Source organism: Saccopteryx leptura, chromosome 4 (assembly GCF_036850995.1).
Source record: "Saccopteryx leptura isolate mSacLep1 chromosome 4, mSacLep1_pri_phased_curated, whole genome shotgun sequence".
In the NCBI taxonomy this organism is placed as follows: Eukaryota; Metazoa; Chordata; class Mammalia; order Chiroptera; family Emballonuridae; genus Saccopteryx; species Saccopteryx leptura.
In genome coordinates, this window is record NC_089506.1 from 50,029,684 (window position 1) to 51,183,116 (window position 1,153,433).

Sequence of the window (1,153,433 nt, forward strand, 5' to 3'; positions counted from 1 at the left end):
TATATCCCCAACTTCAGCTCCCCTAATCCACCAAGCTTTCAACCTGTAGAGGGGTTGGTTGGGTGAGGCCAGTCTGAGCCCACACGACAGTCTTTCTACAGAAGACTCTGTGGGAAGACCAGGCAGCTGGAAGAGGAGGTGGAGCAGCGAAAAGTGGAGGCAAATCTTACGGAGCTTGGGGCTTTTCTGGAGCTGCTGTCTGCTCTAAGCAGGAGGAAGCTGATCCTTATACACAGATTGACCCCTCCCACACTACCCAGGCACAGAAAATGCAGACACAAACAGCAGAGCAGTAGCTCCAGACAGGTAGCCTCTGTGGGTTACAAATAACAGCTGATGCCAACCCAGGAAGACCAAGAACCAATACAACCAGTTGTGGGTGGCAGACCGCACCAATGCTAGACTCAGCTAGATACACAAGCAGCACAACCAAAGGAGGAGTCCAGCAGGCACCATACACTGCAGAAAATAAATACACCCAACAGAACAGACAGTGTATAATGTCTAATACACATGATGAAGGTTGACCCTCAGAGCCAGCCAGCCTGAAGGGATAACACCACTCATGAAGGACTAACTTCATTCAATACTCACATACAACAGGAGGGTAAATATTACCCTGAAGAAACATTGCTAGAGCAAGGAGCTCAGGTGTCCTGGAGGTCAGTACCACTGAGCCCATCTTCCTCAGAAAGATGCCACAATAAATTTCAAAGTCAGAGCAAAGCTACCTAATAAAGAGACAAAATGAGCAGACATGGAAATATGACTCAGATAGGTCAACAGGAGAAATCTGTAGAAAAAGAACTAAATGAAATGGAAGTAACCTAACCAGCCACAGAGTTTAAAATAATAGTTATTAAGATGCTCAAGAATCATAGAGAAGCAATGGATTATCACAATGAGAACTTATACAAAGTGATAAGCATCAAAGAAGACATTGAAATCATAAAAAAGAACCAGTCAGAAATGACAAATACAATATTAGAAATGAAAACTGCCCTAGAAGGACTCAACAGCAGGCTGGATGAAGCAGAGCACCAAATCAGCAACTTAGAGGACGAGATAAATGTAAGCACTGAAGCAGAGCAGCAAAAAAAAGAGAGGCTCAAAAAGACTGAGGAAACTCTAAAACACCTCTGTCACAACATAAAGAGAAACAACATCCACATCATAGGGGTTCCTGAAGGAGAAGAGAACAAACAAGGGATAGAGAACTTATTTGAAGAAATCATAGCTGAAAATTTCCCTAACTTGATGAAAGAAAGAGTCACACAAGTTCAAGAAGCACAGAGAGTCCCATTAAAGATGAACCCAAGGAATCCTACAACAAGATACATCAGAGTTAAAATGCCAAAGTTAAGAGTCAAAGAAAGAACACTAAAAGCTGCGAGAGAAGAGCAGTTAATTACCTATCAAGGAGTCCCCATAAGGATGACATCTGACTTCTCAACAGAAACACTTCATGCCAGAAGGGCTTGGCAAGAAATATTTGAAGTGATGCAAAACAATAACCTACAACCAAGAGTACTTTATCTAGCAAGGCTGTCATTTAAAATTAAAGGAGAAATGAAAAACTTCCCAGACAAAAAAAGGCTCAAGGAATTCATTACTACCAAACAAGTACTGCAAGAAATGTTAAAGAGCCTGCTATAAAAAGAGCAAAGGACAAAAGAAATCAAGAGAAAGAGGATTGTAGGTTAAAGAATAAAATGGCAATAATATCAATAATAACCTTAAATGTAAATGGATTAAGTGCTCCAATCAAAAGACATAGGGTAGCTGCATGGATAAAAAAATAAGACCCATATATATGCTGTTATAAGAGACCCACCACAGAACAAAAGATATACATAAACTGAAAGTGAAGGGATGGAAAAAAAATATTTTATGCAAATGAAAAGGAAAACAGCTGAGGTAGCAATACTTATATCCAATAAAATAGCCTTTAAAACAAAGGTTATAGTAAGGGATAAAAAAGGTCCCTATATAATGATAAAGGGAGCAATCCAAAAGAGGGATATAACCATTGTATTTATGCACCCAATATAGGATCACATAAATATATAAAGCAGATTTTGATGGACAGAAAGGGTGAGATCAACATCAATACTGTAATAGTAAGGGATTTTAATACCCCACTAACATCAATGGATAGATCCCCCAGACAGAAAATTAACAGAAAAACGGCAGCCTTAAATGACACACTAGATCAACTGGATTTATTTATTTATTTATTTAATTTTGGTATTTTTCTAAGTGAGAAGTAGGGAGGAGGCAGTCAGACAGACTGTTGCATGCACCCGACAGGGATCCACCCAGCATGCCCACAACGAGGGTGATGCTCTGCCCTTCTGAGGCATTGCTCCACTGCGACTGGAGCCATCCTCAGTGCCTGGGGCGGAGGCCATGGATCCATCCTCAGCACCTGGGCCAACTTTGCTCCAATGGAGCCTTTGCTGTGGGAGGGGAAGAGAGAGATAGAGAGAAGGGAGAGAGGGAAGGGTGGAGAAGCAGATAGGCTCTTCTCCTATGTGCCCTGACTGGGAATCAAACCTGGGCCTTCCACACACCGGGCCAACACTCTACGGCTGAGCTAACCGGCCAGGGCCTTGGATTTAATTCTTATTTTAAGAACATTTCTCCCCAAAGCAACAGAATATACATTCTTTTCAAGTGCTCATAAAACATTTTCTAGGATAGATGACATGTTAGGACACAAAACAAGTCTCAATAAATTTAAGATGGTTGAAATCATATCAAGCATTTTATCTGATCACAATGGCATGAAAATGGAAATTAATTACAATAGAAAAACTGAAAAATGTTCAAACATTTGGAGGCAAAATAGCATGTTATTAAATAACAAATGGTTTAACAATGTGATCAAAGAAGACATCAAAAACTTCCTTGAAACAAATAAAAATGATCATACAACAACTAAAAATTTATGGGACACAGCAAAAGCAGTCCTAAGAGGGAAGTTCATAGCATTACAGGCATACATTAAGAAGCAAGAAAAAGCTCAAATATACAACCTAACCCTGCATCTAAAAGAACTGAAAAAGAACAACAAAGCCCAGAGGAAGTAGAAGGAAGGAAATAATAGAGATCAGAGCATAAAAAACGACATAGAGGCTTAAAAATCAATATAAAAGATCAACAAAACCAAGAACTGGTTCTTTGAAAAGGTAAACAAGGTTGACGAACCTTTAACCAGACTCACCAAGAAAAGAGAGAGGACCCAAATAAATAAAATTAGAAATAAAAGTGGAGAAATAACAACTAACATCACAGAAATACAAAGGATTGTAAGAAAATACTATGAAGATCTATATGCCAAAAAATTTGACAACCTAGGTGAAATGGATAAATTCCTAGAAACATACAATCTTCCCAAACTGAATCTGGAAGAATCAGAAAACCTAAGCAGACTGATTACAACAAAGGAAATTGAAACAGTAATCAAAAAACTTCCAGCAAACGGAAGTCCTGGACCAGATGGCTTCACAAGTGAATTTTACCAAACTTTCAAAGAACTAAGACCTATTCTTCTCAAGCTATTCCAAAATATTCAAGAGGAGAGAAGACTTCCAAGATCATTTTATGAGGCAAGCATTATCCTCATTCCAAACCAGGTAAAGACACTACAAAGAAATAAAACGATAGGCCAATATCCCTGATGAACATAGATGCTAAATTTCTCAACAAAATATTAGCAAACCAGACCCATCAATCCATTAAAAAGATCACACATTATGATCAAGTGGGATTTATTCTGGGAAGGCAAGGCTGGTACAATATTACAAATCAATAAATATGATTCATCACATAAACAAAATGAAGGATAAATATCACATGAATATATCAGTAGATGCAGAACAAGCATTTGAAAAAATCCAGCACCCATTTATGATTAAAACTCTCAGCAAAATGGGAATACAGGGGCCCTGGCTGGTTAGCTCAGTGGTAGAGCATCAGCCTGGAATGTGGAAGTCCCAGGTTCAATTCCTGGCCAGGGCACACAGTAGAAGCACCCATCTGCTTCTCCACTTCTCCCCCTCTTCATTTCTCTCTTTCTCTCTCTTCCCCTCCTGAAGCCAAGGTTCCATTGGAGCAAAGTTGGCCAGGGCACTGAGGATGGCTCCATGGCCTCCACCTCATGCTAGAATGGCTCCAGTTGCAACAGAGCAACAGCCCAAGATGGGCAGAGCATCGCCCCCTAGTGGGCTTGCCAGGTGGATCTCAGTCAGGCATATGCGGGACTCTATCTTTCTGCCTCCTCGCTTCTCACTTCAGAAAAATACGCACACACAAAAAACGGAGAAATACAGGGAACATACCTCAACATAATAAAGACCATATATGACAAACCAATGGCCAGCATAATACTCAATGGGCAAAAATTAAAAGCAATCCTGTTAAGATTAGGAACAAGATGGGGGTACCCCCTTTCACCGATCTTAACACAATTTTGGAAGTCCTAGCCACAGCAATCAGACAAGAAAAAGAAATACACCAACAATAAACTGTCAGAGAAATTAAGGAAAAAATTCCCTTCACTTTTGCAACAACAAAAATAAATAAAATACCTAGGAATAAATTTAAGGAAGTAAAAGACTTGTACTTGGAAAATTATAAGACATTGAAAAAAGAAATCAAGGAAGATACAAACAAGTAGAAGTATATACCGTGTTAATGGATAGGAAGAATTAATATTATTAAGATGTCCATACGATACAAAGCAATCTGTAGATTCAATGCAATTCTTATTAAAATATCAATGACATACATCACAGATCTAGAACAAATATTCCAAAAATTTATATGGAACCAAAAAAGAAGCCTAATATAGCCTTAGCAATCTTGAAAATGAAGAACAAAGTGTGAGGTATTACACTTCCTAATATCAAGTTATACTAAAAGGCCATTGTACTCAAAACAGCTTGCTATTGGCATAAGAATCGGCGTACTGATCAATGGAACAGAACAGAACCTAGAAATAAACCCACACCTTTATGGTCAATTGATTTGACAAAGGAAGCAAGAATATACAATGGAGTAAAGACAGTCTCTTTAATAAATGGTGTTGGGAAAAATTGGACAGGTACATGCAAAAAAATGAAATTAGACGGCCTGACCAGGCAGTGGTACAGTGGTTAGAGTGTCAGACTGGGATGCAGAAGACCCAGGTTCAAGACCCCCGAGGTCACCAGCTTGAGCACAGGCTCATCTGGTTTGAGCAAAGCTCACCAGCTTGGACCCAAGGTCGCTGGCTCAAGCAAGGGGTTACTCGGTCTGCTGAAGGCCCACAGTCAAGGCACATATGAGAAAGCAATCAATGAACAACTAAGGTGTTGCAATGAAAAGCTGATGATCGATGCTTCTCATCTCTCTTCATTCCTGTCTGTTCCTATTTATCCTTCTCTCTGATTCTCTGTCTCTGTAAAAAAAAAAAAAAAAAGACCACCAACTTACACCATTCACAAAAACAAATACCAATGGATAAAAGACTCAAATGTAAGTCATGAAACCATAAAAATCTTAGAAGAAAACATATGCAGTAAACTCCAATACCTCTTGTAGCAATATTTTTGCTGATATATCTCCACGGGCAAGTGTAATAAAGGACAAAATAAACAAATGGGATTATATCAAACACCATTAACAAAATAAAAAGACAACCCACTCAGTGGAAGAACACATTCGCTGATACATCTGGTAAGGGTTAATAACTAAAATTTATAAAGAACTTCTAAAAATTAACACCAGGAAGGTAAACAATCCAATTAAAAAATGGGCAAAGAAACTAAATAGACACTTCTCCAAAAAGGACACATAGATGGCCAATAGGCATGTGAAAAAATATTCAGTGTCACTAATCAACAGAAATGCAGATTAAAATCACAATGAGATACCACCTCACATCTGTCAGAGTAGCTCTCATTAACAAATCAACATACAAGTGCTGATGAGGGTGTGGAGAAAAGGGAACCGTCCCCTCCTACACTGCTGGTGGGAATGCAGACTTGTGTAGCCACTGTGGAAAATAGTATGGCGTTTTCTCAAAAAATTAGAAATAGAACTGCCTTTGGACCCAGCTATACCACTTTTAGGAATATACCTAAGAATCCCAAAACACTAATTTTAAAAGTGATATGCACTCCCATGTTTTTTGCATCATTATTTACAATAGCCAAGATCTGGAAACAGCCCAAGTGTCCAACAGTGGATGAGTGGATAAAAGAGCTGTGGTACATGTATAAGGTGGAATACTACACAGCTGTGAAAAAGAAGAAAATCTTACCTTTTGTAATAGCATGGATGGACCTGGAGATTACTATGCTAAATGAAATAAAGCAAGGCATAGAAAGACAAGTCTTATATGATCTCACTTATATATGGAATCTAATGAACATGGTAAACTGAGGAATGGAATAGAGGCAGAGGCAGGGTCACAGGGAGCAGAGGGACAGCTGTCAGAGGGAAGGGGGGTAAGCGGATGGGGTCAGAGAAGGTGAAGGGATTAGCCAAATTATATATACATAACACAGAGATACAGATAACAGGACAGTAAATCCCAGAGGGAAGAGGGGGAGGGGAGAAAAAGAGTGTAATGGGAGGCACATTGTTGGGGTGGAGGGTGTTTTATTGAGTGGGACACTTGAACCCATGTTAACACAATAAATTTTTAAAATTTTATTTAAAAAATTTTAAAAAGCATTCATTAATAAAATGTTCCACACCCTCTCCAAAAGGATGGTAGGGATCTTGTTATAAAGACATTCTAAACAGAATTATTTAAACAAGGATAAACTAATGGCAGTTAAGGAATGAAGGGAGAAGGTTGTATGTTTTACAGGCATACCTCATTTTATTGTACTTTATTGAGCTTCAGAGATGTTGCAAATTTTTACAAATTGAAGACAAGACCCTCTACCAGCAAAAGGAGTACGACTGGCTTTATTGCAGTACCTGCTTTATTGAGGTAGTCTGCAAACAAACCCGCAGTGCCTCCGAGGTCTGTCTGTACTACACAACATGGATCAAGCCCTAAATTCAGCTTTGAGCATCTTGGCGGCCAAGAGAAAAAGAACACTTTTTTTTTTAAGTAATACAAGTATTTTTTAATTTCTTTTTATTTTATTTATTCATTTTTAGAGAGGAGAGAGATACAGAGAGAGAGAAAGAGAGAGAGACAGAGAGAGGGGGGGGAGGAGCAGGAAGCATCAACTCCCATATGTGCTTTGACCAGGCAAGCCCAGGGTTTTGAACCGGTGACCTCAGAATTTCCAGGTTAATGCTTTATCCACTGCGCCACCACAGGTCAAGCGAGAAAAAGAACACTTTTAAAAGTAGGAAAAATAAAACTGTAAAGTTTAAGATACTGCCTTTTCAGTTATTGTACTCTTTTTTTTTATTTAAGATTTTTTTTTATTGACTGTATTGGGGTGACACTGGTTAACAATTATACAGGTTTCAGGTGCCCAATTCCACAATGCATCCTCTGTACACTGTGCTGTGTGTTCACCCCCCCAAGTCAGGTCAAATCCATCACCATGTATCCTCCATCCCTTCATTTACCACGCTCCCTCCCCTCCGCGTCACCACACTGTGTCTGCATCTGGGAGCTTTTTCTGTTTCCTTTTCTTTTTTTCTTTTCTTTTTTTTTTTTACAAGGACAGAGAGAGAGAGTCAGAGAGAGGGATAGATAGGGACAGACAGACAGGAATGGAGAGAGATGAGAAGCATCGATCATCAGTTTTTCGTTGCGGCACCTTCGTTGTTCATTGATTGCCTTCCCACATGTGCCTTGACCGTGGGGCTTCAGCAGACCAAGTAACCTCTTGCTCGAGCCAGCAACCTTGGGTCCAAGCTGGTGAGCTTTGCTCAAACCAGATGAGCCTGCGCTCAAGCTGGCGACCTCGGGGTCTCGAACCTGGGCCCAGTCCGATGCTCTATCCTCTGCGCCACCGCCTGGTCAGGCTTACTCTTGTTTTTTTTTTTGTTTTTTTTTTTTTCTTTTTTCTTTTTCTAAATCATGCTATGTTTTTTTTTTGTTGTTGTTGTTTTTATTTATTCATTTTAGAGAGGAGAGGGAGAGACAGAGAGAGAGAAGGGGGGAGGAGCTGGAAGCATCAACTCCCATATGTGCCTTGACCAGGCAAGCCCAGGGTTTTGAACCAGCGACCTCAGCATTTCCAGGTCGACGCTTTATCCACTGCACCACCACAGGTCAGGCCTTACTCTTGTTTTTAAAGTAAATCATTATACAGTATTTAAAATGATAGTTTTACTTCAGTGTGCAGGTTCCAAACATGAAGAACAGAATCCACTGTACTGTAGTTCTAAACTCAAGTTTCCTACATTTCCAGGCATTTTAGACTTTCTAAACTTACTTGACTTAGAGTAGATGAATTTACCCCTAATCTCTGCATAGTCACAGTTTCATGTTCTAAGTGAATCCAATAAACTTTTTTTCTCCTCTCTTTATAAAAATAGTAGTTACTCTTTTTCCTAATTATGAGAGCAATAGTTGCTCCTGGTAGAAGATGTATAAAATACTGATAAATATAAATGAGAGTCAAAATATCCACAGTCCTCCTGGCTTCTTCCCTTCCAGGTAACTGCCATTAACATTTCAATTGCCTTTATCCCAGTATTTTCTCTGTGTCTTTTGAATCTCCCAGTTCTTGATCTACAGATTTGGGCTTGCCTCAACCTTAGACGTTGTTGCTCTAGGTAAACACTGTGTAGAACCTAGAATTATCAGTTTGTCCGCCTCTCCTGGACTTGAAGCTCATTCCTGGTAAAAGAAAGCTGAGCAGTGTGTCCCTGGTGCCTCGTCCCACCTGAGGACCTCCAGGCAGCAGCTGCCTGCCCAGGGCTGAGGTACGGCCATCTCTTCATGGGCACCCAGTTCAACCAATGCCCACTCCCAAATGGGTCTGTTTTGCCAATTATAGGAAACCTGAGTCTAGTGGAAAACCTGGTTCCAAGCCACTATTAACTTCTTGTGCTTAATATTTTTATCTTGGTAAAATCTAGCAGGAAGCAGAGTGGACTTTGAAAAAGAACTCTTCATGCCCATCCCTCTCCATTTAAACAAAGTCTTTTGCACTTATCTGAATTGTCTTGTCCTTTCTTTTTCTTGTTTAATTGAGATGTAATTGACATATAACATTATATTAGTTTGAGGTACACAAAGTGATATCTCTGTATCTGTTGTGAAATGATCACAACAGTAAGTCTCATTAAAAGACATTACCATACATAGTTTATTTGCCCCTTCTTATTTCACTGTTTTAAATTCCACCAACTGGAGATTCATACAAATTAACACACGCCACTGAAAAATCCCACCCCAGGCCTGACCAGGCGGTGGCGCAGTGGATAGAACATCAGACTGGGATGCGGAGGACCCAGGTTCGAGACCTCGAGGTCGCCAGCTTGAGCGCGGACTCATCTGGTTTGAGCAAAAAATTCACCAGCTTGGACCCAAGGTCGCTGGCTCCAGCAAGGGGTTACTTGGTCTGCTGTAGCCCCCGCAGTCAAGGCACATATGAGAAAGCAATCAATGAACAACTAAGGTGTTGCAATGAGAAACTGATAATTGATGCTTCTCATCTCTCTTCGTTCCTGTCTGTCTGTCCCTATCTCTCTCTCTGTAAAAAAAAAAAAAGTAAAAGAAAGAAAGAAAAGAAAAATCCCACCCCAAGATGATCTGATCACCGATCTTGGTGATAATCATGTCAGCCCATGGTTCTTCCCCCTGCACCAAAGGGAGGGAAGGCTTCTTGGAGGGAGTGAGAGAAGTTGTTTTAGATCTGAGTAAGGAAATCCTCTCTGGCTCTGCAGGGAGAGTCATGTAGCCCACGGGGTAGTGCAGTGGTGTGAGGTGCCAGTGGTCCTGCCTGCTTCTCTCTGTCCATGGAACCCACGCATCAACCTCCTTTCCCTGACTTCTTTCAAGAGTCATTCTCCTTTAGTTCCTGCTGGAAAGGGGGTAATGGAGCTTCTACTTGTCCTGAGTTGTCCAGAAGGCCGTTGCCCCTCTTGGGCCAGCTTGCACTGCCCTAGGGTTACTGCCTGGGCCTGTGGAGTCTCTGCCCTGAGGACTGTCTCCCTCAGCCTAGTGGAGGGCTGGAGGTGGCCATGGTGTAGGTCACAAGTCTCTCACTTCTCACAGCACCGAGGCTGTACCAAGGAGACCCAGCCTACCACAGTGATAATGGGGGCAGTTGGCAGAGGGCCCTTAGACCCAGCAAAAGCACCCAAGAATCTAGCCTATCCTAGGGGTCCCGCAGGCCTGACCTGTGGTGGTGCAGTGGATAAAGGGTCAGCCTGGGATGCTGACGTCACCAGTTTGAAACCCCGGGCTTGCCCCGTCCAGGCACATATGAGAAACAGCTACTAGTTGATGCTCCCTGCCCCTTCCCCACCACCTGCTTTTCTCTTTCTCTCTCTCTCTCCTTTCTCTAAAATAAATAAATAAAATCTTAAAAAGAAAAAAGTCCTGTAAAGCCAGAAGGCACGGCCACTATCACAGCAGCCCGGCCCATGCAGGTTCGCATTGGATTCGGACAGTCGGTAAAGAAACAACAGAGCCAGTAACTGGTGGGCCATCAGCTTTAATTCTAGCTTGCACCTGGCAGGCAAGTAAAAACACACACTGGGCTCCAAAACCCACTCACATTCAGTGCTCACAAAGCTACTGACTTATCCAAGTTTCCTAGAATCAAAGGTTTCTAGCTCACCAGATTTATTCACCTCTGTTCCCCATCTCCTTCCTTCTCCCTGCACAAACTCTGCACAAACTGGCTTCTCACTCAACACTCCGCCATCTTGGCTGCCTCTCCTGGCCACATGGCCTCTTTCTGCTCTCCTCTCTGCTCTCTCCTCTAATGCTAATCTCAGGAACCAAGAGAGCAAGCTCCTGTTCTGCCCCCATTTTATAGTGTAGAAATCTAAACCTTTAATCCAATATACAAAATAGGGAAGTCTCTAATACAAAGTCACTTATCAGAGACATGATGGGATTGTACCACCCCACATCAAAAGGGGTGGGAAAGGCTTAACCCCAAAACCAAGCCCCAGGCTATAAAGATCCTGCCTGCCCACAGAGACACACATTAATATCACCTGGGCAACGGCCTCCATGTGGGCAGCGTCATCTTTAACAAAGTGAGCATAATATATTTTATCTGCCCAGCAAGTCCCCAGTTCCAGCTATGCTCCCATGACCTCAGGTTTACTCTTCTCTGGCAATAGTGAGTCCTTTCGCAAAGCTCCACGGAGATGCTCCCACCTCCAGAGTTCTCTGCCAGGGCAGAGCTGTCATGAGGGCTGCTTCACGCCGGTGGTGCTGGCTGCCGCTGCTCCTCCAAAACTCTGATGAAATCCTCTCGTGCCTTTCATAATGCCAAATCCCTGGACGCTCCTCAGTGCTCACCGCTCCTGGCCTTAGCGGCACTGGGTACAACAGTCACTCCTTGAGTCACTGTCTTCACTGGCTTCCAACACACAACCCTCCCTCCTGCCTCCTGGTCCCTCCTGAGGTGTCCTTGCTGCCCCCCAGTTTTGCAGGCGTCCCCAAACTTTGGCCCGCGGGCTGCAATGCGGCCCCCTGAGGCCATTTATCCAGCCCCCACTGCACTTCTGGAAGGGGCACCTCTTTCATTGGTGGTCAGTGAGAGGACCACTGTATTTGGCAGCCCTCCAATGGTCTGAGGGACAGTGAACTGGCCTCCTGTGTAAAAAGTTTGGAGACCCCTGCTAGAGGGCCCTGGGGCCCAGCACATCACTTCTTTTGTTTGCCTTCACCGCTCCCCTGGTGATACTGAGTGAGCCCCTTTATGTGCTAGTGACTATATGATGGCTTCCATCATCTATGACAACTTCCACGTTTATGTCTTCAGTACAGTCTTCGCCAAACCCCACACTCTCTATTTACCTGTTTACTTGACAGCCCCGCTCAGAAATGGATTGGAATCTGCAGTTCAACATGTGCTAGTCAAAGTATTCATCTCTAAAAGCCTCGCTCGGCCCAGCTGCCAGCACCACCAAGTGAAAATTGGGTAGGTGTAAGGAAACAGGACTTTACATACATTGCTACATTTTTACTCTCCCAGAGCAGGGAGAATCTGGGAAAAGTCAGCTTTCTCGAGGCCTCTGAACTCACACAGGCCTGTGCATTCACAATACCGGCTTAATCACTCCTAACAACACGACTTGGTCAGGTGACTCATGCGCCCTTCACCTGCCATCAGAGGGCTGTTGTAAGGATCCAATCCCATGCAAGTGAGGCCTGGCACTCAGTGAGTTCTTAGGGAAGGTGCCTTTCCGTCCTGTCCCTGCACTGCCCAGGGGTGCAGTTTCATTAACATCCCGGGGAACCATGGAGTTCCTCCTTTTGTCCCCAGTGGAGCTCCTGTGGCCCAGTGAACTCTTCACTGTTGCTTCAGCTTCCCCCCCAGCCTTGCAGGGTCCTGCAGCTTTGCACATGAAATAACACTGGCTTGGGAAGCCCTGGCCCACCACAGCCCTCTTTGTGGGCCAATCTTCCGTAATGTGGGTGTTGTTAGCCGCTGCGCCCCCTGGGGCGTGACCCACACTTCCCCGCACAGAGGAAGCACCCACATAGTGCTTTGCACTTCTTAATTAGTGCTTGTTTGTTCCACTCCCCTAACCCTGAGCTGGAGCTGAAGGAATAGTGAAAGAACACAGGGGAAGCTAACACATAATTATTTAGTTCTTACTATGTGGCAGGCACTATCTTCATGATCGACACACATGAGCTTATTTCATCTGCTCAGCCCCTCCAGTGGAATTTCTGTTAGCCCCACTTCACAGATGAGGAAACTGAGAAGAAGAAAGGATGACTACTTGGTGCAAGTTTGTACAGCAAGGGGATGGCAGAGCTGATGTTTGAAGCGACGCAGTTGGCTCCAGGGTCCATGCTCGTAACCATCGTGCTCTTCTACCAAATTAAAGCCATCACTACGATCATGATCCCTAAGCTTCCATCCGGGGCCACGTTTACAGATCAGGCAGTTGGTACCGAATAGTGAGGGAGCCTGAAAGTAAATGCAACATAAGGCAAAGACATCTCTTCCTTTGGAGCCTATGGTTCTTGTATACACTTGACTCGGATGTACAGGTGAGGGCAAAAGTAGGTTTACAGTTGTAAGTATGCAAAACATGGAGTTTATTCTCATTCTTTATTAATTATTCCATTATTTTTTGTATTATATCTGTAAACTTACTTCTGTCCACACCTATATATATATATATATTTTTTTGCTTTTCTATCATAGGGAATTTCAAACATATAGAAAAGAGACAAACGAGTACAATGACTCCCGTGAAACCATCCTCCAGCTTCAGCAATGACCCATTAACTCATTTCCAATCTTTTTTTTTTTTTGAGAGAGAGAGAGAGAGAGGAAGGGAGAGAGATGAGAAGCATCAACTCATAGTTGCAGCACCTTAGTTGTTCATTGATTGCTTTCTCATATGTGTCTTGACCTGGGGGCTCCAGCTGAGCCATTGACTCCTTGCTCAAGCCAGTGACCTTGGGCTCAAGCCAGTGACCTTGGACTTCAAGTCAGCGACCATGAAGTCATGTCTATGAACTCACGCTCAAGCCAGTGACCCCTCACTCAAGATGGTGAGCCTGTGCTCAAACTGGCAACCTCAGGGTTTCAACCTGGGACCTCAGTGTCCCAGATCGATGCTCTGTCCACTTCGCCACCACCAGTCAGGTGCATCCAGTCGTATTTCACCTTCACCTCCACCACTAACCTCCTTGTGCTATTTAGAAGCGCATCTGAGACATGTCTCATTTCATCCCCAGAAACGTCAGGATGTATCTTTAAAAACTAAAGACACCAAATAAATAAATAAAGATACCATTATTATATCTTAACATTAACAATTATCCCTTAAGGTCTGACCTGTGGTGGCCCAGTGGATAAAGCATCAATCTGGAACACTGAGGTCACTAGTTTGAAACCCTGGGCTTACCTGGTTAAGGCACATATGGGAGCTGATAGTTGATGCTTCCTGCTCCTCCTCTTTTCTCTCTCTCTCTTTCTCTCTCTCTCTTCTCTCTAAAAATGAATTTTTAAAAAAACAATAAAAAAATTATCCCTTAATATCATCAAATATCCAGTCACTGTTATTTCCAATTGTCTCATTAATGTCATACTTTCTTAAAAATTGTTTTTTTATTGTTATCCACCTTTTGAGAAGCAAACGTTTCTTTTGAGTCTCATTTACAGGTTTTCCCTTTACCTTGTAGTCCCTTGAAATTTACTTGTTGAAGAAAGCAGGCCATTTGTCTTGTGGAGTTTTCCACTAGACTTTGCAGATTACACTCCTGTCATGTCCCCTAATGTGTTCTTCTATCCTTTGTATTGCCCCTCAGTGGGAATTGGAATCCAGAGGCTTGATTAATTTTAGGTTTGGATTTTGGCGGGGGCAAGACTGTTTTATAGGTGGTAGTGTATGTATTCTTCCATCCTAAGATAGATAATGTCTTGTGGGGCTGTTAAGAATTCAACTCCATTAATTGATGAGAGATTGCAAAACATAGGTTCTTTGTTTACTAATAGAATACTTCTAATAAGTAAAACTGTCCCTTATCTACCACTCTGTTAGCCCTCAATACCGTTCATATAAGAAAAGTAGGCTAGCTTGACCTGTGGTGGTGAGTGGATAAAGCATCGACCTGGAACGCTGAAGTTGATGGTTCAAAACCCTGGGCTTGCCTGGTCAAGGAACATATGGGAGTTGATGCTTCCTGTTCCTCCCCCACTTCTTTCTCTCTGTCTCTCTTCTCTAAAATGAATAAATAAGAATAATTTTTTAAAAAAAGAAAAGCAGGCTTAAATCCTTAACTATTCTTCAATTACCATTTTCAAAATAATGGCTTAGTTCACTTGCATCCTCCCACAGTGACCAATTTGTTTTCTTTTTAGTTTTCTTTCTATGAATGCACAGACTTAAATATATTTGATGTCGCATTCTAGTAATTATTCTTATTGATGTTCAGATTGTTCCATCTTGGCAAGGGGGTACTTCTTTGGGCTGCATCTGAGCCCTGTTGTATTTGATAACTTCTCTCTATTTGATATCATAAGATCTGCTAGAGATTCACCTTGTGTATTTCCTGGAGTAGATGCGGAATCAGCTCATTCTCCAAGGATCCCTGGGGTTTTTTTAGTTAGAAATTTGAAAATCACAGTCTGGACACCAGGAATGCCCATTGCTCTGGGTTGATCACTGATTTTAGGCCTTTACAGTGGGAGAGCTAGGAAATATACATCTACAGAATACCATATTTCCCAATGTATAAGATACTCCCATGTATAAGATGCACCTTAATTTGGGGACTCAAAATTTGAAAAAATGTATCATATACAGTTATTAAACTCAAGTTTTATTATTCATCATTAAACAATGAGCACAAAGGCAGCAAGTGTTAAAAAGCAGGATATCCAAGTAAAAAGAACTACAGCCACTGTATAAGATGCACCCAGTTTTTATTTTTTTATTTTTTTATTTTTTTTTAAATATTTTTTTTTTATTTTATTTATTCATTTTTAGAGAGGAGAGAGAGACAGAGAGGAGAGAGAGACAGAGAGAGAGAAGGGGGGAGGAGCTGGAAGCATCAACTCCCATATGTGCCTTGACCAGGCAAGCCCAGGGTTTCGAACCGGCGACCTCAGCATTTCCAGGTCGACGCTTTATCCACTGCGCCACCACAGGTCAGGCGCACCCAGTTTTTAGAACCCAAATTTTTCGGACAAGGGTACGTCTTATACATGAGGAAATATGGTACTTCCTACCCATTAACTCCTAACGCTACTTTCAGCTCATTGCTGGGACTACAGATGTTTACTTAGCCTCCTTCATCTTCCACTTTTATCCTCTTTCTTCCACACTCACAATCCTGGCTTTCAGAACATCAGGAATGGTGGAATAGTACCAATAACCTGTTTGCTTTACTCCACATTATATACCTGACAATATCAGAGTAATAATACCAACACTGTCTCAAAGAAAATAAAAAACTGTGTAATACCAAGTGTTGAAAACTGTTAAAAAGTTTTTTTTGTAGTTATTTTGTCCTTAGGGTTTATCCACCTAGGGATGTCCAGTCAAATTACTATGCTTTAAAGCAGGGGTTGGGAACCTTTTTGGCTGAGAGAGCCATGAACGCCACATATTTTAAAATGTAATTCCATGAGAGCCATACAACGACCTGTGTACGTTAAGCATTATCCAATAAAAATTTGGTGTTGTTCCGGAGGACAGCTGTGATTGGCTCCAGCCACCTGCAACCATGAACATGAGCAGTAGGAAATGAATGGATTGTAATACATGAGAATGTTTTATATCTTTAACGTTATTTTTTTTATTAAAGATTTGTCTGCAAGCCAGATGCAGCCATCAAAAGAGCCACATCTGGCTCGCGAGCCATAGGTTCCCGACCCCTGCTTTAAAGTCACTTGGGATAGTTAAGTTCATCTGTATCATTTTGTTTGCAATTTGTAAAGATTGCTCTTTTCAGAATTAATCTTGCTTATGACTTGTTAAAATATTCACATAGCACAAAAGACATGGTAGAAACATTAATGCACATTGATTAGTAAAAGAGGCCAACCTGAAAAGACCATGTGATTCCAACTATACATTTTGGGGACATACCAGTGGTTGCCAGGGGTGGGAGGGTAGAACAGACAGAACATAGAGGATCTTTAGGGCAGTGAAACTATCCTGTGTCATGCTATAGTGATGGATACATTTCATTTTACATTTATTAAAACCTATAGAATAAAAACACCAAGAGTGAACCTAATGTAAACTACAGATTTTGAGTGATAATGACCCCAGTTACCCCAGTCTGGTGCAGGGTATCCATCGTGAGGAAGGCTGTATTTGTGGGGGGAACGGGGAGGGTAGGAAGTATGTCAGAACTCTCTACTTTCACCTCAGTTTTGCTGTGAACATAAAACTACTCTGAAAAATAAAGTCTGTTTTTTTTTTAATTCACATAGTCCCAAGGACAAATATCTAAGAAAAAAAAAGGTGCCTTTAAAGAAGTCTAGCTTCCATGCTTGTGCCTTCTAGTCTTTTCTCCTCCTTTAAGAAAACCAATTTGAAATGTTTTAGATTATCCTCCCATTTTTTCAATATAACGCCCACGTACACTATTCCCACTTAGCACGCCCTCCGGAGATGTCCCCATAATCATTCTACATGGAACTTTCCATCTGAAGACTTGTTTTCATTTCTTGGGAAGCACAGTCATTTATCCAACTATTGAAATGCTCTCATTTTTCCTTCAGAGCAATAAAAAACTAGTAGTACATTTTCAAATAAACCGGTTTCCGCGTAGGCCATAGCCATTCATAACCGTCCTTTTTGCTCACACTCTGTGGCTTTCCATCTCCAGGCTGTCCTCCATCCTGGGCAGGGCCAAAATGCCTGTCTTTTGAACGAGTGTCGGCCCTCTGCCTCCATCTTGATGTGCACGGAGCAGTCAGCTGCTCGTGCAGCCCCGGGGAAAGCCCATGCACACCTCCTAGGGCCCACAAATAGTGGGAGCGAAGTCCTCTGGTGAAGACAGGAATACATTCTGCTGATTGCGATGAATTGCCCTCTTGCCCCTTGAGGAGGAGCTCCATTGCTGAGCGGGGGTTGGACAGTGCTTGTTCCAGCAGAGGGGCTCACATCTGTCCTCGTCACTCCCCCCAGCCACACCCCACACATTTGCTGGGTGCAGATGCCACTGCACCCGGCCTTGGCTGGGGTGAGGAGTGGTGCTTCTGCATGTGGCTGTTATGAAGTCAGGTCTGTGACCGTAGAATTTTACAAGGACAATGAGAAACCAGCTCTGGGGCCATCTTTTCCAGACTTAGTGGGCTTAACAGCATGTTTGTTTTCAAACTAAGAGGTTTTGATATAATTTTGGATCATAGAAACCTGGACTTGGGAGAGTCTTTGAAAGTCATCTAATCCAGTGGTTCTCAAATAGGAATGATTTTGCCCCCAGTGGACATTTGGCAGTGTTTGGAGACATTTTTCAGTTGTTATAGGTAGGAGTATGGGTGCTTCTGGAATCTAGTGGGTAGAGGCCAAGGATGCTGCTCATGGTCTGTGCTGTATGGGACAGCCCCCACAACAAGTAACTGCCAAGCCCAGAATGTCCATAGTGCCACAGCTGAGTAGTGCACCCAAATAATCCCTCCTTGCTCAGGATGTAGTCCACCGGCCAGCAGCCTCCAGCTTGAGCAAGCTTGTTACATACTGGGTCATGGCCTGTACCCCAGACCCACTGAATCAGAATCTACATTCCAACAAGACCCTCCGTGACTCCTCACCTGGGAAGGTGTGGGAATCACTGCTCTAAGCAACTTCCAGTGCCAAGAGAGGCCTGACCGGTCTGCCCACTCTTGATCACCCTGCCTTGCACACTTGTAAGCAGAGACCCAAGGGCTGGTGTTCTGTTTCTGTAGGAGAACTCACACCACAGTTAGGCTGTTACCGTGCTGATAAAGCTCCTGACCAAGTGCTTGGTGCTTAGCTTGTTATTCTCCACCACGTCAGAGTGAGCTCAAAACAGGAAAAGGAGGCTCAAACGGTATAGTGACTTCCTGGCAGAGTCGGGACCAAAACCCAAGTGCCCTGCGCCAGTGTTTCCTGGGCCAGTACAGACAACAGTGGTTCATGGAGCTGCTGAACAGATGATAAGGCAAGAAAAGAGAGGCCCTTTTTAAAATCACTGTTAAGACTTGAATATGTTTAACCAATTTATTAGTATTTTACATTGTCCCATAAATAGCTTCAGGTGGGAAGGGGAAGGTGAGTGGAAAAAAGGAAACCAGGCCAGAAACATAAGTAGAGGCAGAAGTGGGACTGAGACAAAAATGTGTATCATTAAAGACCTAGGCATTAGCCCACAGGAAAACACACATTTGGCTTTTTGGTTGTCGTGAAAAAGAAACTCAGTTTTCAATAGATGAGTGAAACAATTGCTGGAGGAAAACATAAGTGGTCCTGAACCCGAAATAGGACATGAACTTCTCCTTAGCCTCCCTAAACAATGGTCATTTCGATGACAAGCTGCCAGTAGCCCTTGTGTATCAACAAGCCAAGGGTGGCACATGGAAGGGCAGTTCAATCAAAGCAGGCCCACAAAGGGCCTCACCACACATTCCTGGCACATAGCCCTGAAGGTCTGGTTCATTTCAAGGGTAGACCTGAATCACTAAATGTCTACCTCCAAACATGACCCCCTCCCAGCACCCTACTCTTGAGCCTCTTCACCAAGACTCTGAATCTCCCAACGACCAAAAACAGCTCTTCCTCAACTTTCTATCTTCCCAAGGCTCCAGCGTCCCTCCTTCAGTACCCCGTCCCCATCAGGAACAGAAGCATGGCCGACGTCCAGGAGAGGCTGTAGAGCCGAAGAACAGCGAGCTCTTGGGCTCTGAAGTCACGGGGCCTGCACCTGAATTCTGACTCTGTCATTTCCTGACACTGACTAGGAACCATTAACCATCTCTGCCTTGGTAAAGGGAGAAGAATAATCAATAGCATCTACCAACCAGGTTTCCTATGAAGAGTAAATGAGGTTACACAGTTATTCAACAAATACTTTTTTGAGCTCTGTTATGCACCAAGCATTTTAAGCCTTTGGGATACCAGGCCGCAAAAACTGATAAAGACCCCTGTCCTTGTGGAACTTAATAGTTCTGTGTGTGAAACAGTGTTCGGCATATACAGTACTTGAGAAAGGTTAGCTGTTCCGATGCTGTTGAGTAAAGAGAGGAGGTTACAGGAAATGTTTTTGTTTCAATCATTCAGGTAACTAAGGAGGTGTGGTGTCACTGGAGAGGTGGCGAAAGCCTGATTCATGTTCTCGAAGTTCACAGTCCCCACGAGGAGAAGAAATCTGAGGAAAAGATAGCATAGAGAAAGCACACTGTGAGCAGGTGATGAATTGAGGGTGAAGGGGGAGACCCATTGTGTTAATGACAGGGGGAGGAGCTCATTCTGACCCAGGAAATTATGTGATGACCGATGTTTGCCTTCGTGGGGCCAGCCTAGCTGAGAGCTTACCCCACATCCATTTCCTCCTCTTCCCTCCCCACTCATGGAATTCCGAGTGTGTTCAGGTACCTTCCACGCCCCACAAAGTGGGCCAGGAAAGCCCCGTCTTTGCTCCTGGTTGGGTGGAGGATCATGATTTGTCTTCATAGCTCATACTGATCCCAAACGTCTGGTCAGTGAGGACTTTAGGAAGGAGTCTGAGACCAATTCTAGCCAGTAAGACCCAAGAGAAAAGCTGCTGGGAGATTCTAGAAAAGCTTCCTGTAAGGCCAGTAGCTACAGCCACCATCACAGCCACCTGGCCCATGCATTTGATTCGGACAGACGGTAATGAAATAACGGAGCCAAGAACTGGTGGGCCATTAGCTTTAATCCTAGCTTGCACCTGGCGAGCAAGAAATACACAGTGGAAAAACACTTCCCTTTCCATTCAGGGCTCCCAAAGCCACTGACTTATCCACTTTCCTAGAATCAAATGATTGTACCTCACCAGCCTTATTCACCTCTGTTCCCCATCTCCTTCTCTCTGCACAAATTCTGCACTAACTGGCTTCTCCTTCAGCACTCTGCCATCTTGGCTGTTTCTCAGCTCCTCCATGTGGCCTTTCTCTGCTCTCCTCTCTAATGCTCATCTCAGGAACCGAGAGAGCAAGCTCCTGGTCTGCCCCACTTTATATATAGTGTAGAAATCAAAACCTTTAATCCAATATACAAACAAGGAAGTCTCTGATACAAGTCACTTATCTGAGGCATAATGGGATTCCTCATGAGAGTGCACCACCCCACATAAACTTAGTCTTAAAACTAAGCTTTAGGCTATAAGGACCCTGCCTGCTTATAGCCTGTCCCCCCACATCCAATGCAAACTATAAGCAAGGAAACATATATCATATTTACAAACTTATTTGACCAACACTTCCTCATCTTCTGGAGTAGCTGCCATCAGTCTGACCCCAGACTGAGGGGTGAGCCACCCGAGATGATTGCAGGGCCAGGAGACGCAGAGGAGCAGGTCTGAGCCCTGAGAACCAGCCACTCTGTCTGGACTCCTTTTGATGCAAGAAAATAAATGTCCTTATTGTTTAAGCCAGGTTTAGTCTAGGTCTTCTGTCACCTGTAGCCCAAAGCAAGCACATGAATACGATTGGGACTATAGCAGAGAAACAAGGATTTAGCAAGACGGGATCACTTCCCTTCCGGACTGTTCCAGCAGTATCTCTCTCTGGGAGGAAGAGTGATTACCCAGCGGACTAGGAACCATTCTCAGCTCCATAGTTTTCCTCTCCCTGAATATCCAATCAAGTCTTTTCTGTCTCCTTTGTATTTCCAGAACCTCTCACTTCTCTCTTCATGAATAACACTTGTTTTTAGTGTCACCATCACTGTCCTGAAATATTACAGTTGTTCCCCATCCCGTCTCGATCTCCAAGCGCCCTCTCCCCGGTTCTTCCTGTGAACAGCTGCCTCAGTGTTCTAACACATGAGTATGACCAGGTTGTGTCCCAATTATTTTTTTTTTTTTGAAAAGCTGCCTTCTTATTAACAGCTTTAATGAAAAATCTTCCACTCTGCTCTTGGCTTTCTCACCACCTCACATCCGTTCCTCATGCCCCGCCCACCACCACCGGGTCTTCCCTGCAGCTGTTGAACCCTCGGGCAGCCCAGCCCCGTGCTCTCTCTTACCTCCAGGGTCCTGCCCACGCCAGCCCTGCCAGCCCTTCTGCCAGGAGGCTGTCCTCCCACCCAGCTGTGCCTGGCCCTGTTTCCTTCTCCAGAGAGTATATGTGATGTAAATATTACCGTATTTCCCCACATATAAGATGCAGTTGTTTTTCGAAAAATTTGGGGTCTAAAAACTGGGTGCGTCTTATACAGTGATTGTAGACTTTTTTACTTGCAATTTCCTGTTTTTTTTACGCTTGTTCTTGTGCTCATTGTTGAAGACTGATTCGTCATCAGACACAGGTGACGACAAGCTAATAGATGCGAGGTTTTTTTTTGTTTTTTATTTATTTATTTATTCATTTTTTTTAGAGAGGAGAGGGAGAGAGAGAGAGAGAGAGAGAGAGAGAGAGTAGAGACAGAGAGAGAGAGAAGGGGGGGAGGAGCTGGAAGCATCAACTCCCATATGTGCCTTGACCAGGCAAGCCCAGGGTTTCAAACCGGCAACCTCAGCATTTCCAGGTCGACGCTTTATCCACTGCGCCACCACAGGTCAGGCTAGATGGGAGTTTTGACAGTGATGAAAAATTGTATGAATTTTATGATGAATAAAACGAGTTCAATAACTTTATGTAATACTTTTTTTTTTTTCAAATTTCCGGCCCCAAAATTAAGGTGCATCTCATACATAGGAGCATCTCATATATGGGGAAATATGGTATATGTAATGTAAATATTAATTCTCCTGAACAGAAACTCCTGGCTCCTAGGTCTGTGCAAGGCACTTCCCTCATGAGCCACCAATGCATCTGGACTTCACCATCTCAGCACATGGCACTGTGGGAAACCTGTTTACCTGGGCTTGCATAAATAATACATAGCCCAGGACACTTTGGCAGGACTATGGGTCATCATGGACACTGAATTTGTGACCTGGAATGTGAGCTCATTTACTTTAAGTCATCTGTTTGAGTGGCTATTAGTTGCCTGGGCAGCTATGAGACACACGCTATCGTTAATGAATGGTAACTAACCAGCAAGTTTTCGCTGTTTTGAGTAATTTGGGAAAGCACGATGCTGTGATCAAGGTCAGAGGAACACTTCTGAAGTCAATCAATTCCATCCCACCTGTCTTACCTCCTTCTCGCAAAGCAAACAAGCTAGCTAGGAGAAGCAAACCTGGGTCATTGTGAAACTCAACCACCCACACTGGAGCGGTCAGAAGGTAACCAAGCAGTTACAGCAGAACTCATACCCTAAGCCAGGAGTCGGGAACCTATGGCTCGCGGGCCAGATGTGGCTCTTTCGATGGCTGCATCTGGCTCATAGATAAATCTTTAATAAAAAAATAATAATGTTAAAAATATAAAACATTATTATGTATAACAATCCATTCATTTCCTACCTCTCATGTTCATGGTCACAGGTGGCTGGAGCCAATCACAGCTGTTCTCTGGGACAACACCAAATTTTTATTGGATAATGCATAACGTACACGGGTCATTGTATGGCTCTCACGGAATTACATTTTAAAATATGTGGCGTTCATGGCTCTCTCAGCCAAAAATTTTCCTGACCCCTGCCCTAATCCTCTTACTCATTACACTCACACAATCTGACCATCTACTGTGTGCCATGCCCTGTGCTGCATTTTGGGGAAGCCCTCATCACAATACCACATCATCAGTGTCTGAACCAAAACAATGTATACGGCACCAGGGAGGAGTTGGGCCAAATTAACAAAGATAGATGTTTCAAAGTAGGGGAGGTATTTCAGTCTGAAGTAGCAGACTGTGCACTTAGAAGGATCTAGGAAGCACAGTTACGTTTGGGGGAACTGCACATATGGAGTTTGAGATGACAGGAACCACTGCTGGAAACAAAGTTGGCATTGGAGTTGAGGAATCTTATGTGCCATACTGGAATTTGGAATTTATCCTGTGACCAATGAGAAGTCCCAGAAGGTTTTGTTATGGTGGTGGGTCGGGATGAGGGAGACATGACCAGGCCTAAGATCTGAAACATAGCTTGAGTAGCAGATCAGAGGAGGGCCTGGACAGAGGCTGTGGGCTGGATCCATCATAAAATTTAAATCGTTTTTCCTGAGTTATGTTATGGAATGGCTTAGTCATAATAAATTTCCAAAAAGACATTCTGGTCATCCAAAAAGTAAAACACCCTCTGTTCTAGGGTGTTATTTTCAGACTAACTGATCCCTGAGGGTGCCTTATAGGATTCTAGAGAGGTCTCATCCCATAAACTAAGTATCAGATGAAGTGCTCGCTTTAGCAGCCCAGATACTGAATATCAGATGAAGAAATAGTCAGCTTTGTGCTTGGAATTGAAATCTGAGGCCTAAGCTTTCCACTTGAAATATTTTACATTGTTCAAATATGTCATTGGAAGGTCTTGAATTAAGCTACGAAAATGCTACAGCAAAATCCATTAAGTATCAGAACAGAAGGGTTCAAAGGTCAGCAAAATGGTATCAGAGGCTACCAGTAGCAGTTCTCCCTCAATCACTAGACACCAGGTAATTCCGTCTTGAAAGCAGGAGGGCCCTAGTTCAAACTATATTACTAAACAGCGCCTCAAGGAAACTTCACGTGTCAAGTATTTTATGTAGATTCCCTACTCTCCCAAGATCAGGTATTTATTGAAGAGGTAACTAGTAAAGTCATCTCTGCTAAGGAAAGACTAAAATAGATGATCATCACCCCTATCTCTACTACTGCCCCCCCACCACCACCACACTGTATTTCCACATACACCCATGGCTGCAACGTGGTCACATGCTCACATCCGGCTGCAAGGAAGGCTGGGAAACATAGTCCTGATTCCAGGCAGCAGTGCATCTAACTAAGGAGGAAGACAAGAAAAGTCACTAGCCTTTATCACAGTCATTTACAGCTTATTTGGGCCTTTCTCCCTTTTCTTCAAATTTCAATGTATTCAGCACCTTCTGAGGCCTGATGGGTGCCAGGGTTCCATGAGGTATTTTGCACAAAGACTCATATGTATTTCCTCCAATTATGTGTGAACTGCAAGAAATATTAACCCCATTTTTGTTTTCTCACGTCTGTATTCCTGGAGCCTATGCCATTGCCTGGCACATAATTGCCCTTCAATTAATGTGTGTGGTTTAAAAAAATGTTTATCTAGAGCGCATTTCTTTGACGTGGTTATCCTAGAATTACAGACCAACATTTTCTAAGATTCAGTATACTGCATACTTATAATGGGTGAATTTTGCAGTGTGTGAATTATACTTCAGTAAAGCTGGGGTAAGGGGGGGGGACGATGTCCTCTTTCAAGAAGTCTCAGTGGCTGTGCTCGCAGTGGGTGCCCCCTGTGTGCTCGCAGTGGGTGCCCTCTGTGTGCTCACCCCTGTGTGCTCACCCTCTGTGTGCTCACCCTCTGTGTGCTCACCCCTGTGTGCTCACCCCTGTGTGCTCACCCTCTGTGTGCTCACCCCTGTGTGCTCGCAGTGGGTGCCCTCTGTGTGCTCACCCTCTGTGTGCTCACCCTCTGTGTGCTCACCCTCTGTGTGCTCACCCCTGTGTGCTCACCCTCTGTGTGCTCACCCCTGCGTGCTCACCCTCTGTGTGCTCACCCCTGTGTGCTCACCCTCTGTGTGCTCGCAGTGGGTGCCCTCTGTGTGCTCACCCCTGTGTGCTCACCCTCTGTGTGCTCACCCCTGTGTGCTCACCCTCTGTGTGCTCACCCCTGTGTGCTCACCCCTGTGTGCTCGCAGTGGGTGCCCTCTGTGTGCTCACCCTCTGTGTGCTCACCCTCTGTGTGCTCCATTGGGTGCCCTCTGTGTGCTCACCCTCTGTGTGCTCCATTGGGTGCCCTCTGTGTGCTCACCCCTGTGTGCTCACCCCTGTGTGCTCGCAGTGGGTGTCCTCTGTGTGCTCACCCCTGTGTGCTCACCCTCTGTGTGCTCACCCCTGTGTGCTCGCAGTGGGTGCCCTCTGTGTGATGGAGGAGATCGCTCCTGCCCCCCAGGCAGCTCCTGCCAGTGTCTGTGAAACCACTTGTCATAGCACCTGGCCCAGGGAGGACTCTCAAAGCATGATCACCATTTCCTCCCTAAGAAATTTCAGATGGTTTGGACCTGTGCACATTTATTAATGCTTCTCTGCCTATAGCTCTGGTTCACCTTTGCTCTCACCTGTTTGAAATGTGAACTGCTGTCTGTTCTCGATCTCATCGTCTAGAGAACAGAGCAGAGAAGTGGCACACAGAGAAATTCAGATCAGACGGCTTTTCTGAGACACTTCAGACCGGATCGCTTTCCACCGGGCTGTTTCACCGCTGCCAGCCGGCTCTCCAACACAACTTGCTGCTAGGCCCACGGGTGCGGATGTCATCTGACACCTTCTGGATCAGCACGGTTTCTAACATGAGGCTGAAATCAAAGCAAGACCCCATAAACTGGGGGATTAACTGGACAAGGAGGCAGGTGTGATCTACACCACTGGTTTTCAACCACCAGTCCATGGACTAATGCCAGTGCCTGAAATTTCATGCCAATCCACAAGAGTCGATCACCTCAATGTTATATGAAGATTCTAGACCCAGTGACTATTGCAGGCAAGTGATGCCCTCTGTTTAAATACACAACCGGATGTATGAATCTCATTAACATAATGTTAGATGAAAGTAGCCAGAGAGAGAGTACATGTCGTATGATCCATTTGTACGAAGTTCAGAATTCACCTTTGGTATTAGCAGGTAGAAGAGCGGTTACTTTGGGGTGGGGTAGTGACTGAGAGGGGGCACGAATGGTGCTTCTGGAATGGTAGGAATGTTTTGTTTTGTTTTTAAATTTAGGTGGTTATGTTGAGGTGCTCACTTGGGTAAAAATTCCTCAAGCTATATTTTTTATGATCTGGTTAGAACCTCAGGTACAATGTTTTTAGCTCATAGATTTTAAAAATTGAGATATAATTTACATACCATAAATTCACCCTGTAAAGCAGGCGTCCCCAAACTCCGGCTGTTGGACCACATGCGGCCCCCTGAGGCCATTTATCTGGCCCCCGCTGCACTTCCGGAAGGGGCACCTCTTTCATTGGTGGTCAGTGAGAGGAGCACTGTATGTTGAGGCCCTCCAACGGTCTGAGGGACAGTGAACTGGCCCCCTGTGTAAAAAGTTTGGGGACCCCTGCTTTAAAGCATACAATTCAGTAGTTTTTAGTATATGTATTGTACAATTCTATTATTTAGTTCCAGAACATTTCCATCCGTCTGAAAAGAAACCCAGTAGCCATTAACAGTCACTCCCCACACCCTCCCCTCCCTGCTCCTGGCTGCTATCAATCTGTTTTCTATCTCTGTGGATGTGAGTATCTGGGACTTTTATATGAACGCATTAATACAATATGTGGTCTTTTTTTTTTTTTTTTGTCCCATCATTTTTTTTTTTTTAATAATTTTATTTTTTTAATGGGGTGACATCAATAAATCAGGATACATATATTCAAAGATAACAAGTCCAGGTTATCTTGTCGTTCAATTATGTTGCATACCCACCACCCAAAGTCAGATTGTCCTCTGTCACCTTCTATCTTGTTTTCTTTGTGCCCCTCCCCACCCCCTTTCCCTCTCCCATTCCCCCCTCCCCCCCATAACCACCACACTCTTATCAATGTCTCTTAGTTTCACTATTATGTCCCACCTACGTATGGAATAATACAGTTTCTGGTTTTTTCTGATTTACTTATTTCGCTTCGTATCATGTTATCAAGATCCCACCATTTTGCTGTAAATGTTCCGATGTCATCATTTCTTATGGCTGAGTAGTATTCCATAGTGTATATGTGCCACATCTTCTTTATCCAGTCGTCTATTGATGGGCTTTTTGGTTGTTTCCATGTCCTGGCCACTGTGAACAATGCTGCAATAAACATGGGGCTGCATGTGTCTTTACGTATCAATGTTTCTGAGTTTTTGGGATATATACCCAGTAGAGGGATTGCTGGGTCATAAGGTAGTTCTATTTTCAGTTTTTTGAGGAACCACCATACTTTCTTCCATAATGGTTGTACTACTTTACATTCCCACCAACAGTGTATGAGGGTTCCTTTTTCTCCACAGCCTCTCCAACATTTGCTATTACCTGTCTTGCTAATAACAGCTAATCGAACAGGTGTGAGGTGGTATCTCATTGCCATTTTGATTTGCATTTCTCTAATAGCTAAAGAAGATGAGCATCTTTTCATATATCTGTTGGCCATTTGTATTTCTATTATTATATGTGGTCTTTTGAGCCTGGCTTCATTCACTTAGTAAATGTTTTCCAGGCTCACGTTGTAGCAGTGTCAGCCCTTCATTCCTTTTCATGGCTGGGTGATATTCCGTTGTATGGATAAACCACATTTTCTGTATCCTTTGTCTGGTGATGGGTACCTGTGTTATTTCACTCACTTCTGGTCTGTTGTGAATAATGCTGCTACAGATATTTGTGCACAGGGTTTTGTGTTTACAGTTTTCTTGTGACTTACTGAGCAGTGGAATTGCTGGCTGCAATGTTGAGTAGCTGAATCTAGAGCAGATATCCTTGCCTTATTTCTGATCTTAGAGGAAAGAGAGTCTTTAGCAAGTTAAAGAAGTTTCCTTCTATTTCTAGTTTGTTGAGTGTTCTTAACATGAAAAGCTATTAAATTTTATCTAATGCTTTTTCTGTGTCTGTTGGAATGGTCATGTGGTTTTGCCCTTTATTAAGATGGCATGTTACATTGATTTTTGTAAGTGAAATCTCGCATTTTGGGATAAATCCCAATGAGTTACAGCAGGTTATACCTTTTATATATTGTTAGATTCAGTTTGTTAGCATGTTGATGAGAAATCATTTCTATTCATAAGGAATATTGACCTTTTCTTGCTATGTTTTTAGTTTTGGTATTTGGGATATGCCAGCATCATGCAATGAGTTGGGAAATGTCTCCTCCTTTTTCATTTTTCAAAGAGTTTGTAAAAATTTGGCATTAATTCTCTAAGTCTAAGTGTTTGGTAGACTTGACTAATGAGGCCATCTGGTCTTAGGCTTTTTTGGGGTGGGCAAGTTTTTTTGGTTTTTTTTTGCATTTTTCTGAAGCTGGAAACAGGGAGAGACAGTCAGACAGACTCCCGCATGCGCCCGACCGGGATCCACCCGGCACGCCCACCAGGGGCGACGCTCTGCCCACCAGGGGCGACGCTCTGCCCACCAGGGGGCGATGCTCTGCCCATCCTGGGCGTCGCCATGTTGCGACCAGAGCCACTCTAGCGCCTGAGGCAGAGGCCACAGAGCCATCCCCAGCGCCCAGGCCATCTTTGCTCCAATGGAGCCTTGGCTGTGGGAGGGGAAGAGAGAGACAGAGAGGAAGGCGCGGCGGAGGGGTGGAGAAGCAAATGGGCGCTTCTCCTGTGTGCCCTGGCCGGGAATCGAACCCAGGTCCTCCGCACGCTAGGCCGACACTCTACCACTGAGCCAACCGGCCAGGGCGGGGTGGGCAAGTTTTTAATTTACTAATTCAACCTCTGCATTGTTATGGATCTATTTTTATAGGCTATTTATTTCTTCTTGAATCAGTTGGGCAGTTTGTATCTTTCTAGGAATTTGTCCTTTTCATTGAGATTATCAAATTGGTTGGCATAAAACTGCTTATATTATTTTCTTATAATCTTTTTAATTTCTGTAAGATCAGTAGTGATGCTGTCCCTTTTATTCTTTTTTTTTCCTTTTATTCTTTTTTTGTGACAGAGACAGAGGTACAGAGAGAAGGACAGACAAACAGGAAGAGAGAGAGAGATGAGAAGCATCAAGTCTTTGTTGTGGCTCCTTAGTTGTTCATTGATTGCTTTCTCATATGTGCCTTGACAGAGGGGGGTACAGCAGAGTGAGTGACACTTTGCTCAAGCCAGCGACCTTGGGCTTCAAGCCAGCAACTTCTGGGCTCAAGCCAGAGACTATGAGGTCATATCTATGATCCCTTGCTCAAGCTGGTGAGCCCATGCTCAAGCTGGATGAGCCCACGCTCAAGCCAGTGACCTCGGGGTTTCAAACTTGGGTCCTCTGCGTCCCAGTCCAACGCTCTATCCACTGTGCCACCACCTGGTCAGGCTCCCTTTTATTCTTGTACTAATTTGACTTTCTCTCTCTCACTCTCTCTTTCTTGCTCTAGCTAAAGATTTGCTCATTTTGTTACTTTTTTTTTAAAGCTCCAACATCGGGTTTTATCTATTTTCTCTATTGTTTTTCTGTTCTTCATTTCATGTTTTCCACTCTAGTTTTTAGTATTTCCTTCCTTCTTGCTTTGGATTGTTTGCTTTTCTTCTTCTAATTTCTTAAGGTATAAGTTTAAGTTATTGATTTGAAATCTTTCTACTTTTTCAATATAGAAATTCACAGCTATAAATTTCCCCCTAAGAAATGTGTTAGCTGCATCCCATAAATTTTAGCATATTGTGTTCCCTGTGCTCTTGAAAAGAATTGATGTTATGCTTTGTTAGGTAGTGTTATTTAAATGTTAATTAGGTCTAATTGGTTGACAATGTTGTTCAAATCTTCTGTATCTTTGCTAATTTTTTTTTCTACAAGTGATTGAGAGTGGGATCTTCAACAATAATGGTTGAATTATCTGTTTCTTATTGCACTTTGTTAGTATTTTCTTTATATATTTTGGAACTCCATTATTCCACATGTATAAATTTATAATCAGTATATGTTCTTAATGTATTGAGCCTTTTATCATAATGAAGTATATATCTTTATCTCTAGAAATAGTTCTTGTCATAAAGTTTATTTTGTCTGATATTTACATAGCCACTCAAGCTTTCTTATATTTTTTCTGTTTTCTGAGGCATATAATTTTTCATTTTTTTACTTTGAAACTCTTTTTTTTGTGACAGAGACAGAGAGAGGGATAGATAGGGACAGACAGACAGGAAGGGAGAGAGATGAGAAGCATCAATTCTTCATTGCAGCTCCTTTGTCTCTGTAGTTGTTCATTGATTACTTTCTCGTATGTGCCCTGACTGGGAGGCTACAGCAGACCGAGTGACCCCTTGCTCAAGCCAGTGACCTTGGGCTCAAGCCAGAGACTACGGGGTCATGTTTATGATCCCACACTCAAGCCAGTGACCCCGTGCTCAAGCTAGTGAGCCTGCGCTCAAGCCGGCAACCTCAGTTTCGAACCTAGGTCCTCTGCATCCCACTCCATGATGCTCTATCCACTGTGCCACCGCCTGGTCAGGCTGAAACTCTTTTTGATTTTAACCTAAAATGTGTCCCTTGTAGACAAAAATACAGAAGGATCTTGTTTGTTTTTTTAAGTTAATTGACAACCTCTGGTGTTTGATTAGAGTTTTTGGTCAATTCCCATTGATTGTGATTATTGATATGGTTGGATTTCCATCTGCTATTTTGCAGTTTGTTTTCTGTACATCTCATGTCCTTTTTCATTCCCATTTCTAACCTTTACTGCCTCCTTTCATGTTAAACAAATATTTTATAGTATATCATTTTAACTCCTGTTGATTTTTTAACTACATATTTTAAGTTATTTTCTAAGAAGTTGCTTTAGGAATCACAATAGGTACAATACTGACTTAATACCAGTAAAATATAGCAATTTTGATCAAATGGAGTTCCATTTCCTCCCCTCCTTTGTGCAATATATTTTTGGAAAAAATGTATTGACACTATATTTTCATCATATATATTACATCTATAAATGTTACAAACCTAATAATATAATGTTATAGTTATTGATTTATATAATTTTGTTTTTTAAACGAAATTGAGAGTAGACGATTACAGAAATCCACTTTTTATATAGTCTGTTATAGTAACCCTCCAATTGACCTTTCCTAGAGCTCTTCACATTCTTTCCAGTTCCCACCTGGTGTGTTTCCTTTCCGGCGGAAAGGCTTCCTTTAGTGTTTCTCATAAGGCAGGTCTGCTAACAACAAATTATCTCAGTCTTTGATTAACTGGGGATATTTTTATGCCTTTAATTTTGAAGACTAATTTTGCTAAATAAAACCATCTCATATATACTATTGAGCCCATGTGGTTAGTTTTTTATTTCGGTTATTGTTCTTTTCAAGCATGGACTTTCTACTTGGTTCTTTTTTATAGTTTTAATTTCTTTGTTGTTACTTTTCTATTTGTCCACATAATTTCCTTTCATTTTCTAAACACAGTTTTCTTTCATTTTTTGGACACAATTATAAAAGCTGCAAAGTACTCTTTTATGAAATCCAGTATCTGGACCCATTCAGAGTTACCTTCTATTGACTGTGCTCTCTGGAGTATGGGCTCACACTCCTCTGTTTCGTCACCTATCTCATACTTTTTTGTTGAAAATTAGACGTTTTAGATAAGTATTGCAGAAACTCTGAGTTCTAGTTGTTTTGTGTTTAATTGGGGTTTTTTTGGTGACAGAGACAGAGAGAGGGACAGATAGGGACAGACAGACAGGAAGGGAGAGAGATGAGAAGCATCAGTTCTTCGTTGCAGCACCTTAGTTGTTCATTGATTGCTTTCTTATATGTGCCTTGACTGAGGGGTTTCAGCAGACCGAGTGACCCCTTGCTCGAGCCAGTGACCTTGGGCTCAAGCTGGTGAGCCTTGCTCAAACCAGATGAGCCCGCGCTCAAGAGGCAACCTCGGAGTTTCAAACCTGGGTCCACCGTGCCCCAGTCCAATGCTCTATCCACTGTGCCTCTGCCTGGTCAGGCTGAGTTCTAGTTTTGATCCTGAGCTCCACATGTCATTTCTATTTTTCTAGAGTTGTCTATTTTATATATATTTTTGTTAAGTTTATTGCCAATATGTTGTCAGGGAACCCATAATTTATTTTAGAATACTAAAATTCAAAAGACTATCGAAGACTAAAAATTCTATTTTGATGTGAACTGTTTTATTATTTTCAAAAAGGCATTTTTTAAAAGGAGACGAAGGTAATTTATGGTGCAGCCATACATAGGAAAACAATCAACACCATCAACAAAAAAGAATAAGGAACTTTTTGTGTACTGATTTGGAGAGATATCTAAGACAAACTTTAAAAATAATTTCCATTGACTTGAGAGAGAGAGACAAGGGAGAGAGAGATGGAGATGGAGGCGGGAAAAGAAAGAGACAAAGAAGCATCAACTTGTTGTTCCACTGAGTTGTTCCATTTAGTTGTGTACTCATTGGTTGCTTCTGGTACCTGCCCTGATCAGGGTTCGCACCCACAACCTTGGTGTGTTGATCAATGCTTTATCCACTAAGCCATGCAGCCAGGGCCTAAGATAAACTTTTATTTATTTATTTTAGAGAGGAGAGGGAGAGACAGAGAGAGAGAAAGAGGAGAGACACAGAGAGAGAAGGGGGGGAGGAGCTGGAAGCATCAACTCCCGTATGTGCCTTGACCAGGCAAGCCCAGGGTTTCGAACCGGCGACCTCAGCATTTCCAGGTCAATGCTTTTATCCACTGTGCCACCACAGGTCAGGCCCTAAGATAAACTTTTAAGTTCAAAAAACCAAAGTGCAAAACAGTGTGTATAGTATGCTCCCGTTTATATATGTACTATCATTGGCTGGTATGTACCTGAACTCTCTCTGGAAGACAGTTGGGTTGTTGGGAGGAGAAGTGAGTAGCTGAGGAATAGGAGGGGGAGAAAGAATTTTTATACCCTTGAATTTTAACACCTGAAAAGAAATTTGGATAGAGCCTTCTAACTTATAATAATGAACATTTAATAAGTACTCAAAATATGCAGACATTTAGTGACTCATTGAGTCCTCACTATAATTCTCAGACATAAGTACTATTATAAGCCCGATTTTACAAATGCAGAATCTGAGATGCAGAGACAACCACAAAGCTGGATGTCCATCTGAGAGGAGGCACCTCGCGTGGCTTCCTCTTCCTCACATGCCAGTCTGGACACAGAACAGCACTCGTTAGTGTGCGCAGCCTGTCCCAAAGACTGTGAGTTTTATGAGGAAGAGCTTTTCATTTTAATATGGCTCACATAATAAATGCTCAGTAAATATTCCTGAGTGAAAGCATTAATTCTCCTCAAAATATTTTCTTTTTGCACTGTGGTGTAAAATTGGTATTTCCTCCAGTCACTCTGAAAACCACGTAAACCTCATTTCAAAATGTTAGTGATCCTATAGGATGGTTTAAAAATCAGGAAGTTCAGGACAAAATGTTCTGAACTCGTTATGAATCTCCAAAAGTTGTCTGACAACCTGTTGCTTCCTTCTCTGAGCACACAGCCTTCCCAGAGGTTGTCATTGGGAACTGTAGCTTGTTTATAAGTACCTTGCATAGCCTGACCAGGCAGTAGATAGAGCAAGGGTCTGGGATGCGGAGGACCCAGGTTCGAAACCCCAAGGTCCCCTTCTTGAGTGCGGGCTCACCAGCTTGAGCGCGGGATCATTGGCTTAAGTGTGGGGTCATAGACATGACCCCGTGGTCACTGGCTTGAGCTCAAATGTCATTGGCTTGAAGTCCAAGGTCTCTGGCTTGAGCAAGGGGTCACTGGCTGGGCTGGAGCCCCCTGGTCAAAGCACATATGAGAGAGCAATCAATGAATAACTAAGGTAGTGCAACTATGAGTTGATGCTTCTCATCTCTCTCGCTTCTTATCTGTCTCTCCCTGTCAGTCTCCCTCTCTCTCTCAAAAAATCCCTTGCATATACTCATCACCCAGTCCTTCTGGCTCCCACTTGCGTGTCCTGGCTGTAGTCTCAGAGGCTTCTCACCTGCCTTTCCCAGTCTCCTTCCCCTGCTCCCTGCCCCAGCTGGAGTCCGAAAGTCACAGAGTTCAGCAGCTGAAGCAGTGAACCATCGCTCACTAATTCTCAAATGCATTTTCCCACTAAAACATCTCCAAAATCAAATGCCTCGCACAGCCAATGGTTAGAAAGCTTTGTGTCATCATTTAACTGTAATTCTTTCTTCCTTAGTAATGCGTGCAGCTTTTTATAATAGTTGGCATCTTGGATTTGGTGAAATACAGTTGGCAAAAGGACAGGCAGAAGTTCAGTTGCTCTGAGAACTGATGCTCAACTCAATTTAGATTCTACATGGGTTTCTGGATATTCCAGAGGCACTCAACTGATAATAATTATTTTTAAAATGGCACCTATATAGCTCTTATTATATGCTGCACACTGAACTTAGGCTACCTCTCTTCTTTATAAAAACCAGGAAAGAGAATTTTCTCTAATTGCAGAACAGAGGATCTGAGGGTGAGAGCAATCAAGTAACTGGGCCTGGCTTATGTGCTCCCCTTCCAGCCAAATGCATCATCCATCTGCCCTTCTCCTTCTTATTTGAAAACATTTTCCTGAGGCTGAAGAGTGCACGTGAATTCCTTCTGAAGTCCTCTCACCAGAGGCCTCCCTTTCTCAACCTTAGTCACAAATTATTACAGCGCATAATGACTAGTTTTGAAATGAAGCAGCAGAATTTATTCTAAAACAAAGAAACTTTCAGCAGAAGTTACTTTCTCTAAAACGAAGAGACTTTCAGCAGAACTTACTTTTTCTAAAAGACTCCCTACCGCTGGCCTTGAGGCTGGTATTACAGGCTGTGACCTTGGGCTAGTTCTGCAAAGTTACAGATGTTCCCAGAATGTTTCTCCCTGAATTAATCCAATAGATCAGTGGTAGTAAACCTGGTCCCTACCGCCCACTAGTGGGCATTCCAGCTTTCATGGTGGGCAGTAGCGGAGCAACCAAAGTATAAATTAAAAAGATAGATTTAACTATAGTAAGTTGTTTTATAAAGATTTATTCTGCCAAACTTAGCGAAAATCCGACATAAAGTACTTGGTAAGTAATTATTATTATATGCTTTAACTTGCTATAACTCTGCTTTATAAATTTTATAAAGTAAAGTTACTTCCCTACTTTATAAATCACCATTACTGTGGAACCAGTGGGCGTTTAGAAAATTTTACTCCTAACAGAGATACAAAAGTGGGTGGTAGGTATAAAAAGGTTGACTACCCCTGCGCTAGATAAACATTGTAAATGAGCTTGTTTCACTGCTTTGTTTTATTGCTAGGCTTCCCCCCCTCCCCATACCCCATTGGTGTGTGTGACTTTTATCTTTAAAAGCTAACTTCAAACTGTGTTTGGGACCGCATGATTTGACTGACTTAGGTCTCTGTGAGGTCACTGGCTTTGAATAAAAGACTCCTTTAAGTTTGAACTTAGGTGTGGAGAACATCTGTATACTCTCGCTGGTTTCGCTACAGCAGTTTTACCGACTGCCCCAATGTTACCAGTAAGAGAGCTGAATCTGAGGACACAGGAAGCTATACAGCTCTGTGCTTTGCACACATCATTATAAAGCACGGGGTGGACCACATCTTCAGGGGAAGTAAGTGGAGGGGGCAGGTTGGCACAAGCACAGATATCAGAGGATAGGAAAGCATAAGGAAGAAACAGGCAAATGACCTTACAGCAGCACCTGCTGCAGAGGGATTTTAACTTTAGTGAGTTGGTGAACCATCAGCCCTCAGCCAGTTGCCTATAAAATGCTGCACTGACAATTCCCATCAGTGAGTGCCTGTAGCAATCTTGGAAATATATAGATCCTCTTAAATAGTAATGATGTTAAGTAGTCTCTTTATGTTTATGAGATTTATTTTCACGTTCAATACATTTGGCTCATTACTGTCATATACTACTGAGGAGAGAACATGTATTTCTGGAAGGCAATTTGGCAGTGTGTTTAAAGAGAGCCTAAAATTGTTTGCATACCCTTTGATCAAGAAATTTCAATTTCTAGGAATTTATATGGAGGAAATCATTGGAAAGACATGCAACTATTTCAGTACTAGAGTGTTTATTGCAATGTTTTTAAAATAGTTCCAAACAAGAAACTAACTTAAAGGCCCAAATAAGAGGGGAAAACTTAAATTACTTATGGCACCCCTTTATCATGAAATACAACCATTAAAAAATAATTTTAAGGCCCTGGCCAGTTAGAGCATCGGCCTGGCGTGTGGAAGTCCCAGGTTTGATTCCCGGCCAGGGCACACAGGAGAGGCGCCCATCTGCTTCTCCACCCCTCCACTTCTCCTTCCTCTCTGTCTCTCTCTTCCCCTCCCACAGCCGAGGCTCCATTGGAGCAAAGATGGCCCGGGCGCTGGGGATGGCTCCATGGCCTCTACCTCAGGCGCTACAGTGGCTCTGGTAGCAACAGAGCGAGGCCCCAGATGGGCAGAGCATCGCCCCCTGGTGGGCGTGCCGGGTGGATCCCGGTCGGGTGCATGCGGGAGTCTGTCTGACTGCCTCCCCGTTTCCAGCTTCAGAAAAATACAAAAAAGAAAAAAAAATTTTTTTAATTACTTAGTGACATGGGAAAATGTCCAGGAGATAAGGCTGAGTGAAAATAGAAGGTTATAAACAACATATATTATGTGATCCAGTGTGGCTGAGTTTATTCATTTATGTACAAAGGAAAAGTCTGCATAAAAGTACAATAAAATATTAATATTAGTTACATCTAGATTTTTTTGATACATTTTTCAGAACTTTCCAACAAATTTTATAGTGAAAGTATATTACTTTAACATTCAGAGGGGGTAAAAAAAAAAGCTATCTAAAACAAATTGTCCACTTATTTTGTTGATAACATGGGAGTAACCTTATCTTCAGGAAGGATGTTAGCTCTTCTCAGTTAGCTCTAGGTTTAGAGAAACTATCTATGATTAAAAAGAGAATTTCCCAGTACATTTACTGCAGAGAGCAAACATTACGTACTGAGGAGGCTGAGGTAGCGAGGATGAATGCACATCTCATCTCCGCAGATCCAGTCTCTTCTCTCTGACAGTAACACACCAGGATCTGAGGGCACAATCTCCTGGACAATGAGAAACGAGCATTATTTGGTCTGTTTTACAGATAAGAAAACTTCCGTACAAAAAACTACCCTTTTTCCCTCTGGATTTACCAGCTCAATAAAATCAGTAAACTAATTCTTTGAGTTTCTGGCCACTGTGTTGACCTTGTTGCTTGTCTATAGGCCATTAAAGCACAGAATTCTCAGAGTAACACAGTACTCTAATGTTTATCCCAGACAACCTCCTTTTCAGAGATCAGTAACACATTAAGTTAATTGAAACTGTTTTTCTTGTCTCACATTGAAAGGGAAAGCATGCTTTATGGTTTCATATTGTCCCCACTGAACTGATACAGTTCACCTTGCTCATAGAATATTTTTCAGGGAATATTGTTCCCGTGAACCTCACAGGAACTATGAAAGAATAAAATGTATTCACCAAAAGGTAACTGGAAAATTTTGGCAAAGGGACCAACGAGGATGTTCCCCAAAGGAGATGAAGATCTTAGAGGCTGACCAGCAACAGTAAAAGAAAATATATCAGTAGGTGTGGTCAATTGACTAAAGGCCTCCCCAAAGATAAATCCTAATCCCTGGACCTTGTAAATGTTAATTACATGGAGACAGGGTCCTCGTGGATGTGATTAAGTGAAGATGGGACTGGTTTGCCAGCATAAGCCCTAAATGCAATCACATGTATCCATAAAAAAAGGAGGCAGGGCTGATGTGAGGACACACAGAAGAGAAGGTGATAGGAGGGGAGAGGCAGAGATGGGAGTGATGTGGTCACAACGAATGCAGCCACCAGAGTTAGAAGGAAAAAGGAAGAATTCTGCCCTGGAGCCTCCAGGAGTAAGGCCCAGTGAACACTTGGATTTTGAACTTCTGGTCTCCAGAATTGTGAGAGAATAAATTTCTTAGTGGTTTTGAACCACTAAGTTTGGTAATTAACTTGCTCCTTCAGAGAGAAAAAAAGAAAACAAAACAAAGCCTTGCTCTTTAAAGTAGAAAATTAAGACTATTAATAGAAGTTTCTCACATACAGAAGAGTTAAAGGAAATTACTTTAAGGCCTTAAGAAGATTGAAAAACCCAATTAACAATAAATAGTCTTGTCTCCTCTCTTCCTGTCCATGAAGTCCATGGACCACATGTAGCAAATGCCAAGAATCAAAACACAATTTTATGCAGGCACGAGAGCTTATCATGACAAAAGAAAGCTTCAATTAATTTATTCAAGCACATCAGTGTTTTGGAAGGACATATTGGTAGCTTTTATAAAGAACACATATTCATAAATAATTTTGTGACGGTGAGACTTATATAATCATTAACAAGAAATGTGTATTGTGACCCTTGTAACAAAATAATACCACCTCTGACATTACTCATTTACAACCTTGCTCCTGTTAGACTTGCTTCTTCTACGCATGCAGGTTTCTCCCTGACTGATCGAAAGTTTTGCAGTTTCGGGAAGCTGATTCATACTATAATTGTGAGTGCTTTGTATCCTTGTTAGGTTCATATCATTTACCCTCTATTTTCTTTTTTTCAAGAAATAAACTTACACAATATAGTCTGAATAGATATTAAAGAACAATACTGAGGCTAGTAGGTCTTTATAGATACTTGTAGGATGTAATATGAATAATAGATTTTATATCATTTGAAACAAAACATAAAGGAAACAGAAAAACATGGTCTTAACATAATCTGATATGTAAAAACGATGTTATTGGTTTTATAATGATATAAATAATTTATAATGCTATAAATCAGCTCCTGGGGATAAAAAACGGCTGTGGGTAGTAGCATTTGCTGATTTCTTTGGTGTAAATGCTCCCACCATGGCTGATAGCAAGCTACCCACCGGAAGTCTGAAGGTGGAGTTGGGACGAGACGTGCACAGTCAGCGCAGGGTGAGCCACCCCAGTGCACCTCTGCTCCTGACACTCCAGAGCTGCAACTGTCAGCCTTTCTGACCCGAGGAGAGGCCCGTGCATGGACATTGATCTACCTGCCCAAGTGCAGGGGTATCCGATACCAGCTACCTACAAAACTCTACATCAGGGGTCCCCAAACTTTTTACACAGGGGGCCAGTTCACTGTCCCTCAGACTGTTGGAGGGCCGTACTATAAAAAAAACTAGGAACACATCCCTATGCACACAGCATATATCTTATTTTAAAGTAAAAAAACAAAACGGGGAGGCCCTGACCGGTTGGCTCAGTGGTAGAGCGTCGGCCTGGTGTGCAGGGGACCCGGGTTCGATTCCCAGCCAGGGCACATAGAGAAGCGCCCATCTGCTTCTCCACCCCCCACCCCCCCTCCTTCCTCTCTGTCTCTCTCTTCCCCTCCCGCAGCCAAGGCTCCATTGGAGCAAAGATGGCCCGGGCGCTGAGGATGGCTCCTTGGCCTATGCCCCAGGCACTAGAGCGGCTCTGGTTGCGGCAGAGCGACGCCCCAGAGGGGCAGAGCATCACCCCCTGGTGGGCAGAGCATCGCCCCTGGTGGGCGTGCCAGGTGGATCCCGGTCGGGCGCATGCGGGAGTCTGTCTGACTGTCTCTCCCCGTTTCCAGCTCCAAAAAAAGAATAAAAAGAAAAGAAAAAAAAAGGGGGGGGGGACAAATACAATATTTAAAATAAAGAACAAGTAAATGTAAATCAACAAACTGACCAGTATTTCAATGGGAACTATGCTCCTCTCACTGACCACCAATGAAAGAGGTGCCCCTGGATGAGTGAACAAGACCCTGGAGGGGGACTGAGATGATTGAGGGACAAGAGGGGATTTTATTTTGAAATTTCAATTTGCATCCTCAGGGAGTTTCAAGAAGATATGCCACCTTTCAATGTAATTAAGAAAGAGCTTTTAGAAATTGAAAGTATTTTTTGCTAAATAAAAATTTAAGGATAAAAATGAAAAAAATTTTCCATAATGCTGAGGCAATGTCATATAAAATAAAATTTTATTTTATAGTATATATTTAATTGCCATCATCAAAAATATAGAATTTAGATGTCATATCTTAAAATATCTTATTTTAAAGTAGTTTTAGACCTATAGAAAAATTGGCAAATAGTACAGAGGGTTACCCTAGTTCCCTAATACTAACATCTTATATAACCATAATACAGTGGTCCAATCCAGGTCATTGGCAATGATACAAGACTATTAATTAAAACTACAGACCTTATATGAATTTCACTGATTTTTTTCCCACTAACATTCTTTTTCTGTTCCAGTATTCCACATGCCATTTAGTTACCATCCATGTTTTCAGTCTCCTCTAACCTCGGCCAGCTCCTCAGTCTGCCTTGTTTCTCATAGCCTTCACGTTTGTGAAACATGCTGGTCAGTCACTACCATATTCCCCCATGTATCAGACGCACCTTCATTTTGGGGCCCAAATTTTGGAAAAAAAAAGTATTACATAAAGTTATTGAACTCATTTTATTCATCATAAAATTCATACAACTCCTCATCACTGTCAAAACTCCCATCCATTAGCTTGTCCTCATCTGTGTCTGATGACGAATCACTGTCTTCAACAGTGAGAACAAAAACAAGCACAAAAAAGTAGGAAATGCAAGTAAAATGTACTACAACCACTGTATAAGACACACCCAGTTTTTTTTTTCTTTTCTTTTTTAATTTTTTTAATTTATTCATTATTTTTTAGAGAGGAGAGAGAGAGGGAGAAAGAGAGACAGACAGAGAGAGAGAGAGCAAGGAGAGAGAGAGAGAGAGAGAGAGAGAAGGGGGGAGGAGCTGGAAGCATCAACTCCCATATGTGCCTTGACCAGGCAAGCCCAGGGTTTCGAATCAGCGACCTCAGCATTTCCAGGTCGACGCTTTATCCACTGCGCCACCACAGGTCAGGCAAGACACACCCAGTTTTTAGATCCCAAATTTTTTGAAAAAGGGTGCATCTTATACATGGGGAAATATAGTATGTAGCATGTCACTCAGTTTGGGTTTGTCTGATGTTTCTTCATGATAAAGTTACACATTTTTGGTAAGAATTCTACAGAAGTGATGTCCTGCCTCATATTGGAAATACATGATGTTGCAATGTCTTCTTGGTGAATACTGCCTTGATCACAGGGTGGTAGCTGTAGTATTTCTCCACTGTAAAGTTACTGTTTTTCGGCCCTGTCTCAGTGGTAGAGCATCGGCCTGGCGTGCAGGAGTCCCTGGTTCGATTCCCGGCCAGGGCACACAGGAGAAGCGCCCATCTGCTTCTCCACCCCTCCCCATCTCCTTCCTCTCTGTCTCTCTCTTCCAACCTCCCACAGCCAAGGCTCCATTGGAGCAAAGTTTGCCGGGCCGCTGAGGATGGCTCTGTGGCCTCTGCCTCAGGTGCTAGAATGGCTCTGATTGCGGCAGAGCGACGCCCCAGATGGGCAGAGCATCGCCCCCTGGTGGGCATGCCAGGTGGATCCCGGTCGGGCGCATGTGGGAGACTGACTGCCTCTCCGTTTCCAACTTAAGAAAAATACAAAAAAAAAAAAGTTACTGTTTTTCCTTTTGTAATAAATATCCTGGGGAGACATTTTGAGCCTAGCTATAGTATCTTTTTTTTTTTTCTTGACCTTTAGATTTTTATTTGTTTGATCTCATCACTCAAGCAGTTCATCCTAAGACCGTTCCTGCATTCCTGCTGGCTCTCTGAAATCCAGAGGTGAGCTTGGATCCCTCTGGAGCTAGCCGCCTGTGAGCTAGCCGCCTCTCCTCTGTGACTAGGACGCCTCTCCTCTGTGACTAGGACGCCTCTCCTCTGTGACTAGGATGCTGTAGCCCACCTCTGTTTTTTTTCTGTTGTCGGGTTGCTGGCCTTCCCTGTCAAGAGCAGTCAGTCATCATGTCCTATTCAACGTCAAATCCCTGAGGCGAGCCCAAGTCAATAAGCATGTTCAAGAAAAACACTGGATGTGGTTTCTTTCATTTGACTTCAGGTTCTGCATAAATGTTAATAGATCAGGCCACAACCCAAAAGTCAGCTTCTTGAGATGCTTCCAATGATCACATTGTCTGATCTGGTATCAGGCAATATCACCCAGAAAAATAAAGCAAATTACACCTGAGGAACTGGATGCCGCCCCATCCGCCTGCAGATACCCAGGCCGGAGCTGGTGGGCGGAGGCTGTGCTGTGCTCAAGAGAAAGTTCTACAGAGAAAGAAATCTCACCTTCCTAGCAGGAGGTTTCACTCAAAATAAAATTCTCTTTCCACATCTCTTTAGAAGGCTGTCAGGTCTCTGAAGAAGCTTTCTGATGCTACTCAACCAAACCGGTTTGGGCCCCCCTTTTATTTTCACATCCTCTTCCAACTCTTATAAAATCCAAACTTATCACAGAACCCCCTGGGCAAACATACTAAAGTCTCCCCTCTTCTTGCTTATGAAGCCAATGGGCAGATACCGGGATCCATCTACAGACGCTCTGGGGAATCTGCTCCCCCTCCCCCACCCCCACCCGGAACCTCCCTACATGTTCAGAGATGTCTCCATGGGCAGATGAATGCTATGGTGAACAGTCATGACAGGAGGATGAGACCAACCCAATGGCCAACAGTGATTGGTCAGAAAAAGGTTTATCCTTTAGAAATAAAAACATTATCTTTGTAAATCTCATGCCTACACTCATAATTCTCCGAGTCAACTTGTTTGTCATAGATATCAGGTCTCCAGATTCTGAACTAATGATGTTCCCTTAACCTAGAAGAGTGTTTCCACGTAGCAATGTTGCAGCCAAAGGCTAAAACAACACCCACTATTGGGCAGATAAAATATATTATGCTCACTTTGTTAAAGATGGTGCTGCTCATTGTTCACAGTGGCCAGGACATGGAAACAACCAAAAAGCCCGTCAATAGATGACTGGATAAAGAAGATGTGGCACATATACACTATGGAATACTACTCAGCCATAAGAAATGATGACATTGGATCATTTACAGCAAAATGGTGGGATCTTGATAACATTATACGAAGTGAAATAAGTAAATCAGAAAAAACCAGGAACTGCATTATTCCATACGTAGCTGGGACATAAAAGTGAAACTAAGAGACATTGATAAAAGTGTGGTGGTTACGGGGGGAGGGGGAAAAGGGAGAGGGAAAGGGGGAGGGGGAGGGGGAGGGGCACAAAGAAAACTAGATAGAAGGTGACAGAGGACAATCTGACTTTGGGTGATGGGTATGCAACATAATTGAACGACAAGATAACTTGGACTTGTTATCTTTGAATATATGTATCCTGATTTATTGATGTCGCCCCATTAAAAAAATAAAATTATTAAAAAAAAAAAGGATGGTGCTGCCCACATGGAAGCCCGTCTCCCAGGTGATATTAATGTGTGTTGGGGGTGGGCTGTGGGCTGTAGTATCTTTTGGTTGCTCATTTCTATTGGTTATTACTTTCTTTTTTTTTCTTTTTTTTTTGTATTTTTTCAGAAATGAGAAGTGGGGGAGAGACAGACAGACTCCTGCATGTGCCCCACTGGTATCCACCTAGCATTCCCACCAGGGATGATACTTTGCCCATCAGGGGCATTGCTCCATTGTGGCTAGAGCCGTTCTAGCACCTGAGGCAGAGGTCATGGAGCCATCCTCAGCACTCAGGCCAACTTTGTTCCAATGGAGCCTTGGCTGCAGGAAGGGAAGAGAGAAATAGAGAGAAAGGAGAGGGGAAAAGGTGAAGAAGCAGATGGGCGCTTCTCCTGTGTGCCCTGGCCGGGAATCAAACCCGGGACTTCCACACACTGGGCCAACGCTCTACCATTGAGCCAACTGGCCAGGGCTATTGGTTTTTACTTTCTTAACAGTCCTGAAGGGTTTTTTTGGTGGCTAATGATTCCAACAATAACAAAGGATCCGACTTATGCATATTCATATCGTACTTTTAAAATAACCCCCAGTTTCCCCCTTACTTCTTTGCTAGTGAGATTTGTGCTCCTTCTAACCACAGGAGGAAAGAATGTAATGAAGTGCATTGGTCCTCCATATTTGAAGGTTTATATACGCTTAGGGCTTTTATACATGTAGTACAGTCAGTGCTCAGGGTTTTTCACATAGTCACTTGCTTTTTATTTTGTTTGTTGGTTTGTTTTATTAATGCATGTTAAGTAAAATACCCTGGGGCCATTGGACAGAAGAAAGAGGCTGACCGCTCCTTGATGACTTTAAGGGAATTTACATTGGAGGTGTGTCTTGGGCGGTGGCAGGACTCTGTGACCAGTGGTGGGATTAAAATAATTTAACAACTGATTCTCTGCCCTAATGACCATTTTAATAAGGTGACCAATCCTTTTCTCCCTTTAGGGAGGACTGTCCTTCTTTTCTAAGTTTCATCCTCCCTCCAAAAGTGTCCTCCTACATGTCCTCCTTTTTGATATTGGAAGACTAATCTGTAAATGTCCGTATTTGATCGATGCAGAGTCGATCCATTGTGTGTGATGTGATGTGACGTATCTGTATCTAAATGAGTATTTTTTCTTACAATTATTATTAAAAATTAATAAGCATGTAAGCATAATTACAATATAAAATATTACAAATGTTTTTATTGTGCATTTATCATATTATATTTGCAATGAATTTTGCAATGAACAATGCGTATTGTTGCAATGAATAAAATGTTTCTTTTATTTACGAAATTGTTTTCTTCAATTTATTTTTGTCCTCCTCTTCATTGTAAAAAAGTTGGTCACCTTAGTTTTAAATATCAAAAAACAATATATTCAAAGGTAGTTTATTATTTCATGCATTTAATACTTAAATAAGAACAATAAAAGAGGTACACAGCCTGGCCTGTGGTGGCGCAGTGGATAAAGCATCGACCTGGAACACTGAGGTCGCCGGTTCAAAACCCTGGGCTTGCCTGGTCAAAGCACATATGGGAGTTGATGCTTCCTGCTCCTCCCTCCCTTCTCTCTCTTTCTCCTTTCTGTCTCTTTTCTCCAAAAAAATGAATAAATAAAAAAATAATTAAAAAAAAAAAAGAAGTACATAAAACAAGATTACAAAAAAGAGTTTTAAAATATTAATGGAACCTGACCAGGTGGTGGTGCAGTGGATAGAGCATCGGACTGGGATGTGGAGGACCCAGGTTAGAGACCCCAAGGTCACCAGCTTCAGCATGGGCTCATCTGGTTTGAGCAAAGCTCACCAGCTTGGACCCAGGGTCGCTGGCTTGAGCAAGGGGTTACTTGGTCTGCTGTAGCCCCATGGTCAAGGCACATATGAGAAGGCAATCAATGAACAACTGTTGGGCAGATAAAATATATTATGCTCACTTTGTTAAAGATGGTGCTGCCACGTGGAAGCCCGTCGCCCAGGTGATAATATTACTTGCCCTTCTTGCTTGGGATGGGCATGATTATATTAATGTGTGTTGGGGGACAGGCTGTAGGCAGGCAGGATCCTTATAGCCTAAGGCTTAGTTTTAAGACTAAGCCTTTCCCACCCTTTTTGATGTAGGGTGGTGCTCTCTCATGAGGAATCCCATTATGTCTCAGATAAGTGACTTTGTATCAGAGACTTCCTTGTTTATATATTGGATTAAAGGTTTTGAATCTACACTATAAAGTGGGGCAGACCAGGACTCGGTTCCTGAGATTAGCATTAGAGAGGAGAGCAGAGAAAGGCCACATGGAGGAGGCCAGGAGAAGCAGCCAAGATGGTGGAGTGTTGAGGGAAAAGCCAGTTTGTGCAGAGTTTGTGCAGGGAGAAGGAAGGAGATGGGGAACAGAGTTGAGTAAGTCTGGTGAGCTAGAAACCTTTGATTCTAGGAAACTCAGATAAGTCAGTGGCTTTGGGAGCCCTGAATGGAAAGGGAAGTGTTTTCCCATTGTGTGTATTTCTTGCCCACCGAATGCAAGCTAGGATTAAAGCTAATGGCCCGCCAGTTCTTGGCTTCATTGTTCATTACCATCTGTCCGATACTAATGCGAACCTGCATGGGCCAGGCGGCTGTGATGGTGACCGTGTATACTGGCTTCACAACTAAAGTGTAGCAACGAAAAAACTAATGATTGGTGCTTCTCATCTCTCTTCATTCCTGTCTGTCTGTCCCTATCCCTCTCTCTGACTCTCTCTGTCTCTGTAAAAAAATAAAAATAAATTAATGGAAATATATTAAATAATACCTGACAAAAAACAATAAAACTATTATTTAAGATATTTCCAGCCTGACCAGGCGGTGGCACAATGGATAGAGCTTCGGACTGGGCTTCGGACTGAGATGTGGAGGACCCAGGTTTGAGACCCCAAGGTCACCAGGTGAACGCAGGCTCATCTGGTTTGAGCAAGGCTCACCAGCTTGGACCCAAGGTTGCTGGCTTGAGCAAAGGATCACTCAATCTGCTGTAGCCCCCCAGTCAAGGCACATATGAGAAAGCAATCAATGAACAACTAAGGAACCACAACGAAGAACTGATGTTTCTCATCTCTCTCCCTTCCTGTCTGTCCCTATCTGTCCCTCTCTCTGTCATTCTCTCTCTGACTCTCTCTGTCTCTGCCACAAAAAAAAAAAAAAAAAAAGATATTTCCATATTGCTTCTTGATTGGCATCCTCACTTGAAATTTTTTTACCTGTGGATGGAATGAACATTACTACAGGCACTTAGAATACACTGTTGCACAGATGAATGTTAAAAAAAAGTAAGGAATGTAAATTTGTGATTTCCATATTGCGCAGCTGCTCAGGCACCCACCTTAGAGAGAACCTTGATTACAAGTGCCATTTTAACAACCTGTTTTCCAAACTCAACAAAAAATTAGGTATCAGTTCTGCTGAACCAGTGCAAACCGGCTGAATCCCACCACTGGCCAGGGTCTCTTCCAGGAACCTACACGCCTAAGGGACAGGGTGGGGGTCAGACAGTCTCTGCAGGGATTTAGAGGAAGCCGTCTCTGTCTGGCTGGGGTCTAGCTGGAACACGTTGTCGGGCCGTAGTCAGGCAGAGTCCAGTATCACCCATGTCACTGAGCAGTCTCTCCACAGCGCATTAACTGTGCATCTGAGGAATGGACTTGAGGTTATCTAAATATGCTTTTTTAAATCTAGTATGCCTACTGTTGCCCTCTGAGAACACTTTGTCTCATACTAGCAGTATTCAGTTAAATAGGTTAGTACCTTTCACCAGTATGAAGAAATGATCAGTCGCCATGGTAGAAACCAATATTCTAGTCTTATTACTTACAGCCAATGGTGGATAACAAAATGCCCTGCGCCCACACAAAGATGTCCATGCCCAAATCCCCAGAATCCAAGTGAATGTGCTACCTAAAATGGCCACAAAGGCTTTGCCAATATAACAAATTAAAGATCTTATCATGGGAAGAGTATCCTGGATTATGGAGGTGGGCCTAGTGTAATCACAGGGTCCTCATAAGACAGAGGCAGGACAGTCAGAGAAGGAGCTGTGACCAGGGAAACAGAGGTCAGGGAGGAAGGGATTTGAAGATGCTAATGTAAAGCCAGAAGGCAGGGCTACCATCAAAGCAGCGGCCCGGCCCTTGCAGGTTCCCATTGGATTCGGAAAGTCGGTAAAGAAACAACGGAGCTAAAAACTGATGGGCTGTCATCTTTAATTCTAGCTTGCACCCGGCGGGCAAGTAAAACACACACTGGGCTCCAAAACCCACTCACATTCAGTGCTCACAAAGCTACTGACTTAATCTGAGTTCTCCTAGAATCAAAGGTTTCTAGCTCACCAGACTTATTCTCCTCAGTTCCCCATCTCCTTCCTTCTCCCTGCACAAACTCTGCATAAACTGGCTTCTCACTCAACACTCCGCCATCTTGGCTGCTTCTCCTGGCCTCCTCCACGTGGCCTTTCTCTGCTTTCTCATGCTAATCTCAGGAACCAAGAGAGCAAGCTCCCATTCTGTCCCCATTTTATAGTGTAGAAATCCAAACCTTTAATCCAATATACAAAATAGGAAAGTCTAATACAAAGTCACTTATCTGGGGCATGATGGGATTGTACCACCCCACATCAAAAAGGGTGGGAAAGGCTTAATCCCAAAACCAAGCCCCAGGCTACAAAGATCCTGCCTTCCCACAGAGACACACATTAATATCACCTGGGCAACAGCCTCCACATGGGCAGCGCCATCTTTAACAAAGTGAGCATAATATATTTTATCTGCCCAACAGCTACACTTCTGGCTTTGCAGGTGAGGGCCTCACGATCAGGAATGCAGGCACTCTCTGGAAGCTGGGAAAGATGAGGAAGTCTGCCCTACAGCCCCCAGAAGGAGCTCAGCTTTGCAGGTTGAGAGAGAAAGAAACCCTCCTCTACCCTCGAGGCTTTTCGGGCTGGTCTAATAATCAAATGGACATGAGACAGATCAGCAAGAGGAAATAACCAAACTTAATATATGTGGGAACCCTGCATACATGAGAGAATGAGAGAGCCCACGTGCAAGAGAGGTTCAGAGAGAGAAAGGAGGATCAAGGTACACAAGTCATTCTGAACTAGGGATGAGGTAACACACCTTGGGGGCTTCAAAGGGTCATTGTGGGATGATAAGAAGAGCAGACATTTAGTAAATAGAAGTTTGCCCTTCCCTATAGATATGTCAAAAGAGGATAATGTCTTATTATGGGCAAGGCCCGAATTTAAGTTCTTCTAGAGGGGGCAGAAATTCCTATTGCTAAAGTTGCCTAAAGTAGCTAAAGTTGCCTTAGGTTAAAACAATACGCATACTAGAGAGGCACATCTTGGGGTGGTTCATTCTGAACCCTCACACCAGCATAAGACTGTTAACCCCATAAGACCCATTTGGACTTGAACCATAATAAATTTATGTTGCTTTAAGCCACTAAGTTTGTGATAATTCATTACAGCAGCCGTAGGAAACTAATTCACTGCCTCACAAAATTATTTATCCTTCTTTCCTTTGCCAGTAATATATATTTGAATAACATAAAATTTGAAAGGTAAATTAAATGATGTGTTATAAAAATACCTGAATATTTTTCGATCTATAGCATTTGGAGATGGTATGCCTTTATTAACTGTAGAAAATAAAATTGAATAATTGTATATGAGTAAACCAGATGCCGAAAGTATTTATTTATTCACAGTAAATTCCCAGGACTCCATCAGTTATATTGCTTTAAATTTGTAGTAATTTACTAGAGCAGGTCATTAGACAGATGCACTTTGACAAATTCTAGTTTTGTGTAATTAAACATGAAGTGAATAAAGAGGGTATTTGGGTCTGTATTTCTTATATCAGATTATAAATAAGTTGTATTATTGGCTGTAAGGCCAGGAGCCACCATCGTGGCCATTCACATGCAGGTTCCCATTGGATTCGGGCAGACGATAAAGAAATGGCGGAGTCAGAGGATGGGGGGGCCATCCTATTTATTGGTGTCTCACCAAGACAGGCAAACCACAAAAGAAGACAAGGGAAAAGCAGAAAACCAGCTCTTCCCATGAAGGGCAAGGGATCAGGGAAGCCCCTGCAATCGTGATAGCAGGAACTGTGTGTCCAAGCTCCTGGTCTGTCCCACTTTATAGTGTAGTAAACCAAAATCCCTTAATCCAATATACAAACAAGGAAGTCTCCGATACAAAGTCACTTATCCAAGGCATAATTGGATTCCTCATGAGAGTGCACCACCCAGATCATACAATCAGTCAAGGGTGTGGGGAAAAGCTTAGTCCTAAAACCAAACCTTAGGCTACAACAACCTGGCCTGCTTATAGCCTGTCCCCCACACCCAATATAAGTCACAAGTGAGCAAACATATATATCATATTTACAAACTTATTTGACCAACATTGGCACAAAAACCAGTAATGCATCACACCATTACCATTTTTATGCCTAGCACTTTGAGATAATTTCTGAAAGCAACTACTAACTAATATGTTTTTTTTATTTTTTAAAGAAAGAGCAATGAAAAGAACACACAGGAAATTTAAAAGATCTTTGCTTTCTTTTTTTTATTTTTTGATATGTCCCAGGACCTATATATAGTATTAATTGATTGGAAAAAAAGTTTTTCCAAAATACATTTTTCTAACACTTTCTGGAGCAGTGACATTCTAGATAATAGAAAGCTACTAGCATCACACTGGCTGGTTAGCACAGCTGATTGGTGAGTTGTCCCAATATGCCAGGGTTGCAGGTTCAATCCCTGGACAGAGCACTTACAAATACCACCCAGTGAGTGCATAAATAAGTGGAACAACAAATCAATGTTTCTATTTCGCTAAAATTAATAAATTTTTAAAAAATTATTTTAGAAAATAAGAAAATCCAGCATCTACTGCTGATCTAGATGGACAACATACAGTCCTTGTATTTTTATCATACAGACCTCTTTTTAGTTCCTTCCAAGTACCTAAGAAAGGTAAACTTTATTTGAGAATGTCAAATATGTTACTTATGTTATTTGTTCTCTCAACAACATATGAAGGTCAAGAAGGGTTTTTGCTGGCCTTTATTTTCCAAAATAAACTGTATGTTTTTATATCAAAATAATTTGTTTTATTGTCTCTTTTCTTTTTTCTTTTCATTTATTTTTTTTTCTGCACTTTAATTTTTTTCGTTTCTTTCTTGATTTGAAAATAGTGCTATGCCCTTGGATGATGACAGAGATTAGACTATTCGGCACCCATTTTCTCTCTTTGCTAATCTACCTGAGAACACCGGATATGGGTTCTCTGTCTTCGTCTCCACAGGCTACGCCCATGAGCCCACTTCTCGTAACTTTCTTCTCGGTGGCTGGTAAACCAGGCCATGATGTAGGGAGAAAGAGGAAGTCATGGAGAAACTAGGACTTGGCCTACACCACAGCCACTCCACCCAATGTCATGAGGCAAGCCAGTCTTGTGCCTAGGAAGTGGCCCATGTGGTATAATTTCCTAAATTCTGGGAAAAACTTGCTTCTATAAACATCTTCCCTTCTCTCAGTTTCACAGCTAGAGTTTCCCTAGTTTTGTTTAAATAGGTAGCTTTCCCCGACCACTCTGTTAAAACACAGATATTCCAAAATAAAATAAAAGTAATTCTTTAAGGCTCATCAGGCAGTTATATCAGAGTGTGGGTGAATTACCAGATTCCTTCCTGAGAGTTGATTTGATGGGGAGAGAGAACATGAAAACCTTGATAGCTAAGGAATGGGAGACATTGATTTATGTAAGAAAATGATTCCGCCTGACCTGTGGTGGCGCAGTGGATAAAGCATCGACCTGGAATGCTGAGGTCACCGGTTCAAAACCCTGGGCTTGCCTGGTCAAGGCACATTTGGGAGTTGATGCTTCCTGCTCCTCCCCCCTTCTCTCTCTGTCTCTCTCCTCTCTCTCTCTCTCCCCCCTCTCTCTCCTTTCTAAAATGAGTAAATAAAAAAAAATTTATTAAAAAAAAAGATTCCACAAGAGCAGGCTGTTCACAGGGAATCAACATTTCATAGGTTACCCTAACATAAACCTTTGTTCAAAGTATAATGATCTATCAATTCCTTTTCCTTCCTCATCTATGAATCTGGGATGCTGCCTTCTGCACCCCCATGACCACCTTCCCCCTGCACCTTCCACTCCCCTCACCACCACCCCCCCACCCAGTAAGGACATAACCTAGTGGTAACTCTGTGGACACCAATTACCACACTCTCATTACACCTTAGGGAAGATGAAGGTGCCTGCTTTGCTTGAAAGAAAACAGGTTGAAGATATAGTTCAAATGCTCCCACTAATATTAAAACATATTAAATATGTTTAAATATTATATAAATATATTAAAACATATGTAGGCCTGACCTGTGGTGGAGCAGTGGATAAAGCATCGACCTGGAAATGCTGAGGTCGCCGGTTCGAAACCCTGGGCTTGCCTGGTCAAGGCACATATGGGAGTTGATGCTTCCAGCTCCTTCCTCCCTCTCTCTCTCTCTCTCTCTCTCTCTCTCTCTCTCTCTCCCTCTCCTCTCTAAAATGAATAAAACAACAACAACAACAAAAAAAAAACATATGTAAAGATATGTTAAAATAAGTCACATTACTTCACACTCCTTAGGATGGCTGTAATAAAAAAGACAGATAATAACAAGTGTTGATGAGGATGTGGAGAAAGTAGAACTCTCATACACTGCTGACAGGGTTGTAAAATGGAACAGTTATTTTGGAAAACAGTCTGGCAATTCCTCAGATGACTGACTATGGAGTTACCATATGACCCAGCAATTGCACTTTGAGATATATACAAGAAATGAAAACATAATGTTTACACAAAAATCTTGTGCACAAATTTTCATAACAGCAAAAAACTCATAACTGCAAATATGTGGGCAGAATTTAAATGGCCATCAGATGATTGGATAAACACAATGTAGTATATTCAGACAGTAGGACATTATGCAGCAATAAAAAGGCAGGATATTCTAGAGTATCATGCTCAGTGGACGAAGCCAGCCATAGAGGACCACCTATTATATAATTCTATTTATATGAAATGATCAAAATAGACTGCTGAAGAAAAGTTGCTTAGGACTGCAGGAGGAGAGAGTGACTATCGGTATGGGGTTTCTTTATCCAAAAGGATGATGAACATGTTTAAAATTTATTGTGGTGATGGCTGCCCAACTTTGAAAACTATTGAATTGTACACTTTAAGTGGATAAATTATATTGTGTGTGAATTGTATCTCAATAAACTTATTATAAGGGAAAAAAAAGAGTAACATGACCACAGAGGCCAGAATCTTTCCATATACCATGTCGAGGAATTCACAAACTTAATTCTCACTGGAGCTCAATCAACCCAAAGATGCTGGATCCTGACACCTGTCTTATCCTCCCCAACACCCCCAGATTCCCGAGAAACTCACCAATCCAAGTGGCATTCAACCCAAGGTCCCCTCTCAAACCCCTACCTCCAAATACCAAGAACTGCTTGCTGATTTTATGGTTGTTGAAGTGTAACTTGCAAGGTTTTTATTGAAGAAAACAAATTCTTATTTAGAGTAGGTACATCTTATGTATATTTTTTAATATATATATTTTTTCAATGCAATAAGAGTGCTAGACACTGCCTACAGCTGGGACAGATGAGAACAAGACAACATGAGCATTTATGACAATGATTCAAATCATAAATAATTACTTTCCAACAGTAACAATATTCTCACTCCCCCACTATAAACCTAACACCGTGATCAACTTCTACTGTGAAATTTTATGAAGAAAGTAAGCCCTGTTTTAGAGAAGAGAAGGAAATGAAACCCCATCAAGGAAGGTGACTTGCCCAAGGTCACACAGAGCAATGCCATTAGCCAGCAACTTTCTCGAGTTGATTATGAGGCTCTTGACGTCATGTGAGTGTCCCACTTCCTGACCAATGGAATATGCTCAGGAAACATTCTGTGCTGTTGTCTTTGGTTTTTCTTAAATCTAGTTAATAAACAAACATTGCGAGTCCACCTCCCGAACCTGCCGGAGGATGTTGCTGAAAGCTGGCCTCTCCCGTGCTCCTCCCCTCCTCCCCACCCCTCTCCAGGCTGTTTCCTCACAGCCACAGCACCACTCCCTGAACGGTGGTATGTCATTCCCTTGCTTTAAGAAACAGTTTAGCCAGATGTAAATATAGAGCTGAAGTCATTTTGGAATCTTCTAAAGAGAGGCATTTTAAAGAAGAAGAAATCCTCTATATAGTTGTATGTGCTCCTCACGTTGCCCAACATGGTGCTTTAGTAGAGTAGATCTCAGCAGCCACGTGTCCAGCACTCGGGTCCAGCGGAGATGCTATGGGTTGCGAAACCAAGCAAGGATCTTTGAATCAACTTGAGCTAGTTGCTGCTTCTCTTCTCCTGGAATCTGTTTTCCAAATGTCCTTTAGTATGTCTTCAGACCTCAAATTCTTCCTTCCCCCATCCCAGACCATTTTGCAGAATCTCTCTCTTTTCTCAAACAGATAGCAGTGGAACCCACCTTTTTGTTGTTGTTGTCTATTTCTAACCTCCTCCCATTAACCGTCAGCATCTACATTGCGATTCTAGTTGCTTTATAGAAAAAATTTCCACTCAATTTTTCCTCTGAGACCAAACTAAAAGGTCTTTACAGCCAAGAAATCTGAAGGACAGAGTTGGAAAAAAATGATACTCTGTTACTCCAAAAAGTTCACAAGCCACCTTTCCAGAGGCATTCTTATTGAAATAAACTACTATAAAACCTTTGTATCATTGCTTCAGTATAAGAAACTAATGAAAGCTCTAGGTTTGCATGAGTCTTAGTGCAAGCATTTTGTGCTGATCTCATCGTTACCACTAACTGGGGGAGAAGTGTCTCCCCCGGTAGTTTCCATGGGGTTAGTCCACTGAGGCCAAACGATAGTTCTGTGTATCCAGGACCAGCTTGCCGATTCTGCACATTCAAGTTCCACACGTGGGGCATTTTGGGGATGTGTAGTGGGTTCAATAGTGCCCCACCCCACCACTGCCCCAGATATGTCCACCTGGGACTTGTGAATATGACCTTATTTGGAAAAAGTGTCTTTGCAGATGGAATTAAGGGTCTTGAAATGAGATCCTCTTGGATTAAGGTGGGACCTAAATCTAATGCCAAGTGCCCTTAAGAGAGACAGAGGAAGAAAGGAAATGAAGACAGAGACAGAGATTGGAGTGATGTAGCCACAAGCCAAGGACACCTGGAGCCACCAGAAGCTGCAAGAGGCAGGGAAGGATCTTCTCCTGGAAACTCCAGCAGGAATACACTGTCAGCATCTTGATTTCAGACCTCCGACCTCTAGATTGTGAGAGAATAAATGTTGGTTATGTTAAGCCACCAAGGTGGTGATCTGTTATGGCAGCCTTGGGAGGTCAACACATAGAGGGCTGAGCGGAAGAGGCTGACACAGTGTTGCGCTCTCTTGAGACAGGGTGGAGGAGGGGGGAGCGCCCAAATCCAGGTTATTCCCCTACCTACCCCACATACAAAGGAACATCTGGTGAGAGACACCTGGCCTTCAAGTCCAGACCATCCCGGGAATTCTTTTTTTTTTTTTTTTTTTTTTTTTTTTTTTTTGTATTTTTCTGAAGCTGGAAACGGGGAGAGACAGTCAGACAGACTCCCGCATGCGCCCGACCGGGATCCACCCGGCACGCCCACCAGGGGGCGACGCTCTGCCCACCAGGGGGCGATGCTCTGCCCCTCCGGGGCGTCGCTGTGCCGCGACCAGAGCCACTCTAGCGCCTGGGGCAGAGGCCAAGGAGCCATCCCCAGCGCCCGGGCCATCTTTGCTCCAATGGAGCCTTGGCTGTGGGAGGGGAAGAGAGAGACAGAGAGGAAGGAGGGGGTGGGGGTGGAGAAGCAAATGGGCGCTTCTCCTATGTGCCCTGGCCGGGAATCGAACCCGGGTCCCCCGCATGCCAGGCCGACGCTCTACCGCTGAGCTAACCGGCCAGGGCCATCCCGGGAATTCTAGTGGCTTCTAGGGATTGGCTGATGTACTCAGGATCAGCAGAGCTTGTTTCTATACCCCCCCCCAAGTTTTTGTTCTTAATTTTTGCCCCTCTGTCTGTCTTGAGTAACTTGCTCCTTCTTGTAATGCTAAAGGATAACAAAGACCACAGCCCTGGGAGTGCAGGGCTGTTTGTCCAGCGCCTGTCACCAGCACAGTACTTTGCCCTTGAAAGTGATAAATAGTAGCTGAAGGCAGGATTTATTTAAACACGTGGAAGAAATAGCATCTGCCTCATGACTACTGAAAAGTGGGCTGCACCCCACCGGAGAGTTTCGGATTCAAATCTGGGACGAGGCCTGAGAATTTCTTTTGTCACAAGTTCCCAGGTTCATAAGGAAAATATTAAAATAATTAATAGATAATAATACAACAATAAACTCTGTGTTTCACAGACTCACAACTGTAAATCTACTTTTGCCCCACCCTGGATAAAAGGAGCAGCTTTAAAATGGAGCTGGAGCTGCCATCCCAGAGGAACTGCCTTGAGCATCTTATGCCTCAAACCTTTGGAATGTCAAAACAGGGCAATATAACCTTTGGACTGTTTGCAAAGATAACAAGAAAGCAACTGTTTTGACTAGTGGACTGAAAGTTAAAACATTGTTTGGAATTAGCAGTGTTATGTGAGCTCATCTGCACCGATAAAAACGCCTTCCTTCTATTGATATAATTGTTCCCCTTCCTTTTCTGAAATACCCATTACCTTGGTCTCCTAATCAGAACATTATTTGGGCTTCTGCCTGAATCAGTGCTTCCCCATAGCTATTCTTTTATCTCAAATAAATGCTTGTTGTCTCTCACTCTTGAAAGGCCTTTTATCTTGGGGGTTAACAGGGTCTAGAACAAGAACCTGGATGCCAAGCTTCATGAACTTGACAACAGAAATACCACCCTGTACAGAAAACTTCTATCAAAAAAAAACCAACACAAAAATCATCACAAGCTTTACCTTTCTACCCCTGGCTTATCTGATGGCAGGACACAACCATGAAGCATGCAAGTGTTCTTTCCTTCAGTCAACGCTGCATTTTTCTACTTGATGTAACGTTTCTACTTGTAGCCCCATGCCTTCAGGTTACATCAGCTGCTGCCCTGCTTGTATCAGTTAAGCCACAACAGGAACAGATTTCCCCTCCCGGTGCTCGGGAAGAAAGCCTGAGGGGGGCAGGTCTAAGTACCTGTGTGGAGGAGCTGCCTGGGTTTCTCCTTCCACACCACAGAATTCAAGTCAAGCTGGGGGAATTGTTAAGACTCAAAAGTTAACGGAGGCAGATGGATACACAGAAAATGTGATATGTGCCTATAACGGAATATCATTCACCCTTAGAAGGGAAGGAAAATCTGACATGCTACAACATGGATGGATTTTGAAGACATGAGTGAAAGAAGCCGGACACAGAGACAAATACCTTTTGACTGCAGGATATGAGGTTTCTAGAGTAGTCAAATTCATATAAACAGACAGTAGAAGGGTGACAGCCAGAGGGAGCGGAGAGTTAGTATTTAATGGGTAGTGTTTAATAGTTTATTTGAAAATATGAAAAAGTTCTGGAAATGGTTGGTGGTGATGGTTGCATAAGAATGTGAATGTACTTAATGGCAGTTAATGTACATTTAACAGTCAAGGTGGTAACTTTTACGTTATGTCTATCTTACCACGGTTTTCTTAAGGCGAAAGAAAGTCATTATTTCCATTTTTAATGTTCCTATCAGCGTTTGCAGAGCACAAGTCTCTCAAGTCAGGCAAGGAAACAGAAAAATGATGTGGAGATAATCGCTATATTATTTTTTATTTTTGTCATTTTTAAAGGGTAGGTAGAACCTTCAGAAATGCTTTCCTGGGTTCACACTCCAGGTGAAGCTGTACTTCCAGGCCCACACGCGCGCACACAGGGAACCGATCGGTGCCCCTCCCGCCTTTGCTTCCCGGGGCAGCAGCGTGTTCTCAGGGCAGTGCTTTCCTAAGTGGGGTCCCTGGAGCAGCAGCAACATCACCCTATGACTTCCTAGAAAGGCAAGTTCTTGGGCCGCATCCACAACCTACCGAGTCAGCAAATACTGAGTGAGGCAGGGAACCTGCGTTTGAAGACACGCTCCAGGTGACTCAGATAAGCGCTCACGTTGGGGCGTCCCTGGCCCAGGTCTCCCGGTGCCACCTGCCCTCGGACCTCTGGACCTCCGCCATGGGCCTGAGGCGGAGCAGAGGAGTCCCGGGGCTGGACACCGACGGGTGGTTTCTGTGCTGGGCTCAAGGGGCACTAACCTCTGCTCCCTGCTCTCTGCCGCCTCCGAGGGTGGGGCCCGGCGGCCCCGCCCGCACACCTCCGGCAGCACAGGTGGCTGGGCAGAGTTTGGAAACAAAGTCGTAGGAGGAACACCTTTAAAAAAGTCTTCCCGGCTGAGCTCCTCGTTTGCTAGTCGCAGGAACCCCCTGGAGCCGCCACCATGGGTAAGAAGCTCGCGGGGGCGGCCGGGGCGGGGTCCTTGGGGAGCAGGGGCGCGCGGTCGGGGCGCTACAGAGGGGTCGTAAGGGGTCTGGCCGGGCTGCAAACCTGGTCCCCGCGGTCGCCGGCGGCTCGCGGACCTGCGCGCGGAGCCCGGAGGGCTGGCACCGCGGGGAGGCTCAGGGAGGCGCGGCAGGGGCACGTCGCCGCGAGCCGGGTCAGTGGAGCTGACGCTCGCGGGCTCCGGGGAGGTGATCGCGCGCGGATCGCCCTGACAGGTGATGTCCTCGCTCCCGGGGTGCGGAGGCGAAGGGCCGTGAGGCGCCTAGACTCAGAAGTTGCAAGAATGAACGTAATAACCTTGACCGGCCCGTACCTGTTGGGAATCCTGTTCTGGGTTTCCACCCTGTGGGCTGAGAGCGCGCTGGATGGCAGGGCCGGAGAGAGACCTGGTGTGCAGCACTCGGACGGTCTGTCTCATTGTCCCGTGCCGTGTCATGGTTATGAAGTGGCAGTATGGAGCCTTCACACCTGGGACTTCCAGTTGTGGCTGACTGTGCTGTTCCCAAAGGGGCTCCAGCCTCTCTCTCAGGTGCAGGCTGCCAGCAGTGGGCGCTTCCCAGGCCGACCGACTCCTCGGCTGGAGTTCTGGATCCCGCCTCAAACACCATGCGCTCCTCAGTCCAGTTAACTTTTCTGAGAAGTGCTCTGAATGTTTGCTTTGGTCTTCAGATGGCAAATACCTGAGTAGCATCTGTGCTGAGATACAATTTCCCCAAAAAAAGCTCCAATCAGGAGACCTGATTACTGGTGAATGAGCACAGTCAGCCGTTGAAGGTAGTCCCCAGTGAATTAACTTTCCAAATTGTAAAATGGGCATTAGTGGGTTTGAGGGGGGTGTTTTTTTCTGAAGTGAGAAGCAGGGAGGCAAAGAGACTCCGGCATGTGCTGGACTGGGATCCACCCCGCACGCCCACCAGGGGGCAATGCTCTGCCCATCTGGGGCCCTTGCTCCTTTGCAACCAGAGCCATTCTAGCGCATGAGGCAGAGGCCATGGAGCCATCCTCAGAACCCTGGGCCAACTTTGCTCCAATGGAGCCTTGGCTGTGGAAGTGGAAGAGAGAGATAGAAAGGAGAGGGGGAGGGATGGAGAAGCAGATGGGTGCTTCTCCTGTGTGCCCTGACTGGAATTCAAACCCAAGACTTGCACACACCAGGCCGACCCTCTACCACTGAGCCAGCCAGCCAGGGCCTGGGGGGGGGGTGTTTGCAACTGAGATTGGCATAGCATGTGAGTAGCAACAAAAAGTTTATATGTCGCCTGACCTGTGGTGGCGCAGTGGATAAAGCGTCGACCTGGAAATGCTGAGGTCGCCGGTTCGAAACCCTAGGCTTGCCTGGTCAAGGCACATATGGGAGTTGATACTTCCAGCTCTTCCCCTTCTCTCTCTGTCTCTCTCTCCTCTCTCTCCCTCTCTCTCTCCTCTCTAAAAATGAATAAGTAAAATAAAAAAATAAAAAAATTTAAAAAAAAATTAAAAAAGTTTATATGTCAACACCAGTTCTATGTTTATTCAAGTCTTAAATTTTCAATAACTAGATTTAGTAAATTAAACAAATAATTAGCAAATGTATTTAGTAAAGAACTAGCAGTAACTTCCCCTTCTTAAGAACAGATCTTTGGTGCTTAGATTATGCCAAGTACAGAGGCAGATTAAGGTCAGTAGAAGACTGGGACACAGAAGAAAATATTGGGCCCCTTAAAAAAAGAGAGGGAAAATAAAAATACATGTTAACCATATTTTTAAATAAATAAACAATATTATATACTATTAATGTTAAAATTGCACATATGAAACCAAACTTGGTGTCATTAGAAAAAAGTGTCAAGTTGGGGTTTTGCTGGGCCCTTCAGAAGTCGGGGTCCCGGGCACCTGCACTGTGCACCCACTGTTAAATCTGCCTGTGGCCAAGATTCAGATCCCCTGGTGACTGAGGGGAAACACTGGGAACGGTTGGGGAACGCAGAGGGAGGGAAGGGAGTGGGGAAACGGTCACAGGAAAATGTTTGCTCTGAGCTGATTTTGTCTCATGTATCATAGGAATGCATTTTCACACCTGGGTCTTTCACTCTCTGTGGGAGTGGAGGGACAGAAGTTATGACCAAATAGGAAAGTGAGGGAGGCGATGAGAGTCAGTACTGTACCAGTAAGGAATTATTTGGATTTGGTAACGTAAGCAACAGGAACCCGCAAGAATAAACTGGATAGAAAGTTGCTTTGAGGGTGAGGACGCATAGTTAAACCTGGTCACAGTATCCATTAGAATCTTTAACTGCCAACCAACCCTTTGCTTTTAAGAAGAGGCCACAGGCTCTGGCTGGTTGGCTCAGTGGTAGAGCATCGGCCTGGCGTGCAGAAGCCCTGGGTTCGATTCCCGGCCAGGGCACACAGGAGAAGTGCCCATCTGCTTCTCCACCCCTCCCCCTCTCCTTCCTCTCTGTCTCTCTCTTCCCCTCCCGCAGCCGAGGCTCCATTGGAGCAAAGATGGCCCGGGCGCTGGGGATGGCTCCTTGGCCTCTGCCCCAGACGCTAGAGTGGCTCTGGTCACAACAGAGCGATGCCCCAGAGGGGCAGAGCATCGCCCCCTGGTGGGCAGAACGTCGCCCCCTGGTGGGCATGCCGGGTGGATCCCGGTTGGGGGCATGCGGGAGTCTGTCTGACTGTCTCTCCCCGTTTCCAGCTTCAGAAAAATACAAAAAAAAAAAAAAAAAAAAAAGAAGAGGCCACAAACCTTTCTTGTAAAGGGTCAGATAATCACCTTGGGGACCATCCAGTCTCTGTGGCAACTACTCCACCCTTGTAATTCAAAATACGAAAACAAATGGACGGAGCTATGTTCTAATGAAACTTTATTTATGGGCACAGAAATTTGAATTTTATATAGTTTTCAAGTGTCACAAAATAGCCTTTAAAAATAGTCTTTTTGTCATTTAAAAATGTAGAAACCACTCTTAGCTTGTGAGCTGTAGAAAAATAGGTGGTAAGTCGGATTTGGCCCATGAGCCAGAGTGTGCCGATCCTTGCTTTAAAGCAGTGGTAGTCAACCTGGTCCCTACTGCCCACGAGTGGGCGTTCCAGCTTTCATGGTGGGCTATAGCGGAGCAGCCAAAGTATAAATAAAAAGATAGATTTAACTACAGTAAGTTGTTTTATAAAGATTTATTCTGCCAAAATTAGCGAAAATCTGACATAAAGTACTTGGTAGGTAATTATTATTCTATGCTTTAACTTGCTGTAACTCTGCTTTATAAATTTTATAAAGTAAAGTTACTTCCCTACTTTATAAATCACCATTACTGTGGAACTGGTGGGCGGTTAGAAAATTTTACTACTAACAGAGATACAAAAGTGAGCAGTAGGTATAAAAAGGTTGACTACCCCTGCTTTAAAGTATTGGTGTGCGAATCAGAGAGGGTTTCCCAAGAGCTTGCTTGTGTAGTTAGGTCTCAGAATGGCTGGGAATCTCTCAAGTGACTGGAGAGCAACCTCTGAGGACTTTGTGGGGCTGCTTTGGCTGAAGATTTCGAATATTCTATCTCTCTTCAGTCATCCCACCCCCATTCCTTCACCCAGTGGTTAGCAGCCCTCTACATTAAAAGTTGTTGCTATCACAAGTTACTTTGTGATAAAAACCATAGAGCCTGCTCTGTCATTTGCTACACATTTGCCTTTGAAAATTAGTGTGTGGAGAATTCAAGTTCTGTAAACCAGGCTGATCTGAGAAATTCACTCACTTAACGAAGGACCCTTTATTATGTTCCTGCCCCTTGCCCTCCCACCCCCCAACTCTTAGTCCCTTGCTGGCTTTGTATGGGATTTTGGTGAATTTTGCAAGTCTGCCTCCTGCCTGAACATAAAATGATGGACTGGCCTTAAAAGCTCTATCAAACCTGGCCATTTATAAGTCCTTCCGCATTCTCTCCTCTTTCTAGAGGCTCTCAGGTAAACCAAAGAACAATGCTGAAGTCCCAGGGAAGCTGGCATGCCTGCTCCAGGCTGGGCGGGTACAGCTGGGAGCCGAGATTGCTCCATACCAAAGGTGGCCTTGGGCGTTGACCCCTGGAAGAAACTTCTTCCTCCCAGACAGCAAGAAGAGAGAACTGACAATGGTTCTTCCATGCTGACATGACTCTAAGTCAGTGGTTTTCGCACTTCAGTGTGCATCAAGATCACCTGTGTGAGGGCCTATTCTGACAGGTCACCAGTCCCTACTGCTAGAGTATCTGCTTTAGTAGGTCAAGGGCAGGGCGCGAGGGTGAGTGTTTACACAAGTTCCCAGGTGCTGCTGTTGCTACTACTGCTGGTCCCAGGACCACACTATGAGAATCACTGCTCTAAATGATAAGCTCTTTTCGTTGACCCTCACTATGTCCAAATATTGCCTCTGTGCCCCCAAATAAGATCGTACCTACAAGATGTAGCGCAGTCTGGCCCCTGGCTTGTCTATGATGATCAAGCTTTGGTTACATTGGTAGCTAGAATTTGGAAACTAGCTTGCAGAGGGTAAGCACACAGTAGGAAAGAAGAGAATTGATGAGCCATGGGGCCTAGCAGGGGGCAGGCCTCCATTCCTTAAATACTTATGCAGATACTTACTTACCATGAGAAGGTGTGAAATAGTCCTGCCTTGTAGAAACACATACCCTCAGGGGCAGGAGGAACACAAGCCCATCAACATTTTTCCACTCTGAGTTATTGTTGAGATGAATGAAGTAGCATAAAACCAGCGAAAGCAGCAGCTAATCAAAGTTGGAGGATTTGCTATTTTAGTGCTAAATTTTTACATTGTCCTTCACACCTCTGCAAAATGTCCTGAGTGGAGTTATTCCATTTTTGGTTTACTTGCTTTTTTCCTTTTAATTAATCATTTTCCTGCTGTTATTTGAGTTACTGAAGAGCAGAGAACAGACCAGTGGGCTAGTTGAGCTGCCAGGAAAGTACACTCATGAGAGGGACAGTGGGTGGGGCCGGGACTACATAGCCAGCTGTGTTTCTCTCAGGGTAGCTCTAGGACACAACTGCGTCATTATTATTATTATTACTATTATTATTATTATTATTAAATGAGAGGTGGGGTGGCAGAAAGACAGACTCCCACATGCATGTGCTCCCACCAGGATCCACCCGGCAAGCCCTCTACCAGGCGATGCTCTGCCCATCTGGGGTCACTGCTTCGTTGCTAGGCTACTGAGCTATTTTAGCACTTGAGGTGAGGCCATGAAGCCATCCTCAGTGCCTGAGCCAACTTGCTCGAACCATTCAAGTCATGGCTGCAGGAGGGAGGGAGAGAGAGAGAGAAGGGAGAGTGGGAGGGGTAGAGAAGCAGATGGTCACTTCTCCTGTGTGCCCTGACTGGAAATCGAACCCTGGACTTCCACATGCCGGACTGACACTCTACCACGGAGCCATCTGGCCAGGGCAACAACTGCACCTTGATCTCACCCCTGGGAGGAGAGAAAGTGGGTAGGCATCCCACGTGCGCTGATAAGGAAATAAAAACATGGGTGGGAACTGAGGAGCAGTCCCTGCTCCTCCAGAGGATGAGGAAAGAAGAGAGCAGCGTTATCAGCAGATGACTGAGAACGCTGACTCACAGACTAGGGTTGCAGCACAAGAGCCAGAGAATCCCTGCCTTGTAACTTCGGCCCTTGGTTTCGGAGGCCAGAAATATTAATATATCACTGAGGAGACTGGCCACAGGGTCATCTCGTGGGTTGAATGGGGCTGTGTCAGACGGGCCAGGCCATGCTTCTGCTCGCTGCCAAGGCTGGGGACAAGTGCAGCTACAATCCACAGGAGGTCCAGAGCTGAGGACAGTCTCAGCAGTTGGAAATCACCACAGTCAAGGGGAAGGGAAAGGCTCTTCACAGATGCTCCTAAAAAAGGAGGAGGATGTAGTTCTTTCAGATGGGAAACCAGCCAAGGCCTCTGGGCTGCTGAAAGGAGCTTTTCACTGGTTGTGTTTAGAGTCATCAGTTATTGTGTGGGGCTTGTGAAACTGAGCACATCCCCAAACGAAAACATGGTTTAAGAATCAGACTTGCCTTGGCCAGTCAGCTCAGCTGGTTAGAGCATCATCCTGACACTCCAGCGTTGCTGGTTCAATCCCCATCAGGGCGCATAAGAGAATCAACCCAGTGAATGCATAAATAAGTGGAACAAGAAACTGATCTCTCTCTCTCTCTCTCTCTCTCTCTCTCTTCTTCTCTCTTCCCCTCCTTTCCTTTTCCCCTTCCTCTCTCTCTCTAAAATCAATCAATTAAATAAAAAAATTAAAAGTTAAAAGTCAGACTTAAGACTGGAGAATTCACAAAATGTACTCACATAAGACCACTCATTGAAAGCTCTAATACTGAGCATTGTAAATGTCTACAATCTGCCTCAAGTGCCAAGATGTTGTTATACAATCTATTATGACAGCCTGACCAGGCAGTGGCACAACAGATAGAGTTTTAGCCTGGGACTGAGGACTCAGGCTTGAAACTCTGAGGTTGTGGCTTAAGCGTGGGCTCACTATCTTGAGCACGGGGTCTCTGACTTGAGTGTGGAATCATAGACATGACCCCATGGTCTCTAGCTTCAGCCCAAATGCTGCTGGATTGAAGCCCAAGGTGGCTGGCTTGAGCAAGGGGTCACTGGCTCAACTGAAGCCCCTCCCCCAACAAGGCACATATGACAAAGCAATCAATGAACAACTAAGGTGCCAAAACTATGAGTTGATGCTTCTCATCTCTCTCCCTTCCTGTCTGTCCCATGCTCTCTTGCACGTGCTAAAAAAAATGAGAAAATAAAAATAAATTCTATTAAGACATATCAGGAGGTATATTCAAGATGTTCTTGAAGGAAGAAACCTTTTTCCCATTTAGTCAAAACACATAAGCTCTCATGGTGTATTTCCTGTGGCTGCTATAAGAAAAGTACCACAAATTGGGTGGTTTAAACCAAGGGTTCCCAAAATACACCCGTGGGCCACATGCGGCCCTCTGAAGTCATTTGTCCGGCCCCCGCCGCACTTCTGGAAGGGGCACCTCTTTCATTGGTGGTCAGTGAGAGGAACATAGTTCCCATTGAAATACTGGTCAGTTTGTTGATTTAAATTTACTTGTTCTTTATTTTAAATATTGTATTTGTTCCCGTTTTGTTTTTTTACTTTAAAATAAGATATGTGCAGTGTGCATAGGGATTTGTTCATAGTTTCTTTTTTATAGTCCGGCCCTCCAACAGTCTGAGGAACAGTGAACTGTCCCCCTGTGTAAAAAGTTTGGGGACCCCTGGTTTAAACAATAGAAATGTATTTTGTCATAGTTCTGAAGGTTGGATGTCCAAAATCCAGGTGTCAGCTGGGCCATGTTGTCTCTAAAAGCTATAGGGAAGGGTGTGTTCCACCATGCCTTCCTCTTAGCTTCTGTGTGGCCATCAACCCTTGGCATTTCTTGGCCATGGAATACATCCCTGTGATCTCTGCCTCGATGGGCACCTGGCCGCCTTGTCCCTGTCTGTGTGTCTTTACCTTGTCTCTCCTCTGTGCCTGTCTGTCTTCACATGGCTGTCTTCCTATAAGGACACCAGTCATATTGGATTAAAGACCCACTCTACTCCAGTATGACCTCATTTTAACTCATTATGTCTGCAATGACCCCATTTCAAATAATGTCACATTCTGAGATTCTGAGAAGGAATTAAGTTTTGGGAGTATACATTATTCAACCCAATATACATGGTAATAGAAAATGTTCTCTTTGAAATATATAGGTCACTTATACATAACTTCAGTTAGAAAATATTCTTAGTGTATAAAGATAACTGTGGCTGCATCCTCAACTTAGGTGCTAGATTTGGTAACTGGTATCTTCCTCCAGCAAGACAAATGGACTTTCTGGTCATAGTTCTCATTGATTCTATATAATAATCCATTTAATAATAGAATTAGTATGTAGCAAATACCTCCATGTATAATATTAGGAGAATCAGAAATGCTCACAGTGATGTCATAGGCTCAAATTACCTCAAATTAATTCTAGAAATCATGTTCGTACTCTGTTGATACTGTATTATGGATCTGTAGATAAAGTTTCCAGGCAACATTTAGCTATGAATAATGTTTAAACTTTGCTTTATAGCTGGTTGTTTTATGCATGCTCATTTTAAAATTACAAGACTGGAAAAAATGAGTCCCCTAACCCTTCTATGGAGAGTCATTGGGTAATATCTAACAAAATTTAGCATATGCAAATATTTTACCAGCATTCTACTTCTAGAAATTTCTTTTTTGTTGTTGTTTTTTGGTTCTTATTTATTGATTTTTTTTTGGGGGGGGACAGAGAGCGAGAGGGAGGGAGGGCGGGAGGCAGTGGTGGAGAAGGAGTGGGAAGCATCAAATTGTAGCTGCTTCCCTTATGTGCCTTGACAAAGCGAGCTTGGGGCTTTGAACCGGCAACCTCAGCATTCCAGGTCATCACTCTATCCACTGCACCGCCACAGGTCAGGCACCTCTAGATATTGCTTATAGATGATCTCTTGATAGGAATGAGGAATGTGCAATCTAAATATCAACTGGGAGGAATGTGCATTTGGTACATAGCTTTGTAGCCTACCTTCACACTTATCTTGATCATAAAGCAAACTTCTTGCAAGGTTTAACATTTAAGAGTAAAAAACTTTTGTCTCTAATATTTAGGGTCTCTAATTTAATGGCCTCCAAAACAAACCCCTCCACTCAAAGGGCCAGGAGGTTGGTTGCTCTTGATTTAGTGACACTCTTGTGTCTTTAGCATTGTTATCTCCTGATAACAATAAACAGTGTTATGGGGCTGATGCTAATATACTTGGTAGGGTTGCCTTTTGGGTGTGTGCAGTCTGCTTGGTGGGAGGGTGTGATTCAGAAGGCTGATAGCTACTCCCCCCCCTTTTTTTATTAATTGACTTTAGAGAGAGAGAAATAAAGAGAGAGAGAGAGAGAGAGAGAAACACTGCTTTGTTGTTCCACTTATTTATGCATTCGTTGGTTGATTCTTGTGTGTGCCCTGACCACCCCCTTGGTGTATCAGAACATGCTCAAACCAGCTGAGCTACCCAGCCAGGGCTGCTTCCCTTTCTGTTCTGTTCTTTTCATTCCTCTTGGAGCCTGTTTTGAGGATGTCTGTTTTCTCTTTTACCTGAGAATATATTTATATATTCACCCTCATCAGCCATAGCATGTAAAGCAAGCCTAACTCGAAGTTCAAAATAAAGGATGTTCTTCAAGAATAAAAGAATGTCCAGGTGTAGATCATAACTTGGAGAGCTAGGACTGCCTTCCTACCACCCAGTAAATTCATTTCACCAGAGTAACTGTTCCCTGCCTACACCTGAGGCAGAGCTTAAGCCTGTCCCTGGATCCTTCTGTTTTGCTGACAGTTTATTACACAGGAACTCTGTAGCTCCCTCTGGCCTGGCTGCCGTTTCCCTGCAATTGAGGAATACACAGCCTCTGAGCATGTCCAAAGCCGGTTGATCTTGAAGCCCATAGAGATTGTGTCTTTTTGAAAGAGAACAGAAATGGTGGTCAGTGATGCACATCTGTAGTTATGGAAACAATGATAAAAGTCAGCTTACTTATAAAACCATCCGAAGCAGTTATTATGGGCCTCTTTCACCTATTATTTTAGACAGTCCAGTGTAGAAAGCTTTTTGAAAGATAAGAGAGTAACCTACGGCAATAGATGCTGCACTAGAAATGCTCTCTGACTATTATGGGTTGAATTGTGTACACCCTGGACACCCTTCAGCCCCCAAATTCATGTGCTGAAGTCCTAACCCCGAGTACCTCAGAATGGGACCCTGTTTGGAAATAAGGTCATCGTAGATATAATCAGTTCAGATGAGGTCGTACTGGAGAGGTGGGCCCCTACTCCAGTCTGTGTGATGTCCTTATAAAAAGGAAACATTAGGACACAGATGTGCACACAAGGAGAAGACCCCATGAAGGTGAGGGTAGAGGTCAGGGCGATGCTCCTACAAGTCAAAGAACGTCCAAGATCACCAGTGAGCCACCAGAAGTTAGGGAGGAGTCCTGGACTGGGTCCTCCCTCACAGCCCCCAGAAGGAACCAGCCCTGCCCACACCCTGATCTTGGATTGGCAGCCTCCAGAACTGTGTGTCAACAAATACCCATTGTTTTCGGCCACTGGATTTGTGGTGCATTGTTATGGCAGCCCCAGCAAACCTATGTGCTGACTAAGAGCTGCCTCCGTCAGTCCTGATTGGTGGATCCCCAACCTGAGGGATGACGTCTTTAGAGAAAGGCAAAGGTGTGGCTGACAGACATGCACAGCACTAGGCCAGGACGAGGCCTGGCTGATGGATGGCTAAGACACAGTGAGACAGTTTCTTATATGGCAAAGGAAGACTAGCCTAAAGTGCCTGCTCCTGTGGTGACTAGTGTTTGAGCAACACGGAAACAACAGGCTGACAACGGCAGTGCGTGCTGTGTGACACCCATGCTGAGGAGCCTGTGCCAGAATGTAGCCACGTGCTTTTCTGTTCTGTGTCTGTCTTCTCAGGGGGCTCACACAAAGCCCCGTTTCTCATCAGCGGGGCTCACGCCTTTGCCTGCATGGCCTGCGTGAGGACAAGCATGGCTGCAGGTGCTCCAGCACTGAGTCACTCCCTGCCGCAGCTCATGCCAAAGTCCCTTAATAAAACTCATACTGTCCCATTAGCTCTGAGTTCCCCATATTTCTCAAGTAGCTTCTTGTTATTGGGTGTAGCCAGTGGTGGGATTCAAATAATTTAACAACCAATTCTCCGCCCTAATGACTGTTTTAAGTATAAAAAACCGATAGACTGAAAAGTAGTTTATTATTTCATACATTTAATACTTAAATAAGAACAATAAATGAGGTACACAAAACTAGATTAGGTTATAAGAAAGTTTTAAAATATTAATGAAAAAGTATTAAATAACACCTGACAAAAAACGTTACAAGTTGTCACCCACTGGTTGTTTGGCACTTTTCCTCTTTACATTATATGTTTGTTTACTGAAGTAACAAACACAAGGGAGTTAAAATGTAATATTTCATCAAAGTATAGTGAGTTTTATGAAATTAATAAATAAATATTACAAGCTTAGTTCCATCAAATTTTTTTCTCCTATGGACAGAATGAACATTACTACGGCCGCTTAGAATACAAGGTTGCACAGACGAATGTTAAAAAAGAGTAAGGGAAAAAAAAAAAAGAGTAAGGAATGTTAATCTTTAAGGATTAACACATTGGGCGGCTGCCCAGGCACCCACCTTAGAGAGGACCCTGATTACAAGTGCCATTTTAACAACCGGTTCACTGAACTCAAAAAATTAGGCATTGGTTCTGCCGAACCAGTGCAAACCGGCTGAATCCCATCACTGGGTGTAGCTGACAGTCTCAAAGGACTGATCAGTCATTTGCTTTCAGCAGTGGTGCAGACAAGACAACCAGGGGCTTGATGCCAGTGGATCCTGAAGGCCATACAGCAGTGTATTCTCCGTTTATGTGGCTGCTGGTTGATGTATCAAGGGAGAAATAGATTCTCTCTTTGTGGGGAAGAAGGTGGTGTGGAAAGGGGCCATTTCTATTAAAACAATTGATGGATGGATGGGCAGGGTACTCTGCTGGAAGGCTGCCTCCAGAGGGCGCTGGGGGACAGCCTGCAGCGCATGCTCCATCGCCAAGCAGTGCATCCCCCCCGGGAGACCTTTCCTTATTGGAGCCCGGCCACTGTCCACTGATCGAGCCACACCTCCTCAGGCATCTGGCCGGAAAGATCACAATATTCTAATGCATAAAAAAAGTGCATATAGCCTGACCTGTGGTGGCGCAGTGGATAAAGCGTTGACCTGAAAATGCTGAGGTCACCGGTTCGAAATCCTGGGCTTGCCTGGTCAAGGCACATATGGGAGTTGATGCTTCCAGCTCTTCCCCCCCTTCTGTCTCTCCTCTGTCTCTCCCTTTCCTCTCTAAAATGAATAAAAAATAAAAAATAAAAAAATTTAAAAAAGTGCGTATAGACTAGCAGGGACCCTGAGAGTGGGAAATGTGGCAAAACGTTTAAGTGAAGGGGGAAAAAACTCATCAAGTCAGGCAAGAAACAGCCTCAGGAGCCCCGCTCTCGGAACAAGGGACTGGGTTATAGGCACCGAACTTGTTCTAAAGTTCATTTGACTGCTGTTATGGAGTCACTCATTTAAGGAAAGAAAAGCACTTTTCACTTCTTGATCAAAGTTGATCAATTTTGGGGGGAAAAAAAAAATCAAACCCAGGGTGCAACACAAGGCACTCAAGCCCCTTCCCCTGCCGTCCCCAATCGCCTCCCCCCGGGCCAACCACAGTCACACCTCGTGCCTATCCTGGTAGGCTCTTTTTGAAGGGGTACACACGATTTCCTCAAAAAAAGAAAAAAATGACATGTGAAGCTCTGATGATCATTTTTCAAAAACCAGAACGACTTGCTCTGTCAGGGGCAGTTGGAAAGAGGCTCAGGAGACTAAGGGGAGGAGAGAGCATTTGGGAAACTGAGGGGGGAGGGGAGGTTCTAGCTGCCCTGACAGCACAGGGAGCTATGAAGAGACAAGGAGCCTGGCGTGCAGACAGCGGTACCGCAGTCCGCGGATGGCGGGGGAGCTGGAAGTCAGACCCCGAGGGTTTGACTGCTCTGCAGATTGCCGGTCTGACCTTACAGGCAGCAGGGTCAGCTAGGTTTGGGAGCAGTCCTGAAGTGCACCCTCTAGGGAAGCTCAGCCTGGTGGGGAGTGCAGGGGACCGGGAAGTAAGACAAGGACGGAGCCTCACAAAGCAGGAAGGAATGGCAGAGGCCAGAATCACGTCAGGGGAGCCAATCTCAGGGACGGGAGTCGCCATGTGGCAGGCACACCTTCTCGCCAGGCCCTTTTCTTTCTGCTTCGTAGTGTCGATCAAGAGCAGTGAGTCCTCCCAGCATCACCTGGTGGGCTTGACCACCAGCAGGGAGCCAGGTCCCATCCTCACGGTTTCTAATGTGGTCAGTCTGGGGGTCGCTGAGAGTTTGCGTTTCTGGTGAGTTCCCCGGTGCTGCTGTTGCTGGTCCAGAGACCCCACTTTGAGAGCCACTGCCCTGTGGAACTGAAAGTGAGCCTTAAACCCCTACAGCTACCCACATGTTACACACTATAGTGCTGCTATTGGAAAAGCAGCTTGATTGAAGAGCAGTGCTTGCCACTGTGGCTTGTATCTGAGAAGACTGACGTTTCTCTGTCCTAATCTCCGAGCCCGAAGTTCCCAGGGTGACATCATAAGGACCTCCTGCTTTTGGTCAATGTGAGCAACCCTGGAGGGGACTGCATCTTTCTTTGAGAGCCTTCTCAGCCCTGCCAAGTCTCTCCATGGAAAGTTCTTGTCCATGTTTCCATTTAAGTCAATTCATCCCAAACACCCATTTATACTACCGAGCTTTTTTCATGGGATGCCATTAATAACAAACCTCATTTTATTAATGTAGACTCCGTCTGATTAATCAGCTTGCAAAGAAGGTGTTAGGCTCTCTAAATTAAAAAAAAAAATGGACGTCCAGTGGTTAAGTGCTTTGAACAAAGCCATGTGGCTAGGAAGACTGTCTCCAACCTGCAGTTCAGCCTCCCCATTTCCAATGCCCATGTCTTTCCCCCATAGTTCTCACCTTAACTCAGAAACCACTTAGGCTAAGGGTGAGGCTAAGTGTATTCTAGCAGAGGCCACTACATTGCCTGGGGTCTCATGTGACCTACTTTGTGAGGCATGTGTATAGCCTAAAAAACAACGATGAACTTATATCACTTGAATCCTGGTTTATGAAACCATTTTCAGACTACTCCTGCTTTGCAGCAACCCCAGAAGGCAGCATCCCCACATTAGAGATGGATAGAAGAGTTTGTAACCTGCAGACGGTAACAGAGAACATACAAATTCTGCCAAATCATATCGAAAAGATAGGTGCCAGGTTGAAAATGTAGCTTAGGAGAAAAAATTTTTCATTAAAAGGGCATTCTGCTGACAAAACTGCTAGGAAGTTTGAGTCTTGGTTTTATGGAAATAGTGATAGAAACCTATGTTTACAAAGCTTGAGGCAAACCTATGTGTTGTTTTCTATTGTTGCTGTAACAAATGAGCACAAACTTAGTGGATTAAAATGACAAAAATGTATTATCTCACAGTTCTGGAGGCTAGAAACCAAGGTGGTGTCGCTGAGCTAAGATCAAGGCGTCAGCAGGGGTGTCTTCCTTCTGGAGGCTCCAGGAGAGAATCCATTTCCTTGTCTCTTTAACTCCTAGAGGCCACCATATTCCTTGTCTCATGGTGGCCTTCCAGTGATTGTCATCACCCCAGCCTCTGCTTTCTTCCTCCTATCTCCTCCTTTGACTCTTCTAAGGACCTTTGGCATTGCCTGGGGGCCACCCAAATAATCCATGATGAACCCCCATCTCAAGGTTTAACTGAACCACAGCTCCAAAGTCCCTTTGCCATGAAGGCGACATGGCCACAGGTTCCAGGGATTAGACCATGGACATCTTTGGGACACCACTGTTCTGCCTACTGCACCATCCAACTTCAGGAATATCATCTCTACCACATCATGCTACACTTAACGTATTTCCTCAGTTCCATTCTTGGTAATGATAGGAACACTTTTCTCTCTCTTAGACTTCAGCAAAATGCCTAATTCCTTCTCTTTCCAAGTTCAAGTCCTAGAAACACACTCTTTACACCCCTTGTGGTGCTGAGGGAGTTCTTCATTTCTAAGTAACAAACCGTTAAAGTTAAGGTTCCCATCCAAAAGTAGTTCAAATATGGAATGTGCTTTGTTAGATAGTAAGAAATATTCACCTTAATAGAGTGGTGTCATTAAGTAATAGAAAGTAATAGACTGTCTTTCTCATTTTTTTGTTGTTGTTCCACCCAAGTCAGTAATCATAGAAATTTATCATATACATTTACTTTATTAAATCCCTTAGCCAAAGGAAAGATAAAAGCACTGGTGGGCTTACAATAACAATAGGACCAGCATTGATTCAGTGATTACTATGTGCCCGGTACTGACTAAACTAGCTCCATGGCAAGTCTGAGTCTAAACTGTTTTACTCAGATCCGTAGTTAAATCCAAGTAACCTATGAATGATGCTAGAAACATCGGACCATTCCAGTATGCTCATTAGATTCACTATCAGGATACCAAGAACAGATGTAATTGTAACAAATTACTCCTGTGACAGTTGAAATCCTAGTTCAGACTTAAGGCTCAACATAAGCACCGCCTCTGCTGAGAGAAATTCTGTTGGCACAGGGGACCCCTAACAACAGAGAACTCTAAGATGTAACATATAACAGACACTGATAAGTGCTGAGCAATGTGTTGGTATAGGAAGTAGCACCAGGAGACATTAGGACTTGAGACAAGGCTATGGATCAACCCCTGACGACGTTTAGGGGAGACAGAAGAGCGGGGACTGAGCAGCATGGATAAAGGGCGTTAAGTTTAGAAGATAGTCAGTGGCACTTGGTTTGTACCAGCTTGTTTGGATTCTCACCCTTTGTCTTTTTGCACTTCTAACAATAGGCCCTGCCCTGGTAGGTGTTGGGAAAATGTGGAGATGGGTAACACATGATTCTTCTACTGAAGTGGAGACCCAAATATAAGCTGTTACTGCATTGTGGTAACACAAGAGGTCAGAGAAGGCTTTATGAAGGGAAGGACAGCATAAGAGGAGCATCCCTGGCAGAGGATGTGCTATCTTATGCCTTGAGGACTTTGGGTGGGTGCACAAGGTGTTCAGTGAACAAATGGTTGGGTATCATGGGAGCCCTCTGTGAATGGGGTAGGGGCTGGGAGGAAGGTGGGTCCAGGAAACAGGAATGGTGGTTTTAGGTAACCTTAAGCATTTTATATTTCCATGGTTTAATCCTTACCACATCTGCTGACCTTGTATGGTAAAGAAGTGCTAAAAGTTTACATATTATCCTATGGGCAGTAGGCAGCCTTTGAAGTGTTTTAAGGAGGAAATGGTTAAGGCACAATTCTCTGGGCCTCTGGTTCTGTGTTCTGGCCCCACATGAGAATGGCCTAGAGCTAATTAAAAGGAAATGCAGGCCCTGGCCCATTGGCTCAGTGCTACACCATCAGCCCAGCATGTGGATTTCTCAGGTTTGACTCTCAGTCAGGGCACAAAGGAGAAGTACCTATCTGCTTCTCCACCACCCCCTCTTGCTTCTCTCTCTCTCTTCCCCTCCTGCAGCCATGGCTCTGTTGGAGCAAGTTGGCCCCGGGTGCTGAGAATGGCCCCAGGTGCTGAGGTGGAACCATGGCCTCAACCTCAGGTGCTAAGAAGAGCTCAGTTGCCAAGCAATAGGGCAGTGCCCCAGATGGGCGAGCATCGCGCCCCTTAGTGGGCTTGCTGGATGGATCCTGGTTGGGGCACATGTGGGACTCTGTCTCTCTGTCTCCTGTCCTCTCACTGAATAAAAATAAAAAAGAAAAGAAAAGAAAAGGAAAATAAATGCAGCTGCCAGGCTCCACTCTGGACAGGAGGCCTGGCCTCGCCTCGGGTGGGATCCTGGAGAGGGCTGAGTATCCAGACCACACCTGTGACTGCTGGGAAAAGTCAGAGGGTCTGAGTTTAGACTCAGCCAAAAAAAAAAAAAAAAAGGTATTTTAAGTACTTGACTTTAATAGTGGCAATTTTGTTTTTCTTTCAGGGACATCCAAATCAAAGGTGAGTATCCTTTTTTCTTTTCCATGTAGCTTCATCTTACAGTGTTCTGCTCCTAAATGTTCACAGCTATGTCCCATTCACATAACAAATGGGTGTCATGCATCTAGCATGAATGAGAAGACAATCCTAAATTTCTATGTGATTTTCCTTCTCTGTAGAAAATGCTTTGCATAGCCCTTCTCAGACTACCAGTGCAACCAGAGGCTTCTCTGCATTGCTGTCTCTTTGTAGAGTGTAAGGGAATACAAAATTTTTAAATTCCTGATTCCACCTCTGCATAGTCACTGACAAGTTACTATTTAGTCACAGGCTACTTTTCATGCCATTAGCCCTCATTTGTGAGTAGGGGCCTGAGGAACATATTTTATCCCTAGACTGTTTTATTTGTTTGTCTCTCAGAGTCTTTTTGGTTATCCCCTGAGCATCTTCTTCATCGTGATCAATGAGTTCTGCGAAAGATTTTCCTACTATGGCATGAAAGGTAACTATTTTCGACACTCCGCACCTTGCATGAAGGGTGGAAGTGATCTCAGCCAGGTCTAACTGTGTGTCTCCTCCTCCTCCCCTGCCCGCTGTGGGAAGCGCTCCTGATTCTCTACTTCACAAGGTTCTTTGGCTGGGATGGTAACCTGGCCACCGCCATCTACCACACATTCGTTGCCCTCTGCTACCTGACACCAATTCTCGGCGCTCTCATTGCTGACTCCTGGCTGGGAAAGTTCAAGTGAGTAGTGACAACCCTCCTGTTTACAGGCAAGCCAAAAAGTAATCATTAGCTTTGTGATTTGAGATGGTGGACTCTGGGAGCAAAGAATCAGGACCATAAAATTCTTAGGAGAACATGCCAGTGGTAGTCAACCTGGTCCCTACCGCCCACTAGTGGGCGTTCCAGCTTTCATGGTGGGCAGTAGCAGAGCAACCAAAGTATAAATAAAAAGATAGATTTAACTATAGTAAGTTGTTTTATAAAGATTTATTCTGCCAAACTTAGCGAAAATCTGACATAAAGTAGTTGGTAAGTAATCATTATTATATACTTTAACTTGCTGTAACTCTGCTTTATAAATTTTATAAAGTAAAGTTACTTCCCTACTTTATAAATCACCATTACTGTGGAACCTGTGGGTGGTTAGAAAATTTTACTACTAATTGAGATACAAAAGTGGGTGGTAGGTATAAAAAGGTTGACTACCCGGGAACTAAGGGATCCAGCCTGTAGTTTCCTCCCCACCTCATCTCAGACACCCTTTTCACCCCACTCTAGTGGAATGGGCATTTTTGCTGCTCCTTGTACAGGCCAGCTTCATTTCTATATCAGGACCTCCGCAATGAATCTTTTTCCTGCCTGGAATGCTTTCTCCAGAGCTTCCAAGCTCATTCCCACAGGTATCTGCTCAAATGTCATCTTCTCAGAGAGACTCTACTACCATGTGGTAAATTATTTCTAGAAGTCATAGGTAGGAAAAAATTGCCTTGCCTCAAATTGCTAACCTTAGGTATGTTAGATTATAACAACAGAACTGGGTTTGGTTTCTTTTCCCGGTGTTTCAAAGCAAGAAACCCCTGGCTAAATTTTGTGACCCACTGCATCATGTATCCTTAGCTTGTGCTCTTTATTACTTTGTATTATTTAACTCTTAGTCTTTCACTTCACACAAACACAGGGTGCCTGGTAAGTCAGTTAAACATATAAACAAGCAATTGGTATCTTGCACACAGCAACTCCAAAAAATATTGTTTGAATGAATAAGCAAATGAATCAATAATAAACAGTGGCAGGACATCTGGAAATATTCAGGGACAGGGTAAACTGAATTCATACACTTGCACATCACCTGGTACCTAAGGGTGACAAGGATAATTGTATAGGCTCTTCTAGGCTAAAGGCATGATAATGAGCTTAAGAAGGAAAATTCACTATCTCAAAATAATTCAGTATAATACAAAAATAACCAATGGTCCACTCCTGGCCAGATGTTACCAGGCACAAAGTAAGTCTCTCTTATTGTCTGGAGATATTAGGACTGATTTCAAGAATTCAAACATAGAATGGGTCTTGCCCCCGGCCTTGGCTCCTCCAGCCGAAACTGCTCCGTGCTGGTGCTGTGGGTTGGGCAGTACTGCTCCAGCAGGCTGCCTTTCTAAGAGTTACCAGTTTTACTCACGTTAGAGAAACAGGTGTATTCATGACCAGGCTCTTGAACATTTGAAGCAGGGGGTCTTTTCTGTGGTGGAGTAGGAAGTGATTGTACCATTAACTTGGATTTTCTTCAACCCCTTTAAACACAGGACAATTGTGTCACTCTCGATCGTCTATACGATTGGACAGGCAGTCACTGCAGTGAGCTCAATTAACGACCTCTCGGACTTCAACCACGACGGAACGCCTGACAGCCTTTCCACACACGTGTAAGTCTATGTTAACCGCTGCCCTACCCCCCCCCCCCGTTATTATTTAGTGCTCTGAGTTTTCGTCTTTTTTCTTGAACTTCACCTTAAGTGTAAGAAGGCTTTTTCTCCCTCATCAGCAGTATAGAGAAAGCCGTTTACTGATTAAGAGTTAGGTCTTCAGTATGTCACCATCCTAACTGTTGTCTGGAGTAATGGCTAACTTGAAGGCTTGCAGTCTGAGGGGCATCTCACATGGTGTGTGGTCAGTGCACAGGGTACGTGGGTTCGTCTTGATCTTCCCTAGGGGGACATCACTCCTACCGACCTTGATCCGTGACTTGCTCCAGGGCTCCTCAAGACTCTGCCTGTGGTTTTCTGTCCTGTCCTGTACTTGTGCTGAGTTTCCAGGAACTCCGTTTCGAGCCCTCTGTTCTGAGTCCTTGATGGAAAGTCCTATCAACACATGCTCCTCTGTGAGATTAATTTCCCCTTATTATAGTCTGGTCTAGTGGAGAAGTGACAAAGATTTATTTTGTTTACTGTTCTTGTACTTCAGTTCCTTGTAAACCATCTTATTGGTTGGGGAAATACAATGACATTCAAATTCCTATCTGCAGTTCCTGAGTTTCAGGTTCTTTTGTCAGATTGCTGTCCAGACAAGGTCCCTTGATGCCCACAGAGCACTGCATTGATTGAGGGAAGTGGTTATTAGCTCTGTCTGGCAGCTCAGACTTCCGGGATCTGATTCCCAGCCCTCCCACAAAGTAGCTGTCAGCCTGGGGCGATTTATCTTCTCCATGCCTTGGTTTTCTAATCTGCAGTATCAATTAAGAACCCAGACTTTGGAGCCAGATTAGATGGGTTCAAATTCTGGCTATGCCCCTTACTAGTTGTGTGATCTTTTTTTTTTTTTTTTTTTTTTTTTTACAGAGGCAGAGATAGACAGGGACAGACAGACAGGAACGGAGAGAGATGAGAAGCATCAATCATCAGTTTCTCGTTGCGCGTTGCAACTTCTTAGTTGTTCATTGATTGCTTTCTCACATGTGCCTTGACCGTGGGCCTTCAGCAGACTGAGTAACCCCCTGCTGGAGCCAGCAACCTTGGGTCTAAGCTGGTGAGCTCTTTGCTCAAGCCAGATGAGCCCGCGCTCAAGCTGGCGACCTCGGGGTCTCGAACCTGTGTCCTTCCGCATCCCAATCCGACACTCTATCCACTGCGCCACCACCTGGTCAGGCAGTTGTGTGATCTTAAGCAAGTGTCTTAACCACCATGCCTAGATCTCCTCATTTGTGATAGCACCTACCTCGTGTAGGGTTGTTGTATGTATGTTAGTCCAGATAGAACAACGGGAACATTGCCTGACAAGTGATAAGTGCTGAAGAAAGCTTAGCTACTTGTTTTATATCTGGAGTTAGTATTAGAGCATACCTGCAATTCTCACAAGAGTGCATGGTGTATTATATTCAACTGGCCATGTTTTTGTTGTCTTTTAAAATGCTTAGAATGACACAGCACTGAAGTTGTATTAAGTAGCAAATGATGAAAGAGGTGCTTCAATCAGCTAATCCAGGAAGATGAGCATGATTTTTAAAAAGAATTTTTTCTATGTGCAGTGTCTTCCTTGACTTTATCTGTTTCAAAAAATATCTTTTAGCATTTTAAAGCAACCTTAGTAACCAAGGAAATATAGAAAAAACACTCATAAAACCTAAAATTGTAGTACATACTGTAATTCAACAAAACAACAAAATGAGGGTTGGTAAATCCTGAGTGATTTTTTTTTTTTCAATTCAGAAAGTGAAACAAATATAACTTGGAAAATGCAGAAGTGAGCCTGACCAAGTGGTGGTGCAGTGGATAGACTGTTGACCTGGGATGCGAGGACCCAGGTTCGAAACCCTGAGGTCATCGACTTGAGCACGGGCTCACCAGCTTGAGCACAGGCTCACTGGCTTAAGTGCAGGGTCACTGGCTTGAGCATGGGATCACAGACATGACCCCATGGTCATTGGCTTGAGCCCAAAGGTCACTGGCTTGAAGCCCGAGGCCACTGGCTTGAACAAGGGGTCACTGGCTCGGCTGGAATGTCCTGGTCAAGGCAAATATGAGAAGCAATCAATGAACAACTAAGGTGCCACAACTAGGAGTTGATGCTTCTCATCTCTCTCCCTTCCTGTCTCTCTTCTCTTCTCTTCTCTTCTCTTCTCTTCTCTTCTCTTCTCTTCTCTTCTCTTCTCTTCTCTCTCTCTCGTGCACGCTAAAAGAAAAGAAAATGCAAAAGTGAATAAAAATAAAAACCCTTAATCCCTTCTAGTTATTATAAATAATCTTTTTTAATATTGAAAAGGATTATAGTAATAAGTATTTTGCTCTACTTCTTTCCAGTCTTCTGTAAACAAGTTAAAATCATGCTAAACAACCTGATATTCTGCTTTACAATTAAATCATGTTTTCTGATGTCTTTTAATGACTGTTATGAGTCTATTAAGATTATAACAGACAAACATTTCACTTACCTATTCTTTTTTGTGACAGAAACAAAGAGAAAGACAGAGAGAGGGACAGCTAGGGACAGACAGACAGGAAAGAGATGAGGAGCATCAGTTCTTTGTTGCAGCTCCTTAGTCTCCTTAGTTGTTCAATGATTGCTCTTTCATATGTGCCTTGACTGGGGGGCTACAGCACAGTGAGTGACCTCTTGCTCAAACCAGCGACCTTGGGCTCAAGCCAGCAACCTTGGGCTCATGTCTATGATCCCACACTCAGGCCAGAAACCCCGCACTCAAGCCGGATGAGCCCGTGCTGAAGCCAGCGACTTTGGAGTTTCGAACCTGGGTCCTCCTCATCCCAGTCCGCCCCTCTATCCACTGCAGCACCACCTGGTCAGGCTCACTTACCTGTTCTTTTACTGAAAACAATGTCTGAAAAAAAAAAACAAACCACTATACAAGAATTCTTGTTTGGTATTCAAGGTATTGTTTTAAATTTTCTAGCTAGTGGCCCTGGCCGGTGGGCTCAGCGGTAGAGCGTCGGCCTAGCGTGCGGAGGACCCGGGTTCGATTCCCGGCCAGGGCACACAGGAGAAGCGCCCATTTGCTTCTCCACCCCTCCGCCGCGCTTTCCTCCCTGTCTCTCTCTTCCCCTCCCGCAGCCAAGGCTCCATTGGAGCAAAGATGGCCCGGGCGCTGGGCATGGCTCTGTGGCCTCTGCCTCAGGTGCTAGAGTGGCTCTGGTCGCAACATGGCGACGCCCAGGATGGGCAGAGCATCGCCCCCTGGTGGGCAGAGCGTAGCCCCTGGTGGGCGTGCCGGGTGGATCCCGGTTGGGCGCATGCGGGAGTCTGTCTGACTGTCTCTCCCTGTTTCCAGCTTCAGAAAAATGAAAAAAAAAAAAATAAATAAATAAATAAATTTTCTAGCTAGCAAATTATTAGATAGTGGTATAAACTTGAAGGCCTGTAAGATCAAGTTCCTTTCACCTTTCAAGACTACAGTCCTGTGCATTATCTTCTCATATAGCTTGTGTCCCTTCTCCGTGTTTACCACTGCACCTGGGCCTCTGAGGGAATGAGGACACTGGAGGCTCCTACTTTTAAAAATCTCACATTTCAGCAATGACACCCCCTTCTTTCTCCAGGGTGCTGTCCATGATCGGCCTGGCCCTGATAGCTCTCGGTACTGGAGGAATCAAGCCCTGTGTGTCTGCGTTTGGCGGAGATCAGTTTGAAGAGGGCCAGGTAAGAGCATGTGCCTTCAGAGAAACCAGATAAATGAACTATAAACCTCCAGGAATCAGATCCCGCTGACATGGAATCCGTTCTCCGCTGGAATCTTCTCAAGTAGACTTGAAAGTCAGATGCTGATCAAATCTAAGTTAGAAGTGAAGTCAGACCATCAGCTGTATTTGATAAGTTGATATATAGCCAAAGTCATTATACTTTAACTTTATCCTTTCTATTATAGGAAAAACAAAGAAACCGATTTTTTTCCATCTTTTATTTGGCCATTAATGCTGGAAGTTTGCTTTCTACGATTATCACTCCCATTCTCAGAGGTAAAAAATATCTGAAGGGGACTTCTGTTGTTTTTGTTTTTATTGTGTGTGTGTGTGGGGGGGGGGAGTCAGGTGAAAAGTTTAAGTCCTGGCTTTGTTTTGTGGTACCTCAGCTACCAGACATTCTGGAGAACATTGAAATCCAGAATAGGAGCTTCTTTTTTTTCAAGTTTTATCTCCCTTTCAATGTTATTTGTCTCCCTTCTCCTAATGACCACTGAAGAATCTATAGCATCCTTAGCATAGCAGTCAATTTTTCTAAATGATCACTGCTACAAAGTCCTTACTCATGGTAAGAGATGAGACAGGAGAGGCTGTGAAAGGCACACGTTTGCCTTCAAGCTTTGCTTGCCAGTGACGTTCAGTGAATTAGGAAGGATTTGGTGGGTGTGGCGTCATTCTGTGCTTTCCTGTAATCTCAGATATTGTAAAAGGAACTGCCTAAGAAAGAGGATGAGACGGCAACTGCCAACAACACTCAGAATTTTGCGCTTGCTAATGATCCATTGAGAGTTTGTGAACTTCCCATGTGGAAGGGAATATTTGGGGACAACTAAGGCCAAAACAAGATTATGATGAGCACACTGAATCAGATTAAAGTATGGAATAAAATGTTTTGTGAGGATTTCTGTATTTCAGCATAGACTAGTACAGGTAGTTTGGAGATGATACTTAAACCACATTTCAACTTGTTTTATGTAAAAATTTAGTAGCTTTTATTTATTTTTTTAGTAGCTTTTATTCTTACATTATGCTCTCTCACCTCTCCCACCTCCCCACCTACTAGAATATATACTATGCACATTTGAATTAGAGAATGTGTTAAAAGATAAACTTTTAAAGGTAAAATCATGACACTCACACAAGTATGAAATGAGCATGTGACAAAGATTTTATATAATTTATGAATTAACGAGGGAACTAGAAAGCTACTAGTCAGTTCAGGTAGTGATTCGACTAACAAGGATTTATTTATAATCTTCACAGGGAGGGAATTGGTTTTTCATTGCTATGAACAGGAACTATTTGCACTGCTATGAGTAGGAAACACTGCATGACTGTCCGGTTTCTACTAGTTGCCTTCTTTCTCTAGAAAATAGTGGAATAGCTAGTAGAGAGGAAGGTAAAGCCCCTGTAGGATAAGATTCCTGGAGGCTCCAACATTCCATTGAAAGGATTTCCAGAATTTTCTGTTGCCCCTACTAACGCCTTCATTTCTTTTCACACCAGTCCTAGGATTTCAGAGTTAAAATAGATCCTTAGTCAGGGATTAGCAAACTATCACCCATGGGCCAAATCCAGAAATGTACAAAGACTATCCATTTGTGTATTGTCTTTCACCCTGCAAAAGGAGGGTTGAATAGTTAGGACGAAGACTGAATGGTCCTCAAAGCCTAAAATATTACTCTCTGGCCCTTCACAGATGACCTCTGCTCAAGTCATCTCATTGTTTTCAAATTGGCATGAATTCAAGAATATACAATCTTGATTTTCCAAGCTACTTCTTTTTATTTTCTGAGTATTCAGATCTTTTTTTTTTTTTATGACAGAGACAGAGAGAGGGACAGATAGGGACAGACAGACAAAAAGGGAGAGAGATGAGAAGCATCATTTCTTCGTTGCAGCTCCTTTGTTGTTCATTGATTGCTTTCTCTTATGTGCCTTGACCGAAGGGCTACAGCAGAAGGAGTGACCCCTTGTTCAAGCCAGCGACCTTGGGCTCAAGCCAGCCACCTTGAGTTTCAAGCCAGTGACCTTGTGCTCAGGCCAGCGACCATGGGGTCATGTCTATGATCCCACGCTCAAGCCAGCAACCCCGTGCTCAAGCTGGCGACCTTGGTTTTTGAACCTGGGTCCTCCGCATCCCAGGCCAACACTTTAGCCACTGTGCCACAGCCTGGTCAGGCTCAGATCATTTTTATCTCCCCCACTAAGAAAACCCACTGAACATGATTTTGGCTTGGCTAGTATCAGACATCTACTTAAGTGCTGAGATGAGACCTCTCTCAATCTCCTGCTCTTTCTACTACAAAGTTGCTTTGCTTAGCAGGCAAGGATATCAGTAAGGCAAATGGATAAGTCTAAAACATTAAGTGAAAGGAATACGTAATAAGCAGTGTGGGATTTTTTTAAAAAATGGGAACTATATGAGCATTACCAATACCATAATGAATTTTAATCTTGTAATCTCTCCCCAGTTCAGGAATGTGGAATTCATAGTAAGCAAGCTTGTTACCCACTGGCGTTCGGGGTTCCGGCTGCCCTCATGGCTGTGGCTCTGAGTAAGTAGAAATCGGTTGAACTAATACAATCCTGTGATCAGCTCTGGCCTTCACACTAATTATTGTGACCAGTTTTTCAAAGTTCATGTAACAAAAATAAACAAAATGTAATAATAATGTAATATGAAGAGTTGCCATCCCATGTTAAACATGCTCTGAGAATTCAAAGAAAGTAGAGTTGGCATTTTTTAGGGGAAATTTTAAAAAGTGTTTACAGAAAAAGGGATCAACTGAGTTGGACACCTAAAGGTTTGATATTATTGAGGCAGATTAAGATGAAGATGATAGAACTTGCTAGACTAGCTGAACCCATAGCTGGAAACTTTTCTTCTTATCAATATGTGCTTATCTCCAACTTGAAGACATGGTCCAATACCATCTACATTTCCACAATGTATCATCTCAGAATTTTTCTACTAGAATATCTTTCTAGGATGACTATGACTATATGTGTATATTAGATGAATTCATTTACCCATGAGTTCTTGACACTGGCTTCTTAAGAAGTCTGAAGCTATTCCTACATGGCGTAGTCTAGCTTGAGAGATGTTAGGGGTCTTTGTTTCCTAGGACTACCGTAACAAAATACCACAGACTGGCTTCACCAACAGAAATTTATTTATTGTCTCACAGTTCAGGAGGCTGGAAGTCTAAGATCAATATTTCAGAAGGGTCATTCTTCTAATTAGGGCTCTGGGAAGAATCTCTTCCAGGCCTCCCTCCCTCTTGTAGTACCCTGGCTTGTGGCAGCATCATATCAGTCTGCCCATGGCCTTCCCTCTGTGTGCCTATCTGGGTCCAAACAGCCCCTTTATGTAGAGATACTAGTTTTATTGGAGTAGGGCCACCATAATGACCTCCTTACCGGGATTGTCTACAAAGATTTTACTTCAAAATAAGTCACAGGCTGAGGTCCTGGGGATCAGGACTTCAACATCTTTGGGATGGGGGATGGGGGACATAATTCAACCTGTAACAGTATTACAAGAAGGAAACAACCCAATTGCCATCTCAAGCCTTCATAGCTACTCCTTCCACTCAAAGAGGTAGCAATTGGTGCTTTCACTTTCTCTGATGTTTTTTTAATTCTTAATAGTATCAAGTATGCACCTTTTTAACCTCTGTTGCTCAGGTAACAATTTAGCTTTTTTTCATACAGTTATGCAAAAGCTCAGCATTCTACCCCTTGTATATGTCTGTTTTCTTCCATAATTGTTTAACTACTGCTATATCCCCCCAAAAGGCTCATATATGCCTCCTCCTCTTTAATTCTGGGTAAGGAAATGGAAATAGAGAAGACCTCAAAAATTGAGAGAACCTCAAAAACTTGTTTTAGGCTGGACACTGTATTAAGTTGCTTTTGGTAAGTTGTCATTTAGTCTGTATGAGTCATTATTACACCAAAGATTATGCTTTTTCTTATGGAGGAGTTGAGAACAGACCAAGACCTATGTATCAACACCATGTCCAGAGCTTCTGTCTGCAGCAATCTTATACTTGAAATAGGCTTCAGTTAATCAGATGCTTAAAGATTAAAATATTAGTTAGCAAAAAAAAAATGTAAACTCAATCTGTTGGGCACCTTTACTATTCCTGTCTGGATTGAGGAAAACTGGCATTGTGGTGAGAATACAGGTCAACTTTCCTCTCGTCAACTATAAAGAACATCTATAATACAGACACATACTTGAGATATGCTGGAGAATTGGGGCCTATCAAAATCTCAGGCCCTTTCTTAATTGGGGAATAAAGTCTGATTCAGGCAATTCACTGGTATTTTAAATTTTTAAAAATTTTTCAATTGATTTGAGAGTGAGGGAATGGAGGGAGAGAGGAAGAAAGAGAGAAAGAAAGAAGCATCAACTCGTTCCACTTAGTTGTTCCAATTAGCTGTACACTCACCAGCTGCTTCTTTTTTTTTTTTTTTTTTTTAGTTTTTTTTTTTTATTTTATTTATTCATTTTTAGAGAGGAGAGAGAGAGAAGAGAGAGAGACAGAGAGAGAGAGAAGGGGGAGGAGCTGGAAGCATCAACTCCCATATGTGCCTTGACCAGGCAAGCCCAGGGTTTCAAACCGGCGACCTCAGCATTTCCAGGTCGATGCTTTATCCACTGCGCCACCACAGGTCAGGCACCAGCTGCTTCTTATATGTGCCCTGACCAGAGGTCAAACCCATGACCTCAGCACATTGGCTTTATCCACTGAACTATCCAGCCAGGGTGTGTTTTAAATTTTTGAATTCTGATATTAGATAATAAAAAATCCTAATATAGGTTAAAAAAAAACAACCGCAGAGGTTGCCGGTTCGATCCCTGGTAAGGGCACATACAGGAATAGGTCGATGTTCCTGTCCCCACCCCCCCCACCCTCTGCCTCTCTCAAAATAAATAAATAAATAAATAAACTTAAAAATCTCCCAATATAGGGATTGTGTTCGAGTTTCTTCCAGAAATGCTTTTCTTCCCCTCAGTTATTTTCACAGTATGTCTTTCCTGAGAGGGTTCATGGGAGAATTGCACTGTAAAAGTGCTTTTACTTCTGTCAGACTGTCACTGCAGACACAAGTAATTGTAACTGTGTTTCTGGGCCATGGCCACAGAATAAATTCTGTCACATATAAATAAGTAAAAGTTTCAACAGATTAGTTATAATTTTTTTCAGGAGATTAAGAAAATAAGAACTTTCTCTTGTCATTGCATCTGGAAAACTGAAGCTGGTTCTGTCTTTATAAGAGTAACACATTCATCCGCTATGTGAAAGCACGTATTTCTTTGTCCTCCCTTTACATAGTGATAGCACTTGTGCCTAAATATCTGTACTACATGTCCTCGAGCTGCCCCGAGTCCTGGGCCGTAGTAGTTGACATCGTTGTTTGTATGTGAGAACACAAATAGAACATTACTCAGAAGCTCCTGCTATTGTTAGGCTCAAAAACACTTTGCAAACTGGGAAGTAGGTAGGTAGGTAAACCCATTCTGTGAGTAATTCCAGTATATGCAAAACAAGGTCATAGCTGAAGTAAGAGCACATCTTCTAGGTCACAGGTAGCTCCGACAATGCCCTGCTAATACATGTTCTTTTGCCCCACCCAGTTGTATTTATCGTTGGCAGTAGCATGTACAAGAAGTTCGAGCCCCAGGGTAACATCATGGCTAAGGTAGCCAAGTGCATTGGGGTAAGTATCTCAGTAGCTCTCTCTCAGTGGCATTTAGTCACCCCAGAACCCTCGAGCTCCTTCAAATGGAAATTCAATAAAGTTTGACTTCTATTTTATTAGTGTTCTTTACTATGGGGGTGGGCAAAAGAGGATTAAATTACCAGCCATCATTACCTAAAAGGTAAATCACGTATAAGGATATGAAAGAATAACAATAATAAGAAGAAAGCAAATAATACAAATAAATAATACAATAATGAATAAATAATAATAGAAGAATAAACTATTTTGCATACGCACAAGGGTAAATCTACTTTTGCCCACCCCTATATTTTGATAAATTGATGTTTCTTATAAAACTTACCACATGCAAAAGGACACAAACCAAACTCAAAAAGGGAGAAATTATTCTTGAACTTATAAAATAAGATCGATGGTTAAAGAAAATCAAAGCAAAGTGACTCCTCACCCGTCTAAACGGTAAACAACGCCTGGTGTTGGTCAGGGAGCAGGGAAACAGACGTGAGGCGAGATGCGGCTGGTGCTGCGCAGAGGAGTCCGAAGTCTGGAGGTCGGTTAACCCCGGTTTCAGCAACCTAGTCTAAAAAAATAGCTCAAAAATGAACATGAACTCACTTCAGAAATTATCAGTGTAATAATTACAATGGTAAAAACAATGCAGAGCTGACTGGGTAGCTCAGTTGGTTGCCCCCATATGTCAAGGTTCTGGGTTCAATCCCTGATCAGGGCACAGGAAAGAATCAACCAATGGGCCCTGGCCGGTTGGCTCAGCGGTAGAGCGTCGGCCTGGCGTGCGGGGGACCCGGGTTCGATTCCCAGCCAGGGCACATAGGAGAAGCGCCCATTTGCTTCTCCACCCCCCCCCCCTTCCTCTCTGTCTCTCTCTTCCCCTCCCGCAGCCGAGGCTCCATTGGAGCAAGGATGGCCTGGGCTCTGGGGATGGCTCCTTGGCCTCTGCCCCAGGCGCTAGAGTGGCTCTGGTCGCAACAGAGCGACGCCCCAGAGGGGCAGAGCATCGCCCCCTGGTGGGCAGAGCGTTGCCCCTGGTGGGCGTGCCGGGTGGATCCCCGTCGGGCGCATGCGGAAGTCTGTCTGACTGTCTCCCTGTTTCCAGCTTCCGAAAAAAAAAAAAAAAATACAAAAAAAAAAAATCAACCAATGAGTGTATGAATAAGTAGGACAACAAATCATTGTTTCTCTCCCTCCGTCTCTCTCTCAAATCAATCAATAAAAAACAAACAAACAAACGTTTAGCCTGACCTGCAGTGACACAGTGGATAAAGCGTCAACCCGGAACGCTGAGGTCACCGGTTCGAAATCCTGGGCTTCCCTGGTCAAGGCACATATGGGAGTTGATGTTTCCTGCTCCTTCCCCCTTCTCTCTCTCTCTCCTCTCTAAAATGAATAAATAAATAAAAATTTATAGCAGCAAAACTTTAAGTCCTCCAAGTTGCTGAAAATGGAAGAACAATGCCTAACTTACAGCACATCTATGTCCAATTATGCAGCCACCAGAAGTCTTTTCTTCAGAGACTATTTGGTATTAGGAACATGTAGAATATGTTTTCTACTATATACATCTATATCGTATATGTATATACAGGCACGTATAAAGTCAGGAAATAAATGTTAAATGTAGAAATATTTAAATAATGAAGTCAAAATAACTTGATTCCTCTATTTACTCCCCATTTTTAGTGAATATATACATTGTATAAATATATATAATCAGAAGGAAATGTGGCATTTATTTATTAAAAACAATAACATGTGTGAACAATATTTTGGATGTAAAAGTAGCCTGAAGATAATGTTAGGTCATTTGCTTTCCCTTTGCCTGGCTTCCTTGCACTAAATTATATGTGTGCTCTTTACTTCGAGAAACCAACGTGTCCTCTCAGGGCCAGAAACACGATCTTCCCTTTCCACTATTCCTTTTTCATTCTGTACTTTAACATTAACTAGATCAATTCCCATCACAAAATGTTTTCCAAACGAGAAGGGGATCATACCAATGATCTCTCAAAGTCCTTCCTTGCCAAGTAATTGACAACTTGGTTCAAACTCCAAAAGAACAACTTCAAGCTATTTAGAGTCCTGAGAATTGTAGCACCCAGAGCCCAAAACCAGCCCATAGCTTTGAGTTACTGCCTTTCAGTCAAGTGCATGTCCCTAGCCAGCAGCACTGGAGCCCTCTTTCTGCTACTTAGTTACAAATATACTTGGCTTTTTCTAAAAGCCTCTTACTAACAAGAAGCCCCTAATTTTATGATAGGCGAGTCCATATATTTTTCTAATCTGTGTTACCATATTTTAAAATATGTTTAACTATAACCTTTATTTTTTTATAAATCCATTTATATAAAGTGGATTTTCACTGTCCTTTGTATGGCAATAATCCAATTATAAACCTTCACTATCTAACATGTGGCTATTGAACATTGGAATGTGACAGGTTTAACTGGAGAACAGAATATTAGATTGGATTTCACTTAAATGAATTTAAATTATATATAATCTCTTTTACATTTATTTCTATGTGATAGGTTTTTTAAAATCTCAAATCCAATGCTTAATTCAGTTTTTGGGAAACTTGAACATATGTTTGGAACAACTTCGGTATGTAAATCTAGTGTTTTCAAGCATAAATTTTATGCGATATAGATACAAATCAAATAGTACTGATAAAAATTTAGCCTTCAAATTAAAATGTGCTATAAGGGTAAAGTATACCCTGGATTTCAAAGACTTGATATAAAAATTAATGTAAACCTGACCTGTGGTGGCGCAGTGGATAAAGCATCGACCTGGAAATGCTGAGGTCGCCGGTTCGAAACCCGGGGCTTGCCTGGTCAAGGCACATATGGGAGTTGATGCTTCCTGCTCCTCCCCCCTTCTCTCTCTCTCCTCTCTCTCCTTCTCTGTCTCTCTCTCTCTCCCTCTCTCTATACTCTCTAAAAATGAATAAATAAAATTAAAAAATAATAAAATAAATGAAAAAAAAAGATTTTTTTTAAATTAATATAAAACATTTTATGGATTTTTGAAATATTGATTATATATTAAGGTCATGTTTTGGGTTTGGGTTTGTTGAGTTAAAGAAAATGTACTTTAGCCTGACCTGTGGTGGCACAGTGGATAAAGCGTCGACCTGGAAATGCTGAGGTCGCCGGTTCGAAACCCTGGGCTTGCCTGGTCAAGGCACATATGGGAGTTGATGCTTCCAGGTCCTCCCCCCCTTCTCTCTCTCTGTCTCTCCCCCCCTCTCTCTGTCTCTCCCCCCCCCTCTCTCTGTCTCTCCCTCTCCTCTCTAAAATGAATAAATAAAAAATTTAAAAAAAAAAAAGAAAATGTACTTTAAATTAATTTTACCTGCTTTCTCTTGGCTTTTTTTTATTTTTTTTATAAAGATTTTACTTATTCATTATAGAGAGGGGAGAGAGAGAGAGAGAAGGGGGAGGAGCAGAAAGCATCAACTCCCATATGTGCCTTGACCAGGCAAGCCCAGGGTTTTGAACCAGCAACCTCAGCGTTTCCAGGTTGATACTTTATCCACTGCGCCACCACAGGTCAGGCTCTCTTGGCTTTTTAATTTGGCTACCAGAAAACATAAATGTCACACATTGTATTTTATTTACTGATTGATTGATTTGAGAGACAGTGAAACATTGATTTGTTATTCCACTTATTTATGCATTCATTGGTCAATTTTTATATGTGCCCTGACTGGGGATCAAACCCGCAACCTTGGCATATTGGGATGATGTGCTAACCAACTGAGCTAACTGGCAAGGGCCTCACACGTTATATTTCTATGGACTGCTAATCTCTGGACAGCAGACTGGTAACAGTGTGACTTTGTTTACCCAACTCACACACTCATAGTTAGTAAGAGATTAGAAATAGATGCATGCCATGCCTTTGAGCATTGTCCTATATATAGGATATACAATATTTTATTTTGCTTTTCTCATGTTTCCATTAAAAGTTTAATCAAAATGTGTTTCCCTGATAAAGTAATCGGTCCTGTTCTGAAATGTGCTTTTTCTTCCTTCAGTTTGCCATCAAAAATAGGTTCAGGCACCGGAGTAAGGAATTTCCCAAACGGGAGCACTGGCTAGACTGGGCCAAAGAGAAGTACGATGTAAGTGATCATTATGGCTCCAGTGTGGTCCCAGTGACCTACCTCTAGAAAGTGAACTCACAGTTGCATTCATGTTGTTAAGGCTTCATGGATGAGATTACCAGCTGTATTTTCGGGACTCATTATCATGTTAAGTAAGACTCTAGGAGTGTGATTTTTTATAGTGAGAAAAAATTGATAAACAATTGATATAATTTATCTGGAAACAGTATTACCTTGTCATAGATTTTCATTTGGTACAACCTTCCAGTTATATATAATTATGATAACATAACTTTAATTTGGGTTTTTTTTTGTCTGTTTTTAATTTTTTATTGAATTTATTGGGGTGACATTGGTTAATAAAATTCTACATGTCTCAGGTGTGCAATTCTATAATACATCATCAATATATTGCATTGTGTTCACCACCCCAAGTCAAGTCTTCCTCTATCCCTATCTATCCCTCTCTGCCCTCCTCCTTCACATAACTTATTCTGAATATAGAAGAGTTAAGTGGTGGCAGCTGAATTTACATTTAGTGGCATTTTAAATATCAATCTGAGTAATTTACCTCCTAAACAGACATTTTCACTCATATATTTTAAATAGCTTAAGTTGTTTTCGTTTTCTAAAGAAGCCTGGGGTGTGGTGCTTTGAAACTGTTAATCACCATCCAGCTTGTCTCCAGATGCAAATAAGTCTACACTGAAACTAACATTGCTGATAACTGTGACACAAGTCATGTCTGATTGGTCGTTCCTCCACTCCAACTACAGGAGCGGCTTATCTCCCAAATTAAGATGGTTACGAGAGTGATGTTCCTGTACATCCCACTCCCGATGTTCTGGGCCCTGTTTGATCAGCAGGTAATGCGAAGCTGGGTTTTGCACATGTGTATATATAGCAAGCGTTCTTTGGATGCCTCCACGTACCAAGCCATAGCTAGTATGTAACTCAAAAAATGTTGTCTTCCAGTTTCTCTTTTAGTCATGTATTTGACCAGTTAATCACACTGAGTCACTTTTTAAAAAATCAGCTCTCCATGGTCCTATCCACATCTCTGTTGAAAACAGTGAAGAAATGACATGTGATCAAGTAAAAAAGCCTTGGGAAAGATTTGATCGAAGTGTCCAAGACTCTTTCAAATCAAAACTGAGTGTTAGGTACAGCCGAAAAGAAGTTGCGTGGGATCAAAACTGATCAAAAAGAATATTTATTTGAGCTGTGGGAGGTTGTATCTTAAGGATGACAACTTCCCCAAGCAAAGGTAGGGGAGAAGATATGTAGGGGAATGGCTGGCACGGGTTGCTGGGGTCTGGTTTGTCTTCTCCGCGAATTTGGTGGACGCTCTCACAGCAGTTCCTTTGTGCCCTCGGGGATGGAAGGTTCCTTCTAGCCTGAGGTTAGAATTTACAGAAGCTATCATGAGTCGTGTGTAGTTAGTTATTCTTACAATCTGACTAAAGCTGGCTTGGGACTAGGCTATTGTGATTTTATTAGTGTCAGTTATGTTTGTAATCTTAACTGAAACTGGCAGCTGCTGGGAACAACTTTCAGCTTAGGCCTAACACTGAGCATAAAGAAAAATTGGAAAAAGAAAAACAAAACTAAACAAAAACTGAGAATAGAATTTTTCTATTGCTGCATCATAGTAAATGGATATGTTACCTTTTATGAGATCCACAGAACATTTAGGGACTTGATATCATCCCATCTAAAATGGAATGCTTGGACCTGACCAGGTGGTGGCACAGTGGATAGAACATTGACCTGGGATACTTAGGACCCAAGTTTGAAACCCCAAGGTTGCTGGCTTGAGCATGGGCTTATCTGGCTATAGCACAGGCTCATTAGCTTGAGCTTGGGGTCACTGGCTTGAGCATGGGATCATAAACATGACCCCAAGGTTGCTGGCTTGAGCAAGGGATCACTGGCTTGGCTGGATTCCCACCCACCCACCACACCCCAGGTCAAGGCACATAAAAAAAGCAATCAATGGACAACTAAAGTGCCGCAACTGTGAGTTGATAGTTGATACTTATTAACTCTCCGTTCCTGTCTGCCTGTATCTGTCTCTCTGTCTAGCTCTCTCTCTTTTGCACGCACGCACAAAAATAAATAAACAAATAAATAAACAAACAAATAAATAAGAATGCTTGGTTTAGAAGTACCATTCAGGGATGCAAAATGACTCCCCCAAAGTCATTCTTCTAAGAGCAGGAAACTAGAGCCCCATCATTGCCTGTTGCCCTGCTCTTTCTCTCACAGCTGTAAGGTCCGTGCTTAGAAATTCTTCAACATAGGGTTAGATAACTCAATGTGTGAGGTCAAAGTAATAAGACACCATTTCTTTTAGAAACGAGTTTTTAAAAAAACTTACAAATGTGTGTAATTTTATTGTGCAGGAAGGATTATTATAAGGGTAAACCATCTCATGGAAAAAATTTTGAGTGTACACTTTAATCGCCTTATTTATAAGTATGGAATTTAAAACAACATTTTAAAGACCAGGGAGGCAGTTTTGCATGTTGAATACAAACCTGTTATTGGATTGATTTGAGCTTGCACCAGAAATGCACTCATCTCCTTTCAGCTGTGTGACTTGTAGTAATCCCTTAGCCCTTCTGGAAGGATAATCCCACGGCAAGACTGTGGAGAGCAAACTAGAGAACCTGTATAAAATAATCAGGGATGGGCATATAGTAAGAATACGAACCGTGGCTTATTTCCTGACTCTCTGTGATACCCTCCTGGTGAAGTTGATAGATGATGTTGAAGCATTTACACCTTTAGTTCTCCATGGAAATAGTCGGATGGACTTGTACAGTCCTGAATTATCTTTTCTTATAAAACAGACTGAATGTAGTCAGGCTGTTCAGGTTTAAATTCGTCACTCCTTTCATGGAATTACATTTTAGGACAGCCTAGGCTGTCAAAAGTGGTTCTTAGTAGTAACAGAATTCTTGAATATATGTTGCCAATGAATATAGAATATCCTTGGGGTATAGAGCTGCGTTCACCTTGCAGGTAATGTCTTACTTGCCAGCAAGCCACAGAAATGCATTTTGTCTTTCCTAAGGAAAGCTGTGTCTCAGAGTAGTAGTTTGTGAGGGGCAGGGGCACTAGATGTCATGTTAACTTGTAGAGCAGAAATGCAAGCTATTTCTTCGTACCCAGGATAACAATGGAGCTGGGAGACAAATTTGATGTTGAAAAAAATTTAAACCTCATAGCATTTCAGACCTCATTTCTGGTTTAGAAAAAACTCAACATTGACTTGTAAAATGTTTAAAACCCACGCTCTCAAATGATGCAGTAAACTTATTCGTTTTTAAGGGCTCAAGGTGGACACTACAAGCAACAACGATGAGTGGGAAAATTGTAAGTTTGAAACATCAAGATATTTTACCTCCCCTGGTCACTAGTCCTTGTTTTAGTCCCTTTGCCCCCTTTCTCCTTCCCTTTCATGACATTCTCAACCCCCAAGTTGGTCGTCTATGGGAACTTAACAATTAGACTTTTCAACCTGGTTTTTTTTTTTTTAGGGACTTATTGAAATTCAGCCGGATCAGATGCAGGTAAGAGAAAATATTTAAGTTGCTTTCAGAGATCAAAACCCCTTTGAGACAGTGGTAACAGTTCATCTCCACTTCATCTGCAGACCGTGAACGCCATCTTGATTGTCATCCTGGTCCCCATCGTAGATGCTGTAGTGTATCCTCTGATTGCAAAATGTGGCTTCAATTTCACGTAGGTGACTGGCAAGTTGGGGGTGGGTGAAGCTCCTTCAGTCCTGGGCTGTATTCCCTCAGCTTTCAGGACTCCGTGGAAAGAATGTCCGTCGCCCCTCTTATAACACCACCTATATGATGGGGCTTTTAAAGACATTTATTTGCATTAGATGTCCGTATGATGATGTTTCTGAAAACTTGCCCTTAAAATAAAAGTACTATTAATAGCAGCCTGAAAAGGCCTCTAATGAAGGCTGTCTTATATATGTTTAAAGTTGTTGGTCAGAACAGGCTTCCCCAGGATGCGCCCCTATGGCCTGTAGAGTATTTTGAGCCAAAGGCAATCTAGACCCTTCGGTTCAGGAGAACTTCCGTCCCTCCCTGCACTGCTTAGAAGAATCTAAATTGGGGGCCTTGAACTGAAAGCAATCCAGACCCTGTGGGCTCACAAAAAAACTTTTACCTCTCCCTCAAAGAACTTAAATTTGGGGGCTTGCCCATAATGAGTCATAATCAGAAATAATTTGTTATGACTTATCTAAGTAACAGGGTAAACATCTAAATTACTGAAAACTGATTTTATTGTCATCTTGTGAACTGCCCTCCTCCCCTCCCCAAAGCGTCTCACCTCCTTCCTTGGTTCAGGATGCCATCTTCCTTTTCTGTCCCTGAACCTCTCATATACGTGGGGTTCCCATATATATGGATGTGATTAAATTTGGTTACTTTCTCTTGTTCATCTATCTCATGTAGATTTAATTATTAGACCAGCAGAAAGAACCCAGAAAAATCAAGAAAAAATATTTTTTTTTAATTAAGTGAGAAGCAGGGAGACAGACAGACAGGCTCCTGCATGTGCCCTGATGGGGATCCACCTGGCAAACCCTCTACTGGGCGATGCTCTGCCCATCTGGGGCTGCTGCTCTGTTGCTCAGCAAATGAGCTATTTTAGAGGCTGAGGTTAGGCCATGGAGCCATCCTCAGCGCCCCAGCCAATTTGCTCAACCTGCTCTAACTATTTGAGCCATAGCTGCAGGAGGAGAACAGAGACAGATGGAGAAAAGGGGAAGAGGAAAGGGTGGAGAAACAGATTGCCACTTCTCCTGTGTGCCCTGACTGGGAATTAAACCCAGGACTTCCACATGCTGGGCCAATGCTCTACTGCTGAGCCAAATGGCCAAGGCCTAGTTGAAGGAAAATTTATTCCTCATCCATACTATAGGTGCTAGAATAGTTAATCATAATCTAAAATATTGCCCAAATTATAATTTCTAGAAATTAAATGTAAAAATGCAAATGAGAAGCTATATTACATTTTCTGACCCTAATTTTGGTCATGAACAATGAAGAGATGCTTTCATTCTCATATGTTTTGGGAGTGGAGTTAGTTTTGTTTGGGGGGATGGTGGAAAGGAGTTCTTTTGGGGGCCTATCATTACCTTGTTTGTATGCGGCTGGTTGAGAATTACTCTCTTGCTTCCCCCATCAGCTCCTTGAAGAAGATGACAGTCGGAATGTTCCTGGCTTCCATGGCGTTTGTAGTGGCTGCCGTTGTGCAGGTGGAAATTGATGTGAGTTGCCCCCTGATTCTCCATGGCCTTTCTTGGCTCAGGTAGGGTGTAGAGAAGTCTTCTTTCTCCAGGACTGAAAGGATTAGGGGAGACCAGAATCTTTGGTAATAACTAAGTTCTGGGCTACAGACGATGTACCACAGAAGCAAAAGTCCCTTTCTGACAGCATGGGCTGTGGGGTCGTATTTCTGCAAAAGATGCAGCCAAAAATAGGGACAAATGGGTGCATTTAATTAGGAGAAACATTAGACGGCAGTTACAGAAGGATCTTCCATTTCAGTTTTTATTATATAATGAGAGAGAAGTTTATGGAACTCGTTTTTTTTATGAATTCACAAAGTACTTCAAAACTATATAAATTGCCTTTTTGATGGGAGCCTTACATTTTGTATTCTAACTTTTCTGATAACAGTTAGTTCCCAAGCTGACTTACATGTCTATTAGCCCTCCAATGGGGCTAAACTCGACTCCTAATGCCCTTAGTCTGACAGGTTCTAGAAACCAAATGTTACATAGTATGTAACATAAAAGGTTAAAGGTCTCGCTCGCTCACTCTGTCTCTCACTCTCTCTCCCTCACTCCTTCCTTTTTTAATTTCTGTTTTTAATTAAAAAATATTTATTGATTTTAGTGAGAGTCAAGGAGAGAGAGAGACAGAAACATTGATCTGCTCCTGCATGTGCCCTGACCAGGGATCAAACCAGCAACCTCTGTGCTTTGGGACGATGCACTAACCAACTGAGCTATACAGCCAGAACCATTTTTAATTTTTTCTTTTTCTTTTCTGAAGCTGGAAACGGGGAGAGACAGTCAGACAGACTCCCGTATGCGCCCAACCGGGATCCACCCGGCACGCCCACCAGGGGCGACGCTCTGCCCACCAGGGGGCGATGCTCTGCCCCTCCGGGGCGTCGCTCTGCCACGACCAGAGCCACTCTAGCGCCTAGGGCAGAGGCCAAGGAACCATTCCCAGCGCCCGGGCCATCTTTGCTCCAATGGAGCCTTGGCTGCGGGAGGGGAAGAGAGAGACAGAGAGGAAGGTGGGGGGGGGGGTGGAGAAGCAAATGGGCGCTTCTCCTATGTGCCCTGGCCGGGAATCGAACCCGGGTCCCCCGCACGCCAGGCCGACGCTCTACCGCTGAGCCAACTGGCTAGGGCCCAGCCAGAACTATTTTTAATTTGTAATTGTGATTAAAATATACATCACAAAATTTACCACCTGGATTATTTCTGAGGGTACAGTTCAGTACACAGGGCTGTGTACTCAATCTTCAGAATGCTTTTCCTCTTCCCAAACTGAAACCCTATCTCCATTCACAACAACTCCCTAGTCCTCTTCCCCAACCCCAACCTCTGGGAACCACCATTCTACTTTCTGTCTCTGAATCTGAATATTCTGGATACTGTGGTAAGTAGAATCACACAGTATTTGTCTTTTTGTGAGTGGCTTATTTCATTTAACACATCCTCCAGGTTCATTCCTGGGGAGCATGTGTCAGAATTTCCTTCTTTTTTGAGACTGAATAGTATTTGGTTGTATGGATATGCACATTTTTGTTTATACATTCATCTGTTGATGGACACTCGGCTTGTCCCACCTCTTGGTTATTATGAATAATGCTGCTATGATCATGGGTGTATTCACTTTCCTTGAACATAACTAGCTTTGTGGGAAATGAATTGTGGAGCTAAAATAGAAGATTGCTTTAGAGACACAGGGATTTGAGAGCGGGCATGTAGGGAAAAGGCAGAGAGCGGGCATGTAGGGAAAAGGCAGAAACCCTGAGCAAAGGTGTGGAGGCAGGAGAGCATAACACACCTGTGAGAGGATGTTTGGAGCGCTGTGTCCAGGGCTGAGGTCTGGGCTTCGAGGGTTACAGGGGCGCCATCCCTGGAGAGGAGATCTCAGATGCCACAAGATAGGTCTTCATTTAATTGTTACTCTGACCACCCTCACCCCCTGATATTAGCTTCATAACCTGGCATCACCTGACATACAGGTAGGTAGATAGGTCCAAGAGTTAGACAGTTAGGAGCAATAATAGCCTTTTTCTGCCTGACCAGTGGATGGCGTAGTGGATAGAGCATCGGACGGGGACACAGAGGACCCAGGTACGAATTCCTGAGGTCGCCAGCTTGAGTGCAGGGTCATTGGCTTGATCAGGGGATCATAGACATGACCCCATGGTTGCTGTCTTGAGCAAGAAGTCACTCTCTGCTGGAGCCCCCCAGTCAAAGCACATATGAGAAAATAATCAATGTACAACTAAGGAGCTGCAAGGAAGAATCGATGCTTCTCATCTCTCTCCCTTCTTGCCTGTCTGTCCCTCTCTCTGTGTGTCTCTGTCACTAAAAAAAAAAAAAAAAATAGTAGCCTCTTTCTGATTATTTCCATGCTCTCTACAAACATTATTTTCTATGGGTTCCATTAAATGAGCTATTGGAGGCTTTGTGGGGGCATTTGATGTGCCTCGACCAGCACAGCTTCCCAAGGCTGCGGCAAACTGACTCTAGTGCCATATTCCATACAAACTGAAGACCTTACTGCCAATTATCTTCTCTTTTGCTCAGAAAACTCTTCCAGCCTTCCCCGAAGGAAATGAAGTCCAAATTCAAGTGTTGAATATAGGAAATAATAGCATGACTATATATTTTCCTGGAAACAATGTGACACTAGACAAAGTGTCTCAAGTAAGTAGAAGGAACTTCAATTTTCTTTTTCATTATCTGACCTGAGTTATAATAGGATTTGCAGAAGCTGGTCTTCTTGGTCCTTGTGTAGGATTCCAAGACAAGCCCCGAAGTGAAATGTCTTAGTATCTTGATTTCCTTTTGGCTTCGCTCTAGTCTAGTGCACTGCAAACCTTTACATGCATCTGAATCACCTGGTGGCTTGTTAAAGTGCAGACAGATTCTTGATCAGTAGGTCTGAAACCTGCATTTTAAACAACCTTTTAGGTGATGTTGCTGGTGCTGGTGCTGGTGCTGGTGCTGGTCGTGGACCCACACTGTAATAGCAAGATCGGTGTCAGTGGTCCTCCACCGGGGGCAATACTATATAATGGGAGAGAAGTCTATGGAACTTGTTCTTTTGCAATATGAACTCTTAAAGGACCTGGTTAAAAGAAGTTCAGCACTTACAAAAATGTGTAAATTGTGGGGGTTTTTTGTTTGTTTGTTTTTTGTGTGTGTGTGTTTTTCTGAAGCTGGAAACGGGGAGAGACAGTCAGACAGACTCCCGCATGCGCCCAACCGGGATCCACCCGGCACGCCCACCAGGGGCGATGCTCTGCCCACCAGGGGGCGATGCTCTGCCCCTCCGGGGGGTCGCTCTGCCGCGACCAGAGCCACTCTAGCGCCTGGGGCAGAGGCCAAGGAGCCATCATCCCCAGCGCCCGGGCCATCTTTGCTCCAATGGAGCCTTGGCTGCGGGAGGGGAAGAGAGAGACAGAGAAGAAGGAGGGGGGGGTGGAGAAGCAAATGGGCACTTCTCCTATGTGCCCTGGTCGGGAATCGAACCCGGGTCCCCTGCACGCCAGGCCGACGCTCTACCGCTGAGCCAACCGGCCAGGGCCTAAATTGTGTTTTTAATGAGCTTCTTCCCTTTTGTATTCTAACTTTTCTAACAATAGTTTCCAAGCTGACTCCCATGTCTGTTCAATCCACAATGGAGCGACACTAGAATCATAATGCTTTTAGTCTGAGATCAGGTCCTAGAAACCAGATGTTAAGGGACATTCGACAATCTCTGGATACATTTTTTGTTGTCACAATTGGGAGTGTGCTATTGGCATCTCCTGTGTAGAAGCCAGGAATGCCAAAACAACCCCTTCAACAAACAATTATCTGGCTCCATATGTCAATAGTGCCGAAGTTGGAAAACCCTAATGTGGACAGTCATTGGTCTGGATTAAAGGTTCTCAGTCTTGAGTCCATATTGAAATCACTTGGAGACCTTTGAAAATTCTGGTACCTGGATCCCAGCCCCACAGGTTTTGACTGAACTTTGACTGAACTGGTCTCATTCTTAGTCAGACATGGTTGAGAACCACTACCTTAGATATTGCCAAGCTAATAGTGTTGAAGAAAAAAGGAAGTTTGACTCCTGATGTTTGGGGCAGCCCAGGATTGATTATCTTTAGGGCTGATGCTCTTCTTTGCTCAATGATAAAAATTATTTCCATAGCATTTATCCTCATAAAACAAAATAAAAATGCTGGATGAAAAGTATAATTTCTTTGGTAATACTAGACAACTTCTTTATAGGGCATGGGCTAAGACAAACCAATGCCAGCTCCCCCAAAGGCATTTTTTGATGTTTATGAACATGTACTGGGAATATCGGATAATATGTCATGACAGTGTTCAGTCACACAATGCAGAGCAAGAATCTATGGTGTTAACTATCACTCCTTTTCCCCCTTACAGACTGACAAATTTATGACTTTTGATGTGGACAAGCTGACAAGTATAAACATTTCTTCTCCTGAATCACCATTCACTCAAGTGATTCATAATTTTACGCAGGGTCATCGCCATACCCTCCTAGTGTGGGACCCCAATAATTACCGAGTGGTAAGTAGCTGGACACCTGCAGCTAACCCTTTACTCTATGTGGTATTGGAGACATGGTAGTGTGACTTTGTTTTACCTCTATGTTGTATTACAATAGATAACCCTCAATTTCTTCCTTCTTCAAGGACATAAGTCATTTGACTTCAATAAAAGTTTGGTGGATAGCAAGGGTTAATATTAAATTTTTTTAAAAGAACTTTTGAGCATGGTGTGTGTGTGTGTGTGTGTGTGTGTGTGTAAACACAAACAAACAGAGTACATATGTGTATTCTCCATGACATTTTTTTTTTGTAAGAGAAAGACACAGGAAAGGAGAGAGATGAGAAGCATCAACTCGTAGTTGTATCACTTTAGTTGTTCATTGATTGCTTCTCATACGTGCCTTTTAAGGGGAGGGGAAGCTCCCGCCAAGCCAGTGACCTTGGGCTCAAGTCAGCAACCTTGAGCTTCAAGCCAATGACCTTTGGGCTCAAGCCAGTGACCATGGGATCCTGTCAATGATCCCATGCTCAGGCAACCCTGTGCTCAAGCTGGATAAGCCTGTGCTCAAGCTAGTGACCTTGGAATTTTGAACCTGGGACCTCAGCGTCCAAGGTTGATACTCTATCCATTGCACCACCACCAGTCAGGCTCTCTGTGACTTTTTGAGACAAAATTTAAAATACAGGGGTGAGAAAAAGTAGGTTTACAGTTATAATGCAAATATTAATGTTTATTATATAGATTTTGCATATTCTTTTTTTTAAACATATTTGGAGATTATTTTATAATTACTGTTATAAATGGAACATTTATATCCATTATGACTTCTGATGTGGTTGATTTCTACATATGAAGGATATTTATTTATGTATATTAATTTATATCTCACAGCTTACTTTCTTATAATTTTTAGCTCATCTCTTCGGTTTTCTAAATACGCAGACTAATCTCAAATAATTTTTTAACATTTAAAAATTTTTTTGGCCTGACCTGGGGTGGCACAGTGGATAAAGCATCGACCTGGAAATGCTGAGGTCGCCGGTTCAAAACCCTGGGCTTGCCTGTCAAGGCACATATGGGAGTTGATGCTTCCTGCTCCTCCCCCCTTCTCTCTCTCTCTCTCTCTCCTTTCTAAAATGAATAAAATAAATAAATTAAAAAAAAATTTTTTTTAAATTTATTTTATTGATTTGAGAGAGAAGAAGAGAGAGAATGAGGTGAGAGAGAGAAAGAGAGATTGATTTGTAGTTCCACTTATTTATGCATTCCTTGTTGATTCTTGTATTGAACCCAGAACCTTGTCTTATTGGGATGATGCTCTAACCAACTGAACTACTTGGCCAGGGCCTCAAATAATAATTCTATATAACATTCTTTACTATCTGCATTACTAATTTATTTTACTGTCTTAAGTGCAAAAACCAGTACATGTTATTTAGAATTGTGTTGCTTAATTTCAAAAATTTGAGGATTTTTTCAGTTATACAGGGTGGGACAAAAGTGGGTTTACAGTTGTTTGTAAGGAAAATAGTACAATATTTAATAAATAATAATACAAGAATAAATTCTGTTTTATTTACTCACAACTGTAAACCTACTTTTGCCCACCCTGTATCTATTTAATTGTATGTATTTAATTGTATTCATTGATACATTTTCTCCTGAATAATTGGAAAACTGGAGCAGTTTCTGTAAAAAAAAAAATATAGTGAATACATCATGTAAAAGCAATAAAAATACATATAAATATTTTAAACAAAATATAAGCATCTAGATATGCCACTCAGCATATAAAGAAGCTCTGAAGGTATAGTTGAACTAAATGAATGAGTTGTGGATACACTGTAAGGTGAATTTAAATGAGTTTCTATAAAACTGCAATATAGGATTAAGTCTTCTGGGTCAGGTGTTTAATTAGAGAGCTATTGAATGACTTGTTCTAAATTCTCGGGAAACAGTGTTCTTTGGAAGCACTAGAAAGCAAGCATCAGCAATTGTAGAGGCTCATGTTACCTTCAGGGAAAACCAGGGCTGTAGGATGGAGCCCTGCAAATGTAATCATGGTGCCCTTAGCTCCCAGGATAAATGTCATCCTCATTCTCCTTCTCAGAGGCTAAAATGGTAACCTAAATGTATTCTAATAGACAAAATTTAAAACATTTTTTTCCTCAGGTGAAGGATGGCCTTAATCAGAAGCCAGAAAAAGGAGAAAATGGAATAAGGTATGTGTATTTCTTTAAAAATTAAATTATATGCACTTTCTATGGAGGTAATGCATGCCCATAGTAAAGTCCAACTGTACCAATTATGTAAAATAAAAGTATTGATTTATCCCAAGAAGGTAAGGCTGGTTCTATATTTTAAAAAATTAATCATTATGATTATCTTAATAAACTAAAGAGAAAAGTCAATATTATCATATCAATTGATGCAGAAAAAGCATTTGATAAAATTCAGTATCCATTTATGAGAAAAACTCTCAGCAAACTAGTGATTGAAGGGAACTTCCTTACTTACAAAAAGGACATCTAGCCTGACCAGGTGGTGATGCAGTGGATAGAGTGTCAGACTGGGATGCAGAGGACCCAGGTTCGAAACCCTGAGGTCACTGGCTTGAGCCTGGGCTCATCTGGCTTGAGCGCAGGGTTACCAGCTGGTGCTCAGGGTTGCTGGCTTGACACCTTAGGTTGCTGGCTTGAGCCCAAGGTCACTGGCTTGAGCAAGGGGTCACTCACTCTGCTGCAGCCCCTTGGTCAAAGCACATGTGAGAAAGCAATCAATAAACAAGGCACATGTATGAAAACAATCAGTAAACAAGAGAGATGGTTCTCATCTCTCTCCTTTCTTGCCTATCTATTCCTTTATGTTCCTCTCTCTGTCTCTGTCTCTCTTGCTAAAAAAAAAAAGAGGGGGGGGACATTTAAAAAACAATCCTCAAGCTACCATTCTACTTAATGGTAAAATGCTCTCCCCATAAGATCAGAAACAAGGTAATATCTATTCTCTTTACTCATATTCAACACCCTTCCAGAGGCTAATGCAATAAGACAAGAAAAAGAAGTAAAAGTATCTAGATTGAAAAGGAAGAAATAAAACTCTCAATTAATGGATGGTATAATTTTCTATATAGAACATCGCAAGGACTCTACAAAAAGCTCATGGAATCAATGAGTGAGTTTAGAAAGCATTTAAGATACAAGGCCAACCACAAAACAAACATATTTCTATTTACCAGCAATGACTGATTAGAAACTGAAACTTTAAATAGCATTTATAGTATCTCCAAAAGAGATGAATACTACTTATAGTCTAATGTAATATAAGAAGGATTTGAGAGCTGAAGCTACAAAAGGATTTTGAAAGAAATCCATGAAGAGCTAAATAACTAGAGAGATATGCTGGGTTCATGGATTAGAAGACTTAATATTGTAAAGATATCAGTTCTCCCCAAACTGATCTGTGAGTTTAGTGCAATTCTTATTAAAATCATAGCATTATATTTTTGTTTATGTTTTCCATTTTTATTATTATAAGTGAAAAAGTAGTATATATTTAAAGTGTACAATATCATGATTTAATGTGTGAAGTATCCACCACAATTGAGTTAACACATCCATCTCCTCACAGTTTACCTTTTGTGTGTGTGTGTAATAAGAATGCTTAAGGTCTAACCTCTTAGCAAATTTCAAGTATACAATACTGTATTATTATCTATAGTCACCATGTTGTACATTAGATCCTCAGAACTTATTCATCTTAGAACTAAAAATTTATACCCTGTAATCAAAATCTCCTCATTTCCCACCCCTTAGTCCCTGGCAACCACCGTTCCATTCTCTATTTTATTAGAGTTCAGCTTCTTTTTTTAGGTTCCACATATAAATGATACCCTATAGTATTTGTCTTTGTCTGGCTTATTTCACTTAGCATAATGCCTCCTGGGTTCATCCATAATGTCACAATGGCAGGATTTCCTTTTTATGGCTGATTAATATCCCATTGTACACATAATAAAAATTTTCATATGTATGAAAATATTGACAAATTAGATTTCATCCAAATGAAAAACATTTGTTCTAAAAATCTCACTGTTAAGAGAATGAAAGTATAAGCTACATATTGGTTGAATATATTTACAAATTACATATAGCTGACAAAGAATTTGCATCCAGAATATATAAATTACTCTCAAAACTCAATAATAAGAAAAAAGCCCATGAAAAGGTTCTCAACATCATTAGTCATTAGAGCTGACTATGCTTTTACTAATGAAAATCAAAACCACAATGAGATACCACTTCACACTCACTAGGCTCTAATTTTAATAAATAGACTATAACAAGTGTTGGTAAAGACATAGATAAATCAGATTTTTGTAAACTGCTGGTGGAAATGTAAAATTATGTAGCCACTTGGAAAAACTGATCCTCAAATTGTTAAACATAGAGTTACTATACGATATAGCAATTTCACTCCTAGGCATATACCCAAAGAAATGAAAACATATGTTCACCCCAAAATTTGTAGGTAAATGTTCATAGCAACATTACTCACAATAGTCAAAATGAAGAAACAACTAAAATGCCCATCAACTGATAAACAAACTGATCTATCCATACAATGTAATATTATTCAGACATAAAAAGTAATGAAGTACTGATATATGCTATATAACATGAATATACCTTAAAAACATTATGCTAAGCACAGGGTTGCCAGCTTGAGCATGGGATCATCAACATGATCCCATGGTTGCTGCCTTGAGCCCAAAGGTCACTGGCTTGAGCTATGGGTCACTGGCTTGAGCTATGGGTCACTGGCTTGGCTGGAGCCTCTGGTCAAGGCACTTATGAGAAGCAGTCAATGAACAACTAAGGTGCCACAAACTATAAGTTGATGCTTCTCATCTCTCTCCTTTCCTGTCTGTCTGTCCATGTCTGTCCCTCTCTCTCTCCTTCTCACTCTCTCATGTGCACATGCGCACTAAAAATAGATAGATTGATAGATAGACAATTTTTAAAATGCTAAGTGAAAGAAGCCAATCAAAAATCCCCCATACTATATGATTCCATTTACAAGAAATGGCAGACAAAACAGAGAGCAGGTTAGTGGTTGCCAGGGACTGGGGGAGGGGCTTTGGAGAGTCACTGCTAATGAATATTGAGTTTCTCTCTGGAGTGATAAGAATTAGATTGTTATGATAGTGGCACAACCCTGTGGACATACTAAAGCCACTACATTATACACTTTATATGAGTGAAATTTTGTGGTATGTAAATTTATCTCACAAAGCCATTGAAAAAAAAGAGAAAGAACCAATTTCTCGGCACCTTTATTCTTTTTTTTTTTTGTAATTTTTCTGAAGTGAGGAGTGGGGAGGCAGAGAGACAAGACTCCCACCATGCACCCGACAGGGATCCATCCAACATGCCCACTAGGGGGCAATGCTCTGCCCACCTGAGTACCTGAGGCATTGCTCCATTGCAACTAAAGCCATTCTAGCACCTGAGGTGGAGGCCCTGGAGCCATCCTCAGCGCCCAGGCCAAATTGCTCCAATGGAGCCTTGGCTGCGGGAGGGGAAGAGAGAGAGAGAGAAAGGAGAGGGGGAGGGGTGGAGAAGCAGATGGGCACCCCTCCTGTGTGCCCTGGCTGGGAATTAAACCCGGGACTTCCACACGCCAGGCTGATGCTCTGCCGCTGAGCCAACTGACCAGGGCCTACCTTGATTATTCCTTAAGGAACTGGTCCCATCTTGTCATTTCCTCAGCTGGTTCTCATTCTCCATTCCTTGTTCCATGATCACTTTGTAGCCTTACATCCTGATATTCCTATGAGGCCTAAGCTAACTTGAGCCTTAATGGGACCTTAGGACTGACTGTGCCTGATCAAAACTATTAAAACACAATAGATCTTGGATCTCCACTCTCCTCACCTTTCAAAGCTCTCAGCATATGTTTGCTGCTTATGCTCTAAAATTTTTCTTTTTAAGTTAGAGGAGAGGAGATAGTGAGACAGACTCCTATATGTGCCCTGACCAGGTTGCAACCAGCAACCCCTGTCTGGGGCCAATGCTCAAATCAACCAAGCTATTTTTAAGCACCTGATGCTGACACACTCTGACCAGACCAACCAAGCTATCCTCAGCACCTGGGCCAACACTAACCAATCAAGCCACAGGCTGCAGGAGAGGAAGAGGGAGAGAAGGGGGAGAGAAGCAGATAGTCACTTCTCTTGTGTGCCCTGACCGGGAATTGAACCCTGGACTTCCATATGCAGGGCTGATGCTCTATCTACTGAGCAAACCAGCCAGGGCCTCTACAATTTTCTGTGTGTGCATATGAAAACATATCTGATGTGTATGATGTTGCATTTTTTTTTCAGATTATTTTCATTCTTGTTTGTATCTTGTACCAACCTGAGACATGTAGGTAACAGTACTCTAGCACTCCAGTCTTAGGGTGGGATTTATTCAGTCTTATCAGTTATATAGCAAGGACACAGGCCCAAGGGTCTACTTCCTATCCTCTTTTTTTTTTTACAGAGACACAGAGAGAGTCAGAGAGAGGGATAGATAGGGACAGACGGACAGGAATGGAGAGATGAGAAGCATCAATCATTAGCTTTTTTGTTGCGACACCTTAGTTGTTCATTGATTGCTTTCTCATATGTGCCTTGACTGCGGGCCTTCAGCAGACCGAGTAACCCCTTGCTTGAGCCAGCAACCTTGGGCTCAAGCTGGTGAGCCTTACTCAAACCAGATGAGCCCACACTCAAGCTGGCGACCTCGGGGTCTCAAATCTGGGTCCTTCCGCATCCCAGTCCGATGCTCTATCCTCTGCGCCACCGCCTGATCAGGCTACTTCCTATCTTCTTATTCTACCCACTGTCTCTCTTTTCAATGGTTCATCTTTATCTTTGATAAAAGCAGCTTTGACAATGTGGAGCAGTCTTAGTTGTACCTATTAGGCTCCTGGTGGCACACATCAGGTTCAGTTTCCCATATTAATCACCTGTCAAACCACACCAAGTTGAATGCCAAACATTGTCAGGATCTGAGTTTAATTCATATGTTCTCAGCAACTTCTGCCTTTGTTCCTTTACTGCTTTAGCTATAAAGCTTCTGAAACAAGGAACACAAAGGCATAGCTACCTTCTTGAAGGAGAAGGGAATAGCATCTATTTCAGTATGTACTTAATATCCCAAACACTCTTGAAATAGTTCCTTGTTACAGAGTACTTAGAACAGTTTTTGACATTTAGCTGTATTAAATAAAATCTTTTAGGTGTGTTCTCGTGAGCGGGTTAGCAAGGGCAAGCCTGGGGTTCCTTACTTTCTGCCTTTACTCTAGAAATATTCTGTAAACATCTTCAATTCCTTCTCGTAGGAAGCAAGTGCAGCTTCAGGTGCAAATGCTGTGACTTAGAGCAAAACATTCCTTAGTCCAGTCATGAGACAGATGGCTTTCTGTTTCAGATTTGTAAATGCTTTTGATGAGAGCTTCAACATCACAATGGCTGAAAAATTATATGAAAATGTCACCAGTCACAATGCCAGCAAATATCAGTTTTTTCCTTCGGGCATGTAAGTACCTATATATTGGATACTTTGTTCCAAAGTTTAAGGATTTCATGTCGAAGTCTTTAAACAATCCATTGAAGCTTTTAGTACCAAGAATGTTAACCTATATTATTCTTTCTTTTCTTAGAAAAAAATTCACAATAAGCTCAGAAAATATTCCAAACGAGTGCAAAACGTCTTTTGAAACACCCAAGCTTGAATTCGGTAGTGCATACACCTACGTGATCAGCAGGAAGGTTAGTAAGCCTTTCCATCCCATCAGAAGTGCAACTCAAACTTTCTTCATCTAAGTCCTCACAAACACTTAGGACATAATCATGATTTAACAAGAATAATATTAGGATCTATATTTTAAATGGGCTTAAAGTTAATTAAGATCACCACCCAGTCTTTAAGTTATCATTGACTTAAGTTCACCATTAGAATAAAATTGAGCAGACTGACTTACTCTCCCCAGAAGTCCATGTTGACCAGTATCTGATGCTTTTCGTTCAGAGATAGAAATGTTTTCAACAAAACCGACTTCAATCTACTCTCTGATTTAAAAGGAAAACACTAGTGAACATTTTCAAACCCCACCATGGCCATCTCATCACAAGTATAAAATTCACTATTGCATATTTACACTGAAAATGCGTACTTGCTTGATAAGTCGTATGACCTCCCTAGAAGTTGACACTTAACTTGCCAGTTTGAGCAATGTTTACTTTAGAAGCAATTTTGATTTTAATTTCTTTTTCTCACTTTTGCCTTATTGCTTTAGGGTGATGGCTGCCCTGAATGGAGTGTATTTGAAGATATTGCACCCAACACAGTTAACATGGCTCTGCAAATCCCACAGTATTTCCTTCTCACCTGTGGCGAAGTGGTTTTCTCTGTCACAGGATTGGAGTTTTCATATTCTCAGGTTTCTTGTTTATTGTTTTTACCACCCTTCCTCTATACCGCTGCCTTCAAAGCACTGCTAGGGCTTCATTTAAATCTGGGCTAGCCATACGTGTATAGTTTTAAATAACTCGAAGAAGGCCTTGGTATATTCCACCAAACAAGTGTTTTGAGGTCACCACATCTTATCTTTATTGATGAAGAATATTACTGTTTAGCTTCATGAATGCATAGATCATATGTGTCTATATTCCCAGAGTCCAAAAAAGAGGTTTATAGTCTTTTTTTTTTTTTTTTTTTTTTGTATTTTTCTGAAGCTGGAAACAGGGAGAGACAGTCAGACAGACTCCCGCATGCGCCCGACCGGGATCCACCCGGCACGCCCACCAGGGGCGACGCTCTGCCCACCAGGGGGCGATGCTCTGCCCCGCTGGGGCGTCGCTCTGCCGCGACCAGAGCCACTCTAGCGCCTGGGGCAAAGGCCAAGGAGCCATCCCCAGCGCCCGGGCCATCTTTGCTCCAATGGAGCCTTGGCTGCAGGAGGGGAAGAGAGAGACAGAGAGGAAGGAGGGGGGGGGGTGGAGAAGCAAATGGGCACTTCTCCTGTGTGCCCTGGCCAGGAATCGAACCCGGGTCCCCCGCATGCCAGGCCGATGCTCTACTGCTGAGCCAACAGGCCAGGGCCAAGGTTTATAGTCTTAAGTAGGAAAACTATATTAACAGTAATTGCCAGGGTCATGAGAGTCAGGTGACTCTGCTTTCTGAAACAACCAAATGCTATCAACGATTCATAATACCACTCAGATCAGGTCTGTGTTCTCATCATCTTTAAGGTTCCGTTGAGGTCCCTCAGAGGGATGGACCTCAAACAAGTCTACATTAATACTCTAGTAAACACACTGATTAAGGCCTAGCTTAAAAAAATGTATTTTTAAAAAATGTATTTTTTTAATTCATTGATTTGAGAGAGAGCAGAAGGATGAGAGAAAGAGAGAAACATCAGTTTATTGTTCCACTTATTTATGCATATGATTCTTGTATGTGCTCTGATCAGGGATCAAACCCGCAACCTTGGCATATCGGGACAACGCTCTCACCAGCTGAGTTACCTGGCCAGAGCTCAAGAGCCTAGCTTTTGAACATTAATAAATATTGCTCTATGTGCATTATACTAATGAGGCAAATTTTGCTGTTACCTGACTTAGAGCATAATTTCCAAAAGAATCTATCAAAGCTACAGTTATAGTCATTGTAGCTCTGTTGTGTTGTAAAGTTTGTAAATATGAGCTGGATAATCCCTTTCAGTGGTGACATCACAGCCTAATAAAGGAGATGGCTATAACACAGGTGACCAGAGCTTGAAGAGAGGTTTGGTGGCATGGCAGGAGAGCTCACAGAAGGGCAGCTCCCAGCCCAGACAGCAGCCTCCATGCGGGGGAGGAAGGTTTCGTGCTGGGTGGCTTTGCTTGGAAACTTCTGTAGAAATAGATTCGGCTCATCTGTAGATGAGTTCGTTTAACTAGGATGGCAACTTTGCAAATATGTGAAGAGGGAAAGACAAGGGCTCCTTATATGTTCATACAGCTTGAGGATATGAGGTATCCTGCTATCCAAGCAATTATCTCTTCCACATTCAAACCAGCCTGACTTAAGGACACTTTTAGGGTGACTGCTTAACTCAGAGAGCCCGTGAGCTGTGCTCTCCTGCTGAGGCTGAGCTCCGGATTGGGATTCTCTTCGCTTTGCTTCCTCAGGCTCCTTCCAACATGAAGTCGGTGCTGCAGGCAGGATGGCTGTTGACAGTGGCTGTTGGCAACATCATTGTGCTTATCGTGGCAGGAGCAGGCCAGTTCAAAGAACAGGTACAGGGTGGAAAGGAGATGTACCTTTGTCTTGTCTGTCAGCAGAGGCGGATCTAACGGTGGGCGCACCGGGCGCGCCCTGGGCCCCGATTTCTGAAGGGCCCACAAAACCCCAACTTTACACTTTTTTCTAATGACACCAAGTTTGGTTTCATATGTGAAATTTTAACATTAATAGTACATGATATTTTTTATTTATTTTAAAATGTGGGAAACATGTATTTTTATTTTCCCTGTCTCTCTCTCTCTCTTTTTTAAGGGGCCCAACCGACCTTCGTCTACCTCTATCAGTGGTCATCATGATGACCCTCCCTAGCTGTTTATATATACATAATTGTCTCCTCTAGTCACTGGATAAAACTGCCACGTTGGCAGGTAGGGCAGTTACATAATGGTCTTAGGGCCAAGCATGTGCAGATTCTTCTATTCCCGCTGGGTATTCTACAGTCAAAAATGGACAACCAAAATAACCAGATTGGGTTGACGTACATACACCCTACTGTCGTTCACTATCAAAGAAAAGATCCCTCCTAGCTCCAGTGAATGCAACTTAATGACCCCAAACCAGGCATGTTATCCAGAAATTATCATAGTACCTAAAGTTATAGCCATTCTAAAGGTTGTTATAATTTTCCCAGCTAAAATAAAGTAAGGGCTTTTCATGATACTTACACCCTCTCTCTTCAGCACATCAGCTTATCTACCTCAGAAGGGAGCTGTCCCGTCCCCCACCCTCTCAGTTTCATTGCTTCCCCTGCGAGGTCCCTTCAGAGCAGCACTAATTCTGTGTGCTCATGAGCTCAAGGTACTGCCAAAGGATAACATGGGACTCTTCACTGCGAACAGTTCTCCGTATTCTTTTTCTTTCAAGAGTACTGCCTGGTGTTCTCCTGGTCTCCATCCTTCCAGGGCTCAGCTATGCACCTTAAGACTTGAGTTTTTCAGAAATTTTCTCTCCTCTTCCCAATACCTTGTGCTTCTGCATTCCAGTGTTCTTAGAAAAATGTTAGCTTGATACTTGAGCATTTGAGAAAGGCTGGCCCTTCTGTATCTGTGGAAATAACTGGCCATTCTATATCTATAGCAGAAGCCAACCAATTTTCCCCTTACAATTTAATGTCAAAGCACCTTCCATCTGGACATAGCAAGAAAATATACACATGCTATATACCCACTACTATAACCAGTATTGTTTCTTATTGTTTTATTTTTTTCTTGCTCTAACGCCAATTCCTTCAAAGTGGGCCGAGTACGTTCTGTTTGCTTCGTTGCTTCTGGTTGTCTGCATAATCTTTGCCATCATGGCGCGATTCTATACGTACATCAATCCAGCGGAGATCGAAGCTCAGTTTGATACGGATGAGAAAAAAAAGAAGCCGGAAAACCTGTATAGCACATCAGATACTGTCTCCCAGACACCGATGTGAGCGTCAGGAAACCAGTGGAGGATGGACTGGGCCCAGAACATGCCCTGGCTTCTGTCCCCAGGGGGCAGGACACTGTTGGATGACCCCTGGTGGAGAAGATTTCAGAATTAAGAACCAAACGAAGAACGCAATTTCCTAAGCAACCATCAGTGAACCTAAAACTCTGGAAGAAGCCTTTTTTTTTTTTTTAAGAGAAGTCTTATTTAAGGTACGCATATGTGCACACATGCACTTTTACAACACTCAGAGCATGCCTGTATTTAACTGTTTTCTTATCACACAAATGAAGCTATTGTATTTTGGACTAACTTAATTTTTTGAAAGGGTAACGGAGTTCCATATTGTTTTCATTCTAACACTGTACGAAAACAATGTTAAACGAGGCTAGAGACCATGCCTTTACCTTTAGTTTTGTGTTTGTTTGTTTTTCCAGTTCCTACCTCTTTTTAAATTATGTGTAACTCAAAAGACCACTTAGGTTAAAGACAGTAATGATTTTTGGAGTCTCAGTGGTATGAAATAAATTCCTGTTCTTAAGAATAAGTGTCTATGTGTCTTTGGGTAAGGTAAGAAATTCTGAGATAAATACTGATTATTAAAACGGCACACACATTAAAATTTCATCAGAAATTGATAAAAGCATGAAAAAAAATGCCCACATGTCATAAATTCTAGGAACATGAAATATGGAAGTTTGTTTCTTTTTGGGGGGAGGTTGGTTTTGTTTTTTTACAGAGATAGAGAAAATCAGAGAGAGGGATAGACAAGGATAGACAGACAGGAATGGAGAAAGATGAGAAGCATCAATTATTAGTTTTTCGTTGCGACACCTTAGTTGTTCATTGATTGCTTTCTCATATGTGCCTTGACCGTGGGCCTTCAGCAGAGCAAGTAACCCCTTGCTCGAGCCAGCAACCTTGGGTCCAAGCTGGTGAGCTTTACTCAAACCAGATGAGCCCGCACTCAAGCTGGCGACCTCGGGGTCTCGAACCTGGGTCGTCCACATCCCAGCCTGATGCTCTATCCACTGCGCCACCGCCTGATCAGGCTGGAGGTTTGTTTCTTCATGGTTTGATTCTCTCCAGGGACATATACATACCTATACTTCTCTTATTACAAGGATGTTTCTATGTGCATATTTAAGCATCATTTCCGAGTGTTTTTCTCAATGCTCGTAAGCATTCTTCTGCTTGAATAAAAGTTCTTCCAAAACACATAAACATTGAGTGCCTAATTTATTCTATAGATACTTACCACTTAATGATTCCCAGGTTTCAGACCCCAAACAAGTCTACATTAATACTCTTGTAAAAACAAGCAGCCATTCTTAGACAAACTTGTACACAGCTCTGAATGTTGGGACCGGTTCCTGGATTGGGAGGAAGGGCCCGTGTTAGACCTCTTAAGGCACTTCGTGCACAAGCTTGTCATTGCACTGTGGAGACAGAATGAAGCTGGTGGGGGGAGAGGGTTAGAACAAGAAATGCACATGTGAGGATCACACCTGGCTGAAGACCTTCTGCACCCTTAGGATCCCGTGCTCATTCCTTAAATGGGGCTCATGAGGCTCCTTTTTCTCTGGACATATCTCCTTTCTCTCTGCTTAGATACTCTGATCTAACTTATCTATACTTATATACTCCGATGTAGCCAACAGTTAGTTTCTTCTAGTCCTTGGAATGCATCAAGTTCTAACTTCCAGGTCAAAGGCTAAAGAGAAAGTCCTGAGACACTTATTCTCTACCTACTGCTCATCCACCCCCTCTGCCTGGCTCGGTCCTCTTCATTTTCAGGATTCAGGCTTCTTCCTCCAAGAGTTTTCCTGTCTCTATTCCCCTGAATTTGGCTGTGTCTCCTTTGAGATCTCTCCTGCCACACACCCTCATTGTATTGTAACTGTCTACTAGCTTTCTCTAGACTGAAAGTGTTTTTGTTTTTTTGCGAGAGAGACAGAGAGACAAGAAGGGAGAGAGATGAGAAGCATCAACTCGTAGTTGCAGCACCTTAGTTGTTCATTGATTACTTATACATGCTTTGATGGCAAGCGGGGTGGGGTGCTTCAGCTGAGCCAGTGACCCCTTGCGCAAGCCAGCGACCTTGGGCTTCAAGCCAGCAACCATGGGATCATGTTGATGATCTCACGCTCAAGCCAGTGACCCTGTTCTCAATCAAGCCAGTGACCTCAGGGTTTTGAACCTAGGACCTCAGCATCCCCAGGTCAACGCTTTATCCACTTCACCACCAGTGGTCAGGCTAGATCAAAAGTGTTCTGTATGTACCCTGTTCTGTATTCATTCTCTAGAACAGGGGTCCCCAAACTACGGCCCGCGGGCCACATGTGGCCCCCTGAGGCCATTTATCCGGCCCCTGCCGCACTTCTGGAAGGGTACCTCTTTCATTGGTGGTCAGTGAGAGGAGCATAGTTCCCATTGAAATATTGGTCAGTTTGTTGATTTAAATTTACTTGTTCTTTATTTTAAATATTGTATTTGTTCCCGTTTTGTTTTTTTGTTTTTTTGTTTGTTTCCGTTTTGTTTTTTTTTTACTTTAAAATAAGATATGTGCAGTGTGCATAGGAATTTGTTCATAGTTTTTTTTATAGTCCGGCCCTCCAACGGTCTGAGGGACAGTGAACTGGCCCCCTGTGTAAAAAGTTTGGGGACCCCTGCTCTAGAACATGATAGGCCTCCAAGTGTTAAATAAATATTTTAAACCTCTTGGCCTGTGAGGAATGAGATGGAAGAGGAAGAGAACTGAACATTTAATAATGAGTTGAATGAGCCTAATCAGTGAACTCGAGTGTGAAAGACTATAGAGACAAATAATTTTGCCTCTCTGATTGTTTCTACCCTTTAACTTCTATCTGAGGCCTTTGACTGGGAAAACCAAGAGTTACACACAGTTTTCCTTACTTCTCTTGACAATAATCAAAAGAGAAATAATACTAAATCTACAAAACACATTCTAGTTCTAATTCTTACAGTCTCAGGGCAACGTTGGGCCACCTAGACCTTTTACCAAAAGGCAAACAATTTATACATTCTGAAAATAAACCAGAGTATAGACCTTTTAGATTTCATTTTCTTTTCCTACAAAACAAAACACTAGACAATCTGAGGCCTTAAAAATCCTTTGTTTGAGACAGCCAACTAAATGGGAAATGATATTTTCAAACAACACCTCAGATAAAGGCCTAATATCCAAAATATACAAAGAACTTATAAAATTCAACAACAAACAAACAATCCAATAAAAAAGTGGGAAGAGGACATGAACAGACAATTCTCCCAGGAAGAAATACAAATGGCCAACAGATATATGAAAAGATGCTCATCTTTAGTTATTAGAGAAATGCAAATCAAAACTGCAATGAGATACCACCTCACACCTGTTAGATTAGCTATTATTAACAAGACAGGTAATAGCAAATGTTGGAGAGGCTGTGGAGAAAAAGGAACCCTCATCCACTGTTGGTGGGAATGTAAAGTAGTACAACCATTATGGAAGAAAGTATGGTGGTTCCTCAAAAAAACTGAAAATAGAACTACTTTATGACCCAGCAATCCCTCTACTGGGTATATACCCCAAAAACTCAGAAACATTGATACGTAAAGACACATGCAGCCCCATGTTTATTGCAGCATTGTTCACAGTGGCCAGGACATGGAAACAACCAAAAAGCCCGTCAATAGATGACTGGATAAAGAAGATGTGGCACATATACACTTTGAAATATTACTCAGCCATAAGAAATGATATCAGATCATTTACAGCAAAATGGTGGGATCTTGATAACGTTATACGAAGTGAAATAAGTAAATCAGAAAAAAACAGGAACTTCATTATTCCATACGTAGGTGGGACATAAAAGTGAGACTAAGAGACATTGATAAGAATGTGGTGGTTACGGGGGAGGGGGGAGAGGGAGAAGGAAAGGGGGAGGGGGAGGGGCACAAAGAAAACTAGATAGAAGGTGACAGAGGACAATCTGACTTTGGGTGATGGGTATGCAACATAATTGAACGACAAGATAACCTGGACATGTTATCTTTGAATATATGTATTCTGATTTATTGATGTTGCCCCATTAATACAATAAAATTATTTTTAAAAATCCTTTGTTTGAGGATGGCTGGCACATAGTAGATTTCCAAATATTTGAATGAAGGCCCATCCCTCTACAAACTCTGATGTTAACACTGTAGATTGCTTTGCATATGGGTGGCAATCACTCCTACATCATCTTCACTGGCCTTTATAATCAGTATGATGAAGGCACAGAAGGGAACTGAAAGACTTGGCTCATCAGAATTGTGTTTACAGAGTCATCTTCCCTCTAGCTAGACTGGTGGTCTAGATGTGAGACATTAGACAACGGCAAGTGTCATGGTGTAGGGGTGGCAAAAGGGGACACATGAGGCCAGACCAATAACTTCTGGTATTCTGCCCTTTCCTCAGCCCCCAATTTTTGTACTTGATGCCTTTCTCTAAGTTCTGGGCTGATCAATGTATAACCACGGTAGTACACTTGCAAGACTGGCTGACTGTTAAGGTATAATTCAATATGGGTTGAAGAGAATGAGATTGCTTTCATTGAAAATAGCAGGGCTTCACTGCCTATAACAAAAAGCCAGAATATCGTGAGAAGTGTATAATGTTCATATGAATCTTTTTCATATTGACCTATTCTTGTTATTTTGGTGTTGTTGTTTTTTTCCTTCTCTTTCTGAGTGAGAGGAAGGAAGATAGAGAGACAAACTCCCACATGTGCCCTAACCAGGATCTACCTAGCAACCCCTGTTTGGGGCCAATGCTCTGCCCATATGGGGCCATGCTTGCAACTAAGCTATCTTTAGTGCCTGAGGCAGAGGCTCCACAAAGCCATCCTCGGTGCCCAGGGTGATGCATTCAAGCCAATCAAGCCATGGCTGCAGGAGGGGAAGAGAGAGAGAGAGAGAGAGAAGAAAAAGAGGAGGAGGAGGAGGAGGAAGAGGGATGAAGAAGCACATGATTGCTTCTCCTGTGTGCCACAACCAGGAATCAAACCCAGGACATTCACATTTGAGGCCAATGCTTTACCGCTGAGCCAACCAGCCATAGCCTGCCTTTTTTTTTTTTTTTTTTTTTTTTGTATTTTTCTGAAGCTGGAAACGGGAAGAGACAGTCAGACAGACTCCCGCATGCGCCCGACCGGGATCCACCCGGCACGCCCACCAGGGGCGACGCTCTGCCCACCAGGAGGCGATGCTCTGCCCCTCCGGGGTGTCGCTCTGCTGCGACCAGAGCCACTCTAGCACCTGGGGCAGAGGCCAAGGAGCCATCCCCAGCGCCCAGGCCATCTTTGCTCCAATGGAGCCTTGGCTGCGGGAGGGGAAGAGAGAGACAGAGAGGAAGGGGGGGTGTGGAGAAGCAAATGGGCGCTTCTCCTGTGTGCCCTGGCCGGGAATCGAACCTGGGTCCCCCGCACGCCAGGCCGACGCTCTACCGCTGAGCCAACCGGCCAGGGCCTCCTGCCTTTTTTTTTTAAGTGAGAGGAGGGGAGATGGACAGACTTCCACATGCACCCTAACTGGATCCACCTGGTAATCCTCATCTGGGACCAATGCTCAAATTAACCGAGCTCCCCTCAGCACCCAGGACTGCTTGAACCAATTGAACCACTGGCTACAATGGGGAAGAGAGAGAGAAGGGGGAGAGGGAGGGGAAGAGAAGCAGATGGTCGCTTCTCACGTGTTCCCTGACTGGGGATCAAATCTGGGATGTCACCCAGCCAATGCTCTATCCACTGAGTCAGCCAGGAAGAGCCAATCTATTCTTGTTTTGATTCCACATTTCTCTACAATTTTTTTTGTGTGTGGATGTTCTTTAGTTCTTTTGGGATAATAAAATATTTGTTTTGCAATCTATCTTAGACTTTACAAAGTTACTTTATTAAAATTATGTTCAGCCTGACCAGGTGGTGGCACAGTGGATAGAGCTTCGGACTGGAACACGGAGGACTCAAATTCAAATCCCAAGGGCGCTGGCTTGAGCACAGGCTCACTGGCTTGAGCCCAAGGTCGCTGGCTTGAGCAAGGGTCACTCACTCTGCTGTAGCTCCCTGATCAAGGCACATATAAGATAGCAATAGATGAACAACTAAGTTGCTGTAACAAAGAATTGATGCTTCTCATCTTTCTCCCTTCCTGCCTGTCTGTCCCTGACTCACTGTCTGTCAAAAAAAAAAAAAAAAAAAAAAATATATATATATATATATATATATATTCGAGTTTGATTTTTGTTGACCATTTTAGCCATAGATTTTGTCATGCATTCTGAAATTTTTTGCAGCGTCATTTTTCTAATGACAAACAATAGTAGTTAACACTCACTGGACACTGAATACAAATAGATAGCATGTTAAGCCCTCTATTGCATGAAGTTTACAAGCATATAATCCTCTTAACCTCCCTGTAATATAGATTACTGTCATTATTTCCATTTCACAGATGAGAAAACAAGCACAGAGAAACCAAGTAATGTGCCCACGGGCATGTTTGCTCCTGGGTTCAGGCTGCCAGCCGCTACGCAAACCTGCCTCTTGATGCCAGGGCTTAATGGACAGTATGAAGTAACTCAATTTAATCCTCATACTAATAGTAAGGAAGGTGTTATACTCATGCTTTAGATTAGAGGTAAGAGAACTTGGGAATATCTAGCTTAAGTAACTTGCCCAAGGAGCCCAGATTTGAACTCAAGCACATTTGAGCAGAAAGGCCTGTCTCTTAACCTCCAGACCTCCAGGCTCTCCTGTCTCCTTTCACATAGTAAAATGCAAACAGGCCATGACGGGAGTGATAGAAATGAGACAAGAGCAAAACGGATGCTGGAGGACCTCAGAGAAGCAATGGTCCACCCGGAACCCAGGGTGGACACCCCAGGGCTGGCCCAGATGGACAAGAGGGCCTGGGTGCAGGGAGGGGATGCTGGGATGCTGGTAAATCCTGCTCTCGAAGGGTTAGACAGAAAAATTAAACACAGTTCCCACCTTAGCAGGAGCCAGGCCTCCTGTGAACACCTTGTGAAGGCCTGAAGACACTGGGCCCTCCCCCACGGATCTGAGTTTTGCAAACCCCACTGCCAACGGGAGTCCCAGTGGTCGCGGTGATGAGCTCTGAAGCTTGCCATGAAGGGGCCCCTCTCACCTTGAGGGGCAGCTGGCTAGAGGGGCAGAGGGGGTGGGAGGAGGAGAGGCCATGGCAGAGCTGGAGAAGGAAGGAAGCAGGGAGGTTACAACGCAGGATGACCAAGGCTGTGCAGGCCGCTTTGTTGTTGTCTTTTTAATTTATTTTTTTACAGTGACAGAGAGAGAGACAGGGACAAACAGGAACGGAGAGAGATGAGAAGCATCAACCATCAGTTTTTTGTTGCGACACCTTAGTTGTTCATTGATTGCTTTCTCATATGTGCCTTGACCGTGGGCCTTCAGCAGACCGAGTAACCCCTTCCTTGAGGTGAGCCTTGCTCAAACCAGATGGGCCCGTGCTCAAGCTGGTGACCTCGGGTCTCGAACCTGGGTCCGCCGCATCCCAGTCCGACGCTCCATCCACTGCGCCACCACCTGGTCAGGCCAGGCTGCTTTGTTTTGTTTTTAATCATCGTAAAATATACCTAACAAAATGTACCATTTAGCTGTTTTTAAGTGTACAGTTCAGTGGCACTAAGAGCCTTCACATTGCTCTGCAACCATCACTACCATCCGTCTCCAGAACTTGTTTCATCTTGCAAAATTGAAACTTCATACCAACCCCCCATTCTGCCCCCGCCCCCGCCACGCCAGAGTCCTCCAGAGGAACAAAAACCAATTCACAGACCACTTGCTTCCATCCTTTGTGTCAGAAGGGACCCTGCGAGCCAGGAGCCTCTGTCTCCAACCTGACCAAAGGCAATAAACAGGAGAGAGAGCCCGGGCCTGCCAGGGCTCCAAGGTGTGTCAGCAAGGACACAAGTTTATTTACCTCGGTCCACTGCGGTGTGACCAGGATGGCTTTTAGTCTCACTTTCCTGTATTGAGCTAACCCAGGGGTCGGGAACCTTTTTGGCTGAGAGAGTCATGAACGCCACATATTTTAAAATGTAATTCCGTGAGAGCCATACAACGACCCATGTATGTTATGTAATTATCCAATAAAAATTTGGTGGTGTCCCGGAGGACAGCTGTGATTGGCTCCAGCCACCCACAACCATGAATATGAGCGATAGGAAATGAATGGCTTGTAATACATGAGAATGTTTTATATTTTTAACCTTATTATTTTTTTATTAAAGATTTGTCTGCGAGCCAGATGCAGCCATCAAAAGAGCCACATCTGGCTCGCGAGCCATAGGTTCCCGACCCCTGTGCTAATCTCTGTCAATTAGAGCCATTGGAGATTTTTTGGTTGTGACATCTGGCTTGTTCTCAGGAGACTTGCAGAATCCATAAGTATGCTTGAAGACTCAAAAGGAACAACAACCAAATCTGCTAGGTCACTGAATGTTCTTAGGGCTGACTGTTCTGGAGGCGAGTGTGGGGCCCTAACGGCTTTCACCTTGTGTGGGAGTCAGAGGACCGGTCCTGCCGGCAGTCTTCGTGACTGGGCCCTGTCCTAGCCTAAGCACTGAGCAGGTTTTCCTGTAGGACTCCATTTGATAGGGGGCTCCTAAAATGTCCTCTGTCCCCCATCAGCACAGGAGAGAGGGAGGAGTGGGGCACAGACCATCTGTCACAGAACTGTTTGACAGGTTTCCGCGCTCTGCAGTTGCCAGCCAGATGTGCCCAGAGCCCCTTCCTTCCTAAACTGTACCTTGGGGCAGAGATGACATTCTCTGCTGCCCCCTGCTGTTCAGTCCAGATTTTAGTCTTGGGTAAAACCAACCTTCAGTGAGACTTAAACTTCAGTAAGTCACCAATCAGACTTACTTGGGTCCTTGGTTTAGTTTACAAGCCTGGGAAGAATTCTGAGCACAGGCAAACATAAGAGCTATTGTGGGTTTGGCTCCAGAGCACCATAATAGAACAAATACAGTATCACAATAAAGCAAGTCATCATTTTATTGCTGTTGGAGGGTCTTGCCTTCAATTTGTAAAAACTGCCAACATCTGTGAAGTACAATAAAGTGAAGCCCAATAAAACAATGTATGCCTGTATGTCTCGATCAGCTACTACATCGCAACCCATGTGTGTCCAATACGTATTAGGGACCTACAACAGGCATCCTAGGGAGTGAGGGAGTAAGCCCTCATGATAGAATTAGTGTTCTATTAAGAAGAGGAGACCTCCCCTCTCGCCACTGTGAGAAGATAGCAGTCTACAAGCCAGGAAAAGAGGTCTTACCAGAAACCAGCCCTGATGGCCTCTTGGACTTCCAGCCTCCAGAACTGTGAGAATGTTCATTTCTGTTGCGTTGTTTGAGCCCCTCGTCTGTGGTATAGTGTCATGGTAGCCCAAGATGGCTGATACAAGGACCCACTGTCCCCATTTCTCAGGGGCTGTGGGAGTTCCAGGGACAGTTCTGAGCAAACCAGGATGAGTTTGCTCATCCTAATTTATGAACTGATGAATGTCAAGCGCTTGGGCTTCCTCCAGTGCCTGGAATATAGTAAGTGCTCTGTAAGTGCTAGCGATTATTATCTCATTACTTCAACAACAATTTGGTAACCTACTCTGTGCCAATGTGGTTTAATATACAAGGGTTACAAAGTAGATAAAGCCTGCCCTTGTGGAGTTTACAAGAGTTTATCATGAGGGTTTAGCGGTGACTGGTTGATAAATTGGGGGCTGTGTCAGAATGAGAGGACCAAGTTCAGACAGGACCGGGCTCAGGGGAGGTAACCCTAAGGACACATATCGTAGCTGTCTCCCTGCAGAAGCCACCAGCGGAGGCAGTCGCCTCAGCTGTTTCAGGTTTCTAAAAAAATGGAAGGCCGAGAAGCTGGGTAGCGCTGGCGCCTGGTCAAATGACCACAGGTCATTTTGACAAATGGCTTGGGGCAAGCCCAGCTGCCCCAAACTTTCCGTTTGACTAAGCAAGGTCATCACAAACTGTCTGGAAGTTCACTGTCTTGGCCACAAGACAAACAGAGGAGAACATGCTTAGGAAAATGTGGTGCCAACCAAAGGCTTTTTTAAAAGTCAGAAATATCTTATTCGGAAATTTTCATGGATGCACCTTAGAAGGCATCATCAGACACTGAGTATTTAAATATCTAGGCATTTCTTGGGACTGGCATTAGCAGATTTCCAGTCTCTCCGGGACTCAGACACAAATTCCAGCAGGGGTCACTGTTCCTCAGTATGTCATACAACTAGCTTTATGTGAGTTGGGAAAGAAACATTTATCAAGCACTTCCTACATGACAGAGTTTGCATTATTTTACATCTATCTTTATCCACTCTTTATTTATTTAAAAATATTGATTAAGCTTCTACTGTTTTCCAGGTATTTATGTAGGCCAGATAAACTAATAAATACTGTATATAAAGTGTCAGGTGCTGATAAGCGCTATGAGGTGAAAATAAAGAGAGTAAGAGGACAGGAAGCGGTGGCGGCTGGTAGTTCAGATGGGGTGGCCAAGGGGGGCTTTTCTAAGGAGTTGATATTTGAGCAGAGATCTGAATGGAGTAAGGGAGTGTGAGGAAAATAGCTGGGTTAGGTTTGTTCGCTGGTTTCTGCCTGAAAGCACTTTGCACAATTAGTGCATGAGCACGGCGCAGAAAGCCATGTGTGTGTCTCTGTGAAAAGCTATGGATGCTTTCCCTCAGTGACGATTCTCCCAGACTGCTCTCCCACCACTGCGAGGTGTAGTTCCCTGATTCCTCAGCCGCCATCGTGAGGGGCAGTTTTCCTGATCCCTTGCCCTCCACTATGAAAAGCAGGTTTTCCTTGTTTGTTCACTCACCCACCTCTGCAAGCCTCCAATAAATGGGTGATGGCCTGACACTCTCCAGCTCTGGCTCCGCAGTTCCCCTACCGTCTGCCTGAATTCAATGCGAAGCTACCTGGCTGCGGCTACCAATTACAGGGAGCAAGGTAGGCGAATGCCTTAGAGGAAGAATACTCTGGAAGGGGTCCTAAAAGGGCAAGCAAATGCTCGGACATGGGAATTTGGTTGGTGTGTTTGAGACTAACAAAGAAGCTCCTGTGTCCTTAGGAAGCAAGGGACGAGGGAGAGGTGACTCAGATTAATCACGTCAAGCCATGTGTGCCATGATAAGGACCTTGGCTTTTGTCTTATATAATATTTTGGGAAGCTATCAGAGCAGTGATGATCAATGCTGCCTGTTCATTAGAATCATCTGAGGAGCTCTAATTCCAGTGCCTGGACCTACTCTGACAACTGGAATCAGAACTCTGGGCATGCTGGTTTTTTCCAGGTGTTCTCGGGGATTCTAATAAGCAGCTACGGTTCAAAACCACAACATTTGATATCATGTGTGAACCCAAAATAAAACCTGCAAAAACATAATGTGAACACAGTGACTAAATAGTATGTGCCTTTCTGGAAAGACAGAGTTATATCTAGTAAGTGCATGGAAACAAGGCATGAGTCATGGACGACAACTCTTTAAAACTAACTACTTTAAGTGAGAACTCCTGCCTCCCATCAATCCAAATGACTCTTTCCTGGGGAAGATGCACTTTCTAAAGCATCATGAGTCACTCGGCGCTACGACGCCTGGCATACTAAGCACAGTGGGATAGCTAAAATACAGGCATGTTTTCATTCTTATGTGTTTCTCAGAATATGAAATTTAGATTAAAAAACCTTCCACAGCAAGGTTTGGATTTCCATGGTGCTCTTGCTGCTGTTAATAACGTGCACCTCCGGAAACTATATACCGCCTCTCACAGCCTGGCTCCTCCTCCTGGGCTTTTGCTCCTTTGTTCTGTCCGCATCGGCATGTGATCTGCTGAAGGAATCTATGAAAATAAGAATGTTAATTTAATTGAGCAAATATGCTGACTTGGGGGGGGGGATGTATTGGGGTGGTCTCCTAAGGAGACTTCAGTGGTGACTGGGACCACGGAACAGACATACGTATTTTTTAGATCATTTTCTCAAGCAAAGTAAGCCAGACAAAGCCACTGTGACTTTGTGACTTTCTTTTGACACCACAACCTGTGCAGAAAGGAACTATGAATATCATATACATATGCTCTGATTGGACCCCATTTTATTACAAAGTAAAGTGTGACGAGATTCCCTCAGGGCCTGAGTTGGGCTCCCACCCCTGTCCTGGGAAGATAATCGATAGGAACATCCCCGCCCTTGGCTGGAACTCCCTCTCTGAGCTCTGCCGAGGCCTGCTCGCCCCTCTTCTCAACCAGCCCCTTCCGCAGCCCGTCCCTCCAGTCACGGCACCAGCCGCTCCAGGCCTGGGCCTGGGAGATCTCTAAGTGTAGATGTTGACATTTATGTTTCCCACAGTCAGGCTGAAGGTTGAAATTCATGTGAATAAAAATCAAATATCAGTTGTGTGTGACATTTAATAGAGTTTAAAGTGCATTGAAGCACTTTTTTTTTTTTTCGCATTGAAGCTTTTGTGACTAGTCTCTGAAATGTCTACCTCCTTGCAATTAAAACAAAGAAAGAACGGTGGACCCTCAACAATGTGGTTTGGCAGCAGAGATGAGAAAGAGCTCTATGCTGCCCCTTCTTCTCCAGCACACCTAGTGAGGTGCAGAAGGCACAATAAACAGCAGTGCTCTCTCGGTGTGCAGATCACGTTCCCTTCATCAACAGCTTGGCAGGATTGTATGCCGAGTGCCTGGTTGTCTGCCACCTCAACTTTATTTTTACTAGATAGAGGAAAGGCACCCAGTCAACTCCTCGTAAGAGCTTTGGGTGCTTAAAATCTCTCCACACCCACCTGAATCAAAACCCAATCCATCCCTTTTGAACACTCTGTACTAATGTAGTACATTTTTTTTTTTTTTTCTGAAGCTGGAAACGGGGAGAGACAGTCAGACAGACTCCCGCATGCGCCCGACCGGGATCCACCCGGCACGCCCACCAGGGGGCAACGCTCTGCCCACCAGGGGGGATGCTCTTACTCCACCAGAGCCACTCTAGCGCCTGGGGCAGAGGCCAAGGAGCCATCCTCAGCGCCCGGGCCATCTTTGCTCCAATGGAGCCTTCGCTGCGGGAGGGGAAGAGAGAGACAGAGAGGAAGGAGGGGGGGTGGAGAAGCAAATGGGCGCTTCTCCTATGTGCCCTGGCCGGGAATCAAACCCGGGTCCCCCGCACTCCAGGCCGACGCTCTACCGCTGAGCCAACCGGCCAGGGCCTACATTTTTTTAATTAGGGTTTTTTTGTTTGTTTGTTTTACCAAGTCAGTATATGCAAAATCTAAAGAGATAAAGGTTTCTACAAGATTTGTTTTGTAAAAGAGCGATCCTGTATTTTCCCTGCCCCATTCAAGTCCTTCTCCCTATGGAACACTTTGAATTGTTTCATGCGATTGTTTATCTCTAAATAGCATTCTTATATAAACTACTTGGTTTCCTGGTTTTAAACTATCTGTATTAACTTCCTACTATAGAGGATGAGAATTTCGCTGTCCTTTGCACACACCAGCTACCAATGCACACTTGTCTGTGTGTGGGGGAGGGGGTCCCCATTCCTCAATACAACTATAGAATGATTTGTTAGATTAATATTCACTGTTTCATTTCTGTGCTCATGTGAGTTCTATTTTCACATAAGCCACACAGTGTACGATGCTTAGTTTTTCCTTCTCTGCACAATCCCATAGTATCCTTTACATTTTTTGCTTACTTTCTATATAATAGTTTTACTAATTCAACCTTCAAATCTCCCTTGGTTTAGTAAATCTCCTCTCAATATGATCAAATACACTAAATGTTCTATCCATCTCATCATTTTAAAGAGGTTTCTTTTGGAACCTTCCAGAGGTAAGAAAGATCCTTTTAAAACTATCTTCTGTTACATCTTTACTTTGTCAACTCCTATATCATGTGTCCTATGTCACCTTCTTCTTTGATTTATTTCATTTTTTGGAATAAATCTCTGTGCACAGGCTATGGTCTTCACTGGAAATCTGGATGAACAATTTTATTGCAGAAACCCAAAAGGTGCCATTTTTAGATGTTTTTCCCTTCAGCTAAGCGAGTCAGGAGGATAAAAGCAGGACTGTCCTGAGCTCCAGGTGGTGGTGGGGAGCTTACCCTTCAGGATGTAAACCTTCATTTACACTCACTGTTGGCCATGTAGTACCCCATCCCCAATTGTTCCAGCTGTCTCCTGAGCGGTGACCCTGGGTTTTACCCTCTCCAGAGACTAAACCACCACAGAGGTGGTGGGGCAGGAAAAGCTCTCAACTGTGTGGGGAGGACGCCCTTAATGATTGAATTCCTGCTTGTCGTCCCCCCCCCCCCCCCCCCGCTTCCTAAGGTGCTGCTGCTGCTGACCTGAGATGTTTGTGTGTGCGCATGTGTGTGAGCACACACGTCTGCATGCCGTCTGACCTGTTTTAGGGCTTCCCTACAAAACAAGCTTCCCATCCAGCTTTCTGAAACCAGCTAGGTTACTTAACAGTATTTTTTTTGGCTTTCAAAATCGTCAGTATTGTTTTCTCTCCAATTCTTGTGGGTTTATACATTTAAAAGAATATATTACACCATCGTTGCTGTCATTTAGGGAGTTTAAGGAGGAAGTAAGTGTAAATATTTATATATATTTAGTTCTCACCTCTACCCAGAAGTCCTAACGCAACCTTCTTTATATTAAACACGCTTTCTGTCTCTACACTAACAGTTTGTTCAAAATGCTTGGAAAAGCCACCTTTTCCTCCAGGTGTAGTTTACTAACCTGTTCTCCCCAAACCCAAAGCAGTCTGTCGGATTCTGCAGAGATGAGCTCACTACCCACTCTCCTTCCACCGGGGTCTCAAGCCATAAGCCAGTTTGCAGCACCGACTCAGGCCAGAGGTGGTGGAGCTGAAAACCCAGGCATCTGGGAAGAGCAGATGTGATCTTCGCCAACATCCTCACCGAGAACCAGGCAGCCTCAAATTCTGATGGGGCAACCTCTCATACAGGACAGTTATTTTCTTATTTGGTTTTTGATTTTTTTTGTATATTGATTTTAGAGGGAGAGAGAGAGAGAAACATCAATTTGTTGTTCCACTTATTTATGCATTCATTGGTTGATTCTTGTATGCAACCTGACCAGGGATTGAACCTGCAACCTTGGTATATCTGAACGACACTCTAACCAACTAAGCTACCCAGCCAGGGCTTTTCCAATTTGTTTTTAATTGTTTTCCATTTGCTTAGTCATTTAGAAATAGAAAAAAGCCCTGCTGGTGTACTTGCCTTTGGCTGAAAGTAACAGAAACCCCAACCTAAACTGATTTAAGTGACACGGACAATTTTTATTTATTTATTTATAGATTTTTTTTTTTTTTTTTTACTTATTCGTTTTTGCAGAGAGAGAGAGAGGTGAGAGAGAAAGAGAGAGAGAAAGGGGGAGGAGCAGGAAGTATCAACTCCCATACGTGCCCTGACCAGGCAAGCCCAGGGTTTTGAACTGGCAACCTCAGCATTCCAAGCTGACGCCCTATCCACTGCGCCACCACAGGTCAGGCGACATGGACAATTTTTAAGTTACATAATTGAAAGTCCAAAGGCAGGACAGCCTTCAGGGCTGGTTGAGCCAGCTGTTCAACAATGTCATCAGTGACTCAGTTCTTTCAGGCTTTTCCTTTTCTCCCAGTCCACATCATTCTTGTCTCATTCCAAAGCTAGTTCCCCTCCTGGCTATAGGGGGGCGATGCCAGCACAGTGCCACCTGAGTCGTGATCAATGTATCTGCACATGACAGTGTGAATGAAAACGCGGCCACATACTGCACCCGACAAGCTCAGGGCGGGGAGCCGCATGGTGGCCTCACAAACTCAGGCACTGAAAGGAACCACATTGGATGGTCTGAAATTCCCAACTTCCTAACTAGAAGCAGGTCATGGCGGTCATCACATCCTAGGCTGGTATCTTTCTTGACAAAGCTCAATCTTTACCTTCAGTGAGTATATTGTCTTTTTGCATCTACAAGAACATACCTTGGGAATGTCACACTAATCCCTTTCTCCAGACCCCTCGGGGCACAATCTACCACCAGAGCAGGAGACCACAGAACCCTCACGGTTATTCTGTTTCCCCACATACCATCTCTGTGCTGTAAATGCTCATTGTTAACGATCCTGTACCCACCACTGTAAAAGACATATTTGTCTGTTCATTTTACTCTTTATTCAGTCTCAGAGAATTCCCTGCTTTGCTTTCTCCTGGCTCCTTAATCTACCACCAATGAATTTCATGTGACCTCCTTACATCTCCTCCTTTGTAATGTATGAAATAACCTGCAACACTGCCATTCCCTGGAGCATTTTCTCAATCCATTGAGAATTTGCTTCCTGGCAGTTGTCAGTTTGGCTCAAATAAACTCATAAAAATTCTCTATAGGTTTGGACATTTCTTACATTGACAAGAGAGACAAGAAGAGCGGGAGACTCACCCCTATTCCTCAAACAAAATTTCTTCTTTTCATTCTAATTGTGTATCACGTGCCGGCCACGTCTGCACTAATAACTGTTAATAGAGAATGTCATGGACAGTTGGCTCAGGTCTGGGATGTGAGGGAGTCAGTCAGGAGACCAGGACAGGGCAAAGGAAGTGAAGGCCCTAAAACCAGAGTGGTGGCAATAGGACCAGGACAGAAAGAAAAGTTTTCAGGGCCACACTGTAGTAATTGGGAAGTCAAGTAGAAAAGCAGCTTGAAGAAGATGAGGCCAGAAGAAGGACCAGTGGAGGGAGATTTGGGTGCATGAGAACCTGGAGGGGAGCCCCCATATGATATTACATTTGTTGGGCCCTGTTATGACTAAATTGTATACCTCCGCCACCAAAAGAGAGTTGTTGCAGCCCTAACTCCTGGCCGTCGTGAATGTGACCTTGTTTGGAAATATGGTCTTTGCAGACGTAAGCAAGTTAAGATGAGTTTACACTAGAATATAGTAAGCCCTTAACCCAAGATGACAGGTGTCCTTTTTTTTTTTTTTTTCCTGAAGCTGGAAACGGGGAGAGACAGTCAGACAGACTCCCGCATGCGCCTGACCGGGATCCACCGGGCACGCCCACCAGGGGCGACGCTCTGCCCACCAGGGGGCGATGCTCTGCCCCTCCGGGGTGTCACTCTGCCGCGACCAGAGCCACTCTAGCGCCTGGGGCAGAGGCCAAGGAGCCATCCCCAGTGCCCGGGCCATCTTTGCTCCAATGGAGCCTTGGCTGTGGGAGGGGAAGAGAGAGACAGAGAGGAAGGGGGGGTGGAGAAGCAAATGGGCGCTTCTCCTGTGTGCCCTGGCCGGGAATCGAACCCGGGTCCCCCCGCACGCCAGGCCGACGCTCTACCGCTGAGCCAACCCTCCAGGGCCCGACAGGTGTCCTTTTAAGAAGAGGAGAGTCACAGAGACACACAGGGGAGAGAGCCATGTGATGAGGAAGCGGAAGCAGGAGGGATGCCGCTACAAGCCAAGGATGGCTGGCAGCACTGGACACCAGGAGAAATTCCTGGACAGAATGTCCACTAGAGCCTTCAGAAATATTGTGGCCCTGGAACAGCTGGCACCCTGAATGGGGACTTCTAGACTCCGAAATTATAAGAGAACACATCTTTTCTGTTTTAAGTCACCTGGTTTGTGGTGATTTGTTACAGGAGGAAACTAACACAGGCCCCAGCAGAACACAGGTGGCACACTCAAATGGGGGAAATGAGAAGAGTCTATAGCAGGGGTCCCCAAACTTTTTACACAGGGGGCCAGTTCACTGTCCCTCAGACCATTGGAGGGCCGGACTATAAAAAAAAAACTATGAACAAATCCCTATGCACACTGCACATATCTTATTTTAAAGTAAAAAAAAACCAAAATAGGAACAAATACAATATTTAAAATAAAGAACAAGTAAATTTAAATCAACAAACTGACCAGTATTTCAATGGGAACTATGCTCCTCTCACTGACCACCAATGAAAGAGGTGCCCCTTCTGGAAGTGCGGGGGGGGGGGGGGGCGGATAAATGGCCTCAGGGGGCCGCATGCGGCCCGCGGGCCATAGTTTGGGGACCCCTGGTCTATAGGAACCATAAGCAAGAGTGTGGGTGAGCCAGGGGGTACCAACACCACACAATAAGCACTTGGGGCTAGTAAAGACCTTCCCAGTGTGATACCTCGGGGCAAAGGGAGAGAGCAGTCCTGCCACCTGGAGGCCACAGCGAGGCCATGGTCCTTGATGGGGCTGTGCAGCTAACCAAAGGCAACCCGGAAGAGAGCAAACGCCCTGACCTCCCTCTGCTACCACTTCCATCGGCTGGACCCAACCAGAAGCCAGAGCGAGGGAGCCCGTTGATGCGGTTCCGACAGATCAGCCTCCTGGGGCAGATAGCAGAGTGGAGATGAATGGAGAGGGGACCTTAAAGGACCCCGGAAAACATTACCTGGAAAAAAAACAAAACAGGGAATGTGGTTTCAGCTACAATGTTCTGAGAGAACCAGTCAGTACACTGGATGCTTTTTCTGAAAGCTAAGGAGCCTCGGAGAGAGAACCAATTAACATGACAAGATGGGAGCTTGGCCACGTTTCAATGTTATCTGCTCATACAGAACTCTTCAGATTCGAGCAGTTTCTGATACTCTCACCTGCCAATGTCAAGAGAGGGATACTGAGCCAAATAGAGCACTAAAACTAGAGCTCTCATCCCGGCTGACTTTGATATCGGAGCCTTTCTGCTGCTTGTCTCCATGACTCCTCATAAAACATATTTCTTCCAGAAAAAATGTGTTCATCAGGTTTTCTTATCCTTGCTAACCAGCTGATGTTACACTCTTCTTTGTTTCCCCAATTATAATGGGTCTTAAGGAGCCATAAAAATTGGGGGGAGGAAGGGCTGGCTTGGAGACCATGCCTCAGACCCCACCTGGCTGCTCCGAATGTCCACACAGGCCTTGCCTGTTTCATTCCTGCTCCTGGAAAAGGTGACTGTGCTTGTTCTTAACAACTCAGACCTCCCTTTGCATTTTAGGTTTGGACTTTAAAAAGAAAAACCAGCATATTATCATGGAAATCATCCATATACTTTATAAAAGGCAGGACTTCTAATATCCAAATGAAATCATGAAAACTGAAAAATATGCCTTAGAATAGAGCACATAACCAAGTTCCAGTTAAAAAATCGTAAGAGCGTTATGTATTCTATCAGTTTTAATCTATGAACCAACCATTTCCAAGGACAAAGGATGCAGAATGATCATAATAGTTCTGATACAGAAGAAAACCATCTAGTATAATTCCTTTCCTGAATAAGCAGGGCTTTCATTCTCATTTAACTGTAAAAATGATGAAGTAGTGACCTCCATGAAGAATGTAAAATGTTTTTCAATTAGAAGATACATTTGAGAGAGAAGATTTTATTTATAGATGATTACGATCATATAGTCAAATTAATGAGTCCATGTTGGATCAGTGTCCAATAAATCATATTTTCCTATTTTAAGAATTGTCCCGGCCCTGGCCAGTTGGCTCAGTGGTAGAGCATTGGCCTGGCGTGCAGAAGTCCCAGGTTCGATTCCCGGCCAGGGCACACAGGAGAAGCGCCCATCTGCTTCTCCACCCCTCCCCCTCTCCTTCCTCTCTGTCTCTCTCTTCCCCTCCGCAGCCGAGGCTCCATTGGAGCAAAGATGGCCCGGGCACTGGGGATGGCTCCTTGGCCTCTGCCCCAGGCGCTAGAGTGGCTCTGGTCGCAACAGAGCAACGCCCCGGAGGGGCAGAGCGTCGCCCCCTGGTGGTCGTGCCGAGTGGATCCCGGTGGGGCGCATGCGGGAGTCTGTCTGACTGTCTCTCCCCGTTTCCAGCTTCAGAAAAAAAAAAAAAAAAAGAATTGTCCCAAGCTTCTTCACCATACAGATTTGCACATATTAAATGGTTAGAGCTTGGATTTTTCTGAACAAATGAGATGAAAGATCACTATTACAAAAAAAAAAAAAAAATTATGCCCTGGCCAAGTAGCTCAGTTGGTTAGAGCATTGTCCCAATGCTCAAAGGATCCTTGGTCAGAGCCGACACAGAAACAGATCGATGTTTCTTTTTCTCTCTCCCTCAAATCAATAAATAATTTTTAAAAGTTTAAAAATAGAAATAATTATAAGAATTACAATTGCTACCAGTTATTGCGCTCTTACCATGCCCGATCCAAATGCACGAACTCCTTTCCTCTCACAACAACCCTGCGGGCTGAGTCCCGGCACCCATTTCACAGATGAGGCCCAGGTGCTGGGAAGTGACAGGCCATGCTTGTTCACTACGCTTTCTCATCCTCAGGGTCTAAGAGGGCTTTCTCCCAACTTACAGTATTTAAAACAAAATCCAAGTTTGTATTTTAAGAAGAGCTGTAGTTCAAATATAAATTGATAAGGACCTGAATTATAATATTGACCATGAGAATAGAAAAGGAGAACCTTTAACAATGAAATGATATGTCCCCCCCTAAACTGATTTGAAAAATTAATACATTCCATATAAAAACACACTTTCGTTTGTTTGATTGACTGACTTTGGGAACTAGATTAACTAATTCTGAAGTTGGACAAACAAACATGCAAGAATACCAGGAAAACGCTAAACAGGAAGAGCACTGAGGAAGGACTGCCCTAGGAGACCAATTCAGGAACTGGGAAGGGTCAGAGATTATACCCATCTTGCAAGCTAACAGGTTAGTTGGGCACAGTTACATGATGCTGATGTAAGACACAGATGCTGGGTAAAGTCAAAGTGTCAACATTATCAACCTCTTATCTTATTGTTTGTGTGGGTTCCCTAAGCCCTTGTTCTGACAGGTGACCCAAAGAGAGCCAGGTGGGTTGCAGTAAGGGGCAGAAACTGTGAGCTTAGCAAGCCCAAATTTTTCATAAGTTTTGCTTCCAGGAGTCACTCTTTCTCTTACAAGGCTGTTTGCTATACACATACCCTTGAAAAATAGCCCAGAACAAAGGTATCTCCCGTTCAAAAGATGTATAAACATACAAGAAACTCAGAGACAATTGTCTCTTGACAGATAACACAGCAGAGTATAGAACCTCTCATTAATACAAGGAACTCAGGTCATGAAAACAAACTAATAGAATGGAATATAAAAATCAAAATAGACCCAAATTATATGGGAATTAGAATTTGATAGAAGTATCCTATCAAATAATTGGAAAAAACATGGACATTTCAACAAAAGCTGTTTGTAAGATAGAGTAGTTATCTGGAAAAAAATTAAGTTTGTTCCATATGGCACAATGTACTCAGAGTAAGTTCTAAATGAAGCAAAGGTTTAAATATCTAAAAAAGTAAAAGTATATGGAATTGTACACATCAAATTAATTAAATATACCATACCTCTGGGAAACAGTTGGAGGAGAACTTAGCTTGAGCTACAACTTTCTAACTTTTTAGATTTTTTTTTTTTCCTGAAGCTGGAAACGGGGAGAGACAGTCAGACTCCTGCATGCGCCCCACCAGGATCCACCCAGCACGCCCACCAGGGGCGACGCTCTGCCCACCAGGGGGCGATGCTCTGCCCCTCCGGGGCGTCGCTCTGTCGCCACCAGAGCCACTCTAGCGCCTGGGGCAGAGGCCAAGGAGCCATCCCCAGTGCCCAGGCCATCTTTGCTCCAATGGAGCCCTGGCTGCGGGAGGGGAAGAGAGAGACAGAGAGGAAGGAGGGGGGGTGGAGAAGCAAATGGGCACTTCTCCTATGTGCCCTGGCCGGGAATCGAACCCGGGTCCCCTGCACGCCAGGCCGACGCTCTACTGCTGAGCCAACCGGCCAGGGCCAACTTTATAACTTTTTAAAGAGCTAAAAAATATGGAAAGAATGATAGAGTTAAAACATTGTCATTTTTAACCATCATAGTAATGATTGAGTACAGGTAACATTATCAATGAATACTAAAACCAACGCATGAAAGTCTGAGGGATATGGTGTTTAATGTTACATATCAACCTGGCTAGGCCAGATATTTGGTGAAACACCAGTGGAAATGTTACTGTGAAGGTGTTTTTGAGATGAGATTAGTATTTAAATCAATAGACTTTGAGAAGCAAATTACTCTTCATAATGTGGATTGGCCTTATCCAACTCAGTTGAAGGCATTAAGAGAAAAATACTGAGGTCCCCCAAGGAGGCAAAAATGCTGCCTCCAGCCTGTTCCACAAATTTTGGAGTCGACAGCCTCCACAACTGTGTGAGCCAATTTCTTAAAACCAATCATTCTCATTATTTCTCTATCTATATATCTGCTCCTATATATTTATTTGTTTTGCCAGAGAATCCTGACAAACACAACGGGTTACAGGCTATTGCATATGTCATAGTATATCCCACAATTAACTTATTAATTTCAAAGGGAAAAAAGAGAGCTTTGCTGTGGAGACCCAGAGGGTATTACTTAATTGACTAATCACCAATAATGGGATGAACCAGCATCACGTCCGCCCTGCTGCGATGCACTAAGAATGATTCAACATCATCTATGTAGAAATCCTGCTTAAAATGAATAGCCCAGTTCTAATCAAGAGGAAAGCTGACTGTAATCATGAGGAAGCAAAGCTAAAATGAAAGAACAATGGCCTGTACTCTTCAAAAAGCCAATGTCACTTAAGAACAACAAAAAATAAGGCTGAGGATCTGGTCCTGATTAAAGGAAAGTAAAGAGACATGACAATTAAATGTGAAGTGCAATCCTAGATTAGATCCTGGATCAGAAAAAATTTGCAATGAAGAATATTACTGGAAAATTGATTAGATAATAAAATGGCATTATAATGAAATCTCCTGACTTTGATTAATCATACATAGTTAGGGAAGAGAATATCTTTGTTCTTATGAGAGAAAGGAGAGAGAAGAAAGAATGAGAGCAAGAAAACAAATGTATAAAAATGGCTAAAATTTGTGAAGGGTAAATGAAGTTCATTGTACTATTTTTGTAAGTTTTCTGATGTCTGAGTATTTTTCAGAATAAACAGTTTAAATTTTAAAAAAACATAAGCATTGTAAAATTTAAAATAAGATATTAACAAATCTGCTTTGAAAAGGCAGAGATGGAAGGATTTCCAATTAATTTAATCACATGGCAACTCTTCTTGAGAGAACTCATGGATCCTATTTAAAGCACCCTGAGATTTGCTAGTGGCTAATAGTAGTGCTAAAATGAGTTAGGCAAGCAGAGTTAAGGAAAACCTCAACAAAACCATACAGAACTCTAGTGTGTCACAATATTCATCCTTTTCATCGTCTACTGGGGAAACAAACCCAATCTTCAAGTTAATTATCCCAGGTCCCTATGCAGCGATGAGATCTATTCCTTTTTTAAGATTTTATTTATTGATTTTACCGAGAGAAGGGGCGGGGGAGCAAGAAGTATAAACTCAGTTGCTTCACTTCTGTTGTTCATTGATTGTTTGTCATATGTGCCTTGACCAGGCAAGCCCAGGGTTTTGAACCGGTGACCTCAGCGTTCCAGGGAAATGTTTTATCCACTGTGCCACCACAGGTCAGGCAAAAATCTGTTTCTTTTTTTTTTTTTTTTTTTCATTTTTCTGAAGCTGGAAACGGGGAGAGACAGTCAGACAGACTCCCGCATGCGCCCGACCAGGATCCACCCGGCACGCCCACCAGGGGGCGATGCTCTGCCCATCCTGGGCGTCGCCATATTGCGACCAGAGCCACTCTAGCGCCTGGGGCAGAGGCCACAGAGCCATCCCCAGTGCCCGGGCCATCTTTGCTCCAATGGAGCCTTGGCTGCGGGAGGGGAAGAGAGAGACAGAGAGGAAAGTGCGGCGGAGGGGTGGAGAAGCAGATGGGCGCTTCTCCTGTGTGCCCTGGCCGGGAATCGAACCCGGGTCCTCTGCACGCTAGGCCGACGCTCTACCGCTGAGCCAACCGGCCAGGGCAAAAATCTGTTTCTAATGGGTCTGTTTTTAGCAGGGACAGGTACAAGCATGTATTCTCCAGGGGGTCAGCCGCTGCTAATACAATAACACCCATCTCCTCTGGGTCTGCTTTAATTCTAGGGCATGAGTCTGACTTCAGCAGTTGTTGAACAAATTAAGTCTAGCCTTTTTTTACCTACCCTTCAAATATGTAAACTGTGCGCATGTTGATCACAGCACAGTGGAACTACCCTCACAGACAGGTCAGCAAAACCTGGGAATACATCCCAGAATCAGTGGTGTGTATCATTTACAACCACATCCAGTGCTGGCACTGAGACTGTTACTGAGAAGTCATCAGGTCTTATAGTGATGAAGGTGACATTTAAAGTGGAATATCCTGCCACTTTGGTTTCACAGTGTGCTGAAATGATCCACCCCAAAATTAAGCATCCTGTTTCCCCAGGCTTATGAGCTGGAGAAACAGGCTAGTCCTCAAGTTCCTGGTAGCATTCTGAAAGCTGGGACTACCTAGTGAGAGTGGAGCCATATCCTCACAACCCAGTCATATAGGTGACCTGCCAAGAGCAATCACCCGTAGCCAAGGTGCTTTAGTGTTTTTTTCAAAGGTCTACGAAATAGAAAATCAAATCCTCTGGCATCTCCTACAAACACTTTGTTAGGCTCTGCCAAGGAACAGAGACACCAGAGAGGCCTGGAAAGGAATGGGTACCTGAGGTTTTTTGACCTGAGGGCTGCTATTGTATATCACACTAAGGAAATGCAATATGTCTGGAATTTGTAGAAGCAAGATACCAAAAGGATAATCACTTACAATAAAGTCGTGGATAGTCCCGACCATTAACGGACCAGACTGCCTATTTGTAACCTTTTGGCAGCATTAGTCATGGTTCATGGGGGACACAGGGCTTTTATGCCTCGAGATCTTCAATACAGCCGAGGACCCATACATAGAATCAGAAGAGTATGTATGTGTGTGTAGTTTTGTGTGTGTGTGTGTGTGTGTGTGTGTGTAGTTTTTAGAGAGTTATATATACAGGATGAGGCAGAAGTACACTTATGATGATGAGTATGCAAAACAGTTTATTCTTGTTTCATTATTTATTAATGATTGTATAATTTTCCATATAAACAACTGTAAACCTGCCACAACTGTAAACTGTAACATTTCTGCCACATCCTGTTATATATATTTATATACATCTATTATTTATATTGTATATATAAACACATATATACATATATAGTTATTTTTAGTTATTTTTTAAAAGACACTTGAAAGTAAACAGACTTTTTTTTAGCAAGGGGGGGACAGACAGGCTGGAAGGGAGAGAGATGAGAAGCATCAATTTTCGTTGCAGCTCCTTAGTTGTTCATTGATTGCTTTCTTTTTTTTTTTTTTTTTTTTTTTACAGAGGCAGAGATAGACAGGGACAGACAGACAGGAACGGAGAGAGATGAGAAGCATCAATCATCAGTTTCTCGTTGCGCGTTGCGACTTCTTAGTTGTTCATTGATTGCTTTCTCACATGTGCCTTGACCGTGGGCCTTCAGCAGACCGAGTAACCCCCTGCTGGAGCCAGCGACCTTGGGTCTAAGCTGGTGAGCTCTTTGCTCAAGCCAGATGAGCCCGCGCTCAAGCTGGCGACCTTGGGGTCTCGAACCTGGGTCCTTCCGCATCCCAGTCCGACGCTCTATCCACTGCACCACCACCTGGTCAGGCTGATTGCTTTCTCATATGTGCCTTGATGGTGGTAGGGCAGTAATCCAGCAGAGCGAGTGTCCCTGTGCTCAAGCCAACAACCTTGGGCTTCAAGCCAGCGACTTTTGAGCTCAAGCCAGCGAACCCACACTCAAGCTGATGAGCCTGCACTCAAGCATAACAAGCCCATGTTCAAGCCAGCGACCTCAGGTTTTCAGCATCCCGGTTCAACGCTCTGTGCACTGCGCCACCGCCTGGTTTGACTAAATAGACTTCTTAAAGAATCAAATTTATTTCCAAAGACTGAACGTGGTTGTTTGTTTGTTTATTTATTTATCTTTCTTTTTTTTTTAATTGAGAGGCAGTGAGGCAGACAGACAAATTCTCGTGCCCCAATTGGGATCCACCCGGCAAGCCCCCTAGGGGGCAACACTCTGCCCCTCTGGGGCCACTGCTCCATTGATTGGGCAACCAAACTATTTTAGCACATGAGGCGAGGCCATGGAACCATCCTCGGCATCAGGGCCAAGTTGCTTGAACCATTCAAACCATGGCTGCGGGAAAGGAGGAGAGAGAGAGAGAAAGAGAGAGAGAAGGGGGGGTGGAAAAGCAAATGGTCACTTCTGTGTCCCCTAACCTGGAATCCATGCACATGGTTATTTAATCTCCAGTACTGAATAGATTTTTTTTTCTTTTGTTAGTTTTTGTTTTTAAGTGTGAATACAAGTGATTAATGAGTCCTGACTTGTTAACAAGCATAGTTCTAAAGTTCCTGCTGTCATCAACTTGGGCAACAAATGACCCACTGGAAGGCAAATCCGCTTAAAAGATCTCTGTATCTTGTTCTGTGACTAAAGCAATACACTAATCTCACAGTGAACCCAGAATGATTCAACATTTTCCCCCACTCCTCCCTTGATCTTCTGGTTATACTCTGAGCCCTGCAAGAATGTTGGTTTATGCTTCGACATTTGCGGGGGTGTATTTTTTTAGTGAATGTAATATGCGTATCTTGCTAGGAGTTAAGCAGCCTTTGCGGGAGACTGGCAGTAAGCTGCCAGAGTCCTCGTAGTTCAGATCTGTGGGGGGCAGAGGTGTGGGAGACTGCAAGCTGCCAGAGTCCTAGTAGTTCAGATCTGTGGGGGACAGGGGTGCGGGAGACTGCAAGCTGCCAGAGTCCTAGTAGTTCAGATCTGTGGGGGACAGGGGTGCGGGAGACTGGCAGTAAGCTGCCAGAGTCCTCGTAGTTCAGATCTGTGGGGGACGGGTGCGGGAGACTGCAAGCTGCCAGAGTCCTCGTAGTTCAGATCTGTGGGGGACAGAGGTGTGGGAGACTGCAAGCTGCCAGAGTCCTAGTAGTTCAGATCTGTGGGGGACAGGGGTGCGGGAGACTGGCAGGAAGCTGCCAGAGTCCTCGTAGTTCAGATCTGTGGGGGACAGAGGTGTGGGAGACTGGCAGGAAGCTGACAGAGTCCTCGTAGTTCAGATCTGTGGGGGACAGGGGTGCGGGAGACTGGCAGGAAGCTGCCAGAGTCCTCGTAGTTCAGATCTGTGGGGGACAGGGGTGCGGGAGACTGGCAGGAAGCTGCCAGAGTCCTCGTAGTTCAGATCTGTGGGGGACAGGGGTGCGGGAGACTGGCAGGAAGCTGCCAGAGTCCTCGTAGTTCAGATCTGTGGGGGACAGGGGTGCGGGAGACTGGCAGGAAGCTGCCAGAGTCCTCGTAGTTCAGATCTGTGGGGGGCAGAGGTGCGGGAGACTGGCAGTAAGCTGCCAGAGTCCTCGTAGTTCAGATCTGTGGGGGGCAGAGGTGCGGGAGACTGGCAGTAAGCTGACAGAGTCCTTGTAGTTCAGATCTGTGGGGGACAGGGGTGCGGGAGACTGGCAGGAAGCTGTCAGAGTCCTCGTAGTTCAGATCTGTGGGGGACAGGGGTGCGGGAGACTGGCAGGAAGCCGACAGAGTCCTAGCTGCCCATTCCCCCACCTCACTTGCTTGACTAGGTTGCTAAAGGCTAAGCTCTTCCCCACAACCTCTGACTGTTTGATCAAGCTGGGAAAGGCAGTTTACATGCCCTTCCCCACACCTCCGTGTTAGCTGTGATGCTGATGGTTTCTACTTGTCCCCTCCCCCATGTTCCTCAGAGACTGGAGGCAGTTTTCTTTTTACCCTTTGTTTTGTGAAGTTAAGATGTTTTGCAGGTTGGGGAGGGAGGGGTTTCTGCACTTGGGAGAATTCTTGGTTTGCCTCAGAAATGTGACTTTGTATCTGAGCTCTCTTTGTTTTACAAATGACTTTGCTTTACACTATAAAAATAAAGGTTCTGGGAGTACAGGCTCTTTTGGTAGGTCATCAGCCACCAGCAGACCTCAGGATCCCATTCTTTTCCTTTCTGTGTTTATTTTCTAATCCTCTGCCATTCCCACTCGAGACCCACAAAATTACAAGTCACGCTGGTTCGTGATAAGCCTTGCTGAGGGGTTGGAAATTTTCTTCTTTTTATTTATTTATTTTTCTTTTCTTTTATTTTTTGTGGGGAGGATATTGGATTCTGGAATAGTAGGTGGTACATAGTTCACTTGGCATCAGTTAAAAATATTTTGGGGGGGGCCTGACTGGGCGGTGGCGCAGTGGATAGAACATCGAACTAGGATGCGGAAGACCCAGGTTCGAGACCCCGAGGTTGCCAGCTTGAGCGCGGGCTCATCTGGTTTGAGCAAAAGCTCACCAGCTTGAGCCCAAGGTCGCTGGCTTGAGCAAGGGGTTACTCGGTCTGCTGAAGGCCCACAGTCAAGGCACATATGAGAAAGCAATCAATGAACAACTAAGGTGTTGAAATGCGCAATGAAAATGATCGATGCTTCTCATCTCTCCGTTCCTATCTATCTCTCTCTCTCTCTCTCTCTGTAAAAACAAAACAAAACAAAAAACCCAAAAAAAAACAAAGACAAAAACAAAGAAAAAAATATATTTTTTGGTAAATATATATAAGGTCTACCAGAAAGTTCTGTCTGTTTTTGGAATAAAACAAAATACAAATTTTTCTTACTGTCAATAAACTTTATTAAATAATATATTTCCACACCAATCCTATCTTCCGAATATGGTCTGAAATGGTTTGCTGAGCTGAATTAAGCCTTTCTGCGATCTCCGATGTTGTCAGAAAAGGATCTTGCTCCAACATGGTCTTAACAACATCGTCATCGATCAAAGATGGTCCCCCAGAACGTGGCTTATCAGAAAGGTCAAAATCACCTGTTTCGAATTTTCGAACCATCTTCTGCATGTCCTATCAGAAACTCTACCTTCACCAAACACTTATAATAAATTTCTATATGCTTCTGTAGCATTTCTTCCTTGTTGAAATTTGTATACAATACAGTGGCTCAAATGAACTTTATCAGTAGCCATGGGTGTAAGGTATTTTTCCCTGCTGAGAAGGAAGGAAGGAACGGGGCTCGGAGCCACCAAGTGTGGAATAACAAAAGGCTTTATTGAGTACAGCGCATCCCGCCCGGCAAGGTTCCCTGGCCCCGAGGAAAGATGGAGGCCAGGGAAGTTGCAAGGATTAAACTGCATGGGAGATATTTAAAGGGGTCCCTGTAGGGAAGTCGAGCTAACATGACGTGGTGAAATCTCACTGGCTGGCGGACGGTCACTTTTTCCAAAGGGTTCCTGTGAAGCCTCTTTTGGCGCGCTTGGTTGTGGGCGGTCCTAGCCAAAGTTCGCGGGTCTGGGTTCCCCACGTGACCATCCCCCATTACCCACCGACCTTACAATGGGTACACTATCGCTTCACACATAAGACTAACGTGAATCAACTTTGTTTTAGTTAATTTGCTACGTCAGTATGTATACATTAAGTGATAAAAATAGAGAGGCACACATGAGCCCAATAAACATGTGCTTAAGTGTCGAAACTTGTTGTGATAGAAACAGACAGAACTTTCCAGTAGACTATATATATATATATATATATATATATATATATATATATATAGTATCAATCCAGATTCAGAAACTTGAGGTAGCCGGTCCAGATAGTTTCCTTTCATCTGTAAACTATATTGCTTTTACTGATCTTGTAATTTTCAAATGTATAATGTGTTTACAGACATGCCCTGCATTTAGTCTGTCTTGTTCCTATTTGATTTTTGTTGAGTTTCCTGCCTGCTCACCACAAGCTAGAAGGCTTCAGGCTCATGGACAATCGAAAGCAGAGGCATCACTGGGCTTTTTTAAAGCACTGAACAAACTGAGACCTCATTGTGGTGGCACAGTGGATTAAGTGTCGACCTGAAACGCTGAGGTCGCCGGTTCGACCTTATGGTCAAGGCACACGTGGGAGTTGATGCTTCCTGTTTCTCCCCACTCTTCTCTCTCTCTTTCTCCTCTCTTTAAAAATGAATAAATAAAAATTTAAAGCACTGAACAAACTACAAAATGCAACATATCACATGCTGACATAAAAGAAGCCTGTGTTTTTGTGGGATTTTTTTAGAAATAGAAATTCTCAAAGTTTAAAAAAAATAATTTCTCTTGTGGTCACTAAATCACATTTGTACAATATTAGTGTCAATGTAAGAATGCCCAAACTTCTAGAGAATTTTTACAAAAATTTATTTGAGCCAAACAGACGATACACCTGGAAGCAAGATCTCAAAAGACTAAGAAAAAATGCTTCCAAGAATAACATTTTGCAGCTTCTTTTATGCATTTGGAAATAAGGCTGGAACATAAGGTAAGGTTCCATGAAGGTAGGAGAAAGTAAGGTAGAGGCTGGATTGTAGCATAGTTAAAACTATGTGCTCTCTTGAGGTTGGTTACTGTGAAAAAAAGCATTTCAAAAGTGTGTTAACCTAGATACACAGAAGCAATGGGCAGGGCTTGCTTAAGGCAAAGATAAACCTTTAACCGAAGTTATATGCCTGGGTCATGACTGCCCACTATGAATTTTTACGTTCAGGCCACCCTGTGTGGTTACTTTGGTCTCTGGGTGTGTAAGGCCCGCCCCACGGGCCTCCCTGAGCACGTCAGTCTTAGTATGTGGCCTCTTCTTTGTCTGCACAGCCTTATCCTCTACCAAGTATTTTTCAAGAAAGGTTTCCTGGTCTTTCTACTGAACGTGTTTTGGGAAAGTGAGGTGCAACAGGATTCTGACCACATGCCAGGTGATCCTTGGGGACCTTAGACACTTTTTGGGGGAAAGATGGCTCAAACCCTACAGCTTAACATATTTGATCTTCTCTCATATTTATTCTTTGTGCAAAGGCAGAATCTGTCCACACCGTCAGAGCAGTTCCTGACACGAAGTTGACCATCAGTCCCTTTCTGTTAATGGAGTGAATGAGTGAATGAACAAATGAAAATCCAGCAGATTGCAGCAAGGCTGACATTCTATTTATGACAAGACGAGTAGTTATCTGCCCGAGGACAGTGGGTCATGACCGTCTGGGAGCTGAGGGTTTGACCTTATGGTTTATTTGAGATCTTTTTCAATCTCTGGTAGCTCTGCTAGGAGCCCACCCTAGGTTCCTGGAGTCCTCGGGACTGTTTCAGAAAGAGCAGGACGGCCCCTCCATCAGGAAGCAGTCAAGAGGATGGGGTGGCATTTCCAGAGAGGACTAGGTTGGGAAAAGACTCCTTGTGGGGAACAGGGGGAAGCCAGCCACGTGTGGTGTGTGTATGGAAGGGGTGGGCTTCACGCTGCATCCCCAGTGTCAGTCTGTGGAGCAGGGCTTCTTTTTTTTTTGTATTTTTCTGAAGCTGGAAACGGGAGAGACAGTCAGACAGACTCCCGCATGCGCCCGACCGGGATCCACCCGGCACGCCCACCAGGGGGCGATGCTCTGCCCACCAGGAGGCGATGCTCTGCCCCTCCGGGGCGTCGCTCTGTCGCGACCAGAGCCACTCTAGCGCCTGGGGCAGAGGCCAAGGAGCCATCCCCAGCGCCCGGGCCATCTTTGCTCCAATGGAGCCTTGGCTGTGGGAGGGGAAGAGAGAGACAGAAAGGAAGGGGGGGGGTGGAGAAGCAGATGGGCGCTTCTCCTGTGTGCCCTGGCCGGGAATCAAACCCAGGACTTCTGCACGCCAGGCCGACGCTCTACCGCTGAGCCAACCGGCCAGGGCTGGAGCAGGGCTTCTTAAACTGTTTGTTGAATGACTCTGACTCACCCCCTGATGCTTGTTTTTGCTCTTATTTTCAACTATAGAAACCTTATCTTGTGAGTCAGGATGAGAGAGAAAACCATGAGCATCAAAACAGTGGGGGTGGGTGGAGGTTAAGCCTGAGTGGGGAGAAGCAAAGGGGCACACAAACCTATGTAAATTGCCCCCCTCATTTGCCCCAGAGGGCTTCCCAAGATTGAGGAGCCCTCTCCCATGGCCGTGGGCTGCAGCAGGCAGAGGGAAGACAGAAACCCTTCTGAACCCCACAGCCCGTGTGTTCACACCAGGCTTGATACTGCAGGTTCCGCCTGAATCCCTCTAACAAGCCCGAGCCCCTGAGTCCTGAATCAGGTGTGGCTTTCTTAAGGGCAACTATAAATTTAAAAATAAGAGGCTTACTTCTTCCAGGTGAACAGTAGAGCAGGGGACTTCCCCACCTCTCCCCCTTTTTTTTTTTTTTAAATTTCTTTCTTCATCCTTTTCAAATGCTCTTAAATCTTTTTTTTTTTTTTTTTTTTTTTGTATTTTTCTGAAGCTGGAAACGGGGAGAAACAGTCAGACAGACTCCCGCATGCGCCCAAACCGGGATCCACCCGGCACGCCCACCAGGGGCGACGCTCTGCCCACCAGGGGGCGATGCTCTGTCCCTCCGGGGCGTCGCTCTGCCACGACCAGAGCCACTCTAGCACCTGGGGCAGAGGCCAAGGAGCCATCCCCAGCGCCCGGGCCATCTTTGCTCCAATGGAGCCTTGGCTGCGGGAGGGGAAGAGAGAGACAGAGAGGAAGGAGGGGGGGGTTGGAGAAGCAAATGGGTGCTTCTCCTATGTGCCCTGGCAGGGAATCGAACCCGGGTCCCCCGCACGCCAGGCAGATGCTTAAATCTTTTTTTGTGGTCACATGAGTCACTTACCAGTCTTCAACTCAGGATCATCTTCTCAGGGACCCGGGAGCCACCACTTTGCTATATAATCATCAAGGAAGTCTCCTGGGAGCGCATGGCCTCAAGTGTCGCCTGGCTCTCACCCTGTGGAAACCCACCCATTGTAAATGATGTCTCCGTGTAGGGACCGAAGAGTGAGATTGCTTTGTCCGCAACCCCTTCAGCGGGTCATCCGGATGCTCATCTCACACTGGTTTAATGCTTGTTTGCTCATGTAACTTTTTTATTTCTACCTTTGTGGAGAGATTTTTAGGGTTAGGCATGGATCTTGTTTTTCATTATATTCCCCACACTTTGTACAGCACCAGGAACATAAATTTCATGTCAAGGACAGGTGGGGAGATGTGGAAACTTCTCTCTTGACTCAACAAAAGCAGTCCAGACCCTCTGCGCTTCTCTCCCGGATTCCTCACCGCTGATTTTACCTGTGGGCTGTGAACCTCTGGGCTTCAATATATGGGACCTGAATTTTTTTTTTTTTTTTTTTTTTTTGTATTTTTCTGAAGCTGGAAACGGGGAGAGACAGTCAGACAGACTCCCGCAGCGCCTGACCGGGATACACCCGGCACGCCCACCAGGGGCGACACTCTGCCCACCAGGGGGTGATGCTCTGCCCCTCCGGGGCGTCGCTCTGCCGCGACCAGAGCCACTCTAGCACCTGGGGCAGAGGCCAAGGAGCCATCCCCAGTGCCCAGGCCATCTTTGCTCCAATGGAACCTTGGCTGCGGGAGGGGAAGAGAGAGACAGAGAGGAAGGAAGGGGGGTTGGAGAAGCAAATGGGCGCTTCTCCTATGTGCCCTGGCCGGGAATCGAACCCGGGTCCCCCGCATGCCAGGCCGACACTCTACCGCTGAGCCAACCGGCCAGGGCCTGGGACCTGAATTTTGTGAGTGACTTGAGAGGGCTTGTTGATGGACCACGTGCTTCGCTTCCATCTCCAATTCCATCTCCAACCTGAGAGAGGCCAGGTGAATGGTGTGATTCCTATGAACTGAGGGGCCCCTTTGGGCCCTTCATCCAACCCTCTTCTCGCTCATCTTGCTGCCTCCCTATGCTGTGGCTGTCCTCTCTCACTCAGCAAGCCAACAAAATGAAAGAGGCTCTCCCACTGCACGGGAGCAGTACCTGTCCCAAGGCACCCCCCTCTCTTATCGCCAGGCCTCCTTCCCTGAGTCATACCCCAGAAAGTTCATGAATGGGAGCTGCGTTGGCCTTACCCCGCAGTTCCCTTGGAGACGCAGAACCCCCCAGAGGGCCTCTGCAGGCACACTCACACCTTCATTCCTTTGCTTTTCACAGATGTCCCCCCAGGACCTCGTGCTGTGAGATGGAGCTTAGGAAGGAGAAGGTGAGGACTGAAGAAAGGTGGCTATGGAAAAAGTTACTTTAGAGCTGGTGTGTAAGGAGAGGGCACCATGGGGGAGAAGTATTTTAGGACATTTAGGGGTCATGCATTATGAGATGCATTAGATGATTAGATGGGAGAGCCAGCTGTCTTTAGTGGGACCTTTGGATTTGGGGATATGGGGCTCCTCCCCACCCCCCCATTCTACTCTTCACCTTGATCTGTTACCCACCCCCCTTTTGGTTACCTGGAAAACAAAGTGAAGGGAAGAGACTAAATATACAAATGGGCAATGGCCAGACCATACAGAACAATAGCAGCTGCACCAACGAGCTCCAGAAGCCAGCCCACTGTATATGTCAGGCTTGTAGCAGATGAGACCATTGTCTCTAGCAACCTGTCCAGGAAGCTAAACGGCAACTCCTCTAACAATTGGCCTAAAATGACTTGGACTTGATTAATAACTGACAGCTTCCCTAATTTTTATCCCCACTTCCAACTTAGGAACAAACAGGAAAAGCTGAATACACTCCCTGAGCCAATCATACAGGACACCCCAGTTCTAGTTAGTGCCCCAGCTTCCCCAGGCCAACAGCCTGCAATCAGGGCACACCGGAGCCTTCCCTCTTTCCCCTGGAAGCCCCCCCTGTCTGCCTGGATGCCTGGAGTCTCTGCCAAATGCAAGTAGTGGTGACTGCCTCCCTTGCTACAGCGAGCTCTGGATAAGTAGCCTCTACTTTTCTCATTGTGTTGGCCTTGTTTATTTCCACAAAGATAAGACCAACTTCTCTTGTCTCAGAAGAGAGAAGGTTCCTTCCAGGGTAGGGAATGGAGGTGGTGCGTGATGGGATAATATCTTCCCCTCCTGTCAATGTAAGTTTGTGGGGACATGTCCAGGCGACTTTTCAGAACTGGGCTTGAAGTTCAAGGTCACGGCAGGCTTTTGCAAGATGTCCTGCCATTTTCCAACTTGCGGCATAAAAGCCCTTTTGCTTACAGACTCCTCACCTTGCTCTGTGGTGGTCCTGCCACCTCATTCCAGCCTGACCTCGCCAAGGAAGAGGCGTTGAAGCAGGAGTCGGAGGTGGTTTTCACATGTTCTGAAAACCCTTCCCCCACGTGGACACCCCAGGTGCTGAGGCAGTAGATCTGTGGGTATCCTTTTGATGCTCCGTGGGAATCGACTCTGGCCCGTCTCCTTTGGAAAGCAAACAGAAGGCCCTACTGGGAATTATGCTGGCAGAGCTGTAGGCAGTGTGGCGAGCTGCAAAAAGAGCTGGAGGGAGGAAGGAGAACACTATGAAAGAATTAGCAGGACTGTGCTTGGCAACCCCTTGGGGTAGTTTGATGGCTGGTGATAGCGATGATCAGATACAAAACACAGGCATCCTCTTCTTTCCCATCCCAACCACCACTTCCGGACAAAGATGAGTCAGGTTCCCACAGAAATAGTGGACCAGACCTGTCAGGCTAGCTTCATGTACTGTCTCCAGCTCCTCTTTCATGAAACTAAATAACCTTCCACGAAAAGATTCAGAGATGGGTCTTGCCTTCATATTGTAAGTTAAACCCTTAGCGAAAAGGTTCCTATTTTATGATTCTCCCATATTTTGAGAGAATGTTAAATTGGCCTTGTGGGATGATCCACGCATTATAAAAAAACATACATGTAAAGGTCCCAAAATGTCTGTACTGATCAGAGACGAGACTGGACACTAAACATCCTTGCTAACTCCAGTGTTGTCCTTTTGTTTGTTTTTGTTACGGTCCACAAAAAAAAAAAAAAAAAATCTGCAGGCCTTATAGAATCAAGTCACTGGGATGAAAAGAAAGGAATCGACAAAGCAAATGCTAACAAGCATCCAAGTGGCTGAAACCCCTAACAGGGATGCTTAGATTTGATCTTGTCATCGAAATGTAGCCAAAAATGGATGCAGAAGCTGTCCCAGTTGGATGGCGACAGCAGTAATGTTCATGTGGTCCGAGAATGCTCTAAAAATGACCCCGTGTAGATATTCAACCCAGTGAATTTGCTGAATTTCCCTTTATGGCCCTTTTTGAGTTTTAAAAGAAAAATGCTTCCAAAAAGCCCTCCAAGGAGATGTAAGAAGCATCATCAAACTCCCCTGTCCCTTCCATTGCGTTCCAAGCCCTTTTAGTATAATGACTGCGTCAGAGACTGTTTCCAGCACTGGAAGGCTTCCTCCGCCTTTCTCGTTTTTAACTGTCAGTCATTACTTGGGAAATATCTTTTTCACTTCCTGTTCCATTTTTGTGCTTATTCATCTTAATACTTCCTATCTATTACTGGCCCCTATTTTAGTGACTATAGTTGTCAGTAGAATTAAAACTCCATTAAGAAGAAAATATGTGAAAGATAAAACTAAAACATGCTTACCAATGGAGAATGCTAAGCATCCAGACCCTGGTGTTTTCTTTCATTAGCAGCATTCAGTCAAGGAGAGAGCCTCCCCTGACCTGGATACCAGTGTGTTTTGGAGCACACAAGTTGACCTAATGCTATTAAGATGCTTCAATAAAAAGAAGTTACCAATAGACAGGCAGTTCGGTTTAAAGGTTTGTTTTTGTTTTTCTTATGATGAGGCAATTTACAGCTTTTTTTCCTTAATAAAAATAATTATAACTCCTAGGCTCAGTCATATTCTTTTCTCATTTAAAGCAGCGTGTCCTCATTTGGTCTGGAAATGTCGAACAGAGCCTGCATGATTAATGGAGAGGCTTAGGAGAGGCTGGGGCCCTGCCAGGGCTTCCCCGTGTGCTCCAGGAAAACGGTTAACCGTTCCTGACCTCAGCTTCGCCACTTTGCTTGCTCTTGATCGTACTGCACAATACAGTGCAGTTTCAAAATGGAAGAAAGGGATACTTCTGGGCTTCGGACAGCACCAGCAGAAGCGAAGTACTGGTCAACTCTAGATCAGCCCAAGAGAGACCTGAGTGCCGTCAACCGTGTGCAAAAGCCATTGACACCAGACATTTTCTACCAAAGTGGTTTCTCAAGGTCAATTTCTCGCCTCACTAAGCATCATACAAAAACTTGTTTTTAGGTTTCCCATGGCAACAAGCAAGCATCCATCACACGGATGTTCCACGTGGCTTAGTCAGGGCTACTCCTGGGACTGGGGGCCCCTCTGCCTCAGCCCCCATCAGGAGCAGAGCGCACCTGTAGTCATCTGGCTCTCCCTTCGTTACTTGGTCTCCTGTGGGCCCAGCACAACCCCTCCCTTTCCGCCGCTTCTGCAGCCAACATGTAAGCATACAGAATCTCAAGTCCTCTGCCTGAGGCCCGGTCATGGTGGTGTTACCCCCACTCATCAGTGGCACCACCCCAAATTAGGCTTTTCCTGGTCTTGGTTGCTGTTATCTTTAAGTCTTTCTCCATGTTCAAGCCTCGCATGTCTCCCTGTACTTTGATATTCACTACTAGCATGTATGACTTTCTTAACTCCAGACCATTCCTGCCCAGCTTTGGGTATCACCTGACCTGTAAGCTAGAGTTTCTAGACTCCTGGTCCTGGGTCTGCCCAACATCACTACCCCCTACCCCCTACACCCCCACCCCCACCACCATGGACCTCTGTCCTCAATGCAACAAAAAGGAGGAGCAGTTCCTGGGTCAAGCCAAGCTTGTGTGAGGTTGTTCTAAAGTCATCACGAAATCCCCAAGAGGCAGCCATCCAAAGCCCAGGGGGTCGTGACAGCTGTCCTCTCTGGTCCAGCGGTTCTCAGCGTTCCTGCCATCATCAGCTCCAAAGTCATCTGAGAGCCAGTGCAAAACGCAGAGCTGTGTGCAATGAGAAACCCTGGGCCTGGGGCCCAGAACCAGGTGCTGCACCAGGCTCACAGGGGACTGTGGTGCTCACAGGTGGAGTGGACAGAGGGTTTCAAGGAAGGTTTTGCTAACAGGCTGTGCCCTTCATAGACCTCCGGTCCCCAGGAGAATACACAGGCCTCAGCTGGCCCACTGGGCTGACAGCCCCTGACCAGAACACTGGGATTGGTTTCTGGGCTGTGTCAGTAAGTCATCCAGACACCCACAGACGACAGTCACAGGGTTCCTGAAACAGGACCCGCACGGAGACGGAGGAGATACAGCAGAGCTGCGTCATGTCGTCAACACTTCCCAGCCCCCGGTCTGGCTCCGAGCCCATCGTGTTCCACTGCTCCAGGAGACAGACCGCATTGCAGCGGCCTCCAAGGGCCACCCAACACAGACTGTACTGCGCCAAGTGAATCTGAGAAGTCCAGGGCTGCGATAAGGCCCTGATTGTGAATTTTATGCATCCGGTAATCACTGAGAAGGAACACATTGTCTTGCCTTTATAAAAAAAAAAAATAGAGAAGTTCTCCAAGACATCTTGAAAGTAATAGATTAGAATAAATTCCAATATCTTGTTAATTAAAAAAAATTTTTTTCCCATTGACTTAGAGAGGAGAAGGGAGAAAAAGAAAGAAGCATCAACTCATTGTTCCACTTAGTGGTTCCATCTAGTTGTGCACTCACTGGTTACATCTTTTTAAATTTTTTTAAGATTTTATTTATTCATTTTAGAGAGGAAAGAGAGAAGGGGGAGGAGCAGGAAACATCAACTCCCATATGTGCCTTGACCAGGCAAGCCCAGGGTTTCAAACTGGTGGCCTCAGCATTCCAGGTCGATGCTTTATCCACTGTGTCTCCACAGGTCAAGCACTCATTGGTTGCTTCTTGTATGTGCCCTGATCAGAAATTGAACCTGTGACCTTGTCACGCTAGGATGACACTCTATCCACTGAGAAACCTGGCCAGGGCCTAATAATTATTTTCCACTTATTGACTCATGTACCAGGAATTGTGCTAGGAGTTTCTTCGTTGCTCCTCAGAACAACTGTATGTGTGAAAAATGTGTCAATGGAGAGATGTCAGGCAATGGAAAGAATTGCGTCTGAAGTCTGAACAGTTGGATTGGGATCTTAGTTCTGCCACTAACCACAAACTAACTGTGATATAAGGGATAAATAGTACTGGATTTCTGGGGTGGAGGGGTTGTTGTTTGTTTTTTCTGATAGATCAGGGGTTGGGAACCTTTTTGGCTGAGAGAGCCATGAACGCCACATATTTTAAAATGTAATTCCATGAGAGCCATACAATATGTTTAACACTAAATACAAGTAAATGTGTGCATTTTATGTAAGACCAACACTTTTAAAGTACAATAAGTCTCTGAATTCTTTTTAATAACATTGTTATGCTATTGCTAACCAATGATGAATAAAGTACTTCTTTTTTTTTTTTTAATATTTTATTTATTGATTTTTTAGAGAGAGAGGAGTGAGAGAGAGAGAGAAGGGGGAGGAGCAGGAAGCATCAACTCCCATATGTGCCTTGACCAGGCAAGCCCAAGGTTTCGAACCGGCGACCTCAGTGTTCCAGGTCGACATTTTATCCCACTGCGCCACCACAGGTCAGGCCGATGAATAAAGTACTTCTTACCATTAATGCGAATTCTGGTGCTGCCTGGTTTTGCTGACAGCTTTGTAGTCTGGTTGATACGTGGTGAGGTTAAGCTTCACGCAAGCATTGAGACTTCCATCCATTAAACGTGATTGTAGGTTGGTCTTAATGTTCTTTAGACTGCTCACATGCATACGTAGAGCCAAACATTGTCAGTACAGCAATACTCTCACCTTCCAAGTTTTGACAATCAGCTGGTCCATGGGTTGAAGTTCTTTCATTTCTCCCCACTTGCGTTTGCTCGCCAGCTCTGCTTGCTGTCATGCAAGTCTTTCCAAATCTTCATTCAGTGACTTGAACTTATTCACCCACATGTCTGAGGCCTTCAGGTCAGCAGCTTGTAGCTCAAAATCTCAGGCAGAGACACTGGGGATGTAACTCAGGTCAGTGCTGTCCACTGCACACTCATGTGGATGGGTGATGAACTTAAGAAGACGAGTGTGCTCATGAAATTCTCCAAAGCCCACTTTGAATGACTGCAGGAGATCAGATGTGAAGCCTTCTAGCTGCTAGAGATCAAGATGTTGAGCAGGGTCACTTGCTGTGCATGCATCTTTAAACTTTCCCAGTTTTTCAAAGTGTAGTAAACAACTTGTTTCAATGTCGATGAAGAGTTCTAGCTTGTTTTCAAATGCAAACACTGCTTGTTGAAGGGATAAGACTGTATTTCCAATGCCTTGCATTTTCACATTGAGCTGGTTCAGATGTTCAGTCATGTCCATGAGATAGTAGAACTTCAGGAGCCACTCAGTGTTAGCTAACTCAGGATGCTCGATGTTTTTCATTTCAAGAAAAGTCCAGATTTCGCTCAGACAAGCCGCAAAACGGCTGAGCACCTTCCCTCTTGACAACCAACACACATTTCTGTGCAGAAGCAGACCAGGATAATTATTCCCAACTTCATCCAACAGTGTTTTAAACTGGCGACCATTTAAAGCTCGGGCAACAATAAAGTTGACCACCTGAATGACCAGCGACATCATCTCACTAAGCTGCTCATCACACATCTGAGCACAAAGCGCCTCCTGATGTAGGATGTAGTAAAAACTTAGGATGGGTCTCTTTTCATGTTCAAGAAGAAGTGCTACGAATCCTCTGTTTTTCCCCACCATGCACAGAGCGCTATCAGTATACACCAAAATAAGTTTATCAATCAGTAGATTTTTTTCTTTAGCGAACTCAGTGAAAGACTTGAATAAATCCTCCCCTCTTGTTGTCTCTTTCATATGCAAAACAGCAAGACTTTCCTCACATAGTGTGTCACTGACAGTATACCTTGCAATCACTCTGAACTGGGATAAATGGCTTATGTCTGTTGAATCATCCAAAGTGAGAGAAAAGAATGGTGCTGCATTTATGTCCTTCACTTGTGTTGCCTCAGTTTGATTTGCCATCATGATGGTACGATCATGAATAGTTCTTGCCGACAGAGGCATGTCTTTTATTCGTTTGATTATCTTGTCTTTATCCGAAAAGTCGTCAAAAAGTTCATTGGCAAGATCAAGCATGAATGTTTTGGCATACTCCCCATCTGTGAATGGCTTTCCGTTTCTCACAATTGCTAAAGCACCAGCAAAGCTAGCCGAATTCCAGTCACCTTGTTGGGTCCAGACACGGAGTTGCTGCTGACTAGCTTGCACTCTGCACAGTAGCTCTTGACATGCTTTCTTCCTGCTGTCCCCTGCTGGATATTTCGATGGAAATGTAGTATGGTGTGTGTCGAAGTGCCGTTTTATATTTGACCGTTTCATCGATGCAATTTTATCATTGAGTATTAGACACACTGCAGAACCTGCTCTCTCCACAAAGGCGAATTCCTCTGTCCATTCCTGCTGAAAAGTACAACACTCCTCATCTTTTTTTCTTTTAGGTATCTTCTTCGTCAAAAGGGTTTCTGCAATTAGCTAGCTGACTACTTGATTAAAAGGAGGGAAGTTTACTTCCTGACCTCACAACGACCTGTGTACGTTACACATTATCCAATAAAAATTTGGTGTTGTCCTGGAGGAAAGTTGTGATTGGCTCCAGCCACCCACAACCATGAACATGAGCGGTAGGAAATGAATGGATTGTAATACATGAGAATGTTTTATATTTTTAACGTTTATTTTTTTATTAAAGATTTGTCTTTGAGCCAGATGCAGCCATCAAAAGAGCCATATCTGGCTCACAAGCCATAGGTTCCCGACCCCTGTAATAGATAAATGAGAAAATGTTTATTGGCACTCAGAAAGTAAGTTTGGTTATGACTAGTTGGTCCCATTTTATACATAAAGAACAAAAAGTTTGGAAAAGTGGATCAAAGGTTCTCGATGCTGGTTGCACATTTGAATCTCCTGTGAGGCTTTTTAAAAACTCAGTAATCCCCAAGTACAGCAGGTTGGATTGAAACCAGTGGGTTGAATGGGTTGTCTGCCATTGCACAGCCAGCAGGTGGCAGCGCTGGGACTTGAGCCCAGGTCTTCTGATGCTGAAACCCAAGCCCTGCGGAGGAGATAGTTCCTGGAGCTCATAGTGCAGGTAACACTTCTGAGGTGCACGGCAGATGGCAGATGTCGTGCGAGGACGCTGGCCTCGCCCAGGCTTCCCTGTGACAATACTTGTCATGGTAAGAATGGTATTCTCCCAGCAGATCCAGTTCAGAGTCTGTCTCAGGTGGTGCTGATCTCAGCCAAAGTGATCTTCGGGGAATAGAATAGACAAAGTGTGAAGTCACAGGAGGATCGAAGGTTTCCTTCTGATTAAAGTGTTTACTCTGCCACTTAAAAAAAAAAGCTACCTCCTGACTTTCTAATGAGCTGTGTGAGTCACAGAGCATGTTCGTACCTATTACCAGCTCTGCCACTACCCGGCTGAGTGTCTTCAGGCAGGTTACTTGTCTGCCCCATTTCTCACTTTCCTCCCCTGAAATATTGGGATGGTAACAGTGGTGGGATTCAGCTGTTTCACACCTGTTCGGCCGAACCGATACCTAATTTTTGGTTGAGTTAGGCGAACCGGTTCCGGTTGTTATAATGGCACTTGTAATCAGGATTCTCTCTAAGGTGGGCGCCTGGGCAGCCACCTAATGTGGAAATCACAATTTTACATTCCTTATTCTTTTTTAATGTTCATCTGCGCAACATCTGCGTATTCTAAGCACCTGTAATAATGTTCATTCCATCCACAGGTGAAAAAAATTTGACAGAACTATGCTTGTAATATTTATTTATTCAATTCATAAAAGTCATTATATACCTTTGATGAAATACTACATTTTAATTTCCTCACATTTGTTACTTCAGTAAACAAACATATAACATAAAGAGAAAAAAGGCCAAACACCCAGAGGGTGACAAGCTGTCTTTGGAAATATCTTAACAGTTTTATGGTTTTTTGTCAGGTATTATTTAATATTTTTTATTAATATTTTAAAACTCTTTCTTATAACATAATCTAGTTTTTTGTACCTCTTTTATTTTTCTTATTTAAGTATTAAATACATGATATAATAAACTACTGTTTGGAATATTATTTTCCCCACAGCTGGACTCAGGAGAGGACAGAATCCTTCCATGCGAGAGGGGTAGCCAAGTCACCCAGTGATTTCTATCTTCCTCCCCTCGGTGTTGTCAGCCACTAAAGACTGGAAAGGGCTCTGGTGTCAGGGAGCACAATTTGCTGGGTAAATCTGTGCACAGAGACCCACTCATGCTGAAACCATTTTTAATACCTCATTACTGAAAGGCTCCCCCAGAAGCAAGACGGTCTCTCATCCCGTTGCCATGGAAGTTGCCAGAGGCCTCCTGCCCTGTTTGCGCGATCCTGAACATTGCAGTTCCGGCAATTCAGACTCACTGAGGGTGAATGGGCACGACTCAGCAAAACCAAAATGCTCATTTATGAACTTAAGATAAAAGCAGTCACATCTTCATTTTAGCTAATGAACAGAAAACTGCATAGACACAGACAACAGCATGGTAATGTAGAAGAGGGTTGTGGGAAAACAGTTGCTCGCTGGTTTCCTGGCTGCAAGCACTTTGCATGATTAGTGCGTGAGCATGTGGCAGAAAGCCACATGTGTCTCTGAAAGGCTCTGGGTGCTTTCCTTCGAGGGTGATTCTCCCAGATCGCTCTCCCGCAACCACTGTGAGGTGTGGTTCCCGGATTCCCTCAGCTCCCACCGTGAGGGGCGGTTTTCCTGATCCCTTGCCCTCCACTGCAAAAAGCGAAAAGCAGGTTTTCCTTTATTTCCTTTGTTTGCTTGCTTGCTTGTCTCTGCAATCCTCCAATAAACGGGTATGGCCAACACTCTGGCTCTGCAGTTTCTCTACCGTCTGCCCGAATCCAGTGCGAACCTGCCTGGCCTCAGCCACCAGCATCACAAGGGTGAAGGGAGGATGTCAATTAAGAAGCAATATGGGCCTGACCTCTGGTGGCGCAGTGGATAAAGCATCGACCTGGAAATGCTGAGGTCGCCAGTTCGAAACCCTGGGCTTGCCTGGTCAAGGCACATATGGGAGTTGATACTTCCAGCTCCTCCCCCTTCTCTCTCTCTGTCTCTCTCTCCTCTGTCTCTCTCCTCTCTAAAAATGAATAAAATAAAAAAAATTAAAAAAAAAAAAAAGAAGCAATATGGAAACATCTTAAATAAGTTTTATTGTTTTTTGTCAGGTATTTAATATTTTTTCATTAATATTTTTAAATGCTTATAACATCTAGTTTTGTGTACTTCTTTTATTGTTCTTATTTAAGTATTAAATGCATGAAGTAATAAACTACTTTTCAGTCTATGTTTTTTTATACTTAAAACAGTCATTAGGGCAAAGAACTGGTTGTTAAATTATTTGAATCCCACCACTGGGATAAACGATGATGAAAGGAGACTAAACTTAGGGTTGTGGACAAAATACAATGTACAGATAATGTATTATAGAATTGCCCGCCTGAAACCTATTCAACTATTCATCAATGTCACCCCAATAAATTCAATTTAAAAAAGAAAACAGAATCATGAGCTCAGAAAAACACATTGCGGTCAGAGTTGCACAGTGAATATAAAAGCAAACTAAAAAACCAGAGGCTGTGAGAAATATTTTCAGCAAGCCATGATCGGGTAATAAGTACCTGATCTTCACTATCAACACATGGACGTTATTTTATCCTGCCTGTGACCTCTCTGCCTCTCTGATTCCGGGGCCTCTGACCAGCTCCTTCCTCTGTGCCTTTCCCTTTTCAAGGCCACAAAGACAGCTCTCAGAACTAAACTCACCAACTCCTGCTCCCTTGTCATCATTCGGGCGGAGTGTGTGCCAATTTCGATGTACTTCCTCACTATGACTTGATTGCTTTATGACCGTTTATGATAGCTTCTCAGGACAATCTCCCCTCCACCTAACACTTGGCCTCCTTGCCTACATGCCCTCATGTGCCTTTGAGTTCACAGAATGAAGACAGAGATTTGGAGGTGTCAGGGTTATGCTGTCAAGCTTGAAAAACTGGTTTTGCAGGAAACATGCTGTGGTGAGAAACAGGCTTTACAGAAAGGGCGGCTGGCACTTAGAAGCCTTGAGTGTGTGGAAGTGCTTGTCACGGGTGCTGTTTCGGGGCAAGTCCAATTTCCTGTGTCCGCATGTGGTCAGACTCCAGTGAGGTCAGTCTTCATCCAAACAAAGCTTCCTGGTACCCGATTTTCAAGGCTGATGATGTCACTGGGCAAGGTACAGAAATGATCATGACCGTCTATTTACTTTCTGTGCCCTTTGCAAATGACAGCCTGCCCCAGAAACTAGGCCAGGAGCCCCCACACTGTCCTCACTTCTCTTATCTCTAAAGCACAGTTTCTCAACCTCAGCACTGGGACATTTTGGGCTGGATTACTCTTTGCTGTGGGAAACTGTTCTGTGTATTGTAGGATGCTCAGCAGTATCCCTGTCCTCTACCCACTAGATAGCATTTATGACATTTATGATAGCATTTATGATAGCATTATGTCATTTATGACAACCAAAAATGTCTCCAAACATTGATAAATATCCCCAGGTATGGGGGTAGCCCATCCACCCCTGCTTGAGAACCACAGATGTAGACGTGACCTGTGCTTTCAGAATCATAGGGAAGAGGTCAGGGAGGGAAAGCAGCTGACCCTAATTCCCTCTCATTTCAAGTTGGCACAGTGAGAGACTAGAGTGAGGGAAGGGTAGGAGGAAGCAGGTGTATCCTGAAACAGAGGGCTCAGAGGGTCCCTTGCCACTACATCTCAAAACCTGGTTTATGCCACAGAGCCGTTAAATATGCTGTGTGCAGAAATCTGCTCATTTATGGATTCTGGCCAGTTTTAGAAACCCCCTGAAGGCTACCCACATCTATAGTGTTTATTCACTCTGACTCAAACAAAACAGGATTTTGTAAAAAGAAAATTTTTTTTTAAGGAACAAGACTTTACTTTTTAAAAGTTCTCAAAGCCAACATATACTATCAGTACAATAATACTTCTTAGGAAGTATTATTGTTGTGATGTTGGCATTGCATTAAGAACATTGAAGATAATAAAAAAGAAAAAGGAAAATTCTACTCTTCTGCTATTTTTCAATTCCAATCGCTTTCCTTTTTTTTTTTCATTTTCCTTCTAGTTCTTAAACAAACAAATGCTTGTTTTTCCCACACATTAAACTCTTGAGAAGACCCTATGTCAAATTCCCAACACTACCTTCTAATGAACATTTATGAGACATGCATACATGGGTGGTTCTTTCGGTGTCTAAAGCTAGTTCAAAAGAATATGTGGACGAATGTACCGTCCAATTCACATTTGCAACCACTGACTCACTTGTAGGGTATCATTTAGTAGATGGCATCTGGGAAGACAGTTTCAGTTTTGATTACCCAGATTGGTCCACATTGCTCTACTTAACAAGAAGGGACCTTCGGACACATTCAGAGTTCTCGCTGTACAGTTAACTGTCATCCAGATATACTGGCTGTTCTGCCAAGATAACATGAAGAGCAAATGGCAGGGCCGGGAAGAAACGTCAGGCCTCCTGACTCCTTGACCGAAGCTAATGGCTTTTCACCACACCCCCTTCCTTATTGCATGCCCATAAAATGTACTGAGGGAAGGACAAGTCAGAATGAAACAATGTCATTACCAGGAAGCTGCTACACAGTTGATTTTCACAAAGGGTTTTGATTCAGTTTCCCACACTGTAGAAATTGAGGTTCCGGGTCTGTGACATTTAGCAGAAATTGCCCAAGACAAAAGTTAGAAAATATGAGTTTGATCCGGACTCCACCATCTATGAGTGTTAAAACCATAGCTGCATCACTTAACTGCTCTGAGCCTTGGTTTCTTAATTCACAAAATGTCAGTAGGTTCTACCCAGTATGTATTAGGAATCCAAAGAATATTCTATCCTTTAAACAAATAACCCCCCCCAACTTCAAGAATTTCATCATTTAAGAAATGCATTATGGCCTGACTAGGCAGTGGCGCAGTGGATAGAGCGTCAGACTGGGATGCAGAGGACCTGGGTTTGAGACCCCGAGGTTGCCAGCTTGAGCACGGGCTCATCTGGTTTGAGCAAAAGCCCACCAGCTTGAACCCAGGGTTGCTGGCTCCAGCAAGGGGTTACTCGGTCTGCTGAAGGCCCACGGTCAAGGCACGTATGAGAAAGCAATCAATGAACAACTAAGGTGTTGCAACGCACAATGAAAAACTGGTGATTGATGCTTCTCATCTCTCTCCGTTCCTGTCTGTCTGTCCCTGTCTGTCCCTCTCTCTGACTCACTCTCTGTCTCTGTAAAAAAAAAAAAAAAAAAAAAAAAAAGAAATGCATTATGTAAAAAACGTACTATCACCCCTTTGTTTGTAACTACTGTTTGTTAAGCTCGCCATGTGTGAGTGCTGCCATGCTAGCTGATTTCTGTCGTTGTCTCTAGTCTCCATAACAAACCAGAGGGATGGGTATCACAGTGTTTATTATACACACGAGAAAACTACCGGCCAGAGAGAAATGCCTGCTGCAAACTACACATGGTAAGTGGTAGGAGCAGCCGTCCAATTCACATCTGCCTTTCCCACAGCCCGTTGTCTGCCCATTATGCCTTGTTATTTTTCTGTAATGGCAACTATTTGGGAAGAACCTAAATAGCCAGTGGTAGGTATGGATTTTAAAATTATACAATGGAACATTTTCTGCCATCGAAACCCTGTTTCTTTAAAGTTTTTAAATCACTTTTATTAAAGTGCTTAAAAGAGTCTTCGCAGAAAGCCAATGAGAATGGAGTATAAACTCATATGAGAAGATGTATTGTTAGGACTTAGGTTTGGCTTGTTAGAATTTAGATTTGGGGCTCTAGTAGAGACACTTCTATTTAACATGACAGGTGTATAATTTTCTTGCTGAGAAATGTAGGCAGATTGTCTAGAACTGGATTCCCAGAGTCAGAAGCTCAGCTTCCTTCTGTTCTCCGGTGCTGTCGTCCTCCACCGCATTGCTTCCATCTCATAATTCAAGTTGATTTCTCTAGTTCCTATGTTCTAGTCAAGGGGATGGATGAAAGGGGAAGAAAAGGAGACACCCTTTCCCTTTGGGGCCACAGTCTATAAGTTATGAGTGAGAATCAGTTTATGCAAACCCATCAGCTAGAATTTGGCTGTAACAGCACATCCAATGCAAGGGAGTCTGGGAAATGTAGTCTCTAGCAGAGCCACCCTCTACCCAACTGATGATCTCATTGATATTAAATTAGAAGAGAACCTATCTTGAGAGACAATTAGCCCAGAAGGCCAAAGGAAGGCAAACAAGAAAAGAGTCGTTACCCTGTTATATAATCTGTAGAAATTGTCAGGAAAGCGCTACTCATGAGAACAACAAAACATCCCTAAATCCATTTACACTGTTCTGAATGTTTTGTGGAGTTCTTATTTCACCTGCCTCAATCTTCCCCCATCACCGTCTCCTTAAGAGACATTGCATGAAGTCCTACCTTATCTTTCTAGGCTGTTTAGAGTCACATATGAGTTTTGTGAATGGGACACCGTGCGAGACTGGTCCAGAGGTGATAAAGGTGTTGTTTTCATCATATTAAGCTTAAGAATCAGGACACAGTTTGCATATAAAGTTGAATCACAACTGTTATTCCCAAATACACAGGAAAATATTTGGGTGAAAAAATACTATTATGGGAGTGACTGTTTTTGGTGTTAAGATAATGCGTTTTTACACTTAAAAAATTGTTTTACAAAATGTCTAAAGTTTCTTCAATTAACATCTATAAATTTTATATTCAGAAAACTTTTTAAGACTTTAATTATTGATTTTACAGAGGGGGGCAGGGACAAGAAGTAGTTGTTTCACTCTACCTGTTGATTGATTGCTTGTTGTATGTGCCTTGACTGAGCGAGCCCAGGGTTTCAAACTGGCAACCTCAGCATACCAGATTGGTGCTTTATCCACTGCGCCACCACAGGCCAGGCTAGAAGTTTTAAAAATATGTATTTACAGACCACCGTGTTCTTGTCAATTCTTATATAAAATCAATGAATATAGTATATATGAAATTGCTTTTGAAAACTATAAAGAATATTTAAAAAGAAAAATTGTTAAATGTGTCATAATTGGTTATTTTCTAAAGAATGGACATTATTAGCAAGGCAGTAGTAGGCTTAGGTGTTACTGATTCTTCAGATGCCAAAGCAAATGAATTGTGCTTTGAAAGGAAGTTTGCCATTATACGAAGTGAAATAAGTAAATCAGAAAAAACCAGGAATTGCATTATTCCATACGTAGGTGGGACATAAAAGTGAAACTCAGGGACATTGATAAGAGTGTGGTGGTTACGGGGGGAGGGGGGAAAGGGAGAGAGAAAGGGGGTGGGGGAGGGGCACAAAGAAAACTAGATAGAAGGTGACAGAGGACAATCTGAGTTTGGGTGATGGGTATGCAACATAATTGAACGACAAGATAACCTGGACTTGTTATCTTTGAATATATGTATCCTGATTTATTGATGTCGCCCCATTAAAAAAATAAAATTATTTAAAAAAAAAAAAAGAAAGGAAGTTTGCTGGCACACTGGCTAACATTTGTTAAGCACCTACTATTTACCAGATAGGAGTTTTTCACATATGGAGGGGTTTCTTTCATTATTCTCTTTTTTCAGAAAGGAAAACCGAGGCTTCCAATTATGAAGAAACTAGCCTAAGATAACTCAGTTAGATATAATATATAATTTTCAGGAAAAATACTCATTGCCTGACCTGTGGTGGCGCAGTGGATAAAGCAACAACCTCAAATGCTGTGGTTGCCGGTTTGAAGCCCTGGGCTTGCCTGGTCAAGGCACATATGGGAGGGAGTTGATGCTTCCTGCTTCCCCCCTTCACTCTCTCTTTCTCTCCCTCTCCCCTCTCTCTCTGAAAATGAATAAATAAATAAATAATTTTTAAATGGATACTTTAAAAAAGAAAAATACTACTTGTCAAAACTAACCAGACTAATTGCCAATGAAAAATAAAGAAAGTAAAGAGTTCTATTAAAAAATACACCAGGTCCAGATTTCACAGGGAAATTCTCTCTGCTACCTATCTTTAAAGATTGGATAATCCCAGTACTATATAATGTAGTCCAGAGCACAGAAAAAGAAGGAAAATTTCTAAGTCCATTGGATGAAACAAGTATCATCCCAGTACTTGATAAAGATGACACAAAAAAAGAAAACTATAGACCAATTTCACTTATGAATAACAATGTGGAAGTCTCAAATAAAACATTAGCAAGCAGAATCCAACAGCACATTAAAAGTAATACCTCATGTGGTTGGAGTTTGGTGCCAGCTGTCTTATACCACCTGTTAGCTACCACCTTGCCTAAATACGAACATACTGAACTTTTAAAAACTGTATTAAATACATAGGAATGTATCTAAATCATAAGTGTACTAGTCGGTAAATTTTCACCAATTGAACATATCCATGTGTAGCACTTATGTTAAGAAATGAGGCATTATCAGAATCCCAGAAGCCTTCTCATGCCCCTCTCACTCTTACCCTCCTCAAATGTAACTACTATCTTGATTCCTTGCACCATTAGTCAGTTTAGCTTATTTTTGAACTTTATATAAATGGATTCATAGAGTACATATTAATTTTTGTCTTGCTTCTTTCACTTGACATTATGTTTGAGATTCATCGTATTATTATATTTAATTAAAATTGATTCCTTCTCAGTGAATAGAGTGTTGTATACAACAATGTGACTATAGCATAATTTCATGATCCATTTTACTGTTAGTGGAAAGTGGGATAGCTTCCAATATGGGACTATTTCAATAGTGCTGCTATAAATATTCTTGTACATGTCTTCTGTCAAACGTATGTTTACATTTATCTTGGATATCTACTTAAGACTGTAATTGGTGAGTCTTGGCTATGCATAGCCCAAATGTATGGTAGCATTTGGTCAACATTACCAATTTTTCAAAGTGATTGTGCCAATTTACACTCCCAACAGCAGTGCCTGAATGTTCTGATTGTATTATATCCTGGTAAATTCTCAATATATTTTTGTCCTTTTTCATTTTAACCATTGTATTGAGTATGTAATAATATAAAACTAGAACTTTAATTTGCATTCATGATGTCTAATAAGAATGAGAATCTTGTTATATTTATTGGTCATTCTTGAAATCATAAAGTTGTCAGGCCACTTAAACTTGATCTCATGTTGCATCCATAAACAGATCCATGTGTTAAAATTGAGTGCAGCAACCTTTTGTATCCTTGGTAATATGACACTTAAATAGCTCTCACCTAAATAACCCAAGTTTTTATATTACAATTTTCAGACATAATGAAAAGAAATATATGGACTACTGTAATGCCTCTTTAAATCTCTTTTTCTTTTTATCTCCAACTCATAGCTTCCCTAGCATCTTTTTTCCAAAAAGTATTTAAAAGGAGAGTTATAAAATAATTTTTAGTGGAAAATTTTTTTCTATCATCAATTAAAATCTAATATATATATGAGATTGATGAATGCAACTTCAAAAAATATAACAGCCCTGGCCAGTTGGCTCAGTGGTAGAGCATCGGCCTGGTGTGCAGGAGTCCCGGGTTCGATTCCTGGCCAGGGCACACAAGAGAAGTGCCCATCTGCTTCTCCACCCCTCCCCCTCTCCTTCCTCTCTGTCTCTCTCTTCCCCTCCCGCAGCCAAGGCTCCATTGGAGCAAAGATGGCCCGGGCGCTGAGGATGGCTCCATGGCCTCTGCCTCAGGCGCTAGAATGGCTCTGGTTGCAACAGAGCAACGCCCCAGATGGGCAGAGCATTGCCCCCTGGTGGGCATGCCGGGTGGATCCCAGTTGGGCACATGCAGGAGTCTGTTTGACTGCCTCCCTGTTTCCAACTTCAGAAAAATACAAAAAAAAATATATATTTATATTATATATATATATATATATATAAATATATATTTATATATATAAAACAGCCTGACCAGGCGGTGGCGCAGTGGATAGAGTGTCGGACTGGGTTGTGTAGGACCCAGGTTCGAGACCCCAAGGTCGCCAGCTTGAGCACGGACTCATCTGGTTTGAGTAAGCTCACCAGCTTGGACCCAAGGTCGCTGACTTGAGCAAGGGGTTACCCAGTCTGCTGTAGCCCCATGGTCAAGGGACATATGAGAAAGCGATCAATGAACAACTAAGGTGTTGCAATGAAAAACTAATGATTGACACTTCTCATCTCTCTCCGTTCCTGTCTGCCTGTCCCTATCTATCCCTCTCTCTGTCTCTGTAAAAAAAAAAGAAGAAAACAGTGTTCCATCTTCTCATTTTGATAAATTAGCTACGTTTAAATTTGTCTGAGGAAATCCCACTGTCTATTTAGGACTTATTATATGTACAGTAAAGTTTATTTTCACTTTATCTAAGTTTATTTTTTTTGTATTTTTCTGAAGTTGGAAACGGGGAGGCAGTCAGACAGACTCCCGCATGCGCCCGACTGGGATCCACCCAGCATGCCCACCAGGGGGCGATGCCCTGCCCATCTGGGGCATTGCTCCACTGCAACCAGAGTCATTCTAGCACCTGAGGCAGAGGCCATAGAGCCATCCTCAGCGCCCGGGCCAACTTTGCTCCAATGGAGCCTCAGCTGCGGGAGGGGAAGAGAGAGACAGAGAGGAAGGAGAGGTGGAGGGGTGGAGAAGCAGGTGGGCGCTTCTCCTGTGTGCCCTGGCCGGGAATCGAACCCGGGACTCCTGCATGCCAGGCTGACAATCTACCACTGAGCCAACCAGCCAGGGCCACTTTATCTAAGTTTTAAGTGTTTCAAAAAGACACTATTTGTGTGATAGACTACTAAAAATATTTTGTCTAATGCAATACTGTATTTTATTTTATTTTATTTTTCTTAGGGAGAGAGACTGACAGATAAGGACAGACAGACAGGAAGGGAGACAGATGAGTAGCATCATCTCATAGTTGCGGCACCTTAGTTGTTCTTTGAGTGCTTTCTCCTATGTGCCTTGACCGGGGTGCTGCAGCCAAGCCAGTGACCTCACGCTCAAGCTGGTGACCTCGGGGTTTCGGACTGGGTCCTCCGAGTCTCAGGCCAACGCTCTATCAATTGTGCTACCGCCTGGTGAAACCAATACTGTGTTGTAGATGTTTAGTATATGGGAAGGTATTTATGAAATATACTAAATCTGCAGAAAAGTTTACAAAGCAAACTAATTCAAAACCTGAAAATGTATCTATGCCAGAGAAGTAACAGTGACTGCTATTTTCTTATGAATTAAAAAAAAAGAATTTTGTATGACTTAATTTAGTAATCAGAAAATAATTAGCATTATAATAAAACATTTACATTTCAAAATTAGAGATAATTCTGTTGGTAGATTGAAGTTAGCCTCTTGGGGACTGGCTCTTACAAACTGCAAACCAGAGATCCGAGATCATGACAGCTAGCTCACATAGCTGGTGCTCCCCGCTCAGAGACCTGGACAGAACACTCCATGGAGAATGTACTCCTGCCAGGCCCCATTTATCCTTGGCCTCAGCACTTTGAAAGTAACTATGTTCTGAGTTCTTTTCCCCACCAGAATGATGATGTTTCCATGTTTAAAGACATTCTCTAGGTATTTGATTATTTTCACACCAAAAATACACCCCCTTTAAATAGTTCAGTTTGTATTGACAACTATTTATTTTATCAGGTACCATTTTAAGTACTGTGAGGGGCAGTGTAGTTTTCTAATTAGGACTGTGAAATCTAGAATCAGATTGGCTAGGATTTGAATCCTGGTTCTATAATTTTCTAGCACTAAAAATGAGCAAATTATCTCATTTCTTCAACCCTCAGTTTTTTGTTTTTTGGTTTTTTTTGCATTTTTCTGAAGCTGGAAACGGGGAGAGACACCCAGACAGACTCCCGCATGCTCCCGACCGGGATCCACCCGGCACGCCCACCGGGGGCGATGCTCTGCCCGGGGGGCGTCGCTCTGCCGAGACCAGAGCCACTCTAGCGCCTGGGGCAGAGGCCAAGGAGCCATCCCCAGCCCCGGAGCCATCCCCAGCGCCCTAGCCATCTCCGCTTCAATGGAGCCCCGGCTGCGGGAGGGGAAGAGAGAGACAGAGAGGAAGGAGGGGGGGGGGGTGGAGAAGCAAATGGGCGCTTCTCCTATGTGCTCTGGCCGGGAATCGAACCCGGGTCCCCCCCACGCCAGGCCGACGCTCTACCGCTCAGCCAACCGGCCAGGGCCAACCCTCAGTTTTTAAATCTGTAAAATGGAGAAAATATATAAAGACATCACTTATATACTTCTAAGAAAGACAAATACTTCCAATTAAACTTTAGCTTGTTGCTTTGCATGACAGCCCTGTGTAGTATGTGAATTGGTCATACCAGCCTCTCACAGCTTTGACATTTCTTTCATCTATACCAGAAGTCCTTGGTCGTGGCTTTTGCAAGAAAATACAGAAGAGCAACCAATTCTCCAACAACAAACTTCCAGCTCTATTTCCATGCTTTTCTGTGTTCGCATAGTCTCAACAATGCATATAACCCAGTTGAAACGCTAATATTAGCAGCAATGACAAAGCTGTGTACACACAGGCAAAGGTAACTACTTATCACTGCTGCCTGGTCAATACTGATTGTAAAAGGCAAGATGAATAAGGAGCAGATCGATGTTCCTGTCTCTCTCCCCCTCTCTTTCTTTCTCTCTCTAAAATCAGTACAATAGACAAACAAAAAGAGATGATGGGAAAAAGAAAAGTGTTGAACAAGGGGTCAGAACTAATTTCCAGTCCTATTGTGCTTCTCCAAATCAACATGAAGCTAACATTTCCTGCCAATAACTCCCTTTTGAGCATTATAAGGAACCATGGAGGTTCTTTCTTTCTTTCTTTCTTTCTTTCTTTCTTTCTTTCTTTCTTTCTTTCTTTCTTTCTTTCTTTCTTTCCTTCTTTTTAAATATTTTATTCATTCATTTTAGAGAGAGGAGAGAGGGAGAGAAAGGCGAGGGAAGAATGGAAAGCATCAACTTGTAATAGCTGCTTCTCATATGTGCCCTGACCAGGCAAATCCTCCAGCCCGGGGTTTCGAACCGGTGACCTCAGCGATCCAGGTCGACACTTTATCCACTGCACCACCACAGGTCAGGCCGTGGAGGTCTTTCAAGCCTACGTCATTATTTCATTAAGGAGCAAAGAGATGCCCAAGTCCAGGTGGGGCGGTGACTTGATGGGGACATGGCTTCTCGCAGATCCACGGTGATTTCCCTCCCTGCTTCCTGACTTTCTATATTTTTAAAATTGTTGTATGATGTGTTCTCAATACAAGGGAAACATAATGCATTGACAGGAAAGTCTATTAATCAATATTACTTTCATCTCAGCCAAGACGAACTTGATAACAAATGTACAAATAAGTCCCTGGCTTTTAGGAAAGGACATTAAAGAAAAAAATAAAAGAAACTCTGTGTCAGCAACAAAAATATCTTTGTTAGGCCGGTTATAGTAGAAGAAACACAAACACCAAATAAGGAACATGAGCTTGTTTTTTCCACTCTATAAATAGACCTTTGGATGAAAGGGCAAAGGACATGAACTTTCCATTAAAACAAATCTTTTCAAAGCTGTTGATTACAGTAAAAAATTTTGTTCCAGGACAAAAGTGACACGCTTATATAAATACTAACATAATATTTAGATATATTAAATATATATATATTCATTTCATAATAAATATAATATCTATTTAGCCTTTTGAGGTCTAGAAATAAATATAAAAGCAAAAACATGGCCAAAAATAGCAGTAATGAGTGACTTAAAGGTCGAGAAATTCTACCGGAAGCTACTTTTCAGTAAAAGCAGAGCCTCTAATAAATTCTAAACTGGTCTTGCTGATAACTTTATCTGCCAGATGCTAACCAATTGGAAATAAAGAACTGACCAAAGGGAGAGCTTGGGAGTTCTGGAGACAGTGACTCTGCCAGCAGGGAGGGGCCTGAGAACCGTCTTCAGGATAGCAGCAAGTCAGAGAAACCGGCTGGTTCAAGCTTAATCCAAAGGGCTAAGCGAGTCAAAGATTCAGGAGCACCACAGAATCGACAGAGGGGAAATCTCTGGGGCCTCACAAGGGATCCGAACCTGGAACTATGAACCTCTCAGGCCCGAGGCCACTGTCTATTTCTCTGGGCTGCCTGGTTCCCCATTTGTTCCGCATCAGGTTCTTCCAGCCAAGGGTTCGGGTGTACGTGAGATGCTCCTGGGGGAACTTAGGGCTGGGGCATGCGGGCTCAGGCTGTAAATTTAGACCTCAGAGTTTGCTCTGCCTCAGTCAATGGAGCTGCACTTTAGTACCTAGACACTGATCAGCTGATGATTATAGCCCACGGGTAGAAGGGAGGAGGGGCATAAAGGGAAACAAAACTCCGGGGGACTTCTACCTCTCCCTATGGACGGGCCAGCTCCAGCACGCAGAGGCAATCCTGAGAAAGTCGCTGATGCGAGTGGTGAGCAGCAAGGCTTGCAGAGGCTGGCCACGGGCAAGCACAGAGCTGGTAAAAGCAACCCAAGGGGATTTGGGCAGGGCAGCACCATGTCAGCTGCAGTCTCTCTGCTTCCTGCCCCATGCCTGCTCCGTTCTCTCTTTCTGAAAACTGCTTTCTCTGCTGTCTGTGTGCAACTGGACCAGAGGTGGCTGCTCCAGCCTCTGCTTCCCACCACTTCCCGTGAGAGACTGGTAGGTCTGCTTCCCTGTTCCATCTTCCCGGGAAAGACAGTCCACAGGCTTGTTTTGACCCGGTGTCTCCACCCAAGTCCCACTGACTGGTCATAGAGTAAACAATGTCAAAAATGGTCCATATGTCAACAACATAGTGCAGGGTCTTTGAGTGTGTGTGTGTGTGTGTGTGTGTGTGTGTGTGTTGTTGCAGATGTCAGCCCTGCTCTAGGCTCAGTCAACTCCATGCCCTAGATTTTAGGAAAGCAGATGTTGAAAATGTCCAGACAGAATAAATAGATCTGACTCCAAAGTCAGAGGCTCTAAAAGCTTAGTTGTCCCAAGAGGGATGAGGATTTACCAAAAGCAAATTATTGAACAAGCAATTGTCAATAATGTTCTTTTGAGGAAGAAATGGGAAAACATCTAAAGAAAGTCAGGTTGAGCCTGACCGGGTGGTGATGCAGTGGATAGAGCTGTGGACTGGGAGTGAAGGACCCGGCTTTGAAACCCCAGTTGCCAGCTTGAGCAGGGGCTCACCAGCTCGAGTGCAGGGTCACTGGCTTGAGCCCAAAGGTCGCTGGCTTGAATCCCAAGGTTGCTGGCTTGAGCCAGGGGTCACTCGCTCTGCTGTAGCCCCCCCCTCCCCCGTCAAGGCACATATGGGAAAGCAATCAATGAACAACTAAGGAACTGCAACAAAGAATTGATGTTACTTATCTCTCTCCCTTCGTGTCTGTCTGTCCCTACCAGTCCCTCTTTGTATCTCTCTGTCTCTGTCACAAAAAAAAAAGTCTGTTTGTATATGAGTGACACCAATATGGACAAATTATAAATGATTGTATACAAATATATATGGAATCAAGTCAGTGAAAGTTATGGAACAAAAACATAGTACCAGGAACCCAAAGAACAAAATATTCAGAAACTTTAAAATAGATCTGTTTAAAATAAAAAGAATCACAAAGGGACAAAGGGGTAACCCACTGCTTGAGACTGTGGTATACTAATAAATGAATAGTGTGAGAATGTAGGCCTTTTCAAGACATATTTTTTAAGTGGAGAAAGCGAGTTCATAACAGTACAGCCAGTGGGATATTTGGTAAACGTACAATCGTGTTTATATTTATTCACTTAAAAGAGAGAGAACTGGGTATTGAGTTATTGGGTAATTTTTTTCTTCTCTTGGTTTATCTTTTCCCCTTATTTTTTAAGAAATATGAACATCCGTTATTTTTATAATAAAAATAAGCAATAAGGGCCTGACCTGTGGTGGCGTGGTGGATAAAGTGTCGACCTGGAATGCTGAGGTCACTGGTTCGAAACCCTGGGCTTGCCTGGTCAAGGCACATATGGGAGTTGATGCTTCCTGCTCCTCCCCTCTTCTCTCTTTCTCTCTCTCTCCTTCTCTCTCTCTCTCTCTCCAATAAAAATGAATAAATAAAATCTAAAAAAAATTAAAAAAAAACAATAAAAGAAAAAAGAGGGCTATTTAACTTCAATTTAGTTTTTTTAAATAAGAAAATTTTCAAATGGAAGAGGAAAACAGACATCTTTAAGAGGCTACAAAGTCCTAAATAGAAGGAGCTAAGAGATGATCTAAATGCTTTAAATTACTCTAGGTCCAAAGAGGTCATTCTCCAGAGTCCTACAAAATCTTCACCATTGTGTCCCTGGAACACTGCTGGTAAACTAGACAAATTCAGGGCAGCTTCAAAGAGTGAAAGATAGATCAGTGAAAAGAAGTTTAAAAGGCAGAATTTGCCCTGGGAGGCAGCTGCTTCCTGTGCCTGGACACAACAGACACAAGGTTGTCGTGGATGTCCTACATGACGCAAGTTTGGACCAGGCCAGGATTCTTGAAGGAGGATAGGTGGGCCACAAATTTCCCCTAATGAACATAAAGTGACCTAAAAACAGGAGTTCTTTCTTGATTCTTATGAGTGATTAATGCACAAGTCATTGGTTTTAATTTTACAAACAAGCCAGGGTCACTCATACGTAACCTATGCAGCAATGTGATTTACTAGGGTGTCTCTTTTGACTTCTGACACATCTTTTTTCCTGTTCCACCAACCTGGGCAGGACCTTTGTGCCCCCTCACCTCGGCCATTAACCCTACGCCTCAGAGGAAGAATTTTGTGCCAAAAATCTTATTACCGGCCCTAGCCAGTTGGCTCAGTGGTAGAGCATCAGCTGGCATGTGGAAGTCCCAGGTTTGATTCCCAGTCAGGGCACATAGGAGAAGTGACCATCTGCTTCTCCACCCCTCCCCTTTCTCCTTTGCCCCCTCCCCCATAGCCATGGCTCACTCAAGCAAGTTGGCCCTGAGCTGAAAATGGCACCATGGCCTTGCCTCAGGCACTAAAATAGCTCAGTTACCAAGCAACAGAGCAATGACCCCAGATGGGCAGAGCATCAACCCTTAGGGGGCTTGCCGGGTAGATCCCACTTGGGGCACATGCAGAAGTCTGTGTCTCTGCCTGCTCACTTATCACTTAATTTAAAAAATAATAAATAAGTAAATACAAAAAAATTATTACTCAACAGATGCTTTTCCTCTTGTCTTTTATTTTCCCCACACCAGAGCCCATTAGAGCAATCATGCTCCCTTCCTTTGAAGACACCTTTGCCTCTTAGAGGCAAAGGCAGGCCAGCAAGAGGGTTCTTTCAACCTTTGGGCTTTGCTCCCTGCTGTCCCCAGCAGAACTGTTGAGATTTAGGAAGGTTAGGGAGATTGGACGCTAACTACTAGGCTCTGGGTCCCAAGGAAACAGAGGCTTAAAGAGGCCATGAGGAGTTTAGAAAATGGAGATGACAAAGAAGCCACAAAACCCAGGAGAGTGGACTTGCAAGTTCTCTGCACCACATAGACTTTCTGACTTCTGTTGAGTACCTGGGAAGAAAGGAGAGAGACCTCATTAACAGAGGAAAAGTGATTTTTCTCTAGCCTAGCAGGCTGGAGGGTTGAGAGATTTAGTTTGATATAAAAAAAAAACAACAACGAAATTATTATTATTTTTTTTTACCTTGAATTTGTGAACAAAGCCTTACACCTGGTACTGTCACTGGGTGTGTGCTATAGTTACTGTTGCTAGGGTGCGAGGTGATGAGAACTGACACAAGATTCTAAGCCAGGGCACAATGCAGAAGTCTGGCCGGCACCTCAAAGGTCTTGGTAAGTTGGCAGCACTTATGCATACTTGAATAGTTGCCATTCCTGCAGTACAACGGAAGGATACTGTTTTTTAGGGCATTAACAGTACTGTTGAATAGGACATGGTCTCCAACTACTACCATTCTTGCTTTATTTATTTATATACTTATTTTTAAGTGAATGGAGGGAAGATAATGAGACTCTTGCATGAGCCCTAACTGGGTTCCACGCAGCAACCCCTGACTGGACCTGATGCTGGAATCAACCAAGCTATTTTTAGTGCCTGAGGCTGTTGCTCAGACCAATGGAGCCACTGGCTGTGGGAGGGGAAGTGGGTGTGAAGAGGTGAGGGACCTGGAGAGAAACAGATGGTCATTTCTCATGTGCGTCCTGACTAGGAATCAAAGCCAGGACATCTATACACCAGGCTGACATTCTATCCACTGAGCCAACTGGTCAGGGTCCCTGCTTCATTTGTTAATTACTATCAGTATATCAACATCATTTTCAATTTAGTTTGTCATAGTTTCCTTACAACAAACTTCCATCACAATCATTATTTATCTTGATGCTCAGATAGCCCCACATTTGACCACTTGGAACTCCTTCAACTTGATCCCTCTATTCCTTTGATATCTCCCCATTAGTATTTTTGTGTGTTTGAAGGAGAGACAGACAGACAGACAGACAGGGACAGACAGGAAGGGAGAGAGAAAAAAAGCATCAATTTGTAGTTGCGGCCTTTTAATTGGTTATTAATTGCTTTCTCATACATGCCTTGACCAGTGACCCAGCTGAGCCAGTGACCTAGCTGAGCCAGTGACCCCCGGAGCCAGTGACCCCTTGCTAAAGCCTTTGGGCTCAGGCCAGCGACCATGAGGTCATATCTATGATGCATGCGCGTGCTGGCAACCCCACTGCTCACGCTCAAGCCAGATGAACCTGCACTCAAGCTGGTTATCTCAGGGTGTCTAACCTGGGTCGTCAGCACCCCAGGTCAATGATCTATCCACTGCACCACTGCCGGGTCAGGCAATATCTCCCCATTAGTATATATTTAAGCCACTTTCTTCTTAAGGGCACAGGATGTTCTGAGGTTCTTTTATACTTTCCCTGGAGTCAGCCATTTCTTCAAAGAGCTCTGGTTTCTTTCTTTCTTTCTTTCTTTCTTTCTTTCTTTCTTTCTTTCTTTCTTTCTTTCTTTCTTCTTCCTTCCTTCCTTCCTTCCTTCCTTCCTTCCTTCCTTCCTTCCTTCCTTCCTTCCTTCCTTCCTTCCTTCCTTCCTTTCTTTTTCTTTCTTTCTTTCTTTCTTTTCTTTTCTTTTCTTTCTTTCTTTTTTTTTCTTTCTTTCTTTCTTTCTTTCTTTCTTTCTTTCTTTCTTTCTTTCTTTCTTTTTTGTAACAGAGACAGAGGGAGGGACAGATAGGGACAGACAGGAAGGGAGAAAGATAAGAAGCATCAATTCTTCGTTGCAGCACCTTAGTTGTTTATTGATTGCTTTCTCATATGTGCCTTGACCAGGGGACTACAGCAGACTGAGGGACCCCTTGCTCAAGCCAGCGACCTTGGGCTCAAGCTGGTGAGCCTTGCTCAAACCAGATGAGCCCACACTCAAGTCAGCAACCTCGGGGCTTCAAACCTGGGTCCTCTGCGTCCCAGTCTAACACTCTATCCACAGCACCACCACCTGGTCAGGCGTCTGGTTTCTTTTAATAGAGAGTGGTATTTAGAAACCAAGATCTGGGCTTTCCATGTGCTCATTATTCCTGGTGCATCATGACTTCTAGGCCCTCTCAGCAGATAGAGTTGGGAAATGTGTGTGAGCGTGTGTAGTTGTGTGTATACATGTACCTATATGCATAAACACATACACACATATATATGTAGGTATATTTCTATCTTTCTATATAAAACCATGAGTTTGTATGGATACCTCCAGTTCCAAACCAACAATGCAAGGCAAACATTATAGTCTTTCCTCTGTCCACAGTTATAATTCCCTTCTCCAACAGTGAAGAACCTACGTCTCAATATCCTAAGTATATTTGCTCAACACCTGAGGACACAGAAAATTTCAGTTACTGACCTCTACCACGGTGACAGGTAAATCTATCAGCTAGATTTAATTTCTGTATAGTGTTTTTTAGATTTTATGGGGGTGGGAGTGTGAACGAGAAGTATCAACTCATAGTTTAGCTGTTCTTTGCTTGCTGTATGGGCCTTGACTGGGTTTCAAACTGGTGACCTCAGTGTTCCAGGTCAATGCTCTATCACTGCACCACCACAGGTCAGGCACTTCCTAGTCTTTTTAAGGTAAAATTTACACACAGTGAAATGTATATATCTTAAATATACAATGCAATGAGTTTTGATGAATGCATACATCCATGCAACTCATACCCTTATCGTTTCTGTCATTCTGGAAATTCTCTCAGGCTCCTTTGCAGTTGATCTTCATATCCCATCAACTACAGCCACTGTTCTGATCCATACCCACAGTTCAGTTTTCCCTGTTGTATAACTTCATATAGATAGAATCTTCAGTATGTGCTCTTTGGTTTCCAACTTCTTTTGCTTAGCATTGTGCCATTCAGTGTTGCCCATGCTGCTGCCTCGATCAATGCTCCATTCTTTCTTATCGCTGAGTAGAATTTTGTTGGATAAATATAGCATAATTTGTTTATTCATTTTCCTGTTGATAGACTTTTGGATTGCTTTCAGATTTTAACTATTGTGAATAAAGCTGCTGTGAACATTCTTATTTAAAAAGAGAAAAAACAGCAGTTGTGTTGGACATTTTGCTGCCCCCACAGCCTATACTTTTCTCAAACCATTGCTTTAGCAACCTGCATGGAGCCCATATAAACTGACAGCACCTCGCCTCAGATGTACCACACATCTGGGACTTCTCCAGCATGTGCCGCAGCGATGATGCGTAGGGAAATGGGAAGCTGGTAGAAAAATGCTCCCCCTTCTAATTGTGGGTAGACCACTCTGACGCATGTCCTATGTGGTTCCTCCAAAGGCCCCAGTAGGATTGAATACCTGTAACCCAATGGTGACGATCATAATGCACCTTATTGGCTCTCCCCACTCCCGTCTTGCACTCTGCCCACCCCTCGCTCCTGTTCACTAGCATCAGGTCTCAGTAAACTGCTCAGATGCAAGCCATTGCCCCAGGCTCTGCTTCCAGGGTGAATGTAGCCTCGGAGTGCAACTTCATCGTGTTATTTAGAACCATACAGGTAAATAGCAGAGGTAAAAGCTCAAGTGTTCAAGGATAGTTACACTGCAGTGTTCTCCAAGTTGGAGACTGGAAAGTTTCTCCTCTTTCTCTCTCTCTCCCCCGTAAGATGTTTCAGCTTCAGCAACACTGAAATGTAAAAGCGCATGCACATTGTATGTGAGTATATGTGGTTGTCTTGGTGTTTACTATCTGCCCACCTTGCTCTTGTGATTTTCACCAGCACAGAGAGAGTCTGTTAAAAACATGGCAGGTGTTAAGCAAATATTTGTGAATAAGAGAATGATAGACAGCCAGGAAAAAGAAAGCTAAGGAAATTGAAGTCGGTTTTGGAAGAACTCTAAGAAATAGATACTTAGTAAAAGTCTTGAGGAGAAAAAACAAACAGATGGAATCCCCAGGAGCCTAAATGAGTCCATCAAGATGCATGAATAGGGCCAGGACCAAGGAGTACTCAACCAGCAAGAGACCTGGCGAGGACGGCTTCCCCTGTAGACTTCCTGCACTGCAGGGAGGGTCTAACAGCTAAGCAGAAAGAAATGCTTTGCCACTATCCCCTTCCCAGCCCTTCAGAGAAAAAAAATAGGCTCAAAAATGAGTGTTTTAATAACTACGCTTCCTAAATTGGCTTATAACAAATTTTTTATGAATTCTTCCAGTGCTGCTTCTGTGATCCACGGAGGAAATTCTATTTCTCAATTCCTGGTGATAGCTCTTCCCAGATAACATACTTGAAATTTACAGATTAAGACAATTATTGCGATTAATAAAACAAAAGCTGGATCAAGAATGTCATGTTAACAAGCGACAGGACCCTACTTGCAAACAAAAAGAAACAGAATTAAGACATCCAAAGATTGGCCCCAACAGATGCCTCAGTCTGTTTTTGAAAAGTCCTTGTTTGCTCCTAAAAGTAAGACTTTGAAGAGACTGCACATACTTTGTGTAAGGAATCAGAGAAGGGTTGTGTGTGTGAAAAGCAGTATAGGAAAATGAGCAGGTATCCCCACTCCTCCCCATTAAGGAAATTAGAAATAGATATGCTTTAGAGCAGTGGTCCCCAACCTTTTTTGGGCCACGGACCGGTTTAATGTCAGAAAATATTTTCACGGACCGGCCTTTAGGGTGGGATGGATAAATGTATCACGTGACTGAGACAAGCGTCAAGAGTGAGTCTTAGACGGATGTAACAGAGGGAATCTGGTCATTTTTTAATAATAAAACATCATTCAGACTTAAATATAAATAAAATGGAAATAATGTAAGTTATTTATTCTTTCTCTGCGGACCAGTACCAAGTGGCCCACGGACTGGTACCGGTCTGCGGTCCGGGGGTTGGGAACCACTGCTTTAGAGGAGTTTCGACAGGGTGGGGAAATAGTCTAGAGTCCTTATCCCATGCACAGAGCAATGGCAAAGACTTCTGTTTACCAGTGTGGAAAATGTCTTCATTGGAGAATATTATAAGCTTAACAGGTAAAGATTGAGTTGTTTTTGTGATTGATGTTTTAAGTGGAGTTTTAACTTTCCCAATCTTTCCAGAAAACTATAGATAATAGGCATTGGGCATGTTGTGAAGGCTAACAGATGAGCCAGGGGCCAATTGCATTTATTGGCTCAGGAACCTCACTGCCACTGATTTCCCTTCAGGCAGTGGGAGCCACTGGAGGCTTTGGAGCAGAAGAGTGGTGTGATCTACTTTTATTTTAACTGGATTGCTCTGTTGATAGTAGGGTCACGGGACCCAAGCACAGAAATGAGAACACCACTGGGAGGTCATTGCAGCAATGCAAGGAAGAAATGATGGACCAGGGGCATATCAAGGAGGTAGTACACAGGTGTCCAAGACTGGATAAATGAAGGCAGAGTCAAACGGATTTGCTGACAGATAAGATGTGGGATGGAAGAGTTAGGGTGACTTTTTGACAGCATGCCATTCACTGAGATTGAAAAGGCAGTGAGAGGAGCAGGCTTGGAGGGCATCAAGAGCTCAGTTTTGGACAAATTAAGCTTGAGATGTCTATTAGATAGTAAAGTATAGATGTTTATTAAGCACGTGGATGTTGTCCAGACTCTGGAAAGAACTCTGTTGGAGATACAAATTTGAGAGTCATCAGTGCTGAATATTGATCTTACCAGAAGTTGCAATACAGCTAGAATGGGAGGATGGTGTGCATGGTGGGGGGTGATAGATAATAAGTGAAATTTTCATTTTATATAGTAGGAAGTCAATGACTGACAGCTAACTTAGAAAAACTTCAGGAATAGCTATATATGAATCATATGAAACTGTCATCCCTATAATTGCTCAATATCTTTAATTTCTTCATCTTTTTTGCAGAGGTATTTTTTAGAATTTATTTTAATTTATTTTTTAACAGCTCTCTTAAAATATGACTCACATCCTACACAATTCAACCATTTAAAGTGTACAATTCAGTACCTTTAAATTCAACCATTTAAAGTGTACAATTCAGTACCTTTCATTACTATAATTTGAGAATATTTTCATTATGCCAGAAAGAAATCCTGTGCAAACCCTCTGTCTCTATGGACTTGCCTATTCTGAATGTTTCATACAAATGGAATCATATAATATGTGATCTGATGTAACTGGCTATTTTCATTTAGCAGGTTTAGGGTTTTTTAAATTTTTATTTATTATTTTTTAGAGAGAGGAAGACAGCAAGAGAGAGAGAGAGAGAGAGATTAAGAGAGAGAGATGGGAACATAAATCTATTCCTATATGTGCCTTGACCAGGGGTTCTACCAGCAACCTATGCCTCGGAACAATGCTCTAACCCAGTGGTCCCCAACCTTTCTTGGGCCACGGACCAGTTTAATGTCAGAAAATATTTTCACAGACCGGCCTTTAGGGTGGGACGGATAAATGTATCACGTGACCGAGACAAGCGTCAAGAGTGAGTCTTAGACGGATGTAACAGAGGGAATCTGGTCATTTTTAAAAAATAAAACATCGTTCAGACTTAAATATAAATAAAACAGAAATAATGTAAGTTATTTATTCTTTCTCTGTGGACCAGTACCAGTCCGCGGCCTGGGGGTTGGGGACCACTGCTCTAACCAACCAAACTATCCAGCCAGGGCTAGCTGGTTTGGGTTTTATAAAAAATACTGTCTTTTGTATTGATTTTGGAGAGAGAGGGAGGAAGGGGTAGAGAGAGAAAGAGAGAGAGAAACACCCATTCATGCATTCATGGATTGATTCTTGTATGTGCCCTGACTGGGGATCAAACCTACAACCTTGGCATATAGGAACAATGCTCTAACCAACTGAGCTAACCAACCAGGGCTGCTTTGCGGTGTTTTGATTTTTGGTTTTATTTTCAATTTATTTTTGTTGATTGATTTTAGAAAGACAGAGAGAAGAAGGAAGAGAGAGAGGAAAGCATTCATTTGTTGTTCCACTTAGTTGTGTGTTCATCAGTTGCTTCCCATATGTGCCCTGACCGGGGATCAAACAGGCAACCCTGGTGTTTCAGGGTGACATTCTGAGCTAACTGGCCAGGCCTGCTTTGGATTTTTTGCTCCTCCTCCTTTTCTCCCCGAGTCTGGTCCTCTCAAGCCCCACTCCAAGCTTCGGGTTCTTCAGTCCCTACTTTTCAGAAACTTCTCTGTCATCCCTCCTGAAGTTATCCTTAGGAAATCCTGTTTTTGCTTGTGGCTGTCCCTGTAACACTGCCAATGACTGCCATCCGGCACTTCAAATGACTCAGAAGAGTTCTGGAGGGGTCCTTCGGCCTGCTATCTGGGACTTGGTTACCTGAAAGCAGGGCTGCCTGATGACTTCAGCCAACATCACACAACTTTAAGGTTATCAGCAGTACCTCATTCCCCACTGCAAATTGTAAAGGATAGAGAGCTTTTGACGAGAATCTGCATTGCATTTTATATTATGGCATGGAGTCCATAACATTATGAAATACACTGCTCACAAAAATTAGGGGATCAAGGAATACACAGATACTCCAATACTTTCAGCTTTTTGGATAGTGCATTTTTTTAATTTTTTTATTTTTTTACAGAGACAGAGAGAGAGAGTCAGAGAGAGGGATAGACAGACAGGAACGGAGAGATGAGAAGCATCAATCATTAGTTTTTCATTGCGTATTGTGACACCTTAGTTGTTCATTGATTACTTTCTCCTATGTGCCTTGACCGCGGACCTTCAGCAGACCGAGTAATCCCTTGTTTGAGCCAGTGACCTTGGGCTCAAGCTGGTGAGTTTTGCTCAAACCAGATGAGCCCGTGCTCAAGCTGGCGACCTCGGAGTCTCGAACCTGAGTCCTCGGCATCCCAGTCCAACGCTCTATCCACTGTGCCACCACCTGGTCAGGCACCGCCTAGTCAGGCCCCAAACTCCTCTTTTATATTTGAACAAGTAAAAGGAATATTTTTTTAATTGAATTTTATGACTCAACAGTAGTGCTTTTGTTTTTAGAGATTCATAAGTTGCCCATGACAACAAAAACTTTTCCACAGTGGCATTTGACATGGAAATTGAAACTGAGTGCTGGACCTGTTTCTAACATTTTTGGATAAATCAGATGATGTTCTTTCAGAAAAGTAGCATTCTCTGAAATAAGAGTTTTCTTTTCCATGCTTGCAACATTCAGACTTTAATCCTGTTCATCCGGTGGGATTTGTCTCAAGCTTTTAGAGCATAATTTATGGCATTTTGCAAGGAAAACCACTTCTTTAATATGTAAGGACTGTTTATGTGCATTTATCATATAAATTAAGTAACTACATGAACTGAGAAATAATCCCATTTGCAATGCAAACATAACACATATACCAAAAATAACAATAAACAAAATTGGATGAAACATTTCTTGATTTAAGTTACTTTTTAAAAATTAAAGTTGTCAAATAATTCTTGTCTTAGGAGAGATACAATAAAGATGAGAGTTAGACAAAAGACCACAGTATCTTGAATCATAGCAAATAAAAGGAAAACTATATAGAATACACTTTATTCTAAGAAAAACCAGAGGCTATTAAAAGGCTTCTAGTATGTGATGTGGAGAATCTGTTGGAAGAGGCAAAAGTGTAGGTGTAGAAGTTACAAACTTTTATGTATATGCAAATCCCCTGGGGTTCCTACTAAACATAGATTAGAATTCAGTAGGTCTGGTGTGGGGCCCAAGACACTGTGTTTCTGACAAACTGCCAAGTGAATATGATATTCCTGGTTGTGGACCACACTCGGGCAGCAAGGGTAGCAGTAACAGTATCGATGGAGGAAATGGATGGATTTCAGAGCCATGAGGATAAGATAATGTGATTAACTGATGACTCAGGAGAAGTAGATGCAAGGGCTACGGATGAGTCCCATGTTTTTGAGTGAGTGGGTTTGTGAGGTCTGCGTTTAGAACACAGGGAGAGAGGCAAGTTTGTAAGGGAAGATCTTGACCAGGGGTCCCCAAACTACGGCCCGTGGGCCACATGCGGCCCCCTGAGGCCATTTATCCAGCCCCCGCTGCACTTCCGGAAGGGGCACCTCTTTCATTGGTGATCAATGAAAGGAGCACATTGACCATCTCATTAGCCAAAAGCAGGCCCATAGTTCCCATTGAAATACTGGTCAGTTTCTTGATTTAAATTTACTTGTTTTTTATTTTAAATATTGTATTTGTTCCCGTTTTGTTTTTTTACTTTAAAATAAGATATGTGCAGTGTGCATAGGGATTTGTTCATAGTTTTTTTTATAGTCCGGCCCTCCAATGGTCTGAGGGACAGTGAACTGGCCCCCTGTGTAAAAAGTTTGGGGACCCCTGATCTTGACCTTTGGAAACATTCAAATGGAGACGCAGGTAGATAGTTGGATGTGTTAAGTATTGAACACAAAAGACAGGGCTAGAGATATAGATTTGGGAGTCATCAGGATAACTAAATGGTATAATGGACCCAGGAGAGGAGTGAGAGGATGAGAGGCCCTGGAACTGAGACTTAAGAGCTGCTAGTATTTAAAGGTTGGATAAAATAGGTCGAATTCATTGGGAAGACTGAGAAAAAGAAACCACAAAGATAAGAGGAAACCAGGAGAACGTGTGACACAGGTGCCAACAGAAGAGATGCTTCAATAAGGCAGCACAGTCACCCATGCCAGCAGCTGAATAAAAGATAAAAGACTCCTGAGATTACCTGCCAAGGCCCCTGGTGAGTTTAGCACAGTCTCTGTGGAGTGGAGAGTATGTACCAGATTGGAGGGATCTGAGACAAGAGGATAAAGAAATTAAACACACTTGCAAGATGTTTGTTTGTGGAGGGAAAGATCTTTGGGATGGTAGCTGGGGAGTATGTGATATAAAGGTAAGTTTGCTTTGTATCTTTTCAAATACAATCGACATGAAGATGTTTAACCACTGGTAGGAAAGACTGAGTTAAAAAAGAGACTTAAGATCCAGAAGTGACAGAGAACAAGGAGGGGCCTAAGATTGCTGAAAAGAGAGAAGGCTGGAGGAAATGGACTTAGATGCAGGGACGGTGATGTCCCCTGTTGTAACAGGAAGAGAGAATTGAGGCCCATGTCAATAGGTTTATAGACATGAAGTGTCTACTGAGAAGTTTGTCATCTGATGACTTCTATTCTTAGCAAAGTAAGACAGGAAGTCCTTTATAAAGAACAACAGGGCTGAGGTGGGGTGTTAGACTGTGGAGAGTAGAAAGAAAACACTCCCTAGAGTAGCAGAGGTGGTGATTTGAGACTGGTGATCTTACATCTGTAGCCAGTTGTCCTTTGGTGAGATTTACCCCATGGGCTCAGCTTTCCAGCTGTAAGAGAGAAAGGTAGTTATCCATCTAGGTTTGGAGATTTGTCAAGTGAATATGCAAGAAAAGTCCAAAGAGAAGTAGAATTTGGTTTAAACTATTAAAAAGAATGTTCTGTAGGTTATAGGCTCTGGCACACAGTAGGTTCACGGAATTGTGTTTATGATTACAGGAGAAGAGAGACAATTCCCAACCTCCTGCCAACCCTCCACCACTTCTGCCAAACCTACACATACAACCCTGACCCTTCCTTCCACCAAACACAATATTTGGACAGAATGTAGAGATGCTTTTGGAGGTAGATGTGATATTTATTTTATATGATATTGAGTCATTTCTCAATTAGTTTATGTATACCCACTTCACTATTATCTAGGTGAGTATGTAAAATCCTAGAGGTTGGGTTCTTTGTTCATTTATTCAATTTACCAATGGAACAATGTTATGTGCAACTAATTCTGAGCTTCAACAAATGATACCACTTAAGAAAAGTAATAATCAGATGAGCCATGGTATGTAATTTATTGTAATCATAATAATTTTTAAGGATTCATTATTGAGAAAAATCATAATTTTTCCAAATATAGTGGCACTTGAAGTATTTTTTTTCTTAAAGTGGTTTATTACTGTTGCTAGTCTGTAAGGGTTGCATTTGGTTTGCTATATGAAAAGTTAAACTTTCTATGGAAGAAGTAGATTTCAACATAAAGGTCATATTAGGAATGACTAGTGACAAAATCTGAAACATGTTTCAGTACAAAGAATTAGGAAGTTGGGCAAATAACATTGCATCTTTAAGGCTGAGTTTCTTCATCTGTACAGTGAGGAAATTAGAAAATAAAACTTCCAATATTAGGAGTCTGTACCATCCTAATGGCCGTCACTAGTCACATGTGGCTACTTAAATTTAAATTCATTAAATTAGCCCTGGCTGGATAGCTTGGTTGGTTAGAGCATTGACTAGAAGAGCAGAGGTCACTGGTTCAATCCCCGGTCAGGGCACATACAGAAATAGATCAATGTTCCTGTCTCTCTCCCTCTGTGCTTCCTCTCTCTCCAAAATCAATAAAATAAACATTGAAAAAAGAGAAAGATTTAAACTCATTAAATTAAATCATAAATGTAGTTCCTCAGTCACACTAGCTACATTTCAAGTGTTCAATAACTATATGTCCCTTATGGTCACTCAATTGGGCAGCATAGATATAGAACATTTCTATCATTAGAGAGAGTTTTATTGAGCATCTCTAGTCTATAATTCTATAATTGTATATATAATTCTTAATACAATTGCAGCGAAGAGAAGATTTTAAGATGCTTCAAGAAATAATCATGTTATAATTTTTCACTTAATTGCACTGGACAACATTTCTGGAATATACCTATATCTCTCTTGGCCTAATGGATTGAGAGTGAACTTAAACAAGGTGGACCTGTTGTAATGAAATAATCTCCAAGTAATAGAGAGACAATACATTTCAGACTGCTCCCACCGTCCTCCTCTCGTTTTCTCACATTTTTTTTATTGAGTGCCAAGTCCTGAGTCCACTACTAGGTATTCAAAGATAATTGAACTGGTCCAGTTGATCTGACAGAAATGGGTTATGATAATACAATGTATTTGGTAAAGAAATATGATTTTAAAAATCCTCAGAGTTCTACAGTAATCTTCAGGAGAAGCACATAACCCTAATTGAAGAGGCAAAGGGAAGCCTCCCAGAAAAGGTCATACTTGAGGTCAGCAATAAAGGATGTGTAGGAGTTAAAACAGTTTTCAGAAGTGAATATTACATATTTCTGTTACTTGTGATCCTATTAAAACAATTGGGGGAAAAAAGAGCAATCTGAGCAAAATTAATAGCAAATAGTTGATTTTAAATTATAGTGTTATGGCCTTTGTCAATGGCTCAATGGATAGAGCATTGGCCCAGCATATGGAAGTCCCAGGTTTGATTCCTGGTCAGAGCACACAGGAGAAGCAACCATCTGCTTTTTCCCCTCTCCCTATTCCCCTCCGACAGCCAGTGGCTTGGTTGGATCCAGCATGGCCCCAGGCACTAAGGACAGCTCCCTCAGAATGCAGACGGCCTCCAGTGCTAAAAATAGCTTAGTACTCCAGCATCGGCCCCTAATAGGGTTGCTGGATGGATCCCAGTTGGGGCACATGTGGGACTCTGCCTCACTATCTCCCCTCTTCTCACCTAAAAAAAAATATTATTAGCGTTACAAACTCTTTGCAGTGTGCAAAATTTGAAAGACACTATTAAAATATAAGAATGGTTTTTTCATCAATTCTCAAGGGCTAACTGCCTAACTAAGTCTTTTTAGTTGTTGCTTCCTTTGTATTAACAGAACAATAAGTTGAGAAGTTGAGTCTGCTACTATAGTCCCATTCCCTTCTCCAAGTGCATTTCTCAAGACTATCACCATTTCAATTAACGTTGCTTCTCAATTCTCTCAGTTTCTCAGACCAGAATCCTTGGAGTTATTCTTGACTCCTCTATTTTTCTTACATTCCACAACTCCTTTAACAGGTCCTATTGTATTTGCCTTCAAAATCTCTCCAGAATTATGTCCCTTTTTTCTAGTTCCTATAATGTCATTGTGGTAGTGGTCCAAACCACTCTCCTGTCCTGCCTAGAGAAGAGCAAGAACCTTCTAACAATCTTACTTCCACAGTGTCCTTCCGCCGTCAATTCTCCACTCAGCAGCCAGCTACTTAAAACTTCAGTTAGGTCTCATCATGCCTCTGTTCCAAACTCCACAGTAGTTTCCCACTTCACAAAGGTCAAGCTGCAAGTCCTCATCGTGGACCACAAGTCCCTATGTGGTCCGCTCCAAGCCTCCTGATCTTTACCATTCTCTCTTGCCTGCTCCTACTGCTCCAGCCACACTAGCCTTGTTGCTACTTTCTGGATGGTCCAAATACACTGCCTTTTCCTGGAAAACCACATGGATCACTCACTGCCCCACTTCATTCAGGTGTCTGTTCCAGTGTCCTCAAACACAAAGGCTTTTCTTGCCTATTCTATGTATAATAGCTCTTTATGTACAACCATCCCATCATGATTCTTTGTTTATACTCTGATTTTTTTTTTTTTGTGTATTTTTGTATTTTTCTGAAGCTGGAAATGGGGAGGCAGTCAGATAGACTCCCGCATGCGCCCAGCTGGGATCCACCCGGCATGCTCACCAGGGGTCGATGCTCTGCCCATCTGGGGAGTCGCTCTGTTGCGACCAGAGCCACTCTAGCGCCTGAGGCAGAGGCCATAGAGCCATCCTCAGTGCCCGGGTCAACTTTGCTCCAATGGAGCCTTGGCTGCGGGAGGGGAAGAGAGAGACAGAGAGGAAGGAGAGGGGGAGGGGTGGAGAAGCAGATGGGTGCTTCTCCTGTGTGCCCTGGCCGGGAATCGAACCTGGGACTGCTGCACGCCAGGCCAACGCTCTACCACTGAGCCAACCAGCCAGGGCCTTTACTCTGCTTTTTAAAATTAATTTGCACCTGCCACCACTTGATGTGTTCTATATAAATATATATTTTTTGTTTATTAGAATATAAACTCCATGACAGTATAGATTTTACTCTGTTTACTGCAGTATTCCAGTCCAATCAGAGTCTGACTCACGCCTGTACAGTTCACAATTATTAATGAATGAGTGAATGGCATTTTTCTACTTTATCACATTTCATCTATACTTATATGATCTTCATAGACTGTGAGGTCCTAAAAACATGATTAGGTATTATTCCCCATCACTAGCTTACTACCTGGAAGGTAAACTCACTATAAAAGAAGTTCCTGCCTGACCTGTGGTGGTGCAATGGATAAAGCGTCGACCTGGAACGCTGAGGTCGCCAGTTCAAAACTCTGGGATTGCCCGGTCAAAGCACATATGGGAGTTGAAGCTTCCTGCTCCTCCCCCTCTTCTCTCTCCTCTAAAATGAATAAATAAATAATTTTAAAAAAAAGAAGTTCCTGCAATATATCTCCTGCATACCGAAAACTATAGGATCACAGATGCAAAATGAATCTTAAGAAGTATTCTGGCCTGGCCTGTGGTGGCACAGTGGGTAAACTGTCGACCTGGAATGCTGAGATTGCCTGTTTGAAACCCTGGGCTTGCCCAGTCAAGGCACATGTGACAATCAACCAATGAACAACTAAAGTGAAGCAACCATGAGTTGATACTTCTTGCTCCCTCTGCCATAAAATCAATAAATAAAATCTTTAAAAAGAAAAAAAATAGATGAGGAAGTATTCTGGTCTATGGCCATGCCTTCAGGGAAGACCATATGTCACACTCACTCTATTTTGAAAGGCCACCAAGGAAGAAAAGTCCATCACTGTCTCTGTTTAACACATTTTAGTTCCAGGATATTCTTTCTTAAGTCAAATATAAATCCCATTTTCTTTTATTCCACGATTAGAAGAACTATAATAAAAACTAACCAGAGAAAGGTGGGGCAGAGAGATAGTGACAGAAAGACAAACAGGAAGGGAGAGAGATGAGAACCACCAACCTGTAGTTGTATCACTTTAGTTGTTAATTGATTGCTTCTAATACGTGCCTTGGCAGGGCAGGGGAGTGGGGTGGGTTCCAGCTGAGCCAGTGATCCCTTGCTCAAGCCAGCAATCTTGGGCTCAAGCCAGTGACCATGGGGTCATATGATGATCCCATGCTCAGATGATCTCATGCTCAAGCCAACTACCCTACATTCAAGCTGGTGAGCCTGTACTCAAGTTAGTGACCTCAGTGTTTTGAACCTGGGACTTCAGCATCCTAGGTTGATGCTCTAACCACTGCACACCGCCATTCTGGGTGGCCAGAGTTTCTCTTTTTTTCTCTTCTTTTTCTTTCTTTTCTTTTCTTTCCTTTTTTTTTTTTTTTTTTTTTTTTTTTTACAAGGAATCCATGATCACTACAGGAAAAAAACAAAATGAAAATGAAAAAATTGTTCATTATGCTCAAATATAGCCTCTCTTAATAGTCTTTCATGTTTACATGTATATATTCACACATATTTTAACATTTTATTATGTATAACAGAAAGACAGTATACAAATCATAAACAGTTTAATGAATAATACAAAATAAATATACCAGTTTAACTACTTTGGGCAAGAAATAGCTCCCCCACATTCTAACATCTAATCATTATTGCCTTTATCTTACCCAAACTTAACCATTCAGGATGTTTAACATTATATGTTAGTTTTATCTGTTTTTAAACTTTATATAAGTGGATCCTGGCCAGTTGGCTCAGTGGATAGAGTGTTAGCCTCGTATATGGATATCCTGGGTTCAATCTCCAGTCAGGGCACACATGAGAAGCAACCATCTGTTTCTCTTCCTCTCTCTCTCCCTTTTCTCTCTCTCTTCCCCTGTCACCAGTGGCTTGAGTGGTTCGAGCATTGGTCCCAGGTGCTGAGGATATCTCAGTTGATTCAAGCATTGGCCCCGCACAGCGGTTGCTAGGTAGATCCTGGTTGGGGCGCATACACGAGTCTGTCTCATTATCTCCCCTTCCCTCACTTAAAAATAAATAAATAAATAAATAAATAGACAAACTTTATATAAGTAGAACTGTACATTCTCCATATGTACAGTATTCTTTTATGTCTGCCTTTTTTTTATTCCACATTATGTTTTGAGCTTCCATGTGTATACTCACAGACACACACACACATGTCCACACACATTATTTCTCTGTTTATTAAATCTCTTTTCAGTTGTGTCCAATCAGCTCTTTTTTAATTAATTTTTTTGTGTCTAGAATTTTTTTTCTGTTCTGTTTTATTTTGAAATCAAATTTAATGGCGTGACATTGATCAATAAGAGTACATAGGTTTCAGGTGAGCATCTCTATCGCATCTGAACTGTTGATTGCGTGTGTGCCCATCACCCAAAGTCAAATCATTTTCCATCAGTGTATCTTTGTCCCTCTTTACTCTGCCCTCCCACCAGGTAACCATTTCACTTTTTTCTATGATCTTTTTTTATAGTTTCCAGTTTTCTGTCAAAATTCTCTATCTTGTCATTTAACTTCTTGAATATATGTCATATTTATTTGAGTGTCCATTCTGGCCTCTTCAATATCTCCTATGAGTCTGTTTCTATTGTACAATACGTTTCTTCTCTTGGCTTTCTGTTAAGACTTGCTGTAGAGCAAACAGCTGTGTGAGGCTTGCTCCCTTGCACTTTGTATGATTAGTGTGTGAGCACGTGACACAGCCACATGTGTATAACCTATGTAATACTATGGGTTCTTTCCCTGGGCACGGATGGCTTGCCCACCTCTGCGAGAGGCTGTTCAGCGCATCGCTTGCCTGCTGCTGTGAGAAGCGTTTCCCCCTGCCTGATTGTTCGCCCGCTGAAAATCGGATAAACGGGAATGGCCCACCGCTTTCCGGCTCTGCAGTTTCTCTGCCATCTGCCTGAATCCAATGTGAACATGCCCGGCCTCGGCCACCGGCCTTACACTTGCTTTCTTGTATACCTAGTTTTATTTTGTAAGCTCTATTTCACTATGCGGGGTCACTTTTTATTGAGAATTCTACATTGTTTATGAACAAGTGTAGAGATGATTGGAGATTCTAGATGATGGCATCTTCTTCCAGAAAGGATTTATGTTTAGTTCTGTCATAGAGCAAAGCTAGGACGGATCATCTTAATCTCTAATTTATGGAGCTGATTTAAAGCTAGACTTCATTCCTTGTGAGGATTAGTCAATTTTTGATTCACACTTACTCTTAGTATGACGCTTTTTAGTCCCAACCAAAAGCCTGGGTTAATGCCAGACCTGGCCTTCCTCCGAGGGCACTGAAACCTGAACTTCGCCCGCCAGGCCCTGAGAAAGAGCCCAACTCCTGTTTTGCTCTTGTCACCACTCCGTTGTCTTGAATTAGCAATTGCGTCAGGGAAAAGCAGCCCCAAATGCCAGGTTCACCCCTTCTGGCTTTCCTTTCTTCTGGATCTTGGCTCTACAAATTGCCTTACTAATTCTGACAACTTCAAACACATGTTCTTTTCCCCCTTTATTAATTTGTCTAATAATTAATTTGCCTAGCTTTTCTAGTCATTCTTAATGGCAGGATTGTTCTGAAATAACCCCTTTTCAGCCATTGCCAGAAGCAGAATTCTACACATACTCCAATTAAAAATATTATTGTAATATACATACATTCCAATAACTTAGTTTTCTTATGTAGTCTCATGTAAACTATAAATCTCTTTAATAAGAATGTCAATATTAATTTACCCAATATTCTCAAGTTGCTACATAAAATTTATTCCTTCAATGAGTGAATCGTATCTTTTTGGCCAAACCCTTATAATTTGACATTTCCACTGTTTTTTTTTTCTCTGTTATAAACGCAGCATGGTGCTCATCTTCATCTATATACTCCCAAGAAGTTGTAATTATTCCCTAAGTAAAATATCGTAAAATAAAAATTTAATATTAAAAAGTATAGATGTTTTTTATATTACTTAAGATTCCTGTAATGCTGGTGGTTGAGGTCAGGCAGGTTCACACTGAATTTGGGCCAATGGTAAAGGAACTGCAGAGCCAGAAAGCATTGGACTATCACCCGTTTATTGAAGGCTTGCAGAGACGGGCAAATGAATAAGCAAAGGAAAACCACTTTTCACAGTGCAGGGCAAGGGATCAGGAAAACTACCTTCATGGTGGTAGGCAAGCAGTCAGCTAAATGACCCCTCACAGTGGCGGGCAGGCGATCTGCCCTGAGGGAGAATACCCATAACCTTACATAGACTATACACACATGGCTCTGTGCTCATGCACTAATCATGCAAAGTGCAAGTGAGCAAGCCTAACACAGCTATTTTCCCAACAATCGCCTAGGAAAATCATATCAATTTACACTTTCACCAGCATTGTATAAGTGCCAGTTTCTCTATGTTTTTAAGTACTTTGTAAATAGTAGAACTTTAATTTTTAAATTTGCCTGTGTCTGATGCAAATAAGCAAATATTTATTATAGGTTTCATCTGTGACCTCATACCAGGAACACTCTTAGGATCATAAGAAAAACTTTAAAATTAAATCCTGACCCTAAAGAACTCATGATTCTTCATAGATATTCTTTCATTACCCCCTTTTCATTATGAAGGTCCATTGTAATGTTCCCAGAAAGCCTGACTCCTCAGTATACAAATTTGCCTCCTTGTGTTCTCATCAATTGTATATATAATTTGGACCCTGGCTTCATCTTTAACTACAATTATGTTGTATGGACTTATTTACAGAGCTCAGTCCAGGATAGCTCCTTTGTCTCTTTTTGTCAAGTCTACATATCTGTGTGGTATGTCTGTAGTTTCTTTTCCCTCCTTCCTGTACTTCCCTAAACCAGGCCTGTTTAAACTCTATTAAATGGTCTGACCACTCATCCAACTTAACAAGGTCACTCATCTAGATCAGGATTCAACAAAAAACACCCTGGGTGCAGATCTGGCCTGCGAGCTGTGTTTGTATACAGAGTGTCCTTGGAATACATCATATTCAAAACAGTCTGTGGCTGTTTTGATGACAAAAGAGTGAAGATCAAACAATCCACAAAGTCTGAAATATTGACTATTTAGTCCTTACACGGAGAGTTTGCCAATCCCTGATCCTTATGACTCTATAAGAAGATCCTGAATTTAATAAGAAAGATTTCTCTATGCTAGATTAAGCTGCTACACAAAGTGAACCCCAAACTCCCCCACTCCAGTGGGTATAGGGCTCTTGTCTGCTCTCCTCCACCCCTCCATCCTCTTAGAAACTGTCCTCTATCCCTGGATTCTGATGGGATGATTCTGCCCCTCCCACTGACCCAGCCAATCAGAATCCTCCCTACAACTTTCAGTCGAGCTATCAGGAGAGATGTTCTCTTTATTATTATTTTTTTTTTCATTTTTCTGAAGCTGGAAACAGGGAGAGACAGTCAGACAGACTCCCGCATGCGCCCGACCGGGATCCACCCGGCACGCCCACCATGGGGCGACGCTCTGCCCACCAGGGGGCGATGCTCTGCCCATCCTGGGCGTCGCCATATTGCGACCAGAGCCACTCTAGCGCCTGAGGCAGAGGCCACAGAGCCATCCCCAGCGCCCGGGCCATCTTTGCTCCAATGGAGCCTTGGCTGCGGAAGGGGAAGAGAGAGACAGAGAGGAAAGCGCGGCGGAGGGGTGGAGAAGCAAATGGGCGCTTCTCCTGTGTGCCCTGGCCGGGAATCGAACCCGGGTCCTCCGCACGCTAGGCCGACGCTCTACCGCTGAGCCAACCGGCCAGGGCAGAGATGTTCTCTTTAAATCCAGGTCCTTGAGCTGTGAGAACAATGAAGACCTAAGGCTGATATAACCATCCTGCTCTCCTATGTAAAGAGCCTACTGATAGGTAATGCAGGCAGAGGCCAACAAGCCAAATCATCAAGACACACAGAGTCCTGATTACCTTCTTCGAATCCCCAAATTGAGTTGTCAGAAGCTAGTTTGACTTCTACAATTTTCCTCTTTGAACTTGACCATGACTTACTTATAAGTACTAAATTTGCTAGTTATACAAGGTAATAAATTACTCTTTTTCCTTAAGCTAATTTTAATTGGGTTTTCTGTCATATGAAACCAAAAGAGTCCAGACAACTAAAAACCTGAAACAAGAAATGGAAAGTACAAGAGACAAACTGGGTAGTTGGCATGGTACGACTGGATGGGAACAGCAGGAGAGCCTGTATGGAGAGCTGGTGGTGATTCCTGACCTGACTGACCCTCGGTCTGAAGCGGGCTGAATGGTTACCAGTGGTGTTTCTGGACCTGGATCATTTGTAGACTTTGAACTCAACGGGTACAGAGGATAAAAATTGATGACGCCCACATTTACATATACTAGTCTAAACAAAAGAGGGTGTTCCCCACCAGAGGCGGCCTGGGGCACTGTCCATGGCATCGACATCAGCCATACTGGTGTGCCCCAGCCCAACAATTAAGAGGATCTAGATATAAAAAGTCCAGAAAATGCAATGAAAAGGTGCAGATTCAAGGACCCTGACTCAACAGTTTGATGACTTTGGTCTCCTACTTATATATTTTTCAAAGAAGTTATGTCACTAGAGCAATTAAATGACTATTTAATCTCAAATCCATGGCTTCCAAACTCTGCCCTGAGTACTGCAGAGAATTTTCAAAGGTACCATGGGATATTTTAAATTTTTTTTAGGAAACATAGCAGTACTAAACATATATCAGATACCACACTGACAGGCAGTCCACAGTTTTAACATTCTTTTCAATGATGTCATATGTCTGCAAAGCAGTTGCTCATATATTTGGCAGTTGCTCTGATGAACAGCACAAAATCCATGTGTAACAAGCACTGAAGGTGGTGCTGTCCAAGCCGAGTCTAAAGTCTGAGAAGTTGTATAGTGTCCAACAAGAATACATGTCCCCTTTAGCAAGTAATTGTGATCATGTAAGAATGAAATTAAAATATTATTTTTAATTCACAGCACTATTTCTTCAAATGGCTACTAAGTTATTAAGATAGAAACACGTTGTTTGTACCTAGCTTCTTAGTTAATTGGACTGTTAGATATTTCTTTTGGCTCAGAGATGCTTTAAAAAATTACTAAGATACTAAGGGTGCTGTGAAGTAGAAAGTTTGGTAACTGCACTAAGACAATCCTCAGAACTCCAATTCTCACAAATAGGAGCTGGGCTAGTAAAGTGGTACAACCACTAGGAGGACTAGCCTGCCTAGGTTCTTTTCAAATGCGGCCATGGATGACCATAGAAAAGGTAGCACCTTCCAAAGAACACAGCCAAAAGCAGCACTAGTGGCTGACCCAAGCACTCCTCCTACTGCCTTACTCCCCGGGAAGATGTCATGCACAGCTGACCCTTGACAATACAAGTTTGAACTGCACAGGTCCATTTATATGCAGATTTTTCCTTTTTCTTTGTTTTTTTTAATTAATTATTTATTTATTTATTATCATATTTTACAGAGACAGAGACAGAGAGAGAGAGAGAGAGAGATAGGGACAGACAGACGGGAACGGAGAGAGATGAGAAGCATCAATCATCAGTTTTTCATGGCGACACCTTAGTTGTTCATTGACTGCCCCCTCATATGTGCCTTGACCACGGGCCTTCAGCAGACCGAGTAACCCCTTGCTCCAGCCAGTGACCTTGGGTCCAAGCTGGTGAGCTTTTGCTCAAACCAGATGAGCCCGCGCTCAAGCTGGCGACCTCGGGGTCTCGAATCTGGGTCCTCCACATCCCAGTCCCATGCTCTATCCACTGCGTCACTGCCGCTTGGTCAGGCGCAGATTTTTTCAATAAATACTTTAAAATATATTTTCTCTTATGATTTTCTTTTTCTTTTTAAGTGAGAGGAGAGGAGATAGTGAGACAGACTCCTGCACGCGCCCAACCATGATCTACCCGGCAACCCTTTGGGGGTTGATGCCTGGGGCTGATGCTCAAACCAACATAGCCACTGGCTAAAAGAGGAGAAGAGAGGGAGAAGGAGGAGAGTGAGGGGAACAGAAGCAGATGTTCACTTCTCATGCTTGCCCTGGCCAGGGATTGAACCCAGGACATCCACATGTTGTGTTTACATTCTATCCATGGAGCCAACCAGCCAGGGCCATGATATTCTTAATTATGTTTCCCTTTCTCTAGCTTATTTTACTGTAAGAATACAATATATAAATATATAATATATAACACACAACTGTTTATGTTATTGGTGAAGCTTCTGGTCAATTGTAGGCTATTGGTAGTTAAGTTTTTGGGGAGTCAGAAGCTATATGTGAATTTTCAACTGCACAGGGGGTTGGCACCCCCTAAACCCCTGCATTGTTTAAGGGTCAACTATATATTATAGATGGTTATTTCCTGTTTATTTCTCTTTCTCTACCTTTTCATATAAGAGATTTTAAGGTGGTTACAAAATTTTTTTTCCATAATATATTGAACCATTATATGATAACACTCACCATTTAGATATGGATTGCCAGACTGTGAAATGCTACATCCAGACTTAACAAAGAGTAATGCATATTATCCAGAGCCCCTGGACTAGGATGATCTAACTAGAAGGCATTGGGGAAGAGGTAAGTACATTAATGAATACATATGGGTTGGCTGTATTATGTTGGGGAGGGCACAGAAGAAATTATACATATGGAGAAAGAGAACATGTGTGTATGCACAAGTGTATGCATGTGCTGGGTAGGCAGCAGGTGGAATGTATCAGGCCAGAGTCTTTTCTCCGTTGAGAAATCCTCTTCCACCTTGCATGCTATTGGGATTGGACTGCTGCCGTCCTGTGTCTTTATGCCCTCTGGTCACAAGAACGCATGTACACAAATATGAGTTCTTTCACTAGATGTGACACATGGACACTGGGTAAGAGAAAGTCACTCTCTTCTCTCTAGGATTATGAGGACCGTATCGAGTGACTTTTTTTTTTAAGATGTTTTTTATTACTTGACCTGTGGTGACGCAGTGCATAAAGCATTGACCTGGAATGCTGAGGACCCTGGTTTGAAACCCTGGGCTTGCCATTTCAAGGAACATATGAGAAGCAACTACTACGAGTTGATGCTTCTGCTTCTTGCCCCACCCACCTTTCTCACTCTCTCCTCTTTCTAAAATCAATAAATACATTTTTAAAAGATTTTATAGATTGGTTTTAGAGAGAGAAGATGGAAGAGGAACAGTAAGCATCAACTCACAGTAGTTGCTTCTTGTATGTGCCTCGACAGGGCAAGCCCCAAGGTTCAAACCCGTGACCTCAGCATTCCAGGTCAAAGCTTTATCCACTGCACCACCACAGGTCAGGCTAGCTTCTTCCTTTTTTTAAAGCCTGATATCTTTATTCATTTTTTAAGATTTTATTGATTTTACAGAGAAAGGAGAGGGGAGGAGAGTGAGAGGTATCAACTCATAGTTGCTTCACTTTAGTTGTTCATTGCTCGCTTCTCATATGTGCCTTGACCAGACAAACCCAGGGTTTCAAACCGGCTACCTTAGCATTCCAGGTCCATCCACTGCACCACCACAGCTCAGGTTCAGAGTGATTTTTTTTTTGAGAGAGAGAGAGAGAGAGAGAGAGAGAGAGAGAGAAAGAAGAAGAATCAACTTGTAGTTGTGTCACTTTAGTTGCTCATTAATTGCTTCTCATATGTGCCTTGACTAGGAGCCTCAGGCCGAGCCAGTGACCCCTTACTCAAGCTAGTGACATTTGGGCTCAAGCCAGCAGCTTTGGGCTTCAAGCCAGTGACCATTGGATCATGTCGATGATTCCATGTTCTAGCTGGCCACCCTGCGCTCAAGATTGTGAGCCTGTGCTCAAGCCAGATAAGCCCGTGCTCAAGCTGGAGACCTCAGGGTTTCAAACCTGGGATCTCAGCATCCCAGGTCGATGCTCTATTCACTACACCACCACTGGTCAGGCTCAGAGTGACTTTTGACACCACACTGAGAAAACCTGTATGAGGATGAAGTCACACAGAGGTTAGCAGTGAAGAAACATGGAGGAGGGGCACAGAGACAGAGTTCTGATGTTATCATTGAACTCACCCTCTGGGAATTATCCAAGCCTGATTTAGCCAAGTTTGGACTTCTGTCACTGAGCTAAAATCCCTTTTTGTGCTTATGGAGGTTTGAGCTAGATTTCTGTCCTTGTTATTCAGAGTTCTGACTAATAGTATCACTAACACAGCTTCTTTTTTTGTTTATTCATTTTAGAGAGAGAGAGAAAGAGAAAGAGAGAGAGAGAGGGGGGAGGAGCAGGAAGCATCAACTCTCATATGTGTCTTGACCAGGCAAGCCCAGGGTTTCAAACTCGTGAACTCAGTGTTCCAGGTCAGTGCTTTGTCCACTGCACCACCACAGGCCAGGCATTAACACAGCTTCTTAGTTAACAAAATGAAACTGGGCTGAAAAATCAGGGTGAGAGACAAGGAACAGCTTTTTTGCAGGTGAAGCCTTGGTGAAAGGGTAGTGTTTAAATCAGTATTTTCATGAGGGTTCCAGGAATAGTTGTTTCTATGCATTCAGGAACCAATGCTTGTAACTCACAGGCACATTTTACCTTCATGTGGTTATACAATCCTCTTTAAGCACATAATTCCCTAGATCTCCTTGAAGTGAAAATTAAAATCATTTCCCACAATTTGTCTTCCTTGTCAGAAAGCAGGGCCAAGGGCTTTTAAGAACTGGTGCTGCAGTTTTTGTGACTGTTGGATGGATGACATCATCCTTCTGGGGATGATTTCATTTATGCCCTTTCTGAATATATCTGAAAGCAAACCCAGCCCCTGGAGGGAGGGAATACACATAAACACACACGGAATACACACACACACACACACACACACACGGCTTGATGAGTCTTTGTATACCAAGCCTTTATAAGCCGATTGGCAGGGTCAAGTGGCCACTGTTCAGAGGGCGATAAGCCCTGTTAGTTAGCTCTTTGCCAGACAAAATCGCACATGAGAATTTTTCTAGTGAGCCTGTTGCAGTCTGCCCTTCTAAACAGCCTAAACTTCTCCAGAGTGAGCCTCTGGAACTTCCACATTGGGAATGTGCAACCACAAGCCACCCCTTCCCCCCAGGGGGATCTTAGACATCAGTCTTTTTGGTAACTTTTACCTTCAAGTGCAATCATACTTGAGGTGGAGGCACTAGAGAAAAAGACATCTTTTCAGCATAACCTTATGGCTGAAATGAGTATTTGTTACTTTTGATGTACTCCCTGTATAATATTCTGAACTATTTTCTGGGAAGTTTTGCCATGTATTCCAGAGGATTTCTTATAATTAGAAATATTTTACCAAACAAACACCTGCTTCTATTCCTTCTGCACTCAGTTGTCCAGTGATTGTAGATTAGTGCTCTGGTTTCTATGGGAGATACAGTTTAGAGACTACACCCAAGGAAATATGAAGCAATACCATTAGCAGAAATGTGAAGTATGTAGCAAGGTCCACAGGCCTTGAGAGAGGAGAAAGGAAGCTCTTGCTCCTGCAGCTGAGCCTGGAGGAACCAGTTACAGAAGGTTGATCAGAAATGCATCTATCTAGTAAAAGGGGTGGGCTACGGGCTGAATTGTGAGTGTCCCCTGCACCCAACTCATATGTTGAAGTCTTAACCCCCAGCATCTCATAATGTGACTATATTTGAAGTTAGGGTCTTTAAAGAGGTAATTACGTTAAAATAAAGTCATTTAGAGAAACCTAGTCAAATATGATGAGTGTCCTTATAAGATGAGATCAGGACACACACACACACACACACTGTGAGGACAAAGAGAAAATGGCCATGTACAAGCCAAGGAAAGAGGTCTCAGAAGAAACAAACCCTACTTACACCTTGATCTTGGACTTCTGGCCTCAAGAACTGTGAGGAAGTAAATTTATGATATTTAGGCCATCCTACCATGGTACCTTGTAATGACAGCCTGAGCAAATTAATGCAAGGTGCAAACAAAAACTGACTTAGAGTGATGTTGCTGTGAAAGTGTGTGCTCTGAGGCTCACACCCACTGAATGAAACTGCCTTTTCACCACTCCACAGTGTACCTGCATTTTTTCTGAAGGCTTTAGCATATATTTTCTTGCTGTCACATCATCCAACCATGACTAGTCATCTTCTTTATACTGATTTTAGTAATCTGTCTTCCTTTTTTGTGTCTTCACCTGCTGAACATGTGTAGAAATTTGTCAAGCCTTCTGTTACTTATCCAAGCTACTCATATTTCTCTCTTTATCGTTTAGCATGTCCCTTTCTTTAATCTGTAAATTTAAATTGCTAATATGCTACTTGTCTAGCTGTTCTTTATAAAGTGGCATTTGGGGGTGTTGATCAAATGAAGAGATTGATCATTAAATTCTTGTTTTTTTGGCTGCATTCTGAACTCTGCCGAGGCTATGAGCTGGCTTAGGGGAAGTCATTACATAGGGTTCTCTATACAGAGAGGCTTTATATAGGGTTATGGAAAAGTCCTTTGTGGTTCCAAATGTGTGTCAGAGCATAAGCCATTGCCCAATTCATGCCCTTAGGTCAACACACAAGACAAAGAGGACCAGGGGATGAAAATAATTCCATGAGTCAGTGTCTCCCTAGAGACTAGGAAATGCATAATCTCTATGGAGACCCTCAAAATCTCTCCTGAAATTACAATAATATATAATCTGTTGTAATTATAAGTTAAGGTGGAGGAAAAGTGACAAGGAAGAGGATGAATGGATAACCCTCTTCTTTACTTAGTAGAAATACAGCTGTGTGACTGTAAATTTAATCAATTGGGTTATAAAATTCCTCAATTAGGGTTCGGGGAGGTCACGTTCCTGGGATAGGATAAAATCCATCTGAGAATTTATATGCCCAATACTGAACCAGATGTCTGACATGAAGTTGGCATTCAAAAAATGTTAGTGTATAAATGAATGAAATGAGCAATTGGGCAGGATCATATCATGGGTTCAGACCAAGTCAATCATCTCTGCTCTGCTAAAACAAAGGAGAGGGCCATTGACTGAGGAACACTAGGTAATGTCTGCATATGACTGAGAAGAAAAATAACTCCTATTTTGCTTCTTCTCTTTCAAGGCAAATGCTGTTCATTAGTACATATATGGTCAAAGGAGGAAATGAAGTTCAGTCGTGGTGAGGAGATAAACAGGGTATAGGGAAATAGACCAGCTAATGAATGCAAGTCACTGTGTCCAGATAAATTATATCCCACTGTAACTCACATGTTCTTAACCTCACTAGCCTCTGGATACTAAAAAGAACTTGGACTACTTTTTATACTCTGATTATTATGGCCCCATGCCCCCTATGGCTTAATTGTCAGATATTAGCCCACTGCAAAATAGGCCTCAAGGTTTCTGGAGTTTCCTATGGTAATGCCTCAGATCCGTACCCAAACATTTCTGTGTATTTGTCCTGCTTCTCCCTCCTTATCTTGCTGCCATATTATTGCCCTGACTGCTGACCCTAAGGAGAGATCTCTTATCATGATGCTCTCTACTGGCTGACTACTGACTGAAAAAAATAATCTTTAATTCCAGAGAGAGCCACTGCTAAATCTTGGTGTATATACTTCCAGGGTTTCCCATTTACACATATACACACAAAATTATACAGATATGTGAATGATATATATTTAAATATAACTTCATATACATGACGTAGCTTGAGATCAGACTATGTACATATTGTTTTGTACCCCAAATTTTCTTTCTTAATGAAATAAAATGAAAATAGTTTTCCATATTACTAAATATTGAAATACATAATTTTTAATGACTATGTGGTACTTGGTATGTATATGTTATCATTTACTCAAGAATCTGTCAGACTTTTAATCTGTTCCCAGTTTCCCCGCAATTTTAAATATCACTGCATTGCATCTTTTTATATCCATTCTTAGCCACTTCTTTGTTTCCTTAGCATGTTCTGTAAGCAGAATTCCTAGATTATGAACATTTTTAATATTCATGCTCTTGCTTGTTTTGTTGTTCATCTCCTATGTACCCCCTTTTTGAGAGAGAGAGTGAGAGAGAGAGAGGGAGAGAGAAGTGTAAACTCCTAGTTTAGTCACTTTAGTCATTCATTGATTGCTTCTCATACCTTCCTTGAGGTGGGGGGTGAGGGGGACCTCTAGCCCAGCTAGTGACCTCTTACTCAAGCCAGAGACCCTTCCAAGCTGGTGAACCTGCACTAAAGCCGGATGAGTGCCCAGCAAAATTTTGGGGTTTTGAGCCTGGGACCTCTGTGCGCCACCACCTGTCAGGCTCCTGTGTACCCATGTACACAAAATTTACTCAGGATGGTAAACTCCTAGGTATCAGAGTTCATGCTTTTCTCAGCTTTCTATGTGCCACACTCACTTCATGGAACCCTGAGAAAAGGCTTGCATATTTCCATAGGGAAAGCAGGGGTTAGGTTTTAGCATCCCATATCTTGTTGGATCCAGAGCCCCAGAGGGAACTAAGTTCTCCGAGTACAATGACACCTCAGAGAATAAACACTCCTTATCTCAGTAGAGAACTTTTTAAGTTTCCTTCAGGAGTCTGAACTCTTGGGGGCTCTTTTTTTGGGGGGGGGTATATCCAACCTCGAACAGCAATGGTACAACATGGGCATTCACGGGCATGAGGGAGGTGCCATGGTCCCAACAACTTGAGCTACAAATAATTTCATTGGCTGCCACTGTAATTAAAAATAAAATAACTTTCTGGAGGTAACCTTGACTCATTTCTTCTTATTTCCTCTGCAGCAAGAGGACAGGGGGACTAAACGGTGGAGACAGAACTATTGCCTAGGACGGACCTGGGGGCTTCAGCAGGCAGCAGAAAGAGAGGGAGAGGGTTGGGGAAAGTCTAGACACGTTTCCTTTGATTGTCCTCCCTATTCCTTGCTCCTCCCTCCGTTCTCCCCTTCTCGTGATGGATACTCCCGCCTCGGACCAGAGCCCGGAGACGGTGGAGTTCAGCCCCGCCACTTCTTAGCTAAGTTTACAGCACTTAGCATCCGACGGGGCTGTTTTCAAGCGGCAAAAGCACTGGGAATGAACAGCTCCGGGTCTCGCCTCTCCCTTCTCGGTTCCCTCCTAGGGTTGGTTGGAAACTGAACGGAGACCGCGGAACAGCTCCTCTCCAGCAGTCCCGAACCGGCCCCGCCTGAGGCCCCGCCGGGCACTCGTCCCCCCACGGTCTCCCACCCTGCCCTCGCGGAGCTCGCCCGGAGCACGTCTCCCCAGGGGCCGCTGGGAAGGGTGGGCTGGCTCGCAGGGCCGGAGGAAGATGGCAGAGTAAGAGTCGGTGCTCACCCTCCCTCCCCGCCCGACTCCCTAAGCTCCTGCCCCGGCCCGGGCCGAAGGGTGCAGTTGAGCCCCCTTCCCCACGCCGGGAGGGCACCCTGTGGAGGGCCGCTCCGGGCACCCAGCCGCCTTCCTCCTCCCCGCGTCGCCAACTGTGGGCGGGGGGCAGCCGCTAGGGACGCTCGCGCCCCGCCAGCCCCGGCAGGCGGCAGGGCAGGCGGTTGCGGCCTAGGGCGCCGGCGGCTGCGAGCCTCCTCCCCCTCCCGGAAGCGCGGGGCGGAGTCCCCAGCCGGGCCGCGGGGGCGAGGGCGGGGGCGGGCGCGGGCGCGGGCGCGGGGGCCGGGCTGGGGCGGGGCGCGCTCGGCGCTCGCGGGCTCGGCCGTCTGTGCGCGCCCACTTCGGCTCCAGGCCGCCGGGCTCCAGCCGAGCAGCAGCGGGAGCGGCGGCAGCTCGCAGGGAGGCCCCGCGCGCCTCGCAGCCCCTCCCCGATACTGTGTATGGAGACGCCGTCCGCCACCCGCCGCTGAGCTACCGTCCGGCCCGGGACCCACGGGGGGCTGGGGTGGCCTCGGGCTCCGGCCCGCTCCGCCGCAGCCGGATTCGAGCTTGGCCGGCTGACCCCGCCGCCCGAGGACTGCGCGTGGCCCGCGGGCCTCGTCGCCCGCGTGAATCGCCGCGGCCCGGCCGTCCCGTCCCAGGAAGTGGCCGTCCTGCCGGCCATGGCTCACTCTCCAGTGCAGCCGGGCCTGCCCGGCATGCAGGTAGGCAGGCTCCGGGCCGCCGAGGGCAGGGATGCGCGGGCCGGGGCGGAAGCGGGGAACTTGGCGGTGTAAACACGGCGCTCCCTCCCCCCCCCCCGCGCGGCCCCTTCCGGGGTCGCGCCGGCCTCTCGCGCCGCGCTCCCGGCGCTCCCGGCGCCCCTGCCCGGCGCCGCGGCCGGCTCTCGGGCCTGGAAGGGGGCGCGGGGACCTGGGGCCGCGGCCTGGAGGCGGCCGGGAAGGGAGGTGGGGTGCCGGCCGCCTCGCCCTCCCCGCTACCCTGTTCCCCCAGCGCCTCGGAGCTGCAGGCTCAGCCCCAGCCCCGGGGAGCAGCGATGTGGGGAAATGCCCTTGGAGGCCCGGCGCGGGCTCTGGGCCCAGCGGGCGGGCGGGCGGGCGGGCGGGCGCGGGGTGGCGGAGGCCCCTGTCTCTCCCGGCCAGTGGGCGGTAAAGTTGAGAAGCGGGAGGGGAGTCCGGGACGCGCCTGGACTCGTCCTGGGCCCGGCCGGGCGGAGGAGGTCGGGCGGGGTGGAGGGAGATGCAGCTGCCAGCCTCGCTCCCAGCGCGTCTTTCCGCGCGTTTCATTTTGGTGCAGACCGGGGGGAAAGCGCGAGCCGGTAAACCTGGCACGGGGACTCCCTTCGACAGCAGGCACTCGAGTGTCCCGAGCCGAGGCTGACCCGCCGACCCCGGGACACTGGGCTTTTTTACTTAGAGACTTGATTGGATCCAGATGAGTTCCTTCTCAGCAAACCTCTTCGTGGATACTTTGTGGCATCTTGGCCTACCAGTGACTTGGGGGTGGGGGTTGGATTTCAAATTTACATGAATGCATTCAAGTTTTTTTCTATTGGGGACTGTTTTTCGCCTTTTGAAAAATAAAACCACCATCCTTGGCTAATTTGTAATGTTTGTAAGCGCATAAATGGTGGCAAAATGATTAGGATTAAAATCTCACGATGAAGTTAGGGTATGTTCTTAAAGTTTTGCTCTCCCAATTTAGCTAAGTGAGTAGGCCTAAGACAACCACCACGGGACCCAAGTGGATTATTTATTTTACAGACATCTACTGGCTCATTTTCTCTTTCTTTGCTCCTGAGGTCTAAGAGGAACAGGGCTGGGAGGCAGATCGCTTTCTCTCTTCTTTTTTTAAGTCATAGAAAGAAAACTAGATTTCATTGTTTAGGTTTGAAGTAGATAGTAACATAATATTGCCTGAATTTTAGTGCGAGGTCTTTTTTCTTTTCTTCTGCTCTCTTTTTTATTAGGAGTACCAGATAAAGTTAATATCTTAAGGATGTGCTTCAAGAAAACTGCCCTTGAATAAAGAGTTTTAAAACTCAACAGACTTTTAAAACCTAGGCTTCTGCTGACTGCTTAGGTAAAAATGAGATGTGGTTTCTTGGTATTTCCTAAAGTTCCTGCTTGGGTTTGGAAAGCAAGGTGAATTGGGTGAAAAATTATTTTCCACCAGTAGAGCAAGAAGGCCTTCTCATAATGATTAAAAAATTTTTTTTTTACTCAGTACTTCCTTTAGACTGACTTTAATGTTGTGTTAATCAGGTTGCAATAAATGCCTCCCTTAGAGTTTACCCTTAGGCCTTCATAGAAAGAGAATCATCAGCTTGGAAAGGTACTCAGAGCTCCACTGGCTGATGCCCTGTAGTCGGTATCAGATGGTCACCAGGTGGTATCTGGTCTCAGTACTTTTTTTGTCCTTTCTTTTTTTTCAATAGTATGGACTCTTTTTAAATCTTGAGAAAAGAAGGTGAATTTTCTTTAATAATTTTGTCTCCAAAACGTATGTGTTTCCTAGGTAACATTACAAGGGACTGATTTTTCTTTAAAAGCTGGTAAGTTTTTATTTGGTTGAAACACCGAATTTGCAGCTGTTACAGTTTTAGAGCTGTGAAGGTGACTTCTGACAGTCATCCCAGCATTTACATCTACACATTGTATGACACTGTGTTTGTATTGTGCAGTTAATTGTTTTTAGTGTGCCATTTGGGAACAACATTCCCTTTTCTTCCTCCCACTCCCCCAAAACCCCGACAAAAAACAAGCACATTTCCTACTTTGAATTAGCAGCTACTGCTGTCTCCCAGGGAGGCTTTACTCAAGAGTTGTTGAAGATTAAGTTACAGGCACGCCTGCCTTTGAGTGTTGTCTAGGATAAAACAGAACTACTAACCCTTCTTTCTGTGCCCTGTCCTGAGACATCTCACATCCCTTCCTTTTTTCCTCTCTCTTCTCCTGACCAAGGTGAATAAGGAGTTAAAAATGTCAAAGACAGCAGAGTGAATTGGCAGCCTAGGCAAAGATGCTTAAAAAAATAAATGTGAATAAAAGAACATTTTAGTATAAACATCATTTTCCACTGTCTTGCAAATCATTTTTATGCCTCTTGATTTTTCCCAGTACTACTTGAAGTGTAGGTATTATTTATGCCATTTTCTAGGTGTGGAAACCAACATAGACTAATTGAATTGACCAAAGAGAGAGTGTTACGTGGCAAATTTGTGACTTGAAACCAAGTTATTTTCTACCTTCAAGACCATACTCTTTACTATGTTGTATTATTGTTTTATTATTACTTTTGCAAAAATTAATGTTAATTTCCTTCCAACTTGGGTTTGATGGAGAAATTAGAAATATGAGATCAGTGTTTTATTTATTCAATCAGCAGTTGTTTTTGAACATTCATGTGCCAGGTCTTAGATGACTGATGACTGTAAATCTGAGTGACTTACCATTTTTAATAAATATTTAATGAAGGTTGCTAGGGGCCTTTTTTTCTTTACCTTCCACAGCCCAGTTTCCTATTAGCATAGTGGGAAAAATAGAAATCGTGAACTGAATGTAGTAACTACAAATAGACATGAAGAAATTAGGTTGATTTGTGAATTTAACTACATGCTGTCCTTCATTGAACATACGGTGTCACTGAATTAAGATTAAAAGAAAATCAAGCTTAAGTTTGGAGGCAGGGAAATATAGTTTGCATAAGTTGTAATTTAAAAAGAATCAGATTTTGGTTTATAAATTTCTATTACAGAGTTTTATCAGTCACTTAAACTTTTCTGAACCATGACCCATGTAAGAAATATATTTTATATCACGGCCTGAAACAAAAGTTTTGAAGCCAGTCTTAATGCTTACTACTTGTGAAGTAGTTATGTGATGTATTTTATTAAAAAAATAAGCTAGTTGGAACAGTAAATTGATTTCACAGCTGAGTGGTTTTGACCCAAGTTTGAAAGATACTGATTAGTTATGTCACGTGTAATATGGCCTGAGTTCAGGTAAGCATCTTTTGAGGATGTCATAAATTTAAGATATTCTGATTTTTGAAAGTACAGACACTTTACAGGAATACCTAGAAAATGAAAAGTTTTACTGGTTAGCATCATCTTTCTGTTTCTCTAGCTCCTTGGAGAAACCTTTGCCTGAGAATGCCCCTTTGTGTAGGGAGAGTGAGAAAGATATTTAATGGCCAGTTTTGGATGCATTGGGGGCTTTTCTCAAGTGTTCTTGCTTACCCTGGGGAAATCTGTGTGCTCTGCAAAACTGGGAAATGAAGGCAAACAGAAGGACAGCTGCATTTAATTGTGGCTTAAGTGCTCTTGTCCTTTTTTCCCCTCTTAGTGTCACATTTCCAAAGTTATTTCCCCATTTCCATACAAGAGGCCTCTCCATGGTCAGCCTGTTAACATCTGCAACCTGGGAGAAAGGTTGGTATGTTACAGTGTGTGGACATTTAGGGTATTTGTGAGATTTAGTTAAAAAAATTTTTTTAATTTATTGATTTTAGCAAGAGAGGAAGGCAGAGAGAGAGAGAAAGAGAGAGAGAGAGAGGAAGGAGCATTCATCTGTTCCTGTATGTGCCCTGACCAGGGACTGAACCAGCAACCTCTGCACTTCCGGACGATACTCTGACCAGTGGAACTGTCTGGCCAGGGCAAGAGACTTAGGTTGATTTAGGTTCTTGAAAGCACCTTGAGGGAAATACTGAACTGTAGAATGTGGCCTGGTGTCTTAGAACATGACTAGATGGGGAGCCCTCACTCATGCAATACATTTGTCTATGGAGTGTGGTCCAGGGGCAGTGGGAGGTGTAGCTGAGAAACTCCATTGGACCTGTCCTCACTAAGTCAGCAGCCTGCGGCTGCTTCAGAAAGCAGAGGTGTGTGGTTGGAAAGCTGATTCTCAAAGCTGGGGGTGGAGGGGCACAGCCCCAGGGAAAGGGACCTGCCTTTCTGGCTGCAGTGGGGTAATCTTTTTGAGTGTCCTATACTTTAGGAGCCCTTCTTTTTCATTTGCAGGTGGTGGGAGAAGGTGAAAGGAGTTGGGTTCTGGGAAGTACTGGGCTGCTGGCTTGGAAGGCAGTGGTGAGAGGAACTTCAGGATACTGAGAGTAGGAGTGGAGAAGGCTGAGTGGTTGGAGGTCTCTGGTGTCAGTATGATGGCCCAGGTGGATCTTTTTTTTTTTTTTTTTTAAGTGAGAAGAGGGGAAGATAGACTCCCACATGCACCCTAACTGGGATTCATCTGGCAACCCCCATCTGGGGCCATGCTTAAAACCGAGCTATTTTTAACACTGGAGGTGGAGGCTCCAGGAACCATCCTCAGCGCCTGAAGTCGATGTGCTGGAACCAGTTGAGCCATGGCTGTGGGGTGGGGGTGGGGAGTGGTGAAACATATGGTCTCTTCTCATGTGCCCTGACTGGGAATTGAACCCAGGACTTCCACACGCTGGGCCAACACTCGACCACTTAGCCAACCGGCCAGGGCCTTAGGGATATTCTTGACAGTATTTCATATAGAACCAAGTGAGCTGCAAGTAGGAATCGATCTGATTAGTTTTTCTAGGCAGCTAATGTAGCACAAGAGAGTTGGGGTTAAGTGGCAGCCATTGTCATTGCATTCTTGTTCTTTTTTGTAAATTTTGTCCTCATCTTTGAGCTATAACTAATGCTTGGAGCTGAGCTTACTTATTTGATGCATGTTTTCATTGCTTTTCAGTTGAGCAGTATTTTTCTAGGAGCTTAGTTCAAGATGTAGTGTAAGTAGTTAACTGAAGAAATGAGTGTTGGTTGTTGCTGCTGCTTTCTAGTGTATTTTTACAGTCACGCTGAAGCCAGAGTCTGATGATCTCTTGAGAAACATGCCACTTGACTCTCTTATTTGGGTGACTTCTCCCAGTGATTCAGAATTGCCTGCTTGAGAACTTGTACCTGCAGGAAACTGACCACACCCAACCAACTCTTCTGTGGCTTTTTTTCTGCTTTAACTGAGCACTGTTAACATTAATGGAATCTTGTGGCAGGAGTGCAGGAAATAGAAGTTGCTCTTTGATATCCCTCTTGCTGCTTAGTGTCAACCACTGTCCTCGTACCAGTCATTTCCCATAATCATGTTTTTTCATTGCATTGTATTTAAAATTATTAGTGCCAAATGTTTTGGGAAAAAGAAAAACGGCTATTCCAACACCTGGCTTCTGGGGGTTGAAAAAGGAGTTTCCTTATCTGAAACTGGGTTTTCTAGTTTCCAGGGTTGAGATTACAGCAAGTAAAACAAGATGTACCTTTGTTTGCTACAAAGTATAAAACATCCCAGATTATGAATTATAGATACCCTATGTACATACCCCTGAACAGCACAGCCAGTATAGACTAGACGCAGGGGTCCCCAAACTTTTTACACAGGGGGCCAGTTCACTGTCCTTCAGACCGTTGGAGGAGGGCCGCCACATACAGTGCTCCTCTCACTGACCACCAATGAAAGAGGTGCCCCTTCTGGGAGTGCGGCGGGGGCCTCGGGCCGCAGTTTGGGGACGCCTGGTAGAGGGACCTTTCATTATGTTCTCATGAGAGTTCTTGGTTAGCAAAAGGAATCTTTTATTTCTTAATGTTTACTTTATTGATTTTAGAGAGAGAGGAAGGGAGAGAGAGAGCACGAGAGACAGACGGATAGGAACATCGATCTGTTTCTGTATGTGCCTTGTCTGGGGATCGAACCAGCAGCCTCTGCGTTCCTGGGCACTGCTCTAATCAACCGAGCTATCTGGCCAGGGCAGCAAAAGTGACCTTATCTGTTCAGCATCCTATTGGTATCTGAATAAGTTGTGGGAACATTTCAAGTTTTACATTAATGCTTACCAAATATTTGGCTAGTGTTTTATCTTCCTAGTATTTTAAGTCTCTTTCTGTTTTTAAAAAGACTTTTAGGTTTTAAGATTTGAAAGGACCACACAGACCCAAATCCTTTTATAAATTTTTAATTATTTAGGATTTTTACTTAGATCTTATTAAAGAAATTATACATGTTTTAAAGAGTCAGATGGCTTCATAAGGTTTGTTTGGAAAGATAGCAATCAGTTCCTTGCTCCCATTTCCTCCTCCCCAAAGGCAGCCAGTTTGATCTCTCTTAGCTGATTGTTACTCCTTTGTTTATAAAGAACATTAAAAAATTGCTGCTACTTATTTTCTAGTTACATTTTTTCTGAGGATGAGGATTTATTTCTCTTTTTGCCTCCTTCATTCTCATGTTACCTCCCCTATGTATTTTCCAATATAGTTACATTGTAACTTTGGTTAGGTCAGTGTGAACATTAATGTGACAGTGTAAACAGTATTCACAGGCCAGCCATTAATAAATCAGGATTACTTTTTAAATCTTCTTTGGAAGTTGCCTTTTAGTAATGTACTTAGCTCTGACTCCTATAGCAAAATAGCATAGATTGGGTGAACATTTATTTTTCACAGCTCGGGAGGCTGGAAGTCTAAGATAAAGGTGCTGATAGATTCAGTGGTGAGAACTTGTTTTTTGACAATGTCTTATTGTGGTGTCCTCACATGGCAGGAGGGGCAAGGGAACTCTCTAGGGCCTCATTTATAAGAGCATTAATTCCAATCCCCATGACCTAATCACCTCCCAAAGGCTCCAGCTCCTAATAAAATCACATTGGAGGTTAGGTCTCAACATCCAAGCTTTGGGGGACGCAAACACTGAGTCTCTAGCAAGTCTTTTTTTTTTTTAATTATTTTTATTTATTTATTCATTTTAGAGAAGAGAGACACAGAGAGAGACAGGGACAGAAGCAGAGAGAGAAGGGGCTCAGGAGCAGCAAGCATCACTCCCATATGTGCCTTCCCTGGGCGAGCCCAGGGTTTTGAACCTGCGACCTCAGTGTTCCAGGTCCATGCTCCACTGTGCCATCACAGGTCAGGCCTATAGCAGTTCTTCAACTCCAAACTTGCAACAGCTGTTGAAGCCTCTTAGGAAGTCCAGGGAGAGCATCAGTTTCACCATTCTGCAGAAGTCTTCCCATGAGCCTTCAGACCTGCTTGGTGTGGACTGACCACCTTTCGCACTCAGTGTGCTGCTGGCTAACTTCCTTCGTTTTTGTCCTCTGGATTCTTCGGCTACTCTATGTTGGATGGCTTGGGTTTTTTTTTCTTTTTTTTTGTCTCCTGTCATCTTTCTTGGTTTACACCCTGGTGTTGGAACATATTTTGCAGTGCCTTCCTGGGGGTGGAGTCCTTGGGAGATAGGATTTTTGAGGACTTGGATATCTGAAAATTTCTTTATTTTTACGTTTTCCTTCTGTTGCTATTTTGGCATGTGATACAGTCATAGGGTGGAAATTATTTTCTTCCAGAAGGTTGAAGGCATTTCTTCTCTGTTAGCTTCCAGTGTTGCAGTGCCACACCAATACCAGATTCTGTGTACACAGCTATTTTGTTCTTCGTGAACTTCATAGGATCCAATTTTTTTCTTGTCACCTTCACTCACATGTTATCTCCCTTCCCTCTCCCCAACTTCAGATCTAAGGTTTGCCAGTGACATATCTTGGTATGGGTCTATTTTTCTTTCTTTTGTGATAGGTACTTTTAGACCCCTTTAATCTGGTACCACTAGTCTTTTTTGTTGAATTATTTCTTGGATTCCCCTCCCCCTGCATTTTTTTGGTTCTCTCTTTTTGTAAACTTTATTGGATATTGGACCTTAGGGACTGGTCTTCAAATATTCTTACCTGTTTACACCTAATTTCCATCTCTTCCCCCCTTGCCTTTTGGGATTGTCTTGACTTTATGTTCTAGCTCTTCTAATTAAGTATTTCATTTCTGCTCTTGTTCTGTAAATTGTAAGAGCTCTTTTTGGTCCTCTGAATGTTCTTTTATTATAGCGTTCTTTTCTTCTTGCAATTATCTGTTATGTTTCCTCAAGTATGTTAATTGTTGTATTTTTTCCCCCATAGAGTCTCTTCCCCCATCCACCCCTTTCTTGGTTGGTTTTGGTCTCTTGTTTTTGTGGTAAAGGCCACTTTCAGATACCCTCTCTTGTTCACGCATGTGCGGGGGGCGGCTACCAAGATGGCTGGAAATCTGAGCCCTTGATTGGGGCCTTTTAAAAAACCATAGTGTGCCTACTAGACAGGAGAGTTGAGGAATGGCCTATGTCAATTTCTTTAGCTTTATATACATTTCTCATTCTTGGGGAAGCCTTCCCTGTAGCCTTCTGACCTTCTCCCATCTTGGACTGGTCGTTCTTGTTCACACTGATGTATCCCTCAGATTGATGCCTGGTGCCTTCTCTGGTCCGAGGCTCCTGCCCACCTGACTGCAGGGTGGAGGGAAAGGACTGAGTGTTGGTACAGGGTTACACGGCTTCCTTCTGTGCTGGAAACCCTCAGTTTTCCTTTCCTAGGAATATGCTTTCAGTTGTCTCTTGATAGGAAAGGCAGGAAGCAGTTTCCTGGCTGTGAGGAGTGGGGAAGTCAGTCCAGGTATCTGACCACTTTAATTTCTCCTTGTTTTAGGAGCTCCTTTCCAGAGGTACCTGGGCTGCCAATTCCTGAGGTTTGGAGATTTGGCACTATGGAGTTGATTCTCTGCTTTTTCTACTTGTTTAGCATTTGTTTTCTCCTCTCTTTCTTTCTTCCCACCACCACTTTCCAGCTTCTGGAATTTCATTGCTGTTCGTCTTCTCTCCCCTCCTGGTACACAGTGTTAGTCTCTTAGGAAATCCTCTTTTTTTTTTATTTTTAGTGGGACTTCAGGATTAACCAAAAGAGATGCACAGGCTCAGTGTGCTCTCTACCTGGAAGGCAGTGTCCTTCCATTTATAGATGAATGAATGGAACGAATTGAATTTGATTTCCAATGTCAGGACTGCTTGGGGCCCAGGGGTGGGGAAGGACTCCTCAGCCACACTGTTAGCCTCATCTGCAATTGTGACTTCTGTTTTATCTCTGTAACTAAACAGCAATATAAACATGCTTGTTTTTTCATCTCTTAACTGTCAGTGACCTCTATCTCCCCAACTTGAACGGAGAACCTGTTTTCCTGCATTCTATCTCACTTACTGGTCTTAAGACCGTGATGGTGAACCTATGACATGCGTGTCAGCACTGACACATGTAGCCCTTTTTGATAACACGCTGCCGCAGGCAGCCACATACCAGAAAAGTATGGGGCCGCATGCCGAGAAGGACATTTCATCCTCGGCTCCTGCACGGCCAGGTGCAGTAGCTGAGGATAAAACATTTGCTGTAGTGGAGACACTCTGTGCCGGAGGTCTGTAGGCCAAAACAACAGAACTCCGGCACAGAGTGTCTAGTTCTGGGACTTCCGGTTAGGCCGTTAGGGGATCTTTGACCTCACTTCCGGCCGGCGGAGCAGAGAGCAGCAGAATGCCACAGGGGGACGCACCTCTGGGGGCCCTGTGATCGCCATTACCATCAACCACATAACCACAGCAACCATCATCCAATCTACTATTCTGGGGTGTCGTGGATTTCTAATTGATCATCATTAGTGAGATAAGTGAGGGGGAGGCTGGCAGAGGAGAGGACCTGTGCTATGGGTGCCGTTTCCCGCCATTAGAAATAGCAGCAGCCATCTTAATTTACATAAGATGCAACTTGCAGAATTTCAAGACAGCATCTGGGCTCAGGTGTTTGTCGATTTGAGGTCAAAGATTAAGAATCTGGAAAGGTGCTGCTTGGAGTATCAAGAGGAGTGCCACTACGAACAGGAAATTTGGAGTGCCTGGAACCGATTACCAGACACTTTTAGCACCCTGAAAAATAGAGCAATGGCTTTACTCACAATTTTTCCCTTTACGAACTTTTGTGAGACCTTATTCTCAGCGTTAAATAATATCAAAACCAACAAAAGAAACAGATTGACAGATGAAGTTAGTAGCGCTTGCTTGAACTATACAAAATACCAACCTTCAATTGAAGATTTAGCCAATGAAATTCAGCAACAAAAAAGTCACTAATAGGCAGGTGTTAAAGAATTCCCCCTTCCCCTCACTTATCTTAGTTCTTGGCACCCCACACAAGTTAAATAATATCAAGACCAACAAAAGAAACTGACTTACAGATGAACAAAGAAGTCACTAAGCAGGTAAGTTAAATAATTAGTTTTTGGTTTATTGAATAGTTATATATTACAATTATACATTTTTGTTATTTAAACTATAAATATCGCGAAATTATGGTTTTTTTCTCGCAGTGACACACCACCTGAGTTATGCTCAGTTTTTTGGTGAATTTTGACATACCGAGCTCAAAAGATTGCCCATCACTGTCTTAAGATCTTGTGGGCACAGACCCATTTCAGGGAGCCATCTCTGGAGAAACATTTGCTTAAGTTGATTAATGTTTTGAGGGCTCCGCCCATGGACCACAATTAAGTGTCTGCTTCTTGGGAGGGCAGCAGAGGCAGCGCCAGTCATGGCTGCATGTTTTGTGGCTGTCCGTACAGGACTTGGACACAGATGCACGGCAGATGTTGAATAGCTTGTAGGGACGGGGAGGAAGGAGTACTGGAGTCTGTGGCAGATCCATTTGCCACTAGTCAAAGGCTGATAAGACTCAGGCGTGGAATGACCAGGTGTCTCTGCATGCTCAGTGCATGGCCACAAGCTTGGGCGCTGCACAAGGCTACTCCTTAAATACTTGACGTTAATAGATGAATGACAAGGGTGCACGGAGAAACAGAATGCTGTTCTTGGGGATACTGCCTTGAAATGATTTCCTACTTAAGGACAAAGAACTTTTTTGGGGTAGAAATTTACAGTGGTAAACCACACAGTGAAAATGAAAAGCAGTCCAGGACTTGATCAGGTGTTAGCTATTTTAGGCAGTTTTGCAGAATTTTAAAATCATTTTCAGTGTGGTAATTTAAAGTTGCTAAATTGCTACCTGAACTCCTGATGAACTGAGAACCTGCTGAATAAAGGTATTGTTTGAACATTCTTTTAGTGTATTCATACACTTACATTGTACCAAACATTTCTTGAGAGGTAATTTAAAAAGAAAACGATTTGTAAATACAAAGAATTACTCACTTCCTCAGTAGTTCCTACTGGTAGGGGGGTTTTGTTTTTCCTTCTGCTTCCCTCAGTTACCTGAGTAGATAACTGGGAAAGTAAACATGCCTTTGGCCTTGCTGTATTGATGTCAAGACAATAAAAATTTGTTGCCCCTAGTGGAAAGCCTTGTAGGAAAGGGAACTGAATTTTATTGCATTCTCCCAAGGGCCAGGCATTGTGGTAGACTGCTTATGCCCTTGGGTATTCCTTAGGGCCTCTGCCCAGGGCAAGGTTGTTACATTAGTTTTACAGATTACAAACCTGAGGTTTAGGAAGCTTGACCAGGGCCCCTCTGTTAGAAAATAGCCCAGTTAGTATTAGAGCTTTAACTTATGGTGCAAGTATTTGTCTTCTTTTGTTTCTTTACACCAGAATGCCTTCACCAGGCATTTCAGAGCTTGCCCTCCATCCTCTGGGCTCCCGTGAGCTCCTTCTTGTTTCACTGTGCATACAGCTTCCATAAAACCATTCCAGTCAGGGCTGGTAACTCATGGTATATTTAGACACTTATTTCCACTATTATTTTTGACTTTTAAAGAAGAGTTTGTTCATGTTCCAGTATTTCCCCCCCTTTCTTTTAAGCAAGAGAGACAGAGACAGACAGGAAGGGAGAGAGAGAAGCATAAATTCTTTGTTGCAGCACCTTAGTTGTTCATTGATTGCTTTTTCATATGTGCCTTGACGGGGTGGGGTGTGTGTGTATGCGTGTGTGTGTGTGTGTGCATGCACGTGTGTGCCCACCAAGCCAGTTACCCTTTGCTCAAGCAAGCGACCTTGGACTTCAAGCCAATGACCATGGGGTCATGTCTATGATCCCATGCTCAAGCCAGTGACTCTGTGCTTAAGCTGGTGAGCCTGTGCTCAAGCTGGTGACCTCCGGGTTTCGAACCTGGGTCCTCTGTGTCCCAGGCTGACGCTCTCTCCACTGCGCCACCGCCTGGTCAGGCCCAGTATTGTTTTTAATTGGCACCTTGGAAGTTAGAATTGTGGGTATTAGGGGACTTGGACTTGAAGATGTTTTTCCTGTTCTATCCTTTATTTCTGTTCTCTCTAGAGATAAAGCCCTTGGGCCTTCCTGAGCCCTTAGGCCCTCCCTTTTACTGGTTTCTGTTTATTGTCTTATAGCCAGATTGTTTTGAACCATGAAGCAATATTAACTGAAAAATTACCTTGTAAATCGAGCATAATTGTTTTAAAATTTTAGCAGTTATTTTTGTCACCTGGAGGGCTTTATAAGATGTGGTCTGCTGACTGTAGGCCTGGGATTTTCATTTCTAATTTTCTAGTGTGTGGCTGCCCAAGGGACTATACTTTGAGACAGGATACCCCTGGATTCCTTAGCTTTGTAGTCCCTAGTAAGCTGTTATTTATATCACTTTGACTCTTTTTCTTAATTTGATTTTAAAGAAAGACCTTCAAAGAAGATCTCTCCCAACCAGCCAGTTCCTCCTCAATGTCAGGGCACAGGCCCTTTGATGATGGCCTGCTGGGGTTGGGGTCCAATTAGGAAATGAATGAGCTTTCTATGGGCAGACCTGATTTTCTTTTCTTGTAATTGTTCTGTTTAACACCTAATTGAAGATAATGCATATGTCTCTGAATTGGAAAAGAATATTCTGGACTAATAGACTTTAATGTTTGGGATGTCAGAGGTTTTATGCTTTTACGAATAATAAGTTGACTTGATGTTTAAAAAAATGATTTGTATTAGCAGTCTTTTATTAAAGTATAATGCAATTAGCCAGACTTTGATCATACCAGACTTGCTTATTTGAGGTATTTTGGGGGGGATGATTTGTATTTTTTTTAAATAAATAAATTTTTATTAATTTTAATGGAGTGACATCAATAAATCAGGGTACATATATTCAAAGAAAACATGTCCAAGTTATCTTGTCATTCAGTTATGTTGCATACCCATCACCCAAAGTCAGATTGTCCTCCGTCACCTTCTATCTAGTTTTCTTTGTGCCTCTCCCCCTCCCCCTCCCCCTTTCTCTCCTTCCCTCCCCTCGCGGCCCCCCCCCCCCCGTAACCACCACACTCTTGTCCATGTCTCTTAGTCTCATTTTTATGTCCCACCAATGTGTGGAATCCTGCAGTTCTTGATTTTTTCTGATTTACTTATCTCCGTATAATGTTATCAAGATCCCACCATTTTGTTGTAAGTGATCTGATGTCATCATTTCTTATGGCTGAATAGTATACCATGGTGTATATGTGCCACATCTTCTTTATCCAGTCTTTTTTTTTTTTCTCAGTGATTAAAGCCTTTAAGCAAACTCTTGGCCAATACAGCAAGAATCCATAAAAGAGTAGTGTCCTTAACATGTTCACCAAGTCCAAGTTGGCCCCAACACCATGCCAAATCCCTGTTAAATGCAACCCAACCCCAGTTCAGTCTGTTAAGAGCTGTCCTAAGGAGCAGGAGTCCGGGAAAAGTCCACATCCAGGAAAAGTCCACATCCAGGAATTGTCACAATTCTATACTTTGCAGCTCACGTCCAAGTCCCAATGACTGCTGCTTCTAGCTGGTAATGATTCAGGTAGACTGGAAAAGCCATCTGCAGCATGTGTGGAGATGGAGCTTCTGTTCTCCTCTGCCAGTCTTGGTGTGGCTTCTTCAGTGTTCCTTGGTTGAAGAGTCCTCTTAGTTTAGTCCAAAGTTGGTTTTTCCAGATGATAGTTCTTAAAATTATTTTGTTTTCCACTTTGGTTCTGGGAGGTGGATGTTGGTACGTCCGCCTACTCCAGCGCCATCTTGTCTTCTCTTCTGGATTTTTTCGCTGTATTTTTTTCTTTTTTAAAAGTGCATTGTAATTTTTCTGTTTATTATGGCTTTTTTTTTTAAGTAAGTGAGAGGAGGGGAGGCAGAGAGACAGACTCCTGCATGCACCCTGACCAGGATCCACCCAGCAAGCATCCTTTGGGCTTTGCCCATCTAGGCTGTTGCTCTGTTGCTTGGCAGCTGAGCTATTTTTGGCATCTGAGGTGATGGCCATGGAGTGTCCTCAGTGCCCAGGGCCAACTCGCTCAAACCAGTTGAGCCATGGCTGCAGGGGATGGGGGACAGGGAGGGGTGGAGAAGCAGATGGGCACTTCTCCTGTGTGCCCTGACTGGGAATTGAACCCAGGACATCCACACTCCAGGCCAACGCTCTACCACTGAGCCAACTGATCAGGGCAGCTTTTTTCAATATAAGGTAAAGTGGCAAATTAAGTATACTTAGGGGCTGGACTGTGACAGGAAAGGAAATTGTGAGATTTGGATGCCTTTCCTTTGCCAGTGATGAATCTGGTCTTTGAAAAACCCAGTTTGTGCCATTCAGAATGCTTTCCTCTGTATTGTCTTCAAGAGAAAATGTAGCACTTACAAGTGAAACTGCTTTATTTCCTGGCATTAGTCACACAGGCTGTCTATATTTATCTGTGAAGCTGGTGGGGATGTGATTGAAGTGTGTTCACCTAATAATAGTGGTGGTCTCAGGTCATAACTCCCAGAGGGACCTGGGCCCATCAGTGCCAGCGACCTGAGGGTGTGACCCTAGATTTTGTGGGATGGAATTTCTTCTCATCATAAGCATGAAGCAGAGTCATATTATAGAGTGATCACATAATTTAAAACAATTTTGAGTTGAAAAGCAGTTTTCCCAGTCATCTACTGAACTCTTTCCTCTTCGATGAATTATTGTATGTATGGAGCAAATAGTTTCTTTAGAGCAGACTTTCTCAGCTCTCCGCCCTCCCAAATATGTATGTACATATATACTTAGGTACATATGTGCATGTAGAATGTGTTATTTTTTTCATCATTGTAATCTGACTTTATCAGTAAGTAGTCTACAAGAAGCTTCTGCTAAAGCACTTCTGGTCAGAATTAATTTTCCTATTTCTTGGTCAGGGCACACAGAAGCGCTTCTGCTTCTCCACCCCTCCCCCTCTTACTTCTCTCTCTCCTTTTCCCCCTCTCTCTCCCTCCCTCCTGTCCCCATCCTGCAGCCATGGCTGGATTGGAGTGAGTTGGCCCTGGGCGCTGAGGATGGCTCCATAGCCTCTGCCTCAGGCACTAAGGTTGATTTCTGAGCAACAGAGCAGTGCCCCAGATGGGCAGAGCATCGCCTCCTAGTGGGCTTGCCAGGTGGATCCTGGTAGGGGTACCTGCGGGAGTCTGTCTCTCTGCTTCCCCACCTCTCACTGAATAAAAAAATAAGATAAAAATTTTCCTATTTTCAAAAGGAACAAAATCCTCAACATCCTGAAAAATAATTAGGAATGAAAGTTAAGATAAAATATTATAAGCCTTTTTATTTTATTATTTTTTTAGGTGAGAGGAGGGGAGATAGTGAGGCAGACTCCAGTCAGGATCTACCTGGCAACCTCATCTGGGCTGATGCTCAGTACTGAGCTATATTTAGCACCTGAGGCTGCTGCGCTGTAACAAGCTGTCCTCAGTGCCTGGGGCTACACTCAAACCAACTGAGCCACTGGCTGGGGGAGAGGGAGAGGAAGAGAGGGGTTGCTTCTCCTGTGTGCCCTGATGGGGAATTGAACCCAGGATGTCCATATGCCAGGCTGATGCTCTATCCACTGAGCTCATGGCCAGGGCAAGTCTTTGTAAAATGATAAAATTCTCAGTGTTCTTATACAAGGTGTGTTGTATAGATTATTTCTTAATATGTGAACCAAAGCAATAAAGTAAGGTTGTGAGACCCTGTGTTCATCCTTTATCAGAGTAGCTGCAATTTCCTTTGTTTCTGTGGGGAATTTGTTCTGGTAAGGCTCTTAGAAACTCAGTGAAAGGGCCCTCAGTTGCTTATCTGATGCAGTGTTTGAGCACCATTTCCTGTCCTGGCCATGTTGTCTGACCAGTCTATTAAAAAATAATGTGTAGCCTAACCAGGCGGTGGCGCAGTGGATAGGGCATCAGACTGTGATATGGAGGACCCAGATTTGAGACCCCAAGGTCGCCAGCTTGAGTGCGGGCTCATCTGGTTTGAGCAAAGCTCACCAGCTTGGACCCAAGGTCGCTGGCTGGAGCAAGGGGTTACTCGGTCTGCTGTGGCCCCATGGTCAAGGCACATATGAGAAAACAATCAATGAACAACTAAGGTGTCGCAACGAAAAACTGATGATTGATGCTTCTCATCTCTCTCCATTCCTGTGTGTCTGTCCCTATCTATCCCTCTCTCTGACTTTCTCTCTGTCTCTGTAAAAAAAAAAAGGTGAAGTAAGGAGCTGGAGATGGGTACAGAATTGGGAATTTTTTTCTACTCGGAAAAAATTCTCTCTATCCCCCTATTAAATTATTTTTAAAACAAGGCATCTATAATCCCATTACTAGAATAGCTGCTTTCTATTTTATTTTCTAGTCACTGTTTATGTACGTACATATCTTTAAATAATTGCAGTCATATGTAGGTGCACTTTATATTTTCCATTCAGAAATGGACCATGAATGTCCCCTATTTCCATACAGTTTTCCTGATGATTATTTTAATGCCGTCACTGACTTCCCTTCACCTCCTTGAATGCGAGGCATGCTTCATCTTTAGGACAGAATTATAGTCAGAAGCACATTCCTGTTAGAATAATCTTGCTGCTTTTTTTGCCTTTTGAAAAAGAAATAAAATGATCCCTTTTTCCCCTAACAGCATTATTAGAAAACGCTGTTAGTGTTACTTAATGAGGTTTTTGTAGTTAATTGCTTTGCCTACATTGAAAAGCTAGATCATTCACCCAGTAGTATTACAAATTCACCTTGGGGTTCTTGCCCCTTGCCCAGTGGTATTGTAAAGCAGAGGACACTACATGTGGACATGGGCCCACAAAAACTGTGCGTGAACCTGTATATGCGTGTGTGCACACGCAGAACTGTGAGCATGAACTCAGAATGACAAGGCCACTCTCCTTTCTGAGCCACCTCCAGGCCGTCAGTGAAGCGGCCTTAGGAAGAGGAATGGGGATTTCTGCCGGGCTGATACATTCTAATTATCCTTCAGATGAACACTTTGTGATATGATGAACAATTTTATCACGTGTGATAAATATTCCAGTTTAAAATAGCTTTTCTATCCTGTATGTTTTTTTAATTTAATTTTTTAAAGACTTTATTCATTTTAGAGAGGAGAGAGAAAGAGAAAGAAGGGGGGAGGAGCTGGAAGCATCAACTTCCATATGTGCCTTTACCAGGCAAGCCCAGGGTTTTAAACCAGCAACTTTGGTGTTCCAGGTGGACAGTTTATCCACTGCACCAACAAGGTCCAGTATGTTTCTTTTTGTTTTTTTTTCAGAGAGAGAGAGGGATAGACAGGGACAGACAGACAGGAACGGAGAGAGATGAGAAGCATCAATCATTAGTTTTTCATTGCGCAGTGGAACACCTTAGTTGTTCATTGATTGCTTTCTCATATGTGCCTTGACCGTGGGCCTTCAGCAGACCGAGTAACCCCCTTGCTGGAGCCAGCGACTTTGGGTTCAAGCTGGTGGGCTTTTTGCTCAAACCAGATGAGCCCGCGCTCAATCTGGCGACCTCGGGGTCTCGAACCTGGGTCCTCTTTATCCCAGTCCGATGCTCTATCCACTGCACCACCGCCTGGTCAGGCTGTTTCTTTTTAGTCTTTCTGTTTGATGAAAAGTTGTAGAAGGAAATTTGCAGGACTAGGATAGGCACATATATTGGGCTTAAAATGACTGTGAGTGGACATTTACCCCCAAATGAGACCAGTCTACTTTTGAACAATATCATAGTGTATGCAATTTAGGTGAGGGATCAGTAGTCATTGAAACAATACCATATTGTATATACATGTTTTCTTCCCATGCAAGGTACGTACATAGTGAGGGACTGCTGGCAATAGTGGTGACAGTGTTGAAGATGGGACACCAGGCACCTGGCTGCATGGAGCCCATTGGACTGGAGCAGCCAGTCTGTTAGGACTGAGACTGTGAACCATCCCCACATTACTTCAGGTGTTCCTGCAAATGGGTTCATATCAGCTTAGGTTTTCCCTCCAAGGAATTTATAAAGAACTGGATTTTCAGAATTTTGGATGAGACATGGACCTGTACTAGTATCCTTCTACTGCATGTGTGTATTTGTATGTATATGTATTTTTTTAATGAATTAAAAAACTTGAGAAATATAAAATAATAACATGAAAATTTAGCGTATTTGAATTTTGTTAGAATGCATTTGCTTTTTGCTTTATTCAAATTAAAAACTATATTGTATGATTTTTTAGGTTTAACTTTTTATGAGTGTAACATGGAAATGGAAACTTGAATAGAAGTACAGTCAAAGAAAAAGAGGAAGTGTTGTCAGACTGTCATAATGATCTTTGCTATATTAAGCTGAGAAGCTGTAAGTGTAGACTTTGAACATTTACCTTATAGTGTTTTATAAAACGGAAAAGTCGAGGGCTATATTAATATTTTGATTGGAATTTATTTCTATGACCAGCATTGTTAAAGTTTGATGCAAAATTTTCCATGTGTCAGAAATAAAGTTTAAAATCTGGGTAGTTCTAACTGCATTTCAGATTTCATTTTTAAGTTTGTTGAAAATCCAGTATGTTTTCTTGTAGAAATGAATTTATAATTTGTGGTGAAGTTAAGGGGACAGGCTAGAAAAGCCTAACTGAACTAGAATCTTAAGGAGGTAAGTTCCTGGTTGTCAAGGCAGGAAGCTAGTTGGTCTGAGTTGGAGCAGAAGAAAGAATTTTCTTTGCTTTTGTTGGAGCAGGACTGGTCCTGTGCAACATTTCTGAGTTCAGATTGGTCTGTTGTACTGTGTTGGCCTTACTGTTACCTCCAGTCCCCTTCTCCTCCATCCTTTTAAAAAAAATTATTAGATTTTATATATTAATTTTTAGAGAGAGAGAAAGACAGAGAGAGAGAGAGAAAGAGAGAGAGAGAGAGAAAGAGAAAGAAAGAAGGGGGGGGGGAGCAGGAAGCATCAGCTCCCATATGTGCCTTGACCAGGCAAGCCCGCAGTTTCGAACCGGCAACCTCAGCATTCCAGATTGATGCTTTATCCACTGTGCCACCACAGGTCAGGCTTCTCCATCCTTTTGAAAAAAACTTTTATTGATTGATTTGAGGGAGAGAGAGAGAGAGATTTATTTGTTGTTCTACTTAGTTCTGCATTTACCAGTTGCTTCCTTTGTGTACCCTACCCTGACTGTGATCGAACCTGCAACCTTTGCGTTTTGGACAGTGCTTCAACTGACTGTGCTAACCAGCCAGGGCCTCCTTTCTCCTTTAATGCATTCTTGGCATTATATAAGAATGATGTTTAGGGTTGAAGAAGAGGAACCTCCCATATATCAGACACCGTGCTAGCAGTGGGGTCTTCAAGGAGTGTAAAGTCTATTAGCAGAGGCACATATATAAACATTTATTTTAATGGGATAAATGCAGCTGTAGAAGAAAGTATAAGGCACAGAAGTAGCACAGAGGAGGGAGCAATTGAATATCAATTGCTGGTGGCAACTTAAGAATTAATAAGGAAATGATACCTGAGCTCTGTAATAGAATTTCTGTTAAAGGCAGAAAGAATCCAGACAGATTTTTAAAAACAGCACAGAGTGTTTGAAAAAGTGTAAGTAATTCAGTTTTTTTGGACTTCAGAGGTAAATAAAAGATGAGAGACGTGAAGTTGAAGAAGGTGGTTGGGGACCAGATTATAAAGGAAGGACCATGCTGAGTGGTTTGGGCTTTAGCCTATTAGGTGATGTGAAAGTCCCAGGAAGGTTTGAAGTTACAGAATGAGAAAAAATTTGGGTTTTAAGAGTTTGGTGGTTGGCATGGAAAGAGCAGATAGGCTGGTTCCTCAGCCTGGTGACCCCTGCTATGGCCCAGGTGAGAGTTTATTGGGATTGGATATAGTCACCAGTGGTTGGGTGAGGAAGGGGAGGAATTCAAGAGAGAGCTGTGGGTAGAATGGAACAGGTTTGGTGATTGGCTGTGGAAAGAGAGAAGAGTCCTAGGATGGCTCGTAGGGTTCCAGCTTAGGTGTGTTGGTCACCGAGTGGTATAGAAAATAACCTATGTAGATAAGGAATTCTGTTTCAGATAACTGGAATGTAGGTGGAGGAAATGCATAGGTCTCGGCTAGGGAGTGAGACTAGTGATTTATTAACTGGGTCACCAGTGGTGGTTAGCAATATGAGAAGAGTTGTGAGCACTGTGAGCAGGTTGTCTGAAAGGGGAGGAGCCCATGTTTCAGTTCTCAACAGGCATCTACATGCTCCGCTTGGTTTTACTATTCACAGTATGTTCAGATTGCTGTCACTGTATCAGGGCTTTTTTTTCTTTATTTTTAAATTCAGTGAGAGGAGGGGAGGCAGAGACGGACACTCATATGTGTTGGGGCTGGGATCCACCTGGCAAGCCCACTAGGGGGAGATGCTCAGCCCAACTTGGCGTTGCTCTGTTGCTCAGCAACCGATCTCTTAGCAACTGAGGCAGGGGCCATGGAGCTATCCTCAGCCCCCCCCCCACACCCCCTCCAATCCGGCCATGGCTGCAGGAGGGGAAGAGAGAGAGCACACAAAAGAGAGAATTGAAAAGGAGCAGGGTTGGAGAAGCTGATGGGAGCTTCTCCTGTGTGCCCTGACTGGGAATTGAACCCGAGACATCCACACTCCTGGCTGATGCTCTACCACTGAGCCAACCTGCCAGGGCCTGTGTCAGGGCTTTTTTATTCATGATTTCCGCATCTGGGCCCGGGGTGGATGGATGGGGGGAGAGAGGTGCTGTGGGTGGCTAATCTTTTATAAGTGGGAGTAGATCATGAGTTGATTGTAAGTCAGGAGCAGCTTGTATATAGTTTCTTATGTGATAGGAGTTACTTTTTAAATGTTTTGTTAAGATAAATCATGTCAGAACTCCAAATATGTAGTATATACTTATTTTTGACCCTAAAACTCATTAATGTGTACCTTAATGGATGTCACTCCGAAAGTAGATCAGAAAGTAACTTTTGGATAAGATGGATAACAGAATTTAACAAGGATGTTGTTTAGACAGTGTTTACACCTGCAAAAATTGGTGTTAGCAGCCTCTTGGTTAACTAAACCAAGGAAGCTTTCATCTTAACCCAGATAGATAATACTAAGGTTCCTGTGGCGCTTGTTACCCCACCTGGCACAACCTGGAGAGTCATCAGGAAAAACAAAAACACTGTTAGGGGTAGGATATTTCAATGATTATGTTATTAAAGTAATTTTCTTTAATATTTGTACAATTTAAGCATTGTAAAATGAGACCCATTTTACATGTTTCTCTCTTACATGAGAAAGGAATTTTGGAATTTTATCTAGCTGGTTTACTTTTAGTTAATCTAATCTCTAAGAGTCATGAAGTTTTAGATAACTTGGGGGTCTGGAGATGACAGTTTATTAAACATGGCGGGTTAAATCAGAATTTGTTTTATGACTATTTTAGCTAGAGGTAATTTTAGTAATTAAAGTGAAATGGCCCATTTTAAAGTTCTGTTAAGAGCAGTATGCATTAAATGTCTTTGGGAAGTATGAGCTCTTTGGGGATTAACTGGAATAATGGGAACTTTTTTAATAGACTGGATACTTTAGAGCAGTTTTAGGTTACAACAACAAAATTGAGTGGAAGGGACAGAGATTTTTCCTACCTCCCTCTGCCGTCCCCACCCCCCACCAGTGTTCTGTACCAGATTATATACTAGGATGAACCTATATTAACACATCATTATCACCCAAAGTCCATAGTTTACATTCGATTTCTCTCCTGGAGTTGTATATTCAATGGATTTTAACAAATGTATAATGATACATACCTATTCTTGTAATATCATACAGAATAATTTATCTAAAAAGTCGATGATGGTATTTTTTTTTTTTCTAAATTGATAACCACTTTTTTTTTTGTTTGTTTGTATTTTTCTGAAGCTAGAAACGGGGAGAGACAGACAGACTCCCACATGCACCAGACCGGGATCCACCCGGCACGCCCACCAGGGGGCAACGCTCTGCCCACCAGGGGGTGTTGCTCTGTTGCGACCAGAGCCACTCTAGCGCCTGGGGCAGAGGCCAAGGAGCCATCCCCAGCGCCCGGGCCATCTTTGCTCCAGTGGAGCCTCAGCTGCGGGAGGGGAAGAGAGAAACAGAGAGGAAGGAGAGGGGGAGGGGTGGAGAAGCAGATGGCGCCTCTCCTGTGTGCCCTGGCCGGGAATTGAACCTGGGACCCCTGCACGCCAGGCCGACGCTCTACCACTGAGCCAACCGGCTAGGGCCTCGATGATGGTATTTTAAAAACGTTATTTTGAATTCTACTGAATTACTTTTCTATATATATCATTGGCTGCCTTAGTTTTGGAGTAAACCAATAGTAGTTTCTCTTGGTGTGGTAGTACCTGGATCACTCTTGGTGTCTATCATCATGAAAGCTGCATCTACTTGGAGTTCTGAAGGTGAGAGTGTCTGAAATTAAATACTGAGAAGTTAATGGCTGTTGGCCAGCCTCCTAGGAACCCAACAAGGGAAGATTCTAATAGGGTATTTCCTTTTGGTCTTCTGTCCCTCCAATTATTTTGAGACTGTTAAGTTAAAAAACTAAGTATCCATACTGAAAATGGAAGTCCCCCTTTCTCTACATAGATCTCCCCTTTTTTATTTTGACTCACTAAAATTACCATTATCTCATCTTTTACCAGCTGGGTCAAGTGGAAGGAGGTCTCACCCCCAGGATTGGAAGAGGTGCCCCCTTAGCCTTGGCAGGTGGTTTGCTGCTGAACCTCTCCTGCCTCCCCCGTCTCCTTGCACTTGCAGCTTCTGAGTCCCCGTGATGCTGCCCTCACCTGCTGACCTGTTTCAGTGTCTCTCATTAGGGTCTATATCACTCCCCTAAGGAGGAAAAAGTTCCACATGGTGCTTCTCCTCTCCCTCCTAACTAATGTGAAGGTTTTTTTTTAATGAGCTGTTAAAAATAGTAATTCATTTAAAATATTATAGAAATAATGCATAACTTACTGTTAAAAAATCAAACTATACAGAATTGTATGATTTTATTCCCCAGGGTAACTAATATTGAGGGTATGTATTCTGTGGTTACCTTAATTGCAAAGAATTGTTCACTATCCTCTATTTAGAACTGAAGGGAAGATGGGGAATTCCACCTGATGTTTTTTCTTTTCTTCCCTATTGCAGCACCTCCATCGGAAATGTTACTAACCTCTAACCAGGATCCCTTAATTCAATTTCTACCAACACTTAAGTGCTTTTCATATTTCTGATGAGACGTGATATTTATTCTTCAACCAATAGAGATTTATTGTATGTCTGCTAGGTTTAATGCATCATGCTAAAGGCTGAGGGAATGGATGAGCTTTTCCTGCTGTCCTTAATGCATACACAGCCCAGCTTGGTTGAGTACACATTCCAGCAAGTAACGTACTGGGAGTAGTACACGGTGATATTAACCAAAGTGGTAAAAGAAAACAAGTCTACCTGGAGGGGGTGGCATTCAGGTGTGTATGTAAGCAGTTCTGTAGGAGCTAGTGTGTAAAGGGGACTCCAGGCAGAAAGGGTCTGGTTCATAGAATTGTCTGTAGTTTGGAGTGACTGGTGTAGAGGAATAAGACTCAGGTTTTTCCTCCCTTCCTCCTACCTGAGATAATGGAAAAGAAAAAGTGTTAGAAAGGTTTTAGTTTGGAGTGGGATAAAAGTGCTAAAACAGAAAGGAAAATATAGTGGATGTTTTTCTTAACGGATTAGGTAATGTGGATCAACCTTAAAGTGGCCTTGGCTTCTTTCTTAGCTTATTTCTGATTTACTTCAGGGACAGATATCAAGGAGAGATTAGAAGCTTTTTTTTTTAATATAGTATTTTAATGTTTATTTTTTATTAGTTTTAGAGTTTTTATTAGTTTTAGGGAGAAAGCGGGAGAGAGATAGGAACATCAGTCTGTTCCTTTATGCGCCCTGACCAGGGATCGAACTGGCAACCTCTGTGCTTTGGAATCATGCTCTAACCAGCCGAGCTATCCAGCCAGGGCAGGTCATCATTTTTATAGTCTGGCCACATGTTATGTTTATATTTTAAAAAATTGAGCTTAAATCTTTGTTTCTGATTCGGAAGAAAGCTTTAAAAAGAATTGGGTTGAAGACACTTGAAGCACAGTAGGCTATATATATGGTTTCATTTTATTTCTATGCTTAAGAGTTGGGGCTTTAGAATGAAACAAATTTTTTTTTTTTTTTTAAAGAGAGAGGAAGGGGGAGAGAGAGAGAGATAGAGAAGCATCAACTTGTTGTTCCACTTAGATGTGCCACTGATTGCTTGTCATATGTGCCCTGACTGGGGGCAACCTCAGGATGAAGCCGCGGCTCTGGGATTGAGCCTGTGACCCGGGATCAAACTGAAGATGTTGGTGCTCCAGGATGATGCTCCGTCCACTATGCCACTGGCCAAGGCTAAACAGTAGAACTTATACAAAATAGCATGCAAATGAGTGTTTTTGCTGTTAAGCCAAGAGCTTTGGGGCTTCTCTGAGCTGAGAAAACAATGGCTGTATCTGTGAGCTTTCATTGAAGGCCAGTGTATTATGAAGCATGGTTGGACTTCAGTAATGATTACTGATGGTTGGTCTTTTGAGAAAACGACAAACCTTAGGAAGGAGGATGCTTCTTCTGTTTTTTTTTTTCTTTGAAAGCAGAAGAAACAAACTTTTACTTTCTCTGTAGAATTACCTCTATTGGCAGTGACTGTGTTAGTGATGTTTCATGACTTAGGATGAAAACTTGGCTGTTGAGGGGAAACTTGCAGCATTACAACTCCAGCCTCTGTAAAGAAATGTGGTGAGTGAAGTTCCTGTAGAAAAGTCAGGATCATTAAGTTAAAGAGTTGTAAGATAGACTTCTTACTCTGTCAGGTTACACTAGGCATAGGAAGACAAGGGAGAGGAGAGTTGGGAGGCATTAAGCTAATGGAGGAAGTTAATCAGTTGATGATTAGCTGAGTATATTTCAAATGGTTGGAGCAAAACCTTCCCTTAATGAAACCTTTGTGTTTTATAATGTGTTGATTGTCTATGTGGTCTCAGGATGGAGCTGCTGGTAGAGTTGTATTAGCAATTGCCCAATTGTAGAGGCTCCTGAATCATGACCATTGTGGTCCTATCCTTGGGGTAATAATTGGGGCCTTTATTTATTATTATTTAGAGCTCACCTGAGAGATCCAGAAGCACATTGAAGGTCATATACTACAGTGGTCCTCAACCTTTTTTGGGCCACGGACCAATTTAATGTCAGAAAACATTTTCGTGGGACGGATAAATGTATCTTGTGACCGGGACAAGCGTCAAGAGTGAGTCTTAGATGGATGTAACAGAGGGAATCCGGTCATTTTTAAAAAATAAAACATCATTCAGACTTAAATATAAATAAAATGGAAATAATGTAAGTTATTTATTCTTTCTCTGCAGACTGGTACCAATGACCCACAGACTGGTACTGGTCTGCAGCCCGGGGGTTGGGGACCACTAATATAGTAGATTAAGTGATTTATTCATTTTTCATAGAGAAAATGTGGCATGAAGGGAAATAGTGACATGTATACATGGTTGGGTGTGTGATTTCAGGATAAACTCTTGAGATGTGTCAGTTCCTTGACACTTGCATGATTTATTTTCTCATTCCAGCCCTCAGTTGAAATTTACTGTGACATTCATCTGTGTTTCAACTAATAATACCTGTAGTTTTTGCAGTTGTGACTTGGAAGAAAAATACAACTAAGGTACAACTATAATGGGAACATGGGAACATTTGGTGTGTATAAGATACAGAGACATGTTCCCAGTGCGCCTCAACTGGGATCCATCTGGCAACCCCTGTCTGGAGTTGATGCTTTGCCTATCTGGGGCATTGCTTCGTTGCAATCGAAGCCATTCTAGTGCCTGAGGCGGAGGCTATGGAGCTGTCCTCAGCTCCCAGGCCAACTTTGCTTCAGTGGAACCTTGGCTGCGGGAGGTGAGAGAAAGACAGAGAGGAAGGAGAGGGGGAGGGGTGGAGAAACAGATGGGCGCTTCTCTTGTGAATGCTTACCGGAATTGAACTTGGGACTTCCACACGCTGGGCTGACGCTCTATCACTGAGCCAACCGGCTAGGACCTAACAAGTTTTTCTTAAAATTAGATTTCATATTTTATTCTCAGGAAAACTGTAGGCATTTTTTTACTCATCTTTTATAGATGAGTAAACTAAGGCCTGGAGAAGGAAATAACTAGTGAGAAGTGGAGATGGATTTGAATCTACATGTGTCTGGCGCCATGTTGTTTTCTTCACACTGTGCCAGGTTTGCCAAGTGTATTCACCCACTGGATGTGTAGGGTTAGGGTTTTCAGTTGAGTTCTCAAGGGAGAAGGGATGGATTGGTGACCCCGCCCCGTAAATGGCATCACTACTATCCATGAGTGTTTAGCAGCGTGGATAAAAACTACAGCTTGGGCTTGATTTATTGGAGTATTTGATTGAATAGGTGATTGAGGCTGTGCTATTGAAGTATAGAAGAGGTTACTTGTATGTGTTGTGCATTTTTCCAGTTTGCTCAGTTGGTCAGAACGAGTTGGTAATAAGGCCAAAGTTAATGGGTTGATAACTGAATAAAACTGGGAGCCTGGAGAGGAAACAATGATGGGCAGTTAAAGATTATACCTCCCAACCTTCCCTCTTCCACCCCATGGCATAGCCTAAGAAGAATCTGTGGACAAGAGTTGTCTTGGCACAAATGTTGGGAAAACAACAGGGCTTGCACTCTATTGACTTTTTTAAAGATTTTAAAAAAATTTATTCATTAGAGAGAGAGAGAGAGAGAGAGAGAGAGAGAAGGGGGGAGGAGCAGAAAGCATCAACTCCCATATGTGCTTTGACCAGGCAAGCCCAGGGTTTTGAACTGGCAACCTCAGCGTTTCCAGGTTGACACTTTATCCACTGCGCCACCACAGGTCAGGCCCCTATTGACTTTTTAAATTTGTATAATGTTAAATTTTTTTTTAAATTTAAGAAATTGTGCTTAAAACAATTAGTCTTAAAACAATTAGATATGATTTGAAAGGGAACCTAAGGTGTTAGAGGGCCTTAGAGATCAAGGTGTGTATAACTACATATAAGAAAAGGGTTTACCTGACAAACATGAAGAGATGGTGTTATGTCAGTTTTTAGTTGAGAAAATTCTTATCTTCTTGGTTCTTTTGAGCCTGTTGCTTGGGTCTTGACACCTATTTAGAAGTGAGAAATGGGAATTTGACTTTCCATGATGGAGGTTTTATGCTACCTGCATTTGTGGCACTGGTGATAAGAAGACCCATTGTGGGTGATAATTTGGAAGAGGAGCAGCCAGCCTGCTTGTCTTTGGCCAGGTAGAAGGACAGCAAGCAATCTAGTGGTGAGTGAGGCCTTTCCTACCTCTGGTAAGCAGTTCAGTTGATCAGTGAATGGAATAAAGCTTTTGTTCACCATATTCTTGGCAGAATTGGTCACCTTTTTGACAATATCATCCATAGTTTAAGCTTTTTGACAGATCTGATAGTGTTTCATCTTTAAAAAGAGAAAAGCAAAATAAAAAATATGAGAAGGCTTTTAAAATGAATTACTCAGATGTTACTTGAGCTTTGTAACATTTAGTGGAAAGAAGGTAAGTAGTAGATCTGTGAAAGTAAAAGGTGTGGGGGGAGGGGTCTTTTCATTTATGGGCTTGGCCATTTTAGATCTGCCTGGACTGGTAGAATCCTATCTAGAGGGAGAGAAGTGATCGATGTCAAATGCAGGCCCACCCTTTACCAGGTGTTCACTGTGAAAGGTGCATCACACTCATCGGGGAACCCCTGCAACCTGTGATGCTTGTCTTGCCACATCTTTGTTGCCTGAAGAGGAACTACACCATTGCTTTTAAATTTAATGATTTCATATAACGAGGTTATTTCTGTTTCTTCAATGAAACCTAGAACAAGTGTTAAGAGTAGTATTGAATTACGTATATTGATGGTATCTTAAGAAATTTTCATGATCTCTTAATTTTTAAACAACTTTCATGTTTCCTTTTTACCTCAATAAAGATTCTCAATGAGCAGCTAAGGTGCCGCAACTATGAGTTGATGCTTTTCATCTCTCTCCCTGTCTTTCCCTCCTTCCCTCCCTTCCTCCCTCCCTCCCTCCCTTTTTCTCTCTCACTAAAAATAAAAAAAAAAAATATTTAAATGGGTTTTAAAAAATGAAAACATAGCATGAGTTAAGTGTTTTTGAGCTTTTCAGGTGATTTATGTTTTTTTTTAGTATTTTCATTTTTATTGGCTCTCCTTATGGAGATAATTGTTTAAAAGTAACGCAGTTGCCTGACCTGTGGTGGCACAGTGGATCAAGCATCGACCTGGAACGCTGACGTCGCTGGTTCAAAACCCTGGGCTTGCCCAGTCAAGGCACATATGGGGGTTGATGGTTCCTGCTCCTCCCCCACTTCTCTCTCTCTTTCTCTCTCTCTCTCTCTCTTTCTCTCTCTTCTCTAACATGAATAAAAAAAGTTATGCAGTAATTATAGTGTTGGTATGATATAATTCAGGATGTTTAATGTAGGAGGACATTTGCTGCTTTTAGCTTCTTTATTATCCAGATTGACTTGTAACAATGGATTAGAAATGTCTGGTAACCAATCCTTTGTAGTCAGAATGGTTTGATCCATGAATTCTGGACCATAAACATAAAATCTTCCTGAAGAAGATTCCTGGCCTTTTCTCATCTTTAATGTGTCTGTGTGGAAAGGAATGTTATACCTTTATTTAGTACATTTGTAAAATGACTTATTGTTAACAGTTGGGACAGTGATTTAAAAAAAATACATAACCACTGTTAGTATTTTAGTGTACATCCTTCCGAAAATTTTTTTTCTGTAAATGTTACCCCCACACACATCAAAAATGGAATTATTCTGTATGTATTGTTCTATGATGTGTTTTTTCCTTATTAAACATTGGGATGATTTTCAGTATCAATAAATCAACATTATTTTGACTGCTTGGTATTTCATTGTATGGCTTCAGGATAAGTTATATAATTAATACATTGACATCTGCTTAGGTAGTTTGCAACTTAAAAAGAAAATTACGAAGCTCTCCAGTGAATATATGAATGTTTCCACTCATCTAATTATTTCCTTAGGATAAACTAGAGGTGAGATTTTTTTTTTGCTGCTTATTTGCATTTTCAGGCACTGTACATATATATATATTATATATATTATATATATATATATAAAATCTTTGTTGCCTTTTTTTTTTTTCAGAGACAGAGAGTCAGAGAGAGGAATAGATAGGGACAGACAGACAGGAATGGAGAGAGATGAGAAGCATCAGTTTTTCGTTGTGACACTTTAGTTGTTCATTGATTGCTTTCTCATACGTGCCTTGACCGCGGGCCTTCAGCAGACTGAGTAACCCCTTGCTTGAGCCAGCGACCTTGAATCCAAGCTAGTGAGCTTTTGCTCAAACCAGATGAGCCCGCGCTCAAGCTGTCAACCTTGGGGTCTTGAATCTGGGTCTTCCCCATCCCAGTCCGAGGCTCTATCCTGACTTGTGCTGCCTGGTCAGGCGCCTTTTTTTTTTTAAGCTAGAGAGAGAGGGGGAGAGAGATGAGAAGCATGAACTAGTAGTTGTCGCACTATAGTTGTTCATTGATTGCTTTCTTGACCTGGCCACCCAGCTGAGCCAATGACCCCTTGCTCAAGACAGTCACCTTGCGCTTCAAGCCAGCGACCTTTGGGCTCAAGCCAGTGAGGGGATCATGATTTCATCGCTCAAGCTGGCAACCCCTGTGCTCAAGCTGGTGAGCTCATACTTAAGCCGGGGACCTTGAGGTTTTGAACCTGGGTCCTCAGCATCCCAGGCTCATGCTCTATCCACTGCACCACCTCCTGGTCAGGCTCTTTGTTGCTTCTATATGTAGTGTAGTGTAGTCTGATCACTTACCTTTTTAGCTTCTGTTCAGGTGATTTTTTTGTCCTCTCATTGTTTTCAGCAGTGTCTCTTTTACCTTTGCTGCTTTTAATGTGGTCTTACTTTGGTAATTATTTTTATTATTTTATTTCCAGTTGTGTTGATCCTTTTTTGAGATTATTAAAAAAGGCCTTCCAGTTGTAATTTCTGTGAGAGTCAAGAAAATTATTTGTTTGAACCCTTTCCCTTCTCCCTTGGGCAGTCCTTTGAAAGTCTATTTCCTTCTGTCTTTGGCTGGTTGTATTTCTTTTTTACACCCCTTTTCTAATTTTAGAGGCACCTTTGCATGCCCCTGTGTGGTGTGGATTCCTTTGGCCTAGGAGGCATCTCTGAAGGAGCAGTTCTTCCTGGGCCTGCATTCTGCCTAACTGGTGCAGGACAGAGGTGCCTCTCCAACGCACCTGCCCTTTTAGGTCAGCTCTGCCCTCTCGCATACTGACATTGCTTTCTGCCCGTCAAGGAGCTGCCTCTGCTTGATCTTCTTTGGGGTGACTCACTGATCCAGGTGGCTCACCTGGTGAAGGGTTAAATGGGCTCCTCTGCCTTTGGTCTGTAGTAGAAAGCTGGTCTCTCCCAATTTGGCATGGGTTGTTTTTTTTTTTAGTTTTTTTTTTTTTTTTTTAAATATGTATGAACCAGGTGCCCACAGGGCGGATCCTTGCTAACCCAGAATCCTGCCCACGACCTTAGCCTCTGCCATTTCTAGAAAAGGGCATATCGATTTCAAAGAAGCCTCCTGTTGACCTGGGCCTAGCGAGTTGTAGATTTGTTCTCTCTCTTTCACTTTGGCTCAGTTGTCACTGTGTTTCAGTCAGGTCAGGCTGTACTGTCTGTGGTTTTGGGTCATATCTGTTTCCTGGTCTTACTGTGGGTAGACTGTCTTCTCATTTTCATTCCATTATTTCAGTATGGATTAGAGGAGAAAAACATACATGTGCCTTTCATTTTGCCTTTACTGGAAGTGTCCTCATAGTTATTTTTAAGTTTGGGTTCCATTAACATGCCTGACTTGGAATTAGAGCCAGTCTGTGTTGCATGCTATTAAACATAGGGCCAAGAAGAACTGAGAAGTAAAATGAAGTTTCCTTTATATAATATGTGGTTTATAGGGAATAGATAGATGGATGGCTAACTGAATCTACCAGGTACCTCATAGTAAATGGTTAACTATTTTGGTGGAAAATTTTTAAGTACATACCTGTTAGTTTAAAGCTTTTTTCTAAATCTGTTTATTATTCACTTTCCCATTGGTGGGAGATCCCAGGTGTCATTGTAATCAGTTGTGACAGCAGGGACCCTTCACTGGTCCTTGGAGGCCTGGTGCTTACCCACCTCCTGCTCTGTTATCTGGTTCTGACCCAGCCTGCCCCACTTGCTGCAGCAGTGCGGACAGGAGCCCGGGTGCAGCTTCCTTTTAGAAGGGGCTTGCCAAGGTTACCTCCTTGCTTCCACATGTAGCATTGAAACGCTGTTGAGAAGGGGATAACTTGAAGGCGGAACTGTGAAGCAATGTCAGGTGTCTTTTTGTGTTAAGAGCAAATCCCACCCTCCCTTTTTTGGCATACATCTTTATTATTTCAGTAGGGTAGTTTCAGACTTTTACCCTGTGGGGGATGGCTGGCATTTCCTCTCACAGTTGGGATGTCTCCTGGGTCATACCTTATTAAGTCAGTGATGTTCTTAGACACTACCTGGGAAGAGACAGGGTTGTTGCGACACCAGAGGGCCTCAGAGACCTGACCTCTGTCCTTGGCATTTCTTCCTGACAGCAGTCAGAGCACTTCTTAGGGCCGTTGCCACCCTTCCTCAGTCTGCTGCTTCTAGTATGTTGTGGGTTGGGAATGCAGGCGCTGGGCTTTCTCAAAGTGTTTTGATTGTGGACCCGAATATCCTGAGACAGGGACTGGGGTCCCATTCTATAAAGAGCAGTGCATATGAATTTGGGGCTCAGGATTCCTGACAGCTATTTCTGTACTTGGAGGCCTAAATTTTGCTTTGTGCTTCTGAAAGGTTAAGGTTTCTAAAATCTGACCTCTGAATCAAAGTAGAGTTACTATATTTGAATAATTGTGTGAGTTTCAGTTAAATGTATGCATTTTTCTTGTTTCAGTCCAGCCAGGGGGAGCAAATTTGTTGAATTATTCATTTGATTTTCCCTTCAAGAGTTCAGTTGTCTTTGGGAATGCAGCAGCTCTGTAGGGTGTTGGGTAGAGAGGGCTTTCCCTGGGGCCAGGAACTTTCAGAGGATAGCATCATCAGGTTTTTTGTTTTGTTTTGTTTTTTAAATTCAGCCAGAGCTTGTGGCATGTCTTCCCTATTTTTTTACCTTTGCTGGCATTTTCAGGTCCAGGGTGACTTCAGTTAGGTGGCTTTCCCTTATATACTGTCTGGCTGGATGGTTTTAGCTACTGTGACTAGAAGGTCTGAAATTTTTCTGTCTTATTATCTCCACAAATAACACCCATTCTTGTCAGGCTGTATGTTTTGATTTTGAGTTTGGATTTAAACTGAGTTGTTGCAGTACAGTGAGTATTAATACTTGGACCTGTAGACAGAAACATAGTAAAAGATAAAAGAATTTCTTTTATTTGCGGGGGGGGGGGGGCAGGAGAGGCATACAGACAGGACGGGAGAGATGAGAAGAATCAACTCTTTGATGCTGCACTTTAGTTGTTCATTGATTGCTTTCTCATATGTGCCTTGATGGGGTGCGGGGTGCTGCAGCGGAGCGAGTGACCCCTTGCTCAAGCCAGTGACCTTGGGCTTCAAGCAAGTGACCATGGGGTCATGTCTATGATCCCACGCTCAAGCCAGCGACCCTGTGCTCAAGCCAGATGAGTCTGCGCTCAAGCCGGCATCTTTGGGGTTTCAAACCTGGGTCCTCTGCGTCCCAGTCTGAGGCGTTATACACTGTGCCACTGCCTGGTCAGGCTGTTCTTTTGTTTTTAAAGTTATTCATTTATGGACATTTTAGTACTCTGTGCCAGGTAAAAATCTTGTTAGAAGTTGGGGTAAGATGGTGTAAGTCTTAGCCCTTATAATTCTCGAAGTCATTTGGGGGAGACAGATGAATAAAGAGGTATAATGTCCACTTTTTCTTTTTAAAAGGCTTTGTTGTGACATATTTTACACGATTTTTAGTAACCTTACCAAGTTCTGCAGCCATTACCATAAATCATTTAAAAACATTTTCCATCCCTTAGTACAGTGATTTTCAACCTTTTTTGAGCCACGGCACATTTTTGACATTTACAAAATCCTGGGGCACACCACCTACCAAAATGACACAAAATGACACTCTAACACAGTACATATTATACATATAGTTAATAATATAGTTTCTAAATGTATTTATACTCACTTAGTGTGAAACGTGGGCCTGTTTCGATGAACACAAAAGGGATATCCTGGCAGGAATGGTAGAAAGACACACACGAAGCTCTTCCTCAACAGTTCTCAGTCTCTCTCTGTTTTTAGTTTTTATCGCAGTCAAGCTTGAGAAGCTCAGCTCACATAGATAGGTGGTTGAAAACGGGAGCAATGTCAAAATAGTTTTGTTGGCCAGAATGGGGAACTCCTTGGCAACAGATAACCAAAAACTGTCCAAAGGAAGATCAGCTAACTTTACCTTTAAAGTTAGATAACATTGTGATGCATTGTATATCACCCTCTGTGGGGGTCTCTTTTAAAAAGAAAAAGGTGAAATATCTATATACACCATCAGGATAGACATAACCAGCTGAGGCTGAGGCTTCATCTAGTGGTGGCAACATTTACCTCCAGTCCTGACCAGGATTAGAAATCAGGACCATGAGGAGGAGTAGCAGCTTTAACTACTCACTGTGGCCACACAATGACAAGTGCACGGCAGCCCGAGCGGGGACTTTCCTGGGTGTGGATGAGAGGCGGCCTACTATTGGTTCATCGCTAGTGGTCGGGATGAATCCTAGAAGGTGATTGGTCAGTGAGCGTTCCCTGTGCCTCCACTCTTCCTGTCGCTGATAGCTGGAGGGATTGTGAGGGGAATGTTTATGTTCAGATGGAGGTGGCTGGCGGCGGGCTGGATAAATAGCCTCAGCGGGCCGTAGTTTGGGGACCCATGTTTAATTTCCCCACGGCACACCTGACCATGTCTCACGGCACACTGGTTGCAAAACACTGCCTTAGTATCATCCCATATTCTCAGCCCCAGAAAACACCTCATCTGCTTTGTGTCTCCATTAGTTTGTGTTTTCTGGACATTTCCTGTAAATGGAATCACACAGAATATGGTTTCTTGTGACTGGCTTCTTTCACTAGCATAATATTTTTGAGGGTCATGTTGTAGCATGTACCAGTAGTTTGCTCTCATTTATTGTTAAATGTCCCATTGTATGGAGTCATCACATTTTGTCCATCCATTCACTGGTTGATGATGTACATTTAGATTATTAGATTATTTCTAGTGTTTGGGTGTTATGAATAGTGCTGTTGTGAATATTAGTGTGCATGTCTTTGTGTGGATGTTAAGTTTTCAGTTCTTTTGGGAGTTAAGATTAAACTTTTTGAGAAATTGCCAAATAGCTTTCTGAAGTGGCTGCACCATTTCACATCCCTCTAGCAGTTTATTATAGGAAGGGACAACATATTGTGGTTTTCATTGATTTACCATTATTTCCAGTATAACACCAATATGTTATATCAATATGGCAAAATGGAGAAAAACAACCAATAACAACAAAATATCATGTTACATTATTTACTCTTTTGGAGGCATTGTAGTGTAGTAGCCAGCTTAACCCACTCATGGAAGAGTTGTGTGTTCAGGGCAATATGATTGGAGAGAACAGAATGGAAATTGATAGTAGGGTACAAAGTGATCAGCAGACTGTGAGAAGTTATAAACAGTGTGTCCTCCCTTCTTCCCTCCCTCCTTCCCTCCCTTCTTTACTCTCCTTAAGATTTTATTGATTTTAGAGAGGAGAGAGAAAGAGAAAGGCTGGAGTGGGGGTGGGGATGGGTGGGGGGGGTGGGGGGGCAGGGACCGGGAAGTATTTACTTTCAGCTGCTTGTATGTGCCTTGACCGGGCAAGTCTGGGGCTTTGAACCAGCGATCTTGAGCATTTCAGGGTGAAACTCCATCCACTGTACCACCACAGGTCAAGCATAGTGTGTGCCCTGTTCTGTTTTGTCTTTTGGCCGGTGTCAGGATCTGTGGAATAACTCTTTATATAAGTTTTGGTTATTAACCCTTTCAGTCATTTCCCAGCCCTGGATTCCTGTGTCTCTTGATTTTCCTTATTGTATACTCCAGAAATCATGGTAGGTTTTGGAAGGACAGAAGAAAGTAATATCTTTACTGTGATTTTTCTCAGTAGTGATGAAATTCTTTCACTTAGTTTGGGTCTAATTAAAGAGCAAAAAGGAAGAGAGATGCCAGGGGCCCTGTGGGCCAGAAGTAGTGATGAGATGAGCCTGGGAGGTTAGGTGGCAGGTGGGCCTGTGGTTTAAATTTGCATTTCCTCAATGATTAGCAACTTTTTATATGTATTTTGGCCATCTGTTTGTCATCTGGAGAAGAGTCTATTCATCCTCTGTCCATTTTCTGATTGGATTGCTTGTATTTTTTGGTGTTAAGTGTATGAGTTCCCTGTATAGTTTGGATATTAACCCTTTATTGGATGTATCATTGGCAAATATTTTCTCCTCTTCAGTATGTTGTCTTTTTGTTTTGTTGATGGTTTCTTTTACTGTGCAAAAACTTTTTAGTTTGATGTAGCCCCACTTAAAAATATTTTCTTTTAAAATTTCTCCCTTGCTCAAGGAGATGTATCTAAAATGACATTGCTGCATGATTGGTGGTGGTGCAGTGGATAGAGTGTGACCTAGGACACCAGAGTCCTAGGTTTGAAACCCCAAGGTTGCTGGCTTGAGTGCGGGCTCATCTGGCTTAAGCACAGGATCTCCAGCTTGAGTGCAGGTTGCCTGAGCGTGGGATCATTGACATGGTTGATGACGTGAGCCCAAAGGTTACTGGCTTGAAGCCCAAGGTCACTGGCTTGAGGAAGGGGTCACTGGCTCAGCAGGAGCTCCCAGTCAAGACTCATATGAGAAGCATTCAGTGAACAACTAAAGTGATGCAACTACAGGTTGATGTTTCTCATCTCTCTCTCTTCCTGTCTCTCCCTCCTGTCTCTCTATCTTTCTTGCTTAAAAACAAACAAACAAAAAGAAACAAAATGATACTGCTAAGAGTGATGTCAGAGAATGTTTACTCTTTAAGTGTCCAGTTTCTCATCTGTAAAAGTAGCTTTTTCAGAGGGCTGGGTGAGGAAGTGAGACTAATGAGAGTGAACAAAGGTCTGGATACAGTGTTATAAGAGTGCAAACTGTCCTGTTTTCCCTTGAGCAGCTAGAGGACTGGCTGGAAAAGGAGCATGGCAGAATGGGGGTGAGGGGTGGGTATTTGTTGGTTCTGTTGAGTGATGCATGGAAATGATTTCTGAGAAGTCACAGACAGCTCCTGTGCCAGCTTGGAGCTGGTACGGGGTTCCTTCTTCTTTAGAATTAGACAGTTACTAGTAAGTATGATAGGTGATGGACAGAGTTTTAGGTTTTGATCCTTCTGATGGTCTAGCATGGGATTGGATAAACTACAGCTGCCTTGGCCTGTTTGTTTATACTTTTTAAAAAAGGTTTTATACACTGCTAACAGAAATTAGGGGATATTTTATAGCTTCATATTCATTTTGAAATATCCTCTAATTTTTGTGAGCAGCATATTTATTGATGATAGAGGATAGATAGAAAGAGAGGCAGGGAGTAACGTGAAGAATTAACTCATAGTAGTTGCTTCTCTGATGTGCCTTGAATGGGCAAGCCTGGGCTTGAACTGGTGCCCTCAGCGTTCCAGGTCAGTGCTTTTTATCTACTGCGACACAGCAGGTTAGGCTGCCTGTTCTTTTTGTCCGTTCATGAGTTGAGGGTGTTTTTACATTTTTAAAGGTTGTTAAAAAAAAGTGTGTACCTGAGACTATTCAGCCCACAGAGCCTAAGGTGTTTACTGTCCAGCACATCACAGAAAAGGTTTGCTGCCCCAGCTCTAGCCTACTGCCTGTAGAGTTGTTAATCCTCCAGAGATTACATAGGACAACTGACTTGGCTACAGTCGTTTTACTGGTTGACGGTGAGCCACAGGACCTCTGAAATGTGAGAGTAGGTAACAATGAATGCATCTCACACTCTATCTTGACCTTGCTGCCCCTTTTAGGAATAAAATAACGCTCAGTGACCCCCCACCCCCACCCCGGCAGTATTAATGTATTCCTGTTTGTGACAAATCACCCTTGTCCATGACTTTAGCATTTCTATTTCAGCCATTTTCCTCTTGATGCCTCTAAAAGCTGAAGGATTTTCAGGAAAAGAATATGTGATTACTGATTGCAGTATACGTATACCAAAACTATTTGGTCTTGTTTTTGGAATAGTCAGAAGTGACAGTCACTGTTACTGCAAGCTTTTATTAAATGCCTACAGGAAGTTGAGGCCACCTGTAGGGAATTGGAGGCGGTATCAGATTGTACTCCTGCTGCTGAGTGTACCTTCCAGTGTGATAACCCAAGGGCATTCCTTGCCAGCTTGGTCCCTCTAATCAGCATCCTGCCAAGCTTAGCAGCTTACAAGCACTTTCTAGTCCAGAGGCGACCTATGATGCACAGACAGAGACTTAAGCCCTACTTATTGCCTGTGGGGGACGGTGTTAAGTGACCTACCTTCTGCACCCAGGTTTTCTCAGCTGTGTCATGGAGATCTTGCTCTCTTTCTCCTGGGGTGGTTGTGAGGTCTGGAAAGGAATAGTTGTGAAAACATATTAGCACGGAGCCTTTGGAAGGAGGAGCTTTGGAAATGAGAACTGCTGTTTTTTAGTGCTTATTATTATAGTAGGGTCAGAATCTTCTCCATGTCTTATTTGTTGTTTGCATTTTGGTTTTAATAAAGGAGGTACCAGGATTTGTCTTTATGTGAGCTATATAATTTATTTGGGGTACATTGATTTTTCATCAAGTCTTGTTTTGGTATTTGTCTTGGCCTGTTTGTCATCTCAAAGAGACCCCAGGCCTTCATCTTTAAGCTAGGGAGCCTTTCATTGAAGAAGAGCAAACCCAGTAACCACCAGGAGAACTGGCTGGGGACTCAAGGTGCAGAAGCTTAGCTGGGGCTGGACTTGCAGGGAGCTTTGTGACCACGAGCAAATTGAAACCCTCAGGCCTTTGGTTCCTTGGCTCCCTCTGCTCTCAGTCCTCTTGTGGACCAAGAGGGATGTGAATGAGACGACCCAGCAGGGTGGGAGCATTTGGCACTGGGCAGGCAGTCAGCAGAACAGTAGCCAGAGCTCAGAGCCTTTTGTTCAGTCTGCACTGAGAAAGAGCTAGCTGCCAAGGGAATGAGGGCCTGAGAGCCTCTCCTGGCAGCCTTCCAGCCTGGACCCTCTGCCCTGCACACGCCAGTTAACATGTCCGGGCAGCTGCAACCCAGGTTTGAGCATGTGTTACCTAGGTGGCTTCTCCCTGAACTCTGGCCTCAGAGTTCAGACAGTGGTTTCCTAAGGTAATGAGCAAGAGTGTATGTATAGGGGGAAGGGTTTATTAGATATTGAGGCCAGAAACAATAGCTTCACCTGGTACAGTAATTTTTTCCCCCACATTTTAAATGGTTTTAAAAAAATTGTTTTCGTGGCCCTAGCTGATTGGGTCAGTGGTAGAGCATTGGCCCAGTGTATGGACGTCCCATATTTGATTCCTGGTCAGGGCACACAGGAGAAGCTGTTATCTGCTCTATCCGCCCCCTTCCTCTCCTGCAGCCATGGCTTGACTGGTTCGAGCACATCGGTCCTGGGTGCTGAGGTTGGCTCCATGGAGCCTCTGCCTCAGTCTCTAAAAATAGCTGAGTTGTGAGCATGGCCCCAGATGGGCAGAGCATCGGCCCAAGATGGGGTTGCCGGGTGGATCCTGGTCAGGATGCATGTGAGAGTCTTGTTTCTCTATCTTTCTTCCTCTCACTTGGAAAAGAAGAAAAAAAAAATTGAATTTTTTTTTTTAGCTAAGCAGATTCTACCATAAATAAACATTCATTTAAAGGTGAGCAGATGCTGGGACTAAGATTCTCTAAAACTCCTGGTGGTTTGGATATGTATGTCTAGACATCAAAATTCATAAGATATGTCTGACTAGGCAGTGGTACAGTTGTTAGAGCATCGGCCTGGGATGCTGAGGACCCAGTTCGAACCCCTGAGGTCACTGGCTTCATCAAGGTGTCACTGGCTCAGTTAGAGTTCCCGGTCTAGGCATGCATGAGAATGCAATCAATGATCAACTAAGGTGCTATAGCTACAAGTTGATGCTTCTCATCTCTCTCCTTTCCTGTTTGTCCCTGTTTCTCGCTCTTTTCTCTAAAAAAAAATTTTTTTTTAACCTCTGCCCCAAATTTATTATTTTGTAGAATATTTATTTAGTTTCATCTAGATTATGTCATTTTTGCAGGGTTGAAAATAAAGTATGTACTATGGGGAAAGTGAGTTTACTAAGCTAGATTTTGGGAGGCATTTGTACCATGCTTAGGAGAGTTCAAGTAAAGAAACGGAATGCTGCCACGTAGAAAAGGAAATGATCTGTCTGTTCATGGAAGTAGGGAAGTAGGCTGGGAGGAACTTACTTTGTAGTGATGAGTAGATTTCTTATGGGGAAGAGGCATGTTTCTGTATGAACCTGTAATTTGGGCCTCCAATGTAAAAATGATCTTTTATCATTTAGCTGGGAATGAAACTTTCTGCTGAAGGATACTGAACATTGGAGAAATCTGTCACTTCTTTGAGCTGATTGGAACTGTTTGCTATTTGAAGATCCTTATTTGGTAGATAAGGCTTTTATTTTGGAGATTTTAGATTAACCAACTAGTTAATATACAAAATACTCTGAGGCTAGAGGCTGGGAATGGGTATGCAGGGTCAATGACTTAAGTTGTCAGCCGAGGTAAAGGAGGATGAGATTGGAGAGAAAAGGATGAAAAATGTGAGCTGCAGGGAGATACCCCAACCCTGTACTGGTAGGATTTTCCTAGGCGGAGAGAGTGGTTATGTACTATGGAAGTTGTCCAGGCGTTACCACGGGCATCCAAACATCCTGCAGAGCTTAGAGCAATCTCTTGGACTGACCTTTGGTTCTCCACCTTGGCTACATTTTGGAATCTTCTGGAGAGTTTTAAAAATGATAATAATACTGAGGTCCCATTCTCAGAGATTCAGATTGAATGGTTCAATGCGAGGCTGGGGCATTGAGTGGCTTAAAGCTCCCCAGCTGCAGCCCATTTGAGGATCACTAACCACATGCATTGGGGAAGATCATCTATAAACCACTGCTTGTGATTTGAGTGAGATTGCACAGGAAACGCAGCTGCTGTTCTTCCTTTTCTGTGCCCTTCTCTGCAGGGTCTCTGGCCCCGTGTGCAGTGCTGCATCTGTGTGGTTTTGCTTATTTCTGAAAGAGGCTGAGGCCATCTTAAAGACGGCAGACCTCACTGGGTGGCTCGTTGTTTCTTCTAGCCAAGAACTCATTACTGTCCTTTCATACCTTTGAAGTGTGCTAGCTGACTGAATAGGAAACTACTGCAAATTTGTTCCTCCTTTTCAAGAGAAGCCTTGGTGTTCTGAGCCTGCATTTGGTGTAAAAATAAAAGTACTAACCTTAGACTTTTCTTATCAAGCCAGAATGAGGAGCTCTCAACAGTTTTCCTCTCTTCTGTTCATGTCAAAATGTGTTTCGGGTTGGCTGCTGGGGGGTATACCAATTATCTGATTGGGGGGCACACTAATGTGTGTTAGGACAGTCTGGTGGCAAGATACCCTTCTCACAAGTGTGCTGGGGGGAGGGTGGGGGTTAGTGTGGGGGGGCAGTTCTCAGGGCAAAGGAGGAGCTCAGGGATGTTTCTTTGCTGCCTCTACTTCTTTGTTGAGTGGTTTTTGGACATTGAAGATATTTCTGGCTGGGACAATTCCCATAAAAGGACATTTAGCTTTTTGGGGATTCTGCCTGTTTTTTTGGGGGGTGGTTATAAGCTTTACACTGGCCTTGGATTTATATATCCCTGTATGTATTTTATTAAAAGGGCTGCTTGATTTTCAGATGGGGGAAGCATGAGAAAGATCCAGATAAAGAGTGAGCTTTAAACTTGTAGAATAAGAGAAGAACTTTACAAGTTAATAGGCTTGATTGTCCAATATTACTTTCTGTACAGAATGCTTCTTGAAATATAATGGTTATATTAATCTGATGAGGTAGGTTTCCAGGGTATTTTATTTGCTTGTAATTAGCCTTAAGAGTTCTTATTTATGGGAAGAGTAAGTTGCATAAAAATCCAACCATACTTAAAAACAACAATAGTTTTTATTTTATTTTATTTTTTTATTTATCTATTTTTGTGACAGAGACTGAGAGAGAGAGGGACAGGAAGGGAGAGAGATGAGAAGTGTCAGTTCTTCATTGCGGCTCCTTAGTCTCCTTAGTTGTTCTTTGATTACTTTCTCATATGTGCTTTGACTGGGGGGCTACCGCAGAGTGAGTGACCCTGTGCTCAAGCCAGTGATTCTGCGCTCAAGTCGAATGAGCCTGTGCTCAAGCAGGTGACCTCGGGGTTTTGAACCTGGATTCTCCGCATCCCTGTCCAACACTCTATCCATGGACTGTGCCACTGCCTCGCCAGGCTAAAAACAATAGTTTTAAATTTCTCTTTGGCACTGTGTTACATTGTGTTATACACGATATATTCTCAGTTCCAGTATTTTAATGGTTCCTAAAAATGGCTCTAAACTTGAGTGCTGTTTTAAAGATGACTTCACTCATTCTTAAGTGTGCTTGCTGACAGTCTGAGACAGCTCTAGCAAAACTAGCAAATTAATCACCTAGTTTTGGAATGGCCTTACTTTTTCCCTCTTCCTTTAGACTTATTTGATCCTCTGACAAACCTGTGAGGTAAATAGATACTTCAGGCATCATTTTTCTGTTTTACTGAGAACTTAAGAACTTGCTTAAGGTCATGTAGTAAGGCACTATGACAGGAGGAAAATCCAGGTCTTTTGATTGTTAATTTTGTGCTTTTTCCTATTGTATTTTACCATCAGAGCTTGGGAGGCAGTGATAGACATGCTCAGATTTTGAAATCAGATGCCATGGATTCCAGTTCACATCTGTTACATGCACTCTGTCTCTGGACTTTAAAACTGCTGTAAAATGGAGGTTGTAATGTCTTCTTCAGAGTAGGCACTCAGAAATGGCGTTTTTTTTTTATAATAGCTTCATTTCTCCTGGCCCACATTCAAGACCAAAGAGTTTTATGGCCTCTGACTACAGTTTTCACCTAATTTGTGGAAGGCCAGGCGTTCGGAGACTAGCTCCTTTATGGCTGTCCGGATATAGCTGCCTTATGTATCAGAATCTTTTGCAGATTATTTTTACAAGACGGTCTCTTAGGCTCAGGTTTCTGCTCAGAAACTATTTATGAGATAACTTTCCCACAAACTGTCTAAAAGTATGTGCTTCTGTCTGGGGACCACATGGACCTCTTGATAAGCAGATTGGGTGTATTGTGTCCCCCAGGACAGTGCATTTTGTATCTTGCTTTCTTTGCTGTAATTCTCCCTGAACGTGGGCCTGCTTTTCTTTTCCATTTGAAATTTCTTCTGTTCATCTAGCTCAGTGATTCTCAACCACTGGTCCGCGGCCTGGTGCCTGTCTGCCAGTTGAAAACCACTGGAAGCCTTCTTTCTGTTTCGATTTAAAGGATTTAGTAGTCGGCATTATAGAAAAGTTCTAGCCATACATGATCTTTTGTTTCTAGTTCTTAGCATAAATTTTTTAGATTTTTATTGATTTTTAGAGAGAGGAGAGAGAGAATGGGGAAGGGGCGGGAAGCAACTCATAGTTGCTTCTTGCATGTGCCTGGACCATGCAAGCCTGGGGTTTCAAACAGGTTGATGCTTTATCTATCCACTGTGCCACCACAGGTCAGGCCCTAGCATAATTTTTAGACCTAAAGCCTTATAAATTCAGAGTGGGGTCACTGCATCAGTGGCTCAGTGCTCTCTTGAGAAGCTACATGCTAGAACGTCACCCAAGCTACAGGACCCTCTTGCCTCCCTGGTCGGTGGTTCATTAACCTGTACCTTGTCAAGCGGCCTCTACCACAGGGTCCGCCCCTGCAACTTAGGAGTGTTGCAGATGTTTCCTCCTCTCTTCTGAGGATGCTCACTCAGGCCTCCTAGAATTCCCCTTGACTTGTGAAGGAAAAAGGCCTCATTATTTTAGTTGATTTTAGGGTAATATAGTGTGGAAAGTGCACCAGTTTCGTGAGTTAGGTGATCTGGGCTTCTAAGAAGCTACTGAATATTGAGCAAGTACTGTCAGAAATAGCTCAGTATAATGACACCAAAAATAATAACCACAACAAAAGCAGTTTGTTTGTTAGTACCTGTTGTTTAGCAGGTACCATCCAAGGAGCTTTCCTTGTGTTCCTGTTTTATCTTTTCAACACTCTAAGAAGTAAGTAGTGTTACCCCATTTTACAAATGTGGAAACAGGCTGAGTGGCTCAGTAACTTGCTAGTAATTTGGCAGAGCTGAGGTCTGAACTTAGTTTAGACTGCGAAGTGCTTATGGCCCCCTAGAAACCATAGTTTTGGGCAAATGATTTTAGTATGTATTTGGAAGGACAGTATTGAATAACTGTCCCATAGCTTATTTGGGGGATGTATCTAGTGTCTTAATCTATCCAGGTCACGTATAACCACTGCCCCAGATGAAATTTGCAAAATCACGGCAAAGCAGCTGTTTGTTGGTGTATACTGGGTTGCAGTGTTTTAGGCCTTGGCTGTATTTTCCCTGTGTCCATGTAACGCTCTGAATGCGGGCTGGGTTTTTATTTCAGTTTTTTTGGGGTACGCCTGAGACTACTTTCTAAGGAAGTTTGTGTGTTGCCTGGAGACATACCTCTCACCTTTGTGCTGGGTTAGGTCAGCAAGATTATAAGATACGTTCTTTAGTGGTCGATCATAATCTTGAGGGGAAAACAACCTATAAAATGTTAATACAGTTTTGAACCTGTGGTATCAAAATGTGCTTTGGGGAAAAGGACGCTGCAGCTGCTGCCGTTGCTCATGGGAGTTGTCAGGTTTGAGTGGATCTGAAACAGCAAGCGGGAGTTTTTCACCTGTAACAGTGAAATAAGAGTGGCCTCTTTGAGGCAGAAGATAAGTTTAGGTTGGGCTTTTTTTGGGGAAGAATAGTTTTTGAATTTTAATAACTTTAGTTTTAAGTAGTTTGATGTGGAGTTGCCACACTGGTGGTAGTTCCTGGGTGCCCTTCCTGCATGATAGCACCTGCCTTCCCCTGCAGTACTGTAAGACTAGGAAATGCGTGTTGGCGTGCTGTTAACGCAGTGCAGACTTACATTCAGGTGCCACTGGGTTCGGCATGTGCTTTTTTTTTTTTTTTGGCTTATAGTTTTGTGGTTCCATCACCGTAGAGAATCTCCATGTGTTACTCTTAACCCATCACTCCTTTCCCTCACCCTACCCCTAGCAGCCACACCTTTGTTCTCCGTCACTCCAATTCTGTCACTTCAAAAATTTTCTATAAATGCAATCACACTGTATGCAACCCTTGATACTTCACACAGTGTTAAGCAGTTAGGTGGCCGGACGGTAAGTTGGCAGGGGAGTAGGGGCAGAAAGTGGGGCTAGATAGGAGCTGTGGGGTGTAGATTCACAAGTGCTTGTGATGTCAGTCTTGAGATGATGTGTTTCTGGTTATTTTAAGCAGTGAAGGAAAACCATGTATTTTGAGGAAGCTGAACTGTGTCCGTAGGGTGTAGGGAAGTCTTGGAGTCCATTGGAGGCTCAGCTGCTGTGGGCGAGGGAGGGCCAGTGTTGGAGGTCAGGAGGGGTGTGGCAGGGGGGCTGTGTGGAGGGACATTTTGGAAGAATGACGGGTACAGTTTGAATGTAGGTCCTGTCGCTGCAGGGACAGTGAGGTATAGGAGTAGGTATTAGAACACACAGCATACTTAGTTCCTTCTTCTTTTCATGAAAAACAAAGTGAAAAGCTTGGCTTTACCCCAAAGTGGTGTAGTGTGGTGTGACGATGCAAGTGTACATCTAAAACGAAGTAACGTTGAAAGTTGATTAGTAATGCCAAATGCAGTTTTCATTGCCAGAAACAATCAAAAGAAAACAGTAATAGCTATTCACGTTTAAAAATATAAAATATGTTAAGTCATCATGGAACTATTTTAATGAATTCTCTCAAGGGATTATGAAATACAGTGAATTCTCATAAAAGCCTGAGCTCCAGAACAACAGAGCTTTGAAATTTGTCTGCGGCTTGGAGTGTGGGGAGCAGGATGTTACACCGTGGACTTGCTCTTCAGGGGAGCCCTGAAAGGCTGGGTGTGGGCGGCTTACCCCCACTGGGCTGTGTGGCAGTGTGGCAGCTGCTTGTGTTGTGCACACGGTTGTTTATTTCCCACAGCTGGGGCTTCTAGGTGATCCCAGGCTCCCACAGCTGGGGCTTCTGGGTGGTCCTAGGCTTTGGGGTTGTTGGTTGCCCCACAACTTCTGTAGTAATCTGAGAAGCTTCTGCAGAACCGTTGGTTGCAGGTTTGCCTGGTGGTCTTTTCCTGGGTTTTGGTTCTTCCCACAATCCTCAAGCTTAGTGAAGGTTTTCCTGGGCTTGCCAGGGAAGGGGCTCAGGAGCAGTTTCTGAGGCCAGACTTGTTTGTGCCTAGGCCTGTTGTTCTGGGAGTTTTTGTCTTCTACTAATTTTGGTCAGTTTTTAAGGATCCTGACTGAAATATGATTAGGTTTAACAAATGTCCTGGTTTTCCTAGATTTTGTAATTAAAAACAAGCAAGACAAAGTATGAGTGTGTAGGAAGGCCCAGAATTTAGCCGACTTAAGTTTAAAGAGTCAGATGGCCCAGTGTTGTCGTGGTAAGTGGTTTAAAAAGACAAGAAAATAAAGCCATCAGAAGTAGGGAAACCAAGTGACATTTTTCTAAGGTTTTCTCATAACCATGAGGCTCCTCTAGATTAGAAGTCGAGCTCTTTCTTAACATATGGTAAAGGTTTTGAGGGAGCCGGGGAGTTCTGATGAGAGCAGAGGCCTTCTGTTGCTGACACTGCACTGCTGTACAAGAGGCCATGGCTGGGAGGCGCTAGATTCCCCACTCCAGTTGCATTTGCCAATCTAGAGAGAGACTTACTTCTATTCTTATTTCTCTGTCCCCTCAACTCTTTCCTCAGAGGTGGAAACAAAGCTGTATGGATGTTGAGCAGCTTATGGGGTCACTAAAGGAAGTATATAAATAAAATTCAGACCTTTATCATGAGAAGTCTGTCCTTTTTTTTTTTTTTTTAATTAAAAATATTTATTGGCCCTGTCTGGTTGGCTCAGTGGTAGAGCATCAGCCTGGCATGTGAAGTCCCGGGTTTGATTCCCGGCCAGGGCACACAGAAGCACCCATCTAATTCTCCACCCCTTCCTCTCTTCTTTCTCTCTATCTCTCCCTTCCCCTACTGCAGCCAAGGCTCCATTGAAGCAAAGTTGGCCCGGGCATTGAAGATGGTTCCATGGCCTTCGCTTGATGTGCTAGAATGGCTCTGTTTGCAATGGAGCAATGGCCCAGATGGGCAGAGCACTACCCTCTAGTGGGCATGCTGGGTGAATCCTGGTCAGGCGCATGCAGGAGTCTGTCTCTCTGCCTCCCCGCTTCTCACTTCAGAAAAAAAAATTACTGATTTTAGTGAGAGAAAAAGAGAGTGAGAGTGAGAGAGAGAGAGAGAGAGAGAGAGAGGAACATTGATCTGTCCTGTATGTGCTCTGACAGGGTACTGAGCTGGCCAACCCCTGTTCTTCAGGACAATGCTCTAACCCAGGGGTCCCCAAACTTTTTACACAGGGGGCCAGTTCACTGTCCCTCAGACCACTGGAGGGCCGGACTATAAAAAAACTATGAACAAATCCCTATGCATACTGCACATATTTTATTTTAAAGTAAAAAAAACGGGAACAAATACAATATTTAAAATAAAGAACAAGTAAATTTAAATCAACAAACTGACCAGTATTTCAATGGGAACTATGCTCCTCTCACTGACCACCAATGAAAGAGGTGCCCCTTCCGGAAGTGCGGTGGGGGCCGGATAAACGGCCTCAGGGGGCTGCATGCGGCCGCGGGCTGTAATTTGGGGGCCCCTGCTCTAACCAATTGAGCTACCCGGCCAGACCTTTCTTCCTTTGCCTTAGGATGATCTCCTAGCTCAGCTGTGGGAATGGGAAGTTGCACTGGGCATTGATATTTTTGAGCAAGGAGTGAGATGTTAATGTGCAGGCAGCACCCAGCCATCTCCCTCCCAGCTTCCCAGCCTCCCAGCCTCATTGCTGAAAGTAAGAAAGGGGCAGGTTGGGGGCGGGAGGGTCCTGACCTGCCTCTGGGTCCTGATTTAGCAGCCAAGCTTGCTGCCATTCAGGCACTTGGAATGGTGGACCGGGATGAGTGAGGTGAGGGGCCAGTAGGGTTTTCTAATTTGGGCTTAGTTTAGCATAAACCTTTCTGAAAAGATAATTCTCAAGATGGTTGGCAGAAAAGGTTGGTACCTTTTCTACAAAGACGTATACTTTTCTCAGAGAACAGATTCTGGCGGCAGAATGTTGAAGGTCCTTTTTTAAAAATAGGTCGTCATTGGCATTGATTTTCTTACGGCCATTGGGCTATACAGCATGGTAATGAGCTTATGCAGGAATTTCCAAAGGCAAAGGATCCTGCTTGTTTAGTGCCCCGCTGACACCAGTTTGGCAGATGATCCTCCCCTTGAGTATCATCTCCATCCTTGCCAGGGATCGGTTTTATCCTGGTAAGCAGTTGCTGACAGTGACAAAAAGCACGGACTGGCACACCACACTAGAGCAGATGTGAGACCAGGAAGCTGCTGCCAGCTTTTCAGGTGCAGACTCTGGAAGAAGGGCTTTGAGGAGGATAGTCAAGCAGTAGTGAAAACATCTGTTGCTAAACTCTGTTTTAGACCAGGCAGAAGGAAAAGCAGGCAGTTTATTAAACTGAAACCTGTCTAGAGTATGGAACAAACATTAGTCCGTCCCCCCCCCCCCCCCGTCACCTCCCCAAATGGACACTTTGCTCTTGCAGTGATCTCTGTTGAATCTGTTATGTATTGTTGTGTAATAATCACCCCAGAACTTCATGACCTGAAACAATAATCATTTAGTATTTGTCATGATTCCTCAGGTTGACCGGGGTGGAGATGGAGGGGTTCTGCACATCTTGCTTGGGCTCACTCATGTGCCTGTAGTCAGCTGGAGAGTTGCTGACCTGGGCTTAGCACGGATAGCTAGGAAGCTGGGCATCTCTCTCCGTGACTACGGAGAACCTGGGTGTGTCTAGTGCTTTAGTTCTCAAAGTGTTAGTCCCGAGGCCACTGGCAGCTATATCACCGTGACACTCTAGTTCTTGAGCCCCACCCCAAATTACTGAATCAGGAACTTCAGAGTGGGACCAGGCAGGCTGTGGTCTTAACAATCCTCCAGGTGATTCTGATGCTCCTAAGACTTGAAAATCACTGCTTCTGAGTGTTAAGGTTCTCAGCACTTCTTTCTTACCCTTACTACCATTCCCTCCTTCTAAGTTCTCTCTTTCTTTGAATTAGGATATTTGGTGTGTCTGCCCAGGATCCAGTTTGAGTCAGTGTAAGTCTGGGGTTTTCTTACCATCCTCTGTCGTGCCCAGGCACATTGGTACAGAGGTAAGATATGGTCCTCGAGCACCCTCAGCTTATAGTCTAGCAAAGATGTAGTGTGCTGTGGGACATCAGCCGGTTCAGCAGGGGAAATTATGAATTTAGTTGGTACATGTTGAGCTTGCAGTGTCCTTGTAGAAAGAGATCTCTAGCAAGTAATTTATTCTAGGAGTTAAAACACACAAGGCAGGCTGGAGCTAGCAATTTGAATGTCCTATATATGCCGTAATTCAAAACTGGTTTTCCTCAACGGTGATTATTCATCATAATCAACTGGGATCTTTTAGAACTGTGGATTATGCATCCTGCACCCTCCACGCCTGTGAGTGTTCTGGATCTCTAAATGTCTCGTGTTTCTGATACCCGGTCCCAAACCATGAAACTGTATGATAACTTGGGGAGAAGTAGAGAAAGAATAGGAGGCTAAGCCTTGAGGGGAACCGCCTGTGATTATGGGCTGACATGGGTCGAGTCTATGCATGAAAACTTGTGGAACTAGGGGGGCTGGAAGATGATTGGAGAGCAGTGCTGTAGATGCCAAGGGCCTGGAGAGTCACTAGTGGGAGGGCGTTCAAGGCGAGGATCAGCTGCACAGCACTCCATCAGTGGTGGCCAGAGCTGGAGCCAGACTGCGGTGCTGACCAGGGAGGGGCAGGCACTGGGCAGGTCTGGATGACTTTCAGGGAACTTCAAAGGGAGGAGAGAGAGAGAGAAAGAGAAAGAGGAGAGAAGGCAACCAGTGAAGTAAAAGCAAGGTGTGTTTTTTGTTGTTTTGTTTTTAAATGACAGAAAGTTGAGCATGCTTCCCAGGGCAGAGAGGCAGTAGAGAGAGGTAAATGCGAGAGGGTTATTGATGAAGCCGCGTCCTGGAGAAGAGAAGGATGGATTCAAAGCCCCAGCTTTTAGGATTGGCCTTAAAGAAAAGGAGGGCCACTCCCTTTCATCTTGAGGGGAAGGAGGTAAGAAAAGTGATAACAGAGTTTATAGCTGCTGCAGTTGGATGTGGTTTCTCCCATGTCCCTTTTTCCTGGTGACTCCAGGGTGCATTTCTCACTTATTGTGTTCATTTTTACCATAAGAGTTGGAAGGTTTTGTGAGTTTTACATTATTCCCTGTGCAGTCTCACAATGGGGCCTCTGGTGTTAGTGAGGCCACCATGATTGTTGTTTGGAAATGGGCCTGCTGGGTTTCAGCAGTTCTTTGCAGAGTGCTGCTTGGGACTCCCTGTGTTTCATCTTGGAAAACAAATTAGTGGTTAGTGCCTGGTTAAGTCCATAAAGCTCATTTAATTTACAATGCTGCCAAAAATTGCTGTCATTCTGAGTCTGAGACCCCCTATGGACCCCTCTTCTTCCCATGCCCATTGTTCTTCCTCCTTTTCAGTCCTCCTTTCTTTCTTATTCCTCTTCCCATAATATTTCCGTTTCCTTGAAGTAACAGACTTTGAGGGTTGGCCTGGCATCTTCTTGCTCGCCTGCAGTGTTTCTGAGGGAAGGTGTATCTGTACGGTTGGTGGCTCCTGGGGTCCTCTCTTACTCTGTGGGGTTGCACGCCAGTGCCATTGGCATTTGGGGCTGGACAGTTTCTTGTGTTGAGATGTGCAGCATCCCTGAGCTCTCCTTGCTAAATAGCAATATTGCCCCTCAGTTTGTGACAAACACCCTCTCATAGCATTTCCAGATGTCCCCTGGGGGTGACAGGTTACTTAAGGTCCAGAGCTCAGCTGTTCATACATCTCTGGTCAGGGACCTGTGTTAGGATGGGCATTAGAGTCTTTACAGTTGGAATCCTTGGAAATGTGTGCTGTGTGTGTTTTCAGTTAACCAGGTTGAGGGAGGGGCGGTAAGAGCTTTTAGAAGTTACTATTTCAAGGGCATGATGTTTGCATGACGAAAGAAAGTAGCTTGCTTTTTTCATTTCCTGGGATCTAGTTAAAATATTTGGTTAAACCAGGGCAGTGAGTGAAACACACGGCATAATATTTGTTGGATTTTAAAGTCATGGCCTATTGGAAACAATTAAGTTAGGGCATAAATATGCTTCTCACAAATATCAGGGGATATTTTATAGCTTTATATTCATTTTGAAATATCCCCTAATTTTTGTGAGCAGTATATATTTTTCTCCTGTTCCATGACATAGCTATTTAACCTATGTTTTCCCTTAAATTTAGAAAATTTAAGAGGGGAGGGTAGGGAGAAAGGTAGAGTTTTTGCATAGACAAGAGTGATTTTTCAATAAATCCTCCATATAATAACATAGTCAAATAAGTGTTTTGATTTTTATTTATTTTATACAAATGCTGGAGCCTTTCCCAGTTTCATAGTCTAATACAGACTTAGAAATCTTTTAAGTCTCAAATGTAAAGAACTGTGGTCCCAACCAGCTTGGTCCTTAAATGAGGAGGAGGATGGGTCAGTCCTTGAAAGACGATAGTCTCTGTGTTATAAATAAATACAAGGAAAAAATAGTCCCAGTACTGTGAGTTCCTGATGTTTCTTTTTTCTCTCTCCTACAGAACCTAAAAGCAGATCCAGAAGAGCTTTTTACAAAACTGGAGAAAATTGGAAAGGGCTCTTTTGGTGAGGTGTTCAAAGGCATTGACAATCGGACTCAGAAAGTGGTTGCCATAAAAATCATTGATCTGGAAGAAGCTGAAGATGAGATAGAGGACATTCAACAAGAAATCACAGTGCTGAGTCAGTGTGACAGTCCATATGTAACCAAATATTATGGATCCTATCTGAAGGTAAGGCTTAAAAATAAAAGCGTGATTTTCCATGATGCAGCGCTTGACTGAGACCTGAGCGGTGTATGTGAAGGACTTTAGTAAATTGCACAGCAGGTTTTCAAAGGAAGGAGAAATGTTTTGACCTTTGCAATCAAAAGAACTAGGCTTTGATAGTTTTATCTTAAATGTCACTATAGAAATATATTTTTGGTAAAAGAGTTTGATAATGAAATTCCCTCTCCAACAAGAAAGTATTTCTGAGTGAGAATACTTTTTAAAAAAAATTGTCATAAAAAATGCATTTCTTATTGTTATAACGATAACCATTAAACACCTAATTTTAACATGATTTATGATAACTCATGCCAGCCTAAGAATATTAGTCTTTATATTTCTGTTAACAAATATTGTTTTATTTAATGCTGTTTTTAAAAAACTGCTGCTGAGGATTGATTTAATGAGCAGTTGATATACATTTGACTTTTTTTGTGTGTGACAGAGACAGAGGTACAGATAGGGATAAGACAGACAGGAAGGGAGAGAGATAAGAAGCATCAGTTCTTCACTGCAGCACCTTAGTTGTTCATTGATTGCTTTCTTATATGTGCCTTGACTGGGGGGCTACAGTAGAGCGAGTAACCCTTTGCTCAAGCCAGTGACCTTTGGGGCTGAAGCCAGTGACCATGTGGTCATGTCTATGATCCCATGCTCAAACCAGTGACTCCGCACTCAAGCCAGTGACCCTGCGCTCAAGCCGGATGAGCCTATGCTCAAACCAGCAATCTCAGGGTTTCAAACCTGGGTCCTCTTTGTGTCCCAATCTGACACTCTGTTCACTGCGCCACCACCTGGTCAGGCTATATACATTTGACTTTTAAGAATTCTAGGTAAGTTAAATTATTGCTTAAATAAAATAGTAATTATAATTCAACACTACTCATTGTCCTTTATCTTCACCCAGTTTTTTAAGTGGAAAAGAACAGTATGGAACCTGCTGCTTGCAGTTTACTCTGTTCTCAAAGGGTTAGTGCGAGCTTTTATTTTGTGCAAATGTGATAATAAGGTATAAGTGGAAGGGTGGACATTTTGAGAACCATTGATGCACTAAAACGGTAAAGTAAAATAAAAACTGAGTGGCAATTCTGTTTCTTCATAGCCTAAAGGCTGGCAATATGTCATAGGTTAAATGGAGCATTTTGAAATGGAAAGTAATAGTTTTGGTGTCAGATGTCCTGGACTTGAATCTTGCTTGTTTAGGTGTGTGGCCTTGAGCAACTTTTTTATTTTAAATAACTTCCCTGCTTTCTCATTTATAAAATGGAAAATAAAGGAATATATCTCGTTGGAAAGATGAAGTAGAATTGCATGGAAGTACCTGGCATGTAGTAGCTACTTAATGAGTATTAATTTCCTTTCTTAATTGATTGAATGAATTTATACTTCATCTCTGAAAATACCTTGCAGTGAAGGAGATAGCTCACTGAGCTCAAAGCAAGGAGGAAGAAGTATGCCAACAATAACCAGGAGGATTGCTGTGGGGGTGCATCCTGCTTGGGTCTTGGCAGGGCAAAGAGGGAAGCACTGTATGTTTTGTCTCAGGATCCAAGAGAACCTGCATGTGAATTCCATATATATGGGAGAGCAGAGGTCTTGATATTTAATTTCTATTGAGAAAAAACAAACATTTGAAGAAACCCAACTTGAACTCTGCCTACTGTATTGCTTAGTGTCCTCTATGAAGTGACTTCAAGTTTTCTAGTAAATTCAAAGTTGAGTTTCACATCGTATTCTAATGTTGTGCTTTAATATGAATTATGATATGTTTGTCAAAGAACGTGGAAGATCCTCACAAATTTTTGGTGATTTATGTCAGCTAATATTTACTATGGGAACTAAGGATCAGTTCAAAAGTATCATCTTCAGCTTCCCAGCAGAATTTTTCTGAATGCTGGAATAGATTGCTTTATTGTGGACATAGTGTTACCTTGACTGGACATATTTAGAGATTCCATCTGGTATGTTCTGTAATTGCCTGAGTCACTTATTGTAGAACATACATTTCAAGTCAACCTAACCTTGATCTAGAGTTGCTCAGTGAATTTATTTATTTTTTATAAAGATTTTATTTATTCATTATAGAGAGGGGAGAGAGAGAGAGAGAGAAGGGGGGAGCAGAAAGCATCAACTCCCATATGTGCCTTGACCAGGCAAGCCCAGGGTTTTGAACCGGCAACCTCAGCGTTTCCAGGTTGACACTTTATCCACTGCACCACCACAGATCAGGCTCAGTGAATTTATTTAGTCAACATAATGTTAGTTGCTAGAATAACTCCCTATGTTTATAATAGCTCAAATATTATAGATGTTTATTTGCTGCTCATTGATAGCCCTGATTTGTGGGCAGTTTTCCTCCAAAAAATGCTTGAGAAGCCCAAGTTCTTTCTACCTTCTTGCTCTTCCTTCCATCTTCCACACATGCTCTGCTTGTCTACTGTAAGTCATCATGGGGAGCAAAAAAGTGGCTGCTCCTGTGGGAAGTTTTCACGTGCCCAGGCCTACACACAGAGAATAGTATTTCTTTCTGCCTGCCTTGCCCTGGCCAGAACTCAGTCACACGACCACACCTACCTCAGGAGGCTGGAAAATGTCATCTAATCGTGCGCTTCATGGAAGAGGAAATGGGCTTGGTGCTCAGCTTTCCTTTCCAAAGCCCCTTACTATGTAAAGGAAGTGAAATAACTCATGCAGTGATTTTCTCCACTGACTGTCTTTAGGTAGGATGAAAATTTTTGATAATTTTGTTTACAGTGTCTTGTATATTTTGCTAGGCAGATTTGTTCTTTAGAAAATTCAGTTGCCTCAAGAATGTCAGGAATAGTATCAGAATTGTGAACAGTTGCTCTAATTTCTTAAACCGTGTAAAAGATGCTTCTCTCTTCTTTGACTAAATGCATAATGAACCACTCTTGATAAACAATATTAATGATCATAATTGGGCAGGACAGAAATCCAGACCTGTGATTGTATCTGCCTGTTCTTGTGTAACCGTTTCCTGAATTTCCTTGGCCCAGAGAAAGACCCTCAGTGCTGAGCCAGAGGCTGTTTTTCCATCATGTCAGCGGTCTTACGAAGTTTAAATTAGTCTAGTCCTGTCAAGTGAGACACATCCTAAATTGTTAGTAAGACAGATGGGTCTTTGACACAGTTGAAAATAATTGTGGTTTAGATGGTTTTCTTTCCCTTTAAAAACTCCCCATAGTGTCACCAGAGGTAATACTAGTCTTTTTAAGTCTGGATGGGAGAGAAGGATTTAGGATTTCACCTTGTGTTAAGGGACTTTTACATAGCAAGTTGGTCAAGGAGGAAATGAGCAGAAAACGGTTTCTTCATTACTTTGTTAGCATTAAAAACTCTCATAATGATGTTTTGGTTTCAGTTATCTAGTCTAGAAAAGGATTAAAAATAATTGGTAAGTGGTCTAAATATATTGAATGTTGCTGAAGATCAGGGGTCTGGACTTATCAGTGTGTTGCTATGAGCAAATCACAGAATTGCTTGGTGGCATGTTTTTTCCCCAAAGATTAATCACAATGGAATGATTTAAGGGAGAGAAGAAATATTACAACAGTGAAAATTTGTTTATTTTGATGAATCTGAGGCCTGGAAAGGTCTTGAGGAGGGATTATCACATAGCATAGAACAACTTCATTTGTTGTAGTTTAAATGTTTACTTTTTGGGAAATTAAACCAGCTAGAATATTTTATTAACAGAAGCTTTAATGTCTCAACCATAATACTACTAGAGGTTTTTGTTGTTATTGTTGTTTAACTAGAAAAAAATTCCATCCACAAGGTCATAAAGAAACTGTGCATTTGTATGTGTAAGGGGACTCTGGGTGGTGTGCAGGAAGAGAGAAATTTTCGATTTTTTTCTATTTAGGGAGTAAGGCTATAATAAGATCATAACAGGACAAATCTCGTAAGTTTTTTTGTTTTGTGAAGATTGCCAGACTATTAAAATCTTATACTTTGAGATTCACTTAGAATTAAAACCAGAGTTTTAGTTGCATCTTAGTAAAAGCATTTAATTATGTGGGTGTTCTTCAGACTTCTACTTCAAGGATAAAATGCAGATAGATGAATTTACCTTACATGATTACTAATTAAGATTGAGATTATATATATAGTGTGTCCGTAAAGTCATGGTGCACTTTTTTTTTTTTTTTTTTTTTTTTACAGAGGCAGAGATAGACAGGGACAGACAGACAGGAACGGAGAGAGATGAGAAGCATCAATCATCAGTTTCTCGTTGCGCGTTGCGACTTCTTAGTTGTTCATTGATTGCCCTCCCATATGCGCCCTGACCGCGGGCCTTCAGCAGACCGAGGAACCCCCTGCTGGACCCAGCGACCCTGGGTCTAAGTTGGTGAGCTCTTTGCTCAAGCCAGATTGAGCCTGCGCTCAAGCTGGCGACCTCGGGGTCTCGAACCTGGGTCCCTCTGCACCCCAGTCCGACGCTCCATCCACTGCGCCACCACCTGGTCAGGCACATCATGGTGCACTTTTGACTGGTCATAGGAAAGCAACAAGAGACGATAGAAATGTGACATCACCAAATAAAAGGAAAACTCTCCCAGTTTCATACCTATTCAGTGCAGTTCGATGTGGGCTCATGCACAGATTTTTTTAGGGCTCCTTAGGTAGCTATCCCGTATAGCCTGTACAGACTCATCACTGACTGATGGCCTACTAGAACGGGGTTTCTCCACCAAACTGCCGGTTTCCTTCAACTGCTTATCCCACCGACTAATGTTATTCCTGTGTGGTGGTGATTCATTATAAATGTGCCGATATTCACGTTACTTTGGTCATGCCACAGAACACACTGAACTTTCCTGTGTACCGTTTACATCTTGACTGGCATGGCTGTGGGCTGCTCCGCTGTATACACGGTGTTACATCATCATCTGTGCGTGCGCACATGCTGCCACATCATCCTACAGAAACTGGGAGGGTTTTCCTTTTATTTGGTGCAGATTTCACATTTCTATCGTCGTCTTTTGCTGCTTTCCTGTGACGGGTCAAAAGTGCACCATGACTTTACGGACACACTGTAGGTAAAGTGCCTGATGTGTACATAGGTGATCTTTAGCAAATTATAATTTAAAAAAATAGTTTTTTTAAATGAGAGGAGAAGAGATAGTGAGATGGATTCGTACATGTGCCCTAACTGGGATCCACCTGGTAACCCCCATCTGGGGCCAATGCTTGAATCAACTGAGCTATCCTCAGTGCCAGAGGCTGATGCTTAAACCAGCCAAGCTATGCTCAGTGTCCCAGGGCTGCCTCTCAAACTAGTGGAGCTACCTGCTGAGTGAGGGAGAGAGACAAGGGGGCGCGGGGGAGAAGAGAAGCAGATGGTTGCTTTTCATGTGTGCCCTGACCAGGGATCAAACCCTGGAATTTCGTATGTTGGACCGATACTCTATTCCCTGAGCAAACCAGCCAGGGCAAATTTTTTTAAAATAAGAAAATAGTTATCTGTGCCAGATGACTTAGAATTCACAAGTCTTAAAACAGATTATTACGATTTTATCATTTTCTTTTACAGTAAATTGTGTAGCACTCTCAAACATCAGGCCAGTTTTAACCCAAGCAAATCAGGTTCAAGGCGGAAGCACAATTAACAAAAAAAAGGTGTGTTTATCAAACCTTTACTTTGTATTAGTCATTTCTGTTGTAGTATGAATGGAAACATGTCCATAGAGTTGGTAGTTGTCTAATAATGGATTCAGATCCCTGACTTAACAGTAAATTTTTCTTCAGTTCCTAAAAATTTTTAGTGGTTTTACTCATCAGATTCACTAGAAAACTAATATGAAAAAGTCCCTTGACAGACAAGGTTTTAGAAACTTAAGTCTTCTATGAAAGTACAGCTGATTGTGGTAAAGGATTGTGTTATGTATATTACAGATGTATGAACTTTAAAGTTATATTCTTTTGATTCATTGGGGTTTTTTGTTTTTTGTTTTTGAGAGAGAGAGAGAGAGAATCATTGCTCCACTTAAGTTGTTCATTGATTGGTTCTCGGAAGCGCCTTGACTGGGGATCAGCCCAGTGACAGTTGGCTCAAGCCAAGCCAGCGTCCCATGCCGCTTGCTTAACCTGGTGACCCTGATGCTCCTACTCACTGTGCCACCACTGGTCAGGCGCTTTCTTTTTTTTTTAACATGGTATGTCTTCATAGTGCTCCAGCGTAGGTCTTCCCACAGTGGCCTCTGGGCTTTGAACTAACTGCCTAGCCAATAAAATGGCCTATTTCATTTTTTAAACCAAGTTGTCATTTTCTTACTGTGTTTTCTTTTCCCTTTTTTCATTTGTGGACGTAAGAAAAGGGTAGTTGAGCTTGTTTTGTTTTGATATTTTTCGATTTGTGACACCATCATCAATATATGGAAGACACTTGCCTGTATTGACCCATTTTATTATTTCATCCTTCATTCCTACTGCACTTTTCTTTGTACCACAAGTTTTGCTATATCTTAGGATATGTGTATTCTCAATAGATACAACGTTGTTTTGTGTATTGTGTATGAGTTTGTTTTTCCCTGCCACATAAGGAATACAATCAAATTAGCTTTCCTGAGTATCTAGTTCTTACAGTTCTGTGCATTTTAACACATGTATAGATATATATATTTTTAGAGCCATTAAACTGCCTGTGTGTAGTTTTTTTGTTGGTTTGTTTGTGGCATACAGAGAGACAGAGGGACAGACAGGAAGGGAGAGAGATGAGAAGCATCAGTTCTTCATTGTGGCACCTTAGTTGTTCATTGATTGATATACGTTGACGGGGGACTCCAGCAGAACGAGTGACCCCTTGCTCAAGCCAGCGACCTTGGGCTTAAGCCAGTGACCTTTGGGTTTAAGCCATCGACCATGGGGTCATGTCTATGATTTCATGCTCAAGCCAGTGACCCCGCAATCAAGCCTGTGAGCCTGCTTTCAAGCTGGATGAGCCCGCACTTATGCCGGAGACCTTGGGGATTCAAACCTGGGTCCTCTGCATCCCAATCCGATGCTCTATCCACTGTGCCACTGCCTGGTCAGGCTGCCTGTATCGATTCTTATAACCACGACTGCATACAGGATCCAGACAATTCCAGCATCCTAAAGAATTCCTGACCCATCCCCTACCTCATCCCCTGGCAGTCATTAATCTGTTTTTTTTTTATCCCTATAGTTTTGCTTTTTCCAGAGTGTCATATAAGTGAATCACGTGCCTTTTTTTTATTGGCCTCTGCCAGCATAATGCATTTGGAATTCATCCATGTTTATGTATGAGTAGTTTACACCTTTTTATTGTTGAGTGGTATACCGTTGTATGGATATACCATATTGAGCTATGGAAGGGCAGTTGGGTTGTTTTCAGATTTTGGCAGTTAGGATTTCTGGCAGTTATGAGTAATGTTGCTACAAGCATTTATGTAGAATTTTTGTATGAACGTAAGCTCTTTTTTTTTATGATAAATACCTAAAAGTAAAATTTCTGGGCCTTATGGTATTTTAAAAAATATTTTATTTATTCATTTTTGAGAGAAGAGAGAGAGGAAGAGAGAGAAGGAAGGAGGAGCAGAAAGCATCAACTCTCATATGTGCTTTGACTGGGGAAGCCAGGGTTTCGAACCAGCAACCCCAGCATTCCAGGTCGATGCTTTACGCACTGAACCACCATAGGTCAGGCTCATATAGCAAGTTTTAACTTCTTTTGGGTATAGGCCTAGGAGTAGAGTTGTTGGGTCATGTGACAATGTTTAACCTTTTGAATAACTTTTTGTTTGCTGAAGTACTACATCATTTCATATTACCACTGGCAGTGAGTTGAGGGTTCCAGTTTCTTCATATCCTCATTTTATTTATTATTTGCCCTTTTATTATAGTCATCTCTAGTGGATGTGAAGTGGTGTATTACATTGTGATCTCAGTTTGCATTTTCCTCATGGCTAATGATGTTGAGCATGGTTTGTTTCCTTGCCAACATGAATATAAAACTTTCCAATTTTTTTCTACTTTATCTTTTAATAGTTTTATTTTTTTTTAATTTATTCATTTTAGAGAGTGTGAGAGAGAGAGAAGGGCAGGGAAGGAGCAGGAAGCATCAACTCCCACATGTGCCTTGACCAGGCAAGCCCAGGGTTTTGAGCTGGTGACCTCAGCATTCCAGACTGACGCTTTACCCACTGCGCCACCACAAGTCAAGCTCTTTTAATAGTTTTTAAAACTGTATTTAAACAACAAAAAATAATAGCCTAGCCTGACCAGGCTGTGGTGCAGTGGATAGAGCGTCAGACTGGGATGCAGAGGTCCCAGGTTCGAAACCACAAGGTCACCGGCTTGAGCACAGGGTTGCTGGTTTGAATGTGGGATCATAGACATGACCCCATGGTCGCTGGCTTGAGCCCAAAGGCTTGAGCGAGGGGTCACTTGCTCTGCTGTTGCGCACCTCCTATCCCCAAGGCACATGTGAGAAAGTAATCAATGAACAACTATAGTGCCACAATGAAGACTTGATTCTTCCCATCTCTTTCCCTTTCTGTCTGTCTATCCATCTCTCTGTCACACAAAAAATGTCCATCTTTCTACCCTCCCCCCACCTGCCTCTTACTACCATCAATCTGTTCTTATGATTTTTTTTTAAAGTTTAGATTCCACATAGGAGAGAGATCATATGGTATTTGTCTTCCTCTGATTTACTTCACTTAGCATAGTGTCCTCAAGTTCCATTCATGTTATCACAAATGGCACGATTTCAGTGTGTTTTTTTTGTGGTTGAATAATATTTATATGTGTGTGTGTGTGTCACAATTACTTTATCCATTTGTCTATTGGTGCACACTGAGATTATTTCCATATCTTGGCTTTTGTAAATAGTGTTGTAGTGAATGAGGTGAATATATCTTTTTGAATTAGTGTTTTTGTTTTCTTCAGCTAAATACCCAGAAGTGGAATAGGCAGATAATATGGTAATTCTGCTTTTAATTTTTTGAGGAACCTCCATATCATTTTTCATAGTGTTTTCACCAATTTACATTTCCACCAACTGCACAAGGGTTTCCTTTTCTCCACATCCTCTCCAACATTTATTTGTTGTCTTTTTGATAATATGTAGCTACTTGAATAAGTGTAAGGTGATATCTCATTGTGATTTTGACTTGCATTTTTCTGATGATTCTGATGATTAGTCATGTTGAGCATCTTTTCATGTGTCTATATGTATTTTTTTTTTTTTTTGTATTTTTCTGAAGCTGGAAACGGGGAAAGATGGTCAGACAGACTCCTGCATGTGCCCGACCGGGATCCACCTGGCACGCCCACCAGGGGGCGACGCTCGGCCCACCAGGGGGCGATGCTCTGCCCCTCTGGGGCGTTGCTCTGTTGCAACCAGAGCCACTCCAGCGCCTGGGGCAGAGGCCAAGGAGCCACCCCCAGCGCCCAGGCCATCTTTGCTCCAATGGAGCCTCGGCTGCAGGAGGGGAAGAGAGAGACAGAGAGGAAGGAGAGGGGGAGAGGTGGAGAAGCAGATGGGCGCTTCTCCTGTGTGCCCTGGCCGGGAATCGAACCCGGGACTTCTGCACACCAGGCCGACGCTCTACCACTGAGCCATCTGGCCAGGGCCTGTATGTATTTTTTTGATAAAATATCTATTCCTATCTCCTGCCCACTTTAAAATTTGAGTCATTAGCTTTTTTGCTATTAAATTATTTTTCTTTATATATTAGATATTAGCCCCTCATCAGATATATGGCTTTCAATTATTTTTTCCATTTCTCAGGTTGCTTTTTTATTTTGTGGATGGTTTTCTTTGCTCTACACATTTTTTTTTCACTTTCTTAGCTATAAAGTAGGATTTTGTTAAACTTATTTGCATTTCAACTATTAATATAAGTGTGAACATCTCTACTTTGTTGAATTGTTTGTTCATATCTTATGTGAAGTTTTCCATTGAATTTCCTGTTTTTTTAGAAGCTTCTTCCATTTAGATCTTTAATTTGTTTGGTTTATTGCATGAAGTAGGGATTTTATTTTTCTTCATGTAGTGGGATGTTTTTGATTACCCTTTTTTTTTTGGTGACAGAGATAGAGGGACAGAGAGGAAGGGAGAGAGATGAGAAGCATCAATTCTTTGTTGCGGCACCTTAGTTGTTCAGTTGTTCATCGATTTCTTTCTCATGTGCCTTGGGGGGTGGCTACAGCAGAGCGTGTGACCCCTTGCTCAAGCCAGCAACCTTGGGCTCAAGCTGGTGTGCTGTGCTCAAACCAGATGAATCCATACTCCAGCTGGCGATCTCGGGGTTTCGAACCTGGGTCCTCGGTGTCCTAGTTCGACACTCTATCCATTGTGCCACCGCCTGTTCAGGCTGATTACTGTTTTATAAATTATCTTTTCCCTAACTCATGTATAATGCTGTATCACACCAAAATCTCATACAGACACACACATATCTAGGCCAGTTTCTGGATTTTCTGTTCTGTTCCTGAGTCAGTAACATTTACGGGTGTGTGTGTGTTTTAATTATTACTTTTGTTTTGCTCAAAGTCTTAATATCTGAAATAGGTAACTCTTCACCTCTGTCCTCATACATACTTTTGTCACTTAAAAAAATACTTGAAGCCTGACCTGTGGTGGCGCAGTGGATAAAGCATCGACCTGGAATGCTGAGGTCACAGGTTCAAAACTGGGCTTGCCCAGTCAAGGCACATATGGGAGTTGATGCTTCCTGCTCCTCCCTCCCCCTTCTCTCTCTCTCTCTCTCTCTCTCTCTCTCTCATTCTCCTCTCTAAAAAAAGATGCTTTAAGTCTTTGAAGACCTTTATTCTTTTGCATAAGGTTTAGAATGTTTGTACATTTTCTGTTTAAGATCCTACTGAAATTTAAAAGTTGATTTTTGAGGTGAATTGATGTCTTAAGCCATCCCATCCTTGAACATGACTGCCTTTCTTTATATTTGGGTTGTCTTTTGTGAGTTTTAATAAAGTTAGAAACTTGCATTCATAAAGATCCTGTGCATTTTAAAATCTTTTTTTTTTCTTCCATTTTTCCGAAGCTGGAAACGGGGAGGCAGTCAGACAGACTCCCGCATGCGCCCGACCGGGATCCACCCAGCATGCTCACCAGGGGGCGATGCTTTGCTCTCCTGGGGCGTTGTTCTGTTGCGTCCAGAGCCATTCTAGCGCCTGAGGCAGAGGCCACAGAGCCATCCCCAGTGCCCGGACCATCTTTGCTCCAGTGGAGCCTCACTGCGGGAGGGGAAGAGAGAGAGAGGAAGGAGAGGGGGAGGGGTGGAGAAGCAAATGGGCGCCTCTCCTGTGTGCCCTGGCCGGGAATCGAACCCGGGGCTCCTGCACGCCAGGCCGATGCTATACCGCTGAGCCAACCGGCCAGGGCCTAAGATCCTGTGCATTTTAAATCAGTTCCGCTTTCTGATAATCTTGCTAGTTTTTTCTTGCATATGCTCATATCTACAAATAATTTCTGCCTTCTCTTCCATCCTTATCACTACCTTATGTCTAATGTGTTGGCCGTGATTTCTAGTACTATATATGTTGACTATATAGCTGACTGCTGACCATGTTTCCTTTGACCATGATCTCTAGTATTCTGTTAGTTATATAGTGATAGGAAGGATATAGTTTTCTTGTTCTGGATCTTAAAGAAAATGCATCTTAAATACGGCTTTTAATAAGTATGGTATTTGCTGTAGTGTGTTGGCATATAACCTTTTTTAAAAAATTAAGGATATCTGCTTCTATTCTAGTTAGAGGCTTAGTTGTTTGTTCATTTTATTTTATTTCTTAAAAAGATTTTATTTAGAGCTTGCCGGGGCCGCTTCTTGTGTCGGCTCCGCTGCTCCGGGGGGGTGTGGAGGCCAGTGGGTAGCCGTGTGGTTTCCGAGTGTACTGCGTCTGCATGGAGATTTACAGCTTTGAAGAGACTACTTTTTTTCCCTTCATTTTTTTCTGCTGCTGTAATAAACCCTATTATGGAGACCCAGACACTTTATAAAGGGATACAGCTTGAATAAAAAAATATTTTTTTTATATTGATTTTAGAAATAACAGAGAGAGAGGAGAGGGAAGCATCAGCTCATAGTATATAGTTGCTTCTCATATGTACCTTGGCCGGGCAAGCCTGGGGTTTCAAACTGGCAACCTCAGCATTCTAGGTTGCTGCTTATATCCACTGTGCTTCCACAGGTCAGTCTGTTTGTTTATTTTTATTTATTTGTATTTTTCTGAAGTGAGAAGCAGGGTGGCAGAGAGACTCCTGTATGTGCCCAACCGGGATCCACCCGGAAAACCCACTAGGGGGTGATGCTTCATTGCAACTGAGCCATTCTAGTGCCTGAGGCGGAGGCCATGGAACCATCCTCAGGGCCTGGGCCAACTTTGCTCCAATGGAACCTCAGCTGCGGGAGGGGAAGAGAGAGACAGAGAGGAAGGAGAGGGGGAGGGGTGGAGAAGCAGATGGGTGTTTCTTTTTTTTTTTTTTTTTTTAATATTTTATTTATTGATTTTTAGAGAGAGAGGAGTGAGAGAGAGAGAGAGAGAGAGATAGAGAGAGAAGGGGGGAGGAGCAGGAAGCATCAACTCCCATATGTGCCTTGACCATACAAGCCCAAGGTTTCGAACCGGTGACCTCAGTGTTCCAGGTCGAAGCTTTATCCCACTGTGCCACCACAGGTCAGGCCAGATGGGTGTTTCTGTGTGCCTTGACCAGGAATCAGATGGAGGACTTCTATATACCGGGCTGACGCTGTACGACGGAGCCAACTGACCAAGGCCTGTTTATTTTTTTACAAACCAATCATAGCACACATTTTTCCCCTATAGTTTTAAAGGTAGGTGATTTTCTCTTTCAATTTTGGTGTGAGTAGGTAGCAGTTGGCTAGAGAGATTTAAGGTGTGCCCTTTTGACTGCTGGAAAAACTGGCATCATAGAGCAAGGAAAGTCTTCTCTAGTTGTTGCTAAGAAGACCAGAGAGTTGGCTTTACTAAATAAGAATCTTGTGATCTTCTTCTAAGGCAGCTTTTTACACTGGTCTGCAGTTTTGCACAGTGCTCATGGATCCGACAGAGAAGTAGAACCCACCCTTGCTTTGGACCACAGGCTGTTGCAGAGGCCCCATCACCACTTCCCCCTAGTATTTCCATCCTGGTCATGGGGTGGAGAATATTGGCTGGCAGTTCTGCACCTTGGCTTCTAAACCTTCTTTGGGTTCCTACTGTAGAGGACTAACCTGGCTGAGTTGCTCAGCTGAAAACACTGTACACTGGCTTGTGTGTTGAGTCTGAGGAGATGTTTTCAGTTTGTGGAAGGATTTTGTATTTGGAGATAGCAAGAACAGACTACTTGTAGGGTGATGCCTTGATTGATTTGTCTCCTTCAGAATCATTCAGATGATGTCTGAGAGAGGCTCTGGGTGGTTTATTGTTTCTGCGTATGTGCTTGGAATGGTTTCTCCCTAGACTTTGACAAGTTCTGCTGGGTCCTGCCCTTGACTTGCCCGTGTTTGAATGTCTGATTTACCTCCCTTCTGGAAAATCTGGCATATGCTTACTGTGAGCACTCCCTGTGTGTGTGGCCATTGGAGTCCCACTGGAAGCTTGAACATATTAGACAATGGATCTGAAGCCTCTTAGCCCAGTATCACCATTTCACACTTGCCTTGAATCTGAGACTGAGTATCATCATCTAAAGCAGTGGAGTTCAATCTCTTGTCAGAAATTTTGTGCCAGTAACCACCCTGATGTTGAATAGAGGTTATAGAGTCTATAATCATTGGGTCTAGAATCTTCATACAACACCAGGATGCTTAATTTTTTAGTGGACTGGCTGTTGAAAAACACAGGTCTAAAGAACATACTGTCCTAGTGTTGAATTTTTATTTAGAATTATTTCTTGGGTAGTTCAACAGAGAAAATTTTTGCCTAGCATGTATAAATTGTTTTATTCAATCTTCAATGCACAGGTGATGTCCACCTCTGTAGTTCATATTTCTTAAATGAATGGATTTGAATTTGAATCTGTTCCCAATATCTATAGCCCACTTTATCATAAATTCAGAAGCCTAGCCAATGTCTAAGAAATCTTTCCTGTGTTGTTGGGAAATTGGATTCACTTGCAAGTGGAGAGCTACTTCAGCTGCCAGAGCTGGCTGTCACATCGGCCCATGCAGGGCAAGCCTTTCCTTCTAGCTTCTTTGCTTATACCCAGTCTCTGCCAGCAATCCCATTATGGTTTTGTGGTCCTGTAGCTTTCTTTGTCAGCATGTCCTTCTTTGTTCTTCACCTGTGGATGGTTTTGTGGTGGCTCATAAAACAATCTGGCAGAGATGACATTCCTTCTCCTTGTAGTTGGTCCAGTTACTTATTAGCAGACTTGCTTTCTGTGGAAATGAGTTTTTCCTGAGAGCTTATGTTTTTTTGCTCTTCACCCTTACATCCCGGCAGGTCCTTTGTGGAAACGTTGCTTTTTGTCTTAACAATTGAGACCTGCTGAGCCCTGAAGGATTGAATGATGCAGAGTAAGTTCCTGGTCATTTCAAGAGTGGGTGAAGGGGTTTAGATGTTTGCTTTTTGAAAACCTACCAGACCCTAAGGCATTGGTTCTCAAAGTGTGCGCCAGGACACACTGGTGCGCCCTAGAAGATTTCCAGGTGCGCCCTATGGTATTCCAGAGAAATATGTACCTGTTGGGGACCAAAAAACCAACAGGGTGTTTGGAGTTTAGATTTTTGGGGGACAGAGGTGTGGGGAATTGGCGGTAAACTGATGGTCTGCCCAACCCCCCATCTCACTTGCCTGATTAGGTTGCAAAAGGCTGTTAAGCTGTGGTGCTGGATTGTTTATACCAGTGTTTTCAACCAGTGTGCAGCGAGACATGGTCAGGTGTGCTGTGGGGAAATTAAACACGGGTCCCCAAACTACGGCCTGCGTGTCGGATACGGCCCGTGGAGGCTATTTATCCGGCCCGCCGCCGGCTGCCTCCATCCGAACATAAACATTCCCCTCACAATCCCTCCAGCTATCAGCGACAGGAAGAGTGGAGGCACAGGGAACGCTCACTGACCAATCACCTTCTAGGATTCATCCCGACCACTAGCGATGAACCAATAGTAGGCTGCATTTCATCCACACCCAGGAAGGTCCCCGCTCCCCGCACTTGTCCTTGTGTGGCGGGGAGTAGTTGAAGCTGCTACTCCTACCCATGGTCCCGATTTCTAGTCCTGGTCAGGACTGGAGGTAAATGTTGCCACCACTAGATGAAGCCTCAGCCTCAGCTGGTTATGTCTATCCTGATGGTATATATAGATATTTGACCTTTTTCTTTTTAAAAGAGGCCCCTGCAGAGGGTGATATACAATGCATCACAATGCATCACAATGTTATCTAACTTTAAAGATAAAGTTAGCTGATCTTCCTTTGGACAGTTTTTGGTTATCTGTTGCCAAGGAGTTCCCCATTCTGGCCAACAAAACTATTTTGACATTGCTCCCGTTTTCAACCACCTATCTATGTGAGCTAAGCTTCTCAAGCTTGACTGCGATAAAAACTAAAAACAGAGAGACTGAGAACTGTTGAAGAAGAGCTTCGTGTGTGTCTTTCTACCATTCCTGCCAGGGTATCCCTTTTGTGTTCATTGAAACAGGCCCAGGTTTCACACTAAGTGAGTATAAATACATTTAGCAACTATATTATTAACTATATGTATAATATGTGCTGTGTTAGAGTGTCATTTTGTGTCATTTTGGTAGGTGGTGTGCCCCAGGATTTTGTAAATGTAAAAAATGTGCCGTGGCTCGCCTGGCCTGTGGTGGCGCAGTGGATAAAGCATCAACCTGGAATGCTGAAGTCGCAGGATCAAAACCCTGGGCTTGCCCGGTCAAGGAACATATGGGAGTTGATGCTTCCTGCTCTTCCCCCCTTCTCTCTCTCTGTCTCCTCTAAAAATTAATGAATAAAAAAAAAATGTGCCGTGGCTCAAAAAAGGTTGAAAATCACTGGTTTACACTACCCTCCATGTTCCAGGAAAGACTGGAGGCAAGTTTCTTCTATCCTTTGTTTGGTGTAACAATCAAATGGTGTATCCTTTGATTGTATAGTGGGGGTTTTCTGCACTTGGTAAAAATTCTTGGGTTGCCTTGGAAACGTGATCAGAGACCATTGATTTCCTAAAGGCCTCACTTTGCCCTATAAATAAAGCAAGATTTGGTTTTTGAGTGCGCTTTGTTCTTGCCAGCAGCAATTACAGGGCCCTCCCGACCCTGTATTTTCTTAATTCCATGTATTTTCTTAAATCCACACCATTCCTACTCGGGACCTGGAATTACTAGCTGCACTGGTTCACAGATATAAAAATAAATAATAGTTACTCTATTATACCATTTCATTATGGAAATACCGCTCTTTTCGTTAACACATCATTATTATAGATATTTATTATTAACACATCATTATATTATTTTTAGATAAATACACCCAAATAAAATGGATAGATTTCTCAAAAAGAAGTATGATATTGAAGAATCCGATTCTGGAAGTGAGTGAAAGTTAAGTGTAAATAAAATAGGACTTGAAGGCTGATGGGCAGAATTTAATTTATAGCATTTTCCATCACTTAACACTAAATAATATGATTGGATTATAAACCCATTCATGGAAGCTTCAATGATTTTGGTTTAACATTAACAGAAGAAGAAGAACTGGCAGCTGTATCCACTGATCGTGGATTGATGATTAAACATAAGGAATTGTCTCTTGAAGCCTTTTGGATTTCTATAAAAGAAGAGTATGTGGCAATATCTAAAAAAGCTTTGAATATTTTACTACAGTTTTCAACATCCTATTTATGTGAATTAGGATTTTCTGCACTCAACACAATTAAGAGTAAAAAGAGAGGAATTCTTCAATGTATTGATGAGGAAATGAGAGTCTGCCTTTCAAATACATGCCCAAACATTGAAGAAATCGCTAGGACACATCAGGCTCATGTTTCTCATAAACACAAGAATGAAAAAACTTAACCCATTCTCTCTAGGACCTGCCGAATTTACTAAATCTTACTAAGAATGTATCTCTATATATAAAAAGATAACTTTTCTGTCGTTTTTTATTTTTTTGGTTTTTTAAAATTATTTTTAACCCCTCTTTTTATGAATTCTAAAAGCATAACTCAAAAACTATAACATAAAAATGGTTTTTAATGTCAGAATAAATTTAATTTTGTATTTATTGTATATTTCATTTAATCACTATAAAAGCACGTTTGGACTTTATTGTATTTTTCTTTAATATTTGACTTAATTATTATAACATATTTCTCCAAAATATGTATGTAGTGTGCCTATAGTTATCTGTAGGATTTTAAATGCACCCCGACTTCAAAAAGTTTGAGAACCGCTGCCCTGAGGTTTTACTGTCCTGTTTGAAAGGCATTTTGCCCCTATTGGGCTGATTCATCTTAAGAGAAGTAAATTTGTTGGTGGTTTTTCTCTATCCTCTTTGACTGGATACCTAAAAGAGATATTTGAACCAAACCTTTAAAACAAACATTCTCCCTTATAAAATTGAGATTGTTTTTTCTTTCTTTCTTTCTTTCTTTCTTTCTTTCTTTCTTTCTTTCTTTCTTTCTTTCTTTCTTTCTTTCTTTCTTTCTTTCTTTCTTTCTTTCGGGGATGGTCCATGATAACTGTAAACAATATTCTGATTTATTTTTTGAATTACTGTGGTGGCAAGGACCTTTTTTTTTTAAAGAAAGGAAGTTGTGAGATGATATACAATAAATTATACTTGGATAGCTTTGCTAACTCTAGTTAGTTGGGAGATATCAATGTTTTGGCACTGGGTGGCTGTTGGTTTACTGTAGATTGAATTGTTAAAAGAAAATTGATATAATCTGTTAGTAGACCAAGCATTGTTATACAGGTTGAAGTGCATGGTTACACAGGATTGAGGTACTTAACTTAGTTTCCTGAATTTTGATGATTTTTGGCTGACTTAGTATGAGATTGTCTTTGTAGATCATTATAGGCTTTGATTGGTCCTAGACTTTTCCCTGTTATTATCAATGGAATCAGTGGAGATAGGTCAATGACAACAGTGCCTACAGAAGTTAGTCACCTGTATTTTTCATTTACATACAAGCCTTTTCTCTTCTACCCTAGGCTGGTATAGAGTAGCATATGGATTTTAGAGTAATTATTGGTCATGTATTTTAAACTAGTGTGATAAATTTTCTGGTGTTGAAATATTTGTTAGAAAGCATTGGATTTTTTAAAGTAACAATTGATTTATGCCTCTTCCTTGGGAAGGAAATGCTATTATGCTCACTTTCTGCCCTGAGCATGAGACTTCTTGCCTTTCCCTTGTTTCTTTTGTATCTAGGTGGATCTATATTTCTGGATACTTTCCTTTTTGATAGTTGAGATCCAATCAGAAATCTTTCAGACTTGTCCCTAGAAGAAAGGGGGCATAAATATGCCAAATGCAAAACCACAATGATTTCTTTGATTGCAGGGACCTTTGGGCCAGCTTGCAGTAAGAACTTGCCTTTAGAAGATCCTTTGGTTCCCATCATTGTCTCCCTCTCTTCAAAGGGATGGCAGCCCAATGGACAGTGGGCACATGGCCCTGACATCGACAGACTTCCACGGAGGTAAGCTGCTCTGTCAGCGTCGCCCGGACAGACATGCCGTCCTCATCAGTCCCGAACCCTGCCTCCATCCACACCTTGTGCACATGTGGTCCGAAAACCTCAGACTAGGAACCTGAGACTGTTTCTCTTCCATCCAGCCAAGGCTAGGGTCTGGCCCCTCCGGGAACATACAGCCTTTTTCTTCACAGGGCTTAGAGATGAATGGAGTGAAAGAGTGCTGAAGCAGCTTTCTCTTGGTTGAGATGGTGGTCTTGAAATCGTGGTCAGCCCTTCATGGCTTTGTGTCTGTCTATCATTGCACATTGGGCTCAGTTTTGGCCACTGGTGCCATTTGGGGACGAGTTGCAAAGAGTCTGTTTCCCTTCTCACTTGTCTTAGGAGTTAAACTATTGAGTTACCAGAGTTGCTGTTAACTGCTGTGGTTGGTACCCCTGCCTGAGTCTGGTGCTAATGTACACAAATTTTAGAGAGCAAGCTCGGATCTTTTGAGAAGGTTTTGCTCCAAATCTTGACCTAAGAAAGGAACGGTGGACCAGAATCATACATATCTCTAGAAAGTGGATTGCAACCTGGACGAGCTTGACTGCTGTTGGCAGAGATTCTGCGTCCTCTTGCTCTGTTGCTTTATTCTGGAAAAGGAATAGATGTATCAGAGTAAATCATTGTGTTTCCTAGCATATTTTTGTTGTTTTAATTGTTTTTGCTTCAATTATGAGCTCAGGTTGCAGTGTTGAAAAGAGGAGAAATTTTAACTGAGCTCTTTGGGAAAATCTGTCAGTGTAAAATTTTGGAAGTTTAAGTATGGCTGCTGAAATTGATTTTAACCCAAGTATGATCCTTCTAACTTTAAGGGGGTCACATTTACCTTTTTTTTTTTTTTTTTTTTTCATTTTTCTGAAGCTGGAAACGGAGAGACAGTCAGACAGACTCCCGCATGCGCCCGACCGGGATCCACCCGGCACGCCCACCAGGGGCGACGCTCTGCCCACCAGGGGGTGATGCTCTGCCCATCCTGGGCGCCATGTTGTGACCAGAGCCACTCTAGCGCCTGAGGCAGAGGCCACAGAGCCATCCCCAGCGCCTGGGCCATCTTTGCTCCAATGGAGCCTTGGCTGCGGGAGGGGAAGAGAGAGACAGAGAGGAAAGCGCGGCGGAGGGGTGGAGAAGCAAATGGGCGCTTCTCCTGTGTGCCCTGGCCGGGAATCGAACCCGGGTCCTCTGCACGCTAGGCCGACGCTCTACCGCTGAGCCAACCGGCCAGGGCCCTACCTTTTTTTTAATGACTTTATTTTAGAAAAGACGGAGGGAGGGGGAAAGAGACAACAGAGAGAGAGACAGATACTTGCATGTACTTTTAGTTATATATATAAAAGCTTAACTCCCATATGTGCCTTGACCAGGCAAGCCCAGGTTTCAGCTGGCAACCTCAGCATTCCAGGTCGATGCTTTATTCATTGCGCCACCGCAGGTCAGGCCACATTTACTTTTTTGACACTAACAAGGTATGTGAGTGTTGGAGGATTTGCCAGCTGTTGCCAATTTAAGGAGTCACAGTGGTTTTTGTATGGCTGTGTTCAGCAGAGCATGAGAGGCCGCCAGAGTGGCTGTGGTGCTCACTGCCCATTGGCTTTGGTTGATTAGGGTCATTGCACTTTCAGTGACCTTACTGTGATGTTTCCTTATGACATTTTATACCCATTTTAAAAAAGGAAAGTACTTGGCTTTGGCTGGTTGGCTCAGTGGTAGTATTGACCCAGCATTTGGAAGTCCCAGGTTTGATTTCCGGTCAGGATGCACAGGAGAAGCGGCCCCCCTGCTCCCCCCCCCCCCATCCCCCTGTAGCCATAGATCAGTTTATTTGAGCATGTGGGCCCCAGGCGCTGAGGATGGCTCCATGGACCCTCAGGTGTTAAAAATAGCTCAGTTGCGAGCATTGACCCCAGATGGACAGAGCATCGGCCCCAGATGGAGGTTGGTGGGTGGATCTCAGTCGGTGTGCATGCAGGAGTCTCTATCTCCCTCTCACTTAAATTACCCCCCCCCCCCAAATCTTCAGTTTTAACCCTTTTTGAGGGGAGGGGGATCTTTTGTTCTAACCCATTAAGATCATCTTTATGGAAAAAAAAAAAAAAAGATCATCTTTATGACTGCTGTCAGGATCTCCCTTCTAAGCTCATGGGCATACTTAGCAGCTATGCTTCTGGAGGCTCTGGCTAGTGTAAAATGTATTAGGAAGATTATCTTGCTTCCTACATGCTCTTTTGCTTTGCAGCTCTCTCACTATTGTGTTTTCTTTCTAAGAGGCACATTAGCAATCCCTTGCTCTTTTATGGACTGTATGAACAAGAAGGCAGCAGCTTTAATGAAAGGTAGCCTTGTACACAGTGAACTTCATATGACAACAGGAAGTTATAAACTCAAGGTTATTTAGTGAATTTAATTCCAGCTTCACATTTTGGTTTAGTAATATACCAAGTTTGATAATTCCTTTTTTGGCTTTAATCAAGTTTCTGCCTCCATTTTATAATTGGGAAGTTAGAACTGGTCCATTAGAGTAGTTGTCACTAAGAGTGGCAGGCCTGGCTTGTGGCAGTGCAGTGAATAAAGCATCGACCTGGGACTCTGAGATTGCCAGTTCGGAACCCTGGTGACCCGGTCAAGGCACAGATGGGAGTTGATATTTCCTGCTCGCCCCCCCTTTCTCTTCCTTCTCTCTCCCTTCTCTCTCTCTTCTCTCTTTCTCTCTCTCTCTCTCAAATGAATAAAGAAAAAAATTATTTAAAAAAAAGAAAAAAGAGTGACATGTTCTTAGTCTCTGACTTTCTAGTTTCTTTTTTTAAGCAAATAATTATTGGCTCCTTTAAACCTGTCCTGGATACACCACAAGTGTGCAGAGTTGTGTCCATCTTTAACTTGTCTTTATAAATTGGGATCTCTTATTTGGTAAATTGGTATCTCGTATCTGGCAGTAGAGTTTAGGACTGGAGTCCAGAGCACATTTAACTACTGTTCACTTTGCCACACTGAGAAAAGCAATGCTTAGAAAATATTTCCAGTATATTCAATATGAGGTATATGAGCCCTTAATTATCTAGGTTCTGAAGTATCTTTCCCCACAGGTAATTCACACAGTATTTGCTTTTTAAAAATTGTTAATGGGATTTTACATATGTGAAGAAAGTACTTGGGATTGCCAGTGCTACCCTCTCCTTCCAATAGCATGTTGCAGTTATGTTGAAATAATTTCTGTTTGTGCCTGGAGGTCATACTCTCCCTTGATGCTAAGACCCAGTTTCTAGGGCTCTTAAAATCTAGCATCAAATCCATCTTCCTCTCCACCAGCATTCATCATTCACTGATTCCCGATTCTTGTGCTTGCTGGGCCCTTCTTCTCTGCCTTGGGCCGGGAATGCAGGCATGGGCCCTGTCCCCAGAGCTTTTTTGGTGTAGTGAGGGAAAATAGACCAAAACAACTCCCCATCCCCACCTACCCACCCCGCAGGGAGCTGTTACTTGAATGGTACTCTGATGGCAGGGGCACAGAGTTGGACTTGGAGAAGAGGAGGGAGCACCCATCCAGGACAGGAGCGGAGGTCAGGGTGAGGGCAGAGGGAGACCAGTGCATGTCCTTTTGGGTCTGGTTCTTGGAGTGTCTGCAGCACTGACAGGAGTGGAGAGCTAGCTGAGACAGCTGCGCAAAGAAAATGCTGTGATTGGGGTTGGAGACGCGGAGAGAAGGTGGGTAGAAGGTCAACCTGGGACAGAGGTCAAGAAAGGGGGGGGGATTTAAGAGAGAGATATTGGGGGATTTCTAAGTAAAGCCACTGAACTGAAGGAGGGAGAAAGGGAAGCCAAACTGGAACCTCAGGCCATATAAAGGAACTGTCATTCAGGTGTTGGCTTGTTGTGCTTGTCCCACCATTGGAGTTGGTAGATGAGTGTTGTTCAGCGTCAGGTAACTTTAATTTGAACTGTACTTGATCGCACCAGGCAATTCTATATATGCACCCAATTTTCAGAGTTCATTATTCAGATAGTATGGTTTTCTGTTCCTAAATTTAAGAAAAGAATTTTACTTTAAAACATTCTTCTCCGGAAAGTTTGACATGGGTGAGTGTCAGCCTCTGTGCTGTCCCACTTCCCTCCCCGCCTCTCTTGGCCGTTCCAGGTCCTCCCCACCCATCTCCCTGGCGTATCGGTGCGTAACCTCAGAGCCTCTGGCAAGCAAGCGAAGGCAGTGGGCAGTTTCTGTGTGGCTCCGACCTAGGGCGCTCTGCTCCCCGCAGACCACTTCGGAGATGCCCTGAGAGGTTGTGCAAGTGAACCTGATTCATTTCCTGAAAACGGAACTGTTCTTAGTTACTTCAGTTAATTAGCGGCTCACGGGTTTCAAAACACACATAAGAGGTGTGAAGAATGTGATATAAATGTTGTTGAAACCCTCTGTTGTTGTTTCCCTTTTTTTTTCTTGTATTCTCATTTCAAAATTTAAGTAGTAACTTGAATGGCCAAATTGGTTCTAGAAAGACAAATTGTTAGCTAGTTTGACATGGATATGCCTGTTTTACTCATCCTATGTAATAAGAAAAGGTGTGGGCACTTTTAAGGACATTGAGGTGTGTGACTTTAAAAGTCAAGACGTGCAGTTTAAAAATGTGAGCCTTCCATTGTTCTCATGAGTCTCTTGAATCATGAAATTTGCTACCAAGATCACTCGCATTGTATTAAGTTGGCCTACCCAACCTCACAGGCACATAATTGGGCTCCATGGTAGTGGTGGGATGGATGGGGAGGGGTTGGGCGTACTGGGGTGTGAGAGTAGGTAATAAAGGTCCACACTGACTGGTGAGCTGCCAGCCAGCAGATGGACAGCTCCCTAGGTAGGTTTGAGTGTTAAGGTGGCAATTCTGAAGTGATATCAGTGGGTGCTACCTGATGAAATTTTGGGTATGTTTGGTTTAGCAGGTTTCTGTACTGTGTTCTCAGTGTGTTTGAGACTCTCTAAGAGGGGTAAATATGCAGCATTTCCTAAATGTATCATTTTATTATGGGGTCTTCTGTTCTCTTTCTTTTTTTAATAGTAATTTTCATTCTATACCACCTTTCTTTTGAAGTAGTTCTCCAGTCAACATGCTTGGGAATATAAGCCTTAGGGAACATCCTGTGGTTAAAAACTAATATGTGGGAGATGCCAAGTTAGCAATAAGTACTATGTCCTGCTATTTTGCTACTTTTGGAAAAGCATTCCTTAAAATTTTGTTTAAAAAAACTGAGTGACTTAACAAAGACTATGAAGCAAGAAATAAAAAGCAACTACTGAAGTAGCATGTCAATGTTTCAATCAGTTTTATTTTTCAGTGAATGGTTTTCTGAGTAAGCCTGTGAAATTTGAGAGAATACAAGGTATAAAGTATTGGGGCACATCTTGTTCTTTTGTAAACAAAGTACTGCTACACAAAATCATGAGCTGAAGCTGACAGTAGGTTAAATTTAATGAACAGAAATGTTCAGGGATTGAGGAGGTCCTGACTACCATTATCCTAAAATCTTGTTTCCATTTTTCTTGAAATCTTTCTAAAGATATTTTATCTAACTAATCCATCTATCATCTATCTATCTATGTGAGAGGAGGGGAGATAGTGAGACAGACTCCTTCCTGCATGTGGCCCGACCAGGATTCACCTGGTCACTTCGTTTGGGGCCAGTGCTTGAGTACTGAGCTAGCTGATGCTCTTGGGCCAACTGAGCTATCCTTAGCGGCTGGGGCTGGTGCTGGAACCAATTGAGCCACTGTCTGTGAGAGGAGAAGAGGGAGAGAAGGGCTAGAGGGAGGGGAAGAGAAGCAGATGGTTGCTTCTCGTGTGCCCTGACGGGGAGTCGAACACGGATATCCATACATGGGGCCGATGCAGTATCCGCTGAGCAACTCGGCCAGTGCCTCTAAAGATCTTTAAGATTTCCTCTGCCTCAGGTGGGTGTGGTTCACTTTTCATTTTATTTGATGAACATTTGAATGTTAATAAGCTACTTTGTTGGCTGCAGTGGATTGCAGCAGTGAGCAGAGCAGTGATGACCCTTGCCCTCAGGTCTGGGGAACGGGTTAGCCTTTCTCTGATTGGGATTTCTGGTGTCTGTGTTTGCCATTCTTTACCTTGGTTACTGTTGGTGGTTGGGTTATTTTTCCTGCTTATTTTATTTATTTACTTTTTGCACGTTCACTAGTCTGAGCTTCTAACTACTGCCTGAGCTTGCAGATGTTAGTTCCAGACCCGGACCCTTTCTAAGCCACAGGTCTGCTTGTGGAAACATCTCCCAGATGGTTTCCCTTGTATCTCCCACGGGAACTTCACCATCAACATGCCTGAAGCTGTGAATTCTCTCTGATGAGCTGAGTCTCAGTAAATCAAAAATTCTTATTATGAAGGGATTGATTAGAAGTGGCTTATTTAATCCAGAGGTAGTAACAGAAATGGGGGGGGGGTTAAACTGCATATGCCCTATCCCACCCCTGAACTGGATCTCTTGGTGCTGACCTAGCGGTGTTTATAAATGGCCTGATTCAAATTCCTGTAGTGCAGGACCTCCCTTAGGTCATACATCAAAGATACTTTAGAAAGTGTGTGCTTTGTAAGAGTGAGCCTGTCGAGGACACAGGGTCTTTATTTGGAGCAGTTTTCAGGGATGCCATGTTGAAGTCCCTCATGAAACCAACCAGTGGTGTCTAGGAGACAGAAAATCTGGAGACAGTTCCCAGAACAATCTGTGTGTGTGAGAGAGAGAAAGAGAGAGAGATAGACAGACAGACAGACAGGGAGAGTGAGAGATGAGAAGCATCAACACATAATTGTGGCACCTTAGTTGTTCATTGATTGCTTTCTCATATGTGCCTTGATTGGGGTGGGTGGGAGGGGGGAATGGCACCAGCTGAGCTAGTGACCCCCTTGCTCAAGCCAGTGACCATGGGGTCATATCTATGGCCCCATGCTCAAGTTGGTGAGCCTGTTCTTAAGCCAGATGAGCCTCTGCTCAAGCAGGCAACCTCAGGATTTCAAACATAGGTCTTCAGTGTCCCAGGCTGATGCTCTATCCACTGCGCCACTGGCTGGTCAGGAAACCAGAACAATCTTTCCCAGTGGCTGTCTGAGATGCCTTAGTGGCTCCTCACATCTTGCTTCTGCTCCTCGTCTGGTACGTTGCTTCTGTGGCTCTCCAGGCAGGTTGACCAAAGCAGGTGATCCCTCCTGTCCATTGGTGGGTGCCTGCGGAAGGCATGCTGGAAGGGAGCCTTCTCTGTCATTGCTGACATGGTTCCTGGCCCTACAGGCTCTTATAGCACCCATTAGGGAGGGGCTGGATACTTAACCTGATGCTGTTCTTTCAGCCTCTGCAACCGACCTCTGTGTAGCTTGTTCCTTGTGATTGTTCTTGCTGGTGTAATTGAGGGATGAAGATTACTTTAGGAGAAGTCAGGATGACCCAGTTTTAGCACCTGTCCTCTCGGGACCATCGTAGAGCCAGTTTGTATATACATCTTGTCATCCACTCACCTCTACTCTAGGAAAAAACCACCTTTTCTCCTTTTCATTAAATGGAGAACAAACCACTAGGCAAGGCAAAGGCCAAGGTTTGGGTAGTCTGCAGAATTCAGGGGCAAAGGCCAGCAGGGGCCTGTTGGGTTTGTGGCCTTCGTGAACTTTGCCAATAGGACCCTCACCGATATCTCTGGAGCACTTAATTCAGTTCAGTTACTCAAAGACCATGGCACATCATTTAAGGTGTATAGTCTGAGACTGGGAAAATAGCTTTTAGCCTTTTTAGCCTCTAATTTGTGGGGCATCATTGCTGTTTTGTGGCAAGGAAAGTAAAACAAGTGAACAGAAAACATGTGGCATCTTACTGTCATTAATCTGGCAGATGTGGGGAAAAGAAGTAATACGAAAAGAATTTTGTTGTCAGTCCGCAAGGTGGGAGACCGCACACCAGTACACAAAACATGGTAACCTGCCCCCCAGAAAGTGCGGTAAGGGCACGGGGCTGCAGTGGTCGGGGAGGTGGCTTTGAGCAGAGACCTGATCAGAGAAGGCAGGAAGTAGACTGGCTGTTTGGAGGAAGAGCGCTGTGGGACGAGGAGATGGTGAGGAACAGGCCTGGCAGGTAAAGAAATGTTCCCACCTGGGACTTACTCCAGTCCTTGGCATGTGCCAGAATCTGTCTGGTGGAGCTGGGAGAGACATGGAATACTGTATGTTTGTTGCTTCTAGAAATGCTCGACTACGATTGTTAGACTCTTCGGTATATTAAAACTTGGATGGGAAAGTGGATTGTGTGCCAGGAAATGATATGATTTGTCCATTTTATCATCTGTTTTGTGATTCCTTTGGGTTGTTTTCTTAGTTTTTTGGCTTATTTTGATTTCAGAGTTACTTCCAAATAGCTGTCTTGTTTCCATGCTTCTTATTTCTATTTTCACTGTGTGTTGCCTTTAATTAGTCTACTTGACTCTAAAGAAAATGGGTTTTGGGTTTATGGTTCTATTTAAGGATGTGAATATAATAAGTAGAGTCTCTGAAAAGAAGAAATTTATGCACATTTTAATAAACACGATCAGAGGCACAGCTCTTTGAAATCTTGAGTGGTAATTTCCTACATGTTGGGTTTATTTTTTTAAGAATTTTTTATTTTGTGGAGGGGGAGGTACAGCGTTCTTTAAGAAGGACCAGATTGTTGACCTACCCCCAGAGGAGACAGTTGATGCTGGCCCTGGGCCGAGCCCATCTAATGCATGCTAACTTGTTTTAGTCATTGGTGTCTGGTCACACAGAGAACTGGCAGCAATAGCCTGTTACTGCTCCCACAACACTGGGGGAATAGCTTCCCTTTGCCTGTTAGCCTCATACCCTCCATCTGACATGGCAGTGCAGACTTCTTTTTCTATTAGAATTTCTTTTCTCTGAGCAATAATATACAAAAGCTTTATCCCTGTGACTTAAGTTAGTATTTTAACAATGATTTCTTCCACTTTTGCTGCCTTGTCAAGGCTTAGAACTCATACTTGTTGATTCCAGATTTGAGAGAGGATGTCTTTGGTGCTTGAGAGTGTGCTTGCTGCCCCTTGGATAGCAGAGTTGTTGTTTCCCTACCTTTTTAAAAATTTTTTATTTTTGGTGATAGAGACAAAGAGAGGGACAGACAGGGACAGACAGGGACAGACAGACAGGAATGGAGAGAGATGACAAGCATCAGTTCTTCATTGTGGCACCTTAGTTGTTCATTGATTACTTCCTCATTTGTGCCTTGACCTGGGGAGCTATAGCAGACCAAGTGACTCCTTCCTCGACCCAGCGACCTTGGGCTCAAGCTGGTGAGCCTTGCTCAAGCCAGATGAGCCCGCACTCAAGCTGGCGACCTCAGGGTTTCGAACCTGGTTCCTCCATGTGTCAGTCCAACACACTATCCACTGCACCACCACCTGGTCAGGCTCATTTCCCTACATTAATGTGTGCTCATCTGTGCAGTCATTCAGCCAAATGGGCTCTTGGTTGGACAGCAGCACTTTCGTCCTCTTATGCCTGCATTCGCACAGTGGTAACGCCCTTCAAGGCTTCCTCTACCATTTGGAAATCATCTGCTGCATTCCCCACTGGCCTGAACACTGCATCGGCTGGGAGAGGGAGAAGTGCATTTTCTTGGGGAGTTTTTTTAGTATGCAAGTATCTGTCCTTATGTTTCCCATAGAAAAGATACATGGAGCCCATAGTATCAAACTCCAGGATGGCTGTGGGTAAAAACAGAACCACTTACTGTGTGTGTGTGTGTGTGGGGGGGGGGTGGCGGGGGGGCATGGGCTAAACAAATCTGCAGGTAAATCTTGCTTTGAAATCAAAAGGGCTGCAAGGCCAAGGACTGCTGCCATGTCCATGCAGGCTATCATTGGATTCAGGCAGATAGTAAAGGAACAGTGCAGCCAGAAAATGGTGGGCCATTCCGCTCCCAAGCCCTGACCCTGTCTCCATTTCCAGAACCTGGACTCTTTCTCTGGACTCACCCTTTGGACTCACACTCCATACTCACAGCCGTGCCCACCCCCCCAACCTGAGCACTCTCCAGAAAACAGGCCTGGTGGAAAAAACTTCTCCAGCACACAATAGCAAGCAATCACAATCGCCCTTCCTAAGCAGGAAAACAACCTGCAGTTTGCAATCTGCTGCGCTGAGGCAAGCACCTGCAGCCTTCCATAGACTGTACATACACACATGCCGCTGCTCCAATAGAAGCGAGCAAACCTAAAAAACAACTCATACAAACTTGTTTGTCCTAAAAAGGCCAACTCTGGCCATACTACCCTCAGCTTACCAGATCTAGGCAGATCTCAGAAGCTAAGCATGGTTGGGACTGGTTAGTACTTGGACAGATAGCTTGTTTGGTTAGAGCAGAGGTTCTCAAACTTTTGAAGTCGGGGTGCATTTAAAATTCTACAAATAAATGTAGGTGCACTATATACAAATTTCTGAGAAATATGTTATAATAATTAAGTCAAATATTAAAGAAAAGAAAAAGTCCAAGCGTGCTTTTATGGTAATTAAATGAAATAAATAAAACAAAATTAAATTTATTCTGACATTAAAAAACATTTTTATGTTATAGTTTTTGAGTTATGCTTTTTAGAATTCATAAAAAAGGGGTTAAAAATTAAAAAACAAAACAAAAAAACCCGACAAAAAAGTGATCTTTTTATATATAGATATACATTCTTAGTAAGATTTAGTAAATTTGGCAGGTCCCAGAGAGAATGGGTTCATTCTTGTGTTTATGGGAAACATGAGCCTGATGTGTCCTAGCGATTTCTTCAATGTTTGGGCATGTATTTGAAAGGCAGACTCTCATTTCCTCATCAATACATTGAAGAATTCCTCTCTTTTTACTCTTAATTGTGTTGAGTGCAGAAAATCCTAATTCACATAAATAGGATGTTGAAAACTGTAGTAAAATATTCAAAGCTTTTTTAGATATTGCCACATACTCTTCTTTTATAGAAATCCAAAAGGCTTCAAGAGACAATTCCTTATGTTTAATCATCAATCCACGATCAGTGGATACAGCTGCCAGTTCTTCTTCTTCTGTTAATGTTAAACCAAAATCATTGAAGCTTCCATGAATGGGTTTATAATCCAATCATATTATTTAGTGTTAAGTGATGGAAAATGCTATAAATTAAATTCTGCCCATCAGCCTTCAAGTCCTATTTTATTTACACTTAACTTTCACTCACTTCCAGAATCGGATTCTTCAATATCATACTTCTTTTTGAGAAATCTATCCATTTTATTTGGGTGTATTTATCTAAAAATAATATAATGATGTGTTAATAATAAATATCTATAATAATGATGTGTTAACGAAAAGAGCGGTATTTCCATAATGAAATGGTATAATAGAGTAACTATTATTTATTTTTATATCTGTGAACCAGTGCAGCTAGTAATTCCAGGTCCCGAGTAGGAATGGTGTGGAATTAAGAAAATACATGGAATTAAGAAAATACAGGGTCGGGAGGGCCCTGTAATTGCTGCTGGCAAGAACAAAGTGCACCCAAAAACCAAATCTTGCTTTATTTATAGGGCAAAGTGAGGCCTTTAGGAAATCAATGGTCTCTGATCACGTTTCCAAGGCAACCCAAGAATTTTTACCAAGTGCAGAAAACCCCCACTATACAATCAAAGGATACACCATTTGATTGTTACACCAAACAAAGGATAGAAGAAACTTGCCTCCAGTCTTTCCTGGAACATGGAGGGTAGTGTAAGCAATCCAGCACCACAGCTTAACAGTCCTTTGCAACCTAATCAGGCAAGTGAGGTGGGGGGGTTGGGCATACTGTCAGCTTACAGCCAATTCCCCATACCTCTGTCCCCCAAAAATCTAAACTCCAAACACCCTGTTAGTTTTTTGGTCCCCAAAAGGCACATATTTCTCTGGAATACCATAGGGCGCACCTGGAAATCTTCTTGGGCTCACCAGTGCGCCCTGCTGCACACTTTTAGAACCACTGGGTTAGAGTGTCATCCCCATATCCAAAGGTTGGGGGTTTGATTCCTCGTCAGGGCACATGCAGAAACAGACAGATGCTTCTCTTTCTCTCCCCCTCCCCCTTCTCCCTCTCTTCTCCCTCCTCCCTCCCTCTCTCTCCTCTCCTCTCCCCTCCCCTCCTCTCTCTTCTCCCTTACTCTCTTTTAAATCAGTAAATAATTTTTTTTTAAAAATCACAAAGAAATACACTTCATTTTGCAACCAATTGTGGGGGAAAATTGTAGGCCCAATGCCAAAGATAATATTAAAAGATCTGCTTTGAAATGTTTCCAAGGATGGGGACTGTGGATTCCTTTCTCTCTCCTGAACACACTGTCCTCGTGTAATTGAAAGTCCCTGAAGACATTTGGCAGCTTTGTTTTTATGTTTTTCCACCCAGAAAGTTGAATGAATTAAAATTTCAATCAGGCTAAATATTTTACTTTACCAAAAAGAAACTTACTCTGTTTGTTGGCTGTTACCTATAGTTTAAAATAAGTATTAATTGTATTTCTAGTTCTGTCTCAGCATACATGTTCTGCATATTTAAACCTCTGTCTGGAGTAGTTCAGCACAGCTGATATATTTGGATAAAATAACTAATTATGCCAAATGCTTTTTTTCCCTCTAAAACTTCTCTATTTCTGAGTAAATGTCTAAAAAAATGATATAATATATGGCATCACAAATCTCACCTAGATTATGTAATGAGGGGCTGTTTGGCATATAATTAAAGAGGAGACTTATTCCCAGTAAAGTATGTAAACTTTTCTTGTCCAGTATGTTAGCAGCACAGCATGACTTTTAGGTATTTGGGTAAATAAATACATCTTCAAAATAAGAAAGAGGAACTTCTAGAACAAAGCCCTTTTATTTAATCCTGCCTGGCCTTATTACTCTGTCATGATTAGTACTGACTGACCATGGTTTGCCAGGTGCTGGAGCAGTTAGGCCTGTGTAGTAGGAGTCTGCATTCAAGCCTTGCTGGATTTTTTTTTAACAGAGAGAGAGAGAGAGAGAGAGAGAGATTGATTGATTCAGAGAGAAGGATAGATAGGGACAGACAGGAACGGAGAGAGATGAGAAGCATCAATTATTAGTTTTTCATTGCGACACCTTACTTGTTCATTGATTAATTTTTCATATGTGCCTTGACCGTGGGGCTACCGCAGACCGAGTAACCCCTTGCTCAAGCCAGTGACCTTGGGTCCAAGCTGGTGAGCTTTTTTTTTTCTCAGCCCAATGAGCCTGCATTCAAGCTGGTGACCTCAGGGTCTCGAACCTGGGTCCTCCGCATCTCAGTCTGGCGCTCTGTCCACTGCGCCACTGCCTGGTCAGGCCGTGCTGGATTTTTATATGCTGCAGCAGAGTCTTCCTCACTGAAGCAGAAAGAGAGCTGGGGGTGGCAGTTGAGGCCATGGTTGGGTACGGTGGCAAGAAGCACGCATTTGCTCACCAGCCTTGGGTATGGACCCTCTGTTGCCTGACCTTTGAACCCCAGGACTGCCTCAATAAGGGCACCCTGGAATTTGCATGTCTGATTATAAGTGAAAAACATGTGCATGTGTCTAACTGTTCACTGTAGAATACACCTGTATAAAAAATAAACATTGGCACAGTAGGCAAACCATTGGAAGAGAAGCAGAGTTCAGGTAGCAGATACGTTTCCTTAGTACTGTTAGGCATTGAGCAGACACACATATCGAAAACTCCCCTTGGAAGCAGTTTACCTTTAGGCCAAATTCCACACGGCAATAATCTTATAAATATGAATTTGCCACCTGTTGGGAAAACAGGTGTCTTAGGATTGCTTGCTTGTTCTTTGCCTGGTTAGTGCGTGAGCACGTGGCAGTGCCATGTGTGTATGATCCATGTAAGGCTATGGGTGCTTGATTACAGGTTGCCTGCCTGCCACTGTGAGGAGTGATTTTGCTGTTTGTTTGCCTGTAGCTGTGAGAAGCATTTCCCCCTACCTGTTTGCTCATCCACCATTGTGAGACTCTATTAAACAGGAATAGCTCAATGCTTTTTTGCTCCACAGTTTCTCTATCTTCTGCCTGAATTACATCTGGTATAGTGGGCAGGATTCGAATCAGATCAGTATGGAGCCACCAACACCCTTGAAGGGTGGGAGAGAGAAGTAGTTATTGTTCTCCAGCTATGGTTTCCCATGGCTGTGCTTTTGGGGGCTGTAGGCTGGGTGTTTTTTTACAGCCCTGTGAAAAGAAACCAAGAGCTCTGTACAAGAGGCTGCCTGAGGTCATAAGCTCCAGGATGAGCTGCAGACTGAGCGTCAACAAGGCATGAGCTTTCTCCAACAATGGTCACTGGAGAAAGAATTGCAGATTCAAGAACTTCAGATCAGACTACAGGCTAAGAACTAGTGACTGCTGAACTGGAATGAGTGCTGGAGAAGGAGGACAACCTCTCTCGAGAGCTGCAGTGTGAGATGCAGGCTGAACACCAGTGGCACCTGGAACTGGAGCAGTCACTGGAGAAGGAATTATGGGTTCAGAAGCTGCAATTTTCCCTGGAAGCTAAACGTTGGCAGCTACAGTTGTTGAAGAAAGAACTGGGGGTTTGAGAGCTTGAGCTTGAGCTTTAGGCTGAGAGCCGGCAGCCGCAGGAACTGAAATGGATGCTGAAGGCGGAGCTGCATCTGTACAAGTGAGTGGCTCTCAGCAGGAGCAGGTGTTTCCAACTCCTCCCCTTCTGAGTAGGAGGTTTGGGCTGAAACTGCCGTCCACAGACTCAGAGCTAGGAGGGTGGTTGCCCAGGAGGTAAAATCCCAACAGCCAAGAGTCCCTCAAGGGCAGGCACAACCCCAACTACAGGTAGTTGAGCACTCTGTGGTCCAGCCCTACACCCAGACAGAGCTGACAGAGTTAGGGATGAAATTCAGAAAGAAACCCATCGAGTCCCTCGCAGCTTGGTTGCTGCGGATGTGGGACATGGGGGGTGGGGTGGGTGGCATCATGCTCTCTGGAACAGAGATAGAGAAATTGGATGCCATTACCATGCATTCCTCCCTGAGGCAGCGTCTTCAGAACTGCCATGGTGACCTCGGAAGCCATACCCTATTAGAATGGGTGATGGCTGTCATTTGTACAGTCTGGCAGAATGCTGGAAACTTGAGGGGGCAGTGAGTTGGTGGCATTCATAAATAGAGCTGCCCCAGGTGCTCCAGGAACTAGGTATGAAGAATGCTGCTTTCAACCTGAGGTCCCCTGGGCCAGATGAGTATTTACATCAGGTACAAGGGACCTTATTCTCTGTAGCACCCCATCAGTCCTTTTTGGGTTACTAGTGGCTATCTTGAGCCCCTCTGTGGGGCAGCCCATCAACACAGGTATATAGAAGGTGGTGGATTTGGGCGAGGTGGACGCAGCACAGAATCATAAGGCTGTGCGGGCTGCTGCCCAATGCTGCTCCCCCAACTAACGAGAGAAATGGGCCTGTGAGGGTTACCCGGACACAGAGGTGGGTAGATTTGATTGTGGGTGGGCAGATAGAAATTAGATGGCAGGTCAAATAAAATCCTGTTAGAGCTTTGGCAGCAGCTTGAGCCAGAACAGAAGTTCCAGCCGCTGAAAAAGCAGAGGAAGCAGGCAGCCCCAGCAGGTGCCAAGAAAATGGTTGGCGTTCAGGTTTCATGATTGCAGGATTATATGATGGAGACAACTGTGGGAGAGAAGGGTACTCAAGACCCATTGTCCCAGTTTGAATGGGGTGGGGGGGGACGCTGAGGGACCTATCTAACAGGGATGGGTGGGGGGGGCCAGAGGTCCCATGTGAAATTGGCAATCCACTGGTCCTTTTCTAATGTGCAGCAGAAAACTGTGAAGGCACACATGCCTTGACTGTGTTTGATCCCACCAAGACCTGTAAACCTGCTGACGGGTTTGGATGGGGCTTGTGGCAACAGGCAGAGCACTATGCAAAGACACTGAGGTCTGTTAATAAAGAGCTGTGTGGCTAGTTACTTGTAATGGACTTGCACCTTGGGTGATTTGCAGAGACAGCTGGGCTGTCTTTTGTGGACTGATCACTGAGCAATATAATGGACTCTTGGACCGTGACCAGAGGGGGCACTGGCTCCCTTGCTGGATGGACGGACACACTGCTCGTGAAGTACTATAAGAGACCTTGATGGGAGGGCTGTGGCACCTGTGGAGGCCCTTCTGCACTGGGAAGCTGTTCGCATCCAGTTGCAGAGACACACCAAGGAACCTTTCTTCACTGGACTATATAGGACCTCTTGCCTACCATGGGTTAGGGGACCTTCAGTTAATGCCCTGGGCAGAGTGCTCAGGGAGACACTGTGAAGGGCATCGTTGTAATTATTGTACAATATATGTTGTTGTACAATAGTTGTACATGTACTGTTATAACATGTACAGCTGTTGCTGTAGTCTAGTTAATGTAATATACCTCACTCCTTGCACAGGGATCATCACAGAAGATACCTGTCGCATAGATTATGAAGCGAGCAACCCTAAATGGGTGGAATTTTGGGAAAACAGGTGTGTTAGGCTTGCTTACCTGTACTTTGCCTGATTAGTGTGTGAGCGTGTGGCAGTGCCATGTGCGTATAGTCTATGTAAGGCTATAGGTGCTTGCTCTTAGGGTGGATTGCCGGCCTGCCCTCCACTGTGAGGGGCGATTTTGCTGTTTGTTCACCTGTGTCCATGAGAAGCGGTTTCCCCTACCTGGTTGCTCATCCGCTGATATGAGGCTCTATTAAACGGGAATGGCCCAATGTTTCCTGGCTCCACAGTTTATCATCTGCCGGAATCCATTGTGAACCTGCCTAGCCTCGGGCACCAGCATTACTGCCTTTGCAATTGAAACATATAATTTGTTTTTTGTGAATCTATCAATTCTGTAAATTGTCTGATAATACTAAAGGCACCTCTTTAAAAATCTGTAAAGCACTAATCTATATTCTTTCTCAGCCACACTCACCCTCTGACTTGGTCTTGTCTGATTTCTTTGGGATGGGTCTTTATAAAACAATTACTATTAAGTCCTCAAAAATCATTTGTTTTTATGGTTTTTGTGATTGATTAATATTTCTGACATATGTTGCATAATGACCACTGAGATGTTTACCTAGCAGAGGATGATCTTGTAAATAATAAAATCAAGGCGGATTTAATAGTGGGCGCACTGGGCGTGCACCCTGGGCCTCGACTTCTGAAGGGCCCCACAAAATCCCAACTTTATACTTTTTTCTAATGACATCAAGTTTGGTTTTATATGTGCAATTTTAACATTAATAATACATAATATTTTTTATTTTAAAATATGGTTAACATGTATTTTTATTTTCCTTCTCTCTCTTTTTTTTAAGGGGCCCAATATTTTCTTCTGTGCCTGGTGCTTCAACAGACCTTAATCTGCCTCTGACTAAAATGTTTCACTTTTGTAAAAAGAGCACATTGTTAGCTTCAGAGTAAGATTTATGGCATAGAACTTGTTAAATTTAGTGGTTTATAATCATGGACTACTGATGTTTATTACTCTTTAATGAGGAGAGATGCGAGGGAGGAATGAAAAATCTGCTTTTCTCTCCCAGGGGATTTTTCCATGCTTCTCTTTGTTACTCCTTTCCCCTCATATTTAGATATTTTGTGAGTAATAACCTTGTGAGCACCCTTAAGTTGCAGCAGTGTTTTTACTCGGTTGACCAGCATCCAGTGCAGAAATTCCCGTTAATAGATCTATTAGTGTGTTGTGGGAGTAGAGAGGGATATCTCTGCCTGTCGGCAGCTTCATAGTGAAGCACTCGAACGTGTGCGCTCCGATTGCAAGCAGCCTCTCCCAGGAGAGAGTCCTGTGGCTTCAACCCTAACGAGAACTTTTCAGGAAATGCCAGTGTTCTTTCCAAGTTATTAAAGGACATTAGGACAAGAATTCTTAAATGGGGCACGATGGAGTGGATGTGTGCATCCATCAAATTACAGGCAAACATTTTGTAAATATACGTACTTTTCAGGCAGTCAGGTTGGAGCTAGTTGGTTTCTAGAAGGAAATCCGTGGAACAGTTAACTATTAAGAACAGTTAATTAGAATGTCTTTTCCTCACTGGAATTCTTTAGAAATTGCTTAGAGTCTGTGGTTTTTATTACTGTGATTCTTGTTTAGGTTTCTGACTCAATGTCAGAATATTTGGATTTGAGTCCCAGCTGCTCTCCTTTCTTCCTGTTGACCAGGTATCCTAATTTGTTAGAAGACAGATTACCTAAGTAAAAAGGATGATTGAATCAAATGAAATACTCTCTATGAAGGTATTTAGTACTCTAAAGAGTTGCAGTGTTGCACTAATGTAAAATGGTGGCGGGGACCCCACTCAGTTGACCAGGAGGAAGACACTAGAAATTCTAGGCTGTTTCTCTTCCTAAAGGAGCCTACATTGTGCAGGGGAATGTGGCCATCCTTAGTCTTGTGAAGGACTCGGCCCTCCCCTCCTTCAGTGAGTCTTCCTATCCAACACTGGGTTGCAGCTGAGCAGTCAGAGGAGATGGAAGGTGGCCTGAGAGGACAGCCGTTTTCCCTGCAAGAAAGCAAGAGTTGACCTGTGTCTGTGTCATCGCAGCTTTCTGCCCAGCCTAGGCGGTCTGATTGTCACGGAGTATGGCAGGTAGGCAAGTTCAGGTCTACTGTGAGCACCTCAGACCAGGCTGTGCTGTGCTGAGCAAATCCTGAGAGTTGGTATGGGTGCGGCAGGTGGTATTAGAAAGTTGGATGAAAATAATGTTCCATATACAGAGACTCTCACACCTAACACTCATTTCGAAAAGCACCTCTTCTTCTGTAGAAATAACCCTCTTTGGGCCCAGGCAGTGCTGCATCCCTGGCACCTAGAAATGCATTGGTTGCTGCAGTCCCTTCTTCCTAGGAGCCCTGTCCATTCCTTAGTAGGAGCCTCCTCCAGCTCCTCCTTCTGGACTTTTTCCAGGTGTAAGTATTATGTTGTGATACTACAAAAAGTCCTGTGCATCAGGATAGTTGCTAGAATATTCTATTCTTTCAAGGTTCAGAATTATTTAAGGACGAAATTATTTGAACTTCTTGCTTTCTATCTTTATATATAGACAGTTTATTGATCATTTTTCTTACTCACCCTTTTCTGTCTATAGTTGTTACTCTTTTTGACTAAATTTTAATTTATAAGTTATAAAGAAATTATCTGTTTCATTCTGAATTTTCAAAATCGCTACCATAAAATACTGAAATTTGTTTGCATTTAAAATTGTTTTTCCTCTCTATAATATTCTTATTTATTGCTATATTTGCAAATTGTGTATTCACTATTTTTTTAATTAAAAAAAATTTTTTTTTTGAGAGAGACAGACTGGAATGGAGAGAGAGGGCGAGAAAATCAACTCATCGTTTCTTTCACTTTAGTTGTTTATTGAGCTTCTCTGACACACCTTGGCCAGGCCATGCCAGAGTCCCCTTCTCAAAGCAGTGACCTTGGGCTCAAGGAGGCGAGCTTTGGGATCATGTGGATGATCCCCTGCTGAAGCCAGCAAGCCTGTGCTTAGAGCCAATGAATGACCTTGGGGTTTTGAACCGACAACCTCAGCAGTCTGGGGTGATGCTTTATCCACTGAACCATCACCGGTCAGGCCGCTATTTTTTTCTTGATTATAATAACTGGAGGTTATCTTTTTTAAAAATGGATTTATTTTATTTCTTATTTTAATTCTGTATATATCTTTAATAATTCATTTCTTTGCTTCCCTTAGGTTGGTTCCTTCAGTTTCTGTCTTCTAAACTTTTAGATTGAACATCTAAAATTTTTCTTTTCCAGCTTCGTAATAGAAGTACATAATACTGTATACTTTCCTTTGATGTATGTGATGTTTCCAAAATCATTTTTAGCTAATTTGTAGTTCTGGTTTTGATTTTAATTTTTTTTTATATAAGGACTTGATTTAATAATTTTCAATTGATTTATTTCTCTTTGTTCTGTTTCAGGTTTTATTGTACAACCTATTTTCAGTTGATATTTGTGTATAGTAGCCTTTCTCCCATTTCATGCTTGTTTCCACAGAAGACTTCTGTACCTTAAGACTTGCCTTGTCAGTGATGACCCCTTCTTTCCTCCCAGTGCTCTCTTACCCTTAATGTGCTGAATGAAACCCCTTTCACCCATTCGTTGCTCAGGATTACTTTGGGGTGAGCAGAGAAGGACTGTGCTCCTGGAAAGAGGTGGTGAGACTGAGTGAAGGCTTCAGGACCTGCTTCCTTCTAGGATCTGGCACGTCACTCTACTTGTCTGGCTCCTTTTCTAGAGCACGGGCCAGCTCCAGCTGCCTGTTGGCAGTGTTGTGAGCATGGTGGAAATACTGCACACGTGGCCTCTAGTGCTCTGCCTAACATACAGGCTGGGGCAAAAGTAGGGTTACAGTTGTGAGCACATGAAACATGGTTCATTCTTGTACTGTTATTTATTAATTATTGTATTTTCCATATGAACAACTGTAAACCTACCTTTGCCCCACCCTGTGTGTAAAAGGTGCACAACAATGTACTTCTATAAGATGACCCACTTTTTTACAATGAAAAGTACAAAAATAAATTGAAAAAAAAATATTGTAAATAAAAGAAACATTTTATTCATTGCAACAATAATACACGATAATATAAGTGCATAATAAAAACGTTTGTAATATTTTATATTATAGTTATGCTTACATGTTGTAGGGCCAGTAGCCACAGCCACCATCACAGCTGCCTGGCCCGTGCAGTTTCGCATTTGATTCAGGCAGATGGTAATGAAACAACAGAGCCAAGAACTGGTGGGCCATTTTTCTTTATTCTAGAATCGTACCACCAATGAGTAAAAATAAACACACGGGCCACCAAAACCCACTCACATGTTCTCCTGTTCCACAACCAGGAGAATCTTTCCGATTTTTCCTAGGATCAAAGGCCTCAGCAGCCTCACTCAGTCCCCTCTGCAGGCCTCCATCTTGGCTGCCTCCACTCCTCCAGGTGGCCTCCCTGCCCTGCTACAACATGGTCTCCTTTTCTCTTCAACAACGTGGTCTTTCTCCCCAAATGGCCTCCTAGCTCCTCTTAAAACTTTTCTGGTGTGAAAGTCCCTTCTCCAGCACACATTAGCATAACCAAGCCCTTTCCCAAGTAAAAAAAGCAATTTGCTGTATCACGTGAGAGCATCATCACGTAAGCAGTGGCCATTTTTAACAATAAGAGTGAGCATAAAAATCACATTAAACTTAACTTGCCCAACACATGCCTATTAATTTTTAATAATGGTAAGAAAAAAGTATTCATTTAGATACAAATACGTCATATCACATGCAGTGGATGGACTCTGCATTGATCAAATATGGACATTTACAGATTAGTCTTCCAATATCAAAAAGGAGGACATGTAGGAGGACACTTTTCGAGAGAGGACAGAACTTACAAAAGAAGGACTGTCCTCCCTAAAGGAGGACGATTGGTCACCTTCTGTCCTGGCCAAGCAGGTTACAGGCTTTCTGTGCTGCAGTCCACTCCCAGGGCATCTGTCCTGTGACATTTCACAGCTCTTTCTTGTTTCCTCCAAAGAACACTCTCACTCTAGGCAGCCTCTTTAGACAATAGCAACAGAAAAGATTTTCTAGATAAATTACGTTTTCTTGTTTTTTAAATGTAAGGTCTTCTTCCCAATTGGAGTGTTTAGAGCAGGGGTCCTCATACTACGGCCCGTGGGCCACATGCGGCCCCCTGAGGTCATTTATCCGGCCCCTGCCGCACTTCTGGAAGGGGCACCTCTTTCATTGGTGGTCAGTGAGAGGAGCATAGTTCCCATTGAAATACTGATCAGTTTGTTGATTTAAATTTACTTGTTCTTTATTTTAAATATTGTATTCCCGTTTTGTTTTTTTACTTTAAAATAAGATATATGCTGTGTGCATAGGGATGTGTTCATAGTTTTTTTTATAGTCCGGCCCTCCAATGGTCTGAGGGACAGTGAACTGGCCCCCTGTGTAAAAAGTTTGGGGACCCCAGGTTTAGAGCTACACAACTGCTGTGTGTGCCTGAGTTGGGTGGGCTGAGGGAAGACAGTGGGAGAGTCGGCATCCTCCCCACTACTACGTCCAGTACTGACTGGGTTGGTTGGTTTTGATAATGATCACCTGGGGGAACTGAGTGCTGGAGGGCCCTGCTGCCACATGGGAGAGTCTTAACCCTGGGTATTTCCAGGCTCAGCATTGTCTGTCATTCCCACTTCCTTCTGTTGTGTTGCTCAGATAATATAGAAATTCAAAATGGCCTGACTAGGCGGTGGTGCAGTGGATGGAGCGTCAGCCTGGGACCCAGAGGATCCAAGTTCGAAACCCCAGGGTTGCTGGCTTGAGTGCAGGCTCATCCGGCTTGAGTGTGGGGTCGCTTGCTTGAGCATAGGAATCATAGATATGACCCCATGGTCACTAGCTTGAGCACAGAGGTCGCTGGCTTGAGTCCAATGTCACTGGTTTGAGCAGGGGGTCACTGGCTGAGCTGGAGCCCCCTGGTCAAGGCACATATGAGACAGCAATCAATGAACAACTAAGGTGCTGCAACGAAGAATTGATGCTTATCTCTCCCTTCCTGTCTGTCTTCTGCTATATGTCCCTCTCTCTGTGTATCTCGCTTTAAAAAGAAAAAAAAGTTCAAAATGCGTTTGAGAACTAGAGCAGCAAATGGGGAAGTGACTCACTGGGATTTAATGTTCTCCTGTCTTTATGGGGCTATCTTATAACAAAAGATCAGTAAAATGATAGGAATTGAACTTTTTTTTGCTTGGCATGGCTTGCATACAGGGATTGGCAAAAGTAAGTAGATCTACAGTTGTTCATGGGTAAAAATATATAATAACAAGAATAAATAATAATACAGGAATAAACTGTGCTTTGTGTACTCACAATTGTAAACCTACTTTTGCCCACCCTGTATGTTCTGAGCACCCCTTCAGTTAAAAATTTTGCAATATATCACTTGTGAGGAAGATAAACGAGTTTTTCTCTACCCTCTTTTTGACTAGGGAAATTGCAAATTAAAATGACAACAGATTAACAGGAAAATAATTTATAAGTATGAATCCTCATTAAATCATTAAAGATAGAAGCTTATAGCCTAATTAGTAGGGGAAAAGGAGGGGAAGAACAAATATGTTTCTTTAGGAAAGACAAATGGGATTTTACAAGTACAACAAGAGATAAGAAAATTTGTGATGTTTGTCTCCACAGATAGGAGAGGTCTTGCTTCTTCCTTCAGGCTCTAAGGGGAAATTTTGGTAGATTTATTCTGTTCTCCGCGTCCCAGTCTGATGCTCTATCCACTGCGCCACCGCCTGATCAGGCTATTCTGTTCTTCTTCTTTAGAGTAGCCCCACCCCAAAGAGGGGATATATATATAGGCTTTCCCAGAAATCACTGCTTTAGTCAGATAGAGAAGCTCCTAGAAGGCTTCTTTTTGCATTTGTTGAATCTCAAATGTCTTCAGTTGAAAATAATCTTCATACCAACCCAAGGGATTCAGTGTGTCAGTTTTCATTGCTGTGCTGCTCCCAACCTCTCTCCTGAACTTCAAAACCATATTTTCAACGGCTGCTGTGGTGTGTGTATTACCTACCGGACTGTCCCATCAAAATTGCAAAAGCACGAAGAGCGATCCCTCCCTGTCCACCCAGTTTTCTTCTTTCTGACCTTACAATGTGTATTCCTGGAGTCCTCACTGGGGCTCAAAATAGGGCAGCATTTTTTTTTTTTTTTTGATTTGGCTTCTTGGCAAACAGTCATTAATGTCACTTCTAGAATGACTCCTGGTCTTTCTGACCTTCTGCCTTGACTTTCTGATTGCTCTTCTCATTCTCCTCTTCCCATTCATTCTTTCATGTAGATAGTTGCTGGTTATTTATCCTTCTAAAAGTTTTGGTGTTTTGCCATTGCTTATTAAGTTAAGCTGAAATTTCACCAACTGGCACTATTCTCAACTGCTTTAACTGAACAGGATCACTTGTTTATTCCATGAGCATCTACTCCCCCACCTATCTGCCAGAAACATACTCTGTGTCACTCCTGCCCCAGTCTGTCACAGTTCTTCAGGGCATAGCTCAAATACTGCTTCTCTCCTGGAGCCTTATCAAAGCCAATTGCTCATTCAGTTCAGATGGGTTTTTCCCCTAACACCATTTTGTGTCTCTGTGGCACCTACCACAGGCTGATCGTAGTTATTTGCCCACTTGTTCTATTATGAAAAGTTTCCTCATTTTTATACCCTCAGTGACACCATATGCATAGTAGCCATCTCAATCATTTAAGAAATGCTAGCACAGTAGAACAGGGAAACAGTAAGTTTATTGAGGTCAGGAACCATGTTCTGTACTCTGAAGACAGTTGGAGGGGTGGTGATGGGAGGGAGTCACTGAGGGACTGGTCTCCCGTCAGCCTCTTTAAAACCTGATCTCCAAATCTAGTACATTTTACGGTATTTGCTGGGGGGGTTAGTACTTCAAAACATGAATTTGGGAGGGGTACACAATTCAGCCATGACAATGCCCCCCCTTCCAGTTTGATTACACTGTGGCAAAGGAAAGGGGAAATGAGCACTCTCATACATTGCTGGAAGTAGTATAAATTGAAATAATGTCTTTGAAGAGTAATTTGTCATTGTCTGTTAGAATTCAAGTGGATCTCTTTGATCTAGCAGGATTTGAGAATTCCAGAAATACCCACAATGAGAGGTTTCTGTAGCCAGCTCATAACAAAAGAATGGTAAACTTCATATCAAATAGGGCATACCGGTAGATTAATTTTGGTTTAAAAAGAAAAGAAAGGGCTTTGTGGACAACTATCAAATGCTCTAAGGAGAAGCAAGATATGGAACAGTGTGGAGAATGTGACCATTTGGATATAAGGGCAGAAAGAGTTTATTGGTGTTTGTGTAAAATATTTCTCTGAGATTAGGTAAGATGTGATGAGAATTTGTGGTACCTGGAGGCTGGATGGGGCAGAGGCAGGTGAGAGGGAAACTTCTCACTGCACATAAACGTGGGTATCTTTTACATTTTCAATCCTGAATTAATTAAATCAGCCATTTTCTTTCCCTTATGATAAAATTGTATCACAGAATCATTCATTATTTACATTGTTTGAGGTTTTTTTTTGTTTATTTTTTTTGTTTGTTTATTTTTTTTAAGAGCGACAGGAAGGGATAGAGAGAGTAAGGGTGGGGGAGAGAGAGAGAGAGAGAGAAGCATCAACTTGTTGCTCCACTTAGTTGTGCATTGATTGCTTCTCATAGTGACTTGACTGGGGATCAAACAGGCGTTGTTGGGGTCAAGCCAGCAACCTCTGTGTTCCGGGTCAATGTTCTATCCACTGTGCCACCACCAGTCAGGCAAGGTCATTTAAAAAAAAATGAAATACGCTTATTAAAATTAATTCTTGTTTTAAGAACTCTTCTGATTTTTATTAGTTTGCCTCACAGGTCACAATTTGTAAGGTTTTATCTGGGCAGAGATAGTGTGTGGTTATTTGGTCACTGACAACAGGCCACGTGTATCCTTAACCAGACCATCCGCTTCAGACACTCTTGCCTCAAAGCTGGTAGAGCTGTAATTATTTTTTTATTGTAGTATAGAATGTGAATGAATCATTTTTCTAGATTTTATTTTTTCAGAGACTCTCATGCAGATAAATACTATTCTAGTCTTGTTAATCGATCTCTTTTTGGTTTTAGCAGGGTATTTTAAAGGCATTTATGGATGATGATTTGATTAAGCTAAAAACACTTTGCATGTGTCCAATACTTTGAACTTTGCAAAGTGCTTTTAAAATTCATTATCTTATTTTGTTGTCAGTAGAACTGTGAGGTTTAGAAATTTAGAGATTATTACCATTTTATTACGGATGAGGAATCCAAAGCTCAGGTGTCGCATGGTGAGTTAGTGATGGTCTTCTGGCTGGAGTTTTCTGGGTATATGCAAAACTGACTTTTGCTAGAGTAAGGAGGGAATTATTTGTCAGTGCTTCTGGTCTAGTAACACTTCAGGTTTATCAACGTTGATCATATAGTTCAGTGGCTTTCAAGTGGGGATGATTTTGGATCCCAGAGATCATTGGAAATGTCTGGAGAAACTTTTAGTCATCAAAACTGGAGTTGTGTTACTGGCATTTGGTGGGTAGAGAGCCATGGATTCTGCTCAACACTTTTAGTATACCAGACAGTGACCACAAGAAAGGATTATTCCTCAAGTGTCAGTAGTGCCCAGGATGAGGAACCCCAATGCAGCTGCACAGCTTGGCTGGAGGATGAGTGTACTTCTGTCTGAGGCGAGAGAAGAGCGAGGACACACGTTTGAATCTGGAAATGAAGTCGGGAGATGTGTGCCCTGAGTCAGTATCCCCAGAGGAGCTGTCCTGTGAGCTGTGGCTTGCAGGGTGTGCATCCTAGTAGAGGGAGCCACAGTGTGGGAGTAGACTGGGTGCATCCCAGGGGCATGGGGCAGAGCGCATGGGAATGAGACCAAGGCAGGGCGCGTGCTTGTGAAGGGCTACAGTTGACAGAGCCAGAGAATTTGGAAGTCATAATGGAATTTAGTAGAAGCTCTCAGGTATTTTTAAAAGTGTTGTTGTTTTTTAAGATAAAGGAAATTGACTCACTTGCTTTAATGTTGGGCAGGCACCTTTATGTTGAACCACTCAACCTCGTACCCTCTTTACCTCCTTCCTCCGGGCTCCCTGTGGGGAACGCAGGTGCTCGCCATGCTTATTGCTGCCACATGGTGCTGGCACCTGGGAGAGGCTCCCAGTGGCATTTCAGCCTGGATGGAGTGGGGACTGGCTGGCTCTCCATGGCAAGGCGAGTACACACCCAGTGAGGTTGAAAGCAAGTTCAAGCAAGAGGCAGTAGCCAGTGAAACCTTTTCATGATGCAGTTTCCATTCCATTCCCCAGTTCGTGGATTAGTGGTGCTGATGGAATTGGGGACAAAAACACATTAGTTATAGGACCTGGCCAAGGTACTTAAAAAGCAGTGGCCTGAATAAAGGACCTACTACTGTTTTCTTAAGTGCTTTTGAATCTGGTGGGCTTTGTGTTTGCACAGCGTTCATATCCCAGCATATCTTGTACGTAGCTGGACAAAAACAGAAGCAAGCTTTGACTGCATCTTCCTCTCCAGGAAGGCACAGTCCTTAGAGTGAAAGGGTGGGGCTTTAGCCTTTCCCTTTAGTCTGGGGAGCACCTGCTTTGCCAGTTCTGCTTTTGCTTTAATGCCCCTGTGGTATTCGGGCAACACTGGGAAATGGGTCACTACTTCTCCCTGAAAGGAAGAAATAGTACCTTTAAAGGGCTATTTTGTTTCTTTGGTAGTTAGTTACCTGCTGGGCTGACTCAGGAGGGATTAGGAGTATGGAGTTTTGGCACAGCAGACAAAGTGTGGTCACTGTGTCTTGCTGTTCCAGGAAGCAGTGTGGTGACACTGGAATCTCCAGAGTCAGCAGAGATTGTTCCAAGGTGTCCTGTTGCACAGCTTCCTGCAGGTGGGGAGTGAGGTGAGGAGAGATTATCTGGCTGCTGAGAGTTTAGCTTGCTCTTAGCAAAGTTGCCTGTAATGCCCATAAGATAATAAAAAATGGGAGCTGGGTCAAACAGCCCCATAAAAAAGGGATGGGAGTAGAAATCTGAAATGTCAAGTTCCCTTATAGGAAAACGATTTAAGGTTTTTACGCCGTTGAAAATGGTATTAGATGTTCCCTGGAATAGTTTATTTCTAGCTGTCAGACAGGATGCTTTTGGAATGTTTGGCATTAACAACACAAATGTAGTAAGTGTTCTCTAGTAGCAAGTTCTGGAGAAATCTACCATTGGGCATATTTGTGAGAGGAGAGGTAGGTTGGAGAATACTTTTTCTGATGGGAAGTTCTCTTTAAATCAGAATCAGGAGGGGATTGAGCATGTCCAGGGCAGATGCCCTTGACTGGATGATGGTTATAAAGTGAGTAAAATCTTTGTATGTATAAGGTTGATTCCAAACACATCATTTAAGGCTTGGTGCCTTTTCCAATCTAGACTGAAATTGTCTTCATCATATTAGTAGTCAAGGGCATTTAAAAGCTCAAGGAAGTGTTCTATATACAGTCAAATTTGGACTGTTTATTTAGGATATTATAGGATTGACTTCAGATGTCAGGATTTATTTTAAATTTTAAAAGGAATTTACGTATTAAATGCAGTACATCCATCAGTGCCTCCTCCCCTCCTTGACTGCAGAGCTCCGTGTTTCCTGTTCCTGAGCCTGGACCTGCCAGGCACTGCCCCTTGCACTTTGTTGTTGGTAGGAAACATGGACAAGTAAGTCTAAAGTGGAGAGCAGACCATAGGTCATCGGTGCCGAAGGGGAAGTGTGCCCAGCCTATGGGGCAGGCTGGTTCTGACGGGGAGCTGCTGAGGTAGAGAGGCTCACGGAGCCAGAGTCAGAGCCCTAGAACCATGGAGTTGGATGGGCACCTGACAGAGGGACCTTCTTGGGGTTGTTCTGAAGAGCGAAGGCATGGTTCCAAGCTAGAGGTACTAAAGAGCCTTGGAAAGGTTTTTGTTTTTCTGTTCTCTTTTGATGCATACAAAATCTACCATAAAATACTGAGTCATGCTGTTATAAGTGTACCCGTGAACATCGCTCCCAGGTAGTGGAACAGAATACCACCAGGGCTGTGATCCACTACCTATATTACTGATGGGTTCCTTGCCATTGGTGCTGTTACGATTAGTCACATTGCCAGCTGCTGTTCTGGCACTTAGCTAAGTACTCAGTCAGAAGCTCAGAGAGGAAATCTGATAGCTTCCCAGGCCCCTTAGGTGTAAGGAGGGATCAGAATCCCAGCTCTGGGCTGGCTCACCCCCAAGCTGTGTATTCCTGACAACCACACAGGCACTCCCAGAGAATGGTGCAGGTGCTAGTCTCCTTCCCTCCCTCCCTCCCTCCTTTCTTCTTTCTTTCTTTCTTTCTCTTTCTTGACTTTTATTTATTGATTTTAGAGAGAGGAGGTAGGAGGAAAGAGAAGGACACATCAACTCACAGTAGTCACTTCTTGTATGTGCCTGGACTGGGCAAGCCTGGGGTTTTTTTTGAACCAGCAACCTCAGCATTCTAGGTCAATGATCTCTCCACTGTGCCACCACAGGTCAGGCTGCTTTCTTGTTTTCAAGGGGGAGCACTTTGGGATTTATGGTAAAAAAGAGAACAAAAATCATGGGGGGGGGGCTGAGTGGCTGCATGAGAGACAGATGGTACCTTACCTGCGTGGTGAGGGGAGCTTAGAGGACACAGACACGAGGCTTAGTTAAGCAGGGAACTGCTTTGCTGGAAAGCTCCCTGTAGAGACTGTGGTAGCCTTTGTGGGTGTCTGAAACTGGCTGCCTTTCTACAAAGCTCATGCTGGCTAGCTGGCCATCCTGCCTTTGGAGCATTGCCTTTCCCTTTGCTCACAGGGACTGAGGGTCAGTCCCCGCATCTCAGAGCTCAGGCCACAGGAAAGGAAGTAACATACACCCATAGCTGGGTGCTCCAGGCACCTCTTGGCTGCCACACACCCAGGGTGGGACCTTTGTCACTGCTCCGGCCCTTTACTGGCTTTGGGGATTGGTTCTCAAATTCTGTGTGCTTGTGGGTCAGCAACTGAGGTGGCTTAAGGGATACCCCGTGTGGTCCCGTCTTTAGAGATTCTGGTTCAGGAGGTCTGGAACGCAGTTCCTAGAAGAGTCTGACACAGGGGCCCTGGCCTGGCTGGGAAGCCCCTCTGAGGCAGTGCGGGTTTTCCTGCACACAGCTCATGTGGACATACTTTTCTTGATGATATTTATGAGTTTCAAAATGAAGAAAAATACCCTTAGATTATCTTTTCTGGTTTTCCTCATTTTAAAAGTAATTTCTCTCTTTTCTGTTTTTGTAGGATACTAAATTGTGGATAATAATGGAATATCTTGGTGGAGGCTCTGCACTAGATCTAGTAAGTATTACGTTGGAAGCCTATACACATTAAAGCTCTTCACTGTAAATCTTGGTTTGAAGAAGATAATTCTGTTTATCCATTTCTGTTTCTCTTTTTTAAGGTTTATGAAAAAATAGACCAAACTATTTCTTAGAATATCTATTTCTTTTTCTGATGTATTGCTGAGAATTATAGTTCTACTTTTGAAACCAGTTTTGTTGTTCTTGGGAAATCCATGAATTCATTCATAAAAAATCAAGAAGGATTTTCCCTGTCATTATCTTACCAAAGAATAGTTTGTTAGTTTTCAAGAACTGGTTTTAACTTTTGTAGAACTGATAACCTCATCATTGTTTCAAATATTCAGATAGTAACTTAGCTTCCAAAATAGTTTCATGTATAATTAATGAGAATTAGAATTTTTAAAAATTAAAACATTTTCAGGAGTAAGAGACAGGTAGGGTGTGATTGCATATGGTGTCGCATATCAGAGCAGTGGTCAGGCTACGCGTTATACTTATGATGGAGCTGTTCTAGCCCCAGTGGTTGTCTCCTAGCTGGCCTTGGTCTTCTGTGCCGTTAGTGTGCACCACTGTCTTCCACAAAGGTAGAAGCTAAAGAATGATGACCTCAAAGTCACAGTCTGTGACTTGCTTCTTAGTAAAGCATGATTTATAGGTTGGCCTTTGACAAGACACTCAGAAATAACACGTGAATCATCAGCATTGCTTAAGTATTTCTTAAAGCACAGTATATGCAAAACAAATTCTTAAAAGACTTCACACAGTTGCCTAGCACTTGACATCTCCTCCCCACTGTGGTTATGCAGAGAAATTAATGTAAGCAGCCCTCCTTCCCTACCCCTCCTATATAAGCCGGGCTTTTGGGTGAATGGTGAGATCTAAGACAAGCCTAACTTATCATCTAGTGTTAGATGGGGGGTCCTACCTGATAGAAAGTTGTCGGGATGATGGGTCTGTATTATCACTGCTCTCAGAGTAAGAGCTGAAAGAAGTCTGTGTTTTTCATGGTTATAACCTACATAAATATCATTCACTAAGGAAAAAAAGGTCCTTTGATGAAAAGGGCCTTACCTTCTTATAGTAATAGTAGCAATTTGTAGTTTTTTGAGAAGGTAAATCTCTAAAAGTATAAACCTCTAAAAGGCTTATGTACCCAATTTATAGAAAATCATGTTGTTATAAACCATAAAAACAATTGATTAAAATGACAATCAAAGGCTCTGACCATGTGGTGTGCAGATCAGCCTTTGATGCTGAGGACCCGGGTTCGAAACCCTGCAGTCGCTGGCTTGAGAACAGTCTCGCCAGCTTGAATACAGGGTTGCCAGCTTGAGTGTGGAATTATAGACACGACTCCATGGTCACTGGCTTGAGCCCAAAGGTCTCTAGCTAGAGCAAGGGATCGCTGGATCAGCTGGAAGTCTCTCCCCCTCTCCCTGGTCAGGGCACATGAGAAAACAGTGAACAGGAAAACTGCTGCAACTACAAGTTGATGCTTCTCATCTCGCTTCCTTCCCATCTGTCTGTCCCACCCCCTTAAAAAAATTTTGTGTAACGGAAATGTCAAGAAAAACATTTAATATGGGCCCTGGCTGGTTAGCTCAGTGGATAGATTGTCGGCCTGGCATCTAGACATCTACGTTCTATCCCTGGTCAGGGCACATAGAGAAGTAACCATCTATCTGCTTCTCTCCCCCTCCCACTCCCCCTTCTCTGTCTCTCTTCTCCTCTCATAGCCAGTGGCTCGGTTGGTTCAAGCATTGGCCTCAGGCGCTGAGGATAGCTTAATTGATTTGAGCATGGACTCCAGTCGGGGGTTGCTGGGTGGAATCCAGTCAGGGCGCATGCAGGAGTCTGGTTCTCTATTGACTTGCTTTGCTGCTCTTCTGTAAATACACATATTACACAATGAACTTTTATTTATTTATTTAATTTTTTGCCTTTTGGGAGATACCACAGGACTGTTGAAAATTAATCTCGTTTTGTATAATTAGATTTCCTATTAAGTGAACTTCATTTGTGGCACATATAAAGTTATATATGGAGACTCTTTTTTTTCGCCTTGAGTCCTTCAGAGCAGCAATGCCAGTCTCTAAATGTGGAAATTTATTCATTCTAATGCTACAGTAATTTATATTTAGTGGTAACTTTCTTTGGAGCTATGAATTGAAGACTAGGAATATTTACACATTACATTTGGAAGAAATGCATTCTAGAATGCTCCACCTTGTCCTGTATGGTATGGGAGTCCCAGCAAACTTCCATTTACCTTACACATCAGTGGCCCTGGTGACCAGAACCAGGCATCCCTTTTTAGATGTCTTGAAGCATCTCATGTTCATTGATGAAGGAATGGAGGCTGTTAGAGGTTAGGTAGGTGTTCCAGCTAGCAGGTAGAACTAGACTTCGGCCCTCATTATGACCTACCCTGATCCCATGCTATTTTTTCCCTCCCTCTGACTTTGCTGTATCTTTTCTCATCTCTTGTCTCTTTTCTGTTGGTCTATCCCCAACTCTGTGAGAAGAGAACACACTTTAATAATGGGATACAAGAATTATTTTTTGCATGTTGAAAACTATTAGTATTATTTTGAGAGGGTCTTCTGTTTATAACAGATTAAAAAAAACCAATATTGTCACATGAGAATATGATACCAAGTAGAAATGTTTGACAAACTTAAACATGTATCCACAGTATGTTTTTTAAAAAATGAGATGGCATATTCGTTAACGTTTAGGCCGAGTTGCTGTTGTGGCTCCCCTATCTCACACAAGATAGAAATTTATTTCTCTCCCTAACCTCTGGGGTCAGTGGGCTCTAGTCCACATGATCATTAGGGTACCTGCACTGGTGGGCGGCTCTTCGATCTGTAACCTATGACTTTCCATGGTCTTCAGTGATTGATCTCTTTGGCTGCCAGGGTTTCAAGGCCAAAACCAGGAAAGAGGCATGTGTCACTTTTGCTCGTATTCCATTGGGGAGAACTTATTCACAGGGCCAAACTTGCTGCTACAGAGCCTGGTGTATGTGGCCTCTTGTTGGGTGGGCACGTGCCTGGCTAATAGTCTCTGTTGCAGAAGAAGGAGAGAACAGTCTTGGGGGAAGGGAATTAGAAGTCACCCAGAGACAAGAAGCATAAAGATTATTTGAAGATTCCACAGTTCTCTTAATGATAGAGACCACTGTGTTTATACTGCTTAGAAATGGTAATGGTGGAGAATGCTAATACAGGTACATGACTCTGAGACCTCAGCTGAGCCTGATCTTACCTACTAGTGAGGATCCTTTTGATGTGGAGAGCAATGAAATGCGTTGGTAGTGAGCTCTGACACAAGAAGGACATCCACTTGACCCTCCACCCCCACCCCCACCCCAAGTAAATAGAGTACCTCTGCCCACCCTCTTGGTGAAGAAAGCATTGCTGGGTGGTGTTTAGGCCAGATTTAAAGGGCATCACTACACATACATTAATCAGAGAGCCAGTTCTCAATAATCCAGGGGAAGATATTTCTATTAGTTTTTCTCAGCTGCTCTGCTGTTTCTTACCAGTGACTGGATAATAGAAGGGAGGGTCAAGTTAAGCCCAAGTCTAGCCAAGTATTACAGATTATCTGCTTGGGTAGAAACGTGCTGGAGGAAATGGAACTTGTGCTCCGTGATACGATTTTGAACAACTGGATTACCCTTCTGCGTTCTGGGCTTGTGAGAGAGACAAAGGCGCCAGCACCTCTATCTGCCTCCGTCTTCCCCTAGGTTATGAGGAAAGTGTCTTTCCTTGTTAACATTTTTACTTAGACAGGCAGGGTTTCCAGATTGTGCTCTTTGGAGCAGTAGTTTTAATGTGTCTTTTTTTGAAAATAAGACTCTTGGTCAGATAACTGGGAGCAGTTCAGTTTTGTGGAACGAAGTGTGCAAGTTATTGCCTTAGTCTGAGGTAATTCTTGGATGGTATCTTGATTAGAATTTGTGGTACTTCCTAGCAGGCTAGTTGTGACTTTCTCTGAACACATACTGTATAGTGTAACACTGTCGTGAGCAGCACAATCTCTCATTTCTGTCCTGAAGGGAGGGAGTGGAGCAGCTGCTCCCTCATGAGTGTCCCCACTGCCAGACAAGCCAGAGAACCAAGTGAGCCAGTGTGTGAGGAGAGGTAGCCTTCGACTCAGAAGGAGAAGCGCCCTGCCTTTCTCCCAGACTTGGGGGATTTTTGTGTAGACCAGGTTGGGCCAGTGAGCAGAGGCGGCATGGCTCATGAGATGAACCTGAAAGCAATTTCAGGCACAAGTATAGTTCCAGGCTGTAGTGAAGCAGAAAGAGGTGTCTCAATTGCCCCTGGCTTGGGCCCCATAAACAACTGTTACGTTGAAACCATCCCAGCAAGGACGCTGACACGCAGCACAAGTAGGACTGTCTAAGAAAGTGTGTCAGCCAGAACTCGACAAGAAGTGTCTTAGTTTATATGCCCTTTGGTTTAAAGCACATCTCTCTTTTTAAAACTTAGTGAATGTCACCTGACCTGTGGTGGCTCAGTGGGGTAAAGCGTCAACCTGGAACGCTGAGGTTGCCGGTTTGAAACCCTGGGCTTGCTTGGTTAAGGCACATATGGGAGTTGATGTTTCCTGCCTTCTCTCTCTCTCCTCTCTAAAAATGGAATAAATAAAAAGTTAAAAAAAAAATAAAACGTAGTGACTGTCATAGCATTGTGTCTTCCGATTGACTAAAGTGTGAGTTTGGATTTTGATGGCATTCACTGTCAAAGCTGAAAGTGTAATGCTGAGGACTAATTATTCAGATGAAAAATTAGTGTCAGAATTTTGCCCCTCTCTCTGGCAGTTCCATTAGTTTTTTAGGGAGTGTTGTTATTTTGCTAAGTAATTTATGTAATTATTTAGTTGTAGTTGAATTCTCTGCTCTGCAAGTGATGGTGGACCTGCTCATTTGATCAGAGCTTTAGAACCTGTCTTAATTTTTTCCTTTTAAAATGGGCATGTGTACTTGATATTTCTTTCTTACATCATTATGCAATTAGAAGTATTAAAGGAGTCAATATGAATTTCTTTGAGTTTCTCAGGATAAAAGTTTTCAGAAGTAATTATCTCATTTGGGATAATATAAAATTTTTTATTATATAACATATACAGTGTGTCTGTAAAGTCATGGTGCACTTTTGACCGGTCACAGGAAAGCAACAAAAGATGATAGAAATGTGAAATCTGCACCAAATAAAAGGAAAACCCTTCCAGTTTCTGTAGGATGATGTGACAGCATGTGCGCATGTGCAGATGATGAGGTAACACTGTATACAGCGGAGCAGCCCATGGCCATGCCAGTAGAGATGTGGACGGTACAGAGGAAAATTCAGAGTGTTGTGGCTCGCTAAATTCGAATCCGTGACCAAAGTGCAATGTGAATATTGGCGCGTTTATAACGAAGTGCCACTACATAGGAATAACATTACTCCGTGGGATAAGCAGTTGAAGGAAACCGGCAGTTAGGTGAAGAAACCCCATTCTGGTAGGCCATCAGTCAGTGACGAGTCTGTAGAGGCTATACGGATAGCCCTAAAAAAAATCTGTGCATGAGCCCACATCGAACTGCACTGAATAGGTATGAAACTGGTAGAGTTTTCCTTTTATTTGGTGCAGATGTCACATTTCTATCGTCTTTGTTGCTTTCCTGTGACCAGTCAAAAGTACACCATGACTTTACAGACACACTCTGTGTGTGTGTGTGTAATATAACATATATAAAATATATATATATTATAACACAAAATCCCAATCATTAGGAATTGTGTTTTTTCAGCTCTCTTACCCCAAATTTTGGAATTTATTTAAACAGTTCTGGTGCAGGGGGAGCCTCAGAGACCTGTGGGCCCCCCTGCTCTCTCCTTTGGGGCACTTCTGTTTTGTTTACCATTATATGTGTTAGGACAGAGCCAAGCTGCTTTGTACTCAGCCCAGCAAGTACTATGCATTTCTGGGCTATTCTTTCTGGACTAACGTCGCTTATTGCTCAATTTGGGATTACAGCGGGGGGACTGTGGGCTTTCTCACTGGTCCTACGTTAATTGTTAGCCAGCTTTGCTTCATTCAGCAAAGTCATTTTCTCTGGTTCGTTGTTCTTATTTTAGGGCTTTTAAAGTAGGTTTTAATTGTCTTGACAAAATGTCTGTTTTGGAGTAAAAAAGATTTTAGATTTTAATTATTGTCCATTTAACGTGGGTAATTTTTATCATTTCAAACTTCTTATAATCATATAAGTAACTTTAACCCCCCTTTTTTTTTATTAGTTAGAACCTGGCCCTTTAGATGAAACACAGATTGCTACTATATTAAGAGAAATACTGAAAGGACTTGATTATTTGCATTCAGAGAAGAAAATTCATCGCGACATTAAAGGTAAGAAAACCTCTTGTTTTCCTTCCTTGGAAATACCTGTGGTGGGTAGGAATGTGCTGTAGAGCTGAGCTGGGCTTCTCTTCTCGGGAAGCTGTCCTGTGCGCACTTGTAGAGGACCTGCAACGTGCCTGGGGGCAGGGTGTCTTTGAGGGCTGTCTAACCAAAAGCATACCGTTGGTGCCTCTTTTGATCACATGATCTTGCTGTGGAGAGAAAGTACACATTCCCTAAATTATAATGGACGGAACATACTGGTTTTATTTTACAGCTGCCAATGTTCTGCTCTCTGAACATGGAGAGGTAAAGCTGGCCGATTTTGGAGTGGCAGGCCAGCTGACAGACACCCAGATAAAAAGAAATACCTTTGTGGGTACCCCATTCTGGATGGCACCCGAAGTCATTAAACAGTCAGCCTACGACTCAAAGGTAAGTAAGTACCAGTGCTTCATGTTTGCTGGGTCTGGAGAGTTCTCCCCTTGTGCATTTTCACCTTAGGGCTTTTCCAGTTGAGTGAGGACTGGAACCTTGAAGTAGGTCATAAAGGTTATTCTTGGACTTTGATTAAAAACAGGTTTCTTCTCTGTCTCCTGGTGCAGCATTTAATACACTTTATTGCCTGACCAGGTGGTGGCCTAGTGGATAGAGCATAGGACTGGGATGCAGAGGACCCAGGTTCAAAACCCTGAGGTCGCCAGCTTGAGTGTAGGCTCAACTGGCTTGAGCGTGGGGTTGCTGGCTTGAGTGTGGGATCATCTACATGACCCCAACCAGTGGACTTGAGCCCAAAGGTCACTGGCTTGAGCAAGGGGTCACTCGCTCTGCTGTAGCATCCCCTCCCCCTCAAGGCACATGTGAGAAAGCAGTCAATGAATAACTAAGGAGACAAAGGAGCCACAGTAAAGAATTGATGCTTCTCATCTCTCTCCCTTACTGTCTGTCTTGTTTGTCCCCTTCTGTCTCTTGTCACCCCCCCCCCCCAAATATTCTTTATCTAGTCTACAGTTAATGAGTATTTTAGCTAAAACAATGTCTACTGGGTGCTTGGTGGTGGTAAACACTGGAAAGAAGGGTGTTTGAAGGTGGGTGAACAGTGGTAGTGAACCTGGTCCCTACCGCCCACAAGTGGGTGTTCCAGCTTTCATGGTGGGCGGTAGCAGAGCAGCCAAAGTATAAATGAAAAGATAGATTTAACTATAGTAAGTTGTTTTATAAGATTTATTCTGCCAAACTTAGCGAAAATCTGACATAAAGTACTTGGTAAGTAATTATTATTATATGCTTTAACTTGCTGTGACTCTGCTTTATAAATTTTATAAAGTAAAGTTACTTCCCTACTTTATAAATCACTGTTACTATGGAACCGGTGGGTGGTTAGAAAATTTTACTAGTAACATAGGTACAAAAGTGGATGATAGGTATAAAAAGGTTGACTACCCCTGGTGTAGAGGGACAGAGGATCCAGATGGAGACCAAGCAAGAGGCACCCAGTAAGAGGCATTAGAGGCATGTGGGGGGTGGGCCACAGAGGGACATTGTTTGTATACAGATGGTAGTTGAAACCTGAGTAGAGGGTGAAGGGAGAGGGTCTTGGACAGAACTCTGAATGATATTTAAGGGACAAGTACAGAAAGAGGATCCCATAAGAGAAATAGCCCACAAAAATATAAGACCAGAATCTAGGAAGAAGAATGCTTTTTGTGCTACACATTCTTCCTATCATTATTTTTAATTCCCAATTATGATCTTAGTCTCCCAAGCTCTTAACCAGTGTGAAACAAAATTATAATTCCTTTTTCCCAACCTGTCACATGTTATTCTCACCCAGTTTTTCCTGCATTTTCAACTTTCTTAAACTTTTTAGTATAGACTGAAAAACCTAAAGACCTTGCTACCTGTATCTCTGATTGAATTCCCATCTCCCACAGGTGCTTTTTCTCAGCCCCACACTAGTGGAGCTCTAGTCTTGAGTGTGTTTGTTGCTTGGGAGGGCTTTGCCTTGTGTGATGGATGGATTAATATCCCCATAGCTACTTCTGATCTCTGCAGCCATTTTTGCTGGTTGCCCTTTCCCTGGGGACATCTCATTTTAGCGCTTGGCAGGGACTTACATGTTCCTTCTATTCTCTTTCTGTTAAGCTGAGGTTCATATATCAAAGTTCATAGGTTTATATTTTGATAGGGACTAGAATTCACATTTCTTAACTCATTCAGTTATACCACACTGATTATTGTCTTTCTAGTAATTAGCTGATCGACTGTGGCACATGTGACTCGGGATTCAGATCTTACATTTTCAGTATTACCCACCATTTATTTCACAGTTTTCTTCAAGAATTGTCCTGGCTGTCCTAGACCTTCTCCCTCCCCTTTCTTCTCCCTAGTATGGGGTCTCTGGATGTTTGCCAAAGGCAGCCTCTGAGCATCAGAGGTTTTACTGCATCACAAAGCTTTGCCCCCAGCCCTGGCTGGATAGCTCAGTTGGTTAGAGCATCTTCCTCAAGCAGGACACAGACAGGAACAAAATGATGTTTCTGTTTCTCTCCCTCTTCTCTCTCTCTCTCTCTCTCTCTCTCTCTCTCTCTCTCAAATCAATTGAAAAAAAAAAATAGCCTTGCCACCTTTTTTCCTCTGGACGCTCCCCTCCCAGTTCTTATCAAGATCAAGATGCTCTTATCTGATCAGATGTTGCATTATTCTTTTTAGGTAGATTAAAAGATGCTGTCTCAGACCCACAGGGAATGTACACTTCCTTTGAGAGCTTGAGAAACTGTCACCTGACCTTTAATTATTTACCTTTTCCTTTTGTCAAAAGCTAAATCTTTCATTTGCTTGGATCAGACCCAGTGACTCTTTATTTTTTTAAAACATTTTTTTATTTTAAAAACTTTCCAATGACTCTTTACTGGAAACCATGTGTAAAATATGTTTATGTGAAATTTGCTTTCCAGGTTTGTTGACCCAAGAGGTGTGGAAATTGCAGATAAGGCTACTGTGTTTCTGAGGGTTATCAGAAGGGGGATTCCAGAGGCTGGGACCTAAGGGATATTGCCCACGTGCACACAGTCATTAGTTAGTTATGGCTCTGGATTAGCAGCTCTTGTTATGAGCAGTGTCTGACAAAGGCCCTTTCCCCATGGTTGCTTTATGGAATATCCTTCCAGTGATGGCCTCCCCTCAGCAAGGCTGGCCTGACGGGGCAGTTTATGTTCGTTGAGGGGCACTGTAGCCATTGTAGTCACTCTGCTCTTCTGATAGATAAACTTAATTAGGCTTCTTTCCGATTCTCCCTTCCACTCTTCCTTTTGGACATTTTCCCCACTGGTTACTGCATTAAAGATAAAGACCTTAATAGCCATAGGGTAGCAGGATTCTTTTACCTTCATCACGAACACATGCTCCTGTCCATTTCATCTTTGGGTACATGCACTGATTTGCAAAGGAAAGTTGGGCTGGGGAAAGAAGAGGATTTATCTGCCTTACTGGCACCTTCATCTCACTGAACTAAATGAATGTCTTAGTTTTATGTGTATGTCTAGAACCTTGTTTAGCACAATAAATTCTTAAACCAGTATCTTTGACCCCTTCTCATTTGTCTGGGCTGCTTAGGTGTTCTGAATGTGTTTGCCCAGGGCGTTATTGTCGATCTCCATTCTTAACCTAAGCACAGCATTCCTAAGTCATGATAGCCCATATATCTGAAGAACCTTTACCATAATTGTGACTATTAAGGTGATTTAGGGTAGCTTGGTTTAAGAAGTTCCCATACTCTGGAGGTGGTGCCAGTAGGATAACTCCGCTCTCTGACAAGGAAGCTTTGCTGTCAGTGCTAGAGGGTCTTGGGTTGTAGAACTTTCATCTTTCCCCCTTTGTTGTGAGGTTATTGTGGTGATATGTCAGCAGATGTATTGGATTTGGATGAAGATTGCCCGTTTCATGTCCTTTTCTCTGTACTCATTCATTCAGTCTTCACTGGAGTTGTACCCAGTGCTGTGCTGAATAATTTACGTCTTCAGTGAGTAATTGCAGTGCTGGGTGTCAGGTGCTCTCATAGGGTCAGTGGGTGTGCAGGAGAGTGAAGGACAGCAGAATGAGCTGGGCAGGGAGTCCACAGCGGCTTTCCAGCCCCTCAGAAATAAGGGAAAGTTGTTTGGACCAAGTCTGTGTGGGAAGGGAGGGACATTTAGATTTGGATTGTACATTGTGCTAAAGAATGTGCTAGAAGATGAGACCAGAGAAAGTGGCTTGCCTGTGAAGTGAAACAGCATCCTGTAGACACTGAGAGGCTGGTGTCGGTATTCTCTTGTAAATAACACTTCCGGGTTTGGGTCTCAAAAAGTAGTACATGCTCTTTAATCTGGAAAATACAGAAAAAAATGAGATGAAAAACATCTGTAGACCTGCCACCCAAGCACAAGTTAAGTTATTTTGGTGTCTTGTCATCTCTGAAGCAACTATTAGTAATCTAAACATGGTGAAAAATGGAAATAGCCAATGTATTGATGGGGGAAAAATTGTTCAAGATGAGTGAAAACAGTGGTATTGGTCTGTTGTTGCTGGAATCTGCAGGTAGCCCTGCCCACTGCAGTGCACCCAGCCCTCCCCATTCTGATGCTGAGCCCACAGCCTCGCCTGGTCCCTTTCCAGGGTCGGGATCGACTCACCAGTCCCTGCTGCTGTGAGCCCTGGAGGTGGGGGGAGGGTGTGAGTGGGAACAGCATCCAACAGCAGGCTTCATTTTAGCGTGTAGTAATAGTTCCACCTTTTCGAATCAGCCATATAATTGCTGGGTAGTACAAATGATTTTTATACTCCAGATGCTACTTATAAAGTGTTCTAAGTCTTGCATCTAATTAAGTAAATAGTTAATATTAAATCCATTTTGGGCTATGTTTTGACTGGTTATAACTGTGATTTGGGATTCTCCATGGTTCTTTCCTCTCTTCCTCTTAATTAGAGTTGACTGTGCTTCCTTATAGACTATTTCCTATGCATAATTTTTATACCATTTAAATTGTATTTTCTGCAAATTTGTAGCCGGCTTACCTATGCTTAAAGATTGCAAAAATTGGTATTGAAAAGACTCAGAGTGTTGTGTAATAGTAGCACCCCATTCAGCCCTCAGCCCTCTTGAGAAAGCATCCTTGCTCATCAGAAACAAATGTATATATTTTTAATTTATTAAAAATTTTTTTTGGCCTGACCTGTGGTGGCGCAGTGGATAAAGCATTGACCTGGAATGCTGAGGTTGCTGGTTCAAAACCCTGCACTTGCCTGGTCAAGGCACATATGGGAGTTGATGCTTCCTGCTCCTCTCCCTTCTCTCTCTCTCTCTCTCTCTCTCTCTCTCTCTCTCTCTCTCATTCTCTCTCCTCTCTAAAATGAATAAATAAAAAAATTAAAAAATATATACTTTTTCTTTTCCAAGTAAGAGTAGGGGAGATAGAAAGACTCCCACATGCATCTCAATCAGGATCCACCTGGCAACCCCTGTCTAGGGCTGATGCTCTGCCTATCTGGGGCCATGCTCGCAGCCTAGCTATTTTTTAATGCCAGAAGTGGAGGCTTCACGGAGCCATCCTTAGCACCTAGGGCTGATGTGCTTAAACCTAACCGATCGAGCCATGGCTGCAGGAGAGAAAGACAGAGACAGAGACGAGAGGGGGAGCAGGAGAGGTGGAGAAGTAGATGGTCGTTTCTTCTTTGTTCCCTGACCAGTAATTGAACACAGGACATTCACACACCAGGCTGACACTCTACCATTGAGCCATCCGGCCAGGGCCTATAAGTATTTCTGTGTTTTGTCACTTAGGTTCATGAACTGTCCACATAGGAAAGAAATTGTTCACAAATATCTGTAGTAAAAAGTTGTAACCCCTCACAGGTTTTGAATTGAATTTAATATTGAAAACCATTGGGTTTTTTTTTGTATTTTTCTGAAGTTAGAAGCAGGGAGGCAGTCAGACTCCTGCATGTGCCCGGCTGGGATCCATCCAGCATGCTCACCAGGGGATGATGCTCTGCCCATCTGGGCTGTTGCAACTGGAGCCATTTTAGTGCTGGAGGCAGAGACCATGGAGCCATCCTCAGTTCCTGGGCCAACCTTGTTCCAGTGGAGCCCTGGCTGCAGGAGGAGAAGAGAGAGATAGAGAGGAAGGAGAGGGGGAAGGGTGGAGAAGCAGATGGACGCCTCTCCTGTGTGCCCTGGCCAGGAATCGAACCCAGGACTTCCACACACCAGACCAATGCTCTACCACTGAGCCAACCAGCCAGGGCCCGCTGTTTTCTTTTAATACCTAATTTCATGTCTTTCATGGCAGTAAAATGAGTCTCTTCTTATACTTGAATTTTAATTGCTTTGGAAAGGACTGCTCTTCCCCCCTGTAACTTATATTTTAAAACCCAGACACGTGTTCTAAATCCGATGCCATATTTCCTAGGTAACAGTTATAGACAAACTTAATTACAGTTATGATTCCCTATCAGCATCATTGTTTTTGAGTATGTGATACTTTAGTAAGTTAATGTGCCATAGAAACTTAATCATTCTTCTAAGGTTTAGCGTAAGGAATGTTGCCATTGAATATTTTTGGCAGCATATGCCATTTTCTGAATCTAAAATGTATTTATTTAGGATAGATTTCTAGAAGTGGAATTAATTGGTTTTAACAAGTTGGAATATTTTTATGGCTTTTGATATATGATGCCAAATTGCTTGCCATTTATTCTCATGCCAGTCAAGGTTTCCACATCAGTCAGGAGGATGTTAGACGTCTGCCGAGGAGCTTGCAGTTAGGAAAGACTCAGGAGCCCCTACAGAAGTCCTGGGAAGAGAGGGTACCTCTGAATTCAGCCAGCAGGAGGGCGGGAGGGGCGACCCAAGGCGCCAAGATGTCAGGGGCTATGCACCTGGCACCTAATGATTGAGGAGGATTCAGAGGGTTTTGAGAGGCTGGGGTGACACTCTGTCACAGGTTTTGTCTTCACAAGACTGCTGCCAACCTTCCCAGGGGAAGCAGGTGAGTGATACCTGTGCTTCTTTGAAGGTTTAGAGATGTGTAACAGGTTGGGCTGGGAATGGTGTTTCCTTGGTTGACTTTAGTGGTCCATCCTGGCAGGTGGAAGCAGGTGCCAGGTCCTCAAGAACCCTGCTGTCTTACTGCTTACTGTCCGGCTTGGAGCCCAGTAGTAAGCCCTCAGACCACTGAGGGAAATGAGTACCAGCACGTCCCGTGATTCTGCCGGCAGCACCGGCAGACACCGCCACTGGCCTGGGCCATCTTGTTAGGGAGTGTGGTTAAAGGGAAATGGAAGGCCGAGGGGTCTGGAGGTGCATCCATCAGAAGTCATCGGAACAGAGGTCCTGCCTCTGTCTGGCCGGGACTGATTAAGGCCGAGTAACAGCTTGCAAACAGCAGCAGCTCTAGTGAAGTTAAGAGGGCTGGAGTAGGCAGGCAGATGGGAACCACACAAACTTCAGAAGGGAACCGGTGGGGTCAAGGGCTGTCCTACAACAGTCATGTGTTCTCTCATTTTTGCTTCCTCTGTTCTTGTATGTCATCCTCCCTCCTTGTACCTGGCACATGACTCACGTCCTGCAGTCACGCCACTGCTACGGGTGCTGGACTCGCCTTTGCACCATCTTCTTCCTAAAGGGGGTGGGGGAGGAACTCCAGAATAAGTCACATTTTGCTGAGGAGTGAACTGCTGTAGTTGAAAGAGCCTTAGGCCACCTAACGGTCCATTGCAACACAAGGGCCTAGTTTGGATCCTGATTTAAATAAGCCAACCATGAAAAGACTTTTTTTGAACAGTTGAGAAATTTTAATTATTACATGATAAGGAATTATTGTTAATTTTAAATGCTGATATATACTATAGTAAAATGTCCTTATATAGATATATAGACAGTGAAGTATGTGGGGGAAATGTCACGGCATTTTTTTTTACCTTTTCCCTATATACTATGGTGAATAATAAAACTTGTATGGTGTTTTATTAAATTCATGTGCTAGGTGTATGGGGGTACATTATATTAAGTATTTTCCACTTTGTGTGTTTGAACATTAAATTTTGGGTGCTGTGTTAGGCACCTAACCCAACCAGCTTGTTATTATTTCCATTTTACAGATGAGGAACTAAGTTTATCGAATAGACATTTTGTCTAACAAGACTTTGGTGGTAGAGCTAGCATTTAAACTTACAGTCTTTGAGGCCGGGATGGCCATTCTTGACCTGAGAGCATTACATTAGTTCTAAGCATTGCTTGACTGGCAGACACACCTCCACGTCCCAGATCTGCCTTCTCTGCTCACTTCTGATGGCCTATCCAGTTGGCTGGCGCAGAGACTTCAGTTGACATTGAATGTGTTAACACCTCCAACAGCAAGTAGAAGAAGAGTGATTGTAAAAGCTGTCTTGAATACAGTTTTGTATAGTAAATTTTCTCCTGTGCATTGCCTAGTTTGAAATTAAATCAAAATAATGTTGAAAATAATGTTTTCAAAACCTTTAAAAGTACATTGAGATTTATTTATTTTTGCTAAGAAGCATTTTTATTTGAAATTACTCCTGCTTGGCGGGTTTCTAAAGACCATTTTTTTTTTATTGCAGGCAGACATCTGGTCCCTGGGCATAACAGCCATCGAGCTTGCAAAAGGGGAACCACCTCACTCTGAGTTGCACCCCATGAAGGTCTTATTCCTTATTCCAAAGAACAACCCCCCGACGCTGGAAGGAAACTACAGCAAGCCCCTCAAGGAGTTTGTCGAGGCCTGTTTGAATAAGGAGCCGAGCTTTGTGAGTTTCATGAACACAGGACAGGCGGGCATTTCTTCAGCATGTGTGGCCTGACTTGGTCTACATACATCTTACTGGGATTTCACTAGGCTCTTGTCAGCTGTCTTCACAGTATCATTTCCCGCTCTTTTTCTAAATGAGTATGATTGATCTTGTTGCATTACAGATTTGTTTTTATTGTTATTTTATTTTAAAGGATTAAAATGTACTTTTTCCAGATTTTTTGGTGTCTCATGCCTCATTGAGCTTGGAGACTATTCTTATTATGTGTAGTCATAAGTTTTTAATATTTATATGGGAAGGTTAGGCTATAAACTATTAAGCTGTTTTTAGTAATTACAAAGTCTGGCCTTAAAAATAATGGCTAAATATTTTTTAAAGTTTTCAGGGGCTTTTTTTTTTGGCATGTGTCAGGAAGGAAAAGGAAAATAAAACATAAGTGGACCACCCACTTTGCTCCCCCTTCCCTTCTTCTTCATGTTTGATTGACCCTGGCAGAGCGGGTAGTAGTAATGACTACATAGCTTTAGCCACATTTTCTCTCTGAATTAGGACATTTTATTTTATTTATTTATTTATTTATTTATTTATTTATTTATTTATTGGTATTCTTCTGAAGCTGAAAACGGGGAGGCAGTCAGACAGACTCCCGCATGCGCCCGACCGGGATCTACCCGGCATGCCCACCAGGGGGCGATGCTCTGCCCATCTGGGGCGTCGCTCTGTTGCGACCAGAGCCACTCTAGCGCCTGGGGCAGAGGCCACAGAGCCATCCCCAGCGCCCTGGCCATCTTTGCTCCAGTGGAGCCTCAGCTGCGGGAGGGGAAGAGAGAGACAGAGAGGAAGGAGAGGGGGAGGGGTGGAGAAGCAGATGGGCGCTTCTCCTGTGTGCCCTGGCCGGGAATCGAACCCGGGACTTCCACACGCCAGGTCGACGCTCTTGAATTAGGACATTTTAAAAAAGTTATCTGTGTATTTTGGTGTTGTGTATAGCACCATATATCCTTGTTTTGTTTATGAATTTTGCAGCAGAGTTAGCTGAACCCTCTTTATAAACTCTTACTGAAAAATGGGTGATTAGCTCTATACGAGCACCATGGTTTTCTAATGTGCCAGTTTTGGTAAAGGAGTTCAGTGGGGCGTGCAGCCTAGTCTGAGATCCTCGGGGAGGCGGAGCACACAGGCAGCGGTGCTGTGGGGCTGTGGTTCTGGATGGCCCTGCACTCTGAACTTGCTGTCATGACGTTGACCTGTAGACACAAAGTACTAGTACCCAACAAGATAGACCCACCTTCCTATTACAAATAATACTCTGGTATTGGCTGACTCACCCAGCATACACATTTCCACCCCTACCTTGAGCCCAAACACGCTGAGAGTGTGAGTACTTCTGCGGGACTTGGAGTTTCACAGTCTCTGGACAGAGTGAGAAATACCTGAGATGGCCTAGGTTTTTCACAAGCTTGAATTTGAGAAATATGCTGGGCTCTTGTTAATAAAGCTTCAGTAATTTGGAGGAAGTGGGTGCTTAGTCTAACTCAGGGGTCCCCAAACTTTTTACACAGGGGGCCAGTTCACTGTCCCTCAGACCGTTGGAGGGCCGGACTATAAAAAATACTATGAACAAATCCCTATGCACAATGCACATATCTTTATTTAAAGTAAAAAAACAAAATGGGAACAAATACAATATTTAAAATAAAGAACAAGTAAATTTAAATCAACAAACTGACCAGTATTTCAGTGGGAACTATGCTCCTCTCACTGATCACCAATGAAAGAGGTGCCCCTTCCGGAAGTGCGGCGGGGGCCTCATGCGGCCCGCGGGCCGTAGTTTGGGGACCCCTGGTCTAACTCATGCTGTTTGTGTGTTCCCATGGGCTGCTCCAGTTTGGTCTTCACTAGTGTTCCTTGGGAAGTGTGCTCCTTGTAACTGGTTTTGCCAATCTCAAAGGGCACAGCAGTTGGCCAGGTTTGAAGCACGCTGTCTGGCTGTGGCCATCCCGAGCCCCTGGATGAAGTCCTCACTCCTGTCACGAGGAAAGAGGCAGACCTGGGAAACCAGTATTTCTAAATTGGGAGAGCTGGATAATTAAGAACTCAAGTACTCTTTCAGCAACCAAGAAAAGGATATCTCCTATTCCTTTCTAGTTTCTTCTAGATGGATCCAAATGAACATTTTTCTTATTTTGGGGGGTGGAACCAAATATTAATATAGAAAGTTAACAAGGTAGTTAGTACAAAACATGTTTTCTCTCTTACCACCACCTGCAATAATAAAATGTTTTATAAAAATTAGAAGGTGTGTTCTAACTCTTTCGAATGACCTCTTTGAAATTCTTTGAAGCGTTTTCTAGGTAAATGCTTTTTTCTGGGGGAAGTTCTTTTTCCTTTATTAGATGGTTTTCTGAGAATTTAACAGTGGACACTAAGTGTCTACACTATACACAGAGACCCTCCCACGGGCACTGAACGTCTTTTATTTGAATAGGCCTTAGGAGAAAATACTTTGAAGTAGAACTTGATGTTTAGATTTAATAATGTCATTTGACATTATGAGTCAGAAGTCTGACCTTTGGGTTAGAATAAAATAGAATGTAGGACTTTGTCTCATGCTTTTTCTGTTTTCTTCGGTGATTTGTTTTCCAGAGACCCACTGCTAAGGAGTTATTGAAGCACAAGTTTATTATACGCAATGCAAAGAAAACATCCTACTTGACTGAGCTCATCGACAGGTACAAGAGGTGGAAGGCTGAACAGAGCCACGAAGACTCCAGCTCTGAAGATTCTGACACGTATGTGTGCCTCGCCTGAGTTGCACAAGTGTGTGTGAGCCAGGGTGTGTCCCTGCCTGCTCTGTGCCTGAGCTCCATAGTGGACTCGTTTGTTCTAGTCGCTTATTTGGGGTGGGCTTTAGGCCCCTCCCCTCCCCTCCCCTCCCCTCCCCTCCCCTCCCCTCCTTTACTCCCTTTTGCCCCTTCCATTTCCCCCCTTCCTCTCCCAGTCCCTTTCTTGTCTTTCGCCACCAGTGCGTCTCTTCCATGAAGGCTTAGCCCTGCAGTCAGTCACTCATGGCGTTGTGGGTTTCTGTGTTAAGGGAAACGGACACGGACGGCCAAGCATCCGGAGGCAGCGACTCTGGGGACTGGATCTTCACGATCCGAGAGAAGGATCCGAAGAGTCTTGAGAATGGAGCTCTTCAGCCATCGGATTTAGAAAGAAATAAGGTGCTTTTGCTCGTACTGGAGTGACTAACACTTGTCATCAATTGGCAGCATTTTCAGTCACTTTTCTGTGCAGCCCTGTGTTAGAGGGTTAGGCGGTCTCATGGCCGCCTATTTTGGAATTTTGCTGTTAGTGAATTGACAGAGCAAGAGATTTTGTTCTGTCTGATTACTCAGAAAGTCAGACTTACAGTGCTAATTCTGCTCTCTGTAGGCCTGCTGCCCTGTGTGTTCAGCATTTCCTGGCGCTCGAACATACAGTGGGAGTCCTGGGGTCTGAGGAGCAGGGGGTGAGGTTTCTCATATGAAATGACTTTCTGGCTCTCTTGACAAGACTATGCTTGTTTTGCATATAGGGTTATTCATATAAGATACTAGAATTTTGGGATTAAGTTACATTTAAAATCACTAAAACCACAATGAGGTATCACCTCACACTTGATAGAATGGCTTAATCAGTAAGTAACAAAAGTGTTGAGGAGGCTGGAGATAAGGGAACCCTCCTGCACTGTTGTTGGGAATACACATTGGTGCAGTCACTGTGGAGAACAGTATGGAGGTTCTTCAGAAAATGAAAATGGATCTGCCTTATGACCCAGCAATTCCGCTTCTGGGTATTTATCCGGAGAAATCCAGAACACTAATTTGAAAGGATATATGCGCCCCTGTGTTCACTGCAGCATTATTTATAATAGCCAAGATTGAAAGCAGCCCAGGAGCCCTTCAGTAAACAGATGGATAAAGATGTGGTGCAATTATACAGTGAACCAGTATGACTCAGCCAAAACAATGAGTGAAATCTTACCATTTGTGACAACATGGGATAGACCTGGAAGGTAGAGAAAGACAAATACCATGTGATTTTACTTAGATGTGGCATCTAAAAAGCAAAAATGAACAATAGAGAAACAAACACATTGAACAAACTGATGGGTGCTACATAGAAGGAGGGGTGGGGGCTGGGTGAAAAGGTGAAGGGATTGAGAAGCACAGATCGGTAGGTAGAGAGTAGTCATGGGATCCACAGAACAGTGTGGGGAACGCACTCAATAATCCTGTGATAACTCGGTGTCAGGTGGGTGCTAAGTTTATGGAGCGGTGGGGGTCTCGTCGTAAGTTACATAAATGTCTAGTCACAAGGCTGTACACCTGAAACTAATATAAAATAATATTGAATGTCAACTCTTAATTGAAAAAAAAGGACAAAGATCTTAAAAACAAGTGTATTGCTTTTGGTACTTATATAAAACTTTATTTTGATTTTATTGCCTGTTTCAAGTTTATGGAAAGCTTTCTTTTTAGGTCAGCACAGTTATGTGGTTTCTTTCAGGCAGTGTGGACCAGTGGCTGTCTCCTGGTGATCTTATAAATCCTACTTCGATAAATGGATAGGAGTCATTATGTGTTCAGATAGAAGGTGCAAAAGTAAAATATGGGCTACTGTCCTGTGCCAGCCACTTGCGGCAGCCAGCTCCCATCTGACCTCCATTTCTAGGGTTCCTTGGTAAAGCCCCTGCAGAGAGGGCCCCACGGTGTGATTCAGCATCCTGCGTCCACACAAACGGCCACGCCTGGACCTCGGTACCTTTCCACATGGGGTCCGGGCACTGCTTCCTCCTGCTGCAAGGGCTTTGCCTGTCCCTGCTAATGGAGCTTTGTTGTCCAGTGAAGGACAGCAAGACAGTCCTATTCAGAGAAAACAGAGAACATTGCAGACATTGTACTTAGATAGCACCTAGTCGAGGTTTATTGAATTTTTGCAAATATGAATGTCAGATATTTCTAATTACTTTTTTTTCTTCCCCAAGATGAAAGACATCCAAAAGAGGCCTTTCTCTCAGTGTTTATCTACAATTATTTCTCCGCTGTTTGCAGAGGTAAGACACCCAGTTGACTTTTGTGGGGAGGTGAAGGTTGGTGGAAGGACTGCAGCGCAGGGCACTCCTGTGGCAGCGTTGCCAGTCGATGTGGGAGGCTAGAACAGCAGGAGAGTGCCTTGTGCTCCTGGGAGGGAGGCTGCTGGAATCCCAGCAGCCCGGGGAAGGGCGCTCTTACTGCTAGACTGTACCGATGGCGCTCTTACTGCTAGACTGTACAGATGGCGCTCTTACTGCTGACTGTACAGACAGGGCATGAGCCATCCAGCCTAAGTCCACGGGTCACCAAGGTGCATTTTAACTTCAGTTGTGCTGCTTTCATCAGGAAGTATTTTGGTTACAGGCTGATCTGTCTGCCTCAGACAAATTTACGGCAGTGTGAAAAGTAGATCTTATTCTAAAGGGGACACAGATTCTCCGGAGTCCTCATGTTTCCCATGAGCCCAGATGAACCGTGATCCTGCTCAGTGCCCAGAGGAGGCCCCGTGCCCTGCAGGGCCACCGTTCATTTCCCAGGAGCAGCCACGTCAGTTCCCCATCCTGGGCCGTCCCCCTGGGCCTTCTCAGGGAGGGGCAGACATCTGCGTGCCATACTGCGCTTCAAGATGTTTTAAGAATAAATTTTGTGAGAATGAAGACTCTTAATCTTATTAGTATCTGATTAGAAAAAAGTTGGAAATACCTTTTCTTGTTTCTTCCTGACTCAGGTGGATAATTAAGATAATTAAGAATGAGCCACAATAGTTGGTAACTTGTGTTTGTGTGGTGATTCCGTTCTCTCCAGGGAGCTGTAACAGCAGGCCCTCACCACTGAGGTGCGAAGGCAGTGCCCCCTGGCCTGCACCTCGGTTACATAGGGCCCTGACCGTGGCCTGGCCAGGGTGCTCCAGGCCGGCCTCCACCCTGTTCCCTCTCCCAGCCCCCCTCCGGGGAGGGCTCCCGTTCCTTTCCCAGCCCACAGCTGCCTGCACACGCTGGCCTCAGGCCCTCCTTCCGGCCTGGTGGACTGGATCCGCCTGAGGCTGCAGGGTTGGGACTGCACACACGATTTAGATGGAAACTCAGTGGCACAGGCAGGTAGCGGTCCTGTGCTGGTCTCTGGCTCTGTCCCTTTTCTTCAGGTACCTGTGCTCGTCTTAGGATGCCCAGAAGACCCCAACTTGGTCTTTTTGTTGTTTGGAAGGTTGGCCCTTCAGGCTTTCCAGGTGCTTCCTTTGTCCTGCGACCCTGTCATTGCCATCTCATGGGGTTTGATTCGGCAGTTAGGGAACATGGCATATATTTTTTTCATTTGTCTGAAGCCGTTTGATATTTGGCACATGAAGAAACTATTCTGAGTCATTACTTAGAATTAGTGAATTAATTCTAGATGTAATAATATCTATCTATTGATTACCCCCCCCCCCCCCCCATATATATTCCCAGCTAACCTAAAGGTAAACTCCTAGGCCAGGCTGTTCCACCTGTTCTGTATATCCCTTTAGCAGGGAGAGGGAGGATCCATTATTTCTAGACCGAGACTGATGCTGGGAATATAATAGCATGTGTTCACAATAGCTTGAAGAGCCAAAGCTGTTTTGTAAATGATTTCTTAAAGGTGAAGTGGAGGAGGAGAGCCCTGAGGAGACAGCACGTTTCTTTCTGGGCCGCTGCCGACAGGGACCTGCTCAGAGGGGATGCCGTCCTGTGTGTGGCTGCACCCTGACCTGAGCAGCTCCCCTTGGCCTTGTATGTTTTGGTTGCATTCCAGAAAAAGACTGAGTTGACCTTAAAGTTGGGCGAGCCTGAAGACTCTAATTCTTTCTCATGGGAGAGAGGTGCCAGGAGGGACATTGCCGAGCCTAGGATTTGGGGAAATAGAATATTTTGAGAAAAGAGGACCAAAAGACAGTCTGTTGGCATTTAAAAACTAAACTACTGTATTAACATTTAGTAAGCTTTAGATTAGAGAGTTCACATTGCAGGTTCAGTGTGGAAACCAGTGCTGAGTAGTTTTGAAATTGCTTTTCTGGTATAAGAGTAGATTGAAATGGAAAAAGAAAATGGGGGACAGACTGCCATATCAGATTTTAAAAGGGTTCACAGGGAGCTGGTTGTCTGTTCACCCTAGTGAAGGCAGTGACTTAGGTCTAACTAATGACCTTTCTGTGTACATCATGGTCTTAGCATTCAGAAAGCTGTCCGTTGAATGGGATGGGAAGCGAGCCGGTGGCTGGGTGGGAGCCGCTGTGGAGCCCCCTGTGGCTGGGGCTTTTATGGTCCGCACGCTGTGTTACCCTCCCAGTAGGTGCTCCTTGGCTCCTGTGCTCAGGTGTGTCATGCTGTTCACATTTGTGTCTTGTAAGTTGAAGGAGAAGAGCCAGGCGTGTGGAGGTAACATGGGGTCCATAGAAGAGCTACGAGGGGCCATCTACCTGGCAGAAGAGGCATGCCCCGGAATCTCGGACACCATGGTGGCCCAGCTTGTTCAGCGGCTCCAGAGGTAACTACCTCCAGGGACGAGAGCCCCTCGGGGCCACACCGTGTTTGTCCTGTGGCTTTTGTAGGCTGGGCGTGGGAACACCTTCAAATGGACTGCCCTTCTGTCCTCCGTTTGTCACTTTGGCACTTTGTTCCTAGTCAGTTCCTTCTTGTTCTGAATTACAGAAATCAGTATGAGTGAATGGTTTGAATCTGGAAACGACTGGGAGGAACCATAGAACTTTGTGCCACATGATTACCAAATGACTTTGAAATATCTGTCTGCTCTAAAGATGCAGCTAATGACATAGTCTTTAACCAAATGTTAGCAATGGTCCATTTGGTTTTGTGCTTTTAAAGTAAAATATCCAAAAAGTCTAGAAGGTGGGCTTAGTGAATTCAGTGAGAGTAGATGTGAGTCTGTTCATTTCCCTGGGTGGTCCTGCCAGTTCTGACTCGGCCCTTGTCCTGAAGCCCTGTTGTGATGGTATGTACTCTGTCTGCACCCACCTGCTGGCTGCTCCTTGTCCCCACTGGTGGCCTTGACTGTGAGTGGAGACTAATGATCTAGGTCTCCCTGCCCACTTTTCCAGAACAAGGAGTCTGTTTGTGGAGGAGGTCACTCTGAATGCCACCCCAGCACAAGTACATTTGGGGGTATTTAAAAAAAACGGAGGTATGCCGGCCAGCAGCTCTGTGGTTCGATCTGTCCTCCACATCCCCAGACCTACACTCCCGAAGCGCGATGCATGTCATTGCTTTGAAATTCACCTTCCAGTGAATTAATTGTCCAGGCTATTGAGCCCCTTCCAAATGATGGCTCAGCCCTAGTGAGAATTAGGACCATTTCAGATCCATTCTGAGGTGTGAACTTAATAGTACAGAAGGATGCTTAGGGTAGGTGTGGTTTGCCACTTCTTAGAAGTGATGATTGAAGGGGCTTCCTGATACCCTGTGAAGAGTCCCTCTAAACAGTACATTAAGAGAAAAGCTTAATTCTGATCCTTCAGGTGTATTCTCCTGAACTCTTAGGTTATTTCGTGAAAGACATCCCAACTTTCTAACTTGCTCTAAAGTATAGGCGAGAGAATAGAGTGTTTTTCTTGGCTGCCTTCAATTTGAGGCAGTAGGTAAAATCGTTCCCCCACCCCATCGCCCCTTTTGATACTAATTAAAGAAATAAAAACAGAATAAAGAAGTCACCATATCCTCACTCAAACACTGTTGTTACCATGTTTGTGTATCTCTATCCATTGTGTGTGTGCTATTAATGTCTAATATAGCTTTGTTATAATAGTCATTGAATGTTTTATCACATAGGCTTTTCTCCTATTGCTTAATAATGGTTCGTTTTTCTAATTTCTCAAAGAAACTTTCTATCACTTGACACTTCATTTTAGTGACATTTATTTCTCATTTTAAAAAGCTTTTAAATCTCAAACGACTAGAACTAAACCAGAAACAAGTGGCATTATCATCTTTTGTTTTCTGCTTTTGTAGTGTCACTTTTAGGACCGATACTTTCCTCATTGGCCCAGATTGCCTGAAATCGTTAGCAGTGATTTGTATATGTGGCTCAGTGTCCCTGCAGCTCCAGGGCTCAGATGCTGTGGCCCTTGTGTATTCATTGGTCTGCCTCTCTGGTCCCCTTTCTTTAGCTGCTCATATGAGTTAATCCGTACCAGTGCTGTCTAATAGAAAGATAATGTGAGCCACGCATAGAATTTTAAGCTTTCTAGTAGCCACACTAAAAAATAGGAGCAAGTGAAATTAGTTTTAATATGTTTTTTTAACCCACTGTATCCAGAATCTTATTTTAACATGTAATCAATCTGAACAGTTATTAGTGAGGTATTTACATTCATTTTAGTACTAAGTGTTGGCAGTGTGTCATACATTTCACAGCACATCTAAATGTGCACTGGTCACATTACAGGTGCTCAGCAGCCATACATAATGCAAGTATAAACTGCCCGCTGTCAGGCTGTATGAATTTGCACTTGCTGGTGATGTGTTAGACTTACTGAGTCAGCATTCTTTCTTTTTTCTCCAGACCATTCTCTCTTATTTTTCTTTCCTTTGTGATATGTGAGCCTTTTCTCCTCCTCAGCCATCAGCGGGCCCTGCTCCTGGGGTCCTCACCTGCTTCCTGCAGGCCTTGGCTGGGACTGGCCATTGTCTCCTTCTGGGTTCCCCATGTTCTCCGTGTTCCGCACCTGAATGTGCCAGACCACAGAGTCCTTTGCTTATGCTTTGTGCTCAGTTTATCCCCAAATGCATTAGTTCAATGGCTCACCTCAAAAAATGAGAACTGACTTTTGTCTGAAGCATTTCAAAGGCTTCTTATAGATCTTAGTTTGAATCAATGTGTGAATCCTTTTCTGTGGCATCAACTCCCATGACTTAGGCATTTATGTTTCTTAAAAAGTGAGTCTTACGATCTGTGGCTAAAGCATGCTCTTCAAGAGGATCTTACATAACTCTTTATTCTCTAGGAGAGTGCCAAGTATTATAGTGCCTGAAAAGCGGAGCTCTTGGTTGGAATATTTGTCACGTCCTCAGTCCTTGTGACGGGGTCAGTTTTGAGGTGGTTGAGGGAATCTTGGCCGTGAGAGGACCTCTCACCCTTACCCCCACCCTTTTTTATATTCCAAAGCGAGACAATACTGAGGCATTATTGGAAAACAGAAGAAAGTATACACAATCTCACCACTCTAGTTCAGTCAATGTTACTTTTTTTGGTGCACTGCTTTCCATTATATATATATATATGAACTTAATAAGTTTTTACATTTCTGAAAATTATAGTGCACATATAATTTAGTCATTATGTGTATTTAGGATTGAAGAAATTTTAAACTATGTATAATTTTGTGCACGCTTATTTGTGTATAGTTTTCATATTGCTTAAATATAATTACAATTACTGATCTGTTATTTTATTCAGCTGCTTTATTTACTTAACCATTTCTCTATAGCTGTACATCAGAGTTGCTTCCTAATTATTAAAACCTAAGAGATGATTTCAGGAAATGGAATACCTGAACAAGCATCAGTATTTTTTTGCCCAAAAGGAATTTTTCGCACTGGTACTCAAACCACCATGTTTATGTACTCCTGGATCTTACTATGTCATTAGGTATTATTGATTTTTCAATTTTAAAAACTTGATTATAAGTAAAGGTGTGTCATTTATTTTATTCACATATTTTTACTCTTTTGAAAGGCTGAATCACATTCTCACTTTTTACATACTTGCAGTTCTTTTATGGTTGAATTGAACCTATCTATGGAAATTTTTGTGTTGGAATCATGATTTTCTTAATTTTTTTTTTTAAATGTGAGAAGAGGGGAGACAGAGACAGACTCTTGTGTGATCTCTGACGGGAATTCACCTGGCAAGCCCCTACAGGGCGATGCTCTGTCCATCTGGGGCCTGTTGTTTGGCAAACGGGCTATTTTTAGTAGCTGAGGTGGAGGCTCCACTAGCCATCCTCAGCATCCAGGGCCAACTCACTCGAGCCACCTGAGGAAATTGAGCCATAGGGAAGAAAAATGGGGGGGGGGATTGGAGAAATGGTCAACTTCTCCCGTGTGCCTGACCAGGAATCGAACCTGGGACATCCACATACAGGACCAACAATCTACCACTGAGCCAATCATCCGAGGCTGATTTCTTTTTTTTTTTTTGTATTTTTCTGAAGTTAGAAGTGGGGAGGTAGTCAGACTCCTGCATGCACCCAACTGGGATCCACGTGGCATGCCCACCAGGGGGCAATGCTCTGCCTGTCTGGGGCGTTGCTCCATTGCAACTGGAGCCATTCTAGTGCCTGAGGCAGAGGCCATGGACCGGTCCTCAGTGCCTGGGCCAACTTTGCTCCAAAGGCGCCTTGGCTGTGGGAGGGGGAGAGAGAGAGACAGAGAGGAATAAGAGGGGGAGGGATGAAGAAGCAGATGGGCGCTTCTCTTGTGTGCCCTGACCGGGAATCGAACCCAAGACTTCACACGCCAGGCCAACACTTTACCACTGAGCCAACTGGCCAGGGCCTTTATGAATTTTTTATATAGTAATTAATCCATTGATAACTGCTTCATTATTTTTATGACTTGGAGTATCTGTAAACATTGGGATTTTGGTTATTGTTTGAATTTTTACAAAATTTTTCCATTTAGAGAAATTACATTTATTTATTTCTATTTCTCTCTGTTTTTTCCTAGATATTCTCTAAGTGGTGGAGGAACCTCATCCCATTGAAATTCCTTTGGCATTTGGGTTTTTTTTTTCTTCCTTCTTCAACCTCCTCCTCTAAAAAGTCAACGAGAGCCTTTGCTGACTCTGCGGAAAGATGCACCGTCGAGGGCTGTCCCACAGCCGAGGCTGCCGCCTGGGGCCTCAGGGGCCTTCCTCGCTGGCCTCGGCCAGATCAGTCTTCAGATGGGGTGTGGGGAGAGTCAGCCTCTTCAAGCGGTCATTGTATCATTCTTGTTTTTAATTTTAACCATAGTGCACATATCAAGGAAAGTGTCTTTAAAAACAAAACCCCTGAAATGTATATTTCGGATTATGATAAGGCAACTGAAGAAATGAAACCTCAGGTATCCTGCTTTAAGTTGTACCTCCCCTCCCTGGGAGACGGAGAATCGCTCTGGTGGGTCAGTGTACAGATTTGTATATAGTGTCATTTTTACGGAAACCCTTTTGGCGTGCATAAGGAATCACTGTGTACAAATTGGCCAAGTGCTTCTGTAGATAATGTCAGTGGAGTAAATATTTGACAGGCCATAACTTGAGTCTATTGCCTTGCCTTTATTACATGTAAATTTTGAATTACGTGACCAGTGATTTGGGTTTTATTTTGTATTTGCAGGGTTTGCCATTAATAATAATTAATGCCCCTCTTAAGGAACACTCCTATTTGTACCTCAACAAATGCAAATTTTACTTGTTTGCCCTACAACCCTTTTTTGGTACACTTAGAAATTGATTTCCTTTTTCATTGATGGTACTATTTCTTAGTGTTTTAAATTGGACCATATCTTGCCTCATGAAGCTGTAAATTATTATTTTAAGTTTTCCCCCAACGAAGCGCTCTCATCTGCCGCCCGTTTGGCATTGTCCACTGCCAGTGCTGCACTGCTGCCGCCCCGTATGGTTTTGTTGCACCTTGTAGTGAAATCTGCATATCATCTTTCCACCTAAAAATGTCTGAATGCTTACACGAATAAATTTTATAACACTTACCTTGCATACTCTCCTTGAAACGTGACTCGAGAGGGCAGCTATCTGCCGCGTGTATCTGTGTATGCGTGTATTTGTGTGTGTGATGAGACATTTTAGAACGCTCTGGGAAGAAGTGCCCACTTTCAAAATGCAGAATGTTCAGGTCAGTTCTCTATGCAACTTTTAAAAATTGGTCGTTGAGAAGGTACGGTTGAATACTGCTGATTTGTAAAATTGCTCCCCCTTCCCAGGGACCTCAGTTAAGGGTTATTTGTCCTCACAGGAGCCCATGTCCTCTAGCTGGCCAGCCAGCAGGGTCTTGCTGCCACGGGGAAGCAAACCTCTGGGTCTCTGTATGGGAAAGGCTTTGTCCCCGACTGTCTAAGGATGGATGGCACATTTGTATTTGTTACGAATCATTGTTACCTCTTGTGGAAGCAGCAGTTCTTGAGGGGAAGACAAAGGACTTGGGAGGCAAGGGAGTTATGAGGTAAACTTTGGTTGAAGGCTAGGTATCGGCCTGCCTAGAAGTCACAGGGGAAGGACAGAGGCCTGAGGAGCAGATGTTTGAGTGGGTATTGTTTAGATTTGCTAATGGAGGCTAGTTTTTAAATTGAAAAATTAAGTTTTGGTTATTTTATAAGTAGATTTGGGTTCACTTACTGTAAAGGAGTGGTTGTCAACCTTTTTACACTTGGTGACTGGTGAAAATAGAATTATTTCGGGGACTGCTGAGGCACAAATTCTGCCTGAGCATAAGCAAATTTGACTGAGATCATTGGGTCTATAATCTTCATACATTAGGGTGGTTAACTCTTTTGCTGACTGACATGAAATTTGTGGCGGACCAATCCACAGACTGGCGATTAAAAAACACTGCTATAAAGGATGCATTTTGGTTAGGGGAAGTGGAACAGAATTGTTAATTCTGATTGTGTGTGTTATTCTGCAGCAAGAATGATAACTTGACCAATAAATTTTGAGAATATTTCATTTTGTTTCCAAGAGTATTCTGTATGAAGGAACTAATTTCTATGTGAGGCATAAGCCAAAGATTAGTTTTGTTCATTACAAGAGTATTACTCAGAACGAGCAGTGTTTCTCCAAAGTGTTTGATTTTTTTTTTGTATTTTTCTGAAGCTGGAAACGGGGAGAAACAGTCAGACAGAATCCCGGCACGCCCACCAGGGGGCGTTGCTCTGCCGCGACCAGAGCCACTCTAGCTCCTGGGGCAGAGGCCAAGGAGCCATCCCCAGCACCCGGGGCCATCCTTGCTCCAATGGAGCCTTGGCTGTGGGAGGGGAAGAGAGAGACAGAGAGGAAGGAGGGGGGGAGGGGTGGAGAAGCAGATGGGCGCTTCTCCTGTGTGCCCTGGCCGGGAATCGAACCCGGGACTTCTGCACGCCAGGCTGATGCTCTACCACTGAGCCAACCGGCCAGGGCCCAAAGTGTTTGATTTTTAAGGGAGAAAATGTAGACAGCATTGTGATATAAAGTTCCTAAAATTTGCAGTTAGACAATGACATATCAAGGCGATGCTGAAGCCAGTCTCAAATATGAGTAATGGTTATGCTCAGACTGGATTCCAGTTAAGCATACCGGTATAAATGGTTAGTAGAGATTCTGTAATCACTAGACTATAATACACAATGTCTGGGGTAAAGCAGCAAATTATCTTTAGTTTATTGTATTTTCTGTTAAGTTTCCTGGGAAAGACGTGGTTCGATTGGATTTTAAGTGGATCACTTCCTTATAGTCTCTTCTGATTTTTACAGCTTATCTGCTTTTAAGGGCATCTTGTGTAGCCAAGGAGGCTAGCATTTGTGTATGCATTTCAAGTCCTTTATTAAATACAGACCAGTTACCAGAGCCACAGTGGGACCTGCTTCTGACTGTATAAGCTGCTAATGCTGTTTAGCCAGACTTGAGAGCTCAATATTCAAGACAGATTTACTAACACCTGGAAACCTCTCAGTGCCAAACCCCAGCAGTTCCGTTCACCTGCCGAGACTGCAGATGGTGGTGGTGCTCCTAGTATGTAGGTGGACTCGCACAGAAGCAGGCTGCTGCCTCTTGGAAACCAAGGCAGTGGGCTGGTTGTGCCCGGTTTGTTTATGCTTTTGAAATAGTCTTTTCTGTGTCTCAGCGGGTTGTACTAAGTGAGGTGGCCACCAGTTTGGGACGTTTTGGAACTCTTAACAGAGTTGGTCTTGTGATTGCCTTGATGTAACCAAGTGCCATACACCCTCCAAATCTGACAGTTTTGTTCTTGAGTTGGTCTTGTGAAGTGTCTAGTTCTTCACGTAGCATTTTGTATCTTTCTTTTGGCAAAACATATGGTCTGTTTATAAGCATTTTTATATTTTCTTCCTGAAAAATGCCTTCTGTATTTCTGGTATAAAATATGGCAATAAATGGGAAGTGCTGCAAGCACAGATATCAGGCAGGGTTAATAAAGTTCACAGAAAACAATTGGTTTGGTAATTTCTTTATGTGTACAAGGAATAGACTGTATAGTGCCCCCCCCCCCCCTTAAATGTTGAAATCCTAATGCCCAGTTTGATGGTATTAGGATTCCGGTCTCGATGGGAGCAGTGCCCATACAGAAGAGGCTGCACAGAAGCTCCCTGGCCCTGCTACCAGGTGAGGACACATCAAGGCTGCTGTGAACCAGGAGGGTCCCCACCAGACACGGAATCTACCAGCACCTGATCTTGGACTGCCTGCCTTCAGAACTACGAGAGACATTTCTGTTGTTTATGGTATTTTGTTATATAATCTGAATGGACTAACACAGAAGGTGTCTCTGAAACTGTTCCTAGCAACTTTGGGAGCAATTTAAATTGCCCACAGGATTTGGACTTAAGTTTTCATAGGGGGCAGGAAGCACAGGCACGACTCATAGATCTGAACTGTTTCCAGAAAGTGCTTTGGAATCCCTCAGAAATACTCAAGTGGGAGACGCTTCATCCCTGAGCCTGGGAGAATTTTCCTGACGCTGCCTCTGCCACCTGGGCTGCTCGGTACTTGGGTCACTTTCCCAGGATGTTGGTCTTGCCCCTGGGATGTGGGGGAGACCTTGGAATTAACTGGTCTTCAGGGCCACTTTCATAAAGGAAGTGACAGGTAGCCCATCTGCTCTGCCCTCCTTTGGGCTTTAACTGTTGTCTTTTGTAGCCACTGAAGATCAGTTTCTTAGAAATTTCCAAGTTGAAAGTAAAGCCGAGAGACTAGAAAATAACCAAGTTTTTCAAAATGTTGTCTGTCTTAATGAGGTACCGAGTCTGTTTTCCTCTGTAACACACACCCTGTAGCGACCAGCCAGCTCCACCCCTTGCCTGACCAGCCAACCGCACCCCTTGCCTGCAGAGGCACCGCCAGAAATTAGGTAAAAACAAAGACAAGGGACGAAATGAGTTGTTTTGCCTTAAAACTTCAATTTGCTGGATTTTGGCGTGAGGTATTTTTATTCCCTTTTGTTAGTACTTAAAACCATCTAACACATTGTAAGGCAAATGATGAACACATCTCAAGCTACTCCATTTGTACATTGCCGTTCCCATGTAGGCAGCCCCAGCTCCACAAAGTCGGGGTGGCCCTGTGTTTCTTAGGTAAGGGGCTTTCCCAGAAGTGGCCCGGGGCAGTGAAGAGAGCTGCTGGTGGCCGCCCCTCTGGACTGCATTAGCAGGGGTTCCAGAGCTCCAGAACACGGGAGTAGCAGCCCAGGCTCCACAGAGAACAGGCAAACAGACTTGGACTGGTGGGCCCAGGCTTGCTGGAGACTTTGTTCCCTGTGTAGTCAAGAATGTGCAGTGTCATACTGTTGTTGATACCCCGTACCTGGGGGGAATGAGTGTAAAAAAGGAAAAAAACGGTTTTGAAGATGGGCACGATACATACTACTATTGAATGCGCAGTTCCAAACCACAGTTGCAACAGGGTATAGATAGGTATGAAAACGGGTGCCGGGGACTACACACCATTATTCCTAGTGCTGCATCCACTGAAACTCACAGACACTCTCCATAACGTACATTACAGATAGCCCTGATCACTGACATACAGTTTTCATGCTTGTGAAACAGACAGCAAAACACCACAGCTTAATATCTTCCCATTGTATATACCACTCACAGTACAGTGATAGTCTAGACATCGCACTGGATTTCTGCTTCTCTTAACAAAAACAGCCCGCTACAGTTTGTAAATAGTAATCACTTAAACAATTTGGTCAACTTGTGCCAGGAAGTAGGTCTGGTAACCAGCATTTCATCAGAGCACAAGACCCCAGAGTGGAACATGTAGTGTGCTGCAGACCGCTTATTAATCAAAAGAGTAAATCCGACTAACTTCCTATTATAAAAGTAGAAAGATTGGAAAAAAGAACGAAATCTTAAAATGATCTCATTTGCTTAAGACTGTGCCACGTATATTGCCAACACTGGAAAAAAAAATTTGTTTTAAAACAGCAGCCTATAAAAAGAAAAGAGCACTTGCCCTGTCCTTTGGTTGAACGGATGTGTTTGTACTGCTTTTAAGGTGCAGTCGTGGAGGAAAACTTGTCATTTGGCACTATATCAATGACAATGTTGTAATACTGGCACAAGCTAAAAACAACCCGTTGAGAGAATGACAGAGCAAATGCCACCAGAATCGGGGGTGGGAGAACTGGTCCGTTCCCATGAGAAATTAACAGCTGAAAAGACAAGGTTAAAAATGGTTATTTGGAGACAGATGAGAACGGCTGTACTGTAAAACTGTTTTTGTTTCCCAGACAGGTGTTCATTACACTAGGCTTCATTAATGCAGAGGAAGTGTCTCCTGGGACAGCAGCCGGCACGTGGTGCTGCCGTCAGTACACGTGAGCCTCTCTGTGACTCAGAACATGGGCACGGGAGGCCGAGCTGGTGGCGCTGCGGATCACCTCCATCCACCTGAAACAAGAAAGGAAACGGATTGTCGGGGCCACTTCTTATAAACCTACATCTCTGGTTTTCTTGCTTATTTGTAATCTGCCATTTTAGCAGAAGAAGGGTTCTTAATGAACTCTCAGCACCCAAGTATGTAATTGAAAGCTGGGGAAAGGGTTCCTTCAGGTGTTCCTCAGTCTCAGTATGAGAACCGGTGACCCTGGTGTGCTCGTTTTCCAGAGACCCAGCCTTGCCTCGCTCAGGACATGGCAGCGTACTCCACTTAGTCATTCAAGTGGCACCTGGCTGTTCAGGGGCTCTACTTCGTAATGCTTCCTGGACAAGGGTAGGCATCCCGTCCTCCTCCTAGGAATTCCGTTTTACATTTGAGTGCTGTGGTTCACGGCTAGTTTTCAGATATCCTGGGGACACTGACATTGTCCAGAAACAGTTTTGGTTCTCACAGCAGAAGGCGGGTAAAACTGACATCTAGTGGGTAGTGGCCAAACCTCCTACATTGCACAGGACACCCCCAGTGTGACCCTAACATTCTTATCTGGTCTGAGATGTCAGGAGTGCTGTGGCTCAGACCTGGGCTTGCAAGCTTCCTGCTTTTATGGAGCTTATAGCATGGCTTTAGACATTAGGACAGAATGTTCTTTTTTTTTTTTTTTAAAGGATCTTACTTATTCTTGCCACAACAGTGACAAGATCGTAAACTGGCTACATTTCCTATCACAGGATCAACGTTGAGAATTGCTATGCTTCGGGCTCACTGCACATGCAGTGCAGCTTAGAGATTGCTTTTGGGGTGTCACGGAGGTCTCAGGTCTGGTGTTAAACCACTGTGCTGGTTCCCACTGAACTAACTTGACTAGGGTTTGTGCAGATCAAAACTGGCCCATCGATTAGAAATCCTTTGGGTTTGGTAACAATGGGTGATGAGGGAATAGTCCTGTCAAACAGCCAGGCTAGGAGAGGGGTGGGGACTGCTCCCCTGTGCTCCCCCCCACACACAGTGGCTCTGCAGTGACAACTGCTTGTGTAGCCTGCAAGGGGATGCAATCCTAAAGACAGAATTTGCACTTGAAATTTTAGGAATGGACTGAAGGCACAGGTCAGACAGGATAGTCCAGCGCTCTCCATTTTACGTTCATCTTTGCGTGAAAACCACTGCCTCACAGCCAGAGGCGGCCCCGCTGAGAAGCACTAGGATTCTTTCTGTTCTTCATGTGATCTTTTGACCAGAAACAGCCTTTGGCCATCCAGGGGTCAGCAAACCGATGCTTGCGAGCCACATGCGGCTCTTTGGCCCCTTGAGTGTGGCTCTTTCACAAAATACCACGTGCGGGCACTACCTCGATAAGGACTGTACCTACCTATATAGTTTAAGTTTAAAAAATTAGGCTCTCAAAAGAAATTTCAATCGTCGAACTGTTGATATTTGGCTCTGTTGACTAATGAGTTTGCCAACCACTGAAGCCCCATCAGGATTGTTACGACTAAACAATCACTGAAGTCATAGACTAAAAAAAGCACACCCTTTAGAGATTTCAAAGTCCAGGTGTGTGGTGTTGGTTACCTAACATTGTACAGGTTCAGGACTAAGGTCACTTCCCTGGGGGTCATGGTTTCCACTGGCTTCTCTGAGAACAGAGGTGGACTCGGGCAGAGTGGCCCCAGATTTATTCTAAGCAATTGCCAGGACTGGAAGGGAGAGCCTTATCCACGTGGTTACTTGGGGTGAATCCCATTATTTAGATGAGTGTTTTTTTCCCACTGGTGTGCTGTGCAGAGGGGAACACTCACCTCTCAAAGGTGTATTCACTTTCCGCCCTGAAGTAGTACACGTGGGACTTGAAATGCAGCTTGAACACGTAGTCCTTGTGGATGTCCTCAGACTCTGAGGGAATGGTGAGGGAGTAACCCAGCAAGGGCAGGCTGGCAAGGGGGTGATTGTCCTGCAAAGAGGCAACAGAAGGTGTCTTGGAGCGGTGGCCTCAGGTGTGGAGCCTGGCTGTGGCCTCTCACCTCTGGAAGCCAAGGCAGCTCGTCTTGGCCAGGGCTCCAGGGTCCAGCTAGTGCATCCTAGGCAGGATGTGAGCCATCAATTAAGGTGTCCCTGCTCCCTTATCCAACCAGCAGACAGATGGCCCGTTAGCAAATAGATGTCACCTTTCACTTAACAGTTAAGGGTCAGGGTCTCATGGCTATGGCTTTCTCCCCTCCAAGGAAGGCCACCTGCCCTGTGAGAGAGGAGGGTGCTGTGTAGGGGGTCTGTGAGGCTATCCCCAGCCTGTACACTAAATGGCTCATCCCAAGGGTGACAGGGACACCTATCCTGTGTGAGGTACGTACCTGGTGTGACTTGTAGAAGAAGAGGCAGAAGTTTGTGAACACGACCCACAGCTTCTGCCACCCATTGCTGTTTTTGAATTTCCTCAGCAGGTTTCCAGACAACTGGTTCTGAAAGACAAGTAGGCCTGTAAGGAGCACAGATCCCGCCCCCGCCCTTCCCCTCGGGGCAACCTGGTCCTGTGGAAAGGACAAGGCAGTCTTCACTGTCCAGTGAAGCTGTCACTTAACAGGCTCACAGGTGGGGGCTGTGGTTCCAAGACAAGGCCTCCTGCAGCTGTCTGAAGGAAGTGAACTAAGCCTAAGTTGATTCATTTTTCTTGTCACCTATTAAAATGGGGTGAATTATGTTCCCATGCTCCCCAAAAGATGTGCTAACCCCCAGGACCTCAGAATGGTGCCTTATGGAAATATGGTTATTATAGGTATAATTAGCTAAGAGGCAGTCATAATGGAACAAGGTAGGTAGGCCCTTAATCCACTATGACTGACGTCCTTAGGAAAGGCAGACACTCAGGGAACAGTGAATGCCATGTGACGGCAGACAGACCAGGTGTTGCATCTACAACACCGAGGACGGGTAGCAAACCACAGAAGTAGGGAGAGGCAAGGAAGGACCCTCCCCTACAGGTTTTAGAGGGAGCTTGGCCCCCTGGCATCTTGATTTCCGGACTTGAGCCCTCCAGAATGGTGAAACAAATGTGTTTAAGCCACCCAGTGGGTGGTGCCTTGTTACAGCATCCATAGGTAAGGAGCCAACACCCCTCAACACTAAATAAACCATCCGAGTCCCATGCCAGCAGCTCCTGGCTGCCATCTAGTGGCCCAGGCAGGACACTGGACTTGGAGAGAAGTGACCTCTCCCCAGCAGCTAAGGGAAGAGAGAACACTGGCAGAAACAAGCATTCCAGGGGCATCCTGCTAGCTCCTGTGGGGTCCCTGGCACAGAGCATTACTTTGAACTTCCAGCAGCCAAGACAGGCTGCCAAGAGCAGAGGAGGCACATTCTCGCTGACTCCAAAGCCCCTTAAGGTCACTGTTGTGAGGATGACACTGAGAAGGCCGTCGACCTCCCTGACAAGCTGGCTGGCAGTTCATTACCAGGGAGATTCAGGTGAGGAAAACAGATGGTGAGGGTCATACAGCTTTGTGACTGTAACTACTGCTACTGCACTGTTCACTTAAAAATGGTTAAATGGCCACATTTACAACAATTTAAAAAATATATAAAAATATACCGAGTCTACTTTATTCTATCCCTTTGGGGCTTTTCCAATAACTTGTATTTAGTACCCATTTAAGTAAGGCAGGAGTTGAGATGGAAAGTGTGTTTGCCCTCAAGTGCTCACAGTCTAATGGGAGGGAGACAGACCATAGGACGTAGAGCCCGTCCCCGCTGACCGGAGCTGAACCGAGGAGGATACCACAGGTGGAGGGGTGTCCTATCCCTACACCAGGAGACCACCATCTGTTGCCACATCGGGCTGCCACACCCACAGGCAGAAAGGCCAAGGAGAAGGGGAGCTCCGAGTTCTAAGCAGGTAAGGGCCCAGCCAGAGTGGGGGATGTGATGCTTCTACAGCCTCACACACGATTACATGCAAGTCACACTGGAGGCAAGGGAAATAGCATGTTTTCGTTCCTTTTAATGTGTTCATACTAAAGCAAATAAATTCCTCCAGATATAGTCCAAAAGATCTTTTAAGATGCAGTTGTCTGTGGAACAAGAGCCAGGTTCATGAGAACCCTCTAACTTCTGCCAGCTACCTTAAGTCCTTTCTGGAACATGCGAGGATATAAACACAGTAAATTTCCCTGGCTTTGCCATCCTAATGGCAGTGGTTCTCAAACTTTCTGAAGTCGGGGCGCATTTAAAATCCTACAAATATTTGTAGGTGCACTATATACAAATTTCTGAGAAATATGTTATAATAATTAAGTCAAATATTAAAGAAAAAATATAAAGTCCAAGCATGCTTTTATGGTAATTAAAATAAATGACAAAATTAAATTTATTCTGACATTAAAAAACATTGTTATGTTACATTTTTTGAGTTATGCTTTTTAGAATTCGTAAAAAAGGTGTTAAAAAATAAAGCAACAGAAAAGTTATCTTTTTTTATATATATATAGATATATTCTTAGTGAGATTTAGTAAATTCGGCAGGTCCCGGTGCGGATGTGTTTTTTCATTCTTGTGTTTATGAGAAACATGAGCCTGATGTGTTCTAGCGATTTCTTCAATGTTTGGGCATATATTTGAAAGGCAAACTCTCATTTCCTTGTCAATACATTGAAGAATTCCTCTCTTTTTACTCTTAATTGTGTTGAGTGCAGAAAACCCCCACCATACATATCATCTTAACTTTACACCAAACAAAGGATAGAAGAAACTTGCCTCCAGTCTTTCCGGGTTACATGGGGGGTAGTGTAAACAATTCAGCACCACAGCTTAACAGCCTTTTGCAACCTAATCAGGCAAGTGAGGTGGGGGGTTGGGCAGACTGTCAGCTTACAGCCAATTCCCCACACCTCTGTCCCCCAAAAATCTAAACTCCAAACACCCTGTTGGTTTTTTGGTCCCCAACAGGCACATATTTGGAATACCATAGGGCGCACCTGGAAACCTTCTAGGGCGCACACTTTGAGAACCACTGGCCTACATGCTTCTTAGTAATCATTCATCGGCCCTTCCTTCCCATTGCCCTCGCTGCAGGCTCCGGAGTTGGCAATGCCACTGAAACTTCCTCCAATACACTTACTCAGCCTCCTGCTCAGCTCACCCAGCCCCCTAAGCTCTGCCCGCAAGAGGCTGAGCCCATTTGTCTCTGAGGATGGCCCTTCGGTCTGTCTCCAGCAGGCCCAGTCTCCACCTGCTTGTATGAGAGGGCAGCCTCCTTGCCCCACCTCCTTGTTACCTTTCACAGCAGCCTCCTCCCGACTCCCTGCCTGAGGGGGCCTCTTTGTCCCTCTCCCTCTTCTTAGCTCCCAAATTGCTCAGTCCTGTAGTGTGTCCCCCAAAATACATGTTCAAGTCCAAACAAAGTCTTGATACCTGTGGAGGTGACCTTATTTGGAAATCAGGTCTTTGCAGATAAAATCAAGTTAACTGGAGTAGGGTGGACCCTAATCCCAATGACTTGTCCTTACAAGAGGAGGCCATTTTAACACAGGGATGCTGTCAAGTGAGATGGAGGCTGAGATTAGAGTGATGCGTTTACAAGCCTAAGAACACCGTTGCCAGGAGCCAAGGGAGGTGCGGAACGGACCCGCCCCCTTCGGGCCTCCAACAGCTGTCAGAGGATAGATTTCTGTGGCAGCCAGACAGCTGTCTCCCACCGCGGATTCTCCCCTCAGTGCTGTCCCGTCCCGATCCTCACTCGTACCCAGACTGTAAATAGAACCCACCTCTCCCAGATCACCGCCACTTCCTAACTCCAGTCTTAAAAAAATCAACTGGGATCGTTTCGCCTCAGGTCCCTCCAAAGGCACGGCTTCACACTGGCCCTCCCGGCATCAGACTCCTCATGTCTCCTGTGAAACCTTAGTGCCCAATGGCTTGATCACAAAATTGTAGCTCATCTTTGTGCAGTTCCCAAACATCCCCATTACTCTTTTCTACCTTGGTGAGTCCCACGGGACTCAGGATTGGAGAGAAACCAGCGAGGACGACGAGAAAGTGCAAGAGGCTGTGCCCTTCCCTTGGTCAGGCGTGCGTGCGCCTGGCACCCGCAGGAGCCCCCATGGGCTGCCAGGTGAAGGCATGCACCTGGGGAAGGGGCAGCTGGCAAGGAAGGGACACTGCAGAGAGACAGACGAGTCAACTGCAGGAGTATTCAACCTGCATTTTTGCCACACCTAGGGGCTTGCTGTCCTGCTCTGCAGTTCTTGGCAAACGTTTCTTCCAAGGGCCATATAGTAAATATTTCAGGTTTCAGGCCAAGAGGCAAATTCAAAGCTGTTTGTGTTGATAGTACCCAATCAGAAATGTAAAATCCCGCTCTTGGTTCATGGGCTGTAAACAATCAGGGATGGGCAGGATCTGGCCTGTGGGCCAGCTTGTTGGAGACTCAGCTGACCGTGTAGATGAAGGACTACGGCTATGCAGGCCTGCTGCCTGGAGAGCTGGCCTTGAGGAGGTACCTCTGGGCCACCCAGGACCCACCTGACTTGGGAGTTAGCTGTATTCTTGAATGACCTACATGCCTCTGGAGATTAAAGGAAGGTTTTGCCTGACCAGGCGGTGGTGCAGTAGATAGAGTGTTGGCCTGGGACACTGAGGACCCAGGTTTAAAACCTCTAGGTTGCTGGCTTGAGCAAGGGGTCACTGGCTTGGCTGGAGCCCCCCGGTCAAGGCACACAAGAGAAAGCAATCAATGGACAACAACTAAGGTGCCACAACCTAAGTTGATGCTTTCCATTTGTATCCCTTCCTGTCTGTTTGTCTCTCTCTTGCTTTAAAAAAAAAATGGTTTCAAGCCTACTAAACACCCACACCTCAACAGTCCTAACCATATACACCCCACAGAGGTCAGTGTAAAACTCTCTCTCCCGGTGTTGCACTTCCACCAGCTTCAGTGGACTAGACTGGACGGACAATCTCATTACCCTTAGGCGGCACTGGTTCTTCCCTCTCCCCTCCATGCTGGAAAGAGCCCTGTCCCTCTGGAAGAAATCAAGGCTGGCACGCTTTGCAAACAGACCCACGGTAAAGGGAAGGAGACTGCTGAGTCCAGCGAGCTTGGTAGGAGGGAAAAGGCTGTCCCTGTGGGCACAGAGGAGAGGGGACGGTCACTGCAGCCCACCCGAGGCCAGGCACAGCCGGGGGAGCCTCACACCCTGGCCCTGTGCCTCAGACGTGTCCCCTGAGAGTGTTTTTAGCAGATACAGGGTTTAGAAACACTATAATAGGCCACCTTGAAATAAGCAGCTCCATGGAACCGTGAGGTCACTTAGAGAAAACAATCTCAGAGAATCCCTAGAGACTATCCATCAAGAGATGCCCGACATGTTCCCAATACAAAGGGAACACACTGCTGTTCTTGCCACAGTCTCTTAGTTGACATTTTTGGGGCCAGGCGTCTTAGGAATTGATACCTTTTTCAGTTTTAGAGAGATAATCACATGTGTCTACTACAGAGCACCCCCAGCAGTGGGGCCAGGGGCAGCAGCCCAGAATCAAGCAGGGTGATTATATGGTGGAACATGAGTGTTCACATGAAACAGGATAAATGGTCTTATAATAGCTCAGGTCAAGATCTGCCAATGGGATAAGACGAGAATTTAGCGGTCCTGGAGCTTTCTGGATGGGATGTTTTCTGAAAGGTCAGGGATGGAAGGACCTGGACTGGAGGCTGCTTGGGGAATGGGGTTTGGAGCGCTCCACAAGAGTCTCAGTCACATTCCGGGGAGACCGCCCCCCAACCAAAGCCAACTCTCAGGACAGCTCCCAGAGCCCCCCCAGAGAAGCGCCCCGTGGTTCTCCATGAACTACACACGGCCCTGGCTCTCCCTGCACCAGGTCTCAGTGTGTGTGGTGGGGCTGCTCCAGGAGGTGGCCACCCCAGTGCTGGGAGCTGTCCTCCCACCTGTGCTGAGGACCTGTCTCTAGGCCTCTGTGGCACGGACACATGGCTCACCAAACAGACGACAGTCTCTGCCCCAAGGCTAACTCCATGAGCGGAAACTGGAGATGGCCCAGGGAACTCGGGCTGGGGGGATGAGGCCAAGAGACATGTTCGCACTCCCAGGAGGTCAGTGCCGCTCGCACCCCTGAGAGGGTGAGCGCGGATGCTCAAAAGACCAAGACCGGCCCTGGCCGGTTGGCTCAGCGGTGGAGCGTCGGCCTGGCATGCGGGGGACCCGGGTTCAATTCCCGGCCAGGGCACATGGGAGAGGCGCCCATTTGCTTCTCCACCCCCCCTCCTTCCTCTCTGTCTCTCTCTTCCCCTCCCGCAGCCAAGGCTCCATTGGAGCAAAGATGGCCCGGGCGCTGGGGATGGCTCCTTGGCCTCTGCCCCAGGCACTGGAGTGGCTCTGGTCGCGGCAGAGCGATGCCCTGGGGGGGCAGAGCATCGCCCCCTGGTGGGCAGAGCTTCGCCCCTGGTGGGCATGCCGGGTGGATCCCGGTTGGGCGCATGCGGGAGTCTGTCTGACTGTCTCTCCCCATTTCCAGCTTCAGAGAAATACAAAAAAAAAAAAAGAGAGAAAAAAAAAAAAAAAAAGGCCAAGACCTGTCCGCGCCCCCCGCCCGCCCCCACCCGCCGGGCCCACGGCTGGTACCTCCACGGCCACGCTGAAGTCCACCATGGAGACGCTGGTGTTGCGGTGCCAGCACACGTGCACCATGGTGTTGCCGCGGTGCGGGGCCTGGCGCTCCAGTGAGGTGCGTGAGGCACTGAGGTCGTCCTCCGACTCCTGGTCGGCCACGGCGGCCTCGTCGGGGGACTCTGCGGGGTGTGGCGAAAGGCAGCGCTTTTGATCTGTGCTCACCAGAAGAAGAGGCCCTTTCCTGACCCCTCCCAGGAACTGAACGGGCCTAGACGGTCGGGGGCACTCAAAGCGATGTGGCCCTGAGGACCCCCATGCAGCCAGCGCAGGAAATGACACCAGCAGCCCTCTGTTTGCAGGGACCGAACAGTCCCTCTGCCAGGGAACCCCTACCACACCTGGGCACTGGACATAGTGTCCAGAACGGCCTTGTTTCTCTCCCTCAACACTGATGTTCTGTGTGACAAGCGGCAATGCTGGCCTAGAAAAGGTGATATCCTTGCTCCATCAGTTTTAAGGGGGTTTTCTAATATTTTTAGGAAGTGGAATTGCCTCGTTTTTTAGCTTTAAATACAAATGTAGCCCACGCTTCGCAGCCTAGCGGGCAAGGTGACTGCGATGCACTAGGATGCTCACTCTGCAGGCCAGCGCTGCCCGCCCCGCACAGCCAGTCCTGGGCCCGCGGGCAGCACCTGGAGCGCTCCCCACACTTACTGTTGTCAGGAGGGCTGCTGGCGAGGAACTCGGGAGTGGGGCCGCTGCTTTTTTCTGCCAAATCTATGGCCATCTGGATGTCCTCCACCCACTTCTCCATCTCAGACCGGGAACTGAGGAAGAGATGGGCGTCAGGTTCCCAGACCACGCAGGTGAGCAGGGTAACCAGGTAAAGAGGCCCCCGAGTTACCTGGCGGCCACGACGATGGACTGCCGCTGGCCCCGCAGGGTGAGGCAGTGGGGCACGCCCCACTCGTCTTCGCTCTCCTCGATCTGTGGGACGAGTGTGCACAGGTTACTGCCAAGACCCGAGCAAGACCCTTAATGCCTTTTCACACGTTCACTAAAGTGGCTACAGCTGGGAGGATGGGAGAACCGAGTCCAAAAATTCATAATGAGAGAGGGAAAAGAAAGATCAGAAGGCACTGAGTTTTTTTTGGCAGAACCCATAAGCTCCCCTTTATCTAACCACTGAGGAGAACGTGGGGAAAAGCCAGGGAAAGCATCCCGGGCTGACTGGCCTGTCTGCATGTGCCTCCCAAGGTCACAGCATAGGAGACCTGCCCACTGGCACTTCCTGGGGAAGGACAGGGCTCCCTGGACCTTGTGTGGGTTCTGTGACTTCATGTGGACAGCGAGGACTGTCTTTCAGGGCCCTGGGGCCAGGCACAGGGCAGGGAGAGGCTAAGCCACCCCACATGGCCACAGCATCTTTCCTTTTCACTTGATTCTAGAAGCAAGGTAACCATGTATCCCCCACTCAAGAGGCGCCGGGCCCCAGAGCCCTCTCGGGGAGCCCTGACAAGGCCCGGGCTTCCCGTGACGCCTGTGACGTTCTCACTGCCTTGCCAGGGCTCCCCTTTTCCTTCCTCATGTCACGGTCTCTCGCTCCCGTTAGCCTGGCCTGCAAACTGAGGCTGCCCAGGGGGAGAGGCCCCAATCTCATGCCCACGCTGCATACTCACAGTCATGCCGTAGAGTGGGAGCTGCCCATGGACTTTAAACTGATTTGAGATCGTTAGACCCCTGCTTGTGTACAGCAAGACGTCATTGAACTAGAAGAACAAGAACAAGGGTGGCTGAGATGCACTGGCTTCATTTGAAACCAAAAGGTGAAGACAGTTGTTTTCAAAATCTTGCGTGACCATTCACTGATCTCCACAACGGCAGTCTGAGCAGCTCTGACGGCTCCCTCTGGCTCCTAGGTGCCCCCCACGTGGGCAGCAGAGGCCCAGCCCTGTGACCCTTCGGATCACAGATCATAGTGAGGACGAACAGCTCTCACTACTTACCAGGAAGAACATGCGCTGCTGAAGCCCCTTCCCAGAGAGCTTGCTGAGGCTTCCCAGGCGAATGAATTCCTGCAAAGAAAACACCCCAACAGTTGGCCGGGAGCCTGCAAACATGGGTCAACATGGAGAATCTGGCTTCCCCCCACCACAGTCCCTTTCAGGCTAAGTATCATAGTGATAGAGTATCTATTTACTGAATGCTGTGCTACACCTTCTCTAAGCTCTTCTACTCGGGAACCTGTGAGGCAGGGACTACTATGGGCTCCACTAACAGAGGAAACCAGCATGCACAGATCCAATGGTGTGCCTGCTGGTGCACACTCAGGCCCATAATTATGCTCTTAACCCCGGCCTGCAGGCTTCCCACTACGAGGGAGGGGAAAGGACCTGGCCAGAGACAATGGCAGCAAGGGACCGGAGGACAGATAATCCATAGGTGAGTTCTGTGACTACAGGCATCTTCCCCATGACTTAAAACTCTGGTTCTTGGGCCTGGCCAGGTAGCTCATTTGGTTAGAGCACTGTCTAGCTATGCCAAGGTTATGGGTTTGATCCCTGGGCAGGGCACATACAAGAATCAACCAGTGCATGCAAGAATGGGTACAGCAACAAATTTGGTATTTTTTCCTCTCTCCGTCTCTCTAAATATCAACCAGTAATTAAAAAAAAATAAAATAAAACTGGTTCTCAAAAACTAGTAACTATTCTAAGATAACAGCAAGAAGCAATGTATCTAAGGAACTCATCCTTTCAGACAGTAAACTCTTGAGAGTATAAAGCATTTGGGGCCACTTAAACCACAAAACTATCATTATTAAAAAACCATGATAAAATACCCACTAGATTGACCACTCATGACCTTCCGTGCATTCACAGTATGCATCCATTGCTACTGTCTAGATTCAGAACTTCTCATCACCCAGCAGAAACCCTGTGCCATAAAGAAGTCACTCCCCATTTCCCCTTTCCTCAGCACCTGGCAACCACCAATCTCTTTTTTTTTTTTTTTAAATAACTCTCTGGATTTGCCTCATCTGGGTATTTCATATAAATTGAATCCTTTATATGTGGTCTTTTATGTCTGGCTTCATTCACTGAGCATGTTTTCAAGTTTCATCCATATTGTAGCGTGGGTCAGAGCTTCACTCCTTTCTGTGGTTGAACATTTCATTGTACAGATAGACCACATTTCGTTTACCCATTCACCTGTGATGGGACATTTTGGTTGTTCCTCCTTTGGCTACTGTGAATAGTGTTGCCGTGAACAATCATGTTCAAGCTTTTGTTTGAACATCTGTTCTCAAGTCTTCTGGGAATATACCCAGGAGTGGAACTGCTGGGTCATACAGGAATTCTATGGTTATCTTACTTAGGAACCTCTATACTGTTTTCCACAGTTCTGCTTTTAAAACAGTTATAAAGCCTGACCAGGCGGTGGCGCAGTGGATGGAGCGTTGGACTGGGATGCGGAGGACCCAGGTTCGAGACCCCGGGGTCGCCAGCTTGAACCCAAGGTCGCTGGCTCCAGCAGGGGGTTGCTCGGTCTGCTGAAGGCCCGCGGTCAGGGCACATATGAGAAAGCAATCAATGAACAACTAAGGTGTTGCAGCGTGCAATGAAAAACTAATGACTGATGCTTCTCATCTCTCTTCGTTCCTGTCTGTCTGTCCCTGTCTATCCCTCTCTCTGACTCACTCTCTGTCTCTGTAAAAAAACACACACAAAAAAACAAAAAAAAAAACAGTTATAAAGTCTTTGACATCCGTAACAAGTGCAGTCTCTGTCCTCTTCTCTTGGAAATGGGTGAGCTGGTGACTGATTTGACCGATAGCATATGGAAATAATGGCATGTGACCTCTGAGGCTAGGTCGTAATACTACACGTAGCCTCTGCTATGTTCTCGGGAACAACTGCTTTGAAAACACGGAGATGTATGTAATCAGCAAGACCAACCTGAATCCAGGCTAGTGAGACCCCTCCTGGGCTCTCTGTAGTCCCAGCTGAGCCCAGCCTCCAGCCACCCCTGCCAGGGGACCCCTGGCAGCCTTGGACCTTCCAGACCAGACCACCTGGAACCTCTGTCAATGCCACACAGAGCAGAAGAATCACCTGCTGAGCCCTGCCCAGTCCCTAACGCCCAAAACCATGACACATACTAAAAGGCTGTTTTCAGCCACTAATTACTGGGGAAGTTTGTTACAACAGATTCCTAGAACACCTGCCACAAGGTCCTTCTGTGCTCCCATCAGCATCTGAGTGAAGAATAGAAACTTAGCTAACTCATTTGATTCTATACACATCTGTGTGGCTTAACAACCCTTTGATACTTTATGAAATATGTGATAGTATTTTCACTGATATAGTTTGGAAATCAGCAAAGTAATATATACTCTTGCAGGGCCGTAAGATGGATGTTGGCATAAACAATATGGTATGAGGAAATAGCGTCTAGGGGACCGCTTTCTTCACTGAAGGGTACCAGAGAGCAAGAATGAGTGGTGACCCTAACATGCCGCTATTACTCCTGTTTCTACCTCACACATTTGTCGCCACTGGAACACATGCATTTGCTATCAAATCTTGGGGATCTCAGCTACAACCTGAGCGGGAAGAAGACAGGGTAGCTGGAGACACTCACTGCAAAAAGCAAAGGGAGCGTGGTCTTGCCTGCATTCCAGAGGCACCAGGGGCAGAGGGCAGAAGGGCCATGGACTCAGATGTCAGTGTCTGGGCTGGAGAGGGAAAATGTCTCTTGCTTATGAGTTTTGTTTTGTTTTTTTTAAACTTTGAAACAGAAAAAGAGGAAAAGGCCTCTAATAGCCTTAAGCTCAAGCTGCTTCCATCTGGAGGGAAATCCATCCAAAGATGTCCAGGCCTCTGAGTTTTTTTGTTTGTTTGTTTGTTTGTTTTTGTATTTTTCTGAAGCTGGAAACGGGGAGAGACAGTCAGACTCCCGCATGCGCCCGACCGGGATCCACCCGGCATGCCCACCAGGGGCGATGCTCTGCCCCTCTGGGGCGTCGCTCTGCCGTGACCAGAGCCACTCTAGCGCCTGGGGCAGAGGCCAAGGAGCCATCCCCAGCGCCCGGGCCATCTTTGCTCCAATGGAGCCTTGGCTGCGGGAGGGGAAGAGAGAGACAGAGAGGAAGGGGGGGGGTGGAGAAGCAAATGGGCGCTTCTCCTGTGTGCCCTGGCCGGGAATCGAAGCTGGGTCTCCCACACGCCAGGCCGATGCTCTACCGCTGAGCCAACCGGCCAGGGCCCAGGCCTCTGAGTTTTAACCAAATAACCCCCCCTGCCTCCCCACCCCTGCTTCTGTTCTGTTTTGTTCAATGAAAAAGAACATGGTCCTATAATGTGGAAGGCCAGGCCAGAAAACCTCTCTCAGGCACACCAAGAAACACCTGTAGGGACCCTGGCTCAGGCCAAAGTGGGCTGGGGCCCTTTTGCCTCAGGGAAAAATCCAGCCTTCCAGAACACGATACCACCCCGGTCTGGCTGGAGGGCTGGTGGAGCCGGATGATGCCTCAAAGCCATGTCAGGGATTAGACTGCAGGCAGTTTAGGGGGCGTTCCTAAAATTATCTGCTTACCTTTAAATTTCAGTTTTCAAATTCCACCTGTAGACAAATCTTTCAGAGCCACAGTTCCACCCACTGAGGTTATTTGATAATTTAAAATTAATTAATGATAATCAATTGGCCTTGGTGTGTGGAATGCTCCATCTTAGAACTCACCCCTCTGAGGGCCTGAGTCCTCTTTCTCCTGTCACTCAAGGTGGATTTGAAACAGTGAATGATGGCCCTGGCCGGCTGGCTTAGTGGATAGAGCGTCAACCCTGCACGAGCGTCAACCCTGCACGTGGACATCCTGGGTTCTATCCCCAGTCAGGGCACATGAGAAGCAGCCATCCGCTTCTCTTCCTCTCCCTTTCCTGTCTCTCTTCCCCTCTCGCAGTCAGTAGCTTGACTGGTCCGGCCGAGCTTCTGCTGTGGGTGCGGAGGATAGCTCAGTTGATTCAAACATCTACCCCATACTGGGGTTGTAAAGTGGATCCGGATCAGGGTGCATGCAGGAGTCTGTCTCTCTATCTCCCCTCCTTTCATTTAAAACAAACAAACAAACAAACAACAAAACAGTGAATGGCTGTGAAGCCAGATGATGAGTGAGAGAAGATGCAAATAAGGCAGGTCTGCGGTTAGTAACCAGCATCCCTGTTCTGACCTTTACAAATAACAGTGACCTTTAATTTAGCGTGTGGTAGGTGCCTCCTATTTGCTGCTTGCATATATTAGCTCCATAGGTGAGCCTGTGAATTCAATATTGTCATCACCATTATCAGATGAGGAAACTGAAAAGCAAAATGATTTGAAACTCGCCCCAAATCACCTGGTCAGTTATGAGTGATGAAGCCCTTATTTGATCGATGCTATGTTATGTAATCAAAAACAGAGAGAGTATATCCTTAGTCCCTTCAAAGAAATGGAGGTGGGGGGAGGGGAAAAGAATTCCTATTCATTGTATTAGTTTTACACATTAAGTCTCATTCAATCCTCGTGCCCTAGGAAGGAAAGGTATGATCCCACGTTACACCTTCAAGAGCAGGAATGTTCCAGCTGGTGAAACATCCCAGCTCTGGCGGAGCTCAAATTTGAACCCAGGGCCACCAACTTCAAGCCAAATGCTCTTTTCATAGCGCCATGGGAACCTTTCCTCAAAATAATTGCTTTACAAATGGTCTGTCTGCCGCCAAACAGCATAAGATGTTAAATTTAACGCCCAAAGTTAAGAGAAAATTACATTGAGTCCACAGGGCTTTATTGAGTTCTGCATAGATGGGTAAAGGTGGTTATTGTGTGCTGAGGCCTGGTGGAATTTTCTCACCAGCAGAGCTGAAGCAAATCCCAGCTTTAATTTCCACCCAGCACTTACCCCATAACTCTCCTGACAACCTTTCACAACTGGTTTTTGGTCATTTCTGCAATTAGGCTTCCTAAGAAATATACCGAATGCATAGAGATATTCCTGCATCTTTCCTAAACTACACAGGTTTAGTTTCCAGGGCAACCTGTCAGATGAGACTGAGAGCTCCCGGCAAAATGGAAACTTGTGTGAAGGTTAAGGCAGGTATACAGCAGATCAGAGACTAAAATTCCCTTCTGAACCTGGGGTAATGGATAGTTCAAAATCAGGGAGCTATAGGAGAAAGATCCCACAGAGAGAGCTGATGAGATGCGTCAGCTGACTATTAGTTTTGATTCTTAGGAAGAGAAGTGAGAAAAGGCAGGCTGTGTTGTACCTTTGAAACTCCCCGCTGGCCTGGAAGAAGCAGGTTGATGCCACAGGGCCCTGCTTCACTATGGACGAGCTACAGGCAGCTCCTGAGGGGAATAGTCAAGTGAAACTGCATCTAACCCAGAGTCACGTTCTGGCTAACACGGTTTTTTAATTCCTAATTAAAATTACACTGTGTACAAGAAATTGCATCTTTTAAAAATAGTTTTTGGGCCCTGGCCGGTTGGCTCAGTGGTAGAGCGTCATCCTGGCGTGCGGAAGTCCCAGGTTCGATTCCTGGCCAGGGCACACAGGAGAAGCGCCCATTTGCTTCTCCACCCCTCCGCCGCGCTTTCCTCTCTGTCTCTCTCTTCCCCTCCCGCAGCCAAGGCTCCATTGGAGCAAGGATGGCCCGGGCGCTGGGGATGGCTCTGTGGCCTCTGCCTCAGGCGCTAGAGTGGCTCTGGTCGCAACATGGCGACGCCCAGGATGGGCAGATTATCGCCCCCTGGTGGGCAGAGCGTAGCCCCTGGTGGGCGTGCCGGGTGGATCCCGGTCGGGCGCATGCGGGAGTCTGTCTGACTGTCTCTCCCCGTTTCCAGCTTCAGAAAAATGAAAAAAAAAAAAAAAAATTACACTGTGTACAAGAAATTGCATCTTTTAAAAATAGTTTTTGAGCCCTGGCCGGTTGGCTCAGTGGTAGAGCGTCATCCTGGCGTGCGGAAGTCCCAGGTTCGATTCCTGGCCAGGGCACACAGGAGAGGCGCCCATCAGCTTCTCCACCCCTCCCCCTCTCCTTCCTCTCTGTCTCTCTTCCCCTCCCGCAGCAGCCGAAGCTCCATTGGAGCAAAAGATGGCCCGGGCGCTGGGGATGGCTCCTAGGCCTCTGCCCCAGGCGCTAGAGTGGCTCTGGTTGCGACAGAGCGTCGCCCCCTGGTGGGCGTGCCGGGTGGATCCTGGTCGGGCGCATGCGGGAGTCTGTCTGACTGCCTCCCTGTTTCCAGCTTCAGAAAAATACAAAAAAAAAAAATAGTTTTTGGCCCTTGCCGGTTGGCTCAGTGGTAGAGCGGGGGCCCAGCATAGGGATGTCCCAGGTTTGATTCCCGGTCAGGGCACGCAAGAGAAGCGCCCATCTGCTTCTCCATCCCCACCTCCCCATCCTCTCTTTCTTTGCCTCCCACAGCCATGCTTGATTGGTCCCAGCGCATGAGCCCTAGGCACTGAGGATGGCTGCATGGAGTCTCCACCGCAGGTGCTAAAACATGGCTCCAGGTGGGCAGAGCATTGGTCCCAGATGGGGGTTGCTGGGTGGATTCTGGTTGGGGCACATGCAGGAGTCTGTTTATCCCCTCCTCTACCTTGGAAAAGAAGAAAAAAAATAGTTTTCATACTTACATGGTAATTTATAGCATGCTTTTAGGCAATAAATTTTCCTCTTTTTTTTTTTTTTTTTGGTGACAGAGAGAGAGACAGACAGGAAGGGAGAGAGATAAGCATCAATTCTTCGCTGTGGCTCCTTAGTTGTTCATTGATTGCTTTCTCATATGTGCCTTGACTGGAGGGCTACAGCAGAGCAAGTGACCCCTAGCTCAAGCCAGTGACCTTTGGGTTCAAGCCAGCAACTGTGGGGTCATGTCTATGATCCCACACTCAAGCCAGCGACCCCACACTCAAGCTGGTGAGCCTGTGCTCAAGCCAGTGACCTTGGGGTTTCGAACCTGGGTCCTTTGCATCCCAGTCAGATGCTCTATCCACTGCACCACTGCCTGGTCAGGCTTCCTTTGTCTTTATATCACTATTTGACCCAATCAAAAATAATTTTATCCTCCATTTTCATTTACCTAAATTTTAACAAATAAGCTATCTCAAATTGTCTCAGAATACGATAGGGAAGAAAAGTAAATGAACGTATCAGCTAATAAGGAGAAAAAGGAGGTCAAAGGCTTTTATCTCCTTCTAACACAGAATTTTCGAATGACACTATAATATTCAAGGTTTTTTCCCCAATTATCCCCCCAGTTGAAGGAAGCCACTTCAGAGGGAGGATAGCTTCACTTGGAGCATCTCTATTCAAAATGTTCAAATTTAAGTCACTTAAATGTCACTTGTCTGGCTCTAACCTCCAGCGCAAAAGAGAGCACAGCTGCTTACCCTTCCTGGAATCACAAGATTGTCGATGCCAATCAAGTCTTTCTTGAGTTCATGAAGCTTCTGGAAATTCTCCATCTTGATCATCGTACCGTGAAGCTGTGCCACCATCTCAGTGATCTCTGCCAGCGCGGCTAACGAAGGAAACACACAGACCACAGCCTGAACCAGAGGCCGGGCTTCTGTCCCCGCCCCCAAAACACACAGACCACAGCCTGAGCGAGCGGCCGGGCTTCTCTGTCCCCATCCCCAAAACACACAGACCACAGCCTGAACGAGAGGCCAGGCTTCTCTGTCACAGACCACAGCCTGAACCAGAGGCCGGGCTTCTCTGTCCCCGTCCCCAAAACACACAGACCACAGCCTGAACCAGCGGCCGGGCTTCTCTGTCCCAGTCCCCAACCTTTTCAAGCTCAGTTCTGCAGAGTAATATCCTTCCAGTAGGCGGATCATGTTACATACTGTCCTTCTAGGGGAAACCCTGCTATTTTTCACGAATAAAAACGGAATGATTTGCTTTACTCTATGTATACATATTTATTTGATTTGAATTTCCCAAAATCATCCTGAAAATGTGAACGAGCTCTTCATAGCTACATGGTAAACAGCTGCCCTCCCATTAGGATTGCTTGTTGGCATAGAGGATAAAAGTACCTAGAATTCTGTCCTCAGGGCAGAGTTCTTTTACCCCCCCCCCCCCCCACTTCTCTGGCAAGAACAGCGTGCAGAGAGGCCACGGGAAAATCTGGGGCAAAAGCGGGGTCTTCCGGGGAGAGAGTCTGACTGACGGTGCCACTTCTGAGTAATCAACATTCATTCCAGCACTCCCCAGCATAACCCTCCACAGAAATCATACTGTTTACCACGATGGCTGCAAAGACTACCTGTAAAAGGAAACTTTATTTTGCAATATGGGCACATCTCCCTTATACTGGTGGGCATCCAATACGTACAAGGAGCTAATGCCCAATTAGTACAAGTTTGTGTCGCATGCAAAGCCACTGTAGCTGAGCATTTGGGTTTTTCAAGAAAGCAAGAAATCCTTGTCAACTGAACGTCAATCATCAGAAAACTGAGCACCTCCTTCACGGCAGCATCTCAACTGTGGAAGAGAAGCATTTCCTTTTCTCGCTTTCTCCCCGCGGATGCAAATGAAACACTGCCTGGCTTGTCACAGAATGCTCTGCCTAAGCCAGAGCGACAAACCCAAACACAGGCTCAGTCTTAGACATTACCAGCCGACTTAGTCCAATGAACAGTTCCTGGGCACCAGACGCCCAGTGGGTATGGGGGTGAGGAGCCTCTAAGAGAACAAAGATGGCAGCCGGTCCCTAGGTCTCAACACTCTTCATCCCTGATGTTCAGGAAGTGTATGTTCAGGTACACTCTGATTTCCCCAGCCTTCTTTAAATGATGTCGACACATGGTTCAAGCTATATAACGAATGCTTTCTCCATTTTATTATCAAGGATAGACTTTTCCTACTGGGGACTGTTTAGTAAAAGGCAACCGGGGCAAGTCAGCCAAGGATAGCACATGAAAATACTAAAGCTGTCTGTCACCGTCCTGCATAACACACCTGTACAGCTCTGAGTCCTCAGCGCTGGGATGGCTCCAGGTCAGCCTGTGCAGGCAACACCCGTATGACGGAACTAGGTAGGCAGGCGGGGAAGGTCATACGACCCTAAAGGTCGGGAGGAACTGAGGCTTAAAGGAGGAGAAACACCGTGCAGGAAAGGACAAGGAGATGGCTGCAGCGACACCAGCAGAAGGGATAGAATATACCAGCCACAGGCATGAAGCGCCAGGGTGTGCTTTACAGGCTGAGTCTGCAGTAAACCAAAACCCCATCCGTCATGAGTCATTTCTCTTCTTCTTCCGTGAAGTGCCAATGGCAATTCTTGGGTTGTCTTTTTAAAACCAATTTGTAGGCGTTTTCTATACATTCTAGATACCAACAATGACTGTTCTAGAACAGGTCCCACATCACCATGCCCCTCCTTAAAATCCTTCATGTTTTCCTTTTACTCTCAGGCTGAGGTACAGTAGGGTTTATGAGACCCTGTGAGACCTGGTCTCTGCTTACTTTTCCTGCCTGTCTCTGCTGCTGTCCCCTCCGCAGGGACACAGAACTTCCACTGCCTGTAGTGGTGCTTTTCAACCTTGTTACACTTGGGGACTGGTGAAAGTAGGAGGAATATTTTGCAGACTGCTAAGGCAGAAATCACCCTGAGCATAAGCGAATTCGACTAAGATCATTGGGTCTATAATTTCATACAACATCAGTGTGGTTAAATCTTTCATGGACCGGTGTGAAATTTTTGGCAGACTGGTCCATGAACCAGCAGTTGAAAAACTGATATAATTGGAATTGGAGATATTAACAAAACATGTAATATATATATAAGTAACAAAACATTACAAAACATAACAAAATTTCTTTATATATATAAAGAAAAACACTGACCTAGATTGTCCCATAGTCTCTGTACCCTTTGGGCCTCTGTTATGTGCAGTTCACAACTCTATGCTCCACACCTGCCCACATTTAAGACAACTACCTCTAGCCCAGTGTTTTCAACTGCCAGTCATGAAAGAGTTATTCACCCTAATCTTCATACAGCATCAGGATGGGTTAACTCTTTCGTGGATAGGCACAAAATAGGTGGGCAGGTGATTGAAAAACACTGTTCTTGCCCTAAACTTAGATAATCCTTTCCCTCAGCAAACCCCCACAAAGCCTGAAAGGCTGGCTCAGAAGCCACAACCCTACTGTTACTGTCCAGGTAACCGCCCCTATGCCTACTAGTGAATTGTATGGGTAGAGACCACATCCATCCCATTCTTTCTAGTATACTGGGTCCACAGCAGGTGTCCAATGCACATCTGTGATTGGTTGGTGGCCTGATCATGAAGAATTTTGACTAGCCTGAGGAAACTGAGTGTCACAGGTTTTAAGCAAAGAAGAAATACATTTAGAAAATGAGAATACGTGTGTGGACATCCTGGGTTCAATTCCCAGTCAGGGCACACAGGAGAAACGACCATCTGCTTTCACTCCCCTCCATCTCCCTGTTCTTTTCTCTTCCCCTCCTGCAGCCAGTGGCTCAACTGGCTTGAGGGATGGCCCCAGGCATTGATGATAGCTCGGTTAATTCAAGCATTGGCCCCAGATGAGGGTTATTGGGTGGATCCTGGTCATGGTGTATGTGGGAGTCTCTCTCACTATCTCCCCTCCTCTCATTAAAAAAAAGAGACAGAGACAGACAGACAGACACAAGGAAAGAAAGAAATGAAGGAAGGTAGGAAGGGAGGGAGGGAGGGAGAGAGGGAATGTGGGAGACTACAAGTGGCAAAGCCTTTGTAAGTTCAAGGCTTAGCAAAAGGCTAAGTTCTCCCCCCCCCCACTCCTCCATATTGGCTATAAAGCTGAGTATTTGCACTCATCCCAACGCCCCACCTCACTTGCTTGGTGAAGTTGCTAAAGGCTAAGTTTTTCTCCACACCTCCATGTTAGCTGGGATGCTGGATTATTTCTGCTCTCCTATCCTCCCTGTCCCTTGGAGAGAATGAAGGCAGTTTTCTTTTAATCCTTTGTTTTGTGAAGGTAAGATGTTATGCATGGTGGGGTTTCTGCACTTGGGAGAGTACTTGGGTTGCTTTGGAAATGTGACTTTGTTTTAAGGATCTCTTTGATTTGCTAATGACCTTACTTTGCCCTATAAATAAAGCAGGAAGGGGGCTGGAGACTCGCTTCTTGCGAGCAATCTTCTGCATCCTTGCAGAGTCCTCCCGAACTCATCCTATTTCTCTTTAAGCCTATTTTCTTAATTCCAGGCTGTTCCCACTCAGGACCTGAAATTACTAGCTGGGCTGGTTCTCAGCAAGGGAGGGAGGAAGAGAGACAGAGAGAAAGAAAGAAAGAAAAAAGAAAGAAAATGAGAATACAGGCAGTCTAAGAGATGGGAAGTGTTTATAATATTTTAGGTGAGAGAAACAGGCTTGACATACTAGAGGAATAGCAAATTTGTGTAACTGTCAAAAGCCACGAGCCTGGCTGAAGAGTGTAGGGGACACAGCATCAGACCGTAGCTCCCTAGCCCTTGAGAGACTGACAGTCCAGGCCGAGGGTGTACACATTAACAGACACTTATCACGGATGACTTAGGTTCTAAACAGTGATGTGCAGCACAGTGAAAAAAGCATGGTCTGGAATACCAGCCCTCACCTTCTGCTAACTGAGTGACACAAGTCTCTTACCTCCTCTGAGCCTCAGCTTTCTTATCTATAAAATGGGATAACAACACTTATTTCATGGAGTGTTAAGGAGTAAAGGTGTTCACATTAGTAAGACACCTGGCCCAGGAGCTGAGTGAGTGACAATGGCTATATCATCATGAGACAGTAGGGTAGGGTTGTTAAGAACACGGGTTCTGGGTTTAGGCTACAAGTTATTTACTTTCCAGCTGTGTGACTCTGGACAGGTTCCCTAACCCTCTGGTCGCAGTACCCCCCATAAGTAAAATGAGCCCACCCCTGCCTTGCAGATGAACTGAAAAGATTAAGAATTCAGGTGAAGTGCTTAGTAAGGTGACCTGCACATTGCCAATGCCCAGCAGCAAGGAGCACTATTTATTAAGAGCCATTTTCTGTGGCCAGTCCAAGAAAGAACTGATGAGTTTCAACCATGTATGTAGGGGAAAGGTTGGGGGGGGGCGCTGACACCACCTGTAGCTCCCCCAGGGTTCTTTGCACGAAACCACCCAGGATCAAAGGAGAAAATGCATGCAAAAAGGAAGGGACAAAAGCGGTCTTAATGATCAGCATTTTCTTTATGGAAAAACCAAGAGATAAATTGGTTTTCTCCAGAAAATACTTGACCAGGTACTAAAACGCAGTGCCTGCCCTGCATGATCATGAAAACCCGGGACGGAGTATCACAGAGCTCTCTCCCCGAGGAGCCCCGTCCCTGCAGGCCTGGGTCTGGCAGGGCTCACCTCGGCAGTCCCTGAAGTCGGCGTGGTTGGGGGGGTGATGTTTGCACAGCCGCTCCAGGACCTGCTTGTAGTGCATGAGCCGGTGCAGCGGGCGCAGGAGGAAGGTGTTGAGCGGTAGGTAGCACACCTTCTGCAGCTCGAAGTCTCTGCACAAGTTCTCCAGCCGCCGGGAGCTCCTGATGCTGGTCTCCAGCGCCTCCAAAGCCTCGCCGTGCTTCCACAGGTGAGCCGCCAGTTGCTGGTGGGGGCAAAAGACGAGGGTGAGGGAGGGCGTCCTGCGCAGCTGGAACTGAATGTGCACGTGGTCCGCCCGCTGACTTTCGGAAATGAGCTCGCCTCCACTTTCCTCCATTTCATTAAATTTCACATTTTTCAAATCTCATGATTTATTTCATCATGTTACGTTCTTAGGGTGAAATAAAACGCTCTATGAAAGTACTGAGCAATACTTTAATACATAGGGTTTAAAAATCAGGAGACAGACATGCAATATTAGAGGTGTAAATGTTCTTTAAAAAACAAGAAGGCAACACTGAGAGGAAATAAATGAACAGGAGCCTGTGGTTTCCTTGTACATGGCACAAAATGACAAGCAGACCAGGGCCGCCCAATAGTGCCCTACAGTTACAAATACATAGTTCTGATCGCCCCCCCCCCCCCAGTGGCTGGTACAGTAACTGAGGGTCTGCCACAAGCCACCCATTTTGCCAGATTCCAGGGAGCTAGATGAGAAGTAGACACGCTCTCTCCCCTTCTGGGGTCTGGGCAAGATCCTTTGCTAGACCAAGCGCTGGTCAGGCTCCCGAACCTTCTCCCAGGTCTGTCTGTGCACTTCCTTATAAACCCAGTTTTAGCAAGGACCCTGCTAAGGCTGCTACCAGAACCCCCAACGCCGGTATCGGGCCACCCACGACCTCGGGTTCCTCCCCTCCCACCACCAGGGATGTCTGACTGCCCTGGCCAGTCTTCAGCTGGAATCCCCCCTCACCCTGCACGTTTCCTCTTAGTCGTTTTCCACCCTCCCTGCTCCTTGGCTATAAGTTCCTGCTGCCCACTCTGTATTCAAAGTTAAGCCCAATCGACCCCCTTCACTGCCAAGTCCCGTTGCAGCGGTCCTACATCTATCCCAGCAGTCCTGGGCAAAGCCTGCTTGACCATCTTTAAGAAGTGTTGACAATTTTTTACCTTTAACAAGCTGTGGTCGAGACAGACGCAAGGTAAAATGTCTGATGGCAGAGCATGGAAGGAGGAATGAATTCCTCAGGGCAGGTGGGGAAAAAGTACAAGGGAGGACACTTCCAGACAGACAGGGTACGAATGGGGCAGGGAACGGCCGACACCCCAGGAGTAGAGAACAGCAGTACTTTCCAGGACTGGGTTTACCGTCTGTGTGCTGCTGCCAACGAACCCCCACACCTCGGCTCCTGACCCCAGCACCGCCACTCCCATGCTCCAGGCACAGCCAGAGACGCTGTGAAGCCACTCACAAACACAACGCCTTCTGCCTCACCGGGGGCCACCCGTGATTCTCTAACCTCAGGACTGGTGCCTCCATCAGCCAGTTACTCAGGACAGAAGATCTTGGAGAACATTCTGGATTCCCTCATTTTCTGAATCCTTCCCCAAGTCCTACCAATTCTACCTCCTAAAACCAGCAAACCTGTTCCTGCCTTCATCTGCAGGGTTTCAAGCCTGCTGCCATCCAGTGTAGTGGTGTCTCCACTGGAATCTCTGCTACCACCCCCATCCCTCCACCTATTGCATATCAGCTATCAAACAAACTTCTTAGAATTTAACTGAGTGGATACAACAAGAGCTCCGACCATCCTGAGACAACCTCCAGTCTTCAGTAGGGTGCATAAGGGCTCTTAGGATGTAATCCTTCCTGCCGTTCCATGACCATCTCTTGCTACTTACCCAGGGCCACGCACAGAGCAATGTACACTCGAATATGCCTGAGCCTCTGCATATGACAATCCTCTCCTAAAACACCCCCCCACCCCTAGCCTCACCTCACCCTTCAGGGTTAGTGCTGGGACCTTCCCGGATCCCCAGGCTGAGTTAGGACTTGTCTATCCACCTGTACTTATACTGTGTTTGTCCATCTTAGCTCTTATCACTGGTCTTCCCCATAGAGTTTATTCTGTGACTATTTAAAAAATATATAGATTCATAGGAAGTTGCAAAGAAATGTACAAGGTGATCCTATGTACCTTCCCCTGGCCTTCCTAATGCTAATATCTTGCATAACAATAGCATAATATTACAACCAGGAAATTGACATTGGAACACTCCAGTTTATTTGGATTCCACCAGTTACACATGCCCTCACTGTGCATGCACATATATGTGCATGTGTGTGCATGCTTGTAGTTCAGTACAATGTTATCACATGGGCAGTCTCCTATTTGAGAGAGTGTATCATGTCACTATATCCTTGGGGCCTGATGTACATAGTAAGTGCTCAATAAATGTCCGTTGCCTGCATACATTAATGAACAAATGAACCAATTCTTGCACACATCCGAGGCAGGAGTCTTGCAAGGATCTGAGTGCGTGAAGAGGTGAATTCATGGTCACTGGGATTCAGAGTAGAAGCTGTAGAACAGGGAGAAGGTGTCTGGACAAACTGTCTAGGCCTAGAGCAGGGGTCCCCAAACTTTTTACACAGGGGGCCAGTTCACTGTCCCTCAGACTGTTGGAGGGCCAGACTATAAAAAAAACTATGAACAAATCCCTATGCACACTGCACATATCTTATTTTAAAGTAAAAAACCAAAACGAGAACAAATACAATATTTAAAATAAAGAACAAGTAAATTTAAATCAACAAACTGACCAGTATTTCAATGGGAACTATGGGCCTGCTTTTGGTTAATGAGATGGTCAATGTCCGGTTCCATATTTGTCACTGCTAGCTGTAACAAGTGATATGATGTGCTTCCGCGTCACAGTACCTGAGTGATGCCGCACTTTGTGGCGCCACCAATGAAAGAGGTGCCCCTTCCGGAAGTGCAGCGGGGGCCAGATAAATGGCCTCAGGGGGCCGCATGCGGCCTGTGGGCCGTGGTTTGGGGACCCCTGGCCTAGGGTATGAAGGTTTTTTCATCAGGTTTAGAGTTTGAACTGTATTCTCCAAACCACAGAGAGACAAGGAGTATTTTGAGCCTTGTCAGTCTGGCTGTAAGATAAATGCTGGTATAAAGGCTGGGCGATCACTCAGGAAAGAGAAAACTGACAGACTCAGAAATGTGACAGGAGTTTAAGATGGAGACGGGGCAGGAGATGCAGGCCTGGGAAAACAGACAATTCAGGCACAAGTGAAGGTCCTGGTTGGGCTGGCAGGCGAAGGAAGGGTCAAGGCAAGGACCTCCTTTTCTTGTGTGGATGTTGAAGGGCCTTTGTGCATAGACAGATATTCCCAGACGGAAGTTCACTGCATGGGTCAGGGGTCACAATTTGGGCACCTCTGACCTTCAGGTGGAGACTGGAGCCCCCGGCCCAGCTCCCTGAATTCTGTGTGCAGGGTCTGGAAACAGCTGAAGGGTAATGTCAGCATCCCTGCCGAGTCTCTGAAGATGCAGGTACACACAGGTCGGGGGAGTCATGTCAGCATTTTGCATTGAACTACAGGAATGCCAACCTGGGCTTCTGTATCCTCTGCTCCTCCTTCCACACTTCATCAAAATTCTTTTAAAACTAACGATAACAACCACAGTAATAATTTCAAAATATTTCTCCAAATGTCTGCTAGAGGCTCTGAGTCTCTCCATCTATTTTTATTTTGCTTGCGCAGAGCTCTGTGCTATAAATGCTCACGGTGTCTGCACAATCACTAAAATGCCTGCACAGCTGAGGAAGGTGACTAAATGCAAAACTGCCGACTCACCAGACTGAGGAGAAAGAATTACTATGACAGAAATCAGGTGTATTTTTAGGTCTCAGGTGCAGGTGAACAGAGAGGAGGGCGGATGTCTACTGAATGTCAGCTCTTCGTGGGAGGTCAGCGGACAGGCTGGAGATGGCTAGAGGACCCGTCAGTAGAAGGAAGCACTCTGGGGACTGTCCCCGAGGGGCCGGGGAAGGAGCTGGCAGGTTGCTGCTGCTGTCCCCAGAGGGCCATGACAGAGTCCAAGCCTCCTTGAAGGGAGTAGCCTCAGGCTTATAATCTCAGAGAAAGAGGAACGCTGTGCACAGAGGCAAAAACCAAACTGGGCAGAGAGAAAGTGCAAAATATGAGAAAAGAGGCTTCCAGTAAGAAAAACAACAACAAACGGGAGTACAACAGTAACAAAAACATGTCATAGGAGAGAGGAAAAAGGATATTTTTAACAAGTGACAAAAGCCAGCCTGAAAAGGCTACACAATGATTTCAGCTCTAGTTTATGACATTCTGGAGAAGACCAAACCATGGAGACAGTACAAGACCAGTAGCTGCAGGGGTAGGAGGCGGAGGGATGAGCAGGAGCAGCACAGAGTGAGTAGGGCAGGGGAACTCCTGCATAATGCTGTCACGGTGAAGACGTGACATGATGCACTTGGCAAAATCCATGGAATGTACAACATAAAACATGGGTCTTAATGTAAACTTTGGACTTCATTCATAATAATGTACCAATATTTGCTCATCAATTGTAACAAATTGGCCACACAAATGCAAGATGTTAGTGGGGAGACTCTGTGTGTGTGTGTGTGTGTGTGTGTGTGTGTGTGTGTGGCGGTGGTGAGAATATGGATTATATAATTAGTCTATAATATATATTATTTTTAAAAAAACCCATGGAAAGTGAACAGTTGTGTGTTACTGCTACATCGAAGTTTTGTACATCAACCTCACCTGTGGCATTAATAATATCACAGTTGTGGAACATCATATAATTCTTGGCTCTTTTTTTGCATGGGATTCTGCAACCCTGATAATTTATTTCCATGGCCTCTCTCCGATATTGCCCAAATAGGGAAGTGTTGAATGCCATGAAAAAACAAGCTTATAGTTTGTGCCTGCTAAATAATATCTTGATCTTTGTTAAGGGAAACAGGAGATCTCTTGAGAAGCTTTAGACGCTATCTTTTCTGTGCCATGCACTCCTCCCTCCAAATCTTCCCCTAGTCCAGCAGTCGGCAAATCGCAGCCCACGAGCCACATGCGGCTCTTTGGCCCTTGAGTGTGGCTCTCCCACAAAATACCACGTGCTGGCAAAGGCCAGCTTAGGAGTACCCTAATTAAGTTAATAACAATGTATCTACTTATATAGTTTAAGTTAAAAAAATTTGGTTCTCAAAAGAAATTTCCATCATTGTACTGTTGATATTTGGGTCTGTTGACTAATGAGTTTGCTGACCACTGCCCTAGTCCTATCTCATGAGACTATGGTATATAATTCTAAAGTGGGAAAAAGTAAATGCTAAACAACTTAGCCATATTATTGGGAATTATATGTAGTAAGTACTTAGCTAGTACTGGATGGATGGATGACGAACAGATGAATGGTTAGAGCAGTGGTGGGATGCAGCCAGTTCGCAGCAGTTCAACAGAACTGATACCTAATTTTTTGTTGAGTTTCGCAAACTGGTTGTTAAAATGGCACTTATAATCAGGGTTGTCTCTAAGGTGGTTGCCTGGGCAACCGCCTAATGTGGAAATCACAAATTTACATCCCTTACGTGTATCTGCACAACAGCATATTCTAAGCACCTGTAGTAATAATGCTCATTCTGTCCACAGGTAAAAGAAATTTCAAGTGAGGACATCAACCAAGAAGAAATATAGAAATATCTTAAATAACAGTTTTATTGTTTTTTGTCAGGTATTATTTAATATTTTTTCATTAATATTTTAAAACTTTTTTATAACATAGTCTAGTTTTCTGTATCTCTTTATTGTTCTTATTTAAGTATTAAATGCATAAAATAATAAACTACCTTTTGCTATAGCGTTTTTTATATTTAAAACTGTTAATAGGGCAGAGCAGTTGTTAAATTATTTGAATCCCACCACTGGCCGGACGGTTGGACAGACTGAAATGGTGAAAGTATGAGCAACTGGCCTTCTTTAGGGGGTATTAGCTTGCTCTGGGTAGTTATTAGTTACGGTTATTAGGCTGTGGGCAGCTGAGATATAGGAAGACTGCTTTAAAATGTGAATGTAGATGTATCTGTATTCAAAAGATAAATTGTGTAAATTAAAATATTTTATGTTAAAATAATTATTCTTGGATTAAAATGAAAATTTCAAAAATAAAAGTTTCAGATATAAGAGATGGAACAGATTTCGAAATGGAGGTAGAATATATTGATTCAATATGTACTGACTTTTTTTTTTAAACAGAGATAGAGAGAGAGTCAGAGAGAGGGATAGACAGGAACGGAGAGATGAGAAGCATCAATCATTATTTTTTTGTTGTGCATTGCAACATCTTAGTTGTTCATTGATTGCTTTCTCATATGTGCCTTGACCGCAGGCCTTCAGCAGACTGAGTAACCCCTTGCTGGAGCCAGCGACCTTGGGTCCAAGCTGGTGAGCTTTTGCTCAAACCAGATGGGCCTGCGCTCAAGCTGGTGACCTTGGGGTCTTGAACCTGGGTCTTCCGCATCCCAGTCTGACACTCTATCCACTGAGCCACCGCCTAGTCAGGCTGTACTGACTTCTTTGGGTATACTTTCACCCTTCTGTATCATTATAGATATTGCTGAATGGATAAAAATATATTTGTCTTGTACACTAAGTTTTTAAAAATCATAGGCTTGACTGGAATTGCCACATAGCTTCGAGTCCAGTATTTCTGTCATGCTTACAGGAAGCCAAAACAACTGACTAAAAATGAAATGTTTAGTCAACCGAAGTTTTGTTTATGTACACTTTTTAAAAAATAAGTTTTGAGTGATCCATTCCCTGACAATGTCTGTTGTTTTGGTTACAATACAGAGCTTTTGAAGAGAAAAAAGTGCTTCTTCCCTCGTAGTGACTGGATTTTCTGTTACGCTACAAAATGAAAGGATCTGGGAGAGAGACGAGTTTCCCACGTGCCACGTTCGGTGCAGATGGCTCTATGGGCACCATGCGTTCATGGAAGGGCTACTCAAGTGCTGTGCATGGTTTTCCCTGGGGATCAGTCAGCCCTATCCCAGAGCAGCTCACCTTCATGGCCTGGATGTTCCTCAGCATGACGTCTCCGACTCTTTGGTAATCTCTGATGTGGGCGTTTGAGCGGCCTTCCCTGCAGGCAAAGGCACAGGGCAGGAAACCGAAGCGTTAGCACTGAAAACATCACTGGAAAATGTTCGAGCCCTAGGTCCAAAAACACATCACTTCTGAGGTCTTCCTTCCCAATGGCCTGTTTGCACCTCTTTCTTCTCTGGGTGCCACAGACTGTTGGCACTGGGAGGAAACCTTGAAGTGACCCGCCTCATCCTGCAGACAGTGAATTCCAGCTGCACTTTGAAAGAGACAGGGAAGACCATCTTCTGATCATTTTAATTTCATCTTTTTTTGTTTTATAAATAAATTTTTATTTTAATGGGGTGACATCAATAAATCAGGGTACATATATTCAAAGAAAACATTTCCAGGTTATCTTGTCATTTAGTTCTGTTGCATACCCATCACCCAAAGAGAAATCGTCCTCCGTCACCCTCTATCCAGTTTTCTTTGTACACCTCCCCCTCCCCCTCTCCCTCCTTCCTTTCCCCCACCCCCCGTAACCACCACACTCCTGTCTATGTCTCTTAGTCTCGCTTTTATGTCCCACCAATGTATGGAATTCTGCAGTTCTTGTTTTTTTTTGATTCACTTATTTCACTCTGTATAATATTATTAAGATTCCACCATTCTGCTGTAAGTGATCCAATGTCATCATTTCTTCTAACTGAATAGTATACCATGGTGTATATGTGCCTCATCTTCTTTATCCAGTCTTCTATTTTTTTTTACAGTGATTAAAAGCCTTTAAGCAAACTCTTGGCCAATACAGCAAGAATCCATAAAAGAGTAGTGTCCTTAACATGTTCACCAAGTCCAAGTTGGCCCCATCACTGTGCCAAATCCCTGAAAAATGCAGCCCAACCACAGTTCATTCTGTTAGGTTCTGTCACAGGGAGCAGGAGTCCAGGAAAAGTCCGCTAATTTCATCTTGATGTACATTTTCTATCTATCCATCCATTTTAGTGTCATGAGAAAGCACAGAGATCACGTGTAGTATAACTAGCTCACAAAACTAAATCCATCCCATAGAGCAGGACTAAATCAAGGTCTTTGCTCACAGGAGTCATTAGTGCGAAGCAGCCAAGGAATTGGGTGACAAGCCCTTGGGAAGAGAAAAATACAAATGAGAAAGTGCAGGCGACCCATGCATGGAGGTGAGCATAGGAAAAATGATCCCGAAGAAGGCAGGTAGGTGTCCCAGATACAGAGAGGGGCAGGGAAGGGAGGGACCACGGTCCCCCCCTCAAAGTGCAGGGTGGCAGATCACAAAGATATGGGCATTTTCAGCAAGTATTTGGGTACATATTCATATTTCTTATAGCTTAGTGTTTTAGCTGATGCTGATAATCCAGGGGCTTAAACAACAGAGAGAAAAGGAATAATAATAGCAGCTAGTACTTAGTACAGTCCACAATGAGCACATTATAGGCATTAACTCATTCAATGCGCATGGCAGCAGTATGAAGCAGGTCCCGTCATCGCCCTCATTAAACAACTAAAAACTGAGGCACAGAAACTGTATAACTTGTCTAATGTCAGTGGTCATGACACAGTGAGCTCTGTACTCGAGCCCAGGAGTCTAGCAGGAGTCTGTACTCCTAACCATGCTGGCAGTGCAAATTTGTGAAATGTACCCGAGGAAAAGAAAATAATTTCTTAGAAACAATTAAAACATGATTTTCAACAATTAACCAGGCTAATGTCTTTGAACCAACTATTCAGGATAGCCAGAAGACAAACTTAAATGAAAGGAATAAATTAAACAGTGGGAAGTGAGAAGTGTTCAGAGCACCTGCAACATATGTCAGGAGGGACCGTGATTCACACACTATGGATGCCGTCACTAATACACCTCTGGCAGCGAGAGAAATGACTTCCCTCTCAGTGGAAGCAGCTGCCGCCTTCCAGAACTCTTGATTCAATCACTGATTCATCAGATATACTGAATGGGGAAGGGAGTGCGTTTGGGAGCACACCTGCTATCAGGGCAGATACACACATGGGGGCTGACTCCTCACATAGCTCCTGGCTGCCTGCACCATGCCGCTTATTCTACTGGCTCTAGCGAGCAGATATTATAAATTACATCACAGGGGAGACAGCACACCCAGACCCATTAGGCAATCAAAGCTTCCCTAAAACAATAAGAAGGAAGAGCAGCCATTATGCCCCTAGACCCCTGAGTCTTCAGTGGCTCTGCTACCCTCCGTCTCTCTGTAACCTATTCCATTCTTCCCTAGTCAGAAGTAGAATTCATTCCTCAACCCTCCAGCTTCCTTCTGGCCACCAAAAGAAACACTGCTGGCAGACTGCCTTAATCACTACTCACTTCTATGAAGTAAAATTTAGTTTCTATCCTCACCAGTCCTGAAATGGTTCTGCGGGAGATTACCACGACCTTCTCAATGACCGAAAGCACTGAGGTATCAATCATCACGCTGCTCTGAGCCAACATCTCAGGGCTAGTTGACCCCAAACTTCTTGGTATTCTGCTCTTCAGCTTCTGGAAGCCTCTCCCTGATTTCTCTCTAGGTCAGTGCTTATGCCGTCTTTGCCAATTCCTTTTCTGCTCCTGAGCTGTCCGTGTCTTCTGGTGGTGATCCTCTCTTCACCACACCCCTCTTCCTCGGCCATCCTTCTATTCCCCATGGTTCCAGTTCACAAGGTCAGACCTATACCCACATTTTCTTCGTAGCTACTGATCCAAGTATTGTATTTCTTATACCTTCCAATATATTATACATGAGTGAGACCTTGAATGATCTCAAACCCAAGAGGCTCCACACAGAGTTATTTATCTTGTTGCCCAAACTCAATTCTCTTCCTCCACTTTCTCCCCTTAATGATATACCTGTTCTGCCCCAGTTTCAAGCTAGATATCTCAGTTATCCTCACCCACCTGTGTCTCACATCCTTCCACCCACTGAACCAAACGCTACCCCCAAACGGCGGATGCTCACACAGCTTAGACACAGGCTCTGCTCTGGAGACAGTGACTGCTAGTCACTGCAGGGTGGCGGTACCTCTGGAGTTTTGGCAAATGGTTATTAATCAAATTGCTATGGAGAAGTTCAATGTTTGGCCATTTTGTTGATCCTGATGTGTGACTGGGTTTGGATGAGAATTTACTGGTTGCTCTTCTACCACTGGAAGCAGAAAGAGCTCCAGTCCGAATGGAAGCTTTCCACTATTTATCACTACCCAGTCCTCTGCATCTTCACCATCACTCAGTGCTCTTCTAGGAGCTGGGAAATTCTCCTTCCTTCCTCCCACCGCCTCCTGCCTGAACAACAAGATGACCCAACTACTCAGCCAGAATGACTTGACTGAATGCCACACATCAGTAAAAAAAAGGAAGCCATTGAGAAAGACACAGTTTAGACTCAATTTGTAAGAAGAGAGTTATTACCTGTGACCCCCGAACTTTCAAATGGACATGTCATTTGACAAAGCACATAAGATCCTTAGTTAGTTCAAAGGACATAATTCAGATATTTTAGTGAGACTCCTCCAGATTGGGGGGGCAAGGGGAGAAATGGGGGTCTCTGGCTCCCATTAAAAACAAGCAATTTCGCCCCTTCACAGATAACGGCCAGACGCAAGGGAGAATGAAGTGCTGAAACACAGACACCAGGGGCGGGACAGAGAGCGGCAGGGGGAGCCAGACATCACTGACGTCACCTCCTCTCTTCTTCTGCCAAGTAGTTATCAAAAGAAAATTACTAATATTAAAACCCCAAACTGAAGGGGATATTCTTCCTGCACCGTTTGCTAGCAGAACCCTATGTGTTTCTCTGAAGTCTTCAGCATCTTTACTGCCATTTTAGAAACAGCTCTGGGTTAGTATCCCCGGTCTCCTGTGTTGCAGGGAACCCTGACCGGGGCCTCTGATACTAATGAGACCCGTGCAGGCAGCTAGGCTTCCCGCCTGGCCCCTCCCCTCGCAGCACACCCCTCTGAGTCAGGCCATGGGAACCAGGACAAAGCCTAGAACTCCTGCTGCCTCCTAGAGAAATGCCAGCGTGTGTTTGCTTCCTGTACATGTTAATGCCACCAAATCAACAACTCCAAAGCACTTGCTATATTGTGAAGAGCTAAAAGGTCATTTTATTATCGAGAACATAAAAAAGTAATTATAACTCTTCCAGAACATCCTCCGGATGTTAACCTCCTAAGAAAAGGGTCCTTGTTTGGAAGACAAGGATGCAGATTTGTTGTCTGTGTGATTACAGCATGGCAACAAAGCTGAAAATTCTTTGACAATTTTGCTTTGGAAACCCACGTACTGAGTAGCCTCCAAGATACAACATTCAGACTGGTGCACCATGATTACTGTACTTCCAGGATCAACAACATGTGATCTCAGCACAGGGTTGAAAACTCACACACGCATACACACACACACCCATGACTCTCCAAGTCTTGAACCCTCTAGGAAAACTTCATTCACCACTACGTGAGCTGCTCAGTAACTCAGCAGCAGTCAGACCCAGGAGAAAGGAGGAAAAGGATAGACAACTGCAGACCAATATCTCTACTGAATTAGATAAAATAGTCCTAAACAAAATACTAGCAAATAGAATACAACAATACATTAAAAAAATAATGCATCACAATCAAGTAGGATTCATTCCAGGAGAACAAGGATGGTTCAACATATGTAACTCGATCAATGTAATACACAACATCAACAAAACAAAGAACAAAAATCATATGATTCTATCAATAGATTCAGAAAAGGCATTCAGTAAGATACAACATCCATTAATGTTTAAAACACTCAATAAAATGGGTATAGAAGGAAAGTACCTCAATATATATAATAAAGGCCATGTATGACAAACTATCAGCCAATATCATACTAAATGATGAAAAACTGAAGGCTTTTCCTATAAAATCAGGAACAAGACAAGGCTGCCCACTCTCTCCACTCTTATTCAACATAGTTCTGGAAGTTTTAGCCAGAGCAATCAGACAAGAGAAAGAAATAAAAGGCATCCATATCGGGAAAAGGAAATAAAGGTATCACTTTTTGCAGATGACGTGATCCTGTACATAGAAAACCCCAAAGACTCCACCAAAACACTATTAGAAACAATAAACCAATATAGTAAACTCACAGGATACAAAAGTCTATTGCTTTCCTATATGACAATGATGAAACTTCAGAAAATGAACTAAAAATAAAAACAATTCCTTTTACAATTGCAACAACAAAAAATACCTAGGAATAAACTTAACTAAGGATGTGAAGGATTTATATACTGAAAACTACAAAACATTTTGGAAAAAAATTGAAAAAGATACAATGAAATGGAAAAATATTCCATGTTCATGAATCAGAAGAATCAACATAGTTAAAATGGCCATATTACCCAAAGCAATTTACAAAAACAATGTAATTCCCGTGTTGGTTTTAAAGAAATAGAACCAAAAAATCACCAGATTTGTATAGAGCCATAAAAAATTCCAATAGTCAAAGCAGTCCTGAGAAAAAAGAATGAAGCTGAAAGTATCACACTACCTGACTTCAAATTATACTACAGAGCCACGATAATCAAAACAGCATGGTATTGGTAGAAAAACAGACATACAGACCAATGGAACAGAATCAAGAGCCCAGAAATAAAACAGCATATATATGGTCAGATAATCTTCGACAAAGGAGCCAAAAACACACAATGGAGAAAAGAAAGTCTCTTTAATAAATTGTGCTGGAAAAATTGGAAAGCCACATGGACAAGAAAGAAACTTGACTATAGTTTGTCCCTATGCACAAAAATTCATTCAAAAATGGATCAAAGACCTAAATATGAGATCTGAAACAATAAATTACATAGAAGAAAACATAGGTACTAAACTTATGGACCTTGGCTGTAGAGAACATTATATAAATTTGACCCCAAAGGCAAGGGAAGTAAAGGCAATAATAATAAAAAAAGAATGGGATTATATCAAATTAAAAAGCTTCTGCACAGTAAAAGAAACCGACAATAAAATAAAAAGGCAGCCAACTAAATGAGAGATGGTATTTACAAACAACAGCTCCGATAAGAGGTTAACATCCAAAATATATAAAGAACTCAAAAAACTCAACAACAAACAAGCAAACAATCTAATTAAAAAATGGGGAGAGGACCTGAACAGACACTTCTCCCAAGACATACAAATGGCCAACAGATACATGAAATGATGCTCATCTTCGCTATTAGAGAAATGCAAATCAAAATTACGAGATACCACTTTACACTTGTTAGGTTGGCTGTTATCAGCAAGACGGGTAATAACAAGTGTTTGAGAGGTTGTGGAGAAAAAGGAACCCTCATTCACTGATGGAAGAATGTAACTTGGTACAGACATTATGGAAGACAGTATGGTGGAACCTCAAAACATTAAGAAGAGAACTATTATATGATCCAGCAATCCCTCTACTAGGTATCTACCCAAAAAACTTGAAAACACTGGTACACAAAGGCACACGCAGTCATTGCAGGGTTATTCATCGTGGCCAAGACACGGAAACCACCAAACCGTCCCTTGATTGAGGACTGGATAAAGAAGATGTGGTACATATACACAACGGAATACTACTCAGCCATAAGAAATGATGACATAGTGCCATTTACAACAACATGGATGGACCTTGAGAACATTACACTAAGTGAAATAAATAAACTGAAAACACTAAGAATTATAGGATTTCACACGATGGTGGGATATAAAAGTGAGACTCACAAACAGATAAAAGTGAAGGGGTTACCAGGGGGAGCAGGAAGGGAGAAGGTAAGTAGAGAGGGACAAACATGTGGTCATGGAAAATGATTGGACTTTGGGTGATGGGCACACAACACAATCAACAGCTCAATTGCGACAGAAATGTTTACCTGAAACCTATGCACTCTTATTGATCAATGTCGCTCCATTAAATTTAATTTTAATTTCTAAAAAAAAAAAACCTAAAAAAAATTAATTATATGAAATATATTAGCCAAATGTAACATGTGGATTTCAACATTCTTTGATGAATTTCTATATTCTTTGAAATCCCTGGAGTGGAAAATCTCATTGATTTGACTATTAACCGACATCCCTACTTGTGAGGAAGATGTTTGTGCAGCAGCTGTTTTCACTGGGCCACGGCCCTCAGGTTTCCCCGTGGCGGCCACAGATAAGAGAGCCAGCCTGTCCTTTGGTGCCATCGGCACAGGCCTGCTCCCTGTTCTCAGCTCTCTCGTGCCCATCAGTAACAATACTGGATTGCTTAAAGCTATGCCTTTTCTTCTTCTGAGGGTCAACACCAGATCCAGTTTAATAAGAGGAGCAAAAGTTATAACCCACTCCTGGGAAGGCTGGACAGGTCACTTAGGCTCGGCCCTGTTAATGAGCCACATATTCAAATGCAGCAAAACAGTGATTTCACACTCCTCAGTGACCTGGAGAGTGCTCTCTCTCAAGTGTTTTCCAGTAGAAACCTACTTGTAATTCAGGCAACTGAAAATATCATTTTTATTTTCTATGAAAATAAGCTTGCTCTTAAAGCATGGGGGCTATACAGTCAGGAATACAGCAGATAAACCAAGAAATAATAGCTCTCATGTATGTCTGATAATATGTAATTTTACTCAGGTATGAAAAGGAAACAGTCACCAGCAACCATCACCCCTGAAACCCTCGGTGGGCAGTGGAGAGCAGGCTAGCCCAGCAGAGCATAGTGGGAAGATCCCTGTGTCCTTGAAGCGTCTTTCTTGCCTTTGAAACAAACGAATATAAAACTTTAAACCTCAAAAAAATTTATATAAATTAAGTAAATATATAAGTGATGCCCCCTTCTGGTATACCGATAATATACTGCTCACAAAAATTAGGGGATATTTTATAGCTTCATATTCATTTAGTAAATATCAACACAAAAATATGTTGTGTTTTAACTTCCTTCTAACCTTTCCTTCATTGTGTATTCATTCTTCCAAGTTATCTTCCAGTTAGTCCGTATCGCCTTGTCTCCACCAGTTAGACCACACTGCCTTGTCTCCATTGAGTTTCACTGCTATTTACTTTGAAAGCAGTAACTTTGAACCCTTTGTGCATGGTAGGTTTTGTTTTTACAACCAATGAAAATCTCTTCAAACAAAAGCTTTTACCCAAGAGAAGTAGCCCTGATCTGGCTGAAGCAGGGAGTGGAGGGCTCAGAGAATTGCGCTGGAGTCCTGCTTTTTGATAACAACCTCAAGGACTCCGAGTTCTAAGAAAGTGGTTGGCAAAGGACACAGCGTGCTGGGCATTCCATCATGATGGGAAAGAAAGATTGCATCATCGTCTCTCTTCGACTCCACCAGGCCTCCCCTTAAGACTCTAAAACTGTGCGGTCCAATACAGTATCCACATATGGTTATTTATCTTTTAACTTTACTTGGAATGAAATGAAACTTAAAGATCCAGTCCCTCAGCCACAGTTGCCATATTTCTAGTGCTCAATAGCTGGTGACTATGATACTGAACGATGCAGACTCAGAGTATTTCCATTACCACAGTAAGTTCTATTGGAAAGCACTGCTTTAGACAGAACCAGAGATGAGTCAAGTTAAGAACTAGTTATTGAGTCCCCGGGTCTCCAGGGAACGTGAGAAATGGGGGTAGTGCTACCTAGCTTTATACTAAACAACTAACTTCTGGCAAGACATTCTCCCTTTCAGTCTCATCGGGGGAAATATGAGAATAATTCCACAAGACGGTTTTGATTGCTAAATGAGACTATTTAAGGAAAAATGCTTTAAAAGATGCTGGAGGCCTGCCCAGTTGGCTCAGTGGTAGAGCATTGACCCAGCATGTGGATGTCCCGGGTTCGATTACTTTTCAAGGCACACAGGAGAAGTGACCATCTGCTTCTCCACTCCTCCCACCCCCCCTTCTCTCTCTCTCTCTCTCTCTCTCTCTCTCTCTTTTCTCTTCCCACAGCCATGGCTCGATTTGTTCAATTGCATTGGCCTGGGCACTGAGGATGGCTCCATGACACCTTCGCCTGAGGTGCTAAAGATAGCTCTGTTGCAAGCATGGCCCCAGATGGGCAGAGCATCAGGCCTAGAGGGGGGTTGCCAGGTGAATCCCGGTTGGGGCGCATGTGGGAGTCTGTCTCTCTATCTCCCCTCCTCTCACTTGGAAAAGAAGAAGAAAAAAAAGATGCTGAAAAAAAAAAGCAAGGTCCTTTACTGTAAGCATATTTCCAGTTTAAAAGTTATAATTTTCTTTTAACACCTCTAGAAAACTGACAATGATTTCTATTCTGAGAAAGTGTCAGATACCCATTGATCTCTAGTCTTGGCATAAGTAGAAAACAGAACAGGATCTCTTGAGCTCTCCCCAGGCCCCACTAATCTTATCAGGCCAGTTCTGGCCGTCACCTTAATGCAGACCAGAACAGAGCAGAGAATGTAAGCAGAATGCAAGCCCAGGAAGAATGGGAACTGAGCCTGTTTTGTTCACTGAACAGTGAGAACAGTGATAGCTATATAGTGAGACACAATAAATATTTGTTGAATGAACGAAAGAAGACCCTGGCCAAGTTGGTTGACATAAGGGTTTGCATGAACCTTGCTGCAAATGAACAGAAAGAAAAGCAAAAGAGGCCTGACCAGGCGGTGGCGCAGTGGATAGAGCGTCGGACTGGGATGCGGAGGACCCAGGTTCGAGACCCCGAGGTTGCCAGCTTGAGCGTGGGCTCATCTGGTTTGAGCAAAGCTCACCAGCTTGAGCTCAAGGTCACTGGCTCGAGCAAGGGGTCACTGTCTGCTGTAGCCCCACGGTCAAGACACATATGAGAAATCAATCAATGAACAACTAAGGAGCTGCAACGAAGAACTGATATTTCTCATCTCTCTCCTTTCCTGTCTGTCTGTCCCTATCTCTGACTCTCTCTGTCTCTGCCACAAAAAAAGAAAAGAAAAGAAAAGAAAGAAAAGCAAAGAACCCAGGCTCTTCTGTGGGTTGATGGCATTGTTTTCATGAGGAAGAGTAGTTCCCAGAACAGCACCAGAAGGTGGGGGGCTGCAAAGTTTTTATTGGGAATGATTTTAGCTTCTGTGTGTCAAGTGTCACAATGTTCTAGAAACTGTGCTGAATGCTTTACAAATTCCTCTCCTATACCCTTCATAGATGAGATACCACCATCTCCACTTTGCAAATAAAGAGACTGAGGCTAGAAAGGTTCAGTGACTTGCCCAGACACCCGGTAGGAAACAGACCTGGGATTGGAAGCAAGGGCTGTCTGACTCTAAGGCCTGTTTTTCCTTTGCTACCCTGTACGGCCTAAAACTGACTGGGTTCAGTTTTGAGATGGCTCCTGCAACCAGTAACCTAGGTGTATAACGGAAGAGTGTCACAATGTCGCCTTGTCCACAGCCTGTCCATGTTTTGGCAGGAATGGCGTGAGTGGCCCAGGTTGGCGGGCACGGACTATTTTAGGTCATGCAAAGGGCTAAGATTTCCAGAGAGCCAGGGAGTTCTTCTCATGTTACAACTCAACAGCAATGAGTCTACTTCTTGGAGTTCTTCCTTCTCAATGTTAGGCCTAAAGCCATTCAGGATAGTTTATTATTTATGCCACAAACTTTGCATGTGAATACGATTTTAGGCTAATAAAAAGCACCATCCAGCCTCAAATGCCAAGCACCCTCTTCTTTGAGCCTTTGAAACACAGCAATAGTGAACTTGTACCTCTTCAAGAGTTACATTTCCATGCATTTGTTTTGTAAGTATTTTGAGTAATTATTGTGTGGAAGACCCTGTGTTCAGTATGGTATCGAGTACTATTCCTTTATTCTTTTCTTTTTAATTTCATTTTTATTAATTTTACAGAGCAAGGAGAGAAACGGACAGAGAATGAGATGTATCAACTCATAGTTGCTTCACGTCAGTTGTTCATTGCTTGCTGTATGTGCCTTGACCAGGCAACCCCAGGGTTTCAAACTGGTGACCTCAGTGTTCTAGGTCGATGCTCTATTCCCTGCGCCACCACAAGCCAACCTCCTTCTTTATTTTTTAGATCAACGCCATCCAAAAGAACTTTCTGTGATGATGGAAATGGTTTTTATATTTGCTATTCAATATAAGAGCCACTCGCCACATATGGCTAATGAGCCCTTGAAATGTTGCTAGTGTTAGCGAGAAAATGAGCTTTACATTTATTTTAAATTTAAATTGCTACAAGTGGCCAGTGGGTACCACATTGGACACAGCAAAGCATTAGCTGCCCTTGTTTACTGTTTACTCATGGTTTATTTGTTAACTGTCTCAAAATCTTTGAGGAAAATGAGGCATAAAAGGATTCAAAACCACAATAACAACTGGGATGCGTTTATAAGTGAGAAACCATTTGTTAGCCAAACAAGCAAACATCATCCTCAGCTCCCAGCTAGTCTGAGGGGCACAGGAATGGTTCTCCCTGGAGGAGCCCAGTCTTGGCGGCATGGTGAAACATGCATGTAAGGAATTGAGAGGTCAGGGAACTGGTGGGCGACCAGTCACAGTCATTCAGAAGAGAGATGGAGATTGGAGATGGCGGAGGGGAGGGAGGAACCCTGGTTTCTGACCTGAGCTAACTCACTTTTACAGGTAGAAAAATCAATGCGGTTAACTGGCTTCGCCCATGAAAGAATGACTCAGATTCCAGGTGCACGGGGCTGGAACCCTGACTCCCTACTCGTGGCTGAACTTTTACACCCTCTGAGGAGATGGGGCAGATCACACAAGAGTGTTCCATGAAAAAAGGCACTGCCGCTGATTTTATTCTAAAAGAAGTCGAGAAGTTTTCACTGCCCTTTGTACATGACTATGGTAAAACAGGAGACCTCCAATTGATCAGTAATGACTACTCCAGGAAATAATGACAAGGATTCTCCACACTCAATCATCCTTGTCAAATATTTTGATCTTAGGCAATAACAAACTAATATAGAAACCAGATCCTTTCCTTATATAGATGTGGGAAATAGTCTACAGGTAACAACTTCAGGGGGACCAAAGCTTTTGCATCCGGTAAACTAGGTGAATGGACAAAGCCAGCCAGTGCCCTCCTGTGTGGCAGCCACCACCATCCACTGGCACCCTCTCGTGAGCATGGCGCCCGGTGTGATCCGGCCTTCCTGGGGATGCAGAGATGAAGCCAACATGGTGATGCCGACTCAGCACTGAGGGGAGGGGTGGGTGTGCGCGTGCATCACATACGCAGAACGTGACATGCGCCCAGGCCTGTTCAAATCCCTGTCTCCATTACGAGGGGACACTGCCCTTTTGACCGAGGATGTTATGAGAAACTATTTCTGATTTAAGGCGAATCTACCTGTCTAGAGAGCAGAGAGAAACCAGTGACGGTCACTGAAGGACAATGCTGGGGCCCGGAGGACAGCCGTGTCCTGGCCTGCCCACTCACAGCAACCGCAGGCGGGCAGGCAGAGCAGCCTCGCGAACAGCGTCCCACTCTGCAGCTCCTTCCTGGCATTTCCCATAAAGATCCCAACCCAAACACAGGCCAGAGAAGGCAGGAAGTTTTAACATCACAGGTCTCCCCCACAGGAAAAAAACGTGCAGAATCTCACCAGCTGGAATGACTGTACCAAATACCCCTTAATGGGTCCCTTATGAAAGGTAAAAAGTCTATTTTCACTTCCCCTCTACTGAGGATAAAGCCCTGCCGACCTCTCAGGCTGTCGGGCAATAAAGGGAAATAATAATGGGAGATGAAAAGAGCCTCTAAGAATGAGGGACAAGGTAAAAAATGAAACGTGAGCACTGTGAGGTCTGCACTCGGCTGAAAGAGGTACCTGGTAAACCCCTCCCCCACAAGAAAGTCTGGATCAATCAGATGACAGGAGCTGAGCTGTCCCTCCGTGTAAGGATTGTGTTAGCTTTAAACAGAGGTCCCCATTTCAGTTTAACCCAGCAAGGCCTAGCTGCCAATGCAGCACAGGGTCGGAACGGAGGCAACTCAGTGAGCAAACACATTGCCACCTAAGGTTCACCGCTGCCACCCTGAGCTGCAAGTGGGTTCATCCGGGAAAGCGCTCGGTCAGTGCACCACCCAGAGTGACTGCACCATCCAGTGGCCTTCAGGTGCAAGGCAGTGTTTTGAAGTAATTTTATATATTATAAATAAATATAGTTTGTCATTGTTACCATTTTTAAGGGTACAGCTCAGTGACCTTAAGTACGTTCACATTGTGCAACCACCATCATCACCCATCTCCGGAACTTTCTCATCTTCCCAAACTAAAACCCAAGTGCCTTGAAAAGCAACTCCCCATTCCCCTCGCCAGCCCCTGGCCACACCATTCTATTTTCTTTCTTCTGCCTTCTTTTTTCTTTTTCTTCTGTGACAGAGATGAGATGCATCAACTTGTTGTTTCTCTTTAGTTGTTCCTTGATCGCTTCTCATAAGTGCCTTAATGGGGGGAACTCAAGCAGAGCCAGTGACCCCTTGTTCAAGCCAGTGACCTTGGGCTTCCTGCCAGCAACCTCTGGGCTCAAGCCGGCAATCCTGCACTCTGATAACCTCGAGGATTTGAGCCTGGGTCCTTAACACCCCAGGTCGATGCTGTCTCCACTGTGCCAACACCAGCCAGGCCCATTCTATTTTCCATCTCTCTGAATTAACTACTCTAGGAACCTCATATGGGTGGTTTCATACAATATTTGCCTTCTTGTAACTGGTTTATTTCACTTAGCTTAATGTCCTCAAAGTACCTCCGTACTGTAGCATGCGTCAGAATGCCCTTCCTCTCTAAGATTCAGTAATATTCCAGTGTGTGAGCAGCACCCATTTTCTTTATCCGTTCACATGACAGTGGACATCGGGGTTGCCTCCACCTTTTGGTTATTGTGACTATTGCTCTAGGAACTTCGATGTGCAAGCATCAGTTTGAGTCCCTTGTTTCATTTATTTGGATGTAAACCAAGGAGTGAAATTACTGGATCATATACATGGTAATTCTATTTTTAATTAAAAATTAACATTTTAAATGCACTCAAATAATATCAATATTTATTTGTGTCCTATAACTGTTCATTGGTGCTATATATAAATGTTCTGCTTTGGGGGGGTGGGATGGAGATGAAACAATTTTCTTTTTTTTCTTTTTTTGTATTTTTCTGAAGCTGGAAACGGGGAGAGACAGACAGACTCCCTCATGCGCCCAACCGGGATCCACCCAGCACGCCCACGAGGGGCGACGCTCTGCCCACCAGGGGGCGATGCTCTGCCTCTCCGGGGCATCGCTCTGCTGCGACTAGAGCCACTCTAGCGCCTGGGGCAGAGGCCAAGGAGCCATCCCCAGCGCCCGGGCCATCTTTGCTCCAATGGAGCCTTGGCTGTGGGAGGGGAAGAGAGAGACAGAGAGGAAGGAGAGGGGGAGGGGGTGGAGAAGCAAATGGGCGCTTCTCCTATGTGCCCTGGCCGGGAATCGAACCCGGGTCTCCCGCACGCCAGGCCGACGCTCTACCGCTGAGCCAACCGGCCAGGGCCTGAAACAATTTTCTGACCACTCGGTCATCCCCACTCCACTTCAGCCACTGGCGAGTGTCACGATGAGACAAAAACACTCCACCTGCAATAGTCCTGATCACAACCTGCAGGAGTATCACAGCCCTTAGAGAAATGCCTCCTTTTGCTCCAGAGGAACCTTCGATTCCTTAAGGATACCGTCCTCGACTCTCCTCCCTGGAGAACTCCCCTCTGTCAGCCTAAGCCTGCACACCAGGCAACTCCTTCCGGAACCTCATTCTCTGAGACACGACCTCCTCAGGGACCCTCTACCCCTGTTCTTGTTCTCTTTCATATCTCTGGAAGCTTCTTCCATTGCTTTGCTAGCTCTTGCTTGGTCATACAATACAATTATAAAAAGTTGCCAGAAAGGTACATTAGATATACCTGGCTCTCTTCAGTTTCAACATTCTCTTTCTTTAAAGTTTTTTTTTTTTTTCAGAGACAAAGAGAGTCAGAGAGAGGAATAGATAGGGACAGACAGGAACGGAGAGAGATGAGAAGCATCAATCATCAGTTTTTTGTTGCGACACCTTAGTTGTTCATTGATTGCTTTCTCATATGTGCCTTGACCGTGGGGCTACAGCAGACCGAGTAACCCCTTGCTCAAGCCAGCGACCTTGGATCCAAGCTGATGAGCCTGTGCTCAAGCTGGCGACCTCAGGGTCTCGAACCTGGGTCCTCTGCATCCCAGTCCGATGCTCTATCCACTGCGCCATCACCTGGTCAGGCTAAAGATTTATTCTTGTAAATAAATTCTGAATCCGCACCACTGCAGCTGACTTCCTTCTCAAGCCTGAGATGAACATTTCCAACTGCCTGTATGTAGGGCTTCATACTGAACTTTTAACATTGATGTGCCCCAAAGCAAGCTCATCTTCCCTCTGTCCACTTGCCTCTTCCTTTCTTCTTTAACTCCTCTCTTTATTTCATGACCATCCTCCCACTCGAATGCACTCAAAGCTCTAGGGGCCCGCCCTCCCCTTCTCTGTCCCATGAGCCCTGACTTGTCTGCTCACTGACATCTTGACTTTCAGTCTTTCCAGTTCTCCTGGCTACATTTTTGTACTTCTTCCAAGTGAACTACCTCAAGTTTCTTTGAAAAAAAATGCAGCTGATCCTTGTTTGAAACCATGTGCCCACAGCATATCAGAGTGCCTTTCTGCATGACTCTCCCTGGATCTCAGGTGCCTGCCAGCTGCAAGTTGAATTTTGCACACTGCAGAATCCACCAGGGCATCATGAACCAGAGCAGGTCTTCATCCATCTCTGGGGAAAGACTTGGCCAATGTGTGCCCTGCGCCTGCCAGACATTTGGCTGGAATTTGGGATTCCTGCCTGTGAGTCAAAGGTTGAAGTGACTTTCTCTGAATGTATTTTTCTTTTCTTGCTTTATTTTTCTTTTCTTTCTTTTTTTTTTTGTATTTTTCTGAAGCTGGAAACGGGGAGGCAGACAGACTCCCGCATGCGCCCGACCGGGATCCACCCAGCACGTCCACCAGGGGGCAATGCTCTGCCCATCCGGGGCGTCGCTCTGTTGCGACCAGAGCCACTCTAGTGCCTGGGGCAGAGGCCACAGAGCCATCCCCAGCGCCCGGGACATCTTTTGCTCCAATGGAGCCTCGGCTGCGGGAGGGGAAGAGAGAAACAGAGAGGAAGGAGAGGAGGAAGGGTGGAGAAGCAGATGGGAGCTTCTCCTGTGTGCCCTGGCCGGGAATCAAACCCGGGACTTCCGCACACCAGGCCGACGTTCTACCACTGAGCCAACCGGCCAGGGCCTCTTTCTTTTTTTAAGTGAGAGGAGGGGAGATAGTCAAACAGACTCTCACATGCATACTGACTGGGGATCTACCTGGCAAACCCCATCTGGGGCCATTGCTTGAATAAATGGAGCTATTTTTAGTGCCTGACACTGATGCTCCAATGACCTATACTCAGTGCCCAGGGTCAACACTCAAACCAGTTGAGCTACTGGCTGCAGAAGCTGAAGAGGAAAGGAAGGGGAGAGGGAGGAGGAGAGAAGCAGATGGTTGCTTCTCCTATGTGCCCTGACCGAGAATTGAACCTGGGACGTCCATATGCCAGGCTGATGCTCGATCCACTGAGCCAACTGGCCAGGGCCAAAATGACCTTGCTTTCAAAAGGATAAGCATTCTTTATGTTTTCAGAAGTCATCAAACCTGTTTCTTTGTTTTTGAAAAAATAGCAACTTGGGCTTTGGCCAGGATGAAATGGTCCAGCTTTTCTAAGGTGTGTTTACTTAGGAAAACACAATATTTGGACAGGGGCAGGGTTTTTTTTGAGTTGGGGTTTCTTTTTTTTCTTTTTTTTTAATTTTTATTTTATTTATTCATTTTAGAGAGGAAAGAGAGGGAGAGAGAGAGACAGAGAGAGAGAGAAAGAGACAGGGTGGAAGAGCTGGAAGCAACAACTCCCATATGTGCCTTGACAAGGCAAGCCCAGGGTTTCGAACCGGCGACCTCAGCATTTCCAGGTCGACACTTTATCCACTGTGTTTGAGTTGGGGTTTAACCTGATCATTCAGAAGACTTCCTGGTGACCTTTCTCCCCTATGACTCCCCATCATGGATGGCAGTATGTGACAACTCAATGGAGGACTACAGAAGGAAAGCATGGCAGCCGTCATTTAAGTACCAAATTTGGGAGGAACTTTAGGTGCATAGTAAACTTCAGATTTCCTTCCACTAAATAATAATTTAAAATATCATAGAATCACAGGTTTGTCGGAGGCAGACCACATCAGTTGCTGCAGAAAAGGTATTCATCACTATTATCTCAAGGAGCACTTTTCAAAAACCACTTTCTGGACCTCACCCCAGTGTTCTGATTCAGGAGGGCTGTGTGGGACCTGGAAATCTGTATTTTCTCAACACTCCACCTCCCCCAACCCCAGGTGACCCTGCTGCACTGCCAGGTTTAGGGTTTTACCCAATAAATACCTTCCAGAAGTAGATAACTTCTGCTCAAGACACCCCACGGTAGAGAAACTTATTACCACAAAAGGCAACTTCTCATTGCTAAGATACATGGAGTGTTAGGACATCCTGTATTCAGAGTACAATGCATCACAATGTTATCTAACTTTAAAGCTAAAGTTATGTGCCTCTTTGGAAATTCAACGCTTTTTAAAAAGTTTGTCCTCCAGTACTACTAAGACATGTACCCCCCTTTTCATACAATCAACCTGAAAAGAGTTATCATATTTTATAAAATCTTCACTCTTCTAGACCAACTGCCCACAGTCCCAACAATCATTTTTTTTAAAAATCATACAATGCATTCTTTTATTATATCATTTCAAATGTGAAACACAGAATTGGGTAGTGTTCTGAAGGAGCTCTGAGCCTTGATGTTTCAAAGGGCAATGGTTTTCCACACTGGTCCCTTTCTAACGTGGCAGTCTAGGGCAAAGATTCTTGGCTACGCATTGGAATAACCTGGGAAGATTTAGTAACTACTGATGCTCAGGTCTATATCTCAAAGATTCTGATATATAGTAACTCACTGTTTTACAACCAGTGTGCCACGGCACACTAGTGTGCCGTGAGACATGGTCAGGTGTGCTGTGGGGAAATTAAACATGGGTCCCCAAACTATGGCCCGTGTGCCAGATACGGCCCCTGGAGGCTATTTATCCAGCCCACCGCCAGCCGCCTCCATCCGAACATAAACATTCCCTCACAATCCCTCCAGCTATCAGTGACAGGAAGAGTGGAGGCACAGGGAATGCTCACTGACCAATCACCTTCTAGGATTCATCCCGACCACTAGCGATGAACCAATAGCAGACCGCCTCTCATCCACACCCAGGAAGGTCCCCGCTCGGGCTGCCGTGCACTTGTTATTGTGTGGCTGCAGGGAGTAGTTGAAGCTGCTACTCCTCCCCATGGTACCGATTTCTAATCCTGGTCAGGACTGGAGGTAAATGTTGCCACCAGTAGATGAAGCCTCAGCCTCAGCTGGTTATGTCTATCCTGATGGTGTATATAGATATTTGACCTTTATCTTTTTAAAAGAGGCCCTCGCAGAGGGTGATATACAATGCATCACAATGTTATCTAACTTTAAAGCTAAAGTTTGCTGATCTTCCTTTGGATAGTTTTTGGTTTTCTGTTGCCAAGGAGTTCCCCATTCTGGCCAACAAAGCTATTTTGACATTGCTCCCGTTTTCAACCACCTATCTATGTGAGCTGAGCTTCTCAAGCTTGACTGCAAAAAAAACTAAAAACAGAGAGAGACTGAGAACTGTTGAGGAAGAGCTTCATGTGTGTCTTTCTACCATTCCTGCCAGGATATCCCTTTGTGTTCATTGAAACAGGCCCAGGTTTCACACTAAGTGAGTATAAATACATTTAGAAAGTATATTATTAACTATATGTATAATATGTACTGTGTTAGAGTGTCATTTTGTGTCATTTTGGTAGGTAGTGTGCCCCAGGATTTTGTAAATGTAAAAAATGTGCCGCGGCTCAAAAAAGGTTGAAAATCACTGCAGTAATTGGTCTGGGATTCTGCCTGAATATCAAGGTTCTTTCAATTTCCAGGTGTTTTAATGAGAAGCTAGTGTTAACACTGATAATCTTATTCTATCGGCTCATCCTAAACTAATTCACATACAGCCTTTTTGGTTTGAATCCTTGTCAAGCCAGGTCTTCCTTATCATGTACTTGAAGGACTGATTAGCTGAACTTAATGGCAGACTTTTACATTTATTCCTGATAAACGTCATCAATTCGGTTAGAGTTCACTGCTGCTGAAGCCTTGCTGCTGAAGGTCGTGTCGAGTGAGCGGCACATGGACGATCTATCTCTCTGGCTTTGAGCCTTCTATATGCTTTCTGGTATTTTCATGTAAACCATGAATAAAATTACAGATCTTTAAAAGATACTCTACTGAAAATCCTCTGGTAAACAAATGACAGTAGCTGTTTTTCAAACAACTGGGTATTTTTTTATAGCTCGAGGTCCAGATGCTAAAGATATAATGTCACAGATAAATCTGGTGGCAAGAGCTATTAAAGCCATCACACTGGGCTGCCAAGTACTGCCAATTAATGACATTTCCTGTGTGTGACCTCCCCAACATTACTTAAATCAGCCAACTGTTGTGTAAACCGGCTATAGTGACACCAGCTCAAGATGCTCTGATCCTACATAAGTATATACCCTAGGCTTTCTCTGTCCTTGAATCTACAGTCCGTGACCATGTGTTTCAACCCACAGGTCATTCTTGCCAGTATTTTTGCAGCTTATGGGCTGCCTTTTGTCTTCAACAACGAAGCTACTCACCTAATACCTGTAGCAATCTGCCACACAGCCAGACGTGAAGTGTGGGGATGGTGACAGTTTATATCACATGTCAACTTATCCTGCTGGTTTGGAAACATTAAAAATATGCTGATTCAAGGTCTAAATGAAAGCGGTCCTGAAATCTTGCAGCATGAATGAAATACTTTTTTCTACGAAGCTGTTGGTAACTCTGAGAGCCCTTTGCTCTGATGGAGCCTGAGCCCCTATGGTTTGTGTGCTGAGCTCTAGGCTCACATTGTCTCTGCTTCCCTGTTCTCCTGGGAGCAGGGTGGGGAACCAGGGGAAGGAAACACCATTACCAGATGTGGCATCTGCTGCTGAGACTGGGGTGGGCGTCCACCTGGTGGTGAACAGAGCCCGATGGAGCAGGCTGGGAGTGAACATGGTTTGTGGGTTTCCTGCAGAATGTTCAGGAATGCCTTGTCCTGCTGCTTTGGTGCTGAGCTATATCACCTCCGATAAGGTTGACTCAGTTGAGGAGGAGTCTGGTGTCCTCCTCACCAGGTGGAGTTGGTGAGAAATTTATCTTAATTTAGACAAGCAGGGGCAACCATTGGCCCTTAAGAACATGAGCACAGAACCTGGCTTTCCACGTGGGCAGCGGGGCCGCGGCTGCAAGGGCAGCTGGCTCAGGTTCTACGCCAGGCGCTCCAGTGTCTCCTGACGGGCCTTCCAGCACCAAACCCTCTGTGCTAGTCCCAGCGTGTTTCTACGGTAACCTTAAAGAGCTTTTTATTGGCTAATTTTTATTTTTCAATCACAGTTGATATTCAGTATTATTTTGCAACTTTAATGATTATTAAGAAACACTGTCAATTTTATGAACATATGCTCAAACGAAGATCTGCTTTAGAAAGAAGGACTGGAATAGCATGTAGCAAGGCTGTTAATTAACACAGAAACCAGTTTTGGATGGAGCTCACACATCTGTTAAATAGAATACCTCAACTTTGTTTCTTCTGGAGAGAAATAATAGCTCTAAGTTTGCATTTTTATACCTAATTACCTAAAAGCAAATAACAAAGGCTAATATCTATATGTCAGGCAAAGGATCAGCATGATATGTTTTTCAAAGTTTTTTCTTTTTATCAGCTGTTTAGCATTTGAAGTGAAAATTGTAAATGTTGAGATAAATAATTTCTTAAAAAAGACACAAGTCTCTCTGGGCCTAAGGGAAAATTAAGACCATATCAACATCCATCTCACTGGCCAGAAAACAAACTGTTCATGCTTTCTCCAGAGTTCTACAGTCTTTGACTCCACTATGAAGGCATCATTCCACTTTGTAGGAATGAGGCAACATGGCAGAACACCACCCAAAGTTTCTAGGTAAACACATTTGGGAAGGTTAATAAAGTTAGATTTTGTAGAATTTTGTTTTTTAAATTTTGAAAAGTAGCATTTCTTTTTCTTTCTTCTGGTTTAGTGAGAGAGGAGGCAGAGACAGACCCCCACATGCACCCCGACCACAGTCCACATGACAGGCCCACTAGGAGGTGATGCTCTGCCTACCTGGGGCATTGCTCCACTGCAACTGGAGCCATTTTTTAGCACCTGAGGCAGAGGCCATGGAGCCATCCTCAGTGCCCAAGGCCAGTTTGCTTGAGCCGATTGAGCTATGGTTGCGGGAGAGGGAGAGAGAGAGAGAGAGAGAGAGAGAGAGAGAGAAAGAGAGAAGAGAGAGAGAAGGGGGAGAGGTGGAGAAGCAGATGGTCACTTCTCCTGTGTGCCCTGACTCGAACCCATGACCTCTACATGCCAAGCTGACGCTCTATTGCTGAGCCAACTGGCCAGAGCCAAAAAGTGGTATTTCTCCTGTATTCTCACCATCAAGCGAGAGTAAGACTCTCAGGTGACATTTTCAATCCCCCCCCCCGCCCATGTTCAGTGAGACTGCTGCTGTATCTGTTATTGCTCAACCCTGGCTGGACTCTCCTCCCGGGGCCTCTCACCTTTCTAACACAGGAAAGAGAAATGCACAGAAATGATCTTCAGGTACAAAAAATATACAAAGCTAAATGTCTGCGCACATTCACCTCATAGCACAGGAGAACAGCTCTGCTAACCTGTTAAGCAGATACTTGAATTCCATGATCTGGGATCACTTGGGGCAAGACAACCTCATCTGGGCTCCTTCAGGTTCTACAGCCACTAATGCCCTAGAGATGACTTTCAACCAAATTCTCACCTGTAGTGAGGCTACAGCACACAGTGGGTTCAATTTCTGCCAAAAGCACGGTGCAAGCTTTTTCCTGTTTCTCTCCTGGCATTTCTTTTTCTTTTTTTTTTTTTTTTTTTTACAGGGACAGAGAGAGAGTCAGAGAGAGGGATAGATAGGAATAGACAGACAGGAATGGAGAGAGATGAGAAGTATCAATTATCAGTTTTTCGTTGCGACACCTTAGTTATTCATTGATTGCTTTCTCATATGTGCCTTGACCGGGGGCCTCAGCAGACCAAGTAACTCCTTGCTGGGGCCAGCGACCTTGGGTCCAAGCTGGTGAGCTTTTTGCTCAAGCCAGATGAGCCCATGCTCAAGCTGGCGACCTCGGGGTATTGAACCTGGGTCCTTCCGCATCCCAGTCCGACACTCTATCCACTGCGTACCGCCTGGTCAGGCTTTCCTGGAATTTCTTAAATGCATATTTAGTAGATAGTCTAACCTCCACATGTCAATATATTAACTGTCTTAACAAACCCTGTAAAATTTTTTCTCAAAAAGGTTCTAGTTTAGGTAAGGCTATACCAGATTTTGCATTCTACGGTACCCTGTCTTTCCTGACTTTTTGCATCACAAACTTCCCACAGATTCATGTTTAACTTGGTTTAACAAGCCTCTGTCACATCATTTTTAACCAATCTGCTATTCATAAACATTGAGATCATTTCTCATCTTTTAATCCTGCCACAAATATCTTTGTCATGTCATTCACATGTTAAAGAGTGTCCTTAAGATAAACTCCTAGAAGTGAGATTCAAGGTAAAAAGAAAGACAAAGAGAAAGAGTGTATGCATACATGTATGCAAAGGGCCCTGCATTTTTCAAAGCACTTTTTAAACGCTGTGACATACAATACTTAAAGTTGCACTGTGAGACATACGGGTACTTAACTATATATAGAGCCAGCGCCAGTGAAATATTCCCAACACGTCTAAAAGTCCCTCGGATGCAGAAGGACTTACTTAATAACCCACATTGTCCTCCCAAAAGTAACTAGTACTACCTTTATTTTGTGACGTTCATTTAATTATTGTACAGAAGTGTGCATTTCGAAGACTTTTAACCCAAAGGGAAAAAAAATTCAGGATGAGATCTAAATACATGTGAAATCTAAACTGAATATCAACTGAAGGCTGGCTTGTCTTAAGCAAGGTTCTTGCTCTTATCCTTTCTCATGACTGTTGCTTATAAGGAACAACATAAAAATAACATTGGAAAGAGAAAGAGGAGAGGGGTGGGGAGGAATAAATTGTTAAACGTAACTGTACTCACCACAGAGCTAGTCGTTGCTCAATTTCCTTGAGAAAATTTGTATGAAATTTGTGCAAAGGTTCAAAGTTTGGGAATATGAGACTTCTCAATGTTTCAGGCATGGCGTCCTCTTTGCTCACTGCACTCTGAAACCACTGGGAATGAAGAGAGGACACGCTGGGTTAGAAGCATGAAGATGAAGGATAGGTGTCTGCAATTCTTCAGAAGCACGGCTGCAGCCAACCCCGCTGCAGGACAAAGAGCTTTACTACTAGGTGTGCAGCATTTCGGGAACATCGTGGACTTCCGGGCCTCACTGCTTGTCCCTTTTTTTTTTTATCAGATGAGGTGCAAAGCATCCATCTCTCTATTACTGCTTCCTGAGATTGGTTACTAAAACATTGCTGAAGCCAGGATGAATCTCTGAAAAGGGCATCTCTTCAAATCCAAACCTCTATGTGGCTAAGTCACTGGGTGATCACTGATTTATAGCACTGGACCTCCCCACCCCCACCCAGCCCAGTTCAGTCCTCTAGGAATTTCCATTTCTGCTCCTTTGTTAAAATGCTGAGCACACAGGTGGCTGAACCGGAGAGCTAAAGCTGCCGCCTCCACACAAGGTCACTCCTCTTGTTAAGTGAGGCAGGGCTAGGTCCCAGGATGTTTACCGAGCACCTTCCCAGGGCCAGTCTGCATACGCGACACCCTGGAGGCACACAGACCCAATGATTCTGCTGACCTTCAAAGGGCCAGTTCTTCCCCAGAATCCAGGAGTCATAAAGATATCTACAATGTTTCAAATTTCTTTCCAAGGCTGAGCAGAACTGATTAAAATAATAAAAGACAGTCTTCTGGCAGATTTTGCTGACATAGCTCAATTTATTAAGAGAGATAAAATGAGACTTCTTTTCCCTTTGAGGTCCCCTTCTAGCAAAAATAAGTAGCTGCATTTGACAATGGGCAAAACACACAATGTTCTGCATAGGTGCACGCAGATAGTAAAACGTTCAGTTTTTAATCTTCTCCACTTCAGAAATATCCTGCCTCTGCACTTAGAAAAAAAGAATCACAATTATAAAAAAATTGTATAATCTATTCCAAATTAAATATACTATTAGCATCTTAATTTCTATAACCCAGGACCAAACTCCTTTTCATTGAAGTCAGAGAATCCAGGATTTAATTAGATCCAGCTACTCTCCTGAAGCTGAGGGTTGAGATAAGTTATGTAATTGAACGCTTTAGGGGAAATGCTGCACATACCGAAGTGATGACTTCAAGGTCCTTCAGATACGTCCTCTCAGTGGTGGCCACTTCCTTCGCAATGAAGTACGCTTTGTCAGCTGGGAACCTCTGCAAAGCGCATGAAAAGGGATGACACGTAATAATTTTTAAGCATAAGTCTATAAGAATATCTCAATTACAAGAAAGTGGTACATTACTAACTTCTCTCTTTTTAGTTGGTTTCACATCTAAATAAACTCATATTCTTTTTTTTGTGTGTGAGAAGAGTCATGTATAAAAAGAGAGTGGATTTCCATGATGAGAAAACAGCCTAGGAATAGTTCCTTCCATGTAAATACTACAATCCATGAACGGACCTGAATGAGTATGTTACCCACCACTGAGTACTAGTCATTCAAAATTAGGCATCTGAAAATCTAATTGGTCAACTCTCAGAGTGAGGCAGTCTTCAAGGAAATACATGAAACAGAAACCACAGTGGCCTTTGCCCTGGGTGCCCTAGCTGCTGGTGTTGGTGCTCAGGAAATAGAAGCCACATTGTTTGTGGGACTACAAAGGGTGGCTGATATAACCAGACAAGAGTGAGAGCAGCTGGTGACATCAGTGTGACTCAGTTCTCTGGAGTCCATCAGTTAGGCGGGCAGTAGCACCACCCCGGAGTAGGCTGGTCACTGGGTTTGCTTTCTCCTTGGACGGTAAGTAAAAGGCAATCCCTTGGTTCTAGCCCTCATGCTTGCTTCTCAGGAGTCCCCCCATCTCACTTCTGGGACGTTCAAGAAAGTACTGAAGCCTGACCAGATGGTAGTGTAGTGGGTAGAGTGTCGGCCTGGGACGCTGAGGACCCAGGTTCGAAAGCTTGAGGTCGGGTTGGCAGGTTGAGCGTGGGATCATAGACATGACCCCATGGTCGCTAGCTAGAAGACCAAGGTTGCTGGTCGCTGGCTTGAGCAAGGGGATCATTGGCTCGGCTGGAGCGCGCGCGCACACACACACACACACCATCAAGGCACATATGAGGAAGCATCCCTCTCCCTTCCTGTCTGTCTGTCTCGCACAAAAATAAAAACAAATAAAACCTGCTGAAAGCAGGGACCCGCATATATGTGTACACCCACGGTCCTCATAGCACCATTCACAACAGCCAGAAGGAAGAAGCAACCCAACTCGGCATCAGCATGTGAATGGAGAAAGTGGGCTGCAGCCATACAACTGGATCTCATTCAACCTTAGAAATGAGGAGTGCCGAGATGCATGGTACAGCACGGATAAACCTAGAGGATGTTCTGCTGAGTGAAACAGACCAATCAGAAAGGGACAAGTACAAAATCTACTTAGACAAGGCACCTAGAATAGTCAAATTCATAGACAGGAAGCAGAAGGCTGGTGGCCAGAGGGTGGGGAGGGGAGGGAACGGGGAACCATTGTGTAATGGGTACAGAGTGACAGTATGGAGTTACGATGACAAAGTTCTGGAAATAAAGAGTGATGATGGTTATACAACAATGTAAATGTGCTTGATGTCACTGAACTGCACCCTTAAAAATGGCTAACTGGCAAATTTTATATTACCACAGTTAAAAAAAACCACAGAATAACATGCTTGCATGTGCAAGTCCCCACACCTTTCTCCGGCCCTCCTCCTCGTCATCAGTCCGTGGGCACGGCTGGTCGTTGAGCAGTGGGCTGACCAGGGGAGAGGCCTGCTTGGTGTCGGGGCTCAGGTTGGGAGACAGGATCACGTTGGTGGGCACAGCTCCTCCCTGCGAGTTGATGGACAGCTCTGAAAGGTGAGGGCTACCAGTCAGGGAGCCTGTTCGGGGATGAGAAGTATTAAAAAAAAAAAAAGTAATTCCTCTGGGACCTCATTTCTACTTACAATCTTCACCATTTCAAATCTCTAAAACCTTGACTACCCTAAGGCACACTTAATATACTTCATTATTTTCTATTTTTTTCTAAGTTGTAGCTGCCTTAATAATAAAGATAGCATAGTATGAGTAATTCAGTGGAGCCTCAGTTATATAATTAATGATAAGGTAGAGAACTCTGCTTAGAGAATAATTACGATAGCTTAAAAGTATGGTGTAACTCCAAACAGAATCATCTCCTAACTACTGCCTTAGCTTCTAAGAATTACTCAAGAAAGACACAGTGTCTATATCACAAGGAGACATGGGAAATGACTAGAAAATAGCTACACAAACAGAAAACTAAACAAACGGTGCACCAAGGAGAGACTACATCTTGTGACAACGGGCCACAGCTATGGAAAGGGAAAAGCAACTACCTCCCCATTCGACAAAGAGCAAAAGCAAGCTTGTTATACCTGTTGATGTCACTCCATGTCTCTCTCACTGTTTGGGACAGAAACACTAGCATCACATTTACATGCAAAGGTGATCAATTAAAAATGCAAAGCTGGAGGTCATTACATTATCCCAAGTCCCCTTTATGAGTCAAAAAGTGATAGGTAATTAATTATTCCTCTGAAAAGGATACCACATTAAAATAACACAGAAATGTGTAATTACCCATTCTGAATCAAAGGAGATGATGTGTACGTGAAATTCTTTGCCAATAGAATTTTGCAAACATCAATACCTCAAACCATGGAAGCGAAACAGGAGGTTTTGAATCTACTTCTAACCTAAGTGTTTTCACCTAAGGCAGATTCGCTAGAGCTAGTATTAGGGTAAACAAAATTAAAGCAACCTGCAGTCCTGTCTGTTACCATCATAAGGAAAGACAATGTTAGTGGCTTCTCCATTTTCCAACACCCAGTTTCATCTTGTTGCTATTCCGCACACTATCAAGGATCTTGGTGAAAAGGGTGAAGTGTGGTTTTCCGGCCACACCGCCGCTTTCTTGACCTCTATCTTCTCCCTCTGGATTGTCACAATGGTTTTGAAATGTTAAGATAGGACAGCCTAGAATAAGTAGGGTAGTGAACTTGATCCCAGTAGGAATGAACCGTGGAGAAACCACCACCAGCCCCCACCCAATCCCAGGTTGATCAGCTAGCTGTGTCACTAACACGTGCATGAAAAGCCACCACACCCAGAAAAAAACAACAGAAAGCATGCATCCTGCCGCTGATTATTGGTCAGGACAATGACCTTTGAAGAACAAGATTAGAAAATGTGAGGAAAAGGCAGAATCGAGAAATTCACATTTAAAAATCCCTCCGTTTGAATGCTTACATTATAACACACAACCATTGAAATGAGGCCCTGTTATTAGACAAAGACCCAGTCATCCCACGCACCGCCAGACCCAGTGACACCCCGAGAAAAAAGCCAGAAATTGCTTCACAAATGTCAATTTTATTGACACTAGTGCACAACTGAATACAATAATTTTGAAGGAATTGGAACTCGTGAAATAGTGACAACAATTAGAATTGCAATTGTTTCAAGGTACTACACTATTCTTTTTTTTAAAAAAAATCACAAAAAGAAAAATGTTATCACTACAAATAGGAATTAGAAAAGAGAAATTCTGGCAGTCTGTCTGGAGATCAAAACATTTCATGCATTGGTGAGTTGCTGTTTGAGAGTCCCTTTTTACCTGTCCAGTTCTCTGGTACGTGGGGCTTACCTTCGGCTCTCACACTATGCATGAGATCAGGTGAGGCGGTTATAATGAGAACATGCTGGGCCTTGAATTTGCAGGGACGTGGAACAGAAAAAGCATTTGCTTCGTCATTCAAAGAGTTGCAGCCAAGAATAAAAAAGCAGTTAGAGGGCTAACTTGAAAGAGGAATGGGGGTGGGGGTGGGGAAACAGTACCAATTAGGCCCTGGACAGCAGCCAGCAGCAGATAAAAAACCAACTGCCACACTGGAGGGAGAAAATACAGGTGAACACATTGAAGTACAACCACTTCCACTCTCCAGAGGTCAAAAGCTGTGGCCCTTGTGCATCCCCAGGGGACACTTCTATTCAGTAGACTGAGCAGCCTAAAAGAATGAGCGGAAAAGACGAGGGTTCCAGGAGAAATGCCACCCTGTCAAGAAGGCAGGACCCACTTCAGAGAAGACAGCTGTCTAGAAGAATCCCCACTGGACCCATCAGAGACAGGATTCGGAAAATGTGGCACTAAAACTAAATTTCATAACAACTCATGTTCCTAGGCACAGTTGGGGACAGCCCTGGGTCAGGCACAGCTGTCGCGTAAAAGCCTGCTTCACTCACTCATGTAGCCTACAGATCCGTGTAACCGCTGATTCTACATGTGCAACACACAGCATTGGACGATCACCACAGAAGGGTGGCCCACTTCCATTTCCGGAATGACTACTTCAACTGGTTTGTTGGGGCCCAAGAAAGACAGGGTAATGGGTGCATTTAAACTGTTAAACCAATAAATGAATAAATAACCAGCAGTCTGTTCTAGAGCGCTATCTGTAATTCTAAGGAAGGGAAAGATCCCAAAGCTCTGAAGATCGATTTTGCTCTTTCCAGTGGCATCCATGGCTAGGAGCCCCCTTCTCCCCTGGCAGAAACCACCCGAGGCCTTGAGACTGCACTAGTGACATGGTCCAAACAAAAGTATGTAGTCGTTTACCTTTCAGCTATCAATGAAATAGGCTGACTAGGGTAATCAGTAGAATTTGGCAGCTTAATGAGTAGTTAAAATTCTGTTTTGACTTTGAGCCAGTGTGTTGACAACAGTCTGTACCAACCGGTGTCCACATTGGGCCCGCCTTCAGCAAGAGTGAAGAGCTGGGTCTTCAAGTCAGTGTCAAGGCAACAGTTATCAGAATGACACGTAACCAGTTTTCACTGAAGTAGTCCATTTTACCAAACAAACAAACAAACATAGCAGTGCTGTTAGATCAAATGAGACTGCTTGACTTACACGGCCTGTTCAAACCATGCAGCCGGTCACCCGCTCTGAAGGCACAACTCTGTGCGTTATGACTGATGTTCAATGAACTTATGAATGCCTGGGTGTTATCTTTTCCCCCCCCCCCGTGACAAATTGACCACAAAGGAACTTCTTTCAGGAAGAGGCTCAGGGCGAATAACTTGGAGGACCTTCTGCGAAAGCACCTTTAGTATTAAGGCAATAGATGCGAAGAAGTTTGAAGAGATCAGAAAAGGTGTTAAACCCTGAAAAGTCTGGAAGCTTCTGATTCTTTTTAAAAACTATTTTTCCTATTTCTAGAAGTGGCTCAGTATTTTTTAGGCATCCAGTTATATTTTCAGTTACTAACTCTCAAATCCTTCACTCTTTCCAGATGACTTACCCCCTCCCTTCTTCCTGTCATTCATCTGTTCTATCAAGACAGCAGGGTTCTTGTCACCCCTATGGACTGGAAATGCCTTCATCAATTCTGTTCTCCAGGGAGCCGCTTTCCGGTAATTGCTTTATATAATACTTTTAAATGAACACATTCCCATGGCACAAACAACTATGGAATTTCAAATCAGCACCGCTGTATTTATGGATTTCAATTTATCACCCAGTTCAGAAACTGGCTTAGTTTCTCTATCTTTTTAACGTAGAACACATTCATACTTCTCCTCTTCTGACTGCTGGGGGGAAGCTGACTTAGCGGCGTCTCCTCATCAGCTCTTCATCAGTGGCACACAAACAGTGGGAAGACGGTTGATGATCAGCCAAACTCCTGCCTGTGTTCCCCTTTTGGGATCAGGCACAAAGTACATACTTAGGAACCACCCAGCACTTCAGATGGTTCTAAAAGCTTAAGAACAAACCTGCACAAGTCTGGGAAAACAGAGTTTTCGAACACTTCATCGTACCCATTCAGTGCTTTAGACTGGCCAATCTATTGGTCATCTCCATTTTTAAATGAGATCGTTATTTCTCCTGTTAAGGAGTAAACAAGAAAACCTGACTGTCACTTTAAAAATAGTAACCCACAGATTTGTTAAACAATATTTCAACATTTGAGAGTGAGATTTGAAGAAAATAAGAATGCTGATTGCTTTCTCAAGAAATCTTTTCAAAATTCTAAAAAGTACAATTATTTAAAAAGTTCTATGCTGATTCTTCAATATTTTCTCCAATAAATAACTTTATTTGGAAAGCTTCTCGAATCCACTCTTCTATCATGATTTGTTTCCTGTTACTTGGTCCTAAAATACAGGAGATTTTATCTTTATATACCCAGAATATGCTCCCAAGACACATACAGGAAATATATTACAGGTGTAGGTATTTGTCTATTTTTTTTAAAGGCTCTTATTACATCCATAATGTCCCTCTAAAAGAAAATACACTGAACTCTCTTTCTGCATTTGAAAGCCAGTTATTGGGGGAAAAATGTTGGTACTGTGTTGAATAACGTGTAGTTTCTAGAACTGGTAGCATTTATTCTAGTCTGATAACTGAAGCTGGGTTCTATCTACCCCAATGGTTTATGTAAATAAAGCTGACATAGTTTTATTGAAATTACAAGGTTCCACAAGAAAAACCAGGTTATAGGATTACCAATCATAGCGGAGTTGTCCTCTTCCTGGCAACTTAGGTTGTTGAGGGTAATGCGTACGTGCTTCTTAGACCAAGCTCCTTTAAGAGAAGTTTTAAAAGCAGCTAAACATCAACTTCACCGTTCGTTATCAAGCAGTTTAGAAAAGCAATGGAGATGCTACTTGCAGAAAGACAGAGAGAGAAATGCTACCAATGGAAAAATGGCAGTGAATGTACTAGCTTATTCTTGCTTATAGGGAAAAGATAAGGGAGAATTCTCCTTTGTTTGAACATGGTGGAGGCAATGTTTGGGTTGGGGAACACAGTGCTTTGTACAATAAAAAATACCATCTTATACTCAGGACAAAGCTTCCGCCATCAGGGGGAAAGAACAGTTACAACCGACAGTTTTTACAGCAAGATACCTGTTAGGACAAGTAAAAGCCTCTTCAGTTTAGATTAACAAGAAATATTAATATCATGCATACACTGTTACATGAGTTCAGCTCTCCATGCTGCAAGAATCATCAAGCTCACGGTTATTGGAGAAGACAGCAACCTTTCCAGTGGTGTAAACCCATGCTTTATTAAGATACTGAACCCCTCAGGCCATGGAGAGAAGATGAAACCAGACAATATCTGTGAGAGCCTACATTTTGAGTACATATCAAAACTAAAAATAGCTTATTGGCTATGAGAAGCCAACTAGGGCTGAACTAGGTGAGGTCTTCTCTGCCTTCCACCTCCCCCCACGCCGCCACCAACGCAAACACACGACTGAAGTCTGTTATAGATATGAACTATGTCAAGCTTTCGATTCCCATTTGAATAGATGTGCCCATTTAAAGTGCGAAGCCAATGCTTCGGTTGGCTGCCTGAGATCCCTATGTAAGCTACTGTCACAGATGTTCTCTGTTTCCTTGAGTCCTCTCCCCAACCACAGTGATCCTGCTCACTTTCCCCTAGGCACACACAGTACAAAGTTCAGGATCATTAGAAGACGAAATCAGAAAAGAGAAATCTTCTCTTCATCTTCTATTTCCCCACCTTTAGTGAAATACGGTACCACCCAGCATGATCACCCAGAATGAGTCAGTGTTAAAGCTTGCTGGTTAGTGAACAGGATCGCTGTATTCTAGAGGAAACAAGTATTCCAAGTACAAACTGGTATTCAGCAGTGAAAAAACAAAAAAAACAAACAAAACCAAAAAGACATCAGACAGTGCTCCAACAATGCAGGGAACAGAAGGTATACCATGCTTTGAGGATCAAGACAGAATATTGGAAAAAAAAAGCTTTTTTTTCTCTTAGATACGACATGCTGACAAAATAGTGCATACAATGGAACAACGGAAAAATGTTGTCTTAAATTTATTAAACAAATGACAAAAATGAGAATGAAGTTCCCAGCCTTTTCTATTTCAAAATTAATTTGGTATTTTAGAAATTTTTAATAAAATATTTTATCTATAGTATTAAATATACACACAGAGAACAGAAGGGAATTGGATTAATAATATAGACCAAGCTTGTGAGATTTGGTTAGTGAGGGTTTCATGGTAACTTTCTAGGCAGAAAGGGGGTGAGCATGAGGGATCGAATCCATAGGCCAGTTAGGTGTATGTGGAGAGCAGCAGGTGTGTGTTCTGGACCTGGGAAAACCTATCATCTTTGGTCTTTCTATACAGCACTGCAGGCAGAGTGAAAATGACTTAATTCTTACAAAGGAACTTTGAGGCCCAGGAAAAAGCAGTTGTTGGCCCAGTTTCGTGAGCCAGAAAGCCCACCCATGAGTAATGACAGGCCTATCACCACACCACCACAGGATCCAAAAGACCCTTTTACTGTTTCCTGGTTGAGAGTCAGAGAGGAACCCAAATATATAACAAAGCAAGAGCCTGGTGTCCACACTCCCCAGTATCATCTCTACCCAATTCAAAAGTAGAGTTAATCACTGTTCCATGTTTTTTTAAAACACACACACACTCTCTCTCTCTCTCTCTCACACACACACACACACTCTCTCTCTCTCTCTCTCTCACACACACACACACACACATACGTATGAGTGTTCCTTCCTTCCTTAGAGCCCTTGTGGTGATTTCTACTCTTCAATATTCTGGAATCATTGCACCTGGTCCCAGCAGCAAGGTCAAGTATCTTCTAGTACAATTTACAATTTCCATGACTGTATTCAACTTATGAGCCTAGCAGATATCCCATGTCAACAGCTGATTTTTAATCCTCCCTCCTTTCAAATATAAAACCACCCCAAGACATAGCAGAGCAACCTGATCTGGAGCCCTCGTGAAGACGCCAACGAGCTACCTTCCACCAGAAGCTGTAACCAAACGCCAGCGGCTGGGGAGGCGCGGAAGGCAGTGCCCAGGCTTGGCGGTGAGGGCTGTGCCAGTCACTCCACGGAGAAACGATCCTGGACAGACCAGTTTAGTCAATGTGTAAATCAAGAAAAGATTCTAACACTTCCCTAGTTTCCACGAGGGTGTTTAGCTGCTTTCACTGGAAAAGAAAAAAAAAGTTCCTAATGCTAGAAGTTTCATCTATGATTTTTGGAGCTATATGTTATTTTATGAAGAATTGTTTTTCCAAACAAGACTCTACCAACCGCCTCCCTAACATTTATAGGGCATACAAATCATATTGGTAACTTCTCTTCATAGGGGAAACACTTAAAAATCTCTAGGTTACACCCCAAGAAAACAACATGTAGCTTCTTCCTACTAGGCTTCCAAACAGGTGATAACCAGGCCATGTTTGATCTTTGATGCCACATGAGGCTAAATCATCATGGAGATATATATATATATATATATATATATATATATATATATATATATGCTTTGCATTTCATTATTTTTTTTTATTTAAAGATTATTATTTATTTATTTATTTATTTACAGAGACAGAGAGTCAGTGAGAGGGATAGACAGGGACAGACAGACAGGAACGTAGAGATGAGAAGCATCAATCATTAATTTTTGTTGTTGTTGTTGTTGCGCATTGCGACACTTGAGTTGTTCATTGAATGCTTTCTCATATGTGCCTTGACCGTGGGGCTACAGCAGAGTGAGTAACCCCTTGCTCGAGCCAGTGACCTTGGGTCCAAGGTGGTGAGTTTTTGCTCTAACCAGATGAGCCTGCGCTCAAGTTGGCAACCTCGGTCTCGAACCCAGGTCCTCCACATCCCAGTCTGACACTCTATCCACTGCGCCACCACCTGGTCAGGCTTCATTATTATTTTTTAATAAAAAGAGAACTGCTATATTAAGTGGCATGCTTATTTTGGTCTAAAATTCATGGCTTCATTTTATTTATTTATTTATTTATTTATTTATTGGGTATTTTTCTGAAGTGAGAAGCGGGGAGGCAGAGAGACAGACTCCCGCATGTGCCCGACCGAAATCCACCTGGCATGCCCACTAGGGGTGGTGCTCTGCCCATCTGGGCTGTTGCTTCATTGCAACCGAAGCCATTCTAGCGTATGAGGAGGAAGGAGGCCATGGAGCCATCCTCAGTGCCCGGGCCAACTTTTGCTCCAATGGAGCCTTGGTTGTGGGAGGGGGAGAGAGAGACAGAGAGAAAAGTGAGGGGGAAGGGTGAAGAAGCAGATGGTCACTTCTTCTGTGTGCCTGGCTGGGAATCAAACCCGGGACTTTCACACACCGGGCCGATGCTCTACAGCTGAGCCAACCAGCCAAGGCCCATGGCTTCATTTTAAATACCAGCAATCAGTGTCAGAGGTATGCACAAACTTATAGTAGAGACCCTGTTTTCCTGCATTAAGTGTCATTCAACTAAACAGAAACAGAATTAAACTAACAAGGAAAAAGCAGCACCAGTCAATTTTTTAATGTCACCACAGTAAAGTTTTTTAACCACTTACTGTTAGTAGACCAGTACCTTCTGTTCTATCTGATCTTACAAAAATGTCCAACATGGATGAATATGCCAACCTCACCAGAGAGCTACCTGCAATGGATTATTTTGAAATGTTCACTTCTTTCAGTTTCAAACCTTACTCTACTGCACGAAAGATTTTTTTTTCAGTTTTATTTATAAAACTTGCAGAAACCAAACAGACTCATCTTGTGAAATCAGAGGTAGGCTAGCCTTAGGGTAACAAAGCCCATCACTACCAGAGGAGGGAGGTTTGTACACTACAAAGGAGGAAACTAGAAAGGAAAGAGCCTTTCTGGGGAAGGCAACTCTGACATCTCTTTAAGTTCTGGCTGATAAGAATATGGGCCTAGGCCAGGGGTTGGGAACCTATGGCTTGCAAGCCAGATGTGGCTCTTTTGATGGCTGCATCTGGCTCGCAGACAAATCTTTAATAAAAAAAATAATGTTAAAAATATAAAACATTCTCATCTATTACAATCCATCATTTCCTACCGCTCATGTTCATGGTTGCGGGTGGACGGAGCCAATCACAGCTGTCCTCCGGGTCAACCCTAAATTTTTATTGGATAATGCATAAGGTACACGGGTCATTGTATGGCTCTCATGGAATTACATTTTAAAATATGTGGTGTTCATGGCTCTCTCTGCCAAAAAGGTTCCTGATCCCTGGCCTAGGCCCTTAACAAAGAAGAGTGATGGAGTCAGATGCAAATAAACTCAAAATAAACCCCACATAAAGAGAGCCCCAAATTTCCTAATCTGAAGCTGGGCCTACCGACAGCTCACTCACTCACAAATGGCTACAAAGGCATCAAACCCGGTCTGTGCTAAAATATGGAACATTTTACATGGAAAAAGTTGATTAAAAGCATGTGAACACTGATTATGGATATGAAAAAGGGAGCTGTATGCACATTCCCAATGTGTTTTTTTTTAACACAATTTAAAATGGGAGTTTAATATTTTAATTCTTTTCTTTTTTTTAGAAACTGCTTGACAATACAATGAAAATGAATCTAGGGCTAATAATGCAAGTTGAGTTTCTGATTCAATTGAGGACTGGATTTTGTACACCTGATGGAAATTTCATGAGATTCATGCTATATTTTAGTTTTGCAGGCCTAGCAGTTTTTGTTTGTTTGTTTGTTTTGAAAGCACTGCTTGACTTCAATCTTCAAAGAAGTTCTTGAGAATAAAATTGGAATTGTTCACATTTTAAGTGCAGGCCACATGGCACAGTTTGGTGAGATAAATCTGAGAGAAATTCCCAAATATAAATCACATATGTGGGGAAAAATCTGGCGCACAGACCTTTAATTAAATGCCTGTCTAATAAAATATCATCAATGGCATGCAGATGACTGTTAAAGGAGCTGGAACAATTCATTTTAAGTTCTGGAACTAATTAAAAGCAGGAGCCTGGTCTCCACTTCTTCATGCTACGATAATTTCTTGCACTTTCATCTTGCTCATTTTTGAAATACTATCCAACCAAAGGTATGGATACAAAGGGTCCCTGGAGTAGCCCTGAGTGGCTTGAAAATTTCTGTTTCTATATATGGTTTGCCTTCCATTCAAGTCTTTATGATATCATTTCTTAGAGCAGCCATCATGTAAAGACCGGGTCGCCTGTTGAAAGGAGACCTCAACCCTAGCCATTGTCTCAGAAAAATTCATTAACAGGTCTTGGAAAACTCCGTTGGAAATCTGAAAGAACTTACAGGTCTCTTGTCCCTGTAGTCTGTTCTCCACACCCAACCCCCTCTCTGATCTTCCTGTGCTCTCACTTCAACTTTACGCATGAACACATCCTCCATACACCGCACAGTGAGATTCCCGGGGCCAGGTAGACGCTTGGGCGCCAGAGTTGCTCAAAACATAGAAGGCAGAGAAGATGGGATGGAGGAGGCTGTTGGCTTTGCTCTATCTACGCACAGTGAGAGACCATGTCACCTCAGGAAACTGACTCTACCAGGCTCAAGGAATGCTCACGCTGACTCTCCCAACGATGCTTGGAATCTATATATTAGCACAGGGTAAGCTTCTCCAGTGGCAATTAGTGAATATTCTCAGCACTTCAGGGTGTGTGGCTTTTGAATAAACTACACCTCTTCCCTTTTAAGCACCATTAATCACATCAGGATTTCTGATTTCATAAATACTGGCTAAGAAGCAGAAATTGAGTTGCTTGGCTGGTACTAAACCAACCCGAGAAAAACTCTATCAGCAACTCTGAAAGTGGAAAACCTATATTCAATATAGAACTGAACAGTCTCCTGTTGATCAACTGCTTTTAAAACACTTTAGATAAATTCACTTCTTGAGGAAAAGGCAAAACGAATTATTGAAACCTGTTTTGCTTTGGAGATTTACATTTGATGGTTCACATTATTTGCTGGGGAAGTTACTACCTACATATTACTCATTCACATTTCATTATCAGACTGCTGTATAATTAGAGGTAAAAAGAAAACTTATTTGAACAAATCACCTTCACAAATAAACCACAGGAATGCAAATGTGACTGTTTAACTCACATTTGACTTGACTTTTATATCGTGAGAATTGACATCATTTTCCTAAGTCCAAAACAGAATATACAGAAACAAGTTATAACTGTAAAATCCCATGATACAAAAAACAGTAGTTCTTCTTACCTAGAATAAACTGTAATTGCCTAAGTCTACATGATTTCTAGTCTTCATATGATTTTAATTATTAATCCATATACAAGATTCTCAAAATTAAAATATTGACTCAAAAAGGTCCTACTTTTTGTCAAGGAGTGACAAAGTAAAAAACTGAAGTCTAGAGACAAGGTTCTAGTTTGAGCTTTGCCATCACTAGCTGTGTCTAGGCAAAGTCTCTTAACTTCATCAGAACAAGGTTTTTCAACCAGAAATGTGAAGGTTTGCCCTAGGTGAGCTCTAAGGTCTCTTCTACTTGTAAAATTCTGTGACTCTGTTAAATATAGAAATCTAAAGCAAGACATAAATAGACTACTTCAATGAACATCTTTCAAACTATCCAATAATCAATTGGATTCATCAATCATGCACTGAATCAATTGATTAGAAAGATAAAACAAAAGTGTGCACACAAATGGATGAAGTTCTCAGAATCTTGAAAATCAACTTCTTGACATTCATATGGACAGATAATCATTTGTGCACCACAAGGGCAGTCAATACTTCTATTTATGATGTGTTGCTGCCAAATTCTACTCAGTTTCCCAAGCAGGCTGGGCTCTTCCTCTGTGAGAGTCATGTGACAAGTTTAGTAAGGCCACTGGTGTGGTGGCACATAACGGACGTGTCCTTCTTACAACTCTCTTCATACTTTTGTAGTTGCTTAGGATCTAAATATTTGATTCCACAATTCATCTTTATATAAAAGTACCAAAGACTGAAAAGTAACAACAGGCATTAACAAAAAGTATTTCATTTGTGATGCTTTTCTCACTCTGCAAGCAAGCCAAAAATTCAGCTAATATTTTAAACATAATCCACTAGATTCTAGAAGGCAATTGTGTCTGGCTGAGAAGTGACCCTTGGCTACCTAGCAGAACCATCGGGGGGCCCCAGCAGCACCCCAGAGCAATTAGATCAAATTTCTAGGGTCAGGGCCCAGGCATCACTAATTATAAAATATGCAGCTAAGGCTGAGAAACAATGCACGTTAACACCAGGCTCTTCTACCTAAAATGCAGGGATGCTGGGCAAAAGGCACTGGCACAGGTGGGCAAGATTTTAAAAAACGGAATCAGACTTCTCATTCCTTACACTTGACTCCTGCACAGAGAAATATCAGGAGTCACTTACCAAGACACTATTAATAAGAGTGTGAACATTTAGAATGTGCTTAAAAACCAACCAAGGGCAATGGTACTGGAAAACAGTCCTTCTCTGTGCTGTGCACAATTCAAAGGCAGGCATTTAGTTTGCTAACCTCCTGGTGACAAGCGCCTATCACAAGGTCTTACTTTTCCCTGCATTTCAGTGGCATTTCTATGATTCACCAAGAGACTCTGACAGCCAGAGTCATATAGCTTCTTAAAACATAACAATGGGACCCACCAGTGCAAATCAAGAAGCAAACCAGCAACCCCATGCAAATTACAGTGTATGAAGATTTGACATCCTTTATATCATGTAATATGAAGTCTGGAAAGAAGAAGTAACTCCAGAATCTTCTGATGAAAATAATCATTACTCCTGACTAAGATTTCTCAAACACTTCATCTCAACTAACAACTGACTTACATTGGCCTTCAATTTTATCAATTTTTCACTTAATGAGGCACAGAAAGAAAAGTGGCCTTCTTTTAAGGGGAGTGTGTATGTAAAACCAACACCTTTCTAAAAGTCAATGGTGTTTTAGTCCAAATACTCCAAACACTGGAGGGTGATCTGTGCACAAAGTTAAACATACACTGAAAATTTCCACATAATCACAACACACTATATGCACAGATTCCTAATAAAGTATTTCTCGTTAGCCTTCAACCCAAAAACTCCTGGTAACTTGTCATTATGACTTGCTATTTATCTCATCCACCTTTTCTGGAAAGCAAGTCACTGTGTAAAGTTTTGTCTTTCTGAAAGATTTTAGAAGTTAGGTATGCCCTATCCAAAACTTTCTTTAACAAGTGTTAATTAAAAATTAATGAATCACTAGAATAGATATTCTCCATTGGAACCCTTGGCCTCATGACTCGAGGTTCATCACACTTGAAGAAATGCCTTCTAGTCTCCTCACTCATCTTCCTCTGGCTCCTTGCTCAAATGCAAGCCACCCAAGGACTTCTTACTTCTCAGCAAGGACGGGGAACTCAGAACTGCTGGGTTACCAAACACAAGGGGTTGGCTCAAAGAGCTCACCATTTCAGAGTCTGAATCGCTGGATTCAGTCCCACTGCTGGTAGAGCCATCGGTCACCTGCAGGGGTGCCAGCTGGTCTGCCATGCTACTGGCACACACTGACTGTATGACGGACACCTCTGAGGTGGGACCCAGGAGAGGTGTCCCATTAGCCAGCATCGTACCTTCCAAACCAGCCAGGCTGGCCAGTTCTCCCTTTTCATGGCCATCCAGCCTATCTATTGTCTCTGGGGTGGGTGCTACTTGGCTAAGGATAAGTGGATTTGTCTCAGACTTATTATATCTACTAGGAAGATTTCGTAAGTATGGCCTTTGTAAGACGGGGGAAGAGTTTTCATAACGAGGACCCTGACTTGGGAGAGTATCGTCTCCCATACTTCTCTCTCTAGGGTCATGTCCGTTTTCAGAAGCATAGCCTTGAGACCCAGTCCTATCCCAACTCATATCTGGACTTGAACTTCTGCTGCTGGGAGACAGTGGCGCGGCCAAGCGACTGTGACTTCCTGAGCCTCTGAACATCTCATCTATCAGAGAGCTGTGTCTTGGAAGTCTGGGGCTCCCACTCATATCAAAGGTTATGTCTGCTGAGTCGTCATCAAGGAACTCTCTAGAAGGAGGCCGGGAGGACATCACAGAGTGAGGGGAAGCCCTGCTCCTAGCTTCTATTGGCCTCTCATCCCTGGAAAGCAGGTAAACACCACTGGTCAAATCACCCTCATAATTGTCATTTGTTTGGGACCGTGACTGGGACGTTTGTTCCCTGAGAAGATCGTATTCACTATCTACATCACTGCAGTCAATGAAAGGAATAGAAGTGCTGCTGCCTCTAGCAGCCCTGGATGCTGGACCTGTGCTTGGCTGCAGGGGCTGAGGTTTACTCTGCTGGGTCCTATCCTTAACGACCTCCTCCTCCTTCTCCATCGTCGCCTTCACGGTTCCATCGGCCTCCTTGTTACCCACTGGGCTCCTCTGCAGAGCGGGGCTCTGGTGCTGCCCGCACTCGCCACTGGAAGCCTTCGGCTCCTTCCCGCGCGGGCATCTCTGGCCACCTGGGGACTCAGCACCTTCTCTGAGTGCAGGGCTGGCACTCGTCTGCGCCTGGTGGGGGGCGGGAGGAGGATGAGGGAAGTGAAGAGAAAAGGTAGACTGTTAGGCTGGCGCTGGGAAAAGCAGAGAGAGACATCAGAGTCTAGTTTAGCAACCTTTCCGTAAGCTTCAAGTAGCCCGAAAGTATCGCTAAACAAAGGCCGCCTGCCCCGTGGTGTCAGAGCAGGGCACTGACAGGAAGCGGCTCTCTGAATGTGCATGGTCAGTATCCAGCGAGTCCTTCTGGAGTGAGAGAGCTGACAATGCAGGGTACCCAGCAGCACAAGTTAGGCAGTGTCTCTGATTTCGAGGACCCACCCTATCACACTGGGTTTCCAAATCGTCTGTGGAACAAAAGAGCCTGCCAGGCCACCGTGGCCTCCCAAGGAAGCATGGGCAAGGGGACAGGAAGAAGGCACTCACAGACCCCAGAAGGCAGGCTGACACGGGTCTCAGATAAATGACAAAAAATGTCTTTCTTTACACTTCTGAGACTAGCATGGCCTGACCAGGTGGTGGCACGGTGGATAGAGCATCTGCCTGGGGTACAGGGGACCTAGGTTGGAAACCTCAAGGTTGCCGGCTTGAGCAGGGTCGCTGGCTTGAGCCCCCTGGTCAAGGCGCATATGAGAAATAATCAATAAACAATTAAGGTGTCACTACGAAGAACTGATGCTTCTCATCTCTCTCCCTTTCTGTTTGTCCCTGTCTGTCCCCCGCCCCTCTCTCCCTCTCTCCCTCTCTAAAAAAAAGACCAGCATAAACAAGTTAAGGGCTCTTTTGGGGATTCACACAATGAAATCTCCTTATGTTCCTCCCCAACAAAGTTCTTATTCTCTTGTAGAGAAAACCCTGAAAATCCATTCAGAGGCCAACTCCAGGAAAAATGAGCTCCCGCCACCCGCAGAGCAAGAGTGATAATGTCTCTGGTTGCCAACTGTGGTCAGTGCCCCGTAACCTGAGCCCTGGGAACTCACCATCCGGTCCAGTGCCAGCAAAAGGTTCTGACCTTGGCACCAAAGGGGAGCTCCATCCACCAGTTGCAAAGCAGGTCCTGATCTCTTTGCACAAGTGTACCCACTGGCTGGAGGATAGGCTCTGCTCTACTGGCTCCCATGGAAGGTTCCACCCCTCAGCTGAATTCAGACCAAAGAGCAAGCCTCTCTCCATGGCCAGGGCAAGGGAGGGAGGATGGGAAGCCAGCTGAAGGGTCCCTGAGCCCAGGCTGGCAGTGTGCAGTGCACAGAGCATGTGTCTGCTCCAAGTCAGGGCACACACCTGGACTCTCCTCTCTAAAACACCCCCAAAGGTAAGGGCAAAGAATTTGAAAGCGTACTATGAAACATAGAACCCAGCAGAGGAAGTCTGGTGAAAAACAGAGCTATATCACCATTACTGACTTGTTTTGACACTTCTGAATTCGGCTCTGTAGGCTGCATAGCAAGGCTCCTGATGGAATGGATCTTGCTGTGTTTCCTTGGAGAAAACACATTAAGACAGTTAAAGTTAGGTGAGTTGGCTTCTCTTTTCTCCCTTAATGAAAAATAACAGTATTAGGCACTTCCTCAAAAATGAAGGCACCCAAAGTGGTTAGTACAAAAGCTCTCTGGAAATAGACTCAGTCACCTTTCCCGTAACTCTTGTAGGTTTCAGGTATTACTTAGACCTTGAGATAGTTCTCAGCAATCCTTTTCTTCCATCTTGGAGTCAAGTCAGGGGGAGGGAGAAGCTGGGGGGGGGGCACATATGCTCTGAATCGCAATATGAAATCGATTCGTGCTTTTAGGGTAATAATTGTCTCGATCAGTTCTGTAAGAGGCAATTACTACTAATCCACTAATTCTTTCACAGGGTTAAGTTCAGAGGAGAGGACCTGCCCTGTGAATGAATTTATAGACTAAACTGTAGGAGGAACTGGTTTTAATGCCACTAACACCTCTCTTTATCTTTTCCCTTCTCTAGTCTGCCTGTCCCCTCCTTCCAAGTGGACAGGCATGAGAAACTTTCTAGGTACTCAAATACGTGAAACGGTATAAACATAGAAAAACTCAAGTCCAACATATGTCCAGCGTTTCTTCAAAATACTCTAAATTAATACTTAACCACTCTGGAACACCCACAGTCTGAATCCTCAAAAGATTAATTACAGATTATCTAAGAAAATGACGGGGCTTGTTCTATCAAGGTAAGCACGCAAATTATGAACATTACATTTCTGGGTATGGGGAGGGAGAAATGACCCCAGATCTGCATAGGAAGAAATATACAAGGATGGTCACAACAGAAGTTTATTTCAGCAAAAGCAAAACACCTAACAACCTGAATAAAATGTAATACTCTTAACTACCATAAAACCCTTAAAAGAGATCTCAAAATCAGGGTAGTGTGTAAAAAGCAAGATGTAGAATTCTGTCCCACGTGATACTACTTATACAAACCAAAAACCACACCCCCAGAGCAATTCTGCATTTTCTTTTTGGATTCGTGAAGATGTGTAATAGGAGTATACAAATTAGCCAGTTGTTGCCTCTGGGGGGGGGGGAATAAGGCTGTTGGTAAGAAGGCCACATCTGTAACAACAACAGCTACAGGTAGAGAAGGAAAAAAAGACTTCAAGAAATAGCTGTATTAAAATGTTTGTTCTAAGTAGTAAGAATATAAGAATATGGGCATTTGTTGTAGTCTATGTACTTTATTGTCATTATTAAATGTTCAAAAATGGAAAAAGATTTTTAAAAAATGCTCTAACCATTCCCTGGAGCACCATCATCCACCCTTCTTTACCCCTGGAGCTCAGTTCCTTTGGCTTCTCTCTTCTCCCTCTCTGGAAGGCAGGTCAGTGCTTAAGGGCCACGGGCTCTGGAGCCAGCTGACTAGGAGCCACTTACCAGCTCGGGAGAGCTGGGCCCGTTTACTCAACCTCTTTGAGCTGCAGTGTCCCCATCTTTAAAAAGGGAGTAAGACAGCATGCACCATACAGTACCGATATGAAGACTATGAGTTAATTTAGAACACTGCCTGGTACAACATAATAGCAATAAACATTTGCTAATAACAGCAATAATAAATCCCGTTTCTTCTCCTCCAAACTTTATTTAAAAGGTTTATAAAAATATTTTCAAATATTAAGGACTCACCAGTGAGTATGTTTCTACAGCACTGTAGGCCGTAATCCCCTGCTCCTCTATCCTCCCTGCCTCCCGTTGGCTTCTTCCTCACCTGGTCCTCAGTCCATTCTCCTTACCTACTCTTACCCCTGGGCACTCTAACGTTCCTGTCTAAGACTAAACTGGCCAAGGTGACGGGAAGCCTGGACGAAGAGATATCTAGCAGCAATGGTGCTGTTACCTGGAGAGAATGACTCGACGCCCCCCATATCGGAAGTAGTATAGAAGTCCCTCTTACCTTTCAAACTGCACTTTCTTATGTCCTCCTTCTTTAACATAGTCGAGAACCTGCTTCTGAGTCCGACCGCTAAAATAAGACATCAGAGAAAAAGCGAAGACACCAAGGTGTCTCATTTAAACGCACATGATACTCTACCATCTTTACTTCCCTCCTTCCCTGAGTGGGTTTTCTCAGCTAACCAGCAGTAAAAGCGGACTAAGAAAACCTGTATTTTCATATCTATTCTGCCTCTTGATATTTCCCTTATAAAAAAATGTTCAATTAATGAAACCATTTGATGCTGGGTTTGTTGATTAAGCAAACATCCTGAGACTGTACTCTTTGTGAAGGCAGAGGTCATTTTGTTCCCCATGTACCCCCAACGCCTAGAAGAGGATCTGACATTCAGTAGACACTCCAAGTGTTGAAAACAATGAATGAAAAGTGACCCAACGATAGGGAGCACTCTATGAAGCTCTGCCAAATGTTCTCCCCTCCAGGTACTAAGCAGGTCCAACCCCACTCAGCTTCCGAGAGCAGGCGAGATCGGGCGCGTTCAGGGTGGCATGGCCGCAGACGCCTAAGCTATGCCAAGTGTGAAGAAGACACTTTTACTTCTACACAGAAAAGAAATCCGTTCTGAACTGGAGTCCCATTAAGAGTTGACTTGCCCTGGTAGTACGGGGCCCTGTGCCCACCTGACATTCAAACAGAACACAGTGAGGGTCTGCCAAGGAGCTTGCTGGCATACTGAGCAAACACCACATCAGCTCCTGGAGACCAACTCTGGCCTTGTCTCCTCGCTGCACAGCACAGCAGCTGCGACAGGTAACAGCACAAGGAATGTCGGGGGCAAACGACTGCATGGCACATGGGCAGGTCCTTACCTGAACCGAAATGATGACCCTCGACTAAAGAGAACAGGCTTTGGCTTTGGTTTGGGCTCTTCAAAAAGTCTAAAAAAGGCATGATGCTCAACACAGATTTTCCAGAAGGACTTGCAAAAATCCCGACTGGCCATTAGGAATTCCAAGGTATCCTGGTACGAGCTCTAAAGAGAGAAAATATCACTTTGTTTTGTTCCACTACCCGTAGACACTGGGTTGAAAGATGAAATAAGGGACAGAAAACAAATTTGTCCAATAAAATTTCAATTGTGTATTTTATTAGCGTATGACCATAAATTCACATATTTAGTAAAATATAGTTGTTCCTAATAATAGAATCTAGTTATCATTCAACCATCACCTTCCCCACAGAATGCGAAACCAGGGGTACTCAGCAAAAGTCTTAACATTTGACAAAATTAAGAAATAAATTATGTTACTTGGCTTACATTTTCTTCTAAAAAAAAAAATCCAAATACTAAAATGCCTTTTTGCTGCCTTAAAATAACTGAAATACAATTCTTCTTTCACTTTTAACTCTACGGTTCATGCCAACTTTAAATGTTGGTCTTAAATCTCTATCAAAAAGCACATGGTTCAGCCTACCCTATAGTGGTGCAGTGGGTAGAGTGTCAACATAGAATGCTGAGGTCGCTAGTTCGTAACCCTGGGCCTGCCTGGTCAAGACACATATGACAAACAAGCAAGAACAAATAAAGTGAAACAGCTATGAGGGGACATTTTTTGTCCACCCATCCCCATAAAATCAATAAAAAATCTTTCTTTAAAAAGGCATATGGTTCAAGCCTCCAGGTGGCCCCAGGAATCACATAGGAAATGAACTTTTTTTTTTTTCCTGAAGCACAAAAGTATCACTCAATGCTGAAAAGTCCATATCCTTTGATTTGGGGAAAAGAAATATGGTAATTTTCTATTCCCAGGCTAAATGCTCCCAATTTAAGTGGCCATATTATATAAACAAAAGTTACCACGGTCCTTAACATTCCCAGCAGTTCCAACCATTTGGGGGATCTCACAGCTCTGGGCATTGTAGTCCCAACTGACAAACAAGCTGTGCTGTCATTTTTCATGTGGAAATCAGCCTTCTGGAACTCAAAATGCATTTTCCCACAGAAAACAACTTATAACGGGGGCCTGCTTCCGAAGTCAGGACATAAAAGCCTACTTAATCCGAATTGTAGCTAAACTATAAGCCAGACTTCCATTTATCATCTCTTTTTTCCATGGGAAAAAGCACTCCAAGTACCGGCTGGGGACACAGCGACATGGAATGCATCTCATCCATCGCCGTTTCCGGCAGATGAAGATGCAGCTTCCTTCTCTAACCCAGTCCCAGCGTAAGTGACATCTGTAGGGATTCTGTGGCAAGAGGACAGGGTTAGCTCATGAGAATGCACAGTCAGAGACTTGGGACAACAGCAGGAACTTGAGTCGGGAACTGTGCTGTGTGGGCAGGGATGTGCCTGGAATACAGCAGAATGCTGCACAGGGTCTCCAAGTGGCCCAGAGGCTGGAGACGTAGTGACTGCAGAGCTCAGGCTGTTTGTCAGGAGGGGGATGCCAGTTTCTGCACAGGTAGCAACCCTCTCCCCAGGCACACGTCTGCGCTATCTAGACCTTCCCTTCTGTCTACTGAGAGGACCAACTGGGGAATGACCAAGCTTTTGGTGACCTCTCTCTGCACAGATACACAGACACCTGAATGGCTGCTGGCCAGTTGCAGTCTGTGCCCTAGCTTGGCAAACTCCATCCCAAGGGCTCAAAGGGTGGGTTCAGCAGGTCTCCCCCTTTTTCCTGGGAGCCACTTACATTCGCATCTGGGCGGAGCTTGATGAGAAATCGCTTCCTCTTGAAGCTCAGCTTCCGCACCTTTGCCCAGTTGAAGGCGTTGATCTTCGTAAAACCCTAAGAAGAAAGGTTATCAGCCAATGAGCGAGGAAATGCATAGTAAGCACCATGGAAGCTAGTATGTGTTGCTTATGGGGAACTGCAAGAAGGGCTGATGTTCAATGGCTCAGTAAGAATGCATTTTGCTGGGGAATTAATTCACAGGATCTGCAGCAGTGGGGGGATGCCAGTTCCTAGACCATTATTTCTCACTAATTTCATGGCATGGCATTCCAACTAAGTCTGCCTCCAGGGAGGAAAGAGGCTGACCAAGGGAATGAGAAAGATAAATAAAAATAAAATACCATGACAACCACCACGGCAATTAGCAACCATCACTTACAGAGTGCCAGGCCCCAGCTTAAGGACTTTACAGATCTTATCAAACCTTACACAAAATCCAGTGAGATGGCTTTCTTGTCTTCATTTTATACATGTGGAATCTACAACATGGCTAAAATCACACCGTGAAGGTGGTAGAATGAGATTCCTGAGCACATGCCTTTACTGGCAGCTGTTCAGACACACAGAAGTAACACCGCAGGTTGGTGACCACACCTTCGTCCACATGGCCAGGCTCCTGGGTCCACCAGGCTTCTGGCAGCACTCCCCAGACCAGGGAGGGGAGTCTTGCCTTCCTTGACTCTTCTAGGGAACAGTCTCCAGGAAGGACTAACACATCCTTGTCTTTGATAGCCATGTGGAACATGGTAGAGAAACGGGGGAGTTGCCGGACACCAGCTCCCATCTGTCCTGTCATCTCAACCGAAAACAGAATTCCTCTTGAGCCCATTGGAACACCAGAACCATTTATTTAAGCTGGTTAAGAATGAAGCAATTCGGCACCAACAAGAAGATTAATTCCAAGATACAGCCTTTGTTCATGATTAAATCTGAGCAATTCTCAATATTTAGAAGGTATCCAACATAATCAAAGCAAATTAATTCATTTGTGAGGCACTTCTTTCCCCTTCTATGATTTTTAGAAATGTTGAAGGGTTTTAATTTTGAAATTTCATGGTAGTACTGGAAACGCCACTTATTGTCATTTTTCTCATCAGGTCCTCCTAGATTATTTCTGCAGGTCCAAAATTGGTGGGAGCAGTCACCTCCTCAAATATCACACTGCTCTCAACAAGTCACTCCTACTATCCTATGTGAAACCCAGCCTTTCTTGGGGCATGGGTCTGTGATAACCAGTGTCCCTCCTAAACATCTTATATAGGAGCAGAAAATCATAAGCTATTTTGGTAGAATACAAAGGGAGAAATGTAACCAAACCACACAGAGCTCAAAAAAGTTTTAGGTCATGCACACATTTACACCTTCAAAGTGAAATCTGACTCCGTTGCATGAGAAAAGCACATGCTGTCTCCATCCCCATTGGAAACGAAAGCACAGGTTACCTGCTTGTGTTTCAAAGAAAAACCCTGTGAAAATTTTGCAGATTGGTGAATTATGTTCATTGTCTTGATTTCATTGATGGTTTCACAGGATAAACGTACAATACATAAGAACTTACCCAAGGGCACACTTCAGATATGTGCACTTTGTTGTATGTCAATAATATGTCGATGAAGTTGTTAAGAAAAAGAGGAGCATCAGTCAATAAAACGGTTCGATAGCAGTGTGAGCAAGTGAGCACCCATTTCAGAGTGCAGAAAATTGTATGTTCTGGAGGATCCATCCAGGTGCAGAGTGTGGCTGGCTGCAAAGGTACTGCGGTGCAGAAATGGGTTTCATAAACTTATGAAACTGCCGTCTCTTACCAGTGGACACTACACTTTTATTTTTAAGAAAGGTAAATAAGCTGATATCAGAAATAAGCTCTTGCACAACCCAAATTAGGTTTAAAAGAAAAAGACGGATTGCATGACTATCACGTGCAAGTGTGAAAAAGGTCATTTTGGAATCTTATCTTTTGACCCCATTATACATGTTCCACACATAGTTCCACGGAGAGACACAGATTTCTGTGATCCTGCAAGTGAATAAATACAAACAAATCTACAATGGTGGAGTCCCCCAACCAGAGCAAGGGTAAAGGGAACAGAACCTGGAAGCTGAGTGGCTAGAGAGAAACAGAAGCCCTGAGATGAGGTGCATTCTCCCCTGTTCACCTAAAAATAACTATCCGAGGTCTTAGCTTGGACCACCCAGCCTGGAATCTGAGTTGAAGGGCCAACTCTTATCTCTCCATCACCAAGGGAACTGAGCTGTGCTCTAAAGGCTCTTACCTGAAACACGAGAATTCCCGTGTTCGCAACAGCCAGGTTGATCTTAGTACCTTCCCTGTCCTTCGCTGGGTGCAACCGGATCCCATACATCTCCAGCCTGCGGGCAATCTCCAGGAGCTGGAAATCTGATTCTGCTGGTGTTTGTCCGCTGACAAAACAAAAATTACAAAGAAAAGGCCAGGAGATTTGAATTCCCTGTGTCTATTAATTTGAGATTAAGGAGCTTCTCTTGGGAAATTAAAAGCCATTTCATCACAAACAATGGGGCTAACCCGATCAGATGACACCCAACCTCCCGTTCATTATAACCCAAAGTCCAGCAGCTAGAACAAAAGCTCCATTGCTTGTGTAACACAAAACCCCAAAAGTCTATCTCAAACTTGACCAATGTTTTTGAATCTCAAAGAGTTTCCTTTAAGGTCATAGAAAAGCAAAACACCATCGTGTTAAAACAAGTTTTTAGTCACTTACAATAGATCTGAACTTGCAAGCTGAGTTCAAGGCATCATTCCTTCATATTACCATCAGATTCAAACACTTTCGTTAAAACAACAACACACGCCCTGGCTGGGTTGTTCAGCTGGTTAAAGCGTCGTCCCAATATACAAAGGTTGCAAGTTCAATACCCAGTCAGGGCACATACAAGAATCAACCAATGAACACATAAATAAGTGGAACAACAAATCGATGTTCTCTCTCTCAAATCAAGAAATAAAAAAACGACGACACACAAACAAAAAGCACAGAAGATCCTTTGCAAATGTTTTACTGATCCAAACAAAAAAAACAAAACGGAAATAATACAAAGGTTCTAGATTTTCACAATATTATCTCTTTGTTCCTATGTACCATGTCACTTTTCCAAATTCCTGTGAATTGGTCTTATAGTCTCCATTTTAATCCAACTCACGGGTGTCCTAAAATTGTGGTGCTTCTCCAGTCTCACAGTAAGAGAAGCAAGAGGCCGGAGCTCTGGTTCTGAGTGGGTAACCTGCGTTTCCGGGAGTCTGGGACGAGCACCGACGCCCCGGGAGCCTCTGCGCTCTTCTCCCTTACCCTCTGCACCTTTCTTCCCAATAGTCACCGTGTGTGTTCCCATGTATGTCGGGAGGAGAAAAAGGAACAGCTGAAAGGAATTGTAAAGCAACAAATGAGACTTACATGTGGTTATGGTGAAATTCCACAATTTTGTCTTCTAGTGCGTCTTGCTGAGGTATGTACTTATTTTTCGCTAAGTGCTCTCTGTCCGATGCTTCATCAAAATCCCCAATCTCAGCTGCAAAGAGAGAAAGAAAAACCAGCCACACGTGAATAATACTCCATAGTTTGTTATATTCCCAGTGGAATATTTCCCAGCTAGCAAATCGGACGCTAGCTGACAACACACGGCGATCTCAGCTGGCCGGTGGCCTAAGGGCTAGATGACAGAAGAGGTGGACGTGAAGACATATTTAACAATTGTTGCAACATAAAATGATGTTTTCCACTCTTTCTCATCTTTACCAGCTGGGAAGAAAACTTCAGAATCATTCATCTTTAGCCATCCGTGTTTCTGGGGTCTGTTTCTTTCCTCTCCACCCAACTAGGGGTCACTTCTGTTAAGGTAGTAATATGAGACATGTGTTTTATGACCCATGAATTCTAAATAGGCTGCTAAATTTCAGAACTTTACCAAATCAACTTCTGAAGGCCTTATGATTAGTGCAAACCCCAAACATTTTATCATGTCGAGCAGTGGTAGTCAACCTAGTCCCTACCGTCCACTAGTGGGCATTCCAGCTTTCATGGTGGGCTGTAGTAGAGCAACCAAAGTATAAATAAAAAGATAGATTTAACTATAGTAAGTTGTTTTATAAAAATTTATTCTGCCAAAGCGAAAATCCGACATAAAGTACTTGGTAAGTAATTATTATTATATGCTTTAACTTGCTGTAACTCTGCTTTATAAATTTTATAAAGTAAAGTTACTTCCCTACTTTATAAATCACCATTACTGTGGAACCGGTGGGTGGTTAGAAAGTTTTACTACTAACGGAGATACAAAAGTGGGCAGTAGGTGTAAAATGGTTGACTACCCCTGATATAGAGAAAAAATTATAAATAGGTATAAAGCAGAGGTCGGGAACCTATGGCTTGTGAGCCAGATGTGGCTCTTTCGATAGCTGCTTCTGGCTCGCAGACAAATCTTTAATAAAAAAATAATGTTAAAAATATAAAACATTCTCATGTATTACAATCCATTCATTTCCTACCGCTCATGTTCATGGTTGCGGGTGGCTGGAGCCAATCACAGCTGTCCTCTGGGACAACACCAAATTTTTATTGGATAATGCGTAATGTACACGGGTCGTTGTATGGTTCTCATGGAATTACATTTTAAAATGTGTGGCGTTCATGGCTCTCTCAGCCAAAAAGTTTCCCAACCCCAGGTATAAAGGCACATAATCTAATTTGGGTAATTGTACTCCCCCCCTTTTTTTTAATAGAGAGGGACAGAAAGACAAGAAGGGACAGTGATAAGAAACATCAACTCATAATTGGGGCACCTTAGTTGTTCATTAATTGCTTTCTCATATGCACCTTGACTGGGGGGCTGCAGCTGAACCAGCGACCCCTTGCTCAAGCCAATGACCTTTGTGCTCAAGCCAGCAACCATGGATGGGGTCATGTCTATGATCCCACACTCAAGCTGGTGATCCTGTGCTCAAGCCAACCCCTTTGGGGTTTTGAACCTGGGCCCCCAGCATCCCGCGCCGATTCTCTATCCACTGTGCCTCTGGCTGGTCAGGCAATTCCTTGTCCTTTTATCAGTTATGACTGGTTAGACTACAAATGCTTATAAATTTTTCATCTGCAAGGCCTGCATTTTTCTCTCCTATAACCTTAACATAGTCTCCAAATTGCTGTAATCTGGAAATTTAAAGGCTAAAGCTTTAAAATAATAATTGTACCTTAACAACTACCACTGCAGCTTCATTTATACTACTTTAACACCCCTGGGACAGCATGCTACTTCCTTTGTATCAAATAGTCTGTGTTACAAGCTTAAGAAAAAGCAGCCTGATCACCAAGTGTTTTGAGCAAAAGCAAATGAACTGTGGCTATGTGACCTACCTTTCGTTTGTCACATGAAGCAGTTTGTCATACGTTAGCCAATGCCCCTCCAGGACTCCTGGAGGATATGGCCTATTCATATCCATAAATCTCACCCACTGAGAATATCTGTTCCTCATAAAACAATGCCAACTCACCTGGCACCAGCTGGAAGAATCAATCACTTGTTTTCTGTTGCTATGATAGATCAATAACATGATTTCCTAATTGCCTTTCCTAATTTTTCCCTCTAAATAAAGTAAAACCGCTACCCTCTATCACAGAAAACAGCACAGAAGTGGGGAAGGGGACCTCTCTGGCCATACTGCCACCCTCACTGGTTGCTTAGATGACAGTGACACTGATTTTTCTGCAATTTCTTCTATCTTGCCTCAAGAACAGTTCCTTCTCATTCTTCCCAGCAGCTATGTTCTATTATATGAAGGCCCCACGAACACTGAACCAGCAAATACAAAACCATGGCTCCGAGGGGGAAATACAGGGTCCGGCAAGACTCCTGAAGTGACATTTTTGTAAGCTGACCTTGCTTTATGTGTGTTTCTGGTGAAAGACATCAAATTTTATAATCATTAAAATTACACTCACGGCCCATTCATGCCTGAACAAAGCCCATCTGACCCATGTAGTTATGTTACCCACAAGGCACATCGCTGCATACCTGCCCTCAGGAGCACCAGGAAGAGATTCAACATGACACTCAGGGACAACTGTAAACATTGGAATCACCACACAATGCAAAAGCATGGCACTAAATAGACCACAGAAAGCATTCTTGTTTATGGCATGAGAGCCGAAACAGGAAGGCAGAGCATCGCTGTTTTTTAGCTCAACAGGGAATGTGAGCGGGGGCGGGGGGGAGGGGGGGGACAGCCCAAAGTTTTAATTGTCTTGTGTATGTCTACAAATGACCACAAAAGCACCACAGGTATTGACTTGGGGGTGACAAGTAACTTTTACAGGTAGGTGAGTTTGCAAATACAGACTATGTAGAATAATGAAGATCGACTACATATAGGGGACTCAACTAAATCGTAATTTCTTGTGAACTTTAAGTTTGGGCTTCTTAACGCATACGGATTTTACAAGGCTCTTCTCCATTTTTCCTTTGGCATCAGAGTCAGTATACCTAACTGTCTTTTTTTTCCCACGTCACTTGCCTTTCACTGCCCCACCTAAATAAAATGCAGTGGCAATATATGACTGAAATTCATTCTGTCTTTAGCTTTCTCTTCTTTGCGATATGGAAATAGGCCCCTCCTTATATATGGAGAGTTTGAAAGCTGACAAATATTCAAGAAATGATTTAATATTTTTTAAATATTATATGCCAAGATGTCATATTAGCTTATGCATATACTAAATTCCATAGCAACCTTCTCATGGCAGAAAACAAGAACCACCCTGTGATTTTACTAAATGAAATCTCATAAGGATATGTTTGGACAGACCCGTTTTCCAGACGTAATCTTCAATGTGGAGACATACACAGCCTGAAAACGTAGCCCTGCCACACCTCCAGTACCCAAGTGGAATTGTAACGGCACGACTGCAGGGGTCCCCAAACTTTTTACACAGGGAGCCAGTTCACTGTTCCCCAGACCGTTGGAGGGTCGCCACATACAGTGCTCCTCTCACTGACCACCAATGAAAGGGGTGCCCCTTCCGGAAGTGTGGCAGGGGCTGGATAAATGGCCTCAGGGGGTCGCATGCAGCCCGTGGGCCGTAGTTTGGGGACCTCTGATCTAGTGATTAGTTCTTCTTCAGGAGCTAGTCCTCTTTAAATGAAACATAGTAAATTAAAGAAAATTAAAAGTTTAGAAATATTACAGGGGATATATATATATATATATATATATATATATATATATATATAAGCCCAGTGAGAGAGTAACAAATAATAGCTGAAAGACAACTCTATGACTTTAAATAAAAGAGAGGAATTAAAAGGAAAAGTCAGATTGTGTATACAGATACACATGAGGTGAAGATATAGTTCACCTGAGATAATTTTCCATCAGCATAAACACACATTCTGCAAAAGGGAGATGAGTCAATCGCTCACACTGTACAGATAATGTAAATAATAAGCAATAATTTTAATCAACACACTATTCACAGAGTATGAAATTGCTCCTTCAGTGACTGAGTACATGAGATGCTTGAAAGTGCAGAAAGAGGGCTTTAAAAGCTATCAGAAGATTATAAAAATATTGTGTGTCTCATCGCTGAAGAAATAGTATGCAAATAAGATACTTGTCTACTTCATTTTCTTTGAACTCAAGATTCTCAGGAATTTTGAGTTTCCTGTTGGTGTCTGGGAAAGAGGCGCCAATCAGAGCACATGGTTTTTGGAGTGCTGGTGAATCTCCACTTCCCACATGTGTGAGTGAGACTCATTGTGCTAACAGACTTCAAAAAGAAAAAACACAGGAGGGGGAAACAGGCATAAGATGCAATGCATCGGGAATGTTCAAGTAAAGTAAGTTTCTGTTCTGCTTACAAGAAAGGCCAGGAGCATAAACATTTTTGAAGTTACTATTTCGATAAAGAAGCTTTTTTAAAAAAATGGTCCATTGTTTGGAAAGGAAGGGATGCAGGTAGAGAGGTAAAGAAAGGAGACAAACACTTAACAAGTATTGGCTATTTAGACTATCATTTCATTTTCACAGCCTTATGAAAAAGTTTTATTATTTCCATGTTCCAAAAGAAATAAGAGGTGTGTGGGGGAGGCAGTTAGCGACATGCCAGGGTCACCAATCAACTAAGAGAAATCTGGTCTGCCTGATTCAAAACCTTATGAAGAGGGAAGATCAAACAAAAAAGGCAAAAGCTACGCAAACCTTCTGTACCAAGGCTTCCTTATTTGTAAAAATGGGGATAATAACAGTACTGATCTCATAGAGTTGTCATGAGAATTAAATGAGATACTGTACATAGTGCTGGAACAGAGTAAGATTTAATAAAGGATGCCTTTTTATTTCTTCTTTCTCACAACAGTTTTTTTAAATTGAGAAGAAAACTCTGCTAAATCTGGTAGATATTCAGTAATGCCCATGTACAAAAACAAAAAACAAAAAATTATAAGCACGGTCTATAGAAACACCTCATCATATTAGACTAAGGTAATTTATTGACTACTAGGAATGACATAGCCTACAAACCTTTGGAAGTCTTATTAACTGGGCAGTTATCTGAAAGAGATGGGGCTAATTATATGAGGCTATTCTGTATACAATGGAAAATTTAAAATGATAGCACAGTATATAGGTATTTAATACTAGTGCTTATACACATTGACCTTGGTCTATATAAATAATTACCTTCCCGAAACACCATGTGTATATCCCATTTTAAGCAACTTGTGCCTTGGCCAAGAGGAAAGAAATACTCAAGTGGGTTGTCAGTAAACCTTAGAATGAGCACAATCTAATTTATCCTTTGTCTAGATTAAGAAAGTTACAATATTTAACTTTAAGAATCACTAGGAGTTAGTTTAGTTTCATGTGTTCTGAACTCCAGAGAGCAGAATACAAGAAATAAAATCTTTGACAGTTTTATGTCTTACGGCAAATGTGCAAAATTCAATGACAAAGGACAGAACAAGTTTAGTCTAGTTGGTCCCCAGTCATTCTAAGCTTCTCCTTTGAGACAACTGAAATGTCAACAATTGCACTAGTCCTTGAAAAGGGTAAACAAACACCAGAGCACAGAATTACTGGGTCCATGTTTTGGGGCTACACATATGAAATGAAATTAGGAGTTTTGTTTTCCACCCATAAGTATTCATGCTAACAGCAAAAGAACATAAAGACATTATTACTGTTTTTAGTGGATCTGATTTTCTTTCTAATCAATCAGATCATTGTGTTGTTTCCAACGTTTGACACTTAAAGGAAACTGACAGAACTTACATTGCACAATGTGTGAGATCAAGAGAGCAGCACTGGTGTCATTACACGTCAGCCTGCCCTGAGCCAGGTCCTGCTTCACCTGCAGAGCAAACAGGTATCTGTGAACACAGAGAGAGACAGGCGTCATAAACACAGAGATGGGCATCATGCAAAGAGGGTGGCGAAGGCTGGCATCTAAGTCAGGCTCACACCTGGCAACCTGTCCACGCTGTGAGCAACGAAAGGTACATACACCAAGGAAAATAAAGTCTGCAAGGCTGGACTCACTTTCTGGTGCCACTGACTGCCACACAAAGACTCCTAGCTCCCTGACAGGCTCGGAAGACACCTGCCGTAACCTTTTCACACAATGAATAATACGTTTCATTTTAGATGGAGAGAGACAGCAATAAAAACATAAGACTATAACTTACCACCCTATATATTTTTGCAGGGTAAAGCAAATATTAAAATTTCTTCACAGATCAAATATACTAAAACATGGCTTTATGGCCCAGACGAGAACAATAGTTTATTGTGGTTAGTAACAGCTTTGCCCACAGGAAACGGACAGGCAAGGGTAGCTTTTCTGTGCTGCAATATTCACTTAACTATTTCCATAAACCTCAGCTCCCAGATGAATCAAAATCAATTTATTTCAAAACTCTTTTCTTTTATTGTAAGATAAAGCAAGTAAACACTTCTGGCTAAGAGAAAAGAGGTATTTATAAAACAAAAGAAATTAAGGAAAAACAGTCAATGTTAAAATTGATTTGAAAATATCAGTATGAACTCATGAATTTTTAGAAAGATATTTACTAGTTTTGCCCACTACCTCAGAAGCAACCCTTAGCAACCCGATTCTGGCTCTCATCCGGATACCCACTGGAAGGACACAGAGGCGGGTCCTTGGTGAAATGGTAGATTCCAGGTGTTGGGTAAGGAAAGGTGCAGAGTGAGCCTGGAATATTTTTAGTTATGCCAGAAAACAAGGCAGCTTCCCAAAATAAGTGTGTTGTATTAAAAGGGCAAGAGGCTCCAATGGAGCAAAGATGGCCCGGGTGCTGGGGATGGCTCCTTGGCCTCTGCCCCAGGCACTAGAGTGGCTCTGGTCGCTCACGGCAGAGCGACGCCCCGGAGGGGCAGAGCATTGCCCCTGGTGGGCAGAGCTTCGCCCCTGGTGGGCGTGCTGGGTGGATCCTGGTCGGGGGCATGCGGGAGTCTGTCTGACTGTCTCTCCCCGTTTCCAGCTTCAAAAAAAAAAAAAAAAGGGCAAAAGATACATATTAAAGGGGCATCTAATGGCTAAAGTGGCAATAACTTGAGTAGCAACAAGAATGATTAAAGTGAATGAAAACACATGGAATTAATAAAAATTCAAAAGTTCATATAACAATACTCACAAAAAGAGAAAACAGGGAGAACTGAATGTATTACCAATTTGAGGAGACTATTAAAGCAATTATCTCTCTTTTTTTTAATTTTAAAGCAATTCTTTATTCAAAAATTGGTACCCCAAGGCAAAAAAGTAGTCATGTAATCTGCCTCACCAGTAGAAAGGATATCGGGATATACAGATAGTCCAAGTGGATAAAGCAAAGTTTTACCTTAGAGAAGAATGCTAACTAATAATGTAATAGGAATAATAGAATTAGAAGATCCTCATTCTACTACATCGAAAGAAATTATTGACTCTGGCAAGGATTTTAAAAAATCTCTATTGATTTTGAGAGAGAATGGGAGGTGGGGGACGGGGGAACATCAATTTGTTGTCCCACTTATTATGCATTCATTGGCTGATTCTTGTATCTGTCCTGATCGGGGATCCAACCTACAACCCTGGCATGTCGGGATGAGGCTCTGACCAACTGAGCCACCTGGCCAAGGGTGGCAAGGATTGTTAGTTGGTGTAAAAACCATTTAGGAAATTGGACATTTGCATAGAAACAAAGTAACATGACCTTTCTTCATAATGGGAAGATCAGAATGCCACCAACCCTAATGGTCAAAATTAGTGTCATTTATGACATAGGAAGCACACACATTACTTAGGATAAATTCTAGCCAAAAAGGTTTAACTTGTATCTGTCAAGTCTTTAGAACTAACATCCAGTTTTCAGAAAACACTGAGGCTAGAGGACTGAACTAAACAGTGCAAGGTAGCAAAAGCAGACAAATTCAAGAGGTAAGACACTTTGTACTATAAGTTGTCCAGTTTCTCTACCAAGATGGTCTCTTGAGGAAAAAAATGAGGGACTCCACCAGATTAAAAGAGGTCCAAGGACATAATAGCCAGATACAATGTGTGAATTTCATTTTAGAATAAGCAAATATAAATGGCATTTGGGGGACAAATGGGGAAGTTTGAGTATGATCAGGGTATCTGATGAGATAAAAAGGATATATATATTGATATATATGCATAGAATAATATCAGAAAGGGTGTCCCACTGATGTGTGAACAATGGTAATTCCTGGGCAACAGGAGAACAGAATTGTTATCTTCTTAGCCTTGCTTATCTGTATATTCTAACTTTCTACACTGTACATTGATTAAAAATAACAAAAGGTTATTTTTTTAAAAGGCTTTAACAAGACCAACCACAGGTTTCCATTGCATGTGGCAATATGTGGAAAGCACTGGGAGTGGAATAAAATCATTCAGTGAATGTTAGCAATATATATATATTTTTTTGTATTTTTCTGAAGCTAGAAACCGGGAGAGACAGTCAGACAGACTCCTGCATGCGCCCGACCGGGATCCACCCGGCACGCCCACCAGGGGGCGACGCTCTGCCCACCAGGGGGCAACGCTCTGCCCATCCAGGGCACCGCTCTGCTGCGACCAGGGCCACTCTAGCGCCTGGGGCAGAGGCCAAGGAGCCATCCCAGCGCCTGGGCCATCTTTGCTCCAATGGAGCCTCGGCTGCGGGAGGGGAAGAGAGAGACAGAGAGGAAGGAGAGGGGGAGGGGTGGAGAAGCAAATGGGTGCTTCTCCTGTGTGCCCTGGCCGGGAATCGAACCTGGGACTTCTACACACCAGGCCGACGCTCTACCACTGAGCCAACCGGCCAGGACAGCAATATTTTTTAATAAAATAAAAACTGATCCCGTGTAAGTCATTTAAAAAGTTCCATTACTGCCCTGGCCGGTTGGCTCAGCGGTAGAGCGTCGGCCTAGCGTACGGAGGACCCGGGTTCGATTCCCGGCCAGGGCACACAGGAGAAGCGCCCATTTGCTTCTCCACCCCTCTGCCGCGCTTTCCTCTCTGTCTCTCTCTTCCCCTCCCGCAGCCAAGGCTCCATTGGAGCAAAGATGGCCCGGGCGCTGGGGATGGCTCTGTGGCCTCTGCCGCAGGCGCTAGAGTGGCTCTGGTCGCAACATGGCGAGGCCCAGGATGGGCAGAGCATCGCCCCCTGGTGGGCAGAGCGTCGCCCCTGGTGGGCGTGCCGGGTGGATCCCGGTCGGGCGCATGCGGGAGTCTGTCTGACTGTCTCTCCCTGTTTCCAGCTTCAGAAAAATGAAAAAAAAAAAAAAAAAAAAAAGTTCCATTACTAAAGAGCTAAAAAAAAACAACAAGGGGCATTTCTGGAACCATCAAAAACAAAACAAAAGCCCAAAACAAAATGAAACCACCACAGGTCTCCCAGTTAAGAGCTGACCTTTATCTAATCCCCTTAATGTTTATTCACGTTCTCATTCTCATTCTCCTCACTCCCCCCCCCCCCCGCCCCGTTTTCTCTCTCAGGAAAGCCAAAGGGAAGAAAAGCAGGGAGCATAAAATAACAAACACCAACGTACAGGTTTATATAAGAAGAGGGTATAAACCATCTTTCTGCACTAAGGTAGTGTTTATTGTCCTTTGAACCCAACACTTAGACCTACAGGCTGTAATTCTCACCTATGTAGTTAATTTAATAATAAGTGGGAGGGCTTTGTGTTGCATAAACACTGCATTCTGAATATTTTACCATCTTCCAGTTCAAACATGGGGTCCTGTGTTCACAGGGATGGAGTCAGAGTCCGACTGGCTTTGGGGGCTTTTGGTGACAGTCTTGCGTGGGCTGCAAGATGGCAGCAGGTTCTGAGTGATCGCATGTTTAGTTAAAGGGCCAGTGCCACGTTGAAGACTGCAGGAAGAACGTGATAACTCTTTCTGTTCTAAGGAAGGTAATGTGAGAAAGACCTTCCCGGGTACTGACTTCCCAATGACAGCTGTGAGTCAGGCATGCTGGCTGCAGTGCTGACTTTAGAGATTCAGCAACGCCCTTTGTCCTATAAAATGGAGCAATTCCAGTCAAATTCACAAGAGCTAAAGGCTATGGTATTCTCAGCAGGTAACAAATACAATTAAACTGGCAAACACAAGGAAAACACTCAAAGCATTCAAAAGGAGCAGACTCTGCTTGTGTGGAGGTGAGGAGGGTGGCAATGACAGTGGACTAGTCAAGAAGGGCTTTCATGTTCAGGGACTGCAAGAGTGGCAAACCCTACCCACCTGACGCCTGACTTTACACATGTCTACTTTCCTTTATCTCCTTTGGGAGGTCTGGCCTTTTCTCTTCTTCAGAGTCATGTACAATTTCTCTGCTGACCTAAGGAAACACACTTTAGCAAACCTTGCACAACAGTGAGTTCCGATAGGGTTTCTCACCCACATGAACGCAGCCAAGGAGAAGTTGGGTTTGATTGAAGATGGACACCCAGAGAAGTGTGCCTCAACTCATCAGCACAAGACAAGTGACTCAGAGCTCTGCCATAGAAAGCCTGGTGACTTCTTTCCCAAAGAGCTCGCCTTAAATTTTAAAACTTGCACCTAAGAGTCATTGCTTTTCTCCTTCTAGACACTGTCAGTAGGATAGTTTCACCAAAAGTGCAGTTCGATGAATAGGCAGGAAGTCAGCTTCTTGTTTCACTGCAAAGTGCAATTTAATCTTCCGTCTATATAAAGGGGAAAATAGAGCGCTTCCTGCAGGCCCAAAGAATTAACCCCAGGACTAGTCACTTAGAGTCTGCCAAACCATACAGTCTGCAGGCTGTTTCTGTTGGTCTTGCTCTTTTCCACACATCCTCGCCTAAAGCACTGTGCGCCTAGGCCTCCCCTACCCCTCTCTCACTTCTCATCTGCAATGGAAAAGTCCCTGGAATCTCAATGGTCACACCATTCCATTTTTGCTTACACAGGTATTTGAGAGCGTGGGAGTCAATACCCTGGATCAGGGAGGTCCTCTTCAAAATTTTACCTTGTGACAAAGTAGAAAGCCATGGGGAGCCTCTACATTTTCTATCAGTTTTATTCACCCTTGAGCCTAAAGAATTCTCTCTTCAGGAAAGATTTTTCAAATGTCAATTAACACTGGGGACCAGAAAACACAAACCCAAACCTGCGAGCCGAGCTTGTGTGACGTGAGGGAGTTTTATCAGATCGGACAGAGCAGCGGGCAAGATGCCAGGCACACTTGGCTTGAGGGTAACAAATCGTATGGAATTTTATAACAAGGACCAGAATGGGAGAAAACTACACACCTTAGCCCTGGTTGGGTAGAGCATCATTCCAATATGCCAAGGTTGTGGGTTCCATCCCCAGTCAGGGCACGTACAAGAAGAATCAACCAACGAATGCATAAATAAGTGGAGCAGCAAATCGATGTTTCTCCCTCCCCTACTCTCTTTCTAAAATCAATACATTTTTTAAAAATTAGGATTAAGAAAACTACAAACCTCTCAGAGTAACGAGTTATAAAAATTGAAAAGGTGCAGAACTCATTGCAAAGTAGAATAGAGAGAGAAAAAAACAACGTAGCGAAAAAAAGGGATTTATGCTGCCCATTTGCTAAGCAGGACAGAGGCCCAGTGGGATGCAGGAGGAAAGGCGCACTGCTGACCAAGGGCTGGACTTAGATTTGTTTCAAGGCTCAGCTTGGAGCATGCGTGTTCTCACGATAGAAAGGCCAGTCCCAGAAACGACACAGTAGCCCGGACAGTGACACCACATGAAGGCCTACTGCCGGCCCCCCCGTCCTGTGTGATCGGGTGTACCAGCTCAGCTCCAGCTGCCCCTCTTCTCCTTTAAGCATTCTGGCAAACTGTATGCAGTTCTCAGCAGGCTGGTGGCTTCTGCAGTTCCTAGCTGCCTCTAACTGCTTCATCAATCTGAAGACGTTAAGCGGAGGTAAACAAGCAGTGGTGACTCATTCAGAAAACACAAAGCCATCGCCTCTCACTGGAATCCACGTGCAGGTACCCAATGCCCTTCCGGACGCATTCCTGTAATGTCGAGTAGGTACCTCAAACACAGCGTTGCAGAAGCAAACTCTTGACTCTCTTCCCCTCCCCAATCCACTCTTTCCCTCCACCCATGCCCATGTAGTTATCACCAACACACCCAGCCAGTGCCTTCAGTCAAACCTAAGCACCTCCTCGACTTCCCTCAGTCTCCACCCCCAACCCATCAACCAAGGTGGACTGACCCACCTCCAACAAGTCCTGCAAATGCAGCCACAGGTCCCCATTTCCACTCCTACCACCTGCCCCCCACCCCGACTCCACCCTCCTTCTTGGCCCGGGAGATGGCAATCACTTCTTCACTGGATTCCCTGTTGCTGCCCTCCCCACAACATCCACATGACAACCAGCCTTTCAACAGCAGGTGCAGTCAGGCCTCTGCCCACCTCGCTGCACTTCACCCTCAAGGAGCCCGCCATTCCAGTGCACGTCTCGGACTGAGACCTGTTGCTGGTTCCTGCTCCGGGCACTGTCTACCTGGAGACTTCTCCTCCGAAAATGACTGACAGATCCTCGTCATTTCCTCAGAGGGGCACCCCAGGACTAACCAAGGTAAAATCGTCACTTAGTCACCTTCTATACCATCGTCCTACTTCAATGACCTAAAGAGCCCTGAGCATTCTCTGGTATTTTCCTTGTTTGTTTTGTCTGTTCCCATGAGTCAGGCTTGTCTTTTCACCACTATATTCCCAGTGCCTAGAACAATGCTACACAGCACACACACCTCATAAATACCTCTGACTGGATGTCTTCACTCCTTTCATAAGTGACGGTCACCCTCCCTAGACTCCGTGCTCTGTACTGGGGATGAGAGGATGGGAGAGCCTTGGTCTCAAACAGTTGCAGCTTGAAAGGTATCTGCCGCAAGAATGTGGCTGGTCAGACGGGTGGACTCAAGGAGCGCTCTTTAAAGGGAGGCATTTTACCTTCACTCATTTCCACTGGGCTCTGATCTCTTTAGAGACTCATGTGTCTTGCCACAAATTACAAAATAAGTAGTAGTAGTGACGACGATGACAATGATGGTGACGATGGTGACAGTGGTAGTGATGATGATGGTTATCATTCATGACATCCCTACCCGGTTTCAGCCATTCTATGTGTAATAATGTTTATCCTCAAAATAATCACGGCCAAGCCAGCATTACAGTCACACTGACACAGCAGAATTAAGACAGGCGCAGAGGGAACAGGTAACTGGCAGCCACACAGAGCCAGGCCTGACCGCGATGCTCACGCTTCTCCCACTAGGCCAAGCTGCCAAAGAAACTGACCTGCAGTTCGTGTCCACCCACCCAGGGGAGCAAGGAAGAGAAACATGGAGTGAACATCTCAGTTTCAGAGAAGAAATTCATTTTCCCAAACCATCTCGTGACGTGACAGATAAAGAGGGAAAATATGGCAGTAATGGGTTGAGTCCAGGCCACTTCCTCTCACAGACTTAAAGAAACCAGCTTCCGGGCCCGCGTGGGACCTTTACCACTCCTTCATGTTGTAAGCAGAACCAGAAGAGAGGGGGTGAACTGTGAGGCACGGAGGGATGCTGGTCAAGCAGACATTGAGAAAAATGTTAGCCACACTGACTTAGAAGATTAACTCTCTCTTCTCCTCGGCACCCCATAGCAATGAAGAGCCAAACCACTAACCTTGTGAGTTCTTCTTGGAGTTGCGTGTGGTCAGGTGGAAAGAATTTCACCACAAACCTAACAACAACATGCTTTGGCCCTAAAGAAGAAAAAAAAGGCAGTAAAACAGTTATTGATTTGTGTTTCGATTGCAATTAAAGAAAAAAGACTTTCTGGGGGTATATTATATACTAAATAAGGAGTCTCATTCCAAGCTACCAAGAGTACATCTGCCTATGTCCAGGTCACTGAACGGCTGGTTAAGTTCAATTACTAAACCACATTTTCACATTGTGGGGGAAAATGATACCTGTTTGTTTGTTTGTTTATTTATTTATTTATTTTTTAAATTACTGTGACAAAGGTATTACATGGAAATATTAAACTTTTTCTCTAGAGACTGCAACTGTATTCAGGTTTAAAAGGCATTTATTTCTCTTAAAATTTTTGTCTAATTAGCTGCTTTAGTCCAAATACAAGTTTTAGATAATTTTAAAAGGAGATAATGAAAATGTAAATCAGCCATGTAATTAATTTATTTATTTATTTAGGGGAGAGGAAGGGAGATAGTGAGGCAGACTCCCAAAAGTGCCCTGATCTACCCAGCAACCCCATCTTGGGGCTGATGCTCGAGTACTGAGCTATTTTTAGCACCTGAAGCTGATGTGCCTCAGCACCGAAGACCACACTTGAACCAACTGAGCCACTGGCTGCAGGAGAGGAAAAGGGAGAGAAGGAGGAGAGAAGAAGATGGTCGCTTCTCCTGTGTGCCCTGACCGGGAATCAAACCTGGGATGTCCATATGCCAGGCTGACTCTCTATCCACTGAGCTACCGGTCAGGGCTACCAAGTACTTTATTATGTCTAACTATCTACAAGGTACAGCTGCTAATGTGTTCATCAAATATGTATTTAGCACCTGTATGCCAGGGGCTCTCCTGAGATCTAGAGAGAAACGTCAAAAGAGCAAGCTAAGGCCCTGCCCCTGCCACAGCCAGCCAGAGCCTTTGTCTCATAAACCATCTTATTGATGAATTAGACAAAATTAGGAAGCAGGTCTGGGAGGGGGTGCTCAGGAAGAGACTGCGAAGGACATGGATAAATTCTGTTTTCAGAATTAGAACAAATAGATTATAACATAATTTGTGATCTGAGTCAGAGTTTGTTTCATGTATGAGCTACAGTATAGGAGCAATCTTACAGGTTCTGCTGTTTGGAATGACAACAATACACTTATGTTCTATAAAATAAAGAGCACTATAACCAAATCCCAATTTTAACAGTAGTACAGAAGCAGAAAATGTCTTTTTGCCCTGCTTTTCACTATTACAAAAACAGATGTCGTATCACAATTTCTATGCCAACACATTCAAGTTTAGGGGAAAAAACAAAAATGACATATTAGGTGAAGAGGTTGCCGACATACACAAAATTAGGAGGAAGAAAGAACACAAGGCACAGAAATACTGAAGCCAAGAGAACCCAGGCTTTTCCCTAATCATTCTAATATAAACAAAACCCTCACATGTCAATTCTGGGTCACAAAATAATAGTAGCCGAATGGGTAAGATGGGAAGACCATGCTATTTCCTCTCAGCTATTTTCACAGACAAGGGAATTAAATGAGGGCACTCCTAGCCTTAGAGAACCTGAAGTGAAGTAGATGCTGGCACTAAATACAGAGTGACTGCTCTGTCACACATTGCTAGCTCCAGCACATGGAGATGAAAGGGACACCCAGTGCTGCATCTGCTAATGTGCTAAGAGATTCCTTTCCACCCTTAGTGGTTATAGGCACAAATGCCATCATTCTAGACTCTGTACTACCTCCAGCCATCAGGCCTGGGGGCTTCTCTCAGCAGTGAGTCTCCTACCCGCCACTTGGTCACTGGCCAGGACCCATAAATGTTAAAGAAACAATGGCTGTTTCATTTTCAGTATCAATAATTGCTTAATTCAAATGACAGACGGACATCAATTTCAACTACATAAGGCCCAACAGACACTGTGTGCCCATTGATTACATCCACATAAACAGCTGCAAGGGACCCAGTGGGGTTTCTTAACCAGACAGAAAAGTGATCCCACAAGATACTGTGTGCTGTGGGCTCAGCTAAAGAAGTATAGTTTTGTTACTATCCTCAGTCGCTGCCCAGGCTCTGGCTGCAGTGAAGAACTATTTGGGATGACTCTGAGAACAGACCGTGGCTCTGAACTTGATCTCACAACAGAGAGAGGGGAGGAAGGACCAGTACTGAGGCATGAGGAGAAGAGAGAGAAAAATCAAATGTTGTCTGTTCTTCCTCTTCTCATAGACCCTCCTTAAACACGTGGTGTAAATGCAAACCAGACTCCCGTCAGTTCTGCCTGCCATTCAGAAATTCAGAAGTGGAAACACACACACCATATTTTTCCAAATCACACTTGCATTCTGATTTCACAGGCTTTGAGGAAGCAGGACAGAAAACCTTACACCCATTCTATGACTAAATGGCTTTACCTTCCCCCTTCAGAAGTGACAGTAAGAAACATGGGCACGGGCAAGACAAGCTCAAGGATTCTGGGGCTTTAATAACACGGTTCAGTGGTTAATCAAAACGATTTGATTATCCGAGCAAGGTTTTGATTACCAAATTGTTATATGTTAAAATTGCAGAACATACATTTTAATGGTACAAGGATTAGGGGATGATGAAAAGCAATCATGAGACAAAAAAAGAATTTGTGTCACTAAGCACTTGACACCGCAGGACAGACGAGGCGTCTAAACGAGGACACTGGCTTTATATTTAACATCGCTGTTAAACACGCGGATATACTTACTTCTAATCTGCTTGACAATAGGTTTTAAGAGATCCAGCCACACCTGCAAAGGAAAAAAAAAACACCCAGATTGAGACACAAGGAAAGAGTATATTTTTAAGACTTTCTTTGGAGCTGTTTTGGATAAAATTTTTGTGTACTTGAGTCTGTCCCGTCTTTCTTCAGAATTTATTCCACCTTGCATCCTGTCCCACAGATCTAAATTTCCTAACATTATCCCCGAGCTTCAAATATAATAAAATCTCTCCTAGATCAGTTAACTAAGAATTCTTCTGCTCTCCTTTGTCCTTTGGTTACAGTTAGCTAGTCAGCAAATTTTAAGGTATGACTGGATGTCTGCTTACAAGTTGAGTGAAATATGGATAACCTAATGAAACAAGATGCATGTATGTGTATGTATGTATGAACAGACGGCACACCTTTGAGGGATACAGAAAGGGAATGAATATTTATAGACTATCACCTCTCCACCAGTCACTATCCGGAAGCTATTACCTATATGAACAGAAGGATTCCTGTTACCCGGGAGAGAACATGTCCCTGAACATGACAGTGAGATGTGCAGTGGAAGACAGTAAAGGGAACAGATGAAAACACAGTAGAAAAAAACTTATCTAGGTGCCTCGATGTCCAGATGAGCTGAAAGGAAACCAACATGGCTACAGAGCAAGGCTGGTGGGTCAAACCCCACAGAGGCCATGTTAAGATTCTTTGTCCTTATTCTAAGAACAATGCGAAGGGTAACATTAGTCTGGCAGTGTGAGAATAGAGAAAGGGAGCCAGAACAGATACAGGCTGACCTGCTGCAATTGTCCAGGCAAGAGAGGATGGCATTTTGAACCAGGAGGGAAAGAGCAGAGCTGGGGAAAAGTGGGTGGAATTAAGATAAATTTAAGAGGTAAAATCTAATGGAATTTAGTGATAGACTGGATATAGAAGCTGAGGAAAGAAACAATGACCAGAATGACACCAGGATTTCTGCTGTGGGCTGGTGCCCTTGAATGTCATGAGGAAGAGTCAGTATGGAAACGGCGGGACACCCACATCCGGAGCTCAGAGGAGAGGCCTGGGCAGGATCTCTCGCCGCCATCCTGACTCCACGGAGGGTAAAATCGCCTCATAGAGTCCTGACGATACCTCCACCATGGGACAGCCGGGGGAAAGCAGAGGAGAACAGAAAGAAAATAGACTTGTGTCATGGAAGACATGGAAAGACGAGCATGACCAGGTGGTGGCGCAGTGGATAGAGCATCGGACTGGGATGCAGAGGACCCAGGTTCGAGACCCCGAGGTCGCTGCCAGCTTGAGTGCGGTTTCATCTGGTTTGAGCAAAAGCTCACCGGCTTAGACCCAAGGTCACTGGCTTGAGCAAGGGATTACTCGGTCTGCTGAAGGCCCGCAGTCAAGACACATATGAGAAAGCAATCAATGAACAACTAAGGTGTCGCAATGTGCAACAAAAAACTAATGATTGATGCTTCTCGTCTCTCCGTTCCTGTTTGTCCCTGACTATCCCTCTATCTGACTCTCTCTCTCTGTCTCTGTTAAAAACAAACAAACAAAAAACAAACAAACAAAGAAGGATGGTGTTTGCAGAAGGAAGAGTATCAAGAATTGATGAAAGGTCAAAGAAAACGACAACTAGAGTACCTGCTGGTCAGTTAATTCAGTGATGACTCTGAAATTTTGGTGGGTAGTGAAAGAGGCAGAAAGGATAAAGGGATTTTTCTTTTTTTTTACACATGTTTTTAAGTTACAGTTTACTTCCAATATTATTTAGTATTGATTTCAGGTATGCAGCATAGTGGTTACAGAATCATATACTTTACAAAGTGCTTCTTGATATTTCCAGTACCCACCTGGCACCATACATATGTACTACAATATTATTGACTATATTCCTTATTTATTAATTTTTTTTACAGAGACAGAGAGAGAGTCAGAGAGAGGGATAGATAGGGACAGACAGACAAGAATGGAGAGAGATGAGAAGCATCAATCATTAGTTTTCCATTGCAACACCTTAGTTGTTCATTGATTGTTTTCTCATACGTGCCTTGATGGGGGGAGGGGAGGGGGCTCCAGCAGACCGAGTAACCGCTTGCTCTAGCCAGCGACCTTGGGTCCAAGCCGGCGAGCTTTGCTCAAAACAGATGAGCCCACGCTCAAGCTGGTGACCTCGGGGTCTCGAACCTGGGTCCTCTGCATCCCAGTCCAATGCTCTATCCACTGCACCACTGCCTGGTCAGGCTGACTATATTCCTTATGATGTACTTTATATCCCCATGACTATTTTGTAACCATCAATTAATTCTTTTTCTTTTTCTTTTTTTTTTTTTTTACAGGGACAGAGAGAGAATCAGAGAGAGGGATAGTTAGGAAGAGACAGACAGGAATGGAGAGAGATGAGAAACATCAATCATCAGTCTTTCATTGCGATACCTTAGTTGTTCACTGATTGCTTTCTCATATGTGCCTTGACCGGGGGCCTTCAGCAGACCGAATAACTCCTTGCTGGAGCCAGCGACCTTGGGTCCAAGCCAGCGAGCTTTTTGCTCAAGCCAGATGAGCCTGCGCTCAAGCTGGCGACCTCGGGGTCTCAAACCTGGGTCCCTCCGCATCCCAGTCTGACGCTCCATCCACTGTGCACTGCCCGGTCAGGCCATCAATTAATTCTTAATTGATGAAGTGTTTTTTTCAAGAAGCTTGGATGTGAAAGAGAAGGGAGATAAGCGACTAGTATTACAAAGGATAAAAATAAAATAAGGGCATTATTTGCTTGCTCTAACAGTAAAGCCCCGGGTGCTTTCTTTTTTTTTTTCTTTTTTTTTTAATTTATTTTTTTTACAGAGACAGAGAGAGAGTCAGATGGATAGACAGGGACAGAGAGACAGGAACGGAGAGATGAGAAGCATCAATCATTAGTTTTTCACTGCGCGTTGCGACTTCTTAGTTGTTCATTGATTGCTTTCTCATATGCGCCTTGACCGCGGGCCTTCAGCAGACTGGTAACTTGCTGGAGCCAGTGACCCTGGGTCCAAGCTGGTGAGCTTTTGCTCAAGCCAGATGAGCCCGTGCTCAAGCTGGCAACCCCGGGGTCTCGAACCTGGGTCCTTCCACATCCCAGTCCAACACTCTATCCACTGCGCCACCGCCTGGTCAGGCAAGCCCCGGGTGCTTTCAAAGAGGGGAGGGATTGAGACTATGAGCAAGAAGAGGTAACCAGGACCCAAAATGTAAGAAGGTAGCTCTAAAACAGAGGACAATGGCTTGAGTTAGAAAAAAAAAGAACTCTCCCATTGGGAGGGAGAGGGGAGACAGAAAGGCTAATAACAAATGTAAATAATAAGCAAGTCTGTGTTGGAAAGATAATAAGCAAGTTCCTTTTTTTTGAGTTAGAGGATAGGACCGAGTGAGACAGACTTCTATATGTATCCAATAGGGATCCACCCTGCAATCCCAGTCTGGGGTCAATGCTCAAATTAACTGAGCTATTTTTAGCACCTAAGGCTGATATCCTTGAGACCAACCAAGCTATCCTCAGCACCCAGGGCCAATGCTTGAATCAATGGAGCCACTGGCTGTAGGAGGTGAATGGGGAGAGAAGGCGAAGAGGGAGGGGGTAGTGGGAGGGGGAAAGAGAGAGGGGAAGAGAAGCAGTTGGTTGCTTCTGTTGTGTGCCCTGACCGGGAATCAAACCCAGGATGTCCATACACCAGGCTGATACTCTTATCCACTGAGCCAACTGGCCAGGGCCAACATTCCTTTTTTTTTTTTTTTTTAATTTTTATTTATTTATTCATTTTAGAGAAGAGGGGCAGAGAGAGAGAGAGACAGAGAGACAGAGAGAGACAGACAGAGAGGGGGGGAGGAGCAGGAAGCATCAACTCCCATATGTGCCTTGACCAGGCAAGCCCAGGGTTTTGAACCGGCGACCTCAGCATTTCCAGGTCGACGCTTTATCCACTGCGCCACCACAGGTCAGGCCCACACATTCCTTTTTGATGCCTTCTGTTTCCCTGTAAAATCAGGGACTTGGAGGACTGAGGAAAGTGGAGAAGAATCAAATCAATCCTGTTGCATGAGACACTAAGTGAACTAGGGAACCCTAGTGGGACTCCCCAGGGCTGCTGAGCAGCCACACATACACCTGCATCCTCCATGGCTGCCTCAGGAGAACCACCTTTGAGGTCTTTCTCCATAGCCAGTTCTGCCACAGAATCTGCCTAATCTCTGCAAACCACTCGGGACAAAACAACTATGCTCTGGCGATGTCGTTGCCAATTCTATGAACTGTTTTAAAACATCTCTCTTCTGTTTTTTGGCATTTCTGTGGAATGCATCAAATATAAACACCAAATTGAGCCAACTGAGCATGTGGTTTTAGAACACGTAGGCCTCGAAACATCAGACCAGCCTGCGTTAGCCTGCTTGGTAAGTACTCTGCAGCAATAAAGCCCCGGGGCACTGATCATATCACAGCGCAACCGGCCTGGGTGAGAACACGGAGCCTGCAAGAACCTCCCAATTTCCCAGTTAGACTGATGTTTGCAGAACTGAGAGAAAGGTCTTGCCCACCTAGGCCTTAATCTACTATAAATGGATGGGCTAGAAGGAGCTCCTTTCATTTCTAAGAAAAATAGGATTGCTGCTTGACTAGAGTCAAAGCATTAACGTTTGATATATAGGCAGGGCTATAGGGAAGCATTTGAACGGAATCAGATTACCTTACACAAATCACTTGTTCATTCAACCCAAGCAGAACAGAAATAAGTTCCAGAAGAGTTAAAAAGGCAAAAAGCACCCTAATCTTTCTTCCCCTGCCAACAAATTTCTAGGGGGCCACAACTGTAATGATGTATCTCTAACCCCACCGTCAACCCCTTCGACCAAGGCACTCATCCCTGCTCGCTCTAAAAACATGCTGCTGATCTCCACACCCACCCTGCCTGACTGTCAAGGGATTTGCTTAAAATGAATGAACTTCAGAAATGTCATTCCCAGTGAGTAGGACTCACCAAATCAAGGGACTTCCCTGCCGGGGATTCAAGAACGACTGGAAGAGCTTGCTAGGCTGCTGTGACAAAGTACCACAGGCTAGGCGGCACGGACAACAGAAACTGATCGCCTCAGTTCTGGAGGCTCCAAGTGTTGCAGATTTGGTTTCTCCGGAGGCCTCTCTCATTGGCTCACAGATGGCTGCCTTCTGCCGTGTCCTCACATGGTCTTTCCTCTGTGAACACATGCCCCTGGTGTTTCCTGGCTATCTCCAATTTTCTTTTTAAAATGACACCAGTCAGATTGGATCAGGGCCCACTCTACTAGCCTCATTCTAACTTTATCACCCCTTTAAAGGCCCTATCTTCAAGTACAGTCTCATCCCAAGTACTGGGCCTTAAAGCTTCAACATACAAATGGGGGGGGGGGGGGAGGCACAATTCCGCCTATAACAGCTATTTTCCACCAGTTGGCTTCAACACAGCTTTCCAGTGTCAACATCTCCTGCTTGCCTAGATTTTATTCAGACTCCCTATTTTCCTCCAATCCTCTATTAATATCTGGAATGTGCTCTCTGCCCTAAAATACTGTTAAAGAAAATGCCTGGATATCAAATGCAAGGCAAGACAAATTGCGGTTCCCAAAGCCTTATTCTTCTTTCCTTCAACATTTTCTGCCTTGTTATTTCTGTGAGGGACATTTTAGTTGGATTTTGTAAGCAACTGAAATATTTGAGGGTACTTTGGAAAGGGTCTTATTAAAAGAGAGTCAGTTACCTGATATCAGACAGGGGGCAAAAAAAGAGACTGTGTCTTGAGCACCTACTGTGTGCCAGGCACTAGATAAGTGTTCTATACATTCTCATTTAATATTCATTATAATGTGGTCATTTTACCAGGAAGGAAGCCAAACTCAGAAAACCTATTTATGTTGCCCAAAGCCACACGGCTGGGGTTCAACATTGAGTCCATCTGACTTTAAACCTGGGCTTTTTCTGCAACAAATTATATGCCCCTCAAAAAGATAAAGGACTCAACAACAGTTCAGCTCTCGTCTTCGGGTTTAAAAATCAAAACATAAAACAAAAATACTTCCCCATCAACTATAACATATATAGGAGCCAGATAAAATAGGTTACAGAAAACTATACAGGATTGAGAATTCATTGCAACAAATTAGTCTTTCTTCAGGCTGACTCCCAAAAGAAATTTTGAATTTTTGTTTGTAATATTTGTTTGAATGTAATTTTTATATTAATCTTAATTATTTTATTAATTTTACACTTGTTTATATTTAAAAGATATGTAAAGTATGGCTTTCCTTTTAAAACCTACTAGAGTTTTCTGAGTCTGGTCAAAATAGAGAAGAGGAACTGGATCTTCCTACAGGAAACAACCAAAAAAAATGAAAAAAATATATAATATGACAGATCTGGATATTTGGGGCACCAGACAATGAGAAACAGTGATTTCCTGAGCGATAACTAAATAACCATGATCACTTTGGCCCTGCCTTTATCTTGAGCAAGTTTCTAGACTGTAGTGCATGGAGGAAGAAACTGGAAATATCCATGAGTTGAAGAGATGGGGCTGAGAGTGCAGGCGACCAAGGTAGTGAGAGTTCACAGGAGAGTTCCGAAGAGGAGAAAGCTTGCTCCAAAAAAAGCATTTAGGAGAGCAGAGAGCATTACCCTTGAGCAATCAGCTGAATGTTGATCAACATATGCTTGTGAAAAAAGCACCCAAGATTGGGGAAAAAAACCCAGTGAAGAGTTTAGAGGTAACAGTGCCTGGTGTTGACACAGGGCCAGGAACATGACCTATTCTCACCAGGCAGACTGGAAGACCTCATGACTCATGGGCATTGGGTAGGGTATTGAAGCGTCATCCCCAGCAGCAGGGATTGTACCCTACCCTAGTTTCACCTAACAAGTCTTAAAAGCCAGATCAGGGAGGATCAAACTGTTTCCAAATAACTCAAGTGCATCCCAGAACACTCAATACAATTTATATAAATATAAAGCTATTCAGCACTCAACAAGGTAAAATTCACAAGATCTGACATCCAACGAAGAAAATCACCAGACAGATAAAGAAACAGGAAAATATGGCCCATACATACTCGGAATAAAGAAATCAAATCTGACCTAGAACTAAAATAAGTGTTAGAATTAGTAGAGGACACAAAGACAGTTATATCTATATTCCCTATGTTCAAAAGGTTGAGATATGGAAGATATAAAAAGAACCCAAACCAAACTTCTAGAGATAAAAACTACATTGTGTGAAATTAAAAAACACACTGTGTGAGATTAACAGCAGATTAGACATTGCGAAGGAAAAATACCAATGAACTTGAAAACCCAGCAACAGAAACAATCCAAAATGAAGAGAGAGAAAAAGTACCCTAAAATTAATAGAGAATCAGAAAATTGTAGAACAATTTTAGCAGCCTAATATACATGGAATCGAGGCCCCAAATGAGAAAATATGGCAAAGGAGGGACAAAGGATAGGAAAAAGTATTAAAAGAAATAATGGCTGAAAATTTTCAAAGTTGATTGAAAGCAATAAACCCACAGATCCAGGAAACTCAGAATATCCCAAGCAAAAGAAATGTGTGTGTGTGGGAGTGGGGTGGGGGGTGGCATAAAAGTGCATCATAATCAAAATGCTCAAAAGCAGTGATAGACTGAAAATCTTCAAACCAGTCAGAGAAAAGAGACATTACGTACAAAAGAATAAAGATAAACATGGCAGGAGATTCTGTCAGAAACAACGCAGTGAAGCAAAATTTTAATTTCCTGGGAGGGAAAATTCATCTCAGACTTTTGTACCCAGCAAAAGATGCTTTTTAAAAAGAGAAAAAATAAAGACTCTTTCAAATATATGAAAGCTGAGAAAATTCATCATCCACAGACCCATGTAAGAAAATGGTAAAGAAAGTCCTTCAAAAAGAAAGAATGTTTGTGTCTACACAAAGGGATGAGGAATACCAAAATGTTAACTGCATGGTATATATGTAAGATGTTTTAAAGATTTTGAAAATTATTTATATCTGTATAAAAGACAATAAAAATAGTAGTAACGTGAGGTTTATAACTTAGGAAAAAGGAAACTGTATGCCAACAACAGCAAAAAGAGCAGCAAGAGGAAAATGAAAGTATACTATTGTAAGTTTTTATACTGTATGTGAAGTGGCATAATATCCCCAGAAGGCAGGCTCTGATAAGAGACAGATGTATACAAACTCCAAAGCAACCATTAAATTGACAAATCAGACTTATAGCTTATAAGACAGCATAAATGGTAAAATGGAATCATCAAAATATTCTATTAATCAAAAGGAAGCAGAAGAAAAAAAGAATGAAAAGACAGCCAGAAAACAAATACACGATGACTGGTTTAATCCATATCACCAATGCAGTTAAATGTAAATGGTCTCAACATTCCAAATTAAAAAGCGGGATTGTCAGACTGGACAAAAAAGGCAAGATCCAACCTAAATGCTTCCTATAAAAAATGTGCTGCAAATATAAAAACATAAATAAATTAAAAAGAAAAGGACAAAAAAGGTATATCATGCTAACAATAAGTTTTAAATACTAAAGAAGCTCAATTTGTATTAGACAAGGAAAATAAATATCAGAACAGATAATGTCACTAGGGATAAAGAACATAATTTCTTTCTTTCTTCTCTCTCTCTCTCTCTCTCTCTCTCTCTCTCTTTCCCTCCCTCCCTTTCTTTCTTTTTAGTGAGTGAGAGAGAGAAAGAAAGACAGGGATAGAAAGACAGGAAGGAAGAAAGATAAGAAGCTTCAGTTCTTCATTGTGGCACCTTAGTAGTTCATTGATTGCTTTCTCATATGTGCTTTGACTGGGGGCTCCAGCTGAGCCAGTGACCCCTTCCTCAAGCCAGTGACGTTTGGGCTCAAGCCAGTGACCATGGGATCATGTCTATGATTACTCGCTTAAGCCAGCAACCCCACGCTCAAGCCAGAGACCTCGGTGTCCCAGACCAATGCTCTTCACTGTGTCATCTCCTGGTCAAGCCACAATTTCTTAATAAAAACATCAATTAATTAAGAGGATATAAAAATTTTAAATATTGATACATTTACTTTCAAACTACATGAAGCAAAAACTGATCAACCTGCAAGAAGAAACAGGCAAATTCACAATTTTAGGTTGAGATTTCAATACCTCTCTCTAGCCCTGGGAAGGGCAGTCACTCCCCAGTCAGCAAGGCACCAGGTACCAGAACATCAAGAACAAAGAAAACAAGAAAATACTGAAAGAAAAAAAATCAGCAGTTGCTATGGGCTCAGAGGGGAAAGGGGATTTTCAGGGCAGTTAAGCTATTCTTTATGATACTCTAATGGTAGAGTCATGCCATTATACATTTGTCAAAACCTATAGAATATATAACATGAAGAGTGAAACTAATGTAAACCTTGAATTATAATAATTATAATTGGCTCATCAACTGTAACATATATGACATTAATGCAAGCTCTAAATAAAAGGAGTCACTGTGTGTATGTGAAGGGAGGGCAGTAGATAGGACCACCCTGTATTTTCTACTCATTTTTCCTTTAAACCTAAAACTTCCCTATAAAAAAAGTCCATTAATTTAAAAAGACAAAATAACAAAATGAAAACAAAATCCACTTATCTTCCTTCCTTTCAGCTTAAGAAACAAAAGATAACCCCTAACTCTATTTTTCCAGGGATCTGTCCTTCTCCCAGACTCTCCGCTCACGGAGAGCTTTGCCTCCTCTGGGACCTGCCCTGTCAACACAGCCACTGTCAATCAAACCATGGTGCTGCCCCGCGGGACGACCGAGTCCACAACCTCACCTCTGCTGGTTTCCCAAACTTTGACCTGCCCTTGGTCCTACAAGGTTCTCATCCTTTACACCAGCCATGGCCTCAGATGTCTGCAGTTAGACACCCAGGAAGAAACAAGGTCAGGTGGCTGGAACTAAGCATAGACGAATGTCTGTCGGACCCCAGTGGGGATGGAAACCTCCTGTCATCTCAAGTAGCGATGCTTTCTGCGATCTCTAGACAGACACTAGGACAGATGGCTGCTGCTATGGGTGACTGTGCCCCTTCCTGAATCCATATACTGAAATCTTAACCCCACTGTGACTGTATGTGGAGATAGGGTCTTTAAAATGTAATTAAGCTTAAGTAAGGGTATTAGGGTGGGTCCTTGATCCAACAGAACCGTGCCCTTATAAGGAAAACCCCTCCTACCCCTCCCCCCACCCCGCATGTGAGGCCGAGTGAAGAAGGCAGCTGTCTGCTAGTCAGAAAGAGGGTCTCACCAGAATCTGACCGTGCTGGTACCCTGATCTCAGACATCCAGCCTGCAACACTGTGGGAATAAAATGTCTTTCTGTCCAAGCAACCCAGTCTATGGTATGTTGTTACGGCAGCCCAAGCTAAGACACCTACCAATGGCCATTCTTTTCCCCTGGTGCGGAGAAGAATATAAAATGAATGAAAAGATGCCGATCTTCCTGAGCTTTACCAATATTTATGTATCAGGGCACCAAGCAATGTGGCTTCAATAAAAGAATATTGGGCCATCCTCGTTGGTTCTTGAGCTATAATGGCAAGCATAAATCACAAGAGATAACTGAGTGCCTACTATGTACTAGGAATCCAGCTGAACTCATCATTGTAAAGTATCTGAATCAATCTCATGATAACCTAGTCAAGTTGTCATTTATTAATCTCAGAAGTTCAGAATTTCCCCAGTTGCTAAACAACAAGGCAAATGTTTAAACGGAGATTTATAGGCCAAAATACAGTGCTTTCCCCGCTATCCTCAAGAGGCTAATAAGATAAATCTTACTTATACACCTGTCTCTGCTGCCAAGGTGTGTGCAGCTCTTTGAGATGGAGGAAGGTAGCGAATGCAGCTGAGAGGGCTTGCACTGATGCAGACAGGCCTGCGTGTGAATCCTGCTTGCCAACTGTGTTTTACACTTCATTGTTAAGTGTTGGGCGAGTGATCTCTCTGAATGTGAATGATAAAATACTTACCTCGGAGAAATACTATAAAGCAGAGATCGGGAAACTAATACCCATGAGGCAAGTTCAGCCTACCACGTGCTTTGATACAGTCCATAAAAACTTCATAAACTTCCAATGCCCATGCCATAAAGAAAGTTTGATTAGAACACAACCGTGCTCATCTGTTTACATATTGTCCATGGTTGTTTTTGTGCTGCGCTGGCAGAGCTGGGTGGTCGCCATAGAGACAGTATTGCCTGCAAAGTCCAGCATATTTACTACCTGGCTCTTTTTTTGCCAATCCCTCATAGGAAGAAGAAATGAGATGCATTTAAGTTTATAGCAGATCTCACAGCACATAGAGACTCAAAAACAGTTCTGTGAGCTCAGGCCAATGGCAACTTAAGGTCTTTCTGGCCTTTCACCGGCCTTTAGACTGTAGGTACCAATTAGCTGGCAGGGTCTTGATTCCTGGGATCAATCGTGTTTCTACCATGGCAAGACCAATCCATTTTTAAACAGCTGATGAACAGATGTCTCTGCTCCTGTGAGGCAATCTCACGGGGATGGCTGCCCGGACTCAAGGACAAGAGCAGGCCAAACTCGCCTGCAAACCCAGCACTCAACTCGACTAATTGACAAGTCACGCGCAAGTCTGGTTCAGGGCAGAGCATAACTGATCACTCACTAATTACCACTAGTGTAGTTCCAATCTTGAGAAAAACATCTTAGACCATGTGAAAGCACCCGTGTTCCTCTTCAGATTTTTTAAACCCTTACTGTGAAGAATGCTCTCATGTGGCTATTTATATACAGATCATGAGAAAAGGGGTGGAAGGCTGGGCTGGAATGCAAGTCACCTGAACTCACCACCTAGGGACAAAGGTCCGCAACCCTGCCTGCCAGAGACTGTGGGGGACAACTAGTTTTCCATGCGTCATGCACAGATGAATGGCAGAAACTGTGTGACAGCCCATGGCTGGGCCGTCTGAGGCGAGCCTTGCTTCCTCTTGTTTTAGTAGATATGTGAGCAGCCTCTCAAATGAAGCTTGAAAAACATAATAAACACAACAGTACACAATGACAACAATGATGATAACACAGCATCATTCACTGCGGCATTATCCATAGGAATCTAGGGGTGGGAGCAACCTAATGTTCATCAACAGATGAAAGGATAAGCAAAATGTGGGGTATCTGTACAATGGAATATTATTCAGCTTTAAAAGGAAGGAAATTCTGTCATATGTGGATGAACCTTGAGGACATTATGCTAAGTGAAATAAGCCAGTCGCAAAAGGACAGATGCAACACGACCGAGAGTAGAACGGGGATGGCCAGGGGCTGGGAGGAGGAGAAAAAGGAAGCTGCTATTTACTGGGCATGGAGTTTCAGGTTTGTAAGACAGAAAAGTAGGGATCTACTGCACATCAATGTGAATATAGCTAATGCTCCTGTACTGCACACTTAAAAATACCTAGGATGCTAATTTGTGTGTGTGTGTGTGTGTGTGTGTGTGTGTGTGTGACAGAGACCGACAGAGACAGAGACAGGAAGGGAGAGAGATGAGAAACATCAATTCTTTGTTGCAGTTCCTTAGTTGTTCATTGATTCTTTCTCATATGTGCCTTGACTGGGGGGCTAGGAGGAACCCCTTGCTCAAGCCAGCGACCTCAGGGTTTCCAACCTGGGTCCTCCGCGTCTTAGTCTGACACTCTATCCACTGCACCACCGCCTGGTCAGGCACCTAGGATGCTAAATTTTATGCTATCTGTTTTTGACCACAATAAAAAAAGATAATGATGATGACAATAATATTTTTCATAACTAACACTTTCTGAACACTTTAACAGACCCCAGATACGACAGTGCCAACAGATATATCATGTTTGATCCTTTCAAAATCCCCACAAGGTGGGCACTAAATCCCTGTCCTGCCCACAGGCGGAGCGAGGCTCGGGACGCCTGCCGCCTGCCCTGGCCACCTGCTGCTGGGAGGCACAGCGTGACTTGGGGCTGGCACTCTGCCCGCAGAGCTGCTTTCAGCTACTCCGCCACGCCACCCAGACGGAAGGCCAGCACGTCGACAGGCTCTGGGAAGGCGACAGAACTGTGTGACAGAAATCTGAAAGTTTTAAGCGGCTTTACTGAGAGCAGAGGTAAAAGTCCAGCTAGAGCTGACTGTTCTCACGGGTAAGTGGCTCTTCCTCAGTTCATCCAATCGAGATTTATTCTTGCCTTTTCCAAACTAGATCCCATTAGCTAGCCTCTGGGTGTATTTTGGTCATTATTTCTGCTCCTGTGTGCTTTTACTTCATTGCACTTTGGTGGTAAATTTTTACTACATATATAATAATAGGTAGCCTGACCTGTGTTGGCGCAGTGGATAAAGCGTAGACCTGGAACTACGAGGTTGCTGGTTCGAAACCCTGGGCTTACCTGGTCAAGGCACATATAAGGTTGATGCTTCCTGCTCCTCCCCCCTTCCCCCTTCTTCTCTAAAATGAATAAATAAAATATTTTTAAGAAAAGGTTTACACACACAATGCATATGTTATAATGTACAGCTCACTGAATTTTTACAAACTGACTGCACCCATGAAACCAGCACCGAGATCAAGAAACAGAAAGTGGCCTAAATGGTGGTGGCACAGTGAATAAACAACAACCTGGACTGCTGAGATCGCCAGTTCAGATCTGGAGGCTGCCGGTCTGATCCCTGGTCCAGGCATGTACGAGAAGCAATCAATGCACAATTAATAAAGTGGAGCAATGAATTGACGCTTCTATCCCTCCCCACCCCTCAAAAAAAAAGGAAAAGGAAAAAAGAAACAGAAAATGGCCAGGACCTCAGGAACCCTTCGTGTGCCCTTCTGCAGTCTCTCCCACTGCCCCCACCTAACATCACATATCAAATTTGAAACAACTCAGTTTTCAAATTTTGTGGAATGGTGACTGAGAGCATAGGCTTGTATTTAGATTAGAATCACATCAGAAAAGGGGTTTATAAGTAAACCTAATACAATGTCTTGCACAAAGTTTACTACTCTCTAGAGCAGGTGCTGGCAAACTACTGGTTTCTGTATTGTAAATAAAGTTTTATTGAAACAAAGCCATATCCATGTATTGTCCATGTTTGCTTCTGTACTACAAGGGCAGACCTGAATACTTGCAGCAGAGATCCTTTATCCTACAAAATCTAAATGTAGTATTTACTATCTGACCCTTTACAAAGAAAGTTTGCTGATCTCTGCTTTAGAATGTGAGCCATATGTCACTGTTGTCCCACAGGGACTGGAACAACCTGGCATGTGGTAAACACTCATGTGGTAGCTTTTATTTGTATTATGTGAGACAAACACTTTCCTCACGTCATCATTAATGGGTTCTCTGAATTCGGCAGTTGAACATATTCCTATACAGTACTATAAGGAAGCAGTGAAACCATAAAAATCAAGCCTGATAAAATGAACGATGTCAGCTCTGGAGGTACCCAGGGAGATAAATGGGTTTGTAAATTCTAGAAAAGAGAGCACCCAGAGTTAACACAAAAGGCACTGAACTTGAGGTCAGAAGAATATGATTAGAATCCCAGCTCTGCCATTAGCTAGTTGGTTGGCCCAGATATGGAACAATTCTCAGAGTCTTAGTGCCCTCAGCACCACTAATTTACAGTTTAGAAGGGTAACTCCTGCTGGATCGGAACAGGGTAAGACTAGCACCAAAAAAGCCATTAGGACCTTGCAGTAAGTACTTCAGGCAGGGTTGTTAGAAATAATGAGATACCAGATCTTTAAGTGTTTTGAAAATCATTATTTTAACAAAATAACTTTATGAATCAATGTTTTATAGAACTTGCTACATCGTACTGTAATTATTTGTCTCCCCTTCTGTGTTCCTAAGTTATGTGATGAAGTATGATGGCTGACACAGTGTAGGCACAAAAAATTCTTAGATAACTAAATGAATGTGGAATTAGATTTGGCTACTTTGTGGTCATTTGCCACATCAGAGGAAGGACTGGGCATCAGGGAGGCTCAGATTGAAGATATCACTAGAAAGAGGAAGAGAGCATTTGGAGGTAGGAATAAGTTAAGAAAACACAATTTGCATGTTTCTAAGTACACGATGGATTTGCTCATTCACCACCTATCTCCTCTTCTGCCTGTTCCTTCTTCCTTGCAATTCTGTCTTCTCTTGCTTGGTGACATCTCCCTCTCCTGGTTTGTCTCCGTTCTATCTGTACCTCCTTGGAGGGCCCGTCCTTTCTGTCCCTCCCTTAAATAAACACTGGTGTTCCACTCTTGCCTCCTTTTCACGTTCTACACTCTCATCTAGTTTCAGAGCTTCAATCATTATTTAAACTAACTGTATGCTTCTTGAATTTCAGCTCAGATCTCTTGCGTGTGCTCCAGGAGACACCCCTACTGCCCCTGCTGGTACCGCCCACTGGCCACCTCCACTGTGGTGTCCACTCCCCCGAGGTAGCGTGTCTGCGATGGGATTCATGCCTTTAGCTCTTTTTTAAAAATTAATTAATTAATTAATTAATTAATTTTTTAAATTTTTCTGCAGCTGGAAACGGGGAGGCAGTCAGACAGACTCCCACATGCGCCCTACCGAGATCCACCCGGCACGCCCACCAGGGGGCGATGCTCTGCCCCTCTGGAGCGTCGCTCTGTCGCGACCAGTGCCACTCTAGCGCCTGGGGCAGAGGCCAAGGAACCATCCCCAGCGCCTGGGCCATCTTTATGCTCCAGTGGAGCCTCGGCTGCGGAAGGGGAAGAGAGAGACAGAGAGGAAGGAGGGGGGGTGGAGAAGCAGATGGGCGCTTCTCCTGTGTGCCCTGGCCGGGAATCGAACCCAGGACTTCTGCACGCCAGGCCGATGCTCTACCACTGAGCCAACCGGCCAGGCCAGCCTTTAGCTCTTTATGGACACAGTCTCTCTGAGGCTCTCCATCTCCAGTGACGGTGCCGTGGTCCACCCATATGGCAACATGGGAAAATCAAGCTACATGGAGCCCTGTTTCCCTCACAAGCCCATCTATTCATGCATATCCCCACCACCCAATCCCCCAAATCCCTTGAATTCACCCACCTCCCTGCAGTCCCCACTGCAATTCTCCCTCCGTTCCGTCCAGCACCATCTCCTACCTGAAACGCTGGGCGCTCATGACAGCTTTCCTTACTCCAGTCTTGTTCTTCTCCAACATGACTACAGTTCTCTTTCTAAATCATTCATCAGATCATATCATGTTTCCTTTAAAATACATTCATAGTTTCCGAACTACATTAGCTTGGGATAGAACTATGCCAGCCAACACAACAGCTGCCAGCTACATGTGCCTACTAAGCACTTGGAATATGCCTGGTCTGTGTCATATATATACTAGACTTGAAGATCTGGCTTAAAAAAGTATAAAGTATGTTATAGTTTTTTGATATTAACTGTTAAAATGATAATGTTTTTGGATATAATAAATTAAGTATACTTTAAAATAATTTCACTTTTTGTTTTTTATTAAGTGAGAGGTGGGGACACAGAGACAGACTCCCACATGTACCCGGACAGGGTTCTATCCAACAAGACCCCTACCAGGCAATGCTCTGCCTGTCTGGGCCACTGCTCCATTGCTCAGCAACCGAGCTATTTTAGCACCTGAGGTGAGGCCATGGAGTCATCCTTAGTACCTGGGGCCAACTTTGCTCAAACCATTCAAGTTATAGCTGTGGAGGGCAAGAGAGACTGTGAAAGATGAAGGGGGAGTGTGGGGAAGCAGATGGTTACTTCTCCTGTGTGCCCTGACTGGGAATTGAACCCGGGACTTCCACATGCCAGGCTGACACTGAACTGCTGAGCCAACTGGCCAGGGCCAATTTCACTTTTTAAACCACTAAAATTTTTTCAATTGATTTGAGGGGGTGGGAGGAAGAGAGAAAGAGAGGTAAAGAAGGAGGAAGAGAGAGAGGAGAGGAGGGCAGAAGGGAGAGAACCAGAGGGAGAGAAAGAAGCAACAACTCACTGTTCCACTTTGTTTTTCCATTTAGTTGTGCACCCATTAGTTGCTTCTCATATGTGCCCTGACTGGGTATTGAACCCATGACCTTGGTGCACTGGGATGACTCTACTCACTAAGCTACCCAGCCAGGGCCTGAACCATTTGTAACATAATGGCTAGAATACTGAAATTACGTATGCAGGCCCTGGCCGGTTGGCTCAGCGGTAGAGCGTTGGCCTGGCGTGCGGGGGACCTGGGTTCAATTCCCAGCCAGGTACATAGGAGAAGCACCCATTTGCTTCTCCACCCCCCCTCCTTCCTCTCTGTCTCTCTCTTCCCCTCCCGCAGCCAAGGCTCCATTGGAGCAAAGATGGCCCGGGCGCTGGGGATGGCTCCTTGGCCTCGGCCCCAGGTGCTAGAGTGGCTCTGGTCGCGGCAGAGTGACGCCCCGGAGGGGCAGAGTATCGCCCCCTGGTGGGCAGAGCGTTGCCCCTGGTGGGCGTGCCGGGTGGATCCCGGTCGGGCGCATGCGGGAGTCTGTCTGACTGTCTCTCCCCGTTTCCAGCTTCAGAAAAATACAAAAAAAAAAAAAAAAATTACGTATGCAGCTCATATTATATCTCTGTTGGACAGCAATGCTATAAAAAGTCCTTACCGTTCAACCACCTTCCTCTTACTCTCTTCACACCTGAGTCCTCTTCCCCTTACTTCTGTACTCCCTCCATCTGCAGGTTCCTGAATGGACTAGTTGCTTTCTGCTTTTTGTATATGGGGTACCCCTCTTTCCAGAACATTCTTTACCCTCTTAGGTGACTTCTACTGGCCTTATGGTACTCAGTTTTGCAATATCTGGGATGGATTTCCTAAACATAAATGCTGTTTGTTGTCCCCACTGTCCAATGCCCTTGGTTCCACTGGAGCACCTGTCACTTGCCCTGTACTGGTCACTGAATAAACCTGATGCTTCACCTGGATTATACATTCTCTGCATCTTATTATTATTGAGTCTACAGTGCAGTGGTCAGCAAAAGTGCCAGGTACACAAACAATAATAAAAAAATAAACAGAAATACAAGCAATGAACTTAGAACCTAAAAGGATATCTAATAAAAGATAGATTCAGATACAGCCTAAAAGTGCCATTAGCCAAAAGAGGTTTAAAAAAAAGAAGGGAGGGAGGGAGGGAGGGAGGGAGGGAAGGAAGGAAGGAAGGAAGGAAGGAAGAAAAGAAGGAAGGAAGAAAAGAAGGAAGGAAGAAAAGAAGGAAGGAAGACCAATAAGCTACATATTTTTTTGTATTTTTCTGAAGTGAGAAGCGGGGAGGCAAAGAGACAGACTTCTGCATGCGCCCAACTGGGATCCACCGGGCAAGCCCACTAAAAAAAAATACTCTGCCCATCTGGGGCATTGTTCCATTGCAAACGGAGCCATTCTAGTGCTTGAGGTGGAGGCCATAGAGCCATCCTCAGCACCCGGGCCAACTTGCTCCAATGGAGCCTTGGCTGTGGGAGAGGAAGAAAGAGATAGAGAGAAAGGAGAGGGGGAGGGGTGGAGAAGCAGATGGGTGCTTCTCCTGTGTGCCCTGGCTGGAATTGAACCCTGGACTTCCACACACCGGCTGACGCTCTACCACTGAGCCATCCAGCCAGGGTAGTAAGCTACATTTTAAAAGAACAATATGACATACAGGGTGGAGCCAAAGTAGGTTTATAGTTGTTCATATGAAAATACAATTAATAAATAATAATACAAGAATAAACTGTGTTTTGTGTATTCACAACTGTAGACCTACTTCTGTCCACTGCCCATATCCAAACTTTGAAATGGTCAAACCTATGGATTAGGCAAGTCCATGCCTTTAGACCTGAATTACTGAAATACTTGGCCACGAGTGCAAACATAAATGTACTAGTATGTTCACTGTAGCATCATTTGTAGCAGCAAAAGATGGGCAACAACCTAAGTATCTGATCATTATTGTTACAATAGAGTCTGTAAAGTATGGCATATGCATTCACTAGAATAGCAGGAAACCGTAAAAAAGAAGGAAGTGCATTCTGTGTCCTGCAAAGGTAAGCTCTCCATGATATATTATTGGGAAAAGGTATGAAAAATTATAGGAGTGAAGGAGAGAGAGTATATGTTTGTGTGTATATGAATAACACTGTTATCTCACATTAGAGTATTCCAAAAATGTGTATTTATGTATATGTATACACAGACTTTGATCAGAAGGACACACACAAGAAACTGGTCCTGGTGGTCCTGGAAGAAGAGATGTGGGTAAAGGGTGAGAGGGAGATGGTCTTCACTGTGTACTCTCTCTGAATTTGCTAATGCTGTGCACACATTAATTTCAGAAAAAGATCAGGAGCTATTCTGGGTGGTTTTCCTCCATATATTTCTGCATGGTCAAGGAAAAGTCCCAAAGACTCCCTTCTACCAATTCAAAACAGATAATAAAATAGCAACAACAATATGACATCACCTACCGTGATCTTTTTGTGGTCAGGAAACTCAAGGCCGAAATAGTCACCTTCCACGAGGTTGAGGTGGTTACAAACTGCATCCAGCAGCACTTTCCCTGGGGCTCTTTGCTGGAAGAGAAACAAGCAGAGTCACACCCTGAGCCGGCAGGAGGACACAGTGCCTGATACCTCTCCCTACCACACACTCTGTCCCCATCATTAACATCTTGCATTAGTGCAATATATTTGCTTTTAACTACTGAGACAATAGTGATACGTTACTATCACCTGAACTTCATTGCTTACATCAGGGTTCACTTTTTGTGTTATTAGTTCTATGTGGTTTGACAAATGTATGATATCATGTCTCCACCATAATAGTACCATCATCCTAAAAATCCATTGTGCTCCACCCATTCAACCTTCATCCCCCTCCTCCTTAATCCCTGGTGACCACTGATCTTTTTACTGTGCTTATAGTTTTGCCTTTTTAAGAATGTCATAGAGTTGGAATCAAAGTACGTAGACTTTTCAGACTGACCTCTCACTTAGCAATGTACACTTAAGCTTCCTTCGTATCTTTTCTTGGCTTGATAGCTCATTTCTTTTTATTGCTGAATAACATTCCACTCACTGGATGGACCACAGTTTGTTTACTGAAGGACATCCTGGTTATCCAACTTTTTTGCAGTTATGAATAAAGCTGCTATATATTATTTGTGTGCAGGTTTTATGTGGATGTAAGCTTTCAACTCATGATCCCATGCCCTTTCTGTGGCCACCGAAACCCTGCCCTGTGCCTCTCTTCTCCATGAATATGGTTAAATTTATGGCTTTCCTCTCTAGGTTTCTACAGCACTTGGTGCAGTCTCTCATCTAGGCTACACACACATGGAAGGCAAAGGCTATATTTTATTAATCCCTGTATCCACAATGCTTAAACACCAACCCATTAAAATGAATGAATCAAGAAAATTTACTTATTCCACTGTTTTATATAGAGTCAAATAGCTATGGGTCTGTCTCCCTAATGAAATTCCGAGCTATCTCTTCACCTTTACACTCCTATTGCCTAGCGAAGCACCTGGCAGTCAATCAATGTCTGTTAAAATCAATACTACTCATGTATTTTCTACACACTGACTCTATAAGGAAAGGGAATCTGATATATAAGAATCCAATTTCTACCCCAAAAGCTGAGAATTATATGCCTTGCTTTCTCTTCACCAGCCAGTGACCCACTAGTAAAATAGAGCCAGCTCCATCACATAGATCAAACACTGAATGAAAAATGTTTCGAATACAGGGTCATCTCCAGTTACCACTTTCCTGGTTTCACCTCCCCTCTGAGAAGAGCAGAACATTTTAGGGACTAATTAGTAACCCAGGAGACCAGCCAACAGTAAGAGTCACAGCCTGACAAGTACAATGATGAGCATGTCCATTAGCCTGCCCCAGAGTGAACTGAGGAGCTATCAAAGGTGCTTCAGTGTCCAGCAATAAATCGTCTTTTTTTTTTTTTTTTTTTGTATTTTTCTGAAGCTGGAAACGGGGAGAGACAGTCAGACAGACTCCCGCATGCGCCCGACCGGGATCCACCCGGCACGCCCACCAGGGGCAACGCTCTGCCCACCAGGGGGCGATGCTCTGCCCCTCCGGGGTGTTGCTCTGCCAAGACCAGAGCCACTCTAGCGCCTGGGGCAGAGGCCAAGGAGCCATCCCCAGTGCCCGGGCCATCTTTGCTCCAATGGAGCCTTGGCTGCGGGAGGGGAAGAGAGAGACAGAGAGGAAAGAGGGGGGGGAGGTGGAGAAGCAAATGGGCGCTTCTCCTATGTGCCCTGGCCGGGAATCGAACCCGGGTCCCCCGCACGCCAGGCCAACGCTCTACCGCTGAGCCAACCGGCCAGGGCTCGTCTTCTTTTTTTTTAACAGATACCAATTGATGCTCCCATCAGCCCTCATCATTGAATTTAGAAGATATTCATAGCTATCGAAGGGTATGCAATATTCTCCATGGACAATCCCAAACTTATCAGGTTTTAGACTTTGAATGCTTGGTTTAAGAGTTACTGGTAGAGTCATTTTTCTTGCACTGATGAAAAGCAGAAGTAACATGCAATTGAACGTAAACCCCATTCTCTTCTGTCAAAAATACTCCCACCCCCACTGGCATACACCTGCATTTATCCAGTGGACTTAAGAGTCAAGAGACCCATGAATTACTGGTCACCAATCTTATTTTTCATCTCTTTGGCCCAGCACTGTTCCGCACTCAGTCATGCTGAGAGCACTTGGGAATTCCTCAGCCAGGCTAGATTAAAGCAGGGTCCTAGGTTCAAGTTCTCACACCTGCCTCCAAAGGGCTCCATGAATAACTGATACACGGCTCCTTGTTCTGTCTTCCTCTCTGCCCAGTAAAATATGTAGACATTAATAAGAACGAACATTATAAATGAAGCTCCAGGGCTAAGAAGTTACGCAAGCACTCCTGTATCATAAGATGTTTTCTAAAGAGAAAACCACATGTCAGTTTCACAATCCTTCTTTCTCTTAATTCTTGACATTTCCTATTTGTTAAAAAATGAATTACCAATTACCTGACCAGCTGACAAGCACTTACATTTCTAAAGAACCCCTGGAAATAAGTGAATTTTGATAACTTCATCTAGTTTTACAGTCTGGAAAAGGAGACTCTACAATTCAGTGCTGAAAGTCTAAACAAACGATAAAAATCAGTATACAATGGATATCTTCATAGACATGATGTTCAACTAAGTACCTATGGAATGCACAGAGGTGAAACGGACTTCCCACCTGAACTGGGGCCTCTACCGAGTCTGCAGAGATTTTTGTGACTGTCTCAAACATAGCTTGGTAAAAATAAGAGTCTGGAAATAGATGCTAGGTATCTAATTGATAAATGATATGAATCTAGACTCAATTCTTAATATTATTTATTTAAAGTTTGTTAGTCTTGTACAAGTTCTTTGTACAAAATGACTTTTCTATGATATCAAAATTTTTATATAAGGAGAAGTTAATTTAGAATTTGAATGCTATTAGAGCTCCTAGCCTTCATCCATAAAATAGATACCTATATAGCATTATATGCATTTCTCTGTGAATACTGGTGACATTCAGGGATCTAAGGAGAGCCAGTATCACTAGGAAGTATATATTTGTAAGGTTTAAATGCAGTAATCACACGACAATTTCATGATTAAGTGGCGCTCAGCATTAACACCCCAATGTGTCCCAGGCACGAGTGTCAAAAATGGTTTCAGGTACCCTGATTTATTAATGTCACCCCATTAAAATTAATAAAAATTTACATATATAAAAAAAGAAAAAAAGATTTCAGTCATCATAATTCCAAAGTTCAGGGACCCAGTTTTTCTTTCTTTTATGGTTTGGGGTAGAACTGTCTGGGAGTATCTATGCATCAGGGCTAAATTCTGCTTCAGAGAAATCATCTTGGAGAAGGTAAGAAAAAGAGTTGCATCCTCATTTAAGAAAAACTATCCATCCTTGTTGCCCTCCTACCATGAATTTTCTCTGTCGGTTTGTAACATTTCTGTGTTTGTCTCCAGTAAACTTTTGAGCTTCACACTAAAAGCAATCTGTTGAAAATCGTATCACAGAATGTAAAACAGATAGCAGTGATGACGCACAACATAGGGAAGGTACTTAATACCAATGAGTTGTATTAAAAATGGCTAACATGTTAAATTTTATATTAGGTCTGTTTTGCCACAATAAAAAAAAACACAGAAGAAAAAGGGGAAGAAAGGAACGGAGGAATGGGTTCACCTTATACAACTGGAGAGGGTGACTCACAATAGAATCTATTTACTTCACATTGGATCTTAGGAAAATATTGAGGGGTTGGGTCCAGTTTAAGCAGAATGGCTATGAAGAAGACCCTTATCACCCGGGAGGAGTGTGTGAGCACCCACATGTGTGCACTACCTGTTTGCTAATATTTCTCAGCACAAAGAGCTCTTTTATGTGTGGCAGAAAAAGCATAAAATAAACTTTGTTGGAAGTAACCACAAATGATGCATTTGGGGCAGGCTTTTTCACTAAAAACTGATGATAAGGTTCACAAGCTACAAATCAGCTAGCCCTTTAATGCTAAAACGAACATCTAAGTACGCCAATAAAATCTGAATGGAGGAAAAGGTGGCAATGGCATAGATTAAACTAACAGGACGGAAATTAGAGATCCTGAGGAAAATCCATCTGTAAAGGGATTTTTTCAACTAGTAACTTGCTTTAACGTGCACAAACACATACACACATTTATATTTACAACTACATAAGCTGTCATACATGAGGAAGAGAAACCAAGTTATTTAGGCATTATTTGAAAACCTATATTGTTAGTAATGTTTTGATATGAATGGGATCTTATGTCAAATGAATCAAAAAGGTTCAAGTGTCTGAATTGGAAATAAGGGGGCAGACCTCTAAGATTCCCACAGCCACTAAGAAACTGTGACACCCTCCCACACAGTGTCAGATGAACATATTCTAAGTGTAATCCTTGTAGAAAAGAAGCCAATGGTAATTATCTGCTAGATTTTAGAGAACAAAGCAGCGATGAGTGAAACTACATAATCAAATTTTATCACTCTCTTCTTATTGGCTACTTTCAGGTATGCTCCAAACGGTATTTGAATTTAAACTACTGCACTAATAAACTGGCTGGTTTCAAACTGTATGTCCCTATGATTTCTGCATTCTGAATTGGCTTTTCAGGGAATCCGACAAAATTAAATTTTAGGAGGAGGTTTACATTCTTGAGGGATGTCTGGCAACTAAGCACTGAATACTAAACAATATGAACATTCACATACAGCTTCAAGCTATTAAAAACTGTGAACCATCGTTGCTTTAGTTTATTGTGCTTTTAAAATATGTCTATGACTTCAGGTTATTTCTGTTACATAAAGTTTTATGTGGGAGTACTTCCTTTCTTCCTCTAAAGAATAAAGACACATTTCTTTCTTGGTTGGGGGTGTCTTCTCCTCCCTCTCCCATCTCCTCAAAGGATCTGAACAAATGGTCTGTCCTACTTACTATAAGCTCAGGTTCTGCATTTCTGAAATAATCTCATAATAGAAGTCTATAAAGATGATGTTTGACTGGGTTTATAAATTTTTTTCCTTCTTTTTCCAAGTAAGAGGAAGGGAAATAGAAAGAACGACTTCCTGCATGTACCCTGACCAGGATCCACCCGGCAACCCCCATCTGCGGCCGATGCTCTGCCCATCTGTGGCCATGCTTGCAACCCAGCTATTTTTAGAGCCTAAGGCGGAGATTTCATGGAGCCATCCTCAGTGCCCACGGCCAATGCACTTGAACCACAGAGCTCACACCATTTTCACCATCCCAGCTGTCCTTTCAGGGTGTCACCTTCCTAGCTCCTCTGCACACAGGAGCTATCCATGAAGTAGAAGTTTAAGCAGAGTGCAATCTGAGAAATACACAGGAACCCACCTATGTGTCCTTAGATGTGTATTTTTCTTAGAAATTTTAGCAGGAGGCCACTGCTAGAAAAGGAGGTCAGAGCTGTGACTAAGTATGGCAGACTGAATACATGCAGCTCATCTCCACGATACCCTGAAAGACCCGCTTAAAAAAAAGAAAAAGAATGAAAAAGGAATAAATTCACAGAAAACAGAAAATGAGAGAAGAGACAGCAGGTGAGAGGTTTCCTCGGAATTCCAGAAGACGACAGAGGAGAAAGCTGACATCTAATCCCAGAGGAGAAGTGAGAAAGTCAGCAACAGGAAGTAGCCAAATGACGCAGAGCTGTCCAAAAGGTCAGAAATGGGAGGCACCAGACACTTTCAATAATGAAGGGCAGAGTAAAAACTTTTTAAAACACTGTAATTTGTATCCTCATATAGCTAAAAGTTTACAACGGAAGAAAAAAAAAAACCAGATGGTTATAAAAAGGTATATTTGGATAACAAGAGCTCTTAGAAATAAAAAATATCACAGCAAAAATAAAACCTTCCCCAGAAGGGTTTAGAGATACAGTTGAAAATCCCTAGGAACTGGAGAAGATGACAAAGAGATGGCGACGAGGAGGGGATGTAAGACACCTGGAGCCCAGTTTGAGAGTTCCAACACCTGACTTCCGGACACAGCCGCCCAAAAGGAAAGGAAATTATGCAAGAGTAATATAAGGAAAATTTCCAGAACTGAAAGGTTTAACTTTCTAAATTGAAAAGGGCCAGAGCATCTCAGAGAATGAAGGAGTACAATCTATTTCAAGGAATACAAGGAATGGAAAGAAGATGCCAAGTTATGAGAAAAGCAAAGGCTAGAATCAAATGGCACAGGGCTTTTCTTGACGGCACGTAAGAAGCCAGAACAGAGTCCCTACCATTTTCCCTTCTGGGGCATTAATAATAATGTCTGCATCACCTGTTGGAGTAAAAATAGACATGGTAGGCCAGATGCAACTGCCCTCGGGGCTCACTCTGTGGGCAGAGGGGCCAATATATCTGACACCTGCAACTCATCTAGGCTATATGCCCTGGGACATGCCAGGCTGGAGGACACAGAGCTGCCAAAGTCACACTCCACTGTGGAGTTCAGTTTTGAACACAACTTCAGAGAACCAGCTCTTAAACATTAAGTCTCAGGCTCTACTTTCCCTCTTATCTCTTCTAAGACTTATATTCATAATCTGATGAGACAAACTGTCCTGGAAAAAACTTGCTGATAAAACCAAGGGAAAAAGGTGAGGTTTTTGCAAGTACTATAACTCAAGGTACCAAAGCTAATTAGTAGGACATATAGTGTGATACATATATATGATATCATATATGATACATATAATTAGCATGACCCCTGCAAGTTAGGGTGAGTGTCACATAAGCTCATCATGATCATCCGCTGCAAAGGCAGGGCTCCTTAGTTAAGAGAGAGCTGGGATGTTTGTATTTCTTATGTTAAGTACAAACTTTCAGTCATAAAGTAGGTCATGGGGATAGAATGTACAACATAGGAAATAGAGTCAATAACATCACAATAACCACGTAGAGTGACAGATGGTTATTAGACTTATTGTGGTGATCACTTTGTGAGGTATATAAATGTCGAATTACTATATTGTACACTGGGAACTAATACTGTATGTCAGTTATAGTTAAAAATAAATTTTTAAAAAACAGAAAGGGGACAGCTGAAATGTGGGAGAAGTTTCTCACGCTGTCTCTCCAGCCCTTCGGTGACTTAGGGAGGCTGTATACTATAATGATTAAGAATACAAACTCTGGGTGCATCTGCCTTCTTACAAATGCCCCATCTCCACTCCATGGAGGTGTGACCCTGGGCAAATCACACTTCGGGCCTCAGTTTCCTCTTTTGTAGAATGGGAGCAATGGCTGGACCACTTCATAGGGTGTCCTGAGGATTAAATGACTTAGTGCACACTGATCTCTTAGGATGGCATCCAGTACTCAGTAAGCTCTACTGGGTATTTGCAAGGGAAAGGAGGAGGAGAAGGAGGAGGGGGAAAAATGACTCCCAAGCCAAACCAGGTGGCAGCCTGGTCAGCACACAGTGCGATCCCCATTGTTGTGAAATGCCAACCAGAACAAGAACAGGAACTACAACTTTAAAACCCAAGTCTGGAGAACCGGGACAAGGCTTTCATTCTGAGAGAATGTTGCTAAATGTTTAGGCCTGCCCATCTCCTGGGCCCACAAATGCAGTGATTCTTTCTGCTCACTACGGCTCCAAGGGTGGCCACGCTGTCTGCCAGGACACACTGTGCTCCTTGTTCCCCTCCGCACTGAGCCCCAGTGTTGAGAACACTCATTAAACACACTTCAGATTAGATTTCAGAGTCCTGACTCCGGGCAAGAAGAGAATGGGCTCTTTCAGCTCCTTCGCTGTAAATTAGCTACGTTATAACCACAGCGACATAGTACAGAACTGCCCTTCTTCCCTCACGCGAAGACTCTGTGTGTTTGTGTGTACGAGTGTGTGCTTGTGCGCACTCTTGCAGCGATGGACTTCTGTTACTTTTTGCAAACCTGTAATGCAGTGAGAGCAAAGGAAGAAAGATGTTTATGGAGAGAATTCGGTTAGTCATGTGCTGGCTTTTTCTGCTGTTGACTGGGAGCAATTCATTGTTGTTGTTTTTTATCATTTTTAGAAGTAGATGAATAAGATTAACTCCAAAATTTATCCTCCCCCCCCAAAAAAAAATCTTGCTTGACATCTTGCTACTTTAAATAACCATTAGGAAGGAGATAAAATAGCACACAAATAATGAGTAAGACAGGCAGAAAACAGATTAGGACTGCTCAAGGGCGCATAACACCCTTTCCAGGAACAGAAAAAGGCTTGCATTTTCCTTCTGTCTATTTAGTTTGGCACTTTCCTCTTTGGGTTCAGCGGTCTAATTAAACCTCAAAAATGCATTCGGCCACCTGAGCCTGAACTTTCTGAAAACACACCCGATATCATACACTTGGCCTCAAAAATGACTATTCCCTACGAAGAGGGGAGGTGGAGATTATATTGAACCTAGCTTAACGTTTGAACGTAAAGGTAAAGACTCTGAAAAAGCCACCAGAGGTGGCTCCTGGTTCGCATTTTTCCCCACGCTCAGGAAGAGTTCTTCCAGCATGTGCTCTGAAATACAGCCCTTCCCGAAGAACCCGTCTCCCAGGTTCTTGGAGAACCTCTAAGAGCATTAAATGAAAGAAAATGACTATGTTCAATGTTTACAGACACTTAAATCGGAAAAGATTTTTAGTTATTTTCCAATTAGTCACTAAGGAGAATGGGAAAATCCTAAAAAAGGGTTTTTTTGTTTGTTTTTTTGTATTTTTCCGAAGCTGGAAATGGGGAGAGACAGTCAGACAGACTCCCGCATGCGCCCGACTGGGATCCACCCCGCACGCCCACCAGGGGGCCACGCTCTGCCCACCAGGGGGCGATGCTCTGCCCCTCCGGGGCATCGCTCTGCCTCGACCAGAGCCACTCTAGCGCCTTGGGGCAGAGGCCAAGGAGCCATCCCCAGCGCCCGGGCCATCTTTGCTCCAATGGAGCCTCGGCTGCGGGAGGGGAAGAGAGAGACAGAGAGGAAGGGGGGGGGGGTGGAGAAGCAAATGGGCGCCTCTCCTATGTGCCCTGGCCAGGAATTGAACCCGGGTCCCGTGCATGCCAGGCCGACGCTCTACCGCTGAGCCAACTGGCCAGGGCCCTGAACAAGGGTTTTAAAATTATTTTTATGCATAAGGTTTTTAAATTAAAAAACCTGTAAATCATGGCTTTCAGGTTCCTTTAAGACTTCTTAGCTCTGGAGTACCCAGAAACCCTCCCAAACCAATACTATTTCTTTTTCAGCTACTTGACAGGTTTAATATGATATTTGTTAACAGCGGAAGTGACCGAGGCGGGAGTGAGCTCCAGCTCCAGGTTTGCGTATCTGTGGGGAGGTCTGAGTACTAGTCATAAAGTTAATACTTTTTCCTTTGAAAAACCGGAATGCTCAGATTAATGTGTGCTCAGAGACACCAGATTTAAGGGAAAGAATAATAAAAATACAAGAAGCATATGCAATAAAGACAGAAAGTAGAATAGTGGTTCCCAGGGCCCTGGGGGTGGGGAGGTGACATGGAGTTATTGTTGAGTGGGCAGACAGTTTCAGTTTGGGAGCTCAGGAGGTGGGTGGTGGGGATGGGAGCACAGCGATGTACATGTACTTAATGACACCGAGCTGTATGCTTATTCTATAAATGCTTAAGATAAATATATATATATATATATATATTTTTTTTTGGTGAGAGAGAGAGAGAGAGAGAGACAGGAAGGGAGAGAGATGAGAAGCATCAATTCTTCATTGCAGCTCCTTAGTTGTACACTGATTGCTTTCTCATAGGTGCCTTGACCAGGGGGCTACAGCAGAGCGAGTGACCCCTTCCTCAAGCCAGCGACTTTGGGCTCAAGCCAGTGACTTTGGGGTCAAGCTGGTGAGCCTTGCTCAAACCAGATGAGCCTGCATTTAAGCTGGTGACCTCGGAGTTTCAAACCTGGGTCCTCTGCGTCCCAGTCCGATGCTCTATCCACTGCGACACCACCTGGTCAGGCGATAAATGTCAATTTTATGTGTGTTTTACCACAATTAATGCTGAAAAAAATATAAAAATATTGACAATCTATTGAAAAGGCTGGTAAATTTAGGGGTGCTGGGGGGGAAGAAAAAGTCAAGCATCATAAAAAGCATTTTAATTATAAAAATAAAGGGAAACCTATTTTTTTCATCTTTTCCAATGAATGAAGCTATTACTATTAGTTATAAAAATATATGAGATTACATTTAAGAGCAGCAGAGGGTGAGTATCATCACGTCATAACTTCAATGCTTGGCTTGTCACTTACCAGCTAAGCGGCCCAGCCAAGTGCATTGATTTTGCCATTTGAACAATGGAATAATGATACTCCCTAAAGAACTGGCTAGGATAATTAAATGAAGTAGACACACAAAGTGCTCACATTTAGAAGGTTCTCAATAAGTCACAGTTAATCATTACACTTCATTTTTAATTGAAACCATTTTCAGGTTATTTCCAACTTTGGTAGCTATGCAAACTCCCTCTGAAGTATTTTTAAACCTTACTTCACTTTAAACACTGTAAAATACAACATATGCTTTCCATTATATTCCAGGATCTTCTGAAGAGGGGTTGAGGAATGAGATATGGTTGTACGGGAAAGTGGGGGAGGGGAAGAGAGACAGTCTGTATGACCTACAAACTGGAAAAACCACTAAAGAGCAAAAAACATCATGTGTTCGCTGCTGACAGTCCCTTCCCACCAGCAACTTGCTAGAGTAAGATGAAATATAAGCACACAAGCCCTCGATTTAGGGAAAAGAAACATACAAATAAGTACAGAGCAAAAGTAAAGAAAGCCCATCCAAAAATTCTCTACTAGAGGGACTGCCAAGAGTCCGAATTAAACACATTTTTCCTTTAAGTATCAGACAATAAGCCCCTTGGGTGCTAATAAACCACAGCGCCGACAAACAAGATCATTCTGCATGGTTTACATCACAGATTCTTTAAGTTTTTACAAACTTAATAGGAAGGAATGCTGACCAGCAGCCAGGATTTAATTAAGGAGCTAATCCCAGTACAGCAATGATTCCGAGGGGAGTCCGAAAGTCAGGGACACCTGGGAACTTCAGCTCATCTGCATCCTCTACCTTCACGCAGTAAGAGCTGGGAAAGTATCCCTCAAATATTCTGACTCATACACACATTCATGGCACACAAGAACTGGGAACCCACCCAGATTACCTTTTATGAAATTCTCCTCAAAATTTACCTGTTTGACTACCTTGATGAAACTTTTTGTATGTCTCTGCTGCATTTGACCTCTCACTTATGATTACTATCTGACTTACTACATAAATAATTCCCAAACAGCTTCTCAAGTCAGCGCTATCAGAAACAGTCATCTTCTCTTAAATCAGATGTTACTCCTCAGCTGCACACTCAGAGTAAATGCCAGAGTCCTTACAATAGAAAAAAAAAGTCCCGGGAGGGATGTGTCCAACCCCATGTTACCTGTCCCAGCTCGTATCAAGTTGCTCTCCTTGTCGCTCAGCTCCAGCCACACAGGCCTCCTGGCTGTTTTCTAAGCACATCAGACTCACACCTACCTCGGGGCCTTGGCCCTGAGTGTTCTCTCTGCCTGGACCACTTTCTCCCCCAGAAAACTTCCTGGATAATTCCCTCACCTCTTTCCAATCTTTGCACAACTGTCGGTTTCTCAGCCGGCTCTACATACCCTATTAAAACTGTAATCTGACCTCCACATCTCCATTCCTCTCATTCCTCTCTATTTCTTTTCATTTTTCACTTTCACCTATCACTCCGTGGCATCCAAAACAACGTGCTTCTTGACAGTGGCTCTTACACACGGTTGTCTTTCTGACAGCACGCACGCCCTGCTAGCACATGGATCTTCGCCCGTGTTGTTCATCAGAACAGCATGATACACAGTGGGTGCTCAGGTCTGCTGAATAAATGAATAAAATCACTTTCAACTGATAATTCTCATGGAGAGACTATAACAGCCCAGTTTTTAACAAACAAAGCTGGGGGTCTAGACGCTAAAGCCAATCTGAATATATTTTTATTTCAAGAAACGGTTGATCTAATAAGAGCTGTCATCTTCCATAGGCCAGAAAAGCCGATCACTCATGAAAGGCCAACTGGAGGGGAAATGTTAAATAATGATGATAAAATAAAGAATGACATTCTACTGATCAGGAAACAACACTGGGCAACAACACACAAGCCTAGACTGACAGTGAAACTGTCCACATCACCAACACTAACTGGCCCCGGGGCCTTATTATCCCTCAGATACTTCTGTAATTACATGAACTATGTGAACTAAAAGGAGGGCTGATGTTCTTTTAAATGCTGTTCAGCGGACATACCTATGCTGGCTGTGCCTGGTGCAGCACTTCTAGGGGCTCCAAAACATCAGTTCCCTTGTGAGCAGGCTCACCAGTTTACTCTGGTGTGATCATTTCCAAATTTGGTTAAAAAAAAAAAAAAGATGATGCCTTCAGATTTAGCATGTTTTTCATTGTTACATCATACTGGTTTTCAGTTCTGGGCTAAGTTCAAACGCCTTGTTATATAGTCTTATTTTAAAGTCGGAACAGCCCAGCAATCACTTTTAGTGACACTTCACCTTTAAGGAATATCGCCAATGCTCATGGTTCACAGTGGGAAAATGGAAATGTAAGACATAATAAAAAGCATGGATATATATTACACCTTTTAAATAAAATCCTGCCCAATATTAACCTAACAAACTAAGTTTGTTAGTAACAGGAGGCTTTATAAACAATTACATTAGTGCTAAAAAACAAATCAAACTAAAATACTGGAGGGCAATGAGCATGTCTTTTGAAACAGATTCCATCATCTGTGGAAAATTAAATACACTCTGATAGAAGAAAGAGTTCATGGGTTTACCTAGAAATTGAATAGCCGGTCTCAATTCTGGTTGAGAGAGGCAGAGGACGGAGCTAGTTTTTAAAGCTTGGATGGGCCTTTCACTGTCTAATGTCTTTGATAATCATGCAAGACGACCTTTCCATATTTTAGACAGTAGTGCCACATGCCAAAAGAAAAGCTAATTACAGCCCCATCCACTCCTAGGTATAAGCTGGCACTCATTTTACAAAATGACCATGAAAATTACATATTGTTCTCTCTTCCTTAAAGGCATGATTAGTCCAAATTGCACTGAAGCAGGAGAGAAGACTCAGGACCAAGTGTTTGTAAAAGAAAGCAGAGAACAAATTCATTGTCATAGAAACAGAATGGCGGCTATCAGGGGCTGGGGACAGGGGGTGCTTTTTTAAATGGGTACTGAGTTTCAGATCTGCAGGATGAAAAAGTTCCAGAAGTCTCTTTCACAACAATGTAAATATATAACACTACTCAACTGGATTAAAAATAGGTGATATAGTGAATTTTATGTTGTTTTTTTTACCACAATTTTAAAAAGAAAAGAAAGTAAAGACTAAATCTCTAAGTATGAGCCTGTAGAATAGAATCTTTCCTTCATGATATTATAGGTCAAGCTGGTTTATTACCTGCATGGAACAAAAATAGAAAGCAGACATAGGCAACACACTCACACTTAAATGTTCCTTTGCATGTGTTTATTTATTACTGAGTGAGCCATTTGTGTCTTTATGTTTAATATTCATTCAGTTTTTCAAGGCAGTCATCTATTGACCAATTGCCCAATGGAAATTTTCAAAAGCATTTATTATATCGTTAACTGTTTTAACTCAATGTGCCTCCAAGCCTGTCAGGCAAACCTTGGAAAAGCAGCAATAAAACAAGCTTTGTTTCCTCTGCTGAAATACCCCGTGGCTGTTTCAGGGTATTAGAAACAGTGCAGCTTTCAGGTCCTGGACGTTTCAGTTTTTACTTTTTAAATTTATTTTAAACATGAGACCTAACTAACCAACACACTGTGTTTTACCGAACTCCTCAACCACAAATTCTTTCTGTATGACAGCTCATGGAGACCAAACTGGAAATGCTACAAGAATGTGTTCAAGAAGAAGGTACCTCGCAGATTGATCCATGCCTTTGACACACATGTCATACTCAAGTGAGAAACCTGATTTTGAGTTCACAGGCACAAAATGGATTAGCAGGATAAACAGGACTAGCATTTTGCCCTGGGTTCCCCATGGACTTCAGTTGTAACCCTCCACCCAGAATTCAGCATCAGCTCACCAGTGAAGAAGCCGGAAGAGTGCCGTGGAGACTCTACTCCCCAAATGACCAGCCTAACCTAAATTAGTCGGCCACAGAGGCAAGCAAGAGCCTTCATTCCTAGCAGCGTCATTTGGATAGCCAAGGACCAGGAACAGTACATAAAAATTAGCCCGTAACAAAGGTCAACAGTTTTATTAAATCAAATTGGTAATCAGTTGTGTATAAACATGGTTCCAATGATGTTGTAAAAATATGAAATATATTTCAACACCAAATGCATAAACTCAGTGCCCCTGCTACGAGAGACTGAATGTTTGTGTCCTCACTGCCTCAAATACATGTGTTGGAACTTAATCCCCAGTGGGATGGTATTATTAGCAGATGGGGCTTTGGGAGGTGAATAGGTCATTGAAGATGGAACCCTCAGAAAAGGGGTTAGTGACCTTATAAGAAAGACTTTCACGACAGTGTGAGAACACAGTGACAAGAACTAGGACTGGGTTTTCACCAGACATCACATCTCCAGCACCTTCGTCTTAGATTTCCTAGCCTCCAGAACTGTGAGAAATAAATTCCCATTGTGTAAGCCACCCGGGCTAGGGTATTCTGTTGTAGCAGCCTGAACTAGGACCCCTGGGTGCCTATTCCAGAACCCATTTTGCATTAGAAAAAAAAGTGGGAGGGAATCTGTGTTTTATTAGGAATGTGACCATCCAGGAAGAATACATCTGCTACTGTCCTTCTGCAGAGAGGTGACTGCTGAAATACAGAGGGATTCATGCAGAGGAGTGAGGGCCGCCCAGACCTAGCAGGTCGGAGAAACAGGAGCCAGCAAAGACAATTATGATTAGAAAAAGTTAACAACTTTCAGTTCTTCCCTTCCACAGAGTGGCACAAGGAGAGCAAACCACTCAAACGACAAACACTGTGGACGACGTTGACTCCAAGCTCAAAAGTAGCCAATGCTGGGGCTGGAAATGGGAGGGCTGCTTTCTGTTAGCAAGCAGAAACAGGGCAGAGCCAGGGCTCAAAAGGCTAAGGAAAGGTCACAAATTACAGGAAAGGAGATTTTAGCCTCGAGAAAAGAAACCTTCTAATATAAAAATATTCAACAGCATAACTGTGTCTGGGAAAGAAACACGCTGCCACCTCCAACAGTCAAAACAAAGCGAAGTGGGATAACAGAGAGGATGCTGGCGCAGGAACAGCGCTGCTCTTCCTGCTTCACGGTGCCCCTTTCTCCTCAAATCCCGAACACTGGTGCTTCTGCTTTACCCGTCAGGTCTCTTCCTCCTCCTGGCTGGGCGCAGAGTTAGATTTTTGTTCAGAGTTCTAAAATGTAGTATTCGACAGGATATTCTATATCTAGTTAAGTGAGTGCTCAGGTGCCATCAGATACTAAGATACTGTGTGACTCAGTGGGGAAATGAAAAGTCACTTGGAACAATATGGTTCAAGCAACTGTGAGGAATAAATGGATCTATGAATTAATGGTTATTGACTGCATACATGGGTATGTGTATACGTGCTCACAAATTAGTTTCACATCAAAATCTACAGATGGCCTTGTGACCTGTCTTTCAAATTAGGGTTTATCTTGTAGGAGACAGCTGGTGTGCTCCCACAGCTGGTCCTGGCCATCTGTTCAGGTGGAACTCGTGTGATGTTTCATCCAGCATCCAGGACCCAAACCTGTCCATGCCTTCTTCCACACATACGCCCGCCCAAATAAAACAATGTTACCATCACTATTTAAAAGGGACGTAGAGGGGAAAAAATTCTACAGTGTTAACTCTGCTTAAATTCTAACAGAAGGTGACAGAATTGAAAATGCCTAACATTAAAGAGACATCTGGGGAAAAAAAAATCTAAAGATAACAGAAAGGGGCACGAAGGAGGGGAGAACTACAGTTTGGGATTTCCCATAAACTGGATCCAATCTCGGCCAAGAAGGATGAAAGACTATCAAATCAATTATTTTTAAAGAAACAATATATCTTTTCTATTTTTCCCGGTTCAAAGAAAAATGGACTGCAATTAATCACAGTCAATTTAAATACCAAAGAGAAGTTGCTTCAAGTTCCTAGTATGATGAACTCCCCAATGCCTTTCACATGATGTCAAATGCTTGGGTGCTCACAAATACCATTACCGAGTCTCATGAGGTATCTTGAAATTCTACATTTCATACTGTTAGGTTGAATACATTCAACATAGTGTAACTAACTTCATATTAGGCAGGTAAACATTATTCTTTAAAAGTATTTCATTATCACAAAAAAGGACAAATACTGTATGAACTATATGATTAAACTTATGAGGTACCCAGCAAAGCCAGTCTCACAGAAACGGAAAGTAGAATGGGGGTGGCCAGGGGCTGAGGGGAGAGAAGTGGAGAGCTGTTAGTACACGGGTATAGAGTGTTAAGTTTGGAAGATGAAAAAATTCAGGAGATAGCACAACAATGTGAATATACATAATAATACTAAACTTCAAAATGGTTAAGGTGGTAAATTTTATGTTGCTTGTATTTTACTACAATTAAAAAAATTAAAGTATATTATTATGAGAAAGACAGAAAATACCAACTATTGGTGAGGACATAAAGCAGCTGGAACTGTTTGTAGAGTAAGGTGGTGCTACTACTTTGAAAAACTGCTGGGCAGTTTCTAAGCTGAACACAAGCAAAGACTCAAGAATTTCATAAACATGCAATAGAAGCTGGTATATATATTCACCAAAGACATATAACAGCCTCAAGTTAGAAACAACCCAAATGTCCATTATCATTAGAATGAATGAATAAATTGTGGTGCCAATTCCGGCAATGAGATTGAATATTCTATTGCCATAGTAACACCATGGATGAATCAATCTCTCAAATACAAGGCCAAATGAAAGAATTCACACAAAAGAATAAACATTTAATTCCATTCATCATGAATCCATTTGTCATACTCATTTATGATACTACAAATCAGGACAGTATCTACCCTTGGGGGGACGTAATGACCAGGAGGGGTCAACAGGAGGAACTATTGGGGGTTGAAAATCTTCTATTACTTGATCTGGATGATGGGCACCTGAGTGTGCTCACCTTGTGATGCAGGCATGTTTCTGTATGTTTTTGTTATAACTTAATAGACTTTATTTTCAACTGACCAGGCAGTGGTGCAGTGGATGGAACGTCAGACTGGGACGCGGAGGACTCAAGTTTGAAACCCAAAGGTCACCAGCTTGAGCGCGGGCTCATTGGGATTGAGCATGGGCTCACCAGCTTGAGCGCAGGGTCGCCAGCTTGAGCATGGGATTATAGACATGACCCCACGGTCACTGTCCTGAGCCCAAAGGTCACTGGCATGAAGCCCTAGGTTGCTGGCTTGAGCAAGGGGTCACTCACTCTGCTGCAGCACCCCGGACAAGGCACGTATGAGAAAGCAATTAATGAACAACTAAGGAGACTAAAAGAAAAGAAAAAAAAAAAAGAATTGATTTAATTTCATGATTGACCTAACTCTGTACTCTGGAAATCTGAAAAATACCTAAATTGTATTATTGTAGATTATCACTACTTTAAGTCAGGCTTCTACAACATAACATGAAGTAGTTTTGAACAACAATCTGCCACAATGGCTTTTCAAGTTTCCTACTTATGGGATGGGTCATGGGTATCCACAAGAATGCTGATGCTGTCCTCTATGTTACCCCAAGTCAACAGCTCCTGCTTGCTGCCTCCTTCCCTTCCTCAAGTGTTTGGTCTGAGGAGAAGAGGGAGGGGGTGGAAGGAGGAGGAGCATAGAGGGGGTTGGGAGAGGAAGAGGAGGAGATGGAAGACTACGTACACAGCTGAAGCTCTGTGGGTTTCTGCCTAGACCTCCCCAGGCCAGGGGGAGAGGGAGAACTACACAGCGAAGGGGCTACTCCTTCTTTGCCATGTCACAGAAATTCTATTTCCTGTATTAACACCACTTGAGTAAGAGGAGCTATGAAAAGTGAATAAAAGGATGGAGGAACCACCTTCCAGTAGTGATCTTCCACTAAAGTATGTTTCTTGGCATACAAAATGAATAAAAATCACACACTTCAAGGATTTCTAATACAATCAGGACTGGTGTATCTGCCATAATACACTATCATAACATAATGTCATGATAGTGCTATTCAACCATATTACATAATCACAATTTCCACTGTGTAACAAGCAATTATTATTGATTTTTTCTTGTATATTCAGAATTCTCTTTACAAGTTATTTACCAATTAGGCTGAAACATCTTCTTTACTTCCCAGTGGTTCACAACAGTGTCCTGAATTGCTTTTAACAGTATCTACTTCACATTCTCTATCAACTTTGACTAAGAAATTTCTATTACCTTGTTAATGTACACACAAAATAGCGTGTTAGGCATGACCAATAAACAGAAACCCACAATGCCTACCATAATAGCTAGGAAGGCAGCTAAGAGTCATGGAGGCTACCAGATCATGGGATCTTCATTCACTGGATAGTGAAAAGCAGAAACACAGCACTCTTGAGACCCTACAGTGGGACTCCAGCTCATCAGAGCATTATGCTTCCAGGGGTCTTTACTGGCCCAAAGGGAAGAAGGAAAGGGAATGGCTATGGAAGATGCTCAGAAATACAGCAAGTTTGTCAACACATTTTTACCACAGAATACAGACCAGTGAGTGCTTCCTATTTTTTTTCTGATGGTAAAAAATATTTTTCTTTTGAAAACATATAAAAAGAGCTCTAGACCCTGGCTGGTAGGCTCAGTGGTAGAGCATGGGCCCAGCATGTGGAAGTCCCGTGTTAGATTCCTGGTTAGGGCACAAAGGAGAAGCAACCATCTGCTTCTCCACCCATCCCCTTCTCTTTCTCTCTCTCTGTCTCTCTCTCTCTTCCTCTTCCTCCCACAGCCATGGCTCTAATTGTTCAAGCAAGTTGGCCCTGGGTGCTAAGGATGGTTCCATGGCCTTGTCTCAGGCACTAAAATAGTTCAGTTGCCAAGCAACAGAGCAGTGACCCCAGATGGGCAGAGAATCATGCAGTAGGGTGCTTACCAGGTGGTTCCTGGTCAGGTTACATGTGGGAGTCTGTCTCTCTGCCTCCCTGCTGCTTAAATAATAATAATAATAATAATAATAGTAAAAGAGTTCTTAAAAGGCAACATATTAAAAAAGTAGGCTCTTTCCAGAAAATATCAAATCATTATTCCATCAAACTCTACTGACTAAACTGATGGATCATGAATTTCAGCTTGGTAACAATTTGCAGACAATTTATAAATTAAATGCAAAAACTCTGAATACCAAGGTTACCCACTGCAAAATAAATCTTACAGAAGGAGCAGTGGGAACTATACTTTCCTTGTCCCTATTGCCAAAATACACAAGCTGGATTAGGTGTGCCAAGATTTCCTCACGAAAATGGGATTTCCTTCGTGAAAGACTGGGTGATAAAGTATTAGGGCAACTTGAACATTTTTTGTCTTTCCAAGCCACAAATTAAAACAAAAAGAAAACCAAGAGCTACCTGGAATTGAGAAAACATCTTCAGAAGAAGCATTAGACAAAAACTCAAATTTATATATGAAGTATAGTGAAGAATTGTTTTAACCCTCAAATCACAGACCTTCTGAGCAAATGTTCCCAAAGCATTGAATATATTAATCACCATTCTTTCTATATACTTCAGTCATGATGCATCTCAGAATATATATTAGTTATAAATATAATGATGACTAAATTCTATTCTGGTTCTTAAGTATATAATTGCTTTAAACTTAACTTCCTTAAAGGTTTAAAAAAACTGTTGACACTCAACTAGAACACAAAATTATGGAGCTTTGCAAATATTCTCTGGCTTATTCTAGAAAAGGAGAGACTTTCTTGTTCCCTCTAAATACTAAATAAACTGAACAGCAAATAATAAGAATCTGAGTTTTTTGTTGTTGTTATGTTTTTGGAAGCAAAATGAAATACATATATATTTGTTTTAAGACCTATTTTCCTAGTCTCCTTTAAAAATAAAAAGTAATAACCAGAAATGTACCAATAAAGGAACCCTAAAAGATGGCCCTCAAGAATTTTCCTTTAAAATGAAGCAATCCAGAAAGAATTGATAGACATGTAGATCAAAACAAGTATATAATAATGTCATGTGTTAGGAAGAGGCTAGAAAATACTTAATAGGCATAAATTTGACATATATCTTATTGACATAATAATGATAGAAGTCTCAACTGGGGGGAAAAAAGACTACTTTAAATAACCACATCTACAAAGCCAGCAGGAAACTCAGCAAGAAAAACATTATGTATCAATAAATTTCTCTTGCCTGACCTGTGGTGGCGCAGTGGATAAAGCCTCACTCGACCTGGAAATGCTGAGGTTGCCGGTTCGAAACCCTGGGCTTGCCCAGTCAAGGCACATATGGGAGTTGAAGCTTCCTGTTCCTCCCCCTTCTCTCCCTCTCTCTCTCTCTCTCTCCTCTAAAATGAATGAATAAATAAAAATAATTTTTAAAAAAAAATTTTCTCATTATAGGCTGTTTGAACTACATTTAAAATAAAGTCTAGTTGCCTTTCTGATTCCATTCTATACTAATGAAAATGTCAACAACAATCTTTATGAAATAACTGTATGGCAAGTACTTCCAATGCCCAACCAAAATTTACCCCTCTTTTAAAGGTGTTAAAACCTATTGGTCATCTTACTGATTATAAGCAAAAAATGCTTTCTTTCATCATAGATGATTATAAATGAGATGATTATACCAATTTCTGTACAGCAATTCTGTGTGTTGCTGACATTAATGTGTGTGGTATGCATGGTGTGTATGTATGTGCATGTTTCCATTTCGCTGGGTTTGGCTGCCTCCTGTGCAAGATGGCTAGTATAAAAAATGAAATTAAAATGTGTAAATTCCATAGCAGTACTTAAAATCTCTCAGTTGAGCTTTGATCCTTGGATAATTCCCAAGCAATAGCCTCGACTCAGTTAGTTCCTTCTTCCATGTTCCTCAAGAGTTGTCCTTCTGTTTCCAGTAAAGAACACCTAAGCAACATCCTGGTCTCTCTAACATGGCATTCGGAGACAACCACATTCAGCCAAGAAACAATGACAACTGAGAAGAAAGAGTAATCTGGCTGTTGCAAAGTGGGGTGGAGAATGGTCCAAATCACAGTTTCAAGGACATATGGACATGGGCCAGAGGCAGACTGGCATTGATCTGGGAGTCACTGCATGTTACTGAAGTTTCTACACATTGGCAGTATTTTTCACGAATTACCTCTCACATGTTGCTATCTGCTATACTCTATGCTTATGTACTTATGTTGCCTACAAGAGACCCACTTCAGTTTGAAAGGCACAAAAATTGAAAGGGATGAAAGAAGGTATTTCATGCAAATAGAAATGAAAAAAGCTGGGGTAGCAATAGTTATAGCAGAGAAAATAGACTTTAAAACAAAGGCTGTAACAAAACACAAAGGATACTTCATAATAATAAAGGGATCAATCCAACAAATGATCTAACTCTTTAAAAAAAAATTTTTTTTAAATATTATTTTTAAATTTATTTATACATTTTAGAGAGGAGAGAGAATGAGAGAAGGACAGGGAAGGAGCAGGAAACATCAACTTCCATATGTGCCTTGACCAGGGTTTTGAACTGGCAACCTCAGCATTCTAGGTCGACGCTTTACCCACTGCGCCACCACAGGTCAGGCAGATCTAACTCTTATAATAAACATTTATGCACCCAATGTAGAAGCAACTAAATATATAAAGTAAGTATTTATGGACATAAAGGGAAAGGTTGACAGTAATATAGTCACAGTAGGAGACTTTAACATCCCACTGACATCAATGGATAAATCATCCAGACAGATAATCAACAAAGAAACAATGGCCTTAAATGACCATTAGACCAGGTGAGTTTAATTGATATTTTTAGAACATTTCATATAAAAGCAGCAGAATATTCATGCTTTCCAACTGTACAGGGAACATTTTCTAGGACAGACACGTTAGGCCACAAAACAGGTTTCAATAAATGTAAGAAGACTGAAATCATATCAAGCATTTCCTCTGATCACAATGGTATGTAACTAGAAATCAATTACAAGATAAGAGAAAAACACACAAACACATGGAGGCTAAATAACATGGTACTAAACAATGAATGGGTTAATAATGAAGTCAAGGAAGAAATCAAAAGATACCTACAGACAAATGAAAATGAAAACACAATGACCCAAAATCTATGGAACACAAGAAAAACCAGTTCTAGGAGGGAAACCCATAGGAACAAAGGCCTATATCAAAAATTAAAAAAAAATCTCAAAGAGATAATCTAATATTATGCCTAAAAGAACTAGAAAAAGAAAAACAAACAAATCTCAAAGTGAACTGAAGGAAGGAAATAATAAAGATCAGAGCAGAAATAAACAGAGCCTAAAAATATAACACAAAAGATAAATAAAACCAAGAACTAGTTCTTTGCAAAGATAAATAGAATTGATAAACATATAACCAGACTCATCCAGAAAAAATAAAAGAGGACCTAAATAAATAATATCAGATATTAAAGAGAAGAAATGACAACACCACAAATTGGAAAACCTGGAAGAAATGAATAAACTCCTAGAAAGACATAATCTTCCAAGACTGACTCATGAAGAAACAGAAAATATGAACAGATTGATAGCTACTAACAAAATCAAATCACTAGACAAAAAGCTCCCAACAAACAAAAGCCCTGGACCAGATAACTTCAGAGGTAAAATTTACTTAACAGTCAAAGAGAAATTAATACCCTTCTCAAACTAAAAGGGTAGGCTCCCAAGCTCATTTTACCAGGCCAGCAATACTCTGACACCAAAACCAGACAAAGGTATTACAAAAAACCAAATAATAAATAAGCCAATGTCCCTGATAAACATCCTCAACAAAATATTAGCAAGTCTAATTCAGCAGTACATTAAAAAGGTCAGACACCATGATCAAGTGTGATGTACTCCTTGGATGCAAGGCTCGTTCAATATCCACAAATTGATTAATGTGATATACCACATGAACAAAATGAAGGATAAAGATTATAAAATCATATCAATAAATTTTTTTAAAAGCATCTGAGCCCTGGCCTGATAGCTTGGTTGTCCTGATATACACAGGTTGATTGCCATTTTAATCCTTGGTGAGAGCACATATACAAACAAATTGATGTTTCTCTTTCTCTCTCTTTCTCTCTCCTTTCGCTCTAAAAACATCAATATATACATTTTTAAAAAGCATTTGACAAAATCCAGCATCTATTTATGATAAAAATTCTAACCAAAGTGGGGACATAGGGTATGTACCTCACCATAATAAAGGCCATATAAGGCAAACACACAGCTAACATCATATTCGACAGTGAAAATCTGAAATCTTTTTTTTTTTTTTTTGTATTTTTCTGAAGCTGGAAACGGGGAGAGACAGTCAGACAGACTCCCGCATGCACCCGACCGGGATCCACCCGGCACGCCCACCAGGGGCCAAGCTCTGCCCAACAGGGGGCGATGCTCTGCCCCGCCGGGGCGTCGCTCTGCCACGACAGGAGCCACTCTAGCGCCTGGGGCAGAGGCCAAGGAGCCATCCTCAGCGCCCGGGCCATCTTTGCTCCAATGGAGACTCGGCTGCGGGAGGGGAAGAGAGAGACAGAGAGGAAGGAGGGGGGGTGGAGAAGCAAATGGGCGCCTCTCCTGTGTGCCCTGGCCGGGAATCGAACCCAGGTCCCCCGCACGCCAGGCCGATGCTCTACCGCTGAGCCAACCGGCCAGGGCAAAATCTGAAATCTTTTACTTTAAAAGAAGAAACCAGACAATAATGTCCACAGTCATCAATTTTATTCAACATAGTATTGGAAGTCCTACCCAATCAGACAAAAAAAAAAAAAAAGAAATAAAAGGCATCTGAATTGGAAAGGTCAAGGAAAACTACCGTAATTTTCAGATGACATGATAATATATAGAGAAACATAAAGAATCCATTAAAAAATTACTAAAACTAATAAATGAATTCAGTAAAGTAGCAGGATACAAACTAATAGTCATAAATTGTTTACATTTTTATACATCAATAATGAACCAGAAAGAGAAATGAAGAAGATAATCCCACTGACAATTATCAAAAAGAACAAAATACCCGGGAATAAATTTAATGGGAATAAATTTAACTGAGGAAGTAAAAGGCATGAACTTGGAAAACTATAAGACATTGAAGAAAGAAACGGAAATATATATAAATATAATGATATACCATGCTCATGGATAGGAAGAATTAATATCATTAACCCTTTGAATAGTACAAATGTTCATGTACGTCCTCGTGCCTCCTGACCACTCAGAGTATGATCATAGAAAAATTTTTATTTAAAAAATGTGTAAGGCAACATGAAAAAAAGGCAAATGTATGTTCTTCTTGTTTTCATAGATTGGTTATCAAACAAACATGATTTTAAGTTAATAAAACTGTAACTGGAACTAATTTCATTTAAAAAACTCTCTCCCAGGGGTCAGCAAGCATGAAATAACTCACTACTCAAAGGGTTAAAATGCTCACACTACCCAAAGCAATGTACCAACTCAATACAATCCTTATCTAAATACTAGTGGCATTTTTCACAGAACTAGAAACAACAATCCTAAAGTTTACACAGAACCACAAAAGACCCCAAATAGCCAAAGGAATCTTGAGGAAAAAACAAAGTTTGACATATAACACTATACTACAAGGCTACAGTAATTAAAACAGCAGGGTTCTGGAATAAAAACAGACATACAGATTAATGAAATAGAATAATAGAACTCCTCTATATGGTCAATTAATCTATGACAAAGAGGAAAGACTATAAAATGGAGTAAAGACAGCCTCTTCCAATAAAAAGGCACAGAGTAGCAGAATGGATTAAAAAAGAAAATCCAACTATCTGCTGCCTACAAGAAACTCATCTAAGTAACAAGGATAAAAACAAATTCAAAGTGAAAGGCTGGAAAACAATACTCCAAGCAAATAACATCCAAAAAAAAAGCAGGCGTAGCAATACTCATATCTGATAATGCTGACTACAAGACAGCAAAAGTACTCAGAGACAAAAATGGACATTTCATAATGGCTAAGGGGACACTGAATCAAGAAGACATAACAATTCTTAATATATGCACCAAACCAAGGAGCACCAAAATATATAACACAGCTACTTATTGACCTTAAAACAAAAACTGACAAAAATACAATCATACTTGGAGACCTCAATATACCGCTGACGGCTCTAGATTGGTCATCCAAACAGAGAATCAACAAAGAAATAGTGGCCTTAAACAAAACACTAGAGCACCTGGATATGATAGACATCTACAAGACATTTCATCCCAAAGTGACTGAGTATACATTTTTCTCCAGTGTACATGGATCATTCACAAGAATTGACCATATGTTGGGCCACAAAAACAACATCAGCAATTTCAGAAAAATCGAAGTTGTACCAAGCATATTTTCTGATCATAAAGCCTTGAAACTAGAATTCAACTGCAAAAAAGAGGAAAAATATCCCACAAAAATGTGGAAGCTAAACAACATACTTTTAAAAAATGAATGGGTCAAAGAAGAAATAAGTGCAGAGATCAAAAGATATATATAGGCCCTGGCCGGTTGGCTCAGTGGTAGAGCATCGGCCTGGAGTGCAGAAGTCCCGGGTTCGATTCCCGGCCAGGGAACACAGGAGAAGCGCCCATCTGCTTCTCCACCCCTCCCCCTCTCCTTCCTCTCTGTCTCTCTCTTCCACTCCCGCAGCGAGGCTCCCTTGGAGCAAGGATTTCCCAGGCGCTGGGGATGGCTCCTTGGCCTCTGCCCCAGGAGCTAGAGTGGCTCTGGTCACAACAGAGCAATGCCCCGGAGGGGTAGAGCATCGCCCCCTGGTGGGCAGAGCGTTGCCCCCTGGTGGGCGTGCTGGGTGGATCCTGGTCGGGCGCATGCGGGAGTCTGTCTGACTGTCTCTCCCCGTTTCCAGCTTCAGAAAAATACAAAAAAAAAAAAAAGATATATACAGACAAATGAAAATGACAATACGACATATCAGAATCTATGGGATGCAGCAAAAGCAGTGATAAGAGGGAAGTTCATATCACTTCAGGCCTATATGAACAAACAAGAGAGAGCCCAAGTGAACCACTTTACTTCACACCTTAAGGAACTAGAAAAAGAAGAACAAAGACAACCCAAAACCAGCTGAAGAAAGGAGATAATAAAAATCAGAGCAGAAATAAATGAAATAGAGAACAGAAAAACTATAGAAAAAATTAATAGAACAAAGAGCTGGTTCTTTGAAAAGATCAACAAAACTGACAAACCCTTGGCAAGACTTACCAAGGAAAAAAGAGAAAGAACTCATATAAACAAAATCCAAATGAAAGAGGAGAAATCACCACGGACACCGTAGATATAAAAAGAATTATTGTAGAATACTATGAGAAACTTTATGCCACTAAATTCAACAACCTAGAAGAAATGGATAAATTCCTAGAAAAATACAACCTTCCTAGACCGAGTCAAGAATAAGCAGAAAGCCTAAACAGACCTATTAGTAGAGAAGAAATAGAAAAAACCATTAAAAACCTACCCAAAAATAAAAGTCCAGGCCCAGATGGCTATACCAGCGAATTTTATCAAACATTCAAAGAAGACATGGTTCCTATTCTACTGAAAGTCTTCCAAAAAATTGAAGAAGAAGCAATACTTCCAAATACATTTTATGAGGCCAACATAACCCTCATACCAAAACCAGGCAAGGATGGCACAAAAAAAGAAAACTACAGACCAATATCTCTAATGAATACAGATGCTAAAATACTAAACAAAATATTAGCAAATCAAATACAACAACATATTAAAAAGATAATACATCATGATCAAGTGGGATTCATCCCAGAATCTCAAGGATGGTTCAACATACGTAAAACGGTTAACGTAATACACCATATCAACAAAACAAAGAACAAAAACCACATGATCTTATCAATAGACGCAGAAAAGGCTTTTGATAAAATACAACACATTTTATGTTTAAGACTTTCAACAAAATGGGTATAGAAGGAAAATATCTCAATATGATAAAGGCCATATATGATAAACCATCAGCTAGCATCATATTAAATGGCACAAAACTGAAGGCTTTCCCCCTTAAATCAGGAACAAGACAGGGTTGTCCACTCTCTCCACTCTTATTTAATGTGGCACTAGAGGTTCTAGCCAGAGCAATCAGACAAGACAAAGAAATAAAAGGCATCCATATCGAAAAAGAAGAAGTAAAGGTATCACTTTCTGCAGATGATATGATCCTATACATCGAAAACCCCAAAGAATCCACAAAAAAACTACTAGAAACAATAAGCCAATACGGTAAGGTCACAGGATACAAAATTAACATATAGAAGTCAATAACCTTTCTATATGCCAACAATGAAACATTTGAGAACGAACTCAAAAGAATAATCCCCTTCTCGATTGCAACAACAACAACAAAAAAATACCTAGGAATAAACATAACAAAGAATGTAAAGGACTTATATAATGAAAACTATAAACCATTGTTAAGGGAAATCAAAAAAGATATAAAGAGATGGAAGAATATTCCTTGTTCCTGGTTAGGAAGAATAAATATAATCAAGATGGCCATATTACCCAAAGCAATATACAAATTTAATGCAATTCCCATCAAAATTCCAATGACATTTTTTAAAGAAATGGAACAAAAAATCATCAGATTTATATGGAACTATAAAAAACCCCGAGTAGCCAAAGCAATCCTAAAGAAAAAGAATGAAGCTGGGGGCATTACAATACCTGACTTCAAACTATATTATAGGTCCACGACAATCAAAACAGCATGGTATTGGCAGAAAAATAGACACTAGACCAATGGAACAGAATAGAAAACCCAGAAACAAAACCACATATATATAGTCAAATAATTTTTGATAAATGGGCCAACAACACACAATGGAGAAAAGAAAGCCTCTTCAATAAATGGTGCTGGGAAAACTGGAAAGCCATATGCAAAAGAATGAAACTGGACTACAAGTCTGTCTCCCTGTACTAAAATTAACTCAAAATGGATCAAAGATCTAAACATAAGATATAAAACAATTAAGTACATAGAAGAAGACATAGGTACTAAACTCATGGACCTGGGTTTTAAAGAGCATTTTATGAATTTGACTCCAAAGGCAAGAGAAGTGAAGGCAAAAATTAATCAATGGGACTACATCGAACTAAGAAGTTTTTGCTCAGCAAGAGAAACTGATAACAAAATAAACAGACAGCCTACTAAATGGGAAATGATATTTTCAAACAACAGCTCAGATAAGGGCCTAATATCCAAAATATACAAAGAACTCATAAAACTCAACAACAAACAAACAAACAATCCAATAAAAAAATGGAAAGAGGAGCCTGACCAGGCAGTGGCGCAGTAGATAGAGCGTCGAACTGGGATGCGGAAGGATCCAGGTTCGAGACCCCAAGGTCGCCAGCTTGAGCGCGGGCTCATCTGGTTTGAGCAAAAAGCTCACCGGCTTGGACCCAAGGTCGCTGGGCTCCAGCAAGGGGTTACTCAGTCTGCTGAAAGCCCACGGTCAAGGCACATATGAGAAAGCAATCAATGAACAACTAAGAAGTCACAACGCGCAACGAGAAACTAATGATTGATGCTTCTCATCTCTCTCCGTTCCTGTCTGTCCCTATCTCTGCTTCTGTAAAAAAAAAAAAAAAAAAAAAAAAAAGGGAAGAGGACATGAACAGACACTTCTCCCAGGAAGAAATACAAATGGCCAACAGATATATGAAAAGATGCTCATCTTCTTTAGTTATTAGAGAAATATAAATCAAAACTGCAATGAGATACCACCTCATACCTGTTAGATTAGCTATTATTAACAAGACAGGTAATAGCAAATGTTGGAGAGGCTGTGGAGAAAAAGGAACCCTCATACACTGTTGGTGGGAATGTAAAGTAGTACAACCATTATGGAAGAAAGTATGGTGGTTCCTCAAAAAACTGAAAATAGAACTACCTTATGACCCAGCAATCCCTCTACTAGGTATATACCCCCAAAACTCAGAAACATTGATACGTAAAGACACATGCAGCCCCATGTTCATTGCAGCATTGTTCACAGTGGCCAGGACATGGAAACAACCAAAAAGCCCATCAATAGATGACTGGATAAAGAAGATGTGGCACATATACACTATGGAATACTACTCAGCCATAAGAAATGATGACATCGGATCATTGACAACAAAATGGTGGGATCTTGATAACATTATACGAAGTGAAATAAGTAAATCAGAAAAAACCAGGAACTGCATTATTCCATACGTAGGTGGGACATAAAAGTGAGACTAAGAGACATTGATAAGAGTGTGGTGGTTACGGGGGGAGGGAGGAGAGGGAGAGGGGAAGGGGGAGGGGGAGGGGCACAAAGAAAACTAGATAGAAGGTGACAGAGGACAATCTGACTTTGGGTGATAGGTATGCAACATAATTGAACGACAAGATAACCTGGACATGTTAGCTTTGAATATATGTATCCTGATTTATTGATGTCGCCCCATTAAAAAAATTAAATTAAATTAAAAAAAAAAGACAGCTTCTTCAATAAATGGTGTTGGGAAATCTATACATATACATGCAAAAAAATGAAAGTAAACCACTTTATTACATCATATACATGAATAAACTCAAGATGGATTAAATACTTTTAGATTTGAAACCATAAAACTCCTAGAACAAAACACAAGCAGTAAACACTTTGACACTGCTCTTAGTAATATTTTCTGGATAGGTCTTCTCAGGCAAGGGAAACAAAAGAAAAATAAACAAATAGTACTGCATCAGACTAAAGAGTTTCTGCACAGCAAAGAAAACCATCAACAAAACAAAAAGAAAACATACTCAACTGGAGAAGATATTCACCAATGACAGATTCAATAATGTATTTATTAACAACTTGTGTAACTTAACATGTACAAAAAAACCACAACCCAATTAAAAAATTAGCAGGTGATCTGAACAGACTTTTCTCCAAAGATAATATACAAATAGCCAATAGACATATGAAAAGAAGCTTAACAGTATTAATCATCAGGGAAATGCAAATTAAAGCCACCGTCAATGAGCTATCACCTGTCAGAATAGCTATAAGCAATAAATGAACAAACAACAAGTTCTGGTGAGGATGTGAAGAAAACCCTCATGCACTGTTGGTGGGGTTGTGCATTGTGGCAGCCACTACAGAAAACAGTATGTTGGTTCCTCAAAAAATTAAAAATAGTACTATCATATGACCCAACAATTCCACTTCTGGGTATTTATCTGAAGAAATCCTAATTTGAAAAACTATATGCATCCTTATATTCACTGCGTATTATTTTCAATAGCCAAGATATGGAAGCAACCTAACCTAAGTGTCTAAACAATAGCATATTCCTCGGTATAAATAGAGAATATTATGACAAGAAAATAAGTCAGGCAAAGATAAATACCACATGATTTCACTTATATGTGGTATCTAAAAAACAAAACAGAAACAAACTCATAGACAGATATAGAAAACAAATAGATGGTTGCCAGATGTGAGGAGAGTTGAGGTGGGAGGGTGAAAAAGGTGAGGGGATTTAGACAAATTGCCAGGTATAAAATAGTCATGTAAAGTACAGCATAGGGAATACAGTCAATAATAATGTAATAGCCATGTATGGTGTCAGATGTGTACAACTTAATGGGTTGATCCCTTCAAAAGTTATAGAAATGTCTAATCATATGAAATTAATATAACACTGTATGCCAACTATTGAAAAAATAATAAAAATTTTAGAGAAATCTCTCCATTCCCTAAGATTTCTAAATGACAATGCTCATACATGCTATGGTTTCTTTTATTAACTGAGTAGTTAAAATACAAAAGTCATAGCCTCAAGTAATTTTTTAAAATAGTCAACCATTTATTATTACTCATGGTTAGTTCTTCAGTCTTCTATCTTCACCTCAACATTAATATGTCTCTTTTCTGCAACAGCATCATGCCATTTCCCCCCCTGGAATTTTCTTTTTGAGTATTGCTGCTTCAGCCATATGTCTAACAGATCATCTATCACCCTAAGAACATGATACCACAAAAACCCTGGATGAATCTGGTGATGACTTTTGTTCTTAACTCAAAGCTGCTTAATTCTTAGACCTTCTTCCCCCCAACCTAACCACTAACTTATACTTAGGTTAACGCTCTGACATTGTAACTCAGGTTTGCTTTAGTTACTTGGACTCAAGAGCTGAGAAGGGTGTTTCTTCACGACTCTACAGAAATGGGGTCCTCAGTTTCAAGGCCCAGAGGAAGCCAGCCAACAGGTGCCAGATGATCAAAAGAGAAGGGCTCCTTCATTTCATGAGGTTGGTTGGTGACAGCTTGGCTATCCCTGGATTTCCTGGCCAGCAAGACTGGAGGGTTTGCCTGAATCAAATCAAACAGCCAGACTAACATAATAGAGCTTGACACAACATAGAGGAATCCGTGAGAGGTTAGGGGTTCCCGACACATTCCTCTTACATAAGTTGAAGGACTCCAAGTCTTTGAGTCACAGACAATGAGAGGCACCTGGGGGTCACCTGTACGTTCCCAAGTGGAAGTGCCTCTCAGGGAGCGAATGTCAGCTCCAGTTTGTACTCAGACTCATAGGTTTTATCCAGAGGATGCAGAGGTGATGGAGAACTCACACTGGACTTCCAAAATAGTATTACTGCTGTTGACACAGGACTTGGTTCAGGCACTTCCTAACTTCCTATCAACCTGCAGAGTGGTGACTTTTCAGAAAGGGGACAAGAACAGTGTATGCTTTTCTTTGAAAGTCGTTGTTGGAGAAGTTCTAAGTGACTGCATTAGGACCCTGACATTATCAATCCAAATTCCAACAAATTCTAAGGTCTTTCTAACAGTCTAAGGAGTCACGTGGACGCCAAGAGAGCAAGTTGAATCTGCTTATTGTTACCTGACTTAAAACCATGTTAGCAGTTTATCAGGTGCTATGCCATCAGCTGTGGGGATAAAAGAGGTCAAAAGAGAAGGGAATATCTGTTCTTTCCATTTCATTCTAATCTTTTGAAGATGATTTCAAAAATTCAGCCTCATGGGGCTTATGATGGGTACAGGTGTTATTCCCATGTGGTGTCCGATGAGTTCAGCAAAACTATATTCAGACAAACATTTGGCAGCAGGAGGTACAAGTCCAGATGTTCTGGCGTGGGGGTGGGGAACAGGGAGTTCTGAGCACTGCTGGGCCAAGCAGAGAGCCTTTTGAGAAATTCGGAGTCAAACTGAGAAAAGGACACTGCACCTCTCCTTCTGGTAGGACTTGTGATTCTAGGTCCACATCCAAGAATGGGCTTCTTCCACCACCCAAGAGGCCTGGAGAAGCTGGGATGTACGTCTGCAGATAGAAAAGGCAGGCCCACAAAGGAAGGAGATGGCGGGGTGACTCTCGGACCAGGTTCGAATAACCTCACAATCCTCAACTGCATTCCAACCCGAGCATCTGAGACGCCCTGAGAATCAATTTTCATTCTCTGCTTAAGTCATCTTAAAAGACCTTCATTTATAACATAAGATTCCTAAGTAATTCAGAAATACACTTTTAATTTTTTTTTCCCCCCAGTGAATAAAGATATCCAGGTTTCAAAAATAAAGACTAGGCTTGGATTTATATTTAAGATATTCTAGAATATTTTTGCTCTTGAGGGAATTATGCTAAATGAAATAAGTCAGGCAATGAAAGACACACTGCATGGTATCAGTTATATGTGGAATCTTAGAAAAAAGTCAAACTCATAGAGACAGAGTAGAAAAGTGGTTGCCAGGTGCTGGGGTGGGGGAGACAGGGAAAGGCTGGTAAAAGGGTATAAACTTTCAGTTATAAGATTAATACAGTCACCTGCCAGGCGGTGGCACAGTGGATAGAGTGTTAGAGTGTCAGACTGGGATGCAGAATATCCAGGTTCAAAACCCTGAGGTCGCCGGCTCACTGGCTTGAGCATGGAATCATACACATGACCCACCATGGTTGCTGGCTTGAACAAGGGGTCACTCACTCTGCTGTAGCCCTCGGGTCAAGGCACATACAAGAAAGCAATCAATGAACAACTAAGGTGCAGCAGCTACAAGCTGATGCTTCTCATCTCTCTCCCTTCCTGTCTGTCTCTATCTGTCCCTCTCACTGAGTCTGTCCAAAAAAAAAAAGGTAAATATGTGAAGTGATGGACATGTTAATTAACTAGATGGGAGAATCCTTTCATAATGTGTACATGTATCAAATCACCATGTATACATTCAAAATCTTACAATTTTATATGTCAATTATACATTAATCAAACTGAAATTAAAAAAATATTCTAGAATAGTAGATTATCACAAGTTATTTGAGAAAATAAATAATTTGATCCTGCCAAGTTATACTTGAGTATTGTCTTTACTATGGGTTGATATATAACTTTGTTGGGAAAAAGTAGAGAAATAAGTGAAGACTGAACTTATTCTTGAGTTTCTATAGTTGATTATATTTTTTCTTCTGAGTATTTTACTAATTGTATAAAAACTAAACTCCAAAGGGTGTACTATATACACATCTAAAGACAAATGTATTTTATATATCACACAGGTGCATAAACAAAACACACACACTCCATATATGAAAGCCACAAGGTGCACAGGCAAGCCACGGACACCCAACACCCGCTGCCTGGAAGTGGAGGCAGGGGCACGGAGCTCCGAAGAAACAGGGCAGATTGCAAAAGAAAAGCTGAGCTGCTTGGTGGGGCAGGCATGGCAGCCTCAATATCAGCCCCGTGCTTATCACCTGGGAGAATGCAAGACCAGACGGGAAGTGGTGAGAAGCCTAAGAAAGCAAGAGCCACCTTCAACAGGCAGATTCTGAGGAAACGGTGTTCTGACCTTCTATACCAGGGCACCTCCCAGACTCCTCTTCCTGAGATGTGAGATGACAGTTCTTATGCACTGAAATGTGTTTTCCTTCAAAATTCCTATGTGGAAGCCCTAACCCCTAGTGTGGATGAGTTTGGAGTAAGAAGTAGTTAAGGTTCGGTGAAGTCTGAAGGCTGGAGCCCTGAGTGACATGATTAGTGTCCTTATAGGAGGAGACACAAGCCTGCTCTTTCTACCCCATGTGAGGACAAGGGGAAGGGAACCACCTTCAAGCTGGGAAGGGAGTCCTCACCAGAAACTGCTCAGTCAGTACCTGGATCTTGGACTTCCCAACCTCCAGAGCTATGAGGAAATACATGTCTGTTGTTTAAGCCATCCAGTCTATGGTGTTTTGTTATGACCGGCTAAGCTGACCAAGACAGCCACTTATCCCCAAAATATAGAAGGGATCAACTAAAAACTCCACTTCATTACCTTCCGTGGGAAACAAGTGGGTAGAAACTAAACAATCACCTTTATAGCTGAAAGGAGCCTTAGAATATAAGGAAGGACATTTTGTCTCAAGAACAAGTGTCCATTTCCAAATACATCTATGGAGTTGATACCTCCAGGTCTAAGCAATAGCGCAGACCATTCCAAATGAAATTTTCTTTTAGAATCTCTCTGGCTCTCTGGTAACAGCAGATTCCTTGTGCTTAGCTCTGTGCTAATCTTTTGGGGGCGATGGTGGGACCAGGGAGAGGGAACCAGGAGCAGACAGAAGTTTCCCTGTACTCGGTGTAGCTGTGAGGCTCTCGCATGCTGATACGTGGGTGGCTTGTTTTCTGAGAGGAAGCCCTACATTTACCATCAGTTTCTGCCCCCCAATCTGTCTAACACTGGTGTATTTTTAGCATCAGGCTTACAGGTTTTCCTTCCTCGGCTTACCAGTCTACCAAGAACATGTAACAAAAATAGGATGGAAAGAACATATCTCTGTTTCCCAACCACCTGCTTCCGAGCAGGAGTTGAGTCTTTACACTGATCACACATGCTCACATGTCACACCTGATTTTATCTCTGCCTATATCACATCTGTGGCCACTCAAATGTCATTTAAGGAGACAAGATCCATTTTGCTTAAATCTCCCAATAATATATTCCTTGGGTAAAGTTATATACATGCTTGAAATGGGGTCATTTAGAATCTGCTTGTTACTAATGAAATCTCAGCTGTGCTAATGGATGACTTTGGCACTGAAGCAAACTCTCTGTCACTCAAAGGTGCTCTGGCGGGAAAGGAAGAAGTAAGTGAGGATGAGGTGAGTCGGGCTTGGAGGGCCCCAAAAGGAAGCGAAGCGCGACCGTGCAAACACAGGGCTGGCTCCACCCTCCAAGGTGATGATCTCGTATGTACGGGGCAGGGGGCTATCGCCCTGGGTGGACAGGGCAGCACCAGGAGTTTCAGGGGTCCAGGACAGCTGAGAGTGCAGGGTCTGCCACGTGTGAGCAGTGTGACCTTGGGTGAGTCCTTCGACCCCTCTGTGCCCTGTTTCTTCACCTAGGAAACCAGGGATGATACAAGCACCCACCTAGCAGGGCTCTTATGGAGATGAAACATTAAAAATTAATAGGGGTTCATAGCAAGGAGCTATCAGTAGGTAGTATTGTTCATCAACAGTGTCATGGCTGTTCTTTTAGAAAGTTTATCTGTTCCAGGAGCAGGAGGACAACCAGGTCAGGCAGAAGAGGCCTTAGGATGCAGGACAGCTGGTCCCAGCTGAGGGGTCAGGCCTCTCTTCTGAGAGGAACCCCAGAGGGCCAGAGGGAAATCATGACAACCGTGTCATACAAACTACATGGAAATTCAAAAGCCAGGGGTGGTTCCTGGACACACAAATACCAAGCCCACCTCAAGGCACAGAAAGAACAAGCCCAGGTATAGGGCCACGTGGAGCAGATAAGATACTGATTTTCCTGCCTTAGTCAAGTCAGCAGGAATGAGCGGAACCAGTGAGTGGGGGCTGCACAGGTAGCCTGCCCCCACGCCCGGGGCTACCATGCCTGCCAAGGAATAGCACCTCCCAAAAGGAAACCTTTTCCAAATTCACACAACTGAGCCAAAGAGCCTAGGCACCTTCCCGAGACAGGGCTTGACATAAATACTGAATGAGAGAACAGATTCCAGTCAAACACTGACACAGACAAGAATTCAGTCACAGCCAAGAGTCGGTTTGATCCAACTGCAATTGTCTCCTTTTCTAGACACCCCCAGGCCTGTTACATAAGACTAATTTCTTTTTATAGTTGAAAGGGTTGGCTGTACTAGCCATAGGAGGGATACGCCCGAATTTACCACGTAACTGAAACTAGTTAAGATTAATGACAATTAGACGCTGAAAATGTAAAGTTCTAAGAGCTATTTTACTTGAGGATAATAATTATGACTCAGGCTTGAAACTGAAATTAGCCTGACATTTCTTACTCCCCAACTGCTCATCTACTGAACTGCAACTCAAAAAAACCAGCAGTGAATTCTAATTGTAGTGACTCAGACATTAAGAATAAACTTTAGATTTTTGCTTCTCTACCACGTCATGAGGCGAAGGGAGGAAAAGAGAGCAAATTCCTCAGCATTTACTTGTACCATTGCCTGTGTTCACCTCATCCCCAAGCACAGCCTGATTCTTCTACAGGCGTCCCCAAACTACGGCCCACGGGCCACATGCGGCTTCCTGAGACCATTTATCTGGCCCCCCGTCACACTTCCGGAAGGGGCACCTCTTTCATTGGTGGTCAGTGAGAGGAGCACTGTATGTGGCGGCCCTCCAACGGTCTGAGGGACAGTGAACTGGCCCCCTGTGTAAAAAGTTTGGGGACCCCTGTTAGAGCATACTGCCCTTGTGCCCTTTCATTGAAACCCATATATTCTCACACTTATCCCCCCAAATCTCCTTTTGAAGTGGGAAATGAGGGAGCACAGGTAAGTAACTTGAATTGTGAAGTTCACCAGGTAAGTGCTTGACCCTACATGAGTCACATTAATAGAACATCTTTGCTTAAAACATTTCAGCCTTAATTTGCAATCACTTGTTACAGTGCAACCCTCTGAAAAGGCCCAGGAGGCCTGCGGAGGAGCCCCCGTGCTGCTAGCCTTGCATCTGTCTGCTGCCCAGCCCTCCTCTCAGGCAGGGAGCTTCTTCCTCCCCTCCCCCGCGAGGCCCTGGCCTTGTCCAGACTTCTCCCTCCAAATCTGTAAACCACGTGCTGCCCCCACTCTGAGTCCGGAGGAAAACAAAGTTTCTCTCCACAAAGGTCTGCTATTCTCCCCTCCCGAATCTGCTCATTCTCCTCCCCAGAGGTGGCTGGGTCCCCCAGGGAAATATCACCCTCTATCTGCGATTTCCTTAAAGCAAATTACTGCCTGTTCATCCAATTACATAGGATTCTACCACAGACTTTTTTTTCTTTCTTTTTGAGCTATCTTGAAATTATACAATGAGTAACAAAATTTTAGAGAGCAAAATACCATTTAGCCAGCACTGTCCCTTACATGTTATTTGATTCTACAGGGGTTTGTTTATGTGAAGAATAGAAAGAAAGACACCAGCATTTAATGGGCACCTACTGAATGATGCAAATTGCACTAGGTACATCATATACTTCATTTTTCGCTCCATGAGATGCACCTGATCATAAGACACACCTAGGGTTTTAAGGAGAAAAATAAGAAAAAAAATATTCTGAACCAAATGGTGTGTTAAAATATTTAATAAAACACCGTATTTTTCGCTCCATAAGACACACTGGCATTTTCCCCTCCGCTTTGGGGGGGAGGGGGTATTGCATCTTATGGAGTGAAAAATACGGTATATTACCTTTCCTAATCCTAATAGTATGCTGTGAGGTAGGAATTACTTGAGGAAAATTTTAAGTATTATGAGATCAAATCAGAAACACTGGGGTAAATCACTTACTTTGAAGTATTTTTAAAGACTAAACAAAGTAAATATTTTGGTACACAGCATGTCCATACGGGACTCCTCGGGAAATGTTCATTTTGTCCACTTTCTTACCTAGAAGAACATGAGTTACAGAAGTGTCCTCCATGTCACTCCTTGAAGGCAAGAGCAAGGGTTCAAATCAAGGGTACTAGCCTCCACCTAGCCTGACCTGGCTCCATGCACACACAGCACCCCACAGGGTCCTCGACCCAGACTAGTTCACCAGACACAAGAGGACCCTGTACCATGGGGAGGCTTGGTGACTTGGGGAAGTCTTAGGACAAAGAGATGAAGGAGTTGCCAGAAAGTGACCATCCTCAAATCCTAAGTCCAGTATTTGTGAAGACTGTGACTCCCAAGGTTGTTTTTTCTGAAGTATATTCTTTTCTAAAAGTAAAATATTGTAAGACCTTTGGTGGGGGAAGAGAAGGGCAAAGTATGAGCAGAGAGGAGGAAGCTTGGATTTTTGTCTCTCTCCCCTTCCTGGAGCTATGCTAGGTACCTTCCCCTGTATTTCTTTTCCTGTAGGGTACCTTCCCTTGGTTTGCTGCACCAGTGATAGATTCACGCTGAAGGGCAAGTAAAACAAAGCAATAGTCAGCAGGGGGTGTGAGGGGACTGTCAGGTAGCACAGAGAGAGATAAAATTAGTGCCCACAGCAGTCGGAGGTCCAGGCTTGTGTCATCTATTTTTTGGGCTACTGTGACAAAGTACCAGAACTTGGGTGGTTTAAAACAACGGAAATTTATTCTATCACAGTTCAGGAGGCCAGAGGTCCAAAATCAAGGTGTCTACAACGCTGGTTCCTACTGGAGGCTGAGAGAGAACCAGTTCACACTTATCTCTGACTTCTGGTGGTGGCTAGCAATCCTTGATGTTCCTTGGCTCGTCGACACGTCACTGGGGTCTCTGTCTTCACGTGGCATTCTCCTCTGTGTGCCTCTTCTCTTACAAAGACACTACTCCAGGTAGGACGTCATCTGTACCTACATCTTAATTAATATCTGCAAAGACCCTTTTTCCAAATATGGTCACATTTACAGGTCCTAGGGATCAGGACTGCAGCATGCCTTTTGGGGAAGGAGGCACAGGTCAGCCCCAAACAGCCGGTCTTCTTTAGCAACCCATGAAAAGTCCTGCCCATTCTTCCTCCTGCCCTCTTTATCAGTTACATCCAGAATGAAGTCAGTAACAAGGATGTAAATATATCGAGTAAGCAGCCACACTGGCTGAGAGAAGGCAGAGAGCCCAAGACTGGTCAAACTCGAGAGCAATACAAGAGACTGAAGGTCAGAAACATCCAGCTCTTTTCTGTGTCAAAATTCACTATTGTGTGTTTTTTTCACTATTGTTTTTATGCAAATGATGAGCCTTTAAAATTTTTTATTTTATAAATAGTGTCCCCATTTTCCAAATCTTCTTACTTAAAAAAAAAAACAAAAAAACAACCCTGCCACAACTGGGTCTACTACATAATTACTCCACTGAATTATGTTAACCTCCTTCATATGAAAAAAAGCATTCCAAAATTTCTTCACACATCATCAAAATTAAAAACTAACATAACATGCTAAAAGAAATCTATTTTTGTCCATCTCAAATGTCTACAATTTGGAGAGCAAATACGAACGTTGGCAATTGAGCAAAGATCGTCTTAAAAACAGTGCTTGAATTGCATGCAAAGCAAACCCACCACTGCAGTTGGCTGGTCCTGCTCCTCCAGGTTTATTTTTTAAAGTACAAGTTTTCTCTGGGAATTGAGAGATACATTTAAAGGCTCTTTAATATTCCTTTGGAAAGAAAAAATATTTAAAGTAGAAAAAAAGGTCACCTACCAAAACACTGGAATTGCATTTAAAAGCTACCATTTCACTAACACACACACCCTTGCCACCTATCCATTTTCCTTGCTCTTAGCCGACAGAAAAAAATTTAGAGCGCTTATGGAACTCAAAGTTGCTAAGCATCTCAAAGGCCAGAATTCACTGCCCTCGCAAGAAGCAAATAGGGGTTGGGTGGAAGTGGGGGATTTCAATCTGCTGGTACTTTGGCAATCACATTTCTTTTGGCAAACACCTGGGATTAATCCCACCTAGCCACTCTGTAGCCATATGACCTGGATAAGACATTGATCTTTTGGGGCTTCAGTTTCTCATCTGTAAAATAAAGATCATGCAACTTCCCTTGTAGGTTTGCTGTAAGGTTAAAACTATCACATGTGAAAGGTTCTCTCTAGGGAAGCAAGCCCACGGTGGAAGTTCAATAAATGGTGTTCCTGTTGCTGACTGTATTATTGTTTCTGCTAGAACTGTCACTGTCATTATTATTTACGGAGTACAAGACCCTAAAGCCAGTCTCCTGAACTTCTTAACTACCTCCCTGTCTTCCACAAGCCCTCAAAGTGAAACCCATTTCCCACTCCCAGAACCTGGACAACTTCTGGGAACGCCATCACCTGCGCTTTTTCCTCTTTTTCTCTGGTAACTAAAAGAAGAAAAGATGGATCCCCTGTCCCCAAGGACAGTTTGATCTCCATTAAAGGGAGATAGAGCAGGAAGAAGTATAAACTGAGATTCTTAATATCCAACAAATGAAGTAAAATCTCAATAAACAATTCACGTGTACTTAAAAATACTGTATTTCTTGGGAGATAAAGTTGCTATTTGGAAGAACTCTACATTATAACTCATAACCAGTTAACCCACTGGTCCAATTACACAGCCCTTGCAAGTTAACACTTCTTCCCATTGTCTAAAATCTATAGTTTTCCTACTTGTAACTGATACCCACTCATTCCACCTTCAAATGTCAGATTAGAGCCTCCATGATATGGAACCTACAAATTAGTAAAAATGTCAAAATTTTATTTTAGCTTCAAATTCCTCAATAGAATGTGCTCTGGTCCACTTCAGGTAGCCGTGCCTTGACATGTGCAGAGCTGTACGTAATGATAATGACGTTCACTTCATCTTGAATCCATAATTACTGATACATTTATTATAGTCTATAGCTATATTTCTCAGAGGGCGAAAGGGCTGAAGCAGTGGAATTTAGGAAATGCCTCTAACTGGGCAAGTCCTGAGGGGGCACGGAGGCGACCTGCCTCTCTGGAGCTGATGGACCCAGATCCAGGTCAGTCAGAGCTGCTGTACCCCTAGCAGAAGAATCTGGGGAAGGAAGGAACCAAGCATGCTTGCACTATGGAAATAACACTCATTTTATATCTTTATTTTTCCTTACTCCAGCAACAATGATCTTACATTTAAGGCTAGTATGGGAAAATATTTCATCTATTAAGTGAAACAAAATAGAGATTATGAGGAGTATGTGTAAAGAATGATCCATTTGCATAAAAACCAAACATAAATGCAAATACTGAAGGACATCTGAAAGATGGTACTATACCAAGGTTTAAAGCAAGCGTCCCCAAACTATGGCCTGCGGGCAATATGCGGCCCCCTGAGGCCATTTATCCGGCCCCCACCACACTTCCGGAAGGGGCACCTCTTTCATTGGTGGTCAGTGAGAGGAGCACTGTATGTGGCGGCCCTCCAACGGTCTGAGGGACAGTGAACTGGCCCCATGTGTGAAAAGTTTGGGGATCCCTGGAAAGGGATTGTTTCTGAACACTAGAACTATGGGTAAGGAATCCCTTTTCTCCCCTTTGCTTACTTGATTCTCTAATTATGCTCCAGCACCCAGGAATGACTTCATGAGGAAAAACTGCAAGTTTTCACCTACCATTTGAGCTAAGTTTGGCTGTTTTATGAAAGGGGCTGCCTACTTAAGCTATGTTCCACATTACTTATCCACAGTGCCTCTACACTGTTATCTGTCTTCCTTTTAACTTTTCACAGTGTCTGTTATTCCTCACTCTGCCAAATATGGCCGCCCACTTCCCTTTCTTTCTCCTCAGTTCTTTTTCAAGCATTTGTCCTTTGTCCCTTCTGCTTCCCATAGCAACTTTCTAGCCTGCCTAAGAGAAATATACTGTGAAACACAAAACTTAAATTTTTCTAGTGTTGGGCAAACAAATGTATTAGGCTTGCTTGCTTGTACTTGGCCTGATTGGTGCTGAGCCTGGGGCAGCACCAGGTGTGTATAGTCCGTGTAAGGCTGCAGGTGCTTGCCCTCAGGGCGACAGACTGTAGATTGTGGACTGCCTGCCACCATTGGGAGGGGCTCTTTTTTGCTATTGTTTTCCGGAGAAGGGCTTTTTACCCCTGCCTATTTGCTTCTTAGGCTAGAGAGAGAGAACTAGTTTTTCTCTGCCTGCTTGCTCATCTGCTATGGCTAGACTAATGAACAGAATGGCCCGCCATCCTCAGGCTCCACAGCTCCTTTACCGTCTGCCTAAATCCAATGTGAACCTGCATGGCCACGGCCACTGGCCTTACATGAGTGTACATTAAAATGGTAATATTTTAGGCCCTGGCCGGTTGGCTCAGCGGTAGAGCGTCGGCCTGGTGTGCGGGGGACCCGGGTTCGATTCCCGGCCAGGGCACATAGGAGAAGCTTCCATTTGCTTCTCCACCCCCCCCCCCTCCTTCCTCTCTGTCTCTCTCTTCCCCTCCCGCAGCCGAGGCTCCATTGGAGCAAAGATGGCCCGGGCGCTGGGGATGGCTCCTTGGCCTCTGCCCCAGGCGCTAGAGTGGCTCTGGTCGCGGCAGAGCGACGCCCTGGAGGGGCAGAGCATCGCCCCCTGGTGGGCAGAGCATCGCCCCCTGGTGGACGTGCCGGGTGGATCCCGGTCGGGCGCATGCGGGAGTCTGTCTGACTGTCTCTCCCCGTTTCCAGCTTCGGAAAAATACAAAAAAAAAAAAAAGTAATATTTTAGATATATTCAATTAAATAAACTATATTAAGATTGATTTCATCAGTTTTTTTTATACTTTAAATAATATCGTTACTAGATGTAGTCGGTGGCCGAGGCCAGGCAGGTTCACATTGGATGTGAAGAGTGTGACACGTTACATCACAGAAACTACAGGCTGCAGCAACAGGATTACAAAGACCCAAGCTATATCAAAAATGACAACAATTACAAAGGTGTCCTTCCAATATCTCCCTGAGCACTCTGCCTAGAAAGTTAACTGAAGGCCCACCTCTGCCCCAACCCCACGGTGCCAACGGGGCACTCATTGTAGGTTGGGGGTCCTGTAAAGTCCAGAGCCATGTCCATTGAAGAAACTGTCCCTGGTGCATCTCTGCAACTGGATGGGAGCAGCTTCCTGGTGCAAGAGGGTCTCTCTGAGTGCCACCCTCTCATCAAGGTCTCTTGTAGTACAAACAGTCTGTCTATCCACCAAGGGAGCCAGTGCCCCCACTCCCCTCTGGTCACAGTCCAAGAGTCCATTACACTGCCCAATGATCGGTATACAATAGACAGCCCAGCTGTCTGTGCAAATCACCCAAGGTGAAAGTCCATTACAGGCAACTAGCCACACAGCTCTCTGATAACAGACCTTAGCACCTTTCAGTAAGTTCTCTGCCCGTTGCCACAAGCCCCATCCAAACCCCTCAGCAAGCTCACAGGACTTGGCAGGGTCAAACACAGTCAAAGCCTCTGCCACCTTGACAGTTCTCTAAGCTGTCGCTGCTGCAATGGAGCACCTGTTATCTTCCAACTCCAACACCTGCTGCACATTGGAAGGGGACCAGCGGACTGCCAATTCCACATGGGGCCTTTGCCCCCACACTCCATCCCTGTTGGGCAGGTCCCTCAGCCTTCCCCTATTCAAACTGGGACAACAAACAGGTCTTATGGATCCTCCTTTCCCTCAGCTGTCTCCAGCATATTAATCTCTTTTTGTTTTTTTAAGCAAGAGAGAGACAGACAGAGACAGATATGAAGGGACAGAGATGAGAAGCATCAATTCTTTGTTGCAGCACCTTAGTTGTTCACTGATTGCTTCTCATACATGCCCTTGATCAGAAGGCTCCAGCAGAGTAAGTGACCCCTTGCTCAAGCCAGTGACCTTGGGCTCAAGCTAACGACCATGGGGTCATGTTTATGATCCCACATTCAAGTCAGCAACCTCATACTCAAGCCGAATGAGCCATGCTCCAGCCGGCGATCTTAGAATTTTGAAACTGGGTCCTCAGCATCCCAGGCCAATGCTGTATCCACTGCGCCACCATCTGGTCAGGCATTCGTCATATAATCTTGCAATTGTACAACCCCAACACCAGCCATATTCTTGGCAGCTGCCAGTATGCCCACTTTCTCTGCTTTTTTCAGCAGCTGGAACTTCTGTTCTAGCTTAAGTAGCTGTCAATGCTCTAACAGGACTCTATTAGACCTGCCATCCAGTTTTTCTCTATCTGTCCCAGTCACAATCAAATCTGCCCACATCTGTGTTGAGGTAACCTTTACAGGCCTGTTTCTCTTGTTAGTTGGTGCAGGCAGCATGGGCAACAGCCCACACAGCCATATGGTTTCATGCTGCCTCCAACTCACCTAAATTTGCCACTTTCTATATAACAGTGTTGATGGACTGCCCCACATAGGGGCTCAAGATAGCCACTAGTGACCCAAAAAGGGCTGACATGGCAGAGAATAAGGTCCCTCATCCTTGCCATAAACACTTCCTCATCTGGCCCATGAGACTTCAGGTTGAAAGCAACATTCCTCGTAACAGTTATCAGAGGACCTGCTGCAACTCACTGCACCCGGCAAGTCTCCAGCATTCTGCCAGACTGTACGAATGGCAGCCACCACCCATTCTAATAGGGTATGGTTTCCTGGGTTGTCATGGCAGTTTTGAACCTGCTGCTTCAAGGAGGTGTGGTAATAGAGGCTAATTTCTCCATCTCTGCTCTGGAGAGCATGATGCCATCCACCCCTATGTCCCACAACAGCAGCAGCCAAGCTGCCAGGGGCTTGGTGGGTTTCTGTCTGAATTTTGCCCCTAACTCCATCAACTCTGCCTGGGTGTAGGGCCAGACCACAGAGCACTCTGCTATTTGTGAAAAGGGTTGTGCCTGCCCCTGAGGCACTTTGGCTGCTGGGTTTTTACCTTCTGGGTGACCACTGGCTGGGCTCTGAGTCTGTGAATGGCAGTTTCAGCCTGAACCTTCTCCTTCCTCAGGAAGAGTTGGAAATAACTACAACCACTGATTCAGAGCTTCTCCACCAGCACAAATGCAGCTTCTTCAGCAACTACTTCAGCTCTTGTGTCTGCTGGCTCTTGGCCTGAATCTGGAATTCGAGCTCTTGAAACAGTAGTTGGGCCTGACCTGTGGTGGCACAGTGGATAAAGCATCAACCTGGAACACTGAGATTGCCAGTTTGAAACTCTGGGCTTGCTTGGTCAAGGCACATTTAGGAGTTAATGCTTCCTGCTCCTCCTCCCTTCTCTCAAAAATGAATAAATAAAAATCTTACTTAAAAAACAAAAACGGCCTGACCAGGTGGTGGCGCAGTGGATAGAGCGTCGGACTGGGATGCGGAAGGACCCAGGTTCGAGACCCTGAGGTCGCCAGCTTGAGCGCGGGCTCATCTGGCTTGAGCAAAGAGCTCACCAGCTTGGACCCAAGGTCGCTGGCTCCAGCAAGGGGTTACTCGGTCTGCTGAAGGCCCACGGTCAAGGCACATGTGAGAAAGCAATCAATGAACAACTAAGAAGTCGCAACGTGCAACGAGAAACTGATGATTGATGCTTCTCATCTCTCTCCATTCCTGTCTGTCCCTGTCTATCTCTGCCTCTGTTAAAAACAAAACAAAACAAAACAAAACAACAACAACAACAAAAACGTAGTTGTTTCTCTAACAACTGTTGGTGCCAGCATTTGGCTTCCAGGGCAAACTGCAGCTCTTGGACCTGTATTTTCTTCTCCAGTGACCATTCCAGGTCCAGGAACCACTGGTACTCAGCCTGCATTTCACACTGACCTTCTCGAACTTGGTCAATCTCCTTCTCCAGCAACTGTTGCAGTTCAGGCCACTGTTGGCACTCACTCTGCAACTCATCCTGGAGCTTTTGACCTCACACAGCCTCTTGCACAGAGCTTTCAGTTTCTTCTTGCAGGGCTGTAAAAAACATGCAGCCCAAGGCCCCCAACAGAGTAGCCACCAGGAACAGCCACCTCTCTATTCTACCCTTCAAGGGTGTCGATGACTCCATACCGATCTGATCCGAATTTTACCTAGTATGCCAGACGTAATGCCAGTGGCCAAGCAAGGCAGGCCCACATTGGACTTGAGCAGACAGTAGAGGAACTGCATAGCTGGAAAGTGGTGGGCCAATCTGTTTATTAGAGTTTCGAAATGGTGGATGACCAAACAGGCAGAGGAAAAACCTCTTTTCACTACAGTAGGCGAATGAAGAGCAAAATGGACCCTCACAGTGGTGAGCAGGCAATTTGCAATCTGCCCTGAATGAAAGCACCCGTAGCCTTACACAGACTGTACACACATGGCTACGCCATCTCCTCATAACCTAATCACGCAAATTACAAGTGAGCAAGCCTAATACAACTGTTTTTCCTACAGACACCCATTTCAGGTACCATGGTTTGGTTAGATATCACCAGTCTCCCAACAACACAATTCAAATTTCAGTTATGGCCTACTTGATTGGGAACTGAGAACAACTATGTAAAGTCCAGTTTTGCTACTAGCTTGGCAGTCCAAAAGTCAGTGTAAAGAACGTGAAGTCTTTTCAGAATACTTTTATAATCTATAACCATTTCAAAATAATTTTTTGACGACCTGGTCCTTAGGTAAAAATTATAAAAGCTCCTGGTAAATATGGATAAGTATAAGAGTCTTCATAAGAATATGGATAAATATAAGAACTTTCTATAAGGAAGTTCTATCCCATTAACTATAATGTTGTTGGTTTCTAAAATCAAGTCTAGCAGAGTAAGAGAAGTTTCTGGAAGCGGGCTTGGGCCCCTCTAGTTGCATACCAATCTACTGATATGAATCTACTGGTGGAGGTAAGGAAAGGGAAGCTTACATTTTGTTTTCTACAGACTTGAATTGACTCTCAGCAGCCTTGCTAACAATCACAGCATTCCCCTAAATAAATACAGGCATACCATTTGGTTAGGAGTTGTCTAAATACCATGGGAAAAGGAGACTCACAATTAAATCCAGACCACCACTGAGGTCAAATAATGAATGAACTCTGATGAAAGGAAGTGTCTAATTAAAGAGGAATTCATTAGCTTTCAGGTCTTTCAATCTTCTGGTCAAATACACTCCAGATTCTTCAAATTTTTTAATCATCTGCTATTCTTCAGTGTTTCTCCTCTAGCGCTTAACCTTTCCAATCCTGACATTCAATAGAATGTCACTCCTTTTACAGACAGAGATGTTATTGATTTGAATTAAATTCAAATATCCAAATTAGTGAGATTTTTATGTCTATACAAATGCATGCCCTGTATATATAAACTATTAATTCTTTTATATTAAGCATTTCAGAAAATGAAATGAGGATTATATGAGGTCTATTTCCTAAAGCTAGGGAGCAAATTCAGAATAAGACTGCTTAAAAGTTCCAGCTGGTAACAGCATCATTCATAGGTTCGTTTCCCCAAAATGGAATTAACATAATGGGGCCAAGTCCATACCATATAAATCTTTATGTAGGTTACTTTATCCCTTCCACAAACCTGCCATCAAAATTCAATCAACATAAAATTTCACTGAAGTATTAACTTAAATCTTATAAAATCCAGCTATTATAAGTGTTCAATTCAGTGGTTTTTAGTAAATTCGTAGGGTTGTGCAAACATCAACACAATCCAGTTCTACAACATTTCCATCTCCCCTTAATGTTCCTCAAGCCAGCTGGCTGTCAGTTCCTGCCCCCATTCCCAGACAACCTGCCTCTTCATATGAATGGAATTCATAGGCAGTCATTTGTACCTGGCTCCTTCACTTAGCATAATATTTGTGAGGTTCTTACATGGTGAGCCTGTCCCATTGAGGTAAGTTTTACTGATATTTCCTTTAGGATCAAAAAGATCCTGCTACACAGAGAAAATCTAAAAACTCCCCTGGGGCCACTGGCCCCCCTCAGACTTGGAGCAGACCACCACACAGCTCCTCTGCTCCGTTCTCATATCAGGAACTACTACCGGAGCCTGCCTGACACCTTTTCTCTCATTACCCCAAGTGGGCTTATTTTGCTCACTGGAACTCTCCATTGTCCCTGACTTCAAAGCACCCACATCTGCAGCTCAGACTCCTCCTGCCTCCACCCCAGTCCCAAAGGGTCACTGCACCAGCTACCTGCTTTCTCATTCTCTCAGTGAGGGTATGCCTCATAACTGAAAACTGTGACCATTTTTGCACTAATGAGGTGATAAAGTTTCTCCTTACTCTTCATACTGCTTTTCTCTATCTGTCCTGAGAGCTACTGTTACGGAGAACACAGCTGGTATTTGCTGAGCATGCCCATAAGGGACGAGGTTTGGCCAACTGATATATCCATGGTTGGAAACTAGTGACGCATGAAAATCAAAAGTGACCATCTTTGTAGGGGCACAGGGAAAGCCGGATAGAAGATGACGGAGGACGATTTGACTTTGAGTGAAGGGTATGCAGCATGATCAAAGGTCAAAATAATCTGGAGATGTTTTCTCGGAACATATGTACCCTGATTTATCAATGTCACTGCATTAAAATGAATAAAAATAAGATTAAAAAAAAGTGACCATCTCTGACCATTCCTGACTGCAGTGGTTAAAAGAAGGTGTGCATGCTGGGAGGTAACGGGAGCGAGGGAGGAGCGTTGCAGCAACTTGGCGGAATGGAGGACTGCAGATAAGACACAAATTCATTCCTTGAGATAGACAAAATCCCAAGCATAGTGCGGCACTGGGCCCTCACAGCAGAGTGTACAGAAGTGGCAGAAATGAATTTAAGTACACTTGCCCTATTAGTCTGGAGGTGTGATTATACTTTTCCTACAAAGAGCAGAGTAGCAGCTAACTAGCTGGCCCCCGCTTTTGTGGCAGCTGAACCCAGATCATGTCAAGTGCTTTCCTGCTTCCTGCTTCTCAGCAGAGGAGTGAAGGAGGGGTGCAGAGAGGGTCTGTGTACGGGGTCAAAACTGAGGTGTGTCTACAAATACTCTTTAAAAGGAATCAGGCTTCCTTAGAAAAAAACCGCCAGGATGATCTGTTTTGCTTGTGAAATTGGGTCAGCCTAATTAACGAGGTTGCTCTGGGCAACCTTGCTACCTCTGCCCTGGCTTTTTGCTCAGAGGACAGTTTCAGTCTGCTTTTTAAAGAGGTCCGAGCCACATGCCACTGAGCACATGAACACTTAAATAAATAAACGATAAAAACATGTGCTCTTTAGGGCAAGTGAAGTATGCCTCTGTGGGTTTCCAGAGTGTCATCATTTCCTGGCTTGTTTTACTTGCTGAAAAGCCCACCGAAAGGTTTACATGATCATGTTAATTTATTTTGTCTAAAGGCCTCTTCTTCAGGCATCATCCCCTAGGAAGATTATATGATACACAATCATCTAGAAAATGCTAAGCCTTTAACAATCCAAATCCCAGGAATGTACTGGAAATATGGAAAAGTAAACAAATACCAAGTTTCTAAGTCACTGCCAGGAAAACTCTAAATGAGAGAAGAAAACGAGCCACACATTTTTAACGTGGCTTAGAAAACCGACACTTCCATGTATGAGGTGACTTCATGCTTCTCACATTCGCCAGCAGCACCACACAATAGAGGCTCTGTTTCCTTTAATCGAGCCCATCTGACTTATCCCAGAAGCAAGCTCCTTCATCTCCTCACCTAGAGAAGTTCCAGATGGTAAATGGATGCTGACAATGACAGACGGACCAGAAAGAAGCCTGTGAACCCAATGGAGAGACAGAAAATGCAATGAGAAGGCCGGGAGCGAGTCCCTGCACCTCCTCTGGCTTCCACCCAATGGGAGTTTCTCAACCTTGGCACTACTGGCATTTTGAATGGATATTTCTTTGTTATATGGGGCCTCTCTTGTGGATTGTAGGATGATTAGCAGCATCCCTGACCTGTACTCACTATAGTAAATCCCCGAATTACAAACATCCAACTTTCATACAACTCGTACTTATGAACAGAGAGCCATAAGGGCTATTGGTCACCAATGGCAGCTGAACATCAGTGAAAGTGATATTATAGAGTTACTCGACTCCCATGGCAAAGAACTAACCAATGAGGACCTTATGGAATTAGAGCAGCAGATGATAGCATTTAGGGAAGAAAGCAGGAACCTAGAAACTCCAGAACCGAAAAAGTTTTCTACAAAACAGCCAGCTGATGCTTTTCATCTCATTGAAAAAGGAATGGCAAAGGTATAGGAGCAAGATCCTCATACAGAGAGGTTCACCAGGGTTTACTGTACAGTTACCGAAGGCCTGAGATGCTACGGGGCCGTTTATATGAGGAAAAGGAAAGCTCTGTACAAACCTCCCCAGATGCCTGCTTCAAGACACTGACTCCAGCAGCAGAATCAAACCCTGACTCTCTAACACCAGTCCCATCCTCTCCAACAAGTTCATCATCTACACCACCCAAGATTGTTTAAGATTGTATTTGAAAATGTTTGGCCCTGACTGCTGGCTCAGTGGATAAAGCATTGTCCCGGTATATGGACATCCTGGGTTCGATTCCCAGTCAAAGCACACAGGAGAAGCGACCATCTTCTTCTCTACCCCAGACTCCCTCTCCCCCTTCTCTCTCTCTTCCCCTCCCACAGCCAGTGGCTTGACTGGTTCAAGTGTGGCCCTAGGCACTGACAGTGGCTGGACTGGTCCCAGCACATCAGCCTCAGAAACTAAAAATAGCTCAGTACTTGAGCATCAACCCCAGATGGGGTTGCTGGGTAGATCCTGGTCAGAGCACAAGCAGGAGTTTACCTCACTATTTCCCCACCTCTCTCCTTAAAAAAAAAAAGTTTAAGTATTTATATGCACAGAAGAAAAAAAATAAATACTATGGTAAGACAAACATCCATTTAAGTTGCATTTAATAGGTAAATGTACCTGTTCCAACTTATATAGACAAATTCAACTTAAGAACAAATCTACAGAACCTGTCATTCATAACCCGAGATGACATTAGAAGGCAACTGTTTTGTCTTCAGACATTGTCAAAGGCCCTAGTTAAAGACCATTCATCTAGACCAGTGGTAGTCAACTTGGTCCCTACCGCCCACTAGTGGGCATTCCAGCTTTCATGGTGGGCGGTAGGGGAGCAATCAAAGTATAAATAAAAAGATAGATTTAACTATAGTAAGTTGTTTTATAAAGATTTATTCTGCCAAACAGCGAAAATCCGACATAAAGTACTTGGTAAGTAATTATTATTATATGCTTTAACTTGTTGTAACTCTGCTTTATAAATTTTATAAAGTAAAGTTACTTCCCTACTTTATAAATCACCATTACTGTGGAACCGGTGGGCAGTTAGAAAATTTTACTACTAACAGAGATACAAAAGTGGGTGGTTAGGTATAAAAAGGTGGACTACCCCTGATCTAGACTAACTACAGAATGTCAGGCTGGAGAGATCCAAGAAGTTATCTAGGCCGAGGTCCTATCATTTAGAAGTAAATTGAATCTCTTAAAGGGTAATGTTCCAACATGACTGAGCCCCTAGATCAGGCATGGCCAATATACGACCCACAGGCCGGATCCAGCCTGCTAATGAGTTTATGTAGCCCGCAATTAAATTTTTAATATTCGCCTGACCTGTGGTGGCACAGTGGATAAAGCGTCGACCTGGAAATGCTGAGGTCACCGGTTCGAAACCCTGGGCTTGCCTGGTCAAGGCACATATGGGAGTTGATGCTTCCAGCTCCTCCCCCCTTCTCTCTCTCTGTCTCTCTCTCTCCTCTCTAAAAATGAATAAAAATTTTTTTTTTAATATTCTCTGCTACTTTAAAATCTCAGCTACTCAGAAGTAGAAGTGTCTTTGATTATTGGAAATTGAGATATTTAAGAAGATAGTGATATGCAGAAAAGAATTCTGCGTGTGACTAATCTAGGGTTAACTTCCAATAATTGGTCAAATGGATTCGCGATACTTCTTTATTTTTTAAAAAATTCCATTATAAAGATTTACAACTTTTGTACTCGTCTGTACTTGATATGAACTGTTTGACATTTAGCGGCAATGTGAAACCCACATTCTTTTAGGCGGAGTTTGCCAGTGCGCACCCAAGGTCAAACAATTCGTTATTTTTGTGGTCAAGTGTGCTGAATCAAGTGGCATTGTAGCATAGACAATAGCTGCAGTTGATAACTGAAAACGTGTCCAGGCTGTTTGTAAAACAAAATAATTGTTTTATTTGTGATATAACCCCTTCAAGTTCATTCTATTAATTAAATATTGTTTTGATTAATTGTCATAGTTTGGATATTTATATGGTATGTAATTATATTTTTATTAAAATATATTTTTATTAAAATAATACATATTAAATTTTTTCACTCATATTTATTTATAAACAAATTACATAATAAAATTTTGTTTACTTAAAAGAATCATTTTTGTATTTAACATTTTTTAATTTTAATATTTCGTCCGGTCTGTGAAAAAAGTTTTCTTTCTAATCTGGCCCAGGGACAAAAAGTGTTGGCCACGCCTGCCCTAGATGGTGGCAGGACAGAAACCAGAAGCCACGGCACCTGACTGGGACAACAGTTTTTGGAGAAGTCATTTAAAAAAAAATGACTGAATTTTAAGAGCATCCTAAATATTCAAAACCACTATCTGGTTAGTAAAGTAGGATTGATAATGCTGTTCCATCTCTATTTTAAAAAATGGGGGGGACAAGGAAGAGTGGCTTCCCCAGCTGCTAGGGGCAGACCTCATGAGGCAACAGGAAGAATGCAAAGACAGTTTACATTTATAGACTACAATATGTTTATAAAGTTATTATTTCATGTCATAAAAAAATGTCTCTTGGATATTATCCCACTCAAAAAAAAAAATCAGTCAATGCACATACATCCTGGGTTCTCTAAGAAGAGAGATCCCAAGCATTTGGCCCTCCACTGCCATTCAAAGAATAAGCCTATGAAAAATAGGGTGATGACGTGGTTTGGGTAACGACTACCAAACGTGGAGAGGTGCAGGGTCCACACCTTCCCTATGACTGCCAAGTGACGTGCAGGAAAGCCTGAGATCGCCACCCAGCCCAGTAAGCCAGCATGGACTGCTCTGCCCTTACTCCAGGCACCTGCTCACTTAAGACCTGCTTCCTCTTGGCCTTAATGAATACCTCAATCTAGAAACAGTGTTGTTGGAGCAAAGGTGTGGTCAAATCTGAGTTCGGTGGCATTCTTGGCATACTATGGAAACCCAGAGGAAGTTAATCAACCAATTCTCAGAAGATTATTTGAGAGGATGTTGATGACTAGTCAAACATGAGATAAGCAGCGGGCAGGAGAGAGGGAGTTAGGGGGAGAGGGGCAAAGGGGGTGTACTGTGGGACACTGGGGTGGGGGTGAGGGGGTTATATTGAGTGGGACACTTGAATCCATGTTAACACAATGTTGGACAGATAAGGTATATTATGATCACTTTGTTAAAGACGGCGCTGCCCACGTGGAAGCCCATCGCCCAGGTGATTGCTTGGGATGGGCGTGATTGTATTAATGTGTGTTGGGGGCGGGCTGTGGGCAGGCAGGATCCTTGTAGCCTGGGGCTTGGTTTTAGGACTAAGCCTTTCCCACCCTTTTTGATGTGGGGTGGTGAACTCTCATGAGGAATCCCATTATGCCTCAGATAAGTGACTTTGTATTGGAGACTTCCTTGTTTGTATATTGGATTAAAGGTTTTGAATCTACACTATAAAGTGGGGTAGACCAGGAGCTTGCTCTCTCTAGGTTCCTGAGATTAGCATTAGAGGAGGGAGCAGAGAAAGAAGAGCAGAAAAAGGCCATGTGGAGGAGGTGAGGAGAAGCAGCCAAGATAGCGGAGTGCTGAAGGAAAAGCCAGTTTGTGCAGAGAGGAGATGGGGAACAGAGGTGAATGAGACTGGTGAGGTTAGAAACCTTCGACCCTAGGAAAACTCGAATAACTCAGTAGCTTTGTGAGCACTGAATGAGTGGATTTTGGAGCCCAGTGTGTGTTTTTACTTGCCCGCCGGGTGCAAGCTAGGATTAAAGCTAATGGCCCACCAGTTCTTGGCTCTGTTGTTTCATTACTGTCTGTCCGAATCTAATGTGAACCTGCATGGGCCAGGCGGCTGTCATGGTGGCTGCAGATACTGGCTTTACACACAATAAATTAAAATTAATAAAAATTTTTAAAAACATAGGCAAGATAAGAACAAAAGAGGGAATTTTCAATGTTCCTATACATTTTTAGTTCTAATTGATTAGCATTCTACACTTGAAGCAGCAGATAATCTGGGAAGTAGACAACAAGAAAAACATAATAAACAAAGAACTATTTTAAAATAATGAAGAGTTAGAATCAAATGCACTGGTTATTAAAATAGCAATGATTTTAGCACACCTTTTACTTGTACATGCACTCCAGGAAACAACTTTGTTACAACTTATTTTCTTAACATTCTCAAACAGAATAATTGAAGAATTACATTTGTTACTAAGGATGCTCACAGAAAAGGAGGGAGAGATGGAGAAAGTAAAAGAGGAAGAGAGGAAGTGAGGGAGAGAGGGAGAAAGTAAAAGAGGAAGAGAGGAAGTGAGGGAGGGAAGGAGAGAAATGAAGGAGGGACAGACCTGTGTAGAGTTCTTAAAATTTATGAATTCAGGTTTTCAAGTTTATCACTGGAGTTAATGCTTTAATGTAGTTCTTTTGAGCCAAGAGAGTATCTTTATTAATATTTTTCCTTCTTTAGCAATTAGGCTGCCATCCAGAAGCATAAATCTATCCACAGTGCTCAAGGCTCACGAGTCCTCTGTAGAAAAGGCAAGGAAAGAAATCACTGAAATGCATAATGTCAAAGTCCTCAAGTCAACAGGCGCCTCTACAGTTCACCTACTGGGATCCGTCTTTCAAATGGAGCTGGTTAGAGCATGCTTTTATGCCTCTTGGCTGGTCAGTGTTTTATTCCCAGTATATGACAGAAATAGTATAAAGAGAAAAGGCTGCTTTTAGCAAAGGTCAATATTAATAGGATATTCTATGCAGAGAAAATAGACATAAAAATTTTATAACAATGGCCAACTATGCATGGTAGAATTTCTTTTCCTTCTTTTTACTTTCTTTGGACTCAATTTTTTTTTTTACACAGAAATAAGCCTTACTTTCTCACTCCAAGTCAAAATAATATATATTTTTAAAATGATAATATAGTCAGTATTATCTGCGGCTGTGAACCGTGGCAGCTGGATGGCTAGGCCTGCTCCCCACACTCCTGACCAAACCTCTGCTTCCCCATCATCCCTCCAGCCCGACGGCATCGAGCAGGACAGGACGCCTCTGCACGTAGCAAACCCCTGCAATGACAACGTGCCAGCCTAGGTGAGCACAAAGTCTGCAACCTCGTATGTGAACGCCCAGTTTAGTATATATCCAAATTAATTCCTGAAGCTTTTATATTTCAGCATTATAGCCAGAAAACAGTAGTCATCAGCAGGTAAAACTCACCTCATTTACTGCCCTACATTGTTATACAAACCAAAGCGCTGAAAAGACAGAATGCTTCTTTACGATGATCTAAGCTCCTACAAGACAGGAACTATGTTTTACGCCTCCGTATAGTGCTGAATTCCCATAACCAGAGAATACGTAAACATCTGGCGAAGAAAGGACTTCATGAAGGGTCAACAGCAACAACACAGATAAAGACAAAACAAGGAGCTTGCTGCATTCCTGGTAACAGCCGGCAGAACTAATTCCAAATAACTGAAAACCACAGGTAAGCCAAACAGAATTAAGCTGGTTGTTGAACCCTAACTGAATCTTTCATACAAGCTGATGATTCAAAGCGAAGAAACTGAAGTACAGCTCCATTACAGACTATGTTTGCCACTTCGGGATCTGTGTTTCCTATGACAGTCAGTCAAAGCTGACCAACATTTCCTGAGCCCCTCTCTGTGCCAGTATGGGACCACCCCAATGCAGTCCCCACACTGCAAGATGTTTAAACATGAGCCGCAGTTTCTTCACTTTTCCTCTGTAATATGGGGAGAGAATCAAGCCTCCTTCAAAATGCCAATAGGAGGGCTACAATTAAAGTATTTATATATACCAAGGGCCTGGTATCTGACAGGTACTCAAAAACTATAGGGTACAGCCAGGGCCACCGTGGAACATGGCTGTGGAGCTGGGGGCATTCCCATCACAGACCTGCACAGCCTTCCATGAAAATCCTAGATCACCATTTTCCCTAACTTCCTGTTTTGTGATTCATTTTATTTCCCACCTGTCTGCCGTTTCTCATCAGAAATGTCAAGGTCAAAATGCAAATGCATAAGATGATGGCAAACAAGATGGAGAATTACAGATAATTTAGAGAGGAATCGGCTTCTGATGGAGATCTACTTCTATGCTGTGGAGAAAGACAAGAAACTCATTCAAGATCTAGCTTTAGCTCCTAGATACTACTGATGACTTCAAAGAAACATAAAGCACGCAATAGTCTCATTCCTCTTGGAGGGTAGGGGTCCATAGGATCCTGTTGAGAATTTGATGAAAGAGAGAGGCCTCCTTCCCCCCAAATATATACACATACCCAAATTTTGTGTACATTTCAGATAATTCTTAAACACACATCTCTCTTCTAAGCCTCTCTCACAAAGCATTAATAAAAGAGAATCAGGAAGAACTTATGATTCAAATGTGGAACAAGCTGACTTTTAAAAATTATTGTACATACAGCTGGCTGCAGTACCCACACTTCTTCCGCTCCCCAGGTTGTGTTAAAATTCCAAGGAACAGATAGCATGCAGGAAGCCTGGGAAGTTTGTGAAGCCAGTCTCAGTCCAAAATTGCCTGCCGCTTCATCGAATAATTAAGCCATTACTTCATCTTTGTTGCACACCTGCAACATAACTGCTTCACAAAACCACTACACTCACAGATGGCATTGAGAGATGTAAGTCCACATAATAAAAGTTCACTGGCGGCTCAGTTATTTGGACAAGGTTTCGGAATTACGGAAATGCTGCCCAAGGCAAACACATCATCTAATTAGCTCCAATTGATTAGCTGAGCTGCACTCGGCAGGAGACCCTAGTGGAGTACCCGACATCCTGTCCTTGCAGGAAAGGAGGAGGGGGCTGTTGCATGCACCTGCAGGCCAACCAGACTATATTCTAAACAATAAACAAAGCACACTGTGCCACATTCTAACTTGAAGAGTAGTCTGTCTGCATGAGCGTGACAAATGAATTTTCATTTGCTATCATTTCAAGATCAAAACCAATAATAATCCTAAGCCACTTTATATTTATAAGATGCTTTACAGTTTACAAGCACTTTAACATAGCTCAGAATCTCAGAAGGAAAGGCAGATACTATTGCCAATCCACTCATTCATTGGCAAGAGTTTTTTGAACATAGGTTGTGCCAGGTGTGGAGGAGTAAGGAGGGGTGGGTGGTCCCTGTCTTCCAGGTGGTCACAGAAACGCAGGAGGAGAATGCCAAGTCTGCCTTGGGGGAGGAAGTGGGGGTGGGTACACAAGGGAAAGAACACTGAATGATTCTTAGGGAGAAAGGACCTTTGTATGGAGAACTGGAATAGGAAGAGCCTGGGCAAACAGCTTTAAATTAAGGCAGAAAGAATAGCGTGTGCAAATACAAAGGTTGAGGGGTGAGAACGAGCATTGTTCTGGTGGCAGGTGGGCAGGAGCCTGGGCAGCTGGGACAAGGGAGGGAGTGATGGGGGTGAGGCTGGAGAAGTAGTCGATGGGTCACATCAAGGGAGGTCTTCCCTGCAGTGGATTCGAGGGTTTATCAATAAGGAAGCTGAAGGCACAGATGGGCGAGAGACGCTGTTCTCAAACCACCACGTGCACTGAGGCCACACGAGGAGCTTCTGGAAATGTACTGCCCCTCAGGTCCCACCCACAAAGACTCGGATTCGGTCAGCATGGTGTGGAATCTGGGCATCCAGTATTCTTTTTAGAAAGTTCCCTAGGTGAGTCTAATGACCAGGTGGCGCAGAAAAGCACTGGGCAAGAGGTTACGCAGCTGTCTAAGGTCATCCAAGTCCAGGGCTTTTTCTTGGGCTTTGCACTGCAACAGTTATTTCCTTTTAATCTCATATACCAATTTTAAGAACGCAAAAAAAAAAAAGAGTGGGAGACAAGGCTCTTAGTACAACACATACATCAGCCTTCCAGATACAGCTCTTGACAGCTAGAATTTAAACATTCTGATATGCAAAATGTCCTAATTAACATGGATGTCAACAACTAACTCCAAACTGACCTTTATTTCTGAATTGCGTGTTTAAGCTGGATAGAAAAAAAAATACTGAAAGTCTCCTTATAACTTGAGCCATTCTTCAAGACCACGATGCTCTGTGAACTGGCTGACTGGATCAGCACAATATGGGGGGGCGGGGGTAGACCTGGGAGATGATGTTTATATGTGAAGAGCTTCAATGCTTTCAAAGGTCGTCTGACTGACAAAGCTGCAGTTTATAGGCAGAACAGGTGAGTCAGTGACCCAGCAAACTTCCATAGTTCTAAATAGCTGCCACCCCCCAGGTGGCAAGGTGGGCGAACCTAGGTCCTGTCTACTCCCCTCAACCTCCTCATCCAGCAAGGACACCACGCACCGTGTTGCCTGCTCTTCTTCAGCAGTGTTCCTTCAGTCACCATGAATCCACTGGACTCAGCAATGAAATCAAAACGAATTTATAATTCCTGCCCCATAACTTAATACCACTTTGAGAAAAAAAACAAAAACCCCTCACTAAGACTACTTCAAAAGGATACCAATTTATACCAGGCAAGAAGCCCAAAACATTGATTTCATTCATTTACACTAACAATCAAGATACACTTTTAGGTAATAAGTGAGCTTGCAAAAACTGTTTGAGAACAGAAGTTTTAGGGAGAACAAAATGCTTTTCACTCCTGCCAAAGATAAAGAAGAAATAAGAAAACAGCCCCAATCTCAAAACAGCCTGTGGTCCTAACCTTTGAGCGTGACCTCTTCGAAAGGACTGTAATGATACGGCCCTGGCCAGTTAGGAGGCGAGAGCATCATCCTGAAACACCAGGGTTGCAGGCTGGATCCTGGGTCAGGGCGTATACAGGAAATAACCAATGAATGCACAACTAAGTGGAACAACAAAATGAATGTTTCTCTCTCTCCCTCTTCCTCTCTCCATCTCTCTAAAATCACTCAATAAAAAAAAAATTTTTCCAAAGTGAGAAGCAGAGGGGAGGCAGACAGACAGACTCCCGCATGTGCGCAGCTGGGATCCACCCGGCATACCCACTAGGGGGCAATGCTTGGCCCCTCTGGGGTGTTGCTCCTCTGCAATCGGAGCCATGCTAGTGCCTGAGGCGGAGGCCATGGAGCCATCCTCAGCACCTGGACCAACTTTGCTCCAATGGAGCCTTGGCTGCGGGAGAGATAGAAATAGGAGTAAAGGAGAGGGGGAGGGGTGAAGAAGCAGATGGGCGCTTCTCCTGTGTGCCCTGGCCGGGAATCAAACCCAGGACTTCCACATGCCAGGCTGACGCTCTACTGCTGAGCCAACCAACCAGGTTAATAAATTTTTTTTTAAATAAAAATAAGTAATAATATGAATTTACCTTCACTCTAAGAGCCAGGTTTGTGTCTATTTCATTATGACATCTCTACAATAATTCACACAGAGACGTAAGTGGTGAGGGTACTACTTTCACGTTGCAAGTTATATATTTTTAAATTAAGTAATATAACATCCGGGAAAACCCAACTGCATGATACTAATAAAGTTTACAAAAATATTGTAATAATGTTTATCAGTATTTCTCGGATGCTCGATAAGTGATAGTTGATTTTCAGGCAATCCAATATTCTGCCTTTTTAACTTGGTTGTGCTTAAAGTTAGTTGTTTTACCAATATGTCTTTAGACCAGTATAGCCCCAGGAATCATCCTATTTATTTCACATCTGCAAACCCAGTCATGATCAAAAGTTTTGCTAACTCAATAGTGAACATGAGCAAAAGATCTGGGTAAGCAAAATGGCCATCTTAGTGAAACTCCGTGCCCGGGCCCCTCTGCCACGTGGCCGGCCAGGGAGCCTCTCCTGCTGGCTGTGCTAACCTGACAAATCCTCGCTCTGCCACCCCAGGCTCCTCCTATTACTGTTTGTCATTACAGCCGCCCACCCCATCCCTCTTCATTTCAACACATATTCTTGATAAGCTGTGAACTTAGAAATTCCAATGACTGTTACTGACTACATTACAGATTGTGTTGACTGTTTCCTGGTGCCGTCTGGAGCCCGTTTCCAAGTCTCTCTGTGGGTGGGCTGCATTGCACCTGGAGGTTTTCCCGTGGGCTCAGGGGCCACCAGAGGCATGTAGTTTGGTGCCACAGAAAAGGGTCATATTTTCTTACATGGTCTTGTTTTGAAAGTCATTATACCTTCCATCAGGTGGCCTGGAGTCACCTCCTTTGAAGTAACACCTCAAACCTCCTGCTGTACTGGAGCAGTGGTGTGAGGCAGCTGTGCTATGTGGGGAATGTTACCGGCTCCTGGACACCCCCAACCCAGTCCTGTTCTCACAGGCCTACTCAGCTTAGTAAATATTTATCCAGCATGCCTTCCCCAGGCAAAAACACACTCACTACCCTTTGCCTGCTCTTCACATTGGAAAAGAAAACAAATGATTCTACTTAAACATAACTGATAAACAGGGCAATAATATGTTACAACATTAATCCGCAATCAAGTTAAAAAAAGATCCCTCCATCTGATTGGCTCTCATTGAGTGTGGGATCACACAATACACAGAGAACCTGGAAAATTCACCCCACCTCTGCTTCGTGCATCTTATGGTCTCATTAATTTAAACTACTCCATTATTTTCCTAATAAAACAGGTTTTGTTTCTACTAAGTGCCTTGGAAAGAAGCAGACGTGTTATCCACATTGCAACTGTTTACTGTCCTTCAACCAGAGTTACAAGCAGGTTAAAGGACCAAACTGGAGCATGGAAACGTAAGCCCCTCCCCTCCATGTAACACCTCCAGATCACACCATTTCAGAAGACCGGAGATGGTCTTCCAGCCTCTCAGCACATTCCCACATTCCTTCAGGCTCTGAGCTAGACAGTAATAAGTGAAATGTATGACGGTTTTTCAGAGACGGTTCTTATTTTATATCCCAGACTAGCACTGTTCAATACAATGTTCTACAAAGGAAATGTTCTGTATCTGAGTTAATCTAGTAGCCACGAGCCGCAAATGGCTATTAAGCACTTGAGTGTGGAGAATGCAACTGTATATATATATTTTTAACAGGGATAGAGAGAGTGTCAGAGAGACGGATAGACAGGGACAGACAGACAAGAACAGAGAGATGAAAAGCATCAATCATTAGTTTTTCATTGCACACTGCAACACGTTAGTTGTTCATTGCTCTCTCATATGTGTCTTGACCGCGGGCCTTCAGCAGACCGAGTGACCCCTTGCTCGAGCCAGCGACCTTGGGTCCAAGCTGGTGAGCTTTTGCTCAAATGATGAGCCCGCACTCAAGCTGGCAACCTCAGAGTCTCGAACCTGGGTCCTCGGCATTCCAGTCCGACACTCTACTCACTGCGCCACCATCTGGTCAGGCTGCAACTGTATTTTTAAACTGATTTCATTCCAATTTAAATAGCTGCACGTGGCTATTTGATTTAGTAGATTGGATGGTGCGTTTCCAGACCATGAGATATACTTACTATTACTTATCTTATTTAAACTAACCTGTTTTGGCAGATACATTTTCCCCTGCGGCTTTCCACCATCCTCTTTCATTCTTACTAAGACCTTGTTATCATCTTCTATCACTTAGAGTCCCGCTCTCCTAATTCGAGAATATGTTAATAGTTCAGTGGGAAAAATGGGAGGCAGATTAAATGTGTAGGTTTCTAGGTAAAACTACTGAAGCCAAATCTTGAATTCAGTGTCTCCTTCCCTCTACCAACTGGGTGATAAATGGCTACTGTGAAGACACCCACAGCGTGTAAGATAGGCCAAAACGACTGTAGATGCTGCCACAACCCCACACTTCGGGGCGCACACTGGGCTTTGTTAGGGAGCAGGAAATGTCAACAGAGAGGAGCCTGACAGAGAAGGAGAATTACATTTTGCTTCCTACTCTTGAGAAAGCCTTTTCAATGTCCACCCACCCAAGTTTAGTTTGCTCTCCAAAGAAGTTCTTGTCAAGAACACAGACACTGTTGTTTCCCCCAGCTCTCCTCAAAGAAGGCTTTGTCTCTGAGCTTGCAGAGACAATCACTCTCCAAGGAAATGCTCCCGAATACTTGGGCAAACTGTACCAACTTAGTGGTTGTTTACACAGACTGTTCCCAGAATGACCAGGAGAGAGGTGGCAGAGTCACCTAGCACCAAAAAGTTGAGACAGAGAGAGGCCTTGTTAGTCACCCCATTCAAACGGGGAAAGCAACTTGTGGCAAGAAGCCCCCCCCCCTCTGCCCCGCCCCGATGTTGGGGGGTAACTAGCTAGGGCGAGGTCCAAGAAAATTACGTGCAGTAGTGGGATACAGAAGCTTGCTGAGCATGAAGAACCCGGGGCTGGGATACAGAAGCTTGCTGAGCATGAAGATCCCGGGGCTGGTGTGGAAAGTGCCCCCTGGCAGAACCTTGCCAATCCCGAGAGTTACTCTGCAAGGCTGGAATCCACCCACATGAGCGGCACTGAGTCCAACATACTGGGTGATCAGAGACCCTGCCCGTGATGGAAAGCGACAGCCAACTTCGGAGACACAAATAATCTTGAACATAGGGCAACTGTAATCTTTACTTTCACATTCAAAGTTATGCATCCTTTCGAATTTCAGTTTTCTCTGGTATAGAGTAAAGAAAATTGATAAGATTCAGGGCTAATATTCTTTACTAAGTGTTCAATTCTTAAGTCTTCCTCTTTGTGAAACTGGTCACTCCATGTCACCAACTGCTCAGGCCAAACCCTCCGAGTCATCTCTGCTTCTTTCTCCTATACCCATTATCCAATTCCTTAGCAATCCTGTCAGCTTCACCTTCAGAATATGTCCTGAACCCAACCACTTGCCATCATCAGTCCCCTGGGTGCCTGCACGCTTTCTCACTGGCCTCCTCATCCAAGCATGTAGTCTGCTCCACTCAGCAGCTGGTGCGATACTTGCACAAGGTCTAGACAGATTATGACACTTAGAATAAAGTCTAAACTTTTCTCCTGGCCTATCAAACCCCTGTTACTTCTCTGGACACCAAAGCCCCTGTCATTCCATTTCTTTTTTTTTTTTTTTTTCTGAAGCTGGAAACGGGGAGAGACAGTCAGACAGACTCCCGCATGCGCCCGACCGGGATCCACCCGGCACGCCCAACAGGGGTGACGCTCTGCCCACCAGGGGGCGATGCTCTGCCCCTCCAGGGCGTCGCTCTGCTGCGACCAGAGCCACTCTAGCACCTGGGGCAGAGGCCAAGGAGCCATCCCCAGCGCCTGGGCCATCTTTGCTCCAATGGAGCCTTGGCTGCGGGAGGGGAAGAGAGAGAGAGGAAGGAGGGGAGGGGGTGGAGAAGCAAATGGGCGCTTCTCCTATGTGCCCTGGCCGGGAATCGAACCCGGGTCCTCCGCACGCCAGGCTGACGCTCTACTGCTGCATTCCATTTCTTGTTCATTCTTCACTATGGCCACATTACTGTTTTGCGAATACGGGAAACACATTCCTACCTCAGGGCCTTTGTATATCCTCTCTGAGATGACTTTTTCTTTAAATTGTAGGACTTGTTCCCTCACTTCCTGTAGGTCTCTGCTAAATATCATTTTATCATAAAGGCTTCCTTGACAAGTTTATATAAAATGCAGACACAATACATTCATATGCATATCACTGTCTTTCTCCTTCACTTTGTTTTCCTTCTTATCATTTCATACTACCTGGCATATAGTGTGTTTGGTTCAGTTTCTATCTTTCTCGACTGGAATATTAATTCCATGGGGGCAGAAGTATTGCTTGTTTGGTTCACTGCTATATCACCTGGGCCAGCCTAGCACATAGTAAGTGCTCAATAAATATCTGCTGGTTTTCTCTTTGAATGTTTGGGCTGGTCCTTTACAAAGCAGAATTCTCTCAAGATGAAATTCACGTGATTAGGTAAACATCATGAAGAACACTCACATAAAGTTATGAACATAAAATTACAATTTCATTTCTATAAAGCAAATGAAGTTAAGACAATACAGTTTTGTGTAACTGGCTTCTAGACTTAAAATTACATTGCCTAATTACTCAACTAGTTCTTTCCCGGAAGTGTTCTCTTCCACTTGGCAAGTAGAGGTGCATCTGCCTGACTGGGATGCTCTGGTCAGAGGTGGGGCTACGGCTCTCCTTCAACTATATAAAATGAGAGAATCTCCCCAAAAGTAAGGTTTCGTGGTGATAGACAGTTCTTTCTCATTTAAAAAAAGGAGAGAGAAATGTCCACTACATGTGTCTACATTAAAGGGTGTGTAGTCAGGTGTATAAATGAATGTGTATGCAGCGTGTGTGTGAAAAATGCTTACCTTTTTGTTAGGAAGTCTATTCAACAAACACTGAATTCCCTTCTCCTCCTCTATTATCAGCGAGGGGCTTTGCCCTCCTGCAGACCTGGTCCTGACCTCAGTCACCGCCTAGAAGACTCTAAGCTCCATGAAGTCAGGATATTTGTTCTTTAGGTTCACCTGTCTAATCCCGGGCCTCCCACAGAACCCAGACCATTGCAATGGCTCAAAGAAATGTCTGCTGAGCAGTGAAGACACCAGTCCAGAGCTGGGAATGTCTGACAGTGAGGGACCTGTCCCCTTAGGTTGTGTGGCTTTATGGCATGTTAGACATCATGGCAGACATGGCTGCTTCTACTTTTTAGAGAAATTGACCACATAGGGAAGTTCTTCCCATTTATTTCCAGGAGTGAAGTATGTATTTTACTGATGGGTCCTGTGTTCTTTCTGTACGAGCTAATTTTAATTCCATCTCATCAGATCCCTTCAATAATAGATGTTGAGAGTCCCAGATGTCAGGCCCTTGGCAAGAGCATCTGCTTATCCCCTCAGGATTAAACTAAACGACTTAACCTTCAGGACAGCAGGTCTTCCTCCGGAGTTTTGCAGAAGAAAAAGCATACAGCACAGACCTGGCCAACAGCTGCACGGAACCAATGGTACTCAGAGCATCTACCAGGTCAGTGATCTCCTTGCAAGCAGGGACGTTTATCATTTGTCACTGACCAAGGTGCCTTTCAGAGGACCTAGGCATAGTAAAAGCTCAATGAAAGCTTGAAGAATGTCACAGGAAGTCGTAAGAACTGACCAACCGAAAATTAGTAGTTAACCAAACACTTTACAGGTTGTTTACTATACAAGAATGGTTCAAATAAATCCTCCTTATCTCTTGTTGGGAACAGATATATTTGTGTGGGGTTTTTTATGCATCATACTATGTATTACAGGAGTTCACATTATGTCTATGACCTTAGACACCATACATGCGGCCAGATTTGCATTCAGTAGGACTGAAATTGCTTTCTTTTTTATAGGCAACCTTTTAGAATTTCCTAAGCTGTGTTTAATTTAAATAACATTAAGTTAATTTTTTCTTTGGAGAAAGAAAGGCATGACTAGATTAGCTTGCCCATGTGTACATATGCCAAGCCGAGCATGTAGTTCCCATCTGCCACTGGATTCACTGCGCTTCCTTGATTCTTGGCACAGGACTAACAGAGCAGAAGAGTACATTCTGATGGTCTGTGGAACCAACCCTGGCGGTAACTGACAGCTGACAGTGACTATTTGGGTACAGAGGATCACAAACGTTAATGAGTTATAAAATAATGTCATCAGCCCACTGAGTCCAATTGCTCATACTCAGTAAAAAAGCTGGGGCAGAAGTTCCTATACTACCAAGAAATAGAATTTTTCTAACATATGACAGACTCTGAGAAACATTGGGAGCTTGGTTAAAATAATTAATTATGTAATGGAAACCAAGCAGTGACAACTTAGAATCAGAAAATTAAAATGAGGCCCTGTCTGGTTGGCTCAGTGGTAGAGCGTTGGCTTGGCGTGCAGGAGTCCCAGGTTCGATTCCTGGCCAGGGCAAACAGGAGAAGCGCCCATCTGCTTCTCCACCCCTCCTCCTCTCCTTCCTCTCTGTCTCTCTCTTCCCCTCCCACAGCCGAGGCTCCATTGGAACAAAGTTGACCCGGGCACTGAGGATGGCTCCATGGCCTCTGCCTCAGGCGCTAGAATGGCTCTAGTCGCAAAAGGGCGACACTCCGGATGGGCAGAGCATTGCCCCCTGGTGGGCGTGCCGGGTGGATCCCGGTTGGGAGCATGCGGAGTCTGTCTGACTGCCTCCCCGTTTCCAACTTTAGAAAAATACAAAAAAAGAAAAAGAAAAAAAAGAAAATTAAAATGCCATGTAAGCCACTATCCCACCAAACACAGAATCTCACTCAGCGGATCTCTGACAGAAGTTAAACACTTGAACACTTGTAGAAACCAGATGTTACCACTTCCATCAATACAATGATTCCATTTGTAGCACCCCTCACTGTTAGACTTACCGAACATCTACTACATGCTAGATGTTGTGCTAGCTACCAAGGGTAAATTGATAGAAGCCATCATATCTGCCCCCAAGGGTCTCAGAATCTACTGTAGGAGAATATAAATATCACATGGGCAAAGTGGCCAGTGATGGGGAACAGAGAAACCATGGGAGCACGAAGGAGAACTATCAGGCATGAGAAGTCAGGAAAAGCTCAGAAGAAGGGGTTAGTGCAATCAGCTCCATACTGAAGTCTGCCCAAGAAACAAGGGGCTAAACCAGGGGTCCCCAAACTTTTTACACAGGGGGCCAGTTCACTGTCACTCAGACCATTGGAGGGCCGACTATAAAAAAAACTATGAACAAATCCCTGTGCACACTACACATATCTTATTTTAAAGTAAAAAAACAAAACGGGAACAAATACAATATTTAAAATAAAGAACAAGTAAATTTAAATCAACAAACTGACCAGTATTTCAATGGGGACTATGCTCCTCTCACTGACCACCAATGAAAGAGGTGCCCCTTCCGGAAGTGCGATGGGGGCCGGATAAATGGCCTCAGGGGGCCGCATGCGGCCCGCGGGCCGTAGTTTGGGGACCCCTGGGCTAAACCATTCTAAAGAGGCTCAGACAGGAAACCCAGCAAGTGCAGTGAGCTTGGAAGACCTGTTAGCTGCTCAGCAGATCCCAGTTGGTTCACACAGGGCTTTGCATACAGGCTAAGGAGTTCGGATTTTATTCCAAAGATAAAAGAAAACCAGTGAAGAGAATATGCTCAGGTATGCCAGAACGCAGCCATAACATCACTCAATGTTCCTGATTACGCTAGTAGTAGACTGTCAGTCAGTCCTCCCCCATAAGCCCTCAGCTCCACGAGGGCTGGGATCGAGTTTGTTCTGTCCATCCATGTGTCCCCACTATCAAGTAAAGTGCCTGAGGCAGGCGGGCACTGAGTACGTAGTGAATGGGGCAATCAACCAACCAATCAAACAAGGAGTGGTCTCTGGGGACAGGATTGAAAAGGGACAGTAAAGCAGGCATAGACCATCTAGCAACAGGGTTCCCCTACGCCTTGTTACAGAGAAAAACCAAAGGTATCTCTCTCAGGTATGGTCAGGAAGGGAAAGGGAAAGTGATTTTAAGAAATCCAAAAACAAGTTATTAGGGACAAGTGAGGGAGAGTAAATTCAGTTTCAGACATACTGAGCTTGGGGTACCTGGTATCTAAGGAGAAGCAAAGGGGAGCTAACAAAGTCTGCTTGTTCCACAGGTCTGCTTGTGCACAGGTCTGCTTACAGACAGAGGGAGATGTGGCCTGGAATAAATACAAACGGCCACTGAAGGCCACTGAAAGGCCATGGCCACAGGTGAGGACACAGTAGCCTGGAGAGAGGGCTCAGTCTAAATATTGTAAAAACTGAGATGGTTTTGTGACAAATAATTCACACCAAATTCCCTATTATTATCACAAATCATTGTTGGGAGGCAACAGCTGATCTCACCGAGCAATTTGCTGTCTGCATTTTCTTTTCAACATCTAAGCTTGCTAATAGCTGAAGCACAAACTAGATTATGTCCATAAAAAGAAGACAGTAGTTTGAATGCTGGCTAGTGGGTTAAAAAGCAGTTGAAGACAAATATGCATAACAAAATTACCCCAAAGTCAGATGTAAAAAGGACTGATGATGCCTCTGTTCATTACAACCAGGCTCCACTTGTTTTGAGTTTCTGCGAGAACAAGGGAGCTGATTATAGGAAAGGCAATGAGTATGTTTCCATGTCTAGCGAGCACACCTGGCTTTCTCAGACTACCAGTGACATCACTAGGCAGCCATGCATCTTCTAGGAGCCTCTTTAAGATGAAAATCACTAAAAAAATTCTGAATGAAATAAATGAATAGCTGATTCAATAGTAAGGAAATGTAGCTATTGGGAAGAGTTTGGGATGCATGACTAGCAAATCTAAATTAATCTGTCTTATTACAATTTTGTTAACTCCTTAATAATAAGATAGTCTCCAGGTCAGAGCAAGGAGGATCTTCTTGAAATTAGAACAAATTTAGGAATAATTTTAAAATGTGTACATGTTACTTTTTTTCTTTAAAATTAAAAGTTTTGTTCAGTCTGATAAAGGGAAATGTACACTGTTATAATTTAGACTACCTGCTTTATTGAATGGAATAATGTCAGTAAGAACATTCTACTACATGTTAGATACTAAAACAATAATACTGGCACAGTTTTTGGAGAGTAGCAACATGAAGCCAGCTTTCAAAATCTTTTGTTCTGAAATCAGATCAAGAGCCAGACCATAATGGTAAACAGAGCCCATCTGGCCTTCAGGGGGTCCAGGGGAACTCATCTCTCATAGGCATGATGTTTCCCCATCTATCCAATAGGGAACCAGTGCTCTGAGCATTAGTGATATTCGTGCTTTAGCTGAAGAACTCATAGCCAGTGACTGACAATGAAAGAATAATTTCTGTAGCTAGTTTTAATCTCAAATGTACTCAAGTAACCCTGAGGCATACTGAGAGCACCAGAATATTAAAAATTAGCCTTCTCTGCCTGAACAGGCGGTGGCGCAGTGGGCAGAACATCAACCCGGGATGCTGAGGACCCAGGTTTGAAAGCCCAAGGTTGCCAGCTTCAGCGTGGGCTCATCGGGCTTGAGCACGGACAAACCAGCTTGAATGTGTAATCACTGAAATGATCCCACAGTCAATGGTTTGAGCTCAAAATTCACACTGGCTTAAAGCCTAACATAGCTGGCTAGAGCAAGGGGTCACTGGTTTGGTTTGAGCCCCCTGGACAAGGCACATATGAGAAGTAAAAATGGACAACCAAAATGATACAACTATGAGTTGATGCTTCTTATCTCTCTCCCTTCCTGTCTGTCTCTCTCCCTCTAAAAAGAAAAGAAAAAAAAAGAAACAAGGAAAGAAAAAAATTAGCCTTCTCGATTCATTATGAGATCAAACTTCACTTGGAAATATAACCAGAAAAAGACATTGAGGAAGAGAGTCAGCAATCTAGATAAATAACTGGAATTCATAATTCTATAAAGTATAGGAATCCCTACTATAGTCAGGAGAATGGGAAGGGCAATCTTTTCACTCAATTTAACTACTGAGATTGTAAAAAAAATCATTGCTATTTTTTTCCAGGTATCCTGTGTCTGCTGAAGCGAGCTTCACCACCTGGTCCTTAGGGCTCAGTTTCTAACTCTCAGGTTGGTGTGAACATTCGTCATTCAGCTTTGTTGCCTAAAGAGGCAATAGCAGGGCAAGGGCAGGGCATAGGTAGACAAAATTATGGTGTATGTATCATCTCGACTTTTTAAGGCATTTATTGGTAGAGGAGAGGTTTTGATCAGAGTTAGCCAAGTGCTGACCAAGAGAGCTTTCTGTAATGATGGGACTGTTCTATTTTTTTTTATTTAATAATTTTATTTTTTTAATGGGGCGACATCAATAAATCAGGACACATATATTCAAAGATAACATATCCAGGTTATCTTGTCGTTCAGTTATGTTGCATACCCATCACCCAAAGTCAGATTGTCCTCTGTCACCTTCTATCAAGTTTTCTTTGTGCCCCTCCCCCTCCCCCTTTCCCTCTCCCTCTGCCCCCTCCCCCCGTAACCACCACACTCTTATCAATGTCTCTTAGTCTCACTTTTATGTCCCACCTATGTATGGAATAACGCAGTTCCTGTTTTTTTCTGATTTACTTATTTCACTTCGTATAATGTTATCAGATCCCACCATTTTGTTGTAAATGATCCGATGTCATCATTCCTTATGGCTGAGTAGTATTCCATAGTGTATATGTGCCACATCTTCTTTATCCAGTCATCTATTGACGGGTTTTTTGGTTGTTTCCATGGCCTGGCCACTGTAAACAATGCTGCAATGAACATGGGGCTGCATGTGTCTTTACGTATCAATGTTTCTGAGTTTTGGGGGTATATACCCAGTAGAGGGATTGCTGGGTCATAAGGTAGTTCTATTTTCAGTTTTTTGAGGAACCACCATACTTTCTTCCATAATGGTTGAACTACTTTACATTCCCACCAACAGTGTATGAGGGTTCCTTTTTCTCCACAGCCTCTCCAACATTTGCTATTACCTGTCTTGTTAATAATAGCTAATCTAACAGGTGTGAGGTGGTATCTCATTGCAGTTTTGATTTGCATTTCTCTAATAACTAAAGAAGATGAGCATCTTTTCATATATCTGTTGGCCATTTGTACTTTTTCCTGGGAGAAGTGTCTGTTCATGGATGGGACTGTTCTAGATATACCCGCACTATCCAATATGGTAAACACTAGTTCTGTGTGGCAATGAGAACTTTCAACATGACTTGTGTGATTTTGGAACTGGCATTTTAAATGTACTTAAAGTTAAACAGCCACATGTGAATGGTGGCTACCATACTGCACAATGTAGACTCAGAAGATACAACCTAGCCTGACTAGCGGTGGCACAGTGGATAAAGGGTTGACCCAGAATGCTGAGGTCACTAGTTCAAAACCATGAGGTCACTAGGTCTGAGTGCTGGCTCATCAGTCCAGGGTCACTGGCTTGTGTGGGGAAATCATCTACACGATCCCCAAAGCTCGCCAACTTGAGCCCAAAGGTTGCTGGCTTGAGCAAGCAGACATTGGCACAGCCCTGGTCAGGGCACTGAGGAGAAGCTCAATGCACTGCTAAAGGAAAACTACAGGTTGATGCTCCTCATTCTCTCCTCTGTCTCTCGGAAGCAATCAATACACAACTAAAGTGAAAGCAACTACGAATTGATGCTTCTCACCCTCTCTCTCCCTTCCTGTCTGTCCCTCTCTCTCTTTCTCTCTCAAAATTAAAAAATAAAAAAAGATACACCTAAGTTCTTTGCAAATGTTCACCTAAATATGAAATTCTAACCTTCAAAATTGTAGCATTATTTAAGGAAAGTGTACATCATTAGTATCTGGCGCAGTGTGTCGAACAAGCTAATTAATATTTATAGTCAGAGATATACAGACAATCCATACAGAACAAATTTTCATTTAAAGGTACATCAATCATGTAAAAGCACAAATCTTTAGTTTTATTTTTCCAAAATAAGTAGAAGCAATTATCTAGACAAATAGTACTGGACTAGATAAAATCAGAAGGTTTATTATCAAAAAAATTTAAGATAAAAAAATAAACCAATAATATCTTAGACTCCATAATGAATCTCAGGCTTGTCTACTATCATATCACATGACTGATTCTGCCTAATTTTGATGCCTTTCCTTTATTATCTTGCCTCTCTACAAGGTCTTCTGAGTGATTACCTCAGTAAACTCTGTTGGCTCCTTAGGCATTTAGAGGAAATACTAAGGTTTTAATTACCATGCCTGACATTTCTTAGAAGAAATGTTTGCTGCGTTCTACCATCTGCAGAGCCTGAGGATAGGTCAAAAACCCCAACTAATTTTAGCCCTTTCTTGACATTAATTTTGTATAAATAGCTTTCTCTAAAATTTCTCTTCAGTGTTCTCCCTGGAATGAATTAAGATGTCCTCATCTACCTTATGAAAATTTCAAACTAAGTCAAGTTATAGGAAAAGCATTTTCTTTCACCAAAGCACATACCCAGATTATAGGATTTATGTAGAGTTATCCTGTTTAATCAAGAAAAATTATCCGCCCTGGCCGGTTGGCTCAGCGGTAGAGTGTCGGCCTGGCGTGCGGGGGACCCGGGTTCGATTCCCGGCCAGGGCACACAGGAGAAGCACCCATTTGCTTCTCCACCCCCCCTCTTTCCTCTCTGTCTCTCTCTTCCCCTCCTGCAGCCAAGGTTCCATTGGAGCAAAGATGGCCCGGGCGCTGGGGATGGCTCCTTGGCCTCTGCCCCAGGCGCTAGAGTGGCTCTGGTCGTGGCAGAGCGACGCCCCAGAAGGGCAGAGCATCGCCCCCTGGTGGGCAGAGCGTCGCCCCTGGTGGGCGTGCCAGGTGGATCCCGGTTGGGCGCATGCGGGAGTCTGTCTGACTGTCTCTCCCCGTTTCCAGCTTTGGAAAAATACAAAAAAAAAAAAAAAAAAAAATTTATCCTTTTTGAAGTAACAGAAAGAAGCCTGACCAGGCAGTGGTGCAGTGGATAGAGTGTCAGACTGGGATGCTGAGGACCCAGGTTTGAAACCCCGAGGTCGCTGGCTTGAGTGTGGGATCACAGACATGACCCCATGGTTGCTGGCTTTAGCCCAAGGTCCCTGGCTTGAGCCCAAGGTTGCTGGCTTGAGCAAGGGGTCACTCACTCTGCTGGAGTCCCCCAGTCAAGGCACATATGAGAAAGCAATCAATGAAGAACTAAGGAGCCACAACAAAGAATTAATGCTTCTCATCTCTCCCTTCTTGTCTGTCTGTCCCTATCTGTCCTCTCTCTGTCTCTCTCAAAATTAATCAATCAATCAGTCAATAAAGTATAGAAAGATAAATTCTCTCAAGTGCACATAAAGTCCTTTATTATACAGAAAAATGCATAACGTGTGTATTTAATGTAATTATTTTAGTGAAATGCATCTTCTAAGATAGTAGGTACAATGACATCTCATATTTATAGCAATGCCAAAAAACAAAGCATTTGGGAGAATTTTCTAGAAATTCTAGAAATTTTAATAGGTTAAAACCTATTAGGTTCAAACCTCTTTCAATCCTCTTTGATAGAAATCATTTCTAAATATGTTTATATAATTTTCTTGAGTTCTTAAACAGAAAGAAATAAATTTTAAACTTTTTACTGAACATCCATTATTACTATTATTACTATTCTGACTAGAGTTTCTAGTTATTGACGCCCGCCTTTAAGTTACTCTTTACTCGTCAAAGTCAGCGTCAGCTATCCATTCACAGCTTGCTTTGTCCCATCTGCTGGTTTATATTGTAGCTTCCAAATTTCCATAGAGTAGAAACAATAACCAACCCTGTGCAGTTTAACTGAGTGAATCATGCTTTGAATGAGGAACTAAAGAGGACAGTGCAGGGCTGAGGGGCAGAGGGTTTCTGCCGAGTGAAGCACTCAGAGGTTCCCGCCACCCTCCCTCCCACGCCATCCACAAGAGAATTTGACATGTGCTGAAGCTGAGGAGGAGGCCAGAAGTGTGGCCTCCAAATAACACCTAACATCTAATTTCCAACTAATACAAAATTGGCTGGTTAATTTTACTAATAGCCAGAATTATGTTTACAACATAATTCTTGCGATAATCAGAGAGACAGATAGCGCATTATACAGCTTAGGAAAGCTTCTGCCATAAATTTTCCAATACCCAAAAAGGCTTAGCATCTTTAATGGTGACCATGTAGCAAATTCTCTGTAATTAGTGCCACTTGAATTTTTCCCATTAAAATGAGCTAGTGCACAAAGCCTCTGGTCATCAGTTTTAGTGACTTTCTTGAGCTAGTTTTTTGTTTGTTTGTTTGTTTTTTGTTTTGAGCTGGTTTTATAGAAAGGTGGGGACATGCAGTGAATGTGGTCTGCATCTGAAGGGAGGGCAACAAGAAAATGCAAGCCAGAGGGCAGCCAGGTGCGCTCTGTGTACTGCAGAGAACGGTTGTTTGACTAGTAACCACAGGTCTATTCCTGGTAATGAACAGATTGAATGCCACCAAAGTTACTCTTCAAAAATTTATCTTTCTAAAACAAATGATTTTATCAGCTGTTATCAATATATGTAAATATTCTTTTGCTTTTGCTTTTATTATGTATAACTGTCCCCTACATTTTTTAAACAGTATTATACAAAGTCCTCTAAAAATTCACTCATAATGAAGGCAACCCTATCTGTCTTTTTACTTTTCTTAGTAAGAACCCAGTCACCTATAGTCTATGATTAAAATATAATGAGTCCTATATGAGTAGGTTAATAACCCTCAGAACAAGAATATAGTATTTCTGTAAAAAGAAAAATATGGAGTCAACAGAACTGAGCAAGCAATACACCAGTTTGAGGAATAAAGTTCAGCTGGATTCTCTGTAAAATCCATTGGTCCATCAAACTTAGGATTTAAAGAAGTGTATACAAGCAGAAACCAGCCAAGATTTGGGTTTAATGATGAACTTGTTTATACTCATTCACCAAATGTAGTCACCAAGTTTGCACCGAGTGCTCAGTGTCCCGCCAGGCCCGCTTGGCTTGGCCGATTCAACATGGGAGCAGATGGGGGTCACCCAGGAAGGACACCTGACCATCCTGGACGGGTCGGGTGGGCTTCCTGCAAGGTCATCTCAGCCAACACAAGGAGCAAGCCTTAGATGACCATGGCAAAGTGCAATTCAGGAAGACGTGACTAAGTAGGTGCCAAGGCCCGTGAGCAGGCAGGCCCAGCAGTGAGTAGTTCAGGGTGTTTATTGCAATGGTTTGGGGGCTGGAGAAACAATGGCTCCTGAAGGCTCTTGAGCATATTCAGGAGCTTGTTTTCTTAGAGAAGCCAGTGACAGTGGTCTCAGTTGGAAGTAACAGAGATGCGGGGTGGGGCCGGACAGGCAGAGAGTCTGGGACAGCAACACTGATGTGACAATAGCTATACCCTGCCAGGAAGCAGTCAGGGCAAAGGGAGAGGTGAGAATGCCTGAAAAATGCACTATACGTATTAAAGCAGGAAGTCTGATGGCACGGGTGGGGTATGTGAACTGTATCTCTACCCCATAGAGCCATATCCTCTGACCCGTGTCCTCTCTGGACATCACAGGTTCTTACCCAGGCCTCTCCGAGAGCACCCAAGCAGAGGATGGCGGAACACACGCCATTCACGGGCAAGGGGGCGCTGACCCGGGACTGCTGCCACCCTGTGTCACTGCTCATCCAAACCTCTCCTGGAGCCATGCTGAACGAGCCTGGAAACAGCTCTGCCCCCCACGGGGCTATTGTAATTTAAATCAGTTAAAATGAAATAAAATTAGAAATTCAGTGTCTCAGTGTCAAGACCACATATCAAGTACCCACCAGAAGCAGCACAAACACAGAACCTCCCTGCCTCACAGGAGCTGTCAGAGGGGCTGCTGTGACCTGACACTGTGGAATTGGTCCCAAACAGCATATGCAAAGGGCGAATAAACTTATTAATTTTACTAATAAAAAGATAGAAATTTCACTTCACCATCACTGATTATATCAATGTTCTCAGTGAAAGGAATCAATGTAGAAATCAAATACAAACAACAACTTCAAAACTGTCTTTAATATAGTTATAAAATACTCAAAGAACTGCAATTGAAGCCGTATATTTCAAAGGCCAGCACAGCTAGCCAAAATCTTTTCCTATTGTACACATAGATAGTTAACGTTTATTTACTATGCTGTCAATGTGGATAAATGACATTAAAATGATAAGAGAAAAAAACATTGCTGTCTTGTCATAGTAGGCATCAAAAAGCCTTCCTAAACGTTTATAATTCACGCTATTAAATTTATGACATATTCCATGAAACTAGAATTGAGGAATTGCCAAGAGTAGCATTTAAAAACTGTTTAATCTAGCAAGTCTACAGCCCTTTCCATATGTTTACCACAGGATAATAGTAATTATACCAATAAATATATACTGCTAATATACAAACAGCAACTCCTGGAAGGTAGAGAGACAGTGTTCAAATAAAGCAATGAATCTCAACCTATCAGCCCATTAAGGTCATCTGAGGAATGACAGTCATCATGCACCATCGCCTCGCCCCAGACCACGTCCTTCAGAATGGGCTGCAGGTGGGAGGCAGGGGCAAGCACTTGTGTTTTTTAAGAGCCCTTGAGGACACACTAATAGGCAGACAAGGTTGGAAACAATTGCCAGCGATTAGACAAAAGTTTTGACACAATTTTTGTACAAACTATTAAAGTCTTATTAAGGACCTGTGAGAGAAAACACAGCCCTTTCAATAGTCACAATAATATTTTTCTTAAGCTTAATTTAAAACAATGTCCTATTATTCACCAGACACTGGATGTTAACCCTGGCTGCATGTCAGAATCACCTAGAAAGCTCTTTAAAAATACGAGTGCCCGTACCCCCTCTAGATGAACCGAATCAGAACTTCTGGTGGTGAAACTTGGGCATGTGTGTGTTTTACAAAATTCCTAGGTGATTCTAGGCGACAGGGAAGACTGAGGACCCCTACACCAGGTGAACCGAAAGCCTTGTTCTTGAGAAATTGAACAGCAGCCATGTGCCCAAAACAAGCCCAAGGAAATCAGATTCACTCCATTGAATCTGTTCAAAGCTTTGCCACCAGTACAAGAATTTATCAGCATTCAGGTGCTCCCAGTAAACCTTCGCTTAATTCCCCAGGACCACCACCTCTTACCCCCTCACAGTATGTAACCATAACCAACGCTCAAAATGGCCTATTGAACAAATGGAACCAATTTATGTGGGTATGAATAATCAGTTTATAAATGATGAGCAAATTAAAATGTTTTTTTCTCAGGGAAATTCAAAAGCTCTGATATAATCTAGAATCACATCCTGTTTTGATTTGACAAATCACTTGGAACAAAATAAATATTTGTGTTTATAATGTTGAGGTATTTACATTAATCAGCTTTTGCCATCAAAACAAAATACCAGAAAATCTTAAACTTAAGAACAGAATAGCAAATAATCTTACATCTTTCCCTTATTCCAATCTCTCTTACATACAGCCTTGCTGGAAAAGTACCCATTGAGGCAACGGTGGGAACCCCCTCCCCTCGCACAGGGTTTAGGAAGTGAGATTCATTCGGGTCTCGGAAATGACACAGGGATGCGAAAAATGGTATTTAATTCATTTATCCTTCCTATATACTTAACCACTATATATTTATTGTCATTCCACTATGCCAGAAAATTTTCATCTTTGGAACTTTTTGATTATCAGAAAACTGACTTATTTTACTTCTTCTGTACACAAATATCCATCTGTAAAACAATATAACATTAAGGATAATTTTAAACAAGAAAAAAATATCTATATTCCCTTTGCCCAATACAACTACTTACCTAAATTTGTTTCGGTCTTCTATTTTGTTTACTGGTACGATATCCTCATATAGCTTTTGTAATCAAGATTTACATATAATCTCATATTCTGCTGTTTTCAGCTGTTATTGTACTCTAATATATGAATCAACAGCTCTCTAAAACAGGCAGAGTCAGACCTCATGCCCAAGGAAGAATTCTCGTTCTATCTAAGACACGGTTACAAATTCTAGACACCCCAGGCAAAATCAGCAGGCTCCGATGCTTCTGAATGTCTTTTTCAGAGTCTCTGAAGTACTCAGTAATCTGGAAACTGATCTCATCCTTGGCATTTAGGTCCTCCTTCCATCAAATGCACTCAATAAAAGGAAGGCTGAACACTGCGCTGCAGCCTCCGGTTATGCTGAATGACACTGGTGACAGGCGCAGAGCCGTCAGTGCTGGCTGGGCCGGCCACCCTGTAAGCCTGTGAGAACGTTACAGAGAGCTGTCAGTATCAAACAAAGTAGAACTCCATCTGCCTACAGGCCCGAGAAGGAGGACAGGATTGTCAGCGACACTTACGACCTGTGATGAGTGTAACCCCCCGGCATCCTGTCTCTATTAGTTTCACACGCAGATTGTAATTTTTGTGGCTTCTCAATTAAAATACTTTTAAAACGCTTTAAGAAATCCAGGCATGGAAAAGTGTTTTATGTCTCTCAACTGTGTTTAAACGTTACACAAACGACACTGCCTCCAGCCCAGAAAGGGACCTAGAGGTTAGCCATCAGCCATCCATTTAAGGCTTTATTGGCTCGGGAGCCAGATGTGGCTCTATAGATGGCTGCATCTGCCTCGCAGACAAATCTTTAATAAAAATAATAATAATGTCAAAAATATAAAACATTCTCATGTATTACAATCCATTCATTTCCTACCGCTCATGTTCATGGTTGCGGGTGGCTGGAGTCAATCACAGCTGTCCTCCAGGACAACACCAAATTTTTAGTGGATAATGCATAACGTACACGGGTCGTTGTATGGCTCTCACGGAATTACATTTTAAAATATGTGGCATTCATGGCTCTCTCAGCCAAAAAGGTTCCCAACCCCTGCTTTATTGTCTTCTCAGGCCTGAAACTGGTCAGTCAATGATTTCAGCCCAGTCACCAGGAAAGTGGGACATTTTATACTAATTGTCCCAATAGTTCAGCTCAGTGTTTCAAAGAAACAAAAAGTGGGGGAAGGGGAACTTTCCTTTCAAAATCTAAAAATGTGAAAAATTACTCTATTTGGCCAATCATTTTCCTCCCTAGAAACTTATCAGATTTTTCCTTTAGGAAAACACTTAAATCCATTACCTTTTTTTAATTATAGAATATTTTAAAACATATACCAAATTAGCCCTGGCCGGCTGGCTCAGCAGTAGAGCGTCGGCCTGGCGTACGGGGGACCCGGGTTCGATTCCCGGCCAGGGCACATAGGAGAAGCGCCCATTTGCTTCTCCACCCCCCCCACTCCTTCCTCTCTGTCTCTCTCTTCCCCTCCTGCAGCCAAGGCTCCATTGGAGCAAAGATGGCCCGGGCGCTGGGGATGGCTCCTTGGCCTCTGCCTCAGGCGCTGGAGTGGCTCTGGTCGCAACAGAGCGACGCCCCAGAGGGGCAGAGCATCGCCCCCTGGTGGGCAGAGCATCGCCCCTGGTGGGTGTGCCGGGTGGATCCTGGTCGGGCGCATGCGGGAGTCTGACTGTCTCTCCCCATTTCCAGCTTCAGAAAATTAAAAAAAAACAAAACAAAAAAACATATACCAAATTATCACCCAACCTCAACAGTGATTAACCCATGGCGAGGATCATTTACACCCCTAACAAGCTGCACACACTAACACCCAGTGGTGGGATTCAGCCAATTCGCAACAGTTCAGCAGAACCGATACTTAATTTTTTGTTGAGTTTGGCGAACCAGTTATTAGAATGACACTTGTAATCAGGGTTCTCTTTAAGGTGGGCACCTGGGCAGCTGCCCAATGTAAAAATCACAAATTTACTTTCTTCACTCTCTTTATTTATTTATTTTTTTGTAGCAGAGACAGAGAGAGGGACAGATAAGGACAGACAGACAGGAAGGGAGAGAGATGAGAAGCATCAATTCTTCATTGTGGTTCCTTAGTTGTTCATTGACTGATTTCTCATATGTGCCTTGACCGTTGTGACCCCTTGCTCAAGCCAGTGAGCTTAGGCTCAAGCTGGTGAGCCTTGCTCAAACCAGATGAGCTGGCACTCAAGCTGGTGACCTCAGGGTCTCAAACCTGGGTCCTCTACATCCCAGTCCGACGCTCTATCCACTGCGCCACCACCTGGTCAGGCTTCTTCACTCTTTTTTAATGTTCATCTGTGCAACAGCGTATTCTAAGTGCCCGTAGTCATGCTCATTCTGTCCATAGGTGAAAAAAATTTTACTGAACTATGCTTGTAATACTTATTTATTCATTTCATAAAACTCATTATACCTCTTATGAAATACTACATTTTAATTCCCTCACATTTGTTACTACAGTAAACAAACATATAACGCAAAGGAAAAAAGTGTCAAACAACCAGGGGGTGACAAGCTGTCATTGGAAATATCTTAACAGTTTTACTGGTTTTTTTGTCAGGTATTATTTAATATTTTTTCATTGATATCTTAAAACTCTTTCTTATAATCTAGTTTTGTGTATCTCTTTTATTCTTATTTAAGTGTTAAATGCATGAAATAATAAACTACCTTTCGGTATATATATTTTTTATACACTTAAAACAGTCATTAGGGCAGAGAATCAGTTGTTCAGTTATTTGAATCCCACCACTGCTAACACCCATTTTATATGGAAGCAAATTCCAGACATCATTTATTTCATGTATAAATAGTTCAGTGTGTTGAGTCTACTTTTCAATGACAAGCACCTGATTTCATTTGTTAGTGGTGACATTAGGGACTAAGCTAATGCATTAAGTTATTAAAGAATCACTAAAGTGAAACCATTGCTGCAGACCTCTCCTCACAGCCGTGGTGTTACTTTGGAAAGATATTTGCCAGATGAATGCAGTCCCATGTCACAAGCTAATTCACTGACTCACTCAAGGACAGCAAGATGAATAGTTTTATATGGCTAAAGGTCACTTTAAAAAAAATCATACTACTTGGAAACTAACGAACCGTGTTACAGCCAAGTGTGTCTATTATCAGACCTAAATTAAAACCCTGAACATGAAATGAATTGATCTGAATAACAAATGTGCTTAATATGCAGATAAAACTCTACTAACATTTTTGACAGAGACAGAGAGAGTCAGAGAGATGGATCGATAGGGACAGACAGACAGGAAGGGAGAGAGATGAGAAGCATCAATTCTCTGTTGCAACACCTAAGTTGTTCATTGATTGCTTGTCCATTGATTGCTTTCTCATACATGCCTTGACTGGGGGCTACAGCAGACCGAGTGACCCCTTGCTTAAGCCAGCAACCTTGGGCTTCAAGCCAGCAACCTTTGGGCTCAAGCCAGTGACCATGGGGTCATGTTTCTGATTCCACATTCAAGCCAGCGAGCCTGCGCTAAGCCAGAGACCTTGGGGTTTCAAACCTGGGTCCTGCGCCACCACCTGATCATGCAACCCTAACATTTTTAAGTAGGTTTTTACTTATTTGAATGATACTAGTGCGTTTTTTGGGGAGAGGGATGTAAGCTTTGCCTGGTCTAGACCAGGGGTAGTCAACCTTTTTATACCTACCGCCCACTTTTGTATCTCTGTTAGTAGTAAAATTTTCTAACCGCCCAACGGTTCCACAGTATGGTGATTTATAAATAGGGAAGTAACTTTGCTTTATAAAATTTATAAAGCAGAGTTACAGCAAGTTAAAGCATATAATAATAATTACTTGCCAAATACTTTATGTCGAGTTTTTGCTAAGTTTGGCAGAATAAATCTTTATAAAACAAATTACTATAGTTAAATTTATCTTTTTACTTATACTTTGGTTGCTCCACTACGGCCCACCGTAAAAGTTAGAATGCCCACTAGTGGGCGGTAGGGACCAGGTTGACTACCACTGGTCTAAACCAAAATGGAAGCTGATTAGTAGTAATTCTGCTAGTGCTTAATGTTTCACTAAAATCCTCTCAATGCACCCACCATACAGGGCCCCCCTCTGGTTTTATGAAGTGAGAATTGGATGGGGGAATTCTTAAAAAGAGAACTATTTCTATGCTAATGCAGTGTTTTAAAACAAAGCAAAAATGCTCAGATAAGCTTCTCCCCTAGAAGTAAGTAATATATGAATAAATCACACCCTTTTCCTCCCTCAGTCTCTTCTCCTGCTGGGAGAGGCGGGGCACCGAGGTCAGGTCAGGTAGGAGCCCAAGAAACCCTGCCTTTCAAAGAGAAAGCTGACCAGCCAGCAGTACATTTTCTAAACCAAGCCTGTCTATATGCACCACAGAAGGCTCCAGGGTATTTGACTAAATATCTTGGGGACACCTCACCTCCTTTTTTTATCTGTTTTCAAAACTTAATTTTTTTCTCTAGAGAGATCATTCTGACAAAATGTCCAAGCCTACAGGCTGCCAGCTGAATAAAGATAAAGTGTGATGAGGAAAATAACTATCCCAGACAAAGAAGCAAACCCACGTGTACCCTCATGGAAGGATACGCCTCCTTGGAAGTGACCAAGGTAAACAGCCAAACCTAGCCAACTCCACTTTTGAAAAATCTTTAGCCATGTAAAACCGTAGGTTTTAAAACAAAGAGACTAAGTGGCTAAAATCTGTCACTAGCCTCCGTCACCCTTGCATTTTTCTTTTGTGGTAATAAAGAAGATGGGCTTTGACAGGAGACATAACTAAGTTCAAATCCCTACTCTGTTTGACCTTGAACTCCTTCCTGGAAGTCAGGAAGAACCTTCACAAAGCTTTGTTTGTGTGATCTCTGAATTTCTATTTCCCTACACAGAATATAAAATTTGCTACCTCAAAGGATCTATATAGCAACAAATTTTACAATTTTATTCATCATTAATCGACAAATGCTCGTTGAATGCTTATTAAGTCGGAAACACTGTGGGCAAAAAGTATTAGACTGAGGCCTGGCCCTTGTATAGCTTACTCATGTGTGGCCCCTTCTAGCTCTACACAAAATTGAAAAGATTTGTGTCTGGTACCGTGTCATAGTCCAGCAAGTGTCTTCTTTCCTTCTTTCTGTCACTGTGACTCCATTCTGAGCCCAGTCCTTAGAACTGTCACTATCTCTGAAATATGAGCTGACAAAAGCTGAAATCCAAGAGTAGCAATTGTGGCGTTGTGCCATTCCTATAACAGACAGCACTAATCCAGCAGAGTCTTTGATGCTGGACTCAAACTCCAAATTGTTCTGGGCAAAGTACTCAAAGCAGCTGCTACCAATTGATTATAGAGTTGGCAAAACTATACCCCATTAATTGAAGTTCTTCCCATGTATTTGCACTTTAATATCAGGCCCCTGAGACTTAAATATAAAGGCCCATTAAGCTCCCAAAACACAAAGGAATTTAGAGGAAAAACTGAAGAATATATATATATATGTCATGAATTGGTCTCTAAATTAAAATTTCCTCTTACCTTACCATTAAAATTATTCTGTGTAGTAACTGTTGGGCTTTTTTCAAGACTGAAAGAGGGCTATTTTGTGATACTTTAAAATAATACATTAGTGCAAGAAGAGATAGACTCATTTTTTTTTCTTTTGACAGAGACAGAGTGAGAGTCAGAAAGAGGGACAGACAGGAAAGGAGAGAGATGAGAAGCATCAACTCTTTGTTGCAGCACCTTAGTTGTTCATCGAATGCCTTCTCATATGTGCCTTGACCAGGGGGCTACAGCAGAGTGAGTGACCCCTTGCTCAAGCCAGTGATGTTGGGCTTCAAGCCAATGACATTTGGGCTCAAGCCAGGGACGATGGGGTCATGTCTATGAAACCACACTCAAGCCAGCAACCCTGTGCTCAAGCTGATGAGCCCTTACTCAAGCCAGATGAGCCTGTGCTTAAGCCAGTGATCTCGGGGTTTTGAATCTGGGTCCTCTGTGTCCTACCCAGTCCAAAACTCCATCCACTGTGCCACTGCCTGGTCAGGCGAGACAGACTCATCTTATGTTGATGAGTCTATTACATGGTATTGTCAACATTAAGACTGAGATTCAGCCTAACCAGGAGGTAGCACAGTGGATAGAGCGTTGACCTGGGATGCTGAGGATCCAGGTTCAAAACTCTGAGGTCCCCAGCTTGAGCATGGGCTCACCAGCTAAAGTGTGGGGTCTCCGGCTTGAGTGCAGGATCATTGATATGACCCCATGGTGGCTGGTTGGAGCTCAAAGGTTGGCTCAGCTGGAGCATCCCGGTCAAGGCACACATGAGAAAGTAATCAAAGAACAACTAAGGTGTCGCAACTATGAATTGATGCTTCAGAAAACTGTTAAGTAGAGCATTTAGCAGATGACACCAAATAGTTCCTTCATTGCTGTATACGAGATGGGGGAGATGTAGTCACCTGTGTCATTGTTTGGAGAGTGTCTGATTTTTTCCAAACTTTAGGTTTCATAAAGGCAGAGTGTTGTTTCCCCAATACTAGCAGTGTCTGAACCACCGCAGATTCCCAAATATTTATAAATAAAAGAAACAGTTCCTCCATTTCCTTGAATAATTTTAAGTAGACTGTTTAACTATTCCGTCAACCTGACTTGGTAAATTATTGTGACATCAGCACAATTTATAATAATATCCACAAAAAGAGAGTTTGAATAACTTTGATCTGTCCTTTCTTCATGATTCTGATTTAGAGGACAACAATGTGAAACTAGGAGGAAATTATGGCTCATAATTATTCATAAAGGGAGCAGCTTTCAGGATTCGTATGTTGGCCTTGTGACCTCAGCCTACTGCTTTGTTCAGGTCACCACACTGCCTTCATACACTGCTTCAAATGAAAAAGAAAGAAAGAAAAATTAAACACACGCGCGCGCGCACACACACACACACACACACACACACAGTTTCAGTTTTTGAGCTGTTCCAATTCTTAGATTAAGAATTTTCTCATCAAATTACAAAGTTGGCTATATAACTGATATAAAAATGACAATATTCATATTTGGGCAACATAATTAACATTGATCATGACACATTCATCATCCCTCATCATTCCCCAGCAGGCTCAGTTAGACCTTCATGAAGCTGGTATCTGTGAGCTCATCAATTTCACATGTACACAGCTTTTAACACAAAGAAACTCTCAAGATCTCACGTGTTTCCTAACACCGAGGAGGGAAGTGCAGTCATCATGTCAAACATTTAACAAAGTGGGTTTTTCTAAGAAAAATATACTAAGACATTACAAATTATGAATAGTTTAAAAATGAAGTCGCTTGGGCCTGGCTGGTTGGCACAGTGGTAGAGCATCACCTGGCATGTGTAAGTCCTGGGTTCAATTCCCTGTCAGGGCACACAGGAGAACTAACCATCTGCTTTTCCACTCCACCCCCCCATCCCTCTCATTCTCTTCCCGCCCCGCAGTCATGGCTTGAATGGTTCAAGCAGGTTAGTCCCGGGCGTTGAGGAGGGTTCCATGCCTTCACCTCAGGTGCTAAAATAGCTTGGTTGCCAAGCAATGGAGCAATGTCCCAGATGGATAGAGCATCACTCCAGTAGGGGGCTGGCCTGGTGGATCCTCATCAGGCACATGCGGGAGTCTGTCTCTCTGCTTCCCCACCTCCCACTTAAATATAAACAAAAAAATAATAATAAGACCCAACAAGCCCATGTACATGCATATTTAAAAACAGGTGTACAACCAAGAATTAACCATATAAAGAATTTAGGGAAGACTACAAGAACTCTTGGAAAATAAGCACAAAACACATTTTGCCAGATTTACTAGTTCTATATATGTTTTATTAAAGATATGTGAATAGCTCAATCTCCATAGAGAACTGTGATGAACCCTGACCAAATGGGAAAAGATTATTATGGTTCAGTACATGTTTTCCTAGTGAAATGAGCTATTGAAAACTAACCTAAATTTACCTGGGAAGAACGATTATGTATTTTACCCAGTCTATAAAATTACTTGTTCTTTAAAAGCCTTTCTCAATTAAAACCAGTATAGCTGGATCCATGGTAAGTCTGAAATAAATAACAATTGACTGTTGTTATTCTTACCTGAAACCAGATTCTTTCTCAAACCTCTACTCACCCAGGCAATATAATCCAAGTAATCAACTTTAAAAAAAATCAAAACACTAAACTTTCTCTTCCACCCCCCTCCTTTAACAAACAGCAACAGGACACAGAATCAAGCAGTCATTGGAAAGTTAAATATCATGTTGGCCCATGAAAAGGTCAAGGTTCCCATCCCTGGTCACCTCACTGTCACAAGAAGTTAATATTAAAATTGGGTTTCATTCTACTCTAGCTAAATGAATAGGCCTTATTTTTTGGAGATGTACTCCAGAGAATTTTAGAGTGAAGGCTTTGTGAAAACTCATCAAGATGCACACTTCATTTGTGCATAGTGTTTGTAAGTTACAGACTTTCATTAGAAGTGGTTTTAAAAGGAAGAGTAAAAGATCCTGCTGTCTGTAATTTACTTTTTAAAAGTTCAACAATAAATAGATAAAGAGACAAGAAGAATGGATGGGTGGATGGGTGGGTAGGTGGAGCAAATGTGGCAAATGTTAATAGTTGAATACAAGAAATGGGTATACAGGTGACAGGTGTCTCCTTTTCTGTGTCTGTTTTAGTTCTTATGATATAAAAATTTAATTGTATTTTCTATGTGTTCATACAAATAGTGCTAGTGTTTTACAGAGAAGCACTCGTGTGCAGACAGCAGGGTCTGTGACCAGAGGAGGGGTAAGCCTGATGAGATTGAAGGAGACACAAATGCCCCACAATGACCATGGAATTCTGTAAGCTGTAGATGGGCATAAAACAGCCTCCACATCCAAGTCCAAGGACAGAACTGGGCTGATTTGTTTCCATCACATAAAAACTGAAAACAGGAGAAAAATAGGTAAAAGAAGAGAGTAACCTAGTAACTGTGATAACCGAGAGGAAGACTTGTGCATTGTGCACATCAAGACAATAGTAAGAGAGCCTTTAGCAAAGGAGAGTAATCTTCAGTGAGTTTCAGTTATCTTAGTTTTATTCATTCTGGAGGGAAGTAGAATTCATTCTGGGGGAATACCTGTATCTGAGCCTTTGGCTCCTCATTTGAGTCCCAGTCCTGACTCTTCTACCTTTTAGAGTCTGACAAATCCCTGTTGAACTTCATGTGCCTAAAGCACAGACAGATACCAGCTCCATCTCCCTTAGAGGGCTGCAGAGAAGAGCATTCAGACAGCACATGGCTTGAAAAACACCAATAACTGGAATCATTTTAGGCAGGTGCCCATCTTATCATCTGAATTTAACGATTGGAAAGGGCCTTTAAATTCAAGCTCATTTTCTTCCTACATTACAAGACTCTATTAGGATTTTACTGTTTTTATTTGTGTTACCCTTATGACTACTTACATTTCTTTCATGAATAATTAAAGAGAGAAAAAGTAAAAAAAAAAAAAAAAAAAAAAGTAGCTCATTACATTCACCTGCAAAGATCATCATTAGAATTGCAAGTGAATAAGGTTCATTTCCATAGAGTTGACTGATTCGAAGTAAGAGGGCAACAAGCATAGTTTCCATTTTGCAAGATGAGAAGTGCTATACGCCTAACATGACTGAACTTTACACTTAAAAATGATTAAGATGGTGAATTTCATGGCATGAGTATTTTACTACAATTAAAATTTAAGTTAAAATAAAAAGGAGAACCATTCCTACTGGCCTATGAGCTGTAGTCTGCCAGCCCCTTGATGTCATCTCACCTCTCAATTTCATTTTGAGATAGGACAAGAGAGTCACAGCAGGTTAACCAAAAATGACTAGAAGACAGCTATCAGAAATCACTCAATACAGGCTTCTGTCACAGGGCCACTGTGGAGTCTTGGAACCCTTTTTATGAGGGCACAGACATTGTTTGAATTCCTGTCATATTTCTCTTGACCTCGCTGGAGGGCACTTCCCTTGAGCCTGTTTGGGTCTATGTGACTGGAATCCTTCCCCACAGGGAAAAAAAACTGGATGTGAGGAAGGGTCCACAGGCTCTCTCTGTGGCCACCCACTTAGCCCTTTAAGGATGCACTATCCAGCATCTTAGCAGAGGAAAGGGCCCAGGGTCTTTGCACCCCACTGGCTAAAGCAGAGGACCTGAAGTGGAGTGCCCAGCCTATGGAGAACGCCATCACCAAAGGAGAAACAAGCTGTATTTACAAATCCCACACTTCCCACATCTACAGTAGTGACCAGATGAGGTAGAGAGGCCAAGTTTACTCAAAGCAGCGACTATGAAGCAGGAAGACCAGCTCCTAGGATGACTGCGGCCTGTCTGCCCCACGATGCCACAAAACCAAAGGGTGAGGTCAGAGTACGGGGGACTCTTTAGGGAAGACATAGCAGCCCTTGTTTCAGAATTATTAGCCTGTGGATAAAGCTCAACTGTTCATGCAAAACTATGTTTTCTTACTATATTTACCGGGGTGCTTAGCAAATTAATATAACCCCTGTCTTGGGGCCTCAGCTCCATCCATTTACAGTTTTCTATGATGGGTTTTAATAACAGTTATAGGGCATCCTGGAGTTACTGTACTTTTATTCTTTAGTCTAAATGTAATAGCTAGAAATTCTAAAAACTGGTTTGAAATCTGTGACTTTAGAAAACTTTCCAAAAGTGGCTGTTCCAGAGATTGTGACTCACAACTAATCTAAACTCTCGCCTCTCCACCAACCAAATGACTGCGCCAGCTCTCTGGTAATTTCCACACTTCCTCAGTAAGGGTTGATGTTAATTCTAGGTGCTTGGCCTTGGTGCCTTACTTCCATTATTTTCTTCTCAATACAAAGAAAATGTTGTTAATCCCATTTTACACAGAAGGACAGTGAGGCCCGGACAACAAGCCTGTCCAAGGCCACAACAGCTTCTGAGCTGTTAAGCTGGGCTCTGAGTTCAGATCTTCAACACCAAAAGTAATGCTTTCCCCCTTCCCTGTCCTCTTCTGTCTTGCTGCCTTTTAGATGATTTAAACAGGATCATGATCAAATAATGTGAAAAATCATTGTTACAGTGAGCTAGCCAACCATCAAAAATGGAAGGCTAACTAACTAACTAACTAACTAACCCCTTGGTTACTTAATTCTCACACAAGCTCCCTCTTCTTATCTAAAAAGGACTGGGTAGGTATAAATGGCACCTCTTAACTTCATGCCCCTTGACACCAGTGTTGCCCTCATTAGTCAGTCATGCTAGGGAATAAATGAAGAAAAAAAAGCACTTAAAGTCATCTGGCACCTGACCAAGTGGTGGCATCAGCCTAGGATGCTGAGGACCCAGGTTCAAAACCCCGAGGTTGCCAGCTTGAGCATGGGCTCATAGACATGACCCCATGGTCATTGGCTTGAGCCCAAAAGTCACTGGCTTGAGCACAGGGTCACCGGCTTGGCGGAAGCCCCCTGGTCAAGGCACATACGAGAAAGCAATCAATGAACAACTAAGGTGCCGCAACTATGAGTTGATGCTTCTCATCTCTCTCCCTTCCTGTGTGTTCTCCTACCCTTCTCTCTTACTAAAAAAGAAAAGAAAAATAAAAAAGAAAACAGCATTTGGCTGTTTTCAGTTTATTTTGCTGTCAGAGAAAATGATCCGCATCACCCTGGGGAGTCCAGGGATTACTCTGGCAGGGCAAAGAACTTCACAGCACGTACCAGTGAAAAGTGACCCAGTCACAACCAAATGCTGACGTCCAGTTTTACACATGGAATTCACACTTACATCTACTGCCTCTGCCATCGAACGGTGAGTTCTGAAACGGCATCCTTATCCCTACAGGATCCAGAGCCTTGAGAAGAGAAGTCCAGCATGTGTTGTTGAAAGTACGATTGGAAAAAAGCACTTCTCAAATAAATACTTCTAGTAGCATTAAGGGCTGGGTATAAGCAAGAGAAGCAGAGTTAATATCACGTAACTTTATGTGCCCACAGAGCTGGATGATGTAAACTCACTAAACCTACATCAATTCACCAGGAGGGGTGTGTGTGTGTGCCATGCTGCGAGGAGCATTGCTAACACAAGAAGATCAGGTCCTATTGTCCAACATAACACCTATCTATGCTCAGGGATTCAAAACAACCCATTCAGATATGCTCAATAATACCATCTTTCATATGCGTAGCACTGTATACTTTTCAAAGTGCCTTCAATCCATTTCCACACACATTTTCTGAGCATCTGGTACACCAGGGCCTACACCTGTCACCCAGTAGGGTTACAGGTGAACTAAGATGGGCATCCTGCCTTTAACAAGGGAAGCCATAGTGCTATGTAAGCAAGTACTAACGATGCCATTTGTAAGGTTCAACAACAAACCACATCGTAAATATCGAGGTGGCGTGGACGAATCTCCCAAATGAGAAAATGTCCCAGCAAGGTATGGAAGGGGAACAGTTTTCAAGATAGGGGCCGGGGAGTAGGGGAGGTATGAAAGAAAGGTATTCCAGGCTGCAAACAGCGTATGCAAATGCCATGTCCCACTGGGTAATGTATTTTGGGAATCAGAGATGGACCTTTTTTTTTACTGCAGGTGAAAACATGAGGGAAAGATGTATTTTGCCAATATGTTTAAATGCCATGGGTATTTCCCCAGGTGCTCCTGAATTGCCTGTGGGAGATGAGGCAGGTATGAGTTTCATTCTGTAGTTGAATCAAGCAGGACAGAGAAAGGCCCCCGATGGCACCCTCTCCCTCATCCAGGATTTAGGGCTCAATAAATGGTGACTTATTAAAAGACAAAGAAAGTGGACTTCCCTAAGGCTACCAGCAAATCAGTTACTAAGTCTAAGCTAGAATCAAGGATGTTCCAATGCTTATAACAAAAGTTACTTTTTCCAAACCAGGTAGAGATGACTAATAAAAAGTTGGGGGAAAACCCAGAAAATCAACAGAAGGATGTCACAGTGTATAAGGCTCCAATTCATGAAGTCATGAGATTTCACATATGACCAATTCTAAGAAGATACATATCACGTGATGCTTAAAGAATACTTTGCTTTACAAGTGTACCATGAGTTATTCAATCCCATACCGTTGGACATATGAGGCTAGTGTTTTGCACATAAACCTAGCTATTCCTTAGAAGAAATTCCTTCAAAGAAAAAGCACCAATCAAAAAAGCATGTTTATTCCTTTAAATATGATATATTATTGGTTTAAATATACCATCTTCTGATGGAGCTTATTTATGGATATTTGTTTCTAATTTTTCAATAGAAATAAAAAGTTAGTAATAATTATTCTTATATTTGTCTTTTTGGGCGATGGACAGAGATTCTGTCTGAATATAAACATTGTAAATAGGCCCTGGCCGGTTGGCTCAGTGGTAGAGCGTCGGCCTGGCATGCGGGGGACCCGGGTTCGATTCCCGGCCAGGGCACACAGGAGAAGTGCCCATTTGCTTCTCCACAACCCCCCCTTCCTCTCTGTCTCTCTCTTCCCCTCCCGCAGCCGAGGCTCCATTGGAGCAAAGATGGCCCGGGCGCTGGGGATGGCTCCTTGGCCTCTGCCCCAGGCGCTAGAGTGGCTCTGGTCGCGGCAGAGCAACGCCCCGGAGGGGCAGAGCATCGCCCCCTGGTGGGCAGAGCATCGCCCCTGGTGGGCGTGCCGGGTGGATCCAGGTCCGGCGCATGCGGGAGTCTGTCTGACTGTCTCTCCCCGTTTCCAGCTTCAGAAAAAACAAAAAACAAAAACAAAAAAAAACCACTGTAAATAAAAATGTTTGACATCAAAGTATTAGAAAGCTAACAGTAAAAGTGGCTCAGGCTCCTAGGAAGGAGGCTCAGTTAATGCCTCTCAACATGAATGTTACAATCTATCGACATTTACACTACACCACAGTAATGCGTGGTCTCTCAAAAAATAATAATTAAAAAAAAAAATTAAATAAATAAATAAAAAGCCCAATCCATCTACATCTCAATGAACAGTAATCAAATGTTTGCTAAATTAAACTTGGGTCTGAAGGATTAGAAACTCTCCTCTCATTGTTCCAAATATACTTCTTGAAAAAAATTACAGCTAGAATTCACATGCAACTCACATTAGCAAAGCACCATTTTAACACAATAATTCAGTGCTAGTAATGGCATTAGGTTATCTCAAAGAATATGAAATGCATGGATTCCATGAACACTTGCCTGGAATGACCAATATCCATTTTAACCAAAGATCTTTGCCTGACCAGGCGGTGGTGCAGTGGATAGAGTGTTGACCTGGGATGCTGAGGACCCAGGTTCGAAACCCCAAGGTCACTGGCTTGAGCACAGGGTTGCTGGCTTGGCTGCAGTCTCCCCCCCCCCCCCCCCCCCCCCGCCCCCGGTCAAGGCATGTATGAGAAAGCAATCAATGAACAACTAACGTGCCTCAACAAGTTGATGCTTCTCATCTCTCTTTCTTCCTGTCTCTCTCTCTCTCTTGCTTAACAAAAATAATAAAAAATCTTCACCCGCCTTCACAATGAGCTCCGCTTTCCATGATCTTAAATGGAAAAACACTTGGATACCTAACCTGACACAGAAGCAAATCATATTTATAAGCTGCCCTCAGCTGCTGAGCATTACAGGTTTGTAGCCTGGAGGACGAGGCATAGTTGGTAAATAAGAATAGTGTGGGATCCGCCTATAGGAAGCAACACAGCACAAGGAGGGCTGCTTGAGGAACCATCCACAGAGAAATATAAACCATATGTTGCAGCTTTTTCTTTCTCTTCCATACTCCTACACAAGCATGTTATGTATCAAAAGATAGCATCTATCTTATCAACTGCTGTGTTCACAAACATCCATAAATGTTCTTCCTTCGACACTATGTATAAACTCCGTCCCACACGTGATCCCAAACCCCATACCCATTTCATTCAAAGCAAAAGCAAAGCTCCCCATCAAAAGAGTCCAGACATGCAGATTTATGGAAGCTGACTTAACTCTGAAAAAGGAATGCTGTCTGGTCAAAAGAGGGAGGAGGGTATGGAACGAAAGGTTGCATTCAAAGGGAGGTGAAGGCAAAAAGATGCCAAGATTTCTTCCTGAAAGGCAGAAAATCTCTCCCCCCCTGCCAAGGATGGGCCAGTTCACACAAATTCCCACTGCTGAGGCACCCAAAGGTGAGGGCCAGTACTTCTCCATGGGACCCTAGGCAAGGCGTCTCCTCTGTCCGTCACGCCTCACCTATAAAACAAACACTCCATCACAACATTGAATCCTACAGGGTAGAAACCTCGGAATCCAATCCTCCCCTGAAAACTGCTATTCCTGTCTGACCTTGAGTCTAAAATGCCCTGACAGAGCAGGAATTAAAATGCGAGCATAAGTCTCAGTTTGTACAAGTCACTCCGGAGCCCTCCCTCCTGCCTCTGAGTCCGTGGAACTGATTAATATTGAGAGCCTTGACTCTGCAGTCGGTGGGGCTCTGGGATTGCGCCCGGACCTTTGCATGCTGTCTATGGCCTCATTTAACACTGCTCTTGGCCGGGTAAACCTGGCAAGTAGAAGATGAAGGGTGAATTTCAAACACTGGTCAGCTTCTTGCTGGGACAGGGTGATTAAAGCCAGGATGCAGTGCCTTGGGAGATCGTGGACAAGCAGCTCGAGCTAAAGCACCAGGGATGCCAAGGACAAAAGCCTAAGAGGCAGGTGGAGAGGGAGGAAGACCAGGCAGTTTTAATAACAAAGTACTTGTGGGCAAGCCTGAGGTTTAGCCTCATGTTTTGCTTTCATAGGCCCAGAGTTAAACCGGGTTGAGTTCCAGACCCCTGGGTACCATAACCTCGATCGTTCATAAGCTTGTACAGGTCGTCAAGGAAGAAGTGACTGTTTGCAATGGCTGAACTCAGCACAGATGAAGGAGGTCACGCTGGTTGAACCATGTATTTTTTTCTTAATGAAATAAATGAAGGAAGTGCGCGCACGTGCGCACATATACACATTTTAAATGAAGCAATGTTTCACCAATCAGTAGGCAACAGAGGGAATGATTAATAGCATCTTAAATGTAAGGCACTTTATATATTTTAGTCAAATGAATGAGTAAAAAATACACACAAATTCTCCCTTTTCCTTGTTGTCTAGAGCCACTGGGGATAACTAGTTCATATCTTAAGTCATAAATAAGAAAAGCAATAAAGAAAAAAGTCCTGTCACTTATTCAATCAGCTAACACTACGAGCACAAAAGTCCTTTTGGGGGGCAGAAAAGACCAATGGTTTTATTAATAGTAAAAAGTGTCCCTCCTTGCAATAGGCAATAAGGCTCGGGTTATAAATAGACATTGAGGGGGGGAAATGTATTATGAAACCCGACGAGTGGGGTTTTTTTTCTTTTTAATTGTATTTACCTAATGTAAGGCTAGGTTATTCTAGAATTCCTTTGAAATGGGCTGTCCATGTAGCAGACATAGAAATTTACACGGCTAATATAGTCCAGAACCCAGAGTGTTAAAAGCAGGAAGGAACCTGAGAGAATCAGAATGTGAATGTTGGAACTGAAGTTCGGAGGTAACCAGCTGAGGTTACACGGCTCTTCTCAACACACACAGACATAAACTGAGATTCACAGCTACACACAGACAGACACACATACTCAGACACACACACGAACACCCTTCGCCGTGTATTTTTCAGTTTCCCATTCCTATGGCTCCTGAACATTCCCCAGGCCATCTCCTCTCCACTCAACCAGACTCATCCATCGGCCTGAAGCTTCCGCCTAGCTCCACTGGCTTATACCATGAACCTCTCCCCCTTTTCTTCCCTTTCTCGAAAGTGCACGAAAGGTCAAGTTTTCAAGAAACTATTTAGGAATCTTAATTTTTTAAATATAATGCTTCCATTTTTTATAATCAAACACTGTGAAGCTGGTGAAGAGGGTAGTCTGAGCTGCTGGTAGCCAGGAAACGTGGGATACAAACTTCTGATCCCTCGTGCTGAATCTGAGGAGGCCCAACACGGGGGCAGGTGCGCAGGCAGACAGGCTGCACAGAAGCCCACCCTCTCCCCCACAAATAAACTTCTTTTCTTTTCTTTGTTTTTGTTTTTTAATTTAGTGAGAGGAGGGGAGGCAGAGACAGACTCCCGCATGCACCTCGACCAGGATCCACTCAGCAAGCCCACTAGGAGGCGATGCTCTGCCCATCTGGGGCACTGATCCATTGCTCAGCAACAGAACTCTTCTTGTAGTCTGAGGCAGAGGCCATGAAGCCATCCTCAGTGCCTGGGGCCAACTTGCTCTCATAGAGCCGTGGCTGAAGGAGGGGGAAGGGGAGGGGGAAGGGGAGGGGGAGGGAGAGGGAGAGGGAGAGGGAGAGGGAGAGGGAGAGGGAGAGGGAGAGGGAGAGGGAGAGGGAGGGGGAGAGGGAGAGGGAGAGGAAGAGGGGGAGAGAGAGAGAGAGAGAGAGAGAGAGAGAGAGAGAGAGAGAGAGAGAGAGAGAAGCAAGAGGGGAAGGTGCAGAGACTGTGTGCCCTGACTGGGAACTGAACCCAGGACATCACACGCTGGGCTAACACTCTACCACTGAGCCAACTGGCCAGGGCCGCCTTAAATTTCTAAGACCCATTACAGACTAGCAAATGTGTGCTGCTGGTTTAAAAAGAAGGAAATCAAGAACATTTTAAAACCTTGAATTAATTACCAAGTGAAATCACATAAATACATATTAAGAATCCTACCAGATGGCAGCATCCCTGGATTGCATAATTTAGAATTTGCCACTTCATCATGAGGGCAAGAAATTAGATGCCTGGCAGAAGATGTGAGGCTTACCAGACAGCTACTGACTGACTTCGGCTTTCTTCTTCCCTTATTGTCTATGTGCAGTTATTCAGGTTTTTCACTTCAACCTGTACTCCTGGTAATCAGACCTTCCTAAATTAAATAATACTTGTTTAAGGCGACAAATTAGCAAGCATCCTGCTCAGTGGTCAAATGCATTATCAAGAGGTACTGACATCTTGACATGAAACCAGACTGGTTAGTGATTTTATAAACTCTATTATCAAATTTTTTAAAGGAAAAGGCATCATGAGAATGAAAGGATTTCAAAACCTGCTTTTATCGGGTCCTATCCATTAGGTAAGTAATGAATAAAAGATCAGTATCTGAGAGATTGAAAATTTTAGCTTGGCCATCTTCACTGCAGCCACATGTCAATTAGGGTTCTACTTCTTAAAGAGGGATTCAAACAGATCAAGGTATATATATAGAACAGGAAGAAGGCAGTGGAAGATGAGGAAAAGGTGATGAAAACAGATGAGAAAATGGAAAATGCGTATTTAAAAAAAAGATTTTATTGATTGATTTTTAGAAAGGGGGGAGAGAGAGAGAAAAGCAGGGGGAGGAGCAGGAAGCATCAACTCGCAGATCCTTCTTGTATGTGCCTTGATTGGGCAAGCCCAGGATTTCGAACCTCAACTTCAGCATTCCAGGTCGACGCTTTACCCACTGCACCACCACAGGCCAGGTGAAAACCTGTATTTTTAATTTGACACGATTACACCGTGTCAGTAAGTAAGATTAGCAAATCCTATCGCACTGTCCCTCACCCTTCATTAAATCCTAGCATATCTACATTTTTATTGTATCAGTTTATTGACACTGCCAAGGCCAGTGGTGTGCAAATACACAGATGACTCTATCCCTGAAATAAAATGAGGAAATTGAGAAAAAGAAATACTTTACTTTTTAACAATAATCTTCTTCTTGGCATTTATGATGTTAAGGCATTTTTGATAAGTATTTTATAGGTACTAATGATATACTGTAATAATTGGGTTGGGGAAAAATGGTATTTTAAGAGGTACATACTAAAATGTTTATAACTGAAAACAAAAGTTTCCTTTAGAAAGCAAATCGTTCCACTGGTGAGTGATACCCACACAAACATTTCAAAGTCGTTATTGTTAATACTTATTATTTTTATTATTCTATTTCCTTTAAAAAAAACTATGGTAAAGTTATATGACATAAAACTTACCATTTTAATAATTTTAAGTATACAGTGAGTTCAGTGACATTAAACACATTCTCAGTTCTGCAACGATCATGACCAACCATCTCTAGAACTTTTTCATCTCGCAAAACTGTACCTGAGTGCCCACTAACCAGTACTTCCCATCGCCCCTCTCTCCAGGTGTGGGCAACCACCATTCTTCTTTCTGTCTCTACCTTGCATACATTTTGAAGTTTCATGAATTCAGAATTTAAAAAAAAAAACAACTCTCAGACTTCAAATATTGATACATTACTTTAAACATAGTAGAACATAAATATTCCATTTTATTTGCAATAAAAATATTGATCAACATTTTAATAATTATGTAGAATTCTGAGTATGGGTAAACAATGATTTAAGTGGACTTATGGTTTTGTTTTTACTATTAACATCGTTTTCAAGCACATCCTTCAATGGGCTGTTTTTTTCTGTTAGCTTTGTAAGAGCACTTCTTGAAGTGTAATTGCTGGTGCAAACTATGAACATTTTTTGACATTTTTGACCAGTTGCCAAAATGCCCACCAAAAAGGATTGCTGCTTTAACTTTTAGTGATGTTTCTAATATTCAAATAGATTGTTCTGGTTTTGGGGGGTGGGGTGGGGAAGGAGGCTAGATGTTTAAACAATGACCTACAATTCTTGCTAAATATTTCTATTATATATTCTTTTCTTGTAGTTATGAGACCTTCCCCACATGATCTCTGCCTGATAATAGAGTAGAAGAAATCTACAAAGGTTATGAATAGTCATGAACTGGGAATCAGATTCTCTGAAGGGGACCTTATTTTATTTAAAACATTGGACGTTATGATATATGAACTCTGAGGACTAAGGAGGGCTCCTGGTGGTTAACTAGGCTCAAAAAAAGGGAGGGGTTGACAGAAAAGCAGAGCCTAGCAGCCATTTCTGCATAGAGGACACTCATGCAAACTGTACGTCATGGAGAAGTCTCTGCACTAACCTGTCCGCCTCTGGACCACTAAACTGCCAGCCTGCGCTGTGTCTCTGCCATCTGAGCCAGTCCTTCTATAGGAGTTACTGGAGTACTACTTCAACCAATAGAACTGAGGCTTTCCCCATTCAGTTGGAGCTGTGCAGCTCTGACCAGAGTGGCTCTATTCTGACCAATCAGGGACCAGGGTGGGGACTTCTGTGTTTATAAACCAGCACCTCTCTGGATTGGGGAGCACACTTTCCATCAAGACTGAAGACAAGACGGAAAGCTGCTTTTCCCCTGCTGACATCTCAGTCACACTGCAGCACTTTTGAGCTGTTCTGCACTGGTGCTGTTTTCACAGCCATGCTGTACAATCATTGAACTGTCTGCAGTCAAGTTCCTTTCTTCACTGCACCTCAAACTGGGATTCCTGTTGGCATTGAATTGGCGTCAATGACCATCAGTTGCCAGATTCCACCCTTCTCTAACTCTGAAAGAAATCTCCTGTGTAGGAGGGCTGTAAAAGAGGCAATAAATAAAATACATAGTTCCATCTAATTCTTATTACCAAATATTTTCCGAAACCAACCCAGGAAAGTAAATTCAATTAAAAAGAGTTGTTTCAAAATATTTTAAGTTATCGGCAAACCAGCGTATTTTATGATTACACAGCAACTACTTTTGCATTCACAAGAAAACCACAAAACCAACCACATTTTCTACTTTTTAATTTTCTGTCTTGCCTAATAATTGAGCTTATCTGGGTGGCCAAAGGAGGCCCCCAAAAGAGATCTCTCCACCTTTGCTTTCCCCCCTACGTGCTCAAAAGCTCATTTCTTAAATTTAGCTAAATTCTCTTGGTTTTGGAAATTGTTTCATAAATTTCTTCTAGAAATAAAAATTACTTCCTTTGCTTTTCAATGCAAATCAATCTTTAGAAAACGAGACTGCCATAAAAGGAACTTAGTACTAAATGTATCTTTTTCTTTTCCCCAGCTGTGGCCACACCAGCCGCTCTTCTCCATAAAGTTATTCCTGAAAAATCCCGGCGGTTACTTTTCCTATTTCCCCACCGCCAGTTATACTAACATATGTTTTCATTTATAGCATTATGGGTAGTCTCTAGACAGTTAGTCTGTTGAAAAGAAATGAATCCCAGCAGTGAGCTAAGTAAGACCCTGAATTCTCAGCAATTTCTTGTGAATTCATGGTAAGGTTATTTATGCTGAAGCTGAATACGAACGTGTAAACAGCTGACCAGTGCTAAACTAGTACATGTTTGGCTGATCTGGCTTAAATCTCATTCTGCATTGAGAGCAATATAAGCAGAATACTTTTCTCATTAATAGATTCAACACAAATACAACAGATAAAATTCTTACAATAGTTTCATATCACCAGAATAGAATATCTACTTTTTATTGAGCGCCTACTAGGTGCCCAGAGTCATTAATTATTTCACGTGTGCTATCTAGGCACTCTGCAGGCACTACGGCTAACTCAAAAATAGACAAATATTATTCTCATGACTTTACAGTTAAAATAACTGAGACTCACCAAAGTTAAATAGTTTGTTCAGAATCACACAGTTATTAAGAGTAAATCTAAGGTTTGAACACTCATCTCTCGCTTCAAACGTCAAATGCTAAGACAACACTAACAACAATAATGGCACATATCAGATGAGATGGCTATTTGGAGACAGGGAAGAAGGACACAGTGGTTTTTAGGGACACCCATCACCACTTTGTCCAGAAGCTCAGAGTCCCCATAATGAGAGGTAAGTGAGTTGAGGTGGTCTCAGAACACAAGTAACTGGAATGATCACATGGACAAGTACAGAGGGTTATTCCCAAAATGTTCTCAATGATATGATAAGCCCCGTTTTGTGTGATGAAGAGACAAAACTGTTGATCAATTTGTTCCAAATCTTACTTTGAAAGCATGTGTGCATGCACACAATGCATACAAAAAATTCTGACCTCAAATCTAGACATTCTGCCTCCACCCAATGCAGTCCTCATTATAAGAAACCTAAACTAACCACACAGCCCAGTTTACACAATAATTTTCTGTGAACTGATGAAGGACTATGAAGTTGAAATGGTAAGTGCCTGGGTTCGAAACTAAGTTCAACATTTACCAATGGTGTGACGTTGGGCAAAAACAGCAATGTCAGCAGCAATCTAGAAACACTGGCTGTGTACAGTCATCCCCTGGAGTTAATGAAGGATCGGTTCCAGGACTCCCCTCAGGTACTGGAATCCAATGATGCTCAAGTCCCTTATATAAAATGGTGTGGAACAATGCGTACAGTCGGTCCTCTACGTCCTCAGGTTCCCAAGCATGGATCAAAAACAGTATTTTTTATCCATAGTTGGTTCAATCTGAGGCTGTGAAACCCGTGAATACAGAGGGCTGACTGTACCTTGTAAGGCAGTGGTCCCCAACCTTTTTTGGGCCACGGACCAGTTTAATGTCAGAAAATATTTTCAAGGACCAGCTTTTAGGTTGGGATGGATAAATGTATCACGTGACCGAGACAAGTGTCAAGAGTGAGTCTTAGACGGATGTAACAGAGGGAATCTAGTCATCTTTTAAAAATAAAACATTGTTCAGACTTAATTATAAATAAAACGGGAATAATGTAATTTATTTATGCTTTCTCTGCGGCCCGGTCTGCGGCCCGGGGGTTGGGGACCACTGTTGTAAGGTACATTTCATTCTACCACATTATATCTCATTTAATTCTCACAACTACCTTTTGAGGTAGGAACTTTTATTCTCGTGTTATGATTGGTAAAACCCAGGAAACAGTAAAAAATGTAGCAGAAGCAGGATTCAAATTCATTTTCCAACTGCAGTCTTTTGATATGAGCCTCAGTTTCTTCATTGAAAAACCAGATCAGAATATCTGACTCAGAGGACTGCTACAATGATTTCCTATGACAACTTCCAGAAAGGAAGATGTCCTTAAACAGGATTCAGTGAACAGTATCTACTAATGCTTTCTTCATCACCATATCATCATCATCATCGTCACTACCATCACCACTACCATCATTACCACATCATCATCATAATCACCATTATATTATAGAGGATAAAAGGCTAAACCTAGGGCTGCCATGCCAACAAACACTTAACAGTATTCCTTAAGGCTTCAAGTTATTTTCATCTCCCTAAACACCCTTTTCAAAGATTAGAAACTTTACATTTTTCCTTACTGAACAAACTTGGCTTGAACACTGCTTTTTGTTGCAGCTAAATCAACATACAGCTATTAATTCATTGCACTCCACATTTATAGAATCAGTGCCAATCTTTAGAATTCTACTTACTTAATAACCAAGTAGCTGGTTTTATTTTGATAAAAGCTACTCAAAAATCTCAGGGGTCCATGCTTGCCAAAATCAAATGGAAAAATGTTGGGTGTCAAATAGTTTGGAAGTGCTCTAAAAATAATACTCAGAGAATGTGAGGCAGTTATATTTTCCTGTAAAGTAAAAATTATCACCAAGGCTCACAAAGTCATGAGCATAAATATCTGATCAAGCTAATGGATGACTTTCTTTAAAGACCAACACTGGACACTTTTGTTAACATTGACTTATATAATTTCAGGCCCTTCAGAGACATATGCAACTAAGTGGGTTGGTATGAGAGATAAAAGTCTCAAAGTACAGAGATGGCTGTCATTTTCAGAGAGCATGTCTTAAAGCAGCCCACGACGGCAGAGGACCCGAGCATTCTTCAAGGGCCAGGCCTGTCTGACATCATAGCTCTCTAACCCTTTTGCTGGACCATTGTTGGTTTGTCTTTGGGTTCGTGCCAAAGTAACCTGAAAAAACCCTCTTTGTGCGTATGTGAGCATGCCCAAGTGTTGGGGCAGTAGGGGTGAGGTGGGGTGGGGGGTTGGGGACATCTTCAAACACCAAAACCCAAGCCATACTCTTTGGAAAACATTGTATTTTGAAACATAAATAAAAGTCAGGTTACAGATCTTATACTGAGTCTAGCAAAGACCATCTGGTTATCAACCAGTTAAGAGCTACATCTGAAGTCTTAAATTATTCACTGATACCAAATACACTAATTTTCTTTTGGCCTTGAGATTCTCACACTAAATAATTGAGAAGTGTAGACATCAAAATTATGTTCCAGCAAGTATTTTGAAAAATTAATCTGGTCCCGGCTGGTTGGCTCAGCGGTAGAGCATCGGCCCGGCGTGTGGAAGTCCTGGGTTCGATTCCCGGCCAGGGCACACAGGAGAAGCGCCCATCTGCTTCTCCACCTCTCCCCCTCTACTTCCTCTATGTCTTACCCCCCCTACAGCCAAGGCTCCATTGGAGCAAAGTTGGCCTGGGCGCTGAGGATGGCTCCAAGGCCTCCTCTGCCTCAGGTGCTAGAATGGCCCCAGGTACAATGGAGCATTGCCCCTGATGGGCATGCCGGGTGGATCCTGGTCAGACACATGCAGGAGTCTGTCTCATTGCCTTCCCACTTCTCACTTCAGAAAAATACAAAAAAATAAAATAAAATAATAATCTGACAACAAAGTTACTCTAAACTCTAATGTCTGATTGTCCTAATATCATACATACTATTAACATTATATATATATATATATATATATTTAACTAGATGTCACAATCTACTCTGTTTTTTTGGTTGATTAGGGGACCTTACCAAATCATAAAATCTAATATGTGAATTTGAGGACTTTTGTGATTATTTATGCCCCGACTTCCCCACAGGGGGAACTTTCTATTAAATTAAAGCCATCCACATCTCTTGAATAAAACCATCCTGGGAGTGCCCGGTGGCGTAGCTGACAGAGTCCTGGGCAAGAAGGCAGGAGGTGTAAATTCTGTCCCCACTCCGACCACCGCCACCATGAGCTAAACGGCTTTGGGCGAAGCACTGCTCTGTTTGAGCAGGGCTTTCCTGCTGTGTAAATGGGCGTGTGGACTGGCCTTTCAGTTGTTAACAGTCATCCATCTAAGTTCATGTTCCAAGAATCAATTTTGATATTACTATACTTACCTTTCTTTTATGATTACTCAAATACATATTTATTTTTAGTCACAAATTTGAAACGATTATGTTTAAAAGAATAAACTTTTATTTATTCATTTAATCTATTAAGTATCTATTAAAAGTCTCTTTCTTCTATGTTCCAAATGTTGTGCTTTAGGCTAGGAATAGACCACAGACCAGAATTTACACAATTTCTCTTTTCATGGTTAAATGGGAAGATAGACACTGAACAAATAATTTAGAAACGGAACATACTATTATTTAGAATTACACACATGGGCCAACCTCTAAACAAGCAAAGGACTGATGACCACAATACTCAGGCTGTGATTACTTCTTCTGTGGAGGGGAATGACAGGGAAGAAATGGGGCAGAAGCTCATAGTGGAAATGTTATATTTTTTAAACTTGCATGTTCATGTTATTATCTGTTCAACTATGCTTGCACATTTGATAGCCTCTTTTGCAAATATGTCACACTTCACAAATTAAAGTTTCAACAGATTATGTAAGAAAAAATAATCATGTACAAACCCAAAAGACTAGCATCAATGAACATTTCTTTAAAATCTAAAGCATCCAAAACATAGATAGTTTCAGATTTTAGCTCTAATAGTTTGGATGCCACTTGAGATGACATGTTAAAGAATGGCAGGCTCAGTTTTGTTTTTGGTTTAATCCCACATCTCTCTCTCTCTTTCTCTCTCTCAAGAGAATAAGAAGGGAGAGAGCTGAGAAGCATCAGCTTGTTGTTGTGGTACTTTAGTTGTTCATTGATTACTTTCTCACATGTGCCTTGACCAGGGGGCTCCAGCCGAGCCAATGATCCCTTGCTCAAGCCAATGACCTTTGGGCTCAAGCCAGAGACCAAGGGGTAATGTCTATGATTCCATGCTCAAACCAGCATCCCCACACTCAAGCCAGTGAGCCTGTGCTCAAGCAGGCAACCTCTGGGCTTCAAACCTGGGCCCTTAGTAGCCCAGGCCAACGCTCTATCCAAGTAAAATGCGCCACCACCTGGTCAGGCTATCCCACATTTCTTTTCAAGGTGCCAAACTTCTTCCAATTAAGTCAATGGATGGCTCCCATGTTGGGTGCTTAGAAATTACAGGTAAATTTCTTAAATAAACTTAAGGTCATGTATTATTGAACATAAATAATAAAATATTCTTTTCTCTTTTATTAAATGCATATCCAGGTCTAAGGCTCAAGGACTTGAAAACTTGTAAGCATAAAAAAATTAGACTTTTGAAAATAACAACCTAAACCCTGCTTAATTTTGAAGATTTACAAAAGCTATCAATCATCACATGTGGAGCCAAAAGGATATGGGTGGAGACCAGTGTTCACTTCCCACGGTGTTTCATTTTTTAAGCTCTGCCACAGGAAATCATCATTAACAAATGATATTGTTTCAGGTTTGTTCTGGTCTTTCTTCTTCTACAATTTCAAAGACAGGTATAAACACAGGGCCCTTGGGAGCTTTCTGTCACAGACATTTGCCTGATCACCTTTCTGCCTTCCCAAGATGCAGGCCCATGCAGCATCAATCAATTCAAAAGCCAAATGATTTATGTGTCATTAAGAACCATCACTTGGGTACAGGATACGGCAGGAAACACAATATATCTATTTTTTTTTAGTAAAATATCTCCATTTTATAAAGAAAAAGAAAGGCTGACTAAACCAAAAGTTATTTTTAATGCCATATTCCTCAAATAAAAATGCAGATCTCTAATAAATGGGTCAAAGACTGATCCTTCCAGAAAAGGATTTTATGAAACAAATGTTTAAGTTCTTAGAATGTCAAGTAAAAAAAAAAAAAGTATCACATCATCAAAAATATTTTCCCCCACAGTCCCTAGTTCATTAACGAGGAAGTTACGCTTGTGCATTTCCAAAGGGGAAGTTGTAGCAGTAAAGAGGTTCAATCAAAGCCTCACCTGATCTGAGATCATTTGCATACAAGATACCTGGGAACTCCTATTTATTATTAAATGAAAACTGTGCCACAGAGAAAGTTATTGTTTCACTTGAGTGTTCATTTACTTGAGATGCAGTGGATTCTTGTTGTTTGCTGTACTTATGTTCTATAAAGTTACTGCTGAATTAGAGCATACTGAACCACTGCTCCTAGGGAAAATACCGGATTAGGTTTATATGAGCCTCTGCTCTCAGCATTTTCATCAATCAATCAATACATAACTTTGTTTTATATGTGTTTCTATTAAAGACACCTAATATTAATATATTGTTTTTATATTTTTACTAAAATTATTTTTAATATATTGCTGATTCAGTAACATTGAACTCCTAGTCAACAGCACTATAACTCACGCCTGGATGAAGCATCCCAAACACACGCATTTTCTCCACACGGCACATCATAGCCTTCTTGTGCTTAGGGACACCAGAGAGCACTGCAGCTGAAATCCTGAGGAATTTTCATCAGCAAAATTACCAACAAAAAGCACAAAAATGTGTACAACGGGAACTAAAGAGACACAGAAGGACACCTGTTTACACTAAGCTGAAAGAAGGAGGCAGAGCATTGCCTTGTTCAATCTCAGCTGGGAGCATTGAGCAACGCAAATTTTTCACTGCTCTGTGCACGTCCATGAACAATCACATCAGCACCATGAATAGTGATTTGCAGGAGTAAATATAGTTGAGGAAGTGAATTCATGAACATTGGAATCTGTGAATAGTAAGGAACACCATGGTTCAACGAGTGGTAATGACTCAGCACATCAATTTTAACAAATTAACATCTAAGAACGTTTCTGAAGTTCTTGTTATGATCAAAACACGTCAGATGTTTTTTCCTGACACTAATCCATCCTATAAAAGGACAGCTTATTACTTATATGGCCATAATAAAATATTACCTTGAGTAACCCACATGTCCGGGAAATATCACATACTGTCAGCTGTGCAGCTTTTATTTTCTTACTCACTTCTCCATCCTGCCTTCCTCGAGTCCGCTACTGAGTTTCATTCCACTCAGGTAGAGTAAAACAGCTCAAAAATCACAGAATGTTTCAAAATGATAGAACTAGTTTGTTATTCTTCTAGATACTCTATAATCTCACCTAACCAAAGGTTGGTATTCGACAAATGTGTAACTGGCATATTTCCCCCATTAAAATGGCTGTTTATTGGGCTGGGGTTGGGTGTGCTCACCTGTCTATTTCGAGAAATTGGTCCTGTGAACCTGTCTTTATGATACTAAAAATGTTGAGGATGTTGGTCATTATACTACATGATGTTCCCTCCATAGGACCCTTGGAGAGGTTCATTCCTGGTTTTAGTGTCAGAAATCTGTGAGGCTTCTGAGAACTGGTTTGTTCTTATCACCCAATCTGGATCAAGTACCCAATAAATAGCACTCTTTACAATGATTGCTGGGAAGCTCACGGTTACATTGGTGGCTCACTTTAGGGAGTGATAGCATTCATTTTATGAACTGGACTCACTCTTGGGTCCAGTTTATATCTTGCCCTGTTCTCCCTTTGCCTTTTTTCGTTGAACCTACCCTATTTCCCCCATGTATAAGATGAACCCTTTTTTAAAAAAAATTGGGGTCTAAAAACTGGGTGCGTCTTATACAGTGGTTGTTTTTTTTTACTTGCATTTAAGAAGTGTGGCATTTCAAATGCCATAGATGGAACTGAGGATGAAGCAATATATGAAGACAGTGATGAGGAGTTGTACGAATTTTAGGATGAATAAAACTTGAGTTTAATAACTTTATGTAATACATTTTTTTTCAAATTTCAGGCCCCCAAATTAAGATGTGTCTTATATGTGGAATCGTCTTATACATGGGGAAATACTTCTAATTTATCTTATCCACACTTTGACTCTTTGTAACTACCTGTAATCCTTTGTACGGCTAGGGGAGAGAGGTAAATAACCTATCCTTTGCTCCACCTTCCTAACTTCCCCGGAAAAGGTCTCTCCATGCTTTTGATTCCAACAAAACCCAAAGTTTATCTCCCCCATTTTCCTGCCATCACTCTGTTAGTTCACGTTGCTCTTGGTGTTTCTAAGGCCATCTATCCTCCTAGGATGTTTTAAACTGATAGGCTGTGGGTTGTGAGAGCCCACACAAGTCACACTGAGGACTGGGGCATCCAGGTTACATGGCCTGGTCATGTAGGGCTAGAAATGTTAAAGAAATCATAAATCATATGTAGGAACAAACGTCAGCCCAGTGTGTGGAAGGCTGCACATAACCAGCAGGCCACATGCCTTGGGCCTGACACTGTTAACAGACAGCCACGCAGCCTTCCAGGTGTGTGAGGGAACGGCTGTCCTCCTGAGAAGGCAGGCGCGCAGGACACAAGGAACCCCGGCTCTCGGTTCTGTGCAGAGCACCCAGACAGGATACACTGGTTCAGTGAACAGCTGGATTCTTTTAACATAATTAACAGTCAATGTTCCAGTTCAGTGCTCTGGTCTAGAAAGCCCTGACAAAGCCTCTATTCATTACACTGCTGTGTTCTAAGTGACGTCATTCTGTTTGCAGTTTAAGTACCTGGTTAAAGTTAAACTTTCTAAATGCCCCACTTATAGCACTGTTGCTGTATCTATGAGTAAGGACTTTGAGCTTTTTAAATTATTCCCAGGGAATAAAAGGGAGGGAATAGTGTATGTATGTATGTATGTATGTATGTGTGTACACACACACACACACACACACACACCTTACTTTTGAGAATTATCTAACAGCAACAAAAAAATTAGAATTACCTTTCCTAGACAAAAACTAAAGAATGAGAAGACAAAGCTTATTTTCTTGATCTAGCCATGACAATTGAGAATTTCACTTCAAAAGTTAGAAGAGGGCCTGACCAGGCAGTGGCGCAGTGGATAGAGTGTCGGACTGGGATGTGGAAGACCCAGGATCGAGACCCCAAGGTCGCCAGCTTGAGCATGGGCTCATCTGGTTTGAACAAGGCTCACCAGCTTGAGCCCAAGGTCGCTGGCTCGAGCAAGGGGTTACTCAGTCTGCTGTAGCCCCCCGGTCAAGGCACATATGAGACATCAATCAAAGAACAACTAAGGAACTGCAACAAAGAACTGATGTTTCTCATCTCTATCCCTTCTTGTCTATATGTCCCTATCAGTCCTTCTGTCTGACTCTCTCTGTCTCTGCCACACACACACAAAAAAAAGTTAGAAGAGGAATGAGGAATATATTTTTTTTCTGTTTCTTAAAATTGTCACTGCCAAATAATCATGTAATGTCTGTGTAATTACAAAACAAGATTTTTCTTTTAGAGAACTGTTCTATTAACCCCAAAAGAGTTCCCAAATATATTTTTAATTTTTTTAAAAGACTTTATTTATTCATTTTAGAGAGAAGAGAGAGAGAGGAAGGGGGGGGGGGGAGAGCAGGAAGCTATGTACCTTGAGCAGGCAAGCCCAGGGTTTCGAGCCCACAACCTCAGATTTCCAGGTCGACTCTCTATTCACTGTGCCACCATAGGTTAGGCAAGAGTTCTCAAATATCGGTAACAAAATAAACATCTGCTATTCTAACTAGTTCAGACTTAATCATCCATTTTACCCTGAAAAGAAACTGAAGGATACTTTTAAAATAAAGCTTTGAGTTTACACAAGTAGAAAATGTCCTACATATTACTCTTCATCAGGGGTCCCCAAACTGCGGCCCCCTGAGGCCATTTATCTGCCCCCGCCGCACTTCTGGAAGGGGCACCTCTTTCACTGGTGGTCAGTGAGAGGAGCATAGGATGCGGATGCGCAGTGTCGCTCACGTACAGTACTTCTTCCGGTGATGCGGACACATGCATCACGGCTCCGGAAGCGCGTCATATCACTTGTTACGGCTAGCAGTGACAAATATGGAACTGGACATTGACCATTTCATTAGCCAAAAGCAGGCCCATAGTTCCCATTGAAATACTGGTCAGTTTGTTGATTTAAATTTACTTGTTCTTTATTTTAAATATTGTATTTGTTCCTGTTTTGTTTTTTTACTTTAAAATAAGATATGTGCAGTGTGTATAGGGATTTGTTCATAGTTGTTGTTTTTTTATAATTCGGCCCTCCAACGGTCTGAGGGACAGTGAACTGGCCCCCTGTGTAAAAAGTTTGGGGACCCCTGCTCTTAATCATCTGTTTCAATTAAAGTGTTCTCTTCATATTATTTAGGTACTACGACTTAGTCATATAAGACACTGAATTAAACATGAGAGCTAAAATTAGTTTCCTTATCAAAATTAACTGTTCTCATATAAACATTTTACAAAATTCTTATCAAGAAATTATATTAGTCTTTTAAGAAGGCATACAATTAGTAACCCATTATTTGAATTAAATAACACTATGCAAAAATTACTGTGGAATTCTCAGAACACAGTAATAGAGTAAATGAGGTATTTCTTTTAAATTTAAAACCTTTCAGGAATTGTACTGCAACAATTCCAATTAACACTGTAAAACTAACAAATCTAATTAAGAGACCACTTGGGAAAGGGAGATGGTTTTTAACTTCAACGCTAGCAACAAACCAAATTCCTCTCTTTGGTCTAATTTATGGCTGGAATAGAAGAAAATCTTTCCCTGGTTTCAAACAACCAAGGGCAAAAAGCCTCTTGACTCCCCTGTAAGAGGCACCAAGTCTGGGAAAGCCCACCCCCATCCTACCCCTGCCCGCCCCACCCACCAGAGGGAGGCTTTGTGTAGCGAGCCTCACTGTAAGGGGGATGCACCCCCTGAGAAATCCTCTCCCTCAACATCCACCCAGCAAAAAAATAACTGTCATTTGGCTCTGAAACATGTTCCTATCACATTGTAATATCACTCCAGCCATCATCAATCGTTTTCTTCAAAAGAAATAATAAAACAAGAGTTGAAGTCTTAACCTGATTGAGAGTAAGTTCTTCAGTGATTGTTACCCGTAAGCTCCTACTTCAAGCCCAATTTAGGTAAGAAATAGAGGCCTTCCTTCAGATGGGTGAAAATGCAGCCTTCTCCAAACTTTTCAATTATGTGCAAATAACTGGTTAAGTGCTTGGGCTTCAAAAGGCCACAGCACGCAGAGGATGGGACCCTGAACACACAGCCATGATGGAGAACAAATGCTGCTGCTCTTGAAAGGGCATTTGTGAGAAAATCCAAACTGCCGTGCGAACAATCAGCGACACGGCTGAGGTCGACTGTCGTTCCATCATAAAATGGACCCAGTCCTCTATGCAAAATTCTCTAGTACATGATTACATTTAATTGAATAAAAAGCCTCTGTGAAATTTTAATCAAGTATAAATTGATCCGAAGGAATTTGATCACTGATATTCTTTTCAAGAGGTTGTTTAAAAAAAAAAAGGAAAGATTCTAGAAATAGAGTGCTGGATAGAGGGACAGTACGGGGGGTCCTCCGGTTACAACACAGTTGTGTTCCTACAACAGTGGCATAACCCAAATTTTAGTGTAAGGAGAAACACACCCAGCCCAAGTCACTTACCTATCCTATCATAGCTGTAAAATCATAATCTAGAACATAAAAACACAACTAAGCCACAGAGAAAGGAAAAGGACATAAATATACTGTACTGTATATTGTACTGTGTATTCTTTCGTCACACACAACCACACTATACAGTTTGTCCGTGTAGTCTGTAAGTGGGACACTAATGGCATAAGCTGAAACACTCACATCTTAATTTCTTTAAGTTTTTATGGGAGTGAACGTCATAAACTTGAAACATCATATGCTGAGACTGTCGTAACCTGAGGACCCCTGTACTTGCTTCTTTTGTAATTATTTAATAGCAAGATTATAATATTCAGGTGATATATATATATTTGGGGGGGGGTGACAGAGACAGGGACAGACACACAGGAAGGGAGAGAGATGAGAAGCATCAACTTTTCCTTGCGGCACCTTAGTTGTTCATCAACTGCTTTCTCATATGTGCCTCGGCGGGGGTGGGGGGTGGGGGGAGGGCTTGAGCAAAGCAAGTGCTCCTTCCAGCAACCTTGGGCTTCAAGCCAGTGACCTTTGGGTTCAAGCCAGCAACCATGTGGTCCTGTCTATGATCCTACACTCAGGCCAGCAACCCTGTGCTCAAATTGGTGAACCCGCGCTCAAACCAGATGAGCCCGTGCTCAAGCCAGTGACCTCAGGGTGCCACTGCCTGGTCAGGCTCAGGTGGTATTTTTAAAAATTCAGTTTAAAATTACACTGAAATCCAACATGTGCAAGCAAGGTTGGAGGGGTAAAAATGTAATACCCCTCTCAAAAAGCCAACAGTAATGTCAATTTGAGGTCCAGTTTTCATAATCAAAATCATAGATAATCAATATTGAGATCCTTTATCACACTGGAAAAAGAGAATTAGTGATCTAAAAGGGCAGCACAACCTGGCCTGTGGTGGCACAGTGGATAAAAGCGTCGACCTGGAACACTGAGGTTGCCGGTTCAAAACCCTGGGCTTGCCCGGTCAGGGTAGATATGGGAGTTGATGCTTCCTGCTCCTCCCCCCTTCTCTCTCTCTCTCCTCTCTAAAAAATGAATAAAGACTTAAAAAAAAAATACTTAAAAAAAATAAAAACAGAAGGGCAGCACAAGATACACAGATCCTTCTTTGTCAATGGAATACGACAACAAAGTATGCTTCATGACTCATGTTTCATTCTACAGACCTGATTAATGCAGTGAGAGGACACATATTACATAATGCACTAGTTCTAGGTGATCTAAGAAAATACTAAAGCCAATGAACAAATAAACATTTCAAAACCTAAAGGCAAATTCTAGCCTGGGAGTAACATGTCATTATTGATTTCTGGAGTTGAGGCATCTTATCGTGCATATATGATTTTATACCATCACACTTAATGACATGAAGAACACTGCTTACTATCTGCAAGTCTGGGGAGAATGAATCACAGCTCCTCATGAAAACAGGAAGACCTTCATAGTACATAAAACAGCATGAGGAAGTACAGTTAGCTTAGGACAAAAATATAAAAGTAAAAAATGAGCAGTAAAAGCTTTTCACATTTTCTGAGCTAAATGCCTAAAACTTAAGTTCTTTCCAAAGAAAATATACTTTACAGACAGACTTATTAATGATATAAACTTTGACTTATTAATGATATTAATTGACAACATATACACATCAAAAAGTTAATCTCTTCTAAAATATATTTAAGTATCATAATTAAAGATAAAATTAGCCTTTTACAAGCTTGTCTGCATTGTGAAATAGTCTTGAACAGTGTTTGTTGCTATGCTTTTCTATATTCTTATAGCTTTGAAAGAAACAAAGAAGGTACTATTATATATACACATACACATTTTCCTGGATTTTTCCATTACCTTTGAGAAGGAATAAAGTCTATTTTATAAATAAAACTGAACAGTTTTGAGATTAATTATGCTGTAGATATTGACCTTCATTGAAGTAACACACATATATATATATTTTTTTGTGTGTATATATATATATATAATATAGATAGTATTATGTACATACACCAAACTTATGTTCACTATCTAGACTTTTTCTTTTTTCTAAGCAATATTACTGATTTAAATTTTATTGTTTTCCAGCTTTATTGAGATATAACTGATATGTAACATCGTGTAAATTTAAAATAAATATATAAATGTATTAAATTATATATGTATATAATATATTAACTAACCACAGTAGCATTAGTTAACACTTCCATAATCTCATATAATTAGCATTTCTTTTTGGGAGTGAGAACACTTAAGATCTACTCTCTTATCAACTTTTAAGTCTATAGTACGGTACGGCTAACTATAGTCACCATACTGTATAACAGATCCCCAGAACTTATTCATCTTGTACCTAGAAGTTTGTACTCTTTGACTGATATCTTCCCCTTATCCCCACCATTCTACTATTTCTATGAGTTAGACAATTTTAGATTCCACATGTAAGGGAAATCATGCAGTATTTGTCCTTCTCTGTCTGATTTATTTCACTCAGCATAAAGCCCTCAAGGTCCATGCATGTTGTTGCAAATGTCAGAATTTCCTTTTTTCCCACTGGCTGCATACCATTCCATTGTTTGTAATTGTTTGCATGTGTATATGTGTGTATGTGTATGCGTATGTGTACAGATCTGTATCTGTTTAGATATATGTCACATTATTATTTATTCATCCATACAAGGACACTTAGGTTGTTTCTACATCTTGGCTATTTTGAATGCTGCATTGAACATGGGAGTTGGGCTTTCTCTTTGATATCCTGACTTAATTTCATTTGGATATATACCCAGAAGTGAGATTTCCAGTTCATATGGTAGTTCTATTTTTAATTTTTTAAGGAACCTCCATACTGCTTTCTATAGTGGCTATAACAATTGACATGCCCCCCACAGTAACAGCATCCCCCTTCCTCCACATCCTCTCCAGACTTATCACCTCTTGCCATTTCGAAAACAGCCATTGTAACAGGTATCAGATGATATCTTATTGTGGTTATCCCCCTTAGTTTAAGATTTTATTTACTGATTTGAGAGAGGAGAGAGAGAAGGAGGGGGCAGCAGGAAGCATCAACGTGTAGAAGTTGCTTCTCATATGTGCCTTGTCCAGGCAAGCTCAGGGTTTTGAATTGGTGACCTCTGCAGTCCAGGTTGACTCTTTATTTATTGCACCACCACAGGCCAGCCCCCCCCCCCCCCAGTTTTAAGAAATAATTGACATAACATCACTGTATAAGTTTAAGGCATACAGCACAATGATTTAATTTATATATATTGTTAAATGATTACAATAGGTCCGGCTAACATCCATCTTCTCATATAGATACAATAAAATAAAAAAAAGAGGAGAAAAATTTTCTCCTTGTGATGAGAACTCTCAGGATTTACTCTCTTAACAACTTTACTATGTATATCACACAGCAGCCTCAGCTGTAGTCACCAAGTTGTACATTACATCCCAAGTACTTAGAGAAGTCTAGATTTTAAAAATGATCTCTTCTGAAATAAGTTTCCTCTTTATAGCTAGTGAATGTTTAGTATATACTATCACAAACAAAAGCATTTAGCAAGCCAGTTGCAGAGCAGGTAGTAGACTCTAATTTTCTGTTGCCTTTGGGGGAAGGGAGACTACTAGATTCATTTATATATCAAATACATCAAAAACATAACTTTCAGGGTGGTCCATGCAAAAAAACAAGTGGTGCTTAACGCAGACGACTAACCAGTGCCAGCCAGTGCAAGACACATTGTTTCATCTCCTGCACAAAATAAAAAAATAAACAGACTGTATGTCAAAGTACAGATTGCATTTTTGTCCAGATGTACAGAATGTATCCTTCCAAAGAGGCTCCCCTCCCATTTACACGCAATGTAGTCGAGTCCCTCAGACACAACTGCTAGGGTGGAAGGGCCTCACCCATCAAAACTGCTCAACACTTCCACGCTAAACATCCTCCAAAGGCTCCTCTTGGCTCGCTGCCGCATACGGCATGCATCTCTGCAAGCCCTCTGGGTTCCTTCCTACCAGCTGAGAGCCCTGGAACTCTGCCCAATTCGTCATGACCTTTTTAAAAACTTCACTTAGGGCTTATCTGTGGCAGAAACCCACCTAATCCTCAACTCCACCCAGCTCTTCACAGTCCCAGGTTTTACATTCCCTCACTGCTCACAAATTTAGCTCATGGCATACCCTAGTCATTTATATGTACCCACGTGTTTATGCTATAAGTATCTGTCAGCTGTTGCATGTACGCATAGGATTAGAATCTTAGCTAGGGCAGGCAGCCTGTCTTCTCATTTCTTTCCACTGATTCACCCTTTAGCGTCCTATCACAGTATCTAGGATAGTAGATTCATCGCATATATCTCACAATCCGTCACAGAAAACTCCACGCCCGACTTAAAGGAATACTGAGTGTCCAGATTATACTAAGTTCTTCTCCTTCTGCCTTTAACCACTCCCTCCCATCCTAAAATTTTCACTATGAACAAGGAAGTATGGAAAAACTTTACAGGCGTATCTCTTGCTCTCTGGGGTAATTAATACCTGTCAATGTGGTGATTTTGTGTTTCCATAATTAAAATGATTATTCTCTATTGAACAGTTTGGTAACGTTATCACACAGTGAGAGCCTCAGAGCCATGGGCTCACCTCCATTTGACCACCACTCAGGATTTCCTCCAAACCTCCTCATCCCATGACTCCTTTTCCTTTCGCCTCATCATTGATACTTCCATTTGCTGCCACGAGACCTGGAGTATTTATTCCCAAACAGAAGACTGGGTACAATACTCAATTTTTTTTTACCTTGTCAGTCATAAATAACAAAAATTCATCGATGCCCTTTTTATTTGTTTGTCTCTCAGATTTCCTACATTTTCATTCTCCTCACAGAAGTGCCAAGAGACAAGTAACAAATTCATGTTCGAATCAACCGCAAATACCCACCCTTTTCTCTGCGCTGTGTCCAAACACTGCTCAAGCAACTGCTGTGGAGACAGGGTCACACTGATGCTAGGGCAGCCTGAGCTTCAGGTGCTCAGTTGCTGACCCTTCCAAGGCCTCACACCTGATTCTTCATTCATAATCCCGTGTCCCTTTTTTTAAAGGAAGGCACAACATGTGTACCTGCCCTGTTATGAAACTCACGCTTTAACCACCGGAAGGTACTGTCCAAAGCACCTCCTTACCCCGAGCCGAAGCCTAACCAGCTCCAGGGCGAAGAGGGGGAGGACTCCTTCCCGTACTCAGGGCTGGCCGAGCAGGGACGGGGAGCTTCCCTCCTCCTCACTTCCCTGACTGGGCCAGGTCCCTCCCTGGAAAGCTCCTGGGTGAAGAGAGGGAGGACTCCCTCCTCCTCACTTCCCTGACTGGGCCAGGTCCCTCCCTGGAAAGCTCCTGGGTGAAGAGGGGGAGGCCTCCCTCCTCCTCACTTCCCTGACTGGGCCAGGTCCCTCCCTGGAAAGCTCCAGGGTGAAGAGGGGGAGGACTCCTTCCCGTACTCAGGGCTGGCTGAACAGGGACGGGGAGGCCTCCCTCCCTCCTCCTCACTTCCCTGACTGGGCCAGGTCCCTCCCTGGGACAATCATGCCACAGCATCGACCTGTGTCTTTATCCTCTCTCTCTAAGGAAGAAGGGTCTTCTTCCTGATAAGGGTCACTGTCCAGTGTGACACTGGGCTCACCCCCTTCTGCTAAGCTCCCAGAACACAGATAACAGCCCTTCACTCACTGGTCTTTTCTCTGGAGACGCTCTAGCCCAGCACGGAGGAGTAACACCACCACGTTCCTGGGACTCTGGATGGAGTGTCTAGCTCGGAGCTCCCGAGTCAGCTGACCTCCTTCCCTAACACTTCACCTTCACTCAGAATGACCCTACTCAGAATGACCCTGCTCTCCTCCGCCTCTCCCTGAGCACACCTCTCTACCCACGGCCACTGGCCATCCAGTGGCCCAGCCAGAAACCTGAACGCTTTCCTTCCTGTACCCCACACACCCACCGAGGCCTCTGTGCTCGGCTCCTGCTGGTCCCATCTCCAGCATGGTCCCCTGCAAGAATTTCTAAACAGCTCTGCCTAGCCCCTGGCCTCAGCCCTTTCCACACAAGGATCAGCCCTTCAGCTCTGATTTCATCACCTCTTCCTGAACCACTTAACATTCTTTCACGGTACAGAAATCATTTAAAGTAACTAGAAATCTGGATAAAGTATAAACATCTCTGTCAATGCACTACTGCAGGAAAGAACACTCAGTTCCAGAAAGTAAGCAGTAAACGGAACAACAGAGGCAATTCTTGCCCTGAGGGCCTTTGCTAACCCTGGGGGACCCGGGGCTCCCAGGTTTTATGATGGGGATAAGGGAGGCGGAGTCAAACAGGAGACATCTGCAGAAAGCTGGTTCTATCTTGCCATGATGCTTTTATATTGTATGTGTTCTGATGTACTGAATTCTGGTGTTAATAATTTTCCCACAGCTGCAGAAAGGCTTCAAAAATATGCTCCAACAATCTAAAGATATATTAGCCCATAAGGAAATAAAATCGGCCACAAGGATTAAAAAGGTAAGATCTAGTCCACACCACTAATCTATTTTTCCCGGATAGGAAGTCAGGAAGTTGTCCCCCCCCCCCCCTAAGAAAACAAAGGCAAAGCACAGTTTCTCTGTTACCTGCTTTACAATTCCAAGCGTTATTTTAGAAAGACCGTACATGTAAGAGATGTGGCAATGTTTATACATTTTCTGTTTCAGTTCAGTAAGTCTTTGACCAGATAACGCATGCCTAGATTTATGACCATATATGGTTTTAATTAAATCTCTCGTTTGGAAGCATATTTCTTTTTCTTAAGTCTTCACTCAGCTAGCAGTTAGATGGAAATCTTGATATCTCAGCAAAGACAGTTGTTCCTGACTAAAGGTTAAGATTTTCAAAGAAAAAAAATGCCATTGGATAGAGGGTTATAGTTAAGCAAACTTTTATTATGCTTTGTTCTTCAGTTATACATTAAGTTAACGACTTTGTAAAAAAGTTTTGTAAAGGCAGTCACAAAGAGCCACATGTTGTAGGATTCCACTTACATGAAATGTGCCGGAATAGACAAATCATAGACAGAAAGCAGGTTAGCGGCTGTCGAGGCTGGGACGAAGATGGAATGGGGAGTGACTGCTGATACATACGGGATTGTGGGGGGTGATGAAGATATTTGGAAATTGTGCAGATGACTGCACAACTGTAAGTATGCTAAAATCTATAGAACTGTATCTACTTTAGTGAATAAGATGTACGGCTTGTGAAGAATATCAAATAAAGCAGTTTTTAAAATGAGCCTGGATGGTTGCCAGCTTGGGGAAGAGGGCCATGGGGAGCCGTTCAATGGCTACAGTTTCAGTTTGTATGATGAACAAGTTCTGGCACTTGGTTGCATAACCACGTGAACGTACTTTACGCTACTAAACTGTACACTTAGAGTGGTGCAGAGGATCAACTGTATATTTTGGGGCTACAACTGGAAATTATAAAAAATTATTTAAAAAAGAAGCGGGGAGCTGGAAAAACACACGTGATCAGGGCTGCTGTCCTGTGCTCAGTCTGCCTGCCCAGGGCCTGGGGCGGCGTCCACAAGCTGCCTCCAGTCCGAGGTCGCTTCCCCTTCCTCTCTAGCACCAGGTTAGCTACCTGAACCACATCCCAGGGGTTCTCTTATATTAGAAATACCGGGCATAATCAAAAGGTTACACACAAATTACTACAGCAGAATTTCTCCTTGGATAGTGTCTGTGAAGTCACTCATAGCTTTTTCAAGACTTTTTAATTTCTATTAGAATATTACACTGAATTGCATGAGGCCAATAGCAACGAGGTTTATATGCCTCACTGTGGCTCCGGGGGTACTGCTCTTGAGAACCACAGAAAGTTCTTGTTAAACTGATGCCGAAATTAAAGGGCCTGAAATTTTGTGCAGCTACACTATGAGGCTGAGCAAACCTGAAGGTAGAGAACACGGACAGGGATGCAGAGCCACCAGCTAGAGTCACCTGACCTACCCCTTGCCGGCTGTGTGGCCTTGAGCACGTTACTTAACCTCTGGCACCAGGTTGTTTAATGTCCGTGAAGTGGGAATAACAATACCATCTCTCTGAAAGCTTCAAACAGCACCTGGCCCTGTAAGTACAAGCTGTTACTATTGTTCTTTTTTGTTATTATCCAGCAGTAAGCTAATTTAAAAAATATTGTTCTAGTCTTATTAGTGTATTAGTCTGCTCAGGCTGCTGTAACAAAATACCGGACTGGGTGGCTTCGACCACAGAAATTTGTTTCTCAGCTCTGGAGGCTGCAGTTCAAAATCAAGGTACCAGGAGGTTTGGTTCCTGATAAGAACTCTCTTCCTGGCTGACAGCCAGCCACCTTCTTGCTGCGATCTCACATGGGGGATGGGGGGGTAGAAAGAAAGGGGGAAGGGAGGGAGAGAGAGAGAGAGAGAGAGAGAGAGAGAGAGAGCGCGCGCTCTGGTGTCTCCTCTTATAGGAACTGACAGCCAGCCACCTTCTTGCTGCAATCTCACACGGGGGGTGGGGGAGGGGGGAAAGAAAGAAAGGGGGAAGGGAGAGAGAGCGAGAGAGAGAGCACTCTGGTGTCTCCTCTTATAGGGACACTAATCCCGTCGGATCCCCCTTTCCGACCAGATTTCACTTCAGGTTCCTAGTATGGGTTGAAATGTGTCCTGTCGCCTCCCGCAGCCCTCCTCCCATCCTGCTCGTGTTTAAATGTTGAATTTCTAACCTCAGAATGTCACCTTATTTGGAAACAGGATTATTGCAGATATAATTACTTAAGATGAGGTTACACTGAAGTAGAGGGTGGGTCTCTACAAACAGAGGAAGTCTGACTACACATGTTCGCACAGGGAGTGCACCACTGAAGTCTGGAGTTACGCTGCCACAAACCAAAGGCTGGGATAGACATCTGGAATAAATTCTTCCCCAGCACCTTCAGAAGAAGCATGGCAACGGAACACCTTGATCTTGGATTTCCAGCCCCCAGAATGGTGAGACAATAAACTTCTTTCTATTGTTCAAGCTCCACAGTCTGTAGTAGTGTGTTTCAGCAGCCATAGAAAACTAACACAGTATCTGTGTTCCATGCATGGTCCAAAGGGGCAGGAAACAACAGTGAAAAAAATGGACATGGTTTCTGCAGAGCCCGACAAGAAAAATTACAATTACTGAAAAGAAACTGGATGGTTTTAAGTTCACATAGGAGGTTTCTATAAACCAATGTAGTCAGCGTATGGTCTCCAATATGTGGCTCATAGCACTGTCTCCAAAACTATCAAAACTAATTAGATTACATTCAGAACAGCATGACTGCTATTACAAAATAGTAAGGTCCTAGAGAAATAAGTGACCACTTTAAAAACCAAATAATTAGTACCAATAAAAAAATTTTTATATTTATGTATAATGGCTCATTAAACACAACCTTCTCTCTAAATACTAGCTACCAAATCTATTTCCACTTTCCAATCTGAAACCAAGAGAAAAATCAACTCAGCAATGTCATAGCCATCAGTCAAAAGAATGTTTGATCTACTTTTTATTATTCAATGAGGGGAACAGAAAGAAAACAAACGAGCTGTTAAGTAACATAATAAAATTTACTTTCTTTGATACTGCATTAGAATCAAAAGATAGTACAACTCTTGGCTCTAGAAAGGCTCTATTACAAAACTACTGTTTTTAGGAAACAGTAAAGAAAAGTAGAGGTCGGAAATGGTTCAGAGTATTTTGGTCATACATGGAAAGACAGGCTTAGAACACTTCCCAGATCAACCTGCTATCTCCAAATGAGGCTATTTTGTGATACACAGCATTTCAAAAAAAAATATGACAAAATCATCAAGCTACATCTTTGGCTAATTGTCCATGTTCATTTCTTTCTTTTTAAAACATCTGAGGTTAATTCCAGAAAATTGGTATAGAAAAGAAAAAGTCAGGATATTGATAATGAGCCTAATCTATCTACCAGTATTTGGCCTACCTATTTTTAAAACTAAGGTCCCAAAACAATGAAGAAGAACTAAACATTTAATTTTAAACATAAACTCTGGCCTATCTTTGTAGATGTCACACTCAAGCACACTTACATTAACCCTCATGTGGGTGGGCCTCATCCAATCAGCTGAAGGTGTGAATCAAATAAAAAGGCTGACCTGCCCACAAGAGAGAGGGGCTTGCCTGTGCCTGTATACCCTCTGGCCTGAATGTCGGGTGTTTCCCTGAGGTCGGACTGCAAACTGAAAGGTCGGCTCTCCTGGGTCTCCAGCTCACTGCCTCACCTGTAGCTCTTGGGACTAGTCAGCCTCCATAATCATGTGAGCCCATTCCTTATTATAAATCTTTTTTTATATAATCTATACATATACATCCTGTTGATTCTATTTCTCTGGAGAACATTGACTAATACAGACTGATTTGGCAAGCTACTCCACTTCATTATTTGCAAAATTAGGGTGATATCAACCATTTTTAAAAAGTTGTGTGAGGATCAGAGAAAACAGGCTGAGAATTAACATACTTGCCAGGGTCGGTCAATGGAGGGGGGGGGGGGGGGGAGAAGGGGAAAGGAGGAAAAGGAGAGAGGAAGGGAGAAGGGGCAGCTGCTGTCCCCACCAAACCCAGGCTTACACTGAGCATGCCCAGTTTACAGGCAGTGACTTGCTCACAGAGAAGCAAATGTCATCTTTTAAAAAGCCCACAAGGTTATAAATATACTTGATAGAGTAATTCAAAGACAACTTGAGAGAATCAAATGCAAAACATTCAAAATAGACATCCGCAGTACAAAAAACACAAGTGGTGAAAAACCAATGCACATGACAACTTGAAACACCATTTTAACAGGAGTGTTAATATTGCCAAAATCCAAATATGAAAATTATGAATCAATAAGTTCTAATGCTGTTTGGAAATAGATGAGTTGCATCGGTGTGAAGAATGCTCCCTTCCTCTGCGGGTTTAATAGTTAACATACACACCTAAAAGCATAAACCACCTTGTGCAAACAGTATCAAGAGTCCACCTCAGCAAGCTTTTTATTATTTCCTTGTTGCTGCTGCTCCAAGTTATCTCAACGAAATGATGAATTTACTTTCTAGCACACTTCAGACCAGTCATCCTGAACAAACCCTGCCCTGAAAACTACTGATAACACTAGAAACAATTTTCAAATGCTCTTTTTAGCTGCACTGCTCAACTGGCAAGAAAGCAGAGGCCCAAAACAAAGATAACAGAAAACCCCGAGAGAGGCACGAAGCAGGCCCTGGCCCTTAGAGCATCGTCCCCATAGGCCAAAGTCACGGGTTTGAGACCTGGTCGGGGCACACACAAGAATCAACCAATGAATGCATAAATAAGTGAAACAACAGATTAATGTTTCTCTCTCTCTAATACTCCCCCCACCCTGCCCTATCCTCTCTCTCTCTCTAAAACCAAGAAATATAAAATAAGATTAAAAAAAAAAGAGTGTCACAAAGCACCGATAGCCATCAGCCGAACTCAGTAAGAGGCAGCACAGCCCTCACTGATAGATGGAGCCAAATTCATGAACAGCTTTTCCGACCAGCTGGGCCTGGGCGTTTCTGTCGCCAGGTGTTATGGACCTGAGGAAGGGTAGAGTCAGAAGAGGTGGGAGGAGTTCCGAGATGTCTGCCATGTCTTCGTGACACCCCCATTTCAACATAAAGGTAAGGTCTCTAGACTTCCCACACTAAAAAAGCCAAAGAGCTTAATTAATTAATGGCAATAAAACACTTAATACCCCAGACTTCAACTTCTCTGTGTCCTCCCAGGGTTAACCACAGAGAGACTGTTATCAACGCCATACCGTGACTTTGACCCAAAGGGCTCTTCCCCCACCCCACACAGAGGGGTGCCGGCTACACTGGAAGCTCAACAGGCAGAAATGCCGAAACCTCTCCCGGCAGAGGGCCTGCTTGTCTCCAGCATCATCTAGAACTGCAGACTATCAAACAGGACATGGTGTCTTCAGGACTTGCCACCGACACCCATTCTCCTCAATCTGAGCCTACGATATAGGCTACACACAAACTCTTGCACCTTGGAACAGGAGCTGCAGTATGGAAGGTGAGAGGAATAATAAGTAGGCTGTGTTGTCCATCTTCAGGAAAGGTGGTGTTTGCCTCTAATGACTCCCTTTGTTACAGAAAGAAGAGAAGGAGACCACGTCCCAGAAAAGTGAAAAAGAAGAACCTTTAAAGAATAACAGCCAATATGGAGTAAATTCAAGAGAAAGACATTTCCCAGGTACTTGACAAAGAATCTGCTCAGCTCACAAAAGTAACAACGAGGCAGTGAGGTGGGCAGAGGCCTGGGTATGCCCTGCCAGAATGTCTCACGGATACAATTAAGTACATGCAATACCCCCAGGAACCAAAGCTAACAGCTGTGAAAGGGGCTTGTTTCGTGGTCCTTTGGCCTCTGGATTGGGGAGGGCGCCCCCAGAACAATTAGAAGGCGTGCAGCTATCCTGAATGGCATGAGCAGAAGGGAAGAGCAGACAGGGGTATGGGGGACAGAAGCCTGCAGTCAGAGTTGCACACAAGTAACTCTTGCTAAGACCAACATGGAGTGCCATCTTTCCCTCTAACGTGGAAATGAGCCAGACTTGGAGCACACTGCAAACCAGATAGTACACCAGAATCACAGAGACCCTCTCTGCCTCTCTCTCACGGAGAGAAGCAAGTCCGTGTTCTAACTTCTCTTTCCTTCCCCATCCCTCTCTCTGCAGTAACATTCCTTTGGATGCCTACACAGAATCTGAGTTTCAATGATGACAATGCAACTGCTTGTTATTTCTAAGGAACAGTGCCAAGTAATTAGAGCTCACATTTTTAAATATGGCACAAGTATGAGTGCACATACGTGCATATACATGGATATATTTTGTAAGAGGGCTTTCATGGTTCTGAGAATTAGTGGGTGTTAGGGGAGAGAGTGGGGGGAAGGGAGTAAAGAGGAACAAATATATGGTGACAGAAAATGATTTGACTTTGGGTGATGAGTATACAACATAATCAACAGTTCAAATGCTATAGAACTGTTGACCTGAAACTTAGGTACTCTTCCTGATCAATGTTACCCCATTAAATTTAATTTCCTAAATAAAAGAATTAGTGGGTGTATATAACAAATATTACCAGATGCATTCCTTTGTCACACCAATTCCAGCCCCTCCCACACTACCCTTACTCACCCATCTCCCCAAATAAGCTGTCCATAAAGCAGCACAATTTTAAATATCCAATCAAAAATTTTAGAGCAAATAAATAGACATATATTAATTCTCCTTCTTCCCTTTTAATTCGAACCCCAGTCTGGAACTAGATTACTGATACAGAATACAGACAAAGTAGGTTACAAGAATATACAGAATTTAAATTAAAATCAGGCTGGACAAAGACCATCTTAGAGAGCTGCTGAGTCTATTGTGAAAATAAAGGTCATGGAAGGTGGACTATACTCTGAGTACACTTTATCTACAAAAAACTCAGGTCTGCTGTATCAGGAAGAACAACAACAAAAAAATAGAGCGAGGCACCCAGGATACATGGGCAAAAGTGAAGAGACAACATCAGTTCTCAAGTCAAAAGGGTTTTAATTCTCAAATCCACCATCTATTTGATTGGCTCCAGGGTTAGCTGTAATTTTGAAGTTACAGATGGCATTTCAGTACGTGTAGGGCTAATGCACCTAGTTCAATTCCCCAGGGTCTATAGCATCTTCAGTGAATTGTTTAACTCACATTAAAAGTGGTGTTTATGAAAAGTTTATAACATGGAGAATTACTGTGCATATAAACTAATTAGGCTGTATCAATGTGTTCTTGGTAAAAATCAGCCAAAGTATGGGTGTGGAGATAGTCAAAATAGGTCAAAGCTGCTGTGTTTCTGGCAGGAAAAGCAAACAGAATGATTGAAGGGGTGGATGGATGAATGAATGAATATCTAGGTATATATTACTCATCCTTTTCCTTATGTTCTCAGAGTGTCCTATAGAACCCAAAGGCTATGTAAATAGTTTACAAAATGTTTTCCTAATGTTTTATTTATTTTTACACTTAAAGCTGAAGCTTTACCCATCAGAAAGTTTTTCTGGTACCTGGTTTGAGATGGAAAATGTTTTCTCCCAAATGAATAGCTAAGCAACACAGAACCATTTATTAAAGAAACCATTCTTTTCCCACTCACTTTAAATGCACTTTACTGTATATAATTTTCCATGTGTACTTGGACTCTTGATTCTATTTCTATGTCAAAACCTGCTATTTTAATTCAGTGGGTCTAAAATTCTAATAACTGAAAGAGCAAGCCCCACTTTACATATTTCAAAAATGTCTTAATGATTTTCATACATTTATTCATACACATGAACTTAAAGTCATTTTGCCTGGTTCTCCATCCCTACCCCTAAAAAAGTGATGCTCTAATTGCAAGAGCATAAATTGAGTAAATTCCTTTGGACGAAGAATTTTATGATACTGTCTCCCCATCTAGGAGGTATGATGTACTCTTCCACTATTTAGATCTTGTTTAAATTCCTTCCTTAAAGTTTTCCTTCTTATCAGAAATGTTCCCTCCTAGTTAAATTCATTTCTAGGTATTTATAACTCCCTGACAGGTCAACTTATACTATGGGTGGTTTCTCTTTCCTATCATTCTGTATTTTCTAGTTTCCTATAGGGAGAGTGTTGCTTCCATTATGTTTAACACTGAGGGCAATGTGGGATTTGAATTTTTTTCAAGTGTTTGGAAGTAGTAAACATGCCTTTACACTGAATTTTCCCATCATAAAGCTCATATGGTGGAGGGAAAGCTGCAATCCCACTTACCATGGTTTGTCCTCTGGGGACTTCTCCCTTTGATCCAGTGCCAACGGCCCAACTGAGAGTCAGGAGCTCCGAGTGTTTCCACTTTTTCTAATGTCTGAGAGGTTAAGTCCTCACATCTTCCTTTTTGGTTTCAAGACAAATAGAGGCCAATAAGCCACGTACCACTCGCAGCTTGCCTCAAAGAATATTCAGTGAAGTCCAGTTTCCTTGGTCTGACAGAGTTTCCCAAAATTCAACTCCCCTTCCAAGAACAAGGTTTGAGAACAAAGGTGAGTTATAAGGCAAAAGGACGTCACTGGGCCACACTCAAGAATGTTGAAAGACATCATCAAGCAGAGGCTAGTTTCCTTTAAGAAAAAACCTGACCTGCACAGGGTATCAAAACCACAGGACTCAGCCAACACACTAGTGCACATTAAGTCTGGCCAGAAGACAGGGAGAGTTAGTAAACTGACAACTTGGTTGTAAACGTCAACTTTTTCCTGATTAGGGAGAAATCCTCAGCGTCAGATGTAGACATATTTACTCACACCACGTGAAAATGTGAGATAACTTTCTCCCTCTTTCCATTTTCTGACTTCAGACCCTTCCCGAGATCTGCAAGGCACTTTTTTGAGAAGAAAATCTAAATAACATTGCAGATCTGAGCACTAACGGAAAATACCAAATGATTGATATATAATGCTATAAAAACTCAGCATCCCTGTCATTCCTCTACCACAATCTTTGAAGTTTGAAAGGAAGTAAAAAATACTCCTTAGAAATGGAAAACTTCCTCACTGAATTAAGTAGCAAGCACAGTCCACGAGCCTTTCAGTTTCCCCCAAGAAGTCCAACTCCCTCACATACACAGAATCCTCCTACAGCAAGTGTAATAACAATTAAACATAATTTTCTAGTCATGGTTCCCCACTGGGGGACCCTCCTCGCCTCCCCCCCCCCCTCACTCGCTCCTTCACTGGAGTGATGGGTAAATTTAGGGGAGGATTTGGGTCTTCTCTCTCAGAACTTCCCCCGTTTTGGTCAGTCTTGCCCGCTGGCATGGCCTCCACTGTCTGGACAGTTCTCACCTAGGGGGCGCCTGTGGCTGCCCGTCTGTATGCCAGAGCCTGGATGTGTGGTGAGTCAGCCTGACCCAGGGCACAAGTAATCAGCACAGCTGGCCAGCGCCGAAGTCTAGCGTTCATCAGGGCTGACGCTGTGATTGGCAGTGGATAGCAGGCCTCCTCAGTTGGTTCTAAACTCAGGAGAGGAAGAGGATGTTATTACCACCACCCCCTTTTTAAACAATCCTTTTATTTCAACAAAGAACTCTATATAAACAAAAAAGTAAGATGGGCTGAATGAGGTGCCTTGCCAAGGCCCTCAGGTATCTCTACTGTGCCAAGGAATGCCCAACCACTGAGCTGAGTTACACCCACGGCAACAGCGCTCATTCCGAACTACAAAACCTGCAGGCAGCGCGCCCAGGAGGGCATGCAGACCTGTAGACAGAGGTCCTCCTAAATAACACCACCACCAAAGGCCTTCATGCAGTCCTCACTTGATCTTCTGTAGACAGGGAAACTTTCAGGGCCCTTTTCTGGGAAAATCAGACCATACTATCAAGTACATCCTTCACTACATCAAGTTTCCAAGCACTGCATTCTCAGTAGAAGCATAATCGTGAGTGCACGATCTTCACCTGCCTCGCTACTGCTGTGCCTTAGCACCAACTGAAGGAGTCTACTTTCACAGCGTGGAACCTAAAAACTCCTTCTGATAAACATTTTTCCCCGCACACCCTAGCAGTTCTCCAGAACAACAATGAAACCTGAAGTCACTGCATACTAGACCGTGGTTTATAGCAAAGAACACTTCAGTCGGAAAGGGAGACGACGTGAAGAAACAATAAGGCTCTCAAGATTCATAGTCATTAAACAAATAACTAAGTGAAGGGTCAGATCTTAAAGAGGACATTTTCTCCTCCACGAGAAAGAGAAAAATACTCCAGTCCCTGTATAAACCCTAAGACGGCACCAGGAATGGCTCCCCAAATGGTGTTAAACAGGGAAACCTACCTGTTGCCTTATAAACCTCTTCACTGTTTCTGGTGCCCTCCCCGGGCTGACAATAAGCTTGTCGGCAGTGTTATTCTTGTCACTTTCCTATGCTTCCCTTGCCCGGGTCTTAAGAATTCATTGTGTATCTTCTGTCCAAATATCAACTTGGCCCAGGAAGTATTCTGCGGCTAGTTGCCCTTGCTGGCCAAGCCCCACAGCGAACTGCTGGACCACTCCGTGATCACAGGGCTGCGGGCAAGGAGGGGTCCTTTCTCTGGGTCCCTGCTATACTCCTAGGTTCTTCCTCTTTGAGACTCCCTCCACCCATCAGTAACAGTGTGTTTCCCAAGGTGGACAGAATGAGGTTTAATATGTACAATATGTTCTAGTTTTTAAAAATGATCCTCTAACAGACAGATAGGGTGTCTGCCTGACCGACAACTCCAGGCCGCGTTAGGCGGCAATGGCGTGCTGCCCCGATGACTTTCCCACAAGCCCCTTCCTTACTTCCCAGAATCATTTTCTGTTGATTTACAACATAAAGAGTCTTGATTGAGAAAATATATAAAAACAACTGCATGGAAAGAGCATAAAATATCAACACCTTTGTCTGGTTGGGTAATGCGGCCTTTTTTCTTTTTCCCAATTTTATGCCATGAACACAGATTTCTTTAGGGGTAAATATTAAGGGGCTGGAAAGGTTGTATGGTTAATTTTTTTTTTAAAGCCCAGACGTTTCTCTGGTTCTCATCTGTTCAAAGATGCCAAAACCTCAAAGGCTCAAAAGCAGTGTGTTAACAAGCAATTATTAACATGAGCTACTGTGCCAGCTTCATGGACAATAATAATCTTTTCAATAACGCCAAAATCAATCTCTCTCCCTCTCTCTCTTACTGGGAAGGGGGCATACCAAATTCTCAAGCAAGTAAACAGCAATAACTCATTTATCGCATGGTGCCCTGGTTCATGACCAGCAACCACCGTGCCACCTGCTAGGAAATGTCAATATATCATCACAACTTGGATTTTAAATAATGCTTTCTTTTCCTGAATAATCTTTTAAGCACACAAAAAATTACATATTCCATCTACTTTTCTTTTTTGTTTACTTCTCTAAACGAGAATGTCCGGTAGAGCAGAGAGATAACTGAGGCCTAGTAACTCAAAGGAGGTAACTGCAGGTCCCACAGCTTTGCACACACTTTGCCGCCATCTTCCTTCTCATTTCTACTATAAGTAGTGCTGTGACCTTATCCTCTAAGAAAAACAGCTTCTGAGATGACATCACATGTCCCGCTGATGCCATAAGCTAGTATTTTACACATTGTCATTCCGAGGCCTCAAGAGGCGAATAAAATATAAAAAGAGAGAAAGGATTTCATAATGGGAAAAGCAACCCAAATGCTATCCTCTAGGGATACACATTTAAAATTCCTTGTAAAAAGTTTTTAGCTACAGGTTTCCAAATGCTGCAACAGGAGCAGAATAAATACCATTTTGACTTGTTTCATCTTCACTGTCAGATGAGACTTTGCAAAGGAGAAGAAAGTATAGGCAGGGAAAAGAATAGAAAATTTATCATTTGCAGGGAGTTAATTAGAGCAAGGTCCAAATGGTATATCTTGACAGCTCTCTGCTTGGAATGTTAAACATTACTCAAAAACAATATTTAATTACAGCTCTGCATGCCAAGTGCAGTGGGAAGATACTCTTTGGCTTGCTTACTGGAAGGTATGTTTTATGCAATACTAAAAGAGTCAGTTTCTGAGGTTATGAGAATTAGTCAGCTAGTCAATTTACATATACATTGCTAGAACATAAAAAATACAAAATACCTTGTTAACCTCAGTGTCTTCTTGAAACTATCTTTACATAGTGTTGCCAATCATTAGATAGCCTAAAACTCAGCAAATAAGTGGAGGTGAACTGACCCTTAGAATTAAGCGCTTTGCTAAAGGTCCAAGGAATATATCAGTGAGTAAAGGAGATCTATCAACTATTTACTCCTGGTACGTGCAAGACAAACAGGCAGCTGTAGAGGTAACAGAGAGCCCAGGCCCAGCCTTAAAGGATTTAACATCTCTCTGGGCGACAAGAGCCATAAAATGTTAACTAATGATCTATAAACAGGAGATAAACACTTAATGATACCCTGCATGCTAGTGAAATTTAAATGTTACTTTGAATGTCTTCAAAGCATCCTTCATCTATCATCTACAGAGCTAAAGAAGTCACAATACTTGTGAGTAGTATTTTTGTTCATTCAAAGGAATTTTTCCCCTCCTCCAAGTCCTTTACCAAAAGTGGAATCTATTCCCATACCCCCAACACTGCCTGGTACACTGTCAGGATTCAACTGAAGTCAAGTGCAGTGGGAATGAGGGTCTAGACCAGTGTTTTTCAACTGTGCTACAACATCAGGGTGGTTAACTCTTTCATGGACTGGCAAGAAATTTCTAGTGGACCGGCAGTTGAAAAACACTGGTCTAGACTATTTTTCCTCAAGTGCTGACATCAGCTGTGGCTATTTTAACTAGTTTCCAATTTTTTTTTAATTGTGGTTAAAAACACACACACACACAACATAAATCTCTTATCTTAACCATTTTTAAGAGTACAATTCAGGAATGTAAAGTATATTCACATAGATCTCTAAACTTTTTCATCTTGCAAAACGGAAACTACGCTCTCATTAAACAACCCTCCGTTCCCCCACCCCCAGCCTCTGGCAATCACGTTCTCCTTTCTATCTCTAAGGATTTGACTGTTCTTGGTATCCCTTATAACTGTATTCACATAGTATTTGTCTTTTTGTCAGTGGCTTATTTCTTTATTAATCATTGATTGATTGATTGATTGATTTTAGAGAGACAGGAACATCAATCTATTCCTGTATGTGCCCTAACCAGGGATCAACCTCTGCATTTCACAGCAACATTCTAACCAACCAAGCCACCTGGCCAGAGTTCACTGGCTTATTTCAATTAACATGATGCTCTCATGGTTCATATCATGAGGTAGCATTTTACAAGATTTCCTTCCTTTTAAGACTGAATAATATTCCAAAGTATGTATATACCACCTGTTATTCATTCTTCCTTGACACACATTTGGGTTGCTTCCACCTCCTGGCTATTGTAAATAATACTATAATGAACACAGATGTGCCTGACCAGGCGGTGGCGCAGTGGACAGAGCGTCGGACTGGGATGCGGAGGACCCAGGTTTGAGACCCTGAGGTCTCCAGTTTGAGTGCGGACTCATCTGGTTTGAGCAAGGCTCACCAGCTTGGCCCTAAGGTCTCTGGCTAGAGCAGGGGGGTCACCTGGTCTGCTGTAGCCCCCCGGTCAAGGCACATATGGGAGAGCAATCAGTGAGAAACTAAGGTGCCGCAACAAAGAATTGATGCTTCTCATCTCCCTCCCTTCCAGTCTGTCTGTTCCTCTCTCTGTCTCTGTCACACACACACACACACACAAAAAAGAACACAGATGTACAGATATCTCTTCAAGACCCTGATTTCAATGATTTTGGATATACGCCCAGAAGTGAGATTGCTGGATCATATAGTAATTCTACGTTTAATTCTTTGAGGAACCGCCATAATATTTTCCATAGAGGCTGCCATTTTACATTCCCACCAACTGGGCACAAGGGTTTCAATTTTCTCTACATCCTCATCAACACTTGTTATATTCTGTTTTTGACAGCAGCCAACCTAATGAGCAGCAGGTAATATCTTATTGTGGTTTAAATTTGCATTTCTCTGGTGAGTAGTGATGTTCTTTGGCATAACTGTTTGAAGACGGAAAGAACTCTGGGATAACAGTGAGGACTTGTTTTTTTCAACCTGGGCTAATACATCAAAGGAATGGATCTTTGCCAGAATCAGAGTGAATGATGTTAGAGACATTCAACAGGATGATGTTAGGAGGTACTACACAGTGACTTTCAAGCTAGCACTCTCCCATTACTGAGTCACTGAAAAATTCTGGGGGAGGAGGGGAAATTACTCAAAACTAATCTACTCCTACAGTTTATTTGATTGGAACAGCCAAGGTTTCGCGTCTAACATGGCTGACCACACTATGGGTCTCACTTTAATTACGGTTGTGTGTGATTTAAGAGAGTTTGGAGAGCTAAAGTTCTCTTCCGCTTACTGAGAGAATGTCCCATTTCACAATGTGCTCCAAAAGTACTAGGACAGAAAACTGAATACATAAGGTGCACAGCTAGAAGTCAGAGCAGCAGAAGGCCCAACCATTTCTCTACTGATGTTTCATAAACAAGCCAAACAGTGAAAGCTGCTATATGTTTGGGTTGAATTACATCTCCCCAGAGTTCATATGTTGAAGTCCTAACCCCCAGCCCTCAGACACTTTATCTGGAAATAGGGTCTTTGCAGATGATCTAGTTAAGATGGGGTCATTAGGGTGGGCACTTAACCAATGACAGTGGCTTTATAAAAAAAAGAAACCGAGAGAGAGACAGACAGACACACACACAGAATGTCATGTGAAGATGAAGGCAGAGATTGCTAGAGATACATCTACAAGCCAAGAAACACCAGAAATTGCCAGCAAATCACCAGAAGCTGGGGAGAGGCATGAAACAGTCTCCCTCACAGCCTCGGAAGGAACCAACCCTGCTGATACCCTGATCTCAGACTTCCAGCCTCCAGAACTGTAAACAATAGGTTACTGTCGCTAAGCTGACCCAAATGTGGTGCTTTGTTACAGAAACCCTAGCAAACTAATACCGATATTCCAACAAATGTCAAATTAAGTCATTAAGTGAGGGAATAGCCAAGGAAATAGAGTGCAACTGAAGTGTCACCTTGATACTACAGCAGGAAGTGTTGCAAGCAGGACTGACAAACATCACAGACTGCGCGAGGGTGCGTGTGAATACCGGGCCCAGAGCAGAAGGCCTTGCTTTAGTCCAGTACCTGTATTCCACCAAACAATGACCAAACACAAAACCAGGAGTCCCCAAACTTTTTACACAGGGGGCCAGTTCACTGTTCCTCAGACCGTTGGAGGGATGGACTATAAAAAAAACTATGAACAAATCCCTATGCACATTGCACATATCTTATTTTAAAATAAAAAAACAAAACAGGAACAGATACAATATTTAAAATAAAGAACAAGTAAATTTAAATCAACAAACTGACCAGTATTTCAATGGGAACTATGCTCCTCTCACTGACCACCAATGAAAGAGGTGCCCCTTCTGGAAGTGCAGCAGGGGACAATAAATGGCCTCAGGGGGCCGCATGCGGCCCGTGGGCCATAGTTTAGGGACCCCTGCACAAAACCAACATACCAGGAACCACAGTCAAGCCTTTTTGGAGCCAGGCAGAGGGCAAAAATAAGTTTGGAGGCTAGGCAATACTACTCGTACCCACATAAAACCTCTCTCTAAATGACCCTGACTTGGCAAGATGCCAGAAGGCTGCTGGCGATGTTTCAGTTTCTGTTGAACCAGTTTTCGGGAGGAAATTAGGACTTGACTCTGTAAGACTGCCATGTGCCTTTCAGGAGCTCCAGACAGAAGGCAGCAGTGGGCACGAGTGGAAAAACCCACCTTAGAGAAACTGTCCTTGGAACAGAAAGGCAGGGACAAAGAAAGAAGTCTATCTTTTTCATTAAGGGTTCTGAAAGTTCAGTTAGGAAACACTAAGACCTCGCTCAAAATGAAGGTTTCTCTCTTCAGATGTGAATAATGGGTAAGCGCTCAACACACCGAAACACTGAGTAGGTCCAAGAGCCGCATCAGGTGGTCAGCACATGGGAACTCCAGGCATCACAGTAAAACCTATCTGGATGCAATGAGTTATTAAACACAACTGAAACCCAATTAATACAGGGAAAGCAATTCTCCACGCTGTATAATAAAACCAGACGTTCCAGCTCTAATGATATGTTATCTTGGCACTTACAAAAATAAGTAAATCCAGCTAAGGGATGATAAGATGGCTTAATAGTAATAATACCTACATTTTATTTCAACTCACACACAGATTCAGTAGACGCTGTGCGGTTTATTTTTCTTCCTCATTTGGAGTCTACTGATAAAACTGTCCACAAATGAAAGCATGTCCATGAATCACAGAACTCTTAAGTGACTAGAAGGTATCTGATGCCTATCTGTGAAGCAGAGGTACAGTCCCACCGGAGATGGGAGTAAGGATGGTCAGTGAGCGGGAAGAGGGATGAATCGCCCGAGACAGCGGGGACAGAAATGAAGGCGGAGAAAGGACACAAGCTTCAGGGTTAGAGGTCTGACCTAGATGGAGTGTAAGAGGCCCCCTGGAGGACTTGATTTTCTCTGTGAGGTCAGAGTGTTGGTCATCTCCCGAGAGAGAGGGTGCCCTGGCTACTCTGTCACTGCTCCCTGCAGGTCCGGCTCTCCAGATGGCCGCCTCGGCTTTCCTGTGGGCCTCCGGTTGGGTTCAACAATGAGAGGCACTGCTGAGTGGTCAGGAAGAGAGAGTAGGCTATTCATCACCCACCCTCCTCTGAGTCCCTCCTGGCCCCGCGGGGGCCCTGGCTCCTGCTGGCCAGCTCCTCCTGCATGGCCACAGCATGCCGGCCTTGGGAACCAATCCTTCTCCTTGCCTTCAGGACTTAGGGTGATACGGGCTTCCCCCTGCTTCTTCATTTTCCCTTGCTGGTTTCCTGACTTCCTCCTGTCCACGCTCCTGTGAACTGTCCTGTCAGTACATTATTTCCATATAAAACCTCTTGAGGGGATCGTGTGTTTCTTGCTGTGAATCCGACCGGTGAGGTCACGGGAGTAAGAGGGCCCGAAGGGTCCGGAAGGTCTGTAACAGCCGCCATGGGACACTAGGCAGCAGTGACCAAGGGTAGTCTTTATTTATAATAGACAGGAAGCTCTGAGGACCAGGTGAGATCTGAGTGCATAAGTTTACAGTGGCGGCTACCTCTGTGGTCGTGTAATTGTTTCAAACAGCTGTTGACTGCCTGGGTGTAGCAGCAGAGAAGGAAGGAGCTCTGGCCGCTGCAAGGCCAGGGAGCCGGTGCTGCTGACGGAGGATGAGGGTCCTCATTGCTAAGTCCCCGACATCTGAACAGGGAGCATGGACCCACTGAGGCCAGTGCCTGGGGAAGAGGGTCGAGGCCACCACCAGGCTAAAGGACAGGTGTCATGGGAGGGACAAATTAAGAGGCAGACAGAAAACAAACTCATGACAGCCCTGGAAATAGATCACAAACACCAGGGCACGGGCTTTCACGGAAATGTTACTAGGCCCTGGCCAGATGGACCAGTGGATAAAGTGCCATCCCTGTGCACCAGAGGTCACGGATTCAACCTCCAGTCAGGGAACGTACAAGAAGCAACCAGTGAGTGCACAACTAAATGGAACAACTAAGTGAAATGACTTGATGCTTCTCTCTCTCTCTCTCTCTCTCTCTCTCTCTCTCTCCCTTCCCTTTTCCCATTCCCCCTTTTCTCTCTCTCAAATCAATGGAAAAATATTTTTTTTTCTTTTTTGAAGCTGGAAACGGGGAGAGACAGTCAGACAGACTCCCACATGCGCCCGACCGGGATCCACCCGGCACGCCCACCAGGGGCAATGCTCTGCCCACCAGGGGGCAATGCTCTGCCCCTCCGGGGCATCACTCTGCCGTGACCAGAGCCACTCTAGCGCCTGGGACAGAGGCCAAGGAGCCATCCCCAGCGCCCGGGCCATCCTTGCTCCAATGGAGTCTTTGGCTACAGGAGGGGAAGAAAGAGACAGAAAGAAGGGGGGGGGGATGGAGAAGCAAATGGGCGCTTCTCCTATGTGCCCTGGCCGGGAATCGAACCCGGGACTTCTGCATGCCAGGCCCACGCTCTACCGCTGAGCCAACCGGCCAGGGCCGAAAAAATATTTTTTAAAAGAAGTGTTATTAAATATTTACTATTGAACATCTATTACATTCAAGTGTCCCCTGTACTCTGAGAAGGTCAGTCACACAGGCCTTTTACATCTTACTTCTCTTGCTATTCCACACACTCAGAATTTGGAATTAAGGAACACTTGAAGTTATCTATCAGATAGAGTCTTACACACAATGTGCCTTAACAATTTTTTTCCCCAAAAAACATTAAAAAGAAAATCTTTCTACAAAATTAGCAGTGAGAACAAAGACAAAACTGTTTTTATTTTAAAGAGTGGCATGTTGAAGAAGTCCTTCTTGAGGCTCCTGGAGAAACACATCTTTTTTTTTTTTTTTTTTACAATGTTAAATATGTTTTTTAACAAATTTCGTGTGTTGAAGTCCTAACCTCCAGTACTTCAGAATATGACCTTATTTGGAAATAGACTCTTTACAGAGGTAATTAAGTTAAAATGAGGTCACTTGACATGAGCCCTAATTCCACAGGACTGGGGTCCTTATAAAAAGGGGAAATGTAGAGACATCCATCTAGGACAGGGGTCCCCAAACTTTTTACACAGGGTGCCAGTTCACTGTCCCTCAGACCGTTGGAGGGCCAGACTATAAAAAAAAACTATGAACAAATCCCTATGCACACTGCACATATCTTATTTTAAAGTAAAAAAAAAACAAAACGGGAACAAATACAATATTTAAAATAAAGAACAAGTAAATTTAAATCAACAAACTGACCAGTATTTCAATGGGAACTATGGGCCTCCTTTTGGCTAATGAGATGGTCAATGTGCTCCTCTCACTGACCACCAATGAAAGAGGTGCCCCTTCCAGAAGTGCGGCAGGGGCCGGATAAATGGCCTCAGGGGGCCGCATGCAGCCCGCGGGCCGTAGTTTGGGGACCCCTGATCTAGGAGAATATACCATGCCAAGATGAAGGCACAGCCCTGGCTGGTTGGCTCAGTGGTAGAGCGTCGGCCTAGCGTGCGGAGGACCCGGGTTCGATTCCCGGCCAGGGCACACAGGAGAAGCGCCCATTTGCTTCTCCACCCCTCCGCCGCGCCTTCCTCTCTGTCTCTCTCTTCCCCTCCCGCAGCCAAGGCTCCATTGGAGCAAAGATGGCCCGGGCGCTGGGGATGGCTCTGTGGCCTCTGCCCCAGGCGCTAGAGTGGCTCTGGTCGCAACATGGCGACACCCAGGATGGGCAGAGCATCGCCCCCTGGTGGGCAGAGCGTCGCCCCCTGGTGGGTGTGCCGGGTGGATCCCGGTCGGGCGCATGCGGGAGTCTGTCTGACTGTCTCTCCCTGTTTCCAGCTTCAGAAAAATGCAAAAAAAAAAAAGATGAAGGCACAGACTGGGCCACTCAGTCTACCAGCCAGGAAACACCAGACATTGCCAGCAAACCCCCAGAAGGTAGGAGAAAGATGTCGGACAGAGTCTCCCTCAGAAGGGACCAACTCCACCAGCACCTTGATCTTGAACTCCTGGCCTCCAGAACTTTAAGAGGATAAATCTCTGTTATTTAAGTCCCCCAACCTATGGTACTTTCTTATAGCAGCCCTAGAACATTAATGCAGATTATAATGATGAGAAAGTTTTGCTGTGACGACCTAATAACCAGTGCTTTTTGGTCTTGCTTTTCAATGCGTCAGACATTCAGTCTTATGTCTAGGATCAAAGCATTTGAGTTCTGTTTGCTGACAGAAGCACGTTCTGACAAATGACCATTGGACAATCACATAATGGCCACATGCACTTTATAGTTCATCTCATAAGTAAATTGCATCAAAATTAAACAACAAGCTAAAGGTTTTGAAAAGTCTGTTGAAGATGCTGGATTTAAATGTTTTCCCAGCCAGCAGCTGTCAGCCAGGTATAGCAAGTTGAACTGAGTAGCTTCCAGGAGACGAGGAAATTGAAACACAAAGAGTAAATGTAAATTTTTTTTTTTTTTTTAGAGATACAGGAATAAACAGGAAGAGAGAGAGATGAGAAGCACCAATTCTTTGTTGCGACACCTTAGTTGTTCATTGATTGCTTTCTCATATGTGCCTTGATGAAGGGCAGGGGGCTCCGGCCCAACCAGTGACCCCTTGTTCAAGCCAGTGACCTTTGGGCTCAAGACAGTGACCACAGGATTGTGTCCATGATTCCAGGCTCAAGCTGGCAACCCCGCACTCAAGCTGGTGAGCCCGAACTCAAGCCGGTGACCTCGGGGTTTCGAACCTCAGTTCTAAGTATCCAAGCCAATGCTCTAGCCACTGCACCACTGCCTGATCAGGCTAAACATAAATTTTATAATGAAAATAGAAACCAAGCAATCAACCTCTATTTGATACCTCCAGTTTGTACAATTTACATAATTACTATGAATCTTGGAGGTTCATTTACGGAGCCACAAATTCTCCTCTGTGATCAAAATAAGGCAATGCCTTTTATTAGCAACGATAGCAATGCTCCTTTCCTGCAAACTGAAGGAAGATATTACTTCTAGTACAACAGTTATCATGGGAAGGCCTGTGCCAATTGACTTCCTAGTCCTCTGTGACAGCAGAGCCTCACAGGTTGTAAACCTAAGGACTGTCTATGTTCTCCCACTCTGGGTGCTCCCGTAAACCTAAGGACTGTCTCTGTTCTCCCACTCTGGGTGGTCCCGTAAACCTAAGGACTGTCTCTGTTCTCCCACTCTGGGTGCTCCTGTAAACCTAAGGACTGTCTGTGTTCTCCCACTCTGGGTGCTCCCGTAAAACTAAGGACTGTCTATGTTCTCACACTCTGGGTACTCCTTCCCAGCAGCGGCCAAGTCCTATCAGTTCTACCCTCTCCATTTCTCGTGTCTGTCAGCTCTTGGCATTCTGTCTGAAGCCCTTATCAGTCTCCACCGTGCTTATATGACATTACAAGTCCTGTCTTTGCTGGGTCTCTGTCCTGCAGATTCAGCCCTGTTCAATATCCTACCCACTTAAGAGAACCTGTCATTGACATCTGTCTCAGGGAACAGCATGACTGACACGCTAGGTTATCCTAAGGGATCCCTTATGGCCCAGAACCATCTGACAGGAAAGCAGACGTAAGTGTGAGGAGGTGCTGGGCCAGGCCACCGGCTCCTTGTCCCCAGCTCCAGGACCTAAACCAAGTCCTTTTTGCCTTTTAGGCCTCACCAGGGTCATCCATGCCTACCTCATAGGGTTACTGATCAGCCGCCAATGAGATAATTTATGTGCAGACTTAGCACAATGTCTGGCACACAGCAAGGGATTTTTAAAAGGGTAGTCATTATTTTTATTCATTTGCTTATCACCAGCAGCACCTTGCCTCATGTGTCCATAAACATTTGTAGAACTCATATCATATTTCCAAGATCACATTCCATAAAATAACACCAGAGCCACAGAATTCCATTGTGGGTATCTTAGCTAACTTCCTGTTTGTACAAATGAGGAAAGATAAAGCTTTTCATGAAACTCTCACAGTTATGAAGTACTAAAGGCTTTAGAAGCGCTCTTTTACACAATTTTAGATACAGATGATTTCAAATGGGTTAAATCATTCCGTATAACTTTTTTTTTACGTGTTAAAACCAGGATGCCAGCCTGACCTGTGGTGGCACAGTGGGATAAAGCATCGACCTGGAACACTGAGGTTGCCGGTTCGAAACCTTGGGCTTGCCTGGTCAAGGCACATATGGGAGTTGATGCTTCCTGCTCCTCCCCCTTCTTTCTCTCTCTCCCCTCTCTCTAAAAATCAATAAATAAAATATAAAAAAAAACCCCAGGATGCCCAACTCAAATGTTCAAGGTCACAGAAGTCAACAAATAAATGAATCAGAAAAAAAGCTAACAATTTAGCCTGACCAGGCAGTGGCACAGTGAATAGAAATGACGACCTGGGATGCTGAGGACCCAGGTTCGAAACCCCAAGGTTGCCAGTTTCAGTGCGGGCTCATCAGCTTGAGCATTGGTCATAGGTTTGAGCATAAAACCACAGACATGACCCTATGGTCACTGATTAAGCAAGAGGCCACTGGCTTGGCTGAAGCCCCCCGGTCAAGGCACATATAAGAAAGTAATCAATGAACAACTTAGGTGCCATGACTAAGAGTTGATGCTTCTCATCTCTCTCCCTTCCTGTCTGTCTCTCTCTCTCAAAAAAAAAAAAAAAAAAAAAGCTAACAATTTAAAAATCAGCCTGATTTGTATGTCAATATGTTTCAGATTAACCTTCAAACAGGAATGTCTAGCCAGCAAAGCGTTTCCTTCAACGGGACCCACAGAGCCCACACTGTGAAGAGCTGCCCCAGAGAAGGGTCTTGAAACCCAATGTCCAGTCTGTGCCAGACACAGACACGGTTCCCATAGAAAAACCCGGGCTCCAAGAAAACGGACAGGCTTTGGGCCAAATAAAGAGAGACCAAGAACTCAGCAAAGCAAAAAGGCACATAAAAATTTTAACCTAAGAGAACACCCCTCCATTTTTAAAGCTATCCTAACTAAAGCTCAAAGAAGCTACAGGTAGGTGGTGGTGTGTTTTTTTTTTTTTTTTATTTAAAGAAAAAGAAGTAAATGTGCTTGTCAGAAATTAAGAATTCATCACTACTGTCCAAGTATCACTTAATTCTTAGCCTCTCGAAAGCCACTTGGGGCACATCTCTGTTTAAGTAACAAATCACCCTCTAAAGAAAGCTCAAGTCTAATGTGAGACTACACAAAATGCTTGGGGAGGAGGAGGAGAACTACCCTACCCCACACCAATATGCAATTCTTTATTTTAAAGTGTTTTCATATGCTTTCTTTTCCCCCATTTTGCCTACCTAACAGCCTTACCATGAAAGCAGAGTCTCTATTCTGTTAGAAAACAATTATGAACCTAAAGCATAGGATGAAAGAAAAGGATTAAGTTTATGAGAACGGAGTATGTGTCCATAACTCTGCAAAGTGTTTGTACAGAAGGTATTTCATCTGAGTTTCAGCTCAGCAGCATGAAGTAGGTAGTCTCCTTATTTAGAGACAAGGAACTAGGTTGGGAATGGTTACCGACTCACCCAGAGCCACACAGCTAGTAAGTGATGAAGCCAGGATCCAAGGTCCTATCAGGGGTCTCCAAACTTTTTACACAGGGGGCCAGTTCACTGTCCCTCAGACCATTGGAGGGCTGCCAAATACAGTGGTCCTCTCACTGACCACCAATGAAAGAGGTGCCCCTTCCAGAAGTGCAGTGGGGGCGGGCCGTAGTTTGGGGATGCCTGTAACCTTGGTGTTTCTAATTAAGAAAATTTATCTCTATTTAAAAGAGAGGGAGAAAAAAGCAGCTTCTCCAGCTCCCTATGGTTTTCTCAGAATGTTGGCCACTTTAATGTCAGATACAGACCTTCTCAATTACAGTTTATTCTTTTTATTTATTAGGTTCTACTGAGTGATTCTTTTTTTCAGGGAGAAAATAGCAAACAGCTGTTAAAGAATTCCTGCCATCATTTCAGAGCTACAGAACTGACTTTGATCACAAACTTCTACAGTTGAAAGGAGCACACACAAACATTTCGGGCCAACATTGAAATTCTACTCTTTGCTTCTAAAGAGCTAGAAAGGAAGGCTAACAGGATTGAGGTAAAATGATTTATGAAAAAAAGTTTTAATCTATTAGAATAGCTTTTAAATTTATCCCCACGAGGCCAGACCTAGACAGCACCATTTATCATTCAAGTTAAATAAAACACAGAGAGGGCTATGCAAAGCAGAGTGGACATAAATACTGTTTCAGAAATTCTGCTAATAAAAGGAGCCAAAAGCAACACTGATAAGGAGAAAGAAACACTGATTCATTTTAAAAAGCTGAGTGAACTCGTGAGATTCCTTCTCATTCTGGTTTAAACTGTAGCTGTTTAAAAGGCAGTTACTACAGCTCCAGGCACACACAGAACAGAACACGTATTACAGAGCCGGTCTCCTGAAACTTAGATCATCTTATTCACCAATGTTACCCCAAAACAGTCAATTTCTTTTTTAAATGAAAAACAATCAAGTAGCCCTGGAACTCATACCTGCCTTCTAATATCACTAATATCAGGTCAGCTGCAGGGGACAACGCCCCCGCCAGGGAGTGGAAATTCCAGGTGAGAAGCAGAACATTTAAGAAAGACATACCCCCCCTCCCCCAGACCTTTAGTTTAAATGCATGTCCTGCCTCTTTGGGAACAAAAGACGAAGACTTTAAGCAACTGATCCAAAAGTGCACATTCCCCTAAGAAAGACTAAAACAAAAAGAATAAAGGTGATTTCTTCTTCACAGTTGCTATAAGCGAGCACCCGAGCACAAGCCCAGCTCAAAGCCTCCAGCCTCAGCTTTTTTCCCTGAGGGCCAAAAAATTTAAAAACAAACAAAATACCCTATAACATTAAAAAAAAAAAGAGACAAATTTCTGCTTTAAGTTCAGACATACACAGACAGCTCTAGGATTCTACAACCACGCATAACACCCGTAGCCAAGGCAGGCGGGTCCACACTGGATTTGGGCAGACGGTAGGAACTGCAGAGCTGGAAAGGGATGGGCCATTCCCATTTATTAGTCTCGCAATGAGGATGAGCAACCAGACAGAGGAAAACTGCTTCTCACAGCAGCAGGCAAACAGCACCAAAACAGCCCCTTGCAGTGGTGGGCAGGCAATCCGCAATCAGCCCTGAGTCCAGCCACCCATGGCCTTACACGGGTTATGCACATGTGGCTCTGCCACGTTCTTATGCACTAATCATGCAGAGTGCAAGCGAGCAAGCCTAACACAGCTATTTCCCCAACAATATATTCTTTTGGGGTTACTTGTCTCACAATCTACATGTCAAGTATCTTCCACGATGATCCCTGTGCAAGGAGTGAGGTACATTACATAAACAAACAGAGCTTACAGCAGCAGCACAAGGTATACAATAATTATAAAGGTGCCCTTCACAGTGTCTCCCTGAGCACTCTGCCCAGAGAATTAACTGGAGGCCCACCTCTAGCCCCCGATCCCATGGTACATGGGGGGCCTGTGTAGTCCAGGGCTATTTCCATTGAAACTGTAAAGTGTCCTTGGTGCGACTCTGCAGCTGGATGGGAGCAGCTGTGCGATGCAGGAGGGCCTCCACAGGTGTCGCAGCCCCCCCCCCCCCCATCAGGATCTCTCATTACTGTCCACAAGCAGTGTTTCCATCCAGCAAGGGAGCCAATGCCCCCCTCTTGTCACAGTTCCTGCTTCAAGAGTCCATTATACGGCCCTGGCCGGTTGGCTCAGTGGTAGAGCGTCAGCCTGGCGTGCGGAAGTCCCGGGTTCGATTCCCGGCCAGGGCACACAGGAGAAGTGCCCATCTGCTTCTCCACCCCTCCCCCTCTCCTTCCTCTCTGTCTCTCTCTTCCCCTCCCACAGCCAAGGCTCCATTGGAGCAAAGATGGCCTGGGCGCTGGGGATGGCTCCATGGCCTCTGCCTCAGCCGCCAGACTGGCTCTGGTCGCAACAGAGCGACACCCAGATGGGCAGAGCATCGCTGCCTGGTGGGTGTGCCGGGTGAATCCCAGTCGGGCGCATGTGGGAGTCTGTCGGACTGCCTCCCGGTTTCCAGCTTCAGAAGAAAAAAAAAAAAAATTAAAAAAAAAGAAAAAAGAGTCCATTATACCACTCAGTGATCAATTCACAATAGACAGCCCATCTGTCTGTGCAAATCACCAAGGTAAAGGTCCATTACAGGCAACTAGCCATACAGCTCTTTATTAACGGGCCTCAGCACCTTTCCATAAGCATCTGTCCATTGCTACAATCCCTATCCACACCCCTCAGCAAGCTTATAAGACCTGGCAGGGTCAAACACATTTAAGGCCTGTGCCACCTTGACAGTCTCCTTAGCTGTTGAAACAGCACCTTGTGTTGGCTAAGGCCAACACCTGCTGCACATTAGAAAGGGACCAGTGGGCTGCTAATTTCACATGGGACTTCTGGCCCCCACCTGTCTCCATTAGACAGGTCCCTTGGCCTTCCCCTTATTCAAACTGGAACAGCAGATCTTGGGGATCCTCCTCTCCCTCAGCTGTCTCCATCATATAATCCTGTAATCATAAACCTGAACGCCAGCCATTTTCTTGGCAGCTGCTGGGGCCACCTGCTTCCTCTGCTTTTTCAGCAACTAGAACCTCTGTTCCAGCTTAAGCTGCTGCCAAAACTCTAACAGGACTCTATGAGACACGCCATCCAATTTCTCCCTATTTTCCCCAGCCGCAATCAAATCTACCCATATCTGTGTTCAGGTAACCTTTACAGGCTCATTTCTCTAGTTAGTTGGGAAGGCAGGACCAGCAGCAGCCCGCACAGCCTTCTGGTTTTGTGCTGCCTCCAGCTCCCCCAAATCTGCCACCATCTGTGTAAATGTGTTGATGGGCTTGCCCATTTAAGGGCTCAAGATAATCACTAGTGACCCAAAAAGGGCTAACAGGGTGCTACAGAGTTAATAAGGTCCCTTATCCCTGCTGTAAATACTTCCTCATCTGGCCCATGGGACCTCAGGTTGAAAGCACTATTCCTCATACCCAGTTCCCAGAGGACCTGCTACAGCTCAGTATCTGATTGCCACTGACTCACTGACCCCAGCAAGTTTCCAGGATTTTGCCGGACTATACGAATGGCAACCATCACCCATTCTAATAGAGTATGGTTTTCTGGGTTGTCACGGGACTTCTGAAGATGCTGCTTCAAGAAGGAGTGTGTGGTAATGGCAGCCAATTTTTCCATCTCTGTTCCAGAGAGCATGATGCCATGCAGCCCTATGTCCCACAACCTCAGCAGCCAACCTGCCAGGGGCTAAGTGGGTTTTTGCCTGAATTTTGCCTCTAACTCCATCAACTCTGCCTGGATGTAAGGTTGGACCACAGAATGCTCACCTTCTTGCAGAGGGGGTTGTGCCTGCCCCTGAGGCACTCTTGGCTGCTGGCTTTTTTACCTTCTGGGTGACCACCATCCAGGTTCTGAGTTTGTGGATGGCAGTTTCAGCCCAGACCTCCTCCTCAGAAGAGGAGGAGTTAGAAACACGTGCTACAACAGCTCAGAGCACTCCAATGGCATGGATGCAGCTCCTTCTTTACCACCCGCTTCGACTCCTGTGGCTGCTGGCCCTCAGCCTGAAGCTGAAGCCTGAGCTCTTGAGCCCGAAGTTGTTCCTCTAACAATTGTTGCTGCCAACGCTCTGCTTCTAGGGTAAACCGAAGCCCTCGGAGCCTTATTTCCTTTTCCAGTGACTGTTCCAGTTCCAGGTGCCATTGGTGCTCAGCCTGCATTTCACACTGCAGCTCTTGAAAATGGTCGGCCTCCTTCTCCAGCAACTGTTGCAGTTCAAGCCACTGGTGCTCAGCCTGCAGCTCATCCTGGAACACGTGACCTTGTGCAGCCTCTTGAACACAGCTTTTGGCTTCTGCTTGCAGGGCTGTAAAATCACCCAGCCTACGGTCCCAAAAGCAGAGCCACAAGGAGCCATATGCTGGAGAACAGCAGCCAGTCCTCTAGCTCAGTGGTCCCCAACCCCTGGGCCACAGACCGGTACCGGTCCGTGGGCCATTTGGTACCGGTCCGTAGAGAAAGAATAAATAACTTACATTATTTCCGTTTTATTTATATTTAAGTCTGAACGATGTTTTATTTTTTTAGAAATGACCAGATTTCCTCTGTTATATCCATCTAAGACTCACTCTTGACGCTTGTCTTGGTTACGTGATACATTTATCCGTCCCGCCCTAAAGGCCGGTCCGTGAAAATATTTTCTGACATTAAACCGGTCTATGGCCCAAAAAAACGTTGGGGACCACTACTCTAGCCCACCCTTTAAGGGTGTTGGTAGCTCCATACTGATCTGATCCAATCTGATCCTGCCCTCTATGCCAGATGTAATGCTGTGGCCAAGGCAAGGCAGGTCCACACTGGATTCAGGGAGATGTTAGAGGAATTGCAGAGCCGGAAAGCATTGGGCTGTTCCCGTTTATTAGAGTCTCATAATGGCGGACGAGCAAGCAGGCAGGGAAAACCGCTTCACACAGCAGCAGGCAAACAAAGAGCAAATAGACCCTCACAGTGATGGGCAGACAATCCACAACCTGCCCCGAGTCCAACTCCAGTACCTTACATAAGCTATGCACCAGTGACTCTGCCATGTGCTCATGCACTAAGCATGCAAAGTGCAAGCGAGTAAGCCTAACATATCTGTTTTCCCAACACCATGTAAGACCTTTCTGGGAATGGCAAAACCCTTGGAAAAACAAGCTCTCAATTGATGTCAAGCCCGGGTTTCAATAACAAAGAAATTAAATGACTGTTTCATTTCAAAAGGAAAGAAAATAAAATAAGTGTTTTATCATTAAGGGGCTTGACAGTACGAGACTCCTAATTAGGTTTCAGAGAGAGTAGAGGCAATTTTGCCCCTCGTAAAAAACTTCAGCAGTCTCTTTATTATGACATGCAAACTAATTACTTCTCTTAAAATTTTTAGATATTTCTCTATTTTCAATAAACCTGTTGAGTTACTACCACTGATGTGTTTTCCAGAAACTATTTGATTTCTTTCAGTCTTCTGCTTCCCATTGTCAGGTGGCACACAGTTCCATCCAACTTAGTTCAGTGAGGTTTATGTAATTTACCCCCCCCCCATTCCCACACACACAAATTAAATCTTGACATTTCCTCATGCTCTATAAGTAGCATATCATATATAAAGCAGAGCACGCGGATTCCTCCTCACCACTTACTCTTTTAGTACTCACCAGGTACACAGTAACTCCTGTGTCTGATCAGGTTTTTGAAAGGGGGGAGAGAGGTTAATTAAAAATCCCTTTTCCCAGTTTACCATCTGCCTGAAGAATTAGCAAATCCAAACACAAAAAAAGTTAAACAATTCATCAACAAAGATGTCAACACAGGGTTCCACCTTCCAAAAGAAAGGAAAAGGAAAAAGAAGCTTTGAATATCATGGGGACCAAACACCTCATTTTGCAGATGAACAAAGTCTCAGCAGGGATACGAAGGAACTAATTAGGGAGAGAAGTAAGATTAGTGACCGTGACTGGAAAAGCTAATTAGAGATCCAGACAGTAAGTACTGCAAGAAAGGAAAGGTGGCCTCCAGCAAGAGCCGGGCTGGGGGAGGCCTGGACAGTTGGTGGGATTTCGATCTATTTGTTAGAAGTGGAGGATGGGTGCTATTTAGAATGAGCTAAGACCCAGAGCAGCACAAACGGAAGAATGTGGTGACCTTTGCTTTGAGAGCCGCTGGACGCAAGTATGAAAAGACCCAGAGGGGCTCTTAGACAGTAGAAGCCCTAACTTATCCTCCGAGATGGCTGCTCGGTGCAGGGAAGGCAGAGATGTGGTCACGTGCACTGGGTCCTATCCTAACTCTGCGCAAACATGAGGAAGTGATTAAAAGCTCTTCCCCTGGGTCCCCTCATCTCGACGAGAAGGCAACACCAATCACTTCTCATGATATGTGGGAGGTAAATGACTGGACACTGGTGTCGGGTATCCGCTGGGTCCAGGCACTGTTCAGGTGTAGGATCCAATGATAAACAAGAACAGAAGAGGCCTTGCTCCCCGAAGAGCTCACACTCTACTTGCAGGAGGCCAAAAATAAGCATGTAAACAAAGAAAAGATTTTTCAGGCAGGAGCTGCTCGTGCAGAAGGGAAAGCACCCAGGAAAGGCAGAGGTAACAGTGGGGGCCGTGCAGAGCCTCAATGAGGACGCCCTGCTCTGTCTGGCCTCCTCACCTCTGGACGCTCTCTGGAGGCTCTAAAGCATCCGAGTGAAGCGTCGAGAAGACACAACTGCGGAAAAGGCACGATGACTGTTTCCTGGGATGGCCATGCTTGACGTTGATTTCTTTCTGCCACAATTAGCATGGTGGTACGGCTTCCTCGAGGTCTCACCACTTGTCACCCAGCTGCACCAGGCCACTCCTACAAACTCTTCAACAAAGCCTTGGAGTCTGCCTGTCACCCTGAGCATCCTTCCCCATCACTATCACCCGGGCTGCACAGGAGAAGCAAAAGATGGCTTGGTTTTATTTCCTCTGCTCTTCTCAGCTATTGCTAGAGTGACCTCGCTAACGAAAACACAGAGACTGAATAAACACTTGGAGAGGAAACCATCTGTTTCATCCTAAAAATGTCAGTAGGAACTATGATTGTTTACCAGCGGGGTCATGAAGCCAGGTCGTATAAAACCTTCTCAGGGACCTTAGGGGTGATGATACAGGTGGGGGAGGGGAGGGCTATCATTAACCCTTTCAGATTCTCAAGAGTCAGTTTGTTTTATATCTCTGGTTGGAAGAGGAAGCTACATTTATCAAACAACAGCGTGAGGCTTCTTTGCACAGCCTTTTTCATATAAAGATGATAAGACATCTTGTAAGAATCTACGGTTAAGTATTGTTTTTAGAACTTTCAACTCTGCAGAGGAAATACTAAAAAGATTGCCCCGAGTTCAAAAGCAAAGGTAGTAGTAAAACTAGCTACAGGGTGGGAAAGTCTGATGCTTACTGCTGGGGTCTTTCAAAAGGTTAAACTCTTAAATAGTTTTTTAAAGGCTATATATAGCAGTGGAGGCAACCGTGGAGTGTATTGCTTGGTTATCTGTGCCAGGAAGTGTTTAGGCTTCTTGCACTTACACTGATGACTTTACCCTCACCCATACTCTACAACAAAAGTAATAAGAAAACGCCCAGGAAACTCGATCCCCAAGAGAAAACAAAATGGTTCAAAAAGAATGTTCCCAAAGGAAAACTATAATGACTTCTGGCCATGTGCCCTGCTCATCTGCGTGGCAAATGTGAGTGAGCAAGGGGAATTCATTCTCTCGGGGCACCCAATCAGAGGAGGGATCACATGCGGACGAAGAGGACACTTCCAGGGCCACTCAGCCTTGATAAATTCACAGCATAAACTTTTGGAGCAAAGTTTTAAAGCACTTATGGGGAGCTGGGTTTCCTGCAGTCCTGGGCCACTCTGCTCCAGTGCTGAGCACTGTGACTGAGTCACCGTGGCCAGACTGATGCCTTCCAGCTGCGTGAAGGCCTGGCCGTTTCAGTTTTTAAAGAGCACAAGGTAGCAATTTAGAATCAGCTTAGTCAATAAAAAGGCTAATATCTGCCTTTCTACAAGCAGTTATAGAAAACATCTGTTGCCCATCAGTTGAGAAGAAACATTCTAACCAAACTAGAAAAAAATAAATAAAATATGAACAGATGAGGAATGTGAAAAACTAACAATTCTTCTTGTAAAATAAACTCACTCCAACATCCAGTCAGCAAACATTTAATGAGCACCTACTACATGCCAAGATGCTGTGCCAGGTGCTGGGGATGAGACAAAGTCCCTGCCCCAACAAGCCAATGGACATCAATACCACTAATCATTCTTGTGTTAGGCTCATAGTATGTGCCAAGAGTTGTTCCAAACATGTTTTACTTGTATCAACTCTTTTGTCCTCATAAAATGAGGTAGGGTCTATTATAAGATTCATTTTACAGGTGAAAAATTAAGATAAAAAGAGGTTAAGTACTTTATTCAAGATGATCAATAAGTTAGATGGAGAATCTGGGATTTGAACCCAGGCAGTCAGGCTCCACACTAATAGATATATAAGCAAACATGCTCTGAAGGAGGGAAGAAAAAGTCCCAGCCACTGCCTCAAGGAGTTGGCATCTGGGTAAAACTGATAGGGCCTTTAAGGGTGCATAGGAGTTTAATGGGGAGGGGGTCTCCCCAGGCTGAAGAGCTACAAATACAAAACACAGACATTACAAAATGTCAAGTAATATGATTTTAAAAAGAAGAACACATTTATTTTCCTATTTCTTAGGCAGGGAGCTGTTATATAGTTCCTAAATAGTAGCTAAGAACAGAGTCTTGACATTCTTTGGTTTAGGGAGACTGAAGCACTGCACTGACTATATTATAGTACAATCTTCCTGCAGCTCATGCACACAGCAGCATCATCTGATAGCTCCCTAGTCCAAACCACATACAGGAACACCATTTAACAGAATGTGTTTTTAGAGACTTGGGCTCAGAAGTCCTTAACAGTACCAAATAGGAATTACTGAAACAGGGAAACTAAATACCTCACCAAACCAGTCAGGCAATGAAGAGAAAAATTGCAGGGGGGCGGGAGGGTGGGTGGAGCCATGTGTTCTAAAAGGCCTAATTCTAACAGGCTAGCAGGTGCACCCTTCAATTTATTTTACAATTTCAGCAGATTAGCAACAGCTCTGTTCACCAAAATATGAAGATGTTCCCAAGGCCCTGACAGATATGAATTCCAAAACAAGAAAATTAGAAAGACACAAAGGTTGTTTGCGATGTGCAATAAATTGGTGGTTTTACACAGCTGTTCTGAGGTTTATCTTTCCATGAGGTACTGATAATTCACACTCTCTGGACATTACTCTTTGAAATGAACATAATTTAGTGAATCTTATCACTTAAATGATTAAATGATGGGTTACAGACGTTAAAGCCAACTTAAATTTCAGTCACTCTAGCCAACAGGAATAATAGATCGTCTCCACTTTAAAAACAGGTTACGTTCCCAAAGTTTGTTTAGAAGTTGACTGTTTGGAATTGGAGAGCTATTTTCTTCCTCCACAAACAATTTAGATGTGGTGCCTAGTACCCAAAACATAACAGGGAAAACAAAATCCAAAGTGTGCTAAGAATCCTGTGGACTTGAATGCAGTCAGAGTTCCAGAGTCAGACACACTTACGACTTTCCCTGCCTTGGGAACAAGAAATTCTCCATCTGTACATGACTGGTGGAGGGTCCCTACAGTTCTCTTTATGGAGGATGTTGGATGACGTAGGGCAGGGGGCGATGAGGAAGGGACTCAGGAAAACAGCAGAACTATGGGGGTGTGGGGTTCCAACTGATGGAAGAGACCGAGTCTGGCAGCTCCTTCTTCACTGCCCAGCTCCCAGACATACTCTGTCCTCCCCTGAGGTGGCGGACCTCTTCCATTCCAGGGCTGCCACACTGGGTTTGGGTCAGTCCTTCTTCACTGCCCAGCTCCCAGACATACTCTGTCCTCCCCTGAGGTGACGGACCTCTTCCATTCCAGGGCTGCCACGCTGGGTTTGGGTCAGTCCTTATTCACTGCCCAGCTCCCAGACATACTCTGTTCTCCCCTGAGGTGGCGGACCTCTTCCATTCCAGGGCTGCCACACTGGGTTTGGGTCAGTCCTTCTTCACTGCCCAGCTCCCAGACATACTCTGTCCTCCCCTGAGGTGGCGGACCTCTTCCATTCCAGGGCTGCCACACTGGGTTTGGGTCAGTCCTTCTTCACTGCCCAGCTCCCAGACATACTCTGTCCTCCCCTGAGGTGGCGGACCTCTTCCATTCCAGGGCTGCCACACTGGGTTTGGGTCAGCGTTTTTCTACACCCTGCTCCCCCCCAGAACCATGGTCATCAACTTCTTTTCTGATATGACAACATCCACACAGGGTTTTAATGGTTTTCTCAGGAGTTTTCTTGCCAGTAAGTACCTCGGTGGCGCACTATAAGCAAATTAAACAGATCCAGCCACAAGAGCACAATTCTCTCCAATTCTAATATCTATAATATTATACATATGCATATACCTACATATGGAGGGCGGGGCAAAAGTAGCTTTATAGTTGTAAGTACACAATATAGACTTTAGTCTTATATTACTATTGATTAACTATTGTATTATTTTCCATTCAAGCAACTATAAGCCTACTTTGTTCCACCCTATATATTTGTATATGGAAAGTCAGTAAAATTCAAGTGATGTGCCCACTGATAATATATAAGCAACTCCCTCACAAATCTAAAAGTCAAACAGCTCAGAACCAGAATTGGTCAGGGGTGCGTGTTGAAGGGGAGAGTCGGGGAACAGAAGTGCAGAATACACAGACCCTCTCCCTGTCACCTCATGTCGCTGAAACACAGGAATGAGATGGTCCTCCCATGCCGAAGGCTTCCCACATACTTGAGTTCAGATATACTCCCAACTTACTGGAACTTCAAATGCCTCCTGCGTGTCGTCCAGCATCTGAATTTTGATGGACATGAGTTTTCCCGAAGGTGTTGGGGGCGGCTTCTGTCCACGTTCCAAGGTACTGATCCCCGAATTCTCTGGGGCCCCCAGTCGAGATCCTGGAGTTGGCCTCTGCTCTATTTCTCCCATGATGAAAGCAGATTATATGTCTGCAGGAAACAGTGAGGAAAAAGAAATACATCAATCACAAGAGGAGGTCCTGTCACGTTGGCTCAGTGGATGGAGCGTCAGACCAGCGTATGGACTTCCAGGTTCGATTCCTGGTCAGGGCACACAAGAGAAGTGACTGTCTGTTTTTCTCTCTTATCCCCTCCCACAGCTCGTGGCTCGATTGGTTCGAGTGTTGGCCCCAGGTGCTGAGGATAGCTCTGGTTGGTCCAGTGTGTCAGCCTCAGGAGCTAAAATTAGCTCGGTTATTCAAGCATTGGTCTGAGACAGGGGTTGCTGAGTGGATCCTCGTTAGGGGGCATGAGGGAGTCTGTCTCACTATCTCCACTCCTCTCACTTAAAAAAAAAAAAAAGAAGAGGAGGAAGAGGAGGAGGAAGAGGAGAAGAAGGAGGAGAAGGAGGAAGAAGAAGAGGAGAAAGAGGAGGAGGAGGAGACTCACTTATTTAAACCACCTAAGTTACAATTGTCCTCTGCCCTTCATCTTGGCAAGTTCCCAAAACCACCCAGGCTCTCCACTGTATGCATGAGAACCAGTGTGTGAGGCTGCAATCCATTTACTAATAATGTCACCTTTAGCCACTCAAGGCATGCAAATAATGGTGCATCTTTTATTCTTTTGCATATTTTTACATGTTTTATTCTTTCCTCATTTTACAGTCAGCTCTTCATTTTTCATACCAAAGATCAGTTGTACTCAACATATAATTCAGTGTCTACAATGAGGTAGGCACTACTTTTTACACATTTTGAGTCTGGTGGGAAGATAATGAACAGTGCCTAAGCCATATTACATATTATTGGCATCCATTAATTAACTTTTGTGGACACACTAACATACTAAATAATGTGAGTATTATAAAGAAAAATTAAAACATTCATTGTGGCTCCCAAGTTTATAATCTGGTTGAAGAAACTAAACATGCACTCACAAAAAATACAGATGAAGTCATGTGGGATCTTTTCTCTTGATTTCTTCTGCTTGTTTCTATGACAACTTACCTCCTAATTCATTTTTTTCCTACCTTCCCCCTGAGCTGCACCCCCTTCCCAAGTACACATTCTAGTATCAAGAATTATTTTCCTGCCTGACCTGTGGTGGCGCAGTGGATTGAGCGTCAACCTGCAGTGCTGAGGTCGCCAGTTCAAAACCCTGGGCTTGCCTGGTCAAGCTCTCTCTCCGCCCCCCCCCCCGCCCCAAATCAACAAATAAAATATCTTTAAAAAAAGAATTATCTTCCTTAAAACAAAACACAATCACCTTTCCTTCCCATCCCTGTCTCCTCTTCTCTCACGCCACCCCCCCACCCCCTCTCTCCTGCTGCGCCTGTGCTGCTCCAGGTCTTCACCCGGGTAGCTCTCTCTGGCTGGATGCTTTGCACTCATTCCCCACCTAGAAGCTTCTACCATCCCTTTAAAATTCAGTACAAATGTCCCATCCCTGACACCTGGCCAGAGCTCAGGTGTTGCTGCCACTCTTGCTCAGGACCCTGCCAAACTTCAGCACGGTGGCCAATTCCATTTGCCTGTTCACTTCACCCACGACATTGTAACAACTCTAAAGCAGAAACCAAGTCTTCAATATTCCTGGGACTTCAGCACCTACCCAGGCATAGTGTCTGGCGCAGAGCTGAGTTCAATAATGGCTGCTTGATGACTGGAGCCATCAGCCAGGACATGTATACTATGGCTAACACATTCAGTGTCACAAGAACGCAATGAAATGAGATTTCAATGAAAGGCACACCAAGAATGCCAACAGCACCTACAAAGCTATGCAACAGATATAAGGAAGAAGAGTGAGAATTAATGCCAGAGAGTTAAAAATGCATTTGGAAAGTAGGCTGGAATCAGACTATAAAGAACCTCAAATGCCTAGTTGAGAAATATGGTCTTTACACTGTAGGTGGTAGGGAGCCATTGAAGTAAGAATAATGACACAGCGACAGAACTTTTGAAAAATGAACCTGAAAGGAATACATATATACCGTGGAGTGAAAGAGAGAGCTGGGATGGCAGGGCCTGGGGGTATCCAGTGACAAAGCTATTGCAACAATTTATGCTTGAGATCATATTTTGGACGGCTGCGATAGAAATGAAAAGGTGATTGTAGAAAAGCCACTTTTGTGAAAAAATTAACCTGATGGTCTAATTAGTTAGCTATTGAGAGGAGATAAAATTACAGTAATGATTATTAGAAAGTTTTACATCAGGGCAGAAGACAGGAAGCACAAGGAGGTGTGAGTTTGACTGGGACACTGCTTAGAATTGTGAAAGGACACAGGGTAGGCTACAGGGAGAGGTGGAGCTGGGTAGAAACTAGGGGTTCAGAGTCCGTCTCTTTGTACAAGTGAAAGTCACGATGGCAGTGAAGGAAAGTTGGGGGGACAGAGAACCAAAAGAGCAAAAATAACAAAACATGCTTCATCATGATGCCTGTTATTTGCTGAATTGTGTTCCTTCACCCCCAAATTTATGTTGAAACTCTAACCCCCAGTATGCCAGAATGTGACCGTATTTGGAGAAAGGGTCTTAAAAGAAGTAAGTTAAAATAAGCCATTCAGATGGGCTGAAATCAAATCTGACTCTTGTCCTTTTAAGCAGTGGTCCCCAAACCCCGGGCCGCGGACCGGTACCAGTCCGTGGGTCATTTGGTACTGGTCCGCAGAGAAAGAATACATAACTTACATTATTTCCGTTTTATTTATATTTAAGTCTGAACAATGTTTTATTTTTTAAAAATGACCAGATTCCCTCTGTTACATCTGTCTAAAACTCACTCTTGACGCTTGTCTCGGTCACGTGATACATTTATCCATCCCACCCTAAAGGCCGGTCCATGAAAATATTTTCTGATATTAAACCAGTCCGTGGCCCAAAAATGATTGGGGACCACTGCTTTTTGTGTGTGTGTGTGTGTGTGTGTGTGTGTGTGTGTGTGTGTGTATTTTTCTGAAGATGGAAACGGGGAGAGACAGTCAGACAGACTCCTGCATGCGCCCAACCAGGATCCACCCGGCACGCCCACCAGGGGGCGACGCTCTGCCCACCAGGGGGCGATGCTCTGCCCCTCCGGAGTGTCGCTCTGCCACGACCAGAGCCACTCTAGCGCCTGGGGCAGCGGCCAAGGAGCCATCCACAGCGCCCGGGCCATCTTTGCTCCAATGGAGCCTTGACTGCGGGAGGGGAAGAGAGAGACAGAGAGGAAGGGGGGGTGGAGAAGCAAATGGGCGCTTCTCCTATGTGCCCTGGCCGGGAATCGAACCCGGGTCCCCCACACGCCAGGCCGACGCTCTACCGCTGAGCCAACCAGCCAGGGCCGGGACCACTGCTTTTAAGGAAAAAAAATTTGTACAGAGACACCAGGGATATGTAAACACAGAGAAAGACCATGTGAGGACAGAGCAAGAGGGCAGCCGTGTGCAAGCTAAGTAAAGAGGCCTCAGGAGAAACCAACCCTGCCGACACCTTGATCTGAGACACCTAGCCCCCAGACTGCGAGAAAACAAATTTCTGATAAGACATCCAGTCTGTGCCATTTTGTTATGGAAGCTCTAGCAAACTCATACAAGAGTCAATGGAGAAGATGGGAAAGAGGCAATGACCCAGTGACCCTTAGTGACAAAGAAAGACATAGAAGGGGCAGCAAGGGTCACCCATGGTGTGAGGTCCAGAATTAAGTGCTGTGTTACTTGCACATCTGAAAATGAGTCTCCCTTCAGCTCTTTTCTTCAGGAAAAACAATCCAGTTTGTAATCTTATCTAGTAGGTTCTCTTTGCCCAACTCATGTTCTTTCTTCTCCTGAAGAGTAAAAGTTCCAGAAGTTTCCCCACCAAATTGCATATGGAAACATCTCCCTTTCAGCAAAACCTCTGAACCTCTCACCATGAGAGAGGGCTGGCTCTGGGGTCAGCAGATCAGAAACAGAGTCACCTCAAACCACTTGGGTCATAGACTCAAACCACCCTGGACTAAAAAGACATGTCCTTTGATCGAGCAGGAAAAGGGTCTGATTGCCACCCAGGTAACTATTTACTTCTTATTTCTTCCACATACACTTTCCTTACCAACTTTCCACCAAAGCCTTAAAGAGATTATTATTCATTCTTTTGCAATCCTTTAAGATCGGGGTTCCATAACAAGGCAATACTAGTTAAGGACCAGCCTTTCTGAGAATTGATCTTTCTCTTTTGAATGCCCATCTGTGACTTCACAGGTCTGTCCCAAATGAGCTTTTTATAAGAACCTAATTCTAATATGCTTGGTTGTGTGATCTCACACACGAGTCCTGAGACACGTGACTAGACCTTGTTTATCTGTAATGCCTAGCACAGTGTCCCACAACAAAGTGAAAAAGAGACCATCAGTATTATTTGCTCAATGAACCAATATGGGCGGTATTCATTTAATTAAGTATGAAATCAGTTGTGTTTAAAATAATCTCAAACCAGGAGATCTTGCTTCCCTATGTTTTCTGTTCGTTGTCGCACGCTTAAAAATAAATGCAACCTCCAGAGAAAACTATAACCTCAGTCCAGTTGCCTTCCTCATTCCCAGCATCCTCTTTGCACTTTTCCCTACTTTGGTGTTGACCTGTCTGTCTCTGCTTTTCCAAGCATCCTGCCTCTAATCTTGCCATCTCTGCCCCGCCCCTCAATGCTAGTGCTGGGTCTGGCCACTTGGCCTCCTACTGCTCTGAGTTGGAGAGACTCGGTTCTGGCTGTGACCCTGGACCCGAAACAGGGAGCTGATGGAAAGGTCTAATCTTCCAAACCACCCCATCTCAAAAGTGCTAAGGTCTCTCCCTAGAAGTGCATTTTCTCCTTGTTCATCCCAACCAAAGAACAAGGTCCCTCATCCCTAAACTACATGCTGTTTCTCCCTCTGGCCCAAGAGCCCCAGATGAATATACAGGGTGGGCAAAAGTAGGTTTACAGTTGTGAGTATGCAAAAGAGTTTATTCTTATATTATTTATCATCATTATTAACCTACGTTTTTTAAATTCTTTTTTTTTTTTAGCAAGGGGGGAGGAGAGAGAGAGAGAGAGAGAGAGAGAGAGAGAAGGGGGGAGGAGTAGGAAGCATCAACTCCCATATGTGCCTTGACCGGGCAAGCCCAGGGTTTTGAACTGGCAACCTCAGCGTTCCAGGTCGAAGCTCTATATCCACTGCGCCACCACAGATCAGGCTTAACCTACTTTTACTCACCCCTGTACACTGTCATGTTTAGCACCTTGGCCTTTAAAATCAAACGGAGTTAGTGATTTACAGATACTTAGTACCTTAGCTTCCTTTTTCTTTAGTCTTTGAAAGACCTCATTTGCCTATATTAGTTCTACTTCTGGATGTTCATGTTTAAACAAAGTATGTCACACTTTCTTTTTGTTTTCATACTTGCATGCAGACTGTTGCTGAACTTGGAAATACTGTTTAATTCAAATGTAAATCCAGCCAAGAGCTCTGAGATGAGCATCCTGGGAATGTCAAGGGAATATCTGAGAAACGCTGGCAAGCCACACATCAGTGGGTAACCACAAGGGACGCTGGCTATCAAAACTGGTGAGCCTACTAATTGAGCAGTCTTCTCAACGAGCAAGTCTAACAAACTAAAAGCCTCCTGTTTACAAACATCAAGCCATGCTCTATTGTGGTGTTACCTCCGTAACTTCCTGACTTCTGATTTCTTTAAGGAAAAGTTAGAATAAAGGAAATTAGTCTTTCTTTCCTTGTGATACACTATACTAATATGATTAAGTCCAGACCTACAAAGAAAAAGCTGTTTGTGAAACTACTTTATTCTTTAGATCTGAGAAAAGTTAGTTAAAAGAAAATAGTAACTACAACAAGAAGTAATAAAATTTTTAACTGGTGGAGAAAAGATAAAAAACTAGAGCTCTCTTGTCATAGTATCCTGCTTAAAGACTTCCTCTTGGAGGTCATCCAAAAGCAGTACGGAGCACACACACAAATGCAACTTCATCCCTAAGGAAACTGGAGGACATCTGCAACTCTGGACACAAAATGTGACGAAGGGTTGCCAAACTGCACTGAGAGTCAGATAGAGGAGAAGGAAAAGGCTTTAAGAGGCCGTCCATGCCTGCAAAGCTACACTCCCCAAAGAAGTAGAATATCCTTAGCAGCAAACCCAGCCATAGCTTTCTGGGAACAAGGTGAGCAGATGTACAGGTTGGCACTAAGAGCTTTCCTGGACACAGTGTGATGAGAAATCTCCAGAAATACTAAAGGTGGAATTGAATGAGAAACCACACAAGCAAGCTGTGTATTTGCAGGACCTAGCAGGCTACTGCTGAGGCAAGGTGAAAAATACACAAACATACATGCGCGCGCACACACTCAGTCACAAAAATCCCTACCAGCATGGGACATAGCCCTATCTCTCAGCTCAGGTAAAACTCCTGCAAATAGCTACTTCATAAAGAACCTTCCTAACAAAAAGTGGATCTTTACAAAGATGTGCAAGAAGAAAGAGAAAAATGGAAATGAATGACAGATGAAAAACATCCACCCAAAAAAACATTACATACAACAGATCAAAATTTTGCCCAAACACATTGTCATAAATTAACATAGCAAGGAAGTAGCCAATTCTATAAACAAAAACATAAGAAGTATAAGAATTCAGGAAAGCTATGTATGGTAAAACATGAGAAAGAAATAAAGTATGAGAGCAGATCTGGGGGGGGGGGGGACAACAGAAGAATGAGTAAAACTAATAGACTGAATGTTTGTCCCCCTCCAAATTCATGTATTGAAGCCTAACCCCCAATAAGATGGTATAGAGCGGAAAGGCCTTTGCGGGTGATTAGATGGTGAAGGTGAAGCCCTCATGAATGGGATCAGTGCCCTTATGAACTAGACCCCTGCCAATTCTCTGGTCTCTTCCACTGTGAGGACCCCGTGAAAAGACAGCTTATCTGGGAACCAGGGAAAGGACCCTCGCAGGGTATTGAAGCCACTGGTCTATAATCTCAGACTCCCCACCTTTCAAAACAGTAAGAAATAAACTTGTCATTTATAATTTCTCTTGTTTATGGTATTTCATTATAGCAGACAAGACAGACTAAGACACTCACCAAAGTGAAAGTAACTAAAAGGCAATGTGCACAAATGAAAATAGAAGGCTTTGAGGGGAAAGATTGAAAAAGTATGCAAAAGTTTTAAAATAGATAGGAAAAAATAAATACATAAAGACAAAAAGAAGAAATCCAACATATCCACAACTCAAAAAAAAAATTAAATGAGGCAAAAAAAAAGAATTTAAGCTATAATTCTGGGTAACATTTCAGAAATAAAGACGAGTCTCCATAAAAAATGAACATATCATATCCCAGAAACAACCAACATAAAACCATGCACACCAGGACATTTCTTGTGTCTTTTCTGACCTTCAAAAACTAAGAAGGAATCGTTTAGGCACTTAGGCAAAAAATTTAAATATATATATGAGGAGATAACTATTCAGACTTATTCACAGCAACATTCAATGCTTAAATGTCCAAACAGTCCTCAAAGAAATAAAAAGAAATCAAAATTTTAAACCCAGCTCAATGTTCATCCAAATATAATAGCCAGATATTTTAAATAGTCAAAACTCAGAAAATGTTACCCAAGCCCTCCCAGAGAAAGCAAAAGTAAGTGGTGAAACAATGAAAAACTATTACTGGAAAATTTTACATTTATACTCTAAGACAGGGGCCGGGAAACTTTTTGGCTGAGAGAGCCATGAACGCCACATATTTTAAAATGTAATTCCATGACAGGCATACAACAACCCGTGAACGTTATGCATTATCCAATAAAAATTTGGTGTTGTCCCGGAGGACAGCTGTGATTGGCTCCAGCCACCTGCAACCATGAACATGAGCTGTAGGAAATGAATGGATTATAATACATGAGAATGTTTTATATTTTTAACATTATTACTTTTTTTTATTAAAGATTTGTCTGCGAGCCAGATGCAGCCATCAAAAGAGCCACATCTGGCTCGCAAGCCATAGGTTCCCGACCCCTGCTCTAAGAAGACAAAAATAATTGTAATAGCTGCAGAATATTACAGCTCCTGACAATGAGCAATAACAGAACAAAACGTTGGCAGGAGAAAAAGTAGAGATGGTGAGAGGAACTGTTAACTGTTAGCACATGTTCTGAAATTGTTAATAAAAAAATTTAAATCCCCATAGATATACAAATGGTTAATAAGCACATGAAAAGATGTTCAACATCAATAGTCATTTGGAAGTACAAATTACATCCACAATGAGATAATATTTTGTAACAACTATAATAAACAGTAACAACTATTCCAGAGAATGTGTAAAACTGGAATTCTCATACACTGCTGGTGGCCGGAGGCAATATAAAATGGTGCACTTTGGTAAACGTATTGGTAGTTACTTAAAAATTGAATTGGCCTGACCAGGTGGTGGCGCAGTGGATAGAGCGTTGGACTGGGATGCAAAGGACCCAGGTTCGAGACCCCGGGGTCGCCAGCTTGAGTGCTGGCTCATGTGGCTTGAGCAAAAAGCTCAGCAGCTTGGACCCAAGATCGCTGGCTTGAGCAAGGGGTTACTTGGTCTGCTGAAGGCCCACGGTCAAGGCACATATGAGAAAGCAATCAATGAACAACTAAGGTCTCACAACAAAAAACGGATGATTGATGCTTCTCATCTCTTTCCGTTCCTGTCTGTCTGTCCCTGTCTATCCTTCTCTCTGACTCTCTCTCTCTCTGTCCCTGTTTAAAAAAAAAAAAAAGATTGAATCGTACATTTAGCAAACAATCCAGCAACTGGATTTTCCTAGTTAACTCAGTGATTCCACTCCTAGTATCTCCCCATCGTGGATTAAAACACTATGTCCACACACAGACTAGTATGGATGCAGATGTCCATAGCCAAAAATTGCCAGCAAGTGGAGATAACCCAAATGTTTATCAGGTGGTGAATGGATAACCCGAATGTGATATATATCCACACAAGGAACTATGATTCATCAACAAAAAGAAATGGAATGCTGACACATGCTACAAAATAGATGAATGCAAAAAACTACATAGCCTAGGGTCCTATTTACATGAAATATCCAGAAAAGTCAAATCTGTAGAGCCAGAAAATAGTTGCCCAAGGTGAGGGACAGGAACTGGGGCTTACAGCAGAGGGACAGGGGGACGGAGAGCTTTTGAAGGGCGATGAGAATGTTCTGAAACTAGATTGTGGTGAAATTAGATTGTCACACAACTCTGAATTTACAAAAAATCTTTGAATTGGACATCTAAAACAGGTCAATGCTATGATATGTAAATGGACACACACAGAACCTCTGTGGAAAGATCAAGCAGTAACTGGTAGGAGAGCTGGCTCCACCGGGCCAACCAGCCTGGAGAAGGACAAAGGAGAGAGGGACTGAAGGCTTGCTGGTCATGTCCACCTTTCTGGACCTCTTAAATTTTGTACCATATATACATATTACCTGTTAAGAAATAATAATTGAACAATAAAATGAATGAATTTACTAAGATAACATCCTGCCAGCTACCTCACCCCATTTAGAGCATGAACTCTAATGAGATGAAATCATGGTGAAGGGTGACAATTATCAAAACAGGTTGACCAAGAGGAACTCTAATAATAGTTTTTCCCTCCGGTTCTAAATATAAGCCACTTAAAAATACTAGGTTAAAAAAAAATTCATAGAAAGTGTTTATTCCCAGAAGCAGCAGCCACGAGATAGATTTGTAAGACACTACAGGGCTGGATTCTAGAGCCACCAAAGCACTTCTAAGTGCCCCAGACTGAGCGGGAAGGAGCCTACATTTGCCATTTTGTGGGGACAAAAATCAGCCATGACAAACATCCAGGACAGCAAAGGATGAAAAGTGTGTTATCCCCACCAGCTCCATTCATTTGGCTCTTCCCTTAGAAGCCAGACTCTGCCAGGTTACAAAGCCACCTTGTGCTCCTGTCCCCCAGGGAGCCACAAACCAGGAGGTGACCCTGGGGCCGGCAGGGAGGAGATAGGGAGGAGATACCCCAGAAAGGCTGGCGGCCAGCACCATATCGAGAGCACAACCAGCCAAGTTTGGCTTTTCACAGGGACTTCAGATAAGGTGTTTTGAGAAAGTTCAAAAACAGCTATCTGTGCGGATAGATTTGCTTATTTCAAAAAAGTCTGTGAGCAAAAGAAACAACTGCAGATCAGCTATTTTACATCAACCAGATACTTGAAACAGGCCGTAGACTGTTTGGATTGTTTGATCATTTGGGAGAAGGAGACCAGGATACTGTCCACAAGTAGGTGCTTCATTTCACATGCAAAGCAAGAAAAAGAGAACTAAAGTGTGAAAGCTATATAAAGATGATGTCTCCACTGCCTTTCCTCTCTATCCCTAGACAAATAAAATACAATTAAATAGGCTATCTTTAATGCCACTAACAAATCTCTGGAAAACACAGAGTAGAAGAAAAATTTTTTCTTTTCATAGAGGTTATTTCAAAAGTCTACTTTTAACCATACCCCTTTCCTATTCAATAACCTGAGTCTAACCAATATCAAGTTAAATGTGAAAATTTCCAGCCAGGCACTTCAATCATTTGCCCTGATTTCTCGCCTTGTAAATAAACTGTTTCCTAATCTAACTGGACTCTGCTGTCCAGCACGCCTGCATTTTCCGAGTAGTGTGCCGTGGCTGTTCTGCTGGTGTCTTCCTCTTTGCAGAGAAAACAGCTGTCTTAGGTTTGCCTGCTTGTACTTTGCATGGTAAGTGCATGAGCACATGGCAGAGCCACGTGTGTGTACCCTCTGTAAGGCTACAGGTGCTTGCCCTCTGAGTGGACTGCAGGTCGCCTGCCCACCACTGTGAGGGGCCACTGTGATGTCTGTTCGCCTCCTGCCATGAGATGCGGATTTCCCCTGCGTGTTCGTTCATCCGCTATTGCGAGAATCTATTAAATTAGAAAGGCTCAATACTTTGTGGCTCCGCAGTTCCTTTACTGTCTGTCTGAAGCCAGTGGGAACTTGCCTGGCCTCGGCCACTGGCATTACATCTGGTGTCACAAACAGGATTCGGATCAGATCGACGGACACCCTTGGGGGTGGAATAGAGGAGTGGCTATTTTCCAGCACATGGTTCCCTGTAGCTACCTGTTGGAAGCCATGGACTGGGTTTTGTACAGCCCTATGAGAAGAAACTAAAAGCTCTGTGCAAGAGGCCACCCGAGTTCAAGAACTCCAGTTTACCCTAGAAGCTGAACACTGGTACCAGCAATTGTTAGAGACACAGCTGCATGTTTAAGAGCTTCCGTTTCAGCTTCAGGACGAGAGCCGGCAGCTGCAACAGTCGAAGCGGTCACTGAAGAAGGAAAAAGTTTGGGCGCAGACTCAGACCCTGGCCAGTGGTCATCCAGAAGGCACAATCCAGCAGCCAAATGTGCCTCAAAGAGACACAACCTCCCCTGCAGGTAGTGGAGCACTCTGTGGTCCAGCCTTCCTCACAGGCAGAGCTGACGGAGTTAAAGGCAAAATTCAGGCAGAAACCCACCGAGCCCCTGGCAGCTTGGTTGCTGCTGGTATGAAACACAGGAGTGGATGGCATCATGCTCTCTGGAACAGAAATGGAGAAATTGGCCACCATTACCACACACTCCTCCTTGAGGCAGCATCTTCAGAACTGCCATGACAACCCAGGAGACCATACCCTATTAGAATGGGTGATGGCTGCCATTCGTACAGTCTGTCAGAATCCTGGAGACTTGCTGGGGTCAGTGAGTTGGTGGCAATCATATACTGAGCTGCAGCAGGTCCTCTGGGGACTGGGTATGAGGAAATGCTGCTTTCAACCAGAGGTCCTATGGGCTAGATGAGTAAGTATTTATGGCAGGGGTAAGAGACCTATTCTCTGTAGTACCCCATTAGCCCTTTTTGGGTCACTAGTGGCTATCCTGAGGCCCTGTGTGGGGCAGCCCATCAATACTGTTACACAGATGGTGGCAGAGTTGGGGGAGGTGGAGGCATCATCACAGTACCATAAGGTTATGCTGGCTGCTGTCCTTGCTGCCCCTGAGTAAGAAGAAAAATGGGCCTGTAAAGTCTACCTGAACACAGATGTGGGTAAACCTGATTGTGGCTGGGGCAGATAAAGAAAAATTAGATGCTAGGTCTAATAGAGTCCTGTGAGGGCTTTGGCAGCCGCTTAAACCAGAACAGAGGTTCCAGCAGCTGAAACAGGAGGGTAAGCAGGTGGCCCCAGCAGCTGCCAAGAAAATGGCTGGTGTTTAGGTTGCATGGTTGCAGGATTATATGATGCAAGAGATAGCTGAGGGAGAGGAGGACCCCCAAGACCGACTGTTCCAGTTTGAATCGGGGGAAGGCAGAGGGACCCGTTTAATAGGGACGGGCAGGGGCTGGAGGCCCCGTGTGGAACTGGCAATCCGCTAGTCTCCTTCTAATGCTCAGCAGGTGTTGGCCCTAGCAGACATGTTCATTCTCCTGCCGCTGTGAGAAGTGGTTTTCTTCCTGCCTGTTTGCTTGTCCACCATCACGAGAATCTATTAAATGGAAACGGCCCAATGCTTTCCGGGTCTGCAGTTCCTTTACTGTCTGTCTGCCAGAATCCAGTGGGAACCTGCCTGGCCTTGGCCACCAGCATTACACTCTTCATATACTGTCTTGTCGACCTGGCTTCAATGGCACCACCTCCAGAAAGTCTCTCCTGCTCTCGTTCGGAGAAAAAACACCTCACTTTATTCTCCCTGGAGTTTTGCTTGTATATTTGCCTTATATTTCGCCTGCTCTCCAAAACTGTCTCCTCTTTTCCTGCATTGTCAAAAAAAAGCAGAGGGGTAGGGAGGGGTCTGGCTGCATTACCTGGGAGGGTGAGGTGCTGGCTCTTCTGGCTTTTGTGTAAGACTGCTCTAAGCTCAGACCTGGGGGCTGTGAGAACATCAGGTACCATTCTAGCCGTCATGCTCTTTGCCTAGAAAATGGAGAGAAAGCCGACCATCTAACACAGAGCTTCTTAAAATGGGTTCACAACTGGCCAACAGCGTCAGCATCACCAGGGAGCTTGTTAAAAATGAAAACTTTTCGTCTCATTAGAGGCCCACTAAATCTGAAAGGCTGTGGGCGGGGCCAGCCCCTCAGTTGCTGTAAGGAGCCTTCCAGGAGGTTCTGATGCAGGCTCCACAGCCTGAGAACTGTCAGAGGTTCCTAATGAGAACTAGCTAACACAGACAGATCCACCTGACACACACTGAGTATGAACTTGGTCAGAGAACTTTACCTAGAAAACATCTCTGTTCCATGTTTCACCCGTACACCAGACATGGTGAGCACCTGACTCTTTCAATAGCTCTCGGCAAGAAAAAGTGGAATTCCTTTTCCAATAAAATTTTCACCTAGACACTAACCTTGTTCTAAAAATATATTTTTAATCATTAAAAATAAAAACAATTTAAAACAATACTTTTGTTTGCAGTTTCACTGATTTGGTTGAGCGTATTTCCTCCATTAAACAGACAGGCAAAGACAAAAGTGTGTAGAATGGAGGTGGAAGTACATGGTGCTGGGAAGGGGCGGCTCCTTTACCCCAAGAGAAAAAAATGTGTATCAGGCCTGATTGGTGGTGGCACAGTGGATGAAGGGTCAACCTGGAATGCTGAGGTCGCAGGTTCAAAATCTGGGCTTGCCCAGCTGAGGCACATATGAGAAGCAACTATGAATTGATGCTTCCTGCTCCTCTTCCCCACCTCTCTCTTTCTCTCTCTCTCTCTCTCTCTCTCTCTCTCTCTCTCTCTCCCCTCTCTATATCAGGAAACCAGAAAGAAATCTCCAATCTTAATGATGTCAATTTCTTGATAATTCTGAGAGTACAAAATCCAATGTTAGCCAACTCCCCTTCATGCTACCTTTAAGTAAGAAGCCAGGGCAACAAGCAAAATGTAAGGAGACAGGTGGTCTTCTCGAAGACAAGAAACCAGCTTGCAGCCTCTCCCAACTCCCCCACCCCAATGCCACTGCAGCGCAAATAGGCTGTGTTTCTTAGGCCGCAGACAAGCTCACTCTACTTAACACACATATCATTCCCATCCACTCACTAAGGTCCTGTCTCTGTCTTCAGTTGACCTGGTATGCCTCTCCAAATACTGTATTTGTGCAAAGCACCTAACTCTTGTTTAGACCATAATATTGGATTTGCTAGTTCAATGTCTTTGCAAATAACAGATTGCTTAAAGTATATTATCATTCAAGTGTCACAATAATTGGGATCATCATTATTAACAAGCACTGAGGAGGACTTACTATGTTTCACCAACTACACTTAGCACTATATGGGCCACAACGCAGTAATATGGCACTATATGATTTGTCTTTATGGGATGTACAATCTATCAGATGAGAGAACAGGTACTCAGATAATCACTGAAGGCAACTTGTTTACTTCTGACAATAGGAATATTACATAAACTTTAAAACTATAGAAACAGAGAATGCCACCTCATGAGAAGTGGGAAGTCGCCTGGTCTTTGGGAAAAGGCTGGTTTTAAATAGCCCACAGGGCAGGTGACACAGTGTGGATAGACACATTCTTGCTGAAGTTCCTTCTTGCATTCAATAAGGAAAAGTCCGCCATGTGCCAGGAGTTGTGATGATGAGTACAGACGAACAGAAGCAAGAAATTAGCAAAAAGAATATGAGCAAGGTAGGGGAGAGGCAGCTCTTGTTCTTCCAGAAATAACAGGTCAGATGTAGGAAGTTGGGTTAGAAGGAGCCATTGTGACTCTTAAGACAAGATGAAACCATACAGTTTTAAGAAAAAAATTTGACAGTGAGATGTTGCTTAGGATAAGACAGGTCAATTAGGAAACATCTGTAATAAAATATGGAAGAAGGCATGGTGGAGATAATGTGCACAGAGAGAAAGGTGGCTTATTTTAGGAATACTTGGACATTAAGAATCTTTACAAACTGATGACGAGTTAGATAAGTGGAATGAAGATGGAATTCTGGGTAAGCCCAGAATTTAGGCACAAGTGAGAGACAGAACAAGGAAGTGCTAAAAGGTCCAAGCTGTGGTTGACCGAAAGTCACTGCAGGATATGAAGGATGTCCCACAATATTCTGAAAGTGTCCCTCCATTTCCTCAACATCTGCCATTCCTCAGCCCCTTGCTACCTCCTCTCAAATGCTTTCTCCAAAGTGTGATATTGGTAAGCTGAGCACAGGAGCCTAAGGTTCAGGAAAGTGACTCTATAAGTCATCCACACATGAGAGTGAAGTGACACTATGACAGGTAACATCCTGGAGAGGACAGAAAGAGTACAAAAAGAAAGGACCAAAATGGCAGCCTGGAGCTTCTGCCAACAATCATGAGTGGGAAGAGGAAGGAAAATCAGTGATGGAATCACAGCATCTCAGACTTGGGGGATATTGGAAGAGTTATCTACGACATCCTTCTCCCTAAAAGATGAATCCTTTATCTATAAAAGGCTGATCCAGGCCCTGGCCGGTTGGCTCAGCGGTAGAGCGTCAGCCCAGCATGTGGAAGTTCTGGGTTCAATTCCCAGCCAGGGCACACAGGAGAAGCGCCCATCTGCTTCTCCACCCTTTCCCCTCTCCTTCCTCTCTGTCTCTCTCTTCCCCTAAGGCAGCCAAGGCTCCATTGGAGCAAGACTGGCCCGGGCACTGAGGATGGCTCTGTGGCCTCCACCTCAGGCACTAGAATGGCTCCGGTTGCAACAGAGCAACAACCCAGATGGGCAGAGCATCACCCCCTGGTGGGCATGCTGGGTGGATTCCAGTCCGGCACATGCAGGAGTCTGTCGCTCTGCCTCCCTGCTTCTCACTTCAGAAAAAAAAAATAATAATAAGGCTGAGCCTGATAATCCATTCTAAAATCATAGCAGAAAGCCAAGGAGGCAAGAGCATGGAGAACCAGAAGCTGAACCACAATGCTGAAAGCTGTGGGGGCAATAAATAAAGAGAATGAAGGTTAAAGAAAGTTCATTCATTATACCCAGCATGATTGGTAACAACTGGTATGAAGAGTGTCAGCTGAGTAATGGAGGCTGAAGCCAGACTGATTATTACTAATATAGACAGAAAATATATTAGTCTGCACTGATACTTTAAGAGACTTTAGTTTTTTGAGCAGTTACCATGTTTCCAAGAAAATACACAGTTACTAAATATTCTCTTTCTCCCCACACACAGTTTTCCTATTAAGATCTTGCACTTGTTACAAGTGATGGACCGACAGTAACACATTATTATTAACTCAATTCCACAGTTTACATTAAGATTCACTTTTTGTGTGGCACAATTCTGTGGTTTGATAAATGCAAAAGGTCAGGTAACCACCATTATACTATCATACAGAATACTTTCACAGCCCTAAAAATCTCTGTTCTCCATCTACTCATCCCTGCTCCTCTGCCCCACGTTGTCCTGACAACCACTAATCTCTTTACTATCTCTATAGTTTTGTCTTTTCCATCTTTTTACTGTCTCTGTGGTTTTGTCTTTTCCAAAAAGTCCTAGAGTTGAAATCATACAGCATGCAGCCTTTTCAGACTAGTTTTTCACTAAGCAACATGTATTTAAGATTCCATGTGTTTTCAAAGCTTGGTAGCTCATTTCTTTTTATCACTGAATAGTATTTCATTGCCTAAATGTACCACAGTTTATCCATTCACCCAGTGAAACACATCATGGTTGCTTCCATTGTGAGATTACTCTGAAATGCTTTTTAGTTACAGAAATGGGATTGTGTAGATCAGGGGTCCCCAAACTACGGCCTGCCGGCCCCCTGAGGCCATTTATCCGGCCCCCGCCGCACTTCCGGAAGGGGCACCTCTTTAATTGGTGGACACTGACCATCTCATTAGCCAAAAGCAGGCCCATAGTTCCCATTGAAATACTGGTCAGTTTGTTGATTTAAATGTACTTGTTCTTTATTTTAAATATTGTATTTGTTCCCGTTTTGTTTTTTTACTTTAAAATAAGATATGTGCAGTGTGCATAGGGATTTGTTCATAGTTTTTTTTATAGTCTGGCCCTCCAACAGTCTGAGGGACAGTGAACTGGCCCCCTGTGTAAAAAGTTTGGGGACCCCTGGTGTAGATGTCACCTCCAAAGGCAGTAAGTAGCTCAGCTTGAGGTTAGGAACGACAGGCAAGCGCTGGGGCTGAGTGAGCAGACACTGTGTGACCAATTTCCAGTTCAGTAAAGCCCATAACTTAGCAAGTGATTTAGATTATCTCACAGGTCCCAAGAGATAAGTCTCCTTTACTTCATGAGAAAGTTACAAGACTTAATAAATAACTAAAAATGATCCTGGAATGCAAAAGGCATTAGGTATTTCCTTTAATAAACAACAAAGCACTGGTAAATTTGTTTTCAAAATGAGGCAGGATATTCCCAACAGCTTCATGATTAAATAAAGAAGGTTTTAGTAAAAATCCCACAGTCTATCATTCCCTGCTGAAGTGTCAAACGCTCTGGAAATGATGTCAAAATTTAAACACATCCTGCATCCTGTAGAACATTCTACTGACATCTATCCTGGAGTGAGTAATGGAACTATTTCATACAACTTTAAGAAAAAGAAAGCATTTCCTAAAGCTTACCAAATCCAATGAATCATAAATGACAGGGCTTCCTCCCTTCAGGGTGTGAAAAGGAAAGCATTTCTATTAAACCATTAAAGATTAGACTGTTATACTCTCTCACAGTTTCAATATTATTCAAGGAATAAATTAGGCAGTAATATTATAGACCAAATTAGACAATAAAATACCACAGAAGTGTGAAGGGTATCACATCCTGGAACACTTCCCCTGGAATTAATTATTAATTAAAACAGTGAAATGTCAAGGACAGAAAAGCACGTAATAAAAAAGTGAAACCTCCTGTGAGAAGAATGGGAACTTTAGACGTCAACCTGGTTAATAAATAAGGTATTTAATTAAACAATGCTGTTCATTAAAAAAAAAAAGAACAATTGTGAATGGCCCATTTTTGCCATGAATGGCTGAAAGGAAAGAAAAAAGATTTAGATGGTATCAATTGTCCTCCAGGTTCTAATTCTAATTTTATACATTTTTGAAGGTATGATAAAGTGAACATAAATCATTCCTGGATTTTAGACTTCTCATCCATAGAATGTGGAAAGACATATTATTATTTAAATCTAATCAACAATTATGTAGCACTTTATAGAACAGAGCACACACTGTTCTATGAGCTTTGTAAATACTGGCTTATTTAAACCTCACTACCCCCATTGGGTAGATACCATTATTTACACCTTTTATAGAAAAAATGGAAGCAAAAGAAATTAAGTCAACTTTCCCACAGTCACCACGTTGGTGAAGTGGAAGGCGTGGGGCCAGATTACAGACAGGCTGATGTTCACCACCATGCCAGGGGCCTCCTCTCTACTAAACAGTCACTGAGCTTATAATTCAGTCATCTGAGAGGCAGTCACTGCCTCTGCCAAACCTCTCACCTCTTCCAGCAAGTGACTAGGATCATCACCCATGGAAGCTACTAAGGACACAAAAGGGAGAAATCCTTCAAATAATCAAAATGCTTACTGAAATATTACTAGGCCTATATAGAGAATGGTGTGTTGTCCAAATTATGAATTTTTTTAAACGTCCTAAAACCTTTCTCTCTTCTATGAGCGAGGATTTTTCACAAATGTCTATTCATTCAGTGTATTAGATCATCCACAGAACACCAAGAGAAAGGTTCTTTGATGTCAACTTCCCTGCCCTCCTTGCCTTGTGCAGTCTATAAGGTCCTAAGACAAGGCTCCAGAAGCCCTAACTGAAGTTGGATTCTTAGAACTAAAGATACCCAGCATAAAGGCAAAGGCATCACTCCTTTTTTTTTCTTTTAAATTAAGTGAGAGGTGGGAGGCAGAGACAGACTCCTGCACATGCCGACCAGGATCCACACCCAGCAAGCCTCCTACCGGGTGATGCTCTGCCCATCTGGGGCCACCGCTCCATTGCTTGGCAACCGAGCTATTTTTTTTTATAAATAAATTTTTATTAATTTTAATGGGGTGACATCAATAAACCAGGGTACATATATTCAAAGAAAACATGTCCATGTTATCTTGCCATTCAATTATGTTGCATACCCATCACCCAAAGTCAGATTGTCCTCCGTCACCTTCCATCGTCTAGTTTTCTTTGTGCCCATCTCCCTCCCCCTTCCCCTCCCCCTCCCCCCCCCAACCACCACACTCTTGTCCATGTCTCTTAGTCTCGTTTTTATGTCCCACCAATGTATGGAATCATGCAATTCTTGTTTTTTTCTGATTTACTTATTTCACTCCATATAATGTTATAAAGATCCCACCATTTTGTTGTAAATGATCCGATGTCATCATTCCTTATGGCTGAGTAGTATACCATAGTGTATATGTGCCACATCTTCTTTATCCAGTCATATATATATATGTATATATTTTTTTTTACAGTGTTTAAAGCCTTTAAGCAAACTCTTGGCCAATACAACAAGAATCCATAAAAGAGTAGTGTCCTTAACATGTTCACACAACCAAGCTATTTTAGTGCTTGAGGCGAGGCCAAGGACCCATCCTCAGCACCCAGGGCCAACTTTGGTCGAACCATTCGAGCTGCTGCAGGAGGGGAAGAGACAGAGAGGGATTTGGGGAGAGGATGGAGCAGATGGTCGCTTCTCCTGTGTGCCCTGACCAGAACTGAACCCAGGACTTCCACATGCCAGCTGACACTCTACTGCTGAGCCAAACAGCCAGGGCCAAGGCATCACTCCTAAAAGTAGTTAAAACTGCAAAGCTTTATGGGAGACTGAGACACTCACAGTAGATACTACCCAGCAAAGTCAAATAAAATCCAAGGGAAAAATAAAGATAAACCTTCCTTTCCCAAAGCAAACACTCAGTTCCCATGTAATACACTGCTTGATTAAAGCAGACGGATACAAAACCAGATACAGATCTCATCTGCAGCCAGTGTCATGAAAGAGAAAAGCTGGCAATGAAGTGGCGTTGAGGACAGCGTTCCAGATCCCTCTCCAGCTCAGAGGATAAGTCACTGGTGAAATGAGACATCAAAGCACAGCACTTCTATTTCTGTAACTATTGAGAAATACAAATTTTCTTTTCCTTTTTTCTTTCTTTTTTTTAGGTGATGAAAGGAGGGGAGAGAATGAGGAAGACTCCCGCATGCGCCCTGACCAAGAATCACCCGGCAACCCCTGTCAAGCTCAAATCAACTGAGCTATTTTAGTGCCTGAGGCTGATGCTCAGACCAACCAAGCTATCCTCAGTGCCCAGCACCACACTTGAACCAATGGAGCCACTGACTGCAGGAGGGGAAGAGGGAGGGAAGGGGAAGAGAGAGGGGAGAGAAACAGATGGTCTCTTCTCCTGTGTGCCCTGACCAGGAAATCAAACCTGGGACGTCCATATGCCAGGCCAATGTTCTATCCACTGAGCCAACAACCAGGGCTGAGAAATACAATTTTTCATTCAAAGCATTGTATCTTCTCACACAGTGCTGTCACCTAATAACAGGTGCCATTAATTAGGTACTTATTTTCTTTATTTCATTTACTATTCAAAATTCTACCCAACCACCATATGGGGGAGGGATCTACAGAATAAAGTTTTATTTGGAGAATCTGTGAAAAACTATAACACCAAGGAGAGAAAAGGGAACCCCAGAAAAGCTCTTGGCCAAAGGCCTGGGCCTGGTCTGACCCTTCCCTAATGGGGTCTCCCTCATCCTCCCCACAGCCTAAGAGTGGTGCCACAAGCCCTGCTTCCCAGGTGGAGCATCTGAGGCTCACGTAGGTAGCAGTCAAAATCTAGAAAACACCAACATTCTACTATCCACTCAAACAAGCCATTAATGAAGGAAATACCAACCTACCCAGTACAGTAAACAAGAGCAGAAACAACAATCTCTGGAAAGCAAGAACTGGCAAATAAGGAACATACATTTTCTTATGTTGCACTTTCAAATAATCATTAACAATTATGCTGGAACTCAAAAATTTACTAATAACAGAAGTTCTATGTATGTGGTATACATTGTCAGATCACAGCACATAAAATTAGAAAGAAAGAACACAGCAAAACCCAACCAATCACTTGCATGCTCAAATATCCTGTGTTATGTTAAGCCATTGGTTGGAAGAAAAAAAAACTTTAAGTCACTAAGAATACTTTTAAATTGTAAACATAAATATATGGTGTTTTACCAAAGTCCTATTGAAATGAAAATATATTTGCCCCAGTCAGTTGGCTCAGTGGTGGAAGGTCAGCTCGTCCTATGGAAGTTCCAGGTTTAATTCCCAGTCAGGGCACACAGGAGAAGTGACCATCTGCTTCTCCACCCTTCCCCTCCCCCTTCTCTCTCTCACTCTCTCTCTTTCTATCCTACAGCCACAGCTCGATTGATTCAAGCACACTTGCCCCAGGCACTGAGGATGACTCCATGGAGCCTCTACCTCAGGCACTGAATATAGCTCAGTTGTGAGCATGGCCCCAGATGGGCAGAGCATCAGCCCCAGACCGGGCTGCCAGGCCGATCCTGTCGAAGTGCATGTAGGAGTCTGTCTATCTCCCCTCCTCTCACTTGAAATAAAAGGGGGGGGGGGGAAGGCAACTATATTGTATACTGTCCTCTACAGCAATACTATTAGCAAGAATGAACGCAGTCATTATCTAAAGAATTTTGAAATTGACAAGAGAATACAAAAACTAACAGAATAAGTAAAAATTAAACAACAAAGAAGTACATCACATTACAGAAAACATAAAAAAAGCAAAAAAGGGGGGAGAATTAGAAAGTTATTATGGAATTTTTCTCTCCCCCAAGTCTATAAAAATAAGCCTGGGGAAATTTTCCAAACTTTCAACAGAAAAACAATCTTTTTTTTTTTTTGTATTTTTCTGAAGCTGGAAACGGGGAGAGACCGTCAGACAGACTCCCGCATGCACCCGACCAGGATCAACCCAGCACGCCCACCAGGGGCGATGCTCTGCCCACCAGGGGGCGATGCTCTGCCCCTCCTGGACGTCGCTCTGTTGCGACCAGAGCCACTCTAGTGCCTGGGGCAGAGGCCAAGGAGCCATCCCCAGTGCCCGGGCCATCTTTGCTCCAGTGGAGCCTCGGCTGCGGGAGGGGAAGAGAGAGACAGAGAGGAAGGAGAGGGGGAGGGGTGGAGAAGCAGATGGGTGCTTCTTCTGTGTGCCCTGGCTGGGAATCGAACCTGGGACTTCTGCACGCCAGGCCGACACTCTACCACTGAGCCAACCAGCCAGGGCCAACAATCTTTTCTTTAAAAAGAATGTTATATTCGCAAACTCATTTTACTTGAGCTCAAGCAAACAAGAACATTTTAAAAGAAAGCTTTACTCAGAAATTCTCAGTGAAATCCTAAGTAATGAAAAACACACGAAAAGAATATCTGCGATGATCAATAAGAGTTCAACTGGAAATGCTGAGATGGAATAAACCATGTAAATCAATCATGTGATAACTACTAGATATCAAAAAAGGTATTCAGAAATTAAACCTATATTCCTTTTTTTTTGTTTGTGTGTGTGACACAGAGAGAGATAGAGAGAAAGACAGACAGAAAGCGAGAGAGATGAGAAGCATCAATTCTTCGTTGAGGCTCCTTGGTAGTTCATTGATTGCTTTCTCATAGGTGCCTTGACCAAGGGGCGGGGGGTTGTAGCAGAGCGAGTGACCCATTTGCTCAAGCCAGTGACCTGGGGTTTAAGCCAGTGACTTTGGACTCAAGCCAGCAACCTTGGGCTTCAAGCTAGTGACCTATTGGCTCAAGCCAGCAACCACGGGGTCATGTCTGTGATCCCACGCTGAAGCCAGTGACCCCACGCCCAAGCTGGTGAGCACACGCTCAAGCCAGCTACCTTGGGATTTTGAACCTGGGTCCTCTGAGTCCCAGTCTGACACTCTATCCATTGTGCCACCACCTGGTCAGGCTATGTTTCTTTATTGATACTCCTATTTATACGAACATTGAATAGCATCTGGTAGTAAATGTATCAAAATAGGTTTTCTTTGGAAAGTGAGATTATAAGTGATTTTTATTTTTCTTCTTTTGAGAAGGTCCAAAAGTCCACGTGATACGGATACCCAGTAAGGAGATTCTGACCCTCTTCAGGACAAATGGCAGAGAACCTTTCTCGATCAACAGGAAAAGGCAGACAGTCATGCCTGTGAGGAATCAACAAAGTATCTGCTCTGTCATCCTCCAGAGCAGTTGAGGGAGTTCCAGAAAGGCCCCTACTACTGCCAGGTGAGAGAGCTGGGCCTTCTAGGGTAGTTAAACATAGGTCAAGTCAGACCCCTATGGCTGGCTGCCCACCTACAGAGGCTGCCATGAACACTGCACCCCGGGGGTGGGTTAAAGAAAGGCAGACGGTCACTTCTCCTCTGTGCCCTCACAGGGGATCAAACCCAGATGTCCATATGCCAGGCCAACACTCTATCCACTGAGCAAACCAGCCAAGGCCCCAATGTCCACTTTTGCTTTATCTAAATAGAACACACAGAGAGGCTGTGTGTATTGTATATCATGCATTTCATGTGTAAAATCAAGCTGCCTGAGTGGCCATCATACAAAAGCGACTGCACACCCCTACTGCTGATCATCCACAGGGACTTACACACATGTGCCCCAAAGAGCTTATAAAAAAAAGTTTCAAAGTTGAAATCATTACATTTCTATATTATGATCATTATAAACAATTATTATCATTCCAACATTATTTTATTTCTATTAAACTTTTTAATTGTGATTAATAACACTGGGGAACAAAAATTTTGTTACATCCACAAAAGCACTTGTTCTTACCTAATTCGAGTGTGCTGATCTCAAATCTGACATTAGTTTTTCTCTGTAAGCTAAAGTTGTTTTGCAATTCAAGATTTTAGGTTTTCATCTTATTGTAAAATTTTCAACATTTAGTTTAACATAATGAAGTAGAATGTCTTCTTGGGCATCATCTTTGTGAAAATATAATAATTTATATAATGCAGTAAATACACTAATACACTAAAATATATGAATGCATCAGAATTTGTCTACAGTTTTGAAACAGAACATATTAAAACACTCATTTTAATCATAAAATTTGCGCAAAACTTATTTAAATTCTATTCAGGCAAAAATTTGCGTTTGTAGCTCTTGCGTTTGTGTACTTGTTGAGGACGATCTCTTTGATGCTCCAGCAGTAGTTGCCATCATATTTCTGTCCCATCGCCCCTGATAACACTCTTCCATCGTCTTCAGATCTTGATGAAAGCGTTCTCCCTGCTCATCACTAACAGTTGCTCCAAGATTTTCAGGAAACTTATCAAGGTGACTGACTGTTCTTAACGTTCATGTTACATCCAAAGTCACGCAAAGCCAACAGGATCCTTTGAACCAGAAGTTCATAGTTTTCTGCTTTTTTGTTGCCAAGGAAGTTCTTTGTAACTGCCACAAAAGACTGCCATGCTGCTTTCTCCTCCTTATTCATCTTCCTGGCAAATTCTTCATCACATATGAGGGTTCGAATTTGAGGTCCATCGAATACACCTGCTTTTATCTTCTCGAAAGACAAGGCAGGAAAAGCAGAAATAGTATGTTGAAAGCATTCACTTTCTCTATTCAAAGCCTGAACAAACTGCTTCATTAAGCCAAGTTTGATGTGAAGTGGGGGGAAAAATGATCCTGTCTCGATTAACTACAGGTTCATTCACAATATTTTGCATCCCTACTTCCAGAGCTTCATGTTTTGGCCACTCCTTCTGTGTCCAGTGTTTTTCCTGAACTCGGCTGTCCCACAAACACAGAAAGCAAGGATACTTCATGAACCCTCTCTGTTGTCCTAGCAGGAAATTTACCATTTTAAGATCCACACAATTGATCCAGTTATGCTCTTTATACTTCAGAAAGTCGAGGACAATTTTTATGTCATTATAATCTTCTCACAGATGACTTGAATAACCAATTGGAACCACTGCATAAACGTTACCATTGTGAAGGAGAATACATTTCAAATTCTGTTTAGAGCTGTCAAGAAATAGCCGCCATTCTGTTGGACTGAGAGTGGTAACACCTAGCTGGCTGAGAAGACTACTGATATAATGACAGTAAACAAAGTGTTTGTCTTCGGGGAAAAAAATCCACAAAAATCTGTTCACGCTTCCTGAAATGGGATACTTTAGCTGACTAGTGAAGTACATTCTTTTCTTGAAGCCTGGAGGCTAATAACTCAGCTGCTTTGATAGGCCCAAATCTCTTACTAAGTCATTCAATTCAGGTTGGCTAACCTGCTGAGGGGTTAATGACTTCTTGGCATCAGAAGAAGACCCTTCAGATTCTACAGCCATTTCCTCATGCACCTTATCAAAATATACTTGATCACTATGTTCACTTTCTTTGTCCTTAGAAAAAATAAAACCACTGAAAATTGGAACCAGAGTGTTTCAGAGTGTGGGACAGGTTGTATTGCTGAAGGAATATTAGGATATGCGATCATACGCTGTTTTTTTTCTTGCCGATGCCCTTTGTATGGATCAGACAGAAATAACAGTCACTGCTGTGGTCCTTAGGTCCACGCCAAACCATGGGAATACCAAAAGGCATTCCTTTGTGTTTTCCTTTTGTCCAGTCACGAAGCATTTCCTCACAATTATGACACACAATATGAGGAGCCCAATTCTTGTCTTGATCGTCAAGGGGAACTTGAAAATAGGCAATATATGCATGTGTCACAAATGATGAAATATTGCGCCTCTGACGTTGAAGTAACAGCCACATATATAACAGAAGGTGTCAGAACTATTTTCTTACATTTACACCTACTCGAAGAAGCCATGATTCAATCTTAAAACAAAATAAGAGGACCTGTGGTGGCGCAGTGGATAAAGCGTCGACCTGGAAATGCTGAGGTCGCCGGTTCGAAACCCTGGGCTTGCCTGGTCAAGGCACATATGGGAGTTGATGCTTCCAGCTCCTCCCCCCTTCTCTCTCTCTGTTTCTCTCTCTCCCTCTCTCTCTCCTCTCTAAAAATGAATAAATAAAATTTAAAAATTAAAAAAAATAAGAGGGTGTTTTTATCAGATAATAATTTTTTACATTTAAAAACAACTGCCTGACCAGGCGGTGGCGCAGTGGATAGAGCGTCAGACTGGGATGCAGAAGGACCCAGGTTCGAGACCCCAGGATAGCCAGCTTGAGCATGGGTTCATCTGGCTTGAGCAAAAAAAAAAGCTCACTAGCATGGACCCAAGGTCACTGGCTTGAGCAGGGGGTTACTCAGTCTGCTGAAGGCCTGCGGTCATGGCACATATGAGAAAGCAATCAATGAACAACTACGGTGTCGCAACGAAAAACTGATAATTGATGCTTCTCATCTCTCTCTGTTCCTGTCTGTCTGTCCCTATCTATCCCTCTCTCTGACTCACTCTCTGTCCCTGTAAAAAAAAAAAAAAAAAGAATAAAAACAACTACAATTATGTAAAAGTGATGTTTCTAAAACATTAATTGCCTTATGGTTATGTTCAATCCAAGAGTCGTTGTCTTTAACTCCAATTTAAAAACCAATGTATGCCATTAACTCTAACAAAAAGAAATTAAAATCGCATAAAAACTAGAGTATGCACCAAAAAAACAGATTTCAGATTTGGAATCAGTGATGCAGAAATATATAGAAACAGTTCTAAAACCTCATGCAACAGAAAATGAAAAAAAAATTGTTCCCCAGTGTAATTAGCTCGACCAATGCTGGTAATCAATTATGGCTATTCAAAAATTTAAAGAAGATGTAGGTAAATAGAGAGAAAACCCTGTTAGTGTTCAGAAGAAACCATTATGATAGCTAGGACTGTCTTCTTTAAATGAATATATAAATTTTCTGCAATATAAAAATCCATGGAGAATATTTATAGAGCATGACAAAGCAATAGAAAGTCCATCTAGAAAATAAGCAAGCAGTGAAACTAAAGGACATATTAATTTTATGTAATTTCAGAATTTGAAATGCACTGCTAAGGGACAATTGTCAAAATGTATGATTATAAATAAGAGGATTTGGGAAAGGAAGCAATGATTACTAGAAGTGAGGATAGGTTCATTAAGAACAAATCAGGCCACAATCACCTCTCTCTCTTTGACTGGTTTCTTCCCTGGGAGAGCAGGAGATTCTCAGAGCTCTAACATAGTTGAATTTCAGCAAGGTGTTTGAAAGAAATGCAAACGTTGGGAATAAGGGCTGGGTGAATGTATAGTTAAGTGGGTTACTATTAAACAATGTGCCCAAAAAGTTCTGAATAATTAAAGAACATCTCTCTAAACAATGAGTCCCAGGAAAAGACCCTATCTTCGTAACTTACCAAGTATCTTTCATTTATTACTTCAATGAAGGTTTTCATGGCATGCAAATCATATTTATGGAAGAAAAAGCACGAACACAGAGAAACGCCAGGAAGAAACTGAAAAGGAATGTACCAAACACCCCAGGTTATTTTGTAGTATACACCGCCACTGTGACAGATCTCTCTAAATGAAGAAGTCAACCAGCTGTTTCTACTTGAGCACATTTCTTCTATGAGGACCAATAAATGTAAGAAGAACTTGGTGTGCCGGTGACTTGGTAACCGTAATTATCAGAAAACAAGGATTAACAGCATGACATCTTACAGTGAAAGACTGCTTATCTATCTATCTATCTATCTATCTATCTATCTATCTATCTATCTATCTATCCAGGCATCCATCCATCCATCCATCCATCCGCAACTTGTTGCTTCGGTAAGGAAATGGAGAAACAAACATCTTATAAAATCTATTTTGCTTGATAAAATATCCACTGAAAATGAGAAGGATAGAGTCCTTTCTTACTACCTACTTTTTCTTCTTTAAGTGAGACGGGGCAGAAGAAGCAGGTAGGAACAGACGAGAATGGAGAGGAATGAGAAGCATCAACTCATAGTTGTGGCACCTTGGTTGTTCATTGATTGCTTTCTCATATGTGCCTTGACTGGGGGGCTCCAGCTGAGCCAGTGACCCCTTGCTCAAGCCAGCGACCTTGGGCTTCAAGCCAGCAACCTTGGGCTTCAAGCCAGTGACCTTTGGGCTCAAGCCAGCAACCATGTGGTCATGTCTATGATCCCATGCTCACACCAGTGAACCTGTGCTCAAGCTGGCAATTTCGAGGTTTCAAACCTGAGTCCTCAGCATCCCAGGCCAACGCTCTATCCACTATGCCACTGCCTGGTCAGGCTTATTACTTACTTATATGGGCAAATTTCTCTGGCTTCCTTATTCTTCTCATCAGCTTAAAATATCTACCTATATTCAATGATTTTTCTTAAAATAGTATAAGACTTATTTTGGAGATTATTCTTTTTGTAAGTAGAATAAAAAGTAAAAGTCAATGTTACATTGCTGATGTTCATGGAAATGGGATAAAAAAAAATGCATCTCGGTAGTCTACACAGATTACAAACAGGTTATATCCAAATATTTACTCCCCTATTAATACTTGGCACCTAAAATGCATTTTCCAGTGCTATGGTGGAAGGGTTCTCAAGTCAGCCTTGGGAAACCCATTTCAGCACAATGAAGTTTACCAACAGTAAGAACAAGATCTAACTACTATTTACAATTCCAATTCTATTAAAAAGTATATTCTGTTGCCCAAGTCAATGTCCCCAATACTCCCTCACCTGTTTCAGAGACTCCTAAGTTGGCTCTGCTAAGGGCTAGGTGGTAGAGGAAGTGTCTTGGATGTTGAGAATCCTGGCAGATTCTCAACAGTTCACAAGGTTAGGGGTTCTGCGGGTTGAAGCTTCTGGAAGCAGGAAGAACTGGCACCACTGTGAGGAACCAAGCAGTGCAGCAACATCAGAGGTTTCCATGATGGCTGAGGCAGGACAGGAAGTTCCCATAGTGGAGCACTGTGGAGCGAGTAAATGTCCTGGCCATGCTGTGCTGTCAAGCTTCCACTCCTAGGAAGAGTTGGGGAACAGGTGGGCAACAGAGTCAGGAGCCAGTATGCGGGAGGTGGTAGAAGGCCAGTGTTTTTCTTACATTTAGAGCATTTGTGATTGGTATTCTGAAGTCAAGAACTGTCCATGTAACAGTTTTTAGTGGGGGAAAAAAACATATCCTATGAACTGAATTGTGTGCCCATCCCCCCAAAACAAATTTGTTATGTTCAAGTCCTAGCTCCCAATGGACCTGCATCATAAGAGAGGGCTTTTAGGAATTAATAAAGGTTAGATGAGATCATAAGGACGGAACCTAATCTGATAGTGTTTGTGGCCCAAGAAGAAAGGGAAAAGGGAAAGATCCCCTCTGCCACATGCACCCACCAAGGGAAGACCATGTGAGAACACAGGAAGAAGGTGGCCAACTGCAAGCCGATTGGCACCTTGATCCTGGATTTCTCAGCTTCCAGAGCCAATGCAAATCCAACACCCATACATTTCCTTTCTTTAAGCTATCAGTCGACGGTATATTGTTATGGCAGCCAAGCTGACTAAGACACTACAATTTATGGATCTATATGCTTCAAATGTTATATTGCGTATTCTATCAGTTATCTGGCTGAGAAGGAACTGGACTGTGCAAATTTATCAGTCGACCCTGATGTTGCTTCTAATACATGTGGGAGAGAGAAAAAGGTACAAAATAAACATACAGAGAGTTTAAAAAAAAAGAACTCTGAAGCCCTGGCCAGATGGCCCAACGGGTAAAGCATCGACCCGGCACAATAGAGGTTGCGGATTCAACCCCGGTCAGAGCACATACAAGAAACAGTCTGCGAGTGAACAACTAAGTGGAATAATGAGTTGATGCCTCCATCCCTCTCTTCCTCTCTCTCTCTTCCTCTCTCTCTCTCTCTCTTTCTCAAATCAATGGAAAATTTTTAAAAATAAATTTTGAGGCAGGCTCTTCTTCAAATATTGATTTATAATGAAAGTACATCTTGAAAGAATAGCCTAAGGAAAAGAAAAGTTTTTAGTTTTATTATTTATTAAGATAATATAGAGGCACAACATAGGAAGAAAATCAATTTCGTTCATATATCCATGCAAAAGAACCTTGCAGAAAGGAGACTATTGTAAAATATTTTTAGAAGAATACAAAGGAGTGGAGATTACTTTAATCCCACTACCACTGCAGACATCTAGGCATTGCTAAGCAACAATTCTTCAGTAGGTCAGCTCAAAAAAGAAAAAGCGAAGACAAAGGCTACTATAGGAAGGGTCAAGAAAACCGCAGGGGCAGGAACGAGAGGGAGTGATGCAGTGGTAACAGGCAGAAGACAGAGACAGAGGGCAAATCTCAGTCACTAAACACAGACTTTTCCAGTGAAGGAAATACTGTATAATATAAAGATAGAGAATTTAAGTGAGAAAGAAAAAAAATAATGAGGCTTTTAATAAGAATCACCCCAAAGGCTTCTGTTAACTGAAATCATAAATCTCAGATGTTATTACTAAATTTCTAGTACACCTTTGCATTTGAAATATTTTCTGGGGAACTGAAAATAAAGGTTTAAAATATATTTATTATATAGGCCTTAAATTAGTTTTAACATTAAAAATTCAACCATACCCAAATTGAGAAGGCTTTGTAATATGTATAGCAATAATAAGGACACAAGCTATGTACTGAATATATATTTAATTTTAAATAACTGGTTTGGAAATTCCTATTCCTATGGTTTACATAATCGGGCTAACTAATGTATCATTTACCCAAATCCTAGTCTGTACTGCTCATTATAATATCAGGTATCTTAGCAGAATCTTTACTTATCCTCACATGATCAAACATAGTTACTGTCTACCTGTAACAATGACCAAAGTGGGGCAAAAATAATAATAATTAATAATAATAAACAGGTACCCTCTGTAAATGTAGACTAAAACAGCCAATGGTAATCTCATAGACACTAAACGTTTACTTAGGAATATATTAAGAAAGCCTTAAGTATAATTTAAATGCCTTTCTTATTGTTTCATGATTACAGAAAACACAACTCGTTTCTGACCATCACAACCTTAAGAAGCCTGCCTCTGCTGCCTAGTCTACTCAAAACTCTTCGAGGGCCTGCCTCTGCTCACCACAGTAAGTGGCCTGCGACACACAACAGGTAGAAGAGGAAGTACTCTGACCACTGCCCATGCACAGGGATGCTGTGAAGCCAACGCAAATCCGACACCCACGTGCTGGCAAACATCTGTGAGTCCTATTAGTTTGCGACCAACCTGGCATTTCGACCCTGGAAATATCCTGGTGCAAGAAGCCCACACTTTCTTCTACCACACATAAGGTCAATGTCAATTAAAGACCCGTTTGAGTCTACTAGGTGTATCTTGGATACCCAGGACAAGCCCTCCTGTTCAACACTCCTGTTAACTACTCAGAGACTCATCTCTAGAAGGAGCGGGTCCTCCAAAGGGCATTAACCTTGGCCAGCACAGCCTTCACTGTCCTCATGGCCACAGAAAGGCCCAGATCAGACCCTCAAGTAAACCTGGGCAGCTTAGGAAGTAGTCAAGGCATGAAGGCAGTACGATCAACCTTTAAGATATCTTAACCGTCACCTTTGTACCTTGAAACTTCATTCATTCATCAAATATTTAGTGGGGCTTCTTTCTTGCAGGAACTGTTCTAGATGTTCAGACTAGAGATGCCCTCAGGGATAGTGCCAAATGTGAAAGGCAGGACAGCCTCACTAAGAGAGGCACACACGCAGAAGGATGGCCAGCTGCCATGTTCAAGTTGGTAATACTGCCAACTCACGTTCAGCAGAACAAACGCTGTACCCATTGGAAGAAACGTTAGACCATGAAGAACATTTGCTCTTACAGCCTGAAATACCCACCTTTGAACAATTTTCTTCTCAGGATTTTTGTTTTATTTTTCTTAAGCCACAACTAATTGCTTTAGTGATTTGAATAACTCCCTAGAGAATGTTCAACATATATATAAGAGAATGATGTAAATAAAGGTAAAAAGATGATAGACAAAAATTAAAACTCTGGGCAACTACATTACATCTACAAAAGGAAAATAGGAATAAGAGAATTATCTTTTTATTTCCCCACCAGACCTCTCCATTAGATTATTTCAACAGTCAAGTGGCTTTTGCAATATAGTTTCCAGCTCCACATTATAATCCATACAGCTGGCCATATTAAAATGTTTTCAACTCGTCTGATCAGGCAGTGGTACAGTGAATAGAGCGTCAACCTGGCATGCTGAGGACCCAGGTTCAAACCACCAAGGCCATCGGCTTGAGCACAGGCTCATCAAGCTTGAGCGTGGGGTCACTGGCTTGAATGTGGGACCACAGACATGACCCAGTGGTCACTGGTTTGAGCCCGAAGGTCACTGGCTTGAAGTCCAAAGTCACTGGCTTTAGCAAGGGGTCATAGGCAAGGCTGGAGCCCCCTGGTCAAGGCACATATAAGAAAGCAATCAATGAACAACGAAGGTGCCACAACTATGAGTTGATGCTTCTCATCTCTATCCCTTCCTATGTGTCAGTCTGTCTGTCTCTCTCTTGCAAAAAAAAAAAAAAATCCAACTCAACTACAATTGTACTCTCTTATGGAAAAGCCTTTCATAGCTTTTTATTACCTGCAAAACTGAATAAATCATTTAGCCTGCGTGATATTCAAGGTCCCTCTATTAGGGTGACCTGAACTGACCTTTCCAGACCTGACTCTATCTCTCCTCAGGACACATAGGCCCATTTTCGCAGCTCTGCCAGGATCATCCTTCTCCACATCTCCACCTGGCAGAAACACTTCACTCATTTATCAAAGATGCCCTCAAATGCCACATCCACTATGAAATGTCTCCTCCTTCTCTCCATTTGAGTGCTCAGAGCATACTGTATTTTTCTTCAGGCACTTATCATATAACGGCTTATGTTCATTACATTATCACCTTTACATTTAATTGGACTATCATATCACACCCTAGACATTCAAATATATGATGTGTTGAAAGATAAAGCTCATAGAAAGACTAACTGCATGGGAAGCAATACAATCAATAAAAATGCAGTCATTTTGGAAAGGTATATTAATTTCTAGGTCAAAAAATGATGAATAAGCTGTACAAAATGATATGGTAATAAACATATTGTTACCATCTGATCCAACAATTCTACTTCTGGGTGTATATCCAAAAGTGAAAGCAGGAATTTGAACAGACAGTTGAATACCCATGTTCCTAGAGGCATTATTCACAACAGCAAAAAAGCAGAAGCAACCCAAGTGTCCGTCCACAGAGGAGTAGATAAATAAAATACAGCATATACATACTATGAAATATTATTCAGCCTTTAAAAAGAAGGAAATTCTGGCCCTGGCCGGTTGGCTCAGCGGTAGAGCTTCAGCCTGGCGTGCGGGGGACCCGGGTTCGATTTCCGGCCAGGGCACATAGGAGAAGCGCCCTTCCTCTCTGTCTCTCTCTTCCCCTCCTGCAGCCAAGGCTCCATTGGAGCAAAGATGGCCCGGGCGCTGGGGATGGCTCCTTGGCCTCTGCCCCAGGCGCTAGAGTGGCTCTGGTCGCGGCAGAGCGACGCCCCGGAGGGGCAGAGCATCGCCCCCTGGTGGGCAGAGCATCGCCCCTGGTGGGCGTGCCGGGTGGATCCCAGTTGGGCGCATGCAAGAGTCTGTCTGACTGTCTCTCCCCGTTTCCAGCTTCAGAAAAATACAAAAAAAAAAAAAAAAAAAAAAAAAAAAAAGAAGGAAATTCTGACACATACAACCACATGGATAACCCCTAAGGGTATTAAGCTAAGTGAAATAGGCCAGACATAAATGGAAAAAATATTGTTATAATTCCTCTTAAATGAAAAACTTAGAAGAGGTAAAATAGAACGGTGATTGCCAACATCTAGGGAAAGGGTAATGGAGAGTTACTGTTTAACAGATGCAGAGTTTCAGTTGTAGAAGATGAAAAAGTTCTGAAAATGGATGGTGGTGATAGTTGCACAACAATGTATATGTACTTAATGCCACTGAACTGGAAACTTAAAAATGATTCAAGTGGTGAATGTTATGTATATTTTACCACCACAACAAAAGAAGATGTTTGAATAAAATGTCAGAGAATCAAAAACCTCTGGAATGTATTAAAACGGTTAAGAAATATATGCTGTTTTTCAGGAATGGTGTCCACCAAGAAAGGTAGCATCCTATTCTAAATGCCAAGAAATTATGTAATAGGGAGCAGAGTACTTATCATTTCCCCAAGTCCTCTACTGCTATTCTGATCACATGGAATCTTAAACAGAAAAGCAACTACCCAGAATAAAGTTCTAGAGCAAAACAGTGCCTGAACCAGCCCAATAAATCCCAATGTGTGAATACTGTCTTTACTTCACTTGTCAAGAGTTCTTTTCATGTTTGTGCATTCAAAATCACCTAGAAAATTTGAAGGGGGGAAAAATCCAAAGCATTCAGCCCATGGCTGGTTTTGCTCAGTGGATACAGCGTCAGCCCAGCATATGGATGTTCCAGGTTTGATTCCCAGTCAGGGCACACAAGAGAAGCGACCATTTGTTTTTTACCCCCTCCCTCTCCCTCTTCTCTCCCTCCTTCCTCCCTTTTCCCCTCCCACAGCCATTGGCTCCATTGGTTCAAGCATCAGACCCCAGTGCTGAGGATAGCTCGGATGGTCTGAGCATATCAGCCTCAGGTGCTAAAAATAGGTCAGTTGATTCAAGCACTGGCCCCAGACAGATGTTGCTGGATGGATCCCAGTTGGGGCACCTGCAGGAGTGTGTCTCACTATCTCCCCTCCTGTCACTTAAAAGAAAAAGCCTCAAAGCACTCAAATATCAAAATACATTCTGAGGTTCCAAGCCACTAAGGCAGCCACCCCTGTGGGCACAGGCCATGCTCCTGCCCCAGGCTTCCTCCTCGTCTTTCACTTTCCAGCTGCTAAGATCTTGGAAGCTCTGAAGCTTAGCAAAGAAAGGACTCCACTGAGAATAGTCTGTAAAGGGTTTTGTTTCTGTTTTCTAGTGTATGCTAATAAAAAAAAAAAAAAAATAGAATTCTCAGAACAGGCCTTAAGAAACACATTTTAAGGAATCCAAGATGGTGGTAGAGTCGGTGGATGTTACCTCCTCCCAGGAGGTTCGGAATCAATCTTTATTATTAGAGAAGACAAAGGTATCCAAAGTAATTTGCTTTTCATAACATCTTATAAAAATTACATGCTATAGGAGTCACTCGATCTGCTGTAGCCCCACGGTCAAGGCATATATGAGGAAGTAATCAATGAACAACTAAAGAGCCACAATGAAAATAAATAAATAAATAAATAAAAATAAAATAAAATTACATGCTATACCTTGGATTACCATTTTCTACATATGACAAGTAGAAGTTTGTTTCCAGCCTTTGTATAAATGTAATTATGTATTTCTGAAGGAAGAAAAAAGGAGTGGGCAACTGCTTATGTAAAAGGAAAATAATTTTTTTTCTCTAACAAAACTATTAAAAAAAAAAGAGAGAGAAAGAGAGCTCTTTCCAGTGGTATAAAGCCACTTTGTATTAACTTATCAGAGCAACTTTTCAGGAACTTTTTACCCGCCAGTTGTTAAATACATTATTAAAAACTATATAAAGTTACACTTAAATTATATTTAAAACAAAAATAATAAATACTCAAATATTATTTCTTCCTAACTCTTTTTCCACATTTATACTATGATCTTGAGGTTGTTTTGTGCCTGTTCGATCTGTACAGTGACAATATTATAGAACAGTGCGCTACTGCACACCCCTTTCTACGTTCAATGATGCCATGTCAATAAGCTGAAATGTGGCCAAAGGTGGAAATATTTACACCATGGAAATCAGTGAACCATGGGCCAGAGCATTGTTTGTTTTTTAAAAGAGCCAGTTGTTAAACTGGTTCCTCCTTATTCAGAGTACCTCGTCAATAAAATTGTGTACCTTAAAAAAAAAAAGTCATAAACTTAAAGGTGGCTAACCATTAGTATTAGCCCAAAACATGAAAATAAATTTTATTTCAATCTACAATCTTTTAGAAAGAGGAGTTTCTCACAAATTCTTAAGAGATTATTACTGAGATACCCTAAAGCAGTGGTCCCCTACCTTTTTTGGGCCACGGACCAGTTTAATGTCCGAAAATATTTTCACAGACCAGCCTTTAGGATGGGACAGATAAATGTATCAAGTGGTCAAGAGTGAGTCTTAGACGGATGTAACAGAGAGAATCTGGTCATTTTTTAAAAATAAAACATTGTTCAGAATTAAATATAAATAAAACAGAAATAATGTAAGTTATTTATTCTTTCTCTGCGGACCGGTACCAAATGGCCCACAGACCGGTACTGGTCTGCAGCCCGGGGGTTGGGGACCACTGCCCTAAAGGACACAGAGACTACTACCACTACCATAGTCACAAGAGTAGAATGGATTTTAGAAATCAGAAAATGACATTTTGGTATTTTCTCCTTCCAATATTTTTTAATACACAGTCACGCTTTTTCAAGAAGCAAAAGCAGGATCATACTACATATACTATTTTATAAGCTGCTTTTAAATTTTAACATAGTGTCAACAATTTCTCAATTATTAAATAATTTCTCTCACCCTTCTTATATCATATAACTTTAAAATAACATTAAAATACTTGGTAAGACTGAAGAAAGATAGTTTTCAACGTAAAAGAGATAACAGAATTTGTAAAATGATAAAGGGAGCATCAACCTGGAATGCTGAGGTCGCCGGTTCAAAACCGCGGGCTTGCCCAGTCAAGGAACAAATTAGAGTTGATGCTTCCTACTCCTCCCCTAGCCCTTCTCTCCCTCTCTCTCACTCCCCCCCCCCCGTCACTGCTCTAAAATAAATAAATACATTTTTAAAAATTAAAAATAAAAAAAATGATAAAGGAAGCAGCCCTGGCTTGTTTGCTCAATGGATAGAGCGTTGGCCCAGCATATGGATGTCCCAGGTTCAATTCTCATGGGGCACACAAGAAAAGTGACCATCTGCTTCTCTCTCCCTCCCTCTCCCCTTCTCTCTCTCTTTCCCTCCCACAGCCAGTGGCTCCAATGGTTCCAGTGTTGGCCCCAGGCCCTGAGAATAGCTCCATAGCTTCGTTGGTCCTAGAGTCAGCCTCAGATGCTAAAAATAACTCAGTTGATTCAAGCATTGGCCACAGACAGGAGTTGCTGGGTGGATCCCAGTCAGGGTACATGTGGGAGTCTGTCTCACTATCTCCCCTCCTCTCATTTAAAAAAGAAAGAAAGGGACAGAGGACATTTCACAATATTCCCTACCCCAGCCTTCTGACCTGCAACATACCTCATACATCAGTTTTGTTTTGTTTTTTTTAGCAAATATTTATAGCTCGGCCTCATTTAAATATGAGTAAGTCATGGAGTAGGAAAACAGGTAAAAGACAAGACAATAATATGCACTGTAAAAATAATCAACAGTTGTGGCTACATAATTAAAATGAGGGTCTCTTCTTCCAAAATTATTTAGAATTTCAAGACACTGACAGCAGAACATTAATTTAAATGTGTGAATGCACAGTTCACACACCACATGAAAGCTGGCCATAAAAATCAACAAAGTTGACAGGCTAAGAATTCAGAAAAAGTAGTTCTCCATTGTCTGAAAAATAGTAAAGATAAAATTATGTGTCTTTGCCTGACCTATGGCACAGTGAATAAAGCATTGACCTGGAATGCTGAGGTCCTCAGTATTAAACCCTAGGCTTGCCTGGTCAAGGCACATATGAGAACCAACTACTATGAGTTGATGCTTCCTGCTCCTGCCTGCCTTTCTCTTTCCCTCCTCTCTCTAAAATCAATAAATAAAAATACAGAGGAAGTACCTGAATACAAAGAGACATATGAAGCAAACTTGTGGAAATCACTCAAAATTAAAGGGAAAGAAACAAAGATACATAAATGATTACAAGAACAGATACTAGAAGGCAAAGGAGATAAAACATAGCAACTATAGTTCTTGAAAAGTGATTACTATTCAAAATACATGAAAAATATTAAAAGAGCTAATAGAGGAAAACTTTTTGATGCAAAGACAGACTTAAATCTACAGACAAGTTAGTAAAGCTCCAAATTGCAAAAGAATGAAAGAATCCTAGAGGCACATCTCATGAAAAAAGCTAATCGTGTAAGAGAGAAAAAACATTACCCTAGCCTCAGCCTTCTCCTCCAGAAATAACCAGTGCTAAAAAAGAATAGGGAGAAATGTCTGAAATTCTGAGGGCAAGAAAATGTGACCCAAGACCTGCTATTCAGCCAAACTATCCCTCAAATATAAAGGCAAGAAACAGCCATTCTAAAGCAGTTAAGAACTCAAGAAATAGTACCAACAAGGATTTCAATCTGACAATGAAATCTGGTCAACTTAGAAATTAATCAAAAATTTAAAAACTAAGGAATGGCAAAACCACAGGACAATGTACTGAAGCCACACACACACAAAAGAAGGATAAAAGAGCTAGGGGAATTAGGATATTAAAAGAATGTAAATGCTACAATCCTTTCCATTGTAAAATTCATAATTGATAAAACTTTGAAACTGGTGGGAAGAGAGGTGGCATAAGGTCAGCGCTAATTTTTTTTTTTTACATCTTTCAAAAAGTCAGTATGTCTCCATTTGAAACTAGTAGTTTATAAGAAATTATTCTAATCTCAACATTTTTTATTTTTTCTCATAAATTAAGCTTCTAAAAGATACCTCTAATCTCTTTCCTGGAGAAGTCAGCAATTCTTTCAGTCTCACTTCAAATTCTTTTTCTTTGCTTTAATTAAAGTCAATTTTATTTTATACCTTTAAGTAAAATAACATGCACGGTGCCCGATCACTGTTGGCGCAGTAAGAGAGGGGTGGATCTGGAGCCCTGAGGTCCCAGGTTCGAAATCTCAAGGTCGCCCACTTGAGCTGAGTGTGGGATCATCAATATGATCTCACGGTCACTGGCTGGAAGCCCAAGGTCACTGGCTTGAGCGAGGGGTCAGTGGCTCGGTTTGAGCACCCCCACCCCCGCCTCAGTCAAGGCACATATGAGAAGCAATCAATGAACAACTCAAAGTGATGCAACTACAAGTTGATGCTTCTCATCTCTCTCTATGTCTCTCTCTCTTTCTTACTAAAAGAGAGAGAATATATTGTTTCTCTCAAACAAATCATTTTCTAACAATAACAAGAAAATCTTGTCATTACCTAATAAACTAATTACTAGTTTTCCTCTTCTCCATTTCTACCAGTCAAGCAAAATTCTAAATTTAAGCCTGATCTATGGTAGCACAGTGGATAAACCATTGACCTGGAATGATGAGGTAACCGCTTCTCAACCCCAGGCTTGCTTGCCTGGTCAAGCAAACAACAAGTTGATGCTTCCCATTCTCCCTACCCCCTTTCTCTCTCTCCCCTCTCTCTAAAATCAATAAATAAAATCTTTTTTTTTAATCAAAATTTAAGTCTATTCACTAATTATTCCTACTATTTCCATTTTATAGGGGGTGACAACTAAAACCATGGCTGAGTAATCTGCTCAAGGCCCCCAGCCAGAACGTAACCTTCGGTAGCCAGGCTCACTCTCACTGCATGTGTGCTAACAGTTACTTAAGTCAATTTGGTTCACTACAATTATTTTCACTTAGTAGGTTTGTCTGTGCCTCCGTAGCAGAAAGAAGTGTGACCTGCAATGAAACGGTGCATTTATTCATGTCTAGTGGACACGGAAACTAGTAAACTCTTTCATAAAGCAAGCAGGAAAGATGTATTCGAGAATCTTTTTTTTTTTTTGGTATTTTTCGAAGCCAGAAACAGGGAGGCAGTCAGACAGACTCCCACATGCGCCCGAACGGGATCCAACCGGCACGCCCACCAGGGGGCAATGCTCTGCCCATCCGGGATGTCGCTCTGTTGCAACCAGAGCCATTCTAGCACCTGAGGCAGAGGCCATGGAGCCATCCTCAGTGCCCAGGCCAACTTTGCTCCAGTGGAGCCTCGGCTGCAGGAGGGGAAGACAGAGACAGAGAGGAAGGAGAAGGGGAAGGGTGGAGAAGCAGATGGGTGCTTCTCCTGTGTGCCCTGGCTGGGAGTCAAACCTGGGACTCCTGAACGCCAGGCCGACGCTCTACCACTGAGCCAATCGGCCAGGGCCATATTCGAGAATCTTAAAACTGCTTACGTATACACAGTAATTCTATTTTCAGGAATCTAGCCTAAGAAAACAATCACAAAGACAGGAAAAACTATACAAATAAAGGTATTAAATGGAGAATTATTTATATTACCAAACAATTAGCGATACAATGTCTAAACAAAAGGACTGGTAAAATAAGGCACAGCAGACTCGAGCACTTGGTCACTAAGCAGGCACTAAAATGGTCATTATGAAGATGCCATGGGAAAAGCCTCACCGAGTGAAGACAGCCCACTGGCACTCCTGGTTAAACACAGCAGACTGCGCTCGAGCATTATCTCCATCCCCTCTCCAAACTCCTCCTCAGTGATAATCAGTAAATTAAAAAGGCCGGGTTCCCCAAAAGGAGTGAGAAGAAAGACAGTAGAAAACAAGAATATCAATAATATTTCAGAAGGAAAAAAGTGAACTGAAGAACGTTAACTGACACAGAAGAACACTAAAGCCTAAGGCTACAAGGGGAGATGACAAGAAGCAGTATGTCAGTTCTGAGACAAAACTCTGGAAAGTTCGGGAAATGCAGGCATCAGATAGCAATGAAAACAGAGGGTGGTGTACACAGGAGGGAGGCAGGCTGAGATCGGGAAAACCTCCCACCCCCTGGGGCCTGGCGGAAGCAGAACGGGTCCCTTTGTGGAGATTGAACCTGGGAGTCCCCACATAAAAAGATGAGTTCCAACTCAATCACATAAAGTGTGTACAACAATGGTGTACAAGCCCTACCAACACATACAGATTCCAATCAGTTTTTAAGTGTCTCACTCTTACATATAAACAGAGATAACCAGATATGTTAGGAAAATTCCAACATGAAAGATGAAAACAAATCAAACAGTTGAAAGAAAGAAAAACCTAGAATTACTAAGAGAGGACTGACAAATGATCAATGGTTCACTGAAAGCTCATTTATCTCACTTGCTCCCATCGGGGACACTTTCGGATCCAGGAATAGCAACCCATATAGCTTCTGCCTCACCCCACAGCAGCAGCATCTGAGGGGACTGTGCCGAGTTACCTCTCACCTTCCACACTAGTAAGTAGAAAGACAAGGCCTAACTCTGAAAAAGAAATCAAGAAATTACATATACCACTTTATGGTATACATGCACTGAACAGCTAAGAATTATAATCAATCAAAATTATATAAACAAATTATTTTAAAACTTAAATATGAAGATAAACATAAGAAGTATAAGAATTAATTGGCCCTGGCCAGTTAGCTCAGTGACAGAGCATCAGCTGTGGATGTCCCGGGTTCGATTCTTTGTTAGGACACACAGGAGAAGTGACCATCTGCTTTTCCACCCCTCCCCCCTCCTTCTCACTCTCACTCTCTCACTTTTTCTGCAGCCACTCTCTCACTTTTAACTGGTTAGAGCGCATCGCCTGGGCACTGAGGATGGCTCCGCGAAGCCTCCACCTCAGGTATTAAAAAATGTTTGGTTGCGAGCATGTCTCAAGATGAGCAGAGCATCAGCCCCAGACGGGGGTTGTTGGTGGATCCTGGTCGGGGCACATGCCGGTGTCTATCTCCCCTTCTCTCACTTGGAAAAGAAGATAGATAGATAGATAGATAGATAGATAGATAGATAGATAGATAGATAGATAGATAGATAGATAGATAGATAGATAGATAGATAAAAAGCATTTCCTATCATTCCTGTTTTTGAATGGCCAACAAAATAGCTACCTCAAAAAAGACTGATTGGTTAACAAAAGATTAATGAAATTAAGCTACCTGGCGCAGTGTGACCCAAACACCTGTTACAGAGAAGGCTTCAGCAAAACCTTCAACCTGACTCTAAGCTTGAACCACGCACCCACCCATCCCCATCAGCCCAGCTTTCAGTCAGAGGCATGGTAGTGGTTGAGGGAACAGTAGCCAGCCTGGGTTCAAATCACGGCTCTACTGATGACCAGCTTAGTGACTGTGCGCATGTTGCTTGACCTCTCTGTGCCTCAGTCTCCTCATATTTACTAGTATCTACATCTCATTGTTGTGTTGAGAAAACAATACATATTTGTAAACATGCTTCGAACCATGCCTGACATACATACCATAAATGCTCTAAAAAAAATAAAGTGCCGGTTATTATTTTTCAAGGAGGGGAAATGGCAATGGAGCAGGAGACAGGCAGAGTTCGAGTGTCCCAAGCAGTGAGTCACTCCAAGTCCACAGAGCTTTCTCTAAGAATTCTCTTTGCCAAAGCTAACACTCCACTCTCCTGTACAATGAGTCACTGCCCCCTCCCTCCATTCCTGTCAAGTTCTGTCAAAGGGTTATTTCATTCACTTTTCAGGCCTTCCAAAAACATTTGGAATCTGCACAGAAGAAGGAATATGAAACTTTCAGGCAGAGATAAGCAGAAAGCCTGTGCTTCTGCTCCAGGGTTTTCTTCGCAGCTCTCTCCTCGAGCTTCTATCACAACACTGCGGGTGCGTTTCAGACCCCAGGGCACACGGCTCAGGGACCCCTCAGGAGCTCCAGCAAGCGCTCCCAGACACCAGCCTTTGAGAACGTTCTGAACACACACGGGAACAACATATATCCTGTCTCAGTTCAAAACAACAGAGTGAGTCTCATTATTGATCCTTTGCAAAAAAGGAAGCAGAAAAGCAATCCCCGCAAAGGATTGCTAAATTTTGTAATTTGGCTCACTTGTACAGAGCTGGTAAATAAGTTAATATTTTGGTCCATTTCTTGTCAGTTTTTACTTCGGGTTTTTACTATATGAAGTAAAGATTTCAGACTTGGGAAGAAAGCCAGGAAGGACGCCAATGAAACCCACACATCCACCGGCAGTTCGGTCCTTCCTGTCACCCTACTCCAAAGTCACAGCTGTGGCAGATTCGGGGCTTTTGCTTAAATAATTGCGAACAGTGACGAGAACACTCGCGTAGGAGGCCCATCTCTGTCACAGCAAACCAGGCAGCACGGGTACTGTGGTCACCAACACTGTATTCCCTCTGACTCGGGGTCCCTTGCACCAGTCTCACCACATCATACCTTCACCGCAATCACTTGGCAAAGAGCTCGTCTGCGAGGCTGCAGTTAAAATTAGCAACAACTGACTCTACTTTCTATTTGATCACCGAAGGCACTTTCAAAGGCACAGACAGTGACCGGTCAATAAGTCCTCTGACCGGCGGCACAGCGCCTGTTACCACATCCAGGTGAGGAGATCTGGCCAACCCAAACAACACTTGGGAGCCTTCCTCGATTTGCAGCAACTTACTGAGGTGCCCCCCACCCTCCTAGGGCCAGTTCCCGCAGCCGTGCCTCAGGGACTCTTGTTATATAATAGGCTTCTGAAACCTTGAGAATACCTCACAGGCCTGCATTCCCAGGTTACAAACCCCTTAAGAATCCAAAGCCCCAGGTTAAAAGGCAACAACTTAAAAGTAAATAAAAAAAGCAAAACCTGAAAAAATTCTACCCAGGTTGATTGATATCCTGAAATAGGTGGAATTCCTCCTAAGGAATTTTTAGGAGTACCAACCTGAAATTTAAGCAAATCATGAAACAATTTGCCATTCACTTTTTACTTAAGCCAACTGCCTCTAAAATGCCTCTCCTGCTTTGCTCAAGAATAAATAAGATAGAGCTCAAGGATAGAGCTCAAGAATAAATAACCTAATGAACCCTGAGATTTCCTGACTTAAAGCTAGGCAGAAGACTAAAATGCAATGAAATGATGCTGAATTAGAAAGGGGCTGATTGAGAAAATTGGGATTCCTTTTTTTTTTTTTTCCTTGACAGGCATATCCAACATTAGCGCTAAAACATGAGACTGACAGACATCCTTAACTACTTTTCTTTATGATGCAACAGGATGCAGATTGCCCCACTTATCTAAAGCGCAGTTTTCAATATGTGATTATGCAGCACTATGAATGCATCATTTTGGCACAACGTGCTGGCCTATTGGGTGGTTGCCGGTAAATACAATAGAGTGTGTCTGTTGTCTCTCACTCCAGCTTTCAGAAATGTGCTAAATTATCCCATACTCTCATTGGGCTCCAAGCTCTACACCCTATCTGATTTTGCACAGATGTTCAGGAGAAATAAATTTTTTATTTAAACAAATGTCAAGGGCCTGGCAAAAATACTCAACAAAGAAATGCAAAAGTCAGCACTATGTTGAAAAGCTGGTTATTAGCTCACTTCCTTCTCTCTCCAGTTTCTCCACGTCCAAAAAAAGTAAACATGGAAACTATCACACTAGCCCAGAGTCTAAATAAAAATAGAAAGTGGGCAGGTGATAGGTCATTTTTGCCTATTCCTTTATGGTGAACTGTAAGAAACTGTTAGCGCTGTGGGTATTTGGAGGGTGCTTTGCTAGAGGCAGCCCTGATTCTCATTCTTTTGGCAACAATCCCTGGGGAGGTGAGGTCATGGGGAAATTCCAAGGGGGTCACATCAGTGCTCAGTGACACTGGTAAAGAAGCCTGAGAGCAGCCCCATCCCCGGTCCCAACCCCCATGACACCCTATTTTCAAAGCCTCGCTTATTCTGTCCCCTTCTCCATCCTTCCCATCACTTCCTGCACATGGCCACCAAGAACTCCCCAAGCCGTCGAAAGTAAACCAGTAGCCTGCTCTCTGCTGGCGTCCTACTCAGAATTGTCTCATTCATGGCTAACCAGAACTAGAACTCTCATCCGTTTTCCCACCCCAGCCAGCAGAACAGCGCCCAGCAGAAGGCACAGCAGGATTTCCACGTTGTCCGTGACATCTTGTCTTTGTTCCATCCAGCAGAGAATTGCTAAACTGACGTGAGGTTGGCAAGCACTCACAGAGAGAGTGAAAACATCTGTGGTCAAGAAATTTTAAAAAAATAATAAAACATAAAACCAAAACAAACCTCTCAGACTACATTTAATTTTCTGTGTGACAATGAGAAAAAAAGAGTTAGAAAAATGTGAACGAGTGAGCGTGCCGACACATGTGGAGGCCCAGGTATGTTTCACAGCACACCTATCATATAACAAAATCATACGAATTCTCTTTGACTAACCCATAAATACTGCACTGAATATGCACCCTGAATCTGTACCCTTATAAAATATAAATGTTGTATACTTTTTTTTTTTTAACAATTTAGGTCTGGTATTAATTAGTACTGCTTCTACAGTAAATTTTTTGATCATCTTCTATTACACATTTGTAAAATAAAATGAACTTTCGGTTGAACATGGCAGATCAACCACATGCCTGCATCACCTCTCCTACCAAAATAACTGTAAATCTATCTTTTTAAAAGAACAAAAAAATATGTATCAGCGGAGACAAGAGCAGACAAGACATTCAACTGACTCTTGGATGATGGGAAGCAGAGAAAAGGGAGTGATGATTTGTGTACACTAAGTGATGTTCGGAGGGATTCAAACAAATAGGCCAGTCCCCACCCAGAGTCCCTGGGAGGGTCCTCTGAAGGGAAGGGTGAGGAGTGGGATGGAACAGAGAATGCAAATCAGATACAAAGGGGATGGACCTTGGGGCCCCAGTTCCCTGCCCCATCTAGCCCAACATTCAAAGAAGAGGTTCACTGTCCAAACATGTTGAAGCAGGGAGATCAGAAACTCACATACCACCAATCATAATGAAAAAGAGCGATATGCTTCAGGGCTGAAAACGCTGCAGGAGACCGTGGGAACTAAGGAAGGGTATACTTACTACCCCCTGGGACCCGAGTCCCCTTCCTCCATCCTGCTTCCAGAATACTCAGTTTATCTCAGGCTTAACCCAGGCAAGGATGGTGACATTCTTCTCTGGGAATCTGAATGAACACACATATTGACATTTGAGGGTTTCTTCCAACAAAGAGACCACTTGCTGCTTCATCACACTTTAAAGAAAAATCAGCGGTTGACAAGCCCTGTCCATATGCACAGAGATTCCGATCTGGCTTTTTTGTATCATACTCTTAATATTTGCTCTCAATATTAAGAGCAAGGATCAGCAAACATTTAAGTAAAGTCTACAAAATGGAAGTTGGAACCAAAACACAGAGGAAAAAAGCCTTGTGAAAGCAGGCAAACATTACAGGAAGCAGAGGGGAAAAAATTACTTTAATCTAGAATTAATATCCCCAGACGATGGTCTGACCTATGGTGGCGCAGTGGATAAAGTGTCCTTGACCTGAATTGCTGAGGTCGCCGGTTCGAAACTCTGGGCTTGCCTGGTCAAGGCACATATGGGAGTTGATGCTTCCTGCTCCTCCCCCCTTTTCTCTCTTTCTATCTCTCTTCCTCCCCTTTTCTCTCTTTCTATCTCTGTCTCTTTCTCTGTCCCCTCTTTAAAATGAATAAACTTTAAATTCTTTAAAAAAAAAATCCCCAGAGGGAAGATCATGTCTCAAAATACAGGGAGCGTGCTATGGAAAAAGGCCAAGAGTTCTTAGAAACTAACTATAGACAACTGAAATTTTTGTCTCTATAGTAAGTTGATTAATTAATGTGAGAAAATTTCATAGAAAGTCAGGCAAAAAATAAATACATGGATAATTTAAAAGATTACTGTATCTTCTAAAAGGCTTAATACTCAAATAAGAGGAATTAAAGAAATAATTAAAATAAATTATTTTTTTTAATTTTTTTTTTTTTTTTTTTTTTGTATTTTTCTGAAGCTGGAAACGGGGAGAGACAGTCAGACAGACTCCCGCATGCGCCCAACCGGAATCCACCCGGCACGCCCACCAGGGGCGATGCTCTGCCCACCAGGGGGCGATGCTCTGCCCCTCCAGGGCGTCGCTCTGCCACGACCAGAGCCACTCTAGCGCCTGGGGCAGAGGCCAAGGAGCCATCCCCAGCGCCCGGGCCATCTTTGCTCCAATGGAGCCTTGGCTGCGGGAGGGGAAGAGAGAGACAGAGAGGAAGGAGGGGGAGGAGTGGAGAAGCAAATGGGCGCTTCTCCCATGTGCCCTGGCCGGGAATCAAACTCGGGTCCCCCGCACGCCAGGCCGACGCTCTACCGCTGAGCCAACCGGCCAGGGCCAATTATTTTTTTTAATTTAAGAAATGTCCCAGAGTGACAGACAAGGGTCTCCAGATTTAAAAGAAAAGCAAATGCCCAGCATAATTTAAAAAGGATTCATCCACTGAGATACATGCCGAAAACACTGAAACTTCAAAATGTGAGAAATTGAGATTCCAAAATGTTTCAGAGAGAAAAAGAAAGAAAACAGATCACATAAAAGGATGCTAGAAGGCAATGGAACGATGTCTTTAAAATTTCAAAGATAATATTTTCAATGTTTAATTCCACATGTATTTAAGATTATCATGTAATCCCAAGCAGACATTAAAGACATTTTACATGCAAAGATTCAAAAGAAATTTAGCTCCCTTGAACCTTTCTAAGAAAGCTACTAGATTATGTATTCTATCAAAACAATGGCATAAACCATGAAATTAGAGGACGTGGGATCCAGAAGAGGGAGCCCAGGAAAGGAGACCCGTTAAGGAGTCCCTGGGGATGGCTGTATACTAGGCCTAGAGTGCAACCCCTCAGACAGGAGCTGGAGGATGGGGTGTTGCAGACGATGGCATACTGTGGGGGGAAAAAATGAGGGGCTGGTAAAAATTAGCTGAAAAAAAAATTGACAGATCTGTTGAAATTATTTGGAAGAAATTAGCAATGGGTACCTTTAAAAAAATCAAGCAGCCTGACCTGTGGTGGCGCAGTGGATCAAGCGTCAACCTGGAACGCTTAGGTCACCAGTTCAAAACCCTGGGCTTGCCTGGTCAAGGCACATATGGGAGTTGATGTTTCCTACTCCTCCCCCCTTCTCTCTCTCTCTCTCTCTCTCTCTCTCTCTCTCTCTCTGTCTCTCTCTCTCTCTTCTCTAAAATGAATAAATAAAAATAATCTTTAAAAAAATCAAGCAAAATTTTAAGAAATAAATTATCTCCAGAAAAAACAAAACTTTTTGAAGAAAATAGCAGTGAACACTACACTTAGTGATAAGGTACATACCAACGACTGCATTAACCAAACACTATAACTACATAGAGGGGGAGGAAAGAAGAAATATGGGTGAGCTAAGGGTTCAGATTGTTAACTCACTGTTTACAATAGGAAGTTACAGGGGACCTGGAAGTATTAACTACTTACTGTATTTCCCCATACAGAAGACGCACCTTACCCCCCCAAAAAATATTTGGGGTTTAAAAACTAGGTGTGCCGTATACAGTGGTTGTAGAAGTGTGGCATTTCAAACACCGTAGATGGAATTGAGGACCAGGCAATATATATAGACAGTGATTCGTTACCAGACACAGATAAGGACAAGCTAATGGATGGGAGTTTTGACAGTGACGAGAAGTTGTATGAATTTCATGATAAATAAAACTTGAGTTCAATACTTTTATGTAATACATTTTTTTATTTTTTTCAAATTTTGGGCCCCAAAATTAAGGCGCGTCTTATACATGGGGAAATACGGTAAACAGTATTTCAGCTCATGATCCGTTTTTTGGATCTTCCACCTAGGCCAAAAGGTGTCTCTACATACTGGGGTGGGAGGCTCCCACCAAAATGAGGGATAAAGAAGTGAAAATAGAAAAACATAGGCCCTGGGAAACATTTCAAAAAGAGAAGCAAGAGAGGTTCCCAGGGTAACGCAGAGAGACCCCCTGATGCTGACCAGGCCAGACTGGAGCACTTGATCACTAAGCAGGCACGGAAATGGTCATTATGAAGAATCCGAAGTGCCATGGGAAACACCTCACCAAGTGAAGACAGCCCACTGGCAACTCCTAAACACAGCAGATTGCGCTCGAGCATTATCGCCATTCTCTCTCCAAACTCCACCTCAGTGATAATCAGTAAATTAAAAAGGCTGGGTTCCCCAAAAGGAGTCAGAAGAATAACGTAGAAAAGAGAGCCTACATCAGCTGATAGAGGCAACGGGATGCCCAAGGTAACCGTGGGGCAGACGCAGGACGCTGCCCAGGCCGGAGAGAAACCCGGCCCAGACTGGAGCAGCTCAGACTTCTGGACCAAACCTCCTCATGGGTAAAACACAGAATATGTGAGCAACTGATGAGTCTGAATATCCTGAAAGGGATTTAGGCAAGAGGTGAGAGTCTTGGAATGAATTAGGTAAGTATATGGAAAATGAAGCAAAAGAAAAGCTAGGTAATTATTCATTCCTAAGAAAGCAAAACTGAGCAAAAATGAAAAGCAGCCATTATATGGATACAAGCAACATGGCTAACTGCATAGCTCCATTGTCAAAAGTCAAGCAGAGTTCATTACAATCTCATGACCAAATGCTATCGGAATGTGTGCATTTTTTTCTTGTATACCTGTACATCATTACCACTGATCATGATTAGAAAAGAGAATAATACATCCCATATTACTCTTTGAAGCAACAAATTTAAAAGAATAAGCCATCAAGTTCTAAGAAAATATGAGATTTTTAAAAAAAGCTCTCAGACTGGCTGGCCCTGGCCAGTTGGCTCAGTGATGGAGCATCGGCCCGGTGTGTAGATGTCCTGGGTTCAATTCCCAGCCAGGACACACAGGAGAAGCAACCATCTGCTTCTCCACCCCTTCCCCTCTACTTTCTCTCTCTCTTTATCTCCCTTCTCCTCCCCTCCTGCAGCTATGGCTCAATTAGAGCAAGTTGGCCCCAGGCACTGAGGATGGCTCCATGGCCTCCACTTCAGGCGCTAAGAAATGGCTCCAGCTGCAATGGAGCAAGGACCTCAGATGGGCAGAAGAAGGGCCCCTAGAAGGCTTTATAGGTGGATCCCAGTCGGGGCGCATGCGAGTGTCTGTCTCTGCCTTCCCTCCTCTCACTAAAAAAAATGCTCTCAGGCTGAGGAAACTCTCTCTCAACATGACCTAGATCCCCAATGCCATAATAGATAAGACTGATGAGGAGCAAAGCCAAAAAATACAAAAGTAGAACACAGCATTTGAAATACATACATCTGATGAAGAGCTAATTCTCTCCATGTACAAAGGAATTCCTACAAATCAGTTTAAAAAAAATTGTTACGACCTATTAAAAAAATGAGCAAAAGACAGGAACAGGTAGTGTGGGTAGAGAGCCAAGAAAATCCACATGGTTTGGCAACAATGAAAACGTGTCCAACCTCAACTAATAATTAGACAAACACAAAATGACAATTAAGGAAAACTGATCTCTAACTGATCATATCAGCAAAGGTGAAAACTTTAACAGGCAATTAATCTCGATGATTAAGAGGGGACTCTGGAGATGTTTTCTCTAAACCTATGTACTCTGATTGACCAATGTCACCCTGTTAGATTTCATTGTCTAAATAAATAAATTAACTAAAAAATAATAATAAAAGAGGGGACTCTGGAGTTGCCACTTACTAGATGTGGCCCTGGGGCAGTTTATCTCGTGTCTATTGCTTCAGTTTTCTCTAAGGGTTGCTCTGAGGATTAAACAATTTATTATTTGTAAAGCACTTGAAATAGGTCCTAACACAAAGTAAACACTATAGAAGGGTTACTAAAACAAACGAATATAAACTCCTGAAAGGCAATAGGATAATATCTATCTATATTAAAATATATATATACCTTTGACCAGGGATCTCACTTCTTGAATTTACATTTCAGATACACTCATAAAAAGACATCAAGGATCTTCACTGCAGCATTGTTTATAACAGCAAAATATTCAAAACAACCCAAATGTCTATCAGTAGGGTAACTTTACAGAAAATTAAAGGTATCTACATAAAATGGAATATTATATGCCAATAAGAAGAATAAGGCAGATCTGTATATACAAATACAGAACAATCTTCAGGGTGTATTAAGTAAAGAGAACAAAATACATTACATAGTATATGCTACCATTGTGTTGTCTACGCATAAAATATGTATAGAAAATTTATTTTAATGATGAAGATTAGCATATAAAGGTCCTATCAGGTTTGTTTTAATGGGTAAGATCATGAATGATTCTTTCCAAAGCAATGGAAAAAGTCTCTTCTCTTAAAGAGAGTCAACTTTCCCTGTGTAACTTTATTTTCATGATTTGCTCAACAAACTTTGTTTCCATAACATTGTGTTAAACTACAGCCTGACAAAGTTCAAATGGCCTTGAACTCTGAATCGGGGGGGTTTAAAACCAAGACATGTTGGTCCACGTGTGCAGTGGCATGTTCACAGTACCTATTAATTCTTCAATAGACACAAGTCATCTTATAGCACTGATGTTTCTCAAAAGAATGTCTCATTTCCTTTAACAGCAGCATAATGCACCAAATTAGAATGCAATTGTAATTTTTTAAAAGGTAAGTAACAAGCTAAAAAATAGACATAAAAGTAGAATTTTAAATCAAACTAACCATCATAGTATTTTGGAGATGAATGATTAAGATTACAGGAATACTCCTATCATTCACTTTGGACAATCCTAAGTACTGAACAACTTATCCGACCAGACTGGCTCTATTTCAAAAGAGATAGAGACTTCTCCCTCACACATAAAATACACATTAGATGACAGAGGACAAAACTGCAACAGTAATAAAGAATGCTATATAATTCTTAAAGCAATTAAGAATATGAGCTTATTCCATATTAAACAAAAATCTAAGTAAGCTCTCTAACCAGATTATTAATACTCTACTGGTTCACAGCCGGAGGCAAAAGGGCACACAAAGCGGAGGCCACAGATGTGTGGCTCTGTTGTATAATCAAACACAAATAAAAAAGTTGAAGGATTCAACTAGGAAAAATCAAGAGACTTTGCCTTCACCATAAACCAACCATGAGCAAGACTTTCTGGCTTTTTTGTTCTCAAACTAAAATGCTCTTTCCCCCCATTCACAAAACAAGAGTCCCTCAAACACTGCCCAATGGGTGTCAGGTAAACAAAGTCCAGATGTTCAACCAACCTTCTTAGGGTTAAACAAATGGCATTCTCTCCTCCCAAGTGACCAAGGTAGCCAGAAACTCAACAAACATTACTGAAGGCAAATGCCCATTTGCCAATTTCCGGATGCTCGCTTTCCTTCCTCTCCCCCACAATCTTAAATGCTATTAGATGTACTTTTCACTAAAAGAAAGACAATTTACTAGAGTTGGTGCCAACAGCATTACTCATAGAATCAAGCAGTCTAGTGATTTCCTCAGAGTTCAGGTAAAGAGGGACAATGAGAAGTATTAGAACAGGCCATGCTAGGTGTAGAATATCATGGTCCCCAAATAAGAAATTCTTCCCTCAAAATGGGTATTTGTTTTTAAGATCTCTAAGCTCCTGATTTGCCGCCATTTACAGAACATCGTTAAAGAGCCTGTGAGGTTACCAGAGGCTAAGCAGGTCTGTATCTGACCGAGGTTAAAATTAAATCCAGAAGCTAGCCGAATGGTACTCCAATGTAGACGAACAGTGTCTCAGGGATAAGATGGTGTATAAATTTAGATTTGGATCAACTGACAACGACAAATTCACAGCTTTTACAGACCTGGGGGCCAGCTAGTGCTTCTCTCCAGCACGGACCACGGAGAAGGCGGGCGCTCCCCCGGACCAAACCTCCTGCACCACTCCAGGGGCTCCCTGGCCCCCAGCTGACAGGCAGGAGTTTCAACTGCCAAAAGCATCCATCAGAATTAGGTGTTTTCCTTTAACACTCAAGACTGTTCTGGAAACACTCCTGTTCCAGTTCTTTCTTTCTAACTCATAAGGAAGGCTAAACACTTCTAATAGAAAAGGGATCTCAAACCCCAGCCCCCAAACACCGCTGAGGAAAAAAAATCCAGTCATAAAAGAAAAAGCCAGGAGGGGCGGAGACTTGATAGTCCCTAAATAGTTTTAAGCACATTCTGGGAAATCTTTACATGATAAATATTCAAAGAGCAAGTCATCTGGGGACCACCCCCTCCCCACTGTGAGCTCAGCTGCATTCTTCAGAGGAGAGGTCAACAGGAAATGACCTCATGAGACCTTGAGCTGAATCACATTAATTTAAGGATAACTGAGGCAACATTAAGGAGGGGGATGGTCACAAAACATATGTATAATATATTACAAATTGGAAAAAAAAATTAAACACTGTAAAAGAAATTTTTAAATGCCGTTTGTTGATAATGGGGAATCTCCCTGTACTTTCTGCTCCATTTTGCTGTGAACCTAGAATGGCTTTAAAGCATAAAGTCAAATTGTTTTAATTAGGGAAAGAAAAGAAGCTACATGAGCCGACTATAAAGAAAGAAGCGATGTCTGTATGTATGGGTGTGTGTTTTGCCAGACTAACTTCTCTCCTCTTTGCAAAGTTTCTATGATGACCCTATTATTTTTGCAATTTAAAAAAAAAAGGACACACATGAAACAAGGTTATTTTATAATATTATATTAATAAAATAAAATAAAAACTCTGTTAAACACAGCCAACTCCCACATGAAATATACTGGGCTAGCCTTGTGATCTGTTTAGGACAGCAAGCCATTCTGCAAGCAACCCAGGGGAAAGGCAGCCAGCCATTGCCCCAGACCCGGCTGGCCCCTGCTGCAGCCCTGTGCTGTGTCGCACTCACCCGACATCAAGAGAAGCCTAGAGCACCTACCTGCCAGAGGGCTGCCATCAGCACTCAGGAAGAGCCTCATGTCACAGCCCCTTTATTTGGTAGCTTCAACTGAAAAACAAGAATCCTTTCTGCCTGTAAGGCCAGTAGTCACGGCCATCGTCCTCGTGGCCATTCACATGCAGGTTCCCGTCAGATTCGGACAGACGGTAAAGAAACAGTGGAGCCAAAAAATGGTGGGCCATTCCTTTATTCAAGTCTCGCACCAGCTGACGAGCAACGGACAGAGGGAAAACACTTCCTTTTCACTCATTCAGAGCGCACAAAGCCCTGACACATTCTCCGGTTCCACAACCAGGAGAATCTTCTCCGGTTTCTCCTAGAGTCAAAGGCCAAACTAATCTCAGTGGACTCGCAAAAGCCCCTCACCTCTGGTTCCCATCTGCACACCTTCATTCTCTCTGCACAAACTCTGCAAAATCATGGCTTCTCTCCTTCTTGCCTCTCTCTTTTCAAAACTTTCTGGCAGGAAACCTCTCTTCCAGCAAACATCAGCAAGACAATGGCCCTTCCCAAGCAGGAATGTAATTCGCAATTGCACAGATCACATACCTGGTGCTGCCCAGCGCCCATTTTTAACAATAAAAGTGAGCAGACTCAAAAAACACAAATTTTACAAACTCATTTGCCCAACACTGCCCCTGCTCATCCCAAAGCATTAGTACCAAGCTACAAAACCCCAGGCTTCCTGGCCATAGTGACTATATAACAGGTGTTCATCAGACCTGGATTTCGGTTTCTCAAAGCCAAACTGCCGTGAGTAACCTATGGTACCCATAACTGTATCTACCAGAAGCAGAGCAGTATCTTCTAAGGTGAAGTTAAGATATATCTTTAAGGCTATGACTCATTCCCCAAAATACCCTAAAAGGAAAAAAAATAGTATTACAATGCCGAAAACAATAATGAAATCCTTTGCTGGCTGATTAAATACTATCCTCCTGACTGAAGAACTGCTTGCTATTTTGACTAAGAGGCAGGTAAGGCCTTCACCTTGGGTGCAAAATTTAAGGGAGTACCAAACTCTCCATAATTAAGACAATCATTTTTAATGAATATTTTTTAAATCATAAGTAAAAACATCACGATGATCAAACTAACACAATTTTTAAATAAAGATAGGATCTGACACCCTGAACTGGCAGGAGCTCCTGCACCAAGTCCTCATTTCGGCATGCTCAGTGTTAGCTCTCCTGGCAGAAGATCCCAAACTGAGCCCCTGAGACAACTGAGGACTTGGGCGTGTTACTCAATAATCCAGGTCTCAGTTTCCTCTTCTATAAAATGGACATAATAAATGAATAAATGATCAAATAAAAATAGATGCAGAATGCCAAGCACACTGTCTAGCATGGCACCTAGGAGGGAACCGGCCGTCCACACGGCATCACACCAGGTCTCCCGAGTCCAAGGAGAAGCCAGCACGTCTGTCTACGTGCTGACTGCCCTTCTAGTTCACACAGCAGACTTTCAAGCCATTTTCAGGGGATGGTTTTGACTGGTTACTGGGTTTTCCCTACTATCACCCTGTAGACGTATTTTCTTTTTACTTTCTCTTCAGTCTTTAGAAATGATGGCCATTCCTAGCAGGGAACGGTGCTGGGGGGAGAGGGTGAGCAGAGACTGGAGGACTAGGATGACGCCCACTGCGGTTAGTTCCTCAGTGTGAACAGGCAGGGGAGGCACGAACAGCATCACATGACGAGAAGACAAAACAACCTCTTCGATTCTCAGAAATTTCCTTCCTACAGCAAAATTGGTTATTTTTTTAAATATGTAATATAATTCAAACCTCCAGGAGACTTTCTCATCCCCTGAAGTCTTTGCTAATTTACCCACAAACCTGGGAGAAGAAACTGTTCCTCCATCCTGCTCCCTTGCCACAGGCACCCAGCCTTTGGACCTGGTGACACTGACTCTGTGATTTATTTATATGACCTTGTAATTACTACTCTCAATGGTACGTAGAGTGTGAGTTCATATTTATGATCATTCTACTTCCTAAACAAAAGCACCCCACTGATCTGGACCACAAACCTCATGCAACCTTGAGCTTCCAAATCACAAATTAAGAAATACTATCTGGCCTGTGGTGGCGCAGTGGATAGAGCGTCGATCTGGAATTCTGAAGTCGTGAGTTTGAAACCCTGGGCTTGCCCGGTCAAGGCACATATGACAAAGCAAGCAACTAAGGTGAAGCAAGTATGAGTGGATAGTTCTTGCTCCCCCACCTCTCCTTTCTCTGTAAAATCAAAAAATAAAATCTTAAAAAAATAAAGAAATACCTTTTGATAGACATCTGCCTTAGAAAATCACCTCTCTCCCCCAGTGTCATGAACATCTATATTCCTTTACTATGTGCCTTAGAAACACTAGGAAGAAGAAAATGGTCTCTGAGTAGATGGTTTCAATAAGAGTGGGAAAAGATTTGCAATGCCTAAACGTATGTCTCACGTGACTGTTTACATATGTAGGCAGGCTTGGCTTAATCTGAAGGAAAAAATAATAATTTTTTTTTCTATTTTTCTGAAGTGAGAACCTGGGAGGCAGAGAGACAGACTCCCACATGTGCCCAACCGGCATGCCCACCAGGGGGCGATGCTCTGCCCATCTGGGCCATTGCTCCATTGCAACCAGAGTCATTCTGACGCCTAAGGCGGAGGCCATGGAGCCTTCCTCAGCACCCAGGCCAACTTTGCTCCAATGGAGCCTTGGTTGCAGGAGGGGAACAGAGAGGTAGAGAGAAAGGAAAGGGGGAAGGGTGGAGAAGCAGATGATTACTTCTCCTGTGTGCCCTGGCCGGGAATCAAACCCAGGACTTCCACATGCTGGGCTGACACTCTACCACTGAGCCAACCAGCCAGGGCCTGAAGGAAAAAATCTTAAAGGGTTTTTCTTTCTCTGCATCTCTGAAAAAGTTTACTTTTATCATTTCAAATAACATGGCTGGCTAATAATAAAAGCAATAAAAATTTGTTATGGGAAATTTTAAAAGTACAAAAAGTTCAAAGGAAAAAATAAAAACTACTCATCCTATCCAAAGAAAACCACGAATTTAAAAAAACACCTTTTCTCAATGCACATAAATATAAATCTTACACAAAATTTTAAACATATGTGTTCTCTTAAGTAGCAAACAAAGTATAATAAAAAAAGAAGAGGTAGGTGACCTTGGATAAGAAGTTCAACAAATAGCATTTAGAAGAAGTCTCAAACCTTCATCATCCTACAGAAGGCCAAGGAGATACCACATTTTACAAAGAAATGTAAAGAAATGATTTGTGACAAAGTGTACCTTTTAATAGAGTTAAGCCTCAGCAAGTATTTATTGAGCACCTACTCCATCCAGGGTGCTTTGCCAGGCACTGGAAATGCAGAGGCATAAAATACTTTAGTAGAATTTCCTCTCCATAAGTGGGGGAAGACTTCATGAGCTTCTTTCCTGGCTCTACCAATTATAAACTGTATGCCCTCTGTCAAGTCATGTAACCTCTGTGCCTCAGTTTTCTCCAATATAAAATGTAGATAAAATTCAGGATGGCTGGTTGCCAGACCAGGTAGGTGGTGGTGCAGTGGATGGAGCGGCGACCTGGGACACTGACAACCAGGTTCAAACCACCGAGGTCGCCGGCTTAAGGGTGGGCTCACCAGCTGAAGCATGGGCTCACTGGCTTAAAGCTCAAGGTCACTGGTTTGAGCAAGGGGTCACTGGCTCAGCTATAGCCCCCCCCCCAGTCAAGGTACATATGAGAAAGCAATCAATGAACAACTAAAGTGCCACAACTACACATTGGTGTTTCTCGTCTCTCTCCCTTCCTGTCTCTCTCTAGCTAAAATAAAATTTAAAAAATCAGGATCGCCTGACCTGCGGTGGCGCAATGGGTAAAAGCGTTGACCTGGAATGCTGAGGTTGCTGGTTCAAAACCCCGGGCTTGCCTGGTCAAGGCATGTATGGGAGTTGATGCTTCCTGCTCCTCTCCCCTTCTCTCTCTCAGCTTCTCTCTCTGTCCCCTCTCTCTAAAATGAATAAATAAAATCTTAAAAAAAAAATTAGGATCATTGGGGTAAATAAATGAGTTTGTACACCTAAAATAGCTAGAACACAGCCTGGGACTCAGAAGTGCTCAAATAAATAAAATGAGCGAGAAAGAGAGAACACATTGGTAGAAACACAGAGGGTCTAAGTTAGCACCAGGGACAGGCCTTAGCCTTAGGAGAGGCTTCTGGAAGGCGGTGGGCAGGGACTGGGTGGACATCAGAGATGAGAACTGGGCAGAAAGCCCTGCATTCCAAGCAGAGGACACAGCAGGTGTAGGGACGAGAGGATGTGAGAAAGGAGGTCTCTTGTCACTTGTTCTAAGAACATCACCTACATCAGCGTGGGATTGGGGGCAGGTCATGGAGGGGAAGGTTGGAATAAAGGAGGTGCGAAAAGAAAATGAGGCAAAGACACTGGATCCCTTTCAGCCACCCTTCTTTTTAGTTACAGCCTCACAGGTCGAGTTACATTATCCCACAGCACCATCACTTCAAAAAGGAAAGCTTTTTAGACTGTTCCACTCAAGGCAAAGGGTGCTGATTTATGTATTTTAAAATTACATCCCTAAACTCATTAGTAATGTCTCTCCCAGTCCTTCCAGCACAATACAGCAGACTTCACATAACACATATCTTATTTGGATGGTATAATTAAAAATAAAGACCCGAGAACAGTATTAATTGAAGGATTTGGTCTTTGCTAATTTACAATGATTGGATGGATTTCTCCTTTCAGGAAAGGGAAAAAAAAAATTTAAACATATATAAAATCTAAGTGAAAGAAGCTGTGACCAACACCTTTAGTAAAAAAAAAAAAAAAATGTTATTACTTACTGTGTTTATCTTTGTTAATATGTTCTGCACAGTTAAAATTCATAAATTCATGGCTTAATATAATATATACAAATACCACCTACCACATCCTGAGCTTTTAATAAAGTACCAGAGAGTCTCTTTTTATACATTAGCTTCAATTCCTGAAAGAAATTTTAAACTCCTCAAATTCCAAATCTTAAAAAACAGTGGTCACCAAGACTTTACAAACAAGTTATTTAGAATCCATACTTGATTTGTATCTCCACAGGTATTATTCGGTAAATATTATTATCTCCATTTTTTAAATATGAGAGGAAATGGGACTTAGAAATGAAATGACTTGCTCTAGACCAGTGTTTTTCAACCACCAGACCACAAACCTGTCCTCCAGAAATATCGTGCTGGTCCATGAAAGAGTTAATCTCCCTGATGTTGTATGAAGATTATAGACCCAATGATCTTATAGAATTCCCTTCTGCTCAAGGTGATTTCTGCCTTAGTGGTCCCCAAAATAGCTCTATTTTCACTGGTCCCCAAGTGTAAAATGGTTGAAAAACACTGCACTAGAACAAGCAACTGTTGAATGGCAAAGCTGAGATTTGAACACTGGTCCCTCAGGTCCTATGGTAGCCAGCTTCCAAGGTGACCTCCAGAGAGCCTTGCTTCCGGGCATCCACACCTTGGTGCAGTCCCCTCCCCCAAATCACAGCTGGCTTGTTTGACCAAGAATACCATGGAAATGACAGTGTATGACTTCCAAGCTAGGTCCTAAAAGTCATGACAGTTTCTTGGCCTCTTCACAAACCTTCCTTCTGGGTAAAAATAGTTGCCATGCCATGAGGCCACTCAAGATCCTGCCCAAGGAGCCAATGAGGATCCTAGGAAGCAGATCTTCTGGCCCCAGCTGACATCCTTACTGCAAACATCCCAGCCAGTACTGCCCATCTAAGCCACTCCCAAAGTCCTGACCCACAGACGTGAAAGACAAGAAATACTTACTGTGTTAAGTCACCAAATTTGGGAGTAATTTGTCATGCAGAAACAGATATGTAATACATGCCCTGAAGGCCTGTGTTCTTTTCTACATATCGACACTGCCTTTTAGTTGCTTCTGTAATCTTATCTTTTAATGATTACCACTGTACATTCATATAGAGAATTAACAAAATAGTTACTGAACTCAAACCTATCGACCCTACCTGGTCTCTGAGATGAGCCTCTCGAGGACTGACATCTTATTAATATTCACATCTATTTCTTGCTGGCCTTGTTATGTCTAGGCCTCAGGTTTTATATACACAACCATTCTTTTTGATCTACTGCTTCAAAAAACAGGGAGCTAAAAGAGTTCGGTATAAACCTCTTTAGACATGTCTGGTTAAGCTCCTTATAGAGATGTTTTCATTGCATGTTTTGTTTTTAAAAATAAATGAATACATAATCAAATGTCAAAATAACCTGGAGATGTTTTCTCTGAACCTATGTACCCTGATTGATTAATGTCACCCCATTAAAATTAATTTAAAAAATAAATAGATGAATGAATGAATAAACATAACCATGCTGAGAAATCACTGTGTATCTATGTATCTAGGATAAAAGTTATTGACAATATCAACTGCTTGCGAGGATTCTACTTCTGGGTACCTGCCCATGACGAAACTAGGTCTGTTACCAAGCAAGGGCTCACAGCCTCAGGCGCACAGAAGCCAATACTATGACATCGGCTTTTGAGTGGGAAGAAAATACTTTTATCTGTGAGCCACTGGCATAGAGACAGGAAGCAAGGCTCAGATCTGTCTACTCAATTCCAAGATTCAGAAGGATTTAAAAGTTTTCAGCACTGGATTTTCCTGGCCAATGGACCCTTCGATTCTGCGAGGGTTTGGCATCCGGGTTCAGGTCACGCCCGGGTCCTCTGGTCCCGTCCAGAGGAGCAGTTAAGGGTTCTCAAGTGTTACTCATAAACAGTAGTTCCAGGTCTTGTTAGAAACAGGATGGGGCCATGGTGAAAAGGGGGAAAGGATTAAGAAGTGCAAATTGCCAGTTATAAAAACAGTCACAGGATATAAAGTACAGCGTAGGGAATATAGTCAATACTAGTGTAATAACTATGTATGGTGTCAAATGGGTAAACTTACTGGGGTGATCACTTCGCAAGCTATATAAATGTGTAATCACTATGCTGTATACCTGAAACCAATATTATATTGTATGCCAACTGTAATTGAAAACATTAAAAAATTATTTAAAGGAAAAAAGAAACAGGCCTGACCTGTGGTGGTACAGTGGATAAAGCATCAACCTGGAACGCTGAGTACACCAGTTTGAAACCCTGGACCTGCCTGGTTAAGGCACATATGGGAGTTGATGCTTCCTGCTCCTCCTCCCCCTCCCTTTTCTCTCTCTCTCTCTCTCTCTCTCTCCCTCTTCTCTCTAAAATGAACAAATAAAATCTTAGAAAAAAAAGAAACAGTAAGACCAGTTTGAGCTGGTTCTGCAGGTATTACATGTCCACACTGAAACCTCTGCATGAAAGTTTATAGTAACTGTACCTGTAGTAAATATATAGCCATTCTATTCATAACTGCCCCAAACTGGAAACAACCCAAATGCCCTTCAAAAAAAGGACATGTGCCAGACCAGGCAGTGGCACAGTGAATAGTGCGTTGGCCTAGGACAGGAGTTGGGTAACTTTTTGGCTGAGAGAGCCATGGACGCCACATATTTTAAAATGTAATTCCATGAGAGCCATACAACGATCCGTGTACGTTACACATTATCCAATAAAAATTTGGTATTGTCTCAGAGGACAGCTGTGATTGGCTCCAGCCACCCGCAACTATGAACATGAGCGGTAGGAAATGAATGAATTGTAATACATGAGAATGTTTTATATTTTTAATGTTTTTTTTTTATTAAAAATGTGTCTGCAAGCCAGATGCAGCCTATGCATCAAAAGAGCCATATCAGGCTCGCGAGCCATAGGTTTCCAACTCCTGGCCTAGGGTGAGGAGGATGCAGGTTCAAAAAAACATGGTCGCCAGCTTGAGCGCAGGCTCATTCAGCTTGAGCATGGGATCACATACATGACCCCATGGTCACTAGCTTAAGACCAAAGGTCACTGGCTTGAAGCTCAAGATCGCTAGCTTGAACCCAAAGGTTGCTGGCTTAAGCAAAAGGTCACTGGCTCAGCTGGAGACCCCCCCCCCCCCCCCGGTCAAGGCACATAGGAGAATGCAATCAATGAACAACTAAAGTGCTGCAACTACGAGTTGAGGATTCTCATCTTTCTACCTTCCTCTCTGTCCCTGTTGTCTATCTGTCTGTGTCTCTTTCACTCCCCTTAACTAAAAAAAAGGACATGAATGATTAAACAAACTGTGGTATGTCCACATGATGGAATATCATTCCACAGTAAAAGCATAGAAGAAACTCAAAGATAGTACATTGAGTGAAAGAAACTAGTCTTAAAAGGTTATATTCTGCGATTCTATTTATTATTTATTTATTTTGGGGGGGGAGCAGAGGCAGAGAAAGTCAGAGAAAGGGACAGATAGGAACAGGAAGACAGTAAGGGAGAGAGATGAGAAACATCAATTCTTCGTTGCGGTCTCAACAAATTTAAGAAGACTGAATTCATATTGAGCCTTTTCTCCGATCACAATGGAATGAAACTAGAAATCAACTACAACAGAAAAACTGAAAAATACTCAAACACTTGGAAACTAAATAGCATGTTATTAAATAACAAATGGGTAAACAATGAGATCAAAGAAGAAGTTAAAAAATTTCTAGAAATGAACGATAATGAGCATACATCAACTCAAAATTTATGGGACACAGCAAAAGCAGTCCTGAGAGGGAAGTTCATAGCATTACAGGCATACCTCAAGAAGCTAGAAAAAGCTCAAATAAACAATTTGACCCTACACCTAAAAGAACTAGAAAAAGAACAGAAAGTAAAGCCCAGATCTAGTAGAAGGAAGGAAATAATAAAGATCAGAGTAGAAATAAATGACATAGAGGCTAAAGAAACAATACAGAGGATCAATGAAACCAGGAGCTGGTTCTTTGAAAAGGTAAACAAGATCGATGAACCTTTAACCAGACTCACCAAGAAAAAAAGAGAGGACTCAATTAAATAAAATTAGAAACAAGAGTGGAGAAATAACAACTGACACAACAGAAATACAAAGGATTGTAAGAAAATACTATGAAGAACTGTATGCCAAAAAACTAGACAACCTAGATGAAATGGACAAATTCCTTGAAACATATAATTTTCCAAAAATCAATCTGGAAGAATCAGAAAACCTAAACAGACCAATTACAACAAATGAGATTGAAACAGTTATCAAAAAACTCCCAAAAAAGAAAAGTCCGGGGCCCGATGGCTTCACAACGGAATTCTACCAAATATTCAAAGAAGAACTAACTCCTATCCTTCTCAAGCTATTTCAAAAAATTCAAGAGGAAGGAAGACTTCCAAGCTCCTTTTATGAGGCGAGCATAATTCTGATTCCAAAACCAGGCAAAGACAACACAAAGAAAGAAAATTATAGGCCAATATCCCTGATGAATTTAGATGCTAAAATCCTCAACAAAATATTAGCAAACCGGATCCAGCAATATATGAAAAAAATCATACACCATGATCAAATGGGATTTATTCTTGGGAGGCAAGGCTGGTACAATATTCCCAAATCAATCAATGTGATTCATCACATAAACAAAAGGAAGGAGTAAACCACATGATAATTTCAATAGATGTAGAAAAAGCATTTGATAAAATCCAGCACCCATTCATGATCAAAACTCTCAGCAAAATGGAAATACAGGGAACATACCTCAACATGATAAAGGCCATCTATGACAAACCCACAGCCAACATCATACTCAATGGGCAAAATTTAAAAGCAATCCCCTTAAGATCAGGAACAAGGCAGGGGTGCCCCCTTTCACCACTCTTATTCAACATAGTTCCGGAAGTCCTAGCCACAGCAATCAGACAAGAAAAAGAAATAAAAGGCATCCAAATTGGAAAAGAAGAAGTAAAACTATCATTATTTACAGATGATATGATATTGTATATGGAAAACCCTAAAGTTGCAGTCAAAAAACTACTGGACCTGATAAATGAATTCAGCAAGGTGGCAGGATATAAAATTAATACTCAGGAATCAGAGGTATTTTTATACACCAACAATGAACAGTCAGAAAGAGAAATTAAGGAATCAATCCCCTTTACCATTGCAACCAAAAAAATAAAGTACCTAGGAATAAATTTAACCAGAGAGATTAAAGACTTGTACTCGGAAAAATTATAAAACATTGATAAAAAGAAATCAGGAAAGATACAAACAAGTGGAAGTATATACCGTGCTCATGGTTAGGAAGAATAAACATCATTAAAATGTCTATATTACCCAAAGCAATTTATAAATTCAATGCAATACCAATTAAAATACCAATGACTTACTTCAAAGATATAGAACACATATTCCAAAAACTAATATAGAACCAAAAGAGATCACGAATAGCCTCAGCAATTTTGAAAAGGAAGAATAAAGTAAGAGGTAATCACACTTCCGGATATCAAGTTATATTATAAGGCCATTTTACTCAAAACAGCCTGGTACTGGCATAAGAACAGGCATATAGATCAATGGAACAGAACTGATAACCCAGAAATAAACCCACACTTTTATGGACAACTGATATTTGACAAAGGAGGTAAGAGCATACATTGGAGTAAAGACAGCCTCTTCAACAAATGGTGTTGGGGAAATTGGACAGCTACCTGCAAAAAAATTAAACTAGACCACCAACTTACACAACTCATAAACATAAACTCAAAATGGATAAAAGACTTAAATGTAGGCCGTGAAACCATAAGCATCTTAGAAGAAAACATAGGCAGTAAGCTCTCTGACATCTCTCACAGCAATATATTTGCCAATTTGTCTCCACAGGCAAGTGAAATAAAAGACAGGATAAACAAATGGGGCTGTATCAAACTAAAAAGCTTCTGCACAGCTAAAGATAATAAGAACAGAATAAAAAGACAAACTACACCATGGGAGAACATATTTGACAGTACGTCTGATAAGGGGTTAATAACCAAAATTTATAAAGAACTTGTAAAACTTAATACCAGGAAGACAAACAATCCAATCCAAAAATGGGCAAAAGAAATGAATAGACACTTCTCCAAAGAAGACATACAGATGGCCAATAGGCATATGAAAAAATGCTCAACATCACTAATCATTAGAGAAATGCAAATTAAAACCACAATGAGATATCACCTCACACCAGTCAGAATGGTGCTCATCAACAAAACAACACAGAATAAGTGCTGGCGAGGATGTGGAGAAAAGGGAACCCTCCTGCACTGCTGGTGGGAATGCAGACTGGTGCAGCCACTGTGGAAAATAGTATGGAGATTCCTCAAGAAATTAAAAATCAAACTGCCTTTTGACCCAGCTATACCACAGTTAGGAATATACCCCAAGGACACCATAGCACTGTTTGAAAAGAAGAAATGCACCCCCATGTTTATGACAGCATTGTTCACAATAGCGAAGATCTGGAAACAGCCCAAGTGTCCGTCAGTGGACGAGTGGATTAAAAAGCTTTGGTATATATATACTATGGAATACTACTCAGCCATAAGAAATGATGACATCGGATCATTTACAACAACATGGAGGGAACTTGATAACATTATACTGAGCGAAATAAGTAAATCAGAAAAAACTAAGAACTATATGATTCCATACATAGGTGGGACATAAAAATGAGACTCAGATACATGGACAAGAGTGTGGGGGTACAGGGTGGGGGGAGGAGAGGGAGCGGGTTAGGGGAGGGGAAGGGTGCGAAGAAAATCAGAAGGTGACAGAAGACAATTGGACTTTGGGCAATGGGAATGCAGCATAATCAAATGTCAAAATAACCTACAGATGGTTTTTCTGAATATATGAACCCTGATTTACCAATGTCACCCCATTAAAATTAATTTAAAAAAAGCATGGAAGAAACTCAAAGATAGTACACTGAGTGAAAGAAACCAGTCTTAAAAGGTTATATTCTGCGATTCTATTTATTATTATTATTATTTTATTTTGTGGCAGAGGCAGAGAAAGTCGAGAAAGGGACAGATAGGGACAGGCAGACAGTAAGGGAGAGAGATGAGAAACATCAATTCTTCGTTGCGATTCCTTAGTTGTTCATTGACTGCTTTCTCATATGTGCCTTGACGGGGGCGGGGGGGGGCGGCTATAGCAGACTGAGCGACCCCTTGCTCGAGCCAGTGACCTTGGGCTCAAATTGGTGAGCCTTGCTCAAACCCAATAAGCCCGCGCTCAAGCTGGCAACCTCAGGGTCTCGAACCTGGGTCCTCCACGTCCCAGTCCGACACTCTATCCACTGCACCACTGCCTGGTCAGACTCTGCTTTTCCATCTGGAAAAGACCAAACAATAGTACCAGAGCACAGATCAGTGGTTAATATGGGTGGTGGGAGGGAGGAGAGGGCAACACAAAGGGAAAACACATGGGAATTTTCTGAGCTGGTCAAAATGTTCTATTTCTGATGGTGGTGTTGGTCTCACAAATAGGTACATGTTGAGAAACTCACAGAACTGTAAACACAAAAAAGACCACTTTTACTCTCTATTAATTTTTTTAAATGAATATACCTATCCTTTCCTTATGAAGCAATTACAAGTCCTTTTTCCCTTAAGAAGAAATAGATCTCTTTGTTAAATTACCTTTGAGGCCTACAGCCTTCTGGATATCCAAATCTTTAAAAAATGCTTATCACAGGTCTTTTACAAGCAAGTTATTCAGAATCTGTGGTTTGTATCTCAGGAGTCCACCTTCTTCCAGGCAGTCGCCATTCATAATTTCCCCCTACAGCTGCAGATAGTCTTGCCTGGGAGCACAAAAATCTTTTAGGGGAACATAGATAGACCTGCACAGGTTCTCAATAAATATTTGCTGGGTGAGTGAATGATGGGGTGGATCCCTGAAGTCACAGGAGATGACCTCTATCTCAGGCTGTCCCAAAGGAATCTGTATGATGGCCTCTGGGGAAAATCAGGCCCCCCTCATTTTTAGAGCACTCTGTAAGTATTAGGGTGACCATCCATTTAGACATCTCTTGTCCTGAAATGCATGTTAGTGCCTCTGTTCAGTATCAAAAACATCTCAATTTGGGCAAAAGAAATATACAGACACACATAGAGACAGACACAGAAATAGATATAAAAGACAAGGATTTTTTTTTTTTTGGCCTGTTTTGTTCACTGATGCCAGAATAGTGCCCACCGTATGAAAGGTGCTCAATAGGTCTTTGTTACAGTAAGATCAGTTTTATACCTTCTAACTTGTGAAAACATTTAGAATTTAATGAGCTCTAATTTTCCAGCTGCCTATGATCCTATGATAAGTCTTTCATTCACCCATCAAAGAAAGACTCTTTTTAAGTATCTGGAAGATACAGTAACAGAAGTTAGAGACATGATCCCTGACCTTCAGGAACTAACTCTGGTGCAAAATGCAAAATTCACACATCAGGGAGTAACAAACCACGCAGAATGTTGTAAATCTGAAGCCAGTTGTGCCCACGGGCCTCACTGTCGTACTCCCTCAAAGGTGTGCCACAGGAATTCAGAAATTGACACTGCTTTAATTAGGGCTTTGAGAAATGAGCAAGACTTTGATATGTCACAAATACGGTATCTTCCCTCTCAACATATTAAATTGCCACCAAAAGTCCTTGTTTGCTGAGGATTGGTTAGCAATTAATAACTTTGCTTGCTAAGTACTTCTGCCCAACAACAGAGAAAAGAGTGCAGGTTAAAATTCCTTATAAATTAGAAGAAAATAAAGCAGAGTGCACACCTCCCATTCCAGCCTACCTGGTGGGCCTCTGCCCTCCTTTCCACCTTTCTCAACCTCGAACACAGGCTGGTTATGCCTTGCTCACACTGCGCAAGCTCTCACTCTACCCCTCTTCCCACTCTGGAAAGCGTTACTGGAATACAAGTGAGAGGAATGTTGTTATGGGGATAATGTTTAATGAGTGACAAATTTACTTATGACACCCGTCACAGGAGATCATTAGGTTAGAACCACTGTTGTTGGTGCACAGACATCTACATTGATGTGATCATGAACTTGCTGAGCTCTAGCATGGCCCTAAGAGGTGGTGGGGCAGAGACCTTTCCTTTATATTTCTGCCTTTGTCTTTCCTGCTGCACCCCCCCCCCCCCAGGAAAGGATATCAATCCTATACATGTGGAAACGCTATCGTTCTCTGGGCACAATATCATCCTCGCCTATCCCATACACCACCATACATTCACCCCACTGAGACAGTGGTCCTTCATCTGGTCTAAACAGGAGCCCTTCCCTGGCAGGTGAGGATAGGAGATTCAAACTCTACTAGGTGATTTTCTGTCATAGCTGGAGTGGCATGAACGCCTCTTTCAAGGGAACTGAAAAACGTGTGGAGGTGTGATCAGCAGGATGCCTGGGGGACTGCTTGAATTTTAAGAAAAGAGCAGTGCAGACTATACTTCCTGCGATGTGCAAGAAACCCCCTGCCCCCCCCCCCGCTGCCCCCACCCACCCACCATCAAGCTGTCCTGCCCAAAATGCTAGTGGAGAAAATAACCAGAAAAATGAAGCTTATGCGCAGCTTCACCTGGCAGAGACTGGCCGCTATGAGGGAAACGCCTGAGACCAGATCTAGCTGTGCCATTCTGGGGTAGAAATTGAGAGCTTAGAAAAGTCTCCTATTCTGCTTCCTATGGCTCGAGCGGGGCTTCCATCCCAGAAAAGAGACCTAGAAATCCTCCTTCCACAGATAATGTACAGATGGTCACTGCAGCAAAATACTGCAAGCAAAAAAAAAAAAAAAAAGACTGGTAAAGGGCAATGTTAAATTCATACAGTAGAAGAATAAAATAGATAAACATAGTCATTAAACATTTCATTTCAGCCCTGGCCGGTTGGCTCAGTGGTAGAGCGGTTGGCTCAGTGGTAGAGCGTCGGCCTGGCATGCAGAAGTCCTGGGTTCGATTCCCGACCAGGGCACACAGGAGAAGCGCCCATTTGCTTCTCCACCCCTCCCCCTCTCCTTCCTCTCTGTCTCTCTCTTCCCCTCCCGCAGCAAGGCTCCACTGGAGCAAAGATGGCCCGGGCGCTGGGGATGGCTCCTTGGCCTCTGCCCCAGGCGCTAGAGTGGCTCTGGTCACAACAGAGCGACGCCCCGGAGGGGCAGAGCATCGCCCCCTGGTGGGCATGCCCCAGTCAGGTGCATACGGGAGTCTGTCTGACTGTCTCTCCCTGTTTCCAGCTTCATTAATGTTAAGGGGAAAAGTGGCTTCTCAATATGCATACACCATCCTTCCAATTCTTAAAAAAATGTGTATTTGTATATATAGGAACACATACTAGAAAAAGAAATATGCCAAAGTCACATGGAAATAAACCAAATTTTAATTTTTATAATTCTTGAATGGCAGAATTCCAAGGGATTTTTACTTTGCTGTATGTGTTAATACTTTTCAAATCCTATTACAATGAACACACTACAAACTAAAATAAACAAGCAAACAAAAACATCCCTCTTTATTCAAAGCTCAACTCAAATGCTACATCTTCTGACCAGACTCCAATGCCTTACTATCCTAAAGACTTCCACTATTACTATTAACTTTTGCAAAGCTTTCATCATATTCTACTTTTTATGATAATTATCTAAATGCTTCTCCTATCTAACCTGGATGCTACACTCTGAGCACAGGGATTGAGCCCTATTTTTGTGGCACCACTGGTTAGTAGTATATTCAACACAGATGTTCAATAAATGCCTGCTGACTTGATAGACCCTTACACCTAAAGTAAAATCAAGCAGCAGTGAATATGCAAATGAGACTGATCAGTTGGCCATCATGATAGAAAGGGTTGTGGGCAGAACACTTAGATTTATTTTTAATATTTGTATCAATTAAACAAAAATAAAAAAGAATATTATTGCTTCATACTCTACATTTTGTTCACCTGGCTCTTTTATGCTCTGTTTATTTGCTTGGATTAATATTAAGGTTATTATTAAATCATTTAACTTATCTTTCAGAGTGATAATTATCTGTGCCTAATTTTTTTAAATTTAAATGTTTATTTATTTATTTTAGTGAAGAGAAAGAGAAGGAGAAGAGGGGGAGGGAGAGAGAAGGTGAGGGAGGAGCAGGAAGCATCAATTCCCATATGTGCCTTGACCAGGCAAGCCTGGGGTTTTGAACCAACAACCTCAGCATTCCAGGTCGACACAGGACATGCCCTGCGCCACCACAGGACATGCCCTGTGCTTAATTTTTTAATTTGGCAAATCTCTGGTTTACTCAAATCCTAACATTTCCATGCAGCTCACTCCTCTAGTAACATTGGCACCGGATTAGATCTGATGCCAGAGAACCAAGAGCTCGGGTCGGACTGTGAAGGAAGACATCAGTCCTTGATTAATAATGTTTCCCAGATCTCCTAAGATTATTAAATGTGCAGATAAATGCCATTCGAAGTTGACAGAAATGGCAAGCACTGCTATCATTTTTCCTTCAAAGAAATGAAATACTACTCTCAAGTAGGTCCTGTAATCCAAACCACCAAATGGTTAGTTCCAAGCAGACTCTGCATGGCCACCTTCAAAGGAGAGGCAAAATTCACATCAACTTAGTTGTGTCGCTAGCACCCATCATCAACCACCTAAAGGCCTTAAACATAGTTCACCTGTCACAGTGTTTTATATGATCACTAAGTGACGCCCCACATAATTAGCTGGTAGAAACCCCTTTTCTCATAGGTAATGTTAAATTGGCAGATGAAAAATGGAAATCTTCCAATAAACGTATCCATCAGGATGCTTGGGATGGCAATGACAGAGTTGGAAAGTCAATAAATTTATTGTTTAGTACACTAAGCCTACAGTTGTATTATTTAGTATACAAAATTTACTTTTCTTTAGTATACTAAGCTCCAGCTGCTGGAAGATCAGTGTCAATGACGCCCACAGAGATTCTGGTTCCATCTTTCAGCTTCATCCTTCTCTTGGTTCGTCACAGCATGGCTACCATGATTCCAGGTACCGCATCCCCTCTAGATCCTTTCTAAGAGTGGAAACATTCCCCAGAACGTCCTCCAAAGACCTCCCAATGCTGGAGACTTCTGGGAAGTATTTTCCTTAATGACAAAAGGAGCTTGAAGAAGCCCATGCCATGACTGACTCAACAATACCAAATGTGTGAGAGTCTAAATCCTGGAGCTACAGCAGCTATTAGCCATAATAGCTTATTAGGCTGCAGTAGTCTTATTAACCACGAGACAACAACCCCCAGTATAAAGAGCAATATGCTGGGAATTGCAGGGTGAAAAGAGAGACAGAATCTAGGTCCTTGATGATGCTGTGAGCTGTGACACCCAACTGGGAGCCCCTTCTCCTTATTATTTGAGGCAAATAAATGGCTGATGTCTTAAACTGTTACTATTCAGACACTCTAACAGCACTCAAAGACATATGCACTCTTTCCTTTTTTAAAGTGAGAGAGACAATGAGACAGAGAGACAGAGGAACAGACACACATGAAGGGAGAGAGATAAGAAGTATCAATTCTTCACTGCAGCACTTTAGTTGTTCATTGATTGCTTTCTTATATGTGCCTTGACTAGGGAGCTCCATCTGAGCCAGTGACCTTGGGCTCAAGCCAGGAACCTTGGGCTTCAAGCCAGCGACCATGATGTCATGTCTACGATCCCATGCTCAAGCAGGTGACTCCACGCTCAAGCCAGATGAGCCTGTGCTCAAGCCAGCAACTTTGGGGTTTTGAACCTGGGTCCCAGGCCGATGCTCTATCCACTGCCCGGTCAAGCAGATACATGCACTCTTAAAGGTTCCCTTGAGGTCTTAGGGAAAGAGCACCAATCACCTGCCCAAACATCCCAAAGATTGAGGATGCAGAGGGCAGATCTGTCTGGTTTCAATGCCTACACTCCCCACGCTTACTACCTTTCACACCATCCTTTAATGTCTATATTCTGAAATGGCATCGGGTTTTCACAACACATGCTTTCATTAAAATCAATATTTATTTTCTTTCTATGGGTAAAAGAGACAAAAATTAAGAAAACATATCTTCTGACCTAACAATGGTTGTTTTTTGGTTCAGAAAATGAGAACACACAGATAATAAGAATTCCTGCCAAAATTAAGAAACTATAAAATATAAAGCTTTTTCCACCTACATGTGTGACACTGACCTCTTTTTTAGAATGTAAAATTTTGTTTTTACCGAGGGCCTCATTTTTTAATTGATTTCAAAAACATTTCTTTGCCATCGTCTTTCTAAGTGCTAAAGAATAAACGATTCCATTTTAAATTTTAGAAATCTATTTATTTGATCATAATTTTAAATGCCTATTTTCCCCAAACTTGCAAAATAAGCAAGTTTTTCTTTTTCATTTTTATGTCTTTTTAACCCAGTTTTCCTTAGGAAAGAACAAAACTGCTCCATCACTCTCACAGTCTGACCTCTTGAACTGACCAGTACTAGTCTATGCCTTACTTGCAAAACTGTTATTTTTTCAAAGTTGAGTAAATTCCCTAAACTTTAAGAAGTTCAATAATTAGAGCGTGTACAATGTTTTCCTAGTAACTTTTGCCTCCAAAAGCTACCATTAAAAAATGAAAAGGTGAAAAAAGTAGACTAGGTGAATATATTCACAATTCATAGATCAACAAAGAACTGTACCCAGAATATATTAAAAAAACTCCTACAACTATAAAATAAGATGATATTATATACAATTTAACATAGTCAATTATACTCAAAAGCTATATAAAACAATCAGGTTTGCATTGGATTCGGACAGTCGATAAAGAAACAACGGAGCCAAAAACTGATGGGCCATCACCTTTAATCCTAGGTTGCACCCGGCGGGCAAGTAAAAACACACACTGGGCTCCAAAACCCACTCACATTCAGTGCTCACAAAGCTACTGACTTATCTGAGTTTCCTAGAATCAAAGGTTTCTAGCTCACCAGACTTTATTCACCTCTGTGCCCCATCTCCTTCCTTCTCCCTGCACAAACTCTGCACAAACTGGCTTCTCACTCAACACTCCGCCATCTTGGCTGCTTCTCCTGGCCTCCTCCACGTGGCCTCTCTCTGCTCTACTCTCTGCTCTCTGCTCTCTAATGCTAATCTCAGGAACCAAGAGAGCAAGCTCCCGTTCTGCCCCCATTTTATAATGTAGAAATCCAAACCTTTAATCCAATATACAAAATAGGGAAGTTTCTAATACAAAGTCACTTATCAGAGACATGATGGGATTGCACCACCCCACATCAAAAAGAGTGGGAAAGGCTTAGTCCTAAAACCAAGCCCCAGGCTACAAGGATCCTGTCTGCCCACAGCCTGCCCCCAACACACATTAACATCACCTGGGCAACGGCTTCTACGTGGGCAGCGCCATCTTTAACAAAGTGAGCATAATGTATTTTATCTGCCCAACACAGACAAAAAACAATTAAGCCTGACTAGTGGTGGCACAGTGAATAGAGCATTGACCTGGGATGCTGAGGACCCAGGTACAAAACTCCAAGGTCACCAGCTTAAGTGTGGGTTCATCCAGCTTGAGCACAGACTCACTGGCTGGAGTGTGGGGTTGGAGGAGGCCTGAGCCCTAAGGTCATTCATTGGCTTGAAGCCCAAGGTCACTCGCTTGAGCTCAAGGATACTGACTCTACCAGAACCTCTGCCCATCAAGGCATATATGAGAAGCAATCATTGAACAACTAAACTGCAGCAACTACAAGTTGATGCTTCTCATCTCTCTCTGTTGTGCACAAGCTAAAAAATAAATTAATTAAAAAATAAATAAGCCCTGGCCAGTTGGCTCAGTGGTAGAGCGTCGGCCTGGCGTGCAGGAGTCCCAGGTTCGATTCCCAGCCAGGGCACACAGGAAAAGCGCACATTTGCTTCTCCACCCCTCCCCCTCTTTTTCCTCTCTGTCTCTCTCTTCCCCTCCTGTAGCCAAAGCTCCACTGGAGCAAAGTTGGCCCAGGCGCTGAGGATGGCTCTGTGGCCTCTGCCTCAGGTGCTAGAATGGCTCTGGTTGCAACAGAGCATCGCCCCCTGGTGGGCATGCCGGGTGGATCCAGTTGGGAGTCTGTCTGACTGCCTCCCTGTTTCCAACTTCAAAAAATACAATCAATCAATAGATAGATAGATAGATTAGATAGATAGATTAGATAGATAGATAGATGATAGATAGATAGATAGATAGATAGATAGATAGATAGATAGATAGATAGATAAATAGACAAAAGATCCTGACCAGGTGGTGGAGCAGTGAATAAAGCATAGGACCAGGACGCAGAGGACCCAGGTTTGAAAACCCAGAGGTCACCGGCTTGAGCGCAGGCTCATCAGGCTTGAGTGCCAGTCCAACAGCTTGAGTGCAGGTCCCCCAGCTCGAGCGCAGGGTCGTTGGCTTGAGCATGGGATCCTAGACATAACCCAATGGTCACTGGCTTGAGCCTAAGGCTGCTGGCTTAAGCAAGGGGTCACTCCATCTGCTGTAACGCCCCGGTTAAGGCACATATGAGAAAGCAATCAATGAACAACTAAGGTGCCACAACACAGACTTGATGCTTCTCATCTCTCTCCCTTCCTATCTGTCTGTGCCTATCTGTCCCTCTCTTGTCTCTCTCTCTCTGTCTCTGTTGCAAAAAAAAAAAAAAAAAAAAGACAAAAGATTTAATAGACACTAACAAAGGAAGATATATAAATGGTTAACAAGCACATGAAAAGCCATCATAAGTCATCAGGGAAATATAATATAAAATTGAACCACAATGAGATACTACTACAGACCCAGCAAGCAGAATGGCTAAAATGAAAAACACTGACAATTTCAAGTGTTAGTGAGGATTACAGTAACTGGATCACTCATATATCACTGGTGGGAATGTAAAATGACACCAACACTTTGGAAAAAAAACAATGGCAATTTCTTACAAAGTTAAGTATCTACTTATTACAAGACCCATCAGTAAAAATTACTTGTTCTCAAATGTTCATAGAGCGTTATTCATGATACTCCAAACTGGAAACAACCAGATAATCAAACTGTAGCATATCTAGACATTGAAATACTACTGAGCAATAGAAGGAATAAACAATAAGATGATGAGAGGGAGGAGGGGCTGGAGTAGAAAGAGAGGAAAAAAGAATGAAAAATAAAGGAGAAAAAACAAATTAAATGCGAACATAGTGAAACTGCAGAATACCAAAGAATCCTAAAAGCAGCCAAAAAGGAAAGACAGGATATTTGTTTTAAAATAAATAAATAAAAAATAAAAGCCTGACAGTCAACATGGCAGCACCAACAATGGAACCAAAAGACAGTTGATTAATATAGGGGGGGAAAAATAGAACTGCACACCCATGTAACCTATCATTCAAGAAAAGAGAGATTAAAGGCACACAGAAACTGAGGTTACCACAAAGAGATGCTCATTCACGGAACTTCGAAACTTATCTTTCAGGAAGAAGAAAAATTATCACAGAATCAAGTTTCAATGTATAAGAAGGTATAGTGAACACATTAAATCTATGCTGACAAAAACTATAGAAAACAACAATTTTAGGGAGGCTAAGGAATGCGAAAGATAGACAACAGGTACTAAAAGGTTAATGGTAGGTTTGTGTGGTAGGTAGTATGATTCAGGTATGTTTTACATTCTTAATGCTTTTATAGTCTGATTTTCAAAAATCAGAAAACCTGTATCTTCTTACAATATTACACAGCTTTAAAGGGTAGTTTAAATTTTTAAATTAGAATGAAACAGAAACAAAATCAAATATCATATTATCCCAAAACAGCAACCTTTCAGTGCAAATAATAAAAGTTATCTTAAAAACCTTAAAGATGCCTGCCTGACCAGGCGATGGCACAGTGGATAGAGTGTCTTACTGGGACACGGAGGACCTAGTTTCAAAACCCTGCGGTTGCCAGCTTGAGCCTGGGCTCATCCAGCTTGAGCATGGGTTCACCAGCTTTAGAGCAGGGATGCTGACTTGAGCATGGGATCACAGATGTGACCCCATGGTCGCTAGCTTGAACCCAAAGGTCACTGGCTTGAAGCCCAAGGTCGCTGGCTTGAGCAAGGGGTTACTTGCTCTGCTGTAGCCCCCGCCCCACCATCAATGCACATAGGAGAAAGCAATCAGTGAACAACTAAGGTGCTGCAACGAAGAATTGATGCTTCTCATCTCTCTCCCTTCCTGTCTGTCTATCCCTATCTGTCTCTCTCTCTGCCTTTCTCTGTCTCTGTCAAAAACAAAACCTTAAGGATGCCTGACCTGTGGTGGCACAGTGGATAAAGCATTAACCTGGAACACTGAGGTTGTTGATTCCAAATCCCAGGCTTGCCTGGTCAAGGCATATATGAGAAGCAGCTACTTACTACACATTGATACTTCCTGCTCCTCCCCTCCTCTCTCTCTCTAAAATTAATAAATATAATATTTTTTTAAAAGCCTTAAAGATTAATTTGAAAGGACATCAAAAACTAGCTTTATTTTTCACTCAACAAGTATTAACCAAAAGTCTGGCATGTGCCAGGCACACAATAGATCATGAATTAATAGGATGAGAACAAAAAATGAAAAGCATCATAATACTGGATTTATAAATCTTCTCTTTTAGTATACCTTTATGGAAAATCAAAACTCTACATGTAAAGGAATGTTACTGTAATAGATATAATGGCAATAGTTAAAGGCAATCTACTTTGGCCTGTGGTTCTTTGTTTGAAAATGTACACACAAATATGACAATTTTACACATGAAATTCACTCAGTGTAAATGATGTATTCTCACATTAATTTGATTGCCAATCATACAATTTGTCTATGATTTCCACCCCACATTAAAATAAGAGAGCTGCAGTTCTGAGTTGAACTCATAAACAACACTGAACATGCACTTAGTTTTAGTTACATTGTATCTGATGGTTCCCTGGCTTATTTTACAAGTATCAAAAACTTAAGAGCACCATATAATATGTATCAATTGTTCACTGTTGCTCAAAGTATCCACTTGGCAAAACATTTTTTTAACTGACTGAAACCAGGACAAGGACAACCTAAAAAAAGCCAGTTCCCCCACTTTGAAATAAACATTTTCTAGGGGCTTCTTGATTAAAAACAAAGGTTACATTTGGCATAAAAGGACTGGCGAAATCAGTATTTCAAGTAATTTGAATGAATGGAAACCATTGGGCTCTGATCTTTCTGGACATGTGGAAGTGGTTAACATAGTAACCTGCGGGGAAACAGAGGATGCAGGGGCTGTGATGGAGTAAGGCTGCTGCAGAAAACTCTTAAGGCAGAAAACTCTTAATCAAGAGCAAGGAAAGAAACTGATCCACCACATCCCAGGCTTGGCAAGCCCTCCATTCAATCAAGAGCACAAAACAACAGAAGAGACACAAACAGCCAAAGGAACCTGCAAGTCCACAACCTCTCCTCCCAGGCAACACCTAAAATACGTGTGCACCCAAAGTAGAAAGAACACAAGCAACTGGATTTTGGGACTATACGTCCCCCTCTCTTTATCTGCAGCATCTTCAGAGGGGAAAGTGCATTCTTCAAAATACTATGTAGTTCTCTGCAATAAGCAAGGCCAGTTACAAAGGGTTTGTTTCAAAAGCCCAGAACACCATGCTGTCAAAGCACATAGCAAGGTACCTATGAATCCATAAAACTTTCTTCATCACTCATCCTCTGGAAGAGTCACAATGCCACCTTCACTAAAGAGTAGTCAGCATACAGAAACAAGGTTCTTTCTTTTCTCCAGTGTTCTCTATCTCCTCTACAATGAAAAAAGGTTTTCTCTTTTGATTTTATCACAAGTAACCTCCTCACAAATATATATCATTTTCCAAATGAGTTCAACTCTTCCATGCTCAATGAACATTAGATGAATTCTACTTTTTGGAAAAAAAACAAAAACCATTTCAATATTCTATTTAATACTTACCTTTTTTAAAAAAGCCACTTCCTTGAACAGTTTCTTTCATAAAAAGCAAAAGGAAAAAAGAGTTCACCCAGGTTCCTTCCAGTCTCACTTATGAAATAACTGCCATAAACTAGAAGAAAATTGTTGAGGAGAGATTTTTAAATGTCCTTGTGGTAAATCTGGCAATAGAGTAGCATTAATATTCTTTTATGGCTCAACGAATTAAATCCCTGTATAAATTTCAGGAAGAGACTATCACTGTGAAAGGGGAATTATAAATCTAACTCCAGAATCACTGCAGGGACAGAACTCCTACATGAAAAACCACACCCCAACTTACAGGGGGCTTGCTATGGAACCTGTAACCTACATCATCACCAAGTATTTCAAGTTTCCCATCTGCATAAACGAAACAAGAGATTCTGGGAAGAGCTGGGCTGGAAAGGCATCACTACCTCCCCCAACACTTCACTCATTTAGCCAGCCACTGGCCAATTATGTGTCTATTTATTTTACCCAGAAGCAGATCTATTAGCCAGACATTCTAAAAACACAAACGTTTCATTGTGCTTGAAGTAACTCCAATATTGGTGCCTTGCTGCAGAACAATGCTGCAGGAATATAAAGTGAGCCATGTGGATGTTGAACCCACACATGAAGTGAATCAGCGCAAACTGCCATACCCATAAGACCAACCCTGTGGAAAGGCTAAGGGTAAACCCCCAGCAGGAAGGCTGTGGGATGAGGAAAGAAAGCCAAAGATAAGAAGACTTTGGAAGGACCCATTTGATCCAAGCAATGAGGACACATTTTTAAGGCAACTCCCCCAAAGCTCTGGGAACCAAAAGGCCTTTCTTCCTCCTCTCCTGCTTAGACTGAATAAGAAAAGCAAGACAATGCAGGAGGATATTCTGAAATGGGCTTGGTAAGTCACCACGTGCAAAGCGCATTAACCATAACCCAAAGCTACTCCCGGTAAAGGCACGGCCTGCTCAGTGGGGGTGATGGGGGTCCATAATAGCCATGGCTCAGGGGGAAAGAGGAAACAGGGGAGGGCCAGGCTGAGCAAGTCAAACTGGGAAACTAACAAGAAAGACATTAACAACAACGATAAAACGAAACAGGCAGAGGCCACCCTAGTACACCAAAAGGCTCGGAGAGACAGGCTGAGACCGCTAAACTGTTCCAGATGAGGCGCAATCTCTCCACATCTCAAGGGGCTAATGTGATACCAGGATCCTCGTTCCTCTGCGAGCCTCACCTCTCTCCTTCTGGAGGGACCCTGCACAGCCCTCAACTGCCGCTACGCTCCAAATGCCATAAACAAAATCCAGAATGATTATGGTGAACTCATTTTTCCCCCCTCAATAAAACACACACGCACACTCAAGGGTCTGGGTCTGGCCAGATCACAGCTCAAGTTTCCGGAACTTAAATCGTAAAACCACAATCAGAAGTTGTTTTGAAATGCTCACCACAAAAATCTGTGTCCTTTGAGTTAAAAAGAAAAAAAGAAAAAAAATCTCTCATTTCCATAAAAGCAGGAGGTAAAGAGAAAAAAAATCTAACTTGGGCAGAGGGTGTGTACCTCTTTGTCACCCACTGGGGTCCTCGCGCCGCGCGTGGGAGAGCTGCGGGCACCGGGCAGCGCAGTGGCACCCGGGCCAGCGGCCACCTTCCCGGCCCGTAATCTGCTCCTGGGGCCGAGATTGCTGCCGGAGGTCCGGAAGCAGCGTCCGGCGCTGTCACGGCGCTGGGTGGGATGGGACCAAGAGGGGGGAAGGGCGCCGCGGGGTGGGGGAGGCGAGAGAGGACGCGCGCGGAGCCGGGCACCCAGAGTCCGCGGAGGTAAGAAGGGTGCAAAGGGCGGTGCTGAGCACGGAGGACCCGAGCTCCTGCTATTGTTGCCGGGACTGCCCGAGGCCCGGCGGGCGACTTCTCCCGCCTAAGTTGGGAAGCCGAGTCCCACCCGCCGCCTGCCTCCTTCGGGAAGAACCCCACGAACCACGCTCCCACCTCTACCCGCGCCACGGGTGGGTCAGCTCCAGGCGCCCGTACTCGCACAAGTTGCCGCCCGCCCGCTCCACCGCGGTCATTGTTCCCCACGCGCCTCCTACCTCCACGGCGCCGGCGGCTCCGGCTCCTACTCCCGGCCTCTGGGCTCAGCAGCTCCGGGCCTCCGGCTGCAGAGGGCGCGGCGGCTTCGGGTTGTGCGTGCGGCAGGGGCACTCGGCTATTAATACCCGCGGGCGGCGGCGGCAGCGCGAGCGCGCGAGCTGGGCTGGTGGTGGCCGGCTGAGGTCCGAGCCATCAAAGGTGGCGTGGGGCGGAGGGGAGGGCGGAGCAGGCAGGGTGGGTGGGGAGCGTGCTCAGGGTCGCCATAGCCGCCTCGATGCCGGGCCGAGCGCCACTCGCGCGGGGAGGAGCGGTGCAAAGCGGGCGGTGGCCGCGTCCCCGCCCCGCGCTCCCGCCGAGCGCCCGCAGCCCTGCGCCCGCGCGGGACCCGCCGCCTCCGAGGCGAGCGGGAAGTGAAGGCAGTCGTGCCCCTCCCCGGACCTGGGTCGGCCCCTCGGCGGGGGGAGCAGCGGCGCCGCGCAGCCTGAGCCGCGGGGACAGCGGGAGAGCCACAGCCCCCTCCAGCGTCGGGGCCCGCAACCTGCGCGCCTGCTCGCCCCGCCCCGCTCCGCCTTGGGGGCAGGTGCGTTTAGGGACCGCCTGCCTGGAGCGCCCCTCCCCGACCCCGACGAGCACACCTCAAATTTGTGTCTTACTTGCTCCTACAACTACAGCCGGTATCGCCGCGCTGCGCCAAAAAACCAAGTGCTGGAAGCTCCAGGGAGTGCGCTGCGCCACCAGGGACACGCCAGTCCTGCTGCTGTGGTTGGAAATGATATAAGGAGAGCTGGAGACGTGCGCACGGCGGAAACCAGGAGCAGCTAGAGGGCGATCGGTGGCGCGGGCTCTGCAGGTCGCTTGTTGAGGTCATGCAAGGGGGTGCACCACCTGTGTGCCCACCTAAGACTTTACTGTGTTGCGTGGGGAGGGGCTCTTTGAAGGGACCTACGAGCACCCCCCGTCCTCGGGCGACTAGAGGGGCTTCCGGCACCACCCTGGGCTGAGAGGGACTTAACGACAGAGGGGCAGTTGCTATCTGTCCCTTCTCCTTCCTCAGTATCCTCCACCAGGGTGAATCCCAGGACAATACCTCGACACACACACACACACACACACACACACACACTCTCTCTCTCTCTCTCTCTCCCCCCCCCCCCCCTCCCGGAGAAAGGCGTGGAATTTTTAGATGAAACTGGTTTGCAGATTCTTGTTCGCTTCCGGGGTTTCTGGAAGTCGATAAAGGAGGAAGCAAAATTCGGGACCGAGTAGGCAAGACCTAAAGAAGGACAGTCACTGTACCACCCTCCAGTAGGGAGCTGCCGCCTTACCAACCCCCCTTTTTGCGCCCCTGGTCTAGGTTGCTCTTCCTGTCGCTATAGACCCTCTTACTCTTGGAGGGAAAAGGTCTGGCTCCAGCAGGTTAGAAAGGAAAGCAACTTCTGCTAGATCCCAAGGTTAGTGGGCATGTGCCTCTGAAGGCCTTGGCTCCGGGACTCGGGTCGTTTTGCGAGGTAGCCAGGTTCAGGGCTTCAGGCCAGGAGGGCAGGTTTCATGGGAGAGGTCACAAGTGAACCCCCAGATGAATAGAAACAGGGTAGGGCCCCCTTGAGAAAGAGTGGCTGACGCAAGAAGTAGGAGGTATCTGGGCCTGGACGGTAGCAGCATCTTCCCAATAAACCAAGATTGAGGGTTCAATCCCCAGTCAGGGCACACACAAGAATCCACCAGTGAATGCATAAATACTGTAAGTGGAAGCACCTATCAATGTTTCGGTCTGTCTCTCCCTCCCCTTCCCTTCCATCCTCTCTAAAAATAAATAAATAAAGTAGAGCTATTTGTGCATAGCTAGTGTGAGTGGTTTCGGGAGAGGAGCAAAGAGACATATTTTGAACAGGAGGTACTATATATAGGAAAAACAACTTGTTTACCTCCTGTTCTTTGCGTCCACCATTCCCCAATCCCCTTCATCCCACAAGGAGTCCCCAACCCCTTCATGGGGTTTCTCCGACAATTTGCCAACTCCCCTCATCCAGTTTATGAAGTTAACACTATCCCCACCTCCCCCTTCCCCCTTCGTAGGGCCATTTAAACTAGCCAATCAGGAAAGAGTAAGATTATACTCAACACCCCAGCCAATGGGGCAAGACCCAGTCTAGGGCCCGCGTTAGGGACAAAAACAGGACCCACTTTCCTTCCCCTGCACTCGCTGTTGGCTCTCAGTGCCAGCATGCTTTTCTGCAGAAGTGATTCAAGTTGCCTTGCCTAGGTAATTGGTCTCCACAGATCTTGCTTAATTGCAATTCTAACAGTTCTGAACTGTATATTTTTGTTAATGCCTGCATATTTGGTGAAGGTGCAAATAAAGAGGGCCATATAGGCCTCAGCCCCAGAAAGAAACCGCAGGTATGTAGTTTGTGGTTGAAGACAAACAGGGGGTTCCAGGGTTTGGTCTGATCTAACCAGCTGTGTGGCTCCAGACTAACTGTGGATCAGAGGTTTTAGACTAGTGACTCTGTAAGTATGGCCCTCAGACCTGCAGCAGCAACACCTGGAAACTAAGAAGTGCAAATTCTTGCGCCCCACTTCAGACCGACCTTCTCAGGTTCTCCAACCTTGTGTGCATTAGAACCACCCAGAGAGCTGATTTCAATGATCTTCTCAGATCTGAACTGGGGCCTGAGAATTTGCATTTCTAACAGGTTCCTTTATAGTGCTGTGCCGACACTATGAGAACCATTTTATTAGGGTAGTGAGTCTCAAATTTCATAGAATTGCCTAAAAATTTTAAAAAACCTCAAAACCCAGTCTTTGCCCAGTCAAATATATCAGGATTTCTGGGGCAAGGACCTAAGTGTCAGTATTTTTAAAGTTCTACAGGGGAGCCCTGGCCAGATAGAGCATCATCCGGAAACGCAGAGGTTGCCAGCTTGATCCGTGATCAGGGCACGTTCCGGAGCAGATCAATCCTCTTTCCCTCTCTCCCTTCCTTTCTCTCCACAGTCAATAAAACGAACATTTAAAAAAAATTAAAGTTCTGCAGGTGACTTCAATGTAAAGCCAGGCTAGAGAACAATTGTAGACGGGTACATATTATATAGCTCTGGCTGGGTAGCTCAGTTGCTTCGAGCATCGTCCCATTAAGCCAAGGTTGTAGGTTCAATTCTCTGTCAGGGCACACACAAGAATCAAGCAATGAATGTATAAATAAGTGGGACAACAAATCAATATTTCTCTCTCTTTTAAATCAATAAATAGTAAAAAAAAAAATTTAAAGACTACTTAAACTTTAAAAAATACATGAGTCACCTGAAATCTTGTTAAGAGGCAGATTCTGGTTTATTAAGTTTGAGACTCTGTTTCTAACAACCTATCAAGTGCTGTGTTTTTTGCTAGCCCAGGGATGACACTAAGTTGCAAGCAAGGTGCCATACCATACCTCACAACTAGAAAAAATTTTAGAACTCACAGAAAATTAGAAAAGTGACATTTACCCAGTCACTGTCTTTGGAAGACAAAAAGAACCATGATAATTTCTTTTGTCTTCTTTCTATTCTGGAATCAAGTTTGTGCTCTTTTGCTCTTAGCATAATATGATCGTAACATAGTAAGTCTTCATTTAATGTCATCAATAGGTTCTGTGACGTTAAGTGAAACCACGTATAACAAAACCAACCAGAGGCTGATGGATATAAATAAAATAAGAGTTAAGTTCCTTCAGCAGCTCAATGCTACAACAAAACAGTGTTGACCAAAATGAAATTATTCAAGAACCTACTGTATATAACATCTGATGTTTTATTATATTAATTATCACCAACATTTTTGAAGGAAGGTGACTTAACGGAAGTGATCTGAGAGGGTTTGCAGGCTGAAGGTAGGGGCCTTTGAGGAAAGAGTTAAATATAGGAGAATAGAAAAAAGCAGAGGCTTGGGGTCTCCCTCTGCGAGAGGCTGGAGAAGCCCCAGCTTTCTTCCAGCTTTCACAAACACTCTGTGCTTTGTACTTAATCTAATTGAAAGCACTTTTTTTTTTTTTTTTTTTTTTTTTTTTGTATTTTTCTGAAGCTGGAAACGGGGAGAGACAGTCAGACAGACTCCCGCATGTGCCCGACCAGGATCCACCCGGCATGCCCACCAGGGGGCGACGCTCCGCCCACCAGGGGGCGATGCTCTGCCTCGACCAGAGCCACTCTAGCGCCTGGGGCAGAGGCCAAGGAGCCATCCCCAGCGCCCAGGCCATCTTCGCTCCAAGGGAGCCTTGGCCACGGGAGGGAAGAGAGAGACAGAGAGGAAGGAGGGGGTGGGGGTGGAGAAGCAAATGGGCGCCTCTCCTATGTGCCCTGGCCAGGAATTGAACCCTGGTCCCCCGCACGCCAGGCCGACGCTCTACCGCTGAGCCAACCCGCCAGGGCCTAATTGAAAGCACTTTTAAAATTCCTCTTCCCGAGAAGCCAGGGGTACCTGGCCTAGAAAATTTGCAACCTGGACAATCAAACCCTGAATAATTGAGGTATTTCCTTATTGTGTATTATTTATGCCTAACTTTCAAACTGTCAATATTTCTAATTATCAACATCTTCTCTTTACCCCATTTTACAGGTGAGGAAACTAGGAAACTAAGGCCAGAGAGGCTAAGTAACTTGCCCAAAGGCAGAGCCAGGAAACGGTGGAGATGGGCTTCAAACTCAGGTAGTGAGGCTTTAGAGGCTGTGCTTTTAGCCACTGGGCTACGCGGTGGCCTTAGACTCATAAATCTAGAACAACTGAAGGAAAGTATTAAAAACATACCCCTTTTAGGATAGAAAATAGAATGGGATAAAAGTAAGAAATTTTGATCATTTTTTTCCACTTTTCTTTTAAAAGGAGAAATTTAAGAGGAAACCAGAGGAAGATCATAGACTCATAGACTGCAGTCAATTTGAATCTAGCCTGTGATTTTGCCTTTTAGTTCCTAGAGAATGAAATCGTACATAAGGGGAGAATATATCATTGTTGATGGTTACTTGAAGCATTTTCATTGTTCAAAAATACATTGAGAGTCAAAATAGGAAAGGGGTGGGAGTGTGTGTGTGTGTGTGTGTGTGTGTGCTCGTGCACGCGCTTGTGTGTCTGTCTCCATAATCAAGATAGCAGATCTAATCTGGGTTATTCATTTTATATATGATGGCGCATGCAAAGTCACTCTAATGCTTAGAATCTATAATGGGTGTTTCATGTTTCTCATAATTATCCCCTTTTTAAAATTAACCTACACACATTATAAGGCAAAAAAAAAAAGTCCTTCCCCCCTCCCCCAACAATTGGTACTGAAAATCTATAAATCTACTGAATGCTGAAGAATTGTCAAAGGATAAGCTGAAGAAATCACCTATGTACTTGCCCGTCCCTCGATAGAACGAGGGACAGCTGGTCAGCGTGGATGCCTGCATCTCCAAGCTTGACTCTCCCTCAGCAAAGCTAAGGGCAATCAGTCAGTCCTCCTAACATCCCCCATACCCACCAATCTGTAGGAAACTTTGTTTCGATGAGCTGGACTTTAGGAGCTTTTTTCTCCTCCTGCATAGAGTCAAGACTGCCTAAATACAGCTCTTTATCCACGAAAAGAAAGTGAATCCTATATAAAACTGAGACTCATGGACATAGATGAAAGTAAAGTGGTCACCAGGAGGAAGAGAACATGGGGGAAGGGGAGGGGGAAAAGTGTCAAGAGGGACAAATATAAGGTGATGGAAAAACGATCTGACTTTGGGTGATGGGTATACAACATAATCAGCAATTTAAATGCTATAAAAATGTTTACCTGAGACCTACGTACTCTTCTTGATCAATGTCACCCTGATAAATTTAATTTTGTAAATAAAATTTAAAAATAAAAAAGAGGCCTGACCTGTAGTGGCGCAGTGGATAAAGCGTTGACCTGGAATGCTGAGGCCGCCAGTTCCATACCCTGCATTTGTCTGGTCAAGGCACATATGGGAGTTGATGCTTCCTGTTCCTCCCCCCTTTCTTTCTCCCTCTCCCTCTCTCTCTCTCTCTCTCTCTCTCTCTCTCTCTCTCTCTCTCCTCTCTCTCCTCTCTCTCTCTCTCTCTCCTCTCTGAAATGAATAAATAAAAAAAATTTAAATAAAAAAGAAAGTGAACCTAAATACAACCACACTTTTTTTTCTAAGCTGTAGGATGTTGCTCTTCCCAGAAGAAGAGCCTTGTTCTTTGTGTCATTAGTAAACAGATTGAAAGTGGACAAAACAGCAATAAACTAGCATTTGATTAAATTATTCCTTTTTATACTTCTTATACAGATTGAGAATACCAGTAGAAAGGAGAAAATAAAAGCATATTATTCACGAAGTAATGTCTATCCTTCAACAAATTAAAATCCCTACTATACATTGAAATGTAACCTAAATAAGTATGCAATCACAAGTTATCTCTAAATATTTGTTTTAACTGAATGAGGAATAACCAAGAGAAATAGACTTAAATTACAGTAATCTGGAGTCAATTAAGTATTTACAGTTAGAAGTTATGCAATACCAAAGAAAGATAAAAATTTCCTTTCCTAGAAATGCTTAAAAATAGAGCAGATTTGTATATTATCAGTTACTTTTCCAGATTGCCCCAAACATCAAGATAGTAAAAATTTTTTAAATGGGCAAAAGATTTGAAGACACTTCACAGAAGAAGAGATGTGAATAGCCAGTGATTAAAGGGCTTATTATCTCTCTGGGAAACACAAATTAAAGCCACACTGAGACACATTACCCACCTACTAGACCTGCTCAAATTAAAAGACTACTAAAGTTTGATGAGGATGTAGAGCAATTGAAACTCATACTAATGAAGATGCAAAATGGTATTACCACTTTGGGAAAAATCTGGCAGGTTCTTATAAAGTTAAACATATACTCACTGTAAGACCAAGACATTCCACTCTTATATGTTTACCCAAGAAAAACAAAAACACATATCCACAAAAACACTTGTAGAAAAATGTTCATAGCAGTCTTATTCATAAAACTCCAGATGCCCATCAACAGAATGAAAAAGTAAGGTTGATATATCCATACACAATGAACTTACTACTCAACAGTAAAAAGAAGTGTACTATTGATACATGTAACAACATGGGCAAATCTCAGAAGCATTCTGCTGAGTGAAAGAAACTTCGCACACAAAGTTCATATTGTACTTTTCTATTTTTATGATGTTTTATGACAGGCAAGCCAGATACATGGAGGAAAACAGAATGGAGGTTTGTTTCAAAGGGCAGAGAAGGGGGTTCAGCTGGGAAGGTACATGAGAGAATGTTCTGGAGTGACTATCCTGTACTTATATTGACAGAGGTTTGGGTTATACTGATGACTACGTTAAAACTTAGTGAATATACATGTCAGATTTACAGATATCATCATATGTACACATTCCCTCAAAAGAAATGAAATATTCAACTTCAATAAAAGAAGAAAAATAAAATGATTAAAAATTTTTTTTTATTTAAAGATTTTATTTATTGATATTTTTGGGAAAACAAGAAGTAGTTGCTTCACTTAGCTGTTCATTGGTTGCTTATTGTATGTGCCTTGATTAGGCAAGCCTAGGGTTTCAAAATTTTTATAATAAAATAATAAATTCTACTCCTAGGTATATGCCCAAGAGAAATAAAAACATATGTCAACACAAAAATTTATACATGAATATTCATATGAGCATTATTCATGATGGCAAAAAGTAGAAACAATACAAATGTCTATCAGATGATGAATGGATAAACCAGATGTGATGTATCTGTCTCATTAAATATTATCTGTCAATCAAAAGAAATAAAATACTAATACATGCTAAAATAGCAAAGAACCTTGAAAACATTACACCAAGAAAAAAAGCCAGTCAGAAAAGACTACATATTATATAATTCCATTTTTTAAAACTTTTTTTAGATTTTTTATTTATTCATTTTTTAGAGAGAGGAAACAGAGAGAGAGAGAGAGAGAGAGAGAAGGGGGGAAGAGCAGAAAGCATCAACTCCCATATGTGCCTTGACCAGGCAAGCCTGGGGTTTTGAACCAGCGACCTCAGCATTCCAGGTCAACGCTTTTACCCACTGCACCACCACAGGTCAGGCTATAATTCCATTTTTATGAAAGGTCAAGAATAGGCAGGTCTGCTTGCCTGTGGTGGCGCCGTGGATAAAACATCAACCTGAATGCTGAGGTCTGGTTCACAAACTTGGGGCTTGCCTGGTCAAGGCACATAAAACAAGTAGTCATTGAACAACTACAGTGAAGCAACTATGAGTTGATACTTCTCATTCTCTAAGCCCCCTCTCTCATGTCTCTTTAAAATTATTAAATAAAAAATCTTTACATTAGCCTGACCTGTGGTGGCGCAGTGGATAAAGAGTCAACCTGGAATGATGAGGTCACTGGTTCAAAACCCTGGGCTTGCCTGGTCAAGGCACATATGGGAGTTGATGCTTCCTGCTCCTCCCTCCCTTCTCTCTCTCTCTCTTTCTAAAATAAGTATATACAGTCTTAAATTTTTTTTTAAATTCTTTATATTAAAAGAAGAATAGGCAGATCTAAAGAGACAGAAAGTAGATTTAGAGCAGGGGTCCCCAAACTTTTTACACAAGGGGCCAGTTCACTGTCCCTCAGACTGTTGGAGGGCCGGACTATAAAAAAAAAACTATGAACAAATTCCTATGCACACTGCACATATCTTATTTTAAAGTAAAAAAACAAAACAGGAACAAATACAATATTTAAAATAAAGAGCAAGTAAATTTAAATCAACAAACTGACCAGTATTTCAATGGGAACTATGTTCCTCTCACTGACCACCAATGAAAGAGGTGCCCCTTCTGGAAGTGCGGTGGGGCCGGATAAATGGCCTCAGGGGGCCGCATGTGGCCCGCGGGCCATAGTTTGGGGACCCCTGATTTAGAGGTTGCCTAAGGCTGCCAGAGTTGGAGGGAAATGAGATTAACTTAATGCATAGGGAGTTTGGGGTGATGAAAATGTTCTAAAATTGATTGTGAAGATCATTGTGAAGCTGTGAATATATTAAAGTCCATTGAATTGTATACTTTAAATTAGTGAACTGTATGGTATATGGATTATAATCACTAAAGCTGTTACAAAAAAAATTATTAGGATCAGCCTAATTACACAATCAATTGCCCTATTTATAGATCTCTTCATCTAGATGAAGAGAAAACATTCTTATAATATTTTCTAATAAATATATTTTAAAACAAATTTCTTAATAAGGAATTTTTAAATTCACAAAACATATGAACCTAGTATTAAATCTTTGATTTGTTAAACTTACTCTAACTGAAAAACTAATAGTTTAGCAGATGTTTTTCTTATTTTGGAGGTGGGGATACTTTTTGTTTGTGGTGTTTGTTTCTTTGTTTATTTGATTTATCAATTGGTAGTTGCAAATATCTCTGACAAGGGAATCTGAAATGCCTCCATGCTTTCTGCTGGTCACGCAGGTGCCTATGAAGGCCCTGAGGAACAGAGTCACGGGAGGAGAGTGAGTGTGAAGCAAGGAAGTTAGTTATGTAGGCCACTGGTTCGCAAACTTGGGTGCATATTGGAATCTTCTGGGGGGAGGGGGGTTAAAAACACTGACACCTGGGTCATCCTCCTTCCCCTTCCAGAGATCTGGATGTAATCGATCTGGGGTACAATCTAGGCATCAGGATTTCTTACAGCTTCCTAGGAGATTCTAATGTACAAGTTGAGAACCACTATCCTAGGACAATATCCTGAGCTCATGGAGAGGTGGCAGAGGCTTAGCTCAGAAGCTGAGTCCAGATGATGGGATCTCACCTTCTCTATGCAGCCCCAAGATACAAGAACCTCCAGCAAGGGTGAGTTTGTGCAGATAGAGAGGACATCCTGGCAAACCATATCATCATCATCATACTCTTAAATTTCTTTTTTTTTTTTTTAATTTTTAAAATTTCTTGATTTTAGTGAGAGAGGAAAGGAGAAAGAAAGAGAGAGAGAGAGAGAGAGAGATGGGAACATCAATCTATTCCCGTATGGGCCCCACGGGACTGAACCAGCACCCTCTTTGCTCTGGGACAATGCTCCAACCAACTGAGCTATCAGGCCCTGGGCTCTCTTTTAAATGTCAAAAGAGAATACATTAAATAATTCTAAACCAAACAATTTAAAAAGGCATTTCATGGAAAGCTTTCTGGCCTGGCCTGTGGTGGCGCAGTGGATAAAGCAATGGCCTGGAACGCTGAGGTCACTGGTTTGAAACCCTGGGCTGCCTGGTCAAGGCACATATGGGAGTTGATGCTCCTTGCTTCTTCTTCCTTTCTCTCTCTCTCTCTCTCTCTCTCTCTCTCTCTCTCTCTCTCTACCCCTCTCTAAAGTAAACAAAGAAAAATCTACAATATTTCCTCAAATCCCTTTCTGACTTGAGAACTGTGTACGTGTCTACTCCCCTATTTAGTTTCCTTTGGTGTAGATTAGAAACCTACTAAGGACTTTCTACGGCATCTAGTCAGTTCTCCAGGCTCCTTGTGAGACAGAGGCTATGGCTCTTTCTCTTATTTTAAAGCACTTCCTAGGAGAGACCTCTCATTTTCTCTACAATTCTTCCATCCAGTTTTTACAGTCCAGTTATCTAAAGAACTTTCACCACCGATTGCCTCAAAATGGTCTCCTTGACCATCTCAACGTAACCTGATGCTGATTGCTCCTAAATTTTACTTTAATTCTCACAAATTAGTCATCAAAACAGATTCATACTGTAATTAACTTGTGACTTTGATTTTTTTTTCCATAGTGGAATTAACAGACTTTGATTTCTTTCTGTGGTAGAAACAACTCTACATTTGTTTCCAAATTGAGGCATGCAAAAATATCATTTAAATCCATTTCTATTCCAAACTTCATCCCCCAGGCAGGGAGAACTCAACCTCAGTCTTTAAAGGGCTGATCTCAATGTCCCCACCAGCACCGCCCACGCCTCTTGTAGGATAGCAGAGTCCCAGGGGCTCGGGCAGTCTCACGGTGTCAGGGAGACCCTCTGGAGACCACATCACTGTCCTGGGCTGCATGTTGGGTCAATGCAATAGCTTTGCTGTTCCCGTGTCCTGCTTAGGCCAGGAGCACTGCTGGCAAAGCTGGGGACCACAGGTGAGGCCAAGACTCACTAGCATGCAGGACCACAGACCCCTCTTCTTTTTTTAGTTTGGAGGAAATCCCTTACTCTCTTCTCATTTCCTTCAGAGGAACTTTCTCTCCCCTGTTGCCACAGAACATTGAACATAATTGGGGTTTTGGCTTTTGAAAATCTGAATATCTTCCAAAAAATGTCCACCATTCATTAATACCACAGACACCTGAAAGCACATCGCATGTCAAGATGTGTGCTAGGTGACCCCTGCTGAGAAGCGGCCAGCGCAGCCAGGGAGATGCACTAGCTGGCAGCAGGCGTAACACTGCAAGGTAAGTGCCATGAAGGTGGGACTAGGAACCCGGGAGGCAAAACACCCCGAGGTACAGGGCATCGGAAGCCTTCTAGAAGGAAGGTACACTAAGCTGGGACCTGAAGAGGTTGGAAATAGGGCTTGGCAGGTGCTGGAAAAAGTGGTCCCAGCGGTATTTACTTCAAAATTGATTTTCTCAATATTCTTTGCTCAAATATTTACAGAATTAGTTACATCTTGCAGTATCTCAACCCTTGCTGAGTGTCTCTAAAAACATTTGAAGTTTAAGAGACCCCTCTTTTCTGTCTCAGTAAAGCTTTTTGGGTGTTTTCTAATATAAAACAATAGTTATTGTCTACCTAATGTTTTTTAAATTAACGTCTAGCTGCATTGGATGTTATATTAGAGTTTGTCTCTTCTATGATTGAATGAACTTGACCTGTGGTAGAGTGATGGATGGGCGTCCACCTGAAACACTGAGGTCTCTGGTTCGAAACCCTGGGCACATACGAGAAACAACTACTATGAGTTGATGCTTTCTGTTCCTCCCCACCCTTCTTTCTCTCTCTCCTCTCTCCAAAATCAATAAATAAAATCTTTTAAACATTTTTTTGAAGAAGAGATTGAATTCCTTTTTGTGTGAGGGAAAGTTATTATGAGATATACTTAAACTCCTTTTATTATTTGCCTTATTCTTTTATTACCTAAATCTTGGGAAATTGGATTCAAACTACATTGACTTATGAATGTTGCAATGATAGAGTTCATCGGATTACATTTTAAGTGAATTCTTTTTTATAGTGTTTTATGATGGGTAAACTGAATCTCCTCTATTGTCCTAAACCACAAGGAATTATAAAGGGTTGCTTTGGGAATGCTACAGTTTATTGTCAATTAGCCCAAAAAGTAACCAAGGAGAGCATATTGGAGGAGGGGGAAAGACAGATGGTCTCTTAGCAAAATAAAGCCAGAATATTTTCAACAAAACTGGACTCAAAGGCATGTTAATACAAGAAATGTGAATCACTCCTGTGGGCCAGATGGAGGGGGAGGCGAGGAGACACTGCGGGGAAATAATTCCTACAGAGGGAAGAGGCCTGATTTTGGATGACTAGGAGAAAACTGGGTGAAGCCTGGTATAGAAGCACCCCCATTTTCCAACTTCTCTCTCAACCCCCCCATCCTCAGGAGCAACGTCATCTTTCCCTCTGACTAGGAAACAAGGAAGGCCAAAGGATACCAGACCCAAACCCACTCCTTTGGGTCTCTGTAACTGGGCCAAAGGGAAAGCCACTGAGTGAAATCTGTCACTTCAAAATGTGCAACATAGGCCCTGGCCAGTTGGCTCAGTGGTAGAGCATTGGCCTGGTGTGCAGGAGTACTGGGTTCGATTCCCGGCCAGGGCACACAGGAGAAGCGCCCATCTGCTTCTCCACCCCTCCCCCTCTCCTTCCTCTCTGTCTCTCTCTTCCCCTTCTGCAGCCAAGGCTCCATTAGAGCAAAGTTGGCCCAGGCTCTGGGGATGGCTCTGTGGCCTCTGCCTCAAGCGCTAGAGTGGCTCTGGTGGCAACAGAGCGACGCCCCAGATAGGCAGAGCATCGCCCCCTGGTGGGCATGCCGGGTGGATCCCGGTCAGGCGCATGTGGGAGTCTGTCTGACTGCCTCCCCGTTTCCAGCTTCAGAAAAATACAAAAAAAAAAAGTGCAACATGTGGGGCTCAGTGTGCAGAGCACAGAAGGATCAAGACTCTGAAACACAAACTAGGAGCCGGTGAAATGGAGACTGCTCTGTGCAGAAAGCTACATGTGAGGCACACACACTTAAATGGCAATGTGAGTCTATAAGAAAGATGAGAGAAGAACCACAGAGAATGATGTGGGAATAAAATAGACATTACAAAGTAAGTGATGGAAAAAACAAAACAAAAAAATCCAGAATCCGACCTCAGTGTAATAATCCTTCCTGGAAGAAAGTATGAAGAAATTTCCATGCCTTTGTAGAAGTGGTAAGATGCGGGGCATCTTTAAAATAGGTACTCTCTAATATATTGTAATTTAATATTTTGATATTTGAAAGAAAGAATAGTAGAAATATTTGAAAGAAATACATGTCTATTAAAACCAATGGAAACTGAAAGAATAGAACATAAACATTATTTTGTCTTTTAAAAATATTTTTATATTATATCAAGAACTCTTAGGATAATATATAGAATCAAATAGAAATATATGAGAAGTACTTCAAGGTACTTATTTAAAAGTTGTTACATAAGAGTATTATTAGTATAGCTATGAATCAACATTCCTAGAATTTTTAGAGTTTAGTAGACCTTAAAATTATACTGTCCAACTCTCCCAACACTAGCCAGAATTTCTCTTATATGTATGCACTATCTTGGCTCTATTACATATCTGGCAAAGTAACCTTGAACATCTACCTTCATTTTTTATAGCCTTTTTTTTCCTGCATTTGTGGAGATGAAAATTGCTCCCTTACTTGGCTTTGGGGAGGATTAAATAAAACCACACAACTAAAGTATTTATGCAAAAGAAACATCTTTCTTAAAGAAAGAAAGACAAAACCCAAACATCGAAGAGCACACACTGCTGGAAAGTGGTGGTTACCTGCTCAGCTGTCTCTGTTCTCCATAACTTTCCCTTCTCCTGGCGATTTTCTTACTTTACCGACTTTGGCCAGCTTTGCTCTTTCTCCTCCTTTTCTATTGAACCTATCTGTGGACATCTGTTTAATTATTTGGACATCAGATCCTACCTCCCCATAAATATAATCCTAAATCATCCCACCCAGGCAGCATCTGATGGGGCCTGAGATGGACACTCAATCTGAGATGGACCATGTGTACCTGAAACAGCATTGGCTCCTGGGCCTGAAAATGGAAAATATCAAGTGGCTAGGAAGCCAAGTTAAGACCTGGTGGCTTGAAGGAACACAAAAATGTCCCCACCCATCCACTCCCTACTAAAAAATGCTGTAGTTTCTGATTTTATCTCCCTTCTAACAACCATTGTTGAAGAATGCACAGTTGATCAAGGTTTGACCACTATTTGCCCTTCAGAGGGTGGCAGTAATGAGCCAACCACCATCTTGCCCCCACAGCACAGGTGCAAATATAGTTAGCAAGCAAGCAGATGGAAAAGGAATTCACTTGACCCTGGAATAGAAAGTTCTGCTAGCCTGCTTTTTTCAGAACGCCTGCCTTTCCTGGAAAACCCCTTTGTCCAAGCTAATGAACGCAGCCAAGCAGAGCCAGCCTCAGAGCCAGTTCAGAGGACCTTCCTTTCTTTCCTCTGTGCTGCCTCCTTTGCGCTCGAGCATAAGCTTAATAAAATATGTCTGGAAATTTCTCCTGGGCTTCCTCTGGATTTCTATCTTGGGGAACCCAACTCCCCAATTTTGGTAACATCTCTTCATCCTTAGAATTTGGAACAGGATAAAAAAACTGTTTAGTCTCTCTCTGTATTTTTATTGCTATATCATATAAACTTGGAAATTATTGTTGACAATTGTTTCCTACCATATGAGCCAGGAAACCAAAACATTTTGTTTGCAGTATGAAAGAAGAGTGGCACAGATATTCAGAGAGAGAGGCAGAGAATGTATTTGTTTCCCACAGTTGCCTTAAAAAAAGTGTCTTAGACTGACATGACTTAAAATGTCAGAAATGCATTCTGCTACAGTCCTGGAGGCTAGAAACGTGAAATCAAGGTGCTGGCAGGGCCATGCTCCCTCTGAAGGATCTAGGGAGGACCTGTTCATGTCTTTTTCTTTGCTTCTGGTGTTCCCAGCAATCCTTGCGCTCCTTGGTTTGTAAACACATCCTTCTAGTCTCTACCCTCTTTTCCACAGGGCATTCTTTCCTCTGTGACTGTCTGCGTCTCTTCTTTTCCTAGAAGGACACCAGTCCTATTGGATTAGGTCCCATCCTATTCCAGTATGACTTCATCTTAACTTGATTACATCTGTAAAGACCCTATATCCAGATATGGTCATGTTCACTGGTACCAGGGGTTAGGGCTTAAACATATCATTTTAAAAATATATTTTATTTATTCATTTTAGAGAGAAGAAAGGAGAAGGGGGGAGGAGCAGGAAGCATCAACTCCCATATGTGCCTTGACCAGGCAAGCCCAGGGTTTCAAGCCAGCGACATCAGTGTTCCAGGTCTATGCTTTATCCTCTGTGCCACCACAGGTCAGGCAGCAACATATCATTTTGAGGTGTACAGTTCAATCCAAAATAGAAGGAGTTCTTGGACTGTTTACTGCTCATAGGCCGTGTTTCCATCTTTAAGGCCCAGCTGTAGCTTGCATTCCTTGTAGTACTCCAGTAATAAAGACCTGGTGTAGTCTAGTCAGCGCTGGTTTGTGCTTATTTTCAAGAGTCCTAATTAACACGCAAGGCATGGCCCAACCCTCTGTTACTATTTCCTCTTTTCACATCTGAGATATGCTGCAGCTTTTAAATGTTTTCACTAAATGCCTAAAGGGCAGAGAGGGGACAATTATGGAGATATAACCAACAAAATGCAGGTTTCTGACCTGGTTACTGTCAGCTTGTACCAGGTTAATGCCTGTTCTACTATACCTGATATCTAAAGATAACATTTTCCAAACTGTATTATACAAAATGGTGTTTCCATAAAAAACTTTCACCAAAGCTAGTTGCACTTTACAATGTGTTTTTATAAAATCTTATGGATGAGGAAACAGAGCTTGGAAGATTATTGACTTGCCCAAAGTCCCACAACCTCAATCAGCAAACCTGAAACTGGAAACATATTCTCTTTGCCACACGTCCTCATTATGTTCTGACAATTATATTCCATGTTAAGACAAGATACTAATGTATTGCTTACCTACTGATAAAACTCTGATTACTCAACTGTCTACAGAAAGCCTCCTATGTACCAGGTGCTAGACTAAATGTTACCGAGACAGAGATCACCACCAGCACTTAGAAAGCACGGAAATTTAAAGTTGTTATTATGTTAAGAGAAGCAGAAAGTAGAATATAATTTAATCAAGGTTCCATGCAATGTCTGTGCAAGAAACCCGTGAGATCTTTACTCCCTAACTCCATATTTCTGAGTGTTTTAAACCAGACTGTATTTCCACTGTACATGCAAATGTCCTTTTTACTTCTCGCTTTGTCCTCATCTGTGTTTCTGAAATAAACACTTTAGTTAATTAAAAAATAACATATTATGCAACAAATGGCATGAAAAAGAAACAGAGGGGAACTATTTTAGATTTAAAAAGACTGGAGAAACTGAACAAAAGAACATGTGTGGAATTTGTTTAGATTCTGATTCCAACAAAACAAATGTAGAAAGATTTTTTGAGACAACCAGGGAATTTTTATTATGGTCTGTGTATTATGATTCCAAGAGTTATTGTTAGTTTTGTTAGGTGTGATAAATGGCCTTGTGGGTATGTAAGAAAATGCCCATAATTTTTTCAAGATACATCATAAAAAATGTAGGAGTAAAATGACGTGATATCTGAAATGTGCTTTAAAATATTACAGTAAAGAGGGAAAAGCAAAAGCAAATGTGACATAATCTTGATGATAACTTAATCTAGGCTTTATGTTATGGGCATCTGCTATCATTTCTACTTTTGTTTGAAAATTTTCTTGGTAAATGTAGAAGATACATGTGAGTAAAAATACCTACAGTAGTTATCACATGATAACCTGTCTTTATCATGTGATAATAACATAAACTCAAACATACAATTTGTATTAGATCATTTCTCAAGGGAGTTCCTGGTGCTCTTGGCCATGGCAGCATTTTTCTAATTCAATAAAGTCTTTAAAGCAAATCCCAGACATCATGTCATTTCACCCAGGCATCCTTTGGGACAGTTTGCTCAAACCAGGAATGAAATGAAAAATCGCTGCTTTATGGAGGTTTCATTCTATTGCGGACAGTGGAGGGTGGACAGTAAGTCAAGAAATTAATAAATATTAACATATCAGGTGGCGGTAGGTGCTAACAAGCAGGGTGAAGGGACAGGGAATGATGGAGTGGGGTGCAGTTTTACTTTGGGGTGGTCAGGAATGCTTTCCTGATGGGGTGATGTTACAGCAGAGACCTGAATGAGGCAGGAAACAGGCCCAATGGTCACGTGCGGGGTCAGCGCTCCGGACAGAGGGAACAGCAGGTGTCTTGAGTTTGGAGATAGTGGTAGGGGGAGCAAGACAGGTGATGAGGTCAGAAAGGTCCCTGGACCAGACAGTGTGGAGCTGTGCGGGGTCCCCAGGACCTCCCCCAGATTCAGTGATCCATAGGACGCACAACCTTAGCATATAGTGACACTCATGGCTAAGGCTCATTGTGGACAAAGGACCCAAAGCTAAATCAGCGAAGACCTCAAGTACACAAGGCCAAGTCCAGGGGAATCAGGCGCAAGCTTCCAGATTTCACTCCCAATGGAGTCTTACAGGACATGCTAATTATCTGAGTGAGATGTTGCAACACGTGAACTGCCTGCCGTCTCCCAGGGAAACTCGTTGCAGACTCAGTGCCCAGGGCTCTTATTGGATAAGCACACAGTACTCTCTCTACTTGGCATGTGTCCAAATTCCAGGCTCCAGAAGGAAAGCAGGTGTTTAGCAGAAACCACATTGTTGGTACAAACAATTTAGGCACAGTGAGCTATCCTTACCAGTTAATGATAGGAAGCTTCCCAAAATCTAAGTTCCCACGTGTCCTCCAATGGCTAACCTTGTGAACAGGCCTTTCTCACAGGAGCAGTCAAGGCTGCTGTGCTAAATCTTCTTTGCCTACGGGCCTTGTAGGCAGTGGTAAGGATTTTGGAGTGTGGGAAGAAGATGCAAATGGAGGGTGCCAGAGTCCTCATTTATTTTCCCTCTAGGGAGCAGAGAAACATTAAAAGAGAACAGGGACCCATGAGAATGTCAATGCCAGTGCTTCCCTAGGCAGAGCCTGGGATTCTTCACACCTGTAGGGTCAAGTACACTCTCAGCAAAGCATGTGAGGGACTGAGTGGTCCCGGGAAGGAGGTGTTCCTGCATCCCCCCAGTCTGGCCATGCCTGTAGACGTTAGTCCTCGGGAGCCTGCCGGGATGCGGAGCTTCTAACAGATCATAGGCCAGTAGAGGTCCAGGGCAGAACCGCAGGAGGTAGCCATGTGCCAGGGTGCATGCCAGGGGCCAGAATGCCATCCCAGAAGGATGGGTGGGGCTAATCACATTTCAGTGGTTACCAATCTAGGGACTGGAAAATACTAGCTACTTCAGAGCAGAAAGCAACACACATCTAGAGAACAGGGTGTGATTGTGGGGTCCCTTCTCCCTGCAACTGCAAGGTCAGGGAAAACCCCTGCTGGGGGCTGAACTGTGTCCCCCCTCCCCCAGAATCACGTGTTGAAGTCCTAACCTCCAATGTGATGATATTTGGAGATGAGGCCTTTGAGAGAGAATTAAATTTAGATGAGGTCACGGGGGGTGAGGTCCTCATCACAGGATTGGTGCCTTTATAAGTAGAGACACCAGAAAGCATCTCCCTACACCTGTCACCCTCACCCCCCAATGCCAGGACATAGCAAGAAAGTGGTTGTCTACAAACTAGGAAGAAAGCCCTCCCCATCTGGCTTCTGCTGAAGACAATGCCCTCCCAGGGACCTCAGCTTGAGCTGAACCCCAGCCCCCAGGTAAAAAACAGGACTTTACTATTATAGGCCTAGGGGGTCCATTTCCTATTGGTACAATCACATCTAACCTCCAGCCCGTTTTATTCAGAAGAAAATTACTCACCTGTGGCGACCAGAAGTTTGTTCTCTCACAACTTAAACCTTAAAAAAAAATTTTTCTCTATTGATTTGAAAGAGAGAGAGAGAGAGAGAGAATTGTTTTACTTACCTGTTCCATTTAGTTGTACGCTCATTGATTGCTTCTCGTATGTGCCCTGACCAAGGGGGTTGAACCCGCAACCTCTGGCCCACAAGGTGGACGTTTTATCAACCGAGCCACCTGGTCGGGGCTCACAACTTAACACAGTTTTTGGCACACAGTACCTGCTAATTAGATGTTCATCCCCCCCCCTTAATTCCATATGAGATATTATTTAGATTATCCTGATTATACTTATCCATATTCAGTTCTTTCTATTTTGTTAATATTTTTCTTAAAATGTGTAGTACCCAAAATCTAATATAATATGCTCTGTATTTACTAACAAAATCAGAGGAACTATTATTTTCTGAAATCAGCTACCAGATAGAGCTGGGTTTTATTTTAGCTCTGCATTTATTCACTCAACAAATATTTACTGAGCACCTACTATGTGCCAGGGACTGTTCTAGACACTAGGGATACAGAGGTAAGCTAGAGCTTACATTCTAGTTAGGGGAGACAGGTGTTATACAAGCAGACAGGTAAGTACCTCAGATCATTTCAAAGAATAAATGCCAGGAGAACATGAAACAGTTAAATGTCAGAGGTGTTGACTGGGAATGGGGAGCAGTACTGGACAGGGTGGTCAGGGAGGACCTCTCCGAGGAGGTGACTTATGAGCAGAGACCTGAGTGATGAGAAGTCACTGGATGAAGAGCAAAGTAGCACACTATTGATTCATTAACCAATCATAAAATAAAACAAAACCCTGGATTTTTTTTTTACCCGAATTATCAATCCTAATCTTCCTATCCTTTCCTCAGCAAGAGATTTATGCATTGTATTTATGTAATAACCATGTTCTCTGGTTTTCCTCTGTGCTGATTTGATATCTTAAGGCCCTGATAACCCTAGGGGAACAGCAGCTTGTGCGACTAGCCAATTTCTAGAGATAAGAAACTGGCCTGGAAGCACACCTTTCAAATGCAAATCAACCAACCCAGAGCTCACACTCCCAACCAGCTCCTCTACTGTGCTTTAACACTCTGGAACAGTCAGCTGCCTTCATCATCCCAGGGCCAGCTACCAGACAACTAGGGACAGCCTCTGTACCCCAAACCCCTGGAATTATCCAAACCAGCTCATCCTGCCTTGCCTTTTCCAAGGAAACCACAATAAAGGGTCTTTGTCCACATGTCGCCTGGTGCCCTCTGTCTCCCTCCTGATGGGCCCTAGTGCTCACCTAGGCAGCCCGCCTGACGTGTCCTGCCTCCTGTTTCCAGGGGACTGAGGGTATCTTAAAAACTTTTGCCTTGATGACAATCATTTCCGTTTCTGTGTGTGTCATTATCCAAAATTAAAACCAATCCCAGTTACATTTTTAAACATTTCACATTTATCCTGTTAGCCTTAGCCCAATGTTCCAAGCTGTCACCATCATTTGAAACACTTGAGTAGCCTTCAATCACAGTCCACATCCCTCCATTGTGGTGTCATCTGCAGAGTTGCAAAATGTCTCTTGCATGTCCATGTTCATGTTCATCTCACATCACATCACTAGGAGGAATTATGAGCCACACCCTGTGATATTCCCCTAGAAACTCCCTAAATTAATCCATCGACATTATATAACACAAGTGTGGGGTCCACTTATTTTAATTTCTCTAGAATCTCCTTATCACAAGCCTTACATTTCTCCATCTTATAACATGAAAGATAATGTTAATGGTCTGGTAAAATTAAGAACACTATGACCTCACCTTACTCTATCAACCTAGAGTCAACTTCAAAAAAGCAAATGAGATGAATTTTGTATGACACGCTCAGTTGATCCATTTGGTCTTCTAGTAATCAGCTCATTTCATAATTGCTTGCAAGAAATTTTTGCCAAACATCTTGGGCTATCAGTTCTGGAATTTTATCTTATCTTCTTTTAAAAAATTGAGACCCCCCCTTTGCTGAAACTAAGATTTGTCACTTGTTTGCTCCATAAAATTTCACTTTGCTGATAAAATGTATTGGAATTTGGGAGGGTAGCATAGCAATGACACTCATTAAGAGCAAAGATGTAATTACTGGTGAGTCATGGCTTAATATTCCCAATATGTTCAAATAATGGATTCTGTGCACTCATTATTATCAAAACTGTGAATATTGTTCATAGTTTAGTCAATCTGAAAGGAAGAAAACTTAAAACTGAGAAACATAAAATTAGAAGCAAAATTGTTTTTTAAAGTTAATTTGTTGGGTTTTTTTCAGCCTCTACTCCCACTTCAAACACAGTGGAATGCTTTAACATTTTCCACGAATGTTTCTCAAATTAGAATATAGAAAGTGTTAAACCAATGCAGGTTTTTATGAAAGCAATGAGTGCTGCTTTTAAAATTAGTGTTTAAACGAACTGGAAAGTACATTTTTCTTTTTACTTTAAAGGCTAAAAGTTAGCTATTTTACTTCAATTAAAAAGAAATTATTATATTCTGCCTACTCTGTGCTTTTATGTGTTTTTATTGTATGCGGGGCCTAATTATTTTTTTTCTCAGCGCAACAAAGAAATGTTTAAAAGTGTCTCAAAGTAACGACTTTTGTATTTAAAAAAAGTCTCAAATTTTAAATGCTCTTGAAAATGAACAGCCTTTCAAGGTTTAGCCTTCTATTCAGGAAAAAAAAAAATTTAAAAGCCTTTTCTCTTAATCCAAAACATGTGCTTTTCTCCTTTTTATTCTAAAATGCGGGGACAGCAGATGTTGGGAGTGGGCTCCAGGTCCTGCAAAGGAAGCCAGAGTCAGACGTGTGGTTTCAGGGACAATAATTCAGTAGGAGCCCTGCAGCTCAGCGAAAGGAGAGAGAGAGAGCAGCAGCCAAGACTAACTAGGCCAACAGCATGAGGAACACAAGAGAAAAACCAACCCCGAATATATAAATGCTGACCTCATTTCAAGGCAGGTTAAGAGTGAAAATGTTGTATAACACCGGGGGAAAACAATCTCTTTATCCAAGTGAGCCGTGATGAAAACGGGGAACATTTTTTAAGGTCCTGGAAGAAAAATATGATAGGCTATACAAGGACCAGATGATATTTATGTGTGGATTGATTCTGTTTCATGAACTGTACATTTAATTGCTTTTAAAGGTTGGTGTGATTTGAATCAATACAGGGTTTTGTTCTAAGTGACGTAGGAGAATTGGAGAATGAATGTCAAGGCTTTGACTGCTTCCACCTCTTTGAGACATGGGGGAGGTTACTCAGCAAAGGAGCAACCGATTGGGGTTCTAGGCGGGGAGGTGGCGGCATCATCATTAGAAGCTGTCACTTCTTGAGGAGGGGTAGCTGAATATGTGTTTGCTCATTCGTTCTTTCATACATATTCATTTTCCCTCTTCTGATGGAAAATTTCAGACATACACAAAAGTAGAAAGAACACTCTCATAAACTTTCAATGGTTGACTTTCACACCTACCGACTCTTGGCCAATCTTGTTTCATCCATAATCCCATGCAGCCCCTCCTGACATACACACAACTGGGCATTATTTTGAAGTGAATTCTAGATATTATATAATTTCACCTGGAAATATTTTGGTGCATAATGTATGTGAATGACTATTTTTAGGTATAATCACAATACCATTATTTTCACTACAAATATTCATATTCTAATTTCCCTAGTTGTCTCATAAATCTCTTTTAATGTATAAGTTCTTCTTCCTGGGTTTTTTTTTTTTAAACTTTTTTGTTGTTGAAGAAATCAGGTCATTTGCTCTGTATAGTTTCTCACAGTTTGGATTTTGCTGATGACATCCTTGTGGTATTAATATGTTCCTTTGACCTCAGTATTTCCTGTAACTGGTAGTTAGATTTAAAGACCTGGTCGAATTCAGTTCAGTTTTTCTTTTTTGGCAGGAATACTTCGTAAGCAAATACTGTAAACTTCCGGCAGGAGGTCAATAATAACTGGTTGTCTCTTTTTGTGCAGTTGATGCGCATCGATGAGTCTTGCCTAGATGATTTCATTTGCAAACATATGGATACTGGCTGGATATTTTTCAATGTGGTCATTAAATCATGGTTATGTGCTCAAAAAAGAGTTTATATTTTTTACAGAAACATACTGAAGTGTTTACAGTTAATCTAATTCTATCGTCCCTTCTTCATTTATAGAAGCTGAGACTGAAACATTTCTAGAGAGAGAAATATATAGAGGAACACAGTTCACATTAGAAAAGCAGAACAACTGACTCATCTTTTCCTCTTAGTTACCAGTTTTCAAAATAATAAGTTGATTCTATAGGACTCCTACAATTGGTGAGTAATATTTTTAAACAACTGTAATGTGGACTCATGAATTTTAACATATTTGATGTGTGACATGGTCTCTTTTATCCAATAACTTTAGGACACTGCACCCGGGCTTATGAAGCTGTAGTAGTAACTTTTTTATTATAATTAATTAAATTTAAAAAAATTTCATTGATTTGAGAGAGAAGGAGGAAAGCAGGGTGGGGGTTAGGGGGGAAGGGAGAAAGAGAGAAAAGCATCAATTTGTTTCACTTAGTAGAGCACTCACTGATTGCTTCTCATACGTGCCCTGCTCAGGGATCTAACCCACAACCTCCGTGTGCCTGGATGATGCTTCATGCACTGAACCACCTGGCCAAGGCTCTTATAATTACTTTTCAAAGAAACAACAGTGAAAAAATAACAGAGTACTAAGAGAAGGGATAGAAAAAATAATTTTAAAATGTGGCATAATGAGGAAATTCATTAGGGAAAAGCAAACAAGGAATTTCAAAATAAGAAAATCAAATGTTCAGTCTCTTCTGGGATGTGGCTCCCGGCAGCCTGACCAGGAGAATGAGAAATGTGAACCTCGACCCCCGCTAAGCCATGCTCCATCTGTTTGGGGCTGTATTGGGTCTTTACACATCAATAGCCACCCCTCCTCTTCTTTTAAGGTGCTTACATGGGATAAGAGAACTAAGCCCTACCTCTCATGTTTCCCTATTAGAATTAGGAAGCAGGTGCCTGCGTAGGAAATGAGTGGTAGTCATAAGAAGGCAATGGTAAATTCTTTGTTGATTCTTCTATCACCTGGTAATTCAACAACTAATCCAACTCACCTGATGTAACTCTGTTTTACAGGGTACACAGAAACCCTCAGCTTCACCCCACCCCCTCCCCAAGTAGTGAGGCGGAGACTGACTCCAGCGGTGAGAATCACTGGCCTGGGCACCACATAGATATGCAGCTCTCTAAACCTGGGGACTCAGAGACCTTAAGAAACCACCCCTCGGGCTGCTGCAGAGAAGTGAGCAGACCCTCATTAAAAGGAGAATTAATTAGTCCTGACATCTTGTTAGCAAATGGAATGTATTAATAATTCATAGGCAGCCATGGCCCCTCTCCACCTCCTGGGAGACATGTTTCCTGTGCCTTTAACTTCTTGGAGGGAGCCCCCAGCTGAGCAGTTATTAGGGAAAGCCTGGTGGTAGCTGTGAGCTTGGCCATGGGAAAGCTGCTGAGATCATAGATGACCCAAAAGGACTGGCTGCTCTGACCCCATGAGGAAGTGGTGCCAACAGGAGAAGAATGAGGAAAGTAGTTAGGAAGCCAAAGAGAAGATTGAACAAAAAGTAACGAACAGAACCTGAGAGCTGTAGGCAGGTGTGGACCACAGGAGTGCTCTTCCCTTCCCTAACGTAGGTAGGGACTGTGAAAGCCAATGAACTGAAAAATATACAGGCCAGAAAAGGCCACGCTAAAAAATAACAGCAACATCTATATTTTCCTGTAGACATTTACCATTTTCAAAGTGCAATGTCTCATTTGAGCCTGAAAACATCTCCTCAAGATATGTCTGAAATACTCCTGTGTCAGACCTGTTTGTTCAACAAAATATTTATTGTACACAGGGGCCAGATTTCAGATGCCCCAGCTGTCAGATGGATGTGCCTGAGGTTTAGACGGTTTCCCTTCTGGTTACTGGTGTATAAACCTGAGCTCTGTAAGTAGTTAGATAATTGTGGCTAAGGTTACTGGTAATTATGGAATAAATTGATTAAAAATAACATGCATGGAGGAGAGATGGGTAATAGAGAGATTGATCAAAAAAAAAAACAACGAAAAAGCTCATGGACATGAACAAAGGTGTGGGATTGCTGGGGGACATGGGGGGAGATGGAGGAGTGTAGGGAGGGGTACATGGTGACAGACAGCAACCAGACTTGGGGTGCTGACCACACAATACAATGTACAGATAATGCATTGTAGAAGTGTGCCCCTGAAATCTGTATAATTTTGTTACCCCAATACATTCAATAAAAATAAAATAAATTCAATAAAAGATAAAAGACATTTTAAATAATAATAATTAAAAAATAATATGCACATGCCATGTCCATAGCAGCATCAGCCACAATAGCCAAGAGGAAGAAGCAACCCAAGTATCCATCAACAGATAAATGGAGAAGCAAAATGCAGTATCTACAGGCAATGGAATATTACTCAACCTTGAAAAGGGAGGAATCCTGACACCTGCTATAACACGGATGCAACTTGAGGACACTATGCTCAGTGAAATAAGCAGGCAGTACCAGGCAGATGTTGTATGATTCCACATGTATGAGGTGTCTAAAGTAGTCCCGCTCTTAGAGACAGACAGGAGAAGCGTGGGTGCCAGGGACTGTGGTGGTGAAGGGGACGGGGGTGATTCTCTCACAGGGATAGTTTCAGTTTGGTAGGATAAAAAAGTTCTGGAGATTGTTTGCACAACAATATGAATGTACTTAACATCACTGAATTGTACATTTATAAGTAGTTAATACAGTAAATTTTATGCCACCTGTATTTTATTACAGTTAAAAAAAAATAGCGATGGGCCCAATGAATACATCTGAGACCAAAAGAGTGAGGTCTAAATGATCAGACTTTGAATGATCATGGTTAAGTGGACTCACAAATGTCTTAACTGAGCTGTTGTACCTATTATTATTTCTTATCAATTTTCCTACTGGATCGTGAGACAATACAGCACTTTTTGAACAATCACCACATGCAAGACACTGTGCCGAGTGTTCTAATGCATTAGTGTGCGGACCGTGCAGCAGCCCGATGAGGCAGAAGTCAGTGAGGTCAACAGTTTACAGAGGCACAGAGCAGACAAGCAGCCTGCCTAATCCACACCGCTGGGGAGGACCGGTCTGAACCCTGCTGTGTCTGCTCCAGAGCCCAGATCCTTACCCAGCACATGTACTGCCTCTCTCACATTCGTGACTCTTGCCTTACCATATTAGTTAATGATACTGGTACGTATGTACAGTGTATAAATAAACGAATGAACATATGTCAGAGTGTATGTCCCTCAAACTTTACTGGTAGGTGCCCGTCAGAAAAATTTGGAGATCAAATTTTATATCTGGGACATACTTAAACTGAGACCTTATTTAACTGAGAATCCTGCATTTTTATTTGCTATATCTAGCAATTTTAGTTATACTAGACTATAGAACCTCAAAAACTAGGATTCTACCTAATTTGTCTTTGCCCCCTACCACCTGGTACAATAATTGGCACATAGTAGGTCTTTAATAAAAATTTTGCTGACTAAGATGGGCAAAATCTTGATAACTGTTGAATCTGGCTGTGGGGGGAGGCTGGGTTAGCTATAAATTTGCAAAATAAAAATGCAAGCCCCATTGTTAGGAAATTATTAAGAATTTCAAGATGATGACAGCATAGCATTTAACAAAGTGTGGGCTCCTTCCAGCGTGAAGCCCTGTGCACACAGCCCCTACACTCAAGAAGCTGGCCTGCTGGGCAGTCACTGCCCAGGGGTCATTCTGTTGTTCTTTCTACATTGGGATATTTTTGAAATATATATATTTTGAAATAATAAAATATTTTCAAAGTTTTTTTTTGTGTGTGTGACAGAGATAGAGAGAGAGACAGACAGACAGGGACAGACAGACAACAGGAAGGGAGAGAGATGAGAAGCATCAATTCTTCATTGTGGCACCTTAGTTGTTCATTGATTGCTTTCCCATATGTGCCCTGACCGGAGGGCTACAGCAGATCAAGTGACCCCTTGCTCAAGCCAGATGAGCCTGCACTCAAGCCAGCGACCTCAGGTTTTCAAACCTGGGTCCTCTGCATCCCAGTCCAATGCTCTATCCACTGTGCCACTGCCTGGTCAGGCTCAAAGATTTTTAATTGACTAGATTTTCCTTTGTAGGCAATGGCACAGTATGATGGTTCTCAAAGAGTAACCCACAGACCAACATTATCAGCATCACCAACAAACCTGTTAAAAAAGCAATTTTTAGCCCTGGCCGGTTGGCCCAGTGGTAGAGCGTCAGCCTGGCATGCAGAAGTCCCAGGTTCGATTCCCGGCCAGGGCATACAGGAGAAGCGCCCATTTGCTTCTCCACCCCTCCCCCTCTCCTTCCTCTCTGTCTCTCTCTTCCCCTACCGCAGCCGAGGCTCCACTGGAGCAAAAGATGGCCCGGGCGCTGGGGATGGCTCCTTGACCTCTGCCCCAGGTGCTAGAGTGGCTCTGGTTGCAGCAGAGCGACCTCCCAGAGGGGCAGAGCATCGCCCCCTGGTGGGCAGAGCATCGCCCCCTGGTGGGCGTGCTGGGTGGATCCCGGTCCGGTGCATGCAGGAGTCTGTCTGACTGTCTCTCCCCGTTTCCAGCTTCAGAAAAATACAAAAAAAAAAAAAAAAAAAAAAAAAAAAAAAAAAAAAAAAAAAAAACCCAGAAAAAAAATACAAAAAAAAAAAAGACAATTTTTATAATCAGAGATTCTGGAGGTGGGGCCCAGCAGTCTGTTTAATGAAGTCCTTAGGTGATCCTGTAGTCTGAGAACCACTACTGTAGATATTGCTTAAGTTCACACACATATTTAGTTATCAGCAGAACCAGGGGCAGATGGCTGTGAGTCAAATCTCTCTCCATTACTCAGGGCAACCACAGGACAAGGTGGAGCCAGAGAAACGGTTACTCAGCAAGTCTGTGCAGCACATATTGCCCTAGTCTAGAACCTTCACTGAACAAAGTCGAGCCCCACAGCTCCTGAAGATCATTGTAAAGGTACATCTGCTAAAGGTACAACCCCAAGGGGCCAGTCAGCAGTTACCACCTATTAGAGCATTTCCTAAAGACATCACTGAATCACAACCTTGTATATTCATTGGTGTTCAAAACGATGGCTGAGTCATTCAACAGAATGATAATGCTTGCTATAATCTATTAGATTGATTTTGGCCACTCTCCCCAAAATGTGTCCTAACCCCAGGTACGTGTGAACGTGACCTTATTTGGAAATAGGGTCTATGCAGGTGTGATCAGGTTGAGATCAGAGTGGCACCAATCCAATAAGACTGGTGTCCTTATTAGGGAAGGAGAGATACACAGAACTATTATGAACTGAATTGTGTTCCCCGCAAATTCATACATTAAAGCCTTAACACCCATGGTGACTGAATGGGATACTATCCGATAGGGCCTTATAGGAGGTAATAGGTTAAATGAGGTGATGAGGGTGGGCCCTATTCCAATAGGGCTTGTGTCCTTAAAAAGAAGAGGAAGAGACACCAGAAGACTCCCTCTCTCTTCAGGTACAAATAGAAAAAAGGTCCCTTGAAGACGCAGCCAGGAGCCTTCTACTCATTAGGAAGAGAGGCTTGACCAGAAACCAACCCTAATGGTACCTTGATTTTGGACTTTTTGCTTCTGAAATGATGAGAAAGCAAATTTCTGTTGTTTAAATCTGGTCTGTGGTAGCTGTTATGTCTGCAGTAACTGACAATATAAACACACAACCAGGGAGAATGCCATGTGAAGATGAAGGCAGAGTTGGCAGGATGCGGACAAGCCCACAGTCCCGAGGACTAAATCCTTCAGAATTAGTGGTGAGTTAAATATGTCCTGCCCTCCTACCTTGACAAACAATTCTTCATAATAATACGAAGGCTGGCTTCTAATCTAAGAATTCTTGGACTTCCCAGAAGACCCCGGAAGACTGGAGGAACACTACCTGACTGAAAATATCTCAGCTTGTTAAGAGTGAATTATGTCTCTTTGGAGAACCTAAGAATGACAATGAGTAACAAGCGATAGTTAAGAACCAGAAAGGCCAAGAATAGCATTACTTCACTGTTTTTTCTCCATAAAAATAAACATTGCACAATTTTCCCTGAAGTAAGGTGCAGAAATTTTTTTCTAGTGTTCAGTTAACAGGGGATTCGAGACCTTTTTAAAAATGGTTTAACTATTCCTCTGGGTCAGATTCTCTCTTTCGAAATAGTAATTAGATTATGGTGATACACTGGAACAAGCTTTCTTCAATAACATTTTTATTTTGTTATAGTTTTAATAGAATTCAAATGTTTATTACCATTTCTGTAATCTAGCCCATTTAACCAATTTACACGAAAATGTGAGTAGGCTTGTCAGTAGTTAGGGGGATCCTTTAAGACAGTCAGTGTTTGGGGAAGAATTTAACAAATATTCATATTAGAATCACTTTCTGCCTGACCTGTGGTGGCACAGTGGATGAAGCATCGACCTGGAATGCTGAGGTCGTAGGTTTGAAACCCCGGTCTTGCCCAGTCGGGGCACATATAAGAAGCAATGACTATGAGTTGATGCTTTCTGCACTCCCCACCATTTCTCTCTCTCTCTAGAATCAGTAAATAAAACCTTAAAAAAAAAAAAGGATCATTTTCTGTTCAGCATAGGTTTATATAATAAAGTACAAGGCAGAGTAGCAAACCAGTACTTCCTTTTACTTTGAACTAGTACATGAGTCTAAACTTACAAGTGGTCTATAAAATCTAATAATTTTGAAATACAGAGTAATGAAAGAATAAAATTCCCTTCAAAGGAATAATATGAGAAGTTTGAAAGCTGTCATAGATTTTGATTTGATATTACTTTTACTATGATGAGCTTGATAATTCTTATGTATCTCACCGAAATGAACTTAATATTGACTTGTAGGTTTGCATGAGTCTAGCCTGGCTGAACACTACTGCCACTTCTGGACTTACTGGTAGGCAGCTGTCCTTTAAAAAAAGTGAATGTCATTCCGAGTGGATAACTTAATTAGCACTTGGTAACTTTTTTCCCCCCTTTTAGAAAGTGTCCTGGAAAGTAATAGCTTTACAAACCAGAAAGAAGAAAGAGAAATACAATCCAATGATTATAAACTGCCCTTATTTTTTAGAAAAGAAGTAATTCTCTTGTTCTTTTTTTGGTAGAGACAGAGAGAGTCAGAGAGAGGGACAGATAGGGACAGACAGACAGGAAGGGAGAGAGATGATATGCATCAATTCTTTGTTGTGGCTCCTTAGTTGTTCACTGATTGATTTTTTCATATGTGCCTTGACCGTGGGCCTTCAGCAGACCAAGTGACCCTTTGCTCGAGCCAGCGACCTTGGGCTCAAGCTGGTGAGCCTTTCTCAAACCAGATGAGCCCATGCTCAAGCTGGCAACCTCGAGGTCTCGAACCTGTGTCCTCTACATCCCAGTCTGACGCTGTATCCACTGTGACATCACCGGGTCAGGCAAGAAGTAATTTCTTGTAAAAATTGAGCAAGGTTACCTAAGACCTTATGATACCATACTGAAAGATGAAAGGAATTTCAAGTAACCATTTCCTGATCCATTTCTATATGATTTACAAAAACAGAGCTATTGTGAGATGATGTTGGAGTGTTTCTAAATAAGAGACAAGGTGATATAATTGTTATATTTTGAAATAAGCTTAGAAAGAGATGGGATACTCACCAGAAGTTTGATTATACAGTGCATGTCATCTCAGTACTTTGTCAAACCCCAGAATCTCAAATTTGATACTCTATCTTATACATTTAAAAGCACAATCTTGTCATGTCCCATAGGTGGTCAGATGGTCCTAAACAAATTTAGAAGAGACTAATAACATAAACCAGAATGCCAATTTACTATCTTCTGATGATAAATGGACTCATTTATTCACATTGTTTTTCTTATGCCTCTGAGAAGGCTTCGTCATCCAACCTGGGCACTCAGTTCCAGGCTTGGCAGTTCTTGGAAAGCCAAATGAGTAACTAGAGGTTGCTTAGTAAGCACAGGGTTAGATATGTTTAAGGGAGACTTCATTCAGAGTGCAGTGAGATGTCTTCTGATCAGGTTGCTACGATCCTCCAGAATAAATATATTGTAGTTTTGAAATTCTTTTTTATCTCTTATCATGGTCTACCATCATGATCAGAAAGGATTCATATTTATTTGGGATCCAATATACCTACAAAGTCAAAGCTTTAGCGCTATAGCATATTGTTATATTTAACTCTTCTGAATTTATCCTGGGCAACTGCAGACAACTCTAACGAGACATTAAACAAATGAAACCCTAAAATGTGGGACGTCCACGTCTTCCATTCATGGACTATAATCGACTAGTTTATCTCAGGAAGCAAAGGAGTTCCCTGGTCAACTGAATTTATGGACAAAAGGCCAATCCTTTGCAAAAAGATAAAAATTATTGGGGGAGGGAAAAGAATCAAAATTCTGAAATGATAAGAAAGAAAAGTTTAGAAAACAGAAGGGGAAGAAAGGTGCAGCTGTTCATATCAGAAGCTTCAATAGTGGGAACCAGAGCAGTGATAATTAGAATACATCACAGTGGGGAGAGTTCAGCAGTGGAGAGACCAAGAGGAACCTGCTGTCTGGGGGTGAGCAACTTGCCATGTACCCCCCCCCCATCGTAAATACAGGGCACCTCTAGGGCACATCAGAAAAGAAAACTTAGGTTGTTTTATTTGTCCTCTGTTTAGATGTGCTTTTTTCTTTTTGTGCTAAGCATGCTTAATAATTTTTAATAGTCTTTAAAACTAGGGCTCACATACAGTGATTCAAACAGTTCATAGCATATGGAGTGACAGAAAACAGTATGGTGGCCCCTAAAAGGTTGAATATAGAATTACCATATGACCCGGCAATTCCACTTCTGGATATCTACCCCAAGAATTAAAATCAGGGTCTTGGACTGGTATCTAGACACCTATGCTCATAGCAGCATTATTCACCATAGCCAAAACGTGGAAGCAACTCAAGCGTCCATTCATGGATGAATGGGTAAAAGAAATGTGATATAGCCATACAGTGGAATATTATTCAGCCTGTAAAAAGAAGGAAGTTCTGACACATGCTACAACATGGATGAACCTTGAGGACATTATGCTAGGTGGATTACATGAGACAAAAAAGGACAAATACTGTAGACTTCCATTTACATGAGGTACCTAGAACACTCAAATATAGAGACAGAAAGGAGAATGTGGTTGTCAGGGTCTGGGGGTGGAGGCACTGGGAAGGTAGTATTTATTGTTTGTTTGTTTATTTATTTATTTATTATTATTTTTTTTGTATTTTTCTGAAGCTGGAAATGGGGAGAGACAGTCAGACAGACTCCCGCATGCACCCGACCGGGATCCACCCAGCACGCCCACCAGGGGGCGATGCTCTGCCCCTCCGGGGTGTCGCTCTTTCCCGACCAGAGCCACTCTAGTGCCTGGGGCAGAGGCCAAGGAGCCATCCCCAGCGCCCGGGCCATCTTTGCTCCAATGGAGCCTTGGCTGCGGGAGGGGAAGTGAGAGACAGAGAGGAAGGAGGGGGGGTGGTGGAGAAGCAGATGGGTGCCTCTCCTATGTGCCCTGGCCGGGAATCGAACCTGGGTCTCCCGCACGCCAGGCTGATGCTCTACCGCTGAGCCAACCGGCCAGGGCCGGGAAGGTAGTATTTAAAGTGCATGGAGTTTCAGTCTGGAAAGATGAAAAAAGCTCTGGAGACAGATGATGGTGATGGCTGCACCAGTGTGAATGTACTTCATGCCGCTGAACTGTACAATGAGAAACACTTTGATGGTAAATTTTGTTATGTATATTTTACAAGTTTAAAATTTGTTTATTAAAATGAAAAGTACGGAGTGAAAAAGTTTTCCTCTCATTTCTTTTTCACCCAATTCCAATGCTACATGAGCGAGAGTTCACTCTGGGTACTTCAAGAAGAAAGGGATTTAGCCCTGGCCAGAGAGCTTGGTTGGTCAGAGCATATCCTCAAACACGAAGGTTACGGGGTTCGAGCCCTGGTCAGGGCACGAACAGGAACAGATCAATGTTTCTGTCTGTCTCTTGCTCTCCATTCCTTTCTCTAAACTCAATAAATACATAGTAAAATAAATAAATAAAAGCTTTTTTAAAAAAGAAGAAGAAAGGGATTTAATACGAGGAATTCAGTATTTACAAAAATCTCTGCAAGGGCTGGAGAGGGACAGTGAAGGGGCTACCCCTGGAGTTGAGGAGTTCGACAGCAGCCACCACGGCAGTGATCCAGAGTGCCCTGTGGCCACCATCACACCTGCTCCTCAGCACCCACAGCAGCCACCACGGCAGTGATCCAGAGTGCCCTGTGGCCACCATCACACCTGCTCCTCAGCACCCACAGCAGCCACCACGGCAGTGATCCAGAGTGCCCTGTGGCCACCATCACAGCTGCTCCTCGGCACCCACAGCAGCCACCACGGCAGTGATCCAGAGTGTCCTGTGGCCACCATCACAGCTGCTCCTCGGCACCCACAGCAGCCACCACGGCAGTGATCCAGAGTGCCCTGTGGCCACCACCACAGCTGCTCCTCAGCACCCACAGCAGCCACCACGGCAGTGATCCAGAGTGCCCTGTGGCCACCACCACAGCTGCTCCTCGGCACCCACAGCAGCCACCACGGCAGTGATCCAGAGTGCCCTGTGGCCACCATCACACCTGCTCCTCAGCACCCACAGCAGCCACCACGGCAGTGATCCAGAGTGTCCTGTGGCCACCATCACAGCTGCTCCTCGGCACCCACAGCAGCCACCACGGCAGTGATCCAGAGTGCCCTGTGGCCACCACCACAGCTGCTCCTCGGCACCCACAGCAGCCACCACAGCAGTGATCCAGAGTGTCCTGTGGCCACCATCACACCTGCTCCTCAGCACCCACTGCAGCCACCACGGCAGTGATCCCGAGTGCCACTGTGGCCACCATCACAGCTGCTCCTCAGCACCCACTGCAGCCACCACGGCAGTGATCCCGAGTGCCACTGTGGCCACCATCACAGCTGCTCCTCAGCACCCACAGCAGCCACCACGGCAGTGATCCAGAGTGCCCTGTGGCCACCATCACACCTGCTCCTCAGCACCCACAGCAGCCACCACGTCAGTGATCCAGAGTGCCCTGTGGCCACCATCACAGCTGCTCCTCAGCACCCACAGCAGCCACCACGGCAGTGATCCAGAGTGCCCTGTGGCCACCACCACAGCTGCTCCTCGGCACCCACAGCAGCCACCACGGCAGTGATCCAGAGTGCCCTGTGGCCACCGTCACAGCTGCTCCTCAGCACCCACAGCAGCCACCACGGCAGTGATCCAGAGTGCCCTGTGGCCACCATCACAGCTGCTCCTCGGCACCCACAGCAGCCACCACGGCAGTGATCCAGAGTGCCCTGTGGCCACCATCACAGCTGCTCCTCGGCACCCACAGCAGCCACCACGGCAGTGATCCAGAGTGCCCTGTGGCCACCACCACAGCTGCTCCTCGGCACCCACAGCAGCCACCACGGCAGTGATCCAGAGTGCCCTGTGGCCACCACCACAGCTGCTCCTCGGCACCCACAGCAGCCACCACGGCAGTGATCCAGAGTGCCCTGTGGCCACCACCACAGCTGCTCCTCGGCACCCACAGCAGCCACCACGGCAGTGATCCAGAGTGCCCTGTGGCCACCACCACAGCTGCTCCTCGGCACCCACAGCAGCCACCACGGCAGTGATCCAGAGTGCCCTGTGGCCACCATCACAGCTGCACCTCAGCATCCACAAAATGACTGCTGACACTGGACCATGGAGCTCAGTGGCTCAGGTCCCACTGCCCTGCTTACCAGCTGCAAACAGCAGCAGGAAGATGCCTTGCACCTTGCTTCTGTTTCCTGAATCACATATGAGGGTGTCTAACCAAGGGAACTGCACTTTCAAAATCCGAGTTGCAAAGGAGTCTGGGAATGTACTATTTATCTCTCCAACCTCTCCCCAGTTCAGGACAGCACCTTGAAATGAGGGTGGAATGGAGATGGAGCGAGCCATAACTCAGTTCAGCACACCTTCCCAAAGGCTACCATCATTGCCAATGACTTTCTAGAAATACTCCATGCATAAATAAACATGATCACAGATATACCTTTCCTTACGCAATGGTGCCATACTATTCATATTGCTCTGCATCTTGCTTTTTTACTCACTGAATACATCCTACATCAAGAACACAGTTCTACATCATTTTGTGTGACATAAAAGTGCAATTTTGAAGACTAAAAGTTTCGGTCACATACTTTAAGAGATTACATGACATTCCTGGTGATTGTACTCATTACTTGATTGCTCTTTCTAGACTTGCTGACACCTTGATCTTGGACTTCTAGCCTCCAGACCTAGGAGAACATAAACCTCTGTTGTTTAAGCCATAAAAGACAAATTTTTAATGGGCCAGTTTGAGTAGAACAGCCTTGGCAGAACTCGCCTTCACTCTGGTGGGAGCTCTTGCGTATTCCAAGAAACAAATCATCCCTGCGTGACGTCCTCTACCTCTTACCTTGTACACGTGGCAGGTGATGGACATTCTAGACCAAATGCTGACCTTCTCTACTGCACATTCTGCCTGAAGGTGCTGAAAATCACCTCAGTTGTGACAAAAATATATTTTAATTTGTGGAAGATGCATCAGTGATGTGGCCGCATGTCCCTGGCAGGGACCATTTTTGAGAATTCTGGCCCGACTTCCAACTGTCATCACCTATAACTCATTACTGCAAGGCTCTCTCTGGCTTGAGCAGCTTGCTTGCTCCACCTCCACGGCAGGACGGCGGCGCCAGTGAGTGAATGTCCCCAGAAAGCAGCCCTCACTGTGGAGCCAGCAGTAAATGCTCCCGCTCTCTCGCCTCGTGGGTGGGACAACTGAGGTGCATCTAGACATCATCTCCAGCAGGCTTGGCCACAGTTGCCTACAGTGATAGTTTGTTTAAAAGAGTCCATTTTGGTCTTGGCCAGGTAGCTTAGTTGGTTAGAGTGTCATCCCAAAATGCCAAGGTTGTGGGTTCAATCCCCAGTCAGGGCACATACAAGAAACAATCAACAAATGTATAAATAAGTGGAACAACAAATCCTCTGTCTCTCTCTGTCTCTCTTTCTCTGTCCTTGTCCCCTCTCTAAAATTAAAAACAAAAATAAAAGAGCGCCTTTTATTGGCTTCCTTCTCTTTCCTGCCTCAATTTCCTACTCCCGGCCCCACCAGAGTTTTCTGGCACCACTGCCCAAAGAAACTGCACTTGAATCTTGTGTAGGGGCTGGTTTGGGGAGAACCCTACGTAACACATGCACATTAATCAAAATTGGGCCACACACCTGGAGGGGCTAGTGGCACACCAGTGAGCTGAGCACACTCATCAGGAAACCCAGTCTGCAACTGTTGGACAGCCATATCAGGGCTCCGCCTGAAAATTTCCACTGAGGGGGCTGTTCTAGGCCGAATTGTTTCCCTTACCCAAAATGCATATGCTGAGCCCTAATCCCCACTAGCTCAGAATGAAACTGTTTAGAGATAAGATCTTTAAAGAAGTAATTAAAATGAGGTCATATGGGTGGGTGAACCCTAATACAATATGACATGACTAGTGTCCTTATAAGACGAAGAAATTTGGACACAGATGTTTATGGGCATAGAAAAAAGACCAGGTGAGGATACAGTGAGAAGCTAGTCATCTGCAAGCCAGGGAAAGAGGCCCCAGAAGAAACCAAAACTGCTGACATCTCGAACTTGGACTTTGACCCTCCAGAACTGTGAGAAAGTAAATTCTGATGTATAAGCCATACTATGTCACGGCAGCCCTCACAAACAAACCCAGGAGCCTACAACTTCTAGTGGTGGTCCCTTTCATTTTTGGACTCTTCAGGTTGTTAAAGGGTTTTCTCTATGTGGAATAAAATCCTCCTCCCCATTACTACTTTTATTTCTGCCTTTTAGAGCACCCCAAAAGAAATCAGCTCCCCTTCTTTATGTGACAATGCTCAATTATCCATAGAACTGAAGAACTTGGAAGCTAGGAAGTATCTGAAGCGACCATGTAGGGAGCCTCACCAGAGGTTTACACTCGCTGCTGGTGCACAGAGGCAGTGGGTGATATAAAGACCCATGGTTCTTATATTAACTATTGGAGTACATAAAGGAGGCTGCCAACATTTAGACATCCTTCTTAAAAAAGTAGAATTTTGGGTTTTTTTCTTGCAGTAACCTGGTTTTTTATGGTAACTGGAGGGATAAAATATTGGTTGATTGATTAAATATTGATTAAAGGGCTGTCGATCACATCTTTCATTTTGGGTTTTTCAGGAAACAGAAAGCTGAGATGAAATTGGGAGTGTAAGCACTTTATTGGTAGGTGGGGTGGGGAAAACCTATGAAAGATAAAGGGGACAAGTGAGAATCAGGCAGGAAAAGACTTGAGATTATGATGCTAATCTGCTGCTTAGAGGAAGGAAAAGAGGAAAGAAGCAAAATTGGGCAGAGAGCTTCGGCCAGGGTTGTAGATCTCCGCGTCTTGCCTAACCCAACTCGGAGCTCAGGGATTGTCCAGGAGAGGAGTCCTGCTGGCAGAAACGGCCAGGCCCTTGTCCTTCCTCTGAGCCCAGTCAGGAGCAGGGGCTGCCTGGCAGAGTGTGGCTTCAGTCTGAACGCTGAGGTAGAGCCTAAAGGTGCTGCAGTGGGAGACTGTCAGTCCCCTGCACACCCCACTGCTGGACCACAGGTTCTTCTTGGAGCAAGAGCCCGTGTGTATGCCCCATGACTGCCACATATAACCATACTCTGCTCTCGCAGTTCCTCCCAAAATAGATCTTAACATACAATCCAGTTATAATGAAAACTAGAGCAAGCCATTATCTCCTTCTGTGCTCCCTACACGTCTAGTGATCTAGCTTGAGTCTTCATTGGATTTTCCAGCAGCCTATCACCCTGTTGATTTAAAATTAATTCACAATCAGCCACACACCACTGGCCAAAGGCTCTATCCTCCCTTTGTGTAGTGTTGATTTCAGTAACCAAATGTAGACATTTCATAGTTGGGCCAAGACTTCCTAGTCATATCTGCCTAGCCACTGATGCACCTGTCAAGACTGTTACTCAATTAGAAACCCTTTATTTTTATTTGTAAAAACACAGGATTTTAAAAACCATGTTGAACTAATCAGTAAAACAAAGCAGTACTCTAGAATTTTACAAGTAGTAAGTGTTTTAGCTTTGTTCCTAAGTTTCAGAGAATTCACACAGATCTTTAACTAAATAGAATAGATCAGTGAGTAAATTATTACAAACATGGCAGATAAAATCCAATCACAGCTATAAACTTGACATAAACTATACACTTAAATAGTTTCATATAACAAATATTTAGATTCTAAATTATAAGTGAATATTCCTTAGAAATACTGAGTGACCTCTTAATTTATAAGAAAAGCTTTGTCATTCTTAAAAAATTTAAAAACTCAATGTTAAGATACATTACAGAATAAATATATATTTTATTTTTGATTTTATTTATTTAATTTAGGGAGGAGACAGAGAGAGAGAGAGAGAGAGAGAGAGAACGAGGGGGGGGGGAGCAGGAAGCATCAACTCCCATATGTGCCTTGACCAGGCAAGCCCAGGGTTTCCAACAGGCAACCTCAGCATTCCAGGTTGACACTTTATTCACTGTGCCACCACAGGTCAGGCTTGAATAAATATAAATTTAACTTAAATTTTATATTAACAGTCTTGTAAATATTTAGTAACTTTTTCCTTGTCTATTTTAAAAGTCTAACAGCTGGCTGAAAGCTTGTCATTTCAAAGAAACTGCATATGCTTTCTTTTAATTAAAAAAGTAATAATTAAACTAACTAGGGCCTGTAGTTTCTGGCTTCCGTTATAATCTTTTGTCCAGTTTGAATGAAATAATAGGGGGCTTATAATTTTTCGTTTCCACATGACCGCTGGTACTCACTGGATCTCTATTCAGTTTCACCCCAGTGTTGAGCTGAGATCCACTGCATTGATTTGAGCAAGCCGTATTGTTACAATAATACAGTATGGTAAACATCTATGCATAGCCTCCAAGTCAAGTGAATGATACTTGGGAGGCAGTAACTGTAGACTAGAACTTCCTCTCTTGTCTGCTCTTTGATATTATCCTCACTTACGGTAGATTTGAGGATAATATCAAAGCACACCTTATTTTTTATTTTTGTTGAAACCTCAATCATTGATTCAATTTCATACCCATACTTATCCTTACATATGTCATTTACTTATTGTTGTTTAAAACTTCTCCTATTTGTTATCAATATCTGCTTTTAAAGTGAGTTCTCTCTGCTGTTTTATATCTTCCCAGTTTTAGAAATATTACCAGAGTTCTCTGGTCCTCAATATTAAACATTTGTCCTAAATTCTTTTGGCAAAATCAAAGTTACAGACAACTCTATAATGTTAAATAAATACTTAAAAACTAGATAACATGAAATCCGGAGTCAGAAGATCTGGTTTTGGGTTTCCACTATTGTTTATCTGACCTGGGGCAAGTACTTTAAACTCTCCAAAGTTCAATTTCCATAGACATAAAATTGCGATAATAATACCTTGTGAAGATCAAATAAAATAATAGCTAATATCTGCCCAGTAATTACTATATACCAGGCTCAGATCTAAGGGCTTAAAAGTATTAACTCCTTTGAACTTTACGACTCCATGATAGTACAATTATTACTATGATTTTATAGGTGACAAAAGTGAGACACAGAGAAGAGTTTAAAAAGAAAACCAGTCCAAGTTCACATATTATAGATAGAAAATATAGAACTGACGTTGGAAGTGTTGGGAGAAAAAATCTTTCCCTCTACCCTCTTATGTTGCTACATTGGGGCCTGCAAATTAAACTAAAAAAGACAGATTAACAGGAGAAAAGGCATACAATTAATGACATTTATATGCATGAGAGTTCACAATAAGGAATGAAATTCAACGGAGTAGTTTGACTCAGGGGCTAATATACTCTTTTAAAAAAGGAAAGGGCGTTTTGGTTTTGATGGATCATAAATCATGGGCAAGTGACTAGGAAATATATAGAACTAATGAAAGCTAAGGGTTATTTTTAATAAGGTTTGTTTATGCAAACCTATCTCAGTGTCCACTTCCTGTTTCCAGCGATAGGAATTGCTCTTCTTTTTCTGGTGTGTGGGGGGGTGGCGGGGGCAGAGCACATCTTCACAAAAGGGAATTTATGCCCTGATTTTAGACAGGTAAGAGAGGACAGAGAACTCTTCCTGCATCTGTTGCCTCTCAGTTGCCTTCAGCTCAAAATAATTCTTATGCCAAAGTGGCATGTTTCGGGGTGGCATGTTCTGAGCTCCTTCAGAAGCTAAGAAGCCTGAGTCCAAAACTAACTGTTTGACCACTACACAATCGCCTCTGTTACAGTATCAGTAGATGTTTTCTTAACTATAAAGTGCTGAACATGTATGTTCTATAATGTTAAGCTTAATCCGGAGGGACCTGAAACATTGAAGACGCAAACAAAGTCCGTCGATTACACACCAAAGCTTTATTGTCTAGCTTGGCCAAGCGGCGGCAACTCCGACAGAAATCTGAGGGAGAGCGCGCTGGCCCTTTGTTCTACCTAATTTTTATAGTTTTGCAAGTGGGAAGTACAGAAGCAAAAATTGCAATTAGGTGCCTTTTACCACTATTGGTTATATAGTCATATGTCCTTTAACATGATAGGACCATGTTCAATTTGCAAGCCATACATCATTTTAGAGAAAACAAAATTTACAAGTCAACACAATGGTAGAAAGATGTCTCTTTACATATTAAAAGGCATTCCTATATTCTCTAATGTTTATCTGCCATCTCTGTCCAGAGGCACACACATTAACCATATGCATTCACATAGGAGAGGTAGTTTCCGTGGGGACAAATCCCGCAAATGACTCATTGCTATAAGAAAAGGTTTATTTTGGCTTTTCTCTTCCTGCACCTGGCTAGCCATTCACCCCTTTCCCCACAGGTGTGGTGGAATGTCTGGGAATCCATGTTTTCCTTCCCTTTGCATTTACAATACAATGCCAAGGGCCTTCCTGGTTATGCCAATCACACAGTACTGAGACTATTCTCACAATTTCTCTGCACACCTTAACCCAAATTAATAAAATGTTCTTCAAGCCTCTTAAAATATTAATATTAATTCTGCAGCCTTTGGTACTTTACAACACCTGTGGCTGAAGTGGCGCAGTGGCTCCTCAATAATACATATTGTTCTATGTATTATAATTGATTTAGTCCATATAAATACATCAGAATGTATCTTTAAGCACGTTACGGGACATTTCATTAACTCATTGACTTATGAGCTACTTCACTAGAGCACAATTAGATAAGTCAAAACTACATTATTAAATAGAGTGGGATAAGCCAACCAGTGATTCCCAAACTTGGCTGAGCATAAGAGAACAACTATGATGAACTCTAAATTCTTGGGTCCCACCCCACAGCTACTGAATTTTTAGAGAGGACCCAGCAATCTGTAGAAAAAAACAAAAACAACAAAAGACCCCCCCCCTCCCCATCATTCTGGTGACCATTAGATTTGGGAATGACTACATTGGCAGATATCTTGAGATTCCTTACTACAATCTGATTCCATGATTTCCCCAAATACTTTTTGGCTCACTGGCCAATTTGAAAGAATTTTCTACTGCTTAAATTGTCACAATTTAGTCTATTCACTTCATGAATAACTAAACATTCTCTAGGGAATATATAAGCCACATAATAAATTTCTCCTACAAACACTGGAAGCAGGACTGACTCATCTGTAATTTTTCACAACCATAGTCCTGTGAATGAGAAGGCCGGTTGGTCATATTTTGGGTTTTCCACTGGGTCACATTACAGACCAAAAAGCAACCTGTGCACTTACCGTGTGCAATGCCTTTTGTGGAATGCCATGTACAAGTATATAATAAAACTTTTTACAGTGATAAGCTGGGTTTAGTAACTGGTTTACAGCAAAGTAATTGCTACTTGAGGGGAATTATTTTATTTATAATACAAATGTTACAAAAGCTATTCCAATGCTGTAGTTTCAAAAATGTGTTACTAATACTAAATGCAGCTAAATATGAGAAGCCATTTTTACAAGAATTCTTGGTTTTTGCCAGAGACTTAGGGTCAATGGCAGGCTGACTAGGAATTTGGGATAAAAGAAAAAAGAGGGACAAGAAAATTATTCTACATAATAAAGTCATAGAGGTAATATTTACTGTTCTTGTTTTGTTGTTCTTCATTCCATGTGATTTTTAAAAAATGTACTAACATTTTGTTATTTGAGAAAAAGAATACGATAAATACCAATAGCAACAAAGGCATTCAATAATAAATATTTTGCTTTCACCTGACACACCTAGTTCTTAAAACCTTCCCTCCCCAGAGGCAACAACTGATAACCTATCACTGATACTTATCTCCTATGCACGTGGGAATGTGTGTGTCTGTGTGCGCGCGTGTGCGCGTGCGTGTGCACCCTCCTTGGTGAATTGCAGCATTCTGGGTTTGAACCCTGGCTCAGCCACTAACTGTGCAACATGAACCACATTCAGAGTCCTCGGGTGCAAGAAAGGGGATATTATCTCATAGTTAGAGGATTAAATGACCTAGTTCATATAAAGTGCTTGGAACTGAGCCTGGCATATGACAAATAATTGTAAATGCTAGCGATTTTATTATTATACACGAGTCGTTGCGCTTACATACATAAGAACACATTGCAGCTAGCCTCACTGAGAGTGCTTACAGACCTACCTCTCATCTTCACAGTGACACAGCGCCCATGGCATGGACAAGCCCTGTGTTAGGTACCATCCTCATGATAGACATCTGTTCTGTAACTGGGATTTTACTTTTCCAAACAATCCTGCACTAAACCTTCTTGCCCGTGGGTCTTTCCCCCCATGTGCCAGTGTGTCTAGAGCAGGGGTCCCCAAACTTTTTACACAGGGGGCCAGTTCACTGTCCCTCAGACCATTGGAGGGCCGGACTATAAAAAAAACTATGAACAAATCCCTATGTGCACACTGCACATATCTTATTTTAAAGTAAAAAAAAAAACAAAAAAAACAAATACAGGAACAAATACAGTATTTAAAATAAAGAACAAGTAAATTTAAATCAACAACTGACCAGAATTTCAATGGGAGCTATGCTCCTTTCACTGACCACCAATGAAAGAGGTGCCCCTTCCGGAAGTGCGGCAGGGGGCCGGGTAAATGGCCTCAGGGGGCCGCATGGGGCCTGCGGAGCCGTAGTTTGGGGACCACTGGTCTAGAGGATAAATTCTCAAAGAAGAATTACGGGGTCTGACACCCAACACTCAAATCAACATTAAATGGGGCGACAGACTGTGTGATAAGTACGCACTTCCTGGAGTACTTTCCAAGTGCTCCCTGGAGTAGAGGGAGATGACTGTAAGACTCGTGGTCACAACCTTCTTATGAAAAGGAAATCACTGAGAAGATGGAGTGCAGACAGGACAAGTAGACCTGTGGTCAAAGGGAGACTTCAAAGTATTGAAGAAGCTTTTTGATTCCAAGTGATAGTGTTTTCATCCCTCCCCCCCCCCCCCCCCCAGGCACCACAAACTCTCTCTTTCACCCATCACCACTCCAACACATTCCTCACCCACCTGGCCAGGCTCGTGTCAAACAATGTGCTTTAGTCTGGGGCCAGCTGTGAAGAGCAAGATGCTGGTAAGATCAGGTCACATTCCCCAGCAGGCCACAGGTAGGATCATGGATGGGTGCTCCTGGGAGAAACCTTAGTGATCATGACAATTGCTTCCTTCACTTTTCAGATGCAGAAACTGAGGCGGGCCCAGGGAGTGTGTGATTTGCTAAAAGCCTTAGGACACGTTTCCTGACTGCTGTTCTAGTAAGGTTTCTGCTGTGCGCTGTTCTTCCACTGGGCCTCAAAGGACACCCCTAGATGGAGTATTGCAGCTGGGGGGCTGTCTGTGTGTGTGCACACGTGCAAGTATGAAGTGGCAGCGAAGTGAATCTTGCTTGACACACAGGAAACTTACCTCAGATTGACTTAATATTTTTGGTCAGTATGAGAAGGTACTAGGGATCAATTTCTGAATAATTCTAGGTAGCTGTTAGTAAGGCAGAACACTAGATGAGGCATTCTTATTTCCCTCCTTTGAACTTTTTTTTTTTGTGTGTGACAGAAACAAAGAGAAGGACAGATAGGGACAGACAGGAAAGGAGAGAGATGAGAAGCATCAATTCTTCGTTGTGGTTGAAGCATCAACCTTAGTTGTTCATTGATTGTTTTCTCATATGTCCCTTGACTGGGGGGCTACAGCAGAGTGAGTGACCCCTTGCTCAAGCCAGCAACCTTGGGCTTCAAGCCAGTGACCATGGGGTCATGTCTATGATCTCATGCTCTAGCCAGCGACCTCGCACTCAAGCTGGTGATCCTAAAATGGCAACTTGTACAACTGGCCCACAGATCACCCAGTCTTGTTGAGAGCATGTCAGAAGACAAAGAATATAAAAAACTCAGGATATTAAAAAACAAACAAAACCATAAGCCTGAGCAGGCAGTGGCACAGTGGATAGAACATCAGCCTGGGATGCAGAGGACCCAGGTTTGAAACCTTGCTCATCTGGCTTGAGCACGAGTTCACCATCTTGAATACGGGGTTGCTGGCTTGAGTGTGGGATCATAGACATGACCCCATGGTCCCTGGCTTGAGCCCAAAGGTCGCTGGTTTGAGCAAGGAGTCACTGTCTTGGTTGTAACCCCCCGGTTAAGGCACGTATGAGAAAGCAATCCCTTCCTGTCTTTTTGTCCCTATTTGTCCTTCTCTCTGTTTCTCTGTCTCTGTCTCTCACTTAAAAAAAACAAACAAACAATAATTATCAAGTCCAGGGAAAACAAAACATTGTATAGGAAAGGAAAATAATCAGAATATATTACATAGCTCATCTATCAATTGCGTTTACATAGTCCTAGGAAGGTAACACTGAATATTATTCTAACTAAAATGATAATATTGCTACATCAGGAGGATTGGGGTACAGGGATGTGAGCAAGCAAAAATTAAATCCTCCTTTCCCTAGCAGGAAGTCAGTAGGTGTTGCTTAAAGTTAAAAAGGAAAGAATATCATTACAAATGTGTTATGTAAAGAAATAGAGAAAAATAAAGTCAATCAGTTAAAAGAACTGAAATAGTGATCCCTGAAGACGGAGAAGCTGGTGGTAGGGTTGCAGGACTATTGCTTTTCATAACAACCTCTATAGTTTTATTCAACTGTGAAAGCTCCATTCACGTACCATGGTAAAATTAAAACTATGAGAAATAGAAAGACATAGAAGAGTTCACAAAGAGACAGGCAGAATAGACATGCCATCTCACATTTAAAGGCTTCATTTCCCTAAGTTACTTGAGCCTCAGTTTGTGAACCCTTTTCTTATTGGTATTTGCACCCCTGTCAACAGGCTTTATGAATCATACGTCATGAATTAAAACATGCTACCATTGGAGAGGGTCTGAAGCCCAGAGATTCTCAAGGAGAGGAACAAGGAGGAGGAAGCCAAGGTTTTCATAACATTAATAAAGGAGGTTCAGAACATGTCTGTGTTTGAGAACTTTTTCTCATCAAACTTCTGATCAAGTTTTTCAAAAGCATTAGGCTAAGTAAAAGTAGCCAGTCTCAGGCGGCTGCAGACTGTATGAATTCATGTATATGACATTGTGGAAAAAGCTAACACAGAACAGAGAACAGAACAGTGGTTGCCAGGGACCGAGGATGAGGGGAGGTACTGACTACGGGGTGGAGCCCTGGGGAACTTTCTGAAGTGGTCTAGCTACAGAACTACATATATTTGTCAAAGTCATAGAACTAAATCAGAGGAATTGACTATATGTAAACTATTCCTCAATAAACCTGACTTTTAAAAAATTATATACAAATCAATTGAAAATATCAATGCATGTATGAATGAGGAAAGAATAAAATGTGGTATATCCAATTTCTTAACTTCCTCCAAAGGTAGCCAAAGATACAAAAATCTGTTTAGAAATCTCCCCATACTTCACACAATAAAAAAAATCTCTTCAAGTTAGAAGATAACTCTGAGGCATTTGTAGCCCATTCCTACTATTTTGTTTTGTGCTGATTTCTGTTGTACTTGTTCAGAAAGAATGCCAGCCAAGGCAAGGGCTCAGACTTATTATTTATTTAAGCTTTAGTACAAAGCACTTCTAGAATGTTAGAGTAAGGACCTCCAAAAATCCACTCTTCCCTAAAAGCAACGGGAACAGCAAAAGTGGTCAAAATCAACTTTCTCAGTACTCTGAAAATTAACCAAAGGGTTGCAACAAAGCAGAGGGTGTTTATTCAAGAAAACCTGAGTCTTGGTAAGAACAATTATTTCTGTGGCATTGTAATTTGTTCTATTCCATACCACCTCTCTGCAACTCCACAGTAGCCTTGAAACCCAACAGTTTTAGACAGTCCTTGTGGAAACTAGCAGCCTATCAGCCACTAGAGGGAGAAGAATGGCTCTGAGCTCTTTTAAAAGCCACATTCCCTGAGAGTTGTCATTATGCAACCTGTTTAGCAGCTCCTCTACCCCGCCCACCACCCCCTACCATTGCCATGGCCACAGCCACAGCCACAGGACAGGAAGTATAATCCATGCCCGAGAGCTGTAGAACCTAACTGGCACATGGCACTTACCTGAGGAACCAAGAGAAGGCAGGCCAGAACATAAGGGGTCCAGATGAGGTTTACAGGCTAACTGCAGGCTTCTGTAGCTTCCTATGAACTCATTCTTAGAGGGAACTCCAGGAATAAGTGTCAAAGGATAATTAAGAGAACTGAGTTTAGTTAAAAGCCCAGCTGATCAATCATCTGTAAATCAATGTCACTGAACAAAGCCAGGGCAAGGTTTATAAAGGTAAAAATTACAGACCATCTGTGGACCAGAGATTACATCTATCTATCTATCTATCATCTATCTATCTATCTATCTATCTATCTATCTATCTATCTATCTATCTATCATCTATTTTTGTCTTTGGGCAAGTTGTTAAGCTTAAAACTATCAAGGAAAGCTGTTTGCCCTGAAGCAGATGGACATACTTATAAGGAGTGGTGGGATTCAGCCAGTTTGCACCAGTTTGGCAGAACTGAGACCTAATTTTTTGTTGAATTCAGCAAACCAATTGTTAAGATGGCACAGGGTTCTCTCTGAGGTGGGCACCTGGGCAGCCACCCAATGTGGAAATCACAAATTTACACTCCTTACTCTTTAATTTTTTTTTTTAGATTTTTATTTGTTCATTTTTAGAAAGAGAGGAGAGAGAACAAGAGAGAGAGACAGAGAGAAGGGGAAGGAGCAGGAAGCATCAACTTCCATATGTGCCTTGACCAGGCAAGCCCAGGGTTTTGAACTGGCAACCTCAGTGTTCCAGGTCGATGTTTATCCACTGTGCCACCACAGGTAAGGCCACACTCCTTACTCTTTAAATTTTTTTTTTTTAATTTTAGTGAGAGGACGGGAGGCAGAGACAGACTCCTGCATGCGCCCTGACCAGAATCCACCTGGCAAGCCTACTAGGGGGAGATGCTCTGCCCATCTGAGGTCCTTGCTCCATTGCAACTGGAGCCATTTTTTAGCACTTGAGGGGGAGGCCATGCAGCCATCCTCAGCGCCCAGGGCCAACTTGCTGTAATCGAGTCATAGCTTCAGGAGGGGAGGAGAAGAAAAAGAGAGAGAGAGAGAGAGAGAGAGAGAGAGAGAGAAAGAAGCAGAGGAGGAGGGGTGGAGAAGCAGATGGGTGCTTCTCCTGTATGCCCAGACTGGGAATTGAACCCGGGACTTCCACACCCCCAGCCGACGCTCTACCACTGAGCCAACCAGCCAGGGCTACTCTTTTTTAATGTTCATCTGTGCAATAGAGTATTCTAAGCACCCGTAGTAATAATGTTCATTCTGTCCATAGGTAAAAAGAATATTGCAAGTGAGGACGCCAATCAAGAAGCAATATGGAAAAATCTTAAATAACAGTTTTGTTGTTTTTTCTCAGGAATTATTTAATATTTTTATTAATATTTTAAAACTCTTTCTTATAATCTAGTTTTGTGCACCTCATTTATTGCTCTTATTTAAGAATTAAGTGCATAAAATAATAAACTACCTTTCGGTATATGTATTTTTTATACTTTAAATGGTCATTGGGGCAGAGAACCAGTTGTTAAATTATTTGAATCTCCCCACTGTTTATAAGGGAAAGCAATTTTAGTTATTTATGGGTTTCCCAAAGAAACCTGTGCTGTCAGCTGTGAAAGAATGTGATATGTCCATCTCTGACTTGGAGGTGCATTGGCACCTATGTCTTTGGTCAGATTGCCTTGTTTCTTTAATTGTACTTCTTCATAGCATGATGGTTAAGAACATGTGAATGGCCTGGCCATGTGATGGTACAGTGGATAAAGCATTGGCCTGGGATGCTGAGAACCCAGGTTCGAAACCCCAAGGTTGCCCGGCTTGACCACAGGCTCATCTGGCTTGAGCGTAGGATCATAGACATGACCCCATGGTCGCTGGCTTGAGCCCAAGGTCTCTGGTTTGAACCAAAGGTTGCTGGCTTGAGCAAGGGGTCACTTGCTCTACTGGAGCCCCCTGGTCAGGGTACAGATAAGAAAACAATCAATGAACAACTAAGGTGCCGCAACTGTGAGTTGATGCTTCTTATCTCTCTCCCTTCTAGTCTGTCCCCCCCCCCCTTTCATTTAAAAAAAAAAAAAAAAAAAAAAGAACATGTGAATGGAGTCCATTTAGACCAGGCCTGTCATTTCTTATCCAGACAACATTAATTTCCTCATCTGAAAGTAGAGACAATGATATCAATATTACAGTGCTATTGGCAGGATTAAGTCAAATAATGTTTTCAGCATGCTTAATATAGTGTCTTTCACATAGAAACATGCAACAAATTACAAATTGTAATTTATTATAAATTATTAGGTAATATCTCATTTGTATCTTTCAGGGTCCAGTCAGGAGAAAGAAACCACATAGTAATCTGAACAGGGAGAGTTTAATATAAAATATAATGAGGTAGCGGTGGTGCAGTGGATAGAGTGTCAGATTGAAACGTGGAGGACCCAGGTTCGAAGCCCGGAAGTTGCCAGCTTGAGTGCGGGCTCATCTGGTTTGAGCACAGCTTACCAGCTTGAACCCAAGGTTGCTGGCTTGAGCAAGGGGTCACCCGGTCTGCTGAAGCCCCCCGGTCAAGGCACATATGGGAAAACAATCAATGAACAACTAAGGTGCCGCAACAAGGAATTGATGCCTCTCATCTCTCTCCCTTCCTGTCTGTCTGTTCCTGTCTGTCCCTCTTTCTGTCTCTGTCACACACACACACACACACACACACACACACACACACACAGAATAAAAGAAAATGTTGAAAGGAAATATAATGTGGTATTACCTACTAAGAGGTAAAGAGAACCATAAAGAAGACAGGAAAACTACCTTGAGGACCAAGGCAGAGCACCCAAGAAAGGAAGAAACCTCAAAAGAAGGGACCGCTACCCAGCCGAGGCTGAGCTAAAGACCTCACTGAAAAGGGGATGTGCCACTGGGTACTGGAGAGGTTTGCTAAGACTGCACTCAGTGAGTGGAACTCAATGAGGTTCTGCCCACTGGGGTGCCAGGGAAGACTGACTACAGGAAGTAGTGTGGAATCACTGGGAATCCACCCTCAAGTGTGTGGGGGAGTGGTGGATGGTGGGTCACACTGGGTGTGACCATAGGAACAAGCAGAGAAGAAGCTTTTTATCCTGGAGACATCTTATTTTAATTTTCTTTAACCAATAAACTTGTATTATTTAAAAAAAAATAGAAAAAGGGGAAACTAGAGCTATAATTCCTGTGCTTAAGTCCCAGTTTTACCATGAGGGACTGTGTCACCCTGGGCAAATTTCCTAACTTCTCTGAGCTCCAATTTTCACCTCTATAAGAGGGACCATAATAATAACTTCCTCTTTGTGAGGAAGTTAATACCTATACACTGCTTAGAAAAAGACAAGCCACTGGTTAGTAGTGCTCAGTCTCCTGGCTATTATCAAAAAGCTAACAAACAACAAGTGTTGGTGAGGATGTGGAGAAAGGGGAACCCTTGTGTACTTTGGTGGGAGTGAAAATTGATTCAGCCACTATGGAAAACAGTCTGAAGTTTCCTCAAAACAACAACAACAACAACAAAAACCACAAAACCTTCCACATAACCCAGCAATGCCACTTCTGGTATTTACTTAAAAGAAACAAAAACACTAACTAGAAAAGATATATGCACCCCTGTGTTCTTTGCAGCATTCTTTGCAATAGTTTAGATATGGAAGCAACCTAAGTGTCCATTGATAAGTGTGGTATTACACTGCTCACAAAAATTAGGGGATATTTTATAGCTTCATATTCATTTTGAAACATTCCCTAGTTCTGCTCATAAAAAATTAGGGGATCTTCTATAGTTTCATGTTCATTTTGAAATACCCCTTAATTTTTGTGAGTGGTATACTTCTATACAATGGAATATTATTTGGCCATAAAGAGGATAAAGTCTTAATCATTTGTGACAACATGGATAGACCTAGAGGGTATTATGTTAAGTGAAAAAAATCAGACAGAGAAAGACAAATATTGTATGATTTCACTTACGTATGGAATCTAAAAACAAAATAAATGAACAAACAAAACAGAAACAAACTCATAGATAGAATAAACTGATAGTTGCCAGAGGGGAGGAGGACTGGGGGCCTGGGTGTGAAGGGATTAAGAATTGGTAGTTGTCCAGCAATCCCTCTACTGGGTATATATCCCAAAAACTCAGAAACATTGATACGTAAAGACACATGCAGCCCCATGTTTATTGCAGCATTGTTCACAGTGGCCAGGACATGGAAACAACCAAAAAGCCCATCAATAGATGACTGGATAAAGAAGATGTGGCACATATACACTATGGAATACTACTCAGCCATAAGAAATGATGACATCGGAACATTTACAGCAAAATGGTGGGATCTTGATAACATGATACAAAGCGAAATAAGTAAATCAGAAAAAACCAGGAACTGTATTATTCCATACGTAGGTGGGACATAATAGTGAAACTAAGAGACATTGATAAGAGTGTGGTGGTTACGGGGGGGAGGGGGGAATGGGAGAGGGAAAGGGGGTGGGGAGGGGCACAAAGAAAACAAGATAGAAGGTGACAGAGGACAATCTGACTTTGGGTGGTGGGTATGCAACATAATTGAACGACAAGATAACCTGGACTTGTTATCTTTGAATATATGTATCCTGATTTATTGATGTCACCCCATTAAAAAAAATAAAATTATTAAAAAAAAAAAAAAAAAAGAATTGGTAGTTGTAAAACAGTTACAGCATATAAAATACAGCATGGGGATCATAGTTAATAATATTGTAATAACTATGAATGGTGTCAGGTGGGTACTAGACCTATTGGGCTGATAACTTTGTAAATTATATAAATGTCTAGTCACTATGCTGTACATCTGAAACTAATATAATATTGCATGTCAACTGTCATTGAAAAAAAATTTTAATTGAATAAATAAAATAGAATTTTTCATTATTACAATTATATTGATAAGTATAAATTAGCTATTCTATTTAACTATAAATTATTGTATTATTCTAATTTATAAATGATTGTATTATAATAATAATTATAATTACAAATTACTAAGTATTAATTTATTAACAAGCTAGTGTTACTCCTTCCAGATAATTTCTTAATCTAATGAACTAACACATGGTGTTTAGTAATGGTGCATTTGGGGATATATTTTTAGGTTTACATCTTAAAGCATTGTTTTATTTCTCAATTCCAAAAGACATGAAATCTGATTATCTTGTATTATTATTCTGATTAATCACAGTAATGATTGTTTTATAATAAATATCTAAAACACTAAGCAGATCTTCAGTAATAAGACTTATGAATGACTACACTACGTATAGTACTTTCCTTTTGCGATAATTTATTCCTAACAATTGAAAACAACATTCTCGGAAAATCCACAAAGCTACAGATCTGTAGTTATTGTTAGAGTTAGCGGTTACACGGACTTACCTTCAGAAAATACTCATCCTCCTCAAAAAAAAAAAAAAAAAAAAAGATTTATCTTTCTACCGGTAAAATGATATTTCCTCGCCTCTAAAATTTTATTTTCCCTCCTACAGAGACCTAACAAGATTTATTTTTTTTTAGAACGTAACAAGATTGGTGGCAGTGCTGTCCAGGGTCCCAGCGCGCCCAGGGACGCTCCGCGCGGCCCACAGGGAGCCTGTCGCCATACATTATAATTTGTGTCTGTCTCTTGCTGCTCTGAGTAATTTTTCCTCCGCCCTGTTCCAAGGAAGCAAAGTCTGACTTTGATTGCTTCGGGGGTGCAGTAATAGCTTGTGGGATGCTGAGCCAAAAGCAATAAGCCCAGGCATCCAACAGATAATCCCCCCCCCCCACTCCCCTTTTTGTTCCGTTGAGAAAGCCCTGGGCTCTTTAGGAGGAGCCGTGCAGGTTTGAGAAGGGGCTGGGAAGCGACCGGAGAGAGGCACTTGCAGCTTCCCCTGAAGCAGGGAGGGGGCGGAGGGGGTGCTGGTTTGGGGACTTCTGCATTTGGCAGACACCCAGTAGCTCCAGCGCCATGGCATGGACGGTGAGGTGGGTGGAGTGTGAATGAGGAAGGTGCAGGCCGCACGCCACACGGGATCAGTGAGGTCCCAAGGATGGCGCTGTGGGCAGTGGCATGGGCTGTGGAACTGGCCACTAACTCAAGTGCCCACTCACCTTGGAGGACGCCGAGCGCAGCTGCCCGAGTCCTCCGGCTGCTCCAGGCACCCGGTTCTGACCGCTTGTTGAGCTGTTTCCATCCTCCGAGAGTCCAGTACTCTGATGTGCAACTCCTGGAAGGTTTCTTTTACCTCGCACTTAAAGGAGGAAAAAAAAAAAGAATTAGCGGGTACCATATTTCCTCATGTAAAATATGCCCTTAATTTGGGGGTCCAAAATTTGAAAAAAAATGTATTACATAAAGTTATTGAACTCAAGTTTTATTCATCATAAAATTCATACAACTCCTCATCATTGTCAAAACTCCCACCCATTAGCTTGTCCTCATCGGTGTCTGAGGACGAATCACTGTCTTCAAGAACGAGCTCAAAACAAGCATGAAATGCAAGGAAAAAAATCTACAGCCACTGTATAGACGCACCCAGTTTTTAGATCCCAAATTTTTAAGGAAAAGATGCGTCTTGTACATGGGGAAACACGGTAAGAGGCAAAGCTACAAGTGTGACTTAACAATACACAGATTGAATAAATGTGTGATTTAAGCCTATAAGGCTTAAATTCCATGAATTTATATTACTTGGGTGTGGCCTTATTTTCACGGCCAATTCTCTCCTCTTGTGGAATTAGTATTAGTTGTTTAGCTTTTTAATTTTTTTCTATGTGTTAAAGGTATTCAATGCTTTATTATTTTGGATACTTTTTTTTTTAAGTTTCTAGTTCAATGCTGTTTAATTGTACAATGCTAATTAGTTTGCTATTTTTCTAAATCCTTTAGATGAGATCTATGTCTTCCTTTTGCCTTCTAATAAAACTGTTAATCTACATTTAGAGAAATATACTCTCCTCTAAACAACATTTTGCATGCGAGAACTTTCGTGGCTGGAGGTTGTAGATGTTACTAATCTTTGTGGATTTTCTCCATGACTCCATTGCTATGATGGGGAGGGTTTTTAAATTCTGTGGAGGTATTCGTTAAGGCTCTTCTGGTGAGTGGGTAACTTATGCTCAAACAGATGTTGGGAGGATCCTGGGACAGCTCTTAATAGTGATGGGAGAGCCTGACCTGTGGTGGCGTAGTAGATAAAGCATCGACCTGGAATGCTGAGGTTGCCCGTTCGAAACCCCAGGCTTACCCAGTCAAGGCACATTGGGAGTTGATGCCTCCCACCTTCTCTCTCTCTCTCTTTTTCTCCCTCTCCCACCCTCTCTTAAAAAACATGAGTAAAGTGATGGAAGAGCTGCCAGTCTAGACTTGCCCGGCCGCCCAGCCCAGGACGACGTCCTCTCGGGGCCCCTTTCTGTCATGGACTCAGCCGGTTTCCGTTTCTGGTTTCTGTTCCTGGGAGAGAAAGTGTGATTGGACCCCTGTGCTCTCTGGGTCCAGTGGGAAGGTACAGCTCAGACGGTCTTTGGCTGGTTACTTAACTTCTCTCTGCTTCAGTTTTCTCATCTGTAAAAAGAGGATGATAATGATACATACTTCATAAAGTTATGGTGCAAATTAAACCAGTTAATATGTGTATACACACACAGACCACATGAAAGTACCTGTCATGTAAATAATAAACACTGTTTAAGAGTTTGCTATTATATATCTAATTTTATCAACATCTGGCCTGTCTATATTCTTTTTATTTACTTGAAACATCTTAATATATGATTAGTTGGAGTGTAAGGGAGATTCATGTGCATTTTAAAAACATAAATTCTATGTCTGACCTGTGGTGGCGCAGTGGATAAAGCATTGACCTGGAACACTGAGGTCGCTGGTTCCATACCCTGCGCTTGTCTGGGCAAGGCACATATGGGAGTTGAAGTTGATGCTTCCTGCTCCTCCCCCCTTTCTCTCTCTCACTCTCTCTCTCTCTCTCTCTCCTCTCTAAAATTAATTAATAAATAAATAAAAGAAAATTAATAAAACATAGATTCTCTCATTTTTCATTTAATTCTTGGAAACTCTGTTAATTCTACCTTATTAATGGTACTGTTTAGCTCTGTGATTTTTAAAAACATCTTTTATTTGATCTACCATGTTTTGAAGCAAGATATACACTGATTGAATATTGCTGTGCTTTTATTCTTACTGTACTTTTTTGCATTCTAATGTATCAATGTAGATATTTCCTCCAGCCTTTGTTTAAAATCTGTTTTGTCAGAGGTTATGGTTAAAAATCCTACCTGTCTTACATTTGCACAGGCATTAATTTTAGTTTGCCTTTTCTTTCTTTTTTAAAATGTATCTTTGGGCATAATCTAAAACAGTGATTTTCAACTGTTGTGTCTCATGCACTCATAAACTAATTACTAAAAAAAAGGGGCCCTGACCTCTTGTTCTTTAATAACTAATTTATTTGTGCCATGAGATGAAAATGGTTGTATTTAGTCAGGGGCAGTGACCTTAGTAATTAGTGTGTGTTCGTGCCATGAAAAAGAAAAAGGTTGAAAATCACTGATCTAAAATCCATCAAATCCTTGAATTTGGTTTTTAGCAAGAGAGACAGAGACAGAGAGAAGGACAGATAGGGACAAACAGGCAGGAAGGGAGAGAGATGAGAAGCATTGATTCTTTGTTGTGTAACCTTAGTTGTTCATTGATTACTTTCTCATATGTGCCTTGACCAGGGGGCTACAGCAGAGCGAGTGATCCCTTGCTCAAGCCAGTGACCTTGGGCTCAAGCCAGTGATGTTGTACTTCAAGCCAGTGACCTTTGGGCTCAAGCCAGTGACCATGAGGTCATGTCTATGGTCCCACGCATAAGCCAGTGACCCCGTGCTCAAGCTGGTGAACCTGTGCTCAAGCCACCTTGGATTTGGTTATTAAATTCACTCAGTGACTCTTTCTTTTTAGATGACTTGATCCACACTGTAACTGTCATATGGCCCTATATCTCATCACCTTGTGTGTTTTCATTTGTGAGATGTTCCTTATGTAACCCAGATATCAGCTGGCCCTTTGTCCACTTTGTCCTCATCACTGGCTCTGCATTTGGCCGTGTGCTGCCTGAATGCAGAACTCAAATATGCGCCCCTCCACACACGTGAACACAGGCATGCATGCACAGGCGCACACGCCCCAAGTCCCCTCACCACCCAGCAAGACCACTAGTGATCCACAGCCTGTTCAAACTGTCCCTCACCTGGGTACTTCTGGTCTCATCTTGCAGCCCAAGCACTCTCCGAAGCATTTCTTCCAAAGTAATTCTTTGAGCTTAGTCTTTTCATTTTTAAGATTTTATTTATTAATTTCACAGAGACAGGAGAGGTGATGGGGAGGGGGGAACAAGTAATACAGTTGCTTCACTTTAGTTGTTCATTGCTTGCTTCTCATATGTGCCTTGACCCGGCAAGCCCAGGGTTTCAAACCGGCTACCTCAGCGCTCCGGGTCTATCCACTGCATCACCACAGATCAGGCTTTTTGTGTGTGTGTGTGTGTGTGTGTGTGTGTGTGTGTGTGTGTGTGTGTGTGTGACAGAGACAGGAAGAGACAGAGAGAGGGACAGGTAGGGACAGACAGGAAGGGAGAGAGATGAGAAGCACCAATTCTTTGTTGTGGTTCCTTAGTTGTTCATTGACTGCTTTCTCATATGTGCCTTGACCAGAGGGCTACAGCAGAGTGAGTGACCTCTTGCTCAAGCCAGCAACCTTGGGCTCAAGCTGGTGAACGTTGCTCAAATCAGATGTCGTCTTGAGCCCACGGGGTTTTGAACCTGGGTCCTCTGCGTCCCAGTCCGATGCTCTATCCACTGCGCCTCTGCCTGGTCAGGCACAGATCCGGCTTTGAGTTTAGCCTTAACCTCGTTATATTTGTGTTATTAAAGTTCAGATATCATCAAATAGGTATTTCCATGTTTCTTTCATGTGAGAGCAAGAATTATTTATTCGATTTCCTAGTCTAAGGCATTGCTCCTCAAAGTGTGGCTCGTGGTCCGGCAGCGTCAGCATCACCTGGGAGCCTGTCGGACTCTCGGGCTCTCGGGCTCTAGCCCAGGTTTGCAGTCTGCATTCCAACAAGATCACCAGGAGCTTCTCATGCACCTGAAAGTTTGAGAATCACTGGTCTAAAGAACCTTTTGGCACTTCTGATTTTAGTAAACTCAGCACAATCAAATTGAATTTACCATCTTCTTTGCTCCTTAAAACTCCAGTCATCTAAGTCAGAAACTTTGGGGACGGCCTTGCCTCTCCTCCCACCCCACCTTCCAAGTCCAGTCAGTAACCATGTCCTGTTGATTCTCTTTCCTTAATCTGACCCATATCTGTCCCATTTTCTTCTTCTCCTACCCACTGCCTCCAGGTCCCCTTATTTTTCTTTCTGGATTACTACATCCTCTTCCTCTTTGTCTTCCCAGCCTGCGGTCTGTTCCTCTCAGTGGAGCCAGACTCGTTTTCTAAAACTGCGCATATGATCAATCACTCCCCTGCTTAAAATCCTCAACACTCTCCCTTGCCTTCAGAATTAGACCCAAATTCTTCACATGGAATACAAGAACCTGCTTATCCAAACCCTGCCTACCTATGCAGTCACGCCCTTCTCTGCCTTGAGCACCAGCCACACCTACCTCCCTTTTTCTGTCCCTGGAACTCCCTTCCCCCTTCCCTGGCCTGGATAGTTCCTCTCTACCCCGGACACTTGGGGTCAGGTGTCACCTCCCTGAGAAGCCTTCTCTTTCTTAGTCTGGGGCAGGTGCCCTTCCTTACCTCCTGGTATCGCTTGAGTAAAGCTCTGTGGCCCCTGGCACAACCCTGTTTGCCTGTCCCTTTTCCCTGTAAGCCCGTGACCAATTTGAGGGCCAGGATTGTAAACCTGACCTCTGAATGGTTGCTCCTAGAGTGGAGCTTGGCTCATAGGAGGCACTCATTAAATAATTGTTGAATCAATAAATGAACGAGACATTAATCTCAGTATTTATGGATTTTGAAAAGTGGTTTAAAGTTCTTTTGAGGAATAGTCAGTTTCATTGTCTTCTCCTTTTGTTAAATCATTAATATTGTTGCTTTTTTTTTATCTCTTTTTAGTTCCTTTTTTATATATTGTATTTCCCATTAAGACAAAAAATAATTTATATCATTAAACTTTCCCTATTAGTTATCCTGACAAATTTATCTTTTCTCTGAGTCTGCCTTTGAAATGCAAATTAAACTGTCTATTTTAAATGATCCTCAACATGAGTGAATTTTAATGGCAGCCCTTTCTGTTCTTGAGAATTTACAAATGTAGCTCTTCTCCTTTCAAAGCAGAGCAGCTTGATGGGGTGAGTTACCTGCGACATAACGCTCAGTCCCAAATTGCTCCACAAATGTTTCCCTTGGTGTTTCAGTTGTAAAATTAAGGCTTTCTTCACATCTCTACACGGCAGATGCCTCCCCCTGCTGCCTGTGTTAACTTTTTATAAATATTGTTTAGATACAGACACAATGGTAGAAAAAAATTCTATTTGCAATGGCCACAAATAAGATAAAGGACTCAGGAACAAACTTAACAAGATATTGCATTGGAAGACCTGAAGTTCCTTCTGCTGCTTGATGACTTGGAGCTTCACAGGGCCCCAAAGGTCGTGGTTCTCCTGCTCTTGCCAAATATGCAAGAAAGGATCCCCACGTTTATTCAAACAAGCCAGTCGCATCCTCCTGTGGGATGCAGAGGGCACCTCACCCTCTTGGTACTACAAGGTCTGTCTCCCACAGCTCCCAGGTGCAACCCTCCTGTGGCCATGCACGGCACGAGTCCTCCTCCCCTGGGCTGTGAACATATGTGACTCATAAACTGTGTCCACTTCATATGTCCAGTGCTGGTGTTGAGTGTTTGGCTACACACACTATTTATGGTGGGGAAATCCCTCCTGAAGGTGGGGGTAAAGAGGATGTGGTCAGAACAGGTATGTGCAAAGACTATATGAGGGATATTTGCAAAATGTTATACAAAAAAGGGCCAACTAATATCTCTAATATGTTAACAGAAAAACTCTCAAAACTGAGGGACAAAAGACTAAAAGTACAATACAGAACTGGGAAAAGAATATGTATAAATAATTCACAAAAAAAAAAAGATGCAAAAATTACTCTCAAACATATGAAATACTGTCCAACCTCACTCAAAAATAAATAACACTAGGATACCATTTCTCACCTATCTGACTGGCAAAAATTTTAAAATATGACAACATATTGTGTTGTCAAAGTTGTGGGGAAATAGAAACTCGTACATCGCTGGTGGACACGCACCCTGAGATAACCTTTCTGGAGAGAAACTTGGTAGTATCTAAAACTATATATGTACCCTCACTTTCTCATGCAGCAATTCAGCAATTTGACTTCTAGAAACCTACACTGTAGATATGCCTCCAACAATATATGAAAATACTCATGCATAACTTTACTTATTGCAGCATTGACTGTAATTGTAAAACATCAGAAACACCCTAAATGCCGCTACGGAGAGAAGTGGCTGAATAAACTAGGGTGAGTCCATGTAATGAAATAATTCACAGCTGAAAAAAAATGGGGAATATCTCTATGAAGTGATATGGAGTGACTTTTTGAAGTAAAAAAAAGCAAAGATCAAGGCTTATCTATAGTATGCTAAACTTTATGTAAGAAAGAAGGGATTATAAAGATACCAAATAAGCACCCGTATCTGCTTATTTGTCCAAAAGAAATAGAAGAGGGATAAATCAGAAATTAAAGACACCAATTACCTATGGTGACAGGGATGGAAAAGGAGAAAAAAAGAGGGGAATGAATCAAGGTATTGTGGACATGGAGGAAGTGACAGTTCTCTCAGCATAGCTTTAGTATAGCTCTCACACTTAAGAGCTATAGTAATGGTTCATACACCTTTCAGTTATCCAAAATAAAATATAAATGTGTGGGAGACTGCAAGTACCACAAAGCCTTTGTAAGTTCGAGGCTTAGCAAAAGGCTAAGTTCTTCCCCCACCACCATATTGGCTATGAAGCTGAGTATTTGCACTCATCCCATGCCCCCACTTCACTTGCTTTCTAGAAGCAATTTACATGCCCTTCCTCTCATCCTTTGTTCAGATGTTGGTTGATTTTACTTGTGCATGGTGGGGGGATTCCTGTTTGTGCCTTAGGTGGATTCCTGTTTACGCCTTAAGAAAATATCTGTTTTTGCCTCAGATGTGAGACTTTGTTGGAAGACTTCCTTACTTGCATATGGCTATATAATAAAGCAAACCCTGAGCTATTTCGCTCTGTCTTGCCATCAGCTAGCAGAGTTCTCCCGATCCCATGCTATTTCTCTTTAAGTCTATTTTTTTCATTGCACATAGTTCTCTCGCAGGACCTGGAATTACTAGCTGCACTAGTTTGCAGTATAAATGTCAACAGATCATCCTTAACTACCAGAAATGAATCACTAACAGCACTGAAGGAGATGAGCAAGAAAAGAACTAAGGTAGGTAGCTTTGGTAAACAGTATCTTTATAGGATACTAACAGAACAGTACATTAAAACTATAATCTTGTTAGTAAATGTGATCCTCACAGGGGTATGGGTTAATGATTCAAAAATTATTATGGGTGTACTAGAATTGAGCAAATAAGTAAATAAATATACCATAGATAATAAAAGTCATGTTTTTCATCATTGGAGAAAAAAGTTCCCCCAAAAGGCTAATATGAATCCTGTGGTATTGGATTAGAACCAGAGATATCAGTATATCCATGGTTTTAAATACACACACACACACATGAAATATACATGTAGGTATATAGAGGAATATGCATAATAGAGGAGAAACACGACTTAGAAGGTATGGTATAGGAAACTGATTTGTGGATAACTCTTCCATTCATTAGTTGCGTAAAATTATAAGCTGATTAACCATTCTTTATAACACCCAGTCAAATACGACATTTCTCTTCCAACAGGAGTAATACTCAAAAGAGCAGAGCACACATGCTCCGTTTACTATACTTTCTTTTTCAATGGGGATTGTATGACATAAAGTTTACCACAGTTTGTTTCTGGGGTACAAACCTACGCCAGTACCACAAACAACATGAGATGTGTACATGAAATAACACATTTTGTGCACCTCAGCTTGTCGGCTTGCATCTTACCATATTTAATGTATCCTGCTCTGATAAAATCTAGGGCTTCCAGATGAAATGCTATGTAAAATTGCCACTGAGTCAGGGAAAGAGCCTGGATTTTTACATTGTCAATAATAAATAACAAAACTTGACCAAGCAGTAGAAGATTGGTTTACTTTTGATCTCCCTATAAAAATATTACAAAGTTGCTTTTCTGTGAAGAGATGATGAGAGTATGCAGCCAAGAAATGCAGAAAAGTGTATTAAGCAGTTGATAGAAAAACTTTTTCTGGACTCATGATGGTTAAGGTTTGATCAGCTTTATAAAATTTGAAATTTATATTGATTTCTCTCTAAATAGGCCCTTTCATATCTAATTTGGTATTCAAAATTGTAATATTTTTCTGTTGACAGACAGTTGATATCTCAGTGCTGGTGCTTCACAGTACAAGAACTAGTCATTCCACCCACCCTATCATTCATGGTAAGACATTTCACTATTTCAGCTCTAGCAGCTCTAACTGTGTAACAGCTCTATATAACATGTAACTACATAACATCTTTATAGGCCTAATAGCTCAAATTCTCATTTCAAGAAGTGACAGGCAATCACTGAAACAATATATTTAATTTAAATGCTGCACACTGTGTAATCTATTTGAAGACCTTTAAAGGGACAATTAGGAATTCAAAGTTAAATAATTTCAATCTGCCACTGGGGACCCCATCAGCAAAATGCATGTTGTGGTGAAATTCCATAAATCAAAAAACTTGGTTTCTTCAATTTAAAAACCTGCAAGAAAAAAAAGTAAAAAAAAAAAAAAGGGAAACCTAGAGATTAAGACAAATTTAAAAGAGCTAGCACAATGTGTGCTTTTGTCGTAATCTAAACTATTAGAAATGACGCTTATGAGATAGTTGGAAATAATATGACTGCACATATGATATTAAAAATTTATGTTACTTTTTAGATGTGAGATTGTTAAAAGTATTTTCCTTGTAGAAATATATAAATATTTATAGATAAAATTATGTGTGATTTGCTTCAAAATACTAATGGAGAAGTGGATAAAGTTTGAGGACTAGGTGTTGTACGTAGAGTTTCATAATACTATTCTGTCTTTTCTGCGTTTTTGCTCAAAATCCTCTGTAATAAAAGTATTAAAATATTCATTCCATATAATTGTCAAACCCAAAGGATATACATAATACATATAAGATGTCAAGACCATCATACTGATGACAATCTATTATATAGTTATAGTGCATGTCTTGAGGAGTTAAAATTTTATATGAAGTAAAAATAATTTCACTATTTCAATTACTAAAATTAAAAGTTGTGTGTAAATTGTATGATATTAGATACATTGCTTAATTTAAAGATGGAAGGTTTTAGGATTTATTTTACTAAGCATACTGAAATGGTTCAAGCATAATAAATACATATATATTTTTTAATTTTTTCCTTTTATTTTTAGGTGAGAGGAGGTGAGATAGTGAGACAGACTCCTGCATGTGCCCTGACTGGGGTCTGTCCACCTGGCAACCCAATCTGAGCTGATGCTCTAGTACTGAACTATTTTTAGCATCTGAGGCCTGACTGGGGGTCTGTCCACCTGGCAACCCAATCTGAGCTGATGCTCTAGTACTGAACTATTTTTAGCATCTGAGGCTGATCTGCTCAGACCAACTGAGCTATATTCAGCACCCTGAACCATGCTCGAACCAATTGAGCCACTGGCTGTGGGAGAGGAGAGGGAGGAGGACAGAATCAAGGGGTCACTTCTCCTAGGTGCCCTGGCCAGGAATTAAACTTAGGACATCCATATGCTGCGCCGATGCTCTATCCACTGAGCCACCGGCCAGGGCCATAAAGACACATTTTAAAGAGGTCAAGTAGCATTTATAATAAAGGCAAAGTTGTTGCTCCTAGCATGAATATAAGGTGATATGAAAAAACTTTCATCATTGTAATAATAAACAATTAACATTTTAGAATTTTTATCAGCCAAAAACTTTTTTTCAAATGAGACCAATACTTTATTAACATATTAGGAACAAACCAGTATAAAATCCGTTTAAAAAAATTCACTTGGAGCTAAAAATCCTGCTGCCTGCCTCTCATCCCCATCCCCAAACCCACACTTCTGTGTTGTTCTCCCCATAGTGGGCAGCAGAGGGTCATTAACCCTAAGGACAAAGCTGAGGGTGCACTGTGGGTAGGGCGCCAGATCACACTTCAGGTTCACAATTACCTCTGCCGACATGTGAGCCCACTCCACCCCGACCATGAGCCTTGGAGCCCAGGGCAGTGAAGTCCATGTGCAGGTGTAAAAGGGCAGACAGTACAGGACCACTAGGAGGTGGTCTCTTGGTAGTCCTGTGGGATGGCTTCCTGCCTATCCTGGAGGATGCTACTGAGCAGTGACAGATGATCTGGAGTGAGGTCCTGATGCCACCTGATGTCCTGGCAATGACAGATGGCAGTTGGGTATAGATCATTGAGCTGCTGTGTGTTCCAATTCAGGTTAGGGGTGAAGACAAAGCCATCAGAAGGCTCTTGGTTCTCAAGACCAGTACTTACACCTGTATTTTGTGACATTTGACATTGTTGAACCCTCACTGCTATTTGGAACTCTTTCTTTAGTCTCCCTGCCCTCCTAACTTTCTGGTCATTCTCTCTCAGTCTCACTTACAGGCTATGTTCCCTCCAATGCCCCCATCAGTCATTGGTGTGGTTGGGAAGAGAGCTTCCATGTCTGTGATCCTCTCCTCTCAGGATTATGAGGAGGCAGGATAAACTAAAGGGAGAGCTCAGGCATGGTAGGACTAAACCCAAAGTCCTCTGCTTTCCTATCCTAGCCTCCCAGGAAAACTGCGCAGATCCACTGCAGAAATAAAATACGGTATATCAGTTTAGAAAATACTTCATGAAGAAACCATTTGACTTTATATGATTTGATTTTACATAGAACAGCACAATAACAAACAGCTTTCCGCTTCAGATAAATTTAGATATGGTAATATCTTTTTATCGATAACTTGGGTTGAAGGACTCTTAAGAGTGATGACCCCCAATTTTTATTTTTTGGACAAACTCTACATATTGAAAGAACTTGAAATCTTTGCCACTAGGAGAACTCTGAAGTGTCTCTTCTTTACAGTTTTTGAAGGAATAGTTCAACGAATGGTTTTGGGTATAATCTTCAGTGCATCTGCTGGTACACAGGCATAAAAAATGGCTAGTTTTCTATTTTTTCAGCATGAAAATTGATATACACTTGTTGAGGTTCTGACGCTGACATCTGCTTGCTTGGGAAGTAATCTACTCTTTCTGACTTGTGATAACACACTTCTTTATTATAAATTTCTCTTTACTCTGTGTATAAGTGTAATTACAGTCCCAATGAACATTATTTCTAAATAAATCAAATTTCGAAGGAGGATCCAAGATGGCAAAGGATTAGGTGGAAACTACACTCACCTCCTCCCAGGACCAAACTGGAATTCCAACTAAATTATAGAACAGTCATCCTGAATAACCAACAGAAGACTAGCTGAAAAGAAGTCTTATGAACAAGAATTTACAGAGGAAGCCACATGGAGACTGGTAGGAAGGGGGGAGATGCCAAACGGGTGGACCCCGCTCCCGGGGGCAGCAGCTGAAGTTCCTGAGGAATGTCTGAGCTGCAAAGATTCCCCTGGAGCAGCATGACTTAACCCCATGCCCAGAGGACCAGAGCAGGGGAGGCACCACATATCATCTGGCTGTGAAAAGCAGCGGGGTTTCTGTCCACCAAGCAGAACCCTAGAACACAGGCACACTCTTAAAGGGCCAACACATAGAATTTCATTTGCAGCCACTAACTCTGGGCTCTGGCAGAGGGAGGGCAGAGCAGACTAGAAAAAGGTGAGGAGACTCTGGTGTTTCTGGCTTTGGGAGGGAGCTGAAGGAACAGCTGCCAGGACCCCTGTGCTGAGTCCCTCTCCCCCACCGAAGACACCGTCTTTCTTGGTTGGAACACTGCCCTCCTTGCAGCATCAGCCTGGGGAATACAGTAACCCCCGTCTGGACTACCTTGTGTGCCACCCTGCAGAGCTTCTGCCCTGCTGAGCAGTAAGGCCAGAGGCTCTGTCAGTGACTGAGCCTAACAGGCAGCTGGCAGGCAGAGGTAGTGGAGGTGGATCTCAGGTGACTTGGGACTTTTGCTCACCTGCCCCAGGGCCGGCGCTGGTAATAGTCGGCTGTGGTGTGCAGCTTGGTCTGTCCCGGGTGCACCCAGGCATGGCAGAGGCAGACACAAAACTGCAGATCACTTGTAGCTCCAAACTGGTTGCTGAGGGCCAGTCATAGGCAGCATCTGACATCGGCCTGCATCAGAGTCCTTCCCAAGGAGCCCAGTGTCACCCACCCAGTGGCCAGCTTCAGACAGCGTCAGATCAAGATCCAATAAGCTTCACAGGCAGCACTTCCAAAGGGAGATCTTGGCAGGACCCAAACCCTGATGAGGCCACTTCCACTTCATGTGGTCAGCACCCGCACAGCAGCTTGCCCAACATGGCTGGGGCTGTGCCTCACAGCCAGCTAGCCTGAGGGTCGATCTCACGTAGGAAGGGGCCAATAGTAATCAAGTCTCAATACAACAGGAGGGCTCACATAGCTCACACCAGGGACATTCCTGGAGCTTCCAGCTCAGGAAATCAAGAGACTGCATTACTAGAACCCACGGGACACCTACGTCATAAGGCCACCCCGTGAAGACTGGGAGTCATAGCACATCTATCTAGCACACAGAAAATACAGAGAGGCAGCCAAACTGGGGAGACAAAGGCCCAAAATGAAAGACCAGGAGAAATTTCCAAAGAAAGAGCTAAACAAAATGGAGGCAAGCAATTCATCAGATATAGAGTTCGAAGCAATGGTTTTATGGATGCTCAATGGCTTTACTGTTCAGCAGGGCAGAAGCTCTGCAGGGTGGCACACAGGTAGTCCAGACGGTGGGTTACTGTATTCCCCAGGCTGATGCTGCAAGGAGGGCAGTGTTCCAACCAAGAAAGACGGTGTCTTCAGTATGGGAGAGGGACTCAGCTCAGGGGTCCTGGCAGCTGTCCCTTCAGCTCCCTCCCAAAGCCAGAAACACCAGAGTCTCCTCACCTTTTTCTAGTCTGCTCTGCCCTCCCTCTGCCAGAGCCCAGAGTTAGTGGCTGCAAATGAAATTTTATGTGTTGGCCCTTTAAGAGTGTGCCTGTGTTCTAGGGTTCTGCTTGGTGGACAGAAACCCCGCTGCTTTTCACAGCCAGATAATATGTGGTGCCTCCCCCTGCTCTGGTCCTCTGGGCATGGGGTTAAGTCCCATGCTGCTCCAGGGGAATCTTTGCAGCTCAGACATTCCTCAGGAACTTCAGCTGCTGCCCCCGGGAGCGGGGTCCACCCGTTTTGCATCTCCTCCCTTTCTACCAGTCTCCATGTGGCTTCTTCTGTAAATTCTTGTTCATAAGACTTCTTTTCAGCTAGTCTTCTGTTGGTTATTCAGGATGACTGTTCTATAATTTAGTTGTAATTCCAGCTTGGTCCTGGGAGGAGGTGAGTGTAGTTTCCACCTACTCCTTTGCCATCTGGAATATTTTATTTTATTTTATATCTTAATTCTAGTGTGTTGTTTGAGGTACTCCATTTATTGCAGGAATGTGTCTTTTTCCTTCATTTCGTTTCTCTTCAATTTGGTCTCAACATTTTGTAATTTTTTAAATGGGCTGTTCTTTTCCTTAGTGCATATTGATGGCAGGTGAGACAGGTATAAATGAAAGAGAGGCATATATATATATATATATATATAAACATATCTGATATGCCTAGAGGTATTTCTTTGGCCATGTTTTCCAAGATGGGATTCTATTCTTTCTATGGCTAAGGGCACCAGACCCAGTGATAGTAAGTCTTTAAAACCAGCGGTGCTTCCCAGGTTCTAGACTTAGGGATTTGTGTTACAGTACTCTATCAGTTAAGATCAGGGGAAGCGAGTGACGTCAGAGAAATGGCGCCGTAAGGAGTGATACTGATAAATCTCCCCCAAAATTCAACAAGATCTTCAACCAGAGACAGAAAAATCTATTTTGGAGCCTCCAGAAGTTCCACACTAAACGCAAAGGCAGAGGCAGCAGCAACGCCATAGCTGGATCATCAGGCTACTAATTCAGGAAGGAAAGAATAGGAGAGAGGCTCCGGGAACACGGACTCTCTCATTGGCGGAGCCTGCAAATGCTAATGAGCCTCAACTGCCAACGTGACTGAAGCCCAATATATGAAATCACCATAGAGACTTATCAACTGCAAACCTCTACCTAAGCATGCCACAGGGGCAGAACCCAGGGTACAGAGTCACCGACCAGGAAGAGGGAGAGAAAAGAAAAAGCAAGAAGATAACCCCTCAAAATCAAGAATAATTCACAGACTTTTCTAACCTATCCCATTTTATTATATTTGTTTGTTTCTCTTATCTTCTTGTCTTGATTATTTTCTTCCTCTTCCAATTTGGTCGTTTAATTCTCTGCCGGTCTTACCCTCTCCTCTCCTTGAACTACACACTACCCATAAGTGTTACATCTCCCATTATCTTTTCTTTCTTCTTCCTTTCTCTCTATGAGGGTTGCACTCCAAAAACCCTTAACTCTCTCTCTCTCTCCTTTTATTCTTTTTTCTTCTTTTTGTGTTTTTCTCTTTCTTTTTTTTCTCCCTCTATATTAGTTTCTTCTTTTCTCCTTTACTTTTCATCTCATTCAATCCTAAATCACGAACAAATTATTTTATCTGGAACTCAAATTTTTCTTTGTGGTGCTTCGGGGGTTTTTTACTTCGCTTTTTAACTCACTAGCAGTGCTCCCAACCCTGGCTCTCCATTTTATCTAGTTTTGCTCCACTAAATACAATAGTAATTTTTTAATTTTCCCCCCTTTTTCCTGATTCCCTCTTATTCCTCTCATCATATCTCTTAGTCAACCATCACCTAAAAGAAAATCATTTTATTCTTGACCCAAATTTTTTTCTTTTTTGCATTTTGTGGGTCCATACCCCCTTTTTTGCCCCTTTATCACTTCACCCCAACTCAGGTCCTTTGTTATAGGTAGTTTTTGTTCTATTTAGCACAATATAATTCACAGTTCACCACAAGATTTTCTCAAGAAGGAGGAGAGAAGAAGAGAAGAGAGGAAAAAAAAGGGGGGAAATAATAATTTTTTAAATTCTTTTTTATTTTTATTTTTTTAACTTTTTATTCTTTATTAATTCTCATTAATACTATCAACAAAACCACCCTCAGATGCCATTAAGAAAAATAAAATCGAAAATCATGGATACAAAAGACAGAGAGGTAGCACAGATAGATGAGGAAAAATCTATGGAGAAAAAATTTAATATATTGGAAACCTTGGAGCTAAATGACAGAGAATTTAAAATAGAAATCCTAAAAATACTCAGAGATATACAAGAAAACACAGAAAGGAAATTTAGTGAGCTCAGAAAACAACTCAATGAACACAAAGAATATATTACCAAGGAAATTGAAACTATAAAAACAAGTCAAACAGAGATGAAAAACTCAATTCATGAACTGAAAAACAAGGTAACAAGCTTAGCTAATAGAACAGGCCAGATAGAAGGTAGGATTAGTGAAACAGAAGACAAGCAACTTGAGGCACAACAGAGAGAAGAAGAAAAAGACTCAAAAATTAAAAAAAATAAGAAAGGGCTCAGGCCGGTTGGCTAAGTGGTAGAGCGTCGGCCTGGCGTGCAGAAGTACTGGGTTCAATTCCCAGCCAGGGCACACAGGAGACGCTCCCATCTGCTTCTCCACCCCTCCCCCCTCCTTCCTCTCTGTCTCTCTCTTCCCCTCCCACAGCCAAGGCTCCATTAGAGCAAAGATGGCCCGGGCACTGGGGATGGTTCCATGGCCTCTGCCTCAGGTGCTAGAGTGGCTCTGGTTGCAAAAAGAGCGATGTCCCGGAAGGGCAGAGCATCGCCCCGTGGTGGGCATGCTGGGTGGATCCCGGTCGGACGCATGCGAGAGTCTGTCTGACTGCCTCCTGGTTTCCAGGTTCAGAAAAATACAAAAAAAAAAAAAAAAAAATGAGAAAGCCCTACAGGAATTGTCTGACTCCATCAAAAAGAGTAACATAAGAATAATAGGTATATCAGAGGGAGAAGAGAGAGAAAATGGAATGGAGAACATATTCAAACAAATAATAGATGAGAACTTCCCAAGCCTGTGGAAAGAACTAAAGCCTCAAATTCTCAAAAAGAACTCTGAGTTTTCTTAACCCCAACAAATCTATTTCAAGACACATCATAATGAAATTGGCACAAACCAACAACAAAAAAAAATTCTCAAGGCAGCCAGGGAAAAGAAGAATACAACATATAAAGGAAGGCCCATTAGATTATCATCAGATTTTTCAACAGAAACTCTACAAGCTAGAAGAGAGTAGACCCCAATATTTAAAGCCCTGAAAGAGAGGAACTTTCAGCCATGAATACTATACCTATCAAAGCTATCCTTCAAATATGAAGGAAAAATAAAAACATTCACAGATACAGAAAAGATGAGGGAATTTATCATCAGAAAACCCCCACTCCAGGAATTACTAAAGGAGGTTTTCCAACCAGATACAAAGAACAAAACAAAACAAAACCACAAGTAAAAGCTCCACCAAGAACACAATAAAACCAAATTTAAACTGTGAAACAAAAAAAAAAGGGGGGGGGGGAGAGGACGGAGATTAACAGTAGCAAAGGATGATGGAGTATAAAAGTATTCACAAGATAGTGCACTACAATGAACAGGGTAGGAACCCTTTTCATTACTTAATGGTAACCACCATTAAAAATCCACCACAGAAGCTCATGATGTAAAAAAAAGAGCAACAAAGGAAAGATGTATGGAATAAACCAAACAAAAACAAAGGATAGAAAAACAAAAGAGAAGAATCAAACAAGACACAAAACTAACAGAAAGCAATGTATAAAATGGCAATAGGGAACCCACACGTGTCAATAATTACACTAAATGTAAACAGATTAAACTCACCAATAAAAAGGCACAGAGTAGCAGAATGGATTAAAAAAGAAAATCCAACTGTATGCTGCCTACAAGAAACTCATCTAAGCAACAAGGATAAAAACAAATTCAAAATGAAAGGCTGGAAAACAATACTCCAAGCAAATAACATCCAAAAAAAGCAGGCATAGCAATACTCATATGTGATAATGCTGACTACAAGACAGCAAAAGTACTCAGAGACAAAAATGGTCATTTTATAATGATTAAGGGGACACTGAATCAAGAAGACATAAAAATTCTTAATATATATGTACCAAACCAAGGAGCACCAAAATATATAAGACAGCTACTTATTGATCTTAAAACAAAAACTGACAAAAATACAATCATACTTGGAAACCTCAATACACCACTGACGGCTCTAGATCGGTCATCCAAACAGAGAATCAATAAAGATATATTGGCCTTAAACAAAACACTAGAGCACCTGGATATGATAGACATCTACAGGACATTTCATCCCAAAGTGACAGAGTATACATTTTTCTCCAGTGTACATGGATCATTCTCAAGAATTGACTATATGTTGGGCCACAAAAACAACATCAGCAAATTCAGAAAAATTGAAGTTGTACCAAGCATATTTTCTGATCATAAAGCTTGAAACTAGAATTCAATTGCAAAAAAGAGGAAGAAAACCCCACAAAAATGTGGAAACTAAACAACATACTTTTAAAAAATGAATGGGTCAAAGAAGAAATAAGTGCAGAGATCAAAAGATATATACAAACAATTGAAAATGACAATACGACAGCAGAATCTATGGGATGCAGCAAAAGCAGTGATAAGAGGGAAGTTCATATCACTTTAGGCCTATATGAACAAATAAAAGAGAGTCCAAGTGAACCACTTAACTTCACACCTTAAGGAACTAGAAAAAGAAGAACAAAGACAACCCAAAACTAGCCAAAGAAAGGAGATAATAAAAATCAGAGCAGAAATAAGTGAAATAGAGAGCAGAAAAACTATAGAAAAAATTAATAGAACAAGAAGCTGGTTCTCTGAAAAGATCAACAAAATTGACAAACCCTTGGCAAGACTTACCAAGGAAAAAAGAGAAAGAACTCATATAAACAAAATCCAAAATGAAAGAGGAGAAATCACCACGGACACCATAGATATACAAATAATTATTGTAGAATACTATGAGAAACTTTATGCCACTAAATTCAACAATCTAGAAGAAATGGATAAATTCCTAGAACAATACAACCTTCCTAGACTGAGTCAAGAAGAAGCAGAAAGCCTAAACAGACCAATTAGTAGGGAAGAAATACAAAAAACTATTAAAAACCTCCCCAAAAATAAAAGTCCAGGCCCAGACGGTTATACTAGCAAATTCTATCAAACATTCAAAGAAGACTTGAATTCTATTCTACTCAAAGTCTTCCAAAAAATTGAAGAAGAAGCAATACTTCCAAACACATTTTATGAGGCCAACATGACCCTCATACTGAAACCGGGCAAGAACAGCACAAAAAAGAAAACTACAGGCCAATATCTCTAATGAATACAGATGCTAAAATACCAAACAAAATACTAGCAAATCGAATACAACAACATATTAAAAAAATAATGCATCATGATCAAGTGGGATTCATCCTAGAATCTCAAGGGTGGTTTAACATACGTACAATGGTTAACGTAATACATCATATCAACAAAACAAAGAACAAAAACCACATGATCTTATCAATAGATGCAGAAAAGGCATTTGATAAAATACAACACAATTTTATGTTTAAGACTCTCAACAAAATGGGAATAGAAGGAAAATATCTCAACATGATAAAGGCCATATATGATAAACCATCAGCTAACATCATATTAAATGGCACAAAACTGAAGGCTTTCCCTCTTAAATCAGGAACAAAACAGGGTTGTCCAATCTCTCCACTCTTATTTAATGTGGTACTAGAGGTTCTAGCCAGAGCAATCAGACAAGACAAAGAAATAAAAGGCATTGGAAAAGAAGAAGTAAAGGTATCACTTTTTGCAGATGATATGATCCTATACTTTGAAAACCCCAAAGAATCTACAAAAAGACTACTAGAAACAATAAGCCAATACAGTAAGGTCACAGGATACAAAATTAACATACAAAAGTTCATAGCCTTTCTATATGCCAACAACAAAACATTTGAGAACGAATTCAAAAAAATAATCCCCTTCACGATTGCAACAACAACAACAAAAAATACCTAGGAATAAACACAACAAAGAATGTAAAATGAAAACTACAAAGCATTGTTAAGGGAAATCAAAAAAGATACAATGAGATGGAAGAATATTCCTTGTTCTTGGATAGAAAGAATAAATATAATCAAGATGGCCATATTACCCAAAGCAATATACAAATTTAATGCAATTTCCATCAAAATTCCAATGACATTTTTTAAAGAAATGGAACAAAAAATCATCAGATTTATATGGAACTATAAAAACTCCCAAATAGCCAAAGCAATCCTAAAGAAAAAGAATGAAGCTGGGGGCATTACAATACCTGACTTCAAACTATATTATAGGGCCACGACAATCAAAACAGCATGGTATTGGCAGAAAAATAGACACTCAGACCAATGGAACAGAATAGAAAGTCCAGAAATAAAACTACATATGTATGGTCAAATAATTTTTGATAAAGGGGCCAACAACACACAATGGAGAAAAGAAAGTGTCTTCAACAAATGGTGCTGGGAAAACTGGAAAGCCACATGCAAAAGAATGAAACTCGACTACAGTTTGTCCCCTTGTACTAAAATTAATTTAAAATGGATCAAAGACGTAAATATAAGACCTGAAACAATAAAGTACATAGAAGAAGACATAGGTACTAAACTCATGGACCTAGGTTTTAAAGAGCATTTTATGAATTTGATTCCAAAGGCAAGGGAAGTGAAGGCAAAAATAAATGGAATGGGACTACATCAGACTAAGAAGTTTTTGCTCAGAAGAGAAACTGACAACAAAATAAACAGACAGCCAACTAAATGGGAAATGATATTTTCAAACAACAGCTCAGATAAGGGCCTAATATCCAAAATACACAAAGAACTCATAAAACTCAACAACAAACAAATAAACAATCCAATAAAAAAATGGGAAGAGGACATGAACAGACACTTCTCCCAGGAAGAAATACAAATGGCCAACAGATATGAAAAGATGCTCATCTTCTTTAGTTATTAGAGAAATATAAATCAAAACTGCAATGAGATACCACCTCACACCTGTTAGATTAGCTATTATTAACAAGACAGGTAATAGTAAATGTTGGAGAGGCTGTGGAGAAAAAGGAACCCTCATTCACTGTTGGTGGGAATGTAAAGTAGTACAACCATTATGGAAGAAAGTATGGTGGTTCCTCAAAAACTGAAAATAGAATTACCTTATGACCCAGCAATCACTCTACTGGGTATATACCCCAAAAACTCAGAAACATTGATATATAAGGACACATGTAGCCCCATGTTCATTGCAGCATTGTTCACAGTGGCCAAGACATGGAAACAACCAAAAAGCCCGTCAATAGAAGACTGGATAAAGAAGATGTGGCACATATACACTATGGAATACTACTCAGCCATAAGAAATGATGACATCGGATCATTTACAGCAAAATGGTGGGATCTTGGTAACATTATACGAAGTGAAATAAGTAAATCAGAAAAACCAAGAACTGCATTATTCCATACATAGGTGGGACATAAAAACGAGACTAAGAGACATTGATAAGAGTGTGGTGGTTGGGGGCGGGAGGGAGAGGAAAAGGGGGAGGGGGAGGGGCACAAAGAAAACTAGATAGAAGGTGACGGAGGACAATCTGACTTTGGGTGATGGGTATGCAACATAATTGATTGACAAGATAACCTGGACATGTTTTCTTTGAACATATGTACCCTGATTTATTGATGTCACCCTAGTAAAATTAAAAAAAAAAAAAAGATCAATAAAGAGAAAAAAAAAAGATCAGGGGAAGCTGGCATGGAGAAATAAAAATCTCTAGTGTTCTTGCTGGTCAAATCCTTTTGTAAATTTGTCTTTCCCTGTGTAATAGAACTAGGAAGGTCCTTTTTAGGGCATTTTTCAAATGGGATGCCGCTGTGCTGTAACAAGGATTCACTAACTGATTTCTCTGACATCAAAGACCAAATCTTTGGACTCCTTTTTTTTTTAATCCTTTTTATGTTTCTGTTCTCTTTGGTAGCTTCTCAAATGGAAGTGAATTCAAAAGAGGGTGAGAGATAGAATGTAATACCTGGTGTGTGAAAAGTGCTTATTGATGTAGCTCTTGAGCAGTGGTAAGTGATTCTGGGATTTTTTTCCCTTGCTGACTTCTTCAGTTCTAGATCTGAGATCACAAAGCGAGGCTCCCTTATTTTGTGAGCATTAAAGCTGAAGTGTTGAGTATTCCAAGGGGCTGCTTCTCCACCTGGGACCTTGACTTTCTTCATGCTCTTTGAGGCGCTGCCCTTGTTCTTACTGGGATTGGCACAGCAGGCTCTCTCTCCATCTGGTGATTACTATTGCTGTTGTAGTTCATGACTGAATCCATTCCATGGCACATCCATTTTTACTTTTATTCTATTATTCACATTCATGTCAAGTGAAATTGTCACAGCAGAGGAAATGGCATTTAGGATTATATCTGTCATGGGTGTACCCTCTTTCATCATGGTTTTGAATTGCCTTCTATGGCTTGGTGTACCACATTTTGTAATATTAAATGTCTGGAAAGTCAGTGCATTATTTGCCTTCAAAGAAAGACATCAACATTTGGAACTCATTTTATTTCCCTTGTCTATATATTTAAAATATTTTCTCTTTGAAATAGGTAAAGCAAGTGTGAATAAATTCGAAGACTCCAGAATTGTTGCTGGTAATTATTGTGTTAATCATTTCTTTCTCTCTGCAATAAGATCTTCCAGTACCTCAGAATATTTTATATGATCTAAAAAGTCAATAATCTGTGATTTCAGCATCTTTGAAGATTTTTTTTTAGACAGCCATTCCCTAGGACAGGGGTCCCCAAACTACAGCCCATGGGCCACATGCGGCCCCCTGAGGCCATTTATCCGGCCCCCACCACGCTTCCAGAAGGGGCACCTCTTTCAATGGTGGTCAGTGAGAGGAGCATAGTTCCCATTGAAATACTGGTAAGTTTGTTGATTTAAATTTACTTGTTCTTTGTTTTAAATATTGTATTTTTTCTGTTTTGTATTTTTACCTTAAAATAAGATATGTGCAGTGTGCATAGGAATTTGTTCATAGTTTTTTTTTAATAGTCCGGCCCTCCAACGGTCTGAGGGACAGTGAACTGGCCCCCTGTGTAAAAAGTTTGAGGACCCCTGCCCTAGGATATGAAATATCTGTGAAATTGCTGTCTTCCTCGTCTTCACAATTATAGGTTTGGAACTCATTTTACTTCTAAGGCTGTGATATAAATGTCTTTCTCTGCTTTTTTGTTTCAGATGGATTAGGTGTGGAGACATCCAATGACTCCAGGACAGGTGCTTACTTATTCTTATTTAACCCTGGCTTTTCCTCTTTACCATAACTGTACAGTTCCTTTATATGGTTCCCATTGCTTGCGATTCCACATCTCATTATATCAATTAAAACTTGACCTATTAGTGATTCCTTTGACTTTATACGTGGAAGCTTTGAATTTGCTCTACAAATTGTTTTGTGTCTGGTGGATTTTCTTTGGTTCTTTTATCTGCATAGAATCTGTAGGCTGTATTAGTTGTGGGATGTCTTGTGTAACAAACAGAATTTTTCTACTTCCTTCATTTTCTGCCTTATGAAGGTCAAGCTCCTGCCTGTGGCCTGGACAGAATATGAAACACTTGTCATGCTGTGGAACTACTTTTAATAACATCTCCTGTTTACTTTCCTCTTCCTCTTCACCTTGAAGACTGTTTTTTTTTTTTTGTTTGTTTGTTTGTTTTTTGGTGTCATCTGAAGTAATGTTCCTTTAAATGTAGTGATATTGTCTGCTTTACTTGTTTAGAACTGAGTCTTTTTTCTTGCTATACATATTAACGTCAGGTGTTAATGGTCATTTTGAAGGAGTACATTATATCTGCCTCTTTTTTTTTTTTTACCTTGATCCACCTTTTTCATTTGGTTGTCAGGTACATCCCAATTCTTTTCTATGGTTTGAGCTAGAACCACCCTTGTTATTGACTATGTATGAAATTGATGGGGTTTTTTTGCTTTTGGATATAGAAAAAGCAGACATGCAGCAATCAAAAGTCACTGTCTCCTTCAGTACTGCCAGTCTGTTTCTTTTGATGGTTTGCATCAGATGGGACAACACATTCTCTTGTAGACAATATGTATTTCATCAATCTTTGCCTCCCCTGACTTTGGAGGGGAAAACCTCGTATACCTCTCTGGCTTCCCAAATTGAAATTGATCGACTACGGGGCATGAAGCAGAGTCCAAAATAGTTTGTGTAAAATGTATTTGTGGTTGTACCTGAATATATATATCTCTTAGTTGTTTTAGTTGCTCATCTGTTTAACAAGTTCATGATCCTCCTTCTGATATGCATTGAATATGAAGCCTTGGCTAGTCTTTGAAGCTGGTAGAGATTCGTGTTCCCCTTCGCCCTCTTTCCTGTCCTTCACACTGCTAGATATACTGCTCACATCAATAGAATCTGGGCAACACACTTTCGTCCATTTGGCAATTGCTCTTGCATTAGCAGCTCATGACCAAGTCTTGTTATCCTTTGCATATGTCTCCACATTTGATATGCTCATTTAGTGTGCTACTCATTTTGATGTTGGGCAAAATAGGCAGTTTGGAGTGAATGATATTCAAAAATGCATCTGCTACATTTTTCTTTTGCTCTAGATTTTTCATCTTTGTTTTCAAATTGCATCACAGTTCCTTGCTCTGCCTGCCATTAAGCATATGTGAAATTGATGGCTTCCCCCCTCACAGTCCTATATTTGCAACTCACTGTTATTTGCTTTCTTGCTGTTTTTGATGTGTTTTTCTTTGTTTTAGATTTAGAAACAAAGAACTCGACAGAATCAGAAGACTTCAGGGATGTCACTTGCAAATCTTTTGGTAACTCTGATTTTTTTTTCATAAAATAAGACATTGCTTTTCAGGATTTCCACAAGGTGATAAGCCACACTCTCTTGTAGCGTTTAAACATTTATAAAGCGATGAACTGTTTTGGGAGGTAGGATCTTCAGGCCGAGAGGGCTATGTTGTTTCCTGGAATTCCTCAGCTCCTCTAGGACCTGTCTGAAGGCCAATCTGCAAAGCAGTTTATATAAAGTGTGTTTGGGCCTGGCCTGTGGTGGCGCAGTGGATAAACCTTCAGCCTGGAATGCCAAGGTTGCCGGTTCGTAACCCCGGGCTTCCCTGGTCAAGGCACATACAGCAAGTAAGCAATGAACAACTAGCCTGAAACAACTATGAGTTGTTACTTCCCATTCCATGCTCCCCTTTCTCTCCTGTCTCTGTAAAATCAATAAAGTATTTAAAAAAAAAAGTGTGTTTGGTGCTGCAGCTTCTACAGTAAATAGTCCAGTGTTGGCTCTGGTTCATCAGGGTGGGTCTCCTTCCCTTGACACGCATCATCCCAGAAGTATTGGGTGTACTTTGGAGCAGCTTATAACAAAATTTTTTGCTCCATCTTGCACTTTTTCTTCTCTGTTGTAGAATGTATTACTCTTATCAAGACATCAACATAGTGTAGTCTCCCTTCATCTGTTAGTTCCCTTTGCTTTAATTGTACATGACAGCAGCTGTTTGCTTCTACTTATAATCTGCTATGCACGCAGGAATAAAGGCTTTTTAGAAACTCATATACCATTTCACTAGCTTGGTTGATCTTTTCAAACTTGGTCTTATAGTCGTACTCCAGTTTCTCTCAATGACCTGTGATATTCAATCATCCTGAAATTGATGGCTTCGTTGTCTTCACAAGTATAGACTTGGGCTTCACTGTATAGGCTTTGTGTGAGAATCTTACTCTGCTTTTCTTCACTTTAGAATGAGTTACAATAGGCATGTGGCAACTAAAAGTCTCTGGGAAACTTGTTGGTAAATCATTTAGTAATTCTGCCTTTGTTTCTGCAAAACAGTAACCCATTTCCCTTGTAATACTTCCATTATCTGGAACATCACTTATTCTTGTTTGGTTTAAAGGGTCTTTATTGAGTGATTTTTCTGATGTTGGAGAAAGCATCTCAGAATATGCACCTCATTTTAAATCTATGTTGTTAGGCTTTTCTTCATATTCTCAACATAAGATGGGTTCATTATGAAGGAGTAAATAGACTGTATAATAATTCCCACAGATGTGATTGGCTGATGCATTTCCTTCTCTGTTTTAAGCTCCTCCTCTGGATGCTCATCTAATCTAAAGTGCCAGCTATCACAAAGGACTGCTTTGGGTGAAACTTTTTTGTCCCCTCTCACCTCATCTTGCAACTTAGTTTCTTCTAGTGTGTTTCCAGAGTCACTTTCTTTATTAATGGAATCCTCTCAACTAGTGATTTCTCTTGTCTTAGCTTAGCATACTTGCGATTCTTCTGTATTTAATCTGCTGTGTGTTCTAATATGAGGCAAAATAGACATGTGAGGGGAAATAACATTCAGAAGCACATCTGCCACAATTTTATGACAACATCTGTTTAGTTAGAATTTTGAAATTGCCTCACAATCTCTTTATACGACTTGGGGTGCCATATCTGTTGACATAAGGCACCAGTAAAATTGCTGGTCTCTTTACTTCCATATCTACACACTTGGGATTCAGTACATTTTTGTTACTAGCAATTTTTTTCTAATAAGTTTTTGCCTTTTAAAATATGATAAAGAAAGCATGTGGATAATAAAAAACTTCAGGGCAACTGCAGGTAAAACTCTTTTTTAAATCTTTCTTCTCATCTGCTCTGTGATAATCCAGTATCTTCCTAGGGCTTTCACCAAATGGGACACCACATTCTGTGGTTTCAGTGAAAACTTCACCAGCTGGTAAATTCTCTGGCATGCTGTCCGAGGGCTCTCCTAGATCTGCAGTTTCTCTGCCTGCTGGTCTGTCTATGCTTTGCTTCACCTTCTCAGCTTGAAAGGGATCCATTGTGGGACAGGGACCAGTCCCTGAAATTCTCTGTGTAGAGAGTGTGTGTAGTTGTACCTCTTGCTCTTTATTTTGAATTTTTCTGTCTCCTGAACTTCTCTGTCCTATTTCAAATTTGACATATTAGGGCTCTGGATACCACGCTTTAGTTGTGGTATCCTTTTAGCAACTGAATTTGGACTTAGAGTTAAAACTAGACATCTGGCATTCTTACACATAGCATTTTACCCTTGGATTGAATATTTGAACTTGTTTGAATCTTCAGAGCACACAGAATATTGGCCCTCAGCTAAAGGATTTTATCAGACTCTAGGTCCTTAATGGAATCCTGGTTCTTAACAGAATGTGGGACTTGGACCAAATGTTGGCTGCCATCCACATGTTGGGTCTGGGTGGAGTCTTGTGTGCTGCTGGATATTATTTCCATGTCAAATTTGGAGGTAGAACAAAGTATCTAGAGTCAATACCAGGCCGGCTCTTGATTGAGTCTTGGTTATTGATAAGTTATTAGGCTTGACTAGTAAATTGGGCTTCATAAAAACCTTGAATCTAATAGCACTTTTGTCTTGAAAAAGAATCTTGTGTTTGGGCAGAAATATTCATTCTAATAGAATGTTGATTCCGAATCAAGGACTCTTGAGATATTGAGTACAGAGTAGTTTTACTCTCCAATGTAGCAGTGGATTTTAAAGGAATTTGATTTCTTACATGCTCCTCCAACAGTCTGACTTGGTCTGTAAGAGAAACATATGAACGGGAGGGCATGGTGTTACATCTTCACTTTCTATAGTGATTCCATAAATTCTTGAAAAGTTAGAAGACTACATTAAGCTTATATTTTTGTTGGTTTTCATCATTGAAAGTAACTTCTTTGATGACAATTGAATGTTTTATTTTAATTTTTCTGGATACTGTGTATGGTTTCAGAAAATGTCCTTTACTTCTGAATGAAATGGTGAAAATGATGATTAGTTTCATTTGAAGATGGCATATGCCTTTCACTAAAGTAACTCCCTCGAGCTGTACTTTCCCTTGTACCTGCCATATTATTTTATCTGCTGATGAAACTCTTTCTTCAATGTTGCCTTCATTATCTTTAGATGTAAGTGATGAAATAATTGTTCTTTCTGAAAAGTTATCAACTCTGAAATATAAGAAAATAATGTATAAAGGAATTGTCACTTAAGACATATTTTATACAAGAACTCTTTTCCAGATTTAAGGAAACTTAATGTAGTATATGAAAACCTAAGTCAATATAAATTAGGAAGTCATTATCCACGTTACAAAATAATCCATTACCTAATTATTCATGGGAATTATTGTGGACATCATTCTATCCACTTCAATTTAAAATCAATACCCAGAAAGGCAGATGAGAGATATAGGACCTTAACAAAGTTATTGATCCACCGTATCAATGAATTCTGTAGCCAATTCTACCTCAGGATTTCCTATTACATGATATCATAAATTCTCTTCAGAGCATGCTAGTTTTTTTTTTGTTTTGTTTTAGTTTTTTGTTTGTTTTTCAGAGAGAGACAGAGAGAGGGACAGATAGGGACAGACAGACAGGAAGGGAGAGAGATGAGAAGCATCAATTCTTCATTGCAGCATCTTAGTTGTTCATTGATTGCTTTCTCATATGTGCCTTGAGCGGGGGTGGGGGAGGGCTATAGCTGAGCCAGTGACCCTTGCGCAAGCCAGCAACCTTGGGCTCAAGTCAACCATTGCATCATGTCTATGATCCTACACTCAAGCCGGCAACCCTGCACTCAAGCTGGTGAGCTGTGCTCAAGCCAGTGACCTCAGGTTCCTCTGTGTCCTATTCCAACACTCTATCTACTGTGCTACCACCTGGTCAGGCCTTAGTATGCCAGTTGGAATCATGGGTTTGTTACTGGAGAATTAAAATATCCTAACTGATACAGGTAGAATGTGTAAGAACTCGGGGAATCAAGTGACCCCAACAAGCTATCACAGTGTCCAGACATAATTAAAATAAAATTTCATCAGGACAAGAGTATGACTGTCCAGTTAGAAAAGTGGAACAAATAGGAAAATTTTATATGACATAAAATAATATCTTCACATTTCAGGAAAAAGAGGAGATCTGAAATGCAAGACACACATTTTAACAATGTAATATTGTGATTTTAGACATAATAAAACAATGCTAGATAATTTTTATCAGTTGAGCCAAATTTGCACTCTTAGGAAAAATGCTAGATTTAGTTTGCTAGTATTTTGTTGAGTGTTTTGCATCTATAGCATAAGGGTTACTGGTCTGATATCTATCTAGTACTCTTTATATACCTCATTAGTCTTTTCTGCTTTACATATTCTCTATTTGGCGAACTTCCAGGCCATCAAATTCTCCAGTTTCCTCCTAATTCACTGGTAACTTTTTCTCAGTCCCCTTTGAGGTTGCCTTCTCTTCCTCCCGACCTCTTTGACAGGCCCAGGGCTCAGTCCTTGCTCCTCTTCTCTTTTTATAGTTTTTTTTTTTAATCTCACCCTCTCTTGTGGCTTTACTACTATACATGCCAAACACAAAAAATTTATATCCCTACTAGACATCTTTCCCGAAGTATATACTTGTATCTCTGTTGAATGTGTAATCAACATCTCAAATTCAACAAATGCAAAACAGAATTCTTGACCACCTATGACAATCTGCTCCACCCACAGCTTTCTTGAGCTCAGTTGATGACAACTGCATCTTTCTACGTGCTCAAACCAAACATCTTGATTCATCTTTGCCTGCTCTCTGTCATATCCACACCCTGTTAGCTCTACTTTTCTATGTAGATTCTGAAACTAACCATGTCTCACTCCTTCTACTGCTGCTACCACCCTGGTTTAAGGCACCTTTATCTCTTACTTGGAAGACGTGCAATAGTCTGCCATCTGCATTGACTCTTGAGTGAATGTAATCTATTTTTGACAGAGGCAGAGTAATCCTTTAAAAATATAAGACTGAATACATAATTTTCCTTGACAAAACTCTACAACAATTCCACATTGTTACTCAGATAAAAGCACTGTCTTTAACACGACCTGTAAGGCCCCATCATAATCTGGTCACCTATTACTTCTCTGACCTTCTTCCTATATGTGAGCCACGCTGGCCTTTTACTATTCCTCAACATTAGGCACACATCCCTGAGCGGCCCCTGTTCTAGTTGCCCCCTGTCTGGATGCTCCTCTATCATATGTTTGGTTAACTCCTTATCCTCTCAAGGCTTTAGTCAAACCCCATATTGCAACGTATCTCTCCTCCCTTACTTCTGGCAGGCTCATTCTTCTTATCCTTTTCTATCTTTGTTTTACCATAAAATTGATCACTTTCTGGCATATAATTTACTTATTTATCATGTTATATTTATTATCAGACTTCCTCAACAACTCAAAAGTGAGGCAGGAATCATTGTCTGTTTTGTTCACCTATGTATCTCAAAAGCCTACAACAATGACTGGTACATAGTAGGTTTTCAGTAAATATTAGCTGAATGGTCATCTTTGCCTCCAGGTTTCTGATTACTAATCCTCGTCCACCAGAAGCTGACCCAGACATGCAACCCAATTCCCTCTCTTCAAGTTCATTGAAGGTAAAAAAAATCCACATACAAAAACCACCCATAAATGTGGCTGACTTTAATGAAAGGTTGGAGGCAGAAATTGAAGGAAATTGATTCTAGCAGCAACAATTCCTACTTAAATGATAGGATTGTTACTTCACCTTTGAAATGTCTTTTGGCCCATCAGGGAATCCCAACTAGTTTTTGAAAATTTAAAAAGAACTCCCCACACTGTTAGGAAAAGGCTGATAGTTCTACAGCACGGAAACAAGTAAGCACCAGAAGTGGTTGTAAATCAATGAAATCAATCAAAGGCATGTAGTCATAGTGTTGTCTTAGAGTCATAGTAACAAATAAACAGCTAATATGCTTTTAAACATGGACAGTTTCAACCTTTGAAAGTCAGTTAAGTAGGGGCGGACTCTTCCAGGAACACGTTTCTAAGGCCAAGGTTACCCTTGAAACAAACCATTCCCCTGCAAGTGACTCAGAGAAGATCAGCAGTTGCTTTGCTCCCAGAGTCTGCGCCTGGCCAGCCTGGTTCCCCTGATTTCAGATACCGAGTGGTCTCACCTTCGACGTCCTTTGTGCCACCCAGTCCTGCCCCTCCTCCTCTCTGTTCACCCCTCCACCTTCCTCTTCTCTCCCATCTCATGAGCAAAACAAAATCCACTCCGTCTCCATGTTTATGCTTAGACTTCTACCAATATTCAAACGCATTTATTTCAAAATAACTTAAGATGCCTTCCAAAATATACATAGTTCTGTCCTAAAAAGAAATTCTGGTGTCAGTAAACTTTTTCTTTGTTACACATACTTTTAACTATTCTTTATGATATTCTTAAGAAGTAATTCTTCTAACTACTATTTTGAAAGTTAGGAAATGAAGCTAAAGTGAGTTTAAGTCATTTGCTCAAGGCATTAAGAGGCAGAACTATAATATATATAAACCTAGATCTTTTTAAATTAAAAAAGTTGTGCTTTTTCCCCCCACTATATAATATGTTGCCATCATAGGAGCTATATTTCTTCCCTACCCTCTTTTCTCAACACCCCACCCTCCCAATTCCTTCTACTCAGTTACTTTCCTCTAATGTCTCTTAGAAAACTGCCACTTTAGGACTAAATTCTGCCTAGGTAGGAATGAAATAATGGCACACGGGTGGGGAAACACTGAGGTCACCTTGGTTCTGAAGCTGCAAATCCCTTCCTTCCATTTTTTCTTGGGGCTTCCTCTCTTTCCTCTTGATCTTCTGTTTTTTAATTACACACAGTTCATTGCTTAAGAGAGTTTGAAGTATGATTTTTCAACTTCACAATGGTGCAAAAGTGATAAACATAATTACATGATATATTCAACACTTTATTATAAAATAGGTTTTGTGTTAAGATTATTTTGTCCAGTTACAGGCTAATGTAAGTGTTCTTAGTGCATGGAAGGTAGGCTAGGCCAAGCTTTGATGTTTGGTAGGTTAGGTATATTAAATGTATTTTCAACCTAAAATGGGTTTACCATGATATAGTAGCTTCATCAGAAGTTGAGGAGCATCCTATATATGTGGATATTTGATATAGTGTACGCCTACCTGCAGTATATCTCAGACCCTGACTCTTGGTCTGTCCATTTGACTTATGGAAGGTCACTCATTGGATCCTTTTCCACACAGCTAATAGTGATTAAGCTGAAATACAAAACTGTGTCACTCTTATACCTAACCACCTTCAGTGGTTACAAACTATCTACAGAATAAAATCCAAGCTTCTTAAAATATAGGAAGTCCCCAATCTGATTCAACTTTAGCATCCCAGCCACTCTGAAAAGTCATAATTTATCACATATACCTTGCTATTTCTTACTTTTTTGCCTCTGCTCACATCCTAAAATGCCTTTCTTATCCTCTTAATCTGCTGTCTTTTTCTGGCCAATATTCACCTCACCTTTAAAATTCAACTCCAGAATAAACTTCTTCATGAAGCCATTTCCAACAATGCTTATGCTGGCTTAGTTATTAGCTAAATGTTCTCATAATATTTCTATCACTGTGTTACCATACTGCAGGGCAATCATCCTTACATCTACGTCTCTTCCACAAGAATATAAGCTCCCTGAGAACAGAGATTATCTTATTGTTGGTATCCTAGTACCAAAAACAATGTCCATTGTTTATCTAATGACTGTTGGGTGAATTTTAATGAAAACAACTAAATTAGTCATAGCAACAAGAGTAGTACTCAGTATTTAATGCTTAGCACTGACATGTCTTGATGATGCTGATGAATTCTGATTTTCTGAGCTTCTGTTCTGTCACACTTACAGCACCTAGATTGGGGTATACTTGGTTCATAGTAATGCTAAGTGAATATTTTCTCAACTGAATTATCAAAAGTGGTTATTATTACTTCTTTGTGAGTATTGAGTATTGGAGAGAGAGGTTAGTATAAGAAAGAAGGTTACTCAACTTCTCTAAGCATTATTTTCCTTATTTGTAAAAATAGTAATGATATTACTTATCTGGAAGGATAATTTCAATAATATATGGAAAACCATTAACACAGCTTGAAATAGACTAACCATTTCTTTTTTTTTAAAGTAAGAGGAAGGGAGATGGTGAGGCTGATTCCCACATGCACTCTAACTGGGATCCGCTGGCAACTCCCGTCTGGGGCAGATGCTTGAATAAACTGAGCTATTTTTAGTTCCTGTGGTCGATGCTTGGACCAACTGAGCTATCCTAGTTCCTGGGGTGATGCTTAAAACAGTTGAGCCACTGGCTGTAGGAGGGGAAGAGGGAGAGGAGGAGGGGCGGGGAGAGAAGCAGATGGTCACTTTTCACGTGTGCCCTGACTGGAAATCAAACCCAGGACACCCGTATGCCAAGCTGATGCCCCATCCACTGAGCCAACTGGTCAGGGCCAAAGCCACCATTTAAAATCAACATTAGGTTGAGTTATGATGTTGAGCAGCTGTGGTCTTCTATACATATGGAGAAAACCTTTTTTCTGGAATTCAGATGTAAATTCAATTTTGAATAGAACAAAACCAACCTGTTTCTTTTAATTTCAAAATATAACACTTACCTTTCTTCTGAAGATGAATAAATTGACCAATAATCTAGAATAAATGGAAATAAAAGCCAGTCAGAGCACCAATAAGAGCAGCTCAGGCTGAACAAGTGTTAATATATATTAAAGTATGAAACTGTATAATAGTTACCAAATTTCATGCTTTTCAGGCAACTGTCTTCATTCTATTTCAAGGGAGACAATAAAATATTAGAGGAGTAATCCTAATATCAAGTTCCACAATTTTATGTTATTCTTAGGTGCAATTTTGAAGACTAGGAGAGAAGAAAATTAATCATTTTTTCTTACCTTCTGGGTGACTGAACTACCCATTCCTGGAAGGGCAAGCTTCTTCTGAAACCACAGACAAATCTTTATGAGTATGATCTCAGAAATAACTCCTAGGAAAATTAAAATAAAGAAGATTGGCATCCAAGCATTTTGAGAAATCTAGGACTCTTAAAAGGTCAAAAATCCACCTGCCATAGCTTTGTAAAATAAATAAAATAGCTGTGACATTTTTATATGATATGTGAAATTGATGTCTCATCCTAAAGTCCTCACCTCATAGCCACAAGCAATATTCTGCCGGAAAGAGATTTCCAGCGCTGCTCAGTGTCTTATCAAAGGCAGCAGTGATTAAATAAAGGGAGATATGTGTCATAGTGGGGATTTAACTGAGCTCATAGCAACTTACTTTAGCGATAATGAAGGTCATTTGTGAGACGTGTGGTGCTATAAGTAGTTTTCTGCTTAAAAATTTATAATTCTCTATTAATTTCACATACACAAAAACCCATAATTTTATAAAGAATCCCTTAGCATGGTTGGGTTATCACTACCCTGTAATTCCCATGTAGAGCAAATCTGAACTGGACATAACCATTTTCTATTACCGCCAGGAATAGTATATTTTATGCTTCTGTATGATCAAGAAACTATAAATGTAGGTTTGCCAGATTAAGAAAACAAAACAACACAAAACTAGATGTCCCAGTTTAATTTAAATTTCAGATAAATACCAAATAATTTTTTAGTGTAAGCGTGTTCCATTGTTACCATGTAGGACGTGATATCAATTAAATCCATCTGACCTAGTGAGTCTCTTATGGGTCTGTGGGTTTTTTCCTTAACTTTAAAATATAACACGTAATTCTATATTTCTTTTTGCTAGAATAGTTTGTTGGCAATGTTCCTCTTCCACAATCTGCTGTTAATACTTCATCTTCACTTACTCAAGGGGGGTTGAGGAAAAAGTATTACTTTAAACCAGTTAACCGTTCGGGACTTATTGGTCACATAAGTTTAACTGAATGCAAGGAAGACACATGAGGCTCTTACTTTCCGACTATTGAAAACAGAACAAAGGCACATTCTAAGTGTTCAAGTCAACAGTCTTCCAGTCTCCTGGACCATGGCCTCCAGGTAATTACAATCTGTATTTAGGTTTCACCGCGATCCTGGAGTTTGTCTTTGCAAAGAATAGCCTTCCAGAATGCATGGTGTGCATTCATTACTTCTAGGAAAAACTTCAGCAATTCCTCTGGATTTTTCCAGGGCAAAGTACAACCTACTCTCTGACTCTCCACCTACATACACAGTCAGGGTGATTTTATTCTTGTTTTTTTTTCTTCTATGAAATAAAATATAGCTGACAAAACACTCCATTTCTCTTGGCTTAGGGCAGGCATTCTCTAATTTATTTAATGTCAACACCTTAAAGGGGATTCAATGTTTTAATACTTTACTCTCCAGTTCCTCAGATTTTTTCAGCGCTTTATGGCACTGAATCCCTTATTATAAACTACTGAATAGCTCTTACATGAACTGAAAGGAACTTCTGTGTAATGCCCATGCTGATGCTTAAGTCTGCAGAGGTAAAGAGTATTTCCCTCCCTGCTGGTTGTAGACCCCATACAAGGGAGGGGTGCACACCTGGAGTGCCCAGAGGTCCAGAACCACTGTCCTCTGCTCCGTACTCTGTAGGTTAATGTCAGGAAAGCAATCCTTAGGGTATCTTTTTTTTTTTTTTTTTTCTGTATTTTTCTGAAGCTGGAAACAGGGAGGCAGTCAGACAGACTCCTGCATGCGCCCAACCGGGATCCACCCGGCATGCCCACCAGGGGGCGATGCTCTGCTCATCTGGGGCGTCGCTCTGTCGCGACCAGAGCCACTCTAGCGCCTGGGGCAGAGGCCAAGGAGCCATCCCCAGCGCCCCGGCCATCTTTTGCTCTAATGGAGCCTCGGCTGCGGGAGGGGAAGAGAGAGGCAGAGAGGAAATCCTTAGGATATCTTAACTCCTCCTCCTCCCAGTGACCAAAGAGCAAGAATCTTAAACTTATACTAATGGCCAGGTTCTTTAATTAGCTTAAATGAAAATAACTTATTGGAACAATTTGAGGAAATACGTTTTCATTCAGCGAGAACAGAAGACAAATATATGTTTGTCTTTTAATTCAAAAATAAAAACTTTATCTAATATTAGAAACAAAATAACATATTCATATCAAAAATGAACACACCCAACATTTACAGCATCCAACTGATGACATCGTGCAATATACAGATTAAGGTAATTAGGATATGTTTCTTTCAATTCATTATAAATGTCACTAGAATCCAGCCTATGTATGTAAGAAAGAAAACATTCATTATTCACTTCTTTTAGAAAGAAAGTTTACATCTTTCCTGTTATTTAACAATGTTTAGAAGTTCCAGTCAATAACATAAGGCTTTAAATTAAAATAAAAGCATACCTAATGACAAGGATTATCATTATTTTCAGGTGGCATAAATATGCTTACCCAGGAAACCAATAAAATAGAAAATAAAAATTATTTTGATTAAGAGTTCAATAGGATAGAAGATAAAAATAAGCATCAACAGCTTTCCTGCCCAGGCTATCCAGATTGGTTAGAGCAACGTCCTAATACACAAAGGTCACTGGCTCAGGGCACATATGTGGAAACAGATTGATGTTTCTCTCTCTCTCTCTCAATTCAATCAATAAATTAAAAACAAACAAACAAACAAACAAAACAGCTTTCCTAAAAGGAAGGAAAAAAATTACAAATAGCAAGAAAAAATAAATATTTAGAAATGCCAAAGATATAAAGAAAAATTTTAATTTTCCTAAAAAGTCTGAAGAGACATTCCACGCTCCCAGATGGGGAAACTGAACAAAAGCAGGTCAGTCCCTGCTGATCACGTGAGTTGGAGCAGCAGCCTGCAGTCTCCTCGGCTGGCCTTGCCTGCCACGGACCCACACCTCCTGAGCTGAGGCGGGGGCGGGGGGTGGGGAGGGGGCCTCAGCAGTGCCACACCCAAGGCAGACGAGGACGGCTGAGCAGAAGAAAAGACCCCTACCTCTTGACCACACATGACTGGCACTTAGCCTCAGCAACGGGCAGCTGGGCTGGGTGAGAAGTGCCGGAGTCCTGCTCCTCCCAGGAAGAAAGTCCTCTGACTGGGGGCTGAGAACCAGCCAGGGGCAAGGTTTCTGCATCACTGTCATGCCACAGTCAGTCTCTGCAATCTCACTTCTGAATGACGTACATGGCATTTTCAACTGTTTATAACATCCTACAACCAGCCACAGACTGACCCAAAGACTGTGACTTCTGGTGGAGTCACAACCTAGTTTTAAGTGGAAAAGTAAACCTGAATATGGAATGGCATTATAATGGGAGCCATTTTCACAATATGATGTCTGCTCTCTGTAAGACCTCATGACTGTACAGATGTACACATATTCAGCTATGAGGACTCCAATGGAAGACCAGAGGTAAAAGAAATAATATACATGGGAAAAGCAATCGATTTGACTACACAGAATAAACTTCTACATAAAAAGTAAAGTAAAAGTCAAAGAATAAGGTGGGAGGAAATTTTGTGACAAGTTCAACAGAGCCTTAATATCTTTGATGTTAGAAGAAAAGTATGATGTGCCAGTAGAAAAATGGGCAAAGAACATGGTTCAACTGATAGAAGCTATACAAAGAATGAAATAACATTCAAAACACTCAAACTTGACGACTGTATAAATGTGATAATGGCCCTTTCTTTGTGCACCCTATAGTAGCAAGGCTTTATATTTATACTTAATCATATGGCTTGCCATTGGAAAGGTACGAGGAGCAACATGGGTCCCATCATACACTATTGGATGGAGTATATATAGTCATCATCACTCTATAAAGCAATTGGACAAAGCATAAAATAAGATTTAAAAATTAATTCCCAGCCCTGGCCAGTTAGTTCAGTTGGTTAGAGCATTGTCTCAACATGCCGAGGTTGCAGTTTGATCACAGGTCAGGACCCATACAAAGATACACCAATGGCGTGAATAAATGGAGTAATGAATCAATGTTTTTTTTCTCTTTCTCTTGCTCTCTCTCTGTTCTCTCCCTTCCTCTCTTTCTAAAAAAAATTAAAAATTAATTTTTGATTCAATAATTATACCTTAAAGAGGCTATTTGAAGGAAATTAATTTTTTTAGATTTTTTAAAACTTTATTCATTTTTAGAGAGAAAGAGAGAGAGCAGGGGGAAGAGCAGGAAGCATCAACTTCCATATGTGCCTTCACCAGGCAAGCCCAGGGTTTTGAACCTGCGGCCTCAGCATTCCAGGTCGGCACTTTATCCACTGTACCACCACAGGTCAGGTTGGAAATTTAAAAATAAATCTATATGTATAAATATATCCGTCACAGTATTACAAAGAGAAACTATAAATATATGTGTCAAATACAGTGTTTATATAGGTTATATTTCATCCATAGGACTATTTACTACATAGTTATTAAAAACGGCATTTTAAAGCACTATTAAATGACACAGGAAATGCTCATAATCAAACAGTAATTGGAAAATTAGGACAAAACATCAATATCATTCACACTGCTACGTGTATAAATACAGAGGTAAATAATAATAGAACAATGATTATCTTTGGAGAATGGGAAAAGTGATTTTTATTTTCTTCTTTAGACCACCCAATAAAATTCTAAGAGTAAATCAGAATAAGTGATTAATATAAAAAATGTTTAATTATTATCATAAAAAGAATTCAAAAATAAATATAATTACAAGAAAATTTAAAAGCACTTACAATCTTGACTGTAAACATTTTCTAATATAGCCAGTGCATATACATACAATATTGTTGTAAATGGGAAAATAAAAGTAAATTCTTAGAGGATTAAAACCCATTAATCGGCCCTGGTTGGTTGGCTCAGTGGTAAAGCGTCGGCCTGGCATGCAGGAGTCCCAGGTTCGATTCCCAGCCAGGGCACACAGGAGAAGCGCCCATTTGCTTCTCCACCCCTCCCCCTCTCCTTCCTCTCTGTCTCTCTCTTCCCCTCCCGCAGCCAAGGCTCCATTGGAGCAAAGATGGCCTGGGTGCTGAGGATGGCTCCATGGCCTCTGCCTCAGGTGCTAGAATGGCTCTGGTTGCGACAGAGCAGCACCCTAGATGGGCAGAGCCCCCTGGTGGGCATGCCGGGTGGATCCTGGTCGGGCGCATGCGGGAGTCTGTCTGACTGCCTCCCCGTTTCCAACTTCAGAAAAATACAAAAACCCCAAACAAAACAAACAAAAAAAACCCTTACTTTGTTATCCACTGAATTTTAAGATCTCGTAATGCTTCAGCAAACTCTTTGAAATCTTTCTCTTTTTCTAAGTCTTTTTTTTTACCTTTGCTGCCAGTCTTTGTCTTTGTGGGTGGAGGTATCAGGTAGTAATGAACAAGGATTACAATCAGGGGTCTCAAACTCGCGGCCCGCCCACCAATTTTGGGCAGCCCGCAGACTAATCAAACTTCGTGGATTAGTCTGCGGGCCAGTCTGCGGGCCGCACAAAATTGGTGGGTGGGCCCGAGTTTGAGACCCCTGGTACATCCTATGAATGTGGAGAGACAGTCTTAGATTAACATGATTAATTAAAGATGTTATTTTAAAACCACCTTTAACAGCTGACTTTCACGAAACATGGGCTGTACCTCAGCTGTACCGCACTGTATTCCAGACTAAGACATCACAACACATAAAGAATTCCAATCTAGAATTAATCATTTTCTCCTCAACTTTAAAGTACTAATGCCTCTACTATCTTCTTAAATATAAGAGGTAAGATTACGCTTTTCTCTATTTGAGAATATTTCGTATTCTTAGTTTTACTTAATAGATAATTATAAAAGTATATTGAGCTTTCCACTTTTGTATTTGAGATGGGGAGAAAATAAGTTAGAACAACAACAACAAAAAATCCTCTTTTCTAAGTAAATTTAAAGAGAAATTTATATCTTCATTCAGTCAGCCATACTATTGAGCCCCTTGATGTGCCAGGGAATGCTCTGATAGTTGAAGAACAAAGCAGACAAAACCCTTTCTTGCCCTCAGGGAGAATATATTCCAGTGGGGGAAGACAGACAACAAACACGGAAGTAAATCAATAATGTCAGATATTGATGTATAATATGAAGAAAATAAAACTGCTAGGTAAGGTTATGGAAAGCCACTGCAAAGAGATATCATCCAATCTAAATGAACCTAAATGAGCTAAAAATAATGAACCCCAACACAAATAAATGAGGAGAGAAAGAAGTGTTTGAAGATAGAAGATGAGGATGTGCACGCCTGGCCTGTGGAGGCACAGTGGATAAAGCATCGACCTGGAACGCTGAGGTCATTGATTTGAAACCCCAGGCTTGCGGGGCCAAGGCACATACAAGAAGCAACTAGGAGGTGATACTTCTCACCCTTCTCTCTATCTCTCTCTCTCTCTCTCTCTCTCTCTCTCTCTTCTCTAAAATCAATACATAATAAAATATTTTTTAAAAAAGAGGCTGTGCAGAAACTTGAGCTTGGTACGTGCCGAGCACACCTGTATGTACTGAGCAAATGGACAGCAACCATATGAAATAGGGTTGAATAAAATACGGTTAAGAAAAAGGCCAGATTTTATTCTAAGTGCAATAGGAAGTCTACCAAAAGGGTTTTATGCAAAGCCGTGACATGATTAAAGATTTTTGCTTTTGCCCTGGCCAGATAGCTCAGTTAGAGCATCGTCCTGAAACACAGAGGCTGCCGGTTTTATCCCCGACAGAGCACATACAGGAGCAGATCGATGTTCCTGTCTCTCTCCCTTCCTCCCTTTCTGAAACCAATACAATGAACATTTTAAACAAAAAGTGAAGAATAAATAGACTTTTGCTTTTTTACTTAATGACTTGAATCCTGTATGAATTAAAAGTTTTGGTTTATTTTTAATAACTCTTGATACTATTGAAGAATGAATGACAGAGCACAAAAGTAGGAAAAAAAATAAAACAGGAAGCAAACGTAAGCATCCCAACACTGCCTTGAACTAAACAACAGGCTGTAGAAAAGAAATGAATGGATTTAATATATTCTGACAAGGTAGAGCCAATAGTGCTTGCTGATGATATTTAAAACTTGGGCTAGGTAGACAGGGCATGGGGAAGATCGAGCCCAGGACTTGGTCCAAAGCATTCTACTATCTAGATCAGGGGTCCCCAAACTTTTTACACAGGAGGCCAGTTCACTGCCCCTCAGACCATTGGAGGGCTGGACTATAAAAAAACTATGAACAAATCCCTATGCACATTGCACATATCTTATTTTAAAGTAAAAAAAAAAAAAAAAAAAGGAACAAATACAATATTTAAAATAAAGAACAAGTAAGTTTAAATCAACAAACTGACTAGTATTTCAATGGGAACTATGGGCCTGCTTTTTTTTTTTTGCATTTTTCCTAAGCTGGAAACAGGGAAGTAGTCAGACAGATTCCCGCATACATCCGACCAGGATCCACCCGGCATGATGCTCTGCCCATCTGGGGCGTCACTCTGTTGCAACCAGAGCCATTCTAGTGCCTGAGGCAGAGGCCATAGAGCCATCCCCAGCGCCCGGGCCAAGTTTGCTCCAATGGAGCCTTGGCTGCGGGAGAGGAAGAGAGAGACAGAGAGGAAAGAGAGGGGGAGGGGTGGAGAAGCAGATGGGCGCTTCTCCTGTGTGCCCTGGCCAGGAATCGAACCAGGGACTCCTGCACACCAGGCTGACACTCTACCACTGAGCCAACCGGCCAGGGCCAATGTGCCTGCTTTTGGCTAATGAGATGGTCAATGTCCGGCTCCATATTTGTCACTGCTAGCCGTAACAAGTGATCTGACGCACTTCCAGAGCCGTGACGCGTGCATCCTGTGTCACCGGAAGTAGTACTGTATGTGGCGTAGCTCACATACAGTACTCCAGTGCGGATGCATCCGCATCCTGTGCTCCTCTCACTGACCACCAATGAAAGAGGTGCCCCTTCTGGAAGTGCGGCGGGGGCGGGATAAATGGCCTCAGGGGGCCGTAGTTTGGGGACCCCTGTTCTAGATGTTGTGTGAGTGAGACAGAATTCAGAGAGAATCTGAGGTATGGCAGCCCTGAGAAAAGCCAGTGTGAAGTAAGAGGGAGAGGCCAACTGATGACTGTAGCTGAGAGGTGATGTAAAGAGAATGAAGTAATTGCTTGACCAGGTGGTGGTGCAGTGAATGAAGCACCAGATTGGGACACAGAGGACTCAGGTTTGAGACGCTCAGGTCGCAGGCTTGAGCGCTGGCTCACCAGCTTGGGTGCAGGGTCGCTGGCTTGAGCGTGGAACCATAGACATGACCCATGAACCCATGATTGCTGGCTTAAGCCCAAGGTTGCTGGCTTGATCAGGAGATCACTTGCTCTGTTGTAGCCCCCTGGCCAAGGCACATATGAGAAAGCAGTCAATGAACAACTAAGGTGCTGCAATGAAGAACTGATGCTTCTTGTCGCTCTCAATTCTTGTCTGTCCTTCTCTCTGCCTCTCTCTCTATCTCTGTCACACACACACAAAAAAGAGAATAAAGTAAATAAAAAGCAGCAGAGGCTGCTGATCACCATGACAACACCAGTGTCAGTGGACAGTTGGGTGGGGGAGGTAAAAGCTAAGAAAGAAATAAAGAGAGATAAAGAAAACAAGTATGATAGGTCTCTTGAAAAGTTCTGCTCTGTCTACTAGAGCAGAGAAATGTGCAATTATATTTAATTATATCTATTTCCATCTATTTTATTAAAGCACATCAGTCCTTACTTATGAAAAGTAATACATTATTTGGGAAATGAAATCATATGTTATACTTATTACTAGTTCTGTTTCTTGTGCAAATAACTAGGGGTGCTTAAATAAATCATTATTTATTAAGTCAGTTTCTCAAAATCTATCTTCAGGTGTACATTTAAAATGCTGCTAATTAAATTCTTATATTAGTTTTCATTTTTTAAATTTCTAACATGGGAACAAGTTATATTATCAAAAAGACTTTTATTGCTCTAAACACAGTAATGTCAGGGGAAAAAAACAGATTGAGTTAAAAAAGAGTATTGCAAGCCCCCACCTTCCCTAAAACAGGATTTTTAGCTGTAAATAATATAGCTATGCCCATTTAAAAATTTTCACAATTAAACTTTATTTTGGGACATAATTATGAGTAGATATAAGGAACTACTGTTATAGTTGTTCTCATAGAATTCCAACATAGAGTTATGACTATTTCAACATGACTCATTTCAAGCACAGAGAACCACCGACAAAAAATAATGACACAAATCCATTTTTAGCCATTTAGGTGCCACTCTCTCTCTGAGGTCAGGGAACCAGAGCCTGTAAGCAAAGATCTTATGTGGAGTATGAGACTGGGAAAAGAAAACAGGTATTCTGCTTGGGCTAGCTTCTTCTGGACCCTGCCACCCACCCTTTTTTCCTCCTAGTAGTTCTTTCTCCTACGAGGGCACTGCCCTGGGCAAAGCCAAGTTAAAATGTCCGCAAGAGCTGAGTTGATAATTTACCACCAAGTCCTTACCTGAACAGACTCTTCGGTGTCGTCTGTACAGCACAGACAACATACCTAAGAATTAAAGGTATAAATGGCCTCCGACCTTTACTCTCCCATTCTTAAAATCCTGCTTCTGTACCATCCATATGCTAAAATGTGGATGACAGTTGACTGGAGGAGAAAGCTTGGCCGCCCACCTTCTTTCTAACCTAACGTGAGCCTCCCTTAGCTTTCCCTCCTCCTTGCCTGATTGGGGAGACACAAAGTTCCAGGTGGGAAGCCTCTGTTGGGGGCGAATTCCTCCTCTGAAGCTCAGAAGAAGGTAGTTGCTGTTATGTCTAGTACAGAAGAAGGAAAATAGAACTGAATTTAAAATGAGCAATTCATTCAAGTTAATTTATGACTAAATAAACTCTTAACAAAGATCTATAAATAGGAAGAAACTCTATATTTCTGCAACCATAAACTATAACTAAAAGCACAAAAGAGACAGGGAAAGTTTATGATAAATGACCTTAAGGGGGGAAAAAAATTAAGACTTTGTAATCAGCCCTTTATGTTAAATATATCAAAATAAAAATTATCAATGTTAATATAATCTTATAAAGTACGTCATGACAAGAATTTTTTATTACTAAGAATTATGACCCTGCCTGACCTGTGGTGGCACAGTGGATAGAGCTTTGACCTGACATGCTGAGGTCCCTAGTTTGAGAAACCTGAAGGTTGCTGGCTTGAGCGTGGGCTTGTTGGTTTGAGCACAGGGTAGCTGGCTTGAGCACAGGGTCACTGGCTTGAGTCCCAAATTGCTGACTTGAGCAAGGGGTCACTGGCTTGGCTGGAGCTCCCTGGTCAAGGCACATATGAGAACCAATCACTGAACAATTAAAGTGAAGCAACTAACATTGATGTCTCTCATCTCTATCTCATCTCTCTCAATTCTTGTCTGTCTGTCCCGATCTGTCCTTCTCTTTGTCTCTCTATCTCTGTCACACACACAAAAAAAGAGGATAAAGTAACTAAACAGTTACTCTAAAAAAAAAGGAAAAAAAATATTATGAATATAGTAGTTTTAATTCCAACTCAAAAAAATGAAGTTATTCTTCATTTGCTTTATTATGATCATCTGTTCTTTTTGACAATAAGTATTTTTATAACTCACTTCTAAGGATCTTGCATAGGGTCAATTTAATAGAAATAATTTTGTACCAGTACATCTTGAGAAATCTTGATGCTTTTAAAGTCAGGAAGAATTTTCAGAGCAGAAATGCTAAAGTTCTCTATAGAAGATACTTAACAGAGGTGATGTCAGAGAAATGGCGCCGTAAGGAGCGATACTGATAAATCTCCCCAAAATTTCAACAAGTTCTTCAACCAAAGACAGAAAAATCTATCCTTGGGGCATCTAGAAGTCCCACACTGAACATGAAGGTATGATCAAGCGAAAAATTGACTAAATATATAATCAACCCCGAAGGAAATAAGACAAAGAAAGGAACACTCCGCTTCCTCACTAACCTAAGCAAGGGCTGCTTTCACTTGGAACTGAGAGAATAGGAGCTAAGGCGGGCAAAGGGGGTGAATAGAGCCAGGCTGCGGCACAGATGTCTGAGCCAGGCTGTGGCACAGATGTCCAAGCCACAGAAAGACTGAGCCTGTGGTGACCCAGCCAATGCAAGCTAACACCTGCACCCAACCCAGCCGAAGATGGGCGAGTGGCAGTAGCCATTAGCCCCAATATCTTGGTCGGCGAGTGTGGGATAGTGTGCAAGAGGTTCCTCCTAGTGCCCCGAGAGTGGGTGCCTGTGTTCCCAGACAGAGGGGCAGAGTCAGAGTGCTTTGCATGGGCTGTGACCAGAGTCTCAGTGTGGCCTCTGCACCCTGAACAATAGCACGCAGGGAGTGAGCGAAAGTGAACTTCCCTACGCCCGAACTTCTCTGGACAGGCAGGGTGCCTCACCCAGCAATACAAGCTAACAGACCCATGAATGATTAGCTTAACCTATAGTCTGCTCACCTCCCAACTGACCTATGTGACTCTAACTGACAAAATCTCTCTCATTTCAGTGAACTAAGAAAAGAGGTGTGATATTTTTTAGTGCCTTTTGCTATGCACATAGGGGTGGGGGCAACTTCTGATTGGCAAAGCTTTCATACTCAGGGCTATATGTTAAAAGAGGGATTTGGCAGCTTGGATTTGCCTCCTGTTTTGCAAAAAGCAACTAGGGCATCTTCTACCCAGCCAAAACAGGTTAAAAGTGCAAAAAGCCTGGAGAAAGTGGTCCCACAGAGTGCTGAGGCATACTAGACACACCTCAAGGCGCATGGAAAGGCACCTTGAAAGCAATTGGCTCCCAGCCCCGCCTGATTATGCTAGCAGCTCTGACTTACAGAGCCTTACCCAGAGCCCTGTGCTGAGTGAGGATAGAGTGGGGATTTGCCAGCTCTTTGAGCCTCTTACTCTCCAGGCAGAGGCAGCAGCAACCCCATAGCTGGGTCATCAGGCTGCTAATTCCGGGAAAATGGACTCTTTCATTGTTGGAGCCTGCAAATGCTAACAAACCTCCACTGCCAACGAGACTGAAGCCTAATATATGACATCACCATAGAGACTTATGAACTACAAACCTCTGCCTAAGCATGCCACAGGGGCAGAGCCTGAGGTACAGAGTCACCGACCCAGAAGAGGGAGAGAAAAGAAAAAGCAAAAAGATAACCTCTCAAAATCAAGAAAAATCGACAGACTTTATAACTTTTTCCATTTTATTTTCTTTGTTTGTTTGTTTCTTTCTTTCATCTTCTTGTCTTGATTATGTTCTTCTTCTTCTACTTTGGTCATTTTATTCTCTGCCCGTCTTATTCTTTCCTCTTCTTGAACTATACTACCCATAAGTGTTACATTTCCCATTTTCTTTCCTTTCTTCTTCCTTTCTCTCTATGAGGGTTTTACTTCAATTAACTCTCTCTCTCTCTCTTTGTACTTTTTTCTTTTTTCTTCTGTTCGTTTTTTCCTCTTTCTATTTTTCTCCCTCTATATTAGTTTCTTCTTTTTCCCTTTAATTTTCCTCTCATTCAATCCTCAATCACGAACAAATAATTTTATTTGGAACTCAAATTTTTCTTTGTGGTGCTTTGGGTGCTTTTTACTTCACTTTTTAACTCATTAGCAGTGCTCCCAACCCTGGCTCTCCATTTTATCTAGTTTTTGCTCCACTTAATACAATGGTAATGTTTAAATTTTTTTCCCTTTTTCCTGTTTCCCTTTTATCCCTCTTATTATATCTCTTAGTCGACCATCACTTACAAGCAAATCATCTTATTCTTGACCCAAATTTTTTTCTTTTTTGCATTTTGTGGGTCCATACCTCCTTTTTTGCCCATTTATCACTTCTCCCCAACTCAGGCCCTCCGTTATAGGTAGTTTTTGTTCTATTTAGCACAATATAATTCACAGTTCATCACAATTTTTTCTCAAGAAGGAGGGGAGAGGAGAAGAGAGAAAAATAAGGGAAATAATAATTTTTAAAACTTTTTATTCTTTATTAATTCTCATTAGTACTATCAACAAAACCACCCTCAGATGCCATTAAGGAAAAGGAAATAGAATATCATGGATACAAAAGACAGAGATGTAGCACAGATAGATGAGGAAAAATCTATGGAGAAAAAATTTGATATATTGGAAACTTTGGAGCTAAATGACAGAGAATTTAAAATAGAAATCCTAAAAATACTCAGAGATATGCAAGAAAACACAGAAAGGCAATTTAGGGAGCTCAGAAAACAACTCAATGAACACAAAGAATTCTATAAACAGAGATGAAAAACTCAATTCATGAACTGAAAAAAACATTTGCTATTACCTGTCTTGTTAATAATAGCTAATCTAACATGTGTGAGGTAGTATCTCATTGCAGTTTTGATTTGCATTTCTCTAATAACTAATGAAGATGAGCATCTTTTCATATATTTGTTGGCCATTTGCATTTCTTCCTGAGAGAAGTGTCTGTTCATGTCCTCTTCCCATTTTTTTATTGGATTGTTTGTTTGTTTGTTCAGTTTTATGAGTTCTTTGTATATTTTGAATATTAGGCCCTTATCTGAGCTGTTGTTTGAAAATATCATTTCCCATTTACTTGGCTGTCTGTTTATTTTGTTGTCAGTTTCTCTTGCTGAGCAAAAACTTCTTAGTCTGATGTATTCCCACTCATTTATCTTTGCCTTCACTTCCCTTGCCTTTGGAGTCAAATTCATAAAATGCTCTTTAAAACCAATGTCAATGAGTTTAGAACCTACTCCAAGGCACATCATAATGAAATTGGCACAAACCAATGACAATAAAAAAATTCTCAAGGCAGCCAGGGAAAAGAAGAATACAACATATAAAGGAAGGCCTATTAGATTATCATAGGATTTCTCAGAAGAAACTCTACAAGCTAGAAGAGAGTGGACCCCAATATTTAAAGTCCTGAAAGAGAGGAACTTTCAACCAAGAATAATATACCCATCAAAGCTATTCTTCAAATACAAAGGAGAAATAAAAACATTCACAGATACAGAAAAGATGAGGGAATTTATCATCCCCCACTCCAGGAATTACTAAAGGGGGTTTTCCAACCAGATACAAAGAACAAAACAAAACAAAACCACAAGTAAAATCTCCACCAAGAGCACAATAAAATCAAAATTAAACTGTGACAACAAAAACAAAAACAAAAAAAGGGGAAGAGGACAGAGATTAACAGTAGCAAAAGACGATGAAGTGCACAAGTACTCATAAGATAGTGTACTACAATGAACATGGTAGGAACCCTTTTCATTACTTAATGGTAACCACCCTTGGTAAAACCACCATAGAAACACATGACTTCAAAAAGATAGCAACAGAAGAAAAAAGTATGGAATAAACCAAACAAAAGCAAAGGATAGAAAAACAAAAGAAAAGAATCAAACAAGATACAAAACTAACAGAAAGCAATTTACAAAATGGCAAGGGAATCCAGAAGTGTCAATAATTACACTAAATGTAAATGGATTAAACTCACCAATAAAAAGACACAAAGTAGCAGAATGGATTTAAAAAGAAAATCCAACTGTATGCTGCCTATAAGAAACACATCTAAGCAACAAGGATAAAAACAAATTCAAAGTGAAAGGCTGGAAAACAATACTCCAAGCAAACAACATCCAAAAAAAAGCAGGCATAGCAATACTCATATCTAATAAAGCTGACTACAAGAGAGCAAAAGTACTCAGAGACAAAAATGGTCATTTCATAATGATTAAGGGGACACTGAATCAAGAAGACATAACAATTCTTAATATACATGCACCAAACCAAGGAGCACCAAAATATATAAGACAGCTACTTATTGACCTTAAAACAAAAACTGACAAAAATACAATCATACTTGGAGACCTCAATACACCGCTGATGGCTCTAGATCATTCATCCAAAAAGAAAATCAATAAAGATATATTGGCCTTAAACAAAACACTAGAGCACCTGGATATGATAGACATCTACAGGACATTTCATCCCAAAGTGACAGAGTATACATTTTTCTCTAGTGTACATGGATCATTCTCAAAAATTGACTATATGTTGGGCCACAAAAATAACATCAGCAAATTCAGAAAAATTGAAATTGTACCAAGCATATTTTCTGATCATAAAGCCTTGAAACTAGAATTCAACTGCAAAAAAGAGGAAAAAACCCCCCACAAAAATGTGGAAACTAAACAACATACTTTAAAAAAATGAATGGGTCAAAGAAGAAATAAGTGCAGAGATCAAAAGATATATACAGACAAATGAAAATGACAATATGACATATCAGACTCTATGGATGCAGCAAAAGCAGTGATAAGAGGGAAGTTCATATCACTTAAGGCCTATATGAACAAACAAGAGAGAGCCCAAGTGAACCACTTAACTTCACACCTTAAGGAACTAGAAAAAGAAGAACAAAGACAACCCAAAACCAGCCGAAGAAAGGAGATAAAAAAAATCAGAGCAGAAATAAATGAAATAGAGAACAGAAAAGCTACAGAAAAAATTAGTAGAACAAGGAGCTGGTTCTTCGAAAAGATCAACAAAATTGACAAACCCTTGGCAAGACTCACCAAGGAAAAAAGAGAAAGGACTCATATAAACAAAATCCAAAATGAAGGAGGAGAAATCACCACAGATATCATAGATATACAAAGAATTATTGTAGAATACTACGAAAAACTATATGCCACTAAATTCAACAATCTAGAAGAAATGGATAAGTTCCTAGAATAATAAAACCTTCCTAGACTGAGTCAAGGAAAAGCAGAAAGCCTAACCAGACCAATTAGTAGGGAAGAAATACAAAAAACTATTAAAAACCTCCCCAAAAATAAAGGTCCAGGCCCAGACAATTATACTAGTGAATTCTATCAAACATTCAAAGAAGACTTGGTTCCTATTCTACTCAAAGTCCTCCAAAAAATTTAAGAAGAAGCAATACTTCCAAACACATTTTATGAGGCCAACATAACCCTCATACCAAAACCTGGCAAGGACAGCACAAAAAAAGAGAAAACTACAGACCAATATCTCTAATGAATACAGAAGCTAAAATACGAAACAAAATACTAGCAAATCGAATACAATAACATATTAAAAAATAATACATCATGATCAAGTGGGATTCATCCCAGAATCTCAAGGGTGGTTCAACATACGTACAATGGTTAACGTAATACACCATATCAACAAAACAAAGAACAAAAACCACATGATCTTATCAATAGATGCAGAAAAGGCATTCGATAAAACCCAACACAATTTTATGTTTAAGACACTCGACAAAATGGGAATAGAAGGAAAATATCTCAACATGATAAAGGCCATATATGATAAACCGTAAGCTAACATCATATTAAATGGCATTAAACTGAAGGCTTTTCCCCTTAAATCAGGAACAAAACAGGGTTGTCCACTCTCTCCACTCTTTTTTTTTTTTCAAAATTTTTCTTTTAAGATTTTATTTATTCATTATAGAGAGGGGGGAGAGAGAGAGAGAGAGAGAGAGAGAGAGAAGGGGGGAGGAGCAGAAAGCATCAACTCCCATATGTGCCTTGACCAGGCAAGCCCAGGGTTCCAAACTGGCAACCTCAGCGTTTCCAGGTCGATGCTTTATCCACTGAACCACCACAGGTCAGGCTCTCCACTCTTATTTAACGTGATTGTAGAAGGTCTAGCCAGAGCAATTAGACAAGATAAAGAAATGAAAGGCATCCATATCGGAAAAGAAGAAGTAAAGGTATCACTTTTTGAAGATGATATGACCCTATATATTGAAAACCCCAAAGAATCTACAAAAAGATTACTAGAAACAATAAGCCAATACAGTAAGGTCGCAGGATACAAAATTAATATACAAAAGTCCATAGCCTTTCTATATGCCAACAATGAAACATTTGAGAATGAACTCAAAAAAATAATCCCCTTCACGATTGCAACAAAAGAAATAAAATACCTATGAATAAACATAACAAAGAATGTAAAGGACCTATATAATGAAAACTACAAAGCATTGTTAAGGGAAATCAAAAAAGATACAATGAGATGAAAAAATATTCCTTGTTCAATTGGATAGGAAGAATAAATATAATCAAAATGGCCATATTACCCAAAGCAATATACAAATCTAATGCAATTCCCATCAAAATTCCAATGACATTTTTTAAAGAAATGGAAGAAAAATCATCAGATTTATATGGAAATATAAAAAACCCCGAATAGCCAAAGCAATCCTAAAGAAAAAGAATGAAGCTGGGGTCATTACAATACCTGACTTCAAACTATATTATAGAGCCACGACAATCAAAACAGCATGGTATTGGCAGAAAAATAGACACTCAGACCAATGGAACAGAATAGAAAGTCCAGAAATAAAACCACATATATATGGTCAAATAATTTTTGTTAAAGCTTCTTCAACAAATGGTGCTGGTAAAACTGGAAAGGCACATGCAAGAGAATGAAACTCGACTACAGTTTGTCCCCTTGTACTAAAATTAATTCAAAATGGATCAAAGACCTAAATATAAGACCTGAAACAATAAAGTACGTAGAAGAAGACATAGGTTCTAAACTCATTGACATTGGTTTTAAAGAGCATTTTATGAATTTGACTCCAAAGGCAAGGGAAGTGAAGGCAAAGATAAATGAGTGGGAATACATCAGACTAAGAAGTTTTTGCTCAGCAAGAGAAACTGACAACAAAATAAACAGACAGCCAAGTATATGGGAAATGATATTTTCAAACAACAGCTCAGATAAGGGCCTAATATTCAAAATATACAAAGAACTCATAAAACTGAACAAACAAACAAACAATCCAATAAAAAAATGGGAAGAGGACATGAACAGACACTTCTCTCAGGAAGAAATGCAAATGGCCAACAAATATATGAAAAGATGCTCATCTTCATTAGTTATTAGAAAAATGCAAATCAAAACTGCAATGAGATACTACCTCACACCTGTTAGATTAGCTATTATTAACAAGACAGGTAATAGCAAATGTTGGAGAGACTGTGGAGAAAAAGGAACCCTCATTCACTGTTGGTGGCAATGTAAAGTAGTACAACCATTATGGAATAAAGTATGGTTGTTCCTCAAAAAACTGAAAATAGAATTATCTTATGACCCAGCAATCCCTCTACTGGGTATATACCCCCAAAACTCAGAAACATTGATACGTAAAGACACATGCAGCCCCATGTTAATTGCAGCATTGTTCACAGTGGCCAAGACAAGGAAACAACCAAAAAGCCCTTCATTAGATGACTGGATAAAGAAGATGTGGCACATATACACTATGAAATACTACTCAGCCATATGAAATGATGACATCGGATCATTTACATCAAAATGGTGGGATCTTGATAACATTATACGGAGTGAAATAAGTAAATCAGAAAAAGGCAAGAACTGCATGATTCCATACGTAGGTGGGACATAAAATCGAGACTAAGAGACATGGACAAGAGTTTGGGGAGGGGGGATAAGGGGGGGAGGGGGAGTGGCACAAAAAAAACTAGATAGAAGGTGACAGAGGACAATCTGACTTTGGGTGTTGGGTATGCAACATAATTGAATGACAAGATAACCTGGACATGTTTTCTTTGAACATATGTACCCTCATTTATTGATGTCACCCCATTAAAATTAATAAAATTTTTTAAAAAAGAAGATACTTAACAGTAATTTTTATTTTACATACTATTCCTGCTACTCACAAAGTATTTTGTTTTAATTGAACTGTATTTTCTAGAAAGTAAAACATACCTATATAATCACTAACTATCCTCTGGGCTATATAACATCCCATTATTAAATTTTTGGTTTAAAGAACAATTTCCTTAGTTCTTAAATTATTAACAACTAAATTCAGACTTGTGATACCTTCATACAAACTCAAATAGCTATTTTAAAGATTAATATCATTTTTTAATGTTAATTATGATCTGTTAAAAGTAACTGTATTTTTTCATATTACAATGAGATTTAAAAAGTATAACACATCCTTTTAATGTTTATTTTATTGATTTTAGAGAGAGAGATAGGAACATCAATCTGTTCCTGTATGTGTCCTGACCAGGGATCAAACTGACAACCTCTTTGCTTTGGGACGATGTTCTAACCAATTAAGCTATCTAGCCAGGTCAAAAGTGTAATACATTTAAAATCAAAAGTCACTGAAATCTAGAGAAGAAGTCCACAGAAAAATCTAGTTGGTATTTTGTTCAGATAATAAATTAATAATATATTTTGGTAATATGATTATAAAACTATGATAATTATTTTTAAAATAAAAGCTTCATGTGTACTTGCACTGAAGAAAGTAAAATGGGAAGCAGTAACTCTAGCTGCTAATTTTTTTATTAAAAACTTTGCTAACCATCAAGTAATAATAATCTTTCTATTCATTTGATAGTTTTCTATCTCATACAACCTAATCCAAACAAAATTCACCAAAACTCCAAAAAGATCGACCAAAATATACAATAGGAATAAAAAAACCCTGCAATGCCTTTGTGATATGCATCTTTTATTTTTAATGGGTCCCTGGAATAACTTTTCCTTGTTCTCTAAAGAAATGGCTCACAAGCTATTTTCACACTGTACCAAAGACAATTTGTGTAGATAAAATGAAATTATAGTGTTATGAGTCTGGTGAACTGACATTTTCTACTTTATTCTGTTTCAGTTTTAATGCTGGTATGTTTCATTAAGTGAATGTACCCTGCCCACAAATGGGTCAAGAAGAGATCAGGTGAGAAATTGTTCTATGGAGAAGCAGATTTTTTTTTTTAATCTGGAAAGGTAATTTCCTGGGGTGTGTTCTGTTTTAACAAAGTGTTTATCATTACATAATAATATGGACATAAAAATTCCTTTAGTAAAGGAATTTTACCTATTATGAAATGGTGGGCCCTAATTATATATCACTATTAATGAACAAAGTGGTGTCTTTTGTTTATATTTCACATTACTAACTCTCCCACTGCAAAGCTTCCTGCTTGAGCATGAAAAATTACTAAATGCTAAATATTGCCAGCAAGTTTTCACCAGAGAGCTCATCAAATACATATCCTATTCTCTAAAATACACCTCAAGTAGAATTTTTCTTTTTTGAGTTAACTTTGGCTCTAGTAGTCAATCAGAGATTGACAAGTAGCAGGCAAGTTGATCAGATTACTTACTAGTTACGGTCTGAAAATTTGCTTATGTTCTTAGTGTAAATTTTAATTTTGGGCCAACAGTCCTTGTTTCTGCTCCCGTTCTGTCTATTGCTGTTTGTCTCACCCTTTAAGAACTAAGAAGGTGCAAGAGCAAGGAATAAATTTCACTTGAAATATCTTTTTTTTTTTTTTTTTTTTTTTTTTTTTTTTGAATAAATTTTTATTAATGGTAATGGGATGACATTAATAAATCAGGGTACATATATTCAAAGAAAACATGTCCAGGTTATCTTGTCATTAAACTATGTTGCATACCCCTCGCCCAAAGTCAGATTGTCCTTCGCCACCCTCCATCTAGTTCTCTGTGCCCCTCCCCCTCCCCCCAACCCTCCCCCTGTCCCCCCTCCCCCCACCCCTGGTAACCACCACACTCTTGTCCATGTCTCTTAGTCTCATTTTTATGTTCCACCAATGTATGGAATCATGTAGTTCTTGTTTTTTTCTGATTTACTTATTTCACTCCTTATAATGTTATCAAGATCCCACCATTTTGCTGTAAATGATCTGATGTCATCGTTTCTTATGGCTGAGTAGTATTCCATAGTGTATATGTGCCACATCTTCTTTATCCAGTCTTCTATTGAAGGGCTTTTTGGTTGTTTCCATGTCTTGGCCACTGTGAACAGTGCTGCAATGAACATGGGGCTACATGTGTCTTCACGTATCAATGTTTCTGAGGTTTTGGGGTATATACCCAGTAGAGGGATTGCTGGGTCATAAGGTAGTTCTATTTGCAGTTTTTTGAGGAACCACCATACTTTCCTCCATAATGGTTGTACTACTTTACAGTCCCACCAACAGTGAATGAGGGTTCCTTTTTCTCCACAGCCTCTCCAACATTTGCTATTACCCGTCTTGTTGATCATAGCTAATCTAACAGGGGTGAGGTGGTATCTCATTGTAGTTTTGATTTGCATTTCCCTAATAACTAATGAAGCTGAGCATTTTTTCATATATCTGTTGGCCATTTGTATCTCTTCCTGGGAGAAGTGTCTATTCATGTCTTCTTCCCATTTTTTTATTGGATTGTTTGTTTGTTTGTTGTTGAGTTTTATGAGTTCTTTGTAAATTTTGGAAATTAGGCCCTTATCTGAGCTGTTGTTTGAAAATATCATTTCCCATTTAGTTGGCTGTCTGTTTATTTTGATATCAGTTTCTCTTGCTGAGCAAAAACTTTTTATTCTGATGTAGTCCCATTCATTTATCTTTGCCTTCACTTCTCTTGCCATTGGAGTCAAGTTCATAAAATGTTCTTTAAAACCCAGGTCCATGAGTTTAGTACCTATGTCTTCTTCTATGTACTTTATTGTTTCAGGTCTTATATTTAGGTCTTTGATCCATTTTGAATTAATTTTAGTACACGGGGACAGGCTGTAGTCGAGTTTCATTCTTTTGCATGTGGCTTTCCAGTTTTCCCAACACCATTTGTTGAAGAGGCTTTCTTTTCTCCATTGTGTGTTGTTGGCCCCTTTATCAAAGATTATTTGACCATATATATGTGGTTTTATTTCTGGGCTTTCTATTCTGTTCCATTGGTCTGAGTGTCTATTTTTCTGCCAATACCATGCTGTTTTGATTATTGTGGCCCTATAATATAGTTTAAAGTCAGGTATTGTAATGCCCCCAGCTTCATTCTTTTTCCTTAGGATTGTTTTGGCTATTCGGGGTTTTTTATAGTTCCATATAAATCTGATGATTTTTTGTTCCATTTCTTTAAAAAATCTCATAGGGATTTTGATGGGAATTGCATTAAATTTGTATATTGCTTTGGGTAATATGGCCATTTTGATTATATTTATTCTTCCTATCCAAGAACAAGGAATATTTTTCCATCTCATTGTATCTTTTTCGATTTCCCTTAACAATGCTTTGTAATTTTCATTATATAGGTCCTTTACATTCTTTGTTATGTTTATTCCTAGGTATTTTATTTTTTTTGTTGCAATCGTGAAGGGGATTATTTTTTTGAGTTCGTTTTCTAATATTTCATTGTTGGCATAGAGAAAGGCTATGGACTTCTGTATGTTAATTTTGTATCCTGCGACCTTACTGTATTGGTTTATTGTTTCTAATAATCTTTTTGTGGAGTCCTTCGGGTTTTCGATGTATAGGATCATATCATCAGCAAAAAGTGATACCTTTACTTCTTCTTTTCCAATATGGATGCCTTTTATTTCTTTGTCTTGTCTGATTGCTCTGGCCAGAACTTCTAGCACCACGTTAAATAAGAGTGGAGAGAGTGGACAACCCTGTCTTGTTCCTGATTTAAGGTAGAAAGTCCTCAGTTTTTTGCCGTTTAAAATGATGTTGGCTGATGGTTTATCATATATGGCCTTTATCATGTTGAGATATTTTCCTTCTATACCCATTTTTCCGAGAGTCTTAAACATAAAATTGTGTTGTATTTTATCAAAAGCCTTTTCTGCATCTATTGATAAGATCATGTGGTTTTTGTTCTTTGTTTTGTTGATATGGTGTATTACGTTAACCGTTTTGCGTATGTTGAACCATCCTTGAGATTCTGGGATGAATCCCACTTGATCATGATGTATTATTTTTTTAATATGTTGTTGTATTCGGTTTGCCAGTATTTTGTTTAGAATTTTAGCATCTGTATTCATTAGAGATATTGGTCTGTAGTTTTCTTTCTTTGTGCCATCCTTGCCAGGTTTTGGTATGAGGGTTATGTTGGCCTCATAAAATGTGTTTGGAAGTATTGCTTCTTCTTCAATTTTTTGGAAGACTTTGAGTAGAATAGGAACCAAGTCTTCTTTGAATGTTTGATAGAATTCACTAGTATAACCGTCTGGGCCTGGACTTTTATTTTTGGGGAGGTTTTTAATAGTTTTTTCTATTTCCTCCCTGCTGATTGGTCTGTTTAGGCTTTCTGCTTCTTCATGACTCAGTCTAGGAAGGTTGTATTGTTCTAGGAATTTATCCATTTCTTCTAGATTGTTGTATTTGGTGGCCACTTGAAATATCTTAATAATATTTTTTAATCAGATCAACCAAATTAAGAACATTTTTAGATTTTAAAAATAATTGTTTGGCCTATAGAGCTAAAAAGAAATCATACTTATCTCTCCATAGGATTTTAGATACATAAAATTTCAAATCTTATTACTTATCTGTCGTAAGAAATGAGTGGCATTAAATTTTTTCTGTGCACATATAAAGCAGGAGAATACCAGGAATTTATGGTAGGAGAAAAAAAACTTTGGGAAAGTAGTATGTTGATATTGATAAACTAAAAGCACTATTGTATGGCTAGTAGCCACAGCCACCATCACAGCCACCTGGCCCATGCAGGTTCACATTTGATTCGGACAGACAGTAATGAAACAACAGAGCCAAGAACTGGTGGGCCATTAGCTTTAATCCTAGCTTGCACCCGGTGGGCAAGAAATACACACAGTGGGAAAACACTTCCCTTTCCATTCAGGGTTCCCAAAGCCACTGACTTATCCGAGTTTCCTAGAATCAAAGGTTTGTACCTCACCAGCCTTATTCACCTCTGTTCCCCATCTCCTTCTCTCTGCACAAATTCTGCACAAAATCGCTTCTCCTTCAGCATTCTGCCATCTTGGCTGCTTCTCCTCTCCTCCACATGGCCTTTCTCTGCTCTCCCCTCTAATGCTAATCTCAGGAACTGAGAGAGAGCAAGCTCCCAGTCTGCCCCATTTTATAGTGTAGAAATCGAAACCTTTAAACCAATATACAAACAAGGAAGTCTCCAATACAAAGTCACTTATATGAGGCATAATAAGATTCCTCGTGAGAGTGCACCACCCCCTATAATACAACAGTCAAGGGTGTGGGGAAAACTTTAGTCTTAAAACTAAGCCTTAGGCTATAATGACCCTGCCTGTTTATAGCCTGTCCCCCACACCCAATGCAAACTATAAGTGAGCAAACATATATATCATATTTACAAATTTATTTGACTAACAACTATACAACAGAACTTAAAGGAAGGAAACTAAGGGAGAGATATTTTTTGAAGATCCACGTGTATGTGACACAGTACTTAGAAGGGTCAGGTCTGTGATCAAGGTAGCAGGCTTTTAAAGAAAGCAAAGTATCTACTTTCATCTTCTTAAAATAAAAATGCACTGAAATGTTATTCCCAAGGGCAAACCTTTTTTAACTTTTTATTTCAAAAATTTAGTAGAGCAAAATCCATTAGTTATCAAGACACCTTTGGAAATATTAATTTAGCTGATTTCAAATGACATTACAACCATCACACACACCATGCTGTCTTAGAAAGAGCATTATTCAAATCAAAGAGAAAATTAATCTTCCCAACTACCAAAAATCATAAAAAATGTAAAACTACTGAGGTAAGATTAAATAAACAATGTGTTAGGAATTATAAAAAAATCTACCCTGCTAAGTGATAACTACAGTTAATCCCACATGTTAATTATTTCACAGCCACCCCAGAGAGAATGCAGCCAGGAAGTAGTAGCTATCCCTGACTTGATAAAAGCATACTTTTAATAAAAACGCTCTTTGTCATACCCATCACAAGGAAGTGGACACTTCAGAGGAGTCATCTGTGTGTGAATTCCATCTCCTAAGCTGCACTGCTAAAACCCAATCTAGGAAGAAGCCTGCTAGCCAGGAAATGAAGTCTATAGAAAAAGATTATTAGGATTTCTTAAATCAGTGCACTCATGAATTTCAATACAATGAACTACTCATTCATTTCAAATCACACTAAAGAATATATAAATAAGTAATTTAGACTAAATTGAGACTCAGGAAATATCAGGGCAAACAGCTTTTCCTTCTATGATAACAAATAAATGATTTGTAGTTCAATAGTGACAAGAAATAAATGTACTTGTTAAGATGTAAAAGATTTTGATAACAGAATTTATAGATTTCAGCATTAGGTGGTGAACTTTTTAAGAACTAATGCTAAAGATGTTGTAAGGTACCAAAGGCTACAGAATTAATATTAATATTTTAGGAAGCTTAAAAAACATTTTGTTAATTTGGGCTAGGCATATAGAAGGATTTTGTAAATGATCTCTGTACTCGTGATTAGCATAAAACCAAGATGGCCAATGGCATTGTGTTGTAAATGCAGAAGAGGAAGGAGAGTTGGATTCTCTGACCTTCCCCCATAGGTATGGAGGAAGGGTGAATAGCTAGCCAGGTGTAGGGAGAGAAAAAAAATTAAATTAAACCTTTTCTTATACTAATGGACCATTTACAGGCATTTGTTCCCATGGAAACTACCTCTTCTCTCCTGAAAGCATGTAGTTAATGAATGTATCTCTAAACAAAAGGTATAGGCTTACACCTTAATGTCAGGTTATTTCCCTGCCCATGTATAATTAATGATATATAACCAACCCCTAGAACAGGGGTTGGGAACCTATGGATCACAAGCCAGATGTGGCTCTTTTGATGGCTGCATCGGGCTCGCAGACAAATCTTTAATAAAAAAAATAATGTTAAAAATATAAAACATTTTCATGTATTACAATCCATTTATTTCCTTACCATTCATGTTCATGGTTGTGGGTGGCTGGAGCCAATCACAGCTGTGCTCCGGGACAACACCAAATTTTTATTGGATAATGCATAATGTACACGGGTTGTTGTATGGCTATCACAGAATTACATTTTAAAATATGTGATGTTTGGCCCTGGCCGGTTGGCTCAGCGGTAGAGCGTCGGCCTGGCGTGCGGGGGACCCGAGTTTGATTCCCGGCCAGGGCACATAGGAGAAGTGCCCATTTGCTTCTCCACACCCCCCCTCCTTCCTCTCTGTCTCTCTCCTCCTTTCCCGCAGCCAAGGCTCCATTGGAGCAAAGATGGCCCGGGCGCTGGGGATGGCTCCTTGCCTCTGCCCCAGGAGCTAGAGTGGCTCTGGTCGCGGCAGAGCGATGCCCCGGAGGGGCAGAGCATCGCCCCCTGGTGGGCAGAGCGTCGCCCCTGGTGGGCGTGCCGGGTGGATCCTGGTCGGGCGCATGCAGGAGTCTGTCTGACTGTCTCTCCCCGTTTCCAGCTTCAGAAAAATACAAAAAAAAAAAAAAAAAAAAAGTGATGTTTATGGCTCTCTCAGCCAAAAAGTTTCTTGACCCCTGCCCTAGAACATTAATGGGACATACATGATATGGGACTTTGGAACTGCCCCATATAAGATATGTGCGGCCGGCATATTTAATAAATTTCCTCCTTTAATAAAACTTTTCAAAAACTTATTTGGACTATGTGCCTCTACGAAAACCCACGGAATTGTGGATTGGATACTTTACAACAAAGAGAAATACAAAATGGTAAGAATGACAACCTTTACTAGCATTGAGATAAAATGATACAACAAAAGGCGATAGAGCTATATAAACACTATTTTCATAATATATTCATAAACAGATGGAAAAGCTAAACAGGTACTTATCAAACTGTAATATTTATCTCTAATATATAACAACAACAAACACGTTTTTAACAAAAAAAACTTATAATTTTGAAACTTCAAATAAAAGACAATGCCAAAAAAAACAACACTCTGTAGTTACCAACATAATTATGTAAAATTCCAACAAGATAAAGTTCTGTACAGTGTGAAAAATATTCTTTATTAGTAATAATTGTTCTGACTAGTTTTTCAAGTAACCCCAAAAGATACACTATTATGTTAGTTAAAATTCCATAAAATGCTCTAATTTTAAACATTCCATTTATTAAGCCATGTTTAATTTAGAGGTATGTTTCATGGGAAATTCAAGTTGTAGTAAGGTACCAAAAAAGCTACAGAATTAATACTAATAGTTTAAGAAGAGAAAGAACATTTTATTAATTTGGGCGAGGTGTGCAGAGAGATTCTGTAAATGTGATTTTTATACTTGTGTGATTAGCACAAACTCAGGATAGCCGATAACATTGTATTGTAAATGAAGAGGGAGGGGAGATTTGGATTCCCATTCTTCCCCCCACACCTGTGAGGAAGCAGGTAAATAGCTAGCCAGATGCAGGAAGAGAAAAATTGAAAAAAAAACCTTTTCTTATTTGATGAGCTATTTGCAGGCATTTTATCCCCTAGCATCATGGAAACTACTCCTCCCCTCCTGAAAGTGTGTAATTAATGTATATATCTCTAAACAAAGGAGTGGCAAATGAACACTAGAAAATTTAGAAATATATTTTAATATGTGGAATAGCATTTTTTCTATTGTGTTGCCTTGTGAGTTTTGATGTGTAGAAATGTTTTTATAGGTCCTATAGACAAATGTTGTAAGTTTGCTGATGAATTGTGTCCCATTCCCCTGCTCCTTTTTTGCCAACCTGTGTGTGTGTGAACAAGGGTATATAACTAGCCCCTGAGATGTATTTTGGTGCACATAATTTGGGTTTGCAAAGGCCTCATGTCAGCCATATATGGCCGGCATATTTAAAAACTTTCCTCCTTTATTAAAACTCTTCAAAATTCATCTGGACATGATGTCTCTTCATAAACCCACAGAATTGAGGTATAGGTACTTTACAACAAAGTGTATCAGCCATGCAAGGTAGGGCAGGTTCAGGGCCAGAGTAGTTTATGCTTAGGAAAAAGAATACTAAATATTTTTAAATACAACCAACTATTAATTGACCTCTATTAGTAACTTTGGAAGAAACACTCTCTACATACAGATATATATGTATATGTATGTGTGTGTGTGTGTGTGTGTGTGTGTGTGTGTGTATAGTGCTCACAAAAATTAGGGGACATTTTATAGCTTCATATTCATTTTGAAATGTCCCATAATTTTGCCAGGGAGATCTGCTTTTTTACCCATTCTGAAATGTAAAATTAATTTCCATCTTTAAAGAAAGAAAAAATTAAAAATAGGTAATTTCAATGTAAAAAAACAACTAGTACTTACAGCTTTCTTGCCAAGTTCAGTTTTTGACATGTTAAGGAGCCTGCAAGGTAGCATCCAGGCCCTTCCCCTTTAGGTATTCTAATAAGAATATTCAAAAGAGAAAAAGAAAAGAAAACGTTTCAAAAAGATAATTAGGGGGGAAATAACAAAACAATTACATTCCAAAATAGTTCCCACAGCTAAAACTTCAAAAATCAAAGGGAGAAATAACTTCAGTATAAAATGGTAAATGACAAAGAATTATAAATTTAGCCTAATGCAATGAACTAGCATTAACAGACTACCGTGTATGACACAAGCATTAAGTGTAAGCAATGTCACCACTTACATGTCATCAGGTAAGGATGTAACAAAGAATGGCTGGTTATATTTGGGTGGTAGTGTCAAATTACTGGAAGTCTTCTTTTCTAAAAGTACAAAGCTATGACCTTTATAAATATCTAAGCTCACAGTATTAGACAACTGCTGAGAAACAATAAATGAAAGATCTTTAAGGCATTCCCAATCAATGATTGACTCATGACAAATCTATAGTCAAATTGTATAACCTCCTTTCTCTAGTTTCATAGAATACTCAAAAAATAAAAATAACCCACTACTGAGCATGGGCACATAGTCCCACCTGGCCTGTGGAGCCAAGTCTCGCAGCTGTCCCATGAGTGGGCTCCTCCTGCAAGGGTGGGGTGAAAGCCCAGAAACAGGCAGAGACCCTCAGCTGAGCAAAGGTGCTCATGACTGCCCTCAGGGCTGAGCATAACGCCACCCACAGGGGCAGGGCAAAGGCCAAGGCCACCGAGGCTTATACACCCGAGCACGTGAGCACAGCCACTCCCGAGAAGGAAAGGCAGAAACCACAGCAACAGCCCTAGTGGGCAGGCACCGGCAATGCCCATACCCAAACACCCTAGGCAGCAACAGCAGAGGGGGTGGCGGGCCTGCAGGCAGACCATAACTAGGGAACAGAGGCCACACCCAGTGGACTCCAGTGGCCAAATCATTTCTTTACACAGAGAAAATAAGAAGGCAGAGAAATGCAACACAAATGAATCAAGAGAAATCCCCAGAAAAGGATCTGAATGAATCAGACATAACCAAATTACCAGGTGCAGAGTTTAAAATAACAATTGTTAGGATGCTCAAAGATATTAGAACAACAATAGATAGTCATTATGAACACCTGAATAAAGAGATAGCAAATATAAAAAAGGACATTGAAATAATAAAAAAGAATCAGTCATAAATGACAAATACAATATCAAAAATGAAGAACACAATGGAAGGAATTAAAAGCAGATGGAGGAAGCTGAGAATCAAATCAGTGAGTTAGAGGACACAATAAATAAAGGCATGGAAGCAGAGCAGAAAAAAAAAAAGAGACTCAAAAAGTCTGAGGAAACTCTAAGAGAGCTCTATAACAACATGAAGAGAAATAACATCTGCATCATACGGGTTCCTGAAGAAGAAGAGAAAGAACAAGGGATAGAGACTTTGTTCAAGCATATCATAGCTGAAAACTTCCCTCAATTAAGGCAGGAAAACATCTCACATATTCAAGAAGCACAGAGAATTTCATTAAAGAGAAACCCAAAGAAATCAACACCAAGACACATCATAATTAAAATATCAAAGCTAAGTGATAAAGAGAAAATATTAAAAGCTACTAGAGAAAAAAAGACTATCATCTACAAAGGATCCCCCATAAGGATGACTTCCGACTTTTCAACAGAAACACTTGAGGCCAGAAGGGAATGGCAAGAAATATTCAAAATAATGTAAAACAATAGCCTACAATCAAGACTACTTTATCCAGCAAGGCTATCATTTAAAATTGAAGGAGAGATAAAAAGCTTTCCAGACAAAAAAAAAAAAAAACTCAAGGAATTCACTACAACCAAACCAAGGCTGAGAGAAATGCTAAGGGACCTGTTGTAAACAGATCAAAGGACAAAAAGAATATAGCAAAAGATGAATACAGTTTTAAAGAATAAAATGGCAATAAACAATTACATATCAATAATAACCTTAAATGTAAATGGATTAAATGATCCGACCAAAAGACATAGGGTAGCTGCATGGATATGAAAACAGGACCCATACATATGCTGTCTATAAGAGACACACCATAAAACAAAAGATGCACATAGACTGAAGATAAAAGGATGGAAAAAAATATTTCATGCAAATGGAAATGAAAAAAAAGCTGGTGTAGCAATACTTATATCAGACAAAATGGACTTTAAAACAAAGACTATAGTTAGAGATAAAGAAGGTCACCAAATAATGATAAAGGGAGCAATCCAACAGGAAGATATAACTGTTATAAATATCTATGCACCTAATATAGGAACACCTAAATATATAAAGCAGACTTTGATGGATTTAAAGGGCGAGATCAACAGCAATTCTATAATAGTAGGGGATTTCAATACCCCACTAACATCACTAGATAGATCCTCAAGAAAGAAAATTAACAAAAAAAAGCACACTTAAAGGACATACTAGATCAACTCGATTTAATAGATATCTTCAGAACCTTTCACCCTAAAACAGCAGAATATACATTTTCTTCAAGTGTTCATGGTACATTCTCTAGAATAGACCACATGTTAGGGCACAAAAGTAGTCTCAACAAAGTTAAGTTTGAAATCATATTGAGCACTTTCTCTGACACAATGGCATGAAACTAGAAATCAACCACAACAGAAAAACTGAAAAATACTCAAACACTTAGAAACTAAATAGCATGTTATTAAATAACAAATGGGTAAACAATGAGATCAAAAAAGAAATTAAAAAATTCCTAGAAATGAACGATAATGAGCATACATCAACTCAAAATTTATGGGACACAGCAAAAGCAGTTCTGAGAGGAAAGTTCACAGCATTACAGGCATACCTCAAGAAGCTAAAAAAAGCTCAAATAAACAACTTGACTCTACATCTAAAAGAACTAGAAAAAGAACAGCAAGTTAAGCCCAGAGCTAGTAGAAGGAAGGAAATAATAAAGATCAGAGCAGAAATAAATGACATAGAGGCTAAAGAAACAATACAGAGGGTCAATGAAACCAGGAGCTGGTTCTTTGAAAAGGTAAACAAGATCAATGAACCTTTAACCAGACTCACCAAGAAAAAAAGAGAGAGGACTCAAATAAATAAAATTAGAAACGAGAGTGGAGAAATAACAACAGACACAACAGAAATACAAAACATTGTAAGAAAATACTATGAAGAACTGTACGCCAAAAAACTAGACAACCTAGATGAAATGGACAAATTCCTTGAAACATATAATCTTCCAAAAATTAATCTGGAAGAATCAGAAAACCTAAACAGACTGATTACAACAAATGAGATTGAAACAGTTATCAAAAAACTCCCCAAAAAGAAAAGTCCTGGGCCTGATGGCTTCACAAGTGAATTCTACCAAATATTCAAAGAAGAACTAACTCCTATCCTTCTCACGCTATTTCAAAAAATTCAAGAGGAAGGAAGACTTCCAAGCTCCTTTTATGAGGCAAGCATAATACTGATTCCAAAACCAGGCAAAGACAATACAAAGAAAGAAAATTATAGGCCAATATCCCTGATGAATTTAGATGCTAAAATCCTCAACAAAATATTAGCAAACCGGATCTAGCAATATATGAAAAAAATCATACACCATGATCAAGTGGGATTTATTCTTGGGAGGCAAGGCTGGTACAATATTCGCAAATCAATCAATGTGATTCATCACGTAAAAAAAAAGAAGGAGAAAATTTCCACATGATAATTTCAATAGATGCAGAAAAAGCATTTGATAAAATCCAGCACCCATTCATGATCAAAACTCTCAGCAAAGTGGGAATACAGGGAACATACCTCAATATGATAAAGGCCATCTATGACAAACCCACAGCCAACATCATACTCAATGGGGAAAAATTAAAAGCAATCCCCTTAAGATCAGGACAAGGTAGGGGTGCCCCCTTTCACCACTCTTATTCAACATAGTTCTGGAAGTCCTAGCCACATCAATCAGACAAGAAATAAAAGGCATCCAAATTGGAAAAGAAGAAGTAAAACTATCATTATTTGCAGATGATATGATATTGTATATAGGAAACCCTAAAGTCGCAGTCAAAAAACTACTAGACATGATAAATGAATTCAACAAGATGGCAGGATATAAAATTAATACTCAGAAATCAGAGGCATTTTTATACACTAACAATGAACTGAAAGAAAGAGAAATTAAGGAATCAATCCCCTTTACCATTGCAACAACAAAAAAAAGGACCTAGGAATAAATTTAACCAGGGAGATTAAAGACTTGTACTCGGAAAATGATAAAACATTGATAAAAGAAATCAGGGAAGATACAAACAGTGGAAGCATATACCATGCTCATGATTAGAAAAAATTAACATCATTAAAATGTCTATACTACCCAAAGCAATTTATAGATTTAATGCAATACTGATTAAAATACCAATGACTTACTTCAAAGATATAGAACACATATTCCAAAAATTTATATGGAACCAAAAGAGAACACGAGTAGCCTCAGCAATCTTGAAAAGGAAGAATAAAGTGGAAGGTATCACACTTCTGGATATCAAATTATATTATAAGGCCATTGTACTCAAAACAGCCTGGTACTGGCATAAGAACAGGCATATAGATCAATGGAACAGAACTGAGAACCCAGAAATAAACCCACACCTTTATGGACAACTGATATTTGACAAAGGAGGTAAGAGCATACATTGGAGTAAAGACAGCCTCTTCAACAAATGGTGTTGGGAAAATTGGACAGCTACCTGCAAAAAAATGAAACTAGACCACCAACTTACACCACTCACAAAAATAAACTCAAAATGGATAAAAGACTTAAATGTAAGCCATAAAACCATAAGCATCTTAGAAGAAAACATAGGCAGTAAGCTCTCTGATATCTCTCGCAGCAATATATTTGCCGATTTGTCTCCACGGCAAGTGAAATAAAAGACAGGATAAACACATTGGACTTTATCAAACTAAAAAGCTTCTGCACAGCTAAAGACAATAAGAACAGAATAAAAAGACAAACTACACCATGGGAGAATATATTTGACAATGCGTCTGATAAGGGGTTAAAACCAAAATTTATAAAGAACTTGTAAAACTTAATACCAGGAAGACAAACAATCCAATCCAAAAATGGGCAAAAGAAATGAATAGACACTTCTCCAAAGAGGACATACAGATGGCCAATAGGCATATGAAAAAATGCTCAACATCACTAATCATTAGAGAAATGCAAATTAAAACCACAATGAGATATCACCTCACACCAGTCAGAATGGCGCTCATCAACAAAACAACATAGAATATGTGCTGGCGAGGATGTGGAGAAAAGGGTACCCTCCTGCACTGCTGGTGGGAATGCAGACTGGTGCAGCCATTATGGAAAGTAGTATGGAGATTCCTCAAGAAATTAAAAATCAAACTGCCTTTTGACCCAGCTATACCACTGTTAGGAATATACCCCAAGAACACCATAGCACTGTTTGAAAAGAAGAAATGCACCCCCATGTTTATGGCAGCATTGTTCACAATAGCAAAGATCTGGAAACAGCCCAAGTGTCCATCAGTGGACAAGTGGATTAAAAAGCTTTGGTACATACTATAGAATACTACTCAGCCATAAGAAGTGATGACATCAGATCATTTACAACAACATGGATGGACCTTGATAACATTATACTGAGTGAAATAAGTAAATCAGAAAAAACTAAGAACTATATGATTCCATACATAGGTAGGACATAAAAATGAGACTCAGAGACATGGACAAGAGTGTGGGGAATACAAGGTAGGGGGGAGGAGAGGGAGGGTGTTGGGGGAGGGGAGGGGCACAAAGAAAACCAGTTAAAAGGTGACGGAAGACAATTGGACTTTGGGTGATGGGAATGCAGCATAATCAAATGTCAAAATAACCTAGAGATGTTTTCTCTGAACATATGTACCCTGACTTATCAATGTCACTCCATTAAAATTAATGAAAAAAAATAAAACGTTAGAAGAAGTAAAGTTTAGCCAAGTAAGTAGAAATTATAGTAAGAGGATAAACAGAAACCGTTACAACGTAGAGTCCTTACAATATATGAGATCCAGTGCAAGTTACTACACACATTTATATAAACCCGAAATCCCAATTTTACAGGTGAGCAAGCAGGATCAGGGACATCTGTGAGCTGTCCAAGGTCACTTAAAAAATAGCAAAGACCAGGGAACTGAAGACAGGTCTAATTCCCAAGCCCTCATTCTTTCCACAACTATAGGCTACTCCCATACTCTCAGCTAATTCAGTCTGTTCTGGGCTGAGAAAAACTATGATTTTCTAGTTCATGGTTACTCAAGACATGTATAAAACAACATCCAAAATTAGCAAAATTGGAGTGTCATATAATATTCAAGACAGATACACACACATGTATACACCTGACTGGTAATCTTTGATTGTAATCATAATGCCAAATCCTTTTATTGCTGGTAGGAAAAACAGGGAGCCAATAGAGATCAATGAGTAGAAATCTGCTATGCTCCATCTAGTTGACCTGCTTAAGAGGATGGGATGCTGCATTCTTCAGCAGCAGTTTCTCCTGACAAGATTTTTTTATTTTTTAAGGGAGAGATAGTGAGACAGACTCCTGCATGCTCCCCAACCAGGATCTACCTTGCAACCCCTGTCTAGGACCAATGTTTGAATCAACTGAGCTATTTTTAGCTCCTGGGGCCAAATGCGCAAACCAATGGAGCCACTGGCTGCAGGAGGGGAAGAGAGAGAGAAGAGGGAGAGGGAGAGGGAGAGAAGCAGACGGTCACTTCTCTTTTGTGTCCTGACCAGAAATCAAACCCAGGATGTTTATACACTGGGCTGACACTCTATCTACTGAGCCAATCTACCAGGGCCCTGACAAGATTTTAAAAGCAACCAGAGTAATTGCTCTGCAATAATCCAGTCTATACTGGGCAGATGTGACTGGGGCTTGCTCTGAGAATAAAAGGAAATCATTCTTTGAATGACTAACCAAAAAAAATTTGCATATATTATTTTCATTATTTAGTATAAAATTATAAATTTACTTTATTTCCTTGTAACAATATTTCAATCAGGGATAAAATTTTATAAACTATGATTAAAAAGTTTTTTCTTGGCCCTGGCCGGTTGGCTCAGTGGTGGAGCGTCGGCCTGGCGTGCGGAAGTCCCGGGTTCAATTCCCGGCCAGGGCACACAGGAGAGGCGCCCATCTGCTTCTCCACCCCTCCCCCTCTCCTTCCTCTCTGTCTCTCTCTTCCCCTCCCACAGCCGAGGCTCCATTGGAGCAAAGGATGGCCCCGGCGCTGGGGATGGCTCCTTGGCCTCTGCCCCAGGTGCTAGAGTGGCTCTGGTCGCGACAGAGCGAGGCCCCGGAGGGGCAGAGCATCGCCCCCTGGTGGGCAGAGCCTCGCTTCTGGTGGGCGTGCCGGGTGGATCCCGGTCGGGCGCATGCGGGAGTCTGTCTGACTGTCTCTCCCCGTTTTCAGCTTCAGAAAAATACAAAAAAATAAAAAATAAAAAAAATAAAAATAAAATAAAAAATAAAACAATACATATTTGGACCTAAAATAAATGTTTAATGCAAAGTTTATAAGCATTCATGAACAGAACTATTTTTAAATCACCTGTAGTTATTTTCAGAACCCCACTGAAGTTTAAATCCAACCAGTGCGATTATTTTTGTCAATAACACAAATAACTGACATTAAAAATAATGAAAATGTGAAATACAATGTTTAACTGAGGAGCAATACACACTATCCCATGGAAAGAAGTGATGTAATCAATACTGACATCAGTAAGACTTGCCTACCAATGAGCAATGCAAAATTCAATTGCTTTCCCATTCTGCAAAGAAAAAGAAAATGATAAAGGTATAAATAACCTCTGTTCTCAATTTCTTTCAAATTACAGAATATAAATAGTAGGTGTTTTAAAGCAATTCTATGCTTTCAAACTTTTCCTTTTGTACAACATGAAAACGCAAATAACTTTTATCGGCTATACTTGGAGTTATGCAAATTACAGTTGCATGGATACAATGCAGGCAATTAAATTCACACAGTTATTTACTCATAATCCTACAGTGCTTGTCATACAAGATCTGAGGCAGCTTTTGAAAACATATACAATGAAATAATGGTGAAAATAAACTGGAATAAAAACCTAGGACCCAAGGAAAAAAAATTAAGAATAACAACAGGAGAAGGGGTATAGCAGCTTTATAAGCCATTCAATATCCACGGCTGAGTTTTAGGCTCAGAGCTGCCTGGCAACCAAAGCAAAATGAAATTATGATCACACATCTTTCTTCTGATTAAAAAATTGAAAATCAAAAACTGTTACTAGTGCTCATTTTGTTGTTGTTTTGTTTTGTTTCTAGAGATAGAGAGAAAGATATATATAGAGAGAGACAGACAGAGAGATAGGAAGATGAGAAGCATCAACTCATAGTTCCGGCACTTTAGATGTTCACTGATTGCTTTCTCGTATGTGCCTTGACTGGGAAGCTCCAGCCAAACCAGTGACCCCTTGCTGAAGCCAGTGACTTTGGGCTCAAGCCAGCGGCCTTCGGCTCAAACCAGTGACCATGGGGTCATGTCTATGATCCCACCCTCAGGCCGATTCTCTATCCACTGAGCCACCACCTGGTTAGGCTCCAGTGCTCAGTTTTAAATTAAATTTTCTTGAAATCAGTACATTAGAAAGTTTAAAGATGCATCAAAGCATTGATACATAATGAACACTAGTGAAAGTAACCAGAAACATTAGATACAGGAAAGATCATATGACCAAGTGAAAGCACAATGTAGCAAGTTTAAGAATGAATGACAGTTGCCTGACCTGTGGTGGTGCAGTGAATAAAGGGTCAACCTGGAACGCTGAGCTGAGATCGCTGTTTTGAATCCCTTGGCCTGCCTGGTCAAGGCACATACAGGAAGCAACAGAATTGATGTTTCCTGCTTCTGCCCCTTCTTTCTCTACGCCCCTACCCTTTCTCTAAAAATCAATCAAATTAAAAAAAATCTAATAAAAAGAAAAAAGAACATCAGTACATTCACTTTCTGTGGAGGGAAGGTCTAGTCATTATTTCTAACACCACGGGTAAGAATGGGGATCTGCCATGTTTTAAGTAATTTCTGTAGGAAGCAGTAGCAGTTTCACCTAGAAAGCAAATTAGCCTCATGGATTCTCTACAACAGTGGTCCCCAATCCCCGGGCCATGGACTGGTACCGGTCCGTGGGCCATTTGGTACCGGTCTGCAGAGAAAGAATAAAAAACTTACATTATTTCCGTTTTATTTATATTTAAGTCTGAACGATGTTTTATTTTTTAAAAATGACCAGATTCCCTCTGTTACATCCGTCTAAGACTCACTCTTGACGCTTGTCTCGGTCACGTGATACATTTATCCATCCCACCCTAAAGGCCGGTCCGTGAAAATATTTTCTGACATTAAACCGATACGTGGCCCAAAAAAGGTTGGGGACCACTGCTCTACAACAAGGCAGTAATAAAACAACCTTTTTTTTTTTTTTACAGAGACAGAGAGAGAGTCAGAGAGAGGGATAGATAGGGACTGACTGACAGGAACAGAGAGAGATGAGAAGAATCAATCATCAGATTTTTGTTGCGACACCTTAGTTGTTCATTGATTGCTTCTCATATGTGCCTTGACTGCGGGCCTTCAGCAGACCGAGTGACCCCTTGCTCGAGCCAGCAACCTTGGGTCCAAGCTGGTGAGCTTTTGCTTAAACCAGATGAGCCAATGCTCAAGCTGGCGACCTCGGGGTCTTGAACCTGGGTCCTCCGCATCCCAGTCTGATGCTCTATCCACTGCGCCACCACCTGGTCAGGCATAAAACAACTTAAGTGATGTATAGAACCATCTTAAATAAGGAAATAATCTACCATGGGATGAGGAAACTGTATCAGTCAGGGTCCACAGTGCAAGACGTCAGTTTCTATCAGACCAGCACTTTCCTTTGACTAAATTATTTGAGTTAAAAAGAGATTATTTACCTTGGACTCAGTCTCAATATCCTAATTATACTTCTTCCTACTTCATTTATTTGGCATTAATAAAACAGACAGACCTGATAGACTCTTAATATAAACTATAAAATCAAATACTTAGTCCACACCAAAAATGAGAAGAAATCATTTTAGGATTTCACATTATTAATTAAAACTTACTAAGACAGGAAAAGCTTCAGTCAGTGTTCCTTTCTCTGGAAGGGAACAAAACTTACAGAATTCATGGCTCCGATATGCTCTCTGCTTCACGAGCTGTACTGCATGAAGAACAAACTTGGCCGACACCTCAGAGGAACATGAACACACTGTAACTTCTAAAATGAAAAAGCAGAAAAATTTTATTCTGATAAGGTTTAAAATGAACATAAAATGGTTTTAAGAGTGCTTACTTATTGGGGATTAACATGTCAGTAATAAAATGATATATTCAAATGAAATCTGCATATTTCCTTAAAAATAAAGAATCAGTAATTATTATTTTTAATTTTTATATATCTTTAATTAAATGCATTGGGGGGACATTGGTTAATAAAATCATATAGGTTTCAGGTGTACAATGCTATAATACATCATCTGTATATTGTATGGTGTGTTCACCTCCCCAGTCACCTTTCATCTCCCTTTACCCTCTCCCACCTACCCTCATCCCTTCCCCTCCAGGGGTCACTACACTGGTGTCTGTGCTTATCTGCAAAACTATAGGCTTTTGTGCAGGAGTAAGACTGTACAAACAAAACGCACTCAAGCAGATAGCTTCTCTCGGCTTTCTCCTGTATTTACAAATTTAAAATGAAGCTATTATTTTCTAGGCTACACTAAATAAAGCCACTCCCCGTGACTAATGTAAAAGTTTCTAAGAGAAAAATGATGATATTTTTACTAGTAAGATCATATAGATTATGTGACAGGACAACCAAATTTTTCCCCCAATTCTCAGCTCCACAGAATTAAGAATTAGATCAATTCTTAAGAATTGACAGCCTTGCCTGACCAGGCGGTAGCGCAGTGGATAGAGAGTCAGACTGGGATGCGGAAGGACCCAGGTTCGAGACCCCGAGGTCACCAGCTTGAGCGCGGGCTCATCTGGCTTGAGCAAAGCTCACCAGCTTGGACCCAAGGTCACTGGCTCCAGCAAGGGGTTCCTCAGTCTGCTGAAGGCCCACGGTCAAGGCACATGTGAGAAAACAATCAATGAACAACTAAGGTGTCGCAATGAAAAACTGATGATTGATGCTTCTCATCTCTCTCTGTTCCTGTCTGTCTGTCCCACTCTCTGACTCTCTCTCTGTCCCTGTAAATAAATAAATAAAATTAAAAATAAAATAAAAAAAATAAAAAAAAGAATTGACAGCCTCGCCTGACCTGTGGTGATGCAGTGGATAAAGGGTCGACCTGGAACGCTGTGGGCATCAGTTCTAAACCCAGGCCTTGCCTGGTCAAGGCACACATGGGAGTTGACGCTTCCTGCTCCTCCTTACCCCCTTCTCACGTCTAAAATGAATGAATAGATAAAGAAAGAAAGAAAGAAAGAAAAAAGAAAGAAAGAAAGAAAGAAAGAAAGAAAGAAAGAAAGAAAGAAAAGGAATTGACAACTTTAATAGACAAATGCCTTTTGAAACCCACAAAAAGTGAGAAACCCTTTCTATGATATCACATCATCAGCCTTCGGTTGAAATCCTTTCTATACTATTACTTCATCAGCCTTAGGTTGAATGCTAACAGTGATGAAAAGCTCAGATCTTCACAAGGTACCCATTCCTCGGCATATCTGTTCTACTTACTGGTAACTTTTTCCCTTTATAGATTCCACTGAGACTTTTACAGCTCTAACCCGGTGTCCTGAACCCTGCCATCAAGAGCTAGGCAGAACAAGCCTCGTCCCTGCGGTGCTCGACAGGGATTCCCTTCCCCATATCTTAAAAACTTTTTTATATCTTTCCTCTGCATGGCACCATCAATTTATGCCATTTATTGATTCTGGTGGAGGTGGTGCCCTCCTTCCCCCAGAAGTGAGTTCTCTGGTAGCCTACTGCATCTCAGAACACCACCTTCTCCAAAAACTGTTGCAGTTAGAATCGGCTGCAGTCAGAGGGATTTGTGTCAAAATCCCAGAGAAATTATAAATTATCTCATAATCCCAATTATGAGATAAAATAATATTACCTCTTATTAAAGAAATACTGAGCCTCAATAGACGCAAGAACACAGCTTACTTTTGCAGAGGTGATAATAGTGTAGGAGAGGATGTTGACAATTTGGGAGCCATGCACAATCCTGAGTTTTCTGGAATATGGACCCATTATCCATGAGGTGGTCTTTTCTTTCCCCTAGCCTAGCATTGAGCTCTCTATAGACAGTTTAGGCATATGAAGAATACTGTCTCCTAAGCAGAATTGAGGTGTTTAAATAGATGACAAATATTATTGAGGACCTACTGAGTGCCAGGCTTTTAGCCACATGCTGGTAAAATACATTAAAACCTCTACACAAAGGCCGTGGGCATGTTTCTTTCCTTCTCATGTTTTTCTAATGTAAAAATGACTGCACTGTTGGTTGTCCTAAGGACATACATATTATACAGAAATTTTAAATAATACAAAAAGATATAAAGAAGAAAAAAACTGGTTACCTTGGGGCAGCCGTGTTAGGCTTGCTCGCTGATTTACGGGCTGCAAGCCCTTTGCCTGATTAATGCGTGAGCACGTGGCAGCAGCTATGGGTGCATGCGTTTAAAGAGATAGGGGATTACGGATTGCCCACAGCCACTGTGAGGGGCCATTTTGCTGTTTGCTTGCCTGAGAGGCGGTTTCCCCAGCCTGTGTGCTTGTCCGCCATTGTGAGGCTTTATTGAATGGAATGGCCCAACGCTTTTCTGCTCCACAGTTTCTTTACTATCTCCCTGAATCCAGTGTAGACCTGCCTGGCCTTGGCCACTGGCATTATAGTTACTTTCCTTAGTAGTCTTAAAACATGGAGGTAAGAACAGTAACTTCATGACATTGTGGGGAAGGTTAAATGAGAGAATGCATGTGAAAATTTCTAGCTTGCAGTAAGTCCTCAAAAGCAGAGGTAGATTAATTAGAGCAAATAGAGCTTAAACTTCAAGTTTTTTTTATTAGTATAAACTCCTTCTGAGGCCCCTAGCAATGCTCATCAATTTTTTGTAAAAATTGCAAAAGTTATATATCTGTGTATTCTTTTTCTTTCTTTTTTAAAGAGCCCCACTTGAATTGTATAACTTTCAAGTGCCACAAAATCTGGAACTTCCCTGCTATAAAATTGCCATTGCTTTCTTTCCTTTGATAAACAGCAAGGTCATGTTTTCCATCTACTGGGCGAGGCGTGCGGAAACGTCTGAGGCCACGGAGGCTTTGCGAGCCCCAGCCCCAGCACCGTGTCTCGTTTCTATCTCAGCCTCCAGGATTGCAGACTCACCCACCGCAGGGCTCTGTCTTCATTAGCGAGGACCACTCATTCTGCAGGGCAATAGCAGTGGCTGGCACCTTCCTGGGAGGAAGAACGTTGTGAGAACATTGCGTTGGCAACCTGCTAAGCTGGATATGCTCCATAAATTTAAGAAGAAAGTGTTCCTTGCCTTCTCCCTTGCTCACAAACAACAATTGAAAATAGCTTCAACTGTCAGCAAGTTGGATGAACAAAATAAGGAATGATTTTTTCCTCTTTAACACCTGTGCAACTAACCCCTGAAACCACCAAATCTTATTATTAAATCTTATTTTTGGAGGAAGCTGAGAAAAACAATTCCATTTTAATGCAGATAAACAATCTGAGCTTGTTTTATTTGCTTCAAAAGATTGTTTTGGTCATTAAGGACCCATGAGAAAAGAGTCAGTCTACACAGCTAATTGCCTTCAGCCACTGACCAGCTGCATGGCTCATGCATGTCAGTAATGAGGCCGAGGCCTTGGGCTCTGTCCCCATGTGGACAAGTTAACTTTGCTCCTAACAGTTACAAACTGCACCTCGGCTCTGGCCTTCTTAAAAATTCATGTCATTGGTCCCAACAGGGCCTCGGTGAAATAGTATGGTTATGCCCATTAGCACAATTGGAAAAACAATTTAAAAAGTACCTGCCTCATTGATCTCAGGTTTTCCGCAGATGAAGGACAAAATTAGAGGACTTTTAAGGAAATGAGAAGGGAGAATAAAATAGCATATAGCAAACACTGTAGATTGAATAAGGGTCTTTCTTCAGTTTTTGCTAGAAGGGCAATAAAGAGACATTAAAAATAAATACATTAGCCTGACCAGGCGGTGCCACAGTAGATCGAGTGACGGAATGGGACGTGGAGGACCCAGGTTTGAAACCCTGAGGTCACTGGCTTGAGTGCAGGCTCATCCAGCTTGAACACAGGGTTGCTGGCTCAAGCGTGGGATCACAGACATGGCCCATGCACGGTTGCTGGCTTGAGCCCAAAGGTCACTGGTTTGAAGCCCAAGGTTGCTAACTTGAGCCCAAGGTCGCTGGCTTGAGCAAGGAGTCCCTTGCTCTGCTGTAGCCCCCCACCCCCCGTCAAGGCACATATGAGAAAGCAATTAATAAACAACTAAGGTGCCACAATAAAGAATTGATGCTTCTCATCTCTCTCCCTTCCTGTTTGTCCCTCTCTCTGACTCTCTGTCTCTGTCAAAATAAATAAATGAATACATACATACATTAGAGTCATACCAGTACTTGGATCTATTTCAGTAAAAATTTCTGGAGGAAAAAAAGCAAGATTTAGAAGGCATGAATAATATGATCCCATTTTATAAGACAACTAAAAGCCCTTGTATATTTTTATGTATAAATGTCATATATTTGTAAAGAAACAGTATTAGCATGAGTTTCTCTGGGAAAGACATGACATGAAGATAGAAAGAAGAGAAGCCAAGCTAAAATGGATCCTCTTTTGGTTGTCAAAAGTAAAGCTAAGAACATGCAGTTACTTGTATTTGTTTGAGTACCTGCTTTCCATTCTTTTGGGTACATAACCCAGGGGTGGAATTTGTGGGTCATAGAGTAATTCTACATTTAATTTCTTTTCTTTTTTGGCTTATAAACAACAGAAATGTATTTCTCACAGTTTTGGAGACTGAGTTTATGTTTAATTTTTTTAAATTTTTATTTATTTATATTTTTACAGGGACAGAGAGAGAGAGTCAGAGAGAGGGATAGACAGTAACAGAGAGAGATGAGAAGCATCAATCATCAGTTTTTCATTGCAACATCTTAGTTGTTCATTGATTGCTTTCTCAAATGTGCCTTGACCACGGGCCTTCAACAGACTGAGTAACCCCTTGCTCAAGCCAGCAACCTTGGGTTCAAGCTGGTGAGCTTTTATTAAATTTATTTTTTTAAAAATGAGCCCACACTCAAGTTGGCAACCTTGGGGTCTCGAACCTGGGTCCTTCCGCATCCCAGTCTGATGCTCTATCCACTGCGCCACCACCTGGTCAGGCATGTTTAATTTTTGAGTAATCAGCAAACTGTTTTCCATGTGGTTGAACCATTTTGCATTCCTACCCGTGACACAAAGGTTCCAGGAAGATTTTTTTTTTTTAATTAAAAAAAGGAGCCTGACCAGGTGGTGGCGCAGTGGATGGAGCGTCGGACTGGGATGTGGAAGGACCCAGGTTTGAGACCCCGAGGTCGCCGCTTGAGCACGGGCTCATCTGGCTTGAGCAAAGAGCTCACCAGCTTAGACCCAAGGTCACTGGCTCCAGCAGGGGGTTACTCGGTCTGCTGAAGGCCCGCGGTCAAGGCACATGTGAGAAAGCAATCAATGAATAACTAAGAAGTCGCAACGTGCAACGAGAAACTGATGATTGATGCTTCTCATCTCTCTCCGTTCCTGTCTGTCTGTCCCTGTCTATCTCTGCCTCTGTAAAAAAAAAAAAAAAAAAAGGAAAGGCACTAGTGAGGACATGTATTCTTGGAACACATTAAAGGGCAGTGTTCACAGGGAACACAGGTGTATTAGTGAGATGAAAATTACCTTAGGCTTTGGGCCAATTCCTTAACCTCATTAGTAAAACACGGAAATTATTACATCACAGAATACTTAAGTATTATATGAAAAAACATGAGAAAGCATAATCATTGGCATAGTGTAGACCAGGGGTCCCCAAACTTTTTACACAGGTGGCCAGTTCACTGTCCCTCAGACCATTGGAGGGCCGGACTATAAAAAAACTATGAACAAATCCCTATGCACACTGCACATATCTTATTTTAAAGTAAAAAAACAAAATGGGAACAACTATAACATTTAAAATAAAGAACAAGTAAATTTAAATCAACAAACTGACAGTATTTCAATAGGAACTATGCTCCTCTCACTGACCACCAATGAAAGAGGTGCCCTTTCCGGAAGTGCGGTGGGGGCCAGATAAATGGCCTCAGGGGGCCGCATGTGGCCCGTGGGCGGTAGTTTGGGACCCCTGGTGTAGACAATCAGCAATGGTTAGTTAACCTCAATAGTCTTTCTTAACAGGATAATTTATTGTAGTTGAAAAGGTAGTGGGGCCTTACCTGTGGTGGCGCAGTGGATAAAGCATTGATCTTGAATGTTGAGGTCGCTGGTTCAAAATCCCAGGCTTGCCTGGTCAAGGCACATAAGGAAGTTGATGCTTCCTGCTCTTTTCTTCTTCTCTCTCTTATTCTCTCTCTCACTCTCTCTCTCTCCTCTATTTCTAAAAATGAATAAATAGTATCTAAAAAGAATTAAAAAGGTGGTGGGAACCATGTTAGATGTATATAGATGATGATTTCCCTAAAAGGATGAGGTTTCATGATAAGGAAGAAGTGTCTCTAGGATACTTCAACAAGATGAGGGCACCCATGCTGGAGGCAGTATGTGACATGGTGGTAAAAAACACAGCCTTTGCCTGGCCTGTAGTGGCGCAGTGGATAAACCTTTGGCCTGGAATGCCAAGGTTGCTGGTTTGAAACCCTGGCTTCCCTGGTCAAGGCACATACAGCAAGCAAGCAATGAACAACTAACATGAAGCAACTATGAGTTGTTACTTCCCATTCCATGCTCCCATTTCTCTCCTGTCTGTAAAATCAATAAAGTATTTAAAAAAACAAACAAACAAAAAAACCCCACAGCCTTTCAAATCAGATGGTCCCGAGTCCACAGACTAGCTTTGCCCTGAAATAGAATTCCTGCGATTGCAAGTGACAGGAATCCAACCCAAAGAGCATACACATAGAAGGGGGACTTGCTGCCTATGGCAGAGCTCCTGAGCAGTGTATATGAGTTACAGATGAGCTGGAATATTCATCCCTTCAGCCCTGGGGAAGGGGTAGAATCAGACAGGGCTGGCTCCTCAAATAAAAAAAAACCACATAAGACTGATCAATGACTCTGCTTTCCTTGGCATGGTTTCACTGCATGTTTTTCCATCACACACTTGCTGTCTCATGTAGCCAGATTCCTCTTGGGTTCCTACCCTCACATCTGTAGTTAAGGGAAAAGGGGATCTCTTCCCCAGGCCACACGTAGAAATATCCTAGAGGTATTCTGATTGGCCTGGCTTACATCATGTGTTCATGCTCCCACCAATTCCCTTGACCAGATTTCAGTTGGCCCAGCTTGGGTCAAATGTCCCATCTCTATGGTTATAAGAGATGGGATGCTTTAAGAAAATGGCAGCTCCGTTTTCTAGAGAGGGAGATAGAAAGAATGAGTCCTCAAAATAAGATAAATACCAATATTTTGAAGAGATCCAATTTATTAAAATTTTCTTCTATGGTTTGTGCTTTCGGTATCATATCTAAGAAGTCTTTGCGTATCCGAGGGCCCAAAGATTATTTCCTATGTTTTCTTCTACAAGGGTTGTATGTTTTACATTTTGCATTTAAATCCATATCCATTTTTGACTGAATTTTTGTATCTAGTATAAAGCTTAGGTTGAACTTCATTTTTTGACTATAAATGTCCAATTTTCCAGCATCATTTGTTGAAAAGACTCTTCTTCTTCCATTGAGTTGATTTGTCCCTTTCCTCAAAATTAACTGTACATATTGCATTGATCTATTTCTGGGTTTTATTTTTTCTTCAATTATCTATGTGTCTATTCCTCTTCCAGTACCAGCTGCCTTAGTTATGACAGCTATTTAGTAAGTTTTAACATTAGGTAGAATATTTCCTCCCAATTAATTCTTGTAAAATTGTTTTGGCTATTCTAGTTTGTAATTCCATATACATTTTAGAATAAGGTTGTCTATATCTACAAAAAATTTTGCTGAGGATCTGTGTTGAATCTTTATATCAATTTGGGGAAAGTCGACATTTTACTATATTGAGTCTTCCAACTCATTAGTCCAGTATCTCTCTCCATTTATTTAGATCTTGCCTGATTTATTTCATCAACATGTTATGATTTTCAGCATATAGATTCTGTCCTGTTTTGTGTTTCAAAAGACACTGTTAAGAGGATGAAAAGGTAAGCTGCTGACTGGGAAAATATTAGCAAATCATATATCTGATGAAGATCTTAGTGTATCTATAATACACAAAAAACTTTCCAAATATGACAGCAAAAAAAACCCCAAACAGATTAGCAATCCAGTTGCAAAATAGGCAAAATATATAAACAAATATCATACTCAACAGGAGATATGCATGGCAAATAGCACATGAAAACAAGTTCAACCTGACCTGTGGTGGCGCAATGGATTAAAAGCATCAACCTGGAGCGCTGAGGTTGCTGGTTTGAAACCCTGGGCTTGCCTGGTCAAGGCACATACATAAGTTGATGCTTCCTGCTTCTTCCCCTTTCTCTTTCTCTAAAACTAAATAAATAAAATCTAAAACAAAAAAATTTAAAAATAAATAAATAAATGAATGAATGAATGAATAAATTAAGGGTGTTTAAAAAAAAATGTTCAACATCAATAGCCATGTCATATTTTAGTACACACAAGCTTTGATCATGCACAGAAATTAAGAAATTGAATCTTCATGTTGACTGCTTAGTGTGGCAGAATTAAGACAATTTAAAAATCCAGTGTTATGTCAAAATTATGTGTTTTTATCATATATAAAAGCTATCCTTTTCTTCACAGGCATATGCCAAACTTATAACAATGTATAAAGTACACTTTTCAGAAATGTGCTAAGTATATAGAGCTAGCTTAACCTGTATTTTAGGGTAACATGTTATTTTTCATATTTTCTAAAATTTATCCTTACCGATTCCCTTAATCCTACTATTTTATTATTCTGTTTATAAAACTCTCATGGCTTCTCCAAGTTCTTACTCATTTGCTTAACTATATTATTCCAGGCCATAATTCTGACGGGAACGCATAGAACCTGAGATCTAAACATCGCTTTAAAAAATGACATCGGATCATTTACAGCAAAATGGTGGGATCTTGATAACATTATACGAAGTGAAATAAGTAAATCAGAAAAAACCAGGAACTGCATTATTCCATACGTAGGTGGGACATAAAAGTGAAACTAAGAGACATTGATAAGAGTGTGGTGGTTACGGGGGGGGGGGGGGAGGGAGAGAGAGGGAGAGGGGCACAAAGAAAACTAGATAGAAGGTGATAGAGGACAATCTGACTTTGAGTGATGGGTATGCAACATAAGTGAACAACAAGATAACCTGGACTTGTTATCTTTGAATATATGTATCCTGATTTATTGATGTCGCTCCATTAAAAAAATAAAATTATTTAATAAAAATAAATAAATAAAATTAAAAAAAACTAAAAAAAAAAAAATGCTATATATCGCCTGACCAGGCAGTGGCGCAGTGGGTAGAGTGACGGACTGGGATGCTAAGGACCCAGGTTTGAGACCCCAAGGTCGCCAGCTTAAGCGCAGGCTCATCTGGTTTGAGCACAAGCTCACCAGCTTGGACACAAGGTCGCTGGCTTCAGCAAGGGGTTACTCGGTCTGCTGAAGGCCCACGGTCAAGGCACCTATGAGAAAGCAATCAATGAACAACCAAGGTGTCGCAATGCGCAACGGAAAACTAATGATTGATGCTTCTCATCACTCCGTTCCTGTCTGTCTGTCCCTGTCTATTCCTCTCTCTGTCTCTGTAAAAAAAAAAAAAGCTATATATCAAGTGGCAGTGAATTCTTTGCCACATATTAATCAAGGTCAAATAATTATCAGGCACTGGATATATAGAAAATATTTTTTAAAATGCTTCTTCAGTTACAATTTATATTCAAAATTATTTTGTTTTAGTTTCAAGTGTACACAGCATAATGCTTAGATAATCAAATGCCTACAAAGTGCTCCCTCCCCTTGTTATTTCTAGTACCCACCTGGCACCATACATGGTTATTGTAATATTATTCACTATATGCCCAATGCTGTACTTTATGGCTCCATGACCATTTTGTAATTACTAAAATGAACTTTTTAATCCCTTCACCTTTTTCACCCATTCTCCCAAAACCACTCTCCTCTGGCTACCATTAGTCTATTCACTGTATCTGAGTCTGTTGCTATTTTGTTTATTTTGTTCTTTAGATTCCACATGTAAGTGAAATCACATGGTATTTATCTTTCTCTGACTGGCTTATTCACTTAGCATAATATCCGGACCAATCCATGTTGTCTCAAGTGATAAGATTTCATTCTTTTTCTATGGCCAAGTATATATCACATCTTCATCCACTCGTCTCCTGATAGGGACTTGGATTGCTTCCCATCTTGGCTGTTATAAACAACACTGCCACAAACATAGGGGTACATATGTTCTTTCATATTAGTATTTTGGATTTCTTGGATATGCACTCAGAAGTGGAATCTCTGGCTCATAAGGCGGTTCCATTTTAAATTTTTTGAGGTAACTCCATACTGTTTCCCGTAGTGGCTGCAATTGCGTTCCTACCAGGAGTACATGAAGGGTCCCTTTTATCCACACCTTTACCAACATATCATTTGTAGATTTATTGATGATAGCCATTCTGACAGGTGTGAAGTGACAGACATCTCACTGTGGCTTTAATTTGTATTTCTCTGATGATTAGTGATGTTGAGCATCTATCTTTTCATGTCTATTGGCCATCTGTATATGCTCTTTGGAGAAGTGTCTATTCAGGTCCTCTGCCCATTTTTAAATTGAATTGTTTTTGGTGTTGAATTGTAGGAGTTCTTCATGAATTTTTAAATATTAACCCCTCATTGAATGTATCATTGGGGAATATTTTCTTCCATTCAGTAGGTTATCTTTTCATTTTGTTGATGTTTTCCTTTGCTGTGTATAGAAGGGGTAGGAGATTAAAAAATCCTCCAATGTGAAAATTTTTCAAAATAATTTTACATGAACAAATAGCTCAGGCTTCAAGCCTTACTTAACAAGTTTATGTTGTTAATTAGATTGTTCCAACAATGAAGGTGGATCAGTAAAGAAAATACAAACACTAATAATTAACCGAGGAGAGAATCATTCTACTTGGAAATCATTTGCTATCTTTTCAATGCAACTGCTCTAATTATTCATCATAACCTGCATTTCTTGCCTCTTTATGCTCTGAAAGTTGACCATGGAAAGATGAAATCCTGACCAGTAACCGGAAATGGCAGCTACATTGTACACCTGACAAACGGAGAGAGGCCTAAGTATTGTGTCTTTCTCACATAATTGGTATATATTCTTCAGAAAGAGCTTCATTATAGGTATTTTCTCCCCAAAATGAAGCTCAAAAAGTCATTCCTTGAACTTTTGAAGCTGTGGTGTTCCTCTGCTGCCCCCTCAAGGTTTTCACATTTTTCTCCAGAGAGACAAAATTTTAAATAACTCAAAATATCACCCAAAATAAATATAAAGACCACACATAAGGAGCTCATAATGCAAACATCTGGTAGCCTCAATTATTGAAAAATGGTAATATTATCTTCCACATACTTGTTCTGCGGGGTGGCTATTTACTCCTATTAGTATAACTCAGGGATAATGAATCTTTAAAATGTATAATTAAAAATATATTTTGCGTAAATTTTAAGGTTAAAGAGCAAAACCTTTTTTTTTTTAGCTATCTAATGTCCTTAGGTTTTAAGGTATCCACAGCATAAATTAATGACAATTAATCCCATTTTGGTTATTTGTGTCTACTATGAACTTCTCAACTAAACTTTTGTTCTGACACAAAATGATTTACTAGACATTGTAGAATGTCAGCTGTCAGGTATTGTGAACTATTTGTAAACTTGAAACAGGCCCACTATGGGTACGTATGGCATAACGTGTCTATGGGCTGTGCTCCCAACCTCGCTTCTCAGAGCAACCCAGCAAAGCGGGTATTTGCCAGTCTCCCACTGAGAAACCTGAGGTAGAAAAGTCACAATGCCAAGTACATTTTCCAAATCCACACACTTAATAAAGAGTATGTATGTGCAATTCAAATCCAGGTTGGTCTCATTTCAAAGTCCATGCTTTTTCTAATACATGCTACTCTTCATATAAATAATAACATACATTTATTCATTTTTTTGATCCAGTCTTCTATTTTCTACTCATCCTTCCATCAATTCATCAAGCACCTGCTGTGTGGGCCCTGAAGATAGTTAAAAATCTAGTGTGGAAGGCAGATCGAATCCAAGTATGCCCAGGCTCAGATGTTGTTGTATAACAATGTGATTGTACTTAACACTACTGAACTATGTGACCTTAATAGTTAAACATGACTGGTAACTTTTATGTTATGCACATTTTACCACAATTTTAAAAATTCAATAAATAAAACAGGACATGGAGAAAAAGAAATTGGTTATATAGATACTGGAAGGCTAAAGGAGTAAAAAATGGGATACTTAAGTATTATTAAATTCATGAAGGGCGCCTGACCTGTGGTGGCGCAGTGGATGGAGTGTCGACCTGGAAATGCTGAGGTCGCTGGTTTGAGACCCTGGGCTTGCCTGGTCAAGGCACATATGGGAGTTGATGCTTCCTGCTCCTCCCCTTCTCTCTCTGTCTCTCTCCTCTCTCTCTCTCTCTCTCTCTCCTTTCTAAAATGAATAAATAAATAAATAAATAAATAAATAAATAAATAAAAGTTAAAAAAATTTCATGAAGGGCTATCAATATTCTAGAAGTAGACACCAGCCTGGAGCTGAGGGAAACAAAAGAAGAGCTAGAACTGCCAGGACCAGAGCTCAGGAGAGGGCCCCATATGGCTGGTGCTTGACTCAGGGATTGGGGGTGGGAGACACATGGTATAGCTAATGCTGAGAAGACCTAAAGAAGCTGTACTTTAAAGTTATAACTTTTTTTGCTACCAGTAGCTGGGAACAAAAGATGTCCCTTTTCTCTCCCTTCATATCTCACCTCCAGGGCCTTCCATTGTCACAAAGAAAGGTAAACTTGGAGCTGAGACAATAAATAAATAATCAACACAACTGGTTAAGTTTCAATATAGACATGATAGTGTAATAATGTTAAATTTCTTGACAGTGCTAATACTGTGGATATATAAGGAAATGTCTTTATTCTTTTCTTTTTCCACATGAGAGGAGGGGAGATAGATAAGCTCCTGCATATGCCCCGACTAGAATCCACCCAACAACCCCCATCTGGGGCCGATGTTCTGCCCCTCTGGGGCCATGCTTGCACTGAATTATTTTTAGTACCTGAGGTAGAGGCTCCATGGAGCCATCTTCAGTGCCCAGGGCTGATGCGCTTGGATCATCAAGCCATGGCTGTGGGAGGCGAAGAGAGAGAGAGAGAGAGAGAGAGAGAGAGAGAGAGAGAGAGAGATAAGGGGGTGGGGAAGGAGTGGAGAAGCAGAGAGTCACTTCTCCTGCATGCCCTGACTGGGAATTGAACCTGGGACAGCCACAAGCTGGACTGATGCTCTACCACTGAGCTGACTGCCCAGGTTTCTCTCTTTATTCTTAAGAGAGATATGCTGAAATATTAAGAAATGAAGGGTTATGTTCCTGAAACTTGTTTAAAAAAAACTTATCCATGACACTTGCTAAAGAAGATAAGGCAGACTTTAAAGGGACTATTGTAACAGGTATAGGGAATACCGCAACAGGGCTTTGCAGTGAGGGAGGTGGCTTAAATTCAGGTACAAGGACAAGTAGGAATTTATAACCAAGGAGCAGGTGGGATTTGTGTAAAAAATTACTAATGGAAACATCAGGAGTGAGGGGAGATTCTTGCTGAAGGTAAACCAGGGTGATTAGACATCACAGTGGGATGAAGAATCTGGTGATATATCCAGGGTATCCTGACTTTTCAGGATTCTTGCTAAAATTGGAAATGCAGAGACAAACATGGGAATCAGAAAGTCAAGATAAAAAACAGCTCTGGGGATCCTCATTAGAACTTGGTCAAGGAGAGAATCTTTGCCGCTCTCAAGTGATTCAGAAGATACAATAAATATTATATTAAAGGTGATGAATCTGGGTAAAGGCTATATGGGAGTTCTTTGTACTATTTTTTATACTTCCTTGTAAATTGGAAATTATCTTAAAATGAAAATAAAAAAAAAGTACCCACAATTCTGTAGTGGTCTGATGTCTTTGGTTCACGCCTCCGAGTGTCTTGCTGACTGAGTCATATTCTTGTTGACTTTCGTTTAGCTAACCTAACAGAATATTCATTGCATTGTATTTCTCACAACTAGGTAAAACAAAACTTCTGTAACTAAGTAAAACAAAACCTATAGGGTCACATTGCAAACCTTGCCAAGAAAAAGTTATTTCCTAGACTTCAATCATGATTTTCACCAGATCAATTGTGCCTATTGATATTACATTTTAAAAAATCAATTCACTGGCTTTTTTAAAAATGCTTTAGAAGAAATTTTAAATCATTACCACAAATGAAAAATCAATAGGCAATCACAAAAATAAAGACCATATATTAAAAACAGAACAATGTTATTCATTTTTTAAAAACAGTATGAAATAAATGCTAGCAAATATAGTTATTTTATGAAAATATATACTTAAAAAATGTGCTCCCTGAGAATGGAACCTTTTATGCTGACTTAGCAATAATAGGATATTTAGCCTGATGCTACTTAGTTTAAGATGAAAATGAGGTTCCAAATCCATGTAATGACCTACTTTCATTACTTTGATGGTAACCAGTACTGAACATATCAATTTACATATTGCCATTTAAAAGACAAAATATGTTCAATCTCTATCTTTAACAGAGTTGAATGCTGAAAATTAATTTCTAGCCAAAATGGAAGTTATTTTTCCTCCAAAAATCCATTTTTTTAATCCCCAAATTCCATTTGAATATTTATAATCCTGGAAGGATACATAAGAATAGATCATCTTTTCTTCTGGGGAGGATGTTTAAAAATATACTCTTCAGACAATTTAGTTATGTTAGAATCTTGTTATAAATGTACTGCAAGGCCATTGGCCTCAAGCAGCTCGATTTCAAAGATATCTTTCATAGAAGAAGCAATGAGGCTAAATAAATAAATAATCATTGACATTAAAAAACAAAAAACAAATCCAAATATCTGGTTAAAGAATTCAGGCTAGCCTGACCAGGCGGTGGCGCAGTGGATAGAGCGTCAGACTGGGATGCAGATGGACCCAGGTTCGAGACCCCAGGGTTGCCAGCTTGATCACGGGCTCATCTGACTTGAACAAAAAGCTCACTAGCATGGACCCAAGGTCACTGGCTCGAGCGGGGGGTTACTCAGTCTGCTGTAGCCCCACGGTCATGGCACATATGAGAAAGCAATCAAGGAACAACTACGGTGTCACAACGAAAAATTGATGATTGATGCTTCTCATCTCTCTCCGTTCCTGTCTGTCTGTCCCTATCTATCCCTCTATCTGACTCTCTCTGTCCCTGTAAAAAAAAAAAAAAAAGAATTCAGGCTCGGTTAATGAGGTGGCTGGGTAGTTTCTCAGCAGTTTTTAACCTGACTGACCTGTCTACCGGAAAGACACGCAGGTATTTTCACCAGGAATGTTAACTTCCTTCCAGGAGGTTATAAACTACATTTAGCAAAAAGCTTTTGTTGGGACCAAGTCTGGAAATTTTTTCACAAGGGGAACTGGGTGGGTGTGGCTAAGGGACAGGTGTGGAGAGCTTGATAAAATTTTCAACTGAGTTCGATAAATTTTGAATTTTGAACCAGGTACAGGTGGCACTTTGTGTAAAAAGTAATTAAATAATTAAAAATTAAGACTCCAGAATTTAGGCCTCTCTTCAAAATACCTTCAATTTTGTAACGTATGGAAACTAAAGGAAGAGAGCATTCCTTCCTTACTGATTTGAGAAAAAGTCAAGGGTCTTTTCATAAATAATTAAAATATTTCCAGCAAAATATTCGGATGAGTTTAGAAACAGGAAGCTCAGATTATAAGTAGGTTCTCAATCTTGGTGGGTTTTTGGAATGTTTGAGTGCCTGGGGCTGGTCCCCAGGGCTCAGATGTAGCTGTCACAGTTAACACCCTCTATCCATGTTACCCTGGTTACATATTTCATTGAACTGTTACCAGTACTCTCTTCCACACACAAATCAGAAAGTCTTCAGAGCATCCAAAAGAAACTGCTTAGAAATAATGTAATCTACTCTACATAGCTCAGCTAAAGGCCAAGATGGGACATTTGCAATGAAAACAGGTCCAGGCAAGAAGCAAATGCTTTCCTAGTACATACAATAAAGCAGAAGTGGGGACAAACAAAACAAAACAAAACAAAACAAAGCAAAACAGCCCCTTACCTGCAAGTTGAGGCAGCCATTTTCAAAACAGCAGCACTGTGGGTCCAAGATTTCCTTACCAGGTGGGAAGGAGTAGGGACTGTAAGGATGCTGACTGAAGTCAAATGCGAGGCTGGAATCAGGTGGTGCTGGCCATCCCTCCAGCTCTGCATGCCTCCTGGCTGACTTTTTCAAGATGATCCCTGCATTGGCCTAGGGGCAGTCTGGGAAGCAAGGTGAGTGCGATTCCCGAAGGCCAGTACACCCTTGACTAGAGGCTTCCCTCTCAAGAGGAGAGAAAGTGATCCCTACAGTGAGTCAGAAATTAGTGTTCTTAAACCCAATCTTTGTTCTTCCTCAGAATCCTTCACTGTTGTAATTCGGGTAATTGTTCTCTTGAGAAACAGTTATTACTTCAATCCATCACAAGGTCTCTACATTTGTGTTGTTGTTTTATACTTTTACTTTCTTCTTGAAACACCAGCTACAATATGCTTATTCTTCATTTACAGTAACTTTTTGCATGAGACTCAACTTGAGAGCACTAAAACCAATAATGGGCTGTACTTTTCTGAAAATAGAACTCTTTGCTCTTTAATAATAAACTTTAAATCTTTTTTTAATTAGCAAATGCAACAAGACCATAACCCTTTAAGTATCCTTTCACTATCTTCTGACCAAAGGGCACTTAATTTCAATGGCTCCATGTTTAAAACTAAATTGAAAGGTATTGGCTGAAGCCCAGAGGAGATGGGTTGGAGAAAACCCAGGAGTGTGAAATGTTGGCAAGCAGCTCATGCAGCTAGGACCAACAGAAACAACAAACTCCACCTGCCCCACGAGGTTTCTAGATATGGGGAAACAATAGGGTAACTGCATTTGGGGGTTGGGGCCAAGTTTCTAAATAGTTACAAATGATTTGGCAAACTTTTTTCTATCAACCCAATAGTGACTTAATAGCAACATTCGCTCGTTATGCACTGGTCCCAAGTGCCCCACTCCGGGCCATCTCTGTCACACAGCCCCAAGCCAATTCCTACTGCGTGGCAAGGTTGGATAGAAAGCTTCACCCCAGGGAGGGTTTTTTGATGACCAGGAATGGGTGTACCATATTTCCCCTTGTATAAGATGCACTCTTTCCCAAAAAATTTGGGGTCTAAAAAACTGGGTGTGTCTTACAGTGGTTGTAGATTTGTTTTACTCGCATTTCCTGCTTTCTCCCACAGATGAGTTGTATAAATTTCATGATGAATAAAACTTGAGTTAAATAACTTTATGTAATACAATCATTTTTTCCAAATTTTGGGCCCTAAAATTAAGGTGCGTCTTATACATGGAAGCATCTTATACATAGAGAAATACAGTATTTTGTCTCAGATGCAGTTTGCTAGATAGAATGCCTACATTGAAACCACTGGATGCACATCCTATTTGTATTCATGAATAAATTTTATTTCCCTTATTTCTTCTGATTATACACTGCACCCTATACTTTTCCTATACAAATTGAGTTACGCAATTACTGTGTTCCACACCTGAGGGCAGACCATGTGCTTTGTTCAGCACTTATACTCAAGCCATTGTAGTTCTTGGAATATAACGGTAAAATTCCTGAGTTCTTGTTGGTTCTTAAGTACTGTACTGCATTTTCCAAGGAATAAATACATGAGAGTTGTAAACACATATGCTATCCAATTTAACTCTCTTCAAACATGTGTACTCATAATAGCAGACTTGCACGGCCAGACAGTGTCCTAGGCGTTTCTATATACAATGTTTACATATTACCTGAAGCTTCACAACCAAACTCTGGGTAGATAGAGACCATTGAACTGTTTTATGAGTACTGAGGCACAAAGGTTAAGGAGCTCAGCATGGCCCAGGCTCATAAACAGTTAGGGCTGAGCACACTATTATTTCCAATTTACAGAGAAGATAATGAAGGTACAGGTGAATTTGTCAAGGCGTCAATACATATACAGTGAGACTTCAACCCAGTCGATAGTTTTTAATCAGGTGTCAGGCAAACTGTGGCCAGCCTGTTTTTGGAATTTAATGGAACACAGCCACACTCACTCGTTGAGCATTGTGCTAGAATGGTGGCGAGGTAGTTGTGACCCAGACCGAGGCCTTAGGGCCTACAAAACCCTATGTAAGTAAAAATAATTACTATTTAGTCCTTTAGAGTTTGTTGATCCCTGGTCTTAACCCCTCAATACCATAGTCTTTGTCTTTCCAAGTATACCCGAAACCCACAGGATGTGGTCTGGCTGCAATTAAAAACCTACATTTTCTATCCATCTGTTACAAAATTTCCAGGGAAGTAGGGGAACTAATTTCTAAACTGCAAATAGCACTAGTCTTGGTTTTCATTAGATTCTGGAAGCTAGTCAAGAGGACAAAACTGTCTACATCAATCGAGCTAACACATAGTGTAAGATTCAGGATCAACATGCAACATGGACATTTCACAATTATACTCTGCTGCCTCAGGTGGATTTTAAAAACCACTTCTTGTGTTTTACATTAAAGCCATATTGCACTACTTTTGATTTCATTTTTAAGAAATGGATAACAGAGGTATAATTTATTACCAAGGTGTTGGTATTCATTCATTCAAATATATAGCAATATAAATAATGTGTAGAATAAGCCCAATACTGTCTAGCAAATGACTGTCAGGATTACAGCTCTGTGTGAAAAAGAAAAGGAGGGAGGGTAAACAGTCCAGGATGATTATAGTTCACCAGACCCCTTCCTACCTATTCAGAGTTCAAGTGTTACCTACAGTTTGAAAATAAGGAAGGGTTTGGCTATTACTCGTTTTAGGAAAAGAGGAATTAAGCGCAGCAAAATGATTTCTATGAAACAAGGAAAGAGCCAGATCATTTGATGCAATACTCATAGGTAGAATGAAGCAGTACTAATAATTTAAGTAAAACATTTCTTTAGCCTTTCAAATTGCTTTAATTCCAACTAAGCAATCATTTGAGGTTAGATCATAAAAATATGCTTAAAACATCACTGTAAATATGCCTCTCCCTTATTTATTCTAAGACCAGGTGCATCAAAAATGTTTGTGCCCCAACCAGTGAGTTAAGACTTGTCTTGGAGCACTGAGGTTGCCAGCTTGATCCCAGGGGCACCGACTCAACCCTCAGCCAGGACATGTATGAAAAGAAACCAATGGGTGCACAAGTAAGTGAAACAATGAGTTGATGCTTCTCGACCCCCAGTCAGGACATGTATGAAAAGCAACCAATGCGTGAACAAGTAAGTGAAACGAGTTGATGCCTCTCTCTCAAAATAATCAATGGAGAAAAAAAAATTTTGCTTATGTATTTACTGATGGTTCTATCAGTGAAATCATAACTCCAGAGTTACAGTAAATTGCCATTACAGAAAGGCCAAATTAGCCTTGACAATTTTACTTTTCAAATTTACAACATTAAAAAAAATACTCTAACCTGGTCTGTGGTAGCACAGTGGATAGAATTTGATGTAGAGAACTGAGGTCGCCAGTTCAAAACCCTAGGCTTGACTAGTCAAGGCACATGACAAGCAACAAGCAAGCAGCAAAGAACTAAAATAAAGCAACTATGAGTTGATACTTCACGTTTTGCATTCTCACTGTAAAATCAGTAAATCTTAAAAAAAAAAAAAAAAAATTAAACAATGCTCCAGTCTGACCAGTGGTGGTGCAGTGGATAGCGTCAACCTGAAACACCGAGGTCCCAGGTTCAAAATCCCAAGGTCGCCAGCTTGAGTGCAGGTTCACATGATCTCAAGGTCACTGGGCAAGGGGCCAATGAACACTCCCCTCTTTTCCCCACCTCCACCCCCATCAAGGCATGTAAGAGAATCAATGAACTACAAGTTGATGCTTTTCACTTTCAAAAATCAATTAAAAAATACTCCAAATGAGTTATGCTAAAAATGTCTAACTTTTGTGTACGTTAGTCTTTTGTTACAAAATACCCAGAAAATGTAAGACACACACACTCTCTCTTTTCCCCCACTCCAGAAATAGCTTGGGTTCATAAATATTATCTATCATTACTGGCTGACATGCAAGGCTACTACTATTTGGTACAAAAGGAAAAATCAAATTTTCACCTTGTATAGGTAGAGAAAATGAGGTACTACATTTCTCCAGATAATTAATAGGATAACATGTTATAGTTAATTATGAGCCCTGGATTACAAATCATGTCATGTTAACAGCCTTTAATATCAACCTTTCTTGAGTAACTTGACTAAACTTCAATTACTGGTTTTCCTATCAAGGATGAAGTCACTCTGCGATTGATTTATGCCCAATTTACTCCTTTCAGGGACCTGAGACGTTTTACTGGTCTATCTTCTGTCTTTCCCATTAATATTTAAACCAGAAGCTAGGAGGTTCTTATCCATAAGTGCTTAGTATAGTGCTTTGCAAATACTAGATTATCCAAAACAAAACACAGCCGTCTTCAGATCATACTTCCACTGGAACTTAGGCAGGCATTCCACATTTTTAAAGTATAGTAATAATTAAAAACAAACCCAAATTGCTCCAGTTGGTTGGCTTTTCAAACTCTATGCTATGTAGGAAAGCAGAAACGGGTTGTCCTGACACATTTTACTCTAGCAAGAATGCAGGGTATTTAGACACAGAAAACAGCATGGTGACTACCAGAGAAAAGGCAGGTAGGGATTGGTAGAGGAAAGGAGATGGGACTTGGGGTGGCAGACACACAATATACAGATGATGTATTATAGAATTGTACACCTGAAATCTATATAATTTTATCAACTAGTGTCAGACGACAAATTCAATCAAAATAAAATATATAAATCAATTTAAAACTATAAACAAGTGCGTGGTATAAAGTAGCTCCGAATATTACCCCACACACATTAAAAAAAGTCAAATATATAGTTACCCACTAAGCACAATGACTGTGATGATGAGGTCATTCAACATGTTGTTCTGCCAGACACGGAAGCTTCTGGCTAACAGTGTGCAGAAAACTGAAAATGTATTCAAAGAGTATCTGCTACCAAGTGAACGGTATTAATATAATCCACTCTACTTTCTATTCCATTCCAGGTTTACTTTAATAAAGTAATGCAAATCATTTAAAGAAAAAAAAACTTTAATTTTAATTATGATCTAAGCATAAAATGCATCTTTATAGCACAGTTAAATTTAGTACAAACTATAAAAATGTTAACACTGATGTTTCAACAGAAATCTATTAAGATCTTCTAGAAAAATTATTTAAAGAAACAACATGTCATTTACTGATGTGAGGTTAATACATAAAAGAAAAAACCATTCACACATTTTACTGAATTTATCAGAAAATAACTTTAGTCATATTTCTCATAAAATTAAAAGTTTAAAAGTTGTGTGTGGCTCTACAGCAATTACAATTTGCAATGAAAATAGCCAAATCTTTAACCAGAACAATCCTAGTTTTAAAAGGTCACCAATTATGAACAGAGCAGGTGTATCACAACTTAGCTTAAATTAAAATGAAAGACAGTAAACACTACAAGTTTTCAAGTTTGAATTGCACAAGGAAAATATTAGGGGAAAAAGCATTCAGAGCCATAGTTATTACTTTAAAAATATTAGCTTATTCTTATTTAAAAATATTAAATGAATCAAAGCGAGACAGTATGGAATTTTTACACAAACTTTTATATTTCAATGTTGTTTATTGAGGAGTGAATGAGACTACTGCCAGACATGCCCACGACACTTCACATTCAAGGACTGGAAGTTGAAAAGCTTCCCAAACTGAGTCACCGCATAAACCTTTTGGGAAAAAGAACTGCAAGTGACATCAAATATGACATCTTCACGCTTGTGTTTGTCTTCAGCTTTTTCTCCCCAATTTTTGGATCTGCTAGTTTGCTGGGTAGGCTTTTTTCTACCCTATAAGACTCACACTCCAATTAATAGAATTAACACTAGGTGTACAGCAATTTATTTTAACACACAACTACAATGAGTAACGAATCTTAAAGCTGTTTGTCTTATATTTCCTTATGTCTAGTGAGAAAAATGAACTTTATTTCCCTTTCGACTTCAGATGGGTAGATTATACCAATAGAAAAATACTCTTCAGTGCTACTGTGGGCTTACAGGAACTTCTTCAGTGGTATGACAGAAATCCATTTGAACACCATTCTGAAACCCAGTGCTTCTCTTTCTGCTGTTGTGGTTTTGCAGAAGAATGGTCTACACACAACTCTACTGTTCTCTTTTGCTCAAAAACAAAACAAAGAAACCTAAACAAAGGGTAAATGTTTATTTGGAGTTTCTGGTGGTGATATTAAGGCCCCTCAAGCAGAGTTCAGGAGCTCCTGTATGGCTGCCTGATGCTCAGGACTGAGATGTGCTATGCATTCAGTCCACAATCCTCCAGAAGTCTAGGGAAGGAAACATTTTCAAAGATTTAGATTCGGTGAAATGGTGATTTAAAAGTATTTTAAAAAGCATCATTAGGCAGATGATAGTAACGTCAAAATACTTTCTTTCCAAAGTAGATTAGTTTGATAAGTATCATTGTAAAAGCAAGAAATCGATTATTTTTTCCAGTTCTATGCATTTACAGAAACTTTTCTTCATTTTTGCACTGATAAAGCTATACTAGGTAGATGACATACTCAAGTAATCAACACACATGAATTTAGGGAGTAAAAATCATTAAAAAATAAAATGCTTATAGCACTGTAAATATACCTCACACCTTCTTTAGTATGAGACTAGGTACATCTTTCTTCTTCACAGAAATGCAGACAAATTTATACACAATGAGTACGTGCTAAGCACCAACCAAAAGGTCCAAAATATTGCAAATTTAAGACAAAGGTTATAATTATAATATATGAGAACATGCAGATTATATTAAATATAATCAATTTGAAGTTTGGAAAAAAGATATAAAAATAAAATTTCCTTAGCTCTTTAGATTTCATTTCTTTCTTCTAATGAAGAATATGAAAAAAAAAGAAATCTCCACAAAAAACAATTTTATTTCCCTTTCCCCAATTTAACCAAACCAGCATACCTGTACTTGGCGAACTACATTAGCCAGACGTTTGGCACAAGGGTCTTCATGTTTAATTGCCTCATGCATTTCTCCTTCTGCAATTATACTGAATATTTTGGGCAGATTGGTATTGTTCGGGCCAAGAACGATTGGGTGATTACTGATAAAAGAGAGGAAAGCTATTATAAATGAAATCACAAGGAGGAATCACTCTCAAGCACTCATACTTTCCCATGACCTCCCTCCAACACCGAATTTTGTTGTAAGGTTTTTATAGTGATTATGCATTCACTAAAATCAACCGCCTTTATAAATTCAGTAGGAGGAAAACAAGCTAATTTTACTTATTAGCTCTTCAGTTTCTTCTAGTGTAAATCAGAAAAAAAATTCTTGGCTCATGTCTTGGGGCTGTTTTAAGGGCCAAAAAATAGAATGCTCTAAGTGCTTTTAAAATAATGTGATTTATTAAAAACAAAAAAAAGTATTAAGAAGAACAATAGCTTCTATTCATTTAAAAATTTTTTTAAGTGAGAGGAGGGGAGATAGGCTCCCGCATGCACCCTGACCAGGATCCACCCCACAACCCCCATCTGGGGCTTTTGCTTGAATCAACTGAGCTATCCTCAGTGCCCGAGTCCAACGCTTGGACCAACCAACCTATCCTCAGTGCCCTGACTGGGGATTGAAGCTGGGCCATATGCATGCTGGGCAGACTCTCTATTCACTAAGCCAACCAGCCAGGGCTAGAATAACAGCTTCTTAACACAAATTTTATTTAGGTACCACAAATGGTTTCTAAAATAAATTTAAAGTTCAAAATGATAGATCAGCATTTCTAGTAAAAGTCAGGAAATAAACTCCAGGCAGGTTTAATGCAAAGAAATAAAGGAGGGAATTTAACTAGAATTCCAGTAGTCATTTCCAAGGGAGATGATCAAACAGCACAGCAGGAACCGGTCTCTTTCGAGGCAGAGGCAGGTAAGGAAAGTGTAGCTTCCAGGATGGCCGTTACACTCCTTAATAATGTTCTCAGAGGGAAGACTCAAAACACAATTATCTGTGAGAATGTGAACTTACAGGCAGGAAGGAATATGCCCATTGGCCCATTTCTACAAATTCTAAGAGGTGAGTAGTTACAGCCCTCGGATTTATTAATGAACTAAAAGCAGGAATTAATAGTGATAGAGCCTCCCAGATCTGACTAGTATTTAAGGAAACTTGGACTTAGAGAAACAGACCACCAGAGAACATGCCTTTGACTTAATAACTCTATAGCCTCTAGGTTGTTGCAATTCTTAGATTTACTCATGGCCACAAAATAGCATTAATTATGCCAAGACCCAGGGCCAGATTTTGATTGTCTGTCTGGTATACTTCCCTATATATTGATTCTTGAATCCAATGAACACTAGAATTTTAGAGGAAAAAATAACGGTACTAACAATGTACTTTAATCTCATTCTACTAATAAATGATATCATGTCAATTATACCTCAGTAAAATGGAAATTTAAAAAAATTTAAAGCAAAATAAATAAATGAAGTGGGAGATAGAACATCAGAAAAAAGCCTTTTTAAAACATTATAATCTATAATGCCTTATCTGTTTAATCCCATAAAAAATAACCCAAATTAGATTACAAAACCATCTTATAGTATAGTTTCTTTTTTTTCTTTTCTTTTTCCAAGTGAGGGGAGGGGAGACAAGAGAGAGAGAGACTCCTGCATGCACTCTAACCAGGACCCACCTGGCAACGCCCATCTGGGGCCAATACTCTGCCCATCATGGGCTATGCTCACAACGGAGCTATTTTTAGTGCCTGAGGCAGAGGCTCCATGGAGCCATCCTAAGTGCTTGGGGCCGATGCACTCAAACCAATAGAGCCATGGATGAAGGAGAGGGAGAGGGAGAGAAAGAGAAAGAAGGTGAAGGGGGAGGGATGGAGAAGCAGATGGTGGCTTCTCCTGTGTGTCCTGACTGGGAATTGAACCCAGGACATCCATATGCTGGGCCAATGCTCTACCACTCAACCGGCCAGGGCTATAGTATGTTTTCTTAACATGATTTACAAAGACAGCATTATTACAAATCTATAGACCTGAGAGCTGTGCACAAGAAGCACTGTATTATGTGAAGGGAAAAGAAATAAGGTCTATTTGTCCTTTCTTACCTTTCAATCAGATCACACAGATAACTGAAAGTCTGAACTGCTTCTTCTTTGTCTTCATGTAGTGGAAGCCAAGACAACCAGTGTGGTAGGACTTCCTCAACATTCACACAGTCAGGTTTGTACTTCATAATTTTCCCTACTGCCGAGATGCAGTTCTCTGTAGCATTGACATTTTCTTTGGTCTTAGAACCGACAGACTGAATAACTCTTACCAGCAGTGGAAGCGCTTCTAAAATAAGCATTTGAAAAAGGCCAGTTAAAAGCTCACATGCTCATGATGCATACGAACATAAAAATTTCCTTTATCTTTGGTCCATAATTATTGGTTAGAGTGAATAAATGTTAAAAGTGTAAGGAATGTCTTGCATCTTGGCTACAGAATGACAGACATAGTAATGAAGGTGAGACTGTCCCAGCAGCGTTAGGAGCACTAGCATTCCACTAACTCAGAGACCCCAAGAAGTTAGTAGCCTCCAGATTTACCTGCCTGGTCACCTTAGGATGCTTAAGTTTTTAAAAGCCGCCTCACTTGATTCCTGTGCTGAACTTACAGGAACCACCAGTGTGCTTTAAAAGCCTTGTGGTAGGGCAGTGGTATACCTCCAAACCCAAAATGAAATCAAGGTGGGGAGGCTCTCATTCTGCTCAGATTTCAGCTCCATTTCTATGAGAATAAAGACTGTAAATTCTTCAGTGCTACAGATGAAGTTTTTGAAAAGGGAAAGAGTATAAAACAGAAATAGGTAGATAATGCTTGGTGGTACAGAAGAATGAGGCAAAAACAAAAGGGATGACCGGAAGGACATGCACATAACACATTAGTACCTGTACAAAACGGACGGTAGTTATCGCCACCATACTGTGCCATGACTCCCAGGCCATATGCAGCTGCTTGCCTGACTTCTGGGCTGCTGTCACATACATACTGGAGCATTGGCCTTAAGAAGTATTCTGCATATTTAAATGAGGCTGGACTACAGTGTTCTATAACATCATCAAAGATGCACAGCCCCCACTGTCTGTCTGGCCATGGTCTATGTGGACACTACAAAAGAGAGTCTCTTTTAAGCTTTGAATATTGGAGTACATAAAAATGTACAGAAATAGCTACTATAGACTACTGACTTATATGAATATCCCTGATACAGACAAGGAAAAACAACTAGTAACAATCACTTACTATGAATAAAAATCCTCAAATACTATACAGATTTCAGTCAGTACAGGTTTAAAAGACTTGTATGGTTTGTTACAGAATTCTACAATATGACATTACCATGTACCACGAAGAACTGACAGTAGCAACGATACATGTACATTTACTTTACATAAAAAACGGGGCCCGACCAGGTGATAGAGCAGTGGATAATGTCGGCCTGGGATGCTGAGGACCCAGGTTTGAAACCCTGAGGTCGCTGGCTAGAGCATGGGATCGTAGACATGACCCCATGGTCACTGGCTGGGCTGGAGCCCCCCCCCCCCCCCATCAAGGTACATATGAGAAAGCAATCAATGAACAACTAAGGTTCTGCAACTATTAGTTGATGTTTCTCATCTCTCTCCCTTCCCATTTGTCTGTCCCTGTCTCTATCTCTCGTGGGTGGGTATGAGCTAAAAAACAAAACAAAACATAAAATAAAAAACTGACCATATAAGGCCATCATCCAGAATTGATTGCTGGCTGTACATAACAAGGATCATAACTGATTCTCTAGGGTCCAATGCAAAAAATGTAATCATTCGGTTTTCATTTATTAATTGAGCAGGGCATAGATAATCTGGAATAATAAAAAAATTACTTGTATATTTTTAGAATGTATTAAAATTTAATTGAACTATGGAATACCCAATTAGCAAACTTTAAGCATACACTGGGTGAGAATGATGCAGGGCAAAGTAATAAATTTGATAAAATTAAAAGATGCACAGTGTAAAGCTATGATTTCTAAAATCCATTTTAACTTGAAACTGTAGTTTTCAAATGCTGCAGTGAAAGAATTCCAGATCAATTATCTAAAATAACTGTCAAAGAGAGGCAACACTTACTATTAGGTTGACAATTAATGGAAGCAGCTGCTCAAACCATGGTAACACCTTTTCCTTGTAGCTACTGAATATTGAGTGTAAAATGTCTGACACTTTGGTCAGAATATAAACATCATTTTCATCCTAAAACAAAAAAAACACACCCTATGTATTAGATTTCTCATCACTTTCTTAAGGGCACAGCAAAAATCTAGGCACGGAGGTAGTTACCTCAATGACTGGGTGTCATGTCTCTTACCTGCCTGTGGAAAGATAAATGTGTGCACAAGCATTGCATTTATTTGTAAAAATAATGATTGAAAAATCATCCCAAATTTCAAAGTTCTGAAGCAGAAGTGTGTTTACTTTAGTATATTGTTTTTGCAAGAATGTCTTTAATTTCCGAGTGTCATGGTTGGGGAGATGTGGATCACTTACTTATAACATCTCATCCCTGCAAATGGTTTGTGTACGGCAGCGTGTGAACACCCTGCTGAAAACTGGGATGGCCTGCATGTACCAGCACTTGTCCACCAGGATGCACACATCCCACATATTCTGGATCTTAAATACACAGATGAAATATATTTGATGATGTCAAGTGGTTTGATGAGAAAAGAACTGAATAACAAGGTGAAGCATTCCATCAACCGCTGCATGTGTATCACTATTATTTTTTTAAATGCAATTTTACGGGGCAACACTGATCAACAATAATTATACAGGTTTCCGGTACATGCGTGTTATTTTCTAAAAGGAAATTGGCATTCTGCGGTCTATTAGAAAGACAACTGATGTTACAGAAAGATCCCGCCTTAGACTGTCAACAGTGTATGGCTTTAGGCAATCATTTAACTTCTGAGTTTGAGTTCAAGTATCTTCAAAAGAATGAAAACACCACCAAATACAAATGGTTGTTACAAGGAACACATTAAAGAAAATAGCAGGCAGACTCCAAAGTATTGTGTGAGAGGTAGTTCAACAAAATGTGAATATGGCATCCAAAAAACAAATCAGCTAACTTCAAATTATTCAATAAATTAATGAATGAAACACATTAGATTCTTCGGCTAAAGATTACTGATAATGATATCAGAAAGATAAGTCAGATTAATAAAAAATTAAGCATTTAAAAATCACTCAGATGCAAATAGTCATGCAAATTAAGTTCTGAAGGGAATAATTTACCTCATCTTGTAGTGACTCTTCCACCTGTTCATCATAGTCTTCATCTTGTCTTTTAACTAAAACACACCCAAATAAATGTCTTTTTAAATGGTCGCCAAATGGTCAAGGATTACATCCAGAACTAAAAGCATAAAAAAACTTACCTTGCCGCAATTCTTGATTTTTAAAATGTTCTTCGAGTTTAGCTTTCAGTATACCTCCCAATTCTTCAAAGTGTTCATTATTAAGGCATCCATCTCCCATTACTTCAATGCACTAAAATGAGGTTGAGGAAAGAAAGCAACCTATGAGATTTATGTGTTTTAAGAGTTAAAAGTTAAACTTCATTAAGAATCACATGGAATCATGAAAAAAACTCAATATAACTCAGTACCCTGGAAACTAATGATTAAGTTAGTAGATACATTTGGTTTGTTTAGTGACTGAAACAAAGGGCACATTAATACTTGAGAAAAGAATAATAAACTGGGGGAGAAAAAGAAAAAGTAACTTCTGGAACAGACCAACTGAGGTTATTTCAATAGTACAAAGAAGAGATAAGGCAATGGGGGAAAAAATTAGGAGACTAGGAAGAAAACTACATGTAAGCTGGAGATGACACCCCCACTTCTGTAATTGGGTTATAGGTATAGGATGGTGGAAACTAATCAAGACTGGAATACAAGAGGAGCTATTCTTAAAAAACAAAATGACAACACCAAATTAAAACAAAAAAGAAATTAATCTTTTTTGGTTTAAAAAAATTGTTGTTACAGCACACACACAAAAACTCTCCAATGTATTCAGCAAGACTAATAAATAAACACACAACCTTATACATATTTTTAAGAAAACAATATTTACCTTTGCAAAAGAATGCATTATTTCTGATAGGACATCTGAATCCGGTTCTGTGCCAATGGCCTTGATGAGAGCATCGCACATAAAATGCCACATCTGTGTAAGATACTCAGGACCACGAACTCTTGCACATTCCAAGAGAAGAGGCATGGATTCCGCTGCTGCCACTCGAACACGTTTTATTGTTAGGGAAATGTAATCACTATCCTCAAAAGATTGTTCTACCATTTTTCCTACTTGAATGTTAAAGTGCTCACTGAGTTAACAGGAGTGCTAGGCAACTTGTGTTTATCTACCTTCTGTTTACTTAAGACTGCCACCGAAGAACTTGTGTTAAATATAACGTGTGTATAAAAATAGAAGTCTCTCAGCTCGTAAGACATACCTCCTGTCTTTTCTGTCACCTACAATATAGCAAGAAAGAATCTCAAATGATTGTGAAAAACCCAGGATGGTTAGGTCTCTTCTAGCCTTTTCAGCTTTTAATAAATATTAAGTTGTCTCTCCCAGTCTAATACCATTTATATTAGAAAAGTAAGGTCTCAAGACCTCGTTTTAAAAACAATTGTTTCGTTCTCTTGCATCATGAGAGTGTCTGCTGGGCAAAACCTGTCTCTGTAGAGGATGCCACACAGAATATTGCACGAGAAACTACAGCAAAGGGACTCAGAGGCAGACAGATCTGGGTTTGGGCCTGGGCTCTACCACTCTGTTGAGGCCTCTCTTTTTTTTACCCATCTATAAAATTGTGTCTGTAAAGGCATAAAAATGTACCTATATATTTAATTACTATCCCTAGGTTGAGGAGTAAAACATTTAACATGCAGATTTACCAAAAGACGTTTCTCCTAAAAGGTGCTATCCACATTTGAAATGGAAGAGTCTGTGCTACAGAAAGTTAAGTATCTGGGTTTCTAACCTATTAAGGTCTTATTATTGTTAAACATTTCCAATAGACATTTGGGAAAAGTAGTAATTATATATAATATAAACATTTGCTAATAAAATCCCCATCCTTAAAATCCTTCACTGGGCCACAGAAAATTGCTAGCTATAGGAAAGGTAATATTTTCTATTTTCATGTTTTTGGCACAAGTAAAAGAAAGAACCAAGTTTATAACCTGAAAGTATATAGTTAGTGCAAACACAGACAATAATGGTAACGTACTCTCCTGTTAACACAAGTCTAATAAATAATGAACAAACTATAATTTAAATCTAGACATTTTACATTACAAAATTATAGGATATCATCATGAAAATAAAATTTCAGTAAAGGAACCATCAGTTTGACAACCTGTTCGGTGTATTCCACAAAGCCTTCCTTTAACTCCTTAGCATAGCAAACCTGAAACCAAAGCATTGGGAAAGAAATCAGATACATCAATATTTAAAGGTATTTTTATTAACAAACAGCAAAATAATAATGACCACAGAATGGTGTATTCTGACTAGAACTACATTTAATGCATTCAGGACTTACAAATTAGTCCTCTAACATATTTTTAAAAATATAAACTGGAAAGGACTATGAAATTATTATAGTATATATAGTCATTCAAAGTCTGGAATACTCCTTATTTTTACTTGTGTAAATTTAGCAAAAGTTCAGTACTCTTAAAATACCCTAAACAAAATGTTACTTAAGAAAAAATAATTTAGCGCCCTGGCCGGTTGGCTCAGCGGTAGAGCGTCGGCCTAGCGTGCGGAGGACCCGGGTTCGATTCCCGGCCAGGGCACATAGGAGAAGCGCCCATTTGCTTCTCCACCCCTCCGCCGCGCTTTCCTCTCTGTCTCTCTCTTCCACTCCCGCAGCCAAGGCTCCATTGGAGCAAAGATGGCCCGGGCGCTGGGCATGGCTCTGTGGCCTCTGCCTCAGGCGCTAGAGTGGCTCTGGTCGCAATATGGCGACGCCCAGGATGGGCAGAGCATCGCCCCCTGGGGGGCAGAGCGCCGCCCCTGGTGGGCGTGCCGGGTGGATCCAGGTCGGGCGCATGCGGGAGTCTGTCTGACTGTCTCTCCCTGTTTCCAGCTTCAGAAAAATGAAAAAAAAAAGAAAAAAAAAAAAAAAAAAAAGAAAAAATAATTTAAAAAGATATAAAAACCCCAAATTAATTGTAGCATATCACCTACTTTGTAAATTTGTAGTCAACAGGCTTATATAAAAAATTTTCAATAGTGAAATAAATTAACCCTCATTGTCTATAACATGCGCATAAAGATTACGCTATAAAACCATGAGATAATCCTTGTAAACATTTAAATTTTCCTATCATGTTTGTTTATACAACTGAAATCACACTTTAATTTTTAACATCATAAATACATTTCTGTTCATTTAAAAAATATTCTTTGGCTACCTACTATATACTAAGCACAAAACACAAAGATCTTGGTCCTCCATGGCCTTTTTTCCCCCCTCTCCATGGCTTTTTAATGGGTGTGTAGTACTCTAAAGTACTTCAGGATGATCCAGGCTATTTGTTCTGTTGTTATTGCTATTCTTTGTTATTAGAAAAAACACTGATAATAAAAAAGTTTTACCCACATGATTTTTTAAGGATGGAAATCCAGAAGTAGAAATAAATGTTGGGGAAAAAGTCTATTTTTTTTTAAAGAATATATCCCTGCTCTTCAAAATAATTTCTTTAGCAACTACGAAAAGCATGCCTATCAAAAGTATAAAAATGTATTATGAGTTGTTAAACGACGTTTAATGTTATTATCGCTTACCAGCATTTGACAAGCAGTTGATTTTTCCTCCAGTCCTGCAGTTTTAATACCAAAGCTTTGTTGATCTCCAAGGTTCACAAATTCCCAGCCATCATCATCACTCATATTCTCCATGTCTTGAGCTATTGACAGAAAAAAAAAGTCATGTTAAAATTAATAACAAAAAGAGAAATTTTACAATTGTTGTCTTCATAAAGTCACCTACTATCTAAAAGGGCTACTTCAGGCTTAATTGAAGCTGTCTTCATTAAAGGCCCCATAACCACCGGAAGGTATTGCTGAAATTCTTTTCCAAGGATTTTGCACATTCTGGCCCATGCTGAGATCATGTAAGAGATCTGGGGGGAAAGTTAAAGTTAAAATTAAATTAAAATTGATTTTAAAACAATAGGTAAATATAAGACATCAAAAAGAAATCAATTTCCCTATTTCATAGAAATAATGTATTATTTTACATTCATGGCTCTTTAAGTACTAAGTGCATTTTCTAAGGTCATAAACTTAAAAATGTTCAGAAACAAAAACAAAATCACTGTGAACCTTAATACTGTACTACAGTCAGTAGGTGAGGCAAAGGCTCATATCTATTTTTTCCTACTTTCAAGAAGCAATCTTGTTTTCTCTACTATCACATGAATCACATAAACAGAACCTACTTAAACATATCAACACCTAGGCACTAATTTTCTTGAAAGCAGACACATCTTATTTGCCTTTGTATCCCTACTGCCTAGTATTCCATTTGTTAAACATTAACACCTAAGAAATAAATATCCCTTTCTCCAGCTGTTATTTTCTGTTTAAGTGCCTAGGTCTATTTAGACATCTCTTCTTCTACTACTGTGTTTACAGAAATTTAATTACCTACAAATTATAGAGAATCTGTTTCTAATTCATCATCCCTGTAACCCAGAAAGGAATTTTTATTCCCCAATACCTATCTATATCACATGCATATGCTTCCCACTCCTAATTTAGTAAAGAAAACAAAACAAATTTTAAGTGTATGGGAAACAATTATAGTGTGGCTGTGTTAAGTCAAAATTTGATTCAACTATTTGAGTGCCTGTTTTATGCTAGGCATTGTGAATTCTATTAAGATTAAGATAGACATTTAAAATTACTACAATTATTACAACAGAGTGTCATAAGTACCCATTATTGAAACTAGTACTGGATGTGGAATATGAGCAGGAGTTAGCCAGGTTGAGTGTGTGTGTGTGTGGGGTTCTCTACAAGTTAAAGATATGTTTGTTTACTCACAGGCAGAGAGACGAGAGCACAGCATATTATAAGACTGCTAAGCTAATGTATTGCTTTTTCTTTTGACAGAGGAGGGAACTCCTGGGGCACTCAAAAGACCAGGAGATATCCAAATGGTGTTGTCTATTAAGTGTTTGGATAAATGAACACTGAATTCAAAGGAAGCTCTGGAAGTCACAAGCATAGAAAGGAAAACCAAAGTCGTGATTGTGAATGACACTGCTCAATGGGAGTGAGAAGAAAACAGGGCCTAGGACAGAACCCTCAAGAGCATCAAAACCTTGAGAGTCAGAGAAGAGGTAACAGATACATCAAACTGAGAAAAAGTCAAAATTTAATTCAACTAGATATATTGACTGTTTTAGGTTAGGCATTGTGAATAGATACTATTATGAGAAGCAGAAGTCAAACTAGTGAAGAATGTCTCTGGAACCTGGGGCTGATATTTCAGGAAACCATTATTCAAATTATTTTTTTTACCTTGTGTTAACTGCCAACTCCTAAGTGGATCAAGAAGAATGTGTGAAGGCTGCCTTACCTGAGGGTCGTCATCTTCCATATCACTGAAGTCTGTCTGGGTCTTCAACAACAGCTGCATCACATCCGATGCATCTTGCATGAACTAGAAGAAAATATTTAAGAAAATCAACAATAATATTACTCATGTATATCAAATTGAGAGGTACTTATTGTTTCTTATATAATAACAAAATTCCCCAAAAGCTCTATTATATTTTCCACATGAATTTTAACTCCTCAGATAAAAGTATTTGAAAATTTTTCATCCTATTACAATAGACTTAATGCTCTTTCTAGAAAAATATATTCTGTTAAAGTCAAAGTGAATTGCAGTATCAAGATATTTTTAATGTGCCCTGGCCAGATAGCTCAGTTAGTTAAGCGTCATTCTGGAGTGCAAAGGTTGCCAGTTCAGTTCCCTGGTCACAGCACATACAGGAGCACTTCCTGTCTCTCTGTCTGCCTCTCTCTCTCTCAGTTAAAAAAAAAAAAAAAAAAAAAAAGGATACTTTTAATGGCATCAAGGTCTGGTCTACGGCTTATTCATTTCCAGCAGTAAAATGATAATCCAAACCAAAAAAGAAAATTTTGGATTGCTCCATAGAGTGATTCTCATTTAACTATGTGTGGTTCTGGCAATCTCCAATGCATAAACAGGCAGTGTTTCTAAAATAATTTGAAAGCCAGATATACAGAGTATGTAACATAAAAATGTTATACTGATTAGCTTCTTGGTAGCTCCCAGAAAATAATGTATAATTTTTAATACTGATGGCTGGTTTTGGAGACCATAATGAAGGGTTCTATGTTGACAGTTCTGAGAATCAGAACACAAGGGGTTGATGACAGAGAATTAGCTTGACAACTATGAGATGTTCGCTGGAAATAAAACACAATGGTCAATGGCCCTTGCTAATTATTTTCTGAAAAGCTATATATATATACACGTCCCTCTTAGGACACCTGATGCTTTTTATTTTTTTATTTTTTTTTTTACAGGAACAGAGAGAGAGGGATAGATAGGGACAGACAGACAGGAATGGAGAGAGATGAGAAGCATCAATCATCAGTTTTTTGTTGCGATACCTTAGTTGTTCACTGATTGCTTTCTCCTATGTGCCTTGACCGCGGGCCTTCAGCAGATCGAGCAACCCCTTGCTTGAGCCAGCGACCTTGGGTCCAAGCTGGTGAGCTTTTGCTCAAACCAGATGAGCCCGTGCTCAAGCTGGCGACCTCGGGGTCTTGAACCTGGCTCCTCCGCATCCCAGTCTGACGCTTTATCCACTGTGCCACTGCCTGGTCAGGCCACATGATGCTTTTTAAATGAATAAGAAAGCAACTAGAATGTTCCTAAGCAATTGTTTAAATGGGCGAAACTAAACATGGATCCTGAACTTTACTTGCACCCAAGAAACAGACTGTACATGCAGGAAGGAAAGGGGGAAGTTTCAAGAACATAAGTGAGTTAAGAACCTTAATATTAACAATCAAAAGCCTGACCAGTGGTGGTTCAGTGGATAGAGTGTCAAGGGGGCATGCTGAGGACCCAAGTTTGAAACCCTGAGGTTGCCAGCTGGAGCATGGGGATCGCAGACATGACCCCATGGTCGCTGGCTTGGCTCGTGCTCACCCTAAGGCACGTATGAGAAGTAATCAGTAAACAACTAAAGTGACACTACTATGAGTTGGTGCTTCTCATTTCTCTCCTTTCCTGTCTCTCAAAAAAAAAAGGCAACAATTTATATATAAAATGGGAGTAATATAAGAGGAAGATTATGGAAAAAAAAAACACACAAACATTACATAAAGTAAATTCAACATACTACAAATCACTTACTTTTTCCTTCCCAACAGCCAGACCAATGAGACTGATGCATTCAATAGTTTTTCCTCTGAGAAGTCTAAGTTCCTTTTGAACTGCATTCTCAACAATGTGCTTTAGTGATGGCATAAATAAGTCATAGTAGGGGACAAATTTTTCCTCTGCAGTATCTGCAACTGATGCAATAGATGTCACAACTTGTTCCAAAACTAACTTGGTGCCTTTCTGTATCAACTAGAAGGAAGACACACAAAAGTACATTATGTAAACGAGAAACTGGAAGAATACTTTGTGTTCCCAAATGCTTTTCCGAAATAGCAGCCAAAGTGGAGAGAATAGGTCTGGTAGCAAATTTAAAGAATCCCTGTTGAACTATTTATGTGGAATCATCTCTCTCTTCGGTTGCCATAGCATTTCTTACTCATTTTTGCTTTATCTCAAAGCACAGCTAGTCCTTGAGCACAAATTTGCCACCAAGTAAATACTGTTCTTTTTCATTTTTTTCACTTACTCCCACTTTTACTATATATTTTGTGCTGTCCTAGAAGAAATCCCCCTTTTGGTCCATTCCTTTTTCTGATAATCTGACTCTTCTGAGAAGACACTACTGATACTACTAGTGCCCTCTTTTTCACTCATTTCTCCCTTTGACTGACTAACTGACTATCCTCTCTCCTGTGCTGCAGATCTACAGTATTCTCTGACCTGGCTAGTAACAAATAGTAACTGGGTGTTTGCTGCTGGGCTTAGCAGTCATCCGGCAATATTTTTTAATTTTGTAATTCCTTGTGGATTCATATGAATACTTGACCTAGTAACTGCTCCACATTTTCTCCACTCTCCCCATCACCTTAAACCACACACAGCTGAGTGCCTCACCTTGTACTAGGAGTTCCACCACACCTTTAAGAGGTTAACATATTCCCTTCTTCTGTATCTCAACATCTGCTCTATGTTTAGTGTCTTGATCTCAAAAGAATGTCCTTCCCTGGGTACTCTCTCTCTTCATACAACTCTTACATTAATTTATCCTCCTCCCCACCCCATCTTAGCAACTACTTCCTTCAGTCTGTATCTTACACATTATCCCTCTGGAGGAAGGGGAGAATACCGAGACTCTCCATACTTCAGCCCTCTACTCAACCTGTTGATAAAATCATGTTTGATTGATGTATTCCTGATTTAACCAGACAACTGGAGCTCAACCTGCAACTACATCTGTGCTTTCAGATGGTCCTTTATCATTATTTCTATTCGACTATAATATGGCACTGAAAACTTATCCTTTGTTTCAAACCCATTTCTTTACCTCTGAGACCTTGTATCTTTATTTTTTGATTTATTAAATTTAGTAGGGTGACACTGGTTAATAAAATTACATGGGTTTCAGGCATATAATTCTATTATAATACAACATCTATGTATTGTGTGGTGTGTTCACCACCCCAGGTCAAGTCTCCTTCCATCACCATTAGTAATCTCCTCTAGGCCTTCCTCCTCCCAACCCCCCTCCCCTCTGGTAACCACACTGTTGCTATGTCTATGAATATCAGCTTTTTTAATTTAATTTTTTTGTTTGTTTGTTTATCTTGTCTCCTCCTTGTTCTTTAGACCAGTGATATGTAAAGTATGGTTTATGAACCATCTGTTAACTAGTTCATATTAAAGTACAGGAACTGAGTGTTAGAAACTTTTATGTCAATTTGACAGTAACTTTCTATCTGTTACTCCTAATAGTAAAAAAAAGCTTTAATTTTTTCCTTTTATTTCATTCTTATAGCAATTTTCATTGTACTTGAAAACTGGGACTCAATCTTTGCTTTTCTTACTTGAGTCTTTTTTCCCATACACTGTTGTACTAACACCATTCAACTGTTTGTTGGTTGCCTCTTACTTAAGCTGTAAGCTGTAACTATAAACCATCTTCTATTTAAATGACCAGACCTTATTTTAAAAACAACATATTTAAAGCAAGAGTATTTTTTTCACAACTTCTTCTCTATTTTCACCACCTAGATTAAAAGAATGGGCAACATTTACTTCCTTCTTTTTCAATTCCAACTGTTATCGAGAGAAACTGCTAATGCTTCCTAAGAAATGTCTTCTAGTCACCTTCTCCCCAAGTTCCACTATTACTATCCAAGCCCCCTGAACAATGATAACGATGGTCTTGCCTTAAATCATCTTCTTTTTTGTTTGTCCCACAATGCTCCCATGCTAATTTCCTAAAATCACATCACCGTGGTAGCAATTAAGAACATAAACTGGTTTTTCCAAATTTACATAACTTAGAGTTAAAAATAACTACAGGTACGTTGTTTTCAAGGCAATTCATATACTAATTTTACCTAACCTTTAGGTTGTATCTTTCCTAATTCTAAAACTGGCTCATTCTTTGTTCAAGCCTAGAATGTCCTCCTAACTTTCTATTCTTTATAGCCATGCTGAAAAGTCCCTCTTTCTCCAGGGGTCTTACGATCAAATGAACCTAAATGAATAGGAAACTTAAAGATCTCAAAACTTACCTCCTGAAGTTTAAGTACCATGATGGAGTGCAGATGCTTCACCAGGTTATTCAGGTAGGGAACAAGCAGCGACTTGGGGCAGTCCTCCGTGAAGTTAATGAGGGCGGCGGCAGCGTGGGCCTGCACGCGCTGATTGCCCTGGTCTTCCATGGTCTGTAGCAGAGCTGCGATCACCTGTGAAATGACATCACATAAGCACATACTGTGAAAGGCCACCTCTCTTCTTAGTTTCAGTGCTTGGGGACTTGTTACTTACCTTCTCATGGAATTTCTTTTGGAAACCAGGTGCAAAATCCGTAGCCATCTGTCCCACGGCATTACAAGCTGCATACCTTACTCTCGGATGCTGGAAAATACTCCTTGGTATTAGTAAAGGCTTTCTGTTTCCCAGGAAAAACTACAGTAACAATTAGGAATCAAACATTTATCGGTACTTACAGGATCCTGAAGAAAAAGCAAAACAAAATTTACTATCTCATTCAGAATTCCTTCCATTTGCTGGTGGCATCCTTCACCAATGGCGGATAAAGCCATCAACCCTGCATGCCGATATTTCCAGTCAGCTACAGAAAAGAATTACAAATGAAAGGACAGCAATGAGACAGTACAAACATGACATTCTGGTAGAAGAATAAAAAATTCTCCTTATCTTGAAAAGAGTAACAAAGTATTTTTATACATTAATAATTAAAAAACAGACAGAATACCTGACTGGAGTATTTCACTATAATAGTGGTTATGTCACACAAGCATTTCTATGATAAAAATTAAAAGGCAAAGTGGAAGCAAACAGCACATCAGTATTTGCAAACTACTTAAAATAACAGACTTTCCTTTTTATAGTTTATTATAAGCAATAAATATCTGTTCTGTGTCATGTTTATTGAATACAGACTTACTGATTTCCATGGCCATTTTTCTTTAAAAAGAAAAAAAAAGCCAAGGAGAAAAGATGCTGCTTTTAAAGATTTAGTAACATGGTAAATGAATATAGATAAACCTTATTTGTATTCTAATATTAATAATGTATATGTTTTTTGGTTAACAGAATATTAGCTAAGCAATGTTTATTTTTACTAGACTTTATATCCTATTCTAATATATAATTTCCCTGACTCTCACTTCTAAATATTTCTATTTACTACATTATTGTTCCCCTTAGGCTACTTCAAATGCCTTGTAGAATAAAGCAAGTCAAATCCTTTAATTACAATTCATAAAACCACATTCACTATGAATCTATTGTATTTTGAGTAGCATGAATCAATGGAGAAATACTGTGAGCTGGTTGGCCCTGTGAAATCTTTTAATGTCTCTGGGCTTTCCTTTCATCTTAAAAAGGAAAACCTAGATTCTTTCTAGCAGCTCTTGTAAGCTGAGTAATCTGTGATGCTAACTGCCCCTTCCTTTTTTGGGAAAAAACCCTAAAATAAAATTCAGGGGCAAAAACTAGCATTGAAGACCCAGATTTAAAATCACATCATTTAATGGAGATAATGGTTTGGGGCAATTTCTTTCAGGTTAAATAAAAATCTTATAGACTAAGAAGGAGTGAGGTAAACAGTATAAGGGCTAGCGAGTTGTTACTATTTCACTTTCATTTGAAGCTGATAGTGCTATTCTCTTTTACGACTTTAAGATCCTTATTCAATGGTTTGACCCTAAAATCTGTCTTTTGCAATGTATGCTATAAACGTAAACGTACAAGCAAACCAAGATTTCTGTAGGAGTGTATGCAATACCAATATTTTAATCCACAAAAACTATGAACATTCAGTGGGGGAAAGTGTGGAATGCTATGTGCTGTTAAACAAATGAGGGAGGCCAATGTGTAGTAGCAGAATGTACTTTCTGTGGAGCAAAAGCTTAAGGTAAGTATGGTATGTCTATACGGTATATTCACATTCCAAAACCCCTTTACCCCTGCATATGTGCATAAATAAAGTAAGCAAAAACTGGAAGGTGGGGAGCCAAACAAAACAGTCTCAGAGAATTGTTAACAGCGGCCACCTTTGAATCTCAGGTAAGGGACTTTTAGTTAAACATTTTTGTATCTGAATTTAAAATATACATCAAACACATTAACTTTGTAGTTAAAAAGACCAAAAACAAAACATGTACTAATCTTTGATATTGACATAAATTACAAATGTTTACAAATGACCAACTGTTAGAAAATACTGTTCCTTTTTTTCGGTGACAGAGAGATGGACAGATAGGGGCAGAGAAGGAAAGAGATGAGAAGCATCATTTCTTCGCTGTGGCTCCTCAGCCTCCTTAGTTGTTCACTGACTGCTTTCTCCTATGTGCCTTGACATGAGGGAGTGGGGGCTACAGAGTGAGTGACTCCTTGCTCAAGCCAGTGACCTTGGGCTCAAGCCAGCGACCTTCGGGCTCAAGGCAGCAACTATGATCCTACACTCAAGCCAGAGACCCTGAGCTCAAGCTGGTGAGTCTGAGCTCAAATTGGCGACCTCAGGGTATCAAACCTGGGTCCTCCGCATCCCAGTCCAATGCTCTATCCACTGCGCCACTGCCTGGTCAGGCAATACTAGATATTCTTAAATATAAAAGACCAGCACCCTGGCCAGATAGCTCAGTTGATTAAAGCATCATCCTGAAGTGTAGAGGTTGCCGGCTTGATCCCTGGTCAGGGCACATATGGGAATAGATCAATGTTCCTGTGTCTCTGCCTCTCTCTCTCTCTTTCACTAAAACAAAAGACTGGGCAAAGAAAGATTATATGAATCAAACGTGTTTCATAAATTTTATGAATCAAATATACTTCACAAACAGTCAAATAATAATCTTTTATTACAATTAAATCTAGATGTTTTGGCTAAGGAGAAAAACCACATATTATCTTTAGAATTTATATTTTTCCCCTATACACTGAGGCCAATTCTGAGAAGAATTAAATATTATTATTTTTTTAGCAAAAGAGAGAGACCAGACAAGACACAGTCAAGAAGGAAGGAGGGGAGAGAAATGAGAAGCTCAACTCGTAGCTGTAGCACTTTGTTCACTGATTGCTTCTCTCATATGTGCCTTAACCAGGGGGCTCCAGCTAAGCCAGTGACCCCTTGCTCAAGTCAGTGATTTTTGGGCTCAAGTCAGCGACCAAGGGGTCATGTCTATGATCCTATGCTCAAGCTGGATGAGCCCACACCCAAGCCGACAACCTTGGGGTTTCAAACCAGGGTCCTCAGCTTTCCAGGTCAATGCTCTATCCAGTGTTTCACCACCTGGTCAGACTGAATATTAGTAATAGTGAGGAAAAACATTCTTTGGCAGAAGACTGAATGGTTCCAAAGACAACCAAATAGAATTGTATCAGTATAATTTAAAAATTAGGATAAACACAAAACATAAAGACACAAAGATTAATTTTTTGACACAGTCTAAGAATTTGTTAAGAGTTTATGATTTGGAAAGCCACTGTCCACTATTCTGGCATTTGAAAGAGATACAACTTACGATTTTGAAGCATTTGCATAATGTGTTCCTTGATCATCGGCAAAACAAGCTTTCCACCAAGCCCACAAGCCATCCGGTCCAAAGCACTCTCACCAGCAACTGCGTTGCTACATACCAATAGAACTTAATGTATTCAATATATTCAAAATACACAAGAATAGTACACTATACAGACAGATTTCTAAACATGTTATTAAACTAGGATTGAAAAAGAATAGGTCAAGCAGTCTTTGAATGTACATATTAAGCTGTGAGATAAAAACCCTAGAATTAAGAAAAAGGGCAGGGTGGAGAGGCAAAGTTATCATAATTCACTGTAGTTTAAATTAAGTCCTATGTTCAAATCTTTTTCAAGGCTTTTTCCTTTCTCTTTCTTTATATGCACTCACTCCTCACTGGCTAAACTCAGCTGTGAGACTTTCAAGACTCAGAATTATGAACAGAGTAGGCGTCCCATGTGTTTATTTCCTGGACATACAGACTTCAAAGTTATTAGTGAACAGAAAATACAAAATTGAAAGACTGTCTATGATTTTCCGCCTTACAGAGAGCTTATTTACCCTTAAAGAGGTGTAACTTGCATTGCCAAAAATTATGTATAACTGGAACTCCATTCCAGTGTTTTCATTGAAAACTTGGCCTTTTGCACTGCCTTAGTTAGAACTCCAAAATTAGGAGTGAGTTTGTCATGTGCATGGTCTTTAACTGCTCTATGATGACAAGACTATACAGAGGTGGTCAAAAATAGGTTTATAGGTGTTTATGAAAATTACAATAGTTAATAAATAATACAAGATTAAACTGTTGTGCATACTCCTAACTGTAAATCTACTTTTGCCCATCTCTGTAGATACAGATAAAGCTATAACTGTTCTTTAAAACAAGTTAAGATTTAAGCTGATTTAAAAACATATTTATGGCCATTTACAGATAAAAACATCGTATACATCTGGTCCAGAAAAAATAGCTTAATAAACCATATAAACGAAAGTGCCTTTTAGAGAGCAAATTACAGGCCAGGAAAGAGCACATTACAGTAACTGAACCAGCGAAAGGAAATCTGATCTGAGCCCAGCCTTCTCCTCAGCCCTATTAGGTTATTTCCAGTGAAGGATTACTTTCATACACTCCAACGTGGTATTTAAACCAGAAGTTAGTCATTTTAAATAATGGAGTTAACCTCAGAAACACACCATATATTTTGTAAATCAAGTGTCTTTTATTCTAGTATTGCTATAGTAGCTTATACTGACTACTGGCCTTTCAGGGGAATAATTTCAGTTCTTTTTAAGAAAGGGAGAGAGTATGATGGCCTGAGAAGAGTAAGATAAATAGTATTAAAGCCCAATCTACCAACTGGCTATGTAATCTTGAACAAATCACTCAAACTTCTTTCTCCATTCTCCATCTATGATATAATATACCTTTAGGACTATTGAAATAATCAATTAACAGAGCTCTGAAGTGCTATATTTCATGTACACGTAAGGAGCCATCATCACTATTGGATAGTGAATACAGATTCTGGTTGAATTTTCCATAGGAATCTGTGTTAAAATAGTAACCCAATGTTACTGTCACCTAGTGTGCAAATATTGAAACCACTGTCTCCTTTCTAGCCTCAAGTTAAATTGTATTATATTAGGAAAATATGAAGGAAATTGTGCTAAAACAATCATTCTAAACGAAGTCTAGGCCAGTGGTCAGTAAACTGCAGCTCGCGAGACACATGCGGCTCTTTGGCCCCTTGAGTGGGTCTCTTCCACAAAATATCATGTGTGGATGCTACCTCAATAAGGAATGTACCTACCTATATAGTTTAGTTTAAGTTTAAAAAATTTGGCTCTCAAAAGAAATTTCAATCGTTGTACTGTTGATATTTGGCTTTGTTGACTAATGAGTTTGCCGACCACTGGTCTAGGCAGATAAATGATATAATTTATCACAATAAAGGTCTTTTTTTTTTTTTTTTCCTGAAGCTGGAAACGGGGAGAGACAGTCAGACAGACTCCCGCGTGCGCCCGACTGGGATCCACCCGGCACGCCCACCAGGGGGTGATGCTCTGCCCCTCCGGGGCGTCGCTCTGTTGCGACCAGAGCCACTCTAGCGCCTGGGGCAGAGGCCAAGGAGCCATCCCCAGCGCCCGGGCCATCTTTGCTCCAATGGAGCCTCAGCTGTGGGAGGGGAAGAGACAGACAGAGAGGAAGGAGAGGGGGAGAGGTGGAGAAGCAGATGGGCGCTTCTCCTGTGTGCCCTGGCCGGGAATCGAACCCGGGACTTCTGCACACCAGGCTGACGCTCTACCACTGAGCCAACCGGCCAGGGCAAGGTCTTTTTTATTTTTAAGTGAGAGGAGGGGAGATAGTGAGACAGATTCCAGCATGCCACTGAAATCCACCCAGCACCCATCTCGGGCCGATGCTTGAATCCACTGAGCTATTTTTAGCACCTGAGCTCAATGCTAGGACCAACTGAGCCATCCTCAGCCCCTGGAGCGAATGCTCCAACCAATTTAAGCCACTGGCTGTGGGAGGGGAAGAGAGACAGAAGGGTAAGAAAAGCAGATAGTCACTTCTCTTGTGTACCCTGACTGGGAATTGATCCCAAGATGGCCATATGCCAGGCCCGCACTTTATCCACTGAGCCAACTGGCCAGGCCCAAATAAAACTTCTTTATACATACATACATACATACATACATATACCAAATTACAGAATACAGTGGGGAAAAGATGGGCCTTATAACCCTAAAGCTCTCATTGCCACCTGACATTGCTCTATCCTGTCAAGGAACTTCTATATAGTATTTGGTGTGTATGATTGATTACCTGTCAAAATCATCATCTTCTAGTTCATCTGCATTTGCCCAGTCCTCATCCTCTTCCAGATCAACCATCATTGCTAACATCTGAGGAACTAAAAGAAATAATATCATATTCATATCTGAAGACAATGACTTATTTATCTTGTCAATACCATCATTTACAAAAAATAATTTTAAGAAGTAAAAAACAAAGTATTCACTTTGCTTCTAAGAGAGTAAGACAAAAAAAATTATTAGCCTGAGCCCAACACCTGTTTTGTTAAATTTTAACTTTTTTTTTAGCCACATTTGCTTTAGATCTTACTCTTTTTAAGAACTAACATTAAAGATAAAGTCAAACTTCCCATATCCTGTTGCATTCTTTCTTTCCCTTACCAGAGGTTAAGCTCTATAATAAAATCAATGTTCCCACTTCCAAACTTTTTTTTTTCACTTGAACTGTAGATCTCTGTATTATATACAAAAGATCGCACTATTTCAAAATTTCTATAAAACATGGTATCATACTATATGTATCCTTGGCAATTTTCTTTTTTCTCAACACACATGGATTTAATTTTAATTACTTCATAGCACTACACGGCAATTTTCTTTTTTCTCAACACACATGGATTTAATTTTAATTACTTCATAGCACTACACTACATAAACACAATCCTGTTGATGGACATTTGATTGTTTCCAATTACAAAATTTGCTTTGATGAGATTCTAATACTTAGTTCCTTGAGACAAGTGTTGAGTTCAAGACATGACTGCTTACCTTCAAAAGTACTAAAAATCACTAAACTGCTCTTCATAGTGGTTAATAAACTTGCATTTCAAAGTGAAGTTTAAAAGGTGTGTCTTACTTCACAATGGGAAGTGCCCTAGAGCCGTGAAAAAGTCTACTCCTGTCCATACCCTACCTTCATCAACACTTGTATATTCCGTTTCTGACAGCTGTAACTCACAATGACACTTGTTTTTATTGAGATGAAGCAGTGTTCTTTAGCTGTCTCAGATTCCTCTTTTGTGAATTTCCTTTGTCTAATCAAAGCTTTGGTCTGTAGCTTATCTTTTAATTTCACTTATGCACTTTCTTGGTCAAAAATTGTTTTCCTTTTTTGCAAATTTAGCAATGTTTCTGCATCTATGGTTTCTAATTCAGTTTTTAAAAAATCTCTATTATCAAGCTTTACTTGTAAAATGTACCTGAATTATTTAATTTTTATCAACCCAAAATTGGTTATTATAGAATATTTAAGATTGTGGTATGCAACAATAGCTCAAATGCTATAGAAACGTTTACCTGAAACCTATGTCCTCTTATTGATCAGTGTCACCCTGTTAAAATTTAATTTTCTAAAAAAACACCCCAACCAAAAAAAACACAGAATATTTAAGATTGTGATACTCTTTTAGACAGAAATAACTAGTCCCCACAATGACCTTTGAAGAATTCTTTTAAAATCAGCTTTCCCTCATCTGCTCCCACATCCTTTTGTTCCATTCAATCTGTCTACACCTGCACCATCAACAAATTCTAAACCTTCATAGCTGAAAGATTTTGTCAAAATTCTCTTGTCTATTCCAGGCCCTATGTTCTTCGACATGAATTTTAGGATTAATCTTAGGACCAACTCTATTGCAATTTTCAGTAAAATTATACTGAATTTATAGATTGAGGAGAATACTTAGTTCTTCCAACATTTCCTTTAGTCTTTCAATATTTTATCCAATTTTCTCCATAGAGCTCTTTTTTTAGAGAGAGAGAGAGAGAGAGAGACAGAGAGAGACAGACAGACAGGGACAGACAGGAAGGGAGAGAGATGAGAAGCATCAAGCAGCATCTTAGTTGTTCATTGATTGCTTTCTCATATGTGCTTTGTTTGGGGGGCTGCAGCTGAGCCAATGACCACTTGGCTCAAGCCAGTAACCTTGGGCTCAAGCCAGTTACCATGGAGTCATGTCTATGATCCCATGCTCAAGCCAGCAACCCCATGCTGAAGCCGGATGAGCCTGCGCTGAAGCCAACAACCTCAGGCTTTCAAACCTGGGTCCTCTGTGTCCCAGGCTGACACTGTATCTACTGCGCCACCACCTGGTCAGGCTCTCTGTAAAGTTCTTATACATCTTTTGGTTGATTTCCAGGTATTACAAGTCATGCCTGTTATCATGAGGTTTAAGGGAGCTGCAGCAAAGCCAGCAAGTTGGGTATATGCATGAAGAATGTACAGAGATGCGCATCCCCACTCTTCTGATTTTGAAAGGACTCGTTATATCAACAAATCTTTGGACTTATACAACTCTCAACAAATTTATTAAGCAAATTTTCCATATTCATATATACTATTTAAAGATCTTTGACTTACTAGTCTGTGCAACAATGCTGGTATGTTTTCTTAACATAGCAGCTGCAGTCTCAGAAAGGGTCACAATTACTTCAAGGGCAAGCTGGCGCTGCATATTATTGAGGCTAGTGTCTCCGCATAACTACAAAGAAGACATATTTGCAAACATTTAGTAGTTCATTCACTGAAAATAATAAACAAAACATATACTGAAGTATTTAATTTACCTTTAAACTTAGCTGTAAAGTAGCTTCCAAGTGAGGACGCAAATATTTTGGAACAGTATCTGCAATCTCAACAAGCGACTTTAGGACCGAATCATCATTCTGGTAGCACGAATCATTTATAGCCTACAGAAGATGGAACAGAATAAAAAAAAGTCTGTGCTCAAGAGTCACTTTATGATGCCTTATTAGCCAAAACATTAAGAGGCAGACAGAGAAATTAGAGTATTTTCCTTAAATAATAATTTAGCAATCTATATTATGCAAATGTTTGTTCTATCTACAGCTCTTTGTACACCTCCTTTTAACTAATAATTACATCTAGAAATGTACAAAATAAGGATTTAATGCTAAGTCAAAATTAAAATCAGTGACACTATAATCACCATAACAAAACTTAAAGCTGTCAAGGGATGTTTTTCATAACTAGAACGAATCGCTTCCCTGTCCTTCCTATAGCCATGTCCTACTCTTTTTCATGCTGTAAATACATCTTATTTATTTAAAGTATCCAATATCACCCAATTTATTTCTCTTTGATTTCAAGTTTGGTCCCTTCGGTATTTAAGAGCAGTGGTCCCCAACCTTTTCTGGGCCATGGACCAGTTTAAAGTCAGAAAATATTTTCACAGACTGGCCTTTAGTGTGGGACGGATAAATGCACAAAATAAAATTATGCAACTGGCATAAAAACTGTGGCATTTTTAAATATATATAATTGTCGAACTTACGAGGCAAGTGTCAAGAGTGAGTCTTAGACGGATGTAACAGAGGGAATCTGGTCATTTTTTAAAAATAAAACATCGTTCAGACTTAAATATAAATAAAACAGAAATAATGTAAGTTACTTATTCTTTCTCTGCAGACTAGTACCAAATGGTCCACGGACCAGTACCGGTCCAAGGCCCGGGGGTTGGGGACCACTGTTTAAGAGCACACTTTGTAATCACTACTGCCTATTTCAGAGTGACAACTCCTAGAAGATTCAGCTAATACTTTAATTTACTCTAAATTCATTGGAAGATAAATCTGACATCAGCCTTAACCAGTTAGTAACTCAAGAATTTTTGGTAGTAAACTATTAAAATAGAATGAAACAGTTAATGTTTTTTCCTGACCTAAACTATCTTCTTAGTTTGAAGACACAGAGAGAAGTTTCTATTAAATCCTCTGAATCATGTAGGATATTACGGTTTTAGCTCTTCTAACACCTCTCTAACCAAGTTCTCACCAGGGTTATTTCTCCTAAGGAGCTATTTTCTTGGTTGTCACGATTGAAAATGGGCAAAAGCCATTTTCCTGCACCTGTGACACAAATGCCTCCGAGGAACTCACAAGACCTTATCATGTATTTCACAAAATCGTAAATATAAGACACTTACAAAAAACAGGAAAAAACCCCTCACTTATAATAATCAGAACTTAGAACCTAACTCACAAATTATTTTTTGCATCATTTAAAAAGTGCACTGTGACCCTTTTATAAATATTGTATAATTCAAGAATGAATAGGCTGACCAGTGGTAGCACAGTGAATAAATAGATCACTGACCTGGGACGCTGAGGTCTCAGGTTCAAAACCCTGAGGTTCCAGCTTGAAGCCCAAGGGGCTCACTGGCTGGAGCCCCTAAAACAAGGCCCATATGAGAAGCAATCAATGAACCACTACAGTGCTGCAACTACAAGTTGTTGCTTCTCATCTCTCTCTCCCTCTCTTCTCAAAAAAAAGTGAATACATACTTTGTTTCATCCAGAACTTTCATTTCTGGAAATCAAATCATTAATAGTAACTGCAAACTTTGGTTTTGACTTGCCAATGAGACCTCTGTATCAACCCACATTTTTAGCTATTGACTTTGTATAGATCACTTTAAAAAAAACCACCTAATCTACTATGTCCTTTGTGGTAGCCATGCCCTAGCATTTATATGTGAAAAACATACCTTTTTTATTACATGTTAGTTTCTTTTTACTTCTTCTTTGTATTCATTTAAAGCCACCTAATGATATTTAAAAAACTGTACATGTATGTGAGTTATGTTACCTACAATTTCATTTTAGGACAGATCATGGGAAGTTACAAACTATTTGTTATAAAAATGGGTTTGGGGTCTGACAAGGTTGATACGAACTGCTCCAATTTACCCAATCTTATTTTACCTTCTCATGAGGCAGAAGGTGTCCTTAAATAACTTAACCTTGCCATCCAATAATAGGAATTAACTACTATACATTATTTACTTTAAGACACAAACTGTTATAAACCCTCTGGTTAAGAGTAAGCACTGCAGTCCTATTTGGTTTTGAATCAAGCATAATTCCACCACTTACCAACACTAACCTTGGGCAAGTTTCTTATCCCCTCCTTAGTTTCTCCTAATGTAAAATGGGCATTAAATTTCATGGGTTATTTGGTTGATTCAATAGAAATAACCTATATAATTACTATTCAATAAGCATAAATTGCTTATATCATTTGCATTATACAGAAATTTAGAAACTCTAACCTAAATATATTTTTTCTTTTTTTCTAAGTGAAAGGAGGGGAGTTAGACATATTCCTGCATGTGCCTCGACAGGGATCCACCCAGCAACTCCTTTCTGGGGCCAATGCTCTGCCCATCTAGGTTCATGCTTACCACTGAGCTATTTTTAGCACCTGGGGTAGAGGCTCCACGGAGCCATCCTTAGCACCCAGGACCAATGTGCTTGAACCAATTGAGCCATGGCTGCAGGATGGAAGAGAGAGAGAGAGAGAGAGAGAAAGAGAGAAAGGGGAGGGGTGGAGAAGCAGATGGTCGCTACTCCTGTGTGCCCTGACCGGGAATCGAACCCAGGACAACCAAAGGCTGAGCTGATGCTCTACCACTGAGCCAACCTGCCAGGGCCTAACCTAAACATTTTAAGACTAAGAATCTTTAAAGCTAATAGATGTAGGTTCAATGGGAATGAAGATTTCCATGTTTTGTTCACTACTGCATCCCCAGTGCCTAGTACCAGCACAAAGTCAACAGTAGATATTTATGGAGGAAATAAGTGCACGAGAGAACTCTGAAGTGAATTTATTAAACTACAGGAACCAATAAAGATGTAATTATCACCTATTTTAAATAGTTTTCTTACCTGTAAGAATCCAGGTAACAAGTCTGAAAAATGTTTGAACAGAGCAACATTATGCTCATTTGCCAGTATAAATGCAGCTGTAGCTCTAGCAGATAACGTTCGGATCTAAAACGAAGAGAGTGAGAAGTGTTAAACACGAGACATTTTTGATGAAGGCATGTTCAAGTTCTCTTACTCAAGATGAAATTTTTCTTAGTAAGTAAAACTAGTATTTATACTTTAAAGTAAGTAATAAAGACAACTTCCAAATATAGAAATTTCTTTTATAAGTTAGATGTTATCTTAAATTAGGTGTTAATATTAATGAAATTGAAATGATTTACCGATGGATGTTCCTGATCTTGCATACACTGAACTAACATTCGTTTGATGACGTCTAAATAGTGCTGCTGCTGGTTCCCAAAAATTCCAGGAAAGTTCCTAAAAAATGATCCAAAGTGGTTTTTTTAAAACTACGTTACATCTTAAAGTATCAGAGAGCTAACTAAATGTCTACCTGATTCAAAAGTATGTATCAATCCTTAAGTTTGAACAATGCCCATCCCCCCAAGCAATCTCCTTTTGGGCTTGGGTGAGCAGAAACAAACACAGAGGAGAGGATGATTTTGGGAGCAGGGAGTGTGGCCCAGGCACACAACTCAGATCTCTACCCCAGCCCAATGCTGTATTCTTATCACTGTGCCTCAGTGGGAAGTTAACCTAGAGTGCAGGGTGGGACAAGAGCAACCAGTTTCAGATGGTGGCTGCAACACCCATGCTTTCTAGCCATCTGCTCCTAGTCCTGGTTATCCAGAGTAGTTTAGGTTCTGCTCTTTTTTAAATTAGGTAAACAATTAAACTAAACACTTAATTCTCTACTCTGGATTTCTGATATAAGATGCATTTGATGAAGAAAGTAGAAAATGGGGTTAATATCTACGCCTATCCTCTTCTGATGCTCAAGGTATAACATTAAAAAAATGTATATGATCTTAAAATGGTAAAAATTCAATTAATTTTAAATGCAGTAAACTGTGTAATACAGTAGAGCAAAATTTTTCTTAATACAGTTACTATATTCTAAACTTTGATCATACGCTTTATAAACACACAGCAACTTATTAAAATATTACATTTTTTAAAACTTGCCTATAGAAGACTCAGAAAAAAATGAGGATTTACAAACATTTTCTTTCTCTTAAGATGCCTCTACTAAAGCAGATCTCTAAAAGCTACACTTAGTACTGTCAATCTCCAAATAAAGCAAAAGAAACCATATCATAATTTTTTTCAGAAGCATAAAAAACAAAGCTCCAGAGAACCCTTGTATACAAACAAGGATCATAATATGAAATAAAAAAGCTTTTTTGCTTTCAGTTTTACTTCCAACACAAAACCCAAGCTTATCTGAAGGCATTATTTTAAGGTTCAAAAGTTAGACTGAAAAAATAAAAATGTAATTTGCATATTCATGTCATAAAAATTTTCCAAAAAAAAGAAAAAAAAAAGAAAAAAGTTCATGTATATACCAGAAAATGTGAAGGGCAGCTTCCCGCAGTCCCATATTTTGAGAGCTGACTGAATCAAAAAGGAACTTCAAACCTTCAGGCCACTGGTTGTTACCATCCTCATCTAAAAGTAAAGAAATCCAGGCATAAAGTATGTAAGTCAAAACTACAAACCATTAAGGGCGAATCCTTTCATTATAAGCCTCATCAAAATATGTAATAGTATAAAAAGTCTTTGCACACAATTAAAAAAATAAATTCCAATAAAAGTAGGTCCTTTAACCTAAAAATGACATAATAATCTTGTAAAAAGCAATTGATTTTATTTGGGTTACATAAGCCCAGATATTAACAGTGGTCTAAGGGGTGAGATCTAGAAAAAAAGGCATCACTATGACTACTTGATTGGTTGAATCTTATATATATTATATATATACATATTATATATATATATAGACACTATTGTTCTTAAAGAGGTTAAAAAGTAGGCAAAGCTAATGTATGGTAACAAGGTCTTGAAACCAAAATAATTATTACTTTCAAACTGGAGAAGATAGGGGAGTGGGAATCAAAAAACCCAGAGCGGGGGTGCTCACGCTTTCTAGTTTTAAGTGCTGACAGATGTTATCAGTGTATTTACTATGATAAAATTTCTGTGATACTTTGAAATAAAGATGAGTTATCACAAAAACCTCCTGTATTAGTTGTAAGACTCATTGGTGATACTCTTACAAAGAACTTAAGAGTTGTCCCGCCCGATGGCTCCGCTGGTTGGAGGATAAGCCTGAAGGGCAGAGTTGCCAGTTCAGTCCCCAGTCAGCGCACACACAGGAACAGATCAATGTCTCTCTCTCTTTCCCCTTACCTCTCTGGCCAAAATCAATAAATAAAAATTAGCAAGAAACTTAGAGTTTGAGAATTAAAGTTGAGTTATATACTTTTTTGTTAAAAATTTCCCTCCGTATTTGCTGACCTTGTTGGAAATGACTGCTTAGCTGACACCAAATACCCTTAATCTGTCCCTTAATAGCTGCTTAAAAAAAAAATCTACAGCCTGACCAGGCGGTGGCGCAGTGGATAGAGCGTCGGACTGGGATGCAGAGGACCCGGGTTCGAGACCCCGAGGTCGCCAGCTTGAGTGCGGGCTCATCTGGTTTAAGGAAAAGCCCACCAGCTTGAACCCAAGGTCGCTGGCTCCAGCAAGGGGTTACTCGGTCTGCTGAAGGCCCGCGGTCAAGGCACATGTGAGAAAGCAATCAATGAACAACTAAGGTGTCGCAACAAAAAACTGATGATTGATGCTTCTCATCTCTCTCTTCGTTCCTGTCTGTCTGTCCCTGTCTATCCCTCTCTCTGACTCACTCTCTGTCTCTGTAAAAAATAAATAAATTAATTAATTAATTAATTAATTAAAAAAAATCTACAAAGAGAGCACTTTGAAACATTTTGAAAATATCTCTATTAAGTGATTTTGAGTTAAAAATAATCACATAAAAATTCCTAACTCTACACTTATAATTTTTAATAAAAATTTCTAAGCTTTTAAACAACTCAAAATTAAGTTTCAGTGGGTCTTGAACTTTGTTGGCAGCTGAGATGAAAGAATTAGTATTATGATTTACTAAGCACAACCAACAATGCTCTCCCATTTAGCCCTTATCTTACAGTGAGGTATCCTTTTTCAACCTTTAAAAATGCCACCTAAATGAATTAAAATTGCATTTATAAATCTGCCAAAAAGAATAATTAACAAAGCATACTCAATTACATTGTTAATATTTTTAGAGTGACCAAAAAGTTGTGACTATTGATAAAATGTAATTTTAGATGTTTCAGGTATTTTTTAATGTAAATAGAATAGTAGTATAGTAGCATATGCACATAGCTTGTAAATACAAAAATAAAATAGCAAAAGCACCTGGATTGCACCGATCTCTATTTCTACTGGCTTGCCTATAAAAGAGGTTACAAGTTAAGACTATGTTTTCAAACTTTACAGATTAAGGAGGAATAGAACTGACAATATTCAAACAAATTACAAAATTAATTCTCCACAGAAATGTTTTAAAGACCAGTGGTAAGTATTATGACTACATTTCACAAATATCTGTAATTTTTGGCCCTAAATGCAAAATCTGTAACCACTCTCATTTTGAACAGAATAAATGTTACCCAGGCACTTGAAGATTTTCCTCTAAAGATTCCACTTAAAAAAATAATATATACTTGACCCTTGAACGATGTGGGGATCAGGGGTATTGACCCCCAACACAATAGAAAATTGCACATAACTTTTGACATCCCCCAAATTTGTTGCTCAATATTTGCCAGTGATCGATTCCACGACCCGGGTCAGGTAACAAACTCCACAGATGCCCAAGTCCCTTATAAATAATGGTACAGGACAACACATACAGTCAACCCTCTGCATCCAGACTCCCAACAGAAAAGAGTACAAGTATTTGTTGCAAAATATCCCCATAAAAGTGTACCCACGTTGTTAGAACTCGTGTTCATTTTCTTACACACCTATTAAATTTCTGGCTAGCTCTGCAACAATATCACAAATTTTCTTCCTCATACTTGACTGTGTTTCCATTTGAATAATCATTAGTAGTTCACTTTTGATGGCAGTCTGGACATCAGAAGGAAGAGTTGGGTAGACTTCATCAAATGCAGAGGACAAAAGCCGTCTTAGGAGAACGGCGGCCATTTGTCTAGCCTATAAATAGATAACACGGTTAATAACTTGCTGTCATACTAGAGAAAAAATTTCCAGCAAACTAGATTTAACCTTCCATTGATATATTTCACTATTACATTTTTACAATTCATTCTGAATTTTATTAGATTCTAGTAAAAAAAAATTGGTAAAACACATAAAACTGTTTCTAATCACATTAGCCTACTATAAAGAAAACGCCACCCAAAAGCTATTTTTGTTTATAGCTGAGGAAAAGCCCTGAATATATTAGATCTCAAATAGGAAAACATATCACAGCAGTGATAAACCTGTTTAAAACTCCTATTTTCAATACATTATTTGGAGAAAAACAAATCTTAATATAAATTGCAAACCCTATAATGCTTTTTTCCTATTTCCCCATTTGGTTCTCATTCTAGTATCTGCAGTGCCTTCACCACATAATCTTACACTCCCAGCCTGGGCTGTATTACTGACTTTCATTAACCTCTTAGATAAAATGCTATCAAATCCACTTATCTTTATGCTTCATTCATGTAAATAAACATTACAAGTTACCAACACCAAAAAAGTGATAATCTCAAGTGAATATTTTTATCCCATTTTCAAACCTGTAGAATACATATATTTAAGTTTGGCATTTTGTATATAATATTCTTTTGGATTATCAAAAGAAAAGTTGAGACAAACATCATTCTAAAATTTGATCATATTAAATCAATAAGCCTTTGAAAATATTAAACCCAGTCCCTCATGTTCTTCTTTTCTGGGCTACAGCTTTTAATTTTCATTATAATTACTTTGTGGGTACCATCAACAAAAAGAGTTAAGTTATAAGACTTGCCAATTTTTTTCTCTATTTACTTTTACTGAGAAACTTTTCATCTGAATTTTTATGCTCTATAAAAGATTCAAAGTGGTTAAAATCCCCAGGAAAGTGGCTGAAATTTATGTAATTCTCACACATACACTGAAAACTATAAAGCCACAATCAAGATACTGAGACTAGTTCACAATCACCACCTAATTATTTCTAAATCAAATCAAGATTTAAATGGGGGTCAATGTTTTTAAAAATAAAATTCAATAGTTTTCGTATTATTATAAGCGTTACAATCTGTCCTGGCAGCACGCTCTCCCCCTGGGGAGCTCTCTGCTCGTGCCTTCCCTTCCTCGTCTTCCCTCCTCGGCGTTACCTTTGCCCTTCTCTCTCCTAAGCTTCAACGGCCCTTCTGCTTCTATATCTTGTTTCCTGAGCCTCCGCAGCCCAGTTGGCTCACATCTACTACCTGTAACTCTGTAAATAAACTTTTACAATTTGAAAAATGTTGTTTTGTACCTAATTTGCATCTATCTTCAAGAATTAAAACAGCCAACTTTTTATAGAGATTTAAGTTACCTTATATTTGTTTGATGTTCACATTTGACATTCATTTGAATTAAAGAAAAAGAATGTGACAAAGGTGAAGAAGCATTTTTATGCCTGATAAAGTAGATGGTGGCGCAGTGAATAAAGCATTGACCTGGAATGCTGAAGTCACCAGTTCAAAACTGGGCTTCCCTGGTCAAGGCACATATGAGAAGCTATTATTAGCTGGTGCTTCCCCCACCTCCCCCACCCCTTTCCCTCTCCTCTCTAAAATCAGTAAATTAAATCTTATAAAAGAAAAAACAAAAAAACCAGGGCATGTTTATACTGTTTTCTAAGTGTTATCAGAGAACATTAAATCGCCAACTTAAAGTCAGGTATATCACTATATATAGAAGTTTAGTGTGACTTCATTTCTATCATGTGTTAATATAAGTATTTTATATATAGTGTGACTGCTAAAAAACTAAATTTGATTTGGTACAATAATTCGGTAATTTGCTAAAAAGTCACGATTTTTAAAGGACTGTACAAAGTGTCTTCTGTTCCCTAAACATCTTTATAGTACACATTCTTCCTCATTTAGAGATGGCTATAAGCACATTTGTAAAGATTAAAAAGTATTTTTTCAGAATCATTCAGCAACACTGAATTAAATTTCCTTCTTTAAACTTTTAAATTTTTTAAAAATGATTTTTAGAGAGAGGGTAAGGGTGAGAGCACACATAGAGAAATTCATCTACTTGTTGTTCAACTTATTCATATTATTATTGGTTGACTCTTGTATGTGCCCTTACCAGGGATCAAACTCACAACTGTGGCATGTTGGAACGACGCTCTAACCAACTGAGCCACCCAGCTAGGGCTTCTGAACTGTTTTGAGTAAGAAAAGTTTATAGCTATAAAAATCACTTATATATTTAATAACTTTTACATAATTATTTAAAAAATATTAACTTTGAAACACCCTGGACACATCATCTGACATGGAGAAAAAAAATTGATTCCTTTTTTTTTTAAACAAGATTTTATTTATTGGTAATGGGAGGGGGGTGGAGTAAGAAGTATCAACTCATAGTTGCCTCATGTTAGCTATTCTTGCTTGCTTCTTGTATGTGCTTTGACTTGGGCAAGCCCAGGGCCTTGAACAGGCAACCTCAGCATTCCAGGTTGACACTCTATCCACTGTGCCACCACAGGGCACCTTTTTTTTTATTTTATTCTCCTTAATAGGAGTACTTCAAAAATTTTATTTCCAAAATAGCTTTCTGAAAATAAATAAATTCAAACTGCTGGTAACATCTATGCAGTAAACAACAGTTATCACTATCCATTTTGAACACCATCTAATATCCAACCCGTTTTATAAGACTAGTCTCAAATATTACAGTACCTCTTCAGCAGCTGTAGTATTTCTGATGGCCTGTAAGAGGAATGTGATCTTTGACTGACCTGGGATATTCTCGTAGGTTTCCTACATGAAAAATAAAAGTTAGAATATAATGTTAGACAACTTCATGAGTACACCAGTGAAAAGAAATGAAGACTGTGAAAGATGCATGAATGGGAAGTTGTATAATTTAGGTCTGGTGTTAAAAAAATTTTCTCCTGTAACATAAAATGTACTCAGATCAGTTAGGAAAAAGAAGCTGTTCAGGAGTTACTTATCAAGTTCCTTTCTATCTTTATCTCTTAAACAGATTTTTTTTTTTGCTGTGTGCACACATTTCCCTAACTTTTGCTCCCAATTAACAAAATGTAAAGCCTAAGTTGTCATGTGTGACTTGAACTACCATGCTGCAAAGTAAGTGCTCACTGAATATCTCCTTACTTCATGGACAACTGGTCATCTTGTCAACATTTTCTAGATCTGATGATGAAGAACTGGTTCAAATGAGCACTACTCACAACCACCAGAGACATACTGCAGAGGAAGCAAGTCAGTGAAAAGGAAAGAAAGTATTCAAAAACCTTTAAGCTACCTTTTCTTTCAAGCAAGCATTATTCGAAAACCATATATACACAAATGAGTCCAGTCAGAAGAAACCTGGCCAGGAGACTTTATTAGATGTAGAAATCTAGGGTTTGAGACTCAGGATACTTCTCTCCTTTTCCATTAACAACATAAAATGAATTGACACCAATTAATTAAGACAGATGGTCAGAGTGGATCAAAAGACAAGACCTAAGTATATGATGTCTACAAAATTAAGTGGAAATATAGGTTCACATGCATGTATAAAAATTCTAATAGCAGTTTTTGTTTTACTGTGGAAAAGAAACCATTACTTTAGTATATTTTGAATTGTTTCTCCCAAGAAGCCTCTTTAAACTGATTGACTAGAATTGGCAATAAATAAGTAAATATAGTCCACTCTGATCTATCTTTTTTTGTGTTTGACAGAGACAGAGAAGATGGATAGGGTCAGACCAGAAGGGAGAGGATGAGAAGCATCAATTCTTCATTGCAGCACCTTAGTTGATCATTGATTGCTTTCTCATATGTGGCTTGACTGGGGGGCAACAGCAGACTGAGTGACCCTTTGCTCAAGGCAGTGAGCTGTGCTCAAACCACATGAGCCCACGCTTAAGACCAAGATCTCGGGGTTTCAAACCTGGGTCCCCTGTGTCCTGACGCTTTATCCACTGCATCACCGCCTGGTCAGGCCTGATCTATCCATTTTTAGGGTATAAGGTAGATAACATGTTAATTTCTAAACAGTCTAAGTTCAAAGAGCTTGCCTGCTTTATCAGCTACCACCTCATAAAATTTATCTGGTTTCTCTGGACAGAGTGACAAAGACTAAGAGGGAAAAGAGATTCTCTGAATCCACATCTACCTTATACCTTTTACTAAGTGCTTGCTCCATGGCATCATTGAGACATTGATATATAAGGAAACAAATCTAAGAAGTGAAATGAATTGCTCCAGGTAGACAGACCTTGGTCTTCTGAGGTCAACTGTACTCACAATCTCCTTGGCACTAAACGGTCTCTGGGTTTCGGCCCTGGCAGCAGACTCCACCGAACAAGAAGCTGTATGCAGTGCTATATTGTTTTCAACTGTCTCTAACAGATACCTCAACTTGGGAAAAAAAGGAATTCCAAATCTTTTGATAACTTAAGGATCCTCTCAAGTACACAAGGACACAGCAACATAATTGCTGAAAACTGTGACACAAAGTATTCACAGCGGAGAGAAGGTGGTTTGAATTTATCCAGAAATGAGATAATTTATATATTCACAAGATTGCAAAAATGGATATGGTACCCTTGAGGTTTTTCACTTAACTTGATCAAAACAACTCAAAAACCTATATAGCCTTTTCATTTAAACATAATCTCTCACAGTACATTAAAAAGGTCTTTTTACTCCTTGTACTTATCTTAGCCCTTATGTACTGTAGCTGCTATAAGTGTTTAACATTTATTTGCCAGAGGCTAGGTGTTGAGACCTGCTCTCGCAGCGGCCAAGACGCAGGGTTCAGAGCAGAGCTGATGGCCATGCAGGAGCAGTACATGCGAGGTGGGGAGGGACTCACCCTCTGCTACTCCTTCACAGACCCACCAACCATTCCGGAGGCGGCCAAGTTAAAGAGTTCGTTTTTCAGGGCCGTCACACCTATGAAATCCCCTGGTGCTAGCGGGTAACAAAACTGACCTGGAATCGTTCCTCCAGGTCTCTACAGAAGGCTTGGGTCAGGCCCAAGAACGTAACCCCTGCAGCCCTCCGATTCTGCACTAGGGTTGCCTTTCATGGTTTAGTGAGGGAAATCAAAAGGAGTCCCTGCCATCCATCACAGAAAAGAAACTAAGAGAAAAAGACAGCCTGTGGAAGAAGTTAGAAGGCTTACTGGAGAGAAGGCATGACAAGATAGTCTTACTTCTAACTGTCTTTCTCTGTTTTATCAGTTGGACAATTCCAGATGTTGCATTCCATTTCCATTCTCCTCTCTTTCAATATCTGCCTGTGGGTAAAAGCAAGATCTATATAACTGTACCTCTCAAGATACTTTTGTTTTGTCCTCAATAATTGAATGAGTTTTGTCAATAGCTAGATATGCTGTTTAGTTTTTATAATATACGATTGAAATTTATATCCCAATTGCAATAAAAAATAAATAAATCGCCAGAGGCTAATTCAAGTTTTGAAAATAAAAATTCTTTTATTAGACTATTGCTCTCAGAAAACCTGTTATAAATTTTGACGATCTCTACCCTTTGCCTCGCTGAGACTATTAGTGTGAGTTATCTCCTATTCTTAATTTTAGTAAAGACTTACAAACATTAAGTCAAATATTAAACTCTATTCCATAATGACTTAGAAATCAAAGAGAAAGAGTTTAGTATGAGTGACATCTAACTCCTAAGAGAAGGCTCTCCCCATTTGCTATGTTCCACTGTAGCAACCCAGATATAGTGTTACAAAACGTGGGTCAAGGATAATAGCTTGGGGTTGGGGGTAACAGTTTGACCAGAACACAGCTTTAAAATCGAAAGTGTAACTTTTCCCTAGCCTAAAAATAGACTTGAGTTCCACAGACAGGTATGGTATTTTTTCCTCTTTATATTCCTAGCACCTATCACATTAGAGTATAAAGAATATTTTAAGCAAATATAAAGAATACTTTTAAGAATATTCCTAGCACTAGCACAGGCAGGTTCAATGAATGTTAGCAGTGTGGTGGCAAATAGAATTGCAATACCATTTGATTCTACCACGCACATTCATACAATGCAAAGCAAATTTCACCTGCCCCCTTTTCCTGCCCACAATGGAGAAATGCTAACATATACTTATCTCACTCATTCCATAAATATCTACAGAGGCTACCTTGTATATGGGCATGTAAAAGAGATAACTTTTACCTAGTAAACGTGGTTCCTCAAAAATGAGGTCCAATTTTCAATATGTCACCTTCCTTCAATTCTAATCTCATTAGTGAAGTTCTGTATTAGAATCAATGAGAAAGTCAATGGTTCCTTAATCCACTGTTGGTGGGAATGTAAAGTAATACAACCATTATGGAAGAAAGTATGGTGGTTCCTCAAAAAACTAAAAATAGAACTACCATATGACCCAGCAATCCCTCTACTGGGCATATACCCCCCAAACTCAAGAACAGTGGTACGTAAAGACACATGCAGCCCCATGTTCATTGCAGCATTGTTCACAGTGGCCAAGACATGGAAACAACCAAAAAGCCCTTCAGTAGATGACTGGATAATGAATATGTGGTACATATATACTATGGAATACTATTCAGCCAGAAGAAATGATGACATCGGATCATTTACAACATGGATGAATCTTGATAACATTATACGGAGTAAAATAAGTAAATCAGAAAAAACTAAGAACTGCATGATTCCATACACAGGTGGGACATAAAAACGAGACTAAGAGACATGGACAAGAGTGTGGTGGTTGGGGGGTAGAGGGAAGGAGTGGGGGGAGGATAAGAGCACAAAGAAAACCAGATAGAAGGTGATGGAAGATAATTTGACTTGGGTGATGGCTATGCAACATAATTAAATGTCAAAATAACTAGGAAAAAAAAAGAAATTAAGTTAATGATAAAAATTAATAAAAATATAAAATCCATCCATTGTGATAATTGGTAAAATACTTATTTCATATAAAAATGTCACAAATGCCATGGATATTTAACCTTGGACTACCTTTCAATTATTTATTTGTTAATTATTGTATTTTGAGAAGAATAAATCATTTCTTCAAATACTATAAACATTTCTTCATAAAGTTAAAGAGAAAAATCTTTGAAAAATTTTTAATAGAAGACATATAGTCTACCGAATGGTTTATACAATGGAAATAGTTTTAAAATTCTTTAGTTTTGAAGTCCTTCAATGATTTCAACAATAATTACAATAAATGAGTCTTATACTACTTGATTTCATGTTTGAATATAAAACAAGTCACCTTAATCAACAGTTTGTATTTATGTGTTAACTAAGTATTTTTATTTTGATTAAGTAAATTACAAAGAAATTTACTGAGTCCTTGCCAAGCCTCTAGTTCAAAAAGATTTCTGTATTTGCTATATCAGACTGTAACAAAAGGCTCATTTCACAATATAAACAGGGGGTATCAAGGCATCATTATGTGCAGCCATTTATTTTTTTCAATTATGCTTTACAGACTAGCTTCGTATTGTATTATATGGTGCCAAGGAGCTATGTTGCTAACATTTACCATTTGTGTCAAACTGAGAAAAGTCTATATTATAATGCTTCACATATTAATATTATATATTCCAAGAATACACAAAGAAATTAAAAATAAAATATTTGAATGTTTTCACTCACTAGGAATAGAGAGACTAAGAGAATAACAGTACTTATTTTCAATTGTTCTATGTGAAAAAATGCGCTGAAAGCTGCTAAGTATCCTCAAGGTGATGAAAGCATAAAAGAATTACAACAGGCACCAACTGGAATTCAAACTGAACTAGACTGGCATTTTAGTTCAATAGAAGTAAGATTCCCCACTAGTCTTGACAACAGAGGCTTAAGCAACTAGAGGCCAGAGGCAGAATTAAACTAGCTTACTAATTACAATACCGTTCTGCTTTGCAAAACATGGAAACTTCTCTTATGGGTTGAGATTAATAACTTATTTCTGTGAAAAATTACTTCTAGAGTTAGCAAAAAGCATTAAGAATTAAAAAAAAATTTTCAGCCTTTTTTTGTGCACACAAGAGAGGGATAGAGAGAGAGAGAGAGCAGACAGGGACAGACAGGAAGGGAGAGAGATAAGAAGCATCAACTCATAGTTGCAGCACCTTAGTTGTTCATTGGCGGCTTCTCACAAGTGCTTTCACAGGGGCTCCAGCCCAGCCAGTGGGCTCACACCAGAGACCATGATCACACATTCAAGCTGGCAACCCCATGCTCAAGCTGGTGAGCCTGTGCTCAAGGTGGCAACGTCAGGGTTTAGAGCCTGGGTCCTCAGCATCCCAGGCCGATGCTCTATCCACTGCACCACCTCCTGGTCAGGTAGCATTAAGATGTTTTAATAGGCATCGTCACATCTCACTGACAGAAGTGCAAGTTGATGCAACTAATAATTGCATATTACTTCTATTCTAAGGGCACTTTTAAGTATTCTACAAATAAATCTTGCAAATCTGAAAAAACAGGGATATACATACTCCTATGTAGAGCATTGTTTTCAAGAGCAGCACGCTGGAAATCTCAATATCCATTCACACGAGGATTGGTTGCATAAACATCACATCCAAAGGATGAAATACTATGCTGCTTTAACAAAATCTCTTATGTGACAATGTGAAATAGGTTGAATGAAATATTCGATGTGCACAACAGTATGTGTATTAGAAGGCCATTCATGTAAAAGTTAATTAATTAACAACACTGTGATTTTAAAGACAACTATCTATCTTGTGAGTCCAGAGGAGGACTTCTCTCCCAAATTCATTAGCTATATGTAATATAAATGTTTACTCTGTAAAAGGATCTGGCTGAACATCCCTCACTGAATCAAACAAACCTTCAATTGTGTACTGGCAAAGAACTCTGTATATAATCAAGTTTGAAGATAATGCACTTAAAAGAAACCGATAAGTTTCTGCCCTTCCCTTTAGGCATCTCAAATAAACTGTGATCTCAACCCTGACAGTACCTTTAGGCATCTCAAATAAACTGTGATCTCAACACTGACAGTACCTATATTAGTCTTGAACCAGGTGTGTCTTACTGTTACTTCCTAAATGAACTTGCTGATCCATTTGAAATACTTGTCTTTTGAAACTGTATCACAGCTCCACACTTTGGAGGCCAGGAACCAGAGGTGGTTAAAAAAGAGAGATCCAGTTCTGGCAGGGTAGCTCAGTTGGTTACAGTGTGTCCCCATATGCCAGTTTGCAGGTTGATCCCAGGTAAGGTCACATACAAGAGTGAACCAACGAATGCATAAGTGGAACAACAAATCAATGTTTCTCTCCTTGTCTCTCTCTCTCTTCCTTGCTTTCTGAAATCAATCAATTAAAAAAATTAAAATAAATTCAAAAGATTAAAAAACGAGGGATTCAGGTTAGATGTAATGAAAGACTTAAACATATGGCAAAAACAACAGAGGTCTCAGGACATTCCATTATATTGAGACCACAAATCTCTATAGAGTGCAAAGATGTCTGGGAAGGAAAAGCAAAGTAAGGTGGAAGCTGCTTAGAAACCCTACAGGTACTTCACAAGACTGTGGGCGAGGTGGGAGAACCAGCTTCCGATGTCAGGAACCAGTCAAGAGAAAAAGGACTAAATGGGAAAGAAGTGGAAAGAAGGCGAAAGGGCTAGATACGCATTTCAAAAGGAGAGGATGGGGAATGGAGGAACAGATGGTAGCTTAGAGGGGGCAGCTAAGAAGCACAGGTGATGGGTCAGGTAGCAACCAGGGTTTGGGGTAGCAACCAGGGTCTGGGGGACCAACAAGGTTGAGCTGGGTGGACACCACCGGGAAGTGCGTAGGAGACTCCCAAGGGGAGAAAGCGAGAAAGGGGCGAGGGGAGCCCCGGAGCCCGCCCCACACCCCACATCCCGCCCGCCGCCGGGCTTCCCCGTCTGGGCGGGGGTAGTGTGTTAGGTACCGCCGCACGTGTGTGCCAGACAGAGACAGCGGAGAGGAAACTGGCACCGGGCCCCGGGCTGCAAGGGTCGGCAGGGTCCCGGACACCGCCGGGATCCTTGGGCCGCCTCACACGTGGGCTAAGCAGCCGCCGCCTGGCGGGCCCGGCCTGTGCCGCCCGGGCTGAGCGGCCGAGGCCCAGTGGGGCGGTGTCGCGGGCAGGATCGGTGCGCCGGCCGGCGCAAGGAGTCTGGCCGACGAGCTCAGTTACCTCTGCCTGTTTCCGGACCACATTGTCGGGGCTGAGCAGGTTTCCCAGGAGCAGGTAAAACTGTTGCTGCTCCGCCGCGGCCGCCGCCATTGCGCTAGGCGTGAAAGAGAGAGAGAAGGAGGGAGGGGAGACAGGGGCCGTGAGGCGCGCTGGCAGGCCGGCGGGAGGGGCGGAGGCGGGCCCAGCACGGGGACCGGCACCAGCCGAGCGCGCGGGACACAGAGGGCTGGAAGGGAAAGGGCGGGGCAAAGGGGAAAGGGGAGGACGGGGCGGGGCCTCGCGACCTCTCACCCCGCCGCGGCCGCCGGCGTCCGTGCCGCATTGGCCCTGGGCGCGCGGGGCGGAGCCGAAGCCGCCTCCTCGGGGGCCGCGCGGATTGGCCACGCACCCTGCAGTGCATTCACTGGCGGCGCGCGGCGTGCCACCGGGTTTGGAGTGAACCCGGAGTGTCAGACACTTAACAGCCTCCCTCGGGCCGAGTCCCTGGGGTGCCGGGGGGAGCCGGCTCCTGGGCCTGGCGGCGGCAGTGGGCTTCAGGCCCGGCTGGGGAGGAGGGGCCAGGTCAGAGCGCGGGAGATTTCGGCGCCGCGGGTTGGGCGGCCTCATCCCCGCCTGCCCCTCCCCGCAGCCCGAGGACTGTCTCCAGCTCCAGCCCCTACGACCCCTGCGGTCCCAAACCCCTACCCCCAGGGAGAGAGCTCCTTTGAAACCTACTTCCCACTTAAATTTCATGCGCAGCCTCCCCAGACCCTCTGAGCTCCTTCCTCCCGCCCCGCTCACCAGCGACTCACGTCCTGGGCTTTGCCGGGTGGAGGGGTTACTCAGCCCTGGGCTCTCGGGCCAGGCCACCTCTCCCCAGCCCGCGGTGGTCCCGATGTAGTACACACGGCTCCGCTCCTGTCCTACCACAGGACCCGTGACTGTTTCCTTGAATTTCGGGTTTTGGGGTTCTGTTCTTTCAATAGTTGGGGGAAGTTGAGACACATTCCCCTCCCTGGTTTGTAGGGCTGATCTCTCAAGTGTTTGATTCCTACAGGTACCGGGGGACCCAGAGACCTGATTTCAGTTGCCGCACATTAAGGCATGGATGTAATACACCTAGTCTTCCTTTACAAGAGCTGCCAAAGGCAGAGAGAGCAGTGCTGAAATCAAAGGGCACTTCTACTGAGCCCCTATTCTCTGCCCACTGCTTTGGGCTAAAATGAACAGTGGAGAAAATAGCACAATTCATTTTTGTCTCCAAAGGATACAAAATTTCTAATGAGGTTACACTTTGGGAGAGATGGAGAGTACTATATTTCTGGCAGTCTATAGTATTTATTTTAGGAAATTTAATTTCCTGTTGATTGTTTTGCTGACGTTCTGCTCTTTGGAAGTCTACTTAAAACATTTGCTTTAAGGTGAATGATTTTAAAACCTGGGGTGTACATTAGGAAGTGGGCCACTGTGTCCAGAATCTGGGTAGAGACTTTGGGAACCCCATGAAATTGTGATTGTCAGCCAAGATAGTTTAAAGGATTCTAGTTAACTTGTGGGGAAAACTCCCTTAGAAAGTGTTAGCTGTGACAGTGATAGGGTTCTCTACAAAAGGTCTGCAGACCTATCTTTGTAGAACTGAACCTTGTCAGGTGTGACAATTGATCTTTTTTGGGGTACTTTTCTAAAGTGAGAAACGGGGAGGCAGAGAGACTCCCTCATGCGCTGGACGGGGATCTACCCGGCATGCCCGCCAGGGGGGATGCTCTGTTGCAAGCAGAGTCATTCTGGCTCCTGAGTCAGAGGCCATGGAGCCTTCCTCAGTGCCGGGGCCAACTTTTGCTCCAATAGAACCTTGGCTGTGGGAGGAGAAGAGAGAGAGATAGAAAGGAGAAGGGAAAAAATGGAGAAACAGATGGTTGCTTCTCCTGTGTGCCCTGGCTGGGAAACGAACCCGGGATTTCCACATGCCAGTTCGATGCTCTGTCGTTGAGCCAGCCGGCCAGGGCAATTTGTCATTCTTATGACACATTATTTCTTCAAAGACAGAGCATTATGTACATTCATTTGGGGTAGCATTTTTTGTTGTAATGGTTAGCGGTGGGAATGTCTGGATTCTGAGGAGGTTTTTTTCTGCACAAATGGTCTTTAAGATTTTGGGAATTGCAGACTATAAACCATTTTTAATGACTAGGTTACCAGTTAAATAAGATAAATTGACTAGAGTCTTGCTGAATAGCATGACCTGATCTCAGTTATTTTTTAACACTGCTATGGTGTTTTTATTGGCAGTGACTGCATAGAGTCAAAATGCATATGTTCAATAATGAAATAAAAGAAATTCCAACGTAGGGCTGCACATTTAAAAACTATGGAACTTATTTCCCAAGAATGGATGGTAGAAGGTGAAGAACCTAGAACTTGAGTAGATTTGGGTCTTTAGTCTCTAACTAGTTATATGAACTTGAGTGAACACATAATGTCTCTTAGCTTCGCTTTGTCATCTATAATATCAAGTAATAGTGACTGTTAAGGTATGGTACTATTAGTCTCAAAAGTTATAACATTACCTTATACGTGGAAATGAAATAGAGGGTAGAAAACTTCTTAAGTCTTGCTTACTCCTGATGAGCTGCCATTGCTTTGGGCTGATTAACTGTAAATGGCTAGCTCCTAATGCTTTTTCCTCCAGCCTATTAGCCCTGACACTATCTCTGTTAAGGTCTGGAGAATATCTGCTTATAGCATTTAGAACCCCTTGTGAAAAAGGGTGAGTTTGGGAAAATGGAAGACTGGAACTTTCTCTCAACTGGTTCATGAAATTTAGAATTTTTTTTTTTATTTTTCTGAAGTTGGAAACGGGGAGGCAGTCAGACAGACTCCCGAATGCGCCCAACCGGGATCTACCCGGCATGCCCACCAGGGGGTGATGTTCCACCCATCTGGGGCATCGCTCTGTTGTGACCAGAGCCATTCTAGCACCTGAGGCAGAGGCCACAGAGCCATCCTCAGTGCCCAGGCCAACTTTGCTCCAGTGGAGCCTTGGCTGCAGGAGGGGAAGAGAGAAACAGAGAGAAAGGAGAGGGGGAGGGGTGGAGAAGCAGATGGGCGCTTCTCCTGTGGGCCCTGGCCAGGAATCAAACCCGGGACTCCTGCACACCAGGCCGATGCTCTACCACTGAGCCAACTGGCCAGGGCCTTAATTTAGGATATTTAGTGTTTGTCAAAAGTCACTGCTTAGTTTGATCATGACTTATTTATCATCATACTACAGCAAACAAGACTCCTTAAAAAAGAAAGCATTAGAATCCTCTCCAGATACTGGAGAGGATTGTTTTTATGGACTTCCATGTTGATGGAATGTTAGAAATGGGAAGTGGCTAGAGGAGTAAGGCTTATAAAACTGTTGTGGAAGTTTCTCTAAGCTGTAGTAGAATTTGGTCTTGCCTGTCGTTTCTGGTTTATTGGGTACTGAATATAAATAAGGTTCTCCCAAATGAGCAATCTGTATTTTGTAAAGTTGCCCCAGGATTCCAAAAGAACTAAAAGTACTTATCTTGATAGTTGTAAGCACATGTGCTTTCTATATTACAACTTATTATGAGAGTCAGTTTAGATAATATAAATAAAAGTCATACAATCTATAACTGTGCACAGTTGTATGGTGATGGCATTATTTGCAGGTACTAGTTAGTAATAGTTAATATGGTACAGTGCAAAAAACATTGGCATTGTTTTCTCACCTGAAAATGAGAATAATATTTTTTCATAGGGGTGTTATAAAAGTTAAGATAATATTTGTAAATGCACATAGCATAGTGCCTGCATAGTAGTTACTCAGTAATTGTTAGTTATTGATTAGTTAGATGGATTTGGGGGTTAAATAAGAAATAGACCTAAACAAGCAATTATTCTTAAAGCTCCATGTGGTATAGATGTGTGTGCCACATTTGTGTGATTGTAAAATATATGTGTATATCATCTACTAGTCTCCAAATTATGCAGGATAAAACAGTATGTGGAATGAATTCAGAATAGTTAGAAGACACTTGGCTAATAAAAATAATATTAAACTTTTTCTAATATAAGTGTTATTTGTTGCCTAGATAAAAACCAGCAAGAAAGATGAAAACTATTGAAAAGTTTGTTTACTGAAAATAAAAATGCTGAATTGTTCACATTTCTCCAGTTGATTTTTATCAAAACTTTTAAGCCCCTGCTCTCTGAAACAGTCTGTTCTTGTTAGAGCATCCAAGCCAGCGGCAAGGGAAACTTTCACATTCCTGAAGAGCATTACACACAAAACGCCCTGAGCATATTGCTGAATTGAACGCAGCCAAGGAAAATGTGGGCTCAATTAGTTTCTTTGGCTTTATCTCATAGTTTTATTTATGAAATTTATTGTCTGTAGATGGTTGGATTCATTTTAGGGAGGCAGTCAAGTTTGGAGGCTGGGGGTGCAGACTCCAGAACCAGCCAGAATGAGAGTTCATACAGGGACTTCACAACTTAATGTTTGCCCAAGTTAATTAACTTTTCTCAGTCCCAGTTTCTTCTTCTATGAAATGGAGATAATAAAAGTATTTTTTACCATGTGTTGAAGTACTTGGCATAGTGCTTGATACAATGTAAATGTTTAATAAATGTTAATTGTCATTTCTAATACAATTGAAACCTCCAAAATTTATAAATTTAATTCCGATTGCACATCTACTTGTTAGATTATTGCATTTTTACTTTCCTATTATATAAGCAATCATGTTACAGCAATACATGATCATTGTGGTTAAAAAAACATTTTTCAGTTTGATATGATCATCATAAAACATTTTAAGGCCATTTTCAACTTTAAATGCCTACTTGCACTGTTTGAAATGGCAGTCACTACCCATTATGGCTGTTGACTTGAAATGAGGCAAGTTCGAATTAAGGTGTTCTTTAAGTATAAAACACTCACTAAATTTCAAAGATTTAGTAGGAAATTAAGAATAACTAACAATTTTATATTGATCACATGTAGAAATGATAATACACTGGTTTAAATAAAATGTTAATTTATTAATAAAATATAATTATTAACTATATTAACAATGTTGCCTTTTTTTTAAATATGGCTACTAGAAACTATAAAATTACTATGTGATTTTACTTGTGAATCACATTCTATTTTTATTGGACAGTGCTTTATTTGAGAATAAAATAATCAGTTAGCCATACATAGGTGTCCTCTATACTTTGTTCATTTAGATTTAAGAAGCAACTTGTCACAAAGTGAAAATCAGCTACCTTATAGTGCTTTCTGTTGCTTCCAGTTTTCTGACTTAATTTTCAGGAATTTGGAGACATGGTACAGTACTTCTGCAGTGTTGCTTGCTGAGGAATTTCCTTTCCCTGTTGGTTGGCATTAAACAGATTTGTAAACCTTTAGAAGACTCCAGATATGATCCTACAGAATAAATACTTATAAGTTAAATCAAGGACTGGTTAAGAATTGGGGGTAGCAAGAATACCTTTTATTTTTTTATGTTAATTATTTTCTTTTAAATGTGGTAAATGAATTTAAAAACCATCATTTGATGCATTTTAACACCTGAAATAAAAATATGCTTAGCAGAAGAATTTAGGGTTTTTTTTGTTTTGTTTTGCTAGAGAGAGAGAGAGAGAAACAGGAAGGGAGGAGAGATGAGAAGCATCAACTCATACTTGCAGCACTTTATTTGTTCATTGATTGCTTCTCATACGTACCTTGAACAGAGGGCCAGTGACCCATTGCTCAAGCCAGTGACCTTGGGCTTCAATCCAGTGACCTTTGGGGCTCAAGCCAGCAAAAATGGGATCATGTCAATGATTCCACGCTGGAGCCAGTGATCCTGCACTCAAACTGGTGAGCCTGAGCTCAAGCTGGTGACCTTAGGGTTTCGTACCTGGGACCTTAGCCTGCCAGGTTGATGCTCTATCCATTGTGCTACCACCAGTCAGGCAAGAATTTAGTTTTTAAGTTAAATGTTTTTCTTTGTACTTTTTAAAAAAGATTTTTATTTATTGATTTTACAGAGAGAGGAGGAGGGGAGCAAGAAGTATCAACTCATAGTTGCTTCACTTTAGTTGTTCATTTATTGCTTGTCATATGTACCTTGACCAGGTAAGCCCAGGTTTTCAAACCAGCAACTTCAGCACCCCAGGTCCACACTTTATCCACTGCGCCACCACAGGCCAGACTTTTTGTACTTAAAATTTTTTTTTTAATTTATTAGTTTTATAGAGAGAGGAAGTGAGAGAAAGAAAGAAAGAAACAGAGAGAGAGAGAGAGAGAGAGAGAGAGAGAGAGAGAGAGGAACATATATCTGTTTCTGTATCCTGACCAGAGATCAACCCAGCAACCTCTGCGCTTCAGGATGATGCTCCAACCAACTGAACTATCTGGCCAGGGTTAAGCGTTTTTCTTTAGAACACAGAAAGGTTGTAAAGTGAAAGGATGAAAAAGGACATACTATGAAAACAGTATCCAAAGGAGACCGAAATGGCTATACTGATATCAAACAAAATAGATTTTTGAGATAAAACAATTTACTATGCAATTTAGGAATATCTAAACAAATAAAAATTCATGACATATACCTGGATTGAAAGACTTAATGTCAACATCAATATGGCAATACTCCCCAATGGACCTATAGATTTAAGGTAATAGCTATCAAAATTTCAACTGCCTTTTTTTTTTTTAGAAATGGACAAGCTGATCTAAAATTCACATTAATTGCAAGAGACTACAAATAACTGAAACAGTCTTGGACAAAACAAAAGTTGGAAGCCTCACATCTTGATTTTAAAGCTTATTATAACACTACAATAATGAAGACACTGCGGTATTGGCTTAAGGATAGAGATATGGATCAATGGAATTGAATGGAGAATCAATATACCTTATATTTGTAGACAATTGACAAGAATGCTGTGATGGTTAATTTAATGTTTCAACATGGCCAAGCTGTGGTACCCAGTTGTTTGGTCAAACACTAGATGTTGCTGTGAAGGTATTTGTGGGTATGATTAACATTTAAAATCAGTTGATTTTTTTTTCTTTGTATTTTTCTGAAGCTGGAAACGGGGAGAGACAGACTCCCGCATGCGCCCGACCAGGATCCACCCGGCATGCCCACCAGGGGGCGACGCTCTGCCCACCAGGGGGCGATGCTCTGTCCCTCCGGGGCGTCCCTCTGTTGCGACCAGAGCCATCCCCAGCATCCGGGCCATCTTTGCTCCAATGGAGCCTCGCTGCGGGAGGGGAAGAGAGAGACAGAGAGGAAGGAGAGGGGGAGGGGTGGAGAAGCAGATGGGTGCTTCTCCTGTGTGCCCTGGCCGGGAATCAAACCCAGGACTTCTGCACTCCAGGCCGACACTCTACCACTGAGCCAAACGGCCAGGGCAAAAATAAATAAAACATTGTTCAGACTTAAATATAAATAAAACAAAAATAATGTAAGTTATTTATTCTTTCTCTGTGGACCGATACCAAATGACCCACAGACTGGTACTGGTCCACGGCCTGGGGATTGGGGACTACTGCCCTAGATGGGCAGAGCATCACCCCTGGTGGGCATGCTGGATGGATCCTGGCTAGGCGCATGCAGGAGGGAGTCTGTCTGACTGCCTCCCCGCTTCTAACTTCGGAAAAATACAAAAAATAAAACAAAACAAAAAACTTGTCCATGAATGTTTATAACATTATTCATAATAACCATGTACAAGCCAAAGGTACATCAACTGATGAGCAGATAAAATGTGGTATAGCCATACAGTGGAATATTATTTAGCAATAAAAAGGAATGAAATACTGATACATGCTACAACATGGATGAACTTTAGAAACATAAAGTAAAGAAACCAGACATAAAAATTCACATATTTTTTGGTTTTGTTTATATGAAATGTCTAGAATCAGCAAATCCATAGAGACGGGAAGCAGAATAGTGGTTGTCAGGGGCATCTGGTAGCAGCGCAGGAGAGGAAGGGGGGATGTGGAGTGACTGCTAATGGGTGTGAAGTTTCTTTTGGGGTGATGAAAATGTTCTGGAATCTGGTAGTGGTGATAGATGCATAACTTTGAATATACTAAATACTCTATTGTACACTTTAAGAGGGTAAACTTTATGGTATGTGAATTATATTATACTAGAAAGCCCAGCGGTCATACGAAATGACCGCTGTTCTAGATATTATAAATTGTAATTAAAATGATTTGTGCAAAGGTGTCTGCTAATTCTAACTGAATTACCCAGGGCAGGCGGCGAGGATGCCCCTTTGCTTAGTGCCCCACGGGGTTTCCCCCTTCTACTTGCTTAATTGTTTAAAGTAGAGTGCAATGAAGGAAACCACTGGTGGTACATTTCTTAAGAGCCACCGCTAGCTCAATAAATAAAGGTGATTTAAATAATAAAGTGTTAATTCACATGTCAAAGATCTCTTTGTACACAACATTTTTTGTGTAGATCTTTCCATCATTTTTAAGCTTGCCTTGCAGAGGACCATCAATTATTTTTAATTTTACGTCCGTTCTTTCACGAACTCTTGAACAGGCAGCTCTCCATCAGTGTTTTCAAATATGACAGCCACTTCGTTGGCTTGCTGGACATTATACCACCTTTGATCTAAGTTATGATCACAGACAATGGCCATGGCAATGCTGATTGCTGGCTCATTGCTTGCTATAGCATTAGAGGCCAACTTTTTTTCAACTTCGTGCCTCATTTTATATGCAGTAGCAAATGGGTTAATGTCTTGAAATAATTCCCCCATTTCATTAAATAAGGTCTCAGGAACTCTTTTATTCCATTCTAAACATGCCGAACTGGCTTCTGAGGGATCAAGTATATATAATTGAGCAAACTTTCTTTTCCTGTCAGAAGGATGCAAAGTTCCAGTTCGATGGTAAACTTGACCATGAAGTCGAAAGCAATAAAGTCCTGGTCCAGGCAAGTCAATTAGTTTGTTTCCCATGGACGCAAAAGCAAACGAACTATTAATGGATTGAATGCTATCCATGTACTATTTGCTATTTGGATGCTGATTAGTCAATAATTTATTCAAGAGTGGTGGATAATTCTCAATTAGTGGAACTACAATGTTTCCGTACTTGCAACATTGAGAAAATCCTTTCTTGCCACGGTCAAATCGATTAGTTTCTAACTTGAAGTTTAAGGACTGACAGTGTTCACATTTAATATTCATGTCACCAGAGGAATGCTCAAAAATTAAAGTTTCTCCGTTTGAAACTTTTAATCCTTTTTGCGTTTCGGTCAGCATTACTCTGTCGTTTTTTTGCATTTCTCTCCTGCCTTTGTTCAAGGCAGGAGACTTATTTTGTCGAGACAGGCTTTTTTGTCTTGCATCTGAGGCAAGCCTTGTTTCTCTATGCTCATCAGTCTCATTTTGCCGAGAAAGACGCATTTGCTCTGCAACTGAAGCAAGCCTTGTCTTTCTCTGCTCAGTGGTTTCTTTTTGTTGAGAAAGCCGTTTTTGTGCAGCTTTAGCTCCTTTTCTCTCCTCTTCAGTGCTGTATTTTCTAGGAGGCATTCTTAAAAGAAATTACGTTAAGACGTAGTTTTTATGTAAAACAGATGATTGCCAATGCAAACAAATGTTCACCTTCCCCCTGATACGCTCAATTTGCGTTCAGCCTTAAATTGTTTCAGAAGCAGATGATTGCCAATGCAAACAAATGTTCACCTTCCCCCTGACCTGCTCAATTTGCGTTCAGCCATGGCAACTTCACCCCATTGGCTAGTACAGTTATGCAAGCAACCAATAAGCTATCGGCGACAAACAGACACTTAAGCCGCATATAATAAAGATATCTCAAGAAAGCTGTTATTTTAAAAAAGTACTTTTCCACAGACATCTGAAGGAAATTGATCCAGACCTCAATCACTGATATTGCTTTCTATTTTCAAAATATTTTTAACTCAGTTCAGACTAGATAGCTGATAACATTCATAACCCTCAAACCTAGCCTACATGTTCCCTTCTCCATCTATATGCTACTATAGCAAGTATCTTACAGTTTGAACACAATGATGTACACATTTGCATCATATACTATGATTGCATACATAGTGCAATATTAATTATGCCATCAATCTGCATTGCAAATTAGCACCCCCTGGCAGGACAGATTTTTTTTTTTTTTTTTTTTTAGAGAGAGAGAAGGAAGGAAGGAGAGGAAGAGAGAGACATAGATAGGGACAGACAGACAGGAAGGGAGAGAGATGAGAAGCATCAACTCACAGTTGCGGGCACCTTGGTTGTTCATTGATTGCGTTCTCATATGTGCCTTGACCAGGGGGCTCCAGCTGAGCCAGTGACCTCTTGTTTGAGCCAGCAATCTTGGGCTTCAAGTCACTGACCATGGGGTTATGTCTGTGGTCCCACGCTCAAACTGGCAACCTTGTGCTCAAGCTGGTGAGCCTGTGCTCAAGCTGGTTTATGACCTTGGAGTTTTGAACCTGGGTTCTCGGTGTCTCGGGCCATCACTCTATCTACTACGCCACTGCCTGGTCAGGCAGGATAGATTTTTTTAAAAAATGGTCTAAAATTAATGAGGGCCTGACCTGTGGTGGCACAGTGGATAAAGTGTCGACCTGGAATGTTGAGGTTGCCAGTTTGAAACCCTGGGCTTGCCTGGTTAAGACATATGAGAAGCAATTACAAGTTGCTGTTTTCTGCTCCTTCCCTACCTTTTCCCTTCTTCTCTCTCCTTTTCTCTCTCTTCTCTCTAAAATCAATAAATAAAATCTTTAAAAAAAAGTTAATGAGGAAGAAACCAAAGGAACTTTATAATAGTTCATATTCTTCAACTCTGCTTTTTCTATGTGTAGTAGTGTTCTATGCCACATTATACTGTTAGTATTTAATTAACAAACTATTTATTTAGCAAATATTTGTTGGGCACCTTCTCTGCAGTGGGCACTCATATAGGCTGTGAGGAGCCAGCAGTAAGCAAGCAGACTGATTTTCCACTTTTGTGGAGCTCATAATCTTTTCAAAGAAATTAGATGATGAACAAATAAACTGAAATAAAGGATAAAGGGATCAAGAATGGCGGTGAAGGAGTTGGGTACTACTTTAGCAACAGTCTTTTGAGGGGAGGTGATATTTGAGCTGAACTTGAAAGATGAGGAGACAAGTGAAGAAATGAAATTCCCCCAAACAGAGGAAACAGTGAGTACAGACACCCCAAGGTAAAAATGAGTCTGGTGTAGCCCAGCAAAGGAAAATTGGCATAGCAAGAGGGGAGTAAGTTATGAGGGAAGGGGCTAGGAGGTAAGCAGGGGTCAGATCACCCGGGGCATTGTGATAGTTCAGTAGTATGACTTATTCTAAATGGAATGGGAAGCCATTTGATGGGTAAGTAAGAGATATGACCTGAAAAACAGCTTTAAAAGATCACCCCAGCTGCTCTATAGGAAATGAACTGTAGGAGAAAAGAAGGGAAGAAAGCTAGGGGAACATTAGGAAGTTATTTTTTAAGACTCCAGGTCAGAGAAGATGATAGGTTGGAATATAGCAATCCACAGTGTTTGAAGAGGAAAGATTTAGAGACTTTTGGAAACAGAACTGGATATAGGGTACAGAGGCAAATCCAAGTTCTGTGGGGCCTGAAATTTACCTAATTTGAAGGTCCTTTTTAAGAAAACTGAACTGAATACAAAATGCAGTGCCTTGGAAGGGTTCTGTGCAAGCGAAGGGCCTGGCAGCTTCAGCTGTATGAGCTTCACGGTGGCTCTGCCCCTGGTAGGGGTGAGACGGACATACCACGGTTGCCTAGGTTTGGGGTCTGGGCAGTGATGATGCCAGTAAGATGAGCATGTATTAGGGATACAGTCTGAAAAGAAAAAAGTAAGAGTCGGGTTTTCTTTATAGGAAGTTTGAGATGCCTAGTAGACATCCAAGAGCTGATGTCTTGTAAGCAGTGGGACTGAACGGCCAGAAGGTCAGAAAGAAGGCCGAGCTGGAAATGTCAATTTAAGTCATCATGCCCACAGCATTTGAAGCTGTGGAAGTGGATGACATCGCCTGGGGAAAAGAAAAGGGGGTGAATGAAGGACTTGGCCCTGAACCATCCCAACACTCAGAGGTCAGGCAGAGGAGGTTTCTAATTCATAACGCAAATATCATAAGAGGGAACTAGTGGCAGTACATTGAATTCTAATTCCCTTTTGATCTGTAATTGCAAGGATTTTTTTAACGTCCAGGAACCCACTAATGAGTGCAAAGATAGTTGGAAGAACAAGTAGGCATAAATGTTAAAGAAAAGTAAATTACATATTTTATTTCGAGGATTACTTTTATTTTTGATGCTTTAGGAGAAGTGGTATTTTCTTGGTGCTTCCTTAAGTCTTCTTCATCTAATTACTAATCTAATCATCCATCTAATCTACTTCTCCACCTCTCACTTTGGATGTTTTACAAAGAAATTAGATCAAACTAATACAATTTCAAAAGCTGTCCTCCCATCTCAACCCAAGCATTTATCTAATTCGTTCTGTTTATGCTTAAGTTTACGCTTCATTTCAGATAATATACCTGCTATTTTAAAGAATGTGGAAAGGAAATGGGAAAGGCAGGAATGTGTTTTAAGCTCTATCTGCCATGTAAGATAAGAATGATAAGATATAACCATGTTATAAAACATATTTGTGTTACAAGGATTCAGCTATACCAGGGGTCCCTAAACTTTTTACACAGGGGGCCAGTTCACTGTCCCTCAGACCGTTGGAGGGCCGGACTATAAAAAAAACTATGAACAAATCCCTATGCACACAGCACATATCTTAAAGTAAAAAACAAAACAAAACAAAAAAAACCGGAACAAATACAATATTTAAAATAAAGAACAAGTAAATTTAAATCAACAAACTGACCAGTATTTCAATGGGAACTATGGGCCTGCTTTTGGCTAATGAGATGGTCAATGTGTGGTTCCATATCTGTCACTGCTAGCTGTAACAAGTGATATGACGCGCTTCCGGTGCTGTGACGCGTGTGTCCCGCGACACCGGAAATAGTACTGTACGTGAGCGCCGCCACATACAGTACTCCAGGACCTCTCACTGACCATCAATGAAAGAGGTGCCCCTTCTGGAAGTGTGGTGGGGGTGGGATAAATGGCCTCAGGGTGGCCTGCGGGCCGTAGTTTGGGGACCCTGAGCTATATCATAAGCCAAATATTTTGTCTTAAAACATAACTTCACGTAGAAAATATTGATAGAATGCAGCTTAAAACAGAATATTGATTCTTATGTCTAAGCACCATTGTTTTGCAGGCATCCCCAAACTACGGCCCGCCGGCCACATGTAGCCGCCTGAGGTCATTTATCCGGCCCCCTGCAGCACTTCCGGAAGGAGCACCTCTTTCATTGGTGGTCAGTGAGAGGAGCACTGTGTGTGGCGGCCCTCCAACGGTCTGAGGGACAGTGAACTGGACCCCTGTGTAAAAAGTTTGGGGACCCCTGTAAGGGATCCCATTACTTTACTATGTAGGCTGGTTAGACTCAAGTTGCAGAGACTTCTGTACTTCTAGGGGCTCTGCCCTTATGAACTGATTGTTTCAGTTATGAGATTGAGAATAAGGGCTAATTTTTTTCTAAAATAGAAGTGTGCTCTTCTATTTAAAAACTAGAAAATGTCATAACATTTAAGCTATTAACTTTAGATGAAAGCTTTATGAGAAAAATACATAGGTAACTAATTTTATATGTTGATAGGTTACAAAGCATATTAAATCCAGGTAAGGAGATAGAAAATAAAAGAGGTATTGTTTTTAATAGGGTGGCAGGGGGAGATCTTTCTGAAGAGGTGACAGTTTAGGATGTGACAATGGATTGCTTCCTGGAACTAAATTTTCTGAAAGAGCAAAGTTATTTAATAGATTGATATTTAAAATGTTCTATCATTTTTTCATAGTAGGCTCTTAATTAATAATAAAAGCTAACAAGCCTGACCTGTGGTGGCGCAGTGGATAAAGCATCGACTTGGAATGCTGAGGTTGCCGGTTCAAAACCCTAGGCTTGCCTGGTCAAGGCACATATGGGAGTTGATGCTTCCTGCTCCTCCCCACTTTCTCTCTCTCTCTCTCTCTCTCCTCTTTAAAATGAATAAATAAATTAAAAAAAAAAGCTAACAAGACTGCTCTTTTTCTGTGAGTGTTAACTCTCTATACTTTAAGTCTACACCTCAGATTTAACCAATGAGGCTTCAGCCATTTTGTCATGGAAAAATGTACTGGGGTCAGGAGACCAGGGCCTCATTTGCAGCTTCACCGCTATCGCACTGTGACCCTGAGCCGGGTCTCAGTGCTTCTCCAAGCCTCCATTTCCTCATCTATAAATTGGGAGAGTTGGACTAGATCCCCAGGGCATCTTTTCAGCTACAACATTTTGAGTATTATTATATTAGTTATTGCACTGTGTTGAAATAGAGTGATGATTACAGAGGCCACTTATGATTGCTCTTCCAGAAACTAAATTGCTTTGGATCTATGGGACTTGAGGTCTTATATCTATGCTTGTATTTCTGAAGATTTTTCTCCCCCCATTTTCCGACAGTCAGCTGCCACTTACGGTAGCTGCCAACATAAAATGACAGTTGTCTTTGCTTGTCCGCTGCTCTCTCCTCATCTGGTTTGCCGTGTGCTTGGGAAGGCAGATAGCCCAAGTGCATTAAATGGTATATGAAATAGGCACAAAGTAGAGAGCTGAGTATATTTCATGTAGAGTAGTACCATGCATGAGCTTGGCAATTATTTGGCCACTCAGGTATTTTTTATGTGGGTGTTCCTAACTACATTCTATCTAGAGGTTTAACTCCACTAGGATGCTAGCACAATGCCCCAATGCAAACCTCTCACTACTAGTGTTATGGAGGTTCCAACATATATTTGCATCAACACTTGAGTGACAGAAAAATAGAACAAAACTGTTCAGGTAGGTCTAAACTAAACTTTGTATAATAAAGACATTGCCATTAAAAAGTTCTCTATATCTAATTTTCTTTGTAAGATCACATTTTGGCTTTTTTATACCTAGTTAGGGGAATACATTCTAGGAGAAGCAGCTAAATAAGGTAGTCCATTAAGTACGTAGTCTTTCACCACTGATTAATTTCATTTTTAAAAAACTGACTTTAGAAGGGTGAGGGTGGGTGGGAAGAGAGACAGGAACATCAATCTGTTCCTGTATGTGCCCTGACCAGGGATCGAACTGGCAACCTCTGGATAGAGCTTTGGGATGAAGCTCTAACCAACTGAGCTATCTGGCCAGGGATAATTTCATTTTTCTTTTTTTTTTTTAAATTTTTTTATTTTATTTATTCATTTTAGAGAGGAGACAGAGAGGGACAGAGAGAGACAGAGAGAGAGGAGAGAGGAGCTGGAAGCATCAACTCCCATATGTGCCTTGACCAGGCAAGCCCAGGGTTTCGAACCAGCGACCTCAGCATTTCCAGGTCGATGCTTTATCCACTGCACTACCACAGGTCAGGCGGATAATTTCATTTTTCTACAATGAAAATGAATCATATTTTCTCTAATTTACTTGCTTGCTGAAAATTAAGATAAAATGTGCTCAGTAGGAACTAGGAATTTTAAACAGAGCTAACTTTGAGACACTTGAGAAATTTAAGCCCCTAATTATCAGACTGCTTTTAAGTACTTATTTTTTTCTATAGGAAAGCAATGTAAAATATCCTGGTGGATTGGATTTTGATTAATTGGTGAACAGAAGATGAAATGCTTAAGACATGACTATTACAATTGTAGGAGAAAATAGCAAAAACTTTCTGATAGAAAGTAACTAAGAAGCACAATGAGCAGTGGCCAGAGACAGAAAATGTATCTGATAATTATAGTGTTACTTTGGTGCTGCAAGGATCAGGGGCAATAGCTGTGCTCGCACATGGGTGCTGGAAAGGTTTCTTCCGGAACCACCTAAATGAGATAAAAGCTGATTTTGACTGTTTCATGACAGCTACACAGATAATTAGGACAATAGTTTATATTCTCCCAGGGAAGTCTAATATAATGATACTTTCTTAAGTACATGGAGGCAATTACCAGGTAGTTTAAGACACAATATCAAAGAATAATGAACAATCATGAAATTCTCATTCTTTCGTTCTTGGTTTCTGTCTAGTAAGTGCTCAGTATTTTTTTTTTTTTTTCTGGTCTTTCCTTCTTTATAGGTCTGACTATCAGGACTCTGGAAGGTGACAGAATTGAAAGGGCCCCCTGGATTTCACACAGAGAGACTTTCCCTCCAGAGTCACCCTCATCTGTCCCTTTGTGTGGATTAAGTTCTTAATTTTTCTTTCATCTGAATTTGAGGTTTGGGGGTGACTTACAGTAGTCAAAGCTGTTCTTGGCACTGTGGCCCTCTAGTCGTGGCATGTCCTGATTCCCACAGTTCCGACCTTACTGCTCAGAGATGTCACCATGGAGACATCGGACTGCAATTGTGACCCGCTGCAGGTAAGTAGTGCTCTGCTGATGGCCCATTTCAGTTTGCCCACCAGACAAGTTTTACAGGTTGCTCAGGCATTCAGAAATTGTAGGCTAACCCCACTTGTTCCCAACTCTGGCCTTTGAGAACTCAAAAAAAACACACACACAAAAAAAACAAATGAAAAACCAAAAAACTTCATGCCATTGAAGTCTGCTCAGATTGGATACAAAGATACCACCAACTTCAGTTTTGAAACAGTTTCTTTACCTATGGAATTTAAATATGCTCTACAACTTAATACTGAAAAGAGAAACCCATCTCTCAAAGAAAAATTTATATGGAAGCAAAAGAAAATTCCCTATTAAATGAGTTCATGCCATTGTGTAGTTTAAGTTTTTATGTGATAAAACTTAGAAGGTTTGGCCTAGATTGTCCAAACTGCATTTAGAATTCCCTCATTCTGTTTATTAATTTTTATAGATGATTAATTAAAACCAAGCAGTTTGGATTCTAGAATCGTTTCAGAAGACATATACAGACCTGTTTGGATGGGTCACATTATTTTCTTGGTAAAATGTGAACTCTAAGCACTTTCAATGTCACCTTGAAAGCTCTTTGGTACCGTTTCTTCTTTGTCCTCACTTCTGTCACCTGTAGTTTGTTCTGATGTTTTGGCTCATGGGCAGGGATGATGGATGGCAGTGAGGGATCTTCGTGACTCTGCTCAAGGATCCAACTAAGAGTCCAAAACCAAAAATTATGCAAGTTAAGAATCAGTGATTGAATGATTATAAAATATATGCAGAATATATTAAAAGAATGAATCCCAGTCATTCCTCTAGCCCCTATGATACTGGCAATTGCTTGATTTTATGGATGGTGCTAGCTGACTTCAGCTGCCCTGGCTGACCTTTGATCATGCCAAACCTACACCAAAGATTGGATTTAGGGGAATTTCTATTGATTTCATCAGCAGGCACAACAAGTGGAAGATTTGTTGACTAAGAAACATCAAGGTAGATAAAGGTAGGCTAGAAAACAAGTCAATGGAGGACTGTTGTGGTTATTTTTGCATTATGGCCCTGCTTGCCTTTTATTTCACTTTATTTCTTGAACCAGAAGAGCTGTGAAAATCTTGGTAATCAATAAACTCCATGATTTGTTTTTCTTCTTTTTTAAAATGTAAACTTTCTTTTTTTAAAATGTATTTATTGATTTTAGAGAAAGAAGAAGGGAGAGAGAGAGAAACATTGATTTGTTGTTCCACTTATTTATGCATTCATTGGTTGATTCTTATGTGTGCCCTGACTGAGGATTGACCCCTCAACCTTGGTGTATCGGGAAGACATCCTAACCAACTGAGCTACCCAGCCAGGGCAAAAATATAAACTCTTTGATGATCATTTGGCTATTTGTCCTTCTTCATATAACAGTGGATTTGGATTCTTCAAGCTGTTGATTTAACTTTCACAACATTTCTTTTAATACTAATGTTCAGGATGGTGGTGTGCATGTAAGTGATGGATAAAATAAATGGCCTTTAATGCTTGTATTTCTTTTCTTTTTAATTGAATTTTATTGGGGTGACATTGGTTAACACAATCATACAGTTTTCAGATGCCCAATTCTACAACACATCTCTGTACACTGCATTGTGTGCCTTTCGTTTTTATTTTAAATAAAGAAAACTCCTGGCATGCTCCCCCTCCCAGGAGCACATCCAAGCCTTTCCCTTCCCTCTCTTCTTCCCCCACAGCCCTGCATCTTCTAAACTCTAGGGGACCCATGAGACTTGCTACCTGAGGAACAATGGGCAGGCAGCTAATCCTGGGCTAAGCCTCTGACCTGTCCCCAAAGCCCCCTTTTCTGAGCTGAGAGCAACCCTGCCTTGACTCACTTCTTTCCCATAACATTTCTAGAGATTCAAAGCAGCCTCGCCTAGTCTCTTTCCTGTTGATTCTTCTATCCTAGGCCCTTCATTCTTTACTGTTGCCAGCTTTAATAAACATACTCTCAAAAATTTTTTTAAAAAGAAAATCTTTTGTTTTTAATTATTAAATATTCAGTGAGCTCATATGGTGTTGTTCAAAGTGATCAACTGTAGTGCCTTCAACTGACCCAAAAGGGATCATAACTTTTCACTTTTTTGCTTTCAAACCTTACATTTACATCTACACAGTCACAAGTAGGTACATATTGATTTCCTTCCTACTACCATTAACCTTACTTTGGAAATGTTGAGTCTAGAAACTTAAAAAAAATTAAAAACACTTAAAAATATTTTTTAAATGTTCATATTTAAATGAAGCAAAATAAATTATAGAGATGAAGGGAAAGGCCAGGAAGCTTTTCTCATCCATGGCCGCCCTTTTCATGAACATGTTCGTGCTGAGACCTTGCTCTATTGCTTCTCTTGGGATGCATATTTTTATGTTTCATGATACATGTAGTGAAATAGCTCAACTACACTCTCACCTGGGGGGAAGATAGACCACCCTTAATGTAATTGAGACAAAAACAGAATTTATTTTCTCAGGCAATAATTTCAAAGTGTCACAGAAAATGAAGCACGTTTGTCCACTGGCTCTTTTCTGTGCCAGTTTTCGCACCAATATAGAGAGCTTATTTGGCAGGCAGGACTTACCACTCAAAAGGACCTGAAATTCATCTTTACAGACCATCTATCAAAAGAACTCTAACTCTCTGGCTCTGGCTGGGTAGCTCAGTTTGTTAGAGTGTCTTTCCAGTACACCATTTCTATTTGACCCTTCCCCTACCTCTCTATTAATTTCACTGTTAAGTTGTCTTATCTTTCTGTTCAGATCTCAGAAACCAAAAGTCAAGGGACCACACCTAACTTCTCTGTAATTCCTCAGTGCCTAGAACAATGAGTGTACCTGGTATTTACTCAGTAGATACTGATGTTACTTGTTGGCCCATAATGGAAGAGGTTAAACTGATAAATGTAAATATGACTATGAAAATTTTGCAGCCCAGAGAGAATTATTTTGTGGTCCTAATGATTTCTGAGAACCCATAAAACTAATTTAAAGCATCTTGGACAAGTATCTCATGGTATTCATGAGGTCAATTAAATAACAGGAGACTTAGAAAACTGAACAACAGACAGAAGAATTTACATACCTAAATGAGTGCTGATTATTAAAGTAGGAAGATTACTTTTACCAATAATAGCACCACTCCATTGCTCAAAATGGTATGGAAATTCCTGTGTTGGAAATTTTGTTGAGAGTCAGATTGTCATCTTTTAGGAGACTTAACCTCATTACTCACAGTCACAGGATGTGATTAATGATGTCTCTCTTTTCTCTCTGTGAGCTACTGAATTATTAGCAAATAAGATGTTTTGTATAGGCAGAGGCAGATTTAACGGCGGGCGCACCAGGTGCGCGCCCCTGGGCCCCAGTTTCCGAAGGGCCCCGCAAAACTCCAACTTTACACTTTTTTCTAATGACACCAAGTTAGTTTCATATGTGCTATTTTAACATTAAAGTACATAATATTTTTTATTTATTCGAAAACATGATTAAGATTTTTTTTTTAATTTTCCCTGTCTCTCTTTCTTTTTTTAAGAAGCCCAATATTTTTTTCTGCGCCTGGGGACTCAACTGACCTTCACCCGCCTCTGTGTACAGGTGACAATGGTACTGTGCCAATTCCTGGGTAATTGGAGTTAGAGATGGGCTGCCCAGGAAGAAGGAAAGTGAACGTCCATAGAGCTGAGATTGACATTTTCCTGGCTGCTTTCAGGTGTCTTGTTGCTTTCCTAAAATATCTCTTGAAGATAGGTGGTTCTTTGCTGAAGAATCAGGGTGGATTCAGGAACATAGACATGTTTCCTGGGCCCTGGACAAGTTTTGGTGGGCTGTGCAAAGTCTGAAGCTGCTGACAGGTGCACCTCTTGCTGAGGGTCACTTGGCATATCGTGTGCTGTTGCCGGGAGGCCCTCTGGGGACCCAGCCAAACCATTCCAACTTCTTTCTTAACACAGCAACTAGTGCTCCCGAACAGCAGAGGGACTGGCTGGCTCTGGCTGAGGTCTCAGCCCACTTTCGTGTGCTGGGACTAAGGTGTTCACTCGGACAGGGGCCGTGCGGCTCTGAGGCTGGCTCTGCTCCTCAAGGAAAGAACCTCCATGAATATGGGGAGCCCACCTTCTTCCTTTGTCGGTCATTTCCTTTCCTATTTATTTATTTATTTATTTATTTATTTATTTATTTATTTATTTATGTGTGTGTGTGTGTGTGAGAGAGAGAGAGAGAGAGAGAGAGCTCTTGTTTAAGGATAAACTTACATGTTTAAGTCAACTGAAAAAATTTCAATATAGAAAGGTAGTGATCATGTACTCATAGCTGCCTTACAAGGCCACCTGCCCCCAGGTAACCCAAAGCAGGCCCTTCCTGGCAACTTCCACTGCTGTGGGAAGCCTGGCCACTGGGCAGGAGAATGCCCAGGCAGGGGAAAGCCTTCCCGTAAGCCCTGCCCTTCTGCCAGAAATTTGGCCATTGGAAATGGGACTGCCCCGAGGATCAGAGGGCTCCTGGATCAGAATCCCAGGTTATGTTGGCCTTGAAGTGAGGGGGCCCCATGCTCTGGCCAGCTCCTGAATCAACTATTAATCACCATGAAAGGGACAGAGCCAAGGGTAACCCTGGATGTGGCAGGTAAGACCATACATTTTCTTCTGGATACAGGAGCTACCTACTCTGTGCTAATCTCCTATTCTGGACAGCTCTCCTCCAGGATTAGCCAGGTGATGGGAGTGAATGGGGTGCCTACCCACAAAAAATTTACTCCACCTCTATGTTGTCTGTGGGACCAGATTATATTCTCATATCAGTTTTTAGTAATGGTGGAATGCTCAACTACCTTTTTTGGGAGATTATATTCTCACATCAGTTTTTTGTAATGGTGGAATGCTCAACTACCTTTCTTGGGAGAGATATTTTAAGCAAATTAGGCACCTAAATAACTTTTTCCCCAGCTCTGGGGTTAACAGAGCTAACCTATTGGCTTTCTGCCTTGAGGAGGATCCCAACACCTTCAATGACGATATAAAACTCAAAGTAGACTCCCAGGTTTAGGCTTCTGGGATACCTGGGCAAGCCTGAACAGCACATCCTATAATTATTAAACTTAAAGACCCCACCAGTTCACCTATCCACAGATAATACCCCATTATACCAGAAGTGAGGGAGGGTCTATATCCCTTAATCTCAAAAGCACAGCTTATTAACTCTCTGCAACTTACCTTGTAATACACCAGTTTTGCCAATCAAAAAGAAATGTACATTGCAAGGAGAATGTAGATTAGTTTAAGACTTACTAGCCATAAATAATCTTTAATACCCATTCATCCCATGGTCCCCAATCTATATACAATTCTTGGGGAAATTCCCCCTGAGACACAATAGTTTTCAGTCTTGGACCTTAAGGATGCTTTCTTTTGCATTCTGATAGACCCATCTCATCAATTTTTATTTGCTTTGGAATGGACAGATGAACAAGGAATAAAACAACAGCTTACCTGGACTGTACTTCCCCAAGGCTTTCAGGACAGTCCCCACATGTTTGGCCAGGCCTTGGCAAGGGACCTAAAAGACCTATCTCTTGAGAGAGGTGGTGAGGTCATTCAATATGTCAATGACTTACACATCTGCTCCCCACCAAAGAGCTAGGTTTCCAGCATATTACTAAGAATCTAAATTTTCTTGCTAAATGGGAGTACTGGGTAAATAGAGAGAACACACAAATATTACAGCAATGAGTAAATTATTTGGGACTTGTTCTCACCCCCAGAGAATGAAGGTTATTCTTGAAAAAAGTGCAAGTCATACAACAGATCACGGTTCCCACTACCCAGAAGCAGCTCTGAGCCTTCCTCGGGCTGACGGGATATTGTAGACTGTGGATCCTAACATATGGGGAAATAGCAAAAACTTTATCCCAGGCTGTTAGATCTGAACCTGAACAGAGCCCTCTGCCTTGAGACAGGGAACAAGAACAGGCATTCACTCGACTACAGACAGCTCTAAGGGATTGTTGGGCAGATAAAATGTATTATGCTCACTTTGTTAAAGATAACAGGAGGAGGCCGTCGCCCAGGTGATATTAATGTGTGTTGAGAATTGTTGTACCCTGAGGCTTGGTTTTGGGATTAAGCCTGTCCCACCCTTTTTGGTGTGAGGTGGTACAATCCTATCATGCCTCAGAGAAGTGACTTTGTATTAGAGACTTCCCTATTATGTATATTGGATTAAGGGTTTGGATTTCTACACTATAAAATGGGAATGGAGTGGGAGTTTGTCGCTCTTGGTTCCTGGGATGATTAGCATGAGAGAGTAGAGCCAGCAGTGGAAGGAGGTCACATGGAGGAGGCCAGGAGAAGCAGCTAAGATGGCGGAGTGCTGAGTGAGATGCCAGTTTGTATAGAGTTTGTATCTGGGATAAGGAAGGAGATGGGGAACAGAGGAGAATAAGTCTGGTGAGCTAGAAACCTTTGATTCTAGGAAACTCGGATAAGTCAGTAGCTTTGTGAGCACTGAATGTGACTGGGTTTTGGAGCCCAGTGTGTGTTTTTACTTGCCCGCCGGGTGCAAGCTAGAATTAAAGACTATGGCCCACCAGTTTGTGGCTCCATTGTTTCTTTACCGACTGTCCGAATCCAATGCGAACCTGCATAGGCCGGGCGGCTGCTGTAGTGGCTCTGGCCCTGCCTTCTGGCTTTACACGGATGCACTTGCTTTTGGGTTGCCAAACACAGAGAAACCTTTCTGACAGTTTGTAACTGAAAAACAAAGGGTAGCCTTAGGGGTTTTAACTCAAACTCTAGGGCTGCCCAACAGCCTATTGGATACCTTTCTAAAAACCAAGACCCCACACAGGGATGGCTCCACTGCCTTAGGTAGTGGCAGCAGCAGCCCTGCTGGCTGATGAGGCTTGGACAAGAAATCATCCTTGTATTTCCCACCAAATAACTCTCCTAAAGCATAAGGAGCCCCACTGGCTTATTGTCAGCAGAATACTAAAGTAGCAAGTGTTAATGTTAGAAAACTCCCAGGTTAGGATAAAGCGCTGCTCCACTGTAAATCCAGCCATCTTAATGCCCCTTCCAGGGCACACGGAACCCCTCCACTCTTGCAGTGAAACCATGGATCAAACCTATGCTAGCAGGAGAGCTGTGAAGGACTGGCCACTAGACAATGTGGATGAGGTTTGGTTCACAGATGGAGTAGCTTCATAGGGGATGGGGTCCGCTGTGCTGGGTATGCAGTTGTCACATCTCAACATGTCACTGAGGCCTAGGCCTTGCCTCCTGGGAATTCTGCCCAGTTAGCTGAACTAATAGCTTTAACAAGGGGCCTTGAACTAGGAGAAGGGAAAAGAATCAATATTTGCACTGATTCTAAATACGCATTTCTAGTACTTCATGCTCATGCTGCTCTCTGGAAAGCTTTCTTAAGATATCCCTTTGGATAGCTCACAGATAGAGATGCCCCTATTAAGCATGGGTCTCAGATCCTCAAATTACTCCAAGTTATAAACTTACCCAAGGAGATAGTTATACATTACAAGGGGCATCAAAAAGGAACAGATGAAATAACATAGGAAAATAAGTTTTTTTGACATCTCTGCATAAAAAAGTGGCTTCTGCTCAAGATTTCCTTTTAGGGCCTTTAATTCCAACAAGCTTGGAGGAGACCCTAACTCCTCGGTATACCCAAAGGGAAGTTAATTGGGTCAAACAACATGGATATATCAAAAATACTGAGGGCTGGTACCAACAGGAAGATCTCACTCTTCTTCACAAGCTCTACAATGAAAGGTTATTAAAGGGCTACATGACTCTTGCCATTTTGGAAGGGACAAATTAGGGCAAGTCTGCCAATATCTCTCTACTGGGAAGGGTCTAACAAAAACCATTAGTAAGGGTTGTCAAAATTGTGCTATAAACCCCCAGGGATCAAGGCCTCCTCCTTTAATAAGATCAGCTCAGAGAAGAGGAACCTACCCAGGGGAGGACCGGCAAATTGACTTTACTCAAATGCCCTCATGTCAAGGTCACAAATGTCTACTTGTCTTTATTGATACTTTCACTGGCTTGATAGAAGCCTTCCCAACCAGAACAGAAAGGGTTCAGAAGTAGTCAGGCTTCTTCTAAAAGAGATTGCTTCTTGATTCAGACTTCCCAAGTTACTACAAAGTAACAATGGGCCTTCCTTTACCTCTCATATTACACAGGGAGTCTGTAAGGCTCTTGGGGTCAACTGGCACTTACATTCAGCCTGGAGACCTCAATCCTCAGGAAAAGTAGAAAGGGCTAATTAGACTATTAAGAGAAACATTAGCAAACTCTGCCAAGAAACCAAACAAAATTGGCTGCAAGTTCTCCCTTTTGCTCTTTTAAGGACTAGGTCCAGCCCAACTACTCAACTCCAATTAAGCCATTTTGAAGCCCTATATGAAGACCTTTCTTTACTCTGACCTACTATTTGATGAAGAAGCAGCTAGCGCCAGTGGTTATTTTATATCTCTAGCCAAATTTCAACAAGCTTTATGAGATTATGGTCACCAAGTGAACCTCACAACTGCTAATACTTCTTTATGTGAGCCAGGGTCCCAGGTCCTCATTAAAACCTGGAGAGATGGATCTCCTGGTTCTCAACTCGTACCCTTATGGAAAGGACCATACCCTGTCTTGCTTTCTACCTCTACAGCAATCAGAAGTACCTGGAATTGCCAGCTGGATACACCATTCCAGAGTAAAGCCCTACCATTGCATCGAGCCAGAAGAGAAGGAAAATGAAAAAAAAAAATTGAATGGATCTTGCATCCTTGGAGGATTTTAAATTTCTTTTTTAAAAGAGGAAAACAAACCACTAGCACAAAATAAGTAATGTAGTGGATAGGGTTCATTATAATAGTTGTCTGGGTTTTATTTTTATTATTATAATTTTTATACTGTTTTGCAAATACTCCAAGGTTTCAGGAAAACAATATTTCTGTCCCCAATGGGTTTAAAGAGAAGGCGAGTCAACATGTATACATTTTTACTAGTTATTATTCACTACAATCCACCTCTAGCTACAACCTGGCAGAATAACTCTCTCTTCCTAACAACCCAAGGAATATTGTCACAGGTGTCGAAACCTGATTGTTGGATATGTCACCAATAACCCACTCCAGGAGCACAAACAAAATGTAATATGAATGTGCAAATTTAAGAGGGATTAGAGAGAAATTGAGAACTATGAAAGACAAGGGATAGTTAACATATGCATAAGTGGTTACAAAAATAATTAAAATAAAGTGACTTGAAAAATATTTAAAGATATATTTAAGAAACATTTCCAGCAGTACATGAAGATTTGAATGTTCAGTTGTCCTAGAAAAGGCGGAACAAACATTCCAGGCATTTATTTATTTAGAAGTAGAAGATTTGAATCTGCACCTTTGAGAGAACTTACTTATTTGACATAGACTAATCAACATCAATACACATCCTGGTAAAATTACTGGTCTGCAAAGACAAAGCAAGAATCCTTGGCATTTTTGGGGTGGGGATGGGAAGATGTTAAGTCACTTATAAGAGGGAAAAGATCAGGTTGGGCTCTGATTATTCTACTGAACAGTCTTAGAAGACAATGGAGTTTTGTTCACAAAGCCCCAGAGAAAGAAATTATGACTGAACATTTTTTACCAAGCTATGGTTTTTTCAACTATAAAGAAAGAACATAAATATTTTTGTATAATCAAGAATGCAGGGATTAAAGCTTCAAGGAGCCCTTCTCAAAGAAACTACACACTGTAAAACAAACTTCACCCAAACAGAAGCTCAGTAGAAAAACTATCTTATGGTGAGGTGACCAACTTTTTTACAATGAAAAAGAGGACAAAAATAAATTGAAGAAAACAATATTGTAAATGAAAGAAACATTTTATTCATTGCAACAATAATACACTATAATATTATAAATGCATAATAAAAACATTTGCAATATTTTATATTGTAATTATGCTTACATGTTTATTAATTTTTAATAATAATTGTAAAAAAAAAGTACTCAGTAAAATTAAATATCAGACAAAACCACTAATTTGGAGTGATATTCGGGTATATTTATCATTTTCTAATTTGAAAATGTCTGTTTTATGCAACTATTTAATCAAAATGCATTATTAATAGATATAGTTTGAAGTTAAATTTCCACTTTAAAACTTGAATTTCGGAAAAATAGTTGTAAATAAAATTATGTATTTGAAAATTATTAAATAGATAATGAATTAATAAAACGTGAATTGTCCTTACCTGTCTATGATTGAATATTCACTGAGAAAGAAATAATCGTGAGTCTACAATGTCGTATGTGCTGTGTTGTGTTTCAGTAAGAAGTACACAAAGCCATTTGCACTCTTGGTATATTGCGAGCTGTCTCAAGGTCTCCTGTGTGGAGCGCATGCGTCTTATAATTGTGTCTCACTGCACTATACTGATCCTTGATGAATTGTCATGTCAAATACAAATACGTCACATCACATGCAATGGATTGACTCTATATCAATCTAATATGGACATTTACAGTTTAGTCTTCCAATATCAAAAAGGAGGACATGTAGGAGGATACTTTTCGAGGGAGGGCAGAACTTACAAAAGAAGGACTGTCCTCCCTAAAGGAGGACAATTGGTCACTGTTGGGCAGATAAAATGTATTATGCTCACTTTGTTAAAGAGGCCATCGCCCAGGTGATATTAATGTGTGTTGGAGATCGTTGTAACCTGGGGCTTGGTTTTGGGATTAAGCCTTTCCCACCCTTTTTGCTGTAGGGCGGTACAATCCAATCATGCCTCAGAGAAGTGACTTTGTATTAGAGACTACCCTATTTTGTATATTGGATTAAAGGTTGTGAAGCTACATTATAAAATAGGGGTAGAACGGGAACTTGCCTCTTGGTTCCTGAGGTTAGCATGAGAGAGCGGAGAGAGTAGAGCCAGCAGCTAAAGGAGGCCACGTGGAGGAGGCCAGGAGAAGCAGCCAAGATGGCGGAGTGCTGAGTGAGATGCCAGTTTGTGTAGAGTTTGTATCTGGGATAAGGAAGGAGATGGGGAACTGAGGAGAATAAGGTTGGTGAGCTAGAAACCTTTGATTCTAGGAAACTCGGATAAGTCAGTGGCTTTGTGAGCACTGAGTGTGACTGGGTTTTGGAGCCCAGTGTGTATTTTTACTTGCCCGCCGGGTGCAAGGTAGGATTAAAGGTTATGGCCCATCAGTTTTTGGCTCCGCTGTTTCTTTACCGACTGTCCGAATCCAATGCGAACCTGCAAGGGCCTGGCTGCTGTGATAGTGGCCCTGGCCACGGCTGCTGGCTTTACAGTCACCTTACTTATGGATATGACTCCTACTCATAGTGTTAAGACTAAAACAGATCTCATTTAATGGTTGAGAAATGAAAAATAAAAGCTATAAACTTTGACAATGTAGAAATGACATAGCTATCAAAATTTGGAAGGTGAGATAATGAGAAGGCATGAAGTGATCTAAGTACTGTAATTTCAACACTTAATGACAGAGGTACAAGAAACCACTGGAATGTGGTATGTAGATGTATAGATGTAAAACATACTTAAAAGATAAGATTAAACACTACGAAAGATATATGATTGACAAAAATAAGATGGTGGTGAGAATATGGAAAGACAAGAAATATAATAATATTGTTGCCCATAAGGGGAGTAATTAATAGTCTAAAAATAGACAATTAAATAAATAGTATAGAATTATAGCTATAAAGAATTTTGTAACAATAATTGCTTCTAGGATAGAAAAATGGGTGCCTGGGTAAACAGGAAAGGGAGACATAATTTTTTGCTGTATACATACTCTTAATTTTTTTTTTAATTTACTGATTGATTTTTAGAGAGAAAGGAAGGAGAGAGAGAAATACTGATTTATTGTTGAAAGGCAGAAACCAAGGGCCAAACCAAAAACATGAGGCTAGTGTGTTCCAAAGGGAAAGTTTATTTTAAAAACTTTCTTGGGTGTAGGCAAGCTGAGACCGCAAAGGGTGTCAACCCTGAGGGAGAGATGGGACAGGGCTAATATGGATTCATCAAAGGGCCTCAGGCAAAGACAGCTAGCTGCAAGATTGCTTCTTCTGTTTGTGGTTGGGAGTGGCACCACAGTTTCTCAAAATTGTCTGCACTCTGATCCAATCGTCCTTTATCAGCATCCAGCTGCGAGGGAGGTCTGAGCTGGATTACTGAGTAGACAGTCCTTCTTCCTCCTTCAGGCCTGCATTGTTCTTAAGAAAGATGGTGGCTGAGTAGCCATTTTATCTATCAGTTGTGCCACTTATTTACATATTCATTGGTTGACTTTTGTATGTGCCCTGCCCATGGATCAAACCGACAACCTTGGTGTATCGGGATGACACTAACCAACTGAGCTACCTGGCCAGGGCACTGTATGCTCTTTTATATCTTTTGAATTTTTTGTCCAAGTTCATCTGTTAGCTACTAAAAAAAAATGGTAAAAATAGAAAAATACAAAGTAGTGAAAAAACAAAATTATAGTTATGAATGTGACCATTAGAACAAAAACATTAGGTTTTCGAGTTACTACAAAAACAAACAAACAAACAAAACACACATATACTAAAAGTGTAAAGAAATCACAGCCCATAAAATAAGAATATTTTTAAAGACAACGAAAATGTTAATAATATAAAATAGGCCAACAGAACTAAGAGCATACATATCTCTCATATTAATAAATGTATTATAGGTGGGTTAGTTTCAATAACAACAATAAAAATACAGTTACTATACAAAACTCACTATCTGCTGTACACTAGAAACATACCTAAAACAAAATGAAGCAAAAAATTGGGGGATATAAAAACGTACAATTGCAACAACCTAATATCAATCAATAGAAGATTACATCCATGTAACAAACATATGTGTTATCACTTGTACCCAAAAGTAAGTAAATAACATCGACATAAATATTTGGTATGCATAGCTACCCGTTTTTTTTATATATTGGAGTTTTGTACTAGTTGCTTATAGTACTCATTTTAAAGAGCAAGCAAATAACTTATTTTAAAAAGAAGATAATATTGACAACAATCTGGACTGTGGATTTGAGTATATAAATGAGTCTAGAGACAAAAATACTAGGTATACCTAATTAGACCAGGTTAAATTTGAAAGAATCAAGTTAGAGGATGGAGGAAGTAGTAAGAATTGGACCTTGCCCTAATAAAGTGTTCAATGCAACTTAATAATATGTTGTCTTATTTTTCACTTTTCGTGCATGTTTATTAAAGCTAGGGACAGAGAAACGAGTAAGGGCATAGGACAGAAGAAGCTACGAGAGAGAGACTGGGGGAGACTAACTAAAAATGCCATCTATCGGAAAGAAATGAGAGGTGGCAGAGTTGGTCAGACTCACTGAGAAATTAGAGATAAGGGGCCCTTGGAGACAGGCTCAGGGTGTTAGCCTGGGAAGAGCTGCTGTTGCTCACTGGTATCAAGTCTCTGGGGACCCTTAGAGTTTAGGAGATGCATGCTTATGGAGGAAAAAAAAAGGGGGAGGGGAAGGGGGAGAAAAAGGCACCAGTGTGCTCCTGGGAGGGAAAGCATGTTTTGTTGTCTTATTATTTTTTTTCTTCTGTATTTTTCTGAAGCCGGAAACGGGGAGAGACAGACAGACTCCCACATGCGCCTGACCGGGATCCACCCGGCACGCCCACCAGGGGGCACGCTCTGCCCACCAGGGGGAGATGTTCTGCCCCTCTGGGGCGTCGCTCTGTTGCGACCAGAGCCACTCTAGCACCTGGGGCAGAGGCCGAGGAGCCATCCCCAGCGCCCGGGCCATCTTTGCTCCAGTGGAGCCTCGGCTGCGGGAGGGGAAGAGAGAGACAGAGAGGAAGAGGGGGGGGTGGAGAAGCAGATGGGTGCTTCTCCTGTGTGCCCTGGCTGGGAATCAAACCCGGGACTTCTGCACGCCAGGCTGACGCTCTACCACTGAGCCAACCGGCCAGGGCCTTGTTGTCTTATTTTAAACTTTATTTTATGTCTCCCTGACATGCCAAGGTTGAGGGTTTAATCTCTAGTCAGGGCATATGCAAGAATCAACCTATGAATGCATAAATAAATGGAACAACAAATTGAAGTCTCTCTCTCTCTCTCTTTCTCTCTCTCTCTCTGTAAAAATGAATAAATAAAACAAACAAATTTTAAAAACTTTATTTTGTACTTTCAGATTAAGGTAAAAGAGAATTTAATGAACATTTTAAGAACCATAAGATTCTTCTAAATACCAAGTTTTTCAGCCCTGGCAGGTGTCTCAGTGGATAGAGCACTGGCCTGGCATATAGATGTCCTGAGTTTGATTTCCAGTCAGGGCACACATGAGAAGTGATGATCTGCTTCTCTCCCCATCTCTCTCCCCCTTCTCTCACTCTTCCTTTCCTGCAGCCAGTGGCTGGGTTGGTCAGAGTATCAGCCACAGATGGATTTGCCGGGTGGATCCTGTTCAGGGCACATGTGGGGGTCTGTCTCACTATCTCCCTTTCATCTAAAAAAATAAAATTAAATAAAAATAAAAAATATTAAAAACAAGTTTTCTTTCATTATTAGAAAACAAATATTTATAGCAGAAAACTTGAAAAACATGCAAAAAGGGGAAAGAATAACAGATAAATTTCTTTAATTCTAATATTGTAAGATAGCCAGGGTTACCATTTTGTACATATTGCACCATTATGCTCTCCCCTCACATACAGGCAAATTTTTTTAAATTTAAAAATTAAAAAAAATTTAGTTGTTTTTTTAGTGAGAGAAGGGGAGGCAGAGACAGACTCTCACATGTGCCCTGACTGGGATCCACCCAGCAAGCATACTAGGGGGTGATGCTCTGCCCATTTGGGGCCACTGCTCTGTTGCATGCAGAGCTATTTTTTAGCGACTGAGGCAGAGGCCATGGAACCATCCTCAGTGCCTGGGACCAACTCCCTCTAATTGAGCCATGGCTGGAAGAGAGAAGAGAGAGAAAGAGAGAGGAGAGAGGGAAGCGAGAGGGGAAGGGGTGGAGAAGCAGATGGCCACTTCTCCTGTGTGCTCTGACCAGGAATCTAACCTGGGACATCCACACGCTTGGCAGATGCTCTATCACTGAACCAACCGGCCAGGGCATACATGCATATTTTTTAGAAAGATCATACTATACACAGTTTTGTGGCTTGTATTTTTCTCCCTAATGGGAAGCCCAAATACAGTCCCCCACTACCACAAATTACACAGTCAAGTTTCCCACATTTGGGGAAATCTCAGGGGTCAGCACATCTAGAGTGCAATGGATAAGCTCTCCTTGGGAAAGCCAACTTCATGATCATGGTGTCTCCTCTGCCGGGTAAGTATGTGGCTTGTATTTTTAACCTGTTATGATGTATATATATATTTCCCAGTGTTATTGGTAAATACTCTTCTACAGTGTGATTTTTGAAAATGATTGCATATTATAATTCTTTATTATTGGGCACTTAGACTTTATAACTTTTCCACTTATAAATAGTATTGCAATGAATGACTTTGTACATGCAAATACACTCACATATCTGATTATTACCTTATTACTTTATTATATGATTCTGGAAATAGAGTTGCTAGAGCACAGAAGACACATATTTTAATTTCTATACTTACTGCCAAATTCACTTCCAAAAAGTTTGTACCAGTGCTATATACCTCCATCAGAAAAGCTATAGTTATGAAGTAGAAAAATATGATATAAGGAACTACTTCCTCTATTTGAAACTTCCCTCACATAATATTACCATTCTTTGTCATCTTTATAAATTTACTTGGTGCAAAAAGATGCTTTATTATTGTTTAATTTGGATTTCCTCAATTAGAAAAGACTAGAAAATTTTTGTAAAATTATTGCCATTTGTCACTCTTGCTTTGTTAGCTATTTATTCTTTTTAGCTCATTTTCTTCACTCTCTTAAATTGTAAAAAGATATATGTCAGTACTGAACACCAATGAACTTTTCAAGCATCAAAAAGAAATAGCTGGCCTGACCAAGCGGTGGCGCAGTGGATAGAGCGTCGGACTGGGATGCGGAGGACCCAGCTTCAAGACCCTGAGGTCGCCAGCTTGGGCGCCCGGCTCATCTGGTTTGAGCAAAAGCTCACCAGCTTGGACCCAAGGTCGCTGGCTCGAGCAAGGGGTTACTCGGTCTGCTAAAGGCCCACAGTCAAGGCACATATGAGAAAGCAATCAATGAACAACTAAGGTGTCGCAACAAAAAACTGATGATTGATGCTTCTCATCTCTCTCTGTTCCTGTCTGTTTGTCCCTATCTATCCCTCTCTCTGACTCTCTCTGTCCCTGAAAGAAAAGAAAAAAGAAACAAGAAAAAAAAAAAAGCTGGATTCTATTTAATCTCAACTTGGAAGTGTATAGTGTCCTAAAGGAAAACTGCACAAGCTTGCCATTCACATTTTCCTCCCTAGTGAGATTGTGAAAATAGCAAAGAGCAGATGTGATTCCTTTCTGTCCATGGGCCTAATGGAGACATTCTAAGTCAACTGGGAAAAGAAAAGTGACTGTAGAGAAGTACTGGCCGGCTGTGTACACCGCTTCTGCTGTAAGAGTGGGGATCAAGTTGTCCGGATAACTAAATCCAGGCACACTATGAAAGCAAGAAGCAGGATTAAATAATGGTAGAACAATCTTTTATGCTCCCACATAATATATTTGTTGGGTGAATAAAGGCATAAGTGAATTCCCTTTTCAAGGATGCAGAAAACTTGGATTGCTAGCTTTCAGCTTAGTCAAAGTGGAGTTGCTCAGCCAGAAACGACTTTCAGAGAATAAGGTTGAGGGTGAGGAGTTTAGGGGCTTATTGAATAGGTTCTTGTTCTTAACATCAGTTATTTTAATTTATTATTATTATATTATTACACTTGATAAATTCCTAATAAATACAGATGGAATAAATGATAAAATATATCATTTTTATTTTACATTTTTTTTAATAATATATTTGAAATTGCTCATTATTATTCTTGCTTTACTGATAAGGAATGCTGACCCTGAGGTGTCAAGAGTCTTGTCAAGGCTCATACAGCTAACAAGCAGCAGAATACGGTTTAGGAACCGTAAGCTCAAATCCAATACCTTTTAATCAATACTACAACCACAATTTCCATTACATTAGTTTCTCGCTCCCTATTAATTTTGTTAAACTCAAATTTCTTAGCGGTTCTTAAAGGTTCTCTATACTCTGGGTTAACTTTTACTCTCCAGTGTCATTCCCTACAGCTACCCCAGTGGATATTATGGTTACTGCTCTAAAATCTATTCTGGAAATAATGCATTTGGGAAGAGAGTATCCTTAGTTCAGGGGTGTGCCCAATTGCTATACGACGTAGCAAATCCTCTTGACCAGTGAACTGGTTCACGAACAGGTAAGCAACCCAAATCGGGCCAGAGATGTAAACAGAGTGTTGCTTCTATGCAAAGTTCTCTGTCTCTTTTTTTTAAAAAAAGAATTTATTTTAGAAAGAAAGAGGGAGAGAGAGAGAGAGAGAGAGAGAGGCAGAAACAGCAGTCTGTTCCTGCAGGTGCCCTGGCTGAGTGTTGGATTGCAAACTCTGCATAGTGGGACAATGCTCTAACCAGCCACCATATTCGGCCAGGGCTGAACTCTCTTGTATAGGTCTTTTTGTGGCTATATTTCTCTCGGGAAAATTTTTAGGAGTGAAAATACTAGACATAATACCCACTTTTAAGTTCCAGATATAAAAGAACCTTGAATTCTAGCTTATGAGTTAAGAAACAAGTGGTGCAATTACTTAGCTTAGAAACTTTCCTAGATTATCTTGAACTAATTTTTTTTGAGAGGATAATTAATCATTATCAAGATATCAGCAGATATCATTAATATGTACCAAATATGCACTCTAGGCACCTTACTGCATACATTATCGCCTAATGTATGATGCAATTTACTAACTGTATGATGTTATTTGCTAGTTGTGTGATGACCTTGGGCAAATTACTAACTTCCCAGATGCTCAGTTTCCTCATGTTAAGGATAATGTTGGCCCTCGCCAGTGGCTCCGTGGATAGAGCGTCAGCCCAGCATATGGAAGTCCCGGGTTCTATCCCCAGTCAGGACATGCATGAGAAGCTACCATCTGCTTCTCTTCCCCTCCCTCTCTGCCTTTTCTCTCTTTCCCTCTTGCAGCTAGTGGCTCAACTGGTTCAAGCGTCAGCCCGGGGCACTGAGGATAGCTTGGTGGATTCGAGAGCATCAGCCCCAGATGGGGATTGCCAGGTGAAGTCCAGCCAGGGCGCAAGTGGGAGTCTGTCTCACTATCTCCCCTCCTCTTATTCCAACAAACAAACAAACAAACAAAAAGGATAACATCTACTTCATAGGGTTTTTGGTGAAAATTAAATGAGATAATGCATATGAAGTCTTTATCACATTATCTGATATATAAAAGTGCTCAAAAATATTAACTATTGTAATCATGATGTGGCATCTTACAACAACCCAATGAGATAAGAATTCATACCCCATTTTTCAGAGGAAATAAGCAACTTGTCCTAGTTACACACTCAGGAGTGGGATTCAAATTGAGGTCTACTTTGGTACTAGAGCCTAAGCCGGTTCCACTATACTATTTCCACAAGGTAGGTTTTATCATGGAGTATCCATTTACTCTTCACGGCAACCCTGTTAGATGATTTTTGCCAATACGAAAAGAACAAGAAGGCTGTGAAGGAAAGAAAATAATGAACTAGAAGGTCCTGGCTGGTTGGCTCAGCGGTAGAGTGTTGGCCTGGTGTGTGGAAGTCCTGGGTTTGATTCTCAGCCAGGGCACACAGGAGAGGCGTCCATCTGCTTCTCCACCTTTCCCCCTCTCCTTCCTTTCTGTCTCTCTCTTCCCCTCCCATAGCCAAGGCTCCGTTGGAGCAAAGTTGGCCCGGGCGCTGTGGATGGCTCTATGGCCTCTGCCTCAGGTGCTGAAATGGCTCCGGTTGCAGAAGAGCAATGCCCATATGGGCAGAACATCGCCCCCTGGTGGGCATACTGGATGGATCCCTGTCAGGCATATGTGGGAGTCTGTTGGACTGCCTCCTGGCTGCTTCTAACTTCAGAAAAATACAAAAAAAGAAAATAATGAGCTAGAAGAGAAAATGGTCTGAGATGAGATGTCTCAGAGAATCTTGCAATATAATTTGATTTGTTGTGTTTACTTTTTGAATAGCAAACTATTGATACTCAATACTGTTCAAGCTTTTTATTTTGCAAGTAAAGATATACTTCATTTAGGAGGGTTTTCTTGGTGTGTTGTTTTGTTTGTTTATACTTTTCAAAATATTCAACCACATATTTTACTTTTTTTTCTCTTCTGTTATTTCTTCTCTGTATTTAGTCTCCTCTTATAATCATGGCAGGATTACAGATTGCACACTCCAGTGGAATAATGGGAATTTTAATAAAGGGATTATTTATAAAAGTGTGGGCAGAGTTAAGGAGAATCAACAAAGCATCCTTAATGGCTTTGAGGATGGGAGAAGTGGGGAGCCATTACAGCCCCTATACCAGAAAATGGCTCTCTCTGTAGAAGAGGACTACCCAACAGTAGTTTTGACTTTTGGTGGAGAGACTCAGGACTTTTGTTATGATCTAGCAGGGCAGAAAGGAAGAAAATAAATATCCTGATCTCTTGGTGTCTATGCCTGATTTGTGGAGGGGATGGAGAAGGTAGGAGAGCAAACATGGTGGATATGTCTGTCCTGGTATTTGTGAACAAAGTAGGGGCAGTAAGAACACACTCTGGATGTGACTGTTGCTGTTAGACATTTTTATCTACATCTTACAGACATGGTCATAGATAGATTCAGGGACATTGAGTAACTTGCCCAAGGTCCTAGAGCTAGAAAGTAGAAGAGCTGAGATTTAAATCTGGATTTAGTTCGATGGTTCTTAATCCTGGCTGAATGTTACTATCACTTGGGAAGGTTTTAAAAAATACTGGAGTCTGAGCCCCATCCTCTGACATCCTGGTGTAATTGGTTTGGCTTGAGGCCCAGGCAACATGTTAAAAGCTCCTCAGGTAATTCGACTGTGCAGCTGGCATTGGAAAACTGTGGTTTGGTTGAATTCCAACATCTGTGCTGTTTTCACTATAATATGAGCTGCTATGGCACAGGGCTAATGACAAAGAAATCACTGATCCAGGAAACCTACTGTTTAATGCTAAGCAAACCATAATAATATAGCCAGAGGGTAGGCTGGAGGTAGTTTGGAGAAGAAACTCCTCAGAGGGGATCAAGCCTGAGCTGAGCTGTTAGTATGGTTTCCCCAAATGCTGGGCTATTGTTCTAAGCACTCACTAGTATTAGTTAATTTGTCACCTCTATCCTATGAATAGGTGCTACAATGATTAATTATTTATAATTAACTAGTCATGAATTAAATTAATATTTTATTACTATCTTTATTTTACAAATAAGTAGACTAAGACAAAGAGAGATTAACTGTCATGTTCCAGGTCCCACACAAGTGTAGGTGGGCTTACATCTAATAGTGTGACCTGAGAGAGCCCACCTGCATTAACAGCACATGGATTGGTGGAGGCGAGGCTAGGGCGGGGAGAGAAGAGGAAAGACAGAAGGTAGAGGAAGTGCTCTTCCAGACAGAATCAATAGCTTGGGGAAGATGAGTGCCGTTAGACAGGAGAGGTCATTTAGGTGGATCTTTGCTGACTGGAGCTTGGGGAATGTGTTTTGGGGGAAGGGGAGACAGAAATCCCATACCATACTCCTGGGACAGGGCTGCATCCTGCATTTTATTCTAAAGGTAGAAAGAAAGCAACTACCAGGTAACTTGGTCAGATTGGCATTTTAGAGAGAGCCAAAGAAAGGATGGGATTCTGTCCCAGCAGGAAATCGAGGAAGGTGGGGGCAGTGGGGAATGCAGAAGGAGACACAGGTTTGGGCTGGGTGTAGAGGCTGGGGCAAGGTTGAAATAATAACTGAAGCAGAAATGCAGTAGAACTGAGTTCTCAACTGTCATGCGTCTGTCAGCCATGCCACAAGCTATTTACGTTTATATAAAGCACTGACATTTGATAATGACTTCCTTAATAATAATGCAATCTATCATATTTTGGATAGCCTCATAACTGTGGCACTCTTATTTGTTTGGGAGAGACAGGTAGGATGATGGGTAAAGCTGGGAGCAGCATTCCTAAAAAAAGAAGGCAAAGATAGTTATAAACATGTTAGAATCAGCAAAATATAAGTCATTGTATTAAAAATTAAGTTTATTTATACAGACACTAGAACAGTTTCTATCTGTTTAATTTATCACCTTTTGTGTGGAACGTCTGGGAAAAAAGTGAGCCAAGACATTTAAAAAATAAAGTTCAACTTTCGGGTGTGATTTGAACATCTTTGTTTATTTTATTTTTCCTTAGCCCCAAAAAGCATGAGAAACAAAAGCTCTCTCCCTCAGTCCTAAAAGGAATGGAGAGATGGAAGATGAGGAGGTTATTTTGGGTAGCAGCCTGGACCTTTAGAAACATATTCAGGATTCTTTCCTGGAGGAATGTACCTACTGGCAAATTTAAAAATGGGTATTGCTGCAGGAAGCCTGTGTCTGTCCAAGGCTGGCAACAGAGAGGGGCTCAATGGAGGATTCTGTGTTCCATGGGGGCCACTAAGAGAGCTTCCAGCATCTTAAAGCCCATAGGGAGCCCAAGCAATGAAGCAGAAGCTCTGGACCAGCTCCTCTCCTGGTTTTCTGGTATAGGGGAGGAAGAAACTTTCCTTTTCCCTCAAGGTTCTTTAGGCTGGTCTAATAATTAATTCAACAGGAGACATGACTAAGAGAAAATAACCAAATTTAATTATATACATACACATGGGAACTCCGTACACATGCAAAAGGCAGAGACCCCACACACATGAGAAGTTCAGGGACAGAAAGGGAAAATGAGGTATAGATGACATACTGAGCTAAGGATAAGATAAGGTATGTTGGGGCTTCAGAGGAGAAGAAGTTCATTGCAAGATTGAGGAGGGAGCAAGCCTCCCTTGTCACTTGAGAGGGGAGAAACCAGAAGAATACAAGGTAAATGAGCCAGATGGAATAACTGAGTCAGCCAGTTATAAATGAACTACATCCCGCAGTTCTCTAAATGGTTGCTTAGAGTTGCTTGCCCCACAAAGCAAGAAAAGCAGGATCCTGTAGAGAGCCACTGCATCTGAATGCGTCCAGCCTACATGCAGCTGAGAGCAGAGGAAGGGCCCTCCTCAGCCTTGAGTGACGTGGCAAGGCAAGGCCACTCATAAAACAACTTGAGGGCTGTTCATGGCATTGATGACAAAAGCAGGGCCAGCAGTGACACAATGGATAGAGTGTTGGACTAGGATAACAGAGGACCCAGGTTCAAAGCCCCAAGAGATTGCCAGTCTGAAAACAGGCTTGGAGTCATTGTGTCTCTATCAGAGCACAGTGTCCCACCTGGCCCAAACTTGATCTATGTTTTTGTGTTTTTCTTCATCCTCCATCACCCCCACTCAGGCCTTCACTTCCCCATGCTGGTCACAGCAAGTGGTGCCCAAACAGGGACCTAAATACGCGGGAACTTCCACATCAGGCGAGAGGACGCTCCTTGAAGAAGACGTGCATCAGATACAAGTTGAGGTAAGGCGTGGATTTTTACCAGGTGTGAAGCATGGGCAATTCTAATTATCAAGAAAGAAATCTTTATGTGCAGATGCTTAAGGCAATGTTAACAACCTGTGGCTGCGCTGTCCGTGGGAGTCAGCTTTCTGAATTTTTACATTTTGTACAGGAACCATGACCCTGGTTTCCTGCAGAGGGGACTGTTAATGAGAAAACCTGGGAAAGGGTTGGTAAGCAATTGAAGGCTCATTATATGGCAGAAGGCCCAGAGAAGATTCCAGTTACAGGCTTTTCCTTGTGGAATTTAATTAGAGATTGTCTTGATCCTACCCAAGAGGACAAGAGATTGCCATCAGGCACTCTGGCTGATCACTTAAAAGTAACTGTGAAAGGGCATGAGGGGCTTCATACTCCTCCACTTCCCTCAGCTCCTACCCCAACCGGCCATGTATCTGAAGATGATGAGTTTACTCCCAAGTATGAACAAGAATTAGAGAAAGAGGCAGAAAGGGATAAGGAGGAAAAAGGCAGTGATTTTTTTCTCCAAGGAGGACCTTAGGAATAGTCCTATGGATTTGGCAGTAGACAGTCGTCCTCCCCTCAAAAATAAACAGTTGAAGGAAAAGGAAAGCTTAGGGGCCTCAGGCCCCGGTGTGATACCTCTACAAAGTTGTTTGAGGAGAGCCTGTGAAAATAGAGAGGCTGTCATGGGGTTTTCTACATACCCAGTCTTTGAGAGGCCAGATCCCAGCAATCCAGAGCAGGTTTTAAGAATGCATGAGGCATTATCTTTTAAAATATTGAAAGAATTGGAAACAGCTACAGCAGTTTATGGAGCCACTGCTCCTTTTGTTATTAGTTTATTAGACTTCATTAGTTCTGATACTTTTGCCCCAGCTGATTGGATGATGTTGGCTAAGGTATGTCTTAGTCCTGGTGAATTCTTGTAGAAGTCTGTCCCGGGTTTTAAGAGTCATTCTGCAATGATAAGAGGACAAACTGACAGCCATATTACCCCTGATTTTTTATAATAATTATACATTTCAGGGTTAATCCAAAATGGGACCTATCTGTTTTGCCTCTGCCCCTAAGGTAGGGTGCCTTTTGATGACTCCTGAGAACAAAACTTCTTATAGGGCTACATATATTGCAACTATCACTGGTCTGTGAGTGGAATCTAACTCTTGCCGCAAGGCATCCTCCTCTTCGTTATTGCCCTATAGCATATGAATTAAGCAGGTTCCCTCATTGGATTGAATGTGCTTACGTTCTCCCAAATGCTTTAATATTGCAGGAATGGTCAAACAATTTTGTGATTGGTCCCAAAGATTTGATGTTTCTCATCCTCATCACAATTATATGACTCCTGGAGGTTTTATAATCAATATACTTGTAACTGAGTCTGACTGTCTCCAAAAGGAGCTGTGATGTTTAGCCGCTGCAACAAATTTTGTAAATTTTACCCAAAATCCTTCAGCTTCTGTCCTTTCCCCGTGTCACTTTATGTTTTTATTATGGCCTCTGAGCATGTGTCCAGCCTTCGTGTATACTTTTGGCTGATCTGGTCAATATTACTCCAATTGGACCATACTATACAGTCCAGTGTGTTCACTGTAATCGGACAAATTTTACCACATTTTAGTATTAAAACAACCATCTTTTCTGATGCTTCCAGCAAATATTTGTGGACCCTGGTATCATGATGCAGGGCTACAAGCTTTACAAGAGACACACCAATTACTTATCCACAGGTCCAAAGGAGTTGTTGTTATGATCATATTTGTCATAGTAACCCTCGTAGGCTTATTAGCTTCCACTATAATAGGAGCTACGGCTCTTACCCAAAGTATTAAAAATGTGCACTATGTCAATCAATTGGCTCAAAATACTTTCTTGGCTTTACACGATCAAGAACACATTAATTTAAAGCTGGAGGCAAAGCTGAATGCATTAGAAACTACAGTTCTGAATTTAGGTGATCAAATTCGGAGCATTAAAGTATGCCAACGACTCCTATGTCATGCAGCCTTTCAGTGGATCTGTTCCCTCTGTTCCCTATAATCAATCCCAGTGGGAATGGAAGAAAATCAAAATACATCTTCAAGGAATTTGGAATGATAATAGTATTAGTATCAATATAGCTAAGCTACATAAACATATTCAAAATATTCAAGAGAGCCATGACAATATTGTTAGTCCAGCACAAGTAGCTAATCAACTTCTTAATGATTTACAAGGCTTTAACCCTTTTAATATGCTTAAGCATTCTGCTTGGTATTTGGTTGCTTTAATAATATGTTGTATAATTTTGTCTTGCTCATTTTCAGTAGGATGTCGAGTCATCCAAAGACAGCTCTTCCAAGAAAGCATAGCATGCCATTGCTTGCATTTAAGAAACAAAAAAGGGGATAATGTGGAAGAGTGGTTTGAGAGTGAAATGTTGCCCTAAACAGATATCATTCATGCAGACATAGGGACACCTGGTCCATGACATGATTATCTGCAGAAGAGGATTTTGTACTCTATTTGCCACCTCCTATCTCCCCCAAATATGTGCTTACTAGAGGATGACTACCTTGTGCACTGAAGCACTGTGATAAATAGATAAAGAAATGCCTGCATTTAAAAAAATAAAAAAGGAAGAGATGTAGAGAGCTACTGCATCTGAATGCGTCCAGCCTACATGCAGCTGAGAGCAGAGGACGGGCCCTTCCTGGCCTTGAGTGACCTGACAAGGCAAGGTCACTCACTGAAACAACTTGAAGGCTGTTCATGGAATTGACGCCAAAAGCAGGGCCAGTGGTGACACAATGGATAAAGTGTTGGACTAGGGCAGTGGTTCTCAAAGTGTGTGCCCTAGAAGATTTCTGGGTGCACCCTATGGTATTTCAGAGAAATATGTGCCTGTTGGGGACCAAAAAACCAACAGGGTTTTTGGAGTTTAGATTTTGGGGGGGACAGAGGTGTGGGGAATTGGTTGTAAGCTGATAGTCTGCCCAACCCCCCACCTCACTTGCCTGATTAGGTTGCAAAAGGCTGTTAAGCTGTGGTGCTGGATAGTTTACATTACCTCCCATGTTCCCCAGAAAGACTGGAGGTAAGTTTCTTCTATCCTTTGTTTGGTGTAAAGTTAAGATGATATGTATATTGGGGTTTTTCTGCACTCAACACAATTAAGAGTAAAAAGAGAAATTCTTCAATGTATTGATGAGGAAATGAGAGTTTGCCCTTCAAATATATGCCCAAGCATTGAAGAAATCACTAGGACACATCAGGCTCATGTTTCTCATAAACATAAGAATGAATAAACTTAACACATTTGTGCTGGGACCTGCTGAATTTACTAAATCTCACTAAGAATGTATCTATATATATAAAAAGAAAACTTGTCATTTAAAAAAAATTTTAAAACCCTCTTTTTTATGAATTCTAAAAAGCATAACTCAAAAAATGTAACCTAAAAATGTTTTTTAATGTCAGAATAAATTTAATTTTGTCATATTTATTTCATTTAATTACCATAAAAGCATGCTTGGACTTTATATTTTTTCTTTAATATTTGACTTAATTATTATAACCTATTTCTCAGAAATTTGTATATAGTGTGCCTACAATTATTTGTAGGATTTTAAATGTGTCCTGGCTTCAAAAAGTTTGAGAACCACTAGACTATGGTAATAAAGGACCCAGGTTCAAAGCCCTAAGAGATCGCCAGCCTGAAACAGGCTTGGAGTCGTTGTGTCTCTATCAGAGCACAGGGTCCCACCTGGCCCAAACTTGATCTATGTCTTTGTGTTTTCCTTTATCCTCCATCACCCCCAATCAAGTCGTCACTGCCCTGTGCTGGTTGCAGCACCTTTCCCCTGAAACTCTTCTTCCCTTCTCCTTAAGTCTTGGGAAACCTTAAACAAAGGACTCACATGCCCATTGCTTAGATACTGTAAAGGTATATAACCCGGAAGAAAATCTAATTCAGGGAGCTTGTGCTTTGATGCTACTAACTTCACGTGCTCCACCAGCTACTAATAAATTCTTCCTCTCTTAATTAAGTTGTCTGAGTGTCTCTTCCAACGGTGTTGCTTCCTGCAACAAGATGATAAGAGGAGCAGATGTTCAGTAATTAGATGTTTTCCCCTACCCTACAGATAGGTCGAAGGAAGTTATTTCTGTTGATAGCTCATTTTATGGCAAAACCCCTAATTTCAATTTGTGAGAGGTAAAACTTTCTCCTGAGCCAGAAGGGCCTTTATTGCTTTCAGTTCAGAATAATTTACAAGTCAAAGTGGCACATTTTGGGGAAGCATATTCTCAACCCCTACACTGGCACTGGGATTCTTATATAATTCCATGAGAAGTGGGACAAGTCCTCTCCTGACCAGGATCACCAGGCTCGTTTAGGGAGTGGGCTGGTGAGACTTAAATGACTCACCTGACTTATAAAAAAATGCCACGTTTCTCATGTTTGAATGTCGAGGAGTAAACATGTGTCTCATTTGCTACAGGGCAGAAAAAAAATTTCTTTTTATTTTTTTCTTTCTGAGACAGAAGAGGGCTTAAGGGTGGAAATGATGGAGATCAATTTGCCCATAGATGGCAGGCCCAGATATTGGATTCTTAGCCTTAAGAAATTTAAGACCTGGTAGAAATGTGGCTGAGGCAAGCTAAAGGAATGTGACGTCAGATTTTGTAACATCACTGTAAGTTGAAGTTGTGTAAGTATTCAGGAGGCTCTACAAAAAATGAAGTCTAAGTTTTGCAAAAATAACTGGGAGGAAGAAATGGCTCTCTCTACCCTTCCCTTCTTCCCACATCTCTCCCTTAGGCATCATCTGAATGTGCCTGATGATTGCTTTGTGGTGAAAAGGTAATTAAATTTATTTATTTATTTCTGGTCTTTATAACCAATTAGACTGGTTTTGATCTAGGCTTCCCAGCTGAATGAAAGAATGGATTAAAAGCTTAAATCTGTATTTTGGTTTAAACTTTCTTAGCCCACAGGATATCTCAGTCCTTGGACTTCATCCCAGGGATGGAGAGATTTTTGTATCTTTAAATTAGCTGATTTGATGTAGGTTTAAGGACTGTGTGAACAGACCTCTTTGCGTAAAATAATGAAAGCAATATTGACTGGCTCTATGGTTGCTGAAGAGTACTCTTAACAGGAGACTGCAAAGGCCCAAAGCCACAAAGCCCCTTTTCACCCACAAAAGGCAGGAAAACATTTTAATCTTTTTTTTTTTTTTAATCCAAAAAAGGAGATCTGATTTTATCTCCTCAAGGGGAAGTAATTCATATGGCCATAAATATGCAAACTACTTTCCTTTTGCTCTAATTAATTGTTGTAGCACAGTTGAGCTATTTCTTTCTTTTTTTTCTTTCTTCTTTGAGAGAAAGAGAGAGAGAGAGAGAGGGAGGAAGGGAGAGAAATAAGAAGCATTAACTAATCACTGAGGCATTTTAGTTGTTCATTGATTGCTTTTTCATACATGCCTTGACAGGGGGACTCTAGGTGAGCCAGTGACCCCTTGCTCAAGCCAGTGACCTTGGGCTTCAAGTCAGTGACTTTTGGATTTAAGCCAGTGACCAGAGGGTCATGTCTATAATCCCATGCTCAAACTGGCGACCCTGTGCTCAAGCTGGTGAGCTCATGCTCAATCTGGCAACCTTGGGGTTTCAAACCTAAGAACTCAGCGTCCCAGGTCGATGCTCTATCTATTGTGCCACTGCTCAGGCATGAGCTATTTCTTACGTGGACAGAAAGGTAAAAAGAGTAGTATAATATTATTATATAAATAAATAATTCTATATTTAAAAATATAAGTTGTATCATTAAGTAAAATAAGAATAATAGGCCTGGCCAGGTGGTGGCGCAGTGGATGGAGCGTCGGACTGGGGTGCGGAAGGACCCAGGTTCGAGACCCCGAGGTCACCAGCTTGAGCATGGGTTCATCTGGCTTGAGCAAAAAGCTCACCGGCTTGGACCCAAGGTCACTGGCTCCAGCAAGGAGTTACTTGGTCTGCTGAAGGCCCCCGGTCAAGGCACATATGAGAAAGCAATCAGTGAACAACTAAGGTGTTGCAAGGAAAGACTGATGATTGATGCTTCTCATCTCTCTCTGTTCCTGTCTGTCTGTCCCTAACTATCCCTCTCTCTGACTCTCTCTCTGTCCCTGTAAAAAAAAAAAAAAAAGTATAAAAACCACTAGGATTCTTACCATCTGTAATTAACATAAAGTATTTTTGTTATATTTGTCTTTTTGTTCTTGTAATGAAATGAAATATTATAGATAAACCTTAAGTAACATTTGCCCTCATGTCCCATTCTTGTTTCTACCACCACTATCATGTGTTTTGTAGGTATCTGTTCAATTAATTCCATTTACCTTTCATATATTTTTGTATCTATAATCAATATATAATACTATTTTGTGAGTGGGTAATTGCTTTCAATTTATATAAATGTTATACATATTGACCTACATGTTGTTTTTTCAAACCAATCTTGTTTTTCAAACATATCCATGTTCATAGGTAAGTCTAGTTTACTCTTTTTTTTTTTTAAATTTTTTAAATTTTTTTAAATTTAATTTTATTTATTCATTTTTTAGAGAAGAGAGAGAAAGGGAGAGAGAGAGACAGAGAGGGAGAGAGAGAGGAGAGAGAGACAGAGAGAGAAGGTGGGGAGGAGCTGGAAGCATCAACTCCCATATGTGCCTTGACCAGGCAAGCCCAGAGTTTCGAACCGGCGACCTCAGCATTTCCAGGTCGACGCTTTATCCACTGTGCCATCACAGGTCAGGCCTAGTTTACTCTTTTTAACAGCTATACAGTGAAAGTACTTTATTCTATTCATCAATTTTTCTCTTGCTTCAACACTCTTGCCATTATAAATAAATGCAATGAGCATCCTTATATGTATTTCCTTGTGCAAATGTGTGATGGCTTCTCTATGTCATACTGGAAATGGAATTGCCAGGTTGTAAGCTACACATGTTTTCAACTTTTTAAGAGCCAACTAAAGTCTATATCAGCGATTTTCAACCCTTTGCATCTCATGGCACCCAAACTAATTACTAAAATTCTGTGGCACACAGAAAAATATTATTTTTGCCAATCTGGCTGAAAAAAATAGGTGTAATTTTGATTCATTCACACCGAATGGCTATTGTTGTGTTGGCTGTTATCATTTTTTTATTTGATAATCTAAGGGAAAAGAGTTCAGTACCTCTGACTATAGTCAGGTATTGCATTTTTTTCCTCCATTTAAAAAAAAGATTTATTTATTGATTTTAGAGAGAGGGTAGAGAGAGAGAAAGGCAGGGGAGAGGAGTAGTTATTTCTCTTATGTGCCTTGACGTGGGCAAGCCCGGAGTTTTGAACCAGCTATCTCAGCATTCCAGGCCGACGCTTTATCCACTGCGCCACCACAGGTCAGGCAGGTATTGCCTGTTTTAAAATTTTTTTGCAGCAGGCCGGAGTGCCATGGCATACTGGTTAAAAATTGCTGCTCTATATCAATTCACCCTTCCACCAGAGGTATCTTAGACTGTTAGAAATCATTTTCCTCCCTACCGAAAAGTTAGGTCATCGGAAATAATACGAACCCAAATTCTCTACAGCTTTTCCATCATGCTCAAATAAAATTGAAGCCTTTACAATGCCGACCAAGCTCTATAATCAAGCTTTTCACCATCTCTTCAACTTTGACCTCATGTCTAGTTGCTCATTCTATTTCTACTATGCTATTTTTCTTGACATTTCAAGATTGTTCCTGCCTCAGAATTTTTGCACTTGTTTTTTCATCAGACCAGAATATTCTTTGGTCAGATTTTTTCTTATGGTTTGCTCTATTATTTCTTTCAGATCTCTGCTAATATAGTCCCTTAGTGAGATGCCTTCTTGGACCACCTGCCCCTCCTCCCAATGCCATTCTCCCATTCACTAGCCTTTTAACATCATTTTATTTTTATTCATAATACTTCTCACTATTTGACACAATAGTATGTAGTTGTTGGTTTGTTTATTGCCCCTTTTCACTAAAATATGACCTTTGTGAGAGCAGAGGCTTTGCTTCTTTTGTTTTCTGCTGTATCTCTGTTACCAGAATAGTGCCAGAATACTAAGTGCTTACTAAATCTTGGATGCATAACGCAGTTGTGGAAAGTCAGGGATGAAAGTATGACTTGTAGGCACCAGAGAGATGTTAAGTATCTTTTGCCCCCTTTCCTCTTGCCCCGTACTCTGTATTGTAATATATTTTTTCCATGTGACAGGAGCAGACAAGAGAGTTGCCTCTTGAACAACATAAGTTTGAACTCTGCAGATCCACTTATACAGTGGTCCCCAAAAATTTTTTGGGTCACGGACCGGTTTAATGTCAGAAAATATTTTCACGGACCAGCCTTTAGGGTGGGACGGATAAATGTATCACGTGACTGAGACAAACGTCAAGAGTGAGTCTTAGATGGATGTAACAGAGGGAATCTGGTCATTTTTTAAAAATAAAACATCGTTCAGACTTAAATATAAATAAAACAAAAATAATGTAAGTTATTTATTCTTTCTCTGCAGACAGGTACCAAATGGCCCACGGACCAGTACCGGTCTGTGGCCCTGGGGTTGGGGACCACTGCAAAGTTATACATGAACTTTTTTTCAATAAATATATAGTCAGCCCTTTGTATCTCAGGGTTTCCACATTCACAGATTCAGTCAACCGTAGATGGAAAAACAGGATATTCAATCTGCAGGTGGGACTCGGGAATGTGGAGGGCCGACTCTATGCAGTAGTCTATGCCATTTTATATAAGGGACTTGAGAATCCATAGATTTTGGTATCCATGAGGGTTCCTGGAACCAATCTTCCTTGGATACTGAGGGACAACTGACTGTAGTTAAGTTTTTGGGAAGTGAAAAGATATATACAAAATTTTGACAGCAAGGGGGTTGGTGCTTCTAAACCCTATGTTGTTCAAAGGTTAACTGTATTCAGAAAGGACTGGAGAGAAGATATTGAAATATTGAAATTAAACAATCTACATGAATATCTTCTTTTCTTTTCTTTTGAGTTAGGTTTAAAGCAGGACATTGTCTGATCAGTATAATGGGGTGAATGGTATGTGTTCATAAACTATCCTAAATTTCTGTGTCTGATTGTTTTCTGCTTTTGTTATCCACAAAAGTCTTTGGCCAGTGATAAAAGGGCCAAGGAAGATATACTAGTTAACCAGCGCTATGTAGCAATTTATACCACAAATAGTCACTTAGCACATTTATTGTCTCACAGATTCTGCGGGTCAGGAATCTGGGAAGGTTTAGCTAGGTCCTCTGCTTCAGGACCTCTTACAGGCTGCAAGCAATGCGTTGGTTAAGGCTTTGTTTATCTCAAGGCTTAACTGGAGAAAAATCCCCTTTCAAGCTCACTCATATGGCCGCTGGAAGGATTCTGTTCCTTATAGGCTGTTGGTGGAAAACACCAGTTTCTTGCTGTCTGTTGGCCAGAGGCTGCCCTCAAATCCTTGACACTGGTGCCTCTCAATCACAGCGACTTGCTTCATTGAAATTAGCAAGCCAAGAAAGCAAGAGTGTAAGAAAAATGATGGCCATGTTTTAATTTTTTAAAATTGATTTGAGATGGAGATAGAGATAGATAGATAGATAGATAGATAGATAGATAGATAGATAGATAGAGATCAGTTTGTTTTTCCACTTAATTTATGCCTTCATTGGTTGATTTTTGCATATGCCCTGACTGGGGATTGAACCTTCAACTATGGTATATTGAGATGATGCTCTAACCAGCTGAGCTACCCAGCAAAGACTGGTCATGGGTTTTTTATAATCTCAGCTTGTAAGTTATATTCCATAACTTGGTCATATTTTTCTCACTAGATGCAAGTCAATAGTTTTCCAAGGGGAAGGAATTGTACAAAGGAATAAATACCAGCAGGTGGGGATATTGGGAACCATTTTGGAAGCTGCTAACCACAGAAGGAAAATAAGATAAGAAAATATATTGTTAGAGTGAATGAAAATGGCTGAGTCAGTTATGTCCATTCATTTCCCCCAACCCTTCCATCAGATACTCTACTTCTATACCCTAGTCATAAGGGAATAGTAGGTAACGAAGACAAAAGAGGCCAGAAGTATTCTTTTCATGCTCCCTCCTGTATCTGAGCCTGCAGCACTTATAGGGACTCAGCAATGTCAGGACTTGAGGCTTCCCTGTACACTTAGACCAACTCAAAGTACAATGGTAGAGAGTGGCAAGTAGGCACTGAGAAATGAGCAGTTTAGGAAGTTTAAAGTGAGACCCGAGGCTGGTCAGATTTCACTGTCTACTGCCCTTTGAGTTGGACTCCACCATTAATCTGCCATGTTCGGTGTCCTGCTAAACAATAGACTTTAAAAATGATGCACACACAGCCCTAAATTTGCTGAGCTATTCTCACACTCAGCTGAGCTCATTTTATAGCATTCAGACTGTACCACAATTAGCTGCTGACACTATCCTAAAATAATATAAAGCCAGGCCAGTAATTATACACTGGAAGAAACTATGTATAGGAAAGCTCATTAATGTGTGGGGTTGTGTACCTTCTGAAGTGGGAACATTTCAAAGAGTAGTGCTCTTGTTGGTATGGGTGAAAATCCAACTGCAAATCCTTAGCTAAATATTTAGCAACATCCTGCTCAAAAAGCATAAAGGGGTGGGTCTTCAGGGTTTATAGGTCAAGATGAAAAGGATCTGGTCTTGATAGTCTCTCTCTCTCTCTCTCTTTCTACCTCTCGTTTCTTCTCTTCTCCTCTCCTTTTACTCACCATGTGAGGTCACAGCAAGAAGATAGCTGTCTATAAGCCAAAAAGAGAGCCCTAACCAAGAACAAAATTGTATGTGACCTTGATCTTAGACTTCCTAGCCTTCAGAACTGTGACAAATAAATTTCTGTTGTTTAAACCAAAAAAAAAAAAAGAGAGGAGAGTCAGGTTTTTCCCAAGTTTACCTGTAAGTGGCACTCTGAGCAGTCAAGGGAATACTTACATTGACTTAGCAGCCTTATAAAAGTGACCACAGGCCCTAGCTGGGTAGCTCAGTTTGTTGGAGTGTGCCCCAACATGCTGAAGTTGTGAATTCAATCCTCAGTCAAGGCACATACAAGAGTCAACCAATGACAGCATAAATAAGTGGAACAAGAAATTGATGTTTCTCTCTCTCTCTCTCTCTCTCTCTCTGCCTCTCTCCTACAAATCAATAATAAAAAAAAAAGTGGCCACAGTCATCTATCAGGCTTGCCATGTCATCATCATCATCATTGTCATTATTTTGCTGTCATTATTTGCATTGTTTTATTCATAGGCTACTTGCACGTGGTATATATGTAGTTCTAACTCTCACTTCCCTCTCTTCTGTAAGCACAATCTTCTTTGTACCTATTGGCCTTTGCTCCTGTGATGTTTCTTGCCTGGGAGGTTCTATCTTCCAGCCTCTCTTCTTCCCTCCTACACCTAGTCTTTTGGAGTGTTCTGCATGAATCACCACCAATCCATTCAGGTTTCTAAGATACAGCTCAGGCAGGGCTTCTGTCAACTACATAATCTTTGCCTAAATGAGGTTTGTCCTATTTTCCTGCCACTTTTTTACTCAGGTGATGTCTCGGCTTCTCCCTTCTAAAGCTGAAGTCTAAATTACATTTTAAACAACTGTTTCCTGGGCTTCCCTTTGTTTACAACCAATACTTTGCCCAGTTCTTTAGAGTGCAAAGTAGCTCCTGACCACCTTTGCCCACTCTCTGGTCACCTGCTCCTCCTCTGTACAGAGTGTTTTCCACTGTCACTTTCTTGACATCACTTGTGAGCTCCTGGAATTCAAGGGCATTGTTTTATTTTTATTTCCCCAAAGTTTGACACATATTAATTTCTCTACATATATTTGTTGAATGGGTGAGTAAAAGAAAAAGGAGATTAAGTATAAAGGCCCAAAATGCACTTTCTTAAAGTCAGGGATGTTAAGAGGAAGAGAAATTTCCAATCTCTCACTAAAAACTTTTGCCTTGATCTTGGGGATCTCTCCACCTTGGAGGAAGAAGAGAGAAGCTACAACAAAGACCAATTTTTTTTTTTTTTAAGGAAAGAATGTTATATTATGCTCTCTTGAGATTGGCATGTTAGATATTACCTATCAGAAATTCCTACCCATGGTCCTAACCAGATAGCTCAGTTAGTGTTGACCCAATATACCATGGTTGTGAGTTTGATCCTTAGTCAGGGTACATATAAGAACCAACCAATGAATTCATAAATAAGTGGAACAACAAATTGATCTCTCTCTCTAAATCAATGAAGAAGAAGAAGAAGAAGAAGAAGAAGAAGAAGAAGAAGAAGAAGAAGAAGAAAAAGAAGAAGACAATCTCCTTCTTTCTTTGTTGATAGAGCCCTGAATTTGTGGCTTTTCACCCATCCCAGAGGTAAATCATGATGAATTTAAGTTACAGTCTCAATTACATTGCTAGAAAATATTTTAGGCCAGAATTCTGGCTAATGATATTTGAGAATATTTTACTTGGAGGTTTTGGGAAAGATTTTCCTCACTATAACAAAAAAACCCATAGGGGCAAAAGGCTATTATTTTTTACTAGATGTTGTTGGTTGGTGTGTGATACCTGGAATATCTACAGCTATTTTATGGCTCAGAGATAAGACCTCCCTGTCATGCCAGTGAGGTAAAAAGCCTCCAGCTACTGAGGACATTGTGGAATCATAGATTTACCTAGCTTTGAAAATGGCCTTTCTTTTGGACTTACTGTAAAATTATATATAAATCCCTTATTTAAACTTCTATTACCAGAGGAAGATTTAACGGTGGGTGCACTGGGAGTGTGCCCTGGGCCCCGGCTTCTGAAGGGCCCTGCAAATCCCCAGCTTTACACTTTTTTCTAATGACACCAAATTTGGGTTCATCTGTGCAACTTTAACATTAATAGAACATAATATTTTTTATTTATTTAAAAATATGGTTAACATGTATTTGTATTTTCCCTGTCTCTCTTTTTTTAAGGGGCCTGATAATTGCCTCTGTGCCCAGGGCCTCAACCGACCTTAATCCACCTGTGGTTGGGTCCACTCTTCCTTACAGCTAACAGTATCACAATTGACACACCACTTCCCGCCATAATTTTCTTGTGGAATACACTGGAGAGCTTCCCTTTACCCTTCCAGATTCACCTTGCACCCTTCCCCATCATTCTTTTGGCTCTGAAAGGCTGACCTATATCAACTGAACTGTCTTTTTGAGATTGAAATTATATATCAAAATATTTTTTCTCCAAATATTTGATATTTGAGGCTTCTCCTCAAATACCATGTTACCTGCAGTTTTCTTTTTAAGTTTTTCGTGGGCTGAATCCAAATTTTGTGGCTTATAATTAGATTCCACATATCAGTCAGGGTCCCAAAAAAGACAGAAATGGCTTACTCAAATATGAGTTATTTCAGGAAAATTTTCTTACAAGAATGTGGGCTGCATGGTCAATTACAAAGTCAGTCACCAAATTAGTCAACCAGGCTCTCTGCTGAAATTCCATTTTATATATGTACCACATCTTTATCCAATCTCTATCGAGGGACACTTTGGTTGTTTTCATGTCTTGGCCACTGTGAATAATGCTGTGATGAACATGGGGCTGCATGTGTCTTCATATACCAATGTTTTTGAGTTTTTGGAGTAGATACCCAGTAGAGGGATTGCTGAGTTATATGGTGGTTTTATTCCTAATTTTTTGAGGAGCCACCACTTTCTTCCATAATGGCTGTACCAGTTTATCTTCTCACCAACAGTGAATAAGGGTTCCTTTTCCCCCACAGCCTCTCTAACACTTATTATTACCTGTCTTGTTAATAATAGCTAATCTAACAGGTGTGAAGTGGTTTCTCATTGTAGTTTTGATTTGCATTTCTCAAATAGCTAGTGAAGATGAACATCTTTTCATATATCTGTTGGTCATTTGTATGTCCTCTTGGGAGAAGTGTCTGTTCAGGTCCTCTGCCCATTTTTTAATTGGGCGTGTTTGTTGCTGAGCTTTGTGAGTTCTTTATATATTTTGGATATTAACCCCTTATCAGAGCTGTCGTTTGCCAATATCTCCCATTTAGTTGGCTGCCTATTTGTTTTGTTGTCCATTTCTATTGCTGTGCAGAAGCTTTTTAGTTTGATATAGTCCAATTAATTTATTTTTGCTTTTACTTTCCTTACCTTTGGGATCAAATTCCTAAATTGTTCTCTACAGCCAAGGTCCATGAGCTTAGTACCTATGTTTTCTTCTATGTAATTTATAATATAATTTCAGATCTTATATTTAGGTCTTTGATACACTTTGAATTACTTTTTGTGCAAGGGGACAAACTGTAGTCAAAGTTTCATTTTTTGTATGTGCCATTCCAATTTTCCCAGCATCATTTATTGAAGAGGCTTTCTTTTCTCCATTGTGTGTTTTTGGCTCCTTTGTCGAAAATGATTTGTTCATATATATATGGTTTTATATGTGGTTTTATTTCTGGGCTCTTGATTCTGTTCCATTGGTCTGTATGTCTGTTTTTCTGCCAATACCATGCTGTTTTGATTATTTTGGTCCTATAGTATAATTTAAAGTCAGGTAGTGTGATACCTTGGATTTCATCCTTTTTCCTCAAGATTGCTTTGGCTATTTGGGTTTTTTTATTGTTCTATATAAAACTAGTAATTTTATGTTCTATTTCTTTAAAAACTGACATTAAGATTTTGATGGGTATTGCATTAAATTTGTAAATTACTTTGGATAATATGGCCACTTTAACTTTGTTGATTCTTCCAATCCATGAACATGGAATATTTTTCCATTTCATTGTGTCTTTTTCTCTTTCTTTCAATAATGTTTTGTAGTTTTCAGGACATAGGTCCTTCATATCCTTTGTTAAGTTCATTCCTAGGTATTTTATTTTTTTGTTGCAATTGTAAAAGTAATTGCTTTTTTGAATTTATTTTCTGATGTTTCATCTTTGGTGTATAGGAAAGCAGTGGGTTTTGTATATTGATTTTGTATCCTGCAACTTTATTGTATTGATTTATTGTGTCTCATAGTTTTTTTTTAAAAATTATTATTATTATTATTTTTACAGAGACAGAAAGAGTCAGAGAGAGGGATAGATAGGGACAGACAGACAGGAATGGAGAGAGATAAGAAGCATCAATCATCAGTTTTTTGTTGAGACATCTTGGTTGTTCATTGATTGCTTTCTCATATAAGCCTTGACCGTGGGGCTACAGCAGACTGAGTAACCCCTTGCTCGAGCCAGCGACCTTGAGTAGTTTGAGCCCGTGCTCAAACTGGTGACCTCGGGGTCTTGAACCTGGGTCCTGAGCATCCCAGTCCAACGCTGTATCCACTGTACCACCACCTGGTCAGGCTCTAATAGTTTTTTTGATGGAGTCTTTGGGGTTTTCTATATACAGGATCATGTCATTTGCAAAAAGTGATACCTTTACTTCTTTTTTCCCAATATGTATGCCTTTTATTTCTTTCTCTTGCCTGATTGCTCTGGCTAAAACTTCCAGAAGTATACTGAATAATATTGGAGAGAGTGGGCAGCCTTGACTTATTTCTGATTTTAGAGGGAAAGCTTTCATTTTCCATCAGTTAGTATAATATTAGCTGATGGTTTGTCACATTTGGCCTTTATGATGTTCAGGCACTTTCCTTCTATTCTGATTTTATTTTTATATTAAGTGAGAAGTAGGAAGGCAGAGAGACAGACTGTGGCATGTGGTCCGACTGGGATCCACCTGGCAAGCTCCCTTCTCGGTGATGCTCTGCCCATCTGAGGCATTGCTCCGTTTCTCAGCAGCCAAGCTATTTTAGCTCCTGAAGTGAGGCTATGGAGCCATCCTCAGTGCCTGGGGCCAACTTGCTAAAACCATTCAAGCCATGGCTGCAGAAGGGAGAGAGAGAAGGAAGAGGGGGAGGAGTGGAAAAACAATGGCCATTTTTCCTGTGCGCCCTCACCAGAAATCGAACCCAGGACCTCTACATGTTGTGCCAATGCTCCACCACTGAGCCAACTGGCAAGGGCCTATTCTGATTTTATTGAGTGTTTTAAACATAAAGGGATGTTGTATCTTATCTAATTCCTTGTTTATTTTGTTGATATGGTATATCATGTTGATTGATTTCTGTATGTTAAATCATCTTTGTGCATCTGGACTAAATCCACTTGATCATGATGTATTATTATTTTAAATGTGTTGTTGTATTTCATTTGCTGGTTTTTTGCATCTGTATTCATTAGAGATATTGGTCTGTAGTTTTCTTTTTTTGTATGGTCCTTGACAGGTTTTTGTATGAGGGTTATGTTGGCCTCATAAAATGTGTTGGGGAGTATTATCACTTCTTTTTCTATTTTTTGTAAGACTTTGAGGAGGATAGGTACTTAATCTTTATTGAAAGTTTGGTAGAATTTACTAGTATAGCCAGCTGGTCCTGAACTTTGTTTTTTTGGGAAATTTTTGATTGTTGTTTCTATTTCTTCCTTGCTTATGGGTATATTTAGGTTTTCCACTTTGTGACTCAGTCTAGAAATATTTTATAGTTCTAGGAATTTATTCATTTCCTCTAGGTTGTTGCATTTGGTGGCATATAATCTTTTATAATGTTCTACTACAATCTATGATATTTGTGGTAATTTCTCCTCTTTCATTTCAGATTTTGTTTATGTGAGTCTTTTCTCTTTTTTCTTTAGTGAGTCTATCCAGTGGTTTATCAATTTTATTGATCTTTTCAAAGAACCAGCTCTTTGTTGTATAAATTTGTTCTATAGTTTTTTTTGTTCTCTATTTCATTTAGTTCTGCTCTAATTTTTATTATTTCCTTTTTTCTACTGACTTTGGGTTGCCTTTGTTCTTCTTTTTTTTAGTTCCTTCAGGTGTGATGTTAGGTTGTTTACTTGGGATTTCTTTTGTTTCTTGATATAAGCATGTAATGAAAAAAACTTTCCTCTTATTACTGCTTTTGTAACATCCCAGAAATTTTGCTATGTCATTTTGTCATTTTCATTTGTCTGTATGTATATTTTGATCACTACTTTTATTTTGTCTTTGACCCAGACATTTTTTAGAAGTATGTTGTTTAATTTTCATGTTTTTATGGGTTTTTTTACTTCCTTTTTATAGTTGAATTCTAATTTCAAAACTTTATGATCAGAAAATATACTTGGTATAATTTCAATCTTCCTGAATTTGTTGATGTTAGTTTTATGGCCCAACATATGGTCTATCCTTGAGAATGTTCCATGCACACTGGGGAAGAATGTATAATCTGATGTTTTGGGATGAAATGTCCTGTAAATGTCTATTATGTCTTTTTGGTCCAATATGTCACTTAAGGCTGATGTTTCTTTATTGATTTTCTGTTTGATGATCTAGTGAAAGCCTTCAGTAGAAGGCTTGAAATCTCCAAGTATGATTGTGTTTTTGTCTGCTTCTATTTTTAGATCAGTTAGTAGATATCTTATATATTTTGATTCTTCCTGGTTAGGTGCATGCATATTAAGAAGTGTTATGTCTTCTTGATGCAATGTACCCTTTATCATTAAGAAATGTCCATCTTTGTCTCTGATTACCTTTGTTGACTTGAAGTCAGCATTGTCATATATGAGTATGGCTACACCTGCTTTTCTTTGGATATTATTTGCTTGGAGAATCACTTTTTCATCCTTTCACTTTGAGTCTACTTTTGTCCTTGCAGCTTAGATGTGTCTCTTGAAGGCAGCACATGGTTGGGTTTTTCTTTTTGATCTAATCTGCTACTCTGTGTCGCTTTATTGGTGAGTTCAGTCCATTTACATGTAGTGTAATTATTGATATTTGAAGATTTCCTATAGCCATTTTTATGTTTTATTTTCTGGTAGCTCTGTGTCCTGTTTGGTTCTTCTGTTTTTTGTTTCTGTAAGTTGCTTTTGTTTGGTGGTATTCCATACTTCTTCCCCTTGTTTCTTCTTCTTTTAAACTGTATGTTTCAGTATTGGCTTTTTAGTGGGTGGTTACCAATATGTTATTAAGAGAAAAATGTTCATATGTACAAGACTGTTTTGTCTTATGAATGCTTCTGCACACTATTCTCCTGTGCTACTGCAGATTTTTATTCTTTCCCCCTCTATGTTATTGTGATCACAGATTATCCTTGTTTTCATTGTGATTTTGCTGGACCTTTTACTTGTAGTTTTGATTTACTTATTATTATTTTTTTTTTGTGCCTGGTTGAATTACCCCCTGGAGTATTTCCTGCAGTGGGAGTTTTCTGATCATAAATTTCCTCAGCTTCTGTATGTCTGTAAAAGTTTTTACTTCTTTACATTTGAAGGATAACTTTGATGGATATAGTATTTTGGCTGGTAATTCTTCTTCCAGTACTTTGAGTGTTTGAGTCAACTCTCTTCTGGCTTGTAGAGTTTCTGCTGAGAAGTCTGATGACTTTGGGCTTTCCTTTATATGTTATGTTTTTCTTTTCTCTAGCTGCCTTAAGGATTCTTTCTTTGTCATTGATTTTTGACAATTTTATTGCAATGTGCCTTAGAGTAGATTTGTTCTGTTTGCTTCTTGGATTTGAGGCTCTAACTCTTTCTAATGGTTTGGGAAATTCTCATCAATTATTTGTTTGAATAGACTTTTCATTCCCTTCTTCTTCTGTTCTTCTGATATGCCCATTATTCTTATATTGCTCTTTCTGATAGAGTCCGACAATTGTTGTAGTGCTCTCAGTTTTTTAAATTCATGAATCTCTCTCCTCTTCTATCTGTAACATTTCTAGTTGCTGGTCTTCATAGTCACTGATTCTTTCCTCTATCTGGCTTGTTCTATTAACTAAACTTGCTACCTCAGTCTTCAATTCATGAATGGAGTTCTTCATCTCTGTTTTCAAAGTTTCAATCTCCTTAGTGAGGTATGTATTTTGTTTTTTAATTTGTTTCCTGAGCTCATTAAGTTGCTCTATTAGTGTCTTCTTGCATCTCATTATTTTCAGAACTTCAATTTTGAATTCTCTATCATTTAACTCCAAAGTTTCCATGTGATAGGGATTTTATTTTGAAGATTTTAAATTTTTTTCTGAACTATGTCTCTTTCTTGTGTAGCCATGGTATTTGATTTCTTTTTCCTTAATGGAATTTGAGAGTGGTATTGTTAAAAACCCTAACAGACACACACACACACACACACACACACAACTAAGAAAAATAAAAATAAAAAATACAATAAAATATAAAAATTAAAAAAATATGACAAGAAGAATAACCACAGAAACAAAGATCGAAAGAAAACAAAAAAATCAAAAACGAAACACCCACATAATAATAAAAATAAAAATATAAAAATTAAAGGAAGTGAAATTCAAAAGAGAAAAAAGAGTAAGAAGGACAAAAGGGGCAAAAAAGAAAAAGTAAAATTTGGTTTTGAGAGGGTTCTTCCAGTAGGTGTCACTGTGTTACAACTTTTAGCTCTGTGAAGTTCCTGGGCTGTCTTCCACTGAGAGTTGCTGTCTCAGAGATGTAGGCAGGGCCAGCAGGCACATTGGTGGGTGGGGTGTGTTGTGAGGGCTTTATGGTCTGGCTTTATGGCTTTAGCATACAGCTTAACAGCTCTAGCAATTGTCTCTCAGGCTTCTGGGCAGTCCTTCCCATGTCTTAACAGACCTGGCGACTGAATGTAGAGCACCTCTGTTCTTCAGGGGAGAGAGTGGCTCTGGAGAGCTAGCTGTGGAGTCTGTCTCTGCCACTTTCAGTACTGCAGGGTGAGGGAGGTGGGATCTTGGGGGCTGGGAGCTGTACTTTAGTTTACCCTGTCTCTGCTGAGTGTGGGCTGTAGGCAGACTGCTGGAATACTGTTCATGACCCCCTGCTCTAGCTGCTTTGGTTTATCTCCCTCCTTTCCCCTTTATCTCACCACTCCTCTCGGCAGAAGAAGGCCCAGTCACTCTGAGTTTCCCTCTCTGTACTCCTCAGACAAAATCCAGAGAACTTGAACTTTTCTACTCCCTGTAGGGCAGCAGAGAAAAAAAACCTAGTCACCCCAGGTATGTCTCCTCTCCTCTCCAAAGCCCACTACAAATGCATTTTATATTTTGCTCCCTTTTTCACCTCATTCCACCTTTAGTCCATTTGGTAGGTGGATCTTTTAGGCACATCTGTGAGCCTAGCTGGGATTCCTTTGCTGTGTTATTGTTGTTTAATTTGTTGAAATTTCAAGGGGAGAGATCAGGAGTATCTCTCATGCCACTATTTCTCAAATGTCATCTCTCAATTATTTATTTTTTAAAGCTACTTTCCTTAATGAAGTATAACAAACAATAGAAAAGTGCCCTAAGGTACACTTTACAAAGTAAACAAATTCATGTATTGTAATTACCACTCAGATTTCAAAACAGAACATTGAGAGTGTTTATAAAATTTTATAGAAATTTGACATTGCCGGGACGTCTAAATGTGTGACCAGTGTAGTTGAATAGGCTATAGACCAGTTCAAATGTTGTCCAACAAAGGAATGAGTTGAAAGTGCCACTGTGTACAAGTCTTGTGCATTAGGGCCATGTAGCAATTTGCCCTGGATTAAAAAAACAGACACAATGCAAAACTGTCCTTGACCACAGATAGTCTACTACTCTAAACTCAATGATATGTGAGTCAATTAATTTTCTGATTGTCTAAGACAATATGAACTCTATTTTCTCCAATTCACACTCAAAAACATCTGAAATGATACAGTGATTAAAGCCTATAAAAATACAAGAGCTCTTATAGTTTTTCTAAAATATACATGTTATTAAATAAGTATATTCATATATGTATGTATGTGCATGTATGTTTTCACCTAGTTATGATTTTGGGTAACCATTTCTCAGTGTTAGTGACTGCAAAAATTTCACAAAGAAAATAATTTCTTCTTGTGGTCTTTTGCCAGCTGCTGGCATTTCCCAGACTAATTCTGTAATTTGAATGTAATATCATCATAACATCATAAAGCACATGGGAAAGATTACAGAAGAATAGCATTTTCATTTATATCTTCAGGGTGAACTAATAAGAGGGAAGAGAGTTGACTGCATGCTGTTTTGGAATTATGGTTTTACCTTTGCATTTCAAAATTTTCCTAATATTGGAAAAACATTGATATGATATTTTAAAATAGAATGTATTAGGGTGACACTGGTCACCAATGTGATTTTTATACTATTTTTCTGTCACAGCCTTTAAGGAATTTTCCAAAATATATTACAAAAACATTACTAATAGAGCTTTGCTATTTTTTTTTCTGATGAAGTGAACTAAGGAAATAATGAAATGATTGTGTGCATATTAATAGGACAGATGCATTTGCTAACAGATGTAAAAAAAAAATATTTTTGTGACTATTTTCTTTTGATATTATTTTGATCCCAAAGAAATGAATTTAGAGAATCTGATTATTTTTCCCATGGGAAATGACTATTTTTATTTATCATCTGAAAGATGATTTTTTAGCTAGGAAACTGGGAAAAATCGCAGTCTAAAGTTAAAATGTTTAATTATTGTTGCAACAGTGTTGGAGTGGGTACATCTTTTCAGCCTTGTCAGAATGAAGCCACATGACAGTGATTTATCATATGCATGACCATAGCCATTAAGAGCTCTGGAAGTACTTCTGGTGTTGAAGGATGAAGCAGATGGGGTGTTCTAGAGAACAACTAGGGAAGTTATTTTGGCTTTAAAGCTGGTTACTATTATAAGAGATAGAAAACTGGGCAATAGCAAGCTGCAGCAGAAGGGATGGCCTCAGCAGATGAGCCTGATACAGTATTTTAAGAACTTTCTTTCAAAGCCAAGTTCTCAATGCTTTGTATGAAGTAAAAAACATGCTTTCCTTCCTTGAGAATGGCCTAAATCAGGGCACTTTCCCCGTCAGGAGCACGGCCCATGCCTCTCTGCACCCCTACCCTCACCCCTGCCCAGGAGCATTACCTTTGCCATTGTCTTTTCTAAGCTCCAAAGGCCCTTCTGACTGAAGCTTGTTTCTTGAGCCTCTGCAGCCCAGCTGGCTCACTTCTACTACCTTTGTAACTTTCTAAATAAATTTCTCTTATAATTTGAAAAAAAAGGTAAAAACCAATTGCATAAATATGGATCTTGTTTTAATAAAAAATGGTGGAGCTTTTGATTCAATTATATGATAAAACATTACATGATTGTCATGAACCTTGTTGGCATAGCCATCTCTCTATAATAGTAGCATTTCTTAACTGGTTCTCTGGTTCCATTGTTATAATTCAGTTGTGTGATAGAGACAGTACTCACCAAATATCTCATGAACCCTCCCCCAGTCTCAGCTCCCTTGTAAGTTAACTGGGGCTATGTGTCTAGATTAGGCCACTGGGCCATTAGCAAAACAGACTTTTGTCATGTCTGTCTGGTTCAAGGCTATTAAAAACAAGTCTAGGTTTAAACATATAAAAGATACTCAGTATCACTAACTGCCAGGGAAATACAAATCAAAACCACAATGAACTACCACCTCACACCAGATGGAATGGCTATTACAAGAAAGTCAACAAATAGCAAGTGTTGATGAGGAAGGGGAAAAAAGAGGACCTTTGTGTGCTGTTGGTAGGATTGTAAATTGGTACAACCACTATGGAAAACATTTTGGAGGTTCCTCAAAAGAATTAAAAATAGAACCACCATTGATCTAGGAATTCCCTTTCTGGGTATTTATAAAAAAATTAAAAACACTAAATTTAAAGAGATATATGCACCTCTATGTTCATTGTAGCCAAGATATGAAAGCAACCTAGGTGTTCATTAATAAATGAATGGATAAAGAAGATACGATATTACTCTTCATTAAAAAAAGAATAAAATCTTGCCATTTGAGACACCATGCATGGATGGACATAGAGGGTATTATGCTAAGTGAAATAAATCAAGATAAATATTATATGATTTCACTTATATTTAGAATCTAAAAAACTAAACAACTGAACAAACAAAACAAAACAGAAATGGACTCATACAGAGGATAAACTGATGGTTGTTAGAGGGGAGGGGTATGAAAAAATGGGTATAAAAGGTGAAGGAGAATTAGTGGTATAAACTTCCAGTTACAAAATAGTCATGGGGATGTAAATTACAACATAGGAAATATAGTCAATAATATTTTTTTCTTTTAATTTTTAATTAATTTTAATTTATTGTGTTAACATGGATTCAAATGCCCCACTCAATATAACACTCTCACCCGAACAACATGCCCCCCAATCCACCCCTTATGTCCCCCTGCTCTTAACTCCCTCCCCCCTTCCCTCTGGGATTTGCTGTCCTGTTATCTGTATCTATGTGTGATATATATTTAATTTCACTAATCCCTTCACTTTCTCTGATCTCGTCTCATCATCCCTATTCCCTCTGACAGCTGTCCTTCTGTTCCCTATGACTTTGCTCTACCTCTATTCTGTTCCTTAGTTCACCTTGTTTATTAGATTCCAAATATAAGTGAGATCATATGATATTTGTCTTTCTCTGCCTGGCTTATTTCACTTAGCATAATAATCTCCAGGTCCATCTATGCCATCGCAAAATGTAAGATTTTCTTCTTTTTCACGGCCATATACTATTCCATTGTGTATATGCACCACAACTTATTTTTATTTCTTATTTTTGTTTAGAAAATTAATTTTAACAGGGTGACATTGATCAATTAGAGTACACAGATTCAGCGAAGACATCTCCAGGTCATTTTGACATTTGATTATATTGTATACCCGTCACCCAAAGTCAAATTGTCTTCTGCCACCTTCTATTTGGTTTTCTTTGTGCCCCTCCCCATTCAAGTTTCTTTGCCCATTCTCTAACTGGATTGTTTACCTTCCTGGTGTTGAGTTTTAGAAGTTAATAAATTTTTGTTATTAACCCTTTATCAGATGTATTGGTGAATATGTTCTCCCATTGTGTGGGTTATCTTTTTATTTTGTTAGTAATGTCTTTAGCTGTGCAAAAGCTTTTTTGTTTGATATACTACCATTTGTTTATTTTGTCCTTTATTTCATTTGCCAGTGAAGACAGATCAGCAAAAATATTGCTATGAGAGATATCAGAGAATTTGCTGCCTATGTTTTCTTCAATGATGTTTATGGTTGTTTTATCCATTTTGAATTTATTTTTGTGAATGGTGTAAGTTGGTGGTCTAGTTTTATTAATTTTTTTGCATGTACCTGTATAATTTTTCCAACACCATTTCTTAAAGAGACTGTCTTTACTCCATTCTATACTCTTATCTCCTTTGTCAAATACCAAATATAAAGGCGTGGGCTTATTTTTGGGTTCTCTGTTCTGTTCCATTGATCTATATGCCTGTTCTTATGCCAGTACCAAGCTGTTTTGATTATAATGGCCTTGTAGTATAACTTGATATAGGAAGTGTGATACCTCCTACTTTATTCTTCATTTTCCAGATTGCTGAGGCTATTTGGGTTTTTTTTCCATATAAATTTTTAGAATATTTGTTCTATATCTGTGAAATATGCCATTGGTATTTTAATAGGAATTGCATTGAATCCATAGATTGCTTTGGTAGTATAGACATTTTAATGATGTTTATTCTTCTTATCCATGAACACAATATATGCTTTCACTTGTTTGTATCTTTCTTGATTTCTTTTTTTAATGTCTTATAATTTTCTGAGTACAAGTCTTTTACCTCCTTGGTTAAATTTATTTCTAGGTATGTTTTTTTGTTGTTGCAATAGCGAAGGGGATTGTTTCCTTAATTTCTCTTTCTGACAGTTTATTGTTGTATAAAAATGCCACTAATTTCTGAATATTAAGTTTATATCCTGTCACCTTGCCAAATTTATTTGGCTTGCACACCAGGATCTGTTGGTTCAATGTGCAGCAAAATGGGAGAACTCTATGGGCCACAAAGCAATTACAAAGGTGCCCTTAATAATGCTATCTCCCTGAGCACTCAAAGGATAATACACTTCTACCTTAGGTGTCCAGGTGCTGATTACCCAGGGAAATAACTGGAGGTCCACCTCTATACCCTTACCTCATGGTGCCAACAAGGCCACCCATCATAGTTGGGGGTCCGGCATAGTCCAGGGCCATGTTCATTGAAGCCATTGGCCTTTAAAGAGGGCTACTGGAGCAGGCAAAAGCACATTGCCCTGCCGCCCAAAGCCCAGCTTGGGCAAAGTGTCCTTGGTGAGTATCTGCAATTAGATAGGAGCAGCTGCCTGATGCAGGAGGGTCTACACTGGAGCTGGGCACCCCTGTCGAGGTCTCACATTAAAAATATAGAGTACTGTCCACAAGCAGCGCATATATCCAGTAAGGAAGCCAGTGCTCCCTTCTTGTTGCAGTCCCTGCTTTAAGAGTCCGTTATACCACTCAATGATACCAGCAGCCTGTGGGTGGTATGGGACATAGTACTTCCAGTTCACCCCTAGGTCTTGAACCCATTGCCTCACCATAGAACCTGTGAAATGAGTAACATTGTCACTTTCAAGGAGCAACAGCCACCTGTACACAGCACTCAGGTGGTCCAGAGCCTGTATGACTGCCCTTTGGTCTGGGTTACAGGCAGGGTAAGCAGCAAGCACACTTGCAGTAGTATCTACACATGTGACTGCATGCTGGTACCTGTCCGACTTTGGTAAGGGTCCAATGATTTCGATTTGCTACCATGTCAATGGAACACAACCTCTCTGAATTTGTCCAGGTAATGCTAGTTGTCTCCGCGGTGCTTCTTAGCACACACTGCACATTGCTTGCAGGCTGTAAGTACCTCTGCATAGGACACAAGCAAGTTCCATGCTTTAACCTTAGCCCACCTAGTTTTTTGTCCCACATGGAGCAGACACCGGTGGAGCCACTGCACCACATCACCTGCGGGCGCAGTCTTCAACCATTGCACCCTTGCTTGTGTCTGCCTCATTATTCCCAAGATGGGCTAGAGGGACATGCCCTGTGACATGGTATATATACTGCCACCTATTTCTGGTGTCCTATTTCTCATAAGTCCTGTCACATGGCCTGACCCCTTAGTGGACGGTGCATTACCATCCCCTGGTTAATGTGCCAAGTAGCAATCCAAAGGGTCAGTCCACCATAGACAGCCCAGCTGTCTGTGCAAATGACCAAGGTAAAGGTCCATTACAGGCAACTAGGTTCACAAAGGCCTCAGCCTCCCCCTTCATCCCTGTCATCATGGCAGCTCTGAAGACTCTGCCTCAAGGAGGATTGCATGGCAACAGTGGCCAACCTCTCCACCTCTGCTCCAGGGAGCATGATGCCATCCACCCCTATGACCCACAATTGCAGCAAGTCTACCAGAGGCTCAGTAGGTACTCTTTACTGCCGGGTCTTTACCTTTTGGACAACCACTGGCCAAGCTCTAAGTGTGCGGATGGCAGCTTCAGCCCGAGCCTCCTCATCTTCAGAAGAGGAGCTGGAAATGTCTGCTCCCACTGACTCAGAGCCACTCTGCCAGCACAGCTCCATCTTCAGCTCCTGATGCTGCTGGCATTTGGCATGAAGCTGAACCCACAGTTTTTCCTCCAACTACTGCCACTGCCAATGTTCAGCCTCCAAGGCAAAATGCATCTTGTGAACCTGTAAGTCTTTGTCCAGAGACAGCTCCAGTTCCAGGCACCATTGGTGCTCAGCCTGCACCTCACACTGCAACTCTTGGAGCAGTCTGCCTCCTTCTCCAGAGCTTGCTCCAGTTCACACCATTGTTGGTGCTCAGTATGCAGCTTATCCTGGAGCTTTCAATCTTGCTCAGCTTCTTGCACAAAGCTCTTGGTTTCTTTTCACAGGATTATAAAAACACCCAGCCCATGGTCCCCACCAGGGGAGCCTTGGGGAACCATAACAATGACCAGTCATTCACCCTACCCCTCAAGGGTGGCTGTGGCTCCATACTCATCTGCTCCGAATCCTGCCCACTATGCCAGATGTAATGTGGGTGGCAGAGGCCAGGCAGGTTCACATTGGATTCTGTCAGATGGTAGAAAAACTGCGGAGCCAGAAAGTGTTGGGCCATACCCACTTATTGGAGGCTTGCAAGGACAGGCGAGCAAATAAACAACAAAAGGGAAAGAGCTAATAAACAAAGGAAAATCTGTTATTTGCAGGAAGGGCAAAGGAGCAAGGAAAACCACATGTCATGGTGGCAGGAGAGCGATCTGGGAGAATTGCCATCCAGAGAAAGCATCATAGCCTTATATAGGCTGTGTACACATGCCTCTGTCATGTGCTCATGCAGTAATTCAGTAAAGTGTTTGCAGCTGGCAAACCTGCGAACAAGCCCTAACACAGCTGCCCCACAGCCACCAACTTCACACTCTCTTTACGCAGCTCTAGTCTTCTCAGCCCTCCCTCTGCCAGAGCCTTGGGTAAGTGGCTGTGAACAAGATTTTCTGCATGGATCCTTTAAGAAAGAACTTGCATCCCTAAGAGCTCCACCTCTTTCTTGCAGAAAGAAACCTTGGCTCTTTTTATTGACAAATGCTGTGTGGATATTTCTTGTAGGCTTTGGGGTTCTAGGCTGGGGTGCTGGCCTGGGGCTTAGGGCCCTCCCCTCTCAGGGCGACCCTCCCCGCAGTGAGAGTCCCTCAGGATCCTCAGCCTCTGATTGCTTCTGTGAGTGGGGCAGCCCTTTCCGTGTCTCCGCCCTTCCTACCTGTCTCAATGTGGCTTCTTTTGTGATCCTTGGTTATAGACTCCTCTTTGTTTAGTCCAAAGTTGGTTTTTCAAGATGATTGTTCTTAAATTAATTTGTAATCCAATTTGGTCCTAGGAGGTGGCAATTGGAATGTTCACCTACTCTGTTGCTATCTCGGAATCCCGTAGTCAATAATATTGTAATAACTATAAATAAAAAAGGCGAGGTGGGTACTGAAAATATCAGGGGGAAATACTTTGAAAAGTATATGATTATCTAACCACTATGCTGTACACCTAAAACTAATACAAAATAATTTTGAATGTAAACTGCAATAAAAAATATTTAAAAAAAATAAAATAAAGCCAGAAAAAATAAAATAAAATATATAAGCTACAGGATGTACTATACATTTACAGGGAATATAGTAAATAATATCACAATAACTTTTCACAGTGACAAATGTTTACTAGATTTATTGTAGTAATCACATTATAAGGTATGTAAACATTAGACTACTATACTGTACACCTGAGATCATATAATATTTTATGCCAACTATACTTAATGAAAAATATTTAAGAAGAACTCTAGGCTTTCATAATCTTCTTCCCTTTGGTGGTGACTTTCTGACATGGGGAGGCACAAATGGAAGCCACTTTTATCTCTGAATCATCACATTAAGGAGGAGCACTTGGATTAGACATGTTGTGAATGAGGAAGAAACTTGCTTTGATAAGTCACTGACATTTCGGCATTTGTTACTGTAACATAGGCTAGTGTTAAGTTTACTCTTATAAAATAGTCTTACAACCATGGTAAAATTGGCACCTACTACCCTATTTGCTACTTGTAGTGTTGAGAGGATCTCAGAAACAAGGAGATTGATATCTATTATAGAAGTGGCTCCTGGGGGAGTAGATGGGATTCTATTTTGGCACTGCTAATTTGCCTAGTTACAGTTATTGCATGAACAGAACTGTCTTAGGACTTAAATGATATAAACCACAAGAAAATAATCTTAGCCCTAAATCAATTTAGTTCTAGGATGAGTAACATACACTTCCTCCCCTCAATACAATTGCTGTCTGGTAGGAGAGGTAGAACAAGGACCAAGTACCTGAAATACAAGAGAACATTTCAGAGACTTGGGCAGATTACAAGTTATTGATTGTAATTTAGCTAAAGACAGGTCACCCACATTAACCCAATTAAAAAACAACAACAACACATAGCCATAAGTATTCATCCATGAATTTGCGTATTCTAGGATACACAGTAGTACTATATGAATTTGGAGAGATAACAGATTGAGACTGCATTTTTTGAAGGATAATTAATATTGTTATGTACAGAAAAGTCAACATTATACATTATACTTTTATACGAGCTTTGGTGGCACGATCTTTAGCTTTTGGTCTTCTAGCTGAGAGCCACAGGTTTTTTTGGACCTTTGATGTCACCTCCCAGTGGTGGTGGATCTCATCACATCTGTTATTGTCACTGGTCTTGATAGCTTCCACCAGCTTAGCCAGAACTTGTCTGTTTTTCAAGTTAACCTGTGTGAGGGCAACAGTGGTCAGGTCTTTCAGTGAACAAGACATCTCAGTCTGGCCTTTCTCTTGATTACGAGTTAGGCAGGGAGCACCTACTTTGTAACCTAAGTTGAGCAGGAGGACAACTAGCTCAAGGGGATAAATGTGTGTGTAATCACTCCTGGCCGCACTTGCGTGTTCTCCACAGGTCATGGCCACATTAATACCTGCTCAAGGGACAAACGGTCTCAGTGAGACCTTTGTTGCCCACTTTCTTCTAGGACAACAGCTTCTGTTTATCTTGCTCTGTCTCCACTCTGGGGTGCACTGGGGGCCAGCTTAAGCAATTGAGTAGCAGATTGACCTTTGACCCCCCCCCCAAGATCTGGGAAAACTGGTTAACTGGGCACTTTCAGACACTCGGAGAGGAGAGCCTTTGCTACTGACAAAGCAGATGATAGAGATGGTTATGCATCCCGTTTTGCAGGCCTATCTGGAAATGATAATTTGCTTTTGATTTAAATATTTTAAAGTATCTTGAGAGTATTTAAAATTTTGGTCAAAATAATATAGGTATATGTTTAAAAGCAACAGAGCTGTGTCAGGTTACTTGCCATCCTGAATCCCATGTTGGTCTATGTATATATAGGGGTTTTCTTCTCACGGAAATAAATCTGACCACTAAAGGGCAGTCTAAATCTATATTTCCAGAATTCAGCAAATGTAAATATGACCACAATATTCAATTTGTCCTTACAGTGGAGACTTATTTTTTAATTAAAAGACTGTATCAAATTATAATCTTTATCTCTTCTTTTTGTAAGAAGAAATGAATTTTTCATTATACTGTAAAGATAGTAACAAATATTTTTGTCCCCTTTTGAATAAAGATATGAGATTAGCAATAGAATGAAATTTATTCTCAGGGTTCTGTAAATAATTATACTAAAAGACATGTGGTATTTGGTCTCTCTATTTCATCTGTGTTGCTTTCGCTTATCTGACATTTCATTTATCTACTAATGAAGAGATCAAAGGGAATAAAAACCAGGATACTAGATTATCAATATATTTATATGTATATTCCTAGAAAAATCTAGGCCTGAAATAATTTTCATAAGAAACTGTTATTCTAAGGTCATTTTAACTGTCTATAATATATCCTCTGAATCAAGTGCTATAGTTTTTATTACATTTTATTCTGGGAAAAATAAATGAGGCAGTCTATTGTGGAATAAGAAACAGATTTGGCTTTTGGGAGTTGGGAAAGTTCTGGTGAAATGCCAAATGATAAACTTCAGGTTTTCAAAATTATTTTTAAGTACAGATGTTGGGAAAATATCACATATGAGTCTCATCTCATTGCTTCAAACTATTAAATAGGTCAGCTGCCCAAGTAGTGTCTACGGGAAAGCCCATGGAAAAGGTATCGTGTAAGTCTCTTTTTCAGCCCAGACACTTAGCTGTGTAAGATGCTCCACAGTGTTGAAAATCATCAATACCATTCCTTGATTACCCTCTCTTAGTTGCATGGTCTTTTATGATTGTTGTCATAGTTATCAAAACACCCGATATTTTTTAACTTTGAAAATTCTAAATTAGTCCAGTACTGATATATCCATGGTAACCTTAGAGACTATTTTGAACGTAACAACTTTCCTTTGAGAGATAGAAAGAGGGGAAGAGGGAGAAAGAGAGAGAGAGAGAGAGAGAGAGAGAGAGAGAGAGACATTAACTCACCCCACTTAGTTGTGCATCCATTGATTACTTCTCATATGTGCCCTGACTTGGGCTTGAACTGGCAACCTTGGGATCAAGCTGGCGACCCCAGGATCCAACTGGAAACGTTGGCACTCTAGGACTATGTTCTATTCACTGTGCCTCCAGTCAAGGCTGAACAAAGCAACCTTTGTCCCCAGGGGGTATAAGCCTGGATTCCTTTAGCAGCAAATCAGTATGGAATTCTAAATGTTGTTAGGTCATTCCAGTTGTAGTTTATATGGTCAACTAACTGAATGCACGTAATGTGGGAAGTGGGCAGTGCGCACAGTGGGAGGGACAGGAGGATTTCTAGACCTGAGGATGCCAGGTAGAAAAGTATAGGAGGAAAGCCAGGGGGGATGAGCATCCCCAGAGGTAAAGAAAAAACTACCTCATCTCCTTTTTTCAAATGGGGAAAAAGCATTTCCTAATGAACACTGGTAGTACCTGTGTTTTTTCTTTTATAAGCAAATGATGTGCTATTGAGCTGAATTTGCTAAAAAAAAAAAAAGTGAATTTATTTTTATATATAATAAAAAAGATTTTGGAACCATCCTAGTTTTCAGTAAATAACAATGGGAGATATCATTGTGGTCAGGAGGTGCTCCAACCATCAGACATCAGAAGACAGGCTTCTCTCCTCTTTCCTCCCCCTCCCTAGAGTGGAGGGGTTCAAGGAGGTCATGGTGTGGACTCTGAAGGAGATTCTGAGATCCAAGAATATTCAAGGTTGACCCTGAAAGGGCAAGTCCTGAGTACATAGGGAAAAAATTTCTGTAGACTAGCCTCTTGCCATATCTACAAAACTATCTACACTGCCCAGATAAACTACAATTTAGAGTTTCATTATCTCTTTGTAATTCAATTTACAAATTTTATTCCAGGAGAGACAGAGCTCAAGACTACTAAAGGTGCATCAGTGACTAGAACTAAATTTTCAGAAACTTTTATTTTTAGAATTTATGTTTCAGTACCCAGTATAGACTCAAAAGACAGAAGCTAAATAAGGGGAAATGTTTGCAAGAAAAGGCATCTCATTAACCATAAAGGAATCTACAAACACAACTAGTGCATAGGCTACTCTAGGCTGGAATGCTAGGCTTTCTAACTTGTCTATTATCAACCGTCCAGTAGGTAATGGAGCAGGATTCCCAGCTCACGTTAATGGCTCAAGAGTTCTGATCAGCCAGACATTGGCTTCAGCCATGCCATTATCCAGTTATGTAGAATGTTCCCAGTCCCACCTCCTGGTTCTCCTTGGACTTTCTCCTTGCCAGCCCACAACTTCTCTTTCTATACAAACTACACCCTTCAGGTTTGTGCCAAATAACCCCATCCTAAAGCCTTAGCTAATGAGCACCATGTTTGATTATTCTTTGAGGAAGGCTGTTTCCTTCTTCCTGAAAAGTCTACTTCCATGTAAAATGCAGGTATAGGTATAGTTAGACTCAGTTGATAGAATCATGTTTCCCATAGTAAACATATTTAACACTTACTTCTGAATCTTAATATAAATTTATTTATTTTAGCATTATAGTACTCTGGATGCCATGGAGAGAGAGAGAGAGAGAGAGAGAGAGAGAGAGAGAGAGAGACAAAGAGACAGAAAGGAAAAGAGATGAGAAGCATCAACTTGTTGCAGCGCTTTAGTTGTTCATTGGTTGCTTTCTCATATGTGTCTCGACCAAGGGGCTCCAGCTGAGCCTGTGACACCTTTCTCAAGCCAGCGACCTTGGGCTTCAAACTAGAGACCTTTGGGCTCAAGCCAGCAACCATAGGGTCATGGCTATGATTCCATACTCAAGCCAGTGACCCCACACTCAAGCTGCAACCTTGGGGTCTTCAGCATCCCAAATCCATGCTCTATCCAACTGCACCACTGTCTGGTCAGGCTGGATGCCATTACCAAATAAGAATTTGTAAGTCATAATTAAATTCTGTCCCTGACCAAATGCTGTTTTTTTTTTCTTTTTTTAAGTGAGAGAGACAGAGACAGAGAGACAAATAGACAAGGACAGACAGGCAGGAAGGGAGAGAGATGAGAAGCATCAATTCTTCATTGTGGCACTTTAGTTGTTCATTGATTGCTTTCCCCTATGTGCCTTGACCAGGGGCTACAGCAGAGTTAGTGAACCTTTGTTCAAGCCAGTGACCTTGGGTTCAAGCCAACAACCTTGCTTCAAGCCAGTGACCTTGAGCTTGAAGGTCAGTGACCATAGGGTCATGCCTATGATCTCACACTCAAGCCAACAACCTCGCAGTCAAGCTGGTGAGCCCATGCTCAAGCCAGATGAGACCGCACTCAAGACAGCAATCTTGGGGTTTGAACCTGGGTCCCCTGCATCCTAGGCTGATGCTCTATCCATTGTGCCACCACCTGGTCAGGCTTGCTTTTTTATTTTCATTTTTTTATTATCTCCTTCAAAAGTCTTGGACTCTGACCAGGTAGCTCAGTTGATTAGAGCATCATCCCAATACACCAAGGTTTGAACCCTGGCAGGGCATATATAAGAGTCACCAATGAATGTTAGATATAGAAGTGGAGAAACAAATCTCTCTCTCTCTCTCTCTCTCTCTCTCTCTCTCCCTTCTCTCTCTTTCTCTAAAATCAATTACTTTTTTTTAAGAGTCTTTGAAAGGTTCTTAGCAGGCATGGGGTTATTTTCTGCTGGCCCGACATCATTTTTCAGCCTCATCTTTTCCTATTGCCAAGTGTGTACACACGTACATACTTACCATTCCCCAGATACTCCATACTCTCTCTGCTTTGCCTTCAGATGCAATGTTCCTTTTATCTGGAATGCCCTCTCTGGTTGGGCCAACTGCCATCTATCCTTCAGGACTGAGTTCCAGCACGTCAGTTCCTCTGTGGCTTCCCCTGGCCCTGCTGGCTCTGCTCAGTCCCTCTGTGTGTTCATAGACTATAATTCACTGATGTTCTGTTGTAGTGGTTAGTTTTCTTATATGACTCTCCCAATAATTGTGAGCTCCTTGAGGCCAGAAATATCCACTATGTATTTCAGTAGTTTTAGGATATAGGAGAACTGACAGCATAACATAAACAATCCATAAATATTTGCTGAATGAATAAAAAATAAATTCTTCCTGGCCCTGGCTGGTTGGCTCAGTGGTAGAGTGTCAGCCTGGCATGTGGAAGTCCTGGGTTGGATTCCCGGCCAGGTCACACAGGAGAAGTGCCCATCTGCTTCTCCACCCGTCCTTCTCTCCTTTCTCTCTATCTTTCTCTTCCCTTTCTGTAGCCAAGGCTTTATTGGAGCAAATTTGGCCCAGGCCCTGAGGATGGCTCCATGGCCTCTGTCTCAGGCACTTGAATGGCTCTGGTTGCAACTGGAGCAATGCCCCAGATGGGCAAAATATCACCCCCTAGTGGGCTTTCTGGGTGGATCCCTGTTGGGCACATACTTCTCAGTTCAGAAAAACAAAATAGAATTCTTTCTGACAGAGGAGGAAAAATATCATAAAGACATTATTAGATAGTGGTGGTCAGTTTTGATTTAACCTTTTAGAATTAGCTCAATGTAATGAAAATCATAGATGACAAGCCTACGATTAACATCATTTTCAAGGTGAAAAGCTGAAAGTTCTTCCTCTAAGAGTAGGGATGAAACAAGGCTATCCAATTCTGTCACTCTTATTCAACATGGTATTGGGAATCTTAGCCAGAGTAATTAGGTAAGAAAAAAAAAAGGTGACATTTATTAAGTGACTTGCTGATTTTCAGTAGAACAAGTTTCAGTAAAATGCTTTTGAACTGAATTTCTGGTTCCTTTGGAATTTAAAATCTTTTGATACCCCTTTTGTTTCTGTAGTAGTTATAAAACAAAGGAAATCTCAATTTCTGAGATTATAACTCAGTCTGGTTGGGTTATTATATAAACCTATTAATAACCTGTTGTTTTTTTTTGCATTGTATTTGAACTTATAACAATCATATATGTGATTAAGATTTGGAAAAGAAATTCCAGAACTTGATGAAGCATGGTTGCCACCACAATCATTAAAAAGTAAATTGAATAGATATTTGCTTTTAGTTTTTACTTAAATCATCACTGAGACTGATGTCAAGGAGCTTACCGCCTGTTTATTTCCAGGACTTTTATGGCTTCGGGTCTAATGTTCAAATTTTTATTTCTTTTTTTAACTCAAAATAAATTTTTGTATCTGGTGTAAAATAGTGGTTTTGTGGCCCAGTTTTATTCTTTTGCATGTGTCTGTCCACTTTTCCCAATGTCCTTTATTAAAGAGATCATTATTTCCCCCATTGTGTATTCTTGGCTCTTTTGTTGTAAATTAATTGAGCATATATGCATGGGTTTGTTTCTGGTCTCTCTATTCTCTTCCATTGACCTATGTGTCTGTTTTTTATTTCTTTAAATTTATACAGGCGTACCTCATTTATTGTGCCTTGTTTTATTGCATTTCACAGATACTGTATTTTGTTATAAATTGAAAGTTTGTAAAACCCTCCATCAAGCAAGTTGATCAATGTCATTTTTCCAACAGCATTTGCTCACTTCATGTCTCTTTGTCATATTTTGGTAATTCTCACAACATTTTAAACATTTTTGTTATTATTGCATTTGTTATGGTTATCTGTGATCAGTGATCTTTGACATTATTATTGTAATTGTTTTGGGGTGCCACAAGCCATGCCTATATAGGATGGCAAACTTAATTGACAAATATTGTGTGTGTTCTGACTGCTCCACCTACCAGACTTTACCCATCCTTCTCTTTTTCTTTCTTCTGGCCTTCCTATTGCCTGAAACACAAAATTAGGCCAATTAATAAGCCTACAATAGCCTCTAAGTGTTCAAGTGCAAGGATGAGTCATATGTTTCTCACTTTAGATCAAAATTTTTAAATGATTAAGCTTAACTCTGGCCAGATAGCTCAGTTGGTTAAAAGTGTTCTCCTGAAGCACAGAGGTTGCTGGTTCAATCCCTAGTCAAGGTACATAGAAGAGATTGATTCTTCTCTCTCTCTCTCTCTCTCTCTCTTTCCTTCTTTCTCTGTTTCTCCCTCTCTCTCCCTGCTTCTGTCACTAAAATCAACAAATAAAAAAATATTTTTAAATGATTAATCTTAGTGAGGATGGCTGATTGAAAGCTGAGAACTAGGCCTCTTGCACCAAACAGCCAAGTTGTGAATGCCAAGAAAAAGTTCACGGAGGGTATTAAAAGTGCTACTCCAATGAACACACAAATGATAAAGTAAAGCACCCTTATTACTGATATAGAAAATGCTTTAGTGATCTAGATAGAAGATCAATGCAGTTACAACTGTCTCTTAAGCCAAAGCCTAATCCAGAGCAAGTTCCTAACTCTCTTCAATTCTATGAGGACTGAGAGAGGTGAGGAGCTGCAGGAGAAAAGTTTGAAGCTAGCAGATGTTAGTTCATGAGGTTTAAGGAAAGAATATATCTCCATACCATAAAAGTGTGAAGTGAAGCAGCAAGAGCTAATGTAGAAGAGTCAACAGGTTATCCAGAAGATCTAGCTAAGATAATTAATGAAGGTGGCTACATGAAACAACAGATACTCAATATAATGCAACAGCCTTCCATTGGAAGATGATGTCATCTAGAACTTTCAGAGTTAGAGAGAAGTCAATGTCTGGCTTCAAAGCCCTTAAGAATTAAGCTAAGTCTACTCTGTCTGTGCTCTATAAATGAAACAACAAAGGCTAGATGACAGTCCATCTGTTTACAACATGGTTTACTGAATATTTTAAGCCCACATTTGAGACTTACTGCTCAGAAAAAAGTAATCCTTTCAAAATATTACTGCTCATTGGCAATGCACCTGGTCACCCGAGAGTGCTGGTGGAACTGTAAGATTAGATTAATGTTCTCATGCCTGCTAACAGAACATACATTCTGAAGCCCATGAATGAAGGAGTAATTTCAACTTTCAAATCTTATATTAAAAATATATTTTGTGAGGCTATGGCTGCTAGACAGTGATTCCTCTGATGGATCTGGAAAAAGTAAATTGAAAACCTTCTGGAAAGATTTTGCCACTTTAGATGTCATTAAAAATATTTGTGGAAAAAAAAAATATATTTGTGACTTGCCCTGGCTGGGCAGCTCAGTTAATTAGAGCATCAGCCCAATACACCAAGGTTGCAGGTTAAAACCTGGTCGGGGAACATACAAGAATCAACCCATTTTGAATAGATTTTTTCCCTAATTTCTCTTTCTGATAGTTTATTAGTGTATAGAAACACAACGGATATTTGTATATTGATTTTGTACCCTGCAACTTTACTAAATTTATTGATTATTTCTAATAGTTTTTGGTGAGTCATTTGAGTTTTTCTGTAGTTAATATCCATACCATTCACAAACAGTGAGTTTTACTTTTTCTTTTCTTGTTTGAATACCTTTTTGTTCTTGCCTAATTACTCTGGCTAAGATTCCCAATACCATGTTGAATAAAAGTGACAGTATTGAACAACCTTGTTTCATCCCTAATCTTAGAGGAAGAACTTTCAGCTTTCCACCTTGAGAATGATGTTAGCTGTAGACTTGTCATGTATGGCTTTCATTACATTGAGCCATGTTACCTGTATACCCACTTTGTTGATAAGACCCATATTTTAAAAAGGCTAAAGAACTGAAAAAAATATATAATGTCTGTCTTTATTTAATGAATGTGCCATAGATGGCTTAATAGATAATGAAAATGTGGTATATTTATGTATACAATGAAGTATTATGTAGCCAACAAGAAAGAAATCTTATGATTTGTGACAACATGAATGGACCTTGAGTGCATTATGCTAAGTGAGGTAAGTCAAAGAGAGAAAGATAAATACCTCAGGATCTCACTTATCTGTAGAATCTAAACAAACACAACAAAACCAAAAACTATTCTCACAGATACAAAGAACAATTTGGTGGTTGCCAAAGGCAGAGGGTGGGAGGTGGGCAAAATGGGTGATGGTGGTTGAAGACACAAAATTCCAGTTATAGAAAATAAGACATGGAGATGCAATGTGCAGCGTGGTGACTACAGTTAATAACACTGCACTGTATATTTGGAAGTTGCTCAAAAAGTAAATCTTGAAATTTCTTATCACAGGAAAAAAATTGTAATATGTATGATAATGACCGTTAACTGAACTTATTGTGGTGAACATTTTGCAATATATAAATATAAATCATTATATTGTACACCTGACACTAATATAAAGTTATATATCAATTATATCTCAATAAAAATAATTGATCTTAGGCCCTGGCCGGTTGGCTCAGTGGTAGAGCGTCGGCCTGGCGTGCGGGGGACCCGGGTTCGATTCCCGGCCAGGGCACATAGGAGAAGCGCCCATTTGCTTCTCCACCCCCACCCCCTCCTTCCTCTCTGTCTCTCTCTTCCCCTCCCTCAGCCAAGGCTCCATTGGAGCAAAGATGGCCCGGGCGCTGGGGATGGCTCCTTGGCCTCTGCCCCAGGCGCTAGAGTGGCTCTGGTCGCAGCAGAGCAACGCCCCGGAGGAGCAGAGCATCGCCCCCTGGTGGGCAGAGCATCGCCCCTAGTGGGCGTGCCGGGTGGATCCCGGTCGGGCACATGCGGGAGTCTGTCTGACTGTCTCTCCCCATTTCCAGCTTCAGAAAAATACAAAAAAAAAAAAAAATTGATCTTAAATTTCAAAAATTAATACTTGTTTCTTTGCCTTTTTTCATGACCAGAACCATATATCATCATCAGAATTGCTAGTCAGGAAGAGTTTGCAAAGTGAGTTTATATGATGAGATTTTTTTTTTTTTTTTTTTTGTATTTTTCTGAAGCTGGAAACAGGGAGAGACAGTCAGACAGACTCCCGCATGCGCCCGACCGGGATCCACCCGGCACGCCCACCAGGGGCGACGCTTTGCCCACCAGGGGGCGATGCTCTGCCCCTCTGGGGGGTCGCTCTGCCGCGACCAGAGCCACTCTAGCGCCTGGGGCAGAGGCCAAGGAGCCATACCCAGCACCCGGGCCATCTTTGCTCCAATGGAGCCTTGGCTGCGAGAGGGGAAGAGAGAGACAGAGAGGAAGGAGGGGGGGTGGAGAAGCAAATGGGCGCGCTTCTCCTATGTGCCCTGGCCGGGAATCGAACCCGGATCCCCCGCACGCCAGGCCGATGCTCCACCGCTGAGCCAACCGGCCAGGGCCTATATGATGAGATTTTATTGAGCTAACTACCTCTCCCAAATAGCATACTTTGAAAGACTTGAATTTCGGGTAACTGTTTTTTCTTTGTTAATTTGTTTTCTAGTAAAGTGAAAAGTCCTGTCTGTAAGGTTTATTTTTATTGTGGTGGTGGTGGAGAAGGGAGGTGAAAAGATTTTATCTATATACTATTTCTAGTATTCAGATACTGTATCATTTCCCTAGATCGGGGTCCCCAAACTTTTTACACAGGGGGCCAGTTCACTGTCCCTCAGACCGTTGGAGGGCCAGACTATAAAAAAAAAACTATGAACAAATCCCTATGCACACTGCACATATCTTATTTTAAAGTAAAAAAACAAAACGGGAACAAATACAATATTTAAAATAAAGAACAAGTAAATTTAAATCAACAAACTGACCAGTATTTCAATGGGAACTATGGGCCTGCTTTTGGCTAATGAGATGGTCAATGTCCAGTTCCATATTTGTCACTGCTGGCCATAACGAGTGATATGACTTGCTTCCAGAGCCCTGACACGTCCGTCCCGCATCACCGGAAGTAGTACTGTACGTGAGCGACACCGCGCTTTGTGGCGCCACCACATACAGTACTCCAGGAGCACAGGATGCATCCTCTCACTGACCACCAATAAAAGAGGTGCCCCTTCTGGAAGTGCAGTGGGGGCAGGATAAATGGCCTCAGGGGGCCACATGAGGCCCATGCTGGCTGTAGTTTGGGGACCCCTGCCCTAGTATTAACACTGGCCAGTTATTTTATCTAAATATACTCTAGTTTCTAATATTTTGTTTGCTGTCTATCTTGATAGATTGTCACATTAAATTATGTCTTTTTTATCAGTCACCTATACCTGCATAACCTCAAAATGTCAGTGTCATACAGCAATGAACATCTATTTCTTGTTCACAAATTTATGAGTCAGCTGAGACACTTGTTTCAGTTGCTGAGACTGGGATGGCTCAGCATCATGTAGCTCATCCTTTTCCTGGTATCAGCTGGCTGGCCAGGGCCTGTTGTCTCTTGGTGATGGAAGAATCAGAGAAGAAGTCTCAACATGTAACTGCATGCCAAGTCTTTACTAACATCTCTTAGACAAAGCAAGTCATAAGGCAACCAAAATGTCAAGAGGTAAGAAAGTTCACACTATCTTTTGTGTAGAAGTAACTACAAAGTCATGTGACAAATGGCATGGATACAGAAAAGATGGAAGAATTGGGTTTAATTATTTAATCTGTTACAGCCTTATACAATACATTAAACTTTTTAGAGGGGGTCTATATTTGGTATATACCAAAATCCACACTAGCTTATGCCAAATTTCAGCAAAAACTACAGCATAATTTTTTTCTGTATTGTTTCTTTAAAATAGATTAAAGAGTATAGTAGGGTCACAAATTTTGTTCACACTATCCTCTGATGTCAGAGAAAATATAGTTTTTAAATTTTCTTCCTTAGCTATCCTAACCTTTTCCACAAACAACATCACCCAGTGAGGAATGGGGAAAAACTATTGTCTTATCTAGTAAAGGTAAACAGCTTCGTTAGTAAGTCAGTGTTTTCCAATAGTTACTTGGCTTCTCTGGGATATGTTCTATTCTCTCCCTCTTATCTAAGATGGTTTCTGGATGCGCAGAGCATGGGTGACTTATACGACTTTGTTAGGTGTAAGTTTCCTTGATGTCTCTAAGAGCCACACAACTTACTGGTATTTGCATCTATAGTCTCGGTGGGTAATAATGTGTTGTCTGTTCTTATGGCTAGCTACAGTCTGGTAGTCCTCCTGGGTGACCCGGTCTTGGTTCTAGGAGCACTGAGTTTCTGTAACAGTCTTCACCTGGCTTGTCGGTCCAGGAGTCCACTCTAAGCCTCTGTAGCTGGCTGATTCTCCTGTCACATGGCAAGTCTAGGGCTTTTTTCAACTTAGCTGCCTTCTGAGCCCCCCTTAGTCACTATATAAATTTCTTGGTTCCACCCGTGCTCTCAGAAGCCTCAAGTAGACTAGGGAAGAAAATACCAGGGTGCTTTTCTGCTGAATCACTGTATTAGGGTTCTTCAGAGGAACAGAACCAATAGGAGATATATACATATATAAAAGGAGATATGCAGAATTGGTTCAAATAATCATGGAGCCTGAGATTCCCATGATTTTCTGTCTGTAAGCTTGAAACCCAGGAGAGCTGATGGTATATTCAGCCTAGTCCAAAGGCCTGAGAACCGTGGGAGCCAATGGTGTAAAGCCAAGTCCAAAGGCAGAATAAGAGATGAGATCTCCCAGTTAAAGCAGGTAAGCAGAAAAAAAAGGTGAGCAGGGGTACAAATTTCTCCTTCTTCCACCTCTAATTCTATTCAGGCCCTCAATATATTGGACAATATAAAGTCATGTGACAAAGGACATGGGTACAGGGAAGATGGAAGAATTTTGCCACACTGAGGAGGGCAAAATATTTTATTGAATCCACTGATTCAACTGCTAATCTCATCTAAAGTCCAATTCCCTTACTGATACATCAAAAATAATGTTTAATCTGGGTACCTCGTGACCAGTGAAGTTGATATAGCATTAACCATCACAACTGCATTGTGCTTCCAGATATACTTGGATGTGTTTCTGCCTCAGTCTAATGCAGGGCAACCTGTGGGGTGACCTCTTTTCAGGGTTGAAAATCAAGAAAAGAAAGTGGGGTGACCCTTTTATCTTCTGTCACTTCTATTGGAGTCCCCAAGGCCTCTAGCACACCTCAGTGAGTCATCCCTTGGTTTGGGGGAATACCCATCTCCCTGTGCTCCTGAAAGAGGTACATTGCAGCCCTGGACATCAATTTTAGGCAAAAGCAACTGGGCACTCCACTTAGGCCTTGGTTATATGCTTCTTCCAATTCAGTTTTCCTCAGAGAGCTTTGTCTTTCAAAAATTGTTGGGCATTTCTCAAGCCATATATTAAGCTGACACTTAGACTGTTAGTTCTTTCTATGATTTAGGTAGAATTACATGATGTAAAGCCAGTAGCCATGGCCACCATCACAGCCACCTGGCCCATGCTTGTTCGCATTTGATTCAGACAGACGGTAATGAAACAACGGAGCCAAGAACTGGTGGGCCATTAGCTTTAATCCGAGCTTGCACCCGGCAGGCAAGAAATACACACAATGGGAAAACACTTCCCTTTCTATTCAGGGCTCTGCCGCGGACCAGCGCAGTTCCTAATAACAGTGAAGAATTAAGAAAAACACATTTATTAAGAAAAATAGGACTGGGAGGACTCTTCAAATGCTGATGGCAATATTCGAGTGCCCTGTAGCCCCAGTTTGCTTTATTATATAGCCATATGCAAATCAAGGAAGTCCTTGATACAAAGTTACACATCCAAGGCTAAAACAGGAACTCTCCCAAGGCATAAACAGGAATCCCCCCACCATGCATAAGTGAAATCAACCAACATCTGAACAAACAAAGAGTAAGAGGAAGGGCATGTAAATTGCTTCCAGCAACTTAAGGAAGCAAGTGAAGTGGGTGCAAATACTCAGCATTATAGCCAATATGGAGGTGGTGGGGGGAGAACTTAGCCTTTTGCTAAGCCTTGAATCTACAATGGCTTTTTGCCATTTACGGTCCACAACATATCCCCCTTTTCTTTTTTCTTTTTAATTTGTGTGCTGAGATTTGCACTCATCTGATTTCCTAGTTTTCCTGATTCTGATTTGGAGGCAGACTGAAAAAATACAGAACAAACACAAAATTAGTATAGCCAATACTAACAGATACCCAAACAAGTATTCTAATACATTACAGTGATTAAAGATTTTAAGCAAATTCTTAGCCAATATAACAAGAATCTATAAAAAGAGTAATGTCCTTAACATGTTCACCAAGTCCAAGTTGGCACCAACACCATTCCAAATCCCTGCAAGTGCAACCCAACTGCAGTTCAGTCCATTAGAAGCTGTCACAAGGAGCAGTAGTCCAGGAAAAGTCCGCATGGCACTGGAATTGTTGTCATATTTCTATACTTTGCAGCTCGCGTCCAAGTCCCAATGACTGCTGCTTCTAGCTGGTAATGATTGAGGTAGACTGGAAAAGCCATCTTGCTGGAAGCTGATCAATGACTGCTGGCTGACAAGGTCACAGCAGAGAAGATCAACGGCTGCTGGCTGACAAAGTCACAGCAGAAGAAGATCAACAACTGCTGGCTGACAAGGTCACAGCAGAAGATCAACGGCTGCTGGTTGACAAAGTCACAGCAGAGAAGATCAACAGCTGCTGGTTGACAAAGTCACAGCAGAGAAGATCAACGGCTGCTGGTTGACAAAGTCACAGCAGAGAAGATCAACAGCTGCTGGTTGACAAAGTCACAGCAGAGAAGATCAACGGCTGCTGGTTGACAAAGTCACAGCAGAGAAAAGGCACAACGATACTTCCCCCTTTGACCTTTCGAATTAATTTGGCCTTATATCCCCCCTTTTCTGGGTGTGTGTGCTATCATTTAGGCACAGGGATAATAGTACTGTGCTTTCCCTGTAGATTCATAGTAATTTCTTTGGAAAAGAGACAGAGGGTGTGAGCTCCACAGAAAAGCCTGTAAGCCCCTTTGCCTGGGCTCATAGACATAAGAGGCTGGCTATGATATCCCTCGAAAAGGGTTAAGTTTGTAGGAGAATTCCTTCTTATTAATCATGTTAGAAAAAATAGATTGTGACTTATGAAGCACCTTTCAGCCTTCACTTAATTCATTACTTTACCTCCCTAGCCTTTTCATGTGGTAGAGTAGAGAAACTTTCCTTTCTTCTTGCATACTTGACCTGCAGGTGGTGGAACACTCTGAGAAAAATAAAATTAGAACTTAACTAGTGTATGAATATAGTAATAAATAAAATCTGACTAGACAATAGGACCTTAGGTAAGGTAGAGTTATTAATCAGTACTGACCTTTTAGAAGTTTGTACCAATATTGTTATTGCTGTTCAAGTTATTGTATAACTGTACTTTGAATGACTTACCACCTGATTTATAGCTTATAGAAATGAATTAACTGTTACCTAGAAATATGTAACCATAGTGATACAAAAACAATGATTAATCAATGTATTCTGAGTACCATGTGATTGTAACTTAGTGTGTGTGTATAAAAATAAAGCTAGACCAGCATTTGGCAGAGATGCCTGGCAGTAAATGCTAAAGAGAAAAAAGAATTCAGCTCTCTCACTCAATTTGCACCGACGCCATCGCTTCCTGTGGGACTCCCAGATTTCCCCTGGGACTGGACCCTGGCACCATCTGCAGCATGTGTGGAGATGGAGCTTCTGTTCTCCTCAGCCTGGAGAGATGAGACCAGGGTGCTTTTCCCTGGAGCTTTGCAACCGTAGCATGGTGAAGAGAACCTTGGGACACACTAAGCTGGGTGGCAAAGGTAAATTCGTAATAGAAGTTGGCAAAAAGGAGAAAAGAGCTCTAAATTAGGAGTAGGTCCTAGCCTAAAATATGAATGGGGCATTGAGGCAGAAGGAATAAAGGAAACACTATATATTAAACAAAACAGCAGAAAATAGAACTATCAACACCTACAACAGAGATCTTTGAAGGATGAGTAAAAACCCAAATATTCAGGCAAGACATAGTTAAATGGCCCTTGTGTCCATAAGAAATGAGATCAGTTTACCTGCTACTTGGAAGAAATACCCTAGGCTCTTCCACAGTGTCATAGATGGGGCTGACGGCCCTGGGCACCTTCAGCGTTCAGTGGCAAATCCCAGCAGGCTGGGCAAAGTTAGGTCACAGGTGGCTGGAGCAGGGCTGGAAGAGATTGAGCCCTCCCTTAGAGGAGCGAGGGGGAAGCCTACCTTCCAGTGTCCCTTTTTCCTCACAGCAAAGGCATGTAAGTCTGGCAGGCTTTAGCTCAATGACCTTCCTTTCCACTATTGAAGCAGGGCCCAGATGGAGTGCTATAAAACCCCATTGGGGTGTTGGAGCCATTAAGGGTGTATCCCAAGAGCTGGTATTTCACTTGATATCTATTGGGCTTTTTCCTGCCTCTTGGTACCTTAAAGCCATACTCAGAATATCTCACTGAGGGGTTTGAGGATCCCCATCTGCCTATATGAACTTTTTTCCCGTATATCTGGAGCTATTTGGAAAAAGACAAAACAGTGTTATTAGCTGGATCAAATAAAAGAGAGTAGAAGTTTGTAGGAGAAAAGGATTTGGTGTCTCCTGTTCATCAGCATTCAAAAGAAAAATTTTAAAGATAAGGTAGATTTGTAGGAGTTCCACGATATGACTCCCCCTTTTATATATTTCATTTTTAAATTGACCTTAAATATTTGCTGGGTACACTTTAATAATACGTTGACTTTAAAGATTGTAAGAAATACCCATAATGTGAAAGGTGTGACAAAATATAGTAAATGCTTTTGCTACATATGCAGGAGCATTGTCAGTTTTAATCACATTAAGAAGTCCAATAATAGAAAATGCATACAAACAATGAGCTATAACATGTTTAGCAGCCTCTCCTGTTCTGGCAGAGGCTACTATAAATCCAGAATAAGTATCCACTGTAACATGGACAAAGGACTGTTTGCCAAATGAAGGTATATAAGTAACATCCATTTGCCAAAGTTGTCCCAGTAGGACTCCTCTAGGGTTAATTCCAAATGAAGGGACAGGTTGTAGTATAGGACACCTTGGACAGGATTTAACAATCTGCCATGCTGCTTCCCGAGAAAGTTGAAACTGTTTACATAGGGCTGCAGTGTTCTGGTGATGAATAGTATGAGACTGAATTGCTTGATTTGTCATGGTTGCTCCAATAATTTTCTTTTGGGTAGCTTGATTAACAAGGACATTCCCTTGTGCTAAAGCTCCAGGGAGCATGGTGTGAGCTCAAATATGTCCTATAAAACATAGAGCTCTGTGTTGACGTACAAGTCTTTGAAGAGGAGAAATTGTTGAAATAGTTCCTCATCAGCAGTTGTCCCTAAGACAGCAGTCTCTATAGTGGAAACAACCATAAGTAAATATATATTTGCTGTCTGTATACAGATTAAAGGAGGAATATGGCAAATGCTGAAAAGTCATGATAATGGCATGTAATTCTACTCTTTGAGCTGATTTCAAAGCGACTGTTTTGGTATAAACTTGTCCATTGATTATTAAGCTGCTATTCCTGAGCTGGACCCTTCAGTAAAGACTGTAGGTGCTTCAGGAATGGACTCATTAACAATTGTTTTAGGAAATACAAATGTAGTAATTAATGAAAATTGAACTATTTTATTAGCTGGGTAGTGAGATTCAATTTGGCCTGTAAAATTTTCAAAAGTGATTTGCCATTTAGTGGAAGTTTCCCAGAGCCATTGTTGTTGATCCTTTGAAAAAAGAAATAATGATAATTTGAGGTTCAAAACCTATAAACTGTAAGAGTCTCCTACATTCCTTGATAATCAAGGAGGTGGCAAGATCAAAATTGGAGGTAAAACTTTCTTAGGAGTAACAGCTAAATGAATCCATTTAATAAGACATAAAGTTTGCCACAATAGTCCCGTTGGAGTGTAATTCGAGGGAAAAATTAGTAAGGCAATTGATTCTTCAGGATTTATGCATTTTAGTTGTGCTTGTTGCAAGGCTTTTTCTACAAGCTTTAAAACTTGCTGTCTCACAGCTGTAAGTAGCCGAGGAGAAGCTGGTTCAGCCGAGCCTCGAAGAATATCAAAAAGTGGTTTAAGTTTTCTGGTAGTTAATTTCAAGGAAGGTCTAAGCCAATTAATATCTCTTAATAATTTCTGGAAATTGTTTAAAATTTGCAAATAATCTGTTCTGATTTTTAATTTTTGTGGATGAATTTGTTGTCCCTCAGTAATTTGTCCTAAATAAGAGAAAGGTAAAGATTGCTGTACCTTTTCAGGAGCTATATAAAGTCCTGATTCAGAGAATATTCTAGTTGTTATAAAATGGTCAACACAGTGTCTTTATCTGAATGAGTAATAAGAATATTATCCATATAATGAATTATGTACATCTTAGGGTACTGCCTTCATACTGGAGAGATAGCTTGAGAAACGTATTTTTGGCACAAAGTAGGACTGTTAGCCATACCTTGAGGCAAAACTCTCCACTGGTATTACTCCATGGGAGCCTGGAAATTAAGTGAAGGAACACTGAATGCAAAATGCTTGCAATCATGAGGGCTTAAAGGAATAGTAAAAAAGCAATCCTTCAAGTCAATAATTACAAGGTGATAATTCCATTGAATGGCAGTAGGAGAAGGAAGACCTAGCTGGAGAGGACCCATAATTTCCATAGTCTTATTTATTGCTCTCAAATCTTGTAATAGCCTCTGGTTTCCTGATTTCTTTTTAATGACAAATATAGGCATAATCCATGGACTATTAGATGGTTCAATATGCCCAAGCTGTAGCTGCTCTTGTACCAATTGAGCAGCTGCCCTCAGTTCTCCTGAGAAAGGGGCCGTCGGTCTACCCATACAGGATTATCTGATTTCCAAGTAATTGGGTCTGCACAATGCATTATTGGGTAGCAGGAGCTACCAAGGCCCCTATGCTAAATTTTGATATCCTAATCCATGGCTTCTGGTATTGGGTGCCACTTCTATGGCAGTGAGAATTCCATGCTGTTCTTTCCCTAGTCCCTTGGTGGGCAAAAATTTCTGATTAAGCACTTGAGTATTGACTAAATTATTAGGACTGACAATCAATGCTCCCATATTTTTCAAAACATCTCTATCCCACAAATTAACTGGCCATCCAGGGAGCACATAAGGCTGAAAAAAAAATCCAGAATGACCTTCTTTATCTTCCCATTGTAAAAAACTAGAACTTTGCTGAGGGGATTTGCTCTGCCCTATACCTTGTAATTCTGTGGCTGCTGCATGAGTGGGCCAGGAAGGAGGCCACTGTAACTTAGCAATAACAGATACATCAGCCCCAGTATCTAAAAGTCCTTTAAATTTATGCCCTTGTATTGTTAGTTCCATTTCAGGGCGTTCCTGACCTATTTTTTGAATCCAATAGGCAGCATGAGTGGAGCCAAATCTTTGATTCTCTTGGGGTCCCTTTTGCAGGGTTTGGCCTTGTCTTAAAAGAGGTAAAAGGATTAATTGAGCAATTTTCATGTCAGGGGAGAGTGTGACTATATTCCTCAGAGTGTGAGCCATTACTATAATTTCCCCTGTATAATCTGAATCTATTACTCCAGGAAGAACAAAAAATTCTCTAATAGTTAAACTACTTCTGCCTAACAAGAGTCCTACTGTGTTACTGGGAAGTGGCCCAAAAATTCCAGTGGGTATAGCTCGAGGTCCCATCTCTGGAATTAATACGAATTAGGAGGTGGGACTAAGGTCCAGTCCTGCACCGCCTGTTGCCCAGGATAGTTGGCCAGTGTTTGGCTTGCTGGAATCAGATTTTGCCGAGGAAACACTGACATCGCCCCTATTGTTTGATGGGACCGGGAAGGCAGCCCCATTGTTTCCCTGCCCTCCAGTAGTATATTTAGTCCTACACTTATTCACCCAATATTTCCCTTACCTACAAAATGGGCAGAGGTCTGAAGCCTTAACGGCTGGCTGTCCTTGAGGGAGAGGCTGAGACCGATATCTAGGGCAAGCAGGACAGTTTCTAGCAAAATGCCCCGAACCCCCACATTGAAAACAATATTCACGGGCAGAAGTACTTCCCTGACCTTCCTTCTTTCATTTGTTCTGCCCTTTATCAAAGTATCGTCCTGGAAATCTTTGCCTTAATGTCTGTGGCAAAAGCAAGACTTTGCATGTATGAAGGCCCAACATCGGCGCATATTCTGATATAGTCCTCTATATCTCCCTTCTTGTGGTAGGCCGAAGTGCAGCCTGACAAGCAGAATTAGCATTTTCATAGGCTAATTGTTTTATTAAAATCTTTCCCACATTTTTATCTAATACTATTCTTTCGACTGCTTGAATTAGCTGTGAGACAAGTTCTTGAAATGATTTATTAAGGCCCTGCTTAATTTTGCTCAATTTCTTTGTTTTGCCCAACTGAGTATAACTTTACACATAAACAAGACAATTTAAGCACAAAAAACACAAGTATAACATATAACTTTGATTAATCCTAATACTTAAATTGCTATTTGGCTCCTAACTCTGAACACACCTCACAATACACTAACCAAATCAGTAAGTCTTAAGGATCTACATTCTATTCTATTTAAATTTAAATGAATGCTCCTTACAAGTTCTAAAATCATTTTATTTTTTTCTAAATATTAGAGCCAGCAATTCCAATTTTTGCATGAAATAAGAAAAGAACTTAATTCAGGCCTTAAACACAGACACATTTTGACAACATTAAACAAAGACTAAACAGAAACAAGAATTAGACGAACCAGACAAACCAGAGAGAAACCCGGGATTTCAGAGCACTACCAGATTAGAAAGATGCCTGCCTGATTTTAGTCAGGGCATTTTCTGACAGAGGGACTGAAGGATGGGACTAAACAAAATCTCCCTGAGAAAATTTTCTCTCAGCAGCTTCTGGGATATTTTCTATAGTCAGATCCAACACAGGTCCCCTGCCTCAATTTCCAGGCAAAGAAAAAGAAAGAAACAAAATGATAGTTCAGAAGATTGTAGTTAAAACATTAAAGAAAATCAGACCATAACAGGAAAAGCTGTAACTTTCCTAATATCTGAGTCTCCTATCCATTCTCAAACTCTATAGTCGCTGTAACTTGCGGCTCAGGTTGACTATGCTGAGATTTTTCTCCTACCTCAACGACCCCTTCATGAAAGTTCAACTTCCACAGCAAATAATCACTCCCAGAGAGACAAGCACAAGCAATCACCTTCCAGTCATTTGGGTGAAGAGCCTTTGCACTAATAGTATCTAATAAACCAAGTGAAAAAGGGGCAGTAGGCCCATACTGAACACAACCAAGTTTAAGCACTTTCAGAGTTCTTAAAGGTACAGGTTCATGTTCTCATACTAGTTCAGCACTCTGCCATCTTGGCTGCTTCTCTTCTCCTCCACGTGGCCTTTCTCTGCTGTCCTCTCACATGGGTTCCTCTGCCCCATTTTATAGTCTAGAAATAAAAAACTTTAATACAATATACAAACAAGGAAGTCTCTGATACAAAGTCACTTATCTGAGGCACAATGGGATTCCTCATGAGAGTGCACCACCCCCCACCATGCAACAGTCAAGGGTGTGGGGAAAAGCTTAGTTTTAAAACTAAGCCTTAGGCCAGGGGTCCCCAAACTTTACACAGGGGGCCAGTTCACTGTCCCTCAGACTGTTGGAGGGCCGGACTATAAAAAAAAAACACTATGAACAGATCCTTATTCACACTGTATATATCTTATTTTAAAGTAAAAAACAAAACAAAACGAGAACAGATACAATATTTAAAATAAAGAACAAGTAAATTTAAATCAACAAACTGACCAGTATTTCAATGGGAACTATGGGCCTGCTTTTGGCTAATGAGATGGTCAATGTCCCGTTCCATATTTGTCATTGCTGGCCGTAACAAGTGATATGACGTGCTTCCAGAGCTGTGATGTGTGCGTCCCACGTCACCGGAAGTAGTACTGTACGGGAGCAACTCCGAGCTTTGCGGCGCCACCACATACAGTACTCTAAGACAGGGGTCCCCAAACTTTTTACACAGGGGGCCAGTTCACTGTCCCTCAGACCGCTGGAGGGCTGGACTATAAAAAAAAACTATGAACAAATCCCTATGCACACTGCACATATCTTATTTTAAAGTAAAAAAACCAAAATGGGAACAAATACAATATTTAAAATAAAGAACAAGTAAATTTAAATCAACAAACTGACCAGTATTTCAGTGGGAACTATTCTCCTCTCACTGACCACCAATGAAAGAGGTGCACCTTCTGGAAGTGTAGCGGGGGGCCGGATAAATGGCCTCAGGGGGCCGCATGCGGCCGTTGGCCATAGTTTGCGGATCCCTGCCTTAGGCTATAAGGATCCTGCCTGCTTACAGCCTGTCCCCCACACCCAATGCAAACTATAAGCAAGCAAACATATATATCATATTTACAAACTTATTTGACCAACACATGAACACCAACATTTGACAACTTTTGACCTAAGAATTGTGGTAAGATGCCAAAGAACTGTAAAACTTAGTATTGGCAATGCCATTTTAGGAGAAAAAGTCAGGTTTCTTGCCCTGTCCTTTCCTTAGAGAATGGAGGGAAAAGGATATGGGAGTCTCCTGACTTACAAGGATGACTGGGTCATTTAGTTTAACTATAATTCTCTGAAAAGATTAAGGTTATCTGAAGAACTTCCTTTCCCTTTCAATAAGAGACAAAATTTACATACCACCCTACACTGATTTTAACTCTCCCTCATTCCTGGAATCCTGAGATTAACATATACCTCTAGGCAAAGGAGGAGAGATAGACACTAAGAGCTTTATGAATGTATTTTGATAGGTAAAACGACGACATCACTATTGTGTTACCTTGAAAGTCTTTTTTTTTTTTTTTTTTACAGAGACAGAGACAGAGAGTCAGAGAGAGGGATAGACAGACAGGAATGGAGAGATGAGAAGCATCAATCATTAGTTTTTCGTTGCACATTGCGACACCTTAGTTGTTCATTGATTGCTTTCTCATATGTGCCTTTACCGCGGGCCTTCAGCAGACGGAGTAACCCCTTGCTCGAGCCAGCAACCTTGGGTCCAAGCTGGTGATCTTTTGCTCAAACCAGATGAGCCCGTGCTCAAGCTGGCGACCTCGGGGTCTTGAACCTGGGTCCTCAGCATCCCAGTCCAACGCTCTATCCTCTGTGCCACCACCTGGTCAGGCTATCTTGAAAGTTTTAACATTTTTTATGAATCCTCTAGATGAATGTTATAAGCTTTTTAATAATTGGGTTGTGCTCCCCTCAACCTGTATGTGATCAAGGGTATATAACCAGCCTCAGAGTTATATTTGGCACTGCATGGTTTGGGTCAGCTATACCCCATGTTAGTCATATGCAGCAGGCTTAATAAACATCCTCCTAAAAATCCATTTGGACTTGGTGTCTCTTCGTAAACCTGCGGAAGTGAGGACTGTACTTTACAACAGAATGACAGCAGTTTCATACGATTCAATCCATATGTTAAAGCAGTGGTCCCCAACCTTTTTTGGGCCACAGACTGGTTTAATGTCAGAAAATATTTTCATGGACTGGCCTTTAGGGTGGGACGGATAAATGTATCATGTGACGGAGACAAGCGTCAAGAGTGAGTCTTAGACGGATGTAACAGAGGGAATCTGGTCATTTTTAAAAAAGAAAACATCGTTCAGACTTAAATATAAATAAAACGGAAATAATGTAAGTTATTTATTCTTTCTTTGAGGACTGGTATCAAATGGCCCACGAACAGTACCAGTCCTCAGCCTGGGGGTTAGGGACCACTGTGTTAAAGGGTGGAATTCCCTGAAGGGAGGGAGGGTAACTTTAAAGCCCTGTCCCAGACCCTGTTACAATCCCTATTCACAAGGTCTGGGAAACTGATAGCAAAGAATGTATTGCCCCAGGCCTGGGGAAAATGAACCGAGTTGGAATTGCCAGGGCAGCCAGATAGCAGCTGTAGAGCGTTTATGTACTGACCAAGATTATCCCTGAACTGCAAGTGCTCCCTTACACCAGGATGTACGGCTCTGTGCGTATGTGCTCCCTGGCCTGTGGGCATTCAGGTGGGAAAGAACAGCTGCTCCAGCTTCACCCCAGGAAGCCTGGCTTCCGCTTTAGGTGAGGTGACACACAGGTTTTCTATGTTTGGAGGTAGCCACAGATTGCATGGTGAAATGTGTCTAAGTGTGACTGTGAGTGTGTATGTGTGTATGTGGGTGGACAGTGGTGGTGGGCAGGCCTGACAAACAGAAGCCACGCACCTCTATTTTTGGTATTCCAGGCTTTTGAGGACACAGGGGCCCCAGTGTAGACCCAGTTACAAAGATAGCTCAGGGCAGTCAGGCAGGGAAGGTAGGTCAGGATACTTCTGTACTCACAAGAGGAGCTGAAACAGCTCTTGAGCCTGCACAGTGGTGACGCGGGGAGAGAAGCAGAGCAGACATCATAGCTGCGTTTCTCGAACTGTTTTCAAATTTGGGAATTACAGTTTCTAAAAGAACTAGTGCAGTGGCCCATTGCCATCGGATAAAGCCACCGAGATGTTTTTATTTAGTTTTAAAATGTACCTGATCTATAGCTCACACTGCGACAGCAGGCAGTAAAACTCAATTCAGACCAACTGGAGAAAGGCCAGTGAGACTTTGAGGAAATTCTGATTAATAGACAGTCTTAAAAGCTATGGTATTGTGTTATATTTTTTCTCGTGTATATATATAAAGATCCAAGCTGTGCTCAAAGTAGTTGTACCTTGTTGGGAAGATAAAATATATTATGCTCACTTTGTTAAAAATGGTGCTGCCCACGTGGAAGCCCGTCACCCAGGTGATGGTATTGGTTGCCCTTCTTGCTTGAGATGGGTGTGATTATATTAATGTGTGTTGAGGGCGGGCTGTGGGCAGGCAGGATCCTTGTAGCCTGGGGTTTGGTTTTGGGACTAAACCTTTCCCACCCTTTTTGATGTGGGGTGGTGCACTCTCATGAGGAATCCCATTATGCCTCAGAAAAGTGACTTTGTATCAGAGACTTCCTTGTTTGTATATTGGATTAAAGGTTTTGGTTTCTACACTATAAAGTGGGGCAGAGTGGGAGCTTGCTCTCTCTCGGTTCCTGAGATTAGCATTAAAGGAGAGAGCAGAGAAAGGAGAGCAGAGAAAGGCCACGTGGAGGAGGCCAGGAGAAGCAGCCAAGATGGTGGAGTGCTAAGGGAGAAGCCAGTTTGTGCAGAGTTTGTGCAGGGAGAAGGAGATGGGAAACAGAAGTGAATAAGACTGATGAGGTTAGAAACTTTTGATTCTAGGAAACTTGGATAAGTCAGTGGCTTTGGGAGCCCTGAATGGAAAGGGAAGTGTTTTCCCACTGTGTGTATTTCTTGCCCGCCAGTTGCAAACTAGGATTAAAGGTAATGGTCCACCAGTTCTTGGCTCCATTGTTTCATTACCATCTGTCCGAATCGAATGCGAATCTGCATGGGCCAGGCGGCTGTGATGATGGCTGTGGCTACTGGCTTTACATACCTTCTTTCCACCTATTCCCCTTCCCTGCTACTAAAACTGCTCTCTCTCACCTGATGCTATGTATTCCCATTTGCTCACTCTTTATTTCCTCACCCTCTCCGGTCATGCCCTCTTCCCCAGGAGGCTGACCTCTGTAGATGACACCTGGACTACCTTGACTTCTGGCTTTTAGGTGAAGATAACAAGGTCAGGGGAGAGGGTAGGATAGCGTGGAAGAGTGGGGAGGGTGAGGGAGAGGGATGGTGGGAGAGGATGAAGCGTAGGGGAAGAGGGAGAATGAAGAAGATAGAGGGTGGGGAGGATGGAGGGTGAGAGGGATGAAAGTGAAGAGATAGAAGGTGGAAGAGATTGAAGGGACATAAGGAGAGGAGAGAGGAGGTGGGGGAAATGGAAGGTGGAAGATATGGGAAGGTGAGGGGATATGGCAGTGGGAGAGATGGAGGGTAGGAGGAGTCAGTGGGAGAGATGGAGGGTAGGAGGAGTCAGTGGGAGAGATGGAGGGTAGGAGGAGTCAGTGAGATAGATGGAGGGTAGGAGGAGTCAGTGGGACAGATGGAGGGTAGGAGGAGTCAGTGGGATAGATGGAGGGTAGGAGGAGTCAGTGGGATAGATGGAGGGTAGGAGGAGGCAGTGGGACAGATGGAGGGTAGGAGGAGTCAGTGGGATAGATGGAGGGTAGGAGGAGTCAGTGGGATAGATGGAGGGTAGGAGGAGGCAGTGGGACAGATGGAGGGTAGGAGGAGGCAGTGGGATAGATGGAGGGTAGGAGGAGTCAGTGGGATAGATGGAGGGTAGGAGGAGGCAGTGGGATAGATGGAGGGTAGGAGGAGGCAGTGGGATAGATGGAGGGTAGGAGGAGTCAGTGGGATAGATGGAGGGTAGGAGGAGGTAGTGGGATAGATGGAGGGTAGTAGGAGTCAGTGGGATAGATGGAGGGTAGGAGGAGTCAGTGGGATAGATGGAGGGTAGGAGGAGGCAGTGGGATAGATGGAGGGTAGGAGGAGGCAGTGGGATAGATGGAGGGTAGGAGGAGGCAGTGGGATAGATGGAGGGTAGGAGGAGTCGATGGCACTGGTCCTTCCTTTGACCCCGGTCTTTGAAGGACTGAGCTTGGTAGTGGCTGTTCTCTTTTGAGACTCCAGCTCTTGTTGGATGGCTCTTTCTGCAATCACAATTTTGACTGGGTTTTGAGAATTTGTTCCTGTTTGTCTTTCAAGCCTATGGATGTTAATGGCTTCTTGCCATTTCAGTCCAGGGGCACTTCGCCTTGGCCACTTTTCCATATGTCTGACCATAGACTTGTAAATACTCTGTTATTAAACTGTCTTTGGAACTGCCATATTTTTTTCTGCTAAAACCCTGACCATGGTTCCCAAGGACCTCCTAGTGCCCTAATTACCCAGACATACTTCCATTCTTCCTCTTTTTTTTTGTTTTATTTTATTTTTTTTATAACATACTTCCATTCTTATCTTCAGCATCTACTGTGGCTACCTCTGCATCTATAAATCTCTGTTCTCTGGCTTTCCCTTCTACCTCTCACAGGGGTGCAAGCCATCTCCTTGCAGTTCCTGTGGATAGTGGTTATGGTATCACCTGGTCTGTCCACCTGGTCTGTCTGTCCTGTGCATGCTGTTTAGTTTTGGTCCCTTCTCTTTTCACTCTTTATTCTGCCCCCCTGGATGATCTTAATCACACTATGGCTTTAACTTAGAGGAAGGAACTAACTAACCCATATAGACTGAATACCAGGTACTTTATCTCATTATTCATTTGAATGTTAAATGTTGATCAGATGTCTCCCATGTGGCTGAACCATTCTGGAACTGAGGCTATATCTTTGATTCTTTAAAAATTGTTTTTCAATTTATTGATTTTAGTGAGAAAGGAAGGGAGAGAGACAAGAACATCAATCTGTTCCTATATGAGCCTTGACTGGGGATCAAACTAGCAACCTCTGTGCTTCCTGATAATGCTCTGACCAACTGAGCTATCCAACCAGGGCATATCTTTGATTCTTCAAAACAATGTAGGTGCTATTGTCTCTCTTAATGAGGATTTTTAAAAAAAATTTTTATTTATTTATTTTTTAGAGAGGAGAGGGAGAGACAGAGAGGAGAGACAGAGAGAGAGAGAAGGGGGGAGGAGCTGGAAGCATCAACTCCCATATGTGCTTTGACCAGGCAAGCCCAGGGTTTCGAACCGGCGACCTCAGCATTTCCAGGTTGACGCTTTATCCACTGCGCCACCACAGGTCAGGCTTAATGAGGATTTTGAACCTCAGAGAAGTTAAATAATGTGCTCACCCAAGTCAGCACAGGGACTGAAGTATGAGCTCCTGCCTCTGAAACGGGAGTTCTTCCTCTTGTACTGTGGTGACAATCCAACACCTGAGTTCCTCCCCTTTTACGTCATTGAACTTCAGTCGGAGTTAGCAGAACCTTTACATATTCTAAAAACAGCAGAGTCTGACTTTGGGGATTTGAACTGAAGTGAAATTATTTTTTGCTGACTCATTCATCAGAGACTTTTGCCTTACTCTGACTTTGAACCCATTTGCTCTGTAACTCACTGTGATTCTAAAAATTACCCCAGGCTCCCCAAGTGCTCTATTTTAGAAGCTGTTATCTGGACAATACAAGATTAATTTAAAGCCAGAGCAGTGGGATTTATTCGAGAGATCTTTGCTCATAATAGAAATTGGAACTAAGAGTACTTGTTTGCCTTTTCTTCTGCCCTAAAAGAAGAAGATGCAGCTGAGCCTTTCCCAGGTGAGGTCAGGGCCACCCTCTGTTGAAGTGTCAGAAGCTCAATTATTATTAGTATTCACTGATCACAATCATAGTAAAGGGAACAAAGGAGAGCTGCCTAGGGCAGGCGTGGCCAACAGTTTTTGTCCCCCGGGCCAGATTAGAAAGAAACCTTTTTTCACAGGCTGGATAAAATATTAAAATTAAAAATGTTAAATACAAAAACGATTCATTTAAGTAAACAAAATTTTATTATGTAATTTGTTTATGAATAAATGTAAGTAATTTAGTACAACAAATTAACAAAAAAAACTAATGTGACGTGTTGAGGCGCTTTGCATGGCCTATTATTTTTTTAATGTCTGGCTTTATACTTGTAGTAGCTATTCTTAACACAGCCGCCAAATGTAAATCATTCAATCTTGATCTTGTTGTACTTTTATTTAGATTCACTAAAGAAAAAGTTTGTTCACAAATATAAGTTGAGCTGAAGATTACTGAAGATATCGTAGTTTATGTGTAATGATTTAAAAGTACCACTTATTTCATTTCCACAGTGAGTCGTGAGGAGTATATTAAAAATTTAATCATGGGCTGCATAAACCTATTACACAGGCGGGATCCAGCCCACAGGCCGTATGTTGGCCATGCCTAGCCTAGAGTATGGAGCTTGAGATTTGAAATTCAATAGACCTGGTTTTAAAACCTAGCTGCGTAATGTTGGGCAAGTTATGTCAATTCTCTGAGTCTCAGTTTTCTAAGCTGTAACAAGGGAATAATAGAGATGAGTAAATAGGATGCTAACTATATAGTTAGCAATGCTTGGTGATTCAGGTCCTAAATCCTTGGCCAGCTTTTGGTGGGGACTGCAAACATCCCTTTGGAGAAGACTTTAATTACTATGGAAGAAATCACTACAGTGACCTCCCACCCAATACCATTTAGAAAGCTGGATGAACCTTCAACAACTTGCATAAGAAGTGCTGGAACTTCTAAGACAAAAGGGACTAAGACCCTGCAGAATCTCTCAGATCATTCTGGAAGGTCCAGGAGGACCCTAAGTAGGGACAGAGTGATAAAGACACTGAAATAAAATTACTAGTGGGGTATAAAAGCATGTGGCTTGGGAGCTGCCATAAGCCTGAGTTAGTGAGGAATGCAGAGTCCACGTGGCTCTTGGTCCCTGAGGAGGCTGTCATACTTTCTGCCTGTCCCTACCCATCCCTCCTGAGGACAGAGTTGACCTTGGAGGAAGCAGCTCATAGGAATAACTTATGGCCCTATTTGGAGTGAAGTTATTTTTTTTTCTTTAAATCTTTTTATTTTTATTTTTCAATTATAGTTGACATACAATATGATATTATTTTCAGGTGTATACCCAGTGATTAGACATTAGTGGTCCACTGGTTTTCCTGGCTCTGTGGCCTCCTAGAAAATGCAGAGCAAGGTCAGCTGCTCTCCTGTGTTCTGCCTAGGGCCACCTGACATGAGCTACAAAGCAGTCTACAGATAGCTGCTACTTATGCTGGCGTTGGAGGTGCCTAGGCCAGGCCAGGCTGTGAACCAAGGCTGGCTGCTGGTAGTGCTGGGCCTGGGGCCACTTAGCATGAAGTCTGGGAGCATGCTGAGGCCAGATGCTGCTTCTTTGAGAGATTTTTAGGAAAGTCTGAAGAGTGAGCCAAGATAGGTCATTTGTATGAAACAGCCACTAGAAATAGCTTGGGTGGGCCCACAAGTTGGGTGAGGCTGGGCTTCAGGGGGTCGCCTGGCAGGGAGAACAGTGTGAGCCAGGCTGATGGAGTCAGATATGTCCCTCCCTACAGGCTCCGCAGGGGAGGGCTCAGAAAGGGAACAGTGGCCTCTGCCAGCACTTTTGTCTGGCAGCCCCTGAGCTCTTGTCCTGATGCCAGATAATTCAGTTCCTCCCTATATATGTCCCTGGTGCCTTTCAAGTTACTGTCCCAGCACTGGAGCTCAGAAGGAGTGAGTGCAAGTAAGTCCGTGTGTGAGCTTTTTAAGAACTGCCTGAGATTCCAGCAGCTTTCTGTCTCACTCAGCTGCAAGCACTGCCAGTTTTTACAGACAGATATTATGGGGACTTCTCTTCCTGGGCTGGGTGCCTGGTGTGGGGCTGGCACCCTCCACTCCTCAGGGGGCACCTCTGCAACAGAGATATCCCTCCTGATTTTTTTTAAATTTATTTATTTTTTTTAAATTTTTTATTTTTTTTCCCCATTTTTCCAAAGCTGGAAATGGGGAGGCAATCAGACAGACTCCCGCATGCGCCGGACTGGGATCCACCCGGTCCCTGGCCGGAAATCGACCCCGGGACTCCTGCATGCCAGGCCGACGCTCTACCGCTGAGCCAACCGGCCAGGGCCTCCCTCCTGATTTTTATTCACCACACGTGTGTGTGGGACCGGCCAGTTGTGCATCTCTGCCCCTCCTACCAGTCTCAACGTGGCTTCTTCTCTACATCCCTACTTGTAGCACTTCCCTTCAGATAGGTTTCAGGCAGTTCTTAATAATGGTTTTTCTGTACTTCAGTTGTCGTTTTGCTGTGGTAGTGGGAAGATGTGAGTACTGTATTTACTTCCCTTGCCATCTTGACCAAAAGTTCAAGGTGAAGTTTGTTTTTTGACTAAGTTTTAGCATGAGGGGACAGAAGCGAACAGGACTGCCTGGAAGCCCCATGCCCGCCTAGTGAGCACACACAGACATTCTTGGACGAGGAGGCATCACGTGGGGGTAGCGCTTTGCTGGTAGAGTTGGTGTGGGGGATGGGACTCCCTAGTGGTCAAGGTAATTGGGCTGATGGCATTATATTTTGCTACACTACTGATAATATCAGTTATCAGTTACAAATATAAATTCTAAGTACAGTGTCTGGCATATAATAGGTTATCAAGAAATGATAGGAATCTATGAGTATTGTTATATTATGACTAAGAGATCTTGATGGGGAAGAATAGGAACTATGTCAGCTGAAAAAGTAAGAGAGCAGGCAAGGACACTACCACATCCATTATCTTTGCTAGGTTTCAGGCCTCCAGTGGCTATCACTCTAGCCAGGGGTTGAGAGTGGTCTGCAGAGATTTCATTATACATATATATTTAGAGAGAGAGAGAGAAGGGGGAAAGAGCAGAAAGCATCAGCCTGTACTAGTTGCTTCTTGTGTGCCTTGACCAGGCAAACCTGGGTTACGAACTGGCAATCTCAGCATTCCAGGTCGATGCTTTCTTCTTCACTCACTGAGCCACCACAGGTCATGTTTTCCTTATACCTTTGCCTCTGGTGGCTGTCACCTTGTTTCATTTCCCAGAAGCTTGGTTGAGAGAGGTTAGGTATTGATTGCCAAACTCCTCAAAGTGTAATATTTAGAGTGTTAGAATCTTGGAAGCAAACTAGAAGCCATCTACCCGTAATTATTAAACATTTTAAAGCAGTAAAGACTTTTGTTCTTCTTGAACAAAATTTTTTTATGACATCCTAATATGTAAAACAAATAAAGGGGAATTTTGTTATTAAGATAGCTTTTTAAGTTAAAATTTATTCTATTTTTATGTTAGCATCAATCAATGAGAACAGTAAAGCTATCCTGAAAAGTCCAAAAACCCATAATTGGGGCTATAGAATTTATTTCAGATTTAGTACACATCCATAAAATTTAAATCAAAATGCACATTACATCTCAGAAGTATTCCACGATATTCAGCATAACTCAAATCTAGCCCATCGCGTCAGTCATAGCCCCAGCAGGAAATAATTTGCACTCTCAAATTAAAATGAGGGTGCTTCCAGGAGGCTTTAAACTTATTAAAGCATTCACAAAAGCATTGGCAGGGCTGGTAAAACACACAGGATGTAGAATACCCCAGGGCTAGTAATAGCTGTTACCACCAGTAGACCTGGGGGTGGAGGAGAGGGAGCAGTTACCCGAGCTGGGAGGAGATGACTGTGGAGAGGGCTGCTTTGAGAGAGCAGTGACTTTCAGGAGAGGGACCTTGTTACTCTCAGGAGACTCTCCAAAAAAAAAAAAAAAAAAAAAGCAGGCAGCTAAACACTCAGTCTCATTCTTCTTCCTCCTTCTAACCTTTGCCATTGGCAGACCACAACCAGAAGCCAGAGGGCAAAAGAGGCTTTGATGCATTTCCTGCAAGTCAGCTGCCCAAGACAGACTGCAGGTTGCAGAGGGTGGGTAGTGAAGCTAGGGGAGCCCATAGACATTGCACACAACAGCCCTACTCCCGTTTTTAAAGATAGCAAGAGGGAAGCCCTGGCCCGTTGGCTCAGTGGTAGAGCGTTGGCCTGGCGTGCAGAAGTCCCGGGTTCGATTCCCGGCCAGGGCACACAGGAGAAGCGCCCATCTGCTTCTCCATCACTCCCCCTCTCCTTCCTCTCTGTCTCTCTCTTCCCCTCCCGCAGCGAGGCTCCAATGGAGCAAAGATGGCCCGGGCGCTGGGGATAGCTCCTTGGCCTCTGCCCCAGGCGCTAGAGTGGCTCTGGTCACAACAGAGTGACACCCCGGAGGGGCAGAGCATCGCCCCCTGGTGGGCAGAGCATCGCCCCCTGGTGGGCATGCCAGGTGGATCCCAGTTGGGCGCATGCGGGAGTCTGTCTGACTGTCTCTCCCCGTTTCCAGCTTCAGAAAAATACAAAAAATAAAATAAAATAAATAAAGATAGCAAGAGGGAAAGCTCAGAGAGTTTAGATGACTTGCCCAGGATTAGGGGCAATGATAAGAAACAAAGTCTTCCAATCCCCAGTTTAACCATCTTTTCAATGTTCTTTTTCATCTCTCTACTCTGAGGCAATTCTAGATTCAGAAATGCTAATGTCACCCACCGGATTTTTAGATCTGGAATTAAAGGGATAGGCTTAGCATAGTCTAGTAATTTCCTTTATTAGGGTCCACTGTGATCCAATGTTGTTATGTAGCTCTATGCAGGTCTAAAGACAAACCACAGCTATGTAGGGAAATAGCACAGCATGGAGCTCTTTGGAACTTCTGTCCCACACTCTCGGTCACTCTTCTGTCCCACACTCTTCAACCACTTTCTCATAAGGGTCAGAAAGAATGTCAGCCAAATAATGGAAAGGAGTACCCAAAACATGGGTGCTAATTCTGCCCCAGAAATATCCAAGAAGATCTGTGTCTGTGAAAGCCAAGCAGCTACAGAGAGCTCCTGGATCCCTGGTGACATTTGTACTATGTTCAGGATGCCTCCCAAATGTTCTACCTTTGGCCTTCTTCTTAGAGAACATTTGACTTTGGAAAGAACTTTTCTAAAAGAATGATGAGAACATCATTCTATGGATAATGTTCATAGCTTAGTACTCTTCACTATGGTTTGGGGGAATTAGTCATGAGGATCCCTTAACTATGAACTCAAAGTTATTTGCAGTTTGAAATACATTATGTGTGGTTGGTGTCTAATAATTTCTTTGACTTAGTTGGACACTAAGAATGAGCAAGCTTCATAGTTAGGTGAAAGCTATTTATTTATTGATGCTTTAGGGCGTAGCAGACAACTCACAAAGAAACAGCACAAACCAGAGTCTTTGTCACCCCTAAGCATTTTGGCTATTCCCTCACCTTAGGTAATCATCACGTGGCTGTCCCAGCCAACCTCACCTAATCTTCCCAGGATGCATTCTCATCTTGTGGACCAACTGCACCCTTGTTCATGGTTGTCCCTTTCAGTTTACTGATGTCCTGCCTGGCTTTTTAAAAGCTATTTGTTCAGTCATGGTTGACTGGTGTATATAGACATAAATGCTGTGCCTTTTTCTTTCATGGAGTGTTTAGGGCACTTGGGCCACCTTTGTATCCTCAACAAATAAGGGATCTTGGGACCTTCTCTCCTTCGTTTCTCTTTTGGAAGTGTAGCTCAGCTTCTTTTCAATCGTTCAAATTAAACAGCACCAATTTCTTTGTGCCTTGGGCAAGGCTGGTTCTTGTTTGTGCCATTAACACTATTCATCTGCAGTGGTGCACTGTTCTAATGGGGACACAGTATTATCCAGGGACCTTGTTTTAACCTAGAATGCTTTGTCGCATCCCTTATTGTCTAGGATTATAATGAATTGCAGTAGATTACTTAAATTTAAATGTAGTCAACCACTAAACTATCCTTTGTAGAAAACAGTTTGGTACCTATATAAGGAAGTCTTTCGGATATATTCTGAATGAGCTCTGAGAGATCTTCTTAAACAAAGCATCACCTTAAATTATTCCCAAGAGGTGAGCTTTCAGGAAGAGCATCACCCAGCTGCAGTCCTATCCATGATCTAGCTTAAAATAAAGTCACACAGTACAATGGTAAAAGAAAAGGACAGTTGTTGGTCAAATAAGTTTGTAAATATGATATATAGGTTTGCTCGCTTATAGTTTGCATTGGGTGAGGGGGACAGGCTGTAAGCAGGCAGGGTTGTTATACCCTAAGGCTTAGTTTTAGACTAAGCCTTTCCCACCCTAAGTGACTTTGTATCAGAGACTTCCTTGTTTGTATATTGGATTAAAGGTTTTGATTTCTACACTATAAAATGGGGGCAGAGCGGGAGCTTGCTCTCTCTTGGTTCCTGAGATTAGCATTAGAGAAGAGAGCAGAGAAAGGAGAGCAGAGAAAGGCCATGTGGAGGAGAGGAGAAGCAGCCAAGATGGTGGAGTGCTGAAGGAGAAGCCAATTTGTGCAGAGTTTGTGCAGAGAGAAGGAGATGGGGAACAGAAGTGAACAAGGCTGGTGAGGTAGAAAACTTTGATTCTAGGAAACTTAAATAAGTCAGTGGCTTTGGGAGCCCTGAATAGAAAGGGAAGTGTTTTCCACTGTGTGTATTTCTTGCTTGCCGTGTGCAAGCTAGGACAAAGATGATGGCCCACCAGTTCTTGGCTCCTTTGTTTCATTACTGTCTGTCCGAATCAAATACGAACCTGGATGGGCCAGGCGGCTGTGATAGTGGCTGTGGCTACTGGCTTTACAACAGTGTTTCAGAGTCACAGCAGGAGAATAAGGTCTTATGCATATTGCTGTAGGCTGGATTAGGCTAGTGACTTTCCTTACATGGGCCAGGGAGGGAGCAGAGTGAGGAAGTCTGAGTCCCTGTTATAAAATACACATACATTCTCTCACTTGATTTATATATAATAAAAAATCCTTAATAATACAATTAGCTTGGGTTCTTCTCATTAATTCACAATCACTCTTCATTGCTATTTATAACATCTAAAATCCTATGTGATCCTGATGAGTGAGTTACTTTCTACTATAATTACATCTATATTCTAAATAGCTTTTACTTATTCTGCTAAGACCTTTAAGTAAACGTCTTATTTATATAATAATTAACATACACAACAAATATCAAGATTAGATTCCCTAAAATTTTATTGAAAAGAGTCATCTAGGCTTAAATAAGTATTTATATTTAAGATCGATAAAACAAAACAAAACAAAAAAACATAGAAGAAAAGAATATCTGACCTGTGGTGGCACAATGGATAAAACGTCGACCTGGAACACCGAGGTTGCCTATTCAAATCCCTGGGATTGCCTGGTCAAGGCAGATTCAAGACAACATTAAATTCTGAACAGAATAAGCAAAAATAAATCTACACCTAGTCACGGTGTAGTAAAACTGCAGACTACAGCAGTAATACAGTGTGTCCGTAAAGTCATGGTACACTTTTGACCGGTCACAGAAAAGCAACAAAAGATGAAAGAAATGTGAAATCTGCACCAAATAAAAGGAAAACCCTCCTAGTTTCATACAAATTTGGTGGAGTTTGATGTGGGTTCACGCACAGATTTTTTAGGGCTCCTTAGGTAGCCATCCCATATAGCCTCTACAGACTCATCACTGACTGATGGCCTACCAGAACGGGGTTTCTCCGCCAAACTGCCAGTTTCCTTCAACCGCTTATCCCACTGAGTAATGTTATTCCTATGTGGTGGCACTTCATTATAAACACGCCAATATTCACATTGCACTTTGGTCACAGATTCTAATTTAGCGAGCCACAGAACACACTGAACTTTCCTCTGTACCGTCCACATCTCAACTGGCATGGCCGTGGGCTGCTCCGCTGTATACACAGTGTTACCTCATCATCTGCGCATGCACACATGCTGCCACATCATCCTACAGAAACTGGGAGGGTTTTCCTTTTATTTGGTGCAGATTTCACATTTCTATTGTCTTTTGTTGCTTTTCTGTGACTGGTCAAAAGTGCACCATGACTTTACGGACACAGTGTATTTGCCAATTTGGAAGAGATGAGTATGCTGACTTTTGTTCTTGGTGCACTTTATTTTCACCATTTTTTTAATTTATTTTTATTTTTATTTTTTATTTTTTGTATTTTTCTGAAGCTGGAAACGGGGAGAGACAGTCAGACAGACTCCCGCATGCGCCTGACCGGGATCCATCCGGCACGCCCACCAGGGGCAACGCTCTGCCCACCAGGGGGCGATGCTCTGCCCCTCCGGGGAGTCGCTCTGCCGCGACCAGAGCCACTCTAGCGCCTGGGGCAGAGGCCAAGGAGCCATCCCCAGCGCCCGGGCCATCTTTGCTCCAATGGAGCCTTGGCTGCGGGAGGGGAAGAGAGAGACAGAGAGGAAGGAGGGGGGGGTGGAGAAGCAAATGGGCGCTTCTCCTATGTGATTCCTGGCCGGGAATCGAACCCGGGTGCCCCGCACGCCAGGCCGATGCTCTACTGCTGAGCCAACCGGCCAGGGCCATATTTTCACCATTTTTATATTTTTGAATTGAGAGCTGATTGGTCAGGGACGTTTTACATTTGAGACCGTAGTACCATTTTGTTGACAATTTATCTTCATGTATATTGCTGCTTAGATTATCAGATGCAGATGTATCATAAAGTTGGACCCTGCTTTTGTATTAGTTTCTTGGCTTGGAGGTACACAAAATTATATTATTATAAGAAAGAGTTTTAAAATATTAATGAAAAATATTAAGTAATACCTGGCAAAAAACAATAAAATTGTTACTTAAGATATTTCCACATTGCTTCTTGCATTTTATTTTTCAACTATGGATGGAATGAACATCACTATAGGAGCTTAGAATACACTGTTGCACAGGTGAACGTTAAAAAAAAAGTAAGGAAAGTAAATTTGTGATTTCCACATTGGGCAGCTGCACAGACATCCACCTTAGAGAGAACCCTGATTACAAGTGCCATTTTAACAACCAGTTTGCTGAACTCAACAAAAAATTAAGTATCGGTTCTGCCGAAGTGGTGAGAACTGGCTGAATCCCACCACTGGCCTAAAGGTCACTAGCTTGAGCCCAAGGTCGCTGGTTGAGCAACGGATCACTGGCGTGGCTGGAAACCCCTGGTCAAGGCACATATGAGAAGCAATCAATGAACAACTAAAGTGATGCAACTATGAGGTGATGCTTCTCATCTCTCTCTCTCTTCCTGTTTCTCTCCCTTTTTCTCAAAAATAAAAAACAATTATTAAAAAAACAAAATGAGATGGGATGGTGATGGTAGAGGGGTCGAGCTCCAAGGGCACATGGCTCTCAGTTTCAGCCTATTGTTATTAAATGGAAATGCTCAGCCTGACCTGGAAATTTGGATTTTTAAAGAAAGAAAACATCTAAAAATGTTGGCAACTTATTTAATTATAAAAATGTGCTGTGCTAATGGAAAACATATCTGTGGGCCACATATGGCTTGCAGGCCACTGGTTTGCAACTATTACTCTGAGATGCCTTCCAGAACCTTCTAGGTACCTGAGTTTTCTCATGCCATGGCAGCTTTAATTTTCCCTTTGGCTTGCCTGTCAAATAATATGTCTTGGTTCCCAAATTATTTGTGTTCTCAATTCTCCACTAAATACCACATTTCTTGAATGACCATATTTGAACAAAGTTTTACTAACATGTGAATGATGGATAGTTCCTCCAGTGGAGAAAGGGGAACACTCTTCCTTCCAGCCTCTGGTTCTTCTGACTGGTTGAATAATTAAAATGACATGAGAAAGATTAATAAGAGAAAATGAAATTTAATTTTGTGTGCCCGGGAACCCCACATACATGAGAGAGTCAGAGACCCTCAATACCTGAGAGGTTCAGAGACTGAAACAGAAAATGAGGCCTAGGTGACATTCTGAGCTAAGGATGAGGTAAGGCACCTGGGGACTTCAGAAAATCACTGCAGGATGATAAGAAGAGCAGATGTTTTAGTAAACAGAAGTTTGTTCTGCCTCATAGATAGGTCAAAAGAGATGATCTCTGATAATCTTTTATTATGAACAAGGACCTAGTTCAAGTTCTTCTAGGTAGTTCAGGGCGGGCTGGGGATGGGATGGGGTGGGGGAGATGTTTTTCTTAAACCCACAGGGTCTTGATTGCCTTCACCTCAAAATCTGCATACCTCAGAGGCACATCTTGGGATGACTGAACCCCTACACTCCCAGGATGGAGTATGTTGGACTGAACTATAGGGTGCAACTGACAGGGGAGCTCAAGGAACAGTGTCTGTGTGCTTGACTAATGCAGGCACAGGGTGGAGTATCAGTGAGCGTGGGCTTTGAAGCAAGATGATAATGTCTCATGACGTCTACTTCTGAGAAGAGCGATCCTGTCCAAGCGGCTTTATCCCTCTAGATGTTGATTATCTTAAATGTATAATCAGGAGTAATAACACCTGACAGGTTTGCCGTAAGGCTGCTTTAATTTCCAACATGTACATAATGCTATTTTTGTTCAGATTATGAGAAATCTGCAGTTGGAAAAGCTCTTAGAAATCATCTAAGTCAAACCTCTCACTCTGTGGATTTTGTAGATATGGAAGATTTCGGTTCAGGAAATTTTCCCAAGGTCTCAGCAAGCCAAATTGTTAATTCATTTGCAAAATTTATTTTTCATAATACATTTTATGGTGAAATTGACCATTTATAGCCCCTCTGTGAGTCAATATGAATTAATTGATAAAGCAGGATAATTGCTCTAAATTCTATCAGATATTGGGGAAGAGGCCTGGGTACTTCCAGTCCTTTCATTTGGTATCTATGTATCAGTTACCTACTCTCTTTAAGCCTCAGTTTAGCCCAGGAAAAAGGCACAGCAGTATCTGCTTTTCCCAACAGAGTATTATTCTATTCTACTACTGGTGTGAGTTACTTCACAGATTTGAGGGGCAACCATGGACTCATCTCTTTAAAGAATTGAAACTACCCCTGATTAGCAGAAAAATTGGTATCCCCTCCTTGTAGCTACCTACCCCTTCTCCAATTGTTCAAGAACCCAAGGGTGAGAGCGTCGAAATGGTAAGAAGCAGGTGGTTGGTGGCAAAACCAAAGTTGATCATTCTGCTGTTGCCACTGCGTTTCCTTGTTGCACATTGTCACTGTCGGAGCCATTCCAAGCCCTGCAGAGACTTTCTACAATTTAGAAAAGGCTGCCTCCTCTGGGCTGCCACACTCTGTGCACTCCTGGCTTGAAAGTGGAACCTGAGTTAGGTTTTGGCTCCCATGTGCTTCTTTGAGCTGTGTGTCCCTCCAGTCCCTGAGATGGCCTGGGTCAGTGAGGAGGCCAATGCGCGCTGTCTGACAGAGGGCTGCTGGTGCGGTGTGCCGACTGAAGTCTGTGCTAGTCTCTGTGGCTCTCCGCAGGAGGGCTAACCCCGCACTCCCTTGAGCTCACAGGGATGCAGCTCTTATAGCTCAGCTATTTCAACTCTTCTAGCTGCCATTCTAAGAGGCAAGAAGCACCTGGGGACATGCATGGTCACCTCCTCCTCTGTGGACAGCCACACACTCACACACTTCACCCTCAGGATCTAGAGGGTCTGAGGTCAGCCCCCTTCCTGAACTCCAGGGCCATCTTCCCTCCCACCCCTGTCTATATTTTAGAGACTCTGGTGATTTACTCTCCTAAAGAAAATAGAAATGACTTCTGGAACATGCCATGACTGAGCAGAACAAAAAAAAACCAAAGCAAGTTAAATTTCCCTTGAGAAATCTTCAGACATGTCAGTATTGTACTGCATTATATTCTTTTTTCTTCAGTTTGTAGTTATGCTGTAAGTCAGATTGATTGTGAAGTAAATAAACTGGTGCATGATGATTCATAACAGGAGGCTCAAAGGATCTGGATCTTTCAGGAAACTCAACAAGCTTTTTTTTTGGATGCATTGGCTGTGGCCGTCATTTGCACATGAAATTGTGCTGCTGACTCATCCTCCCACTCTCTCTGGTAGCAAGCATTGATTGCTGCCACTCTCAGCTGGCCTCTCCTGGGACATGTGACTTGTATAAACAGATGCTGAAGTTTAGAGACTCAGCCTGGGGTTATGAACAAGAATTGCTTTACCTGGGGGTTAGCTGCCCGCCTACAGGACTTTTCTTCATTAGTATTGCTCTTCTTTTCTCATCTGAACTCTTCAGCCCAACCCCTTCACTTAGTTCTGTTAAGAACTCCTGGACTCACAGTAAATTATTGTAACTAAGCAAGTTCGTTTTTTTTTGTTTTGAATTCTAGCAAGAGTGACCAATTAAAAAAAATACAACAACAAAAAAACCCCCACACAAAACCCAGAAAGCAAAAAACAACTGAAGCTCAGTTAAATCAAAGGATTTAGTGAAAACACCAGCCCCCCCAAAAAACAATAAATCATTAACTTGAACGGACCATAGAAGCCTGTTGCCTGGCTTGCTTGGCCATGTGACAGAAGGTTCAGTGACTTCTGATGCAGAGGGAACCTGGTAATAATGATTTCTCTGACTGTGAATTTATGTATTTTCCCTGTGCTGACAGTGAGGAAATGAAAGTAATGCTCTATCACCACCTAGTGATAAATACATGCACATCACTCACAATGCACAGATGGGCCCCCAAGATTATCACGACATCCTGCAGATAAAGTAGTGCACTTTGATGTCACCAAAGTGCAACAAATCAAATGTGACAGGTACCAAAATAGAACTACTTCAAGACTTTCCCTGCCTCTGACTCCAATGTCTTGACAGTGCTGATGGGGGAAAGAAGAGGAGAGGAGAGCTGGAAAATTTGTAAATTATTTGTGAGGCTGGAATTTAATTGCATGTGAAAGGCAGGCAGAGAAAAGACTGGAGGAGCAGGAAGGGACAGTGTCCAGGAGCCAGTTCAGAAAGCTCTGGTCTTTTTTCTTTTAAAGTTTTTTTTAAACTTATTTTTAAAAAGATTTTATTTATTCATTTTAGAGAAGGGGGAGAAAGAGAGAGAGAGAGAGAGAGAGAGAGAGAGAAAGAGAGAGAGAGAGAAGGGGGAGGAGCAGGAAGCATCAACTCCCATATGTATCTTGACCAGGCAAGCCCAGGGTTTCAACTGGCAACCTCAGCATTCCGGGTTGATGCTTTATCCACTGCACCACCACAGGTCAGGTCATCATCCACTCTTTATTCTTCATTTATTCTGGTAGGAGTCAGACAGTATGCTAAGTATTGAATATTAGTGCTCATTAGTGCTCAGTGCTTCAGGGAATTCATCCAGCACCAACCATATTCTTCTAGACTTCAGAAAAGATGTTTCCACCTTCACTGAGGAGATGCTATATTTTTGTAAAGTGTTGTATGCTCAGCCATTTGGTGGCCCATGTCTCTCATGGAAAGAGTAGACGGCACCACTCATTACCTCTCACTGTGTCTACTGCTTGTTACCCCTGGGATTTCCCTCTTATGGCTGAAGCACAAAAGTCAAGTATTCATCAATGTCTAAGAATTTGAGGCTATGATGAAAATCCACCATGAGGGGCGTCTGACTGCTTGAGAGTCAGGGGTGCAATGAGTTGGGCCATCCCAGTGCTTGGCGAAAATACTGTTTTAACCTTTTTTTAGGAGGATGGGCACCCTTTTAATTTCTGATGAAAGTACAAACTCTGTCCTTAGAGAAATGTCAAATACAAACACACGGGTGCACATACACATCATTATATATATAATTCTAGAAAGTCCATGGATCCTATGGAATTCATTTTTGGACTCTAGGATAAGAAGGGGACATATATGTACCTGACATTGGGTTATTTTAGAGAATTTCTGGCTTAGAGCTTTGGCTGGTGTGTGGAGTTGCCCACTGAGGTGCAGAACATACAAGAAGAAACAGGTGTGGATTTCTTGTTATGTGTGTGTGTATGTGTATGTGGGGGATGCGTGTGTGTGCTCCTGGCTGCCTTCCCCTGAGGAGTCTGTGGACTGTCCAGATGGGTCTGAACAGGGATGAATTAGTGGACTCTGTGTGCATTAAGTCTGTGAAACCTTAGGCTGAGGGTGTTTCAGGGAGGAGACTATCACTGTGGAAGACTCCTAAGGCTGGGGCCTGGGCTAGTGAGTTTTATTGACTGGTGAGGAAATGGGCCTAGAGCAGTCAACAACGTTCTCACAGTCATTTTTTTCAGTAATGGCAGACCTGGAATGAGAACCCTCATCCTCACACAGAGAACCACTTGCCCCTTTTGCCTTTGGGGGAGCTTTGCTGTCTTTCATTTTGTACCAACCTTGGGGGTCACTGAAGGTTTCTCCGGGAGGTAGGGCTGGCCCCCTCTTCGTCTTCTTAGGCGGCCGTCCACAGAAAGCAGAGCTGTTTTGGCCTGCTCAGTGCCATTCCCTTTGTTCTGGGCCAGCACTCTGATGTTCCTTTGAGGAAATAACCCTTCTGTTCTTAGTTTGTGTGTTCAAGAGGGAGCTACCCTATCTGCTGAAGCCAGGGGTGGGCATGTCACCTGTCCCTGGCCAGTGACAGTTTGCGATCTGTCCTTCAGCCACTGTAATTGATTGAAAATGGGCAGGGCTGCCCAGGACTTGGGAAAGAGATTCTCTTTCTATTGAGATTGTTAACTGGCCGATGTAAGTCTGAAGCTGCTTGGGTTCATACACTGGAAAAAGCTTTCCTGAATAAGAAACCAGACGAGAGAAAAATCGGCTCAGGCATGAAGGAGGAGGCACCAGGCACTGCAGCTCTGCTTCCAGCCCCTGAACGCAGTTGTATCTGAAACTAGCCATGCCCCTGGACTTGGTCATTATTCCGAGAGCCAACGAATTTTCTGTTTTGACTAAGCCAGTTTAATTGAGTGTTTGTCATGATACCAGAGGGAGTACTGCCCCAAACAAAAGTGTTTCCGTTTGATAAATCAGGTTACCAACATTGTGCTAATGAGACCTCAGTTACTAATTTAGTTCCTATATGGTCCAGTTTGCGTTGCTGAGAGAATGCTACATTCTTTGAAGATCTCAGAAAAAGAAGATCTTGAGAAAGCACGAATGCTGAACTATAGACTTCTTCATGGTATGCTGAACAATTCTTACTGATGATGAATTAGCATCGCTCTCTCTGTATACAAAGGATAGAATGTTCTGGAGAGAATACTGGTGGTATAGTTAAGATATAATAATTTATGTTTTTCAAAGAAAACGATTTTGACACTTTAGCCAACAAATGTCCTCAAATGCATTGAAATAATTAGCATAATAACATTGCTGGGGACACTGAAAGGGTGATCAATTTTAAAACCAAATGTATTATAAACCAAACACAATTTGTTAAAGTAGATACATTTTTAAAGGGAGGTGGAATTAAAATCTTTCGGATGTAACTTTAACACTGAAAACTAGTATGCTAGTAATTTATTTTCCTACAAAGTAATTGTAACAATAAATGAAAAGATTTGTTAACATCTTTCAGTATGAACACTTCCTAAGTACTAAACTGATCTCAGAATTTGTTTTTAATGTTTATTTTATTGATTTCAGAGAAAGGAGGGGAGAGAACCACAGACAGAGGAACTTGGATCTGTCCCTGTGTATGCCCTGACTGGGGACTGAACCGGCAACCTTTGTGCTTTGGGATGATGCTCTAGCCAATTGAGCTATCTGGCTAGGGTAGAATTTTGTTATTTTTAAACAATTTATTACAGAACCAACTTCAGTTACACATTTTGATATAATATGTTGTAGGAAAAAGAATTAAACTTACAACACAGAGGAGGTGTGAAATGTTTTCTATGAATAAATCGGAAACTTGTTTGCCTGATCTGAAGACAGATTGAGACAGCTATCAATAATCCCAGAGAAAAGTTTCTCCCTGGCATTATAATCAAACAAGAATTTCTTTCTTTCTTTCTTTCTTTCTTTCTTTCTTTCTTTCTTTCTTTCTTTCTTTCTTTCTTTCTTTCTTTCTTTCTTTCTTTCTTTCTTTCTTTTTGTGACAGAGACAGAGTGGGACAGATAGGGACAGACAGACAGGAAGGGAGAGAGATGAGAAGTATCAATTCTTCATTGCGGTTCTTTAGTTGTTCATCGATTGCTTTCTCATATGTGCCTTGATGGGGGGGGGGGGCTACAGCAGAGCAAGTTACCCCTTGCTCAAGTCAGCAACCTTGGGCTCAAGCCAGCGACATTGGGCTTCAAGCCAGCGACATTGGGCTCAAGCCAGAGAACATGGGGTCATACCTATGATCTCACGCTTAAACTGGTGAACCTGTGCTCAAGCCAGATGAGCCTGCACTCAAGCTGGTGACCTTAGGGTTTCAAACCTGGGTCCTCTATGTCCCAGTTTGACAATCTGTCCACTGTGCCACTGCCTGGTCAGGCTCAAATAAAAATTTCTAATTTATATCTCTAGGATGTCGAGGCTACCAATTCTGACAGGTTTTTAAAAATTAATATTTCATATAGAGTTTGAATGGAGGTCATGGATAGATTATATATCCAAACATTTGAGAGCCATTAGGATTATGGCTCATTAAAAATACAACGTAACATAACTTAAACATGTGTTTAAGGACAATTAGATTTACATAGAAAAGATTTTCAAAGTCTCAAGCATCTTTGAATCATGATGCATAATCACCCAGATCTCACTTCAACAGCATTTTATTTTAAAAAGAAATTTTCCAACAACTGCAAAGTAAGTCATTACTTTCTTTAATATCATGTAATTATTATGGAGTGGAACATAGATAAACTAGTAGTTCCTTAAGGACTTTGATGTCTTTATATGTAAAGTTTATGAACCTAGAAGTCAAGGCGTCTACGGCCATACCGCCCTGAACGTGCCCGATCTCATCTGATCTCGGAAGCTAAGCAGGGTCGGGCCTGGTTAGTACTTGGAAGGGAGAACCTAGAAGTCACATTTCAAGTAGTGCTAATGACAGTGCTTGAAAGCACCCAGAAAATGAAACATTATGTCTGATGTTGCTTTAGAGTATCTTAAAAGAAAAATTTTGTTATAGCTTCATCTCATTAATCATACTTAGTTTAAGCTGACATTAACACAATGATTATTTTTCTTCTTCAAATTATTGTAGGATTGATGCTGAAATCTCCATGGTCTCAGTGTATGTTAGACATCAACAACATTTCTCCAACTTTTGGATAAGTTGGGTAGGTTTCCTGTAGACCGTTGTTTCTATTTCTCTGTAATCTCACACAGTACCAGATATAATTTCATTCATTTATTTAATAAACATTTATTGGGCACCCACAGAGCAGGATACTGTCTGGGATCTCAAGGAGCTCATAATTCAATGAAGAGACAGATAAATGAACTTCCAATGATAGCCCAGTTTCAAGAGTACTCCATTGCACAGAGAAGCCACATTGAGAATAGCTAATGTTTGGGTTCAAAGCTCAAAAACTTACCCAAGCCTCAGTTTTACCATCTGTAACATGGGCATAATAACCCCCTCATAAAACTGTGGCACAGGCCCTGGCCGGTTGGCTCAGCGGTAGAGCGTCGGCCTGGCGTGCGGGGGACCTGGGTTTGATTCCCGGCCAGGGCACATAGGGGAAGCACCCATTTGCTTCTCCACCCCCCCCCCCTTCCTTCCTCTCTGTCTCTCTCTTCCCCTCCCGCAGCCAAGGCTCCATTAGAGCAAAGATGGCCTGGGCGCTGGGGATGGCTCCTTGGCCTCTGCCCCAGGCGCTAGAGTGGCTTTGGTGGCGACAGAGCGACACCCTGGATGGGCAGAGCATCGCCCCCTGGTGGGTGTGCCGGGTGGATCCTGGTCGGGCGCATGCGGGAGTCTGTCTGACTGTCTCTCCCCATTTCCTGCTTCAGAAAAATACAAAAACAAACAAACAAACAAACAAACTGTGGCACAGTGAACTGCAGCGTACGACTGTCCACTGTTTCTGAATTTATCTTATAGCTTAGTTACATGAAAACACTGAATCAACCAATCAATTGCTATCTGTCACTGTATTTCTGCTAATTTTGAATTCTTAGTGAAGAAATTTGATTAGCTCAATTTGAATCAGGTGGCTACTCCTGGCCCAATGATCTGTGGCTATTTCTGTGTGACAGGGCTGCCAAAAGCCCACCTCTATGAACTAAAGATTAAATGGATGGATTAAAGAGAGTTATTGTAAAATTACAAATCCAAACAGTGTCTGCTATACTTACACGTAGATTATGTTGTGATTAATACACTGCCTATCAATCTAAATATTACACTGAATTAATAATTTATTTTTACATATATCAGCAGAATGGCTATTATCTTGTAGGTTTCATGAAATTTTTTTTTAATATTTAGAAGATGGTTTTAAATAAATTTTAATATATATATATTTTTACAGAGACAGAGAGAGAGTCAGAGAGAGGAATAGATAGGGACAGATAGACAGACAGGAACAGAGAGAGAGATAAGAAGCATTAATCATTAGTTTTTTGTTGTGACACTTTAGTTGTTCATTGATTGCTTTCTCATATGGGCCTTGACCGTGGGGCTACAGCAGACCGAATGACCCCTTGCTTGAGCCAGCAACCTTGGGTCCAAGCTGGTGAGATTCGTTCAAACCAGATGAGCCCGTGCTCAAGCTGGCAACCTTGGGGTCTCGAACCTGGGTCCTCCACATCCCAGTCTGTCGCTCTATCCACTGCGCCACCACCCGGTCAGGCTAATAATTTTTTTATTATTTTTTAGGTGAGAGGAGGATAGATAGTGGGACAGACTCCTGCATGCACCCCAACAAGGATCCACCCTGGCAACCCCGTCTGGGGCTGATGCTCGAAGGTATTTTAGTGCCTGAAGCTGATGCACTTGGACCAACTGAGCTATTCTCAATTTCCCAGGCTACACTTGAACCAATTGAGCCATTCACTGTGGGAGGAGAAGAGGGAGAGAGGGGGAGAAGGAAGGGGAGAAAAGCAGATGGCTGCTTCTTCAGTGTGTCTTTACTGGGAATTAAACCCAGGACATCCATACACTGGGCCGATGCTCTATCATCTGAGCCACTGCCAAGGGCCAAAAAGATGTTTTGAAAAGTCTGGAAATTTCTGTTCCATGGAAGAGATATTCATAAAAGTATTTATAGCACTCCAGGTTTACTACAAAAGTGAGAAAACACAAGAATTCTGGAGATTAGTCACATATCGTTGTGAATGTACTTAACATTACTGAACTATACATTTAAAAATGGTTAGGATGGTAATTTTATTTATGTCTACAGATTTAAAAAATGGGAACAGATACACAACCTTGTGTATGTTATGAACCCATAAAGAAGACAACTCCCTGAGACACTTAACATGTGAAGTATAAGAAATTATTCATTATCACTGGTGCAGCATCACTGCCTAGGGATGTTTTTTAGAATACTAATTAGACAGAGGCCTAATACTTGCTGGGTACTGGGGCTAAGTGTGGGGTACAGTAGTCAATAAGACGTTCAGAGTCCTACCACCATTGAGCTTATACTAAAGAGACCATTTGACCAGAAATTACCAGTCAGTGTAATAAGTGTTCTGGTGGCTGTTGGAACACATAAGAGAGATTCTTTGCCTGGTCTGGCATTTGTTGGAGGAAGTGACTTATAAGCCCAGGGATGAAGAATAAGTAAGAGTTTGTTAGATAAAACAGTAGAAAAAGAATGATTCAGGCAGAGGTAATGCAGTACTCAAGGATTTAGAGGTGAGAGGAAGGATGGTGAATTCAGTGAATTGAAGGAAATTCAGAATGATTGAAGAGTGGATTTAACATTAGTCTAGGTGTTTCCAGGGTTAATATTTGCTGGTTGGTTGATGTAGAACAGTAAGCGAAGGACTTAGGAGGTTGGCAAGAGATTGTTTGAAGTCAAGACCATGAAATGGAGGTTGAATCTTAGAGGAAAAGAAGATCCCAGGAGCTGAGGAGCTCAAGAACTGACCAGTAACAAAGGATTCTTTGAAAAATGGAAAATTAAGAGGATGTCAGAGTAATGGTGGTGTGAGAGATACCCTTGATCTCTCCTTTTGATATTTCAACAATCTGAACAGCTATCATGCAACAAAGGAATCCCAGCTTGGTCCTGAGGCACACCCGAAGAGATCTGTGCATGGAATCAACTAAAGGTGGGAAGGATTGAGAAGTGGGGCAGAAAATAAGATGTATTCACTGTAGGCTCTGGAGAGGGGAGAAATTGGAGTGACTGGGTCTCCTTCTGTAGGAAAAGCAGTGAGATTGAGGGGCAGAGGGGGAGATACTAAACCAAAGCAGCAGTAGAATGAAAGGTTAAGCTAGTATTCCTGCAATCTGCCAGCAGCCTGCACTCAGAGAAAAACAAAGTGTGGCTTCCCAGCCTCCCACATCCCTTTTCTTGCTGTGGAGACTGACAGAGACTTACCCCACAGCTGAAGAACAGAGGTGCTCTGTGTTTGGTTCCCTGGTCTGTTGAGAGGTGGAGAGGCCTGAGATTGCCATTCCAAAGCCATAAAGCCCTCACAACATGCACCACCCATCATTGTGACTGCAGCCCTGACTCTATCTTTGCAATAGCAATGTCTCAGTGGAAGTCAACCCAAGAATTTCATAGAACTAAAACTTGTAATACAGCCCCATGTACTGGAAAAAAGAAAAACCTCTCAAAATTGAAATCTCTTTTTTTCTTTTGAACTTTATTTCCTTTAATTTTTATATTTTTTATTCCTTTTTTGTGGGTGTTTTGTTGGCTATTGACTTTTTTTTTGTTGTTTTTGCTCTTTATTTTTTTGTGGATTTTCCCTTTTACTTTTCGTTATTTTAAAACTTTTCTATTTTTCCTTTTTTTCCTTTCTTTTAATTAAGTGAGAGACAGGGAGGCAGAAACAGACTCCCACATGCTCCCGGACTGGGATCCACCCGGCAGGCCCTCTACTGAGTGATACTCTGCCTTTCTGGGTTTGCCACTCTGTTGCTCGGCAACCAGGACATGTTAGGGCTGGGGGCAAGGCCATGGAGCCATCCTCAGCACCCTGGGCCAACATACTCAAACTGAGCCATAGCTGCAGGAAGGGGAGAGAGAGAAAGAGAGAGAGAGAATGAGAAAGAGAGAGAATGGAAGAGGATGGAGAAACAGATGGTAGCTTCCCCTGTGTGCCCTGACTGGAAATCAAACCCAGGACATCCACATGCTGGGCCAATGCTCTACCACTGAACCAATCAACCAGGGCCAAAATCTTTCTATTTTTCTTTGTATGTTTTATTTATTTATTTATTTAGATTTCTTAATAATGTTACTCTCAAATGCCATCAAGGAAGAAGAAAATGAATACCATGATTACACAAAAAGAGACGTAGTTGAGAAAGAAAAAGAAAAATCTCCAAAAAGCAATCTTAATGGAAACCTTGGAGTTAAATAATAAAGAATTTAAAATTGAAGTTCTGAAAATATTCAATGAGATGCAAGAAGACACTGATAGGCAATTTAATAAGCTCAAAAAGCAAATTAATGAACAAAATGAGTACTTTCCCAAGAAGACTGAAACTTTAAAAACTTTAAAAACAGAGATGAAGAACTCAATACAAAAATTGAAAGGAGCTAACAAATTTAGCTAATAGACCAGATAGAGGAAAGTCAGTGACATATAAGACAGGAAACTAGAGATACAACAGAAGGAAGAGAGAGACTCACAAATTAAAAAAAAAAAAGGTAGAGCTCTACAAGAATTGTAATGGGTATATCAGAAGAAGAAGAAGAGAGGGAGAAGGGAATAGAGAGCCTATTCAAACAAATAATTGATGAAAATTTCCCAAGCCTTTGGAAAGAGTTAAATCCTCAAATCCAAAAAGCAAGCAGAATGCCAAGTTTCCTCAATGCAAACAGACATTCTCCAAGGCACATCATAATAAAATTGTCAAAAATCAACGACAAAAAAAAAAAATTCTCAAGAAAGTTAAGGAAAAGAAGAACATAACCTATAAAAGAAGGCCCATTAGGTTATCATCAGACTTGTCAGCAGAAACTCTGCAGCCAGAAGAGAGTGAACCCAAACATTTAAAGTACTGAAAGAGAGGCATTACCAGACAAGAATAGCTATCCAATATATTCTTCAAATATGAAGGAGAAATGAAAACTTTTTAACATGATACATGACATCAACAAAACAAATGCCAAAAATCCTATGATCCTATCAATAGATGCAGAAAAGGCATTCAGTAAGATACAACATTCATTTATGTTTAGAAAACTCAATAAAATGGGTATAGAAGGAAAGTACCTTAAGATAATAAAGGTCATATGTGACAAACCATCAGCTAATATCATACTAAATGATGAAAAACGGAAGGCTCTTTCTCTAAAATCAGTAACAAGACACAGCTGCCCACTCTCTCCAATATTATTCAACATAGTTTTGGAAGTTTTAGCCAGAGCAATCAGGCAAGAGAAAAAAATGAAAGATATCCATATTGGGAAAGAAGAAGTAAAGGTTTCACTTTTTGAAGATGTCATGATCCTGTATATAGAAAACCCCAAACACTCCAACTGAAAAACTACTAGAAACAATGAACCAATACAGTAAAGTCACAAGATACAAAATCAATATACAAAAGTCTACAGCTTTCCTGTACACCAACAATAAAACTTTGGAAAATGAACTCAAAAAAACAATTCCTTTTATAATTGCAACAACAAAAAATAAAATACCTAGGAATAATCTTAACAAAGGACATGAGGGAGTTATATACTGAAAACTGTAAAGCATATTAAAAGAACTTTAAAAATACACAATGAAAAGAAAAAATATTTCAAGTTTATGGATAGGGAGGATTAACATAGTTAAAATTATCAAATTACCACATTACTTAAAGCAATATACAAATTTAATACAATCTCCATTAAAAATCCCAATATCATTTTTAAAAGAAATAGAACAAAAAATTACCAGATTTGTATGGAACAATAAAAAGAACAAACAGACAAAGCAATCCTGAGATAAAAGAATGAAGCCAGAGGTATCATACTACCTGACTTCAAATTATACTAGAGAGCCACAATAATCAAAACAGCATGGTACTGGCAGAAAAACAGACCGATGGAACAAAATTGAGAGTCCAAAAATAAAACCACATGTATGTGGATAAATAATCTTTAATAAAGGAGCCAAAAACAAATGATGGAGAGAAGAAAGCCTCTTCAATAAATGGCGTTTGGAAAATTGGAAAGCTACATGCAAAAGAATGAAACTTGGCTTCACCTTGTCCCCCAGCACAAAAAATAATTGAGAATTGATCAAAGACCTAAATATAAGCTCTGAAACAATAAATTACATAAAAAAAACTCAGCCATAAGAAATGATGTATAATGCCATTTATGACAACATGAATGGACTTTGAGAATATTAGTGAAATAAGTAAATCAGAAAAAGCTAAGAACTATATGATTTCACACATAGGTGGGATATAAAAATAAGACTCATGGACATAGATAAAAGTGAAATGGTTACTAAGGAGAGGGAGTTGTTGGGGAAGGGGTGGGGAAAAGAATAAAGAGGGACAAATATATATAAGGTGACAGAAAATGATTTGGCTTTGAGTGATGGGTGTACAACACAATCAACAGTTCAAATGCTATAGAAGTACAGTGTGTCTGTAAAGTCATGGTGCACTTTTGACCAGTCACAGGAAAGGAACAAAAGATGATAGAAATGCGAAATCTGCACCAAATAAAAGGAAAACTCTCCCAGTTTCATACCTATTCAGTGCAGTTTGATGTGGGCTCATGCACAGATTTTTTTTAGGGCTCCTTAGGTAGCTATCCCGTATAGCCTCTACAGACACGTCACTGACTGATGGCCTACCAGAACAGGGTTTCTCCACCAAACTGCCAGTTTTCTTCAACTGCTTATCCCACTGAGTAATGTTATTCCTATGTGGTGGCACTTCATTATAAACGCACCGATATTCATGTTGCATTTTGGTCACAGATTTGAATTTAGCGAGCCACAGAACACACTGAACTTTCCACTGTACCGTCCACATCTCGACTGGCATGGCCATGGGCTGCTCCACTGTATACACAGTGTTATGTCATCATCTGCGCATGTGCACATGCTGCCACATCATCCTACAGAAACTGGGAGGCCTCTGCCTCAGGCACTAGAATGGCTCTAGTTGCAACAGAGCGACGACCCGGATGGGCAGAGCATCGCCCCCTGGTGGGTGTGCCGGGTGGATCCCGGTCGGGCGCACGCGGGTGTCTGTCTGATTGCCTCCCCGTTTCCAGATTCAGAAAAAACAAACACACACACACAAATTTTATTTTATAGTGAGAGGATGAGGAGGAAGACTCCCGCATGTGCCCTAACCAGGATCTACCTGGCTAGCCCACTAGGGGGTGATGCTCTGCCCATCTGGGGCCCTTGCTCCATTGCTCAGCAACAGAGTTCATCTTAGCACCTGAGGTGGAGGCCGTGGAGCCATCCTCAGTGCCCAGAGCCAACTAGCTCCAATCGAGCCATGGCTGCAGGAGAAGAGGAGAAGAGAGAGAGAGAGAGAGAGAGAGAGAGAGAGAGAGAGAGAAGCGAGAGGGGGACGGGTGGAGAAGACGATGTGCACTTCTCCTGTGTGCCCTGGCCAGGAATCGAATCGAGCACATCCACATGCCAGGCTGATGCTTTACAGCTGAGCCAACAAGCCAAGGCCTAAGTAACATTTTTTGATTCCATATAATCAACTTTATAAACCATTTACCTATAGGAGCTCTTAATGTATATTAAATAGCTACTGCCATCTACTGAGCTCTATAAGGGATTGGTCAGTCCCGGGCACAAATGAGAATGCTCTTTTATATTGCTGGAAGGAAAGAAAGCTTCATGTCTGCTTTTTTATTATTATTCACAAAAACTAGATAGTGCCTACACATAGCAGATGTTTAACAAAAATTTGTTCAGTGAATTAAAGATTGAATAACAAATAAGTGGTTGAAATCAGTATCATTGTTTTGAGAACATTTTGGAAACACATAGCTTAGAATTGTTGATACTCTTTGACCCTGTTATTTACTTCATGGGATCCTAAATAAATACCTCTAAATATATTAAAAGCACACAAATGTTCATTGCAGTGCTAAAGAAAATAGTGAAAAACTGTAAATAACCTAAATGTTCAATAATAAAGAAGTGGTGAAGTAAGCTTTGGCATATGCATTTGATGGGATATAAAATGTATACAATTAATGTATTTGTGATGTATATATACATATATACTATTACAGAAAATGCTTAAGTGTAAAAGGCAGATGTAAACTGTGGTATTATCACATAATGGGAAGATATAATATACTTTGGGAAGATCAAATTTACACATAGAAAAATGTTCAGAGGATATACCCAAATGTTTGTGGTAGGATGCTGGATGATTCTCTCCTTCTCTCCTTTGCTCTTCCCTCTTTTCTTTTCCTTCAAAATTATTCAACTTCTCTGTACAAAAGTGTACAATGAACTTTTTATAAGTGAGAAATATATTCATCAAATGAGTAAGGGAGTTTGGGTAGAAGGGCTCTATCAGTCATGGTGACTATAGCCTTTTTAGTCCTACCTGTCAGCAGCAAGGGAATTACTGTTGCTGAGGAAAGGAAGAGGAAAAAAGGGAAAAGAAAATGAGAATGGAAAAGAAAGAGGAAAAGTAAAAAAAAAAAAAAAAAAAAAAAAGAGTACATTGGCTGGAAGTGGAGACAAGTGGTGCCTGTGGCTTTCTGACTCTGGTGATAAACTCCTGACGCTTCTTTTAAAACAATCAGAAGTAGTGTTCCATGCAAAAATCATGCTGTCTCAGCAAATGTACAGAACATTATTAATTGATTTTCCTTTTGGTAGGTGAAGTAGAGCTGTCAAGAGCACCACTGCTCATGACCAATGTGACCATACCCACAAGAAGGTGACAGTTTTTCCTTTCCTGCTAATCCCCAGTAGAAGTAAAACTGATCATTTCTTTCTTTCTTTTTTTGTGGCAAAGACAGAAAGAGTCAGAGAGAGGGACAGATAGGGAAAGACAGACAGGAAGGGAGAGAGATGAGAAACATCAATTCTTCGTTGCGGTTCCATAGTTGTTCATTGATTGATTTCTCATATGTGACTTGACCAGGGGCTACAGCAGACCAAGTGACCCCTTGCTCGAGCCAGTGACCTTGGGCTCACGCTGGTGAGCCTTGCTCAAACCAGATGAGCCTGCACTCAAGCTGGCGACCTCGGAGTCTTGAACCTGGGTCCTCTACATCCCAGTCCGACGCTTTATCCACTGCACCACTGCCTGGTCAGGCTAATCATTTCTTAATATCCTGTGTATTTTGCATTTTGTACATACAAAGATCACATCTAATAGGTTTGGGGGTTTGACATAACATGGGGGAATTAAGGGATCATTTTCATCCAAACTCCTCAAGTCATAGATGGAAAGTTTGAGAGCTGGAGAGTAAAATAATTGCACAAGGTGACATAAAATGTTAGCCGCAAATCTGGGTTAATTCTCTGTGTACAGGCTGGCAGACTGATTATACTCTGTTCTGTTCTTGGAAACTAGTTACTAGCTGGCTTCTTAAGGTTAATCAAAGAATGTCTCTTTTGGGGGACTCCACATTTGTACTTAACACCTGGGAATGGTTAGAGTGGAAGCTGAGTGGAAGAGCAATGCAGAAAAGGTTAAGGACTTCTCTCTTTTACACTATTCTAGGGTAGTGCATGGTTTTCACTTAAATAATGTTGTTGTTGATGATGAAGATAGTTAATTCTTATGGAGAACTTATTAATTTTCAGGGCTTATTTCAAATATTTTTATATATTAACTTACTTAATCTTCTTAACATCCATATGAGGAACCCTACCATATTATTATCCTCACATATGAAGAAACTGAGGCACTGAGAAGTAGACAAGAGGCCAAAGTCACTCTACTAAAAAGTGACAGTGAGGATTTGAATTAGAGTTGAATCAAGAGTCCATGCTTCTAACCACTATTTTATTTTAAAAAGAAGAAAAAAGAAAAGAGAGAGAGACAAAGAGGGAGAGTAAAGATAGGGAGGCAGAAAAGTGGAAAGAAAGATAACAGGGAGTAGGGAAGAAGGAGGAAAAGAGGGGTCAAAGCTAGTTAGAGATATGCACCCTGGAAAATACATATCTCTTTACAGAAATGAACCGATCTAAACAACAACAACAACCCCAAACAACCAAAACTGCTCTAATTTATTTTAGCCAAAGAAATTTTTATGGAAAAATATCCCCAAGACTTTCTACTTATAATGGCTTATTTATGCTCCAAATTCCTAGCAATGTGTTACAATGTCATCCAGACAGAAAAACTAATCCTTGAGCTTGGAACATAAGGCTACTGGAAATTTTTCCAAGATCATAGAATTGATGGGTTTCCAATCTCTTCTCATTCTGTGTTCAAGTCCAGGCAGATGGAAGAGTAGGAGTGGATATAATGGATGGTAAGAGAGAGGGAGGCTTTATATTTATTGAATCTCTGCAAATTTTGTGCTTTATAGCCAAAAAATTTATTTTATTATTTATTGGTGAATAAATAATCCTGTTTATAGGATGATGTTTGGTAAAATTTTTTTTATTTTTAATTTTGTTATATTTCTATTAAAATTTGATCTCGTCTCTGAGAAAGTAATAGGCTTATGTGACACTAAAAACAAGAACTATAAAAATGAAAAAGGATATACATTCAGTTAGCTTTTCTTTAACTAGTGTGGTAACAACAATGATTTGACTGGCTTTTAGAATCAGCTAATTTTAGAACTAACTAGTTATACTCATAATAAAGTTATGATCTGATATTCTGTTCACTTTGACTAATTCTTGTAGCTTTAAAAAAGATTTTATTGATTGATTTTAAAAAGAGGAGAGAGAGAGAGAGAGAGAGAGAAGGGGTGGAGAGGAGCAGGAAGCATAAACTTGTAGTTGATTCTTATACGTACCTTGACCAGGCAAGCCTGGTATTTTGAACCAGTGACCTCAGCATTCCAGTATAATGCTTTATCCTCTGTGCCAGGCTCTTGTGGCTTTTATACTGTCCAGCATTTTAAATCCAGAAAGCCTGGTAGGAAAACAGATGAGAATTCTCAACCATTAGCCTTTGTCTATGATTGCCTTCTCAAAAGATTAAAACAAGCAAAGTCTCTTTCACCCTGTTTATCCCTTAGTGTTGTGTTTACTCACCTGAAACTGTCAAACTTTCTTCCCATCTCCATTTTCCATCAAATCCTGTTCATATGCTTCATTCACACTCCTATGAATATGAAGCCAAAAGGGTGTTTGAATAGTGAAAAGATTCACTCTAATAAGTTCAAGACCCATAATATAAACCTTAAGGCAACCAATTAGAAAATAAAATTAAGACATATAACTAATGAGAAATTAAAAAGATAAATTCATAAAAAAACACAATTCCAAAGACAGGAAAAAAACAGAGCAAAGAACAGCTGGGACAAATAGAATACAAATATCAAGATGGTAGATTGAACCCTACCATATTGATAATCACACTAAATATAAATTGTCTTAACACCACAATTGAAAAGCAAGGATTGTTAAATTGGTTAAAAATAAAATAACAGTATAAGATCCAACTGTGTGTTATGCACTATACAGACAGGTTAAAAGAAAAAGGATGGAAAATAGATACATCAGGCTAACAATGATAAAAAGAACATTGAAGCGACTGTCTTAATATCAAACAAAGAATATTTCAGAATCAGGACTATTTTAAGAGATAAAAAGATTCATTTCATAATGAAAAAGAGGATGTAATAAGTGTACATAATAATTATTTATATTTATAATAAAGGGCTTCAAAATACTGGACCTGATAAATGAACTCAGCAAGGTGGCAGGATATAAAATTAATACTCAGAAATCAGAGGCATTTTTATACACCAACAATGAACAGTCAGAAAGAGAAATTAAGGAAACCATCCCCTTCACTATTGCAACCAAAAAAATAAAGTTCCTAGGAGTAAATTTAATCAAGGAGATTAAAGACTTGAACTTGGAAAATTATAAAACATTGATAAAAAAATCAATGAAGATACAAACAAGTGGAAGCCTATACCGTGATCATGGTTAGAAAGAATAAACATCATTAAAATGTCTATATTACCAAAAGCAACTTATAAATTCAATGCAATACCAATTAAAATACCAATGACATACTTCAAAGATATAGAACACATATTCCAAAAATTTATATGGAACCAAAAAAAAAGCACGAATAGCCTCAGCAATCTTGAAAAAGAAGAATAAAGTGGGAGGTATCACACTTCCTAATATCAAGTTATACTACAAGGCCATTGTACTCAAAACAGCTTGGTACTGGCATAAGAACAGGCATATAATATAGATCAATGGAACAGAACAGAGAACCCAGAAATTAACCCACACGTTTATGGACAACTGATATTTGACAAAGGAGGTAAGAGCATACAATGGAGTAAAGACAGCCTCTTTAACAAATGGTGTTGGGAAAATTGGACAGCTACCTGCATAAAAAAGAAACTAGACCACCAACTTACACCATTCACAAAAATAAACTCAAAATGGATAAAAGACTTAAATGTAAGTCATAAAACCATAAGCATCTTAGAAGAAAACATAGGCATTAAGCTCTTTGACATCTCTTGCAGCAATATATTTGCTGATTTATCTCCACGGGCAAGGGAAATAAAGGACAGGATAAACAAATGGGACTATATCAAACTAAAAAGCTTTTGCACAGCTAAAGACAATAAGAACAGAATAAAAAAACAAACTACACAATGGGAGAACATATTTGACAATATGTCTGATAGGGCTTAATAATCAAAATTTATAAAGAACTTGTAAAGCTCAACAGCAGGAAGTTAAACAATCCAATAAAAAAAATGGGCAAAAGAAATGAATAGACACTACTCCAAAGAGGACATACAGATGGTCAATACGCATACGAAGAAATGCTCAACATCACTAATCATTAGAGAAATGCAAATTAAAACCACAATGAGGCCTGACCTGTGGTGGCACAGTGGATAAAGCGTCGACCTGGAAATGCTGAGGTTGCCGGTTCGAAACCCTGGGCTTGCCTGGTCAAGGCACAAATGGGAGTTGATGCTTCCAGCTCCTCCCCCTTCTCTCTCTCTGTCTCTCTCTCTTCTCTCTCCCTCTCTGTCTCTCTCTCTCCCTCTCTCTCTCCTCTTTAAAAATGAATAAATAAAATAAAATTAAAAATTAAAAAAAAAATTAAAAAAAAAAAAAAAGAAAAACCACAATGAGCTACCAGCTCACACCAGTCAGAATGGTGCTCATGAACAAAACAACACAGAATAAGTGCTGGCGAGGATGTGGAGAAAAGGGAACCCTCTTGCACTGCTGGTGGGAATGCAGATTGGTGCAGCCGCTGTGGAAAACAGTATGGAGGTTCCTCAAAAAATTAAAAATCGAACTGCCTTTTGACCCAGCTATCCCACTTTTAGGAATATACCCCAAGAACACCATAGCACTGTTTTAAAAGGAGAAATGCACCCCTATGTTTATGGCAGCATTGTTCACAGTAGCGAGGATCTGGAAACAGCCCAAGTGTCTGTCAGTGGATGAGTGGATTAAAAAGTGGTGGTACATATATACAATGAAATACTATGGGGCCATGAAAAAAAAAAAATCTTACCTTTTGTGACAACATCGATGGACATGGAAACTATTATGTTAATTGAAATAAGCCAGGCAGAAAAAGAAAAATATCATATGACCTCACTCCTTTGAGGAATCCAATGAACAATGTGAACTGAGGAACGGAATTGAGATAGAGGAGAGATCAAAGGGGCCAAAGAAAAGAGAGCATAGGGAAAACGGATGATAGGAGGGGATAAACCTGAAGGAAGGGGGGAGGGTGCTATGGGGAGAGGGGCAAGGGAGATGTTGAGGGGAATACGGGGGAGGGGGGATGTATTCAGGGCAACATTAGAATTTATGTAAACACAATAAATTAAAATCAATAAAAAATAAATAAAAGATTAAAAATAAAAAAAACACACATTTTCTCTCAGACCACATGTTTACAATGTGTACTTAAAATCACATTCTGGGATATAAGATAAATTTTAACACATTTAAAAGAATAGAAATTATACAATGGTATTTACAGACGATAATGGACCCAAACTATAAATCAGTACCAGGGAGATGTCTTGAAACTCTCTAATATTTGGAAACAAAAGCAAATACTTTAGAATAACCTCTGGGTCAGAGAAGAGATTACAAGGAATATCAGAAAATATCTACAATTAAATGAAAATGAAAACATGACATTCTTATTTGCTGTATTCAGCTAACGCAGTGGTAGAGGGAAATTTATAGCATTATATACTTATATTAGAAATGTAGAAAAACCTAAAATCAATATTGTAAGATTCCGCCTGACCAGGCGGTGGCTCAGTGGATGGAGCATCGGACTGGGATGCAGAGGACCCAGGTTCGAGACCCCGAAGTCGCCAGCTTGAGCGCGGGCTCATCTGGTTTGAGCAAAATCCCACCAGCTTGAACCCAAGGTCGCTGGCTTCAGCAAAGGGTTACTTGGTCTGCTGAAGGCCCGCGGTCAAGGCACATATGAGAAAGCAATCAATGAACAACTAAGGTGTTGCAATGCGCAATGAAAAACTAATGATTGATGCTTCTCATCTCTCTTCGTCCCTGTCTATCCCTCTCTCTGACTTACTCTCTATCTCTGTAATAAATAAATAAATTGAAAAAAATATTGTAAGATTCCTTATAAAAAATAAAGAATAGAAAATTAATGCAATGTAAGCTGAATAAAAAAAAAAATAAAATCATGATCAGAAATAGATGAGAGATAAAAAGAATAGTGGAAAATCAGTGAAACTAAAACTAGTTCTTTGAGATCAATAAAAATCAACAAGTTTCTAGCCAGAATATTCAAGGTAAAAATTGGAGAAAATACAAATTACCAAATCAGTAACAAGAGAGGAAGCACCATTAAAAAGACATTAAAAGGATAAAAGAAAAATAAGGGGACATTCATAACAACTCCATGCCAATAAATTTGACAAGCTATATGAAACAGATAAATTCATTGTAAAGCAACAACTACCAAAGCTAACTCCAAAAATAATAGATAAGTGGAATAGCCCTACATTTAATACATAAATTACCAAAAATTTTAGGAAAAAAATAATGCATATTGTAAACAAACTCTTCCAGAAAATAGAAAAAGAAGATATTTTTCCTGACTTAGTCTTTGAGTATAGAATTACCCTGTAACTGAAACCAAAGTTATTATAAGAAAAGAAACTATAGACAAATATTTTGTATGAATTTAGATTAAAAAATATAAAAAAAGTTATAGCAAGTCAAATTAACCAATATATTAAAGAAATAATCTGTCATGATTATGGGGTTTATCTCAGGAGTATAAAGTTGATTTAATATTTAAAAATCAATGACCATGTTAACAGAATAAAAAGAATATGGGAATCTGTACATCTTCTATTTAATTTGCTCTGAACCTAAAGCTGCTCTAAGAACAGTCTATTAAAAAGAGAGAGAGCTTGACCTATGGTGGCATAGTGGATAGAATGTTGACCTGGAATGCTGAGGTCGTTGGTTCGAAACCCTGGGCTTGCCTGGTCAAGGCACATATAAGAGTTAATGCTTCCTGGCCCTGGCCGGTTGGCTCAGCGGTAGAGCGTCGGCCTGGCGTGCGGGGGACCAGGGTTCGATTCCCGGCCAGGGCACATAGGAGAAGCGCCCATCTGCTTCTCCACCCCTCCCCCCCTCCTTCCTCTCTGTCTCTCTCTTCCCCTCCCGCAGCCAAGGCTCCATTGGAGCAAAGATGGCCCGGGCGCTGGGGATGGCTCCTTGGCCTCTGCCCCAGGCACTAGAGTGGCTCTGGTCGCGGCAGAGCGATGCCCCGGAGGGGCAGAGCATCGCCCCCTGGTGGGCAAAGCATCGCCCCTGGTGGGCGTGCCGGGTGGATCCCGGTCGGGCGCATGCGGGAGTCTGTCTGACTGTCTCTCCCTGTTTCCAGCTTCAGAAAAATACAAAAAAAAAAAAAAAAAAAGAGTTAATGCTTCCTGCTCCTCCCCACTCTCTCTCTCTCTCTCTCTCTCTCTCTCTCTCTCTCTAAAAATGAATAAATAAAATCTAAAAATAAAATAAATCTGTGTAAGTGATCAAGGGATATCAAATATTTAAAAAAATTAAAAAAAAAGAGAAATCATACGGTTATGTTCATAGGTAGAGAAAAACATGTGATGACATCTAATATTTATTCATGATAAAACTCTCAGAAATTAAGAATTGAAGGAGACTCTTTCATCCCTATAAAGGACATTATGAAAAAAACCTATAGCTAACTAGCACTTAATAGAAGAAGAATGAATGCTTTCTCTTCAAGATCAGAAACAAGGATGCCCTGTTACACACCACCTTCATTCAGCATTGTACTCCAGGTGCTAGCCAGTTCAACAAGGCAAGACAATAAATAAAAGGTAAACCAATTAGAAAGGAAGGATTAAATCATATTTTATCTAACACTGAAAATATCAGTGTTCATGATGATTTGGAACAACTGAAACTCTCATACATTGCTAGTGGAATGCAAAATGTTACCACCATTTGAACAATAGGCAGTTTCTTAAAATGTTATACATATACCAACCATACAACTCAGTAATTCCACTCCTAGGAATGAAAGTAAGTGTCCATACAAAGACTTGTGTATGTATATTTGTAGCAGTTTTATTTGTAATAGCCAAATAGTGAAAAGCATCTCAAATATCCACCAGGAGATGAATGGATCATCAAATTATGGCATATCTCTACAATGGAAAACTACTTATCAATAAAGAGCAATATATATATTGGCAGAAAACAGAGTAGTGGTTACCTGGAGCTGAGAGGGGGAGGAGAAAATGGAAGATTTCAAAGGAGAATGATGAATTTTGGGGAGTAATGAAATGTTCATTATCTTAATTGTGGTGATAGTTTTGTGTGTGCATATGCTGAAACTTTTGGAATTGTACAGTTTATTAAATATATACAGTTTATGTTACATCAGTTATATCTCAATAAACCTGTTATAAAATTAGCGAGCAACAAGCAGAAGGTAGAGGAAGATGTTTTGGGTTTTTTTCTGATTCTCCTACAATTTCATCAAAAGGACTGTTACCTGCGCTGCTTATATCCAAGTTTGGCCTTATTTGGGTGTAGAAAATAGCTAATTTTAATCCAGGTTTCCTTTCTGAGAGGCTTCTGAACATACAATGTATCTATTTCAAATGGACCAACTGGTTCTGAGTTACCTTGCTGCTTCCTATAGCCAGTCCTCAAGAAGGAACTGGTAGTAACCATAAAGCCAAGTTCTTTTGTTTCAAATACAAAAGAATCAGGTGAGAGGCAGCTTTAAAAGCTTTTATCTTTAATCTTATTTCTTTCCCAAATGAAATATATACTCTGTGTTGATGCTTTGGAACACCGAGAATGAACACAGATGGTAAATCAAATTTAGGGAGGAGGGATATTCTATATAACTCCTAAATGCCAACTTCAAAACACTAGATGGCTCCCCTAATGTATTTTAGATTGGAGTTAAAAATAGGGCTCCTCACTGGAATTACTGAGAGAGATGACAATCATTTTTCAAGCAACGGGCGCATCCATATGGGCTCTAGTCGATGAAAAGGAAAATGCCGTGCAGACTGAATGGAACACTTTTAGAGATTAGAACTTCTAGCTGTTTCTTTCTCATTAAAGGTCAGTGCGCACCGTGTAGAGAGCACAATGACTTGTTTGCTATTGAAGGATTCAAGAATATGTTTTTAAAAAATGGATGTGCATTATTTCAGAAAAGCAACAATAATTGGTTTTTAATAATCATCTAAAAACATGTATTTGACAGTTGGTGTTGAGGGATGCAGAATATGCTGTCCCAAAATATGACTGTAGAAGTTTAGGACATGCCTCCCCAAAATATGTCACTTTGTATATTAATTAGTTTGAGCCGTTGCCACTTGAAAAACAGCAAATGGAGGAAGAGGTTTTCTCTGACCTTCCCTAGCTGCCTAAAGTCAGATCCTCCAAAAGGAACTCAATTCTCATTGATTTCCTCCCAGGGAGTTTCATCAACCAAAGATGATTGACTCTTGACTCAGAAAAAGAGACTAGAAGTTGACTCACACCCAGACGAACTTCTTCACAAACTACCATACTTCCCATCTGTACTTGTAAGGACCATTCATCTTTCCTAAAAATTATTTACTATCCTTTAAAAATCTTACTACCTCCCTTCCCTTTTTCCTATTAAGGTTAGATGTTTAAACCTGAACTCTAAGTCACCTTGGGGAGTTAGTAATTTATCTCCCATATATATATAAGTTTTACATGTTAATAAACTTCTGTTTGTTTTTCTCTTGTTAGTCTGTCTTTTATTACTGGGGTCTCAAGTAAGAAATCAGAAGGGTAGGAAAAAATTACTTTTCCTCTACTACAGTAATCTAATACTTTTTTTTTTTTTTTTCATTTTTCTGAAGCTGGAAACGGGGAGAGACAGTCAGACAGACTCCCGCATGCGCCCGACCGGGATCCACCCGGCACGCCCACCATGGGGTGACGCTCTGCCCACCAGGGGGCGATGCTCTGCCCATCCTGGGCGTCGCCATGTTGCGACCAGAGCCACTCTAGCGCCTGAGGCAGAGGCCACAGAGCCATCCCCAGCGCCTGGGCCATCTTTGCTCCAATGGAGCCTTGGCTGCGGGAGGGGAAGAGAGAGACAGAGAGGAAAGCGCAGCGGAGGGGTGGAGAAGCAAATGGGCGCTTCTCCTGTGTGCCCTGACCGGGAATCGAACCCGGGTCCTCCGCACGCTAGGCCGATGCTCTACCGCTGAGCCAACCGGCCAGGGCCTAATCTAATACTTAATAGCAGTAAAAGCCTAAATGGACAATCTTTTTAAAAAGATTTTTTATTTATTGATTTTATAGGTGTGGGGGAAAGACACACTATAGTTGCTTCATTCTAGCTGTTTATTGGTTGCTTGTCATATGTGCCTTGACCAGGTAAGCCCAGGGTTTTAAACCAGCGACCTCAGCATTACTGGTCAATACTCTATCCACTGCACTACCACAGGTCAGGCTAAGTGGCCTCTCTTAACCCTGCTGAGATCCTGAAGATGTTTTAGAACCAGAATTGTGGTGCTGAATTTTGTGTGTGTGTGTGGAAGGGGGCTGACACATGCATTGGCTGAAAAGTTAGAATAACTGATGAAGAAGATAAAGCACAGGCTTTGGAATTAGTGGTTCTCAAATATTGCGAGGTGTGTGAATCCACTTCATTTTATCTATAAAATAGACATTCGATAAATGTTAGTTTGGTTATCCCCACTAGAGCAGACTTTATTCTCTTTGTGCATATATATATAGTAGAAAAATCTACATCAATATTTGCAGGCTACTTTATAGTTTGTAAAATGTTTTCATATTTATGAGTGATTTTAAACTCTTTAAAAAAGGAACACACTTTTTTCTTGAGATGAAATACTATATGGATAGCCTGACCTGTGGTGGCGCAGTGGGTAAAAGTGTTGACCTCGAACACTGAGGTCGCTGGTTTGAAATCCTGGGCTTCCCTGGTCAAGGCACATATGGGAGTTGATGCTTTCTGCTCCTCCCTCCCTTCTCTCTCTGTCTGTCTCTCTCTCTCTCTGTCTCCTCTCTAAAATGAATAAATAAAATCTTAAAAAAAAAAGAAATACTATATGGACATACTATGAACTAAAATAAAAAGTGAATTTGTTCTGGTTGAACAAGGGGTGGGATTACAACCCTTTTAATGCCCCCATCCAGACTCGTACCTTCTTCCTCTCAATATGGTCCTTTCCTTACAGAACACACTTTTGAAAGCCTGTGCTACACATTATACCCCTTGATCAAATACAGGACTTAGATGGACATTTACATGACAGAGAATATTAGAAGCTGAATGTAAAGCCAGTAGCCAGGGCTATCATCATAGCAGCCTAGCCCATGGAGGTTCACACTGGATTCGGACAGTCGGTAAAGAAACAACGGAGCCAAAAACTGATGGGCCATCATTTTTAATCCTAGCTTACACCCGGCGGGCAAGTAAAAACACACACTGGGCTCCAAAACCCACTCACATTCAGTCCTCACAAAGCTACTGACTTATCCGAGTTTCCTAGAATTAAAGGTTTCTAGCTCACCAGACTTATTCACCTCTGTTCTCCATCTCCTTCCTTCTCCCTGCACAAACTGACTTCTCACTCAACACTCCACCATCTTGGCTGCTTTTCCTGGCCTCCTCCATGTGGCCTTTCTCTGCTCTCTCCTCTTTTTTTTTTTTTAAATTTTTATTTATTCATTTTAGAGAGGAGAGGGAGAGACAGAGAGAGAGAGAGAGAGAGAGAGAGAGAGAGAGAGAGAGGGAGAGAGAAGGGGGGAGGAGCTGGAAGCATCAACTCCCATATGTGCCTTGACCAGGCAAGCCCAGGGTTTCGAACTGGTGACCTCAGCATTTCCAGGTTGACGCTCTGCACCACCACAGGTCAGACCTCTCTCCTCTTAATGCTAATCTCAGGAACTAAGAGTGCAAGCTCCCATTCTGCCCCCATTTTGTAGTGTAGAAATCAAAACCTTTAATCCAATATACGAAATAGGGAAGACTCTAATACAAAGTTACTTATCTGGGGCATGATGGGATTATACCACTCCACATCAAATTGGGTGGGAAAGGCTTAATCCTAAAACTAAGCCCCAGGCTACAAGGATCCTGCCTGCCCACAGCCCACAGAGACACACATTAATTTCACCTGGGCAACGGCCTCCACGTGGGCAGCGTCATCTTTAACAAAGTGAGCATAATACATTTTATCTGCCCAACACTGAACGATTGTGTCTGTGCTAAGATCACACATGTATTTCTTTAGGGGCTTTATTCTAAGAGACAATATAGTCCAATTGCAAAGATATTTTTTTTCCAGGTGGTCTGTGAGTTCATTGAGGAGATCACTTCTCTATCTCCATTTCCCAGTCTCTAAAATGGTTATATGACTTAGTAACAACCTCTCTTTTGTTTTCAAGGGTACTAAGAAAGTAATTCAAATTTACAGGCCAAATCATTATGCAAAGCCAGAGAGAAAAAAATGAACTTAATTTGAAAATGGATGGGGGTAGAAATTGTTTTCTTTTATCTTAGACAAGCCAACATTTTCCGTGATGTCAATTTTAAAAATAAATTTTGGCTTAGTGACTAATAATGGGTTCATCCCAATTTTTGGATTGGAAACAAAGAAGTTATTGGTGAAGTGGCTCACAGGGGATTTGCAGAGCAGGGGAGGCTGTGTCTTCCTGTTAGGGCTTATCTTTTGGGATGGTCTTCCTGGAAATGCTCTCAGCTCAAGCTTCTTCCTTAAGCTCCACAGGGAGGGTAGATCTTGTGCAAGCTTATGATTTTTAAAGCTACAGTAAGCCTACAGGTTGCAATGCCATGGGAAGTAGGTCATTCAGATTGTGAACTTTTGGTACTTTGGTTTCTAACACCTGCTCCCACAAACTAGAAGATTTAATTTGGGTGTGTTAGCTTTGCCTGGGCACTGACTCTCACAGTGGGATGGGCTACATGCAGAGAAACCTTGTTTTCAAAAATCTGGTCATGCAGGAGACGGATGAGTCAGCACTCAGATCTCTATCTCTTCCCTTCTGCTGCCTGATATTAGTCATCAAGGAAAGGAAGGGAAGAAGCACAGAAAAATCTGTTTGGGTTGAAGGTTTGGCACAAGAAGGAGGTGGTGGGAACTTTTGTGTGTTTACAATTTCTGTGTTAGGTAGTGATTTCAAGTATCTGTTTATTTTCCTAAATATATTTTAGACTCTTGGAGGAAGAGGTAGTCAGTATATTCCTCTAGGATCATGAATCCCCCAACTTTTGAATTTTTATGGCTCAGAAAAATTATTGAAAGACAGACAATAAAAAAAAACAATAATATAATAAATAAATTATTTGGCAGGTTTTAAAAATAATAAAAGGGTATAAAAAATGCAAAAGGGCAGAGAAAGTGGGTGTGTCAGTTTTAGGGAGATGCAACTTTAAATGAGGGGATAGTTAAGCTTCATTGAGAAAGTGAGTGTAAAGCCAGTAGCCGTGGCCACCATCACAGCCGCCTGGCCCACGCAGGTTTGCATTTGATTCAAACAGATGGTATTGAGCAGATAAAATATATTATGCTCATTTTGTTAAAGATGGCGCTGCCCACGTGGAGGCCATTGCCCAGGTGATATTAATGTGTGTCTCTGTGGGCTGTGGGCAGGCAGAATTCTTGTAGCCTGGGGTTTGGTTTTAGGATTAAGCCTTTCCCACCCATTTTGATGTGGGGTGGTACAATCCCATCATAACTCAGATATGTGACTTTGTATTAGAGTCTTCCCTATTTTGTATATTGGATTAAAGGTTTTGATTTCTACACTATAAAATAGGGGCAGAACGGGAGCTTGCTCACTTGGTTCCTGGGATTATCATTAGAGGAGAGAGCAGAGCAGAGAGCAGAAGGAGGCCACGTGGAGGAGGCCAGGAGAAATAGCCAAGATGGTGGAGTGTTGAGTGAGAAGCCAGTTTGTGCAGAGTTTGTGCAGGGAGAAGGAAGGAGATGGGGAACAGAGGTGAATAAGCCTGGTGAGCTAGAAACCTTTGATTCTAGGAAACTCGGATGAGTCAGTAGCTTTGTGTGCACTGAATGTGAGTGGGTTTTGGAGCCCAGTGTGTGTTTTTACTTGCCTGCCGGATGCAAGCTAGGATTAAAAATGATAGCCCACCAGTTTTTGGCTCCATTGTTTCTTTATCGACTGTCCGAATCCAATGTGAACCTGCATGGGCTGGGCGGCCGTGATGGTAGCCCTGGCTACTGGCTTGACAGATGGGAGTGATTATATTAATGTGTGCTGGGGGCAGGCTGTGGGCAGGCAGGATCCTTGTAGCCTGGGGCTTGGTTTTGGGACTAAGCCTTTCCCACCCTTTTTGATGTGGGGTGGTGCACTCTCATGAGGAATTCTATTATGCCTCAAATAAGTGACTTTGTATCAGAGACTTCCCTATTTGTATATTGGATTAAAGATTCTGAATCTACACTATGAGGTGGGGCAGACTGGGAGCTTGGTCTCTCTCAGTTCCTGAGATTAGCATTAGAGGAGAGAGCAGAAAAAGGAGAGAAGAGAAAAGCCACGTGGAGGAGAGGAGAAGTAGCCAAGATGGTGGAGTACTGAGGAGAAGCCAGTTTGTGCAGAGAGAAGGAGATGGGGAACAGAGATGAATAAGGCTAGTGTAAAGCCAGCAGCCATGGACAGGGCCACCATCAGAGCAGCCCAGCCCTTGCAGGTTCGCATTGGATTCGGACAGTCGGTAAAGAAACAGCAGAGCCAAAAACTGATGGGCCATAGTCTTTAATTCTAGCTTGCACCCGGCGGGCAAGTAAAAATGCACACTGGGCTCCAAAACCCAGTCACATTCAGTGCTCACAAAGCTACTGATTTATCCGAGTTTCCTAGAATCAAAGGTTTCTAGCTCACCAGACTTATTCACCTCTGTTCCCCATCTCCTTCCTTATCCCAGATACAAACTCTACACAAACTGGCATCTCACTCAGCACTCCACCATCTTGGCTGCTTCTCCTGGCCTACTCCATGTGGCCTCCTTCTGCTGCTGGCTCTACTTTCTCTGCTCTCTCATGCTAATCTCAGGAACCAAGAGAGGGCAAGCCCCCGCTCTGCCCCTATTTTATAGTGTAGCTTCACAACCTCTAATCCAATATACAAAATAGGGAAGTCTCTAATACAAAGTCACTTCTCTGAGGCATGATTGGATTGTACCGCCCCACATCAAAAAGGGTGGGAAAGGCTTAATTCCAAAACCAAGCCCCAGGCTACAAGGATTCTCAACACACATTAATATCACCTGGGTGACGGCCTCCTCGTGGGCAACGTAATCTTTAACAAAGTGAGCATAATACATTTTATCTGCCCAACACTAGTGAGCTACAAACCTTTGATTCTAGGAAACTCAGATAAATCAGTGGGAGCCCTGAATGGAAAAGGAAGTGTTTTCCCACCATGTGTATTTCTTGCCCGCTGGGTGCAAGCTAGGATTAAAGCTAATGGCCCACCAGTTTTTGGCTCTGTTGTTTCATTACCGACTGTCTGAATCAAGTGCGAACCTGCATGGGCCAGGTGGCTGTGATGGTGGCCGCGGCTACTGGCCTCCTCCACGTGGCCTTTCTCTGCTCTCCTCTCTGCTCTCTGCTCTCTAATGCTAATCTCAGGAACCAACAGAGCAAGCTCCCATTCTGCCCCCACTTTATAGTGTAGAAACCAAAACCTTTAATCCAATATACAAACAAGGAAATTTCTGATACAAAGTCACTTATCTGAGGCATAATAGGATTCCTCATGAGAGTGCACCACCCCACATCAAAAAGGGTGAAAGGCCCTGGCTGGTTGGCTCAGTGGTAGAGCGTCGGCCTGGCGTGCAGGAGTCCCAGGTTCGATTCCCAGCCAGGGCACACAGGAGAAGCGCACATCTGTTTCTCCACCTCTCCCTCTCTCCTTCCTCTCTGTCTCTCTCTTCCCCTCCCGCAGCCAAGGCTCCATTGGAGGAAAGTTGGCCCGGGCGCTGAGGCTGGCTTTATGGCCTCTGCCTCAGACGCTAGAATGGCTCTGGTTGCAACAGAGCAATGCCCCAGATGGGCAGGGCATCGCCCCCTGGTGGGCATGCTGGGTATATCCCGGTCAGGCACATGAGGGAGTCTGTCTGACTGCTTCCCCGTTTCCAGCTTCAGAAAAATACAAAAAAAAAAAAAAGGTGAGAAAAGCTTAGTCTCAAAACCAAGCCCCAGGCTACAAGGATCCTGCCTGCCCACAGCCCGCCCCTAACACACATTAATATAATCACACCCATCCCAAGCAAGAAGGGCAACCAATAACATCACCTGGGCGACAGGCTTCCACATGGACAGCCTCATCTTTAACAAAGTGAGCATAATATATTTTATCTGCCCAACAGTGAGTTTTCAATAATTTTGAAAAATGTGGAGTCACCCATTAGGATAACTGGGGCAACTGTGTTCCAGACAGAGGGAACAGTTAGTACAAAGGCCAAAAAGTGAGAGCACTGTGGGGTATTTAAGGAACAGTGAAGGCAAGGGAAATGAGGTCACAGAAGTGACGAGTGTCAACCATAGAGCCTAAGGGACCATTGTAAGGACTTTGGCTCTTCCTTTCGCTCAGATAAGAAACACTGGAGGGCTTTGAGAGAGGGGTGACATGATCTGATTTATGTTTTTACAAGGTTTACTTTAACTGTTCTGTTGTGAATAGACTATGGGAGCATCTTAGATAAAAGCAGGCATACAAATTAGGGGCTAATACTTTTCAATAAGATAGCATGTTTCAATAGAAATATAGTGTAAACCACAAAGTTGATCCACATAGGTAATTTTAAGTTTTCTAGTAGCCATATTAAAAAAAAAGATAAAACATGTGAAATTAATTTTAATCATGTATTTTGGTTAACCCAATATATCTAAAATATCATTTCCACATATAATTAATATAAAGCCATTATTGAGATATGTTACATATCTTTTTTTATCCTAAATAATTTAAATCTGATGTGTATTTTATATTTATAGTGAATTTCAGTTCAGTCTAGCAAAATTTCAAGTGTTCCGTATATGTGGACATTGCAGGTCTGAGAATTATTATTTATGTTGATTCTCAATTATTTTAAACCCTAATGAAAGGATTCTCTAAGATATCGTTTTAGCAAGGGGTATTAAAAAGAGAGAAGAGCTGAACCATTCACTTTCTTTTTAAGGGAAATAGATACCAGTTAGGAGAGAAAATTCAGTCTGGAAGCAGAACTCTATTAAATAACTCAAGAGAAAACCATCTGTTTGCTTCCATTGTTTCTGGAGAGTTCACTGGAAGACTCATGATGGTTTTTTATGATGGCAGGGAATCTGCCTTTGTTTTTACTCCAGCTGTTTTTAAGGATTTTCTATTTGCTTGGTTTTTCTGCACTTTTACCATCGTATATATATGATTTTTAAAAATTTATTCACCTTGGGATTCCTTAGACTTTTGAAATCTGCACTGTTTTTGCCGGTCCTGAAAATTTCTCAACCTTTATCTCTTCAAATATTTCTTCTATCTCACTCTCCTTATGAATCCATTAAAACAAAGTTCAAGTTTGCTTGGACTGGCAAATACTTTTAGAGCAAAAGTGGCTTCCTCATTAGTTTAGCTCTCTGGGTTTGCAATTTCTATTTGCCTTGAACTCAAACTCAGTTACTCCTTTCTAGCTGCTGCTCTTTGATGTATGTGAGAAGATATTTAAAAATTTTTACCCAGCATTTTTTGTTATTCCCTGTAGGAGAGTTTGCATAATCTATTTCTCCATTACCAGAAAATATAAATTCAAAAACATTTAAATTGAGATGACTAATTTTAGGGTACAGAGTGAAGAAGTAGAAATCTAATTTTTCCCTTTAATACATGGCAAATTTCCTCATTCTACTTTGCAAAGTACCTAATTTCCCAAACTATCTAATATGCCACCTTTTTTGTATAAGAAAATATCAATTATTCTTTGTTGGTTTCTGACTCGTAAATTCATTTGATTGATTTAATTCAATCAAACCAATGCTATCTTGTGTTAATTTCTATAGCTTCATACTATACAGTGTGTCCATAAAATCATGGTGCACTTTTGACCGGTCACAGGAAAGCAACAAAAGACGATAGAAATGTGAAATCTGCACCAAATAAAAGGAAAACTCTCCCAGTTTCATACCTATTCAGTGCAGTTCGATGTGGGCTCACGCACAGATTTTTTAGGGCTTCTTAGGTAGCTGTCCCATATAGCCTCTACAGACTCGTCACTGACTGATAGATAGCCTACCAGAACGGGGTTTCTCCACCAAACTGCCGGTTTTCTTCAACTGCTTATCCCACCGAGTAATGTCATTCCTATGCGGTGGCGCTTCGTTATAAACACGCTGATATTCACATTGCACTTTGGTCACAGATTTGAATTTAGCGAGCCACAGAACACACTGAACTTTCCTCTGTACCATCCACATCTCGACTGTCATGGCCATGGGCTGCTCTGCTGTATACACAGTGTTACGTCATCATCTGCGCATCATCCTACAGAATCTGGGAGGGTTTTCCTTTTATTTGGTGCAGATTTCACATTTCTGTCATCTTTTGTTGCTTTCCTGTGACTGGTCAAAAGTGCACAATGACTTTACAGACACACTGTATTTATATATCTTTTATGACAAACCTATCCTCATTTTTCTTCCTTAAATATGAGAGTGTACAGTAACTAGATACTATCTTAGTACATATTAGTCATGACATTGCCATTTATTCTAGTCATGTCTGTATGTGATATGTATGACTTACTTTGCTAGGTTTGGGGATATAGAAGCTTAACACAAAATATCAGCTCTGGTGAACTTTACATTCTTGAGTAGAACAGATATTTTGTCAGGAAAAGTAAAGAACTACATGAATAAACAAGGAAGATGTGTCATAAGGCAATGACTGCAGTTTCAGTATTACAAAGCAGGGCAAGAAAAGGTGTGTTTGGAGCTGAAGGGCAATAAATTGGTGACTGGCATAACTTCCATTGTATAAAATCTTGCTAGGAAAATAGTGAACAATAGAGAATACAAGATATTTCTTAGCTCATATGTCTTGTTTTTCACTAAAAAGAAGCAACAGCATTACACCAAGGTAAAATCTTTATTTTAATATGCAGTACTTTTAGGGACAGAGTAGAAACAAAAGTGTGCTAACTCTGCTAAGCAGAACTGGAACCTGAAGAAGGCAGGGTGACTAGAGGCAGAGCACTTTGTGACTCACTGGGAAAGCTGGCAGCAGCTCACTGTATGGAGCATCTTTCAGTAGTTTCTACGTTCCTTATGTTGTTTGTGTGGTGGAAGGAGAGGGTGACTGTGATTTGATTTGTTTCTAAGAAAAGAGAAAAGCTGGGATACTAGTTTCTGTTCTGTGCACTAGGGACTATGGGGAATTCCAGTTCAGAATAACAACATTTCAAGTGCTCAAGGCCACGTGAAAGCGGCTCCTCTCACTTTTTAACTCATTGAAGATCTCTGTCTCTCCAAGTTTCCTCTTCTCCAAGTCTCATATTTTAACTTTTGTTAATGCGAATGGCACAACAGAAGACATGGGCCTCGACTCTGCTATGTATGTATGACTTAAGTCAAAACTGTTCACTTCTTTGAAACGTATGGAGTATGACATATGGAGTAAAACAGAACTTTCAAATCTGAAAGTTAACAGACATTATCCAGAGTTTATTGTGATAAACTCTTCTGATATCCTGATAAATATTATTTAGTCCACATATGCAAAATGAAACATTTGAACTAGTGATTTCTAAGATTCTCTTTTCTATGTAAAAGCTTTTTAACAAAAATAGTCTTTATTTTCTAGTCCTTTCTCCTTCAGGAATGGGCTTTATTCTGCATACATCTGTGTCATAGTGTGATTTCTGGAACTGAACTCATTAACGTAGGGTCATAGTGAGGCAAGCCCGGAACTCCCCAAGTAAGATCGGTTTCCATGAACTTTTTGAAAAACACAGCACACTTTCTAAGCATGTTGGCTTCAGCTCTGTTTAGCTCACTTTGTCTATAATATGTACAGTAAAGAAGAACAAATGGTATGATACCAAATTGGAGATGGAGATGCCAATCAGTCTCCATCATCCAGAGAGTAAACTTTGAAGGTAGAGTCTAGATAATTTTCATCTTTTTATTTGGAGAGTCATCCAGCTCAGTGAGGTGACCATCTGTGTACTCAGAAGATGCTGGTTGAAGTGAGTGGATTATGTATGTTCCATTTTTGGTAATTACATTTTATTTTTAAAAACGCTAGTTAGATAATGTTTTGGCTTGAGCTTCATAACTTTTGTAGCTTGATGGAAGTCACAGTGAACTCTGGATAATGTCTGTTAATTTTCAGATTTGAAAATTCTGTTTTTCTCCATATGTCTAAAGGGAGTAAAATTTGATTTACACTAACAAGCTTCACAAGAAACTTGTGAATAATGCAGAGTGCCTATTTGTAAGTTATAGGAAGGAAAGAATCAGACAGGTAAGTCTCAATGCCTACCATGTGCACAACCCCCTTTGGAGGGAATTGATTTACTCACATTTATTAGGGAAAGGGGGGGGGGAGGTGATGGGCATTACATAATCCCATCTCTAGAATGGGAATTTGACCCAAGGACTCCAATCTTTAGGCAGTCTACCCCTTCTTTCCCTCTACCCTAGCCTGGCTAATCAGTTTCTCCGTTTTGAAAATTTAGGTTCAAAGCATAGAGAAAATGTGTAAAGACTCAAAGGTTATTATGAAAAAGGAGGTGGGAGAAACTTATGATAGGCTGTGTTCAAGCTGAAGTTAAGAAGAAATAGTAGAAATGCTGAGTCAACAAGAGTTGAGTGGTAGAGAAAAGCCATATGGAGTAAATTGAAAGAACCAGCCAGTGCCCAACGGGAAAAGAGACAGTGATGCTGAGGGCTATCTGGAACTTAGTAGAAGCCACAAGAATCATAGCATACCTGATAACTGATTTCCTGAGAATCGAGTTGTGTGTTATATCTGCTATAAATACTTATGAGTGTGCATGTCAAATCTTGATAAATTGTTGTTATTTATGGTACCCAGATATATGTGATGTCTGTTTTTCTCCCTCTTTCTCCCTTCAATCTAGCTAAATACTTAATAGATTCTGACTTTTAAAATTCATAATTATTGTTATTATTCCTTTCCCTAAGAAGCTTATCTCTCATTCTCAGCAACTATTCAGTGCTTTGACCAGTTAACATCTTTTTCAATTCCAATAGACAACCTCACCTTCATTGCTGAGAATGAGACAGCCAGTAGTAATAATCTCTTCCTTAATCTTGTCATGTTTGGGACTATATTTCCTCCCCTCCTTCTATCCCTAAAATGTTGTGTCTCTTTCTTTTGAAGGCCAGTGACATCTAACTGTGCTTTTGGTCCTATGCTTTTATATGTCTTTTTTCTTGCTCCATATATTATCACCTTTCTTGTATGTTGAACTTTGATCTCTCTACTACATCTTTCTCTTCAATCTGTAATCATGTCAGTAGGGAACCCTAAATGTTACTGCTCTATCAGCTAGCTTATAAAGATAATGTTTCAAATTTTCCCTTAAAAGTTACTGCTCTATCAGCTAGCTTAAAAAGCTAATGTTTCAAAATTTTCCCAGAAGAGGGATTGCTATGTCATATGGTAACTCTATTCTTAATTTTTGAGGAATCTTCATATTGGCTGTACCATAGTCACCGTACCAGTTTACATTCCCACCAGCAGTGAATAAGAGTTCCTTTTTCTTCACAACCTTTTCAACACTTGTTATTTCTTGTCTTTTAGATAATAGCTATTCTAACAAGTGTGAGGTGGTAGCTCATTGTAGTTTTAATTAGCAATTCCCTAATAGTAAAGTTGCAAGTTAAAAGTGCAAGTGTTCTGTTTGTGTTGCTTTGTCATTTTTTCTGTTACTACAGTACAGTGTACAGTATAGTATATTTATGTCCTTTTCCTTTTTCTGTGGCTTAGTTGTGTTTTTATGTTCTAGATTATAATTTTACAACTGTGTTAGGATAGGTAAGTGACTTGGGCTAGGGTGTGTTTTGACTTACACCAAAATTTGGGTTACATCACTATTGTAGGAATGGAACTGTCCCATAACCCAAGGACTCCCTGTACTTGAATATATTAAAATAATCTCTATATGGGTCTATTTTTTTATTAGATTGTGAGCAATTTAAAAATAGAGATAATTTTTTTTAGCTTTATATTCATAATAACTATTTTAAAGTCTCCTCTTTTTTTCTTTTTCTTTTTGGTTTGTTTGTCTTTGGGCAGAAATGCCCTGTAGCATTATCCCTTGTTACAGTGCTAGATAAACATGTTGTCAGTTAGGATTACCTTTGGAAGTTAGTAAAGACAGTGTCTGACACAAGTAACGTATTTATTTTTCTGTTGTAACAAAAATCCAGAGCTGAGTTTCAAGATCTCCACAGGAACCAGTGCCCCTCTTTCTTGTGGAATATATACATATTTATATATATTTATATATGTATTTATATATATATTTATATATATATTTATGGTGCACATGCCCACACTTGAACAAGAAAGAGACAGACAGACAGATAGGAAGAGAGAAAGAGATGAGAAGCATTAATTCATAGTGTGGCATCTTAGTTGTTCATTGATTGCTTTCTCCTATGTGCCTTGACTGGGGAGCTCCAGCTGAGCCAGTGACTCCTTGCTCAAGCCAGTGACCTTGGGCTCAGGCCAATGACCTTGAGCTTCAAGCTAGCAACTTTTGGGTTCAAGCCATCAACAATGAGGTCATGTCTATGATCCCATGGTCAAGCCAGATGAGCTTGCACTCAAGCCAGAGACTTCAGAGTTTCAAACGTGGGTCTCCAGTGTCCCAGGCGAATGCTTTATCCACTGAGACACCATCTGGTCAGGCTTTTCTGGAACATTCATATATGGCCTTCATTCTCATTGAAAGATGGTTGCCCTATTTACCTTCAGTTATTATGTCTGCATGCCAGGAGGGAAGAAGGGTTTTGAAATACAAAGAGGCAAGCCCTTCTCCTAATGAGGTCATCCCTTTGTATCCTGGTAGTTCTCAGGGTTTTCAGCCTTCATCTCATTGGCTCAGCTGGCTTATCTAGCCACCTATAGCTGCAAGGAAAGGGGGAGTCAAAATATTTTAGCAGCACAGATTGCTGTTGCTACACTGAACACCACTGGGGTTCAGCCAGGAACAAATACAGGGGGGTGAATATTGGTAAGGCAATGAACAACTTTCTCTTTTCATAATTTTTTTATTACTGAGCCTAAACTTCTACTACTTCTACATTACTTCATGATGAGCAAGTCACAACTGATCACTTCCACTTCTCTTATTCTATTTTAGATTGTTTTATTTCTCATCAGATTTTAAACATGCTGGCATCATCAGAACCTCTGAACTAAGCTTACAGAGAAGATGTCCATCCGTGGCGGCCCATCTCATCTATGTTGGGTGGATTCTTACACACTTCAAGTTCTGGAATTAAGTATTTTGATCCCATCCCTAGACAATAGAGAGTATGTCTTATTTGAGATTGGCTTTACTTTTCCTAGAGTCGCTCCTCTCCCATTGTCTGCAATAATTCCAATTTCTTGACCAGCTGCCTCTTTTTTTTTTGTTTTAATGTTGGTAGAAAACCTCTTCTTTGTTGAAAAAATAAAGGCTCTTAGTGCTTTATTCCTGAAACTTGTCTATTTTTAATATTATAACTTCTATATACTTATAAGGTATATATAAAGTTAAATATAGTACATATATTTTAATATTATAAAGCTCAATACTTTATAATATACACATACCACATATACTATAATATTTATGTTGTGATATAAGCATGTGATTAGGTTATATAATCTGTCTATTCTGTTATACAATATTCTTTTAAAATGTTATTCTCTATATAAATTTTAATAGAGAACTGTGTTTCCCTAGGGCAAGCGAGAGGGGTTTGCAGATGACGGAGGGAGAAGTCCAGCCATTCAGACAATAAGAAATGTACATCAAATGTAAAATGAAGAGGCAGAGATTAACTGCCATATTCTAAAAGCAGTAACAGCACAGTAAATGGCTTGGTGAAAAATTTTGTTTCCTGAATAAGCATCAGATCCACCAGATGGCGCTCTAATATTCCTTTGGTGCCATGACTGAAAACTCCAAGAGAATTTGCCTGAGATGGGGTTATGCCTTAATAAGCCATTAAGCATTATCATTGTTTAATATCCTTTAATACTATAAGGTGATTTACATAGAAACTGGCCAATTTGCTGAAAATTAAGGCATCCAATTTGTTGAATTAAATGAGTTCAACTAATTCTGAATTAAATCTTTTTGAGAACTTTTTTTTTTAAAGGAAACAAACACTTACTGTTACACAAATGGATGCTTATTTTTACAGTGCATTTCCATCTTTGGAGTTTCGGGCAGAGTTTAAAATGTAAACTGTTTGTTAAAAATTATGTCAAGTTATTGTGAGTTTTATCATAGCTGCAATATATACCCAGCCCAACCTAGCCATTTGAATAGGTTATACTTTAAGTATTGAAATTTGAGAGGTTTTTTTTTTTTTCCCCCAGAGCAAGGATGTGGGTTCTGTAAAGAAAACATTTTGCTGCTGTTTTTCTGAGGTTGAGATTTGGAAATCTGAGCTACTTCTTGACCTCCTTTCTCTGTGACTCAAACTTTTGTTCAACCTGGAAAGAATGCCAACTTGGGAAGATAGATCTGACTTTTGATTCAAGGGGTGAGTAGATCAAAATCATAGACTTAAGATTGAGACCTGGATTAGACAGATAGTGTCAGCCAGTGAAAGAGTCCTGATTTAGGACTGGGAGCCATCTCTTAATGTCCCAAGCCAGCCAGTCATGAAACACCAGCACCATCCCTAACAAAGATAATTGCTGACATTCGCCAAATGTTTCTATACATTATTTTTCCCTCTCATTGACCACCTGGGCCTGACTGAGGCTTCCTTTGGTGAGGACAATTCTCCAGAGAAGGAAGCAGCTGACACTCACAGCAGCTGGGGGGCAGGCCCACAGTCTGTCCTTCTTTGTACCTAAGGTCACCCAGCTGCACAGCTCCACATGGACTAACGTGAATGATACCTCCTGGAGCTGTGTAACACCTCAGCCCTGTTTATACTAATGTTCTTCAATAGGAAACAGGTTCTAAGTTGCAACAATTAGTAAACTTTTATTTCCAGTCTTTGAATTCTGGGAAAACTATAAGGACATACACAATCTAAATTGGCCCCAGTGGATCTATAGTATCAATAGTTGCCCTTTTTTCACATTTGTATCTAAAACATTAAGAGTATTAGATTATGCAGGCTTGTTTTACAAATCAGATTTTTTTTTTTTTTTTTTTATCTTTTCTGGTACCATGGCCAACAATGAAAAGGATTTCTGAAGAGGCAGAAGGTACACAAACCTGTCTCTCCTTCCCCAGTTGGGGCTAGCTCAGTGAACTGCTGGTGGGAGACCAGCCAGGAAGGTCAAAGTCAGGTTCCAGAAGGCAGGATAGAAACTAGGGGCAAGGGCCCCTGACTGCTGCGAGGATCGGAGAGAAATGCCATGCATGAATTCTCTTTTCCACGTCCGCTATTAAAGTAAGCAGGCATCCTCATCGAACCCAGTTTACCAGTGAGGACGTGACTTGCCCCAGGCCACGTGGCAGTGACAATGGACCAGCATTCAGCACTGAAGAGCCTGCTTCAGAAAATAAGGAACCTAGGAGCACACAGCACTCAGAGACCTGCCAAGGAGGCAGACAACCCCAGGGAACTCTGTCAGGGGAGTGAGAGAGAAAGGAATTGCATTTATTGAACACTTGCTATATACCGGACTCCACCACACGTAGATCACACAGCACGTGGGTAGTGAGAAAAGACACAGGCTCTGGGGTCTGATCACCAAAGTTCACACCATGATTCTGTCATCACTCAGGCTGACAGTTCTGAGCAAGTTATGGAATCGTTTAAACTTCAGCTTGTCAGTTTCTAAGCTTTAAAACGAAATATTTGTCCTTACTTCACGAAGCATTTTAAAAGTTTAATTGAAATGATGTACATAAAGTGCTTATTTCACAGGTCAAAAAAAAGTACTTCCCAACGTCACACAGCTGGTGGGATAGGTGGAGAAGAATTCTGACACTGGTCTCTGATTCTAAAGCCCTGGGTCTTCTGACTGTGATACTCAGTAGAAGTGAGCCAAAGGTGAGAGTGGTCAGAAGGGCTGGGCTGTGTCTCTGTCATAGTCCCCCCTTTCTGGCATCACTTCCCACTGCTCTTTTCCCCTTGTTGACTCTACTTGTTGACTAACCCGGGCTGGCTCTGCCCTTAGAGTGTTGGTACTTGCTGCAATGCCACTTGGGATTCCATTGCCCCAGCTATCGCTTTACTCCCTACCTCACCTCTCCTTCAAGTATTTGCTGAAATTTTACTTCTTCCTTGAGGCCTCTTCTCATCACCTGATTATCAGAAGGATTGTTAAAGAACAGAAAGAATTCATCCACCTGGCACTAGCAGAGCCTGTCAACACTGAGAATTGCAGTGGAGAAAGATTGGCTGTTTTATTATGAATGAAAATTGTTGGGCAAATTAAATATATTATGCTCACTTTGTTAAAGATGGTGCTGCCCACATGGAAGCCTGTCACCCAGGTGATAATATTAGTTGCCCTTCTTGCTTGGTGTGGGTCAAATAAGTTTGTAAATATAATGTATATGTTTGCTCGCTTATAGTTTGCATTGGGTGTGGGGGACAGGCTGTAAGCAGGCAGGGTTGTTATAGCCTAAGGCTTAGTTTTAAGACTAAATTTTCCCCCACACCCTTGACTGATTGCATGATGTGGGGTGGTGCACTCTCATGAGGAATCCCATTATGCCTCAGATAAGTGATTTTGTATCAGAGACTTCCTTGTTTGTATATTGGATGAAAAGTTTTGATTTCTACACCAGTGGTCCCCAACCTTTTTTGGGCCACAGACTGGTTTAATGTCAGAAAATATTTTCACAGACCGGCCTTTAGGGTGGGAAGGATAAATGTACAAAATAAAATTATGCAACCGGTGTAAAAACTGTGGTATTTTTAAATATAATTGTCAAACTTACAAGACAAACACCAAGAGTGAGTCTTAGACGGATGTTACAGAGGGAACCTGGTCATTTTTAAAAAATAAGACATCGTTCAGACTTACATAAAAATAAAACGAAAATAATGTAAGTTATTTATTCTTTCTCTGCGGACCGGTACCAAATGGCCCACGGACCAGTAGCGGTCCGTGGCCCGGGGGTTGGGGACCACTGTTCTACACTATAAAATGGGACAGAGGAGCCCATGCTGGAGGAGAGTAGAGAAAGGCCATGTGGAGGAGAAGAGAAGAAGCCAAGATGGTGGAGTGCTGAAGGAGAAGCCAGTTTGTGCAGAGAGAAGGAGATGGGGAACAGAGGTGAATAGGCTGGTGAGGTAGAAACCTTCGATTCTAGGAAACTCGGATAAGTCAGTGGCTTTGGGAGCCCTGAATGGAAAGGGAAGTGTTTTCCTATTGTGTGTATTTCTTGCCCGCTGGGTACAAGCTAGGATTAAAGCTAATGGCCCACCAGTTCTTGGCTCCATTGTTTTATTACTGTCTGTCCGAATCAAATGCGAACCTGCATGGGTTAGGTGGCAGTGATGGTGGCCATGGCTACTGGCTTTACAACAATATATTCAGAAGAGTGGGAAGCTAATGCTCAAAAGCTTGAACTTCGTGGTGGCGTGTAGGTTATACTTATAAAGGGCAAAATCACAGGTCCCAGGGGGCATGCTGAGAGCTGGTTGGTCTTAGATGAGTTGATGGTAATGAATCATTTCTTCACATCTTAAGGACTGTTCTGAGGTCTTTCCTAGCATCCTTCTGTCCAGTCTCATGATATAGTAGCCAGGGGGTTGTTTTGCCTTTGGACTCAGAAACATAACATAGACCAAGATGTTATCTTTAGCCCACCAGAGGTCCAGACCTTGTGAGCATTAGACAGTTCTCATGAACTGTTTTTTGCTGCCTTCGGGGGTTGCTGATTATTAGGGGAAAGGCTAGGTCTCTGAGCAGTGGACACACACACACACACACACACACACACACGTACACAGATGTGATTTGTAGAGCTAGAATTTAAAAATAAATTTAATCAAAGTCATAAGGACCATAAAGACCTATGGTTTCAGAATTTCCAATGTACTTTTCTTCTTTTCAAAAGCTCCGTCAGTGACTGATGGTGACACAGTGGATAGAGTGTTGACTTGGGACACTGAGGACACAGGTTCAAAACCTAGAAGTCACTGGCTTGAGTGCACGCTCATCAGCTTGAGCACAGGGTTGTTGGCCTAAGTGTGGGATCATAAACATAACCCCATGGTCACTGGCTTGAGCCCAAGGTCACTGACTTGAGCAAGAAGTCAATGGCTTGGCTGGAGCCTCCTGGTCAAATGAGAAGCAATCAATGAACAACTGAAAATAACTGTTGCAACTGTGAGTTGATGCTTCTCATCTTTCTCCTTTCCTGTCTCTGTCTCTGTCTGTCTCTGTCTCTCTATCTCACTTTAAAAAAACGAAAGAAAGCTCCAACAGGGAAAAGATCCTTGTCTGTTTTTCCCCCTCCACTGATTGTATCCCCAGTGCCTAGAATGGTACCTGAGACCTAGGAACTAGTTAATAAATATATGTAAATAAATGTTGAGTGAATGAGTAAATGGGGGGAGGGCTGAAGAGAGGGAAGATAAAGATGAGCCCTAAAACCTGAGGGATTTTTGAATATTGAGTTTTGAGCTTAAAGGTGTTAGAATAATATAAAGCTCAGCTTCTTAAATTTCAGTACAAGGTCAGATTTGACATAAGCAAGCTTGAATTTCTGCTGAGTTGCATAACATAGAACTAAAACTTTTTACATCCCACATGAGAGCCAGGGCTAGCCCCAGGTTTCAAACATTAGCCTGCATCTTTTCACTTATCCAATCAGTCAAATATTTATTGACCCTGCTATGCTCTAGGCCAGGGGTCCCCAAACTATGGCCCGTGGGCCGCATGCGTCCCCCTGAGGCCATTTATCTGGCCCCACTGCACTTCTGGAAGGGGCACCTCTTTCATTGGTGGTCAGTGAGAGGAGCACAGGATGTGGATGCATCCACATCCTGTGCTCCTGGAGTACTGTATGTGGCGGCGCCGCAAAGCGTGGCATCGCTCACGTACAGTACTCCTTCTGGTGACGCGAGACGCACACATCACGGCTCCGGAAGCACGTCATATCACTTGTTACGGCTAGCAGTGACAAATATGGGACTGGACATTGACCATCTCATTAGCCAAAAGCAGGCCCATAGTTCCCATTGAAATACTGGTCAGTTTGTTGATTTAAATTTACTTATTCTTTATTTTAAATATTGTATTTGTTCCCGTTTTGTTTTTTTACTTTAAAATAAGAAATGTGCAGTGTGCATAGGGATTTGTTCATAGCTTTTTTTATAGTCCAGCCCTCCAACGGTCTGAGGGACAGTGAACTGGCCCCCTGTGTAAAAAGTTTGAGGACCCCTGCTCTAGGCACTGGGTATTGAGTCATAGGTATATGAAGATGAAAAAATACTATCCTGGACTTCATGGAGCTCATAGCCACCTGGAGGAAATAGGTAATAACAGGTCATTATTTTGAAAAAATTAATAAAGTTAAATATGGTTCACAATTTGCACAAGGATTGGGGGTGTCTTGTGACCATCAGCTGACTGATGCAGGTAGGTGGACCAGGCAGACAAAAAGTTGGTGCTCTGAGGAGGCCAAAAATTTGACTTTTTTTTTTTTTTACACTGATAGTCTTTAAATATTTGTTTAACTATATTTCTGTGAAGCCCTATAGAAAACAGATGTCTTAATGAAGCTGTATATAAAATCAGGTGACATATTATTTCACTTTCATTGGCTGAAGTGGAGAAAAATATTTCAAACGTTTCTGTAGGTTTTTTTAAAATAAAACCCTCACTTCAATATCTTTTGCAATTTTCAAAATTTGACAACCCTTTTCAAGGTATATAAAAGCATGTAAGCTTTAGATAATTAAATAAGTGACTTGTTTCCAGTAAATAACATAGCATGTTCAGTTGGCTGCCATTGCATACATATGCTGAAAATACCAAACAGAGATAGCTAGGGGCTAGTAAGAAGTATTAGCTTTAATTTTCATTTAGAAATGCTAGTTAATTTGATGAAAATGGGACCAATGTACATAACTGAAAACCAAGCTGACTGGCACCATTTCTACTTTTTTCCAGAGTTGTTTTGGTAGGTAGTATTGATTGGGTTCTAGGTAACAGCCTGGCTGATCCATCTTAGTTGGAATCTTTTCATTTTAATGAAGTTATACAGTATTCTTTCTTTCTTTCTTTCTTTCTTTCTTTCTTTCTTTCTTTCTTTCTTTCTTTCTTTCTTTCTTTCTTTCTTTCTTTCTTTCTTTCGAGAGAGAGTCAGAGAAAGGAACAGATAGGAACAGATAGACAGGAAGGGAGAGAGATGAGAAGCATCAATTCTTTGTTGTGGCTCCTTAGTTGTTCATTGATTGCTTTCTCATATGTGCCTTGATGGGGGGGGGAGGGGCCACAGCAGACCGAGTGACCCTCTGCTCAAGCCAGTGACCTTGGGTTCGAGTCAGTAACCTTTGGGCTCAAGCCAGAGACTATGGGATCATGTCTATGATCCCATGCTTAAGCCAGCGACACTGCTTGAGCTAGTGAACCCACGCTCAAATGGATGAGCCTGTGCTCAAGCCCGTGACCTCTGGGTTTTAACCCTGGAACCTCAGTATCCCAATCTGATGCTCTGTCCATTGTGCCACCACCTGGACAGGCACTATTTGTCTTTTTCTGACTGGCTTTTTCACTTAGCATAATGTCCTTAAGTTTCATCCATGTTTTAGCATAGGATTTCCTTCCTTTGAATGTCTGTACCTGGTTTTATTTATCTATTCATATGTTGGTGGACACTGGGTTACTTATGCCTCTTGGCTATAGTGAATAACGCTGTGATGAACATGGATGTACAACTGTCTCTTGGAGATCCTGCTATCCATTCCTTTAGGCATATGCTCGGAAGTGAGATTGCGGGACCATATGGTAATTCTAGCTTTGATTTTTTGAGAATTACCATACTGTTTTCCATAGCATTTACATCATTTTACACTCTTACTGACACTACATTGGGGTTCCAATTTTTCTTCACCCTCTCCAACATTTATTTTCTGTTTTTTTCAGTAATAGTTTTTAAGGTTGTGCCAGTTTTAGAAATCATGCTCATAAAAGTTATTAATGTGAAATACAGAATTTTAAAATGAGTGTGAATGTTTATATAAATTAATTTAGAAATATAAATATCAAATACATATTTATGTAAATATAAATAAATCATAGGATGGGTATTAAGGCAAACCTGGCATGGGTGAGCATAGTAAGCATGTTTTCAACATCGTCAACTAATGTGTATTGAGTACTTATATGTAAGATAAACCATTATGTTACATTGGAACCACAAAAAATTTAAAAAATATTTTAAAAATCCTTTTTTTCTTTAAAAGAAGTTAAATCAATGCAGAATTATACCAAGTAAAAAGCCAATCTTCAATATACTCTATTTTAGTCCTGTCTCCTGCCACCTTTTTTGATCTTCACTTCCTAATAGTAGCCACTGGACAAAACATTGCTATATCCTTTTAGATACCTTCTCTTTTTATCCTTTTAGATATCTTCTCTTTCTCTCTCTCTCTCTCTACACACACACACACACACACACACACACACACACACACACACACACACACACATCTCTACATTCCTTTTTGCGGTTAGATTTTACTATACATATTGATCATGAATAATTTTATTTACTTATTTAAAATATTTTGCCCAACTTTACTAACTTATAACTGATAGTATATAATGTAATGATTTGGTATATGTACACATATATTGTGAAGTGATTACCATGTAAGGTGAGGTAACACATCCATCACCTTTGTGTGTGTGTGAGAGAGAAGGAACATTTAAGATCTACTTTCTTAGCAAATTTTAAGTATACAAATACAGTATTGTTAACTATAGACACAATGCTACACATTACATACCCAGAACTTATTCATCTTACAACAGGAAGTTAGTACCTTTGACAAACATCTCTCCATTTCCTCTATGCCTCAGCCCTGGGAATCACCATTCTACTTGTTTCTATGAGTGTGGTTTCTTTAGATTCCACATGTAGGTGAGATCATTAAATATTTGACCTTTTCTGACTTGTTCATTAAGAATTTTAAAACATGGAAAAATTACTTTAGCAACAATATGCTTACAGAACATCAAATGTGGTAGATGGAAGAGAAAATTATAAAAAATTAAATAAATTTATTTGACTTCCCCCTCAAAAATACTTTTCTTTTAATGTGAATATTTCAAACTCAGTTGGTTAGAGCGTTGTTCCAATATACCAAAGTTGCAGGTTTGATCCTTGGTCAAGGTACATACAAGAATCAACCAATGCATTATGCAGAAATAAGTGGAACAACAAATCAATGTTTTTCTCTCTTTCTTTCTTCCTTTCTCTCTAAAATCAATCAATAAATAATAAAATAGATAAATAAAATAACATTTAAATATTTTATTTAAGTGAAATGATTTTTGATAACTGCTATAATTTTCTGTTACATCTGTCTAGAGATTATTTTCACAGATGCGATTATTCACATTAGCATTTGACTTTATATGATAGCTGAAATCTTGTACAGGCATCACTGCTACCTGTGAGAAGTCATGAGTCATGGCTGTTTGTCCTTGATAATCCAGCGCAACCAATCAGAATGTTCCTCCACTCAGATGCAGATTTAATGGCAGGTGCACTGGGTGTGCACCCTGGGCCTCGTCTTCTGAAGGGCCCCACAAAACCCCAAATTTACATTTTTTCTAATGACACCAAGTTTGGTTTCATCTGTGCAATTTTAACATTAATAGTACATAATATTTTTATTTATTTAAAAATATGGTTAGCATGTATTTTTATTTTCCCTGTCTCTCTCTCTTTTTTTAAGGGGCCCAATATTTTCTTCTGCACCTGGGGCCTCAGCCAACCTTAATTCACCTCTGCCTCCAGTAGTCATTTCCAGCATCTTCTCATTATGTGAAATGATTAGACTAGGTTCTTCCCTGGCCAAGGTTTCAGTTCTTATTTCAGTGAGTATCATGGTTAAGAGTTTAATATCAAAAAGAGATGTGGGTTCAGGTCCTTGCTCTATTTAATCTCTTGTGGTCACATATTTATTCATTCACTCACTCATTCATTCATTCAAGTGCCTGCTATGTGCCAGACACCATTTGTTGCCCTAAATATATAGTAGAATGGAAGGCAGAAGTGAAATCCCTGTTTTCATATGGCTTACATTCGAATATGGGAGATAGTCAATAAGCAAATTATAAATCAGTTTTTAAACCATAAAGCACTATTTGAATGTTAATTTTTATGTTTGATTATGGCTTTGATGGTGGCTGCTGTCTTTTTGTATAGCATAAAAAATAATATACTCCACATATTCTTGGTTCACCTCTGGGTTTAGCAATACTTTGTCACACTGTGACTAAATCAGCATCTTCTTTAGTTGACTGTAGCAAAAATAATTATATTACAATGTGGTTTTCTAACATTACTAGAAAATTGATCATGAAATATCAAATTCATGATATTTGGCATACCTTTGTAATTCTATGAATTCTATGACATCTAACTGGGTTTTTATTTATTTGTTTATTTTTAGCAAGAGACAGACAGACAAGAAGGGAGAGAGATGAGAAGCATCAGCTCATAGTTGTGGCAGTTCATTGATTGCTTTCTTATATGTGCCTTGACCAGGGGGCTTCAGCCAAGCCAGTGACCTTGGACTCAAGGCAGTGACCTAAGGGCTCAAACCAGCAACCACGGGGTCATGTCTATGATCCCACGCTCAAGCTGGTGAGCCTGCGCTCAAGCCGGATGAGCCCATGCTCTAATCAGTGACCTTGGGGTTTTGAACCTAGGCCCTTAGCATTCCAGGCCAGTGCTTCATCCAGTGCGTCTCTGCCTGGTAAGGCACCCAGCCCCACCCTCTTACCACAATAAAAACCCAGGTTTCTTTCCCTGTTCTCTCAGGCCATTTTTAAACCAACTCAAGATTCTTAACCTGTTCTCCCCCCAAAACCTAATAATCTGAGTCATGAAACCTTTCATAGTCTCTGAGTGTGTCTGTGGCATCAGCAGTTTTGACATCCATACCAAATTTTGAGTGAGGGTCCATCTGATTCTACAGAGTGGCCACAACAAAAGTAGCTATCCAGAAAACATCAGATAAAACCCCCTTCCATTGTTTACAGCTTATAAACACACATAATTATCTCACTAAATTGGTTTATTTGCAACAAACCTGGTGGAATCATAGTCATTAGCAACATCCAGGTTGTCTGTCAGCACTTGTCTTCCCAAGCACCTTCCAGTTCTGACTCAGCCATGAACTTTCAGGGATAAGGGTTTCTGTGTGTCTTAGTACCCACTGTGTGGTTAGCCCATTGACAGGTATCTATCTATTGAGTCCCAATATTCTCTTTAGTCCTGTTGGGATGATCCAATCCATACAATGCCTCAATTTCTCTCCTGAGCTAGAAGTCTTGACCTAACCTCTACTTCTATTGAAGAAGAGAACCTTAACATTCTTGCCAGTTGTGTTCTGTTCTCTGTTGTTTCCACCACTAACAGAAGGGTCTGTTGATGGACTGACTGCCTAAGACCTGACCAGTTGTTGTGGTGTCTTACCATTCAGATAAAACCTCCCAAGATATTGCTAAATACCTCAAGCCAGCAGGATTGTCATGTTCCTTTGGACAGGGAGAGTTGGACTATACAGGACTGAGCCTACAGTGTTGGTACTTTCCCCAGCCCATCTTTCTCAGTCTTGGCTTCTATATTTATTCTTCTCCTGCACACCAACATACCTGCACACCCCCTACCTCCTAAATGTATGCAAAAACAAAGACACATTCATTCTAGCAGTATTATTTTTGTCTTAGTATTTTTTGTGGCCAAGACTGCCAAGTAATTATACATATGAATTTAAATTTTGTGTTTTCCTTGACTGTTTATTATGTCATGATTCTATATTATGTTTACTTAAGCAACTGGTCATAAAATTACCAAAATATACTTCTTAGTCATATTTGCCCCCACACGTAGCTATTTGTAACTATCCTGTGAGAACTTCTAGACCCTTCCTACTGCATACATGTGAAGACTGACTTCAGGAAGGGTATAATAATTCAAAGAGTCCTTGAGGCTTCAAATCTTTCCCAACTCCTGTAAAAAAAATGCCTTTCAAGCTTTGTCTTTTGTATTGCATATATATATTGCTGTGTAATGAATTACCTCATAACTTGATGGCTTCAGGCAATAAACATTTGTTATTTTATACAATTCCTATTGGTGAGGAATTCTGAGTGTTTCTTGCTTAGCTGGGTGTTTCTTGCTTAGGGTCACTCATGAAAATAAGTCAAGACATTGAGCAGGGCTGCAGTCATCAAATCTTGCCTATGGCTAAAACATCCTCTTCTAAGATGATTCATTCTTATGACTGTTGGTAGGAGGCTTCAGTTCCTCACTATGTGGACTTCTCCACAGGCTGTCTGAGTGTCTTCAAGTCAAGGTAGTTGGCTCCCTTCCCCCAGGAGGAAGTGATCCAAGAGCAAACAAGACAGACCCAGCTTTCTTTTATGACCAAGCCTCAGAAGTCACATATTGTCATTTCTACAATATCCTGTTGGTTACACAGGTCAGCCTTATTCACTGTGGATGGGATGACACAAAGCTTAATGTTAGAAAGTGGGAATCACTGGAGACATCTTGGAAGTAGACTACCACATCACTTTAGCTTAAGAACTGATCAATTCAGATTCAGTACTCTATTCTATCCAGCTCTTTCTTACTCTCTAGTACTATGTTATCCTATGGGCTGCTGAATAGTTTAAAGATTAGTTGCCCTTGATTTACTAGTCAGCTATAATGAGGTAAGTGCTGAGATCTCATGGTACCAACCTAATTGTTGATCATGGATGGTATATGGCAGGATTCTTTTCTAAGAAGAGGGTAGAGATGAGGCCACACATGAAAGACATCTTCAGGGTTCACTGATTTCAACAGAAGAACCTGAGAAAGAAGACAATAAGAGAAAAAGGATGGAGAAGAGAAGCAAGATAAACCTGCCTGACTTTTTCTCAGAAGCCCAGCCAGGTTGGGTGTATGGCAGGATTGCAGCAATGGGCCATGACCAGCAGAAGGCAAGCTTCTGTGAGCCAGAGACTCACATCTTTAGAATAAAAGGCAAATAGAGCCATAATATTTCAGGGTTGGAAGGACCCTGAAAAAAAAAATCATTTTCTTATTTCATGGATGATAAAACTGAGGCCCAGGGAGGAGAAAGCAGATTGTTCAAGGACTCTTAGCCTTCAAGTGGCATGGTTGGAATTTGAATTCTTAGCTCCTTGAGCATTTTTTCTTTCATTATGTAAGCTCTTCACTTTTCATTAGAATCACTTGAAAAATGGCTCATCACATTTTTGGCAAATGCAAAGGATTAGGCATACTTTGCTAATTCTCAAATTTGAGCAAATGTACAATAAAATTTTTGAGATTTTTATTTTTGACTTAAATCATTTTTATATTGTTTCATTTAAACACATATAAACATAAAACTAAGATAAAAGTTCTTATATTTAGAGCTCTAATAAAATTATATAGTTAACACAAATAAATTTTTAAAAACTAAGTCAACTTAATTGGATATAAAATATGTTGTTATTCCTTGAGTTTAGCTAAAACTAAATTGCTACCCATAATCCTAATATGGTAATAAGTTTGCTATGCCTATTCCCCCATAGGCTGTGTGGTTAATCAATTCTCCCACCATTTCTATTTCTATTTAAACTGTGACAAACCTTTGTATAGTAGCATTAATTTTTTCTCATTTACTAATAATGCTTCTCTTACGGATTCATCTCACTTATTTATTCCTTAGCCTCGTTGGTTTTTACTTGTCTCCAATATAACTCTAAACATAAATGCAAACATGAACAATGAAATTCAGGGAAATAAATACCAGTAATTATAAGGTGATTACTCAGAAGCGATATAAACTCAATGAGAACAGGTTATATCGCAAAAAATACAGAATAACAAGGAAACATTTGCACCATAATGGCTTTAGGCAGGACAACTTTACTTTTCTCAGTGAGGTTCAAAATTAATGTATCCAGGTTGGTGGTGTGCTCACAGGAGGGCTAAAGAGAAAAAAAAATATGAATGGAGAGCTTCAGTCTTGACCTCATCATCAAGATGTATGTCATCAGGGAGCTGCTTTCAAGAATAGTCAAAATCCTGGTAAGGAAGCAGAAAGCAATGCTTTGATTTTGGGAGACAAAGTGTGCCCTAGTAAGTGATGAGCCCTAGTAAGTTAAACATCACTAAGTATTTAACTGAGAAAGGCTCCCTTTGGCCTGACCAGGTACACTACTAGTCTCTTTTTTGTATTGGGACCTCTTTTGGCGATAGCTTCGCTTCTGAGAACAGTGGTTGGCAATGGGGCTCACAGCAGAAGTCCAAGAAGAAAGACACATGACAGGAAAGTGACAATCTTAGCATGTAATCACTTAAAGACTAATGAGAAATAGTTGCTCAGGTTAAGTTATGGAGATATAAACGATCTGTACTCTCTGATTTCTCTATTGTTTCTGCTGCAAAATTTCTGACCTTGCAGGACTGTGAATGGACTTAATCAAGGCTCTGGATTGCAAGAGAAGGCTATGATTAAATTTAGTTGTCAATCATGGCAAGAGAACGCCTTGCCATCAGACACTGGGATGGCCAAAGTTAGCTGGATGTGTGCTAAAGACATGTGAGAAAAGAAACACATTTGCTTTCAAGAGTTATGGGAAGTGAAAATTGGGTGATTTTCTTGAGGGCAGGTGAGAAATGGAAGGAGGGAGAAGAAGGAAGTCCCTAAATATACGGTAACTGATATTTTATTTTAACACTTTTGGGGACCTTATACCTCATAGAGTTCAACTTTTTATCCAGTTGAGCAATTTATTCAACTAATATTTGCTAAGTGTTTACCATATGCTAGGTTCTGGGGTACAACAGTGAACAAGTCAGATTAAAAAAAAACAACCCTGTCCTCATAGGGCTTCCATTCTAGTAGAGAAAAACTGATAAATACATGCACAATTAAATTATATAATGTAGTAGAGATGATGTTCTGTGGAAATGGGGAAAGGAGTTAGGAATAGTTTGGTGGATGTGGGAACGGTTATCATTTTAAATAAAGTGGCCCTCTTTGACAAGGTGGTATATAATATCTGTTGAACACTTGTTTTGTCAGGGAACTCACTACCTCATAAGGGCACCTCTTTCATTTTTTGAAATGCTTTCCTAGAAGTCTTTTTCACATATGCTTTTTTGTAATGGGAGTTCATGGGTTCTGAGGTAGCTGAATAACGTAGCAAAGGGACAACGTAGCAACTTGGGTATGGTCACAAGCTCTGTAACAACACTACCTGGGTTTGATTCTAGTTTTGTCATTGACCAACTTGAGAAGTTGTCACTTCTTTATGACTCAATTTCCCTGTATTAAAATCACAACAATAACGATGATAATACTACCTACTTCATGGGAGGAAGCTCATGCATTTGCTACATACATACACAACAAAATATTTTTTATTATCGTTCAGAGAGTATTATGAAATTGATATGAATACATGACAGTGTCTACAGTAGAAAGCACTCCGCAAATATTATTCTTTCTCTCCCTGGGATCCTTTATCCCTTCCTCTCTTTCTAATCTATTTACTTCCTTTTACTTTCTTTTCTTTACAAAAGCTTAGCCACCATCTCAGAGGTTCTATCAAGAGGCATGAGTTCTATAGAAAGTTGTAGATTTATCAAGAAGCTATTGAATGAGAGCTTCCCAGGTCCTCACTTGCACAGCTCTTTTCACGAGAGGAGCCCTAGCAATGTGTTCACACTGTCCTGTTTTGAAAAATTTGCAAAAGTAAGATATTTTAATGTGTTTTTTTTTTCTCTTAAAGAAAGCTACCAAGATTGTTTAAATGTCAGCCCCATGGAATGTGGATCTATTTCTATTATTAGGTAGTTAATTTGTTTATTCTTTATGTACATTTAGAAAAGAAATAGGAAGAAAACAGAAGTATCCCATTACTTTATATTTTTCAGAAAAACACCATTAACATTAAAAAGCAAAACAAACAAAAAATAAAGTAAAAGGTATATAATGCATATGGTAAGACAATGCAAACACTCCAAGAAAACAAAGAGTAAAAAAGTTCAACCCTGCTCTGTGTCCCTCAAGTTTCTATCCTTAAAAATAACTACTGGCCCTGGCTAGTCAGCTCAGTGGATAGAGCATCGGTGTGCTGATGTCCCAGGTTCAATCCCCGGTTAGGGCACACAAAAGAAGTGGACATCTGCTTCTCTTCTCCTCTCTCTCCCCCTTCTCTCCCTCTTCCCCTCCTGCAGCCAGTGGCTCCACTGTTTGGAGCAGGGGTCCCCAAACTACGGCCCGCGGGCCGCATGCAGCCCCCTGAGGCCATTTATCCAGCCCCCGCCGCACTTCGGAAGGGGCACCTCTTTCATTGGTGGTCAGTGAGAGGAGCATAGTTCCCATTGAAATACTGGTCAGTTTGTTGATTTAAATTTACTTGTTCTTTATTTTAAATATTGTATTTGTTCCTGCTTTTTTTTTTTTTTTTTACTTTAAAATAAGATATGTGCAGTGTGCATAGGGATTTGATCATAGTTTTTTTTATAGTCCAGCCCTCCAATAGTCTGAGGGACAGTGAACTGGCCCCCTGTGTAAAAAGTTTGGGGACCCCTGGTTTGGAGCATCACTCTGGGTGTTGAGGATAGCTCGGATGGTCCAAGTGTCAGCCTCAGGTGCTAAAAATAGTTGAGTTGATTGGAGCATCAGCCTTAGATTAGATTGCCAGGTGGATCCCAGTCAGGGCACATACAGGAGTCTGTCTTACTGTCTCCCCTCTTTTCACTTAAAAAATAAAATAAAATAAAAAAGTAACTATTATATATTTTTGCATTCAAATAGAAAAAATGCACACACCAGTACAATACGTATTATATGTTAAAACACTTCACATTTTAACTTTCCACTATTCCAATCTTGTCTTTTTATAATCTATATTTAGAAGAGATCCCCAAACATAGGGTCACATCATTCTCCCACTGTTTTCTAATAGTTCACTATATTAATATTTAACTTTTGTAACTATTGAATCCATGGTCTAATATATGTTATTTTCATTTTTTATCAATAATAATTCAGTGAATATACTTTTACATAGATGAAATTAAATTGTAAATTTATAAGGCAAATAAGCAAAAAAATAGGACCCATAATGTGAAAAAAATATCAATTAATTATAACAGAGTCAGAATTGGCATAAATATTAAATTTAATGGACAAGGACATTAAATAGTTGGAACTGTATTCCTTGTGTTCAAATAGCTAATGTAAGGATTGACCATATTAAATAGAAATGTGTAAAATATTAAAAAGATTAAATATGCAGAGATAAAAATTAAAGTCTTTGAAATTAAAGAGTTAAGACTCTTAACTCTTTAATTTTGAAATTAAAGAGTTAAGACTCTTAACTCTTTAATTTCTTCTATCTGTGGTATTTGACCCATTCCTTTTTCTATTTTTTCTTTCCCTTTTCTCTTTAAAATAGGCCAAATTAGTGCATTTTTAAAAGAAAATATCTCTTGCATATATTTATGAATTGTACAGCATCTTAAAAATAATTTATTAATTCATGCCTTTGTTTTTATTTTCTTTCTTCTACTTTGCTTTGGCTTGCTTTGTCATTTTTTCTAACTTCTTGAGTCAAATCCTTTTTTCAAAAATTAATTGGGGTAAAAAAAATTAATTGGGGTGACATTGGTTAATAGAATCATATAGGTTTCAAGTTTACATATCTATGATACATGATCTGTATATTGCATTGTGTGCCCACCACCTGGTGTTAAACTATCTCTGTCACCATATATTTGGCCCCCTTTAACTCCCACCACCTCTCCACCTTCTTTCCTTCAGTAACCAACATACTGTTGTCTGTGACTATGAGTTTCAGTTTTATATCACACATGAATAAAATCATATAGTTCTTAGCTTTTTCTGACTGACTTATTTTGCTTAGTATAATATTCTCAAGGTCCATCCATCTTTTCATATGACTGAGTAATATTCCATAGTATATATGTACCATGGTCTTCTTTATTCAATTCTCTATTAAAAGATACTTTGCTTGTCAGATTTCTAATTAATTCATTTTGTATTTTTTGTTTAGTATGGAAGTATTTCAGATATCAATTTTTACATGGTGTAATCAAGTGTTGAAACAATATAATTTTCTCAGCAAATTCTTATTTGTCAAAAGTGGGATTCAAGTTTGTCATATTTAAATGCATATGTAAGATTTGTTTCTCCATGGTTTCCATAATTAAAGAATCTGTAAGCAGGCAAACTTATAATGCATGTAATCTTAATTGATAATATACATATGTAAAGTGACATTTGTTGCTGTAAGAATTAAGAAAAGTTGTGCCATTATTTCTTTGTATGTGAGACCTTTAGTTACTTACTTCTAAAAACAGCTTATTGGCCCTGGTTGGCTCAGTGGTAGAGCGTCGGCCTGGCGTGTGGAAGTCCAGGGTTCGATTCCTGGCCAGGGCACACAGGAGAAGCGCCCATCTGCTTCTCCACCCCTCCCCCTCTCCTTCCTCTCTGTCTCTGTCTTCCCCGCCCACAGCCAAGGCTCCATTGGAGCAAAGATGGCCCGGGCACTGAGGATGGCTCTGTGGCCTCTGCCTCAGGCACTAGAGTGGCTCTGGTCGCAACAGAGCAACACCCCAGATGGGCAGAGCATTGCCCCCTGGTGGGCGTGCCGGGTGGATCCTGGTCAGGCGCATGCGGGAGTCTGTCTGACTGCCTCCCCTTTTCCAGCTTCAGAAAAATACAAAACAAAACCAAACAAAAACAAACAAACAAAAAAACCCATAAAAACAGCTTATTGAGGTAGAGTTGATACACTGTATGTTTAATGTATTCAATTTGATGAGTTTGGACATAGGCATATACCTGTGATATTAATACCACAATCAAAATAATAAACATATCCATCACCTCAAAACTTTTCCTCCCTTTTGTAGTAAGAACATTTGATATATCTACTCTCTAAACATATTTTTACTTTTTTAAAAATTGATTTTAAGGAGAGAAGAAGGGAGAGAAAGAGAGAAATGTTAATTTGTTGTTCCACTTATATATGCATTCATTGGTCGATTCTTGTATGTGTCCTGACTGGAGATCAAACTTGCAACCTTGGCCTATCAGGATGACCCTCTAACCAACTGAGCTATCTGGCCAGAGCTGGTCAACACATTTTTAAATGCACAAATCTGTATTGTTAACTACAAAGACCATGTTGTACAGTAGATCTCTAGAACTTACTCATCTTGCATAACTGAGACTTTATATCTATTGAACATCCCCATTTCCCCCTCTGCGCATGTCCTGGCAACCACCATTCTATTCTCTACCTCTTTGAGGTTGATTATTTTAGATACTTCGTATAAGTGGCACCTTACAGTATTTGTCCTTCTGAGACTGACTTATTTCACTTACCATATGTCTTCCAGCCTCATTAGAATTTTTCTTTAAAGGAAAAGGAACTTATGTGAGTGGGTAGCCCATAGCCATTGATCTGAGGAAAATGTTCGACAGGGCTTTTTATTCCATATTGCTCAGCAAATCAAGGATCTAGAGGAGAGACTGTAGCAATTGGTACAGAGAAATCAAGGTTTTTCTAGGCAGTAAGGAACTGGACCCACTAACACCTTTCTACCTGTTAGTTTGCTAGGGCTGCTGTAACAAAGTACCACAAACTGGGCATTCTAAACAACAGAAATTTATTGTCTCACATTTCTGGAGAACACAAGTCTGATACCACGTTGTCAGCAGGGCCATGTTGCCTCTGATGGCAGTAGAGAAGGCTCTGTGTCGTGTCTCTGTAGCTTCTGGTTGTGGGAAATATTTGATCTTCCTTGGCCTTTGACAGCATCATCCTGATCTCTGCCTTCATCTTCACATGAAATTCTACCTGTGTGTGTCTCTGGCTAAGTTTTCCCCTTTATGAGGACATCAGTCATATTGGATTAGGGACTCACTTTAGTAAGACCTCATCTTAGCTAATTACACATGCAAGCAAGAACCTATTTTCAACTAAGGTCACTTTCTGAGGCATTGCGGGTTAGGACTTCAGCATATGAATTTTGGGGGCACACTATTCAAATTTTAACACCCCGAGACCCAGAATTAAGAGAAAGATATTAGGGAAGTTCGAATATCTTGAACAGTGGCTCTGTTCAAAGCCCATTTTCAGGACAGGCCATAGAAATAAAGGTACTACGGGAGAAAAATATTGACAGGACTAATGGGATGTAGACAGTCTAAGGCAAGGGTCTCAAACTCGCGGCCCGCCGAACAATTTTGTGCGGCCCGCAGACTAATCCACGAAGTTCAAAATATTTTGGATAAAATTAAGTAAGCCTAGGGGCCTACTTGTATTTTTCATTTCTCTAGCATCCTAGCTAGATATTAGCTTAGTTAACAGCAGTTGTGATACGAACTACAGTTTCTGGTCGTTTTGTGACACTGAGTAAACTGCATGTACGATTGTGCTTGTTGTACTGATTTTTGTTGTTGTTTTCAACTGCAGTGAGAAAAGTGTTGCTTAACAGTTGCCTTTTGTAGACCTAGTGCGGCCCACCGAACGGCTGTGATCTTGCTCTGCGGCCCACATGCTGAGTTGAGTTTGAGACCCCTGGTCTAAGGAGAGGAAGGAAGAAGGGGTATAGTATCTTGAGTGTGGAGGTATAAACACTGCATAGGCTCTGTGTAGAAGCGAAGTGTAGCATGTATTAGGTAATGCTGTGGGAGTTAGAAGGGTACCTAGGACATTGTCTTTCTTTTTCTTTTTCTTTTTCAAGAGAGAGAGATCACTTTATTGTCCATCTGAACACATGCCCAGAGTAGGTGGGGACAGAGGGTGAGTGGACTGGGGCCTATTCTGGACAATAAAGCGCGGATGTAACAGAGGTGGGCCTGTCGCTGAGGAAGGAAGTGCATCTTCATGCAGCCGGCGCCGAGCTAGTCCATCGGAGCCGCCCTCTGGCTGCAGAGGTGTGCGGTGCGGTAGAAGGTGCCGTCCACACCGTGGTTGAGCGAGCGGGCAGCCGAGGGAGGCCACGCACAGGTTGGAGAAGAGCTGAAGGCGCCTGGAGAAGTAGGTGGGGTTCTGGAAGGTGCGGGAGAAGCTCCCTCACTAAACGTTGAGCAGGGCCTTGCCTGCCCCTCCTTCCTCCAGGCAGCCAGCACCTGCCGTGACTGCATCCTGGTAGGTCTGTATGAGCTCCAGCTGCCCGGTGAGCGCCTGCTACCGTGTTAGCGAGTGCCTGTACTGCTCCGTGTTCACGATGCGGTCTCACGCCCCAGCTCGGGATGGTGGCCCCTGTTCGCCGGCCATGCCGCCGCCTCACTGTAGAGGGGGTCTCTGGATGGAGCGCATGGGGCAGTGGCATAGCGAACGTAACTGGCGCCCGTGGCTCTACTCTTTATTGGCGCTCCCCTCCCCCTAACTACGCTTCTACTACGCTTTTCTTGTTTGTCTTGGAGACCATTTGGCGCCCTTCTACGAGTGGCACCCGGGGCATGATAGACTCCCCCCCACCCCCCACGCCACTGGAATGGTGGTCATGCCATTCTGTTGGACGTAGGGAGTCAAACCGGCTTCCCTGCGCATAGGTCTTGCCCTTTCCCAGGCGCCACTGGAGCGAGCCCTTTTCATCTGAAGTTTTCTGAAAGGCTTTGCGGGAGTCAGTGAAGAAGCTGGGCTTATCCACCTGGACGATGACCACAGCAAAGAGTTGGCGCCAGTCGGACCCACCGAGTACCGCAAACCGTTGTTCACGAAACTGAAAGAACTGGTGATAACGAGGAATAGCTGTTTCCCGCGGACCACCAGGAGGCCCAGGACAGCTAACATCTCGTCCCCTCTCAGGATGTACTTCTCCAAGTCCCCTTTGAACCACTGGCGCTTGAGGCGTGTACTTCTCGAATGGCATCCGTTATGCCCTTGTAGCGTCCGTTATGTTCCTGTGGAGGCGCCCGCGGTCAAACTCCAGGCCGGGGCCCAAGAAGTGGTCCACCGCGCAGGAGAGCAGTACCATCTCCCGCCGCAAGAAGATGAACTGCTTGATGGAGGGCCATTGTAGAACCGCTCATCTGGTACACTGGAATGTGCCGGCGTCCCCCCTAGAGGCTGATTACCTTCTCATCTGGCACAGGCTGCAGGCCCCTGGAGGCCATCCCCAGACGCACATAATGGAAGGCATCAATCTTCATCAGAAGGCTCTTCTGAACGTTGGATAGGAGACCACGGATGGCAAAGCTGGGGTCGTAGTCATATTTCCTATGCCCTCTGGGTACTTGTAGTGCTCATTCAGGATGTCACTGGCAGCAAGGAAGATCTCTGAGTGCAGTGAGTTTGCCTACCGGGCCAGCGTGCAGTCCTAGTTGAAACCATAGACCTTGACATCGTGCATGCTGATCTCACTGTTGGCAAAGATGGCTACTGGGTTCAGGAGACTGAAGACCTGCACGGGCGTGAGGAGTTGGGAGTAGTGGGAGGGCCCACAGGTGCGCACTGAGCTCCGCCCTAGAGCGCAAAGCACCAGGGCATTTGGCAATGGACCCTCAGGCCACAGCCAGGGCAAGACGGCGAGGACTAGCTGGCTTGTGGCTGCTGTGGCTTGGGCACAGCAGCCCTACACCCACTATGCCCACTGAATGCCCCCTACCCTCTAACTGTGCACTTGCTCCTAGAACATTGTCTTGTGATAACTTAGTATCAGTTATTGCTACATAAAAGACCACCCCAAAATTTATTTCCTGATTCTATGGATTGCCAATTTGGCCTGGGCTCAACTGAATATTTCATCTACTGGTCTTTAAATCACCTCACTCATATGGCTGCACAGCTGGGTCACCTGAGGACAAGTCACCTGGGGGCTGTTGGTTCCAGACAAACAGTCTGGTGGTTGGCTCCGGTAATGTGGGCCACTGGGTCATGTTTTTCCAGAATCGAGGGGGAATCCCAGGTTTCTGCACTTGGGGACTGTGTTCCAGAAGCAGCAAGAGAAGACAAGCCCAAATGAGCAAGTATTCTTCAGGTTTCTGCTTGTGTTTCCATTATCCAGTCACAAGGATAAAGCCAGATTCAAGGGACGAAGAAATACAGACAACCCCACCCCTACCTTTTTATGGAAAGAGATGCAAAGAATCCATGACCAATTTTTGCAATTTAACCTAAGGTAGTTGAGCAGAATGTACTGCTGGGGAGTGAAGCCCGGACCAGTGCAGGTTTAGAGTTCTGACTGAAGGTAACATTGGGAATGAGGCTGGAGTTGCAACATTGATTACTGATGACCTGAAGGCAGTTCAGATGAAACTGTTTAGAGAAACCTAAACACCTGTCCGGGATCTTTCTGGTCTGCCAATACTTTTGGGATTCTGTGAGCATCTGGAATACAGTACTGATCGCTGGTACTTAAAGAATCGCCACAACCCCTCCTTTATGATGTCTTAGGAGAACTTCTCTTTTCACCCCCTCCACTGCTCTGCTCTTTGTAGCTGCAGCTCTTTTCATGATGGATGTTCAGCAGCTTTATTGGAGACTTCAAAAGGAGACGGTACAATGACAGAGTTAAAGGAATCCATATTGAGACCATTCCTGCATTCTTGCCTGGGAGAAGGACAATTTCTTTCCATCTTTCCAGGCTGCTGTAAGAGCAAGAAAAAAAAATCACAAATTAATATCTCAATAAATTATCCTGCCACATTTGTTTACCCACTAAATGTCGGGACTGTTTATCTTCCTTTTAAATTACTCCTGAGCTCTGTAGAGCAGAGTATTTTGTCTCTAAAATTTATCATTGTGAAATTACTTGTCGCTGCTCCTCCGGAAATGTCAGGTTTTTGAATTAGTAAAATGGAGGATCACAATGGAACAACTTTTCTTTATGTGACATGTAGAACTCTGTCATTAGGATTAAGCAGAAATATCCATTTGCATACACAGGTGCCTAGACAGATACTTAAAACATAAACAAAAAATTCTTTTAACATTTGGAACCTTCAGTTGGCTATTTTGAAAAAAAAAATACAAAAGGATATCCAACCTCTACCCCTCCTATATTCCCCCTATAAATTATTAACAGATGGTATATCCTGAGATGCTACCATACATTCTCTTAAAAATCCAGAATAAACCCCAAATCCTCTTCCCTCGAATTCTAGATGTGCGGTGTGTATACAGTGAACAGTGATGTAGAATCCCTGGGCCTGTGGCCTTGTCTCCCCTGAAGGAATGCTATGGAAATTGGGGCAGAAAAATGAAAGTATTTGAGTGTATATGAATTTGTATTTGTATGTTCAATAGAAGAACTGTGCTATTTGTTTAATTTTTTTATCAATGTCCATTTCTCTGTCCCTTCAGAGGGTGAACATTGTGGGAGTTGGAACAATGTGTCATTGAGCACAGTGCCTGGAGGGTGCTCAGTTAATGAACCGCCATTCAGAACATTACACAGGGCCTTGTGTGGGATCGGGGGGACGGGTACAGTGTGAATAGGGCAGCTGTCACCAACAGGCCAGTGACAATCTATTGATTGACGTCATAATCATAGCTGGCCACATATCATCCTCGTCTTCAACTTGTGCCTTTAGCTTCTTATCCAAGACCTCCCCCTCCTTTCCCCTCTCCCCTCCGTTTGTCTTCCCTTTCTCTGCAAGGGCAACATCAAAGCCGATCCTCTTGAAAATACTAGAGCTGCCTCTATTGGTGCTTAGGATCCAGTGGAGTGATTTATTTTGCTAGTTTCTGGCAGTGTCTAAGCACATTAGAAAGGAGCAATATGCCAGTGTATTCCCAAAGGAGTGCACAAGGTAATGGGTCTTGGGAACTTGGTCACTGATCAAAAGCAAAACAAAAATATTAATATATGAAGATGCATAATCTGAATCATGGGCTCAGTGTTTGGGGATTTAGGCAGAATATAGAAAATCTTTCTTCATATGGGCTATTTTAAAATAACAATTTAAATATTGGGTAAATGTTTTCTTACTCATTTTTTCACTTTGTTTCATCCTAAATTTTCTTTCTTTTACAAAGCCACCACTTCCATGATATAAGGTTATATTAGCATTTCTATGTCTGCTAAATTAAGCACCACATTTACCTCTAGCACCAGAACTCCTATCCCCTGGTGTATAGTAGAGGCCTTAATATTTGTTGATTGAACTTATATAAAAGTAAAAAGCAGAAAAATGGCTTGTTCTGGACCTGTGGACTGAGTTCATTAACTTTGATGACAAGTACTGATCTTGCTCAATATCTTGTCGTTCAGGTCCTGGACCTTATCTTTCAGGTAGCGTGTTCTAAATTTATCCTGCTTCACTGGGCTTAATTTCTTGTCCTTCTAGCCAGTTCTGTCCCTTGGCAAACCACATCCTCTCTGCTGGATCACACCCAACCCCCAAACTCGTTCACACTTAAACATGCTCAAGCCTCTACTTCACTTACTTTTCCAGCTATGAGCTATTTTTTGCTTCCTCTTGATAGCCAAACTTCTTGAAAGAGATTGATTTTTGTGTGTGTATGTATGTGTGTGACAGAGACAGAGAGACAGAGAGGGACAGATAGGAACAGACAGATGGTAGAGAGATGAGAAGCATCAATTCTTCATTGCAGCACCTTAGTTATTTATTGATTGCTTTCTCATATGTGCCTTGACTGAGAGGCTACAACAGAGCAAGTGACCCATTGCTCAAGCCAGCGACCTCGGCTTTTGAACCTGGGTTCTCTGCATCCTAGTCTGATGCTCTATCCACTGCGCCACTGCCTGGTCAGGCAAAAGAGATAGATTTTAAAAAATAATTTTCTGACTTCTGTGTTCTCTTCATCTAACTTCACTCATTCCATTCTAGTAACATGACCTCCAAAATGTTAAATCCAATGGGGGTTTTACATGATCACACAATCAACACCATTTATTGTTTCTGATTACATCTTCCATTATAGAAGCTTTCTTCCTCAATTTCCATATCACAGCCTCTTCTAGAGTTTTCACCTGCCTCTAAAGCTGATTCTTCATAGTGTCTTTCACTCATTCTATTCTAGCTGCATTGTAAAATATTACAGTTTTAAAGACCATTCTCTTCTCAGTCTGCAATGACTTTCTTTTTAAGGATACAAACTTTATTTAATTTTTTTAAAATTACAGTTCACATTTAATATTACGTTAGTTTTAGATGTGCAGCATAGTAGTTAGATGTTTATATAACTCAAAAAGTGATTGTCCTGGTAAACTAACACTCACTTGACACAATATAGTTATTACTATATTATTGACTATATCCCCTATGCTGTGCAATGGTCTCTTGGTGACATGTTATTCATGACCAAAACATTATTTTTTAACATACCTATAAATTTAAATTTATATCTCCAGATCCAAACCCATATGTCCAATCACTCACAGATATCTTCTTTTTAATATTTTACATGCGATTCAAATTCAGTATGTCCAAAACCAAACTCATAATCCTCTCATAAAATTTACTGTATTTCCCCATGTATCAGATGCACCCTTTTACAAAAAATTTGGGGTCTATAAACTGGGTGCATCTTATACAGTGGTTGTAGTGTTTTTACTTGCATTTCCTGCTTTTTCATGCAGATGAGGAATTGTATAAATTATATGATGAATAAAACTTGAGTTTAATAACATTATGTAATACTTTTTTTTTTTTTTCAAATTTTGGGCCCAAATTTAAAGTGTGTCTTATACATGGGAGCATCTTATACACGGGGAAATACGGTATTCCTTCTCCAATTCTCTCTTTCCTAGAGACTGCTGCTGGACAGTCAGTGCTCTTGCTACAAAACGGTGAGATAAGCAGCTTGCCTCATCTTGCTCGTCCATGTGCCAGTCCATTGCCAAGTTCATTGTTTTCCTGACTGTCTCTCAGATACAGCCACACCTCTCCGTCTGTACTTTATAAGCTATCATAATACTTTGACTCATCTGCTGAAACAGTTGCCTAATTGGTCTCCCACTATTCAATCACTACTTCACAGCGCAGCAGAAGTAATCTAAAAAAAAAAAAAAAAAAAAGGTGACCCTTTTTATTTGACACCCTTATTTAAATGAAGTCACGCATCAGTGGTTTTCCATCAAAATCCTTATGCAGTCTCAGTTTGGACTTCTAAGTATTCTTCACCTGTTAGCTGTGTGAGCTAAAAATTAAGCAGGAAATGAAGCTAGAGGTTGATAAGAGTGCTATCTTAGAGCAGCGCAGAGAGGGTTCTCTTGGGGGAGAACATTTGAGCAGAGACTGGAATGTGGCAGGGAGCAGTCATGCAGACATGTAGGGAAGGAAGGTTCCAGGCAGAGGAAACAGCAAGTGCCACAGCCATAAGATAGAAGTGTTCTTGGTGGGTTTGAGGGATAAGGAGGGGGTCAGTATGACTGGGGCCCAGTGAAGTAAGGTCATAGAGGTGGGCTGGGCCACCATCATGCAGCACCGATAGACCTCCTAGAGAACTCTGGGTTATACATTAACCATAACTGGAGAGCTTTGCGCGGAGGAGGGAAATGCTGTGACTTAGGTTTGAACAAGATTCACCTGGTTGTCTTGGAGGGCATAGACTGAAGGCAAGAGAGAACATCTAGGATGGTGCTATTTTATTAGCACCAGTTGAGCGATGATGACCACATAAATGACAGCCATAGTGGTGAGGGCAGGATACAGTGATGGGGTACAGGAGATATTTCAAAAACTGGCAGGTTCACTTGTATTTCTTACTTTGTATTTTACCATGTATTTTACACCAGTGGTCCCCAACATTTTTGGGCCACAGACAGGTTTAATGTCAGAAAATATTTTCATGGACCAGCCTTTAGGGTGGGACGGATAAATGTATCACATGACCGAGACAAGTGTCAAGAATGAGTCTTAGATGGATGTAACAGAGAGAATCTGGTCATTTAAAAAAAATAAAACATTGTTCAGACTTAAATATAAATAAAATGGAAATAATGTAATTTATTTATTCTTTCTCTGTGGACCGGTACCAAATGGCCCACAGACCGGTACCGGTCCGCGGCCCCGAGGGTTGGGGACCACTGTTTTACACAACTATATAAAATAAATTTGATCATCCATAACCATGAAAAACAAAAAATGCAAAAAAACAAACAAACAAACAAAAAAAAACGCCTATAGAAAAATTAAATTTCCTGGAATAACAAGTTAAATTATTCTTGAAGACGATGGACACTGGGCCAGACAAACTTCTGCACATTAATATTTCTAACACCTATTTGAGGTTCATCATGTACCATTAAATAAGAAATAAGCTTTAACATGACTTATTATCTTGTTTAATTATCAGAGCCCTATGCATTAGCTGGTTTTAGTATTTCCATTTTGCGGAAGAGATATAGAATTGCAGGAGCTTGCCAAAGACTCCACAGCTAGGAAGTGCAGGGAAAACTCTAAGCACGACCTCTGGAGGCAGCCCAAGGTTAAGTCATTGTCAGGGTTAGCTTATAAAGCCAAGAGCAGGTTTCCAAATAGACAGATGTTTCTGTTACTACTGCCTTCATTCCTAGGAGATTCAGTTCCACACTGGCACTCATGGTACATACAGTTCTTGTTCTTGAATTTTTATGAGTGTGTACTTACTAAAAATACTTGTGAAAATAGGGTTAGTATATAGTATTAAAAAACAAATGCACGTGCATGTATGTTATGTCTTCTTTTCTTCATCTGACTGTGCTGCGTTGAGGTGTTAGACCAGGGGTTGGGAATCTTTGTGGCTGAGGAAGCCATGAATGCCACGCATTTTAAAATGCAATTCTGTGAGAGCCATACCACGACCTGTATATGTTATGCATTATCCAATAAAAATTTGTTGTTGTCCCAGAGGACAGCTGTGATTAGCTCCAGCCACCCACAACCATGAACATGAGCAGTAGAAAATGAATGGATTGTAATACATGAGAATGTTTTATATTTTTTAACATTATTTTTTTTGTATTAAAGATTTGTCTGCGAGCCAGATGCAGCCATCAAAAAAGCCACATCTGGCCTGTGAGCCATAGGTTCCCGACCCCTGTGTTAGACCCTCTCAAGGGACAGATAAGAAAAGCTCCTAGAGATGTAAATAATACAGATAAGGACCTTGGGAATATAAATAAGAATGAACCAGAGCAAACTCAAATTTGGAGATTGCCCAGAGATTTTGAAAATATTCTAAGCATTTGTAATCCAAATGCCATGGGAATGAGAGCTGGACTGTTTATCTGCATCTGAGGGTCAGAGTGGTTAGGTCTGAGGTCTCTGTATTTACTGTGCAAAGATTTGAAGTGAGAATTGGAAAACAGTTAAAGAAACAACAATTTCTAGTTAATGTGGGAGTTGGGATAGTCTTCTGGGCAGCATGTGCCTGAGAGCATGTCTGCCCAAACCTCCCTCCCTACCCCGCCATTGGGAAGGAACTAGCAAAGCAGGAAGTGCCAGCAAGGGGTAAGGAGAAATCCAGTGCACCTAGCTGTGCAAAGACAACAGGAAACAAAAATAGGATTAGGCACTGGGAGCATCAGGAAGTGCTCTGCATTTACAAATAGCTCTGACTCAAGGAAACCACTGAGTGGAAAAGAGAAAGGCCCTTTATTTTGGGGTGGGAAAGAGAAAGACTTCTTTTTGGTGATAACACCAGAAAGAAAAAAAAGAGTAAAAAACATCCAGTTCAGAGATGACAAAAGCTTTACGAACATACAACTGAGGAGGGATTGGTGGTTAAGCCTGTGTATCGTGTGTGTAATGTGTCGTGTATGTATAATCTTGTATATACAAAGAAACGTGAAAATACATGTTTAAGTTGACTCTGGAGTGAATCTGCATATAGTTTATTCATAAGGTTTTCGCTCTTCTCAGTGGCCCTATTTGTTTCTTTATTCATTCACTCATTTGGTTTCTGTGAAATGGGGTAAAATCCCTGCAATAGAGCTTGTTGTGATTCTTGAGTTCTTTTGACTTCCATCATGACAAAAAACAAAAACCGAAAACCAAGAGCTTGACATGGCCCCCATGGATCAGTCAACTGAGGCAAGGCTAACCCAGCCGTCAGGGAGAACTTTCTGGAGCAAGAAGTGGCTCTTTCTACAATGCTAGTAGTAGCCATCTCTTTCCCTCTATTTAATCAGGGAAAACCAACTTTAGTAATAGCTCTCTGCTAACACCGTCAATGATAGTTTCAGCATAGAGTCAGTGGTATTATAGCAAATGTACAGTAAATCCAGGTACAGTAAACCGGCTCTTCAAAGAAGAACGTGTATACATATGCTTATCGTAAAATTCAGTAATGTGTATATAACATAGAGTTTACAAATAATAATACTCTTAATTGTACACTTCTAGCCCACTTATTCTCAGGGAATGGTGTCATTGGTTTCTGCCATACTCTTACCTTCATAGCCAACCTATAATTGCCATTCAGCCATGACTGACAAAGTTGTTTTCCAGTTCACTAACTTGTTTCCCAATAACTGTATCAACATTAAATCTGATATGTGACTTTCTGTTAAACTCTTCCTCTCTCACCCTTGTATTAAGTATATTCATAAAGCTGGAAATTTTCCAGCTTTGCAGTAAATCAAGCCCTAACTTCCAGAGTCTGCCTGTTCGATGGTGTAAAGTCTACCTAAGGCTGATTTCAGGCTGCCAATGTGTCATCACTGAGTGCAGAGTTGGAAGAGATACACAGTAGCACATCATTATATAGAATCTCCACCATGCAGAGACACTAGAAGTAAACAATCTAAAGGCCAGAGGTAAAAGTAAAATGTACTAAAAATTTGGAAAGTGATAAATTTTATGTATGATTGTCTTTGGCTTTAGTATAATTTTTTTAGCTACAGGTATATATTATTTAATTTTTTATAATAGCTATGTTTAACAATCAGCTTTCAAAATTCCTGAAAATACAACATTTGGCTCTCTCATAGGCTGAGGCAAGCTGGTGATGAGGGAGAGAAACGCTGGTGAGCTGTGAGAGCAGTGCAGGAAGCAGGAAGTAGGAAGCGAGGGATCAATTAGGATATGCAAGCCCCGGGCTGGGCGTGGGCACCAACACAGAAAGACTAATCAGACATGCTTCCTGACTGTGCAGGGTACGAACACTTAAGTCTCAAGCTGGAGACCCTGTGGAGCAACCAAGCTCAGGTTTTCCCCCTGTCCCCAATCACTGCTGAACCCTGGTGATTAGACCAGTTACTTAGTTTCACAAGATTGATGCCATAATGGGGACACATCCTTGTTCAGTCATGAGAGAAGTACCATGTTTTTGGATGGCTCAAGTCCCATTCTTGGGTACTGGAAGGTCTGGCTGTGCTCTGCCTGAGATTTCTCTCATTTTGGGGATAATGATTTCCTCCCCTTCACCATGAATCAAAAGCTCTCAGTTGATATCAATTATGAATGTGCAAGCATTATCTAAGGTTGTAGACATGTCCTGATTCCTGAGCATTTTTGTGTCTTTGATTTTCCTCATAATAGGACTGCTACTAGCTAAAGGGCTCTCCCTCGGCCACTTTGTTTTATAGAGTGTGGCTGGACAGTAAGAGCAGTTCCTCCAAAGGCTGCCTGACATGCTGTGTTCTACCCTCCTCGCGTGAGTCTATGTGGTTTTGTCTGTATCTCTCACCTCTCTGGATATTTCAAAGGATTCTTGTGAAAAGAGATGCTGTTCTGGGAGCATATGACTAGAAATATATAACGGTTTCTTCTGGCTAATTAAGATTTTTGTTTTAATGTTATTCTACCACCTTTTAGATAATCTTTAAAAGTCTGGTGCTCTGGACCAGAGGTCAGACCTTTGGCCCCAGGAGCTTTTAAATTGAGGGCATTTGTAACCTTTCCTTTTTAGGGTTATTTAAAATTAAACCTAAAATAAAATATAATGGCTGGCTGACACAAAAATATAATGGTCCCTGCCTTTATATAATTGACTTAAAATAATATTGAAATCATACATTAAGTATCATAGTTATGAATGCCATATATTATTTTTTAGAATGAAAAAAAATCATCTTATAATCCAGGTAATTTCTTCTTAATTATTTTTAAAAGTAGCATTATTATATATATAAGAGGAATAAATTATATTCAAAGTCTAATACTCTGTATTTAAAAGAATTAAATAGTCCACAAGAATATATAATTGAAAATATTTAAGATTTACTTTTTCAACTGAGGAGAATTAAGGACAAAAGTTGTATAGTACATCTTCTGACGTTCCTGTAACACACTGCACTTTCATTTTCACTTATCAAACACTTGTTTCTGGTGTGGTTCAGGAGCTCACCAGGGAAGAGTCTGTTACTACTCCTGAGAAACCACAAGTCTAATAGAGACTAATGTGCAAATACAGCACGCGCTGTAACGGGTATGAATAGGGTGCTGCGACAGCTAAGCAGAGGGCATTGAGAAATTCTTCTTGGAGATCATATGTAACCTAGGACCTGAAAGTGGGTATGAGCTCACTCACATCCTAAGTAGAGGAAAATCCTGGCTAAAGGAAGAAGGAAGGAGCTGTGAATGCGGGCAGCACATGCTGGGACATGTAGAAGCTCAGTGTGACCAGAACATGATGTAGAGGAACAGTGGCTGGAAATGAGACCAGAGCGGTTAGGTGAGGGTCAGATGGGGGAAACTGTGCCATGAGCAGTGTATGGTGTCCACATGGACATCTTGATCACATCTGTTATTTTGGATGCTGACTAGCAGCACTGTAGAGGAATGACAAGGGGAAAGAGAGTACTAGGAAAACAAAAGGAAGTAGTGGAGGCGAGTGTGACGGGGCCTGAACTGAAAGTGTAAAAGGTTGGGGTGAAAGGAAGAAATGGGCTGCCTGAACTGTGCTGGAATAGTGGATGGAGGACGACCAGGAGTGCTGAGGTAGCCGGTTCAAAACCTTGGCTTGTCCGGTCAAGGCACATATGGGAGTTGATGCTTCCTGCTCCTCCCCCCTTCTCTCTCTTTCTCTCTCTTTTCTCTCTCCTCTTTAAAATGAATAAATAAAAAAATTAAATAAAAAAGAAATGGGCTAAAGAGAAATTGAGGGTAAAGAACCCATGAATTGGGGTGTCCCTCTGGATGTGGGAGAGAGAAGAGTCAAGGATGGGAACTAGTTTGAGAAATGGTGTTTCCTGTGGACTCATCAAGGTTCTGTGACCTTCTCATCCATATGTTAAAGTCCTAAACCCCAAAGTGTCTGGAAAGAAAACCTTGAGAAGGTAATTAAAATAAAATGAAGTCATAAACATGGGAGTTTATCCAATAGGATTAGTGTCTTTATGAGAAGAGAAACCAGACAGCTCTGTCTCACCTTCTGTGAGCACAAAGTGAAAAGGTGACTAACTTCCAGCCAAGCAGAGAGCTCTTACCAGAAACTGATCTTGGACTTCCTACCCAGCCTCTATAACCATGAGAAATAAGTGTCTTCTGTTTAAGCCACCCAGACTGTGGTATTTTGTTATGGCAGCCAGAGCAGACTAAGATGTGCCATTATGCCATTAACTCATATAAAGAAAGAGTATAGCCTGACTAGGTGGTGGCACAGTGGATAGAGTGTCAGACGGGGATGCAGAGGACCCAAGTTCGAAACTCTGAGGTCACCAGCTTGAGCACAGGCTCATCTGGTTTGAGCAAGGCTCACAAGCTTGAGCCCAAGGTCACTGGCTTGAGCAAAGGGTCACTTGGTCTGCTGTAGCCCCCAGTCAAACCACGTATGAGAAAGCAATCAATTGAACAACTAAGGAGACTAAGAAACCACAATGAAGAATTGGTGCTTCTCATCTCTCTCCATTCTTGTCTGTCTGTCCCTATGTGTCCCTCTCTCTGTCTCTGTCACACACACACAAAAGAAAGAGTATAAGAGAGATTTTAATTGTTTAATTTTATTCACTGGTTTTTAGTTTGGTTTTGGATATGTCAAATATGAGATACTAATAAGGCAGATGGGAATGTCCAGTGGACAGCCAGAAATATACAAGAGGAACAATGGGGAGCAGTCAGGTCAGGAGAGAGTTTAGAGAGTTCTCGTAGATAAAACAGAAGCCAGGGTTGTGGAGGAAATTGATCAAGGAAAGAATGTAGAATAAGTAAAAGAAGAAGGCAAGAAAGTAGCTGGGGAATTTGAACAGTTAAGGACATCCAGGAGAAGCAGCCAGCCAGTGACAAGGGAGAAGTATTCTAGAATCAAAGGGGGTGTCTCAAGGCCATTTGTTAACAGTGTCACCTGCTACAGAAGGCTGAACTAGGCTGAAGACAAAAATATAAAGCACTTGGCTGGTAATTAGGAGATAATTATTAGGAGCCATGTCAGTGTGGTGCTATGGAATAAAGCCAGTTTGCAATGAGTTGAGAAATGAATGGGAGTAAAGAAAGAAAGATGAGGATGGACTCTGATTTTAAAATATCTGCTTATGAAAAGCACAAGGAAGATGGGGAGGTAGCTTGAGAGAAAGGCACATCTGTCTCTATGTCTGAAACTCCACAATAATTTTTCATTTTTATAGGAAGGAACAATGGACAACTAAAAGAAATTGTAGTCTATTTTATGCAAATCAACCATTTTCATTATTTTGGATTTTTTGATGTCTGTTTCTGCCAAACAAGGACAAAGGCCCTGTCTCTTTTCCCTATAGACTCTTCATCTCATTGGTTCATTTCTCCTAAACTTTTGACAACCATCAGTCTCAAATAGGTGTCAGGATTTCTTAAATAAGAGTAAGAATGTACACATGCTTGTAACTGTGAAGGTGTGTATGAGTGACTGTGCTTGTGTGGGTGTTAGGGGACAGGATCTGAACATACATTATGATGCCAGAGGTCTGTATTCTATGAAGATCAGATGTTGTTAATGGTAAATTTTATGTTTTATATATATTACCACCACCACAACAAAGAAGAAAACACAAAAGAAAACAATTATTGTGGCCACTCTTCTTTCCATTTTGGATTGCAGTTAGTATGAAAAAATGCTAAAAAAAATTATTTGTGCTTTCTTTTTTCCCTCTATCCTACATTTATAGACAGTTACTTAGATATGCTTGTATGATTCTATCTATTTTGAAGATTGGCAGTCTGGTAGGATGTGATGTAGGCCTCTGTTTTAAATTGCTTAATAGTTGAAGCTAAAGGAAAATGTGTATTAGAACACTTTTCCTGGAATTTCAAAACAATGTATTAATTTAGGCAATGGTGGGATTCAGCCGGTTCACACAGGTTCAGCAGAACTGATACCTAATTTTTTGTAGAGTTTGGCAAACCAGTTGTTAAAATGGCATTTGTAATCAGGGTTCCCTTTAAGGTGGGCACCTGGGCTGCCACCTAATGTGGAAATCACAAATTTACATTCTTTACTTTTTTTTTTTAATGTTCATCTATGCAACAGTGTATTGTAAGTGCCCATAATAATGTTCATTTCATCCATAGGTGAAAAAATTGCAAGTGAGGACACCAGTCAAGAAGCAATATAGAAATATCATTTTTTGTTTAATTTTATTTAGAAAATTAAATTTAACAAGGTGACATTGATCAATAAGAGTACATAGGTTGCAGGTAAATATTTCTATAGTATTTGAACTGTTGATTATGTTGTATACCCATCACCCAAAGTCAAATCTTTGCTCAAATGGAGCCTTGGCTGCAGGAGCGGAAGAGAGAGACAGAGAGGAAGGAGAGGGGGAGGGGTGGAGAAGCAGATGGGCGCTTCTCCTGTGTGCCCTGTCTGAGAATCGAACCCGGGACTTCCACACGCTAGGCCGACGCTCTACCACTGAGCCAACCGGCCAGGGCCTGTATGTATCTTTTGATCTCTGCGCTTATTTCTTCTTTGACCCATTCATTTTTTTTTTTAATAATTTTATTTTTTTAATGGGGTGACATCAATAAATCAGGCTACATATATTCAAAGATAACAAGTCCAGGTTATCTTGTTGTTCAATTATGTTGCATACCCATCACCCAAAGTCAGATTGTCCTCTGTCACCTTCTATCTAGTTTTCTTTGTGCCCATCCCCCTCCCCCTTTCCCTCTCCCATTCCCCCCTCCCCCCCGTAACCACCACACTCTTATCAATGTCTCTTAGTCTCACTTTTATGTCCCACCTACGTATGGAATAATGCAGTTCCTGGTTTTTTCTGATTTACTTATTTCGCTTCGTATCATGTTATCAAGATCCCACCATTTTGCTGTAAATGTTCCGATGTCATCATTTCTTATGGCTGAGTAGTATTCCATCGTGTATATGTGCCACATCTTCTTTATCCAATCATCTATTGATGGGCTTTTTGGTTGTTTCCATGTCCTGGCCACTGTGAACAATGCTGCAATAAACATGGGGCTGCATGTGTCTTCACGTATCAATGTTTCTGAGTTTTTGGGGTATATACCCAGTAGAGGGATTGCTGGGTCATAAGGTAGTTCTATTTTCAGTTTTTTGAGGAACCACCATACTTTCTTCCATAATGGTTGTACTACTTTACATTCCCACCAACAGTGTATGAGGGTTCCTTTTTCTCCACAGCCTCTCCAACATTTGTTATTACCTGTCTTGCTAATAATAGCTAATCTAACAAGTGTGAGGTGGTATCTCATTGCAGTTTTGATTTGCATTTCTCTAATAGCTAAAGAAGATGAGCATCTTTTCATATATCTGTTGGCCATTTGTATTTCTTCCTGGGAGAAGTGTCTGTTCATATCCTCTTCCCATTTTTTTATTGGATTGTTTGTTTGTTGTTGAGTTTTATGAGTTCTTTGTATATTTTGTATATTAGGCCCTTATCTGAGCTGTTGTTTGAAAATATCATTTCCCATTTAGTTGGCTTCCTGTTTATTTTGTTATCAGTTTCTCTTGCTGAACAAAAACTTCTTAGTCTGATGTAGTCCCATTCATTAATTTTTGCCTTCACTTCTCTGCCTGTGGAGTCAAATTCATAAAATGCTCTTTAAAACCCAGGTCCATGAGTTGAGTACCTATGTCTTCTTCTATGTACTTAATTGTCTATTTTTCTGCCAATACCATGCTGTTTTGATTGTCGTGGCCCTATAATAGAGTTTGAAGTCAGGTATTGTAATGTCCCCAGCTTCATCCATTTTGAGTTAATTTTTGTAAAGGGGGACAAACTATAGTCCAGTTTTATTCTTTTGCATGTGGCTTTCCAGTTTTCCCAGCACCATTTATTGAAGAGGCTTTCTTTTCTCCATTGTGTGTTGTTGGCCCCTTTATCAAAAATTATTTGACTATATATATGTGGTTTTATTTCTGGACTTTCTATTCTGTTCCATTGGTCTGAGTGTCTATTTTTCTGCCAATACCATGCTGTTTTGATTGTCGTGGCCCTATAATAGAGTTTGAAGTCAGGTATTGTAATGCCCCCAGCTTCATCCTTTTTCTTTAGGATTGCTTTGGCTATTCGGGGTTTTTTATAGTTCCATATAAATCTGATGATTTTTTGCTCTATTTCTTTAAAAAATGTCATTGGAATTTTGATGGGAATTGCATTAAATTTGTATATTGCTTTGGGTAATATAGCCATCTTGATTATATTTATTCTTCCTAGCCAAGAACAAGGTATATTCTTCCATCTCATTATATCTTTTTCGATTTCCCTTAACAATGGTTTATAGTTTTCATTATATAAGTCCTTTACATTCTTAGTTATGTTTATTCCTAAGTATTTTATTTTTTTTGTTGCAATTGTGAAGGGGATTATTCTTTTGAGTTCGTTCTCAATTGTTTCATTGTTGGCATATAGAAAGGCTATTGACTTCTGTATGTTAATTTTGTATCCTGCAACCTTACTGTATTGGCTTATTGTTTCTAGTAGTCTTTTTGTGGATTCTTTGGGGTTTTCGATGTATAGGATCATATCATCTGCAAAAAGTGATACCTTTACTTCTTCTTTTCCGATATGGATGCCTTTTATTTCTTTGTCTTGTCTGATTGCTCTGGCTAGAACCTCTAGTACCACATTAAATAAGAGTGGAGAGAGTGGACAACCCTGTCTTGTTCCTGATTTAAGGGGGAAAGCCTTCAGTTTAGTGCCATTTAATATGATGTTAGCTGATGGTTTATCATATATGGCCTTTATTATGTTGAGATATTTTCCTTCTATACCCATTTTGTTGAGAGTCTTAAACATAAAATTGTGTTGTATTTTATCAAACGCCTTTTCTGCGTCTATTGATAAGATCATGTGGTTTTTGTTCTTTGTTTTGTTGATATGGTGTATTAGGTTAACCGTTTTACGTATGTTGAACCATCCTTGAGATTCTGGGATGAATCCCACTTGATCATGATGTATTATTTTTTTTAATATGTTGTTGTATTCGATTTGCTAGTATTTTGTTTAGTATTTTAGCATCTGTATTCATTAGAGATATTGGTCTGTAGTTTTCTTTTTTTGTGCCATCCTTGCCTGGTTTTGGTATGAGGGTTATGTTGGCCTCATAAAATGTGTTTGGAAGTATTGCTTCTTCTTCAATTTTTTGGAAGACTTTGAGTAGAGTAGGAACCAAGTCTTCTTTGAATGTTTGATAAAATTCGCTGGTATAGCCGTCAGGGCCTGGACTTTTATTTTTGGGAAGGTTTTTAATGGTTTTTTCTATTTCTTCTCTATTAATAGGTCTGTTTAGGCTTTCTGCTTCTTCTTGACTCAGTCTAGGAAGGTTGTATTGTTCTAGGAATTAATCCATTTCTTCTAGGTTGTTTAATTTAGTGGCATAAAGTTTTTCATAGTATTCTACAATAATTCTTTGTATATCTATGGTGTCTGTGGTGATTTCTCCTCTTTCATTTTGGATTTTGTTTATATGAGTTCTTTCTCTTTTTTCCTTGGTAAGTCTTGCCAAGGGTTTGTCAATTTTGTTGATCTTTTCAAAGAACCAGCTCCTTGTTCTATTAATTTTTTCTATAGTTTTTCTGTTCTCTAATTCATTTATTTCTGCTCTGATTTTTATTATCTCCTTTCTTCGGCTGGTTTTGGGTTTTCTTTGTTCTTCTTTTTCTAGTTCCTTAAGGTGGGAAGTTAAGTGGTTCACTTGGGCTCTCTCTTGTTTGTTCATATATGCCTGAAGTGATGTGAACTTCCCTCTTATCACTGCTTTTGCTGCATCCCATAGATTCTGATATGTCGTATTGTCATTTTCATTAGTCTGTATATATCTTTTGATCTCTGCACTTATTTCTTCTTTGACCCATTCATTTTTTAAAAGTATGTTGTTTAGTTTCCACATTTTTGTGGGATTTTTTTCCCCTTTTTTGCAGTTGAATTCTAGTTTCAAGGCTTTATGATCAGAAAATATGCTTGGTACAACTTCGATTTTTCTGAATTTGCTGATGTTGTTTTTGTGGCCCAACATATGGTCAATTCTTGAGAATGATCCATGTACACTGGAGAAAAATGTATACTCAGTCATTTTGGGATGAAATGTCCTGTAGATTTCTATCATATCCAGGTGCTCTAGTGTTTTGTTTAAGGCCACTATGTCTTTTTTGATTCTCTGTTTGGATGACCGATCTAGAGCCGTCAGCGGTGTATTGAGGTCTCCAAGTATGATTGTATTTTTGTCAGTTTTTGTTTTAAGGTCAATAAGTAGCTGTCTTATATATTTTGGTGCTCCTTGGTTTGGTGCATATATATTAAGAATTGTTATGTCTTCTTGATTCAGTGTCCCCTTAATCATTATGAAATGACCATTTTTGTCTCTGAGTACTTTTGCTGTCTTGTAGTCAGCATTATCAAATATGAGTATTGCTACGCCTGCATTTTTTTGGATGTTATTTGCTTGGAGTATTGTTTTCCAGCCTTTCACTTTGAATTTGTTTTTTATCCTTGTTGCTTAGATGAGTTTCTCTTAGGCAGCATACAGTTGGATTTTCTTTTTTAATCCATTCTGCTACTCTGTGCCTTTTTATTGATGAGTTTAATCCGTTTACATTTAGTATAATTATCGACACTTGTGAGTTCCCTATTGCCATTTTATACATTGCTTTCTGTTAGTTTTGTGTCTTGTTTGATTCTTCTCTTTTGTTTTTCTATCTTTCGTTTTTGTTTGGTTGTATTCCATACATCTTCCCTCTGTTGCTATCTTTTTTAAATCAAGTGCTTCTGTGGTGGTTTTTTCAATGGTGGTTACCATTAAGTAATGAAAATGGTTCCTACCCTGTTTATTGTAGTGTACTATCTTGTGCGTACTTTTGCCCTCCATCGTCCTTTGCTACTGTTAATCTCCGTCCTCTACCCCCCTTTTTTTGTTGTTGTCACAGTTTATATTTGGTTTTATTGTGTTCTTGGTGGAGCTTTTACTTGTAGTTTTGTTCTGTTTTTTTTTCTTTGTATCTGGTTGGAAAAACCCCTTTAGTAATTCCTGGAATGAGGGTTTCTGATAATAAATCCCCTCATCTTTTCTGTATCTGTGAATGTTTTTATTTCTCCTTTGTATTTGAAGGATAGCTTTGATGGGTATACTATTCATGGCTGAAAGTTTTTCTCTTTCAGGACTTTAAATATTGGGGTCCACTCTCTTCTAGCTTGTAGAGTTTCTGTTAAGAAATCTGATGATAAGCTAATGGGCCTTCCTTTATATGTTGTATTCTTCTTTTCCCTGGCTGCCTTGAGAATTTTTTCTTTGTCGTTGGTTTGTGCCAATTTCATTATGATGTGCCTTGGAGTAAGTTTGTTGGGGTTAAGAAAACTCGGAGTTCTGTTTGCTTCTTGAATTTGAGGCTTTAGTTCTTTCCACAGGCTTGGGAAGTTCACATCTATTATTTGTTTGAACATGTTCTCCATTCCATTTTCTCTCTCTTCTCCCTCTGATATACCTATTATTCTTATGTTATTCTTTTTGATGGAGTCAGATAATTCCTGTAGGGCTTTCTCATTTTTTAAAATTTTTGAGTCTTTTTCTTCTTCTCTCTGTTGTGCCTCAATTTGCTTGTCTTCTATTTCACTAATCCTACCTTCTATCTGGCCTGTTCTATTAAGCTTGTTACCTTGTTTTTCAGCTCGTAAATTGAGTTTTTCATCTCTGTTTGATTTTTTTTTTTAGTTTCAATTTCCTTGGTAATATATTCTTCATGTTTATTGAGTTGTTTTCTGAGCCCCCTAAATTGCCTTTCTGTGTTTTCTTGTATATCTCTGAGTATTTTTAGGATTTCTATTTTAAATTCTCTGTCATTTAGCTCCAAGGTTTCCAATATATTAAATTTTTTCTCCATAGATTTTTTCTCATCTTATCTGTGCTACCTCTCTGTCTTTTGTATCCATGATATTTGATTTCTTTTTCCTTAATGGCATCTGAGGGTGGTTTTGTTGATAGTATTAATGAGAATTAATAAAGAATAAAAAGTTAAAAATATAAAAATAAAAAATAAAAAAGAATAAATAAAAAAGTTATTATCCCCCCTCCCTTTTTTCCCTCTCCTCTCCTCTCCCCTCCTTCTTTAGAAAATCTTGTGGTGAACTGTGAATTATATTGTGCTAAATAGAACAAAAACTACCTATAATGCAGGGCGTCAGTTGACAAAAAAGGGGGTATGGACCCACAAAATGCAAAAAAGGAAAAAATTTGGGTCAAGAATAAAATGATTTGCTTTTAGATGATGGTTGACTAAGAAATATGATGAGAGGAATAAGAGGGAAACGGGAAAAAAAGGAAAAAAATTAAAAAAATTACTATTGTATTTAGTGGAGTAAGAACTAGATAAAATGGAGAGCCAGGGTTGGGAGCACTGCTCTTGAGTTAAAAAAAAGTGATGTTAAAAAACCCCCAAAGCGCCACAAAGAAAAATTTGAGTCCCAGATAAAGTAATTTGTTCATGATTGAGGATTGAATGAGAGGAAAAGTAAAGGAGAAAAGAAGAAACTAATATAGAGGGAGAAAAAAAAAGAAAGAGGAAAACACAAAAAGAAGAAAAAAGAATAAAAGGAAAGAGAGAGAGAGAGTTAAGGGTTTTGGAGTGCAACCCTCATAGAGAGAAAGGAAGAAGAAAGAAAAGATAATGGGAGATGTAACACTTATGGGTAGTGTAGTTCAAGGAGAGGAGAGAGTAAGACCAGCAGAGAATTAAACGACCAAATTGGAAGAGGAAGAAAATAATCAAGACAAGAAGATAAGAGAAACAAATGAACAAATTAATAAAATGGGATAGGTTCTAAAGTCTGTTGATTATTCTTGATTTTGAGAGGTTATGTTCTTACTTTTTCTTTTCTCTCCCTCTTCCTGGTCGGTGACTCTGTACCCCAGGTTTTGCCCCTGTGGCATGTTTAGGTAGAGGTTTTGAGTTGATAAGTCTCTATGGCGATGTCATATATTGGGCTTCAGTCTCGTTGGCAGTCGAGGCTCATTAGCATTTGCAGGCTCTGCCAATGAGAGAGTCCGTATTCCTGGAACCTCTCTCCTAGTCTTAGTTCCTGAATTAGCAGCCTGATGATCCAGCTATGGGGTTGCTGCTGCCCCTGCCTGAAGAGTAAGAGGCTCAAAGAGCTGGCAAATCCCCACTGTATTCCCACTCAGCGCAGGGCTCTGGGTAAGGCTCAATCAGTTAGAGCCACTAGTATAATAAGGTGGGGCTTCGGCCCACACAAAGACCTCTGACTCTGCCACTCTGTTTGGGAACATGGGTGCCCACTCCCAGGGGAATCTCTCGCCCACTATCTGTGCTCGCTGACCAGGATATCCGGCCAGCCACCTCTCACTCCAGGTGAGGCGCCCCGCCCTCATGGAAAAGTTCCAGCGTAGGGAATTTCACTCCCTCTCCCTCCCCGTGCCCTGCTTTTTCAGGGCGCAGAGGCAACCCTGAGATTCCGCTTTTGGCCCACACAGAGACCTCTGACTCTGCCCCTCTGTCCGGGAACATGGGCGCCCACTCCCAGGGTGCTTGGAGGAATCTCTCATCCACCGTCCGCGCTCACCAACCTGGGTATCAGGCCGGCTGCCTCTCACTCCGAGTGAGGCACCCCGTCCGCATGGAAAAGTTCAAGTGTAGGGAATTTTGCTCCCACTCACTCCCCATGCTCTGCTTTTTGGGGCACAGGGGCGACCCTGATACTCCAGTTTCAGCCCACAGAAAGACCTCTGACCCTGCCCCTCTGTCCGGTAACACGGACGCCCACTCCCGAGGCTCTAGGAGGAATCCCTTGCCCACTATCTGCACGTGCTGACCAGGAGATTGGGGTGGATGGCTGTCCCAAGTGCCTTTCTTTGTCTGGGTTTGGCGTGAGCCTTAGCTTGTGTTGACTGGGTTGCCAAAGCACAGTTTCTACTTGGCTTGGATGTCTGTGCCACAGCCTGGTTCAGATGTTTGTGCCACAGTCTGGTTCTATTCACACCCTATGCCCACCTTAGTTCCTATACTCTCAGTTCCCAGTGAAAGCAGCCCTTATTTAGGTTAGTGAGGAAGGCGGAGTGTTTCTTCCTTCTTATTTCCTTCAGGGTTGATTATATATTTAGTCAATTTTTTGCTCAATCATACCTTCACGTTTAGTGTGGAACTTCTGGAGACTCCAAGGATAGATTTTTCTATCTCTGGTTGAAGATCTTGTTGAATTTTGGGGGAGATTTATCGATATCACTCCTTACAGCACCATTTCTCTGACGTCACCCTCCTATATTTTTAGTAAGTGAGAAGTGGGAGGCAAAGAGACAGACTCCCACATATGCCCCAACTGGGATCCACCTTGGCAAGACCCCTACCTGGTGATGTCCTTCTCATCTGGGGCATTGCTCTGTTGCTCAGCAACCAAGCTATTTTAGTGCCTGAGGTGAGACCATGGAGCCATTCTCAGTGCCTAGGGCCAACTTGCTCGAACCATTCAAGCCATGGCTACAGGAGGGGAAGAGAGAGAAGGAAGAACCGGAGGAGTGAAGAAGCAAGTGGTCACTTCTGTGTGCCCTGACCAGGAATCGAACATGAGACTTCTACACACCAGGCCAGCGCTCTATTGCTGAGCCACCCAGCATGAACCTATTCTGATTTTGTTGAGTAAATAAAACATAAAAGGATGTTGTATCCTCTCAAATGCATTTTCTGCATCTATTGATAGGATCATATGATATTTGTTCTTTCTTTTGTTGATGTGGTATATTATGTTGGTTTATTTCCATATGTTGAAATATCCTTGTGCTCCTGGATGGAAACCTACTGATTGTGATGTATATTTTTAATGTGTTGATGTATTCTATTTGCTAGTATATATTTTTTAGGATTTTTGCATCTGTATTCATTAGAGGTATTGGTCTGTAGTTTTTATTTGTGTGTGATGTCCTTGCCAGGTTTTGGTGTGATGGTTATGTTGGCTTCATTAAATGTGCTGGAGAATATTACTTTTTTTTCTATTTTTCAGAAGACTTTGAGAAGGATAAGTACAAAATATTTGAATGTTTGGTAGAATTCAGTAGTATAGCTATCTGGTCCTAGATTTTTGTCTTGGGGGAGGTATTTTGTTTGTTTGTTTTTAAATTTTATTTTAATTTATTGGATGTATATAGATTCTAGTCCCCCTGAATACCCCTCTTGTTCCCCACCACATTCCCCTTGCCCTCCTCCCCACAACGCCCTTACCCAGTTTTGCTTTTCTGCTCCCATCCCATTCTATCTTTTCTTTTCCCTCTGTCCACTTTCCCTCTGGACCTTTTGATCCCACCTCTGTCTCTACAGTATTCTGTTCCTCAATTCATATTGTTCATTGGATTCCTCAAATGAATAAAATCATATGGTATTTTTCTTTCTCTGCTTGGCTTATTTCACTTAAGATAATAGTTTCCAGGTCCATTTATGTCACAAAAAGTAAGATTTCCTTCTTTTTCATGGCCCCATAATATTCCATTGTGTATATGTACCACTGCTTTTTAATCCACTCATCCACTAATGGACACTTGGGCTGTTTCCAGATCTTGGCTATTGTAAACAATGCTTCCATAAACATGGGGGTGCATTTCTCCTTTTGAATTGTGATGTGGTGTTTTTGGAATATATTCCTAAAAGTGGGATGGTTGGGTCAAAACCAGGTCCATTTTTAATTTTTTGAGGAATCTCCATACTTTTTTCCAGAGTGGCTGCACCAATCTGCATTTCCACTAGCAATGCAGGAGGGTTCCCTTTTCTCCACATCCTTGCCAGCACTTATTATGTGTTGTTTTGCTAATGAGCACCATTCTGACTGGTGTGAGGTGATGTCTCATTGTGGTTTTAATTTGCATTTCTCTAATGACTAGTGATGTTGAACATTTTTTAATCTGCCTATTGGCCATCTGTATGTCCTCTCTGAAGAAGTGTCTATTCATTTCCTTTGCCCATTTTTTGATTGGATTGTTTATTTTTCTGGTGTTGAGTTTTACAAGTTCTTTATAAATTTTGATTACTAAGCCCTGTCAGACATATTGTCGAATATGTTCTCCCATTGTGTGGTTTGCCTTTTTATTTTGTTCATATTGTCTTTAGCTGTGCAAAAACTTTTTAGTTTGATATAGTCCCATTTGTTTATCCTGTCCTTTATTTCCCTTGCACATGGAGATAAATCAGTAAATATATTGCTGCAAGTGATGTTGGAGAGCTTATTGCCTATGTTTTCCTCTAGGATGCTTATAGTTTCACAACTTACATTTAAGTCTTTTATCCATTTTGAGTTAATTTTGTGAATGGTGTAAGTTGGTGGTCTAATTTCATATTTTTGCAGGTAGCTCTCCAATTTTCCCAACATCACTTGTTAAAAAGTCTGTCATTACTTCATTGTATGCTATTACCACCTTTCTCAAAATTGTCCATAAAGGTGTGGGTTTATTTCTGGGTTCCCTGTTCTATTTCATTGATCTATATGCCTGTTCTTATGCCAGTACCAAGCTGTTTTGAGTAGAATGGCCGTGTAGTATAACTTGATATCAGGAAGTGTGATACAACCCACTTTATTCTTCCTTTTCAAGATTGCTGAGGCTATTCGTGTTCTTTTTTGGTTCCATATAAATTTTTGGAATATCTGTTCTATATCTTTCAAGTATGTCATTGGTATTTTAATAAGAATTACATTAAATTTATAAATTGCTTTGGGTACTATGGGCATTTTAATGATGCTTATTCTTCTTAACCATGAACATGTTATAAGCTTTCACTTGTTTGTATCTCCCTTGATTTCTTTTATCAATGTTTTATAATTTTCTGAGTACAAGTATATAATCTCCTTAGTTAAATTTACTCCTCAGCACTTTATTTTTTATTTTTTAGTTCCAATAGTGAAGGGGATTGTTTTCTTAATTTCTCTTTCAGACAGATCATTGTTGGTGTATAAAAATGCCTCTGATTTCTGAGTACTAAATTTATATCCTGCCACCTGCTGAATTCATTTATCAGGTCCAGTAGTTTTTTGACTGAGACTTTAGTGTTTTCTATGTACAGTATTATATCATCAGCAAATAATGATAGTTTTACTTCTTCTTTTCCAATTTGGATGCCTTTTATTTCTTCTTCTTGTTTGACTGTTGTGGCTAGGACTTCCAGAACTATGTTGAATAAGAGTGGTGAAAGGAGGTAACCCTGTCTTGTTCCTGATCTTCAGGGGATTGCTTTTAATTTTTGCCCATTGAGTATGATGTTGACTGTGGGTCTGTCATAGATGGCCTTTATCATGTTGAGGTATGTTCCCTGTATTCCCACTTTGCTGAGAGTTTTGACCATAAATGAATGCTGGATTTTATCAATGCTTATTCTGCACCTATTGATATTATTATGTGGGGTTTCTCCTGTCTTTTGTTTAAGTGATGAGTCACATTCATTAATTTGTGAATGTTGTACCAGCCTTGCCTCTCCAGAATAAATCCCACTTGATCATGATGTGTGATTTTTTTTTCATGTATTACTATATCTGATTTGCTAATATTTTGTTGAGAATTTCAGCATCTAAATTCATCGGAGATATTGGCCTATAGTTTTCTTTCTTTGTGTTGTCTTTACCTGGTTTTGGAATCAGAATTATGCTTGCCTCATAAAAGGAGCTTGAAAGTCTTCCCTCCTCTTGAATTTTTTGAAATAGCTTGAGAAGGATAGAAGTTAATTTTTTGAATGTTCGGTAGAATGAGCCTGTGAAGCCATCTGGTCCAGGGCTTTTGTTTGTTGGGAGTTTTCTGATAACTGTTTCTATCTCATTTGTTGTAATCGGTCTATTTAGGTTTTCTGATTCTTCCAAATTGATTTTGAGACATATATTTCAAGAAGTTTGTCCATTTTACCTAGGTTGTCTAATTTTTTGGCATACAGTTCTTAATAGTATTTTTTTTTACAATTCTTGGTATTTCTGCTGTGTCAGTTGTTACTTCTCCACTTTCATTTCTAATTTTATTTATTTGAGTCCTCTCTCTTTTTTTCTTGGTGAGTCTGGTTAAATGTTCATCTATCTTGTTTACCTTTTCAAAGAGCCAGCTCTTGGTTTCATTGATCCTCTGTATTGTTTCTTTAGCCTCTATGTCATTTATTTCTGCTCTGATCTTTATTATTTCCTTCCTTCTACTTCCTCTGGGCTTTACTTGCTGTTATTTTTCTAGTTCTTTTAGTTGCAGGTTTAAGTTGTTTATTTGTGCTTTTTTCTAGCTTCTTAAGGTATGCCTGTAATGCTATGAACTTCCCTCTCAGGACTGCTTTTGTTGTGTCCCATGAATTTTGAGTTGTTGTATGCTCATTTTCACTTGTTTCAAGGAAATTTTTGATTTTTCCTTGAACTCATTGTTGACCCATTCACTATTGAATAACAGTCTGTTTAGTTTCCAAGTGTTTGAGTGTTTTTCAGTTTTTCTATTGTAGTTATTTTCTAGTTTCATGCCATTGTGGTCAGAGAAGATGCTTGATATGATTTCAATCTTCTTAAATTTTTTGAGACTCATTTTATGCCATAATATGTGGTCTATCCTAGAGAATATACTATAAGCACTTGAAAAGAATATATATTCTGCTGTTTTAGGGTGAAAGGTTATGAAGATATTTATTAAATCCAGTTGATCTAGTGTTTCGCTTAATTCTGCTGTTTCTTTGTTAATTTTCTTTCTTGAGGATCTATCCAGTGATGTTAGTAGGGTATTAAAGTCCCCTACTATTATAGTATTGCTGTTGATATGCCCTTTATATTCATCAAAGTCTGCTTTATATATTTAGGTGCTCCTCTATTAGGTGCATAGGTATTTATAATGGTTATCTCTTCCTGTTAGATTGTTCCATTTATCATTATGTAGTGACCTTCTTTATCCCTTACTATAGTCTTTTTTTTAAAGTCTATTTCATCAGATATAAGTATTGTTACCCCAGCTTTTTTTTTTCATTTCTATTTGCATGAAATATTTTTTCCATTCTTTTACTTTTATTCTATATGTATCTTTTGTTTTGAGGTGGGTTTCTTGTAGACAGCATATGTATGGGTCTTGTTTTCTTATCCATTCAGCTACCCTATGTCTTTTGATTGGAGCATTTAATCCATTTACATTTAAGGTTATTATTGATATGTAGTTGTTTATTGCCATTTTTTTCTTTAAATCTACATTCCTTTTTTACTAGATTTCCCCCTCCCCTTTGTTTCATCTTTAGTAGGCCCCCTAATATTTCTTGTAGCCTTTGTTTGGTTGTGATAAATTTCTTGAGGTTTTTTTTTTTTTGTGTGTTTTTTTTGGTCTTGTCTGGGAAGCTTTTTATTTCTCCTTCAATCTTAAACAATAGCCTTGCTGGATAAAGAAGTCTTGGTTGTAGGTTCTTGTTGTGCATTACTTTGAATATTTCTTGCCATTCCCTTCTGTCCTCAAGTGTTTTTGTTGAGAAGTCAGATATTATCTTTATGTGGGTTCCTTTTAGGTGACAGACTGTTTTTCTCTTGCAGCTTGTAGTATTCTTTATCTCTTAGCTTTGGTATTTTGATTATGATGTGTCTTGGTGTCGGTCTCTTTGTGTTCTTTTTTAATGGGTTCTCTCTGCTTCTTAAACCATTGTGACTCTTTCCTGCATCAATTTAGGGAAATTGTCAGCTATAGTTTCTTCAGACAGGTTCACTAACCCTTGTTCTTTCTCTTCTCCATCAGGTACCCCTATTATGTGTGTATTGTTTCTCTTCATGTTGTCACAGAGCTCTCTTAGAGTTTCCTCAGACTTTTTGATCCCTTTTTCTTTTTGCTGTTCTGCTTCTGTCTTTTCGCTTATCTTGTCCTCTAAATTGCTGATTCAATACTCTGTTTCGTCCAGCCTCTTTTTAATTCCTTCTAGTGTAGTCTTCATTTCTGATATCTAGTGTTTTTCATTTCTGTCTGGTTCTTTTTTTTATTTTAATGTCCTTTTTGATGGTAGTTATCTCTTTATTTAGGTGTTCATTATGTCCATCCATTGTTGATCCTTGAGCATCCTAACAATCATTATTTAAACTCTGCATCCGTTAATTTGGTTATTTCCATCTCACTCAGTTCTTTTTCTGGGGATTTCTCTTGTTGATTCATTTGGATTGCATTTCCTTGTCTTCCCATTTTGTCTGTGTATACACTCTTCCTTTGGGTGTGTTGTTTGTATAGCTAGCTGAGTCTAGGGTTGATATTGTCTGCCTCCAATTTTCAGTTGTGTTGTTTCTAGGTCTTCTTGGGTTGGCATCAGCTGTTTGTAATCTGCTGTGGACTGCTTATCTGCTATCACCATTCTTTTTAATATTTGTGTCAGCCTTTTCTATGTCTTAGCTGGGTCAGGTGTGAGGAGTCCTTCCCTAAGATACCTCTCTAACAAGGGTTGTTAGGTCCTGAGCTGATGCTCTTTGTATCTGGCCACTAGATGTGCCTGCCCTGGACCTCCCTGGCCAGAGCCTTGCACTGATCAGTGGAGGTCACTGCCTATGACTGGCTCTTATCTACCTATTTGGAGCTACAGGCGATCCAGATCTTGTGGCTACCTCTGCTGGGTCCAGGTGCTGTTGTAAATATCAGCTGCATTCTTAGGCTAACTTTTATCTACTCTTGGCCTGGAGAATGTTCCTTTGAAAGTTCAAGTTTCCCTAAGATCCGCTTTCTGCTGCCTTTTATTGCTGGCTACTTATTGGGCTCAGTACTGTAATTCAGTGATTAGGTATGGTATTGGATGTGGCTTACCCCTTAGCCTCAGATGTCTTACTATCCATACTTTTTATTTATTTTATTTTGTTTTGTATTTTTTCTTTTTCAGCATTCAGAAGGATATGGTCTCAGGGGACCAGTGGGTGTGGCCTCTTCTCCCAATGTGTGGTCTGTCCACCGCCCCTGTTGCCTCCTCGGGAGTTTGGGTTCAGGCACTGCTGGTACCAGCCTGCATATGCTGTTGCCACAGCTTCCACCATCCCTGTTGGGCCCATGTGTGCCAGCTCAAAGTGACCCAAGGTCACCTGGGCCCCAGCTACCAGCAAGGGTGGGCTCTTGCCACGGGCTGGATTGAGTGAGAGCTCAAACCTTTGCAGTGGCTTGCAGCAGCTAACACCACCACAGGCAACCTGCGCGTTCCTGTTTGGACCGCTTCTGTGGCCTCTAGGGGTGGGCTCACACCTCAGGGATGATTGCGCGAGCTCAGACCTCTGCAGCAGCTGCTACAGCCTCTACTTTTGCAAGCCCACTGCGCACAGCCACTCAGACCGCTTCTTCTGTCACCCGGGCCTCAGCTGCTGTCAGGGGTGGGCCCATGCCCCAGGCATGATTGCACTGTGAGCTTGGACCTCCGCAGTGGCTGCCATGGCTCCCAGCTCCATGGGCCAGCCCACGTGTGTCGGCGCTCAGACCGCCCCCAGAGTTACCTGAGCTCAGCCGCAGTGGGCTTGCGCTCTCACCTGGACCTCTGCAGCAGCCACCGCGGCTTCTGTCTTTGCAGGTGGGCTTGCACATGCTCACTCAGACCGCCCTGGCTCCTGCAGCCATGCCCTGCTGCCGTTGGCCCGCAGGCCCCCAGCGAGCACTCAACAACGTGGGTGGGTGGTGTAGCTCAGACCCCAGCACTCAATACCTGTATCCCTAATGTGCTGCCTGCCTCTAAGCGCCTCTTTGTTCTGACTGGAGCAGGAGAGCCTCCAGTGGGCAGGGTAATTTTTCCCTTTGCTGGTGTTGCTGCTGGGAACAAGAATGTTCACTTTAGATTTGGGGTGTGATTCAGCCAAATGGTTAGAGTGTCCACCCATCAAAGTGTCTCCTCCTGTGCCTCTGAGACCACACTCTCCCCTGGCAACTCAAGTCTTCCCAGCGCTCTCTGATCCCAAAACGCTAGGCAGGTGGCTGTGAGCGAGGTTTTCCATGCTATCCCTTTAATACAGAGCCTGGGTCCGAGAGTTCTGTCTCCTTCTCTCAAAAGTATCTAGGCTCCTTTCTCAGCCACATACAGTCCCTTTGCTCCTTCCAGGTACCAGGGCTCTTGGCTGGGACTCCAGTTCTGGGGCTGAGGACCCACAACCCACTACTCGCCAGGTACTCTTCCCCACAGGGAGAGTCCCTCCGGGCCACTGCTCACTCCTGGGAGCAGGGCAGCCCTTTCCACATCTCTGCCTCAGTGTGGGGTCTTTGGTGGTCCTTGGCTGTAGAATCCTCTTAGTTTAGTCCAAAGTTGGTCTTTCAAGATAACTGTTCTCAAAATTAAGTTGTAATCCACTTTGGTTCTGGAATGTGGGAGTTGGAATGTTTGTCTACTCCTGGGGAGGTTTTTGATTGTTGTTTCTATTTCCTTCCTGATTATAGGTCTATTTATGTTTTCTGTGTACAAATAAATGGCCAACAGATATATGAAAAGATGCTCATCTTCCCTAGCTATTCGAGAAATGCAAATCAAAACTACAATGAGATACCATTTCACACCTGCTAGATTGGCTAGTATCAACAAGAGAGGTAACGACAAGTGTTGCAAGGGCTGTGGAGAAAAAGGAACCCTCATTCACTACTGGTGGGAATGTAAACTGGTACAGCCATTATGGAAGAAAGTGTGGTGGTTCCTTAAAAAATTAAGAATAGAACTACCATATGACACAGAAATCCCTCGAATGGGTATCTGCCCCCAAAACTTGAAAATATTGATACATAAAGACACATGTACCCCCATGTTTATTGCAACCACATGGGAATAATCAGTGTCCTTTGATAGAGGGTTGGATAAAGAAGATGTGCTACATATATACAATGGAATACTACTTGGCCATAAGAAATGATGACATATTGCCATTATAACAACATGGATGGACCTTGAGAACATTATACTGAGTGAAATAAATAAATCAGAAAAGGATAAGAACTGTATGTTTTCATACATAGTGGGATATAAAACTGAGACTCATGGACATAGACATGGATAAAAGTGAAATGGTTCCCCGGGGGAGGGAGACAAAACAGAGGGGGAGGGAGTATGAGGAATGGTGTAAAGAAGACCAACTATAAGGTGATAGAAAATGATTTGACTTTTGGTCATGGGTATATAACATAATCAACAGTTCAAATGCTCTAGAAATGTTTAACTGCAACCTATGTACTCTTATTGATCAATGTCAACCTATTAAATTAAATTTTCTAAATTAAAAAAAGAGATTTTTATCCTTGCTTAAAATTTTTTTCTTCAATTTATAATAGTATTAAAATATGAGGTCCATAAGAAGTTGACCACCTTCAGTATGAGATTCTCTATTTTGAAAGTAAGCATGTGCTTGTGTATTTTATAATGGTGACAACTTATGCAGATATTTCTAGAAAATTTTGTTCCAAAAGAATATAAAGGAGACAGATCTTAAAATTTGACACTTTACAGAAACATCCAATTAGTAATATTAAAGTATCTCAGCAGATACACGAGAGATTCAGATTCCACTCCGCTGTGTGCAGTGCTATCTGCACAACTTTGAGCACCTTCATGGTACAAGGCACTCCGCTACTTACGTCAGGGACTAGGGAGATAAACAAGAGAGATCTTGCTCTGAATGAGCTTATAACTCAGTAGAAGAAACAATATAAATATATGAATCTATGACATATAAAGTGGGTCAGGGCAATACTGTCTAAGCCATGGGGTTGAAAAATATAAAATGTGATGTGAATGTAAGGATTTTTAAAATGTATTTTATATAAGAGACATTAAGAACAAATAACTGCAGAAATGTACACATTTTTTTTTGTCTCATAGCCTCTGCTAGAATGGGGAATACTATTTGTTTATTAAATACATGTGCCTAATTATTTTTTATTTGAACCAAATAGGTGATTAGTAAAGCTAACCTAATATTTTAGTAATCAAATACTTGGAAAGCATTACAGAGACAATGTTGAAAGTTGAAGAAAGAGAACCTTACATAATCTGGTATATTGTTTTTATTTTGCTGAGTGAAGATTAGAAAAATTATGATGCTTGTACTGTTAACAGCACTGTTTCAAAATATGTCAATATTTTGAATTATTGTCAGTGATTAGAATGACCTGGATGCTTTAAATTAAAAAAAATGATGTATGCACATGTTCTAAATAAGTAATAAAACCTATTTTGGACCCAAATATTTTAATTCTGAAGATGTATATTGGTATGTATTTTATAGAAATAAATAATCATTACTAATGAAAAAAACAAAACACCTAATGTGGCCAGCTAGTTCCAGAAGCTAGATGTGGTAGAGGGAGAGAAAGTCAGAAGAGGTAAGAATCAGGTGTTGTTGGTGACCTGTGATGGCATAGTGGATAGAGCTTTGACCTATAATGCTGAGGTCGCAGTTCGAAACCCTGGGCTTGCCTGGTCAAGGCGCATATGGAAATCGATGCTTCCTGCTCCTCCTCCTCCTTCTCTGTCTCTCTTACTTTTTCTCCTCTCTAAAATGAATAAATACATAAATTAATTAAAAATAAGAATCAAGTGTTGGCAATAAAGCAGGCAAATTCTATCAAGTACAAACTTGATCCCAGAAAACATTCTGAGATCAAGACTGGGAATGATCGACAAAGAGTCCGTGCTAGGGAACTGGGATAAACAGGTCCCAGTGTTGACCAAAGACTTTGGACAGTGTTCTGGGGCCCTTGTGGAAGTGCCTCAGTCCCTTCTCTGGTTTATAAGAGGGTCACTGGGAATCTGTGTTTGACAACACCACATGGCCCAAAGGCATCTCTAATATTACCTTCTGCCTTCCTTGCCCTGGCCTCCTTATCTCTTGTAATATTTTCATAAAGATAAAATTGTGTGAAGTAAATAACTCAGGCTCCTTTCTTCTGTGTTAGTCTTATTTCTTCAAGAATCATTGTGTTTCTTCTTATTATTCTTTATAGGTATGAACAGTGTCTTACACATAGTAGGTGCTTCAGAAACTTTAGGTTGAGAAACACTGTACCCTGCATGAAAATGCTGCAGAGCCCAGCCTACTTTCTGGTTCCTTCAGGTCAGTGGCACCTGCAGGGTGTACTCCTTACATGCACTTTAATGCTCTCTTCTGCCAGAAGTTGCCTTTTGTTTGGAACTGGGGGCATGTAACAAAAATGAGTTCTAAGGATATTGGTAAGCTTCATCTGGAAATTGGGTCTAAAGTAGTCACTGGGGAAGAGACACAGATGAATAGAAGGGTCAGAGGATTACACCAAGCTGGAAGTAGGATGAGAGAAGGGAGAACCCGGGCAAGGGAATGAAAGAGGCTATGTAACTTAGTGGGCTAGTGGAAAGTACTCTGGACTGTTCCAGAGATGTGGTCCCTAGGCTTATTGCTAGCTTTGCTCTGGTTCACATTTGAGTGAGTGATTGCATCTCACAGTAGACAGTTAATCTAACCCCGTCCTGTCCTTGAGAGAGGAGAATAGGTTTGCATGACTTTGCAAAAATTTCACATCTATTTTGATTACTGCCAAAAGATACCATCTAACTTGTTTGTACAGAGAAAAATGAGTGTTTTGGAACAGAAAATGTCATCCTGTGTATGAAGGGTAGTAATTTGAAACCCTGAAGTGCTCGACACAATGCAGTGTACTGTTTTCAGGCAAAAGTCAATTTGTTGTCTGTTATGTCACAACAAAATATATGCCTTTTGCTAAGTACTCGTTGACTCTTGTCCATAAAGAGAGACAGAATGCTTTTGAGGAGAAGGGAGAGAGCTTTGTCTTGATGTTGCCTAGCAACCAAAAACCACATATTTTTTTTTCCAATTAAAAAAAAATCTACAACATGTTAAATTAATGTCGGTCTGAGGCATAAGGTTCCTGTTTGTGTTTAGTGGCTGCTGTGCACACACAAGAAGATGGAAACACTTCCTTTTGGGCATTTTACTCCCTAACTGGGCTATGCAGTCTAGGAGCAATTGTCATTAACTTGAGAAATATATACAAATTGGGCAGAAAGGGACCATCAGGGACAATTCCAAGTATCTGTCTCCCTAGCTGGGGATCACTTTCTCTGGTTCTATACTGAATGCTAACCACTGGGACTTCTTTCCTTCTTGACTATGTCCTCTCTGGTTCTGGGCATCACTCCATGAGTGTCACCTCTTTAGCAGCCAGTCCACATTCTGTCTCTGTTTTCATTTTTACCTGGTTGGTCACTCTGCTTATTGACTTGGCTTCGCATGTCTACACTAATTCCTCTGATTATGAAATATGGTCCCAGACCAGTAATTTAAGAGATGTGGGTTCTAATCCTCACTCTGCCATTAACTTGCTGACTTAATTTGAGCAAATTGCTTGGTCCCTCAGTTAGGATAGATAAACTGTGCTGCAGGAGTGAATACATCTTGAACTCACCTTGGTTTATACCACAAAGGTTCATTTCTTGCATATGTTGGGCAACTCTCCAGGGCAGCTTTCTCCCATGGGATAATTCAGAGACCCAAGCAGCTTTCAGACTGAAGTTTTACCATCAACATGGGAGCCACCCAGGGTAAGAGAGATGGAGGGGGCACATTAGCTCTTTATTATATTAGCCAAGAAGTGACATGTCATTTCTGCTCATTGTGCTTGGGCCAGAACTAGTGACAATGCCACAACCTAACTTCAGGAGAACTGGGACATTTAGGAGAACATCTGGAGTGTTTAGTGAGCAACAGCTGGTTCTGCCACTCTTGGCATCTTTGAGCCTCAGTCTAGTCATCTGCAAAATGGAGGGCTGGTCTACATAATTCCCAAGTGCCTTTTTATAACTCTAAAGATCTCGGAGACTATAACTAACCACACCATCACGATTCCAGATTAAGTATTTCAACTTCTCCTTTAAGCATAGTTCTAGTTTTAAAAGGAATACATTAACATTATCTGAACCCAACAACGTTAGTGTTCTAAATTGAATAGTCTCACTTCCTTTATTTTATTTTTAGAAAAACCAGAAAAATTCATTAAAAAATATTTTTATATGCTAAACTTCTTTCAAAGCAAATTCTTCGGTTGGATTTAAGAAAATTCTAATCATTTATTGTCCTAACTATTAATACTTCTTAAGTAAAATGATATGAAAAAAAGGACTACATTATGTACAAACAACTCATTTTTCACTAAGGAAAATATTTGTTTGACTTTCTATATTAAAGGATTATAAAATTACCTCTAAATTGGTGCTGAATTTCTTAGAGAAGTAGCCATTTTAAATGAAGAAAGACACAAAGGAAGGAAAATTTAAGTTTACTTAAAAAAATTGATATGCCTATGAAAATCTACAGGTATATTCTTGTTCTTTGAAAAGTAAGATTTCTGGCACCTTGGTAAAAGACAGTGAACTCTACCCTTTGATGACAGCCAATCACTGGGCATTGATAGTGAATGAGCCTGTGGTCTACATGTCACTCAGTCCTAGGCAATGTCTATAGTCCTTTTAGTTCTATGGACAGATGGAAACAGTTTTGAAATTCCTTTTTTAGAGGATTATTACTTAATGAGTACATCAAATCAAATGTCTTTCAAACCTATTTTTCCATTTTGGATTTTTAGCAGATATGGTTTTGATTTAACATGTTATCTGAAGTTTTAAAAATTCTATAAATCCCCCTGTGGGATAGGGCATTCTCATTGTTGGTTACTCTGACTGCTAGTTTTAACACAAGGATGAATATTATTCGATTCTCTTTTCATCAAAGCTTAGCATATATGCCTCCACCTCTTGAATCTGGGAGGTTGTATTACTTTGATCAATACAGTCTGATAAAAATGATTTAGGGTCACTTCTAAAGTTTGATCATATAAGGCTATATAACTTTTGCCTTGTTCATGAACATGCTTTGCTCATGAACACATGGTCTTGGAGCCCTGAGCTGTGATGTAAAAAGTCTGACTGCTTAGAGGCCACCATGCTGTGAGGTGCCCAGGTCATGTGGAGAGGCCATGTGCAGGGGATCTGGCCAATGATCCCAGTAGAGTTTGGTCTTAGAATCACGTTAGTCCAGGTACTGGACATCTGAAAGAAGAAGCCTCCAAAAGACCCCACCCCCCAGTCATTCAAGTCATTTTTGTAAAAGCTCTAGACTTTGTGGAGCAGGTGTGAACATTCCCAGTTTGCCCTGTCTGAATTCCTCACCCACAGAATCTGTGGGTGTAACAAAATAGTGGCTGCCAGGACAGTTACCGCCCCTGCTGACTTATTATTTGGAGAATGTATTATGCTTTTCTGTCCATTTATAAATGAAAAAATCCTGACATATTTAGCAGCAAATCTATACATTTAAGTGGGCATTAGCTTCAGTAAGGCCACATTTGAAAAACAGAATTTTATTTGATTTCTTCTTTACTGCATGAAATTATAATAATTGGGGGCACAAACTGGATCTTTTCACCTCTGTATGCCCAGAATGTGGCACTGAGGAAGCATTTAGCACATGTTAATATAATGGAAAAAGACAGATATTGATGTCAACATTGACAGATGCCTTAAATTGCTAGGAGATTTTGATATTAACCACAATGGCTAATAATTTTAATTAGGAGATTAAAGAATCTCTTCTAATCACCAGTCACCAAGGCTTGGCAACTATGACCCCTGGGCCATGTCTACCCCACTGCCTATTTTTATAAACAAAGATTTTTAGAATACAATTGTATCCATTTATTTATGTATTGTCTATAACTGCTTTTGTGTGTCAATGGCAGAGTTAAATAGCTGTATTTATTATCATGTCCTCTCCAGAAAAACTTTGCCAACCCCAAGATTTGACAACCTGAATGTTAGCCTTGCAGCTTACAGAAGCATTGAGAGTTATTATAGACTCCAACAGTGGTCCTCAAACCTCAGCGAACATTAGAACTGCCCGGAAGGCTTGTTAAAGTGGAGTGCCTGGCCTCACCCTTCAAGTGTCTTTTTCAATAGGTCCAGAGTGGGGTCTGAGAATTTACATTTGAACAAGTTTCCTGTTGGTATTGAAGTTGCTGGTTTGGAAACCATACTTTGAGAAGCACTGGAGTATTAGAAATATGAATAAAGAGAGACACTTAAAGCTTTATTCCTGGCTCTGCTGTGACTCTCCCATCTGGGTGATCTTGAGAAAGTATCTGACTTTCTCACCTGTAAAGGTAGGAGACTGGCCTAAAGCAAGTCTTCCCAACCAGTGTCTCAATATATAATTCTCTCAGCTCTCAGACAGGCTGGCAGAGCAGTGAGCCAGTAGCTTCCTGCCATAAGCAATCTCCTTCATTTATGCCAGGATGGTTTCCAAATATTGTCATTCCCCATGTGTGCTATGACACATACAAGACTGGGAAGTATGGGATCAGAAGACTTTTGAGGTCATGTTAGCTCTGAAATATTATAGGTTTAAATGTTTTGATTGATAGCCTGACCAGGCGATGGCACAGTGGATAGAGCATGAGACTGGAACACAGAGGACCCAGGTTTGAAACCTCGAGGTTGCCGCCTTGAGCGTGGGCTCATTTGGTTTGAGCAAGGATCACCAGCTTGAGCCCAATGTTGCTGGCTTGAGCAAGTGGTCACTCATCTGCTGTAGTCCCTCCCCCATCAAGGCAATATGAGAAAGCAATCAATGAACAACTAATTGATGCTTCTCATCTCTCTCCCTTCCTGTCTGTCTGTTTCTATCGTTCCCTCTCTCTGTGCCTCTCTCTGTCTCTGTCACACAAAAAAAATGTTCTGATTGATAAACATCCCTACTTCAAATAGGTATTGATCATTGTTTACTGAATGTGGCAACCTCCACCGCGCATACGATGTGCTGTTCGCATTTCTTTCTTATAAATTAGAATCTATAAATGCTTTCCTACCTAGTTGCTTACTGTTAGCCCGACTGAGATCAGGTGTCTGATAGTCTATTCCAAAGCACAAGGATTTGATGTTCATTCAGTCATTCAACAGTGAGTTGGCACTTCCTCTGAGCAGGAGGCTGCCTGGTGTTTCTTCCATCTGCCCTTTAATAACACTGTCTATATGCTGCCACAGCGATGCAACTGGAAAGCAAGGCTTTGGTCCCTTTCCACTTCTTCCTCCTCTTCTTTGCTGCAACAGAGAGAAAAATCAGAGACAGCTGTAAAGGGGTTAGAAATCTTCTTTTCCTCCCATCTTAAGAACTCTCCTTGGCATTTTGTAAATTAGCAAGTGTTGATTAAATGAATGAATAAACAGATGGCCTAGTGTCGTATACATAGGGCAATAAATGATCAAGCATCACTTATTGCTGTTTACAGTGCAAGCTCTCTCTCTCTTTATATGTGTGTATACATATATATGTAAAAATACACATATATGTACATATAGACATGTACACACATACATATGTATTTTGTTAAAGTCATTGCTGTGCTGAATTTACTTTATAGTTCTTTCTATGCACTTCAATATGTATTGAATACCTACTAAACTCAAGTTTGTTAAGATGCTGCATAAAAAAAGTTAGATACAGCTATTATTTTCAGTGAGCTTACAGTTTTGCTCTATAATTATTCTTTGGAAAACCAGCTGAGAGAAGAGGTGGGCAAGAACTCTTTACTGAGAAACCATCTTTTGTTGTAAGATAGGTTAATAGTCTGTCTAGTGCCTCCAAATAATATCTAAATAAAAATAATTTGTTCCATGGTGAGCATGAGTCATTGTCTGGTGAAGTGGGCTGGTGAATTTCAGAGGCAGCACAGCTAGAACAAAATTTATGACAGTAGAAAGCCGAGGTTGGAAGGAAGCCTGCTCTCAAATAAGCTGAATGATCAAAGGCACACGGTGTACCTTTCTGTACTGAGAAGTTCTCTGGTTTTGTTGTTTATTTGTGTTTAAAAAGCCAATTCTAACTTTTGTCATTATATCTTCACTCTGATAGGGATTTGCACATTTGCTCTCCGGGACTAAATATCTGACTTGCCACCCAAATCTTAACCATAATTGGAATTGTCTGATTGATTTGACAAGTATTTACTGACTGCCTACTACATGTGAGGTGCTGATGTAGCTACAGTGATGACTAAGATATGATCCCTTCTTTAGGCTGGTGGAAGAGTAAGAGCACCATAAACATCATGACAAGATAAATTCTGAGAAAAGATAGAAGAAAGAATTAACTACTTGGGCAGCCAGGGAAAGTTTTGTGGGGAAATATGCATATGAAACTTGACATCTGAAAAGTTTTAATATACTTTATGGTTCATTAGAATGGCCTTCAGTATAGTCAGTGAATTTTTGGATTTAGATCAAAGCCTGGAAAATAGGGTGGTAAACAGAAACTGGTATTTACTAAAATGACTACATTTTAAGGGGTTTGATCTTTTTACTAAGAAAGTGATGTATTATTGAGTACCTTCCTGAGTGCAGATAGGTCAAGATGGATTTAAAGCAGCGTCTGGGAAGAGAGGAGAAGAAATTTAGTTGTTCTGCATAGTAGAGAGAGAAGAATTGGGAACGAGGGGGATTAATGGGGAAGAGGGATGAGAAGAAGTGAAAAGCCAATTGTGTCACGGAAACTGGGTCTCTAAGAGGCCTAAAATGATCAGGTGGAAAGAATCCCTAGTAGTCAAGTGGTCTAATGATGTAAAGACAAGTTGTCCAAAGTTCTACTCAGAGTTGCCTGCATGGTTCAGAAGTAACGTTGAGTCTAACTAAAGTTCAATGAAGAACTTAACACATGCATACAACTGCTTTGTATGGATGGTGATTTTTTTGAAAAGTAGCTAAGAGCTGCATTCCACGGCTGATTCTCTGTGGCACAGGAGAGAAAGCATAAGGAAGAGGTCCAGGAATTCCAAAGTAGAACTAATTCTTGGTAAAGGGTTCTCAGACCAGAAGCTGAGAGTCTGAGCTCCTCTGAAATCTGCTAAAACTTTGGCAAGAGCATTAAACCTAAACTGTGAATGAGGGTTCATGGCAATTTTATCCATATATTGTAGGGGGAGTGGTGGTTACTACAGATGATATCCAGGCCTTACCTAAAAATACAGCATTTGGTCCTGGATGGTTGGCTCAGTGGTAGAGTGTCAGCCTGGTGTGTGGAAGTCCTGGTTGGGGCATACAGGAGAAGTGACCATCTGCTTCTCTACCCCTCTCCATTCTCTCTCTTTCTCTTTCCCTCTTCAATTGGTTTGAGCAAGTTGACCCAAGGTGCTAAGGAAGGCTCCATGGCCTTGCCTCAGGTGCTAAAATAGTTTGGTTGCTGAGCAACAGAGCAATAGCTGAGCTGCTCTCCAGATAAGAAGAGCATTGCCTGGTAGAGGGCTTGCCAGGTAAATCCTCATTGGGATGCATGCAGGAGTCTGTCTCTCTGCATCCAAGCCTCTCACTTAATAATAGAATAAATAAATAAAATTAAAAAAAGAAATACAGAATTTACCATGAACTACTACCTTTTCTTTCCTTTTTTAATGTTTATTTTTATTGATTTTAGAGAGAGAAGAAGGGTGGGGAGAGACAGTAACATCGATCTGTTCCTGTATGTGCTCTGGCCAGGAATTGAACCTGTAACCTCTGCTCCTTCCGAGGATGGTCTAACCAACCGAGCTATCTGGCCAGGGCAGTACCATCTTTTCTTTATTGGTGGCTTGTATAATAATAATTACTTAATGGTATTGGATAGAATAAAATAAGAGCCATAACACAAAACATGTAGGTTCTCTGAAGCTGAAATACTAAATTATTTTGAAACACATGAATCTTTTGAACCATTTTTTGGCTTTATTCTGCTCATACATACTTGGGAATGAAGTGAGGGATAGTAAATGAATAAACAAAGAAATAGAACACTTACAAATTAGCTTCTTTTGAGACATTTACTTTGGCAGCATTGTGTGGGTTATGATGTGACTTTCTCTGATCCTTGGCCAAACACACTGATTTTGTCACACATGATTTATCACAGCTTTTAGATTAGTAAATATCTTTCACATTGGAAATTGTTGTGTTTGGCAATGTGCTGTATAAATATAAATTAAGAATCTGTTTTTATCAACTTGATCAAATGTTGGAGTAGTCCCATAATTTGTCTTCTGAAAGCAACACAAAATGTTTGTCTCTGATTCTTACAACAGAATATTTATTAAGGGCTTACTATGTACAAAGAACTATTACAGGGGCTGAGGGAGAAACAGAGGCACTGATTCTCTGCATGAGGTGGAAACTCGGAAATATACTTAATAAGTGATAATCAGTGACATAATCAATGTGGAGTCAAATGAATAACAGAAGCACTGAGTGTCCATGGGTCTCAAGGGAGACCAACAAAACGGTGAGTTAGGGTCAGAGATACCTCTTAGGAGATCGAGTTATAAACTGCATTGTTAAAATACTTTTTATTTTTTAAGAGCTTCATTAGTTAGAATTGGCATCAATAACCTATATATATTTAAAGTGTAAAATTTGATATTTTGTGGCATATGTATACACCCATAAAACCATCATCAATGTCAAGATAATGAATATATTTATCACCCCCAAAAGTGTCCTCATGCCCTTTTATAATTCCTCCCTCTCACTCTTTTCTACCTCCAGGCCATAATTTGTCTGCTTCTGTCACTAGAGTTTGCATTTGTAGAAATTTTTATCTGTTTTTTTTTTTTAAGTAGTACAATTATTTTGAAACTCCTCTGAATTACTGCATGTATCAATGGTGCATTCTTAATTGTTGACTACCCATTATATGAATATACCACAATTTGTTTATCTATCTGTTTTTTTGATGGACATTGGCATTGTTTCCAGGTTTTCATTATTACAAATGAAGATGTTATAAACATTCATGTGCAAATTTTTGAGGCTTTTATTTCTCTTAGGTAACTACCTATCAATTTACATTTGTATACTTGTGTCAATAATTGATTAAACTCTCTTCTCCCAGTAGACCATAGCTTCTTGAAGGTAGGATCCTTGTCTTCTTTCTTTATTGATGAATCTCCACTGACTAACACAGCGCCTGACACCTACTAAATGCTCCATAAATACATGTTGAATGAAGGAAGTAAAGAAAAAGGAAGAGAGGAAGGAAGAAAGAATTTCACATAATACTGGGAATTAGTCAGATTGTGGAGAATCTAATGTCCTGCTAAATATCTTGGGTTTTATTCTAGCAATGGGGTTCTATTTAATGTGTTTCAATAGGGAAAATGGCATGAATAACACAATATTGTAGAATTATGTTGGTGTGTAGTAGATGCATTAAAGTAAGAAGAAAATTAGAAAGAAAACAAATCCAGGAGGATGTCTGAAATATAGTTAGAGGAGCAGAGGGAGAAATAAATAGATGGATGAGATAGCTACTATATATGGAATAATCTTATGACCGAGTATGTCAGCCAATGAGAACTGGAAAGAGTAAAAGGGAAAGAGTCAAAGTTAACTCAGGACAGGAGCCCAGACAATTTGGAATGATATTGTCACATTGGTTGAAATAAAGATATTGAAAAGAAGAGACAATTTAACCAAGAAGATATGGAAAAACCATTTTTAGTGAACCTAGTTTTAAGATATTTGCTTATATTTTATTATTTGCTTGTCTTTTGTGAATTCTATGTCTAGCTGCTTTTATAGACTTTCTAAAAAATGCATTTTTGGGAAAGAAGTTGTACATCTCTTGCCTGTTACAGAATAACTATGCAAAATTGTCTAGAATAGTGATTTCTGGGTTCTATAAAAACCTCTTTGTCTATCTTGTTTGCTCTGTTTAACTAGTAAGCAATGGAACATAGATTTCATCCCAGGCCTTTTCGTCTCCTGAGTCAGACTTCTTTCCTTAGCACCTAAAAGCTGGCTCAGAGCTGTGTACTTCGGAGACTGCTAGGAATACTTTTTGTCTGTTCTGGGGGCGGGGGACTGCTCCATGACAATTGAGACTCAACTTTTCTAGATTGGGAGGAAGGGCTGCCTGTTGGGGGAGCTTTGTGGCTTTGGATAAAATTCAAAATAAATTATCTATAAAATAAAGAGGATAATAATACAGGGTTAAAATAAAATAACACATGTGAAACTGCCTCATACATAGGGTCTAATTAATGTTTTTTGTGGACTAAAATAACTGCAGCCTACAGTAAAAATTAAGAAGCTTAACAATACCAAATGTATGCGAGAATGTGGGTCAACAAGATCTCCCATACAGTGCTGATGTGAGGTTAATTTGGTGTAAACTCTTTGGAAAACAATTTTTTATTGTTTTTTTATGAAATTGAAACTTTATATATTCTGGTCTTGAAATTCTACAAGGTATGTATCAAAGTGCAACCAACTCATGTTCATGCCCACTATGAGATATGTAAAAGGTATTCACAGATGTCCTACTTGTAAGAAACAAACAAACAGAAAGACAATGGTAATGCACATCTCGTCTTATTCCTTATTCCTGACTTTAACAATAGATCTTTATTCAGCATAAGGCTAGTTCTGGACTGAGACAGATTTATTTTATCATGTTAAGGGAATATTAATCTATTTCTATTTTATTAAGAATATTGACTCAAATAATATATCAAATTATCAAATACATTATCAGCATCATTCATGAAAATGTATTTATTCTTAGAATTTGATATGGTGAAACATAATCATACATTTCATACATTTTTTTTGAATTGATGTATTTTACATTCTGGAGTAAATTTTCATTAGGTCAGATGTGTTAGCCTATTATAACTGGGTTATTATTTGCTAGTATTTTATTAAATGTTTTTGTATTACTATTTATATGTCATATTTTGGTATCAATACTACTTTGTTAAAAAGTACTCAGAAGCTTTCCTTTCTTTTTCATGCTCTAGAGCAGGGGTCGGGAAACTTTTTGACTGAAAGAGCCATGAATGCCACATATTTTAAAATGTAATTCCATGAAAACCATACAACAACCCGTGTATGTTACGCATTATCCAGTAAAAATTTGGTGTTGTTCCGGAGGACAGTTGTGATTGGCTCTAGCCATTTGCAACCATAAACATGAGCAGTAGGAAATGAATGGATTGTAATACATGCAAATGTTTTATATATTTTTAAAATTTTTTTATTTATTCAATTTTTTTTAGAGAGGAGAGGGAGAGACAGAGAGAGAGAGAGAGAGAGAGAGAGAGAGAACAGACAGAGAGAGAGAACAGACAGAGAGAGAGAGAGAAGAGGGGAGGAGCTGGAAGCATCAACTCCCATATTTGCCTTGACCTGGCAAGCCCAGAGTTTTGAACCGGCGACCTCAGCATTTCCAGGTCGACGCTTTATCCACTGTGCCACCACAGGTCAGGCTGAATGTTTTATATTTTTAATATTATTTTTTTTATTAAAGATTTGTCTGTGAGCCAAATGCAGCCATCAAAAGAGCCACATCTGGCTCACGAGCCATAGGTTCCCGACCCCTGCTCTAGAACATTCCAAATAATGTTGAAAGCATGTGTTATTTAAAGATTTATTAGAATTTCTTTATGAAACCATCTGAATCTATTAAATATTTTTTAAATGGGAAGTTGGTGAGAGATAGCTCTTTGATAATTTTTTTAAATTTCTTCTATAAAAACTGGTCTGTTAAGACTAACTATAGCCTGACCAGGGGGTGGTGCAGTGGATAGAACGTCAGACTGGGATGCGGAGGACCCAAGTTCGACACCCTGAGGTCACCAGCTTGAGCGCAGGCTCATCTGGTTTGAGCAAAGCTCGCCAGGCTTGGACCAAGGTCGCTGGCTCAAGCAAGGGGTTACTCGGTCTGCTAAAGGCCCACGGTCAAGGCACAAATGAGAAAGCAATCAATGAACAACTAAGGTGTCACAACGAAAAACTGATGATTGATGCTTCTCGTCTCTCTCCATTCCTGTCTGTCTGTCCCTATCTGAATCTCTCTCTGTCTCTGTAAAAAAAAAAAAAAAATACTAACTATATTATGTTATACTTTTCTAGAAAATTATGCATTTTATCTAACTTTTTAAAGTCATTTGCACATAGTTGGACAAAGAAGTCTATACAATTATTGTAATTGTCTATAGTTATAGTTAATTTTCACTTTTTAGAAGTTTTATGTATATATTTATGGTTTGTTCTACATTTTCCTGTGGTTTGTTACAAAGCAACAAGCCACTCCAAATCTCAGTGGCTTAAAATACAAACATTTATTTCTTCCTTATGGATCTATAGGTGAGCTACAACTCAACTAAGCTAAGTTGAACCTTAGTCTTCAAATTCCAGGCTCCAGGTTCAAGGCTGCAGTTCTAGTTCAGGTCTACTTCAGCTGTCTCTTATCCTCTTTGGTCCAATGGCTTTCTGGGTTCATGTTGCACAAAATGAATGAACGGCAGGAGCACAAGAGGACAAGAGGAAACCCAGGGTGCCTTTTGAGTTACTCATTGTGGTACTTGCATGCTGTCATGTATACCTACTTGCATTGCATTGGCCCACACAAGTCACATGGCCAAACCCAACATCAACGATGTGGGCAGATACACTCTGCCTACTATAGTTGGTGTTACTGTAAAGTCACCTGGCAAAGGAAGTGGTTATATAATTCTAATACTGAGTAGGCATGAAGAAGTAAGAAGGATAGTTTATTCTACTACAGTCCAATCTTTTTTTATTTTCTATATCCCTCTTACATGCAAAATAAGCTTACTCTTATATAAGACACAGAAAAGTCTCATCCAGTTACGACATTTAGGATCTCATTTTTATTAATTTTGAATTTGGTTCCTTGTGACTGGGGAACTGTGAACTTAAAGACAAATTATTTCCCCTTACACATCTGGCATGCAGTGATGGAGTAGGGACAGGGTAACCTCCACAAGCACACTCATTCAAAAAGGGGTGAAGGGGAGGTGCATGGCTGTCCCTGATTTATAGCAATATTTATATCCTATGGACAGGAATTGCTTGGCCCCCTTATCCTGAGAGTAGAGAATTTTTCTTTATTAGCCTGAACTTTACTCCCTGGGAATATGTCTTCATTTTTTGTTCTCTATGGCTCTTGACACTGTTTTTTGGAAAATTCTTTGTTTATCATCATAGTCCTTAGCCATTGGTGAAGCAGGCATTAAAGAATGTGTCTCTCAGCCTGCTTCCTGCCAATAGAAATTTGGAGAGAACAAAGGTCTAACATCTTAAACAATTATAGCCTCAATCTTCGCTGGCAACACTTTGACAATTTAGATTAATAAATTCTGAAAAGAAGACAGAATACAGAAACACACATTTATCACAATGTAATGATACTAGTACATAATTAAAGACTAAAAATTTTAAAAAGTCTCTATCAGTTGGGAATTTAAAATTTTCCTTTTAGAACCCAGGATCCCACTTAAATAAAGGATCCTTTTATCTGCATAAAATGGCTTCTAATATGTCTGCAACTATGGTCTTTTAGTTTTCCCAGAGTACATAAAATTAATGCTGGAGAGAGAAGCATAGTTTAAAAGAGAACTGATGTGGCTATCAACACAACAGGATCAAACATTTAGTAAGCCCATGAAGTTTTTGAGAGCCTTAAATTATGGTTTATGTTCTATGAATATTTGTTCAATGTCTTTTGGTGCATAAATATTAACAATCATTGTGTCTTCTTTTCAGATCTCTTATCTTGTTCTCAGTACTTTTCTCCCCAAATTCAATCTTGTTTTAAATCTTGTACAAAATTGAAATGTTGACCCTCTTTTCCTCTTTTCAACTTTTGCATTTCCTTGGTCTTTTCTTTATCTTTTTACACATGTCCTTACCTGAGCTCGACTTCAGGCAGTCTTTTTTATCTATTTGGTGGTGTAGAGTTTTCTCCTGCCTAGTTCTACCACAGTGGAATTTGCATTTTTATTTCTCATATTCCTTGTGGCTTTCAGGGGATTCTCAGAAAGATAAAGGGATGTTCTGATTTAAATCACCATCTTTAAACTAGAAGTTCCACTTAAAAATTATCAAGACAAGGGAGCTTTATGACAACATATTGCCACATGTTGATGCTAGTGTTGATAGCAAAGACAGTTCAAGGGCAGCATAATGAGCAATATTTTGATCTTATTTAGAAAAAAGAGGCCATCTAAAACAACCATTTCTCGATGTGTCTCCCAACCCCTTGCCCGCCCAAAAGAAAACCTACCAAATAATTTAAAAATAATGTATGAAATATCCCCAGGGAAGTTATTCTGATGTCCTTAACCAAGTTTCAAGTGTTCATTCTTCTTGTGATTTTTAAAATGCATTATGTAAAAATAAAATAGTGTGAATACTATACGGAAGAACTTCCATGTTATTGAAGTAAATGGAAGCAAATTTAATGTGAAAGGGTTCTGATTTAGCTTGTTTAATTGACCTAAACTAAACTCAAAAGTTTTATACCATGAATGTTAATTTATACCATGAATGCTAGTTGATTAAGTGAGAAGTTTGTGGTAATTTTTTATAAAACATTGGGCATTCAGTTTTCATGAGAATTATCTCCTTGATTAAATTATTGTTATGAGAAAGGAAATAAGACTGAACCTAAATCATTTTGAATCCAGGAATGTAACACTATATAAGCATTAGCAGTTAAAAAAAACCCGATGCTGTTTTATTAAAATATCACTTTTTGTACTGAAAAAGAAAACAATACTGAAAGAATTTTTATTTTAAAATGTTTTGATTTTTACCTAGAAATTTGGAGTGCAGGTGTTTAGTAGTTCTGTTTTTCACTTTCAAAGAAGAAAAAGCTTTTGCTTCTTGTGGCTAAATATAAACATTTTATTTTATTAAAATAATTTCCCATCATTGACATCCATATTTGCTTCACTTGAACATACTTCTGTTTACTGTAAGCATAAGTTCAAAACAAACAAACATAACAACTACCACCATCACCAAATCCTAATATGGTAGTTTTAAATTATGTACAAAAATTCTTCACTACTCCTTTCTTCAAGAGACGAAGCTTAATCTTCTTGCATATGGCTTGAACTTGCTTTTCATTAATAGAATATGGTAAAAGTGATGGTGTTTAAATTCTAAGGCTAGGTTTAAAAAATTGCTGTGGCTTTTTCCTTGACCTTTTTTTTTTGTTTGTTTCACTCACTCTGAGGGGAAGCCAGCTGCCATGGAGTAAAGACACATCGTTTGGTCCCAGAGTGTCCATGTACAAGGGACTGAGGTCTCCTGACAACAGGAAGAAACTCAGGACATCTTCCAACAGCCACCAGAGTGTGCTATCCTGGAAGCAGATTCTCCAGTCCCTGTTGAGTCTTGAGATGACTTCAGCCCTAACCAGTATCTTGACTGCAAAAGAAACCTTGAACCAGTACCATCCAGCTAAGTCACATTTGAATTCCTGATTTACAGAAACTGTGAGAAAATAAATGCTTGTTATTTTAAGATAAATTTTTGGATATTTTTTTACACAGTAGTAGATGGTTAAAACACTCAATGGGACCAGTTTTACTCCCTCTATAACAGTGGTCCCCAACCCCTGGGCCACAGACCGGTATCAGTCCGTGGGCCATTTGGTACCGGTCCGCAGAGAAAGAATAAATAACTTACATTATTTCCATTTTATTTATATTTAAGTCTGAATGATGTTTTATTTTTTAAAAAATGACCAGATTCCCTCTGTTACATCCATCTAAGACTCACTCTTGATGCTTGTCTCGGTCACGTGATACAATTATCCGTCCCACCCTAAAGGCTGGTCCATGAAAATATTTTCTGACATTAAACTGGTCCGTGGCCCAAAAAACTTTGGGGACCACTGCTCTATAAGAACTCACCTATATAGGACTTGTATCTATGTTCCTTAGAGTATAAATCAACCAGCTTAATATCCATCACTTGTTTGTTTCCTGTTGGGCAGATAAAATATACAATATTAAGCTCATTTTGTTAAAGATAGCGCTGCCCACATGGAAGCTGTCGCCCAGGTGATATTAATGTGTGTTGGGGGTGGGCTGTGGGCAGGCAGGATCCTTGTAGCCTGTGGCTTGGTTTTGGGAGTAAGCCTTTCCCACCCTTTTTCATGTGGGTTGGTGCAATTCCATCATGACTCAGATAAGTGACTTTGTATTAGAGACTTCCCTATTTTGTATATTGGATTAAAGGTTTTGATTTCTACACTATAAAATGGGGGCAGAACAGGAGCTTGCTCTCTTGGTTCCTGAGATTATCATTAGAGGAGAGAGCAGAAAGGAGAGCAGAGAAAGGCCACGTGGAGAAGGCCTGGGGAAGCAGCCAAGATGGCGGAGTGTTGAGTGAGAAGCCAGTTTATACAGAGTTTGTGTAGAGAGAAGGAAGGAGATGGGGAACAGAGGTGAGTAAGCCTGGTGAGCTAAAAACCTTTGATTCTAGGAAACTCGGATAAGTCAGTAGCTTTGTGAGCACTGAATATGAGTGGGTTTTGGAGCCCAGTGTGTGTTTTTACTTGCCCGCCGGGTGCAAACTAGGATTAAAGATGATGGCCCATCAGTTTTTGGCTCTGTTGTTTCTTTACCGACTGTCCGAATCCAATGCGAACCTGCATGGGCCAGGAGGCTGTGATGGTAGCCCTGGCCTTAGATACTGGCTTTACATTTCCATTTTAACTTCCTAAGTTTTCAAAGATCTTGACTGTAGTAAGGTACCAAAAAGCTGCAAAATTAGTATTGATATTCTAGGAGGAAAGGTCAGGCTTTCCTGTCCCATCCCTCCTTTGGGGAGGGGAGGGAGAAGAATGTAGAAGTTTCTGGCTTGCAAGAACAATGGGTCATTTAGTTTTAAATCTAAAATAAAGGTTAAATGAGAAACTTCTCTTTCAATGGGAGACAGGATTTACATACCATCCTGCATTGGTTGTAGAGAATTCCAGAATTCCCCCTTCCTGGAATTCTGAGAGTAACATACCTCTAAGAAAAGGAGGAAAGAGGAACCCTGAAAGATTTGTAAATATCTTTGATTGTGTTACCTTGAAAGTCTTAATGTTTCTGTGTATCCCCTAAACAAATATTGTAAGCTTGTGCCATGATGTCATGCTCTCCCCAGCCCATATGTGATCAAGGGTATGTAACCAGTCCCTGAAAGGTATTTTGGTGCACATGATTTGAGTTGGCAAAGGCCTCATGTCAGCCATATGTGGCCAGCATATTTAATAAATCTCCTCCTTTAATAAAACTCTTAAAAATTTATCTGGATTTGGTGTCTCTATGTGAACTCACAAAAGTGAGGTACAGTACTTTTCAGCATCTGGGGTACGGTACTTTACAACATTGACCTCCTTCCAACTCCTTAACAATCAAACCACTACCGAAGAAAAATGTGAAAGTGTCAACATTTTCTGAATTTAATGGAAGAGAAAGAATAATTGTTTTAGCTAATTGAAGTGGGCCTCTTGTCCAAATAGGGAATATTAGAAGCCCAAACAACTCATTTCAGCCTTCATACATGCTTGATACTTGCTTTGGCAAGGAATTCCAGAAAAGTGATTGAAATGGAAATTTCTCTCTTCCTCACATCCTAAAAATGCTGCTTATTTATAGAAACAAACAACATACAAATAACAACAACAACAAATCCTGCTGAACTCCTTGTAGACTGTAACAGGAGAGTGACTGAGGTAACAGCTGTAGTTTGATATAGCAGACCAAGGGCTGTTTCATGAGATAAAACAGTAGGCATGAAAAATGAAAAATAAATGCCAACACAAGGGCACAGTGACTTAGTGGTTACCCTGTCCAGTGTTGGGGGCTAAGCCAGGTCATTATATCTGGAGCCCTACTGGATTTATAGATGAACTGAAATCTAAAACTGTTTTCAGCCAGAAGGAGGTAGATTTTGGTTGATGAATGTTCAGTGATCAAACAATTCCTTTCTTTTCATCTCCACCTTGAAAATGATTGATTGCTTTATTTTTATTTTTATTTTTTTACTTAGAAAATTAAATTTAACAGGGTGACATTGATCAACAAGAGTACATAGATTTTGGGTAAATATCTCTACATCATTTGGACAATTGATTATGTTGTATACCCATCACCCAAAGTTAAACCATCCTCCATCACCTATTTGTTTCTCTTTATGCCCTTCATCAACCCTTTCCTCCTTCTCCACATGCCCCTTCCCCTGGTAACCACTGCACTCTTTTTTTTTTTTTTTTTTGTGAAGCTGGAAACAGGGAGAGACAGTCAGACAGACTCCCGCATGCGCCCGACCGGGATCCACCCGGCACGCCCACCATGGGGCGACGCTCTGCCCACCAGGGTGCGATGCTCTGCCCATCCTGGGCGTCACTCTGTTGCGACCAGAGCCACTCTAGCACCTGAGGCAGAGGCCACAGAGCCATCCCCAGCGCCCGGGCCATTTTTGCTCCAATGGAGCTTGGCTGCGGGAAGGGGAAGAGAGAGACAGGGAGGAAGGCATGGCGGAGGGGTGGAGAAGCAAATGGGTGCTTCTCCTGTGTGCCCTGGCCGGGAATCGAACCCGGGTCCTCCGCAAGCTAGGCCGATGCTCTACCGCTGAGCCAACCGGCCAGGGCAACCACTGCACTCTTATTTCTATCCACGAGTCTCAATTTTGTATCTTACCTCTGTGTGGAATCATACAGTTCTTAGCTTTTTCTGATTTACTTATTTCACTCAGTATAATGTTGTCAATGTCCATCCATGTTGTCATAAATGTCACTATGTCATCATTTCTTATGGCTGAGTAGTATTCCATTGTATATATGCACCACTTCTTTATCTAATCCTCTATCCAGGGACACTTTGTTTGTTTCCATGTCTTGGCCTCTGTGAATAATGCTGCAATGAATATGGGGGAGCATGTGTGTTGGGCAAACAAGTGTTTTACAAGTGTGTTAGGCTTGCTCACCTTGTACTTTGCCTGATTGGTGCATGAGCATGGGGCAGCAACATGTGTGTATAGTTATGTAAGGCTATAGGTGCTTGCCTTCTGGGTGGCAAATTGTAAATTGCAGATTGCCTGCTGCCATTGTGAGATGTCATTGCTTGCTATTGTTTGCTGGAGAAGGGTTTTTTTTTTTTTTCCTCCAGTTTGTTTTGCTTGTGAGTTCTGAGAAAGAAGGAGAAGCAGTTTTGCCCTGACTGCTTGCTCATCTGCCATTGCAAGACTCTACTAAACGGAATGGCCCACTAGTCTCTGGCTTACCATCTGCCCAAACCCAGTGTGAACCTGCATGGCTATGGCAGCTGGCCTTACAGTGTGTCTTTACGTACCAATGTTTTCTAGTTTTTGAGGTATATACCCAGTAGAGGGAATGCTGGGTCATATGGTAGTTTTATTCTTAATTTTTTGAGGAAACACCATACTTTCTTCCATAATGGTTGTACTAATTTAGATTCCCACCAACAGTGAATGAGGGTTTCTTTTTTTCTACAGACTCTCCATCACTTATTACCTGAATTGTTGATAATAGCCAATCTAACAGGTGTGAGGTGGTATCTTAATGTAGTTTTTACATTTCTCAAATTGATAGTGAAGATGAGTATTTCTTTATTATATGCGGCTTAAGTGTCTGTTTGTCACCGATAGCTTATTGGTTGCTTGTGTAACTGTACTAGCCAATGGGGTGAAGTTGCCACGGCATTCAAATAGTCCCGCCTTCTGGCATGCCACCTCACAAATTGAGGTTAAAGATTGGAGCAATTATTATGCTGTTAAGAAATCTTAACACCAGAAGGGGTCTTTGCAATGGTACAAGACTAGAGGTTCTCCAATTGAAAAATAATGTCATAATAGCTAAGTCTTTGACTGGCTCCTCTAAAGGTGAAATACATGTCATTCCAAGAATTGATTTGGCTCCATCTCAAACAAGGTTGCCGTTTCAATTGAGACGTAGACAATTTCCTGTAAAACTTGCCTTTGCTATGATCATCAATAAGTCTCAGAGCCAAACGCTTAAGCATGTTGGCATTTTTTTACCTGAGCCTGCATTTGGACACGGTCAACTTTATGTTGCCTGTTCAAGAGTTTGTGAAAGAACGGACGTAAAATTAAAAATAATTGATGGTCCTCTGCAAGGCGAGCTTAAAAATGATGGAAAGATCTACACAAGCAATGTTGTGTACAAAGAGATCTTTGACATGTGAATTAACATTTTATTATTTAAATCACCTTTATTTATTGAGCTAGCAGTGGCTCTTAAGAAATGTACTGCCAGTGGTTTCCTTCATTGCACTCTACTTTAAGCAATTAAGCAAGTAGAAGGGGGAAACCCCATGGGGCAGTAAGCAAAGGGGCATCCTCACTGCCTGCCCTGAGTAATTCAGTTTGAATTAGCAGACACCTTTGCACAAATCATTTTAATTACAATTTATAATATCTAGAACAGCGGTCATTTTGTATGACCGCCGGGCTTTCTAGTTTTTATATATTTGTTGGCCATTTGTATTTCTTGGGAGAAGTGTCTGTTCATGTCCTTTTCCTATATTTAAATTGGATTGTTTGCTTGTTTATTGCTGAGTTTTGTGAGTTTTTTATATATTTTGGATATTAACCACTTATTAGAGCTGTTGTTTGCAAATATCATCTCCCATTTAGTTGGCTGGCTGTTTGTTTTATTGTCAGGTTTTTTGTTTGTTTGTTTGTTTTGGGTTTCTTTTTTTTTTGCTGTGCAGAAGCTTCTTAGTTTGATATAGTCCTATTTATTTATTTTTGCCATGGCTTCCCTTGCCTTTATGGTCAAACTCATAAATTTTTCTCTATGGCCAACATCCATGAGTTTAGTAACTATGTTTTCTTCTATGTGATTGATTGTTTCAGATTTTATGTTTGGGTCTTTGATTCATTTTGAATTATTTTTTGTGCAGGAGGACAAACTATAGTCAAGTTTCATTCTTTTGCATGTGGCTTTCCAATTTTTTCCAGCACCATTTATTGAAGAGGCTTTCTTTTCTCCATTGTGTTTTTTTGGCTCCTTTGTCAAAGATGATTTGTCCATATACATGTGGTTTTATTTTGGGACTCTATTTTATTCCATTGCTCTGTATGTCTATTTTTCTACTAATACAATGTTGTTTTGATTATCGTAGCTCTGTAGTATAATTTGAAATCAGGTATTGTAATGTCTCTTGCTTTGTTCTTTTTTTCTCAGGATTGTTTTGACTATGTGAGGTTTTTTATGGATTCATAAAAACCTGGTGATTTTTTGTTCCATTCTTTAAAAAATGACATTGAAATTTTGATGGGAATTGCATTAAATTTGTGTATTGCTTTGGGTAATATGACCATTTTAACTATATTTATTCTTTCTATCCAAGAAAATGGGATATTTTTCCATTTCATTGTGTCTTTTTCAGTTTCTTTTATAATACTTTGTAGTTTTTAGTATATAAATTCTTTACATTCTGGTTATGTTTATTACTAAGAATTTTATTATTTTTGTTGCAACTGTAAAAGGGATTATTTTTTTTTTAGTTTGTTTTTTGAAGTTTCATTGTTGGCATATATGAAACTAATAGACTTCTGTATTTTAATTTTGTATCCTGCAACCTTACTGTATTGGTTTATTGTTTCTAATAGTCTTTCTGTAGGGTCTTTGGGGTTTTCTATATACAGGATTATATTATCTGCAAAAAATGAAACCTTTACTTATTCTTTTCTGATACAAATACCTTTTATTTCTTTCTCCTATCTGACTACTCTGCCTAAAACTTTTTTTTCCAGAGACAGAGAGAGAGTCAGAGAGAGGGACAGATAGGGACAGACAGACAGGAACGGAGAGAAATGAGAAGCATCAATCATCAGTTTTTCGTTGCACCACCTTAGTTGTTCATTGATTGCTTTCTCATATGTGCCTTGACCGTAGGGCTACAGCAGACTGAGTAACCCCTTGCTTGAGCCAGCGACCTTGGGTCCAAGCTGGTGAGCTTTGCTCAAACCAGATGAGCCCACACTCAAGCTGGCGATCTCGGAGTCTCGAACCTGGGTCCTTCGCATCCCAGTCCAACGCTCTATCCACTATGCCACCACCTGGTCAGGCTAAAACTTTTAGTACTATGTTGAGTAGGTGTGGAGAGTGGGCAACCTTGTCTTGTTCCTGATTTTAGAGAAAAAGCTTTCAGTTTTTCACCATTTATTATGATATTGGCTGATGATTTGTCATATATGACCTTTATTATGTTGAGGTATTTTCCTTCTATACTCATTTTATTGAGTGTTTTAAACATAAAGGGATGTTGTGTCTTATTGAATGACTTCTCTGCATCTATTGATAGGATCATATGATTTTTGTTCTTTGTTTTGTTGATATAGTATATTACATTAATTGGTTTATGTATGTTGAACCATCTTTATGCTCCTGGGATGAATTTCACTTGATCGTGATGTATTATTTTTTTAATGTGTTATTGTATTTGATTTGCTAGTATTTTGTTTAGGATTTTTGCATCTGTATTTATTAGTAATATTGGTCTGTAGTTATCTGTTTTTGTACTGTCTTTGCCAGGTTTTAGTATGAGAGTTATGTTGGCCTCATAAAATAGTGTTCAGAAGTATTGCTTCTTCTTCCATTTGTTGGAAGACTTGGAGAAGGATAGGAACCGTATCTTCTATGAATGTTTGGTAGAATTCACTAGAGTAGCCATCTGGTCCAGGACTTTTATTTTTTGGAAGGTTTCTGATAGTTGTTTCTATTTCCTCCCTGATTATGGGTCTATTTAGGCTTTCCACTCTTTGTGAATCAGTCTAGGAAATTGTATAGTTCTAGAAATTTATCCATTTCTTCTAGATTGTTGAATTTAGTGGGGTATAGTTTTCATAGTATTCTATAATGATCCTTTGTATATCTATGATATCTGTGGTAATTTCTCCTCTTTCATTGGATTTTGTTTATATAAGTCCTTTCTCTTTTTTCCTTAGTGAGTCTTGCCAGGGGTCTGTGTATTTTATTGACCTTTTCAAAGAACCAGCTCTTTGTTGTATTAATCTTTTTCTATAGTTTTTCTGTTCTCTATTTCATTTATTTCTTCTCTAATTTTTACTATTTCTGTTCTTCTGCTGATTTTGGGTTGCCTTTGTTCTTCTTTTTCTAGTTCCTTAAGATGTAATGTTGTTTACTTGGGTGCTCTCTTGTTTCTTGATAGAAACCTGTAATGATATGAACTTCATTTTTATTATTGCTTTTGCTGCATCCCAGAAATTTTGATATATTATGTTGTCATTTTCATTTGTCTGTATATATCTTTTGATCTCTGCTTTTATTTCTCCTTTGACCTTGTCATTTTTTTTAGAAGTATGTTGTTTAATTTTCACATTTTTGTGATGTCTTTGCTTCTTTTTTGCAGTTGAATTCTAATTTCAAAGCCTTATTGTCAGAGAATATACTCTGTGTAATTTCAATCTTTATGAATTTGTTGATGTCGGTTTTGTGGTCCAACATATGGTCTATTATTGAGAATGTTCCATGTACACTGGGGAAAAATATATACTCTGCAGTTCTGGGATGAAATGTCCCATAGATGTCTGTTATGTTCTAGTTTTTCGTTTGAGGCTGATTTTTTTTTATTGATTTTCCTTTTGGTTGAATGATCTAGAACCATCAATGGTGTATTAAAATTTCCAAGTATGATTGTGTTTTTGTCTGTTTTTATTTTTAGGTCAGTTAGTAGATGTCTTATATATTTTGGTGCTCCCTGGTTTGGTGCATGTATAGTAAGAAGTGTTATGTTTTCTGGATACAACGTCCCCTTTATCATTATGAAATGACTATCTTTGTCTCTGGTTACCTTTGTTGTATTGTAGTCAGCATTGTCAGATATGAGTATGGCTACACCTGATTGATTACTTCCAAGACCTTGTTAAGAACTAGAAAAGTCCTCCTCCCCCCAAATATCTCCTTTTCCTGGAACATACCATTTTGGATTTTCCTTCAACTGTCACTAGAAGGGAGACCTGGTCCAAAAAGATTTATACAGTTAAAAGTAAATGAAATTGGTTTATTTTGATGGGAGATCATAATGTATCATTTAATAACAGTTTATTTCTTCAGAAAATTTATTGCTCCATTTCACCTCATGAAAGTGTTGTGAAGAAAAAAATTTGTACATGTAATTAGCTTATGGAACAAGCTGACAATGGGAGTAAATCATGAAGAATCTTTTTTTTTTTTCTCTTACTACTGTCTTTAAACAACACTGTTTATTCACACTTTAAACTGATCCATTGCTCTCCTAGTTGCTTATGGGTTTTATTTTCATACATTACTTTTTCAGGTACTTTTTGTTAATCATAATTTTATTACTTTAATAAGGCTATTTCAGTTTCAAAAATTTTTTAATTGTGGTAAAATATACATAATATAAAATTTACCATCTTGACCATTTTTAAGTGTATGGTTCAGTGGCATTAAGTACATTCATATTGTTGTGCAACATTATCACCACCCATCTCCAGAAGTGTTTTTATTTTGCAAAATTGAAACTTTATACTTATTAAACAACTCTCCATTCATTCCCTTCTTTTAGCTCTGGAAACCACCATTCTATTTCTTGTCTTTCTGAATTTGACTACTCAAGGTAGCTCATATAAGTGGAATCATACAGCATCTATCTTTCTCTAACTGACTTATTTTACTTAAGATAATGTCCTCACGGTTAATCCATGTGTGGCATGTATCAGAATTTCCTTTCCTTTTAAGGTTGCATAATATTCCATTGTATGTATATCACTTTTTGTTTATTCATTCATCTGTCCTTAGACATTTGGGTAGCTTCCAAGTTTTGGCTATTGTGATTAATGTTGCTATGAACATGGGTGTACAAATATCTCTTCAAGACCATACTTTGAATTTTGGGGAGTATATTCCCAGAAGTGGAATTGCTAAATTGCTAAATCATATGATAATTTTATTTTAGTTTTTTGTTTTTTGAGGAACAGCCATACTGTTTTCTATAGTGACAGCACCATTTTACATTTCTATCAACTCTGTATAAAAGTTTCAATTTTTTTACAACCTTGTCAAAGCTTATTTTTTTAAATAGTAGCCATCCATATGGGTGTGAGGTGGTATCTCTTTGCAGTTTAGTTTTATTTTAAGATATGAAGATATTGAACACAATCAGTCCTAATGTCAAAACTTCAAACACTTACTCAACACAAATATTACTCTCTTCCCCACCTTAGCTCAATCTTTATACATGCTTAAAAACCTATTATAAGATGGAAGTGAGGGCATTTGATTCCTTTGCTTCCTTCTGTCTTCTTTCCACTCCCACACTTTTTAACACTCTTTTTGGCATCTCCAGGATTGAATAGAGAGAAAGGAGTGTTAGTGGAGGACAGAGTCTTAGATGCTCAGAGTTGATCCTAATGGCTGAACAAGGACCAGTGTCTCCATTGAAGCAAGGCAGCTTCCACCAATGGTGGGAAATAAAAAGGAGTTTCTGATGTGATAAAGTGGGCTTGAGAACAGTAATCAGGTTCAAGTCATCTCAAAAAGACCCTGTTTTGGAGATGACGTCAGAGTAATGGCAGGGTAGGAAGCAATACCGATAAATCTCCCCCAAAACTCAACAAGATCTTCAACCAGAAACAGAAAAACCTATCCTTGGAGCTTCCAGATGTTTCACAATACACACGAAGGTATGGTTGAGCGAAAAATTGGCTAAATATATAACCAAACCCCGAAGGAAACAGGGAGTAAGAAATGCTCCACCTTCCTCACTAACCTAAACAGGGCGGCTTTCTCTGGGAACTATGAATATAGAAACTGAGGCGGGCAAAGGGGTGAATATATCCAGGCCGCGGCACAAACGGCCGAACCAGGCTGTGGCACGGAGATCCAAGCCGAGGAAAAACTGTTCCTGTGGCAACCCGGGCAATACAAGCTAACACTCGCGCCAAACCCAAACAAAGAAAGACAAGCGGGGCAGCCATTTTACCCGATCTCCTGGTCGGCGCACAGATAGTGGGCGAGAGATTTCTTCCAAAGCTCCGGGAGTGGGTGCCCGTGTTACCCCACAGAGAGGCAGAGTCAGAGGCCTTTGTGTGGGCCGAAAGCGGAATCTCTGGGCAGCCCTAGCGCCCTGGGAAAGCCGCGCACAGGAGGGAGCGAGAACTAATTCCAATGGTGGAACTTTTCCGTGCTGGTAGGGGATTCACTCAGAGGGAAATGCGGCCAACCTGATATCCTGGTCTGCGCGCGCAGATAGTGAGAGATTCCTCCGAATGCCTCCGCAGTGCGCGCCCGTGTTACCGCACAGAGGGGCAGAGTCAGCGGCCTTTGTGTGGGCCAAAGCGGAATCTTTGGCCGCCCCAGCGCCTTGCAAAAGCCGCGCACGGGGATGGAGCGAGAGCCAATTCCAATGCTGGAACTTTTCCATGCGGTTGGGGGTTTCACTCAGAGAGTGAGACTGCTGGCCGGATATCCTGGTCTGCGCACGCAGATAGTGAGCAACAGTTTCCTCCAAGCGCCCCGGAAGTGGGCGCCCGCCTGTGTTACCGGACAGAGTGGCAGAGCCAGAGGTCTTTCAGTGGGTGGAAACCCTGCCTGATTATGCTAGCAGCCCTGACTGACTGAACCTTACCCAGAGCCCTGTGCTGAGTGGAAATAGAGTGGGGAGTTGCCAGCTTTTTGAGCCTCTTACTATCCAGGCAGAGGCAGCAGCAACCCCATAGCTGGATTATCAGGCTACTAATTGAGGAAGGAAAGACTAGGAGAAAGGCTCCAGGAACACAGACTCTCTCACTGTCGGACCCTATAAATGCTAATGAGCCTCGACTGCCAAAGAGACTAAAGCACAATACATGATATCGCCATAGAGACTTATCAACTGCAAACCTCTACCTGAGCGTGCCAAAGGGGCAGAACCCGGGGTACAGAGTCACCGACCAGGAAGATGGAGAGAAAAGAAAAAGCAAGAAGATAACCTCTCAAAATCAAGAATAATCTGCAGACTTTATAACCTATCCCATTTTATTATATTTGTTTGTTTGTTTCTCTTATCTTCATTCTTGATATTTTTTTTCCTCTTCCAATTTGGCCGATTAACTCTCTGCCGATCTTACTCTCTCCTCTCCTTGAACTACACTACCCATAAGTGTTACATCTCCCATTATCTTTTCTTTCCTCTTCCTTTCTCTCTATGAGGGTTGCACTCCAAAACCCTTAACTCTCTCTCTCTCTCCTCTTTTTTCTTTTTTCTTCTTTTAGTGGTTCTCTCTTTTTTTTTCTCTCTCTCTCTTTCTTTTCTCCCTCTATATTAGTTTCTTCCTTTCTCCTTTACATCTCCTCTCATTCAAACCTCAATAACAAACAAATTATCTTATCTGGGACTCAAACTTATGTTTGTGGCATTTTGGGGGTTTTTTACTTCACCTTTTTAACTCACTAGCAGTGCTCCCATCCCTCGCTCTTCATCTTATCTAGTTCTTGTTCCACTAAATACAATAGTAATTTTTTAATTTGTCCCCCCGTTTTTCTGTTTCCCTCTTATTCCTCTCATCATAACTCTTAGTCAACCAACACCTAAACGCAAATCATTTTATTCTTGACCCAAATTTTTTCCTTATTTGCTTTTTGTGGGTCCATACCCCCTTCTTTTTTCTTTTTTATTTTTCTTTTTTTTGCCCCTTTATTACTTTTCCCCAATTCAAGCCCTCCATTACAGGCATTGTTTGTTATAATTCACAGTTCACCACAAGATTTTATCAAGAAAGAGGGGAGAGGAGAGGAGAGGAAAAAAGGAGGGGGGGAATAATTTCCTTTTTTTTTTTTTTTAAATTTTTATTTTATTTTATTTTTCTTTATTTCATTATTAATTTTTTTTAAAAAAACAACTCTTTTCAATTTTTTTTTATTATTTTTTTAAACTTTTTATTCTTTATTAAATCTCATTAATACTATCAACAAAACAACCCTCAGATGCTATTAAGGAAGAGAAAATCGAATATCATGAATACAAAAGAAAGAGAGGTAACACAGCTAGATGAGGAAAAATCTATGGAGAAAAAATTTAATATATTGGAAACCTTGGAGCTAAATGACAGAGAATTCAAGATAGAAATCCTAAAAATCCTCCGAGATATACAAGAAAACACAGAAAGGCAATTTAGGGAGCTCAGAAAACAACTCAATGAACACAAAGAATATATGTCCAAGGAAATTGAAACTATAAAAACAAATCAAACAGAGATGAAAAACTCAATTCACGAGCTGAAAAACGAAGTAACAAGCTTAGCTAATAGAACAGGTCAGATAGAAGAGAGGATTAGTGAAATAGAAGACAAGCAACTTGAGGCACAACAGAGAGAAGAAGAAAGAGACTCAAAAATTAAAAAAAATGAGATAGCCCTACAAGAATTATCTGACTCCATCAAAAAGAATAACATAAGAATAATAGATATATCAGAGGGAGAAGAGAGAGAAAATGGAATGGAGAACATACTCAAACAAATAATAGATGAGAACTTCCCAAGCCTGTGGAAAGAACTAAAGCCTCAAGTTCAAGAAGCAAACAGAACTCTGAGTTTTCTTAACCCAAACAAACCTACTCCAAGGCATATCATAATGAAATTGACACAAATCAACAACAAAGAAAAAATTCTCAAGGCAGCCAGGGAAAAGAAGAATACAACATATAAAGGAAGGCCCATTAGATTATCATCAGATTTCTCAGCAGAATCTCTACAAGCTAGAAGAGAGTGGACCGCAATATTTAAAGTTCTGAAAGAGAGTAACTTTCAGCCACGAATACTATACCCATCAAGGCTATCCTTCAAATATGAAGGAGAAATAAAAACATTCACAGATACAGAAAAGATGAGGGAATTTATCATCAGAAAACCCCCACTCCAGGAATTACTAAAGGGGGTTCTCCCATCAGATACAAAGAACAAAAAAAAACCCCAAAAAACAGAGCCACAAGTAAAAGCTCCAAGAAGAACACAATAAAACCAAATTTAAACTGTGACAACAACAAAAAGAAAGGAGGGGGAGAAGATGGAGATTAACAGTAGCAAAGGACGATGGAGTGCAAAAGTACTCACAAAACAGTTCGCTACAATGAACAGGGTAGGAACCCTTTTCATTACTCAAAGGTAACCACCATTGAAAAAACCACCACAGAAGCACATGAGATAAAAAAGATAGCAACAGAGGAAAGATGTATGGAATACAACCAAATAAAAACAAAAGATAGAAAATCAAAAGAGGAGGATCAAACAAGACATAAAACTAACAGAAGGAAAGATAAAAAATGGCAATAGGGAACTCACAAGTGTCAATAATTACACTAAATGTAAACGGATTAAACTCATCAATAAAAAGGCACAGAGTAGCAGAATGGATTAAAAAAGAAAATCCAACAGTATGCTGCCTACAGGAAACTCATCTAAGTAACAAGGATAAAAACAAATTCAAAGTGAAAGGCTGGAAAACAATACTCCAAGCAAATAACATCCAAAAAAAAGCAGGCGTAGCAATACTCATATCTGATAATGCTGACTACAAGACAGCAAAAGTACTCAGAGACAAAAATGGCCGTTTCATAATGGCTAAAGGGACACTGAATCAAGAAGACATAACAATTCTTAATATATTGCACCAAACCAAGGAGCACCAAAATATATAAGACAGCTACTTATTGACCTTAAAACAAAAACTGACAAAAATATAATCATACTTGGAGACCTCAATACACCGCTGACGGCTCTAGATCTGTCATTCAAACAGAGAATCTACAAAGACATAGAGGCCTTAAACAAAACACTAGAGCACCTGGATATGATAGACATCTACAGGACATTTCATCCCAAAGTGACTGAGTATACATTTTTCTCCAGTGTACATGGATCATCCTCAAGAATTGACCATATGTTGGGCCACAAAAATAACATCAGCAAATTCAGAAAAATCGAAGTTATACCAAGCATATTTTCTGATCATAAAGCCTTGAAACTAGAATTCAACTGCAAAAAAGAGGAAAAAAATCCCACAAAAATGTGGAAACTAAACAACATACTTTTAAAAAATGAATGGGTCAAAGAAGAAATAAGTGCAGAGATCAAAAGATATATACAGACTAATGAAAATGACAATACGACATATCAGAATCTATGGGATGCAGCAAAAGCAGTGATAAGAGGGAAGTTCATATCACTTCAGGCATATATGAACAAACAAGAGAGAGCCCAAGTGAACCACTTAACTTTACACCTTAAGGAACTAGAAAAAGAAGAACAAAGAAAACCCAAAACCAGCCAAAGAAAGGAGATAATAAAAATCAGAGCAGAAATAAATGAATTAGAGAACAGAAAAACTATAGAAAAAATTAATAGAACAAGGAGCTGGTTCTTTGAAAAGATCAACAAATTTGACAAACCCTTGGCAAGACTTACTAAGGAAAAAAGAGAAAGAACTCATATAAACAAAATCCAAAATGAAAGAGGAGAAATCACCACGGACACCATAGATATACAAAGAATTATTGTAGAATACTATGAAAAACTTTATGCCACTAAATTCAACAACCTAGAAGAAATGGATAAATTCCTAGAACAATACAACCTTCCTAGACTGAGTCAAAATGGGTATAGAAGGAAAATATCTCAACATGATAAAGGCCATATATGATGAACCATCAGCTAACATCATATTAAATGGCACTAAACTGAAGGCTTTCCCCCTTAAATCAGGAACAAGACAGGGTTGTCCACTCTCTCCACTCTTATTTAATGTGGTACTAGAGGTTCTAGCCAGAGCAATCAGACAAGACAAAGAAATAAAAGGCATCCATATTGGAAAAGAAGAAGTAAAGGTATCACTTTTTGCAAATGATATGATCCTATACATCGAAAACCCCAAAGAATCCACAAAAAGACTACTAGAAACAATAAGCCAATACAGTAAGGTCGCAGGATACAAAATTAACATACAGAAGTCAATAGCCTTTCTATATGCCAACAATGAAACAATTGAGAACGAACTCAAAAGAATAATCCCCTTCACGATTGCAACAAAAAAAATAAAATACTTAGGAGTAAACATAACAAAGAATGTAAAGGACTTATATAATGAAAACTATAAACCATTGTAAAGGGAAATCGAAAAAGATATAATGAGATGGAAGAATATACCTTGTTCTTGGCTAGGAAGAATAAATATAATCAAGATGGCTATATTACCCAAAGCAATATACAAATTTAATGCAATTCCCATCAAACTTCCAATGACATTTTTTAAAGAAATAGAGCAAAAAATCATCAGATTTATATGGAACTATAAAAAACCCCGAATAGCCAAAGCAATCCTAAAGAAAAAGAATGAAGCTGGGGGCATTACAATACCTGACTTCAAACTCTATTATAGGGCCATGACAATCAAAACAGCATGGTATTGGCAGAAAAATAGACACTCAGACCAATGGAACAGAATAGAAAGTCCAGAAATAAAACCACATATATATAGTCAAATAATTTTTGATAAGGGGCCAACAACACAGAATGGAGAAAAGAAAGCCTCTTCAATAAATGGTGCTGGGAAAACTGGAAAGCCACATGCAAAAGAATGAAACTGGACTACAGTTTGTCCCCCTGTACTAAAATTAACTCAAAATGGATCAAAGATCTAAACATAAGACCTGAAACAATTAAGTACATAGAAGAAGACATAGGTACTCATCTCATGGACCTGGGTTTTAAAGAGCATTTTATGAGTTTGACTCCAATGGCAAGAGAAGTGAAGGCAAAAATTAATGAATGGGACTACATCAGACTAAGAAGTTTTTGCTCAGCAAGAGAAACTGATAACAAAATAAACAGAAAGCCAACTAAATGGGAAATGATATTTTTTAACAACAGCTCAGATAAGGGCCTAATATCCAAAATATACAAAGAACTCATAAAACTCAACAGCAAACAAACAATCCAATAAAAAAATGGGAAGAGGACATGAACAGACACTTCTCCCAGGAAGAAATACAAATGGCCAACAGATATATGCAAAGATGCTCATCTTCTTTAGCTATTAGAGAAATGCAAATCAAAACTGCAATGAGATACCACCTCACACCTGTTCGATTAGCTACTATTAGCAAGACAGGTAATAGCAAATGTTGGAGAGGCTGTGGAGAAAAAGGAGCCCTCATCCACTGTTGGTGGGAATGTAAAGTAGTACAACCATTATGGAAGAAAGTATGGTGGTTCCTCAAAAAACTGAAAATAGAACTACCTTATGACCCAGCAATCCCTCTACTGGGTATATATCCCAAAAACTCAGAAACATTGATACGTAAAGACACATGCAGCCCCATGTTTATTGCAGCATTGTTCACAGTGGCCAGGACATGGAAACAACCAAAAAGCCCGTCAATAGATGACTGGATAAAGAAGATGTGGCACATATAAACTATGGAATACTACTCAGCCATAAGAAATGATGACATCGGAACATTTACAGCAAAATGGTGGGATCTTGATAACATGATACTAAGCGAAATAAGTAAATCAGAAAAAACCAGGAACTGCATTATTCCATACGTAGGTGGGACATAAAAGTGAAACTAAGAGACATTGATAAGAGTGTGGTGGTTACGGGGGAGAGGGGGGAAAGGGAGAGGGAAAGGGGGAGGGGGAGGGGCACAAAGAAAACTAGATAGAAGGTGACAGAGGACAATCTGACTTTGGGTGATGGGTATGCAACATAATTGAACGACAAGATAACCTGGACTTGTTATCTTTGAATATATGTATCCTGATTTATTGATGTCACCCCATTAAAAAAATAAAATTATTTAAAAAAAAAAAAGACCCTGTTTCTATAGATCTGTTGACAGGGCTAGGTACTATCTCTAATGGAGAGAATCATGTGAGATGTTCTGGCATAAACAGGTGCTAAGGAGGAATTCCAAGAGCCAAGTAGGAGGGTTAATTGGAAGTACACAGTGAGGGGACCCCCAAAGTGGTCCATAATAGTAAGCATTTGGGCATTTGCCACCCGCAGAGAAGAACAACATTAGATTATACTAGCACTAGTCAGAAAGGACCTTATCTGCTCCTTCCCTTTCCTCTCTGCCTCCCCTACTCCAACCTCCAATACAGGCAGGTGGTGAATGAAGAAGAAAAAGGTGAAAATGCAGCGCAGAAAGGACCATGCCCCGTCCTACTCTTGCCAGCTGCTGGTTTCTTCACATGGAGTCCAACCTGAGCTTCAGGATAAGAAGAAACTTCAAAATGGTTGAGAGAGTGAAGCTTTGCTATGATTGGAGTGGGCTTTTTAATATACCAGATTAGGGATGTTTGTTTACACCTGAGTGTGGCTTAAAAATATTATCTGATTGGGCCCTGGCCGGTTGGCTCAGTGGTAGAGCATCGGCCTGGCGTGCAGAAGTCCCAGGTTCGATTCCCAGCCAGGGCACACAGGAGAGGTGCCCATCTGCCTCTCCACCCCTCCCCCTCTCCTTCCTCTTTGTCTCTCTCTTCCTCTCCCGAAGCGAGGCTCCATTGGAGCAAAGATGGCCCGGGCACTGGGGATGGCTCCTTGGCCTCTGCCCCAGGTGCTAGAGTGGCTCTGGTCGCAACAGAGCGACGCCCCAGAGGAGCAGAGCATCGCCCCCTAGTGGGCAGAGTGTCGCCCCCTGGTGGGCGTGCCGGGTGGATCCCGGTCGGGCGCATGCGGGAGTCTGTCTGACTGTCTCTCCCCGTTTCCAGCTTCAGAAAAATACAAAAAAAAAAAAAAAAAAAGAAATATTATCTGACTGATATATTGTCTAGTAGTGTGACAGGATAGCATAACTAAAAGTCACAGTCAGGAGGAAAATGAAGTTTTTTCAGCTTCTTGTATCTTTCTGGATTTGACTTATTTAAAAATAAAAAACAACAACTAGAACAGTACCAAGCACATAGTAAGTCTCAATGAATGTTACGTAGTACCATTGTCATCTCTAATATTGTTATTACCATGCCTAATTCTTTCATACTTAGATCCTGTGGTGAGAAATCAGTCATGAAAGCAGGATGAGAGGGGAGTTTTAAGCTACATAGAGGCTGCTTTGCACAGTTGTTAGAGTTATTTTATCAAGGTGCAGAAAAAGTACCTGGTAATTCCCATTTTCTGTTTAATAAAATATATCCAATTAAGAATTAATGTGATTTCAAGACTAATTTCCCCTTGGCTACATTGAAATAATGAGGTGGCTCAGTTATGTTACTAAATCAGACTCCAGAGGCATGGGGGAGGAGGAACAGAGATAGAGCTTGTTGAAGTGTCTGTCTATTTCAAACTTCATGATATGATTGTAATGTTAGATATAAAGTACAACAGGGGTCAGGGTCAGAAGGAACTTTCTCATTCTCCAAAAATGCTGGTGAAACTGTAACATTCAGAGCAGATATGTTTACTGTTGCCTTTGTGAAGCACACTTGCTCAAACTCAGATATAATTACTATAAAAAATTTCAACTGAATAGAAAATGAAATCATATCAAAAGCTTATTAATTATCCTTCCTGGACATTACTTACTACTGATGATTCGTTTTGTTGTTGTTAATAAGGTTTTTATTTAGAACTAAGTTTTAGACTTACAGAATTATTGGATAGTACAAAGTTTCCATGTACCTTGCACCCACTTTCCTCTATCATTAGCATCTTACATTATATGTACACTTGTTGCAAATGAGCCAATATTGTATATTATTATTAACTCAAGTCCATACTTTACCCACAGTATATTTCCTCAGTTGTTCCTTGACGTTTTCTTTCTGTTCCAGGATCACATTCAGGATACTACATTACATTTATTAGTCATGTTTCCTTAGGCTCCTATTGGACTTTCCTTATTTTTGATGACCTCGACAATTTTCAGGATCAGACAAGATTAAGGGTTTTGGGCAAGTAAAGTGCCATTCTCATGACATATCAAGGAACATTCTATTACCATGACATAACTGGGATGTTGATCACCTAGCTGAGGTAGCATTTATCAGGTTTCTTTATGTAAGTTATTCCTTTTGTTTTTCTTCCCTTTTCTTACTGTACTCTTTGGAAGGAAATTAGTTTGCATAGTCTACTCTTAATGAGTGAGTGTTAAGTTACATCACCAGGAGAGCTGAGTACATAAATAATTTGAAATTCTTCTGCAGGGGAGATTTATTTCTTATCCCCCACTTATTTATTTATTTAGTCATGTATTAAATCAGTATGGACTGGATATTTATTTTATAATAATTAGATAAATTAGCATATTGGGCTAGAAGTCAATACTATGTTATTTATTTCATTGCTCTAATTGTCCCAGCTTTGAGCACTGGAAGCTTGTTTAGTTGGCTCCTGTGTGCCTTTGACATTCACCATAGTTGTGGAGGTTGTTTGTTTGCTTTAACACTTTTTTACTTTCTACAAAATGCTCCAGGCTCATCTTATGTATTTCCTGCCCTAGTTCTAGAAGCAGCCATTTCTCCAAGGAATGATGATTCATTTTATTGGAGATGATATTAGGAACAAAAAACTGAGTCTTGGGTTTGCTTTTTGTTACCGGCATCTTTTTGCTTCTAGGACCTTTTATCTGAAAGAGCAAGGAGATAAATGTGTGCATTCTAACCAACATATAAGTACATGTCTAGAAATATTTCTGTATGTACCCATCTGTATCTAGATTACACTACACATGAGTTTATACTGATGTCTCCAACTTTAATCCATAAGCACATGAGTCATTCTAGCCTCCTTCCTTGTCTGTAATTCCTCGCTCCAACAGCGAGGAGCCTTGCTCCTACGATCCTCTGTTCATTTGCTTAATTATTCAATTACTGTGGTCTTGTACAGTGGTTCCAGAATTGTAAATACAGATATTTTGAAGAACAACTTTATTAACCAATTTAAGTGCTTATAAGCAGTTTCTTTTGCCTTTAGTCTCATAGACTGTATTCATTTCCAAAGTTACTTAAGTCAGCACCATATTCCTACACCTTCAATTCACCCCCTTCAGTGAGATCGTTTCAAATATTTGTAATACAGATAGATTTTAAAAAATTTATTGGATTGACATTGGTTAACAAAACCATGCAGGTTTCAAGTGTACAACTCAACAAAACATCTGCATTTGCAACCATTGCCCAAAGTAGTCTCTTTTTGTCCATATTCATTTCTATTTTACCCACTTTTAAACATTCTTCATCCCTCTTTCCCTCTGGTTATCACCATATATATAAATATATATGTTTTCTTTCTTTTTTTTTTTTTTGTATTTTTCTGAAGCCAGAAACGGGGAGGCAGTCAGACAGACTCCCACATGCGCCCAACCGGGATCCACCCGGCACGCCCACCAGGGGGTGATGCTCTGCCCATTTGGGGTGTTGCTCTGTTGCAACCAGAGCCATTCTAGCGCCTGAGGCGGGGGCCACAGAGCCATCCTCAGCACCTGGGCAAACTTTGCTCCAATGGAGCCTTGGCTGCGGGAGGGGAAGACAGAGACAGAGGAAAGAGAGGGGGAGGAGTGGAGAAGCAGATGGGCGCTTCTCCTGTGTGCCCTGGCCGGGAATCGAACCCAGGACTCCTGCACGCCAGGCCGACGCTCTATCACTGAGCCAACCGGCCAGGGCCTGTATGTTTTCATTTTTTGAGTGGTTTTTTTTTTTTTTTTTTTTGCTTAATACCTTTTTTCACACAGTCATCCAACCCTCTCCTCTCTGACAACTGTAAGTCTGTTTTATGTATCTATTTCTATTTTTATCTATTAAATTATTTGTTCATCCAATTCCAAATGTAAGTGAGATCATGTGGTATTTGTCTTTCTCTGACTGGCTTATTTTACTTAGCATAATACTCTCTAGGTCCATCTCTGTTGTTGCAAATGGTAGGACTTCCTTCTTTTTTTTAATGGCTGAGTAGTATTACATTGTGTAAATGTACCACAGCTTTTTTATCCACTCATGTACTGATGGTCACTTGGGCTGTTTCCAAATCTTGGCTATTGTAAATAACTCTGCAACGACCATAGGGGTGCATATATTCTTCCAAATTAATGTTTCAGGTTTCTTCATATAAATTCCCAAAAGTGGAATCACTGAGTCAAAGGCTGTGCCATTTTCAATTTTTTGAGGGAACTTCATACTGCTTTCCACAGTGGCTGTACCAATCTGCATTCCCACCAGCAGTGCATGAGGGTTCCTTTTTCTCCACATCCTTGCTAGAACTTGTAGTTTGTTGATTTATTAATGATAACCATTCTGATAGGTATGAGGTGATATCTCAATGTGGTTTTAATCTCTCTGATGATTAGTGATGTTGAGAATCTTTTCATATGTCTATTGGCCTCTTTGGTGGTCTTGTGCCAATATTTTAATTGGATTTTTTGGTATGTGTTAAGTTGAGGCTAGATTCTTTTTTTTTTTTTTTTTTTTTTGTATTTTTCTGAAGTGAGAAACAGGAAGGCAGAGAGACAGATTCTTGCATGCTCCCGACCAGGATCTACCCAACAAGCCCACCAGGGGCAATACTCTGCCCATTTGGGGCATTGCTCCATTGCAACCGGAGACATTCTAGCACCTGAGATGGAGACCATGGAGCCATTCTCAGCGCCCGGGCCAACTTTGTTCCAATGGAACCTTGGCTGAGGGAGGGAAAGAGAGAGATAGAGAAAAAGTAGAAAGGGAAGGGTGGAGAAGCAAATGAGCACCTCTCCTGTGTGCCCTGGCTGGGAATCGAACCCAGGACATCCACATGCTGGGCCGACGCCCTACCACTGAGCTAACTGGCCAGGGCTGAAGCTAGATTCCTAAGCACAATAAAAGGTAGCTACTGTTAACACATTTTTAATGGTTATCTAATGTTCATGGTGCCACATACTGTAATTTACTTAGATAAGTGCCTGTTACTGAAAATTTAGCCATTTGTCTTTAATTGAAAAATTGTGACCCTGGCTGGCTGTTTGGCTCAGCAGTAGAGCATTGGCCCAGTGTGTGGAAGTCCTAGTTTTGATTCCTGGTCAGGGCACACAGGAAAAGCACCTATCTGCTTTTCCACACCTCCCCCTTTTGCTTGAATCTCTCTCTCTCTCTTCCCCTTCTGCAGCCATGGCTCTATTGAAGCTGGTTAGCACTGGGCACTGAGGATGGCTCCATGTCCTCCACCTCAGGCACTAAGAAGAGCTCTTTTGTTAAGCAATGGAGCAACACCCCAGATGGGTGAAGCATTGCCCCCTACTGGGTTTGCTGAGTGGATCCTGGTTAGGGCACATGCAGGAATTTGTCTCTGCTTCCCCTCTTTTCACTGAATAAAATAAATAAATCAATAAAAAATAATTGTTTGTTTTTGGACTATTAATAACTACATCAATAATATTCTTATATGTTAATTTTTGTGCATTCTCATTATTTCATTATGTGAAATCTCTATAGATGGTTAAATCACTGAATTAAAATGTGAGCATTTTTAAGTCCTGGAATATTTTAAATTACCATTTAAAAAATGTAAACTTTGGCCCTGGCTGGTTTGCTCAATGGATAGAGTGTCAGCCCGGCGTGCAGATGTCCCAGGTTTAATCCCTGTTCAGGGCACACATGAGAAGCAACCATTTACTTCTCTTCCCCTCCCTCTTTCCCTTCTCTCTCTCTTCCCCTCTTGCAGCCAGTGGTTTGATTGGTTTAAACATTGGCTCCAAGCTCTAAGGATAGCTCAAATGCAGACCAGCGTTGCCAGGTAGATCCTGGTCAGGGTGCATGTGGGAGTCTGTCTGTATATCTCCCCAACTCTCACTTAAAAAAATAAATAAACTTCTGCCAGAACTAAATGAAAATGCTAGAAAGATAATTTAAAAGTGATTTTTTTTCTATTTGATATATCAAAAAATATATCTTTTACTATATTATGTAAGCCTGGGCATTTTCATAATTTATATTTATTTAAAAATATTTTTTTAGCAAGAAAGAGAGGGAGAGAGAAGACAAGAAGGGAAAAAGATGAGAAGCATCAGTAGTTGTGGCATTTTAGTTGTTTATTATTTCTCATACGTGCCTTAACTGGGGAGATGAGCCAGTGAGCTCTTGCTCAAGCCAGCAACCTGGGCTCAACCCAGCAACCTAGGGCTCATATGTGCCTTGACCAATGGGTTCTAGCCAAGCCAGTGAGCCCCTTGGGATTCAAGCCAGTGAACTTTAGGCTAAGACAGCAACCTCAGGATTTTGAACCTGACACCTCAGCATCCCAGGTGGACACTTTATCCACTGTGCCACCACTGGTCAGACTATTTATTAATTTTAAAAAAATTATCTGTTATCCCTCTTCTCTATCATTCTTTTGAGTGTGAGTTTGTTTTTCATACCCTCTCAGTCATGTGGATGTTCAGCTAAACTTGACACCTGGTATTCATATGTAGAATATTACTGATTGCCTCTTTGTTATTAGTAACACTAAACACTCATGCTTTTATGGGACTTCCCAAAAGATCTCATTTTCTTAATGCAAGCAGTGCAGAAGGGACTCCTTCCGCCCCGCCTTGTGTTGTTCTCTAAGAGACCAGCCCAAAAACCTTTTCTTTATAGTCACAGGATTCAACTCCTCAGTAACTGTGATTATCAAGGATTTATAGCAGTCTTTATATTTCTCTTCAAAGTGCTGTTTATTAAAGTTTCTTTTCATGTAATCATTCTCCTTTCAGAACTCTTCAGAAGAAGTGAAGACTTTATATGATTTGCAGTCAATATTGTGTCTATCTGTGTGGAAGAAGTTTCTTCTCTGTGAGTCTACACAAAGAAATTTGCATCCTCAAAAAGACTGACCACAGGCATGTTTCTACAATATATCTGAGACTTTACAATAGATCTATCAAAAAAGTCTGTCTCGGGTTAATTCAGGAGCCTGCTCTTTTCAGCTGGATCAGGGTCACCAATTCTTGAAGTCCCCATGGTTTTATCTTTGTGGCTTTGGTTTTTCAACCTGGGGCAGTGAGAGAATGGAGAGATCATCAGGGGGTGGCTAGTGGTAATAGTCAGTCTGCTGCTACCAGCAGGACAATCTGTGGCAAGTTACCTTACCTCTCTGAGCTTCAATAAAGATGGTGGGAGAGGTGGATAGAGTTGGGCAAACTGGTTCCTTACTCCCTAAGGATGCTTTTGGCTCCACTTTTATTTTGAGTTGACCTATAGTCACATATCATAGCAAAAGGCATGCTTAGTCTAAAGCTACAATTTTAGTGTTAAACTTCTTCAACCCCTCAGAAATGTCAAATCCATCCTCCCTTTTCATACACAAAGTCAGAGACAAGGGACCAGGGATATTCTCTTAGCTGCAATAGATTTTCCTCTTCAACCTCTCACATTCTTTCTTGTTAAGTTTAGCAATACTTTCTTCTTTCTTGAAACGAGGCTACAAAAATCACTCTTATCTTCAAACTCAGATTATGCCTTGAATAAAAAAGAGTTTAGAATTTGGAAATGCAATGTCTTTCAAGGATTTAAATGTAAAACAGAGTCACCTGACCTCTACTTCATCATATTTTAATTCTATTTCGTTCAGTCCTAATTTAAAGCAGAAACCTGCAGGGCAGAACGGAGAGGGTTGGTTATAAAACCAGCAGGTAGAAGGCCGGGAAAGCAGGTGACATTTCTCTCCTCCTTCCCTTGATGACTCACCTTCTGCCCCCTTCCTCCTGCCCAAACCCAGGTTTCTTAAGATTTGATTTAACAATTGCAAGGGATTCACTGGTCTCGATTCATCATTTCTTCTCAAGTAAAGCATGCCGCGTTTCATGTTGATAGTCCCTTTACAGCAGAGCTGGTGCAGTCTGTCTGCTCCAAATTTCAATCAAATGCCCCAGCAGGACGCAGTGTCTACAGGAGTAGATGAGGTTGATAACCGAGGGTGTCAGAGAGAGATACATTTATCAGCATCCTCAACCACATGCTCTTCGTTTGGCTCATTGACTACCAGTGCTTTTTATTTTCTGTTTTCTCTCTCCTCTTCAGATGCCCCAAGCTTCTTGGGATTCTCAGGCGTGACAGAGAACTTCTTGGCATGAATCCAAGAACTGGTGAGAAAGACGGACACTTGGCCCTGTGACTGTCCTTGCTGGCACTCCAGGGCTGGTGCTGTAAGACTTGATGCAAACGAGTGGTTTCTCTCAAGAATCCAGAGTGGAGCAGATCACGCCCAGCTGAGCTCGTGGGCCAGCTATCCAATGTGATGCCCAGGGTTCCTTCCAGACAGCTTTAAACAACATGTAAAGCACAAGGCTGGTGACAAGTTTAATTTTGTATGATATTTTCAAAACAGGAACCAGAAAGGCAAGAGGGGACCAAACCTGCCTGGCCAATGATGAGTGAGAAAACATTCCCAGCTCGACTTGAATGAAATAAAGCTGTGTCCTTGCTTTTCTGCTATTCTCACTGATCAGAACGACCTGATCGCTGGTAAAAAAGATGTCAAGCTCTTGAGCTCTGTGCAATTTGCAACTTCTTACTACATAGAGATAGATGATCGTAGTGAGGTGATGTCAGGAGAAAAAAAACCCCGAATTTTGAGAAACCCCTTTTTCTCCCCTCAGAGTCACCTGCAATCCTTAATGAGTAGGGGTGGGTTTGGGGAGTAAATAGAATGAAATGCTCCATTTCACTGACCGTTTAGGATTGATCCCCAAAGACCCGGGTCCACCAGATGCATGGGGACCTTGATTACTGAGCTAGGGCCAAATAAGGTCTTTGGGATAACAAACCCGGGGCACTGGGAACTCAGGAGAGAGAGCTGGAATCTCATCAACCTTTGCCACAAACAGCCATGTAATTCTGAAAAAGCCACATCTCTTCCCTCGACTTCTGATTGCTCATCTATAAAATGTAAATTCTAAAAATTCTGATTTTTAAAGGGATTATTTTAGGGGGTACAATAAGACTGCTTTAAACCTGTGTGAGTCATCACAGGGAGACAAAGACAAACTGGATTTGTGTTCCTTTTGCAATCGAGCCTTCAAAGAGGCATATTTTAAATTTGGCTCCTTTGAATCAGAGCCTTGACCAGAAGATAACAACAGTAAACATCTTTTAGGGTGGTGATAAATATTGCAACTTGGAAACCACAAATCTGTACTCAACGGCAAAGGGGAGATGACACCTGGGAAGAGCAGTGTTGTTATGGTAGTGAGTAAAGCACACGGGCCTCACAGACTGGCTGACACCGAGATGCAGGTCATTGCAGGTATCATTCTGTGAGTCCAGTTGCCCCTAAAAATTTCCAAGTTTAGACGCTTAAGGAAGATAGAAAGCCAAATGACAGGTTTTAAGTGCTATCTAACAGGGGGACTTATAATTAGTGGTGAAGAGTGATAAACTTTTGAGAAGAAAATTAATAAGTGTGGTTATATCATGTCACGCAGAGCAGGGGGCTGCAGGACCTGCAGTACATGAACCTCAGGGTAGATTACACTGTTTAGATGCAAACACATAATAAAAGCTTATTGCAGCTGGGGAGCTCACAAAGGAACAGATCATTCTGTTTCTGCATGAATGTTACAAATAGGCTTAACTACATCATCAGTGTTTACTACACCTATGATGTGCCAAACACCCTTCCAGGCAAAAAAAAAAAACAAAAAACAAAAACAGTACAAAGAAAAGTAATAAACAAAGGAGTCTCTCTTCTGCCATTTGCCTGTGTCAAGACCTTCCTTGGGCAAGTTATTCAATCTCACTAAGTCTCAGTTTTCTCAACTGCAAATGAGTATTAAAAATAACAATACTACCAACCTTATTTGGGTTGTTGTGCAAAGCATTTTATAGAGTACCTGCTATTAAAAACAAAATGTTAATTATTGTTGTAATTATTGCGTGTAAAAAGTAGTGGTAAACTTCTTGGGGACTTACAAAACACTTTATATTTTTCGAGTCATTGGATTTCTATAATAACCTGGCAAAAGGTGCTGTCATTTCCACTTTACAGGTAGGGATGGAGGCTTATGTGAGATTATGCCTTAAATGGCAAGGAAGCTACATTTGAATCAGTTTATTGTTGTTTTTACTTCACTGATATGCCTCCCATAAAGACATAGGAAAATAGGATTCACATTCTCAAGAGACTTCTTATTTATGGGATAGCCAAATACTAAACAAAAGGAAGTAACATGAAATAAGTAAGTGTTTGAAACAATAATGTTAACTGTACATAAGACATTTGTGACTAATTTTGAGGAGAATGGTAGACTGAGCAATTGCTGTGTAAGTGCAGGGGCCAGATAGGCCGAGTGCGAGAGACTGGATTTTGCCTGCTGAATATCTGGTGGACCCGATGAGAATGTACTCACTGCTTGATTACTAGTTGGCCCGTGATGCATATGCAGCCATTGAACTGAGGCTCTCTTAGTCCTACCTCCCCAGGCTATAGCCTCTCCCCCCAGTCTACCTACCCTCAGGATCCCAGTGGTCTTGGAATCTCTCAATCCAGATGTCTTCTAATCAGAATCTAACCACAATAAAGGAGGCTTTACTAAAGTTACAGATGAAGGTGCATATGACTGATTGAGATTTGCATGCTCCTCCTACCCTACCTGGTGTTCCTATGCTAATCTCAACTCTGGTATATAAATGCTTATATAGGGAACAAAGCCTATAGACAAAGGGGTGGATGATTATTCAAGTATGAGTAATTTGAGATAGTGAGGAATCCTTAGGAAAGGGAGGATTTGTGGGAGCCCTTTAAAAGATGTTTTATACTTTGCCCATCTGATCTACTTTTTTTTTTTTTTTTTTTTTTTTGTATTTTTCTGAAGCTGGAAACGGGGAGAGACAGTCAGACAGACTCCCGCATGCGCCCGACCGGGATCCACCCGGCACGCCCACCAGGGGCGATGCTCTGCCCACCAGGGGGCGATGCTCTGCCCTTCCGGGGCGTCGCTCTGCCGCAACCAGAGCCACTCTAGCACCTGGGGCAGAGGCCAAGGAGCCATCCCCAGGGCCCGGGCCATCTTTGCTCCAATGGAGCCCTGGCTGCGGGAGGGGAAGAGAGAGACAGAGAGGAAGGAGGGGGGTGTGGAGGGTGGAGAAGCAAATGGGCGCCTCTCCTATGTGCCTTGGCCGGGAATCGAACCCGGGGCCCCCACATGCCAGGCCTACGCTCTACCGCTGAGCCAACCGGCCAGGGCTAAAGTTGACATCTTAACCTCAGTTCAGTGGTGGGTTTCAAGTAACTTAACAACTGATTCTCTGCCCTAAAGACCATTTTATGTATAAAAAGCAATACATCAAAAGGTAGTTCATTATTTTATGCATTTAATACTTAAAAAAGAACAATAAAAGAGATACAAAAAACTAAATTGTTATGAGTTTTAAAATATTAATAAATTTTTTTTTTGTATTTTTCTGAAGCTGGAAACGGGGAGAGACAGTCAGACAGACTCCCACATGCGGCCGACCGGGATCCACCCGGCACGCCCATCAGGGGCGACGCTCTGCCCCTCTGGGGGGTCGCTCTGTTGTGACCAGAGCCACTCTAGCTCCTGGGGCAGAGGCCAAGGAGCCATCCCCAGCACCCGGGCCATCTTTGCTCCAATGGAGCCTTGGCTGCGGGAGGGGAAGAGAGAGACAGAGAGGAAGGAGGGGGTGGGGGTGGAGAAGTAAATGGGCGCTTCTCCTATATGCCCTGGCCGGGAATCGAACCCGGGTCCCCCGCACTCCAGGCCAACGCTCTACCGCTGAGCCAACCGGCCAGGGCCCTGATCTACTTTTTAAACATGGAGTAAATCTGTGAAGATTAGAAATCAATAGGATCTCTGATCCCATTCTCTCCTCCCCTTTCAGGTGGGGGGTGCAGGAATTATACTGAGTGGGAACTTGAATCCATGTTAACACAATAAATTAAAATTAATAAAAATTAAAAAAATTACTGAATGCACAAAGAATTATGGGCTTTAGATAAGGAAAAGGCTCCCAGAATTTATGGATAACTCAGAAAATGCTAATTCCAGAACTCTGGAATGAAAGCTAACTGTGTGAACATGTAATAAATATTAATTAACATATAAAAAAAGAAATCAATAGAATCTTACATAAATCAGAACAAAAAAGATCAGGGGCTAAGCCTTTCTTATTCACTGTTGTGTCCACAGCACTGGCATAATATCTGTATACAGCAAGTGCTCAATAAATATTGACCAAGAAAACGAACTACTTCCTGAATGAATCAATACACAGTGAATCAAATGACAGGGTGGCTCTTAAATTTAACCAGTCTAGATAAGTATTTTCATTGGCTGGTCATGAAGGAATTTTGAAATATTTGATTTGTGATAATCTCAAGATTAAAAAAAACAACTACCTTAATTTTGATTTTTACTTTACAAAATCTCTTGAACAAGGATGATAAATTGCATGAAACATATCACTTATCTGCTATGGAAAAAAATGTCCTCTTTTTTTTAGTACACCACCATCACATCATCCTGTAGCACGTTTCCTTTTTCTCTAATGCATTCGAATGAACAGGAACTGACTTCACTTTGAACAGCACTGACCCATGTGTTTTTCTAAGACTTCTACCCGATAATTCTAACATAGACTTTGCAGTGCATGGAGAATCTCCTTTAATCCCTTCACCTTTTTTCACCTGGCCCCCAACCCTTCTCTCCTCTGACAGCTGTCAGTCTGTTTTCTGTATTTATGAGTCTGTCTCTATTTTGTTTATTTTATTCATTAGATCCCACGTATAGGTGAAATCATATTGTATTTGGCTTTCTCTGACTGGCTAATTTCACTTAGAATAATACTCTAACAGTTCATCCATGTTGTTGCCAAAGGTAAGAGTTCCCTCTTTTTTACAGTAAAGTAGTACTCCATTGTGTAACTGTACCACAGATATTTTTATCCACTCATCTACTGGTGAGCACTTGGGCTGCTTCCAAACGTTGGCTATTATTAATAATGCTGCAATGAACAACGGGTACATATATTCTTTCAAATTAATGTTTCAGGTTTTAGGAATATATCAGAATTGCTGGATATTTCCATTTTTAATTTTTTTTTTTTTTTTTTTTTCTGAAGCTGGAAACGGGGAGAGACAGACAGACTCCCGCATGCGCCCGACCGGGATCCACCCGGCACGCCCACCAGGGGCGATGCTCTGCCCACCAGGGGGCGATGCTCTGTCGCGACCAGAGCCACTCCAGCGCCTGGGGCAGAGGCCAAGGAGCCATCCCCAGCGCCCGGGCCATCTTTGCTCCAATGGAGCCTTGGCTGCGGGAGGGGAAGAGAGAGACAGAGAGGAAGGAGGGGGGGCGGGGGTGGAGAAGCAAATGGGCGCCTCTCCTATGTGCCCTGGCCGGGAATCGAACCCGGGTCCCCCGCACGCCAGGCCAACGCTCTACCGCTGAGCCAACCGGCCAGGGCCATTTTTAATTTTTTGAGGAAACTTCATACTGTTTTCCACAGTGGCTGCACTAATCTGCATTCTTATTAACAGTGCACAAAGGTTCCCTTTCTCTACATCTTCACCAATGCTTGCTTGTTGATATATTAGTGATAGCCATTCTGACAGGTATAAGGTGATATCTCATTGTGGTGTTAATTTTAATTTCTCTGATGATTAGTGATATTGAGCATCTTTTCATCTGTATGTCCTTTTTGGAGAAGTGTCTATTCAAGTCTTTTGCCCTTTTTAAATTAGATTGTTTCTTTTTTTTTTTTTTTTTTTTTTGGTGTTGAATTACATAAGTTTTTTGTAAATTTTGGATATTAACTCATTATCAGATGTATGATTGGCAAATAATTCTTCCATTCAGCGGGTTTTTCATTTTGTTGATGGGTTCCTTAGCTGTACAAATATTTTTTAGTTTTTGATGTGGTCCCATTTGTTTATTTTTGTTGTTGTTTCCCATGCCTGAGGATATATACCAGAATAAAATATTGCCAGGAGAAATTCCAAGATTTTACTGCCTTTTTCTTTTAGAATTTTTATGGTTTTGAGTTCTACATATAAGTCTTTAATCCATTGTAAGTTTATTTTTGTGTATGGTGTAAGAAGATGGTTTAGTTTTATTTTTTTTTGCATGTATTCGTCCAATTTTCCCAATACCATTCATTGGCTAGATTGTTTTTACCCCACTATATGTTCTTGTCTCCTTAGTCAAATATTAGTTGACTATAAAAACATAGGTTTATTTCTGGGCTCTTTATTCTGTTCCATTGACTCTTGTCTCGAGAAAAAAGAACAAAGTTGTAAGAATTATACTACTTTATATAAGGATATACTACAAAGCCATAATAATCAAAACAACAGGGTACTAGCATAAGAACAGACACATGAGTCAATGGGGTCTTTTGTGGTTCCATATAAATTTTTGGAATATTTGTTTTAGTCCTGTGAAACACACCATTGGTATCTTAATAAGAATTGTGTTGAATCTAGAGATTGCTTTGGGTATGATAAACATTTTATTGATGTTAATTCTTTTTATACATGAATACAATATATACTTCTACTTATTTTTATCTTCTTCAATTTCTTTTCTTAGTGTCTTACTGTTTTCTAAGTATAGGTCTTTTACATCCTTGGTTAAACTTATTCTTAGGTATTTTTTATTTAATTACAAATGGGATTGTCTTCTTATTTTTTTATTTATTTTTATTTTTTGTATTTTTCTGAAGCTGGAAACGGGGAGAGACAGTCAGACAGACTCCCGCATGCGCCCGACCGGGATCCACCCGGCACGCCCACCAGGGGAGACGTTCTGCCCACCAGGGGGCAATGCTCTGCCCCTCTGGGGCGTCACTCTGCCGTGACCAGAGCCACTCTAGCTCCTGGGGCAGAGGCCAAGGAGCCATCCCCAGAGCCCGGGCCATCTTTGCTCCAATGGAGCCTTGGCTGCGGGAGGGGAAGAGAGAGACAGAGAGGAAGGAGGGGGGGTGGAGAAGCAAATGGGCGCCTCTCCTATGTGCCCTGGCCGGGAATCGAACCCGGGTCCCCTGCACGCCAGGCCGACGCTCTACTGCTGAGCCAACCAGCCAGGGCGTCTTCTTATTTTTTATGGGAAATCTGCCATTAATATCTTTGAGTATCTGCACCACTAAAGATGTCTCTTTTCTACTGAAAAGAAGTGAGACAGACAGGTAATCAGGAAGGGAGAGAGTTGGGAAGCATCAATTCATAGTTGCAGCACTTTAGTTGTTCATTGACTGCTTCTCATACATGCCTTGACTGGGGAAGCTCCAGCTGAGCCAGTGACCCATTGCTCAAGCCAGCAACCTTGGACTTAAGCCAATGACTTTTGGGCTCAAGTCAACGACCTTTGGGCTCAAGCCAGTTACCTTTGGGCTCAAGCCAGTTACCTTTGGACTCAAGCCAGAGACCATGGGATCATGTTGATGATACTACATTCATGCTGGCAACCCCACACTCAAGCCAGTGACCTCGGGATTTCAATCGTGGGGTCTCAGCTTCCCAGGATGATTCCTGCGACACCACTAGTCAGGCTGAAATATTTTTTGACTCACACCTTTCAGTGTACTAAACATGTTCTATAGCAGTGGTAGTCAACCTGGTCCCTATCGTCCACTAGTGGGCATTCCAGCTTTCATGGTGGGCGGTAGTGGAGCAACCAAAGTATAAATAAAAAGATAGATTTAACTATAGTAAGTTGTTTTACAAAGATTTATTCTGCCAAACTTAGCAAAAATCCAACATAAAGTACTTGGTAAGTAATTATTATTATATACTTTAACTTGCTGTAACTCTGCTTTATAAATTTTATAAAGTAAAATTACTTCCCTACTTTATAAATCACCATTACCGTGAAACTGGTGGGCGGTTAGAAAATTTTACTACTAACAGAGATCCAAAGTGGGCGGTAGGTATAAAAAGGTTGACTACCCCTGTTCTATAGAATCTCCAATATTCCACTTTCTTCATCAAGGAGCTCCTGGTGGCAAGAGGGTGTGGCTACTTACAGGTGCCATAATGGAGTTATTTGCTGCAACTGCTGATTCTCAGACTACTCAACCCTGCTCATTTTCTTGTAGACTTAATAAAACAACTTGCTTTACATGACAACTCTTTTATACCATCTTATACATTCACCCACACCAGTGTGGTGCTTTTTTGTCAGATTATCACCCTCTTTGCCTGTCACTCTTTACTGGTTGAAGAGCCAAGTAAAAAGAAGGTGAAAAGACAGATTACTGGTGCATACACAACTGTCCAAATTCTAAATATAGGTCATACGAGTGACTAAAAGTCATCTCCATGGATTCCACCTTTCTCCAGTACACTTTCTCATAACTGCATCTCTAATCTGCTCTTTGTTTTTCTTTATTTCTGTTTCTTTTCACTTTTCTACCTTTTTGACTACCTCCTACCAACAGGAATATATAGAACTTTTTGAAGAGTCATGGGAATTTTCACAAATATTCTGATTTTTATTTCTTCATGCAGATGTTGGTATTGAACTCAGTCATGTTCCAGGGACATGTGTTGGCCAATGAAATATGAGCAGAAGTTTAAAGAATTAGTGTTATTTGGCATAGAACCAGGCAACATTCTAGATGGGTGGCTGATCCGTTAGCATGGGTCTCAATGGGACGATAACTTAGAAGAGAGCCCTCTGATATAATGAAGGACATATTCTGCAAGTGAGAAATAAATCTTAATTTTTTTAAAGCCACTGAGATTTGGAGAATGTTACTAGAGCAGAACCTAGTTTAACCTGATTGCTGCATAGTATAAAGACTATTTTCAAGACCAAAGAATGGAACATGACTTTTGGGCTTAACATAAATCATGTGGGTGTGTGTATACCTGAAACATGTTATTTTCATCATCTCCCAAGAAACTGGATGGGGTAGAGTGATCCAGGAAGGTGGAGGATGACCTTCTCCTTCCCTATCCAATCAGTGGCACAGCAGAGAGCTCCTAGTTCAACAATGATGACATAACAGAAATAAATATTTCAAGCCAGCACTGTCCTTGTACGAATGCAAAGTTCCACAAATGCTTTTCTTAGTATAGCTGACTAAGAAGAAAATCATAGCCTTGTTTCCTGTGGCTCAACTTTCAGTTCAGCATTTATGATAGACACTTGGGGTTACTATACCAGGATGTAAAGATTAGTTCATGTTCTGGTTTCCGATAATCTTGCAATTTTGTGCACTTCCCCAGCAGGTGTTCAGTGAAAGCAGAAAAAGAAATAAAGGAATTCCAAGCAGATGCTTAATCAATGGTAAGCACCAGCAGGTCTACATTTTATCTCAGGTTAAAAGCAAAGATCAGCATATTTAATTTTGGCTTCAATCGGGCCTTTGTGTATAAGGGACTTTTCCATTCTGCAGCCTTGTCTGCAGTGTTATAGCCATAAATTTATTAGGTAAATTCTTCAGCTCAGCTGGTTGATGAATGCTGGTTTCTTATTTTAATTAGTTATTTCAGAGTTTCTTTATAATCTGGATTTGCAAAGATTTCACAGTGCTTCATTGATCCTGGAGATTATATTCTAGTGCTTTTGGCAGATTTGTGCCATCACCCCTGATATAGCTGTGGTTAAGCTTCAATGATGGGCAATAATTGGGTGGAAGGTCAATGTAAATTAGTTGCCAGACTGAATTTGAGTCTGCATTTTTTTTTGTTTTTGTTTTTTTGTTTTTAGTGAGAGAAAGATAGACAGACAGACAGAGACAGACAGGAACGGAGAGGAAGGAAAAACATCAACTTGTAGTTGTGGCACTTCAGTTGTTCATTGATTGCTTTCTCATATGTGCCTTGACGGAGGGGAGGGGCACTCCAGCTGAACCAGTGACCCCTTGCTCAAGCCAGCAACCTTGGGCTCAAGCCAGCAATCATGGGGTTATGTCTGTCATCTCCGGTTCATGCCAGCAACCCTGTGCTCAAGCTGGTGAGCCTGCACTCAAGCCAGATGAGCCTGCACTCAAGCTGGAGACCTCAAGATTTAGAACCTGGGTCCTCACTGTCCCAGTTCAATGCTCTATCCACTGCGCCACTTTCTGGTCAGGCTAAAAAACTGTATTTTAAATGCAAATACCAACTTAAAGAATTCTCACAAAGTTCTGACATAAGACTTTCAAGTGGAAATCTTGCTGAGCTGCTTGCTGCACTGAGTAGATAAAACGTATTTATAATTAGCATCATATTTGCATACAAACAGTTAATGGTCTAAAGTCTTTAAAAATTATTTGCTTTCTGGCCCTGACTGGTTGGCTCAGCGGTAGAGCATCGGCCTGGCGAGCGGAGGACCCGGGTTCGATTCCCGGCCAGGGCACACAGGAGAAGCGCCCATTTGCTTCTCCACCCCCCCCCCTTCCTCTCTGTCTCTCTCTTCCCCTCCCGCAGCCAAGGCTCCATTTGAGCAAAGATGGCCCGGGCGCTGGGGATGGCTCCTTGGCCTCTGCCCCAGGCGCTAGAGTGGCTCTGGTCGTGGCAGAGCAATGCCCCGGAGGGGCAGAGCATCGCTCCCTGGTGGGCAGAGCATCGCCCCTGGTGGGCATGCCGGGTGGATCCCGGTCGGGCGCATGCAGGAGTCTGTCTGACTGTCTCTCCCCGTTTCCAGCTTCAGAAAAATACAAAAAAAAAAAAATTATTTGCTTTCTTACAAAGAGTAAATATGCTCTTGCCTCTATGTTCACCTTATTCAGCCACTGGCTGGTACCTCTTTTCACAGGCCACTCTGAACTCCAGTCTAACCTGCAGTGGAATATAACGAAGAATGAATTAGTATACTCCAAAAAAAAAAAAATGTTATTGAATGTAACTGGTTGTTTTTGAAATTTTAACTGAAAAAAATTTTAATCCCCTGATTGCTCCATTTTATCCTAGGGGACAGAGGAAGAGCAGAAATTTCAAATCAATTAAGAAGTTTCTGTCACCTATGGAACGAGTCACTTGAAATAGAAATAGAAATTAAATTGTAGAAAATTTAGAAAATAGTATTTCATATACACTTACTTTTGGATGTGGACTGAATCCAGTCCACAATGATGACCTTATTGCGTACTCCTAGATGCCATCCATACAGAATACAGTGTGAATGATGTCCCATGGAACTAAGTGACTGTAGCTATAAAACTATTGGAATGACATTATTACTTGCCTGTAGCTGTTGATATGAGAACATGTGTTACTTTTTCTTTTTTATTTGACAAGATTATACTCATCCTTTAAGACTCTGATCAAATATTACTTCTTTTGAGCCTTCCTGATTGTCACTGTTAGTATAGCCATGGTTTCAGCAAGAAACAAGTACCCATTCAAATTGGATAATTTTATGAGAGTTCATAAAAGGCTGTTTACAAAGGTATGGGTTGGGTACTCGGAAGCTATAAGGGAAAGAATGCAGGACACTGAAGCTTGTAACATCAGAGCCTGAATGTTCAGGCAATGGAACAGTGCAGTCACAAGGACCTTGTGACAGCAGCTATACGAGGGTAACCACAAAATAACAACTAAGACCTTCATATGATAGCTAATGCACAGTGACTCCAATAGGAAACAAGACTTGGAAGCAAATTACCAACCTCACTCTGCTTTTTACCTTCACTCTTTCTTTATAATCCTCATTAGCAGAATCTAACTGGAAGTCACCGGGTAAGGAGGCCTGCTAATCCAGTTCGTGTAGGCTAGTGTATGTGTTATCTATTGCGGTGTAACAAATTACTCCAAAACTCAGTAGCTTAAAATAGCAAACATTATCTCACAGTTTCTGTGGAGTAGGGATTCTGGACAGGCTTAGCTAGATCCTTGCTCAGGGTCTCTCAAGAGGTTGCATTTAAGAAGTCAGCTGAGGCTATAGTCATCTGAAGGCTGGAGAATGCTTTCAAGATCTTTCACTCATGTGGCTGTTGGCTGGAGGCTTCAGTTTCTCATCATGTGGATCTCTCCATAAGGTTACCTAATGTCCTCATGACACGGTCACTTGCTTCCCCCACATATAGTCAGAACCGCCTGAGGAGTATCTGTCACGAGGTTGTGTTTACTGCGTGTGCTGGCCCACCCCTTTGGCACTGCTGTAAGCCTTGTCTAAGACCTCTGCAGACAGAAGCTGGGAAACAATGCTCAGACTCTCCTTCCCCTGAAGGAGCTCCTCCATGGTATTCTTACCGTGACAGATTCTCAAAGTCTACCATGGCAGCTCTCTTCTTGGGGGCATTAGTCTTGGCTTGGCCTGCTTTTGTAAGATATAGATAGTCCAAGGCTGATAGAATTTGCCAGAGAGAAGCCAGCATATGAGATTTGAGAGGCGGTTGTAAGCAGATGTAAAATTCATAGCAATTTTTGACAAGCCCGAGAGCCCTTGAGCTTCATCAGAAGCACCCAGAGGGCTTTTGAAAGCATGTACTGCTAGGCCTCATCTGAGACTGACTGGTTCAATAGGTCTGGGGTGTAGCCACCAAATTTTCATTTCTGATAATTCCTCGGGTGATGTGGATGTTGCTGCTCCCCACACCACACTTCAGAGAATCACAGCTTTAGAAAAATAACTGCTTCAATGCTTCCTTTTTGCCTGAATAAAGACTCATCTTATGTGGAATATGTAGCACAGCATATGTTTTCCCATGCAAACTCATCCATTGCACGGCCATGAGCTGAAGGGAGAGCTTTCGAGGCTGCTGTAGTTTAGAGCAGGAAATGAAGCAGGCCAGCACCTGCTTCCAGGGCCCACATTGCTTCAAGGTCAAAGGTAAGGCTCATGCAGCCCTGCTGGTCTTCAGCTTTCAATGGGAAGGAATTCCTGGAACTCTTGCACTTGGGCACTTTTGACCCTTTGCTTAGTTTCAGCACCCACGTCTGCAGGATATGCCAGAGCAGGACAAATCCTCCAGCTGTCAGGCCTGGAAGGCAGCCTCACGTCACAGCTGATAATGGGCACACCGTGATGACATGTATGACAAGAGGCAGGCAGCACAACAGCCAGGTGGCTGTTGGAGTGTGTGTGTGTGTGTGTGTGTGGGGGGGGGGGTAACTGCAAGCGGCTGTGTATAATGAAGAGAAACCAAGTTGTTTCTTATGGGTGAAGGCTCTAGGCTTGTGGTGAGTTTAAGATGTAGAGTCTCAAGCCAGTAGGCCATCTCAAAAGCAGCTACCATGACAGCAGAATAGCCCATGGAAGGGACTGCTGGCCTCACACAGGTCTGGGGCCACATCTGACAGAAATGATCACCAGAAAAACCAATGTTTGTATGTTGCTTTCCAGCTACAAGGGTCTTATTTATTTATTTATTTATTTATTTATTTATTTATTTATTTAATTGGTTTACATAGATTCCAGGGTCACCCCGAATGCACCCCCTCTCCCCCATATTCTCTTCAACGTCTCCCTTCTCCCCCTCCTTAAAGCACCCTCACCCCTTTCCTTCAGGTTTATCCCATCCTATCATCCCCTTTCCGTCTGTCCTCTTTTCCTCTGGTCCCTTTGATCCCTCCTCTGTCTCAATTCTGTTCCTCAGTTCTCATTTTTCCTTGGATTCCTCAAATGAGTGAGGTCATATGATATTTTTCTTTCTCTGCCTGGCTTATTTCACTTAACATAGTAGTTTCCAGGTCCATCCATGTTGTTGCAAAAGGTAATATTTCCTTCTTTTTTATGGCCCCATAGTATTTCATTATATATATACATATGTACCACCACTTTTTAATCCACTCGTCCACTGACAGACACTTGGGTTGTTTCCAGATCTTCGCTATTGTGAACAATGCTGCTATAAACATGGGAGTGCATTTCTTTTTTTCAGTCAGTGATATTGTGTTCTTGGGATATATTCCTAAAAGTGGGATGGCTGGGTCAAAAGGCAGATCTATTTTTAATTTTTTGAGGAATCTCCATACTGTTTTCCACAGTGGAAGACAAAAAATATAATAAAAAAATGGGCAAAAGAAATGAATAGACACTTCTCTATTCATTTCTATGTATTCAAAGAAGACATACAGATGGGCAATAGGCATATAAAAAAATGCTCAACATCACTAATCATTAGAGAAATGCAAATTAAAAGCACAATGAGATACCACCTCACACCAGTCAGAATGGCGCTCATCAACATTACAACACAGGATAGGTGCTAGCGAGGATGTGGAGAAAAGGGAACCCTCCTGCACTGCTGGTGGGAATGCAGACTGGTGCAGCTACAGGGCTCTTCACACAGATCATTTCTGTGAGTTGTTGTGATCTCCCTGTATCTGGAGGGGACTCTTTCTGTAAAAGAAAGACATATTTTGCAGATTAAGAAACAGATTGTGAGGCTAAGTGATGTGACCAAGATTGCAGAATCAGTTAGTGGGAGAGCCAGGACCACATCTAGCCTTCTAACTCTGAATTCTGAATTCTATACCAGTTTTCCTCCAGCCCCTGCCAGAAACCCTGGCTGCCAAACTGAGAGGAATAAATTGAGGGAAGCAGTCTAGTTAGAAATTGGGGTGGGGGTGGAGCATCTCTTCTAATGCAACATTGGAAAATGTGTGTCCCTTCTATTGAACTACACAGGTTATCAAATTTTTTTTTGTAATTCAAAAAATTTGAAATAATTATGAATTTACAGGAAGTTGCAAGCAGGAGATAAAGGCCCCCTGTACCCTTCACCCAGTTTCCCTCAGTTGGCACCATCTTATATAACTATAGCTCAAGATCAAAACCAGGACACCACTTTCTTTTTATAAATAAATTTTTATTTTAATGGGGTGACATCAATAAATCAGGGTACATACATTCAAAGAAAACATTTCCAGGTTATCTTGTCATTTAGTTCTGTTGCATACCCATCACCCGAAGAGAGATCGTCCTCCGCCACCCTCCATCCAGTTCTCTCTGTACCCCTCCCCCTCCCCCTCTCCCTCCTTCCCTCCCCCCACCCCCCATAACCACCATACTCCTGTCCATGCCTCTTAGTCTCACTTTTATGTCCTACCAATGTCTGGAATCCTGCAGTTCCTGTTTTTTTCTGATTCGCTTATTTCACCCATCACAATGCTACCAAGACTCCACCATTCCGCTGTAAGTGATCCGATGTCACCATTTCTCCTAGCTGAATAGTATACCATGGTGTATATGTGCCCCATCTTCTTCATCCAGTCCTCTTTTTTTTTTTTTTTTTTTTACAGTGATTAAAAGCCTTTAAGCAAACTCTTGGCCAATACAGCAAGAATCCATAAAAGAGTAGTGTCCTTAACATGTTCACCAAGTCCACGTTGGCCCCATCACCATGCCAAATCCCTGAAAAATGCAACCCAACCCCAGTTCAGTCTGTTAGGAGCTGTCACAGGGAGCAGGAGTCCAGGAAAGTTCCCCATAGGGAAAGTCCTCATGGCACTGGAATTGTTGTCATCATTCTATACTTTGCAGCTCATGTCCAAGTCCCAATGACCGCTGCTTCTAGCTGGTAATGATTCAGGTAGACTGGAAAAAGCCATTTGCAGCATGCGTGGATATGGAGCTTCTGTTCTCCTCTGCCTGGAGAGTTGAGACCAGGGTGCTTTTCCCTGGAGCTCTGTGACTGAGGACACCACTTTTTTTAAAGGTCAGTTTCTCACGTAAAAGTTCTTCAAACCTCAAAACACATGCATTTAGGAAATCTGATTATTGCTGTCATATTCATTATCAGCTAATTTGGTGAGTGTTCTTAATGCTCCAGAATGATTCCCTCCAAAGGTAGTTAAGCACTCTGTGTGGTCCAGCCCTATACCCAGGCAGAGCTGATGAAGTTGGGGGGGGCAAAATTCAGGCAGAAACCCACCAAGCCCCTGGCAGCCTGGTTGCTGTGGTTGTGAGACGTAAAGGTGGATGGCATCATGTTCTCTGGAACAGAGGTGGAGAAATTGGCCACCATTACCACGCACTTCTCCCTGAGGCAGCATCTTTAGAACTACCATGACAACCCAGGAAAGCATACCTTATTAGAATGGATAATGACTGCCATTTGTACAGTCTGTTAAAATGCTGGGGACTTGCTGAGGGCAGTGAGTTAGTGGCATTCATATATAGAGAGACAGCAGGTCCTCTGGGAACTAGGTATGAAGAATGCTGCTCTCAACCTGAGGTCCCGTGGGCCAGATGAGGAAGTGTTTACGGTAGGGATGAGGAACCTTATTCTCTATGACATCCCATCAGCCCTTTTTGGGTCACTAATGGCTATCTTGGGCCCCCCTGTGGGGTAGCCCATCAACGGGTTACCTAGATGGTAGCAGATTTGGGCAAGATGGAAGCAGCATGGAACCATAAAGCTGTGTAGGCAGCTGCCCATGCTGCTCCCATGACTAAGAAGAGAAACAGGCCTGTAAAGTTTACCCAAACACAGACGTGGGTACCTTTCATTGCAGTTGGGTCAGACAGAGAGAAATTAGGTGGCATGTCTAATAAAGTTCTTTTGGAGCTCTGGCAGCAGCTTAAACCAGAACAGAGATGCTAGCTCCTGAGACAAACGGCCCCAGCAGCTACCAATAAAACAGTTGGTGTGCGGGTGGCATGGTTACAAGATTATATGATAGAAACAGCTGAGGTAAAGGAGGATTACCACCTGCTAGGTGGTTATGAAGAAATCACAGGGACAATCTTTGAACTAGAAAAGGTGGGGATCATCTGGCCAGCACACAGCCCTTACAACTCCCCGGCATGGCCTGTGTGCAAACCAAATGGAACCTGGAGAATGACGGTAGATTACAGGGAACTTAATAAAGTTTTCCTCCTTTGCACGCTGCTGTTCCCTCGATAGCTAACCTGATGGATTGGCTAAGCCCTGAGTTGGGGACATACCACTTTGTGGCAGGTTTGACTAATGTCTTTTTCTCTATTAATATAGCTGTAGAGAGTCAAGACCAATTTGCCTTCACTTGGGAAGGGCGGCAATGGGCCTTTACAGTATTACCACAGGGCTATTTGTATCGCCCCACCTTGTGTCATGGGCTGGTGGTTGCTGATCTGGCTAAACGGAAACAGCTAGAGGCAGTTCATTTGTAACATTATATTGATGATATCATGCTAACCAGTGACTCTCTTCCAGAATTGGAGCAAGCAGTCTCTGCCTGCTATCCCATTTGAAAGTGTATGACTGGGTGGTCAAGAAGGGCAGATTACAGGGACCTGGATTATCTGTTAAATTCCTGGGAGTTGTCTGGTCAGGTAAGACGAAAGTTATCCCTGATGCAGTTATAGATAAGATCCAGGTGTTCCCCATGCCCACTGTGGTAAGACAGTTACAGGAATTCCGAGGTCTGTTGGGATATTGTCAAGAATCAATACCCCATTTGGCTCAGTTACTGCACCCCTTATATAACCTTATTTGGAATGGGGTTCTTTGGGGTTGGACTGAGCAAGCACAAGGTGTGTTTGCAGCAGCTAAGAGAGCTGTCTAGGCAGCACAGGCCTGGAATGTGTTTTATCCTGCCAGGTCCTGTGAGCTTGACGTCCATGTAACCGCTGAGGTGAGGGGTTTGAATGAGGCTTATGACAACAGACAGAGCACTTATAGCAAGCTATTGGGTTTTGGTTCCAATTGTATAAAGGCACTGAAGTCCATTATGAATTAGTGGAGAAACAGTTGGCATCTGTGTATACTGCCCTCCTAGTCACTGAGAGTATTAAAACCATGACTCCAGTTATGGTCAAAACAACATACCCTATTGCAGGATGGGTGAGAGATTGGGCAACCAAACCACATAGTGGTACAGCCCAAACCTCCACCCTGCAGCAATGCTGTGCTCTTAACACCAGCCCATTGAGAGCAGAACAGCAGGGAGTCTTGGGTTCAGTCACCTATGTGACCTTAGAGTCAGGTGCAACTGGGGCTCAGGAGGCAGAACCTGAAGTCAGTCCCCACCAGGAGGGGCAGATGCCCATCTCTGAGGATGCCTGGTAGACTGATATTTCTAGCAGGGGCCAACCTGCCAAGTGGATGGCCATAGCCTTCCATCCGGCCACTGAGACTATTGGGATGGACACAGGTATAGGCCAAAGCAGCCAATGGGTGGAATTAAGAGCCATATAGCTAATTGTCCACAATAAGCTTTCACTTCTTGTGATTTGCACCTACAGCTGGACTGTCTATCATGGACTGACCCTTTGGATTGCTACTTGGCACATTAACCAGTGGATGATAATGCACCATTCACTATGGGGTCAGGCCATGTGGGAGGACTTATGGGAATAGGACACCAGAAGCGAGTGACAGTATATAAAGTCACAGGGCATGCCCCTCTAGCCCACTCTGGGAATGATGAAGCAGACACCTTGGGAAGGGTATGGTGGTCAGAGACTGTGCCCACAGATGATGTATCTTCACCGGTGTTTGCTCCATGCAGGGAAGAAAACTATGTGGGCTACAGTTAAGGTGTGGAACTTGCCTGTGTCCTATGCAGAGGTACTTGCAGCTTGCAGTCAATGTGCTGTGTGTTCCAAGGAGCACCCTCAGAGACAACTGGCATCACCTGGACAGATCCAGAGAGGTTGTGTTCCACTGATACAGTGGCAGATAGACATCATTGGACCTTTACCAAAGTTGGACGGGTACCAGTATGTAGTCACCTGTGTAGATACTGCCACTGGTCTGCTTGCTGCTTACCCCACCCATAACCCAGACCAGAGGGCAGTGCTACAAGCTCTAGACCAGGGGTCCCCAAACTACGGCCTGCGGGCCACATGCGGCCCCCTGAGGCCATTTATCCGGCCCCGCTGCACTTCTGGAAGCGGCACCTCTTTCATTGGTGGTCAGTGAGAGGGGTACTGTATATGGCGTCGCTCACATACAGTACTACTTCCGGTGATGCGGGATGCATGTGTCATGGGTCTGGAAACGCATCATATCACTTATTACGGCTAGCAGTGACAAATATGGAACCGGATATTGACCATCTCATTAGCCAAAAGCAGGCCCATAGTTCCCATTGAAATACAGATCAGTTTGTTGATTTAAATTTACTTGTTCTTTATTTTAAATATTGTATTTGTTCCTGTTTTGTATTTTTACTTTAAAATAAGATACGTGCAGTGTGCATAGGGATTTGTTCATAGTTTTTTTTATAGTCCGGCTCTTCAACGGTCTGAGGGACAGTGAACTGGCCCCCTGTGTAAAAAGTTTGGGGACGCCTGCTCTAGACTGCCTAAGTGCTGTGTATGGATGGCCACTGGTCCTTGAAAGTGACAACAGTAGTCATTTTTCTGGTTCGATGGTGAAGCAATGGGGTTAAGACCTGAGGACGGACTGTACGTACCATGTCCCCTGCCACCCACAGGTGCTGGTATCACTGAGTGATATAATGGACTCTTAAAGCAGGGACTGCAACAGGAGGGGGCCACTGTCTCCCTTACCGGAGGGACATGCTGCTTATGGACGGTACTCTAGATTCTGAATGAGACACTTCGATGGGGCAGGCCAGCTCCAGTAGAGGCCCTCCTGCACTGGCTGCTGCTCCCATCCAGTTGCAGATACACACCAAGGATGCTTTACTCAAGCTGGGCTTTGGACGGCAGGGCAACGTGATCCTGCCTGCCCCAACAGCCCCCCTTAAAGGCCAAAGGCTTTAATGGACATGGTCCTGGGCTGTACAGGCCCCCCACCTACAATGGGTGGCTTTGTTGGCACTGTGGGGCTAGAGGTGGACCTCCAGTTCACTCTCTGGGCAACCAGCACCTGGCCACCCAAGGTAGACATGTATTATCCTTGAGTTCTCAGGGAGACATCTTTATGAAGGGCACCTTTGTAATTTTCTTATGGCCTGTATGAGTCCTCCCATTTTGTTACAAATAGACCCAACAGATCCTGGTATATAGACCAATGAGGTTGGGTACACCTATCCGGGGCAGCCTCTGGTACCTGCTACTGTGTTGTCTGCAGACAGAACTCTGGCCTATATTCTGCCAGAAGAGAAAAATTTGCCCCTCTTGGGTGCTGCCGATAACTCTTTCATTTTGCCTATAGCTTGTGTTTTTGTATTTCTGTAGTCTGTACTGTTTGTTTATGTAATGTACCTCACTTTTTGCACAGGGACCATTGTGGAAGATACCTGTCACATAGATTGTGAGGTAAGCAACCCTAAAGTGGTGGAATGTGGGGAAAACAGCTATGTTAGGCTTGCTCGTTGATTTCCTGGCTACAAGCACTTTGCACAATTAGTGCGTGAGCACATGGCAGAAAGCCATGTGTGTGTCTCTATCAAAGGCTGTGGATGCTTTCCCTCAGTGACGATTCTCCCAGATTGCTCTCCTGCCACTGTGAGGTGCAGTTCCCTGAGTCCCTCAGCCGCCACCGTGAGGGGCGGTTTTCCTGATCTCTTGCCCTCCATGGCGAAAAGTTTTATCTACTCGACCGTCTCTGCGAGCCTCCAATAAAGGAGTGATGGCCCGATACTTTGTGGCTCCACAGTTCTTCTACCATCTGCCTGAATTCAATGTCAACCTGCCTGGCCTCAACCATCAGCATTACAGTCTCCTTTTAGTGAAGAGAGCTGGGCCTTTTCAAGACATTTTACTAAAAGACAAATTCTAAGGTCATCATATAGAGCTAGCTTGATAAACCTTTCTGGAAAAATCTATGTAATACAGAGAACAGGGTTTAGAGCTAGTCACGCCTGAGTTTGAATCCGTATCATGAGTCATACATGAATCGTATATTGTCTTACTATGTTAAGGAAATGATAAATAATTTCTTATAGTTTTACTTTTTATATACATCTGTTTTGTTGTACCAAGTAGATTATAAACTCCTAATCATGATGTGTTTTACTTTTTTGTATTTGCCACTACGATTTGATTATTAGGTCTGGAAACAGTGTCAAGGTTGTGAAAAAACAGGTAGTCTGGCTTCAAACCACTGGCAATAACTATGTAAAGCATAATTTGCCAATTTGTATCTATTAAAAAAATTAAACTCAGTGGTAAGCAAAAGCAGGTGTGTAATCTTAGAAGAGGCATGTGAATGTTAATTTTGAGTTTGGTAATCAGTGTTATATTGTCCATCTTGAAACCACTCACTTATGATTTAGGTTTGAATATTAAGAACCCATAACATAAACACCTTTAAAAATCTCAGATGCTCCACATGTGGGTTTCAGAGACTTCTCAGAATTATCTTCTATTCCTAGCATAAGCATAGCTTTCACACTTATTATGTGCTACACAAAAGAGTCAAAAACAACTATAGTAACCTTGGGAAAATATACTCTTTTATTTTTTTTTAAGAAAAGGGGGAAAATTACCTCAAAGATAGGGATTGTTGAATACAAATGCTCTCAGTACTGGTTGAATGGGATGTGGTCTCTATAGAGGTGAATGGTGTGTATGCAGGTTGCCTTCTTTGTTCACTTAATATTACACCCTAAGAATGTGTTTATGTTACAATGCTGTACATGGAAACAATAGTGCCAGGCAGAGGGTAGCTATTCAGTGAATACATTGGTTATGGAAAATACATATATTGAAGTCAGATATTTCATTAAAAACCAAGCTATTCATGTTTGGGTTTTGCAATGACTTTCATTCGTTCACAAAGGGCTTTAGGGTCAGAAAGCCCGCAGATAACCTCTGTGGGTCTGTAGCAGAAACTGGAGGCACAACTCTTCAGTGACAATTAAAGTCAGTTTTGCATACAACTTATGAAGAGCGTTTATTGTAAGCAGATTCTATGTCGATGGCTGCTATTATCCCTGCCTTCTTTACCTCACAGCAGGAGAGTTAGTGCAGGTATGAATCAGCAGCTTAGGGCTGCATGCTGCTGTGTCGGTGCTGGCTTCCTTTGCACTGTAACTACTTGATTGTCTCAGCTGGCATTGTGATTCCCACAGTGGAAAAAATATTTGTAGAAAAACGGAAGCATTATTTTGAGGTCTCAGATTCTTGTCTTTTCAATGATAATAATCCTTGAGCTATTTCAAGAGTTCACTTTGCTGGTCATAAAAATAATGGTGCTGACTACGGGTTATCATTCTCCCATGCATGACTTGAGAGCACTTTACACATAAATGTGCAGTGATCCCTGTAAGATTTCCATGAAACAAGTTTACTGCCTAAAATAATTTGGTGTTTCCAAAAGACTTGTAGGATAAACTTGGTGATTGGGATTTGAGTAATTAATTAATTGGTTTTTTTTTTTTTTAGTTTGTTTGTTTGAGGGTGGGAAGGAGCTTTCATAGCCCACATGGCTCTTGACGCTGAGACCTGGATGTCAACATACAAGGACTTTATTCTCTTTGTTTAATGGCATCACTGTAACTTTCAAGAAGTGAAGCACCTTGACCTTAGTGTTCTGAATGAGCATGGCCCAACTGCCAAGTTTGGCTAAGCGGTGGCTATTGCTCTCTAAGATACCCTGAAAACACTGTCACAGTCAGCTCAGCCCACTAGCATCCTGGTCTCACAGGACTAGTTGTAGGGCGGCTGGGCTGTTGGGAAGAAAATGGCCCCACTGTGCGCCCCATTGCTGAGTTGTACTGCATGAGACACGAAGCTTGGTTTCATTTTCTTGTCCCCCTGCAAAGAATTATTCTATCTACATGCATTATGCATCCAGAGAATAATATAGTATGAACTCTGATTTCGTTTGGACTGGGCTCAATTTGCTTCTGTATGGCTCCTGAATGCTGAAACAGAAACATAAAGAAATTGCTACTCTCTTAGTGTGGTCTAACCTTGTGGTGCCCCAGAAGTTATCTCCAAATATATTTCAAAATGTCATGCAGAGGTGTCTGACCTAAAGGTATTATGTGTCTTGTATTTGTTAAGGTGGACATTAATTCCATCTTGCTGATGACCCTGGTGTTCAGTGTACCATGATGATCAGAAAAGACTTACAGAGGCAAAATATCCTAGTGTATAATTTGGCATCTTTTGGGGATCTTTCCCATTTTCAATCAAATCATCTGTAGAGCCATTAAGATGAATTAAGACTCACCTTCTACCATTTGTTTGTTAAATACTCATTAGCCATGACTGAGTCTGTTACACCTCTTCTGTTGTAAGCAAAAGGATCCCAGAACAAGGCTCTGGATATGTGAACAATAGGCATTGTGTCTTCAGTTCTCTCCTAAGCATTAATAAGAAATCACCAGTAATGATTGTATGACATTAAATGCATTAGCTTAGTGAGCTTTGTGGCAGTGAGGGGAACTTTAAGTTCTATTTTGTTTGGTCATCTTTTGTTTTTCAGCTTGTGTGTTATTGAAAATTCAGAGATAAGCCATTTGTGGAACAAGGATCTAGAAAAGTGTCACTAGATCTCAGGCCTTTCCCTAGAGCTATATGCACCAGGTCCTGTTAATGTGAAACATCGTGTGTGCCTGTTCTGAAGGTATATTCCTGCTGCGACTCGACTTGTTCTGCCAGTTCTACAATGCAAATTCTACAATGTCACACAGTTTGGGTTATAATGTAGGCTTTACTGGGGACGTGAAAAACTGACATAGGCCAACGGTCACTGAGAGAAGAGAAAGCACCAGTTGTCTCCCGATTCTCTCGCCATCCCAAACAATTATGTTGGGCCAGAGAACTGTAGACCCTCAGTATGGGTCTCTCTTTCAGTGGTTGGACCACACCATGCTATGGGACTCCTTTTTTAAGAATACCCATGCTGGCCCTCGCCAATTGGCTCAGCGGTAGAGCATCGCCCCGGCACTGTGGAATGTGGAAGTCCCGGGTTTGATTCTCGGTCAGGGCACACTGGAGAAATGCTCATCTGTTTCTCTATTCTTCCCCCTCGCCTTCTTCTCTATCTCTCTCTTCTCCTCCCACAGATAAGGCTCCATTTGAGCAAAGTTGGCCCAGGGGCTGAGGACAGCTCCATGGCCTTCGCCTCAGGAACTAGAATGACTCCAGCCATAATGGAGCAAGGCCCCAGATGGGCAGAGCATCACCCCCTGGTGGGCATGCCGGGTGGATCCTGGGCAGGCACATGCAGGAGTCTGTCTCTCTGCCTCCCTGCTTCTAACTTCGGAAAAATACAAAACAAACAAACAAAAAAAGTACCCATGCCAGTGGGGACTATACAGGTAGCTTGGCAGCCGGCCGTCTGGATTTGGGTTGCCAACTGTAGGTAGTTGTCTGGGAATATCACCAAGCAGCATCTGGAGACAGTGGAGACTATAGGATGTTACATACACTCCTCCTAGATGGAGGAAATTACTGGTTTCGTGGAAAGCAGGCTTGAGTGCAGCCCTTTCTTTCGGTTCTAGTTACCTTACAGTCCAGGCCATCCAGTGAGAGCTCCTAGAGTCACATTCAGATGATTCAGCTCGTTGCCCTGCCATGACAAACAGCCAGGCTTTAACAAGTAAAAGTCAGACAGGGGCACAACAATGACTGTGGTCCAAGTTAATTTTTCTGTTTGGTGTTATGCAATTTTATCCATAAATTGAGCAGAGAAGAGACAATGGAGGAAACAAAAGATGACTGTGATAACCTGGAACACTATGTAATAACTTTAGGTCGTTCATTCTGCAAACATTTATTGAGCAACTGCATTGTGTCTGCCACTGCACAACACAGTGATCTTAAGGGACTCACAGAGTACCTTATAGGAATATAATAAATATTCATGACTGATAATAGATGATGCTGAATCCCATGGGGTTGTGGTGGTAGAAAAAAAAAAGGAGAAATATTACATTAGATGCAACTATTTCCACTTCAGGCTATAACTTGGAAACTGCTTGTATTCACATAATGGGAAAACCTAAATTTAGTGATGGTCACATGCTGTGGTATGCTGGAGCCAGCTTGCCTCAGCCTATGAGAGAGCCAAATGGTATATTTTCAGGAATTTTGAAAGCTGATTATTAAACATAGCTATTATAAAAAATTAAATACTATATACCTGTAGCTAAAAAAATTATACTAAAGCCAAAGACAATCATACTTAAAATTTATCACTTTTTAAATGTTTAGTACATTTTACTTTTATCTCTGGCCTTTAGATTGTTTACTTCTAGTGTCTCTGCATGGTGGAGATTCTATATAATGATGTGCTACTGTGTATCTCTTCCAACTCTGCACTCAGTGATGACACATTGGCAGCCTGAAATCAGCCTTAGGTAGACTTTACACCATCGAACAGGCAGACTCTGGAAGTTAGGGCTTGATTTACTACAAAGCTGGAAAATTTCCAGCTTAATAAATATACTTAATAGAAGGGTGAGAGAGGGAGAGTTTAACAGAAAGTCACATATCAGATTCAATGTTGATACAGTTATTGGGAAACAAGTTAGTGAACTGGAAAACAACTTTGTCAGTCATGGCTGAATGGCAATTATAGGTTGGCTATGAAGGTAAGAGTATGGCAGAAACCAATGACACCATTCCCTGAGAATACGTGGGCTAGAAGTGTACAATTAAGAGTATTATTATTTGTAAACTCTATGTTATATACACATTACTGAATTTTACGATAAGCATATATATACACATTCTTTTTTGAAGAAGTACCTGGATTTACTATACATTTGCTATAATACCACTGACTCTATGCTGAAACTATCATTGACGGTGTTAGCAGAAGAGGTGCTATTACTAAAGTTGGCTTTCCTTGATTAAATAGAGGGAAAGAGATGGCTACTGCCAGCATTGTAGAAAGAGCCACTTCTTGTTCCGGAGAGCTCTCCGTGACGGCTGGGTTAGCCTTGCCTCAGCCGACTGGTCCATGGGGGCCATGTCAAGCTCTTGATTTTTGGTTTTTGTTTTTGTCATGATGGAAGTCAAAAGAACTCATGAGTCACAACAAGCTCACTATCATCATCAATACACTTTTGAGCTCTATTGCAGGGATTTTATCGCCATTTCATAGATCAGAAAATAGAGGCTGAGAACAATGATGTGAAGCAATGCTTCTATCCTCCACTATTTTGTCATCTACTCTAATTTGTATCGGTATGAAAGCATTTTCTTTCCAGACAGATTCCCAGAATTTCAGCAACAATTTGAGAGCCAGTATCAGAGGAACTAGGCCCTCTGCTTAGAAGGGAAGTGTGCCCGATTTATTTTTGGCTTGACATTCTGTAGCTTGTCGTTTCCTCTGTACTGGCTTTGTGTGCAGCCGGGGCCCCAGCTTTCAGCATGCTGGTCTGTGGCTGTGTTTTAAAACAGACCCAGAGAAAGGACATTTTTTTGTGTTGATATTTCCTGTCTCAATTTCCTTCCCTGTTTCCTTGTGATTAATGGGCAACCTTCCTCCCACCTGTGTTTCTGCCTTCCAGCCAGAGATGCCCTATCCAACAGGAACTGTTTTCCTGCAGTTTTGTAACTGAAAATAACAATCATAAAGGTCTTCAATTAATCTCCTGCCTCCCCAGTCTGCTTTGCAATGGCTCTCTGTTCTGTCCTCACGTGTTAGGTCAGGCAAGCGGCGGGCCAATGGAAGAACCTCCTTAAAGGGCAAGGAAGGTGAGGCTGGAGGATCCTGAGCAGGTAGGTGATCACCCCCAGGGTCAGAAAAGGCATCAGATAGAACCTTAGCCTGTTTTACTTTTTTTTTTTTTTTTCATTTTTCCTAAGCTGGAAACGGGGAGGCAGTCAGACAGATTTCTGCATGTGCCCGATTGGGATCCACCTGGCATGCCCACCAGGGGGCGATGCCCTGCCCCTCTGGGGCGTCGCTCTGTTGCGTCCAGAGCCACTCCAGCGCCTGAGGCAGAGGCCACAGAGCCATCCCCAGCACCCGGGCCATCCCTGCTCCAATGGAGCCTCGCTGCGGGAGGGGAAGAGAGAGACAGAGAGGAAAGAGATGGGGAGGGGTGGAGAAGCAGATGGGCGCTTCTCCTGTGTGCCCTGGCCGGGAACCGAACCCGGGACTCCCGCACTCCAGGCCGACGCTCCACCACTGAGCCAACCGGCCAGGGCCGCCTGTTTTACTTTTTATAAAACTTCTGATTACTGAAGACATCTTGTGTGCCAACCGCTGTGATAAGAGTGTCATATTACATCACATCATTTAATCCTCATATTAACCCAATTAGGGAGATCACGTTATTTTCATTTTAAAGATTATAAACTGAATCTTAGAGAGGTTAAGTAAACTGCCCAATGTCCATAGCTATTAGAGACAGGATTTATTTTTTATTTTATTTTATTTTTTATTCTTTTTTAGAGAGGAGGGGCGGGGAGAGAGAGAGAGAGAGAGAAGGGGGAGGAGCTGGAAGCATCAACTCTCATATGTGCCTTGACCAGGCAAGCCAGGGTTTTGAACCGGCAACCTCAGTGTTTCCAGGTTGATGCTTTATCCACTACGCCACCACAGGTCAGGCGAGACAGGATTTAAACTTAGGGTTACCCTGGTAGATTTTTGTGAGCGTCTGATTTGGTTTTTAATTTTATTATGATTATTAAAATTGTAATTGAACAATTTAATGATTATTTAACAAACTATTGATCACTTTTAGTACTCTCTAGGAAAAATGTCAGTCTTAGGAAGAGAAATATTTAAGCACAATATAATTCCTGCCTTCAAGGCGTTTTCAGTTAAATGGGCAAGCAAGCCTGCTATTGTTCTTATTCTGAAGAAGTAAGAGTTGTTTGAGATGAAGTCATCTTTGCCTCATGCAATCTCAACATGCCATTAGCAGATATTGTATGTATTTAGGCAGTTTTTTTCCCAACCATTAAAAAAAAAAAAAAATATATATATATATATATATATATATATATATATATATATATATATATATATATATATAATCCAGGTCTCAAATCAATGACACCTTCATTTCTACTGTGTTTGTTAAAAGCGGCAGGCAGGATTTAGTGGATCATTTGTTATCAACAATACCTTTAGTATACCTAAGACAGAGTAATGCCATGCCACCCCTTCTGCATGTCAGTAGGTGGCAGTCTGGCTTTGCACTCACCATGTACCTGGGATCTAGTGGGCTTCAGAAATCCATGTGCTTGAAAGTTCCCAACACCAATCTTTTCAGCTCTTTCTGGACCTAAAAGCAATGCATTCTCTAAAACCTAACAATGTAAAGGGTATGACCGTCATTTCACTAAACTCCTAATTTGTTTTAATTGAACTTGGGGAAGAATTTTATTGGGACTCTGTAGCTGTGGTGTTGTGCTGTGTTGTGCAGCCAACCCCACTTCTTCTGTGGATACTGTGCCTGTCAGACTTCTACCCCACCTGAACCAAGCCTCTGAAACAGGCATCTGGTTCTTGCCTGAATGGCAGCCTTTTTCTACTGCTTACTCAGACCAGATCATTCACAGAGCTGTCCCTCCCCCAGTGGGTCTCAGTCTCCCTGAGATGCCATCAGTTGTGATTAAATGATCATAGGACTTTGATATAACCTCATCATTTGGGACACCAGTAACACAGTATTTATGATAATGATGGCTGACAGGTTTACCTGTGAATTATCTATGAAAAATTTGTTTGCTAAGAAAACAACCCTACCAATGAAATTATTAGAATTTTATTGAATTAAAAGGAACCAAGAATCATGAAAATCACAGGCTGCAGGTATTGTACCATTGATCAAGTGATAGCATTGAACATTCTATTTATAGAGTCAGGTTTGCGCAATCTCTTTGGAAATTCTGAATTAATGGTAATCTCAAACTGCTTTACTTAGTAGAAAGACTAAGCCTTTCTTTTGACATTTATACCATGTCATAGACTTTTAACTTGCAGTGTCCCAATTTTTAAAATCAGTAGATTAGTTTTATTACATTTGGAGATCTAACTACTTTGTTTAGTTTTAACTAAATGAGTTTGACCCTTTGTTTGAGTTTCATACAGAAGTAAGGGTTGATATACCATAATTATCTAATGTCTTTCTTCATCACAAGACATTAGGTCAATTTCCTCTTTTTCTCTTTCAGGAAGCCACTAATTGGTGAATGCCAAATAAGACTCTTGAGGAAGCATCAGAAGCTCTTTAAATAAGCCACTGGAAGTCACTCTTCATTTCTTTGCTGTCAGATATGAGTGCCTACATATGAATTAAACTTGAACTAGGAGTCTGTCCCCCTGGCTGGTGTGATAGAAGGAATTTCAGAAGGTCCTCTGCCTGGAAGTTCCTCCTCCTTGATGCCAGGCACTGAAATATAGCCTTTAGAGACCATCTTTAGAGATGATCTTGACGTAATCCTAGTCTTCACAATTTCATTTATATCATGCAAATATTTTTGTGGGCCACAAAGTAAAACCTCAGGGTAGTTACCACTCCTTTTCCAATTGAGAAAGTCAACCAGGTGCTATGTTAAGAATGTGCCCAGGCAGACACTTTCAAAGAGAAGGAAAGCTGGAAGGAGCTGAGAGAGGAGATAATGATAATAAAGACCTTCCGTGGTTCCCAAGTCTCCTGAGACCCGACCCTGCCAACATCTCCAACCTCTTCTGACATTATTTTTCTCTTGGCCTTTTGGCCTTTCTCTTCCTAAACACATCATTGTCTTTCCTGCCTTAGGGCATCCAGAGTAGCTATTTCTAGAATATTCTTCCCTAAGACCTCACGGCTAGTTTACCTTGTCGTGAATGTCCCAGCTCCAGTTTTATTGCCTCTGAAAGGATCACCCAACCTCAAGTCTTCAATCCTTCCATGTCTACCCCAATCACCATCTGCTGTATTGTCCTGAAGTATTTTCTCTCTAGAACTTAAACTCTCAGGAATGAACTTGTGTGCTCATTGATTATTTATTTTCTGTCTTCCCTCACTGAACTTCATTCTATTATGAGGCTTTTGTTTTTTATTGAGACTTTGTTTTGCTTTTTAAAAATATTTATTTATTTTTAATTAAAACGTATTTCATCTATGGCCATTTATCCTCTTTATACCCTCCTCCACCCTACCCTCTACCTCCCACCCCACTGGTAATCACCACACTGTTGTCCATGTCCATGATTTTTTTTTGCCCTTTTTTTCTCTATTCCTTTTACCTTCCTCACCCTATTCCCTCCCTCTCCACTGCTGTCAGTCTGTTCTCTATCTATGATTCTGCTTCTGTTTTGCTTGTTAGTTTGTTTTGTTCACATATGATTGAAATGCTATTGTTTTGCTTAATGCTGGGTCCCCTTATACCCAGCCTTCTGGAAATTTCCCAGCATTGATTAGTCACTCAATAAATGTTTACATCATAAATGAATAAGTGAAAAAGAAAGAATAAAATATAAAATTAACTTCTTTAAGACATGGGCTTGCCAGTTGGAATCAGTAACATGAGACTGTCAAGGACAGAGGTGGAGAACACATAAAGCAATAGGCAGAGGATAGAATTGTACACCTGAAACCTATCTAATTTTATTAACCAGTATCACCCCAATACATCCAATTAAATTAAAAAAAAAACAGAGAAGGGTCAGAGATTTTACCCTACTTACGAGTATACCCAGTGAGTCTGCTATAATTTCACGTGCACTGGCAGAAGACACGAGACTCCCGAGTCTGAGGGAAAGGACAGTTTATCATTTATAGTAATAGCAGTACCAAAAAATCAGCATTTGCTGCAATTTCCCAAGCCTTCATTTCCAAAAAGGAACATCAAGGGGGCAAGGCGGCATGTGTACACGCAGTGGGGTACATTACAGGCAGGAGCCCTAACCTTAGAAAACTCAGATCTTTAATAATGGATGGTAAGCACACCTGACCATTGATTGGAGGAAGGAATTATCTCTACTATACGGAACAGTAACCAAACCTGTCCTTTGTTCCAAAGGGAGACACTCTTTATTCAAGCATATTCTTTCAAGGATGCTTTGTTGTGTACAAACTTTTTTGAATATACTATATACTCCAGATCAAAAGCAGTCAGGCCAGATATATAGAAATGTGGGAGGCCCATGAGAAACATCTATCTTTCACTGATAATCCCTTTAGCCCGTCTCTCCTTCCCATCCAAAAAACTCCTCAAATAACGTTTGTTTCATGTACCTCATAACTCATGTACAGCACTTTCTTTAGGGAAATAGCCTGTCAATAAATCAACCTATCCTTTCTGAGGAACGGCCATGTGAGTTTAGCCCTGTTTCTAGAGCGGTAGAGCTTTTCTTCTCAAACGGGGGTACCCATCTCTGTCAGTGCGTTTCTGGTGGACTGCCAAAGGGCAAGCCGTGGGATAGAAATAGAACAACACCCTTTGGGATCATCATTTTTACTAGAAAAAAATAGAGAAAAGTCAATTAGCTTTCTATTGAAACAGATATATTAGGCAGGGAAGCACAACATTCTCAAGGGTTTTAAAGATAAAGATTTCTTTGGGCAACTATAGTACCCCTCCCCCACCCCAGAGTACAGACAAACTTTTTTTTTCCTGCCACTTTAATGGAAAAAAATTGAAAGACCTTTTATAGAACAACAGTTGGAAAACTATAGGCCATAACTTATTAATGGGTTATGAAATCAGTCAGGTGGGTCTTGAACAATAGTTAATAATAATAATAATAAAAAGTACAATACAATGGACAATATGAGAGTGCAATATTAATATAAGTATTTTATTAAATGATTTTATCAGTTTTATGTGTGTGTGTGTATGTGTGAGTGTGTGTGTGTGTGAATGAAGCTGGGTTGCAATGTTGTTATTTCTCATAACGGGTTTCAGTTACAAAAGTTTAAAAGCTACTACTGTCAAAACTATTACACAGCATAGAAAAAAACTTTTTTACTCGTAAACATCTTAAAATCCATTAAGAGATGAGCTACATGAACAAAATTAGTGCCAAATGATGATGGAGACTTGGGAAGCAGCACGCTCTCAAATTTGCAAATGACAAAGCTGAAAAGAACAGCAAATATAATGGATGATAGAATGAAAATTTCACATAATCTTGAAAGATAAAATTAAATTAGAGACCCACAGATAGAAATCTAAGTAATCAAAATCAATTTGAAGTTCTTGTTTTATAGTTGAAAAAAATTTTCATCCAGTTTGAAAAATTACCGTTACCAGGCGAAGGTCGAATTATGGCTCTTCTGTACTCATTGTATATTTAGTCGCATCTGCAGAGCTCTCCGCGTTTTGGGAGAAGAGCTCATTTGGAAACAGGCATTTAGAATGCTGGTAGAGAGCACCTGGAAGAAGACACCTGCAAGCAGGAGAATAAAGGAAATAATATTTATAGATGATATAGTCTGTTTCAGACAGCTGACACCACGTTTTTATATTTGGAAGGTACCATTTGAAAAGAGAGAAGTGGGAGCTCTGTGGCTTTAGACAGCTGTCATAGCTGATAAGAGCTGCCATTCAGTGAGTACCTACAGGGCACCAAGCTCCGTAATACACGCATGACAACAGTTTTTCAACAATGGAACAATCGCCCTTTATCAAGCTCTATGTGTCAGATAGAGTACAAAGCCTTTTACCTGAGATATTTTATTTAATGCTCTCAATTATCTTTTGAAGAAGGTATTAATTTGATTCTCATGTGCAAATGAGGAAAGTGGGTCTCAGAAAGGTAGTTACTTGCCTGGCATCACAAAGTTATTAAATGATGAATTCTGGCCTAGTGTGAAGAAGAACTCTTTAACTATGAAAACTGCCTCAAAAAGGAGTGGGTTATTGCTTGAAGAAATGGGATTTATCCTGGTCCTTGAAGCAAGAGTAAGAACAGGGGCAGACCTTTGAAGAAGGAAACTTCACAGTAGCAAAACCAGGTCTTTGCGACATGTATTGTACCCAAGGGAGAATGAAGAGACCTATTTGGCCAGTGAGCTCCTCCACCAACCTCTTCTTTGTCTTTTTCACCTTCCTTTTGTGCCCTCGACCTCAGCAGCCTACCTGAACCTGCACTGTCAAACTCGGTACCAGGCTGGAGTCCTAAGTATGCAAATGCCAACTCTGCATCTTGTCTCTTGGGCAGTTTTCTCTAACCCCCAACTAAATTCAGTGGTGGGATTAAAATAATTTAACAAATGGTTCTCTGCCCTAATGACTGTTTTAAGTATAAAAAAATGATATACCAACAGGTAGTTTATTATTTCATTCATCTAATACTTAAATAAGAACAATAAAGGAGGTACACAAAACTAGATTGTTATAAGAATTTTAAAATATTAGTGAAAAAAATATTAAATAATACCTGACAAAAACAATAAAACTGTTATTTGAGATACTTCCATATTGTTTCTTGATTGGCATCCTCACTTGCAATTTTTTTCACCTATGGACGAAATGAACATTACTACAGGCAACTTAGAATTTTCTGTTGCACAGATGAATGTTAAACAAGAGTAAAAAAATATAAATTTGTGATTTCCATATTGGGCAGCTGCCCAGGTGTCCACCTTAGGGAGAACCCTGATTACAAGTGCCATTTTAACAACGGTTCACTGAACTCAACAAAAAATTAGGTATCTCACTAGCTGAATCCCACCACTGAATTCCACATAGGTGGGATTGCATAGGTGAAATTTAGGCACCTTTTAAAAATTCTAATATTCCCTTTTCATCCCTTAGTTTTTAGTCTATCCCCCACCCTCAGTTGCCCATCTCTTCTTTCTCTGAAAGGCCTGCTCAGCTTCAGGGATAGCATTTCTGCTTTGTCCAGTCTCCTTTCTAAGAGGTGATTGGATAAGTCTCTTTGGGCACCACTGCATGCTGGGGTCCAATTTGTTTGGACCCCATTATTAGTTTTCTATTGTTGCATAACAAGTTATTACAAACTTAGAGAATTAAAACATCACCCATTTATGACCTCACAGTTCTGTAAGTTAGAAGTCTAAATGGGCTTAGCTGGGATCTCTGCTGAAGGTCTCACAAGACCAAAATCAATGTGTTGGCTGGAGGGATTTCTTATTTGAAGATCCCAAGGAAGAATCTGCATCCATGCTCATTTGGACTGATGGCAGATTTCAGTTCCTTCTGATTATAGGATGGAGGTCCCCATTTCCTTGCTTGCTGTCAGCTGGGTATCTTGCTTAGCCATGTGATCTTCATCTTCAAAGGGACTCCATTACTTCAGTGTTTGAAATCCTTCTGACTTCTCCCCTGCCATCAGCCTGAAAAAAATCTCTGTCTTTAAAGGTTCCTGTAATTCGATCAGGTCCACCTGAGTCATCTCTCTTTCGATGAACTCAAAGTCAAAAGAGAAAATCGCTTTAAGTATAACCTTAATCACATAACCACAGTGGAGGTATCTCATCATATTACAGGTCTCACCCATTCTCAAAGGGAAGGGATTGTAAGAAGGTGAAAGTTACCGGGGGTCATCCTAGCATTCTACCTACCACAGTTAACAAATACTTCACGTGCCTTCTCATCTCACTGCCTGGATGTTGGTGAACATGGAAGAGTACAGCTTTCTAACTTATGAACCCTGCGAGTGTGCTATCTTATTTGATTTCTATGCTCGTGTATCTTCCACTTGGATTGTGCAGTGCCTGGTTCATAGAAAATACCTGCTGGCATTTCACAAGTATCACTCTGTCATGTGCTAGATTCCCAAATAGTACCAACCCAATCTGTTGATAAGACAAAGCTGAGTTCATTAGTTACTGCTATGGGGAAGAACACCACCTCAACAGAACTTTGACAGTATCTCAAAGTAAGAGGACAAGGTCAGAATATATTGAAAATTGGAAATTGGGTTTAAGGCAGGTCTTTCCACATATATGTCTTTGGAGGGGTGTGGTTCATTAGGACTGTATAAGCATCATGATACAATAGTTCTGGACTGTTGGAGATAGCTGAGGTGAGGATTTTTGAGCCAAGGGACTTAAATAAGTTGACGGTGCAAATATCAATGCCTTTTTATGGAAGAGTTGATGAGTCTTCAAGAAAATTACTGTAATGAATAATCAAGGCATTTGGCTGTGCAAGAGTGTTCTAGAAGTCATATAATGTTTATACTGCATATATTAAGTTGTGTGTGTATGAGGTAGGTAGTTTCAAGCTTCAGTCTTCATGCACTGTGTGGGAGTAGATGACTATAGTTCTCTTTTGAAATTTTTTATGGCTATATTATATTAAAATTGTTTTCCACTTATAAAAATGTAATTCCAAACATAAAAATTTTTAAGAAATAAAAATCATCCAGAATTTTATTTTCTAGACTTTATATTTTGGATTTCTTTATCAACTTTTGTATTCTTCACATTATTTGAGCATTTTCTTATGTCATTAAATGTTCCTTATGAATACAACCTTAATGGGTATATAATATTCTGTTTTATGAATGTGGTATAGTGTTTTTCCACTCTTCCCTATCATTGGACATTTAAGTATTATTTTAAACAATGTTGTAAAGTACATCTTTGTACTATCACAAATCCCTAGAAGTTGAGTTTTTGTGCTAGAGAGTATGAAAAAATTTAAGGCTTTTTATATGTATTTCCAAATTTGTCTCTAGGAACATTATATCAATATACAGTGTGTCCGTAAAGTCATGGTGCATTTTTGACCAGTCACAGGAAAGCAACAAAAGATGATAGAAATGTGAAATCTGCACCAAATAAAAGGAAAACCCTCCCAGTTTCTGTAGGATGATGTGCAGCATGTGCGCATGCACAGATGATGACATAACACCGTGTATACAGCAGAGCAGCCCACGGCCATGCCAGTCGAGATGTGGATGGTACAGAGGAAAGTTCAGTGTGTTCTGTGGCTTGCTAAATTCGAATCTGTGACCAAAGTGCAACGTGAATATTGGCGCGTTTACAACAAAGCGCCACCACATAGGAATAACATTACTCGGTGGGATAAGCAGTTGAAGGAAACCGGCAGTTTGGAGGCGAAACCCTGTTCTGGTAGGCCATCAGTCAGTGATGAGTCTGTAGAGGCTTTACCGGATAGCTACCTAAGGAACCCTAAAAAATTTGTGTGTGCGTGTGCTTGACAATTATACCTAAGCAAGACCAAAAGATTCATAAGGTGTTAAAGAAACGTCTCTTTTATGGGATAAAAATTGCGGCTGTTACACACTATCAAACTGGTGGATAGACCTACATGATGCATGTTTGCTACAGATATGCTTCATGAGATTGACAATGATGCAAGATTTTTGCAGAAGATTGTGTTTAGCGATGAGGCGACCTTCCATATCTGTGGACATGTTCATTGCCATAACATCCGAATATGGGCTGCTGAACATCCTCATACCTACATTGAGTACGAACGTAACACCCCTAAAGGGAATGTGTGGTGTGGCCTGATGCATGATAAGGTGATAGGCCCATTTTTTTTTCACGGAACAGTCTGTGACGGCAAAATCCTATCTTGACAAGTTGGAATTGTATGCAGTGCCACAATTTCCAGAAGGTGTCATCTTTCAACAGGATGACACTCCTCCACACTACACCACCATTGTTCGTGAGTTTCTGGATAGAATAGGGGTCCCCAAACTACGGCCCGCGGGCCACATGCGGCCCCCTGAGGCCATCTATCCGGCCCCTGCTGCACTTCAGAAGGGGCACCTCTTTCATTGGTGGTCAGTGAGAGGAGCCTAGTTCCTATTGAAATACTGGTCAGTTTGTTGATTTAAATTTACTTGTTCTTTATTTTAAATATTGTATTTGTTCCCGTTTTTTTTTGTTTGTTTTTTTTTTTTTTTTTTTTTTTTTTTACTTTAAAATAAGATATGTGCAGTGTGCATAGGGATTTATTCATAGTTTTTTTTTATAGTCTGGCCCTCTAACTGTCTGAGGGACAGTAAACTGGCCCACTGTGTAAAAAGTTTGGGGACCCCTGGGATAGAACATTCCCCCGGCGGTGGATAGGCAGGGGTTCTGTCAAGCCATGGCCACCACGATCCCCAGATCTGATGCCCTTAGACTTTTACTTTTGGGGTTATGTGATGCAACATGTGTACATTAAATGTATCAACAACACTAATCACTTAAAACAGAGAATCACAGACGTTATTCACTCTGTTACACCAGACGTCCTTACCCGTGTGTGGCAAGAACTTCACTATCATTTGGATGTGTGTAGGGCAACAAATGGAGCCACATTGAACTGCAATGAATAGGGATGAAACTGGGAGAGTTTTCCTTTTATTTGGTGCAGATTTCACATTTCTATCATCTTTTGTTGCTTTCCTGTGACCAGTCAAAAAGTGCACCATAACTTTACAGACATATGGTATATTACCACCAGATTTTTTTTATATTACTTCCAAGAGCATATGAGTAATCTCATCTAACTGCAGCCTCTCCTACCATTAACCATTTAACATCTTTTGGTCAATTTGAAGGGATTAAACTATCTGAATTTGCTCATATTGAACTGTTTTTGACCCACAAAAATGGCAATTTCATTTCATTCAACCTAAAATAGGAAATATAAATATTAAGACACCAGCATCATTCACTGAGCTCTTGTGGTCCTGTTGGGGGTTGTGGCTGAGGAGTAGTGTGCCCCCAAAGTGTGGTAAGAAGGAACTTCACTTCTCTTTCTTGCGTATCTCCTCAGGGACATGATTTGATTCTAAGTAATCTCCAGTTGTGGTTGATTCCTTTGCAAATGTGCTTATGGTTTGAAAATAGGCCTCCAAGGTAACATTTTTTGGAAGCTGGAAAGGAATTCATCCAGGTAAGGGAGGTTAACCCTTTCCTATCTTTGTCCTTTTCAACATAGGAGACAAATGGTGGAGCAACCTTGGGATTTTTCATTATTAATAAATTGAGATCATTTACAAATTGTGGCTTGAAAGTTCCAAGATCATTAAAAAGTTATTTTCAATTACAGTTGACATCCAATATTATATGATTTCAGGTGTACAGTATAGTGGTTAGATATTT

The 1,153,433-nt window shown here is 41.8% G+C and overlaps 4 protein-coding genes, 1 long non-coding RNA gene, 2 other non-coding genes and 2 pseudogenes across 12 annotated transcripts; 5 read left to right on the forward strand and 4 right to left on the reverse strand.

Annotated features, from left to right (window-relative positions):
* Nucleotides 1-58,316: 58,316 nt before the first annotated feature.
* Nucleotides 58,317-113,547, forward strand: SLC15A1 (solute carrier family 15 member 1). Its single transcript, XM_066380652.1, has 23 exons — nucleotides 58,317-58,561; nucleotides 75,342-75,358; nucleotides 75,758-75,839; nucleotides 75,941-76,082; nucleotides 77,648-77,767; nucleotides 81,389-81,488; nucleotides 81,715-81,805; nucleotides 84,004-84,087; nucleotides 87,180-87,262; nucleotides 91,323-91,409; nucleotides 92,168-92,257; nucleotides 94,728-94,772; nucleotides 94,937-94,969; nucleotides 95,053-95,141; nucleotides 96,612-96,693; nucleotides 99,265-99,384; nucleotides 101,122-101,268; nucleotides 103,423-103,472; nucleotides 108,726-108,833; nucleotides 108,958-109,066; nucleotides 109,594-109,737; nucleotides 111,470-111,577; nucleotides 112,819-113,547. Exons 1-23 carry the CDS (start codon nucleotides 58,558-58,560, stop codon nucleotides 113,002-113,004), a joined length of 2,121 nt encoding a protein of 706 aa, XP_066236749.1. The 5' UTR covers nucleotides 58,317-58,557; the 3' UTR covers nucleotides 113,005-113,547.
* Nucleotides 113,548-137,051: 23,504 nt separating this feature from the next.
* LOC136404151 (FMR1-interacting protein NUFIP2 pseudogene) lies at nucleotides 137,052-137,880 on the forward strand (annotated as a pseudogene).
* A 64,400-nt stretch (nucleotides 137,881-202,280) lies between these two features.
* Nucleotides 202,281-331,462, forward strand: STK24 (serine/threonine kinase 24). The gene is made up of 11 exons (XM_066380660.1): nucleotides 202,281-202,699; nucleotides 254,448-254,678; nucleotides 303,401-303,457; nucleotides 309,756-309,864; nucleotides 310,133-310,290; nucleotides 318,475-318,660; nucleotides 321,310-321,455; nucleotides 321,758-321,887; nucleotides 323,693-323,761; nucleotides 326,107-326,243; nucleotides 330,440-331,462. Exons 1-11 carry the CDS (start codon nucleotides 202,658-202,660, stop codon nucleotides 330,474-330,476), a joined length of 1,302 nt encoding a protein of 433 aa, XP_066236757.1. The 5' UTR covers nucleotides 202,281-202,657; the 3' UTR covers nucleotides 330,477-331,462.
* Nucleotides 331,463-331,923: 461 nt separating this feature from the next.
* Nucleotides 331,924-685,438, reverse strand: FARP1 (FERM, ARH/RhoGEF and pleckstrin domain protein 1). Of its 6 annotated transcripts, none has more exons than XM_066380657.1 (28): nucleotides 684,833-685,438; nucleotides 604,677-604,867; nucleotides 453,177-453,281; nucleotides 433,661-433,703; nucleotides 430,859-430,937; nucleotides 422,949-423,046; nucleotides 417,085-417,199; nucleotides 415,924-416,071; nucleotides 413,609-413,704; nucleotides 411,779-411,942; nucleotides 410,910-410,978; nucleotides 408,905-408,980; nucleotides 407,267-407,516; nucleotides 397,639-397,716; nucleotides 392,802-392,959; nucleotides 391,198-391,287; nucleotides 389,956-390,089; nucleotides 366,540-366,618; nucleotides 359,402-359,639; nucleotides 354,408-354,538; nucleotides 346,984-347,052; nucleotides 346,657-346,746; nucleotides 345,882-345,964; nucleotides 345,692-345,804; nucleotides 344,990-345,156; nucleotides 338,711-338,818; nucleotides 338,162-338,313; nucleotides 331,924-336,376 (listed from the first exon to the last, which is right to left on the reverse strand). In XM_066380657.1, the coding sequence occupies exons 2-28, from the start codon at nucleotides 604,845-604,847 to the stop codon at nucleotides 336,295-336,297; spliced, it is 3,186 nt and encodes a 1,061-aa protein (XP_066236754.1). In that variant the 5' UTR covers nucleotides 604,848-604,867; nucleotides 684,833-685,438; the 3' UTR covers nucleotides 331,924-336,294. The 6 variants fall into 6 exon arrangements, with proteins under 6 accessions (XP_066236754.1, XP_066236750.1, XP_066236752.1 ...); XM_066380653.1 differs by having other exon boundaries at nucleotides 392,802-392,989; XM_066380655.1 differs by lacking the exon at nucleotides 684,833-685,438 and adding an exon at nucleotides 684,721-684,810 and having other exon boundaries at nucleotides 392,802-392,989.
* Nucleotides 589,586-589,661, forward strand: TRNAA-AGC (transfer RNA alanine (anticodon AGC)). Its single transcript has one exon. It is a non-coding gene; the product is annotated as a tRNA-Ala (tRNA).
* Nucleotides 685,439-832,130: 146,692 nt separating the features above from the next.
* IPO5 (importin 5) lies at nucleotides 832,131-875,220 on the reverse strand. Its single transcript, XM_066380661.1, has 26 exons — nucleotides 875,009-875,220; nucleotides 867,526-867,606; nucleotides 864,589-864,781; nucleotides 862,081-862,183; nucleotides 860,896-860,992; nucleotides 860,573-860,677; nucleotides 857,453-857,575; nucleotides 857,247-857,367; nucleotides 854,898-854,985; nucleotides 852,069-852,175; nucleotides 849,030-849,154; nucleotides 848,848-848,937; nucleotides 848,592-848,765; nucleotides 846,082-846,300; nucleotides 844,264-844,347; nucleotides 842,668-842,800; nucleotides 842,463-842,584; nucleotides 840,981-841,077; nucleotides 839,733-839,905; nucleotides 839,033-839,144; nucleotides 838,890-838,945; nucleotides 837,723-837,845; nucleotides 836,502-836,721; nucleotides 835,677-835,905; nucleotides 833,525-833,666; nucleotides 832,131-832,883 (listed from the first exon to the last, which is right to left on the reverse strand). Exons 1-26 carry the CDS (start codon nucleotides 875,096-875,098, stop codon nucleotides 832,797-832,799), a joined length of 3,294 nt encoding a protein of 1,097 aa, XP_066236758.1. The 5' UTR covers nucleotides 875,099-875,220; the 3' UTR covers nucleotides 832,131-832,796.
* A 31,543-nt stretch (nucleotides 875,221-906,763) lies between these two features.
* LOC136404515 (U1 spliceosomal RNA) lies at nucleotides 906,764-906,925 on the reverse strand. Its single transcript, XR_010751281.1, has one exon. It is a non-coding gene; the product is annotated as a U1 spliceosomal RNA (small nuclear RNA).
* A 46,517-nt stretch (nucleotides 906,926-953,442) lies between these two features.
* LOC136404379 (uncharacterized) lies at nucleotides 953,443-958,554 on the forward strand. The gene is made up of 3 exons (XR_010751238.1): nucleotides 953,443-953,479; nucleotides 955,590-955,713; nucleotides 957,444-958,554. It is a non-coding gene; the product is annotated as an uncharacterized lncRNA (long non-coding RNA).
* An 83,046-nt stretch (nucleotides 958,555-1,041,600) lies between these two features.
* On the reverse strand, nucleotides 1,041,601-1,071,495 carry LOC136404152 (5'-nucleotidase domain-containing protein 2 pseudogene; annotated as a pseudogene).
* Nucleotides 1,071,496-1,153,433: the final 81,938 nt, after the last annotated feature.

Coding starts and splice junctions, on each gene's coding strand:
- FARP1 (XM_066380653.1), bottom strand. CDS start 604,847: ATGGGAGAAATAGAGCAGAGGCCAACTCCAGGATCTCGACTGGGGGCC. Junction 453,282..604,676: donor AGGAGGCATTTGAAGTTCCA/GTAAGTTGGGAG, acceptor TTTCTCTTCCAG/CAAAGAGCCCCAGGGAAAGT. Junction 359,640..366,539: donor GGAACATCCAGGCCATGAAG/GTGAGCTGCTCT, acceptor TGCCCCCACCAG/CAACTGGCGGCTCACCTGTG.
- IPO5 (XM_066380661.1), bottom strand. CDS start 875,098: ATGGCGGCGGCCGCGGCGGAGCAGCAACAGTTTTACCTGCTCCTGGGA. Junction 846,301..848,591: donor TGGTACTTAAACTTCAGGAG/GTAAGTTTTGAG, acceptor TCTTCCTTCTAG/TTGATACAGAAAGGCACCAA. Junction 842,801..844,263: donor TGGAAGATGACGACCCTCAG/GTAAGGCAGCCT, acceptor CTTTCCCCCCAG/ATCTCTTACATGATCTCAGC.
- STK24 (XM_066380660.1), top strand. CDS start 202,658: ATGGCTCACTCTCCAGTGCAGCCGGGCCTGCCCGGCATGCAG. Junction 321,888..323,692: donor CGGATTTAGAAAGAAATAAG/GTGCTTTTGCTC, acceptor TTCTTCCCCAAG/ATGAAAGACATCCAAAAGAG. Junction 323,762..326,106: donor TTTCTCCGCTGTTTGCAGAG/GTAAGACACCCA, acceptor GTGTCTTGTAAG/TTGAAGGAGAAGAGCCAGGC.
- SLC15A1 (XM_066380652.1), top strand. Junction 94,970..95,052: donor TTCAGCCGGATCAGATGCAG/GTAAGAGAAAAT, acceptor CTTCATCTGCAG/ACCGTGAACGCCATCTTGAT. Junction 109,067..109,593: donor CCTACGTGATCAGCAGGAAG/GTTAGTAAGCCT, acceptor TTATTGCTTTAG/GGTGATGGCTGCCCTGAATG.